General features: G+C 38.3%; 3 protein-coding genes, 1 long non-coding RNA gene, 3 other non-coding genes and 3 pseudogenes across 27 annotated transcripts in view; 7 read left to right on the forward strand and 3 right to left on the reverse strand.

Moving 5' to 3' along the window:
* Nucleotides 1–32736: 32736 nt before the first annotated feature.
* Nucleotides 32737–53350, reverse strand: LOC123583525. The gene is made up of 3 exons (XR_006704920.1): nt 53288–53350; nt 47997–48167; nt 32737–32798 (listed from the first exon to the last, which is right to left on the reverse strand). It is a non-coding gene; the product is annotated as an uncharacterized LOC123583525 (long non-coding RNA).
* A 137533-nt stretch (nt 53351–190883) lies between these two features.
* ARHGAP5 (Rho GTPase activating protein 5) lies at nt 190884–272105 on the forward strand. 8 transcript variants are annotated; one of them, XM_045450645.1, is made up of 7 exons: nt 190884–191227; nt 204493–208380; nt 232166–232313; nt 258973–259050; nt 261741–261872; nt 262597–262702; nt 267025–272105. In XM_045450645.1, the coding sequence occupies exons 2-7, from the start codon at nt 204661–204663 to the stop codon at nt 267350–267352; spliced, it is 4512 nt and encodes a 1503-aa protein (XP_045306601.1). In that variant the 5' UTR covers nt 190884–191227; nt 204493–204660; the 3' UTR covers nt 267353–272105. The 8 variants fall into 8 exon arrangements, 7 of the variants coding, with proteins under 7 accessions (XP_045306601.1, XP_045306600.1, XP_045306599.1 ...); XM_045450644.1 differs by lacking the exon at nt 190884–191227 and adding an exon at nt 191459–191604; XM_045450643.1 differs by lacking the exon at nt 190884–191227 and adding an exon at nt 191625–191986.
* A 16181-nt stretch (nt 272106–288286) lies between these two features.
* On the forward strand, nt 288287–288403 carry LOC123584739 (annotated as a pseudogene).
* Nucleotides 288404–323262: 34859 nt separating this feature from the next.
* Nucleotides 323263–323369, forward strand: LOC123584500. Its single transcript, XR_006705467.1, has one exon. It is a non-coding gene; the product is annotated as a U6 spliceosomal RNA (small nuclear RNA).
* A 1088-nt stretch (nt 323370–324457) lies between these two features.
* Nucleotides 324458–324564, reverse strand: LOC123584501. The gene has a single exon (XR_006705468.1). It is a non-coding gene; the product is annotated as a U6 spliceosomal RNA (small nuclear RNA).
* Nucleotides 324565–430495: 105931 nt separating this feature from the next.
* On the forward strand, nt 430496–913935 carry AKAP6 (A-kinase anchoring protein 6). 6 transcript variants are annotated; one of them, XM_045450650.1, is made up of 14 exons: nt 430496–430707; nt 542339–542696; nt 628552–628803; nt 638903–640669; nt 666044–666166; nt 684659–684755; nt 685893–686059; nt 765518–765666; nt 782942–783062; nt 816587–816733; nt 819801–820025; nt 850234–850449; nt 902061–905473; nt 910723–913935. In XM_045450650.1, exons 2-13 carry the CDS (start codon nt 542373–542375, stop codon nt 905430–905432), a joined length of 6960 nt encoding a protein of 2319 aa, XP_045306606.1. In that variant the 5' UTR covers nt 430496–430707; nt 542339–542372; the 3' UTR covers nt 905433–905473; nt 910723–913935. The 6 variants fall into 6 exon arrangements, with proteins under 6 accessions (XP_045306606.1, XP_045306612.1, XP_045306611.1 ...); XM_045450656.1 differs by having other exon boundaries at nt 685896–686059; XM_045450655.1 differs by lacking the exon at nt 910723–913935 and adding an exon at nt 906348–906580.
* Nucleotides 631536–632180, reverse strand: LOC123583530 (annotated as a pseudogene).
* Nucleotides 792180–792286, forward strand: LOC123584522. The gene has a single exon (XR_006705490.1). It is a non-coding gene; the product is annotated as a U6 spliceosomal RNA (small nuclear RNA).
* Nucleotides 913936–984861: 70926 nt separating the features above from the next.
* Nucleotides 984862–984940, forward strand: LOC123584724 (annotated as a pseudogene).
* A 7900-nt stretch (nt 984941–992840) lies between these two features.
* The window catches only part of NPAS3 (neuronal PAS domain protein 3), an 861794-nt gene continuing 755322 nt past the window's right edge, over nt 992841–1099312 (forward strand). For 4 of the 9 annotated variants that reach the window (XM_045450659.1, XM_045450661.1, XM_045450660.1 and 1 more), the window contains exon 1: nt 992842–993481. In XM_045450659.1, the coding sequence (XP_045306615.1) occupies nt 993324–993481 (158 nt within the window). In that variant the 5' untranslated portion in view covers nt 992842–993323. Of the gene's footprint in view, nt 993482–997666; nt 997828–1099312 lie in introns of those variants that run through there. The other 5 variants (XM_045450657.1, XM_045450658.1, XM_045450663.1 and 2 more) reach the window with 3 other exon arrangements.

Here is a 1099312-nt window from a genome sequence, read left to right on the forward strand (position 1 = left end):
GTGGGCAGATGGTTAAACAAAATGTGATCTATCCAACCATGGAATAGTACTCGCCAGTGAAAAAGAACAAACTATGGATACCTGCAACAACCTGGATGAATTCTAGACCATTATGCTGAATAACAGAGCCAATCCCAAAAGGTTTTATACCATATGGTTCCATTTATGGAGCATTCTTGAAATGACAAAATTATAGAAATGGAGAACAAATGAGTGATTTCTGGAATTTAAGGGGAGAGGGTTGCAAGGGAGAGAATTATGTGTGCCTCTAAATGGGCAACATAAGGAATCATCATGAGGATGGAAATGTTCTTTATTATGACTGTGTCAATACCAATATCTTGGGGGATATTGTACTATAGTTTTGCAAGATGTTACTGTTAGAGGAAATTGGGTAACAGGACACAATGGAATCTCTGCACGTGAATCTACAATTACGTCAAAGTAAAAATAAAATTTTAATTAAATAAACACGTGTTGCTGTGTCTGAACTGAAATGTCTTGGGCCAAATTATCCATGCTAATTAAAATCATGAATAACAGTATTTATGAACACATAGTAATCATTCTTCATCACTGTGAAAAGGAGGTAATGACTTTAAGCTGTAGATATATATTTGTGTTTTTATTGACTTTTAAGAGAAGGCTGATACAAATAATCATTGAATACTTCTAAATACCAAAAAGCAGACCTGAACCAGGCTTAACTTTACCTAGAGAAAGAATGATCTAAATAAGCTCCAAAGGCACTTAAAGTTGTATGCCAATTTAATACATCTCATAGAGAAATGGGAAAGATCATTTTATTCATAAATACATTACTTAGAAAACAGCTACACATATAATCACCTGCTCTCTTCTCCTTTGCCCTTGCTTACAAGTCTCTGCAGATATTTCCAGGCAAGCCACTAAAAAGATGGTGGTTGGAGTATATATGCAGGTTCATAAGTGGAAGAAGAGAAAGGAGCTGTAAGAGCAAGAATGAAGCTTGTTCTAAAATTTAGCCTATGGCAGCCTCTGCTAAGCTTCAGAGCTGACTTTAAAGACAGACTGTCAAGCAAAGCTAGTCTGCCTGTTGTTAGAGGTGATATTTATTCCTGTTCTTCACATTTCCATAGAGCGGAGAGAATTTCCATTCCACTCTCCAGGAGGCGAAGGCAGGCTGCCCCACTCAGTCCATGCCAGGGAAGGAGGAGTGACACATCTTATGGGTAAATTTCTTCCTGTCTGCATTTCTTTGATTTCAACAAAATCCTGAGCTTTGTGAGGCAGGCTGCAGGGAAACCTGTCCATCTCTGCCTTGGACTTGGATCCATTTAATTTAGGTGTTGGGTATTTGGTAGCCCACTATGGTCACATATCCGCTAGTCCAGCTTTTTGTCATTAGTATAGCTAATATATATATATTTTTATTTTTACCTGCATTTTGTGTCTCTCAGTTCCAAACAGGGGAAGAATCCCTCCCACCATGCTCCAAAAAACATACAAATTTTCTTGAATCCTAGAAAATTAGAACCAAAGAGCATACTAGGGATCAGAAAGTTGCATCACTGCATTTGAAACACCTCTAGTAAACGGGGCACCTACATGGCTCAGTCATTTAAGCGTCTAACTTTGGCTCAGGTCATGATCTCACTGCTCGTGAGTTCGAGCCCCACGTCAGGCTCTGTGCTGACAGCTCAGAGCCTGGAGCCTGCTTTGGATTCTATGTCTCCCTCTCTCTGCCCCCTCCCCACTCATGCTTTGTCTCTCTGTCTCTCAAAAATATATAAACATTTAAAAAATTTAAAAAGTAATAAAATAATTTAAAAAATAGTAATCTGATTTAAAAAAAAAAAAGGAAACACCTCTAATTAAAAAAAAAAAAAAAAACCAACAAGTTCACTAATGGCCAAAAACTTTCTGGAAGATATATGGGGAGGTTATAATGAAGTATACTAAATATATAGTAAAGCATGGAAGACAAAGTATATAGGCTAATTGTCTACAAAATGGACACCTATGTGACTACCAACCAAATGAAGAGGTAAATCACCACTAGCATCACAGAAACCTCACTATTTTCTCTCACAATTACTACCCTCTCTGTCCCTTACAAAGTTAACCATCTACTGATATACCTAAGCTTATACCCTTGAATATTACAGTTTTACCTGTTTTTGAAATGTATATTAAATGGGATTATACAGTTTTTTGCTCTATATTAAATGCTTCTGCTGTGTATTGTTTCTGAGTTCCATATCTGCTATTGCATATAGCTGCTATTCATATTATTTGCTGTAGAATATTACATTGAATATACACAACTCTCCCATTCCACTGTAGATGGATATTTGGGTTGATTCCACTGTTTGACAGATTGTACTGTTATGAGCATTGGTGTACATATTTTCTTGGTGTTCAGTACTTAAATTTCTGTTGTATTATTTCTGGAAGTGGGATTGTAGTTGTTTAGTGGTATCTCATTATGTTTTTTTTTTTTTTTAATTTTTTTTTTCAACGTTTATTTATTTTGGGGACAGAGAGAGACAGAGCATGAACGGGGGAGGGGCAGAGAGAGAGGGAGACACAGAATCGGAAACAGGCTCCAGGCTCTGAGCCATCAGCCCAGAGCCCGACGCGGGGCTCGAACTCACGGACTGCGAGATCGTGACCTGGCTGAAGTCGGACGCTTAACCGACTGCGCCACCCAGGCGCCCCTCTCATTATGGTTTTAACTTGCATTTCCTTGATTACAAATGAAATTGAGCACCTTTACCCATTGGCTGATTAGATTTCCTGTTTTGTATACTGCCCAGTCAAATCTCTTGCCTATTTTTCTATTGTATTAGAGTGTTTTATGAATTTCTGTCAGTTCTGTGTTGCAGATAGCTTTCCCACTCTGATTGGTCTTTCAGTCTTTTAATGGTGTGTTTTGATTAACCAAATTATCTTAATTTTAGCATATTCAAATTCATTATTTTCCTGTATGATTATTGATTTTTGTGCAATGCCTCAAGGTCATGAAGATATCCGGTATTAATATCCAGACGTTCTAGCATTGTCTTGCTTTTACATTCTATAATTCATTTGGAATTGTTTTTTTGTTATTAGGTGAGGTAGGCATTAGGTTTCATTTTTTTCCTTGTAGTTATCTAATTGTCCACTGGGACTGTCTTTTTCCTTTGCTTTTCTTCAGTACCACCTTTGTTGTAAATTAATGTCTATGTTTCTATGGATCTGTTTCCGGGCTTTCTGTTCTGTCCCATTGGTTTGTTTGTCTGCCTTTACACCAATAACTCACTGTTTTGTTTCTTATCACCTTGTTCTTCAAGAATATTTTGGCAAATCTTGATTTTTTTTTTTAATTTTCATATAAATTTTAGGACCAGTGTGTAAAGTTCACAGCAACAAAAAATTGGAGAGTTTCGGTTTTGCTTAGGATGGAGAAGACTGGGAAAAACATCATATCTGACTTAGAACAAGAAAAAACTGTATGATATACAAAATCATAACTTTTCTTAAACCCACTAGAGATCCTAAGTTACAGTGCAACCAAATAGTATGAGATATATGAAAAGACAGACCTCTCCAAGGAGACACAGGATGGAAGCATACCTTTGGCAAAACACAGAAGAGATGTTAAGCTCCCTACAGACAGGTAAGAATAATCCAGTGAAAAACTCTAACAAATTGCTAAAAGCTGAGTGGGGGATAACAGGAGAATCTAGAACCCCTACAAGCTGTTCATTGAGGAGAGTTTGTACCCACTCCTAGGCTTTTCTCTATGGACCTGACTGTGTGCCTAAGAGAAGAATTGAGCATTAGGCAGGGGATTAGAGAAAACCTTCTTGAGTAGTACAGGGCTGGAGAAGGAGAGTAACTGCTGCTTGGAGAAAAACACAAAACCTTACCTGATTCTCCTTCCCTGTGGAACAAACACATTTAAGTCACTAGGGGAGGGTAGCAAACCTGTCCTCAGATGAAGACCCATTCTGACTGCAGGAGAGGACATAGAAAACCCCTAATCATGATGGAGAACAGGAAGCCATCCCTACCCTAGCCATTAAAGACATCCTATCACTCAGGGAGGGATAGGATCACTGAGAAAGCCCATTCACCAAGACTTGGGGATGTAGCACTTACTTAGAGCTAAGATTAGATTAGGACAACAGAGAATCCTCTGGTCCGCAGCAAGCTAGCAAGCATTAAGTATGAAACATTAGCAGTGTCCACTGGTGGAGGAGGGGGAAAGAATGTGAATAGAGAGGTCAAAAACTAAGAGTAGAGCAATCCATCTTTCAACTTAAGCACAAGGTAATACCAAAGAGGTTTGAAGCCAATCGTGTACTGAAGTTAACCATGACAACAATAAAACCTAAATAAGATGAACTGTTGACTAAATTAACTCAGATCTGTTCATTAAATTTCTAGTGAAATTAGAGTCCTGTGCATTTTCAGCCATAAATAACTATTTACCTCCATTTCTGTTGTTCTACACATGATTTTCAGTATTAAGTGTAAAAAAATTATAAGACAACAGAAGAACAAATAATCCTAATTTTAGAAAAGTTTTTAAATGTTTATTTTTGAGACAGCATGAGTGGGGAAAGGACAGAGAGAGGGAGACACAGAATCCAAAGCAGGCCCCAGGCTCTGAGCTGTCAGCATAGAGCCCGATGCGGGTATGGAACCCACAAGCCACGAGATCATGACCTGCGCTGAAGTCGGTCACTTAACTGACTGAGCCACCCAGGTGCCCCAATAATCCTAAAATTCTTATGGAACTACAAAAGACCGTAAGTAGCCAAAGCAATCTTGAGAAAGAAGAACAAAGCTGGAGGTATCACATTTCCAGAGCTCAAGACATACAACAAAGCTATAGTAATCAAAACAGTTTGATACTGGCACAAAAATAGACACATAGGTCAATGGAACAGGATAAAGAGCCCAGAAATAAATCCATACTTACATGGTCAATTAATCTATGATAAAAGAGGAAAGAACATAAATGGCAAAAACAAGATTTCCTTCAGTCAACTAATCTTTGACAAAGCAGGAAAGAATATTCAGTGGAAAAAAGACAATCTCTTCAACAATGTGTTGGGAAAACTGGACAGCAACATGCAGAAGAATGAAACTAGACTACTTTCTTACACCATACATGACAACAAACTCAAAATGGATGAAAGATCTAAATTTGAGACAGGAAACCATCATAATCCTGGAGGAGAACCTAGGCAGCAACCTCTTTGACCTCAGCCATAGCAACTTCTTACTAGACAACGTTGCCAGAAGCAAGGGAAACAAAAGCAAAAATGACCTATTGGGACTTCATCAAGATAGAAAGCTTCTGCACAGTGAAGGAAACAACCAACCAAACTAAAAGGCAACCTACAGAATGAGAGAAGGTATTTGCGAATGACATATCTGATAAAGGGTTAGTATCCAAAACCTATAGAGAACTTCTCAAACTCAACACCCCCCCAAAATTCAAATAATCCAGTTAAGAAATGAGCAGAAGACATGAATAGACAGTTATCCAAAGAAGACATCCAGATGGCTAACAGACACATGAAAAGATGCTCAATATCAGGGAAATACAAGTCAAAACTACAGTGAGCTATCACCACACACCTGTCAGAATGACTAAAATTAACAACTCTGGAAACAATAGATGTTGGTGATGATGTGGAAACAGAGGCGCACCAATGTTTATAGCAGCATTATCAACAGTAGCCAAATTATGGAAAGAGCCCAAATGCCTATATATATATATATATATATATATATATATATATATATAGTTATATCCATGTTGTCACAAATGACAGAAGTCTCACTTTTTAAATTATACACACACACACACACACACACACATATATAATTTAAAAAGTGAGACTTTTGTCATTTGTGACAACATGGATATAACTAGAAGGTGTTACTCTAAGTGAAATAAGTCAGAGAAAGACAAATACCATGTAATTTTACTTTCTGTGGAATCTGAAAAACAAATGAACAAACAAACAGAAACAGAGTCATACATACAAAGAACACATTAGTGATTTCCGGAGGAAAGTGGGGTGTGGGGATGGGCAAAATAGGTAAAAGTAAGAGGTACAAACTTCCAATTAATAAATCACAGAGATGAAAAGTACAGCATAGAGAATATAGTCAATAATATTGTAATAATTTTGCATGGTGACTACACTTATGGTGAGCACTCAGTAATATATAGAATTATTGGATCATTATGTTGTACCCTTGAAACTAATATAACATTGTATGTCAACTATACTTCAATAATTTTAAAATAATATTTTTAAAATTATAAGACATAAAAGACAAAAACCAACCCCTTATCAACAGACAAAACACTCAACAGAACCAGACACAGAGATGACTCAGATGTTTGTACTATCAAGTAAGGAATGGCTATGATTAATATGTTAAAGTGTTTAGTGGAAAAGGTGGACGATTTACCTGAGCAAATAGGGAATTTGACAGATAGATGGAAACCATAAGAAGAAGTAAAACAAATGCTAGAAGGAAAAAAAAATATATTTAACAAATTGAGAATGCCTTTGGGCTCATCAGTGAAACTGGACAGATGAAGAATCAATGAACTTGGATATAGTTAAACAGGAGAAAGAGAATAAAGAGTTAAGCACACGTGTGTGCATGTGTGCACATGAGCAAGAGCTGGGGATAAATTGGCATCTTGTAAGAAGAAAGGAACACTGAGACAGACAAAATATTTAAAGAGATAACTGCTAAGAATTCTCTTGGTAAAATGAAAGGTATCAAACTGGGAAATTCACAGAGCTCAGATAACCCCAAGTGGGATTTTTAAAACAGAAATAACATATTGAAACTGCTAGAAAAACAAAGATAAAAAGAAAATCTTAAAGGCAGTAAATGGAAAAATTCACATTATATACAGACAACAAAAATAAGAATTACAGCAGACTTACCCTATGCAAGACATACAACAGAGGGACATTTTTAAAGTGGTGAAATTTTAAAAATTGTCAATCCAGAATCCTATGCCACTGAAAAAAAAACATTCAAAGAGGAAAACCTGTGTTGTTCTTGGACAAAAGCTGAGGGAATTCCTTAACAGCAGACTGTAGTACAGTAGAAGCTATAGGAAATTCTTCAGGCAGTGATACCAAAACACCAGATGGGAACTTTGATTTATACAAAGAACTGAAGATGTCTGAAAATGGTTAAAATAAAGATAAACATAAAAAGTACTTGTTGTCTTATTCTTCATCATCCTAAAAGACAAGTGTCTAAATATAACAGCAATGTATTGTGGATTTATAGCATATATAAAAGTAAAATATATTACAACAATAACACAAATGATGAGGGGGATATGTTGGGCATAAACTGTTACAAGATTCTTATATAAGAAAAGGTATAATATTATTTGTATATTAATTTAAGCCAAACATTGTAAATTTTAAACAGCTTTTTTTAAATAGGGTTAAATAGTAAGCCAGTAATGGAGATAAACTTGATCATAAATCCTTAATCCAAAAGCAAGCAGAAATATAAAAGGAACAAAGAGCAGATAGAACAAAAAGAAAACAGCATGCAAGGTTGCAGATTTTTATCTAAACATTGATAATGACAGTTAATGGAAATGTTCAAAACATACAAATTATGAATTAAAAGATTATCATATTGAGCAGGATCATACTTACTATACACTTCCTGAAAGAAATCCATTTTAAATATAAATGTATAAATAGACTAAAAGGAAAAGGTGGAAAAGACATACAATGTAAACACTAAGGAAAAATAGAGTGACTATAGTATTATCACACATAGTAGACTTCCGAACAAGACACATTATCAGGGCTGAAAACTGACATTATGTAATGGTAAAGGTGTTAAGTAGCCAGGAAGACATAACAATCCTAAATATGTGTCCACCTAACAAAATAGCTTTGAAATACAGGAAGTAAAAATTGATGGAACTAAAAGTAAAACCAAACCCTAATTACAGTTAGATATTTCAATACTCCTCTCTCAGTAATTGATGGCACAAGGACAGAAAGTATTAGAAGACCTAAACAATGATCAACATTTATAGAACACTTCTCCCCAAAACAATAGAATGCATACTATTTTCAAGTATACATGGGATATTCACCAAAATATACCATATTCTGAGTCATAAACATATATCAACATATTTAAAACAACCAAAATCCTGTAAAACATGTTCTATTACCATAAGAAATAAATAGAATTCAGTATCAGAAAGATATCTGGAAACCTCTTAAGTATTTGGAAATAGAACAATTCTAAATTGCCCATGTGTCAAGAAGGAAGGAACAAGGGAAATTATAAAATATTTTGACTGAATTGAAATGGAAACAAAACATCAACATTTGTGGGATGCACATAAAGTAGTGCTTATAGGAAAACAGTGGCATTAAATGCTTACATTAGAAAAGAAATCTCATAGCAACAAAGTAATCTTCTCTATTAAGAACCTGGTGATAGAAGAGTAAATTAAATCCAACACACACACAAAAGGGCAGCAAATGAAATTGAGAAGAAAAGCAATAGAGAAAATCAGTGAAATCCAAAGCTGGTGTTTTGAAAAGTGAACAGAATTGACAAACCGCTAGCCAGATTCATTTAGAAGTGAGAGAAACCGAGCTTAATTGCCAAAATCAGGAACGAAAGAGGGAACATCACGAAGATCCTACAGACATTAAAAGTACAAAAGGAGCTATTACAAACTTTATGCCCACAAAATTGACAACATAGATGATATAGACAAATTTCTTGAAAAATGCTGACTACCAAAGCTTATTCAAGGAATAGATGGGGGTGCCTGGGTGGCTCAGTCGGTTAGGTGTTCATCAGACTCTTGACTTCAGCTTAGGTCATGATCTCACAGTTTGTGAGATTGAGCCCTGTGTCATATTTTGAGAGAGTACGAGTAGGGGAGGGGCAGAGAGAGAGGGAGAGAGAGAATCCCAAGCAGGCTTTGCATGGAGGCAGCACTTGATCTCAGGACCATGACATCATGACCTGAGCCAAAATCAGGAGTCAAGGGCTTAACTGACTGAGCCAACCAGGTGCTGCCCCCAGCTTAGTTTTTGGAGCTAGCATTACCCTGATAACCAAACCAAAGACATTACAAGAAAACTACAGATAAATATTCCTCATAACCATAGATACTCTAGGCAACATATTATTTAATTGAATCCAGCATAAAAGAATATACATTGTGACCAAGTGGTCATTATCCTGGTAATGTAAGGTTGCTTAAACATTTGAAAATCAATCAATGTAAATAGCAGATTAAAGAACATACATACTAAAGAAGAAACACCATATGTTTATCCTAATAGATGCATAAAAAGTGACAAAATTAGTATGTATTTGTGATAAAAAAAAAATTCTCAGCAAACTAGGAATAAAAGACAACCTTTTCTTCCTGATAAAAAGTATTTACAAAAATATTTACAGTTAACATCATGACTAATGGTGAAAAATTGACTGCTTTCCTCCTATGATTGGGACCAAGGCAAAGTTCTCCAAGCTCCCCACTTTTATTCACTGTTATACTGGAGGTTTTATCAGTGCAATAGAAAAAGAAATAAAAGCATACAAGTTGGAAAGGAAAAGATAAAACCACCTTCGTTCACAGATGACATGATTGTCTATGGAAAAAAAAAACCCTAAATATACAAAAAATTAACTAATGAATCAATTTAGCAGATTTGCAGTATGCAAGGTCAATATACAAAAATCAGTTTTATTCCTATATACTGGCAAGAATAATTGGAAGTGGAAAAAAGTACAATTTATAATAGCACAAAAACCATTAAATATTTAGATATAAATCTAATAAGATGTGGACAAATACAAAACACTAAAAAAAGAAATCAAAGAAAACTTACATACATGGTGAAAGATCACATTCATGGTTTGCAAGACTTAATATTGTTAAGACATCTGTTCTCCTCAGATGGAACTACTATATCCGATGCAATTCCAATCAAAATCCTGGGATACTCTCTTGCTGAAATTGACAACTTGATTCTAAAATTTATATGGTAATAAAGAGGGTCTAGGATAACCAAAACACATTTGAATAAAGAAGATTAAAGTCAGAGAACATACATTATCTGATTTCAAGATTTTTATAAAGCTACAGTAATCAAGACAATGTAGTTTTGGTATAAAGATAGACCTATAGATCCATAGAACAGAGTAGAGTTTAAAAATAGACATATTACCAATATGATAACTTGATTTTCAGCAAAGTTGCCAAGGCAATTCAATGAGGAATAGATCTTTTCAGCAAGTGGCTTAATAGTTAGACAACCTTTTTGTAAGGAGATGAAACTTTATACCTACACATATACAAAAATTAAACTAAAATGGATAATTTATCTAAATGCAATATCTAAAACTATGAAACTTCTAAAAGGAAAACAGGAGAATCTTGAATTAGGCAAAGATTTCTCAAATAGGACATAGAAACAATCACTCTAAAACTATAAAAGGTTAAATTGTACTTAATATTAAAACAGCTGTTTAAAAACACAGTTAAGAAAATTAAAAGACAATTTTCAGACTGGGAGAATACATAAAATATATCTGACAAAGAAGTTGTATCTAAACTATATATAGAACTACAACCCATTAAAAAGACCGCCTAAAAACCGTGATTTTAAAATGGGCAAAGCATTTGGCTAGAGACTTCACTAAGAGATACCACTGAAAACATGAAAAATGCTCAGCATCTTTAGTCACTGGGAAAATGCCCGCAAACCCAAAAAACCACAACAAAACCCCACAATGAGATACCATTACACAGCCACGAAAGTGGCTACAGTGAAGAAGACTGACCACACTAAATCTTGGTGATAATATGGGCCCACTGGAACTTTATCTTATACACTGTTGATGCAAATGTAAAATAGTACATTTACTTTTGGAAAACAGCCTGGCATATTCTAAAAGAGTGAAACATGCACTAACATACAGTCTATTCTCCTAGATATTTACCCAAGAGAAATAAACTGTATATCCAGCTGAAGTCTTATGTACAAATTAATATTCCTAACAGCTTTGTTCATAATATCCCAAACTGGAAACAACTTAAGTGTCCACCAAATGGTGAATGGACACACCAGATTTGCTACCTCTATGCAATAGAATACTTCATAGAAATAAAATAGAATGAATTATTGATACAATATTAATAACTCTTAATGCCGAGTGAAAGAGGTATACAAAAAAAATGGAACCTGCGTAATTCCATTTATATAAATTCTAGAAAATGCAAACTTAACTACTTGACAAAGTAAATCAGTGGTTGCCTGGAGATGGGTGTTGGGGGAGAAAGGGATGGAGAGAGGGGAAGGATTAAAAAGGAAATAAGGAAACTTTGGGACTTGATAGAAATGCTCTATAACTTGATTATAGTGAAGATTTCACAGGTATATACATGCGCCAAACCAGCCACCTTGTACACTTTAAATATGTGCAGTTTATTGTGCATCAGTTATGCCTCAATGAAGTTGTAAAAAAAAAAAAAAGAATGCTGCATTAATAAATTGCTTTCTGATTTTGGATTGTACTTTTTGGAATAATATTTTTAGAAGAAGATAGCCCTTTTTAAATGCCTGTATATGGTTATTTTCAAATCCCTTTTGTAAAGTCTAATTTTTTTTTTTTTTTCTATCTGAAGATACCTTATTGAAAACTAGATGAACATTCTCTCTGGAGCTAGTTTGGATGACTGTTGATGTTTGGATTTCGGGTTGAAACTTGAAGGATAATCAATTCAATTATTTGCTTTCTTTTCTTCTGCACATCCTATTGTGTGGTCTGAAGCAGCAAATTGTTTTCACATTTAAAACTATTTTTAAATAATTTGGCTTAAAGTTTCCACCGAGTACAATGACAATAGAACTTGGCCATAGACCACTTTCTAATCAGAAACCTTTATTTAAATTGCATTTAAATCCATTCTTCAGTGTAAAGCCTATCAGTGCTTTGAAAATCTTGTTAAACTCTAAAATTGAATGACTAACATAAATAATGATGTGCCATACTCCCAACTTATTAATTGAAAAGTAGCTCACTTTTATCCCCTGAAACGTCAGGTTTGTAACAACAGGTAAGTTGGATAATACATAAAAGATGTTTAATACAAAAAAGAATAACCTTTAATTTAAAAAAAAGGCAAAAAGTGGTCATTTATTTGAAGATTTTTTCAAACTACTTGCTCTTTATTATTTGTAATCTTTTATAGATATTTAAAGTGTCGTAGTTGTTGGTTTTTATTTCAGCTTATTCATACCCTATCCTATGCCTTTGGTAATTTTTATGTTACTGCAAATTAGTTTGGGCCATTACGGCAACGTTAGTTATCTTCTACAAAATGAATATATCAAGCAATAAGGATTTTTAATTTTTATTATTGAGAAATATAATAGGAACAATAAATTATCTCCAGCTATCTCTGTTTTAAGCATTGGAAAAGATTTTGAAGAATATGGGTGTTGCTGCTGTTGAATTGTTGTTTAAACATTATTTCTCACACTGTGGCTAATGGATTTAATTATGGTTCACACTCTTGTTTCTTTATCATCTCTTCAGATGGGGAGCTATACAGAAACACTGTAAACCACTACGAGAACATGTTATTAGGCTGTCTCTGCTGATGAAGGTATTTTCAAATTATGTTGTAAAAGTCCCTTGCAAATGAATTCCATTAAGCACTGGCTTTCTCCTGTAGTTCACTAATCATAGTTGCCCATGTACATCAAGTACAAAAAAAAGCCAACACATCCAAATAAAAAGGTGTTATTGTGACTGGACTCCAAAGGTTGGCAACAGTGATTAGTCTAAAATCCATTTAACATGGAGAGGAGCCCATCAAAAATATTTCTTTAACTCTTTTGTAGCCCATCGTGGCCCCTCGGGAACTCATACTTCAACTGGGAATAGTAAACTATCACAATGAAGTAAAATTTAAAACTAATAAGAGCCAACCTCTGACTTTACGTACATTGGTATTTTTAGGAAAGTGGGTTGGAGAAAGATCTACAATCAGGTTTGAAGAATAGGTGGTTTAATATGAAGAAATAATATGAGCAAAGACAGGGTGTAAGTGAGCTTACTCTGGTTTACACTAGGGAGTTTTGGAAAAACTAGCCTACTTTAGAGATGTAGTTTTCTATTTGGAAGTAATGGATAATGGGATGGGAAAAACTAATCAGATTATAGAGGGCCTGAAATGCCATGAAGTTCTCATTGATCTTGACACAATGGGCAGTCATAAGATTCATTTACATTATTCTTTAATTTATAATACATACCTTCCCAATAAAATTTAAAAGGCACAAAAATGCAATCCATGAAAAATAATTGTCCCTTTTAATAAAGCGTAACAATCTGATTGAAATATCTATATGAAGAGCAAAGATGCAGGAATAGCTGAGAAACTCCTGCATAAGAGGAAAATTAGAAGGACGAGCAGGAGGTGGGGGAGGAGGAGGGGGAGGAAAGCAACATGACTTACCAGATAGCAAACTTACTATGAATTTATAGTAATTAAAAGTTTGTTATTAACACAGGATAGAAAATTGACAAAATCAGAGAGCCCAGAAACAGTCTGTACATATATGAGTGCTTGATTTATGACAAAATCACTGAGGAAATAGTGCTGGGACAATTTTTGGTTATCCATGTGGAAAAGAATGGATCCCTTCCTCATGCCATATAAAAATCAACTTTAGAAGGTAAAATAATAGAGCACGTAGGTTGCTCAGTCAATTGAGCATTCAACCCTTGATTCAGCTCAGGTCATGATTCCAGGGTTGTGGGATCAATCCCTATGCAAGGCTCTGTGCAGAGCATGGAGCCTGGTTAATATTCTCTCTCTCTCTCTCTCTCTCTCTCTCTCTCTCTCCCTCTGCCCCTCTCCCCCACTTGCACGCATGTTCTCTCTCTCTCTCAAATTAAAAAAAAAATGTTGTTTAAAAAAGGTAAAATTTTGAAGAAAACATGGGACCTTTGTGACCTTAGGAGGGAAGAATCTCTTCAACAAGATACAAACAGCACTAATCATAAAAGAAAAGTTTGATAAATTGGGCTGCATTAAAATTCAGAATATCCTTTCAGTAAAAGACATCATGTAAAAAATGAGACATGTCATAAACTGAGAGAACGTATTGCAGCACCTGTAATTAGTTATTTGGAATAATATAAGAACAACTACAAATAAATCAATAAGGAAAAAACATAACTTAAATGAAAGTTAGGCAATAGAAAGTAAGTATTTCACAGAAGAGAAAATGTGAATGGCCAATAAACAAAATAAGCTCAATCCTGGTAATAATCAGGAAAATACAAATCAAAACCAACCAGATGCCATTTCATACTCACTGGATTGTAAAAATTAAAAAGTCTTACAACCAGTGTTGAAAGGGACGTGTCTTAGACATTTCTGGTAAAATGGTAAACAACCACTCTGGAGAACACATTGTTGTAATAATACAGTCACATAATTTACTACTCTGTTCTTGGCATTTCCAAGAGGATTTCTTGCACATGCGCATCAGAAGACACAGATGAAAATGTTCATAGCAGTGCTATTCAGAGTAGCAAAAATCTGCAAATAACCCAACTGTAACAAAAGAATGAATAAATTCCTTGTAGTATAGTCATACAGTAGAATATTATGCAGCCTTGATAATGAACTGCAGATAGTTGGGCTCTGTGCTGATAGCTCAGAGCCTGGAGCCTGTTTCAGATTCTGTGTCTCCCTCTCTCTCTGACCCTCCCCCATTCATGCTCTGTCTGTCTCTGTCTCAAAAATAAATAAATGTTAAAAAAAATGTTTTTGAATGACTAATCTTAGAAACATAATGTATGAACATGGCAAGTTATGGAAGACTATAGCCTACCATTTTATAAAGTTCAAAAAAAAATCAAGTAATACATGATACGTGTGATTAAATTTTCCTAAAAACCTGTGGGAATGATATACATTAAAATCAAGTGTTACTCTATGGTGCCAGTGAGGCATGAGGCAGGAAAGAAAGACAAAGATAACTACAGATCTGGTAAACTAGTTGTTTTTATTTTTTTAAGTTGGGAGGGTGAGTGGGGTCATAGGTATTGTTTTATTTCTTAACTCATACATATTCTTTGAATGAAATATAACCTTAAAATTATAATTTGGAGGAAAAAATATATTTCGTCCTTCTACTCACTCAACCATCCATTTTCCTTCACATAGAGACTTGTTAAATAAACTCTAGAACAGCCATACAAGAGAATGCAATGCAGCTATCAGAATAAAGCAACCCTCTATGTTCTAAATGGAATGACAACTGGATTACATTGTTAAAAGAAGTGCATGTATAATGCTACAATTTGCATTAACACACACACACACACACACACACACACACACACACACACACATTTATATGCATGAGTCAGCTATCTCTGTAAGATTACCAAGAAACTGGCTCTCATGAGTTCTTGACTCTGGAAGTGACTTACGGAAGCCATATTTTTAAAAGATTGACCCAGACACATGTAGGAAGTGAGGTGGTGGCAGCGATAGGGCGGGGCCGTGAGGGAGCGACATTCAGTAAAGAAATCAGGGAAAACGGGGAGACCAGCTGGAGAACCATCACAGGAATGCAACCATGAGGGAACCAGGGCTGAAGAAGGGTGATGGCCGTGGGATTATAAACAGGAGAACATAATGAAGTGAAAGGTTTTGACACTGTAAATGATTAAACAGTTCATTCTGCCTAATTACTCTTGCCAAAACCCAGTAGTCTACAAAGTCATGTAAAACTGCATTTTTAATGTACTGAATGCAATTTATTTTATTATCCTAGTTAAGACCTGTTAAATTCAAGGGATGGTCATGGAATGTTACAACACAGATGGTCTTCAGAAGGTTTTGTGGTATCCGTTTTTTCATTAAAGCCACAAAGGGAGAAGAAAATCTGAAATCCTTCCTGATTTACCCTATTTTTTGACCTTTCATCCCAAGAAGGATTTAATTGATAAATCTTCTATGAGATTATAAAAATATTTGCCTACTAATGTGCCCTATGTAGCAATGCCAAAAATACCCTCCTAACGGGGTATTCTAAGAGAAAATACTTTTAAGGCAGAAAGTAGATATTACAGGATTTATTCTCTTGACAACTGTAATTAAATTTAATTAAAACATTATAAACCTTTTCTTCTACCCATTTACATTATGATATGAATTTTTGCATATCGGTTATATCTGCAGTTATGAATTGATTTCTCTTAAATTGTCCCATCAATTATTGAAACACCCATACTTTTACTCAGTGTTAGTAAAATCTGCTGGCAATCTAAAATAAAATGGTCCCATCCGCTCTCTCTTCTCTCCACCCCGCCCCTCCTATCCCTCCTTTCTTCCTCACTTCTTGCTGTCCTCACTCCTCCTGCAGTTATCTTTTTGCCAAAATGCAGCCAGGAATTAGTTGTGTGCAGATGTATTGATTATAGTTTGTGTGTGTGAGTCTGTGCTGTCCTATTTTCCTGCACCTCAGATGGAGTTGTCCCTGTGCCGGCACCACCACTGACTTCTGGTTGAAGTCCCTGAGTCTTTGAACATCTGTCGTCCTTTACGTCATTCATGGGACTCAGAAAAGATCTACTTGAAGTTTTTCTTTCATACCACAGGGATTTTCTAAAACTTGTGTTATTTCCTGTGGCCCAGAGATTGTTTCATTTTCCTGCAAGAGGAGAAAAAAAAAGGGATCTAAATGCTTCCTGTGATTGCATAAAGTTTATTTTAGGAACTAAAATCTGTGCTTTTTCTTTTCTATTACACCCTATTTTCCTTGCTCAAGATTTATAGGGAATGTTAGGTCATGTTTGCTCCTTTGCACCAAGGAAAATGTTTTTTAATGACTAGAAAGTTTTTAAGTAAATATTCTATGACCCTGTATTTCAAGTTCCAGGCTTGATGTGTGTTTCAGAAGAGGAAAAAACATCACTCTGTATCTAGCTCCTTACTCTTTATTTAGCATTCAGACTGTTGCTTGAAACAGTTAACATTATTTAGTCTCCACACTAACCAATTTTTATAAATAGTGTATATAAAATCACCAATAAGCAAAAATATCAAAACTTTTCATTAGTTTATGTCTTTTTGTGGTGAGGAGAGAAAGGTTTTACTGTCTTTAATTAGTAACTAATTGTTTTCTGTTGAATCAGGGGGATTTTTTTATCATTTTTAGGAAGGAATTTTTGTATAAACAAGCTTTTTGTATATGTCTAAGGCTTCCAGTTAGTTACATTTTGCAAGGATATCAAACATGGAGATTCATTATAATCACTTCCTGTTAGCAGAGAATAAGACACAGGAGCTATTTAGTCAAGTTGCTTTTTTATAAAATTAGATATTGGAAGGATAGGAAAATATGCCATCTAACCATTTAGGCTGGAACCTGTAGAATCCACTTGTGTTTCTGAATGATGGCTTTATAGCCATGCTTTTTAGAATGCATTAGTGTCCTGAGCTTTTAGAAACAAGTGTGTATGTGACTTGCTTGCACATTTTCTAAGAGCATATTTTCCAAATGCAGAAGAGGTGCTGCCACTTCCTTTTTTGTTTCACTTCACAACTCTGTTAATAAAAATCCCTCCTGCAAATTAATTTTCCTTGACAATTCATAGCAACCTTCACATGTTATTGTTTTAAGCAATTATTGAAGGAGTTATCAGTTCCCATGTAAATGAGAACATTAGTTACCATCTTTAAAATTGGTTTGAGGAATGGGTCGAGGGTTGATTTCCTGATGATATAAGAGACCAAACTGTGGAGAAAATCTCCTTTCGTGTAGTTAATTTATCTGTGCTGGAATGTAGCTTACCCACATGAATTTCTTTTCCTGTATTTTTTCATGTATTGGTAAGCCTAAGGTACCCATCTTTTCAGGTGGAAGAAACAGGAAGTAAATGCCCTTTGCCTAAATGTCCTTAATGCCCCTTGCCCATTTAATAAACTACCTATATAAGACTATCAAAGGAAAATATGCCAAAAGAAACTCAGGAATCATGATAAGCTTTTATTAGCTGAAAAAGTTCACAGTATTAAGTGGATATCAATGACGTGAGTAAGATTCTATTCATATTGCCCTACGTTATCCATCAGAATTTCTTTGCTTTACTCACTGAAGACCTCAATGTGAATTTGAAGGAAAATTTTAATCTAAACAACAATACCAGATAAGCTAAAATAAATGTAAGTGGCGTCCTTGTTAAATTAAATATTAATGAAGAATATAACTTTGACTTCTTTTTCACTTATTCTTTCTCTCCTCTGAAGATTGGTTTTCTTTTATGGCTTTAAAGACATGCTGCTTTCTCCCAACTCCATTGCTCTAGTATTTTAAAAATAATGATTGAGGGAAGCACTTGAGAGAGGTTGGCATCTGGGAGAAATAAGGAGTTTGCCTCTGATTTCCCCACCACGGAGGGTAGTGAAGAGGAAGTGCGGGGTGCTTGAAGTGATTAAATCTGCTGGGCCATCTGGTCATCAGGAAAAGGCTGTGTTTTCAATTTTGCTGTGAATAGGGAGAAGCTTATTAAGGAAGGAGAGCATTTAGTCTAAGGAAAACAGAAATTGTACTTTATTTCTACCCCTAGAGCCTCACCTACCTTATTTGTTAAAAGAAGGGTCACTTGTGGAAGATACTGACCATTGGTGCGATTATATAATGATGCTGCTGTCTGAGTTACTAGGACCATTCAGAGTGAACACACAAGGGTGGCCACTTGGAATGGAGTCACACTAGTCCCCTGAAGTCTCCCCCCACCCGCATACCATCTTTATGGAGGGAAGAAAATGAACAAAAGGGGTTAATTTTTTTTTCAGGGCCAAGGAAAGAATCAGAGCTCCTGGTTCCTTAAAGTTTACTGGCACGGGCTCTGATCGGGTATGACTTGGAAAGCTGTGAATCAAGCGTAATCGATTAACATCCATCCACTCTTCTATTTAATGAACTACCTCATGCTTTAAAGGTAAAAACCAAGCTCATGTTTTATTTACCATTTTTTAAATAGAGCACTAAGTTCAAGAGAGGCTATAGAGAGAAAATAAAAAACAGGAAAAGAAATCAATGCACAAAGCATATATTTGCACTAAACATTGGAATTGGAAGTCTGGTAGAGACATGGCAATGGACGATAGTATGCAAAAAATTAAGAGCTTGGATGTGAGTCCACCTGTTGCCACCTGCTGCTGTCTGTTTGTCATCTTTGTGATTAATTAATACAGTTTCTGATACTACCTGAATTAAACCTGGAAAGCTCAAATCCTAGGATGTAATTGAGATTGAAGAGCCTGAAACTTTTTTAAAAAATTTACTTATGTTTAAAAATTTATATCCAAGTTAGTTAGCATATAGTACAATAATGATTTCAGGAGTAGAATCCAGTGATTCATCCCCTGCACATAACACCCAGTGCTCATCCCAACAAGTGTCTTCCTTAATGCCCCTTGCCCGTTTAGCCCATCCCCCCACCCAGCACCCCTCCAGCAACTCTCAGTTTGTTCTATGTATTTAAGAGTCTCTTATGTTTTGTCCCCCTCCCTGTTTTTATGTTATTTTTGTTTTCCTTCACTTATGTTCATCTGTTTTGTATCTTAAATTCCATATATGAGTGAAGTCATATGGTATTTGTCTTTCTCTGACTAATTTAGCTTAGCATAATACACTCTAATTCCATCCACATTGTAGCAAGTGGCAAGATTTCATGAGTTTTGATTGTTAAGTAATATTCCATTGTGTGTGTTTTATACTATATATATATATATATATATATACACATATACACTACATATACACACACTACATATAGTATATATATGTGTATATACACACACATATAGTATATATATGTGTATATACACACACATATGTATATATGTGTATATACACACACACTACATATAGTATATATATATATACATATATACACTACATCTACTTTATCCATTCATCTGTTGATGGACATTTGGGGTCCTTTCATACTTTGGCTATTGTCGATAGCTCTGCTATAAACATTCGGGTACATGTGCCCCTTCAAAACAGCACACCTGTATCCTTTGGATAAATACCTAGTAGTGCAATTGTTGGGTCATAGGGTAGTTCTATTTTTAATTTTTTGAGGAACCTCCATTCTGTTTTCCAGAGTGGCTGCACCAGTTTGCATTCCCACCAGCAGTGCAAAAGGGTTCTTCCATCTCCACATCTTTGCCAACATCTGTTGTTGCCTGAGTTGTTAATGTTAGTCATTCTGACAGGTGTGAAGTGGCATCTCATTGTGGTTTTGATTTGTATTTCCCTGATGATGAGTGATGTTGAGCATTTTTCATGTGTCTGTTAGCCATCTGGATGTCTTCTTTGGAAAAGTGCCTATTCATGTCTTTTGCCCATTTTTTCACTGGATTATTTGGTTTTGGGGTGTTGAGTTTGATGAGTTCTTTATAGATTTTGGATACTAACCCTTTATCTGATGTCATTTGCAGAGCAGCCTGAAACTTTTTAAAGGATTTGTAGTACCTGCAGTTCCACAGAAAAGTGCAGTTTTCTTCATTCAAGATGTAACTAATCACTGAGCATAGGAAGAAGTTTTCCTGACCTTTTAAGAGACTATTGCCTATGGGACACCTGGGTAGCTATCAGATAAGTGTCTGACTCTTGATTTCGGTCCAGGTCATTATCTCATGCGTTCATGAAATTGAACCCCATGTCGGGTTCCTTGCTGACAGCATGGAACCTGCTTGGGATTCTCTCTCTCTCTCTCTCTCTCTCTCTCTCTCTCTTTCTCAAAGTAAATAAATAAACATTTAAAAAAGAGAGAGACTATTGCTCAGATGGTCTTTCGTTTACTAGGAGTACTTGTCAAGTTGAGGATTTGTTTTGGCTTCATTTGAAACTGCCAGTATGGAGAGAGAGAAACACACTGAGGGGTGAATTGCCCTACCAAGAACTGCAAGAAGCATGGGGTGTGCAAAAGCTAGAAGGCCAAGAACTTGGTCAACTTCCAGATCACAGACAAAAAGGTCAGTGTGGCTGGGATGGGGCTGAGCAGAGATGAGCTGGGAAGGTGCAAAGGGCCAGATCATGAAGCACTTCCTACCATGTGAGGGAGTTAGACTTTCTCTGCAGATGATAAAGAACCATTGGAAAATGTTAGCAGGCAGTTTTGCCTGTCTACTGATGCCCTGGCTCACAGTCTTCTTTCCTCATTCCAAGCTCATGCACTGAGTTTACTGCTTTAGTGTGCAGCTCTTGAGCCTCAAGGGCTTTTTCACTTTCCACATTCTCTGCAGTCACTCCTCTGACTTTGTTCTCATTTACATCCACTCTCCATCTGAAATCTGAAACTCTCCTAGTTCTGAATGTAGTTACTTAACCATCGTTCCTGTTCTCATGTTCCCTTACCCTCACTAAAGTTGCTTTTCAGGATTCCCAATGCCTTGATGTCTCTTAATAAAGTCGTTCCTCTCTCTCTGGACTTACCTTCTATATTAGTTAGGATTCTCCAGATAAACAGAATTAATAAAGTGTGAGTATATATAGGTAGATGGATAGGTGGATGTAGCTATATCCTCCTATCTGTCTAATGATCAACTGAGAGGTGATTTATCTATTTATTACTGACATATCAATGGACATATAATGTTAGTTTGAGATGTGTGACATAGTGATTTGACATTTATATATATTACAAAATACTCACCATGGTATAGTTACCATCTGTCATCATACAAAGTTAATACAGTATTCTTTACTGTATTCCCTATGCTATCCTTTACATCCCCTCATGGGAGTAAAAAAGAATTATTTTTTTTATTAACTAGAAGTTTGTACCTCTTGATTCCCTTAACCAATTTCCCCAACCCCTACCCCACTCTGGCAACTGCTAGTTTGTTCTCTGTATTTAAGAATCTGTTTCTATTGGGGCACGTGGGTGGACCAGTCAGTTAAGTGGCTGACTTTGGCTCGGGTCATGATCTCATGTTCTTGCGTTCAAGCCCTGTGTCGGGCTCTGTGCTGACAGCTCACAGCCATGAGCCTGCTTCGGATTCTGTCTCTGTCTCTCTCTGCCCCTCCCCCACTCATGCTCTGTCTCTCTGTCTCAAAAATAAATAAACATTAAAAATAAAAGAATCTGTTTCTATTTTTTTTATTTAGCATATAATACCTGCTAGGTCCATCTGTGTTGTTCCAAATGGCAAGATTTCATTCTTTTTTATGGCTGAGTCATAGTTCATTGTGTAGATATACTACATCTTCTTTATCCATTCACCTATTGATGGATACTTCATCTGCTTCCATATCTTGGCTATTGTAAATAATGCTGCAATGAACACAGGGGTTGCATATATCTTTTTGATTAGTGTTTTTATTTTCTTTGGTAAATTCCTAGAAGTAGAATTGCTGGATTGTATGATATTTCTATTTAAAAGTTCTTGAGAGGGGCGCCTGGGTGGCGCAGTCGGTTAAGCTCCGACTTCAGCCAGGTCACGATCTCGCGGTCCGTGAGTTCGAGCCCCGCGTCAGGCTCTGGGCTGATGGCTCAGAGCCTGGAGCCTGTTTCCGATTCTGTGTCTCCCTCTCTCTCTGCCCCTCCCTCGTTCATGCTCTGTCTCTCTCTGTCCCAAAAATAAATAAACGTTGAAAAAAAAATTAAAAAAATAAAAAAATAAAAGTTCTTGAGAACTTCATACTGTTTTCATTGGTGATTGCACCAATTTACATTTCTACCAGCATTATACAAGTGTTCCCTTTTCTCTTCTACTAGCAATTGTGACAGTGTGAAGTGATATTGTGATTTTGATTAGCATTTCCCTGATGGTGAGTGATGTTGAACATCTTTTCATGTGTTTTTTGACCATTTCGCCATCATCTTTGGAAAAATGTTTATGCAGGTCCTCTGATCATTTTTAATCAGATTGTGTGTTGTTGTTGTTTTTTTTTTTTTTTTTTGATGTCAAGTTGATTGGGTTCTTTATATATTTTGGGTATTAACCCCCTATAAGATATATCATTTGCAAATATCTGGTCCCATTCAGGAGATTGCCTTTTTGTTTTGTTGATTATCTCCTTTGCTGTGTAAAAGTTTTTTAGTTTTATGTAGTCCCAATGGTTTATTTTTGCTTTTGTTCCTCTTGTATGAAGAGATAAATCCAGAAAAATATTGCTGAGACCAATGTCTATGAGTTTACTGTGTATGTTTTCTTTTACAAGTTTTTTGGTTTCAGGTTTTACATTTGGGTCTTTGATCCATTTTCAGTTTATTTTTGTATATCATATAAGAAAGTGGTTGAGTTTCATTCTTTGGCATGTAGCTGTTATTTCCCCAACACCATTTATTGAAGAACACTCTCTTTTTCCCATTGTATATTGTTTCCTCCTTTGTCAGATTGACCGTATAAACATGAATTTATTTATGGGCTCTCTATTCTGTTCCATTGCTCTATGTGTCTATTTTTATGCCAGTACCATAGTGTTTTGATTCCTATAGCTTTGTAGTATAGTTTGAAATCTGAGAGTGTGATACCTCCATCCTTCTTGTTCTTTATCAAAGTTGCTTTGGCTATTTGGGGTCTTTTATGCTTGCAAACCAATTTTAGGATTATTCTATTTTTTTGAAAAATGGTATTGATAATTGTTAGGAATTTTATTGAATCTGTAAATTGCTTTGGATAGTATGGACATTTTAACAATATTAATTTTTCCAATCCATGAGTACAGTATATCTTTCCATTTATTTGTATCATCTGCAATTTCTTTTATTGGTCTCATAGTTTTAGAGTACATGTCTTTCACCTCCTTGGTTAAATTTATCTCTAGGTATTTTATCCTTTTTTATACAATTGTAAATGGGTTCATTTCCTTAATTTGTCTCTGCTAGTTTGTTATTAGTGTAAAGAAACAGATTTCTCTATATTAATTTTGTATCCTCCAACTTTACTGAATTCACTTATTAGTTCTCATAGTTCTTTTGGTGGAGCTTTTATTGTTTTCTATATATAGTGTTATTCCATCTGCAAAGTTTGACTTCTTCCTTACCAATTTGGATGTTCTTTCTCCCTTCCCTTGCCTTCGCTTGCCTTCCCTTGCCTTCCCTTGCCTTCCCTTGCCTTCCCTTCGCTTCCCTTCGCTTCCCTTCGCTTCCCTTCGCTTCCCTTTGCTTCCCTTCCCTTCCCTTTCCATTCTTTGTCTGATTGCTGTGGCTATGACTTCGAGTATTATGTTGCATACAAGTGGTGAGAGTGGACATTCTTGTCTTGTTTCTGATCTTAGAGGAAAAACTTTCATGTTTTCACTACCAAGGATGATGTTAGCTGTGGATTTGCCATATATGGCCTTTACTGTGTTGAGTTATGTTCTCTCTATATCCACTTTGTTTAGAGCTTTTTATCATGAATGGATGTTGGATTTTGTGAAATGCTTTTTCTGCATCTCTTGAGATGGTTATATGATTTTTATCTTTCATTTTGTTAATGTGATATATCATGATGGCTGATTTGCATGGAGAGAGGTATATTTTAAGGAATTGGCTCACACACTTATGGAAGCTGATGAATCCAAAATCTGTAGGGTAGATTGGCAGGATGGAGATCCATGGAAGACCTGATGTTGTGATTCAACTCCAAAGACTATTTGTTGGCAGGATTCTCTCTTGCTTAGGGAGGTCAGTCTTTTTTGTATTCATGTTTTCAGTCAAGTTAATAGGCTTATCTACATTATGGAGGGCAAACTGCTTTACTCAAGGTCCATTTATTTAAATGTTAATGTCATCCAAAAACCCTTTCACAGTAACATCCAGAATGATGTTTCACCAAATATCTGGGTGCCATGGCCCAACCAAGTCAAAACATAAAAGTAACCATCACACCTTCCTGTCTTCTCTAACCTGGACCTATGTCATGAATGGTTCCATTGGCTTCTTCCTTGCTCCTTTACCTTGTTGTGTAACTACCACACCTGCTGTGTTAATGCCAAAGTTTGTATTACTCTGGAAATCTGCTTCCTCTACTCCTGAAACTGTTCAGCAACACTGAAGAAAACCACACACCCGAGTATAATGGTGTTAAAGCAAGTGAGTGGTCCCTGGCTCCATTGAGGTCCTCAGGACTGCTTGTGTGTCCCTGGGCAACTCCATCTCCATTCCCACAGAGAGACTTTCAGACCTCTATGGTTCTAGGGAATCCCTTCATGTCCCAGTCTCTCTCGCTCAGCTAATGAGCTTAGCTATTACTACACAGTGGAAACTGTGGGTTTTAAACATGAACCACATCAACTTGCTGCTCTTCGTCCCTGTCTGAACCATTTAAATGATCTTGGTTTGCCCTCATAGCAGAATGTTGGGAGCAGGTAAGGGGCCAACAGGTATATGCACTTTGTCTTCAGAATACATCCAGTGCGACTGTGCCTCTAACCCCCTACCTAGGACTCTTTGAAGGTCATTACCACCGGCCTTCTGACTTCACCTGCCCCCTCCATGGTAGTCCATTCCATCTTTCAATTTGCCTCACCTACTAAATGCCCACTTTCACCTCCTTATCTGACATAACAACTCAGAGTGATGAATCCAAATAGGATTTAGAAATGTTAGGACATGGTGTCTGGATGTGGTTGGACGGATGGTACCAGTCATAGAAACATGGCAATAGAAAGTGGAGCAGGGTGTTTCAGAAAGAAGATGATAAGTGGTTTTGGCCACAGTAAACTTCAGGTGCCTGCGGAACATGTATAACCACTGTGATCTCTTAAAGGGCTTTTTATTAGGCCTAAATCATACAGCCTGATTTATTCCCTCCCTCCAGGCCGTTTGAGTTCATTTTTCATCTTGTAGGTTGCTAAAACAAAAGGAACAATGTTGATCACCTAATCCTAGTTGTTTAAACAAGAGGGGATTTATTAAGTGTAATTGAAAAGACCCTTGTTACAGCAGGAACACCTTGCATACATCAAAGATACGTCCCAGCCCATGACAGCATCAGCAATCTATCAGTCTCTGTACTATAATCTTTTGCTATTTTTGCCTGTTTGTTGCCTGAAGTTCATCCCAGACTCTGGTGAGGTTATAGTGAGTAATTCTAAAGTTATCAACTGCTAGTTGTATTGTTTGGGTCAAGTGTGTAGTTTCTGAGAACTGTTAAATAAGGTTCCTCCACAACACCTCTGTTTACTCATCATTTCATTTAAGCATGTAATATAATTGCCAGCAAGGGAAATGGGTGGTGAGGACAGCCCTAATTGCACTGCAGGCATTTGGGAGGGGCTAGGATTGTCAGCTGCTATTTGCAGCATCGGTCAGCATTAGAAACAGACACGAAAGAAAACACGTGCCGAGACATCTTTTGAGTCTGTTTCTACACTGAGAACCTGACTCATTTCTCACACAAAGACCCACTCTTAAAAGGCTATTTCATGTTCTTGGTGGCAGATGCCAAGTGTGTGTGTGTGCGTGTGTGTGTGTGTGTGCGCGCGCGTGCGCGCGCACTTGAGTGCTGAGTCTTTGAAACAGGCCATGCAGACTTCTATGCCATCAGAGTGATAGTGTCAGAAGGGCAGCTCTGTGTCTAGCCTGAAGCTCATAAAGGAGACTGGGTTGCAGACAGAGCTTTGGGAGTCATTACATGCAGGTGGAGGTTGAAGCATTTGTTCTTAGATAACCTTTGCATCCTTCCAACCCACAGATTCCTCAATTCCAGCATGAGGAATTTATGTTCTCCCTGACTGTACCAAAATTCAGCAGGCATGTGACTCTTTAACATGAAGTTATTAATGATTTTCCCCCCATCATCACATAGTTGTAAACATTGCTGGTATAGCATATAAATAATCTTGTTAGTAGAAAAATAAAGGGTGGAAACATTGTAAAATGTTTAAAGAGGAACATTTAAAAATGACTTTTATTAATTCCAGAAAGATTGGAGAATGAAGACAGATCCTCTAAATGTCTTACAAGAAGGAAATCCTTGAAGATTTTGCAATCACTAAAAAGGTATCAATAGAATGTATAGAAAAATGGGCAAGTGAGTTGTTTTATTTCTTTTTTTTTTTTTTCATTTGAGGTATTTAACAGACATTTTCTCAAAAATGTATTAAGGGAGGGGAACGTGGGTGACTCTGTTGTTCTACTTCTTAAATAATGAAGTACACCTAAAGGTGCACCCAAATACAAAATTACAGAGGAATGAATGAATGAATGAGTGAATGAATGAATGAAATCAGTAAATTCTCCTTGAGAGTAAGTTAAGCTCTTCAGGATATTCCTTTTCTTCCTCAGCCTACTTATAAGTTAATGGATGGTGCTCCTTTAGTGCCTGAGGATCTTCCACTACTCCTAAGCCAGAAGCAAAAAATAATAGCTCCAATGTCCCTATTAATTCATTAGTTATCTTTGCATTTTTTCATCAAGTGCCACCAAGGAATTTCTGTCAGTCACCCAGTTTTTCTCTTCCTCTAGTGTACAGAGCTGCTGCAAATAATATATGCTTTTCATTCATTCTCTGTGTCAAATCTCCAAGAAAGGTGGCATCCCAGGGCCAGGAGACCAGACTTTCAAGGTTGGTGACAGTAGATCTTACACTGATGAAATCAAATATGTTTTGCTGGGAATATTGATAAAACGATTCATTTTTACTGAGGGCTATTCACATTGATAGATGGTCAGATGCAAGAAGCAAAATAAATATGGATGATCCTGGCATTACTGCCTCTGACACATTTTTTTTTATTCCTTTAATATTTTTCTATACAATCTGTAGGTGTGGATGAATGCCAAACTGCATTTAATTTTCCTATGCCTCCTGGAATTGTGGATGTGAGTTTTATGTACTAATTCTTACAGGAAAAGACATTTTTCTATATGAAGATATGGTGCTTCAGCTTGATAATATGACTGTTGCTTTCTAAATATGTTAAATTTTAATTAACAGAATGTGTGTCTAATGAGATATGCAGATTAATTGAAATATAGAATTATTAAGACCTTCCTAACACAAACTTTTTATAATTCCCTACCTTAATAAATTATATTCAGTATAGTCTATTTACCTTCCTTTGATTAATCTCAATTTTGTCATGCTTCAGGCTATAAATAATCATTTCTGCTTCTACTATAATATATATGCATAAATAGAGGGAGAAAACAATTCCCCTCTCTTTATTTCCAGGATGTAGCCTCAGAATTGCATTTAAAACAACAACAAATCCTTTCTGTCCATTTGTTTTCTTTTTGTTACATCTTTAACCCACAAGCTGAGTACTGTCCCAAATTCAATTTCATTGGGAATTTAGTTATTTGAGGTTTTAAAATCACTGTTAATCCTTTTTTTCAATTTCAATTGGAAGTCATACATTTTTATAAGATATAGTGAAGTTGCTGACTAAGTCAAACAAATAAGCCTCCCCTGAGTTTTAGAAAGCAAGCGTTTTTAAACAAAATCCTAAGTTAGATGACCTGAAATGCGAATTTATCTGCTGTTTGAATGCTGTAATCATCTCTGGTCTTTCTCCTAACTCTTCATTCATTGTTCAGGCAATGAATATTTATCGAGTGTTTACACCTTGTCAGACAGTGTGAGATGCTAGGGAACACAGAAATGACAAATGACAATCTTGTCTTCACTGCACTTAAAGGCTAGTAGGGCATCAGACTGTTCAGCATCAATGGTTGATAGACTACAGTCAAGGCTAGATTTCAAGTTAATTGTTCTCAGTCAATAAAAAAACCACAAAATTTCAGCAGCCTTCCTGAAAAATTAAGGCTTTCTGGTGGCAAATGTTTGCAAGAGTCTTCAACAAATAATGGTACTAGATCAGTGGTTTTCAAACTCTAGTATGCCTTGGATTACTAGAGGGCTTATTAAAACAGATTGCTGTGCCCCTCACCAGAGGGGTTGATTCAGCAGGTCTGGGGCTGGAGATGGAGTGGAGGGGGAATTTCATTTCTAGGAAGTCCCCAGGTGATACACAGACTGCTGGTTTGGGAACTGCACTTTGAGAAGCACTGGTCTAAAGTATTTTGTTCCTCAGTAGACCCTCCCTTTGGTGATGATGATAATGTTAACAATATTCATGTAGTGAGCTCCTCTGGAGTGACAGGTACCTTGCCTGTTACATCCATCATTACATTCAGTTCTCACAACAACTTCATGGAATAGATGCGATTACTCTACTCATTCGACAAGTAAGGAAATACACTTGGAGAGGTTAATTAATTTGCTCAATGTCACAGAGCTAGTAAGTGACAAAAGCCAGGATTTGAATTTAAATTTTCCTGTTACATGTCTGTGGTTCCAACCACAGTGTTGTTCTGACTTCCTATGATGGCAAGCACACCTGGGCAGTGATGGGCACAGTCTCCTTAAGAGACACCCATGGGTGTCCACTGGACCTGTGTCCACATGCACCTACACCTAGGGGATTCTGAATAGATGGCTTTTTAGGTTCTCATGGGAAGGAGATAGCAGAACTTCCATTGTCATCTATTCTAGTGGCTAATAAGCTTTTTGTGATGGGAAAAAAGTTTTAATTAGATAAAGTGTTTCTGTTTTACCATTTTTTAAAAGCCATTCAGTCACAGAGAATTAGATGACCGTAGCACAGCACACCCAGTTGAATTGAACCCGTATCTCGATGAAACAGGATTTGACAGCGAGGGCTGGAACCAGGTGTGCTGCTTTATCCAAAAGGTCAAACACCCCTTTCCAGTCCTCATCCCCTTGCAACCCATTAAAAGGTGTCTTTGAAATTAATTTGAGCTCTTTGGACCTGAGTTAAAATACTTGTTGCATATCACCTAACATAAAAATAGTAATTATTTGATATATTAATTAATAGTTCTGTCAGGAAGGGTCAGTGATCTTACTCACAGGGTGAGGAAAATCAAAGAATGTGCTGGTGGTTCATCAGCATCCTGGGAAGGGCCATCTTGGTTCCTGGTTAGACAACATTTTCTGTTGAGGAGTTGATCTCATCTCCTGACCTTACAGCAGACTATTCTTACACCTACAGAGGATGCAGTGGTCTTTCAGATGGGCTATTAATGTAATAATATGATATTATTATTATTATTATTATTATTATAAAATAAAATGCATATACAGAAAACAACACAAAACAATTATTCTGAGTTATTCTGAGGTGAGGTATTCTGAGTTATTCTGAGATGAACATTCTTGAAAGTGCCAAGTCAAGAATTACAACTTTATCACCCACCATGATGGCTAATTTTATGTGTCGACTTGACTGGGCTAAGAAATGTCTGTATAGTTGGTAAAACATTATTCCTGGGTATGTCTATGCGGGTGCCTCTGGAAGAAACTAATATTTTAATCAGACTGAGTAAAGAAGATTGCCCTTAACAATGCAGATTGGAATTATCCAATCCATACAGGGCCTGGAAAGGCAGAAAAGGAAGATTAAATTCACTCTGCTTGAGCTGAGATATCCATCTTTTCCTGCCCTCAAACATTGGTGCTCCTGATTCTCAGGTTTTTGGACTCAGCCCAGGACTTATACCATCAGACACCCCTGATTCTCAGACCTTCAGACTCGGACTGGATTCCACCATTGGCTTTCCTGGTTTTCTGGCTTGCGCATGGCAGAATATGGGACTTCTTGGCCTCTCCAGTCATGTGAGCCAATTCCTATAATAAACATCCTTTTATATCTGTATATATCCTATTGGTTCTCTTTCCCTGGAGATACCGGACAATACTCCCACCCAAAAGTTCCACCTTCCTCACAAAAGTAACCTGATCCTGACTTTTTGTCATAATCACTTTGCTGTATTTTTATATATGCATATATGCATTCTTAGCACTATCATTTAGTCTTGCTCATTTTTAAAATTTGATAGATCTTTAAGTTTCTTTTAACTTATAGAATCCCTCTCCATCACCTTTCCTCTAAATTTGTGTGGAAGAATCTAGGCCATTTGTCCTTTAGAATTTCTCCAAGTCTGGATTTAGCTGTTTGCAGCCTCTTGGTGCATTACAGTATGTTGCTCTGTCCTCTGTATTTCTTGGAAATTGGCAGCTGGGTGCAGACAATGGAGCAGACTCATGTTTTCTCCCTTTGACAAGATTCTAGATCGTGTTTGGCTAGATGGTAGGAGGCACATGGTATCAGGTTGTCTCTCTTTTTATGATAGGAACAGCTTTGAGGCTTAATATCTACATCTTTTCATTAGATTAACAAAATGATGTTATTCTTATTCTATAATTTTTCCCATTTATTAGTTGGAATACACTTAAAAAGAAATACTTCATTTACTGTTGATTGATCAGTGGTATTGCTCATGCAGGGAGAGAAGGTTAAATGTTTCATTCTTTCCTTTTATTTGCCAATTCTCAGGAACTAGCACTTGAGAGGTGACTAATTCCTCTTTTCAAAGATTATTTAAGAACTAATGGATTTAAATATGTTTATAGGTTTAAATACATTGCATTTGTTATAATTGCTAAAGCTCAAATGACCACATATTTGATCAGTGGAAGCCTCTTCAAGGTAGCTCTTGAGTCCTTTTAATGTGACCCAAGTAGTCATTGATACCTTCCTTGCTTTCTGTTATGGTAGGATGTTCCAGCTTGTCTTGTATACTTTCTGTGTCATGCCTGGGATCCACAATTTCTCTAATAAGGTTTTTTTTTAAGTGAGAAATTATATCTTAAAACTATATGTGGTACTAGGGATGCTCCTTGCTACTGGATCAGTCTCTTGTTTCTAGGTCTTTTCAGTAGACTGAGCTTGAAAAAGGCACAGGTGTGTAGACACATAAACACATGTGCATATATTTTGCATCTACTCTCTTCCCTAGTTTTTAATAGCTGTACTTTTTCTAATTGTTTATATAGATAGTATGTAACTTTTGGGCCACAGGCAAAGTATCCTATGTCAATATCACCCTAGTCATCTTGGTTGTCTGAAGCCCATTTCTCAGGAAAGGTTCTTGGGAATAATAGTCCCTGTGTCCTTGTATATTGATAAGTTTGTGCCCTTTGTACTCAAAAACAAGTTTTACTAGATATTAAATCTTTGGCTCATTCTTTGAGCATCTTAAATATGTTACATCATTTCCTTCTGGGAAAAAGCATTGCTGTGGGAAAAAAAACTAATAACAATCTAATTTTCTTTCCCTTGTAATTCACTTGTTATTTTCTACATGCCCAGGCAAAATTTCTCTTCCTGTCCCTTCTCTTCTCTTCCCAGATGGCTCCATAGTGGTCAAATTATATGTGTGTGTGTGTGTGTGTGTGTGTGTGTGTGTGTGTGTATTTTATAATTTTTAAGAAGTTTTTCTTGAGTTACAGTTTTTAGTACAGTAAAACCTTGGTTTGTGACATAATTCATTCTGGAAACATGCTTGTAACCCAAAGCACTTGTATATCACAGCAAATTTCCCCATAAGAAATAATGGAAATTCAGATTATTTGTTCCACAACCCAAAATTATGCATATAAAAATGATTACAATACTGTAATATAATACAGAATAATAAAGAAAATACAAAATATAAAGAAAAACAAATTAACCTGCACTTACCTTTGAATACCTTCGCAGCTAGTGTGAGGGAGTCAAGGGAGAGGTGGATTATTGTGTAGGATGACTTTCACTATCACTAACAGATGTTGACCACAGTACAGTATTAATAAAATCTTGTCATATGCTGTATTTAATGGCAATAAGGCAGCACAGGAAAGGGTCTATATGTGCAGGCAGCCTGACCTAGAATGAAGCAAAGCATTCCTAAGCTCACTCTTGTATGGAAAAGCAAAGGACTGTCCATAGGTGGTTTGAAGTGACAAAAAGTACACTAGCACCAGTTGTGGGCATCTTCTAACGTTCTGAAAAATCACTGATTTCTGCCAAACTTTGTGGCCTAAGACCAAGCATTTGAGCATGCGAGGTGATCACCTCCAGTTCTGCAAAGAGGTGGTCAGGGTGGGGGTGGGACGAATCATTGGCTCAGTTGTGATCATGTGACATTTGGCATCACATGATGCCACCCATACTACTCGTAGCGAGTAAACATTGCTCGTTTATCAAGTTAAAATTTATTAGATATATTTTCTCATCTTGCAGAACACTCACAAAACAAGTTCCTCACAATCCAAGGTTTTACTGTATGTGTTCTATTCCCTTACTTTGGTGTTTCTTTTACAGGGAATCCTGTCAGTACATTCGAGCTCCATTGCATATCTTTATTTTTTTTTAATTTTTTAAATGCTTATTTATTTTTGAGAGAGAGAGAGACAGAGTGCAAGCAGGAGAAGGGCAGAGAGAGGGAGACACAGAATCCAAAGCAGGCTCCAGGCCCCGACCTGTCAGCACAGAGCCTGACACAGAGCTTAAACTCACGAACCATGAGATCATGACCTAAGCTGAAGTCGGACACTTAACCAACTGAGCCACCCAGGTGCCCCTGAATATCTTTAATGTAACTCATTTTCTTTTGAATCTTTCTAAAAATTTCTTTCTTCATTACTGTTTGATTTTTAAGAGATTTCTCTTTTGTACATTTTGTTTCTCTTAGGATATTATCTGTTGTATGTATTTTCTCTCATGTTCCTCTTCCTCATGAAGAATGTTTACTCTTCATTCTTGAAAGGATTTTTTATTTCCAATTTGTAGGAGTTCTGTCACCTCATTTCCAAGTTTTTCTAATTTTGATTTTTGTTTTCAAGTCTTCTATCAGTTTCCTAATGTCTCTGAACTCATTGTGAAGTATTAGATTACAATTTTGTTCTGTGTTGTGGATGGGTCTTTCTGGCATGCTTTCTTTGCCTGTGGGATGCTATTCAGTTCCTTATTTTCTTTTTCCTTATAATAACTTGGTATGGTATCCACTTTGATACTTCCCTGTAGCATATTTCTTAGTGACATTAGCTTTTCTGAACTTTAGAAGGGGCAGGGGTTCCATGAAACATTTCTTATTTCACAGAGCCCCCTCTCTAGTTGTTTTAGCCTAGTGTTTAAATATATGGCAGTTTTCTCTCTCAGCTTTCTTGGCTCTGTTTCTCTCCCTGACTTTGGTCTGAACTGTCTCTTTCCGTTGTCTCTGTTTCCCTGTTCTGCCTGGTTTTCACTGCACTCCCATCGCTTGTCTGCAATTTGGGCGGAGTGCTAGAAAGGAGACCTGATTCACTAGCTTGCTATTGGAGAGAGCACAACCGCCCAATTTCAGCTGCTGTTCTCAATTTGGTCCTCCCTATTTCCATAGTATGGTTTTTCTGTTCCCGGGTCCATAAATGAGAAGTCCCATTGCTTCCTTCTTCCTCCTGTACAGATGGGCCACCAGCCAGGTCTTGTGAGGTTGGGTTTGTCCACCCACTTATATTTTGGGGTTCATGGGGACACCTTGTCACCTAGTTTTGTTATAAGTGTTGTCCACAGTTTTGCTATCTTGTTCTGTTTTTATGTGGGAATTTGGAGAGATTGAAACACCGTGCTTGCCACACTGTTGGTTTCCCAGAGTCGTCCCCTACCAATGAACTCTGGATAAATATTCCCCCAGTTTCCTTTTCACTTAGAGCAGGGAGAACAATCTTAGCCTTCCTGGTGAAGACATTTAAGCGTTTTTGACAGATAACTTTCTCTCTTCTCTTCAGCCTCCTCTCAAACCCTGTTTACCCTTCCTTGCCTGCCCTGGGCAAGTTTTAGCAGGATGCAGGGGGAAACAGGTATGCTTTAGAGCTTAACACTGTGGCAGGATACTTGGAACATTTTCCCAGCTTGCCCTCCATAGACTGAATTGGAAGATCAGTGACAGCAGAATGTTTCAGAGATGAGAGCTATTTCTGTCCCAACTGGACTTTTGGTGATTCATTCTTAAAAAGGAGGAAATCATTTCAAATACAGTTTTTCTGGGACTGATATTCCACTTCCAGGTGGAAGCAGACACCACTAGGGGAAATTGGCACTGTGACCTGAGAAGCATTTCAATTTTTTTTTTTTTTTTTTTTTTGGCTGGGTACTTTATTGATGGTAAATGACAAGGTAGGGCTCCTCAAGCCCCTCCTCTTCTTCAGGGGGCCTGGGATGGAAACTGTGGAGGTCGGGAGATCCTCAGTGTGTTGGGGGTTGAGCTGGGGCAAGGGCTCCCTAGCAGCTGAGGACCTTTCTCTTCCTCCTGCTCTTGCTGGGGCTGGTGGTCCAAGGGCTCTTACTCCTTGGAGGCCATGTAGACCATAAGGTCCACCACCCAGTTACTGCAGCCAAATTCACTGTCATGCCAGGAAATGAACTTCACAAAGTGGTTATCGAGAGCAATGTCAGCCCCAGCATCGAAGGTGGAAGAGTGGATGTTGCAGGAGACAAACCTGGTCCTCGATTTAGCCCAGAATGCCCTTGAGGGGGCCCTCCGATGCCTGCTTCACCATCTTCTTGATGTCATTGTATTTGAAAGCTTTCTCCAGGCAGCACATCAGATCACAACTGATACATTGCTGGTGGGGACACAGAAGGCCATGTGGGTGAGCTTTCCATTCAGTTTAGGGATGACCTTGCCTATAGCCTTTGCAGTGCCAGAAGTAAGGATGGTGTTCCGGGCAGCCCCTGAGAAGCATTTTTTAAAGTTTATTTACTTCTGAGAGAGAGACAGAGCATGAGTGGGAGAGGGACAGAGAGAGAGGGGGACACAGAATATGAAGCAGGCTCCAAGCTCTGATCTATCAGCAGAGCCCAATGCGGGGCCCCAACTCATAAACCATGAGATCATGATCTCAGCCGAAGTCGAACACTTAATGGACTGAGCCACCTAGGCACCCCCACTGAGAGGCATTTTTAATGCTTTTATTCACATGGTGAAAATTGGAGAGGTGTAGGATTTTAAACTTTATTATTATTTTTTATTTACTTATTTATTTTGAGAGAGAGAGAGAGAGAGAGGGAGAAAGAAAAGGAGGGACAGAGGGAGAGAGGAAGAGAGAGAATCCCAGAATCCCAGGAAAGTTCTGCACTGTCAGTGCAGAGCCCTACATAGGGCTTGAACCCATGAACCGTGAGATTACCACCTGAGCCTGACTAAAGAGTCAGACCTTTAACCTACTCAGACACCCAGGCACTCCAAAAGAGGTGTAGGATTTTAAACCTTGTTATACGGAACAGTTTTGTGTGTGTAAAAATGCAGCAGTCCACCCAAGGTGGTTTTCTTCCTCACTCCCACTTCTGGAGGAAGGCAGTATATGACTGAACTTGGCACTCCTTCTTCCCTGCCTGACTGCCCCTGTGCCCTCCCTGGGCCAGTGAAGGACCATCAATTCACAGGCTCTGCAGTTTTTCTGTGCAGGTGGTGGACACCCTTGGAAATCCAAGTGCTGTTCTGCTTCAGGCTATCTGACAGCTAGGACTCCTGAGTTTCAAACCAGGCAGAAGGCCCCTTTGATTGGCATTTCTTTTATTAGCCAGGAGCCTACAAACAATCAGCCCTTCTACCATGCCAGCTTTCAGTGTTTGGCTCGAAAGTATCTCTTGGTGACCTTTATTTGCATTGGCCTGCAGATAATAGTAAGTTTCCTTAGTAAGGAGGAGACGGGAGGAGGTAAAGGGCATATGTGAAGCCTAAGTATTAACTGTGAGGACTTAAGTATAGGCTGTGCAGCCAGCTCTGGCAACCTCAGTTCCGTTGCCCTTTACGACGGAGACAATGACTGTATCATTAGCCACCCTGGTCCACCACCACCGTGGGGACACTCACAAGTTCAAAGATTTTAGAGATCAAACTGCCATTGTCCTTCAGAGGTCTCTAAAACAGGAGGCTGTGCCTCGTAGCTGTGGAAGGAATACAACTTTGCCATATAAGAGAGGTTGCCAACTGGCAGCCTGGAGATGAGTTTTGTTTGGACTTCAGAGAGTTAAAAAATTTTTTTTAATTAATTGCCAACATTTAAATATCAGACTTTATGTTTTAAAAAAAGAAAGAAAGAAAAGAAGGTCATTTTCTGGTTTCTCTTGAGAAACCAGGGAACTGGCAACTATTAGCTGGAGCTGAGTGGCAACTGCCCTCTTTTGTAGGGACCTGTGTGCCCCGTGTTGCCGTAGTCTCTCTCTCTGCTCTGCCATCATTTTTGCTCTTTCCCCTGGATTATTCCCACCAGCATAAACACCTAATGTTATTTCTCCCTTCTGAAAAGACTCAACTGTTTCTGGACTCGACTTTCCCTGTGAGTGCTCACTCCCGTTTCTTTCCCCCTCTTCACAGCACAAACTCCTCACGAGAGTTGCTCACACTCAGTCTCCAGCATCCTGCTCCTGTTCTCCCATTCTCTCTGAGGTGCTCTACAGTCAGGCCCTGGTCCCCCAGGTCCCACTGCAACATGGTGAGGCCCCCAGGGGTGGCCAGGGCTCATGTTTCTTCCAAGTCAACCCATGGGCCACCAATGACTCTGGCACTTGGTCCTTCCCTGATTTCTGTGCTCACTTTTTGCTCACCTGCCCTCCATGCTCCATCACTCTTGAGCTTTCCTTTCTGTCCACACTCTTAGCTGGGAGACATTTAGATCTCTGCCCATGGTCCTTTGTCTCCCCTCACCCCTTCGTGATCACCTTCAGTTTTAAGGCTTTAAGAAGCATCTGTGTACGAGTACAGAACAGCATTATGAGCATTCTCTCTGCACAGAGCCTGGCCCTCTCTACCCTGTGGCCCAACCTTCCTGTCCCAGTTGAGCAACTGGAGGTGAGGTCAGTGACCTGAGGCTCACAGGCCCTGGGGAATGGTGTAAACAGGGTTGGACCTGCCCTGCATTCGTGGTGTTTCCTGTGTCATCAAGTCAGGCTATTAGTCCTGAGAAGAGTGTTCTGGAGCCAAACTCATAACGTCCACGCATTCCGGAGATTTCCTTGACTTCGGACCCCTGGGAAGATGCCTGTGGTTGTGTGGGATCAGGCATTGCAGCCAGATTTGGATGGAGGAAATGACGCTGGGCTGTTCCTTCCTCGTGAGCTAAGGAATGACCACGGTTGGAAGGACTGCACTGGCTCTCAATGAACCTGTAAAGGAGGCAGCATGTGTCACATGCTGACCTCATCCCCCAAATGCATCCCCTGGCTGAGCTGGAGTAATCCACCAGTTAAGATGCTGGACCACGAGGAAAAAAAAAAGAGTATGATTTTGTGTTTTAATTAAAATGCAATGCTAAGCCATGAACACAAGCTGACCTATTTCATTTTCATTTCTTACTGTCCGTCAAGTTGCCAGGCCATGTGTTTTCTCTAAACCTGGGAATTTAAAGGACCATCTTTTCCTGCTGCACACTGCACTGCTGACCTTGCCAAGCACCAGCATTCTTCTCAAAGCTAGAACGAACAACCCTAAAATTTGTATGGAACCACAAAAGACCCCCGAATAGCCAAAGTAATATTGAAGAAGGAAATCAACGCGAGAGGTATCACAATCCCAGATTTTAGCCTCTACTACAAAGCTATAATCAAGACAGTATGGTATTGGCACAAAAATAGACACATAGACCAATAGAATAGAATTGAGACCCCAGAATTGGACCCACAAAAGTATGGCCAACTAATCTTTGACAAAGCAGGCAAGAGTATCCAATGGACAAAAGAGAGTCTCTTTAACAAATGGTGCTGGGAGAACTGGAAAGTAACATGCAGAAGAATGAAATTAGACCACTTTCTTACACCATTCACAAAAATAAACTCCAAAAGGATGAAGGACCTGAATGTGAGACAGGAAACCATCAAAACTCTAGAGGAGAAAGCAGGAAAAAAAACCTCTTTGACCTCAGCTGCAGCAATTTCTTACTTGACACATTTCCAAAAGCAAGGGAATTAAAAGCAAAAAATGAACTATTGGGACCTCATCCAGATAAATAGCTTCTGCGCTACAAAGAGAACAATCAACAAAACTAAAAGGCAACTGATGGAATGGGAAAAGATATTTGCAAATGACATATCAGATAAAGGACTAGTATCTAATGTCTATAAAGAACTCACCAAACTCCACACCCGAAAAACAAAGAATCCAATGAAGAAATGGGCAGAAGACATGAATGGACGCTCTTCCAAAGGAGACATCCAGATGGCCATCAGACACATGAAAAGATGCTCAACGTCACTCATCATCAGGGAAATACAAATCAAAACTACAATGAGATGTCATCTCACATCGGTCAGGGTGGCTAAAATGGACAGATCAGTATACTATAAGTATTGGTGAGGACGTGGAGAAATGAGAACCCTCTTGCATTGTTGGTGGGAATGCAAACTGGTACAGCCGCTCTGGAAAACAGTGTGGAGGTTCATCCAAAATTAAAAATAGAACTACCCTATGACCCAGCAATAGCACTGCTAGGAATCTACCCAAAGGATACAGGAGTGCTAATGCATAGGGGCACTTGTGCCCCAATGTTTATAGCAGCATTTTCAACAATAGTCAAATTATGGAAAGAACCTAGTCCATCCACTGATGAATGGACAAAGAAGATGTGGTTTATATATACAATGGAATATGACTTGGCAATGAGAAAGAATGAAACCTGGCCATTTGCAGCAATGTGGATGGAACTAGAGGGTATTTTGCTAAGTGAAATAAGCCAGGCAAAGAAAGACAGATACCATATGTTTTCACTCATATATGGATCTTGAGAAACTTAACAGAAGACCACGGGGGAGGGGAAGGGGAAACAAAAGTTACAGAGAGGGAAAGAGGAAAACCATAGGAGACCCTTGAGGACTGAGGACAAAATAAGGGTAGATGGGGGGTGGGGGAGAGGGGAAAGTGGGTGATGGGCAGGGAGGAGGATACTTGTTGGGATGAGCAACTTGTTGGGATGATACTTGTTGGGTGTAGTATGGAAACCAATTTGACAATAAATTATATTTAAAAAAATAAAAAAAATATTTAAAAAATTAAAAAAGAAGAAGCATCTGTGTGCTGGGTCCTGAGTATATATTTCCAGCTCAGTCATAGATGCAGCTGTCTACCTGACACCTCCTCTGGATATACAATAGATGTCTCATGTTGGCACATGCAAGCCGAACCCTTGGTCTTTCCCCCTCTGCCGGCGATCTTCCATGGATCTCCATGTACATTCCTCACCTTCCCTCTTCTCTCCCACTCACTAACCTGAAAGACTGACTTGTATGGGCTTTTCCACAATCAGGCTTCTGGTTGGGTTCTCCCAATGCAAGTCCCAGCAGGAACCCAGGAGAGGGAAGTCCTGGAGTTTATTTCTTAGACTCCTTCCCCACAGGTTCACCTTCTTTTCACCCTCTGGCTGCATCCCTCTATCATTTCCATATGATTCTATCCTTTCTGGGTCTGGATCTCGTCTCTCAGACCTAGGGATGCTCACTGCCCCACTGTTTACTAGACTTGGAGTATCATTCTATCACTTGTGGTTTGCCTCCACCCTGCCTACTCCTTTGTAAATAGTCCCTCCAGTAAATCCTCCCTGAATTATCCTAATTTGAGTGTGCCATCTGTTTCCTACTGGGTCCCTGATTGTACCTCATATTGTTGCCCTTTTTATTTGAAGAGGATGTTATTGAGAATGACCATTCCTTGCGTGAAGACACTTAGAAAGGCAGATGTGTGTCCGTCATTTTAATGTTACACGTTTAAAGAAGCCTGAGGGGAAACAGAGCGACAGAGTCATTTCAATAAATATCTGTGACTAGATCTTCACCCAAGAGGAAAGATAACAATTTGGAAGTAGATGCAAATGAGATAGAAGAGCATTTACCTTAGATAACAACTCTGCTGCTCATGCCACACCAGTTGTGGACTCACGTGGCTCACTCCAGCTGTGAGAATATCAAATTGAAATTGATAGAAACCTTCCAAGAAGGATGCAAACTGTATTCCTACATCTTTTCAACCATTTTGCCAAGATACATGTAGTAGAGAAACATTGCATCTCCTTGATCTGAAGAGTGGGCATTGATTTGGCTCCAGAGACAGAGGAAGCTGGAATCATTATTAATTTATCTACAGACACTGACCCAGCCATTCAATAAACAGGAGGTCCAGTGCTAGGATTATGTTTCATCGATAACTATTGTTTCCTCTTATTGTTAATGCTATCTCTGTGCTCAGCAAAAATTCAATTAAGCAAGATCCTTGCTTGTTAACGCTTCATGTTCTTTTTGCATCTGACTGAGTATAAAAGGAAATACAGTAGCTCATCTGCGTGCTGGTTGGGACAACAAGAGGAGACATCCCTTTATGTGTAAATTGTGAGATAGTCAGAGATTTTATCTTGAATCTTCCATTTCCTGTCCCTTTCCCCCTCTTAGAACACCTTTTGCCTCTAACTTTCACAAATTTAAATACAGCCTCGTCTTTTCTTTCTGCAAATAAAACAATCTGATAAACATTTTTAACATGAAACCTTCAGAGAAAGATCTGTGGGCTTTTCCAGGGCATTTTTCCTTTTAAAACCACAAGAAAAAAAAAAAGAATAGTAAAGATAAAACATAAGTCAAAATAAAGTAAGTATCACTTATTGCATCATTTTGGGGTCAAATATTATTTTTAAAAGTCCAAATAAAGGAAAATAAAAGCCGAAAAGGCAAATAGAGAGGCAAAGTTTTTATACACAAGGAGGTTTATTCCACATAGAATATTTATCCTGACAGAAGCAGCAAAAATATGCTACATAAAAAGAATGGTTAGATAAAGTGTGATATATTCATACGATAGTTAAATAAGTTTCTGTACACCCATATGCACCCATCAAACATTATCTTTTCAAAGTATATTTGAACACATAGGACACTGTTCAAAATAAAATGCTAGTTGATAAAAGCAGCTATATGTTTAGTATTATCCCTGATTTGACTATATACATGTATGTGTATTACATATATGCATACCGATAATAATTGATAAAGATTTAGAAGGGTATATGCTAAAATGCTAGCGATGATTATCTCTGGATGATAGGATTATAGATGATCAATAGTTTTTTCTTTTTAAGTTCTGTATTATATATACATATTTTTTCATTAAACATATAAACATGTTTATTTTATAATTAGAGGTAAGAAAGTTACTCTTTAAAGGGGAAGACATTGACTTACAAGACATTTCCACCAAGGAATGGTGGAATTTCAGGCAGCAAGGAATGGGCATTTTAATGTGTGTGAGAGCCTCCTATTATATCAAACATAACAGGCAGCAGTAATTACCAACGGGCTTCACAGAATAATAGAAATGAACCTTTTTTGCACATTTACTTTTTGCCAGGCCCTGTGCATTAGCATACTTTGTATTCATTGCTTCTCTTTTAATCCTCTTAACAGCAGTATTGAAGGTAGGTGCTAGAATTATCCTGAAGAGGTAAGTGAAGTTTAGAGAAGTTAAGTATATTGGTTAGGGTAAAACAAAGTGCTGTAATGTAAACTTTAAATCTCATTGGACTAGCCAAAGAGAAGCTGATTGCTTAATCACGTAAAACTTATTTCTTAATCATGTAAAGTTCCATTGATAGCACCTGGGGTGAAGCTGGGGTGAAGTTTCTACTCCATGCATGGAGGCCTGGGTGTCTTCAACACATGGCTTCCAAGGTTGCCCTGGATATTCATAGCAGGCCAGCAGCCAGGGTGATTGAGATAATGGAGAATTCTGAGGTTTTTGTGGGCCAGAATTTCCGCCTACTTTTCAGTGGCCAGAACTCAATCCCATGGTTACTCCTAACTGCAAAGGAGGCTAGGAAATGGAGTCTAGTCATATCTCCAGGAAGAAAGAGGAAAGGATTTGGAGAATGGTTCACTAAGTACTGTCATGTGGGGTATCGTACTAGAGATAGCACACCAAGCAAGTGGCAGGGCAGGATTTGAATACAGTCAGTCCCATTACAAAGGTGACATCTTAACCACAAAGCTATACACATTCATACCACAGAGGACTAGAAGTTTGAAAGCCAACTCCCTTAGGCACTGGCTTATAGAGCAGCAGAGTTGCTGTCTTTGGAAACGAGATATTCAATCTTTTATTTTTACTTACTTTTGAAAAGGAGATTTTACTTTTTTTTTTTTTTTAAGTTAGATTCAAAATGAAAGGAGAGGTTGAAGTATGGCCGAGGCTACATACCCAAGAGTGGAATAAACATCCAAGAATTATGAATAGGATGAGCTGAGGTATGTGAAGAAATGCTTTCAATTGCAAGAAGGTAGATTCTAGAAGAGTGTAATGTAAGAAGAATAACATGTTATAGACTGATGACAGAGGAAAGAAAAATTGCTTAATGCATATTCTATCAAGAATAATCTTCAAATAAGAAAAAGCAGAACAATTAAATTAATTAAGAGGGACTTGGAACTGAGATACAAAACAAAAAGGACTACACGGTCCGTTGTCCAATAAAGTGAGTTCCGGGACATAGATTTTATAGAGATGGCCAAGGTGCGCATTTTGCCTGCCATTACTCCCCAGCTCCAACCAAAATGAAAGTAGAGAAGTACCAAAAGGAATAAACCCATACCAGAGAAGAGAATGGAACTAAGGTTCACAGAAGAAAGAGACTTCAACACGTTTCTGGAAGGTGGAAAGTGGTTGACAGTGAATTGACCAATAGAGGCAGGTAAGGGTGATAGCCTAGCACCAGGGGCAGGGGACAAGGGAGCCATCTGCCCAGTGGAGAAGGCTTTGGGCTGAGAGTCAACAGATCTTGTGGAAAGCAGGGATGAGCAGTGGGACCAAAACTGGCAGTGAGGGGTGGAGGGAAACAGATATATGTGTTGAAGATCTGTCTATTGAAGAATCTATTAATGTAAGAGTCAAAATATACCTGATGTAAGGAAAGAAATTGGAAGGGTAGGGAGTCAAAAAAGGATGCCAATTTTTATGTAGGAAGAAATAGAGGTTTGAATATTACTTAATGTCATAATGGTCATTAATAGAAAATCTAAAGAAAAAAAGAAATTTAAACATTGAGAAGAGGAGAGAGGAATGCGTTAGTATAAACAAAATCATTCTCTTATGTATCAGGGAGTCAATAAAAATGCTTTATTTGATAAGAAATAGAAATATTTCTTAATATTTTCTAATAAATTATCCAGTGGAGATAATAACCTCCAAAAGAATAAAAATAAAAATATTAAGAGTTTGCCTTTTGGGTAGTGCCCCTCAGGGCGGAGAAAGAGCCAGTGGATTGTAAGGTCTCACTCACTGTTTCAGTTGTTCATGTATTTTCTTCATGGCAAGTAAAACTCAGTGCGACTGTCTAGATTTCCTTTACTTTGTCATGCATAATATTTTCCCGGAAAGCCCGTTAGAACGTAGATTTCCAGCCCTACCTCCAGCAACCCTATGAAGTAGATACAATTGCTATATACATTTCATAGATATTGTTTAGCAGGGGGTTCTGATACAGGCAATGGGCTGTACGCTAGGAACCATGGCTGTATACTGTGAAAAATTATGTCACGTTTCTGCCAAAATCATAGGTATGAGAGCAGAACCAGTGTTCTCTGCTTTCACTTTTCTGAAAGTGGCATTCAAATCTGGCTGCTCAGTTTCTAACAGTTGGGAGCGTCTCCAGGGAAAGATCTGAGAAGCTGTGCCCACAGATCAGCCTGAGAAGATAGCATCTCCTAAGTGACTTCTCTTGGTCCATGGCCAGAGCCTTCTGTTTTTAAGTCCAGAAACAGTGTTGTCTGTGCCCTCAGAAAGTCACACCACTGCATATGACAACAAAGTCACTTTAGTCATTTATAATGAGAAGGTGACTGCCACTTGAACTTGACATCTGATTGGCCAACTAGAACACCATCCTCTTATGGAGAAAACATTGAGAAGACCAAAATAAATCTAGAAAGTTGCCTTGTAGATGTGGAGTCAGTTTATTGGCTGAATAGGATATTTAATAGATCAATTGTTATTAAACCACCTCCATAGCATGTGTGTACCTAGCAGGCCCACACTTCCCAACCCTAGCTATACCCTACATCCATGGATGGAGCTTTTCCTAAGTACTAGCATAGGCTCCATCCTAGATCAGATCAGGTGGAATCTCTGAAAGGGGGGCCCACGTACTGATAGTTTTGTTAATCTCCCTAGAAGATTGTAACATACTGCTAGAGTTGAAAACATGCATTCTGCCAAGTTGTCTGAAGCCTCTCTTTCCTCTGATCCACATGGGAGACAAACTAATATGTGCTTCAGGGAAAGGCCTACATGCCTGTGGCATCACTTTGGTGACTTCATATGGTCCATGACTGACTAGTTCTTTAACAGGTCCAGAAACTCAATGCCGTCTATAATACAAGTAAAACTTTGCTGTATGTGTGTTAATTCCTTTAGTCATCATAGCAACCCTATGAGATAGATACAGTTGTTATCTGCATTTCATAGATGTGGCACCTGAGGAAACAGAGAGATTAAGTAAGTTGCCCAAGGTCACACGGTTGTTAGATGGGAGAGCTGGGATGTGAGCCCAGATGGCCTGGCTTGCAGTCTGGACTCAACCATTCTGCTATATTTCTTTACAATCACAAACTTTCCCCTGCTCCCCTTTTGGCTGATGGCCTTGCTTCTTACTTCACTGAGAAAACCAAAGCAGTCAGCAAAGGCCCTGCATCTGCTTGCACAACCACACCTATGAGCCTGCTGCATCCATGACCGTCCTCTGCATTTGTGCACCAGATCCCGTCTCCTCTTGCTGACTCAAGGACGTGGTTCCACTGCTGAAACCGTTCTGTCCTCCTTCTTTCTCACTAGCTGGCCACATAGTAGCTCTTACACATATGCTATACCATCTTCCATGGAAAAAAAATTCCTTCTTTGATTCCACATCTGTACACCTCATTCCAGCTGCCATCCTGTTTTTCTTTTCTCTTCTGCAGCCAAGTTCCTCAGAAGAGGGTTTGTATTTGTCTTCACTTCTTTTCCCATTCTGCTCCAATCAGACTTTAGAGGTCCCTTCCCCCAACACACACACTTATTCTCATTGCTTATCCACTGGTCTTAGTGCTTATCCACTGGACTCCACTCTTGCCAACTCCAGTGATCCTCTCTGAGTCTCTGCCTTTTCCACTTACAGCAGGATATGGCAGTGTTAATGACTTCGCCTAAGAACTTCTGGGACTCCACTCTGGTTCAGCTGTCTTCTGCTATGTGACTGACCATCTATTCTTTCTCAGTCTCATCTGCTGATTCCCCTCACTCCTTCATTTTCTAAGCATGGGCATGCCCTGGGCCTGAATCCAAGATTTCTTCTCTTTCTACAGTCGTTCCATAGGTGATCTTATCCAGTACACTGATGGTCCTCAGATTTCTATTTCTAAATATCTTCATGACCAGGGGGTGGGAAAAGATTTCTTAAACAGAACATAAAATGTGCTAAGCATATCAAGAAACATGGAAAGTCAAGCTCCATTAAAAATTTAGACTGCAGGGGCAACTGGATGGTTGAGCATTGGACTCTTGATTTCGGCTCAGGTCATGATCTTACATTTCATGGGATGGAGCCCCAAGTTGGGCTCTAAATTGACAACATGAGGCCTGCTTGGGATTGTCTCTCTCCTCTCTCTGTTCTCCTCTCTCTCTCTAAAAAATAAATAAAATTAAAAAAATTTAGACTGTAAATCTAAAAAAAATTTTTAAAGGTGCCTGGATGGCTCAGTCAGTTAAGGCCTGACTCTTGATCTCATCTCAGATCATCATCTCAGGGATTGTGAGTTCAAGCCCCATGTATGGCTCTGTGCTGACAGTATGGAGCCTGCTTGGGATTCTCTCTCCCTCTCTCTCTGCCCCTACCCCATTTGTGTTCTCTCTTTCTCTCAAAATAAATAAATAAACTTAAAACAATTTTTTTTTAAATTTTAGACTGTAAATCAAGACACTATTCAGAGAGTGAAAAGGTAAGCCACAGAGTGGAAGATAATTATAATGCATATATCTGACAAAGGACCTCTATCTATATTATGTAAATAACTCTCATAAATGATAAGAAAAAGACAAAGCAATACAAAAAAAAATGGGCAAAAGGCTTTAACAGCCCAGATCTCTTCTTTAAATTCCAGACTTGAATATACAACTGCATATTCATGATCTCCATTGAATAGGCATCTTAAATATAACCCATTCAAAACATGCCTGCTTTCTCCCATCCCTTTAAACCTACTCCTCCTTCAGTAAATGGCAACTCCAGATGCCAGTTGCACAGGCCAAAACCCTTGGAGTCATCATCAGCTATTTTCTTTCTCTTAAATCCCATATCCAATCTATACTAGTTCTCTATTGCTGTACAACAAATCATTATACTTGAGTTTCTGTAGGTTGGGAATCTGGGCATGGCTTGGCTATCTCCAGGTTCAGTCCCTTACATGGCTTTAGTCAGGGTGTCGGCCAAGGCAGCAGTCATCTCAAGGCTTGACTATGGAGGACCACTTTCAAACTCACTCATGTGGCTATTAGCAGGCCTCACGTCCTTGCTAGCTGTTAGTTAGAGACAACAGTTCCATGCCACATGGACCTCTCGAAGTGAAGATCACAGTGTGCCATCTGACTTTCCCCAGAGTTAGCCAGAGAGAGAGCTAGCGAGGGCAACTAGACAGGAGTCAAATTTTGTAACCTAATCTTGCAATTGACATATCATCACTTTGCCACATTCTTTTCATTAGAGGTAAATCATTAGGTCCCACCCATAGTCAAGGCGAGGTAGGAATTGTTGGGGGCCATGACAAAGGCTGCCAATCACATGCAACAACAAAATCTGCCATTTCTACTTTCAGAATATGTGTAGAATCCAAGTACTTCTCACCACCTTCGTTGGTAGCTCCCAGGTCCAGTCCTCTGTTGTCTCTCACCTGGCTAATTTCAATAGCTCTTACATGGTATTTTTTCCTTCATAACCACTCCCACACACAAACTGACATACAGTAGTGAGAGTGAGCCTTTGATAATATGAGTCAGATCTTGTTAATCCTCCGCTAAAAACAAAACGAAACAAAAAAACATACCTCCAATGTTTTTTAAGGACCCAGGTGCTCTGCTCCTATCCTGACCTCCTCTCCTACTATTCCACTCTGCTCATTCAGCTGCAGCCGCACTGGCCTTCTTGATATTCATTGAACACACCAAGCATGTTCTCACCTTAGACCCTTTGCATGTTCATGTCTTCTCTTTGAAATCTGCAAGGTTGTATAAATGTCACCTTTTTGTGAGGCCTTCCCTAGTTGCTCTGTACAAAAGGCAATATGCACACCTTCCCCACCCCCTTATTCCCTACACCCTTTAACCAGCTTGTACTTATCTCCATAGTACTTGAAACCCTATGCCTTGTTTTACTTGCTTATTTTCTGTTAAATGCAGGATTCTTAAAAGTTCTGAAGAATTTATTGGCATAGAATAGGAGTGCAATAAACATTTATTAAATACATACATACCCTCGATCAGGTTACACCAAATTCTTGCTCTTCCTGTGGCTGACACAGGACAATTTTGTGTCTGTGTGCCAGCTTTTCATAGTTGACTTCATCTGAGTTGTGGAGAATTCATCACTTTATTGTAGTGACAAGGATAGGTGGGGATATGAAAGAGGGGTAGGAGGACAGATTGGCTAGTATGTCCCTAGTCCCCCAACAGTTCCTTCCAACCCCCTGGTTCTTCATCTTCTTGTAAAAATCCTTTCTTCCCTGAGCCTCCTGGCACCTGGTTCATATTTATACCTCCTTGCTCCCGTTTCCAGGCCCATGTTCCAGACCCTGCATTCATCCAGGACCTTAGGCTGGCACCCTCAGTTTAGACCTGTGGCTCTTGCTTTACCTTTGAAATCACAAACTCTGGAATATCAATCTTTGACCCCAAATGTCTAACCTTTCAATTTATTCTCCTTCCATTTGTCCTTGAAACACCCTGAGACCTCCACCCCTATGCTCCTCTATTTTCAGCCAAATGATTATCCCTTTTTGGCTTTATGTCCTGTATCCAGCCTACACACCTAATTTATTTTCTCATTCTGTACAGAGAAGATGTAGTGTAGTGGTGGGAAACATAGGTTCTGCAGATGCAGACATAGGTTCAAAGTCTGGCTCTACCACTTGCTAAATCACCACTTGGGTGAATTAATGTGTCTGAACCCACTTTCCTTGACTAGGAGAATAGGGAGGTTGTGAGACTTGCATGAAATTTAAAAAAGCTTTTAGCTCATAAAGAGAACAATAAGTGGAAGTGATTGCTATGAATGATAATTTTTACATGAGTTAATATTTTAAAATGTTTATAACAGTGCCTGGCACATAGTAATTACTATTTAATGTTCATTAAATAAATTGATGTTTCTTTTTCTTTCTGTATCATTAATTTCCTTACCTTTCCCTCCTGCTCATAAACTCCCAGTTTCTGTTGCTCCAAAAGGAGTTCGGTTCGATAAAATCACACACCAGGCAAAATGAGGAGAGTAAAAACCAGCACCCATCGCAGCTGAACAACCTTTCAGTTGTCCCTCGAAACCACCATCTCTTCTCTGCCTAGCAGTTATCTCACCCCTTCCCTTCTCATACTGAGGGCCCCTCTTACCCTGTCTTCTCGCACACTGAGTAGATGTTCTTAACCTCCTACCAGACAGAAAAAGATGGAGGTCTGGCAGAGACATCTGCTTTTCGACCCCGTAGCTACAACTCTTCTTCATTTATACTCATCCTCACTCTTGTCTCCCACCTAAGGGCTCTATCTTGTCTGGGCTCCTCAAGAATGCCACATTCTCTGCACATTTAACCTTCCCCTCTCTGCTGCTTCTGCTCATCTTCTAGATGTGGAGGCAGGAAAACACAGTGGTTACACATGTAGCCCTGTACCCAGAATCGTCAGGTATGGACCCTGGTGCTCCTGCTTCCTGACTCTGTGGCACTGGACAAGTTACTTCACCTTGCCCTTGCTCGATTTCCTCTTCTATAAAATAGGGAGGATACTGGTAACTATCTCATAAGGTGGTTGTATGAAGGAGTACATGTGAAACACTTAGAACAGTCCTGGCATACAGCATGTTCTCAATAATTGTATGTTATTATAAGTCATTCTAATCTAAAATGCACATAAAACTTTCATGTTTGTGTCTTCTCCTAGCAACTACTTTATCTAGTTTCCTTTCACATTGAAGTTTCTTGAGAAAATAAATATCCTTTGATATGTTTGTTCTCCCTAACCCTAGTGCTTGTTTATTCCCCTCTGCCAAATGCATTGTTCAACTCTTTCATTAAACTGCTTTTGATTAGGCCTTGCAAATACCAGTATGTGTATGTGTGCGTGCATGCGTGTGTGCACGGGTATGTGCTCACATACTTGTACTGGCCTCCCTTGGACCTCTGGCACTGGACCATTTTTTCTTCCTTCACGTCTCTCCCATGGCCTTCCAAGACACCATTTTCTTTTCATTCTCTGATCTCTCTAGCCCAATATTTTCCTCTTTTCCCCATGGTTACCCTATAAATGGTGGTTGCCTCCAGGACTCTTGTCATCAGCCCTCCTCCTTTTCAGGCTGCACACTCTCCTGCAGTCTACCCAAGCATTCAGTGTCCCCTTATGTGGGAGGACTCTCAGACTGAACTCTGACTTATAAACTCATCTCTTCCAAGGTCTGCTTATAATTTTACTTAGTTGTGCTACAGACTCACTAAATTTATCATGCCCAACTTGAACTCTTAATCTTTTTCACCAAACACACTGCTCTTTCCTTATTCCATATCTTTTTAAATGGTACCATCATCTACCTGTTGCCAAAACTGGAAAATGGAGTGTCACTCTCAACAACACATTTTTGCTCCTATTAGTCTATATTTAGATGGTCATGAAATCTCAGAGATTCTACTTCCTGCTTCTAAAATCTGTCCCCACCACTCCACTCCTGCTGTCTGTCTCTTGGCTAATCTCTCAGTATTCAATATTTCTTGCCAGGATTATTGCAATTCCCTCCTGATGCAGTTTCCTCACTTTACTCTCTAGCTGTGCCAATCTGCGCTTCACAATTCTACAGAGATGTCTTTTTAGCATACAAATCTGCTTATATTATTTTTTTTTTGCTTACAATTTCCAATAACTCCTATGAAAAAAATTCAAATTGCTTAGCCTGACATGAGGCTCTCATGAATGCATCTCTCTGTCTTTCTATCTTCATCTCGTAGCATTCCCCTTTGTAAATTCTGTGCAGTTCTCTGAGCACATCATTGTCTCCCTTACCTTCTTGGCTTTGCCTGGAACATCTTTTCCTGGTTTTCTGTTAGACCAAATTAAGATTCATCTAAGCTTTGGGGTGCCTGGGTGGCTCAGTTCGTTGAGTGTCTAATTCTTCTTGATTTGGGCTCAGATCATGATCTCATGGTTGTGAGATAGAGCCCCACGTCAGACTCCATAGAGCTCCATGGATCGTGGAGCCTGCTTGGGATTCTCCTTTCCTTCTCTCTCTGTCTTCCCCACCTGCCCACGTGCTTGCTCTCTCTCTCTCAAATAAATAAATAAACTTAAAAAAAAAGATTCATCCAAGCTTTATCTTCTCCTGGAAGACTTCTCTGACAACCTCCAGACTATATTAAATATCTCTTTGATATAGTTAGGAATTTATTGTAGCCAATGATCTATTCAGCTAGCTTAAAAAAAAAAAGGCCGAGTAGGGAGGAATAATTGCTCATAAAATTACTAGAAGGGCTAGGGGAACAGTCTCTAGGCTGAGTTTCTAATTGGGACTCCTAGACTAACACTGCACAAGTTGCCTGTCAGGGGATGGGTGCCTCTGTTGTGGTCCGGACACCAGAAAGTAAGGAAAGTGCCACCACAATTCTTAGCTCTAGGTCCACACTGCCTCTGCCAGGGTCCATATCAGCATGGGACCTGGGAAGATGGGGACTAGATGCTGGCACCACTGCCACTGAAAAATCAGAAACCTCCACAACTGCTTATCATTATAAACAATAGAAGCAGTACCATGTGGCCTCCTTCTTGGGGTGTTTACACACACGTTCTCTTTCCAGAGAGTAGGGACACGTGGATGGCTCAGTCGGTGAAAATCTTGATTTCAGCTCAGGGTCATGATCTCAGGGTTGTGAGATTGAGCCCTGTGTTGGGCTCTACATTGATAGCATGGAGCTGGCTTGGGATTCTCTGTCTCTCTCTCTCTCTGACTCCCCCTCCCTCTCTTTCAACCCTTCCCTGCTAGAGCACACTCGTGCTTGCTCTCTCTCTCTCTCTCTCTCTGTGTTTCTCTCTCTCTATGAAAATAAATAAATAACCCTTTAGGTCTTTCTAGAGGGTAAATATGTGTGCGGAAATCAAGCTGCAAGGCAACTGGGAAGTGTAGACTTTAGTTCTCCAGTCCCTAATGTGCAGACAGGCATGCTAGAAGGCGGGTGGAATAGAGCAGAGAAAGCCATACGTGCATTTACCTCTCGCTCCTTTGTGGTCTCTTGCCATCATGTACACAGCTCTGCAGTAATACCTTGTTCTACTTAATTGCTTAATTATGTTTTTGTCTCATCTGAACAGACTGTCACCTTCTTGAAGGCACAACTGTTTTTATTCATCACTTATCTCAAATTGTGCCTGGCACATGACAGTTTCTCAGTATGTTTGTTAATTGAATGAATAAACAAGAGATTTTAGCATGATCTTGGAATCATGCTCCTTTAATCCACCAGCCAGCAGTTTCTATTAAATCTATCTTCAGGGGCATCTAGGTGGCTCAGTCAGTTAAGCATCCGACTTTGACTCAGCTCATGATCTCATGGTTCGTGAGTTCAAGCCCAGCATGGGGCTCTGTGCTGACAGCTCAGAGCCTGAAGTCTGCTTTGGATTATGTAACTCTGTCTCTCTCTGCCCCCCTCTCAAAAATAAATAAACATTAAAAAATTTTAAATATATCTTCAAAATGCCCTTCCAGTGAGCTCTCATCATCTCACCTAGTACAACAACCTCATTTTCATATCTGTTCCATTCTGTGGTATAAACTCCATATCACCACTACCTACCTTTCTAAAGCACAAATCTTCCCATATCACTCCCCTAAAAGGTAAAAGCCTAAAAGCTTCCAATGGCTTTTTCATTTAGGAAAAGTGCAGTTTCCTTAGCATAGCATTCAAAGTCTTCCTCCCTCTGTTCACAGGCTCTTTTTTGAGCTTCGGCTCACATCACTGTCTCATGCGCTCTCTCAGCACTAATGGCTCGCTCAGTGCAGCTGGAATGCCAGGCTTCCCTGCCTTTGCTAGAGATGCCTCACCAATTCAGCCTTTGCAGTACCCCCTATTTTAGGGTGGTTTTCCATTACCTGTTCTTTATAACCTTCACTGCCCAACACTCTGCATCTGACCAGCAGATTACTTTCATTCTTCTCTGAAGTTCTAGAGCAGCAGTGTTTACACTGTGTTGCTTAGGACCCAGAGGCTCCACAGGGCTTTTTCTAGAGCTTCTGGAGAGCAGAGAGGGAAGCCAAGTAGGTGAGGCTCTCAGCCTCCATTTCATTTCAGCCATAGCAGCTCTGCTCCAGTCTGATTCATCTGTTGTGTTTCATATAAGACTGTGTTGAGAAAAAGCTTATGTTGCTATGAGAAAAAGAAAAAAAAATACTGTGGGTATAGCAGTCATCCTAATGAATTAAGTTTAATTATATGTGTGTGTGCTACTGCATCTGGCTCATTTTCTAATCCCTTCTGTTTAACCCAATGGAAGCATCCAATAGCGTTTGTCTATTTGGATTGAAGAGATAAGGCCTAAAGAAGACATCATAGTAGTCATCAATTTCATACAGAACCTTAAGGGAGAAGAGAGTTGGACTTCCTCTACTTCCTCCAAAAAACAAAAAGTGAGAATCAAGGGAAGTGTTACAGAGAAGTTTTGGATTCATACGAACAACTATCCATTTGACCTAAGCTGTGATGAAGTACCTTGCAAAAGCCTCTCAGCCAGTGGGATTATCTGCCATGAAGAGCACATAAGTGATCTCAGTGTGGGGTTGGCCATTCCACTGGAAGGCCATGCAGGTGCCTTTGTCTTCTGTGCTTCCATGATCTTCTGTTATAATGAAGAGTAAGTCCCCACTGAGATTCCAGATGGCTCATTATCTGGACTTTCAAGACTATAATATTTTTCTTTTTAGTTGGAAATGGATTGATTTGATACTTTTATATTATTGAAATGGTCGCTGTCTGTTTCTGACTAAGGCCATTCTAGAAAGGCTGTCCTGGAATTGTAGTGGTGTCAGATGGGAGAGCCAATGCTGTTACCAAAGCAATGTTGTTGGCATTTTCTGGTCACAGATTTGCTACGGCAGCACATTTAAAGGAAAATTTATAGCTTCTGCTCCTTAGTAGTAAAGTAAATTCACTTGACAGAGGTAATGGATTGTGGGGGATTCTGTGATTGTCTCCGTGGGTGGTCAGCAGCTGTTTGTCAGCTGCATTAAAGTTAAGGGTTTACTTTGCCACCTATTTTACGCTATACTTTTACTGCAGTTTGATTGAGTTTTCCCACTTGGAGATTTGGTAATGGTACATTTTATTCCCAGAACAACTAGCTTTGTACTAGAAACCGAGAAGATTACTTATTATTTCCACACCCTGGGATCTTTTGCATGGTGTGTTTTGGAATGTATTGGCAGGCAAGAAGAACAATGACCCAAGAAGTGCCATGGTTCTCAGGGAATTTTGACACAGTATATACAGTACTTAGAAACATTGAGAGAATTTGTTTGCTCACTGAACTGGACCAAATACCTTTCTTTACTAGGAATGGTTTATAAGATATAGAAGTACTAGTTGTAGTTTAATAATTCTGTTTTATTAATATTATTCTAATTAATTCTTGAAGTCCTGACAATTATCTTCAGAGCAGAATGGCTAGCACAATTAATTAATTTTATCTCTACTTTTCCTGAGATGGTTTTTTAATTGAAGGCTCTTGGCATAATATTCTTCTTTAAGACAGAGAAATGTTTGATTTTATAAATCTCGTGTGTCACATAAGGACACAAATTCAACAAATAAACTTCAAAGAACATTTCTCTATGTCAAGACCAGATATTTTCCTTGATCATTTATCCTTGTGAACTGAAGACTAAACAGAACTATAATTTATGCATTATGTAATAGATCTCAGTTACACTGACATTCATACTAAATACAGGCTGGTCTATAACACTGTACAGTTTGTGATCACCAGAATATTTTCTTCTGTAGCTTAATCTGTCCTGTATCCCTTAGCCTCTCATGCATACATGCACACATTCCATGTCATGGAAATGGAATTCTCCCTAATTCGGTTATGTCCCCTGCTGTTACTGCCAGTTGCTAGTAGGGCAAAGGAGAAATTGCAGTATTTGAAATGCTATCTCCTTGGATGGGCATTCTTTTGGATCCAACCATTGATCTATAGCTAAAGATTCCCTTTTAAATTTTGGCAAAATCATTAGGTGTCTCATTTTCTAACCTGACGCTACATTAGCAAGATAGTTTAGTTATTCAGCATTTGCAACAGAGTGAATAAGAAAGGAATTTATGTAATTGTCCACAGCTTAAACTAACAGGATTAAAAACCCAGAGAGGATGTGTTACAAGCATATGGCCCATTTTCATGACGAATCACTTGAGATATGTAAATGGTGTCACCATAGAAGCAACAGAAGGAAATATAAAAATATGTGATATAATTATGTTTCAGAGGTGAAATAACCAATTATATTACAGAGGATCAGTTCTAAAAAGAATCAAGAAACTTCTTATGTGTAGCTAAGGATCAAACACTGCTTTATTTTACAGGCTCAAGTAATTTCAGAAACCACAGCCCAGGATTAAAAGGACTGTCATAAGAGATGCAAAATGCTTAGCACAGACACAATCTTTGATGCAAATGTCACAGTTCTAAAACTCCCTGATAGCATTGGACAGCCTTTGATATTTGGTTCATATGTCAAGCTTGTCGATAATGCTACCCATTCTGCCAGAGGCTTAAAATTGGTTCTTTTCTTGGTTCACTGGGGTGGGGGTAAAGGAATGCAAAATTTTTTGCTTATTCATTATATGTACAAGGCAACATCTGTTCTCTACTCATTTTTTGTCTGCATTTCTGCCTTCAGAGTCTGTTAAATAAACATAAAAATGAACTTTGTGGTTGAAATTTGCTAACTAAAGGTGAAAATAGATAGGCAGGCACCTTACCTGGGCTAACATTCAGCTGGAATGCACAGCTGTTAAAACACTAATCCCTTCCGTGTTGGTTGGTCAATAGCCACAATCCTGACACTCCCAAATACTATCGACTCTGGCTGCCTCAGCCCCTCCTTGGGGACTCTCTAGGCCTTTCAGTAATTGAACAACAAGAGGGATAATGCCTGGTTCAGCAGGGTCTCCAGGACCCTGCTGGAGCGGTATGTTAGATATTTTGAATAACACCTCTGCATATTACCTAACTATCTGGAAAGCAGATTTCCATTAAAAGACTGGAAGGTTTCAACCCCTCCGTATCGAGCAGTATAACATTTCCAGTCAGGATTTTAACAGGAAAGGATGACATACCCAAATTAAGATAATCTGTTGAAAATCAATTTATAAGGGAACTATTTACAAAGATGGGGCTGGGGTCATATGTGGGCAGGGGACCACAGCGTAGCACAATAACCCATGGCTAGAAGCAATAAAACTGCCCTCCCTCTGGGTCCTGGTGAAGAGTACTATTGGTAATAGTGAGAAGGCTGCCTTGAAGGAAGTGACCTTAGGTCAAGCATACGGTACACCTGAAGCAATCCTGAAGGGAGAGATTCTGATTAGCCATGGACAGTTCTCAGAAGGCTCATCTCCTGTGAGTTCCCCATTGGCAGAATCCAGTGGGAAAGAGGCCCAAGAGACCATTGACATCATCTATGGGTTGTGCCTCCTGGGGCAGCACTCTGAGTGGAGAAGGTAGAGAGCCTGTTGGGAGGGTTGAAGGGAAGACATCTAGCCAACTGTCTACTTGTTGTCTTTCTTTTTTTTTTTTTTAATGTTTATTTTTGAGAGAGAGAGAGAGAGAGAAAGTGCATGCATGCAAGTGGGGGAAGAGCAGGGAGAGAAGGGGACAGAGGATACAAAGCAGGCTGTGCGCTGACAGCAGAGAGCCTCACACAGAACTCAAACTCACAAATTGCAAGATCAGGACCTGAGCCAAAGTTGAACACTTAACCAACTGAGCCACCCAGGCATCCCGAATTGTTGTCTATGGAATTCTTCAGATTAGTTCATATCTCACATGAAGTGCTCTTCACAAGGAAAAAATATGAAAGCTTTAGCTTGTTTCTTTGAATTTATTAGTTTAGGAAATGGAACTTTTTGTTTTGTTAACTAACTTCATTCTCCAGATTATGCTTAGCACCATACCAAAGCCACACCTTTCAAATGGATTTTTTCACAATCAGGTTTACACAAAATGTCAATATTAGAATGAGAAAAAAAAATAGGTGTGTAATTGGTCAGTAGAGATTCCTGAAAATAAAGTGACAGAAACTCAAACAGGTGTAATTATTCCTGCGGTAGGGCAGTGTAATTATTCTCAGTAAGATTCGGTTGAATCCTTGTGATGTCCACAAGTGTGAAAATACAACTCTCTTAGCAGCTCTGTGTGTAAAACGTACTGGTTTAGAGAGGTCACAGTGATCTCTGACCAAACTGACTCATATTACTTCTCCATGCAAGAACAAATACTTATGATCTACATATTCAAGGATCGGAAGATAGATTATAGGTCAAAGAGAAACTATACTTTTTATTTTTTTTATTTTTTTGCCCTTGTTTCTTTCCAGCTCCATCTCCAAACTGTTGAGCACACAGTGGCCTTGATCAGAGATGGATTTATGCTGCTGACTTCTTGCCCCCAGGTTCCCAGGGTCCCACAGCTTTCCACTGCCACTTGCTTGCCACTTCTAGACTTTAAGGAGCCATCGAGGTAGTAGAGTACGTGCATGGGTAGCCAACAGTGATAGAAATGGTTTCCAAGGTGTGGGAAAGCAAAAATCCTATGCCCTGATGAGATAGTCTACTTGGAAGCGTTGCCATTTCCAAATCCAGGTCCCTCCTGGGGGGCATGCTGCGATGCCTGGGGTGGTTACTCCTGGGAATAACAACATTAATCCTATGTTTGGTATCATGGGAGAGCTGAATTCTAGATTTCAATTAGGCAAATTACTTAACCTCTTATACATATTTTACTTTAGTGGGTATTTGTGAGCATTACTTAGAACAATGGTGGCTTGCCCTCGCCAGAGGGGTCACTTTCCTTTTAACCAAAGTCCTGACTGGCCATTTTTATTCCTTGGTCAACAGTAGCTTTTGCACTCATGATGATGTCAGCCCTCCTTGGATCAAACTAAGGAAACTATAATGTTTTTACTTCTTAAGGATATTATCTAATGCAAAAACATACAAACAGCTTTGTATCTGGATAAGTATTCCAACCAAACAGAAGAGAAAGGAATGAGTTTTAAAATTCTCTGAGTATTGAGGGTTTTTTTGTTTTTTGGGGTTTTTTTTTTTTGGTAATTATATGCTTCAAGAGGGTAGCAAGAAACTCAGATAATGAAAAAATAACAGGGAATTCCAAGTTCAAATATTTGTTAAGGGTCTACTGAGTGCCCAGCATTGTTCCGGGTACTGACATAATGATAGAATATGATGCCTACCTTGGCCTCCAGAAGCTCATGGTCTAATAGGAGAGTACATTTAGACTTAGGAACACAGGGGATGCAAGGTAGGGAGTATTTAGCTGCTGGAGGGGGAGATGGAAACAGGGCTGGACTTTGAAGGAAAAATTCTAGACAGAGGGAAAAACGAGGCAAAGACATGGGATGTGAAAAACAGCATGGTGGGTTTGAACAGGCATGGTTGGGGAGGATGGGTCTGGAGGGGGAATAGAGGCTTGTGGAGAGCCTGGTGCTAGGAGCTGGGATTTTATTTAGTGAGCAGGGGGGAGCTATTGCAGGACTTTAAACCAAGCAGAGACATGGTCATATCAGCATTTGAGAACCAGCAGCCTCATGGGGGTGCAAGGGATGAACTAAATATTCCTTTTGCAACTATGTCTATTGGACCTAAGCATATATTAAATAGCTTTCTAATTTGCTTTAATTTAAATTAACAGGGAAATTACTTGCATATCAGTCAGAGTCCTGTCAGGAGTCAGAAATCACATCAGCTCTTTGAAGAGGGAGAATTAATACATAGAACTCTTAACTAGGTGTTGAAAAGACAAAGGATACATGAAGGTATCATGGTGCTGTGACTGAAGGAAGTAGCTGCCAGCCCAAGGATTAGAGGAGCAGGGGGAGAGGTCAGCATTATTAAAATGTAAAAGATTTTAGGGATGGTGGCCATGTACTATGAGGCTAGTTCTGTTTTGGAAAAACTGCAAACTAGAATCACCTACTTCTACTGGAATGAAGGGCCAGGGCCACCACGAGGGCCAAAGCCGCGACACTGAGGAGGCGCCTATAAATCAGAAGTGAACAGAAAGCACAGGAGAGAGCAGGCCCCGTTTTTCCTCTGCAGCCTTGCTGGTTCCGTCCAGTTCTCTTTCCTGGCAGAGCCTAACAGGGAGCAGCCAGCCACAGAGTCCCAGCCCCAAACTGCCAGACAGAGCATAGAGGGGCGAGTTTGGATCTATTATGGCTTAGTAACTAGCCCAATTACAGTTCCCATAGGACTGTGGGTGCCAATGGATGGGAAGAAACAGGGCAGACATCCTAGAAGCTAAAAATTTCCTGAAACATTAGCAGGTAATCATTCACCTTTTAGGCTTATTTTCATAATGACCCATGAGTGCTATTAGCTCTCTTTGTGACCTCTAATTCCCATCTGCTTTGATGTCTTTTCCTCTGACACCTCCTACCCCAAGTCTGCCGTCCTGCAGACCCTGGAACTGTAGGGAAAAGACATGAGTGGGCCCCGGTGCCACAAAGGTAGGCAGTGCTATTCTGGTGCTGCCACCTCATGCTGATCTTATCAGTCACCTTGGATTATCTGAAGTGTATGTCATTGATGGAAAAATCTTGCTTCCAGGGGCACCCGGGTGGCTCAGTTGGTTGGACGTCCGATTTGATTTTGGCTCAGGTCATGACCTTGGGGTTCAGGGGACTGAGCCCCTCATCAGGCTCTGTGCTGACAGCACGGAGACTGCTTGGAATTTTCTCACTCCTTCACTCTGCCCCTCCCCCACTTGCTCATGCCCACTCACACACCCTCTCTCAAACACAATTTTTAAAAAAAGAAAAATCATGCTTCCTTCAGTCACTCTACTTTATTAGTGTCCCTGCCAGTATTTTGCTTAGGGCCTTGCTCTTTGTGGGCATTTGTATTTGTTTGTAGAATTGAATTAAGGCGTATCAACCATGTGGATTAAGCATTTGATTACGTATTGCTGGTGTTTGTCTCCAGTTAATTTCTGTGTGTAAGTCTTGCCTCCCCACTAGATGACAGTCTTCTTGAGGGCAAATCCACATGGCAGGAGAACATGGATTTGAAGTCAATAGAATTAGGTTCAAATCCCAGCTCTAAAACATACTAAATAATTGAAGTAAGTTACTTAATCTAAGACTTAATAGCCTCATCTGTAAAATAGGGGATGGTAGGGTTGTGATGGTAAAATGAAATGATATCCTAACACACAGCCTGGTACTTAATAGGTGTTTAATAATTTACTTCCCTTCTCCCTTTATTTTATATCTCCTCCACCATTTCTCATTACGCCAGGAATGCAGTAACTTGGGTGACTTAACAAAATAGGGAAGTTGTGGAATCCTTTTAGGAGAGAGTCTGAAATGTCTTTATGTAGTTTTCCTCTTCCCCAGGCATCCAGAACATTGGGTACACCAATAACAATTTTAAAAACTATATAATGGCTGGAAGTTATTTCTAAAGAGGAAGGTCATCTTCAGTGTGTAGACATGAGCAGCCGGATTGTGTCAGAACAATAGCTATTCATTGTGTCGGTTTCAAAGCTGGCACCGGCAAGCTAGTATTCCAGTGTTGTTCCCACACAAACAGATCTCGAGCAAAATTTCCATGACCTGACGGATTAGTGTAAACAACTCATTGCAAGAGCTTTTTACATCTATCCCCATGTCATTCATTTAAACATTCAAGGCTTTGCAGAGAGTCTTGTAAGCACTGCTTCAGATTTTTTTTTTTTTAATTTTAACAAACGTTCATCAACCCTTACCCTTACGATTATGTTTTGCTGTTGAGTACACAGGGTAAAGCTTGGTTCCTTCCACTGGGGCTGTAGGTGGGAGATTCAGCCATTGGATATCACAGGTTAAGGGAAAAGTCCTTTAAAGGCACCAAAGTGTTAATGGGCTGGCCAAGGCATGCAGGTTGCTAGAGGTCTTGACCCCTGGACCAAAGAATAATGACAGGCTTTTTATTTTTAAGTGGTAGTTAGCATTTGATAGCACTTCATATTTGCAGTGACCTTTACAGCCATTGTTATTAGTTATTCCTCCCAGTGGCTCTTTGAACTAAATGACAAAACTATTTTTACTCAAATCCACCAACTCCCTCCCCTTCCGTTCCAATCACAAGACCTGGTGGGGTTCTCTGTACATCACGCTGACATTTCCTCACGAGCAACGATCTCACTGATAAAGAATATGTTCAAGTCAAAACAATATGAAATGCAGTGAGTTTTAATATATTCAGTGCAAGTTAGATCATGTCACTCCTCTGCTTTAAACCCCAACGACAGTTCCTCATCTTACTTGGAGGACCTGCCACTCTTCCCTCACTGTTTGGACCTTACTTCCTACTCCTCACCCTCTCCCTAACCCTGCCCCAGTCTCATGGGCCTCCTTGCATCTCCTCCAACCACACAGGCTCTTGTCCCAGGCCTTAGCTTTGGGTGTATCCTCTGTCTCCAATGTTTTTCCTTCAGATATTTACATGACTGACTGTCTCTTCCTTCTGGCCTTTGCATACACATGACCTTCTCAAAGAGGTCTCCCCTGCCAGCCTAATTTAAAACTGCAACTGTGATCAAGTATGTAAAGCTTTCTAATATGCTATATAATCTACTCAGCTATTGGGTTTACTGTTTATTTTCTCTCCCCCCACAAGACTGTAAAATCCACAAAGATAGGGATCTTTGGTTAGTTCAGTGCGATACACCAAGCACCTGGAACAATGCACAGAGAAGGCATGTAATAAATATTTGTTGAGTGGACAAATACTGCTCCTCTGAAGGTCATCGTCATGAAATTTGAACTACAGACTTAGAATGTGTCTCCATATGTGGTTTATCTTTATATTCCTTAGCCATGGGTCCTATGCTTATTTTCCACTTGTATCAAACAACTCCTTTTGATAGCAATTCTATAGAGATAAATGAAGTGCACAGGTTCTTAAGGTTGCAAAGGAAGCATAATATCTCAGTGTTGCAGCATAAGAAAGACTTTATGGGTGTTGTACTGCAAACACTCATCTGTTGGAATCCTAACAACGTCATTGCCATGTTGCATTCATCTCCCTTTCCATCTTTACAGGGGCGTAGATTGCTGAATTGGTTAAAAGGATAGGATCAGGCGCCCCTATCAGCTAATTCATGTTCCACCAATGTCTACAGTGTGACTTTCAAAAGGTGTTTTAGTTTCTCCCAGCCTCAGTTTCCTCATCTGTAAAATAGTGATAAAAATCATCTTTATCTCATACGGTTTTATGAAGATTAATGAGCTAAGGCATGTAAAAAGTTTGATATAGGCATCAAATAAATACTTGCTGTTATTATTAATTCTGATTTTAAACAAGTCCTTAATGTTGAGTTTAATCAAGTCTTATTTATTACTTGTACAAGACTGATGTAAGCTACCTCACCAGTTTCTGTGTGGCAGGATACAAATAATAGGTGTATCTTTTTCCCCCTATCAGTTGCCAGAACACCTTGCTGTTCACATGAGTAGAGATTGCAAAATTTCTCTCTTAAAGCCCCAACCACCTCCCACCTCTTCTAAACATCCAAGAACACCAAGAACACCCTGGTCTTAATTCATTCCAAAGGGTCAGTCTTGAGTCTGAGTGGTTGGCCAGTGTAGCTGAAAACTGGCTCAACACAGTCCACCACCACTTCCCCACTGCTGCCGGGATTCTCTTGCTGCCCTAGAGCCTCTACATGTATGTGTGCTTGGGCTCCAAGATCACAGCTCTTTTAGTTCATAGTGCTCAGTCATTGTTCTCAAATCACACCCATACCCTGAAGGGTTTCCAGCCTCAGCCATGGCCTGTGCTGGAACCAGCCCTCTCCAACTCCTGCAGGGGTTACCCTGTATCCCTTCTGTAACCAAGACCCTCAGTCCAGATTGCCCATTTTTTCATGGTGAGTTACCCCTTTGGGGTTTTTGAGGTCCCTTTCTCCCAGAAAGCTTCTTATGGGGTCTATCCTAACCCATCAGGGAGACTTAAAAAATTTTTTTTTAATTTTAGAGAGAAAGAGAGCAGAAGTGGGGAAGAGGGGCAGAGGAGGGAGAGAGAGAATCTTAAGCAGGCTCTGTGTTCAGTGGGAGCCTGATGATGTGGGATCGTGACCCTGGGATCACGACCTGGGCTGAAATCAAGAGTCTGATGCTCAAGAGACTGAGCCACTCAGGCATGTCCATCAGGGGGACTCTTGAACTCCACATACTTTCCCACATCTCGTCTCATTAGAGACGTGCTCTCCATAATAAGGGGTACTAGACATGCAGGCTTTGTCAAGCCACAGGAAGCTTTACTCGGATCTCTCTCTAGATTGCATCTTACAGCATCATAAGTAAGAGTGACCACTTAATGACTTTTCCCTGAAGGAGGGAGATAGGTATCTGCTTAGGCAGAAAAGTAACTTGGCATTACCTAGCTGACTAATTTCAGGTCGCATTCTACCCAACGCCCTATTATACTTACATTCCCTGAGTCTGGTTCTACTTCTTGAAGTCAGTATAAGCCTCTCTTCTTCCCTGTGACAGACCTTCACTTGCTAGAAAGTAATTACCCAGGCCCCTCAGATTCTTTTCTTCTCTACTGGTTCCCCAACTTGCAGAGTGATCTTAGGTGCTGATTGAGTGTACCAACAGCCAGGCACTGTGCTAAGTGTTTGAATGTATTAACTAATTTAATCTTCGAACGACCACATGAAATAGGTATCATAGCCCCCTTTTTGTAAATGAAGAAACTGAGAGTTAGGAAGTCTTAGTAGCATGCCCAAGGTCGTGTATAGCTGCTAGGATTTGAACTCGCGCTCTCTGGTTCCAGAGCCCAGTGATGTAATGCTGTTTCCTTAATTCAGTTTCACGAGTTCAATCCTTTCATGAATTCAATTCAGCTCTCAAAAACAGAGATAATACTTATCTCAGAATATCATGATCATGGTAAGGATTAGATGTGATAAAAGTATGGTAAAGTGGTTAATGCACTAGCTCCACTAGTGCTCAAAAAAACACGCATTTGCCACCTTTTTTCTTCCATTCAAATGAGCATCTCATAATTTAACTCCTTCACATTTTAAAAGTGCCTGACACAGAGTGGGTGCTCAGTGGGTGGTAGCTACTCCTACTATCACAGTGTGTGGTTTGAAATCCCCTCCCTATCCTGATTGTTCTCCTCTAGCTCATTTATCATTTAGATCTTAGATTGTGGTACCCAGGCTCAAATAGATAACAGAGGGGAAGGGGACAGTCATCTTCCACAGGGAAGGAGGTCCCTATTAATATTATATCCTATTGCCTGCAGTCATTACTTATTTAGTTAATCATTTAAACTGTCAGTAGGTATTGAAATTGCTGCCAGTCAAGTCCTCAACATCTCTTAGCCTTATACTGATCCTCACCTCACTTGGCTTGTCCTTGGATGATTGTCTTTTTCTTTTCCAAAAATGTCATTCTTCCCCCACCCCACCCCCCGATTTCTTAAGTACTATGTTTGTTGTGGAAGCTTTGAAAAGTGCAGGAAGTCATAAAGAAGGAAATTAAAGTCACCTTGAATAGCACAATCTAGAGATAATCACTATTAATATCTGCATATGTATCCTTCCAGTATACATGTGGGGTGTATTTCTTTTTTATAAAATTAGGATCACACTATTCAACATATATTTTGAGTCTTCCACCATTTACCATTTTCTCCCAGCCTAAGACAACATCATCTGTTTCTTAAAATACCAGAAAACTATTAAACTACTATCCCCCCACATTGATTTCCCTACTTCCATTCTTACCCCCTCTTCAGCATATTCTCCAAAAAGTAGCCAGTGTGATCCTTGAAAATCCTAACGACCTGCTCCCGACCTTCCAGTGGCTTCCCATATCACGTAAGGAGAACCCCCAGTAGTTCCCTTGGCTGGCAGGTGTGTGTGTGCAGGCCTCTCTGACCTCAGTGTCTTCCCTTCTGCAGCATGCCCTCTGGGCTCCTGCCACGTGTACTTGCTTCCAACCCCAACCTTTTCCTGCTTTAGGGTCTTTGCTCTTTGCAGCACTACATGGCTCAGCTCCTCATTTCAGTCCCTGATCTAATACCATCCTTCAGAAACCAGCTTCCTAGAGTACCTCTACTTCCCCCACCTCCTCTCCCTTACCCTGACTCACTTTCTTCCTTGCCTTAATCATTCTTCTGTAATTTATCACAAATATTTTCTCTTTACAGCTTTCATCTTGCGGGGCTCCACCATTTTAGCCTGCAACAGGTGTTTGGGATCCTGATAGCTCTCATAATCAGGCACTCGTCTAAGTCCTTTTATACACACTAATTTAACCTCATCTAGTGAGGTAGGTACAATTATTACCCCCATTTTCTAGATGGGGAACCTGAGTCAGAGCATATGAGTACCTTCCTTAACATCACACAACCAGTAGAGAGTGGAGCTGGGATCCCGACACAGGCTCTCTGCTTCCACAGCTGTGCTCTTAACCCCTCCTCCACCACCGGCTGCCTCCTGGTCTTTCTCCCAGCAGATGTCAGTAAACTTCCTTGTCCTGAAAGTCAAGATCGCAGACTGAACAGAAAGGCACTGAAGACAGAGTCAAATGTCATTAAAATCCTTCTCTAGATTTTTGCTAGCCTCTTTTCCAGCCCTATTTGGAGACTATAGTTGAGCCATTCTGAGTTCTCCTGATTATTCTGTTATGTAGCCTTTCTCCCCTACCTGCTTCAGGAAGATTGGTACAGCTTCACGTGTTACCATTTCCTACCTCTGTAACACCCGTGGCACAAAGCTCCCATCTGAGGAATCCTGTGAGAGAGATGAGGATGGTGTGACCAGTATTAATCTTCCTGGATCAGTAGTACAAGGTTATCCAATCTCTGTTAAATTTTTGCTAAACATGTCTGTTACTATAACGGAGACCTTTGTTTCTCTACAAGTTTCTGGAAGTTCTACCATGCCTCAGAAATTCTCATATGTTATCTCATTGCTACTTTTTTTCATGAATTGATGAAATCCATGTTCTTTTTTATTTATTTATTTTTTTAACATTTATTTATTTTTGAGAGACAGAGAAGAGACAAAGCATGAGCAGGGGTGGGGCAGAGAGAGAGGTAAACATAGAATCCGAAGCAGGCTCCAGGCTCCGAGCTGTCAGCACCGAGCTGCACATGGGGCTCGAATTCACGAATCACGAGATCATGACCTAGGCCGAAGTCAGAAGCTTAACCGACCGAGCCACCCAAGCGCCCCGAAATCCATGTTCTTTTAGGGTTTTATGGCTGTTTATTTTGCTGTCCGAGTTGCAGTCAGTTTTGGGTGCATGTTCAGATGGTGCTGAGGTGCAATTGAGCAGCGTTTGGAGACTTCAAGACAGCAGCCAGGTGCTCTCCTCCTATCTCCTTACTATCTCAGACTTTAATTTCCTCTTGGCCATGTTTTTGCTCTCCTTCCTGGCTTGCAGATCATTCTTCTTGATAGAGAGGATGGGGACAAACTAGGAAGTGAGTAATTCTGTTTTTACCGTATCATCTCCAAGTTAACTGTGTCGTCTGCCCCAAGTAATAGGCCAACACTTCTCCTGTCCTTTTCTTGTTCTGTGCCCACCCCAGTGGCTCTTATTATTGTTCTATGTATGCTTTAGTCCCAGGCCCCAGCCTCCCACCTCCCTGACTTGATTCTTTCATTTCATGCCATTCCTTTATACCTGCTCTTGGCTTCAAATTCCTCCCTCCTTTGTAAGTGTCCGTATAAAATATAAGCTGATTGGAACACACAGTAATTTCTTTGGATAATTCCCTCTCTTCTTCCTCCCTAGAATTATGTATGAGTAGATGGTCAGGATTATATTATGTGGAACCTCCAATATTTCTAGAATCAATTTCTATCTGATTAGAGTCTCTGACCATCTAGCCTAGTGCCTTACACATAGGAGGTCTGCAACAATGGTTCCAACAACACCAACAATGATAGCTGGTCTTTATGTGATTCAGACATTGTGCTAAGGGCTTTCTGTGCCTTACCTCATTTAATTCTTAAGGGAAGTTGTGTTACTTATGACTCTACTGAGGAACCTGAGATACGGGGAAGTGTATCTGTGTAGTTGTAAGGGCAGAGTCAGGAGCCTGACTCAGGTCTGCCCAGATTCCTGAGCATGTGCACTTTAACCTCCACAGTATGCTGCCCATACTCACAGTATGCTGAGTTTAAGTCCATTGTCTCACCCCTTCTTCTCTCTGGACCTGTGGAGTTTTCTGCTTGTTTACAGTTTCAGGAACACAAGATGCTCATATTCCCTTCTTTGGCTCTTACAAATCATATGATGACATGATTCCTTTTGTCTTCCAAGTGCCAGTCACCTCCACTCTGTCATCCATGTAGTTCTCCCTTATTGGCTAAAAATAGGTCCCTATCTTTCTGTCATGTGAGATTGTCATCACAGCAAGCCTTGAGTGAATTAAATGCTCTGCATCTGGCAGAGTAGGGCTCTGAACAGACCTCTGGATGGTTCTTCCAACATCCCTTGGCCTGCAGAGAGTGGGGCCTGGTAGTGGAGTGACAGGTGTGCCTAGCTGGGTGGGCCCCAGGGTAAGCAGCCCTCTGTCCTGCTGCTTCCCCACTGAGCTTTTCATGCTCTGGGATTATGTTGTTTTGAAGGTTTTTCTTCAATTATGATTTATATGCCACCTACTCTCAGAAAGAATGTAAAGTGGTTTACAATAAAGCATGTCTACAACAGGAGAGTTAAAACGCATTTTAAAAAGAGAGGCAGACAGAGAGAGGTCAGAAATCACTTGGTTTGAATTCCTGACAAGACGTTTTATAGCACATGAACGTATTTGATTAATTCCCAGTACAAATGTGTAAGTATGTGGGAATGGGTAAAGAACTCTGCTGAGAACCTAGAACAGCAGGGCCCGTTTTATACATGTAATCAAAATCAAATGGCATCATGCCTAGTGACGTGTCTCATCTCAGGAAGCCTCTGGGGAAGGCAGCCGAGGGATAATGCTAATGGGTTAATCCTAAATTGAGAGCAGCCAGTCTGTCCGAGGGTCCTAGCCAGGATAATTCATCACTGTCATTGACAAAGGACCACAATAAATTTGTCTTTAAATTTTAATACCTCATCACATTTATACAGATAGAACTCACACTGTCCATTTATCTCTGTGTTATTATTTTTAAATACAGAATAGGTATAATCATAATGGAACCCTTTAAAATGAACACATTTGCTTCAAGGGAAGTTTATATTATTGCCTATCTGCTGAACAAGATGTCTAATAGGGAATAGATGAGCAAGGAATGAATGAATGAGTGCCCACATGGTCCCCTAACACCCGTGAATCAGTATCGTCCTAGCTGTGCTACAAACAGTTCATTCATTAAGGCTGGGTGTGTCCTCTGGCTGCACTTCCTGTTGTGACAAAGGCTGGCACTGAGTCAGACTGGCAGCCAGCACCGTGACTCAGGACATCGTGGGGCAGGGCAGGCAGTACAATGACCTTGCTGACTCTACCCAGACGCACACCTACAACCACCTTGATAGGTTTGCATATGACCAAGTTCATCCTATAGCCAGATGGGAAGATAGAGAAGGAGCATTGGCAGGTGGGGTGGAGAGAGGGCTTGTGAGTTTCTATGCCACCAGAGACATAATAGACACTCAAAGTGGCAAAATGAATCAGAGGAGAGATTCACTGAGATCCCTGGTAGAGTATTTTTTGCCTTCCCTACAATTCTGTAGGAATGTTTCCGTAGTTCATTGAATGGAATCAGAGTGTTAAGGCAATCTAGGAACTGAGGTCAAGCCAGGTACTGTTAAAAACAAACAACAACAGGCATGAACTATGAAATATCACTGAACAGATCCAACTAAAAGTATTTTCTTAGTTATTTCTGCTTCCCTCATATAATTTCTAAAATTGTAGGTATTTATGGGAGCAGTAGTAGTTATTTGTTATAGGCAAACACTGATATTCTCTTGGGTTGAGGAAGTCATTACAAGTGAAAATGGCATTGGTAAGTCAGTGTATAACTATTTTTCATCAGCCTCATAAATTTTTGGGGAATATTAATTTTTAAAGACATCTTATAAAGCTGGATTAAAATTTATATTGTAAGAAGCTTTGAGATGACATTATAGCAAAACCCAATCTTCACAAGTGCCTATGTGAATTTACTCAATTCACCAAGTGTTTATTGACCACTTGGTTCTTTATCCACCCAGTCCATCTATTCATCGACCTACCTTTCCACCATTTACTCATCCAACACTACTCATCAGCTCCAATGAGCTGAATTTTGTGACACCCCCCACCCACTGCAAATTTATGAATATTTTGAAATCCTAAAGTCCAGTGCCTCAGAATGTGACTGGTTTTGGACATAGGGTCCTGAAAGAGTTAAAATGAAGTCAGTAGGTGGGCACTAATATACTATGACCAGTGTCTTCAAAGAAGAGGAGATTTGGACAGAGACATACAGAGGAAAGACACATGAACACATAGGAAGAAGACCATCATCTACAAGCCAAGAAGACAGGCCTCAGAACAAACCAATCCTGCTGACACCTTAATCTTAGATATTTAGCCTCCAAAATTGTGAGGAAATAAATTTCTGTTGTTTCAGCGCCCCCCCCCCAACCCCGAGTCTTTGGTACTTGGTTATGGTAGCCCTAGCACACTAACGCAAGTATCTATAATATACCAGGGCACTGTGTTAGATGTGGAGAGATCATCTCTACCTTCAAAGAACTCCCAGCCTGCCAGGTACAGAACATTGCTAAGTGTTGGGAAAATTGCAAGGCTACAATGATAAGTCAGCTACTTAGTTTTTGAGATGTTAGCATTCTATAAAACCAAAGCTCTTGTCCTCCATTGGTCTGATTGGCACATGCCCTCATTTTATTTTGAATTCTGACAAAAATTTTTTCCAGGGTGAGGAATCAGTTGGTGAAATATATGTCAGCCACAGGGAGCTAAAACCTGCAGAGGTATGGGAGGTCGTGTTTTGTTTTTTAATCCATGTGGCATTATTTAGGTTTAAAGTAGGCTTCAGAGCATTTTTGCTGTTTTAAACTCATCAGAAAACTCATTTTCACAGTAAAATCCTGTCTTCATGGCAGATTCATTTATTCCCAGCTCATCCAGCTTTTGCTGATCTCCAGAATAAGCAGAAGGTACAGCAGTGACCCTGGCTCACTTGGATTCTGTCTGTGCAATTGCTGTTTATGGGGAGTCACTAACTTAAGGAACAAATCATGACTAGAACCAAGGCGGAGGACATAGACCAGGGCCCTGTGGCTTTTGGAGTAGAGTGTAGTCCAACATTTTAACAAACAGCAGGAACCAACTGTAAAAACATGGAATTTTTAAAGCTCTAAGGGATTTTGGGGCGCCTGGGAGCTCAGTTGGTTGCATGTCCGACTTCGGCTCAGGTCATGATCTCACAGTACATGAGTTTGAGCCCTGTGTCGGGCTCTGTGCTGACAGCTCAGTGCCTGGAGCCTGCTTCAGATTCTGTGTCTCCCTCTGTCTCTGCCCCTCCCCTGTTCATTCTCTGTCTCTGTCTCTCTCAAAAATAAATAAACATTAAAAAAAAAAAAAAAGCTCCAAGGGATTTTGGGTATTGTCTAGTCTGAAAACAGTCCCTCATATTTTATTGATTTGGAGCTGGGGACACAAGTTAAGTGTTTAGTGACTCACTTAAGGAAACAACAACAACAACAACCACCAAAAAACTAGTAGCAGAAATGGGATGAAGACCCTCATGTCTCGCTCCAAGTCCAGCTGTCTTTTCTGACCCTGTAGGTTCAGGTTTGGGAAATTATCCTCCAGAGATAATCCCCTCACGTACACTATGTCTGTAATTCAGGTGCATCATTGCTGAGTAGAGAGGGCTGTCTATCCCATGGCTTTGGTCTGAAGTGACTAGAATTCCTATCAGTGTGGGAAACCGAATAAAGCAAGGACAGCCCTCTTTTCCACTCAGAAATAGAGCTGCTTATTAACATCACAAATGTGAAAAAAATGGGAAAAAGAAGCAAATCAGGTACAACAAAGCGGCAGACAGCGTGCCATCACTTCGCGGCAACCGAGGTGGCAGGTATGGCCTTCCGCATTTTGCATATGAGAACACTGAGGGTTCAAAGATTATATCTGTCATCCAAGATCTCACAGTTCCAATGGATAGACCCAGGATTTGTTATATTCCAGTCTGTGATTCTCCCGTGTTTTTATGCTGCCCTCCTCAGCATAATTAATAAGTGTTATAGGATAAGGCCAAATTAACTTTATGTTAAGATATAAAGATACACAAACACAGAGTTATGTCTTACTGGTTCACCTTTAACCTTTTCTCAATCGGTCACTGTTAATACAACACTGGTTCATCTCTAGGCTAAAATTGAACACCATTGAGGCTCATTTTGAACTTCTGTTAGCCAGGTAAATTCCTGGCCCAGAGTTATATAACTTTGGGACAGTTTTGCATTAACCGCCACTGCAAGAAGCTTCACTTACCCTTATAAAAGAGGAGAGTCATCATCTCCCTGGGTCCTCTTGTCTTACATAAGAGATCTGGCTGCTTTTCTGCCGAGATGTGGATCCTCCTATGAAGACGATTTTTTTTTTTTTTAATTCCAGGAAGACCTCTGGTACCATGTCCTGTTCTCATGGCCAGAAATCTGGGTACTTCGATCCACTGTATACTGTTTTTTCTTTTATAGACAGATAAAAGGCCAGTGATCCACAGTGTGTTAGTTTGGCACAGTTAGATTCTGTTTGTGGAGTTCCCTTTTCTATGGAGCTAATATTTACTGAGCACTGATGTCCCAGACACCACATGGTGTCCCAGACATCTTATGCTGCCCCTCCTATTTTACAGAGGTATAAACGCTCACTGAGATCAAACATCTCAGCCAAGTTTATACTGCCATCAAGAAACAGTCCTGAGCTTTGAACCCAGGCTGGTCTATGCAAATTTCTGTGCACACTGCCTCCTGACCCTGTGTTTCTTTGTGCATTTCCCTAGTCAGAAGGTTTTTCTCCACCTGACCATTTATTTTCCGTAATTTTTGCTCTTGGAACAGATGATTTCCAAGATCCTTTCGAGTATTGAAATTCCGAGATTGATTAAAGTTTGTAATTTATGCAGATTGATTAATTTGCACCAACGCCTGAGTTCGTTTATTACATTAATTATTTCACTGAAGACTCCAACAGTTTTTTAGTTTACTTTCAGGTCTCCTGATGTTAAAGGAATCATGCTGCTTTTCCCAGAATAATATTTAAAACCTGAATTTTAAAATTTAAGGTTTAAAAACATATCTGAAAGGATTTTACCATGCACACAATGTATCAGTTTTCCATATGGACCAAAACAGTCATCTGAAGCCCCCATTCTCTTGGTTGTCTTTCCCCAGTCTCACAGATGCAGTGCTAATTGCTTGCAGCTTCGGGTCCTTTTTAACATGAGGTAACAATTTCAGCATCTTGGGGTTGAATGCTGCATTTGTCAGACATGCCAGGTCTGTACTTGGCGTTGGCTTGTCAGGAGACTGACTCCACATGGGGATCAGCTCACGTGACCTGGGGAGGCTTCTTGGAGAAGGTCCTGTGTGTGCCACTCTTAAACTTGGTGTGACTGTGTGGTTCCGCGGCCGGGGCGCCTCTTGGTCAACCTGGCAGCTTTGAGTGATGGCCTGTTGGGACTAGCACAGGCATTTGAGTCCTTCCAGGCCAGCTGTGGTTTTTGAAGAATGGTTCTGGAAGTGGCATTTATTCACAGACCTACCAGCTGGGCTGGTCTTAGTGACTGACTTGCCCTTTGCCGCTGAAGGCAGACTCCATTTGGGACACATCTAAAATTCGTTTTGACTGGATTGAGAAGACCAAGAAGGCCAAAAAGAAGGGAACTGACAGGATTCTGCTATCATATCTGTAATTAGGGAGCCATGGGTCTAACTTCGGGGAATGTCTGGACCTTGTCTTGTTTTGCACCTTGTCTGTAGTTCTGGTCATTGGAGTCAGGCAAGACTGGCTTCCAACAAAGCTCTGCTACTAATGGCTGTGCAATTAGGGGATAGCATTGGACCTCCCTAGCCTCAGTTTCCTCATGTATAAGTTGAGATGATGGTACCTCCTGCATGGGCGTGTTATGAGGACGACAAGGTGTTGCTGAAATGCCTAGACACCTTGTGCTCTGACTGGCCACTGCACGGTCAGCGGCTACATGATGTCATTTTGACTCTCTTCTCCTTCTCCATATGGGATACACAGCTAGAAAAATAAGGCTCTTGCAAACGAGTGTTTTAGGAGCACTTATATAGGTGTGCACCATGTAATGCATGTGTGCTTTATGAGGTTTCAGTAAATTTAATGTTGAAATTATATTTTGAATATACTTAGGGAAATATAGAAAGGTACTCCAGAATAGGTCACTTTATAGAGACAATAGTAATTTTCTGAATCATTTTGATTTAGGCTTTTTATATATCATATTTGCGTAAAATGAGACAACCCCCTCACCCCCATGGCTCCCTAGAGGAGCAATAGCAATGAGTAAACAGTGTTTGCCTCCCGGAGATGCTCACACTCAATCCTTCCTGTGTTTCTCCAAAGGGCAAGCTCATTTAGTGCGGTGGTTAGGGGCTTGCTACCCTATTTTTGTGATGAGGGATTGGCCCCAGTCCTCAGCTGGCTAAGACTTGAACTAGGATGTTAAAGTTGAAGAGTCAAGATGGGTCTGTGTGACAGAACAAGCAGCAGAAGGGACAGTCCACCAGGGAACTTCCCGAGGCCACCTTGGTGAGGGTGGTCCTCACCTTGCCCCGGAGATCCTATTCCTAGTAAATCCATGTGAAGCATTAGAACTGCACCTGACACACAGTAAGTGATGCGTGCTGACCATCATTATTACCACTACTATTATTACAGTACTGGTTGAAAGACTCTCTGGGATTTCTCTTGGGTTGTCTTTCCAAAAGGGTCTTCCATTTTACAAAATCAAGGGGTGGATTTTGGAGCTAGTATCTGCACAGCCAATGAAGGGTCAATTTGACAGCCTTAGGATTGAATCTATAAATCACCTCAGACCTTCTATGTCCTCCTTAGTCTCCCTAAATAGCCAAGACTAGCTGAGCTCTGGCTGGGTCCTTCTGATTTACCTGGACTATTGCTGTCTGCGGAATCCTGCAGAAGCGATGAGCACCTCGTTGTGTATTCACCCGATGGGCTGATGGAAATGGAATGCAGCCAGACTGCTAAGTCCACACTGTCCTGCATTTAGGCCTCAGAAATCTGACTCTGAGAATGTACATCTTGCATTGCAATCTAGATTTCCAGAGGAAAGTTTTGGACAGAATAACCCAGATCCAGGTCTGGGTAATTTAAAGCCTGGGTGAAATGAGGCAGAAAGATCCCAGAATATACAAGTCTGAGCTTTGGCTGGGAAGATGTGGAAGAATCAAGGTGCCAGACAGCTGGCTTCCCTCCAAGTGTTTACCATACTGGGGCCGTGGGGTGTGGGCAGCCCATGTGCTTATTTTCCCTTCCCCCTTCCTCCTCCTACCTTTCTTCTCCCTCCTCCTCATATTGTACATAGGCTAAAGAAATGTAGGAACCTGTGGGACCAGAGGGAAGGTAATGAGGCAAATGAGCCCAAGGAATAAGACTTTGCCCTGGTTGAGGATACTGTGGGTTTACAGCGGATGATCCCTCAGACTGCAAAATGTAAGGGCTGGCCTTGGACTTTGGATCCCAGTGTTTACCCTCCTCTGCCTGGGTGTGGACCTTCTTCCCCAGAAGGCTTGGTCTTTAGGAGAGAAGATGGCATGAGACCTGGGGTTGTATCTAGGAAACAGGGAGATTGTGGCAGCCATGGATTCAGACCGAGCTAGTGACAGCAGGGCTGCTGTTTTCTCCCTGCCCCACGCACCCGTCTCTGCCTACCTACCTCTCATTCTATGGTGCCCAGGCTGCCTGCACTATGTAAGCACCACAGACCTTGCCCTGAGCCTCCTAAGAGACCTCTGAGGCATGCAGCTGGGATCCCGTTCGTGGGCCTTTCTCTGAGTTCGCTTCCCAGGGGAGAAAGCACACGCAGCTGGGACCAACTGCAGCTCCTTACTGATGTGCCTGCTACTCAAGCAATAATTGTTGTTCAGTCTGGGATTGCTTTCTCTTCTTTCTAAAGCATCATGTCACATCAAGTCCTGAGCTCTGAGCCCAGTCTAGCCTCTTGAACAGGAGAATATGTGCTTTTATAAACCCATAATATTGCTGGTGCTGCCCAGAGGACATATTTCCCCAGTTCCTCCCCTCCTCCTGCAACTATGTCCCAAACTAGAGGAATTACTTTAGTAAGATGAGGGTGGGTGTCTTGTGACTGTCACTGCTCCACTCCCTGCAGGGGAATACTAGAGGCCAGGAGGGTGGTAAATGGCAGACACAGCCCAGGTTGCGTGTCGGGTGGGCAGGGGTGGGGGGACACTGGCACTGTGTGCATACCTGCAGAGCCCTGACTTCCCTCTCGCGTACCCCGACGCACCTATCCCGGGGCCACAGTAAAGGCGGGTCTTTCATCCATGGATCTCACGGTCACCAAAGGCCTCAAATTTGGATTTTTGAACATTTTATCTCTAAAGATATGCTAATAGAACTGGAAGAAGGGAGTGATCATCAGCTTTAAACTTCTGCCAAATTTTGCTACCATGCCTGTGAATTTTAAAAATAAATCCTGCTATTATGTTGTGAATAGGATGATCACATTGCCTTGTGTTTGCTTTAAATTTTACATGTGCTACATGTGCTACATGTGTAAGTTTCTAAAATGTATCACAATCTTCGGAACCCTATGTAGACATCTCTTTGTTTTAATATACCTGGAGCCTCAGACCTCAGGCCTTGCTTGACGTCACCTCTTGGTAGACTGTGGGAAAAACTGGTCACTTTCCACATGTCATTTCAACTTCAGGGAATCTAAAGAACTAATCCCTGTTTCATTATAGTGGCTGACCGAGAAACTTAACAGAAGACCATAGGGGAAGGGAAGGAAGATAAGTTACAAACAGAGAGGAAGGCAAACCATAAGAGACTCTTAAATACAGCGAACAAACTGAGGGTTGATGGGGAGGGGGTTGGGGGACAGGGAAAATGGGCAATGGGCATTGAGGAGGGCACTTCTTGGGATGAGCACTGGGTGTTGTATATAAGTGATGAATCACGGGAATCTACTCCTGAAGCCAAGACTACACTACATACACTGTATGATAGCTAACGTGACAATAAATTATTTAAAAAGAAAGAAAAGAAAAGAGAAAAGGGAGAAGAGAAGGGAAGAAAGGAAGGAAGAAAGAAAGAGAAAGAAAGAAAGAAAGAAAGAAAGAAAGAAAGAAAGAAAGAAAGAAAGAAAGAGAAAGAAAGAAAGAAAGAAAAAGAAAAAAGAAAGGAGGCCTTTTAGGTTCAGCATGCACAGTTCAGCCTCTTTCTCATGCCATTTTCTGTACTGTCCTGTCTCACACCCCCACCACCCCTTAGGAAGTCAGTCTCACTCACTTACTTATTGCAGCCTGTTCAGCTCTGGCTGATAGTCTTGAGTCCTTTACCTTTAGATGATGGGGCACAACCATAGCTGCCCTTGGAATCAAGGGAGGAGTTTTTTAAAAACTGCTATCTGGGTCCCACTCCCACAGATTCTGAATTACTTGCCATGGGGTGTGATCTGGGCATGGGGAAAGCCCAGGTTAAAAGCTCCTCAAGTGATCTTAATGTGCAGCAAAGTTTGAGGAACAGAGCGCTAAGATAGTGGTTTGAAAACATTAGCATTGGAACTACCCTACAACCCAGCAATTGCACTACTAGGTATTTATCCAAAGGACACAAAAATACTGATTCAAAGGGATACATGCACCCCAGTGTTTATAGCAGCACTACCAACAATAGCCAAATTATGGAAAGAGCCCAAATGCCCATCAATTGATGAATGGATAAAGAAGATGTGGTAAACACACACACAACACACACACATACACACACACACACTCAGGGGAACATTACTCAGCCACAAAACAAAAAAAGAAGAAAGGAAGGAAGGAAGGAAGGAAGGAAGGAAGGAAGGAAGGAAGGAAGGAAGGAAAAGAAAGAAGAAAGATCTTGCCATTCGCAATGACATGGATGGAGCTAGAGATGATTACGCTAAGTGAAATAAGTCAGTCAGACAAAGACAAATACCATGTGATTTCGCTCATATGTGGAATTTAAGAAATGAAACAGATGAACATAAGGGAAAAAAAGAGAGAGGCAAACCACAAAACAGACTCTTAACTACCTAGAACAAACTTAGGGTTGATGGAGGGAGGTAGGTGGGGTATGGGTTAGGTGGTGATGGGTACTAAGGAGGGCACTGTTGTGATGGGCACTGGGTGTTGTATGTAATTGATGAATCACTAAATTCTATTTCTGAAACTAATATTATGCTGTATGTTAACTAACTAGAATTTAAATAAAGACTTGAAAAAGAGGCAAAAAAAGAAAATATTAGTATGTATCAAAATAATGTTGGGGGCTTATTAAAAATGAGATTGCTGGGCCCCATCCCCACAGTTACTGAATGAAAGTTTCTGGATGGTGCCTGGTAATTGCATTTCTAACAAGTTCAAGTTCCTAGGTGATGCAATGCTGCTGATCCAGGGACCATATTTTGAGAACCACTGTCCTAAAAGAAAGGAGCCAGGGACATGTGCTCAGAGGGAAATATGAGTGAATGCACAAATATCCAGCTATTTCTTATTCTCAAACTCTGCAGTTGGATTTTGAGGCCAGGACACTTGTAAGCTCCAGAGTACGGGTCACCACATCTGCCACTGTACAGAAAGTCCAAGTGGGGTTAAGTTGGGGTCCAGGCAGCTGGAGGCCCAGTAGGTTAGGTAAGGAGTGGGCCTGGAACAGAGTCTGGGGGTCTGGAAGGACTCTGACCAGAAATGTGAGTCACATATGTAACTTCCTATTTTCTATCCACATTCAAAGGAAACTAGCAAGAAGCAATGAGATTAACTTTAACCTAATTATCCAAAATCTTATCATTTTAACAGGTCACCAACATTAAAAATCACTACTGGGAGAGTTTACACCCTTTTTTTCATGCTAAGTCTTGGAATCAGGTGTGTGTTTTGCACCTAGAGCACATCTCCGTTCAGACTAGCCACCTTTCAGTGGCTGCATGCACATAGCATAAGTCTGGATACACCAGGCTGTGGGGCCGTGTACTTCTGAAGAAGGGCTGATGTACACTGGTCCCCACCTCTCTCAGCAGCAGGCATCCTCTCCTTCCTGTCCTTCCTAGAGCCTGGAATCTGTTCTCAGGGTCTGAGAGTCTTTCCCACGTTCTTCACCAGCAGCGCTTCTGGAGAGCACAAAAGGTCAACTGGGCCAAATCATGTCTGCAAGGCTTGTTTCCTCCTGTCTGCGCGTCTGAGGTCAGGATCCGAGAGGCTCTGTAGATAATAAGCAGAGCCCAGGTTTTGGGGGCGAGGAGGAGGCTTTTGTTGGAGAGAAACGGGTGTTGAAATGGATGGAGGAAGAGAGTGAAGGGAAAGCTGTGGTTGAACTGAGCAGTAGAACCAGGATGGAGTTTCCTTTTGAATGTGGCAGGCAGGAATGAACAGACCTTTCTAGTGCTTACGCTGGCCACAGGAGCCCGGAGCACTGCAAGTTTTTCACAGCACTGGGTCAACAGTTACTGTGCGCTCTGTGGCATGCTGCCCTCTCTCCGACTGAAGTCATTAAATGCTCAAATGTCGAGAGTGCCTACTGCATGTGCAAGCATACTGGTGAGGCAGTCGATTGTAGTTATCGGAATCACATGTTTTAGAAAGTCAGGACTGAGTTCAAATTCCCATTTTTGCGGTATGATCTTAGGCGAGTTATTTAATCTTTAAGCCATGGTTTCTTCATTTGCAAAATGGGGATAATAACACCTATACGCCAGAAATCTTGTGAGGCGAGGTGTGTCATTTCTTAGCTCGGTGCCTGGCATGCAAGCACTCAGTGGACGGTGGTGGCTGGGACTAGGTGAGGGGAACAAGGTACATAAGGTGCAAATTTTAAGGAGGCACTTGCTCTCAGGGTCACGCAAGTTACACTGTGTGGAACTCTCACTGCCGTCACCACTGTTGCTGTTGTATCATTACACTGTGGTCAGTGCCTTGGGAATTACCAGGCTGCACAAAGCACGGTCCCTTCTCTCAAGGAGCATCGGGTCGTTGGAGGGAGAGAAGATGTACACACAAACAAATCAGAGATGGGCTAGATTTAATGATTGCCATGAGCAGGAAGGAGAAATCGCTTCTACTTAAGGGATTCAGAGACTGTGTCCTAAAAGAATAGATGAGATATCTGTAGGCAGATACTGAGGGGAAGGACAGTATAGAGAGAGAATGGCTTGATCAAAGCCATGGATGTGAGGGGAGGTTGGGTAGCTCAGTTGGTTAAGCATTCCACTCTTTATTTTGGCTCAGGGCACGATCCCTGGGTCGTGGGATTGACCCTTGCATTGAGCTCCATGCTGAGCATGGAGCCTGCTTGGGATTCTCTCTCCCCCTCTCTGTGCTCCTCCCTCTCCTTCTCCCCCTCAAAATAAATAAACTTAAAAAAAAAAGCCAACTGTGGTCAGGGAACATCGGATGATTGTGATACTGATGCATGGAGACAGTTAAAAGGGAATGATGAGAGGCTGGTTGCAGGACATTAAATACCAGACTGAGGAGTTTGGATTGTACTTGGTAAGAAATGGAAAGCCACAGCCCATGTTCCAGGAAGGAGTAACAAGAGTAACGATGAATACCTTTTCCTTTTGAAACAGGGATTTTGAGAGTCAGAGTTTATTGGCATTTTCCTGTCAAAGTTGAACACAAGCTCTCATGTGTTGAGACACATGTAACTTGTAAGTCATGTTATCCACTAGCACCCCTTCCAACCCCACTCCCCCAAAGTAGCCACTGTTAGCATCACGGTGTGTATCCTTCCAGACTGTCCTCTGTACATAGACAATATAGAGAGATTTTAAAATTTTAACCAACATGGGATCACATTATATACTTACTGTTCTGCCATTTACTTTTTTTATTGTAGAAAACGTATAACATAGAATTTTACCATTTTGAACACTTAAATGTATACAGTTCAGTGGCATTAAGTACATTCACATTGTTGTGCAACTATTGCCAACACCCATCTCCGGAGCTCTCTTTATCTTCCCAAACCAAAATGCTGTATTCATTAAACACTGCCTCCCTGTTCTCCCCTCCCCAGCCTCTGCAGCCACCACTCTACTTTATATTTTTATGAATTTGACCGCCTCATATGAATGGAGTCATGCAGGATCTGTCCTTTTGTGGCTGGCTTATTTCACTTAGCATAATGTCCTCAAGGTTCATCTATGTTATAGGATGTGTCAGAATTTCCTTCCTTTTAAAGGCTGAATAATATCCCATCGTGTATATACACGATATTTTGTCGCTCTGTTTGTCCATCGATGGACACTTGGGCTGCTTCCATCTTTGGTGTGCTGTTGAATAAGAAATACATTGTGGACATTTCTCCATGAATTCCTATAGAGCCGTCTCGTTCTTCTTTTTTTTTTTATTTAATTTTTTAATGTTTTTATTTTTTGAGAGAGAGACAGAGTGCAAGCGGGGGAGGGGCAGAGAGAGAGGGAGGCACAGAATCCGAAGCAGACTCCAGGCTCTGCACTGTCAGCACAGAGCCTGACATGGGGCTTAAACTCATGAACTGTGAGATCATGACCTGAGCCGAAGTCGCACGCTGTACCCACTGAGCCACCCAGGTACCCCAAGCCATCTCATTCTTCTTAATGGCTGCCTAATAGTCCATCACATGGAAGTGACCAGTCTAAAATCACAAAACTAGCTGGTGATGTAGTGGGGATTTGAACCCATTTCTTTTTTGACTCCAAAAGCTGAAGGCTTTTCCCACTGTAGGAGATGTGAGGGATATGTACATTTTGAGCCACCACATGAACAGCAAATATAAAATAATATGATACAACCTGACCGGGTTCTGAGAAGACACTGATAAATGAAGAGAGTGGGTGGAGGCCAGATCCAGGACTGATTGAAAAGTCCCCACTCTGTCCTCTTTCAACATGGTTATCACCAGTTCTCTGTCATTGCTCACCTGGGCCCTTCTCAGGGTAGCTCTGGAATGCAGTGGTCCCTCCTCATCCACGGGGCATATATTCTAAGACCCCCAGTGGATACCTGAAACCATGGATAGTACTGAATCCTACATATAATATGTTTTTTCCTATCCATGCATATCTGTGACACAGTTTAATTTATAAATTACACACAGAGAGTAATCATAAAATAAAGCAATTATAACAATCTACTGTAATAAAAGTTAGATAAATATGGCCTCTCTCCAAAATATCTTACTGTACTGAACTCACTCTTCTTGTTGATGATGTGAGATGATAAAATGACTGCCTGATGAGATGAGGTGAAGTGAACTATGTAGGCGCTGTGACGTAGAGTTAGGCTACCATTGACCTTCAGTGACAGGAGAAAGTCTGTAAGAAGGATGCTACTGCATAAGTAGCATAAGTATCCTACTGGATAAGAAGGAGAATCGTCTGCTTCTGGACTGCTGCTGGCCACGGGTAACTGAAAGCTCAGAAAGTGACACCGCGGAGGAGGGGCTACTACTGTAATAACAAATAGTGGCATCTTTAGGCCAGAAGGAACCTTAGAGTTAATCTGACCCAAATCTTTGTTTCAGGAGAGGAAGAAACAAGCCATCTCTGGGCCCACTCCATGTGTTTCCTCTGCCTTCACCTTGAGGATGCACCTGCTAGGTAAGCAGTGTGGTAAGAGGCTCCATGCTGTTTCCCATCCCAACTTTATTGACTCAGTCACCGTGTTGATGCTGGAAACACATTTTCCCAAGTGCATTATTTTTACTGTTTCTTTCTCTTGTACACACATATTCTTCCAGCAGCCTGTCTCGGCTTTATTAAAAGATATTTATGTTTTCTGATCACTTCTGCTTCCTTCTGTTCCTTCCAGGAATGAAAAATCAATCTGAGTGTCATTAAGAGGATAGTCCCTGAAGAAGATTGCTGGTGACAGTGGATTTGTCACCCAACTTACTTTCTTTTACTGAGCAATTGGAATTTCTTCCACAGGGGATGAGACCCGGTGTTATTACACTGTCTGAATTCAGGCAGGCCTTTTACTGACTCGCCAAGTTTTCATTCCATTGTCTCTCTGTCATTGGCTCATTTGATCTCTGCACTGATTAATTAGTTTCAAATCCCCTCATATTGATCTAATAAAATCCGCTTGTTTAATTCACGTCGGGAAATCCTGAGAATGTTTCATTTTGGACTTTGATGAGGGGTCTTTCTCAGTGTCCTGTCGGAGACATCCCTTGGGAGAGAGATTGCCTTCTTGCAGTATCTTGAATTTCACAGAGCAGAGGCTGAAATGGTGGCAAGAAAAGGGAGAACCCTGCTGCCAGGTCTGGATGCTTTCACAACAAACAGTTCTGCCTGTTAATGGGGCGGTTTTTTCATGTCCTCTCACTACAGGCACGCTAGACTGCTGTCTTTTCCACCTCTAGAGGTTGTCTGAGCTGGTTCTAAGCATCAAAACCTGGCCTGCCACCGTGGGGCCTGCTCACCATCCATCCCTGCCATCGAGCGCCAGGACAGAGCCACGGCCACTTCACCAGCCCCAGTCTCTGCCGCTTGATTTATAAATGCCTTCTTTTTATCTACCGGTTGTGATCCCCTCGGGAGAGGCTGGACTGAAACTTGCAAAGTTGAGTGTTTTCGCTTCTGTCACAAAAAGAAATGGATGGGCAGATACAAGTGGCCTTAAAGGGGAGAAGAGAATGGAGGTAGGAGTTAACTCCTAGCTCAGTGAGCACTCAATGAGATGCCCGTGGGAGTGTGGTTACTCACTGGCTGGAATTAAAATTCTAATAGCTACTTTCCCAATCAGCAACCGCCAGGATGCAGGGAGCTTGTTTATTTAACACGATCAGACCATATCCCGCTAAGCTCTACTTGCCTATCTCCCCTAAGATAGCTTTCATAAGCATGTGTAAACATGCTCTTAGAATCCTCTTAGAATTCCTGCAAAGCCCCCAGCGACTGCCTGTCCTCCAGCCCAGGCTGTCCAGGCAGTGGCTGAGGTGCCCGCTCAGTGAAAGGGTTCTCCTACCTCTCTGCCAGGCAAGGCGAAAGCTGCAGCCAAAAGTGGGCAGCCCCCACAAAGCAGCTTCCCTGTGAGGCAGGGCCCTGGGAGCTGCTGTGCAAGCTGCCGCGTTCGGCTGATTCATTTGTCTTCATTAATGTTGCTTATAGCTGAGGCCTTTGTCACATATGTGATTATGTGAGATTCAATTCTCCTGAATGTGTAAACACAGAGCTCTAGCGTGAGGCTCTGAGCCCACAGCAGCCTGGAGAGAAGCTTTTCTGCTGTCGCTGGGATAGCATATGCTTTCAGCCCTTAAGGATGGGGGCCATGCTGGGGACCCACGTCTAAATGTCAGGAACTGGTCCTTGGAATGATAAAGGTTAGAGACGTGCTTCCTCAGTCCTTGGCCCCGGAGATTCATCTCTGCCCCTTGGTCGCCTCAGTGAGTATGTCTTTAATCCAATCCTCCCCACCAGTTCCACATTCATCGGGTCCACTCAGTGTTACCCCCTCAACATCTCTTCGCTCAGTTCCTTTCTCTCTTCTTCTCACCTCAGGCCACCATCACCTTGTGGCTGGGTTCCTACAACAGCCTTTTAGTCGTACTCCCTATGACTGCAGTCTTGTTCCCCTCAAATCCATCCCACACCCTGTTGGTATTCTGATCTTTCTGAAATGCCTATCAGTTTGGGCCTCTCTCCTTCTCTGGAAAAAGGTCAAACTGCCTCTTCAGCTAGCCTGAAAGGCCCTTCAGGACTGGGTCCCCAGAACCCTGCCAGGGTTCAGCTCTATCACTATGCTCATTGCCTTATCCCCGCCCCCACCTTTCTTTCCATTTTTTAGTTTATGCTTTGTCACAGGGTTCCAGAGCAATGCTACCTTATGCCTAATATCTTAGGGCTTTTAAAAAAAGTAATTTTTAAGTTTTTTAACTCACTCTGCTCTTTCTCAGATTAAGACAGGAAAACATGGAGACGTGAATCCAATGAAATGTCCTGGTCACTACTTTGCTATGTGTATTTTTTTCCAAGGACTGAAGTGTCCTTTCTGAACCATCATACTCAGGTCACTTTAGGTTCAAGAAAGACAACAGTCAAGTTACCAGAGGAATGGGGGTGGGGGAGATTTGTTAAAGGATATGTATGCATGAGGGAACCCAGAGAAATCTGGCTTCAGGAAAGGCAGAAACAAGACAGCTCTAGGGCCAAGCCAATCTCTGTCTGTCTCTCTCTCTCTTCAGTTCCTCTCATCAGCTTTGCCTCTGCCCATTCTTCTCACATTCTCTTCACCAGCTTCCTCTGCTTACTCTTCCTGTACACAACCCAAAATGGCAGCCACGTGCTAGGGTCTACATGGGCTTCCAGCTTAACACCCACCCTCCACTATAGCTTCCTATTGTCTGAGAATGGCTTTGATGGTCCTGTGTCATTGCTCTGAGCCAGCAGTCATAGGTCCTGGCAAGCTTTAAGATTGGTTGTCCTTGGCTCAGAACTCCTTGCATTCTTCCCCCTAGCTTTGACCCAAGGTGAGAGGTCACAGGGGTGTTCTGCTTTCTCTATCCGGGTCTGGAGGTGGAGGCAGCTTATCAACGGGAGGCTGTATTAGTTATTAAATAAACTGTGTTAGTAACAAACATCCATAACAAATTAACAAAGGAGGCTGTATTGGTAACAAAGTACCACAAACTGGGTGGCTTAAACAACAGAAATGTATTACCTCACAGTTCTGAAGGCTGGAAGCCTGAAATCAAGGTGTTGATAGTGTTGGTTCCACTTTTTTTTAATTGAAAAATTTTTTTATTTGAGTATAGTTGACACACAATGTTACATTAGTTTCAAGTGTACAACATAGTGATTCGACAAGTTTATACATAAGGCTGTGTTCACAAGTATAACTACCATCTGTCATCATACATCGCTAATATCATTGACTATATTCCTTATGCTGTGCCTTTTATCCCCATGACTTAATTCATTCCATAGCTAGAAGCCGGTATCTCCCACTCCACTCCACCCATTTTACCTAATACCCCACCCTTCTCCCCTCTGGCAACCATCAGTCTGTCCCCTGTATTTATCCAGGCATCTCATTCTGCTTTTTGTTTATTCATTTGTTTTGTGGATTTTTAATTCCACTTATGAGTGAAATCATATGGCATTTGTCTTTCTCAGTCTGACTTCTTTTGCTTAGAATAATACACTCTAGTTCTTTCTGTGTTGTCTCAAATGGTATGATCTCATCTTTTTATGACTATATAATATTCCTCTGTGTGTGTGTGTGTGTGTGTGTGTGTGTGTGTGTGTGTATGTACCACATCTTCCTTATCTGTTTAGGTGCTGCCATATCTTGGCTACTGTAAATAATGCTGCAATAAACATTGAGGTGCATATATTTTTTCAATTAGTGTTTTTGTTTTCTTTGGGCAAATACCAAATGTTGGAAATATTGGATCATATTTTTTTAAGGAACTTCCATGCTGTTTTCTACAGTAGATGCACCAATTTACACTCCCACCAACGTGTATGAGGGTTCCTTTTCCTCCACATTATTGTCAATATTTGTTATCTCTTAGCTTTGATTTTAACCATTCTAACAGGTCGGGTGTAATGTGATATTTCATTGTGGTTCTGATTTGTATTTCCTTGATGATTAGTGATGTTGAGCACCTTTTTATATGTCTGTTAGCCATCTGTATGTCTTCTCTGGAAAAATGTATATTCAGGTACTCTGCCCATTTTTTAATTGAGTTGTTTGGGGTGTTTTGGTGTTGAGTTGTGTAAGTTCTTTATATATTTTGGATATTAACCCCTATTGGACATATCACTTACAAATACCTTCTCCAATTCAGTAGATTGCCTTTTTGTTTTGTTGATGGTTCCCTTTGATGTGAAAAAGCTTTTTATTTTGATGTAGTCTCAGTAGTTTTGTTTTGTTTTGTTTTTACTTTTGTTTCCCTTGCCTTAACAGGCAAGGCAGTAGTTTTGTTTTGTTTTGTTTTTACTTTTGTTTCCCTTGCCTTAATGTCTAGAAGGACGTTGCTCAACCAATGTCAGACAAACTACTGCCTGTTCTCTGTTCTAGGAATTTTATGGTCAGGTCTCACATTTAGTTCTTTAATCAATTTTGGGTTTATTTTTGTGTATGGTGTTAACTGGTGGTCCAGTTTCATTCTTTGGCATGCAGCTCTCCAGTGTTCCCAACACCATTTATTGAAAAGGCTGCCATTTCCCCCATTGTATATTCTTGCCTCCTTTGTCATTGATTAATTGACCATACAATTATGGCTTTATTTCTGGGCTCTCTGTTCTGTTCCATTGATCTATGGGTCTATTTTTATGCCAGTACCATATTGATTTGATTACTACAGCTTCGTAGTATATCTTAAAATCTGGAATTATGATACCTCCAGCTTTGTCTTTCTCAAGATTGCTTTGGCTATTTGGGGTCTTTTGTAGTTCCATACAAATTTTAGTATTATTTGTTCTTGTTTAGAAAAAAAAATGCTTATTTTGATAGGGATTGCATTGAGTCATAGATTACTTTTGGTAATATGGACATTTTAATAATTCTTCCAATCCATGAGCATGGGAAAACTTTCCATTTGTTTGTGTCATATTCAATTTTTTCCATCTATGTGGTGTAATTTCCAAACTTTGGTTAAGTTTATGGGTTGGCTCCTTCTGAGGGCTATGATGGAAGGATCTGTTTCATGCCACAACAACGGCTGATTTGTTATGTTTCAATCCAAAGCATATGGTAAGGGCAGGGCCAATAGCCACCTCTATAGTTTCTCTCTTAGGTCTCCTCAGGAGCTCCCTGGACACCCACTTTGCTAGTCCTTCAGATGCAACTAGATACTAGACAGAGATGTTAGGTTCAAATTGAGGTCCCCTACAGACAGAAAGAAACTTGTAAACTCCATGTAAACACACTCTACAGGCAGCAATGCCCCACTACACCCTTTCCAGTATTCCAATGCCCCACTACACCCTTTCAGTATTGTGAGACCTCTAGAGAAAGATTATTTATAACATGGATAGGACCATAGCTCTGATAGCAACTACTAATGTGGCCATACTATTTACAAAAATAATGATGGTACTGTAAACCACATGTGTGGTGTATTAGAATTGTCAAAGCATTTTCACATACGTTATTTTGTTTCATCCTCACAGCAACTATGTGAAGTAGGAAAAGCAGATTTTGTTTTGTTTTATCATTTTTTATTGAGGAATAATTGACATGCAACATTATGTTAGTTTCAGATGTACAACATAGTGATTCTATATTTGAACATACAGTAAAATGATCACCATGATAAGTCTAGTTAACATAAATCACTATAGTTAGTTACACATTTTTTTCTTGTGATAAGAACTTTTAAGATCTACTCTCTTAGCTATTTTCAAATATGCAATATAGTATTATTAACTATAGTCACCATGCTGTACATTACACTCCCATGACTTATTTATAAGTGAAAGTTTGTACCTTTGGACCTTCCTTCACCCATTTTGCCCACCCTCCAACCTCTACCTCTGGCAATCGCCAATCCATTCTCTGTATCTACAAATTTTTGTATTTGTTTTATATTTCACATGTGAGTGAGATCCTATCATATTTCTCTTTCTCTGGTTTACTTAGCATAATGCTCTCAAGGTCTATCTATGCTGTTGCAAATGGCAAGATGTCATACCTTCTTAATTGCTGAATAATATTCCATTGTGTATATAAACCACAATTTCTTTATTCATTTATCGTCTATGGACACAGGTTGTTTCCACATCTTGGCTATTGTTAATAATGTCGCAACAAACATGGCGGTGCCAACATCTTTTCGAGTTAGTGCTTTTGTTTTCTTCAGATAAATACCCAGAAGTGGAATTATTAGATCATAGGGTACTTCTATTTTTAGTTTTTTGAAGAAACCCCATACTGTTTTCCATAGTGGCTGCACCAATTTACATCCCCATCAACAGTGTACAGGGGTTCCCTTTTCTCCACATCCTCACCAACACTTGTTATTTCTTGTCTTTTTCTTAATAGCCATTCTCACAGGTGTGAGGTAATATCTCACTGTGGTGCCTTTCCCTGATGGTTAGTGATATTGAACATCTTTTCATGCACCTGTGCAGTTTTTTCTTATATTATCTCTTTGTGCCTCAGTTTCTCATCTGTGAAATAAAGATAGCAATAGCTACTCAAAGGATTGTTGCATAGGTTAAATGCATTAATAACTTTAAAGCACTGATACCTTGAAAGCATGATGTAACAGATGCTATTTTCATAACTGTCATTCATATTACAGAGGGTGAAAGGAGATGCAGAGGTTAAGAGTCTCAGACAAGACTCCCAAACCCATGACAGAAATTGGACTGGCCCTCAATCAGCAGGGAGAGGATCAAATGAGTACATCTGTGAAACCAAGAAGGAGATGCATCTCCATTTCTACCCCATATTCCTGTCATAGCCTAGAGTTTCTTTGCTAGTGGCCCATATAACACCATTTCTTTACACTGTGTTTTCATTGATTTTTTTTTTCAACGTTTATTTATTTTTGGGACAGAGAGAGACAGAGCATGAACGGGGGAGGGGCAGAGAGAGAGGGAGACACAGAATCGAAAACAGGCTCCAGGCTCTGAGCCATCAGCCGAGAGCCTGACGCAGGGCTCGAACTCACGGACCGCGAGATCGTGACCTGGCTGAAGTCCGACGCTTAACCGACTGCGCCACCCAGGCGCCCCTGTGTTTTCATTGATTTTATTTCCTGTCAAAGCTAGTCTGTTGTTACCAAAATTAGGAAAGTATAAAGAAAATACATTTTAGTATAAACAACATGCAACTGTTTAGTTAGGCCTACAATATCCCAAGATCACGTAGTGCAGTCCTTTACCAGAAAGGGAAAGGGACAAGAAAAATTATGTGCCCATAGGGGTGCGCATGTACACACACACACACACACACACACACACACACACAGTTATTATTAGAAGATATATGGGATCTGGGAGATTGTACAAAATGTTTCTTTTCTCTACTTTCCCCATCACATCTCCTTTCAGTCTCTACATCAAGCCCTTCTCAGCCCTCTGCTGCATCTCCTGCCCTCCCACACATTGAGGGCTTATTCTCTCTCCCCCCTCTTGGCTCCATTCTACAATGTCAGATTGGGATCATCAGAGGCAGCTGCTGATATGAGGGACCACGTGAAAGTGATTTATTAGGAGACTTTCCTTGGAAAACTTAGGGTTGGCGGTGCAGAAGGGGGAGCCAGTAGGGAGGTATAGAAAGGTATCAAGCAGGGTCCCCACGGAGTTGCTCTTGGAGACAGAGGAGGTCTTACTTCAAAGTTTTCTTCATCAGCAAAGGATGGATAAGGAGCTGGAGTAGTTTACACCCTTGCAATCAATAATCATCGGTTGTTAAGGTCTATCCCTACCTTCCTCCCCAGGAGGAAATTTCCCATATCACTTCCCAGCAATCTGTGTGCAGACCTGAGGGTCCTTTTCAAGAGAAGCAGGTGCTGGCTGTTGGGAATAAAGGCACTGCTAAGGCTGGTGTGTAAGAAGGTGGTGGAGAGATCTGGGGGGAAAGGGGTCTGCTCCATCACGTGCATGGTGACTCTTGGAGATTCTGTACGTAACTCCCTCATGGAACGGACTTCATGAAGTCCCTCCTGAGGTGGGAAGAAGGGGACTTTAGATCCTTCAGATGGACAGTCTACAAAACAAACATCTTTTTGTTGTTCCCATGCACTGACTCTTTTAGCAAAGTTCTGATGTTTTATGCTACTCGGGGGTCTATTTTTATTTGCTTTACTAAACTCAGAGAAGGGAAAGAAATGACAAGACTGAAGGTGGAAGAAAACCCCACCAGTCCAAAGACATGAATATATTTTAGTTCCATTTTACTGATTTTTAAATAAACTAAAGATTGGTGAGAGTAATTTTTCATGCCAATTAAATCATATCTTAGGTCTACGGGTCTGGGGGCGTCTGCTCTCCCGGAAAGGGTTTCTGATTTAATGTCAGGTGCCCCCACATCCTAAGACTCTCACCCCGCATCTTTTTTGTTCTTTGCCTCGCTCTTGCTTCTTGCGTCAAAAATTGGCCTTAATTTCTTATTTCCTTCTCCCTTTTACTTCTTCGAAAGTAGTAAATGGGTTCACTAGTATGGAAGAGACACTGAGAGAGGGGATTGAACACCCAGTTGGATCCTTTTGGGGAACACGGTTTTATGTGAGGTGAGGAGAGACCTGGTGAGCTCACCCTCAATGGCAGCGAAGGAAGATTTTATGAGTGGCAGGCGTGAACAAAAGGGAACAGGGAAGTACAGAAAGAACATGCTGCCTGGGCTCTGTGTGTCAGAGCTGATTTCAGAAGAGACATATTTTCCCTAATGAGGGAAGATGGGTTTCTGGCCTCCGTAGAGGGCAAGTGCTTGGTGAGAAGGAGGCTGTTGGCAGCTGGCACCTGTTGCAGAGAACTGGGCCACTCACCTTCAGTGCCTCTTGGCAGAAAGGCAACGTACTTCCTAATGGAGACTGATGAAGCCGGAACTCAGAGAGATAATGAACTGAAACAGGATTCCTCTCTGAATGGAAAGTCGGAGCTGGTGGTAATGAATGCAGTTGTCTCTGTTGAGCCTAGAAGCTCCACTTGGCGTGGAATTTTGTGAAATGAGGCCCTCCTTGTAGAACAACAGATTGTGAGGAGAGGAATCTATGTTTAAATTGCTGTTAAACTGAGCTCAGCAAAGTTAGGCAACAGGCTTCCACCTCAACAGATTGATCCTGCAAACTAGGTGCTCAGAAATCTGAGAGGCTTGAAGTTTTCTTGAGTCTTCCAGCAAACTCTGAAAGGAAACAGGTGCAAAATTCTTTCTGCCACGTAGGCGCTTAAGCATCTCAATGGCAACCTAAGACTATTGTCAACGGATGTTTCTCTGAATGGAAGGACATCTTCAAGATGGAAGCTTGTGATATTATGGGGAGACCAAAAGAAGACAGAACCCTCAGGTGCAAGTACTTTGGAAATCTAGAGATGTTTTCCTGGTCAGGGAGTATCAACAAAATGCCCTAGACTCTGGGGCACATTAAAAGAAGGAACTTAAGGAATATTCATCCTATAACAATGTTGGATAACAAATCAACTGATCCTGAACTTCCAATATAACCGCCAACTTCATTAGCATTTCTACTGCACTGAATGGAAAAAACTGGGGTGTGGACTGGAGAGATTTACTCTTAAGGTAAGATATTTTAATGATTTTTAAACTAATCTATATCTGCATAGTATTTGATATTTGCATGGTCATTCACTAAATTTTTAACTCATTCCCTACATGACTGTCAATAGTATGTACAGTCTATACTTCAGAAAAGTTTGTGTAAATTGAATGTTTGTAAATCAATGAATTTTGATGATTTAAGGTGATAATAACCCCATACATCTATAAATCATCTCCATAGTTTACAAAGCATGTTAGTATGTATGGCATCAATTTTCACAACCTCTTCATGGAGAAGTATCTTCATCTTCATTTTTAGAAGAGGGAACTAAGACTCATGGGGATGAAGGGATATATTCAACCTTCTGCTGTTTCCTAGATTGTGCTCACAAGTCAGTTCTCCCAACTGTAAATCTTATATTCTTTTTTTTTTTTTAACTTGGTACTCCTTCATTAAGTTAATCCCCTCATAGAGTAAATGCTCATTCTGAAAAGTTAATTTTTCTGTTTTATGTGTATGTCAACAAATACTTATTTTTATTTATCAAATTGTTGTAAGCTGGGGAATAGTTATAGTGGGTCAACATGGAATGATTGTCAACTAAGACTCAAATAAGGATTTTATCCCCATGTTGTAAGAAAATGAAAGAACAATGAGGTTAAGTATATTTCCTAAATTCTTACTGAAATGATAGTATCAGTTCTGGGTAGTTCAAGCCTCTGGTTAGTCTATAAAACACTCCGATATTTTCATTTCTTGCTTTGATAGCCTGGTTATTTGCAACACCCATAAGAACACTTTCAGTAGAAGCATAATATGTGAGCTTACCCAAGGCCCAAGAGCAGATCCATGTATCTGTGCTTTGAAGGTTACACAATTTGGCAGAACAATTTTAAGAAAAAGAACACACAATTAGTGAAGGGCTCTGAAGTTAAGCTCCTTTAGCTTCATAGTAAATCTCCCTCTGCCAATAGCTGGCAGGAAAGCTCCAGTAGCTCTCTTCCAGATTCTTACCACACCCCACATCCCAGAGTTACACTATCCCAATGGGCACAGATGAGTTGGTTTTTGTCCTTCTTCATCAATGAGGATATATCCTGGAGAGATGGGGTGAAGCCCCATTTGGGGACAAAGATATTGAGAGAAGCTGGCCATTTGAAATGCATTGTAGTCTGTAAGACCAGATGAATAACAGTCCAGGGAACAAAAATAATTTAAAGATAAGATTGAGGAACAAGCTTTAACAGTCTTTGAACAATTTACCAAGGATTGAATATCCACAGATGAGAGGGAGAAAATGTTACCCCAAATTTCAAAAGTGGATTTTGGAAACTGCAAACTGGTAATCTTAACATTAACCATCAACCCATCTCTAAAATGGGTTATCTAACAAACAGTTTGTTAAAATGTAGAAAAGGGAGACATGATTACCAGATTCTCACTTGGATTCACTAAGAAAGAAATACCACAAATGAAGTTCATTTCCATTTTGAGTTTTAATATTAAACTCAATGATCAGGGGGATACATCTGGGTTTTAGAAGGCTACTTGACAGGATCTTTTGTGATATATTTTCAGACAAGTTAGAGAAATGTGGATTGAGCTACGGAATAGTTTGGTTGATAGGGTGAGATGAATCAGTGCTGAAGGGAAAGTTAGAATTGCCCCTTTCTTTTCAACTCTTGCTTGTCAGCGACAATGGAGATACAAAGATGAATATGACGGGGCTCCTGCCTTTGAGAGTTCAGCAGGAAAAAACGACATACGTATAAACAACTAGCTCTGATCGTTGTGGGGAGGGTTGCAGCAGGGATACATACAGGAAATGGGATGACTGAAGTAGAACCACTTGGGTCAGGGGTGGGAGATTTTTATGGCAATTTGTGATGTCTGGCTGTTACACAAAGCTGTCTTCTCGAGTGGTGAGGATTTCAACTGCAGACTACGTGACTGTTGGGGTAGGACGTTGAAAGAAATGACTTTCAGGTTCTGTTCAAATGCTCAAGTCCTGTGTTTGTTCATGGTTAAATCCCCGCAGCTGCTCTCAACACAGCCACGCCTGCTCAAAGTTCTGAGGATGCAACTCCACAGCCAGGTTCAGGGTGGGTGTGCAGACAGACGTAATGGCTGAGGTGGCTGACAGAGTCAGCTGGCAGACCGTGACCACACTAGGAATGAAGGAAGGCTAACGGAAGCTTGTTAGCTTGTTCAGATTATTAGGGTCCTCGCTAAGGGGAATATACTTGACTGTTTAAAAAATTACAAGCCAATGGTCCAGGAATTAGAGGAAACGTCCGGTCTAGCAAATGAAAGCTGGCAATATGAGTGGGAGACCCTCCACTCGGAGAGATTGTATTTATACCTAAAAGTGCTAAAAGCCTCCATATTCTCCTCATTTCAAGGCTTGTTCATGCCATTGAAAAGACTGATTCTGCTTTTCTAAAGAACAATGTGGGTTATTTATTATCATTTATAAGAAATATTTCTGTAATGCTACCTCAGGGTTTGAAACTAGCCTTGCTGGATGATATGTAAAGTCTGAAAATCCTAATAATGTCAGCCTGTTTCCTTACAGAGTGTGGTTTAAAATGAAATATTAAGTTATTGAGTCATTTAAGTACCTGGAAACAACTCGTATAGACTGGGAAGCATTTATTAGAAAAACACATCTCATTCCCCCAACACAGGAGCCCACAGCTCACTGTGCACAATTGTCTGCAGCAGGGTTCTATTAGATGCTATCATTGGCAAGTGTCCTGGCCTAAATCTAAATTCTGACTGGGCATCGCCTCCCCACCCGGAAGTCACGGTAACAAGATAGCCACACATCCTCAAAATTCTTTATAAATGTGTCTCCCTAGAGGCTCAACCTTTCTCAGATTAACACCCTCCTCTGAGGACAAAAACTGGGCATGTGGTACGAGCAAAGCCCTTTTTACCAGGCCGGCTAATTACGCGCAGCCTTTCCCAGTGTACTCCGAGTCAAAGACTGGCAAGACAATGAACTCATGTTGCAGAGCTCTGGATAATGCTGGTTATTTAATGTGGTTGAATATCGCAGCCAGGTTCTTCCTGTTTCCAAGCCGGTCAGTAGTAGAGTTGCGGGTTTCTGGGTGTGTTCCTCAGCCTTTCACCATCCCATAGAGAACAAAGACAAGTTTGATGTTTGTGCCCTGAATACTTAGTGTGAGATGTGGACGTCCAGCCGTTGCTCTGCCCAGCAACAACAGGCCGTGGTACTTGGACAAATTAGGGTAGAGCTCAGTGTTCAAGACAGCACCATGCCTCTGTACTCCTAGGTCTACAGATAGGATGTTCTCAGCATGACTGGAAGGATATTCAGTCACAAAATAATATCTCTTCTCCTACATAAACACACAGACATTGTACTTCAATTCCTTCAGGAGCTTATAAATATTAGTTGGATTTAACCATTCATTTTTGCATCCTGGCATTCCATGTTTTATTTGCAAAACCACTTGTGTTCTTTAAAATTTAATGAAACAATATTAAATAAATAATCCAGAAGTGGCATAATAAAATGCCAGTACCTCCAGGCTGTGAGTCTGTTCTGAGAAATGGGTGATGTATAAACCTCGCCGCCTTTCTATCCAGGGAAACACTCTGATTATATGAATGTGGAAATGCAGCTGGGATGGGCCTTTGCCCTTTGGATCTCAGTAATAGAAAGGGAATACAGACTTGTGTACAGGCAGTCTCTTCATTTTATCCATAATAGCTTGGCAGTCAGATTATCCCCATGTTTTGGTTGAAAAAAAAAAATGCTATGAATAACAGTAGGGTGTGTGAGTCCAATCCATCCCTCCTTCCTCCCCCTTATTCCCCACCCTCTATTGGAACACTATTCCAAACATCTCAGGCAGCTAAGAATGAAAATCTAGAGATGCTATAAAAATGTATCCTCATGCTCCTTCCTACACCATGTCTAGCAAAGTACTCAGGACTTCTGTACACTTGGCTAAGAATACAGTAGATGGGTAGATAGATGAATGGATTTAGACAGATAATTACATTATCACTTAATTTTTATGGCATGAAGTTCCTTTAAGTAAATAGAGGAAAACCAAGGTATTATTCCTAGAAATGGTCAAGCTATTTTAAATCTCTTTCAGTTCTTTTAAAATAGTCTTATCTCATTCTCTTTAGCACCCTTAACCAGACAGCTCAAGGTCTTATTTTAGGAAACACCAGCCCCGGGAAACCTTCCATGACTTCTCAAGACTAGGTTAGTTGCCCTCATTCTGTATCCCCAACACATGCTATTTGTTCCCTGTCAGAGCATCATCAGGCTAGACTGTATTGTTACTGCTTGTTTTACTGTCTATCTTTTCCGCTGTTCTGTAAGTTCCCTGGGGACCATGCTGTCTTTTTCACATTTTGATCTTTAGCACAGATTGTGCCACATAGTAGCTATTCAGTAGGCATTTGTTGAATGAACCAATGACCTCAAGGTCACACTGGACTTTGTAGAACCAACAAGCATGAATTGTGACCCTTTTATGTGTGAACACCATGGTCTGTCTGGTTCTCTTGAGGCCACCAAAGGATATAAGCAGTGGCCCTGCTCTCAAATCCCTTGCACACTGGGTAGACAAATGAGACAATCAGAGTCTCATTAAGGGTCACACTGAACCATTGACTTCAGCTGAAATTCAGAGGAGCAAGAGATCAGGGGAACGTAAGAAATCCTGAAAGGCAGGGAATAAATGGAACTTCAGCTGGGTTTGAAGGAGGGATAGAATTGGATTAAGCAGAGAGAGTAAGGAGGGCATTGCAGGAGGGAGGAATAAGAAATGGAGGTGAGGACGAGTCTGGCATGAACAGGGATCAGGGAGGAGCCCAGCTTCTCTGGAATGGAAACCCTAGATCTCCATGAGCTGTAGAGGTTGGGCTAGATTATGGAGGTTGTGGAAAGCCAGACAGAGGGGTCTGAGTGCCAGACACTGCATCATGGGATATCAACATAAAATTTGGAGTAGGGAGTTTCATGATACAAAAGTCATTTAGGAAGAAAGTCTTATGGCCATAGCAAGGAAGACTCATGAGGGAGAGAGCTGTGCTGACAAGGCCACATAGTAGCCATCGCAGTTGTCCAAGGATGACATGGCACAGTCTGGGCTAGGGTGATGTGAGAGTGAAGAGAGGAAAATGAAAACCAGGAAGATATTTTGGAGAAAGAAATGGCAGGCTGGCCTCAGCTAGAAGCACTGATGCTCTTTAAAAGTCTAGGGGCACCTGGGTGGCTCAGTCGATTAAGTGTCTGACTTTGGCTCAGGTCATGATCTCGTGGTTTGTGAGATCAAGCCCCACATTGGACTGTCTGCTGTTAGCTTGGAGCTCACTTTGGATCCTCTATCCCCTCTCTCTCTGCCTCTCCCCTGCACTCACTCTCTCTCTCTCTCTCTCAAAAATAAAACATTTTTTAAAAAAAGTCTAAGAGGTCTGATTCCTTTGAAGGTACAAAGGCCACTGGCCAGGGACTGCCTGGCTGATGAGGAGGAAGGAGATGGCTTTTGAGATCTTCATGCTGTGCTAACTCATCTCATACAGGTTTTTGGCCAAGCTTCCCTTCCCCGGGACTGTGCTGCTGTGCAACCTCTTCTCACTCCCAGAGCAGAGCTCAGCACAGGAGGATAAACTTCTCTGGACACCACAGTTCTGAATTCCAGGTGGGGTCGGGGTTATGGGTAGTTGTTGTCTTGCTGCCTTGCAGAGTTTTGAGACCCTCCAAGACAAAGCACCCAGGCTGTGCTGGAGGCTTAGCTGACAGGACTGTACCAGTACCAGCTAGGGAGGAGTTATTATTATTTTTTAAATACGCCAGCCTCTGACTGCCTTCTCTAAGGCCTCACATTCCTGCTTTCCCAGTTGGCTCCAGTGGCTTTTCATCGTGGTCTTAACAACCATCATGTGGACGCATTTAAAAGAAAAGGTGCCACTTTCCAAAATGGACTCAGGAGGAGTAGCCACCACTCCCAGTTAAGTTCTTGGTCTGGAGAATGTGGGGACTCGTTGCCATGATTTATCATTCTGGTGTCATTCCCAGACAGTCTGCCTGCTCCCCTGGTTCAGCCTTTCATCATCTTTTCAGGGCTGTTTGCTCAGCCTTCACTATTGCTGTTGCAATTGTGTTTTGGACCTGACCTTCTGGCAGGCTGTGGGCTTGGCTGAGGAAGCTGGCAGATGCTGAACGTGGCAGAGGAGAGCAGACCCAACCTTGTGAGGAAGGGGAGGAGATGGGGAAAGGACTCTGAGAGGTGCTCCTGCTTTCTTACTTGGAAAGGGGATTCATCAAGCAACTAGCTTAGGTGCCCTTCCAGAGCATCCCCTGCGGACAGGAGTTCCCACGGAGGAATGGCTCCCTGCTTCAGCTCTCCTCAATTCCATCTCCCCCCTCAGACTTTCTTGCTGTTGTCACCTCCCAACAAAATGATTCTAATTCTCTCCAAATTGTGCTTCATTTGAAATGAACCCAAAAGCAGCCCTGAGGGCAGCGAACAGCTGCCTGCCTCCACTTAGGAGCCAGGACCCTGGAAGCCGCAGGGTCCGTGGGCTTGCTGAGTTTCCCAGAGCCTTCTCCCCAGTGCCCTCCTGCCCCCCACCCTGAGTCTGCAGGCCAGTGAGACAGTAGAGAGTTGGGGAAGAGAGAAGAACTTTGGGCTGGATATCTGGAAATCCAGGAGTTCAGAATCAGCTGTAAAGCAGACTTCTCCTATGCTGCCTACTTTATAAGAACAAAAACAACAACCTTCATCCTTGCCTTGGAGGGATGGATTTACATTATTGATCATTTATTATGTGTTACACTATTTACATACACTGTTAATCTTTAAGACAGCCCTTAAGACGTAAATATTCCGGGGGCGCCTAGGTGGCGCAGTCGGTTAAGCGTCCGACTTCAGCCAGGTCACGATCTCGCGGTCCGTGAGTTCGAGCCCCGCGTCAGGCTCTGGGCTGATGACTCAGAGCCTGGAGCCTGTTTCCGATTCTGTGTCTCCCTCTCTCTCTGCCCCTCCCCTGTTCATGCTCTGTCTCTCTCTGCCCCAAAAATAAATAAACGTTGAAAAAAAAATAAAAAAAAAAAAAGACGTAAATATTCGGGATGGGGTGCCTGGGTGGCTCAGTCTGTTGATAATCCAACTTTGGCTCAGTTCATGATCTCGCGGGTCATGAGTTGCAGCTCTGTTCTGAAAGCTCACAGCCTGAAGCCTGCTTCGGATCTCTGTCTCCCTCTTTCTCTCTGCCCTTCCCCTGCTCATGATCTGTATCTATCTCTCTCAAAGATAAATAAACATTTAAAAAATATTTTTTAAATAAATAAAAATATGAAAATAAAAATAAAGACATAAATAGTTGTGTCCCAAATTTATAGTTGCTCAGAGAGTAAAAGTAATAACTCAAGGCTGTACAGCTAGTAAGTGCTAACGCTGCAATTGAAGTCTTCCTAACTTCTTTTATTCCACACTGTCTCTGAGAAAGGGTGGGCCAGCCCACACACTGACTCTTCTGATCCATAGTCAAACAAACATATTAAAAGGCTGTTTTCAACATCCAAAACTGTTTATTTATTGAGTCCCTTCAATGTAAGGCAAGAAAATGCATCTACCTTCTTGGGGAAAATGCCATAGAAAACTCAGATTAGGTACATAGCGGCTCCTGCCTGATTCTCTTCAGGGCCATTTGATTACCTTATGATGTGAACTGTCGGCATCATGCTTTCTCCTTTCAGCCTAGATGAGTCAGCACTGTTCAGTGGGAAAAGTGTTCTTGAACAAGAGCCTAAAGGCTGATCCCAGCTGCCTCACTGTAGGTCAGAGAACTCATCATATAGCCTGTCTGGGGTTTAGTTGCCCCACCTCAAGAGAAAATGAACCCCATGCTCCACAAAGCTATGCAGTGGAGATATAGGCGAAGCATGCCAAACAAAATGCTATGCTGGAGGTAATTTTCTGTTGTCCCCTCCAGGGAAGAGAGGAGAAGAAAGAGTACTCTTCTAACCAGCTGCCCTGAAACTCAGAGAGGACCCCTTTGCTTTGGAAATAAGTCCTTCCTTCCTTGTTTTCCCATCACCCCCAACACAGGGACAGATGCAGTTTGCTCCATCCAGTTGTATAACATCAGGATTTTCCACATGGACAGGGGATCATGGGGGTACAGGCAGCTTATAGCTGAGGCATGCCTCCTGGGTGAACTCAATTATTCACTCAGTCTGGTGCAGAATTAAGTTACTTCACACCCCCTCCAGTGAACTGGCTGCTCCACTAGACTCAGGCTCTGGGGTAACAGACTTTGCCAAGTCACCCGGCTTCTTAGCTTAGTTTCTTTGGTCTCTTGGACAACAGGACCTTTTTCTGTCTGGGTCTCAGATCCAGCCCCAGGGCACTCCTTGAGTTAGGCTGGGACTGTTCTCCACGCACCAAACAATTTACATAGGTTCAAGCCAGACCAAAGATCTCTGTTGTCCATTGGGGCGCCGCCCAGGTCCCCTTCTTGTCTTCCGTAAATGAACTCACATTCTTTCACAGCCCTGTCCTTCCTTTACTCTAGCTCAGCCATGACTAATGGCTTATATTATGTCTATCAACACCAACCACCCAGTAATGACTGCATGAAAAACAGTGTTGGCAAGAATTCTAAAGTTAAACCTCAGTTTGGTGGGAAAGAATAACCTAGCCTTGATTAGCACTGTCTACCATGGGCATGGGAGGAAAAGGGTCAACATGCATGCAAGGTATTTGCCGTGTCTTGTACCAGCATTAAGAGCTCGTTTCTCTGGCTTCACATCAAGTGTGTGTTTTTTTTTAATCTTTATTCAGCTCACATATTTTCCTCTTGGATGTGCCGTACCATTTTTTCTCCTGATAAGAGTGGCATATTTTAAAAGCACACATTTACATTTTATCATAATTTTCCCTGCCCAAAACAGTGATTTGGGAAGGAAGGGTACTCTTTTTGCCAGTGAATTCTGGAGAAAATCTTACTACTATTATTTCCCTCCTATCTCCCTGAGAAGTTAGGAAAAAAGGGAGAATATCTTTTTTTGGAGATAGGTACTAGAAATTTATTTACTCACTAAATAAATTTTAATGGAGTAGTTATTATGTGCCAGACACTTCTAGGCACTGGGATATAAAAGGAAAATGACATGGACAATTCTATAAGGAGCTCACATTCTAGCCTGATAAAAGCCACATGTTAGAAACCAACTATAGAAATAAGACAAAGTCTCACCACTTTCTCTAAGGGAAGCTGCCATGATGTTCTTGGAATTGGACAATTGTTCTCATCACCTTTCATTTTCTAAAGAGGCTAAGCTGTTCAAGGAAGAACCACATTGTTATCCATCAATGATTCTCAGTTTCCAGTGTCAAAGATCCTGTGGTGCCTTTAAAATGCTCCCAGGCAAAAACTGCTGAACTGGGCTAATAAATCTGACTGAGGTAGCAACAAGCTATTTGGCAGTAGTCCGTGGAACCGCCCTGTTCACCCTGTTCAGCTTCCACAGATTCCTGTGTTCATTACTTGGCTGCCCATCCTGCCTCCTGAACCAAGTCTGCCCCAGGCTTGAGATCTTCAGACGATGCCCCCTACTCCTAGTGCAAGCTCACATCCCTGGGCTTCAGATTTGGGTCTTCATCCTGAAACAGCACTTGGTGCTTCCTCATGTGAATTCCCATGGCTGACACCATTGCCCACCTTCAGTGTTGTCTTCAGATCAGGCCTGACCTAGCTTCACTGAGCTGGCATGTCCCAAATTCCATTTTTGCTAAGAGTTACTTCCCAGGAATGGGTCACCCATGTAGTTGCTAAATGGTGCTAGAGCATGGGGAAATGCCTGAATTACTTTGGCTATGTCCAGGTATTTCACATTTGCTTTCATTGTGATTCTGGGCTACATTTCAGTGCTCATCAACATGTTTGGCAATACAGAGACTCAGCTTTGGCCTGGAGGAGGCTGAAGCCATCTGTTCTTTTAAGTGACAGAAAGAACGAAACTGGATTAGCTAGAACCAGGATAACACAAGGAATGCTTTCTGAAGAGCATGGCCTGGGTAGAAATTTTGCTTTGTGTGCTTATGTGGAGATCCACAAAACTGTTGAATGCACTGGTCAGAAGTCTATGGTCAGAGATGGAGTGTAAGTTAGTGGTTGCCAAGGGCTGAGGGGTGGGAGATAGTGAATGATGGCTAATGGGTACAGAGTTTTTGACTTCTTTACAGAGTTATTTACAGAAGCAATAACAATGTTATAAAATTAGATAGTAGTTATAATTGCACAACTCTGTGAATAGACTCAAACCCACTCAATTGTATACTTTAAAAGGGTGAATTTTGTGGTATATGGTGTATATCTCAATAAAGCTACTAGGTGAAGAAGAAGAAGAAGAAGAAGAAGAAGAAGAAGAAGAAGAAGAAAAAGAAAAGAAATCAATGATCTATTATAGCCCCTGAAAAAACCCAAAAGCAAAAACAACCTGGTATACATTTAACAAACTATGCACCAGGTTTTGTTGGAGGCATGAGAGGCATTCAGAAATGAGATAGACAAGGAGTCTGCAGCTCTAAGTAACCCTTTGATGCAACTGAACTTCCTCCTTGCCCACATCGAGGCACAGTGGTTACCTTTAGACTTCCTACCAGGAAAAGACTGCCTGTCTTGGCAATGCCAAAGCTCTTTCATCTCTAGGGAGTGTTTCACTTATGAGCTGGATTATCTCACTTGTTAGTAATCACAGGAACAGAACAGGTTGCAATGAATCTTTCTCTTTCCCTATGCTTGTGAGAGTCATCCAGGCCATTCTCTGGGGCTCCATAATCAGAAATATGGTTATGAGACCTCTAATAGGTTCTGAGTGGGTGGCACTCTTGCAAGGTGGAATTACCTGGCAGTTTCAAGCTCCTTGGTTGGCTGTTGCACTCAGTTTTCATCTTTGCCTTGTGAGGCTAAGTCCGTGGATTAGCAGTCATGACCTAGACCTCCACTTCACCTTTGGGAGACTGTATCTGCTTTGACAAAAGCAGTGTGTTGTTTATGTGAAACTGTTCTTAGCCATGGTACCCAACCACACCTCCATCTACGACCACAATTAAAAGGGGTTGGAAGCAAGTAGTCTTCTATCCTCCCCAGGCTACATTTTCTAACTTCTACAAATGCCCAACATCCAACCCTCAAACTTTCCTCTGAACCAGAGCAAGGCCAGGCCCTGACCGACCCCATTAAATACAACCCATTGTCCCAACACCCACCTCTCTCCTGTGGAACAAAATCACTTGTAACCAGATGAGAACTTCCATATGTCCCAAATGAGCTCTCAGTCAGGAAAAGAAAGGGACAGTTTTGAAAAGATGTCATGCAGTATGGAGACAAGCAGGAGTTCACATCCTGGGAGCCCAGGCTATAAACTGAGCCTAGATTCCTGTTCTGAGACACACATGCACATCCCTCAGGGAAAGGAAAGCTATGCAGATAAGCACAGTTCTGGTGATGTATTTGGAAACTGCAGGAGCAGTGAGGAGGGACTTGTGGGAAGACAGAAGGACCTAGGGCATCTAGAAACCAGACACTTCCAACTTAGAGGCTGTCTTGGGAATTGAGTGGGGCTCTTGATGCCTTCTGTGAAGACTTGCACTAGGTGGGGAAGCTTGCTTGGCACAGGTGATAGAAACAAGACAGTTCATTTTTATTTTTGATGAAGTGGAACTTCAGCTTAAAAAAAATTCTGTTGTGACCAGAGCGCATGTCACAGATGAACGCAGAAAAGCACTGGTGGCTGTTGCCATCTCCTCTCAGAAATCGTGCCTTCAAAATCACAATAAGTGGCAGCTTGAAGGTCATGAACAGGTCCTGTCCAGCTTTCTCACAGGAGAAAACAGGCAAGCAGAAGGGAAAGAGTATAAAATAACAAGGGGGCTCTTTAAATAGAGCTATAAAACTGGGTGGCAAACCTAGTCCAAGGGTTAAAAACAAGCTTTTCCTCCAAAGTTTCTATGGCAACTAGATAACATCTACAGCAAGAGTGTAGTTAATGAAATATTTCTTCTAGATCAACATGTAGCAGTAAGTAATGAAGGCTGACTTTGTGTAAGGATCCAACATAGGTTACATTTTTAGCTGCTGCTTCTTTTTTTTTTCCTGGCGAGAATTGGCATGGAGTTTGGTGAGACTCCATATATTATACACCCTGATCTCTCTTTCTCATAGAATAGAGTCTAGAGGACTGGGGCAGAAATACTGGTGTTGATCCAAAACACTTGGAGTGAAGTGATACCTTCTCCCTCCCTCTTCTTGCCCTCCCCCACCCCACGCCAACAGTTTGGATTCATTTGACACACACTTGCGATGTTAATTTGGACATTTAGAATAAATGCTTTTGACTAACTAATTTTATCTGTACACAAAGAATAAACACAATCTGGTGAGGTTAGTTGGGAGTTACTTGTGTTGTACATGACTAAAAAGCACTCAGAATGCTTAGATTTGGAGGACTTGAAATACTAGCAGTGGGTCTTTGGGCCTATTATTTGATCGTTCTGTGTTTCAGTTACCCATTATATGGGCCGAGGGTAGTACCCACCCAAAAGCTGGTTTAAGGATTAGAGGAGATTAAAATACATAATAAATGTGTCTAGCAGTGACTGGTATAGAGTATGGGTATTCAATAACTACTTATTGAATCTGCTTAAATTTCTTTGGCTGCATATAACTTCAGGATTCTGGAGACTCTGCACTGTTTCTCACCAGGAAAATTAAATCCCAAATCCTTTCTTTTAAGGTGGCTTCTCAGAGAACAATTTAAAAGTATGGGATTGTTTTGTGTCAGGCATTGTTCTAAGCACTTTATATGCATTTGCTTGTAATTTGCCTGTGATAGTCAGTAGTACTATCTGTTTAACATATGAGAAAATCGAGGCTTAGAGAAGTTAAAACTCTGGATAAACCCCTAGATTGTTAAAGTCACTACCACTATCATTATCAATCTAACATCTCCTGAGCCTGACACGGTGCTAAACATTTTACATGTATTATTTCATCTCACCCTTTTTTTTTCCCACATACCCCCTCTCCTATTTCATCTCATCCTTATAACTTGGTATCACTGTTGTACAGATGGGGACGATAAAGTTTGTTATACTAAGGAATTAGGCCAAGATCACAAAGCTACATCACAAAGCAAGTGGTGGAGTCACCATTCAACATCAGCAATCATGCCATTTGTAAATAAAGAGTTTTACTGTTTCTTACAGATCTTTATGCTTTTAGATTCCTTTTCTTGCTTTATTGCACTGGTTATGACCTCTGTGTGCAATGATGACTAGAAGTGGTGAGAGTAGATTTTCTTGCCTTATTCCCATTCTTAAGGGGAAAGCAGCCAATATTTCACTACTAGTATATTTGCTGGAAGTTTTATAGATGCTCTTTATCACACTCTGGAAAGTTCTAGTTCTCATTTACTGATCGTTTTTACCACAGATAAATGTGGAATGTCAAATATTTTTTTCTGCTCCATTAAAATGGTGATATGGCTTTTGTCTTTTATTCTGTTAAAGTGATAAATTTCAGTGGTCAGCTTTCAAATATTATGCCAATTTTCATTTGAGAATAAACCCCACTTGGTCTTGATACATTGTAATAACAATTATATTGATGCATTTGATTTGCTACCATCTAATCATAAATTTTTGTGTCTATAATTCGTGAACAATATTGGTCGATAATTTTCTTTGCCTGTATGTTATTGTCAAGTATTGGCATCAGGTTACTTCTGGAATCATAAAAGGAGCTGAGAGGTGTATCTATTAGAGTTCCAACAGAAAAATACCTGGTTGTATGTATATATATATATATATATATATATATATATATATATATATATATATATATATATTGGAGTGTGTGAGTGTGTGTGTGTGGTGATATTGCAATGTATAGGCTTATAAAATTGTGGGTGCTAGCTAGTTGAGCCCAAAATCTGTAAGAACGTCATCCAGAAGGACAGGTTAGAAACATTCAAGCAAGAGTGAAGCTTTCATCCACAGGCAGAATTTTTTCTTCTTCAGGGAAACCTTGGTTCTTCTTTTAAAGTCTTTTAGCTGATTGGGCCTGACCCATCCAAATTAGTAAGGATAATCTCCTTTACTAAAGTCAGCTGATTGTAGATGTTAATCACATCTACAGAATACTTTCAGAAAAACACCGAGATGAGTGTTTGATTGAATAACTGGGTACTATTGCCTAGTAGAGTTGACATAAAACTGATCATCACAATCTATCTCTTGACAGCTTGGCACCCATACACATCTCCAGAAACCATACTTAATCTCCAAATAAAGACAGTACCCAAGCCCTACTTTTCCCTAACATGATACAGGATACAACTATTCTGTATATAACCAAAAATACACTGACCCTTTCTCCAGAAGAGGATAGAAAGGTCTTGAGTAATTTGGACCCTTCTCCTTGATATCCTATAATTCAGATACCATGATGTAGAGTTAACTATTAATAATTATTAATACATCTTATATTGGTGATACGGAGATAAGAGAAGGAAGAAAACAAAAATATCAAAATATCAAATTATGTATGTATATACATTACCATGTTTATAACACAATAAGTTAGAAATACTCATAACAATTACAGTCCTCATGTCTGCAACTGGTCACATGGTCAAAGCTGGTATTTGTAATTATCTTTTAACATTATTTAACACTACTATTTCCATATTCCTTTGCCTAAAGCAAGCATCCCAGCTGGTGTTGGTTCTTTGCTTGGTGGGGTAACTCAAACCATCTTTCCTGAAGGGTCTGGGCCATTAGCAGTTCTGCTTGAACTGAGTTACTACAGTTTATCACTGTAATAACAGGGAATGGTAATACAAAGAGACACCCTAAGGGATTCCTGTGTTCTAGAGATACTCTTCCTTATATCCATTGTATAGTGCCAGCCCAGCTTCCCCTTGACAATTAGGATCAAAAATAGCCAGTACAGACCCTCATCTTGCCTGTTGACTCAGGGACATGAGGAACCCAAAGTGGCTGGATGGCAGTCATAACTTCCAGTTCAGTGGAATCATTCTTGTGTCTCCTGGTGGAAGTATTCCTCCCTTTGGAACTAAGATCAGTAGACAAGCAAAGTATAAGCTCAGATGGATCAAAGCAAAAATTTTACAGCTGGATCAACAGATCTAATAGTGAGTGGTGCTACTCCTATTTCCACCCCTTAATTCTTGGATTCATGAATTCTAGCTGTGGGAAAAACAGTGCCACATATTGCATCTTGGTATAAAACACACATAACTTCTTGGAGGACATTGCTACAGTCCTTTAAGGTATCGTCACCTAGATGGCACTATGACTACATTTTTTAAAGGCCATTCCACCATTCTATCAAGGCAGCTGCTTTAGGATGATGAGGGACACAGTCAGGCTAGTGAAATACTTGTGCATAGGCCCATCGCCACATAGCCCATTGCCACATAGTCCCTTAATCAGAAGCAATGCTGTATAGAATACCATGATGATGGAGGAGGCATTCTATAAGCCCACGAATGGTAGTTTTGGCAGAAGCATTTGCATTCAGGGGAAGCAAATCCATATCCAGAGCATTTATTGCAGTAAGAACAAAGCACTGCCCCTTCCATGGTGGACATGGTTCATTGTAATCAACTTGCCACCAGGTAGCTGGCTAATCAGCACAGGGAATGGTGCCATATCAAGAACTCATTGTTGGTTTCTGCTGCTGGCAGATTAGGTGCTCAACAGTAACTGTATCCAGGTTGGCCTTGGTGAGTGGAAGTTGATGTTGCTGATCTCATGCATAATCTCTTTCACTGCTGCCATAGCCACTTTATTTGTGACCTCGTTGGGAAATGGCAGGAGTGGTCAGGGAAAGAGGCTGACATTATATCCACCAAAAGTATTATCCTATCTACTTGATTATTAAAATCCTCCTCTGCTGAGGTCACTATTTGGTGAGCATTCACATGTGACACAAATATCTTCTCAGCCCATGCAGAGAAGTCTATCCACACATCTCTTCCTCAGACTTCCTTGTCATTGGTTTTCCATTCATGTTACTTCCAACTCTGTGCCCACTCAGCAAAACCATTGGCTATAGCACGTGAATCACAATAAACTCATACCTCTGACCATTTTTCCTTCCAAGCAAAATGAGCAACAAGGGGCGTTGCTTGAAGTTTTGCCCATTGGAAGGATTTCCCTTCACTGATGTCTTTCAGTGACATCCTAGAAAGGGGGTGTGGTGCTGTAGCTGTCCACTTTTGGGTGGTGACTGCATAAAATGCAGAACTGTCTATAAACCAGGCACATGGTTTCTTTTCCTCAGTCAGTCAATTTATTGCATGGAACTCTCCATGATGCCATTGTTCTCATCTATATTTTCTATTTCTCTGCTGAGATTTTTCCATCTGTGCATTGATTTGAGCATCTTTTAGTTTAAGTCCTTTAACATATGTTCCTTTAAAGCACTTGTCTAGGGGTATCTGGGTGGCTCAGTCAGTTAAGCATTGACTCTTGGTTTTGGTTCAGGTCTTGATCTCATGGTTTGTGAGTTCAAGCCCCACATCGGACTCTGTGCTGACAGTGCGGAGCCTACTTAGGATTCTCTCTCTCCCTCTCACTCTGGCCCTCTCCCACTCTCTCTCTCTCTCTCTCTCAAAATAAATAAAATAAACATTAAAAAAAACACTTGTCTAATAATTCCAGAATCTGGGACATGTTGGATTCTGTTTTATTTTTTCTTTCTTTAGCTTGGGTCATATTTATCTTTTACTTTGCATGCTTAGTAAATTTTTATTGTAACCTGAACATTATGGATGATTCATTAAAGAGAGCCTGGATTATGTGTTGAATGTTGAGTTTAAAGAGTGTTGAGTTTTGTTCTTGAGGGCATTTAAATCATGGGTAGATCCTTTTTGGTTCTGTTAGGCTCAGTTTTGTTCATCATTAGGACAGGCCTGTTTTGGTTTTGAAGTTAGTCCTAGTTGTAGCCTTTACTTTGTGATATGGTTCTTATTTCCAAAGTAGGAAATGTATTCCTAAAACACAATGTTTCTCCGGTCTAAACTGGATTCTAGACCAGAACTCAAATATCTGCCACTGCTATATAACTTTTGACATTGTTATGCCCAGAATTCGTGATCCCCAAATACTGCCAGGGAACCGAGTCCAATGTAAAAGCAAAAGAGCCTTTATTCGAGCTAGCTCGAGCTCAATCCCCTACCTGCACCGACGCAGTGGTGAGATACCGGGGAGAGAAAGCGAGTTTCAAAAGGACAAAGGTTTTATTGGGGCCTAGGGGCAGTTGGTGAGGTAATGGCTGTGGCCTCAGCTGATTGGCTGGGGAAGGGTCCGAGTCCTGTTAGGCAGGTGGGGGGGGGGGGTGGTTACTCAAGGGGAGGAGGCGTGGTCAAGGTGAAGGACACAGAACAAGATGGAGTCGCCGGTGTAGGCCCACCCTTTCAACATTACCACTGGTATCACCATTCAGCTCTCAGCCCTGCAGCAATCACTCTTTTTTGGGCCTCATGGATTCTTGCCCTGTGCCTTGCAGCTCCACCCTTACCCAGGACCCATGGTGAATCCCCACACAGACTTTTGGGAGCTTTTCTCTGCACAGGTTAGTACCTGACCTTACAAACTCCAACTGTTTTAGCAACCCAAAACCATAATCTCTGCCTTATCTCTTACTCTGCTTTGTCTCCATCTCCCTGTTATGGCAGGAATGTGCCCAAGGCAGTTGTGGGTTCATCTCATGCTTTCCTTCTCAAAAATTACAGTCCTATGCTGCCTGTTGTTCTTTGTCTAAAAACAATTGTCTCATATATTTTGTTCATTGTTATAATTTATTTCAGTAGGAAGACAAGTCAGGTATCAGTTATTCTGTATTGTGGGACATTGAAGTCTGTGAACATGGCATCTTCAAACCATTTTGAAATATAGTAAAGAACAAATGCTTGCATGTGATACTTGCCAATGAAGAGGTACCAAGCTTCTATAAAGAAAAATAAGGCTATTCTCTTTTTTTTTTTTAATGTTTATTTATTTTTGAGAGAGAGAGAGAGAGAGAGAGAGAGAGAGAGAAAGAGAGTGAACAGGGGAGGGACAGAGAGAGAGAGAGGGAGACATAGAATCCAAAGCAGACTCCAGGCTCTGAGCTGACAGCACAGAGCTTGACATGGGGCTCGAACCCACAGACCGTGAGATCATGACCTGAGTGAAAGTCGGGCGGGGGCTGAACTGACTGAGCCACTCAGGCTCCCCAAGGCTATTTTCTATAATTTTTAATGAATGTTTAAAAGATACTGCAATTGGAAAATATACCATCATTAATTTACTTAATAGCTAAGAAGTATTACATTTTGTACTTAGTTTCTAGTAAAGAATGACAGAAGCAATTCAACCAATATTTTTTTATAATAATCTTCAAGACCCTGAAAGAGGTATAGAAAGAAAATAAAGGGGAGCTCTAATGTCTAGGAGCTTTTACTGTACCAGGAAAGGCAAGTATCATATACAAAATAAGTTAAATATGAAGGCAAGGCAGAATGCAATCACATGATAAGACTTGTTGGAACAAATAAATGAGACAGACCTGACTTAACTTCCCCTTCTAGCTGCAGGAGAACCTCTGCATCACACATGATATCCATCCCCACACCCAAGTCACAAAAGCTGGACCAGGACTGGATATCTAATCCAAAGGGTACCAATCTATAGATAGGGCTTAGCCAGTGACAATCTCCTCTCAGAATTTTAGTAGACTCAGAGATTGCTGTTCAGGTAAGAGTGGTTGTTTGGTAAGGAAAGTCATATAGAGTTGGCAATGAAGGTGGCACTAGGGCAAGCCAAAGTCATGGCCAAGTTATGGATCTGGAGAAGTAAGAACCATTGGTGAACAGTCTTCAGACAGACTAGAGTAGATGCAAAAGAGAGAAATAAAAATATTACAGAGGCTGAGAGAAAAATAGATTCCTACCCAACAATTTTCCAGCTTAGTGCTCTTTGTGCTTCTAATACTTCATTTCTGTAATAGTCCACTGTATACTTTTAATAACTCTCTTTTTACTTGAGATGGTTTCAATGGTTGTTCTTGCTTCCCCCCTCCCCCCCTTATAATGGCATAAAGTCTAACTAGAACCATGGTTTAGATGAAAAGCGCTATAGGAATTCAGAGAAGATAGAAATTACACTGGACTATAGCAATAAAAGAAGACTTCATGGAGGAGATGAAACTTAAGTTTCATCTCAAAGGAAAGACTATATGTATTTCAATGGAGCAGAACATGGGTGATCTTCACATGCCTCAAAATTTTCCTTTGTAGTCTATGCTATACAATCTTTGAAAATATCCCAGTAGCTTAAACCTTGCACTATGTTTCCATTGATCACTGGTAGTTACTTCTCTACTTGCTTTCTATGTCAAAGGATAAGCCTTCTAGTACTTTGTGAGATCTCAAGGTTTGAATCTCTTATCCTACTCTCCTTTGGTTTAATATGCTTTACTCCAGGCAAAGAGCTCAGTAAAAAGTTACAGCAATGCTACTGAAACTCTATGGAATTATTTTTATTTTCACTCTATCTTTGCTGATACTTGTTTATTTATTTTTTGTGCTTTGTTTATTTTATGCCTCCAAGATGTAGAATCATTTTTGTAGCACTAGCACTAAATGAGAATCAAAACACTAAGTTTTAATTCTAGCTTAGCTAATTTCCCTGTGACCTCCCAGCACCTTGTCTCACTCTCCCTGTTTGTAAAGAGAATGAATATTGAAGGCCTTGGTCCTTGTTTCATATCAGTGTATTATTATGGGAATTGATAAGATCATGTTTATAAGAGGATTTAATATCTTCATTGTGGTAAAACATCAGAGATTGCAAATCTACCCAGCAATCGCTACCATGATTATAGTAAGCAATAGGGAATCTAAAGAGAGACATAGTTTTCTACTTTTTCTATAAATGTGAAGAAGATTGGGAAGTGAGAAGGAGGGGGTAGAGACACAAAAGCCAGGTTCACCTGGACTTAGATGGCATCTACCTTTCCCTTGGAAGCGGATGAAGATAAGAGTCTCAGAAGGAATACAGTAATTTCCTAATCATTTGCTCTGCATCACCACAGCCTTCTCACTGTCCCCTTTGAGAGAGTACCAGTGAAAACAGCTCAGTCCTTAACTAATGCTCTCCCATTTGTTGGGATAAATGGTGACATTTGGTATAATGGTAGTGCAGGTCAGGTTGAATAATTGTATTGCTGTAAAGGGACCCTACACTCACAGGAATAGTATTAAATTTGCAATGGTCAGTGAAATAAGGGCCTCATTTTGCATGTTTTGGATGGTTAACGTACAGGCAGCATTCTGACATGCATTGGCAGAAATATCAGGCAAGACTGCATGAGTGATAATGTTCCCCTTGAAGAGAAAAACTAGGGGCCAGAAGGCAACCAACTATCATAAAAGTAATTAATTGTTTTACTTTTTAATGGTCTGGCAAGATTGCTTTTTTAAAAAATGAATCATACAAATGGGACTATGATGTCAGACAGACTGTCCATTGAGACTTAAGAGACTAGTTCCTGCTATAAATTATGATAATGAGTTAGTTTTAAAAATGTTTTATGAGGTTGAGAAGAGCAATGTCAAATTATTTTTCTTCAATCTCTCATAGCTTTGAATGCCTTTCAGGATACAGAGGGTAACGTTTCCTTTCGAAAATTCCTTCCAAGTTGGCTATTAGCTTTACCAATCAGGTCTTTATCCAAAGATAGTTTTAGTGCATGATTTTCATGACTCAGCTTAAACTGAACAAGACCCCATTGTGGCTTTCTTGTTTTTGCACCAGCATTATTGACAAGATCTGCATAACTCTTGGGAAAAGGTCTGTTGTCTAACCAAGCTACTATGGAAACCTGAGCCAGGCCATTTAGAAGCCTAATGCCTTTTCCTCTTGAATTTGTGAAGAATTTTGAGGCTGGTCAAACTTCACTCAGAAAATATTCATCAGGGCAGAAGGGTACAGCTTGTTCACTACATTTCGCTTTTCATCTTGAATCAGCTTTGCAAATAGACTCACTGGCCCAGGGTGAGGGGCAGGTGGCACTACTCAAGGGGTCATTGTAAAGCATTCAGATTTCATTTATTTTATTCCTCACATTCTGACTAGGCAAGAGTAGACAGAAGCAAGGCTTGGCCCCCTTTTTTTAAAAAAGCATACCCACAAAATTGATACTTGGTAAAAATTATATTCATTGTTCTACATCAGTGAATAGCTCTCTTTATTCAAGAGAAGAGTTGAAACTTTACCTCAAACCTGTAGGTTCTAAAGAAGAGCTCAGAGATGTAGTCTATACTCTATCTCCCATGAGAATTTTCCTCCTCCCACCCCTTTCCTTTAGATATCAACTTGGTAATTGAAATAACACTCGTGGAAAGTGAAGCTAGAATGCCTGCATCACACTGGCAGCCAACATCAGGAGTACCCCAGGCTGTGTGGCTGGTCAAGGACTTTCCTCAATAAATTCTTCAGGGTATTTCCTTTCTTTGTTTATTGCTAAGTATCCTGAGGCCTTAAAAGGGTAGAGGAAGGATTCACTGCCAATATCATTCGGTATAAATCTCATCCCTGTGAAACAAGCCTTGCAAAATTTATAATGTGGTTATTCATCATTATTTATGATTCATATATACTTAAACTTTATGATAACTCTGACCACAGTCATCTCTCCTGGAACAGGGGCCAGAGGGATGGAGCCTTGGGGATATTTCCTGTGAACATTGACAGGATTCCTCACTGCGTAACAGCTGGGAGATGGGAATCTGTGAGTTGAACAGTCTTCTTCTTGGGGTTTAATATGCAGGATGTGCCCGTGGTGTGCAGGCAGCGTACAGAAAAGGAGGAGATCATAGCCTTTTCATATTCTCCTTTCATCCTCCTCAGAGGTGATGATATAATTTTACCATTATCTGAGGTAATTGGGATAACTCAATACACCAACTCCATCCCTAATTCGTGCCAATATTTCAAACTCTTTTCCTTCCAGATCTTTTATGCAAGCGCAAAACCAAAGCTATTAATGTTTATATCTCCCCCCCACCCCTATGCTCAAGTTATGCAGATTTTGCCAATAATTATGATGCAAAAGCAAAGCAAGGAAAAGGAACAAAGCAAGAGTTTTAACACCCTAATGCTAGATTTGCTGCCCTCAGTGAGGTCATTCTTGGCTCAGAGCATATAGCTGAAGTTGGGGTGTGGTTTGGGCTCCCTCAGATTCCCCGGAGAGAGGGCAGTTTCTTGCACAGTTTTATTTATAAATTCTAACATACTGGCACAGAGGTTTCAAGGAAGTGGTCTGATTCCTGGCAGGTTCAGGAAGAGGTAGATTCTGAGGCTAATGTAAGGGCTATTCAATTATAAAATATTATTAGATTATTAATTGGCTCAATCAGCAAATTTTACTGAGTACCTACTGTGGACCAGGCTCTGTTCTAGATGCTTAGAATACATCACTGAACAAAAAAAAAAGACAAAGTTTCCTGCCTTTCTGAAGCTTACATTCTAGTGGAAATGAAACAGATAAAAATAGAACCAGTAAGTTAACAGTAAAGGTAAGGGGGATTGGGAGTGTTGGAAGGGTGCATTTCTGATTTTAGACAATAGTGATGAGACAGGGTGGCCAGGACAAATCTCACTGGGAAATGAGATTTGAGGAAAGAGTTGAAGGAGGTGAGGGAGTGTGCCATGGGGTATGGAAGAAGAGCATCTAAGTGGAAGGCACAGATGGAACAAAGGTAGGAGGTAGGAGCCTGTTGGTGCACTTAAGGACAGCAAAAAGCTCTGTAGCTGGAGCAGGGTGAGCAAGGGGGAAAGGAATGGGAGTGGTGGTCAAAAGTAATAGGGGTGGACAGAGCAAGTAGAGAGTTGTAGGCCATTGTAAGGACTTTGGCTTTCATTCCACATGAGGTGGACAGCCTCTGAGGAGAGGTAACACAACTGGACTTGCTGAAATGCATTCATGGGCTTCTGTAAGGGCCATTTCCCCATCATTCCTGGATGTCTGCCTTCAGCAAAATGCAAAGGGCAATAATCTCCCATGCACAGCATCAGGGTCCATGCTGGGCCTCAGGTCTACTTAGCTTAGGGTTCTTAATAGTTAAATTTTGAGACTGGAAAGGAAAAAAAAATCCTGGGCTTGAGAGGATACTTTAAGAGGACATATAGAGAAATTAATCACACACCTTTCAAGAGCCTTAGCTTCCAGCAACTGAGCCAAACAAAATAATTGTCTCCTGCCATCCCATTTGCGTTGAATTTAACCATCTCAATATATTCTCTTTCCCAAGCTCAAGCTGTTCTTGGACTGACTGGTAAGAGGAGCAAGCCCCCGATAGAGAGCATTTCTGATCTTTTGTGTCTATGACAGCTTCTCTGCCCAGGAATGGTGCAGGACCTGCCATACCAGCTGCACTTGTCAGATTCCTTCTAGAATCTGCCTATGATGCCCAAGACAAAAAGAGTAGTTGTGTGGCTTCTGGTTCCACATTAAATGTAAGACTTTAAATTAATACATGTCATAATATTTAAGGCATTTTTGGATTAAACTAATTGATTAAAAACATCAATCAAACAAATAAAAAGGTGCAACTCACCTCCTGTTACCTTTAAAGGGAAATGTAGGAGATGAAAGGGCCTTCTTGGAGAAGGATGAGGAGAGTATTTGGGAAGTCGATAGCCTGATCCGCATTTGTCCCTTGAGTGACTTCTAAATGAGGAGCAGATGACATGATGCCTGTGTCACATCATAGGTGAGCTGACCTGGGGAGGACATGGGCTCACCAGTCAAGAAGCTAGAGACCCAGGAACTGTTGGCCTGGCTTGAAAGGATGATCTGAGATCATGACACTCCTCTGTGGGTCAACTGAGACTGAGAGATGATGGAGATGAAGCAGTAAACTCAAAACTGGAGCTGTCACACAGCATGGTACAAGTGGAAATTTTGAGGAAATTAGGAATCAGGGAGAGCAGAAGAAGCCAAGTGTGCTAATGGTGGAGTGCTGGAGTCAAGATCTTCCCACTGTGGCCATTGAAGTCATGGTAGCTCTTTCTAGTTCTTGCCCTCAGGATACCTGCCCTACCAAGGAACCCCCAACACTCCCATTCTTAGATTTCTCTGAGATTCCTTCTTATTAAGGTAAATCCCTTTACTTGACATGGTTTGAGCAAGTGTCTGTTCCTATCAACTAGAGAAGGGATGACTAAAAAATATATTCATTCACTTGTTCATTTATTCAATCAACATTTTTATCTCTGAGGACCCAGCAATGAATTAGACAAAGCCTCTATTCCTATGGAGTTACATGAATGTGGGGGCTAAAGATGACAAACAAATAAACAAGTAAATCTATACTATATTAGATTCTGGTAAGTACAGTCGAAGAATGTGGGGGATGGGGTCACAGTGGAGGAAATGACAGAAGTTCTTACTGATAACGTGGCATTCTGAGAAGGTGAGTGAGCCAGTCCCGCAAATACATGGGGGAAGTATTCCAGGCCAAGAGTATAGGAAATGCAAAAGGAGGCAGGTGCTTGGTGTATCTGAGTATTGGCCAGGGTCCTATGTGGCTGGGCTGAGTGAGTGAGGGTGAAAACATCAGAAGATGCATCAGAGAGACTGTAAGACATTTCAAATAAATATCCTTCATTCATTATAATAATTTTTATTAAACTCTACTATGTGCTAAGTTTCCCGAAAGTCCTGAAATCAAAAATTAGGGTACAAGTGTCTTCTGTCATAAAGGCACCAAATTTTAAGTCAGCCATCTGACACTAAAATAATCTGTAGCTTGTATTTTTCCATTCTTGGAAAATGAAACTAATGTATTAGGAGAGATAAAGTGATTGCTTACTTCTTAGGGCCAGTATACCACATGGAAAGTGATACAGAATAGCAGGATTGAAATGAGACATTAAAGTTTTGTTTATCTACTTCAGCCCCTGCCTCCATGAGGGAGTGCCCCCAAATGCAGCCTTCTTTGCTGTACAAGTGAGGAATTTTCATAGCTTTCTTTGGAAATGCCTTCTACTAACGCAACATTGAATGTGTGCAATTCTGCATGAGAGCATAAAGCACCCCCCCCAATATACTGATACTACCAAAAATGTCACCAGGTGACCCAATTCCTTCATTCAAATGTTATTTTTAGTGAATGTCAGATAAAGGAAGAGTATCATTACGAAGCTGAGAACAAATCCCCTGTATATGCCTCCTCTTTTCATCTGCACCACCCATGGAGGACAAGAATGACACTTGGCCAGTTTCTCTCTCTAGAAGATGATATCTGACAATATCCCAAAATAGTTGTGTTTCAGCCAAAAGATGAGTCTGCCTTTTCTCTTCCAAGGAAAATCAAAACTGTCCCCAAATGAAGTTCCTAAATACATAACAACTCTGCTAAATAATGGACTTGAATGCAATTTATCATTCCCCCAGAAACAGAAATAACATTAATAACTATAATTTGGTTACAACTGCTCCTCAGATTTACAATCAATCTAAGAGATTATACTTGTTTCTGTGTCTTCTAGGAGGTCTAAACGTTGACGTGTGATCCTTTAAAGAAGATGCATGAAAGTGAAGTATTATCAAATCTCCTACTCTCATCTCATAATACACAAATCACTGCTCACTCTTGTTTCTGCTATTCTGCTGTTGGTTGCTGTGTGTGTGTGTGTGTGTGTGTGTGTGTGTGTGTGTGTGTGTCTGTGAGTCTGTGTAGAATTGGGAAAATCTACATTAGAAATCTGCCTTCTCCTTGTCCCATCGAATTTTTATTTTCTCTTCCTCTCTTCTTGCAAGTCAAGAACGGTAAAAAGAAAGCTTGCTCAACTGTCAGAAAGTCAGATTTTTGCCATCTGTTTACTAGGGTACAAAAAATGAAATTGGTCAAGATAAGGTTTGGGATTTCATTAGGGCAATTGGTTTCTTTGGATGAAGGGCAATGCTAATATGACCAAGGCACAGCTTCAATCCCTTATGGGCTACCTAGAGTCGCATAGAGATGAAACCTGGCTTCCTAGTATCTCTACCGTCTGAACCTTGACCAGTTGTCCTTTCAGTGTTGGCTGTTGGCCACATGATATGAGAATGGATCCATGAAAATTACTATAGACTAAATGTCTTAAACGTCTGGCCCTCCCCACAGGAAATACCATCTATATGATGTAATGACGAAATGACAGGATATTGCCAACATTGGTGCTTATGTAAACACAAAGAACGCAACGTCTGTACACAGATATCTGTTTTTCAGGATGATTACTTTCTTTATATATTCACTGGAGCCTAGTGGTTAGCATTTTGAGCTGTCAGAGTCAGAGAATTTTTAACTCAAAATCTTCCTTCATCTCTTACTTGCTGGGTCATCTTGGGCAAATTAATGAACCTCTCTAAGCCACAACTTCCTGTTTATTGAATAGAAGTTTAATAGAACCCAGCTCATTGTTACAAGAATTATGAAGATTATATGAGATGATGCATGTAAAGCACTTGGCATAATATCCCCCATGATAAGCATTCACTAACTGTTGCTGTTATTATCCAGTATTATTTGCTTCTACAGATAACAATAGTGCCCATTGTATCAGGTGGTTGTAAACATTAAATGAGTTAATCCAGTAAAAAGCTTAGCATAACACCTAACTCATAGTATAAAGTCTCAATAAATGCTGGCCATGATAATTGTGATAATAATAATAATAACCAGAGAGGTGAAGTAACTATCCCAAATTTACACAGCTGGCTAATGAGTGAGTGGGAAATAGAATCTGAGTATAATGTCACTTCTATACTATGCCTCTATATTAAAGTGTGAGCTAATAATTGTTAATGAAAATTATTCTTTCTGAATCTTAATATCTTTCATTAAGCAACAGCAGACAACTTCTTAGTATTTGAAAAAGTTGCTTACTTTGGGAAATCCAGGTTTTTCTAGAACTACACTTCAAACAAAAGTCTGCTTATTGTCGCAGCCTTCACATCGTGAATTTTCAATCTTCAGTGGACACATTGGTCATTTCTCATAAAGAAAAAGTTTATCACTTCTAGAAAGCTATTGAGTACCATAGCAGTAGAGAACAAGAAGGCCACATTAAGATGAAGTTCAAAATGACACATTTGGGGGTGCCTGGGTGGCTTAGTTGGTTAAGCATCAGACTCTTGATTTCTGCTCAGGTCATGATCTCACAGTTGTGAGATTGAGCCCTATGTTGGGCTCCACACTAAGCACTAAGTGTGGAGCCTGTTTTGGGATTCTCTCTCTCTACCCCTCTCTCTGCCTATCCCCTGCTCATGCATGCATGCTTTTTCTTTCTCTCAAAATAAATAAACATTTAAAAAAACGACACATTTCTATGCAACATAGAACTCTGCAGTTTCTTACAAATAGCAGAAATTGCAGATTGTAATGTGCTATTGTGAGTTACTCATATGCCAAGGGTCTGCCCTCTCCATTCATTTCCCAGGATATTGTTCTAGGAGAAATCTTTGGAGAATTTGGAGAAAAGACCAAAGTAATTTCGGAGACCTTTAACGTTAAGCCATCTCTTGGTATGCAAGTTTCCTATGTTTGAATTTAATCAAATTTATTTATTTTAAGTTTGAATAAAGAGATATGATAAAGGACACCCATTATCATAGTCAGTGGTAGAGACAGAGTTATTGTTTTAATCTCACTAATCCATCATGGTGATTGAGATGGTTAGGCATGGAAAAGCACATTTCCTTGGTGACATGAAAGATTCTTTCAACAAATCTCATTTGGAGTTATAGATTTAATCATAATTTCTTATATTTAATTACTTATTATTTTGGATTCACACCAATTAATCGTTACTTTGGATTCAAGATAACAAGCATTTTTCAAAAGCCATTCTTCCTATACTAAGCTGGATCTTACAGAGGACAATAATAGATTTCCTAAGTGATAATCCCTTGCCCAAATGTCTCTGAGACATTATGGGAATAAACATATTTCTCATTTTGTTGCTTTTTTTCTCTTGTTAGCAGAACCTTTGTCTCATATTTTATGATAGTGAAAATTATTCAAAGGATTATAAAAAATGGGAAAGGAGGATAATGGCAAGAGTTGAAAGAAAAAAACAGGTCTTGAGCAATATGTGATACCGATGAAGTAGATAGCCCAATGGTCATTCTTCATCACTGACATCTGTCAGTGGAGATCCAAATGAAGCCCATCCCTCATGTGCATGGGTGCACTCCACAAATCTAAGCTCTCCTGGAATTTGGGTAGAGGAGGAAGGAAGAGGTAGCATCTCTGGCTCTTGATTCCTGCTTCTGGTGAAATGATGTATAGATCATCTGACCACCCATGAATCAGTCCTTGCTCACTTGGTACTTTCTCACACATGATAACTCAGCACCATTCACTGTTTGCCAGAAGCAGATAAAACAGCTAAAAGTCCTCACCTGAGACCTTTGTGTGTATAGTGGACTTTATGTAACTATGTGTAGATGGAGGGATTTTTTAATGTTTATTTATTTTTGAGAGCAAGACAGAGCGCGAGCAGGGGAGGAGCAGAGAGAGAAAGACACAGAATTAGAAGCAGACTCCAGGCTTTGAGCTGTTGGCACAGAGCCTGACATGGGGCTCAAACTCACAAACTGAAACCATGACCTGAGCTGAAGTCATACACTTAACCGACTGAGCCACCCAGGTGCCCTGAGATTTTTTTTTATTTTTAAGTAACCTTTACACCCAATAGTGGGGCTCGAACTCACAACCCTGAGCTCAAGAGTTGCATGCTCCACCATCTGAGCCAGCCAGGTGCCCCAAAACTGACTTTAATATAGCCTCGAGCTTCAGCATCTCTGCTCCTCCCTTCTGAAACATTGTTCCGACCTCTCACTTTCCTTTCTCTCACCTCTTAAGGGACAGTTTCTTCCATTTTCCTATGTATAATCATTTGGTTTTTCTTTTGTTCTGCCTTGTCCTTCCAAGTGCTATAGTTAGTCTATCTATATGGTTCGTCAGTAAGTTGTATATGCATTCATTTTCTTTCAGTGAATACTTATCGAGCACCAGTTTTATGCCCATCACTGAGAGGTATTTGAAAAGAAGTAAGAGATATAGTCCCCATCCTCAGGGAACTTAGTCGTCAATTCTCCTCACAAAAGAAATTCTGGTAGTAACAGTTATAAGATTAATTCTTTTTAAACTTCACTACATTATAATTGGCATCTGAACTTCGTAATTCATCATGGCATCCAACATTCTGTCATGATGACAACAATTTTCAAATATGTTAAACCATCACAGGACTGTAACAGGGGCTATTCAGGTCCCAAGGAAGTTTCTGTACTTTAAAATCAACAAAGGGAAAACCAGATCCAGGGAGATATTTAAGATGCTAAATCCACAGGACATTATTGTGAACACTCCCTGAAGGCCTGGACACGGGCATGGCTTACCTCGGAGCCATCATGAAGGAGGAGGAGAAGAAAGAGCCCTGTTTTCGCTGCCAGACTGCCTTCTTTGGGGAAAAAGTACAAGAGAAGTATGCAGCATGTTCCTAGGAGTATGGGTTAGAATAAATAGTGCATTGTGGGTACATGAAAACAGCATTCTTTAAACATGTTTAGGCCTCAAATTAGAGATTCCCCAGGACACACAAGAGTGGAACAAGTGTGAGGGCCAGGAGTTTGAATTAGCTCAAAGGGAGTCTTTTCTCCTCTCTTACAAGTGCCATGCAGGTGCGACTGAAAAGCATTCAATTGGGGACAGCTAGAGACATGCAAAATAGGAGTCTAAGCCAGGAGACTTTGGTACTTGGGACTGGAAAGAAGGCCAGCAGTCAATGGGCAGATTGTGCCGGCTTCTTATCAGGCCTCACAAGCTAAATAGTACAGGACTTGTCCAATATGCAGATGGGGAAAGAGCAGATTCTTGTTTTACTAATGGCCTCATAACTACTGTCAAGTGAGAAGCAATAGCAGTGGGTAGACAGTGGGGATTTATTTACAGCAAGAGGAATGGAATGGCTCGTGTTGGCCCAGGCCTCGTGCTACCAGCTTGTACAGCAGTGTGCCTGGGTCAGCCCTTTCCAAAAGAATGCCTGCTGCTGGCCAGCCTTGGGACACTGATGTGGCAGGTAGTCTTCTATTTGTTAGAGTCAGTGGAATGTGCTTCCCAAGTGAGTCTGCCTGGGGAACCTTCCTGCTACAACTCCCTGGAACTCCAGCAGTTTGCTGAATACACACAGAAGTTGGAAAAGCTGGTTGCACTCTCCCCTTTTATGTAAGAAATATATTAGAATATTATACTCTACTCCATAATATATTGCTATTTTAATATAAAATTAAATTACTAGTTAAATTGCTCTGTGTGTCCTAACCCCCAAATCTTTGGGGAAAAATATATATTCTAGGAAGATGGACTTTTTTATCCTTTGGCTACCAGAACTGAGCACATGGCTCCATATTCCCTGGGATTAAGGAGGTGAGTATTCTGGTTTGAGAAATAGAACATAATGGAAATGAATAGCAATACCAGCAAAAATGTTACATATACTGGGAGAAGGGAAAAATTGTTTAATAAGTCATCATATTGCTACTGCCACTACCACCCTCTCCCCTTTCCCATCTTGTGTCATTTGAATGTTAGTTCCTGCCAATTCTCAGTCATTTAAGCATGATAAACAATCGCATAGCCACCTCCTTAATAGATTGAAAAGCTATGCATTATTTAAACCCACTTGTCTCAGCCTTTCACAGACAGAATCAACACAGCCTCTGTCCTCTCTGGATGGACCTATAAGAAATGGTCTGAGACAGAAATGATCAAAAGAGGTCATCAACTTCTTCCTCTTTCATTTGGAAGTGAAAATAATGGGCATAAAAGCAGATGTGTGACTTCCATCTTTCTTAAAATAGGATAAACACTGAGAATAAAGCAAAGTAAAAGAACCAAAACTTGAATCCCTTCCCAAGTTCTAATATAACCACTTAGATGCAGGTAATCCATGTGAGAGACGTGTGAGACTCCAGTTATACCTCAAAAGACGGGTCTCCAGAATAAAACAGAATGTGGAGACAAGTATCCAGATAGAATTCTAGCCTGTCCCTAAATTAACCTGGATGATTCAGATATAAGTGAGATTTTGCCTGAATGCCTCAGATAAGTACCTAATGTCCCATGGCCATTGAGATGGTGAGAGCTTGGCCCAAATGAGAAACGTGAATACAAGTGTTTGAGACATTTTCTGGCCAAAAGAATAATTGGCCAATTACTTGAAAAACTTGGTTGCAGAAAAACAGAATCATGACTGTGCTTCCCAATCCATTATTGTTAATGGATTATTAATAATAAATTAATAATAATTATATTATGTGTTGGGTGGAATAACAATAATAAGTTAATCTCCTCTTTAGCTGGAAATGTCATTTGATCCACCCAGCAAAATCTGGAAGGCATTCCACCAGAAGACTGAGGACACATTTTCACATGGGGTATGTCAAGGAAATCATACCTGCCAAAGCAGAGGAAAACTGTCTCTCCTTTAATTTAGAGGTTTGCCTTCAGGCTGGTTGCTGGGAGACTTGCTCTTTGAAATGAAACAAGAGATCTCATGGCTCGAAATGGGATTATTTCAGTTTGAAATGTACACTAGAGGGGGTGGGAGGGGCTAGCTAATGAAAATGCTGTCATGGACAGCTGGCTTGCCAAAATCCATAGAAAGTGAGAACTGGTGATCAAATTTGAAGTCACTTCTGAAATTCTAGTCTCAAAACCAAGAGAAGCGAGTTCACACTCCATGTCATAGAGTGCCAGTGGAACACTCTGCAATCAGGAATTTTGAGGATATAGAGGATGCTCCTAGCCCATGCAGCCTATTCAGGATAGAATGGGCAGGGCCCTTCTAACACTTAAAAGGGTGATGATAGCTTTATCAGTACCCAAAATAAAGCTGGGTATCAACTTTTCTTTCCTTTGTTCTTTTTTAAAAGCAAGCCTTTACTCTCAGGAAGAATTGCCAAGGTACCAAAGCTGAGACTCTAATGACCTAATTAATTTGACATTAGACCCCAAAAACCTCTGAGCTGCAAACCAAGGGCTGTAGGTCAAGATTGTAAAGAGTCCATTCTGAGAACAGCGGAGTTCTGAGTGTGTGTGGTCAGGTGTGCCAGCCCAGCAGGCCAGGGAGTGGAAACAAGGCATAGAGTCTTCCAAATCACTGGCTGGACCAATGAGAGAAGACTGGTCTACCTGCTCCCTCTCCTTGCATGGCTCTGGCTTACATATACTTCCACAGGGCACGAGCAGCATTGTGGACAGACAGGGTCGGCTGATATACCTGGGAGCTTATGCTGTCTCCAGCCCCCCTTACAGAGGGGGTAGCCCAATGAACAAACTCCCACTCGCTTGTTAATGATTCAGTGTGTGGTTTGTGGTCTTCTCCCAGGAGGTGAGGGCAATGATGGAATTTCACAGATGCTATTGGGCCTGGGAGGGAGTGTTGCCTGGGTATAGGGTGTTTTCATCTCCCCTCCATCCCCACCGCCTTTTCTGACAGCGTTCATGAGGTCTGCCCACACTCTTAGCTCCACACTTTCTATGCTAACATGGGACTGGCCATCTGCTTTCCTGACCCCAGAGGAAGCCAATTTTGTCTGGTACATTCCTGTCCATTGTGAGGAAAAATGTATGTAGTTGCCTTTTCTGTAGCCACCTGCACGTCCTGGGAGATTAGGGAGTCTGTGAAAAGGCAAATAGTTACATAAGGAAAGACAGACTCACTTTAGTTCTGGATCTTGTGTAGGGCCTGCAATACCACGTGGGGCATTAAAAAATAATGTGGGGATTAACGACATCCCCTCCCTGTTTGTTCTTCTGAGTCATGCTCCACTTTAAGCAGCAAGAAAGATGATGACCTTTCTCTTCACTTTAACTTAAGGAGCAGCTGATGTCTAATGGAAAATTTTGAGAAAGTTATTGTCATGAACCAACTCAGTGGCCAGAGGATCTCCTGCAGGGTTTTCTTCTGGAGAAAAATGAATTTCAGGGTGAGAATCCTGGGTGCCATGGGTCCAGGGAAGTATTAGAATGACAGGGAGACCAGAAATAAGTTCCCATTCGTGGCTGTGGTTTTCAAATTTTCTTGAGATTTTTCTAGACTTCTTTTAAATTTTTATTTATTTATGAGAGAGAGAGTGCATGTGCTTGTGGGGAAGGGACAGAGAGAGAGGGGGACAGAGGATCCTAAGAGGCATCTGTGCTGACAGCAGAGAGAGCCCAAAGTGGGGCTTGAACTCATGAACCATGAGATCATAACCTGAGCTGAAGTTGGATGCTTAACCGACTGAGCCATCCAAGTGCCCCGAGATTTTTCTAGACTTTTAACTCAAGGACAAAAAGGGCCCTTTAGGCTGTGAGCAAGGCAGGGAGCTCATGTCCAGATCCTGGAGGTTTTCCTAGCTATGCTGATAACCAGCTGGGAAAAGTCACATTCCAGTTTCTTCCTTCATGTGGAGGGGATCATTCCTGCCCTTCATGAATCTTATAAAAATGTTTGGAAGATTAAGTGGTTAATCTTTGGGTAAATAGTTTGGGTAAATGCTAAAGAACTGTGCAGTTAATTTCCAATCTGAAATTGTCGTATGGTGATTCTCTTCCCTATGATGGGTTCACCATACTGTGTACTAGGATGTGTTAGGAAAAGGCAGCAGGATCGGGTCTCATTCTCTATTCAGTTATTTTTCAAAGCCTTCCTTTGGGGGAGATGGCTAATGAATGACCTAACAGTAAAAAGTGTGAAGGAATGTACTGTACAGAAGATAGGCACTAGTTAATCTCCTCTGTTGAGTCTGGACAGAGAAGAAAAAAGGAACTTGTATTAAAGCATGAGAGATGTAAGTTAGACATGATGAAGAACTTGCTGATGATAAGCATTTTAAGTGGCTGAGCAAGGCACATAACACCATAATCTTGGTCTTGGCTGATATAAAATGTGATAAAAAAAAAAAGCCAAATTTCTCACAAGGAAAGAGTCTATAGTATCTGAATTAGTTAGTTCTGCTTTCTGGCATAAGCAGGCTCATTTTCCCCACAACCAGCACTTGAACCTCTAGGCCTGACAACTTTAGGACCTCTCTCTAGAAAAGTCCCTTTTGGAAACGAAAGTCTTTCTCATCACTGTGAAAGTGAAGATTCTAGAAAGATTATAGATTTTTTTAAATTGAAGGGTTTCGTCTTTCCTTCCTCCCTCCACCATCCCTCCCTCTCCTTCCTCTACCTTTCTTTCTCTCTCCCTCTTCTCTTTCTCTCTTTCCCACTCATTCTTTCAGCCTGTTTTATTCAGTCTGTTAAACCATCACAAACCCAGATTCTTCCCAGGGGGCTACTTCGGTCTCCCATTTACTGAGACTACCAGGTCATATCACTTGTTTTTGATTAGCCCCCAGCTTTCTAAAGCTGCTATTAGACATTGACCTGCTCTCCAGTCTCCCTCTTCTTCCTGCCAGCCTAGTGACCCCCACTGCCCGTCTACCATCCTATATTTTCCTCTATCCCTCCTGCTTGCCTACACCCTCCTTCTCTTTCCCTTTTCCCTCACCTTCTCCAGATAGTGCCCTTTCCTTCCTTTCTGCCTTTTCCTTCTTCTCCCTTCTAAGCTGTGTTCATTGCACCTTCCAAAGCCATATTGTAAAAGGTACATAGTGTCTTGGAATCTACAATAGAAAGTTTGGCTGAAAATCACTCCTGGGAGGTCCAGTAAAGCCGGAAGAGGCATTCAGATTTGTTTATTCATTCAACAAATATTTACTGAGTAGCTACTATGTGCCAGGCCCCTGCAACTAAACTATTGGCAGTCTTTAAACTGAGAGAGAGATGGTCTCACCCATCTGACATACAAGTGTCCTTGAAGATTAGAGGTTGCACTAAAAGATCTTGTGTTAATTTCCAGACCTGTGTTCATAATCAGTGATTATTGCTGCAAAAAAAGTGCAACCACAGACCTTTTACAAACATCCCAACAGCCATAGTGGGTTGCCGTAGCGTGTCAGTAGGATTATGTGTGGTAATTGGTTTCCTTTTCTTCCAGCCAAAGACCCCTTCAGCATAGTAGTGTATGACCCTTTCAAATTCTTTTTGAGCTACCAGTTTCTAGATCATTATAATCAATTGTTTCCTATGGGCAAACCCTTGTCGATAATGAGCTCGCCATCCCATCAGGTGAAAATACAGCAGCACAATTAATATTTGGGGATGCAAATAAATTACTGTTTTCTGAATAATGAGCCCTGAGTCTGCTTTAGAGCTGAATATGCAGAGCAAGACCAAAATTTAATTCTTTTCATGAGAACCGACAGACTTTACTTCAAACCAACTACACTTCATTAAAACTCTGATAAGAGTCTGCAAAGCAGCACAGAAATATTGCAGCTGTGGGCTCGGAGAGAGAAGGAAAGAATCCTTATATTGTTCAAGTATGACACAATGAGTTTGTAATGGAGTAACTCCATTCCAGATATATTCAGATTCAATGCATTAATTCTCCTCGCCTGCCACCCGGGTTCACTTAATGGTGAGAGGGAGGCAGCAACCAACTCTCTTACTTGTTTTAGACTGTGCAGGAATTGAGCAACCAAGTTGGGGTGAGGGGAGGGGCAGAAGCATGAGAAAGATACACTCCCTCTGAATAAGAGGCTGGTACCAGGACCGACAACAGTTTCAGCAACTCATGTCCAGCCAAGATGTGAAGGAGGGAAAAGTGAGTGGGAAATTCAATAGCCCTCCACAGAGGTGGAGGTGTTGTTCAACCTTTGTGACTGCCTTAGTGACTCTGTCTCTTGACCACAGATGGGGGATTCTGAAGCCACTCAGAGAACATATCCTCCAGAAAGCTTTCTGTAATGCCTCAGACTAAGTTAGGTGACTTCTCTGAGCTGCCTAGGTATCTTGTACATCCCCCTTAATATTCTTACCACCGTCTATTGAAATTGTCTACTTTTTCACAGTGGTTGCATCGTGGCCTTTTATTTGACCCTGTCACTAATTAGCTGTGTGGCCTTGGGCAAGTTACTTAACCTCTCTGAACCTCAGCTTCCTCATGAATAAAGACTAGAGGTAATAATACTTAATAGGGTTGATGTGGGAATGAGGTGAGTTAGAAAAGGGGCTGGCATATATTAATCATTATTACCATCATCATTAGTAATATCATGTTTGTCACCTGATCATAAGTTTCTTATGTACTCAGAGCTCAATAGACAGGATGTTCTCAATAAAAGTCTATTCAATGGATTTCATAACGCTTCCAGCATCGAGTAAAAGGCTAGATGTGCCTCTCACGGGATAATGATTTAGCCTGGAGAAAGCTAAGGGTCAACAGAGATATGGAGGGGTCACCTACTCTTGCACTGTATCTTTGCTTTAGTCAGTGAAGAGTAATAGGAACAGACTTTGCTATGAAGGGTTAGCATAGATTAGTTGATAAGGAGATGGTACAATGAATACAGAGAATCTTGCATGATTTGCAAGCTCCCTGCCACACTCAAGTATGTCCATTTGGAAGGAGGTGGCTATTGGGGCATGTCTCCCAGGAAAGTCTCCTTGATAAAGAGCCCAGCATAGGGGTTCCTGGGTGGCTCCATCGATTAAGCGTCCTCTTCAGCTCAGGTCATGATGTCACAGTTTGGGAGTTTGAGCCCCAGTTTGGACTCTCTGCTGTCAGCACAGAACCTGTTTCAGATCTTCTATCTCACTCTCTCTCAGCCCTTCCCCTACTCGTGTACGTGCTCTCTCTCTCTCAAAAATGAATAAACATTAAAAAAAAAAAAAAGAGCCCAGCATAATGTATTTAGAACATGAAGCAATGGTTACCTTTGTATTTCCTTCTCCATCTGCACTGCCTTCCCTGGACCTCCAGGGGCAGTGAGGGGTTCTCTGGTTCCCTTGGCTGCTCATTATAAAGTCTGGCCGTGGTGTGTACTCATGTGGGGTTCACTCTTAGTGAGACTTATTAGAAACTAAAGGGCAGTTTTGAAGGAATAGTACTCTGTACAGTCAACTCTGCTTGCATCTAGGATGCACGGGTATGGGCATGTCCAAGAAGAACAATCTGGATAACTTCTTAAGCTCCTTTGCAACATATTTTGAGTGCAGGAAATAATTGTTTGTTGTTGTTGTTGTTGGTGGTGGTGGTGGTGTGTGTGAAAGAAAGAGAGAGAGAGATGAGGGTAAGAGGAAGAGGAGCAAAAGTTGTGACATCTCGAGCCAAATTGTTTTCATAATTTTGCCTGTCTTAAAATTAGCATAGCTAGTAAAATGAAGTGGCTTAGAAATACTTCAGACAGCAATGTTTCCACCAGTTTATCAGAGATGTCACTAAGAAAGATAATGACTAAAATCTGGTGGTATAAATACTGTTTTCAGCAGCCTTTCTCAAGGAGTGAGACTGGCTAGTGTCTGGTACAATAGACTTCAAAATTAAAGGGGGAGACATTCATGGAACATGGTAGCGAAAATACACCTAAGGAGAAGGCCTCATTACTGACCAGGGCATAGAGGAGGAAATGCCAAATGGGAGGAGTTAGGAATCTGTCCAGATCCTGGACCAGGATCTGCTACTAACTAGTGCGTGATCTTGGACAAGTCACTTTATTTCTTCAGGACTCAGTTTTTATATCTGATAGTAGTAGATAGTAGTAGTCCTGGTTTATAGGAGTCCTCAGGAAACTCCTGGATAAAGAATTTGAACTGATTCAAATTTGAAGGAGAAAGATGTATCAAACACTAAATTGCAAGAGCTGTGCAGTCCGTGGGCAAACGTTTATCCTTAAGGGAAGAAAAATTCTGGCACAGCAAGCTGGGCTGAGCAACAGGACTTAAGGATCAAAAGGAGTAATGACTCTTGATTCAGCATGGAGGCTGTTATTTACAGCCACTGTGGGCCAATTATTCTGGTGTTGTATGCTAGCCCTAGAGGGAAGAACAAAGCTAGATAAAGCAGTGCCACCAAACTCTGTAACACCCCGGAGCCCAAGCAACCCCACTGCAGGATGAAGCCTCTCCCCCAACAGAGCATAACACCAGGGCAAACACCATTTCCTTTCTGTGTGGCAATTTACTGGGTGGCCAAGGCAAGGCTCTGCCTTCAGATCAGAACATGGGCAATAGCAGGGCTATCAGCCTGCAGGGGCAGAGGCTGTCACCATTGGGAAAGGGATGCATATAGAGGCATTTCACACTAAGCACAGACCCAGAAGGAGCTGCAGGCACTTTTGAGACATCTCCCCAGGTCTCCCAAGAATACCTACAGGGTGAGGGACTGCTGGAAGACGGTGAGGCAGATGGAGTCTTACAACCCAGTACAACTCCATATTAAGGACAAAATTGCTTCATTAATTCTTACAGCCTGGAGACAGCTTGGTCACACTTCTTTGGGAATATGCTTTGCAAGGGTGTTTCAAATACTTATGTTCTACTTCATGTATTCTCAGCCTTACCTGTCTGTTTCCAGCCACTGCAGCACTTGCCATTTCTGCGTGGGCTTCAGTGGACTTCCGGTGGCTGACATTGTCTAGCCTCGTAACTGCACTGCAAGCCATTTACTTTTTTCTCAGGACTTCCCTGTTGACACCCAAGCATATGTCCCTACTAGGTATCCCTGCATGAGCAACATCCTAGAAATGCAAGATAGTTAATCCCATCGTTATTAACCCAGTGGGAGAGAAATTGTTCCATCTTTCTGTCCCATTCCAATACAACATACAATCTTTAAGATTCAGTTTATATAGTTTCTTGAAGGATGGTTTCATCATATGGAGCAAGAAGGTATAGAGAAGAAACATGTAGCTTGACCTATGGGAGTGGGCACCTCGTATGTAAATCTTTGTGTCTCAAAGTAATGATCACCGAAGAGCATCCACAACAGAGGAGGATTTTAACAACCAGGAACAGATGAGTCATCCTATGGATATAAGCCAGTGTCTCTCCTGAGCTACCCCAGTGTTCATGCAATGATCCCATAAAGAGAGTGACCAAGGTAGCAAAGAAGGAGCCTATGCATGGGTCCAGGAGTCTGGGCTCTAGCACTGTCAGAAGCAGAGATTGATGCTTATTCCTTGGTATGATGCGATTCTTCAATGAAGCCAGCCAACCACTTCATGGCAGAACAGTTACATTGGTCCCTTTTACCCCCACATGTAGTAATTCATTTTTACTGGAATTGATACCTACTCTCCATATGGGTTTGCTTTACCTTCCCAAAGTGCCTTCTCCAGCATATCCATCTGAGGCTTTACAGAATGCCTAATATACTGATGTGGTAGCTCTCATGACATTACATAAGACCAAGAGACCTATTTTACAGCAACAGCAAAAGAAGTATGACAACAGTATCTACCATCTACCTGCTCATCAAGAAGCAGCCAGTCTAACAGAATAGTAGAATGCACTATTAAAAGCTAAGTTGCCACCTTAGGGAAAATACCCTGCAATACATGTGTTGAGCTCTTAGCCAATATATGGTGTTATGTTCCCAGCAGTTAGAACACATGAGTGGGTTTGGGAAGGAGCATGGCCTCTCTCACCATCACTCCCAGCAACCTTCTTATGAAAGTTGTGTTTTCAATCCCTACAAACAGAATTTTCCAGGTTTAGAGCCCCTGATGCCCAGAGGTCACATAAGATTTCCACTGAACTTGAAACTGCAACCACTACCAGATTACTCTGGGTTCCTTATGCTGGTGGATCAGCAAACAAAGAAAGAGTTACTGTACCGCAAACCATGAGGAGCTGATGTTGCTCTGCACCATGTGAGCAGGGAAGAGTACAGCTGAAATTCACAGGATTCATGAGGATGTATTTTGGTACATCCATAGAAGATGGGTAATTATAGCAATCACAGCCCAAGGACAAAGCAATAAAGACCTCAGACCCCTTGGGAATGTAGATCTCACTTATACTTCTAGGCAAGTGCAGTGCATATCAGTGGCAGACTGCTGGCCCAAGTGATAGAAATCTAAAATGGGAAGTGGAAGAGGAACATGGTGAATGTCAATTATGGCCTTAGGATGAGCTGCAACTGTGAACTGCATCTTATTTCACTCACCCTCTTGCCTTGGATCTTTTTGGAAATTTCAACTGCTACCACCCTGAGGGAAACTCTGTGACTGATTAGACTCAGACCAAGAGACACTTAGAAGACTCAGACTTAGATTCAGCCCTTCAAGGAAAAAGTGAGGGCCTGTTGTTCTTGGGAAAACCCCAGAGTATATAAGTGAGCCAGATGACAGAGGGCACAAGCAGACGGTGTGGTACAGGGGTGGACTGCATTAGACCATTCTTACCTACTGCTTTAGATCTCTCAGCTTCACTTGTCTCTTGCTCCAGCTGTCACTGCAGCAAGCAGCTCCACAAAGGCATAGCCTGGCTGAGCTTTGCCTCACACCCATGCTATGCAATGCTTGCCTGTTACTCTAAGACTTCTCTGATACCAAGATGTAGACACAGAAATTCACAGCAACTCTTACACACACACATCTGGGTGTGTAGGAGAATTAACTCTGTAGAGTGAACCTTTGACCAATGGGATATGGGAGCAAGGGATAAATTCTTCCCCTTTTCTCCCCTAGAGGGACATTCCTGAGACATTGTGTATATGGCTCCACAGAAGATGTTCCTGTGATACCAAACAATTAGTTGTACTCAGGGGTGGCAAGCTCAAAACACTTTCTTGTATTGGTTCTATCTCTTTTCCTATCTTACTTCCCATGTCCTTGACTCCTGATTCTTGGTCAGCCCTCCCTCACAAAATAGTAGCGCATGAACCTTTGCCTCAGGCTCTGCTTTCTGAGGAATCCAGGCTAAGAAAATTGTGTCTCTGACAATAGAAAAATAGATAAGTGTACAAAAATGAAAATATTCCCCTCCACAGGAAAAAAAAAAAAAGATAAGTCAAAGTTTAAGCCTCACCATAGATAAATAGTCCATGGTACCAAGTGTTCACTATGGGGATATGATTTGGGCTTTGAGTAGCAAGAGCTACAGGGTAGTTTATAAGCCTTTTTAAATTGCCCCGGGACATCTCCATTGGAGTACCAGGAAATTTTTATTTAAAATTCAGGAGCAGCAAACACTCATATAAAGATTTGTGTTGGTCCAGGGTAGCCTGGTAAGAAAGTGAAGTTGATCCTTAATGCTTCTCTGTAGACATTCTTTCAGCATCTTGCACTCCACTCCGAGAACATTCAGTGCTATGTTCTCTTTTCTGTGTCCTTTATCCCAACCTTTTTAGCTACACATTACTTGGAAATGGTCACTTAAGATTTGCATTTGAGTGTTAATGACCAGTGGAGCCTAATCTGGTAGTCCTCCAAAAACCCCAGGCGGTTTTTATAAACTAACCCCTTAACTCAAAAGACTGTGTTTCTAATGGGGGAATTTCTGACATCAACAGTTGGCTGGTAGAGATAGATTTGAAGGTTCCTTTTTAAAAATCACATATACAATTCTTACTTTTCATTCATGTCTAGAACTAAGTCTAAAGTATTTTTTCTGTGTCCTTTCAGATTATGATCTTTAACTATTAGGGGAAGGGGAAGGGGTAACCTCAGTTGTTCCCACCATGTTGCTATATAATATTAATAATAAAGTTGAAAATTAAAATAATTTTATATGAGCAGGCTTATACCTACCACTTAGATTTTTTTCATTACTATTTTACTATACTTGCATTCTCACATATCTACATATCTACCCATCTCCATATCCACGGAACAATCCATCTTATTTTTTGATGCATTTCAAAGTAAATTGCAGGCATCAGTCCTCTTTTCCCTAAACACTCCGTTGGCTAGATTTTTCTCCTAAATAGTCTGCATGTCAGGACAAAGCGAAAAAGAATTCAGCTATCCCTGCTTAAAAACTCATTCATTATTTTGGGAATCAAGGCAAAGCGAAATACAGGGATGGAATGAATTCGGTTCCCTCCTATTTGTCTAGCAAGAAGGTGACTGAAACCATGAACATTCGTTTCCTGGAAACTGAAGCCCTGACTTATTAATCTCTCTAGTAAGAAAAAGCCATCACACATTAGCTCCTACATAGCCACATGCAATAGTAAAACCAGCTCTCAATTGTTCATTTTTTATACTCAAATTGTTTTGCAGTATCTTTGTGTTTATAGGTGTTTGAAGCCATAAATCATATCTCGAACTGAGCGCAAAGTTTGAGTCAGACCAACATAAGTTGTCTGATTGCATTCCTGACCCACACAGATACCCTTTGTGGATAAAAACAAGTTGCCCCATCTCGATCCTTCCTAAATTTATGTTCTCCCTGACACTCCCAGCCACTGAGTGTGCAGCTTCTCCACCAAGTGCCCTTGACAACTTCAGCCCCAGTGCTCTCTCTTGCCCAGCTGGCACAGGGCTATTTACAGCCACACAGTCAAGCACTTAATTGCTTATTTATTTTGCATAGAAAGGTCCTGTCTCCCTCTTGGTGTCTAAGTTTCTGGAACATAAGAAGCCTGTCTTCTGAATCTTCTACATTCAGTGCTGGGTGCTTGGCACAGTGCTAGGCACATGCCTGAGACTTTACATATCTTAAAGCTTTCTTATATTCTCTCATTTACACTTAATGCAGAGCAGTGGACTGCTTGGCCTACTTGCTTCCAAACAACAGGCTCTGGATACTTGCAAACTGTTTCTCCCCGGATACGTGATCACGGCAGTTAATATCAGCCAGAATACTCTCCAATAAGTCCGCAGGCAGTCATCATGAGCAGGGACTTAGAGACAGGGCTTTTCTGTGTCAGAGCCAGAATTCAGAAATGCTCTGCTTTTCTTGGGCAAAAAAGACCCAGGGTTTTTCTTTTCAACACCCATTTGCACTGACCTCTTTTTCTGGCTTCTCAGTAAAAGGATTAAGGACTTAGGAAGCATTGGGGGGGAAATGGCTTATTTAGTTGGAGAGGGGGCTTCAGCAAGTGTGACACTGTGGGGGTGGAAAAACCATAAAGGAGCTTCCATTGCTCTGTTTCTGGCAGTTCTACAAAGCCAGGTCCCTGGGTCATCCCACAGTGAAGTGTGTGACAGTATGTCTATTGTGTACATTGAGATGAACTGTTCCCTCGAGTAAGCACCTTCTGGGAGTTAGCAGGACACAGGGTGCTGAAGCACTGGGGCAATTCATTAACCAACACCTTAATAACCCAAATCATTTATGTCGACTTCCAGAGAGTCCAGTCTCTTCTGAGACTGTAGCCCATGGCAATGTGTTGATCCTTACATGTGACACCTTGTGGGTGTTTAAATAATAAATACACTGATGTGCTTAAAAAAAATGAAAACAGATTCAGGCGATAGATGAATATGCCTCTCTTTCTTCTAAATTTCCCCAGAGAAGTTTCCTTCTCATTTTGAATTTTATATGATAGAAAAATCATCTACAAACTCATGGAGCTATTGAAAATCATTTCACTGAGGTCTGATGGTAGATGATAGCAAGTGGGTCCCATGTCTTGTCCCTGACCTGAGCTGGTTTAATTCTAGAACCCAGGTGGGCAACAGAATGACCTTCTTCTCATTATCCTTGTTTTTACTGTGATTTTACAGTGGTTTCAGTGAAGAACAGACTGAGAGAAATCCCTAGGGCCTTATCATCAAAGTTGGATATGGAAACATAAGGCACCCAGCAAGCAGCCAATTGTCTAGAGAAGAGTGAGTCCCAGAACTGCTGCTTTTGTGTTTCTTCTTTCCTCTGCCATTCTGTAAGATCATCGCCTTCAATATTTTTCAGATCAGTCTTCTCAGGAGTGGTCTGGAAAACAAAAAAGCATTGAGAACAAATTTTGCCAGAAGAAACAGAAGTGCACTGGGGGAGCAGAGGTGGGGCAGCTTTACCATGATCTTGGCAAAGAAGCATCAATGCGATATTCAAGGCACCACTCAGTTCTCCCATCCTCATCTACACATGTGGCGGGTGGCCTTACATTCCCATCAGAGCCCACATGCTATGGTGACTAGAGTTTGAGGAGATCCCCTACAGCCACCTCAGATACAGCCTGTAGGTTGCCAGACCAGAGCCCCAGTGACTCGTCAAGATATTTACATGCAGCAGCTGGCCCTGCAGGAGCCAGGAAGGCCTACCTATTTTGTAGCTAGATTCTGCTCAGAAGTAGGATTAAGAATGAATAACTCCCTCCCCCGTCCTTAAAGCCTGACTCTCACACTGGAGGCTGTTATCAAACCAACAGCCTGTTTAAGAGACTTCCCAGAGCAGATTAAAGAAAATCAGTCACATACTGTTAGGAGGGAACATCCTAAAAAGTTTTCACCAGAGGAGAAATCAGTACATGGTAAGCAAAGCCAACAGAACAGCTGGAGGCAGAGATAGCAGGGCTTAAATGCTGGCTCAATAGTGACAATATTAGATGGGATTGTTCAGCAGATAGCAACAGAAAATCTACTATGAGAATATCCATTGTTGACTGAAGAAAACCTTGACCTAGGCAGGTTTCCATCAGCATCTTCACAATGCAAGTATACTGAGTCAGAGTCTTTGCAATTCTCTTGGACTTTCCCCTCATGGTCACAAAATGGTTGCCATAACTCCAGGCATCATGGCCTCACAGAGCCATTTCCAAAGGCAGCTAGCAGAAAAATTTGTCATGAGCCTTCTATCTTTTATTAATTATAATCATAGCTAACATCTTTTGAGAATTTACAATATGCCAGGGACTACCCTAAGCACTTGATGTGTTGTTTCATTTAATTCTACAGCAGATGAGAAAAACTGAAGCCTAGAGAGTATAATTAACTTTATCAGGGATTCACAGACAAAAACTGATAGAGCTGGGACTCAAACTTGGGCATTTTGGCTCCAGAGCCTTAAGAGTGCCAAACCACCTCTGAACTAGGGAAGAAGAGATTTCCCAGAAGCCCCCTAGCTTCTTTACCTAATGCTTTATGGTTTAAACCTGAGTTACATGACCACCCTGGCTGTAAGGGAGGCTGAGACTTAACAGTGCCAAACCACCTCTGAACTAGGGAAGAAGAGATTTCCCAGAAGCCCCCTAGCTTCTTTACCTAATGCTTTATGGTTTAAACCTGAGTTACATGACCACCCTGGCTGTAAGGGAGGCTGAGAATATAAGTATTTGCCTATTTCAACCTATAGAAAGATGGGGGCTGTGAAAGGCAGTTGGGTAACCAACCAACAGTATCTGCCACAGTTACAAAAGAAACAATGGCCTTTGTCATAGGGAAAAGATTCTGGTGCACTGGGCTTAAGTAAAAGTTCGGGGTCACCAGGCTTTTTGGCTTAATGCCACTAGGGGAAAAAACCAAGCTTCTGCTCAAGAACAACCAGCAATAGTAAAAATGCCAGCAGCCTGACAGTCTTATCTTTCAACCACTCACTGGAGTTTCTGTGCCTAAGCAGTTCTTAATAAATTATTCATCCTGATTTAATGGGGAGGAAATCAAATGCAACAGGTGTGGTTCTTCCTGCTTGTTGAATGGCCTTAAAACAAGCTTTCAGACCCTGGTCGCCTCAGGGAAAGTAGCAGGAGGACAAATCAGCTGTATTTTAAACTAATTACCAAAATGCTACAATACCTGTCACATGGGGACATTTTGTTCTAGTATCAGTGGTCATAGGATAGAACTCTGGAAAGGAAAGGAGAGTATTACATAAGCAATTTGCTTTACATATACAGTACACTGAAAAGCAAGACATGGTCACATTCCAAATGTTATTGTACCTACTTGTAAACTTGGGTAGAATCTCATTTTAATAAGCTTGAAGAGACTTCCAAATTGCCGCATTAGATCCAAATCTCATTAAACTTGAAGCCTATTTCTGTAATATACTAAAATATACTATATTGTTTCCTGGGTTTAAAATTCACTTGCACAAAGCAAATGTTAGGTGCACAATTTACTTGCAAATGACATGTAGGAGGGAGGAAGGGGTGGATGCCAAAGGATGTGCCTGCCTTGTGCCAACCCATTAAGAGCCAGAGAAGGTAAATGATGCTACATCCTTCTGCAATGAATGTAGTTGAATGCAACACAATATCTTAATGAAATAAGACATGTTTTTCAAATGTTAAGTGGATATGTTTTGCAATTTTATAAATTGCATGGTTTGTTCTTGCTCCAATTTTTCTTTCTGTTTTTTGGTCAGGAGCTCATTGTACTAGTACTAACAGCTAAGGAATGCTGTAAAACAAACAGGGTTCTGAATTGCCATTATCTATTTGGAAAATAATGAAAGGTTCACTAAAGATAGTCTGTAACTGGAAGATGGGTAGAACTCCAAAGCAAATCTATCCAGACCTGCTGCTTTCTCTCCCTGGCCCTGGAGAAAGCCATTACTTCTACTGTCCCTAATGTCTTTCAGCCTCAATTTTCTTATCTGCAAGGTGGGGAACTGGGTGTGATCAATTTTGAAATTGTGAGGTTCTAAAATTCTATGATACCAACACCCTGGATCAGGATTTAACAGAATCTTCAAATTTGATAAATGTCACTGAGACAACTGACATGCTTTTCCATATGCTGTTAAGCATATTTAACAAAGCAGACAAAACACTATATGAAAAGGAAATATCTTCATCCAAAAAATGGTTGATTAAAAGGATAAATATTTGTCAGTGCTTTGTCAGTCTGAGATTTCTCTCCTTTATATTGTTTCTACACTGACAATGTTAATATGTAAAGCTCTCTCAAGGAATGGAAATAGCCTTGTTCACTTGGATGTTAAAAAGGCATTCTCCCTCCATTATGCTTTATGAATGGAAGGCTAATGAAATTGTGCATGTTTCAGTTTTCACTCTGCAGGTTATTTTGTAATAGGGATGAGACTGTTCTGCCTTTAATTTGGTGTTTTATTAAATTAAATGTATTTCAAAGGAAGGGCCATTTTATTCTGCTATTCTGCCTTATATTCACAAGCAAGAGGGCATGCTAACTGCTTCTCTCATTGATTCTTTTAGAAGTCTCCTGTTTCCAGTGAATGTGGTATACACCCATATTTTATGCACAAGAGAAAAAACTATAAATTTTCTTTACATCAGAAGTTTTTTTTTTTTAATGTTTATTTATTTTTGAGAGAGAGACAGACAGACAGAGCATGAGTGGGGGAGGGGCAGAGAGCCAGGAAGACACAGAATCTGAAGCAGGTTCCAGGTTTGAGCTGTCAGCACAGAGCCTGACACAGGGCTTGAACTCACAAATTGTGAGATCATGACCTGAACCAAAGTCAGATGCTTAACCAACCAAGCCACCCAGGCACCCCTAAATCAAAAGTTCTTAAACTAAGGCAGGAGCTTCCTTTTGGATTCCTATGGTTTACTCTCATCTCATCTTTAAAAAAAAAAAAAAAAAAAAAGGCGTATCAATGGTTAACCAATGGTTTTCACCTAAAGGGCTTACTATGTCCCTTAACTCAAGTGGTTCTCAATTGAGGGTTACCAGCATTGGATGGGACAGTATTTAGTTTGCATGACTGACCCATGCATTGCAAGGTATTTGACATTCCTGGCTCCCACCCACTAAATGCCAGAGCACGCACTGATCATTGTGACACTCATACCAGCCCCACACACATTTCCAAATGCCAATTTCTCTGAAAGAGTCCAAAGTGGAAGTGTCCCTCTGCAAAAGAGGAGGTCTAGTAATAAGAGATTACCTTTCAAAAACCCAAAGAGGGTCTGAGTCCACATGTGGATAAACATGACTTTATCATGTTTTTAGTTAACATACATTGGTGACATTTATATTAAGAGAAAAAGCATAAGAGAGGATGTTTGAAAATCACATGACATAAAAAATAATACACTTTTCCTAGATTTTAAATAAAAATGGGAGCTTTCATCATGTAACCTTGTAGAAAACATAGACTTATTTCCCTTTCATACCATGTAGAATAGACTAAGTGTGGTCCACCATAAAATAACCCTTGAGAAGTAAAGATCCTGCATAATGGGAAACACACACAAGAGAATGAGTAGATTTTGTTTTCACGTTCCAGATTCCTCTGTGGTGTCAGGGTTTTGAATTCCAATAAAATTCAACAAACAGGCATTGAGTGCTAAATGAGACAGATGTTCTCTTGGGCCCTGGAAACGTAAAAGATGAATAAGACACATTCTCTGCTTTTGAGGCTCAGAGCTGTGCCTGGGAGACTAACTCTTGGGTAATCAGGATGTAAAATAATAAACATATCCACAGAAGTATGTTTACATGCTATAGGAATCAGGTAAAGGGATAGTTGGTTTCACCCAGGCATAGAGGGGTGGGGAGACAGGGAGACAGAGACTGAACAATTCAGAAAAACACTTCAGAGAGAAGGTACCAAGTGACTTGGACCTTGAAGGATAAATGAGTATTTGCTAGGTGGAGATGGTGTGGGGAACAAAATTCCTAGCAGATAACAGCATATTCATGGTCCAAAAGTGTGAAAGACAATGGAGAAAATCCAGTGTGGTGGTACTGGTGGAAGGTGGTAGAGAGGAGGGTAGAAGATAGCCAGGAGTGGCAGTGTCTAGAGGGCCTGGCATACCTGGTGAAGAAGCTAGAGAGTAAGTTACAGGCAGAAAGGAATCACTTTGTATTTTTAATCGGGAAAGTAGAGTAATCAGTTTCATATGAGGATAAGAACTCTGATGGCAGTATGGAAGATGAGTAAATGCAGACAAACTCAGCCAGGGGTAACAGTTAAGTGAATTGACCTTAATACTTCACTGTTAAGCATTCGTTCATAAGATTTGGGAAACCAAGTTAATCCATAGCAAATTAAAGGCAGATGATAGGTTTGAGGATTTTCGCCAATGAAAACAAATGTTTTTTAATTGAAGTATAATTAATATGCAGTGTTATATTCAAAAGAATGTAACGATTCAACAGTTCTATACATTACTCAGTGCTCATCACAATAAGTATACTCTTAATCCCCTTTATCTATTTTACTCATTCTCTCACCCACCTCCCCTCTAGCAACCACCAGTTTGTTCTCTGTATTTAAGAGTCTGTTTTCTTGTTTGTCTCTTTTTTTTTCCTTTGTTCAGTTTTTCTTAAATTCCACACGAGTGAAGTAATATGGTATTTATTTTTCTCTGAATATTTCACATAGCATTATACCCTCTAGGTCCACCCATGTTGCTGCAAATGGCAAGATTTTTTTTGATAGCCAAATAATATCCCATTGTGTATACATACCACTTCTTTATCCATTCATCTGTCAATGGACCCTTGGGCTGCTTCCATATTTTAGCTATTGTAAATAATGCTACAATAAACATAGGGGTGCATATAACTTTTCAGATTAGTGTTTTCATTTTCTTTGGGTAAATACCAAATAGTGCAACTGCTGGATTGTAGGGTAGTTCTATTTTTAACTTTTTGAGAAACTTCCATACTGTTTTTCAGAGTGCTTGCACCAGTTTGCATTCCCACCAACAGTGCATGAGGGTTCCCCTTTCTCCACGTCCTTGCCAATACCTTTTGTTTCTTGTGTTGTTGATTTTAGCCATTCTGGCAGGTGTGAAGTGATATCTCATCGTAGTTTTAGTTTGCATTTCCCTGATGATAAGTGATGATGAGCACCTTTTCATGTATCGGTTGATCATGATGTCTTCTGTATGTCTTCTTTGGAGAAATGTCTGTTCATGCCTTCTGCCCATTTTTAAATTGGATTATTTATTTTGGTGGTGTTGAGTGGTATAAGTTCTTTATATATTTTGGATATCAACCCTTTATTGGATATGTCATTTTCAAATATCTTCTCCCATTCTGTAGGTTGTCATTTTGTTTTATTGATGGTTTCCTTCACTGTGCAAAGCTTTTTATTTTGATGTAGCTGCAATAGTTCAACTTTGCTATTGTTTCCTTTGCCTGAAGAGAAATATCTAGAAACTATTTCTGTGGCTGATGTCAAAGATATTACTGTTCACCACTGTAAATTTTAATGATTTGCCCTATTCCTGATATTCTGAGTGCCAGCTCCAACCACTATTCTTTTTAAACAAGGAAGCATAAAGCATTTTTTTTGTGCCAGATCACCATGTTTGGATGATATATTCATACTGCCACAGGCACAGTCAGAGATTCATAGTAGGCACAAAAACAGCCATCAAAAGCCTAGGTGGACTGGCTCTGGGTTCTGACCAGTGACAGGTGCCCTATATTGGATAAGGGCTATCTAACAATCAGATCCTCTCAGAGTATCTGAGCACAAGACATAGAGACTTGCAGAAAATACAATGGCAAAGAAGCCATCATACTCAGATAAAAGCTCACAGGAGAAAACAGGAGGTGCTGAGAAGAGCAGAGTAGTCAGTCAGAAGCAGCAGAAAAAAAGAGATGCTAAACCAATGAGGAGCTAACTCTTGTGGGTAAGGCAGCCAGTGTCCCTCTTGAAAAGTACTTCTGAGCTTCTAGGCCCTTCTCATCACCTATGTAATGCTCTCATGCCAAGAAGCTAGTTGTGTGGTTGCTCAGATTTTTTCCTGCTCTTTTTTTATGCCCTTGCATCTCTTAGAAAGTAAATTCATGTTGACTGAGATAAATTTTATATGTCTCTGTTCTTTGCAAACTATAGGAAACATACCCAACTCACTAAGTGAGATGGTGGCATTTCTTCATAGTTAAGAATAAAAACACCATTTGCTGAGTGCTCACTATGTGCCGGGCACAGTGACAAGGGTTGTATTTTCATGATCTCAGTTAAATCCCATGGCAACCCTGTGAGACAGATCCTTCCATTATTCCCATTGTACAGATGAGGAAACAATCTCAGAAAAAAGTGAAATTAACATGCCCACATGCACAGCTAGTGAGTGACAGAACCGGGGTCTGGATCCAGACTCACTGGACCCTACAACTGGCATTCTCGACAGTTGTGCCACTGTGGCAAAGATGGCTTTTGCTCCCCACAAGTTATGCTCCACCTTCCATAGAACATAGTTGTTTCTGAGAAGCCACTACCTAGCTGGTCACTACATTTCCCAAAGCCTCCTTGCTTTGAGGGGAAGCCTTGAGACCAACTTTTGCCAATGGAATATGAGCTTTAATTTTCTGTGAGCAGAGTGCCCTCTCCATACTCCCCTCTTCTGCCAGCTGAATGCAGATCACAGGGACAAGGCTTCAGGGAACAACGGAGACACAATGTGGAAGAGCCTGTGTCCCTGAGTTATAACATAGAAGAAAATTACCAAAGAGGAATACCAGAATTGTACTATTAAGCAGGAAATAAAACGAGATGTTTGAGTCTTTGTTTTCACAGTCTGATACAGCTGTGTTGCCTCCCTTTCTTGCCTTGGACATAAAAAGCAGAATAAGCATGAAGCTTGAACCTCTCATGCCATGGTAGGTTACCCAATGTTTTTAAAGGACTATGGTAATGGGGTGCCTGGGTGGCTCAGTCAGTTGAGTGTTTGACTTAGGCTCAGGTCATGATCTCACAGCTTGTGAATTTGAGCCCCATGTCAGGCTCTGTGCTAACAGCTCAGAGCCTGGAGCCTTCTTTGGATTCTGTGTCTCTTTCTCTCTCTGCCTCTCCCTTCCTTGCACTCTGCCTCTCTCTCTCAAAAAAAATAAATAAGTAAACTTAAAAAAACAAAGGATTGTGGTAACTATCTCAACTTCACTCGTTTCTCACACCAAGTATAGCTCCCTTGTTTTACTCAGCATTACAGAAAAACCAGAAGGTGTCATAAACACAAAGGATGTTTGTAAACACATTGTTCTCGTGCTTTCTCAAAATCCTTGAAAATTCAGGAAGAAAAAAAAAAGCAGCAGAGCTTTGAGCCTAGTAGCACCTCTCATCTTTTAGCAGCCTCCATTCTAGTCCAACTTATGTTTAGATGTCACTTCCTATTTTACGCCTCCACCTGTGAATCGTAGCCACCTTTGGTGTGAAACCCAGCACCTGTTTAACGGGCTTACAAGAGATGACACAGCTGTTTTAGGTAATAAGCAAAAGTGTAACACACCTGGGAAGAGGCAGAGCGACTGTAAAGGACAGAAGCTAGGAATTTGAAGCATTGCCTCTATGGCTACCCACTTGTGGATTATGTCACTTGTGGATGTGGCCAACTTGGATCCGTCCTACAGGACCCCCAAAGAGAGAGATAGAATGCACCTGGAGTTATCTGCCTGAGGACTAGAAGGAGAAAGCATTTACCCATGAGGAACCATTCCCTATTGGTCAAGAGTTGCCCTCTGGGTTGGTAAGACCCCTGCACTTGCAGCTTCCGCATTCCTAAGGACCAGTTTTGGCAGTATACCATGCTCAGGTATCAAAGAGGCCCCATTAAGGGAGGAGAGGGGAGGAGAGGCTCCAACAGTGTCTGATATAGACCTCCCGGCTAGAAAATGCAGGCGGGACTTGAATCCATACTTTCTAATGCTGAAGTACAATGTCACTGCCCATATGCCACTGCTCACCTGCCTTGGGGGAAAAATTGCAGACCTGGGAGTTGGAACATTTGCCTCTAGTTCTAGAATTGCTGTTACAGACTACTTGACCTAGGCAAAACATTTAATATCTGGACCTCCAGGATGCCTGAGTGGTTCAGTTGGTTAAGCGTCCAACTCTTGATCTTGGCTCAGGTCATAATCTCATCATTCATGAGTTTGAGCCCTGCATCAGGCTCTGTGTTGACAGCATAGAGCCTACTTAGGATTCTCTCTCTCTCTCTCTCTCTCTCTCTCTCTCTCTCTCCCTCTCTCCCTCTCTCTCTGCCCCATCCCCACTTGTGCTCTCTCTCTCTCTCAAAAATAAACATAAAAAAATCTTTAAAAAAATATATGGACCTCAGTTTCCTTATTTCTAACATAGGGATACTGGACTACTTCATTATTTCCCAACGTGTGTCCAATTGTAATGTTTCAGAATGTTAATTAACAGGGATAGCTGGGAAGAAAGGATTTTGTGCCCAAAGAAGATTAGCAAATGGAACTAACAAAGTTGTACAGATTTCTTCACTAAAGGTATGTTAGTCTCTATAGTATGTACTACACAATATCCTTTATTTGAGAAACATCTCACAGAATTAAGTTGGTTTTTTTAATATTTATTTAACACTTACTATTTGCTGGGAATCATGCCAAGAATTTATCATTTTTTTTAATGTTTATTTTTGAGAGAGAGAAAGAAAGGGAGAGTGCGAGTGGGGGAAGGTCAGAGAGAGAGAGACAAACAATCTGAAGCAGGCTCCAGGTTGTCAACACAGCCCGATGTGGGGCTTGAACCCACGGACCAAGAGATCATGACCTGAGCTGAAGTCGGATGCTTAACTGACTGAGCTACCCAGGCACCCCAAGAATTCATCATTTAAAAAAAATTCTTTTATTTTTTAAAAACAGTATTCAGTGAGCTCCTGCTGTGTGTACCACATTGTTTGTCGCACTGGGAATACCTCCATGAACAAGACAAGGTCCTGAGGTAAGATAGAAGAAAGGCAATAAACACATAAACAAATACACGAACAAAAAAATTGGCATGCACCATTTCATCTTATTCTCACAACCATAAGTGACACAGGAACTTTTAAAATTATGCCCATTTTATAAATAATAAGACTGAGGATTTGAGAGGGTAACATTTAAAATCATAGAGGTAGGGGAGCCTGGGTGGCTCAGTCAGTTGAGCATCTGATTCTTGATTTTTGATTTCAGTTAAGTCATAATCTCATGGTTGGTGAGATTGATCCTCACATCAGGCTCTGTGCTGACAGCATATAGCCTTCTTGGGATTCTCTCTCTCCCTCTCTCCCTGCCCCTCCCTCACTTGTGTGCCCATGCCCTCTCTTTCGCTAAATAAATAAATAAACAAACAATTTTTAAAAAATTCAAAAATCATAGAGGTAGAAATTACAGAACTAGGATGATATCTGGATTAAAATCTGCTTTAACTTTGTTGACATCAGGTGCGCAGCACTGAAATAATCAGTATCCTGCGTCTCTTACCTTGTCATTGATCTAAGTTCAGCTCATGCCTATCACCACTACGGTGTCAACCGCTCTGCTCTATTGTCTTTTCCTTCTTGAAGGTGGGTGTCCTGCGAAACACCAGTCTGAAAAACAACACACCAGATAGTCTGGAGAAAGGAACTTCCAGGCCTAATGAGACAAGCTGCAATAAAATTTTTTGCTCAAACACATGGCAGAGATTCAGAACTCAGATTGAGAAGTAACAGTATTGCGAAGAACTACATTAAGTATTGTGAATTATGCCTTTCAACAATTCTGAATAGACTTACATTTTTCTCTTCTTACCATAATAATTAAATTTTTTCTCCATAAAAAGTAAATGATGTTGTGGAAGTTCCTGCAACTTTAATAATCTAAGGAGTGACTTGTCAGTGATAAGCTGATTTAAAAAGCATATACCTTATCTTGACAACTTCCTTTGAAGAAAATAAAAAATCCAGGGCCCAATTTTAATGATCCTTCATTCGGTCTGTGATATCACTATCAGAAATAATAAAGTAGGGAAAGGAGGATTATACTTTCTGGTATGGCCTACTGAAATGGTCAGGATGGTTGAATATTAGAAATAAGAAATATCCTTTGAAGGTATGAACTATTTGTTTGTAGATAACACTTTCTTTGGTGATTTGCTATTTTTACCATTGAAAGGCTCCTCTTAAAACTGAATCTAGATCTAATCTGACTTAAAAACTTCTCAGACAAAAGGACTTTGAGAAAGTTATAGTTTGTATAAAATCTCCACAGTAGATGGAAATATCTCTCACACACAGACAGACACATAAACACACACACACACACACACACTATTATCTTTAGATAACAAAGTAACAAGATTTGAAAAATGGAAAAAACAAAAACAAAACAGATTGCTTTTTTTCCAAATTTTCACATTAAAGGGTCACTAACAATTAAGACAACACAAGATAATCTTAAACAGATGGGACCCCAATCATCTGAGGCTTTTATAAGCACATCCCCATTGGTGTTAGGATCTAAGAAAAAGATATCAGGAAACTGTAGCAGAATAGTGCCTTTTACTTCTACTGATTGACATTCAGTGGAGTCATGCTCTTTAGGTGTGTAGTAGGGAAAGGGATGGGAAGGGAAAAAGGAGCAAGAGAGTCAATGTGTTGACCATTCACTATAGACTATGTGTTGTTGTTTTTAATATATTATCTTATTTGATAGGGCTGAGGCAGGAATCATGTATCTCTGATTTTTGACTTAGATGCAAGTAAAAGTGACTTGGAATGTGTTGGAGGCTGTGCTGGAATATTAAAAGCCTAATATTTATATGACTCATTATTAACCCCTAAGGCAAGCCTCAAAAACTAGTTCTCTGCTTCTCTAGGAGAAAATGTGGTCATCTGTGAGCAACCTCTTTGAATAACCAAGGTTTCCTCAAACGTGGAGTAATTATACAATATTCAAGTAGATGATCAAGGGAAATGCATCCCCTGTTCTAAACAGGTCATAATGGAAAACTAATTGCAGATGATTGCAAAAAGAAAAGGGCAGGGTGTATGGAGAGATAGAAAAAACACATTATGAAGCAAAAGCTATCTCATTAAGTCTTTGAAATTATTGATTCAGGATTCCTGGGCCTTGGTTAAGGGGAAGTAAATGTTAAGCTATAATTCTCACCTTGTACAAGGTGGAGTCCATTTGCTACATATATAAGAATTCTTTGGATACTCATGTAAAATCAGAAAGAAGAGAACAGACCCTTGCAAAGGAAACTCTTGCCTGTCCTAGCAGAATAGAATCAGAATTGTAACTGCTTTTTAGAAATTACTGGGATAGAAAAGGTCTGGTGTTTTGTTTTAGGGGAGATTTAGTGCAACTACACCCCCTACACTTTGATCCTTTCTGTCTTGTTGTCACCTAGTTTAGACCTTCCCACCCCCCACCAACAGGATCAAAAATCTGACTCTAGTCTGAGATAGCCTACTTTTTCATCCAGATGACACAAACAGAACACTTCCCATTCTACAAGCCTATAAAGGTGGTCATTAAAAGGAACTACCTATAATAGGTACACGTGGCTAATTTTTCCCTTTATTAATCTATCAAATATGTACTGAGGAATTCACATGTCTTTACCAGTCCTTGGGAACACCAAAGTGACTTACAACTTGTCTTCTTTGTAGAGCTTTCAGTTTAGCATGAGAAATAAAGTCAGAGCAAAGCACAGTGTGCTAGTTAATGGGGCAGATACAAAGGCCTAAGAAGACCTTGGGAAGTCAGTGAAAGTTTCACAAGTTGCCAAGTAATAATGACTATAAAAAGATTTTGATAAAATATTTTCTTTATGTACATGGTTCTCTTGGTGTCCAAATATACAAAGCTCCTTTTGCAAGTCTACACTACTTCTTTTCCCTGAATGCTGCCAATTCTTGTGGTGGGTTGAATGACTCTGGCCCTGAGGACCTGTTGGTGTATTATTATGGAATGAATGTTTGTGACTCCTCAAAATTCATATATTGGAACCACACCCCACATTGCGATGTTATTAGGAGATGGGCCTTTGGAAGGTTATTAGGTTAGATGAGGTCATAAGGATGGAACCCACGTGAATGGGCTTAATGCCCTTCTAAGAGTCACGAGAGATTGTTTCCTCTCTCTCTTCTCTGCCATGTGAGGATACCTCAAGAAGTCGGCAGTTTGCAATCCAGAAGAGAGCTTTCACCAGAACCTGACCTGTTGGCACCCTGATAATGGACTTGCAGCTTCCAGAACTATGAGAAATAAATTTCTGTTTTTTTATCAGCCGCCCAGTCTATTGTGTTTTGTTTCAGCAGCCTGATCTGAGTAAGACATGGCCTCTTGCTTACCTTCACTTAGTCTTACAGGTCACATTGCTTACATGCTGTCTGCATCCTTTTCCAGGCTTGTTACAAAGGCAGTGCTGGGCACAGATCCAGTTGAAGAGCTTGGCCTTCATCATTGTCTTTTAAGCAAAGCACAATGTCAGCTTTGTCTCTTTTATTATGCTGATAGTCGGCACTAATCAAATTTAACATTTTTGTCCTTCTATTCATTTTCTATAGCTATCATTCCTTTGATACTTCATTACCGACTTCTTCAGAAGAAATAGTTTTTATCCAAGGTGGCAGGAGTGATGGTGGAGAAGAAGCTGATTGCAAAAGATTTATCTAAGCAGACATTCACATAAAATCAGTTTATATCAATTCAACAAAGAATTAAGTGTCTATTATGTGCCAAGTAGAGGCAAGTTAAATTTTGGGTGTATATGTTGACATATATATAAATAAATGAGTAGATGCAAAGCCATCTACAGATTTAATGCAGTCCCTATCAAAACACCAATAGCATTTTCTACAGAAGTAGAACAATCCTAAAATTTGTATGGAACCACAAAAGACCCCGAATACGTAAAGCAATCTTGAAAAAGAAAAAACTTGTGGTATCACAAGTCCAGACTTCAAGTTATATTACAAAGCTGTAGCAATCAAAACATTATGGTACTGGCACAAAAATAGGACATATAGATCAATGGAATAGAATAGAAAAAACCCAGAAATAAACCCACGATTATGTGGTCAATTAATCTTCGACAAAGCAGGAAAGAATATCCAATGGGAAAAAGATAGTGTCTTTAATAAATGGTGTTGGAAAAACTGGACAGCTACAAGAAAAAAATGGAATTGGACCACTTTCTTACTCCACACACAAAAATAAAGTCAGAATGGATGAAAGACCTGAAACCATAAAAATGCTAGAAGAGAGCACAGGCAATGTCTCTGACAGTGGCCATAGCATCTTTTTTTCTAGATTTGTCTCCTAAGGCCAGAGAAACAAAACCAAACACAAACTATTGAGACTACATCAAAATAAAAAGCTTTTGCACAGGAAGAAAACAATTGACAAAATTAAAATGTAATTTACTGAATGCAAATGTAGCTTGTAAATGGTATATCTGATAAAAGGTTAGTATCCAAAATATATAAAAAACTGGTACTACTCAACACTAAAATAACAACTAAAACCGGGCAGAAGACATGAAAAGGGACTTCTCCAAAGAAAATATGCAGATGACCAACAGACACATGAAAACATGCTCAACATCACTTATCATCAGGGAAATGCAAATCAAAACTACAGTGAGATATCACTTCCCACTAAAATCAACAACACAAGAAACAATAGGTGTTGGCAAGGATGTGGAGAAAGGGAAACTCTCATGCGCTGTTGGTGGGAATGTAAACTGGCACAAGCACTCTGGAAAACAGTATGGAGTTTCCTCAAAAAAGTTAAAAATAGAACTACCCTAGGATCCAATAATCGCACTACTAGCTATTTACTCCCAAAATACAAAAACACTAATCCAAAGGGATACATGCACTCCTATGTTTATCGTAGCATTATTTACAATGGCCAAATTCTGGAAGCAGCCCACGTGTTCATTGATAGATGAATAGCTAAAGAATATATATATATATATATATATATATATATATATATACACACACATATGTATTTATACACACATGCAATGGAGTATTACTCAGCCATAAAAGAAGAACGATACCTTGCCTTTTGCAAAAACATGGATGGAGCTAGAGAGTGTAATGCTACATTAAGTACGCCAGTCAGAGAAAGACAAATACCATATGATTTCACTCAGATATGCAATTTAAGAAACAAAGCAAATGGGCAAAGAGAGAAAAAAGAGCAAACCAAGAAATAGACTTTTAACTAGGAACATACTGATTGTTACCAGAGGGGAGGTTGGTGGGGGATGGATAAAATAGGTGATGGGAAACACAGAGTACACTTACCATGATGAGCACTGAGTAATGTATAGAATTGTTGAATCACTATATTGTACACCTGAAACTAATATTACACTGTATGTTTACTAGAATTAAAATTTTAAATTTAATAAAAATAAAGAAATAAAATAAATGAATGAGTGGAGGGTCAGATGGATGGATGGGTATGGGTGAAAGAACAGTCAAACAGATAAGGCAGGTGCCTCTGCCCCGAGAATCTCACTAATAGGCAAACAGTTCACACCCCTAGTCGGATATGTGCCATAACTACAGTTGCCACGTTGTCTAAACCAAGACTGCCAAGTACTGGCATGCTTATGTGGATAAACTGACAGAATATTTGAAACTGAGATTGCCAGAGAGCTAGGACTTAAGTTTACTTTACCTGTAACGCAAAATAAAATCAAAGAAGAAATTCATTCTGACCAAGAAAACAGGGATGTCTACACAAAGGAATTGATATGTAGGTTGGCTGTGAACAGTAAACAGGATTATTCCATCAAGCAACCAAGAAGGAAAAAGCATCGAGACAAAAAAAAACCACTGTGAGCAAGGGCACTGAGCTAGGGAAGCCCATTATCTAGAACGGCTGAAGAGTTGGGATTCTGCCCTGAGGTGTTGGGAGATGAAGCTCAAGAGAGGGATTGGGGCTGACAATGAAGGAGTTTTGCTCCATAGAAAATGAGGAGCCATAGATGAAGAGGCACTTTAAACATGAAATGGGAAGGAAGGCAAGGAAGACAACACATCTCAAGCTCCAGAAGGCCAAAAGCCGTGTCTTCTAGGTCAACTCAATTCCATAAATAAACATTAGAGCTTGAAGGAAGATTAGAAGTGATCTAGTGTCTAATCTGGCATCCCTCACTCCAAATGAGAAAAATTAATGACTCAAATGATTCACATAACTACTCAAATGACTCATGTACTACTTAGTGATAAAGCCAAATTCCTGCTTTGCCACTCACTATCTCTAGTTTTAGGCAAATTACTTAACCGTTCCAACTCTTAGTTTCCTCATCTGTAAGATGGATGGTTGTTGTGATGATTCACTGGTAATATATGTAAAGTGCTTAGTAACATGGCTGATATGTAGGAAGAACTCAATATTAACAAAACTTACATTTAACAACAAAAATAATAACTATAATTTTTTTTTAACGTTTATTTATTTTTGAGACAGAGAGAGACAGAGCATGAACGGGGGAGGGGCAGAGAGAGAGGGAGACACAGAATCTGAAACAGGCTCCAGGCTCTGAGCAGTCAGCACAGAGCCCGACGCGGGGCTCGAACTCACATACCGCGAGATCGTGACCTGAGCTGAAGTGGGACGCTTAACCGACTGAGCCACCCAGGCGCCCCAATAATAACTATAATATTATCAAAGTTCCCTCATTCTGTTCACTGCTCCTTTATATATGCCAGTAGTGCCTAATCCTGCACCCGGGGTGTTTTAGGCAGTCATAAATTTCCTGGCCTACCCCAAGCCTACTGGATGTGAATCTTGAGATGGTTGGGGAATCTGAACTTTTGAAAGGCTTCCTAGATGTTCCTGACAATAAGAACTAGGATTAAAAACAACTGTCCACATTTACTGCTTTTCAAACTTTATTTTCTTAATCTTTGAATAAGAACATTAAATTATTTTCCATGTTTCAGTCCTTTAAATGTAGAGGTAGGAGCTGAGGGTGGGGGAGGGGATATTGCACATAATGCTGGAATCCCAGGAGGTTAGAAACACACATCTGTGCTCAAAAGAAAGGAGAGATTGGACAGCAAGGTTGGAAATGGGATATTCATCACTGATGGAAATGATTAATTATGCCCATTTTGCACATACATTTGCATGCCTCTTAATATAACATATGCAAATACATCTTTAATAGCATGACTTGTTTGCCAATGTTGAATGCTAACTGTAAATAATTTCTATTTTTTGTAGTGTTTAGGAAACTTCAATATGGCACTTGCTGGCAGGCAGTTGCTGTCTCCTGGATTTAGCAACATATTAAGTAATCATTACAGAAACATTTTTCACTTACTACTAACAAAAGATGTCTAGACAATAATTTGTAGTTGTCTATGGAAATAGAGGATAGGTAAAGCAGGAATAATTTAAATTTATGGAAAACTGAAAAAATGTGTCCTATAGTTTCCTTTTTTTTCTTACTCAGTGTTTGCTAATACAGAACAAAATAAGCCATTCAAAGTTTTGCCCCTTCTTTTAGGACCCTACTTACTTATTCTGATGATGTCAACAACAGCCAACAAAATATGGGCAATAGAATAAAGGAGAGAAAATAACTATGGGCCCTGGCAGTCAGTACCTGGAAATATTGATCACTGAATACCCCCCTGTTGACATCCTCCTCTCCCTGCCCTCCTCCTCCCCATCCCTAGCCCCCAGTCCACTGTTTTCAGTCTGTAGAATTGTAGAAGCACTTGATCAACCTGCAGATTCCTGGGGACCCACTTCCAGAGCTGCCTCCCAGATACAGCATATCTAAGGGGTGGGCCTAGGGCTCCACACTAATAGTAGTAGCTTCTCTCCCCAGTCACCCCTGTGTTTTTGATAGAGATAGTCTTTAAGGTACACTTTGAGAAACACTGTCCTGGGTAATGTAGGACCTCAGTGTGGCTCCTGGACCAGCAGCGTCACGTGCATTACCAGAAATGCAGAATCTCAGAACCCCCTCCAGCCCTGCTTAGTCAGAATCTGCATTTTAACAAGACCCTTAGGTGATTCATATGCACATTCAAGTTTAAAATGCACTGGGTTAGAGGAAGCATCTTCTTACCCTTTGCATGTGTGAACCTATTTGTTTTACCCATAGTCTTCCCTCCTCAACTTCCTGGGATTGCTGAGTTCTCAAGGTGAGTCCCCAGATGAGTCAGAAACTCTAGAGGGAGGACCCAACAGTGTGTGTTCTAACAAGCCCTTTAGTCCAGGTAATTCTGATGTATACTGAAGTTTGAGAACCACTACGTAGCTAATGTTACTTCATTTAAAAATGAGGTTTACCAGAATACTCAGTATCTTCTGTTGTATATAACAAATGTTATATGATATAAAGCAGATCACACAGACTCTTGCTTCATACTGTCAGTCCTCCAGAATCAGTCAATCCCGTAATATCTCCTACCTCCTACTTCATGGATGAAGAAGATGCTTTGATGAATACAGTGTCAGAGGTGATATCACCTTCTCTTGTAGTAATCAATGAAATGCCAGGACCTGAGAACAACCTGGGTAGCTGTGCCGTAAAATGGTACCAGGGGATGAGTGACTCAGACAGTTGAGTCTCAAATGAAAAATAACTTCCTGATCCAAAAACCTTGGAGGTTACAAATTAGTATTCTCCACTTTCTGGCAACTGACCCAACTGGAACAGCCTGAGTGAAAATACCAAGGTTAGACGACACTCAAAAAAGAGACCCTGGACATGAAGTAGGGTGCAATGTGGTGGGAAGGTCAGAAAATTTATGACTGGAACACTGAGCAAGTCGATTTAAGCTGAATACATCCACCTTTGTTTCACTCTTGTTTGAACTCTCCAGTAGTTTGTTATACTCATTGCCTAAACTAATGCCAACTAGCTCTAACTTAGAGGTTGTTGTTTCTCTCTCGCCTCTCTCTCTGTCTCTGTCTCTTCCTCTCTCCGCCTCTTCATCATACTCTATGTCCTCTGCCTCTGCCTCTCCCTAGCTTCCCATCCCAATCTCCTTAATGAAAAGATTCAGCATACCTCCCAAGGGATGGAGGGGAGGAGGAGTGGATTTCAATATGGACAAAGGCAAAGAGGCTGCCAATAAGGTTTTTGTTGGTTACCGTTGATTACTTTTTCTGCTGTTGGAGACTTACTTGTTATATGCTATCTCTGCTCCCCCCCCCCCTTTTTTTTAATTTGTGAATGTTTGCCATAGATCATTATCATGATAGTTCTCGATGGGACTGGAGTACTAGTTTATCAAAATGTCAGCATCAAGACCAAAAGTCAAGCAAATTTGCTGCAATAAGGAGACGCTGTAAATTTGCTGTCAGTTAAGAAATCCTCTCAAATTCAAAGTGCAAGCCTAGCTGAAAGCATTTTTTAATAATTGTGACTAAATGAGTGTGAGGTTAACCCAGTGTGTGTGCACTTTGATCTTGTGCCTTGTTAAATTTCTCAGTTTTAATAATTGGAGCCATTATTTATGCTATGGTTTCTGGAGCTATGCTATCACAGAATGCCTAAAATATAAAATCAGGTTCATTTTGCTAATTTCATTTGTTGAAACTCACACTATCCCCCTTTTATTCTTTTTGAATGTTAATGATGATGTACCCTGAAATAACTCTCTTCTTCAAGCCTTAATTATAGTTTGGTTGAAAAACAGAACCATTTAACATTGAAAATATTTGGCAAATCAGCCTGATAAGAGAAATTTTATGAAAGTTCTCATTGTGTCTTGGATATAAGCACAAAGAGATAAAACGTGTGGAGAAAGACCTTTATCTCCTTGGAATTTTATGTCTTTCTGCAATACAGAAAACAGTGAAATCACAGCAGACAAAACAAAAAAAAAAAAAAAAAAAAAAAAGAAAGCAAGGAAGAAAGATTTCCTCAAATCTAATTATCAAAAAGCAATTCATCTTGCTTGAATATTTCAATCAACACATCCCTGAAGCCACTTTCTCAATTCGCCCTCCTGTCTGATGTATGGATTTTTGTGCGTGTGTTATCATTTGGAGAAACCTCTTAGCATATGGTGGGAAAAAAAGGCTGTTTTGCTAATTTTATGTTTTATTTCTTAATGACCTACTTCTCTGCAGCAGCTTTAGTGGAATGGTTTAAGCTCAGTCTGACTTTTTTGAGAGTCCTTTACTCTGTGGCAGTGACTCAGCTGGGATACAGCCAAGATGTTTACAGGACTGTGGTGGGGGAAAGGAGGGTTGGTTGCATCGCCTCAGCTTTTGCCACTTTTGGAGAGAGCTTACAAATTGTAAGCACTCAGAGTAAGTGGCATCATTAGTGGGCATAAAATGCCCTAAGGATGTGGGAGTGATTTAGAACTCTAGGATTCAGTGAAGATAGAGGAAGATAGGGGCTCAGTTGTCTAAAGGACCTGGATCCAACAGTAGTGCTAAACTGTGACATTGGGTAAATCACTTGACCTTAATTCTTTTACCTTTAAGTAAGGTGAATATATGCATTTTCCTTTTATTGAAATACTGCGAGTTATCAGGGCAATATTGGCCAAGCACAAAGAAATCTTTTTGCTTTAAGACAATTATTTTAGTTAATATTTTGCAGAAGACTGCTTAACATAGACAGCTTCAATCTAAGATTCTATGCAAATTGAATGTGCCATAGAGAACATTAGCTCCTAACTGAAGGGGTCTTTGGCAGAATAATTATTTCCCCAAAAACGAAAATGGGCTGGGCTCTTTGTACCTTTAGTCTTTTGTAACTAAAGTTGAAATTGTATGAATAATTTAATCAGTATTTTGTAGTCTAGATCAAATGATCTTGCTTACATTAATATTTCCATTAAATGTGAATACTCTTGGTGAATCAATAAAGCAAAACACAAGTACTCAGTTGAGTTCCTTCTATGTAATCATTATGTTATGCACTGCTGGGTTTCTAGAACTTTTGCTATGTATAGTCTTTGTCTTCCAAAGGTTTATATTTTAGATAGTACCTTCCAATAGAACTGTCTATGGAGGTAAAAATGCTATAGAGATATTAGTGCTATCCAATATAGTTCACACCAGCTACTTATGGCTATTGAGCACTTGATATATGGCTAGTGTAGCTGAGGAATCAAAAAATTTAATATTATTTAATTTTAAATGATTTAAATTCAAATAACCACATAAGGCTAATGACTACCTTATTGGATGGTCGTTTTAATCAAAGACAAAATCAATGCCCATAAAACCATTAGTGACCACCCATAAGGAGGTGTATAAAGAAACATTATCTTGGACAGAGGGGATCTTGAGCTGAACCTGGTAGGCTAGGGTAAGGCAGAAAATGGAAGAGAAGAGTAAATGTTCTGGGCTGAGGGAGTAATAAACCAATGACCTGAAGACAAGAAGACCCTGCTGTTATATCTGAACAGTTAGGAGATCACCTTGATGGGCACTGAAGGAAGGTTCCTGCTAGAGCTGAAGAGGAAAAAGGACTGGTGGTGAGGGAAGAAGAGTGGGGTGCAGGGGGAACACCTATCATGTACCAGGCTTTTCACATGTATAATATGATTTAATCCTCACAACTAACTGATGTATGGTTAGTGCTATTATACTTATTTTATGTTCAGGAAACAGACCCAGGGAAGTTATGTAATCTCCCCCAAGGTCATGAGCTAGAAAATAGTGAGCCAAACTTTAGAACCTAGGTGACTATTCTCTTAGTGCCATGCTCTTTAACCATATCACTCCACTGCAGTGGTTGAGAATGCTGATTCTGGAATCATTGCTCTTCTGTCTCTGTTAGCTTGTAAGTATAGGCATCTATAAATTGAGGAGAAAAAACATCTTTTAAGATTAGCTTGTAAGTATAGGCATCTATAAATTGAGGAGAAGAAAACATCATTTAAGATTGTTGTGCTAGAATTATATAAGCTATTGCATGTGGAGTACCTAGCAGTGCCTGGCACATAATAAGGGCTCACTACATCTTTGCCTAATCTTATCATATCAGAAATAGATTCAAAAGGCTGCAGAGTAATTAGGACTTGCTTGAGGAGGCATTAGACAATTATTGCAGCTTCTTTTTTTTTTTTAATTTTTTTTTTTAACGTTTATTTATTTTTGGGACAGAGAGAGACAGAGCATGAACGGGGGAGGGGCAGAGAGAGAGGGAGACACAGAATCGGAAACAGGCTCCAGGCTCTGAGCCATCAGCCCAGAGCCTGACGCGGGGCTCGAACTCACGGACCGTGAGATCGTGACCTGGCTGAAGTCGGCCGCTTAACCGACTGCGCCACCCAGGCGCCCCTTATTGCAGCTTCTTGAACCGAGGATTGACATGTTCTGTTATAAAGGACATAAGGATATACTGTTCTTTTATAAAGGACAAAGGACAAGAGGGGAAAAAGGAAGGAAGACTGGAATCAAGGAGGCCTCCAAGAGGCAGATATTCAACAGATGACAAGGTGTGGTTTTATTTGCCCCTAGAAACAAAAGTAATAAATATTGATTGGGGATAATTTTTAGATTTCAAAAGAGGACAACGAAGAAAATTACAATCTCCCATAATACCATATCTAAGAGATAATCACTGTCAGTATTTTGGTATATATCTATCCGGACTTTTATGTTTTTGTGTTTTTGTGTGTTAATTCACATTTTAAGTTTATCATATTTACCTATATTTAAAGTCACACTTTTGGTGTGCTATTCTATGAATTTTGGCTAACACACACTGTTGTGCAATAACCAGCACAGTTAAGATAAAGAACAGTTCCATCACTTTAAAATTTTTCTTTTGCTGCCCTTAGTCCTCTTACTGCCAACCCTTGTCCCTGGTGACCAATGATCTGTTTTCTGTTCCTACAATTTTGTCTTTTCTGGAATGTCATATAGTGGAATTTTATAGGATTTAGCCATTTGAGTCTGGCTTCTTTCACTTAGCATTGGCATTTCAGATTTATCCATGTGTGTACGAGTAGTTCGTTTCTTTTTATTGCTGAGTAATATTTCACTGTATAGATGTACCACAGTGTATTTCTATTCACCAGAAGGACATTTGAGTTGTGTCCAGTTTTTAGCAATTTGAAGAAAGCCACTGGAAAATAAGTTTTCATTTCTTTTAGGTAATACCTAGAAATGGGTTTGCTGGATCATATGTTATGTAAATGTTTTTAAGAAAATGCCAAACCCCTTCTCAGAGTGGCTCTACCACATTGCACTTCCACCGGCAAGTATAAAGTTTCTAGTTGCTCCACATCCTGACCCAAACTTAGAATGATCAGGTTTTTTTTAAGCCCCTCTCATAGATATGTAGTGGTATATAATGGTGGTTTAATTTCCATTTCCTTATACTAATGTTGAGTATCCTTAGATGTGTTTTATATCTTTGAACAGAGAAAATTTTATTTCTCCTTTTCCAAGTATATGCCTTTTGTTTCTTTTTCTTGACTTATTACATTGGCTAGGACCTTATGTCCTAGGAGTGATGAGAATAGACATCCTTACCTTAGTCCTGTTCTTAGAGAGAGAGTATTCATTCTTTCACCATTGGGTATGATGTTATCTGTAGGTTTTTTTTTTTATAGATGCCCATTTTTAACATAAGGAATGTCCCTTCATTTTCTAAGTTGCTAAAAGTATCATGAATAGATGTAGAATTTTTTTTCAAATGCTTTTGTGTAATTATTGAGATGATCTTACAATTTTTCTTCTTCAGTCTATTGATGTAGTGAATTACACTGACTGATTTTCTAATGTTGAACCAGCCTTGCATTCCCATGATAAGTCCCACTTAGCTATAATAAACTATCTTTTATATTTGTTGTTGTACTTAATTTAATTGTGTGTATATGTGTTTTTGTGTATGTATATTTTTAAAAATAGTCCCATACATACTTGTTTGTAGTCTTTTTCTGAAAACTCATATTTTCTTTAAATGTAGAAGAAATACATGTTTGTAAGCTGCTCTCTGATTACTTCAGGAAGTTCATTTTTTCCCTATGTGTTCTCTTGGTAGAAGATAGGTACCTCTCTAGGTAGAGGTAGCTATTATATGTATTTTGTTTCAGTTTCATTAAGTTAAAAAACTGGAATGAGAAGTTTCCAACCCACATAAACGAACTCTTAGCTGATAAATTTTGAAAAGAACTATTTGCATCTTGACAAAATGTGAAGAGAAAACTGCTGTAAGTTTTGAAGGCCATTATAAATGCTGAAAGCAATGGAATGAAGGTAGACCCCTGAAATGTAGCTATTCATCAGGAATCTATGGAGTCTAAAATTTCTGTCATATGATAGTTACCTTAAATAACTGAATATACAACAGACAGCTCTGATGTTTATGAAGTAAGTTTTCTTTCTTCCATTTTTTTTTCCTTTATTTATTTTTGGGACAGAGAGAGACAGAGCATGAATGGGGGAGGGGCAGAGAGAGAGGGAGACACAGAATCGGAAACAGGCTCCAGGCTCTGAGCCATCAGCCCAGAGCCCGACGCGGGGCTCGAACTCACGGACCGCGAGATCGTGACCTGGCTGAAGTCGGACGCTTAACCGACTGCGCCACCCAGGCGCCCCTTCTTTCTTCCATTAATAAACACTTGGGGTACCTGTGTGGCTCAATCAGTTAAACGTCTGGCTCTTGACTTTGGCTCAGGGTATTATTTCACAGTTGGTGGGTTTGAGCCTGCATCGAGCTCCATGCTGACAGTGCAAAGCCTGCTTGGGATTTTCTCTCTGTCCCTCTCTCTCTTCCCCTCCCCTGCGCATGCTGTTTTTCTATCTCAAAATAAATAAATAAAATTTAATAACCACTTATGTAGATAGATAGAGATATACATATGCACATACATAAGCTTAAAGAGAGCATCGACAACTTTTTGTGAATTTTATTCTGAAGCTTTCTTTTTTTGAGGTATTTCTTCCCTGGACAAGTAAGGTTTTTTGATTTTTTAAAAAAATAGAAATATGAAAATTTTCTACTCCAGAAAAATGCTTTCAATACTAATATACTCCAGGCACCCACTTTAGGCCTATTTTTAGAATTCCAAAAATCTAGTTTTTTTGCAATATTTATTTTAGAAAATACAATCTAGTTACTCTTCACATCCTTATAAAGAAAATGGCATTGCTTCATTTTACATGTGAGACAGAGTTCCAGATCATGGTAAATCTCACCAAAGGTCTCAAGGACACTAAGCATGAACTTTGGGAGGAGTTTTTTGGGGTTTTGTTTCTTTTTTTCTTGGTGTCTCTCATTCCCAGTCCAGGTTAAGATGGGTCTGGATCTCTCAAAATGTTTGCATGAGAGGATGAACTTCAATGTTTGCATCGTTTCCCCTGTTTTACACTCTCCTCGCATAGACCACAGCTGAGACTTTTAGAGAAAAGGCGCTTTGGGCAAGTGCAAAGTGGTATTGTCATGTTGCTACTGGAGCTGTCTGTGAGAGCCAAGAAAATAGGACAGAATGAAAAGGAAGTAAAATAAGTCATAGTGAAAACTTCTCCCTCAGAGGAAGGAAAGCAAACATTGAAATATTGCTTTTTCCTGGCTGCTTATTAAAGGGGAAATTTGCCTACTGTGCTGGAAGAGTCTTTTATTCATCGTTCTGTTGATACACAGCATCCAAGTTCGGGTTTGTTTTTGTATGCATAACCCGTTCTGTTTCTTAAGATGAACTCTACTAACAGTAAGTATTGAACAGATTCAGGATTTCTCTGATTACAAAACATGTTGATTTGTTTTAATTGTTCAATAATTTATACTAGATCAATTCCCCAAAACAATTTAATTTAAACATGTGTTGCTGCAAAGTCTGTCCAAATTTCTAAAATATATGAAGTCATTGTTTATATGAGAGTGGACGTCTTATTTTATTTTTAATATGGATCACTTTGTTTGAAATAAGATGCTACTTGGATATTTTTGTAAAACTTACATAATTTTGTCACTTTCAGAAATGTTTAGGTACAGGCTATTGTAAATTAATTAACTAGTATGAAAACCTTGAATTTATAGGTATAGAATTGTAGTGCCACATTATGCAATTAAATACCCCACATTCTATTTTCACAAGTATAAGGTCATTGGTCTACAATTACAATTATATGATTTCTGTTATGATTATTGGTGATTGGTATAATTTGACTAATTATTGACTAAACAATAGAAGTTGGCTGGGACTCAAATTGCAACAAATGCTTTTTTATATGAGAAGAGCAAGGAAACTGAATGCTTTTCTTCTTTTGTCATTCATTATGATGGGCTGCAATTAATCATAAATATTGCACTGGGGGGTGTAGAAAGCTTTCTTTATTTTCCAGGACCATCTTGCTTGAACAGGATAGAAGGAAGCCCTTGAGAGAAAAATAAATGATTGTGTTTAGAGAAACATCACATTGACTGACTAATTGGAAGGATAGTGGAAAAATCCCACAGGAAATAGTCTGGAGCCTGTGACTTTTATAGTCAATACTCTTCTTAGACAGAGCAAATATTCCCTTTAATGGCATAAAAATCCATTTAAATTAAAAGTACCATCTGCCAAACCTTCTTATCTGACCACAGGGTCAAGAATAACCACTGTCAGATAAGGTAATAATAAAAATGTTTTGTAAAATATAGGAGAAACTTGTGTTTACACAATGAGAGTGCAGTTACAACTTTGCACTGCCTTTTGAAAAGGCACTTGTACTTTTAGACAACTACATATTACATAATTTACTAATACCTTTTTAGCCTTTCCAACTGTTTCCACTAATTTCTTTGGCTGTTTTGACCACAAGCTTTGAATAAATCAGTGATAAGAGAATCTGGTCGTTGTCATTTTCCAAAGGCCTGGAGATAGGTGTGAGTGTAGATAACACAGAACGCCACAATTGGGAATAGAAAGGTAGGGAAGAAAATAGTATGCACTATTTAGCTGTGCACTCAAACATGTTGGAAATTGCACAGGGTTCTTGGAATTCCTTGGCATCTCTGCTGGGGCTGAGGAAACCACTGGCCCCTACAAGTGAGTAGGGAGCTGTAAGGATCCACTGCTGAGGTACTGCTGGGACATCCTAGACTCAGAGTTGGTGACAAGTTCCTCCTGAGAGCCTCTAGGCTGTGAGGTTTTCCAAGTTAAAGTGACAGAAGTGAGAATTCAATCTGTCTTATGGCTACTTCCCACAAATTCTAGGAAAGGGTTGCCCCATCTTCTCCAACACCTTGCAAGGAGACTTGTCACTTGGAGTGTGTTGAAAGAGGCCCTACGTCCATGTCTCTAAATGTTGTAGGCTCAATGCAAGAGAAATTCCTATTGAAAGAATAATATTGTATAGGGCAATTTTTCCATGCTAATATCACATTCCCAAATTAATAGTATGGATTCTGAAGTACTGAATGAAATAAATTGCCTTTAGTACTGCACAATGTAGCATAAATAAAAATGTAAGTTCCTCATTTAAATCTCATTTGAACATTTTACGTTGCTTACCTTAGAGATTGTCTCATTTCCTTGGCAACTAATCACAGGTAGGCAGAAACAAGCTAACCATTGTAGAGCTGGACTTTGAGGAAACAAAAGAGGCCTTCTGGGAGGTGGTATATCATATTGCTTAAACATGTCAGATCTGGAACCCTGTGGCCTCAGTTAAATTCTTACCCTGCCGTTACCAGCTATGAATCTTTAAGTTGCTTAACTTTTTGGACTTCTGTTTTCTCATGTGTAAAATGAAATATATAATTATACCCACCTCAAAGGATTACTATGGAGATTAACCAAGATCTTTTGTGTCAAATACTTGATAAATTTTAGCTGCCAGTATTATTAATTCATTTCATCTACTTTGATATTCCTTCTTCTAGCCTTCCAGACCCCGAGATTATTCAGAATTATTATTAGTTGGAATTATTATTGAGAATCATTTAGCCTACCCAAATTCTGAATACCTAAACAATTCTAGAAAATGCTCTTTACTATTTAGGTACAGAATAGACACATTTCCACTAAAAGCCTTTCTGTGTTTCTCTCAGCATTGATAGGATATTCTTACACCATAATTATACTCAAAGTTATTTAAGTGGGCCCAATGCTTCTAAGAAATGAGGTAAATGCAAATTTTGCAGGCAGGCCAAGTAGAACTCTGACGATTTCTGAAAGTCATGATTACAGATGTCCCTGGCCCACTAGGGACATACATACTTTTCTCATTTGTCTTGGTAGAGAGAGCTTTGTAGTTCCACTGGCCCCTTTCAGACTCACAGAACTGGTTTTTTTTTTTTTTTTCATCTTACAAGATATACTAAAATGTGAAGGGAGAAGTTACTTGAGCGCCTACATAGCCTAGTGCCCCCCCCCTTGGCTTTTGATGGGTTGTCAGTGGTTTGGTTCTGGAGTTCATATTTTGAGTTATATGTGGATTAGAGGTTATTGGCTGGCATTTTTTTTTAAAGCCAGGCCAAAAAAAATTTCCTTTGGTTTTTTTAGGTCATAACATTTGTGAATGTTATTAAAGATTAGTATGGAATATAAAAAAAATTGTTTTCCTTAGAATTCTTGACCTAAAAAAGTAACCTTTTCATTTTAACTTCTGAGCTTACCTTGCAATACAAGTAAATAGACTGTAGCAATATTACACTCTTTAGCTGCAGCAGAAAACATTTTATCTTTCTTGGATGCTGCAAAATCATAAACTGGAGAAGTCAAAGTCAATTTATGAACACTCCAAGATCTTGCTAAGGAAATAGCTAGAAAAATACATAGAAAAAGAATATTTATCCTTATGATACATACGAAATAATCTCAGAACACTTCCCTAAGTGACTCTACTATGCTACACAGGCTATGTAAGATTATGAATGCAATGAGTTTACTTAATATGATGCTTTTGGGAATGTGGTATAATTGAAAGCTTTGGAGATAAAACTAGCATCAATTGAGTTGAAAAGTTCCTTTTTAAATAAGAGCTGTTAAATTATACTGCAAAATGCTGGAGAAAATATTACACACTATCTAAATGTGAAATTAATGTCTCCCTCAACATTGCTATAAGTAGTGCATCTCAACTTAGTTCATAATTGAATGAATGTGTTTTTTTGTTGTTGTTTCTGATGATTCAGATTTCCTGTATAACAAAATACCTTTTTCTCATTTCTCTGTAACCAAGTTCTGCCACTCAACTAGGCTGCCTGAACTAGCAAATTAATGCCTCCAAGGAAGGTGTTAATAAATTACAGGGCAAAGAGGACCATTTCCAAGGAGGTAAATGTCTACACAGTTTTCTGATAAGTACAGCAAGTTTGCTTCATGATTTTCCTCAGTGAGTTAGAACCATAGCCATTTCACCGGTGCTCTTTTTTTCTCTTTTGTAACTTGTGTCTTCATTTATATGACTCATTTCACTTGTTAAGCTTGTCTCCATGCACACTAACTGCCCAATAAGTCACACTTGGAATTTTAAAACAAGATGTAAATCAACAATTCTCAACCTGTGTTTTCAGTATCCAAGGATGTATTGATGTAAATCAAGGGGTATCTTTAGTTTTTTAAAAACAAGCTCAAAATAGCTCTGGACTTCAAGATGCAACTGAAAATGAGAATGAATGATTGTGTAACAACTTGCTTTCTAAGATTGGAAATACTATGTACCTGAAGAAGTCTTAGTCTATAGGCAACTACCTGATTGAAGAAATTGGTTGCTAAGCAAACAACTGAACTGTCTTAAAAATACAACTGAAGTTATACCTGCTTTCATTTTTGGATTCCATCCCCTTCCCCCAAACCCATGATATTTGGAGGCACTGTGTTGATATAAAATTTATAAAGAAAGTAGAGTCTGCTTCTTTTGTTTCATCATTGAAATGTTTAGACCGTTTAACTCATTATCACTTAAAATATTGGCTTTCTGCAGCCAAATAAAATCAGAGATGTGTGATTTTAGAAAGTCTTCATTTTACAAATGAGGGGACAAAGTCCCACAACAGTTAAAGGAACTGTTTGAGTTTACCCAACTGGTTGGCAACAGAGTTCTACCAAGGCCACTCCCACCAGTATTGTATTTTTTCCCCACTACAACAGACTACCGCCTTTACTCATACCTCTACTACTATGGCATGGCTCCATCTGATTTAGAATAAAGCAAGTGACAAAGCAAGGCAATAGTTACCTGAGACTTGGCAATTCGGGGTAAGGTCTGTGACATTGTTTCTTAAAGTGTGATCTGAGGACCACTTATATTAATTACCTAGATGCTGTTAAAAATATTGATTCCTGGGGGACGCTTGGGTGGCTCAGTCGGTTAAGTGTCTGACTTCGGCTCAGGTCACAATCTCATGGTTCATGGGTTTGAACCCCACATCGAGCTCTGTGCTGACAGCTCAGAGCCTGGAACTGCCTTGGATTCTGTGTCTCCCTCTCTCTGCCATTCCCCTGCTCATTTTCTGTCTCTCTCTCAAAAATAAGTGAACATTAAAAATTTTTTTTAAAATGTTGATTCCTGGACCCTACACAGACCTATTGAATCTCAATCTTCCAGGGATGGGACCCAAGAATATGCAGTTTGAACAAGCTCTCTAGGTCATTTTTCTTACAGTTTGCATTCCATAGACCAATGATATCTTACATGTTTCATTAGAAACTTATTTAATAAATTTTAAATTGTCACTATAATGTGATATATTCCCATTTGAGAAAAGTGTAATGTTTTGCAGTGGATTCTTTTTTTTTTTTTTAAGTTTATTTATTTTGAGGGAGGACCAGTAAGGGAGAGGCCAAGAGAAATGGGGAGAGGGGATCTGAAGCAGACTCTGTGCTGAGAGCCCGATGCAGGGCTCGAACTCTAGATGGTGAGATCATGACCTGAGCCAAAGTTGGACACTTAGCTGACTGAGCCACCCAGTTGCCCCTGTTTTGCAGTGGATTCTAAGGAATGGTGCAGAGGAGGCCTGTGGTGAAAGGGAAGAACATTGAGTTTAGGTTCCAATACAGGCTCTACCACCTTGCCATGTGGGGCTGGGCAAGTTACTTAAGTCTCTGAGCCTCCAATTTTTCTTCTTTAAATAAGAATAATGCAACCTTTACAGGATTACTGAGAGATAATGGATATAAAATACCTGGCAGGCACTGGGCCTAGTGTAGGAGAGGCCTGTAACTATTAATTACTGTCATTACCTAAGCTAATATAACTATTATTTTCCAGGCCTCTTCCCTTACTTTGTAAGGTGCAGTACACTGGATTCTACATTGTTTCGGACCTAGCTACCATTTGTGGATTATTTCTGTCCTTTGTTCCTCCTCCTCCCCTCTGTGGCCTCCTGCCTACCTTTTGGCTACTTCACTGTTCATTAGTCACCTCCACCAGAAAGAAAGGGAAAATAAGACGTTCGACTCAAGGCATCCATTTTCCTTATATGTTATTACTTTTACTAAAAGGTTTGGTTTGAGGGAAAGAGGCTGAATTACTGGCCAAAGTACTATTTTTTGTTTTCTGAGAGTTTAATTCACCTATTTTTAGATCATTTCTATTCCTACTCTTATAATGGATAACTTAACATACCCTCATTTGAAAACAGTGATTTTAATCAACATTGCATGATAAATGGACATTTCTAAATGAATCATTTTGATTTGGTTTTTAAGGAAACTGAGAAGATTTGGTTTAACAAAACTCATTAAGATCCTACGGAGAAGGAGCCAGAGTATGAAGTAGGTCAGATTCTATCTCCCTGGTCATGCCCTACAGGCATTGCTGACATGAGTTTCTAGCTTGACAGAAGCGGACTGTGTGTGGATGGATTCCTAGATTGCAGAGCTCCTCCGTCCAGGCTGACACCTAATGGTAAGGTGACTCTGCAGGGCGTGTGGTCAGGAGTCTTGATTTTCATGTAAAATGTCCTCAGTTTTTTCACATGTTTGGGTTTTGCCTCATGAAAGGCCCTGTCTCCCAGGTGCTTGGTGTTAGGTATCCACTGGTTGGAAAGAAGAGCCACGAACTCAGCTGCAGCCACCGAGACTCCAGAGCCTGTGACAACCCAAAGCCCCACATGAAAGTGAGTGTAGCAAGAGGGAAAATTTTTCTTAACCATGCTGGTACGTAGTCAGACTCTGGCAGGAGAGCAGGGGTGCAAGGTAGGGGTGGGGAGTGGCAGCTGTCCAGAGGCCTGGTCTTGTCGCCTCCCCATTCTTTACCTGTTGTCAGGCTTGTGTCCTGACAGGATGTTTGATCTTGAATGTTGGCTGACTGTTGATCTGGTTGAGACGTGTGGCATGACTGAGCCACTAGAATGGCATCTTCTGGAGGCCAGGTATTTTTGTCTGCTTATCCACTGCTCTAATCCTACACCCAAAACCAGGTCTGGCATAGAGCAGTCACTCGATATATATTTATTTGTTGAACAAATGGATGAATTAATTATGAGAGTTAATAAATGCTTGTTGAAGCAGAGAAAGAAAAAGGGGGGAGGAGATGGGAGAGGAAAATGGTGAAATGATGATGGCTTGCTTGAGTCAATCTGATTATGTGAAGACTGCCTTTTTCAGATAAAAGAAGATACTTCTTTGGTCAAAGGCATATGAGATTCCTGCTACTGCTAGGGCCTCCAAATAGTTTTAGTGTCTACTCCTGATGGTATTAATGCTGGTGACTGGTTGGATAGGAAAAATAACAAAAATGAGGATAACAACAGCAGCAGCAACTAACATTTATATAGCATTTACACCGTGTGCATTATCTTTTCCAATCTGTTTGTAAAACTTGATGAATGATAATACAAGTCTAATGGCGCTTTGCCACAGCAGTGTGAATATTATATCCCATTTTGATATTACATGGTAGCAAGGCCATTTAGTCACTGGAGTGTGATGTTATAAACAGGTCCTAAAGGCAGAAGGCAAGCCTGGTTTCTCTAAAAAGATACTGTCTGTATGTGTGGGTATACATCTAAATGCCTAAAGCCTCCTCAAAATCATTTTAGTAATAACCTCGATTCTGGAAGTTGGGTTGCTAGGTAAGGCTAAGTGTCATTTTTACCTTAATACAACATCCTTTTATTCAGATCATAGTTTTCTGGGAAGTTTCCCAAACCACAAATGCAAATGACACATGCATCTCTAGAAAATTCCCTTTTAGGAGAATGGCAGTATGCCAACAAGGGTGAAGTATAGAGCATACTTTTTAAAAAGATCCCCAACTAGGCCTGTATTTTATAGATCTGCTGTGTGACCCTTATTTTGTCCTCTGTGCTGCTTTAACACTTTGGCTCTTAAAGGCACTTTATTTAAATTCCGTGAAGGCAAGCTGGAATGAATGGAACCATTAAATAAATTGTAGTGTCCTTGAGTGTGTCCTCTGTGAAGGGCCATGGGTTTTGGAGGAAGACAAACCTGACTGGTGTGAATTCCAGCTCTGCCAGTGGTCACTTGCATGACCTTTGATAATTTTCTTAGTAAACAGAATTCTCCACAAAATAGAGAGTAATAACTTCTAAGGGTTGTTGTAAGGATCAAGTGGTTAATATATGCAAAAATGCATAGCACAATAACATGGCAAATACAAGGTGTGTACATAATTATTTCCCTTATTACCTGGTCTTATTAACCCCCTCAGCATCCTGCACAGTAGAGACTGCTTAAATACCTGCACATCCCAGAACTAGAGGAAATTAAGGAAAAAATTAATTGTTGCTTCTGTGTCTTCTGCTTTACTTTCACACAGAACACTTCACTTCTGATACTTCTGGTCACCAAATGCTTGTGTTTTTTTCACCCACAACAAGCAATTCTCTGTGACATCCGCTGGGTGTCCTACAATTTAACTCAATTGTGACCCTATCTATTTGGAGACAGTGTGTAGATCCCACAGGTTAAGTGCTCACTGCCACAAAACAGCTCCCATCCCACTTCAGATGCCAGTCATAAGTAGTACATCCCCAGGTTATCCCAAACTTTTGTCTGACTCAGTTTCAAGTCAGAGGTTCCCACTACCCCCCTCCTCAGGTTTGATTAGTTTGCTGGAGCACCTCACAGAACTCAGGGAAACTCTCACATTTACCACTTTCTTAAAGGATATGGTAAAGAATACAGATGAACAGCCAGAGGAAGAGATACTTAAGTCTGGGAAGGTCCTGAGTACAGGAATTTCTGTCACTGTGGATATGGAGTGCATCACTTTCCCGATGTGGATATGTTCACCATCCTGGAAGCTATCTGAACCCCATACTATCGGGATTTTCTGGAGGCTTCCTCATATAGGCATGATCAAATATTAACTCCATTTCTAGTCTCTGTCCCCTCATTAAAGAAGTGAGAGTGGAGGAGAGCTGAAACTTCCAAGCTTCTAATCATGGCTTAGTCTTTTTTTTTTAAGTTTTTTCTTAAGTTTTATTTATTTATTTTGAGAGAGACAGAGACAGCATGAGTGGGGAAGGGGCAGAGAGAGAGAGAGAGAGAGCATCCCGAGCAGCCTCCACGCTGTCAGCTCAGAGCCCAATGTGGGACCCGAACTCACGAACTGTGAGATCATTACTGAGCTGAAACTGAGTGGGATGTTCAACTGACTGAGCCATCCAGGCACCCCATCGCTTAGTCTTTCTCGTGATCATCCCCCAAACAGGGGCCATTTAGGCACGCACCCAGTGTCACCTCATTAGAACAAAAGATACTCCTAGTGCTCTTGTCATTTAGGAATTCACAATGGTTTTAGGAGTGCTGTGTCAGGACCTGGGGACACAGAGCAAATATATATTTCTTATTATAAACCACATTATCAAGTAAGAGCCTCAGGGAAGACCATTCTTTCTCTCCTATACTGTTGCAGTTAGAGCTAGACATTGTACTCTGGCCCACTCTCTACATTGACACAAGCATTACCTTCAACACACACACACACACACACACACACACACACACTTTTATATTCCATACCCGTGTTAGCTTTCTGCTGCCTACAGGATAAAGCCTAAGCTCCTTGTTGAAGCATATAAGCCTTCCTCTCTAGCTCTAGGTCTGTTGACTCGTTTCTTGCTGATCCTGATGTGTTTCTTCAACATTGCTATGCCCTTTTATACCTCTGTGCCTTTGCATATGTTGTTGTTGTTGTTGTTGTGTGTGTGTGTGTGTGTGTGTGTGTGTGTGTGTAACAGCTTAGAATGCCCTTCTGCTCTTCTCCACCCAGGGAATATCCACTATTCTTTCTTTCAAGACAAAGCTCAAAGCTCAAATGATATCTCCTCTATAAATCATCTCGACTGCCTGAAGCCTTCCTAGCCTGAAGCCGACTTCCCTTTATGCCTTCCTAGCTCCCATAGTTCTTTGCTTATATCTTTATTATAGCAACGTCATGTAGTAATTAAACTCAAACATGCCTAGCAATGCCACTTTCTGGATGTGTGACCTTGGGCAAATACTTAACCTCTATTAGCCTTGTTGTCTTAATTTGCAAAATTGAGGCAATATTAGTGCCTAACTGACAGAGTTATTTCAAATATTAAATTAGATAATCCATGTAAAGCAAAAAATACAGTGCCTAGAACATGGTCTTTATCTTAGACTTTATGTTAGACTGTAAGCTTCTTCATTTTTGTATCCCTACTACCTAGCACAAAGCCTGGAATGTAGTAGGTATTTAATATATGCTTGTTGGAAGACAAGAAGGAAGCAAACAAGCTACCATTCATCCATAAAGAAACAGAAAATGTTAAACCATATTTATGAGGAAGGGTTAACTGTCTTTTCTTTCATATTTTAGTTAATTTTCTTGGATCTTAAGTTTCACCAGCTATAAAATGCATGCTCTCTCCCCTCTCCCCAAAAAGTTTACAAGATATAATATATAAAAATGACACTGCCTTAAGTCCTGTAGATATTTCTTAGCTATATAAACTGAGCCAATACTGTCCCAAAAAAGAGAAGAAAAATTATCTCCTATTTTAAGAATACATATAAAAAGTGAATTAATCAAACTTGGTAAAATGGAGGTCAGATAAGCCATTCAAAAGCATTTCTAGAATCTTCTGTTGTTGTATATAATGTCAACATTTTTGTCTTCAGGAAAATTCACTTGCCCAATTATCAATTCTTTTCTAATTAATTGTTAATTAGGGGTGCCTGGGTGGCTCAGTCGGTTGAGCATCCGACTTCCACCCAGGTCATGATCTCACGGTTTGTGAGTTTGAGCCCCCCCACCGTTGGGCTCTGTGATGACAGCTCAGAGCTTGGAGCCTGCTTTGGATTCTGTGTCTCCTTCTCTCTCTGCCCCTTCCCCACTTGTGCTCTGACTCTCTCTGCCTCTCAAAAATAAAATAAATGTAAAAAAAATTTTTTTTAATTGTTAATCAAATAATATTATTGTCTTCTACTTAAAATTCAAGACCCAATTATTAAAAATGAACACAATGTTTCACTGTAGTGGTCTATTTCATCTCATTTATTTCTGTTGGTTGAAGTTTATTTATTTTTTGAGAGAGAGACAGAGAGAATGAGTGGGGGAGAGGCAGAGAGAGAGAGGGAGGGGGAGGGGGGGAGAGAGAGAGAGTCCCAATCAGGCACCACACCGTCAGCATGGAGTCTCATGTGGGGCTCAAACTCACGAAATGTGAGATCATGACGTGAGTCGAAACCAAGAGTCAGACACTTAACCGACTGAGCCACCCAGGTGCTCCTGTTTGTTTAAAAGTTGAGCATCATCGACAGTGTGCAGTAAGATTTTTGAGTTCTAGTGCAGGAGTAGTTATTGACAAATTGATTAATCCAGCCAGGTTTATAATTTACCATATTCATAGCACTGCTGATTATCTCTCAGATGCTTTGAAATTTTTAACACAATTTTTTCTACAGTTCATGTTCCTTATTTGCAAAAGAAGAAGGTACAAATACTTATGTGAGGGTATGAAGATTAGACGTGAAGGTTAGATGAATAATATATATAAAACATCTAATATTATGCTTTGCATGTAGCAGACACCTAATAAGTATTATGTTCTTTCTCATCAGGATTTTGCTTACAACACCATGTTTTATTAAGATCAAGCTGTTTACATATGCGTGTCCCTTACTCTGCTATAAACTCGCCCAAGACAGGAATTATGTCATACTTATCTTTGGATCCTGAGCATCCAGCACACTGACACATTACAGGTGTTGAATACATAGTTATGAAAGGCAGGAAGAAAGGATTAGAGGAGGGGTGTCTGGGTGGCTCATTTGGTCAAAGCTTCTGACTCTTGATTTCAGCTCAGGTCATGATCTCGTGATTTGTGAGTTTGAGCCCTGCATCAGGCTCTGCACTGACAGCGTGGAACCTGCTTGGGATTCTCTGTCTCTCTCTCTGCCCCTCCCCCACTTGTGCACTTGCTCTCTCACTCTCAAAATAAATAAATGAACATTAACAAAAAAACCAAAAACTATTTAAAAAAAAAGAAAAGATGGTAGGAAGAAGAGCAAGAAGAAAGGGAAAAGAAAGGAACTAAATACCATGAGTACCATGGGACAAAAATGCTTGTATGATTATTCAAGTTATTGTTTTGAATATTTATGTTTTCTCATATTAATTCTAAAAATTCTAAATTGCCATCATTATAAAAAATATAGTTGAATACTCTTTCATACCTTTGAAATGAAAGAGACTGATATATGTCTTCTTTTGTTTTAGGCAATTTCATATGAACAAACATTACTGAATGAAAATTGCTTGTCACAAATGTAACAAATGGGAGATGGGGCTGTGATTTTGATGGCATGTGTCATTTATGCCAGCAAAATGAAGAGTGTCATCATGTTTCAGGGCTCTTATGTGGCAGTTAGAAAACCCTGCCATGTGCAATCTACTCATTCTGTGACCTAGCCAAGGTGATTTATCACAGGTAAAAAGCATATGTTTCATGCCTTTTTAGTGACATGCTTGACACGTATTACAAAATGATACAATCTGTATGGCATAAAGTTGCAGTGCATACCAATCAGAGTTGTTATGCTTTGGGGTTACACAATGCACTGTTTGAAAATACCTTACCTGATATCAAGAAAAGATCAAGAAGTGGCTACCAAGATAGTTTTTAGTCTTCTCAAATAGACTTCCAGTACCCTTTTTCTGATGTGTACTGTGGCTCCTGACTTTCTTCGCTTTAGGCTTTTTGTTGCATTGCTGTTCTTTTCTCTTGGTTAACAGTTAGTGAATACTGTTTACTTTTTAATTTTTAAAACAGTTTTAATCATATAAATGACAGCAACATAAAAGCTTGAGAAGTAACAAATTCCCCTTTGATATCTACTTACCCCATTTTCATGCATTCTATCCACTTTCTTCCACAGCTGGGCATCCTTCCCAACCTTGCCTATATATCAGATGTATAGACATATGTACATGTACATGCACATACGTTTTTTAATATAAATGGGATCCAGCTATATACATATGCATTATTAAGCAAAATTATTTTCTCACTTAATATGCCTTGGAGATTTTTTCATGTTAGTACACATAAGTAGATCTCATTTTTTTTTTTTTTTTTTTTTTTTAAGAGAGAGAGTGCATGGGCGCCTGGGTGGCTCGGTCGGTTGAGCATCCAACTTTGGCTCAGGTCATGATCTCTCAGTTTATGAGTTCGAGCCCCGAGTCGGGCTCTGTGCTGACAGCTCAGAGCTGGAGCCTGTTTCTGATTCTGTATCTCCCTCTCTCTCTGCCCCTCCCCCGCTCATGTTCTCTCTTTCTCTCTCTCTCTCTCTGTCAAAAATAAACATAAAAAAAATAAGAAAAAAAAAGAGAGAGAGAGTGCACATGTGCACGTGAGCTGGAGCAAGGCAGAGAAAGTATCTTAAGAAGGCTCCATGCTCAGTGAGGAGCCTGAGGCGAGGCTCAATCCCCCAACCCTGGGATCATGACCTGAGCCAAAATCAAAAGTCAGACCCTCAACTGACTGAGCCACCCAGCTGCCCCTACATTTCATTCTTTCTAATGGTTGTACAGTATTCCATACCATAGTTCTAACAATTGATGTACCCATTCCTCTTTTAATCAGAATAGTTTGTTTTCCTGTTTTCATGATATAAATAATACAACAATGGACATTCTTGTCTATTTACATCCCCATAGGACAGAGTCCTAGAAGTAGAATTGGCCTGTTAAAGATCACACCGTTTTTGGAGTACCACTTAGAGCAGTCTTTTGCAATATTTAGTAACCATTGCATTTTGTCATTCTTTCCCATTTTACATGAGGTTGGAATTTTACTCTGGTTTAATTGATTCTTCAAATACTATATTGAGATGTCAGCATAAAGAGAACTTAGCTTCTTAAACGGAACGGGGAAAAGGAAAAATTGTGCCACTAATGTTAATTTAATCAGTAAGTTTTAGTGATGTGGTATTTGGATTTTCACCATAACAAAACTCATTTTAAAGTTGAATTCAGCTTAAGTTTTATATTTATTTTATGTTATGCCACATCTAAGGAGATTTTAACTATTTGAAGGGTAGTCTTATCTTAAAAAAACTTATCCTACATCATGGATTTGAAGGGGAGGGTGTTTCAGGCAAATATGGGATGAAGTGCTTTTCAGCATATAAGACTATTGCAATCCAGTTCTGTTGAAGTGCTACAAAATGATTTCTGCTAAATTTAATGTACATTTTCTGTTTTGTTTTCTTTCTGTTTTTGTGTTGAAACAAATACTTCCATTATTTCCTTTGTATTGAATAAAGGGAAGCACCTAAGAATTCTGAACTCCTAAGTGTTAAAAATGAGGAATGTAGGTTATCATTATATGGGCCATATTTTGAGCTAACTTTCAAAAAGGGCCATATTTTGAGCTAACTTTCAAAAAGGTAATGGAGATTTCTAAGAATGGGGATATATCGCAGCCTCTCAAATGGGAAATTATGAATAATGTTCAAAGAGGGTTGAGGAGTTAGGGTCATATTGGCTGATGGTTTTTATGGGCTGTTTGATGATGCCTCTCGGATTCCCTCCTGTATTCTCCCAGTTCCTTTCCCCACCTATCCTGACTGCTGTAGTCACAAATGAAAGTTGATCTTTTTCTTTTTTTAAATCACTTTATTGTTACATTTGTGTCACTGCTTTAAAAATCAGAAGATTTTAAAGTGGATAAAGAGTCCTTGACCATTGATTCCTTTCTCTTGCCCTGAAGCAATAAAACTCTAGTGTAAACACAAGTTATCTGTCTTTCCAAATGATTCTTACTGAATTTCTTTCAGCTTTTTTGTAATTAAGAAAACTTGATGGCTGATGAGAATGGAGTGATCAAATCAGACCCCTCCCTCTCCTTGCCCTCTGCACATGTGCCCGTTCCTTGATTCTTTCTGACTTCCTTCACCATTGCAGTTCCTCCTCTTCCTCCTCTTTCAAGCTCTGGATGGAAGCATTCCTTGCTACATCCTCACCCCAGAGGAGACTTTTCTTGCATCATGTTTATCACTATGATTCGAGATGGTTCTCCTGTTTGTCTCTCCAATTAAACAGTGAGGAGAGGGAATGTGTCTCTTTCTTCATATGTCTAGTACCAAGCACAATATCCAGCTCTCAATAAATGTTTAAATGAGTGAGTGAATGAACAATTGACTGAAAAAACCAATGGACAAATACTCCATCCTTAGATATTGTAAATGTATTTCAATCTAGAGGAAGAAAGATGGGTTAGAGGTCCCTCTCTATTTTCTGAGTCCATGTTAAAGCAATAATCCTCTTATTTAGACTCTTAAAGTCTTTGTGTGAAGATGATAACCACTCACTTCGGACAATGACTACACATGATTTGGTGTTTGTTAATGTGCCAAAAGGCATCATGACAGCATTTGTCCATCCATCATTTGGTAATTTCCTGGATTCTTAGGTAATGGAAGTGATTCCAGAGGTTTGTTGTAGAGACTTCTGATCGTTTGGATTGGGCCAAACTAATTTATACAAATTTGAATCTTTAGGGGGCATTTGTACCAAGAAATATTCTAAAATTTGTGTGTGATTAAGTCCAGGTTTGATTGCCCACCCCCACCCCCTTTTTTTTTTAATTTGTAAGTTGAGGGCAAGATTGACAAGACAAAATATGTCATGAAAACTGCTAAACAGTGGCATTTGGGAAACATGGTGTGTGCTTTTGTGAAAGTGATTAAACTGAAACAGGATTAGCAAAAATTTAGGGTTCAAGATTAGCATAGAAATTAATTTCTGAACAAGCAGGTTGTCTTGTTTCATTTAATAGCTTCCTGTGTGATTATGTAAAGCTGAAATTAATTTCTGAATTTTTTTTAGGCTTGAAATAATAGTAGTGTCTCTCCACTTTCTACTTGTGTTTGTGTCTAGATTCCCATCTTGTGTCCTCCCCTCATGCAGTGGCCAATCAAGAATTTATTTTTACCCTCATGAGTTTCTGAGCAGTTGCTTCTGCCCCTATTTATCTCATGTGGCACTTTCCAGGTTGTATCTGAACCATTCCTTAATCAGTATATTTTTGAGGAAGATCTTTACCCTGCTAAGCAATCCTGGGAAAATTTTATGAAGAGACTGCTCAGCAGCCTTGAATTCGCAAGTGCTTAATCAGAGCACAAACTTGCTCCAGCTTGCAGAGTCAGTGTCCTGAATGCATCCAAATCCACACAGCAGAGTGACTGTGCAGGGGGCCAACCCCTTACAGGGACCTGCAATGTGGACCCATCATCCTACTTCACTGAGGAAGAAGAAAGATAAAAAGAAGAAAGAGTTGAGTTGACAGAAGTCTCAGGTGCTATACTTCTGGCTCTACAGAAGTTTTCTGGGTTTTAGTTCCTTATGATTTAGGCTCTATTTTTTTCTCCTTTCCACTGCCAGCTAAACCCCTGCCTCTTTATCATGCCTATCTTGATATGATTCCTTAGATTCTTAATAAAATGTTTTATGCCTGTGTGAAGTGTAAACATACTAAACCCTTGTTAAACTGGTACTATTCTGGACAGAGTTCTCTTGCTCCAAATTGAAAGCTACTCTTCTTCCAAGTACATTAGGTGCTCAGTTGAGCTTAAAACATTGGCTACCCCAAGTTTCTTGAAGGAGAAATATCTTTATTTCTTAACTTCTAGTATCCTAAAACAAGATATTTTCCTGTAGTTAGGTTTTAAAATGATGGTGCAATTACAAATAAAAGTTATTCCTATGGCTACCTGAAATATCCACTGAGAGTTCAAAGTGATCAAGAAGAGGAACAGATGTGTGCATGGCATTTAAATATTACATATGCATACTGGTGTATAAGGTCATATTAGTTTTGTACATAAGCTCACTTCAGGAAAAACATAATCAGAAGAGTAAAATAAATGCTAAAAGTAACACTAGAATTTGCTGAAGAAAAGTAAACATATCAAACAGATATATAAACATTAAAATGTGACTTGATATTTAAAATTTTTAAAGTACACTTATTGGGGCAACATTCAGTTGGTTGCACATCTGACTTGATTTTGGCTCAGGTCGTGATCTCACACGTTCGTGGAATGGAGCCCCAAGTCAGGCTCTGCATTGACAGCATGGAGTCTCCTTGAGATTCTCTCTCTCCCTGTCTCTCTGCCCCTCCCCTGCTCTCTTTCTCTTTCTCAAAATAAGCACTTAAAAATAACAAACTAACTATAGTATATTTATTGAAATTTACTAAGAACAGCACTTAATAGGATTCCAGTAACTCATTCACTCTCAAAATTTTCCTGAAAATACTATTTACATGCAATAATATTAATATTAAATATTTAAGGTAGAGTTTAACTTCAACATTTAAGAAACACACAAATCATGAGATAGCAGCATTATAATCTTTTAATCAATTACAATCAAATAGCATAAACTAGAAAAATACTGAGTTAATAGTCATCAGTAATTAGGACAGTGACAATTTTGAATAAGAAAATCATCTGCCATGATTATTTCAATAACTTACTCATTACTGTGAAGAGAGCATAAACAGATTCTTTTACCGTTCTTTTAGTGTTCTTTGCAGAAATAATCAAATGACAGCTCCACTCTAAACCACGTCACTGACTTATGTGATCCTTTGGACAGCCTTCATTGTTTCCATCAATAAGGATAAACATGTTGAAACCTAATTTTTAAGATCTATTGACTAAATGAAATATAAAAAATAAGGCAGTATTTAAGTATAGGTATACTGGATATTTATAATGGGCTCACTAAACATAAATACATAGGAATATTGACAAATTTTTTATAAGAACAACTTCCCTAGCATGAAAAGCATATTAATAGTGCCACACATTGACATTTACATCCACATATGACATTTAAATCCAGTTACATATGGTTGCTAAATAAAGGACCTGATACAATCAAAGAAGTTTTAGAGCTCAAAGGATTCTTGAGAGCAGCTAGTCCAACCTCCTTATTTTATGGATAAAAAAATTATGGTTCAAAAAAGCGAAGATATTCACTCATATGTCCAAGGAGTTACTGCAGATCTAGGTGTCCTTGGCTAGGTGGGGTAGTTATTCCCTCAGAGGGCTGACTTTTGTTGGGAACTTTGAATACGTATGCCAAACATTGTCTGGAAAATTAATACATAACTTTCCACAGGTGCAACTTTTCCAGTGTATATATGCCACTGGGATTAACAAAATACACTCTTTTTAAAAAATGTTTATTTATTTTTGAGAGAGAGAGCGTGCGTGCGAGCAGAAGAGGGGCAGAGAGAGATGGAGACACAGAATCTGAAGCAGGCTCCAGGCTCCAAGCTGTCAGCACAGAGCCTGATGCAGGGCCTGAACCCACAAACTGTGAGATCATGACCTGAGCTGAAGTCAGGCAGTTAAGCCACTTGAGCCACCCAGGCACCCCAACAAAATATAGTCATTTTAAAATGGTTTTAAAAATTGGTGGTAGTTTTTTGTTGTTGTCATTTTGTATTAGTTTCATCAGTAGATTCTCAAAATACAAAATATCACATGGAAACCATTGAAAAATTTTGAAGTGAATATGAAGTTGGGCAACCACAACCCAATATTCCTTTTCCTTACCTATTTATTGAAACTCATAATGATTCAAAATGTCACAAAAATGGGAAAGGGATAATGATTTATTTGTTACCGATTGTTATTATTATTACTATTATGATGATGATGATGATGATGAACTGAAGGAATGGAGGACCAGTAGTACTGATCAAAAAATAAGTCTGAAACTAATGAAACAGTAGAAGATAATAGTAATTCCGATATTGGTATGTACCCCAGGCCACTGGAGCATTATTACCATGTGCTCATATCGAGTGAAAGATAATCTTTACACACTTGTTAAGATACATGGAACATTTGATTTTAATGGCATTTTCCACTTAAGAGTAGCATCATAGGAATATCTACCTAATCCTTTATCCTGACTTAACAGCAGCACCCCTGACTCTCTCTCATTTTTAAACATCTCTAGAGAAACCTGCAAAACCCTATGGGTATCTAATTTTTAAAATCAGCACTGGCAGGTCTTCCTTCTTTTTAACCTTATGGCAGGGTAAGCTTATTTCCTTTTGTTCATTCATTCTTCATTGCATTCTTTATATGCTTAAAAGTAGTATTTCTTTTCTCAAGCAAAAGAATCCAAGTTACTTCAGCTCTTATAAAGCATCTTTCCCACAAATTAGCACACTCAAAAGTATCTGTATAAAATTTGCTCTGTGAGTAGACCGTGAGCAGCACATCCCTAGAACAAAACACTCTGCCATGAGTCTGCACAAAGGCAGGGTTTGAGAAAATATGCCAAGCCTTTCCCAGATGAAATGAGGACCCGGAACACAACCCTTATTACAATTCAACAAACCAATTGCTCATTCACAGTCAGAATGTTCTCAGAGTCTCCTCTGCTATTATATTCTGTGGGTTCCATGCTCGCCTTGATGAGTGCGCCTCATTCCCATTAACTTTAATGAGTTTTACCCGCACATCAAAAGAGACTGACCCACTGTATGTGGGGAACTGCCATAGGCTTTATTTCTCAGGAAACAAGATGCCACAGGGGTAATCTTACATGGTATGATAGTAGCGGTCTTCCTTAAGGTCTCCTCTCCATAACAGAATCTGTTCCTGTTTCTCTTTGTATTTAAAGTGCTTGGAATCCAAATAAACTTTTGCATTTAAAAGAGAAACTAAGATTTTTAGGCTACAAATTTGGCAACCCAGAAAAACCTAGTTTTCATTTCAACAATTTGAGAAATAGCACAAATTGCTAAAGAATTGCAACTATTATTTATATTGAATCAACTAATACATGTACAAAATGACATTTTTAACTCTTGAATTTCTTAGATTTGTTTAAAAGGGTTGATATTTTATGTGCTTAACTATCTTAGAATTATTTTTCTATACTACTCTTACTACTGGTCTTGCTGTTACTACCGTTAATATACTACCAAAAGGACTAGCTGAATAAGAATTCTATTTTGCTTGTCTTAAACATCTCCCTTTCTCATTTTTTTTTGGAATGTCCTGCCAAAAGTTTAGTTACATTGAAGGAAATGGAAACAGTATATGAAGGAGGGATGGCTTTTATGAAATGGAATTTGTGGAATGCCCTTATTTTGGATGAGTTGCAGACTTCCAAATTCCATAGAAACCCAAATAAAAACAGTTATATGCCAGTTAAAACAAGACTTCACTCAGACTTGGAACAGCCTCTGTGTCATTTGGTGGTATGGCACTCACCTAAAGACTGCAAAACAAAGCCACAAGACTACAACATTGACAATGGAAGAGAAACATGAGTTGATTCAAAGTGCCTCTAACATTCAGCATGTAAGTCTGAAAATATCCTGATCACAAAAGTAATTTGAGCAAGCTAGTTGTTTAATTTGATTAAGAAGAAATTATTGCCCATTCAAATTTGTCATTCTTCAGCAGTTTATCTATCTATCTATCTATCTATCTATCATCTATCTATCTATGACCTACCTACCTGTCTATGCTTGTCATGTTTATAATAAGAAATTATAAGTGATTAAGCTATTATCAGATAATAGAGATTGAAATACTTATTTGCTCTTCATTAGAAGATGCAATCTATGGGCCTACTTCTAGGACATGATCCTATCCTGACTTGAAAATGAGCTCATTACAAATAGGAACCATGTCTTTCATGTTTATATTTCTGATTTGAGCACAGTCTTTGGCACATAGTGGGTACATATTGATGGTTATTGAATTAGAGGGCATATCAAAATGGTATTCCAGGGACGCCTGGGTGGCCCAGTTGGTCGGGCGTCCGACTTCGGCCCAGGTCATGATCTTGAGGCTTGTGGGTTCCAGCCCTTCATCAGGCTCTCTGCTGACAGCTTGGAGCCTGGAGCCTGCTTTGGATTCTGTGTCTCCCTCTCTCTGCCCCTTCCCCAGCTCACAGTCTCTCTCTCTCTCTCTCTCTTTCAAAAAAAAAAATAAATAAACATTAAAAAAATGGTATTTCAAAGAGATAGTCTACCTAAGTTTCAAAACTCCTGTTCAATATATTCTGCCAGTCAATGTAATTTTAAGGAATGTTGTGAATGAGAAGGTAGAATTATGTGCAGCATTACAAAAAATTCTCTACTTTAAATTCTAAGAAAGAATGTAGATATATGAGAAAGTATATATGAGAAAGTATATAGGATGCACATGTAAGAAAGAATATATGACAATATATTTCTCAGAAAATTACCCAGAGATAGCTACTGTTAATGTTTTCACACATTTTTCCCCAGGCTACTTAAGTATTCATATTTTTTTATATTAGGACAAATTTGGGGTAATATCAAATTTCCAGAATATATCAAACTCCAAATATGTTTCATATATAAAATAATCCAGAGTAAACTGAAAATAGCTACCCTATAACCTGCATGCACTTAATATATATCACTTTCAAACAATAAGAGTTCTCAACAAAATTAATCTAAAAACTTAAAGCAAGTAGGATTTGGATCATTGAAACAGGACTAGTGAGACTCAGGAGATTCTTGGATCTCTAGATGGTCTGCATTCCTGAAGTGTTTCCACCTTATGAAGATTCCTCTATTTTTTAAAGGACATTTCATTTTAGTAACTTTGTGTATTTATTCTCTATGACTTAACAGAGTTTGATGGGCAAGTCTTTCCTCTAAGTTGTATGTGTACATGGTAACATCTGATCTAAAAATACCCTCACAAATATCTATTATTGTGATGATTTAGCTAAAAATACTCATCTGAATGGCATGGGCTGTGGCAGCTGATTACAGCCAAGTTAACTGATGAGATGACTGGGGAAGGTGAAGGGTTTTACCCTAAGGTAAAATCAAAGAATTGTCAGCAGCCTGTTCCAATGCAAGGTGAACATACAGAACACTGTCAAAGCCAGAGCTCTTTTATTAGGATTAGGATGACACTTGGGATACATACCACAGTAACATGAACCCACAGGCCACACCGTGGATGTACACATAGTAAATCAGAAGGGAGGACTGAAACTGCAGTAGCCTCTTTTCCTTCTAATCCCTAAATCACTGTGGCACATGATTTCTTTGGGGCCAAGAAGTTGCCTTGCACTGCAAAATATTAAAAGGCATGGCAGTATTTTGAGGCATCAAATGAAAAGATCACTTTGAAGTGCTCTAAAATTATACTACTTTGGCTGAAAAGAGTTAACTCACTTTCAAAAATACTTACAACTGAAAATGAATTAGGCACCATGGAGAAGAAGATTAGTTGCAGTTACTCACTTTTGATTGAAAAGACTCAAAAGTCTTGCTCAAGGCTCATGTTATTGAGATCCTAATTGGTGTGGATCAGGGAGCTCACTGTTTAATAATCCTACACCAGTTTTTCTGATAGAATGAATATACTGTTTCCAACAGTAAGATCAAATGGGATAATTGGCTTGATGCTGTACTGTTTGAATAAGGAGGAATTGGGAAAGAAAGCTTGATAAACAATGTATTGCCAAATAAATAAACTGGCTATAAGAATGCCCTAGAAGGGTACGTATTTCACTCAATGACGTTTTATCTTTTCCAACTTTTTGCAAGTTGGGAAAAAGAAGTATTACAAACATGCAAGGAAGTGATTCTTGGGAAGTATTGGGAAATATTAAAATAAAGTCATAGTTGCAGGATACCTGCAACTATGTGATAAACACGTAAGTGTTAAACACATAAGAAATGCTCAACATCACTTGTCATTAGGGAAATGTGAAGTCAAACTACAGTAAGACATTACTTCATACCCATTAGAATAACTTTAATAAAAAAGGCAGACAATAACAAGAATTGGCCAGGTTGTAGAGAAACTAGAACTCTCATACATTGCTAATAAGACTATAAAAATGGTACAGCAAGTTTGGAAAATGTTTGGAATTTTCTTATAATATTAAATATAAATTTACTATAGGGGTGCCTGGGTGGCTCAGTCGGTTAAGCGTCCGACTTCAGCTCAGGTCATGATCTCATGGTTTGTGAGATCAAGCCCCGCGCCTGGCTCTGTGCTGACAGTTTGGAGCCTGGATGGAGCCTGCTTCCGATTCTGTCTCCATCTCTCTCTGCCCCTGCCCCTTCCCCGCTCATGCTCTCTCTTTCAAATATAAATAAAACATTAAACAATTTAAAATATATATATAAATATACTATATGACCCATTAATTTCATCCATAGGTATCTAAGAGAAATGGAAACATATATCCACACAAATATTTGTGTGTTCAGAGCAGCATTACCCATAATAGCGAAAAAGTGAAAACAATCTAAATGTCAACCAACTAGTAAATGGATAAATAAAATGTGGTATATGCATATAATAGAGTACTAGACAGCAATGAAAAATAATGAATTATTGGTGCATGCCAATATATGGATGAACCTCAAAAATGTTATAGCAAGTAAAAGAAGCCAGATGCACAAGACACATATTGTATGATTACATTTACATTAATTGTCCAGAATAGGCAAATCCTGAAAGAAACAAACAAGATTAGCAGTTGTCTGGGGCTGAAGATGGAAACAGGATTGTCTATATGGACGCAGGGAGAAAAGACATGGACTGTCGGGACCCAGTATTGACTACTTGGATGATTTGGATTATACTGTTTGAAGAGTATGCAAAGTGATGAATACATTGTGGGAGAGTTGTGGACTTAGAAACCACAAGGCAACCTTTTGTCAAGGAAGGTTCAGAGCACTTGACCTTATAACAAGGTTGGGGCAGTCTTTCTCTGGGAAATCCAGAGGTTCAAACCTAATGAAATAGATTTTAGGGATGAATATTAGAGTATTAGAGTATTAGTATTAACTTTCTTTCATTAGGATAAAAGCTTTTTTGTTTTGTTTTTTTCTCTTTGTTAGGGAGAGTTGAGGTAAGGGCCCTAGACAAAACCAGTAGGGAGACTAAGAGTAACAGCCTTGTCTGGGTGTGGTGGTGGGTATGGGTAGGTGTTTAAGTGCAAACCAGAATAAAGTGGTCCCTGGGCTAACCCTACAAAATAATTTCAAACTTAATAAGGTTAGAGTGGTAAAGGCACCATTTTGTGGATGCAGAAATTTCAGCTCAGAGAGCTTCAATGACTTATGAAGGTCACACTATAAGCAGAACCTGAGATACTAATTCAGGTCTCCTGACCCCCAGTTTGGGTCTTTCTACTACAAATGAATTTGTGCCTCAGCATTTCTTTGCAGTGTAGTAAGACCATTTTTGCCTGTTCTTTAAACTGGTAATTGATTATCCTGTGCTGAGGAGGATGCAGTGAAGGAGGAGTACTACAAGATAAATGCTCTGACTGAAAACAGCAACCCTCAGTTCCCTGGGGTGATGGAAGCCAAAGGTAACTTCCAAGTATCAGGAAATCCACATGGGAAACCATCCAAATGGAACACATTTTATCATAATCCTTGTGGTCCAAAGGGGAATACCAGAGCATGTGGAAAGATCAGTTCGGCTTTATCAGCAGTAGAAATTCTATCTATTGTCTATAGACAATTGTCAGAAAGCTTTTGAACAGTCTTAGTGTAGAAACAGTTTAAAAATAGAATCTGTGCCTTGAAATCATCAGCAATATAGGCAATAATATGGGCAGATTTATATAATTAAAAATAAAGTCATTAAATATAACAAAATGTACGTTCTTTGATATATTTTGGTCTGTAGGACCTTTAAAAAAAATTCATCAAAGACAGGCTACAATCCAGTGGTGGCAATATGTTTATCCAGGCCATTTCATTCCATTACATCAGAGGTTGCTGCAGATGGAACCAGTCAATGCCCAAGGTGGCCTGTAAAAGGCCCAAGAGATAATTAAGAGAGTAGGAAAAGCAGATGGAGAATCAAAAAGGAAGGAAGGAAGAAAGAGGAAACAATCTAAAATAGGAGTAAGAGGGAAAAAAGAGAGAAGTAAAGGAAATAATAAAAGAGAAACGAATAGAGATATATGTGGTAGGCAGTTCATTGCTTCAAGAGAATTTATCTCATCCTGCTTTATATATTCTCTCTCCATTTTCAACACCACCATAATCCAACATTTTATTGCAGAAGAAATAATGTTTGTTGTAAAAAATTAGAAAATATAGAAAAGCAAAAAGAAAATTAACATTAGCTATAATTCCACCATCTAGATTAAATCACTGTCAACATGTCAGTCAATAACATTGTCATCTTATTTTCAAAACATTTTCTTTTTACAAAAATGGAATCATACTACCTTTATTTCTTTGTAGCCTGATTTTTTTCACAGAAATCATTATAGATATTTTTCTACCTCAAAAATATATACTTTTAAAATATTTTATTATTACTTTTTTAAAGTTTATTTATTTTGAGAGAGTGCCTGTGTGTGCACACTTATCCGTGCAAGAGAGGGAGGGGCAGAGAGAGAGAGGGAGAGTACGAATCCCAAGCAGGCTCCACTCTGATAGTGTTGAAAGCATGAAGCCCTATGTGTGGAGCCCGAAGTGGGGCTCAATCTCATGAACTGGTGAGATCATGACCTGAGCTGAAATACAGAATCGGATGCTTACCCAACTGAGCCACCCAGGTGCTCCTAAAATATTTGAAATATTTGCCTGCATTGTAATGTAATTTCATAAGAATTTGATCTACAGTACACGTTATGAATTTTTGCTACTTTACTTTTACTTTGTTACCATGTTTGTAAAATCTCAGAATTTCTAATGTAAATACTTTTTGAGGGAAGAAAAGAATTATTTGTGGGTACTAAGGCTAGAAATAAATGAATTATATGCTGAAGTCCTGTACTAGACTGTGCTGAAGAGAGATTGGAAGCCTATTTGGGGAAAGAGGAATATTATTATTCCTTACTATGTAATAGATGTGTTTGAAAGAAGTTGTGTGTCCATCAGAAAAACCACATTATTATTTGAGAAGCTTTTTGAAGAAAATGCAGAAGCATGGATTGGCAAAGCAAACATTTATCATCTACTTGCAACTTATAATAATAGGGGAAAATAACAAAGCCTTAATTATGAAGTGATTATATAGCTTTTCATTGATTTCAGAAACTCTTATGCTGCACCAGGTCTTTACAATGTTCCCTGATATTTCAGATCCACAGTTATTTGTTGCTAGTAACTCACATTTACCTTCTAGAGAGATGTGATTTAGAGAAATGTGGGTTGTACTCAGGGAAGGGCATCTAACTTGACTTTCACCGGCTAATTCAGCGACTGCTTTAAGTGATTTGTATTTTCCAAAGTGATTATCTCAGCTGGTATTTTGAAATATAATCTAAATCCTTCTGTTAGTAATAAATCCACAGAAATCCATAAAACCTAAAGTGTTTCATGTTATTATTATTATCAAACATTCATTGAGCTTTCTGACTATGTTCCAGATATTGTATAGGGCCAAATGTTCATTTGCGATTCTTACCTAGAGGGGCTCACAGTCCAAATTTGGCCTAAAGAGAGCAGGAATAAGAGATATTTACAAAAAATTATGTTCTTGTGGTTAGTCAATGAATACAATTTCCTGTTTCTCACTGTAATAATGATTTATGAATGACAGTGGTAACAATCTCAAAGAGACAATTCCGTTAGCAACCTCTGCAATTATTTTTTAGCTTTGTGGGGTTAACCTTATTGGGGTTGATTAAATTCAAGCTGTGATATTTCATAAAAACTCAATGGAGGGTCCAGATGGCCCAATAATACCTCCTTTTGTGAGAGAAAATAACTTGAAGATTTTAGTCTAAGGTATTTGTGCTGGTGGGACCTGAATGAATTGTTATCCCTTTAAAAGGAGTCTGCATTATAAATCATTTTTATAAAATACTAATTATTAAAAAACAGAATTCTGCTTTCACTATTTCAGTTATGTTCTAGGACCAGAGTGGCAAGAACATGACATTTTGAAACTAGACTCTGATACCATCTTTGGGATTTCAGTCTGAAAATACAATTCTGGAAAATCAACAGAACAAGGCTCTGTGGAACAAAATGCCAGGAAGGTCAATGCATTACATTCCTACTGTTCCAGTCCCATGCTCACAATTACCTTAACTCTTGTCAAAATATTTTCTACAGTAACAGCCAAGACATAATTAGCACCTTTTCTTCACGCTGAAAATATCATTGGTAGCCATAAAACATAAATAAATTTGGAGAAAGCCTTTCAGCACCCAACTCAGCAAATGGTTACAGGGGTTATTGGGTATATCACGATTTGCCTACTAGTGGGAATAGCACCCCATCTTACTCTGGCTTCTGTTTGTCTGGAAGTTCTACCTGTATGAGACAGGGAGAAAGAGAGAACTTTCTCTTCCAAAGGTGGGGGTTGGTGGGAGGTGGAAATGAGTTATGAAATTCAACAGGAAATTACACAATAAACAATCGTTCAGTGCTTTAATTATTTGGTTAATTTTCCTTCCTTATTCTCCAACTTCTTTGTGTATTTTGTGTGTAATCAGGAGACATTGTGAAGTAGTTTGTTCTTCAAACTACTTTGCCTGTCTTGTATCAGAAGGGCAAAAGGTATTGGTCAATTTTGTCATGAATGCAAAGGCCCTTTATTTGGCTTTTTGTATGTTCTTGGTGGAGGCTACAAAAGCGAAAGTGGTTATGATCAGAGATTTCCAGCAGGGGGTGCAGCCGCTTCTATAGGGTAAGTTCTTTTGAAGCCAAATCACATCAAACATCTGAATATTGCAGATGGTAGAGCTGGAATTTTGATAACATTTATGGCTGTCTTCTCTTTTGATCCTAGAAAAACCATGCATATTAATATTTTGTTAAGATATGTTAAAGAACTAGAAATTTGTGGAGAATATTTAGATTAAAAACCTAAAATGCTTGACTGAAGCATTATTCTGCTAATTTTTTCAAAGTAAATGACAAAGCTTCGGGTAATTTTAATTATCCAGTAGAGTGGAATAAGTGGTTAAATTTTTTATTTTAGATAAGAAGAGTAGATGGTCTGAGAGAGCTTGGTAATATTTACTCATCTCTCACTCTCTCTCTTGTGTGCATGTGTAAAGAATAAATCACTTATTTTCTCAAAATTTCTCCTTTGGGTCCACCCAAAGGGTGAGTGTTTAAAGCTATTTATCGGAAGGCCTGGCTCCTGATAAACTTTAGGAGATGCCATCTTATTCTTTGTCTTTTATTTTTTCCTCTTTATTGCCTTTTATTTGTAGATATCTAAGCATTTTCAGCCATAGGACTTTGGCCCCCAATCCTCATGTTCAGATTTTTATTTGTACAGAAAACTATATGCTTCATTTTTTGAGAAGAGTAATATAAAAACAATAAAAATCTGTTAACTTTTTCATAATAGTAAGCAGTTTTAGACTATGTATTAATAAGGAGCAAAGTTCTAAATTTCTATACCCCTTAAATCAAGATGGATGATGGACTAATAGTAATGTCAGCTCTGAAAATTATCCTTTGAAAACCATGGCTATGTTTGTTTGTTTGCTACATTTTCTGGGTCTTCATTATGAGATAATGAGATTTCAAGTCTTTTTTTCCCTCCAGAATCAGGTCTTGATTCTTTAGTATCATGTCCTGTTTTAAAGGAAACATCATCATATAAAGAAGGTATAATTTTCACCTTCTTTATATGATGATGTTTCCTTTAAAAGCCCTGATTTATTTGACTTTGGTTTATGTTGATACATGTCCATGGTTAAGACATTTCTGATTATTGAGGGAGTAATTTTTTAAGTATCTTTCGGGTGGACACCTTATAACACTTAACATTTCAGAGTCAAAGTTGTGACTCTGAATCCGCTTACTGTATTTTTAAGGACTCTTAGTACAAAGGTCATGAAATGCATTTAAATGCATGAACTCTCCTACCTGTACAAGTGGTATGGGTACTTTAGGGCATCAGTACCTCACTTTGATGGTTCCACTCCCTTTCCCCAATTTATTCCTCTTCTCTTTTTCTCCTTTCCTCCCCTCTATATTTACTTTAATTGTAAGTTTTCTTTTGCATCCTTCCCTGTGTATGGTTTGATAGAAAATAAGTACCTACAGTCCTTAACTACTTAACATCTTTGGCAGCATTCAAATGCAAGAAAGTGCCTACAGTAAGGAATTTTAGTGATGCCTTTTTTACAGTTAGGGAGTAAGAGACAGAGGAATTAAACACCTCTCTTCTGCTTTGTCTATTAAGTTTACCTTTGAGAAATAATGCAGAGTAGAGGGGCAGGGGTGTGAACAAACTTGTGCTGGAATACTGGAATAGATTTACTGACAAATTTTGTAATTTTTACGAAAAGGCACTTTTGTTTTTCTAGTTTAGTAACAGACCATAAATGTACTTCTGGTTGGCAGCAGCTGCATCATTATAACACAAAAAAAGCAACCTTGGCTACCTCCAGTACCTTATGTAAGAAATAAGAGTAACTTGAATTTAAAAGACTTTTTAAATGTTAACTTTACTGATTAACTGTTTTCAGCGTAGAAAACAAATCTTCCCCCAAGAGAAATTCTCCCCCAAATTACTTCTTTTAGACTTAACAAATTGGGGTAGATTCATGTTTTTGCTCATTTTTTATCTGCTGGCAACTATTTTCAGATCTCTAAGATTCTGATGACCTTGGGAAAGTCGCAGGACTTCAGTTTCTTCAATGGTAAAAGGAAAGGCATTTTTCTACTGTCCGTCCTTTCTCCACCTTTCAGTACCAATGCCCCAAAGAGAAATACATAGAAAGCCCAGGGCACCCCCAAACTTGTAAAATTTCTGTAAGCTTAAAAAAATATTGAATATACTTAAGGCTGTATAATAGAAGCCTGGTGGCCGATGTTTCCTAAGATTGGATTGGTAGTGGTGTGGAGCTGGCGTCTTTGGGGCCACCTTAAACCCCTAAATCTTGGTATCTCGCTCAACTTCCATTAAGAATGGAATAAACCACGGGCCTGTACGTCTCTGCCATGTCGATGGAGAATGGGATTCTTGCTCCCATGGAGTTTTGCCTTCTGGGTGAGTATGGCCCAGGTCCAGGGCGGGCGATGTCTGTAGTAAGCGAGCGATCCCCAGACAGGAAACTGGCTGCACATGCAGAAGTATCCATGCGAGCAGGTCCCCGCCAACGTGTTAGGGCGCATATTTTCCTCTCTTCAATTCTTTAATGCTCTGAGACCGTAGGGGAATTTACCGAAAATCTTTCAGTGCCCGTGCGATGTTTTGCAACGGCTAACACGGTATCAGGTTCTTTTGCAGTACTGTGGTTTGCTCTCAGTTTCAGCCAGAAACCGGAACAGAAGGAAAGGGAGAACGCAGGGAAGGTTCGGAGACTACCGCGCTCAGGGCTGCATGGTCTGCAGCTTCTAAAGCGTGGAGGATGGGACGGAGGAGGAGAATACGGAGAAAGGGGAAAGCGGAGGAAAAATACCCACGCCAATGGGTAAAAGGGAAAAGGTGAGAAGGAATGGAGTAGGAGAGGGAACCAATGGGTGGGAGAGGCGGAGGAAGAAGGGGGAGGGGCAGAAGCCAATCGAGGAGCCCGGACGCGAGCGAGGACGCGGCCCCGCGCTTGCTCCCCTCCCTCCGGCCCAAGCGCTCGCGCCTTCCCAGGCTCCCCGGAGACGAGGGCAGGGGCGGGGCCCAGCCGGGCGCGCGGCGCGGGAGGCGCCGCGAGGTGAGGGCGGCGGGGGCGGGGAATTGTGGGGAGGGCGGTGCGGGTACGCGCGCGCGCGCGCCCCGTCGAGGCTGCGCCGCCGCTCCGCCCCCGGCCGGGTGTGTGGCTGCGCGCGCGCGCGTGCGTTCCGGCGGTGCGCGCCGGGAGAGATGCTGAGGTAAAGTTCGGGAGAGAGGGAGAGAGATCCGTCAGCGCGAGGGAGCCCGAGTGGCCGCCATTACTGAGCCCGGCGCGGCGGCGGGCACTGGGGAAGGGGGGAGGGACGGGGCCGCCGCTGGTGGCGGGAGGGAGGGAGGGAGGGTGGGTTACCCGGCAGCGGGAGCTGTAGGGCTTAAGGTTTCGGGGCGTGTGTGTTGGGGAGGGCGGGGGGAGGTGGCTGAGGGGACGCGGCGCTGGGTGAGCGCGCCGGGGAAGAGAGGCGAGCAGAGAGTGGAGGAGGAGGCGGCGGCGGCGGGAGCGCTCCCCAGGAATGTCGCTGCCGCCGCCACCGCCGGGGCCGCTGCCGTTGAGGAGGAGACGGAGGAGACCCACGGTGTTAGGTAGGACCTTGCCATCTCAGCCCCTCCGGGCCTGCCCGCTCGCCCCCTCCCCGACCGGGACCCTCCCGCCACCGGCTGCCCCGCTCGGTCGCCGCCGCCGGTTGTAACCAGTTCAAGGCGCTGGGGCCCCGCAGCCACGGAGGGGAGCCTGGCGCCGCGCTCGGTCCTCGCAGGCCGAGCGGGGAGCGGTTGCCGCGGGGGGGGATACGGTCGGCGTGAAGGGCAGAGAGGCCGGGGGAGGGGGCGCTTTCTCCACAGGTGACGCGGCCGGGGTCGCCGGAGGCCTGGTTGTGGCCGGCGATCGCGCCGGCCCCGCCAGGCGTCCGCTCTTCGCCCGCCGCCCTCACTTGCCCTGCTCTCCGATGGTACGTGGGGAGGGAAGGTGGCGGTGTCTGTTGGCTGGGTTGCTGCTGTTAACGAGTTCCACCTGGAAGGGGGAGCGGGGGGGGTGGGCGCATATTCACGGAAACACAATCTTCATTGCAAACTTAAGCGCTTTTCAGGGGGATCGGCCCTTTCACTTTTCCCCGATCTCCCCCACTCCTCCCTGGGTTCTGTTCACCAATTTCCCATCTGCTGCGAAAGCTCGGGCAAGGGTGTGAGAAGTTGCACTGCGCAACCAAAACACGGGAGTCTTCTGGGTTGACTGCGTCCGGCTTGAGGCTTTGATACTGAGTGCTTGCTAGAATAATCTTTAGATTCTTCCTCTGTTTCCACTAAAGAAAAGTATCGGGGTGGGGGTGGGGAACCGCGCGGGAGCGCGCGCGCACTTATCCACACATAAATACTCACTCCCTCACACCCTCCCTCTTCAGCGTTATTAGAAATGCAAGTGAGGTGGAGGCTGTGGGTGTAGCTGACGCCGAAAGGTGCTCGGAAGTAAAGGCAAACTATTGGGACGTTTGGTAAAATTCCGACAAAGTTGTAGGGAGACGCTTATACTTTTGCCATACGATAGAAATCCAGTTTTGGCTCATGCTTAATAAATGGGAATTTTAAGTGTTTTAAGTCTCGACCAAAATAGACCTACGTACGCCCGTTTTTAAGTTTAAATTCCTAAATGTAATTTGCCTTTTTCTTTGTGATAGATAGGAAACGATGTCATTTTTTAAAACTACTCAGTTGTAAAACGGTGGAATACGTCGTTGTATTTACTGGTATTTGCTTATGCTGCCTTCTACAGGTGTGTGTGTGTGTGTGTGTGTGTGTGTGGGAGGGGTTTGCCGGCTTCACCTAAAACACCCAAAATCAGTACTCGGTTTGAAAGTGTATGGGGGGGGGGCGGGGAGCGGAGGAGTTATTTGCATTGAATTCATTTGTATTCACTTCTGGAAATATTTCTCAAAATCTTCGTTTAAAATGGTTCTTTTCACAAAAATTTGATCCAGATGCAACATTTGGAAAAATATTTGGTTAAGATATATTAGTAAAATGTGTTTTGGAGATGTTTTACTGTCAATTTCACTTGACTTCACTATGATAAAACTGCATTCTTAATGAGTATTTTTAGATATACATACCATATAGGTAATCTACTACTAGACAGTTGCCAAATTAAGGTTTTATTTCCATTTTAAATTGCTTTCTCATTTTTGGCTCTTTCAAATTGACCCACATTTCCCATATGTGTAGTAGAGCAGAGGAAGAGAGTGTTAAGTGTGGATCACCAAAAAACTTGCACAGGCCTTGGAGCACTTTATGAGACTAAACGTACATGATTGAAAATCTGCGTATACCTATGTATTTAACTTTCAAGAAATAGCACTATTGATCTGACTGACTTAAAGCAGTCTTTAGTTAGAAGGACACAGATGACTAGATGACAATTGATTTGGTTGTCATGTGTAGGCTACATTTTTTTAATCCACCTTAGCATATATTATTTTACCATTCTTTGTATATGTTGGTTATAAGAGCATTGGGGAATGGATCAGTTATACTTTGCTATAAGAAAGAATTGTTGCAGAATTCTGATATGTTTGTCATTTTTTAGTACCCCACTCCCATTTAAATTACTTTAGGGTTTTTTTTGGTTTTGTTTTGTTTTTAAGGAGAGTGTGCAAGCGGAGGAGAGGGGCAGAGGGAGAGAGAGAAAGTCATAAGCAGGCTTCACACTAAGCTCAAAGCCAGACTTGGGACTCCATGCCACGACCCTGGCTGGGTTGTGACCTGAGCCGAAATCAGGAGTCGGATGCTCAGCCGACTGAGCCACCCAGGTGCCCCACTTTAGCAATTTAAAAAATGTATTCCAAAATTAATATCTTAATTCTGTCACATCTGTAAAATGTTTTAAGCCCCACACTTTTTTTTTTTTTTTTTCCTGTTGTAAAGCAGAGTTAGTACACTTAACCCTTTTGGAGAAAATAAATTATTTTGACCTTGAAAATTAAGATTTTTTTTTTTTTTGAGGAATAAAATACTGTGTTTGCATTCCTTTTTTGGAAGTTGTGGTACAGCTTAGAATAATAGTTTTTAACTCATTTTTTTAATACTGAAGGAAAAGTTATGTCTCAGGAAGACTACTAAGCTTTTTCAACATTAGCAGGACTTCAGGTAAGTGTTGCCTTTAGTATTCCTCACTTACGTATGAAATGGCATAATACAAATTTTCTTGATAGCTACAGAGTAAGTTTCATTTGTTGCAACTTCAGGTTCCTTAGAAATTTTAAAAAGTATTAGAGCTGTAAGACCCATGATTTTTTTCTTCGCACACAAGAAGGTATGCAGAGAATATAATTGACTCAGGTGTTCTGCTTTAGTAGTATCGATGTTTCTAAAAAATGTTTGTAAAATACATTTAAAGTATACTAAGAAAATTTGGTTTTCTAAGAATGGTGAAGAAACTTTGATAAAGTCATTCATCATATGGTGACTTGAGTAAGCAAGCTTCTATTTTTTTAAATGCAGGTTGTAGTTAATCATTTTATCAAACCAGGAAAAACCATATTAGAAATTTAAAAAGTTCAGTGCTAAAAATATTAAGTATGAACTTTAACTCAATTGGTTTTAAAACTCTGGTACTTGAACCCCTTACGGATTTTTCCTGGATGGCATGAGACCTCCTTTGACAACCCACCCTCCCAAACCACAGTCACTTCTATTTTTGGTAAATCTATTGTACTTAAATATGAAAATTCCTTTGAAAAAAGAAATCTATGTGTAAAAGAAGGCCTTTGATTTGTTATTCATTAATTCATATTATCTTTATTTAGCATTTGCTGTGCGCCTGGCCTTGAGGATACCAAGATAAATTAGAGATTGTGTAGCTTGAGCTTTAGTTGACAAGGTAGTAACTATAAGGGAGTAAATACGTACAAGTACTAAGAGATGCAGAAAAGAGAACAACTATTTCTATCGGGGTCTCTTTGGGAATCGTTTACAGAAGAATTAATCATTTGAATTTGGATATATTAACGCAAATAGAAGTTTGAGATGGTAAGCAAGATTGTTTTTTTTTTTTTTCCCCCTCTATTTTGGAGGTTGCCTGTCCACAATACTTAGATTTGCAGTAAAAATAGATTATTAATGTTTGGTCATGTCTTTGTGTTGGACTCCTTAGAACTATTACTTGGGATTAAGAGTTATGAATAACTTTATAATTTTAGGGTTAAAATATGACCCGTATGTGTCTCTTGGTTAGATTCTACAGCTTTCATCATGAAGAGTTAATGGTAAAAGTGAATTTTCATTTTTCTAGCTTCATATTAGATTTAGCATATTTTATTCCTGAACAATATTTTGTTGAGCAGCTATGGCACTGTAAGTGATACAAGGAAATATAAAATATTACTCCCTTAAAAGAGCTTATAGCTTTGGTGGAAAGAGAGCTGGACAATTTAGCAATGGTTAGATGCCAGCTCAACATAGAGTAGAAGGAGCCATATAGAAGGCAGGACATACTGATTTAAAAATCAGTGTAAAGGAATTAGATAAAAAAGATAAGATTTGGAAATTGAAGAGGATTGGAATAAGTAAGGAAAAAACAACTAGATAAGTTAATGACCTTGTAGACCAAAAGCACAGGGAAGTGAGGATAGGTTGGCAGGTGAGAGGAAAATATAAGGTAAAAATGTAAGAGCATCAGTTTGTACCTTTTGAGAAAAACTGAAAGATGTGGGGAAAAGTTAATAGATTAGATAGAAGGTTAATAGAAGGAGTGATGGGGAAAGAAACAATTTTTGTGTTATTATTTATCCTCTTTGCTGTATTTGGCATTACCAGCAGCCTTAAAAGAAGTTGTACGTTGGTTCTGATAGTTTGTTAGTTCTCTTCCCGTTTATCATGTGTTCTTCCTGATCCAAAATTTTCTTTCCATACTTAACTTTTCAAAGCCAAATAATAGCTCTTTTTATTTACTTATTTTTATTTTGGTTGATAGTTTATAGAACTAGTGGAAAATTAACATTCCTATATGATCTGAGCTTTGAAAAATCCAGATTTGCTACTCTTCTTTGTTGACTAAGTAATTACTTAGATGTTTTTTATAAGAATAGTAAATGATCTCTTACATAATTTTCTTAAGGTTATGATCTTCAAATTTATGTTGCTAATCTTGATGTTGCCTTATTTCATTTCTTTATTTTGATTTTTCTTCAGAAATACTGTCACCTGAAACTCAAGTGATACTACCGTCTGTTGCTGAAACTGAGTTTTTCATTAAGAAACATTGACTCATTTGTCTTTATTATCATTAGCAGCCAGTCACCAAATTCTTTTTTCTTGGATTGCTCTTTTCATTTCTGTGATAGTTCAGGTGTTTCAAGTCTCCGGTATTTGTCCATCTTTTGGGCTTTGTGCCTCAGCAAATCTAATTTTGTATTCCACTGCTAGTTTATAATGGCTTCTTATTGCTTATTACAAGGTTTAACTCCTGCTTGCCCTTGAAGACCTTCTTATTGTTGTACCTTTTATCTTCAGAAATAAGTGAAATAAGAAATAAGTCTACTTTTCATCATGACAGCTATGCTCAACCACTCCACCCTAATCACACACCTAGAATTACTTCTTTTTAAAATTCAAATCCAGTCTATTTTTCAGAGTTGCCTCCAGTCCTTTCCATACTCTGAAACTTAATCTATTCCAGGAGTTTCCAAGTTATGACCCTTGGACCAGATCTGGTCTTTTGCTTCTGTATAATGGCTTTTTACATTTTGAAATGGTTAAGAAAACAGTTAAAAGAATAATATGTGTGATATGTTAAAGTTATATGAAATTCAAATTTTAGTTCTCAGACACAACCATGGTCATTCATTGAAGTATGGTCAATGGCTGTTTTTGCGCTATGACCACAGAGTTGGATTGTTCTAACAGACACCGTATGGACGCAAAGCCTAAAATATTTACTGTTTGGCCTTGTGCAGAAAAAGTTTTCCAAACCCTGATCTATTCCAACTTGCACTGATCTTTCATTTTTTTTGAATTCCTATTGCACTTACCAATTCCATGGTATAGCACATTGTCTTTGTCTTCTCAGTTATGGTGCTGTAAAGTTTCTTTAAAAATAGTGGAGGAGGTACTTTTAAGCCTCCCCCCCCCCCCAATATATACCTTCTTTTTAGTCTATACATCTTCCTGAGATTCTTATTCAGCCTCTTAATGTTCCCATCACGGAGAAAATTGTTAAGCCTTATTTAATGTAGTTTGTATCATGAAAATAATGATTTCCCTCTGGTATAGCATTATAATTTTGAATGTGAAATCATGCCCTTCCCTTCACTTCTCTGTTTTCTCCAAAGCGAGAAGACTCAGACTCTGGAAGGGAGGTGAACATTTTCATAGTGCCAGCTTAGTGGACTTTCCTGCATATACCTTTGTACCCTCAAAACTTCTGACATAAAGCTGAGCAGATAGTGGTAACCACAGTAAATACTTAATGGATTGTTTACATAGGTTGATATAAATCAGGCGACCTTTGGTTCTTCTGTTTTCACCGGAGTGAGGAAATGGTCTAGAAAGAGTTTAGAATAACTTTCATACCAAGGCGTGGGACATAACATGTTGTTAGAGGAAAGTGTCGATTAAATAATAGGGTAGGCAGTAATTCTGTTTGGAAATATTTTAGGTCATTGGTTTTCAAATATTTTATGCAGTGAAACTTTTTTCAAAGAATAAATATTTGAAATATCAAAAGATAAAAATGAATGAAAACAGAATTATCTTTACTGAGTAGGGCTTGGGGAGGGAGCTCCAGAGTACTGCCTACTTGGACCCTCCTGGAAATACTTCCATTGAGCCTTCAGGCTTGCCTAATTTGTGTTAACCAGCAAACTGTTGGTCTTGGACAAATCTGGACTTTTTATATTAGAATATTATGCTATACTAATAGACTTAGGGCCCATAGCATTGTGCAATTTTTGTTAATTTTGACTACAAATACGACTTCAGTGGTTTAGGATCTGAGTTTGGAGACTGGCCCAATTACTCATCAAATATTTGAGCAGCCAGTTTGTGTCAGGCACTGTTTAGGGTGTTGGGAATGTGGTAAAAACAACAGCAACAAAATCTCCATTCTAACGTAGTTTAATCCTAAATCCTAACCAGGATATGCTTCCAGGTTATTTAGTCACTACATAAATTGTTGAAATTTTTAATAGATTCTCTTCATTCACTTGATTATAATCTTGTGTAAAGACCAATTCATTGGGATGATGTCTTTAGTGTTCCTTTCAACCTTAAGATTATGTGCTTATGTGGTAGAATACTTGGTCAAAGAAAATGTTGTGGAATATAATTGACTCTTCTACAAGTATTACATTGTTTAATGACTTAACTATTGTATATGTTAAAATGGCTTTTTCATCTCCTCTTCTAGTTTTTCGCTAATAATAAATTTGTTAATAAATTTGTTACTGAGAATAAGAATTAAGTAATACTGTATCAATATTGTACCATATTCATCTTTAGTAAATCAGTTGATAACTTTTATTAAGCTAGGTTACATCACCTGAGACTGTGAAATATATGACAGTCTTCGGGCTCCGGTCTGTCTTTTCTCAAATATTTGATTATGTAAGAGATAACTTTGTTTGACTTAAAGAAGCTGGAGCACGTACTTACAAAGATCCTTCTGTTTAGTTCTGGAAAATGTAATTTCTTATAATATTTCTGATTCTAAAAGTTTCAAAAATTAGGGCTAAATGTAATATAGATCATAATCTTTATTCTGGTGGCTTAAGTTTTGACTGTTTTTGGAATCTTGAAATATATGTGCATTTCTTCCGTTAGTAGCTTTAGATTAATATATTACAGTGCTTATTCAGTAAACAAATGTGCTTTCCTCTTTTTTTGACCAAAGAATTAAGAACATTTTGATTTTAATATTTATTAGCATTCATGCATTTATTGAGTACTAAGTAGGAGGCACTGTTGGAATCTTGTGGAATATATTGATGAAATAAAGATTTATGCCTTTGTGGATCTTTGTTAAATCTGGAGTAGGGGTGGGGAGAGGGATAGAGTCTAATGACAAGTAAATAAGTTGCAAGTAAATTAGGAGGCAAGGTGGACTTTGGAAGTTATTAGGAAAAGTAAGTGTAAAGGCAGAGGCATGCTTAGCATGTTAAGAAACTGTGTTAGTGTTCCTCAGTGTGTCTAGAGCAGAATGAGTGTGGGAGAATATATGAGAGTAGGTCAAAGAATAAGATAGGTTTGGAGAAGGCAGATCTTATGCCATAGAAAAGATTTGACTTTTAGGAGCCACTGGAGGTTTTCGGACCTAAGAATGGGAAGCTCTGACTTAAGTTTTAAAAGAAACTCTGGCTGCTCTGATAGTGATAGGGGAAGGGGAGCAGGAGTGGAAGCATGGAGATTAATTGGGAAGCCTTGGAATAATCTAGGGCCAGATATGATGGTGGATGGGTCAGATTAGAGCACTAAATGTAATGAAAAGTGATAAATTCTAGATACATTATGAAGATAGGACCAACAGGAATTTCCTGACATGGTGTAATAACTTAAAAGTGTAAAATAATTAAGATATCACACCTTTTATCTATGAATGCAGAAGTTTTGTGAGAAGATAGAAAACGAAGTTTTAGTTTAAATCCAGAATTACTAAGAATTTATTTTTTTCAGTTTCCTAGATTCCTTGTAGAACTTAAAAAGCTTTTGTTTTTGTTTTTCATGGAAAGCCACTTCATGTTATTAAAACTCATTTAAGAGGAACAAGTTGTGTTTGAATGACTTAGTAAAATATCTTTGAAAACTTAGTTGTATAGATCGCTTCATTTCTGAGACAATTGTAGGGACCACTCAAGAAGAATATTAGGCAAATAGTTTTTCTCTCCCTCCAACTCTCTCATCAACTGTAGCTCCACTGAAGTTAAACATTTTTCGTTAATTTCTGTGAAGATACTTAATCTAAACATTTCCTTGAAATGGTTATAAGGTAAACTTAAAGGCAGAATGAGAAAGAAACTGCATTGCAAACATAAAAAGCAGTAGTCCTGCTTAAGAAAATAAAGATGGGTCATCCAGAGACTCATTTTAACTGGATTGCTTTGAGTAGGTCATTGCTACTTTTGTCTTGGTTCCTTCATGGGTAAAAATATGAGAAAATGAGAACAAGTTATATGAAAGAAAGTCACACCAAAAATCAGAAAGAGTAGGAATCAACATTATCAGATATTACCATTACACATATCTGAAAGGAATTTTCAAATTAAATTGAATAATCTGCATATATATATTAGCCATTAGTTTATTACTAGGAGCACACAAAAAAAGAAAGGATTTTTTTTTTTTTTTTTTTTTTTTAAGCACAGAAGAAAAACTGCCTCAGTTGGTTAATGGACAGGAATTTTGACCTGGATATTGAGGGCCAGAAGGTAATTCATGTAAGTATATACTATCCAGGTGTCTGAAATTAAATGCCCTTATAACCTATTACAGTCAACCTCATGAAAGCTATCTTTCTCCCACGAGGTGGTAATACCATACTCAACAAATAGCAAAATGTTTTGGATGACCGGTGACAGTTTTTTTTTTTTCCCTAGTCTATGGTTTCTCAAACTTTTTTAAAATCTGAAAACATTTTTTATTACTATATTTTATTTTATTTTTTAACATTCATTTTTTTTTTTTGAGAGAGAGAGAGAGGGGGGGAGAATGTGAGTGAGTGGGGGAGGGGCAGAGAGCCAGGGAGACACAGAATCCAAAGCAGTCTCCAGACTCTGAGCTGTCAGCACGAACCACGAACCGTGAGATCATGACCTGAGCTGAAGTTAGAAGCTTAACGGACTGAACCACCCAGGCGCCCCTGAAAACATTTTTATTAAATTAGGGCTTTTGAAAAGAAAATTAAAAAAAAAATCTTTTGGGTTAAGTAAACTTCTAAATTAGATAAAGAGTGCACTGCTTTGATGAGATTTGGAGGGAGAGAGCAACTATTTGCCCGGTATTCTTCTTTCCTACCTGTAGGTGAAAGAATTTTCCATCATTGTTTGAAAATCACTATGGTGACTCATGACATAAAGCTCTGCAGCTGACTTCATAATACCAGCAGGTAGCCTTCTTGAAAGAAGAACATGGATGTTACTTAAGTGTCTAATTGATAGTTTACTGTGAATTTGGTGTGAAAACCATAAATGTCATGTAGAGCTACCTTATTTCTAATTTAAACTTTAATATTCATGATTCAAAGCCTGCCACTATCAAATTTATTAGGATGTGTAGAAGCCTCATTATAAAATTTGATATAATAGTTTTATTTCTCATTAGATAAGAAGCTTTCCATTTTTCACTGACCTGTGAAAGGGTGGTAACTTCATGCCTTCACTCCATCTTCTTTTAATTTTAAGACCCTTTTCTTTCTGAAATTTTTATTTTTAATGTTTCTTTATTTTTGAGAGGGAGAGCTCAGGTAGGGGGGCAGAGAGAAGGGGACAGAGGATCCAAATTGGTTCTGTGCTGATAGCAGTGAGCCTCATACAAGGCTCGAACTTGTTAACTGCGAGATCATGACCTGAGCTGAAGTCGGACGCTCAGCCAACTGAGCCACCCAGATGTCCCTGTGAAACTTTTAAAATACATTCTACGATAAGAGTGTTTTCATTTCTGCTTACACTCTATAGCTTAAGATAGAAAGCTACCTCAGTATTTTGAGGTACATGCTGTAGGAGAGCAGAAACGTTTCTGTTAATGTTTGAGTAAGCATATATGAGGAATGAATAGTGACTGTTAAGGCAAGGGATTAGGTTTGTAGTTGAGAATTTTCTATAATACTTAGGTTCATATGACAATGTACTGTTACTTTTCTGTTAACTTTGTGTCTCTTAAACTGGAAGGCAGGGGACAGTCTTAACATGCTTTGAATTGCTTAGTTTTCAGAATAGATGTTTGTTTAATTAAGAGCCATATGTAGTGCTAGTATTTATGCTGTTGAACATGAAAATTCCCCAAAGTAATCACTAGGTAGGTTTTCTTTTGATGTACATTTTAAAGAGTATTGTCTGCAGTTTTCTGCTTTTCTAGTAGGACAAAAGGATTCTATTCCTTGTTTTCGATTTTTTTCTTAATTCTTAGTTATGGAATCATTGTGTTGTTTTCCCAAACTAATTTCCTTTTGCCTTTTTATTACTGTATGTAATGTTGTTATCCAGTTCATTCACTGTGTTTTTTTATCAGTAAATACAAATATTCTTTTACACAGTTTAGGTAAAGAAAGTTAAACTTGTGCTAGGTGTAAATACCCAATTTGACCAGATTAAGATTTTTTAAAAGGTTTATTAATGAAAAAGAGTTAATAGGATTGGAAGGACTGCCCCAATTTCTCTTACTTCTAGTTATCATATACATTGCTACCAGATAAATTTTTTTAAGTCACAGGTCTGACCAGATCATTTTTTTGAAAAAATCCTTGACAGTTTCACTGGTTCTAAGAATCAAATTAATAAACAGAACTAATGCTTATTAAACCCTTTGTTGGCTAGGTGCTTAACATTTAAAAAAATGATTTCTTAAATTTGTATAGATACACAGCCCCATTTTATAGATGGGGAAAACATGTATCAAAGCAGTTTTGGTTTTACTGTTGTCATAAACTCAAATAGATTTGAAATAACTTTAACTATTTGTGTTGCTTTTTCTACATAGGATTATTTTATTAGGAAAGTGAATCTAGTAAATGCTTTGTTTGAATGTCATATGGCAGATGCTAGTATTTATAGTTGAGGCTAATAGAATAAAGTACATGAATACAAAAATCTGAAATTTTACTTTTTAATATTATTTTACCAGAAATGTTAGTCATAATTCTGAATTACAATTTCTGTTACTCATTAGTTGTTAGTATAGTAAATGTATAGTATATTTTGAATAAATGTTTACTTGCATTTGAGGTCAGTGTAGAAGCCAAGTATTTGGGGCAAGTGGTGGTTCTTTGTATTTTTTCTCTATGTTCTTTATTTTGTTTGAACTGAAGATAATTTTCACATATGTTGATGTCCAAATGATATATTGCTTTTAATTCAACCTCAAAAGAATGAGGAATCTATAAATAAGATTATTCTAAAAGACTGATTCATTGCTTCCACATAAATAACCTAAATTAAATTGCATGTAGTTCTTCCAGGTTATTTAATGTTGCTAGTGTATCAAATACTTGTAGAAGATTATCTCAAATATATAATCTCCAAATTCTTTAGCTTACTGCTACTTAAAATGTGGTCCATGAGCTTTTTGTAGCTACTCTTAGAGGAAATAAATACAGAAATCAAGAACATTTAGAAATAATTTGACAGTGATGTTATGTCTCTTCAATCTAATAATTGGGGCTTGGATTTTTAAAAAACTGCATTTATTGCATTTTGCAAAATTGAACGTGCAGGCAGATATGAAATAAAAATTGATCCTTTGATAGTTTGAAGAACTTTGGTCTGGTTAAATACTCTCAGTATTTGTATTAACTGTCCATTCTACTTACCTATTGAAGTGTGAATATTTTAAATTTGTTTTTGGGCATAAAATTTTATAGATTTCACAGGAGCGTTTTGAAACTTTATGAAAAATTTTATTTAATTCTAACATCTTGCTAAATTTGTATGAAATTCCATTTTAGGGAACAAGTTTTGGGGAATAATGTAATAGAAAGCAGGTTGTTTTGAAAGTTGTGAGGAAGTTGTTAAGGCAACTAGTTGCTTTAGTTATCAGCAAACATACCTCCAGTCACAGAAGGCAGGAAAATTGAGGGAGGGGAAAGGACTAGTTGTTGCTTCAAACTTTTAGGAAGGAATAGAGACAAAACGCACATTTGGTCAGTAGGGGCTTAGTTTAAAGCTTGTGAAACATTAAATTTTGTATGTAATTATTTTAATTATTACATTTCTCTTACATTTTGAAGTCCGGTTGCATTTATAATGGTAAATCTTAAGCAGTGTTTAATGGTGGTTTCAAACCTAAAATACATGTAACATTAATATCCATAGTGCTTTGTTACGAACATCTGTAGTATGTATATAATTTAATATGTAATTCCTGATTAAGTTTTGTCCTTTTTCTCCTCTTTCTAGGAAGATGATCGTTATGATCTTGAAGACCTTTCTGCATAGAAATGAGGGAAGTACAAAGAACCAAATATAGTTCTGAACTTTCGGATCTGTATTTTGAGATGATTTTATTTTCAGAATGAGAAGTATATCTGGTTATCTTTATGAATGTAGAGACATGAGAAGAGAGTTATGATGGCAAAAAACAAAGAGCCTCGCCCCCCATCCTATACGATCAGTGTAGTTGGACTCTCTGGGACTGAAAAAGACAAAGGTAACTGTGGAGTTGGAAAGTCTTGTTTGTGCAATAGATTTGTACGCTCAAAAGCAGATGAATATTACCCAGAGCATACTTCTGTGCTTAGCACCATTGACTTTGGAGGACGAGTAGTAAACAATGATCACTTTTTGTACTGGGGTGACATAACACAAAATGGTGAAGATGGAGTAGAATGCAAAATTCATGTCATTGAACAAACAGAGTTCATTGATGACCAGACTTTCTTGCCTCATCGGAGTACGAATTTGCAACCGTATATAAAACGTGCAGCTGCCTCTAAATTGCAGTCAGCAGAAAAACTAATGTACATTTGCACTGATCAGCTGGGCTTGGAACAAGACTTTGAGCAGAAGCAAATGCCCGAAGGGAAGCTCAATGTAGATGGGTTTTTACTGTGCATTGATGTGAGTCAGGGATGCAATAGGAAGTTTGATGATCAACTTAAATTTGTGAATAATCTTTTTGTCCAACTATCAAAATCAAAAAAGCCTGTAATAATAGCAGCAACTAAATGTGATGAGTGCGTGGATCATTATCTTAGAGAAGTTCAGGCATTTGCTTCAAACAAAAAGAACCTTCTTGTAGTGGAAACATCAGCACGATTTAATGTCAACATCGAGACATGTTTCACTGCACTGGTACAAATGTTGGATAAAACTCGTGGCAAACCTAAAATTATTCCCTATCTGGATGCTTATAAAACACAGCGACAACTTGTTGTCACAGCAACAGATAAGTTTGAAAAACTTGTGCAGACTGTGAGAGATTATCATGCAACTTGGAAAACTGTTAGTAATAAATTAAAAAATCATCCTGATTATGAAGAATACATCAACTTAGAGGGAACAAGAAAGGCCAGAAATACATTCTCAAAACATATAGAACAACTTAAACAAGAACACATAAGAAAAAGGAGAGAAGAATATATAAATACTTTACCAAGAGCTTTTAATACTCTTTTGCCAAACTTAGAAGAGATTGAACATTTGAATTGGTCAGAAGCTTTGAAGTTATTGGAAAAGAGAGCCGACTTTCAGTTATGTTTTGTGGTGCTAGAAAAAACACCTTGGGATGAAACTGACCATATAGACAAAATTAATGATAGACGAATCCCATTTGACCTCCTGAGCACTTTAGAAGCTGAGAAAGTCTATCAGAACCATGTACAACATCTAATATCAGAGAAAAGAAGGGTAGAAATGAAGGAAAAATTCAAAAAGACTTTGGAAAAAATTCAGTTCATTTCACCTGGGCAGCCGTGGGAAGAAGTTATGTGCTTTGTTATGGAGGATGAAGCCTTCAAGTACATCACAGAGGCTGATAGCAAAGAGGTGTATGGTAGGCATCAGCGAGAAATAGTTGAAAAAGCCAAAGAAGAGTTTCAGGAAATGCTTTTTGAGCACTCTGAACTTTTTTATGATTTAGATCTTAATGCAACACCTAGTTCAGATAAAATGAGTGAAATTCATACAGTTTTGAGTGAAGAACCTAGATATAAAGCTTTACAGAAACTTGCACCTGATAGGGAATCTCTTCTACTTAAGCACATAGGGTTTGTTTATCACCCCACTAAAGAAACCTGTCTTAGTGGCCAAAATTGTACAGACATTAAAGTAGAGCAATTACTTGCCAGTAGCCTTTTGCAGTTGGATCATGGCCGCTTACGGTTGTATCATGATAGTACCAATATAGATAAAGTTAACCTTTTCATTTTAGGGAAGGATGGCCTTGCCCAAGAACTAACAAATGAGATAAGAACACAATCCACTGATGATGAGTATGCCTTAGATGGAAAAATTTATGAACTTGATCTTCGGCCAGTTGATGCCAAGTCGCCTTACTTCTTAAGTCAATTGTGGACTGCTGCCTTTAAACCACATGGGTGCTTCTGTGTATTTAATTCCATTGAGTCACTGAATTTTATTGGGGAATTTATTGGAAAAATAAGAACTGAAGCTTCTCAGATCAGAAAAGATAAATACATGGCAAATCTTCCATTTACATTAATTCTGGCTAATCAGAGAGATTCCATGAGTAAGAATCTACCAATTCTCAGGCACCAAGGGCAACAGTTGGCAAACAAGTTACAATGTCCTTTTGTAGATGTACCTCCTGGTACATATCCTCGTAAATTTAATGAAACCCAAATAAAGCAAGCTCTAAGAGGAGTATTAGAATCAGTTAAGCATAATTTAGATGTGGTGAGCCCAGTTCCCACCAGTAAGGATGTATCAGAAGCTGACTTGAGAATTGTCATGTGTGCCATGTGTGGTGATCCCTTTAGTGTGGATCTTATTCTTTCACCCTTCCTTGATTCTCATTCTTGTAGTGCTGCTCAAGCTGGACAGAATAATTCCCTAATGCTTGATAAAATCATTGGTGAAAAAAGGAGGCGAATACAGATCACAATATTATCATACCATTCTTCAATTGGGGTAAGGAAAGATGAACTAGTTCATGGGTATATATTAGTTTATTCTGCCAAACGGAAAGCGTCAATGGGAATGCTTCGAGCATTTCTATCAGAAGTTCAAGACACCATTCCTGTACAGCTGGTGGCAGTTACTGACAGCCAAGCAGATTTTTTTGAAAATGAGGCTATCAAGGAGTTAATGACTGAAGGAGAACACATTGCAACTGAGATCACTGCTAAGTTTACAGCACTGTATTCTTTATCTCAATATCATCGACAAACTGAGGTCTTTACACTGTTTTTCAGTGATGTTCTAGAGAAAAAAAATATGATAGAAAATTCCTATTTATCTGATAATACAAGGGAATCAACCCATCAAAGTGAGGATGTTTTTCTACCATCTCCCAGAGACTGTTTCCCCTATAACAACTACCCTGATTCAGATGATGATACAGAAGCACCACCTCCTTATAGTCCGATTGGGGATGATGTACAGTTGCTTCCAACACCTAGTGACCGTTCCAGATACAGATTAGATTTAGAAGGAAATGAATATCCTATTCATAGCACCCCAAACTGTCATGACCATGAACGCAACCATAAAGTGCCTCCACCTATTAAACCTAAACCAGTTGTACCTAAGACAAATGTGAAAAAACTGGATCCAAACCTCTTAAAAACAATTGAAGCTGGTATTGGTAAAAATCCAAGAAAACAGACTTCCCGGGTACCTTTGGCACATCCTGAAGATATGGATCCTTCAGATAACTATGCGGAACCCATTGACACAATTTTCAAACAGAAGGGCTATTCTGATGAGATATATGTTGTCCCAGATGATAGTCAGACTCGCATTATTAAAATTCGAAACTCATTTGTAAATAACACCCAAGGAGATGAAGAAAATGGATTTTCTGATAGAACCTCAAAAAGTCATGGGGAAAGGAGGCCTTCAAAATACAAATATAAATCTAAAACCCTGTTTAGTAAAGCCAAGTCGTACTATAGAAGAACACATTCAGATGCAAGTGATGATGAGGCTTTCACCACTTCTAAAACAAAAAGAAAAGGAAGACATCGTGGAAGTGAAGAAGATCCACTTCTTTCTCCTGTTGAAACTTGGAAAGGTGGTATTGATAATCCTGCGATCACTTCAGACCAGGAATTAGATGATAAGAAAATGAAGAAGAAAACCCACAAAGTAAAAGAAGATAAAAAGGTAAGTTTAACTTATAAAACTTTACTGAACAGTAATAATGTTTATGAAGATGTTTGTTTTGCCTTTTAAACTACATATTTTTTAAGGTAACGAATTGAATATTACTGAGAACTTAGGCTGCATTAGGTCATTCGGTAAATAATTAGCTTTTTTTAATGTTTTTAGTATTTTGTGAGGGTGAATTATTTTCATTACTTTTTAAATTGCATTATTTTTTACTTGTGTTTTTAGTGTAGAAGTTTGAATTCTTATTCTTCAGTGTAATTATTCTAGGTGAATATGCTTATTTTCCTTTTAGAAACGGAGATATAAAGTGATTTTGCTCTTTTTTTTTGTTTTTACGTATCCCATTTATCTTTTTTCCTTCTTGACCTAGCAGTTTTGCAAAATTAATTTGACCTACCAGTATCAAAGATACTAAAATATAATTAATAATTTGTAATATTGGAAATTATTTGCAATTTTGGAATTTACAGTTCCAGGAAGCTTCTTTGTGGATGGTGGTGTCATGCCTAAAGACATACAGAAAGGTTTCTGAAGTTTGAATTGTAACGTTCTGACCAAATAGCAATACAGTATCCATTTTCAGTAGATATTAATTTACCTGATGGTATTAAGCATTAAAAGCTTAAATATGTATGCTATTAAAGTTATAATTAATAATTTTAATTAGATCTTTATCACAGTGGTACCTTAGCACCTTTACTTCCAGTACTCTTTGACTCTTGAGTGTGCATAAACTTTCTTCAGATTTTTTATGGTTTTAAGATAGTCTTTCAGCAGGCTTTCATTGTCCATGTTGATAATTTTTTCATCAGTTATGTATGTCCATCATCTTAGTACATATTTACTGCAGGTACTCACAACACATGCTACTAGCTAACGATCTTTCATACTCAGCTATTAATCACTAGTTTTCACTATACATTTTATCACCACCAAAAGACTTCAGCATTTTTTCTTATGTTATTAAAACTACTTAATGCATATTAACAAAAATAAAGCATTTACAGCCTTTCCATTTTAAATTGCTTTTGTGTATATGTGTGTTATTTTTCTATTTTTGATCATAAGTTTACTTAGTTGTTTTGGTAACTTTTTTTTTTTTTTTTTTAACGTTTATTTATTTTTGAGACAGAGAGAGACAGAGCATGAACGGGGGAGGGTTAGAGAGAGAGGGAGACACAGAATCTGAAACAGGCCCCGGGCTCTGAGCTGTCAGCACAGAGCCTGGCACGGGGCTCAAACTCACAGACTGTGAGATCATGACCCGAGCTGAAGTCGGACGCTCAATCGACTGAGCCACCCAGGCGCCCCGGTAACTTTTTATTATAATTTCAACTTGGAGAATAGTTGCAGGAAGGATAAAAGCTTTTGTATATTCTTTACCGAGATTTACCCTCAGGAAGCATTTTGTCCTGCTTCCTTGATCTATTTGATGTGTGTGTGTGTGTATTGAGGTTTATTGTTTTGAGCCCTTTGAGATTAAATTGGAGATGTTGGACTCTTTCTACCATTAAATACTTCATTTTGTGAGAACAAGAACATTCTCTTAAATAGTAACAGTACAGATACCAAAATGAGGAAATTTAATGATGGTGCAGTACTATTATTTAATATACAATCTATGAGCAAACACTTAGGTTTTCAACATCTTTCTCAATAGTTTTCTTTATATTTCCCCATTATTCCTAATTTTTATTTAGTTGCAGTAGTAGTGTATATGTGCTTTTTTATTTTTTTCACTTAGTTGTATTTTTCCATATTGCTCCATAGTATTTCAGTTAATACCTTTACTTATTACATTGTTTTCCATTTAACAAATTGTTTTAAAACTGGGTGGCTAGGCTTCTAGGTTTTTAATTTTACTATCATTTTTTTATTGCAGTGGCCAATTTGCATGAAAGATTGTTCTTTTCGATTATTTTCTTTTTTAAATGTTTTATTTTTGAGAGAGAGAGCATGCGAGTGGTACGGGGAGGGGCAGAGAGAGAAGGAGACCTAGAATCTGAAGCAGGCTCCAGGTTCTGAGCTGTCAGCACAGAGCCTGATGTGGGGCCCAAACCCACGAACTGTGAGATCATAACCTGAGCTGAAGTCAGACATTTAACCTACTGAGCCACCCAGGCACCCCTAGGTCATTTCTTTAGGGTAAAAATGTTCAACAATTGAATTCCAAAGACTTAAATGACTCGATATTTATTATTACTATAGTTATTTTAGTGTTAATTTCTTAACTATGAGCACTGTGAGGAAGGAATATACCAAATTTGTATTTATATTCTGAAATTTTAGCACATTACCTGATTTCAGTTAGTTTAGTAATAATAATATTCCTTGAATTAAATGTTTCTCATACATGATTTGTCTTACATAGTCACTTAATTATACACATGGTCCTTGACTTAGGATGGTTCCAACTAAGATTTTTCAGCTTTATGATAGTGCAAAAGCACATTCAATAGAAACCATACTTAGAATTTTGAATTTTGGTCTTTTCCTGGGCTACTGAGATGTAGTACAATATTCTTGTGATGCTGGGCAATGGTAGCAAGCTGCAGCTCCATTCAGCCATGCAGTCATGAGGGGTAAACAACCATTCTTTGCCCACAAAATCATTCTGTTTTTCACTTTCAGTACAGTATTCAGTACATTTCAGAATATTCATCACTTACTAATAGCATAGTCTTTGTGTTATGTGATTTTGCCCAACTGTAGATTAATGTGTTTTGACAGCATTTGAGGTAGGATAGGCTAAGTTATGTTAGATGTGTGAGGTATATTAAGTGGTTTTTTGATTTAATGATACGTATTTTCAACTTACAATGGGTTGAGCAGGATACAACCCCATCCTAAGTTCAGGAAGTTCAGGAAGATAAGAATTTTACTGAATCTAATATCCAATGTTAATTGATATTATAATTAATACAGGATTTTATTGTTTCTTTTTTAAAGATACATAAAGTAATGGTGGTATTTACATTCACCACATCTTAAAATCACTAAATACAGTAATTTGTCTTTAATTTTTGTTATTATTCCACAGAGAAACATGGGCCTAGGTTCTCTTCTTCTTCACTTGCAATGGTTCATATATTTGCTTCTACTCAGCCTTTTGTATAACATACCTCTTTTCATTTGGTGTCAGTCTTGTCCTCACTTCTATTCAAGTGGTGCATTGGCTTTGGGTCGTATTTATAATCTGCTTTCAGTTGACTTAACTCACGGTAGTTTGCGCTATTTTAATCTTTAGAGCTATTTTAGAATTTCCTTGTACTTTCATATAACATTGCTTTAGTTTTTAGATTCATGTATTAGGATATTTGAACTCTAAGAAAATTGAAGAAATTCTATTTTAGAAGTTTTTAGGTCTGTAAATAATTTTTAATTTTTTAATTTATTGCTTAAATGTTTAGTTTCTATACCTGTGATCTTAAAAAGATAAACCTAGTTTACAGTGAAATTTTACAGAAACAGTGTTGGGCCACAGCTATATTTTATGGATTTGTGTGTATATATGCACAGTATATGTCTTAGCTCACTCCAAAGCTAACTTTATATAAGTTATCCATAATTTTTTTTTTTCCAAGCAAGGCTGGAGCATTTTAGTGCAACTTAATTTTCCTAAAAATTATTTTCATTGTGTAAGCTGGACTTGAGTAATTGTCGTCTCATGTTTCAGTTCAGTAAGCATTAGCTAATAACCTGCTAAACACTTAAAGTCTGTGCAGAAAGTTGTTGAAGGATATAAAAAAAAGAACACACATCCCCTTAAAGATTTTAAATGGTAGTTAGAGAGACCATACCTTGTGCTTGGGGCAGTGTTAAGAAAGTACTACTAGAACAATTTAAGGAAGCACAGTTAAGGGCATATGGTTTGTTGGAGCCAGACTTCTGGGATTTGAATCCAGGCTCTGTCATTTACTAGCTGTGTAAGTGTGTAATCATTCTGCACTTCCAACTAGGAAAGTGGAGATAAACATATTTCTTGGGACTGCTATGAAAAATCAGTTCATATTTATTTATAGCAGTGCCTGACGCATTAGTAAATTTGTTAAATAAAGTATGTACACTATTTTTTGATAGTATCACTTAAATATAAATATTAAAGGAATACAGGCTGAGCTATTACCCTAGAGTTTATAGTTAATTTCACAAAGCTTCATGAAGAAAGAGGTACATCACCAGTTTGGGGTATTTTGGTTGGCTTTAAAGAAGGAGAAAAGATTTTAGGTGGGGAAAATCATGTTTACAGAGGCATAAAATTGTTACTAAGTAAGGTGAGAGATGATAGGAAACTGCCCTTATTTTGGGGATATTGTGAAATAACACTGCATTTATAAAAATCTGCTAAGTTGAAGAGCTAGTTTAAATCCAAAAGCAGTTAGTTAAGCAAGGCCTGAGGAGTAAGGAAAGTTGTGTTGGATTTCAGGTTGCAGGTAGGGAAGTGATTGGCCTCACATAGTCTAGGTGGGAAGCTGATGTATATACTCCGTTTATTTTTACTTATTTTTTTAAGTAATCTGTATACCCAAAGTGGAGCTCCAACTTAGAACCCCAGGATCAGGAGTCACGTCATCTACCGACTGAGCTTCCTTACATATTCATTTTTGAAGTTAGAGAGCTACAGAAACCAAATGAGAAGTCAATAAAGCTAAAAGTTGACTCTTTAAGAAGACTAGAAAAGTAGACAAATGTCCTTCAAGATTAATCAGAAAAAAAGAGAAGGCATAATTAAATACTGACAGTGAAAAAGGGAACATAATCACAGATAGATTAAAAAATAATAGAACATTGGGGCACCTGGGTAGCTCAGTTGATTAAGTGTCTGACTTCAGCTCAGGTCATCATCTCACAGTTCATGAGTTTGAGCCCTGCGTCGCGCTCTTTGCAAACAGCTCAGAGCCTGGAACCTGCTTCAGATTCTGTGGCTCCTTCTCTCTGCCCCTCTACTGCTCATGCTCTGTTTCTCTCTCTGTCTCTTTCAAAAGTAAACATTAAAAAAAAAAATACTTAAAAAAAAGATAGTAGAATACTATCAACAGTTTTATGTCAGCATATTTGAAAGTTTAAACAAAATTAACACAAACTGAGAAAAATACAGACAAGAAAGCTTTGAATAATCCCATAACTATTTTTGTTGTTGTTTTTAAAAGAAGGAGAGTGAACGCAATGGGGGGGGGGGAGGGAGGGAGAGAGAATCTTAAGCAGTCACCACATCCAGTGCAAACATGATGTAGGGCTCAATCTCCCGACTCTGAGATCATGACCTGAGCCAAAGTCAAGAGTCAGACACATAACCAACTGAGCCACCCAGGCACCTCAGTCCCATAAGTTGTGGAGTAATAGTTTTATCTTGCACAAAAATACCAGGCTCAGATCATTTGATAGGAGACTTTTCAAGGAATGGATGACTTCAGTGTTCTTCAAACTATTCCAGAAAACAGAAAGCAGGAGAATACGTTCTTTAATTCATTTTCTAGAAGTCATCTAGTCTTAATTTCAGAATCAGACAAGGATGGTATAAGAAAGGAAAATTATAGTCCTGTTTTGCTTAGGGGAGTGTACATGCAAAAATCCTAAATGAAATACAAATACAGGTCCACAGGCCCTTGACTGCAGTTTTGAAATCCAACAACTTCTGAAAAACCAAGTTTTTTGTTTTTGTTATTTTTTTTCAAACTTTGCAACACAATCTGATTTGACCTGCTCTTGGTTGCAGAATCTTATTTGAGGCTATTTTTAATCATTGCTGATCTTATTTAGAGTAAATATCCATACAGTTCACTGCAGAACCGACCCACACTTTAATGGGGTTACATAATTGACAGTTTTTGTACTGTACATTATGGCTAATGACTAAAAACTTCCAAATGCTAAAACATATTTTCCTCAAGGGTTTTAGATAAGGGATTTTGGACATATAATAGCAAAAAACATGCAGCAACAGTGTATGAAAGGCATTTTATTAAATTTAATAAATTCATAGAAAACTATATTATGAATAGATAAGAACCTTAACTTGGAAAAAAGGTTTCTACAAATAAACAATTGAAATCTGCAACAAATATCCTGCAACAAATGCCCTAAATAGGGAAATGGACTCTCTTTTCAACCAGGAACGAGATAATGTACACACTGTCACCACTTTATTCAGTATTATGTGGAGGTGCTAGTCAAAGCAATAAAATAAAAATTAAATGCATGAATATTAGAATGGAGGAAGCAAAATTGTCATTATTGGCTGATGTGATTGTCTATGTAAAAGCCATAAAGGATCTACAAATAAATTAATGGTAGTAGAGGAGTTAACAGAAATAGTTTGAGTAATATCAGTTACCAAAAGTCAATTGCTTCTCTGTATATTGGGAATAAATAGTAAAAATAATTGGAGAAGATACTAGTTACAGAAGCATGGTAGATTATCCAGTGCCTGGGAGTAATTATAACATGTGCACACCACTATGTGGAAAGGTATTGAAAAACAGTGAAAAAGATCTAAATAAATGGGGAACTCTAGTGCTTTCCTATCCATGAATATAGCATATTATGAAGAAGTCATTGCTTTCAGACTAATCTCTGGATTCAGTATTTCATTCAGAGTGTCAGGGTTTTTCAGGTTACTTCACACAGTGTTTTTAACCCATGTATGGAAGAGTAAAGAGCCTAGAATAAGACACTTTTTAAAAAAAAAGTTTATTTATTTTTGAGAGATAGCAAGAGAGGGGCGGAAGGAGGGAGGGAGAGAGAGAGAGAGCGAGAAACCCAAGCAGGTTCTGCTTAAACCCATGAATTGCGATATCATTACCTGAGCCGAAATGAAGAGTCAGATGCTTAACTGAGCCACCCAGGTGCTCCTAGAATAGGCCACTTAAGAAGAAAGGCAGAGGTGGAGTGGTGGTGATGGGTGTATGTGCTTATTTTATCAGATAATGTAAAACTTTAGCATGTAAGACTGGTATTGGCACAGAGATAGGCATATTGACCAATAGAATAGAAAAGTGCACCTCAAAACATCTAGTCTTCTGTCTTGGAACTGTTATTCCAGTATGGTAGCCAACGGGGCTATTGAAATGTGGCTTATCTGAATTGAGATGTGCTAGTATAGAGGGTGAGGAAAGGCCTCCCTGAGAAGTGTCATTTTAAGTCAGATATGATGGGTTAATAGGACTTAACTAGTGGAATGGTTGGATGGTTGGAAGACTATTTAATGCTGAATGAATAGAGTGCTCATGTTGTGAGAGGGAATGTGGTATGTTCTTTAAAGAGGTCACTGTAAGTGGTCATTAATCTAAGGAAGGTACTGGCATACTTTCCATAGAGTCAGGTAGTATTTTAGGCTTTGCAGGTAACGTAGCCTTTGTTATAACTGTTCAGATCTGCTGTTGCAGTATAAACACAGGCAGCAGGCTGAATTGCTGACCCTTAGTTCTGTGGGAAAGAGTAGTACAAGGAGAGACTCGCTAGTTGGGACTAGACTTGGACCTTTTTAGCATTGTTAGACATTTCTGTTATTTAGCTTTGGAGTGATACACTAGACAGTGGATGGATTTGAAATCACTTGGTTTCCATGTGGTGAATGGGTTGAGCCATGGAAGACAAATTAGCATATTACAGTAGTCTAAATAAATCATGATGAAAACTTTTGAGTAGTTGGAGTGGGAAGGGAGAATGATGGCAGTGGAGGGAATGAGATGGATTTAAGAGTACCTAAAATCTCTAAGATTTGATGGTGTATTGTTTGGGGAGAAAGAGTGAGACTGGTAAATGAGATAGGAAAGATACCTTCTTGGTTTCTGGCTTATGCAGCTTTAACAGTGTTGATGCTGTTTATGATGTAGAACATTAGAGATTTACCAGGTTTAGAGTTGGGGAGTGGAAATTATAACTTTGGTTTTAGAGTTCAAGTGGAGATGTTAATTTGGCAGTTAGATGTTCTCACAGGAGAGGTCTGAGTTGGAGATACATATTTAGGACACATTGAAGTAGAGATGGCAGATGAAATTGACCTTGGGGAGTACAGAGGAGCACCTACCAGAGCCTTGAGGAACTGCCAGTGTTGAATGACTAGTCTTTTGTTCCATTACGGTGGATTAGTTTCTATAGTCATTTTTAAATTAAATACTCTTATGAATTCTGAACCCAAGTTTATACATTTCTTTGTTTTTTTTTCCCTCTAAGAGGAGAGGTCATTCTGTTTATCTTCGTTCTTTGATTCCAAGATGGGAGCTGTAGTCTTAAAACCTTTTTTCAGATTCCTTAATACCTAAAAAGTTACGACTTTTGGGCATTAGTGGCATCTAAGGAAGATCTGTTTCTCTTAAAGTGGGCTTATTTGTCATTCCTGCCAATCAAAGAAGGCTTTATGTTTGATCGTCCTTTATTCTCTACTCCAAAATGAGTTTAGTGTTAGTTATGAAATCAAAACCTTTTAAGACATTTCTTGATTGCAACCATCAGAATTACTTTGTTTATATCATACACATAAATATTTCTCCATAAATAAAATCTCAAAAAACAATACTGTATACATTATTTTGATTTTCTAGTCCATTACAGTGAAAGAGGTGCTGGTTGTGACCTACTGAATTGATTTCATAACTTACAGGTGTTTGAAAAAAGTGCTTTAAGACCGTGAACTGAATGAGAAATTTGAGTTGCATTGGTAAAATTGCCAGTTTTTAATACACTTATTCAATGAAATGAGGTATACCTGTGATCAAGCCAGTTTGGTTTTTCTTCAGTATCTATTTCTGTTACGCTAGCTTGACTCAGATTGGAAATAGTAAATTATTTGTTGAATTTTATGGTGCATTAGAGTGAGTTGGTATTTCAGCTTCTTTTAATACTGTTTTTCTGTCTTGTTTCCAGGTCCTGAGTCTTTTCATCCTCTTATTTATATTAGTGACTACCAATTCCTCTTTTATTCTCAAATGTTGCTTCTAGTCTATATTCTTCTCAATGTATTTTACTGCTGCTTTCTTACTAAACCTGATTCTGAGATAATGCCTTAGAAGATTCTGCTGCTTTAGCCCTTGTAATACGGTTTGAGGAAGAATACCAAAATAGGCATGTTACCTTTAAAAAAAACCAAAGAGGTAGATGCCTATGTATGTAATGAGTCAAAAAATGTTAATTTAATATTAATAAATAGTGAATTGATACCTGCTGTTAATACTTTAGATTCTTTTGAATGTAATGAATCTTAGGTTTAGTTTTTACTTCTGACTTGTAGAATCTGTCTTTATTAAATAAAGTACTTTTAAATTTACTGTTAATCAAACAGTGGTGGCCAGAATTTTTTTTTGATTTATAAATTGTTCATTCCAGATATAAGAATGAGATATATATCTGCATTGAACTGTTTTGTTTGTATCAAAATGCATAAGTTACAGGGTAAGTTTGCCTTTCACTTCTAGTGTGTATCCCTTAACTTGTTGACAGTTAATTTGATGGACTATCAGTGTTCACATCTGAGAAAAACTGAAATTCTTTAAAGAATTTTAATTAAGGCTAAATAAAAATTGGATGCTAAAAAGCTTACTGTAGAAAGAACAATACTTTTAGATCAGATACAGACAGAGTAAGCTTAGACTTTGTTTAATGAGCAAGGTCACTTAACGGAGCCTTGAACTGCTTGGAAGTTTCAGGTTTTCTATTTTATACTTATTTTGGGAGAGTACCTTAGTTTTCTTGTTGGCAGAGTACCCATTGTATTGATTATTATCTTGCAGATATTCCTTAGGGGAGAGAGAGTGTGGGTCACTCTTGTAAAGGTGATATATTCAGAAGAAAGGGAAAGCTGGTTTCCCAGACTCTCCTCAATCAGCATCTTTTCTAGACTATGTATCTTGATTTGGGACTGTACCCATTTGTAGCCAGGGAACTCTGGCCGGGAGAACAGAGTTTATGGTACTAAATATAGGCCTGAGCCTTTATTCCTAGAACTTTGGGTGGAGTTGTCTTTCCCCCAAATTGGGTAATTTGTTAAGGGATGAAAACCATAATATCTGTTACAAGGAAGATTTATATCTTGTTTATAATACATTTTTATGGCCTGATACAGTATGTTGACTGTTGTCAGTTGAAGTCAGTATGAGTATGTGGCTTTGTTTTTGTAGTGGTGAAAAAGAACCCTTTATGTGTGTGTGCTTTTTTTTTTTCTTTTAAGTAATTACCATTTAGTTTTGACTTAAGGAAACTGTCAGTTTATTCAATGAGCATCTTATTGAATGCCCACTATGCTTGAGCACTGTTTGAAGTTAAGGGTACGGGAATGAATTGGTGTGTGGGCTCTGCTGTCAAGGAATTCAGTCTAGTAAAATTTGTTGTTGAAAATTAAACATTTTATACTTACATTGAGATTTAGCAGAACTTGCGGTTCTTTAATATTTCCATTCTCATTTGGAAAGCATTTGGTGAGGTGTTCTCTGGTAACCATTTCAATTGCTTTCTTACTGGCTACTGGCTAAATTGGTCTGTGGCTGATTATTTACATGAAGTTCCTAAAATTTCTCATAAAGTTGGTGACGTTTCTGGTGCCAGATACATCAATTTATGACATTACATAGGTGTGGATATATTATGTGAGTATTTCTGTTTATGTTTTACAATTTGCTATTTATTTGTGCTGTCCATTTGACCATGATTTTTAACTTTTCAAATTCATATTGAAAAGTAACTAGATGGGTAAGGTTTTTTTTTTTTTTTTTTTTTTTAAAGTTTGTTTATTTTTGAGAGACCGCATAAGTGAGGGAGGGGCAGAGAGACAGAGGGAGACACAAAATCTGAAGTAGGCTCCAGGGTCTGAGCTGTCTGTACAGAGCCTAATGCAGGGCTTGAACCCATAAATTGTGTGATCATAACCCGAGCTGAAGTTGGGATGCTTAACTGATTGAGCCATCCAGGGTCAGCCCCTATATGGGTCAGTTTTTAAAGTATATTTATTTTACTCATGTGTTCTAATGAGGCTTAATTTAAATACTTGTGTCATTGGTGTGCTTTTTTTTTTTTACTAACTTAGAAGCAAATGGAATGACACCTGGATTGGTCATTTGGTTAAGTGTCGAACTCTTGATTTTGGTTCAGGTCGTGATCTCCCAGTTTGTGAGATTGAGTCCCCAAGCTCCGCGTCAGACTTTGTGCTGTCAGTGTGGATCTTGCTTGTGATTTTGTCTCTCTCTTTCCCTCTGTCCCTCACATATGCTTACTCTTTCTCTCAAAAAATAAATAAATAAATTTAAGAAAATTAAAACGTAAATTTCTCCAGTGTGGCATTCTTTTCAAACTTTTTTTCTTTGCTTTCATAACAGCATATTTTGAATGTTTAGCAAAAACTGGCATAGCACAAATTCTGAAATTTTGTTTTTTAATTTTTTTTAATGTTTATTTTTGAGAGAGAGAGTGCGAGCAAAGGAGGGATAGAGAAAGAGGGGGGACGCAGAATCTGAAACAGGCTCCAGGCTCTGAGCCATCAGCACAGAGCCCAATGCGTGGTTCACACCTGCAAACTGTGAGATCATGACCTGAGCTGAAGTCAGACAGACACTTGTCTGACTGAGCCGCCCAGGCACCCCAGTATTGAAATTACTCTTAATTCTACAGCACACTGATTGTAATTGTTAGAATATGTTAATATATCAAGGAGTCACTTAACTCTGTTAACATAGAAAATTAAAGCTTATAATTTTCTATCAGTGGTCCGTTGTTACTGTTCTAAGACTTACGGGTAATTTTACAGGGCTGTCACTTTTATGTACTCCAAAATTTGGTATACTACAAATTGTCCCACTTTAATCCTAGAAGAGTTATTTCTGTAATAGGTATAGTTTTATGATTTCTAACTCTAATGTTTTCTTGTCATCTCAGCTGATGTTGTAAAGGAGTCCTCGAGTAAAAGTGATTTAATTTACGAGTGTGAAAAGAAAAACCCCAAAAGACTGCTTTTTAAAAATAGTAATTTTTGGTGTTTCCAATTTTTAAGGACAAAATATAAGTGTAACAAAAGTGATGTGAGTGTATCTAACTTTATCCATGTGGAAGGTAAACTTCGAACATTTTTTATAAATTGTTTTGAGCTTCAGGGGAATTGTTCTTAACCTTTGAAAATTTGAGGAAAGGTTTGGGTATTTTCCCTGGAAAAATGCACATGCACAAAATTTTAAGGGTTTCATATATTTTCTAAAGCTGTGGACTCTAGCTTAAGAACCTCTGTTGATAATGAAGAAGGAAGAAGACACACTGAAAAATGTATCTATTGATGCTCTGATTGACAATTGTTAGAGTAACAAAGTACCTAACAGATTAGTTGTAAAGCAAAAGAAAAATCAGTGGTTTTAAAAGGAAGTGCTGGGGGGCTTCTGGGGGGCTCAGTCAGTAAGTGTCCCAACTCTTGATTTCAGCTCTGTTCATGATCTTGTGGAGCCTGCTTGGGATTCTCTCTCCCTGTCTCTCTGCCTCTTCCCCGCTTGCTCTTGTGCTTTCTCTCTCAAAATAAATAAAAATTTAAAAATAATGGAGTGGTGGATATAATAGAAAACATATTTTTATGTGAATACAGTTAATAATATGTATTTGAGGAAACTGGGAGGAAAGCCATCCATTATTTCTTTTAAATAGCTAGATGTTTTGCTAGGACCCTCCCCAGATGATTCCATGTTTATTTTTTGGTTGCTGAAGTTGTTAATGGCATTAATAAAATAACTACCAGGTAGATAATTTATATTGAAATGCTTTATAGGAAGATGGCATCTTAGAGATGAATCATTGCTAGAAACCAGTTTGTCTGTTAGTATGAACAAGAACCCAGACCACATTTATTTATCCTCAGTTACTGTCTCTTCCTTCTTTTTGCTGAGTGGTAGCTTAAAGGGTGTGAAAGAGCCTTCACAATATCCCTGATTTCCAAAGTGTGTTTATACTCTCAGCTAGCATCTACAGCTTTTATAGACTTTTTGAAAAAGGATTGAAGAAGCCTTCGGGGAGTCCTGGCTTCCATTTAAGGCTTTTCTTCTCTTTTTCTTTTCTTTTTCTTTTTCCCTTTTCCCTTTCCCTTTCCCTTTCCCTTTCCCTTTCCCTTTCCCTTTCCCTTTCCCTTTTCCTTTTCCTTTTCCTTTTCCTTTTCCTTTTCCTTTTCCTTTTCCTTTTCCTTTTCCTTTTCCATGCCCAATGTGGGGCTTGAACTCATGACCTTGAGATCAAGAGCAGACACTTACCTGACTGAGCTGCCCTAAGGCTTCTTTCTTATACTGACGTAAGTGTGTGATATAATACTTACTCCTCTCACCTAAAGTAATCACTTTGTAGTAGTTTTATCACATTGTAGTTTTTTTCTTACTACACTGTAAGCTTTTTGAGGAAAGCTCTGATTATCATTCATCTTTGTGTACCTTACAGTACTATTTCTCAATCTTGAGTTACCTATTGACCTTTTTTAAAGTTAAAATTCTCACACTTCCCAGAAATCTGTCTCTAGCTATCTCCCAAACTTGAGTCCTTCATCCTTGTTTTTATTAGCCTAGCACGATTGTTCTCAACCAGGGTCAGTTTTGCCCTCCAGGGTACATCTGGCAATGTTCGGAAACATTTTTGGCTGTCACAACTGGGGTAGGGAGTTGCTACTGGTAGCTATTGGGTAGAAGCCAGGGATTCTGCTAAACGTCTTAATGTTTGTGGCACTCTCCCACAACAAAGAGTTATACAGCCCAAAATGTCAGTAATACGGAAGTTGAGAAATCCTGTGTAGCAGAATGTGGTCTTTAAGGAAATTCCTGTGAGATTCTAGAAGTCAGTCATACAAGGCATGTTTGTACCTGCTCTTTATGAAAGGCAAGATTTCCTCATAGGTCTTAGATTTTACTTCCCTCTCCTTAACATGATTGGATGAGAATGTATTTTCAGGAAGGAGCTACTGTGGGCCAAAGCTACATGCAATTGCTGTTTATCCTACTTAGCTGATCTTTATTCTGCTATAAAATACATTGCTTACATTTCATTGTCCTAGTCTTTAAAAAAAATTTTTAGTGTTTATTTTTGAGAGAGATGGAGGGGCAGAGAGAGAGGAAGACACAGAATCCAAAGCAGGCCCCAGGCTCTGAGCTGTCAGCACAGAGTCCAGCACGGGGCTCCAATCCACAAACCGTGAGATCATGACCTGAGCTGAAGTTGGGCCCTGAACTGACTGAGCTACCCAGGTGCCCCCATTGTCCCAGTCTTAATAAAATTAAGAAATTTGTAATAATTTCTTACTTGGGTTATTGCAGTGATCTTTTCTTTCTTCTTTTCTTTTCTTTCTTTCTTTTTCTTTTTTTCTTCCAAGAGAGCATGAGCAGGGGAGAGGGGCAGAGAGAGCGAGAATCCCAAAAGGCCCCATGTTTAGCACAGAGCCCAATGTGGGGCTTGATCCCATGACCCTGGGATCATGACCTGAGCTGAAATCGAGTCGGTTGCTGAACCAAATGAACCACTAATGATCTTTTTCAAAATAGCAATTTTAATATGAGATAATTATAGGTTGACATGCTCCTATAAAATAATGCCAAAAGATCTCATACACCCTTTGCCCAGTTTCCCACAAATGTAACATATTGCAAAAATTGTAATACAATATCACAACCAGGGTATTGACATTAATATGATTCACAAATCTTAGTTTTCCCCGAGTTTACTTGTACTGTGTGTGTGTGTGTGCGTGCGTGTGTGTGTGTGTGTGTATTTAGTTCTGTGCAGTTATTCACATGGGGTAGGTTTGTATATTGACTATTGCAAGGTGCAAAACAGTCTATCACCAACAGATCTCTTCTGGTGTCTTTTTATAGCTATGCCCTCCCCTCTCCTCAATCCCATCCATAACCCCTGGCGACCACTAATTTGTTTTACACTTTCTCATTTCTTAATTTTGCCAGTTCCAGAATATTATATATAAATAGGATCATACTATATGCAACTTTATGGGATTGACCTTTTTTTTTTTTTTTACCATGATTCCCTTGAGATTCAGTCAAGTTGTTGCCATAAATCTATAGTTTGTCCTTTTTTTTTTTTCCTTTTTTAAAAATTTTCCTGAGTAATATTTCCATGGTGTGGATATACCACAGTTACTTAACCTGTTGATGGATATATGTTCTTTCTAGTTTTGGGCTATTATGAACAAAGTAGCTGTAAACTGTAAAATTTTATACAAATTTTGTACAAATTTTTATATAAATACAAGTTTTCATTTCTCTGGGATAATGCCCAAGAGTTTACACTGGGTCATTTGGTATTTTCATATTTAGTGTTAGGAGAAACTGCCAGCCTATTTGCCAGAGTGGGTGTACCATTTTAGATTCCCACTAGCAGTGTGTGATGGATCCAGTTTTTCCACAGCTTCATTAGCATAGGTGGTACAGTAACTTAAGTTTCTATGTCTCCTGTTTACCATTGCTTCACACTGTTGTTTTGTGTTGCTTTCTGAGGAATAATACTGAAATAGAAATGCCTAATCTGTCTCTCTGCAAAATATGTTTTGTGGCCTCTGTGTAAAGTTCATATTTCTTAGGGACATACCTGAACCCCTTTGCAGTGTGGTCCTTACCTTCCTTTCTATCCACATTATTTGTGCCGGCACATTCCAGGTGTACTGAAATAGGTGTTAAATAGATGCAAAACAGTAGCTGTCTTAGAGTTATTGTGACAGTTAAGATTATACATGTAATATTACCAAGTACATAGTGTATAGTTAGCAGTAAATAATTGGCAGTTTCTAGTGATTTCTGAGTTCTTATGCTGACATATGGTAGGCACCCAAATGTTAAGATGAGAAAGTAAATGACCTACAGACCAGATTCTTTTCTACATTCCTGAAATATCCCTGAACTTCATCTCTTACTTTTTAAGTTCTGCCTTTTGAAGTCTGAATTTAAGCCTTGCATCCAATTATTTTGACACTTAGTCACATACTATTTTTTATGTGCTGTTAATTAAATGATAGGTAGTTAGATTTGTTTTCTTTATAATAACATATTTCTTGAGAGCATTAACCTTACTTGCAGCAATTTTTGTGTTTTGCACAATACCTAGCATGATGCTATGCACATGGTGCTCAGTTCTTATACACTATTGAAAGTACATCACCTTACATCCAAATGAATTCCTATAGAGTTGGCTGTTTAATTCTTCTTGTAATTTTATGATGTGTAATAATTATTCTGTGCAAATCCTGATTTTATAGCTTAGGTACATGCATATAGTGACTTTTATAAATAGATCTGCAGAATTAGGTATAATGAAACTTTGCATAAACTGGTAAGTACACCAACAAACAGTACTTTGTGTATTTATTAACAAATCTTATATGGTAAAAGCTTTCTCTGGTTCCTGTTTGTAATTTTGTGTGCTTCTGTCAGTGTTTACTGAGCATCTATTTATCATGTACTATCACTGTATTTTGTCAGTACAGGTACCAAAAAGGAAAAATGGACAGTTTCTCCATAGTATTTTGGAAGTAATACCAACAGGGCTTCTTGTGCAATTGCTATGGAGAGTAAGGGAAAAGGGAAAAATCAAGATTGACTCCAAGATTTATGGTCTAAACCAGTGGATAGATTTACTGAGATAGTGAAGACTAGGGTGAAAGGTTTCAGACCAAAGGGAATCAAGATGTCTGTTTTGTGTTTTTTATGTTTTATGTTAAAATATCTAGGTCGAGATCCCAGTGAAATTATAAAGGTTACATGTATGAATCTGGTACTTAGAGAAAAGTTGTCATTGTCAGGATGTAAAGAGATTTACAGCTAGGGATTAGATGAATTCACCTATGGGTACAGTATAGTCAGAGAAGAATGGGGAGCTCAGAACTGAGTTTGAGTAAACCAGGAAGAGTTGTTGGCAGGTGAAACTGAAAAAGGAATCCTTTGAGCCAACAGTAGTGAAATGGGAGCGAAGAGAGCAAGTGTTTAAAGAAGTAGTCAGGAAAGAATGTTACTTAGAGCTCAAAAAGGATGAAGAGAATTGTTTCTTTTTAATTTGGTAGTGTGGAAGTATCTAATGTTAACAAGAAATTACATAGAATGGAAGAGAAAACAGAATGGAAGAGAAAACCGGATGGAAGAATGGGATGTGAAAAATAGTAGATGTAGATGGCATCTCCAAGAAGTTTTGCTGTAGAAGGGAGTAAGACAACTGAAACTAATACATAACACTGTGTGTTAATTAACTGAAATTAACATAACTTAAAAAGCCAAGAAAAAGAAAAGGAGCAAAATTGGGGTAATAGCTAGAAGTTAATGTGGAATCAAAAGGGTTTTTATGTTTGTTTTCAAAGATGACAGGTGGTAGGGGGTACCTGGGTGACTCAGTCAGTTAAGCCTTGACTCGTGATTTGTGCTCAGGTCATGAACTCACCTTTCATGGGTCCTGAGTTAGGCTCCGCCCTGAAGGTGCGGAGCCTATTTGAGGTTCTCTCTCTCCCTCTATCTCTGTCCCTTCCAGGTTCACTCGCTTGCGCTCTCTCTCTCTCTCTCAAAAGTAAATATTAAAAAATATATAATTAAAAAAATAAAAATGACAGGTATTAGAGAGTATTTATATGTTCAGAAGAATGACCTGGGGAGGGACAAATGTTATAGAAGAGAAGGGGTAGAGAATTAGTGGTAACTCTTTGTATAGTTCAAAGAATTTAGCCTTGAAGACAACTCCAATGTTAACATTGCTCCTTTAAAAAAAAAAAAAGAAAGTCATTTTCCTGTCCTTTTATTTTCAACTCTTAGGAGATCCTTTGTTTCAATGGCATGTGTGTAATTGGGTTTAATTTTGTACCAAGTCTGAGAGTCTTTTATAGTTAATCTTCATTTATATTTATTTTTGTAAGTTTCAGTTTGCTTTTTTTCTTGTTTCCTATTTTTATTATACATTAGTAGGGAAAAAAAGGGTAAGAAAGAAAAATGAAGGAACTGTTAGTGTGCCACTTATTTTTGTCATTAAATATATATTGAACCTCTATTTTACTTATCTTTTTTACCTTTCCTAATAGTCTATCATAATATTTTGTCATGCATTAGCACAATTACATGATCTCTTATCTTTTCCCCTTATCTTTTAGAGTATGTTGAGGCTTTTGGTTCTGGCCTATTATCTAGTTATTTTTACATTTTGTAGCTTTAGCCACAGAATTGTAGGTAATGTTTTGTTATATAGCCACACCACTGTAACTTAGAATTAGTTCTGTGTGTTTAACTATATACAGTGTTCATTCTTTTTTCCATAACACAAATTCTTCACATAAGTTCTTTATTATCAGTGCTATTCATCATGTGTTTTAAGATTTTTCAGGAGTTTGCTATAATTTAAATACTAATTATTACATATTTGAGAACTTTAAAAAAGGTTATTGTTGGTTGTTACGCACATCTGATTTGGCATACTAGCTAAGTAAAGAATTCTTGACAATCTTTTTCCTGTTAACATTCCTATAGGTGAATCTTCTGACTTTTAGTTTTCCTGAGAACTTTAAAGCTAGCCTGATGTTTTCCCTGTACTGTTGGTTCTTGATTTCTTCTGTCTGGATGTTAAGATTCTTTGAAGCTTACTGAGTTGAATATGATATATCTGTAACTTGATGGTTCATTCCTATTTTTTTATCGTTGTTATTACATGATGATACCACTTAATTTAATCTACGTTGGTGTTCATTATTTCAGAAGAGATCTCAAATCCCTTTGTACTTTCTTTTTTACAGGCACTATACTAGATCTTTGGAGTATGTTGATGAACAGAGCAGATAAAACCCCCTGCCCTTGTTTGGAGCTGAAATTATAGCAGGGGGGCACCAAAAGATATAATAATATAATAAAAATACATGAGTAAAGTATGTAGTGTTGTGGGTAGAAACAGCAGCATAAGGGATTGGGAATACCGGGCAGGAGCTAGAAGACAGGCATTAAAATTACAGTTTTTAATACAGTGTAGGTAGAGGTAGGCCTCATTGAGATGGTAAAGGGAACAGCCAGTATAAGAGTCCTAGGTCAGGAGCATGCCTGATTTATTAAAACAAGTTAGCCATGTGGATGGAGGAAGGGAGTAAGTGATGAAGAAAGTAGAGGGAAATGAAGTCAGAATATAAGAGACCAAGTTCAAGGCATGCAGATTTGTATATGGCTTTATAGGCTGCTGTTTGTGTAGCCACTATCATTCTGGCTGCTTTGTTGAGAATGGTCTGAGAGGATGGTGATAGGACCGGGGGAATGGATTGAAGCAGTTGATATAATAATCTAGATGTGCGAAGTGATAGCTTTAAGAAATAGTTAGATTCTATATCTAATACATGTGCTTGACAGTTGGAAGTAGAGTATGAGAGAAAAAGAGGGATCAAGGCTAAGACCAAGATTTTTATAGCCTGAGCTACTGAAAGGTTGGAATTGTCAGTATCTGAGGGATAAGGCTGCATTTGGGGAACATTTTAAAGAAATCAGAAGTTTAGTTTTGTACATTTTTTTAATGTTTATTTTTGAGAGAGTGATCATGCGCACATGGGAGAGGGGCAGAGAGAACAGGGTACAGAGGATCCAAAGCAGCCTCCATGCTGACAGCAGAACTCCAAATTGGAGCTCAAACTCACAAACCGTGAGATGGTCACCTGAGCCGAAGTCAGATGTTTAACTGACTGAGCCACCCTGGTGCTTCTAGATTTGCACATATGAAGAACGATATGTCTCTTAGAAATTCAAGTGAAGATGTCCAGTAGAATGTTTCAGATGAGTGCAGAGTTCAGGAGAAAGAGCTGAGCTGGAAGTATTTGGGTTATCAGCAATTGGATGACAGTATGAAGAGGGCTGGGACAGATGTTGATAAAAAAAAGATGGTCAGGGACTGAGGCCTGGGATATTCACAGCATTACAAGGCTGGCTGAAAGGGACCAGCAGAGGAGACAAATAAGTGGAGAGTGAGTGAGGTCATACAGGTGGTGTTCTGAAAGTCCAGTGAAGAGAGTGACTGCTGAAAGGTCAAAGAAGGTGAGAGTTGGGAACTAACTGTTGCAAGACAAAACCTTGGTAAGAACAGGTTTATGGAGTAATGAGGGTGATAGACTAATTTGAGTACATAAAAGAGGGAATGAAAGAGGAATTGGAGACCTCTAGTCTATATGACTTCTGCAGAGTTTGTCTGTAAGAGAAAATGGCATTATGGGGCAAATAGAAGATGATTGAGACTTTTTAATGTGAAAGTAGAAGGGGCGCCTTGGTAGCTCCTTCAGTTGGGCATCAACTTAGCTCAGGTCATTATGTCATAGTTCATGGGTTCAAGCCTCGCCTGGGGCTCTGTGCTGACAGCTCAGAGCCTGGAGCCTTTTTTGAATTCTGTGACTTTCTCTGTGTCTCCCCTGCCCTCTCTCTTTCTCTCAAAAATAAATAAACATTAAAAAAAAATAAAATACAATGGAAGCAAGAGTAGTTTTTGGAGTGTGTTGTAGGAGTGATACAGTAGATGAGGGATCTCTGATGATGTTTTTCACTTTATTCTGATCTTTTCAATTGAATCTTCACTAAAGAGGTTTTCATTTCTTTAATGGGTTTTTTTCTTCAGTTTCTTTACATTTTGCTTCCTCTTGTCTCATTTTCTTGATGTGTTTTTTTGTTTGTTTGTTTGTTTGTTTTCCTCCCAAGAATCCCATCTTAAGAGAGTAGAGAAGACCAGATATTCTTGTTTCCTGGATTCATTCTTTGAAAGCCAAGTTAACTGCTTTTTGCTACTTTTTTTTCTTTGGTTGGTTGTTTACAAATGAAGCAGTTGAGGCATTATGTTTTTTAAGTGTTATTAATTACAGTAGTTATTTGACAGTGTTGCTTATTAGATGCCCTTCTTTGTTGTGTTGCTGATCTTCGTGAAGCGGGAGCACAGCTCCTGGAAGAAGCTATTTATATACCGTTTCCTGGTCCTGTTTTCTTATACTAATGATAGTTTTTAATATCTGCTGGACATTTAATTGATAACATTGTTTACATTATTTGTGAATGGGATATTTATTTTATTGCGGACATTCATTTGTAGCAGACATGACATGAGATTTGCCTAAGTGGCCAGAAAAAAAAGATGGTGGGCATTTGCATTTAAGCAGAAATGAGGATATGTGTGACTGTAGTATGAATTAAAAATTGGGTTATCGTAAATTAGATGTTTTCCTGCTGGCGTAATTATTTAATTGGGGCTGCCATTTCTGACAATGCTTCTTTAATAGCTGTGGAAATAAATTAGCAAATAACCATACTCCTCTTTTTTTTCTTGCATTTCAGAATCTTGATGGCATTTTTTATAGCAATTGTAATCATCTAACCTTAGTTTAAGTTAAAACATTCGTTTTTGAATTGGTATAAATTTATCGCTATAGATCAGCAACTCTTAACCAAGGGGTGTATATCAGAATTATGTAAAGTTTTTCAAAATTCACATGTTTTAAAAGAAATCCTTGAATTCTGACGATTAAGAACTATCTCTATTAGAAAAAAGGAATTGTATATATTTTTATTTATCATAAAAGCTAACACAGGAATGTCTAATCCAAAACTTTTTCTGCATAGAATTTTCTTTTATATCCATGTCAGTTAGTAGAAAAATTAGTAAAATCACAGAACTTTTTACCCTTTTTTCCTCCTAATGTATATGAATTAAAACTTGAGCTGTCAGGGCAGTTCTGTGTTAGTAAATTATCCCTTTAGAGTTTGCCAGAAATTCCATGCTATAAGACATTTAGCCTTTCATTATCTTAGAGTACTATCCCTGAATCTTGGTATAACTACAGAATTAAATAATTTGCCCTTGAAATTTTACAGACCTTGGGGAATGTTCCCTGAGCATAAGCCACAGAATCAATCTACCTTACTTTGCTTCCTGTCTTCACCCTCCCAATTTCAGTCAAGTATTCAGTGCTTACTAGATGAAGTTTACACTTCATTTTTTCCTCCATTGTTATGATTCCAAGGATAAGGGGTGGAATATTTTTAGAGTCATCTGAAAGTTTAGATTGATTCCTAAAGGGCAGTATTAAAAAGAGGATTTCTTAAGAATTGACTGGAACATTTAGGACCAACCAACTTACTTTTCTTACAACTGTGTTCTTTAAGTGGCCAAGATGTATTAAGATCTTTGTATCACTTCATTCCTGTTGCTCCTACCATAGGCTAGACATTGCTATTTTCATTAATCTACCTAAGTATAATCTTTTTCATTGTTGTATTAACTCTTTAAAGAAAATACATTCATCTTTGCCTCAGTTTTCAGTTTTCTAATCAAATTTTGCAGCTGATAGTTTGCAGGCTAGAAAGTGCCTAATGCTCCTGAGAAAGAGGACTCTGCCACTATCCTATCTCATTTTTGAAATTACAGTGTCTTCATTTCCACTTCCTTGCATAATGTTCTGCTTTGGTGGTGGTGGGAGTGGAAGGATTATTTAAGGAGTAAGGATCTACACTACCGGTGGGTTTAGGTCTTGACCCACATCAAACACTCCAGTGCTTTCTTGGCAATATCCTAGATACCTAGTTATATTGTATATGATTTGTACACACCAGGTTTGTATATAATCCCTATCACCATTGAGATATAGTACATGTGGATTTAGAAATTGGGTTTCATGAGCTCTGGAAGTTTGCTAGGTGGAACAGCCTAAAATTGAAATGAAGAAAGGACTTAGTTAATTATTTAAGATAGCCAGAGACTTGGAAGAATACATTGGGGGATCCATCCAAAGGAGAGACTCCTCCAGGAGGAATGGGAAATTAAGATGAGGAGAATTGCTTTAGGGATAGAAGGCTCTCCTACGTCTGCCATTCTCCCCTTTTCTGATAAGAAATGTTATGTTTTTATCCTATTTATAAGTCAGTAATGATACTTATGACAAATTTGAATAGATCTATGATTTATAACAGAAAATAAAAGTTCGTAGGTAAACTAAAAAGGGAACAAGGGCTGTCAATAGAAGTGCTCTGACATCTTTGGATTTCTGAAAATTTACTTATCTTCATATATTTTAGAGATTCTCAATGGGGGATGCATAATAGAATTATCTTTGGAGATGCCTGTAGTATCCAACTCCAGAAAAACTGACTCAGAATCTCCTCAGCAATTCTAAACCTCCATAGGTTTTTCAGATGTTCACTTCTTGGTTAAGAACCCATTTTCTCCCAGTGCTATATTGAAGTTAAACTCTAAAAATCAGTATTTCATTTTGTTTTTACTATTGTGAAAATGTTGTATCAGTTACTTAAGAAAACTATTTTAACGTTTAAGATATAGTCAGTACATGGGAAGAAAATGGGAAAATGAGAAAAGACAAATGATGGGACTAAAAGTCATGAAGTTACATAGCTTCATTGTGTAATCAATAATTAAAGTTATATTATGTTTTTATAAATATACCTATATGCGAAAAACTCACTTGGACCTGCCCTAAAGACCAAATAGAGTTAGTAAACCACACCTAAACTGAATTGAGCATTGCTCACTTTGAGCTTTTCCTTTGAGTTGGTATTGAAAAATGACCTTTTCTAATTTCCCTGCCTATCCAGTTTCCTATTATTTTCTAGAGGGAACATTTTTTTCTAGTCATATTTCCTCTGTTCACTTTTTGTCTCTTTCCATTGCTCAGGTTGATGCTTCTGGCAGAATTTAACTGAGTCCCATATTGATGGTCATTTAAGTTAGATGTGGCTTTTAAATAAATCTTTTGATACAAAATGTGTATTTACATTGCTTAATACTCATGCTGTTTTGAAGGGAATTTTAATACTTTTAACTTGAATATGTTTTCTTATAGCAGAAAAAGAAAACTAAGAACTTCAATCCACCAACACGTAGAAATTGGGAGAGTAATTACTTTGGGATGCCCCTCCAGGATCTGGTGACAGCTGAGAAGCCCATACCACTATTTGTTGAAAAATGTGTGGAATTTATTGAAGATACAGGTAGGATAGAAGTATCATTGCAGAGATTTAATTTAAAATTTCACTTTTGCTATACCAACAGTTTGTCAAATGTTCATGATTCATAAAAGCTAAGTTTTGAAACAGATGTGTAGTTCTCATTAGGATTGATTGTGTTGAGTGTTCACTCTAGACATAACTATCTGATATTTGCAGAAAACTTTGTTCTTAGCCATTAATGCTTTTGTTGGACTTCTCTCTAATAAATGGGTAAGTTGAATGCTAAAATGTTAAACTTCTCTTATCTGGAATTTAGAATAAGTTGATGATTAAATTATGCTACTATTTAATCATAGTTAACGATTTAAACAGATAATTTGAAAGTTTTGAATATTTTTTTAAGTCTAGTACTATTTTTATTACCCATTTTACATATGAATATTTGTTTTAAATTTCATAGCAATATTTATAAACGTATGAAAGACTGCTGATTTGAGATGTTACCATTTATTTGTTAGCAGCACTAGCTCTATGTGGCTTATATGCTGTATTTTTAAATATTTTTTGAGAGACAGAGAGAGAGAGAGAGAGAATGGGAGTGGGGAGGGTCAGGGAGAGAGGGGGACAGAAGATCTGAAGCGGGTTCTGCGCTGACCCCAGCAAGCCAGATGCAGGGCTTGAACTCAGGAGGGACTGTAGAGATCAAGACCTGAGCTGAAGTCAGGTGTGTGCAGATATCCTCGCTATTTTTTTTGTTTTTGTTTTTAATTTTTTTATATCCTCACTATTTTAAAAACAAGCCTGTGTTACGTTTACTTTGCCCAATGTAAACTATTAGCTAAGGGTTGGAGTAGTCTAAAGTTGAGGAATAAAGGTAGAATATTATCATGTTTATTTGCATTTAAAGTGAACATGAGTTAATCACGAAACCTCAGTAATTGACTGGAGTATAAAATTGGATGGTTTGAAAACATGAACTAATCCCATCTTAGCTTTATTTGTTCTTAATGATCTTCTTTGATAAATAAGCATTGTTTAAAGACAAAACTAGGATGTCTGACCTATCTAAAATGTCAGGCTCATTTTTACTTCAGTGTATATTTTAGCCTTTTTAGTCTGATTATTAGCTAAGTTCTATACTAATTGGGTTGTCTGGTGAGAAATGCTAACTTCCTGTTGTAAAAAAGAAGTGGAATATGGGGCATTAACTGTTATCCACTAGTGTTAGAGTTGAAATAGCCTGTAATCTTCTTCCTTCTTTTAATAAGTGTTAATTTATAGAGCATACATTTGGATATACTCTTAATCATTTGTATTTTCCTTCAACAAAGTGTAGTTTTAGCCATATTTCTTATCTATATTTGTATCCATCTTTAGTATAATAGAAATGTAAAGGTTCTTAGAATATTAGCTTTCTGCTCTGAACTTAAAGAATTCTTATTTGCTCTAATAATATAGTTAGGCTTTATGGAAATAACTGAGAAATTAGGAAATAGTTTTCTTTAGTAATTAGAAAATAATAAAGTAATAGTCTTTTGTACATTTATTTTTATAATTAAAAATTCTCATTTCTTGAATATCTTCATGGTAATTGAGTGATTTGGTTTGAGGAAAATGAACGAGTTCCAAGTGTAAGATAAAATGAAACTCTATCCCATATTTTAGCACAATTTGAATTATTTCATTTAACTGACAGATAATTTATATATTTAAGTGCTTTGTTAGAAGTATACTGAGGTGGGGCTCCTCGGTGGCTCACTCGGTTGAGCATATGACTCTTGGTTTCGACTCAGGTCACAATCTCATGGGTTTGTGAGCTCAAGCCCCACATAGGGCTCTGCCGCTGACAGTGTGGAGCCTGCATAGGATTCTCTCTTTTTCTCTCCCTCTCTCCCTCTCCCTCTCCCTCTCCCTCTCCCTCTCCCTCTCTCCCCCTCTCTCCCCTTCTCTCCCCCTCTCTCCCCCTCTCTCCCTCTCTCCTGTCTCTCCCCCACTTGCACACTGCTCTTTCTCTCCCTAAATCAGTAAACAAACATTAAAAAAATAAAAAGAAGTATACTGAGGTACTGTAAGATCACAAGAATAGTTATATAGAAGTTTAAAGTCCACTTCTTTTGTGTTGTTGGTGGTGGTAGTTCTAATTGATTTTACTGATTAATGCTGATCAGTTTTAGAAATTCTCAGTTGTTTGAATTCAATATCAAATTCTCAGTATGCACTGTGGCACAACCATCTTCTGTTGAAGGTTCAACTTAATGTAAATATATATCAGATACTTACTGTTTAAAAGTTGAACTTGATTGTAGATCTTTAGGCATAGTAATATAAATGAGCAGTACTTTATTGTTATAATTAAGTCTTGTTTAAAGAACTAAACTTTTTAAACAATCTTGAAGCTATTACAGTAGTTTTAAAATTCAACTTTATTGATATAATTTACGTACAGTAAAATTCATCAATTTTAATAGAATGGTGAGTTTTGATAACTCTGGAGTCATTTAAGCACCACCACAATCAAGATACAGAACATTCTCATCACCCCAAAAATCATCCAGTGTATTATCATTAAGTATGGTGTTAGCTGTGGGTTTTTCATAGATGCTCTTTATCAGGTTCAGAAGTTCCCTTTTCTTATGTCCAAAATCGATGTTGATTTTGTTGTGATTTTTCTTCATTTGTTGAGGTGATCATATGGTTCTTTTAAAAGTCTGTTTAATGGTAAATTATATTAATTGATCTCCAGAAGTTAAAAACTTGCATCCCTGAGATAAACGCAACTTGGTTATAATGTTTTGTCTTTTTTATATGTCACTGGAGTTAGTTTGCTAAAATGTTAAGGATTTCTGCTTCCTGAGGGATATTGGTCTATGGTTTTCTTGAAGTGTCTCTGTCTGGTTTTGGTATCAGAGTAGTAAAACGGACCCCACAGACTTGAATCTATTTTCTAAAAAGGTTGTACAAGATTGGTAATACTTCTTTCTTAAATTTGATATAATTCACCAGTGAAACTGTTTGGACCTGGATTTTTATTTCTGAAGAGGTTTTTAACTGTGGATTAAAATTTTTTTTAATGTTCATTTTGACAGAGGTCACACATGTGTGCAAGTTGGGGGAGGGGCAGAGAGAGAGAGAATCTCAAGCAGGCCCTACACTCTCAGTGCAGAGCCCACATGGGGCTTGACTCATGATCAGGTCATGATGAGATCCAAGACCTGAGCTAGAATCAAAAGTGGAATACTTAATCAACTGAGCCACCCAGGCACCCCTGGATTAAATTTTGTAAATAGATACAGGGATTTACAGATTTTTTATTCTTGAGCAAGCATTGGTTTTCAAGGAGTTTGTCCATTTCATCCAGGGTGACAGAAGATTGTTTATAACATTCCTTATCAGTATTTTAATGCCTGTAGCATCTGTAGTGATGGCTTCTCTTTCGATTTTGTATTACTAATTTGCATTTTTTCCCCCCCTCGTATTAGAGATTTGTCAGTATTACTGATCTTTTCAAAGAGCCAGCTTTTGGTTTTATTGATTTTTTTTTCCTTTTGTCTATTTTTTAGTTGAGTGAATTCTGCTTTTAATTCCCCTTTCAGCTTTCATTTGGCTTCTTTTTAGTGTCTTGAAGTAGAAGCCTAGATTAATGATTTTGACCAATCTTATTTACTATAATATTTTCTGTTAAACATTTTCCTCTAAGCTTGTTTTAACTGCATGCCACAAATTTTGGTGTTTACATTTGCATTCAGTTTTGAATACTTTGTAGTTTTCCTTTTGATTTTTTTTTTTTTTTAATTTAACTCATTGGTTATTTTATAAGTATTTTATTTCTAAATATTTTCCAGGTATTTTTCTGTTACTCATTTTTAGTTTAATTCTCTTGCAGTTGGAAAACAGCAGTTTGATTTCACTGTAAATTTATTGAGATTGCTTTATAACCCAGAATATAATCTGTGTATGGTGGGACCTTGAGTAGAATGTTCATTAAGATTTCAGGTGAAGGGTTCTGTAAATGCAAGTTAAGAGGTCACATTCTTTGAGAGTACCGGTCAAGTCTTATATATCCTTAGTGATGTTTTTGTTGTTGTTGACTTGTTTTTTTTTAATTACTTAAAGAATACTAATGAAATCTGTAGTTGTGATTATATAGGTCTTTCTCCTTTCAGTTCTCTTAGGTTTTGCTTCATGTGTTTTGAAATTTTAGTTAGGATTATGTCTTCTTTATGAACTGAGCTGTTATTATTATAAAGCACTCTCTTTATGCTTCATAATACTTATGAAGTCTACTTTGTGTAATATTAATATAGCCAATGGTATTTTCCTTGAGTAATGTTTGTGTAGTGTATCTTTTCCATCCTTTTAGCCTATTTGTATCTTTATATTAGTGATGTACTAGTATTTGAAATATGTATCTTTAAACACAGTTCATTACCAAATATTACACCACTATCATTTATAATTTAAGAACCTTGTAACAGTATATTTAACCTTCTGATCCCTTTTTCTTTTGTTACACATTTTAATTATATATTTTTTTCTTTTATTCTTTTTTTTAAATTCCAGTATAGTTAACATGCAGTGTTATATTAGTTTCAGGTATACAATATAGTGATTGAGCCATTCCAGAAATCACCCCATGCTCTTCATGACAAGTGCACTACTTAATCCCCATCACTTATTTCACCCATCCCCCTACCTACTTCCCCTCTGGTAACCATCAATTTGTTTTCAATAGTGAAGAGCTTGTTTTGGGGCATTTGGGTGGCTCAGTTGGTTGTGTCCAACTCTTGATTTTGGCTCAGGTCTTGATCTCCCAGTTTTTGTGAGTTTGAGCCCCAGGTCAGGCTCTGCTGATGGTGCAGAGCCTGCTTGGGATTCTCCCTCGCTCTGCTCTTCCCCTGCTTCTGCTCTCTCTCTCTCTCTTTAAATGAATGAATGAATGAATGAATGAGCAAGCTTCAAAGAGAGAGTGTGTTTCTTGGTTTATCTCTCTCTCTTTTTTTCCTTTGCTTGTTTGTTTTCTTTCTTAAGTTCCACCTATGAGTGAAATCATGGAATTTGTCTTTCTCGGACTTATTTTGCCTAGGATTTTACTCTCTAGCTCCATTCATGCATTACAAATGGCAAGGTTTCATTATGACTTAATATTCAATTGTATATATATACCACTTCTTTATCCATTCATCTGTCACTGGAGACTTGCACTGCTTCCATAATTTTGCTGTTGTAGATAATGCTGCAATAAACATAGGAGTATATATATTCCTTTGAATTTGTGTTTTTGTATTTCTTGGGTTAAGTACCTGGTAGTGCGATTGCTAGATTATAGGGTAGTTATATTTTTAACTTTTCAAGGAGCCTCCATACTGTTTTCTAGAGTGGCTGGATCACTTTGCATTCCCACCAACAATGCACAAAGGGTTCCTTTTTCTCTGCATACTCCCCAACACTTGTTGTTTCTTGTGTTACTGATTTTAGCCATTCTCACAGGTGTGAAGTGATACCTCATTATAGTTTTGATTTGCATTTCCCTGATGGTAAGCGATGATGAACTTCTTTTCATGTGTGTGTTGGCCATCTGTATGTCTTTGGAGAAATAAATGTCTGTTCATTTCTTCTGCCCATTTTTTAAATGGATTATTTGGTATTTTGGGGTGTTGAGTTGTATAAGTTCTTCATATATTTTAGATACTAAGCCTTTATTGGATATGTCATTTGCAAATTTCTGCTCCCATTCTGTAGGTTGCCTTTTAGTTTTATTGACTGTTTCCTTTGCTGTCTAGAAGCTTTTTATTTTGATGAAATCCCAATTTTTGCTCTTATTTTTCTTGCCGCAGGAGACATATCTAGAAAAGTGTTGCTATAGCTGATGTCAGAGATGTTATTATTGCCTGTGCTCTCTTCCAGAATTTTTATGGCTTCAGGTCTCACATTTAGATGTTTAATCCCTTTCAAGTTTATTTTTGTGCGTGGTATGAGAAAGTGGTCCAGTTTCATTCTTCTGCATATAGCTGATCAGTTTTTCCAGCTCCATTGGTTGAAGAGACTATTTTTCCTATTGCATATTCTTTCCTCCTTTGTTGAAGATTAACTGACCATATGATTGGTTTATTTCTGGATTTTCTATTTTGTTCCATTGCTCTATAATTCTACAGTATGTTTTAAACATCACAGTATATATTTATAATTTTTGCTTTGAAGAGATAATAATTGTTATTTTTAAAAGATATTTTCTTTCAAAAGAAAGAAAATATTACAGTATAAATCTTTTTATTTAACAGCTTTACTGAAATATTCATATATTCTATAGTTCACCCATTTAAAACGTACAGTCCAGGGGTGCCTGAGTGGCTCAGTTGGTTAAGCATCCGACTTCTGCTCAGGTCATGATCTCACGGTTCATGAGTTCCAGCCCCACATTGGGCTCTGTGCTGACAGCTCAGAGCCTGGAGCCTGCTTCAGATTCTGTGTCTCCCCTATTTCTGCCCCTCTCCCACTCACACAAGTGCACGCGTGCTTGCGCTCTCTCTCTCAAAAGTAAGTATTTAAAGAATTAATAAAAAAAGTGATCTCCAACATTTCAATGCAGCCATTTACCGTTTTAAATACATACATACATACCTACATAAATAAAATGTACAATTCATTGGTGTTTTAGTACACAGAATTATGCAACTATCAGTGCAACCCATTTTAGAGCATTTTCATTACCCTAAAAAAGAGCCACATACCTATTAAGCCATCACTTCCTATTGCCCATACCCACCCACCCTTAACTTTCTGTCTTTTATTGATTTAACTGTACTGGTCTTTTTGTGACTGGCTTCTTTTAATATAATATTTTCAAGGCTCATCCATATCATAACATCCAGTAATACTTAAATTTTATTGCTCAATAATTTTCCATTGGTGAACATTTGGGTTGTTTATACTTTCTGAATATTGCTGCTATGAACATTCCTCTATAATTTTGTGTGGACATGTTTTTCACGTGAGTATATATCTAGACATGGATTTGCTAGATAATATGGTAAGTCTGTGTTTAACTTTTTGAGAAACTACCACTGTCATACAAACTAGCTGTATCATTTCACATTCCCACCAATAATATATGAGTTCCAATTTCTCCACATCTTTGCTAATACTTACTTTCCTCTTTTTTGATTATAACCACCCTAGTGAATATGAAGTGATATCTCATATGGTTTTCATTTGCATTTCCCTGGTGACAAATGATGTTATGCATATTTTCAAGTGTTTATTTTCATATCTTTGCATATCTTCTTTGGAGAAATATCTATTTAGATCTTTTGCCCCTTTTTAAATAGAATTGTTTATCTTTTAAGGGCTCTTTATATATTCTGGATACAAGTTGCATTGAAGTATGAGTTGCAAAAAATATTTTCCCAAAAACACATTCCTTGATGGTTATCTTTTGAAGCACAAAAGTCAAAAATTTTGATGAAGCCCAATTTTTTTTTTTTTTTTAATGTTTGTTTAAGGGCTCCTGCAGTGGCTCTGTCGTTTGAGCATCCAACTTCAGCTGAGGCCATTATCTCCTGGTTTGTGAGTTTGAGCCCCTCATTGGGCTCTCTCCTGTGAGCACAGAGCCTGCATCGGATCCTCTGTCCACCTCTCTCTCTCTCTCTCTCTCTCTCTCTCTCTCTGTACTTCCCCTGCTTGCACTCCTCTCTTCTCTCAAATAAATAAAATTTAAAAATAAAAACAAAGTGTTTATTTTTGATAGAGCACAGGTGGGGGAGGGGCAGAGAGAGGGACAGAAGATCCAAAGCAGACTCTGCGCTGACAGTGTGAGCCCTAGGAGGGACTTGAACTCAAACCACAAGATCATGGCCTAAACTGAAGTCAGATGTTCAACTGACAGAGCCACCCAGGTGCCCCATGATGAAACCCAATTTTTTATGATTTTGTCACTGTTAATGGTATGATGTCTAAGAAGGTTTTCCTCAGTCCAAGATTACAGAGATTTTTATTCCTGTATATTCTAAGAATTTTACTTGCTAGTGCTCTTACATTTAGGTCTGTGATTCATTTTGAGTTTATTTTTGTCTGGTAAAAGAAAAGGTCCAGCTTGATTCTTTTGCACTCAGATCTCCATTATCCAAGCACCATTGATTGGATTTCCTTGTCATTCTTTTTGAAAATCAGTTGACCATAAATGTGAATATTTCTGGGCTTCTCCTTATAGTTCACTCATCTATATGGTTATCCATATATGCTGGTACCTCTCTATTTTCATTGCTGTAGCTTTGTAGGTAAGTATTGAAATCAAGAAATATTGAGTCCTCCCACTTTGTTCTTCTAAGTATACAGTTATAGGCTAATGGATTTTTTTTCTTTTCATTCATCTTTCTAAAGACTGTTCATTGTCTTTTTCATGATATCTAATAGTTTGCTGTTACTCTTTTCTGTGTTCCTCTGTGTGTGATGTGTTCTCCTTTCTCCTAAAACTCACAGGTGCTTTTAAGGTTATTCTCTTTTTTTAAAAAACAATTTTATTTAAAATGTTCCTTAACATGTGCTTTTTTTAAAAAAGAAAATACTTCTACTTGAGGTTTCTGGACCTCCTTGGATCCTCTTGGTTTGAAATTTTGAAATTTGTAAAATTTTAGGCCAATGTTTATTGAGATATCTTTTTTTTGTTGTCTTACTCCCCCTACTTCTGCTCTGGACTCTCAACTACATGTATGTTAAACCTTTTAAAATTTTCCCACAGCTAACTAAAAGCTGTTTGTTTTGTTAAGCCTTTTTTTCTTTCTGTGTTTCATTTAGACTGTATATCTATTGTTTTGTCTTCTAGTTTATTGATTTTTTTTCTGTATAGTCAAATCTAGAAGTTCCATTTAAGTCTGTTTTTACTGTGTGTCATTTTTCTACCCATCATGTTGGTGGGGTTTTTTTTGTTTTTGTTTTTTTTACAGCTTTGAGTATACTTAAAAAATTGAGGGATGCCTGGATGTCTCAATGGGTTAAGTGCCCAACTTCAGCTTAGGTCATGATCTCACAGTTTGTGAGTTCGAGCCCTGTGTCGGGTTCTATGTTTACAGCTCAGAGCCTGGAGCCTGCTTCGGGTTCTGTGTTTCCTTATCTCTCTCTGCCCCTCCCCTGCTAGCACTCTGTCTCTCTGTCTCTCAAATAAACATTAAAAGAAGTTTTGTTTTTTGTTTTTAATTTATAATAATTGTTTTAGGTCCTTGTTTTACTACTCTTCCGTATTTCATTTCTGGATCTATTTTTTTTTTCTGTTGGTTTTTTCCTTGATTATGAGTAACTATTCTTGGTAGTTTTGGTTTGATAACAGATATTTTGAATCTTACGTTATTGGGTGGTGAGTTTTCTAGGTGTCCTTTTTAAAGAGTGTTTAAATTGTTTTGTCATGTGTTAAGTATTTGTGAATCAGTTTGATAATTTCTAGGCTCATATATGTAAGTTTGTTTTGGTGAATCCAGAACAGCTTTTATTCTATTGTTTATTTAGATCTACAATAAGGTGAGAACTTGACCCTATATCCTGTATATTAAAGGTCTTCTGAGAATGGAACTTGAACTATTCTCTGCCCCATCCCCAGGAAATTTCCTTTCCTACATTTGGAGTATTCAACCAAAGATTTTCTGCACATATCTGAGGGTCTTTCTCTGTGTATCTCAGCTTCTTTTTTGGTACTCTACCCCTTAAATTTTGGCCTTCTCATCCTTTTTGAACTCCCGTTTCCTGTCTTCTCAACTCTGGTAGACCATTGTGCTCTGTTGTGATTCTACCTTTCTGTATGTTATCTAAAAGCTTTTTCCAGGCACTAAGTTGGATTATTCAGACAGTTTAACTTATTAGCTGTTTTTTTCCCCCACAGATCACTGTTTTGAACTGCCTGTGTCTCAATGTATGAAAACTTGTTTTATGTAATTTTTCCAATTTAGTTCTTTGCTGAAGTAGAGCAGTTTGCATAGTAGTTAAGTCCTTCATGGTTGAATCAGATGTTTCTATAACAGTTTTTTGATAGTACTGTATAAGTTGTGTTAAGGTCTAGTTGAGAATGACCCTTGAAGTATGAGTGTAAGTTGAAAGTAGACAAAAGTATGTGGAGGAGAGAGATTAAAAAGAAAGGGAATGATAGACTTCTCTCAGGGATTAGTATGATAACCTGATAGATAATGAGCTTGAAAGATAACTCAAAAGTGCCCCTCATATTGCAGGTAGGGCAACTGTAGGTGTACCATTAATGAAAACAGAAATTGTAGGATGAAGAGTAGAAATGATATTTTGATAATGGATTCATATTATGTACATGTTAAATCTTCAGGTGCCTCTGGGTAATCCATTTAAAGGCCCCAAGACTCCACTGGCTGTGTGGCTATGGATCTTTGGAAAATGGTTTAATCTTAAGATTTTGGCAATTGTCATTGTATAGATATTAATGTAAGTTATGTGTAAGCTATGAAATTCATGGTGAACATACAGAGTAAGAAGAAAAGTTCAGCACAAATAAGCTGTACAAAAGAATGGAGCTCTAAAACCCCAGAGAGAAGAAAAATTTTAATAAAGAAGCATCGTTATTAACATTGAATATAAAGTCAGGCGACTTAGAATGATACTTTTTAAAACATTTTTGTTGAGGTAAAATTCATATGACACAAAATTAACCATGTAAAAATACACAGTTCAGTGACATGTAGTGCATGTACAGTGTTGTGCAACCACCTCCTTATCTAGTTTCAAAGATTTTTATCACCCTAAAGGAAACTATACCCATTAAGTAGTTACTCCTTTCCCTATTCTTAATTGGGCCCAGGCTGGCATCCCACCTACCTGTTTTCTGTCTCTTTGGATTGACTTATTCTGAATATTTCATACAAATGGGATCCAATATGTGACTTTTTGTCTGTCGTCTGTTACTTTGCATAGTGTTCATTTACGTTGTAGCATTTCTCATTGTATGGATATACCACATTTCGTTTATCCATTGATAAGTTGGTGGACATTTAGTTTGTTCCACCAGTTAGCATTTGTAAATACTGCTGCTGTAAATATCCATATACAAACATTTGTTTGAGTGCCTGGTTTCAGTTATGTTGGGTACATACCAAGGAGTGGAATGTTGAGTCCTGTGGTAATTCTTTGTTTATCTTTCTGCATAGCTGTCAAATTATTTTCTACAGTGGATTCACCATTTTACATTTCCACAAGCAATGCACAAGAGTTCAAATTTGTCCACATCCTTGGCAAATGGCAAAGGCAAAATAAGATTATCAGCAGGAGGAGGTGCACTGATAAAGCAGGAAATTCAAAAACTATAAAATGTAGGAAAAATCCAGTCTCTAATAGGAATGCCTCAACAGATTCTGAAGGTAGCACACTTTCAAAACCAGAGAAAGTTTTCATTAAAATACCATTTTAAAGGAGGAGATGAAAAAGAAAAAAAGGGGGAGGGGGGAGGAGGAAATGCTTAGAAATCTGCTGTGAGTCAGGAAAACGTGGCAGACTTAGCCTTAGTTGTGCTTTTGGTTAGCCAATGAGATTCTCTAAATATTGGTCTGAAAATTGTGTTTTATTGCACACATCAGTGATGTGTGAAATAATTGAAGTGTATGAGTCTTTGTTTTATTGCTGAGGTGAATATAACTGTATTAACTAAAAGCCTTTTTATTTAAACTTCAGTGTTCCTACTTGCTGTTTGGAAGAACTCCCATTTTTTCATCACTTGAACATTTTTTCACAAATATTGTTACCCTATGTCTTCTCTCCTCTTTCGACTTGCCTACATTTCTGAGTCCATTTTTAAGTTCATTTGCTTGCATACTTCCTCAGCCCCCACCATGTTACTCACTTGTCAAAACCTCAACCTTGGTTAAACTAACCCCCTGCCTACTCTGTCTTGGACCAGCAAGTGGGTTATGGCTATGGATAAACATAAACCACGTATTTCACTTTAAGTATATAAATGCACATCTGAAGAAATCCTACAATTCCTTAGTTTGTTCTCCTAAAGGATTATTTCTTTTTTAAATAAGTATTTTGTCTTCATTTTTTTCCTCATACTTTGGAACATATTTAGATCTTCACAAATGTTACAAGGATAGTATGGCTAAACATTCATACACCTTTCACACTTATTTTTGTCACATTTCTTTCTTTTTTTTTTTTTTTTTGTCAAATCATTTCAGTAAGTTATGAGAGATTATCACACTTCACTCTTAATGAATCTTTTAGTGTGTATCTCCCAAGAACTAGGACATTTTCCCCACATAACCACAAGTGTCACCTTCAGGAAATTTAACATTGATAAAATTTCCTCTGTTGTCCCATATATTATATATACATATATATATCCCATTATATTTGGTCGTGTGTGTGTGTGTGTGCATATATTATATACATACATATATATATACCCATATATATACATATATACATATGTGTATATATGTGTGTGTGTGTGTGTGTGTATATATATATATATGTATATGTGCATATATATATATGTATATATGTATATATAATAGGATATTACCTCCTAAGAGCTTTTTTGTTCTTTCAGTTCAGATCAAGTCAGGAAGTTCCCTAGACTTGTGTGTGTGTTTTCATGACACCTTTTTTGAAGACGTTAAGCCTATTTTTATAGATTGTTCCTAAATTTTAATGCCTGGTCAGATTTAATTTAAAACATTTTTTGGCTACATAGGGTTGATGTATCCTTCCTAACACATCATTCTAGGAGACCCATGATTTCAGTTCCTAAAGGACTTTTTATGTTGCTTTTGAAATTCTAGGCTTTCAGGGCACCTGGGTGGCTCATTCTGTTGGTGAAATCAAGATGGAGCCCTGCATTGGGCTCCACACTGACAGCATAGAGCCTGCTTGGGATTCTTTCCCCTCCCCCATTTGTGCATGCATGTTCTCAAAAATAAATAAACTTTTTAAAAATGGAAGTCTAGGCTTTTATTAATCTCAATAGTGTTGAAGAAATGCTAAAAGTTGGTATCATTGACATCTGAATTTAATGCTTCAAGTGTGACCTGTTTATTTTTGATCTAGCAAGGAGGAATTATAAGTTAGTAGTCCCTTAAAGAATTTCTTTAGTTTTAGTATGTTGTATCTAGCAGAAACTCCTTGAGTCTCCAAACATTCAATATTGGCATTTATCCTTGAGATTTTCTGGTATATTAATACTACTTTTTATGGTTTATGGCTCTGGAATATGTTTTTATCTGTTAGCTGGAACTTTGTCTTCTTGAAGTAGCTAGTCATTGGGCCTTAGAGTAATGCTTTGTTGTTGTTGGTTTTTATACCATAGCCATTAGATAATAATCTTGATGTAAGGACCCTGAGCTCGTAAAACCCATGGCTGTGGTACATATAATTAAGTCCTTACTTAATGTTTAAACAGTTTTTTCATAATAACTGAGTATTTGTCCTTGTGACATTAGTTATACATGAATAATATTTTAGTCTTTATTTTCTAAGCTACAATTAGTGTTTGTTGTTTTTCCATACAAAGAATGCATGATAAGTGCAAAAGATGAGAAAATGGAGGCATTTGTGCTACAGTGAGATTTCTTAATTTAAATATGTATCAACTGAATAATTTGCATTATGCAGAACCCCCCCACTAAGTTATAATATCCTGAAAACACGAGTTTTGCATTGTAATAATAACATGATCAAGATGATACACAGTGTGCAAGATGTTCTCTGGTTTTTCTGTGGAGACTATTCTTAGGTGAAAGCTATTTCAAATGCTTTATATGTATAGTAAATTTTTAGTATTCTATAAAATAACTTGTTCATTTAATATTCATACCTCTGTGAGTTGTGTGTATAGTTACTGTATCTAGAGGTTTTACAGAGGTGGAAACAGGCTCAGAGAAATTAATTAATGCATATGAGGTCACACAATTGGATTCTAGCTCCACTTAAAATTACTGCTTACAAGTGACTTTTGATAATCAGAGTTGTTTTTTATTGTTAAGGAAAGGAATTATCTCTTTCATTATAACCAGAAAAAAAGTACAAATAAGTCCAAAAAAACCTGAAAAAAACACTTGTAATTTTATGATCATGAGATAAGTTTTATTTTTGTACATATTTTTACAATATATAATACACTTTTAAACATACTGTAGCTTTTTCAAAAGGGGATAATTAAACAAGGTTTTGTAATATTTTTTTAATGTTTATTTTTGAGAGAAAGAGAGAGACAGAGCACGAGTGGGGGAGGGGCAAAGGGGGAGAGGGAGACACAGAATCTGAAGCAGACTCCAGGCTCTGAGCTGTCAGCACAGAGCCCAGCGTGGGGCTGGAACTCAAACCGTGAGATCATGACCTGAGCCGAAGTCAGATCCTTAACCAACTGAGCCCCCCCAAGCACCCCTGTAATGTTTTTAGTACACAAGCAACATCATTCCATGCAATAAGATAGTTGTCTTTGGAATTGCTTTTTTTTTTTTTTTTTTTTTTTTTTTAATTTTTTTTTTCAACATTTATTTATTTTTGGGACAGAGAGAGACAGAGCATGAACGGGGGAGGGGCAGAGAGAGAGGGAGACACAGAATCGGAAATAGGCTCCAGGCTCTGAGCCATCAGCCCAGAGCCCGACGCGGGGCTCGAACTCACGGACCGCGAGATCGTGACCTGGCTGAAGTCGGACGCTTAACCGACTGCGCCACCCAGGCGCCCCTGGAATTACTTTTTATGACCTGTCATATTCTAACATCTTGATAATCATAGTTTGTTCAGTTATCCTATAGTTCTGAATTAGGTCTCCACAAACATTCACTATTGGCAGTTATCCTTTCATGTATACATGTTTATATGCTTGTATTTCTGGGTTGTTGTTGTTTTTTCAGGAAAAAATGTTAAGACACAAGTTTTCTATGTGCAACCCCTAATGGTAGAAAGTATGTAACATAAAATAAATGGGGAGATAATATATTGAATGTGACAAACTAATTACTGTAACTTGTCTAATGTGTGACCTTGAGAAAGTCATTTCACTCTTCAAAGCTTGTTTCCTTTGACATTAAGGCCTCTAGTCAGTTATGTTGAACATGGAATGAAAATGATGCCAGAACTAAAATTTTTTTTGATTTAAGTAATCTCTACACCCAACATGGGGTTCAAACTCACGGCCCTGAGATCTAGAGTTGCATGCTCTACCGACTCAACCAGCCAGGCACTCCTACGTTTAATCATTATAGTAAAGAAAGTAACAAAATGAAAGATTAGAAAACTATTGTTGTTTTTTCTCCTATATTAAAGATTTAATGGCTAGGAAATATAGTGACGTTGTGATTCAGTAGATTGAGGTTATAATAATTAAATAGTAAATAATAAAATAATAATAAATACTGCCTTTAGCCTTATTATTCCTGTAGTAGCCTGTGCCTAAAATGTTACTTACCATTGCTAGAAGATTCTTACTCCATTGATGTTACTTCTTCTTTATAAGCTTGATACATAGATTTTTTTTTTAAAGAGGAATTTTAGGTTTACAACAGAAATTTCCCATATATTTCCTGCTCCCACATGTGAACCCCACCCCCACTGCACATTACCACCTTTACTCACCAGAAAAGCACATTTTTTTTACCAAGGATAAATCTACATTAACACATCAAAATCACCTAAAGTTCATGGTGTACATTAGAGTTCACTCTTGGTTTTGTATATCCTATGGGTTTGAACAAAAATTCTCTGTGCTCTTCTTCATCTCTCTCCCACTATCCCTAACTCTACCGTAGGCAACAACTGATCTTTTTATTGCCTTCCATCATTTTGCCTTTCTACACTATCATATAGTTGGAATCATATAGTAAGTAGGCTTTCCATATTGGCCTCTTTGAGTTAATAATATGCATTTTAAGATTCTTCCATGTCTTTTCATGGCTTGATAACATTTCTTTTGGTACTTAATAATGTGCTAGTTTGTTTATCATACACCTACTGAAGGACATCTCAGTTGCTTCCAACTTCCAGCAGTTATGAATAAAAATGCTATGAACATTGTCTGCAAATTTTCATGTAGACCTAAGTTTTTAACTCCTTTGGATGGATAACAAGGAGTGTGATTGTTGGATGGTATGATATATGTTTTGTAAGAAATGCCAAACTCTTCCACAGTGCCTGCAATTTTGCATTCTCACCAACAATGAATAAGACTTCCTGTTGTTCTGTATCCTTGCCAGCAATTGGGGTTGTCAGTGGTGTTAGAATCTAATAGGTATATAATGGTATCTCATTTTAATTTGCAGTTTTCTAGTAATGTACTCTGTGGAACTTATCTTCATACATTGTTTGCCATCATCATATCCTTCTTCATGGTGTCTCTTAAGGTCTTTGTTTTGTAATGGAGTTTTCTTATTACTGAGTTTGGAGAGTTCTCTGTATATTTAGGATAATACTCCTTTATCAGATGTATCTTTTGTAAATATTTTTTCCCACTTTGTGGCTTGTCTTCTAATTCTCAAGATATACTGTCTTTCACAGCACAGAAATTAAAGTCCAGTTTATCAGTATTTTCCTCAGCGATTGTATTTTAAAAGCATCACCATAACCAAGGTCATCTAGGTTTTCTGCTGCTATCCTCTAGACATTTTATAGTTCTGTGTTTTACATTTAAGTCATTTAATTTTTTACATTTGTAATCCATTTTGAGTTCATTTTTGTCAAGGTTGTAAGGTCTATGTCTAGATGCTTGGTTTTTGTTTTTTTAATGTAGATGTGTAACTTTTGTAGCACCATTAGTTGAAGAGACTATCTTTACTGTGTTGTATTTATTGCCTTTGCTCCTTGGTTAAAGATCAGTTGACTTTTAATAGATTTCTGTTTCTAGGCTCTCTATTCTGTTCCCTTGATCTTTTTGCGTGTGCTTTCCTCAATAATAATACATTGTCTTGTTTACTAAAGTAGCTTTATAGTAAGTCTTAAAATCAGGTAGTGTGAGTCCTCCAACTCTGTTCTTCTCTTGAATATTGTGTTTGCTTTAAGTTTTGACTTAATCTTTATATAAAATTTAGAATCAGTTTGTTGGTATTTATAAAATAATTTGCTGGGAATTTGGGATTGCATTGAGTCTGTAGGTCAAGTTGAGAAGAACTGACATGTTGACAGTATTGTGGCTTCCTATCTATGAATGTAGGATATCTGTCCACTTAACCTAGTTCTTGGAGTTTAATTCATCAGAGTTTTGTGGTTTTCCTTATATAAATCTTACCCATGTTTGTTGATTTTTTTATATAATTTTGGGGAGTGCTAATGTAAATGGTATAATGTTTTTAATTTCAAATTCCATTTGTTCATTGATATATAAAGAGAACAATTGACTTTTATATATTAACCTTGTATTCTGCAATCTTGCTGTAATCACTATTAATTCCAGATTTTTTGCCTGTTGGTTTTTTACATAGATAATCATGTCATTTCTTCCCAGTCTTTATGCTTTGGATTTCCTTTTCTTGTTTTATTGCTTTGGCAAGTATTTCTAGGATAATGTTGAAGGGCATGGTGAGAGTAGACATCCTTGCCCTGTACCTGATCTTAATGGCAGAGTTTCTAGTTTCTTACTGTTAAGTATGATTTCAGCTGTAGGTTTTTTACAGCTTTATCATATTAAGGAAATTGTCTATTCTTGGTTTACTGAGAGTTTTTATCATAAATGAGTGTTAGATTTTTATCAAATGCTTTTTGTGCATATTGGTATGATTGTGTGATTTTTCTTTTTTAGTCTAATGATTTAATGAATTGATTCATTGATTTTTTTAATATTGAACCTGCCTTGCATATGTGGGATAAACCCTACTTGGTCATAGTGTATAATTCTTACACATTTTTAGATTAAGTTTGCTAATACTTTGTTGAGGATTTTTGCATCTATTTTCATGAGAGATACTGGTCTGCAGTTTTATTTTCTTAAAATACTTTGGATTTATAAGTTTTTAACATGTAAAAAATCAGCTTGAGATTAATGGACATATTACCTCAGCATTTGTTTTAAGACTCAACTGACATGTTGAATTATATACTGTGTCTTATTTTATTTTTTCTGTTACATGCATATTCTAATACATAGCACATAGTAGGCATTGTATTAAGGGATATTAAATTCTGTTTCAAATCAAAACATATCATAGTAGGTGTCCACATGTTCATATTTTTTCTGCATTTATGAAGTACACCATTAATTTGAGGAAGATATAGCTGTCCCTTTAGTGTTCATCTCATTTATGCATACTCTGTTAGACATTTTGTTTTAGGCTTGGGGCATCATGTCTAAGAGAATAACTCCCAGATCTTTTTCTCACATCCCAGTGTTTTCCTGTATTCCTGACTGCCTACTAAACATTTCTATTTGGATGTAATATCTTGGGTTTTATTAAAATTTAGTTATTTTTCCCCCAAGCCACTTCCCTCTCTTAATTTCCTTTTTTCTGATAGTGCCAGTTTGTTTTTCCCAGTTTTATGGGCGAAGGCATTTCATTAATCTGAGTCCTCTTTCACCCTTTGTGCCCACTCATATGCCATTAATTGCTAACCATTGCCCTTAGTATTTTTCTTACATCTGTTCTCTAGTGTCACTACCATATAAAGATCTTTTTTAAAAAATCACATGTATACTGTTATTGCTTCCAATCCCTACCCCCAGATGTCTCTTCTACTTAAAAATATTGAGCCTTTAGGAGAAATCAAAACAACTGAATTCCATAGCCTAAGAATTGCTTTTAAAATCTGAAATTATTTTGGTTGCAAGAAACTAAATGCAAAAAATACGCTTAATTGAAAGCATACTCATCTGTGGAAGCCAAGAGTCCACCCCGGTGGACTAGAATTCAGGTAATAGTATCATCTGTTTTTCTGTGTCCTTTTCTCTCTCTTAGACTTACCTTGTCTATTTACACATCCTATATTTTTTGTTTTAATTTTAATTACATCTTAAACCTAACCAGATATCTTTTAGTCTCCAATTCGAAATTCTCAGAAGAGAGAATCTTATGAGTACAACATAGCATATTATATTGACTAGTTTGTTGGTTTAGCATTACCAGATAATCAAATTATTTAATTTTTTAAAATAACCAGGGGCAACTGGGTGGCTCAGTCAGTTAAGCATCCAACTTCAGCTCAGGTCACTATCTCACAGTTTGTGAGTTCGAGCCCCGTATTGGGCTCTGTGCTGACAGCTCAGAGCCTGGAGCCTGCTTCAGGTTCTGTCTCCCTCTCTCTCTGCCCCTCCCCCATTCACACTCTGTCTCTCTCGCCTTCAAAAATAAGTAAACATTAATAAATAAATAAAATAACTGATTAATGTAGAATATGTGTTGTTTTGTCTAAATGTATATTGCATTTTGCAGTTTTCTTGAAATATGATTTTGCCTTAATACTACTTTTGACCCATCTACCTCCCTCTGTGGTTTTTACATTTCTATCAAGCAATTAGAATACATTTTTTATTGTGTAGCATCTAGCTTGAATAAGCTTATATCCTACCAATTATTCATTTTTTTCCCCACAGGAGCTTTTTAGGGTGGGTTTTTTTTTTTTTTTTTTTTTTTTTTTTAGGTAAAAATCATATAACCTATAACTTAACCACTTGAGAAGAGTACAATTCAGTAGCATTTAGTACATCCACAGTGTTGTGTAACCATTCACCTCTAATTAGTTCTAAAATATTTCATCACTCTAAAGGAAATCCTGTACCCATTAAGTATGCAATTATTCCTCATATTCCACGTTTTGTTCATCCATTCATGGCTCTTTGGGTTACTTCTGTTTTGTGTCTCTTGTGAATAGTATTTTTATGAAGATGTGTGTACAAGTATTTCTTTGAATACCTGTTTTGAGTTCTTTTAAAGTATATGCCTAGGAGTATGTCTAACTTTTTGAGGAATAGGCCGTACCATTTTATATTTCTGCCACCAGTATATGAGAGTTTCCATTTCTCCACATCCTTACCACCTCTTGTTGTTTTCCTTTTTTTTTTTTTTTTTTTAGTACAGCTGTAATTCCTTCATTCCTGTGTATGAAGTTACACCTCTTTGTGATTTTGGTTTACATATCCCTAATGGCTAATAATGTTGAGAATCTTTTCATGTGCTTGTTGGCCATTTGTATATCTTTGAAGATGTATCTTTTGCCAATTTTTACATTGGGTTGTCTTTCTGTTGTTTGGTTATGAGAGTTCTCTGTATATTCTGGGGATTAGACCCTTATCATGCAAATGATTTGCAAATGTGTTATCCCACTTTATAGGTTGTCTTTCTTCATAATGTTTTTGATGCAAGTTGTGAGCTTGGTAAATGTTTCTGATGAAGTTGTAAATTTTCATAAAATTTATTTTTATTTTGTTCCTATTGTATTTTAAGATACATGTCTGCCCATTAACATAGATTTATAATTCTTGTTTCATGCATTTTTTTAATCCTAGAGAAAAAGATGCTACAAATCAAAATTGCAATACTACTGGTTTATAAAAAAATTATCTGTAACTACTTTTATTTTAGTTATTTTTTTGGTGTGACTTCAGGTTAGTGTCTGATGCATTATTTCAGCTTGGAGGACTCTAGCATTTCTTGATAAACTTTGTCAACTTCTGTTTACCTAAAAATGTCTTAATTTTTTTCTTCATTTTTTTTTGCCAGAATTCTTGGTTGATAGTTACTTTCAGGACTTTATATCATCTTATTGCCTTCTGGCCTCTGGTTTCTGAAGAGAAATAAGCGTTAATCTTAATGTGGATTCCTAGGATATGGTTAAGTTTCTCTTGTTTTTTTTAGTGTACCTCTTTTTGAGTTCATCCTGCTTGCAATTTGTTGACATTCTTGGATGTATGCATTTGTGGGTTGTTGGTTTTTTTTTTTTTCCATATTTAGTTTTAGCCATTATTGCTTTAAATATTTTCCTTTCCATTTAGGAAAGCCCTTGCACATGTGTTGGTAAACTTGATGGTGTCCCAGAAATGTCTTAGGCTCTGTTCATTTTTCTTCATTCTTTTCTCTTTTTGCTCCCAGACTGGATAATCTCAGTTAACCAGTCTTTAAGTTCACTGGTTATTTCTTCTGCTTGCTAAAATCTGCTCTTAAACCTTGCCAGTGAAGTTTTCATTTTTGTTACTCTACTTTTCAGTTCCAGAATCTCTTTAGTTCTTACTATAATTTCTTTGTATTTATTGATACTCACTTTATTGTCATCCCTCTGGTTCCTTTCACTTCTTTGTTCATGCATTTTTTTTTTTTAAATTTTTTTTTTCAACGTTTATTTATTTTTGGGACAGAGAGAGACAGAGCATGAACGGGGGAGGGGCAGAGAGAGAGGGAGACACAGAATCGGAAACAGGCTCCAGGCTCTGAGCCATCAGCCCAGAGCCTGACGCGGGGCTCGAACTCACGGACTGCGAGATCGTGACCTGGCTGAAGTCGGACGCTTAACCGACTGCGCTACCCAGGCGCCCCTGTTCATGCATTTTTTTAAAGAGTTGATTTAAAGTCTTTGTGTAGTACAAAGACTGGGTTTCCTCACAGAAAGTGTCTGTTCATTTCTTTTTGTTCCTTAAGCATACCATATTGTTTCTGAGCATACCAGTTTTGTTTCTTTCTATGCCTTTTAATATGTTGTTGAAAATAAGGGGTTTTGAATTTTGTGTTATCTCTGGATATCAGATTCCCCTCCCTTACCAGGGTTTTTTTTGCTGTTTATTGGCTATGTTTGCTTGTTTGGAGACTTTCCTAAACTACTATTTTAAAGTCTGTATTCTTTGTCATTTGTGGCCACTGAAGTCTGTATTCCATTAGCTTAGTGGTTAGCTAGTGTTTTGACAGTTTGTTTAAATGCCTGAAGTCATTGGGAAAAAAATTCTTTCCAAGTCTTTGCACATTGTGTTCGCTTACTCTTTTAACACTTACCCAGGCCATTTATAACTCTGCTTGAGCCTTCATTTCCAGCTTGAGCAGAGCTTGTGGTTAGCCAGAGGTGAAAGTTTCTGATCTTTTCAGGCATTTTCTGAGGATGTATCCGGCTTTCGGCATGCATGTGGGCTTCTTGATTCCCCCCATATACGTAGAAGCTTTTAAACTCTGTAATCCCCCACTGTCTCCTTTTGCCAACATCTTCCATGATAGGCTTTCCCTCCCATTGCTGATCCTGTTGTTCCTGTCTCCACATTGCTGCAGCCAGTACTTGTGCCTTTACATGCCAGTGAAGCCACCTCAGCCCTGGGAACACTTCAAGTTGAGTGAAACATGTAAAAAGCCCTTGTGTTGTTCCATCTAGGAGACTGGTCAAAACCCGTCACCATAGTTCCTTAAGAATAAGATCTGTATTGCTTCCTCTGGCACTTGTAACCTTTGCCCAGAGTGCAGGCTGCCATCATCATGGTTGTTGCTAATCTGAAGTATAAGGGTATGGTGGGTGGATAATTAAAAGCTGCTTTCTTCACCAAGCCTTCTAATGGTTGTGATTTTCTTTTTTTTTTTTTTTTTCTTTTACTAGATTTCATCCTTCTGCAAAAATTGATACACTTTTTGACAGCTCATTTAGTTGCTTTTTTGAGGGAAACAAGCCCTGAAATTCCCATTTCCATCTCTTTACTGATGCCATTTCCACATGGACGCATTTGTCTAATTTATGTGTTATTTACACATTTTACTTTTTCTCTTACACACTGTAATCTATTTTGTGACTTAGTATTATTTCATCCTGAAGGTACAGAAACAAGCTTTGAAACTCTTCTTTCATTTTCTTCATTAGCAGCTCAGATAGAGCTTGGACCGTTTTAGAACTTCAGATACCAATAAGTTTGTACAGCACAAGGGTTAGTTACTTTTCTAATAAAAGAAAAAAAAAAAGGATTTGGCTTAAAGTTATTTTCAATTTCTACATTTTTATATATAGTTTCAGAATATTGGAATATATTTCTAATGCCTTTATTTATTGCTTGGAGACCCATGATAGATACCTTGGGTGATTTTAAGTCCAAGTAAAACTTAGATAATTCACGTCTTGATAATTGAGTTGGGGATGTTTTTTCATTTTTTTTTTTTTTTATATCATTTAATTATTAGTAAATGGAAGGCAAGATTTTTAGTGTAGATGATTAAGTATCTTAAAATTTTCACTAAGCAAGTAGTACTAAATGCTTATCTCTGTCAGGAATTGTCAACCTCAGTTAATGACATTTGGAGCTATTTAATCCTTCATGAGAGGAACAGTCCAGGATATAATTTAATTTAGGTGTATTGCATTTAGTGATCATGTCTTTTTCAGCCCATTTATTTATTTAATTTTTTAGATGTTTTTATTTATTTTTGAGAGAGAGAACACATGAGCACGAGTGGGGGAGGTGCAGAGAGGGAGACGCAGAATCTGAAGCAGCTCCAGGCTCTGAGCTGTCAGCGCAGAGTCCAGTGTGGAGCTTGAACTCGTGAATGGTACGTTCATGACCTGAGCCTAAGTCAGAGCCTTAATTGACTGAGCCACCCAGGCTACCCTTTTTCAGCTCCTTTAATTAAAGAGAATTTTTGAGATTATCTTCAGACTTTTAGCCACTAGTTTTAGACTTCATTGATTTTTTTAAATCTAATTTCTCCTGTGTTTATTGGTTGACATTTCACTATATAAATGAACTACTCTTCTCCCTCAATTTGAATATCATGTTTCCTCATTATTAGATTTGAATTATGCATTTTTGTTAGAAATACCATCAAGGTTGTTGTATCTTTTTAAGTATGTCATACCTGTTGAGACAGTGTATCAGTTTGTCCCAATAATTTTGATTATTTGTTGGTGTCTGCCATATTTCTTCATTGAAATTAAAACTTTAATTTAGTAACTTTTTATTTATTTATATTGGTATGAGTTCATGTGTTCTTGTATTCAATGAGTTATAATGCATTAATGTTACTCAGATCATCCTAGCTTAGACTCCTTCATGAATTCTATGTCCTTTGAAGATACATCTCTATAATTCTTTAAGTACTTCCTCAACTTTCTGGCACAAGATGTACCAGGCATGGCTTATACTTTCCCTGATTCATCCTTGGAATCCACCTTTTCTCCAAATTGCTCTGGTTTGTTTTGGTAGAGAATGGTATTTAGAAACCAATATTGGGGCTACTTCTGGACCATCTCAGCAAAAAAAGCTAAGAAAGCTAAGAAATGTATGTATGTATGTATCTATACTTATTTCTGTAGGAGTTTGTTAAAAACCATGAATTTATGTTGTTACCTTCAATTTTAATCTAACACCATACAGTACATTTAATTCTAGTTCCCCTTTTGTTATTAATTCCCTTCTTGAACAGTGAGAATCCATGCTCCTTTTATTCTTCACATATTTACTCATTTGCTCAAGTCTGAAATATGCAAAAAGTATACATACTACTCTAGATTTGAAACCTGCTAAGTAGAGTTCAATAATTTATCACAATTTTTCAAAAATTTTTAAGGTCCAATTACATAGAGTGAAGTTCACCAAACTTAAGGGTACACTTAGATTGACATGTGACAAATTCATTCCCCTGTTTAGTGCACACACCTGTCAAGATACAGAACATTTTCATGACCCTTTATGTCTCTTTCCAATTGCTTTTCCAAACCACCCAAGGTAACTCGTCTAACTTCCCCCAGCCCCCACTTATAGATAAGTATTGCCTTTTTTAGAACTTGATATAAATGGAATCACATAAATAAATTCTTTTGTGTCTGGTTTCTTTCAGTAATCACAGGTGAATTCATGTTGGCTATGTCAGTAAAACCTTGTAACATTTAAATAACATTAGGGGCGCCTGGGTGGCACAGTCGGTTTTAAGTGTCTGACTTTGGCTCAGGTCATGATTTAACAGTTCCTGAGTTTGAGCTCCATGTCACCCGCTGTGCCAACAGCTTGGAGCCTGCTTCTGATTCTTTGTCTCCCTCTCTCTGCCCCTCCCCTGCTCACCCTCTGTCTCTTTATCAAAAATAAATAATAAACATTAAAAATTTTTTAATATAGCAACATTAGCCCATGAAACTTTGTCAGATTGGATTTTTGCTTCCTTTTATATGTTCATGAATTTCTGAATATTAACATTTTCCTCCCTGCATGAGATATACTTCATTCTTCTTTCATATTGTTATGTATTCTTTGTAAAGACTAAAATAATTCTAATAACTAGGTAAGAAATTAGAAGGAATTAAAAATACATTGTCCCATGGAAGCTGTGACATTGGTCAAGGAATAAGTTTGAGATAATCTACTTTTTCATTGATTTGGTTTGTTTTTATTTTTTTGTAACTCCTGTGATCAGAAGAATATATAATGCCTTACGAAATTGAGTCTTTTTTAGAACTGCTTTAAGAAACTTCCTGTTGAGCACAGACAATAGGTATAGACTTTTGGCCAGTGACATAAATGTTAGGTCTTTTTTTATTGTCCATAATTCCCTGAGGCCTTTCTTTTTTCATTCTTTTTCCCCCCTCCTTTTCCAGTATAAATTTCTTTATGTTGTTTAGTCTCTGTAATTTCTATTGATTTATTTTCAAGGTCACTCGTTCACTGCTCTGTCGTCTCCATTCTGTTTCTTTTCCTTAGTTCTAAAGTTTCTAGGTCTTACTATATTTCTGATTTTTTATGAAACTTTCAATTTTTTCAAGTGTGTTTATAATTGTTCATTGAAATATTTTATGATAGCTGCTTTAAAATCCTTGTCAGATAATTAATTCCACAGCTGGCACCTTTGTATTGGTATCTGTTAATTATCTTTTCTCCTTCATGTTGGAGATTTTCTTGGTTTGTGGTATGATGAATAATTTTAGCTTTATTATTGTATCCGGGTCATTTTGGATATTATGCTATGAGACTTTGGATCTTCTATTTTAGTGAACCTCTTCTGATTGCACCAGCAGTTGGGGATGAAAGCCCTGATGCCCTACTTGGTCTCCATGGGCCTCTACTGACACTACCATGGTGGGGAGGGTAATTTCCCTCTTACCTCTAGATTCTGGTCTCTATTCACCCCTATTGACACCCCAGGAAGAGGAAGGGGGGGGGTGTATGCCATTTTTACCGCTGGGTAGAAGAAGTGGAATTCTGATCTCCCTACTGGGTTACCACTTGTGTGTGAGGAGTGGGTTTCATGGTCTTCGGCTGGAGGAAGGCAGTTCTAATAAAAAAAATGTTTTGTTTTTGCTTTCTAAGGCTACACTATTCACAGTCCTTCCACTTGAGAGAGCAAGCTTTTCTTGTGGTTGGTTTTCTGTTAGTTTTTCTTTCTCTTTTTTTGCCTGTGCTATGTGATATTTCTGGGTTGAAGCTTCTCTGTTGTCCAGTCCAGTATATATGAGGCAAAAAGAAACCCCAGAGAACTCACTATCATTTTGTTCTGCAAATTCCAGTGTCATTAGACAGTCTATCTTCTCTCCACCATTCAGAATCTTGATGTTTGCTTTTTATATATTGTGCTCAGGAATTTTAGCTATACTTAGTGGAAGAAATAGGAAGAAACATGTTTTTTCATTTTGCATGGAACTGGATGTCCTAAATGATTTAAGAGAAAAAGTGGTCCATTAAGAATTTCAAAACAAATGCCCCAAAATTTTTAATTCTTAGTAGTATTTTACCACCATATTTTTCTAAGTTACTAAGATGTGTTTAAGGTTGAGTGTATTCTGTTGTATATATGTATGTATGTATAAAAGCTTATATATTTCTTTATTCTTATAGGATTATGTACTGAAGGACTTTACCGTGTTAGTGGGAACAAAACTGATCAAGACAATATTCAAAAGCAGTTTGATCAAGGTGAGGTATATAAAATACAATCATTTTTAAATTATTTTCCTTACTGAAATTTCATGGTGGGAAGACTGATTTTTATAAGGAAGTGGGATTTTGGGGAGGAAAGAGTCTTGAAGCAGGATTTTAAATGTGTGATAGAATATTTACCGCAGTCAAGAATAGGAGAGCTATAAGTCCGTTACCAGAATTAGAAAAGCAATCAATTGACTTAGGACAAATCAGCATCTTTCTAAGTCAGAAATAATACTTATTTAAAGGTGCAGTTTAATTTTTTTCCCATGCTTTAGGGCCAGCTAACCATTAGGAATTAAAAGAAAAAGAAATCAAAGTTTTAAATGTAAAAAAACTATAAGCACTATGGAGAAAAATGAGTGAATATTTTATAATCTTGGAGTATCAAGGCCTAAACTTGATATGAAATGTAGAAATCCTAAATAGGATGATAACCTGGACTGCTATCTCTCTGTGAGATAGTGGATAAAACGTAAACAAAACCGGGAGACAAACTATAAACTTGAGGGAGGTGTGGAATAATCTTGGATGGAATAAGCAGTTCACATCAGAAGAAAGAGACCAAAGAGTATATGAAAATATGCTCTGTCTCTATGATTTGTAGATACAAACACTAAAATAAAAAGAGTTGATTTTGATTTATTATCAGAGTGAAAAGATTGTTGACAGTGTAGAGAAGCAGGTATGTTGTACACTGTTGGTTGTGGATACCTTTTGAGAGGTAGTTCATGTATAACTATTAAAATTCAGATACTTTGCTCCAGAAATTCCACTTATAAATATTTATGTTACAGAAGTCTTTGTATAAGCTTACCAAGATATACTTGAAAGAGCATTTATAGCAGTGTTGTCTCAAATTTTTTTAAAAAGAGGAGGGGACCTATCCACGTTCTTTATAAGTGGAATACTAGATTCCTGTGTAAAATAGTGTAGATTTATGTGTGTTAAAATGGTAAAATGTCAGTTGTTGAGTGGTGTGAAAGCTTTGGAAGTATTTTCTATATATAGGACTTCATTTTAAATTTGTGCAATTTCACTTACAGTAATTAAGGAATAGGTTATAGTCAATACTATGGCCTCTTGAATTATACTTCATGGTTTTGTTTTCTCGTTCTGTCACTTACTGTGCCTAGGGCAATTAATTTTTCTAAACCCTAACTTTTTCATATCTAGACTAGGAGTGATAAGAGGAACTGGGATGAATAATGAGATAATGAAGAGTTTTCTGTGCCACACACCATATCAAATATTCATCAGATAGCTCTTGTTATAGAAAATGTAGCCTAAGAAAATAAGCTTTAGTATATGATAGTGTTTATCATAGCATCTTTAATGGTTTTAAATAAAATCTAAATGTTCAGTAATAAAATATTATGTAAATTGTTAAATCTTGGGGAATATTTTGTGGTCATTATAACCATTTAGGGTAAAAGGTTATTAATGGGTTAAGGATGTATGAATTCTTAGTACTGTTCTTGCAAATTTTCAATTATGTTACAATGTTACCTGGTACACACAGAAAAGGTTTTAAACGTTTGCTTGTGAAATTTTAATCATCTTAGATAATGCCTTGAAAACAAAATCCAGTATAAAAATGTATTTATGATTTTTCTAGTTTTTTTTTTAATGAATAAAAAGGGATGAAAGGAAACATGCCCGAATAAATAAAATGTAAATAGTGATTGTTTCTAGGTGATGGGGGTAATTTTTTTCTTGTTGTTGATCTGTGTTTTTACATTTTCTGTCACAAATATCAAAATTTGATATCATAAATATCAAAATTATAAAAAGAAAAAATAATTCTTTTAAAAGCAAATTAACCTTGTGATACATCTTTAGTATATTCCATTCTTGTTTTTTAAGTCAGAACTTCACTGGAAAGGGTTGAAATGAAACTATTCCATACAAAAAAATCAAGTGTAAGCTAGAAGGTGTAAACTCACTTGATTTCAGCAAGTATAAGTAGAAGGTTTAAACTAAAATTTATATGCTTAATTCCTATCTTTTGTCTTTGTTTTTTTATGGCCTTTTTAAAAGTTTGTTTTGAAAGAGAGAGAGTGGGGAAGGGGCAGAGAGAAAGGGAATCCTGGTAACCCAATTGACTGAGCCACCTAGGTGCCCCTGTAAAATAGCTTATGTAAACAAAATATTTTAAAAGGTAGGTATTAGTGAATGCTAATGCTCTATAACATACTAATAAGCCTAACAGCCTTTTACATTTGCTGTAGTAGAAGATGCTTCCTGCTTGGTTCTCTCTTTCCTTATGTAGGCAAACTTATTAAAACAGAGTAGGAGGGGCTCCTGAGCATCTCAGTTGGTTGAACATCTGACTCTTGATTTTGGTTCAGGTCATGTCACAGTTCATGAGATGGAGCCCTCATCAGGCTCTGCACTAGTAGTGCAGAGCCTGTTTGGGATTCTCTTCCCCACTTCTCTCTCTCTCTCTCTCTCTCTCTCTGCCCCTGCCCCATGTGCTCTCTATCTCTCTCTAAAAAATAAATAAACTTAAAAAAAAAAAAAACAACACATTTGGGGAGGGGTGAATCAGCCTGTAAAGAAACACGGCTGAGGAGAAGACTCTAATACATTTGGATCTATAAGTACCTATATTTAGCTTACCTCTCTTATAATTAATTAAAATTTTATTATATAAATTATAAATTTAAATTTTTGTCTTGTAGATCATAATATCAGTCTCGTATCAATGGAAGTAACAGTAAATGCTGTAGCTGGAGCTCTTAAAGCTTTCTTTGCAGATCTGCCAGACCCATTAATTCCATATTCTCTTCATCCAGAGCTATTGGAAGCAGCAAGTAAGTTGTAAGCCTCTGTTTTTGGAGAGAGATGATGATGGTGGGTTTAATGTACTGATTGCTTTGTGTTAAAATCATCCATGCACTAGAATGTGTAGCTAATAAAAATTCAGCTTATAAGACTCTTTCTTAAAGGTTATTTTCCTGCAAGTAAACAAAATCAGAATCCGGGGGAGTGATCCCCAGAAATATTTAGTTGTAGCTGGTCTCTCAGGTGACTCAGTGCTTCTAGCAATTTGAAGATCATTGTACTAGAAATTTGTGATTTGTATTTTTATTTCAGACTTAGAGTCTGTGTAAGAAAATTAAATGAACTCTTCATGTGAATGAATCTGTAACATATTTCAGTAAAATATTAACCTGTGTATGGTGTGTACACATGTGTATTTAAGTTTTTTAAAGTCAAATTAACTTTGGCCTCATATCTTAAGTCATTTTTTGCAAAAGTAAGGTAGGAAAGTACGTGCTTATTCAGTATAACCATTTCAAATTTTATCATCTCTGAGTCAGTTTGACCTTGTGATTAGCTTTACATGCAAAAAGGCTATTGTAATAGATGATAATGTATTTAGCAGGTTTCTTAGAACATTTTGTTTTTGTTTACTTATTCTCATATGCTTCAAACAGATTCTTCATTGTCTTTTACAGTAAGCAAAGCAGGAAGCTTTATCAAATATTTTTAAATGTGTGTTTCAACAAATTCCTTCCTACTTTGATTTTACAGAAATCCCAGATAAAACAGAACGTCTTCATGCATTGAAAGAAATTGTTAAGAAATTTCATCCTGTAAACTATGATGTATTCAGATATGTAATAACACATCTAAACAGGTATTTTTATTTTTTGTTTATGCAGTTGCACTGTAAATTTTAAACTTCCAATTTTAAATTGGGTTAATAATAAGGTAGAGAAAAGGAGACAAACTAATTTTAAATATAGTTGAATTTTGGGTCTTCTCTGGATTTTTTAAAATAGACTTTTCACAACTTGTTTAAAGAAAGGTATATGATGGGGCGCCTGGGTGGCTCAGTCGGTTGGGTGTCTGACTTCAGCTCGGGTCACGATCTCACAGACCGTGAGTTCGAGCACCGCGTCGCGCTCTGGGCTGATGGCTCAGAGCCTGGGGCCTGCTTCTGGTTCTGTGTCTCCCTCTCTCTCTGCCCCTCCCCCGTTCATGCTCTGTCTCTCTCTGTCTCAAAAATAAACGTTAAAAAAAAAAAATTAAAAAAAAAAAAAGGTATATGATTGTGACTCAGTACATGTAATGATTATATACATAGTATAGTAAGTATATTATATAAGTAGTAAGAATATTGCTATTATTCAACAGTTCTCTCCTATAGACTTAGAATTTTAGGTATGAAATGACTCTTAACCAAATGAACCTATTTGAAGTTGGAAAAATTGAGGTTTAAAGAGGGAAATTAGATACTCAGTGTCACATAATTAATAAGTGACACATCTTATGAGTAAGACCCCAAGTCTCTTAGAGGTTCCACTTAATTTTTGTATCACACTCTGTTGCTTTTGTATATCTTGCTTGTTTTGTTCGGGTATAGCCCACAAAGTGAAATTTTATCAGAAACTTAAATTCATATTACCGTCCATCCTGTTAACCTGAAATGCAGGACATTAATCCTGCACTAAAATCTTAAATATGTTAAACTTCAAGCGTATCCTTTTTTGTAAAGTGATAACTCTCTTCACAGTACCATTTATTAAGTGAAAGGCAGTATTGTGTCATAGCTTAAAGCTCAGACTGTTGAGTCAGAGAGGCTCAGATGTGAAACGTTTTTATTAGTTATGTGACCTTAGGCATATTACTTTACCTTTTTTAAGTCTTCATTTTCTCAACTATAAAAATGAGAAATATAACACCTCACAAAGTTGTTCTTAGGACTAAATAGAATTACTAGTATTTGCGCTAAGTTTTTCAAAAGTCTGCTCCTTATAATTTCTATTGACACTAGTGAAGTTTTTTTTATTTTAACTTATAACATCAATATTGAAACCCAAGTACATTTCAGTTTTGTATCTCTTAAATGTTTAAAGTTTTATTGTTGCAATCAGTTTAGTATAAAATTATATTAAGATTTCTAGTAACTATTCTCTGAAGTCTCCCTCCTTGAGAAAATACCAGCATACTAGTATTGTCATAAAATTAGTGGAGTATCATCTTTTGAAAATTATCATACAAATGGTTCTTGAAATGATAACAGATGTGTACATGGTACTGTTAGAGACCTTACCCAATATAGAGTGTAAAGATGGTTTGTGAACATATTATTGTTTGGCCATTTTAAAGTACTGAAGTAAGAATTGGTGCTTTATTTAAAAAAAAAATTTTTTTTTTTTAGTGTTTATTTACTTTTTGAGAGACAGAGTGTGAGCAGGGGAGGGGCAGAGAGAGAGGGAGACACAGAATCCAAAGCAGGTTCCACGCTCCAAGCTGTCAGCACAGAACCTGATGTGGGGCTTGAACTCATGAACCCTGAGATCATGACCTGAGCCATAGTCAGACGCTTAACCAACTGAGACACCCAGGCACCCCAGAATTGTACTTTATTTAAAAGAATAGGGAAAAAAGACCAAGGGGAAAAGCATAGTCAGAGAAGCATAGTACTAGTCCACTAGCAATATTATTTTAGACATTACCATGTTTGGCTTCAGTAATACAACCATACAGCAGCAGAAGCATACATGATGTGTTGAGGAATGGCAGAGGACTTTGTGATTCCAGTAGAGAGAAGGATGAACAGAGTAAGAGGTAATTAGGGTCAGAAGGGGAAGAGAGACAGTGTGAGATTATATAGGACAGTACTTCTCAGAGTGTAATATGTCTAACTTTAATCTTTAAAATGTTTTACTGACAAGGAAGTTGCTAATGAGTGTATGTCGCTAAGCACACTGTTGACTTCCAACTGACATTTGTGAGGAGGTGAGGAATGAGACTTTCTTAATGAAAATAGCATTGCATGCCTGTCACTCTGAGTGGTAGGGGGACCACTGGAGAGTAAAGCAGAGAAATAATATCATCAGACTTAAGTTTTAAAAGGAGTGGTCAACCAGACTGTAATGGGAACTCTGTGTGCCAAGTATTCTGAAGAGTGCTAGGGACATAGAAAGTGAATAAAGCAGTCACTCATTAAGTTCTAGTATAAGAAATGAATGATAAATAAATATATAATAGATGATTGACAAATTGCAGAAATGAATCCATGGAGTTACTCTTTTGTTATATTCTCTTTCAGCCTCCATATTCAGTGAGTTCCTATGTTGAATCACTTTTTTCTCCTCTAATTATTTTTCCTATTTGTTCCTGTGCCACTGCTTTAGTTTAGCCATTATCATTTCTCATTTAGGTAACTCTAGTTTCATTGTAATTAAGCTCTCTTCATGCCAGTTTTCCTCTTGATCCTCCTGTGATCCTGATCTAAGAATGATCTTTCTATAAAGATGTTTTTTAATTGAATAACATCCTATATCCTAAAGAAAAAAATGTTCAACATTAAGTGGTCTAGTTCTAACTTACTCACTTACGCCTTCTTTCCATTTCCTCTAAGCACACAACACAGCAAGTAGCTGGATTAATAGCATTTAATCAGAGGTATCAATTTGTGCCTGTCATTACATCTTAATATGACTGCCTCAATTCTCAAAATGTAGTCCTCAAACCAGCAGTAGCAGCATCACCCCAGAACTTGTTAGGAATGCAAATTATCAGGTCCCACCCCAGACATAATTATCAGTCTCTGTTTTAACAAGCCCTCTAGGAGGTTCTGATACACACTGAAGTTGAGAACCACTGTTTTGACTGAATTACCTTCCCTTCCTACCATTTTACCAATTGCCCATCACTCTTAACTCAAACATCAGACATTACCTCTTCAAGGAAGCCTTTCCTAGGCACCCTCATCTCTTACTTGGTACCTTTCTTTTGTAGTTTTTGACTGAGCAAATAGACCTGATGCCCATGCTGTAATGTCTTTCAACTTTATAGGTGTTTTTGTTTTTTGCCTTTCGTTTTTTGTTCGGTTTTCTTTTTTCAGAATCTACACTTGTCTACTGCATAGAAACACCTGAATGGACCCACTATAGTTAGTTAACTTTATTCTGAATATTCTAATTTTGTCTCTTAACAAATAGTAATAACTTTTACCATAGAACACATATTTTTAGGGCATATTACTTTACCTCAGATGAACAATTCCTGTGGTTGGGGGAAGGGGTTTCTTTGGTTTATATTTAAAATATTTTGATGTGCAAATTTAATTACGAGATTTTCCCACTACCTTCCATCCTGGATTATTTCTTTATGTGTGGAAGAGCATCAGATAAAAATACTAAGATTCTTCCCCAATTTAATAATTTTGATTTATAATTTAAGATTTTTCTCTTAGGTTTCTAATTACAATGGTAGAAGTGCTTGCTCACATATTTAAAGAGCTATATGTAAATCTGTTAATACAATGTATAATCATTTATAAATTCTTAAGTAAATTCTTAAATGATAAATTCTTATTAAAATTCTAACTAAGAATTTTAAGGTGGAATGTGTTTCTGTGAACTCTTGTCTTTCAAATTAAATTTGTAGCAAGGTACAATATATTTAATGATGGGAAAGATTCTTTTTTGCAATATTAGAAACTAAGTTTTTTGAAAGTTGAAAAGTCTGTTGGTTGGAGGATATGATAGAGTAATTTTTCTAAAGTTTGATTTTTCCAAGGATCAGCGAGCTGACAATACCACGGTTTGTCTTTTCATCTCTCATAATAGTCAAGGAATTTGGATATGCAGTTAGAATTTTCGGTCTCTGTTGCCAGAAACTCATTAAAATTTGTCACATGTCCTCCTTACTCTGAGAAAAAGGTTTTTTTTTCCCACACACATTAAGGAGGTTTCTATACATAAATTATAAAACCCCTGGTACCACGTTTTTTAAAGACTATCTTTGATTTTTCACAAGGAATGGATTTGCTGTCTCCTGTTACTAGAATGTAGTTGAAAATCTTAGAATGCACAAGAAGAAAGATGGTTTAAATTTGAAGTTAAGATAAAAAATTTTTAAAACTAAATCATCTGAGATCTCTGATACTTAAATTGCCATGAATTTTGATTGGTTTCTAATTGTTTTTTCCTATCATAATTTCAGGGTTAGTCAGCAAAACAAAATCAACCTAATGACAGCAGACAACTTATCCATCTGTTTTTGGCCAACCTTGATGAGACCCGATTTTGAAAATCGAGAGTTTCTGTCTACTACTAAGATCCATCAGTCTGTTGTTGAAACATTCATTCAGCAGTGTCAGTTTTTCTTTTATAATGGAGAAATTGTGGAAACTGTGAACACTGTGGCTCCTCCACCACCTTCAAACCCAGGACAGTTGGTGGAACCAATGGTACCGCTTCAGTTGCCACCACCTTTGCAACCTCAGCTGATTCAACCACAGTTACAGACAGATCCTCTTGGTATTATATAAGTACGAATTGATTGCAGACAGCCTGAATTTGGACAAAAAGCAAATCTAGGCATGCATGTTTCAGGGTTCAGTAGTATACTTGATTTTTCTTACAGGTAATTCACAGTCAAAATGATGAGACATTTTCTCTTTGAACTATATGGTATAATTCCTTAGTCATTTACATTACAAATCTAACATGTGATAAGCATGACTGGAGAGGTTTAATTTTTATAAACAAAAATAGCTATAAAATACAAAGCTGCTGTTGCATGCAACCTTATTGCAATCAGTATATCATTCCTGTGGCATTTTCTGTCACATTATATTGTGAATAAAATTTTTCTATAGAAATTAAATGATTTAAAAACTCACATATATGAAACATTTAATGCTTTTCAGCCTGCTTTATGGCTGATTTTGTTATTTGATGTGCTGATTTGGGCAACTTAATTCACATTTTAGCAGTCTGTGTAGATAACTTAAAAGCCCAGTTAAGTATTTTATAATTTCAGGCTACTTATGCCATGCTTGAGATGTTGTTTGAAAGAAAGAAAAATACACTTATCATATTTCTGCACCTTCATCTTTACTTCTAAATAAACCTGTGGATGATTTGATGAGGGGTAAATGAACATATTTCTTGTACACGCATACCAAGGATATACTTGTGGCTAAAGTGAGTTGATAATATTGTGCAAAGGATAGTTGTCACCAACTCATTTCTTTATGGTCCATAATGAAATAAACATCTTGTATACTGTTAATTCTGTAAACAGATGCATGTTCAAAAGATCTATGATGGTCTTGTAATCTTAATCTAATATATTTTAGATATTTTAATTTTTTCCCTCTTGGGAAATACATTTAGTATAGTGTAGAAAATACTTCATGACATTTTCATATAAGGTTATATAACTTTTCGTACATAAACATGAAATTTGTTGTAGAAAATTCTTTAAACCAAACATTTTAATCTAGGACTTCAATTTAATCTGTTCCTTGAATCTATTTTTATGTGGCCCTTAAAAACATATCCAAAAATCCATTGCTAATATAGCAATAAAAATACTTTGGGTACTGACAGCCTCTTTGGAGTGTGTATATATAAAGTTGCAAACTTGTATTCATATTCTTTTCTGTGATATGTTGTACTAAAATCCAAAATGCTTTTGCACCATTTTTTAAAACAATTTTTTCTTTTGATGTTGGTACCAGATTTGCTGTAAATGATTGCTGCTTTGGGGGTTAAACATTATGTTAGTAAAGATCCAACCAGAACACTAAATTATGGATAAAAATTTCAGAACTGGTGGCATAAATTTTTTTAGGCTTTATTCAAAATTTGTTTATTACCAAACCATGCCTTTTTTTTCTGGAAAGGAAAAAAAATGGTTTGTTTTTCCTTGTTAGGTTATCTTTTCCTGTAGGAAAGAGGAAATTCTTTCGTCCGTGTTGTAATCCTCATTCATAATACAATTTTAAGGTTGTCTTATGTGTATTATAGTAAATAGATGATTTTGAGATTGGAGGCTCCTAAGAGTTTGATTTGCTCCATTTTTCCCTAAAATAAATACCGTCTTTCCCAACTGTTATGTCCTAGGTATTGTACTTCTAATTTTAACTTCAGAATCAAGATGTCAACATCAACCAGGCTGCTGTTGAAGTACATGTATATTATAAATTATCTTATTTGTGTTATACTCTTACATGTTATTATCTTTTCTAAGAAAACAAAGTCCCTATTATTCCTATTGCAAAGCACACAGGAATTAAGAAAGTACAGTAATTTTTAAAAAGAAAAATCCGGTAAATGTAGTATTCTTAACTTGTTCTATATTACTTAATAACCTATTGTCTATATAGCTTTAATTTATAGCTGTCAGTTTAACATTGGCATGTCTGGCAAAGAAAATTAAACTTTAAGAGTTTTATAAACTGTTTCTAGGTTGCTAAAGAATTTATTTTTCTACTATATATGGTATAGACAAAGCTCAAAACTATGTACAGGAAAAAAGCCTGACTATTTCTTTTGGAAGTAGGCTGAAAAGAGAATTTTCAGAACTGTTCTTGTCTTCAGTTCATTTGGTCATGACTTTGCTATTGTAATATGTGAATCTCAGTTTATTTAAGCTATTCTCTTTTATACTTTGTTAATTTAACTTTCATGTACATTAAGTACCATTTTTGTTATTAAAACTAGCATTTATCATTTTCCACATTAACTACCTTACACCTTCCCCAAAACTTATCTCCACTTTTCTATGCATTCTATAATTGATTGAAAAGCTTCGTAGTGGGTCATTTAAAATTCTACATTTGGTTCAATTAACCTATAGGTTTCAGTTAATTGAAAATTAAAGTACAGTTTAAAGCTCAGTCTGTTACACTGAATTGATTGCGTTTGTTTTTGCCAAGGGTTTAGATATGTTTTTAAATATTAGAAAAATAATTCTAAGAACAGAATAATATAATTAAACTTTGCTTTGGTAAGTTACTGGAAGGTCTCACTGTTTAGGGACATATTATATATGAGACTTAAAGGATGAAAAGGATATTAGATAGTCTCATAATTATGGGTAAACATTAAGGCATTATATTTTACAATTTTAAATAAAATTCCATCTACACACATGTTGCCATTGTTTCATTTAAGCTTCAATGCTTGTAGTTACTACAATATTGTACTTAACAGTGGTTAGGTTAGCAATATAAAGATGCATAGTGGTACTCCTTTTCAAATTTTTAATAGATTTATTGGAAGTCAAATTTTATTCAACAGACACTAGGGTATACAATTAATTTTAGAACAAAATTCCAGGCATAATGTATTTCCATTTGAAGTGGTATTTGTTTAGTGCTTTTTCCCCCCTAACATTGATGATGTAAATACTGTATAGGTAACCACAATCTAACTTAGCCAAAAAGCAGCTTTTATTTTCCATACTGTGTGTAAATAATGTAGACCCTTTTTTTTTTTTTTTTTTTTTTTTAGGTACTGGAATTTAATTTCTAATATCTCTTAGATATAAACAAAAGGGAACAATTGGAATAAGATTTAGGCCTTAGCTTCCATGGTGATTTTTAGTTTTTTATACGGTAATAATTGTGATGCTATTTGTCAACTGGATATAAATATATATATAATTTTAAAAAGTCAAAAGTGCTTTGTTTCTTTGTTTATAATTAATGTAATTTTGTGCTTCACCCACAGGATGCTGCAGTAAATTAAATATCAGTGAAGCTTCTTCTGTATAAAGAATGCTCTGAATAAAACATTAAGAAGCTGTGTAATTTTAAGTTATAGTTGCCTCTAATTTTACCATTTCATTGGTAAAAGCTATTTTCTTTTTTGTGTAAAATAGGAAAATAAAAATAAATTTTTCAATATGATGAAAGTTTTAGTAGGGAGGTATATTACTAAGCTTTTATACTATACCATGAGAGGAGATCCAAAATTCATTTTGGATGTACACATACTGGTGAAAATTTAGTTTTTAAATGTTCAGGAAAAGATTGATTGCACAGATTTCTGATTCCACTGTTACCTGGATCTGAATTTTGAGCTGTGGCTAGACGTTCTTTTGAGCCACTGGAAATATTTTGAAGCCTATTTTAGTTTATTAGCAGAGCTACTAACATTGAAAAATATACTTTTGTTTTCTCTTAATTGGTTTATGAATATTAAGCCAAACTTTATGGATGTATGTTCTCATATTCTGTGGATCTGATGAAGTCTGACTTTAATTTTTGTTTTTCTTGAAATTGATAATTTTAATTAATTACCTTAATTCTTAGGCTGAACAATTTCTGATTTGTTTCAACAGTTATGGGTTTTATTTACTTTTTTATTGTATTTGAATTCTTGACGTTCTCAGCAGCCTTTTCAGTTTCTCAAATGTCTGAAAATAAAATTTTCTAAGATTTAATAGGGGAAGGAACCACTCTTCAAAATGGATTTCTTATGGTAACATCGGTGTGTAGTTGAGAAAACTGTACAAGCATTAATATCTCATACCCAATATCCAATCATTAGATATCCAAGTACTGTGATCTCTTTACATTAGTTAAAATCTAATTAACAAACTTTGGGGATATTTACTATTAAGTTGAACCTTGTCATCATCCTATAAGCATGATTTCCATCCCCACCCCCAATATTAGTTTTATCTCTGTGGGTGTGGGGGCAGGTAGGTGGGGGGATCCACAGATGTCATATCAGTTAAATCTTAAAGTGTTTAATATTAGTATTTCAAAGAAATTTTTCAGGCAATAGAAATGATTTTGGAAGGCTAATGGTAGTCAAAGTTTTAAGATTTCAATCGTTACTGTTTAATATATAAAATTTATAAACCCTATAATTAATACAGTGCTAGCAATTTTGGTTGTCATTTTACAAGTAGTGCTAAGATCTACAGTAAACACACTGAGTAGTTGTCACAGAATTTGTAGTTTAGAAACACTTGTTTAATTCCCACAGTGCTGATTTTCTATTCAATTTTATTTGCCTCGTGTAAAAATTATGAACATTTTAATAATGGCTCTCCTGTTCTAAAAGTTTGCCTCATTTTTAGTTAAGATTCTCTTAGTGTTGTGACCTATTTTTTCAAAATTATTTTGTATTATATTTTATTCCAATACAAGTGATGTGGGCTTTAACAATTGACCTGTTTACTCATTGCTTCACTAGTTCATACAAGTTAGTTGTAATTATGTGTCTCCACTCACCAGATCATTTTCTTGTGACCTTAATAAACTAACTGTTTTGTCCTAATCATTTAATATGTTTTAGGTGCTTGTAGTTCTTAAAAGATCTTACCATTTAAAAAAAATTTTTTTTTTCAACGTTTATTCATTTTTGGGACAGAGAGACAGAGCATGAACGGGGGAGGGGCAGAGAGAGAGGGAGACACAGAATCGGAAACAGGCTCCAGGCTCTGAGCCATCAGCCCAGAGCCTGACGCGGGGCTCGAACTCACGGACCGCGAGATCGTGACCTGGCTGAAGCCGGACGCTTAACCGACTGCGCCACCCAGGCGCCCCAAGATCTTACCATTTTAAACGTGGAGCTCTTATTTTCTTTCCCTTCTCTTCAGATTCTGGTATTTCATTTTATCCAAATAATTGTCTTTGTAGGGGTTAGTGAAGCCACTTTATATGTAATACCCTAAAATTACAAGTAAAATTAGAAGCAATCCACACTATCCCTTCTGTTATTGTGTAGGACTTGAGTTATTTTAAATGTGTAGGTGAAAAGATTTTAAAAACAAAACAAAAACCGAAGCTATGAGAACAGAGCCATTCGATACTCCGTTAAATTGATCTCTTAGAAATTTCATTTTCAGGTTTTTCATTTTTGTTGGTGTTCAGAAGTTTAGTTGCCAAATGTTTTTGGTTTATAGAGAGAAACCATTACCAGTGATGCATTTTTCAAATACAAACTAAAATGTATCCAATTCTTTAGTTTCAACATGATGGCAGAGGGCTGCCTGGCTGGCTCAGTCTTTGGAGCCTGTGACTCTTAATCTCCGAGTTGTGAGTTTGAGCCCCACATTGGGTTGTAGAGATTATTTAATAAAATCTTTTTTTGGGGCGCCTGGGTGGCGCAGTCGGTTAAGCGTCCGACTTCAGCCAGGTCACGATCTCGCGGTCCATGAGTTCGAGCCCCGTGTCGGGCTCTGGGCTGATGGCTCAGAGCCTGGAGCCTGTTTCCGATTCTGTGTCTCCCTCTCTCTGCCCCTCCCCCGTTCATGCTCTGTCTCTCTCTGTCCCAAAAATGAATAAACGTTGAAAAAAAAAATCTTTTTTTTTAAATGGCAGTTATAAGTTACTTAAAAATGTATTTAAATATTTTCATGTAGATTAAGGTGAGCAGACGTTTTCTGTGTAAGGGCAGATGGTAGATATCTTAGCAGGCCTTATGATCTATGACACAGTTCTGTTGCAGTGCAAAAATAGCCATAACCAGTATAGAAATAAATGAACATGACTGTGTTACAGTAAAACTGTGTTTACAAAAAAGCAGCAGACTAGAATTGGCTCACAGGCCAGATGATCCCTGATTGTTAGTAAAGTTCAAGTTTCCAAATAGGTGGAATAATTTATGATAGATTAATTCCAAATAATACAGGTCAAAGAAATATTTTGCAGAGGGTGATGATAATTGTCCTGTTTTACCACCCTTTTTTCCCCAAAAGGAATCATCTTTCTTAGTTTTAATAAATGAGCTATGTGGAATAGTTCTTTAAAAGATCATAGTAAATTATTAAAACATTGTATCCAGTAGGTAGGATTGGTGATACAATTGTATGTATCAGGAACACCTGGCTGGCACAGTTTGAAAGAGTATGTGACTCTTGATCTTGGGGTCCTGAGTTTGAGCCCCACATTGGGTGTAGAGGTTACTTAATAAAACTTGAAAAAATAGTAATTGTTTGTATATGTAAGAATTGATTTGCATTCACAGCCTTCTATTCTTAAAGATGACTTAGTATTTTTGAGGGTGGTAATTGCATCTCCACACACTGTACATTAATGAGCAAATGTTAAATATTTCAGTAAATTATGAAGTTAATGATTATTTTTGAAATACCCTTAAATACCAAAATCATGTCTATAATGGATCTAAAAGTATGTGACCACTATTTAATAGTAGGTTTCTGCTTCTGAAACCTTTTTTTTGGCTGTTTTTAGTCTATGTAAGTGCCCTATGTGGCATACAGGCAGCAAATCTTAATTCAGTCTGAAATTCAAGCAAGGTCCTTCAAGTAAAAATAATCTTAGAAGTTTTAAGAATGTGCCGGGTTTTGAGTATTTTTGTTTATAAGCCATGGTTCCCAAATCTCAGAATCACTAATGTAAATTAAAACTCAAAACTATCCAAAAGGCATCCAACTATACAAATCTTTGAGGTGCAAAAATAAGATATTTATTCCCAGTTAATGTGCTTATATATTCCATATGGGGAGGACAGAATGGGAGTTTCTGGAAGAAAAAGTTCACATGAGAATGGTTCATTACATAGAAAAAAACCTTGATATTCAAATTTAAACTTTGGGCACCTGGGTGACTTAGTTGGTTTAAGCATCTGAGTTCAGCTCAGGTCATGATTTTGAAGTTCGTGGTTCAGGCCCTGCATTGAGCTCTTTGGTGACAGCTCAGAGCCTGGAGCCTGCTTCATGGCTTCTCTCTCTGCCCCTCCCCCACTTGTGCTCTGTTTCTCTAAACATTAAAAAAATTAAGAAACAAATTTAAACTTAATATTATATCAATATGCAGACTCGATAGTTACTGAGCAATTTTATAATCATAAGTTGTAATAAACCAGTCAAAAGTATTTTACTGGCAAAGACCTAGCCATCTTACTAAGGAAAGTTATAGTGTTATTTCTTAGAAAAATTCAGCTATTTATGATGTCTTTGTGAGCAAACGGGTTCTGTCAAAGAAGAAACTGATAATAAAAAGAATTGGAGGAGTGAGTTGCATTTCATGAAGAATGTTTTTAGTATTCTAAATTTATACATCTCACAAATTACCAAAGTCACCATTTTTGTTTTTCTACCACTTTTAAATATTTGCATTATAAACACTGTACACGTTCAATGTTTTACATGAGATGTTACTGCCCACAGCAGGTCAACACACAATGTAACCTCTTAAAGCAGGATAATTTCCAAAAGCCGTATTTTTGAAAGCACCAGTGTGATACGGAAATGCTTCCACTAGACTCACTCCCATCAGGGGAAGAACTCTTCAGAGGTTAGTAGAAGATCAGAAACTTTTACCCTCCAGTTTCCTTTGTAGAAGCTGGGCTCAGTCTGGGGGTCTGGATTTGGCCTAGGCAGAGGGCCACATTAAGAGAAACCAGCTGTGCTTTTACTGATTACACAGGGCTGGAGTTGCAAAACGAGGTTTTGAAAGCCTTAAAAGAATAGCCAGTTTATTTCTATCAAGATACTTGTTAAATGTTGAAGCTTAGGCTAAAAATCTAAGCTGAAAATTTCTGAAAGGCAAAGCTGAAGAGGATACAAAGGTCCCTCCAGTTTCTCAATTGAAAACTTTCTAGGTCCACACCCTAGAAATGGATAAATTTGGACTTTGGACTAAATCTTACCAAAACTGCCTAACAGCAAAGGGGAACCATTTTCAGAGGAAGAAATTGTCTTGGAGATAATTTTTGAGATTCTACAGTTCTTTTATATACAGTATCCAGCATACTGTTTAATGATTACTAGGTATGTGAAGCGAAATCATGACAACCAAGAGGGAAAAAAATGTACAATTGAATCTAAATGATCTAGGTTGTGGAGTAAGGCTATTACTTTTAAACGATTGTGATTTAATGTGGAAGAAAATGGAGAGGATTGATATATGAAATATGTCAAGGAATGATTCATGTTTTGTGTGAAAGGACATCTAGAACTCAAAAATTAACTCCCCATGACCCAGAAGACTAGATTATCACTGGATAATCTCAGGATATGTTCAAAGTGTCTGACATGTATTTTGGAGTCACAAAAGGAGAGCACAATTGGGGTAGAAACAATGCTTGTAGAAGTTATGGTCAGCAGTTTTCTAAAACTGATAAAAAGCACAGACTAAAGTTCAGACAATCCGGTCCAGGAGAACTGTTTGAAACTATGCCTAGGTACCCATGATAAAATTATTGAAAATCCAAAATGTGCCATGTTTTTTAAGCAGCTTGAGAAAAGATACTCAGTATAACACCAATAAGACTGACAGTTGATGTCTCAGTAGAAATGATCAAGGACAGAAGACAATGGAATGACATCTTCAAAATGCAGACATGGGGCCGATACAGTATCTGCCAAGGAAAAGGCCTTGTGGAATAAAGATGGATCCAGACAAACAAAAGCAAAGATACTTCATCACCAGTAGGGCTGCAATAAATAAAAATCAAGGAAAGCAGAAGGGGTCCTTAGGCAATTTAGTATTGTCATTGAGATTTCCAACTGTTCTTGGGAGACTGACTTTTGAATCAAGTTCCCTCTAAAACCCACAAACTTTGGAGGTTTTGGTGTCTTGGATAAAAGCACTTAAGTTGAGCCTGAAGAGATCAGTCGGAGACTAGAACCCCTCTTCTAGCAACTCTGATCGGAACTTAAAGACAACCTAACCTTCTTCCATCTCCTGTGGAAAAAGGAGTTAAGAATATAGGCCAAGATGAAATAAAGTAGGAAAGACCTTGCCCACCAATCAGTACTTAGTTTCTTTTGAAGAATTCGTATACAAAAATTATATGTATATGGAATGTGAGCAGGTCTTCAATCAGAAGCCTTTTGAACATCAGACAATTCATACTGGAGAGAAACATGGTAACTGGGAAATTCAAGTCTTAATATCTGCAACCATTCAGAACAAAAATCTTATACATGCATTAAATATGTGGAGACATTTACCAAAAGGTCACACATCTTTGCATACTGTAATGCTCACACTAGCAAGAAACCTGTGAATGTATTGAAATTTGAAAAGGCCTTCACCTGTTAAGTCAGTCTTGGTTGCACTTCAGAAAATTTACACTGGCAAAGAAGCCATGTGAATGCAGTAACTGTGGAAAAGCATTCACCCAGAAGTCACAACTCCATGCACATCAGAGTTTCATACTGGAGACAGACTAATACATACTGAGTTTGAAAAGTCCATCAACAAATCAAACTGGCTTACTGAGTGATAGCCAGCCATCGAAATGGCCCTCATGGCCCTGGCTTCTGTTGTTCACGTTTTTGTATGGTCCTGTACCTTCTACCAAGATTGGTCTTGTGTGACCAGTAGCAAACAGCAGAAGTGATGGTATGTTAGATCCAAGACTAGACTATAAAGGACTGTGATTTCCTCTCTTGGGCACCCACTCTAAATGATCTCCTGCTCTGAGGGAGGCAAATTGTCATATTGTGGGGTGCACATGGTGAGGAACCGAAGTCTACCAGCAATTGGGAATGAGATTGGAAGCCTCCAGCTGACACCTTGAATGAAACATCACAAGATAATCAGAACTAGACCTGTGCAACTAGACTTCTCCCAATTCTCATCCCTGGTAAATGTAGTAAATGTTTTAAGCTGCTGAGTTTGGGGGTCATTTACACAGCAAAAGATAACTAATACAGTTGCACATTGCAGTTCATACTGGGGGCTACTATGTGTTTCTTAATTTCCAAGTCACAATGCCAAGTGTATCAGAAACTGCACACAGTGAAATCATATACGTGGTGAGTTGGAAAACAGTGCTAGATTAAATGTGAGTATCAGAAAACCCACTGGAGGAAAAACTATGCTTCTACTAAGTAAGAGTGCCTTCATGGAAAAATCTTGTTTTAAATACATGTCAGAGAACATACCGTAGTAACATCTCTAGAAAATGCCACAGTAGCATCAGCAGATTGACAAAGGAGAAAAAACTATGTGTTTGTGTGTGTGTAAAGCTTTCCCCAACAGATTGTTTGATATGACCAGGGTACCTAAGCCACTATTTACTGTGGCAGAGACCTTGGCAGTAGTTTCCAGTATATATCAAGAGTTCATAAATGAAAGGAAATTATTTTTTTTTATTATATGAAATTTATTGTCAAATTGGTTTCCATACAACACCCAGTGCTCATCCCAAAAGGTGCCCTCCTCAATACCCATCACCCACCCTCTCCTCCCTCCCACCCCCCATCAACCCTCAGTTCTCAGTTTTTAACAGTCTCTTATGCTTTGGCTCTCTCCCACTCTAACCTTTTTTTTTTTTTCTTTTTTTTTTTTTTCTTTTTTCCTCCCCCTCCCCCATGGGTTCCTGTTAAGTTTCTCAGGATCCACATAAGAGTGAAACCATATGGTATCTGTCTTTCTCTGTATGGCTTATTTCACTTAGCATCACACTCTCCAGTTCCATCCACGTTGCTACAAAAGGCCATATTTCATTTTTTCTCATTGCCACGTAGTATTCCATTGTGTATATAAACCACAATTTCTTTATCCATTCATCAATTGATGGACATTTAGGCTCTTTCCATAATTTGGCTATTGTTGAGAGTGCTGCTATGAACATTGGGGTACAAGTGCCCCTATGCATCAGTACTCCTGTATCCCTTGGATAAATTCCTAGCAGTGCTATTACTGGGTCATAGGGTAGGTCTATTTTTAATTTTCTGAGGAACCTCCACACTGCTTTCCAGAGCGGCTGCACCAATTTGCATTCCCACCAACAGTGCAAGAGGGTTCCCGTTTCTCCACATCCTCGCCAGCATCTATAGTCTCCTGATTTGTTCATTTTGGCCACTCTGACTGGCGTGAGGTGATACCTGAGTGTGGTTTTGATTTGTATTTCCCTGATAAGGAGCGACGCTGAACACCTTTTCATGTGCCTGTTGGCCATCCGGATGTCTTCTTTAGAGAAGTGTCTATTCATGTTTTCTGCCCATTTCTTCACTGGGTTATTTGTTTTTCGGGTGTGGAGTTTGGTGAGCTCTTTATAGATTTTGGATACTAGCCCTTTGTCTGATATGTCATTTGCAAATATCTTTTCCCATTCCGTTGGTTGCCTTTTAGTTTTGTTGGTTGTTTCCTTTGCTGTGCAGAAGCTTTTTATCTTCATAAGGTCCCAGTAATTCACTTTTGCTTTTAATTCCCTTGCCTTCGGGGATGTGTCGAGTAAGACATTGCTATGGCTGAGGTCAGAGAGGTCTTTTCCTGCTTTCTCCTCTAAGGTTTTGATGGTTTCCTGTCTCACATTCAGGTCCTTTATCCATTTTGAGTTTATTTTTGTGAATGGTGTCAGAAAGTGGTCTAGTTTCAACCTTCTGCATGTTGCTGTCCAGTTCTCCCAGCACCATTTGTTAAAGAGGCTGTCTTTTTTCCATTGGATGTTCTTTCCTGCTTTGTCAAAGATGAGTTGGCCATACGTTTGTGGGTCTAGTTCTGGGTTTCTATTCTATTCCATTGGTCTATGTGTCTGTTTTTGTGCCAATACCATGCTGTCTTGATGATGACAGCTTTGTAGTAGAGGCTAAAGTCTGGGATTGTGATGCCTCCTGCTTTGGTCTTCTTCTTCAAAATTCCTTTGGCTATTCGGGGCCTTTTGTGGTTCCATATGAATTTTAGGATTGCTTGTTCTAGTTTCGAGAAGAATGCTGGTGCAATTTTGATTGGGATTGCATTGAATGTGTAGATAGCTTTGGGTAGTATTGACATTTTGACAATATTTATTTTTCCAATCCATGAGCAGGGAATGTCTTTCCATTTCTTTAAATCTTCTTCAATTACCTTCGTAAGCTTTCTATAGTTTTCAGCATACAGATCCTTTACATCTTTGGTTAGATTTATTCCTAGGTATTTTATGCTTCTTGGTGCAATTGTGAATGGGATCAGTTTCTTTATTTGTCTTTCTGTTGCTTCATTGTTAGTGTATAAGAATGCAACTGATTTCTGTACATTGATTTTGTATCCTGCAACTTTGCTGAATTCATGTATCAATTCTAGCAGACTTTTGATGGAGTCTATCGGATTTTCCATGTATAATATCATGTCATCTGCAAAAAGCGAAAGCTTGATTTCATCTTTGCCAATTTTGATGCCTTTGATTTCCTTTTGTTGTCTGATTGCTGATGCTAGAACTTCCAGCACTATGTTAAACAACAGCGGTGAGAGTGGGCATCCCTGTCTTGTTCCTGATCTCAGGGAAAAAGCTCTCAGTTTTTCCCCGTTGAGGATGATGTTAGCTGTGGGCTTTTCATAAATGGCTTTTATGATCTTTAAGTATGTTCCTTCTATCCTGACTTTCTCAAGGGTTTTTATTAAGAAAGGGTGCTGGATTTTGTCAAAGGTCTTTTCTGCATCGTTTGACAGGATCATATGGTTCTTCTCTCTTTTTTTGTTAATGTGATGTATCACGTTGATTGATTTGCGAATGTTGAACCAGCCCTGCATCCCAGGAATGAATCCCACTTGATCATGGTGAATAATTCTTTTTATATGCCGTTGAATTCGATTTGCTAGTATCTTATTGAGAATTTTTGCATCCATATTCATCAGGGATATTGGCCTGTAGTTCTCTTTTTTTACTGGGTCTCTGTCTGGTTTAGGAATCAAAGTAATACTGGCTTCATAGAATGAGTCTGGAAGTTTTCCTTCCCTTTCTATTTCTTGGAATAGCTTGAGAAGGATAGGTATTATCTCTGCTTTAAACGTCTGGTAAAACTCCCCTGGGAAGCCATCTGGTCCTGGACTCTTATTTGTTGGGAGATTTTTGATAACTGATTCAATTTCTTCGCTGGTTATGGGTCTGTTCAAGCTTTCTATTTCCTCCTGATTGAGTTTTGGAAGAGTGTGGGTGTTCAGGAATTTGTCCATTTCTTCCAGGTTGTCCAATTTGTTGGCATATAATTTTTCATAGTATTCCCTGATAATTGTTTGTATCTCTGAGGGATTGGTTGTAATAATTCCATTTTCATTCATGATTTTATCTATTTGGGTCATCTCCCTTTTCTTTTTGAGAAGCCTGGCTAGAGGTTTGTCAATTTTGTTTATTTTTTCAAAAAACCAACTCTTGGTTTCGTTGATCTGCTCTACAGTTTTTTTTGACTCTATATTGTTTTTTTCTGCTCTGATCTTTATTATTTCTCTTCTTCTGCTGGGTGTGGGGTGTCTTTGCTGTTCTGCTTCTATTTCCTTTAGGTGTGCTGTTAGATTTTGTATTTGGGATTTTTCTTGTTTCTTGAGATAGACCTGGATTGCAATGTATTTTCCTCTCAGGACTGCCTTCGCTGCATCCCAAAGCGTTTGGATTGTTGTATTTTCATTTTCGTTTGTTTCCATATATTTTTTAATTTCTTCTCTAATTGCCTGGTTGACCCACTCATTCGTTAGTAGGGTGTTCTTTAACCTCCATGCTTTTGGAGGTTTTCCAGACTTTTTTCTGTGGTTGATTTCAAGCTTCATAGCATTGTGGTCTGAAAGTATGCATGGTATAATTTCAATTCTGGTAAACTTATGAAGGGCTGTTTTGTGACCCAGTATATGAACTATCTTGGAGAATGTCCCATGTGCACTCGAGAAGAAAGTATATTCTGTTGCTTTGGGATGCAGAGTTCTAAATAGATCTGTCAAGTCCATCTGATCCAATGTATCATTCAGGGCCCTTGTTTCTTTATTGAGCGTGTGTCTAGATGATCTATCCATTTCTGTAAGTGGGGTGTTAAAGTCCCCTGCAATTACCACATTCTTATCATTAAGGTTGCTTATGTTTAGGAGTAGTTGTTTTATATATTTGGGGGCTCCGGTATTCGGCGCATAGACATTTATAATTGTTAGCTCTTCCTGATGAATAGACCCTGTAACTATTATATAATGTCCTTCTTCATCTCTTGTTACAGCCTTTAATTTCAAGTCTAGTTTGTCTGATATAAGTATGGCTACTCCAGCTTTCTTTTGGCTTCCAGTAGCATGATAAATAGTTCTCCATCCCCTCACTCTCAATCTAAAGGTGTCCTCAGGTCTAAAATGAGTCTCTTGTAGACAGCAAATAGATGGGTCTTGTTTTTTTATCCATTCTGATACCCTATGTCTTTTGGTTGGCGCATTTAATCCATTTACATTCAGTGTTATTATAGAAAGATACGGGTTTAGAGTCATTGTGATGTCTGTATGTTTTATGCTTGTAGTGTTGTCTCTGGTACTTTGTCTCACAGGGTCCCCCTTAGGATCTCTTGTAGGGCTGGTTTAGTGGTGACAAATTCCTTCAGTTTTTGTTTGTTTGGGAAGACCTTTATCTCTCCTTCTATTCTAAATGACAGACTTGCTGGATAAAGGATTCTCGGCTGCATATTTTTTCTGTCTAGCACACTGAAAATCTCGTGCCAATTCTTTCTGGCCTGCCAAGTTTCAAAAGAGAGATCAGTCATGAGTCTTATAGGTCTCCCTTTATATGTGAGGGCACGTTTACCCCTTGCTGCTTTCAGAATTTTCTCTTTATCCTTGTATTTTGCCAGTTTCACTATGATATGTCGTGCAGAAGATCGATTCAAGTTCCGTCTGAAGGGAGTTCTCTGTGCCTCTTGGATTTCAATGCCTTTTTCCTTCCCCAGTTCAGGGAAGTTCTCAGCTATTATTTCTTCAAGTACCCCTTCAGCACCTTTCCCTCTCTCTTCCTCCTCTGGGATACCAATTATGCGTATATTATTTCTTTTTAGCGTATCACTTAGTTCTCTAATTTTCCCCTCATACTCCTGGATTTTTTTATCTCTCTTTTTCTCAGCTTCCTCTTTTTCCATAACTTTATCTTCTAGTTCACCTATTCTCTCCTCTGCCTCTTCAATCCGAGCCGTGGTGGTTTCCATTTTGTTTTGCATTTCATTTAAAGCGTTTTTCAGCTCCTCGTGACTGTTCCTTAGTCCCTTGATCTCTGTAGCAAGAGATTCTCTGCTGTCCTCTATACTGTTTTCAAGCCCAGCGATTAATTTTATGACTATTACTCTAAATTCACTTTCTGTTATATTATTTAAATCCTTTTTGATCAGCTCATTAGCTGTTGTTATTTCCTGGAGATTCTTCTGAGGGGAATTCTTCCTCTTGGTCATTTTGGATAGTCCCTGCCGTGGTGAGGACCTGCAGGGCACTTCCCCTGTGCTGTGGTGTATAACTGGAGTTGGTGGGCGGAGTCGCAGTCAGACCTGATGTCTGCCCCCGGCCCACCGCTGGGGCCACAGTCAGACTGGTGTGTGCCTTCTCTTCCCCTCTCCTAGGGGCGGGATTCACTGTGGGGTGGCGTGGCCGTCTGGGCTACTTGCACACTGCCAGGCTTGTGATGCTGGGGATCTGGCGTATTAGCTGGGGTGGGTAGGCAAGGTGCACAGGGGCAGGAGGGGCAGGCTTAGCTCGCTTCTCCTTAGGTGATCCACTTCAGGAGGGGCCCTGTGGCAGCGGGAGGGAGTCAGACCCGCTGCCGGAGGTTTGGCTCCTCCGCAGAAGCACAGAGTTGGGTGTTTGCGCGGAGCGAGGAAGTTCCCTGGCAGGAACTGGTTCTCTTTGGGATTTTGGCTTGGGGATGGGCGGGGGAGATGGCGCTGGCGAGCGCCTTTGTTCCCCACCAAACTGAGCTCTGTCGTCCGGGGGCTCAGCAGCTCTCCCTCCCTTTGTCCTCCAGCCTTCCCGCTTTCCGAGCAGAGCTGTTAACTTATGACCTCCCAGACGCTAAGTCGCGCTTGCTGCGGGAACACAGTCCGTCAGGCCCCTCCGCTTTTGCAAGCCAGACTCTGGAGCTCTGCTTGGCTGGCGAGCCGCCCCTCCGCCCCGGCTCCCTCCCGCCAGTCCGTGGAGCGCGCACCGCCTTGCCGCCCTTCCTACCCTCTTCCATGGGCCTCTCGTCTGCGCTTGGCTCCGGCGACTCCGTTCTGCTAATCCTCTGGCGGTTTTGTGGGTTATTTAGGCAGGTGTAGGTGGAATCTAAGTGATCAGCAGGACGCGCGGTGAGCCCAGCGTCCTCCTACGCTGCCATCTTCCCTCCTCCTCCGAAAATTATTTATTCAAAGAAAGCTTCTCACAGAATCAGTGTAATTACACATTATAGATTTTATGTAGCTCAGAAATTATATGGATATATTTGTGAGAAAAATTCTGAAGAGAACATCTAAGAATGTGTTGAGGAAAGGGCATCTTAAGTAATTCACAGGAAAAACTTGCCAGTTTGAAATATTAGGATGTGGACTGGCAAACTTTATAAAGGGCCAGATGATAAATATTTATTATATTTTTAATTGAAATATAGCTGACAAACTGTTACATTAGGAGGTGGTAAATATTTTAAGCTTTGCAGCCCGAGAGGCCAAAAGCAAGGATATTCTATAGATACTTGGGGGGGAAAATCCATAAAATTTTTATTGGCAAAAATGTAAAGTGTTATACATTGCAAATTAATCATTTCCAATTGAAGGTTGTGTGGAAATTTCACATTCATATGGTTAAAGTATATTTTGAAATATAGAAATTTCCTTTGTAAGTTTATCAAGGTCCAAAAACTGCTGCTGGAAGTATAGGATGAGCTTGGAAAGTATATCTAATACAAATTTGGAAATGATGAAATTATTTTTTTCGTTTTAATTTCTGATAGTACAGAAAATGTATAGAGCAACTGAACATTTGCTTGTGATTCAAACAATGTTAGTTATGAAATGCATTCCCTGCAGCATAGACTTTGCATGTTATCTACTTTGCCTTGTAATTTTAGGTTGAATTCATAAGAAAACATCAAGTCAATAACAATAAGCTAATTTTGAAAACCATTTAGTGTTCAATAATGGTGGTTGGGGTGGGTCCTCTCATTCAGAAAAGTTTCAGTCCTGGCCCTGAGCTCAAAATGTGCAATCAAACTTTATCATTGCTAAGAAATTGAATTGCTGTGTGGAAGGGCAAATCAGGACATTTGGCTTCTACTGATAAAGTCACAGAATTTACAATTGATGTCTATAAAAATTGATGAAGTCTACCATTGATACTGCTAACACATGATAGTTCAAATATTTTCCATAAAGGACCTGCTGATAAATAATACAATGAGTAACCACATATTTGAAGCCTTAATATTGAAAATCTTGATAAATTTGTTGGACAAAGCTTCTTTCTGTTCTACACCTATATTTTGCCACCATCAGTTGTAAGATCAGATTCCATTTAAGGTTGTACTGAACATTTTCTCAACTCTCTTTAGTTGTTCCACAATACATTCATTGAGGTTATTCAGTCAATTCAAACTCAGCATTGACTGAGTAGACAGCAACTGAGCAGTCTTGGTAATATCTTCAAACCCAAAACTCAAGGAAAACCACTTGGAATAATTTGCATTGTATTTAAATTGGTGTCACCTAGTGCTCTAAACTAAGCAATTATTCTCACCAAAAAGCTAATAGCCTTAACAATTTTCATCTGGACACATTTCCTAGGCTGCTGTAAACATGATTTCATTAACTCACCAGATGTTAACTTTACAGTCTCTTCGAGAAAATTGAAGAGGAGCATTGTGTCATCTAATTCTATAATGCCAGCATTACCCTGATACCAAAACTATATTAGAAGAAAACTACAGACTAATATATCTCCTGAATATAGATTAAAAAAAAGTCTTACCAGCAATTTAGCAAATTGAAACTATAACAATATATAAAAAGGATAATATGCTATGAACAAAGATGCAGAGTTAGTTTCACATTCAAAAATGAGTTATAAATGACTTCAGTGAAATTGGCACAGTAGATAGCTCCAAGGGCCATCTCTCCACAAAAGAAAGATAAGTCAAGAATTTTATATGAACATAAGATGAAATGTGAAAGGAGCCAAATTTAGTATACAAGTTTTTTTTTCGTTATTTTTTTTTTTTTACCACAGTTCCCACATATCTTCACCTTTCTTATGCTACGTTTACAGGAAGTCAGAATCCTATTTAGTTAGAATGTAAATGGCTTAAAGCAACAAGAAAGGATTTCCATTTTTAGTATTGCCAGGTAGTATCATTTGGACCAATCCTCCAGCTTAGGAAACCTAGAAAAAAGATGGACAAAATTGCTTCAAACATCAGTTTGAAGGCCATCAAAAACTAACAAGATTGGGATGCCTAGATGGCTCAGTTGGTAGAGCGTGTGACTCTTGATCTCAGAGTTTTGTGTTCAAGCCCCATGTTGGGTGTAGAGATTACTAAAAAAAACAAAAAAAAAACAAAAAAAAACAAAAAAAAAAAAACCCAAAAAACTTTAAAGAAAAAAAAAAAAAGCTAACAGGATGGTGAAGGATTACAGCCAGCATGAGGGAGAGAAAAAAGGCTCAGATAGATAAACTCTCCTTTGGGACCACAATTCTTTAAGGGGTAACTGAGAGGCTGAACAATACTTCTAATGGCCTGCCATAGGTGTAGGTGGACAGGTATTGGATTTGAAGACCTCAAAGTATTTCTACAGTTTTGCAAATTTGATGTCCTACCCAAAATAACAAGGCATGTGTGCAGACAACCTGAATTAAAACTAACAAACAACACAGACTGTATATACTAAGCCCAAGGAAATAAAAGTCAAGATAGAGGATTTCAGCAGATGACTACAAAAATACATAAAGGTACCAAATGGAAGTTAAAGAACCTAAAAATATATTAGCTGAATTTAAGGACTCAAAGGATTGACTTATAGCAGATTAGACACAGCTGAAAATAGAATTCATGAATTGAAAGTGGTTAATAGAAAATACAATAAAAGAACAAAAACTTAAAAAATTAAAATGTAGTGAAGAGAAAGTCTTGTCATAAATTTAATTGAATTTCCCAGGAAGAGCAGAGAGAGAAAGAAGCAATATATGACTAGATAATGGCTGAGATCTTTCCACAGCTATCAAGACTACAAACAACTGTTTCAAGGGCTGTGAATCAATGACAAGCAAGAAAAAAAAAACAACACATACTGAAACATACCATAATAAAACTGAAAAATAAACAAAAAATTAAAAGCAACAATAGAAAAAGGATTCCCTACAAAAGAGTACCACTTAAAGCTGCTTTCCCAGTCAAAATATTAGAAGCCAAGCAGCAGTGAAATATCTCCCTAGCATTCAATAGAAAAAAAAATAGTCTTATAGAATAAAGGTAAAATCAAAGATATTTTCAGACAAAGTAGAAAATGATTGTAAAATGAAGTACTGAATACTTTTTCAGACAATAAAACTATCTCCAGATGAAATGTTGATATGTAGGAAAGAATGAAAGGCAATAGCAATGGTAAACATGTGGGTGAATCTAATGTTAATGATAAGTAAAAAGAGTGTAACATTGAAGAAAGAAAGGAAAAAATGGAATAATAATAAATGTTTAAAAAGAAAAAAAGAACAGAGACACATAGGACAAAAATGTATTACGGTACATTTAGATCCAAACATATTTTTATTTATTTTTTTTTTTTTCAACGTTTATTTATTTTTGGGACAGAGAGAGACAGAGCATGAACGGGGGAGGGGCAGAGAGAGAGGGAGACACAGAATCAGAAACAGGCTCCAGGCTCTGAGCCATCAGCCCAGAGCCCGACGCGGGGCTCGAACTCACGGATCGTGAGATCGTGACCTGGCTGAAGTCGGACGCTTAACCGACTGCTCCACCCAGGCGCCCCTATCCAAACATATTAACAAGTACATTGAATTTGAAAAAAAATTAATGTTCTAAGTAAATGATACAGGAAGTCCGACTGGATTCAAAAAATGACAAAATCACATTTACAAGGGCCAGCAAAAGTCATAAGGATACAGAAAGATTAAAAGGATAAAGATGGTATTATATACAGCTGAATGCCAATATATTTGAAACTTTGAGTGAAATAGAAAAATTCCTCCAAAGTACAACATATTAAAACTTATATGAAAAGAGTAGGAAATACTAACATTAGCTTGATATGTATTAAAACGAATCTATAACTTCAAAGCTTACATGCATTCATAGGCCCATATATGACTTTGCTGGTGAATTTTACTAAATAAGAAATAGCACATATTTTTTATAAAGTCTTCAGTAGGATTGAAAAAGAGAAAACACTGGATTTTAGAAGGCTAACATAATCTTGATAAATTCAACAAGGACATAATTATAGGGCTGTGTCATGAATATAAATTAAATATCTTAAGTACGTTTCACAAAATGTTTAAAGGAACATACATATTTGGTTTAACTTTCAAAAATCAGTCACTGTAATGTGCATTTATAGAATAAGAAAAATATACTGCTATATCAATAGATAAGTATAAAGCACTTTATAAAAAAGATACATCATGCAAATACTAAGAGCTGATGTTGCCATACTATTATAAGACAGTAAAATGTAAGACAAAAAGCATTACTGGAGATAGAGAACATTTAATAATGATAAAGGTTTAATTCAGCAAGAAGAGAACAATTCTAAATTTGTAAGCACCGAGTACCATAGCATTAAAAAAAAAAAAATCGCTTCTCGGCCTTTTGGCTAAGATCAAGTGTAGTATCTGTTCTTATCAGTTTAAAATAAATAAAACCAAAACAAATGTTGGAAATACAAGGAGAGATAGAAAAGTCCACTATCCAAGTAGGAGATTAACACATGGAACAAGCAAATAAAAAATATCAGTAAAAGTATTGAAGATTTCAACATAAGCAAACATGACATAAGGAACCTATTTTAGAAGCCACACCTGATGACTGTAGATAATTACATGAAACTATTACAAAATTGAATATAAGCTGAACCACAAAGGAAATCTCAAATTCCAAAGGATTAAAATCACAGAGAATTTGTTCTCCGGTTATAGTAAAAGTTAAGATAAAAGTTAATAGCAAGATAAGAAAATCTCCAAATATTCGGAAATAAAGTGTATACTTGTAAAAATGTTCATGGGTGAAAAAAAAAGTAAAGAATGGAAATATTTTGAACTAAAAGATAAAATAAATCTTGAGGGATGCTGAATTGTGGGAGGTAACCATGCTTGGAGATTTATGGCTTTGCGTACAAATATTATAAGCAGAATTTCATAGCTTTGAATCATCCGTTAGGAAGCCTAAATTGTCATCAGGGAGAAAAAAGTAAAAATTAACGAAGTAGAAAAAAATGTACAGAGAAAAACCATAACTCCTATCTTTGATAATACAAATAAGTAGTTGCCTATATTTTTAGAAAGGCCCTTATGACAGCACATTCAATGGTATTGGAGGAATCTATAATGGGAAAAGACAACATGGAGTTTATGGGATTCCCCAATGGGAGAATTACAACATAGACTCTTAGGGTTTTGGACCAATCCACACCATTCCTACAGAGAATTATATACCTTTCAAGAAGTTCTTGGTATGCTTCTACACCCTGGAAAAGACACCATGACCATGGCTATCAAGTGGCCATGTGGCCAGAACTACGATAAGGTAGGTTCCATCAGATCTATCAGGTCATAAGTCAGATGGACCCAACAGCAATCTATCATAAGATGGAAGTGGTACGTCTGTGATTGGGCATTAGTGCCAGAGGACTCCATTAAGTTGCATGAGCAAGTATTCCTGATCCCTATCTCATCAACTACTGTTGCCCTATCAACTGTTAGTTTTCAGTTGCTGCACTTTCAGAATTCACTACAACATTTAAACTCAAGAGACATTGTTCCTGGGCACCTGTAGCCAATGATCAACTAGTGGGTGGGTGTGGACAGACATTAGGAACTGGACATTTCTGTATTCACCAAGAAAGACTCCCTGACCCTGCATTTCACAAGACCATCAGGAATGTTTTTATGAGAGGGACACCAGTATCAAAGGGAGTTTATTGGTGGCTTCTGTCATGTGTAGGCTGGGGTTGGTGGTAGGAAAGGTGGTCACAGAACTGAGCTCATTAACAGCAATAAGGATAATATTATCTCAAAGCAGGTGGTACACTAAACTTCTAGAAGCCACAGAGCCATACTTACCATAATGATCTGCAAAGTTGGAGAGAGAGCTGTGAAAGCTTAACCCTCTGGACAAAGGGGGTGAACATTCAATGATGGTGCTACTCAACATCTAAAATATTCTTAAAGAGCAAATATGGGGGTGCCTGGGTGGCTTAGTCGGTTAAGCGTCTGACTTCGGCTCAGGTCATGATCTCGCGGTCTGTGAGTTCGAGCCCCATGTCAGGCTCTGTGCTGACAGCTCAGAGCCTGGAGCCTGTTTCAGATTCTGTGTCTCCCTCTCTCTCTGACCCTCCCCCATTCATGCTCTGTCTCTCCCTGTCTCAAAAATAAATAAACGTTAAAAAAAAATTTAAAAAAAAAAGAGCAAATATGGAGAAGAGGCCAAGGGCAACCTTACAATAAAAATTAAAATCCCTGTTCGATTCCCTGACCTGAGCCAGTGACAAAACCAAACCAACTGACTAAAAAGGTGAACAAATCTCCAGGAGGAAAGGCCCTACAATACCCCAGCAAGTATATAAGATTTTCCCCGTAATTTTCCAAAATGACGTAGGCTATTTAAGTAGATGATTGATTGTACATTGGGGGAAAGGAGGATCTTACATTTTGAGGAATATTAGACACAAGGTCTGAGTTGATGTTTGTTATCTAATGATCCCAAAGCATCGTTATACTCTTTGTTAGGATAGGGGGTACATAGGGGCCAAGTAACAAAAAGAACCCTGCCGAAAGTCCAGCTTATAATGGGTCCACTATTTCATCAGACCCCTACAGTGGTTATCTGACCAGTCCTAACATGATGGGATAGACATACTTGGTGGTTGGACTAACCATCATGTGGTTCTTGGCCTGTGGAATAAGATTTACTATAGTGGAAAAGACAAGATGTGATGGTATCTTCAACCTTTACACAAGATAGTAAAGAAAATACATTATCTCATCTCAGAAATGGGAGTAGCAGAGATTAGTGCCACCCTTAAAAAGCAAAGCGTGATAGTCTCTATCAAATCTCTAATTTACTAGTCTGGTCCCTGAAGAAAGCAGGTGGATCCTGGAGAATGACTGTAGACTTACTGTAAGTTCAACCAAGTAGTAGCCCTAATAACAGCTGTTATGTTAGACATGATACCATTTATAGAGCAGATTAGTAAGTCCCCAGGTACATGTTACATGGCCATTGATTTGGCAAGAATAAGAATGTCTCCAATTAGGGAAGAGAATCAGAAACATTTTTCATTCAGGTACATCTGACAATATTCATTTACAGTTTTACTTCAGAACTATGCCAGTTCTCTTAATATCTGTTACACATTTTGAAGAGAATTGATTGTCTGGAATATCACTTTGATCCATTACATTGATGTCATATTGATCAGACAGGGTGACTAGAAGATAGCTAGTATTCTGGGGTCCCTAATAAGACAATATACTCCAGAGAAAAGAGATAAATCATACAAGGATCAGGGTACTCTCACTTCAGTAGGGTTTTTAGGGGTCCAGTGGTCAGGCTGGATATTCCCTCCAAAATAAGAGAAATTTGCAAAATCTTGTATCCATCCTACAGATAAGGAAGCCCATCACCTGGTAGGCATCATGCTCTGAAGGCGACATATTCTACACCAGATTTTCTCAACTTTGGCACTATATTGGAATGTTGGAACAGATCATTCTTGGGTGTTGTCTTGTGCATTGTAGAATGTTTAACAGTATTCCTGGCCTCTACCTAAATTGATGCCAATAGTACTCCTCTTACTCTAGTCATAAATTTTTTTTTTTTTAAAAAGGCTCCAGGGGCGCCTGGGTGGCGCAGTCGGTTAAGCGTCCGACTTCAGCCAGGTCACGATCTTGCGGTCCGTGAGTTCGAGCCCCGCGTCGGGCTCTGGGCTGATGGCTCGGTGCCTGGAGCCTGTTTCTGATTCTGTGTCTCCCTCTCTCTCTGCCCCTCCCCCGTTCATGCTCTGTCTCTCTCTGTCCCCAAAATAAATAAACATTGAAAAAAAAAATAAAATAAATAAAAAGGCTCCAGACTGCCAAATGTCCCCTGGGGAGCAAAATCATTTCTGGTTTAGAATCATTATTATATACCTAGGAATTCCGCTTGAACCCACATAACAACTGAGAGGGAAGGCTGCCAGATTTCAGGGTTGTCCAGAATAGCAAAGAATCCCATAGAAGATACAGGCTTTGGTATATGTAATTCTGCTTCTTGAGCCATGCTATCCGGAAGACTCTATGGTGTTGGAGGTATAAATAGTGGGAAAGATATAATAATGTAGAATTTATGGAAAGTCTTAAAGGGACAATTAGAATTCAGGTCTCTGGAGTTTTGGAGTAAGGCCATGCCATCCAGAGTATAAATTACTATGTCTTTTGAAAAATAGCTCCTGGCATGTTCCTGGGCTTTGGTAGAGAAAGGAACAATTGAACATGGACACCAAGTGATCATACATCTGGAGCTGCCCATAATGAATGAGTTCTATCAACCCTCAATTCATAAAGATGGGCAGGCCCAGAAGCAATCCATTGTAAGACAGAAATAGTATATGTGGGATCATACCTGAGCAGAACTCTAGATTGCACAAGTAAGCTAAATAAGCAAGTAGTTCAGATTCTTGCATCACCCACCACCTTATAAGAGGCCTCCTATGACCAGCTGAAGGGAAGAAAAGAACACACGCACAGTTTATAAATGGGATATTTCCTTTCACTAAATGGGTACAAATTGAAAATATATGTGGCTACATCTGGAATGATCTTGAAAGACATTGGTTCCAAATGGGTGGATCTATGAGTGGTGCTCCTGATCATTCACTTTTTGTAGAAGTAACCTGAGGTGAGAAAATCTATGGACACACAGACAGTGGTGAATAGCCTGGCAATCTTGCCAAGGGGCCTGAAAGAGGAAGGACTAGAAAATCAGAGATAAGGAGGTCTGGTGTTGAGGCATAGAGCTGGGAATATGGGAGTGAATATGAAGTATGAATATTTTTTGTATTACATAATAATGCCCATCAGAAAGCATTAACCATGGAAGAGGCACCGAACAACTAAATATATGAAATGACTTGGCCAGTTGACATTAGCCACCCTTTGTCATCAGTTACCCCAGTGGCAGAGTGAGTTCATAAGCAAAGTGGTCACTGTAGAGAGATGTGGGCACAATAACATAACTCCCACTTAAAGCTCACCTGGCTACTGATTCAGCTGACTAAGCTAGTCTGAATATCCAATTTGTTGGCAAGAGACAGCAAGGCTGAGCCTCCAATATGGCACTATTTCTTTTTTTTTAATTTTTTTAAAATGCTTATTTATTTTTGAGAGACAGAGAGAGCATGAGTGGGAGAGGGCAGAGAGAGAGAGAGGGAAACCCTGAATGTGAAGCAGGCTCCAGGCTCTGAGCTGTCAGCACAGAGCCCAACATGGGGCTCGAACTCACGAGCTGCGAGATCATGACCTAAGCTGAAGTCGGAAGTTCAACCGACTGAGCCACCTAGGCGCCCCGGCACTGTTTCTTGAAGAGACAAATCAGCAACTTGGTAGCATATTGATTACATTGGTAATCAATTGGTAGCATATTGATTATATATATGGTCCTCTGGAAGGGCCCAACAGTTCATTCTCACAAGAACAGACAGCAATTCCAGGTATGGGTTTGCCTTTCCCTATCCCCAGAACCTCAGCCGTCTCACTATCTGGGGACTCATAGAGTACTTGGTTGAGAGTCATGAAATCCCACATAATGTAGCATCCAATGCAGAGATTTACTTCACAGTAGAAGAGGTGCAGGAGTGGGCCCATGACCATGGAATACACTGGTTCTATCTTGTTTCACACAATCCAGAAGCTACTGGCCTGACAGGCTTTCTCTGCTTATTCTTGCTCCCTCTTCTCATTATCTTTTACAGGGTTTACCTTCAAAAATATCTTGCATTTTCAACTCTGTCTTGGTGTCTGCTTCCTTGAGAACCCAAACTAACACAGGTTATGATCAGATGATGGAAGAGAAAAAAAATCTAGGTTTTTTTTCATAACTGGATAGTCTTAGAATGTGGGTACAAACCAAAAATTGACTATAGCTTCACCTCAGCTTCACTTAGGCATGGCCTTAACAGACAGCAATGAGAAGAAATCCTCCTGGTGAGCAGAGAGATTCAAGTGGCATACCTGATCATCCACCTTCATAAAGAGAATGGACTCAGGTTAGCATATATACAGACTCATGGGCAGTGGCAAGTGATCAGAAGGGAAAGAAGAGAGGATAAATATTGGAATTTTAGGAAAAAGGATGTCTGGGGGAGAGACATTTGGATGGACTTATTGGAGTGGGCACAATATGTGAAGATCTTTGTATTGGATGTTAATGCTCACCAGTGTGCATATGCCATGGAAAAGACACTAAACAACCAATTAGCCAGAATGACTTGACTGGTTAACATCAGCCAAGTTCTATCATCAACTACCCAATGCTGGCACAATGAGTACACAGAGTTACCAAGATGGCAGGGCTGGAGGCTATGCACTGACCTAACAATGCCAGCTTCCACATCCTGAGCCTGAACTAACTATGCCACTTCCAAATGTCCAACCTGTCCAAATTTCCAGCAACACAGATCAAAAGTGAGTCCCCAGTACCATCTTTCAAGGAGACCAATCAATGACTTGGTGACATGTTGACTATTTTGCAGCCCCTTTTACTCTGGGAGGGGAAGTCACTTATTTTAATTGGAAAAGATACATTTTCTGATATGGATTTACTACATGAATGCTAAAGAGTGTGTGAACCATCAACAATAGGTAGAATACATGAGTCTAGGAACCATAGGATTGTTCTTAATAGGCCTTTGGGGAATTTATTCTTCCTGTTCCCACAGTCCTGGGTTCTGTGGATTTAGAGGTTGTGTTTCTCAAAGTGGGGATGCTTACACAATAAGAGCACTATTGACATTTAAGCTATGGCTACCACCCAATTACTTTATGTTTCCATGTCAAGGGATCCAGCAGACCAGAAGAATAATCTCACTACTTTGATAAGAGTAATTAACCTTAATCCTCAGAGGGAAGAGGAGCTTCTGTTACACACTGGGACCAGGAAGGAATAGGTAGGACACTCATGTGATCCATTTGGGTGTGTTTTGGTACTCTTGCTTAAATTTGACAATAAACAAGCAAGCACAGCAACCATGACATGAGAAGCGCATGGTGACCAGAGGCTCAAAGTTAAGGATTTGAGTCATGCCACTTTTAAGTACCGAAATGAGCAGACGTGCTAGCTCAGGGCAAGGGAAATCCTGAATGGAGTGTAAAAGAGGGAATCTATGAGTATCACTTGTGGCCTCGGTAACAATTACAGCAGTGGGCCTATAGTTTGTCCCACTAATGTTCTTCTTGTAAGTTTTTCCCAGAGAAAGAGATCTACTGAAAAGGAAAAATGGTTCTAGAATTTATAAGGAGTGGTTCTGAGCTGTGAAAAGTGTGGACTACAGTGGATGCTCTGCCACACTGCCCACCCCTCCTCATAGCAGCGAAAGACTCAACTTCTGAGAGTAATGCAGGATGACAGGCTTCAGCCGTCAGTCCTCTCCAGGAATTACCCTTGGCTAAAGAGGACTACTTTGCCTAATGTTGCAATCCCTTTCCTGGGAGTAGTCAGCATCCAATTATTGGTAAATATGCGGGTATAAATACCCAGCCTTTTTACCTCAATTTGGGATAACTCTGAAGGTCCATGTCAGTTTCAGAGCTCACAATGCAGTTCAGTGAGGTCTTTGTTGTGAGTATATCTTAGCCCACCACTTCCCTTTCTTCAATTCTGCTTTCTTCTCTTCCACCATTGGCAGTGGTGTCTTGGAGTGAATTTGTACTGGATTATGGGAGCCAATAAATAAATTTGCAGAGATCTTGCAAGCTTATTGATGTCAGATTGTCAGCTTAAAATCAGTCATGGTGGGAGTATTTACACCATAGACATCAGCAAACTCTACAAATCAGGGCTTCCCACCAATGCCACCCCAGGGAAACAAGTTAGTATTTACCAGTACAACACTACCCACAGGTGTTGATCAGAGTGTTCCCTTTTAAATTTCCTACGTATGAATCTGTGTCTGCATCTGCTTTCCAGGAAATCTGACTTGAAAGATGTAGATCTATCAGGTAGTGATAGATATTTAATTTATTTCTATAACCTAGTACATAGAAACGAAGCACAAGAAGTACTTGAGTCAAGGCACGAATTCTAATCAGTACTTGGTAGAAAATAGGGTGATCAACTTGTCCTGGTTTCCCAGCGCCTTCCCTGGTTTTGGCATGAAAAGTCTCATGTCTCAGGAAACATTTCAGTCCCAGACATACCAAAATGGCTGGTTACCTAGTAAACAAGTAGGTAATCTAGAGCAGAAAAGGCTAAGCTTAAGGTATTGGGCCGATTTGGTGGTTAGGGCAGGTGTTTTAGTGCGGAGCCAGCAGTAAGCACATTACTTGGGGATTACTTTTGGGGATTGCAGGGATGGTTGTTGATGGTGGTCTGATCAAGCAGGCCGTAGGCTTCTAAAACAAGGATTCAGTCATGGGTCTGGGATTTGAGGGCAGGATTCTAGTACCCCAGAGCATTAGTGAAGGTAAGACAGTACTCTGGTCAGGGAGGAGAGAGCAGAACGTGAAGGAAAGGACACAATGCAGCGATTCCCCTGCTGTCTGAAAATAGATGGTGTAAAGTGAGCAGTTACCATGAATTTATTAGGAAAATTATTGGAGCGTTCTCAGACCCCCCAAAAATCACCTCTCTTAGGCTTTTCTGATCCCTTAAGAAACATCTTGCTAAGGGATGCACAAAATACATTGATACAAAGCACACATGCTCACAGACACCCTTCAAAGCTATGGTGGTCCGATGCTGACAGGCTGAGTGTAGTTTCAGGGGAAGGAGCTTGGCAGGACCACTCTTGCTGCTGGGGTGCGTGGTGCCTGTACAATGGATCACTGCAAAACAAATGCAGAATGCAATATTTTTACTTTCAGACTTTTTCATAAAAGCAAAAGTCCTCCTTGCATTTCTTTCAGTTAGAAAAATAGGGGGTAAGGTGGGTCTGTGATAAAAGTGAAGTGGCCTAACTCTAACTTTCAAAACACGGTACACACCTGTGTTGAGATACCACTCGAATTCACAGCTTAATCACAGAGAACCAAGTATGGGCCTCATTTCTACAAGGTGTGGAGAATTGGGGGTAGTAAAATCTATAAAACTTGATTAACTCACAGTTGCTGTAAGTTAGTGATGGGGTTCTTTAATTCATCTTTGAGCCTGGGGCAAATCTGCACCTGTAGGAGCAAACTAAATGACCCTGGCTGTGGGCTTTAGAGGGCTTTATTTGGGTAACTGCTAACACTGAGTATTGAAAGTTTGTTTTGTTTTGTTTTGTTTTGTCCTGAGCACTAAGTGTACCTAGTCCACGAGACTGAGGGTGACACAATGTCTGAGGTCCGGACCCTGTCTGGAGCCCAGGACTCAAGTTTGTAAGGAACACAATTCATATCAAAAATCCAAGTCTGTCATCTAGGACAGTGAGGCCATGACCAAATCAGAATGATGTCTCTGTCTTGTAACAAATCCAGGAGGTATGTCTGTAATCTCTTTACAACCATCTTCGAACAGGAAACACCAACCAGCCTAGAAGGTGGGCAAATTTTTCTTCCATCTTCTTTGTTCTCATCTTCCTCTTCCCAGCTCCTGGCTAACAGAACATTTCCAGTCTTGATACCTGACAGTTTAATTTGTATTTTCCCGGTCCAGAATGGTAACTTTAGTCAAATACAAGGAAAAAAAAAATTTTTTTTTCAACGTTTATTTTTGGGACAGAGAGAGAGCATGAACGGGGGAGGGGCAGAGAGAGAGGGAGACGCAGAATCGGAAACAGGCTCCAGGCTCTGAGCCATCAGCCCAGAGCCTGACGCGGGGCTTGAACTCACGGACCGCGAGATCGTGACCTGGCTGAAGTCGGACGCTTAACCGACTGCGCCACCCAGGCGCCCCAAGGAAAATTTTAAAGTATCGCTATCCAAAAGTTTTTTATAATATGGCCAAATTGGTTATTCTCCATAGTAGGCAATAGTCTCTTGAGTCAGAAATATATTTTATATTGGTAGAAAGAAAACTCAGGATTTTTGTGGAAGAGCAAAGAGCGAAGAGTACTAACTAGTGAGAGTGAATATAGGAAGAGGCTCATGGTCAATGCCATTGATAGCTGTATAAATGTGCTTCATTTTTAATCTGGGCCATGTTTCAAGAGAAAGCCCTTTAAACAACATTCTCTGTATTAATCTCTAGTCCCACAAGTGTTAAATGACAGCATTCTTTAATCATATAATGACTTAGATTAGAAGCTGAATTACAGCTTGGTAGAAAATGGCAAAGAAAATATTTGATTAAAATTAGGTTTTTATAGAAGTCTATTTATAAAAGCATTTTTATGTATTTTTATGATATTAAAGTCTATCCATTTCAACACAGAGTGTTTGGCTGCCTTTTATTTGGAGGGCACCATGATAAACCTATGGGATATGTTCTTAAATGAGTACCACATAGCTCCTGTCCTTCAAGACCTTATTATAAAATAGACAACAGGTGAAATTAAGCGTCAAGCCTGATTCTTCATCCCTTTAAAGGGAATTGAGATTCACCATTCATTTTTAGCAGATGAAGACTTGATGAAATAAATGTTGTAAGAAGATGAATTGGGTAATGGAACTTCACTATAACTTTAGGTGGTAGTCTGGGCATGGGGATCATCTAGGTTGAGACCATTACAAAGGATGTGCCCTCTGTCATTTCCATACTAATAGCCCACCAGCCATACTGCATCCATCTGGGACCTGCTATCAGCTTTTCAGGTACTTGGAGCTTCTTCTCATACCATATCCCTTTTCTCATCCAGCATATATCTTTGATGTGCAATATCAACAACAATGCCACCCACAAATGATTTTTGCAGACATGTATACAAGTGTGATAAGGAAAAAAACTGGTTTATTATTTATAATTTCTGAGGAGAATGATTCAGGACAACAGGAGCAGTTTATTTACTTTTTCACTGAGGATGCTGTCAAGTGATAGGTTTGAGAAGACAAAATGGGAGGAACTAAAATGCTTTGTGTCAGGAAAGGAGAGTGGTGAACAGAGGCCCTGGAGAGGTAAAAGCAGCCTCAATGGACACTGCGGGTGGTGGGGGGGGGGTGAGGGAGAAGGAGACTAAGTGGTCGGTGGCCTCCGTGGAGCTTTCAGACAAGAACCTAGAAGTCTGCTGGCGACTTTTGTCATCCAAGTAATATGTACACTGTGAGGTAAGCCTCCTTACATATCTCCCTCAATGAGACCAATAAAAATCTCATTTGCTCACTGGTGTTGGTGGAGAGGCTGTTTTGTTTTGTTTTGTTTTGTCTGAGACTGTAGGATAGAGACAACAAATACTCCGTCCTTTAAAAACAGAGGCTGCCATAGACACCCTCCCCAACACTGCAGCTTGGAGCCTCCCTTCACTTTCCTGTTTCCACCAAGTCCTCCTTCTCCTACTCAGGGTTGTTGAGGCCCTTCAGATGCAGGGGGTGGGGTTGGGGTGGTGGGTAGTCCTGAAGGAGGAAAGAGCCTGGGGAGGCAGCAGGGCCAGACCCTGAGGGGATTCCATGACAACCAGGATTCCCCAGCTCCCCTCAGTTCTGCTGGGACAGGACCCCGCCCTCACCCTCCTCCTTCCTTTTTGCTCTTCCCCATCCACCAAGCCCCTTCTCTCACTACAGAGTCACTGCTTAAGTACAGGTGGCATATTGGAGAGCAAAAGTCAACCTCCACAAGCTAGCAGGTGGAAAAGAGGAGACATTCGAGAAGTAACGAAGAAAACATTGAATATTTTATTACATTTCATCTTTTATAGGTGAAAGCTATTATTTATATTTTATATATAAAGAAATGGAGGCCAAGAGGGATTTGGTTACATGCTTGATGTCATAGAGCCAGAGACTGGGCAGGTTATTCTTACTGTAAATTTTGTGCGATTCCCTCGACCCACTACTATTCTGCTGCACAGACGAAGGTGGGATGCTAAGGAAGATATTGGAACTTCATATTACAGAGCAAGAAGACACCTTAAAGATCCTCGATGTTTTATCCCTGAGGCAGCTGAATCCAGAGACGTGACTACTTTACTCAAGTCATCATCAGGTTTATGGCAACCAAGTTAGGTCTCTTTTACTCCAGGTTAGTAAGTATCTCACTTCATAAAATGAAAATGATTTCATTTTCCCTATGGAACATTGCTACACCCAATTTTGGGGGTATTTAGTACTCTGAGTATAGTACATTGCAGGTGAAAGATTTTCTAGGCTGGTTTGATAAATCTTTCTCTTACATGATGCCTTCTGAGTCCTCAAAAACTGGCTTCCAAAGCAAACTTGAACACCAGGAACTGTCTGTTGTGTGTGTGGGTATGTGTATGAGGTGAGCTGTGAGGTCTCAGATTTTAGAACCAGGAGAGAATCTTACCCTCCACCCCTGCCTCATACCTTTCTGCCAGTTCACATGGAACAGCAGCTTTCATTCTCATTTTGACCATGACCCAGGGTAAGAAATACTTTTGACATCATGACCCACTGTGTGTATGTACATCCACACATCCACACTCAAACATTTAACACAGAAATGAAAGTTTCCTAAATATCCCTCTATATATGTTTTCAATATTGATCATAACCAACTAACCATCACTGCCGTCCTTCAGAGCAGGTGATTTCACAATCCAGTAATAGGTTAGGTCCCCAACTTTAAAAGAAACCAGAGGTGCCTTGGTGGCTCAGTCAGTTAAGCATCTGACATTGGCTCAGGTCATGATCTCATGATTCGCGGGTTTGAACTCTGCATCGGGCTCTGTGCTGACAGCTCGGAGCCTGGAGTCTGCTTCAGATTCTGTGTCTTCCTCTCTCTGCCCCTCTCTTTTCAAGCTCTGTCTCTCTGTCTCTCTCTCAAAAATAAATCAAGCATTTAAAAAATTGAAAAAATTGAAAAAGCAAAGAAACCCAAAACATCAATGTTGAGAGATACTGTCCTAGGAATTCTAGACTTGAAATATAGCTTGATAGAAATATATACTCAAAGATTAATTTGTCAAATATGAACAACTTAGTGGAAGTCAGTTGTTTGGACAGAAAATAGATTTCCCACCAGGGGAACATATCTTTAAAAGTTTCAAGCAAGCCAGTTCACAAAAGTTTCTTTTCATATATTTATACACACGAACAAGACACTAGTAGAGCGGCATATTGGTGTGGACAGCCACCCACTTCACGGATAGCCTTATGACTTCTCTTGTCTCCTCCCACAGCCATTTCAAAGCAGGACATTCTCTGTTATAGTACTAATCCAGACTTTAAAACGCTAATCAGCCCCCTAGAAAGCATGATAAAACCCAAAATGCAAAATTTCTCAAAATTGAACATTTTGGTCCAAACAGTAGGATTATTAAACACGTGATGCATACAACTCCCTAAGCCACATCCTAGGGGGAAGCATTTTCATTGTACATAAGTTATACCTAGTTAGAAATAGGTTTTGCCCACCAATATTGAGAAAGGGTCAGGGATGAGAACTACATTATAGAGCACGTATCAACTCCACAATAAACACTTTGCATAAAAACACTTCCTGTACTAAATCCATCTATGAACAATCTCATATTTATTTGGCAGGTGAGGAAAATGAGATGCACAGATATTAATGTAATTTTCTTAAGATCATGCAAACTCCATGGTGGATTTGAACCCTGGTTGTTGTAACTTCAGAGCCCATGTTTTTGCACAGTCTCATCTGTTTCTCAGTCATTTGATTAGTTAATTGAGCGAAGATGGTGCAAACTCTCGGTCAGGTGAAGAAGAAGTCCATATAGTGTGATGAGTTCTTATTGCACCAGGAAGTGGAGGGGGAGCCTGAAAAGCTGATATTACTCCAGTTTTGATCAAACTGAAAAACATCCAACTCCAAAGTTAATGCTCTATCGCCTAAAACTTGAATTTGTGAGATTGCACAAAATAATGAACAGAAAATGAGTTGTAGAGGCATTTTTTTAATAGGAACTCATTTAATTCCACACTTGATATTGCTTTCCGTGGTCTATAGGGTTCTGGTATTTAAGCCTTTTTGCACCCCATTCCCACCCTTAAATAATACTTAATTTGTCTTTTACTCTACCATCACAGATTTAGCATGTAATTTGAAAATTCAGGCAGTCCTCCTTTTTCTAGTCAGGAAATATCCAAACAATCTTGGAAAGATCATCAAAAATATCATCTCTGTTTCATGTGAGCCTGAGAATTCTTAGTGAATTTCCAATTTATACCATTCTGTAAAAGTATCAGTCTGATATAATTTAATGTTTTCCTGGGTTTTTCCTTTCATCTAAATTTTCAAATCTTTTGACACAGTTATTCACATTTTTTTGTCATTTTATTTCCTGCTTTATCTGTAATGTGCCCCCCACTCCACTCCAAACATGGCTTGTTTATACCTCTTCTCTTTTTGTCTTGATTATTCTTGTCCAAAGTTTATCAGTTGTGTTAGTATTTTCAAAGAAAACTTCTTGCTTTATTGGTTCTTTTATTATGTGTTTGTCTTCTGTTTCATTTGCTACTTTTATTTTTTTTATTTTGCAGAGCGAGAGTGTGTGAGCAGGGGAGAAGGGCAGAGGTAGAGAGGGAAAGAGAGAGAGAATTTTAAGTAGGCTCCACACTCAGCATAGCACCTGATGTGGGACTCGAATTCATGAACCGTGAAATCATGACCTGAGCCGAAATCAAGAGTTGGAGGTTCAATCGACTGAGCCACCCAGGTGCCCCTCATTTTCTACTTTTAATCTCTTATATCCTTCTACTTTCTTTGGGTTTGTTGTGTTATTTTTCTAATTTCTCCCCTTGGTTGCTTAAATCAATAATTTTTAGTTTTCCTCTTTTTTAAATATGCATTTAAAGCTATAAGTTTCTCTGTGTGGGGAAATTTGCCCATTCTGATGTACAGTGTTTTTAATCATTGTTTTGAAATACTTTCTAATCTATGTGTTATTAGAAGTATTTTTAATATTTTGTATACAGAATATGTATAGTTATGTTTTTGTATCATTTCCAATTTAATTGAATTTATTAGAGATCATAGTCTTTCTAATAACACTAATTTGAAATTAGTTGAGATCTATTTTGTGGACAGTATGAGTTTTCTTTCCATAGGTGTTTAGAAAGACTGCACAGTCTCTAATTCTTGGGTAAAACTCATATTCTGTATGTGTCCATTATACTAAGCTTATTAAATTGTGGTGCCTGAATCTTTAATACTTTTACTGATTTTTCAGGGATCTTTTGCTCTCTGTTACTAAGATAAGTGTGTTACAATCTTCCATATGGGGAGCCTGGGTGGTTCAGTTGGTTAAGCATCTGACTTTGGCTTAGGTCATGATCTCATGGTTCGTGAATCCCAGCCCCTCATCAGGCTGTCTACTCTCAGGGTAGAGCCCACTGCAAACCCTCTGTCCCCCTCTCTCTCTGCCCCTCCCTCACTCATGCGCTTGCTCTCTCTTTCTCTCTCTCTCAAAAATAAACATTAAAAAAAAAACGTCCATATGATGTTAAATTTGGCAGTTTCTCCTTAAGTCCTGTCTGTTTTAGCTTTACATAATTTAAAGTCCTTTTATTAGGTACATAAAACTTCATAATTATTAAACTTTCTTGGTGGATAATGTTATCATCTTAGAATGTCTTTCATCTCTGTTTATGCTTTTTGCCTTAACATCTATTTTATTTATCATTAATACACGTCTGCTGCTTTCTTTTGGTTAGCATTTACTGGGTGTCTCTCTTTTTTAATCCTTTATTTATTTTTTTAGATTTTATTTTTAAATAATCTCTACACTCAAAATGAGGCTTGCATTTACAACCCTGAGATCAAGACTCACATACTCTTTATCTCAAACTATAGATACTTCTTGTGTAAATGGCATAGAGATGGATTTCTTTTTATCTGAGAGCAGGTTTTGCATTTCAGTTGGAAAGTTCTACCATATTTCTTAATTTTTTTTCAATGTTTATTTATTTTTGAGAGACAGAAGAGACAGAGCATAAGCAGGGAAGGAGCAGAGAAAGAGGGAGACACAGAATCCAAAGCAGGCTCCAGGCTCTGAGCTATCAGCACAGAGCCTGACATGGGACTGAAACCAACAAACCATGGGATCATGACCTGAGTCAAAGTCAGAAGCTTAACTGACTGAGCCACCCGAGTGGCTTTGTAATCATATAGATCTTTGGATTTCTTTTTACCATCTTATTTTGTGTGTTCCATTTGATCCACCTCCTCTCTCCCTATTTGTCTTTGTTTCTTGACTGTTTTTTTGGCTTTAACTGAGTTTTTTATTTTATTTCTCCTCCTCTACTAATTGGAAATTGTAGTCTATTTCTATTCTTTCAGTGTTATTCTCAAAAATTTCACATGCATTTTAACAAATCCTAAAATTAGCCAATACATTTATCCTTTTCTAGATTGTCACAGGAGGTTGAATGTTTGTTTTATAACGCTGATTATCCGCCACCCTACCTATGTGTTATTGTTTTCCAGTAATTTAATTTATAGCCCAATAAATTAATTCCCAGTATTATTATTTTATACAGTAAACATTTGGTTTTACTTATCCACATTATTACTATTTCCTTTGCTCATGGTTCCTTCCTTCATCTTAGATCTTTCTGAGTTTGTTTTCTTTCTTCTGGAATACATTCTGTATGACTTTTTTTAGTGAGAATTCTCAGTCTAAATTTTTCAGAAAACATCTTTATTTTGAATTTATTATTTAAAAAAAGTTTCACTAAATAAATGTTTCTAGGTTCATAGTTGATTAAAAAAAATTTTTTTACATTTATTTATTTTTTGAGAGACATAGAGAGACAGAGCACAAGTTGGGGAGGGGCAGAGAGAGAAGGAGACACAGAATCTGAGGCAGGCTCCAGGCTCCAAGCTGTCAGCACAGAGCCTGACATGGGGCTTGAACTCACAAACTGTGAGATCATGACCTGAGCCGAAGTCAGATGCTTACCACCCAGGCACCCCCATAGTTGATTTTATTTTATTTTTTATTTTATTTTATTTTTTTTATTTAAAAAAATTTTTTTTTTTCAACGTTTATTTATTTTTGGGACAGAGAGAGACAGAGCATGAACGGGGGAGGGGCAGAGAGAGAGGGAGACACAGAATCGGAAACAGGCTCCAGGCTCTGAGCCATCAGCCCAGAGCCTGACGCGGGGCTCGAACTCCCGGACCGCGAGATCGTGACCTGGCTGAAGTCGAACACTTAACCGACTGCGCCACCCAGGCGCCCCCATTGTTGATTTTAAAGACATCATTCCATTATCTTTTTCTGCCATTGAAGCTGAGAAATTAGCTTTCAGTATAATAGAGGTTCCTTTGTAGATAATCTGTCTTCTCTATCTGCCTTTAACATTATTGTTGTCTTTGGTATTCTGAAATTTTAGTATGATATGTCTGAGTATGTATGTATTGTCATTTATACTGTTTTGGATTAAAAAATTTTTTTTTCATGTTTATTTATTTTTGAGAGGGAGAGAGACAGAGTACAAACAGGGGAGGGGCAGAGAAAGAGGGAGACACAGAATCTGAAGCAGGCTCCAGGCTCCAAGCTGTCAGCACAGAGCCCGATGTGGGGCTCAAAATTACAAACCCACAAACCGTGAGATCATGACCTGAACCAAGGTCGGATGCTTAACCCACTGAGCTACCCAGGCACCCCTCTGCTTTGGATTTTTTAAGTTTACTGAACATCAGTTCTAAAAGTTCTCAATTATTATTTCTTTGAATAGTCTCTTCCTCCTTCTATCTAGTCTTGCCTACTTTTTAAAAAAATGTTTATTTATTTATTTTTGAGAGAGAGAGAGAGAGAGAGAGCATGGGGGAGGGGTAGAGAGAGGAGGAGAGACTGAATCCCAAGCAGGCTCTGCATTAATAGCATAGATATGTGGCTTGAACCCATGAACCATGAGATCATTGCCTGAGCCAAAATCAAGAGGTGGATGTTCAACTGACTGAGCCACCCAGGCATCCCTAGTCTTGCCTACTTTTATGGACTACTGTTATGGACTGAACTGTGTCCCACCAACATTCGTACATTAAAGCCCAAGCCCCCCAGTATGGTTGTATTTGGAGATAGGGCTGTTATAGATGTAATTAAGGTTAAATGGGGCCAAAAGGGTGAGGCTCTAATCCAATAGGACTCTTGTCCTTATAAGAGAAAGAGAGACCGGGACTGATGGTCTCTCTCGCTATAGATACACAAAACGAAGACAGCTATATACAAGCCAGGAAGATAGACCCCACCAGAAACCAAACCTTTATCTTGGACTTCTAGCCTCCAAAACTTTACATGTTTTAATACCTGTATTCATCAGTAGTCTCCAGAGAAACAGAATCAATAAGATGTATCTATCTTTCCCTACATATATAACCAATAAGATATACTTATGTCCATATCTATATTTATCAAGAGAGACAATGAAAGAAAAGGAGAGATGTATTCTGAAGAACTGGCTCACATGACTATGGAGACTGAGAAGTCCTGCAATCTGCCATCTGTAAGTTGGAGATCCAGGAAAGTTGGTGGTAATTCTAATCTGAGTCCAAAGGTTAAGAACCAGGGGAGTCAGTGGTGTAAATCCCAGTTTAAAGGCAGGGGAAGATCAATGTCCCAGCGCAGAGGCAGGCAAGAAGGGGACAAATCCTACCTTCTTCAGATTTTTGTTCTATTCAAGTTCCTGCCTGCTTGCATGATGCCACTCACATGGGGAGGGCAATCTACTTTACTAAGTCCATAGATTCAAATGCTAAGCTCATCCCAAACACCCTCATAGGCATATCTGAAAATAATGTTTAATCTGGACATTCTGTAGCCCAGTCAGGTTGATACACAAAATTAACCAGCACAATTATATTCTATGTAATTTTTAAAAATGTTTATTTATTTTGAAATGGGGAGGGGGCGAAAAAAGAAACCCAAGCAGATCTCACCCTGTCACTCACTCCCATGGGGCTCATTCCCACGATCTACAAGATCATGACCTGAGCCAAAATCAAGAGTTGGACGCTCAACCTACTGAGCCACTCAGTTGCCCCTATATTCTGTGTGATTTTTAATTCCATCTTCCATTTTAGTAATTCACTCTTTAATTATGGACAATTTGATATTTAAACCCAGTTATTGAATTTCTTATCTTAGTTACACTTTTCATCTTTAGATGTTGCCTTTGATTTTTTTTTCTTTTCTTTTTTTTTTTTTTTCTACCAGATCAACCTGATCATTTTTTATAGTCTCTCATTCTTTGGGCAGAACTCTTGATACTCTCTTGTTTTTTAAACAAGTCACTACAATCTGGCATCACTTGAAACTAAAACTATAGTTTATCTAATGTCAATTCTGTACCCAGAGGATGGTGGATTTGTGATTAGGAAATCTCAAGAGAACATTTTTCCCCACTCTGCTCAGAAATAAAGCTGAGACTGGCATGTTTCTTAATTATCTCCCTTTATGTAGATGGGTTTTGCCCCAAGTTCATCCTTCCATTAGAATGACGCTTCTCAGAGTCTTAGCTATATGCCACTATCTTATTTTGATTTGCCACTTTACATAAGCCCTCAGTTTTGTCTCCTGCCTCTTGCATGCAATCAGTTAAAACCAAAAGCTGTATACCACTGGGGCCTGTCAGATGCTTCAGGCAGCTCTCAGCCCCAGTGCTCATTCTCTGGAGGTAACTTTCTTGCCAGCCCAGCTCTGCATTTGTGGAGACTTTTAAATAAGACTTATCCATATCTCCCTCCCTCTTTCTCCCCTCATGTGTGCATGCGTACGTGTGAATATGTGTGATACACTGAGACGATTCCTCAGGGTATCTGGTTTTCATATTACCAGAAATCATATTATACAATTAATAGTCAATATTCTCTGATGTTTTGCTTCCAGGATATTCAGTTTAATTGTATTAGCAAACTCCTCACCACAAATTCAGATTTGTGAGTTAATAGTTAACCTCTAGACATGGTTAAATTTTAACGACGGAGCCTATTTAAGTCAGTAATGTGTATGACTGATTGAGCCTGAAAATAATTCTTTCATTTAAATATGTAATTCTGTTATATTTGTTATATGTCAGTTTTGTTCCTGGTGCTCTTCTAGGAAGTAGAGATAAAAAAAGAAAAGAAAAAGAACTGAGATATTAACCCCAAGGTTTTCATGATCTACAGGGGAAGACAGATCAGTAAAGAAACAATTACAGCTCAGTGTTACAAGAGCTTTGAAGACAATTTCCCCAGGGAATACGAAGGCTCAGGAAAGGTCACCTAACCCAGTAAAATGGGATGACTCCTAGAAGACCAGGTTGGTGCCAAAAAAAAAAAAAAAAAAAAACTCCATGGTTAACAAGATTTGATTTGATCAATTGATTGGGATAAGTTGTTTTTGAGAGCAAAAAGATAAATTCTTTGCCACAGAAGCTTCTTAACTTATCCTAGCCCTGATCAGATTGCCTGTAAATGCACGTACCTGGTGACAACCAAGGGCCTAGGCAAGAGGGAGTAAGTGGATCCATCAAACTTTCAGCCTTACTAGAGAAAAAGATCTTAGAGCAGATGTCTCACAGCTCCTATATGGATAGAAACAGTTTTTGAAATGAAGGATAAAGGGTGTTTATTCTAGTGAACATGAAACTATGGCTCCTCGGTAGGGCATTGGAAAGTGAATTCAACATGCTGACAATTTAAAAGAAATTATTTTGCTGTTGCCTCTGGATTCTGTACATGAACAAATTATATCCATATCTTACACACCTTTCCTGCTGGGGATACCTCTCCTGCTCTCCTCTGCCTTTAAAAACTATACATTTTTAATTAAGACCACATGGTATTGGCACAAAGGATAGACCAATAGATCAAAAGAGCCAAAAGAGAGACCCATGCTTTAAAGGTCAAAGCTATACACAAAGGTAGCATTGAAGGTCAGGATGAAGGATGACTTGTTTAATAAATAGCATTGGTTTGCTAGTGTATCTATACACAAAACACGTCTTGATTTCTGCCTCACACCTTACATTAAAAAATCTTATTCCATAGAATCTATATCCAAATATGAAAAGTAAGATAATAAAGTTTTTAGATAACAATAACATAAGAAAATATAGGGGCACCTGGGTAGCTCAGTCGGTTAAGCGTCCAACTTCGGCTCAGGTCATGATCTCACAGTTCATGGTCCAAATCTAGTAAGACTGAAGAACTTAGCACTCTATGAACTATATGAGCTCCTGGAAATAAATCCTAGAGAAAATTTCACATACGTACATGAAGAGACCTTTGTAAAAGTCATCAAATTGTTTTGGTAAAGGGACAAATAGTAAATATTTTAGGCTTTATGGAGTATATTATGGTCTCTGTCACAACTATGCAATTTTGCTGTATGTGCTTTAGAAAATACATAAATAAATGGCCATTGTTATGTTTCAATTAAACTTTATTTATGGACACTGATTTGAATTTCATATAATTTTCATGTGTCACAAAATATTAGTATTCTTTGATATTTTCAATTATTAAAAATTGTAAAAACCATTCTTAGCTCATGGGCCATACAAAAATAGGTAGTAATGGGATGCCTGGCTGGCTCAGTTGGTATATAGACAACTCTTGATCTTGAAGTTGTAAGTTCAAGCCCCACGTTAGGCATAGAGATTACGTTAAAAGAAGAAGAAGAAGAAGAAGAAGAAGAAGAAAAGAAAAGATAAAGAGATGCATGCTAGTTTTAGCGCATGGTGGTAGCTTGCCAATTCTTTTTCCATAAGAATGTTTTCAGTAGCAAAATAATTGATGAAATCAAAGTGTTTTTTATGGGAGAGTAAATAAATAAAAAAATTAGTGGTATATTCAGGCAAGAATACTGGCCAGGAACTACATGTATTAGCATGAGTGAACATCAAAAATATAATTTTAAGCCAAAATAAAAAGTTGCAGAAGCATAATATGATACATTTTTTTAAGTTTATTTATTTATTTCGAGAGAGAGAGAGAGACAGAAGCACAAGTGGGGGAGGGGAAGAGAGAGGGGGAGAGAATGAGAATCTGAAGAAGACTTGCACTGTCAGCATGGAGCATCACGTGGGGCTTGAACCCAAGAACTGTGAGATCATGACCTGAGCTGAGACCAAAACACACTTAACCAACTGAGCCACCCAGGTGCCCCGATATGATTCAGTTTAAACCAAGTTTTTAAACCCACAAAAGAACACTATATATTGATTATGGATGTATATATGTGTGTGTGTGTGTGTATATACATAATTTATTTTAAAATTCATGGAAATTGGTATTTGGGAAGAGAGGAAGAAGAATGACAGCTGAGAAAGGCACATAATGGGCCTAAGGTATATCTGTAATTTTTACTATTTTTGCAAAGTTTGAAGCAAATTGGGCAAATTAAGATTCTATATATAGGTTTTTCTTATTCTCAATACTTATATATTTGAAATATTTTATAATTTTAAAAGTTAAGATTTAATTAGTTTGCATATTGATATCAACATGGTGTAAATTGCACATCCTGCTTTGGAAAAAAAGTTTGGGGAAGTAAAAGGACAGGAATGAAACCTCAGACAAACTTTTTTTTTTTTAATATAATTTGTTGTCAGATTGGTTTCCATGCAACACCCAGTGCTCATCCCAACAGGTGCCCTCCTCATTGCCCATCACCCACTTTCCCCTCTCCCCCACCCCTCATCAACCCTCAGTTTGTTCTCACTATTTAAGAGTCTCTTATGGTTTGCCTCCTTCCCTCTCTGTAACTTTTTTTTCCCCTTCCCCTCCCACATGGTCTTCTGTTGAGTTTCTCAGGATCCACATAAGAGTGAACACATATGGTATCTGTCTTTCTCTGTATGACTTATTTCACTTAGCATAACACTCTCCAGTTCCATCCACGTTGCGACAAAAGGACATATTTCATTCTTTCTCATTGCCAAGTAGTATTCCATTGTATACATAAACCACATCTTCTTTATCCATTCGTCAGTTGATGGAAATTTAGGCTCTTTCCATAATTTGGCTATTGTTGAAAGTGCTGCTATAAACATTAGGGTACAAGTGTCCCTGTGCATCAGCACCCCTGTATCCCTTGGGTAAATTCCTAGCAGTGCTATTGCTGGGTCATAGGGTAGATCTATTTTTAATTTTTTGAGGAAGCTCCACACTGTTTTCCAGAGCAGCTGCACCAGTTTCAAACAAACTTTTAAATATGTTTGGATCAAATGGAAGGAGTCCTTTGGATTCACAGTGTGTCACCTGTTAGCAATCTGAAAAAAAAACAAACAACACTCTAAAAATCCAAGAAGGTATTATTTTCTGTTTTCTTGAGACACATACACATACACATTTTAAACCTTTTTTCCATTGAAATATGACACACATGTAGAAAAGTGCATAAAACCTTGATGTATAGCTTAATTATCCTAAAGTCACACTAGGTAGCCACTACTTTGATCCAGAACACTGCCAGCTCCCAGAAAACCGCCCAGTGCTCTCTCCTCTCCAAATATGGTAGTCACTTCCTTGCTTTTTTTTTCAAGGTAATATTTTTTAAGTTTATTTATTTATTTTGAGAGAGACAGAGACAACATGAGTGGGAGAGGGTAAGAGAGAAAGGGAGACAAAGAATCCCAAGCAGACTCTGCACTGTCAGCGCAGAGCCCTATGTGGGGCTTGAACTCACAAAACCAGGAGATCATGACATGAGCCAAAACCAAGAGTAGGATGCTTTACTAACTGAGCCATCCCTCAAATTAATGTTTTTGATGAAATTTACTGTGAAAACAGTATTCGAGTCAAAGATCTTTGGAATGCCTGTGGATTCAGAGAAAAGGGGACTGGGAAATTCCTTGCCGGATTGTCCCATCTTCCTGAAAGGGAAGCCCGGGGTTATGCTGTGCCTTGAATGTCAATACCAGCTACCCAACTGTCCTCACTTCAGCCCGTGCTGGCACTACACTGCGCATTGTGTATGCTTACCTCATTTAAGCCTCAAAACAGCCACTTGAGATGAGAAAACTGATGTTCTCTAAAGTCGAAGGGCCAAGGAGAAAGATAAAGGAAAGTTGCCCTTAATTCATAAATATTCAAGACTATTAATTTACGTACACTTTTTCCAAGGTAAAATGTACAGGGCATGGCTTCATCTGACTAATTGGATTTGCCTTTTTAAAAATTTTATATACTTGGCATGTACTTTGTGGAGAACTTGAAAAAATAAATTTCCTTGGATCAAAGCATTTTGAACACATTTAGTGCTCACTAAAATTCTTGTTAGTGTTATTAAAAATGTAATACATGTTATATATTGTATGTATTATATGTGTATATGGTCAACTGTGCTGTAAATTGCAACTAGTGGATGTTCAGTTGACAAAAACTGGAATAGTTTGGCAGATTTATTCCTTGGGCTCCTCTTGTTTCACTGGGAAGTTCATCTAACCATATATGTCACAAACTAATTCAGGACAAAAGCAAAGCCTCAGCTGAATCGTGAAAACAGATAGCCCATCTAACCTACAAAGACTCTGTCCACCTGAAGGAAAAGGTCATCAGTTTAAGTGAATGCTACAGAAAGACATGTCTAAAAATAAAAGCAGCCTGCCTATTCAAGAAAAGAAACATCACTGGGCATTTTTAGTATGGTTTTATTTCATTAAATTGCTGAGTATATATGAGTTACAAGAAGTAAAATTGAATATATAGTTTCAAGTGCCTACTCTGTTTAAGGCATTGTATGGTGGGCTCTAAGGGACACAAAGATGAATGATCTGCCATCCTCCCTAATAAGGACGTTATAGTCTAAGGAGGGGTAAATTATAAGAGATACACAGATAACTGATTATATGAACCATGTGTTATAAGGTCTAGGGAAAGAAGCAGAAGACAAATGAACCAGTAATCGTGTACCTTTCATTAGCCAGGCATATATATATATATATATATATATATATATACATATGTATATATATATATATATATATATATGTATATATATATATGTATATATATATATATGTATATATATATATACATATATATATGTTTATTTATTTATTTTTGAGAGAGAGGCAGAGAGAGAGAGAGAGAGGCAGAGAGAGAGGGAGACAGAGAATCCCAAACAGGCTCCACGCTTTCAGTGCTGAGCCCGACGTGGGGCTCAAACTCACAAACCATGATGAGATCATGACCTGAGCCAAAATCAAGAGTTGGATGCTTAACCGACTGAGTCACCCAGGTGCCCCCATATATCATTTTTTTATCTTAAAATAACATGAAGAGGTTGGTATTATGCCCAGTTCAAGGAACTGGATAAGTTCAAAGAACTAACCCAGGATCACACTAGTAAGTGGCATAGCTGAAATGCAAATCCAGATAGGCCTGCCTGGAAGCATATTCCTCACAGCCTCACAGGTTAAGAGCCATGTGACCTATAGAAAAGAGGTCCTTACTGACCATGTGTCTCAAATGATAAAAAAGGAACCGAGGATGAGACATTTTAGGATGATGTCAGATAACATTATATACACCATCCAAAGGTGATTTGGATATTTTCTTAGTGTAAAGTATAAAGCACTTCAGCTGGAAGGCATAGAGCAAGATTTAATCAACAGGCATTCTCCTGTCTCTGCCAATCTTCCTCAAAACCTGCTTTTAAACGATAAAATTAATTGAGTTTTATTGTTCCTGTGGGTGCCAATACCGTGCATGTATTTTCATAAATTAGGAAAAAATAATACTCAACTCTGTCGTATAAATTGTAGGGGTCCAGGGGCGCCTGGGTGGCGCAGTCGGTTAAGCGTCCGACTTCAGCCAGGTCACGATCTCGCGGTCCGTGAGTTCGAGCCCCGCATCGGGCTCTGGGCTGATGGCTCAGAGCCTGGAGCCTGTTTCCGATTCTGTGTCTCCCTCTCTCTCTGCCCCTCCCCCATTCATGCTCTGTCTCTCTCTGTCCCAAAAATAAATAAACGTTGAAAAAAAAAAAAATTAAAAAAAAAATTTAAATTGTAGGGGTCCATTTTCACTCTTCTTGATATTACTATTTGTATAAATGATTATTTTGATTCTTAATTATTTTTCTTGGTTCAGGTGATGATGCAGCCCTGGTCGTCTTTTTCTTTAGTTGAATACTTGCTCCATAGTTGCTCAAGAGCTGCTGTCACTGTTATCATTGTTATCTTGCAAGGTGAATGAACATAAATATAGATTTTCATCAAGTGTAGGTAGACTCAGCTGACAATCAGGGTTTTTCTTCCATATGAATTGTGGGGTATGGAGGGTATGCTAGAAGATTAGCCAAAAATGAACACTTTGGCTCTCTCTGTTTTAATTTCAGTTCTGCCAGCAAGCTACTGGACAGAGAGAGCACGCTGCCTTCTGGCACCATTTCTGTTTCTAAGCAGATGACAGCTAACCATGGTTTCACCTATTGTTTTCCCTAAAGTGTTGATAGGGTTTGCTAATGAAAGATAACACCACTTCTCAAAATGGTATAAACCACTGTAGAAACTAAAATAAAGGAAATAGTCTCACCCACATTTTGGCTTGCGCACAGGTCTACCTGGCTTTGCGAGAGCTGTTTCTATGACAGAAGTTGATCTGCCATAGGTGAGGCTACTCCAATTCTAGTGTTTCATTGATGTCAAACAAAGCTAAAACAGTAATAGTTAGCATCTCTTTCTGTTCCTCCACTTATGAGAACCAAAATAACCTTTAAAAGATTAACAGTAACAATACCATTGTACGGCACCATGCCTATACCTGGTGAAATCATGTGGCACAACTGCCTGAGTGCCACACTTCCAAGGGACGAGATGCTAATAGACTTAAGAGTCTGAAGCGTTTATTCTCTATACTATGCTTGATATGATGAACGAGCTGTTGGTAAGTGGTCTGACTTTCACAGGTCACTTCAAGCCTGTAGGTTTACAAAATTCCCAGTCACTTATTACTATAATTCCTTAAAGAATCAAGCCTTGAGGAGAAAGTGAGTTCCCAGTGAAATTATGATGGTGGATCTTAACAGTGTGGTATACTTTACTTAAATGCACAGTCCATATGCTCTATTATTTGTGTGTAATGATCTGGTGAATTGTCAGTCTGTCCTTTTTAAAAAAGTTTATTTATTTATTTTGAGAGAAAGAGAGAGAGAGAGAGAGAGAGAGCATGAGCTGGGAAAGAGCAGAGAGAGGGGTAGAAGGAGAATCCCAAGCAGGCTCTGCACTGTCAGCGCAGAGCCTGATACAAGCTCAAATTCATGAACCATGAGATCACGACCTGAACAAAAATCAAGAGGTGGATGCTTAACCAACTGATCCACCCAGGTGCCCCAATCTGTCCTTTTTAAAAGAGTGTGTAAGAAATTAAAATATACATAAATGTGGGTGGATGAAATAGGGCTCCATGTTTTAAAAATGTGTTCTCATCATATAGTGGGCACAAAAGCATTCAAGAATTGGTTTTTGAAATCATAATGGAGCTAAACATGATATGCAATTGACATGTAAATACGTAATACACATGTTTTGTCAGAAATGAATAAAATTTGGTCAAATATTTTATTTTCTTCATTGTGTTTATCACCACCTGAAATCACCTCATTTATGTATTTGTATACTTTGTCTCTTCCACACTCAAGTGAAACTCCATGAAGCAAGGTGTGTAGTGTTTTGGTCACTGCTGTATCCCCGCAGCCTACAACATTGCCTAGAACATAATTAGTGCTCGATAAATGTTTATTAAGTGAAGGAATTAATATAAGTTGAAAACATTCAATGTACTACTTCAGAAGTATATTTATGAATTTCTCGAATTAACTTGATGAAGCCTCCACAGTGGCAAAAGCTACCAGCTTTATTAAGTGCTTTGTTATTAGATGGAATTAACATGTTTAGTAAAGGAGTATAGCTAGGGTATAAAGTTCCAGGAACCATGCTGCACTTGTTAGAAACAGCAAGCCCTTCAGCATTAGATCTCAGCAACAGGTCTTTTGTTACTAATGCTTTTTTCTTTTTCGCTGAAGCCCACTGTCTTGTTGCAGTATAATTTGTAATGGTGATATGCTTCTCAAGTGTATATTTGATGTTTTGGCAAATGCATATACCTATATAACCCACACACGGATCAAGATAATAGATCTTTACATCATTCCAGAAAGTCCTTCTGAACCATCTTTTAGAGAGTTCCCCATTTCCCCCTCTCTCCTAAGCAACTTCTGTTCTTATTTCTATCACTACCGCTTGTTCTTGAACTTCATATGAAAGGAATCATTCAGTATGTACCTTTTCATGTTTGGCTTCTTTTGTGCAATATGCCTGTGAAGTGCATCCAGGTTGTTGTGCTTTTTAGTACTGTGCTCCTTTTTTATTGCTGAGTAGTATTCATTGTATTAATATACCACAACTTATCCATTTTCCTGTTGATGGACATTTGGATTGTTTCCAACTTGGAACTATTATAAATAAGGCAGTTGTAAACTTTCTCATATGAATCTCCGCAGACACATGTCTTATTTTCTCCTCGACAAATACATAGGAGTGGAATTGATGGGTCACAGTGTAAGTGTATGTTTATCGTTATAAGAAGCTGCCAACGGTTATATGAAAGTTATACAAGTTTACACCCCCACCAACAATGTAAGAGCTCTAGTTGCTCCACATAATTGCCAATGTTTGATATTGTCAATCTTCTAAATTTTAGCCACTCTAATAGTTTTGAAATAGTAATAATTGTGTGTTAACTATCAGTTCTCTGATAATTGATGATGTTGAGCATCTTTCTATTTCCTTATTAGCCATTTACGTATCTTTTTTTTGGGTGTGAAGTGCCTGTTCAAGTCTTGTACCCATATTTTATTTGGGATTTTGTTCACTTTATTGTCAAGGTGAAGAGTTCCTGATTTATTGTAGATGCACATCCTTTTCCTGATATTTGATTGTGAAATTTTCCTGATTGTTTTCTCCTTGTCTCTAGATTGCCTATTGGAAAAAAAAAAAAAAAAAAAAAAGAGGTGGGAGCACCTGGATGGCTCAGTCGGGGTAAGCATCTGACTTTTGATTCAGGCTCAGGTTGTGATCTCAAGGTTGGCGAGACAGAGCCCTCCATGAGGCTGTGCACTAGACAGCACAGAGCCTGCTTGGGATTCTCTCTCTCCCTCCCTCTCGGCCCCTCCCCAACTTGTGCATGAGCTTTCTCTCTCAAAAGCAAACAAACATTAAAAAAAAAAAAAAACCACAGGTGTCTTTTGATAAGCAGGTTATCATTTTGATGAAGTCTATTTATCAATTTTTTAATAGTTGCTGCTTTCTATGTCCTATCTCAGAAATCTTTAATCCCACAGTTGCAAAAATGTTTTCCTGTTTCCTTTTAGAAACTTCATCTCTAATTAATTTTTTTGCATGCTTAAAAACAATAATTGAGTTTGACCTACATTTTTAAGAGCTCTTAGAAATGCTAGAACTCTGGGTAAAATCAACTGGGATTCTTTAATGAAAACTATTTGACTGATTTTAGTTGACAAAACATGCATTCAAATAGTGAATTAGTATTTATTTTGTCCAATTATTTTTCAAGAACTACATTTTAACTTATCAATTTTTTTTTTATTAAAGACACAAACACTAAATTGTTATGAATCATTTGTTTTAATGGAGGACAACATGGGCACAGAAATCCTGTCTCAGGTCACTGTATTATTTTTTTAAAGTCATGGGTTTTTTCTTCTGTTTTTGTTTTCTGACTATAACAATTGTATTACTTTTTATTTCATTAGTAAGTTTCAGTAGTCTAACAGAGGTAACCCAGAAGCATTTTGGAAGATAGAAGTGATCTGGTTTGAGATTGACTGTTTTTCTTTCATAATCTAGAAACAGTATATCTAGAACTATCTGAAGTTTTTCATTTTCTCATGTTCTGTGTATGGATTGCCCAAGAATTTCAACACAGTTCATAAAGATTTTCTTGGTTAAAGCTATATAAAAATACCTCTAATGTTAAATCATATTACAAAATAATAGAAGCAGCATGGATGTGGATTCTGAGGATCCTGAGTTTGAATGCTGTCTCTCCCCAACCCATTTTTATTACCCATATGAATTTAGGCAGGGTATACAATTCCTTTGAGCTTTATTTTCTTCATTATAGAATGGGATAATTCCTACCTCTTAGAATAATTGCAATTATTAAATGCAATCTTGTATGTAAAGTGACTGTCAAGTAGTTGGTGCTCAATAAATATACCCCTCTCCTATCTTTTCTGTTTCTAATTCTTTTTTTTAATTTTATTTTAACTTCATTTTAGTTAATATACAGTGTCATATTAACTTCAAGTGTACAATACAGTGATTCGGCAATTCCATATATTACCCAGTGCTCATTGAGATAAGTGTACTCTTAATCCCCTTCACCTATTTCATCCATTCCTCCACCCACCTCTCCTCTGGCAACCACCAGTTTGTTCTTTATTGCTAAGGGTATGCTTTTTAGTTTGTCTCTCTTTTATTCTTTGCTTGTTTGTTTTGTTTCTTAAATTCCACATATGAGTGAAATCATATGGTGTTTATTTTTCTCTGATTGACTCATTTCACCTAGCATTATAGTCTCTAGCTCTACTCATGTTGTTGCAAATGGCAAGATTTCATTCTTTTTTATGACCGAATAATATTCCAGTGTGTGTGTGCATGTGTGTGTGTATTTATATATCTCTCACATCTTTATACATTCATGTATTGATGGACATTTGGGCTGATTCCATAATCTGGCTATTGTAAATTATGCTACAATAAACATAGGAGTGCATGTATCATTTGAATTAATGTTTTGTTTTGTTTTGTTTTTTTATTTTTTGGGTAAATACCCAGTACTGTGATTGCAGGATCATTGGGTAGTTCTATTTTAAAATTTTTGAGGAACCTCCATACTGTTTTCTAGAGTGGCTGGACCAATTTGCATGCCTATCAACAGAGCACAAGGGTTCCTTTTTCTCCATGTCATCACCAACACTTGTTTCTTGTGTTTTTTATTTAAGCCATTCTGAGGGGTATGAGACTGTCTTTTTCCCATTGCATATTCTTATACTGTTTTGATCACAACAGGTGTGGGTTTTTCACCTAAAGCCTTTGTTATGTTGGGGTATGTTTCTTCTAAACCGACTTTGTTGAGTGTTTTTATAATGAATCGATGTTGTACTTTGTCAAATGCTTATCCTGAATCTATTAAAATGACCATATAGCTTTTATCCTTTCTCTTATTGACATGATGTGTCATGTTGACTGATTTGAGAATATAGAAACTTCAAATTCTTGACTTATTCTTTCAAGGAAAGAACACATATAAAACTACACAAACTCCAGAAATTATACTTTTCTATATCAGCCTATAGTGTTTCCCAAATTGGTATTTAGAACCTCTTGGATTCTTCAGACAGATTCTTAGGGATCAAAGGATTTTCTACGGGAATTTTTTTTTGAGATGCTTGTCTCAAAATATTGAAATAAGCAGAGTATGACACATTGGAATAAGTTATATTCAGCTTATAACTAAAGCATTGCCATGAGATCCCAATGTGAATTTGCATTTCCATTTGCCATTTCATCATACTGAGCTGAGGGGCCATCAATGTGACAGTGTAGATAACTGGCTGCTGTTTGGTTGCTGTGTCCTACTAGTTAAATGACAGCAACAGCCATTGAACATTGAAGGCAATGTTTCTAGTTCCTAGTGATAATATTCATATAAATAGCATTTTAAATGACCAAGATTTTAGTTTCCTATGTTTTTAACAAATCAATACTTTGATTTCACATCACGAAAATGACATGCCACTGAGTAATGCACTATTTTGTAGAGGCTAATGGGAAATGAACAGAGGCAGACTAAATAATATAAATGATGTATTTGTACCAAGCGAAAGCCAAATGCTTTCAGGACATTCTATACAAATAAAGATTTAATGGTAATTTGAATATTCTAAATTGAAAACAGTGGAAGCAATAATAATAAAATCTGATTTATGATCAATTTTGAAATGGTGTAAATGAGATACTAATTGCCTCTGTGAAACTCTTCGTTCTCAAGCCTCATTCATGGCAAACATGGAGCCTGTATGAAAAAATACAAGGCCTGTGATGCCTGCATTAGGCTTGTTTTGCTTTAGGAAACTGTCTGCCTTGTTTTGGGAGTGAGAGGGCATTTCTGATTATACAAATTCTCTGTTAATTCTTTACTATCTTGCCAGCAATTGTTGAAATATTTGCCAGAGTCCCAGGCATATATAAAATAAAACACTATGAGAAGCCTAGTTTTGTCTTTATCTTCAACAGTCTGACTATGAGCTCAGGGCTGAAACAAGCAAAACAAACAAAATATTTAAAAAATATTTCTAAGAATTTAAAAATAACTTCAGATATTATTTTCTTGTTTCAAATTTCAGCAAAATTTGATGATATATTTAGTGGTGATTTCAATTATATTATTATGCTAACTCCAAGTTGGAATAAATAACAGAGTCATCAAGTAATACATTGGCATTTAAGGATTTCTCACTAACAGAGTGTTAAGTATGAGGTCTGATTTTCTTGAACTATGCTATTTCATAGACTCTGAGTGCCCATGTACTGTCTATTGTGTCCTGATTTCATAGATGTTAAAATAAGAACAAAATATCTGTTCCAGTATCTATATAATTTGGTAGTAAATAAAGGTTTAGTGTTTTTAGAACATATGTATGTTCTTGGTATTCTCTGCAACTGCACAGAAACAGACTAAGTAGAGAACTGAACCTGAGGCTACATCTTTCCACTATCAAACCCAACAGTGGTGATTTTGTTTCAGCCAAACATCATCTACTGCAATAAATTAATGTTGTTAATTTGACTTGTATTGACTTGTAGTTTTGTATTTAATATGTAAATCTGCTTTGGTTTTAGAGTTTATAACAGCTATATGAATAAGTGGTTTCTACCCTGTTTTATGTTTATACATATTTAAATGACAAAAAAAAAATAGAAGTAATTTCAGCAGTGCTAGCGGTCTAGAATTTTTTGCTTTAAAAGGGGTCAAACATAAATCACCTGTGAGAAATTCTGCTGTAGCTCGACAGCACATTGTGCAGGAGTGCCATGACATCTGATAATTTAAAACCATTATAAAGATTTTTTTCTCCCAAAAGATTTGATGTCTTGTAAAGCTTCAACTTTTTCGTTCTGTAAAAGTAAATATTTTTTTCTTTTTTTAGAATATAAAGGGTTTAAACGTGGTCATCCAGGAGTGTAGCCTGACTGAAGAGCTTACAACCAGTAGAGACCTCAAGTTCATGACTCTGGAATCATCCTTCCAAATATAGACTCCTCTAACCATGTATCTCTTAAATTGGTTGTAAGGTTTCTAAAGAGAGCAAGAACATGAAAGGGTTTTGATATATTTCTTCAAATCATATAATTGAACATCAATCTACTATTTTTTTAATAGCTTTGAAATCAGAAATGGTTTATTGGAAACACAAGCCATTAGAAAAAATATATCAAGGCATATTTTATTTGTAATTGGGCAATTTAACTCAATAGGCATGTCATTTTTGCCTATTTTTTTTTTTTTGAGGGGGAGAAGAACATAGTGTTTTTATTACTTTTCAAAAGCTGTTAAAGAAAAGAATTATAATGGACAAAGGGAAAAATAGGTTTACCAATAATCTCTGTAGGCTTTCTGTTTCTTCTCTATTTTTTGTCTCAGCAATACCAGAAATTTTCATACGGTTTCACACTACTTTCTTTTTGTACATCATAAAATTGGGTACCGATTAAAAAACTTCTCAAAATTACTGATCTTTCTCAGGTCTTTACTTCAAAATATTGTGTCATATTTTCAGAGGAAGGGTAGGACAACGATAGGCAAGAAAAAAGAAACAACGGGGCACCTGGGAGGCTCAATCGGTTGAGCGTCCAACTTCAGTTCAGGTCATGATCTCACGGTTTGTGAGTTCTAGCCCCGCCTCTGGCTCTGTGCTGACAGCTCAGAGCCTGGAACCTGCTTCAGATTCTGTGTCTCCCTCTCTATCTCTGCCCCTCCCCCGCTCGCGCGCGCGCTCTTTCAAAAATAAATAATAAAATAAAATAAAATAAAATAAACACATTTAAAAAAGAAGCAAAACTCCACTTATTATATATAAATATGCCATATTCCTTATTAAGGATGCCATTTTAACACAATGCAGGCAAACCTCTGCCCTTCATTTTACTTCAATATATGGAGTTCTGTAACCATTTGAGGCCCTCATTTCAAGACCTTTGGCCCTCATTTCACAAGGCTGTGACTTGAGCAGTATGGTTTTTGCAGTATGTTTTTGTAGTAGTTCAAATCAAAATAGTTAACACTAACATTCCAGTATTCCCTGCAAAAAGCTCTGCTGCGCTTGTTTGTCGTAACAGGGCTAGGGCTAAGGTGCGGTGAAGTATAAGGAAGTACAAGAATGATTCTCCAGTTCAATTCTAATAGTGTGATTCCTTGAATCCGCCTCTGAGGTCAAACAGGTGCGCTTAACCGCATTCTTCAGCGTTCCATCGGGTTGCTGGCTGCAAATGACCTAGGAGGAAGGCACCTGTGAAGGGCGTGGCCACCCATCCGGGCTCCTCCACACCACCTTCCCGGTTCCCACTGGCGCCTGCGCAGAATGGACTGGGGTCAAGACACGTGCTGGTCCTCACAAGCCCCAGGACAAGCTAGAGTGTGGTGCTCCGTGTTCCGTAGTGAGTGGTCAAATCGTTGGCGGTAATCTCCCCGAGGGCTGGACGCTGGGCTCATTTCAACAAACCCTTCTGGAAACTGGCACAAGGTCCCTGTGTCACGGGTGAAATACCGGTGACAAGTTACGTACTTTGCTGGGAGGACCCGTGCTCCACCCTGCACCAAGGTAGCCCAGCAAGTCAACCAATTCGCAGTCTCTCAGGGAAACCTCAGTCGCGCCAGCCCGGCCCACCAACGCACCACGGCGGCCTCACGGCCCGCTCGCCCGGCCCTCGAGGCGCCGAACGCACAGGGGCTTTCTTCGTGCTCGCCCCTCCCGACATGCTCCGCGGGGCCAGAGCGACCGCCACAGGACCCACGGTCCAGGGCCTGGGTCCCACGAACGGCCCCCTTACCCAGGGTGCTCCGGGCGCGGCTCTCATTTGCATGCCCCACCCGGCAGGTAAACTCGACAGGTCAGTCGCGGCCTAGCCAGCATAGCACCAAACGTGAGAGCCTCCCGAGTGGCTTTTGTCGTCACATTTCCCCCAAAGGTCCCGAGGTCGCCGGGAAGACGCGCACATCAGTCACCCTAAGTAAGAGAGGCAGGAGGCTGCCGTGCCTTATATAACTGGTGGACGGAGTCTGTAGCGTGCTCGCTTCGGCAGCACATATACTAAAATTGGAACGATACAGAGAAGATTAGCATGGCCCCTGCGCAAGGATGACACGCAAATTCGTGAAGCGTTCCATATTTTGCGCAGTTCCCCGGCGAACTATCGATATCCTTTTGAGGACCGGCACAAAAATGGGGGATGGGAGGGTAGCTTTGGAGGCCCGCTCGGAGTTTAAGGATTGCAGCTAGCAGCTACCAGCCCAGCACACCTTCGAGGTTCTGCCGTTCCACCGAACCCTGTGTGGTCGAGGTGAGGCCACCTTGATGGCCCTCTGACATCATTCTGTGGGCGCCCACCACTTTACAATTATTGAATTACCTAGGTAATCCTGGTACTTGCATCCTAACGCTTGTTCTCGTTGGTTAAAGTCTGCTTTTGGTGTGGGTAATTAACTCTCCTCTTAATCAAAGTTCCCATCACTGAATCCGTCTGATTTAGACAAACCTGCGTTTCTGAATACTCCTTAGATGCCATTGATTTTTTAACAGGTATACAAAGCTGTCTCGGACAGATGTGTGAAAGCAGATCCCAGTGGGCTTGCTGCTTCTAGCCAGTTCTCTTGGTCCTGGAGATCTAGGATCCACAGGCCGCAGCCAACATTGATCTAATCCGGTGTAACCACCCCTTGTAAAACAGTTAACAGTCCCTGCCTTAGTGCACCTCCTCGTGACAGAGGGTGTATGGACTCAGTTATAAAACGACCGAAGAATGTCACAACGTAGGCGCAAGAAATGTGCGCTGATGTTGCTTCCTTCCTTTACTAAGGATTCATTGATTTAGCAGTTTAATAATTTAGGAATGATTTGGTAAAGATTCATGGACCAATTTATGTGCTAGTGTTCTACTCCGCCGGAGCCAATACTCTTGGGCCTTCTGGAATTTGTGTTGTTGAAGGAGACAAGACCATACATAAGCCAATTTCAGAATTTTTAGTTCTATAAAGAAATTCAAGAAATTGACATCTTGTTTCCGTGATATGTAGAAACGACATATTTGCACATAGATTTCCAGCTGTAACCCAGCTTCGTTTACAAGTCATAGACTGCTTTACAGGAGTGTTTTTCTAGTGAAATATCACAATTTTATCATTCAGTGCTGTACATTGTGTTCTGACATGACACCATTTCCTCAGAGGTAATCGTGAGAGTAGAAGCTCGCCAGGGAACTGCGCAAAATATGGAACGCTTCACGAATTTGCGTGTCATCCTTGCGCAGGGGCCATGCTAATCTTCTCTGTATCGTTCCAATTTTAGTATATGTGCTGCCGAAGCGAGCACGCTACAGACTCCGTCCACCAGTTATATAAGGCACGGCAGCCTCCTGCCTCTCTTACTTAGGGTGACTGATGTGCGCGTCTTCCCGGCGACCTCGGGACCTTTGGGGGAAATGTGATGACAGGAGCCAGTCGTGAGGCTCTCACGTTTGGTGCTTTGCTGGCTAGGCCGCGACTGACCTGTCGAGTTTACCTGCCGGGTGGGGCATGCAAATGAGAGCCGCGCCCGGAGCACCCTGGGTAAGGGGGCCGTTCGTGGGACCCAGGCCCTGGACCGTGGGTCCTGTGGCGGTCGCTCTGGCCCCGCGGAGCATGTCGGGAGGGGCGAGCACGAAGAAAGCCCCTGTGCGTTCGGCGCCTCGAGGGCCGGGCGAGCGGCGGGCGAGCCGGCTGTGAGGCTGCTGTGGTGCGTTGGGTGGGCTGGGCAGGGCTGTGTCGGCGTCACACTTTTAGAGCACATTTCCCATTTAAACTTCCCTGAAGAATACTCAAAAAAAAAAAAAAAAAAAAAAAGGAAGCACCTGGAAAGTTAAGGTAATTCCTTAATACTACCTAATATCCACTCTAGGTTCAAATGTCTTTGACTTTTTCGATGTTGCATTTTATAGTTGGCTTGTCCTATGTACCCAAAGGAGGCCCCATCCCACATTGTATTTGGTTGCTATGCTTCTAGGTCTTTATTATCCCAAGGACTCCCCATTTCTCTTCATGCCATTACTTATCGGCGAAACGGGATATTTACCCTGGGGACCGTCACAATTCTTGCATTTGGCTCGTTTCTTATTGATGATGTGGTTTAACTCATATTTCATTCCTCCATGTTTCTTGAAAATTTAGATATAAAGGCCTAACTAAATCCTGGTTCCATTTTTTAATCTTGTGGTCTTCATTGGCGTTTACTTCGTATTGCATCTCAGCTTAAGGTATGTAATGCCTGGCTGAACCAGTGGGTTCAGGGGAGGTCTTCAGCCTGACCCTCCATGATGGTTTCCCAGAAATCTTTTACTTCATGATTTTAGAGTACCATGATGAAAGTCCAGTTAGACGGTCTGGTGGTTTGTTTGTCGGTTTGTTTTTAACCATTGGCTCATGAGCTGTAAAGATCTAAATAAACCCCAGACCCCTGGTGTCCAAATTATATGCCCCAAGGAAGAAAATTGAGAGACTGGAAGAAGACATGAAGGAAGAGTATTGATGTTTGAGTCTTTGGATCATTCTACCCTTTCCATAATTTAAGTGCGCCAACAAATTACCTTTCTTGGGCTAAACTCAAGTTGTGTTTTTGTTTCCTAAGAGACTCTTCTGGAACCACTTAATGTTGGTCCTGAGTGCTGGGTCTCTAGGTGTCTGTTCCTCACAGTCCGATAATCCTTCAGCCACAAGGATTCTTGTGTACAATCGGTTGGATTAAGAGATATAGCTCTACCCAGCCTCATCTCTGTTTGAACGCAGACTGATGTGTTTTTATTTTCTGAACATTGCTTTCTGTCAGACTATCCATTAATTGAAAAGCCTCATCCAGTAGATAATGTGCTAGAGACATTCAAATTTAACATTTTCGATTTCCTTACTCTATTCTCTTGTTTCTTTTACACAGTTGTCCTTTTCTCCCTAAACTTTTGTGTTCCCCTACAGTGCTGTTCCTCTTGTTTCTTCTTCCCCCGTAACTCCTCCCATCTACATTGCATACTTCACTGACTGAACACATTTATCCAGTTCATGTATACATTTGTAATCACTCTCATGTCATCACAATACAAATTTGCAACACTAACACTATTGGCTTCTGCTAAACCAAAGAATCTTTAAGAGCCCATATTTACATTTTGACAAAAACAATTCTTGCTCTTTTCACTGGTTTGGCATGTGTAAATCTCCAATCACTTTCTTAGGGGGAGATAGTGTTCCTCATCACATCTTTTGGAAGTTCTATAGAAAAGTTAGAAGGCAGGTGGCCTTTTAGTTAGATATCTTTTGTATCTTAAGAATTGACTATTAAGAAAAGAAGAAAGTTTCAATAGGTGTTGTTAACCAATTGACTTTAGGAGAGATTGATTTAAAGCATTTTTCTTATAAAAAATTAAAAATGAAGATTTTTCTCAGCTCATTGAATTTTTTAATAAGAAAAATGAGTTTTATTTTTATATTCTGGAACATTTGGGATTTATTACCAAAACTATTATCATAATCATTCCAAGTGTATATATTAGCAGTGGAATAAAATGATTATCTTTCCTTTTTTAAGTGGTATGTAAAACTATGGTGTGTCTTATAATCAGTAGCATTTTAGATCCAAAGAGATGTAGCATCTCATTTTTGAGAAAAGAAAACTGAAGCTGAGGTAAGTGTGTAGTGATTTCTCTGGGCAATATTGGCACTGGCTGTCCTGTCTTGTGAGGCCAAACCCATTGCTGTTTCCACTGTACCACTTGTCGTATTACTAGGCCATACTGTTTGCAGTAGGTTACAATGCAAAGAGTAAAAGACTTCAAGCCTGCCATTTTACAGCCACACTTCTGAATTCTTGTTTGACTGCAACAATAGGATAGTACACACTGATAAATGGAAAGTCGACCTATTCTTTTTCTTTTTATTCACAGAAAGAGAACATTCAGTGATATGACACAATTGAAATCACAGGGGAAAAACCACAAGTCATTTCCTCTTCAGGAATTTTACTCTAATTATCAAGAAGAAACTCAACCCAAATCCTCACATCCTCTTGAGTAGGGAACGGAGAAATCACTTAGAACCATGGCATCAATGATCAGCTTCACTTGGTGAACTCCAGCTGGGGGACAGGGGTTATCAACCTAGGCTGCAGGTTATAAACCACAAAGAGCTTTTTAAATACCAGTGCCAGAGCCCTCCCCTGAAGGTACTGATTTAATTGTTCTCCGTTTCTCTCTACTGTGAGATCTCCGCCTTCACAGATCTGCTTCAGGCTTATCAGCACCCTTCTTTCTTGCCTCTTGTCTCCTTTCTTTTCCAGCAGACACACTGTGCATCAGCTGAAGCTTGTGTGAACTCCCCACCAGGCCCCTTCCTTTGCTACTCCCTCCCTTTTATGGCTCTACCCCCTTCCCTCATGTTGCACTCACTGACTGCCCAGTATTTCTCAGTACTTCTCCTAAATGTCTCACCTGGAAGGAACTCCATGGATCTTTCAAAACTCACCACTCCTGGGTTTTATTTCTTCAGGGCTCTGCTAGTGAACCCGATAAGGTAAACTATGCTAGAGCACTGTTTCCCAAACTTGCCTAGTGATAGATTCCTAGACCTAACTTCTTAACAGTGTCCAGAGGATTAGCCTGTGCCGACGCATCAAAAGGATGATCCGGCCTATCTTCCAGATGACTTATCTGTGTTTTACAGGCTACTTTAAATGAAGTGAGAAAGTCACTGTGGTAAGGCTGACGTGAGATATTTTTATACATGAATTCCTTTCACAGCAGCCAGTTCCTTTTATTTGTAGCAGATAACCTCATGTTCTGCTTCACTGAAGGAAAAAATAAGTAAAACAACAAGAGAGACTATCAGAGATGAGCTTCCTTAATTTCTTGTCCTTACTGCAAATTTACCTAAATACACAGGCATCTCTATTTCCTGTCTTCTGGTTTCAGGGGAGTGGTGTCCCTTTATGGGAAAAACTTGTGCCCAGGTGGACAACTTGATTGTTTAGGTTCGTGAGAATACCCTCCAGGGTTATCTGTTTCCAATCCTGTGGAAACTCTGTAAATTGTAGATAACTGATAGCAGTGCAAAGTAATTCTTTTTTATAGATCTGAAATATCTGTCCTGACCAGTAGAGGTTCAATTGACTTCTATCACTATGGAAGAAGTTAGTTTTGCTACCGTTTGCACATTCATTCCAATATCCATTTACTTCATACATATTTGTGATTTTTAATTTCTCCTTTGAAAGGGTTACAACATCTACCTTCATTGATTAATATACTCTAATGTCTTTAGTACATATTCATTTTATATCTGTATGAAAGGCATGATTTTTACCTTTTTTTTTTTTTTAAATCCTTCCTAAACCTCACCTTTTTCCTTTTTCCTTTTTCCTTTTTCCCAGCTGTAATTTCTGGATGCAGTTCTGTGCCCCAGGTATTTTAAGAACCAGTTACCTAAGACCTCATGTTAAACAGTGTCACCATCTGGGTCTTCTTGATACTGCAGGCTTGTAACATATGCAGGCAGGACACCTGCCAAATATGGGCACTTTTTTGTTGTCAAGTTAAATTCTTCACCAAGAGTGAAAAGGGGGCTTCTGGAACTCTTCACCACACTGTGGTGGGATGGGTCTAGAGTATCATCTGAACGGCACTTCCTGAGTTCATCTTTGAATTCTGCCATTTTCAGTATTCTCCTGTCTGAACAGGCCAAGTTATTATTCAATTGGCTGGTCTTGCACACAAGTTAGTTCCAAAGATGAGCTCTTTGTAACACATTTCCAGTCATTAAAACTCAAGTGTAGAACATTCCTTTAAATGGTAGGATTTAACAATCTACCATCCACCACTGTACATTTTGGGAAGATGTCTGTAGCATATGTTGCTATGAAATTAGGTCTTGCAGGATAAGGCTGTCTGTCATTTTGATGTATTTAAAATTTTTAAATCGTCTTTTAACAGTTTGTAGGTCTTCTACTGAGATGCCCAATGGATTTACCTAACAAAACCAGGTATACTTTTTACCATGTAAGCGTAGCTTGTGGGATATATATATATATATATATATATATATATATATATTCTCAAAATGCCACTAGAACTTTGCTGAGTGTCTGTGTTTTCAAACTTTAATATTGTTCTCTATTAATTTTTTGATTTGTCTTTGTTTTGCTTACAGCAATAAGTCATTGCCTACTGTTGGTAGAGTGATTGGGAATATAGTATTACTGTCTGGTGAGCTGTGTGCATGAATTAAAGATTTGTAGAGATCTAGTCCTTGTGGGTGAGAGAAACAGAGAAAGTAGTTTGTTAGTTTTGTCTTCCTGTTCATCTGTTTGGGCTCAAACCAATTAAGAATGTTGTGTTCCACCAGGAAGGAAAAGAGTTTCTGATAATCTGAACCAGTAAATTTTTTGTGCTTCCGTGTTTACTCTTGACAATTGAAAATTTGTAACTAAAGCTATAAACTCTGTATCTTTGTGGATGTGTGTCTGTAATTCAGAAAGGTTTTTCCCTCTCATTGTATGAATGTATAATGTTTTTCTAAATCTAGGTGGTATTAATAAATTAGATTATAAAATCTCCAAAATTAAAGGAGCCCTGTTCTGATTGGCTTATGAGATAAGTGCTTATATAAGTATAATATTTCTATAATTCTCAGAAAATAAAATATAACTTCTAAGATTTAAAAAGTGGTGGATTTAAAGGGGTGTCTGGGTGGCTCAGTCGCTTAAGCGGCCAACTTCAGCTCAGGTCATGATCCCACAATCTGTGGGTTTGAGCCCGCGTTGGGCTCTGTGCTGACAGCTCAGAGCCTGGAGACTGCTTCGGATTCTGTGTCTCCCTCTCTCTCTGTCCCTTCCCTGCTCACACTCTGTCTCTCTCAAAAATAAATAAACATTTAGGGGCGCCTGGGTGGCGCAGTCGGTTAAGCGTCCGATTTCAGCCAGGTCACGATCTCGCTGTCCGGGAGTTCGAGCCCCGCGTCGGGCTCTGGGGCTGATGGCTCAGAGCCTGGAACCTGTTTCCGATTCTGTGTCTCCCTCTCTCTCCGCCCCTCCCCCGTTCATGCTCTGTCTCTCTCTGTCCCCAAAATAAATAAACGTTGAAAAAAAAAAAAAAACTTTAAAAAAAAAAAAAATAAATAAATAAACATTTAAAAAATTATAAAAAATTCTAGATTTAAGAAGTATTTTAAAAGGGAAACCAGCTCAGAAACATGTTAAGAATTCAAGTTCACATAGTTTAGGTAAATAATTGTGGCACACCTGGGTAGTTTTATAATTTGGTTTAATAAAAACAGCTATGTCTTCTGTGATTTATCAGTGACATATGTAATACAAGTGTACCTTTTTCTTACACTTGGGTATATTTTTCTAAACATATACAGGTTTACTGATCAAATAAGTTAGCATTACTTCTACTTAATGCTTGCTTATGAAAAGTGTAAATTTCTGTTTGACCAGCTTGATCCTTAATTCTGATGAACTTTATTTTATTAGTAATTATGTTCTGTAGTGTGTCAACCTGAAGATGGATTTCTAAGATCTAAGTAACTTAAAATCTTGGATTAGTATTTCTTAAATTTACTTATTTTGAGAGAGAGAGGGAAGGAGGAAGGGGCAGAGAGTGAGGGTGAGAGAGAATCCCAAGCAGGCACCACACCCAGATCGTGATCTGAGCCAAAATGAAGCACCGGACATTGAGCCACCCAGGTGCCCCACGGATTAGTATTAAATTGGGTTAATTAATGGAAAAATCATTGGATACCATCATTTGTAAATAAGATTTAATACTAAAGTATTAATTGTTACTTAATTAATTAATTGATTGATTTTAACTTCTACCTTTGCTTCTTATTTCTATATACTATGGAAAGATGATATCTTTGGGTCATGTTCACGAACATGTTCATTTTTGCCACATTGAGAAATTGTATAGGGGATATTAGCAACTGTAGAAAGTTATGTTACATGAATTCATGAATTCTGGTAGTCTGATAAACTACTGGGGTGTGACAGTTCACATTATTCACCGACCCCCTCCCTCCAGTTTTCTCTGTAAAATGGAATTACTTTGGCTAAAAGTTATAATTGTTATAAATGATGGAGACTACACTGAGAAGGAATAGTTACAGAGAAATATAACTTGCATGTGCTTCTATTTTTTCCAAAAAATACTGATTTTGTCCTAAAGCAGCAGCATAAAGTGTTTTCTAATATTACTTTTTCTTTTAATCTCTCCAGTAGCTGTAATGAGGTCTCCTCTTTCATTCCTGATGTTGATAATTTCTGTTTTGTCTTATTTTCTTGATCTGTCTGGATAGAATTTCATCAATTTTATTGTTCTTTTACCAACAAACCAGTTTTTGGTTTCATTTTTTTTTTTTTCTATTGCTTGTTCATTTCTATGTCATTGATTTTTGCTCTTTATTATTTCCTTCTTTCTATTTGAGTTGCTCTTCTTTCTCTGGTTTTATTTAGTGGAAACTTAGATTATTAATTTTAGATTTTTCTTTTTTTCCAATAGAAGAATTAGTTGCTTTAGCTGTACCTCACAAATTTTAATGTCTTGTGTTTATATTTTCATTTAGTTCAAAATATTTACTTCCCCTTTTACTTTTTTAGTTACATGGATTATTTAGATGTTTATTTTTAGTTTCCAAATTTTGGGGGGGGCTTTTCTAGGTATCTTTGTATTTTTTTCATAATTCTCTTGTGGTATGATTTCAATTATTTTAAATTTATTAAGACTTGTTTTATAGCTCAGGATATGATATGCCTAGTGAATGTTTCAGCTGCATAGAAAAAGAATGTGCAGTTGTTGGCTGGAGTGTTCTAGAAACGTTAATAAATGTTGTTCAAATCACATATATCCTTACTGAGTCTTTGTGCTGTTTCCATCACTTATTGAGAAGGGACTGATGAAATCTCCAGCTCTAATTGTGGAGTTCTGTTTGGCCTTTCAGTTCTAACAGTTTTTGCTTTGTGTATTGTGAAACTCTGTGTTAGATATGTATACATTTAGGATTACTATGTCTTCTTGAGGAATTGATCCTGTTACCATTATGAAATGTTCCTCTGCTATCACAACTACTAAAATTAATCAAATGGACTTTTGATGATTTATAAACACATTTAAAATAGAAACACAACTTGTGTTTCTCCAAAGCCACATCCCCTTTATACTGCTTTGATTTTTTCCATGGCAACCGTCTCCACCACACAATTTATTTGTTTTCTGCCTTCTCCCACTAGGATAGAACTTCCAAAGAGTAAGATTTCATCTGTTTTGTTCACTGCTGTATTCCAACTACTTGTCACAACGTGTGACCTCAGTAAATACTTTCTGAATGAATGAATGTACAAAAGAGCTGCAACAAGTGTAAGAACATAATATTTCCTGACTCTCCTCTGTTTACTTCACAGTAAGATGCCTCTGCTCACACAGGGGCTATTTCAGAAATAACTTCTACACCCAATTGTGTTCTCATGCTTTCCTTCCACACAACTAGTGCCACAAAACAGTGTTGCCTTGAGTTCTCAGGGTGTCAGGAAGCCCTTATTAGTGAGATAATTCTTTGTTTTAACTTTCTCTTTGTATCTTATCCATCCACCTCTAATCTGGCTAGCATTTATTCCTGAACCGTCCAAGAATAGTGAATCTGAGGGACAGACACCCAGACCCTAGCCCCTTACTCTGGACTCCTATTATGAGCCTTCACTCCTTCTGCAGGTTCTTTAGGCCCTCATATACGATGGACCCTTAGGGCCAGCCTCACTGCTTTTAGGAGTGGTTTTCTTATATCCCTGGATTGTAAAGTGAGTAGGAGTTTGGTTCTGATACAAAGAACCCAGCTACATGAAGCATTTACATTTCACATCTCCTCACTGTGGTTTATCCAACCAATTGTGTTTTTTCACATAGCTCAAGGTTTTTGTTTTCCCAGGAAATTCAAGCTTCATTTTTCCACCAGAAAAAGCTGAGCCTACCTCATTGTAGTATATGACAATGTAAACTGCAAATAAAACATTTATCAATCAAATTTTCCTCTGAGATTTATCTCTAAAGATGGAAAATAATCTCTTTTTAATTACTTGTATGTTTTGGGTATCGTGGGAAGATCCCTGTGATGGTCACAGTTCATATCTCAACTCCATGCTGTGGACAACCCATACCCTCTGTGGAATAGATAATAGTAATGTCTGTCTTTCTTGCCTCTGTGGATTGGCAGAAGGATCTGTGAGAAATGCTCGGGAAAGTGCCTTGTGCATTGCAAAGCTCTCCAAGTGTGCCAATTGCTATTGTCACTATGAGAAGGTTTTTTCAACTTTAAGGTTTGTAGTAATTGAATACTTTTAGTCTAATTCAAGAAGAGCATTTGGGTATTTGTTGCCTCAGAGGCCTTCACTCATCCTGAAGAGCACCTGCCTACAACTCTTAAACTGGAAGAAATACTACCCAATATCCATTGTCTGTTACCTTGGAAACTAGGACCATTTCAAAATACTGGAAAGGGAACAATATAACTGGGAGGAAAAGCACACATTGGGGCCAATCACCCTTTTCTCCCCCAAAGATTAAGATACTAAGCACCTGTTTAAACATTTCCTAATCATTTTTTAAAACCCCAAAGTTGTGTATGTTTGGGTTGCGTTTGTAATATACATGATAAAAATGAGAGAGAGATCTTTTGTCACTTTGGGGAGGTTAATGATGATAATGAGTGATTTTTTTTAAGATTTATTTTACTTTTTTTAGAGAGAGCACATAAGCTGGGGAGAGGGGCAGAGAGAGAGAGAGAGAGAGAGAAAGAGAGAGAGAGAGAGAGAGAGAGAGAGAGAGAGAGAGAGAGAATCTTAAGCAGTCTCCATGCTCAGCATGGAGCCCAACATGGGGCTCTATCCCAGACAGTGGGATTATGACCTGAGCTGGAATCAAAAGTCAGATACTCAACTGAGACACCCAGGTGCCCCAACAATGAGTGATGTTGAGCATCTTTTCATTTGCCTGCAGCTTATCTTTATGTCTTCTTCGGAAAAATGTCTGTTCAGATCCTCTATTTTTGAGCTGGATTGGTTGTTTTTTGCTGTTGTATTTATGATATCTTTATATGTATGTTATATATATATATTTAATATTTATTTATATTTTATATTTATATATTTAATATTTATTTTTGAGAGAGAGAGACAGAGCATGAGCAGAGAAGGGGCAGAGAGAGAGAGAGAGAGACAAAGAATCCAAAGCAGGCTGCAGGCTCCCAGCTGTCAGCACAGAGCCTGACATGGGGCTGGAACTCACGAATTGTGAGATCATTACCTAAGCTGAAGTTGGACGTTTGACCGACTGAGCCACCCAGGCACCCCATATGAGGTCTTTATATATTTTGGATAATAACCCCTTACTGTATATATGATTTTTCAATATTTTCTCCCATTCATTAGGTCATCTTTTCATTTTGTTGATGGTTTCCTTTGCTGTGCAGAAGGTTTTTAGTTTGATGTAGTCCCAATAGTTTATTTTTGATTTTGTTGTCTTTGCTTTTGGAATCAGATCCAAAAATTCATCTCTAAGACTGATGTCAAATAGCTTATTGTCTGTGCTTTCTTCTAGGAGTTTTATGGTTTCAGGTGTTACATTCAACTCTTTAATCCATTTGAGTTAATTTTTCTGTATGGGGTAAGACAGTGGTCTAGATTCATTCTTTTGCATGTAGGTGTCTTATTTTCCCAGCATCATTTATTGAAGAGACTGTCCTTTCCCCCCTGTATATTCTCGCCTCCTTTGTTGTAAATTAATTGATCATATATGCATGGGTTTATTTCTGGGTTGTTTATTCTGTTCTATTGATCTATGTATCTATTTTTATTCTAATATCATTTGTTTGATTACTATAGCTCTGTAATACAGTTTGAAATTAGGGAGTATGATGCCTTTGTATTTATTCTTTCTTAAGATTGCTTTGGCTATTTGGGTCTTTTGTGGTTCCATACAAATTTTAGGATTATTTGTCCTATTTCTGTGAAAAATATCATTGGAATTTTGATAGGGATTGCATTGGATTTGTATTTTGCTTTGGATAATACGGGCATTAACAATACTAATTTTTCTTTTCTTTTTCCTTTTTTGCAACACAAGTTTATTGCAAAGCAATTGTGTTCCTGCCTGCAAGGATCTCAGTCTTGGGGAAGCAGTCTTTTAAAGGAGTCTGGGAGATATGAATAATTTAGAGACCAGAACCCCTTTAGGGGTGTAGGGAAGGTTGAGCCTAAGCTTGGCAGTGTTGGGAGGGCAGACCAGTAGGAGCAGGATGGGGACCCTGGGGAAATGCATGATGGTTGGAAAACTCCATCAGATTTCCTCAGTGCCTGGGGAGGGAGGAGGAAACCAGACATGGTTGTCAAGGTAACCCGGGTTAAATCATGGAGGGCCTTGCTGTGAGGCTCAAGAGAAGTGTTAGGAGGCAGGAGGCTTCTGAACAGGAGAGGAGCCCAGCCAAAGCCAGTCTGTTAAGCTCTCTATGGTGAATAGGAAAGAGCTCTGATTGGCTGGTGAAGCAGGGCTGGGGTCATCTTTCCCTAGGGGCAGCCTAAGTCTGGAGGAGACAAAGGGACTAGGTTATAGTGACTGTCACTCAGGGAGAGGGAGCCCAGAAGAGGCCTTTGAATGAGGGGAAGACCACTTATCTTTGCAGCCAACCCTGGACCTGACCCTGAATCAGGGACCCTGAAGTTCCAGGAGGGGCTGTGAGATATTCTGGGGAACCCAAGTCATTTACCTTCTGTTCACCAGGAATTCTTTAGAGTGAAATTAGGCCTGTTCCTGCTCCATACTGTAGGATGGTTCACTCTGCGGGTACCGGACTATTGCCTTTTCTCTAGCTAAGACCTGTGGAGCCCTCCGCCTCAGGGGATCCCAGGGAAGGCCAACTCAGCTTTCCCAGGCTGCAATCCTCCCCTACCCTCCTTGAGCACAGAGTTGGAGGGTGTGCCCTGGATGACCAAATCAGGTCGTCGGTGCCCTTCATGAGGGCCTCAAGCTCAAATTGGGGACACAGGGGACCCCTACCCCTCAGGCTCTACTATCAAGGGCGTCGATAGCCAGACTTGGATTCTGAGGCCTGGGTACATAGTGGGGCTCTGCCTAGGGTCGGGGCCAGGCAGTGAGGGAGGCCCAGGTTGGAGTTGGGGAACCTCCAAGCCCCAGCCAGCCTGTGGCCCTTTGCTACTGGCTCCCATGGCTGGGCGGAGGAATGAGGCCTCTTCCTGCTCCTGTGCGTCCCCAACTTGGGCCCAGGATCCAAGATGGCTGCAGAACCTGCCCTCCTCGTGGAGGCCTACCCCCTCGCCAGGGGCATCCACAACCCACACAGGTTCGCCTGGAACCTGGCAGGGGCACACCCACCTCCCCTCCCCTCAGCCCCCTAACAATATTACTTTTTCTAATCTATAAGCTTGGAATACCTTTCCAGTTCTGTGTGTCTTCTATAATTTCTTTCATCAGTGACTTCTAGTTTTCAGTATACAGGTCTCTGACTTCCTTGGTTAAATTTATTCCTTGGTATTCTTTTTGATGCAGTTGTAAATAGGATTGTTTTCTTGATTTCTTTCTGATAGTTTATTGTTAGTGATAGAAATGCAACTGATTTCTATATATTGATTTTGTACCCTGCCACCTTACTGAAGTTGCTTTTTAGTTCTAACAATTATTTGGTGTACTCTTTAGGGTTTTCTTATATAATAATCATGTCACCCACAAATAGTGACAATCTTTCTTTCTAATTTGGATACCTTTTGTTCTTTTTCTTACCTAATTGCCCTGGCAAGGACTTCTAATACTCAGTAGAATAAAAGTGGGTAGAATGGCATCCTTGTTTTATTTCTGATCTTAGAGGAAAAGCTTTCAGCTTTTCACTGTTGAGAATGGTATTAACTGTGGGCTTATCATATATTACCTTTATTATGCTGAGGTTCACATTCTCTCTATACCCACTTTGTTAAGAGTTTTTAATCATAAATGGGTGTTGAATTTTTTCATATGCTTTTTCTGCATCCAAATACTTTTATCCTTCATTTTGTTAATGTGGTGTATCATGTTGATTGATTTGTGGATGTCTTTGCATCCCTGGTATAAATCTCACTCGATCCTGGTATGATCCTTTTAATGGATTTTTGAATTTGGTTTGCTAATATTTTGTTGATGATTTTTGCATCTAAGTTTATCAGAGATACTGGTCTGTTATTTTCTTTTTTTGTGTTTTGTGCCTATCTGGATTTGGTATCAGGATAATGCTGGTCTCATAAAATGGGTTTGGGAGTGTTCCTTCTTCTTCAGTGTTTTGTAAGAGTTTGAGAGAGATTAAATCTCTTTTGAATGTTTGGTAGAATTCACCAGTGAAGTTGTCTGGTCCTATACTTTTGTATGTTGGGTAGTTTTTGATCAGTGACTCAGTCTCCTTACTAGTAATTGGTCTGTTCAGATTTCCTATTTCTTCCCAGTTTTGTCTTAGAAGATTAAACAGTTCTAAGAATGCATGTATTTCTTCTAGGGTGTCTAATTTGTTGGTATATAATTGTTCATCACAGTCTCTAATGATCCTTTGTATATCTGTGGTATCAGTTGTAACTTCTCTTTTATTTCTGATTTTATTTGAGTTTTTCTCTTTTTTCTTGGTGAGTCTAGCTGTTTGCCAATTTTATCTTTTCAAAGAACCAACTCTTAGTTTCATTGATCTTTTTCTATTGTCTTTTTAGTCTTGATTTCATTATTTATATTCTGATCTTTATTATTTCCTTCTTTCTACTAATTCTGGGCTTCATTTGTCCTTTTTATTCCAGTTCCTTTAGTTGTAGAGTTTAGTTGTAGAGTTTGATTTTTTTCTTGACATAGGCCTATATCACTATGCACTTCCTTCTTAAGAACTACTTTTGTTACATCCCATAGATTTTGGTATGGCATTTTGATTTTCATTTGTTTCTAGATATTTTTTAATTTCTCCTTTGATTTTTTTGTTGACCCAGTAATTTTTCAGTAGTATGTTGTTAAATTTTCACGTATTGTGATTTTTTTAGTTTTCTTCTTGTAATTGATTTCAGGTTTCATACTATTGTGGTTGGAAAAGATGCTTGATATGATTTCAATCTTGATTTTATTGAGACTCATATGGTGGTCTAATGTGACATATCCTGGAGAATATTCCATGTGTATTTGAGAAGAATGTATATTTTGATGCTTTTGGATGGACTGTTCAGTATATATTAAGTCCATCTGATCTAATGTGTCATTTAAGGCCAATGCTTCCTTATTGGTTTTCTGTCTGGGTAATCTATCCATTGATAACAAGTGGAATGCTAAAGTCCCCCTCTATTACTGTATTGCTGTCAATTCTTTCTTCAGATCTGTTAATATTTGCTTTATATATTTTGGTGCTCCTATGCTGTATGCATATATATTTACAAATGTTTTATCTTCTTGTTGGACTCTTTTTTTCATTATGTAATGCCCTTCTTTATCTTTTATTACAGTCTTTGTTATAAAGTCTATTTTGTCTGATATGAGCATAGCTACCCAGCTTTCTTTTCATTTACATTTACATGGAATATCTTTTTCTGTCCCTTCACTTTCCATCTATGTGTGTCCTTACAACTGAAGTGAGTCTCTTGTAGGCAGCATATAGATGGGTCTTGTTTTTAATCCATTCAGCCATTCTATGTCTTCTGATTGGTGAATTTAATCCATTTACATTTAAACTAATTATTGATAGGTATGTACTAATTGCCATTTTATTAACTGTTTTGTAGCTGTTTTTGTAGTTGCTCTCTTTTCCTTTCTTCTATTCCTCTTTACCTTGTGGTTTGATGGCCTTCTTTAGTGTTATTTTTAGATTCTTTTCTCATTTTCTTTTCTGTATCCACTGTAGGTTTTGCTTTGTGGTTACCATGAGGTTCACATATAGCATCCTGTATATGTAACATTTTATTTTAAGTTGATAGCAACTTAAGTTTCCTTAACTAATTATTGTAGTGTTAGATAATTTTATTACTTTTGTCTTTTAACTTCATTCTAGTTTTATAAGTGATTGAGCCACTATCTGTACTGTACCTTTGCCAGTGAGATTTTTTACTTTCATATATTTTCTTGTTATTAATTAGTACCACTTCTTTTCAGCTTAAAAAAGTCCCTTTAGCATTTCTTGTAAGGCCAGTTAAGTGGTAATGAACTCCTTTAGCATTTGCTTGTCTGGACAATCTTTATCTCTCCTTCAGTTCTGAATGATAATCTTGCCTGGTAAAGTATTCTTGGTTGGAAGTTTTTGCCTTTCAGCACTTGGAATATGTCATACCACTCCTTCTGGCCTGCAAAGTTTCTGCTGAAAAATCCGCTAATATTTTATAGGGGTTCCCTTGTATGAAACAAGTTGTTTTTCTCTTGTTGCTTTTAAGATTCTTTCTTTAACTTTTGACATTAAAAAATTTTTTTTTTCAACGTTTATTTATTTTTGGGACAGAGAGAGACAGAGCATGAACGGGGGAGGGGCAGAGAGAGAGGGAGACACAGAATTGGAAACAGGCTCCAGGCTCTGAGCCATCAGCCCAGAGCCTGACGCAGGGCTTGAACTCCCGGACCGCGAGATCGTGACCTGGCTGAAGTTGGACGCTTAACTGACTGCGCCACCCTTAACCGACTGCGCCACCCTTAACCGACTGCGCCACCCAGGTGCCCCTTGACATTTTAATTAAACATGTCTTGGTGTTGCTCTTTGGGTTCATCTTATTTGGAATTCTCTGTGCTTCTGGGACCTGAATGTCTGTTTCCTTCTGTAGGTTAGGGAAGTTTTTAGCCATTACTTCTTCAAATATGTTTTCTGTCCTTTTCGCTTTCTTTTCCTCCTGGGACCCCTATAATGTGATGTTATTCTATTTGATGTCACATAGGTCCCTTGAACTACCTTCATTTTTTAAAATTCTTTTTTCTTTTTGCTGCTATGTTAGGGTGAGTTCCATTGACCTGTCCACCAGATTGTTGGTCTGTTCTTCTGCTTCATCTAGTCTGATGTTGAGTCCCTCTAGTATATTTTTCAGTTCAGTTATTGTGTTCTTCAGCTTTGGGGCTTCTTTTTGGTAGTTTCTTACATTTTCTGTCTCTTTGTTGAAGTTCTCACTGTGTTTCTTTATTCTTCTACTGAGTTAGGTAAGCATTTTTATGACTATTACTTGGAATTCTTTATCAGGTAGATTACTTATATCTGTGCATTAAGGTATTTTTCTGAGGTTTTATCTTGTTCTTTTATTGGGAACATAATCTTTTATTTCCTCATTGTTTTGACTCTCTGTGTTTGTTTCTCTGTATTTAGACAAAACTGCTACCTCTCCCAGTCTTAAAGGAGCAGCCTTGTGTAGGTGATGAAACATCTTTCAACCTTGCCCTAGCACTTGGTTGTCTCTTGAACCTTTGTGACTGCTTGCATAGCCTGATTTATTCTGAATAGGTCTCTGATGTTGAGGGTGGGCCAAGATTTGACAGTGATTTGAAGGGAAGGATCTTATTTAGCACCTAGTTTCAGGCTGATTCGAAGCCAAACCTTCAAACAGCAGATTTTTTTTTTAATGTTTATTTATTTATTTTTGAGAGAGTGAAAGATTGTGAGCCGGGTAGGGGCAGAGAGGGAGGGAGACAGAATCCCAAGCAGGGTCAACACTGTCACCACAGAACCCAATACAGGGCTCAAACTCATGAACCATGAGGTCATGATCTGAGCTGAAATCAGGAGTCAGATAGGCTCTTAACCAACTGAGCCACCCAGGTGCCCCTTCAAACAGCAGCTTTTAAAGTATAAAAATATATACAGTCCTATAGGGCCACAGTCATAAACTCTGCTGGTCTTCAGATAAGGAGATCTAGAGGTGTCCCCTGATGACAGTTGAAAAAATCAGGTCTCCAAATGAGTGTATATGCTCCTTTCTGGGAGGAAGTATTATCAAGCCGTGGTGAGGCCAAGGAAGTACACAAGGATGGTGTCTGCCTGAGCGCATCTGTACGCTTTAGATGTGTGGAAAATCTGAAGCCTATCCCTCATGTTGAAGATCTAGGACAAGTAAATAGGCCTTTTTTCACAGGACAGTTTTTAATCTGCTGTCTCTGCCATGCCCTGGAAGTAATTGTCTGCCAGGACTGTCTTTCTGATTGTTCTAGTCCTATGGAGCCCAGAAATGCAAGCCCCCTTGGCCGTTAGGGCTAGGCAGTCAAGGGGCATCCCCTGTGTGGATTGCTGGTGCCTACTAGCGTTAGTGAGGCAACTGGAGAATATAGGGGGTGGAGCACACTTGCTAACTTCAGCAAGGCAGTGGGAAAATGCCTTGACTGCATGTGCCAGCAGCTTCAGTTAAATAGTGGGATAGTGCTTTGTCTCTGTGCACCTGCCAGCCCTAGCAAGGGAGTGGGAGAATGCCCAGCTCACTTGCATTGGTTGGCCTCAGCCAGGAAGCAGGGGTGTGCTGCAACTCCCCCTTGCTAGCTTTAACAAGGGAGCAGGACCATGCCATGACTGTTAATGCTTGCCAGCCCCAGCCAGGGAATAGGGTAGTGCTGTAACCTTTCACCCCACTGGATTTAGCAAGGCAGTGGGAGGGTGCTGCATCTGCATGTGCCTGTCTGTGCTAGGAGGATAGAGTACAAAAATGGCATCTACCAGGACCTGTGTTTTTGGAGAGTCCCAACTGTCTCCTGCCTCTCCAGCAGATGCTTTAAGATTAGCAAACGGATCTCCTCACACAATGTCTAGGTACTATTCAAACTGTTGCTTTTGTACTGAGTCCTGAGGTGAGTGAGACTGCATGCAAGCCCTTTAAAAGGAGAATCTCAGTTACCTAGAGTCCTTTTGGTCCCTTAAATGCAAGCCCTTTTGGTTTTCTAAGCCGGATAGTTTGGGGGATTGGCTCTGTGGTACAGGTTCCAAGGATACCTGATGCAGAGATAAACCCCTGGCTCCTCTAGGAGAACCTCTGTATTTTTGAGATCTCTTTATTGTGGGTTGCTGCAGAGAGGGTAGGGTTTTGGGCAAGACTGTCTCTCTGCTTCTCCTACCCCTCTTATTGGTCCTTTTATTATTTGTTGTGGAAAAGTGGTTAACCTAGTTTTCAGTACTTTTTCAGAAGGAATTGTTTCATATATATCTGTAGGTTTGGTGTGTCTGTGGAAGGAGATAAATTCAGAATCTTCCTACACCACCGTCTTGGACCACTGCCACTTCCAACTCATTTAATCCAGATTCCCAGATTATTATTCTATATGTCTGGAGAGGAGCCCTGGAATCTGCATTTTAATTAGGACCAAAGGGATTATGATGCAGGGTTCTGTGGGCTACTCTTTGAGAATCATTGTGTTTTCCAACTGCTCACCTGATTAAAAAAAAAGTTCTTTTATCTTAAATTCTAGATATAGGTTTCTCTTCCCTGTCATCATTCCTGGACCAAAGTTTTGTAAATGTAATCATTGTAGTCTTTGTTCTTTCATCTTTCTTTTTTCCTTCCTTCCTCTTCCTCCTCCTTCCTTCTTTTTCTTCTCTCTGTTCTAGTCATTCATTAAGTCCTGTTATCTTCTGTTGCACAGTCTTCATTCATGTTACATTTCATTCTTATGGCCAGTCCTCCAAAACCCCCACCCTCAACAACTTGCACCTGGACTATCCAAAAGGCTTCTAGCTTCTCTCTTTCTTCTTTAATCCTTCTTTCACATAGTGGACTATTATTTTGTACAAACATCATTTTTACCATGCCAGTCACCTACTCAAGAATAAGTAGTGATTCTCTATCTTCCTTACCAGGACTAAACTTCTCGTCCTAATATTTTGTATTATCTATCAACTGCACTCCTCATTATTGCAAATGATGTATTTTTAGTCTCTGAACTAGTGCCTCCAGTCCATTATTTAGAGAGAGGTTTTACTCTTGCCTTTGAGTATATATTCTTAAAATATATTTGTTATAAACTTCCATGGACAGAGAACTACTTTGTTAAAAGGGAATGTTGATATATTGACTACATTATTATAAATCCCTTCCCATACAGAAGGACTGGGGAGGAAAACAAGTGGACTGATGGACTGTTTGGATGAGGACTGTACATTTTAGTTTTTCACAGATGTAATCTTCTCTTTGCTGGTTTCCTTTGATTAAATTGGGTTTGTCTTGCTCAATGATCTTTTAGAAGAGGTAGAGTACTTTTCATATGTTGCCTATTGGTAAAATTCCCCTAAAGGTGGCCAAAATTTAATTTAATTTATTTTTTGTTTTGTTTTGCACAATGTAAGTTTTTATTGCCCAGACTATGGCCACCACGGGTGCAAGAAACTGTCTAAGGGATCTGTCCTCCATGCAGTGGCTCAGCATGGATGGCCAAAAATTTAAGTCAATATATTGATTGTTTTGAACACCTTAAAAAATATTTCCTTTTTTTGAACACTTGTATATTTAGTTTAACTGAATCTACTAAGACAAGGCTCTGACATGTTTTAAAATTAGAAACTGTTATCCAGAAATTCAGGAGAGAGAGCTGGTCACTATCCTAAGAGATCTTTTGCTCTGTGTATTCCAGCCCTTTGGTGTCTCTGGTAGCCGTAGAGAAGCTCATGTTTGAGATGGTTTAAATTCTTGATAAGTTAACATATGTTTCTTTTCAGAGCACATATTGTTGAGGTTGACCCCTTGAGAAAGACTTTCAGTTCTCTCTTTTAACCACAGCATCACACTCCTAAGGGAGACCTTATACACCCTCTTTCCGACAGTAACAGAGATGTACTAAATCAGTTTTCAAAAGATCCCTCCCTTTTCTCCTCTCTGGGTAATATGAGCAGTGTATGTATTATTTGAAAAAGTTCCTCAGGTGCTTCTGAAACTCCCACCCATTTTCCATTGGGAATCACAGCTTTCGAATCTCCTAATTGTACCTTGATTAATATAACTAAAATTTATTGGCTTGATTTATCAGTTTCTGAAAGATTTACCTCTGTATTTATAGTTCTGAAAAAGTATCCATTGTAATTCTATCACTTTTGCTTTATATAATTATGTGCTTATGTGTCCAAGATTGTTATATCTTTTCAGGGTGTACTTTATCTCTGTTAATGCCACTGCATTAGCTTTTATATTGTTCGATATTAATATTGCTAAGTATGCTTTCTTTGGTTAATATTTGCTTGGTATATCTTTATCTCTTTATTTTCATACCTTTGATGTGATTTTTTAAAATGATGCTTTCTGGGTGCCTGGGTGGCTCAGTCGGTTAAGCGTCCGACTTCAGCTCAGATCATGATCTCGTGGTCCGTGGGTTCGAGCCCTGCATCGGGCTCTGTGCTGACAGGTCAGAGCCTGGAGCTTGTTTCAGATTCTATGTCTCCCTCTTTCTCTGACCCTCCCCTGTTCATGCTCTCTCTCTCTCTCTGTCTCAAAAATAAATAAATGTTAAAAAAAAATAAAATAAAATGATGCTTTCTCATAAATAGCATTATTTGAATCTTTAAAAATTGACCTATATTCTTATCCCATTTTCTAATAAGTGGTTTTAATCCAGGGATTTGCAACATTTTCCTATAAAGGAACAGACAGTAAATATTTTTGGCTTTGTGGGCTGTATATATCTGTCATAACTACTCAAAAATAGCCACTGACACTACATAAATGAATGCACATGGCTGTAACTGGCCTGGGAGACATAGCTTGCCAACCTCTGGGCTTAATCCATTTACATTTTTGTGATTGATAATACTACACTTGATCTTAGTCAAAAGGCCAAGAAGCGATTGTGATTGATAATATGTCTGGATTTCTTTCTGTTATCTTATTTTGTGTTTTTTGTTTACCATCTATATTACTTAGGGTAGTGCTACCTGAGGTTACAGATGAACCAAAAGTAATTATTATTTTTATGGTTAAGGATTAAGTATACCATTATTATATTTTTGTCAGTTTCTGTATTCGTTGTCCTGGATTCTTTCTTGCTGAAGTGCATTCTTTAGTTTTTGTTTGTTTCTTCAGTGAGAGGCTCTGGTTGGTAAGCTCCCTTAGTCTATTATACCTGAATAGCTGGGTATGGAATTCAAAGTGGATGCTTATTTTCTCTTAGTATGTGGAAGATGTTACTCAATTTTCTTTTGGCATTTATTGTTGCTGACAATGCATCTATTGTCAGTTTAATTGTCATTGCTTCATAGGAATCTGTCTTTTCTCTCTAGTAACTTTTATAATGCTCTGTAGATTGACCACACAGTATGATTGTGGGTTTATGTTTGTTGAATCACATTGCCTCTCAGAGTCCTTTTTCAAACTGTGACTCTCTTCTTCAGCTCTTGAAAATTATTAGCCATTAACCATTTGAATATTGCTTGTCTTCCATTAACTCTTTGTTCTTGTAGAACTGATTAGATGTATTTTGAAGCTTCTTAATATATTCACCAGGTCTCTTAACTACACTTTCATAATTTTTTTTCTCTTTCTCCACAGTTTGTTTTCAGTGCAATTTTTCAATTTCCTAACTTTCTTTTGAATGCGTATAGACTGCAGGTGATCCCATGTATTAAGTGTTTAGTTTCTTTATTTTTCATTTATTATATGTTTAATCTACCTCCTGTAATTTCATCTGTGCCTTTTTTTGTTTGAGTTTATTTTTTTATTTTTAGAGAGAGAGCACAAGTGGGGGAGAAGGACAGAAGGAAAGAGAGAATCTCAAACAGGCTCCACACTCAGCATGGAGCCCGATGCGGAGCTCAGTCCCATGATTCTGGGATCATGACCTGAATTGAAATTAAGAGTTGGATGCTCAACTGACTGAGTCACCCAGGTGCCCCTGTTTGAGATTTATTACTATTTTTTTTTAATGTAAGGAAAGTTGTCTTCTTTTTTTTAAAATTTATTTATTTTGAGAGAGAGCAAGTAGGATCAAGGGAGGGGCAGAGAGAGAAGGAGAGAGAATCCCAAGCAGGGTCAGTGCTGTCAGCATGGTGCCCATTGTGGGGCTTGAACTCACAAACCGTGAGATGATGACCTGAGCTGAAACCACGAATCAGATACTTAACCAACTGAGCCACCCAGGAACCCCTGTTTGAGTTTCTGTTTATTTATTTATTTAAAGGTTTTTTTTAATATTTATTTTTGAGAAAGAGACAGAGAGAGCGCCAGTGCAAGTGGGGAAAGGGCAGAAAGAGAAGGGGACAGAGGAACCGAAGTAACTCCACACTGACAGCAGTGAGCCCAATGTGGGGCTCAAGCCCATGAACAATGAGATCATGACCTGAGCCAAAGTTGGACACTCAACTGACTGAGCCACCCAGGTTCCCCCCCGTTTGAGTTTTTAAGTGAATGTTCTTCCTTCCTTGACTTCTGTGATGATTCTGAAAATACATAAACACTTTTTAGAGTATTCTATTATTTTATTTTTTTTAATTTTATTTGTTTTATTTATTAAAGTAATCTCTACATGCAACAGGGAGCTTCAGACTTACAACCCCAAGATCAAGAGTTGCATGCTCTTCCAACTGAGCCAGCCAGGCACCACTATTCTATTATTTTCATTTGCAAAGTTGACTGATTTTCCTTGTTTGTCTTTTTTTATTGACAGATTGTCACTTTGTCTTTCCTTTTTTTCTTCACTCATCCTTTCCTCAATGGTTGTCTCTACCCCAAATCCCTTGGGACCCCGGTTCAGAACCAGGTATGGTATAGGTGGTTGGAACGTCCTGCCCTATGTGTTACTGAGTTAGTCATAGGTCCATTCCCTGCATTTGTGGGCAGCCTTGATTGGGTCCTTGCTCATGTCAGCTCAATTTCAGGATTGTGCTGGTTTCCTCCTGTCTCCTTAGGTTTGTAGCTTTGCAGGAGGCTTAACCTCAGGCAGCAGCTGCAGAACTTCTCCTGTCATGGGTAGGGGGCATGGGCGACACTGGTCCAACCCTGGTTTCCTGCAGTGAGCCTGGCTCAGGGCACCTGCCATTTGTGGAGCATCTTTAGTCTCCATGAATTCCCAAGAGCTAAATTCATTTGCATAGTAAACATACCTATTTATTTGGAGAAGTGGGAGGAGTGGTATGCTCCTGTTCCTTTTCTTTTAGGAACAAATCACCCTAATTTAAGAGCTTTCCCCTATTGCTTTTGATTCTTTCATGAGTGATCATACTGCTCAGCCCATTTTTCATACCTCACATCACTACTGAATCCCCACTTGCACTCAGAGCAAGCGAACACGAATTGTTCTTGATAATTTTTCTCAGAGACAGAGGGTGGTGGTTGGAGTTGGTAACACGAGTGAGTTGGGTCTCAAGGGCTGTATCTAAGTGAGGTTAGGACATGGCTGGCTTGGCTGTGAATTCTGGCAGGGTCACCATGTTCCCTGTATCCATGCTGCTCGTAACATCTCTGTCCTCAGCTAGCCTGGCACAGACTGATGTCCCGGTGCACAGAGGGGTGTGAGAAGGCTGTCTTTGGTTTGAGCTGATGCAGACTTGACACCTGTCACCTTTTCTGACACTCTGTCTTGAGCCTAATTATTTTTATCCCCTAAGCTATATAATGGGGAAGCTCTGTGTGGCTGTTTGTTGTAGCACTGTGCCTGAGCACAGAAAGCACCAAGGGATAAAATCATGCCCATGTTCCAGCCAAGCTGTGCATCCACAGAGCTGTGTTCACCCAGAGTGAGGGCCTTCTAATTTATACATACACTGTGGTGGCCATACAAGGATGCATCGATAAGTTTCTTATTTCCTCAGATAAGATGGTCAGGCTTTAAACCTCTTATTTGCCACTCTTAAAGACAGATGTTGCTGAACCCCATAAAGGGGATACTTTTACTGAGGCATGATGAAGGGGGAGGGTTAGGGCCTGGGGCCAGGTTGTTGTGCTACACAACTAGCTGCTGGAAGAAGCTTCACAGGCTGGGCTTCCTGACATTAGTGTAGAGCTGGCAGGTGAGGTACCAGGATTCCCCTTTTATCTGGGTAAGCCTCAGACCTTTTCTCCAACTAGTGACACCCTCAAACTTCCAAGTGGCCAAAGAAGTTCCCAGCCTTTCTTCCTTCCAGGGGCCAGCTTTTTTGTGCACAGTGCCACTGATACCTTTGGCCTGGATCTAATTCCCCCCTCCCTACCCTGCCACCTCACCAAGTTGTGCAGCTATTTCTGGCCATAAAGCTATAGGAAATTGGCCCCAGGGAAGGAGTTGCTGGAAATCCAGCCCTTGGTATAAGAAAGCCATGGCAAATGTCACCTTGCAGTGCTGCTGAGATACTTCCTCTTAATTAATATTATAGCTTGACTCCTTCTCAAGGGACACTTCTGTGCTAGTGCCTAAGATAGCATACAAGCATATAGTTTCTAGAGCAAATGAATACTTTCTTTAGTTTCTCCTTTCCCCCCTCCCCCTCCTCCTCCCCTCCCACTCCCCTTCTCCCTCCTTTTCCTCCTCCTCCCTCCTCCTCCTCCTCCTCCTCCTCCTCCTCCTCCTCTTCTTCTGGTTTGACTGGTCCTCAATATCCTTTCTACTTATAATTGATAGAATTTGCCATAGAATTCCTTCAGAGAAGCTCAGGAGATGACACAAGGAAAGAGAGGCTCATTTGTAATAGGAAGAAAAAGCAGCAATTATGAACAGGATAGAGAAAGTGAGAGAAAGAACCAACTCACGGACTGCAAGATCATGACCTGAGCCAAAGTCAGATGCTTAACTGACTGAGCCACCCAGGTGCCTCTATTTCACTTTTCTATCTACTTATGCATCCACTTCTTTTCTCTTACCCCAACCATTTTACCACTTACAGTAATCCTTCCTACCATCATCAAGAAAGTTCCTGCATAATAAAGAAAAGAGACTGGGAACAAATTCAGTCCAAGAGTTTCATGTGATTGGTAGAATTGGGTTGGAAGTCTCATTCTCAAGAATGTCTTGTGCTAGCCAGCATTCCTGAAGCCAGTTAGCAGGGACAAGGGAATGGGATTAAGGAACCATGAAGAATCTGTCTTACAGCTGGGGTATGCGAGCCAGGGAGTCAGCCTAGCAAAGTTTAGCCTTAGAATTATGCAGGCTTTTAATGAACTACTCTTCTAGGAAGTATTTTACTAGGCTAGGCAGAGTTTACCAATGCAGGAGGGCAGAAGGCCAGCATTTAGAACAGGGCAGTTCTTCCTTGTGTGAGAAGCTGTTTCAGCGAGGCACTGTGAGCCTTTGGAAGCCTGTGTATGCCTTCCATGATTGCCATGAAAAAATATCAACCATGGGCCCTTGAACAAGGTAGAGCAGAAATAGATAAAATTCTTAGAGAATGAAATGGGCATGGATTCTAACATCATGAAATTTAACAAATTATGTATAAAACGGGTAGCTGTTTTACAGACAAGAGAGATCAAATGTAGAGATATGATTGTCATGGGCACCATGGGAGATACGTAGGACTTACACTTAAGAACAAATGAACAAAGTATGTTCTTATGATTGCAGCTTTCAGAGAGTAGGAAGCAGAAGTTTGTAGGAGAATTATAGACGTGTAATGAGGATGGAACTTGAGATCCATTGGAAAATCAGGTTTCCAGGAGTGTAGCCATTTGGGATACTGGGAAACCAGAGTCTGGGAGAACTTTCCTACATTGTGCTCATGGTTTATTCCATATCTGTTTCACTTTTCTTTTTTTTTTATGTTTATTTATTTTTTTGAGAGAGACAGAGACAGAGCTCCAGTGGGAGCAGAGAGAGAGGGAGACACAGAACCCAGAGCAGGCTTCAGACTTTGAGCTGTCAGTTCTAAACTATTGGGTGCTTAATCGACTGAGGCACCAGGTATCCCTGCTTGACTTTTCTATCTACTTAGGCATCTACTTCTTCTCTCTTACCCCAGCCATTTTGCCACTTACAATAATCCTTCCTACCACCATCAAAAGAGTTCCTGCATAATAAGATACCTAGGAATAAACCAAAGAGGTAAAAGGTCTGTACTCTGAAGACTATAGAGTATTTGTGAAAGAAATTGAAGAGGATACAAAAAAATTAAAAAACATTCCATGCTCATGGATTGGAAGAAGAAACATTGTTAAAATATCTATGCTACCCAACGCAGTCTCATATTTTATGTAACCTCTATCAAAGTACCACCAGCATTTTTCACAGAACTAGAACAAACAATCCTAAAATTTGTATGGGACCACAAAGGATTCTGAATAGCCAAAGCAATTGGCTGAAAAAAGAATAGCAATCCTGAAGAAGAATAGCAAAGCTGGAGGCATGACGATTCCAGACTTTAAGTTGTATTACAAAGCTATAGTTATCAAGATAGTATGGTACTGGCACAAAAACAGACACATAGTTCAATGAAACAAAACAGAAAACTAGAAATGGACCCACAACTATATGGGCAACTAATCTTCAACAAAGGAGGAAAGAATATCCAATGGAGAAAAGACAGTCTCTTCGGAAACTGGTGTTGGGAAAACTGGACAGCAACATGCAGAAGAATGAAACTTGACCACTTTCTTACACCACACACAAAAATAAACCAAAATTGATGAAAGCCCTAAATGTGAGATAGGAAACCATCAAAATCCTAGAGAAGAACACAGGCAACAACCTCTTTCATCTTGGCCAGAGCAACTTCTTACTAGACATGTCACTGGAAACAAGGGAAATAAAAGCAAACATGAACTATTGGGACCTCATCAAGATTAAAAGCTTCTTTACCATGAAGGAAACATCAGCAAAACTAAAGGCAACCAACAGAATGGGAGAAGATATTTGCAAATGACATATCTGATAAAGGGTTAGTATCCAAAATCTATAAAGAACTTATCAAACTTAACCCCCCAAACAAATAATCCAGTGAAGAAATGGGAAGAAGACACGAATAGACACTTTTCCAAAGAAGACATTCAGATGACTAACAGACACATGACAAGATGCTCAACATCACTCATCATCAGGGAAATACAAATCCAAATCATGATGAGAGACTACCTCACACCTCTCAGAATCAGAATGGCTAAAATTAACAACACAAGAAACATCAAGTGTTGGCGAGGGTGGGGAGAAGGGAAACACTTTTGCACAATTAGTGGGAATGCAAACTGGTGTAGCCACTCTGGAAAATAGTACAGAGCTTCCTTAAAAATTTAAAAATAGAACTACCCTACGACCCAGCAATTGCACTACTAGGTATTTACCCAAGGATACAAAAATACAAATTCAAACAGCTACATACACCCTGATATTTATAGCATTACCAACAGTAGCCAAACTATGGAGAGAGCCCAAATGTCCATTAATTGATGAATGGATAAAGAAGATATGCTGTATATATATACACAATGGAATATTATTCAGTCATAAAAAGGAATGAAATATTTCCATTTGCAACAGTGTGGGTGGAGCTAGAGTGTATTATGCTAGGTGAAATAAGGCAGGCAGAGAAAGACAAATACAATATGATTTTACTCATATGTAGAATTTAAGAAACCAAACAGATGAACATATGGGAAGGGAGAAGAAAAGAGAGAGAGTGAAACAAACCATAAGAGTCTCTTCATGATAGAGAACAAACTGAAGGTTGGTGGAAGATGGGTGGAGTATGGGTGATGGGTATTAAAGAGGGCAGTTGCTGTGTTGGTTACTGGGTGTTATATGTAAGTGATGAATAACTAAATTCTACTCCTGAAAACAATATTACAGTACATGTTAATTAGCTAGAATTGAAATAAAAATTTGAAAAGAAAAAAAGAGACTTCCTGCAATGCTACTTGCTCACCTACTGGAAAAAAAATAGAGTTCCTATAATGTTGTGGGCTTTGTGCACGTCACATGCATCATCTAATTTCATGGTCCCAGCAATCCCATGAGGTACTTATGAGGGAGCTTTCAGAAGACATCCAAAGGGGGTTTAAGATCCCTGGGTCTGCCTTTGTAAAGGTGTTTCCATCCTATAGAAACAGAGAGTACTAGTGAATTGTGACCACTGTTTTTAAATGCGATTGACAAAAGTCATTACAAGAAGATCCTGCAACCTCTTCTTTGACTAAAGAAAAATGAGTAACAGATGCTTTGTTTAGCTTCTTTTAAGTAAGCAAACATGTCCGGAGTCCAGTTGGAATCAATGAGTATCAGTAGCAAGTTAGGGAATGTTGTAACCTTTCTAGGCAGATGTAATGAAATAATGTTTTTTGCCAAGGAGGATCAAGGGTTGAAATTGTATTGTTGAGTCTCTTGAACACACACTGGTTCAGGAGAGACATGGAAGGCTGAGTAATGGATTTCTCATTGGTGGACCTGAGCTGGCCAATTTGTAAAAAACTTATTTACTCAAACCCTGTTTTCCAACTAAAGACAGATGAACCTTTGATCTGAGATGTTTCACTTATCATCCAAGCTAAGCCAGTTACTGTGAGCAGAGACCGTTTTTGATTGCTAGAAATCACCTTGATGAAGTTATGTAATCCAGAGCATCTGATTCAGGGAAAGATGGGAGCAGTGAGGGAGCATAGAGATCCGAGGGGCTTCTGTCAAGGGTGTTAGAAGAGAAGTAGTGAGACATGGGAATAGGAGATCGAATGAACATTTGCTACCATTCACATGGAGCTGATGGGAGAAAGAAATTATCCCTAACCAAATAATTAAATCAAAGTTTGAGGAATGGGTAGAACTTAAGCAAATGAACCCCTCATTGTGCAGATGAGAAACTGAGACCCCAGGAGATTTTCCAAGGCCATACAGTTGAGAATGGTTAGAATGGAATTCCAATCCATGTCTTCAGACTCTAACTTTCCATCACACTATGTGGAGTTGAATTTATTTTTTTATGGTTCCTAACATAGGAACCTTAGGAGGAAATGTGTCTCTTGTTTCCTTTTATGAAGACAGAGGCTATAGATCTGCTATTATTTCCTTATTAGCAATGATGCCTGAAGCTCGTAAGAAGTTCACACACTTGATAATAAACTCCTTCTCATAGTCTGAGAGAAAGGTTGAAAAAAATTTACATGAAAAATATCAAAATCCCAAACTCATTAATGGATCCAATTCCTACTAATATTCCTCTTTTGTCCTACTTGCCTTTATTTTTGTGATGGTTTTGGGCTTCCTGAAGTGAGTGATTTATCTTGAACAATGTAATTTGTTCTTGAATCCTGCTGGTGTAAATGCTACCCTAAATAAATAGAAATAGATACAAGTCCACAAATAAATCAGACTCCCTGCTTAAAAAGCAAGCACAAAATTCAGTTCTTTCTTTCTGGAAGATAAAAATCCACAAAGCTAAGAGTCCATTGCCTTGCCCATGTGTACGACCTCATTCAAGCTATTTGTTGACTTATTTATTTGTAGTAAGACTGGGATTTTTTCCTCCCTTGCTTCCTTCTTTCTTTCTTTTCACTATCATTCATTCTTGGAGGGGTCTTTGGTAAGGCAGCAAAAAGGAACAGCACAAAATATATGTTGTCAGCACAAAAATACATGAAAAACTATAAAAGGTGGTGAATATTAGCAAGGAAAGGTATGTTAGAAATGGTGTCCCTCTGAGACTCTGAAGGAATTAAAATAATCAGGAGTCATAGAACACAGAGAAGCTGATTCACACTCCCCTCTCCCAAGGGTTGAGATAAGACACTTGAGGGAAACAGAGGGATGGAAGAAATAATGGAGACACAGGTAAAGAGATCAAAAGGGAGACCGGAGAGAAAAGAGCCTCACAGAGTCCACCAAAGACAGGCTCTTCAAGGACTGAGGAGTACTTGATGGAAAAAAGTGAGGGGCCCTCTGTGTGTTTGTGATCATCTAATTAGTGGAAAACATTCCTTTTGGTGATACAGTATATAGCTAAGGTAAAATGTAGTTTGTTATCCAAACTGACACCTTTTTGCAAGTGAAAGGGGGGCATTAACTGATTATGCTGACTCAACAGGTGTAAACTGGGACTACGAGGCAAATCTGGACCAAATATGGTCACAGAATCTACCTGTAACCCCTCCAGACTTCATGGCCATAACTAAGAGACCCAATCATAGCACGGTTGTTAAACACTGATGTGTCCAGCACTGTGCTTAGCACTGAAGATACAAAACCGAGCTCTTCCGTTTCTATAGCAGATGAGTTGTTTTTTTCTGTGGCCAAGACTTTCATGACACTAAAGAGCAAGGCAAAACCTTCACAGTCCAGTTCCCCAATTATGATACTTGTTAGCAGGGATTGTGTACACGACTTCCACCTGGTCTCGCCTGCAAGGTGGTGGCTGTGCACCCTGCGGCCTGATGAGTCAGAGCGGTGTAATTTTGTTCTGCTTCTGCCCCACATATGCTGATTTTAATCAAATGAATGCCTAATCCTGTAGTGAATTTTATTAAACCCTTTGCCCTTCCCCATTCCATCTGTTACGTGTCTTATTCTCTATCCTGGAATAAGCTGTGTTTTTTCTGACTTTTTTTTCCTTCCGTGTTAGATATCTTTCAGAAATGGGCCTGGAGTCAAGAATTACAATCATATTGAAGTGGGTCTGACTGAGGATTTGCAGTATCTGAGTTACTTTCTCTAATGCAACGCTTTTCTTATCAGCAAAGCCTCCAATTTTGATGGCGTGTAATGCAGTGTACTGGGGCGCTCTGCAGTTGGTTTCACAGACCTTCCTGTTAGGCCTGCAATTACTGTCTCCCCAGGCTCTAAAAGACCCTAGAGGCATACAGTTATGTGGCATCCAGTTGGATCAGGATATCTGGGCTGTGAAGCCCAAATGCCTGCTGGTGGATACCTCATAATCTTGCTTCAGTGGGCCTTTCTAATTCTTTTGATTTATTCAGCTATTTTACTATATTATTGACCATATCTTCACATACATAAAAACCAACTCAACTTGAAAACAGGCTTTAGGGCATGTTGTGTCCTGGGAATAGCAAAAGAATATAAACAAATCTTCCCCAAGGAGTTTATTTCTGTTTACTATAGTTTCTCTCCTTGGCAGGTATGATAAGGTTTTAGTTTAGAGGAATGAAAATGTTTTAAAAGATGTTGATGGTATGGCCAACTACAAATTTGGTTCTCTTTGAGGAAGCACAAGCCCAGATATCTGGGTTCTGTTCCTCATTTATTTCATGTCTGTGTCAGCTTCCCCTATTTTTAAGCTCCTTTGAGAGGAAGCTTCCTGTATCTCTCATCTTTCACGGCCTTCTTCACCCTACTCTACTACACTCTAGAGCTAAACTCATTTTTTTCCACAGAGAAGGTATTTGATAGATGTTTCTAAACTCAATAAATATCTTTGGCCTGGAAATCAGTAATTCCCTTATTTGATGCTGACTGAAAGACTCACTGACAGGTTCTTGGAGGGAATGCATGGGTTAATGTCCTTTGAGTAACAAGGCCATGCCAAAGGTGTGGAAAATATGCACACTCCATGCCACTCCATGTGGGGGAGGTTTTGCTACCACAGTGGCTGAATCTTCAGGTCTCTAGAGATGTAGGTAAAACATAGGGTTGATACTACATCCAATTTTTTAACTCTCTTGCTTACTGCTGGTGCTGTTTGACCTACACTCACAAACCTACTTTGTGATAGGGTGGAAGGAAAGGTGTCTTAAACCTAGGAACACTCAGCTAAATTAAAGCCCAGGGCCTGCCTTAAAAGAAGCACCTGCCCCCCCAAAAGAAGCACCCAGAATCCTCACTTGCTTCCCAAACCAGATTCAAGTAGGATGTGCCCTACCTTGAAATAGGCAGGAATCAAACCATCCTAAAAAACCAAAGGGATTAAGACATATGACAAAAGGCCGCTTGATTCTCTACATCCTATTCCTTACTTTTTTTAGTGTTTCAACCCAGCGGTAGTGTGCTTGTGCTGTGTACCCTATTTGACATTTTCATGTTGCTTGTCTCTTGATAGTCATTGGGTTTCTGGTCAGTTAGGGATGATGATGCTTTATTACTACCTCTGGGTAAAACTCTGGTTTCCAGGAATTCTGTTTGTGTTATATGTGCTAACAATCCAAATTTCTGCCTCATTGAGGGTGGGGAAGGTGGGCCAGGACTGGCCATTATGAACAGATGATGAAAGTTCAAGGCATTGGGGAACTTCACATGAGTTTCCAAGTAGAGAGGAAGTATGCAAGTGTTTTATAGTAACTTTCTCTGTTTGGTAAGTAGATGCCCTCTTGTTCAGGGCTGAGTGGTGAGAAACAGGAGAAGGTGTCTTCCATTTATGTTGTGATAGCCATGACTTTAGAAGGCAAAGAGGTGTCACACAGGGCCTATACAAAGTCTGCCTTTAGTTGTGAGGAAGCGGTGATATTTTGTCATTTGTTTGCCCAGAGAAGATACCTTTTTGCAACTCTAGTAATACAAAGTCTTATAGTCATCTGCCTACCAAGAAGAAGGAACAGTATGATCAATATTGTGTCTCCAACATCAAATTACATTCCTAACTCAGTGAAGACCTAGAATAGTCTTTTGATTCTAGATTGGTGTTTTTGCCTAGTTCCATCATTTTGCTCTGTGTATGACCAGGGCTAATCAGAAATGCAGGGTATTAAATTTCTTCAGGATGGCTCTTCCCTCCATACCTTTTCTGAGACCCATTATTTTAAACTTAAAAATCTAACACCACACATAGCTACTAAGTGTAGGGTTTCTGGCTACTGAGAATACTTGCTGGTTAATATCAGTTGGAGTGCCTTAAGCAACCGCTGAAAAATCCAACAGAAACTTAGAGTTTTGTAATCTAGGCATTAACAACCAGTTGGTGCTTCTTTGAAATGGAGAGATAGGGAGAAGATTTGTGGGTCCTGGTTTGGTAGAGAAGGGGGTAAAATATTCTGTTAAAAGTGAATATAGGCACAAGCCAGTTGTGTCAGGGACAGATAGTTTCTTTGTGTGGCTTGAACTTACATTTGAGGAAAGGAACTAAACTTCAGAAACTTGAACTTTTAAACTCAAGTTTAAAAGAAGCTATGAAATTACAAGTTCCATAGGCATGGACTATGTCTTACACAGTAAGTGTTTTTGCAACTGGCAAGGTATTGTTTTACTCTTGGTGGACACTCAATGAATGTTCATTGAATTGTATTGAATTTTCTGAAGATATGGATGAAGTTGGTGGAAAGCCCTGATTTGGGTATTTTTCAGTCTGTTTTCTCTGTGTAATTCTGGGATTTCAGGACGGCTAAGAGGCAAGAGAGAAAGCATTACTTTTGAAGATCAAAGAGATTCATTGCAGCTGGAACATGAAATGTGAAGGAATTCTGGTGAGAGATGAGGCTGGAAAGGTCTATGGAAGACAAGTCATGCAGAGTCTCTTCAGTTGGTTAAGGCATTTGGACATCATCCCAAAAGCAGAGTGGAGCCACAGAAGGATTTTTAGTGAGGGGAATGACATGCTTAGATATACATATTGAAAAATCACTAGGTATAACATCCAAAATGGATGAGAAGAGCTCAAGTAGGGACAGGAAAACCAGTTAGTAGACATCTCAAATTTGAGAAATGATTATTTTAACCTGAACTAGGCTAGTAGGAGTGAGAGTGGAGAAAAGTGAATGGATTTAAGAGAGGGAATTGACAGTTCTTGAAATGGACTAGATGTGGAGGAGCAAAGGGTGACAGATGATTCCAGGGTCTCTGATTTGGGCAATGATAGAAGGTGGTGCTATCAACATGACAGAGAACAGAGCAAAAGAGAGGGGCGTGGAGAGGAGATAGAGAAGATGATGAGTTCAATTTTTTACGTGTTGAGTCTGAGGAGCTTGTGGGACATCCTAGAGATGTGTAGTTGGCAGTTGAATGAGTGAGTTTCAAGTTCTGAAGAGAGATATCAGTCGAAGTACAGATTTGAGAATGATGTAGACATGGGAGTAGATGAATTTGTTCAGGGAAATACCAACATGTAAAGGCTGGACAAAGTTAGAAGGGTGCATAAAGAAACCTAACCATGAGTGGTTAGAGGGATAGGAGGCAAACAGAGGTGTGCACAGTGGGTGAGAGAATTTAAAGAAGGAATGGTCCACCTTCTTTACCTTTAAGTCATCCAATCTCTAGGTTCCCAAATATTTCACATTACTTTGGTCAGTAAATCCTAGATGAAGAAGAAAGAAAGAAAGAAAGAAAGAAAGAAAGAAAGAGAGAAAGAGAGAGAGAAATCATATCCAACCACTACTGTGTGAATAAGGTAGCCCAAGGTCATTGGTCTGTTTTATTTAAACATCTCTAGGTCCTGCTCCCTGTGAGGATTTTATCTATAGCAGAGAGAAAAAGAAGAAATCCTCTTCATACACTGTACAGCTGCACTGAAAGTAGCCAGCAGGGAGATTGGCCTATAAATACTATGAGCACATTAAGGTAAGTACATTTTTAAAAAGTTATGTCTTCTGGCTATGATTTAATGTGATGATTGGTGGAAGTGGAATTGAAGAGTGACAGGAAAATATTAATGGAAGGTAACACACAGTCCTTTGGCCTTAGAAAGAGCAGTGGGCTATATCTGTTCCCAGAGGGAAAGTTTGATGACTAATGATCTTAATATACACTTTAAACATTCTGACAGTGATGCAATGGGTGCTGCTTTTACTCTTAGGATAGCAGATTCTCCTATGCTCTGGTGGGGTCTCCTACTTCAAGTCTGTTTAGAGGACTACCTAAGGGTACAATGGCAGAAGCATCACGCTTCCTATATTCCTATTCGAGGCTGTGGGTGCTGTAAAAGACCTACTATAAAAGGCTGTAGGTGGGTGCTGTTTTCCCTGCAGAGGAAAGGGAGCAAATCCAAGGTCCCAAGAAGGCTTGCTTTCCCAAAATATCGCACTCCCCAGGTTGCTGATTAAGAGCTGGTGATTCACATTTAGATGCCCCTCTGCCCTCACCCCCATCTTAACAACACAAAATTTGAGTCAAGCTTGAACCTTGCTAAGAAAACAGTGTTGCTCTTTTTAGTCTTAGCAGCACTAGCATCTAAAGACAGCCTCCGTGGGAAGGCAGAACCTTAGTTACCTCCTCCCCAAGCTGTTGCAGGAATTTCAGACCTCTGCCTGCCAAAGCACTTTTATAGAGCTTAGGATTTTTTCTTTTCTTTTCTTTTTTTTCTTTTTTCTTTTTTTTTTTTTTTTTTGGTGGGGTGAGGGAATGCCTTCAGTGACTCACTCAACTTCTCTCTCTAGGCCTCAGTTTTTTCCTCCTGAGGGGTCTGGATTAGGAGATCCTTGAGGTCCCCCAGGCCTAGTCTGTGTCTCCACCAGTGGGGCCCAGCAGCAGAGAGCTTGTTCTCAGCCAGGCCCTTCCCTGGTGAGCTCAACTGGCTTCTAGAGGACTGCTCTATATTTGAACAAGGCAAGTCATGATATATCAGTCTGCAGAAAGGGAGCTTGTTTGGAGTGGGAACTCACAGGAAGAGGCTTCTGCATTGAAAATGCACATGCCCCTGTGGGGGCTGGGAGGAAGATAAAGAGCCCTAGTTTCTCTAAGGGATCTAGAAATCAGAACAGTTAGATTCTGCCTGGCCTGCTCCTGCTTTGCCTGATTTCTTGGCCTTGTAAGTTTGTCTTCACCTGTGAAGAGGCTCCTGGTTTAGAGAAAGGGTATTGGAAGCAGACAAACCTAGTTCTGTTCCTTGGCTGATGTGTAACTGAGTGAGTTATTGGACTTTCTACACCTCATTTTCTTTATCTGTTAAATGAGGATGTCTTATAGGCCTGTCATGAAGATTAAATGAGAACACACATATAAAACAACAGTGTACGGTCTGGCCTGGGGACACAGTGCGGTTGCCTCCCTCCATCCCCAGTCCTTCTCTTTACTTTTACCTTTTCTCGCATTATTCTCCCTGCCTGTATCGTTCTCTCTACCGCTCTCTCACTTGCAGTGCTCAGTGAGGTCCTCCTGCCCTTACAGTGCTTGAGTCCTCTTGCTGTCCCAAGCATGCATTACCTGGCTTCACACTCTGTTCACTACCTTCTTTCTATAATATTGTTTTCTTGATTCTGCCCCCCTGGATTGCTGACCTTTGATAGAAGGAATCTGTCAAATACTGGTTATCTTTCTACAGTACCTGGTAAGATGTCAGGTGCATAGAAGAGGCCTAAGCAATATGTGAATGAATGGATGCAGAAAGTTACAAGGAAAATGAGGGCACAGTGTATGGTTAAGGCCTGAATGCTAAATAGCCTGCCTGAGTTTGAATCCTGGTGCTACCAATTATGGACTTTGAAACTTTACAAATTGTTGAATCTCTGTTCCTCAGTTTTCTTATCTGCTCAGCGATGGCGATGGTAAAAACAGTACCTTCTCCTTGAGTTGTTGTGAGAATTAAATAAGTTAGATTTGAAGAATGTAGACAGCAATGCCTGGCGCATAGTACTATGTAAGGATATTATTATTTTAAAGAACATGAGTTTAAGATTAGACAAATCTGATTTCAAAGCCTGCTCTACTGCTGACTAATTATGTGACCTTGGACAGAAGTTATTCATTTTCTTTATGCTCTAATTTCTTTATCTATAAAATAGACATAATATAAATTGTTGTGAAGACAAAATTGAGGTAAGAGCCCAGCACACAGTATGTGCTTGATAATCCATTGGTGACTAGATGCCTGCTTCAGTCTTCCAGAAGTAAGAATTTGAAGTGCCTGTATGAAAATCATTGTGGTGGCTCAGGTCCCATTAAGGAAACTGAAAATAGGTTTGCCCTGACTGGAAAGGATTGAGAAAAGAGTGGAAACAGGGGTTGTGGGTGTATTGCAGGAAGGACTGGGAAGTTACTTTGTGCTGGTTGCTAAGCTGTATCACCAAAATTCTGACCAAATTAAGTCATTAAAAATACATTTGGAAGGAGCTAGAGACTTTTGCCTGTGTGAAATCCCAACACAGGTCCACAAGTCACCTTTCTGTGTATCTTTGATTATGTAACGTGTTTCTTGTGCTTTGTCCTGACATAGCCAGCTGTGTTACTTTCATGGTGATGTTGTGGGTGTGGGCTAGTGGACACATGCCATCCTCTGCCGGCCAAGTGCATCTGTGATTCTCGGCTTCCAAGAAGGTGAAATATGCCAGCTCGGAGCATGGGTATCTGAAGGGTGCCACTTGGCCTCTTCTTCTGAAGCCAAGCTGGGACTCAGAGAATCCTAATTTCTAGGGTTCAGTCTATTGATTCTCATAACCAAGATTGCATTTGGTGCTGAGCGATGTTTTCTTTTTATTTTTTTAATTTCTTTTTATTTTTGAGAGAGAGGATAGTGAGTGGTAGAAGGGTAGAGAGAGGGAGAGAGAGAATCCCAAGGAGACTCCATGCTGTACGCACCAAACCGAATGCAGGGCTTGATTCCAAGGACTGTGAGATCACATGACCTGAGCTGAACTCAAGAGTCAGACACTTAACTGACTGAGCCATCCAGGTGCCCCAGTGCTGAGTGATGCTTTAGGCCCCAACAGGAGCTATGTCCCCTTATTCTCTGCTAGCACTGAGGGGCCGAATGTTTTCTGCCATTCAGGGCAGAGGAGATCTGAGTGGTTTCAGTCAGGAGCCCCACTAGGTCCATTGTCCTTACAGCAGGGAGTTGGGAGGGGGAGCAAAGGAGAGGCAGGCAGGGTGGCCTTGACACTGATTACTTCTTTCCCAGTTGTCTTTGCTGTGTTTGAACCACAGGAATAGGGATTTAAACCTCTCCACCACCATCTGGATCTGTGTTTAGACTTTTCATGGTGCAAGCTTCTCATGTCCCTTTTTCTGTCTTTATGCTGCTTCTTTGTTTGAATTTAGTGCTAAGTCTGCAATGCAATAAATTCTTTGGAAAATAAAAGTAATACGTGTCTACCTCAAATTACAAATTTGCTGCATATTTGCAGTGTCATCTCACCATCTCATCAACATCTTGTGGCTTCACCGTTAGCAGCGCCAACAATTGGTTTCAAATATCAAGATAAAAATACCTACTTTCTTTTTTCATTACCACAAAATTCTTTATTATTATAGTCTTATTTTCACTATATTCAGATGGGAGGACTCTTGATTAACTTCATTTTGCAGAGTAAATTTCAGATATGGGAAAGTTTAAAGAAGACTGTTAATTACATTCAGGTAGTGGGCCTGGCTACACCAGTTCAGTAGTATCAACCTGGCTGTGCACCTGAGGAGTTTAAAGAAACATGATGCCTAGGTCTCACCCGAGCCAATGAAAAATGACAGTCCATTGAGGAGGTGTCAAGTCAAGGAGATTTCAGTCTTTTCGGGTGAATCTCATGGGCAAACATAGTTGAGATTACTGCTGAACTTACTAAGAAGGCAAGATGTCATTTTCACTGTTGGAATTAGGAAATCACAGGAATGACTGTAAAATGACTGTATATTTAAAAAAATGTAACTGATAATGTTAAATTAAAACTTGCTTAATGCTATTACTTTTCAAACCAATTAGCATTTTGTTTGTGAAGGTTTTTGGATAGCAACAGGTACAAGCGTTTGAATTTGTATTTTTTGTTTTAAAGAATAAAACTCCAGGGTATTAGGACCAGAAATGCTCACTCATTGTTTATCAGGACCTTATTGACTATAGTGAGTGTATCTCCGTGCTCTCCCCTACTCTCCCCTGCTCCCAGGCTTGTAGTCATCGGCTTATGACTGTGCTAACCTTAGTGATTTCCAATGAGGTTTTGAGCAGAGTGCCCCTAGGGGGCTATTCAGAATTGCTTTCTCAGAGTAAGGCTTTTTGAAACTATACCCTACAGTCACATCCTTCAACCTCCCCATTCTGATCTGTTCCCTAAGGGTCCTAGTTAAGTAATATTGTAGCAGTCACCCTTGATAATTGATAGGAGTGTATCTTTTGGCTATGTGAGAACAGAAATTAGGTTGAGAGCCACTTTTCTTAAAAGTGTCCCCAACACTATTTAAAGTATGATATATTTACCCTTGACTTTAGAGGTTTATATGGAAATGTCAGGATAGTTGTCGCAAAAAACCTGGGATTGGATATTTTTTGCCTTTCATCTGAAAGTTTGATGCATCTGTAGTTGGGATTCTGTCCCTTTTAGGAATAGAGTTCAGAGCAAAAAGTAAACCATTCTGTGGAACATTTGCCCTAAAATGGCACCTCATGCTGTCTGAGTCCCTCTTGAACCACGAAAGGGATTCTTCAAGTTTCTAGCTTGGCTGGGTTGCTTTGGGAGCCAAAGAGAGTTCTTGTCATTAGCATTGGTGAGTTGTTGCTCATTAGCATTTGTGTGAACCAACAAAGGGTGTGAAACCCTAGCTTGTGGTGGGGGGGAGCGTGAGAGGGATTGTTTCTCCTTGGATTAATACCAGGGTTATTTCCCTTGGTGCAGAGCCATTCTTCTCTGTGTGGGAATGTTTAATGTTCATACTGTTAGGTGAGAGTCTCGTTCAAAGAACTTATTTTAAATACACATTTTTCTCAATTTATATTAAAGAACCTACAAACCCAACAAAATACTCTTTGTCATGATGGTTTGTTCAGAAATTTGAAAAGGCATTCTGCTGTCTGAGAGAGAGTTTTCCTGCAGTGCAGGTCCAACAGTCATTCAAGCAAAGGGTTAATTGAGGCCAGAGAGGCTTCTCTGGCAGCCTGCAAGCTTTGTGCAATAGCCAAGCTGGGGGCTGGGAGAGGCTGATATTCATTTGTTTGTGTATAAGGCTTTCATTCCCAAAGTCTTAGACATCACATACCAGGAAAGATGATTGTGAAAAGCAGGGACAAACTCAAGTGGTTCCTGGCTGTCCTGGTTGCCTCTGATACATTTAATTCTGCCTGACAGTGTTTGCCACTTGGTTGTCTAAACAGAATTTTCTTCTCCAGTGGTGAGTGAAGGTTAATTGTTAATGTCCAGTAGTCAATGATGAGTATTGGAGTAAAACTTTGAGTTTGGAGATCTTCAGCCCTCCCTTTCCATTGCACTACGTTTAAGCTTTACCCTGGATTTGTTATGCTTGATGAGGTGTAATGGTCTTTGACTCTGAGAAACTGTGCAGAGGGGTTATGCAAGAGACCCAGCTAGAAATGTCTCCCAGGACCCCGAAAACTCTGTCACTTCCTTTTCCTCCAGGTTTCCAAGCTCCTGGGATCTGGATATAGCAACAGCGCCCCCTAGTGTATGATAGGGTGACGATGGGCTCCTGGTGAACTCCAGGAGGAAGTGTTCTGCCTTTACACAGTGAGTGAGCTGTGAGAAACAGGCAGCTTGCATTTATTTAACACTATGGCTGAGACCAAATATGCAACGGCAATGTGTCTTCTAGGTTTTGATAATGGAGAAAGGAAGATAGAAACAGCAGGAAGACAGTGGTTTAGATGATTGTACAAAGATGTGAAAGCTAAGGAGAGCCACAAAAGCGAATCAGGAGATCAGTAGGGAAGGGAGCTGTTCCTATGAACAATTTGCCATTCTAACAAAGAATTCAAAGCTGGGCCTCCTGCATGGAGAGGAGGATGGATAGGGCCTGGCCACAAAGGCTTTCCATTGCTGGCTGAGACAGGGCCTGCAACCGGGCCAAAGCCTTCTTTTAGAGTAAAACTGAAATTACAGACACTGCAAGCAGCAGCTCAAAGGCCACTAACATATAAATGATTGATAAACATTACCTGCCAACAGAATTTTGATCAAAGGAACTAGACTTAAGTACAACAGGGAGCAAAAGGAGGGTAGAGACAGACTACAGAGAGAAGGGAAGAGGGATACTTCTTTCCCTCATTTTGTTCATCCAATAAATATTTATTGTTGAGCAGTTATTCAGTGCCAGATTTTGTTTTAGGGATTGGGGATACATAAGTGACTAGAACAGAGTCCCTGCCCTCTTGGAACTTATATTCTTTACATTTGCTAAGGGGCAGGTCACCACAGCTCAGTGATTTATTTCCAGGTAGAATGTGATTTGAGGACATGGAAAGTACCTACCGCTCAAAACTGTGTCTGCCCCAAAGCAGTCTTTTCTGAAATTTCTAAACTGGAGCCCCTTGTTTATCAAAGATGTGTTCTCTGAGAGAACTAATAATGAAGCCAGAGACTTTGGCTCCATACCTACTATCTGGTGAAAATGAACAACCTAGCAAGACTTAGAGGGATGAGGATACTGAGGGGTAGAGTTATAATGCTGGCACTGGCAAGTTGTGGCCTTGAGGAATTTATTTTTCAGGACCAAGTTTTCCTCATCTGGAGAAGCAGCTATGTTAATTCCTCCGTCAGATCCTTTCTAGCTCTAACATTCTTTTTTGCATGGCAGGTAGCATCCAGGAAAGCACAGAGCCTGGAGCACCCCTGAGAACACTGGATAACTGTTTGGGAGTGGGAGTGGGACCAGATTAGACACTGAAAAAAAAGAGAGGGAGTATGGAGAAGGAGTGTGATTTGACCATTAAATCTGGGCTATTTAAAGAATGTTTCTGGGGCATTTATTCCTGGGTCCAATTTCTGACTAGAATATGCCCCCAAAGGGAAAGTGGTGGTGTGGATATGGTTGCTGCAGATTTGGGGGGAAGCCCAATTACTTATACTTTTATAGGTCAAATAATAATTATTTACAGAGCTCCTGGTTCTAGATCATACACCTGAGCTGCAGCTGCTTTAAAGAGCTTTGTGGGGTGGATATTCTTGTTGTGTAGTGTTTTTCCTTTCACATTCCTGTTCAGGATAGAATTGGAGTACCATAGGCTGATATTCTTTGAATCCTAGAGAGCAAGTGACCTACTTTACTATTGTGCCTGAAATATTCAATTAGAGTGTATTTTAGGAAACACTTTTTCAGCTTGAAATATGATTTTTGCTTTTGTGAAAACACACTGCAGTAGAGAGATACCCTTTTGGTTTTCTTGGCCGTTCTTGTGACCTACTGTATAACTCTGGATACTTATATGACTTCTGTCTTTGGAAAGAGGCAGTGTAAAATCCATGGGTTTCTTTAGAAAAGATAATATATAACTGTACCTTTATAAACACATGTGATGAAGATTAATGAAAACTTTGATTGGGTTTAGAAATTTAAAAAATGCACAAGTTATATGCTGGACTCTCTAACAGCTAGATGTTGATCCTGGTCTTTGCAGTTCATTGGTTAGGCTCTGTCTTAAAAAAAAAAAAAAAAAAAAAAAATATATATATATATATATATATTATATATGTATATATATTATATATATGTATATATATGTATATATAATATATGTATGTATAATATATATATTAAATGTATATGTACATATACACATATGCATATATATATTTATATTTTTAATGTTTATTTATTTTTGAGAGAGGGAGAGAGAGAGTAAAACAGAGTGCAAGTGGGGGGAGGGGCAGAGAGAGAGGGAGACACAGAATCTGATGCAGGCTCCAGGCTGAGCTGTCAGCACAGAGCCCAACATGGGGTTCAAACCCAAGAACCTCGAGATCATGACCTGAACCCTACTGAGCCACCCAGATGCCCTGGTTAGGCTTTCTTGACTTTGCGGTCCTTTTTCTTTGTGAAGAGTTTTCAGCGTCTCTGTGAAGAACACAGTACTGTATAAACAGGATTTAGGGATGGAATGTGGGTGGAGCTTTTTATTTGCAAAATTTCTTCTTATACATGGCCAAGTTTTAACGAAATCAGGCCAAGGACCAAATGAGAGGCAGAAACCTTGGGTGGCTTTGGAGTTTTCTATGTGTGTGTTCTGCCATCTGCTGGAAAAGGATCACCAAGCTTGGAAAGCTGACTGGCAGAGTGGAAGAGTGTGAGCACGCCTGGCACCTCCATCTCTCCCAGGGCTGGACAGAGAACAGCAGAGCTCATAAAATTCCATGATGCACTTGGATTTCTGTTGGATGACCTTAATTCACAACCAGAGTTGTATCCCCCAGGGACTTCCCCACCAGTTGTTGAGCTCAGGGCCAGATGCCTCAGGCTCAGGCTGCTTTGGGAGCCTGTATCACAACTTCCTCTGGATACCCAGTGTGTTGACCAGGATTGCCTTGAAGTATTTTTCATTGGCTTTAAGTGGAAACAAAACAAAATTTTAGATCCAAAATAGGGGCCAGGGTGGCTGCCTTTGTTGTAATATCAATATAAGAGGGCCTATTGACCTAGTGAGGAAAGGAATGCAATACCCTTTTTTTCTGAGATTATAATCTCTTTACTTATTGGTGTTAAAAGCCCTTTTACAAAATGATGATATTGGTTGTGAGTTATCACTTTAAGCATGTATTTGCTTGACAAAAGAAAAGGCTACTGTAAGTCAGTTCCCTAATTCTTTCAAAACCTTCTCTTGTCTCTGAAATCCCAAAGTCTGGGCAGATGTGGTGTGCCACTCCCTGTGGTCTCACCTTTCCCTGCATGTGACAACTTGAGTGGAAAAGTGGGGTCAATAACTTCCATATTTTCCCTGGCAAATTCTCCGTGGATTTTTCTGTGCTGTGACCCACATAGAAATGCAAAAGTAATAGTGTGGTAGAATGAGGATAATATCTCTTCATTAACTGGGTCGCTACTTTATAGATGAGTTTTGGTCTGTAGTGAATGCTTGGCCTGGTTTCGCACCCCTTTGTATCATTTTCTTCCTCTGGAGTTCTGGATGGAATGTGACCTTCCTGGCTGGATATGTATGTGGAACTCTCATGGGAAAAACTTAGATTTTTGGCACTCTGACCCTCCAGGCAACTAGGACAGGATGTGGACATCCAGCCTCTCTGTTTCTTACAATTTCTCAGAGGTATACAGTACTTTTGAAAGACTTTTAAATGGGAACATGACATTTAAAGTCTATGATTAGTTAGGGGCACTTGGGTGGCTCAGTTGGTTAAGTGTCCGACTTCAGCTGTCATGCTCTGTGCTGACAGCTCAGAGCCTGGAGCCTGATTCAGATTCTGTGTCTCCCTCTCTGCCCCTTCCCCACTTGTGTTCTGTCTCTCTCCCTCTCCAAAATAAATAAACATTTAAAAAAGTTAAAATTAAATCTATGGTTACTTAAAAAATTCTAGTAAGTAAACTAACGGAATAGACTTTCTTTTTTATTAAAGGTTATAATTACAGAAGAGTAATTTTTTTCCCAAATTTTTAAAAGTTTTAATTCAAATAAAATTATAAAGCTAAAAGAAAACAATGAAAGTGGAGCTACTCTGATTGAGGTAGGGTTGGTATTTGATTCTGTGGAACCTGAACTGAAAATTGCTAGTGTAGAAAAACCGAACTGAAATTTGTTTTTGAGAAGATATTTTGTTAAGAGGGCAGATTGTTGAGATCTAAGTAGGTGGAGGCCGAGAAAATTAGTTTGTACTGAAGCCAGAACACGTCTTCATTGGAAATAGGTATTCCCACAGAAAAAACTTTTTTTGTATATTTACCTGTTGATAACAACTACTTCTGAACAAGCAAGGACATTCAGGATTGCAGGTTGTGAGTTTCATATGGACACACACAGAGGCTTATGACCTAAAGGCCATGTGAAGAAGGCAGAAAAATCCAACCTAGTTAAATGATCATGGGCCAGATTGTTAGAAATATGTCCAAGAAGTGATTTCATAAAACTTTGGAAACTTGGCTGAAAACACTGGCAGATCTGTATCATCTGGTAAATATTTAGGACTTTGTATATATTATCCTCAAGGAAAGGCAGTACACTGTAGAAATTATTTTTTTTCAACAAAAACAACAAAATACTGTAAGATTGTTTGCTTTTTAAGCTAATAAGAATTTTGGTAAGAGAATAAGTTTTTTTTCTAGAGATGGGGTGGGGAAGAGGTCTTATTTCTGACAAAATTAGTTCAATTAAAATTCTCTTTCATTGAAGGTAAGCAGATTGAAGTTTGCTATGATTTTGCTTGTTAACTCAGCAAAGTCTGGACATATGGTAGCTTCATTTTTCATCACCTGGTGTTTTTTTTTTTTTGTTTGTTTGTTTTTGTTTTTGTTTTCTTGCCTGAAAGACCTATGAGATTTCATCATTACCTGCATCTTAAAATCTTAGTGTGTAACTGAATGGCAGTTGAAAATGTGAATTCTCCTATGTCTTAGGAGACTTGGAAAGCAAAAAGATGGAGTTCAGGGATAATACTCCCCAGGGATAATTGCTCCAAAGGGAGCAATCAAACATTAAGGCCACATCCTGGTTTCCTCAAGTCATAGCCTTCTCTTAATGACACCATCTTGTATTTCATTCCCATTGGGGTTCACACCTGTCATTTCATTTGTCTTTCAAATATCCATTAATGTAAATGGATATAGTAATCACGCACCTGTTATACAACTTGGGAAACAGAGTCACAGATGAGGAGTTACTTTCCTGTCTCCCTTTTCTGCAATTCATTGTTCTATTGGTAATAAGGATAATAATTCACTAATTATGTCATTAATATGTCACTAAATGCCCAGCACTTTACATGTGTTATCTCATAATTTCTTGTGAGGTAGGTGTTTACCTCAGATGAGGAAATAGTGGCATATAGAGATCAAAAACCTTGCTGGAATTTATACAGCTAGTAAGTGGCAGAACTAGAGCCAACCCAGGTCAAATTCATGACCCATGCCTGAAACCATTACACCGTACTACCTCTCCAGTCATATGCTACTGGGAAAGCAGCCACCACAGCCCATTTGAACTCAGCTGTCTATGTCTGGGCTCTCAGCCCAGTTACCCTCCTTTACGTCCGGCATACAGAAAAGTTAAGGAGTTCATTTGGACCTCCTGGGAAAGGGTTCTGGAGAGGCAGCAGGGTCCTGCTCTCTAGCTAGGGATAGCTGTCACTCTTAAGACCCTCTCTAAGATGTTCTAACAAAGTACAACAGAGACTCTGTACATGAATATATGGTCTATGTAAAGACTCAGTAAACAGCTACTCAGTAATTTCTCAAGGCCTAAGCAGGCAAGCAGGAGGCCTCAAACTGGACATGCCTACCCAGTGTGTAGGCAGACACTATCTCAGTCTTTATTCCCATCTGGGCCTCTTCCCCTTTCTGCTGACTTGGGCAGAGTCCCAACTTTTCCTTACAAAGGATCAAAACTTCTTGGCTGCCCAAATCAGATCGTCACTAAGGTTTGGCCGTCTCTCAGAAAAGACAGGCTGGGTTGGCCTGAACTTTCCTCCCTTGCATTCCAGGAAATTAAAACTCCACAGAAGGAACTTAAAACCAACAACTGTCTCCTTCATACCATAGTTTTGGCTTTGACTCAAAAACTGAATGTATCTGATTGCTAAGTAAATGGCAACTTTGGGGATACTGTCCAGACTCCCTAGCTTTTAACTCATTTATCTTTAGAAACCTAACCCTTCTTTTTCGGCCCCCAGGCCTGTATAAATGAAATTGTTTTGGGTACAGTTTATGCTAAAATAACTTTTTGGACTGTTACCGTTTTTAAATCCTAATAGTTACCTTTGTTACTTTGTTGATTATGAGTTTTCTAGAAGAAATATTTTTGTAGAACATATGTTCTTTGGATCCTGTTTGTACAAAATTTACCTAAGGAAGGTGCCTTAAATGCCTGAGTGTACTATTTGTTTTAGAAGGAGAAGAGATATGTAAGCTCTCCATTTTTCTCTCTCTCTCTTTTTTTGTTTTTGGTTCTGTGAGCTAGTGAGATGTAACTTCAATTTCTCCCATTCCTCAAAAATTCAAATATCTCAGCTACCCACCACAATAAAATATCACAAGTGCTTTAGGAATTTTAGAGGAGTAAGGGTGTGGTCAGAATCCTGCCTTCTTTCTCCTAAACACAAACATCTATTTACTTTCTAATTCACCATAGAAAATGTGACCTTCATTTTAGCCTCTGCATACTAAGAACATGATTTCTGACATTCCATTCATTACAGCAAAAGTTCATTATTTTAAATATCTGATCTCAGATGTTCATTATAATGCTTTGTTTCCTCTTCTGTTTCCCGAGAGGGAAGCAGTGTCCCTGCATCTGGCAAATGGGAAAGAGTTAAATAGATAAACTGTGACTCATCAAGCAACTCAGCCCTGGCCCCAGGCAGCAGGTGGTTCTTTTGATCTCTCACTAAACTCAGACTTTTACAGGAAACTGCCCTTGAGGAAGGCAGTTGAAGGGATTTGGCAGTTTTGTAAACAGCAAACAGGTGAGCAAGATAATCCTTTGCACTCCAGAGACCTTATAAAATAGTGCTGGAAACAGATGTATAGGGGGCCCCAAACATGGCCCAAACATGCAGTTTCTGTAAGGCACGTATTGTCCAATCATGAACCATAGAAGTATAGTTAATGATGTCTTACCTATGTCTTAAATCCCAAACTAAAAGAGAATGTGGGACCCTGCTTTTAGCAGGTTTTCATATGATATCAAAAAAAGCTCTGTCTCTTGGCAGAGTGCACTTCCTTTTGGAAGAGGACCTCTAACCCTGCAGAGCCTAGAGTAATGAGGATAGGAAATACAAAGATCCACTGTGGGGTCATTGGAAATGATAATAAGGCAGGGGGCACTCCTGTTTCTGCTTCTTGGTTCCCAGACCCATGAATTCTTCCTTCTGAAACACAGGGCCATATAGATTTGTTACCTATATTGCATCTTGAAGGATGGCACCTTATCCTTGTAGAGGATTGCTTCCAAGCTTGTATCTCAACTCTACCTTCAACCAGGACATTCCAGGGCTCTATCAGGCCAGTGGCTTCTGGCAGGTACAGTATGTGATATAACCAATGCATTACATGGTCATGGACCCACTCCACATGTCCTTCACTGTAGAATTGGTTCCTTGGTTGCATGCTGTGTTTTGTGGGATTCCATGTCTGTGGAATAGGCACCCTATGATCCCTGGATAGTGGTGCTGTTTGAGGCTCTGCAGATAATAAAGCAAACTCACACTCAGAGTAGGTGTCTATATAGCAGGATTCTCGCACAGAGAGACAGGACACTGAGGCTTTCTTTGTCCAGGAAGCAACTTTATTCATCGTGCCAGCACGGGCTCAGTGGGTTTGTACCCTAAAAACTGAGCCCTGAGCACAGGGCAGTATAGCCTTTTATGCAATTTCTATTTCTTTGTGTCCCTTATATGGTGATACATATAGTCTGATTGGGCACAGTCCAAGGTACAGAGTCATATCAGAGCTATGCATACATGTATAGAAGTTGATTGGGCCAAGTTGCCTTTCTTTGTTCTGAGAAGGCCTCCACCGCATTCCTTAGGGAGGGGCTTTACCACACCTACTCCTATGAGAGTGAATCACTGATCCTTGAAGAGGCATAATGTCAACTTACCACCAAGTGACCAGTTAGTCTCCTTGAGGATTAGTGCCATATAGGATGCAGAGCATTAATCTCTGAGGTTGGAATTTCAGAAATGGAAGTAACTAGATTGGTCATGGTAACTGGGAATCATGCTTTGGACCCCAGTATTGCCTTCATCTCTGCCACTGTGGGTATGCACCCATCTTATATGTTTCAGGGTGGTTAATGATAAAGGCTGACTCATGTCAACTGCCAAGTCATTTTGCCTATTGTTCAGTGCCTGTTCCAGGTTCTGATGGGCATCAACATGTAACCCAGAAATCTTCACACTTCATGCTCACAACTATAAATCTATTCATATGGATCTTTTTGTCTCTGATTTTCTGGTACCTTTTCCTTCTAGTCCCTGACCAGCCAACTGCCTTCTAGCAGTTGTAGTAATTTTGTTCTTCCAGCTTGTGTGCTATCTATTGCTCTCTATTGCTCTGGGGACCCATCAGCCTATGACTATCAACAAGCTAAGTTTTGTGACTGCCTCTGGTACCATAGGCTCTGGCCTATAGAGCACAGCCACCACTGAAATTCTTAGTGATGCTGTTCCCTTTCTCACTAGCAAATTCCTGACAGCATTTGTAAATGAAGTGTCCTCTTGGCTCCTCCATGAAATATACTCCTCTGGTGGGTCATTTGGCCAAACGTGATGCAGAGGTGGCCTACCACTGCTTGGTAGGAGCTAGCACATCCCCCATGTAGGGAGACACCACAGAGAGCCTGTCTGCCATTGGGAGCACATGCTACCTAGATGAATGGTGCTGCTTCCCTCCAGTATACCTGTTTCCCTTAGCCTCTTTATCCCTTCTTCTGCTACCTGCTGTGGCAACCCAAGCATTTCCACTTTCCTTAGCACAGGCTATCATTTTCTCCAGGCTTCTAGGGGTCACATTGCTTGCAAGTTTGCTCCTTTCCTGGAGTCCTTGCCAGAATGTTAAATCTCATGTCTCAAGAGAGTGTCCCGAAGAATTTATTCTTGCTTATACAGTCTTATATTCCCTCTTCATGGATCAAAACCCAGCCACAGAGGTCTTTCTCTGGGCTGTCAGGACATGCTAATACAGCATCTCTCTTATCAGTCCTAGTTTGTCACTCCAGATTATCCTGGAATTTATCCCTAGCTAGTAGTTTGGCAGTGAGGTGACAAGGTGGGGCTATTCCTGAAGGTGGCATATGCTGCCTGTGGCAGAGAGGCCTCTGCAGGGTCTTTCTGCATGGGGGATGTGCTAGCTCCTAACCAAGAGTGGTCATCTATCTCTGCAGGGAAGTCTGTACAGCCATAATCCTCAGGTGCTTTAACCCACATGCCCCCATATGGGACCCAGGTTTTTTGCATAATAGACTAATCTTGATTAAGCATTTAAATGTTTCTGAAGCTTTGCAACTATTCAGCCCTAGGTTTCCTCCTCAGTTGTATCTACTCTTTCAGTATGGGAGACAAGGTCTTCTTTGTAATCTACCCAAAAGATTTTCTGATTTTTATATTTTAGTCTTTAACTATTATCAGGTGCTGTCAATTTGTTCATTTTCCCTGTGCTGGGCAATATAACTTAATAATAACTAGCCAATTCCACTGTCCTTTTTATGCACTGTTCCCTCCTTACCTTTCAAATGTCTAAATCTTAGTGGCAAAGGCATTCCCCCCCACTGAGATGTGTTACCACATTACTACCAGTAAAGTCTTCAGTGGCTTTCCCATTACCTTGTGCCAGGGACTATCCATGGCCCACAACCACTTGGGATGTGCTCTTCTTTGTCAAATGAGAGGTGGATGGTCCAGTCCCCAAATCCTACCTTGCTGCCTGATTCCTCAGCCCAGTCTTGTCAGTTCATGTTCTCTGGATGTAGATACCAAGATGGAATTAGGAGTACAAAGGACTTAAGAGGGAGAGATACTTGTGAAAGATATAGGGTTGTGAGAGCAGGAGCCTTTGGATGGCACTGTCAGTCTGAAAACTGTGAAGGGAGAGAAGAAAGAAAAGAGGAAAGGAGAGGAAGAGCCTGAGACCCAGCGTAGCTCTGAGACAATTTCAAAAGGCAGGAAAGGAACTAGAGCAAAGATTACCCTTAGAGGCATCCTGCTCTATCAGGAATGGCCTCACTCTAGAACCCCTGCTGGGTACAGTCACTGGCTGAGTGTGATGCAGGGAGCTCATGGCCTTGGCCTGAAGGATACCTTGAAGCCTAGAGGTGTATCTGCTGGAGATTGGCAGCTAATTACATGCTGTGCAGCAGGGAGATCTGAGTGGCATTCCTCCATGACTGCCTCCCTGCCCGCCCCCCCCCCCCCCATCTTCTCTGTCTTTAGTATTCCCTATCTTAAGGGCAACAACTCCTATTCATAGGTCAAAATCATGAACTTCACATTTATTCTTTTCTTTTTTTTTTCTTTTTAAGTTTATTTATTTATTTTGAAAGAGAGTGGGGGCGTGGGGAAACAAGCAAGGGAGGGGAAAAGAGAGAGAGGGAGAGAGAGAGAATCCTAAGCAGGCTCCACACTGCCAGCACAGAGCCTGATGCAGGGCTTGAACCCTATTCTTTTCTTTTTTATATTCCCCACATTAAGTCTGTCATCATAACCTGTGACCAAACCTTCAAACCCTATCTAGAATCTGACCACCTCTCCTTACCTTCTCCACTCTCCTTGATGTGAAGAGACACAGGGAGAGGATGGCCATCTACAAGGCAGAGAACACCTGAAGCTACTAGGAGTTAAGAGACAGGCCTGGAACAGACCCTTGCCTAGGGCCTTCAGAGGGAGCATGGCCCTGCTAACACCTTGATTCCAGATTTCTGGCCTCCAGAACTGTGAGCCAACAAGTTCCTTTTGGTTAAGCCACCCAGTCTGTGGTTCTTTGTTATGGCAGCCCTAGGAAATGGATACAGATGTCATCTTTCATTTGGATTACCACAAGAGAGACTGGAGGGAAGATGGCGGCGTAGGAGGACGCTGGGCTCACCGCGCGTCCTGCTGATCACTTAGATTCCACCTACACCTGGATTACCACAAGAGCCTCCCTGTTGATCTGTTTGCTTTCACCCTCTTCCTACAGAGCAGTAAGGATCTTGTTTAATGTAAGTCAGACTATGTCACTCCTCAGATCAAAAATCATCCAGAGGATTTCTGTTTTAGAATAGAAGCCAGAGTGTTTACACAGGTCCAGATGACATGTGTCCCACCCCCTGCCCCTTTCTCTGACCTCCTTTTTTCTTGCCCACCCTGCTCTGGCTGCCTACCTTTAATCTTCAAGCAGGTCAAGCTCTTGCCCTCACAAGGGCCTTTGCATAAGCTGTCTCGAAATGCCCACATAGGCTTGTTCTCTTACTTTTTCCAAGGTGAGAGGAGGTGGAGGAAGCCTACTCTGACCATCCTGCTTAAAACCACAATCACGTTTCCGATTCTGTGTCTCCCTCTCTCTCTGCCCCTACCCCGTTCATGCTCTGTCTCTCTCTGTCCCAAAAATAAATAAACATTGAAAAAAAAAATTAAAAAAAAAAAACAAAAAAAACCACAATCACTCCCCCTGTGTACCTGATCCCTTTTAACCTACCCTATTTTGTTCTTTTTCATAGTACTTATTACTTAATGTAGGATATAGATTATTATAATTATTCCTTATTATCTGTCTCCTTCCACTAGAATGTTAGGCTGTGAGGGGAAGGATTTTTGTTTTATTTTCTGATGTATCCCAAGAAATATAACAGTGCCTGGTTCCTAGAAGATGCTTAATGTTTGCTGGGTGAAGGAATTGGCTTTCCAGGATAGGAAACAGAATAGAATATTAAACTCTATAGCTTGCTAGCACAAAAATATCCCTTCCTAATTTAGTATCTGGTTTTAATCTTGTACCCAGAGCTACCAATCTTTATTCACTTAAGAAATATCAAAAACATTCTGTTGTCAGGCACTGGGTTGAAAAGGAACCAAGTTTGGTCTGTGTCTTTAAGAACTCTGAGTCTTGTGGCTGGAGGCAGGCAAATGCATGTCATAGATTTTCTTTTTGTCATCCCTCCCCCTTTTCCTATATAGAATTAAGGCAAGGGGTGCTTGGAGATATTGACAGGGCCAGGTAGATTTATTGTGCTTCATTTAATCCAAGCAGGCTTTTTTTTTTTTTTTTTTTTTTGATGGGAAGTTGAACCCACTGTCAGGTATCATATGTAGATTTAAAATCTTGCCAACTCTACCCTGTATCTAACCAAACCGTATAGATTTCTCATGAAAAAGATGTCATTTTGTGACATGTGACAACATAATGATTAACTTATTGTGAAATGCAGTGATTTGTCTATTAATGAAAAATTATGGTCATTATGCATGTTTCTGACTAATCCTAACTACCTCCAGGTCATTTTCATGAAAACTTGTAAATAAAATGTGCTGCTGGCAGATTTATACAAAAAGAAGACTTTAAATTGTCTTCATCTAAGGCTGCTGAATGCAGTGAAAGATAAAAATAAATTAGGTAGTAACCTATTCATAGTCTTATGTAAGAAAATAGGTATTTTTAATCTTTTTTGACTTTAATTTTCTCAAATTACTTTTTGTGATCTTTCAAAATATATAACATTAAAAAATGGATCTATGTCTGAGAAGTTTTGAGTTTTGTTTAACTGAATTTAAAAAAAATTTTGTCTTTGATGTGACTTAGAAATCTTAAGTGCTGTCTCAAGGGAAAAACAGTACTTTAAAAAAATTTTTTTTTAATGTTTATTTTTTTGAAGGAGAGAGAGACAGAGTGTGAGTTGGGGCGGGGGGAGGGCAGAGAGAGTGGGACACACAGAATCCGAAGCAGGCTCCAGGCTCTGAGCTGTCAGCACAGAGCCCAACGTGGGGCTCAAATCCACAAACTGCGAGATCATGACCTGAGCTGAAGTTGGACACTCAGCTGACTGAGCCACCCAGGCGCCCCAGGGAAAAACAGTATTATGAGTGCATGTCTGTATTTCTATTGTCATGTCCTCATTTATTCAATGTTTGTTGAGTGCCTACTACATACATACTAGTCTAGATTTGAAAATGAATATTTTCTCTATTTTATGGAGATAAGAATTCTCTGATATCTCCTGAACAGGGCAGAAATATAAGGAATTGTCCATTCTGTATTAATTGCAGTGACTTTGAGGGAAATAGTTGTATACCTCTTTTGGCTAAAAATTCTTCTGCAAGAGGGAAAAGCCTTGTATGTAATTGAATGAAGAGAAGAAAAACATTGTCAGGAGTTCAGGGCTTAAGAAAAACACCTTTATTTCCACCTGTAAGTGACAATTATTATTTGCTTTAAAATATCAATTTCTCCATTTCTATTAATCTCTAATTTTTCAAAAGAAGAATGGCTACTTTCTTAATGTGATAATTTTCATTGGTGTTCTTTTCCTCTCTTCAAGATAGTTTTTCAAAATGTTTTCTTCATATATGATATTTTCTTCTCTTAACATTTTGTGACATTTCCACATGTATTTTCTATTTTCTTAGTAGCTTTTAAAAAGCTCTAAAAGCTCACCTCAACATTAACTTGAGTAAATCAAATTATTCTCAGATTATACCCTATTCCTTAGCCTTTTTTTTTTTTTTTTTTTTTTTTTTTTTGTCTTTGGCCTTTCTCTTCAAAGACATCATCTTATTGTTACTTTTCTTTCTTCTCTTTGCAATACTGTTAGCCTACCTCTTTTTTGAAATTTTTGGTCTCATTGATTTTCTGTATTTGAGAAATCTTTCAATAGATTTCAAAGAGCTGTTCAGTTCATATTACATGCTTAAATAAGATTCTTTACTCAGAAAACTTTCCTCTTTCACATTTCTGGATGTTTCTTTTATTTCAGTTCTATCTTGTTTTCCTTTGTCCTTTTTGTCTTCTTCTTGGAAGACACCAAATCTCCTTCTTTCTGAATTATCTTTGGTTTATTGACAGAGTGATTTCAAGACAAAATGTCAGAGATTTTCCCTTTTATTCTAGAAAGTTTCTCCCAACATGCTTTCTTTCAGGGCCTGTGGTAGGTTCATTTTTGTTTACCTTTGTGAGTAAACAGTCACTTCTGTGATTTTCGAATGTTTGCTTCCTCTTTTGGGGGTACTAGATGGCTTAGTCCATATTCTTATGTTAGACAGGCTCACTTATTTAAGTTCCACATTCAAGGGCTGCCTGGCTGGCTCAGTTGATAAAAACATGTGACTCTTGATCCTAGGGTCGTGAGTTTGAGCCCTTCATTGGGCATAGAGATTACTTAAAAATTGAGTACCGCATTCAAAATGTCAAAATCAGGTGGTCTTGGGTTGTTTACTTTTGTTCCATTAATTTATCTGAACTAGACAACACACCTTCTTCCAGTTACACTTAATCTGTTAGGCTTCCTCAGATATTTATTTTTTTTAAGTTTTTATTCAATTCCCAGTTAGTTAACATATAGTGTAATATTAGTTTCAAGTTTACAATATAGTGATTCAACACTTCTGTACAATACCCAGTGCTCATTACAAGTACAGTCCTTAATCCCCATCATCTATTTAACCCATCCTCCCCACCCACCTCCCCTCTGTTAACCATCAGTTCTCTATAGTTAAGAGTCTGTTTCTTAACTTTGAGAGAGTTTGTCTTTTTTCCTTTGTTTGTTTTGTTTTTTAAGTTCTACATATAAGTGAAATATATGATATTTGTCTTTCTGTGCCCGACTTATTTCACTTAGCATAATACTCTCTAGCTCTATCCATGTCATTGCAAATGGTAAGATTTTATTCTTTTTTATGGCCAAGTAATATCCATTCATCAGTAGATGGATACTTTGGCTGTTTCCATAATTTGGCTATTGTAGATAATGCTGCTATACACATCAGAGTGCATGTATCCCTTTGAATTAGTACTTTTGTGTTCTTTGGGTAAATACTAGTACAATTGCTGTATTATGGGGTAGTTCTATTTTTAACTTTTTGAGGAACCTCAAACCTATTGTTTTCCTAAATGTTTAATTAGAAATTTCTCTTCAGGGGTGCCTGGGTGGCTCAGTTGGTTAAGCATCTGACTTTGGCTCAGGTCATGATCTCATGGGATGGCTAGCATAAAAAAGATAATAACAAGTGTTAGTGTGGATATGGAGAAATTGTAGTTCTACACCCTGGTGGCAGGAATGTAAAATGGTGCAGCCATTTGGAAAAATAGTCTCATAGTTCCTCAAAAATTTAAATATAGAGTTACCGTATAATTCAACAATTTCACACGTAGGCATATACCCAGATGTTCATAGCAACAGTATTTATAAGAACCAAAAGGTGGAAACAATGCCACTGCCTTTCAACTGATGAATAGATAAATAAATGTGGTATATCTTAAATGGAATATTATTTGGCCGTAAAAAGGAATGAAGTACTAATAATGCAACAACATGGACGAACCATGAAAGAGACAGACACAAAAGAACACATATTGCATGATTCCATTTATATTAAATGCTCACAATAGGTAAATCCAGAGAACAGAAGGCAGATTAGTGGCTGCCTAAGGGTGGCAGTTGGGGGTGGCGCAGGGATGGGGAATCACTGCTAATGGGTATGGGGCTTCTTTGTGGGATGATAAGAATGTTTTAAAGCCTTCTGTGATAATAGTTGTACATATCTGAATATACTGAAAACCAATGAATTGTACATTTTAAATGGGCAAATTGTGTGGTAAATGAATTATATATCAAATCTGTTATGAAAATAAACGTAATTTAAAAATGGATTGACTTTCCGGTGATCAATAACACTTCTTCATGAAATGTTTATTTATAAGAAATGTTCTTGTGTTGTCTTGACCTACATTTTTCCCCTTCTTCTCAGAAGTCAGTCTTATTCTTCTAACTGATAATTGCATTTTATCATGATAGAATCTGTTCTGCTTCCTGTAAGTTTCAAAATAAATCCAGATTGTGCTTTCTTCTTATGAGGGATAAAGCTAAGTCTTTACCATTTTGAAACAGTAAATGTTGTAAGTTTAGGTCGTTCAGTTTTACAGTGCACAGTTAAATTTATGATTTTTAACTACACATCTCTCCCATCACTTAGTTTCAGTAATTACCAATTCACAGACAATCTTATTTCATGTAGACTCTACCTACTTCCATCCCTGCCGTCTCAGTAATTATTTTGAAGCAAATCTTACATATTTATTTCATCTGTAAAGATTTCCACATTAAGCTTTTTTTAAAGAAAATAAACATAACACCAATATCATACCTAAAACTAGTTATAGTAACAATAATTAATAAAATTAAAAATAGTAGTCAATACTGTCTAATATCTCATGTTCACATATTTCCTTGACTGATTATATATAGCACTTTGTTACAATCAGGATCCAAATAAAGTTTAATCATTGCAGTTAGATTTCTTAAATTTCTTTTAATTTATGGCTTTACTTCTGTCTTTTCTTTTTCCGTTTCAATCTTCTTTGTTGTTGAAGTAATCGGGAGTTTCCCACAGTCTTTATTTTGCTGATTGCCTTTTCATGGTGTTGATAAATGTGTCTCTCTGCACCCTGTTTTTCCTATAAATTCAGGGTTAAATTTAGTGGTTGATCAGATTAAATACTTGATAGGTTGTTGTGTTGAGTACTCTACTAGGAGGTACATAATGGCTGGTATTCTCCCTGTGGAGAGGTTAGCAACCACTGACGATTATTTTCTAGATACATTAATTCATAAAGCATTCCAAAGGGGGATATTCTATTTTTACTTCTTCCTTTATTAGTTGGAATACTTCCATCTTACAGAAAATCTTTCCCTCAGCAACCACTAGGGTTCTCTGAGGTTTGGTTCATAAAGGAAAGGTGGGAAAGGTGCTTGATTTTTTTTCCCTTTGTAGGAAGTGGTTCCCTAGCATGCTCCAGTGATGACTAGTGCTTTTTATTATCATTGTAAACTTATGGATTTAAACACATGTGATATATTTAATCCATTGCAGGTATTTTCCTTATTGGCACCTAATATTTTCCATTATTTGGCCAGTGGGAGCATTCAAGTTGGCTCCTGGGTCCTCTAGATGCAACTCTAATAGTGTTTGATGATTTCTTTTGGTCGTAACAGACTGTTCCAGGCTCATCTTTTACATTTCCTGCTCTAGAACTGATTCTGCCATTTCTCCAGAAGCCCTGAGGTATTTTAGAGATAACTACCAGAGTACTACAGGTGCATAGTGTTTCCACTTTGATCATTATTTCTAGGTGTTTTCAATGGACAGATACAGGAAATATTTAAGATAAAATAAAATTTGAATTAATACTGATACTTCTGATTTTAAAATTTGGGTTTTTACTTAATTTCATTGATCTTACATCCAGGCCTCCTTTCTCCTACATCAAGATCTTGGTCCTTAATGCCATTGTAATTACTCATTTCCCTTGTTCCACACTGAGCACACCTAAGCAATATGATTAATTTGCAGTTCTTTTTATGAGAAGTGTATATTGCCAAAAGAATGACCAGACACATTATTGTGTTTTAAAGTCACTTGGGGGGCGCCTGGGTGGCGCAGTCGGTTGAGCGTCCGACTTCAGCCAGGTCACGATCTCGCGGTCCGTGGGTTCGAGCCCCACGTCGGGCTCTGGGCTGATGGCTCAGAGCCTGGAGCCTGTTTCCGATTCTGTGTCTCCCTCTCTCTCTGCCCCTCCCCCGTTCATGCTCTGTCTCTCTCTGTCCCAAAAATAAATAAATGTTGAAAAAAAGAAATTAAAAAAAAAAAATAAAGTCACTTGGAATGATTTGTTGTGGTGGTTATACAATCAACTGGACATAAATTCAAGTCTTCTGGCTTTTTGTTATTAAAGATTGTATATACTTCTTTTTATTAAAGTATAATTTATATACTGCAAAATCCATCCTTTTTAAAAAATTCCTCTTTATTAATGTATAGTTCTGCATATTTTGACAAAAGAATACAATCTTGTACCCTGCACTAAAACTGAGATAAAGAACAGTTCCATCACACCCCACAATTGCCCTGAACATTCCTAGCAACCTCAGATTTGTTTTCTGTACCTGTGGTTTTGCTTTTATCCAGAATGTCATATAAATGGAATCATACAGTATAACAGCTTTTTGAGTATGGACTCTTAGCTTAAGCTTAAAAGGATTGCTTTTTAAAATTTAATTTTGTTTTATAATGATATAAAATATTTACACGATTCTACAGTCAAATCAACAAAAGTATATGAAAAGAAATCCAGCTTCTATCTTTGTCCTCTCCACTTTATTTCTTTCCTCCTGCTATAGATACCCATTTTCTGTTTTTTGTTTTGTTTTGTTTTTTAAGATTTGAATTTAAAGTAATCTCCATACCCAATGTAGGGCTCACATGCACAACCCTGAGATCAAGAGTTGCACACTCCATTGACTGAGCCAGCCAGGCTCCCCCCCCGCCACTCCTGTTTTGATATCTGTCTATTTCATATCTTCCTTTCCTGTCTTAAACAGTTAACATATTATGCACACTTTCTCAGGTGGTATAATTTAAATTACTTTTAGAAACTCAGAATTAAAAGGGCCTAAGCATAATATATTTGGTTAACCTATAGTTTTATTTATTTTTTAATGTTTATTTTTGAGAGAGAGCATGTGTGCAGGGGAGGTGCAGAGAGAGAGGCGGACAGAGGAGCCGAAGCGGGCTCCATGCTGACAGCCGAGAGCCCTATGCAGGGCTTGAACTCATGAACCATGAGATCGTGACCTGAGCTAAAGTTAAGTCACTTACCCACTGAGTCACCCAGGTGCCCCTGATTAACCCATAGTTTAAATAGTAACTGTAGGTTTGATAAAAAGGAGTAAATCACCCCCTTTCTTATTCTTCCCTCCTTTTCTTATTTTCAGGTGTTATGAAATGGTGGTGGCAATGTATCCACTGTTAAGGACTGGCAGGATGGTGTTTGTCCTGTAGTTTAGGGTTGGCTAGGATTTCCTGAGTCCTCAGTGTCAAAGTGGGTGTTATGCAAGTTTATATTACAAGGAATAGCGATTATTATCCAGTAACTACTTGTGCAGGTCAAATGCGATATATGGGAGACAAGATTAGGAATAAGCCAGACGCTTTCCTGACCTCAGGATCTTGCAGTTCTCTGAGAAAGGAAGAGAAAAAGGTGAGGAATGTCTGTAAGAGATGTGAGAAGGTGGGGTTTCCTATTTGCTGGTGCAACAGCCACAGCTTTCCACAAGAGTAGCCAGACTAGGCAGCCACTTATGTTAAGTCCCCCTTTACCTTAAAATATCTCCTTCCCAATCTGAGGACTGAAATGTTCATTTCTGCAGAATTCATTCCTTTGGGTTACCATTATTCTCAGAAACACTTGTTTAAATGTATGAGGTAGGGGTGGCACATTAATTTATTAGATCTCATTCCATTCTTGCCCAATGCCTTTCTAGAAGATAGAAGGGCCCCAAGGAGTATTAATAAGAAAGGGTTGGAAAGGACAGTTAGATTGTAGCTATAATGGGTGCACCTGGGTGGCTCAGTTGGTTAAGCTTACGACTCTTGATTTCAGCTCCCATGATGATCTCACAGTTTGTGAGTTTGAGCCACTGCATTGGGCTGGCTCTCCACTCTCAGTGCAGAGCCCGCTTCTGACCTCTGTCTCCCTCTCTATCTGCCCCTCCCCTGCTTGCATGCACTCTCTTTCTCTCTCTCTCAATAATAAATAAGACTTTAAAAAAAAAGGTTGTAACTCTAATGAAGCTTAGAAAGATAATATACAGAATGGCAGATAATCAAAATGCTCTCCATAGGTTGGGAGGATGGGCCTATTTCAACAGGATTAAGTAATATATGGGTAAAAGTAACATTTGGAATTCTTCATCACAGAGCTAAACACACACACACACACACACACACACACACACACACACACACACACACACACACCTGGCCCCGGAGTTGGAGAAGCTAAAGCAAGATCCAGGGGAAAGTAGAGCAAGTTTTAGGCCCAGCTCCTGCCTAATGATAATGAGTTGAGCCAGCAAAGATAAATAGCAGCCTGTGGGAGCTACAGATTGCTACTGCTGATTTCTGCCCACCAAATCTCCCACAGGAATCTTTCCTATGGCCAGCCCTCATTGGGAATATATAGGAAAGGGAATTCTGGAAAGTGTAGTTCAGTTTAGCCAAGTTGTACATGGGTATATAGTATAGAGATTTTTTGGTGGCATGTAAGACTCCAGTTAAAATTAGCTAAGGAAAAAATAACTTTCAAGATAACAAGGGTTACTCAAGTAACCCAGAGCAAGAGTGTAGCTAGGCCTTTGGAGGGTCTAGAATCAGTCATGGCACACTATCTTGATGCTTTCGTTGCTACCTCTTGGTATGGCTGCTTCATTCTGTCCATAGACCTATTTCCTCTGCCCCTTTGATCATAAGATGGACAGCCCACATGTCCAAAGGCTGTTTTCATTGTAACTGGATGAGGCATCACAATAGACTAAGCCAGTCTGTCTCTTTCCATTCTTCCTTTGCCACTATTTCAGTTCAAATATTAGCAAATGAGGGGTGCCTAGGTCGCTTAGTCAGCTAAGTGTCTGACTCTTGATTTTGGCTCAGGTCATGATCTCACAGTTCATGGGATTGAGCCCCACATTGGGCTCTGTACTGACAGTGCAGAGCCTGCTTGGGATTCTCTTTCTCTCTCTCTCTCTCTGTCCTTCCCTGCTCATGATTGCATGCATTCTCTCTCTCTCAAAATAAATAAATAAATATTAAGAAATGAATTCTAACTGGTCCAGCTTAGACCTCATGTCTATCCTTGGTTCCATCAGGGGAACAGAGTCACACTCTACAAAATGGCTCTGGAACCAAGACCTGCCACTGTGAGGGGAAGTGGAAACCAAGGAGAATTCATTCGATGAGTTTCTAGAATTTGTTCATTAGTTAAATTTGTTCTAGAATTTGTTCCTCAGAAAGCTGTGACACCATGGGAGTTGCTTAGAGTTTCCTGTAGTTCTGAATAGTGCAAGATTGTCTTTGTTTTTCCACCTTTCAGTCTTTTCTCCTTTCCCCCTTGCAGTGCTCAGAGGTCTGATGCCCCAGTACCTCCAAGCCTAAGGAAAGCAGTCAATGTATGACCTCCTCACTTTTACTCTGAACTAGACTATCTCTGTTTTTAGAGAGAAATAGGAGAGGGCAATGTAGTATTTAATCTAAGGGAATTAAGCATAATTTCTTGACCCAAAACAACAACAACAAAACCTAACCAACCAACCAACCCATCCCCAAAAGCCTTTGTAATAACCACTTATTTTGATTCTGAGGTAGACAAGCCTTGGATTTCAGAGAAACCAAAAGGGCAGAGCAAGCTTGGAGGCTGAGCCAGCCAAGAAACCAACATTGTCATTTGGTTTAGGCCAGATGGCAGTGTTGAAAAGGCTCCTAGCATTGGGGCAAATACAAAGATACTATTCAACCTCATCACCACCAAGACTACTTGTTAGGCAACTCATTGTTTTATCTTTAATAGAGGATTGCACAGAATGAATAGCTAGAAAGGATGTGACCACTGTTTTGAAACCACCTGTGGAGCAATAAATTCTGTTGCTTTCTGTGAATTGTGAAACACTAAAGTGAGAATAATCAGTTGCACTGCCTGGATGTTAAGTACTTATTCGTGATAATTGGGCTGATAGTGTTTTCAGGCCAGAAATACCTATCAAAGCATTGCCAACATAGGCAAGCTGTGGAGGGATGAATTTTGCAGTCTGTGACCTATGCCTCCAAGCCTACCTCACTCAGTCATTCAACAAATATTTATTGAGTGCTGACTATAGGGTAGGTACCATGCTACTCTCCAAAAACTCTCACTTAAAAAGTCAATAGAGAGGCACCTGTGTGGTTCATTCAGTTAAGTGACCAACTCTTGATTTAGACTCAAGTCATGATCTCACGGTTGTGATTCTTTGGTGTTGGGCTCTGCACTGGGCCTGGAGCCTGCTTGGGATTCTACCTCTCCCTCTGCACACCCCCCACATCTACTCTCATCTGCTCTTTTTCTCTATCTCAAAAACAAGAAACAACAACCAAAAAATCAATAGGTCCTTAGATTTAGAAGGGATTTTATTGTTTTAAATGTTTATTTTGAGAGGGAGCGAGTGCAGGGCAGAGAGAGAAAGAGGGAGAGAGAATCTCAAGCAGGCTCTGGGCTGACAATGCAGAGGCTGATGTGGAGTTTGATCTCATGATCATTAGATCATGACCTGAACTGACATCAAGAATTGGACACTTAGCTGACTGAGCCACCCAGGTGCCCCTAGAAGGGATTTTAGAAGAGATTTGAGACCCACTCTAGCTAGGAATGTCCTTCAATGACATCAAGTGTTCTTATTCAAAGGCAGCACCTTCCAACAGTGGTCATCTCTGAATGGTAAAAAACTCTTCCATATATTGTGATGAAACCTCATTCCTCTATTTCTACCTATTGGTCTAATCTATACCATGGAGAACACAGTCTTATTCCCACTTACACATGACAACTGCATAAGGTTTGCAGATATTATCACTTTCCTTTAGATCTCCTCCAAGGTGAGCATCCTCAGGGCTCTTGGCTGTTCTTGTGCTGTCACATGGGCACTCTAGTTGCAGATGTTCCTCTTCAAACGTGATGCTCGGAATTGGACATAATGATATATAAGTGCAGAGCTTAGTGGCTGTGTTATACTTGGATACTAATGTAGTCCACATTGACTTGAGTAATTATTTTGAACATAGTAAGTTTGGATCAACTAAGACTCCAGGGGGAAGCCAGATCTCTTTTACCTTCTACTCCTGCCATTGATTTCTTGAATTCAGGTATATCAGCATTATAATCAAAGTGCTGTATTAGTTTCTTATCATTTCTGAAACAAATTAGTACAAATCTAGTGGCTTAAAACAACATAAATCTATTATCTTACAGTTCTGTAGGTGAGACAGCTCATATGGATCTCTCTGCCTAAAAACCATATGTTGTCAGGGTTTTGTTCCTTTCTGGAGGTTCTAGGGGAGAATCTATTTCCCTACCTCTCTGGAAACCAGAGGCTACCCACATTTCTGGGCTTGTGACTTCCTTTCTCCATCTTCTAAACCAGTAATATCGCATCTCTCTGTGCCTTTCTTCTCTAGTATGACTCATCTCTTCAGCCTTTCTCTTTTATTTTTAACGACTCTTGTGATTACACTGCCCCCAGCCCCTCCCTGGATAAACCAGGGTAATCTTTCTGTTTTAAGGTCAACTGATTAGTAATCTTAACTCTAGGCTAGAAAGGAGGGCTTCTCTTCTTTATGTTCCCTTTTAAGGAGAGGGAAAAATTTCCTAGAGCCTCCTTGCCTGCAATAGACATCCCCAATCATCTTAGTGGCTAGAATTGTGTCACTTGCCCATTCCTAACCTAACCATTGGCAAGAAAAAGAAGCGACCATGATTGGCTTTGGCTAATCAAGATGTTTTCCATGAGGCTGAGGAGGGCCCAGCATCCCAGGAGGAGGCAGGTAGACCTCTGACACCTGAATCAATTGAGCTTCTGGTAATAAGAAAGACATGGAATATTGCTTTTGGGTATAATTTATTCTATAATTTCACCCTGATAAGGCCTAATAACCTGAAGGAGAGAGAGGGTAAGAGCATGAGAGCATGAGAAAGGTATTTTAAAATTATTTTTGCTTTTTTCTCTCCCACTTTGAAAAGAGCAAAGAGATTTGAGATATCTAGAGAAAAGAAAGGAAAATATCAATATATTTTAAGTATATGGGTGTTAGGTTTCAGAGAAATATATATATTATATAAATATTTGGATTATATAAACATATATGGATATATATAAATCTCTAGTTCTCACAGTTAGGTAAGGTCACATCCATGTAACAATTTCCTTGATATACATGTATATACGTATGTATAGATACACACATCCACACACAAAGGGATGTGTTACAGGAATGTGACCTTATGTAATTTTGGGAGCTGGTCAGGCAGTCTTTGAAAGGCTGTTATCTTCACATGTGATGCTGGAATGTGTGGACACAGGTCAGGCAGGGAAGCGAACATGCCCCTAAAGTGCTAAGTGCAGAAGAAAAAAAATGAGCTGGAACCACAAGCACAAGCAGGATCCCACAAGGATGGACTGAAATCTCAAAAATTCTTGTCTCTGGTCTTTCTTTAAAGTTGAGTGAATCTTATTCGGATTCTAGTATTTAATTTACTCAAGATTTATTGCTATTCCTGGATTTTCCTCCCTATATTTGAACTTTTCCAGTTTAGGGACACTGGCAAATTTAAACATTAGAATTGGTAATGTCCCTTGATTAGGGGCCTTTACTTTAAGGGCTCTGCTTTCTGTCAGCAGAATAAGGAAAGGGAAAGGGCTAGTTTAACCATTTGTATTTCATGTATCCTTTTGCTTACTTTCCTTTGCTGTGCTAAGGCTTATGAGTGATTTACAAACTCCTGAGACATTTGTTTCTCTTTAATAAACAGGAGTCATATATTATCCTTTAATAATCCTCCTTACAGTCCATTTTAGGTTTGGCATTGCTTTCTGGTTACTAGATTTTTTTTTTTTTTTTTTTTTTTTTTTAAGTAAACTCTACTCCCAACATGGGGCTCAAACTCACAACCTGGAGATCAACAGTCACATGATCTATGGACTGAGTCAGCCAGTCACCCCTTTGGTCACTAAACTGAAAGGTGATCGGATACAAAACTCCTTCTGTCTAAATTCTCTTGGTTAATAAATGCCAATTATAGTGTTTAAGGTGAAGTGGCTATATCCTTAACTCAGAGTAATGGTCTCATAAGGCAAATATTAGCAAAAGAAATTTTAAATCATGCTTTTTGGCATTATTATTTTTCAAAATATTTATTTATTTTTGAGAGAGAGAGAGCATGAACAAGGGAGGGTAGAGAAAGAAGGCAGCAGAGGATCTGAAGAGGGCTCATTGCTGACAGCAGAAAGCCCAACATGGGGCTTGAACCCACAAACCATGAGATCATAACCTGATTTGAAGTTGGCCACTCAACTGACTGAGCCACCCAGGGGCCTCAACTTTTTGGCATTATTAACTGCAGTCATTTGTTTATTAATAGTGTCATGTATATCTTAGAAACATTTGTGCATAAATCACTCATGTTTGAATTAAAGGGAAGGGGATTACATTTACTGAATGCCCAGAATTTATGTGCTGCATGCTGGGTGTCCTCAAATCACTAATTCACATTATAACCCTATGGGGAGTAGCTTTCCAATTTACAGTGAAGGAAACCATGCCTTAGAGTTGTCACTCATTTGTTTCCTCAACTTTGCACAGTGGAGCCAGGATTTAAATATGCTTCTATGTGATTCCAAAGCCCATTATTTTTGTTGTTGCCATTTAATTAAAAAAAATTAAGACTGGTCCTAGTAAGATTGGGTTTCCTTAGTAGTGTTTGTTATAGATACACTATAAGATAATGCACTTGATGACACTGACTTGAAGTAAAATGGTAGGGTGTATGTGTATGCTCATATACATATGCTCATGTACACTCACACTCACACACTTTCCTGTTAGGAAGAGGGATTATCTAATATGACTCTACATTCAAAATATGAATTCTACATTAAATAGGCATGTTGGTAGGATGGTACTTTTTTTCTTTTAAAGGGAATTATTAGTAAGGTGTATATTTATATATGTAACTATAATATTCATATTTTAAATTTAACTATTGTAATAAACCATGATTATCAGCATTCTTGTATAATTCTTTTTTTTTAAGCTTGTTTATTTATTGTGAGAGACAGAGAAAGCTGGGGAGAGACAGAGAGAGGAAGAGAGAGAATCCTAAGCAAGCTCTGGCTGTCATCCCAGAGCTTGATGTGGAGCTCGATCTCACAAACTATGAGATCATGACTTGAGCCGAAATCAAGAGTTGGATGCTTAACCAAGTGAACCATCCATGAACCCCTCTTGTATAATTCTTATATCACCTCCAAGAAGCTACTTAATTCTTTGTATCATATTTCTAATTTGAAAATGAAGAAAAGAATTGACTACCCAAATCATCTTATTCAAAACCAGTTTATCCATTCTTGGAAGTTTCCTTTCCTTATCTTTCTCTTTGACTTTTTGTTTTATTATCTTCAATTAATACAGAGTTTTAATACATTTAGGCATTCTTAATTTATTTTTAAAAATTTATATCCAAATTAGTTAGCCTATAGTGAAACAATGATTTCAGGAGTAGATTCCTTAATGCCCCTTACCCATTTAGCCCATCCCCCCTCCCACAACCCCTCCTATAACCCTCAGTTTGTTCTCCATATTTATGAGTCTCTTCTGTTTTGTCCCCCTCCCTGTTTTTATATTATTTTTGTTTCCCTTCCCTTATGTTCATCTGTTTTATCTTTTAAAGTCCTCATATGAATGAAGTCATATGATTTTTATCTTTCTCTGACTGACTAATTTCACTTAGCATAATACCCTCCAGTTCCATCCATGTAGTTGCAAATGGCAAGATTTCATTCTTTTTGATTACTGAGTAATACTCCATTGTGTATATATACCACATCTTCTTTATCCATTCATCCATCAATGGACATTTGGGCTCTTTCCATACTTTGGCTATTGTTGATAGTGCTGCTATAAACATGGGAGTGCATGTGTCTCTTCGAAACAGCACACCTGTATCCCGTGGATAAATGCCTAGTAGTGCAATTGCTGGGTCGTAGGGTGGTTCTATTTTTAGTTTTTTGAGAAACCTCCATACTGTTTTCCAGAGTAGCTGCACCAGCTTGCACTCCCACCAACAATGCAGAAGAGATCCTCTTTCTCCGCATCCTCCCCAGCATCTGTGGTTGCCTGAGTTGTTCATGTTAGCCATTCTGACAGGTGTGAGGTGGTATCTCATTGTGGTTTTGATTTGTATTTCCCTGATGATGAATGATGTGGAGCATTTTTTCATGTGTCAGTAGCCATCTGGATGTCTTCTTTGGAGAAGTGTCTATTCATGTCTTTTGCCCATTTCTTCACTGGATTATTTGTTTTTTGGGTGTTGAGTTTGATAAATTCTTTATAGATTTTGGATACTAACCCTTTATCTGATATGTCATTTGCAAATATCTTCTCCCATTCCGTCGGTTACCTTTTCGTTTTGCTGATTGTTTCCTTCACTGTGCAGAAGCTTTTTATTTTGATGAGGTCCCAGTAGTTCTTTTTTGCTTTTGTTTCCCTTGCCTCCGGAGATGTGTTGAGTAAGAAGTTGCTGCGGCCAAGATCAAAGAGGTTTTTGCCTGCTTTCTCCTTGAGGATTTTGATGGCTTCCTGTCTTACATTGAGGTCTTTCATCCATTTTGAGTTTCTTTTTGTGTATGGTATAAGAAAGTGGTCCAGGTTCATTCTTCTGCATGTCATTGTCCAGTTTTCCCAGCATCATTTACTAAAGAGACTGTCTTCATTCCATAGGATATTCTTTCCTTCTTTGTCAAAGATTAGTTGGCCATATGTTTGTGGGTCCATTTCTGGGTTCTCTATTCTGTCCATTGATCTGAGTGTCTGTTCTTGTGCCAGTACCACATTGTCTTGATGATTACAGCTTTGTAGTATAGCTTGAAGTCTGGGATTGTGATGCCTCCTGCTTTGGTTTTCTTTTTCAAGATTTCTTTGGCTATTTGGGGTCTTTTCTGGTTCCATACAAATTTTAGGATTATTTGTTCTAGCTCTGTGAAGAATGCTTGTGTTACTTTGATAGGGATTGCATTGAATATGTAGATTGCTTTGGGTAGTATCGACATTTTAACAATATTTGTTCTTCCAATCCAGAAGCATGGAATATTTTTCCATTTTTTTGTGTCTTCTTCAATTTCTTTCATAAGCTTTCTATAGTTTTTAGTATATAGATTTTTTTACCTCTTTGGTTAGATTTATTCCTAGGTATTTTATGGTGTTTGGTGGAATTTTAAATGGGATCGATTCCTTGATTTCTCTTTCTATCACTTCATTGTTGGTGTTTAGGAATGCAACCAATTTCTGTGCATTGATTTTATATCCTCCAATTTTGCTGAATTCATGAATCAATTCTAGTAGTTTTTTTTGTGGAATCTTTTGGGTTTTCCATATACAGTATCATGACATCTGTGAAGAGTGAAAGTTTGACCTTCTCCAGGCCAATTTGGATGCCTTTTATTTCTTTGTGTTGTCTGATTGCAGAAGCTAAGACTTCCAATACTATGTTAAATAACAATGGCGAGAGTGGACATCCCTGTCTTGTTCCTGACCTTAGGGGGAAAGCTCTCAGTTTTTCCCCATTGAGGATGATATTAGTGTTGGGTCGTTCATATATGGCTTTTATGATCTCGAGGTATGCTCCTTCTATCCCTACTTTCATGAGGGTTTTTATCAAGAAAGGATGTTGGTTTTTGTCAAATGCTTTCTCTGCATCTACCAAGAGGATCATATGGTTCTTGTCCTTTTATTGATGTGATGAATCACATTGTTTTGCGGATATTGAACCAGCCCTGCGTCCCAGGTATAAATCCCATTTGGTCGTGGTGAATAATTTTTTAATGTATTGTTGGATCCAGTTGGCTAATATCTTGTTGAGGATTTTTGCATCCATGTTCATCAGGGAAATTGGCGTATAGTTCTCCTTTTTAGTGGTGTCTCTGTCTGGTTTTGGAATCAAGGTAATGCTGGCTTCATAGAAAGAGTTTGGAAGTTTTCCTTCCATTTCTATTTTTTGGAACAGTTTCAAGAGGATAGGTGTTAACTCTTCCTTAAATGTTTGATAGAATTCCCCTGGAAAGCCATCTGGTCCTGGACTCTTGTGTTTTGGCAGATTTTTTTGATTACTAATTCTATTTCCTTACTGGTTATGGGTCTGTTCAAATGTTCTATTTCTTCCTGTTTCAGTTTTGGTAGTGCATATGTTTCTAGGAATTTGTCCATTTCTTCCATATTACCCATTTTATTGGCATATAATTGCTTATAATATTCTCTTATTATTGCTTTTATTTCTGTTGTGTTGGTTGTGATCTCTCCTCTTTCATTCTGGATTTTATTTATTTGGGTCCTTTCCTTTTTCTTTTTGATCAAACTGGCTAGTGGTTTATCAATTTTGTTAATTCTTTCAAAGAACCAGCTTCTGGTTTCATTGATCTTTTCTACTGTTTTTTTTTTTTTTTGTTTTTTTTTTTTTGGTTTTGATAGCATTAATTTCTGCTCTAATCTTTATTATTTCCTGTCTTCTTCTGGTTTTGGGTTTTATTTGTTGTTCTTTTTCCAGCTCCTTTAGGCGTAAGGTTAGGTTGTGTATCTGAGATCTTTCTTCCTTCTTTAGGAAAGCCTGGATTGCTATATATTTTCCTCTTATAACTGCCTTTGCTGCATCTCAGAGATTTTGAGTTGCGGTGTTATCATTTTCATTGACTTCCATGTTCTTTTTAATTTCCTCTTTAACTGCTTAGTTAGCCCATTCATTCTTTAGTAGGATGTTCTTCAGTCTCCAAGTATTTGTTACTTTTCCAAATTTTTTCTTGTGGTTGATTTTGAATTTCATAGCGTTGTGGTCTGAAAATATGCACAGTATGATCTCGATCTTTTTGTACTTACTTAGGGCTGATCTGTGTCCCAGTATATGGTCTATTCTGGGGAATGTTCCATGTGCACTGGAGAAGAATGTATATTCTGCTGCTTTAGGATGAAATGTTCTGAATATATCTGTTAAGTCCATCTGGTCCAGTGTGTCATTCAAAGCCATTGTTTCCTTGTTGATTTTTTGATTAGATGATCTGTCCATTGCTGTGACTGGAGTGTTGAAGTCTCCTACTATTATGGTATTACTATCAATGAGTTTATGTTTGTGATTAATTGATTTATATATTTGGGTGCTCTCACATTTGGTGCATAAATGTTTACAATTGTTAGGTCTTCTTGGTGGATAGACCCCTTGATTATGATATAATGCCCTTCTGCATCTCCTGATACAGTCTTTATTTTAAAGTCTAGATTGTCTTGGGGCACCTGGGTGGCTCAATCGGTTGAGCATCCGACTTCAGCTCAGGTCATGATCTCACAGTCTGTGAGTTTGAGCCTCGCGTCGGGCTCTGTGCTGACAGCTCAGAGCCCGGGGCCTGCTTCAGATTCTGTGTCTCCCTCTCTCTCTGACCCTCCCCCATTCATGCTCTGTCTCTCTCTGTCTCAAAAATAAATAAACATTAAAAAAAAATTAAAAAAAAAGTCTAGATTGTCTGATATAAGTATGGCTACTCTGGCTTTCTTTTGTTGACCATTAGCATGATAGATGGTTCTCCATTCCCTTATTTTCAATCTGAAGGTGTCTTTAGGTCTAAAATGGGTCTCTTGTAAACAGCATATGGATGGATCTTGTTTTCTTATCCATTCTGTTACCCTATGTCTTTTGATTGGAGCATTGAGTCCATTGACATTTAGAGTGAGTACTGAAAGATATAAATTTATTGCCATTATGATGCTTATAGAGTTGGAGTTTCTGGTGGTGTTCTCTGGTCCTTTCTAATCTTTGTTGCTTTTGGTATCTTTTCTCCCCTCAGAAAGTCCCCCTTAAAATTTCTTGCAGGGCTGGTTTAGTGGTCACAAACTCCTTTAATTTTTGTTTGTCTGGGAAACTTTATCTCTCCTTCTATTTTGAATGACAGCCTTGCTGGATAAAGAATTCTTGGCTACATATTTTTCTGATTCAGCACACTGAATATATCCTGTCACTCCTTTCTGGCCTGCCAAGTTTCTTTGGATAAGTCTGTTACAAACCTGATCTGTCTTCCCTTGTAGGTTAGGGACTTTTTTTCCCTTGCTTCTTTCATGTTTCTGTCCTTGCCTGAGTATTTTGTGAATTTGACTATGATATGCCTTGTTGATGGTCGGTTTTTGTTGAATCTAATGGGGGTCCTCTGTGCTTCCTGGATTTTGATGTCTGTGTCTTTCCCCAGGTTAGAAAAGTTTTCCACCATGATTTGCTCACATAACCTATTTGTACCCCTATTTGTACCCCTATTTCTCTCTATTTCTTCTGGGACCCCTATGATTCTGATGTTGTTCCTTTTTAATGAGTCACTGATTTCTCTGATTCTTAAATCATGCTCTTTTGCTTTAATTTCCCTCTTTTTTTCTGCTTCGTTATTCTCTATAAGTTTGTCCTCTATATTGCTGATTTTCTGTTCTGCCTCATCCATCCTTGCCACCGCTGCATCCATCTGTGATTGCAGCTCAGTTATAGCATTTTTAATTTCATTCTGGCTATTTTTTACTTCTTTTATCTCTGCAGAAAGGGATTCTAATCTATTTTCGACTCCAGCTAGTATTCTTATTATCGTGATTCTAAATTCTGGTTCAGACATCTTGCTTGTATCTGTGTTGGTTAAATCCCTGGCTGTCGTTTCTTTGTGCTCTTTCTTTTGGGGTGAATGCCTTCGTTTTCTCATTTTGAAGGGAGAAAAGGAATTAATGAGGTAGAAAAATTGAAATTAAAAAAATTAAAATAAAAAAATTAAAATTAAAAATTAAAAATACACACACACACATAAATCGAATAGATGGTGCTAGATCCTAGGTGTGTTTTGGTCTGGGTGTTGAAAGTGGTTTGATAGATTAGAGGGAAAAAAAAGTGGGGGGGAGAAAAAGAAAAAAAAAGGAAATCGTTTGAGAATTTGAAAAAATGAATACACTGAAGTAGACTAAAATGAGATGATGGGGGTAAAATAGAATTTGAAAAAATTTACACAAAAGTAAAGAGTATAGTAGAAAAAAATTAAAGACAAATATTTTTAAAAAATTAAGAACAAGTATGAATTTTTTCTTTGTATTTAAGAAAAAAGAAAAGAAATGAAAAAGAGAAAAAAGATTTAAAAAAGAAAAGAAAAGAAAAAAAAGAAATTGTTTCAAAATTTGAAAAAGTGAATACACTGTAGTAGACTAAAATAAAATGATGGATGTAGGGGCGCCTGGGTGGCTCAGTCGGTTAAGTGGCCGACTTCGGCTCAGGTCATGATCTTGCGGTCCGTGGGTTCGAGCCCCGCATGGGGCTCTGTGCTGACAGCTCAGAGCCTGGAGCCTGTTTCAGATTCTGTGTCTCCCTCTCTCTGACCCTCCCCAATTCATGCTCTGTCTTTCTCTGTCTCAAAAATAAATAAACGTTAAAAAAAAAATTTAAAAAAAATGATGGATGTAAAATAGAATTTGAAAAAATTTACATAAAAGCAAAAAAATATAGTAATAAAAATTAAAGAAAAATATTTTTAATAGAAATTGAAAGTAAAAAGGAAGTTTTTCTCTTTCTGCATTCAAGAAAAAGATAAGAGGGGCGCCTGGGTGGCTCAGTCGGTTGGGCATCCGACTTTGGCTCAGGTCATGATCTCATGGTCTGTGAGTTCAAACCCCATGTTAGGCTCTGTGCTGACGGCTCAGAGCCTGGAGCCTGCTTCAGATTCTGTGTCTTCCTCTCTCTCTCTGCTCCTCCCCCATTCATGCTCTGTCTCTGTCTCAAAAATAAATAAACATTAAAAAAAAAAGAAAAATAAAAAGAGAAGAAATGAAAAAGAAAAAAAGAAAAAGAAAAAAAGGAAATTGAAAATTTGAAAAGGTGAATACACTGAAGTAGACTAAAATAAAATGATGAAGTAGAATTTGAAAAAATTTACACAAAAGTAAAAAATATAGTTATAAAAATTAAAGAAAAATATTTTTAATAAAAATTGAAAATAAAAATGAAGTTTTCTCTTTTTTTTGCGGCTTCTTACTCCCCAAATTCACTTCGCTGTGCCGCATACCTGCTGAATTCTGTGGTTCAGGTTGTGCAAACTGTTGTGTTAATCCTCCAATCAGTTTTCTAGGTGTTTAGGATGGTTTAGTGTTGGTCTGGCTATATTTCAGGGACACAAGACACACAAAAAACTTCCATGCTGTTCTGCCATCTTGGTTCCTCCCCAGGCATTATTAATTTTGAACCACACTTTAAAAAATTTAACTTGTGTGTAGAATAAGTAAATATTTAAGGCTACATAAATTCATTTTGTTGTTTCCCAAACATGTTCATAATACATTACCCTATTCTGTTTCCTTTTTATTCAAACACCATCTAGTGCTTTTTATGGTCTACAATGACTGAAACATGCTTGGGTGAGAATGGACACACCCATTTCTTCTTCCATGTTGACATCTTGGCTCCAGTGATGTCAAAAGCTACCATGCCAACCTCTACTAGTCACACAAGCGAGTTTCGGATTGTATCCAGGTTAATGTGTATAGATGGGGGAGTGGAACTCAACAGTGACTTAGGAAAGTGAGGATACAGACCTTGTCTATTGCTTATGGAGTAAGGGAAGATGGGGAGGGAAAAAGAGCTGAATTTTGTGTGAGTTGCAGAATTATGGCCCTTAGAAGCAACAGTTCTTGGTTTCTCATGATCGTATGTTATACGCATGGGCAGAGACACTGCTCACACCTCTGTCCAGTGCCCAGGGCAGGAATATTTAGTGTCTGCATAAGAGAAGTGTTGTTGGGCCAAGGACCTTCTTCTTCATCCTGACTGCTTCATACCAACGAGCACTGTGGCACTGGATATTAGCTTCTTTCCTTATAGATTCTGTTCAATTTCTAGTTTCTGAAGTAGCTAAGACTGAATTTCTTTCTTCTTTCCTTCCTTCCTTCCTCCCTCCCTCCCTCCCTCCCACCTTCCTCCCTTCTTACCTCTCTCCTTCCCTCCCTCCCTTCCTGCCTTCCAGCCTTCTGCTTCATGTCCAGCACGGAGTCTAATGTGGGGCCCTAACTCAGGACCCTGAGGTCAAAACCCAAGTTGAGATCAAGAGTTGGTCGCTTAACTGACTGAGCCACCCAGGTGCCCTATGACTGAATTTCTTATAGAAACATGGAGACACAAGATTTTTACTTTAAAAGAAGTTAGTATTTTGCAGTTGTAAATGATATCCAGGATTAGAAATTGAATGTAAAATTGTGCAAATGATTTGTCTGTTCATGTTGTGTCTTTTTGGGTGGATTCTTGGCTTATGGTCATGCCTATTCTTTCCATAGTCACATATCTAGATTTTGAAAACAGTTAACTTACCTAGCCAGAAACTACTATGGTGGTTTTATTTCATGGCCATATCGTTCAAATAATTTTCCCTGAGTTTGTTTTGGAAGCATATTGGTTAAATAAAAGCATATACTTCAAATTAAACACTGTTCAGCTGTTAAAGTAAATGATAGATCTACAGGTCACTATAGTAACTGGAATAAAGCAAGTAGCAAAAGAGTGTATAATATCAAATTTTTGTCTTAAATATCTACGTATATGTACAAACAACACATAGAGTTCTCTTTGTATGTCTGTAAAAAAAAGCTACATAAAAACACTGAATTCTTATCCCCCGGGGATGTAGGTTTATGGGGCACATTTTCTTTCTCTGTTAATGTATTTAAAAAATGTCTCAACTTTTAATAATTATCATGTGCTTGTTTTGAAATAAAAAGCATACTCCAAAAATACCCCATTCTTTTCCTCTTTGCTCCTTCAAAACAAGTCAAGAGGCCCAATCAGGGAAGTATTGGGTCTGAGATCCTGAGGGATCTGAAAAATGAAGCACTGGGCATCCCTACTCAGTATGATATTTTATCTAAAAAATCTTATCCTGACCAAACCATCAAGCCTAATTAAAAATGGAAAATTCAGGGAAGGAGAGGCCTCTCTGCAAGCCCCAGGGGAGCCATTCTTCCCTGGCTCCCTCCTGAGTCTTCCAGTTCATTAGCTAAAAAGGAGTTAGAGTAGTTGTCTCTGGCCACAGCTGCTGCCTTCTCCAGTGTCGCTCTGATCTGGTCAGCAAACCCCTGGTGGAAAGCAGCAGGCTCTGAGTGGCCTGCCTGCCCAGGCTGTTGGCTGCCTCCAAAGCAGGCCTGCTGGCTGGGCCCACCCTCCCTCAATCTCCCCTCCTCCCTCTCCGAGCCATTGTGCTATGGATAATCATTAGGAAACATGAGAATTGAAGGGCTTTATGCTTCAAGACAGGCTGTACCAGGAGTGAGGCAATCAGAACCTGGGGCCTTACTAGGGATATCCCAGACCTGAGATCTTAGGGATGACCAGAGCCAATAATCTCACCTTATTTGGGTGAGAAAGATCATGTGCCCAATGGCAACTGTGCTTTATACAGAGGTGTATAGATTATAAAAGAAAAACTGCTCTTCTTTGCAGTTTTTCCCTGTAAACCTCCAGCCTCCTTTGTGGGATGCTTGCCCTCACCATGGCACATGAGAAGCCCAAGGAAGGACTTAAGACTGTCAACAAGGATCTCATTATTTTGACAATTGCAGGGTAAGATGAGTCACATAACAATCCCATAATGTACACCTGGATCAGGTTCTAGTGTGGTGGCAGCGTGTGTGAGAATGGAAATGGAGGAGGGGGATTGGGATGGTCCAGCAGGAGACAGAAAGTTTAGCTTTTCAAAAGGTTCCTCCTTGATCCTTAGCTCCAGAACTGTGCTCCCATAGATCACATTTCAACGTAGTTAGAAAATTGCAATTTACTTTGGTCATTTCCTGACCACTACACTAGACTTTCTTTGGCTTGATTGTCTGGCCCCCACCCCTTTTGCAGGTCTGATTATATTGAAATCAAAAGAGATGGGGCAGGCAAAACCAAACTCGTTTTGTGAAAATAGATCCTTTCTTCATTTAGCGCCTAATTATTCAACTTCCCTTATTCCTAGTAAATCTTTTGCTTTCATTCTTTAATAAGAAACAAATCTTGCATGTCTTGATTAGTTAGATAATTTTAGAGCTTTTCTTGTGTTACTGTAAAACAAAGTATTTTTAAAGACACATCTGTGGGCAGCTAATTTAAGTAGGGCAATCTCTGTATTTAGGGAGAGATAAATTTCACTAAAGAAGTTAATCTTGGGTTTTTCTTTCTTTCAAGTCAAGGAATTTGCTACTTGTGGCAGAGGCCACTGAAGGTCCAAAACTAGATGTCACTTCTCAGCCTCTCTTGCAGCTAGGTGTGGCCTTCCTTGCCTGTGAGATATGAGTGGAAGTCACTGCTCCTCTCCCAGGCCTGACTTGTAAACATCTCCCGTGGGCAAGCCCCATTCTCTTCTACATTTCTCTGTTGAATGGAGAGATTCAAAGACTTGAAAGAGGTCAGAGTTAGAGGATAAAGGAAACTGAGTCCTGAGAAACTTTGTAGAGCAGAGTCCTTCTCATGACCCTCATTGGACCATGATGTGAACAAGAAATAAACTTTCAATGTACTAAGCCACTGAAATTTGTGGGTTCTTAGCTACAGCAGCAAGTCTCTATTAATTTAAATGAACTACTTTAAACTAGGATTCAGAAGTACTTTCTTTGTACCTTAACTCTTTTCAGTCATAGGAAATACTACAGAAGTATTAATGTTCTATACTGTTAGGCCTTCATTTAGAGAGAGGGAGCTAGTTCATGGCATCAATAACTCTTTAAGGCAAGCTTTTTTTTTTTTTTTTTTTTTTTTTTACTAGCAATATCTTGTGGAATATTTATGGGCAAGCCCTAGAGACTGTTTACACTAGAGTGCTGTTATTATCAAGGACCAAAAATTGACTTTCCATGTAGCAAGACTAAGCACAAATTAAAATGCTCATTTTCTTCACTTGCAACACAATGGTAAAGGGTAAAGGAACATTGTTATTAGATCATTCCTAAGACGCCTTCCAGATATGATGTTCTGAACCTGTAAATTTGCTTGTAATAGAAGCTATTATGAAAAGAAAAAAAAAAAAAAGAAGCTTACTGAATAGATTTGTGTAGTTCACACAATTACAGAAAATAAGATGTCACAAGTATAGAAGCCGTGGCAGCCCCAGGCATCTCAGTTAGAGGAACTCATGGAAGTCTCTTTAGTGGCCATCAGAATAACTCAGCTCCACTTATCTTCCATCTCTTCATCTCTTGCCCAGTATTCCATTTCCTTGGGGAGAGGGTCAGATGTAGATTGTTTACATGCTGACCCTTTGACCAGGATAGGGTGTCAAAGCTGAGACACCCAGGAGTACCATAAGGAGGGCAAGAAGAGAACATTCCCAACAGAAAGGCAGGATTCTAAAACATACCTTTATTTTTTTTTTTATTTTTTTTATTTTTTTTAATTTTTTTTTTCAACATTTATTTATTTTTGGGACAGAGAGAGACAGAGCATGAACGGGGGAGGGGCAGAGAGAGAGGGAGACACAGAATCGGAAACAGGCTCCAGGCTCTGAGCCATCAGCCCAGAGTCCGACGCGGGGCTCGAACTCACGGACCGCGAGGATCGTGACCTGGCTGAAGTCGGACGCTCAACCGACTGCGCCACCCAGGCGCCCCTAAAACATACCTTTAAAAACAGAAGGTGGTGTCAGGAAAAGTAGAAGCAAGTTAAATGGCTTTCCCTCTTGTGTGTGTTTCTCCTCTGAAGGATCTGTGCTTTCTTTCCAGTCTCATAAATGTCTGAAATGGTGAGGCTGCGTTGACACATAGAACTTATATATCTATAGATCTATCTTCATTTATTTATTTTTATTTTTATTTTTTAAGTTTATTTATTTTGAGAGAGAGAGAGAGAGAGAGAGAGAGGGAGAGAGTTAAATGAGTTACCAATTATTAGAAAAATAGTAGGCAGTATCATCAAAAGCTTAAGATATATTTACTATTTTAGTTTCTTACAATATGAATGGGATTTCTGGGGATACATTCCAGAGGTGAGCTGTAATTATTATAAGCATGTGGCATTGTGGGTAATTGCACTTTTTAATACTGTTTAAATTAACAACATTAACAGGTTTAGCTGGGAAGTATCTTTGGATTGACTGCAATTTTTAAAGTCATTACTTCATTTTAGTAAGAAGCAATGTTTGGATTCATTAGTGTCTGAGGCCAAAAGGACTGTAAGTGAATCAAATTAAGCCTGTTTATTGATCCTTGAGTTACTGGATGTGTATGTACTTCACCCAGCTTCTTCTAATGTTAACATTTTATGTATGCATAATTACAACCATTTTTTAGTGGTTGAGCCTGAACACAGTCATTTAGACTTAAGAGAGATAGATTGATGCATTTAAAGCAATGGAGTTTTGGATTCTGACAAACTTGGATTTGGGTACTATATCCCAGCCTTCCAGTTCTGGCACTTTTCTGATGCTGGGGGAAAAGATGGCCCTTTTCACCTCAGAACAAAATGTGTCCACATCACAAGCCAGGACATGGAGAAATTATAAGGAAAAAAATGAAACTGACTATAGATTGTAAACTGTGAGTGTGTGTGTGTGTGTGTTGGTGGGGGGGGAGGGTAATCAGATAAAAATACAAACTATGAAAAACAATTCAAACTTCACGGTACTTTAACCCTGGAAGGGATTTCTAGTACATGAAGCTCAAAACTCTGGATCCAAATAATCTATTTTAACCAGGTGGGACTCAGATCCTTGATGGGTTAATCTACTCTCGTCATTTACTCTGATGGATGTCCATGGGGAAGGGTAACAGTACAATACTGGCACCATTTCACCTCTCAACAAAAATCTGCTTAAAACCAGATGCCTGGTAGCCATATGACAGATGCTCCACCCAGAAGAGGGGGCTTCCCTCAGGGATCCAGGAGAGGCATGGATGATTATGCTGCATGCCTGCTTCTAAGCCTAATGGGCAGGCTGGGAGGGAGAGATGGAGCCCTTAACATCTTGGAGGTGACACCCTCTGGGCCGTAAGTGCTCCAAACAGGATTTAGCTTCAGCTCAGCAGCTGTCCCATGGCAGCAGCTCTTTTTGCCATATGGGGGAGCCATATTTGGCATGGAATTGGGATTCTCAGGCTGGTAGAAACCCCAACCATGTCAGAATGTGAGTCAGAGGCCTAATTTGAGAGTAAGGGAGAGAGAGGGGAGAAAAGGCACTGTCAATCTCCAGTTGCCTCTTTTTTTTTTTTTTTAATAAAATTTTATTTTAAGTCAAGGACTGTTTTTGTAATGTCCAAGACATAATAGGAGAGGGGGATGAGTGTTTGTCACCACCAGAGATCATTACAAGGAAAAGACGATAATCAGGGTTAGGCTGGTAAGGAGTTTTACCAAGAGGAAATGCTTACCCATGGTGGGTTTATTTGGAAGTCCATCGGGGTCATTGGAAGTGTCGCAAAGTGAAAACATGACCATTCAGTAAAGAAAATGGAAGTCAGATGTGAGGCAAGTAGTATTTCTATAACAGCTACACACCCAGATTTTTAACAGGGCAGGAAGCAGGCTGAGGCAGGACACAGGACCAGAGGGCGTTTTCTTTGCCTGAGTGATGTTGGAAGGGTGGGCAGAAGAGGGATTATTGGGAACCTAATTTGTTGTGGTTAAAGATTGAGTCATTATCATTAAAACATGTTGGCTATTTTAGCTCTACAGAGGTGGCAGAAATATAATCATTTTGACTGTGCTCAGTGTTAGGGAATATTCATGTTTATGGATAGCATATGTCACCTTTTCTTTTAGAGGTGCTGACATGTCATATCGATACAAATATATGATCTAGTGGAAAATGGTGGAGCAACAAGGAACCTGATTTACAGTGTACATTCTTTGGATGATTTGCATCAGTTTCTTTTCTTTCCTTTCCTTTCCTTTCCTTTTCTTTTCTTTTCTTTTTTCTTTTCCTTCTCCTTCTCCTCCTCCTCCTCCTCCTCCTCCTTCTTCTTCTTCTTCTTTTGCTTCAGTTTCTTTATTCATCAATGGGAATGAAAATAGTAGCTAATACTTTATTACTATTAGCCTTATGCCAGGTACTTTCTTGTGTATAGGTACTATTATCAACCTTTTCATTCTATAATGAAGGAGCTGAGACCTGAGTTCAGTAATTTCCTGAATGTCATATGGCTAGTAAATGACAGAGCCACCATTTGACCTTAGGTTGCCTGACTCCAGAGCCTATATATTCAACTCCCACCTCATACTGTCTGCTCTGTTTACTCAGAGGGTGTGGCAAGGATGAAATTAAGTAATAGAAAGGAACTAGTCTTGAGATGGCCATTAGTAGGAAGAGCCTACAACCCACTGGAGCCTGACAAAGGTGGATTTGAATTCTACTATCACCTTGTACCTAACTACAAATTACTTAATCTTATAATTTTTGCTTCTATCATTTTAAATAGGAATGGTAATGCCTATTTTGCTGGTTGCTAGGAGATTGGAGATGATGTGTATGTATAAAGTGTTCAATTTGTAGTAGGAACTTGAAAATTGGTAGCTATCATTGCTTGCTCCCACTTTTATACATTAGTCTTGAGGTCCAGGACTATGCATATATTTTTGTATCCTGCTTTAGTTGTAATAGGGCTGAGCACAAAGCTGTTGCTCAGCTATTAGTAACAGTGGCTAACAGTTACTGGTTCACCATGGGCTACATGCTGTTTTAGGTTCTTTATATATACTAACTCATTTAACCACCTCAAGATGAAGAAGACACTCTTAGTGCCCTGATTTTACAGATGGGGAGCTAACTTGTTCACAAGTTGTCACAGTTTGTGACAGAGCTGGGATTTGAAGCAAGTCATCTAGTTCTTTTATTTTTTAAAAATTTTTTAAAAATGTTTATTCATTTTTGAGAGAGAGAGAAAGAGAGAGCACAAGCTAGGGAGGGACAGAGAGAGGGGGAGACACAGAATCCGAGCCAGGTTCCAGCCTCTGAGCTGTCAGCACAGAACCTGATGTGGGGTTCGAACCCATGAGCTGTGAGATCATGGCCTGAGCCAAAGTCAGATGCTTAACTGACTGAGCCACCCAGGCGCTCCTGGTTCTTAATTACTATCTATTAGTCACAGATTCATAAGGTGATAAAGTTGGAAGAGGAAATAGAGGTTTGATAGCTCAATCTTGTGCTCCACAGTGAGAATTACTTGCTTGATATTTCTGAGAGTTGCTTACTGAGCTTCTGTTTGTCTATATTCAGTAACAAGGTGCTTGATGGCACAATGAGGCAATGCTTTCAATTGTTGGGTAACTCTCTGTGGGAGCTTTCTAATGTTAAGCTGAAACCAGCTTTAGCTTTTCCTTCTCCATTGATCTTCTAGTTTTGAGGTGATCAGAACAAGGTTAGCTTGCTCTTCAACATTATACATATTTGCTACTTGAAAACCACTATCTCCTCTTTTCTAAGCCATCAACTTCAGTTTCCCTCAGTGGTGACTCATCATCCTGGTTGGCCCTCTATCTCTTTTTATGTGTGGTAGTGTGACACTGGACAGTTACTGTCCATCAGCAGTACGTTGTTCCTTCCTCAACATAGGTGTAAGATTGCATTAACTTTGTGGACAACCTTATCACACACAGTTTGCTTCCACTGGCTTTAGGTAACTGTAACCTCCTGTGTGTTAGTCTGCTTAGGCTTCCTTAGCAAAATACCATAGAATGGGTGGCTTAAACAACAGAAATTTATTTTCTCACAGTTCTAGACATTAGAAGTCCCAGGTTAAGGTTCTGGCTGATCTGGTTTCTAATGGGAATTCTCTTCCTGGCTTGCAGGTACATATCTGGCTATATCCTCACATGGCCTTTAGTTGGTACAGATGTGTGTGGGAGAGAGAGAGAGATCTGGTATCTCGCCCTCTTTCATAAAGACACCAGTCCCATTGGATTAGGATCCACCCTATGACCTCACTTAACCTTTATTACCTCTCTTAAGGCCCTATTTCCAAACACAGTTATATTGAGGGTTAGGGTTTCAACATGAATTTTGGGAGACATGATTCAACTCATAGCATCTTATGACCATAGGTTTGTAGATGGGGGCTGGAGACCTGTGATGGAGAACCAAAGGAAAGGGTCATGACTGCCAAATCGTGGGCTGCAGAGTAGTGTGGGAAGACTCAAAACTGCCCCTCTGCCTTCAGGGGCTGTGCTCCTTGCCTCTCTAATCTCACTGAGCCTCTGAGCTTCCCATTCTTGGTTTTGAGTAGCTGTCATACTGACAAGATGGGGACAAAAAGGGACACAGCTGAAATCTGTTACTGCATCAATAGCTCTGAGCTTCACACCCAGTGATTTCCCTATCTATCTCACATTGGGCATTTTGCCTTCCTGCCATAGGAAACAGATGCAGGGAGGGCAGGTTGTAGGCTGCAGCCCTTAATCATAAGGGCAAAGGGAGCTCTCTCAGGACCTTCACGGCTGCCAGGATGTCTGTGGAGACCTGCCAGAGAAATCGCAGCAGCCTTTGTGATGAAGCTTAAGGTGAGGAGACCCACTGGTCCTATGATCCAGCCTGCTTCAGCCCAGAAGAGAGTTAGGACAGGGCAAGCAGGACATCTATTTATTAAGATTTTCTTGGTTACAAGTGCTAGAAAAACAAATCTAAAGTGCCTTAAGTCAGGTGGGAACGTATTCACATATAGTCCAAGGCAGGCTGAGCTTCCAGTGTGGTTTGGTGCAGTGCTCAACTATTATCACAGGGATCTGTCTCTAGGCTTGTTTTGTCTGCATGTCAGCTTTACCAGCTCACTTTGTGGTTTCATATCCTCACATTACCGATTCCAGAGGAAGACCAAACATGTTTTCTTGGCTCTGACTAGTTTATGTGCCATTCTGGAACTAATCGGTGTAGACACAGGGATGGGGTATGTTGTTATTCTAAGCCAGTTAGGGACTTTCCCCCTCCTCCCACCTCCACCCCTGGAGCTAGAGTTGGAGTCAATTCCATGGAAACCACATGACTGAAAAATAGTGGAGGGTGGTTTCCCAAAGTAAATTTTGGATGCTGTTTCTCAAAGGAAACTTTGGATCTCCTGAAACTTTTGGAAATGGCTATTGGACAAAAACAACAGATATTTATTACAGAGCATTCCTGACATGGTCCCCCAAACAAATCTGTAGTCAGCATTCCTGTAATGTCCTTGAGAATTGTAATAATGTGTCACTTTCTCTTCATACTCTTATTTTAGCAATTTTTGTGTCTTTATATGCTGGAGCCTAAGACTATAGTCCACTTAGATTATCCTCCATTTGTTTCTGAGATTTCTCCCTTGGTCTTATCGTTTATGCCCATCCATTCAAAAACAAGTACTTATTAAGTGTCTACTGTGTACCAAGGAATGCTAGATTCTGGGAATGTTGCAACGGACAAGAGAGAGATGGTCACTCCCCTCATGGAGCTTTCAATCTATTGTTCCAGTCTCCTTATCAAGCTATTGTGCTAGTGCTTGTCCCATCTTGTCATGTGGCTCAGGCATCTCTGATCTTTGTCAGGCCATAGCTGCCCCCACTACCATACTGACCCAATTCTATTCTTTATTATGCTGTGCCACTTGGAGGGCAGGATTTTCCCTTAATCCTGCACAGCATGGCAGAGACGGCTGTGTGCTCTCATATGTGCAGGATAGCAATTGTCACAATTGTCATGAATTTTCCATACATTTATTTGTTTAATATCTTTCTGGACTAGTAGAAAACTAGTGATTAAGTCTATCTTAATCACTATCATTTTGCTTTGCCTAGTGAAGTGCCTCTAGTATACTAGGCATTCAAGTACTAGAAAGATCTGCTAGACTGTTAGGATTAACAAGACTTGTTTAGGTAAAGGAATAATTAAACAAAAATACAATACCAAAGGAATCCTGAAACAGTTACTAAGTGTGTGTCTTGGTCAGGTTAGACTGCCATAATAAAATACCAATAGTACCAATAATAATAAAAAAGTACCAATAATAAAATGCTGTGGCTTAAACAAAAATTTATTTCCTCACTGTTCTAGAGACTGGAAAATCCAAGATCAAGATGCTGACCACTTATGTTCCTGGTGAGAATTCTCTTCCTGGCTTGTAAACAGCCTCCTTCTTATGTGTACTCACATGATGGAGAGAGAGACAGAGAGAGTGAACAAGCTTTGTGGTATTTCTTCTTATAAGGACATTAATCCTGTTCAATCAGGGCCCCACCCTTGGGACTTCTTATAACCTTAATTACATCCTTATAGGCCCTATCTCCAAATATAGTCACACTGAGGGTTATGCTTCAGTATATAAATTTGGGGGGGGGGGAGGACACAATTCAGTCCATAGCAGTGTTGCTAACTTCAGAATCCATAGCTCTACAGTACCTGCAGGGTCTTTCTAGTGTCCACTTCCCTAGTTCCCTCCATGCTTCTATGTGGCAAAGGCGAGCTAACCATACCCTGGAGTGCTCAGAATATGTCTACTCATAGGAGAATCTAAGCATACTTTCCCCAAGACCCAGAAAGTGAATGAAAGACCCAGAAAGTCTAAGGTTTGCTTTCTCAGTCCCTATTTTTTTGTCCAAGTCTCTGTCTCATCCAAGGATTGGGAATATCTACTCTCTTTAAGGGAACTTTATCCTTAGACGATAGCTCCTCTTTGAAAAAGCCAGGACAAAAATCTCTCTAAAGAGGGGTGCCTGGGTGGTTCAGTTGGCTAAGCATCCATCTTTGGCTTATGGTTTGTGGGTTCGAGCCCCACATTGACTCTCTGCTGTCAGCATAGAGCCCACTTCAGATCCTCTGTCTCCCTCTCTCTCTGCCCCTCCCCCACTTGCTCTGTCTCTTTCTCTCTTTCTCTCTTTCTCTGTCAAAAATAAACGTTATTTAAAAAAACAGTCTCTGAAGACTATTTCAAGCTTAACCCAAAATGAAAATCTTTTCTACCAAACAGAATACTTATATTTTTAATTTGAAACATCTGTATCTAGATTATTTCACATTATTCTCCAAAAAAAAGTTAGTAGATATAACCAAGGGTGAGTTTGGATGTTTTTTTTCAAAACAAAGGATCCGCCTACCCCAAAGGGAATTTAAGTCCTTGTATCTGGACAGATGGAATTGCTTTCAGCACTTAGATGGCAGCCTCTCTCCCACTATAACTTCCCTTCAGATTTTACCCATCAAGACTTGGAGATCTTAGGAATGGCGAGAACTCACATTATACTGACATTGCCTGAGTCTGGTACTAACTCACATACTGTAATATTTTAGTCTCTGAACCTAGACCTCTGTATTTTGAACCATGATGGCTAGAATAAAGGAAAAAACTAAAACTATCCTAAAACTGCCAGAAATGTGTTTTCTGTGTACATAATGAACAGAAGCAAGAATAATATTTGGAACATAGTTTTTCTTTGTTCTGACAGCCCTGTAGGTCATATAGCTGTAATTAAAAAACTGACTTGTGGTTTCTTAGAATGGCCTCAAATATTGGTAAAGTCAACCAAACACAAATACTTCAAGTTGGGTGGTATACTTATTTTCTTCAGTAATGGGAAATATGTTTCTTGAAGAGAAAGTCAAACTTGTAAAAGTATTTTTTTCCCTGCCATCTTCATTTATTGATTGGTCTAGGATTTCTATGGAGAATATTTGACATGACTAACAAGTGTTTTGAAGTTCAATGAAGAAACTTCCTGGACCATTAATAGCTTAAAAACAACAAATAAATAAGGGGCACCTGCATGGCTCAGTTGGTTGAACATCCAACTCCTGATTTCTGCTCAGGACAGGATCCCAGTATTGTGGGATTGATCCCTACATTGGGCTCCACGATGAGCACAGAGCCTGCTTAAAGATTCTCTCTCTCTCCACCCTGTTCTGCTCCCTTTCCATGCTTATGCTCACTCTCTTTCCCTTTCTCTAAAATAAATGAAAAAAAAAAATTAACAACAAATGAGACTAAAATCTAATTTCCAAATGGTTGAGTCTGAGTATTCTTTTTGGTAATAATAGTAAAGATATCAAGTAACATTTATATAGTGCTTTAGAGTTTATAAAATGTTTAGTGAGTTACCACTAGGTCTATTTTAGTGATGAGCACTCAAGCCCAAGCTGGTAACTGCAAATCTCATCATTCAAATAACTTGTGGATATTTGTAGTGGGAGTGGGGCATAGTTTTGCCTCTTCCCATCCGCAGTGTTGCCTCTGTTTCTGCTAGTTTCCTTCATTCTGTCAGCCCTGTCACTACCTGCCCCAGTAGGGCTTCTGCTGCCTCTGAGACCAAGGGGATGAGGGAGTCTCTGCCACCAATGAAAAAAGAGCTGACTGTGAGGATGCCCATGTTATTTGACTGAACACAAAACTACTAACTCATATCCTTGTACTTGTGTATTCATCCTGGCTCACCCTCAGCCCTATTTGATAGATAATTGCTAGTACACACCCTTTTAATGCCACCAGATTATTTTTCCATTACCTAGCTGAGGCCCACAGTTGGCAAATACAGAACTTGGTGAAGGTAAGAATCTAGAATCAGGAAATCTGTTTCTGGATGAGTCAAGGGAATTTTTAAGACCTGTGAGCCCTGACTGTCCTTGGGGACCTGGAAATGACAGATTTTCCTCTGAGAACACTTTCTTCCAGCATCATTGCCATATCACCAACCACGTGTGTCACCTGCAGAGCAAGAGAAACCCAAGTTTTCTAACCGTTGTCTTGTCTGCTCAGAGAGTTCTGAGCAAAACTGCTACTCCCCTTGAGGTTCAGTCAAATGGAACCTCGTTTGTGACCTCTGCATTCCTATTGCTGAGGAAAGAGGAAAACGCTGGGTTCTGGAGAGCTCATCTAACCTGTTCAAAAGGCAGGATTTCTGACTCTTCTCAGAGGGCAGGCTTTTGTTCCTCATGTGAACCTTAATAAATATACTGTCCAATAGTGGTAAGTCAGAGTCTTCTTGATGTATCTTTTTTTTTTTTTTAATTTTTTTTTTAACGTTTATTTATTTTTGAGACAGAGAGAGACAGAGCATGAACGGGGGAGGGTCAGAGAGAGGGAGACACAGAATCCGAAACAGGCTCCAGGCTCTGAGCTGTCAGCACAGAGCCCGACGCGGGGCTCGAACTCAGGGACCGTGAGATCATGACCTGAGCCGAAGTCGGCTGCCCAACCGATTGAGCCACCCAGGCACCCCGATGTATCTTATTTTAATTCCTTTTAGTCATTCCATTAGGATGTTTATTTTATTGTGTGTTGTCATTTTGGTGTGCTATGTTTCTTTGGCTGTTCTGAGTCTTGTATATATGAATTTGGATAGGTGTGCTAGCATTACACATATATTTGCTAACTAGAGGATGTGTTTGCTCCTTTGGAACTGCTCTGATTGAAAGAATGTTTTTTTTAATGTGTGCTTCATGGTTAAACTTTAGCTGTGTTTGACTCTATGTAATTGGTTTTTTTAAACATATACCCATGTATATATTATTAAGTAAACTTTCTCCTCCTTGTTCCCCATGGGAAGCCATGCATAAAAACGGAATGTAATAGAAGATGAAATTCCAGTGCCTGGGTGCTCTTTGTTACTTTCTCAGACAATGGTTAAAATCTTTACCATAGAAAGAAACTCCTGCTTGTGCAGATGGATAGAGGAACTCATAAACTGTTTTAAGTTTATTTTCATGACTTCCCTCTGGTCACTCTCCTAATATCTTTGTCATTTCCCCCATGTTACTCAGGACCAACTTGGATCTCTCAGCTAGTTATCTGGGCCTTTGTGGTCTTGCCCTGACTCCTGAGGCATGGCATTAAACCTGAAGGATTGTAGTCTCTTAAGATTTCGGGGTTTTGAGGGTCACAGAAGAAAGTTCTGACTTAGGTTGGAGTTTGAGATCACAAGTATCCAGAATTCTTTTCAAATATTGAATGAATTGATGTCACTGCTCTGTTCATAAAGATGCTGCATCTTATACCAGTGGAGATGACAACTTACAGGACTAGTATGGAGAAACTAGGATGGAGTATTTAACATCCATTAGCATTTGAGCTTCCTCAACTTGCAGGGTCTGCTCAATTTCTTACTGACCCAGTGCTTATAAATCAGTGCTTATTTGAATGGGAGACTTTATCTTCTTGGCATAGAGATAGATAATCCATTGTATAAGAAAGAACAGGCTAGGACAGCATGGCAATTGTTGCTACTGTTATTACTGCTGCCCTACTACTACTTGTGTTGCTGTTATTGTTGCTGCTACTTGCTTCTCTGACAATAATTACAGCTGATGCTGCTGTGGCTGCTCCTGCTGCTCTTAGTACTTCTGTTGCCATTGCTAGTCACCATTCACATGGTCAGTTCTATGCTAGATGCTGTGGGAATTAAAAAAAAAACATTGTCAAAGACTTCAAGATGTTTGTAATTTACATAAAACCAACCTGAGAAATAATGGCTGGCAAACAAGCACAGTAATTACCATTTATTTAGCACCAGTATGTGCCAGATGCTTTACATAATTAGCTCATTTAGCTATCTGGCCACCTTAAGAGACAGGTCTTATTATTAACTTTTTTCAATAGATCTGGAAACTATGTTCAGGGTGGACAAGTAATGGGCTCATGACCACACAACTAGTGAATGACAGAGCTGGGATTTAAAGTTAGGTCTGTCGGGCTCTAAAACTTACGCCATTTTCATTAGGCTGGCTTGTCTTTAAGTGTAGAAAGCACATACCCCTTTATTATTTGGGGGGAATTTTAGAATAGTGTCCAGAAACAGCAGGGCATGTATCATGAAAAAACAGAAACACAGAGAATATATATGACCCTCAGAGCTAGTTACCGGGACTGAGACTCATGAACCCCAATTCCTAGCTGTTGTTCTGCTTCCCTATAGAGCAACAGTGTTTTACTGATTCTATTTATAGAGCAATCCTGAAAATTACCACAGGCCCAGAGACTTTTAGGCCAGGGAGACAAAAGTTCTAGCAATTATTAAGATTGTATTTCCTTGTATACCTGCCATGTCATGTACTTAATGCAACCATATTCACTTTGATCAGCAACATTATCTTTTTTTTTTTCTTCAATGTTTATTTATTTTTGAGAGACAGAGAGAGACAGAGTATGAGCAGAGGAGGGGCAGAGAGAGAGGGAGACACAATCCAAAGCAGGCTCCAGGCTCTGAGCTGTCAGCACAGAGCCTGATGCAGGGCTTGAACTCACAGACTGTGAGATCATGACCTGAGCTGAAATTGGACGCCCAACCGACTGAGCCACCCAGGCACCCTGCAGCATTGTCTTTATAGCACCTTTGCCCCCTGAGCAGCATTGACGTTATAGCATTGAAATAAATGTCTGGTCTGGGGCTCAATAGTTTGGAGATGTATGTATTGTTTTGATCAACAAGAATTTATTGAACATTCACCAGTGTCAAAATGTACCTAGTTTTTGTAGGCAAGACATTTACAGTTGGTGGCCTTTAAAATGCAAGGAATTGTTAGAAGCTGTTTAAGTTTCCTCCCCATGATCTGTACATGGCTCACATAGTGTGGATTATTGGATTGAGTGCTTCCTCTTTTTTTCCAATGCTGATTGAATTCTGGGCTGCTACTGGGGGAACCAAGATGGTGAAGTTAGGATGCCTAGAAAGATATGTTAATGAGGGAAGGTCTGTGTTCCAGATGTAAATATAAACATTTTGAGGATTATATTTTATGTCTTGGAGGTTAAGGGTATAGGCTTTGTGGTGAGTCTACCTACCTGGCTCTGCCACTGTATAGGCAGCAAGATGTTGGGCATCTCTGGATGCCTCTGTTCCTTATTTGCAAAATGATAATGAGTACCTTTTTTCCAGGATTCCTTTTTTCCCCTCCCAGATTAAAGATTTAAATGCGTTGGGGCGCCTGGGTGGCGCAGTCGATTAAGCGTCCGACTTCAGCCAGGTCACGATCTCGCGGTCCGTGAGTTCGAGCCCCGCGTCAGGCTCTGGGCTGATGGCTCAGAGCCTGGAGCTTGTTTCCGATTCTGTGTCTCCCTCTCTCTCTGACCCTCCCCCGTTCATGCTCTGTCTCTCTCTGTCCCAAAAATAAATAAACGTTGAAAAAAAATTTTTTTAAAAAGATTTAAATGAGTTAATAAAGATTAAATGAGTTAATATGTACTCTCACAGTGCCCGTCACATAGTTAGCTATTATAAGCATTATTATTATTATAATTAAGTAACTCACCTTTGACAAAAATATCTGAATGCCTTACTCTATATACCTTTGCTGTATATGCCTCCTTAGTAATTTAAGCTGAAAGTGTATTTTTAAAAGGTAGCTTTTAGAAACAATGAAAAATGGAAGAAATATACCAATTTATAGATTAATAGAAGAGCCCATTTCTGAGAAGCCCAGATGAGCAGGAAATATTTGGAAACTCTATTAGAAGAATAGCATTTAAATTTTGCCTTTTCCTAGTTTAAATTCTGGGTGGCTCCATAACCCTCTCACCTCCTAGACTGAGGAGGTGAGTCTGAAGGCACCTCCTGTGCCTTCTTTAAGGCACATTCAAGATCCTTTCATTCTGCTTCCCTGTCCAGCCTCATCTTGCATGCTCCCCCTCACCTTGTGTAAGTCAAGTGAACAGGGACAGTGTGGATCAGTACAAATAGGTCAGTCTTAGTAGAAAAACTCAAATGTTTCTCTTCTAGTCATAGCAAGTTTGTAGTGCTTTTTCATGTACATTAATTATTCACTTATACTTCACATAGGGCAACACATTTACTCTCCATTTTCACATGTGAATTATTTAGTTCAGTGGTTCTCAGTTCTGACTGACCATTAGAATAATTGGGGGAGGCTTTGAAAAATACATGTAGTAGTTCAAATATTATAGTGGTTGATTTCTTTTCATTGAACAGTCCACTGTGGGTATTTCTGCTTGAAGGGCAATTCTCTCCCACTGATGATGCTCAGGGATGTCCATCTTGGGGGCTTAGGGATGCCCAGGTCTCCCAGGTATCATCTCATTTGCCTGACATTTCTTCCCTTCCCCATCAAAGTTTACCTATTCCAGGAATTGGCAACATAGATGGGCCCTGAAGGCATTATGCTAAGTGAAGTAAGCCCGAGAAAGACAGATATTACATGATCTCATATACATATGGAATCTTAAGAAAACAAACAAATCACACTCATAGATATGGAAAACAAATTGTTGATTGACAGAGGTGGACGGTGAGAGGTGGGCAAAGAGTCGAAGGACGTCAGAAAAGTACAAACTTCCAGTTACAAAATAAATAAGTCCTGGGGATGCAATGTATCACACTGTGACTACTGTTAATAATACTGTATTGTATATTTGAAAGTTGCTAAGACAATAGATCTTAAAAATTATCATACACACACAAAATTGTCACTGTACTGTATGTGGTGATAGATTTTGGTGATTATTTTGCAATATATACATATATAGAATCATTATGTTTACACCAGAGACTAATATAATGTTATATGTCAATTACATCTCAAAAAAAATTTTGCTCTTTTGAGTTCCATTTCTCCATAGGAATGGAATCTGGCTAATCTAATTTGGGCTAATAGTAATATGTTACATTTCATAATACCTTATAGTTTATTAGTATTGAATGATAATAATAACCAACATCTATTGAGTGTCTGGTATATGCCAGGTATCATATTGGATGCTTCAATTCATATAAGAATGTAAGCTCCCAAAACACAGGGATCCTGTGTTGTCCACTGATGTATACCAAGTATCTAGAAGACTGCTCAATAAATATTTGTTGAGTGGATGAGTATTTATTAAATGTACAAATGGATAATCTTTATAATAATAACATTGAAAAGCAGAATTATTATCCCCATTTTCCAGAAAAAAAATGTGAGGCTTGGAATCAGTGCTTTGCCTAAGGACACACACTTAGGTGAGTACAGAACCTAGAGAGGAATTCAGGTTCCAAAACCTACATTCTTTTATAACTTTTATCTTTCTTTCCTTCCCTTTGCTTCTCCTCTTCTACTTTCCATTTCCCTCACTCTTTTTCTTTCCCATTTTTTCATTCCTCTCTCTCTTCCCTGTCTATTTTTCTCTTCCTCGTTCTCCTATCCCTTTGACTCCCCTTTCTCCCTTTTGCTTTTCCTCTTTTCTTCCATCTCTTTTCTTCTCCTTTTTTCCTTCTTCCTTCCCCTTTATGCATTCTTCCTTTCCATCTTTCTTAAAGCACTTATGGCATTTTACTTCTTAGACTCTCATAACATTATTAGGTAAGCAGGGCAGTAATTCCTTATTTGCAGATGAAGAATCTGAGAGACTTTAAATGACTTGGCTGATTTCCCATGGCTAGTTAATGTTTGGGCTTCAACCTAATTGTCTTTCCACCATCCTGGTTAGTGCCTGTCTCACAGCACGCACTGCCTTGTAGGTATCAATGGTTGCTGATGGCAGATGGTGATACGTCTCCTCCAAAAAATTCATTAGCTTCCAACTGAGTGGAGTGAATCCTGAGGTAATTTAGGAGCCAGAGCGGGTGTGTGGGGGAGACCATGGGGAAGGTGGGACTTGGATTCTCCTCAGATCCCACCATCTGAGTAACATTTACTCGTAAAGCTATCTCCTGCAGAAGAGGACTCCAGACTGATTGCAAAACCCACCAATGCATGGCAGCCCTACCCAGCCATTGGAAGTAGTGCCTCAGGATGGAGCCTCTTTTGGGGGTGGGTGTTACTATTTACTTTTTTTCAAAATCATCCCTTGAAGCCCCACATAGGTAAATGGTGCTGGCTCCTCTTTCCTTGGGGCATCGTCTTTTTCTTCAGTGTAGCTCATCTCATATTGTATATTAGTGGTATTTTACAGCACATCACTAACACCTCAAAACCTTGACCACACATTGTTGTAGTGCTGACCAACCACAGTGACTACTGTCTACAATGATGCCACACTTCCTGGGTATTTTAAAACATTAAGCCAAGGGCCAACACACCAACTAAAACAGGCCCTGAGTATTTTAATTTTACATTAATTAGGAAAAAGGTTTATTTCTTGACCAAATTCCATATGAGATTTGGATGTCTTTTGTTGTTGTTGTTGTTGTTGTCATTTTCTTTTCTCTCTCTAGCTTTACTGAGGTATTTCTGACAAATAAAATTGTAAGATATTTAAAGTGTACAATGTGATGATTTGATATATGTATACTTTGTGAAATGATTACCTATCACCTCACATAGTTACTTTTTAAACTTTTATTTTATTTGTTTTTGGTGAGAATGCTTAAGATCTACATTCTTAGCAGATTTCAAGTGTACAATACAGAATTAACTATAGGCACTATACTGTACATTAGATCCTGGGAACTTACTCATCTTATAACTGAAAATTTGTACCCTTTGACTAAGTTCTCCCTCCAAGTCCCCAGCAACCACCATTCTACTCTCTGTTTCTAGGAGTTCAATGTTTTTTTTGTGTTTTTCTTTTTTCTTTTCTTTCTTTCTTTTTTTTTCAGATTCCACATGTAAGGGATACCATACAGGATTTTTCTTTCTTCATCTGGCTTTTTCTACTCAGCATAACCCCCTAGGTTCATCCATGTGGTCACAAATGGCACTTGTTCCTTTTTTTTATGGCTTAATAACCCTCATTTCGTTATCCATTCATCTGTTGATGCACAGGTTGTTTCTGCATCTTGGCTAACGTGAATAATGTTGCAATGAACATGAGAATGCAGGCATCTCTCTGAAAGAGAGATTTCACTTCCTTTGGATATATACTCAGAAGTAGAATTCCCGGACCATATGGTAACTCTATTTTAATTTTTTGAGGAACCTCCATACTGCTTTCCACAATGGTACCAGTTTACATTCCCACCAACAGTGTATAAGAGTATAAGCGTTCCTATATATGAAAGACCCACCGCTAATATCATCATCAGTCAGGAAAAATTGAGAGCTTTCCCCCTAAGGTCAGGAACACAACAGTGATGTCCACTCTTGCCACTGTTATTCAACACAGTATTAGAAGTCTTAGCCTCAGCAGTCAGACAACACAAAGGAAAAAATGCATCAAAATCGGCAAGGAAGAAGTCAGACTTTCACTCTGCAGATGATATGATACTCTGTATGGAAAACCCAAAAGATTCCACCAAAAAACTGCTAGAACTGATTCATGAGTTCAGCAAAGTCGCAGGATATAAAATCAATGCACAGAAATCGGTTGCATTCCTATACACCAATAATGAAACAACAGAAAAAGAAATCAAGGAATCAATCCCATTTACAATTTCACCAAAAACCATAAAATACCTAGGAATAAACCTAACCAAAGAGGTGAAAAATCTATACACTGAAAACTATAGAAAGCTTATGAAAGAAATTGAAGAAGACACAAAAAATGGAAAAATATTCCATGCTCCTGGATTGGAAGAACAAATATTGTTAAAATGTTGATACTACCCAAAGCAATCTACATTTTCAATGCAATCCCTATCAAAATAACACCAGCATTCTTCACAGAGCTAGAACAAACAATACTAAAATTTGTATGGAACCAGAAAAGACCCCAAATAGCCAAAGCAATCCTGAAAAAGAAAACCAATGATGGAGGCATCACAAGCTTGGACTTCAAACTGTATTCCAAAGCTGTAATCATCAAGACAGTGTGGTACTGACACAAAAACAGACAGATCAATGGAATAGAATGGAGACTCAGAAATGGACCCATCGATGTATGGCCAACTAATCTTTGACAGAGCAGGAAAGAATATCCAGTGGAATAGAGACAGTCTCTTCAACAAATGGTGCTGGGAAAACTGGATAGCAACATGTAGAAAAATGAACTTGGAACACTTTCTTACACCATACACAAAAATAAACTCAAAATGGATGAAAGACCTAAACCTAAGACAGGAAGCCATCAAAATCCTCAAGGAGAAAGCAGGCAAAAACCTCTTTGACCTCGGCTGCAGCAATTTCTTACTCAACACGTCTCAGGAGGCAAGGGAAACAAAAGCAAAAATGAACTATTGGAACCTCATCAAATAAAAAGCTTCTGTACAGTGAAGGAAACAATCAGCAAAACTAAAAGGCAACCGATGGAAGGGGAGAAGATATTTGCAAGTGACATATCAGATAAAGGGTTAGTATTCAAAATCTATAAAGAACTTATCAAACTCAACACCCAAAAAACAAATAATCCAGTGAAGAAATGGACAAAATACATTGAATAGACACTTCTCCAAAGAAGACATCCAGAATACAAATCAAAACCACACTCAGATATCACCTCATGCCAGTCAGAGTGGCCAAAATGAACAAATCAGGAGACTATAGATGCTGGCGAGGATGTGGAGAAACGGGAACCCTCTTGCACTGTTGGTGGGAATGCAAACTGGTGCAGCCACTCTGGAAAACAGTGTGGAGGTTCCTCAAAAAATTAAAAATAGACCTACCCTATGACCCAGCAGTAGCACTGCTAGGAATTTACCCAAGGGATACAGGAGTACTGATGCATAGGGGCACTTGTACCCCAATGTTTATAGCAGCACTCTCAACAATAGCGAAATTGTGGAAAGAGCCTAAATGTCCATCAACTGATGAATGGATAAAGAAATTGTGGTTTATATACACAATGGAGTACTACGTGGCAATGAGAAAGAATGAAATATGGCCCTTTGTAGCAACATGGACGGAACTGGAGAGTGTGATGCTAAGTGAAATAAACCATACAGAGAAAGACAGATACCATATGTTTTCACTCTTATGTGGATCCTGAGAAACTTAACAGGAACCCATGGGGGAGGGGAAGGAAAAAAAAAAAGAGAGGTTAGAGTGGGAGAGAGCCAAAGCATAAGAGACTCTTAAAAAATGAGAACAAACTGAGGGCTGACAGGGGGTGGGTGATGGGTATTGAAGAGGGCATCTTTTGGGATGAGCACTGGGTGTTGTATGGAAACCAATTTGATAGGAAAATTCATATATTAAAAAAAAAAAAAAACGACATCCAGATGGCTAAAAGACACATGAAAAAAGACACATGAAAAAAGCCCTCCACATCACTCATCATCAGGGAAATACCAATCAAAACCACAATGAGATACCACCTCACACCAGTCAGAATGGCTAACATTAATAACTCAGGCAATAACAGATGTTGGTGAGTACACAGAGAAAGGGGAACCTTCTTACACTGCTGGTGGGAATGCAAACTGGTGCCGCCACTCTGGACAACAGTATGGATGTTCCTCAAAAAATTAAAAATAAAACTACCCTACAATCCACTACTGGTAGTAATTGCACTACTAGGTATTTATCCAAGGGATACCGATGTGCTGTTTTGAAGGGTCACATACACCCCAATGTTTATAGCAGTGTTATCGACAATAGCCAAAATATGGAAAGAGCCCAAATGTCCATCGATGGATGAATGGATAAAGAAGATGTGGTACATATATATACAATGGAGTATTACTCAGCAATCAGAAAGAATGAAATTTGCCATTTGCAACTACATGGATGGAACTAGAGGGTATTATGCTAAGTGAAATTAGTCAGAGAAAGACACATACCATATGTCTTCACTCATATAAGGAATTTAAAATACAAAACAGATGAACATAAGGAAAGGGAAGCAAAAATAATATAAAAACAAGGAGGGGGACAAAACATAAGAGACTCTTAAATATAGAGAACAAACTGAGAGTTGCTGGAGGGGTTGTGGGAGGGGGGATGGGCTAAATGGGTAAGGGACTTAAGGAATCTACTCCTGAAATCATTGTTGCACCATGTGCTAACTAACTTGGATACAAGTTAAAATAATTAATTAAAAAAATAAAAAACACTTCCTTGAGAAAGAAAGTATAAGGGTTCCTTTTTCTCCATATCCTTACCAACATTTGCTCTCTCATTTTTTTGTTAATAGACATCATAACAGGTGTGAAGTGATATCTCATGGTTTTGATTTGTATTTCCCTGATTAATGATGTTGAACATCTTTTTATATTTTGCTATTTGCTATATGTATATCTTCATTGGGAAAATGTCACTTCAAGTCCTTTGCTTATTTAAAAATCTGGTTTCTTTTTCTATTGAGAGAATTCTGAGAGTTCCTTATATATTTGGAACGTCATTGGTTATATGGTTTGCAAACATTTTCTCTTTTATTAATTGTTTCCTTTGCTGTGCAGATACATTTTAGTGTGATATAGCCTGCTTGTTTATTTTTGCTTTTGTTGCCTATGTTTTCTGTGTCATACCACAAAGAACCATTGATGGAGCTTTTGGGTGGCTCAGTCAGTTAAGTGTCCAACTTTTGATTTCGGCTCAGGTCATGACCTAGTAGTTTTTGAGATCGAGCCCTGCATCAGGCTCTATGCTGACATTATTGGGATTCTATTTCCTTCTCTCTCTGCCCCTCTCCCAATCACACACACACACACACACACACACACACACACACACACACACCTCTCTCTCTCTCTCTCTCTCTCTCTCAAAATAAACAAATAAGCTTAAAAAAAATCCTTAACAAGACCAGTATCAAAGAGGTTTTCCCCAATATTTTCGTCTAATAGTTTTATGGTTTCAGGTCTTATCCTTAAGTCTTTAATCCATTTTGAGTTAAGTTTTGTGTAAGATATGAGCCCAGTTTCAGTTTTGTATGTGCGTACCCAGTTTTCCCAGTACCATTTATTGAAGAGGCTAGTTTTCCCCATTTTTTATTCTTAGTGACTTTGTTGAAAATTAGTTGACCATATATTCATGGTTTTATTTCTCTATTCTGTTTAATTGACCTATGCGCCTATTTTTATGACAATACCACAATGTTTTCATTACTATATAAGATAGTTTGAAATCAGGAAGTATGATGCCTTTTCTTGCTCTCCTCTTACTGCTGAAGGTTGCTTTAGCCTTTTGTAGTATTTTATGGTTCCATGCAATTTTAGTATGGCTTTTCTATTTCTGTAAATGCATTGGAGTTTTTTTTTTAATTTTTTAAAATGTTTATTTATTATTGAGAGACAGTGAGAGATAGAGCATGAGCATGGGAGGGGCAGAGAGAGCAGGAGACACAGAATATGAAGCAGGCTCCAGGCTCTGAGCTTTCATCACAGAGCCCCACATAGGGCTGGAACCCACAAACCGTGAGACCATGACCTGAGCCAAAGTCAGATGTTTAACCGACTGAGCCACCCAGGCGCCTCTAAATGCATTGGAGTTTTGATAGAAATTGAATTGTGTCTGCAGATTGCTTTGGGTAAAATGCACATTTTAACAATATTAATGATTCTAATCCATGAATATGGGATGTCTTTCTATTTATTAGTGTCTTCTCCAATTTCTTTCATCAGTGTTTTATAGTTTTCAGTGTATAAATCTCTAGCCTCCTTGGTTAAATTTATTCCTAAGTTTTTTATTCTTTTGTGTGCTATTGTAAATGGGATTGTTTTCTACTTTCTTTTTTGGGTACTTTGTTGTTAGTATATAGAAACACAACTGATTTGTGAAGACCTGGATTTTCTTAATCTCTTTGGGATACTGAACAGAAATAGAATAGTTTGGGTAGTTTATTAACAGCAGACATTTATTTCTCACAGTTGTGCAGTCTGGGAAGTCAAAGATTAAGTGTCTGGTAGATTCAATGTCTGGTGAGTACTCACTTCCTCTTCACAGATGATACCTCTTTGCTTTGCCATCACATGGTGAAAGGGGGCAAGGGAACTTTCTCTGGCCTCTTTTATAAGGGCACCATCCCATTCAGGAGGGATCCACCTTCAAGAACTAATGACCTCTGAAAGTCTCCACCTCCTAATACCATCACCTCTGGGGTGGGTATTTCAACTTTTGAGTTTTTGGAAGGAACACAAATATTCAGTCCATAGCACTGAGTAAGCACTGTGAACATAGAGCTAGGTCAAGCAATGCTTTTATGACTTGTTTTTTCATGATAATCTCAATATATGTATTTATATATAACCCTTATAAACCCTTATGTTTTTATGTGGTATATGTTCTTTATGTGACATGTATACTTATGAATATTTTAGATTTACTTTTATGCTTATGTCTCTGTAATCCCTTTCAAAAGAATTCCATGAAGCAATATATTTTGTATTATGGTGAAATGTTTTTATAACAAGTATGTTGATAGAATGTTTATTTCAGCAATAAACTGGTAAATTTAATAATAAAATGATGTTGCCTAGAGTAAAGGGAAAGATTGGTAATGTGTACAAAAACTCATTCCCACCCCTGTTTCTGAGTCTATATGTATATGGTGTGTTTATATGCACATACATTCATAGGAAAAGAAATGACTTTTTCTAACTAAAATTATCTTGAAAAACCACATCTTTCTAGAATGTATTATGTTTATGCTGGAAGAATATTTATAAATGAGGGTTAGTTATTATATTAATAATTTTCTCAGTAAGAGGAGGAGTCTAGTTTAAAAGGTTGTGGAGGCTAAAAATGCTTTGTTAGTTATAAGACTGAGTTGTAAATAACTTGAAACAGATATCCTGACCACTATCCCCTCTATGTCTGATGGCACATAGTAGGTGTTTGCTTGCTGACTTGCTTTATCATTTTTGGTCAGATCTTCTCAGTAGTACCCTGAAGACTGTTTACTTGAGTAGACAAGATTCAGACCTATGAAAAAATTAAATTCTAAAATAAGGAAGCTTCAGAAATACAGTGCAGAGTTTAAATAGCTTGTAACCCCCTGCTTCATAAGTTGGTCCCGACTATTTCCTTTCCCTGTGTAAAGCAACACAACTGTGCTTCCGCCAGCACATTAACGCCACTTGGTTTCATGTTAAAGGTTTGTGTTTGGAGTTAAATCTAAGTGAAGCAGTAAACCATATTCTCTATAAAGTCAGGCAAGATAAAAGCTTAAATTCAGAAGGATGGCAGGGAAATGTCTCAACAGGTTGAAACCAGTTTCTATGGACAAAATCACCCCAACGTCTGCTTCAGGCTCCAAATCTACGTGTTCATTCAGGGTCTAATCTACCTTCCCTGGGCTTTTTGAGGCTTTTTGGCCTTTATTGATGGGAATTTTCCCAGGGAAAGGACATAGGAATGGGGCTCAGCCTGATAGGGGTGTGAGGTCACTGTCATCAATCCAGGAATGTCCAGGAGAAAAGATAATGCCTTGCATTTTTCTTGTGAGAGAAATCTTGCCAATTCAGGCCCTGATCCTGACACTGTTAGGGTCTCATTGCTGAGGCCCAACACTTCAGAACCCAACCTTTTCTTTCCCTCCCAAGGAGGCTACATGCTAATGGTGCCCAGTTGCACCTTACACAATGTCTCTAATGGCTTTCTGGATCAGTTAGGTCTCTGTTTACTGTGATTGAAATCCTAAAACATACTGGGTGATGCAGAAAAATGGACCTTTTGGCTCTTATAACCTACAGAGCCAGAGTAGGGCTGATTTCTGGCTCAAGCAGTCTCTCCAGTTCAACTCAACTCTGCTCTGCTCTTTCTTTCATTGGCTTTATTCCTAGACAGGTTCTTCATTCATGAATGCAAAATGGGCGAGCAGCTTCAAATTTGACATCCTTTCACTTTTAGAACCAGGAGCCAACAATGATTTTCATTAAAATGTCTCATTGCATCTCATTGGCTTCAGTGGGGCCCCATACCCATCTCTAACTAATTAATGTCTGTAGATCAGGGGAATGTAACAAACTGGCTGGCTTAAGACTGAGTCGCATGCTCCATTCCTTTAATTGGATTCCCGCCCAAAGCATATAACCTAGGATGTTGGAAGACGTGATGTCTGGAAATAATAAATCCAAACTTCAGGTAACCACAATAATAACTGATATAACTTTTATAATTATTATTATAATAATAATAACTGATATAACTTTTATATCATTATTATGGCTGAAAGTTCTATTGTGACCACCAGTGATTAATAATTTTCAGACAAGAATTTTTGCTTTATATGGATATCTAAAGAACGTAGAGAGATGCTGAGCATTCAACAATAAGAGTCACTAATGTCCACTATAGTTTGATATTCAAGTATTTTTGGTTTCCAGATATCCTCAGGAAGTATATAAAATATACTGATTGAAGGGGCATCCATAGGCAGCTTGGGTGTGTGGTCATAAAAGCATGTGGTTGGAGAGTTTGAATGCTTGAAAATTTTATGAATGAAGGTCAGTTTTGAAGCCAGAATTGGGCATTTTTGTTAGAAGATTAGCTAAACACTTTATCCTTTTGTGAAAGAATTTGACCTTTGGTTAAGCTCTGTTCTCCTGGAAACCTGAAAATGATAAAATGTCAGTAATATTTTTAGGCAACAATGCTATGGGGAAAAATGGCCCTTTGTTAGTAAAAATTACTACTGGAAAGTAGGAGAATTTCCCTGGTTTGGTCCCAACTGTGCTCTCTAAGAGGAGCTGTTTGTCCATTCTGCCTATGGCCCTAGCTTTGGGGGAATCTCTAAGAGGTCCCTTCCCTACCATCCATTATGTTATCTGGCTACATCGGCAGTGAGTGATGAGGGGCAAGCCCTTCTTAGTCTGGATTGAGATAACTGTAAATTCTGAGAGGAAGCCATAGGTTGGATATTTTCTGAGTACAGTGATTCGTATAACTGGGCATAACTTTTGTGGGAACCCTGGAAATTATGTCTATGAAATTGTTACAAAGATATGGGCTCCTATGAGGAATAATGCTTTTAAGGCTGGGTGCTCTTAAACTTGCCTATGTTCTGCTCATTGCTCTTGAGCTGTCACCTGGGGGCCAGATAAAATAGCTTCTGGATACTGTGTGGGTTGCTGAACTGTTTGCCGCAAGACTCCTGCAGAAGAGTAATGCCTGATGCTGCCTTGCTGGCAAACTCTCTAGCAGACTGGTTGGCTATGATAGTCTTGTGTGTCTGAATGTTCACTTGGGCTCAAGAAGACCCATTGGTGGTATTGCAGACACATATGTAAAATGTAGCCCGAAACAAGGCTCAGATTCCTGATATCATGATGTGGCAGATAACTATATATTATGCCTGTTTCCTTTTCTTCCTGGGTACAAAGCTAGATTGTATTTCCCAGTCTCTCCTACAGTATGTGTGGCTATTTGACCAAATTTTAACCAATGGAATGTGGATGGAAGTGTAGAAAAGTACTTCCAGATCCGGCCCATAAAAACCCTCCCTGTGCCATCTCCATCTGCCCAATGACTGCCAAGGACTCTAAGGTTCTAGAGGAGGGCAAAATCTTAAGATAGAGTCCCTGAATCACCATATAGAAGGTCACCTGCAATCAGAACATCCATTTAGACTTCCAGTGAACAAGAAACACACCACTGTTATATTTATCCAGGGTATTTTGGAGGCTCACCTGTGAAATCAGCTAGTACTTCCCCCAGCTAACAGTTGCTAACTAACATCTACTAGGCCTCAGATTCAGACATTTTAACATAATACACTAAGGGATGCAGGCTTGTCACATTTCCAGGAATAACTTCAGGGTTTTTTAAACCTCTAAAATGCAAACAGAAGATGTATGTTTACATCGTGAGCTGTTGATTTGGAAATAATACTCATTTACTCCTGATATGGTAAGAATTTGGGACACAACTCCTAATTGTAAGTAGGGGAAAATGGCCAGGAGGAAACATTTGTATAAATGTTGCTCTGTCTGTAATAACACCACCAATTTCTGCCTCCCAGTTCAGAATGGCAGAGAAAGGCTGCAAGTAGACTGTTGTACTAAAGATGAGAGAAGTTTCTACAGCCTTTTCTACAGCCTCCAGACTGGAACAGGGACTCAAGGGGATTCTAGCCCATTGTTGTTTACAGTCCTGTTTCCTACCTAGACTGTGGATGGACAGCCAGTGGAAAATTAGTCCATGAAAAAAGGATTCTATGGTCAAATAAATTAGGGAAATACTACATAGTATATTCTCCCCATGAGGGATCTCAATGCATATAAGCAAATTAAAGACTCTGAGAAACTCTGTAATAAGGAATCCTGTTTTTAACTCTGTAAGTTTTTAGTAAGTAACAGTATAAATATTATAATTTTATTATATGTTATTATATTTTATTAAATTATTAAATTTATATATATATATATTTTTTACTTTTTTTTTTTTTTTAAATGTTTTTTTTCAACGTTTATTTATTTTCGGGACAGTGAGAGACAGAGCATGAACAGGGGAGGGGCAGAGAGAGGGAGACACAGAATCGGAAACAGGCTCCAGGCTCTGAGCCATCTGCCCAGAGCCCGACGTGGGGCTCGAACTCCCGGACCGCGAGATCGTGACCTGGCTGAAGTCGGACGCTTAACCGACTGCGCCACCCAGGCGCCCCTAATTTATATTTTTTAATTGCTATAATTTTATTTATAATTAGATAAGACATGTATAATAAACTACCCCCAAATCTGTTCAATACAGTAAAAGTTTATTTCTCACTCATTGAAGTTCCATGTGAGTCAGTGGGTGATTGGGAGAGCATGGCTATACCCCAGGTCATTGGGGCCAGAGACTCAGGCTCCATTCACAGTGTGGGGCTGTTATCTTCTAGGGCTTCAGAATTTTCCACTAGATTCTTTGCATCCAGCTAGCAGAGAGGGAAGTATGGGAAAGGCACACATGCTCCTAACTAACTTTAGAGATGTTTCTTTTTAGTTCCACTCACATTCCATTGGTGGGAACCAATTCTAAGGTCCACCTACAGGTAAGGGCACTGGGAATGTACCTGGAGGAAGAGGCGACACATGGATATTGGTGAGCAGTCTGAGTAGCTGTCACAAGTTGTCCTGCTGATCTCCAAATACTGTTTTCTCCTTTTTGCCCTATGACAAGCATATTCAAACCCCGCGGAAGCTACCTAAATTCCCATCTAGTCATGAAATTCAGCTGAAAATCCAGGAGTTTTTAGTGATACAGAGTCGTCTCTGTCAGAGGCAAAAAGGAAGACACATAGTGGTCCCTAACCCACAACCGTTCTGAAATCCTTCTCATCATTCAGGTCTGAAGCTTCCTGCCTCATTTCACTGATCTGGCCTTGATTCTCCTCTGCAGAAGAAATTCATTTATTCTTTGTTGTCCATGGCCCTGGCTCTGCACCCTGAGAGGATCTCCTGTCCATTATCTTCCTTGACCTCATCTGAAGTGAGTGGTAAGGAGTAAGCCCTCCTTAGTAGCAGATCTTACAAGCCATTTCCTAACCATCTTAGTCCAGGGTCCAGAATCTGGCTGGATGTACAAATGAGAGCTACAGAGCCTCCCCTGATTGGGGTGAGTGGGCTATTAATGACAATAGTAATAAGGCTTGACATTTCTATGATGCTGGTTTCCAAATGCTTTTATATACATTATTGTATGCAGTCCTCAAAATAAACTCATGAGGTGGGGATGTTTAACAGTGAGAAAGGCCACTGGGAGGTCTAAAGTTAACTATTATAGGCCCATTCGCAAGGCAAGAAAACACTTTGTGACTTGCTTCTGTTTTTTGGGCCCCCCCCACCTTTTTTTTTTTTTTTTTTTACCTGATCTGAGCCATTTTTGGGGTTATTCAGCCATATCAGGTTGTTAAGAGTCTGACCTCAGATTTGATGAGCCACCATCCATCTCTTCCCAGTGAACAAAGACTTGCTTTTGGTAAAGGAGACTGACAAGGTTCTTCTCATTCTGAGAAACCATATTCAAATAGGAAATACCCGATTCCGCCCTGCTCTCTCCTCTTTATAGAACCATGGGATTTCAGTTCTAGAAAGGCCAGTAATATTGTTCTAGATCCATGACTCATTCCATCTTCCTCAGAGACTGAAGGGTTCTTCAGAAGTGTCTTCGTGGGTCAGTTCAGAGCAGATGAGGTAGGGGGAGTGGGGGTTGAGAAAGGCTCATCAGTTTTGGTTCTGGGCTTATCACCCCTCAATCAGGGCAGCTTAGCTTTGGACTGTAGCGTTAGAATAAAGCATTCAAGTACCAACAAAACTTGAAAACCATGGTTATTAGTGAAATACATTATCTCTGCAGATGAAAAACTTGAAGTCCAGAGAGGTTAATTGGCCTGAATGCACACAGATGCTCACTGGAAAAACTGGCATTAACACTATGTTTCCTGAATCCCAGGCTTTTAGAATATTGTTCTTCTAATTTGAATAGAAGTCTTCTAATTAGAATATTGTTCTCCTCTGTTTGAGGACAGAGTGGAGGGAGGTCAGCTTGATTCTGTCTCAACCCATGGTCTAAGAGTATTAAATATGCAAAAAATGGCTGCTCTCTTCGTATCTTCTCCTCCCCATACCCCTTCCCACCACATGATATTTGTTTATGCGTAGGAATAGAAAAGAGTGATTACTTTAAATTTGCATTTCTTTCAACAATTGGGGAAATACCTTACTGTATCTTGTTTAAATGTGGCTTTTCAGGGGCACCTGGGTGTCCCAGTTGGTTGAGCGTCCAACTCTTGATTTTGACTCAGGTAATGATCCCAGGGCTGTGGGACTGAACCTCATGTTGGACTGTGTGGCCATGGAACCTGCTTAGGATTCTCTCTTTCTCTCCCTCTGCCCTCATCTCCTGCTTGCATGTTCTCTCTCTTTCTAAAATTAAAAAATTTAAAAAAAATGTGACTTTTCACACAATTCCAGCTTTTGTGGGGGGAGAGGTGCAAGTAATTTCCTGCCGTGTCTTATTGTCCCCAGGGAAGGAAAACAGAGCTCCAATATTTGGGGCGTCAGTGACTGTGGAGGTTGGTTACTTGTTCCAACCACCAGGTTTGTTCCCAAAAAAGATTTGCATTTTGCCTGTGAGCAGGAGAGGTCCTCTGCAGGCCAAGGGATTGGGCCTTAGAATTGAGAGTGATGTGTTATGCCCCATAGATCATCCTTGCATGTGTCTGTCAATGCTCAACTGAGAGCTGGGGCTGTACTACATTAAGAAGGTCCTGAGGGTTGGTTTCCATCAGGGGAAATGATCAGGGCAGAGTTCATTGGTGGGAGTTTGCTCATGTTTTGAGAATTAAAACTTATTTATTTCAGAGTTAGAGTCACTTTCTCAGCTGTTTATATTCCATTTTTCATTTTTTTCCTGCTCCCTGCTTTGTTCTTTCAGTTTTTGACAAGTGAACAAAAATTCTTTTTAATAACTTTTAAAAAGATGTCATCATGCTGTCCAGAGAGGAATAAGTGATCAAACTGCCTAACAGAGAAACACTGTGCATTTGTTTTTATTCGCTCAGTATTAAATCTATATCTCCCCCAACCTCATTCTTTTCTAAATGTGTAACAACAAAGTAGGAGATAATTTTTATTTTTTTCCAATGTGCCTTCAGGGAAATCCCTTTTAAATCTATGGATTTTAGTCCAATGAGGGATCCTCTCCCTTTAGTCTACATTTTGCATATCGTCTGTTTCTTACAGGGCTTCCGTATTGTCTCAGGCTCCACTGGAAATGCAGCAAGGATTCCTAGCACATCCCAGTTGCCATAGCAACAGCAGTCTTTCCCATAATGAGCTGCATCATCTGAACTGATGTCACAGCATCATGCAGCAGGTCAAACAAGGCATCTCCTAGTATTGCATCCTACAGATGTGCTGTAAACATCAAAAGGAGACGGTGGGAGCGGGAGATGGTAAGTGTTGAATGTCCGGGCCTTAATTGCACGGCTGTTTTGTCGGTTAGTCGGTGTCTGCTAAGGCGGAGATGGGGGGATGTTGTCTGCTTAAAATGGACTAGGGAAAGAGGAGCTGTTTTACCTAAATCTGTTTTTCAGGCTGCTGGGTTAAGACAAAGGCCTGTAAGAGTCATACAGGAGTCATAGTACATAGAATTATCCTTGCTCCATCTCTGCCTCTTATTTTTGGTGTTCTCATAGAATTTTTCATAAGCATAAGATGATTTTCTATTGCAAAATCCCAAATAGGCTCTGAAATGAGCAGTTCACAGCATTTCAGCATTGTGAAGATATATATTTCTTTTATTTGTTGGGCAGAGCTAAATGGTCCCCTATTTGCTCTTGTGATTTTTGAAATATTTAGTGATTTGCAGTATGAAATTTAGTATCTACCTCGGTTGGGTTTCAGTTTCTTCATGGCAAGGAACGAATGCTGAATAAGCATTTGACATAACCCTGATGTGAAAGGGGATCTCTTGCCTGTTCACGACGGAATTTATTAAAAGCATGAAGATCCAAACCAAATGAAATTACTTGAGCCTTTTGATTTATATGGTCGTCCTTCAACCCACGTCCTTCATAGTTAGTTGAAAGCCTGCCACGATATTTTTCCATCTCCAGACAGTCTCTAAAATAGCTGGAGTTGTTTGCAGGCGGACTTGTAACAAGTCTGTTCTCTGCGGCAGTTGCAATGAAGGGTAACGCTGAAGAGAGCCTCTGGAAGTGCCAGTGGGTGCTGCTGTTAACTTTAGCCAGAATCTGGTAAGACGAATAAATAGCAGAGTTCCCAGGGACTGTGGTGAATACAGATCTCTGGGCTCAGTCATAACCTCAACTTAATTCTAAACTACAGTAAACATGTACCATGTTCATTTCAACTCTTAGCTATGTCTTTAGGCATCTTCGTTGCCTATATATATATATATATATATATATATATATATATATATATATATCCCTCCCCCCCCCCCCAAAAAAAAAAAAACTGTAGTCTGACAGTACCAGTTAAGGAGCAGTGTGTTGCCTTTTGTTTTGGGAAATGAAATGGATTTTTCTGGTGCAGCTGATTGCTACGAAGACAGAGAAAGGAGGAGGCACATGTCAGTTCAGTTGATCAATATGTCCACTTGGAATCAGGGAGTGGTCTTTTGGCTCAGTGCTGCTGAGTTGATAGTTTTTATTTGAAAAGTCTTAAAGGAAAGAATGGCAACCCCCGAGTTGCCCTTCTTTTAGGCTGTTTATTGAGCCTAAAAGAGATGTATCCTAGGAAGCAGCAAAAGCAGTATCTCTAGTGAGCTTGAAGTGATTCTTTCTTTTTTTTCCTCACAGTCGATCATATTGGTCCCATTAGGCACTAGCTGGAATGAGAGACCTTAGATTTTAATTAGTTTGTTTATACATACATATCACATACATACTACTCTCCATCCATATAAGCTTATATGGCTGACATGCAGCTCTATGGGATGGGAGAGGTCAGCTCAGCCTGGCTTTATTGCAAGCACTTAGGACCACGAATTGTTCGTTGCCTGCTTTTTTGTTGTATAATGCAAACAGAAAGCTTTGCTGGGACTGCTGGGTATGAACGCAGCTAAGTCAGAAGCTGTAAGGTGACAGGGAGGAGTCCTAGATGGAGATGGGGGAAGGGAAAGTGTATCTAGTTGCTGGATTATGAGTCTGGAGAAAATCACCCAGTGCCCATTAGAATTCTTTTAAAGTATTATTTCCAAGGAAAAGCAAGGAAGAAAGACTTGTTTGGTAACATGAATTGTTAGGAGTAAAAATAACCAAAGCCAGCATTTTAATGAGTTTTCTATTTGCTTAATTTTTGTTTCTTTTGTCTAACAGTGTGTTCAGCTGCTTCATCATGGGTGATTTGTACAATTACTGGAAGTCACAGAAGCCAGATTCCTTAAGGGCAGTGTTAGAAAAAGTGGAGTCATGCTTTGAGGGTGGGGAAGGCGCTGGTGGGTGTGGGCTGACGCAGTTATCTGGTAGAATATTCTCTCCTTTCAGAGGAACCTGTGACCCCCCCCTCCACCCCACCCTCCCCTGTTCCTGCAAGTATTCAAAATGCAGTTACAGTTCTCCAACTTTATGCTTTTGTGCTCTTTTTGCTCCAGGAGAACAAAGCCCTAGTAATGGGAGCTGTCATCCTGATCCTCAGTTTCTTTGCAGAAGGCCACAGCCTTCTGTGCTGTTCTCTGATTAGCTGCGTGTCTTAATTACTGGCTAAGGCTATTTCAGTTGCCTTAGTTTTAATATATCCCCAAGGGGTGGATGGTGTGTGTGGGGGGGGGGGAGGGGAGAGATTGCTCTATGGCTGCATTTAGTGGTGTTTCACTGAAACTTTCTAGAATTGAAAGAATTTTGTTTCACAGTGATGAGTGAAAGGTCATAAAGACCATGTTTACTATGTGGCCAAGTTTCCACCATGGAAACCTCACAAGAGCTAACCTTCTCCATGCTTTTGGTTATGGCCTTTCTTTCCCTCCTAAATTATAAAGTTGCAAATAAGTTAATTATTTATGGGAGTGATAGAAATAGTAACCAAAATAACAATTCTCATAATGTTCTCATTATGTATCCAGCACGGGACCTAACATTATATATATCTCATTTAGCCCTTATAATGACATTATGAGATATAGAATAATAATTGCATTTTTAGGTTTGGGTGGTGGTATTCATGTTTTGCAGAAACCAAGTCTTAGCCAGGTTAACAGAGTTGGCTAAGTTAAGTTAATGAGTGATTGGGTGAGGATTCCAAACCAATGTGATTTGACTGTGATACCCATAGACATTTTGGTTTTGTGACATCTTAACTGTGTGTACCATACAGATCAGTCATCTTTACTCTATCATACTTATCTTACCCTTCTCATTCTAATTGGAAAATCAGATTTCACATTTTCACACATAGAATGAAATTCCATTTATGACACTAAGTTCAATTTTACTGCACAGAAGAGCTTAAATTTTGGTGAGATCTTTATCTGATCCTAGAGATTGAATGAATACAGAATTGAGGCTTAGAACTTTTGCCAGTACCCTGGCTCAACATATTTCTAGTAGGATCTACATATCGGAAATGCTAGATGAATGACTATGGGCATGATGGAATTGCACTAAAGGCAGGTCTTATCGAGGTCAATAATGAATCAAGTTTGTTGATTTTGTCTCATCAGCTACATAAATAGTGCTCAGCTAACTTTAAGACAGTTCCATTCCCTGGTAACGCCAGACAAGGAATAGAAGAGGAAACATCTCTCACAGTCAGAAGGTGTACTCCAAATATATCTCTTGGGTCAAGAAGATAAAAAGAATTTTTTTGCTGAGTGTATCAGTGGCTGAATCCAAATGCTTCCTATCTCTGACAAAGTACCAGAATGATGGTATTGTGCAACATCCTGGAAGCCTTGTGTTTGAGGAGAACTGATACAGTCATCTCTGCATCATCTTGCCCATCCCCATCTATCCACGCCCAGCATCATTAGTGGGCTCTAAGGGCTGTTCTTTGTTTGACTGTGGGGCTAATGCATACATGACAGCACATTGATATTGATTCTGGTATGGTGAATACTTAGAGATATGATTCCACGGAGCTCATTAGCCTTTTCTAGGTTCTGGGAAGACGTTAACCTTTGTCCCAGCTTGCTCCAAGGAGGTCCATGCTTGTGTCTGCCTGAGCTACAGAAATGAGAGGCTGACATGAAAGCTATAGAGTTAGTAGGTACAGTGACTGCATGAGTTAGATTCTAACTAGGAAATAAAAGGTCAGTGGAATTTAGGGAAGTCTATGGTCCTGCTACATGTGTCTGATTTCCTCCTATTCCTAATCCTAGAATCAGTGAATTATAATTTGTTTTGATCCTATGGATTCAGTTCAATTCAAGTATTTATTGAGTATCTACTATGTGCCAGGCAATGTGAGGGAACATAGGAGTAAACAAGACAGATGCAAATCTCTCCCCCCATTATATTCTAGAGGGGTAGACAAAAATAAACAGGTAAATTTATACTGGAATAATTTATTCTCTCTGATACTATAATACTACTATTTCTATTTAGTTATGTTCCACTTGGTAATAGATATTATATATATATATATATATATATATATATATATATATATATACACACACACACACACACACACACACACACATATATGATATAATAGATATAAGATATATATATCTAATAATATAATAGATATTATTTCTGCACATATGTATAGGTGCCTATGCATGTGTGATGTACATATGGAGGTAAAGTCACTGCATCAAATTATAGCCTTGTTATCTTTCTGCTTAGGTTTGGATTAGAATTTTGCTAGGTATAAACAAAGCTTGCATGGCAGTTATCATCCTGTTGGTATATGAGCTGTTCTGGAAGGTATAATTGTCATCAACCACAAAGTACATATCCATCTCAATTGACTTCAACCTGACATATGGAAATATGAAATGTATATGACAGATCAGTTAAGGAGAGATTTTTTTTTCACTTTTATAAAAGATATTTCTCACTTTTAAAAACTATCCTGAGAACCTTCTAAATTGAGTGTTTTATCCAGCGAGCCAGTGGAGGTATATGCCACATGGGCACAAGTTCAGTCACCTCCAGCCATGAGCAGCCTGTCCATTCCTCCTAGTATGCCTTACAAATATCACTTTAAATGAGAGACATTTCTTTAAGTGATTATATTAACTAAAGCATTTAAAACTGTGATTGTATTTTCATAAACTTTCCTGAAAGTTTTCAGGTGCATGTTCATACATATGTAAGTTGTGTCTGACTTGTGACAATCAATCACTTGCAGATTGATTATTTTCCTTTGATGGCAATTGCATATACCCAACTCTGTAAATGGGCCATGAGTGGGAAGGCATTTTGGGGGAATATCACTTTTTATAGGACTTTGGCCACAGCAACAGACTTTTAGGTATTTTGAATTAATAAGGCAAAAGATATTTTTCTCTATAAGCACATCCCTACCAGCAGGTAAATCCCCCAGCTGGTTTTGAGACTTGGTGAGGACAGAGGAGAGACTTTGTTTCCCTTGTAAGCCACCAGTGATGTTTTTATCTGTTTTTCAGCTAAAGGGCATGTTTCCAATTCTTCCAGGCATTTTGCAGCTGGGTGCTTTGAGTCACAAAGAGAAATGGGGAGAGATTGTAGAATCTCTAGAACATGGTCTCAAGCAGGACAATTCATGGGCCAAACTTGGCCTGCAGGCCTCCAGGGCGGGCTTCATGTGCTTGTAGCCCATGTAGTCACATAGGGCCCGTGCTAAGAAGAGTCCTCACTTGATTTAATGTTCTGCAGTCACCATCGTGAAATTCATAAGAATAATTTTGAGCAAGGGGTTCTGCATTTTCATTTTATACTGGACCCTGCAAGTTATTTGGCAGTCCTGTGTGGCCATTTTGATATAAAAAATTGACACTCAAATTTAAGTTCCAGATTTCTCTTTAAGAATTAGATGATGTGTCTCATTTGGCAAGGGTTGACTTAGCAGTGCTCTCCAATTCATCATGGTCTCCCATCAGTCCCCTCCATTTACCCCCAACTGCTACTGCCTGAGCCCTGTAGATACTTGAGTTTGAGACCTCTGCTCTGGAACAATTCAAACAGAAATTGTAGAGCTTAAAATAACTGAAGTACCATTGTCAAAACAACCCAGGGCAAAGACTCCATACGTGGTAATTTAAAGGCATCCATGGTAATTCAGTGCCATGCGCAGTAATTCAGTGGCATTTCTTTTATAGGCAGTGGGGGACATGTTACATTATACCTGAAGATATTTGGTAGGTCAGGCCTATTTGTCATTACCATTGCTTTCAGGGGAGAAATCAGATCTTTGCAAAGCAAGCTAATTAACCATCCTGTGGGTTCATTGTTTATATTTATTCTCCCACTCTTTGTTTACTCCTTGATTACTTTTATCACCTTCTTTGTTTAACTCTCATTTAAATTACACAGCATTTTTATGCTGGCTGGATATTTTTTCAGCATTATCTTTATTTATTTTTTTTTTAATATTCTCTCTCTCCAGGAAACTGGGGACCTAAAATTTGAGGTTATACTACTACAGAAAGAGTTCACATTTTTTTTTAATTAAAAGGGGAATTATAGTCAATATTTATAATGAACCCTTCCCTAGCAAGGCCGTCCCAGCCATGCTGATGTTTGTAAGTCTGGATCTACCATGACTATTTATAATAATGAGATATTGGTAATGGACTCCTGGACCTTATAGTATGTGAAACACTCTGACCCATCATGTTACAGTGAGAAGAAGCTGTATTAATCTACAGATGTACAGAGAATTGTTAGAGAATTAATATGAATAATGGCACTTGCTGCACAGGAAAAAGATAACTTTTTTGGGGGTTGGTTTTGACTGGATGAGAGTAAACAAGGACCTGACAAATATTTGAGGGGCTCTTGTCATTTCTTAGAGAACTAGGGGGTGTTGGAGTTTTCTCTAAGGATCAAGCACCAAGGACTCATGGCCTTACTGTGTACTTGGTAAAGATCCTAATGCCCACTGTGGCCACCATTGTACAAGCTGTAAAACCAGCTGTGTTAGATAATTTCACTAGTCAGCCATCAACAAATGTGTCAGCTATCTACCATGTACAAGATCATGTGCTGAAGGAACAAACACTTTACAAATTAGGACAACCAAAAGCATGTGCATGTATATCACCTGGAGAGCTTGTCATAGATTTAACATTCTGTTGCTTGGGCTGTGCTTGCAGACAGTGTGGACTAGTTCTCTTTTTCTAGAGGTTCTCTGAGATAGAGCTCTAGGTATATCTGAAGCTACCCTCTCATCTTTCGTTCTTTTCATTCAATTCCTTGATTTATATATTTTTCCTGAAATAACTCTTTACTTTGATCCCCTCACGATTATTGTTTCACACCCCTCTCAGCTCTTTCAATTCTTAGAGTTCATAGTTTGTTTCTACCCCACCAGTCTCTTTCTTACTCCTGTTACCTTCTGGCATAGCTCTGGACCCACCATGATTCTCTCCTCCAGCAGCCCTCCAGTCTCCCCAGCCACAGTTTATTCCCATTACATTAGCATAAAAATAGCCCATCTAAAACAAGTAACACTGGTGCTCCCCTAGTGAAGTAATCTGCTTACATTTAGCTTTAGTAGTTAATTCAAATATCACACTGTATTTAACTTGTTTTTTTTTTTTTGTTTTTACATGCGTGTGTGTATGTGTGTGTGTGTGAAGTAAAAGAGAATGACTCTTTTTTTTTTTTTTTTTTAATTTTTTTTTTTTCAACGTTTATTTATTTTTGGGACAGAGAGAGAGAGACAGAGCATGAACGGGGGAGGGGCAGAGAGAGAGGGAGACACAGAATCGGAAACAGGCTCCAGGCTCTGAGCCATCAGCCCAGAGCCCGACGCGGGGCTCGAACTCACGGACCGCGAGATCGTGACCTGGCTGAAGTCGGACGCTTAACCGACTGCGCTACCCAGGCGCCCCAAGAATGACTCTTTTTAAAAATTTTTTAAAGTTTATTTATTTATTTTGATGGGGGGGAGGGGCAGAGAGCAACAGGCGGGTAGAGGGAGAGAAAATCCCAAGCAGGCTCCCACTGCCAGTGCAGAGACTGACACAGGGCTTGAACCCACAAACCTCGAGATCATGACCTGAGTCAAAATTAGAGTCAGACGCTTAACCGACTGAGCCACCCAGGCACCCCAAAAGGGAATGACTTTTTAACATTTATTTTGGTCACTCATGCAGGCAGCCTGAGTGGGATTAACTAGAAATATTCAGAATAGCAGGACCTTAGGCAAAAATAAAAGCAGGTATACAAATGTAGTTAAAAAATTTGTCCTTTAGTGTTGTTATTACATTACGTTGTCAATTTAAAATAAATAAACATAAGAAGGAGGGTGTGGTGAGAAGGTGGGCAATGCAGCAAGGCACCACAGCAGTGTATCTTTCTTCAGCTTCAACTAGGTGTGGCATTCAGCTTCTAGGATACCATAGGGGAAAACCTGTCTCAGAAGAGCAGCTGCTTGAAGAGAAAGGACAGATTTGAAAAGAAAGGCAAGAAATAAAAACAACCTCTAAAACTATCTCAGAGAACTAATGATTGCTTTGAGAACTAATAAAGAATTAGACTGGTGAATTAAGATATTATGGTTTTCACTAATTTAGCAATAAATAATTGATACATGATTTGTAAACATGTGAATTTTAACCAATTAAACTGAAAAAGAATAGGCTAAGAGGCAGAGGACAAAGAAAAAGGTAACATAACCAGCTTAAGAAGAGACATGTTTCACCAGGATATTTTTTACTCAGAGAGTTTTTTCCTTTTGTTCTTTCCTCTGGTTAATATTATTAGGTTTATTTGTTGTGAAGGTGAATAAGCCCACATATTTTGTTTTAATTTTGGTGGAGGAGGGGCAAGGGGAGAGGGAGAGAAAGACTCTTAAGCAGGCTCCACACCTAGCTTGGAGCTGGATGCAGGGCTTGATCCCATGACAGTGAGATAATGACCTGAGCCAAAATCAAGAGTCAGATGCTAGACTGAGCCATCTAGGTGCCAAGTTTTATTTTATTTTTTTATTATTCTTCAAGAAAATAACAAGAATCATGATCTTTGCCATGTTGTTTTTCTCTGGTTCTTAGATATAAGATCTTAACGCCATCCTTGTAAAACTACCATGTATGATTAAAAACCTAAACAAGAATTAGTAAATGAGTGGGGTCAACAAGCTTGAGGACAAAACGAAATGTCCCTTTTTAAAGATAGTCTAAAACTTCAGATGGTGATGGAAATGTTGTATTACCAAACCTAAACTGATTTTTTTACAATAATTTGCACCAAATGAGGGCTTCCATTTTGGTTTTTAGAATCCTAAAATCCAATAATTTACACAAATGTATATATGCTGATATTCTCTATGCAGGAGATTTGTGGTAGGGGAGGCTCCCTTCTTGAATCACTCCATCTTCTGACACCCTAAACAGAGCTTGGAAGGGTAAATTTTGGAGCTAGGTGTATTTACCTTTGAATCTCAGCTCTAACATAAAATTATTATTATTATTATTATTATTATTACTAAATATTATTTATTTTGCAGAAGAACATGTGGGGGAGGGGAAGGGAAAGGGGACAGAGGATCTGAAGAGGACTCTGCACTGGCAGGCTGACAGCAGTGAGCCTGACACAGGGCTTGAACTCACAAACTGTGAGATCATGACCTGAGCTGAAGTTGGACGCTTAGCTGACTGAGCCACCCAGGTGCCCCTCTAACATATAATTATTAAATCTTTGATTTTGAATTTCCTAGAGTGTCATTTTCCCCACATATAAAATGAGGAGAATATCCATTTTACAGGTTGAAAATACATTTTTATGTAATCTTATTGGCACAAAGCATTGATAAATGAGTTATTGTTATTATTATTTTTTAAGTAGGCTCCACTCCCAGCATAGAGCCCAGAGCAGGGCTTGGACTGGCAAACCTAAGGTTAAGACCTGAGCTGAGATCGAGAATCAGATGCTTAACCAACTGAGCCACCTAGGTACCCCAAATGAATTATTATTATTTTACTTCTCTGAAGTAGTGGGATAAGATTACTATTCTCCCAAGAAGAAATTTAATTTCTCAACTCCAATCCCTAAACCAAGGAAGTAATTTTCAAAGCTTTCATTAATGGAGAGAAAATCCCTTTAATATATTTTATTTATTTTTTTTTAATTTATTTTTTTTTTCAACGTTTATTTATTTTTGGGACAGAGAGAGACAGAGCATGAACAGGGGAGGGGCAGAGAGAGAGGGAGACACAGAATTGGAAACAGGCTCCAGGCTCTGAGCCATCAGCCCAGAGCCTGATGCGGGGCTCGAACTCACGGACCGCGAGATCGTGACCTGGCTGAAGTCGGACGCTTAACAGACTGCGCCACCCAGGCGCCCCCCTTTAATATATTTTAAATGGTTATACTGTGCTGGGCACATGTATTAGTTCACTTAATTTCCTTTCCCTGCTTAATTTTTCTCCATAGCACTTATCGCCATCTGCAAACTATACATTTTTCTCACTGTCTTAGTATGAAGCAAATTGCACAAGGGCAGAGATTTTTTTGTCTGTTTTGTTCATTGATGTTTCATTAGCTCCTAGAATAATGCCTGGCATATGGTAGATGCTCAATAAATATTTGTTGCAAGAATGAATGAATCTATATAACCCTATGAGGGAGGCAATATGATTATATTCAATATGTAGTAAATGGGTTCTCTTTTGCAGTGATGCTTTTCAAGTTTCTAAGCATCCTTGAGTGGCTCTTATTATTTCAGATGGCATGCCAGGAAGCCCTCGTGGTTGATGGGTAGGCCATCATGCACCATCCAGTTATTCTAAATTATTCCATTGAAAGCAGGCATATTGCCTAGGCAGTTCTGATGGGCTCTTACTCTTTACAGGGTTTCTGTAAAATACCTGGGGTTTCACAGGTCATTTGAAAGATACACTGATACTTCTATTGGTTGTCTCTTTCTTTCTATCTCTTTAGTGAACTTGAGTCTCCTTCAGAAACAGTTATTTATTCTTCTTTCAACCATGAATCCTTAGGTGTAAATCTCAGATTGATGAATTGGTGGTTATTGAAAGAATCTCCAGGGAAAGGACAAGATGGGGGAATGATAAGCTATGACAGTCAATCCTTCCCTTTTGCTATTTAAAATACTCTAATGGGAAGTAAAGCAAAGCACAGGCACACAGCAATACAGTTGTTTATCCAGAAGAACATACAGCGTCATAAATGAAGGTAATAATTAGGATAGCTGATTTCCGCCATTTATGTTGAATTAGAGGCAAACTGTGTTTTAGCAGTGGATACTGATAGCTGGATTTTGTACCAAAGACATATTCTAAATGTCATGCTTTTGAACTGAGTATTTATTTCTCAGAGAGCAGGTGTGAAATTTTTTTTCTTGAAATTCAAGCCATTTTGACAGCATCCTATTTTTAGAATGCCTTTCTCTATAAAAGGGCAAAACAATATCCAAAAGTAATTAGAAAAACATCCTGGGAGAGGGCTGTGTTCTGGTTATACCATAATAATAACAGGCCGAATAAGAAAATGTAATGCTGTTGAATTTTAAAACTCATAGTGTTTTTATTTTATGGTTATGAAACATATTTAAGATGCCTACTTTAGCAGCCTCATCATGCTGCAGGATAAAAATTATGCCTCATGAAAATTTTCTTACATCTGCAATACATGCCATGGCCAGTTGAAACACACAAGGACATTATTGTGTTCAAATAGAATGTTATTCTGATCTATTTAATTTAAAGTATTAAAAGAAATTTTTTAAATGTTTATTTATCTTAGAGAGAGAGAGGGAGAAACAGAATGTGAGCAGGGGAGGGTCGGAGAGAGAGGAAGACACAGAATCTGAAGCAGGCTCCAGGCTCTGAGCTATCAGCACAGAGCTGGATGTGGGGCTCGAACCCACAAACTGTGAGATCATGACCTGAGCTGAAGTTGGACACTTAACCGACTGAGCTGCTACCCAGGTGTTCCTATTCTGATCTATTTTAAAGAGCCCTGGACTGGAAGTAAGGAATCTGAGTTTTAGTATCTGCTGAACATTAGTTTCCTGTACAAAAAATCCAAAGGATTAAATTTATTTATTTTTTTACTTTTTACATTTTATTTCACTTATTATTATTATTTTTAATAATTTATTGTCAAGTTAGCCAACATACAGTGTAGACAGTGTAGTCTTGGCTCCAGGATTAGATTCCCATGATTTATCACTTACATTCAACAGCCAGTGCTCATCTCAACAAGAGCCCTCCTCAATGCCCATCACCCATTTTCCCTACTCCCCCAACCCCATCAACCCTTAGTTTGTTCTCTGTATTTAAAAGTCTCTTATGGTTTGCCTCCCTCTCTGTTTGTAGCTTATTTTTCCTTCCCTTCCCCCATGGTCTTCTGTTAAGTTTCTCAAGTTCCACATATGAGTGAAAACATATGATACCTGGCTTTTTCTGACTGACTTATCTCACTTAGCATAATACCCTCCAGTTCCATCCACCTTGTTGCAAATAGCAAGATTTCATTTTTTTACATAGCCGAGTAATATTCCATTATATATATATATATATATATATATATATATATATACACACACACACACACACACACACACACACACACACACACACCACATCTTCCTTATCCATTTATCAGTTGATGGACATTTGGGCTCTTTCCATAATTTGGCTATAGTTGATAGCACAAAAGGATTATATTTAAATGATTTTTTGTTTCCTTGTAGCTCTAATATTTTATGCCTCAGTTATAGGGTTTTCCATATCTTTCGATTGTTCAGTCTTTTGAGTTTTTCCAAAACAATGTTCCATAGAACATTTTAAATTTTCTTAGTGCCTTCACGTAGATTAAAACATACTTTAATTTATACACCATTTAAATTTCACACTTGTGTGTTTCATTAGGCTTGTGTTTCATAGTAGTCTTTGTGGTTAACCTATAGTCAATGTCTAAGTTAGTACTTACATCAGCAAATTATTGTTTTTCACAATAATTTTTAGTTGTAAACCCTTTTTAACAGTCCTTATTTTGCAAATTCATGTATTTTATATTTGTTATTTCTTTTTAGCCATAATATGTATTTTCTGTTAATGAGGTGAGTGAAATATTTGGTTCTCTTTTACCCTTCCTGCTTGATGTAGAATCTTTTTAGAAAGTCACACTGCTTTTCTAGACATTTAAAAAATACCAGTGTATGTACTTTTTAAAGGTCAAATTACATGAAATTTCCATTTCTATAGGTCAAAAATGGCCAAACATTGGCAGTTTCATGTGGTTCAAAGCACCAATTTGTTAATTACCATAACAGTGTTAACCGTTACTATTTTTATAATTCAGTGATGAAAGTTAGGCCTTAAATGAGTAAGTGAAGTAATGCAAAGAGTACTCAAGGGCTTTGGTGAAAGACCGATCTGATATTGAATTCTGCTTTTTGCTACTAACAGTGTTCCTTGGGCAAGTTGCTCAACCTTGCTGAGCCTCAGTTTGTTTGTCTGTAAAATGGAAATGCTGACACCTGCCTCACAAGCTTGCTGAGAAGAATGCCCATGACTCCCAGAATGGTCCCTGCTTCATGCTCTCACTTAGTAATTGGTCATGATATTGTTACTAGTAACCATTGTATTACTCCCTCAACCATAAATGTCTAAATGTTCAGCTACTAAGACAAACAAGTGGACCTAAATTGACTAAATGAGAAATGGTTACAAGGGGAAGATCTCTGGGAAAAAGAGTCCTATCCTCTAGGACAGAACAGGCTTTTGACAGTGTTACTAAGGGACATTTGGGGGAGGACAGGAAGACTGCCTGTCATGTCATCCTCAAATAACTATCTCTGGAGTAGTCATTCTATAATTTACTTAGCATCTGTCAATTTACTTCAACTATTTTCCTATATATATTTAAGTTTATTTATTTATTTTGAGAGAGAGAGAGAGAGAGAGAGGGAGAGAGAGAGAGAGAGAGAGAGAGAGAGAGAGAGAATCCCAAGCAGGCTCTGTGCTGTCAGTGTGCTGCTACACATGGGGCTTGATCCCATGACATTGGGATCATGACCTGAGCTGAACCCAAGAGTCAGAGGCTTAACTGACTGAGCCACCTAGGCACACCTATATTTTGTTTTTTGAGAGGAGCACTAATAAACTGCTCTTATGAAAACTATGGACTATACTACATTGTATGTAAATGCAGCAAATAAATTTTACATTTTATTCTGTAAAATTGTTTGAGCTAAAAAAGTCATAGAGATTAAATGTTCACAAGTGTTCTATATGTTTAATGCCTACTACCTGAACAAGTGTAATGTTTTATTTGGTCTAAAATGATTCCCATGAGACCATGAGTCTGGTTCTAGACTGGAAGGGACAAATCTTTAACCCTCCATCTTTTCTTTAGAGGGTCCTGTGCTGGTCGATGCCTTCTCCTGTAGCTATGTGTGTCTCATGAATTCAGATTTCTAGGCTCTGGTTATTTTTTTCTGAGATTCAGACTTCTATTTCTCCTGCCTTCTATATGTCTTCTGGATCTTCCATGAGTACTTTCACTCTGCATGCTGAAAATGATCTCATCCTCTTCCCTATTCCAAATTTGTTCCTCTTTCTGAACTCCCTGTCTAGAATAAAGTCTTGCCTTCAGTCCCCTCCCTCAGGGTAGAGACTGGGCATCATTCACAGCCTTTTGTTCCTTCTTTCTTCTCCCAGACCCAAGTCTGCTGAATCACCAAGTCCTGTACAGTTTCTAATTCTCCAGGATTGGGTGAAGATGAGCTTAGGGGATCCCCAAATAATTTTTTATTATGTTATAGGTTTAGGGCCTGCTCCCTGACCTCCTGGCTTTCCCTTTTCTAAACCACAGCCCTCATATTATTAGACATTCTGTCATGGAAGCCCCTTCCATCCGCATGATCTTTCTAGCTGTGCCCTGAACCTTTTGAGCTCTGTTAAAACCTGTGTCCAGGGCAACCTCAGGTGGTCAGTATGGCTGGTATGCTGTGGTGAAACAGGGGAGAAAATGCAGTGTGAACACTGGATAGGGACTCTACGAACCAGAGATGTGTTATCCTATATGGAAAGACTTTGGGAATCTTTTTTTTTCACTTTGAAATAAAAGTTTATCTGATCAGAGCATTCCAAAAATTGATAAATAAAGTTACTACATCCCGACTCAAGAGAATAACATACTGCTGACTTCAGCACTAGAATGTATTTCTTTTTTGCAGGCATGATCCTCATTTGTCTTTTGAATTAATTCCAATGGACAGGAGCCAATTTTAGCTCTGTGGCCCACAACACTGGCATTGTTTACAGTAATGTTCACAAGAGAACAAAGCAGCAACTTTTCTCTCCCCCCCCCCCTCTAAGGATTCAGACAACTGGTTCCCATGAGGAAGGCAAGTGGCATGTTGGTGAGCTTGGTTTGGGGTCAGTTAGATCTTGAGTTCAAATCCTAGTTTCATACTACAAGCTCTGTGCCTAGGGAAAGTTTCCTAGCCTTTCTGGGCTCTGCTTTTCTTCATAGTACCACCTTGTCAAGTGTTATGTAGTTTAGACATGTGTGTAAAGCACCTAGCACAGTGCCTAGGATACAGGAAATTCTCAGGAGTGGTAAGTAGAGGCTGGGGCTATTCATAATGTAAAGGGAGGAGGACTATCTGGTGAGCAGCCTCGCCTTTTTTTAGGAGAATTTATGTTCCTATCCCAGACCTCTGGGATTTCAGTGATCAAGTAAGTCTTGTACCAGCATCTTGTCCAACTACCCTGTTTCTCCCCTAGATTGGGTAGGTACAACCACATAACATGACCAGTATTTATATATCAAATTTTATTTACCTTATGCTTCCTTTAATTTGTGGAAAATGTTTCTGTAGAAACAAATTTTGGGGCCCAGTGGATAATAAAACTTACCATTAAAACTCATAATCTTTTGAAAATGTGAATTTACATCTCTAATACAGATTCACTTCACACAATCTGTTACACACTTGGTATTAAAATACTCTATACAGTTGACTTCACATTTCCCCCACAGATGTTGAATATACAAGCAGACACAGGAGTTATATATCCTTCCTCAGGGAAAAATTTGCCTAGAGGGATTTTCTCAGTACAGGTAAAGCTTTGCCTTGGAAATGATTATGTGATTTAACAATGAAGGGTTAATATTCCTTACAGTGTCAGCTCTGGTATAGCCTGGAGCCTCTCCTCTTGAAATGCCTCCTCACTGAGTTTCAGATATGTCTGGGTATGTACAATGAATGTCTGCCCTATGTCTATGATGAGTTGATGCTTTGTCCCGTCAATAAACAGAGTGTATTGGCACCAAGGTCAGAAGAGAATTCGTTTGGAAGAGAATTCATCCTAAGACAGGAGGAGTTAGCTACAATGAGCTTTAATCACCAGAGGGTGGATTGATTCTGAGCCCAGTTTGATGTGGGTCATGAAGTATCCTCTCCCGGTAGGTCACTCCCTGGACTCAGGGCTGAGTCCTATAAAAAGCCAAGGAGGAGCAAGTGGGCTGTACAGAAATGCTATTTCACTAGAGAATGCGTACCTCATTTGAGCACAAGATGGCTGCTTCATCAGCCTTCAGCAAAATATATTGTGCAAGAGGGAGAAAGTCATGCTCTTCTCTTTCCATGGACTCTAACTGGAGGTTTCCAAATTCTATTGATTGACATCCTTATCTGTTAAAAATATCTAAGCCCTCTCATATTAATATATTATATGTTTTATGAAACATACACAAGGGGCGCCTGGGTGGCGCAGTCGGTTAAGCGTCCGACTTCAGCCAGGTCACGATCTCGCGGTCCGTGAGTTTGAGCCCCGCGTCGGGCTCTGGGCTGATGGCTCAGAGCCTGGAGCCTGTTTCCGATTCTGTGTCTCCCTCTCTCTCTGCCCCTCCCCCGTTCATGCTCTGTCTCTCTCTGTCCCAAAAATAAATAAACGTTGAAAAAAAAAATTTAAAAAAAAAAAATAAAAAAAAAAAGAAACATACACAAAAGTAAAACTTAAAACAGATGAAATAAGAATTGAACAGAAACCCTTAATGTTTTCTTCACACTCCTAAAGGTTTGCCTTGTGTCTTCCATGGAGTGAGCCACTACCTTGCAGACCACTGCTCTAGAGCATCAGTGGGAAAGGCCTGTTGGTGCAGCTCTTCCTGGCGAAGGTGCCCATGCTTTAATGAGTGTGTACATGGAAGATCCACATGGAAACTTTGTGAAATTCTACATAGGGCCTAGGCAGCCCTCCCCACCACACACACACACACCGACTTTTTTTCCCAGGGTGCTAAACTCTGGTGAGGCAGGTAAGAGAAAGAGACAGAAAACCCAAGACATTACCAATAATGTGATTCTATTTGTACCTTCAGGCTGGTGAGCCCTGGGGCATGTTGGGTTGTGCAAATCAAAAACATCTCTGAGACCATATGTCTGTACTGGATTTTAGAGATTACCATCAGCTTTTCACATGTAACTCTTCAACAACTCTGTATAGTGTATGAATGATGGAAATTGAGAATTTCCTTATAAGTCAATTAGATCACATCCAATTCTCGGATTTTTTGTTTGTTTGTTTTGAAATTATAGTGGCCACCTCAGAAGTTTGAGATGGTGATAGTTTGTTACTCTTCCACAACTTTGTTATCAAATTGTAACGAAAGTAAGCCTCAGATGGAATTTACTAAACACAGATATTAATTGGACTACTATTCACTAGTAAAGTAGGCACAAAATATCCTATATGTTCTGTTTGGGAAGTTTGATGAAGTCCTAGCTCTCTCCCCTTTAGGTGGTTTCCAGCCATATCTTGAGTAAAAGCTTTCCTTGAGATAGGACTCTGCATCATTTAGTAAGCATCATGCAGTCAGAAATTCTTCTAAACCAGTGGCTGGAGATAAGGACACACTAGGGATTGAGCCTCAGACAGCATTATTAAGGGTATACCTGAAGATTCTTGTCCTTCTTTTTGCAAGTATTTCTGCAGTATTTTAGTTAATTTGCGTTGAGTACCATTAATTTTACCAAAGAGAATCTTTCTAACTTTCCACTTGCTAAATGGTAAAACAGGTAGTAGTGAGGCTACCCTCTTTCTGATATAATGGTGGCTGGCACATACTCCCACTCCTGGACTGAATATTCCAGATATCACTTTAGCTGATGACACCTAGAAATGAAGCTTTAACTGTCATGCATACCATGTAGATTATACTGAAGTATTTTAAAGTAAATTATAGATCTTGTAACATTGGGTTACCATTTCACACTGAAGCTTACGATCTATGATTTGCCCAGAGTTAGTTGGGTGAAGGATGGATCAAAAACTGATCCCAGGCATAAATGCCTCTCAAACCTATGTTTCTTTTGTAATATGAGTGCACCTGACTATATGTACTTCCAGTGCTGCCTCCTGGGATTGAAACCCTTTGCCCCTTGGCCACTTTTTAACAAAGTCTAAAAATTTAGTTAATAGTAATATCCCAAGGGGTGCCTGGTTGGCTCAGTCAGGTAAGCGTCTGACTTTGGCTCAGGTCATGATCTCATGGCCTGTGGGTTCGAGCCCCGCGTCAGGCTCTGTGCTGACAGCTCAGAGCTTTAAGCCTGCTTCAGATTCTGTGTCTTCCTCTCTCTCTGCACCTCCCCTGCTCATGCTGTGTGTGTGTGTGTGTGTGTGTGTGTGTGTGTGTCTCAAAAATAAATACACATTTAAAAAAATAGTAATATACCAATAGTAGAAAGTGAGGAATCCACCTCTTCTCCTAACCTGGTCCTTCCTGTAATTCTTCCTGAGGAGAGGAAAGACAATCCCTACCAGAATTATGAAGTTTTACTTGTATTCCCCAAAGGTAGCTTTGTTTGCTTTGATTGTGACAGCTCTTTTCATCAAATAAATTGGAATATATTTTCCAGGGCTTAGAGGACATTTGCCATGACCCAAGGACAAGGACTAGTCTGCACAATGAGGTGGAGATGAAGGACTAGGGGATACATCTGGGTGGGACCATGCCGACAGCAACAGTGAGGAGTTCAAGGCAATCCAGACCAGAAATATGCTAGACAAGTGCCAGGAGATTTTGGATGGCACAACCTATGGGCTCAGAGGAATGTAGGCCTGGGACAGAGAAAGAATAACCAAAAATGAAATTAGTGCATTCTGAGATATACTAAGAGCAAAAAATAGTTATCCAAAAACAAATAGAAACCCAGAGTGTTTGGTTAAGAAGAATGTGGATACTGAAAACCTTTTGTTTTGTCAAATTGGGGAATTTCTGCTTCTTTTATCTGCTAGCATCACTCTGCAGTGCTTTTACTGTGGACTGTATGAAGCTTCTGACATATCTGAAACTGGAGTGAGTTTTCCCAGTGCTCCCCACCCAAAAACTCTGCAGGGCCCAGGTAATTCCAGAAAGGTGTGAGTGATCCCATACCTTTTGCTATTCTTATGTGTTCTTCTTATTTCCTGAGCATGCCTCTTTGTCTCACGGTGGTCCTCACAGATCCTTTCAGAACACCTCTCTGACTCATACCCAGAGGATTCCTGGTGGCCACTCTAACTGGCCAGAGTACTCGAGGCCTTTAAGGTATCCCCTTTGGACCCTTGCTCTTGGTTATCTGTTTCATAAAAGGGACTCTCTAGTGCCTACTATTCATTAAGAATAGTGGTATTGGTATTTGACAGAACAGGAATTGTTTGAAGGGGCTATTACAGATCTATTGGACAATAGCCAGTTCTATACTGATGACATTGCAGTATTTCAGAACAACAGCTATTTTGGGCAAGACTTCAAAACTGCACTCTATAGATCCAAAGTGAGTTTGACTTATATATGGTAGTGATTATTTTTTAAATGCCCTTCAAATGTTTCATTTAACTTGAAAACAAAAATCAAGGGACATCTTTTTCCACAGAAGTCTTTTGATTTTATGGCTCTGTGTATATGCTAGGAAAGGAAGAAAAAAATGTCTTATGGCCAAAGAATGCATGATCCTGGGCCAGGGGTGAAGGAGTGTCTATTTCTTGGCCTTAGATAGTCCTGAACCTCAGAAATATAGAAATATCTGTGGACTATTAAGGCTTTATATAATGACTAGTGGGATACAGTTTTGGTTTAGGAGTTAGAAGTTCCAAATTTATTAAAAACATACATCATTGTCGTCATTATCATTATCACAACAGTAATGGTTTTATTCCATTTTTGAGTGCTTACTGTGTATCAGCCTCTATGTTAAGAAGTATTTCATGTAGGGGTGCCTGGGTGGCTCTGTCAGTTAGGCATCTGACTTCGGCTTAGGTCATGAACTCTTGGTTCATGAGTTCACGCCCCATGTCAGGCTCTGTGCTGACAGCTCAGAGCCTGGAGCCTGCTTTGGATTCTATGTCTCCTTCTCTCTCTGCCCTACCCCTGCTTGCTCTCTGTCTCTCCTCTGTCTCTCAAAAATGAATAAATGTTTAAAAAATAATAATAGGGGCGCCTGGGTGGCTTGGTTGGTTAAGCGTCCGACTTCGGCTCAGGTCATGATCTCACGTTCCGTGAGTTCGAGCCCCGCGTCGGGCTCTGTGCTGACAGCTCAGAGCCTGGAGCCTGTTTCAGATTCTGTGTCTCCCTCTCTCTCTGCCCCTCCCCTGTTCATTCTCTGTCTCTCTGTGTCTCAAAAATAAATAAATGTTAAAAAAAAATTTTAAAAATAAAAAAAATTAAAAAAAATTAAAAATAATAATAAAAAAAGAAGTACTTCATGTACACTAACTGATTAAATCTTGAGAAAATTTATTTTTTATATGAAATTTATTGTCAAAATGGTTTCCATACATTGAGTAAATTTATTAAAAGGTAGTGGAAGGACATACTCAGTGCCCAGATCTTGGTTTCTAAACACAATTCTTCAACAAAAGGAATCAGAGCTCCTAGGAGAAATGGCTAATTCTAGGGTTAGGGCAGAGAACAATGTAAGATGAGTGTGACCATCATGCAGTGTGAGAAAGTAAGGAAGTGCCCAAAAAATAAAAGGGTGGGACATATCACAGGGACACAGAAGTCAAGCCAGATGAACTCCTAATGGCCAAATCTGGAACACTGAACAATAAAGTAAGAAAGGTACTATTGAGTTATAATCCAAAGTGCAAAATAAATATATATGAGTACATATTCATTTAAATAAATAATTTAATTAATTAATACACAAGGAAGAAGAGACAAATTTTCCCTACAGAAGAATTCCAAATAATGTGTGTAAATACTCCTATGTCTAGGAGTAAGAGCTTAACCCACCCCTGAACCCCACTTAGGCTGGCTAGGCTTAGTGACTTACTTCCGAGGAACAGAGTATGGAAAGAGAAAAATAGTAAATTCACAAGAGAGAAATATGGCAAATACCACCTTAGGCAAGTGATGAAGGTTAGCATCATTGGTGATATTGTGCCGGTGTCACCTGTCTGTTATATGATGTGATGATAAGAGTTCTTCATCTCCACAGTATTCCTTTCAAAAACCTACAACCCCATTCTAATTTTGATGTGAAACATCAGATAAACCCAGATTGGGGGTCTTTCTATAGAATAGCTACTCTCTCTTCCTCAGGACTGTCATGGTCATGAAAACAAAACAAAACAAAACAAAAACAAAAACAAAAACTTTTCAAAAAAAAAAAAAAAAAAAAAAAAACAAGAAAAGCCTAAGAAACTGTTACCAGAGGAGACGAAGGAGATGTGTCAAGTAAATGCAACGTGGCACTGTTGCATAGTGGGTCCTGGAAAAAACAGGGCATTAATGGAAAAACTGGCAAAATCCAAATAAAGTCAGATTTGTAATTAATAGTAATGTGTTGTGATCAGCTTTATAGTTTTTACACATGTACTTTAATAGTGAGATGTTAACAGTGGAGGGCAGGAAGGTATTACAGGATACTCTATACTATCTTTGAAGGTTTTCTGTGGACCTAAAATTATTCCAAAATAAAAAGCTTATTGAAATAGATAAATGAATGAATAAATAAGTAAATGAAATAGTTGAAAAAATTTAGAAAGTAATAAAGACTCATTTTTTTTTAAAATCAGGGTGTTGTATTATAGAAAGTGAAAAGCAAGTTCCTCTCCTCTCTAAGTAGGAACTCCAATCCCATCTCATCACAATCCCAGAAGTTAATATAATTTAAAAATTTGATACAATTACCCCTAGATATTTTCTCTGATCTATATGTACATTTAAAATGTATAACTGGAACCTTGCTTTTCATTCTATCTGGTTTCTCATTTTGTTCTATACTAAATACTAAGTCATGAACTTGGTTTCAAGACAGATTATAATGATTTTCCAGGTGGTTTTAAATGTGGGGGAGAGTATTGCTTCCACAGAGTCACTAACTTTCAAGGTTATAACTTTATTTTTAAGCCTTTTAGATGTATCTTATAGACATATCTTAGACATTTATGAATTTTTGTCATAGTACCCAAGATTATTACCTGCTGTGCTCTAAAAATAGTATTTGGTAGGGGCGCCTGGGTGGCTCAGTCGGTTGAGCAGCCGACTTCGGCTCAGGTCATGATCTCACGGTCTATGAGTTCAAGCCCCGTGTCGGGCTCTGTGCTGACAGCTCAGAGCCTGGAGCCTGTTTCGGATTCTGTGTCTCCCTCTCTCTGACGCTCCCCTGTTCATGCTCTGTCTCTCCCTGTCTCAAAAATAAATAAAACGTTAAAAAAAAATTTAAAAATAGTATCTGGTAATCATTGATTTTTAAGAAACAAAGACTAAGAAAATAAAGTTGTTCATCATTAAAAAAAAAATGAAAGTAATAAAGATGTTGCTATTTGACCACATTTAGGTCATAACTTTGTAGATGGAATGGCATCCATAACTGAAGCTGTTAGTGATAGAACTGGAATGTATACATATTTATGTGTGTGCATATGTATATATGTATACATATGTAAAATCTAAAAGAATTACTGCTGGCTCAGGAGGGGAAAACAGTAACCTGACTGAGCTCAGAGCCAGAGAAAATACTAGTTTGAATAAGGTGTTCTTTATTTTCACCCTTTACTGTAACACAGTCAGAGCTGGGACCTGAGTATGGTTCAGTTCTGAGCATCACACAGCACAGCTTCCTACCCATACTGGGTAGCCCTGCTCTAGAAGCTGAAGAGGGTTACACAGCCATGTGCACTGTTTCCTATGCAAACCTGGGAGACTGTGTGCATGTTCAAGTGCATAGGAGGGTCAGCAGCATGCTCCTTGGGCCTTTTCTCCTATCCTATTTCTCTCCTCTCAGCCCATGTTGTAACCATCCTTCCCTGGTCAGACTTGCTGGGCCATTCCCAAAATCCCATTTCTCCACCAATGGTTGGCATATCCTACAGAGAGAAGCAAAGCTAAATGCTAGGAATTATTCCCATGTCCTGCCTCCCTGATACAAATCTACAAGCTGGTATACTCCTGTATCCCTACTTTCTCTGGGTTTTATAGGAAGAGGCATAATACTGTTAAAAGCATGGGTTTTGGAGTCAGGAAGAAATGGACCTGTTTCTGGCTCTGCCACTGTAGCTGTGTAACCTTGAACAATTTTCTTAAAACTTTATAATTCTCAATTCCCCAGCCTGTTAAATGGTCATAATTATTGTACCTACCTGGTAGTGTTAGAAGATAATGCAAGTTCAGTCAGTTCAGCATGGCATCTGGTATAGTAAGTGCCTGGTGTGGTAAATGGCGATCATGACTTCTGTCTGTTCCAGATTCAATCTGCTTTCCAGGGCTTACCCAGATAGTAAATTTTTCCTATTGCTCTGGCTTCTTCCACTGTCTATAAATATGCTCACATCTTCTCTAGGTTAAAAGTAAACAAGAACCAAAAAAATCTCTCCCTGATTCTGGTTTTATTTCCTATTGATGTTCCATTTCTGTTTTCTCACAGTCAAGTTTTTTAACAGGGTAGGATACCCTGCTTCACTTCACGACAGCTCTTAGCCTAAAGCAATCTGGATTCCATACTTACACCAAAACTGAGCTTGCTCAGGTTGCTAGCAAGATGTCTCTAAAGCGGATATCTGCTTTTACTTACCTCTCATCCTTTCCCTTTTTGGCTACCAGTGCACCATCTCGGGAGCTGTCCTTCCACTGAGGATCTTGGTGTAACTATCAGTTCGGGTGCCCTGTTTTCTTCCAGCCCAAGGAGTGGACACAGGACCCCAAGTCAGGCCAAGCAGACAAGCAAGTTAGGGGAGTGGTGGATGGTGGCATTACCTTCCTGCTACCCTGTCCTCTGGGACATTCTCTTTTCCTGTCTTTTCTGTGGGTGAATTCTACAGGTTTTCCTTGGAGTCTGTGATCTGCTTTATATTCCTTCAATACAGTTCTTTTCACTTTTGTGAGACAGTTGCTTCTGTTGCTTATAGCAAAAGAACTCAAACTGATACAAGTTCTTTGAAGCTTCTTTGATGCCTCACATATAGTCAACCCTTCCCTCTTGTTTTCGTCCTTAAAACTAGCATATGTTTCTAGTAAAGTTCATATTAATTTACCAGGTCATAACACATGAATTATAATCATGTATCCATGTATTTCTTTTTTCACTAAAATGTGAATTGTTTTGAGGAAAAGGGCCATATTTTATTCATTTATGTATTTCCAACCCCTAGCACGGCAGGAGCTGTTACCATGTAGTTGTTCCCAACAAATATTTGTTGACATATTTAGTGTTACTAAAAAACCAAAAACACTATTATGTAATTCACACAGAGAATCAGTTTGTTTTAGAGTATGTTGAATGAGTCTCTTCCATTATAAATTTAGGACAAAATTTTAGCCTCACTGTTGTAACATAATTGGACCTCTTTAGTGAGAAAACTAGGTCAAGGAACTGGTGTAGTGCATGGAGAGCAAAATTGTAGACATTTTAAAAGCTAGTCTGAGTTTCTGTATATAAAGTTCAGTCAATCACGTCCATTTTAAGGTACTGTTTTAGCTAGATATATTATGATTTTGTATGAAATTGTTCTTTTTATTCCCATAAGTGCTTATCTGAATTCTGTTTAGATTTACTGCAAGTGGAGATTTTTAGACAAATAGCCAAAAATGTCAGGAATATTTGTAGGTTCTTTTTTTTTTAAAGTTTCTTAATGTTTTTATTTATTTTTGAGGCAGAGAGAGACAGAGCACGAGCAGGGGAGGGGCAGAAAGAGAGGGAGACACAGAATCTGAAGCAGGCTCCAGGCTTTGAGCTGTTAGCACAGAGCCTGACGTGGGGCTCGAACCCATGGACTGTGAGATCATGACCTGAGCTGAAGTCGGACGCTTAACTGACTAAGTCACCCAGGAGCCCCAGGAATATTTGTAGGTTCTTATTTGTGGACTGACATTTAAGAATTTAGTGACAGATGGGGTGCCTTGGTGGCTCAGTTGGTTAACTGTTCAACTCTTGATCTTGGCTCAGGTCTTGATCTCACAGTTTGTGAGATGGAGCCCCGCATCAGACTCTGTGCTGTGCTTACAGCAAGGAGCCTGCTTGGGATTCTCTCTCTCCCTCTCTCTCTACTCCTTCCCATTCCCCCACTCCCCCGTCTCTCTCCCTTTTGCACTCGTGTGTGCTCTCTCTCAAAATAAATAAATAAACATTAAAAAAAAAAAAAAAGAATTTAGACACAGAATTACTGAATGGAAAGCAGTCTTAGAGTGTGCAATAAAATCATGGCTGCTGTAGGGGCACCTGGGTGGCTCAGTCAGTTAAGCATTCTACTCTTAATTTTGGCTCAGGTCATGATCTCATGGTTGTGAGGTCCAGCCCCACATCAGGTTCCACAATGGGTATGGAGCCTGCTTAAAATTTCTCTCTCTCAATCCCTCTTTCTCTTTGCCCTATCCCCCCCACTACTAGCCCTCTCTCCCACTCACTCACTCTCAATAAATAAATAAATAAATAAATAAATAAATAAAACTGACATCAAAATCATGGCCGCTGCTAGTCCATATGGCACTTATATGTAATTTAGAAAAAAGACATCCCTTCCTTAAAACACTTTACTTTCACCTTTAGGAAATTGTCATTGTAGATTATTTTATTAGAACAGGGCGTTTTCCTGACATCTTCTGGAAAACCACACTAATAGATACGCAAACCTAGGGTATCTGTGATGTGTCCCCACCGACCCCAATCCCTGGCCAAGAAGTGGAGCTTTTGTTCAATGCACAGCCTGCATTGTGCCACACACGGCAGCCTTAGCTATAGGACTGTATTTAGCATTCTCTTCTTCTATGTGGATTTGCTACCAGTTCTTGTTGTTCAGAAGAGGATGAGAGTTTGCAGATGAAAACCAAAAAGTGTTAGTTGCATTTTACTGAAGGGGAGAAGAAGCTGATTTGGGGCTTACTGAAGTGATTCTCAGATCACATCCAGACCATTGTCTCCTATAGAATGAAATCGGGCACCGAAAATCACTGTTTAGGCTGTTGCTTTCCTGACTTGAAAAGTATAAACTCAAGGGTTCTGAAACACTATGTGCATTAGCTATGGCTCCACAAGGATCCACTTTCAGTTCCCAACTTCCTTCCAGGACAAGATTTCCAAGTACAGATTTTAGGTTTATAGTAAAGCACCGAAAACTATGGCCAGTATTTGGTCACTGTCACTTCTTATACTTCCTTAGTCAAAGATTTGGAATCTCTGTTCTTATGCAAATCCTGTGGTTGGTACTTAACATATATAGCCAGGAAACTATTTGTTCCCTGAATAAAAATTAACCCTTGCTTACTTCCTCATAAATAATGAAGTTTTGGATCTAAAAGAATTTGGACGTACTTTGTTTCCCTTGTTTTTCCCCTCTAGGTTTGTTCTCTGACTTGTGTGTTGGGTGGGGACTTGGGATGCAGTGGGCCATAGCAATTTACTCCAGGTATATTCTAGTTTTTAACCTTTCAGGAGGACTGTCATAGCAGGAGAGTTGTGATCCTAGTAAAACTGGGAAGTGAATGGAACATTCCGAGGATAGGTACAGGTTGGAGGTAAACTTGTTTACTTTGGACCTGGAGTGGCAGGTGAGGTTCCCCAGGGGATAGTGCAAAGGGAGAGAAGCTGTCAGATATGATAGGAGCTAAATGGGAAGATGCCTGTGCCAGTATGAAAAGAACCCTGGGTAAGGGTCAGTGTATTTTCAGTAGAGCCCAGGATGGTAGAGATTTAAATCATCCTGCTACTGATCCATCATGGAGCTCTGGTAGCATTGCATCAGAACAGACACCTGCTGAGGCCCCAGGTGCAGAGGAAGTCTGGGGACACAGCAGCTGGCAGACTAGTCCCTAAGCTAGGCTTGGCTCAGGGACTGGCCTTGGATGGATGGAGGCTTCTGTCTATGACAATAACTCAGCTGACACTCTTGGATTCTAAGTGTTCAGTGGGATTAAAAGGCCCTTGCCTCCTTAGCGCTGCCAAAAAGAGACACATAACTATAAAATAAAGTAGGATGAGCTGAGTGCTACAACAGAGTTTCTGAATGGACAAAATCCTGTGGGAGTGCAACATAAGGAGCATTTTACCCTCTTGAAAGGAGCCTTCTCCAAGAAAGGGTCTTTAGAAATGAATATCTTTGTTTGCTCCTGATTTTTTAAGGAAAACATGATATTAGAAAAATGGAAGTACAAAATACATATAAGAATCAGAAAAAGAGAGGTGCTTGGTGGCTCAGTCAGTTGAGCAACCAGCTCTTGATTTTGGCTCAGGTCATGATCTCATGGTCATGAAATAGAGTCCTGTGTCAGGCTCCACACTGAGAATAGAGCCTGATTGGGATTCTCTCTCTCCATCTCTCTCTCTCTCTCTCTCTCTCTCTCTCTCTCTGCTCCTTCCCTGCTCTCTCTCTTTCTTTTTCTCTCTCTCCAAATAAATAAATAAACTTATAAAAAAGAAAAAGGTATACGTTTAAAATGCTTTTATTTTGAAATGATTTTAGATTTGTATAAGAGTTGCAAAGATAATACAGAATGTTCCCATATGGCTTTTGCCCATCTCCCTCCAATGTCAACATTTAATGTAACCATGATATATTTACCAAAAGTAAGACTTTACTATTGGTACAGTACTATTTTTTTTTTTTAAATAGATGACTATTTTAACGTTTATTTATTTTTGGGACAGAGAGAGACAGAGCATGAACGGGGGAGGGGCAGAGAGAGAGGGAGACACAGAATCGGAAACAGGCTCCAGGCTCTGAGCCATCAGCCCAGAGCCCGACGCGGGGCTCGAACTCACGGACCGCGAGATCGTGACCTGGCTGAAGTCGGACGCCTAACCGACTGCTCCACCCAGGCGCCCCAATACTATTAACTAAACTATAGACCTTTTTCTTTGAGATTTTCTATTTGTTCCATTAGTGCCCCTTCTCTGTTCCAGGATCCAGTGGAGGATCCCACATTATGGTTACTCATCATCTGTTTAGTCTCATCTGATCTATGATAGTTTATGGAGTCATTATCCTTCCTTGTCTTTTATGACCTTGATACTTTTGAGAACTAGTGGTCAGGCATTTTCTAAAATTTTTCCCTCATTTTGAGTCTGTCCAGTGTTTTCTCCTGAATAAACAGGTTATGGATTTTGGGGGAGAATACCACAAAAGTGATCCCTCTCATTACATAAATCAGAAAGCTCATACTATCCACACAACTGATGATATTAACCTTGCTCACATGCTTAAGGTGGTGGTTTCCAGTATTATTTTTCTCTTTCCATGCTCTGTTAGAAACAAGTCACTAAGTTCAGCCACACTCAAGGTGAGGGGACTTGCACTTCACCTCTTGGAAACAGGGGCAGGGATGGTCTATCAGAAAATCTGTGGGCATATGCTAAAAGTCTTAGTAAATTTGGGAGGTACTATTCTGAAGCCATGCAAATATCCTCTTTCTCCTGAGTATTTTCCCTACTGATTTTAGCACTCATCAATGGATCTTGCCTGTAGGAATTATTACTATGGTGTTATAATGGTGAATTTCTATTTCCCTCATTCCCATATATTTATTAATTGGATTTTTTTTTTTTTTTGGTAAGAGATGTTACTCCTACATTTCTTTATTTGTTCAGTTGTTTATTTATATCAGTATAACTAATGGATATTTATTTTACGCTTTAGATTATACATCAACATTGTAGTTATTCATTACATTGATCAAATTCTTTCGGCTTTGGCCATTGAATATATATTTTTGAGAAGCTGGTGAAGGTCACTCTAGGCTGAGAACACGGCGTGAGTAATGGTCTGGTAGAGGAGGAACCTGATGTGATCAGGGAATACAGGTTAGGTTCCGCAGTAAATGGCAGAAGATGAAGGGGAACGGGAGTAACAAACACTTGCCAGGAGGCCCTCGAGGCCAGCACTGAAAAGAAGGCAGCAAACAGCCGTGTTGGCATCTATTTCAAAGCACAGTAACTAATGAATCACTGGACCATTTACAGGGACGCCATCTAGAGTTTTGTTTTGGATTCTGCTGGGCAAAGTGTGATGTGAGGGATTAATTAGAATTTCTTCCTCATTGGCTCTGAAATCTTTCTCCTTCCTGTAGGGGATATTTCCAGCTACAGTTTTAATAAGGATTGGTTTCTTACTGGTTTTTATTAAGCTTTACACGTTACATGGCTCAATCTCAACAGAGACCAGGGCTCACTTAGACTAAAATCATTTGATTTCTGCTCATTTATTTATTGTCCTTTGATTGCTCTTTCCCATTCACTGGGGCCAGTGGGGTGTTGCTTTGCTTCAGTGCTTAAAGAAGGCTTACTTCCGGCTGTGCAGACTTATCTTTGAATTGCACGTGAGAAGGGGTCTCTGCTACTGGCTGGCTACAGAAACTTGGGCAAGTCTTTTCTCCTTTCTGAATTTCTCCTTCTCTACCACTGAAAAGAAGATAATTTGTTTGCCTCACAGATCTGTTGTGACAAATGAATAAGATGATTGATTTAAAAAATTACCTAGCAGGACTCGGTTGGTTAAGCGTCTGACTATAGCTCAGGTCATGATCTGGTGGTCTGTGAGTTCGAGTCCTGCATTGGGCTCTGTGCTGACAGCTCAGAGCCTGGATCCTGATTCAGATTCTGTGTCTCCCTCTCTCTCTGCCCCTCCCCAACTTGCACTCTGTCTCTCTCTCTCTCTCTCTCTCAAAAATAAACATTAAAAAAATTAAAAAAAAATTACCTAGCATAGTGCCTAGCCTGTTGTACTATTGTACTCAATAAATGCTATGAGAATCTTACTAGAACTGAGAGCATCCTTAACAGATTATCTAGTCTGTTCTTCTGCCTGTGGACCAGTGAGTGCCCCCAACTTTCAGGTTAAATGTTATGTATTTTCTAATATTTCCAAACATGTAGACTCCACAGTCATCTTCAGTAATGGTGAAAACATTTATTTAGAACCTCTTATGTGTTGGTACTATATGACTATGTGCATTACAAATATGAGTAAAATATATCTTGGCCACCGATAAATTTACAGTATTGTAGGGGACACAGTTGTGTAGACAGAATCAGAATTCACTGCATTAAGTGCTATACTGGGGGTATGAACACAGTAATGTGAGTGCATTATGAGAAATGAATGAATTTTTCCAGACTCAGGAAAAGTTCACAGAGAAGTTTACATTTGAACTGGACCTTTATCCCAAATTAGAATTTGCTAGGAAAAGGTGTGTGCATGCATGCATATGCGTGTGTGTGTGTGTGTGTGTGTGTGTGTGTGTGTGTGTGTGTGAAACTCCATACTGGTAGTAGTGGAGTTCCAGGTAGGATGACTAACACACACAAAAGCTTGGAAACAGGAGCAAGCATAGGGTGTACCAGTTTTATGTGACTTGAGTGTCAGGTGAGTAGATGCCTGGTTGGGGCAGATAAGTCCATGGGACTGGAGAAGTGAGCTGGAGCCATGCTAAGGAGTTAAAACTTTATCCTTGTGAATCGATAGGTCACACAATGAGAACTGTGCTTTAGAAAATCACTTTTGTAACAACCTGAAAGATCAGTGAGTAGTGGGAGGACTGAAAGTGGTGAGCAGGTTATTGTCATAGGCCAGGTAAGAAAAAACAAAGGCTGGTGTGAAGCTGTAACAGTAGAACTGGAAAATGGGAAAAAGAGTCAGTTTCAGAGGTATTTATATCAGGACTTCAATGGAGTGAGGGGACGGAAAGAGATGAACCAAAGCTGGCCCTGACGTTTGTAGTGTGAATGATAAAATGGATGGAATATCATTATCTGAGATATGGACTAGATAGAACATTTTTGTTAGTTTGCTGCTGGATGCCATGCTTTCCTGGGCACTGGAGCTACAGAGAGAAAACACATTGTCCCCTCTCTCATACAATTTACCATCCCAGTAAATAGACAGAAGCATGAAACTGACCAGCCACAAACCAGCCAACCAACCAAACCCCTGTCAGTAACGGGTTGGTTATATACTAATGCTATGGGAACACAGGAAAACAAGCATGTAAGTCTACCTAGGTCAGTAGAGAGAGGTTTCACAGAGGAGGTGCCACCTGAGCTTCTACTGAAAAGACAAATGGATGGTTACTAGGGAGATAAGAGGGCAGCGGCTAGTCCATGGTGAGGGAGTAACTTTGATAGGTAAAAAAAAAAAATGAAAGAGGATGAATTGCAAACGAAATGGCTGGGTTCCCCATTTGTGGGGCGTGGGGTGTGAGAAAGAAGGTGGCAGGTTTTGAAGGAAATAAACTGATAAAGTAGTGCATTTGGACCAGTTTAGATCAGTATTCTCTAAGATTCTTCTAGAAACAGATGCGTTGTAAGTCCCCTACTTTATATTTTAACACAACTAGGGCCCTTGGAAAATATGATTGGTTTATAGACTGTAGACTCTGCCTGGTGGACAAAATGGAGTGGTTTACCCAACTTTAGATTTGTAACTGTAAAATCAGTGCCCCTCCATAACCCTCATCCCATTTGTTGAAGGGTGATGGTGGTGGTGGTGGTAGGAGGGAGAGGGATTATTTAGGTAAATATCTAAGTAACTATCCCATTGGCTAAGGTAAATAGCCATAATTGTTTTTGATCTTTCACACTGGCAATATTTTAAACTCTTTTTTTCATTTGGACCCTGTCCCCCTGTCCAGTCCAGTATTATCCATTTCTATCTCACCCCAACCTCCCATTGAAGTATAGATATTTCAAGGTAAAAGAGATTAGATTTTAATTCCAAAGGAAAAGCAAATAGGGGGCTTTTTAAATCATTTCTCACAATTTGTATTCCCAAAGTCTCAACTGGGAATAATACTTTTCTAGATGATAATACAACATGAATAGCAAATCATGATAATTGCACTGGGGCTCCAGTCAGAATATTTTTGTTTTATTCATTGCTAAGTGGTAGGTTTACATTGCCAGAGATGGTTGGACTCTGGAATCAGGCATTTAAATTATAAATAGATTTAGTGTTAGAAATATAAAGAATAATAGAGTTAGGAAACAGCTTAGAAAATCATCTAGATTCTACTCCGTCTAGATTCAAACTCCATACTTCACAAATTCAGAAGTTCATACTCAAAGAGTCTAAGCCATGTTCCCAGGTTAGCACAGGGAGCTAAGCTATACTTGTTCCTAGAGTCCAGACCTGGCTCCCTGATTGACTGGTATTAACCTCTGCTGCAGATGACAGGACACAGCACCACATTCTCATTCCCTAATTGCTTCCAGGCTGCTTTTATCTCTCTTGATTGCATAAGCTACATGGTGGCAGTACCTGTGTCGAGTGAGTCATCTCAGGACAATAAAGTTACTTATCTAATGATAAAGTAATGGTACAGTAGGGAGAGAGATTCTCTAGGCAGAAGTTTTTCTGTAGCTCAATAGTCATTGTTTTTCCCATGCTAGGACCTAGCATACTCTCTCCTTTGTAGAGCACAAATGGGGGGCACCTGTCATTAAGAGTATCTGATGTCTTAACCAGAACTTACTGACAACCCCAGGATCCATTGAGCCTTCCTTTGGAACTGACCATATAATGTGTACCTTTTATGGTTGGTTAACCCTCTTGACTACCAATTCTAATCCTTTTCCATCTCCTCTGAACAGCTTCCTCCAACCTCTCTGGCCCTCAGAGACTACACTCTTCCTGTGATTCTCTGTGGGTGCTACTCCTGGAGGACCTGTACCCAGGCTGAGTGTGAGGAGGGACTCTGGGCCATCTAGCAGTCTTGCTGGTCAGCCTTTTCCCTGTCTTCTCATCAACGAGTCCTCACTTTTACCTCAAGCCTCTCTTTACTACCTTACCTCTTCACTCTCAGGAATACCATGCCTCTGACTTCCCCAAGAGACTGTTGATCGTAAGGTAGAAACAATTCAGCTTCCATACCCCAGGCTTGCTTACCACCATGTGCACCCACAATTTCCTCCTTCATCAGGGGAAAGGTGTCCCTGCCCTGTCCGCAGTTAGTCTACCCCACTTCCCCTACCTGGGGCCCTTTCCCACTGGTCAGCCCCTCTCTATTCCTTGTATATTCAAACCTCTCTTCACTGACTCTTCCCCTCACATATAAACACCCTCAAAATCTCTCCCATTAAAATAGGACAACATAAAGAAAACTGCACACATCAAACAGCAATCTGTTCGTCCTGGCCTTTTCCTGTCATCCTAACCTTCCTTGTTTGCCCCTTTCCATGAAGGACCACCTCTGCTCAGCTTCATGCCATCACTCCCAATTCTGTTCCTACCCATTTACAGTCGCCTGATGTCTGATTGCCATACTTCATTCTTTTATCAGCCAACACATCTTCTTTCACTTAGAAAGTAGCACTTGAACTAAACTTGATGCTGGGGATCCCCAGAAATTAATTCTTTGTAGGGCAGTGCCTTCTGGGGTCAGTTGCCTCTGAATGTTGATAGCCTGTCTCCCACACCACAGTGACTGTGGGTGGGGTGGGGAATGGCTGTGATCCTTGGCACGTACTCTCTGACTTCAGTCCAAGGTCTTTAGAAAACCATTGTGAGATCAAGACAGTCTGCCCTGAGAATGGAGCCCTTTCACTTTCAGAATGTTGACTTTAACTGGCATTGCGTATTTCATCTCTTGCTGTGTTTCTTTTCTAAGTAGAGAGTGACATCTTCTTTTCTCTACATTTGGATTACAAAATGTGTGTGTGTGTGTGTATTTTGGGAAGTGCTGTTGGTCATTAAAGCTATAACAAGGATTTCCGTTTATGTTTAGTCTGTTTAGTCAAAATGTTAATTATGTTAAGTTGAGGTGTTTAAATCTCAAATTTGTCCCCTAGGAGAAAGAGAGTCTTGTGTGAGGTCATAGCACAGCTCAGAGGAGGCTGGGGGAAGAAGTTCTAAGGCATACTACACCCGACTGCTTTACTTTACAAACAAGCCTGACCTCTCTCTTGATGAAGCTCCCAGAGTAGGTTCTTGAAAGAAGCCCGCATGATAGCCAAACAGAAGGGCATTCCCTGCAGTGGCTGCTCCAATCAAACCATGAATTATTCAGAAGGTCTTTGGGAAGCCCTCCTGGGAACAGTGGCCCCACTGGGGCCACTCTTTTGCATGAGAGGCCCAGCTACTTCTTCCCTCTTTCCTGCCCCACTAAATCCACAATACAACAGGGCCTTCAAAACAGAGATCAGTGTCATTAGTTTGTCACCAGGAGTCTTATCTCAGAGACTGATAAGACATGTAGTTTTATTCCAGTGACTCAAAGCTTGGGTTAAGAATACATATTAAAAGAGGCAGAGACAGAGAGAGAGAGAGAGAGAGAGAGAGAGAGAGAGAGAGAGAAGGAGGGAGGAAACACTTCATAAGAGACTCTTTTTTTTACATTTTTTTTTTTAGTTTTTAAGTTTACATCCAAGTTAGTTAGCATATAGTGCAATAAGATTTCAGGAGTAGATTCCATTGATCCATCCCCTATGTATAACACCCAGTGCTCATCCCAACAAGTGTCTTCCTTAATGCCCCTTACCCACTTAGCCCATCCCCCTTCCCACAACCTCTCTAGCAACCTCAGTTTGTTCTCCGAATTTAAGAGTCTCTTATGTTTTGTCCCCCTCCTTGTTTTTATATTATTTTTGCTTCCCTTCCCTTATGTTCATTTCTTTTGTATCTTAAATTTCTCATATGAGTAAAGTCATATATTTGTCTTTCTCTGACTAATTTCACTTAGCATAATACCCTCTAGTTCCATCCACATAGTTGCACATGGCAAGATTTCATTCTTTTGGATTGCTGAGTAATACTCCATCGTATATAATACCATATCTTCTTAATCCATTCATCTGTTGATAGACACTTGAGCTCTTTCTATACTTTGGTTATTGTTGATTAGTGCTGCTATAAACATTGGGGTGCATGTGCCCCTTCAAAACAGCATACATGTATCCCTTGGATAAATATCTAGTAGTGCAATTTATGGGGCATAGGGTAGTTCTATTTTTAATTTTTTGAGGAACCTCCATACTGTTTTCCAGAGTGGCTGCACCAGTTTGCATTTGCACCAGCAGTGTAAGAGGGTTTCCCCTTTCTCTGTATCCTCGCCAACATCTGTTGTTGCCTGAGTTGTTAATGTTAGCCATTCTGACTGATGTGAGGTGGTATCTCATTGTGGTTTTAATTTGTATTTCCCTGATAATGAGTGATGTTGAACATTTTTTCATGTGTCTATTACCCATCTGGATGTCTTCTTTGGAAAAGTGTCTATTCAAGTCTTTTGCCCATTTCTTTGCTGGGTTATTTGTTTTTTGGGTGTTGAGTTTGATAAGTTTTTTATAGATTTTGGATACTAACCCTTTATCTGATATGTCATTTGCAAATATCTTCTCTCATTCTGTCAGTTGCCTTTTAATTTTCTTGATTGTTTCTTTCACTGTGCATAAGCTTTCTATTTTGACGAGGTCCCAATAGTTCACTTTTTGCTTTTGTTTCCCTTGCCTCCATAGATGTATTGAGTAAGAAGTTGCTATGGCTAAGGTCAAAGAGACTCTTAATGATACAGAACAAACTGAGAGTTGCTGGAGGGGAGGTGGGTGGGGGATGGGCTAGATGCGTGATGGGTATTAAGGAGGGCACTTGTGATGAGCACTGGGTATTGTATGTAAGTGACAAATCACTAAGTCCTACAACTGAAACCAATTTTACCATATATGTTAACTAATTAGAATTTAAGTAATAATAGGGGCACTTGGGTGGCTCACTTGCTTAACCATCTGACTCTTGGTTTTGGCTCAGATCATGATCTCAAGGTTCTTGGATTTGAGCCCCACATGGGGCTCTGTGTTGACAGCATGGTGCCTGCTTGGGATTCTGTTTCCCTCTCTCTCTGCCACTCCCCTGCTCGTCCTGTCTTTCTCAAAAATAAATAAATAAACATTAAAAAAATTAAAAGAAATAATAAAAAAGTATGAAATCTTCAGAAGTGTTCACACTCATGTAATTAAGTGGTCAAAAACTCCATCTCTTTGCTGGTTGTTTTTTAAAGTATTAATTGCTCAGGAGCTAAGATTATGAAAATTCATGTTATTTACATTTATTATGAAAAAAGGCAGATCTTTCTTTCTCTTCACCTTTAATTAACGTGAACAGATTTTTCTTTTTCTTTGTTTTTTATGAAGTGGACTAGTAATTCCAATATCTGTTTGTATTTTTTATATTTTAAATAGGAATGAATTTCCATCAATCATATTTTTGAGATTTTAATTTTCTCTTCAGTGATTGTGTGACCATTAGTATCCTGCTTGTTAAACCTCCCTTTTTGTCTTACCTGAACAAGCCTATTTTTCTCTACAGGCATGAGGTATGGGGACAGGGCTGAATTCCCAGCTACCTCAACGAGTTCTGCATAGGAGTCTTCCCTTCTAATCTTCCCTTCTAATCTTCCCTTCTAATCTGATCAAGCTTCTTAACTACTTCAATTTCTACTATTTTTCTTCTTTGCTACTTAAGATTAAAAATAACATAGTCCAGGGGTGCCTGGGTTGCTCAGTCAGTTAAGCATGGGACTTGGGCTCAGGTCACATTCTCATGGTTCATGGTTCAAGCCCCGCGTTGGGCCCTGGGCTGACAGCTCAGAGCCTGGGACCTGCTTCTGATTCTGTGTCTCCCTCTCTCTGGCCCTCCCCCACTCACATTCTGTCTCATTCTCTCTCTCAAAAATATATAAACCTTAAAAAAAAATAAAAAATATATAACATACTCTAACCTCATATCCCCACCAAGTTGCATTTGCCCATCATGGAATGCTGCTGGAGACAGGAAACTCACTGCCTCACAGACAGCACATTTATTTCCAGGTAGCTCTGACTGCTAAAAAGCCCAAACTTGTTGCCCTCTAACTTCCTCTCATTAATCCCACCAAGGCCATATAAAGCATGTTTAATCTAGAAATTGGAAGGTAGTTCTCATGTCTTTTATTTCCTCTTTCCCTGCCTCCCTCCATGTCTCTTTTCTAGGCAGAACTATCTCAGTTTCCATTAGTCAGTCTATTAGCCCTCCTGATTATTTTTCTCTGAGTAGGCAGGGGCTTTGTTTCCATTAGCATATGGTACACAGGACTGAACATAATCGATTGCAGGGTAAGGTGGGACTGTCATACCATTTCATCTTTATACTGTACCTTTAAGGTCACATTAGTTTATTTTAATCAATTCAACAGTAATTTATTAATTGCTTCCCAGGTGGTAGAAATTGTAATAGGTGCTTGGGTTCCAGGACTGTGTATAAGTGCTATCATGGAACAAACAGACTAGGAAATTAAAAGAGAGAGATAGATCGAGTAAGTGAGTACAGAAATAGTTAACTGGAGAGTATGATGAGCATTAGCCTAGGAGAAGCACAGGTGGTTGGTGTGCATACAAACAGTTAGAGCACATTTCCTAGCAGACTGGGGAAAGCCTCCCAGAGGAAGTGACTTTCAAGCTGGATCCTACAGGAGCTGAGCGGGAGATGGGGGGGATGAGGCAGGTAGAGGTGTGCAAGGGAGAAGAATATATCAGGCAGAAGGAAGGACATATGCAAAGGCCTAGAGGTGAGAAAGGAACTGAACACAGTAAGATCCAACTGAAGATTAGCCTGTGAAGAAAAGGCAGAGATGCAGTAGGAGACAGAGGCAGCGCCCACACTGTGGACCCCTTAAAAGCCAGCCATCCAATGCATATTTGAGCCCCTACTATGTGCCAGCCACTGTTCAGGGTTATGAGAGTTAACAAACAGACAATAAAAAATCCCTGCCCTCATGGTGCTTATAGTTTAGTGGCTATCAAGACGTCAAAAAGCCTTGTTGAAGAAGTTAAGGCTTTACTCTGAGGGCAGGGGGAAGCCACTGAAAGAGTTAAACAATGGAGTGATGTGGTTAGAATTATACTGTTTGAGTTAGGTATATGATTTCATCACTCTTGAGAATGAAGATATTAATAATAATTATGCTGGACAATAGGTGTAAATTGGGCAAAGTAGAAAAGGTGGGAACCCTTTTAAAATGCGGGGGAAAAGACTGTGGACAAATCAGTGTAAATCAGAAATTGCCATTGAGGAAGCAGTGTGGTGCTTGCCCTCACAAGAGTAGCATCACTGTCACACAGAAAGGAAGGACTTTCTTGGTTCCTGGTCCCTATCATTTTTTGTCTTATAAAGATGATGCTCTCGACTGGATGGTATTGTTCTAGGTTCTTATGAGGAATGCTTATAAAATTTGTTGCTGAACACACTAGATATCCAAAGTGCTATTTAATTGCTTAATTACCAGAAATGAACCCAAATAATGACTGAGTTTGATTTCCTGCAGAGTGAAATTGTTCCTGATGCATGACATTAGCGGAGTTCTGCCGTGTCTCTAATTGCACAGTCCTGAGGCTTAGCCATAAATAACTTACTGATTGATCAGGGAGGAAACCAGTGGTTCTATTAATGCTGGTGAAATGGAAGAACAGGGTAATTTGCATAAAATAAATTTTTTATTTCACTGTTAAATGATGGGGGTGGGGAGAAGATAGTTTCTTAAAGCTAAAATATATTACTCTTATAAAGGGCTCTCAAAATATAAACAGATGAGTAAGTGGTTAGAGATATGTTTGGGGTTTGTAGTTTCTGGGTTTACTGGCCACGCAGAGACGTGGGCAGGTTGGTTTTAGTACTGGACTGGCTTGGCTTGCCTCATTCTTCATGTATTCTGCTCCATAATAGCATCCTCTTTCCTTGTGTAAGAGGAAGAGGAGTGACTCATGATGACTCCTGGTTTTAGTTTCAGTCGATTCCTGAAGGTGCAAAACTGTGTTAACAAAATAATTTTCCTTAAACTTTGGTTGATTTCATTTGAGGGGAGCTATTTGCTAGTTTAAACAGTAATGTTGAGAAGCAGAAGTTTATAGATTAGACTATAACAAAAGAACTTCAGAAACGTGAAAATTAACTGTCCAATTTCCTAAAAACAAATGCTGATCTTGTTTTCTATGACCTAAAAGACATCATAAGCAGTACAAGAGCTATAACCCCTGCATCTTCTTCCTTCCTTTCTTCCTTCTTTCCTTTCAACACATGTTTACCGAGTACCTACTTATTCCTGGCGCTGTACTCTGTGCTGGGATATAGAATTGCACCCCCCTCCACTGTTGTAGAGGGGATGAACAAACAAATTGCCTTGTAGAAGGATACATGTGGTTCTGAGGAGGCCGGCATGCTGAGGGAGTGTCTGACAGGCTAGGAGTCAGGGAATGCTTGTTTCACAAATCAAAATTGTAACCATTTTGGAAATGTTGTTTATTAACTTAACATTTTTTTTTTTACTTTTGATGGATCCTTTGTGGATTTCTGTGACTGTAGAGTTGACTATTGGAGATTTCTGTAAAGAAATACGCGCTTGGCAGACAGAGGAAGGAATGTTTTAGTTCAGTGAACCTTGGACCAATGCAAATTTAGTGGGTCAGATGTAGTGTTTGTAATAGATAAGAAATATTAGTCATCTGAATCAAATGCCAACACAGTGAACCCGGAAATAGTCACAGTTTATTTCACTATAGCAACACTTCCTTATAATAAATGCAAATGTTAAAAATCATATTTTTGGTTTTTGGAGACTAAAGACAAAGTAGAGGAAATGGCAAGTCTCTCAGGTTTGTGGAATCAAGCATTAACTCATTAATTGAAAATAATTTTTCTGAACACAGTAAAAGGACAGATTAGGAACTCCCAAATAAATAGTTTTTTGTAGTTTGGAGACTGTTTCTTATGAACACCAAATAATTAGAGAGAAGTGAAGTGAGAGGTTGAAGTGTTATTGCTAATTGTTGCCTGTCAAGTTTTAGGGAAAGATAAGAAGGTTAGATGCAAACTTTGGTAAAATTTTTGAGGAACTTCTTAATCTTTTGGAATCTGATGGTCCTGGTTCTTTATAAGATAAAATTTCATTTCAAAACGTATTTGTGTGTGTGTGTGTGTGTGTGTGTGTGTGTGTGTGTGTGTGTGCGTGTGTGTGTGTGTGTGTGTGTGTGTGTATTCATGCACGCAAGGTCATTGTTAGCACTTCTGGGAATAGACCAAGCATCAGCTAGTTGTGAGTGAGTTTTTCTTCACTTAAAATCTTTATAGGAAGAAATAATTACTACATAATTATGTAAAACAGACTTGAAATGTGTGCATCCATTTGATTAATATATAAGAGCTGTACATCCTGATACCATAGTTATCTATGGTTAAAGATGAGGGATAATGAGAACAACTGTTATATTGGAACAAATAACAAGCATATTGCTACCGAGTGAAGGAAAAGGCCCAGAGACAGCAACTGACAACTTAGTATAAGAAATAGCACACTTCGGGGTGCCTGGGTGGCTCAGTTGGTTAAGCGTCTAACTCTTGATCTTGGCTCAGGTCATGATCTCACAGTTTGTGAATTTGAGCCCCATGTCATGCTCTGTGCTGTCAAGAGCCTGCTTGGGATTCTGTCACTCCCTGTCTCTTCCTCTTCCCTGCTTGCATACCCTCTCTCAAAATAAATAAATAAACTTAAGAAAAACTAAAAAAAGAAATAGTACACTTCTTAGCTGGTATTCAGTTTAATTCAGAGACATGCCTTCAGGGCCTAGAATGTTGGGACTATGCTGGGTATTGTATATACAAAGATTGAGACATAGTCTATCAAGCAGCTTTTAGTGCATTTGGGAAAAATACATACATAAGCCCCAGCCCCAGCCCCAGCTCAACAATAACTGATTGATGTATCAGTAAGCTAATTTTCTAGGAAGTCAGCCAAGAGGAGATGCTGCTGTTAAGAACACTTAAACAGTTGCCAGATAGAGAAATAATGGAAGGGTCTTCCAATGACAAAAAGAAAAGGATGACAAAGGTGACAAAGAATGACAAAGCCTTAGCCACAGGAGAGTATATAAGACATAAAGGAATGTTGACTCATTCCATTTGGCTAGAACATAGGGTGCAAACTGGGGGGAGAATGAGAGGCTGGTGTGGTAGATAGGAGCTAGATTTTGAAGGGCCCACCTAAGATGTTTGGATACTCTCCTCTAGATGACAGGGAGCCTATGAACAGTTTGTAAACATATAGCAAAGTTGAAATAATTCTATAATTAGTGCTTGCATAGCTATCATCCAGATCATGCTATTAACACTTTACTGTATTTCTTTAATCACATATGTATCCATCCATCCATCAATCCATCCTGTTATAATCCATCAATCCATTTTATTTTTTGTTCATTTCCAAGCAAATTAAAGATTTCAGTAAATTCCTCTGTAAATACTTCATAATGAATATCATTAACTAGAGTTCACTCTTTGAGATATTTAATGTAAAATTATAATCTTTATAAGTTTTAAAGTATAAGAATAAGGCAATCAATTTTGTATTTATGAAATATATTGTGGAGGATCACTTGGAAGAGGGAAGGAAATTAGAAACCTGCTTCAAAACTCTAAATGAGAGATGGTAAGAATGTGATGAGAGCCTGTGGTAGGAATGGAGAGGTACTAACTAATTCAGGAGATAATCCAGAAATAGAATCAGTGGATCAGTTGACCAAATGAATATAGGGATGGAAGTAGTGGAGGGCAAAGGCAGGGTTGGGGGAGTATAAAAAGTAAAACATGACCACAAAAGACTCCAAATAGCTAAATCAGTCTTGAAAAAGAAAAGCAGAGCTGGAAGAATCACAATTTTGGACTTCAAGTTATATTAGAAGGCCATAATAATCAAAATAGTATGGTAATGGCACAAAAATAGACACTTAATTCTATGGAGCAGAATAGAAAATCCAGAAATAAACCCACCATTATATGGTCAATTAATCTTCAACAAAGCAGGAAAGAATATCCAATGGGAAAAAGACTGCCTCTTCAACAAATGGTGTTGAAAAACTGGACAACTACATGCAATAGAATGAAACTAGACCACTTTCTTGCACTATATACAAAAAACAAACTCAAAATGAATTAAAGACCTAAATGTTGAGACCTGGAACCATAAAAATCTTAGAAGAGAACACAGGCAGTAACTTCTTTGACATTGGCTGTAGCAACTTTTTTCTAGATACATTCCCCTGAAGCAAGGGAAATAAAAGTAAAAAATAAACTATTGAGACTACATTAAAATAAAAACTTCTGCACAATAAAGGAAACAATCAACAAAACTAAAAGGCAACCTATGGAATGGGAGAAGATACTTGAAAATAACACAGCTGATAAAAGGTTAGTATCTAAAATATATAAAGAACATATACAACTCAACACCCAAAAAACAAAGAATTCAATTAAAAAATGGGCAGAGAAGACATGAACAGATATTTCTCTAAAGAAGACACCCAGATGGCCAATAGACACATGAGAAGATGCTCATCATCACTTATCATCCAGGAAATGCAAATAAAAATTATAATGAGATATGACCTCACACCTGTCAGAATGGCTAAAATCAACAACACAAGAAACAACAGGTTTTGGTGAGGGTATGGAGAAAGGGGAACCTCTTGCACTGTTGGTGGGAATGCAAACTGGTGCAGCCTCTCTGGGAAACAGTATGGAGGTTTCTCAAAAAGTTCAGAATAGAACTCCCTATGATCCAGCAATCACACTCTACTGGGTATCTACCCAAAGGATTCAAAAACACTAATTCAAATGGATACATGCACTCTTATGTTTATAACAGTATGGTTTATAATTGCCAAGATATGGAAGGAGTGTCCATTGGTGGGTGAAAGGATAATGAAGTGGTGTGTGTGTGTGTGTGTGTGTGTGTGTGTGTGTGTGTATAATATTATATGTAATATATAAGTAATATATAATATTACTCAGTCATCAAAAAGAATGAAATCTTGTCATTTGCAATGACATGGATGGAGCTAGAGAGTATTATGCTAAGCAAAATAAATCAGAGAAGGACTCATATGTGAAATTTAAGAAATAAAAAAAGCAAATGGGTAAGAAAGAGAGAGAAAGAGACACCAAGAAACAGACTCTTAACTATAGAGAACGAACTGATGGTTACCAGAGGGGAAGTATGTGGTGGGATGGGTGAAATAGGTAAAGGAGATTAAGGCGTGCACTTGTGATGAGCACCAAGTGATTAAAATAAAAAGTGGAAAAAAAAGTGAAAAATGGATCCAAAATTTTCCAGCTTGGACAACTGGGTGTTGGATGATGAGATATGGATACAGAGCAGAAAAAGGTTTGGAAGTAGAACAGAAGATAGTAAACACAGTTTTGAACATCGTTTGAATAACGTTAGGTGTCTGCATAACGTTTCAGGTAGGTATGTTCAGATGGTGTTTGGAAATACTCTCTGGAGTTTGGGAGAAATATCAGAGCTGGGGTTGTAGTCAAGGAATGCATCAGGCCAGGTAAGTTGAAGCCATCTCTCAAGGAGAGTATTTAGAATAAGCAGAAAAAGGGGCTAAGGGGACCACCCTGGGGAAAGCCAGTATTTAAGGAACAAGAAGACAATGCTGAGCCAACAAAGGAGGTAGAGAGAAATACTAAGAAGGCTAGAAAAGAAATCAAGCCTTAGATAGATAGATAGATAGGTAGATAGACAGGTAAAGGTTTATTATGTATTTGCTATGTTCCAGGCATTCTAGGTGGTTATATTCATGGATTCATTGAATCCTTATAACAACCCTATTTTATAGATAAGGAAATAAGGAAACTCAGGGATAGAGAAGTAATTGCTGAAGTTCTTACAGTTAGTAGTGGCGAGCTGGTTTTTGAACTGAAGTCAGATTAGTTTGCTTTATTAGGAGGGCCAACAGAAGAGGGAGTTTCCAGGAAAAAGCAGTCAGTAGGTCACAGTCCTCCCTGATCTATCTTTCCAACTTTGTCTTCTAATTAGTCTTCACCTACCCAAGCCTTGTCAATTTCTAGTGCTCCATGTTTCCACACAAGCTCAAATTCTGCTACAGCTTACCGAAGTGGTTTGTGGGTCACCAGTTCCATGAGATGCTCTGTGAATAAAAGTGTCCTGTGGTCAAATAAGTTTGAGAAATGTTGCCAACTCTATTTTTCTTTTGGGTATTTGCAAGTAACATTAGTCCATCAAAAGTATTGGGAAATAAATAAAGAATGTATTCTAACTTTGTCTGCCAAGTGTTTCCAAAATTCTTTGAACTTATTTGATCTTGGGCCCTATCCCCCCTTTCCATATAGACAATATATAACTTCCTTCAGAACTAAGGTTCAAGTGAAACCATGGCTACAAGTGAAACATGATTTTTCTTTCCTTCAGGAGGTCTTATGTGAGATGCACATAGCTTTTTCTGCCTCTCACTCTCGATGGCCACAAAACTCATTCTCCCCTATAATATCATTATTCATGCCCTGCACCTCTCCCATGGCCCAAGAGAATGGAGTCCACAGCGATTTCATTTTGGGGTTTTACATAGGACCTTCTGCAGTGCCTCTTACATAGTCAGTGTTCTGTCAGAGTCTATTTGTTGATAAATAAAATGTACAAAGTACAGAAGAAATTAGTACCGTTTCTTTTTACATAAAAGTTTTCTATTAAAAGGACCTAACTGTTCAAAACACGAATGCAAATAGATTCAAAGCTTTTCTTGGAGAATAAGGTGAGTGTATATTTTCTCTTTTTGTTTCCATTTGAACTGTTTGCTTTTGGTTTTAGTTGAGTAAACTGAGGAAGGTAACATTTTGGTTATTACTGTCCCAACTGCATATGGGGTATGCACGAGATCTTGGAAATACCACTTTTCTTGAGCAGTGTCTGGTCTTCTAATTTGAAGTCAGACTTGGATTTCTTAGGTGGATCAGTGCATACCTATACCTTTTTAACTCTCTTACTAGTTTGATATAATTATTTCTTTTGCTTATTGCAAAAGACTTACTGTTGGCAGTAGTCCCACTGGTTTCATTATTTTACTTGTGAGTCCTTATATAGACTTTAGTCAAACGTGATGTTGTGTCTGATCTTTCTCTCCTTTGAATTATATAACACATTCAGCTTGCCCTACTCTGTTTTCCCTATGAGACTAGAGTAGAGATTTCTCTGACTCCCTCCTACACCTTTTCTGCATCCTGTGGCAAAGAACTCCCACATGTGGTTAAGTCACATAGAAGTGTATATGTGTGTGTGTGTGAGAGAGAGAGAGACAGAGCGGGGGGGGGGGAGCCGGGGACGAAAGAGAGAGAGAGAAAGAGAATATGTGTGTCCAAGTCAGCATGAGTCATGCTGTGGGACACAGGCCAGCAATGAACACAGGCAGTCCAAGAGCATGGAGTTTCCTAGCAAAGGCCTGAACATTTGGGTAAAATGACTACTTTCCTTCTTTATATCAACCGCACCTGCATTGAAGTTTTGTTTGTGTTTTAGCTGGCTGTCCTACCTCTGGAGAAGACTCCTTGTGAGTTTAGAGGGCTCTGTAGGAGTTTTATTAGCCCACAATACTTGTTTAAGAGCCCCTGATTAACCATAATTATTGTTTTAGAATGAGTCTCAGCTATTTTTATGGAGAAGGAAACCCCTACTTGGGGTATATTTTGTATTTTTGGAGTCTCCTCAATGCCATGGAGAGTAAGTTATTTTAATTTGCATATGTTAATGTAGTGGTAGTATATTAATAATCATTATTCAGAGAGAGAACAGTCCTGGTGGTCACTTACACATAAAGTTCTAAGTTTATTATATTAAATGATTTGTAATTTGGGAGAGGAGAAAAGACCCAAGAATCAGATCTGGCCAGATATATTCTTTTATTATAATAAAAGAACATTATGCTATCAAGAATAATTCTCATCAATTTCCTTAGCACCATTATGGTATGCAATTAAAATGGCAATATTCTACATGGTGTGACAACATTGTATTGTCGTGGCCACCATGTCATATAGGGAGAAAACTAACACTTAGTATCACTGTAATAATACTGAAATATTTAGAGCAAACATTAGAACTTGTTTTAAAGAATGAACAACTATTATGATGTCATCAAAATTGAAAGTGTTGTAAAGGGCAGAAAACACAGTTTTGGCTGAATGCACAGGGAATGCTGATGGTATTCATTAAGCATAAAATAATATGAGGAACAAAATTTCCATCTCTGTCCCCTCCCTTATGAAATATCTTCTGTGTTTTCATCACTCCCTTTGAAGTCAATATAAGATCTTTGCTTTAATCCATTTTTAAAGCTTCCTTTGAAGTCAGTGGGAGCTCGTGCCTGGAAGAAAGGAAAGTAGCTGAAGACTGGGTGCCTGCTGGGGAAGAGGGACCAGCCTAATCATCACCAGAAAAGAGTATTTGTGAGAAGACGTGATTGTCCTCATGTACATGGTCTATTAGGCTCCATAGCAGAGTCATTTTTAAAATGGTTGATTTGTTTTCTAGTATTGTGAAAGTATTAAGATGACCCAGACCAGTTACTTTTTTTTTTTTTTTTTAGGACAGTGTTTTCATTTAATGTGATTGAAGAAAAATGAATATTTATAAATGGAAGTAATTCTTTTATCTTGATACTCTCACAAATGCTGTTTTACCTAAGTGAATTTTCCAGATAATGAAACTAATAATTATCTAATAGAGTAATTCCTTCAAGGACAATTGAAGAGTGTAGGATTATTTTCTCCGTGAAATTACTTTAGACTGCTTAGCTTTTTTTTTTTTTTTTTAATATCATTAAATACATGGGAGCAAGATAGGAAGTAATTGATTAGTCATTCTTCCTGCCTCTTTCTTGCTGCTGCCAGTTGTCCTCTGTGATGCAGGTCATGTGCTCTGTTTCTATTCTGCTCTCTTATTTTACACAAAGTTGCTTGAAGAAGGTTGGGGAGGCCTGAGGTAGCTTTATACCTTTCCTACAGGGTAAAGCACTAAGACTACCCCTTTCCTCATTTTCTTTTCCTCTCTCCTCATTTTGTCCTGTTCCTCACTTCCTGTCTCTCCTTACCTCAGTCTGCTTCCTTTCCTTTCCTTTCCCCCTATGGCCTCCTCTGCTCTGACAATGCCAACCCCCTGCCCCGGGCGCAGAGGGGGCCTGCATCCATGTTTGGCCTGTAGACTTGGGCGCAGGCTTGCACACTGCCTGTCTGATTGGATTTGACCTGGATGCCTCTCAGGACCTCAAACTCAACATTTGAAAGCTGAGCTCAGCAGTTCCCACCAAGATTTTTATTTTTAATCTCTGTGAGTGGGGTCATGGCATCACCTTCTACCCAGCCTGTATCTAGCCTGAAGATCTGTGAATTGTCCTTGAAAATGTGTCTTCCTTGTCACTCCACATTTAATCATTTAACAAATCCTGTCATGTCCATCTTGGAACTCCATGATCGGCCCATCTTCTTCACTCCTCTCTGCCATATCTGGTCTAGTCCTTATCACATCTTGCTGGTAACTACAGCTGCCTCTCTTGTTATATCCTTGTACAAACTTGTCTTCTCACTGTTGCAAGTTTTCTTCCTAGAATTTGATGCTGACTATATCATTCCCAGACTTAAGAATCTCCCCATTTGCCTCAGCTGAGCATCTAAAACCTTTTATAATCTGAGCTGCCTCTCCAGCTCCTTTTCTATGCAGGAAATCCTTTGCTCCTGCCACTGAAAATGCTGCTTGATTCACTTCACAAATGTCTGTGTGTCCTTCCATATTAGGTGGAGTGTCTTTTCTGTGAAGCCTTCCTTACTACCTTCAGGCAGACACCTGCCTCCGTCTGGGCGCCCACCTTCTGTTCTTTCCTCATTTACAGTACTTGGCATGGTGATCTACAAGGATCTCTTTTTATGTGTGCCTCCAGCACCAGAATAAATGCTCCTGGAGAATGTAGTGTATAGTTCATTTCTCGCTTCATCCTCATCCCAATGCCTACCTGACATCAGGTACAGATTAATAAACATTTGGTGAAGGAATGAAGATTTTGAGAGGTCTTTTTCACTTCCTTTGGGCTTGAAGCTATGTTATTGAAGGTGGGGTTCATACATTGAAATAATAAAACATTTTAACAGATTCTCCCTTCAAGGGGCATATAGTTAGAAAGGGTATAAATTTTTTTTTTTTTTTATCTCTTATAAGGGAAAAAAATGCCTGAAGCTTGAGGATGATCCAGAACAAGGACAGAAAGTTCTGGTCCTTAGTGATGTCCTCAAACCCTTGAACTACCTCCAGTATCATCTGCTGCTAGAGTCCTTGTTACATGAGAAAAGTAATCCCCTATCATTAAAACCACTTTTAGTGGAGTACATCTGCTTTAGAGCTTCCACTTTGCAAGATTTCTGGAAGGATTTCAGTTAAGAGCCTCTTACAAAAGCGTTTTTTCCTTAGTGTCTTTGGCAGGGCCTATGAATCAAAAACAACAAATCCCCAAAGTTTTATTTAAAAAAATAATAATAGAGTGGGAGAAACATGCAGCCAAAATACTTAATCTATGATAAGAATGAGAAACCTTTTTGCTTTGGAAGAAATGTAGAAAATGTCAATGAGGTACCCATCCTTACAAAGAGAAACTTGGTTTTAATCCTAGTGATGTTTCTGGGCAATGATAGAGATAGGAAATGATCCATTTAGCTAATTTAAAAATTGAGTGAGAGCGTCTGACTTTATTCAGTAAATACATAAAATAAAAGTATGCTTCAGTTCCGTTGGTTGGACAATAAAAGGAAAGAAAAAATATAAGACAGATGTGGAGGAAGAGCAGTGGGGGAAGTAGGAAGCAGAACACAGCTTGCTTTAGAGGGAAAGCTGGGCAGGTAGAGCTTCATTGTCCCTCCCTCCTTTCTAACCTACCTCGTCTGGCCCTGACCATCCTCCAAAGGTATGTCCACCCAAGGTACTTCATGTTCTTCTCTCAGTTTCTCATCAGTCTCTATCCTCATTCTCTGCTCCAGACTCTCACTGGCCTAGGGCCCAGAGTCCCATGAGCTGTGGGGTCTCATTCCTCCCTTCCCCCAGATGGATGAAACTTGGACCTGCTCATGCGCAGCTCGGTGGCATCCTAACTAACCTATGGTGTGTTATTTAACCCTCTGGGCCTCAGTGTCCTTATACGTGCAAAGAGGATTAGTAATACATACCTCACAAGGCTGTGAGTTACCCAGCAGGACCTCAACAAACATTTATTTTCTTCCTCTCTGCTTTTTTGCTTCTGTTCTAGTTACCTCACTTCTCCTCTTGCTGATACCAGTGCTCTCCAGTCCTCTCATCACCTAAGCCACTGGTTGGAAATTTGCCTCTGGAATTCTTCCTGGAGTCTATCCCTGTGTCTGAGAGTAGGGTTTCCGAGGGAGGCTTTGAGGTGAGGACATCTTTGTACTAGCTACAGAGTGAAACATCAAGGCTCAGGTCCTAGTTCCATCATGTACTTGCTGTGAGAACTTTCGACAGGTTGGATTTTCACTTTGGACAGCTGGCCTAGTGTCCTCATTGGTAATTTAGGGATAATAATTCTACTTCTAGGATTGTAGGAAGGATTAAATAAGCTATTTTGTTGAAAGTATTTAGTGTAATGTCCAGCACATTGTAAGTGCTCAATAAATGTTATAAATACCTCAATTTAGAAAATTTGCTGGCGCGCCTGGGTGGCTGTCTGTTAGTGTCCAAATATTGACTTCAACTCACATCATGATCTTACAGTTCATGAGATTGAGCCCTGTGTCGGGCTCTGTGCTGACAGCCTAGAGCCTGCTTGGGATTCTCTCTCTCTACCTCTTTCTGTCCCTCCCTGCCTCAAAAATAAATAAACAAAAAAAAGAAAGAAAGAAAGAAAGAAAGAAAGAAAGAAAGAAAGAAAGAAAGAATTTGCTGACTAATGGCATGTTGTCCTCAATGTCCTACTTTCATCATCTCATGTCAGAAAGCACGGCAGGATTCAAGTGCTGGTTACAGAGCTGTGTCCAGAGCAGGCCCTTGATAGACATTTGCTGGCGTTCACTGCCTGTGGGGGAGGAGGGAGTTTCAAGGTGGACACTGGCTTTGCTTTGTTTGGGAAGGAAGCTATCCCAAAAGGGAAGCATGCAGTGGGTTGGTTGTGGCTCCACATGAAGGGAGTTGTGGTGGCAGCTGGAATGAGGAGAGTAGAAAGGGTGCTGCTGCCATCACCTGAACGCTTTTGGTATCGCCACCAGCCTCACCTTGTTGCCTCCAGCTCAGAAATCACCTAGTAGCACCAGAGCCCTGAAAACCCTGCTTAAAAAATTCTGCTTTATGGGGCTCCTGGGTGGCTCAGTCGGTTAAGCATCTGACTTTGGCTCAGGTCATGATCTCCCAGTTCATGGCTTCGAGCCCCGCCTGGGGCTCTGTGCTAACAGCTCAGAGCCTGGAGCCTGCTTCCGATTCTGTGTCTCCTCTCTCTGACCCTCCCTGGCACATACTCTGGCTCTCTCTCTCTCTCTTTCTCTCAAAAATAAAATAAACGTTAAAAAAAACTGCTTTAGAAAGATCATGTGCCATTCCAAGACAGAATTTTGAGATTCTACTCAGGAGGGCAGAGTTCACATATTTTTTTTCTCAGTGAAAAGTAGGGAGAGAAGCTGAAGATCAAACTGTTTTCAAAGATTAGCGAAATATTTAGGTGTGCCCAAAAAAGAATTGTCCTAAAGCAACTTTAAATTTTTTTTTTTTTTCAACGTTTATTTATTTTTGGGACAGAGAGAGACAGAGCATGAACGGGGGAGGGGCAGAGAGAGAGGGAGACACAGAATCGGAAACAGGCTCCAGGCTCCGAGCCATCAGCCCAGAGCCTGATGCGGGGCTCGAACTCACGGACCACGAGATCGTGACCTGGCTGAAGTCAGACGCTTAACCGACTGCGCCACCCAGGCGCCCCTAAAGCAACTTTAAAGTATATCTGTTATTTAACTGTTTGTCAAAAATATTATCATATAACATTCTGGCCACAGGACTAGAATGCTTTTAAATAGGAAACACGAGTTTGTGTGTCTGAGTGTGTCAATGTACATAAAGGTACTATGCTATTTCTTATTCTAGTCTGAAATAATGAATGAGTTATCTTTCAAGGGCCTGTATTATTTTCTAGAATCACTTTAGTTTCTGAAACCTATAATTTATCACATATTCTGAGTCAGAGACAATACCTGAATTTGGCCAGTCCCAGAAAATCCAATATGCTTGCCTGGTGACAGTATAGGGGAGTTAGGTCATGTGTAATTTAACATATGCAAATTCAACCAGGAGCATTTGGAAAGAGATTTAAATATTGTGATTCATTCTACATGCCAATTCACTCCATAAGCCTAGGCCTGCTGGAGAGCTCTCTTGAGATGGGAGACACCCTTTTTCTTTTCCTCAGTTGATCTCAGCTCCCTTGTGATCCCCAGGGTGGAGCATCTCCCTGAGCTAAGGGTGCTTCTGGGTTTAAACACAGCTCCTGAATGCAGGCCAACTTTTCATCTCTGCCTAACCGAAGATAAAGTTAACCCTTCTAACCCTGGTGGAAAATAGTGTTACTGAGTGGCCAAGTATGAAGCTCTAATGTGGTGCTTTCCTGATGGATTTTCAGGAATGATTTTCAAAAGGAGTATCTTTTGCCACATCTGCAGTTTTGGGAGTTTAAGCCCTGGTGAACCCACCACTAATTACCTCTCTTATTTACCATTCCACAGTCCCTCCACCAACTCATGTTTTCTTCTTTCACTTTTGTGCATATTAAGTGACTAGGGAGGCTGTAGAAGGCCTAGTTCATGACCAGCAAATGGCCACCAGTAATGGGTTCAGTGCTGGAATTAGGAGCATCTGCGTAGCCACTAGCACCCTGAAAACTAAAGACTTAGGTTTGGGGAAACACTATGAGGGAGCAGTATCCCTTAACTTGTGACACCAGACTCTAGCCCAAGAGGAATGTAGTCATTGTGTTCCATCTTGCGAGAATAATGAGAGGAAGACTTTCTTTCTAGACTATGTTAATTCTCACAATACCAGAGCAATAGGTAGAGTCTCTATGTGTCTTGAATTGCCCTAGTCTGTGGAATATTTAGGATATTTTTAATACCACTAGACAGATCCTCATAGGGGAGTGGGAGGCCAAACTCAGAAATTTAAGGTTGTCACCTCATGTTTTGTTGCTGTTCCTTAGTGATAGGAGGAGAAAAGAAGCCAGGGGTAGCTTTAATGGCTACCTACAAAGTCATAGAATCATAGAATTTTGGTAAAGGAGGGAATCTCAACTCCACTTCTTGAGTTTTAGAGGGGTGAAATGATTGTTTGAGGTCAAAATATGTGGTGGAACTAGGACCAGAACCTCAGTTTCCTGGCCCCAGGCTGGGGTTCCTTATTGCTGTTACCATGTCTCGGATGAACTGGTTTAATAGGAACAGGTTTAACCTGTTTGGTGGTTGCACAGCCCCACCCTTTAATGCTCTCCCTGAAAAGGGGAGAACAAAGTCCATATTATTCTTATCTGTTTTGTTTTTAGGGTGCATGATTGATTGTCACTGGCAAAGTGCCATGTGTGCCTAAGCTCTAAAAACTTTTGCTTGTATGTGCAGGCGGTGGGGATGGATTAGAATGGGTGGGTTAGGGTGGGTGAAGGGTTATGGTTTATGCTAATAATGAAAGTCACAATTGCAAAAGTGGATGCTTTTGGTAATGGATGCTTATGGGATTGATAGGGGTTTTATGAATATTTCATACTTTGATTTATTTGCTATTAGGCAGATCTGCAAGGAGTAAATTTGAAATGAGAAATAGTTTTAGACGACTTTCTTGGTACTTCACCTGTCATTGGTCTTGCTATTACTTCACCTTTGATAAGAAATCCCCTCTATCCTCATGATACCCTGGAAAATGGGTGGGCCTGATAAGCTGAGAGGCAAAAGCAGCCATTATGCAGATTGAAGGCATTTATTTAAATGTTTACTCTGATTCAAGCTTTGAAGTCCAGGAGTTCCTGTCACATGGCCATAGAAGGAAAGGAATTCTTCTTCCCCTGTATCTTTTAACGGCATTGGTTTGAATGGAACTTCTATTTCACTGAGATTACTACTATATATTTTTTTACCTGCTAGTAGTGGCCTCTGGTTTTTTAATTATTGTATTTGCTACAGTTCAACATGTGCCACACCCAGCAGAGAATAAATCTTGTTTAGGTACCAGTGTATAAGGGTTTGCTTCTTTGTGCTGTAGATAGAGGATTTACAATTGTTCTCTGGGACCAACTCCACCCAGATACCTTTCCTCAATTGCACCAGACTCTTTACTGAGAACTTTGTGAAAGCAGCTAAGAGATTAAGTGCAAAGGACTTGAGATTGCTAACTGTTAATTTAAATCAAATGGCAAATGACATGAAGTGTCACTCTCACATTGATTTCCAGCGCCTCCTGATTAGGAAGTTGGCACAACTCCTTGACTCGAGTATCTCTGCTCTTGCCTTATTCAGATCTTCTCTGATGTCTTGCTCTTGGGTCTATACCTTTTCTTTCTCTACATTAGAGAGTTTATTTCCTTCCTCCCAGGCTTTTATTACCAACTGGGAAAAACTTGCAATGTCTTTACCAATAGTGGTTGGGAGCTCATATATATAGACTATATATATAGGCTGTAGGTGTTTCTGTTCCTACAGGTTTCTGCACAAATATGTAAAAATCTAGCTTTTTAAGAGGTTTGTTTTCCTACAAAGCATGTTCTTTGGAAACAGCTTCTTTCTGACTTTTGCGCAGTTGAGAAAGCAGTTGTATGATCCACCTGGACTCTGGGAAGAAAGCTACTTCTCAGTGGATTCTGACCTAAAGCCTCCTCCTCTACAAAGAAGTCACCGACTCCATATGACACTCCTGGGCTACAACCCACAAGTGTTCACAAAGAGTTGATGGGGATAGGGAATTCTCTTAACTCAATTCTGAATGAGCTAAATCAGCATAAATTAGTATTCATGCATAAATGATTTTGTCATGAATCTTACAGGCAAATATAAATCAGCAAGTTTACTAGCTTTCTGATTGTTGGCTGTGTGACTCTACTCATGCAGTCAGTGAGTGAGAAAAGAGAGAGGGAGACAGGTTAGAAGAGGTAGAAAGAAGGAAAAGCATGGGGTAGTGGGTGGAAAGAGGGCAAGGGGATGGGGGTGTGAGAGATTGAGACACAGAGTATTTATCTGAAGGCTTCACCTTCTGCTAGATTATGTTAATTTCTGATTTTAGAATTGGCCCCATTATTCAGCAGTATCCCTGAAGATGAAGATGATACATTTCAACTGCATTTTTAAAGACAGAAATATATATGCTAGACTTTCAGATATGCCACAGGAGGAATTTGGCTGTATTCCAGAGTGTCATTATAGAACAGAAAATATCTCTAGAATTCTAGTGTGAGAGCTGGAAAAGATCTCAGTTTAGCTTGTCATTTCCTGGTATCAGAAACTGAAGTACAGTGATGTGAAGTGACTTTGCTAGAGCTCACCAGCTGAAGAGGCAAAACAGGGATAGGACACAGTTCTTCTGTATTCTGTGGGCTTTCTCCTGAACCCTGGACACGTGTGCATCATCAAATGTGAGAGAAAACTGACAACATCTGGGAGACTCCAGAAAAAATGGCTTGGTTGGTATTGAAGTCAGGAGAGGCTGACCTGTTTTTCAGTGGGAACAAGGCTGAGGTAAAGATTTTGATGGAGGCAGTTCCCTCAGGCAGCCTCTGATGGGGCAGGGTGGGATCTGAGTCCTGGAAGAGGAATCTGTGAGAAGAGATATTTTCATCTGCAACAGCAGATCTTCAGTCTGGGCTTCAGCTTGTGGTGACCAAAAGAATAAGGTTACATGGCTGGTATCTTTCATATCTTAACTCATCTGGCTAAGCCAAGGGAGTGAGCAGGAGAGCACAAGGCATCTTGATGAAGGCAGTTGACAATGAACTGCAGAGAAAGGAAATGTTGGCAGTGTCTGAAATGTATCATATTAACTCTGCAGTCTTATCTAGTGTTGACCCTTTGCCTGTCAGCTATATGCAGGTAAGTAGATTTTTAGGGCAAGTATATTTGTAGGGCAGCAGTTCTATACAAAGACCTTAATAAGGATGTTGTCATTGGTTGACACCAACAAAAGTCTAATTCACAAAGGAAAATTCACCCCTGTTTTAGGTCTGGGAAAGACTCATTTAAATATTTGGGATCTTCCTTCCTAGCATCTGTCTGTGCATATTTACATGTGCATACACACATTTATTATTATACAAATGTGATCATACTGTACATCTTTGTAGCCTGCTTTAAGTTTTAAATCACTTTTATTGAATCCAAGAATTGAAGAGGCAGGTGGCAACATAATCCTCTCTTCAACTTAAGTTCTTCTTTCTAAAAAAATTGAATTTTTAATCCAAAAATTATTGAAGTATAATTTATATGAATAAAATAAACCCACTTTAAATGACTTAAACATTTTTTTAAATGTTCTATTTATTTTTGAGAGAGATAGAGAGACAGAGTGTGAGTGGGGAAGGGGAAAAATGAGAGGGAGACACAGAATCTGAAGCAGGCTCCAGGCTCTGAGCTGTCAGCACAGAGCCCAAGGTGGGACCCTAACCCATGAACTGTGAGATCATGACCTGAGTCAAAGTCAGAGACTTAATCAACTGAGCCACCCAGGTGCCCTGATATACACCCACTTTAAATGTACAGTTTAAGGAGTTAAGAAGACATAAAGAACTCTTAACAATTCAATAATAAGAAAACAAGTAACCCACTACAAAGGAGCAAAAGATTTGAAAAACTCTATGAAAGAAGATATTTCTCTATTTGGTTCCATCAGTTTTTGCTTCTTGTATTTTGAAACTGTTAGGAATTTGAAAATCTAGGGGCGCCTGGGTGGCGCAGTCGGTTAAGCGTCCGACTTCAGCCAGGTCACGATCTCGCGGTCCGTGAATTCGAGCCCCGCGTTGGGCTCTGGGCTGATGGCTCAGAGCCTGGAGCCTGTTTCCGATTCTGTGTCTCCCTCTCTCTCTGCCCCTCCCCCGTTCATGATCTGTCTCTCTCTGTCCCAAAAATAAATAAAAGTTGAAAAAAAAAAAAAAAAGAAAATCTATAAGATTGTTACATCTTTTTGATGAATCAACCCCTTTATTATTATCATATATCCCCCCTTTTAAAAAATTTATTTATTTATTTTGAGAGAGAGAGAGAAAGAGAGAGCACACCTGTGCATGTGCATGCCAGCAGGGGAAGGACATAGAGAAAAGGAGAGAGAAAATCCCAACCAGGCTCCACAATTCAGGGCTCAATCTCATGACCCATCGAACCACCATGAGATCAGGACCTGAGTAGAAATCAGGAGTCGGAGGCTTAACTGACTGAGCCACCTAGGTGCCCCTATCATATGTGCCTTTTACTCCTTGGTGTTACTCCTTGCTCTGAAGTCTACTTTGTTTGATATTGAAATAGATGCTTTATATTTCTCATGGTATATCTTTTTCCATTCTTTTATTTTTAACCTATCTTTGTCTCTATATTTAAAGTAAGTTTCTTATAGACAGAATACAGTTGGGTCTTGGTTTTTAATCCCTGCCTTTTAATTGGAATATTTAGCCAGTATAATTACTGGGTAGTTGGATTTAAGCTTACTACCTTCCTATTTGTTTCTTATTTGTTCTGTCTATTCTTTGTTCCCTTTTTCCTATTTTCCTGCCTTCTTTTAGGTAGAGTATTTATTACTTTAGTAGTATTATTTAGTAGTGAATATTTATTATTCTGTCTCCTCTATCTCCTTTATATTTGGTATACTGCTTTATTGCTCTAAAATTTACCGTATGCTTTAACTTATCATAGTTTATATTCAAATAATACTACTTCATGTATACTTCAAGTATCTAAAACTTAATTTTTCCCCTCCTGGCCTTTGTGCTATTATTGTCATACATTTTACTTCTATATATGTTGTTAATCTCATATATGTTATTATTATTTTGCTTTAAACAATCAATTATTTCTGAAAAACATTCTTTTAAAGATTTTAAGTAATCTCTACAATGTAGCGCTCGAATTTACAACCCTGAGATCAAGAGTCATATGCTTCACTTACTGAACCAAACATGCACCCGTTAAAAACATTTTTAGATGAGAAAATATCTTATGTATATATGTGTATTCACATATTTGCCCTCTTTAATACTCTTAATTTCTTTGTGTAGATACACATTTTGATTGAGTTATTTACATTTTGTCTAAACATCTTTTAACATTTCTTATAATACAATGTTGCTACTGATAAATTTTCTCAACTTTTGTTTGCCTAAAAAAATAATTTCTTTTGAAAGATATTTTTACTGGTTATAGAATTCTAGGTTGACAGTTTTTCTTTTACACCCTAAAAGGTCATTTAGTTGTCTTCCGCCTTGCATGGTTTCTTACAAGAAACCTATGATCATTTTTTATTCGTTCTTTGCAACATAAAATATCTTTCCTCTGACTACTTTTAAGATAATTTTTTAACATTTTTTTTTTTAGCAATTTGATTATGGTTGTCTTTGTGTGTGTTTTTTTTTTTTTTTTTTTTTTTTTTGTATTTATCCTACTTAGAGGTATTGACTGTCTGGGATTTGTGGGTATATAATTTCTATAAGAGACAGAAAATTTTCTGTTACTATTTTGGATTGGATGCCAGCCCCTGTGAATTTTCCATTGTGTGCACTGGATTTTGTCATATTTCTTTAAAGGCTTATAAACTTTTCTCAAGAAGAAGTTAGATGGTTTGCAAACCATTTCAATGTTTTAGAGTTTTATTTATAAACTATAGTACTTGTCTGGAGCAGTCTTTACTTTATGGGTAGTTCAGCCCTAATACTAGGGTGTGACTCTTCTGGAGGCTCTATGAATGCCCTGTATATTGAAGGAAGTTTCTCTTCTCTGCCTAGTGGGAGTTAGAATGAGTCCCAATCATCTGTGAGCTTTGAGAATTGTTCAACTTGCATCTCTCTTTAATTGCTATTTCTTAGGAAGCTGACTGGCCTTATAGGGTTTCATCCTGTGCATCCACAGATTGTATTCAACCAAAAACTCAAGGAGATTTCTACTCATATTTCTGGAGCTATTTCTCTTTCTACCTTCCTCTTTTCTGTATTCTTCCCTATCAATTTAAAGTGCCATGACCTCTCTAAACTCTAATTTCTGTCTCCTCAACTCTGTGAGACCATCAGCTATTTTTAGGCCTCCTTTCTCTGCAATATGGTCTGGAATTTGCCTCTGGGCAGAAATCTGTGCCTACTATAGTGCTGACCTCATTTATTTTCCTTTTTCCAGGAATCATGGTCATGTTGCTCTCTTTGGTTCAATGGCTAAAAACAGGGCTAAGACCAGGTTTAGGAGAGGTACCAAAGGTACAAAATTTAAGAAGGCACTCACTCTCAGGCTCATGCAAGTGCAAGATTGGCTTTTAAAAAGGAGTGCCTTCTTGGGGTGCTTGGGTGGCTCAGTCAGTTAAGCATCCGACTTCAGTTCAGGTCATGATTTCACTGTTCCTGGGTTTGAGTATTGTGTCAGGCTCTGTGCTGACAGCTCAGAGTCTAGAGCCTGCTTGAGAGGGAGAGCCTTCCTCTCTCTCTACCCCTCCCCCACTCATGCTCTGTCTCTTTCTGTCTCTTGAAAATAAATAAATGTTAAAAAAATTTTTTTTAAAAAGGAGTGCCTTCTTAAATTTTGTACCCTAATCACCTGTCTTGCCCCCCCTTAGTCCCAGACCTGATGAAAATAATTGTCATGTATTGTATCCAGTTTTCTTATTGTTTATGGTGGGAAGGTAATTCTGGATTCTGCTAATCCCTCATGGCCTAAAGTGTAAATCTCTTGTTGTTTGCATATTTAACTCACCAATATGTCATAGACATTATTCTACATCAGAGAATTTAGATATTCACCACCCTATAAAATGATTGCTGTGTATTCTGTTGTGTGGAATGGATCTAAGGAATTATGGAAAGTAGAACTCATTTATTAAAAAGACTCCTCATTCTCAGATGTGACATTAGTGTATTACTGAAAATGAAATATGAGAATGTACATAAACAAACATTTCATTTAGAAATATGCTTTTTACTGAGTGTATTAGCTAAGAAGCAAGAATAGCAGATGGTTTTTCAGTACACTTCTTGATTTGTTACCTGCATGTATTTATTAATCCAGAAAGTGGTCTGTAAATAAAATTTGTCCTTGTGGCAGTGTTCAGCATTACATTCTGGAGCATGGGGTGACCTTAACAGTGAATCAAAGCTAGCATTTTGAGAGATTGACAAGACACATAAAAATTACTATCTTGTGGATGTTGCTCAACTGCTTTTCTTTCTCATTTAACAGTTTTTTAATAGAGATAAAGGTGAAATAAGAACATTAAGGTCTATTTAGTATTCAGAAACAAATATAAATGGAGAATAGACTGACATATGTTTTCCCATTTTCAGTTTAACAACAAACTAGTTACCTAAAAAGCATAGTTTGTGCTAAAAATACTTTTAACCATCTAAATATTGTTCTCATTTGTAACTTACATGGTGCCTATTAATTTCTGAACTAGATAGAAACTTTTTATCATTATCATTATAGCAATTATTAGACATTATGTAAAACCAATAAAAAATTCCAGAAGGATATACAGGAAAATGATGCAACATTGTTTGGATGGTAGGATTTGGAGTGGTGTTTCATTTCCATTTTTTCCCCTGTTTTTTAAGGTAGTTATCACACTTTTAGAGTAGAAAAGTACATTTCCATATCAAAATTGAATGCAACAATAAAATATTAGCAAGTCAAATCCAAAAATAGGTAAGAAGAATAATACAACACAACCAAACCATCATATCTACAGGCAAAATAAGAAAAATTTCATGATCATCTCAGTAGATGCAGAAAAAGTATCTGACAAAATACAACACTGATTAATGATAAAAAGTCTCAACAAACTAGGAATAGAGGGAACATCCTCAGTTTGATAAAGAACACCTACAAAAAAAATTCCTACACCCAATTCATACTTAATAGTGATGAACTAGAAACTTTCTCACTGAGACCAGGAACAAGGCAAAGATAGTCCCCTCTTACCACTCTTTTCAACATTGTACTGGTAGTCCCAGTAATGCAATCATACAAGAAAAAGATATGAGAAGTATGCTGAATGGGAAGGAGGAAATAAAACTATCTTTGTTCATGGATGATATGATTATCTTCTGTCTATATAGAAAATCCAAAATAGATTCTTAGAGCTAGTAAGTAATTATAGCAAGGTTGCGAAATACAAAGTTAATATACAAAAGTCAATAAATTTTCTATATACCAGCAATGAATAATCTGAAATTCAAAATACAATACTATTTACATTAGGCACACACAAAATGAAATACTTAAATATCAATCTAGCAAAATATGTACAAGATCTATATGAGAAAAAGTACAAAATTCTGATGAAAGAAACCAAGGAAGAACTACATAAATGGAGAGGTATTCCATGTTCATGAATAGGAAGACCCAAGACTGTCAACATGTCAGTTCTTCCCAACTTCATCTGTAGATTAAATGCAGTTGCAATCAAAATCTTAGTAAGTTATTTTGTAGATATTGACAAACTGAATCTAAAGTTTATACAGAGAAGCAAAAGACCCATAGCCAAAACAATATTGAAGGAGAACAAAAGAGGACTGACACTGAGGTATTGGTGGAAGAATAGACAAATAGATCAATGGAATAGAATAGAGAGTCTAGAAATAGACCTACAGAAGAATATTCAACTGATCTTTGACAAAGGAGCAAAGGCAATACGATGGAGCAAAAACGTTCTTTTCAACAGATGGTGCTGGAACAACTGGACATCCACGAAGAGTGTTAAGACCTTACACTCTTCTCAAACCTTAACTCAAAATGGATCATAGACCTAAGTGTAAAATGCAAAACTATTAAACTCCTAGAAGATAACATAGGAGACAACCTAGATGACCTTGGGTGTGTGATGATTTATTAGATACAACACCAAAGGCACATTTCATGAAATAAAACATTGATAAGTTGGACTTTATTAAAATTAACAACTTCTGCTCTGTGGGGCACCTGGGTGGCTCAGTCAGTTTAGCGTTCAACTCTTGATTTTGGCTCTGGTCATGATTCCATGATTTGTGAGATCAAGCTCTGCGCTGAAACATGGAATGGAGGCTGCTTAAGATTGTGTCTCCCTCTACCCATCTTCCCTGCTTGTGTGTGCTCTCTCACTCTCTAAAATAAAAACAACAACAACAACAACAACAAAAACAACAACAAACCCTTTTGCCCTGCAAAAGACACTTTTAAGACAATAAGACTGGGAGAAATTTTTGCAAAAGACATATCTGATAACGGGCTATAACCCAAAGCATACAAAGGACTCTTAAAACTCAACAATAAGCAAATGAACAACCTGATTAAAAAAGGGACCAAAAGGGGTGCCTGGGTGGCTCAATCGGTTAAGCCTCTGACTTCGGCTCAGGTCTTGATCTCATGGTCCGTGAGTTCAAGCCCCGTGTCGGCCTCTGTGCTGACAGCTCAGAGCCTGGAGCCTGTTTCAGACTCTGTGTCTCCTCCTTTCTCTCTCCTCCCCCACTCATGTTCTGTCTCTCTCTTCTCAAAAATAAATAAATGTAAAAAATTAAAAAAAAAAAAAAGGGACCAAAAAAGGAACAGACACACCATTGAGAAGATATACAGATGGCAAATAAGCATATGAAAAGATGCCAAACATCATATGTAACTAGGGAATTATAAACCAAAACAACAATGAGATACCACTACTTACCTAAGGTGACCAGACTCCAGCATACTGACAACACTAAATGCTGATGAGGTGGTAGAGCAACAGGAACTCTCATTTATTACCAGTGTGAATGCAAAACGCACAGCTACTTTGGCAGACAGTTTGGCAGTTTGTTGCAACACTAAACATACTCTTACCATATGATCCAGCAATTGCACTCCTTAGTATTTACTCAAACAAATTGAAAACTTATGTCTACACAAAAACCTGCACATGGTTGTATATAGCAGCTTTATTCATAAATGCCAAAACTTGGAAGCAACCAAGATTTTTTTAGTAGGTAAATGGATAAACTGTGATACATCCAAGCAGGGAAATATTATTCTGTGCTAAAAAAAAAAGGGAGCTATCAAGCCATGAAAATATATAAGGAACCTTAAAACATATTACTGAGTAAAAGAAGTCAATTTGAGATGGCTCCATACTATATGATGCCAATTATATGACATTTTGGAAAAGGCAAAACTGTAGAAACCACAAGGATCTGTGGTTGCCACAAGTTAGCAGGGAGGGAAGGATGCATAGGTGAAACATAGAGGATTTTTAGTATAGTGAGACTATACTGTGTAATCAATGTCATTATACATTTGTCAAAGCCCATAGAATGTGCCACCCTAAAAGTGAGACCTAATGTGAACTATGGACTTTGGGTGATAATTATGTGACAATGTAGATTCACTGATTATCATAAATGTACCACTCTGGTGTAAGATTTTGATAGTGGGAGAGATTATGCATATGTGCGAGGCAGAGAGTACTTGGGAAATCTCTGTACCTTTAGTTCAATTTTTCTGTGAACCTCAACTCCTGTAAAATAAAGCCTATTGAAAAAAAATTCAATATAACACTGAATAAAAATAAATGTTATAAGGCTAAGAGTTTTTGCTTAGTTTCTCTAGAAAGCAGAGCCCAAGGCAAGAATTCAGGTGCTTTGCCTGAAGGTGCAAACCCAGGTAGTGAGGATTGAGAGTAAAAGAGAAATGAAGCAAGGAAGAATACCAAGTTATGTGATGTAAAGCATTATTGTACTGGCTAGCCCTTGACAATGAGGAACAGATCACTCAGCAGGCAGTGTCCTTAGAGACTCCTCTGAAGAACTGCATGGAAGACCTGATCCTTCAGGTATATCATAGAATCTGAAAGTGGAGGAGCAACCCAGTCCAGTGGGACACTAACCAAGAAAAAGAAAAAAAGGAGGTGGTTAGGGCAATATGAAGACATGCAGGTTTTGTGTACAAATGTATTAAGGAAGAAAGAATGAGGAAAGTATAGGAAGAAATGGCATCAAAGTCAAGAAGGGCAGTAGGCAACTATAGCAAGGTCCTGGACACATGATGTTCTGGAACAAGGACATTAGTTTTAGAGTTACAACTGGATCTAAATCCATGTTCCATAATGTAGCTTTTGTGTGACTCTGGGAGAAGTTAGGGAGTTAGATTACCTTTCTAAGCCATATTTTTCATTGTCTCTGAAAATGAAATGAAATATAATTTCATAGGCTGGGGTTTTTTTTAAATCTGGTTTTATTTTTTTAATTTTAGAGAGAGATCATGAGTGGGGGAGAAGGGCAGAGAGAGAATCTTAAGCAGGCTCCACACTCAACACAGAGCCTGATGCAGGACTCAATCCCACAACCCTGGGATCATGATCTGAGCTGAAATTAAGAGTCAGATACCCAACTGACTGAGCCACCCAGGCACCCCTCATAGAGTAGTTTTGAGAAATGAATATATAAGCTTAATGAAATTGCTTGACTCTCAATGTACATTGCTTCCCTCTGTTCCAATTCTGTTCTTTTAAAACAATTTTTTTAAGTTTATTTATTTTTGAGAGAGAGAGACAGAGCACAAGTGGGGGAGGGACAGTGAGGGGAAGACACAGAATCCAAAGCAGGGTCCAGGCTGTGAGCTGTCAGCACAGAGCTTAACATGGGGCTTGAACTCACAAACCATGAGATCATGACTTGAGCCAAAGGCAGACACTTAACCAACTGAGCCACCCAGGTGCCCCTATTTCTAATTCTCAGTGGTTAGCTATTTGCATTCCTTTTTCTTTTCCTCTTATTTGTTGTTCAGCAGCTTGACATTGCTTTTGTCCTCATGTCTTTTCATTTTCATTTTGGAGATGGAAAGCTTTTAAATAGAAAAATGGCATCATGGGGAATATCTCGAGTCTACATTTCACCAAGTTGGTGGAAATTGGTTATTGAGGGTAAAAAAAACCCTAAAATCTTTTAGTATATAAAGCACAAATATACATATAGTACATGTAGAGTCTATCTGCGGTGGTAAAATTTTATGAGGAGTGATAACAAAAATATGGTGCTAAAGCAGCACCTGTGGGGGTATTGGTATGAAGAAACAGGTTCAGAAACAGTGGTTGAGAGCCAAGAAAGATAATTTATAAAAGATAAAACTGTCTTATGGACTGAGGGCTTTCAAATAACTGTCTCTGTTAACACTGTTTTATCTGTTAATGATCATCAGACCACAGAAAATGCTGATTACGTAGAAGTTAATTGTCATTTATATCCTTTCTTTTGCTTTCTAACAATGTCTTTTCTTTAAATGTTTATTTTTAAGGGAGAGATAGAGGACATGAGAGTCACATGGGGGCAAAAAAATGGGGGACAGAGGATCCGAGGCAGGCCCTGCGCTGACAGCAGTCAGCCCAACACAGGATTCAAACTTACAGACCACGAGATTGTGACCTGAGCCAAAGCCAAACCCTTAACTGAATGAACCACCAGACACCCCTTTCTAGCAATGTTTCTTGTATTTTTGTTTTCTTTCTAGTTGTTGGTTTTTGTGGCTATTTTTCATTCTTCTCCAGTGATGATTAAATTATGTATTGACAAGATCAGAGTCAGGGTTGTTGGAGAGAGTTGGGACTTTATTTTTTTATTTTATTTTATTTTATTTTTTCCGACGTTTATTTATTTTTGGGACAGAGAGAGACAGAGCATGAACGGGGGAGGGGCAGAGAGAGAGGGAGACACAGAATCGGAAACAGGCTCCAGGCTCTGAGCCATCAGCCCAGAGCCCAATGCGGGGCTTGAACTCACAGACCGCGAGATCGTGACCTGGCTGAAGTCGGACGCTTAACCGACTGTGCCACCCAGGCGCCCCAAGAGAGAGTTGGGACTTTAAAATCATCTCTTTCGTTACATTCCTCCACAAATAACTGCTTTCTCCTTTTACCTTATTTCTCAACTCTATACTTCATTAATAAAAGAAAAAAATAAGAACCATTGGTTCAACAATAAACAAAAATTTTCTGGTGTTTCTAGCCATTTTATTGGATAGGACTCTGTTCTGAATTTCCAGGGTACATTTTATACTACCTTCCCGTCATGAGCTTGGCTTTATAGCCTTTTTCTCAGTTCTGTTCTACTGTACTCCTTATCTTCCTAGCTCCAGAGTGTCTTAGGTCCATAATTACTGGCATTCAGAAGGTGCCCAATAAGTATTCATTAATATCTAGTTAAGGTCCCAGATAGTTAAAATATAGCACCAAAGAGAGATACCAGAAATAGTAATTTAATATCTATGTGCAGAATTTTTCCAAACAAATGCTTTCCTGTAGATGAGTGAGGAGCTGTTTTGTGCAATAAAAGGAGGAGTCCTGCCAAGTCTAGGCATGCATGTCTGTGAAACAGGTGTTTTTAGAAACATTGTTCTCTAGGAAATATTAGTTGAAATCTTCCAGAATTTGAACAAGCTGTTGCATCATTTTCCTCCATCCTTCTGGAGAAAATTTCACCACAAACAAAAGACTTCAAAATAGATTACAATCTCTGTGAACTGATATGGAATGGTTTCTTTGGTATATTGTTAAGTGAATAAAGCTAAATGTAAATGATTATCTATAGTATTGTACCTTTCATATAAGAAAGACAGACAAATAAGAAAAGGTTCATTTGTGAAAAAAGAAATACAGGAAGGATGAACCAGAAACAAATGAGATTGGTTATATGGAGAAGGCAGGAGGGGAAAATATGTGTGTGTTGGGGGTGGGGGTGCAGAATAGAAATTGAATAAAAGAGATGAAGAGGACGTGATATCTCTGAATGTATATAGTTCTGACTTTGAGAACCATGTTAATGCTTTACTTACTCAGAAAATCATCCTGGATGTGGCGAAAGACCAAATAGAATATGGTGATATCAAATGAACCTAATTATTACACATGAATAAGGTAACCACAGTAAGTGGGATGGAAAAGGAAAGTAACTTTGGAAAACAATTTTTGACTATATAATGTAAGACCAAAAACCAAAAGAACTGCACACAAATAATGTCCTGTGGTTAACAGCTTATCTTTTTCCACAAGGGTGTGGGTTAGAAATTTTGAAATGATTTCATGTGTATTCTAGAGCAAATAAACACATTGTAGACAATGAAAACCAAGTCTGTTACTTTCAGGGAAAGTGAATGTAAATAGAGAGGGGATGACCCCTTCGATGGATTAGAATTGGAGGTATCAGTATGAACACATGGTTTTAATATATACACAAACATATATAGAAATAGCTATAATTGTGCATGTATGGGTTAGTATATGGATATTTCCTACTTCCATCCACCGAGAGGGCCTAGAAAGAACAAAAACCCAGTGGCCATGAGCACTACCAGCCTGGACCTTGGTTTCTGAATATCTTTCTCAGATAAAAGGAACTTCAGCTCCTCAGAAAAATGGCTAATTGCAAGACTGAGGCAGAGAAAGAACAAGATGAGCGTAGAGTGTCTTATTATGTCAGAAAGTAAGGACATGCTCAAGAAATGATTGGGACATGCCAAGAGGACATAAGAGCCAATGTGAAGGAGCTCCTACTAGCCAAATAGAAAACAATTTGATCAACAAAGTAATTAATGATAGTAATGGATTATAATTCATGGATAAAATAAGGATCCATGATCCCACAGTATTAAATTTAGTAAATAAATGGGGAAAAGAGACATCTCTTCTTGTAGTAGAATTCTAATTAATAAATACAGAAGAAAAATGGAAATAGAAAAACTATCATTGGTTAAATACTAGAACAATAATCACTATAATCAAGAATCATCAATGGATGCTTAAACTAGTAGACAGGAGCATTTGCTAGTCTCAAAGTATCTGTCCATGAAATATTTATTAATTTCAAAGGGAAAATACTAACTTTACAGTGGAGAAAGCTGTTAGATACCCCTTAACCAAATGATCAAAGTTAACCTCATCTGTAATTAGACGTATCAACATCATGTGTTTCCTGCTACGATACACTGAGAAAGGTACAATATCACTTCTGTGGTATTCCTGTCGAAAATGCATAAACTGACTTTATTAATGAACAAACATCAAACAAACACAAATTGAGAGACATTCTACAAAATAACAAGTCAATAATCTTCAAAATTGTCAGGGCTAAAAGACAAAGAAACACTTAAGAACTGTCTGTCCCAGGTTGGAGGAGACCAAAGGGACATGGCACATAAATGCACTGTGTGATCCTGAACTGGACCCTAGACTGGAAAAAGGACATTAGTGAGACAAATGGCATAATTTGAATCAGGTTTATAGATTAGTTAATAGTATTGTATCAATATTTATTTCCTGGCTTTGATAGTTGTATTGTGGTATGTAAGAGATTAGCATTTGGGGAAGGTACATGAAGAGTTTAATGGAATTCCTTATGCTATTCTGCAACTCTTTTGTAAATCAACATGAACAATTAAAGTTGTGAAATTTAAATTTAAAAAAACTGAAAAGAAGAATTGTAGCGGGGAGAGATTTAAGGACAAATATAGTTTCTAGTCCTCTTCTTGGCCATTTTATTTCTGGATATGACTAATAATGATGAAAAAGGAAGAAAGTGCTCTTCCTCTAAAGAAATAGATATGTTCAAAACACCTGAGATTTGTCATGTGTTTTAAATTCTGTTTCAACTCTAACTTGAAAAATTGAGTATATGAGTAAATAATAGGATGGGGTGTGGAAATTAAATTGGAAGGGAAGAACAGTTTTTTAAAAAGAAAAGAAATCGTGTAGAAAATATCCACCTTCAACCAGGTTCTCTAGGCTTCAATTACTGCATGTTTAAAATCAATAATGACCATGAGGCCCTCTCATCTACAGCATTATGTTAAATGATTATATTTAACACAGGTGCATAAATTTTGCTTTTTCAAGTATGAAATTGATAACTAGTAGTATCACATTCATTAAGATGATCTTTGAGCTGTAAGTGAAATTGAAAGCCATTTGATAGTGGTGTTTCAAGAGGAGTTTTCCTGATGCTCTTCTTCCAAGGTCATTTTCTGCTTTCAATATAGCTTACTGAGCATTCGTGATATGTTGAGTGTCACCCACAAGGGATATGCTCTCTGTTTGCTTGAGGAAAATGTTTTAAAATTCCAAAGATTTAGGATTGCAAAGGAGTCTGGCAAGTATGTGTTATAACATTAGGGAGGTAAGTTCAAAAACTGGGACAGTGGGCAGGGAGTAGTGTATGACCTTTGGCCTTATACTTCTACAGGATGAGACAGAACATCAGAGTGTCAAATAAAATAGAAAGTCTTAAAGCACAGCAAATATGGGTCACATGCATGTTGGCAAACAGAGCAAACAGCAATTAAGGTCACCTACTCTTAGAGAAATGTATATTCCCATCACATGGTAGTTTTCTTTCCTTTTCTCTTTCCTGCATCTGAATGCAAACACAACTACAAAGGCACATACACAGATTTTCCTGGATGTGTCTGTATCATGTTTGTTTGTTGCATGTGTCTTTTTTTGGTGGGGTAACCTTCAGTTCTTTTCCTAGTCAACTGAAAAATAGTTTTTTTTAATTTGAGTTCTGTCATTTAGTTGGAGAAGCAGTTACTGACCTGTGGACACAGCTTTATTTTTGTGTTAAAGGTTCTGTAATTGCCATTCTTAGAAACTAAAGGAAGAGGAGAAAAAAGACCTGGGTCTCTTGAAAATTGTGGGGCAAAACAAATTTGCATGTAAAAATTAAATGTCTTCTAATTAGAGTAGATCCTGGTGCAAGTCAAGGTCACCTTGGTGTTCTTTCCAGGGGCCTTAGTTACCACAGGTTAGGAGTTGACCTCAGAAATTGAATACTAACAGCATTAACCTAATAGCTGTTTTCCTTACCTTTTCCGACCAGGAGCTCAGAACAGATCCTTTTCATGCCTACTATGGGCAATCATGGGAAACTTAGGGATATGTTCCATCCTCCTGCAGGCTAAATATAACTCTATCCCTTTTCTCCTCCACCTCTGAAAGCACATAAGAATGCAGATGATAGTAACAGAATTATAGTGATAACCTTGAACCTGCTTTCACTTATTAAGTAGTGAGTTATTTGCATAGTCTGGTACTTTATTATTCATAGCTAGTTACTTTCAATGTATCTCAAAAACATATATAGCCCTTGAACACCTGCACTGAAGTGGAACATCCTGTCCTAGCACAGGTCTGCTGCTTTGTTATATAGATGAAATGCTCTGTTGTCTATGCTGCTATCTGTGTTACTTCTTTTTTTCTTTTTTAAGATTTTATTTTTAAGAATATGGAGCTCAAACCCACAACCTGGAAATCAAGAGTTGCATGCTTCTCTGATGGACCCAACCAGACGCCCCATCTGTGTTGACTTCTAAAGATTGTCCAGAAACTTGCACTTTTCCCCCCTATTTGTCTTTTTTTTAAGTTTATTTATTTATTTTGAGAGAGAGAGAGAGGGAGAGAGAGAGATCAAGCAGGGGGAGGAGCAGAGAGAGAAGGAGAGAGAGAGAATCCCAAGCAGGCTGTGCATCGTCAGCATGAAGCCTGATGCGGGGCTTGAACTCATGAACCATGAGATCATGACCTGAGCAGAAACCAAGAGCTGGTAGCTTAAACAACTGAGCCACCCAGGCACCCCCTCTCCCTATTTATCTACCAAAACCTTCCCGGGGTATCACCTCCATCCTTCATATCTCAGATGGAGTTCATTGCTTTGATGTCTTAGTACATTTATAGTGTAAGCATACAGCTGTTATTGCCCCCTGCACCTGTATTGTGTTCATTTGTTCACTTGTCTGTCTCTCCATTTCACTGTGGATTCTAGAGATGAGGACCCATTCTTATTTATCATCATATCCCCTTTGCTTAACACTGTTCCTGGCTTAGAGTTGCTGCTCTAATTAAAGTCTTGTGAGCTGTGGAAATAACTCCAAGATATATTATTTGTGAGTGAAATATGTCATTCATTATCTACAATGTGTATTCATATCACTGGGGAAATGGCCAAAAGACCTCTGCTATTCAGTAGATGAGTAAAGAGTATTGTTAGGGATGGAAGAAGAGGGAGAAGGATGGGAGAAGAAACAAAGAGGAAATAGTTTTCCTTTTTTAATTAACTCCTAAGTTTGCCTGTGTGATTTGATAAATTTCATTCCAGACTAACTGCCATCCAACAGTAAGGGGTGGAGTTTATGGTCTTGACTTCCCAGCTTTAAGATGTTTAGCTTTAACTGCCATGTCAAGAACAGATGATTTTCCTTCCTAACAACATGTTCTTGGAAATGAGTTGACTTTGGAGTAGTCTACCTGTCAATCATGTTTCCTTTCTCTCCCCTAGCTGAAGCCTGATTTCCTTTTGGCACCCAGCTTCCCTCTACATTAGGCAGGTGGTCTGAGCAAGGGATAGACCCTGCTCAGGGGGGAGGAGAGGAAGTGCAGAGCTGACTCTACCCCCAGATGCAGGAATAGGCCTGATTGATCAGTCCCATCCTTCTGCCAGTAACTGGTTCAGGAATGATTTTGTGTTACAACCTGGACCCATGATAAAAGAGGAAAGGTGGGCTAATGATTTCTGGGAAAGTTTTCCCTCACTCTTTTGCATAAGTGAACTCTCTCTCTTGTGCTAGAGGCTTTTGTGGACAGCTGTGAGACTGAAGGGCTGCTGCCATCTCATTGGCATCCTGAAGATGTTGACCCTCAGAGGTTGGCAGAATTAATAGAATTCTGGGGAAACCAAGCCAGGGCTGGTGGATTAGGTCACCCATGGAATCTGCCCTTATGCTACTTTTCTATTTATGTGAGCCAATAAATGTTCTTATTGTTCAAGCTAATTGATAAATGTTCTGTTGTGATTACAGCAAAAGTGTCATAACTTGTTAAAATAACAAAACAAAACTTACCCAGTTTTGAATAGATGGAAAATGGGAACAATGCAAGATAGTTTAGAAGGTGGGAGAGTCTTTAAAAGACAGTTTCCTTAGACCAGTGCTTCTCAATCTTGAGCATACATGAGAATTGTCTGAAGACCTTGTTAAAACACAAATTGCTGAGACTTAGTCCCAGAGCATCTGATTCTGAAGCTCTGGGTGGAACCCAAGGATTTGCATGTTTAACAAGTTCCCCCATGGTGCTGATGCTGCTGGTCCAGGGACCACACCTTGAGAACCACTACGTTAGATTCCAAGTATTTTGCTTTTTCTGTTGGGATAGTCAAGGGCATTGGGCAAGGCCATGGTGCCAAGAAAGGTGCTCTATCTGTTCCTGCAGGAGGCACTGAGCTCTTCAAAACAAGTTGGGCAGGTAAACCCACATAATGGGCCAAGTTATCAAAACATGATTGTCTTCTTAAACAAACTATACACTTCACGAAGAGGGCATCTATGACATAAATATCTTTGCTCCCCATCGGATTTAACACACAGATCTAAGCACATTGTAGGCACTCAGTAACACTTGATTAACCACCGGAAGGAAGGCGCTATCTGCCAGGCTTTTTTGGTTGGATACTTTAAGGCAAGAGTGGGTACGGTATATGTGAGGCAGTCTAAAACTAACACAGGATAGTGATTAAGTAAAAAGCTCCCCTAGTTGCTAAGAAACTCTAGCAAAAAATTTACTCTTTAGAGAAATGGCAGCACTGAGATCTTTGCTTTGAAGTTTTAGACTTCTGAATGGGAAAATTGTAATCACCTATCACCCTCTACTTACTTTTCATACTAACCACAGAATAAATTTCTGATACTTCTCTACTTATTTGGCAATGTTGCTTTTGCCTCAAGTGTTTACTCCCTCTGTAGATACCCCAACTCCAGGTTTATAATAAAGGAGACCTATGTGTTACAGATAGATAACCAACTCTCACTTTCTCAGAGGAGAGAGCTTTCCTGCCCTCTGTGTACCTTGCATTCAGATAAGTAACCATTTCTTAAGTGAGGAACATAATTGATGTTTATGCACAGGCTGGAAGTGCTTCCACACGGTGGGTCCCAAATGCAGTGACGCTCTACTTCTGACCTGTGGTGGGAGGAAATCTGCAGTCAGCAGGCATGAGGCCTTCTCACTGGCAGGGAGTTGCTACTTCCTCCAAGCCTTTGTTTAAACCAGGTGTTTGTTCACCCTGAGGCACCGTCAGGCAAGGACTTCTTGGCGTAGGTAGTCTTTTGCATTTCTTTTGGCGTCAGGTTTTGCCAAGTGATTCATATATGCTGGAAATGCAGAGAGGAACCTGAAGGAGTAGCCTTTACTTTAGCCAGGAATGGATTAAGACAGGAACTTCATATTTGATGAGCAATCCCTGTGCTTTTCAGCCATCCACAGATGCTTTCAGGCCGTTCCCATAGCTTCAGGTTTCTGCTGAGTCTGGGCCAGAAAGAGTGGGGCAGTCCCTGTGAACAAGTGAATTTGCGATGATCACCAAATTTGCAGACCTTCCAGGTGGTTGTTGCTCCAACACTGGAATTGAATTTTTATTTTGTACAAATTGATGGTACTCTGCATACTGCTTTCTTCCCTTTGTCTTTCCTCAAGTTATTAGAAATAAAATTTCAAGAAAATACTCCTAATTTAGGTAGTCAGAGGAAGACACTATTAATAGTTTGATAAAGACTCACTTAGATAATCAGAGGTTTCAGTTTAATCTGGTATTTTCTGAAATGTTGGCTTTGTTGGGAAATACCATAAAATATAAATATTAAGCTGAAAAGTTAGCATATGATAAGGAGATCTACAGAGCAAGAATTTTTCAAAGCTTTTCATCACATGTTCCCTCCTTGTTCTCAAAAATATCATTGCCATTCATTTAATTGTTGTCTGATTTTCACCTTGTTACTTCAGGGACAGGGACAAATCTTTCCATGTCATGGTAGGAGTAGACATTTGGTACCATATAAAGCTGAGCATTTTGGGAACTCCCTGATCAGATACCCAAATTACAAAATGCTTTATGGAACAATAAGCTTCCATAGCTTCTTTGTTCCACCCAAGGCTGATTTCTCAGTGAGGTCATACATTTCTTGTTGGGAAAGATAGAAGTTGGGAATTTCCCTGTCGTATCCTTTTCAAAACCGCTTGGTTCTTTTTTTTTTTTTGATAATCTTATTCCTTTCTCATATTTTTATTCCTTCTTTTACTTTTAAAAATAATTTAAAACCTACTTGTCTTTTCGCCTGTCCTGATAATTCTACTACATGAAATTCAGATTTGTTGTTTCTGCTGACTTTTGTTCACAGTCACATGTTCCTTCAGGTATTGTGATTTAGGGTTGTGAGTTCTTGTTATCTGTGAGAACCCTTTATGGCCTGAGTTGAGGATATGTCTTTTTACAAAGAGGCTTCCTGTTTGTTCCTTATTAAGCCAGGACCTCAGGGACAGTGAGATTTGGAAACCACTTTTGATGTTAATTTCTGTTTGAGGTTTACCTGCCCTTGTAGGTAATATAAATGTGTATTTCAAACCCACATGAGGGCAGGACTGTGGTTACAAATTACCAGGGGAGATTTTTTTTCCCTTAGAGTTCAGCCTGAGGTAGAGAATGTTCATTGTTTCCTTCCTCTGTGGGTAGATTTTTTTTTTTTCTAGTTTACCTGTTCTCAGAGAAAGTCCTTTTAGGGTCCTGGCTCAACACAAGTCTCAGTTTTATTGCCTCACCTTGTGGCCATCTTATGTGTCATTTACACAGAAAGCCCTTTGTTACTGAGAGTGTCAGTGACCTCCAGAGTAATAGAAGCTTGAGTACCTGTTTTTCAGATTTCTATTTGAGGCCTTTTGAGGTTAGCCTTCCATTTTCAAGATAGGAAAAAAAAAGTCTCTGTTTTATTTCTGGACCATCTATTGAGGCCTCTAGACTCTAGACTCTAAGGAGCAAGGAGGTCTCACAACCTGGAATTTCTTACAATTCCAGAACCTAAGGAAGGCTGTAGACTTGAGGACATTTCTCTGGTTGATCTTCATTTAAATATGAACATGAAGGAATTTAGAGCCTCCCTAGAATATGGGTATGGGCTGGGGTAGCCTACTTTGAGTTCTGGCACAATAGAATGAAAACCAGATTTAGAATCGCAAGACCTAAGTACATCTTGACTTTGCTATATAAAATTAGGTAAGTTTAAGGGATACAGGAGTACTGATGCATAGGGGCACTTGTACCCCAATGTTTGTAGCAGCACTCTCAACAATAGCCAAATTATGGAAAGAGCCTAAATGTCCATCAACTGATAAATGGATAAAGAAATTGTGGTTTATATACACAATGGAGTACTACATGGCAATGAGAAAGAATGAAATATGGCCCTTTGTAGCAATGTGGATGGAACTGGAGAGTGTTATGCTAAGTGAAATAAGCCATACAGAGAAAGACAGATACCATATGTGTTCACTCTTATGTGGATCCTGAAAAACTTAACAGGAACCCATGGTGGAGGGGAAGGAAAAAAAAAAAAGAGGTTAGAGTGGGAGAGAGCCAAAGCATAAGAGACTCTTAAAAACTGAGAACAAACTGAGGGCTGATGGGGGGTGGGAGGGAGGGGAGGGTGGGTGATGGGTATTAAGGAGGGCATCTGTTGGGATGAGCGCTGAGTGTTGTATGGAAACCAATTTGACAATAAATTTCATATATTAAAAAAAATAAAATAAAATAAAAAAATAAAATTAGGTAAGTTAAATTGTCTGAGCTTCCATTTCTTCATCTGTAAAATGGAGACAAAAGTAGCTGATGGAATTGCTGTGGAAAGTTAAAGGGTATAGTATAGGTTGAAAAAAATCAGAATGGAGCAAGCATTCAATAATGCTAGTTGAATATAAGTCTTTAGTGATCTTAATGTTTGCTGATCCAGGTGTCCTGGTCATGGTGGTTGATAATCCAACACCCATTCCATTCTAAACTGGTGGTTCATAAACTTAAGTGTATACTAATCACCTGGAATGCTTGTTGTAAAATGGATTGTTATGCCCAATTCTGGAGACTTTGATTCAGTAAGTCTGGAGCTGGTCCTAATAGTTCACATTGTTTCCAGGAATTGCTGATGGTCCAGAGACCACACGTTGACAACCAGTCATGGTAATCCTAGTCTTCCCACTGATAATTTGTTTAGGAAAGAGCATGTAATCTAAATCTGAGATGTGAGGGGAAGTCTGCTGAGAGCTTTCAGGAAAGGTTACCTCAACCCTGAGGAAAGACAGGAAAATCTGGTCCTGCTTTCCTCTGGACATTGTGTCAGAACATGATGCCTAGAACTGCCACAGGCATCTTGCCTTCATCCAGAGGATGAAGCCATCTATGGTAATGCACAGAACCAAGAGACTCCCAGTGCAGAGCTGGAATCCTAATAGCTCTTCCTTGTCTAGACACTACCTACCTCTGTTATTTCTCTATGTGAGATACTGTGTGAATGCAAAATTAAAAAAAAAAAACTTTTTAAGTACTGTTTGAGTCTGTTTCCTGGTCATTGAAAACTCCAAATATTCTTTTTTTTTTTTGGTCTTTTAAAATGTTTATTTATTTTGAGAGAGAGAAAGAGCACATATGTGTGAGTGGGGGAGGAGCAGAGAATCCCAAGAGAGGAGAGAGAAAGAATCCCAAGCACACTCCATGCTGTCAGCACAGAGCCTGACGTGAGGCTTGAACTTATGAACTGTGAGATCATGACCTGACCTGAATTCAAGAGTTGGATGCTCAACCAACTGAGCTACCCAGGCATCCAACAGCTTCAAATATTCTAAGTGATGCAGCTATCATGTGGAGATGTTGTCTTATTCTCTGCCACACCCAGCTATGCTAAAGTATTTGAGTTCATTTAAAATTATGCTTTCATTCCTTTTTTTGAACTACTAATTTCCTGTGAAACTTTCTTCTCCACTTTACTCCCCGCCTCCCCATGGTCCTCTGGGGGATGTGCTATAACACTGTCAAAATTGTGAATCCTTTGAAAGGAAGCAACTGCTCCAAACTTGCATCTCATTTGCACATGTGGGACTGTAGGATCCATTTCTGGTTGAATGCATGATGACAGTTTTACTGGATGTCTACTTTCTTGTATTCTATTTCTATACATTGTTATTTTCTGACAACCTTAGGTAATTAGGAATGTAATCTGTCTCCTTCAGACTTTAATTTCAGTTCCTAGAATTTCCCAATCAAGTTAACATTGATTCTACCAGAATTTCAAAAATACCCTGTCCTTCTGTGTTGAATTTTTGCGGGAAAGAATTACAGCAAGAATCAGGGCCACATGATACAAGTGCCTGAATCCTGAATCGTGACCAGGATTGCAAAGAAAATAATAAGGGAGCTCTCTAGAGAGTTGGACCAGGTCAGCACCTCCACATGAATCTGAAAACTGAAAAAAGGAACAGTGATTTTTTTTTCCTTCTTTTTAATCCTAGTTTGGACAGCTTCTTTATTCAGAACATCAAGGACTGTTGACAGATGAATGAAAAGAGTAGGGGCTCATGGGATTGCTAATGAGATAGAAAGCCACCTTGAAATCAAAATACATTTTTTTAACGTTTTATTTATTTTTGAGACAGAGAGAGAGGGAGACACAGAATCGGAAGCAGGCTCCAGGCTCTGAGCCATCAGCCCAGAGCCCGACATGGGGCTTGAACTCACGGACCGTGGGATCGTGACCTGAGCTGAAGTCGGACGCTTAACCGACTGAGCCACCCAGGAGCCCCTAAATCAAAATACATTTTTATCTGTTGGCTCCTCTGGCCCCAAGGTAATGAGTTGAAAGTCTCAAGCTAATTTCTATTGACCGGTATCCTTATCATGGTTAACAGTGTGATGCATGTCCTAGTTGTCTTCCCAGATGGAAGGCCAAGGGCTTCAACTTGTGTGTTTCCTTCCCAGCAGATAGCTGGGCTGTGGTGAGCAAATTGGTACTGATGAGTCATGAAGCACACTATCTGGTAGGATGGTAAGGTTCTTTTTTTTTTTTTTTTAAGTTTATTTATTTAGAGAGAGACACAGTGCAAGTAGGGAGAAAGTACAGGCAGAGAGAGAGGGGGAGAGAAAATCCCTAGCAGGCCCTGTACTATCAGCATGGAGCCCGATGCAGGGCTTGATCTCATGAACCATAAGACCTGAGCCGAAATCAAGTTGGATGCTTTAACTGACAGAGCTACCCAGGTGCCCTGGACAATAAGGTTCTTAATAATTATAGCTAACATATAATATTTCTCATTAAATTACATTTTTAAACTTACAGATCCAGGCAAGTGTTAAAATGAATTCTCTTTTTTCCTGATATCAAATGCCTTTTCCATTTCCTCTCCAATTGTAATCATGTCTATAGGCTAGATCATATTCCAAGTCTTCTTTTGAAGCCTTGCTTGACATCCCAAGCTAGAAATAATATTTCTTTCTTCTGATCACCCAGAGAAGTTAATCACCATACTATTATCTTATCTTACTTTGTAAAGAGCTATGCAGCTCTTTGAAGGCAGGGATTGTATGATGTCTTTTCCTATATTCTCCACAGTGGTTAGATATAAGGGCTCTAAGCCAGGCGACCTGCGCTTGAATCCCAGTTCTGTCACTTACTGATTGTGTGACCTTGGATAAATTACTGAAACTCTCTGAATCTCAATTTCTTTATCTGTAAAATGGGAATGGTAATAGTGAGCTAATTCTTGGGGTTTCCCTGAGGATTAAATGGTTCAATACCTGTGAAGTATTTAAAACAGTGCCTTGCACACATAGTAAGCATGATGTGTTAGCTGTTATTATTGCTATTGTTTTTGTTGTTCAATTTTACCTCATTTTCATCAGTACAGATTAGCCTTGGTAATTATGTCTTCAGTGGCCCTTTCCACCACCACATTCTCTCCCAGGTAATCACTTATGGGTCACAACAGATTGATGAATTGCTTTTCAGAAATTAGGTAGTTTTACTCCGTATCAGGTATAATTCTCTATTTTTTTGCTGGAGTTTACTTGGTATTCTGAGGTCAAGTTCTTACATTACGAAACTACGTAAGTCATTTTAAACATTACAGGGGGAGAGAATCAAGATCCTTTGAGTTTCATAAGTATGCCTTTTTTCCTCATACGACATTAAAAAATATTTACAAAAATATTCTTCATTCTAAGAAAAACTTTTAGTAGGGTCTTCTTACCGACATTTTAGTTACTGTTTACTTAGAAATAGCTAAATGAAAGGCAAAGAATGCAGACAGATTGAAGTCAGTATGGTCTAGAATTCATTCTTTCTATTAGCTATAACATTAACCCTTTAAAACGATGAAAGGTTAGGGGCACCTGGGTGGCTCAGTCAGTTAAGCATCCTGATTCTTAATTTTGACTCCGGTCATGATCTCAAGGTTCGTGAGTTCGAGCCCTGCATGGGACTCTGTGCTGACAGCATGGGGCCTGTTTGGGATTCTCTCTCTCCCTCTTTCTCTGTTCTACCCCTTCTCTCAAAAATAAATAAATAAGCATTAAAAATGGTAAAAGTTTCGATTTAATCCCAGAATGTATAAATTTCATTTGCAGAGATGGTATGACTGGTGACTTCTTAGTTCCCACTTCTGAGAGAAGCAGAAAAGTGATGATGTGTTTTTTGTGGAGGGAGAAATTGTACTAAATGAGGCACTTTTCATCCAATGTTACTTTTATGAAGTGACTAGTAAACATTTGAGAAGGGAAATTATATATAGAGGCTGTGCCGCAGAGATTCCTCAGCTTGGTGCATGTTCTGTGATATTTCCCCTAATATTCCCTGAACCCTAAAACTATAATTAAACAACTAATATCAATTACTCTATTCCCAGGAGTCTAAGAGCCCATGGAATTAGAATATGCATATTTAAGGAGGAGAAAATTTCCATTTGAGGTCTAGGATAATGATGGAAACTGGGGTTATAAGGGGGTAAGAATATAAATTAATCAGAGTCTTAGCAGGAAATAGTTGATATTGGATAATTTCAGAGTTTAAAACTAAATTTATAAAGGTATGAGAAATGGTAAAGGATAGTGCAGTATTCTTAGGCTACTAAGGGGTGAGGGCGGTGTCTGTTCACCCGTGTGTCTAAATTGGAAAAAGGAATAAGCAATAATTGTAATCCAGACAGACACACACACACAGACCCCCCCCCCCCCCAACACACACAGAGGGAGAGAGACAGGGTGGGAGAGAGAGAATGTTGAGAACCAGCTGTGTGGAAGGAGTTTCTGATAAGAACTCTGAAATCTGACCATAGTCAGAGGATGGTGGGAATATAAAATGGTACACTACAGCCATTCTGCAAAACAGTATGGAAGTTCCTCAAAAAAACTAAGAACAGGGGCACCTGGGTGACTTAGTAGGTTAAACATCTGGTTCTTGATTTTGGCTCAGGTCATAGTCTTGTCATTTGTGAGTTTGAGCCCTGCATCAGGCTCTGTGCTGACTGTCGAGCCTGCTTAGGTTTCTCTCTCTCCTTCTTTCTCTGCACCTTCAACCCCCCGCTTCCCCCCGCAAAATAAAAACATAAATTAAAAAACCTAAAAAATTGAACTACCATATGATCCAGCAATCCCACTTCTGTGTATATATCCAAAGGAAAAAAAAATTACTGTCTTGTAGAGATATATGCACCAAACATTCATTGCAGCATTATACACAGTAGCCAAGTTATGAAAGCAACCTAAATGTCCATCTACAGACAAATCGATAAAGAAAATGTGATACAGCAGAATAATATTCGATGAAATATTATTCAGGCAAAAAGAGAAGGAAATCCTGTCCTCTGGATGATCCCAGGGGAACATTGTGCTAATTAAAATAAGTCAGACAAAGACAAATGCCATATGACCTCACTTATATGTGGTATTTAAAAATACCTAATTCATGGAAAAAGAGAGTAGAACACTGGTTGCCAGGGGCAAGGAGGTAAGGGAAACAGGGAGATATTAGTCAAATGGTAAAAAATTTCAGTAATGTACAACATGGTGACTATAGTTAATAACACTGTATTATATATTTGAAAAGCGCTAAGAAAGTAGATCTTAAGTGTTCTTACCACACACATGCAAAAAAGGTGAATATGTGTAGTAATGGATAGGTTAATTAGCCTGATTGGAGGAATCATTTAACAATGTATATATGTACCAAAACATCATATATATGATATTTGTCCATCATACCTCAATAAATCTGGGGAAAAAAGTCAAACAATATTACCAGACTGAGGCAAGCCTGCAGGGAAAGGAAGACATGAACGCCCCAGTCTCATTCTTCTTACCTGATTTATACTAGTGGTCTTTTATGAGTCCAATTGGAAGCCAGAGGACAGGGAAGACAATGTGCTCCATGGAGGTAATGGCGTACCAAACATTTCTGACACCAGAACAGATAATTTTTAATATGCCTCCCCCTACCCCTATGGGATAGATAGAATTATTTTCAATAATAGTCATATACATAATCAGTCATCGTCATTGTTTTCTTGATTCATTCTTAAGTTTTACAAAAAATAACAGTTTAGAAAGAATATAATGTTAAAATTATTCAAAATCAGTAAAATATTTTATGTATGATCTTAAATTTGCATTTATCAAACAAATGATATAGTTGTACTCTGCTTTACTGTTTGCACGTGTTCTAAATTTTAAGCATGAATTAAAAATTCCAGGGGGTCACACAAAATGGCACGATTGATATAACTCAGGTTTTGGTTCTTCTTGATAATCACTGTTTCTGATACCATATACTATTTAAACAAGGGATATGAAGTACTCTAGGGGCTGGAGGCAAGAAATGCTTCTACAGCAAGCTCTGATGATTTTGGACCCTTAGAACTTAGTCTGGAAAGGAATGCCTGTAGTTGGGTCTCTGTGGGTCAGGGCTGACAGTATAACTGGAAGCTTTCTGAATTAACTTCCGTGTAGAACATAATGTTAGTTAAAAGTAAAAGAGAGAGAGTTGGAGGCCTATATACACATTATTAAAACTGTAGCAATTCTTTGTTTCAGAATTTAGCTGTAGTGTTAATAAAAACAGAGTGAATTTTGGTTGGTTCATTATTGTTTTCAAATTATCCGCAAACAGTTCTCCTCTTATTGCCTACACCAGGGGCACAGAGCAGGGTAGGGAGTGGATCCAGAGGGACAGCAGCAAGGCATCGTGCTGAGGACAATAAATTATGAATTGAGAGTTCTCTAAGCCAGGAGTGGTGAGCTCTTACATCCCTGTTTTTCTACCCCTTGTTTGTCTGCATGAGGTTGTTGGGAACATTAGCCTCCGATTACAGATTTTGTGACAGCTATGTACTCAACATGAGCGGCTGAGTAGAGTGATTATAAGAAAATAGAACATAATTCTATATAACGAACACTTTAGGAGCTCTTCTCTAGCTGCAAGACTGCTTCCTAGAGCTTTTAGGAAATGCTGTTCTGGGATAATTTGTATTCTATATGTGTATTCTCTTTTTTGGGGAGTTTGCATACACCCAAGTGCCTCCCATTTATCTGCCTTCCTCTTCCTTCTGCTTCCCCATGTCTTCAAGATATGCTGGCTGTTTTTGCTCTCGTGGCCTTCTCCCCACCCCACATCTTGGCTACCTCTGTTTCCTTCTTCTTCACTGGACCAGACATGAATTTGTTCTGGGAACTTTTAGTAATCTATGGAAAAAGTTGTTAAAGGCTTCATGTCAGATGTTCAGTTGCTTGGTAACCCAAAGAACCTCCTGCCAAGTTTATGTTCAGAGAATTAGAAAAATGGTTCAGTCCCCACTGTTTTTGGGTCTGGGCAGCATCAGTTCACCCACTCAGCTATGTCTAAGGAGATCCCCATAGAGACACAGAGAAGAACCTCAGCCTCCACATCGAGGGAGAGGGCAGTGGCAGAGCCCACCTGGCCAGGCCTGAAGAAGCATCGAGGGAGAGGGCAGTGGCAGAGCCCACCTGGCCAGGCCTGAAGAAGCACCTGGGGAGGCTGACCTGTACAGAGGTGTGTGCACCTTTGTAGAGCAACAAAAACAGACTAGTCACTGTATGTTGGTGTGGTAGTTTGAGATGATCTCAGTTTCTCTACTTTATGATCTCTCACATTCTCATTTCACATCTTAGTGTCTTTTAGGAAACCCATAATTTTAGACTTAAAGACTCTAACAGCTGGTATCGAGTAACCTCAGAGCAATGGCACTGAACACACTCTTGTAGCCAATCTCTATAAATACACAAAACCAAACAAAATCCCCTAGGATTATGGATTGGGAGATACCAACTTGGGGGAAATGAGGCTTCCATAATGGTGGGTAGGATAAATCTGGGTAAAATATTTGGTTTTAATGCCTGTTAATTGCTGAGGCACCAGAAACACCCCAAGGTCCCACAAAGAGTTCCTTGCTGGACTGCAGACTATATTTCCCTCCTGATGACGTGCCGAAAAGTGCCAGAAGAGTAGGCTCCTTCTGAACAGTGTCAGGATCCTCTATTACATGCACAAATCATTGGCCTTGAAACTCCCCCAAAATGTAACGCCAAGGAGGTGGAAAAGCTTCTCAGAAGAAAGGAACTGCCACAGCATGAATAAAAATTAGCATTTGGCACACCCTGGTTAGGGATGGGGAGTGGGAGGGGAAGCAGGATTTTCTCCAAGACTGGCTGGCTGGGAGCCAGGATTATTCAAGTGGAAATGAATAGGGAAGGAAGGGGAAAGAACAAAAGTCTATTGAAGGGTACAATAAAAATTTTAGTAAGTCTTCAAATGTTGCATTGTCTTGTAAAAGTAGTTATTGTATCAGTTGTAAATTAACTTTGAAATAATTGAATTGGGATAAAAACTTAAGAGTGATTACAAGAAAAGAAAAGATCTCACATTAGCAACAATATTTATACTAAAGTTTTCAGTGTTCAGAGTAACAGATTTTGGTGATGGTTTTAAGTGTTATGACCTCATTTGATTTTCATTTGAATGGGCAAGGAGTGTTTCTAAATAAGAATGAGATCTAGGGCATCTGCTGCAGTTTTCCCTAAGAATACAGGTAAACTGAGTATGACTTCATTTTACCTTCTTTTAATAATTAGCACTATTAATCATATTCTGCTGTAGTTTAAAAAAGTATCTCCAAGTAGGTATATGTAAGGGAGGAATATGAATTTTGTGCCTTTACTCTCATGGCCTTGGAGTAGGAATAAGGATCACTGCTTGGTGGATATTGATGAAGGGTGTAAGTTCATGTCCGCAGAGAGGATGATCCTAGTGAGAAACTGCATGTGTGGGATAATTAGTGTATATAATCAATCACGATTAGTTCAGATAAGCCGCCATCTTGTACAAAGATTCCCTTCCCTTTTGAAAATGCTAACTACTGAGATGACTTTGGGTGTGTTTGAAAGGTGTTAGGAAGGTACAAAGGGGTTTGGTGGCATGGATGCTCAGTCAGGTGGCTTAAGAAGCTTATTTTGCTCCCTTATTTCTTGATTTTGCTGAGGTTCAGGAAAATTTGGGGGGGGGGGGGAGATGCAAAATTACATGGATAAAGGAGGAGCCCAGAACTCTTGAACTGAAACTGATGAATTAGAGAGAAAAATATTTTTTTTTCTTTAAAGGCTAGACCAATGGGTCAAAGTTATAAAAGCACATTTGAATAGCTTTGTAATTGATTCATAGCTGAACCATCTTCTTCAAAAAATAGCAGCTCTATATCCTTGACATGTAGCAGGAACTTTGAAGTAGTTATTTTTCCTGGGATGGGAGGTTGACAAATGACTCTTGAGGTTCCTTTCTACTCTGAAATTGTATGGTTCTCATAAAAACATTTTTCTTATATGCAAAATGTACTTCACATATTGACATAGCTTAATAACAAAGGTTTTCTTCTTTTTCTGATTTGAAACTGACATTAAAACCAGTAGGGGGCTTGGTTAAGCATCTGACTTCGGCTCACGGCATAATCTCACAGTTCATGGGTTTGAGCCCCACATTGGGCTCTGTGCTGACAGCTGAGAGCCTGGAGTCTGCTTTGGATTTTGTGTCTCCCTCTCTCTCTCCCCTCCCCCACTCATGCTCTGTCTCTCTCTCTCTCTCTCTCTCTCAAAAATAAACATTAATTTTTTTAATTAAAAAAATAGTAAATAATGTGAAAGGTAATAAAATTCCACATGTTCAACCTGATGTTAGATGCTCAGCTCTTACAAGAGGACCAGAACTTCAGAGGTGTCCTCATGAGAATCTACCTGACTTACTTACCTGTCTTGATCATGTATGATGAGATTTTTAAAAGGTGATGATGATGATAAATGTTCCTTGAGTGAGAAAGAGAAAACTAGGATTTTATGAGGTAAAGTGAAACCTAATTCATTTCACATAGGTAGACAATGTTAATAAATTTTTTTTTGTTTTATTTTTCAATTCTTTTGGGATACTTTTAACTTTTGATGGTGTTTTTTTTTAAATTTTTTTAAATGTTTATTTATTTTTGACAGAGAGAGAGAGAGACAGAGCATGAGCAGGGGAGGGGCAGAGAGGGAGGGAGACACAGAATCTGAAGCAGGCTCCAGGCTCTGAGCCATCAGCACAGAGTCCGACGTGGGGCTCGAACTCACGAACCATGAGATCATGACCTGAGCCGAAGTTGGACCCTTACCCAACTGAGCCACCCAGGCGCCCTTTGATGGTGTTTTTTAGGAAGTTTTGTTTAAGGTTTAGATCTTATAAAGAAAAAAACTAATTTTGGTTGAGAAGAACTAGACCATACTATGCTTCCTAAATAGCTAATTAATTCAAGCATAAATTACAAGTGTATCTATATTTACCCATACATAATTTTATTTAATATCTAAGAAGCTGATTTGAAGTCCTGAGTATGTGGGAGAGGCATATTAACTGTGAGCAAGGCATTGGTTCTCAACCAGGAGTGACATTGCTACCCCCCCTCCCCCAACACACACCTTAGGGACATTTGGCAATAACTCAGTGAAGTGCCCTGTCACTGTGCTTTCTGCTGCATTCAACCACAGCTCTTGGCACCATGACTTGAGGAAAAAAGCTCTTCACATTTTTCTTCATTGACTGATGTTTAATCCAAGCTGCAAGAAACAGTGTTGGATTTCTACTTCTCTATGGAGCACATCCTCATTCTCACATTTTGGGGTTTGCCTTTAATGTTTTGTCCCAGGCAGAAGGATGAGCCCAAAGTGGAGACCTAAATTGGCAGCCAATGTAGAGGATCAAAGGGAAAATATAGACACTGAGCACAGGAGATGCCAGTGTCAGAAGTTAATCAGAGGTTTAGCTAGCTAGAATCTAGAATGCCAGATGAAGGGTTCCAGTGTGAAACTAGGAACATATTGAAAGAGGGACATAAGCTTATCAAAAGCAAAATGAGAGATTCAGAGTTGAGATGAAAAAGTAAATAAAATGCGAAGCTAAGCATGGCTTTCAGTTTTTTCTCCTTTTAATACTGATTGATTGAGTTTGGGTCAGCTGGGGCACATAGGAGCAGAGACTGTTGAAGACAAAGGGCTGGGAGGCAGGATAGGAAGATTTCTTGCTTTTGACTACATGAAGTCTGGAATCCATACTCTTTTTGTATACAAGTGATACTTGGAGTTCTCTAGAGCAACGTTCCCCATAGTGTTCCCCAAAGGAGCACTGTTAATGAAGAAAAATATTTGGAAAATAATAAATTAAACAAAATTAAGAAGTTTCTTCTTGAAGACTCCTAGGAGCAAATGTGCACTACATATCCTCCCATAGGAGAAATGTGTAAATGGTGTTCCCCAAATTGTTCAACCTCCAAACCTCTTCTTACCAGTATTATGTGAGCCACATTTTGGGAAATGATGTTTTGGCTGCTATCTGGATGTTCATGTAGAATTTCCATGTCTTCTGCTCAGAACATTTTGTTCTGCTGGCTGTCAGAGCTCACCTTGTGAAATTTTGTAGCTGAATGAATCTATTGATATATTTTTATACTTATTTTCAAAGCATAGTTTAGTAAGATGACAATGCATTGAGGAAAAATTTGAAGCCCTTTCACCTTACAGCCAAGTTACAAAGAGAGAATGACCACAGTAAAAGTTCTGGGCAGTTCAGATCTCTAATTTAGTCTTGCCTTAGGTAGAAAATAACCTTGAACAAATTACCAGATTAATCTATTTACTGAGTAAAACTTGCCTTTGCCCAGATAACTAAATTTAAATTTTTTTTTTCAACGTTTATTTATTTTTGGGACAGAGAGAGACAGAGCATGAACGGGGGAGGGGCAGAGAGAGAGGGAGACACAGAATCGGAAACAGGCTCCAGGCTCTGAGCCATCAGCCCAGAGCCCGACGCGGGGCTCGAACTCACGGACCGCAAGATCGTGACCTGGCTGAAGTCGGACGCTTAACCGACTGCGCCCCCCAGGTGCCCCCCAGATAACTAAATTTGTAAGCATGTTTAGTTTGAAGCAAAAGTAATTATTTCACATATTTTTTAAGTTCCTCCCCCCTGTTCAGTTTTGAATAGAGGATTGCTTCTTGGCCTTTTGGCTAAGATCAAGGAGAGTTTTAAATAGAAGTGATTGATCCAATTATAATCTAAGACTGAGATTTTGGATATTTTTCTCCTTAAATATTTCATAGACACACAAATAACCAGTGATACTAGAAAAAGTCAAAGACAAGAAGAAGAGGTTAAATCTGTATGATGATGAATTCTTTTGGGGGTATAATGTGATGTACAGGTATAGAAGACCCTTAGCCATTGGATGATGTCATCCTACAGTGTCATTGTATGTAATGCCCATGAATTTCCTAAGATTTTTAGGTTAATGATTTTTGTGTGTGTGTGTGCCTATCCCAGTCCATTAAATGAGCAAATACTCAATACCTATTTAAGAATTACCTTTGTTATTTTAAGACTTTTGACTACTTTTTGAATAATAAAAACAGTGTTATTTAATTCAAGTGACTTCTTCATAGTTTGAACCCAAGATTTTTTTAAAAATGTTTTGCCCTCATAAAGATAAATATTTTAAATTTTGTAGTAAAAGTACATTGTTTTACTTGTGTTTGCCTGAACACTGAGATCATTTTATAATATAAACCTAGTTATATTTAAGTGTGTGTGTGTGTGTGTGGTTTAATATATAAATGTAAATATAGAAGGTTGTAAGAACCCTGTGAGGTAATAGCCAGATATTTTCCTTTGTTGTAATTTAGACTGATAAACTTGGTTTAAAAGTAAAGAGACTTGGCCCAGCAGGAGATATTCCCATCTTGGCCCTGGATATCCTAAAAGGGCCATATACTAGGCATTAGCCCCTTGCTAGCCACAATCTGTGACAGTCCTGTTGTAACAGGGACCAGAAAGGAGAAACTCCTGTCTGTATCCCCAAAGACCATAAAAGGGCCCTATACGTGGCTCCAGGTTCCTCACAGCCATAGACTGTCAGTCTTCCAGCAGTCTGGGGCCAGGGTCCCAGAGGGAGACATTTCTATCTGTGCCCTGGGAGATCCTGAAAGGACCCTGTATTTCAGCCCCTCACACACTCAGTGTGTCAGTAATTCTGGTGGCACAGAGACAGGGCAACAGATACTTTTGTACACTTTCAGGGTATCCTGAAAGGGCCTTAAACTTTGTTCTAGGCCCTCCCAGGTGCAGACTATGAGTAGTCCAGCTGGCACAGGGACAGGTGGAACATCCTCTTGTCTGCACCTCAGATCCTGAAAAGATGCTACACTTGGTTCCAGCCCTCTAGTTATTGTCAGGGACCAATCTAGCCTACTCAGGGACCTGATGGGAGACACACCTATTTGTGCCTCTGGAGGAAGGGGCAGACCTCAATCTTAGCTGTGGAACCTAAAACAGCCTTGTGGATTGAATCTCAGCCATGGTCCAGAGCTGGTCCTGTCCACCCAGGGACTCATCCAAGAACCAAGAAGTAGTCTTCCCAGGGTCCTGGCAGGAGCCACACCTGCCACAGACATGGGAATAGGCCCCCTGTCTGAGGATAGAGCTGTGAACCTTGAAATGGGTACTTGTCCTGACACCACTTTTCTGAAGAAGTTACTAGAGGTAGTCCCATCTACTCAGGGACCAGGCACAGTACATACCTACCTGAGACCCTGGTAACAAGCCTGACAACCATGGATCTTGCTGCATACCCAGTCACAGCTTTATAACAAGCTCCAACCCAGTGCAACTGTGATTCTGGAGGTAATCCCATCAATACAAGGAGCAAATAGGAGAAGGTCTTTTCCTGCTGAAACCAGTCTGCAATGACTACAAAAGATGTTGGCTCTTTCAAACGCAAATGCATCAGTGTGGGACTATATGGATAATAAAGAATCATGCAAATTTGACACCACCAAAGGAAGCTAATAAAACTCCAGCAACTAACCCCAAAAGAAATATCTACAGTTTGCCTGAAAATAATTTAAAAAAATTATCTTAAGGAAACTGAATTAAATGCAAGAGAATGTAGATAGACAGATAAATTAAATCAGAAAACCAATGCATAAACAAAATGAGTTTAATGAAGAAATAGACACCATAAAAAAGAACCAAACAGAAATCCTGGAGCTGAAGATATAATGATAGAACTGAAAAATTTAAGAGAGAGCTTCAACAACAGACTTGGTCATGCCGAAGAAAGAATCAGTGACCTTGACAGATCTTTACTTTTTTTTTTAAGTATGTATGTATGTATGTATTTATTTATTTGATAGAGACAGAGACAGCGTGAGTGGAGGAGGAGCAGAGAGAGAGGGAGGGAAAATCCCAAGCAGGCTCCACACCAACAGCACAGGGCCTAACATGGGGCTCAAACTCACCAAACTGTGACATTATGATCTGAGCTGAAACTGAGTAGGATGCTAACCGACTGAGCCACCCAGGCACTCCTCAAAGACAGATCTTTTAAAGTTAGCCAGTAAGAAGAACAAAAAGAGAAAAAAATGAGAAAGAGTGAAGATAGCCTACATGAGCTAAGGACACCATCAAGCAAAGGAACATCATATCATGGGAGTCCCAGAAAGGGAAGAGAGAGAAAGGAGAAGAAATATTATAGAAAGAAATAATAGCTGAAAATCCCACAAATCCTGGAAGAGATATGGACATTCAGTTATAGGAAGCTCAAAGGACTCCAGGCAAGATCAACCCAAAGATTACTCTGAGACACATCATAATCAAATGTTAAAAGTCAAAGCATGGAGAGAATTTTGAAAGCAGCAAGCAGAAAATGACTTGTCCATGCAAGGGAAACCACAAAAGGATGTCAGTGGATTTCTCTGCAGAAACCTGAGGGGCCAGGAGGCAGTGGGATGATATATTCAATGTGTGGAAAATATATATATATATATATATATATATATATATATATATATATATATATATATATCAACCAAGAAAACTGTACCTTTATGCCTTAAAGGGAGAACTGTCCTTCAGAAATGAAGGAGAGAGAAGAACATTCCCAAACAAAAACTAAAGGAGTTCATCACCACTAGGCCTGCCTCACAAGAAATGCTGAAGGGAGTACTTCAAGTTGAAATGAGAAGACACTAAATAACAATATGAAAACACAAAATTCACTGGTAAAGGTAAATATATAGTCAAATTTAGGATTCTCAAATAATGTGATGGTGGTGGGTAAGCCACTTTTATCTCTAGAATAAAAGCTAAAAAATAATAACATTAAGAATAGGTATAGGGGCACCTGGTTGGCTCTGACTCTTGATCTTAGTTCAGGTCTTGATCTCAGGGTCATGAGTTCAGGCCCTTTGTTGGGCTCCATGCTAGGCATGAAACCTACTTTAAAAAAAAAAACAAACACCTACTCCCTCAGACAAAACAAAGTAAAACAAAACAACTCCCAAAAATCCTATAGATAAAATAATTTGCTAATGGATACACAATATAAAAAGATGTAAAGTGTGACATCAATAGCATAAAATGTGGTGGGAGAAATAAAAGTATAGTTTTTTAATAAGGTTGAGGGAGGATAGTTATCAGCTTAAAAGACTGTTATATTTATAAGATGCTTTATATAACCTCATGGTAACCACAAGAGAAAAAAACCCTTAATAGTTGCACAAAAGACAAAGAAAAAGGAAATAAAAGCATACCACTACAAAAAAAATCATAAAGGAAGACAGTAAGATGAAACAAAGGAACTAAAAAAACAGTCAGAAAATAATAAATCACAATAGTAATTAGTGATTACCTACTAGTAATTATGTATAAATACACTAAATTTGCCAATCAAAAGGCACAAAGTGGCTGAATGGACAAAGAAATAAGATCCAGCAATATGCTGCCTGCAGGAGACTCACTTTAGCTTTAAAGACACATGTAGGTAGAAAGTGAAGAAATAGAAAAAGATATTCCATGCAAACAGTAGCCAAAGGACAGCAAGAGTGTCTATACTTATATCAGATAATATAGACTTTTAGTCAAAATCTGTGATGAGAGACTATCACTTATAGTGATAAAGGAGTCAATTCATCACGAAGATATAATAGTTGTAAAAATATATGTTCCCAACATTGGATGACTAAATATTAAAGTTTTTTAAAATGTTTATTTTTTGGAGAGAGAGAGCAAGCAAGCAGGGGAGGGGCAGAGAGAGAAGGAGACAGAATCTGAAGTAGGCTCCAGGCTCAGCACAGAGCACAATGCGGGGCTTGAACTAATGAACCACGAGATCATGACCTGAACCGAAGTTGAATGCTTAACCAACTTAGGTCCCTGGAATGCCTAAATATTTAAAGTGTTAATAGAACTGAAGGGAGAAATAGATAGCAATACAGTAATAGTAGGGGACTTCAATACTCCACTCCCAACATTGTATAGTACATCTAGATAGAAAATTAATAAGGAAACAGCAGACCTGAATAACAGTCTGGACTAAATGAGCTTGACAGATATGTATATAGAACATTCTATAAAATGTCACTAGAATACATATTCTTCTCAAATGCATGCAGAACATTCTCCAGGATGGATGATATGATGGGCTGCAAACCAAGCTTTAACAAATTTGAGAAGATCAAAATTATATCTAGTATCTTTTCCAACTACAATGGTATAAAAATAGGAGTAAATCTGAATATGGGGAAATTAAACAACATTCCTGAACAACCAATGGATCAAAGCAGAAATCAAAAAGAAAATCAGAAAGTGTGCTGAGACTAATGAAAATGAAAACACAACATACTAAAATGTATGGGATACAGCAAAGTAGTTCTAAGAGGGAAGTTTATCGTGATAAATGACCACATTAAGAAAAAAGAAAGATCTCAAAAAAGAAAAAAAAAAGCTTAACTTTATACCTCAAGGAATTAGGGAAAGAAGAACAAACTAAGCTCCAAATTAGCAGAAGAAAGGGAAAAATAAAGATTACAGCAGAAATAAATGAAATAGAGACTAGAAAGACAATAGAAAAAAATCAATAAAAGTTGGTTTTTAAAAAGGTAAAATAATTGGCAAACCTTTGGCTAGACTAACTGAAAGATTACAACTACTACTACGGCAATACAAAGTATCGTAAGAGGCTACTATGAAACTATTATGCCAATGAAATGGATAAGCTAGAAGAAATGGATAAATTCCTAGAAATATATAACCTACCAAGACTGAATCAGGGAGAAATAGAAAATTTGAGGAGACCAATAATGACTTAGGTAATTGAAGCACGAATCAAAAACTTTTCAACAAATAAAACCCCAGGACCAGATAGCTTCAATGATGAATTCTACTAAACATTTAAAGAAGAATTAACATGAGTCATTAAATGCTTCCAAAAAAAAAAAAAAAAATGAAGAGGAGGGAACACTTCCAAATTCATTTTTGAGGCCGGCATTACCCTGACACCAATGCCAGATAAGGACATTATAAGAAAAGAAAACTACATACCAATATCCTTAATGAATATAGATGCAAAAGTCCTCAACAAAATATTAGCAAACCAAATTCAGGATCATACACTATGATCAAGTGGGATTTATTTTGGGGATGCAAGGATGGTTCAACATACACAAATCAATAAATGTGATATTACACATAAATAGAATAAAAAATAAAAATCATATGATCCTCTCAACAGAAAAAGCATTTGACAAAATTCAATATCCTATCATGATTAAAAGCTCTCACTTTGGGTGTAGAAGAACATACCTTAGCAGTCATATAAGGCAAACCCACAGCTAACATCATATTCAATGGTCAAAGGCTGAAAGCTTTTTTTCTAACATCAGGAACAAGACAAGTGTGTCTACTCTCACCATTCCTATTCAACATAGTACTGGAAGTGCCAGTCAAAATAATTAGGCAAGAAAAGACACAAAAGGCATCCAAATCAGAAAAGAAAAAGTGAAATCATCTCTGTTTGCAGATGACATGATCTTATATAGAGAAAATCCTAAAGACCCCACCCAAAAATTGTTAGAACTAATATATGAATTCAATAAAGTTGCAGGATACAAAATCAACATAAAAAATCAGTAAATTTTCTTCCTTTTTTTCTTTTTTTCTTTCCTTCTTTCTTGCTTTCTTGCTTTTCTTTCTTTCTTTCTTTCTTTCTTTCTTTCTTTCTTTCTTTCAAGTAGGCTTCATGCTCAGCACGGAGCCCAATGCAGGGCTTACACTCATGACTCTGAGATCAAGACTTGAACTGAGATCAAGAGTTGGATATTCAACCAACTGAGCTACACAGGTGTCAGTTGCATTTCTAAATGCTAGCCAAAAAATATTTGAAAGAGAAACTTAAAAAATTCCATCATTTCTAAAAGCATCCAAAATGATAAAATACTTAGGAATAAATTTAACAAAGGAGATGAAAGAGCTATATGCTGAAAACTAGAAGATATTGATGGAACAAACTGAAGAAGACGTGAATAAATGGAAAGATATCTTGGGTTTGTGGATTGGAAGAATTAATATTGTTAAAATGTCCAAAGACCTCTATAGATTTCATGTTACTTTTACCAAAATTCCAATGGCATTTTTCACAAAAATAGAAAAAAAAATCTTCTGAAATCTGTATGGATCCAGAACAGACTCTGAATAGCTAAAGCTATCATGAGAAATAATAAAAAAAGCTAGAGGCATTACATTTCCTGATTTCAAACTATACTACAAAATAATAGTAATAAAAACAGCATGATACTGACATAAAAACAGACAGAGACCATGTGGAATGTAATAGAATAGAGAGCTCAGAAATAAAACCATGTGTATATAGTCAACTAATATTTGACCAGGAAGGTAAGAATATTCAATGGGGAAAAGATAGTCTTTGCAAGGTATGGTATGGGAGAAAATATTTGCAAACTATGTATCAAATAAGGAGTTAGCATTCAAAATATGTAAGGAACTCATAAAACAGAGCAGCAAGCAAACAAACAACACAATTAAAAATGGGTAGAGGACTTGAGTATACATTTTTTCCAAAGAAGATATGCACATGGCCAATACATGTATGCATAGGTGCTCAAAATAATGAATCAGCAGGGAAATGCAAATCAAAACCATGATGAGATATCACCTCACATCTGTTAGAATGACTATTCTCAAAAATACAAGAAATAGTAAGTGTTGACAAGGATGTGGAGAAAAGGAACACTTGTGTACTGCTGGTGGGAATGTAAATTGGTGCAGCCACTATAGAAAACAGTATGAAGGTTTCTCAGAAAATTAAAAATAGGGGTGCCTGACTGGCTCAGTCAGAGGAACACATGACTCTTGATCTCAGGGTTGTGAGCTCAAGCCCCATGTTGGGTGTAGAGATTACTTAAACAAAAAAATAAAGAATTAAAAAGCAAATTAAAGATAGAACCGCCATATGATCCAGCAGTCCCACTTCTGGATATATATCCAAAGGAAATGAAATCACTATCTTGAAGATCTATCTGAAGCCCCATGTTTGTTGCAGCATTATTCACAATAGCCACAACATGGGAAAAAAAAAAAAACCCTAAGTGTTCGTCAGCAGATGAATGGCTAAAGAAAATGTGATATGTATATAATGCATCCATAAAAAGGAATGCAATTCTGCCATTTGTGACAACATGGATGGGTCTTGCAGGTGAAGTGAAATGAGTCAGGCAGAGAAAGACAATTACCATATGATATCACTCATATATGGAATTTAAAATAAAGCCAAACTCTAGAAATGAAGTAGAATGGTGGTTAGTAGGGGCTAAGCGTAGGGAAATGAGGAGATGTTGGTCAAAAGGTACAAACTTCCAGTTATAAGATGAATAAGCTTTGGGGAGCTAATGTACAGCATAGTGACTATAGTTAACAATATACTTTATTATATGTTTTAAAGTTGCTAAGAGAATAAATCTTAAATGTTCTCACCACATACTAAAAACTGTAATTATACAAGCTGATGGATATGTCAGCTAACCTTACCGAGGTAATCATTTTATAATATATATGTGTATCAAATCAGTTTGTACACCTTAAGCATGCACAATGTCACATGTCAATTGTATCTCAGTAGGGCTGGGGAAACAAAGAAAAAATGGAAAAAAAAGTACAGAGCCTTATTCTTTATGTTCAGGATCAAATTTCTACAACCTCTTCATTCTTACAGTTCAACTGAGAATTAAGTACACATAGAAGCTACTAGACCTTCGTTTCCTGGGCCTGAAGTTTCTGGAGGGTGGGTTGTTAGCAAGTGTTGACTGAACTTGGTTTCCAGACTACCCAGGAAAGTGTCAAACAAAGTGAGATGCTCATTAAATACATTTTTTTTTCCTCAAACTCTACTGTACATAAAACTGTCAGGCTGATATATTCTTCTACCTCCTTATAAATATGTCTAAATCTGTTTTCTTTTACATTTGCATCTTATTTTGCACATTGTAGTAGAAGAGGAAAACCATATTCTGTCAACTGTTTCTGTTTTTACATTATGTTAAAAAAAATGAAATAAACAAAACTCTCACTTTATAGACCCCAGCTTAATTAAAGGGCCATTCCAAATGCTCTTATTTTAAAAACTGAGTCAGCTGCATGTTAATAAAATATTCTGGATTATTCGTTTTCAGGCATAAGTGATATTTCTTACTCAAGAAACTCATTCAAAGGACCTTGGATATCTAAATCAGTGGTTGAGTCATACAGAACTATTAACAATGACAGGATCGTGGCAAAGGCCACAGTGAATAGAAGCTATGACAAGCAGAATCTGTCTGAGATGCATTTGTATTTGGCTTCAAATGACTAAGTAAGACCAAAAGTAGCTGTGTCATGTGATGTATGATATGATTGTTTTTCAGTAACTGAAAAATTATAAATGGATGATTTCTAGAGCCTATTGGAGAAGGGCCAGCTGTTTCTGAGTGTCACATCGGTTTTAACTATTGCTAACAAAGAAAGATATGAAAAATAAGAATAAAAAGCTTAGGAGACAGTCAGCTTTCAAGCATTTGAATCCCTCTTGGATGAAAGCCAGGTGCTCATGTGCCTGGATGATAGAGCTTATCGAAGACTTACCTAAGTAGGGCAAGAAGTGAAAGGCTCGGAAATGATGACCTCTCTGGGAACCTGCTGCTCCTTTTCTTCCCCGCCAGCCACCGCTGGACTTGGTTCATGGTGAGTGATAAAATCAAATGGCTGGAGGGTTTAGCTTTCAGCTTAGGCTTTACACTCTCATGGCAGAGGAGAGAGAATATGGGTTTGTCTGTTACACTGTTCAGCATTTTCCCCTTTGTACTTCTGTGATTTAGAGGAGTACAGAAAAAATTTTTTAAAAAGTTTTTTTTCTGTGTTTGCTGAAAGGAAAATCTGGCAAAGCATCTAGTAATATTCAGTTTATAACTAATTTTCTAGAATTGACGTAGGATCTGCTGAGTTCTTTTTAGAGGCTTTTAAGTAATTAGCCCTTACTTAGCATTTTCTATATTGCTATTTATTTCACTAAGCAAGGGAATAAATAATTTATTAAGAAAAAGATAAAAATTCAATGAAGGTGAATTTATGCTTAAGCTGGTCCATGCCTCAGCCTTTTATTGTATACCAGAATACACAGCCCAAAAATATTTATGAACTTATACTGTCTCTATACTTTTCACTAGAAAATATGTATTTTGTTTTTCTTTGAAGGTCTGTGATCTATAACTTTTGTTTGTTCTAGGAGTTATTTTTCAAAACACTGATTCATATGACAACAAGTCATATTTTATCAGACACTCACCTTCAATTTAGATGGCTGGTTGGGCAGAAATGTTTGACAGTATTTAATGAATGTGATGCATATGAAACAAAACCATTGTAATATATTTAAAAAAACAGATTCTACTTGGCTAAAATTGTTTCTTTGAAAAGCAGACTTAATTATTCCTTCTTTAATAAAGAATATTCAGAGAAAGATCTTTGATCACATCAGATCTTTGGATATTAAAAGCCTTTGCCATTGCCCATTGATATTTTTTTAATCTGACATCAGAATCTTTAAAAAAAAATCATTTTTGCATGTCTGGGAGGCTAGGGTGGGAAGGAAATAATAGTGAATAGGAAATAATGCTTTTGAAAATCCTGGTCTTTATGAGAGTTCATCACCCGTAAAATGCCTTCTGTTTATAGAAGAACAGCAGTATGGGTAGTTATTTGATGTGTTCTCATGTTGCAGCATGAACAGCAAAAACGAATGTAATATTACTTGAAAGATTTGGCTTAAATTCCTTATTTGGTATTTCACTCTGATTCATTGTCCTCAAAAATGAAAGTTGTTTGCTAAAGCATGTATCTCTTTGTGAAACAAATAATAAAATAATTTCACCTTTAACTTGATCACTTAATCACCTGTGGCTTTTATCATGAAATCAGATTTAGTTTATAGGAAGCAGCTCTTTCTTAAAGAGATTGTTTGAGTGAAATAAATACAACCTTATTATTGAACTGAGTCACAGTAAGCACTTTGTTTTAAAAACCACGGTGTTTTAGGAGGTGGGTAGGTACAATTTTAAACTTAGTATTTTAACCAAGTGCCACATCCAATCTTGTAACATTCCCTACCAAAAATCAAAGACTAATAATTTTCATATTCACATAAGTTTGGAAATTAGTGACCCCTATTTAGAAATGCTCACTGTACCTGAGAGTATTAAAACCCTGTCTGGCAATTAAGAAACTCTTTTAGGGGTGCCTGACTGGCTCAGTTGGTTAAGCGTCCAACTTCAGCACAGGTCATGATCTCACGGTTCGTGAGTTCTAGCCCCGCATTGGACTCTGTGCTGTCAGTTCAGAGCCTGGAGCCTACTTTGGATTCTGTGTCCTCTCTCTCTCTCTGCCCCTCTCCCGGTTGCACTCTGTCTCTCAAAAAATTCAATAAATGTTAAAAAAATTTTTTTAATAAAAAAACCTCTTTTGTTTTTTAATCTATCTATATATATTAAATTTTTTAGAGACAGTGCAACTGGGGGAGAGGGAAGATGGAGAGAGGGAATCCTAAGCAGGCTCACGCTCCGACAGGAAGGTGGGGAAGAGGGGCTGCGTCCCACAATCCTGGGATCATGACCTGAGTCGAAATCAGGAATCAGACCCTCAACCAACTGAACCCTCCGGGCACTGCTTAATCTAGATATTTTTAAGTTTTATGTTTGCATACAAATAGTTAAGAGTCAAATATATGCTCTTCTTTTCCATGTCCTGTTCTCCCAAGGAGAACAGGAGGAAAAGTTCTACCACTTTGCATCTTTTCTTTAAAAAATGTTTGTTTATTTTTGAGAGAGAGAGAGAGAGAGACAGCGAACATGAGTGGGGGGAGGTGCAGAGAAAGAGGGAGAGAGAATCCCAAGCAGGCTCCACGCTGTCAGCACAGAGCCTATTGTGGGGCTTGAGAGATCATGATCTGAGATCAAGAGTCAGTCATTTAACTCTCTAAGCCAGCCAGGCACCTCATAGACTTTTCATCTTTTAACTGATTTTTTTGGTACCAACCTCTGTGTTGAGACAATAGAATTGTATGACTACTTCCTATTTTCTCTCTTTTTAAAATTCAGGTATACTTAACATACAGTGTTATGTTAGTTTCAGTGTGCAATGTATTGAATTGCTGTTCAACAGTTCTATACCTTTCTCACTGCTCATCAAGATAAGTATACTCTTAATCCCTTTTATCTATTTCACCCATCCTCCCACTTACCTTCCCTTTGGCAGACCACCAGTTTGTTCTCTATATTTAAGAAGCTGCCTTTTTGTTTGTCTCTTTTTTCTTTGTTTGTTCATGTGTTTTGTTTCTTAAATTCCACATATGGTATTTGTCTTTCTCTGACTGACTTATTTCACATAGCATTATACCCTCTAGGTTCATCTATGTTTTTTGCAAATGGCAAGATCTTATTCTTTTTTATGGCTGAGTAATAGTCCATTCCATACATATAGACACACATGCACCACTTCTTTATCCATTCATCTATTGTGGACACTGGGGTTGCTTCCATATCTTGGCTATTGTAAATAATGCTGTAATGAACATGGGGGTGCTTATATCTTTATGAATTAATGTTTTTGTCTTCTTTGGGTAACTACCCAGTAGTGGAATTACTGAAACACATGATAATTCTATTTTTAATTTTTTGAGGAACCTCCATAATGTTTCCCCACAGTGGCTATGCCAGTTTGCATTCCCACCAACAGTGCACAAGGGTTCCTTTTTCTCCACGTCCTCATCCACACATGTTATTTCTTGTGCTTTTGACTTTAGCCATTCTGACAACTGTGAGATGATAATCTCATTGTGTTTTTAATTTGCATTTCCTTGATGATTAGTGATGTTGAGCATCTTTTCATGTGTTTATTGGCCATCTGTATGTCTTCATTGCAAAAATGTCTATTCACGTCCTCTGCCCATTTTTTAATTTGATTATTTGTTTTTTTGGTGTTGAGTTGTATGTTCTTAATATTTTTTGGATATTACCTCCTTATCATATATATAATTTGCAGATATATTCTTCCATTCATTATGTCAACTTTTGCTTGTCGATGGTTTCCTTTGATGTACAAACCTTTTTATTTTGGTGTAGCCCTAGTAGTTTATTTTTGCTTTTTGTTTTGCTTGCCAGTGAAGACATATCTAGAAAAATGTTTCTATGGTTGATGTCAAAGAAATTACTGCCTATGTTTTTTTCTAGAAATTAAATGGTTTTAGGTCTCACATTATGTTTTTAATCCATTTTGGGTTTATTATTATGTATGGTGTAAGACAGTGGTCTAATTTCATTGTTTTGCATGTAGCTGTCTAGTTTTCCCAACACCATTTGTTGAGGAGATTGTCTTTTCCCCATGTATTTTCTTGCCTCTTTTGTTGTAGATTAACTGACATTGCAAGTGTGGGTTTATTTCTGGACTCTCTATTCTGTGTGTTTCTGTGCCAGAACCATGCTGTTCTGATTACTACAGCTTTATAGTATATTTTGAAATTTGAGATTGTGATACTGCCAGTTTTATTTTTCTTTTTTCAGATTGCTTTGGCTATTTTTGTGGTTCCATACAAATGTGACTTTTCTCTTGTCTTTATCTGTTGACTTCTTATTATGAAAGATGAGAATTTATTTAGCTTGCCCCCATCCCATCTCTCTGTCACCCTTTCATAAGGGTGCACATGCATATGTGTGAGCCTACTCACAATTCCTGCTCTCTCATTCATCCTGTAAAATTATGTTGTGACTTGGATTATATCAACATTTAATGTTTATATTATTAAGATTAGGTAAATGTAATTTTTTTTTAGCTAAACCACATAGAGTAATATGATTCCTGATTTATTTTTGTACACTCTTTAATTTTTTCTGGAATTTATAATTATTGTTTGCTTAGTTTTCTATGTTTATTTCTATTTCAACCCCCAATTCTCTACCAGTTGAGTAAGTCTCTTCTAAGTATATTAATTTACATCAGGTTTTTTCTCAATGTCACCTGTTTGAAGCAGTCTTTCTGAGAGTCTTCTGACCTGTTCCATTCTGGACTGGATGCTTCCTTGTCTGGTACACAGCTGCCATCCTGAGATTTCCTTTCTTCATAAACCTGGAATGCTAGGTCCCCTGGGTTCTGATTCCCATGGCTTCCTCTTTCTTGGTTTCCTTTGTTTTGGTAGAGTGTCTAGAGAGACTTTGATATCTTTTGATAAAAGTATGTGGGAAGTTAATTTTTGTGAACTTAAATATCTGAAAATATCTTTATTTTATTCTTACATTTTACTGTTTATCAATCTGTATTATTTTTGGTATACAATTCTATGCTATATTTCTTAACTTTTTTTTTTTTTTAAAGTAAGCTCTACACCCAACTTGGGGTTTGAACTCATGACTCCGAGATCAAGAGTCAAATATTCTATTGACTGAGTCAGCCTGGTGCCCCTCTATGCTACAATTCCTTTTCCTTCTTAAGGAAAATGTTGTTTACAATGTAGCTGCTATAGAAAAACACACTCTTGTGTGTCTCCTCTATTTTCAGTACTCTACTTCTGGTACTTTTGGTCACTAACTGTGTGGTGGTTTTTACCACACCAAGCAATTCTATGATAACAGCTGGGTATCCTATATTTTAACTCAATTCTGACATTATCTACCTGAAGATAGTGTCAGAACCCACAGGTTAAGGACTCAGTTCCTCAAGACTGTCTCCCTCCCTCCACCCCCTTTAAATGTCAATCTTAAGTCCAGGTTGTTACCTGTGTATCTGACTAGTTATAACTCAAACCCCTCCTCAGGTTCCTACCACCCCCTTCTCAGGTTTGATTAATTTCCTAGAGCCAGTCACAGAATGCAGGAAAACAATTTACTTACTAGATTACCAGTTTGATAGAAAGGATATTAAAGCATATGAATGAACAGCCAGATGAAGAGATAAATAGGGCAAGGTCCAGAAAGATCCTGAGCACAAGAGCTTCTGTCCTCATGGATGTGTTTTTGTTCACTGATCTGGAGGCTCTCTGAACCATTTCTGGGGGTTTTTATGGAGGCTTCATTACATAGGCATGACTGATTAAATACTGATCATTGGTGATTCATACAGCTTCCAGCCCGTTTCTTCTTCCCCGAGATTGAAGGGTGGGACTGAAAGTTTGAATGCTTTAATCATGGTTGGTTACTCTGGTAAGCAGCACCTTCCTTAAGGGCTTTCCAAAAGTCACCTCATTAACATAAACTCAGGTGTGGCTGAAAGGGACTGGTTATGAATAATAAGGACAGTCTTTACCTTTTTGGTTTTGGTGCTATTTCAGGAACCAAGGACAAAAGACCAACTACTATAACAAAAGATACTTTCCTTGCTTTGTGCTTAGGAAATTCCAAGTCTTAGGAACTCTCTGCTAGAAATGATGACATAGACCAAAAATATGCTTCTTATTATAAGTCATAATATAGCTGCTTTTGAGAAATCCAAAGCAATCTAAGTTATGATTCTTTGTATATGTCTATACCTCTAACCTAAATTTCATTTTCCCCGATATTCTGAGATTCCAAATAAAGTGCCTTAGTGTTTGTCTATTTTTATACACTACGTGGGTCTTTTTAATCTAGAAACTTATGTCCTTCTATTTCTTCAAAATTTCATTGATGATTTTTTTCTTTTCTCTTTACTTTTGCCTTCAGGAACTCCTGTTCTCCAAATGTTGGGCCTCCTAGATTGGTGGCTAATTATCTTACCTTTTCTTTCCTAATTTCTGTCTTTTTTTTTTTTTTCTTTACTTTCTGTGAGATTTTCTCAAGTTTATTTTCACCCATTGTATTGAGATTTCCCTTTTTGCTATCACGTTTTTATTTTTCCAAAGTTCTTTTTGGTTCCAAAAATATCTTTTAAAAATAACATTCTCTTCTTTTTTATGGATACAAAATCTTATCTCTGATAATATTTCATTTTCAACAAAATCATCTTCTCTGTGCAGAACCTGTTTCCTACAGGTTGAGGTTGTTTGTTTGCTTACTTCAGGCCTATTACCCATATTAGAGCTTTCCCTAAATCTGTGCTAATTCTTGAGTGCCTGATCATATTTAGGAGTGGGAGACTAAAATGCTAAATGAATGCTCTGAATATGTGGACAGACCTATTGACTGTGGATGTCACTATAGGGTGATATGGATGTGCTAGTTTTATATCTTGTCTTCTTGGACTGATCAGACCTCTTGGAAAAGGGATCTCTAGTCTTTTGACTAGAGGGTAGAGACTTTGGAGAATCAAGTTGGGAGAGAAGACTGGCGGGAAGGGGGGTTCTCAACACTCAGAATGTTATGTTAACTCCCTCATTTTCAAGGTACTTCTTTCTTCAACTGTGTCCAGTGTCCCCAAATCCAGAGACCTTTTGATTGATCTTTTCTGGAGAAGAAACCTCCAGTCTTCTGACAGCATTGGGTGTGAGAGCAACCACCCAGCAACACAGAGTAAGGAAAGATTTAGGGTTATAACTTTTTTTAAAACATTTTTCAAACAAAATAAATCTCAATGTGCTATTGCCCCTTTACCCAGAGTTAGGCCACACTCAAGGTTAAGGGCACAGTCCTCCAAGGCTGTCAAGTGAGCCCAAGACTTCTGACAACAGCTGCAAATTCAAGGGTCTCCAGGGATATCCTCACCTTAAAGCAGCTGATTATAAATTTAGGGATCCTCACAGACTCCTTCAGATTTGATAATTTTATAGATCAACTCACAGAACTCAGAAAAACACTATACTTGTGCTTATAATTTTATTATAGCAAAATAATACAAATCAGAACCAGCCAAAGGAGGAAATAGATAGGGTGGAATCTGAGACTGAGAAGGTTTCAACTGCAGAGCTTCCACATCCTCAGGGATGCATTACCCTCTTGTCATTAATGTGTGACAATACTTATGGAGTATTGCCAACTTGGGAAGTTTGCTTGCGCTTCAATGTCCATAGTTTTTATTGGGGCTTCATTACTTGTACATGATTGATTGAATGATTGCTCTGGTGGTTGCTCAAAGCCTGAACTCTTTAACCACATGGTTGGTTTTTCTGTCTGGCTAGCCCCCATCATGAGTCACCTTGTCAGCATAAACTGTCAGGTGTGCTCTGAGGGGCCCACAATAAATAACAAAAATACTCCTACCATTCTGGAAATTCCAAGGTACAGAGGTTACCTCCTAGAAGTCAGGACAAAGGCCAGACTTCTCTTTTTGTAAAGTTAATTTTTCTCTCTACACTCTTCTTTCTTTACGTCAGAGGTACCTGGTTCTACCAGTTCCAAAATGCTTAAAGGATTCTGAAGTAAACTCAGGTTGGTTCTTTGTTCTCTGCTCTTCTGGGTTAAGATTTAGCTTTCTTGAGTCAGCTAAAGAATTTATCACTTGTTCATACAATTTTCTGTTTCCAAAAAGATTATTGTTTTTCCTCCCATTTTTGAATGTTCACGTTAAAAAAAAGAAAAAGTCCCAAATAAAAAATCCCTCTGCAATGGTGTTAGTGGGATTTCTAGAGAAAGCAGAATTAGATATTCAGTTTGCTATCTCTACCCAGAAGTCACCCAGAACTCTCAATTTATTTGTCAGAATTTATTCAACTTCTAGTAGAATACCTATTACCACTAGATAAATAGATACTGAGTTAGCAAACACTTGTATGTTGCTGCATTAATACGGACAACTAATTTAGACTTCAGAATCTTTAAAAATGACTGTTCCTATAAGGCTTATTTCCTTTCTACTTTACATAGTGAGGTCACAAAAGATAAATAGCCTCTTATCACTTATTGACTGGGGATAAAAATATAGGAATAGAGGAGGATCTTTTAACTTCAATGTTATCTATTTTTACAATATTTGAATTAATATATATTAATTTTTAATTAATTTAAAATAATTTTAGAACAGGAAAAAGTAAAAACATTGCATAAAATAATCTTTAAAAAATTTCCACTTCACATCTATGATACTAAGGTTAATGGAGAACTAAAAATGGAGAATTCTTTTTATATTTAATGGAGTAGGTAGGACAGAGCACAGAACTCCTTTAATTACTCTGATCTGAAAGTCATATTTGTAGGCATCTTTTCTTTTTCTGTAGGCTTCCTTTCTTTTTCTTTCTTTCTCCCACCCACTCTCTTTTCTGGACCAGAAAGAGGTTTTTAAGCTTATGTTTTATATTAATGAAGTCTACCTGGAAAAGAGGATGTTAGTCTTCTCATAATGCTGGTTTCTCATTTCATTTTCTTGGTAAATAAGTGTAGATGCATTGATTTTCCTGTCCCATTTTAGAATACAACTGCAATCCTTTTCTCTTCTTTACAGTCTTTTTCAAGTTTCTGCTTCCTGTGAGATTCATTCCAAACTCTTCCCTAGCATGGCCTTTGCAGTACTCTTATATTATGCCCACAACTTATTTTGTAGCCTTGTCTGTTTCTGGTCCCCATCAAGCTCCCATTTCCTCTCAATGCTGAATTATTTGTTGATTTTCTTAACTTGTTGGTGTAGCGGCATTCTCCCAGGCTGGAATTGTTTTCCCACTTCCCTTCTACCCCTGCCCATCTAAATCATACCTGTTTTTACAAGCCTATCTCAAATGTTACCTGGTCCAGAAAATATTCCTTCTTATCTTTCCTCCTTTCAGGATTAATCCCAATCCACTGGGGCCTTCACAGGGCTTTGTTTGCCTACCTCCTGCTTGTGTAACAGGTATCAGTGGGTGAGTGTGTGTGTGGGGTTGGGGGGCAGAGAGTGGAGGGAGGGACAATTATAATATTGTCCATATTATAATTTCCTTGAGGGCAAATATGATGAATCATATATACACATAATACCTTATATAAAGTTGATTTTCAGTAATGTCAGTTTTCTTTCTGTTAATAGCACTGACGAGAGCAGAAATAGTGTAGATTATGTATGGCTTTACAAATCCATTTCCTCTCAAGACGCTTTCTTGAACAGTAGAAAAGTAACTGCCTAACAGTTAAAGATGATTATTAGGAACTTGGGATGAGAGTAAGAAATATGAAGACTCATCACTGAATCCAGGTCCACGCACTCATGAGCATGGGCACCATTTGCAACTGACCGGTTGATGCAGCCATGTGAATCTCTGGGTGACAGGAGCCGACTGCTGTGGTGGGGGAAAGAAAACACAGGAGGAGTAATGACTAGACGAGTCAATCTGGGTGTCCCTGCCACAGGAGAAGGACTTGATAATCAGGGTGGAGGGCTGGGGAGTAGGAGGAGAAGCCAAGGAAGGAAGATGGTTTGATGAAGTGTGTTATGGCTGATGGAAGACTCTATGCTCTGGGTGAGGGAGTTAGTGGTGACTGAAGGGAGACTGGGAGAGGTCCCTGTGTGATTAGCAACGTATAATCAACCATCTGCCTGGGGACACAGTTGTGCACAGAGGACATATTAAAGAGGGAAAAAGAGAGAGGGGAAACAGCAGTGATAACACCAAGAAAATCGTTTTAATTGCAGAAGTCTGTCAGGGACCCACTATTTACATGTTGTCGCCCCCTTCCCTCCCTCCAAAGTCCTTCTTGAGGATATCCTATCCGCTTGCAGCCTGTTCTGTTGTGGCAGGAGGATTAGAAAGTGAGACTAATCTGGGGTTATGGCAGTGATCTCACTAAACCTTGTTACTCCAGGTGAATGCTGCAGGGCTTGGAGCCAGGAAGAGGGCTAAGGAGAAGGTAGAAGCAGACAGTGATTATGGAAACTTCCTTAGGAGCATCTTACAAAAACCACCCTTTATTTCCACCCCCAAGAGCAAGTCTAACTTAACACTTGTCAGGAACTCTTAGGCTCTCATCTTTAAGAGCTTAGAGCCATTTAAAGTTTCCTAATGTTTGATCTCGCAAGAGGCCAGGAATGTACACGGGCAGTAAGATTTAAAACCGGATAATGAATTAGAGCCTCATTCGTCTAGGTAGGCCATGACATTTAATTCAGCCATTTATTAAACTTGTTTTTGTGTTTTCTTCGCAGAGCCTGATTCTAGAATGCTGGAACCAGATACAGGGTACCCCCTCTTAAGTTTATTTCTTTTTCCTTAATGTAATCAAAGCATAAGAGCTTTAACCTTGGAAAAAATGAAAGCATTCTAGTGGAACTTTTTTTTTTCCTTTCAAAATTCAGTGTCTCTATAAATAGGTTCTGTAAAGGATGATTATGAGAACATGAAAGAGATGAAACGAGGAGGGAGGAAAAAGGATCCTCAGTGACGCCTAACATAATTTTCTCTGTCTCAGTTTTGTAACATGTGCGTAGTAGCAAACATATCTGTTAATTTGGCTAGAATTATGCTTTCGTCTCTCACTTGTTTTTAGGGACTAGGCAGAGCACAGAAAGATTGAGAGCAAGTATTTAGGTTTGGGTTGATTTACATGGATGGTAGAACTGCCTCTCACACAATACACAGGATGATGTTCTTTACTTGGAAAGAGCAATATCTTCCTAAGAAAGGAAAGGGGGCCTGACCCTATTCCACTCAGATTGGCTTTGTCAGCTGGTTATGTTAATGTAGTACTATTAATTTAATTATGCATTTATTAATTTATTCTGCTTTAGGATTACTCAGTTTTTAGGGTATATTTCATCTTGGTTCTTCTGAACTGTGACTGGATGTGCTCTGTCCACCCAAACACTCTTTTCCATAGTGATCCTTGTTTTGGCAACTGTCTCCTTTTTCTCTGCTCACTTATCACGGCTTGTTTGCAAAAGACCCAACTGTAACCGAACAGGCCTGGAGCTTATACATTAGTTTCCAAATAGGGACAGCGGAGTAGCCTTCTCTTTTTAAGAGATTTGGGCTACTAAGGACATATCAAGCTGGTGCCCTGCAGACTCACCAGTGTCCTGCTGGCATGGAGCAGGCCTGACACCAGCCTTTATCTTATTTGGCCACAGGAAGAGAACCCGAGGGGGGTGGAGAAGGAGGAGCCAGACGCTTAATCCCGAAGGACCTTTAGGGACAAAAGCATTTACAGTGAGTACATACGGCAGATTTCTGGCTTTTCTATTCTTTTATTTAAGAGAGAAAGATTACTAGAGAAGGGAGAAGGAGGTGGGCAGCTTAGATGGCTGTGTGGCTGCATTTTTTGGTCTCCTAGCTTGGTACAAGAACACTCTCTGATTGAAATGTGTCTTATTCAAGTCGAATGCATTCTGCTAATGTCAGGTTTCAGCTAAAAACTTGTGGACTGTCAGGAAGATAGCAGAACTGGTCCGTGTCAGTAAGCAATTTGTGGCATGTTTCTTCTGTTTCTATAGGATGATAAATAGAGTATGGTGGGAAAAGCCCTCCCACATATTTAAAAAAGAAAAAGCTTTTAAATCTTTACCGCTTGCAGCTCTTGCACTTTAAATGTTGAATCTTCTTTGGATTTGTGGAAAGGGAAGGATTTGATTTATGTTATTTTTAACAGCAGCTGGGATAAAGGCGGTATTATCTCTAATGCTGGAGAGGTGGCCACAGATAATTACTTGATGGGGGAGGGGAAGGGGAGGTTACTGGTTTCCAAAAAGCTGGTTGATCACTCCTGTCACACATGCACCTTTGGAACCTGAGTGAGTGGGTGGGCACCTGGGCACATTTGGGTCATTGCTTTCATCTGTATCATCTGTTGTCTACTGGATTTTTAAAAAAGTTTCTCTGTGCCTGGAAAGGAATCTCATTTTAAGACGCCTTGTAAAGAAAGAATACAAAACTTACAGTATTTAGAAGAACGTATAATAGACCTGTGCTGAATTTCCTACTATTTGCATTCAAATAGAGTAATTAATTCAATGGAAAAGCAAGCTTGAATAGGCATGATAGGGGCAGGAAAAATATACATAAAGGTTGTTACTATAGGTCTCTACAATGTGAAGCAGTTTTCCTTTAAATTATAAATTTATCTTTGAAATCAGATGTGATTCTGTGAAAATCAAAAAGAGATTGGTTATCCATGGGGGCATATTAAATGTGAACTACTAGAACGGAAATTTAAATGTTTATGGTAATTACTTTGCATGAAAATGGATAATTAATCAATTTTATGCCACTTTCCAGGCTTGCTATGCTGTTACAACACAGGCAGTATTCCTTTCCCAGTGGCAAAGGTATACGAGAGGGAAAATAGAGATTAGAATAAAACTTGAGTAGACCCCTGCTTTGCTTTACTTCTCTGAGATACTGAAGTTTTCTTGTTTATACTCTGCTCAGTTAAATATAGAAACATCACATCCAGGTTGAAACTTTATAGACACAGGAAAATTTTGCTTTGCAGCTTGAATATTAGGTTTCCTTAGCATTTACTCATGTGTGATGAATACCAGCTACATTTTTGTTTAATGTTTTTATTTTATTCTGTGTGTCCTCTACATATACAGCCACATCTCTGTTGTCAGTCTTTCGTTTCAAACTCTAAGAGGAGAGAATCTCCCATATTTGTTTCTCTGGGAAGAATTAGCAACACATAATATGTTAATAATGATTTATAAAATGCATTTGCGTGGTAATACTTTATTTCATTCCATTAAGTAGGGAAATCTATTGATGCTGTTCATGTGCTTTGTTAAAATGGAGGACCAGCACTTGGTATCTACACAGCTCTCAGTATAGGCAGGATGCTATTTTAATGGCTTTGGAATCTCTGGAAAATAACCCAGGGTAATCACAGATTTTTATGGTCTGATGGGATCTCATTGATCACCTAGTCCAATTTTGTCATTTTAAATATGACGAAACTGAGACCCAGAAATGTGGAGCATCTTGTCCCACATAAAACTGCACTGTGCCTGCTTAGTGCACAGCCTGATGTCATCTATGGAAATATTGTGTATTAGGACATAAATTGCTTTGAGTCGATTTTTTATATGTTCTTTAGTTTATAGTAGGATGTGTATTCCAGAGAAGGCCCTGTGTTGATTCAGGAGTTTCAGAGAAAACACAATGACCAAGCATCATTTTTCAGTTGTGCAGCGTGCTTAGGAGAGATCTGGGGTTGCGTGTGTGAGTCAGTGTGTGGATGTGGCAGAAATAGTTCATTGTACACTACCCTGGCATTTAGTTTTCTGATTTGGGTGAATCTGGTTTCTTATAAGAGGTAACCATTGTGATACCATTGTCTTCTTCATTTAACACCAGTTCTGTGACCTTCCATTGGAAACCTTTATTAACCTTTGTGTATCCGATTCCTTCTCTGGGATTGTGATTCTAAACGGATCGCCCAGAGAGCAAGTGAATTGATTAAAAATTTAAAAGTGCTTTGAGAAATCAGAACCAGAGCCTGTCTGAGGCTAGGGTATGAATAAGTAGATGGCAGCTCACTCTTCCTGGACTTTTATTGCTTCTGAAGTTTTGATATCTCCTAATTGTGTTTTTTTAAATAGCCAGGTCTAGGGGTGCCTATGTGGCTCAGTTGGTTACGCTTCTGACTTAGGCTCAGGTCATGATCTCACTGTTCATGAGTTTAAGCCCCCCAGCAGGCTCTGTGCTGACATCTCAGAGCCTGGAGCCTACTTCGGATTCTGTCTCCCTCCCTCTCTGCCCCTCCCCTGCTCACGCTCTGTCTCTCTCTCTCAAAATAAATAAACATTAAAAAAATCTTTAAAAAAATAGCCAGGTCTAGTATGATTTTAAAAATCGTATGTAAGAGTGGTTAAGAATGTGGGGCATGGATTTCTCTCTCTCGCAATTAGATGGAGAAAACTGTTGAATTGAAGCCTAAAATCACTTTCTAAGGCCAGTACCAGAGTGATAAACTTATCTTAAGACATAATATTTTATTTTTACAAATAACTTTGGTTTCAAAAATTCATCCATAATCCTGCTTATCATCTAATTTAAAAATTAAATGTTCAAGAAATTGGGAGGGGGGCAGTGCAATGCAGAGTTGGAAGGTTTCTGAAATAATATGTCATAGGAATAACTTATTCTTAAGGCTTTTGTCAATTCAATAAGTTTTTTCATTCTCTGTGCCCATTTCTGTATGGAAAGTTACATGTTGCTGGTCAAAATGGGAGCTTTCTTGATTTTCCCCCCTCTATTTTTGTAGGTAAAATAATTTTGCTATTGTTACTAAGTGAATAGTGAGAATCTAAAGAAATAAAGGCTACTTTCTGGCAATCACATTTAATTTCATATTTTGTTCAACCACATTTCATCTTTGGAAAAGGGAGCTAGAATGTGTAGAACCAGAGAAAGTCTCATAAAAGAAGAAGAAACCCAGGGATGCCAGAGTGGTTCAGTAGGTTAACTGTCCGACTTCAGCTCAGGTCATGATCTTGCAGTTCAGTTCATGAGTTTGATCCCCAAACTGGGTTCTCTGCTCTCAGCAGGGAACCCTCTTGGGTCATCTGCCCCCCTCTCTCTGTCTCTGCCCCTTACCCACTTGTACCTTCTCTCTCTCTCTCTCTCTCTCAAAAGTAAATGGACATTAAATATTAAAAAAAAAAAAAAAAGGAAAAGAAATCCACTACCTTGAGTAGAAGAAGCTGCTTCTGAAACTAAAAATGTCTATTTGAAATGTTTAAAGTACAAGATCCTAAACGTTGTCATTTTATGTTAGACTAGTTCTAGAAGAAAGATAAATTATATAGCTTAGATCATTACATTAGTAAGCTAGCTTACTAACAAGCTTATCAACTTTACTTTAAAAAGAAAGTTTATTATGACTTACAGTTATGTTATTTTAAACATATTTAGTTAACTTCTTAATGTTAAGGGTTTAAGAGCAATTTATTACTCTTGAAATTCTAGAAGCTTCAAAAATTTTCAATATCACCAAAAATTAATGTAATTTAAGTTGATAGTTAATTAGATATTTTGCATATACTAATTCCTGACATACTTTTTGGCAAAGTATAGGTTTGAAATTACTGCATGATATCCTTTTATCTAACATATCATAGAAAGGAGCAACCTCTCCTGAATTCAGCATAGTGTTTTTGTTAATTAGAACCTTGTTGCCTCTCTAGTTATCCCACGTATTGAATATACTGATTATAATAGCCAAGATGATGCTTAGGTGCTTATAGTAGAAAAGCCCCAAGTGATAGTGACTAAAACAAGATAGAAGTTTGTTCTTCTCTCAATAAAAGCAGTTCAGGGCAGCAGTCTAAGACAGATACAGTAGCTCCTTGTTATCCTGTGGGATCCATATTCCTACCACCTTGCTCTATCATCCTCTACTGCCATACCCAAATGCATCTCCTGGTCAGAGACAAAAACTGGAACTCTAGTCATCAAGTCCACATTATAGGCTAGAAGCAGGGGGAGAAGCAGAAGGGCAGAAAGGAGGCCCCTCCTAAATTAAGTCAGCTCCTTTTAAGCAGCTCTCCCACACATTCACTTATACCTCATTGGTCAGAACTTAGCCACATGGCCATACCTAGCTGTGATGGAGATAGGGAATGTAGTTGTAAATTCTTGGCAGGAATATGCACAGCTGAAAAGCAGGATTTTATTAGTAAGGAATGAGGAGACGATGGATGGTGGGGTAGGCAATACCACATGGTTTTGTGTTCCTATTATATGCTGGGTCTTGGAGCTACTATGTAGAAATTCACAGCACCTCCTTCTGTTTTTGCCATGAGCTATGGTTTCTTAATTTAGAAATCTGGCTTAATTTAGAAATCCTGTTTCTTCTGCGAAGTATGATTTCTTTATTTGGCAATCTTGTCTGACTCTTGCTTTCTTCTTTCCTCTTGCCTTTCAGCTGTTTTGGAAAGAAGTAAGGTTTAGACTTCTCCATGTTAACCATGAGCGTGACACTTTCCCCTCTGAGGTCTCAGGACCTGGATCCCATGGCTACTGATGCTTCACCCATGGCCATCAACTTGACGCCCACTGTGGAGCAGGGTGAGGGAGAAGAGGCAATGAAGGATATGGATTCTGACCAGCAGTATGAAAAGCCACCCCCATTGCATACAGGGGCTGACTGGAAGATTGTCCTCCATTTACCTGAAATTGAGACCTGGCTCCGGATGACCTCAGAGAGGGTCCGTGACCTAACCTATTCAGTCCAGCAGGACTCAGACAGCAAGCATGTGGATGTGCATCTAGTTCAACTAAAGGTAAGGAAGGTCTCTGGACTTAGGTCCGTTCTAGACAGAAGTCTGAAAAAGGCTGTAGCACCTGGCACCTGAGTTCTGTAACTCGCAATGAGGAAATGTCCAGGAAGAAAAATAGAATACCAGGTTCGATACACATGGGCAGAATTCATTCTTGCCTGATTTCAATTCATGGGTTGGCTATCTGGAACCAAACTGATCTTAGGGGGTAATGCAGACAGGGGGGAAAAGAGAAGGGCATTTTGGTGCAGTGTCATAGAAATCAATTATGAAGAATAAAAGTATTTTAAAAGGTTTAATAAGCCTCTCACAGGTAAAACATCAAACTGAGCTGTGATTGTGAGTGTGTGTATGTGATTATTATCTTATATTGCAGTTGATGCCACCTTTGTGGCATACAGTGAGTTCTGGCATGATGGGGAAGGGTAGTGTTTGCCTTTTAGAATGAGTCCTTTCATCCAGGTACAATGTGTCATGAAGAACAAAGGTGCTTTTATAACAACTCACTCAATGTTCAGATGTTAAAAAAATGTCTGTGGATTCTAGAGCCCTTGAAAAGCCTGATGTTTGTTAATCATGAAATGGAGGTGCTGGTAAAGAGTGTTATTAATAGAGATTCTGGCCTAGGGACCCCACAGTACAGTGGATCTTGTCCTGTCATAGTCACTTATCTCATCCAGGTCCCTGAGGCAGACACACGCTCAGGTTAATGACCAGCAAAGCAAGGCAGATTTGTCATCAATCAGGGCATTGACCCCAAATCCTAATGTATATTTCTAGTTAGTTAGATGAGATCTTAAGGAGAATTTTTTTACCTAAGCGAATTCATCCCAAATGATCTGAAACCAAAGACCAAACAGATTCCTGGATCTTAACACTTAAATGGTTTATAGGCTGCAGCCATCAGCGTGAGAAGAGAAGGTGGGTAGTTAAGGTAAGAGAACATGTGCCCCAAAGTCTAGAGCAGAGATGGCTCAGCCTTTAGGCTGGGTCAATAGATCCTGAGCCCGTCTTCCACATTAGGGAGAGTCCCAGAGAGGGAAGGATGGAACTGGGGGAGAAAGAGAGAAAACAAAAGAAGCCAGAATAGCAAGGTGGCTAGCTGGGCTTCTCCCAGGTTGAGTAGGCTTGGGTGGTTGTCTTTCCACAGGTTTTTGGGAATGAGAAAGTACAAGAAGGATAATAGAGAGAAGGCCAGGAACTAGTTTCAGTGTAAGCCTGCCTGTTTCCCCACTGTGTCCATAGGGAATAATTTGTCTCAGTCTTTGAAATATGGTTCCTGTAATCAAAGGAGCAGCTCTCCTTGAGGCTGGAGTGAAATGGAAGTCAGGGGCTTCACCTCATTCCTCCTCTCCTCTGTTGCCTCTAATGCTGCACTTACATGAGACTCCTGTAAGTAAATACGGGGTTGGGGTTGTAAGGCAAGTTGACTGTTGCTCCGCCCAAATCTTGCAGATTTACACAGAAAAGATGGCGAAAGATTAAAGGAGAATGGGGGGAAATGGAAATATCTTGAGATGACTCCACTAAAAGTGCTGCTAAGAGCTCCTAAAAACATTAATGAGTCAGTTAAATTCATTTAATTACAACACATAATACTTACATCAAAATTTAAATCTTAATTTCATGCAGGAATGTAAAGTTTTTATATAATCAGCCAGGGTTAGGGTTAGTGTTTGAGAAATCACCTCTAGGGTGATTTGCTTGTCTTTTTCTCATTGGAACTGTCACCTTCTCACTTTAGTCAAAAAGCATGTAACACCTGCCTCCACCCAGCTCTGTCCCAAGGTGTGGTCTGTCTCCTCTGCTGAAAAAGGAGCCCCAAAAGAGCAGGAATTCAACATAGTAATCACAGAGTAGTTAATCAAAGACTGTTAAAGGGATGAATTGACATTGTCTTATATTAATTTAATTTTAGGGTTTCTATCACTACTTTTTTTATACTCGTCTCATCAAGTGACTTAACCAACATTTTCTGTTATGTTCTCAAATATTCTGTAATAATAGAGCCCTTCCAGATTGAGCCCAAAGTCAACAAACTCTGGTCAGTGAACTGAGACTTAATCTACACAAGTCTCCTAATCTCACATATGGTTAAATTTCCCCTTTATTTGTGTAATATTTCTTTATTCAACCAAGTAAGCACTTTGATGCATTTAAAACAATTTTAAATACATGTCAATTTCTCAGATTCCCACATTGATCCACAGAATAAAGGGGCAACTTGGACATAATGTTTTATATGTGAAAGCACAACAAAACAACCTTGTGGGAGCAGCTCTCAAGTAAGGGATATGGCAAAGCAGAGGGGCAGACCCAGCCTGGGCAAGACCAGCCATCTGCTATGGGATGTCCCATTTTGGCTCTTACTGCCTTGGTGAATAATTCATTTTTTTAATTTACCATGAAAAATAACCATCCCAAAGATGGTAATGCCATGGGTTTAAGGACCATCTAGGCACAGATAATTTCTAGATTTATATATCTATCCTAATGTTCTCCCAGGAACCCCATCTGCCTAACTGACATCTCTAATTGTATCTTTAAGTGAGAATCTCAAACCAGATATGACCATTGAAAAGCTCTTAATCCGTCCTACCCCCATGTCTTTCCAATTTCAGTGGAAGGCACCACACATTGCAAAGCCCAAGTGTGACTCTCCATCCCACCCATCTGTCTTATCAACAAGTCCTGTGGATCCGTCTCCAAAATATGACTTAAAGCCATTCACTTTTCCACAACACTACTGTTGTCTCCCTAGACAAGCCACAAGACTGCTTGCCTGGGCTACTTGTAGAGTCTTCTCTACCACCTGCAGTTTATTCTCCACACAGCAGCCAATGGAATCTTTTAAAAATGTAAATCAGGTCATGTTTTTCCCTTGCTTCCTATTGGCTTCTAATAAATCCGAAATCTCTTCCTGTGGCTCTGCACCTGTTTGGTTCTCTGGCCATTTCTCCTGTTACTTTCTCCTTGTTCATAAAGCTCCAGGCACATTGAAATTCCAAAGGAATGTTAGGCTTTTTTTAAGTTAGACATCTTGCTTCAGAACTTTTCCTGTTGCCTCTGCCTAGAAACTTTCTTCCTCTGTCTTTGCCTGGTAGAGTCTGGATTCTCATCAAGCAGTCAGGCAGAGGCACAGCCAAGTTCTAACATCTGGAGGTGCAAGCCTAGGAGAGAGTTAGGCAGGGGTTGGGGTGAGGTGGGGCCTGCACTGTGTTTGATGAAGGGCAAGCACAAAAAAAGGCACTACCCTTACCTAGCTTGTTTTTGTGCCTCACACTCCCTTTCAACATTGCTTGCTTTATGTCTTGTTACCATGGTCTTCTCTGCCATTGTGTGGATGTCTAACTTAAAAAATCAGTGGAAAAGTGCTTTTGGAAAATGCTCAGGTTAGGCTCAGCCTATGGTTTGTTTGCTTTGTTTGGTTTTTTAGATTCCATATATAAGTGAAATCATATGGTATTCTTTCTTTATCTGACTTATTTCACTTAACGTAATGTTCTCTAGCTCCACCCATGTTGCCACAAATGGTAAGATTTCATTCTCTTTTATGGCTGAGTAATATTTCATTGTGTATATATACTGCAGCTTCTTTACCCATTCATCTATTGATGGGCACTTGGGTTGCTTCCATATCTTGGCTATTGTAAACAATGCTGCAATAAAAATAGGGATGTATATATATTTTGAATTAGTGTTTTGTTTTCTTTGTGTATATACCCAGTAGTGGAATTACTGGATTGTATGACATTTCTATTTTTAATTTTTTGAGGAAACTTCATACTGTTTTCCATAGTGATTGCACCAATTATATTCCCACCATCAGTGCATAACAGTTTCCTTTTATCCTTACCAATGCTTGTTATTTTTTGTGTTTTTGATTTTAGCCATTCTGACAGATATAAGGTGATATCTCATTGTGGTTTTGATTTGTATTTCCCTGATGGTTTGTGATGTTGAGCATCTTTTCATGTGGCTGTTGGCTATCTGTGTATCTTCTTTGGAAAAATCTCTATTCAGGTCCTCTGCCCATTTTTTAATTGGATTATTATTTTTATTATTATTTTGATGTTGAGTGGTATATGTTATTTATATATTTTGGATATTAACCTCTTATCAGATATATCATTTGCAAATATTTTCTCCCATTTAATACATTGCCTGTTTGTTTTGTTGATGGTTTCCTTTGATGTGCAAAAGCTTGTATTTTGGTGTAGTCCAAATATTTCAATTTTGCTTTTGTTTCCCTTGCCTGAGGAGACATATCCGTAAATATGTTGCTAAAGCCAATGTGCAAGAGATTACTGCCTATGTTTTATTTTAGGAGTTTTATGGTTTCAAGTCTCACATTTAGGTTATTAATCCACTTTGAATCTATTTATTTATTGCTTTAATTTTTATTTATTTATTATTTATTTTTATTTTATTTAAAATTTTAGTTAGTGACCATATAATGTAGTATTGGTTTCAGGAGTAGGATTCAGTGATTCATCACTTATGTATAACACCCAGTGCTCATCACAAGTGCCTTCCTTAGTACCCATCACCTGTCTTTTGTATATGATGTAAGAAAGTGGTCCAGTTTTATCTTTTTGCATGTAGCTGTTCAGTTTTCTCAACACCATTTGTTGAAGAGACTGTCTTTTTCCCATTGTATAATCTTGCCTCCTTAGTTGTAGATTATTGACCATATAAGCGTGGATATATTTCTTGTGTCTCTAATGTGTTCCATTGATTTATGTGTCTATTTTTGTGCCAGAACCATACTGTTTTGATTACTACAGCTTTGTAGTATATCCTGAAGTATGGCATTTTGATACCTCCAACCATATTCTTCTTTCTCAAGGTTGTTTTGACTATTCAGGATCTTTTGTGGTTCAATACAAATTTTAGGATTATTGTTCTAATTCTGTAAAAAGTAATATTGGTATTTTGACAGCAATTATACTGAATCTATAGATTGCTTTAGGTAATAAGGACATTTTAATGTTAATATATAATGTTAATATATATTAAATGTCACTTTCTCAAGGAAGCCATTCCTGACCCCTATTCTAAAACATCCATCTTCTTTCCCAGCAATTATCTGGTCCATTATTCAGCTTATTTATTTATTTAGTAGCGATCACTAGCTGCAATTATCTTATTTATTTATTTACTTATTTGCATTAGCCCCAACAACCTCAGATGTCTAATTCTCCACTTTATCCCTGTTGCCTAGGACAAGAGCCAAGCACTTGAGGGGGGCTCAGTTCACATTTGTGTTTGAGTCCAAGTTTGTATAGTTAGTGCCTTCTCTCCCCATAGATAGGCTTGCCCTGGAAGTTCACACAAAGAAGGCTGTTTGTCAGGGGTTGAATTAGGACGGAGGCATTGGATGAATCAAGGCCCAAGTACATTTGGGGTATTACTTTCTCATCATAGAGAATCTGAGTGGCTCAGAAGTCTTGGCGATCGTTCCTAAGAAAGTCTGCATGGAAGAGTCTAGGTGGCTTCTTTCTGTAAGTAACTATGCCTGGTCCTTCTCCCCCTCCTCACTTTTCTGTTTGACTCCTTCTTTGGTAATGATTTTAGTCAATAAGCATATGCTTAGGTCTTTTGGACTCAAATCCACTCTTTTTCTTTAAAGGTAATTTTGCTTATCTTCTGGTCATTATGTTGATCTCAAAGTTTATTTATCAGAAACTGTATTTATATCAACCTTACTTCCAAGTTCTTAGGGGAAGTTTTATTGTAACCCCCAGGATGAACTACAAAGCACTATTATGAAGTTCCCATGTTGGCAGGTGGAGAAGTGATTGTTTTAGAGAGTGAATAAAAACATCTAACCTTAAGACTAAAATATGGAAACAATGCAATATATTATACTGTGTAGTTTTCCGATTATTTTTAAGCTGAAAATATAATCCACGTATCTTACTTCTTAGCTTCCAGATATTCTTTAGTTAAGAAGTATGAGAAACCAACTGAACCATTTTTAGAAACTTTCCCCTCTCCTGCCTCTCCTCTTTTGGATTCCTACACGGAATCCAATGTAGCCAATCCGTGTAGCCGTGTGAACTACACAGCTGTGCTGTGTAGGGAAACCAGACTAAGAACCTCACAAGATTTTGACTTTAACTGAGACTTCTTGTCTGGATGAATGTATTTGGGTGCTAAACAGGCAAATTCAGCACCCCTGCTTCCTGATTAACAGTCTTCTTAGAGAAAATATTATTTGTATTCCTGGAAACATGACAGGGAAGAGGCAAAGCTTAGACTAGCTAGCATAGGCTGAATTATGTGCCTACATGACAAATAGAAGTCTTGACGTGACATAGCTGGAATCAGCTCCTCCAAACAACCTACTTTAGATAAATTGTGCTCTCAGCCACCTCCAAATGAAGTTTGTGTCTGTTTCTTGGATTTGGGCCTGGTTCTCAAAGTTAGAACATTAAACAGAGACTCTGTTTACAAGATGTTCTGACTGGGCTGTATCCAGACTGAGATGTGCCTGATATCTGGAGTTGAGCCAGATACCCAGTGACTCACGTGGGGTCTGGAGGGCTTGCTGGAAAAAAAAGCTTGAATTCTCTCTGTAGCTGAAGTTGGCACATCAGATGGGCCTGATGGACTGAAAGTGATGGAGGTCCTAGGATGAGGGAGCTCTTAGGAGAGAATTCACCCTCATCATGGGGCCAGGGGTCTGTCCTAGTGCAGGAGGGAGCATACGGAGGGGGGTGGTAGTTTGTGGTAAAGTGTGTTTCTGACTCTTGGATCCATCCTGAGCAGCCAGCCAGGCAGCGTGGGGACCCAGGGAAGGGAAGAGGTTGTGGAGGTGACTTGGAGGACCTGCGTCAGCTGACTCTCTGCCTGAAATTCTTCCCTCCTCTTGTACAGCAGGTGTAGAGGAAGGAGTGTTCTCTTTCTCCCACTACTGGAGCATAATTAGCTGAAGTCTGCTGGAGGTGGCAGAGGTTGTTTCAGAGTGGCAGCTGTGAAGTGCTGGGTCTGCTGGCCATGACTGAGCAGCAGCCAGGGTTGATTCTTGGGCACATCTAAAATATGCCCTAGGATTCTCAGAAATTCTTCATAAAGGGAACCCTGAATGAAACTAAAGTTCTGACATTAACAGTTTGGAGCTTGAAGGATTCTGATCTTAATGTTAATATGACCAACTTGAAATGTACGTTAAAATGGCAATCCCAAAAGCATATTCCAAATTCCAGGAAACTAGAAAATAGAGCTGAGTTTTTTGTTGGTAGGTATAAAGATATTACTTTGTTTTGACTTCCCCAAGCCCAGATTTGTGGCTGGAATTTCTTATATGGTTGATGTGAATTCCTCGGAGGGTATTTTCCCAGGAAAGCTGGATGCTCATTGTCTAGTGTTTTGGGAGTGTGGCTTCAGTATGGTGCTTATCAGTGGACAAGTTTTTCCTATGGTTAGTGCCTAGATTATGAAAAAGTGTTTGGTGTCATTGACCAATAAAAATGGATGAAATAAAAAGAGTGTTTAATGTTTGAAAAGCTAAGTTTAGATATTCGGGACACCCGATTATGTGGAAAATTCATTTCAATCTTGGAATAAATATCTCCCCACTTCCCTGCTCACACATCCAATGCTAGAAAACTGGCTGTGTGCTAAATAAATACTTTTTGATTGTTGACTGGTTAATATATTTTCATCATGATTTTGGGAGATGATCTAAAAGTCTCAGATCTAGCACATGTTTCCTACTACAAGTCAGTATTCTTGGTTAAGATTTAGGAAGGGCAGCATGGAAAAATTAACATTGGTAGCTTCTGACACATACTACTATGGAAAATTTTCGAGTATATATGATCCTTACTTACATACACTAATGTATTTAGAGCTCAGGATGGGAACATTAATTGTCAAGGTGGCCAAATAAGTCTACCAGATTTCCCAGCTGTGTAATTAAAAAAAAATTTTTTTTTAGCATTTATTTTTTTTTCTTTTCTTTTTTTTTTTTTTTCAACGTTTATTTATTTTTGGGACAGAGAGAGACAGAGCATGAACGGGGGAGGGGCAGAGAGAGAGGGAGACACAGAATCGGAAACAGGCTCCAGGCTCTGAGCCATCAGCCCAGAGCCTGACGCGGGGCTCGAACTCACGGACCGCGAGATCGTGACCTGGCTGAAGTCGGACGCTTAACCGACTGTGCCACCCAGGCGCCCCTAGCATTTATTTTTGAGAGAGAAGGAGACAGAGCACGAGCAAGGGAGGAGCAGAGAGAGAGGGAGACACAGAATCTGAAGCAGGCTCCTGGCTCTGAGCTGTCAGCACAGAGCTTGACAAGGGGCTCAAACCCATGAACCGTGAGATCATGACCTGAGCCAATGTCGGATGCTTAACTGACTGAGCCACCCAGGCGACCCCCAGCTGCATGATTTTTAATTAGCAATAGTAGCATGGAAAATGAGGATTATTATAGACTTCATAATTTGAAAGAAACCATGAAAACAGAGTTTAGAGAGAGGTAATAAATACCATAAAAGGATTTGAAAGTGAGACCAGTGAGAAAAGTCTGAAGAAACACATTATTTTGATTAGAGAAGTCTTACTGGGATTTGTTACTTAAAAAAAAGGGGGGTTTAAAATACTGTTGGTATGGTACAGTCTTCCAGTTATGGAATGAATAAGTCATGGGAGTGAAAGGTACAGCATAGGGAATATAGTCAATGGTATTATAATAGCATCACATGGTAACAGATGGTAGCTACACTCATGATAAGTGTAGCATAACACAGAGAGATGCTGAATCACTGTTTCATACACTTGAAACTAATGTCGCATTGTATGTCAACTATACTTCAATTAAAAAAATAAAATAAAATAATTCCAGGATGAACTATCACTGAGCAACCCTACTTATCAGCTTTCACTTATCACCTAACTCAGGGGATTAGGTGTTTGTAGGAACAGTGCACCAGAGGCAAGATATTAGTTAACTGTCTTTCCTTGCCTAGAGAGTTTTCAGTTCAGTAGCATTCACTGAATGGCTGATATGAACCAGGAGTTTTTATTTACAATATTTTATTTAATCCTTACCATAATCCCCTATCATGTATGAAGAAGTTGAGTCTTAGAAAGGTTAGAAGCTGATCAGCTTGGGAATCAAACCATGCTCAAGAAAAGTCAAACCATACTCAAAAAGATTCTTAAGTTGAATATTCTTTCTACTTTAGTGCAGTGGTCTCATACCCTTCTACATTGTGAGAAATTTTGGTGGCTATAAAGCATAGGGCAATAAGTTCTGGCTTTCTTGTATTAGATGTTTAAGATGAATGGATTTGAGAGTGGGGGCTCATTGTTTTTCATCTTCTTCTTCTTTTTTTTTTAATTAAGAAGAAGATCTAAACTATGGGTATTTTAATTCATCACCAGCAGGAATGTGAGGGTTTTGAAGTGGGATGTAAATGAAATCCTGGGGTCCCTTTGAGTTAGGGGTGTTCACAGCTACCCAGAACTAGGGAGATAACTTGTTTCTTTTGTTTCTTTTCATTATTTGCTGCTACTTTTCCCACTCTGCCCCCTTCAAAATGTTATATCCCAAAGAGGGAAACATGTGATCTAACTAAAGTGAAATGATACCAAGCTGTGAATTACTAGTATTCTAACATGGAAGTGGGTGGAACAAGCGATAGACATCTTTAATGAGAAATGTTAAGAAATCAATTGATTTCCAGGTATGGCATGCATAGAGACAGTGTTTCTTATCGTTGGCCACACAGTAGAATCTCCTTGGAAGCTTAAAAACAAACAAACAAACAAACAAACAAACCCATTTACCAGGCCATGCTCCAGATAGATACATTAGAATCTGGGTTTAGACCTAGGCATCAGTCATTTTAAAGACTTCTCAGGTGATTCCAGTACAAGCTAAAGCTGATGACCCTTGGAAGATGATTTTGAGCAAAGGGCTCTTGGATTCATTTCTCTTGATCAATGCATTTGATCCCTTTCCTCCCCACACGCCACCCCCCCCCCCCAAAAAAAAAAAAAAAAAAAACAACCAGAGATTCAGAGTAACTGATTTAGGAGCAAAGACTCCTACATGACTTTTTTGAGGTCAAGTGACCTCATAAAGTCAGTAAAAACAGTGATAGGGAAAGGAATAAATCCATGCCAGATACCAGCCTGTATGTTTTAAAAGTATCAATGTTATTCTCTTAAAATTCTTATAAACAAAAGAAAAACCAATCCAAATAGAGTAAATATTTCTCTCTCATTTAATTCATATAACTTTTTGAATTAGAAATTATTTTATAGGGAAGTCCAGGCACAGGGCTGCCCACCTATAGTTGTACAGGCTATGTATAAATGGCACCTTTTTTTTGAAGTTGTGCAGTCTACCACATGCACAGCTCTCCATGGCTGTCTTGTATAAGCAGGGGAGATTGCCTGAGCAAAGAGTGCTTTGAATATGAAAGACCGAAGGGCTTCTTTTCCCTGGAGCCAAGGAATGATGAATGACACATATTATTTTTTTTATTTTAAATTTTTTTTTCAACGTTTATTTATTTTTGGGACAGAGAGAGACAGAGCATGAACGGGGGAGGGGCAGAGAGAGAGGGAGACACAGAATCGGAAACAGGCTCCAGGCTCTGAGCCATCAGCCCAGAGCCTGACGCGGGGCTTGAACTCACGGACCGCGAGATCGTGACCTGGCTGAAGTCGCACGCTTAACCGACTGCGCCACCCAGGCGCCCCAATGACACATATTATTGAAGTTAGTGGAGACACATTTTGAAGGACCATAAATACTTTGAATGCCTCAGAGGAGTCTGGACTTGATCTAGTAGTCATAAAAACATCTACAAAGGAATAAATGGTAAAAACCTATGTCTTACAATGAGATTACGGGTATGTGCAGGGTGCTCTGGAAAGGGGAGAGATGTGACACAGCTATAAGATTTTTTGGTAAATGACAAAGGGTGGTGAAAGTGGGAAGCAAGAAAAAGTCCATCAGACCAGGTGGCTGATGCAAGCCCAGAGAGGCCACTTGGGAGTCAGAGGCGACTGGTACTCTGCCACTGAATTTGCCCTCATCAGGCTCAAATTGAACTGCTATGTCTATTGTCACTTTGTGTTAGGGCTGAGGGCTGTATTTCTTTGTATTAATGTGAATAGAATAGAAAGGAACAGAATAGAAATCTCTCTGGTGTTCGTTTTAGCAGTGTGACTGTTATTAGTGGGCTTTTTAGAGTAGCTGCTTCCATTGTTCTATGATAACTTAATGCACCAATTTTCTTCATTATTTGAATGCAGCAAATCTGCCAAATACATCATTAAATGGAAAAGGAATATATGAAATGAAAGTGAAAAGTGATCTGTTCCTCTCCTGAGGAAGAGGGAATGAGTATAATAGCTGCTAGAGAATTGGTTCACAAGGAGGGAAACTGACCTTAGGCAAATTATGAAGAAAGTCTTCAGGGATGCCTGGGTGGTTCAGTCAGTTAAGCATCCCACTCTTGATTTTGGTTCAGGTCACAATCTCACAATTTGTGAGTTCGAGCCCCGCATCGAGCTCCACACTGACAGTGTGGAGCCTGCTTGGGATTCTGTCTGTCTCTCTCTCTACCCCTCCCATGCGCTTGCTCTCTCTCTCTCTCTCTCTCTCTCTCAAAATAAATAAACATTTTAAAAGATCTTATATAAAAAAAGACAGTCTTCAGTGCTTTCTTGCAGTTTCCTCTCTTCTAGAAACCGAATTTCTATCAAAAGACCCTATAAAGTAATTCAAACTACAGTGTTAACAGTGGCTGCAGCTCAAAATTTTTCTTTTGCAGAGGGAATATTATCACACTGGCCAAAGGCATCCACCTCTGTCTGTAATTGTGGGAGTCAGGCATTAGTGACAAGGTGGAGACAGAGTTCTTCAAATAACACCACATAGGAGACTACCTCCTTTATGCATGGTCTATGCCCCCATCTTGGAAATAACTAGGAATTAAATGTTGTTTGAAAAAATACTATAGGGGTGCCTGGGTAGCTCAGTCTGTTAAGTGTCCAACTCTTGATTTTGGTCCAGGTCATGATCTCACAGCTCTTGAGTTTGAGCCCCACATTGGGCTCTGCACTGACAGTGCAGAGCCTGCTTGGGATTCTCTCTCTCCCTTTCTCTCTGGGCTTCCCTTGCTTGCATTTGTGTGCAGTCTCTCTCAAAATAAATAAACTTAAAAAAAAAAAGAAAAAGTATTTTAACTGCAATGTTTACCTGCCTTAGCTTTCAGGTGCCCTCCTAGATAAAGTCCAAATGCCTGGGCATGGCTCATAAGTTCCTTCACAGTCTGGACCCAGCTGGCCCACTGTGTCTTCTGACATTTCCTTTCCTGCACCTCTAAAAAGTTAAGCCCTTTTAGAAATCCATGTCTTGGAACATGGTTTCTCTTTCCCTGGGAAATCACCTCACTCTTTACCCCAAACTTCTGTCTCTATGAAAATAGCTACACATCCTTTGAATTGCAGCTGAAATATTATCTGGGGTGAAGGCATTTTGAAGGTCAATTTGGTCACTCCTTCTGTATTTTCTCCCCTTATTTTCATATGGTATCCACTGTAGCATGGTGGTAGACACAACCTTCAATCTGAGTTATTAATACTCTAGCCATTATGAGGAATCCTATTTTCTCTTCTTGTCCAAGCTTGATATACAGCTTATGTTAGCATAAAATATATTTCCTTTGAATGTTTGGTTCATTGAATGCAAATTGATATACTTAGACCTGTCAATAATTAGCAGGTGTTATGAAGGGAGAGTTAGTTTCCATATCTCTGTTGGAAATCTGAGGGCATGCATGTTTGCATTTCATTTGACCTTTGACAGAACATCCCGGACACTTTGCACTTTAGGGATATGACTTGGGGGGAAGACCCTTACCTCAAAATTCTATTTGCAATTCTAAAAATCATGCGTCAATGAACATTTAAAGGTAAATCATGTTGGTAATAAAAGCTTGATGTCATTAAAGAATAGTTCCTGTAAGGAGACATTCAAAGTTGAGGTATCTTCAATTCTTTTTTTTTTTTTTTTGTACTATATTTTGTAGACAAATGTAGGATTTGTATAAGTGGGTGATTTTATCATTATCATGGCAAAAACTATTAAACAGCATGTAGACTTGATTTGCTGGGTTCTTCTTTAAATATGTGAACTCTAGTAGTTTTCCCTGGGGTGTATATTATCTATCTGTTGGATTCTGGTCTTCTACAATAAGTAATGAGCTAGATAAACCAAAAGGAATCTAACCTCTGCATAATTAATACAGTAGCTGACATTATTTTATGTGCATATGATTACATGCTTTCCTTTTCATTTTTTCTCTTTTCTGCTTCTTGTGATCTATATGTATCTCTTCTTAATTAGTTATAAACCTGAGGTGTCTATATTTCTCTAAATAGTATTTCTTTTTAAACTTTTATAAATTAAGTTGTAGATAATGTCGAATGTATTCAGTTTGAAAAACCAGTGAATTTTCATGTCAGAACTGGTGGACATTTGTTTTGTTACTATTGTTTGTTTCAGGTTTTAAAGTTACTGGGCTTAGTTTTTCCTACAGATCTACACACAATTATAATTTTTGTCTCCCACAGGACCATAAATAAGAATAAATATTTCATAACTGTTTAACATGGTTATTCTAAACTTCAGCACATCTTTTAAAATGCAATTCCATAAATGTGTTGCAGGTTTCCAGAACAAATTTACTGATGCTTAAGGCACAAGATTTTATAAAGACTATGCATTTAATAAAATTTTATGATCTCTGCTTTTATTTTAAAAAGCAAATGTAGTCTATTTTATTTCTCATCAAATTTAAGTTCTTTCATTTCCTTTGGTCTGTTATTGATAGTTTTGTAGATTTTGCAGCCAAAGATGGAAAAAAAATGTAAATCATTGTGTTTCCCTTATATCATGATGCCAGCTGGACAGTGCAGCACCAATTCTAGATTCACAGCTACTCTCGTCCACATCAAACTTACATTCAGTGATCTAAGGCCTAGCACACAACTCTTCTCTCCACTATAAAGCCCTTCTGGTGCTCTCAGCCTGTGCTGCTCAGCCCCTATTCTCTTGATCCATAATTTAGGGCCAGGGTTTGCTATCTTGCATTCTTATTTGTTTTTTCACATGTTGTTTTCTTTTCTTTCTTTTTTTTTAAAGTTTATTTATTTATTTGGAGAGAGAGGGAGGGACAGAGAGAGAGAGAATCCCAAGCAGGCTCTGTGCCATTAGCACAGAGCCCAAAGGGGGGCTTGATCCCATGAACCATGAGATCATGACCTGAACAAAAATCGAGAGCTTGATGCTCAACTGATTGAGCCACCCAGGTGCCCCTCATATGTTGTTTTCTAATTTACTCAAAGAAATCTAAAAGTTTTTTAAGGGAAATTTCTCCCATTTCTTTTGTCTAAAATTGCAAACATTTTTGGTCAGCCAGTTGACTAAATCCTCACATTATCCTTTTTAACTTTCCTTTCTGCTCTACATGCAATTGGCATGCCAGGGAAACCATAACTTCCCAAGGATATTTCAGTGAAATAATAAAATATGTTCATAAGCATTTTTAAATTAGTATAATTGTTCACAGAAATTTTGGGGTTAGGGCTTGGTTGAAACAAAGAGAATTTTGTTGGAATTAACTCAGGACAAAATTTGACATTTTTCTTAATAAGAATGGAGTGATGAAGTAACCTTAATTAAGTTCCTTCAAAGACAAGAAACTCCAGTTAATATAACCCAAAGTTTGGGCCAAATTAAATCTCTGAGTCCTACGCAAGCCTTTTATCAGTTCAGTTCTAATAAATCTCCAGTGTAACACATATTCACGTTTGAAAGGAAGTGGAATTATGAATCTCTCCATCTTGGGCTACTTGTCCAAGCTTAATATACAGCTTAATATTCATTTCCATCCATTCGCCGTCCAAATGAGAGCTGGTATGGAAATGTGCTCCCTCACGACATTCACTTGAATACCTCCTGTAGCGGGAGTTTTGGTTTCAAAGGTTAAAACAGGTGCACTGACATAAATCAGTCACACATCTACCCACACCCTGCTTTTCCTGTAGTAAGGAGAGCAAAGGGGGAGGAACTAGAAATGAAATGCACTGACATCTTGATTAATGATGCCTAGGACCAAAGGTCCTCTCGCAAGGGAGGCAAAATGTCTATAAATCAGGTGAGGCTGAATGGCTTCTGTTTGTAGTTGGATAACAGTGGTACCTCAATGGCAGCTTCTCTTTGTTTTCAACCTCCTGGAGTAGAACCAAATCCAGTGTCCACGCTCTGACACTAACCTTATGATGCGGCAGTGCTCCCCTGTTCTGGGCTTTCTCATTTGTAAAAAGAGGTAACTACAGGGCCCCTTCCAGTCCTAACATTTTGCAGAATCACCAGGCACACTTTGAGCAAGCTGTAAATACTGCAAGTCTGTGGCTCTGCTCCCACAGTCTCCTCTTTCTGTGTCTGGATCGGGACTCTTGTTTGCTCTTGATGTTCCTCAAGTCCTTTACTCTGCTAGTAACAATACTAGCCAGTTACCTAGCATTTATGCTTTGCTTTCCTCAGAGTGGTTTGCCTCTCAGTTAATCCTTGCAGTAGCACCTGGACCTCTGGTGCAGGACCTGAGGCACAGAGAGGTTAATTGACTTTCCTAAGGTCCTACAGCTAGAAAGTGGTCAAGTGGTAAAGCTAGGAATAGAAGCTGAGTCTTTATAATCCTAAAGTCTGTTAACCATTTGTAGATTAACATTTTCTTTGAAAATATGTTAAAACTATGAACTGTCTTCTCAAGACATTGCACACACATGCCCAAAATATTTTGCATACTATTTCAAGAGACCCTTTGAAACCCATTCGTGGGCACTCCAAGTTAACTCCTCTAGTATAATATATCATACTGCTCTTTCAATTCACTTTTTCTTGATTTCAGAATGGGGAGATTCAGAGAGAGAAGGAGATGGAAAATGCATAATTGATTCCATAGTCTTATGTTCAGTGAAAATAGCCACCTGGATTCTCGTTTGCATTAGTTTTTTTCCACGTGCATGAATGTCAGGGGCTTTGGGGGAGGCTCCCATTCCCAGAAAGATAATGGAATAGCAGGGGAGATCTTCACCTTGAAAAATTTGCTTCCCAGCCTGCTCTTTCTCTGTCCTCACAAAGGCTTTCTTTCTATAATTATAGATAAAGCATTAAATATACATGTCATTGGGATAAATAATGTATTGGCTTACATTCACATCAAGAATACATACCAGAGGCTTTCTCAAAAAATGTTTTTTGGTGGAGGAGAGGATTCTGGGCTTGTTTCTGGAGGAGAGGAGATGGAAGGGAGTGGCTTCAGACAGAGGCCTTGCTGGTGAGGGGAGTCTTTGAGTCATATAGCCTCAGGACTGCTAATGTAATTCAAGCAGAAGAAACTAGATTCTGAGCACATGAGGAGTAACTGCTAAGACAGTTGAAGGCATTCTGAAAACAGAGTTGAGGCTGTCTTCTAGAGTTTACAGGGCAAATTGAGATACCCCAGTCCCTTTTTGTGATGGTGGCTCATTTAGTTCAAGCTGCCTCAGAGATTTCAGAAGCCCATTGGAAACAATCAAAGCTTGTTGCCTCCTTCGTATCAACCAGCTTAATAATGCTGGAATGGAACTTTCTCAAATCAGTGACAATCCGTTGTCACCACTGCCCTCATGCCTCCTTCCTTCCTTCTGGCCCACTGCTCGGAGTGAGGCAGAGTGGAAAGCCCTTCGAATTTGGAGATGGTGGTCCTGGTTCTGATCTGGTCTCTGCTACCTACTGGAAGTGAGGTTCCAAGCAATTCAGTGATTTCTATGAGCCTTAATTTCCTTAACTATAAATATCTACCTCTGAAGGCTATTATAAAAATTAAGTAAGAACTTTCTTTGGAAGAACTTTGAAATCTCTCAGGTGGTACATAAATGTTAGTAGTTCTGGTTATGATTATTATTTCCCAGTCTAAACACTGCTGGCTGCATTTGTGACTGTGGCAGGGTGAATAGGCAAAGTATGTGTATGTAGATGTGCGTTATGGTTGAAGGAATTATATACATTCCAATTATAATACGCTCTTCTATAATTTGCTTTTTGCCATTAAAACACAATAAAATATAGCCTTAAGACCCACAAGGGGCAGGACATATTTAATTTGATATTTTTAGTTAACAGAATGAAATAAAAAAAACAAATTTGATTTTATATTATGCTAAAAAATGTTCTACACTATATTAGCACACTTCCTTCCCAAATTTCAAGCTCATGGTACTGAACATACCTAAATCTTTTTCAGGATTAAAGGTATTGCAGCTTTTGAGGTTATCACTTGGAACGTCATTTTTACAAAATAATGTAGATTTAGATGTAGTAAGTGATTTATGCCAAAGTTTTCTACTTCCTTTAATGTATTTTTTCAGGGTTTGTTTTTCTTCTCCTAAAATGTGGAATATGGGGAGGATCCAGTTTTGGCCAATTATGTCTGTAAGAAGGCATCTTTAAATTCCAAATACAGGGACAAAAAGCCTTCTATAAGAATATGTTTACTGTATCTTGTTGATAATAGCATAATGTTAAGAAAAACAGAAATGAGGAAAGGGATGATGTTTTATCTATCTCATAATCCAGTAGTGGAAAAAATAGGTCCCTCGGGGGAAAATGTTGCTTTAGATTTGCAAATAGATTGGAGTCTGGAAATACCTGTGAACAAACAAACATCCTTTCTTTAGCCTTTCGCTAGTTTGCATGATTATCTAAGACTAAATTTTATACTGGCTGGTATATTGCAATCCATTTTGATAACTAATATAGATCTAGATATATGAGAAAATAAGATATTTTGCTGTAGTACATTTTGATGTAATCAATATTTGTAAGGAGAAATCATGAACTTCCTGATCAGTACAAATCCATTCAGTTAGTTGAATAATTTATCATCCTTTCAAAAAAAAAAAAAAAATCTGGCCTTACTTTCAATGCTCCAGGTTCTATTTTCTGCTTCTTTCCATTTATCACTCTTTCTTTCTTGTCTATTCTGCATAACTAGCACAAAGGGCATAGCTTTCTTGGCATAAAAGCTATTTATTTGCTAGTATGTGAACTGGTATCTAGGAAACTTGCCAAATAAGCACAATCACGTTTAGGTGTGGAAAGTACGCTGGTAAAACATAGACTGGGGTCTCATGCTGCAGACATAGCAGCTCCTTAGATAAACCTGTTGTTGAGTAATTTATTTCTGTGTCTTCTAGGCACAGGTGTGATGTTTAAACAAAACATTTTGTATTTTTTCTGATTATAAAGTAACACATAGTCATAAAATCAACATCAGTGTCTATAAAGCTGTCCAATATGGTAGCATGAGCCACAATGGATATTTAAACTTAAATTCGTTAAAATTAAATAGAAGTAAAAAACAAACAAACAAACAAACAAACAAACAAACAAAAACCAACTCAGTTCTTTAGTCTCACTAGCCACACTTTAAGTGTAGTTAGCAGCAACTGTATTTGATAGCAGCAGACTTTTCCATAATTGCAGAAGTAGTATTGGACCTTGGATTGATGTTTTAACCTGTACTTTATTCACCTCTTTTCTTTAATTCAAGGATAAGTTGTGTCTGTATTTCCACTTAAGTAACTATAGCTGTATGCTATCACTTTTAATGCTGCATCGTAATCCACTGCCTGGATGTGTCTTAATTTATTTGTCCAGTCTCCTATTGACGGTCATATAGCTTGCTTCTTTTTTTTCTCCATTATAAAAAGTGTTGTGTTTATTACCTTTGAGCATGTATCTTTTTGTAGTTGTCCAAAATATTTAAAATTTCAATTTCTTGGTTAAGGCTATTCACGTTTTATGTTTTGGTACATATTGCAGAGCTGCCCTCCAGACACTGTATCTGTAAACATTCCCTCAGTTAATTGTGAGAGAAGCATTCATATCTACTGGAGCAAGTCACTTAACTTCTCTAAGTCACATTTAATTTTTCTATTCAAAATAATACCACTTGCCTCACTAGGTAGTTACTAGGAATGGAATAATATTTGTGAATACTTTAAACAAGTAAAAGGAAAAGTGTGTCTGTATGATATTCATATTATTAAAATATCTGTTGATTGTAAATATGGACACCAGGGACCCTTAATCCTCTGCAGTCTAGTTGAACACCCCAAATAAGGAATAAAGGTGGCAGTAGTGGTGGAGAGAACATGCCTTTGAACATTTCATCATGGGAATGGGACCCCTGGCCTCAGAAATATCATTTATTGCTGTACACATATCAGTATGAAGGTAGGATTTTCCATACAGAAACATTTACAGAAGTGGGATAATTTTTATTTTAATGTTAGAAGGGGGTGAAACCTAAGAGATCATCCAATCCTACTTGTCATTCTACAGATGAGAAAGGAGAGGCCCAGAGAAGTTAAATGAGTTCTTAGATTTACACAGTTGACAAGGGCAGGATCTAGGTTAGACCCAGTCTTCTGATCCTCCAGCCAGAATCCTTTCCTCTATATTCTGCAGCTCTAAATGATGTAGGCAGGGGATGTCAGGGTCTTTGCTGTCCCTCAGATGAAGTTTAAGTCAGTCTTGCAATCCATTTTGATAACTAATATATATCTAGAAATTTATTCTTGAAATAAATGCTTGAATAGACTAACTGGGCTATTTGAGAGTCAGGCTGCCAAATGCTTGTCAGCAATTTGAAATTCCTGTAGTGATAATAGAACTTTTCAGGCTCTGTAAGCCAAATTACGAATAAAATCTGTCCCATGAATGGCATCTAACTTAGTCAGCACCGCTTAGAAACAAATTGAGGAAGCTCTGAGTCCCTGTCTTTAGCTCATCTTTCATACTCAACCTTGATACCTTAATTTACTTTATGACTTTACCTAAGAAACCACAAGTATGAGAGCTGCAAGTTATGTGGAGGATTTTGATCAGCCTGCAAAACCAACCATATGGCCAGTACCACCCCTCCCCCACCCACTCCACTGTCTGAACATGCCTTCAGAGTCCATTCCCTCAGTGTGTGTGCCTAGTTGTCTCCCTCAGGATGTCTCTTCTCACTGGCATTTTTTTTTTGAATGTGCAATAACTGCTGGCAATAAATAACTTAGAGAAATTAAGGTTGATGGCTGTCATCCTATTTGCATATGGGTCTTCTAAGGAAGAGAGTAAGAACTCTTAAATCTAGAAAGGGCAGACCACCTTCAGTGAGTTGTGCGCTGAATTGCAACTCAGTGACAGTGCTAGTCCTTCTTCAGGAGCCAAAGACTCACACGTTTTCCATGCAAAGCATAGTTTCTCCTGTGGCTGTGCGTGACTCCCATAGCAAAGGGCTTTCCATAAACGACAATACTTGGTCTTGCACTTGCTGATATAAAGTATTGGAAGATGAGGCAACACAGTGTAAGTACTAATGGTTTGTTGGAACAGACCAATAGGGACATAACTTACAGTGAAAACTTGATTTTTACATGAGATGAAAAGATGAAGATAATAGACATTTGTAGGTGTTTAAACAGCTGGGTTTTTGTGGGGGTTTTTTTCGCATTTCTTTTTTTCTGTAGTTAAAAAGGCATATAATTATAGATTTGGAATGGATTAGGGTTATTTGCCCCAACATAAATGCTTCCTTATGTTAAATTGCTTTCCTTCTTTTTTCATTTAAAGATTTGTGTTTTTCTTGAATATAGAGCAAGTGAATAGTGTTTTTCTTGAATATGTAGCAATTGAATGATGTGGATATGAGAATTATCCATTGGAAGAGAGTCTCAGGTATTTGCCAAGTTGTCCTCAAACATGGTTGGCTAAAAATCCCAAGAAGTTCTTTCTGGAAAATAAATTTGCTTGCCCTCTCCTTTTTATTGAAGCAAAACTGGTTCACTCCAAAATTTTCCTTTGTGATGTTGATACTTGGGTATAAAAATGGTGAGCTTTGTAGTTTCTGTCCCCTTTATCTCCTTTAAGAGACTCTGATCTGCTTTTATCAGGACTGTCCTATTTTTTAATTACATAACATTTGTAACCTGCCCCAAACCTACTTTGGAAGTACTCAAAGTATAAATCCCAAACAAATGATTGAGTTTGCTGACTGACTGGTCATTTCTCTAGATAAAATGGGTTGGTGGGAGAGGTGATGGTCAAAGCAGGACATTCTGGAGTGGCCACTTTGATGAGAGTAAGGGATACCTCATTTTTAAGGGCAAATGTTTGGGGCTTTTTGTTTGTTTTATTTCTACTTTTTCAGTGGTGGAGGAGCATATGTAGGGAAAAGTGATACACATGCATTTCAAAAATGTAAAAGTGACTAAGGATTAATATTTTATTTTGATGTGATAGATGAATGAGAATATTTTACTATAAAGCAGATACAATATACTAGTGCTAAGGCTGTTAGGGTCCCTGGAAATTGGTCTAGTTATTATCGAAATGCTTTATATGAAAAGCAGCATTAACCATGGTTTAATTTGAATGATGAACAGTCTTTGAATGCCAAATAGTGCCATAGTATTTAATTTGGTAAACCTTCAAAATGAAGAAAAAACATAGAAATATCATCTTTACTTCCCAGACATGTTTGATTTTGACTTCAAAAAGAACAAACAGTAGAGATTAAAATTCTTCTTTTGGGGCACCTGGGTGGCTCAGTCCACTGAGCATCCTACTTCAGCTCAGGTTATGATCTCATGGTTAGTGAGTTCAAGTCCTATGCTGGGCTTTGCACTGACAGCACAGAGCCTGGTTGGGATTCTCTGTCTCCCTCTCTCTCTGCCTCTCCCCTGCTTGCACTCTCTTTCTTTCAAAAATAAATAAGCATTAAAAAAATTTAAAAACTTCTTCTTTTTACAAAAACCAAAAAATCAGAATAAAAGCTATAATAATATGTAAAAAAATCACCAACTACAACTGTTTTCAAAGGAAACATGGAAGATTGCTTTGTTTCAATATCAAATAACAAAAACACAGAGCTGATAGCAGACTTTCAAAATGAATTATGCTCTCAAATTGAAACAAATAACTTTGGTGGATGTAAAATATAACTAACCAAGCTTTTATGATGGTTTAATAATGTTTGTAAATGGCTGGGTCAACATATCTGTTCCAAAATAAGTACCTTAACTTGTCACGTGTCTGTGGGTGGCAAACAGGGCTGGTCACGACCAGAGTCAGAGAATTGGATCATGTCCAGGGACCTCAAATATAACTCTTTAATGGACTTGCTACTACTTCCTTAGTGCTGATAATTATATACATTTTAACCAAAGATATTATGTTCCCCAAGAGAAGGGTATAACACATTACGAGAAATAATTTGATGTAAAGAAAATCAATGATCTTCAATCTGTAATTTCCCAACAAATGATACTCTTCAAACTACTTTGAAAACTTCAAAAAGCCTGATGGAAATTGTACATTTGTCTGTGATATGGTTTTACAGACTGATTTTTAATTGCCTTCTATCTGAAATTCTATCAAACCAATGAAATAACAAACATGTTTTATCTCATTTTGTTAGGGAGCTCTGAGAAACATTTGTATTTGTAATTGAGTAAAAGGAAAAATGGAAAAATAATATTTTCTAAATAAATTTAGCTTTTCCAACAAGAATAATCTTTCAAAACATGGGGTTTATGGTGGGAAAGGATAAGATATAATGAGGGTTAACGAGAGGTTTCTTGGTGAAGACAAGGTTGAGGAGCCACTGAATTAATCTACTGAATAGGTCCTTATCTACTGAGTAAGGCTTTAGGAAATTCACTATGGAAGAGGTAAGTATTGATCAAGTGGGGGAGGGGAAGGGCTGAATACCCCCCTCCTCATCCCCTGCCCCAGCAAAGAGCATTTTTAGCAGTATCAGGTGAGGTCATGAGGATTCTGAACTCTGTTTTACCTGCTTCTCAGTTTGGTGCTCAGATGGTCCTGGTGTGGAGTGAAGGCAGCTCAAAATTAGAAACTTGCCATGGCTACTTGAAAATTCTCTATGTAGCACATATAGTGAAAGCACATCTCTCCACCTAGCTCTCAGCTCTGGGCTGGGGCAGGTAAAACTCAGAAATCCCAAGCTTCTCGTTAATCTAGGATCAACTTCAGGATCTCAACACAGTAGTAGACAAGAGAGTGAAACCAAACAGAGATATTTGTGTGATAATCACACTCGAAATTCTTCCCTGTGTGCTGCTCGGCTGACATTCTGATAAAGTTCAGGTGTCTGGTGAAGCTGCGCAGATAGGACCTGGTCTCTAGGCCACATGTTTCTTGTCTACGTCATAAACATGAAATTTCTGAATTATTCCTGTTGGCATTTTTTATCTCTGTTCAGAGGCCACAAACCTTAGTTTTATAATTGGGACCCAAGTTATGTCAAAATAGAAAATTTAAACATTTCTCTTCCATTCACTTACCTGAAACCTACTCCCTAGCCCCCCAACCCCTGCCCAGGTCCCATGCCCCAGCCAACTTTGCAAGACTGACCTAGTCATCATTTTAGTAACTCACAATCATTTACATTGCTATCTGGAGATTCTCTCAGTTTTGCTACAGAGATTCTCCAGTGATCAAAGTCACATCTTGTTCAGTCTGCCTACTTGATATCAAGGTTAGTGTAAATAAAACACCTTGACAAATACATGAAAGTATATAGAAGAAAGTTACCTTATTCAAAATGGTAATTCTTCTACTACCCTAGTGCTATATTAGTAGTCAGTATATCAAATTTGCTTTCGTTTTTTTAAAAGAACCCTAGGCAGAGAAAAATCTAACTAGAAAAGATAATTCTTCAGTTTAGAATAATGAATTTTCATTCATTCCAGTTATGTACATCTTCATATATAGCCTGGCAATTAAGAGCCTTGTATTATAATATTGCCCTATTGTTAACCTGAAGCTTTTCAATTTCTAGTGTATCAGTTTCTTTTTCGGTAAAGTAAGGATAAATACTGACTTAATAAAATTCAGGGACAGTAATAATGTTACCTACTTTCCACAGATAACAGAAGCCATATAATTATATGTGTTGATGATGCTATACTTAGTTTACATATTCCTTTCTTAGTAAATTTCCATATATTATTTGTTATCCAAATGTCTTTAAAAGTATTATTATTAGCCATAATAGTAATACAGAAAATGAACAACAGAGAATTTTTTTTTTTAATTTTTTTTTTCAACGTTTATTTATTTTTGGGACAGAGAGAGACAGAGCATGAACGGGGGAGGGGCAGAGAGAGAGGGAGACACAGAATCGGAAACAGGCTCCAGGCTCTGAGCCATCAGCCCAGAGCCCGACGCGGGGCTCGAACTCACGGACCGCGAGATCGTGACCTGGCTGAAGTCGGCCGCTTAACCGACTGCGCCACCCAGGCGCCCCCAGAGAATATTGATTACTATACAAAATTACTAATTTTTTTTAAAAAGAGAGTAAGGAGCAGACTAACATCTTCACAGAGAATGAAATCATGCCAGAAAGATGTGCCCACAAAACATATGAAGATGATACTTAATATTTCCAATTGAGCCAAAGGCAGTTGAATAAAATGAGGGAAGCTATGAAATACAAACATGGATCATAATTAGAAAAACTTAGAAGTATGGTGATTAAGGAGAAGGTAGATTTTGAGACATGAAAAACTCAGGGAAGAATTAGAAATACAAGGGAAAAAGTTCAGGAATGAAGTCTCTACTAAAAGGAAGGAACACAAGGGCAAATAAATACAACAGATCATTAATACCTTAAGAAATAAAGAATATGGAAAGAAGGAAAGATATTCATGAGAGCCAAAAGGAAACAACCAAAATGCCCATCACCTGGGTGAATAGAATTTTTCATTTATCCACAAAGGAGTACAACTTATCAATAAAACGAATGAATCAATTATACATGAATTAACATAAATAAATCTCAGTAGCATATTGCTACGTGAAATAAATAAGAAAAAGACTACATACTGTAAGATTCCATTTAACTGATCTTCTACTTTTTAACAATTTTTATTTCTTGAGAGAGAGAAAGTGCACATGCATGCACACTCACACAAGTTGGGGAGGGACAGAGGGAGAGAATCTGAAGCAGGCTCCACAGTAAGTGCAGAGCCCAACACAGGGCTCAGTCTCATGACCATGAGATCATGAGCTGTATGCTTAACAGACTGTGCCCCCCAGGCGCCCCTTAACTGGCATTCTAGAAAAGGCAAAATATAAGGACAGAAGGTGGATCAGTAGTTGCCAGAGGCTGGAAGAGGGTGTATATGAGGGGAAGAGAAGGTGATTGACCACGCTGAGGCCTGAGAACACTTTTTGAGGTGATGGAAATGCTATATTTATCTTGGTTACACTCCTGCATACATTTGCCAAAGCTTACCACACTATATACTTAGAAAGGATTAATTCTATTATATGTAAATTATACCTCAGGAAAAATAAAGATAAAGACATAAAAAGGGATTTGAGAAAAAGTAATGAATACAGGCAGATTGCTAAGAAGATTACACATATGCCTAATAGGAATCCCCAAGAAAGAAAACTAAAACAGTAGAATAGAACCAATAAAAACATCTTTACTTAATGAAAACTTTTTTGAAATAAATTTTTAAATTATTTAAAATTACATATTGGAAGGTGCTACATGTATGAGGTAAAAAAAATCTACCCAGAAAACTAAAACCTATTGGACTATAAAAAGGAGAAAAAAATGGAAGAAGAAAAAAATCCTGTGGTCATCCAGGCTAAACAACCAAGTAATTGATAAGACAAAGAATATTAGATTGTCACTAGATTTTTGTCAGCTTATTTTTTTTTTCTGCCAGAAGAGAATGGAGTAACATATTTAGGATATTTGGGAAAGAAAATGAGAGGCGCCTGCGTGGCTCTGTTGGTTAAGCATCCGACTTCGGCTCAGGTCGTGATCTTATGGTTTGTGATTTCAAGCCCCATGTTGGGCTCTGTGCTGCTAGCTCAGAGCCTGGAGTCTGCTTCAGATTCTGTTTCTCCCTTTCTCTGCTCTTCCCTGACTTGTGCTCTGTCTGTCTCAAAAATAAATAAAAAACAAAAGCAAAAACAAAAAATTGAGAACTAAGGATTCAGCCAAATAGCACTTCAAGTATAAAGATCACAGAGAAACTTGACAATAGCCAGGATATGTTGTCTCCAGAGTGGTTACTGAGGAATCTATTGGAGAATATATGTGTTAGCCAGTCAGAATAACTAGAGAAACATCTAGGTGAGGACTACTGGCAGTGATTTTTATTAGCTGATAAAAATCACAGAAAGGAAGACAACCATATGCAACTCTTGACAAAACTATATACCACCATCCATGAATTAGTCTTGCCAAAAAAAAAAAAAAAAAAAAAAAAGGAGAAGGAGAAGGAAAAGAAACTGGAATATGATCAAGTTTAATTAACTATTAATTTCCAAGAAACATAAGGGGGAAGAGAAAGTGTCAAATCATACCATGAGGTTGTAGTCAGCAAAACGTAGACTGTGTGAAATGTGATATTCAACAGGACAGACAACTGAATCTTCAATAAACTTCCCACGTGGGAGAGAGAGTGGGAAAGAAAAAACATAGACTGATACAACTATTAGAGTCATATTAACCAATCAGTGTGTGGACCTTGTTTGGATCCTGATTCAAAATGCAAGCTACACAAGCAAGATGTTTATAGGACAATTGAGGAAATATGGACACTGATTGGATATTTGATAATATTAAGGAATTAAATTTTGTAGGAGTATAATAATGGTATTGTCATTGTGTTTAACAAAAGGAGTCCTTGTCTTTTGGCAATATGTACTAAAATATTATTTAGATGAAATGACAGCATGTCTAGGATTTGCTTCAAAATAACTTGAGAACAGCAGGAGTAGGTGGGAACATAGGTGAAGCAAGATTGGCCAAGGTTGGTAACTGTTATTGCCAGACAACAGGTACATGGTGATTCATTATCCTGTTGTCTCTACTTTTGAATGTTTGAAATTTTCCATAGTAAGTTTAAAAAATGAATGATTGACATTTATATCAGGTTTTTCACAAACCTGTAGCAAAAGGATTATCGTTCTCCAGGACAAGAAATGGAGACTTAAGGAGGTGATCATTTGGCCCAGGACACTTAACTAGAGAGTGTCAGAATGATGAATCCAACCCTGCTTCTTTGACACCTTGTCTTATCTCTGCTCCTCTAAACTGTGCTGTCTTAAAAGCAGGTGGCTCTTTTCCTTGGTTGTTTGGGTGACTTTTCCTAGTACTCTGATCTTAGTTATGGGAGAGGTGAGAATCCCAAGAGGTTGGTCTATGATTCCTGCAACTTCACACTTTTTGCTTTACAACGAGAACCCCAGTCTTCCTGAGCTTGCCTTCAGGCACTGCACCTTTTTTAGGGCTCACAACTCCATTTCTTTCCTTCTGTCATTATGTTATATTTCCCCTGTTTTATTTGCTTTCAGTTTTCTCTTTCTTTCTTTCTTTTTTTCTTTCTTTCTTTCTTTCTTTCTTTCTTTCTTTCTTTCCTCCCTAGCCTTTCTCCATCTGTCAGGTGACTTTTTTTTTCAATTTTTTAAATGTTTATTTTTAGGAGAGAGAGAGAGACAGATCACGAGCGGGGCAAGGGCAGAGAGAGGGAGACACAGAATCTGAAGCAGGCTTCGGGCTCTGAGCTGTCAGCACAGAGATCAATGTGGGGCTCAAACTCTGGAACCACGAGGTCATGACCTGAGCCAAAGTTGGGTGCTTAACTGACTGAGTCACCCAGGTGCCCCTGTCAGGTGACTTTTCAGTGGCTGATTACGATCCTTTTCTTCTTGGCTCTGCTGCAGATACTATTTCTTCTCCCTCCTTCTCACCCTAATGATTGCCTCCTTTTCAAAGAGTTGGATTTGGGCGATTTTGAGAAACTGAATCAGTAAAAGGAGCACTCATAAGGCAGTCCTCATGAAATAGGAACCCAAGCAATAGCATTTAGAATCTAGAAAGACTTATGAATTTTCTACTCAAACATTAGTACAAGAGGAAACCTGGCACCTTGAGCAAAATAGATGCCCTATTAATATTTATGGCTGCCATCAATGAAGAAGAAATGAAATGACATACCAGGAAAAGCTGGTTGCATGAGAAAAATGTTCCTCACTCCATGCTTTTTGACTTATTGGACTCCATTTTCATCCCTGTATGCTTTGCTATCTATATCCAGGCAATGCATATACCATAGCCTTGTGAGACAATGTGTTGCCCTTTCATGGAGTGAATGAAAGTCAGCCCACCTGGTCAGTGTGGCACAGAAACACTTGAGGGCGGAGACCTCATTGATTCATATTTACATTTCTGTGCAGGGTGTTGGAAGATGTCATCTCTCCTGTTCATTTCAAGTGTTAGGAAGGGTCTCTGCTAAGTCACACACCTGTGCTGTCATGACCTAAGGTAAAATGGCAAAATGGGAATTTTGTTTATGGTTCACTGCCTCCCACCTCCCATCTTTGTCTGTCTGTCCTCTCTCTCAGGTACTTCATACCTTCTTGTTTTCTCTTAATCAAAACTCCCCTCTCACCACAACAGCCTCCAGAGACTTGCCAGTCACCAAGTGTCCTCTGTTGTAACTGGATTTGCCGCCTTTGCTCTAACACTCCTATCTCACCTTTATCAACATCATTACTTCTGAGGTAGTGATCTGAGACAGAGCATTTGTTTAAAATGATTCTTTTTGTTTTGTGTTTACTTATTTTTGAGAGAGAGAGAGCGAGCATGGGAGGGGCAGAGAGAGAGACACACACACAGAATCTGAAGCAGGCGTAGGCTCTGAGCTGTCAGCACAGAGCCTGACTCGGGGCTCAAACTCAGGAACCACAAGATCATGAATTGACCTAGTCGGGAGCTTAACCAACTGAGCCACCCAGGCGCCCCTAAAGTGATTCTTAGTAGGATATGAATAATAGGCAGGTTTTGTTGAAATTACTCATTGTTGGGGCGCCTGGGTGGCGCAGTCGGTTAAGCGTCCGACTTCAGCCAGGTCACGATCTCGCGGTCCGTGAGTTCGAGCCCCGCGTCGGGCTCTGGGCTGATGGCTCAGAGCCTGGAGCCTGTTTCCGATTCTGTGTCTCCCTCTCTCTCTGCCCCTCCCCCGTTCGTGCTCTGTCTCTCTCTGTCCCAAAAATAAATAAACGTTGAAAAAAAAAAAAGTTTAAAAAAAGAAATTACTCATTGCTTTGTGGAATGTTTAAAACAGTCCTAAACTTACAGTGATGCTTTTGGAAGACGTATTTAGTAGGCATTCCAGCTAGAAAACTTGCTGATCCTCCCTCTGCTTTGTCACTCCTCCCTGATTCATGGGATTTGTGGTGAGAACTCATGCAGCTTTGGGGAAGTGCTTTCCTGTTCTGCTAAGAGACCTTGTGCCAGGAAATAATTTCTAGGCATTGTTTGCTGAAGTTTAACTACTTGCTTCAGCAGGCCTATGAAACTAATCCAGCAAATCAATAGAAGGTTTTGTGTTATTCTTATAGATCTCTAAGGAAAGAGATTTTCACAACTTTTTTTGTTTGCCAATATATCACAAACTTTGTGACCATTAAGATTTTCCCATGTAATTTAAGAAGAACTAAAACACACATATGCACACAAATGCTCATTCATTTAAAAAACCATTAAGTTATATGCCGTATTCAACTTCCAGTAGATTTCCTATAGCGTTTCTTAGAAGTAGAAAACTTTTAAAACATGTCCAATTATCTGTACAGAATGAACTCAAAATCAGTTTTTACTTTAATCTGTAAGAAAGTAGACAAAGTTTGGTGAATAATTAAATCATTAAGAATTGTATCCTGGTAAGGGAAGGGATTGGATATACTTTTACTGTTTACTTGTATTATAGCACCACCTAGTGTTGATAGAGAAACAGGCTCTCTACAGCTTTCCTAGCGTTTCCTTGCCTGGCTAGTTAGAAAAACAGAAACCTAGAGCATACCTTCTCGGCCTATTAGCCACAGAACTGCTGCTCAGGGATGGTTCTAAGTTATGAAATACAGTTTATATTACGTTTCTGAAATGAAGGATTATACCTTCAGTTACCTCATGATCAGAATGAATTTTTTTGGTATGTGTATTTGACATATTTTGTCACTTTTAAGCCTAATAATATCCATTGATCTTATCATTTCCTAACAAACTAGCCTGTAGATGTTGGGAAATGACCGATTTGCTTTAACTTCAGTTGCTTTTTCAACAAACAAATCTTTAAGTGGTGAAACAGCCATTGCTTCAAATACAGTGATGCCATATGAGGTTCAAGGTTAGTATGTAAGCGCATTACTGCCACCCCCAACAGAGAATCTTCACCCCTTAAAAGGCCACAAAACGTCAGGGGTGGGCAGTTATTGACCTTCACAACTTCGCTACTCAAAGTATGCTCTGTGGACAAGAAGCTTGAACAAACCTGGTAACCTGTTAGGAATGCAGAATCCCTGCCCCCACCCCAGAGCTACAGAACCAGAGCCTGCAGCTTAACGAGATCTCCAGAGCTGACTCATGTGCCCATTAAAATTTGTGAAACACCATTTTAGAGATGCCCTCTCCACTCCCCAAAGATTGAACAGCCATCAAACCAAGAATAAGGACTTTAATGATAATTTTGGGTTTACGAGATTTTATTCTTGGAAAAAATATTGTGGTTTTCTTGTCTGACTTCGGACTTATTTCAAAGAAATTGTATCACTGCTGTTGTTGGAACTCACATCAGCAGCTGTACAAAAGCAGCACATCCCTGCCCTACCAGGAGCCATCAGCTTCATCTCTTGGGAAACATAATCAGAGCCACGTAAAGCAGCTGAGAGGAAAACTGCCAACTCTGAAATTTTAGAGCATGAAATGCTAAGAAAATATTTAAATTAAGTTTGCTGTGCTAGAGAGATTCATAGTTTGAACAGACACTAGGGGGTGAGGCATAAATAATTCCTGACAATTGAGGTAGAAAGGAACACTTAGAGCTTGTATTATTATTATTAAAGTGGGAAATTTTAAAGCTTGATTTTTCTTAAGCCTTCATTTTTTCTTAAATATCTCTTGCTTCTATTTATACATCTAGTAAGTTTAGTGTAAAAATAAGAGCAGTCACTGCCATTTGTTTTTTGATTAATGTTCAATTAGCTCATAAGTGTAACAAGTTAATAGCATTCACACATTTAAATTCCTAAAACATTTTAACCTCTCTAATGATCTCTGACACCTTAGATGAATAGGACAGACCTAGAAGCTTAACTAAATTAATCTTTCTATCATGTAGACAAATTAGAAAATGTAATAAACCAAACTTATAACTATGATAAAAATTCCTTTATATTAAACAATTAATCAAATTATTCAATTAAAATCATAGCTGATACCTATTAAATATTTCAAATTAAAATTTAAAGGCAGGGGCACCTGGCTGGCTCAGTTGGCAGAGCATGTGACTCTTAATCTCGAGGTTGTGAGTTCAAGTCCCATGTTAGGCATAAAGATTACTTTAAAAAAAACCTTCAAGGCAATATTATATTTCCAAGTCTTTAAAATATTTCCAAATTTGATTTAAGAAAATTTTTAATGTTTATTTTTTAGAGAGAGAGAGAGAGAGAACATGAGTTGGGGAGGGGCTGAGAGAGACAGAGACACAGAATCCGAAGCAGGCTCCAGGTTCTAAGTTGTAAGCACAGAGCCTGATGTAGGGCTCAAACTCATGAACTATGAGATCCTCACCTGAGCCGATGTCAGACACTTAACCAATTGAGCCACCCAGTTTCCACAAAACATTTCAAAAATTATAAATAAACGCAGATTAATTCCATAATTACAAATCTTACTACAAAATTTAGCTTAAAGTACCATGGCTTATGTCATCATCTCTAATACCCATTTCTACATTTTCCTAGTGTTTTACAGTCATTTACACAACTAAATGAAGCAGAAGTTATTTGATCCATGACCAGTCCTTTAATCCAGTCATGGGCAGATATAGTAACTAAGACAGTCTAGACCAGAATGTAAGACTTGGGTGCTACTTCCAAAACCATAGATTACCATGCTGAACCTTCTTATATACGGTTTAATTCTTTCTTGCCAGTGGGGCAATCCAAGTCTGTGGCTATTAACTGGGACTTAATTTGACAACCCTGTGTGTCACTTGTCTCCAGGATTTATTCTATCTTTATTCCATTAAAAAAAATTTTTTTTAAAGTTTATTTATTTTTGAGACAGAGACAGAACACGAGTGGGGGAGGGGTAGAGAGAGAGGGAGACGCAGGACCTGAAGGAGCCTCCAGGCTCTGAGCTGTTACTACAGAGCCTGATGCGGGGCTCAAACTCACAGACCGTGAGATCATGACCTGAGCTGAAGTTGGACGCTTAACCGACTGAGACACCCAGGCGCCCCTATTCAATTTTTATTGTAAACTCTTTCAACATTCTCCTACCTCTTTTGGGTGGGTGGAATTCTGTGCCCCCTAGCAGGGTTGCAGCTAATGTTGTCATCACACAATTAGCACTGATTGAAACCTGCGCTGCTATCCAGGGCATACACTGTCTTTATTCATCTGCCTCCATTTTACAGTCATTCTATTGACATTGCACCATGACTGGAGCTTGGCTGAGAATGAAACACTGGACATTGTGTTACTGGACTCCTCTGAGTAAGCACAGATACTGCAGTGTGTCATTCATTCTGGGTTATGACTTCAATGTTAGCACAATTATTGTGAGTAAACCAAATTATCCCTATGAAAAATAATCCCTATGCAATTTTTCACACTTCAATGTATAGAAGCCCATGGCTTGTTCCTTAAAAGAAACTAGAGCTTTGATAATGTATTTGACATCATAGGTTGTGTTCCTAGGAAGCAGATTCTCAGGCTCTGGGATTTGCTTGCTGGAGGCCATTTGATAAAACATCTGTGAGAGGTGGGAGACATCAAATCAAGCAGTGGGGAGGAGTTGAAACCCAGGGCAGCTGCAATAGAGACCTCAGTCATTCCTACTGGAGACTCCATGGAGTTATGTCCCTACCTCTTCCCTGCTAGGGTTTATACTCCCTCCCACTGAGCAGGCATTGGATGTAGAAAACTCCCAGGGAAGGACATGACCTTGGGTGAGGCAGCTGAGGGCAGTTCCCAGAGAGGGTCTTAGCTGAGAGCAGTAAGCAGCCAATACTCTTGGAAGATGGGAGAATAAGTACCTCAATCAGAAGAGGTGGGAGAGTATGGATGCTTCCCATAGCATTCACTAAACTGTTTTCTCTGTTTATTATTATTATTATTATTATTATTATTATTATTATTACAGGGCTTAGTCCAGAACAGGTAACGGTCTTTAGCCCTGGAACTTAACTCTAGGAGAGACAGTGTAACAGCAGACAGATCCCTGTGATGCAAATGAAAATGCCTCTCTGCTGAAGGGCATTGTGGAGAGTGCATGAAAACATGGCAGTGATGTTGGCAGGGAGATGGCAATGAGGTTCTATGAACCAACTGTCTCCTGCAGCTGTGAAAAGACACACAGCCCGGCTGCCAACTGTTGGGTTCATTGTGCTTTGGCTGAATTTAGTTCTCTCTTATGTCAACTTGCGATTCTATGTTGAAGAAAATTGGTCTGGTCTGCCACCATCTCCATCTCTTAGCAACTGAGAGAGATGGAAACAACAGCTGGGTAATTTGATATTGGGAATTTAAAGGTCATGAAAATGGAATATAATGGCTGTTTGTATTAAAGAAAAAAGAGAGAGAAAATGATGTAACTCTAATGCTTAGAAATGTTTGGAATGCCACATGGGCTACAAAGAATGAAAAGCTAGTTTAAACTGGTTGGACTATTCCTCTCTCAGAATGATTAAAGTTGAGGCTAGGAGCACTCCCAAACACATGTATTTGCCTAAATATAAATTCTTGTGGAGTGTTGGAATTGTAACATAGAAAACAGTTTCTGTTTTCTGCATTAATTTTCTCTAAGATTAACCTACTGCTTTCTTACTATGGGCTTTGAAACAATAATTCCAGTATAACATAGATGACAGCTTAGAGTTATATTTTGTTTTCCTTCTGGTGGCCAATGGTCATGGAGATGAGAGGTGAAAATGGGAGAAAAGGAGGGGTGGTCCTCAGAGGCAGTGATGAGCCTCCTCTGGAGGCAGGAAGCCTGCTTTATAGGCTGCTAACACTGTCTCCAGGGTGCATGTACAATAGGTAGCAATGGAATTGGGTGTTTGAAAACTAGAAAATGGAAAGCCAAGTGGAATTGTTGATAATAAGTTGTTTTCCCTCTTCCCTGGGGCCAGTGAAGAGGCCATCTGGTTTTCAAATTAGGAAAGCCAGAAAATATAGTGTTTGCTCTCAAATATCATACTCTAATGAAAATTCCAAACTGGAGGGAAAAAGGCAAGAGAGAAGAAGACTGGGGGGAAGAAGAGCTTAAAATGCTTAATTAGTGGAGTGAGCTGCTTGCTGCTTGCATTCCTGTAGGTTCATAATCTAAGCATTTTTCAACTGTTTAGTAAACCTGCCTGGAAAAGGTTCATTTGAAGGGATGTGGACTACAAGGGAGGGGATTGAAAATCTAGTGCTTTACGTGGTAGGTAACTGCCTGATATTTCTCAGAATAGCTTGTTCATCCACCACTTATGCAGCTTTTATCCTAGCACAGTGGGCAGAAAGCCATTGTTTTCTTAACATTGTTAGTGGTTCACTTCCTTGCCACCTTCCCGTATGGTTGGGCCATGGGTCTACTGCTGCTGTCACTGTGAGCTTCTCTGTCTTTTTTCATTAATGCTAAGAGGACCACATGAAATAGTTCCAGTTTCTCAACAAAGTGTTTGGGTTTATGACAAGACGACTTTGAAGAGGTGACGTAAAAATTGAGAAATACATTTCTTCTTATCCATTCACTTCCCTACTTCCCAATGCCCCCAAGAAAACATTCATCCAAATGTTTTGTAAATCCAAAACATTTATAACAAATGAAATGGAACCATATGAAATTGATTTTTTTTTTTAGGTCAAAGGCAGTTAAATACAGGTAATTTCACATGATTCAACTTCTACATATACAGACAAGTTTCTGATTTAAAACTAACAACTGAGTGATTTTGAGTGATTCTAAGTGATATCTAAGGATAACTGTCCTTAGAAGAATTCTCTGAGGAGAGAGAAAACATTTCAGGGTAAACATACTGACAAATTTATTTGTAACCAAACTAAATTCCAGATGGGGCTGGCTTATGGTTTACAGATGGAAGAGAAATAGGGATTGCATCTTGAAGGAAACTGGTTTCTGAGGGAGATGAGGATTTAAGTTTTCTTTGTAGGATATGTTTTCAGCTTACTTGGTCTTGCACTTATCTTAAAAATTCTGTTTAAGACTAGAAAACTGAGAGATGCCTGGTTGGCTCAGTCAGTGGAGCATGAGACTCTTGATCTCAGGGTTGTGGGTTCGAGCTCCATATTGGGTGTGGAGATTGCTCAAAAATAAAATCTTATGAAAAAAAGAATAGAAAACCCAGAAAAGGACCCACAACTATATGGCCAACTAATATTCCACAAAGCAGGAAAAAATACACAATGGAAAAAAAAGCAATCTCTTCAACAAATGGTATTGGGCATACTGGACGGCCACCCACAGAACAATGAAACTAGACCACTTTCTTTCCCCCTACATAAAATTCAAAATGGATTAAAGTGAAACCTGAAATGGAGCAAATGTGAGGCCTAAAAATTATTGCACAGGCAATAATCTCTCTGACATTGGCCATAGCAACATTTTTCTAGATATGTCTCCTGAGGCAAGAGAAATAAAAGAAAAAATAAACTATTGGGACTTCATCAAGTTAAAAAGCTTCTGCACAGCAAAGGAAACAATCAACAAAACTAGAAGGCAACCTATTTGCAAATGACATATCTTATAAAGGACTAGTATCCAAAATCTCTAAAGTTAAAAAGCTCTGCACAGCAAAGGAAACAATCCACAAAACTAGAAGGCAACCTATTTGCAAATGACATATCTTATAAAGGACTAGTATCCAAAATCTCTAAAGTTAAAAAGCTCTGCACAGCAAAGGAAACAATCCACAAAACTAGAAGGCAACCTATTTGCAAATGACATATCTTATAAAGGACTAGTATCCAAAATCTCTAAAGAACTTAGCAAACTCAATACCCAAAAAACAAATAATCGAATTAAGAAATGGGCAGAAGACATGAATAGACATTTTTCCAAAGAAGACATCCAGGTAGCTACAGACACATGAAAAGATGCTCAACATCACTCATCATCAGGGAAATAGAAATCAAAACCATGATGAGTTACCACCTCATGCATGTCAGAATAGCTAAAATTAACAACACAAGAAACAACAGGTGTTGGTGAGGATGTGGAGCAAGGGGAACCCTCTCACACTGTTGGTGGGAATGCAAACTAGTGCAGCCACTGTGGAAAAACAGTATGGAGGTTCCTCAAAATGTTAAAAATAGAACTCCCTACAGTCCAGCAATTGCACTATGGTATTTACCCAAAGGATACAAAAATACAAATTTTAAGGGGTATGTTCACCCCAATGTTTACAACAGCACTATCAATAATAGCCAAACTATGGAAAGAGCCCAAATGTCCATTGACAGATGAATGGATAAAGAAGTGGTATATATATACAATGGATTATTATTCAGCCCTAAAAAAGAATGAAATCTTGTTATTTGCAACAGCATGGTTGGAACTAGAGTGTATTATGCTAAGCAAAATAAGTTAGTCAGAGAATGAAAAATACCATATGATTTCACTTAAATGTGGAAGTAAGAAACAAAACCGATGTACATATTGGGGGGGGGGAAGAGAGAGAGGGAAACAAACCATAACAGACTGTTAACAATAGAGAACAAACTGAGGGTTGATGGAGGGAGGTGGGTGGGTGATGGGCCAGATGGGTGATAGGTATTAGGGAGGGTACTTGTCATGAACATTGACTGTTGTATGTAAATGATGAATCATTAAATTCTACTCCTGAAACCGACATTGTACTGTATGTTAACTAACTAGAATTTAAATAAAAACTTGAAGGGGCACCTGGGTGGAAGTCGGTTAAGTGTCCGACTTCAGCTCAGGTCATGATTTCACAGTTCATGAGTTCGAGCCCTGCATTGGGCTTTGTGCTGACAGCTCAGAGCCTGGAACCTGCTTCAGATGCTGTGTTTCCCTCTCTCTCTGCCCCTCCCTTGCTTGCACTGTGTCTCTCTCTCAAAAATAAACATTAAATAAATAAATGATAAATGGAAATTTGAAAGATTAACATAAATTCTGTTTAATATTTGTGGTTCACTCATTTTTCAAAATTTGTTCTGATTTCAGATCTCTGTGTTACATTTAAAAAAATTGTTCACATGCTCCTTACTTTAGGAGGTATATTAACTTTTTTAGATGGAAACTCTAAGTTTCCATTCATTTGTGGGAAAAGTATACATTTGTTCACTTTCTCAGCTCTAGAACATTCATTCTCAGTTTTATGTTTTTGAGACACAGGAAGTATATTTGTTTAAATTTTCTCTCTGACAGTGAACCCAGAGCTACAACCCGGTGAACATAATGAAGAAGAATGGAAATCTTAGTGCAGTCTTCTTTTATACTTCATTTTTAGTGGCTTGTGAGTGTTTAATAACCATAGTGAACCTTTATTCAACATTTACGTCATGTCAGGTACTATGCATGTACTATCACGTTTAATCCTCATTCTATGACATGGGTCCTAGTGTTAGCTCACTTAACAAATGAAGGAATTGGTGCACAAAGATTGTTTCTCTTCTAAGGAATCAAAATTGTTAATAGCAGTGCTAAGACTAAATTTCAGACTGTCTCTAGACTTGTCCCTAGACTTGTCTCTTAGACTTGTCTCTCTTAATTTACTACACCATCTCTTAATTTACTATACCATTCTGCTGTCATACTGACTGTAACCAATTCAGGCATTCCCCCCAATTTATCATGTTTAGTGAATGTTTTTGTTATTAGTTCTTTTTTGAAGGTGGGATTTGGGCAAGGTGTCTTGCAGGACTGAAGGCAGGTATGTTGACATTTTATGAAGAGCAAAACTTCAAAAGAAGCATTAAAAAAATTTTTTTAATGTTTAATTTTTGAGAGAGAGAGAGAGAGAGAGAGAGAGAGCAAGAACAGGGGGAGGGGCAGAGAGAGGGAGACACAGAATCTGAAGCAGGCTCCAGGCTCTGAATTGTCAGCATAGAGCCTGATGCAGGGCTCAAACCCACAAATTGTGATATCATGACCTGAGCTGAAGTAGGATGCTTAACTGACTGAAGCCACCCAGGTGCCCCAAAAGAAGCATTTTAATGAATTTTCTTCATGTAGAGATGCAAGAGAAACCAGCTGTGTTTGTAGCACTTGCATACCACCAACCTGCTTCCTTGAATCCTTGCATTTCACTTCATTTTATTTTTTTAAGGTTTATTTATGTATTTTGAGAGAGAGGAGCATGAGCTGGGGAGGCACAGAGGGAGAGGGAAGGAAAGAATCCCAAGCAGGGTCGGTGCTCAGCTCAAAGCCTGACACCAGGCTTGATCCCATGACCATGAGATTATGAGCTGAACCAAAATCAAGAGTCAGATACTAAACCAACTGAGCCACCCAGGTGCATTTTAATCTGATGAATCAAGGGGCACCTGGGTGGCTCAGTTGGTTAAGCGTCCGACTTTGGCTCAGGTCATGATCTCCTGGTTTGTGAGTTTGAGCCCTGGGTCAGGCTCTGTGCTGACAGCTCAGAGCCTAGAGCCTGCTTTGGATTCTGTCTCTGTCTCTCTCTCTCTCTCTCTCTCACTCTACCTCTTCCTGCTCATTCTCTGTCTCTCTCTCCTCCAAAAATAATAAACATTAAAAAAATTTTTTAATCTGATGAATCAAGTCTGTAGACAGAAATTGTTATTAGCTCTTTGAGCTCCCCATAAAAAATGTTTTGAGCCCTCTTTCAACTATACAACATTGTAATTATTATCTACCTCATACTTTTAAATTTTCTTGTTTCTATGCTGAAACAGAAGTTCAATGTATTGTTTTAAGACATATTTATATGCTGTATTTTCTACTATCTTATATATTTATCAGTTCAGCAAATATTTATTGAGAGCCTACCATATGTCAGACATTCTTCTTAGCATAGCAGTGAACAAAACTGGCAAAAATTCTGACCTCAAGCACTTAACATTCTTGTGGTGATTAGTTTTTAAAAGGGTTACCAACAGAAGGCCAGAGAAGGAGGGTGGATCTATAGAGTCAACTCCTTAGAAATTATTGAGAGGCCTGGGGAAAAATTTGCAGTGCCTTCTTATTCAGGAGACCCCAGAGCCAGCTCAGACTCTACTCAGATTAAGAGCAAACAGCTAAATGGGGGCTGGAAGAGGTTCCAGTTTAGCTTCCATTGTGTGGATCACTTCAAAAAGACATTGTAGTAAGATATTTGCATAGCAATCTAAGACTCTTACTGGACTTTAGCCTTGTGACCCATATATAGAATTTTTTCTGGCCACATTTTAAATGTCACACAAAGATGAAAACCCTTAGATGTTGGGCACCAAGTTGCAGATCTTTCTGAATCCCAGAGTTAAAAATAATAGAAAAATTCCCTAAGTACAAGCAGCTGAAGAGGGAAGCTGAGGGTGGGGTTCACGGTTCTCCCAAGGAGTGGCTGAGCCTGGCTGGTTGAAGCTCAGCTCCGAGGCAACTTGGCTCCCATGTGTGTGTGTCTGTCCTGACAAACCAATTTAGTGCCACAGTTCCAAGTCTAGTATGTATCACAGACTTGCAAAAATGCTCTGCGGTATATTTACTACTTTGGTCCCCCAAATCAATTGAGCAGGATCTTTTCAGTAGCAAAGCAATTTTATTTATAGAGATCTTGCTACAAATGAGAGGCAATTTAGAGTAGTGGTTAAAGGAGTTGATGCTTGGAGCCCAACTGTCTGGGTCCAGATTCCAGCCCCACCTCTTACATGGCTACACAAAGCAGCTCACTGTGCCTCATTTTCCTTTTCTGTGAAATGATGGTCATAATAATAGCATCTGTCTCATAGGATTGTAATGAGCATTAAATGAAATAGTATCTGTGAAATGCTTAGAATGATGAGTGGCCATGGTAAGCACTATATAAATGTAGCTCATATGACAGTCTTAGATTCTCCTGTCAATAGGCACTGCCTGGCTGGGGTTTAGCATCCACAGTGAATCTTTCACATAGCTCTCCAGACATACTGGCATCACCCCTAAATGCCAAAAGTAAACTCTAAGATTTAAAGTAAAGGCATATACTGACCATAGCCATGTATGAAGTTTTAAGTTTTCATATTCAATGATTAAGAGCCAACATTAGTGAACATTGTTGCCAAGAAGCACCCCCCCCCCCAGGCTTGTGGATGTGTGCCCTCAGGCCAAGTGCCTGTGTGATTGCCTTCAAATGTATCAGGAAGACATTACACTCAGATCTATGAAATCAAGGGATAGATTTTAGGGAGATGAAGGTCCTTCTGCTAAACAGATGACTGGAAAGATTAAGTAAGTAAATAGTGAGGAGGAAAATTCCAGGCTCCAACTGGAGTCAAGATGTGAAGCAGCAGCAGCTAAGCTAACAGGCCATGGTGACAAGGATTAAAGATGAACTGAATGTCCTCAGGGAGAAAGCCAAATGAGGATCTCTGCCATCAAAAAACACAAAAATGTATTTAATGCCTAAACAACATAATCAGCATGTGGAAAACTAGAGTTAGCCTGAGATAATGTTTGCTTAAGGAGCAGGTCCGGGAAGGAAGATGAACACTAGAGTAGATTTTATGGGGGGCTCCCAGAACACACAAAATACATTATGATGACTCGAAGTGAAGAAAGGTGGTTTTGGCTTTTAGGCAGGCGATGGGCATGTATAGAGCCTGGTCACATGGGTTAGAGAAAGAGAGAATTGTTGGACTAAGATAGGGAATAGAAGTATAAACAAACCTCCTCGGTGCAATGGAATTCACCCTTCACAATTAGAAATCCTGATTTCTACTATGTTGCCCTCTTTGGCTCAGCATAAAATTAGTTTCTATGAGGAAGGAGCTAGTCTCAAGTTAGAGGGTGTTGAGGAAAATGTATTCGGAGGAGAGGAGAAGAGAGAACAGAGCTCCCCAATCCTATTTGTATGAGTTTGTCTCTTAATAGCCTTCCTTTGAGTAGGGCATTGTGAATACATTTGCATTTCTTAACTCAAACAAATGATAGGCAGCTGCTTGGTTGAGAGAGAAACATTGGCTACTATGTTAGATATTCAGAATAAAGAAGAAGTGGAACTATATTCTTCAGAGTTGGGTGAAAAAAAATCATAGCTCTAAAGTAAGAGAATGTTGGGGTCATCTTTGAAGGTGAAAAAATTTACAACTGGCTTAAATAGTGAGTTCTCTTATATGGGCTCTTTGTTAATTAATGGAAGATCTGTGTTAAGCCCTCAAATCTTATGATTGAAATAATAGCACAATATGCAGTATTCAAAGGGCTTTCTTCTTAAACATTTGTACCCTATTCATAGTCAGTGCCCATTCATAGTCAGTCATGCTTTCTGATGCTGGATTTCTTTCCACGATTTGTACATATTTGTGTACAGTGACTCACATAGCTATTTTAAGGAAAGAAGAAACAGTTTTGTGATTTATCATAAACTAGTATGGAGCTCAAAGATTTTTAAAAATCCATTTTCATTTACTATTTGTTTGAATTTAGGTATCACTAATAGTAGGTAAAGTTTGGTAGGTAAAACAATGCAAGACAAACTCTCAGGAGCCAGAGTTCAGTACGCTATCTGATCAACCCCAGTCTGATTATTCTTATTCTTCTTTGGCCCTACCCACATGTGCTCATGCCTGCAGATCCCAGTGGCCCAGGAAAGTATCTAGTTGGTTTCCTGGTTGCTTTAACACAAAGAAAATTAATTCATATTTACAGATTCATGTATAGTAAAAGTACTTTTAAAATGTGAAATACATATTTTCCTTATATACAAGATTGTTGTAAAAAAATCAAACAACAGACAAGTGAGAACTTTCCTTTTATATTCTTAGGGTTTACCCCCATTAACAACTTGGCATGTATTCTTCTAGACTGTATTTATATTCATATTTATGTAATTTTTAAAGCATGTTTGTTGCTCTTGTTTAACCAACTGTCTTGCTTCCTATTATATTTCAGGATCTCTTTCTGGATCAGTGTTATAAAGATCTGCTTTAGTTGTTCCACTTTATTGATTGACTGATTTGTGCATAATGCATGCAAAGATACAAAATGGCAAACATTGACAAGGATGTCTCTCTCTTGCCCCTTATTCTCCTGCCTCACAGTTCCCCTCTCCAGAAGCAATTATTGTTATCAATTTCACATAAATCCTTCCAGAACAAATGCAATCTTCATTATTCCCTTCAGTATACAAACAAGCTATACAATATCACAGTCTGAAAGAGGAAGAACTCTTCCTCAATTTGTACATTCCCTTCCAGCTACCATCTCATTTCTTTGCTCCCTTACAGCAGTGATCCCTAAAAATTTTTCTCTAATTATGGTTTCCTATTCCTCTTCTCACACCCTTTGATGAACTCACAGCAATCTCTATCTTTATGGTCTGTTTAAGAACTCATTGGGCTATAAAGGTTTGGCTTCTTCTTCTACCTTGGGGCAATTTGGAGAGTATTCTCCATTTCAGAACTCCATGTAGGTAAGCCGATGCATTCTTTGAGACTGCATTACAGCTCAACTTTCCCCAACCCTGCTTATGTTCTTCCTCTTCCTCAAGAGTTCATCCCAAGTATACTCCCTAATAAACTTCCTGCGCACCAATATCCACTGTAGAGTCTGCTTCCCAGGAAACCAACTGTGACATCCTCTAGTGGTTCCCCGTCTCAGAAGAAAAGCAAGTCTTGCAATGGCTCTGTGTGTCTCTCCTTCCACTGCCAAGTTTTCTGGCTACATCTCCTACACTCTCCTGTTTGTTCAGTTTTATTTAGGGGTTCCCTAAGTATACTAAGCAAACTCCCACTTGTGAGATTTTGCACTGGCTTTTTTTTCTGACCTCCTGGGGTATGCTTCCCCCAAATACACTCCTGTCTCAGTCCTCATTTCCTTGAGATCTCTGCTCAAATATGACTTTATCAGAGCTTGTCTCTTCACCGCTCTGTATAAAGTAGCATCCCCACTACCACCCTAGCACTCTTTATTCCCCTTCTTCTTTTTGATATAAAATGTACAAATTAATTTTATTGTTGTCGGGGAAGGTGGCTGAGGGAGTTCCATGTTCCTGCTTTGTGATCCCCTTCCAGCTGCATTTCTTTCCCTAGGGACCAGGCACTCTTAAGGAAGGTGGGGTAGAATCTTAGCCTCAGTTTGAAGAAGTTGGAGCTGAAAGGGGGCTGGGGGTGCACCATGACCAAAGGGGCCATTTCTCATGTTTCTTTCCTCATTTTCACTGCCTCTTGAGCTAGGTGGATTTTCTCTTCTTAGCAAGTAAGAGTATTTGCTAGGGAAAGTAGGTAAAAAAATAATAAAACCCATCCCCTGCAGGAAGAAACCACACCATCAACACCAACAGATTGCTGTGTTCCTTTTACAACAAAAGGGACTTGAATTTTTATAAAACCAAATGTGGTATTTCAGTGACTTTTTGATAATGTACAGGCCTTTTTTGTGAATTTAAATTTCTTTCTTTCTATATTTATATTTTAGGACCGATCTGAGTTTTTAAAAGTTTATTTATTTATTTTGAGAGAGAGACAGAGGGAGTGCAAGCAAGAGAGGGGCAGAGAAAGAGGGAGAGAGAGAGAATCCCAAGCAAGCTTTGCACTGTCAGCACAGAGTCCAATGCAGGGCTTGAACTCACAAACCATGAGACCATGACCTGAGCAGAAATCATGAGTTGGATGCTTAACTGACTGAGCTACCAAGGCTCTGTAGGACGATTCTCATTTTTAATAAGGTTTAAAAAAAAGGTGTCTAGCGAAAAATAACTTGTCTTTTTGCCATGTGATGTTCCACAAGTGCAGCTGTGGAAAAGTGCTTATCAGTTGTATAAAAACCACCTTTGATAGAAAAAAAAAAAAAGAGACAATTACATTCCCTTTTATGTAATCTTTATACTAATACTTTTTAAATAAACTTTGTTGGGATTGTTGCTCTTTTACTGGTTAACTTACAGAAAATGTAAATATTTGTGAGTACTTTTTTGTTTGTCTTTTATATTTTAACTTTGTTTCTGATGTTTTATTTTTCATATAGAAGTATAACATTTTTGTGCAGTGGAGTTTATCAGTTTTTTCTTATGGGCTTTGTGTCATGCTCTAATCTTCCTCACTTTGACATTACAGATATTTTTCTCATATATTTTCCTCCAATCCTTTTAAGTTTTGATTTTTTACATTTTAAATATTTTTTTACTTGAGAATTTATCCTGATGTACATCTTAAAAATATGGGAATATAAAGTTTTTTTAAATCAAAGATCAATAGTACCATAGTGTCCAAATATCTGTTGAACAAATTGTCTTTTCTCTCGCTGATGCCAACTCCATCAATTTCTATTTCTAGCTTTATATTCTGTTCCATTTATCTATTCATTTGTGTATAAATACCACATTATATATTATATATTATAGCTTTATAATGTTTCTTTAGTTATCTGGCTGGTTTTATCTCTACCCGCAGCTAAAAGTTCTGAAATTAATGATATTTGCAAAATATTTCCATCTTTGTTGCTTATTTTTCCACTTAAATTTTATGATCAACTTGTCTCGTACCAAATAAAATTCTATTGGCTTTAGCATTTTTTTTTTTTGTATTTAGAGATGAATTAGGAAGAATTAACATTTTCATAATCTTCAGTCTTCTTATCCAAGAATAAGAAGTTTCTTTATCCAAGTCTTTCTACATTCCTGTCACCATATATTTCCTTTTTCATGTTTTTAAATTGTTGTAAATATGTTTTTATTCTGAATGTATTGAGATTATCATATGATTTTTTAAAATTTCTTTTTCAAACTCTAAGCTAACATTGCTTTCCTGGAATGAATCCAACTTGGTCATGATTATTATCTTTTTTATGTATTGTCTTCATTTGTGAAAACTGGTCTACTTTCTGGTTTACCTGTACTCCTCTGGAGTGCTCCCTTAGAGCTTCCTAAAATGTTGGATTTTTACCAGTGCCCCTTCTCTTTGGTAGATTCTGAGCTCCAGTTGTCGTCCCTCCAGCAGTGAAAACGGCTAAAACTGAAATCTCAGCTTTAAACTTCTTAGCTTTGCTTACAAATCTGCAAAGGCCTTAAGGGGTAAATGGTTCCAGCTATCTCATCTCTGAATTTCCATTCTCTGTGGGATGTTAAGCTCTCAAATCCCTGCTGCCTTGGCAAATCTCTGATGCCTCCAAACTGATTCTTTTTTATTCAGCATGTGTAGCTGTTCTCGGTGAGATGGTTTTTCTGCATAGGCACATCTGCCACAACCAGAAATGGAAATCAAGAAATGATATAAAATAGAAGTTTAAGGTACTGTTAAAGTGTAGTAGTGGTATCAGGAATTATAATTTGTGCCCAGACCTTGGGAGGCAATGAAAGTAGCACAAACTACCTCAAATACCAAGAATGTCATTTAGCACCACGTGGGATGTGCAGATGATCTGGCTGTGACATCCATCATTGCACCTATCGCAGGCTGATTCTGCTCATCTCAAGGCTGGCTGGCATCTTCTTTCTCCACAAATGCTTCATGTGCATCCCATCAGATACCTCCTCCAGGATTACTCAGTTACCCATACCTGGAAATGAAGAGTTACTCATGCTCAGCATCTCTGTTTCTACACCCACCAGGTCCATCTGGTTACCAAATCATGTCTGTTATATCCCCCTATTGTTTCTACAATACGTTTACTCTTTTCCATTCCCACTGCCTTTGCCTAAGTCCAACTATCATCATTCTTTTTCTGAGTTGTTGAAAAGCCCCTTAATCCCACTCTCCTATTAAAACAAAGAATGATCCTTCTAAAATACAACTTTCATCCAAGCTTTTGCTACTGTGCTTAAAATCCAACAGTAGCTGCTTCTAATTCATAGCTTATAATATGTAATATATAAAATTATATATATTATACATATTTGCCTCGCTCCCCCACCCCCAGCAAATACTAAAGGCAGGCACTGTGTGCTATGGGATACTCAGAAACCTCTGTCCTTGTACAGGGGCTGTTCCTGCCTAGAATATGACTGGACCAAATGACAACCTCTCTGGACCGTGGTTTCCTCCTCTACAATAAGAGGAAATTGAACCAGGAGATTTCCAACTCCAACACTTCGTGATTGTGAATCATTGCTTTAGGATGTGTTATGTGTGCCTTTAAAAATGAAGTTGATGTTTATAATAACATCTATATTTACATTGTGAATATATAGAGAGAGTAATGTACAGTTATGTACATAACATCAGTTATGTACTGTTTTTGTAACAACAATCGATTTTGATCTGTGTGAATTCATGACTCAAATGGGAAATTAAATCATGACTGAATTCAATTGTAATTGCAGTCCTCTGACACTAACGGCCACAGGAGCCCCTTAGGATTAAGATGTACTGTAAATTGTGATCCTAGACATCCCTTCCTCTGGGCTGGCTTCAGGTGTGACGAGTTCTCTTATTTTCTGGTTCTATTTCTTGTCTCTCTGCTCACTCCCTCCTCTGCACTCTGAGTTTCTCATACCAAGGTGTTTTCAGCTCCCGCATCAAACTGCCCTATACTCTCCTGCTTCCAGGTCTTCCTGTAGGAGGCCTTTTCTTCCTGGAATGCTTTCCTCCCAAATCCAGGTCTGATTCCCTCTTACTTGTTCTTTAGAACTTGGCTATGCCTCACCTCCTCTGACCAGCTTCTCTTATTCTGAGCAAGGCACCCACCCCCTCCTTCTCATTCTCATGATACCATCTGCAGGTACCATCGCTGTGCTTTTCAAACATTATTATTTACTTATCTGCTATCTCTCCAAATTCTAAGATCCTTGAGGACAGGGGCCATGTTTTTTTGTTTGTTTTTTGTTTTTTGTTTTTTTGTTTTTTGTTTTTTTGTTTTTTGTTTTAATTCCAAGAGCTGAGCTCAGAGCTTAATATATAATGAATATTTTATAACATATTAATTTATAATTAAACGAATAATTGGGGTATCTGGGTGGCTCAGTTGGTAAAGGGTCAACTCTTGATTTTGGCTCAGATCATGATCTCACAGTTTGTGAGATCAAGCCCAGCATCAGGCTCCACACTGGCAGCAAGGAGTCTACTTGGGATTCTCTCTCTCCCACTCTGTCTGCCACTCCCCTGTCTCACAGAGTACAAGGTGGGGAGGGGCAGAGGGAGAGGGAGACACAGAATCTGAAGCAGGCTCCATGCTCTGAGCTGTCAGCATAGCCTGACATGGGGCTCAAACCCAAGAACTGTGAGATCATGACCTGAGCCGAAGTCAGATGCTTAACCAACCAAGTCATCCAGGCACCCTTTAAAAAAATGTTTAAAAAAAAATAAATGAATGATTATATTTCACAATGAGAGCCATTAAAGAAATACATTTCCCTTATAGGAATCTTAGAAGAATCCCTCTTACAGCTAACTTTGTCAAGTGCTTCTATGCCTCTATTTGGAAATTTTATATATATATATATATATATATATATATATATATATATATATACATACACACACACACACACACACACATGCATGTACATATTTATACATATAAACTTTTGGTGTTTGACAGACTTAGGGAAAATTATGTTTAGATGTTTCTTAAATTTTCTGAAGAATATGTAAATTCTCACATAAACATAGTTTTCCAGACTGATATTAATACTTGGTTCTGATCAGAAAAATATTGTTTTGATTTTATCATCTTTCTTCTTTTGTGCTGGCAAGAGCTGACAGCTATTTAAATGAGAATTAAAAATAGGACCCTGTGAAGTACATGTTCCTTTTTTTTTTCCTGCCAGGATATAACTGACCATAGAGCTGAGGTTACATCTCTCTCTTTTCTAAAATAAAATTGTCACAGACTATGCTATCAAATTCTAGATAAAAGCCAATAATGAAAAAGATAACTCCTAAGACATATTCTAGTAGTCCAAATATTTTCTTCACTTCTAGTAGAAAATATGCTTTTTCTCCTTACTCTTGAAAGTTGTTCGAAGAATCTGAAAGTTAAAGTGCCACCAGTTGGTAGCCATATAGTCTGTGATTCATCCACACTGAGTTGTTTTGACTGCTGGATGTGTCTTCCCTTTCTGTATTATCATCATAAATGAAAGAACCTCGGCTTAAAGGAAGCAGGTGCTGGGGTGTGAAAGAAATAGAGTAATTGCTTGTCTGAGAGGGAGCTGTGGAAAAGCCTTTTGGCTTTGGGAAAGCAGATTCTTATTTATCATTGAAACTGACTGACTAGACCAGGCCCAGTTGGAGTTGGAAGCTGGAAATGGACTCTAAGTATATTCCTACCCAAGATCTGACATGCCATTATTCATTCATTTGCTCCCTCGTCAGATAGTCATTGAGTTTTGTAACAAAGAAGTCTATATGACGTCCATTGTGCCACCTCAGAACTGCTGGTCACTCTGACTTAACAGTATCTTAAGAAAGTGGGAATAGGGCGGGAGGAGCTTGTTGAAGGCAGAGGCAGGCCTGAGGTTCTTTAGTGATTCTCTAACATCCCAGAACTCATTTATTTAGCAAACATTCATTGGTGTCTGCTAGGGGCCCAGTGGTGTTTTAAGTCATCTGTGCAAAGATAAACCTGAGAGAGCAACTGCCAACTACAGTGCCCTGTTTGAGGAGCTAGGAAGGAAGTACCAGACCATTAAGATGTCGGGCAGTAGCAGAGCCTGGGAGCACTGAGGAGGGGACATGAAGCCAGATGAGGGGAGTCATGAGGCTTCCAGACCAGGTAACCACTGAGCAGACTGTCAAGAGATTAGGAGAGCAGTAGCAAAGGCAAGAGAAGAGATTGCAAACCTCATCTGATTTGGTGCTCTCTTCAGGGAGACTATGGCTGACCATTCTTAATAGAATTTTCAACCCTTTTATTTAAACTTGTCTCTGAATGATGTTTGGCTAATTCTTCCTATAAGTAATTCTCAGAAAATCTCCAACCCAGGAAATTCTTTTATCTAATTTATATCTACCCCCCCACCCCTCCTGGAAATTCAAGCGCTCTCCTTTAGTTCTGATTTTTGTGGAAACCATGAGAAGGGTGCTGATGAGGAAGTTGAAAGTTTTGTGAATTTATCTGACCCTGGGAGTCAGAATGCTCAGTGCTTCGTGGGGGAGCTCACTGGTAAGGAGGCACAATGCAATTTTCTTCTACTATTTCTTTTTTAGTTATTTCTCCCATGAGATATGTATCTATAAGACAATCCCATTAACCAGTAGGTGGTGTAGTTTATTAGGAATACAAGGCCTTAGCAGATCTGTATCAGTTTCTAAAGGGGAGCTAACTTTCTTAGTTATGAAGAACGTTCGGAGTATTTTGTATTTGTAGTTTTATCTATGCGAGCCTGGAAGGGCATGAATAATCTTGACAATAATCTGGGCAGTATGTTTACTTTCACTGGGGCTTCCTGTGGAGCGGTCTACTCCGTGACTGGACACTGCCAGTCAGAACTTAAAATTCTTTTCTAAAACAGCTGTCCAAGTCACTTGCATGCCTCTACTGAATTATTATTATTCATGATTGGTCTAAGCTGTTGGGGGTATTAAAAGATAGTTGCACCATTTCAGTGTGTCTCCTTAGCTAAAGTAAAAACCCATGTGGCGGGGCATCGAGGAAGCCCTGCACACAGATTGTAAGCTTCTCAAATGAGCTTTCTTTTGTAACCAAGCAACCGACACATTAGACACCCCTTTGCCATCAGCTAACATTCTCTGAGAACTTAGGTCAGTGCCTAAAATAACCCTGCTAATTGTGAGGGGGCACATGTGGACTGGAATTTCAGTGAGCAGTCTGGGAGCTGAGGGACTGAGGATTTGAAACCTTACTGTAGTTACGGTTCATAACTTGTAGGCAGTTAGGTCCAAAGCCTGTTAGTGTGCAGGTAAGGAAAGAAAAGTTATATTTTGTGTTTTATGTTCGTTGTTCATAAAGCTGGTTAACCGGTGACAGCTGTTAAAAACCAGGTCTCCTTGAGTTACAAGATCTTGGCTAGCTGTGCTCTGCTTTAACCTGCTGGTTGGTTGTGGAGTAACTGACAGAAGTGGATTGTTTGGCTGAGGAACGTGACATTTCGGCAGTCTGTGTAGGAGCCTACGGTACTTTGGACCCCTTCTTGCCTCACAGTGCAGGTAGGATGTTGTTTGTATGGAATTCTTTATAAGCTGGACAGAGGTCATAAACTGTTCAATTCCACAGCTGGAAATGAGAGTCTCAAGTGTCGCTACTGCACCAACGTAGTTGGTGGGCACTACATTTCACTCCCTACCTTGACGTTATGCCGAATGAAGTTCTTCGTGTTCTTACCCAAGTGTGCTGAAATTCTAGGACATTAGGGAAACTAATGGAGTTCATACAAAGTATGATTTATCTGGCATGTGGAAAATGCCTCTTTACAATTTATCTTCCTCTTTTCTGTATCACTTCCCTTATTCTAGATCCAAAAGGCAGGCTTTTATATTTGTGAGAAATGATGGGAGGAGATGTTAAGCTTCTTAGTATAATTTTCATATATTTTAAGAGCACTTAATAAAATCTGGGTTTTATCTTTAGACTAAGATGAAAATCAACACTACTCTTTTCCAAATAACCTCACTTAACTTTCTGTTTGTGCCCCATATTAGTTTAGTTAACGTAAAATGCTGCAGTATTATTGCTCATCTTTCTCCAATGTTGACCTATGTTATGAAGTATCAGATTTAGTTTTGGCTTCCAGGTATCTGGCATATAAAATAAGTCTGTAAATGCTGCAAATGATGCTTTGGACCTTCCACCTAGTGGGTTATTTAATCCAGTAATTTTTCAAATTCATGCATATACCTCATATCATATGACTGACGCATTTCTGAAACATATGTCAAGTGGGGTTTTATAGTTGGAATTATTTAATAAATACTTAGAAAGCTGATCACTTTTAAGAAATCCTTGTGTAAAATGAAGAAATCCTTGTGTAAATTATGCTTTGATCATTCTTTTCGCGCATCAGTTTCTTAATTTGAGGTACACTAATGTTGCGTAACTTAGGATAAATTTCTCAGGAGCAAAACCAGCCTTTTCATTATCAAGGAAAAATGTATATATGTATCTGATCATGCGAAGCCTTTTGGGTATTTCTAGAAAAATGTTTGTGTGGTGAGATTTGGGAGTGGCCTATTGGCTATGTTGGATATTAAATTGTGGCTTTGGTAGAGAAAGATTTTCTAAAGGTAAGGATCATGGTCTGAAACAAAATAAATTAAAAAGTTAAAATTGAAAAGAATATTATCCTACTCTTTGTGCATTATGTCAATTTAATGAACCTGAAAATATGTAATATTGTGGCTTTTTATAACATATTATATCTATTGCAATCTCAGGAATTATCAACTTGACCAATAAAAAGTTGCAAATATTTGACAATCTTGGACATAAAAATGGCAATTTTGTGTGGCTCATTCCAATTATTTAATGTACATAAACTCATTTTAATGAAAGTTTAGCCTTAATCACCAAAACAATAGTAGCAAGTGTCAAATATTCTCATCAAGTATGAGAGCTATCTTGTTAAAAACATGATCATCAGGGGTCACTTCCTGTGAAGAAACCCAGTAGTATGTGTTATTCCCCCCCCCCCCCCCCACCGCCTTTGTTTCCCTACTCCTTAGCTTCTTTGGTCTTTTAAAAAGAACTTACTGTGTCTGCCAAGTCCTACCTACGGTATTTATTAGATCCGGTGACTGTGGGAATACTTCCTTAATGACTGAGGGTTTAGCAGGGTTTGGGATGTCTTTGAGGAGGTTCTTCCTGTAGTAGCTTGTCAATGACCAAATGTAAGTTGCAATTTTAGGGTTTCTCTATGTGTGCTATCTCAGTGCTCTCCTTTTTCTAATTTCTAATTTCCTTAGGTCATTGTTTGAGACTTTTTTATGTAAGTGTTCAGTGCTATAAATTCTCTCCTAGATGCTGCTTTAGCAACAGTGTAAGAAATTTTATATGCTGTATATTTATTTCTATTAATCTAAAAATGTCTTCTAATTTACTTTTCGATTTCTTCTTTGACTCATGAATTATTTAAAAGTGTATTATTTATTTTCTACCTTCTTAGGGATTTTCCAGAGGTCTTTTGTTATTGTTTTTATTATTCTACTTTAATTTCACTGCAGCCAAAGAGCATACTTTTTATGACTTGAATCTTCTAAAATTTATTAAGACTAGTTTTATGATTATGATCCATCTTGCTAAATACTCATAGGCACTTGCTATTGTTTGATAGAGATTTCAAAAATGTTAGGTCAAGAAGCACATGGGTGGCTCAGTTAGTTGAGCATCCGACTCTTGGTTTTGGCTCAAGTCATGATCCCAGGGTTGTGGCCTTGAGCCCCACATCAGGCTCCGTGCTCAGTACGGAGCCTACTTAAGATTCTCTCCCTCTATCCCTCTGTCCCTCCCCTGCTTGCTCATGTGTTTGTGTGCATGCACATGTGTTTGTGTGTGTGTGTGTGTGTGTGTGTGTGTGCACGCTTGCGTGCTCACTCACCCTCTGTCTCTAAAAAATAACATAACATAGCATAAAGTGTCAGGTCAACTTGATTGCTAGTGTCGTTCAAATATTCTCTCTCTATAATTGCTTACTGATTTTATATCTATTTGTTCTATCAATTATTGGTTATTGAAATATCCATTCAAAACTGTAAATTTGTCTAAATCTTCTTGTAGTTCTATCAGTTTTTGCTTTATGTATTTTGAAGCTCTCTCATAAAATCATGGACATTTAGGGTTATAATGCCCCCTTAATGAACTTATCCCTTTATTGTTATGAAATGGCTGTCTTTATCCCTGGTAATATTCTTTGCTCTGAAATTTACTTTTTATGATATTAATATAGCTACTCCAGCTTTATTTATTTTCTTTTTTTTAATTTTTTTTCAACGTTTATTTATTTTGGGGACAGAGAGAGACAGAGCATGAACGGGGGAGGGGCAGAGAGAGAGGGAGACACAGAATCCGAAACAGGCTCCAGGCTCTGAGCCATCAGCCCAGAGCCTGACGCGGGGCTCGAACTCCCGGACCGCGAGATCGTGACCTGGCTGAAGTCGGACGCTTAACCGACTGCGCCACCCAGGCGCCCCACTCCAGCTTTATTTTAAAGACTTTCTCTGTTAAGTTTCTATCTAAAGTATTTCTGTAAAAATAAACTACATAACTTTTATGTATTAATATATTTAGCTTATTAATTAAGGTATAAGTAGAATTCACTAATAATTTTCAGATGTTCTTCTACAATTCCTTCTTCACAGTGGCAGGGTTTCTATAGCTATCATACCTCCACTCTTATGTGATTGTCATTGTATAGTAACCTTCTTTCTATATAATGCATGGTATTTATATATTTAACATGTAGCAAGAAATGGGCACTGACCAATCACAATGGATGCCAGCAAACAATAGGTGTGGCCTTACTGCTGCATGCTGGCTAAATATCTGTCCTTGAATATATAACAACTGATGATCCCTGAGTTATGTACAGGAACCGTTTTTCCAGTCATACATATAATGCTACCGTTTGTAAAAACTTTTTTAAAAAAAACATTACATAGGGATCTGCTTTTTTTTTGTTTGGTTTAAAGTTTATATATTTATTTTGAGAGAGAGAATGAGTGGAGGACGAGCAGAGAGACAGGGGGACAGAGGATCTGAAGCGGGTTCTGGGCAGACAGTAGAGAGCCCAATGCGGGGCTTGAATTCACGGACTGTGAGATCATGGCCTGAGCTGAAGTCAGATGCTTAACTGACTGAAACATCCAGGTGCCTGATGCTTTTTTTTTTTTAAAGAATGCTTATCTGCTTAGAACCCCTAAAGCTATTCAATAAGCAAGTTAACAAGTATGTAGACTTCTTAAGGCATGGCTTTCTTATATTAAGGGAATAATCCATAAGGGAACTCATTTTTAAACTTTTATTTTAGATTTTGGCTGATGTTTCAGGTAGCAAATATTTGTTCATTAATTCACTAGTTATTTATTGAGGCCCTCCCTTATCATATGTCAGCCATTGAGAATTCAAGAATGAACAATACTATCTTGTTCCTGCCCTTAAGAAGTAGTCAGGGAGGGAGGTCTATTGAGAGTTTTTGCAAAACCCAGGATGAGGTACAGCAGAGTGTGGGTGGTGTCTAAGAAGGCACCCTTCGTCCTCACCGGATCTCTCAGGATGTAAGAGCCAAAATAAATTAATCCATTTCCCAAAAGGTAGGACCTATTTTGTAACATATATGTTATTTTTATTCTTCCAGGGATTTTTACCATTTACTTGGTCATCAGTGCATTTTCAATGATTAATTTTTTTTGTCCATGTCTGAGGTTTTACTAGAGCTTTCACTCCACTTACCATACTCGATGCAGGGTATATTATCTCATGGAGTGCCTTACACACTCTTGGAGCTCAACAAATATTTGTGCAATGAATTTTTACTTCTGTGCATGGAGGATATAGGAAGAAATTGGAGCTGTCCTTCAGCCCTGTCATGAGCTGGATATCACCCAAAGGAAGTGACTGTCACCAGATGACACTCCATGGCAGAACTGGAGGAGGCATCTTCAGGGAACAGGAGTGGGCTATCATGATATGCATATAGGACTGAAATCAGAACAACAAAATAATTTCGTGTGTAGAGTCTTCTGTGTACTGAGAACAGAGTTCAGGCAAAAGCAGCTTACGTCACCTCAGGCCCTGGGTGGGATTTACACATGCCTTTGTTCCTTTCCATACAGTGTAGCCTCAGCAGCTTGGCCACAGGAATAAATTAGCTTTAGTCACCAGCTAGTTCAGGCAGCTTCAAGAGGGCTGGCCTAGGGAAGTCTGGCTGGTTTGGTTGTACTACTGGCAAAGCCATTTAGAGGATTTGAACCACAAGTCAGTAATAGTAGGTAAATCGTTACATGTATTTTCTCCCCTTTTCTTTTTCTTGTCAAAACACTTTAGAAAGTGTTAGATAAACCCAATTTAGAAATGAGGGAAATTTCTAGGAGTGTCTGGGTGGCTCAGTCGGTTAAACGTCCTACTTCAGCTCAGGTCATGATCCTGCGGTTTGTGAGTTCGAGCTCCCATAGGGCTCTCTGCTGTCAATGCGGAGTCTGCTTGGAATTCTCTGTCCCCCCTCTCTCTCTCAAATATAAATAAACATTAAAAAATTATAAAAAGAAATGAAGGAAATTTCTAGAGCTAGATGACGGGTACATGAGTGTTTATTTTATTATTACTCTTTATACTCTACATATAAATTATGTATTCCTCTGTGTGTTAAAACATTTCTTTACACAAGTATGAAAAAATGTTTCAAACGTAATGTTAAGTGAAAGAAACAAAAGAATACATGCTGTATTCTTACAGTATTGATTTCACTTAAATAAAGATCAGAAATAAGGAAAATTAAACTGTTTTATTTAGGTGTGCATACTAATTAGCTAAAATGATGAAAAAAGAAGCAAGAAGTGATTACTATAAAGTAATAGCCTTGATCACCTCTAGGATACATGGGGAACATCTTGGCTGTCAGCAATGTTCAATTTCTTTAGCACAGTGGTGGTTACGTATGTTTTCATTTTATGATAATTTTTTAAGATGTACATTTATGATTTATAAACTTTTATCCATGCCATATTTTACAACACAAAAATAAAATTTAGTGTAACAAATAGGAGAGGAATAAGGAATTTTTATTCTTATTCATTTAGAAGTATTATCTTTTTTAAATGTTTATTTTGAGAGAGAGAGAGAGAGAAAGAGAGAATGAGCAGGGGGAAGGGCAGAGAGAGAGAGAGAGAGGGAGAGAAAGAATCCCAGGCAGGTACCACACTGTCAGCACAGATCCCAATTCAGGGCTCCATCTCATTAACCATGAGATTATAACTTGAGCCAAAATCAAGAGTCGTATGTTTAACCTACTCAGCCACCCAGGTGCCCCAGGACTATAATTTTTTATACAATTAGGAAGGCTGCTACTTGCAGAAGGTTTTAGATACTGATTTTGGCCTTACATATACAGGTCTCTATCTGTTATAGTTCAGAAGATGAATGTTGTCGATAATGCAAAGCTTTAGAAATAAAGCTTTGAATGCTTTATTTAATTGATGCTTAGAAATAAAACTTGGATAACATTTTGACACAGCAGTAGTAATAGTAAACAATATCACTACGAATATATGATGTTTGGGATAGTATTATACACATTTTCTATCAGATTTATTATTATATATTTGATATTGTTATATATTATCAAACTAAAAATGATGAGTGTTATACATTTGACATGCTTAATTTTTGAAGCATCAATCACTTAAAAAGAGAAACCGATCCACACAATGTTCATTTGTTACATGGTTTTTAACTTTAAAAATCCCACAATTACAGTTGATAAATTTTTACTTATACCGAACACTATTAAAAGTAGAACCTGTTGAGTAAGTGCATATGTACCTGATAAAAAATTAAAGCTTTTCAGTAAGAAGTTGTGTTTGTATGAACTGAAACAATGTATCTATACTTAGCTATTATTTCTAAGCTTAACTGTAATTGATATATCCAAGAAACTCCTGAAACTTAGAGATTTTGCTTCTTTAGCCTCTTTGTGTTTGACCCACTTATATGAGGTCTTTAGTGCCAAGAAAAAAGAGATGAGAAGAAAAGCTAGGGAACACTCACTAACATGTTTCATCAGCTTGATCCATGGAATTATCAACAGGAAACAGGGAATATAAACAGATTATTCTTAGCAATTATCTTGCTTGCAAAAACCTGAGCAGTTTTTTTTTTTTTAATTTTTTTTTCAACGTTTATTTATTTTTGGGACAGAGAGAGACAGAGCATGAACGGGGGAGGGGCAGAGAGAGAGGGAGACACAGAATGGGAAACAGGCTCCAGGCTCTGAGCCATCAGCCCAGAGCCCGACGCGGGGCTCGAACTCACGGACCGCGAGATCGTGACCTGGCTGAAGTCGGACGCTTAACCGACTGCGCCACCCAGGCGCCCCACCTGAGCAGTTTTTTTGTGGAGAAGTGGGCACCCTCATACATCCCATAACCTGATAATTTGGCAGACTGCTACAAAATATTTACTTGATAAGATTATTAATTAATATTTTGTGAAAATGAAAATACTGCAATATGTCTGATGGATTTTTATTACAAGAAGAGAAAGAAAATTTAATATTCAGTCACTTACCATTTCCTATACTTTTATCACTTTGGGACACTGCACATCCTTCTCCTCAGTCCCTGGTTGGAAGGAGGGTGTAGGTACCATACAGGTTGTACAGGTGCCAATGGTTATAATTGCATCCATATAGTGTATCTACCAGGATTGGTAAGTTGTTGTCAGTGTGAGTGACATTGTTACCTAGAATGATAAAGCTTTGGATAGAAAAAATGGAACTGACCAGTTCTATGCTGTAGGGCTAATCACCACCCATGGGGAGAAATCTATATCCTCCAATGTTTATCCCTTTTTTTTTTTTTTTACCAGTTTTGCCAAATGTTGGAATCTAAAGCTATAAGTCATACTTACCATCATGTTATAAGATACTTCTCCCCCATCCTCTTTACCCTTGTTGTGAACAAATCTCTTTTTCTTTATGTCAACTGAGTCATGTACACATGCAGGGAATGCTAGGATAGATTCCCAAAGGAACAAGGGTTGACACTTGCAGTTCCTCCTTTCAAGTACATTCTGGAGTGGTGATGACACAGCACTGTAGCAGGGCAGTTCTGCTCTGTGCAGTCATTTAGGGATCAAAGTTCTTTACATCTAAAGCAGTGTTGTCCAGTAAATTATAATATGAACCGTGAGTGTGAATTCTATATGTGATTTCAAATTTCCTAGTAGCCATATTAAAAAAAAGTAGAAATGGACGGGTAAAATAAATTTTAATAATATATTTTGTGTCACCCAAATGTCAAAAAATCATACCTCTTCAACATGCAGTTAATATAAAAGTATTAATAAGTTACTTAAAAAACTTTTTTAGGGGCGCCTGGGTGGCGCAGTCGGTTAAGCGTCCGACTTCAGCCAGGTCACGATCTTGCGGTCCGTGAGTTCGAGCCCCGCGTCAGGCTCTGGGCTGATGGCTCAGAGCCTGGAGCCTGTTTCCGATTCTGTGTCTTCCTCTCTCTCTGCCCCTCCCCCGTTCATGCTCTGTCTCTCTCTGTCCCAAAAATAAATAAACGTTGAAAAAAAAAATTAAAAAAAAAAAAAAAACTTTTTTAATGTTTTCTTTTATTTTTGAGAGACAGAGAGAGACAGAGCATGAGTGGGGGAGGAGCAGAGAGAGAGGGAGACACCCAATCCCAAGCAGGCTGTAGGCTCTGAGCTGTAAGCACAGAGCCCGATGCGGGGCTCGAACCCATGAACGAGAGATCATGACCTAAGCTCAAGTTGGATGCTCAACCAACTGAGCCACCCAGGTGCCCCAATAAGTTACTTTAAATTCTACCTTAATATTAAGTCTTTAAAATCCAGTGTGTGTTTTACACCTACAGTACATCTCTCGATTTGGACTAGCCACATTTCAAGTGTTATCAGACTGAAAAGTGCAGATATAGAGGCTCTGCCATTTTTCTAGGACATCAGATTCCTCTGTTGGATCTTTTGAATCCAGCCAGCAGACAGGGAAGAGAGTGCATAGAAGAGCCTCAAAGAGATTTTTGGATAGGCCTAGCAATGAAGTATGTTACTTCCATCCCCATTCCGTTGACCAGTACTCAGTCACGTGACCCCCCTAAACTGCCTGAGGCACCTGGGAAAAGTGGTTCAGCCGGGTGCCCAGGAGGAAAAGGAAATGGGTTGGTGAGCACATGGCAGAGGCTCCACCATAGCAAAGAAGGTATTATTAACCACACTTTGCAATTCAGGAAATCGATGCCCAAGAAGTTTAAATCCTGGGCTAGTTAATGGGAAAATGTAAACAGAATGCAGGCCTTTACTCCCTAGAGTGATGTTTCTTCCATCAGACTGCCCTGCCTCTTCCCCTATATTTGTTTCTCAGCCTCCCATTTAAGTTTGTCCTATAGATACAGGTCTTGGAGAAAACCTGACGATTCTAATATTTTATCTCATCGGCTCTCCTAGGCTGCTCTATGACTTAATGACAGTATCCTGTTACTGCTGTTTTGGAAAATGACAAGCAGTCCAGTATAATGAAGCAAATATGCCTTATTACTGAACGGTTCAAATAATAGTACTATTCTGAGCACTGCATTATCATTTTGAGTGGGCCTTTTCCTTCCGTGTACTGAAGCTCCTCATTCAAAGCAAAGGATTATTAAGGTCCTCATCAAGCCATTCAATCAATGGATAAATTGCATTTTATGTTATAATGAGCAGTCTGTTCAATTGGAGTTTTCAGCTTTTTAAAAGTGCTTAGGAGAATAGTAACAGAAGTGCTCTTAATGGTAAAATTATTGAATTGAAGTGCTTGGATAAGCTGCTTTATTTTTTAGATGGAGAAATAAGATAATATTCCTCAAAGCAGACTAGTGGTAAAGACTGATGGTTCTCCATGGACTACTGATTATAACACTGATTATAAGTGTCCATCAAAGGCAGCTTTTATTGAAGAAAATATAATTAGACCACTGTCCTTTAGCTTTAAATTATCCATAGCAAACTGGTTTAGGGGTTTTGTTGTCTTAAATTTTTGAATATTTTGAATACATTCACAGAGTTCAAAACTTTAAAAACATTAAAAGGTATACAATGCAAGGTCCCCATTCTGTCCTCTAATGCAGAGGTTTAGCCCTCCTCTAGCTTCTCCCTCCCTACGCCAGCTGGGTAGGTAGTGATTCTTACTGATTTTTAGAACGATCTTTCTAGAGTTTGTATATGCATGTATAATGAGACATGAATGTATATTCTTATTTTCTTCCTATGTTATTCTTTTTTTAAATTTATTTATTTTTGAGAGAGAATAGAGTGGGGGAAGGGCAGAGAGAGAGGGAGAGAGAAAGTCTCTGCACTGACAGCCAAGAGCCTGATGTGGGGCTATCTCACAAACCGTGAGATCGTGACCTGAACCGCAATCAAGAGTCTGATGCTTAACTTCCTGAGCCACCCAGGCGCCCCTCTTCCTATGTTATTCTTTACACACCGTTCCACATCTTGTTTTTTAAACCTAATAGGAATCTTTCTATGTCAGAATATAGAACCTTTTTGTCATCATCATTCTTTCTTATAGCTGTGTAGTATTCTACTGAGTATCTCATAATTTAGCTAGTCCCCTGATGATGGACATTTAGTCTGTTTCCAATCTTTGGATATTACAAATTGTATTGCAATAAGTAGGCATGAATATAAGTCATTCCACAAAAAGTCCAAATGTATTTGAGACATAAATTCTCAGAAGTAGGATTGAAAGTCAATGTGTATATGTATTTGGAGTTTGATAGAAATGGCCATATTGCTTTCCCAGTGGTTGCACTAATTTTGCCCTTCAGCCGGGAATGTGAAAGAGTGCCTATTTCTTACACTTTTGCCAATAGTTTTTGTTATCAAGTTTTTGAATTTTATTTTATAGCTGAAAAATGATATTTTGATGTTGTTTAAATTTATATTTCTCTCACTGTGAGAAAGATTGAGCAGCTTTTTGTATATTTGAGGACTGTTTATATTACTTTTTCTGTGAACTGTGTTCATTTCCTTGCCTGTTTTCAGTTGTGTTGTTGGTCTTTATTGATTTATGGGAGCTCTGTGTTGAGTAGCAGGATAAGGCCTTGGGTATGAGCTGAAATATTTTTTTTATGGCTTGTTATTTGTCTTTTGACTTTGCTTAAGGTATATTTTTCATCACGATGAAGTTTTTTTTTTTTTTTTTCCCAATGTGGTCAAGTTTATCTTTCTTTTAAGGACTCTGGAAGCTGAATCCAAAAGGCCTTCCATACTCCAAGGTTATAAATAATTTACCTGTTTTTCTTAGTAATTTTTTGTTTTCATTTTTTATATTTAAATATTTGATCCATTTGGGATTTATCCAGGTACACAGTAGCTTCAACTTATTTTTTTCCCAAATATTTATCTAGTTATTAATTTTTTCTCCCACCAATTTGAGATGCCTCCTTTATCACATGCTCAGATACCCATGTGTATTTGAGTCTATTTCTGGACTTATTCTTTTTGTTTGTTTGTTTGTTTGTTTTTATTTTGAAAGAGAATGGGAGGGGGACCAACAGAGAGAGAATCCCTAGTGCAGAGCCTGATATGGGGCTCAAACTCATGAGCTGAAATCAAGAGTCAGATGCTTAACCGACTGAGCCAGCAGGCATCACATTTCTGGACTTATGCTAACTGTCTGTCTGCATTTTGTGCCAGTGTAACATAGTTTTAATTACCAAGACTTTATACTATACTTTAATATTTGCTAGACTAGTCTGCTTTCATTGCTCTTTTGTTGTTGTTTTCTCTGGCTATTCTTGTTTGTCCACTTATATATTAGGATCAGACTCCCATCCCCTTTCTTCAACACCTACCTCCAATGAAAACTTGTTATTTGTATTAGGAATTGCATTACATTTGTAAAATAACTTAGGGAAGTTTGATATTTTAATGAGGTAAAATCTTCCCATCCAAGAACATGTTTTGTTACCACATTTTTTCATTTTTTAAAAAACTTTTACAGTAGTATTTTAGTCTTCTTCCTTTAGGTCTTCCACATTTCTCTTAAGTTTATTCCAAGGTACTTTATCTTTGTTGTTGCTGTATCATTAATGGAATCTTCAGTTAAAGCTCCCAATAGCTAGTTATTTGTGCATATTATGAGTATTGATTTCTAGGTATTAATTTTTAAAATTTTTACCTACTGTCTGATGAAATTTTCTTGTTTTTTGGAGTTTTCCAAGCATACAGTCCTATCATCTTTGAGTAGTGGTAGGGTTACTTTTTCCTTCCCAATAGTTACTCTTCTGGTGCAGTTGGCTTTTACTAAGTTATTTTGTGGCAACAGGCAACTTGTAGATCATCGCGTTCTAGAACAATAATGTATATTTGTTGCTCATACTACATGCCTATCACAGGCTGACCTTAGCTCTGCTCAATGTCTTTGTCATCTAGGACCATTCTGAAGGAGAATCTACATCTGGGAGATGCTGGTCTCCTGAAATCAAGAAGGAAAGAGTGATGATAGAGCCACTCCATGGCTCTTAAAATTCCAGCTACCTTCTTTTGGCTCGCATTTCATTGGCCAAAGCATATCATATGGCCAAGCCTGATATCAGTGGGACAAGGAAGCATAATCTTTTTAAAGAGAGGATCACTGGTTATTAGAGATCAATAATACAGTCTACTATAAGCTCTAATTAATTTTTCCAGACAAGCAGCAAACTTTGAATAACATAACCATAGTTCTTATAGTCCACCAGCCCCAAATACTTAATTTGTCATTGTTCTATCAGTTAACTCTTGAGGCTTAACATCCACTCCACAATTCAGTATTTATTTCGCATGTCTGTTGATTAGCTGGTGATGGCTGACATAGGCCTTGCTTAGCATTCGGGGTTTTGCTTCATGTCTCTGATCTTCCTCAAACTAGTGGGGTAGCCAAAGCAGGCTGAGGTTAGGCTGAAGCAAGTGAGGGCTTGTCTCAGGCACAAAATATAATAGGGTGACAAAAATATTTAGTAATCAAAATAAATATTTTAATGTAGTATTTTTTAAAGCTAAAATTAAAGCAGACAAATCCATGATGAACAAAGTATCAAAATTTTAAATAAAGGCAGGATCAATAACAGTGCAGTGTTAAGCCATATTGGAGCCTGAGGCAAAAGGAAAAATCAGTAATACTGACCCTGTCTTTATGAACAATTATTGAAAATGTATATTTATTGAGTATTATGTATAAGGCATTATGTTACATACATGATGTATATGTAGATCTTGTTTATGAGATGTATAAATACAAATTTTTCCATTTAGTTAATCAGTTGTAAGATATTTATAGCAAATAAATATACTCTTTTTCACAGTCACAGTAGTTATAATAACATACAGTATATAATATACATGGTGGGTTATTTGTTTTTGTGTTTTATTTTTTAAATTTTTAAACATTTATTTATTTTTGAGAGACAGAGAGAGAGAGAGTGCACAAGTTGGGGAGGGGCAGAGAGAGAGGGAGACACAGAATCTAAAGCAGGCTCCAAGCTCTGAGCTGTCAGCACAGCATAATGTATCAGTAATAAACAGTTTTATGGCATTTGCAACTGTCTTTCATATGTAGATCTTATTTTAGTTATTTCACCTTAAAGAATACCCATACAACACACAAACACACACACACACACACACACACACACACACACACACACACACACACTTCTTAGGAAGACCTTAAGAAAAATAAAAAATATATTTAGTCACATGAGTAAAAAGCAGTGCTTCCTGTGAGTTGTAGAATAGGAAGAGACATTGGGGGCTAGCATAAGGTATTCACTATATTAGAAGAGTTTTGTGGATTTTTTTGACAAAGTTATGAAGTAAAACTCTTAACCATCTTCTTTCTAGCTTGCTCAGTATTGTCTATCTATCCAATAATTGCTTGTTATTTGTCAATGATGTCAGTCAGTTAGAGGAAAATATCATGGCAAACCTTGGGCATTTATAGAATTACTTACAGAAAAGTAACCAGACTTGTTCAAAAATTTGTAGTCTTGTAGGAATACTAAAATAAGTCAAGCATCCTCCTTCCCTTCCAAGGCCTTAGTATCCAGTGCCTCAATGTATAAAAAAAAAAAATCTTGCTTTTAAGGTGGAAAGCCTTAAAATTAGCAAACCAGAAATACTGGCCTCAAATGAAAGGTTTACATTTAAGGTAGGAAAGGGTTAAGGAAAACATCAAGATGCAATGCCTGGTTGGTTGTGCTTATTGAATGGTGTGTTCCAGTATCAGAATGTAATTGGCTGGCTCAGCACATTGTAGGTTTTTTTTTTTTGTTTTTTTGTTTTTTTTCCCCAGTTCTACCCTCCTTTTCCTTCTTACATAGAAGAAGGAACTGTTTCACTCAACCGTGAAATATTTAGCATTGTGAGGCAATGTATAATTAAATGCTGTAGTGAGTGGGGCAGGCAAATGCTGTTGGAGATCAGAGGACAAATAATTGAGCTTGGCTTGTGAAAAGCACTGTAGAAGAGGCAGGGCTTGAACAGGGCCTTGAAAAAAGATTCGATCACATACAGAGGCAGGACTGAAGGACAATTTAGGGAACAGTAATGCTGTGAGCAAAAGACAGGAGCCAGAATGAGTCAGGTTTATTTTGGGATAGTCTGAAACTGTCTCCTCTGAATCTGGATAGGAGATGAAGCTGGCAAGGTAGACTAGGAGCTAGCCGGTGTGGCCTGAAGAACAGGCCATGGCCTGAAGGCCAGAGATTGGGGCTGTGCCTCTAGCTAGTCATGCGTCCTTGGCAAGTCACTGAACCTTCGAAGCTTCAATTACCTCAAATGTGAAATGATGGTTTCCGGGTGAAAAATCGCTAAGGCAGCTTCCTATTTGAAAGCAACCTGTGATTCTTTTATGGTGGTCATTGATAAACTAGAATAAAGACTTTTGATTTTATCCCAACATTGCAGAGCCTTTAAGGTTGTTCTAAGGGATTCATGTAACAAAAGGGGAAATTTACCACATAATTAAAGGAGCATCCGTTGGTATTAAATTCAGTAAGGGATGATTATCTTGGGAAAGGCGGTTAGACATATTGGAGGAAGGAACCAGCTCAGAGGCTATGCAGATAGTTCAGACAGGAGGAGGGCAGTTGAAGTAGGAATCAAAAGAAGGGGAAAGACAAGAGTCATCAATCATTCATTCTTACTGATAATAAAAAGTTGTACTAGGTTCTGGAGATACAGTGGTAAGTAAGACAGAAAAGGTCTTTATTCTTTTTTCTTAACATTCGAACAAAAGGAACAAAAGAATTTGGTGATTGACCAATAGGGTATTTGTGTCTTGAAGAGAATGATATTTACTCCAAGGCCAAACATCCAGAGGATTGGTTTAAAAAATATTGTATATTTATAAAACAGAACACAATGCAGCCATAAATAATTATGAAACATATTTACTGATATGAAAGAATATTAATGATATACCATTGAGTGAAAAACAATACAAGTATAGAACACAAAATAGAAAGTTGTCTACCACTTTGTATGAAGAGTAGGATTATTGGTGATTTATTTATTATTCTTCAGTGATTGCTTATTGAGGGCATACTCTGTGTGAGGCAATGTTTTGGGCTTTAGGGATAAGTGGTAAATAAGACAGACATGGTCCCTGATTACTTTTTGGCTTTTTTAAAAGATCAGGGTGCATTCAGGGTGGTATGGCTGTAGACACCTGTGGCTGATTTTTTTTGTCTCTCCTAACTTTTTTGCAATGAACTACTCATATTACCTCTGTTGAAAACTAATTTTTTAAAAAAGTTTAATAGATTCTTCCATTGGTCGTCTGTGTGGTGCGCAAGTGTGTTTTATGACCCCCTCCTTGGCTGTGCAAGTGAAGTGGAGGTGGTGCTGTTATAAATGACACTTGTCCTGGCCTGTGTTTCCTCCAGGTGCTTCCCCGAGAGGGGAGGTGGTTCCGGGACACCGGCCTCCTGCTTAGGGGACATCAGGGCACTGCCGGCGCTTTGGCAGCCAGAGTGGTCAGAACTCCCAGACGCAGTCTGGCTCCAAGGCAAATAGAGTCCTGCTGATGAGACTTTCGACTCTCTGGCTTTTTATAGTCCTCCTGAGGGCTGGTCGTTCCAGCCTGGTGTCCATTTACATTTGCTGTACGTTACTTGACACTCCTTTATTCCCGTTGAAGTTGCCTCTCCCGGAAATCTCTGTCATTCCATAAACACTGGCAACTGCCTGGCAGTGCAGCTGACCTCCCACAGTCTGAAAAACAAAATATATTCTGGCTACATTTAAAGGAAGTTTTGGGGGTGAGTTCATGGGTGAGGATTTGGCTGGAAGACATTTGTGGGCAGAGCACCTAAAGGGTGATCTGGCGCTGATGATCACTTAGGCTCCAGGGCTCTTAGACAAAAGCCTTTGTGTTATTTTTTCCTAACCTCTGAACAGCTCTTCTCCCATGATTACTACTAACCATGTCTTTCTGCTAGAATGCACTCATCACTGCCTCCTGTTTTTAAAAGGCAAGATCTTTGCGTATATGCCAAAGAGCAAACAAGCCAGCAAACCCCCCCCCTAAATTACTATTTTTTGAGAAAGCATTTCTGTTCCTTATAATAAATTATAAAATATAAATCAACTTATGGATACATAGATGAAGAAAAAATTACTTGCTGTCCTATTCCCCAGAGATGTTTTGGTGTATTTTTTGTGTACTTATTTTGCTCTCTATTCACATAGTTTTCAGGCTTTGTTCTATCACTTATGTAGCCTATTTATAGATCTTATGCTGTGTCTATACCAGTATTTTCCATCTAAGTAAGCCTATTCTTTCTATAGCAAATGAAAGCTATTATAATTCGGCACTTCACTGCTTCCAACATTAAGATGGCCTCTACTCCCTGAACATATAATGACAGTATGTTTGTCCATTTCAAAGAAGCATTCATTTATTTTTTCATGTCAGCTCTGGCTGAAGGAAATTACTGTAGTCAATCTAGCTAATCAAGACCTCACTCTTTGTTGCTCTGTGATGAAACACCAGGGGCATTTTGACGCAGAAGTCTCCTCAGGGTCACTGATGGTCTTGACCATTGCACCAACCTGAGAAAGAAAGGAGGAACAGAGGTCCCTCTGGACTGTATCATCCTCCATACACATTCTACCCTCTGTTTGGAATGTGAGAACCTTCTTGACATTTGTATGAGCGGTCCTGGATTACAAATCCTCCATACAGTGTAAGTGGACAAGCAACATGGAGAAAGTGTAATCACAGAGTCCACTTTTCACTAGTTTCAGAGATAAATTTCCTCAGGAATTTCCTTGTCAGTGTTCTCTCTCTGATGTGAATGGAGCCCTCTCCACCCTAGGCGTCTCTGCACTGGGCTCTTACAGCTGAATCTTGGTTTTACCTTCCCCACTCAAAGTCTGATTTATTGTCATTAAGATGTCATGCAGTTCTAAAGAAGCGAGATCTTCTGAGCTTGGGTGTTCCAGGTTTTTAGTTCACTCTACTTACAGAAATCACCTACTGTGACCCTCTTGCATTAACTGTTGATAATTCCTTTATGTCTCTAATTTCCCACAGGAGATCTTTTTCTTCAGCCATCCACTTATGGCCACACATTTTTCTCCTCCTTCCGTAGATCTACACTGAGTGCTAAAATGCAGCAATGATCTCGTTTGAAATGTCTTGTTCATCTTTCTCCATCCTGCTTTTTTTGTTTAATAGTATACTTCACTATTTGTAAGCCACCATCAGTCTCTCCTTTTTTTGTAAGTAGATAAGGTCTAAATCATAAAGAAACAATATAAATGATCTTATCCTTGTAAATCTCCCTTGTAGTCTTTTATTATTCATATTGTCTGTATCTCCAGCTCATTTGCCCCTTTGTTTCTTTAATTTTATTATTCATTATCAACTTACTTGTATATACCTGAATTTTCACTAGACATTCACAAGATGGTTTCTGCCTGCAGTTAAATAGGGGTGGAGGAGCATAAGATTTAGGATCCTGTAGGCAGGAGATTATTAATCATGGATTAAATGTTGAAAGGAATGACCTGAGGTTCAGTTGATATTTGTGCTTGCTCAGAGCTCATTTATTGTCCTGTTTTTCCTTTTGTGTGCTTCCTGAAACCCTGCTCATTGTTATGTACAAATAGAATTCTGTGTGTGTAATCAGAAAGTTCTTCCTCACTAAGTTTATAGTCAATCCAAATAAGCAATGAGGTTAAAAATGACTTTATAGGTAAAATTAATCTGGATGTTTGGGAAGTGAATTGAAATTGAATTTATTTCTTAGCTGGTTGCTGATTTCAAATGCAAAGGCCTTTGAGGAGGCTTAGTTGGGGTTACAGGACTGTTTGAAAGGATCCTTCATCCTCCATTTTGATGTGTCATTGGGACATTAATAATGGATGGTTGCTGCACTTGGTGGTCAGATATGTTATTCTGATCCATTTTTATTTCCCAAAGGGGACTCTGGAAAAGGGCAATGAGAGTAGATTTAAAACCACATTATTGGAATTCAATAACTTTTGTCTTGCTTTCTATGTCTAGTGCTTGCTGAAGAGTAGTTCTAATATGGAGAGTCAGTCAAGCATGGAACAGGCAAAATACCAAAATGGATTTTTTAAACTAAGATATAAGCTAAATTCTATGTTTTAATTTGGGCTCTGATGCTTAGCTTTAAATTTTCCATAAAATATGTTAGATGTATGCATTTTCCTCTTTTTGATTCTGTGGATGAAGGGATGAGCATAGGAACAAAACAAACCCATCAGTACAAATTATTTGGGTTGATGGAAGTAAACAAACATATAAATCAATTAGCAAGAATTATTTATTTTAATAATCCCTGGAAATTGTGAAGGACTGAACTTCTGCTTATATAAAGTGTGCCCTCAAGGGAGGACTGAATTCTCTTTAGATGTCTTCACTTCTCTGATAATTACTCAAAAGCTAGAGTAGCTTGAAAGTGGAAGATTCTGAATCCTAGAGTATGGAGGTCACTCCTGGAAATAAACAAAGTCTTACTTTATCAATTGGTAGAATCTGTCCTTAGAAACATCCCTCCCTGGTGGGTTCGTATGAAAATGTAGAAGAGGGTTGATGATCTATCCAGCCATACTCTAGGACAAATCAATCAAAAGGAAGAGAGGATGAGTGGTATTTACATTCCCACTTATTTCATTTGTTGAATGTTTTTTTTTTTCCTCATCCATGTTTTTACTTCAAATCTGCTGAACTTAAAAAAACTAATCAAGCCAAACAGAGTTAAAAGCTTTAATAGCCAGTGATTACTACCTGGCTGGTAGCACCTGGCCACATGACAGAGCAAACTAAGAGATTGGTGGGTGTGGATGAAGTGAAGCTATTTCTCTCTACAAAAAGAATCCTGGGAGTCTAAGGATCCTGTTCCTTTGACATTGTTCTTCCTCAGTCACCTTGATATCGCACTTTATATCACTTACTATGCCTAATTTGACCTGTACTTCTTGACTGTTGTTTTGCTATGTTTGCTATGGACACTGACTTTACTTCTTTGTTGTTCTTTCACTTTTACTTCTTTGTTTTTCAAGAAAGAAATGAATCTTTAGTGGGGAAAACTTAAAACATACAGGCCAATAGTACATTAAATGTCATTTGTAATACTGCCACCTACAGAAAATACTATAAACAGCTTTGACATCTTTTTGAGTTCTTTCTGAGTATATGTGGCTATCATTTTTTTTATAGAACTCCTTTATAACTTACTTTTTCAATGCGTGTTGAACATATGATGCTAGGAAATATATTTTCCAACATAATTTTTTAGCACCTGTGTATGTTTTCATTATATGAAATATCACATCAGGTTAAACCAATCTCCTTTTTAAAAAAATTCAAGTATATTGACTCTTTGTTAGTTGTATTAGTTTCAGGTGTATAGTACAGTGATTCAAAAACCAATCTCCCTTCTTTTGATTTTTTTTTTTTTGGTTAGTAGAATTTTTCACCATTATGAACAATTCTGTGATAGCATTTCAGTAGGTGAATCCATTATTGCCTTAGGAGAGATTCCTAGGAATGAAATTGGGTCAGTGGGAGGCACCCGGAGCTGTCCAGGAGGTTAATTGATGACTTGTATTCCCATCTGCCCTATATGAATGGATGGCTTTGGCTTTAGAATTTGGATTTGTTGTTACCTCATTTACAGGGTCTTAATCATGGCCCCTGAAATTAGTTCTTAGGACTCTCATCTTATGAGGTTTCATTTCCTCTTCTAGATTCTTTCTAGAATTCTCTTTAGATTCCCTAGTTTAGGGATCTAAAAACTTGTGTCTATAATGTTAGCCCCCAACAGGCATGTTGTAGGTATTTAAACAGAAACCAACAGCCAAGCTAGTTGCTGTGGATATTTATGTGGGGGAGGAAGACATAGAAACACATCCTTAGAAGCTGTGCCATGGTTTTAGTGGTCTAAATATATAAACAGTGCATCTAAGAAAGAGGTTGACCAGCTCAAGGTCACATCATGAGTCAGCAATGAAATCCCAAATAGGACTTTCATCTCCTTAACCTTTTTATCCCACTATAAAGAGTACTTATGAATAGGTCGAGAGAAAGCATTTATAAATGAACCTGTAAGGCCACTTATAACTTGAAGTGCTCAACAATTTCAAGAGAGTTACTAGAAAATTCCCATCCCAGGTAGGCAAATCTAAATTGCCAAAAGGCATTGATAGATTTTTAGAAAATAAAATATAAAGTGACTGAAATGAATAGAGAGTTATTGTGGTATAGACAGATGGAAATAAACCTCAAAGGAGTGTGCGTGTGTGTGTGTGTGTGTGTGTGTGTGTGTGCGCGCGCAGGGGGTGGGGATGGAGTGGGAGGGACATTGGATGGAGGAAGAGTAATAGCCTGAGCCTACCATGGTGACTAAGGAACACACAACCAAAGAGGCTCCTCAGAACATTAACCCTGGTGTGAAGGTAGAGGTCTTATGAATGAATCATAGATATTTCCTCCTCTGCCTGATGGTATGGATCTGCACTATTTCAAACCTGTGGCAGGGTTGCTTGTAGGAGCCAGAGAGATACTGTCCAATGTCCCCAGGAGTGGGACTCAGGTATCCTGATTCCCAGTCTAGTGCTCATTCTGGTACTAGTAAGAAATCATGGTCATTTTACCAGAGTTTTCAGAGATACACAAAAGTTTCTGGGTAACCAAAGCTCAGGTTCTACATTATGGGAAGGGTACACAAATAAAAGAGAAAGGAAACAAAAGAAAACCATGGAGCTTGAGGGTAGAGATCAGCCATCCAGCACTGTTTTTATAGATGAGGAAACTGAGGCTCAGTGAGTTATTGGGACATAAGTAATCAGTACATACTAGGACTGAGAACTCAGACTTTCTGACACTCAGCTTGATACAAAGTGATTTAGGTATAGCTTGTGATTCATTTATTCTTTCTCATGATTGTCTTCAAGCTTCTATTTCATCGTTTGTGAATTCAGTATCACTAACATCAGCATGTATTAAGAATCTATTTTACATGTGGTGCTGTACTCTATAAAGCAAAATAGACAAATGCAGCACTTGACACATAGGAATTTCAAAGGAAGACAGATCTCATAGAAGTAGACAAAAATGACTTATAGACAACTAAACAAACAAAGCAAATACGTAAATTATACGACTTCTGCCATGTGAGATGGTAAATAAAAAGATTCTCACAGTCCATTGCATATTTTCATAGGTCATCATAGAAGAAAAATAGTATATAATGTGGCACACCTAGCACTATGGTACATGTAATAGTGCTATTTCTTTGGTAATTGTTGATTACTTCCTTCTCTAATTTTTGTCTTTTGCATATTCTCTGATGGTCTGCAAAGACTGGAAGAGTTTGGTGAGGCAAGAAGCCTCGAAGTGAATGCCTTCTAAAACCAAAGCATTTTTCCTGCCCTAGAGAACTAGTTAATAGTCATGTGGTTCTTAGACATATTCTTACTGAGGCCTTTTTTCCATTTTATAAAGACCTTGAAGATGAAAAAGGAACATACAAAACCCTCAAACATTTGATCTGTATAACTTGAACTGTGGTGAATATGAGACTAGGCTGTATTTTCTGTTCTCTTGAAGACTAAAGACAAACCAAAGGTGACCCTGCCCTCTTCTATGGTAACAAAAGCCACTTGGCCAGGTATCTTCATAAATGCCTGACTTAGTCATTTGCTTCAGAGCCAGTGTCAGTAGTAGTAGTATTAGGGTAGTATTGGTATTAATATTCTGAAACTATCAAATGTGTGATACGTTATAAAACAAATGAATAATTATGGGATCTTCTAATTCTATCACCCCTGGTTCTTGAGAACCAAGATTCTTGGTGTGGAAGAAAAGAGATATTGATGTAGTACAGAAGATATTTGATAAAATCAGTGCAGTCATGAATTTGAATTGGAAATATCACTTATGAACTCATAAGGTGTTTTATTTTTAAATATTCATATTTCTTTCTCTGTTAATTAAAACAAAAGAAACAATGACTAACTCAGTAGTAATGAGCATCCCTATTGCACAAATTATAGTCTGGAAAAACTTTTTCCATGAAATGAAACCAAGGCTTTTTAGAGAAATGGCTAATTTCAAGTCTATAAATAGACAAGATGAGCAAGGAAGCTATTGAAAACAACTAGAACAATCAACTTGAAGTCAAGTTGAAGGGGATCCCACTGGCCAATGATGGACAATTTGAGCTTCAATAAGATTGAGAATTGTAATGGATCAAAACTCATCAAATATGTTTAAGTTAATGAGTATTTGATACTAAGTAAATCAAATGGTTGGTTACCTTCTGATTTGACAGAAGAGCAGTTCATTATCTTGAAAACTGAGTAACAAAAAGAATCAAGCATTTATCTTGACTTTCCTTTGTGAATTGTATCACTGTAAACAAATAGTTGATAAAGGGAAGCTTCTTCTAATAAAGTTATTCCAGCTATTAAATGAAAACAAAATGATAGAATATCATCATTCTGCAACCTCCAAAGCATTAACAGATTGAGGCAAAGAGCACCAACTATCAGAATAGTTGGTATCATCAACTGTCACAGAAGACTTAAACCAAAGTTAAAAGCCTCTTGCTGAAAGAACACAACCGTACTTACACTTTTGTTAAAGAAATTGAACATACTACTAATTAGACCTCAAGATTCAGCTGCCAGTTTGAGGGAAGTAGAGCAGACAGAGGAATCTACATGGTGACTGCAATCAACAAATCCTAATTATGGGAAACTCTGCAGGTCTAATGCCCCACGATCTTCAACAGATAAATTGTATGAAAAAGGAATATATATGGAATCTATAGATTAAAAAAAGACTTAAAGGACATATCAAGTGAAAAACTGGGCAAAAGTAAGTCATAGTATCTAGGAATGCATACTTGGGTAATAAAACAGAAAGAGATGCAAGAAAGTGATTGCTATGTGAGTCAGATAAGGGTCACTTTCACAGAGATAGAGGGCCTATGATGGGGAGAAGGTACATGGCTGGAAAATTTTTGACCTGGGTATTGGTTACAAGGATGTTTGTTTTATAATAATTTACCAAGCTATATGTTTTTGTGTGATTTCGCATATCTGTTTCATTCTATAAGTGTAAAAGAACAGAAAAAAAAAGCATGTTAAACAAGTCTGCAGGCTTGATGCTGACCTAGAGATTATCATAACACTGTCAGCAGTGGGTAAAAACAGTTGTGGAAATCATGTTCTGGGGCAAAATGAATGTAAGTTGTACTGTAGACACATCTGGATAACGTCAGTGGTGGGCTACCTCTCAAGCTGCTGGGAGATTTTGTTTTTATGATTGTGTAGCAACAGGTGTGCATGTGGTTCCCTTTTTAGTATCAGCTGGACTAGACAGATGACCCATCTTTGTCTCAGTGTTTTTCAGCATGCGGTGCTGAGAACACTGGCATCATGGCCACTCTGTTGTAGTTAAGAAACTGCATATCTCTTGGTCCCATCTCTCTTCAAAGGAGCAGCCCCAGAATCTGTATGATTCACAAGCACACTGTAGTGTAAGAACCACCGCTGACTTCTCTGTCAATTTCTACCTGAAATCATTTCTATGAAGATGTGGGAAGTATAGATCTTCTAAGCAATTTCCAAATGGGCTGTTTAGAGTCAAGGCCACAGCTATGATTTTCGTTAATGAATGAACTTAGATTTTGAATCTTTATGTAGTTGAGTCATGTAGAACACTGTGTGTGAATGTGTCTAAGCAATAGCCCAATAAAACATTTTCTCCAGTGTGCAATAACAATTGTCAATTTTGTTCTCATCTTTTTTTGCTAAGGGTTTTTTTCCCTCTCATACAAGTGAGAGCCTGAGATTAGGAAGTTAAAGTGATATTTCTAAAAAAAAAATTTTTAACATTTATTCATTTTTTGAGAGATAGAGTGTGAGTGGGGAAGGGGCAGAGAGAGACGGAGACACAGAATCTTAAGCAGGCTCCAGGCTCTGAACTGACATCAGTTCAGACATGGGGCTCGAACTCAAGGACCGTGAGATCATGACCTGGGCTGATGTCAGACGCTTAACTGACTGAGCCACCCAGGTGCCCCAAAAGTGATATTTCAATCAATGAATCCTCTGAAGTTTTTAAATAACAATACTAACAACAACAGCAACAAATTTTAAATCATGAAAAGAAGAACCATGTAGATTTGGATGTGGCCAGGTATGGCCAGATAGAACTTCCAGCTGGTCCTTTATCAGCGGAAGACAGAGGAGACTTTCAGAATATGAGAGTGGAAGTGCAAAGGCTTCCAAGTCTATATTCGCCATATTCCTCCTCTTTCTATCATCCTCTTTACTCTCCCCAACCTACATGCTTTTTCAGCCCCTTTACTGATCAAGACAGCTGACATCCAGTGTCAGCTGCTTGCATTTGCCAATTGAGCGCCACTCAGTGTGGATTCACTTAAGAGAGGACACTAAACTAGTCCTCACTTTATGGGGATTGATTTGTGAAACACAGTATTCTATTCAGTTGAATTCTACAGACATCCTCTGAACACTGACCAAATGTGTGGCAGTATGCTACTAGCAGTGTGGCATGATAGACACAGAGACAGTTAAAACGCATATTCTGCATCTAGAAAGGTTCAGTCTGGTCAGAGTAATGGATGAGTTAGAGCTAATGATAACAGCAAAATCATTTGCACATAAGTAATTTCCTTTCAGTCCTCATACTTTCCAAACTGTAGCAATTAAAAGGGTAACAACTGTTTGCAGCCATAAGTTCTTCAAACTCTGGAGAGAAGTATGTACTGTGATGACCATAAAAAGTCTCAGGACCCCTCCCTCCCTCCCACCAGAGCCATTCTAATATGATAAAGATACGAGATATGATATGATAAAGAAGAAATGATATGATAGAGAAGAAACCAGGACCACTAAGAAAGTATATTTGTGGGGTGCCTGGGTGGCTCAGTGGGTTAAGCATCAGACTTTGGCTCAGGTCATAATTTCACGGCTCCTAGGTTTGAGCCCCGCATTGGGCTCTCTGCTGTAAGCACAGAGCCTGCTTCGGATCCTCTGTACTGCCCCCCCCCCACGCCCCTCCCCTGCTCATGCTCTCTCTCAAAAATAAATAAACATTTTTTAAAAAAGTATATTTACTCGAGGAAGGGAAAAAAGAGGGAGAAGTCTAATTTGGGGAAATAAAATACCTTGTCATAGGAATATCTGTCTGTTTTTTTGGAGAAATCACAGCTTTGAAAGTCAACTGAAGATGACATTAATACTCTGCAATAGGAAGTTTTTAATATAAAATTGCAAGGTTCAGTTCAAATGGCTCACTTTCATAGGGATAGGCACACATGAGGTTTTCTTTTTCTTGTTTTTAAACCAAGTGACTGTAGTGTTCCCTTGATCTGCACTTTAAAATAAAAGCCCATGTATTAGGTAGGAGTCTCCTCTCAGTTTTTTTTTCTAGTGAGTGAACACACACACATACAGTGGGCATATCTACAATTGCTAATAAACAAAATGATCAGTCAGGATGACATGGCGTTTTGCAGTAAGACTAAAATATGTATAGAAAATGCCTCTTGATATTTAAAAAAATTCTTAATGCTTATTTTTGAGAAAGAGAGAGACAGAGTGTGAGCAGGGGAGGGGCAGAGAGAGAGGGAGGCACAGGATCTGAAGCAGGATCCAGGCTCTGAGCTGTCAGCACAGAGCCCGACGTGGGACTCGAACCCACAAGCTGTGAGATCATGACCTGAGCTGAAGTTGGATGCTTAACGAACTGAGCCACCCATGTGCCCTGCCTCTTGATATTTAATTCTAGTCTTAGTGACTTTAGATCAGGAAAACATTTTATAACTGTAATTCAAAAATGTAACTTACATTTTTCTAAATGTAGTGGTCCGTGCTGGCTAAGATGAAGATTCAAGAATTTTGAAACTCTGTTAGGAAAACATTGGAAGTGGAAGTGAGACCTGACTACCCTTTAAAAAGCATGCTTTAATTCACAATTTCTTAGAAAAGACATTTGAATGTGTCCCACAGTTACACAAATATAAGTCAGGAGTGTTTTAAGGGAAACAGTGAAATTACTTTTAGGAGAAAAGAAAAAGAGAACACTATTTGGGGTTGTAGATGAATGGAGAAGTCCCTGCCAATTACTGTTTGTTCCTATGGAGAGGCAGATTGTAGGTATTGGGGGGATTTGCTGTGTTTCCTCATTTGGGGATGGCATGTGGGGCAAAGCAAGAAGCGGAAAGAAGTGGGAAGGACTGTATTAATGGGACTTCATGAAACTGAGGTGCCTAGTATTGCTTTGGTACCTGGGCGAGGAAGTTGTAGGAAGGGTGGATTTCCTTCCAAAAATACACACAGAGCCTGGAGATTGACACTTTGGGACCCTTTGGAAGAGTGTTGGTCCATGGATACTTGTACTTTCACAAGAAAACCTTCAAGGTGTCTTGAGAATGGTTGAGAAGGGGCATGGTGGCCTTATGGTGAGACAGCAAACAGATCCCTTCCCAGGGACAAGTAGCAGAAGCTGAAGCAATTAGAGCACTGCCATGAAAGGTATCCTCATCTTTCTCCCATGCTAGTGGAAACTGAACATACTGGTTGAATACGTATCAGTACTCTATCTAGAAAAGATAAGATACAACTGAAAAATATACAACAATCCTACACACAAAAAAGAATAAACATAAACACACATAAACACACAACTCTCTTACGTAAACACACAAGTAAATTAAAAGAAAAACACCCAGGGGTGCCTGGGTAGCTCAGTTGCTTAAGTGTCTGACTCTTGATTTAGGCTCAGGTCATGATCTCACAGTTCGTGGGTTCAGGCCCCTCTGGCAGTGCAGCCTGCTTGGGACTCTCTCTCCCTCTCTCTCTCTCTGTCCCTCTTCCCACTCATGCTCTCTCTCTCAAAATAAGTTAATAAATTAAAAAATAAAATAAAATAATAAAATAAAATAAAAGCACCCAACCAGCTGGAGTTTATTTGTAAACTCCAGCCTCAGGTCAGTGTTTATGTGAGCTGCTTCAGTGACCACAGGAGATTCCTGTTTCAGACAGGTGGCAGCAGCTGCAATTCTGAGACCACAGGTGTCAAGAAGGTTGAGTAAAGCGGGCAGTTGGCAACATAATGTATTCAATGCATCATATTCTGTGAGTAATTGAATGCCACAGAGACTACTGTGCTGTGTGTGGATTAAACAAAATGAAGAACGTCACTTTCCCACGTTAACACAGTCATGTCTAAGGAAAAAGTCTTGATGCAACTTTGAAGATATATTGTTAACCACTGCCATTTGGTTTAGTTCACTTTGAGAAGGGCTCTAGTTTAGTCTCATTTTCTTTTATACTTGCCAGGAAATAATGTGGAAGTTGTGGAATCAGGGATGTAGATAATAGTGCTGTGTAATGAGTGTGCTCTTTGTAATTTCCAAGAATCTGAAGGGAATGTGTGACCCGAAATTAATTTTTATATGCATTTTACTAAGAGACTATAAACTGGTTTTCTTTTCTTTCATTATTTTAAAAATGATCATACAGCAACATTGACTTTCTTTTTGGTACAGTTCTTTTTTGTACAGTTCTACAAATTTTAACCCATTTGGAGATTCATATAACCATCTCCACAGTCAGAATACAGAACAATTCTATCACCCCAAAACTCCCCTATGCTCTCAGTTTATAGTCATGCTTTCCCAACCCCAGTGCCTGGAAACCACTAATGTATTCTTCATCACTATAATTTTCTTCAGAGAATGTCGTATAAATGAAATTATATAGCATGCAATCTTTTGAGACCGGCTTCTTTCACTTAGCATAATGCCTTTGAGATTTATACAAATTGTTACATGTATCAATAGTTTTTCCCCTACTTGTTGTGTATTATATAGACGTGCAGTCATTGTAATTTGTTTATCTATTTACCACTGAAGGACATTTAGGTTTTGGTGATTATGAGTAGCTTCTTTTCTTTTTTGTATGTGCCTAAGTTTTTATCTCTCTAAGGCAAACACTCAGGAGTGGGATTGCTGGGTTATATGGTAACCATATGTCTAACTTCATAGGAAACGGCTAAACTGTTTTCCAGAGTACCTGTACCCTTTTGCATTCCACTAGCAGTGTAGGAGAGTGTCAGTTGCTCTGGCACTTCTGAGCACTTGGTATTTTTTATTGTATCCATTTTAAAAATGTATACAAGTATACATGTATACAGGTATCTCACTGTGGTTTTAATTTGCATTTCTCTAATGGCTAGATGAGGCTGAAAGTTCTTTTTCATGTGCTTTTTTACCATCATTGTACCCACTTAGGTCAAGCGTTTGTCCAAGTCTTTGCCCATGGTGTAATTATATTGGGTTTTTTCTTACTGTTGAGTTTTGATAATTCTTTACATATATTGTAGCTCCCACTTATCTGTGCTCAATAGTAGCCTGGAAGCAGATGATCCTCCTTCTGACGCATCGGCAAAAGGTCAATAGTAGCCTGATGCTACATCACAATGCCTATGTCATTCACCTCACTCCATCTCATCACATAGGTGTTTTATCACCTCACGTCATAGGAAGAAGAAGGGTGAGAACTGTACAATAAGATATTTTGAAAGAGAGGGAGAGAGAAAGAGGCCATATTCATATTACCTTTATTACAGTACATTGTTACTATTGTTCTATTTTATTATTAGTTATTATTAATATCTTACTGTGCCTAAGTTATAAATTAAACTTTATCATGTATATGTATCATGGTATGTATATATAGGGGGAAAACAGAGTATATATAGATTTCAGTATGATCTTTTGTTTCAGGCATACACTGGAGATCATGAACATATCTCCCATAGATCAGAGGGAGTTGGGGTATTCTGGATATAAATCCTTTATTGAATAGGTGATTTGCAAATATTTTCCCAGTAACTTATCTTTTCCTTAAAAATACCTTTCACAGAGTAGAAGTTTTATATTTTGATGAAATAAATTGTGTTCTTTTATGAGTTGTGTCTAATATGCCATGACCAAGAAAAATCAGTGCCAAACCCTGGGTCCATATTTAGGGTGACCACATTGACATCTTCTACTCCCTGGAATGCCCTTCTCCACCTCACCTTCCTGGTCTCCTTGAAGACCCAAACTTTACTTCCTTAGAAGAGCTTTCTTGTCCCTTTCCTCCTTGCCTCCTTGGGCACAGTCATTTCCTCCTCATTTGTGTACCCTCTGTGAATACTTATTTTCCCAACTATGGCTTCTGGTTACATGCTCCTTCCTACCAGGCAAGGAACTCTGGGGTAGGGGGGCAAGCCCTGGCCTTATTCAACTTTATATCCCCAGCACATTCACTGAAAAAACAGAAGTGACTGATTTCTAAAGACATTATTCTTCTATCCTTAATAATTATGGGTTGTTCCAGGGACAATTTAAGGATCTCTAAAAACAAATGTTATTGTTTTGAACAAGAACATTTAAAAACTACCCTAAACTTAAAATTTTGTTATTCTTTGAGACATCTGTTGATCGAGTCAACTAAATGGGCTTGATGGAGAATATCTTTTCTCAGAGGAAAAGATATAGGGGAATAATATATTGATGTAGAGTCATGGGAGCTTTTATGTAGCTAAAGCAATTGATACCAATTGATGATATTGAAAAGTAAAACTAAACAATTCTATCTACTCAAGTTTTTGTTTATTGTCAGTATGTTGAAGTAAGATCCTGATTGTCAAAATTCTTGAGTGCCCAACTTACTGATAGGCACTAATTATATGAAGAGGTGCTGGGGAACCAATCGACTAGTTGGGGAGAACATTCATCAACCAAAATATATACTCTGGAAATGAAGCTACATTATGATGATGATGATAAAATCTTCACAAATTATATGAAACAGCATTTTTTCACCATATTCATAGGAAGTTAGATGATTTTTTTTCATTTGTTCATAAGAGAACAGGACAGGCAAACTTCTGAAGGTTAATGGTTTGTCTTGGTATCCTTTGCTGCCTTTCTCTGGATCTGCTTTTCTCCTACCTTCACACAGTCCCAGAGTCCTCTAGCTCTCTGTGGACATGGCATACAAGGGATGAGAGCTGCCTTTAAGGGAAAGAGACTGAATTTGGGGTTTTAGAGTGATAGAAGTCTGGACTGGTGGGTCTGTCCATGGTCGCCTTGTCCCAAGTGAGGCATATTTGGGAATCATCTCTCCCTTTGAATCTGGAAAGGGTTCCATGGCTGTCACTCATACAGTCTTCAACGTCCTCATCCCCTTCTTGATCTTATCTCCTTTACAGACACTCAGGTTTCTGCCTACTAACACCCTCTATAGAAATAGGAAAGAATCTGAAATCAAACATTAACATTTGTTGTGAATTTTAGTCACTAAATCAGCTTAACCAGTCATTGCCATGTTAAATTTGACATCTCTAATTGTGTAATGTTAATGTTAGTGTTAATGCTCTCAGTAAGCAGATGGAGAGAAATATTTTTGCTTATACATCTTTAAGACGTGTGTGTGTGTGTGTGTGTGTGTGTGTGTGTGTGTGTATGTGTACAGTCCGGAACTGGAAGGGATTGTTTCTTTTTGTATTCCTAAAAATCTGTGAATCTAAAATTACTAACTTTTTTTCTAGCAAGTGGCACTGCAGTGCTCAAAAGTTTGTTATATGCTGAGCAGTTTGGCCATGTGAGTTGAGTCCACTCTCCAGTTGCTATCTACTTGAGTCACATGTCCAGTCAAGGCCGGACACTAGTGATTCCTTATATGCATCAGTGGGGCTCTGATCTGACCCTCCACTCCCCCCGACCCCACCTCAAATGCTTCCTCTTCACCTTGCTAATTTAGTGCCCACAGGGCCTCCAACAGGTCAGATCTCTCAGAGCCTTTTAATTCCAAACAGTCTCTGCTGGAAGGAAGCCATTTAGCAAATCCTTTTTAAAAGTTTCTAATACCTAGTTATCTGACTGCATTAAAATAAACAGAATGTCAATAATATTCAGCTTCTTTCATATAAACGTATGGCAAATTGGCAATTGTTAAGGGGCTAAGGCTTAGAAGCTTCAAACTGATTATTCTTTAAATGTTTGGTTGACATTTATGTAGAGGGACAGAGGAAAGCAGATTTTATATCATTAAAAAGCATATACAGATTCAGAATCACTCAGTTATTTCTCTCAACAAACCTCTCATCGAATATTCCAAGTATAGTTTTATGTTTGGGGGAGGGTGTACATACTTTCACACACACACACACACACACCCTACACATACATCTGGAATTCTTGTTCTACAGTTTGTGTGTGCATGTAATTTTGTCAAACCAGACACCTGGTGACAGAGTAGAGGGCATACAAATGATTAAATAAATGAATAGACCCCAGAAAGTTGTACCATGCCATGCATTATTTAGTTTCAGAATTTCAGCAGACACTGCATGTGCACATTGCAAAAATACTCGATAGAGAGAGGTGAGCTCTTGTGGGGACAGTGTTTCTTTCTCTCAGGGCCCATCTGTTTCTGTAGGAACAGGGGTAATTTCTATTTTACAGATATGTAAGGAGGAGGGTGTGAAGACCTTAGTTAACTGGCACCATTGATGCTTTAGTGCCCCTTATACATTGTTTCCCCTGGATAGTTGCCTGGCAATCTTGACCATGGCCTGGGTCTGATTAAATTCCTACATTCATCATGAAGGAACCAAATGATGTGTAAGAGGAGTGATGGCATGTTGTTTTGATGGTGCCAAGACTGTATATAACATATTATATGGGAAGGTGGGAGTGGGGTGGTTGAGAAATGACTCTTTGGCTATTCTGAGCAGGTGGCATAATAGTTACCCAAACCTTTTCCTGTCCTAGGTATATAATGTATTCTGAATCGGCAGGATCATAGTAGGGCCCAGGAGACTGATATTAACAAATCCAAGTGAGGAAATCAAGAATGTGAGAAAGTGGAAAACACTGCCAAGTGTGTGGTTGAAGTGATCACTATAGAGGCTTTGCAGGAGGGGGTGGTTTATGAGAAAAAGGGGTGGAGGGGGCTGGTGGCCTAGATGAGGTTGGAGAACACCTATAGTGGGAGAATGGGAGTGAAAAAGACAAAGAGAGTTTGGGGGCAGAGGAGACTTTCTGATACTGTTCCACAGGTAGAGTGGTGACAAGGTCCAGAATAGAGATATGGCAGAGTTGTCCTAATGGAGTAGTCATGAAGGTCTTAAGGGTTGTGGAGTAAAGGAAACTTGAGGCAAGGGTGTTGGTTGGTTCATCAGTGTAAACATTACCTCAGGTAATGGTCTGCTCAATAGGGAGAGGAAAACTGAACCACATGCATTCTTCAGTGTGAGGAGTGCAAGAGAATATAGGTAATAGCAATGAAGAAGGAAGATGGGAAGGCATAGCAGAGAGTAGACACCTAGTAGAAACAAAGGGTGTTAGTATGAGGGCAAAAGAGTAATGATCAGAAAGTGTAAAGAGGCTTGCCCTTCCCCCATCTCTCAGGTGAGGGCTGGGAGAAGGAACAGATTTCAATGGGATAGCAGTGGGGGAAGCAGGAACCCGGGACAGAGTCATGTTTGGGTAAGAGCAAGAGATACATGTACTATTCTGTGAAAAAGTTATGGAGAATTTCTTATACAATGGACTGGGAGTATTAGCCAGGAAAGTGCACAGTGTTTGTAAGAGATCAGCAGTGGGAAGAAGGGAGTTCTCCAAGGTAACACAGTACTACATGGAAATGAGCATCCTAAGAGGGCAAAGGATACAGGACATTTACTCTGGGGTGGTGGTTGAGGTATCAAGAATAAGAAGTGTGGGAAATAACTGGAGTAAATGCTCCAAGGAGGCATCTGTTGAGATCCCAGGCAATATGGACTATTTGATGATAGCAGTTAGAGGCCTGCCCTGATGTGCTGAAGGCCAGCAGAGACTGGCTAATCTGGCTTTGAGTGGTTTCCATGAACTGGTTGATGAGGTAATGTGATTTTTGCACCAAATCTTTTTTGGACTGCATGTGCTCATGGGCCACATTAGTCAGAACTTTACCTAATTAGGATTCCAAAGTCTGTTTAAACTTTTAATCTATTTCAAATTATTACCACCAATTTACATAAGTATCACCAATTAGTTCTTGAGTTTCAAGAAATAATATTGGAGCACTTATTGGAGTTTTACAATAATTTTTATTAAAAATTCAGCACAATTTTATGTCATTCTTCAATAGATTTTTTTTTGCCTACTATTACACATTAAATACAGATTCCATTTTAGTTTTTCTTTAAAAACGAGTAATTGAATTATATGAAATTGAAAAGTTATGTTTCCAGCTAGACTGACTGTTTGGATAGTCATGATAGGGCTCAGACCTCAAATGTTATCCTACATTTTAGCCTTAATAAAAATCATAAATAAAAGTCCCATTTAAAAAACTCACTGATGCATAACTAAACATGAGTCGCTGAGTACTTTAGCTGACATGTTCATCCTTATGATGCTTAATGGACTCAAATTGCTTGAGTAAATATTACCATTGATGCTACCCATTTTGTGCTGCCAGCCTCTGACAGCACAATTGAAATTTGGGAAATTGTAAGGACAAGTGACATATCCGGCACCAAATCTGCCTACCTAATAGTATGTGTGGAGGAGATTGAAACTTTGATTTAGTAATGTTTTTATTTAAAATGTCCAGGTCTTAAAAACACAGCCATATTTTGTCTTTTTTGTCCTTGGAATTTTTCTGACTTTCTTTCTCTGTCAGAACCATAAATATAGAGAATAAATTGATGGTTTCCAGAGCGAAGGGGAGGATGCGGGGTGGATAAAATGGGGGAAGAAGAGTGGGAGATACAGGCTTCCAGTTATGGAATGAATAAGTATCACAGGGATAAAAGGCACAGCATAGGGAATAAGTCAATGATATTGTAATAGTGTTGTATGGTGACAGATGGTAGCTATACTTGCAGGGAGCATAGCATAAAGTTTAGAGAATTTGAATCACTATGTTGCATACCTGAAACTAATGTGACATTGTGTGTCAACTATAATCAAATAAAAAGGTTTTTAAAAAGAGTGATTCTGATTGCAAAGTGTGGGTTGAAATTTAGATACTCATTATGAATTTAAAGATGAAAATCTGTTCTTGTGGGAATGTGACAATTGTCCCTTACATCAAAGACCCCATGGCTTCTAGAGCATGGTTGGGTGTTCCTATGAAGTGCACATTCTAGCCCACGTTTCTCCCTGCTACCTGTCTGGATGATGCCTCTCTCCTGAAACACTGTGTGCTCAGAGGAACTTGCCACTAGCAAAGAGATCAGCTGTTGGCTCCCTTGCCAGGATCACAAACAAACGGTAACTAAAGAGAATAGAGAGCGGATTTGTGAGGTGACCTCTTACCTTGGCTGAACTTTCAATCTGAAAGAATTGAATCTGAAAGAACAGTAGCATTTTTGTGGTTTAGAAAAAGATCAACTTACCTGCATGTACTGAAGGTCCAGTGGCCAAGAATACAGCCTGCAGCTACGTATCTGATATTAAATAAAGGCAAGTTAAATGACCATCAATGGGGGCACCTGGGTGGCTCAGTCAGTTAAGCATCCGACTTCAGTTCAGGTCATGATCTCACAGTTTGTGGGTTCGAGCCCCGTGTCGGGCTCTGTGCTGACAGCTCAGAGCCTGGAGCCTGCTTTGGATTCTGCATCTCCCTTTCTCTCTGCCCCTCCACTGCTCATGCTCTGTCACTCTCTTTCAAAAGTAAACATTAAAAAAAATGTCCATCAACTGATGAATGGATAAAGAAGATGTGTTTTATATATATGATTGAATACTACTTGGCAATGAGAAAGAGTAAAATCCTTCCATTTGCAACAACATGGATGGAACTGGAGGGTATAATGCTAAGTGAAATAAGTCAGTCAGAGAAAGACAGGTATCATATGTTTTCCCTCATATGTGGAACTTGAGAAACTTAACAGAAGACCATGGGGAAAGGGGAGGGGGGGAAATAGTTACAAACAGAGAGGGAGGGAGGCAAACCATAAGAGACTCAAATACAGAGAACAAAGTGAGGGCTGATGGGGGAGGGTGGGGGAGAGGAAAATGGGTGATGGGCATTGAGGAGGGCACTTGTTGGAATGAGCACTGGGTGTTGTATGTAAGCAATGAATCACGGGAATCTACCCCCGAAACCAAGAGCATACTGTATACACTGTATGTTAGCTAACTTGACAATAACTTATATTTAAAAAATAATTTAAAAAATTAAAAAAAATAAAGGCAAGTTACCCAACCCGCAGTTTACCAGACCCTTTGGCCCTGGCAATTGGCGTTAAGTGAAGGAGTGACTTTTTTTATCAACCTCCCCCCCCACCCCTCCCACCCCCTGCCGCCACTGTCCCTAGGTTAAGGGAAAATAGCCTTCATGTATTTTGTTTTTCTTTACAGGACATTTGCGAAGATATTTCTGATCATGTTGAGCAAATCCATGCCCTCCTTGAAACAGAGTTCTCCCTGAAGCTGCTGTCCTACTCGGTCAATGTGATTGTGGACATCCACGCCGTGCAGCTCCTCTGGCATCAGCTCCGAGTCTCGGTGCTGGTCCTGCGGGAGCGCATCCTGCAGGGTCTGCAGGACGCCAATGGCAACTACACCAGGCAGACGGACATTCTGCAGGCTTTCTCCGAAGAGACAAATGAGGTGGGTATGTGAAGCCAAGTCATGTGTCATCACGTGTGACCATTTGAAGAATGTTTTTGGCTCAGAGATGTGGGATAGGAACTTTTCGTAGGTAAATAATCAGGGCCTGAGCTGGGCTTTGAATCTAGGTATAGTGACTGGAGGCTAGGGTACTTTTAATGTGAATAAAGCTTTAGACCAGAGTTAATTCATACCTGATGGTTTGCCCAGATACCACCCACAGTTGTTGGTACTCACCTGGCTTCTTGCTCCCCATTCAGTTATTTGATAAATATTTATTGTGCACTTACTATATGCTAAGCACTAGGTGCTAAGAGTATAATAGTGATCAAAATGTGGTCTTTTCCCTCAAGTGGTCTAGTAGGGGATAGAGACAGAAGGACAGACATTAAAGGCAGATTGTGATTAAGTCTACATATTGCTACTGGAAGATAGAAAAGGGGAACCTAATTCAGACAGGAAAGTCCCAGGTTGGACCTAAAGGAGAAGCAGTATTAGACTGGGTAACAAAGGTAGAAAATCTTCTAGGCAAAAAGAATGGCATCATCAAAGATCCAGAAGTAAGAGAAAGAATGACAGTCTCAGAGAGCTATAGAAAGGATTGGAGCAAAAAGTTTAAGGGACCAGGATTACCTATTAGGTAAGCAGAGGTCAGATTATGAAGATGAAAAGTCATACTAAAACTTGTATTAAAAGAATTAGAATATATTTTAGGGAAAGAAAAAGAGTTTGGGGAATTGACATGATTAAATATATGCTTTAAAAAAAGCCATTCTGGATGTAAGAAGTCAAATGGGTTTCAGAATTTTACACAACCAATGTATTTGTATTTTTTTGTACTCATATTAAGGGTAGTTTAAAGAGCTTATTGCTGTCACTTTTGATGCATGGCTTAAGAATGAAGACTGTGAATTTTAATCCAAGTGAACTCTCCTAACCCCAAATAAAATTGACATATGTATGGGAGCAAAGCATTGTGCTAACTAAGCAGGGGCTGTGGTGTGTGTGTGTGTGTGTGTGTGTGTGTGTGTGTGTGTGTGTATGGATGTGTAGATAGATATGGTGTGTAGAATCATAGAATGTGTGCATATGCATGTATATAGTCCCTTGGCTCTTGACATCCAGTTTAGTGCTCTACCTTTGGTTTTGCGGAAAATATATATTATAGAGGTTTACAAGACACATAAATAAGTAAGATTAACAGGTCTTATAATGAGTGTTGCATAATTTAGTATTAATGTTTCAGTGTCTCCAGCAATATCAACAACAACAAAACAAGTTTGTGCTTATTCTCATAAATGATTTATACTTGTTGATTATTGTTTTCATGATGATGCTCTTGCTGTAGCAAATTCCCTGCAGGCCCTGGAAGTTTATGAGAATCCAAATCTCCTAGGCTCACCTCTAGCTTTATGTCGTGTTCTTTGTTTTCATTCAGCTTTTGCTGCCATCAAGGCAGTGGGGGAGGTGATACCAACTTCGGTAGAGCCCTGTTTTAATCATAAGGTGATCCGTTGGTGTGTGTGTTCGTGCCCAGATGCCATCCCTCCCCGGTGCGATCCCTAGGTGGTCCTTGATTGGGATCTTGTGGCCCTGAGAGGCTATTAAGAATCCCAAACTGTCCAACTTTGCCCTAAATCTGGTATTCATGAGGTATATGTAATGAGGTAGAGATGAGAGTTGGGAAAGATTTTTCTAAATTCTGAAGAGCTCTATAGAAATCTACCTGCCATCTTCGATCTATATATTTTTGTTGTTGTTTTTCCTCCTTATGTGTTCTGCTGGCTCTAACATCCAGTATCGATCAGTCATCAGATCTGCCTACTTTCTACTACTAGAGGGGGCATTAGAAATTATTGGATCAAACCGGTTCCCTTTATATATTTATTTATTCATTAAATAAACATTTACTAATCACCAACTCTTTGTTGTTGAGTGGGGGATAGAGCAGTGTTCTAGGATTTATTGTTATCATTGTTGTTGTTTTGTGGAATACTTTCATCATGTATTTGTGTCATTCATGAAGGGTAGCCCAGGTAATGATGAAAAAGCCATTGAGGCTAACTAATTTTCACTGGCCACTGTTTTATGTTTCAAGTTTATACTAAGTAGTATCCATTATGGTTCTCGCAATGTGAGCTCAACAGTTATTTACATATTTGATTGGAAACAATTTAGTGCATTTTCATATTTGGAATTCTTTAGTTCTGTCATAAATATGCAAGAATATGTTGTGTGAGGGATAAAGGAACAGTGGATTCTCAGCCATCGGCTTTGTTGACATTTTTCTATGAATTGAAGCACTGTTTCCATTACCATCCTTCCCAAAGCAATGGATACCTGATCCTATTTGTTTGTGCCTCTAGTGTGAATTCCATGAGACCATTTCAAAGACTGCTTAGTTTTATTTGTTTCTGCCAGCAAGCACACTGGGACTGTGAAAAATGGGAAGAGAATTGGGTTAAAATTCTAAGCTTCATCAGAATAAAGTCAGCTGTGGAAGATTTCTAGAATGAAGAAGAAAATGGCATAAAACAGGCTGATGACCTGGAATAGTAGATGTCCTCCCAGTGAAAGTGAATTCATTTTCTCTTTTTGTAAGTCAGTTGAATTTCTGAGCCATATTAGAGGATAAGTTGGGAAGCTGAAAAAGTGGCAAGTTCTCTCTTTTCTGTCTTTGCAAAAACAAAATGTTAAGTTTTATTCTTGTATTTAAATATGAAGCAGACCATATTTTTTTTTTTCATACATTACAGTTTTATTTTTGTGTACAAAGTTGTTTAACAATCACTGAATTTCTAGGCCAGGTTCAGGTAACTGAAGAGCCTTTATAACTAACTTATATTGTCTAGATCCAAGGTATGCTGCAAACATGGTCTGGAACAAAATGGGAAATAACATCTTTCTAAAGATGAGCTTAGAAATTCTAGTCCAGTAAGTTGTTTCCTTTTTCTGGTAGCAGGGCTGACTCATACCTGGCTGCTAGGCCACCATTCACGGGTATAGCCAAGAAAACAGGGTACAGACCACCAAAAACAAGACCAACCAGTCCACCCCGTGTTATGGTACAGGTTTCACAATTCAAATCACCTGTATTCAAAGGTAGATTTGCAAAACCTTTGTAAGATACATGCGCAGTCAAAAATGGGATCACTGCCATTGGTAAGCCAGCAGCTATACAAGCCTGTGTCACGTTTAAGATGCGTCGAAAAAGACTATTTGCTATTAGACCACAGAGAGACGCATTAAGTCCGATATAAACTGATCCATGTTCAAATAGATTCCTTTCTGCTTCTGGGAGGTGGTTAATTTTTCTGGTTATGATATTGAAAACTAAATCTTCCTTGACAGTTATCATCTGGTTCACGATTTTTCATCAGAAGCAGACCATATTTGAAAACAAATTAACAAATGTTGTATTAAGATAAAACCAATCAAGTAAACAAATAAAAAGAACAGGGCAAAGCTCAACATTGTGTAAAAATGTGTTGTACTGAAATTTTTTATATTTCAGATACTTTGATAAACACTTTATATTTATTGTTTCATTTAGTAAGGAAGGTAAGAGATATTAAAAATAGTTCCATTTTATAGATGGGAAAAATTGAATCTAAGAGAGGTTAAGTGACTACCTCAGGGCATAAATCTAGGAATAAATAGAACAAAGAAAACTACCTCTTAATCAATCTGTATTATAATAATAGTGATTTTTTTCCTCCCTCTCTCCTCTGTCCCTCCCTTCCTTCCCACTTTCCTTTTACCTCCCCTAAATACTTATTGATTTCCTACTATCTGTAAGGCAGTAGGCAGTCAGAGATGAATGAGACCTGTTAGGAATCACCTTCATAATTTTGTTAGAGCCTCAAACAGTTCTGGAGGGCAGGCAAGGATGGTCCCAGTATTCTTATTTTACAGATGATACTCTTGTATCCATCTTACAGATGACATGACTGAGGTTGAGGTAAAATCACACCAGTAGTGGTAACTATTAATAATATTAACACAATAGCAAACAGTGATTAAGCCAGATGGTGTGGCAAGCACTTTACCTAAATGATACTTAACCCTCTCTGTGGGAGTGCACTTATCCTTCCAGAGCACACACACCATCACCCTTTGTGTTCTATGAGCACTTGTCACAGGTCAGTTTATATAATGACAAAGTATACGCTAGATCTGAACTTCATGAGTGTTGGTACCGGATTATAATCATCTCTATCAACCACAGCACCTTATTAGAATCACTGTATATAAAAATCTGATGGGTTAAGTTGAATTAAATAATGAAGATAATCACTGCTTTAGGGATAGAAGACGGAGATACTATTTTAGGTTGGTGGAATAGGATCAATCTTGGAAATTAATCATTTGACTCATAATTTTAGCCTGTAGAAAATAGAGACTCTTTGAATTTATTTGTGTGTGTTTTCCTCTTGCCCACCAGTAAGAGGTCTGTGACTTTATATGTTGGTAGTTGAAGCATAACAAACAGCATGTAGTGAGATTAGAGGAGGAAGGGGAAGGAGGGGCATATAAATTTTTTTTACTGTACCCATGGTTAAAACCAGTAAATTCTATTTCAAACTCTCTTCTCAGTAAGAACTCTAAATAAGGGCACAAAACTAACCCTGATGTGACCATGGTCACTGATATAACATTGGGGGCTTTTTAATAGGGAGATATTCAAATCTCTAAATTATGAGCATTAAATCTCATATTCATTGGTAGCAAAATGCAGTTGTATAAAAAGAAAATGTCGGGCGCCTGGATGGCGCAGTTGGTTAAGCATCCGACTTCAGCCAGGTCACGATCTCGCGGTCTGGGAGTTCGAGCCCCGCGTCAGGCTCTGGGCTGATGGCTCAGAGCCTGGAGCCTGTTTCCGATTCTGTGTCTCCCTCTCTCTCTGCCCCTCCCCCGTTCATGCTCTGTCTCTCTCTGTCCCAAAAATAAATAAACGTTGAAAAAAAAAATGCTTTAAAAAGAAAATGTCTAAGAAGACATTTGGAAGAGCTTCAGTTAATCATAGGTGACGAACAATGCAAAATTTTTTGTTTTCAACTGGGGGCAGGGGAAGGGTTTCCTTGATGTCTGAGACCAGATAGAAGCCAGCAATAAAGTGAATAAATTATCCGTCAATAAAGTGAATACATTACCATCTCCACAAAACATAAGCTTCATCTGAGAAACTGCTTCATAGCATATGAAATGGAGGTATATTCGAGCTTAGACATTGCTAGGCACCCATGACACAACTCACGGCACTGCGCAATTAAATGTGATATCTCTGAAGAAAAAAGGACAGTCAAAACAACGCTCATTCTTCCCCACCTCCCTATCCACCCGAGACTATTAATTACACACATTAGAAAACTGTCTGGGACGACTGGTCCAGAAGAAAGCAGTGGGGCTAAAAATATTAGCATTGCTAAGCAATATTTTAGGAAATGAAACTCATTATTCATCTGCTCTGAGATACTTCAGAGAACTTTAAAAAAATGCCCTCTGCATGGTGAAATCTAGAAAAAGTACTTTTGAAGTATGTTCTTAGTAACAAACTGTGTTTAAAAAATACCTCAGGTACATGCTTATCTGATAAATTTGGTCTTTAGGGTATGAAATGGATACTCTACAAGCTGTTTTTTGTTTTGTTTTCAGGGAGGGATTTTTTTTTCACATTAAAAGTGCAGCATTATTAAAAATAGTTACCCCTGAGTGACACTCAGCCATGAACAGAAATCTTGGTCTGGTTGGGAACAGGACGGGAGAGGGTTCCCTTTGGAGCACTAAGTGTCTTTGAGTATGGCATTTTCTTTTCCAAACAAAGGACTGGCCAGGGAAGGGATCTCTAGGGGAAGACTTAGGGAAAAGGCAGCCATACCCTGTTATCTGAGATGTGGTTTCATGCCATATGTTCATCTAATATTTCTTGAGTACCAGTTATTTTTGAGCCTAACAGTCTCCCTGATCTTAAGATACTTAAGACAGTATCTCAAAATGGAGACCAAATACTTTCCCAGGGCTGCAGTATTCTACATGGCCAGAAACAGGCGCCTGGCACTTGTAAGGGTCTAATTTTTACCTGAACTCTCAAATTTCTTTTTCTCTACCCATCATAGAAACACTTTTACTTAAAACCTCTTTAACCTCACTGAAGTAGCTGCAGTGCTATACTTTCATGACACAAATGATAGAAAATAATGCAAATTTCAACTAGTTAGTAATTTAAATACCAACTTATGGGATAGCTTGGGAACTTAACTATCATTACTAATACTAATTTTGTGAAGGAATAAGTTCTGAGTACTGAATTTAAAAATTTAAAAATACAACCTGGCTTTTATTTATTTATTGGTTAGCTTATTAATTAATTTGTTTTTTAATTTATATCTGAGTTAGTTAGCATATAGTGTAACAATGATTTCAGGAGTAGATTCCTTAATACCCCTTACCCATTTTGAGCATCCCCCCTCCAGCAACCCTCTGTTTGTTCTCTTTATTTAAGAGTCTCTTATGTTTTGTCCCACCCCGTTTTTATACTATTTTTGCTTCCCTTCCCTGGTGTTCATCTGTTTTGTATCTTAAAGTCCCCATATGAGTGAAATCATATCATATTTGTCTTTCTCTGACTGACTAATTTCGCTTAGCATAATACCCTCTAGTTCCATCCACGTAGTTGCAAATGGCAAGATTTCATTCTTTTTGATTGCTGAGTAATACTCCATTACACACACACACACACACACACACACACACCACATCTTCTTTATCCATTCATCTGTGGATGGACATTTGGGTTCTTACCATACTTTGGCTATTGTTGATTAGTGCTGCTATGAACATTGGGGTGCATGTGCCCATGAGAGAAAGCACACCTGTATTCCTTGGATAAATACCTAGTAGTGCAATTGCTGGGTTGTAGGGTAGTTCTATTTTTAATTTTTTGAGTAACCTCCATACTGTTTTCCAGAGTGGCTGCACCAGTTTGTATTCCCACCAACAGTGCAAAAGAGATCCTCTTTCTCCACATCCTCACCAACATCTGTAGTTGCCTGAACAACCCTGCTTTTAAAATATTTTTTTAAATGTTTATTTATTTTTGAGAGAGACAGAGACAGAATGTGAGTGGGTTAGGAGCAGAGAGAGAGGGAGACACAGAATCAGAAGCAGTCTCCAGGCTCCGAGCTGTCGGCACAGAGCCCGACGTGGAGCTTGAACTCATGAGGCATGAGATCATGACCTGAGCTGAAGTCAGATGCTCAACCGACTGAGCCACCCAGGCACCCCAAGCCCTGCTTTTAGATAAGAATTTCCATATTACTCTCTTAAAAATTGCATAAAGTATGACTTTTGTTTGACTGGCTCATTCGTCAGTGGATTTGTCTTCTGACTTTGTCATTTCATGGGCTTAGTCCAGGAATGAAGCATAAAAGCCACACAATTTCATTTAGATAATTATTGTTGAGATTGGCAGTTAATAATGGTTTCTCATTTTGTACAATGTAATTTAGCATAGGGACACCTCTCATTTTGATGACACTTTCCCCCTCAATATACTTGATCAGTAAAAGTAATAATATAATAAGTAGTAAGAGTGAACATTCATTGAGCACCTATCCATGTGCCAGACTTGTGTTTTGCATATATTATCTCCTTTAAAACTTACAACGGCCCTTGACATGGTTTATCATTTGCTTTTTACAGATGAAGGAAATGAGGTTTAGTGACATCAGGCTACTGGCTGATGGTCACATAGCTAATTAGTGTTGGAGCTAGAATTGGCTCTGAAACTTGGGCTTTTAGTCACTGGAGTCAGCTAAAACTACATTATCAGAGGAAGAAATTACATGAAGGCATAGAGATACGTTCCAAAATATCATCATTCACCCATTCATTCATTTATTCAACAGATGTATCTGTGAGTACTTACTCTATGCACATCACCATGCCAAATGTTGCAAATGTTCTCGTGAGTCAGCCATTTTTCATGTGCTTGATACTCTCATGGTACTTACAAAATAGTGGAGAAACAAATTAATCAAGTAATCACAGAAGTATTTATTTATAGTTTGATGTAAATGCTTAAAAGAAAAACAACATAGTTTTATGAGAGCTTGTAAGAAAAAATGCTGATTTAGGTGGGAGTTTGGAATTTTGAAGAAGTGAAGCTTGGTCTGAGGTTTGAGGGGTGAGTAAGAGTAAACTAGTTAAGGGGTATTGTAGGTGGGAAATGTTCTTGACAGAGGAAATAGTATGTACAAAGGCCCTGAGGCAAAAGAAATGCATTATGTTCAAAAACTGAAAGAAGGGCATTGCGGCTGGTATAGCCAGGGAGGGGAGAGTGGCTTGAAAGAGTTCTCTACATGACTGTCTTTGGAAGGGTTTGGATTTTTAACCCAGCAGCAGGAAGCTAATAAAGACTTTAAACACCACATTTGTAATTTGTAAAGATTACTCTAGTGACAATGTGGAAAACAAACTGGAGGAGGGGGTATGTCTGTTTAAAATAATAGCCAATGAATCAAAGAAAATTATGATATAGAGGTCAGAGTGTGGACTCAGGGTCGGAAGGCCTGCATTTAAGGCCTAGTTCAGCCCCTAGTTGTGAGGCTGTATGCTAGTTACATACCTTCTTTTGGCTTAGGCTCCTCCTATATAAAACAGGGACAATGGTACAGGCCCCAGAAGAAAGTTATTATGAGGATTAAATGAAAAAGTAATAGTAGTAATCAACCATCCCCACTTATAGATGAGGAAGCTGAGGCTTAGAAAAGTTAAATGAGGCTTATTAGTATTTATCTGAATGTTGTGGGTACCAGTAAGGGGAGTAAGAGATAAATGCAAGGTGAAGGTGGGAAGGGAGAGAAAATTTCCAAAAGTAAAACAAACAAATGAACAACAACAACAACAACAACAACAACAACAACCAGTGCAAGGTTCTAGAATGACCAGATCTTGGGATAACCTGGCTGAAAGGACACAGGGTCCAGCGGCCACATGACCTCTGCCTTCAGTTTGCTCACCCGGTTCTTCTTCCAGGAGAAAAGAGGCCTGAAGGGATAAATGACCCTCCATGTTTTAGTTTCCTTCCTTCATCTCCTAAGGGGCTAGATTAGACCAGGCTTTACTTAGCATGGTAGGCATCACAGGATTCCAGGGCCCTTCTGTCTTCAGCTAATCATCCATCAAAAATCTCCCTGTTTGTTGTGTGATATTAGAAACTGTATTAGTGATGACACAAAAGCCTTAATCACATAATTAAAGATTAAAAATTAAAAATACTTGTAAAGCTATTTGATGGCATAGGGGGGTTTCAAATCAAACTGGGCTATCTTGAATTATAAATAACAAGGGAGAGAGGCACTTGGTACCTAACACACACAAATGGGAGTGGGGGCAAGAAATGCATGTCGAGAGAGAAAGAGGACAGGGACTGAGACGGTAAGGTTTTAATATTCATTACTCTTCCCCAGGTTTACCTGTGTCTACCTTCAAAAGGGTGGGTACAAACAGAAGCTGGTCTTGAACTATTTCTGTGATGTATGCAAATCATAGTTCGCCTTCCTGTGATTTGTGAATATGACAAATATATATGAAATATGTAGTTAACATGTCAAACTTAGTGTAATTAATTATACCACTTAAAAATATTTATTGGGCATCTTCTATAAGCTAACCACTGTGGTAGGTGCTAGAATGATAGCAAGGGGCAAAACAGATGTTCATGGAGATTTTACTCTTAACGTTACTTGGTTCCCAGAATATCGTTACATAAGGCATTGCATAAAAAATGAATTATTCAATGAATGGTATGCTATTTTAAAATAGAAAGTTAAGGCAATAATGGATATTTTTGGCTTGACCTTGACCATTTCTATCAAGGCTTTATTCTCCAGATTAAAGGAATATCCAATATTTAAGAACAGGATACTATATAAAGCAATATAATTGATTAATATGCCTTTCTGTATGTTAAACCAGAAGAAATTGAGACAGCTGCATTTTTGACCTTTACAGTGGCCTCTGCTGAGATTTCATTTGAACAGCAGTTGAGTGTAATTGATGTTGCATTTACTGAAACTGTTGCCCTTGTCTGTTTCAGGGCCGACTTGATTCTCTAACAGAAGTGGATGACTCAGGACAGTTAACTATCAAATGCTCTCAAAATTACTTGTCCCTGGATTGTGGTATTACTGCTTTTGAACTGTCTGACTACAGTCCAAGTGAGGATTTGCTCGGTGGCCTAGGTGACATGACCTCTAGCCAGGTCAAAACCAAACCCTTTGACTCTTGGAGCTACAGCGAGATGGAAAAGGAGTTCCCCGAGCTCATCCGAAGCGTTGGGTTACTCACGGTGGCTACTGACCCCGTCCCTCCCAACTGCAGCGAAGCAGTCAGGGAGGAGAGGTTGCAAGTATCTCTTTCAGCGGATGACAGAGGTGGATGCGAGAAAAACAGTGCTTCTACCGCCGAGGAGCCACCAGGCTTAATGCCCGGGACGTCACCTTCAGGGGAAGCTCTGACAAATGCTGAACAACCCCCTTCTGAGGCTGTGAAGCAAGAATCCAGTTCCTCCTCCCAGCTTGGGGCAAAGAACCAACAGCCTCTGCCTTGTGAAAATGCAACTCCCAAGCGATCCATCAGAGATTGCTTTAATTATAATGAGGACTCTCCCACGCAGCCCACATTGCCAAAAAGAGGGCTTTTCCTTAAAGAGGAAACTTTTAAGAATAATCTGAAAGGCACTGTTACAAAGAAGCAGATGGCTGATCTCAAGCCTGAGTTGAGCAGAAGCACCCCTTCTCTGGTGGAAGCTCCTGACAGATCCAAGCTTTGTCTGGTGTTACAGTCTTCCTACCCCAACAGCCCATCCGCTGCCAGCCAGTCATATGAGTGTTTGCACAAGGTTGCAGATGGGAATCTTGAGAACACAGTCAAAAGTCACATTAAGGAAATATCCTCCAGCCTGGGAAGGCTTAGTGACTGCCATAAAGAGAAGCCTCGACTTAAGAAGCCACACAAGGCCCCAGCAGAGGTGCCTCTGTGCCGAACACCCAAACGGGGAGCCGGTTCAGGCAAGCAAGCCGAAAACATGAGGAGCTCAGTAGTGTCGAATGGGATTCCTTCAGGTACTTCGAACGCCACAGAGAGGCCAGAAACAGACTCCGTTTCCACATCCTCACTGGAGCCGTGTAACCAGAGAAGTTGGGATGCTAAATTGCCAGTGAGGTCAGAGACATCCAGTTCACCACCTCTTACTCAAAGTAGTGAATCTTCTGCTGGCTCAGACAGCATCCTGTCTCCAGTGCCCCTTCTTTCAAAACACAAAAGCAAAAAAAGTTACTCCTCCTCCCCAAGTCACGTCACCAGGAACGGTCAGGTCGTGGAAGCCTGGTATGGCTCCGATGAATACCTGGCACTGCCCTCACACCTCAAGCAGACAGAAGTTTTAGCTCTGAAATTGGAAAACCTAACAAAGCTTCTGCCTCAGAAACCCAGAGGAGAAACCATTCAAAATATCGATGACTGGGAACTGTCTGAAATGAATTCGGATTCCGAGATCTACCCAACGTACCATGTCAAGAAGAAGCATACGAGGCTAGGCAGAGTGTCTCCCAGCTCGTCCAGTGACATAGCCTCTTCACTAGGAGAGAGCATGGAGTCTGGCCCCCTGAGTGACATTCTTTCTGACGAGGAGTTGTGTATGCCTCTCTCTGGTATGAAAAAATACATTGATGAGAAGTCAGAGAGAGCTTCATCCTCTGAGAAAAACGAGAGCCATTCTGCCACAAAATCTGCTTTAATTCAGAAACTGATGCAAGATATTCAACACCAAGACAACTATGAAGCCATATGGGAAAAAATAGAGGTAAGGTGGTCTTCTTGACTTGAAAGAGTTCCTCTATGATCTTTGGAAATAATGCTGGAAAAAGGTCAACCCCTGCCCATCACCATCATAAAAAGTGTAGCTATTTTTCATAATCCTGATTCCCCGAAGATAGAAAAGAAAAAGCCCAATGATCACTGCACTGTGGCAGAATGTGCATCATTAGGAACGACCCTTGTCAGTGCATTAGCTTGGTGTGGCGCTGCTTGGTGCAGGAATCTCTGTTGATATTGGTGACACCCATCATGACTCCTGGTGAATGGTGGGCCCCCTTGAATGGAACACGAAATAAAGCAGAACGGCAGCCGTGCACAGACCAGTACCTCAGGAGTATGTGAATGGAATATTGTAGTTGTCCTCACTGCTTTTTGATTGGTTTGTTCTAACCCGAGAACAGCTTACCATTCACAATGTTAGCTCCCTATAGAAATAGACCAGATGTTTCTAATTAGGGGGGAGTCCTTGTTTTTCTTCAGTCTTCCTCCTCTTTGAGGCCCCTGGCTGATCACCACGTTCTCTGTACTGTGTACCATCCATGGGCTCTGAGATGAGGTGGGGGTGATATCTTGGATAAATCTGTACTTTTATAATGGACTATTAGATGAAGTATTTGAGGACAGATGTCAAAATTCTCTGGACTGAGCTCCATAATTTAAGCTGTGATTTAAGACACTGGATAAAAGTATAGTACACATGGACAGGCTAACCTGGAGGAGGAAAATGAAGGTGCCTAAAACAAAGGAAGAGTTAGTGTCAATAGACAATAATAACATATATTAATGATTATTTTTACTAAGAATTTATATATTCAATCCTCACAACATCCCTATTGTATGGTTAAGGGGACTGAGGCTGAGAGAGATCAGGTACCTGCTCTAGAACCCATACTTATTAACTAAATTCTCCCATGCCTCTCAGTAAGGAAGTGATCAATATATACTGCATGCAAATACCGTAATATTGGAAAGAAGAAATAATATCAGTGGAGTTAGGATTTGCCTGGGGCGTTCTTGTCAAGCGCGAGAACTTCAGTGGAGTTTTGAAGAGTATGCCAGGATTTAGACAGAGAGGACAGTGGGTATTTCAGGCAGGAGGAGCATAAACCAAAACACAGAGGTGGGAACTGGGAATGAGCATGTTTATGGGGGGTGGGGAGGTACAGAGAACTGTCCTGACTGGAAGGCTTTAAACAGAAAGCAATTGGGGCGCCTGGGTGGCGCAGTCGGTTAAGCGTCCGACTTCAGCCAGGTCACGATCTCGCGGTCCGTGAGTTCGAGCCCCGCGTCGGGCTCTGGGTTGATGGCTCAGAGCCTGGAGCCTGTGTCCGATTCTGTGTCTCCCTCTCTCTCTGCCCCTCCCCCGTTCATGCTCTGTCTCTCTCTGTCCCAAAAACAAATAAACGTTGAAAAAAAATAAAATAAAATAAACAGAAAGCAATGAAAGTTCCCATATATGTAATAGACCTGGTTGCTACAAGGCCCTGAAGACCAGAGCAAGGCAATTAGAATTTCCTCACCAGACACCTATGGAAACTTCTCTGAAAATGAAGTAACTCCTACTGTGAATAGTAATATAAGCCACAACTAATGGTTCCCGGGCTCTTATTTCGTGCTTGGCTCTGTGATAAGATCTTTATGTGCTTTATTCTGTTTAAGTCATAGGAGGTAGGACTTTTTTAGGTGAAAAAGCTAAGGCAGAACAGATTAGAAAATTTGCTTTAGGCCTCATAGCTAGTAATTACAGAGTAAGGATTTGAACTCAGAGGCACCACACTTAAAAGCAGTGTAGGCCATGCCCTAATAGCCTTTCTGGAAGATTTAGTTGACAGGAACAGGAAGGAGGTCATGATAATTGTGATGGTGACCAGGGCAGAGATACTGGCCTGTGGCAGCCAATCTGAGGGACTTCTGTGTTGTGGGACAGGCAAGGGTGGGGAGGGCTGTTGAAGGAAGTGAGCTGGATCCAGAAAACTGGCTCCAGGCCTTGCTCAGTCATTAAAGCCTAGAGTGGCCCATGGCTAATCATGTTTCGTTCTGGGTCTTGTTTCTTCTTTTGTAAATAGAAATGTTTTAAGCAGATAATGGCTACAATACCAACTTAGAATGGTAGCACGTTTTGTTTCCATTATTGTGTAAGGATGAAGCCAAGTGTTCAGCCTCTTCCTTCCTCAGGAGGAAGCATTTGGATGGGTAGCTGGCTTGAGGTGGAGGGGAGGCAGGTAATTTAAAAAATAAATACACTGATGTTGATTATATGATAAAACTGTTAAGGGAAAGTGTCTTGTAGGGAGTTGGAAATTTTGTCCCAGAGTTGGGATATGAAGCAAAGCCTGAAAGAAGATTAAGACCCTTGGTCAGTCTACCCTCCCTTCCCCCTTCAGTGGGGCAGCTGCCAACCCCCAGGTCAGTTGACCTTGGATATCACATTCCAGCTTTGATCTACCTGTGGTCCCAGAGAACCTTTTCTACCTGCAAATGTAACATAATTAACAAGGGTGTTAACCATCCTCTTGGTACCAGGCTTCTACTAGGCACTTTCCCTGCAGTAATTCTCTCATAGGATTCTCAAACAGCCCTACAGCATAGATTTTATTACCCAAAATGGACCACTTCTTTTTCCCCCTTGTGCTCCCACTCTGGTCCTAGCCACCATCATCATCTTCTGTCTGGTTTACTGCACTAGCCTCCTAACCGGTCTGTCTGCTCCCATCCTGCTCCCATTATGGTCTATTTCTAAGACAGCAGCCAGAATGATCCTTTTAAAACATAAATCAGATCATATCATGCCTCTGCTCAAAACCCCAAACAGTTCCTGTCAATTGAGAGGCCCTGATTTCCTCTCTGACCTGATTTCCAACTGCTCTTCCTCACGGTCACTTCACCCCATTCCCACTGGCCTCCTTGCTGTTCCAGGAAGGAACAAGCTGGGCATGCCCCTGCCTTTAGGACCTCTGTCAGTTCCCTCTGCCTGCATCTTTCCATCAGATGCCCTCGTTTCTAATTTTGTTAACCTCTTCTGTGTCTACTGAAATACCAACTTCTTAAGGGAAGCCTACCCTCACCACCTTTTAAAAGGTGTCCCCTGAACTGTTTTATTTTTTTCTACAGCTCTCACTGTATTCTGCCATTTTATTCTGTTTAATATGGTTTTTGTTTTAGTATGTTTACTGTTTCCCTTGCTTGAATGAGAGGTCTGTGAGGGAAGAAGTATTTATCTGCTAAGCATGCTAATGAATATAATGAACTTATAACAGTGCCTGGTACATAGTAAGTGCTCAGTAAAGACTGAATTCATTCGAATGAATGAATCCCATTTTAGAGTGGCTGGATCTGAATTCAGAGAGACGAAATCACTTTTCCTAGTCTTCCCAGCTAGTAAGTCATAGAGCAAGTCTTCAAGCCCCATGTGCTTTACTCTATTCACTAAAGTCTTGAGAATAGATGAATTCCCTGAGAAAATGAGGGTAGATAGAGAATAGAAGAGGGATGATAACTGAGACTCAAGTTGTAGCCCAGCTATAAGGCAGGAACAAAGAATAGGCCCATCTGTAGGGACCAGGAACGGACAGAGAGGATTCTTGGGTGTTAAATAAATGGATGGAGAAGGGATGTGAGATGGATATTAGCTTTGTTCTCTGCAAAAGGGAGATTGAGAAGAATAATAACAACCCTTAGATTTGGTTGAGAGTCAGTGAGGACCTTCGAGAAAAATGGACTCAATGAAAGAGTAGAAGTAGAAGCTGGAATACAGATGATTGAGAAGTGAGAGAATCATTCCTAATAGCTCAAGGAACTAGGCTGAGAAAGCAATATGAGACAAAAGACGATAGTTGAAAGTAAAGTCAAATAAAAGTTTCATTAAAAAAGTAAAGCTTATTTGAAGGCAGAAAAGAAAAGAGAGATTGAGGTGGCTGGGAAGAATGTGTAAATGTGGCACACACTGAACCAAGAAGGGAGGGAGTGTGCAATCTCTGGGGAGAATTCTGGCCTGATATAAAAAAGTTATAAAATGCTGAAGAATGTATCCTGCTTCAGACTCCACCCTTATCAAAGGGAAAGTGGGGTGTTTCCTCCTCCCTTCCCATCCCGAGTTCCCCTGCCTCCTTTCTGAGTCACACAGAACACAAGGTAGAAGGCACATAAAAGGCCACTAACAGTCTAGGGATTTTATGGGGCTGTGATAGAATCCCCTGGGACAACACCCGAGTGACAAGTGTCCCAGATGCCGTTTAGGTTCCTGTCATTCCCCACCCCTCACATTTGGGTCCTTCTTAAAGTGGGCTGGTTTTGTGAATGTGAAAAATTTCTCTTTATTTTTTTTATTCTGTAGGAAAATTCGTTTCTTTGAATAGATAATGTATTCACATGGCTTAAAAACATATATGTTTAAAAATATCCAGTAAAGAGTTTCTAGATAGTTCAGTCAGTTAAGCATCCAACTCTTGATTTCATGATCTCAGGTCATAATCTCACAGTTTGTGGGATTGAGTCCTCACTGGGCTCTGCACTGACGGTGTGAAGCCTGCTTGGGATTTTCTCTCTCAATCTCTCTCTCTGCCCCTCCCCGTCTTGTGCTCTGTCTCCCTCCCTCCCTCCCTCTCTCTCTCTCTTTCTCTCAAAAACAAAATATGCAGTAAAAAACTCTCTATCCTTATTCCACATCTTGAGTTCCCACCCCATCAAAGGTGATCACTGTTGTTTTGGTTTATATGTCCTTTAAGAAGTGCTTTACACATATACAAGCAAATGCAAACATATTTATTAAGTGATATTTTAAAACCTAAGAAAAAGTTGCAGCCTGTTCTTCTCCGCAAATAAAAATGTTTCTGTTAACTAACTCTGTGAGTTCCTAAGGGATGTCCCTTTCCCAATCTCTCAGTGGGAGTTGAGGGAATTTTGCTGAGACATGGTTGATCCTTCCAGAACCTATTGTGTGGATGAGGTAATTGAGCATTTCAGGTCTGAATGTTCACCTCCAATAGGAGCTTCTCAAGGTGTAAAATTAAAAGTGAAAAACATGAGTCAAGTTATTGAACCAGACCCATTTATTGCAAAACATTTAAGAAATGTTCAAAAAAAATTTGCTGACCCCTGCTCTAGAGTAAGGAAGAAAGAAGGGAAATGATTTCTTATCAGCATCTACTATGTGCCAGGTTCTGATATAGGTTCTTTCATTTAACTTGTATGACAACCCTGTGGAAGAGCTCTTATTGGTCTTGTTTTACTGATGTTGGATCTGAAGCTCCAATGCTAATGACTTGCCCAGGGTCGTACCGCTGCTAATATGAGAGCTGGGATTCCAACTGAGATGCCAGGACTGACCTGGTTTTCTACGGATATAGTCCAATGCCAGGGGAGTTAGACAATAATCACATACACAGATAAAATCTATTTAGAAAACCCACAAACCACTACTAGATTCATAAGTGAATAGCGTGACTTCTTCCTCATGACCTGACTAGAAATGAACTGCCTAATGAGTAGTCACTTGTTTAAGGTGAGCAATTTTGACACCAGATTAACAGCTATATGATCTGTAGGAGGGCTGGGAGAATGCAGTACAGTGTGGTGCCACCTCAGTGAAGCATTTCAGGAGATCTGTCCTTTGGGGTATAGTGCAAGGTCTACTTTTCACATCACAGACTTCCTGCTCACACTAAGTTCTCAAAGCTCATCCTGGAAGATGTTACTCCATTAGGTTGAGCTCATTGGTACCAAGTTGATAGATACATGACGTAAATGATCCCTTTTCTCTCCAGCAACCAGTGTCTTCAAATGCCAGATTATGGCATCTCAACTAGAGTTCAGTGACCCAACTCTTGTTAGCATTTTATCTCAGACATCTATAACCTGATTTTAAAAACTTCTTTGGTGCCAGCTAAGGATGTCTTTGCACATAAGTTATTTCAGAATCCGTGCAGCAAATACTTAGCCAAGTGCTTGCTTTTTGTAACTAGGCTATGTAAAATTGTAGTCAAGTCTGTGGTAGCAGTATGAAGGCAGCCACCCTTGCTACTGCCTCAAGATGGAGCAGGGAGCTGGTTGGTTAACCCAGAGTAATGTGAATGTAGAACAGATTTGGTCCTGGGATTAACTTGGCACTGATTCCTTTTTCCAGGAGATAAAATGGGTCCATATAGAAGTTGTCCTATCTTTTACCCTCATTTTGACTGTATGTTGACTCATCGATGATACCACGCTGATGATGGCAGTCATTAAAGAAATAGCACATTGTCCTGAGTTTTCTTCCTTTTCTTTTCTTCATTGTGATGAAAAGGACATAGCATAAAGTTTGCCATTTTAACTGTTTTTAAGTGTACAGTTCATTAGTGTTAAGTATATTCATACTGTTGTGAAACCGATCTCAGAACTCTTTCATCTTGCAAATCTGAAACTCTACCCACTAAACAGAAACTTCTCTTTCCTCCATCTCCCTCAGCCCCAGTAACCACAACTCTACTTTCTGTTCCTATGGATTTTAGATACCTCATATCGGTGGAATTATATAATATTTGTCTTTTGTGACTGATCTGTTTCATGTAACATAATGTCCTCTAGGTTCATCCATGTTGTAGCATATGACAGGATCTCCTTACTTTTTAAGGCTGAATAATAATCCATTGTGTATCTATACCATATTTTGTTTTTTCATCATCTGTGGAAGGATATCTGGTTTGCTTCCCCCTCTTGGCTATTGTGAATAGCCCTGTTATGAATGTAGGTGTGCAGATACCTCTCTGAGACTCAGTTCTCAATTCTTTTGGGTATATATCCAGAAATGGGATTGGTGGATCACATGATAGTTCTATTTTTAATGTTCAAGAAACCTCCATACCATTTTCCATAGAAGTTACTCCATTTATAATTACATCAGTAGTGCACAAGAGTTCTATTTTCTCCACATCCTTGCCAACATTTGTTATTTTCTGGTTTTTTTTTTTTAATAATAGCCATCCTAATGGGTGTGGAGTGGCATCTCATTGTGGTTTTGATTTGTAGTTCTCTGATGATTAGTAATGTTGAGGCATCTTTTCATGCTTGTTGGTCATTTGTGTACCATCTCTGGAGAAGTATTCAAGTTCTTTGCCCATTTTTAATTAGGTTATTTGATGTTTTGTTGTTGAGCTGTAAGAGTTCTTTATATATTATGGATCTTAACCCTTTATGATACATATGATTTGGAAAGATTTTCTCCCATTCTGTAGGTTGACTTTTTACTGTCTTGAATGAGACCTTGATACACAAAAATTTTTAAGTATGCTGTATTTCCATTTGTTTTTGCTTTTGTTTCCTAGGCTTTTGGTGTTATAGCCAAGAAATCGTTGCGAGTTCAATGTCATGAAGATTTTCCTCTATGTTTTTTGTAGGAGTTTTATAGTTTTAGGTCTTTGAGTTTTCCTTTATTTTTTCTCAGTGTGATTACTGCTCATGTTTTAAGGATCTCACCCCAGGGTTTCTTGTGAGATAGGATGCAGCTTCATAGCTAGAGCCAAGTCACCTTCTGGGATTTGTTTAAACACACACACACACACACACACACACACACACACACACACATTCGGAGTCACTCTTTTTAATAATCTCAGCTGGGCATTATTTATTTGATTTGAGATTTGAATAAGTCTCATTTGAAATACAGCTTTATCTTTCTTATTCACCCCCAAGAGTACCTTATAATCAAGGTCTGCCACAAATTCGATTCTCACTCACTTTTGATATTTCTTTTATACCAATCATGTACCAGTTTTCCTAGAGTCGTTGGAGTGGTAGTCTGCTCTTAGGTGTTGATACGATCTCCTAAGAGCATCAGGTAAGAAGCATTTTAAGTTTATTGGATTCGACTGTTTTTCACTGGCATTTCATTTTGTATGTGCATTTCCTTTATGATAACTGTTTTCTTTTGGTTGCTGGTCTTCCTCTTGTCTCTCATTTCCTTCTCTTCCTTACATCTTCTTTCTCATTCCTTTTTCTTTACTTTTATTTCTGGACTCTCTAGTTTTCACTTTCTGGCTCCTGTTTCTCTTTTTAATTTCTTTCCCAAGAGTATCTTCTACTTTCTCCCTTTAATATTGCCGTAGAGATTCTCAGATTCCGGACATGAGAGCACTTTGAGTTGGCTTTTCATGACTATCTAAGCTTGAATTTGCTCCCTTCAGTGCGTTTCTTAGTCTTAGAAATATGTATCTAGAGATTTGAGGAATTGTTTAGATGCAAGAATAAAGAAAATAATAATTTAGTTTAAATATCAAGGAAAAAGATTCTTAATGAATCGGGAAGGCTTAGCTTTGTAGTTGGAAGATTCAAAAGTCCTAAAGGATCACTAATTGAACATAAGTTGATAGTACAGAAGATGATTCAACAAAAGGTGTAATATAATAGCAGAATGCTGTAGGAACTCCTTATTCTCTTCTTTATTTATACTATGTACAACCTAAATTTTTGTCTTAGAATTTGTCTTCTGGGCTTAGACAGAAGCCCAGAGGAGTTTTATAGGAGTTTTATAGTTTTAGGTCTATAAACTATAGACCTATTTTTAATTATGTTGTCAACATAATTCAAAGCACTGTGCTTATTACTACATAAGATAGTATTTGGTAAATACCATGTGGAAAGTCATACAATGGGGGAACAGAGGAAAGAAGATAATAACAAGTATAACTAGATCAAGCCTCATAGAAGAGGAACTACTTGAGCTGGGTCTTGAATGGTGAATAGAATTTAGATAGAGATGAGGAGGTGGAAGGTTAATGACTGAAATTTTGGCATAGGCTAAGGTTAAGGTCAAGAATATTTAAGATGTATTTGGGAAAGGGTAGAGAGATGGTTGGTGTTTGGAGTATATGTTAAACTGCTATAAACAAAGGGACCCCAAAGTATAATACGATAGAATTATCTTTTGTAAATAACAAGAGGTAGGCAGACAGTCCAGGAAAGAGGCCACCTATGCATCCATGTACCTTCTCCCTATTGCTCTTCTGTGGCTCACCAATTCTGTCTGCATTCCAGCTCACCAGAAGAGGGAAGTGGAGAGCAGCCAACTTTCTTCTCACACATACAACCTGGAAGTTGCACATACTGTGTGTGTTCACAACCCACTGACCCAGACTTTGTCACATGGCATCACCTAACTGCAAAGGAGTTTGAGAAATGAGCCTCTAGACTATGAACACTGGGAGGCAAATGTCTCTTAACCGACTGCTGGTTATAATAACGCTTGTTGTAGGGACAAAATATGATGGACTTTGAATTCCAAGTGTTTGCATAGTACAAATACAAAAATAAATACCTGTCTAATGAATGCATGAATAAATGAATGAGGGAGTGGGTGAGTGAATGAATGTATTGTTCGATTTGAACTTTATCCTCTAGACCAGGAGCTACAAACTAAAATGCCTCTAAGAGTTCAGACAAATAACATAAGTGAGTCACTCAGCCAGGCGTAAATGGGGAGGGATGGGAACCGAACAACTGGAGGGTTAGTGCCATGTCTAAAGGTTATCCACTGGTCAGCTCCAGGTGATTGTTGTGGACCCTGTGTGGCAAGATCGTGCAATGTTTTAAAAAGTAGGAAATCTCATTTTTTTTTAAATTTTTTTTTTCAACATTTATTTATTTTTGGGACAGAGACAGAGCATGAACAGGGGAGGGGCAGAGAGAGAGGGAGACACAGAATTGGAAACAGGCTCCAGGCTCTGAGCCATCAGCCCAGAGCCCGACGCGGGGCTCGAACTCACGGACCGCGAGATCGTGACCTGGCTGAAGTCAGATGCTTAACCGACTGCGCCACCCAGGCGCCCCGGAAATCTCGGTTTTATGTGACATCTTCCAATTTAAAAAATGTTGGGTCTGAACAATTTTAAAACAGACCAAATAAAACACATATATAGGATAGATGTGGCTTTCAAGTCACTAATTTGCAATCTTTGTGAAAATAAGAAACCACTTAAATTTTTTGGTCCAGAGAGTTGGTATGAAGGTTAATCTGACTGTGGTGGACCTGCCTGGATATACCACTTGCAAAGTGGTTCTCTATTGTGGCTGCTTATTTTCATTCCTAGAGAGATTTGAAAAAAATCCCAACCTCAGGTTCCACCCCAGACTAACTAAATTAGGATCTCAGCAGGTGGGTAATTTTAAGAGCTCTTCAAACAATTATGATGTGCAGTCAAGGTTGGGAGCTAGTGCTCTAAGGCTAATTTGGAAGGTTATTACAATAGCCTGGACATATAAAAGGGTTTGAACGGTGGTTTTGGAAGCCAACTGAGGAAATAAAGATATAGAGGTGGGAGATGTTATAAAAGACAAGTCGATAAAAATTTTTGGCTTTTTAAAAATAAGGGAGTGGGGGAAAGGGGTCAAAAGAATTGGGATTTCAATCTGGTTTGGGGGCTGAGAGATGTAAGGAGTTTAACAAATAGTTGCAAGGGACATATGAAATTAAAGTACACAGTGAGTGAATGGGGCAAAGGTAAATGTTATCTTATTTGTAAACTCTGTTGCCCCAATCCAAACTGAGAATTCTAAATCAGCATAATATTTTTAAAGATAAGGCTACACTTTTTAAAGGATAATAAGCTTTTGTGTACATTTTGTTTTTTTTCAATGCCAGGAAAAGTCTGTGAATTAACATTGCTAATGGACTTGTTGAGATAGTATGCCAAGGTTATTGCTCAAGGTTGTTAGAAAAGAACCGTAGGGATCCAAAGCAAATTCCTTCCTGGTTAATATGTTAGGAATATTTCAGGCCTGCATCACTTTGGTTTCTGCAGAGCCTTAGATGTGTCTCAAGGCTTTATCGTGATGATTTAGCACCACCATGAGGGTATATCTAGTCACTGCATCTGGTTTTTGGCCTCATTTATAAAACGAAGAGGTGCAGTTCTTTTTGTTTATAGTTGTAAACATTAAATGAAAATAGTCCTTTGTATTTTCTTAGTATGGAGAGGTTCTGATTAAATAATATCTTGTCTAAAGATAATGAAAATGCCTAACCACATTTGACAGGAAGTATTTCTGTGATGATGAAAATCAAGAGTGTTACATTTTTTAATTCAACTAAAATAATTCTTAGAATTATAGTGAATTCTTCTTTATCCTTAAACCTAATGTCATGACCCTTTATTGCTAGTAGGATGCTTTGGAAAGATAACAATTTACAAAACCAAAGCAAACTTTGACATTTATGGCCCGCTTACAAGTGTGTCAGGTGAGGTACCAAGAGGTTTATTCATTTCACACATCATCACATTTAATTCTCAAGAAAAAAGCACTCTCTGATACAAATACTCTTCTGTTGTATCCCCATTTTACCAATGAGGATAGAGAGGCATAAAAATATGGTCATTTTCTCAAGGGTAAAGGAGTTGAAGGCATGAACTTAGGGCTTAGTTTATACAACCCCCCAACTTTTTTAGTCTTTAAAATGGAATATTAATTGTTTTTCATGCCATTGCACAGATTGTTATATGAAATTACAAACAACAATGGCTCATTGTACTAGTCTTACCATTAGTGTGACTTCACTTGTGAATACAGGGAATCAGCAGCAGCTTCAGTAAAATATTTTAAAAAAATTTTTTTGAGAGAGAGCATGTGAGAGAGGGTGAGCAGGGGAGAGAGGTAGAGGGAAAGAGAGAGAGGGAGATAATCCCAAGCAGGATCCAAGCTCAGAATGGAGCCCTAGACATGACTTGATCCCACAACCCTGGGATCTTGAACTGAGCTGAAATTGAGTTGGACACTCATCTGACTGAGGCACCCAGGTGCTCCAAGAATAAGAATCTTAATTCTGCCCCTAAGTAGTATTTTTACTTTGGAAATTTAATCTCTTAAACCTCACTTTTGAAAAGTATACATTAATAAAGAAGGTGAATTGGATGACCTCTAAGATCCTTTTTAGGTTTGAAATTTTGTGAGATTGACTGTAAGGCAATAACTAAGCAGCCATTTCTCAGTAAGATACACAGTGGAATGTATCACTTCAACATGGTTGGCTTTCTGTTCCATGGGGTTCTGGGTAAATTCTCCTGACAAGATCCCCCTGGTACATGAATGTGAGGCTGTGACATCAGTGAGCCTGAAGGTATAACACTATTCGGGCTGCATTCCTATCACTGTAATATGACAAGAACTAGACATCCTAGAGGAATTTGGGGCCTGACTAGAGTTCATAAGATGCTACGAGACCAGGAACAATGGTTGCAGTGAACAGAGTAACCCAGTAGGAATTAGATATGGATTAGCCTGAAATTATAGGAAATCAGGTAAGCTAAATGAAGCAGATAGGAAGCATTCACCTTGGCAGACTTGCCATTGTGATTTCTTAAAATTACCTGTCAGCGCTGCTTTTGTGCTCTGTTCAGACCATGTAGGGGAAAATCATTCCAAGAGGGTGGGTTCTGTGTCAAGGTCACTCAGATGTCAGACCATGTCTGAGGCTGCGGATATTACTATATGAAGATGATTGGCCTGAGTTTTGCATGGCAAATAAACAACTTTACCCAGGAAAGATGCTGTCTGGAAGCTCAGGCCCATATGCTTTCCATCTACCATTTTGATGCGGACCTGTGCATTACTTTTTAGGAAGCCAGTGGCTTTACTGTTTGCTTTAATTATTTATCCAGGAATAAAGGAAGCTGTTGTTACTTTCTTTTTTAATTCTTTTAAAATAATCAAACCAGAGAGGTGTCACTTAGAGGTGGTGCTCTGATATTTCTGATTTGTCTGGAGACTTCAGCTTGAAAGGTGTGTGTGGGGGGGGGTGTGTGTAAGGGAGAGAGGGAGAGTGATAGGCAGACAGAGAGAAAGAGGTGTATGTCACAATTACAATCTAGTACTCTTCCTCTTTCTTCCTACTGGAGCCCATTACTTTATAATGATAAAGCTGATATTTTGAATTAACAAAAATATTTTTTTTAATTTCCTATAGTGTAGAGAAGACTATTTGTACCCATATAAAGTCCCATTAAAGCCCTTTTACTTATCCTATCCTCACTACATCTTTAGTTTTACCTTGTTTGGGGCATGCCACGGTATTCAAGAGACTGTCAACTAGTGCCTTCTCCATAGGATACAGGGCTCATGAAAAGTTATATTGTGCCCATTCTTCTTTCTAGAGACACATTTATATGAGCAAAATATAGCTGGAAAGAACTCCTAGAACAGTAGACTTTTTCAAGATGCCAAAAGAGATGAATATACAGCAAAGTACTAGGTAGAACTCCACGGCAAAGGAAAAGGTAACGCTGGTAGGAAGTGATTTCTGGAGTCACCTGTATTAACAGATGGGGGAGCTTCTGTGGTGCTACATGGTGGCAGAGTGTGGTGGCTGGGAATATTATGTTGTCTTCACCAAGCGATGTGGCCTTGTCCCAGTTTCCTCCTCTGCAAAATAGGGTTAAAAGTGTTACCTTCCATGTAAGCGTGGTGACTAGTGAACGTGTTAAAATGTATGAAGAGCTGAGGTGAGTACCTGCTACGTAGTAAGCATTCAGTAAACGTTCGCTCCTGTGGTTGCTGTTGTTGTTATTATTACTATTATGAGAGGGCAGGGGTCAGGCCTTAGCCGCTTCCTGTATGTAGGTCATTCTGTCTGTAACCTCCACGTTCGCTGGTGCTGTCTCGGTCCAGCCCTCAGCAGCTACTTCATGGTGTACTGTAGCAGCCTTTTAACTGGCTTCTCTGATCCCACCCTTACACTCAGCCTTTTGGGATCAGACGTCACCACCCTGTTTTCTCCTCTCACCTCCAGCCACCTCGGTCATTATGAAGCCTCAGACCCCCACCCACAATGATTAAGGCTACTTCTCCGTCCTCTTGGGAACTGTGCTGGTTGCCCCAGATTTTTGTACTTCTCTTCTCTATGAGACTCTGGGCCTCCTATCTTGGCAGATGATTCTTATATTGTATTAGAGATAATTCTTCTCTAATTGGCCCAATAATTTTAGTTAATGTACTTCTTGACATTTTAGGAAGTTTATGTAGGGGAATTTATGCTATGAATGTGTGTTCAGACAAATACAAACAAGCTGCTAGTTTGTAATATTGTCACACAACAACCTTATAAATAATATGTACTTACTTATTTATAATTTGTATTTATATATATTTATAATATTTATTTATAATTATGTGCTTATAAATAATAATTCTTACAACACTCTTTAACCGAAGGGAGGGTCATTACAATGTATTACAGGAAGAAAAAGGAAGGGCCTCCAGTAGGTTTAGAATTATCCCTCAAAGCTCTGATTGCTAAAGATGGAAAGAATAAGAAAGTGTCTTGGGAAGGCAGTAATAGGTTGGGTGATTTGTTGGGAAAGGGACATTTAGGCTCAATGTCAAAGGATAGACATGGTGAGTGGATTGGGAGACATTGGGAGTATGTGAAGGTCACCAAGATCAGTTTCCTAGCTAGAAGAGAGGCAGTCAACCACCTGAACGTATATAGCTTTAAAGGAGGCTCTGTATGCAAGAGCCGCAGATGTGAATGGTCAGAAAGGCATGAGGAATCATTCAGCTCAGTGCCCTCATTTTATAGCTAGAACCTGTCTCCCCCAGTCCAGAGTACTTCCTATGAGAACATCCCGTCTCCTGATTATACCATATCTTGCAACCTTGCCACAAAGGGGCAGCAAGTACTTTTTTTTCAGAGATCAACACTAAAATGTTCCTAGTGCCGCACAGCTGTCGGCTTTTATATCATTGTAGCCCTGAGAAACTTTGAAGCAGATTCTCCTTCTCAGAATTTGGCATATATTTAAAGAGTTTCACGTTGATTTTGAGACACAGCCCAGTGTCAAGAATCACTGAGACAGACATGGAATAAGGGACTAGAGTGAAGCATGTTGAGTGCACTGCCCTCTGGGGCCTCATGATGTAGAAGGCACAGTGGATATGCCCCTCTACACCGTTCCCAGGTTATCTCATCCATGCTTATGGTCTCCAGGACCACCTGTGTGTTTCTTTCTCTAACCCAGGTTTTGCTCCACACCTCAACTGAGTTCAGAAAGCAAACTCATCATATCTAATAATACCATGTTCATAATCTGCCTACAAGCTGCTTCTTCCTTCTGAATATCTTATTGCTTCTTTTGGAGAATAGTACCTGCAACTAAAATTAAATTGGCTATCATTTTGGATTCTAATAAATTAGAATCCTATCAAAAGACACTTGGGTTGTTTCCATATCTTGGCTATTGTAAATCAAAAAACAAATAAACATAGAGGTGCATATATATCTTTTTGAATTAGTAGCTTTTTTTCCTTTAAGTAAATACCCAGTAGTGGATTTACTGGATCACATGGTATTCCTAATTTTAATTTTTTGAGAAACTTTATTTTGTTTCCCACAATGGTTGCACCAATTTGCATTCCTACCAGTAAGGTTCCCTTTTCTACATATCTTCATCAACACTTGTTATTTCTCGTCTTTTTGATACTAGCCATTCCGACTGATGTGAAGTGATATCTCACTGTGGTTTTGATATGCATTTCTCTGATGATTAGTGATGTTGAGCATCTTTTCACATGTCATTGACCATATGTATGTCTTCTTTGGAAAAATGTCTATTTAGGTCCTTTGACCATTTTTAAATCATATTATTTGTATTTTTTGGTGTTGAGTTGTATAAGTTCTTTATATATTTTGGATATTAATCCCTTATTGGATTTATCATTGCAAAACTCTTACCCCATTTACTAAAGATGGCTATTTTCTTGCTCACTCAGTGTGATAATTCCATTTTTTTCCCTAAAAATAATAACCTTGTCATTACTAAAGAACTCTGTGTTCCCCAAATAAAGTTGAGAGTATTTATATAAATAGGAACTCAACAATTGCAGGTAATCTTTTGAATGATCTTAGCATTCTACAAACACTCCCATCTAGCCACGTGCATTCTTGTTCCAGATATTGATTTTCAAGGAGGTAGTACTAATCAGAAAGTTTAGACCTAATCTAAATACAGGATTATAACAACATTTTCAGCTCTGCACTTCAGTATCAAGAAGCAGCACCTTTCACCAAAACTTTATGGACGTGTTGGGAAATGTTTATTAAAAGCTGTTAATTAGCTCCAGTTAATTAGGTCAGGGGAGACTTAAAACTATAGAAAAAGAGAAGGAATGAGCAGGGAGAGAGAAGAGGAGAAGAAGGGACGGGAGCAAAAGAAAGGAGAGAGGAGTGGAGACCAAGAGAAGGAAGTGATTAGAAGACGAAAGAGAAGAAAAAAGGCAAAAGAGAAACAGTGGTCAAGAAAGAAAGAGAAAAAGGGGGATTGAAAAGAGCACAGATGCAGGGACTTCTCTAAAACAGAGGTGGCTGTAATGGGCATGGTTGAAGCTGTGTGACTCAGGCTGGGGTTTCACAAAGGCTTGGGAAATAAGAATGGGGTGCCTGGGTGGCTCAGTCAGTTAGGTGACCAACTTGGGCTCAGGTCATGATCTCAGTTCGTGGGTTCACGCTCTGCGTCGGGCTCTGTGCTGGCAGCTGAGATCCTGGAGCCTGCTTCGGATTCTGTGTCTCCCTCTCTCTCTGCCCCTCCCCCATCACACTCTGTGTCTGTCTCTCAAAAATAAAATAAATAAACATTTAAAATTTTTAAAAAAATAAGTGGACCACATTGGGTGTTCCTGTCCTTTTTTTTCTCTCTGTGAACCTCATGGGAATAAGTCTGGTCAGAAAGTCAGTATGATAGCTCAAAGCTTGGATTCTGGAACAGAACTACTTAATATCTATTTAGTGGCTTTGTGACCTTGAATAAATTGCATAACTCCTCTATGCTTCAGCCTCTTTGTACAGTAGGGAAATTCATAAAGACTCAATGACTACATAAGTTATTAGAAGAATAGCTGGTAGACAGTCATCATCCAGATGTTAAGGATTGTTGTTTATAATACAAAATATGAAAAGCCTATAAAGCATTCAGCTATCATAATCCTAAATTGTGAAGTGTGAATATCTAAGGTGTGAATCCTCTTGGGGATTTAGAGGCAGATAAAGATGACCTGATTTGCTCAGTCAGTGCCTCTGGGGAATTGGGGTGCTTGATGCAAGATCTCCTTTAGAGTAAGTAAGCAAAGCTTTGGGGCAGCCAGACTCCGTGGGAAGATCCCTAGCTTCACCCTGTGGAAGTGTTCACAGTGGTGCAAGTGCAAGTGCATGAGCTTGTCTATATTTCAGTTTTCTCCTCTATAAAATAGAGGGTGTGGGAATCTTATAGTGTAGTGTCATTGTTAGAATTGAATACATTCCTGGCACATAATAAGTGCTCAATTAATATTAACCTGTTATTAGTTCCAGTCTATTTCCAAGTCTTTTATTCATTCGTATTTTTATTAGGCTTTAATGATATGCATTTCAATCTTGTTTTGCCCTTAAATATGTTGATTACTTCTTTTTATAAAGCAATAGGCAGCAACCGAACTCAAACTCTGGATTTGTTGGAGGAAATTCTTTCACATTGTGAGAATCAGGAATCTTTCTGGGCTCTTCTTTTTCCCAGTTGAAATTATTGTCAACAGTATTGTCAACAGTCATTCAGCTCCATTTATCCCTTCTGCATGAGAGAATAGAACTTCCCACCTGGTCAATTTTAGATAATACCATTCCATGCCTTTTTTTTTTTTTTTTTTTTTTTTTTTCTCTCTTTCCAACTGGCAGCCTTTTACTTTATTCTGGGATAATTTTATCAGGAATATTTTTATATTCTAAAGACATTCCATTCAACCTTTAGAAAAGAAGCTTAAATATTTCATAAAACATTTCAGTGTTTGAGTTTTCTTGTGGCATCAGAGTTAAAACTGCCTTAAACCATTTCATTTTCTCTTCAATCTTTTTTCTAAAAGCACACACCATATCCTCCCTTCTGTCAATTACTTACACTGTGTTGGATTTTGTGGGTAGGAACATTGGTAAATGTGTGAGGTAGTAGAATCTAAAACATCTCTTTTAACTCCTTGGCATTTTATCTTGAGCCTCTGGATCTTGGGTAGCACATTAAGTATACGGATTACCTTTCCTCCCCCTGCCCCTGCCAAAAAAAAAAGGAAGGAAAGGTAAATTGGAAAGTAAAGGTGAATTGCATTGAGTACTATTGTGTAAAACTCTGAATTAGGCATTTCATATAGGAACTATGTATATATGAATTAACCGGAAATGGAAGGCTAAATATAGACATTGGTAGATGTACGTATAAAATCTCAATGCATACTTTTGCTTTTAAATGGAGTTCTAAGTCTTCCAGTTATCAGAGCCTAAATAAAGCTTCCTTGTGGGTAGGGTAAGAGGATTGCAATTACTCGTTGGTAGCCATCGCTAATGTAAAGATTGGCTCCAAAGCCTGTGGCCTGTTTTAAAAAATTAAGCCAGATTATTCTTAAACTCTTGGCTATTTATGGAGAAATGTGATCCCCTTCAGACCTACTGGTGGACTAAGGAGATAGGGGAATCCATACTAACTTACAGGTTTAGAGGTTTCCCCTTCCACATTGTCTCATCTGATGATCTGAGACAGAAGTCACGACTCCCTCCTCTGCATGCCCAGAGCCTCGGTGCTCCCTCTCCTCTCACCTCATGGCTGTGGGGGGACTTTTCTGATCCATCTCCCCTGTGGCCTAGCACCGTGCTGCACACTTAGTGAGTAATCAAAGCTTTTTGAGTGAATTAGATAAAAGATCAAATTAGAACTTGTTAATTAAGAATGGTTTTTAAAAATCATTTATCAAGCCCTAGTTTTACATCAGGCCTTAAAATACATACATTTTTTTGAAATCCTCATGTAAACCCAAGATGGAAACTGCTGTCCCTATCTTACAGATGAGGAAGTTGAGATTCAGCGACATTAGGTAGCTCATTTGGTTTATGATGGTGGTAAGAGGTGGATGGAGCCTGGAATCAAATTCAGTTTTGTCTGGTTGTAGCAACTGTTCTCTTAATAATATCCATACTGGTTCATGATGGGGGTGGTTTTTCTTCTCTTTTAATATAACCTCTTCTACCCTCATGATTAATCCTCATTTAAATGTTTTTCAACTTCCAATTTCTGCCAGGGACTTAGATAAATTGTTAGATCAGTTGGCCTCTCACGATTTCCTGTGATGCCAGTGAGGCTCTCTGGAGTCAGGTTCTGAATCCACTATCTTCTGGCCATATGGCACTGGACAGGTCTCCCCTCTCAGGGCCTCAGTCTTCTCACCTGTAAAACAGGTCACAATACTACCTACCTCACAAGGTCTTTATGAAACTCAAACGATCTAATGGATATAAAATACTTTTAAAAGGTCATGGCACACAGTGAGGTCAGTTTGAAGGTTACATACTGTTTCAGCTAGCATCATTCAGATGAGATCATTCAGTGAATCTTTGAATCTTGGAATACTAAGAAAAAGGTAAATACTTTTTAATAAATGTTTACAAGATTCAACAATAGAGACTGAACACTTTTTTCATAAATATAGTGAAAATAGTTTACTTTTGTGATGCTCTTCAGATCCCTATCTGAACGCAGCTAATTTGATCTAGACGAGGTCAGACATCATGCTTGATTTCTTTCTCCACTGAGAAATGAGAATCTTTCTGGCGACACACACACACACACACACACACACACACACACACACACACTAAAACAACAAACAACAAAAATAAATTAGCAGTTGAAGTCCTTGGCTGAACTCCTGAGAACCAAGGGCCTTCTTCTCATGATTAAAGTATATCAGACTCATCTATAATTGAGGCAGTGATAAAATGGGCTAATTGCAGCATGTAACTGCCTGCATGTTTGGTTGAAATTTTCCATGAGTTACAAGTGAAATTTACAGTGATTTTTGCTTGCAAACAAACAGACAAAAGGTGTGTGTTCCTTGTTAAGCATCTAGCCTCATCAAAGACCTCCTTTCAGAAAAATTAACAGAAAATAGTGAATGTGAAGGTGGAAGCACTGGAAGTTTAGAGAATTTTGCCTCAGTGCCAAGACCATGAGGCTGGGAAGAATTGTTGCTTCCCTTTCATCTGGGTCCCGTGACATGTCTTTGAGAGTACTTTTGTTAGAGGTCAGTGTGGTGGGGCGAGAGAAATAGACTTCGGAGTGAAATGTGGGGTCAGGTCCCAACTCTGCCATTGGAAGTCACTCACCTTCTTTGACACTCAGTTTCCTCATCTGTAAAATGACCAGAATCAGAACCACTCCACAGATGTGTAACAACACAGCATCTACTTCCTGTCGTATATGCCCCCCTTTCCCCTTTTAGAGAAATAGGTTTCAATATCAATTTGGTCTAAAAATTATGTAATTCTATAAAGAAAAATTACCTGCTAGGCTTACAACACCATAACGCGGAGACTATGTCTCGTTTTATACTGTATTGCTATCTTCTGGTCCCATACCTGGCACCCAGGAAGGCTCTCCCTTTTTATTCCTGCTCCACATGACAGGCTTGCTGGAGGGCAACAGTAATCACCTCCACAGGTTTTATTTAACCAAACTAGGTTTGTGGTAGAGAGAAACAGGTAGGGACATAAAACAAATAATGGGCTTTCTTTAAAAACATTTTTTTAATGTTTATTTTTGAGAGAGAGAGAGAGAGAGAGAGAGAGAGAGAGAATGTGAGTGGGGAAGGGGCAGAGAGAGAGAAGGAGACACAGAATCCAAAGCAGGCTCCAGGTTCTGAGCTGTCAGCACAGAGCCCAATGTGGGGCTTAAAGCCATGAACTGTGAAATCAGGACCTGAGCCAAAGTTGGATGCTCAACTGAGTGAGCCATCCAGGCGCCCCAATAATGGGCATTCTTAATCTGTCATGAGGGTGTAGCTATGTGCAAGACTTGAGTGTAAATTTTCCTTGTGAATATGATCTTCAAATCTGAAAGTGTACATTTGCACACACTTTTTGCTGCTTAGTCTTTAAAAAGATTGATGCTTTAAAAATTTTAAAAGTAAGATTTTTAAAAAGCACTTCATTAAGGAACTTTTAAAATGCAAATGATTTGGAAGTGTGAAATGTGCTTTTCAACTGGTGGTAACAAGTCTAACTGCTTTCTCTTTCCTCTCACATTGGATGGCCAGGGTTTCTTCTGGGTGTTGAATCCTGGCTTGACTCTAGTGAAGAGTATACAGACTCTCAAAACATGTGTCAGATGTGAATATGCCAAGGGACCTATACAAAAGGATATAATCAAGGGGGGTGGCCTGGGAGGATTGGAGCCTGTGGACTGAGTCACACTAAGTGCTCTCCTGGAGAGCTTGGCAGGAGTCAGAGAAGCGTAATGGAAATGGACAATAAGGAAACTCGTGGTAGAAAAAGACGGGAGAGAGACGAAGCAGATAAGATACATCAACAGGAGTTTGAACAGTGAAGGCTGAAAGGTGGCCTTTCAGAAGTTTGTAATTCAGCCTGTAGCAATGAGTTGAATGTGCGTAAGATGTGCTTTTATATAGTGCGATGGCAGCATTGGATTATGTCATGAAGAAAATCTGGTTTTATAGTCATCTTGGACTCTCAGAATAAGTATGAACTCAGAATATTAGAGAAACAAACAGAGGTGGGTCACATAATAAGAATAAGAACAAATTTGGATACAGACAGAATTGTGATACAGGCAGAATATATTTCACAGAAACATCCAGGAGAGTGTTTCAACTCTTTATTGGTGGTAAATTTTTTTTAACTATTAAAATTAGTTGAATTGAGTAGGCAAGTGTTTACTCATGCTTTAAGTTCTGCTGAAATTTTTGCCTGAATGATGTTTATCTTTTTATTCTCAACAATGTCCAGAGGTGTGCTTTATATAGCGTAGGCACTTAATAAATATTAGTTTAAAAAAGTGAATGAGTGCCCAGTATTTGTTATACTAGGATTTGATCCTCATGATAAAATAAATAAAATTTTGTATTTTCCCCTGTGGTTTTTTATGTAACCTCATTTTCCTTTATTCACACCACAAGGACTCTACAGAGCTTCTGAAAATTAGCATCAGATATTCCCTGCATACATCCAAATGTGAATTCTCCTGCACATAGCATGCCTGGTTCGATATACTGAGTGGCACTTAGCTGGTCTTTCTAAGAAGAGCATATCATGATATGGGGATAGTACACAGTATACTGTCCATTACACAGTACACTGGAAAAGCACACACATAAAGAGGCTGGGAGAGGTGGAGAAACAGCAAGTGACAAAGGTATCAAGGATTGGATGGATTTCACTTTCATCTGCCTTTATGATTTCTGTTTATGTTTTTGTGGCTACACATACTAGCAGGAGGGGAGGTGGAAAGCTAAGAGCTCCCTAAGAGGAAGAAGTGTTTAGCATTTTATTATAAGATTGCAGGGATTCTCTGGATTTCTGTTGTGATGGATGGAACTTTTAAGCACTGGCAAGAAAAGAGTTGAGAAGATGTGCAACAAATGAAAATTGGTGAGGTAGGGATATAATTCAGAGGAAACCCAGAGAGAAGCCTTGAAGAGGACCTGTTTCATCTGTATCAGACAGCCTTGGTTTTGTTCTCTGGCTACGCTATGCAGAAAGATCATCCAGAAAGTTTCACCTGGGTCCCATGAGTTTGCCTAATCTGCACCTCATGGATTTCAGCTAACTCTGTAATCATGGTTCTGTTAGGAAATCTGTCACACATTGTTCAATACTCTTTGGCTACGACCAACCTTTTGTGATGAAGTACCCATGCGATCACATATACACACATTGTTTTGTTTGCTTGTCTTTTGGAGGAAGAGAAGATAATGAATAGTATATAACTGGTCATATTTCAAATAACATCTTTTACTATTTGTCTTCTTGGATTTAATCAGTTCTTTCCAAAATAATTTCCTTCCTGACTTAATGCTCTCCCCAGACCAATTTGCAGATAAAACAACTCAAGTCCAAATTCAATAGTAAGTACTATTTAATGATATAAAGTACTATTTCATCTCACAATTATCAACCATCTAGAGTCTGGTATTCTGATGAGGCCCTGTAGATGTTTCAGTAAGTCCATTTGGCCAACAAAGAATATCTTAATTTTTCATAGAATTTAATTATGAGAGCATGAAGAATTAGGACATCAGTTCTAACACACTCTATCATTGTTTCTGCTCACAGATTTACTATACATATCTGTAGGGATCTATGGTAATCATCAAGTCTGATAAGAATTTCTTATGTATTCTGAGTCATAGGCAGTCTACCAGAAAGATGGATTTGGGGAGTGATGTTTAAAACAGGTGGGAGGCTCGACTGAAAACAGGGAGCCTAAAGTAACATCTGTGTTAAAAGGCTCGAGTATTTGGAAGGAAATGAAAACAAAGCAACTCTCAAATTTATGGAAATGTAGAAAAAGAGCAGACAAACTGATACCCTCAATCTGTGAGAAAGGGCAAAAAGAATTACTTGGCATGGATTCCTACCATTGGGTGGATCATCAGAAAAATGCATTTGGTAGGGGAGTGCATTATTTGACATTCATGAAGCTATCCCTGTTGGACACATTTTCACCTCACCTGGAAGAAACACTTCTGAGTGATGACCAGAGGAAGTCTCAGTGAGGTCATTAATTTGGGATTGGAGGCCAGGACATGAGGCATGTTAAACAACCTTCTGGTTCCCAGCTCGGTCCATTGCAAATGCATAGGCCTTAGCTTCTAATTAAGATGACTCTAATATGATATTTTTTATTGGCTTTACCAAAACAACTTGATTAGGCTAGGTTTTCAAAAGGATGAGTGTGATTATCGTTTGACCTTTGCACAATAGGGATAAAATAGGGAAAGCTTTGGGTAGCTTTTCGAAACATGGGATAGATACACTACCATGTGGGATGATTGGCTGAGCTCTGCACAGGCCGGCAGCAGTACCAGAGCATCGTGGGACAATCTGATGGACTCCAGGTGTACCGATGACCACAGCTCTTCTCTATCAACCTTTGACAGACAGAAATGTGTTTCTGAGTGTTACTTGTCTGTCTTCCTCTTTACCATCCTTCTCGGTCCCATTTTCTCATTTCCTAACAATCATTTTGAGGCCAATCAACTGCTAGAATTAAGGGGTTATAAATCTTAAACTATTATTCAGGAGAAACTTTAATAACAAAGCCTAGCTTCAGGGCATCTCGGTGGCTCAGTCAGTTAAGCTTCCTACTTCAGCCTAGGTCATGATCTCTCTGGTCCCAAGTTCGAGCCCCGTGCCAGGCTCTGTGCTGACTGCCTAGAGCCTGGAGCCTGTTTCTGATTCTGTTTCTCTTCTGATTCTGTTTCTCTCTCTCTCCTTCTGCTCTTCCCCCACTCACACTCTGTTTCTTTCTCTCAAAAATAAACATTGAAAAAGAAAAAAACAAAGCCTAGCTTCTGAGAAGCATGATAAAATGAATTTTCACCTATTCTTAATTTAGCCTAAGGATATCCTAAGTTAAGCATTAAAAATATTAACCAAAATTAATCAAAAGGCAAATCTGAAGAACGGGTTAAGTTTAATAAGAGAAATAGCACTCCAAGCCATTTCAGTGAGTACAAATGTAGAAGACGGTCCTTACTCCTTTCGACCTCCAGGTGGTGCTGTTTACCTAGACACAGAAAACAGGCGCCCAGCCCCATTTCTTTCCCTTAGGTTCATAGCTGGGCTTTCATTTTTTCAAAATATTTTCCGTTTCTACAGATGTGTTCTTTTAAATGGTCAATAAATTTTTATAACCACTATTTGAAAAATTGCGAGATTACTGTGATTTGTGCTTCCTAGCCAAGAATATTTCTTTATGTGCAGGACACACCCAGTCAGGTGTTTATGTTTTTGTTCACTGATCCCACCTCCTCTACCCTTCCTTGCTTCTTAGAACCCATGCTCAGACACAGACAGTTGGGCTGTCAGTAGAACTCATCCAAATCCCTTTAAACACTTATGTGATTTAAAAATAGATATGTAGTTCAGTTAAGGCAACTCAACTCCATAGGCTTCTGAGTAAAGAACACCATCTTTACGGGAATGCTTTTATCCCCCAAATCCAGTGAGTGTTCCTAGCAGGCCTGACCTGATTTTTTGCTTTGGGGGCACTTGTCAGACACCAGAAATGTTTTGATGATTTGAAGACATCTTTACGAAGACATCTGACAATCCAATCCAAATTCCTCAGAAAAAAATGTTCCTAGGGAAAAACTGAGAGGGAGTCATGCACAATTTCTTTCCATTTTGATAGATTTCAGTGCTGGGAATCATGGAAATTCCATTTACAGTGTGGAACCAGAATGGGAGTCCAGTGGTATCAATTTTTACCATTGATGACGTTTGGGATTTTTTAAATTGCCTAAAGAAATGACCAACTAACATGCTTTTCTTGTCCTTTTCTTCCCCCTTCCCTTTTTTTGTGTCAAGGGGTTTGTAAACAAGCTGGATGAATTCATTCAATGGTTAAATGAAGCCATGGAAACCACTGAGAATTGGACACCCCCTAAAGCAGAGATGGATGGCCTTAAACTGTACCTGGAGACACACTTGGTAGGCAAAACTGAGTTGCTTTTGCTGTTAGTAATGGGAGGATTTTAATGCACTGCTTATTTGTTTATGGGGAGTATCATTTTTATTTATCACAAGACATTATATGCTAATGAAACCAAGTTTTAATGGGGCAAACTACAGAAGCTGAAAATTTACAGGCATTTCAGTATATTATGAAATCTAAATCCTCCATATTTCAAGCTATTTTTTCAAAACTTTTTCCAGGAAGGTGAGTAATTAACTTAAAAATACCTTAGAAAATATACTAGACCCTTGTTCTCTAAAGCTATGATTGAAGGCTTTCCTCTTCTTAAAAAATAAATAAATGAAAGAGATAATTTTGATGACCATTCTAAGCTTTCTAGAATTCTTGTAAAATTAATGAACCTCTCATTATCAAGAGGGTCTACATTATCTGTTCTACACTGGGTTATTTTAATAAAATATTTAAAACGATGATCTCCATCATTTTTGCTGCTATGTGGGTTTTTCAGCATATAATTAATACAACTGTCATTACACCCGTCCCTGTGCACAGGGAAAACCATGGAGGGGAAGTGGAAAATACTTGGATGAATATGCTTCTGAATATGTTAGAAGCAAGAATTATAGACTGGGGGACATTTGATGAACCTCATGAGGTTTTTACTGAATGCTTCAAATGGCCGATATCAATTATGAAGGGGTGGAAACCAAGTAGTGGAGTGTGATAAAGCATGAAGAAAAAGCACGTTGTCATAGGAAATGAAAATTCAAGCTTTAAGGATCTCATCTTTATTCCTTTCACCGATAGTATAAAATTGACAAAGGCAATGAACACGAATCCTTGGGTACCCAACTGTGGGGTTGATTTTCTGCCCCTCTTACACACTCAGAATTTGGATTGAATAAACATTGTGTGGGAGTCCTACCTATGCGTGAGTTCACAGGGTTCCAGAACGTTCCCTGTGATGTTAAATGAGAGAATGACAAAGAGGGAGGTGAGAGGGGGAAAGAGGGGAAAGAGAAAGAGGATGTTTCAGTCTTTTGGTGTTTGTGTTTTGCAGTATGTTTTATGTCATTGCAAGTAAAACAGACTCAAAATCCTATTGCTGCATGAAAATAGCTTTGTGGATGATAAAAGACACAAAACTATGTTTAAGAGGATGAGTGTATTGCTTCCATTTTTAAAGACCTGGGTTGATTGTGTGTAAAAATGCCAGTGACCCCAACTACCTTTCTTGTACATGGGTTTTTAAATATTGCCCTTGGTACTCAATTCCCTGTTGAGTAGAGCCTTGATTTTTTTTTTTTTTAAAGAGGGCATTTCATAATAGCAAGATAAAGATATTCAGTGCTTTATAATGTAAATTGTATTAATTAGAATGTCAACTTTTCACTGGCATTGTTCTGACAGAAATTCTAATCTGTGTTTAAACAGGAGTATATGAACTTTATTTCACATTAAGTGTGCTGTCTTAATTTCTCTTGATTTAATATTTTATGGAAAACACACATTTAGTTTTTGAGGTCCCAGAGGGCATGGGGACATACAAAGTGCTTTAACTCTAGGCTATTTATTGAAAGCCAGGCTAGAAGAGTATGAACCAGGGTCTCCCCTCTCTTCAGGAATTGAGCAACATGGCCTCTTTGTAACCAATGCACTCTCATCATTCTCAAGTCCCCATTACAGAGTTCCTTCCTTAGCATCCCTTTGTTGGCCTCAGCCTCATTCTAGCCCTAAACTATCTGCTAGAACTTTCTGTAAGAATGGAATATTCAAGGTTGCACTGTCCAACATGGGAGCCATTCACCACATGTATCTGCTGAGTGCTTGAAATGTGACTAGAGCAACTGAAGAAATGAATTTTTAATTCTAATTCACTTGATTTAAATGTAAATTGCCACATGTAGCTTGTGACTACTGTATTGTAGCCTTAATAAGTTGCAAAACTCTTTGCAGCTGACCATAATGAATTGCACGTATGTGTACCTGCCTCATAGTGACAGTCTCATCCAAAACATGAGCCCCATCATCCTCTTTACACTCTACATTGGATCCACAGCAAGGAGTCCTCCTTAAAATGTTTAGCTCTTAAAGAATAATTTTTTTGTTGCCTAATGATCAACACTTTCTTGAAATGAGTTTTCTCTACTATCATGTCTAATTATATTGGTTGGGATAGAGATAACATAGGAACATCTTTATCTCTGCTTTGCAAATAGTGAGGGGCTGTGTTCTCCAGCTCTGCTTAGTGAGTCTTAAGTCATAGTGACAATTTTGACTTGCGAAATTATGAGCAATCCTGGCCAACAGTTACTGATGACTTAGTGTGCATGGATCACCAGTGATACTTAAGGACACTTACTGAGTCACCGCTGTGCTGTGTGCAGTGTCTGTTACTCTAGATACAGCCGTTGTTTAAATGTCTTTCAAACAAACCCTGAGTTACTCTGTGTCCCTGAGGACAATGTCTACATTGTCCTCCTGATCGATACTGTCATTTATATTTTTTATTGTATTTCCTTACTGTGGTGCTGAGTTAATATTAAGTTATTCTTTTTCAAAAGAAGGCAAAAATATATACAAGTAAGAAAGTATACAAGTAAGCCCAGAGATTTATATCCTTGAATTCAGCTTGTGTAAGTCATTAGTATTCCTTAATGAGTGGGCCTGTGGTATTTGCAAGATTATCCAGGATGTAGAGATAGCTATACAGGTTTCTTTAAACACCTTTATAGATTCTATAATTTAACATTAAATCAGCAGATGTGCAAGCCCTTGAGTCCAGTGTCTTCCCTGGTTTAATCATGTGTTAGAATAGTTGGCACCCTGTAATGATCATTGTAAAGAAAAACAAACATAAAAACAATAACAAAAGTTGTACATTTATATTTTGATGTTTAATTCAATTATTTTCCATGACGGTAACCAAGGGTTTTTACCAACACAAATCAATTAAAGCTTCACAATACCTTTATGAGAGATATGAAAGAGCTTTATTTTAACTGTAAGAAATACTGTGAAATTGCGATGATACATCAATGATTTTCCATGATAATTAATCATCTGCTTGCAACCTGGCTGCTCCTTTCAAAAATACAATTCCTGTCTTCCTCGAAAATGACATTCTCAGGAAAATGTCATTCTGGAAAGGTATTCTGCAAGTAATGAACATCCCTCTTCTTTGAAAATCACTTTCAAAACAGTATTGTATACATATGTTTTTGGACAGATTCCCTTTTTCTTCACCTCTGTCAACTTTTTTTTAAAAGAACTTTATTGGAGTATAATTGACATGTAATAAATTGTATGTATTTAAAATACATATGCCTACAAGTTTCAACAAACTGACAAATGTATGCACCCATAAAACTATCCTCACAACCGAGATAGTGAACATATCCATCACCTCCAAAAGCTTCCTCCTGACCCTTTGTAATTCCTTCCTCCTTTCCCTCCTGGCCTTTCCCTAACCCCTAAGCAATCACTGATCTGCTTTTGTTATTATAAAGATTATTTTGCACTTTCTAGAATTTCACATAAAAGAAGTCAAACAATGTGTGTCCTCTCTCTCCCTTTTATTCTCGTCTCCTCTCTCTCTCTCTCCTTCTCTCCCTCTCTCTCTCCTTCCCTCTTTCTCTCTCTCTCTCTCCCCCTCCCACTCCCATTCATCTGGTTATTTTTTCACCCAGCATACTTTGGTTTCTTTCACCCAGCATACTTATTTGGACGTTACATATTTCAACTGTTTATTCATTTTGATTGCCGAGCAATAGTCCATTATAGAGATTTATCACATAAATCTTCATCGACAGATTTTGGACCTTTAGGCTGTTTCTCTTATCACCTTTTTTTAGTGGCTTAAGAAACAGAAGTTACCAAAAGCTACATTTGACTGGATGCATCATAAATAGAAGAATCATAAATAGTTCTGGGCAGACTATTTAGATTTTTTCCTTTAAGATAATTTATAATATCTTAGCGTGCTTAAGAGTAAAGCAGCAGAGAAGGACAGCAACTTCTCCCTCTAGAGATTTCATTTCATGTCCATTTGCTTCTGAAAACATAATTCTGATCTCCCAAGTGGTTTTTATGTATGCCTAATTCACCAAATGGGCACCATATCATATGAAACCAATTGTAGGAAAACAGGCCAATAGATTTTTCAGTATACAGCCAATCAGATATCTAGTTGGAGAAAGCAAAGTCTAGCTGACCCCAGATAGCTGTGTAAGAGTTAGGACAAAGAACTAAGCACAGAGCCTGTATTAAACTTGGGAGATAAATTTGCATAGGTGGTACCATGTCATGTTGGGCAAACATTAGCCAACCACATAGAAATAGCATTAGAGAAACAATATTCTTCATTCAGCTTGATGGATGAGAAAACATGGGGGAAATGGTGGTGATGAGTTCATGTATATCAAGCACCTGTGAGTGCCAGGCAGTTATGTAGGTACCAGGAATACATGATGAATGAGTTTGGCTTCTTCCTCCCAGAGATTTGCAATCTGAGGGACATGACCATAGATAAAATGTAGTCATCTATAGAGCCATAAATGATAAATGTAATATAATTTTTTAAAGTTTATTTATTTTGAGAGAGAGAGAGAGAGTGTGTGTATGTGCACATGGGCAATAGTGGGAGGGGCAGGGAGAGACAATTCCAAGCAGGCTCTGTGCTGTCAGCATAGCACAGAGCCTGATGCAGGGCTTGATCTCACAAACCATGAGATCATGACCTGAGCCGAGATCAAGAGTCACACGCTTAATTGACTAAGCCACACAAGCACTCTGATAAATGTAATATAATTTTGATCAGTCAACTTCTTGCAGGAGACACAAAGTACTCTTAGGAGCACAGAGAGAAGTTTTATTAGTCCTTCCTGGGAGTAAAGAAGGCTCAAAGAAGTAATTGGATGTAGACCTCACAGGACATACATGATTTGCTGGATAGAGAGGGGAGGAGAAGAGATGGAAGGAAATTTTATGGGCAAGTAAGGAAGGTGTGGTGAACCACGTCATGTGGCTGAGAACCAGGTTGAGGTTGATGGTCAGATGGTGAAGGAGACTGAGTGTCTTTTTATTGGATTGAACATTTCTTTGGGAGCAAAGGGACTAAGTGACAGTTTGATTTTATTTTAAAACAGGAGAATGACATGAATCAAATGTAAATTCCATTAGGTTAGGGTCAGTTTGACATAGATTAACTGGATGAGGTCCATGGCTTAGAGAGAAAATAACTATGGGGATAATAGAAAATGTATTTGAGTATAATATTTGAAAGATAAGCTAGTGCAGACATTATCAATTTCTTTAATGTGATTTTTTTACTTACTAATATATGAATATAACACAAAATTCTAAAGGTAAATACAAGAAGCTAGTAAAAAAGTAGAAAGTCGAAAGTAAGCCTCCTACCTCTGTTCACCCAGTTACCAATTCTCTTGCTCTGAGGCAACCAGTGTTACTTGTTTCTTTATAGTCTTTCAGAGTTAGTCATGGTATCTGAAAACAAATGCATATGTGTACTTAACTATGGTCCCTTGGTTTATGCTACAATAATTCAAAATCAGTAAATGTAGAACTACTTTATGCTTTTGAATGGCTGCATAATGTTCCATTTATGAATATGCCATAATTCATTTAGCCACTTCTTTATTGATGAAAACATAGGTTGTTTGCAGTCTTTTTAAAAATTTTAAACAGTGCTTCAGTGCATATCCTTGGATATTCATCATCTTGTATTGTTTTAAGTATATCCTTAGAATAAATACCTTACATATGAAATTTCTGGGTCAAAGTTTTGCACATTTAAAATTTTTATGTCTTGCCAAATTGTCCTTGATAGAGATTGTACCAATTTATACTCAGCAAGGCATGAGAACGCCCTATCTGCACATCCTTGATATTGAAGTATGTTATCACATTGTTTGATCTTTGTTCCTTTGATAGTTACAAATGACAACTCATTGTAGTTTAGTTTGTATTTCTTGTATTATAAGTGGAGTTGAGTACCTCTTCATATTTTTAGGAGTCATTTGTGTTTCTTCTCTGAAAACTGTTCATATTCTTAGCCTATTTTTTCTGCTGGGTCATTGGCTTTTTGCTTCAAGATTTATGGGACCTTTGTATATATTAAGGAAATGAGTCCCTGGTCTGTGATGTGAATAGAAAGTGTATTAAAAATATGCTATTTTTGGAATTCTGTTCCAGAAGAACCCGGATATCTCAACAGTTTGAGGAATCCAGGCTTTGGCAGACCTCAAAGCCAGGCTGATAAGCATGCAACAGGTCTCTCTACCCATGGCAAAAGCATGTTCAGATTCCAGTCCTGGAAAGACCAGTGTATTCCAGGGAGCTTGCTTACCTAGGCATGGGTGGAACAAACCTAAGATCAGGGAATCTTTTGTAGAATGCATGGAGTAAGTGATGTACAAGCCATGAGAAACCTGGAGAGGATGTGAGTTAAGGTCAGGTGGGACTTAGGTAAGAACAGAGGAGAGGGGATAGATTAATGAGAAGGGGAAGGATCAGAGTTCTCTTTTTGATGCTGTCTCTTGAATAGTTAGAAACTTCATTGCCAATGTCTATTTCATTTTTCCCTAGTCTCCCCTAATATCCTCAAGAACACCACAGCAAGGCCTGATACCCCACAGCTGACAGAAATCTGACCAAGACTTGAATGTATTGCAGAGTGTGGAAATTGGCAGGAAGCTTCTCTGTGTGGAGTGGGACCGAATCTCTATGGCCTTCTGGGGGTGTGTGAAACCAGTGAATGTGAACATTACGAGGAGTTTTTACATGGGAAAGAGGGGGCAGATGTTATAAGAACTCATTGACCATCAGGGGCATGTGCTGAAGGTGGACTTTCATGCAACTGCTGATATTATTGCACTCTAGTTGGAGAAAAACATTATATTCACTGGAGAAAATTCAAGCCATATAAAAGAGCATAAAAATAAAAGTAAAAAGTCTTACCCTCCCTTAGATAACCCACATAAACAGTTTGTTCTATATCCTTCTGGACCTCTTTATGTAACAGTGCATACATTTTAAGAATTTTTAAAATTCATATTATACATACTGTTGAATGACTTGCTTTTTGTACCTAAAGATATCGCAGTCATCCTTCTGTCAGTACATGAAGATCTACTACACATTTTCATTTTAGCAGCTCCTTAATATTTTATTGTGTGGATGTACCACAATTTATTTAATCATTCCCATCATCATTAAGTTGCCTCCTTATTTATGCTTTTACAAATAATACTGCAATGAACATTCAGTTTTTTGTTTTTTGTTTTTTTTAATTAGTTGGAAATCTTCTTGTTGGCCCCTTAGTGTCTGTCTACAGCAGCAGCTCAGGCCACCCATGTGATGAGGGTCCATACTCTTGGGGAAGCTTTTGCCATAGGTCTGGAAAAGTGGTAGGGTCCATGTTGATGTGTATACAGAGGTTGAGTCTGTGTTTATAGGGGTAGCTTTTAAAGCCCACCTTCTAGAACTTAGTTGTTTATTTTAGGATTGGTACCTGCAATTTGAGGTGGCTACCACAAGGTGGCACAAAAACACCAAATCCTGCAAACAATGCTTCTATCTTGGTACCTTTGAAAGGTTTGAAAATATTTCCTTACTGTGCCATTACCCTATTTATAAAGACAGACTGGATTAAACTGCTAATGTTCCTGGCTAACAAAATCTCCACACAGATACTTCCATGCATGTATCATCTATATTTAGAACTTCATGTTACATTGTTTTATTAAATAGTTTTTATTTGTTTCATTTAAATAAAACAATATACTTCTCACAGAGCTTTTAGCCATACAAGAAAATTTCTCAAAATACATTCAGCTGTTTTTCTTTTGTTTGCTCTCCTGTCTCTATGTCTGCTCCATTTTTCACTGCTCGAAGTTAAGGGATGATGGGCTTCCCTTTTTCCCACTTCCTGGTGCCCACTGCTCCCTGGCTACCTTTCTCTGCTGAGATGAGAGGCAGTCCTGGCCCAAGAAAGCAGAGCTTCACAAGACCAGCAACTGCCACTGTACAGCAGCGGCTGTATTGCTCAGCTAATGGGAGACAGTCGGTTAGACTTCAAAAGCCCAAGCTGTGTGAGTTTGGCCGCCACTTCCCTGAGCCTTGCTGAGCAGAGCTGGTGGCCTCATCGGAGCTTTGAAGTTCCATTTGCTTGTTCCCCTTGATTCCCATCAGTTTAAGGTAACTAGCTGAGAGTTTAGTAGGGAGCAGCATTACTTCTCTTTGGGGGATTTAAAATACTCAGCTCCCAGCCTTGAGTTGCTTCCTTTGGTGGCTTGGGAATGGAAAAGTCTGTCGCGAATTTGTAAGGATGCAGGCATTTTTAATTAGATGTGTGGGGACAGGAGGCTCATTTTGGACATGTAAAAAGTCCTGGACCACATTCCTTTGCTCGTGTAACTAATTCTGTACCTCTAGGAGACATATAGCATTGTCTTCCATTTTCAGGTTAGGAGTCCCGAATTGCTCACAGCACCTGGGAATGTACTTTTAACTGAACTCGGTTTAAGCACTTGAGCCATGATACCCAACACTTCTCATCATTTTGGAAATTGTTGGTGGCAAAACATTTTACTAATTTATTATTTTGTTTATCGCTCTTTTTAGGATGTAATGACTGTTTTCAATTAGAATGCCAGGGAAACACCACATTTGTTAAACACTTCCTGTTTAGGGCAGTGATATACTAAGGGCTGAAGAGAAATTTTGTAGACTGGCTTTGCACTATGAGGGTTCAAACACAGGCTGCTGGACACTGAACAAAAGCCAGCGCATGTCCTAACTCAGCTAAGTCAGGGTGCCACCTCTCTTCCTGGGGAGACACATGTGCACATTCTATTTACCTACTGCATGACATGGAATTTTGGACCCTTGAAGCAGTTTATCCAATATAAGGGATATTAAGGTAAGAACTTCAGGCCTGAAATAGATCTGCCGTATCTACCGAGGATTGTTGCGAAGACCAGATAAACATGTTGTATGTGAGGATACTTGGTTCATTTCAGGGGAATCGTGAGCATTTTTGTTGGAGACATGAGAAGAATATGTGGCAGGAGAAGTTGGATTTCTTCCCGTCCACCCAGACTGTCACCTACTTGAGGGGACGGCTTGCGTGTCTCTTTGCTGTCTCCTCTGACACCCAGCCTGTGCATAATAGGTACTAAAAATATCTGCTGGAGGAATGAATGAGCATTTGTAAGAGCAGTGTTACAACCATTACAGGCAGCAAATTATAACTAATATTGTAAATCAGCAAACAATAACTGAGAATGTCTGCAAGTTAAATTATTTCCTCTACTATTTCCAAACCAAAATGGACTCTAGTCACAGAGTTTTCTGGGTATTGTCTGGTATATTTGTGACTAGAGAAAGGCCTATAGAGGGGAAAAAAAAAAATGGAATGCTTTCTTCTGTTTTCAGGACATAATTCATTTCCTTTGTCAGAAAACACAAGGAAAATAAAAATGTTAACTCAGATATTAGAAAGATTTGAAAAAATTCCACAGGTTAATGTTACTGTTTCAAAATATAAAGAATAAATGACTAGACAGGATGTTAATGATTTGACATTACAAAATTTATTAAATTTATTTTTAAAGCAGTTTGGTTCCCCCTCTCAAACGCACGAAGCATGTGGGAGTTGGAATAGATCTGCCCCAGGCTGCCAAACAAATTTTTAATGGAACTGGAGTCCTTCAGGGATTGTCCTAAATCCACATAATATTCTTAAGTTTTGGTGTTTGCACTGGGACCTGTATATTAGCAGATGTACATGTGAATAATATACTTATATCCATCCATCACCTTGGTGACTCCACATCTGTAGGGCTGCTGCACATCAATTATTCCACTGCAGGGGGTTGAGGGATATTTGGGCCAGCATTGACCTCTTTTTCAATCAGAGCCTCAGAGCACTGTATTCTGGAAGTCAAATGGTCCCTTTAGACAGAACCTCTGTTTGAGAATCTGTTTGGCCTAATGTGGCCATGCTAGGAAGTCAATGTGATCACCTGTGCCAGGTGTGAAGGTGGCATCCGGAAGAGCAAATGAAAATTTGCTCGCTAAGAGGTACTGTCAACATTTAGGATCTCTCCCATGTATCTAATTCTCGCATAAGATATTAGCAAGTCTATCAGAAAAGAATGTCAACCTTAGTAAAACACATTTACCTTCCACACACACAGAAAATGCAACTGTTTGTTTGAAAGAAATTGTGATTTGTTTGAAGAGCTAAATTCACTTTCAAATGCTTGGAAATGTTTTTACTATCTGAGGTTTTAGGAAGGAAGTCTTCTCAGGAAGAATGAGGATTTTTGTCTTTATATCTGAGTGCTTCTTCTTTTTTTAAGGAAAACAAAATTTTTATAATGCTTATATTTTTTATCATAAACTTGGCATTTTTTCCCTCAAGACTACATAGAGCTTTTACATTTTTTAAGCTTCTGATATTATACCTGGAGGTGTGTTGCATGTTGTCATAACTGATAAATGAGTTGCAAATGTAGCCACTTCGTTTTGTTGGGGAGATATACAATTGTGGTGGTGGCTGACCATTTATTTAATTATATGGTAAGTACCATATGATGAGAGGGTAAAGTTGAATTGATGATTTAGGCTATCTCAGCCAGGGTACGGTTTACATGGTAATTACACTGGGATCATCTAAGTGTAATTGGCAAGTAATTTTGTAAGTGAAGGAACATGACAGCTCATTTACATGGTGTTCACTGAGTAAAATTTGGGGACATTTATCAACCACTTTCAAGTGAAGAGTGACTATACCAGTATCTCCCAAAGTGCCATACACAGTTTGAAAGCTACATGGAAGGTTTTTGGTACAAATCTTTATTTGTTCTGCGAACATTCGTTAGGTGTGTCCTGTGTACCAGGCACTGTCCTAGGCACTGTGGATTCAAAAATGAGTGAGAAGGAACTCGAGGAACTCATGTATGGGAAGCAAATGCATCGCCAATAGTTACCCAACATTGTAGTAAGTAGAGTCTTGAGGTCTGCACAGGTACGGTGGGTGTTGAGGAGAATGTGGAAGCCTAGAGGACAGAAGAAAGTCAGGGAAAACTCGCTAGAGAGATTGACACCGGAGATAAATCTTAAAGGGTGAGCATGGCTTAACCAGGGGAAGGGGAGAACTGTCCCTGCCAGTCTTCATCAGAAGTAGCAGCAAGACCAGAGTCTCAGAGGAGCAAGATGGCTGGTGTAAGCTGGAAACTGTAAGCAGTTCAGGCACATTTCAAGGCAGACATTAGACCTGAGAAGCAGACTTGGCTAGGATTCTAGAAGACCCTATAGGTCATGATAGAGAAAGGACCTTATCCTGCAACACTGGGAAACCATTAGAGGATTTTGAGAGAAGGAGCATCTTTTTCAGAGTTGTTTTCGGGGCAGGCCATTATGTGTAAGAAGATGTTTTATTGAGCTATTACCATATGCCAGGCTCTGTTCTAGTGGTAACAAGGCATTTGTTTTCCACAGTAACCTCGTGAAGTAGGCACTAACATTTCTCCCTTTTTACAGTTGAAGAAGCTGTGTACCCAGAGGTTGCCCAGAGTCACACAGTGGGTGATGGAGGAGCTGAGATTTGAACCCAGGCTGTCCATTTCCAGAGTTTGTGCTGTCACCAGCACCTACATTATGTCATGACCTCCTTGACACAATTGCTGGCAACTGACTGTTTATAAGATGCACATCTTTCATCCCTCATTAGACTGTGAGCTCTGTGCGGCCAGGGGCTATATTCACCTAATTTACAGCCACATCCTGCATGCTTAGGACAATGTCTGCACCTTGACAGGCATGTGACAAATAAGGAATAACTGTAGTTTTGAGGGACCATGACAAAAGATTGTTGAAGTCATCCTAGCAAGGAGTGATATGAAGGCCTGAATCTAAGGCAGTGTTAGTCAATATGGAAGAGTAGAGTTGGGGAAATAAATTGGCAGGACTCGGTGAGTGATTGGACGTGTGGATTTTGTTGGCATATTCTCACGATGTTTCTGATTTCCAACTCCTACACTGGAGAGATGACTTGGCAAAAGAATCTGAAGCAGAGGAAAGCTCGTGCTGCTTTTCACAGAGCTCTTAAATTCCTGAGAACAAATGTTGCGGACTCAGGATGAGAAGTTAGAAGAGACTTCCCTGGAGATAGTTAAAAATAGAATGAACACATCTGCCCAGGATGGTTGAGGGACAGAGCTGCTCTAGGGTAGATGAATGGTTAGATGGCCTTTGGGATTCTTCCCCCTTTGAAAATTTTCTAGTTTAGAATAAATAAAAAGTCTCCCCAGCCACCTATCCTTAGCTGCCTGGCTGAAAGATAAAATCAAAGTGTCCAAGGACTGGAAAATACTGAGTCCAAATGCCTGGACTGTAGAGAAGGAAACAGAAGCCGAGAAGGGTTAGATGATTCACCCAAGAGCGCACACTTGAGGCAAAAGGAAGCCCCAAATCATTGGCCTCTCAGCCTGTGCACCCTCTTCCCAAATCTCAGGTAGCAGCAACAATCTTTTGGTGCCTGGTGTGGGCAGGCCTGTGCTGGATGGTGGCGCTAAAGCAAAGAGAACGTGATTGGTGTCTGCACTCAAAGAGTTGATAGAGCCTCAACAATAAGTGCTACCTGTCACCTAAAGATGGCATGAAGTACCATTTACTACACAGCACATTTGGAAAATAGAGAAAATGAACTTAAAAGTCGTAATGATTTCTCTTTAGTTCCACTTATTTCTGGGCACTGCTTCAGTGCTTTACAATCATTATCTCTAATTCTTACAATAACCTAGAAGTTAGTGTTATTTTCATTTTATGTTTTGTAAAGCTAAAGCACTGAGAACTCATTCCGTAAGATTAGACTCTGTTACCTGCAAGTTCTACCCTGCGCAAATGATGTTAACATTTTGTTGTGTTTCCCTACAGTCTTCTGTTCCTGTGCACTGGGACTATTTATTTACAAGCTATACTGTTACCATCGATATAGTTTTGAATCTTCTTTTTTGGCTTGTAATGTGTTCTGTTCTGTGTACTTTTCACGTTATTTCATAGTCTTCATTTGAATGGCTGTATAATATCAAGTTTTTAGGAAGTTTTTTTTTTTTTAGGATTTTTTTTAAGTTTATTTATTTATTTTTGAGAGTGAGAAAGCCTTAGCTGGAGAAGGACAGTGAGAGAGAGAATCCCAAGCAGGGCTCTGTGCTGTCAGCACAGAGCTCAACTTGGGGCTTGATCTCACAAACCGTGAGACCATGACCTGAGCTGAAATCAAGAGTAGGACACCTTAACTGACTAAGCTACCCCGGCGCCCCTAAGGTGGTTCTTTTTTCTTTTCTTTTAATGTTTATTTATTTTCGAGAGAGAGAGAGAGAGAGAGAGAGAGAGAGAGAGAGAGAGCACGAGTGGGGGAGGGTCAGAGAGAGAGGGAGACTCAGAATCCAAAGCAGGCTCCCAGCGCTGAGCTGTCAGCACAGAGCACGATGCCAGGCTCAAATCCACAATCTGTGAGATCATGACCTGAGCCGAAGTCAGACGCTTAACTGACTGAGCCACCCAGATGCCCCTTAGGAGGTTCTTAAACAAAGAAGTGTTTACTCATAAAAATCTTTCAGTTCTTGGCACATGTGGCATTTGGAAAGTATATTTTACATTTTGAGGACCAGATGATCATCCTCTGTCGATGGCACTGGGCAAAGGAGAAGAGGAACTCCCAGGCTCGGCACAGGGGATAGGGGCTTTCTTCCTCAGCAGGAGCCTCTGTGGGAATGCAGCATGGTGGTAGGCATAGCTCAGAGTGGAGTCTGGGCAAAGATGGCCTGAGGCGGGTAGCAGGTGACTTTTTAAGCCTCTGCTTCTTTCTGACTGAACACACATTCTTCCTCCTGCCCTTGTAAAAAAGCAAGTTTTCATTTTCTTAGGGTAGTAAAAATCTTTTGTGTGAAGAAAAAGTGTCATCAAGTGCCTTATTCATCAGCATATATACCATCTCTTTAAAATGACAGTGGGAGTAAAAGTTCATCAGTTCAATATGTCTTTCACATTGGGAGACTCCTGACTAATAACCTCTGGTATTTATCATCAGAACAGCCAAAGAACTAAATTCTGGCACATGCTGCTCTCACACACTGAGAAAAACTTAAAAAGACAGAAGATTTTCTCCATTTTTTTCTTCTTTCATTCATTTAGAAGAAAAGCATACCTTTTTTTAATTAAAAAAAATGTGAGCATGCAGAAACATCTGGCCTCTATTACCATAGCAGCCTCCTAAATGGCCTCCTTGTCTCCAGTCTGCCCTTTCAAAATCAACTCTACACAACAGCCAGAGAGATCCTTCTAGAACACAGAACTACACCAGGCATTCTCCAGTGTTGCTGACATCTTCTTCCCCGACTCTTTCAAGGCCCTTGGAGTTAATTACCACGTGTAGCCACAACTTCCACCTCCCCTGCTTGTACCCTGTCCCGGCCACACCAAGCTGCCTATGGCTCCCCATTTCCTGCTACAATAAGTGATATGTCCAGGCCTGCATACATTTCAGTCCTTTCTCCACAAGGTCCCTGCAAGGCTCGGTAGAACCTAGCTCCCAGCTGGGGTTCCCAGAGCACGTATCAAGCCTTTACCACACTCCTTTGTGGTATACACTCCTTTGGAATACAGCCCACAGTCTTGGTATCTCTCACAGCATAATACTCTAATTAAAAAAATAAAGTAAAATACAAATCTCATTTGGCAGGGCATATCATTCATTTTGCTTAAGGCCCACCATTCTCTAATTCTCTAAACAAACCGTAATTCCACATTTATTCTATGCTGGGTCGTATGAAGCTACTGGCTTTTTAAATTCTCTTTTACCCAAAAAGATTATACGCTGCTTGTGCCAGGATAGTGTATTGTTACCTTTTGTATCTATAGGCCTGGCAAAGACTTTTCAATGAAATATCTATTGTGTTGATTTATGCTTTAAAAAAATACCTAAAATTAGGTCGGGAAAGACTCAATAACTTATTTTTGGCCTCTCTGATTGTTTACCAACAACCCCAAAACTCATGGACCTCGATGGACCTGGCAGACATTAACAGTATTTCATTGGATGATTGAAAGTCTATGTTCATGATACATGCTGCTAAGGCTAGCAACTTTGTATCTGTAAGCTTCTGAATGTGATTACAGTCTTCCCCACTCTCTCCTGTACCAGGAGATCCATATCTCTTCTTCTCATTCCCCTGGAGTAATCATCCTTTCCATTTGTCATAGTTTTGTCCATCAAAGTATACATTTCCTTGATTTCATTTCGTACCTACATGACTGCCATACTTCCATCAAACTGGGCTCTTCAGAAATTTGAATAGAATTGAATGAGATGTAATATTTCATCTGTTTTGTGAAGTCTGATCATGGACAAAGTAGCAGTCAGTGTGCTTACCCAAATTTAGACCCTGCCAAGGAGTAATGCACTCAGATCTATCTAAGCTGGTGAAGCTAGAGATTGCAGTTATGGAGATACCCATTGGTCAACCTCTGATGTACCATCTTTTTGATAATCCTTTGTCTCAGTCACTGTATTTTCCATTTCCTTAGTTATTGTTTTCTAGATGCTCAATTACATGCTGCTTTGAAGATACTAAAAGATATTTGGTGTCTCATAGAACCCAGACTACTCATATTTATGGAATTTCATATAATCACTGACATAGGAACGTGGTACCCACCTATTGCAATGTGGTTGCCATAAATTAAATCTTCAGAGAATGCCCTGTATTTTCAGGGAGTACTGTGGATGTTGCAGAAGGACTCTATAGTATAAGGCATTGCTGAGGAAATGTGTCAGGAGCATAAGAATGGAAATGTGTCCAACTATCAGGTTCAAGGAAAAAGAAAAAGAAAGAAAATAAAACCCTTTTGTCTAAGCTTCCTTCCCTAGGGAAGAGGCAGGGGCAGAATGGGGAGAGCTTATTACAGACCTTAGCGGCCAGAAATTTCATTGGCAATTTTGTTAGCATGCCTGCGTGACTGCCTTCTCAGAGGTCCATTGTGAATTCCTTAGTTGATATTATTAATAGTTAATGGGTGCACCTGAAATCAAGCAATATTGGGCTATTTGGGTAATAGACATATTAAATGGGTCTTTTCTACAGCATCAAGCTTATCAGCTTATCTTTTTCCTAATAATGAATATCTCATCTTTTCCACTTGCCTAATCAAATGCTTCCACATCATCTTGAGGCAGAACCAGACCCAGCTGCATCTATTCTATACTCGTGGCTTCAATTACTTCAAATTACCCAACCTACTCACAGGTCCTTAGTTTCTCTTTTGCTCAGAGACATAGGCCTGATGCACCTCTTCAGAAGCTCATGATTACTAACCATTCAGCACAAGTCTGTTGTAAGTAAACAGAGAATCAGAGAGAGCACTAGGCTAAATGTACAGTTATGAGGAAATCTCTAGAAAAGATTTCTTCCTAAATTTTGGCACTCTTGGGTTGATCTCAAGTGTTTTTCTTTTCCCTGTCCCTTCTCCCTGAAACACATGTGAGCCTTTTTCTGAGTGACATTGCTTCAAGTTGAGGATTTCTACTGCAGTGGCAAAAAGTAAAGGCAGCCATATTTTGGCTACAAAATAGTAAACATTTATTTTTTCATAGATATTATACTGTTTTTATTGACCACAAGCATTAGGCTTCCATACTTTGCCATGCTTTCTTTTATCCAACCATATACCTGTAGCTGAATGAGGACAGTACAAGAAACAGTGAATAAATAACTCATGGGGAAACTTAATATTGTCTCTTTCCATTATGTTTGGATAAAAATTTACTATTTCTTATGCCTCTTGTCAGATGAAATGGTTCATCATTTTGGAGTCAAAACTTTTTTTAGTCAAAATTCTTACCTTTATACTTGATGATTTGATCTGTCCCTTAATTTCCAGTTTCTTTTATTCTCCTTTTTCCTCCAAGCTTTAAAAAGACCCTCTAAAATAAAGAGAACCCAGACTCACTACTGAACATCCAAGATGACTCAGGCTGTCCTGTGTTCTCCTACATGTTCAGGTGCCCTTTGATGCCTGAGGTCATGTTTTAAACCCCTTAAATCACTGTTACTCAGTATTACTCAGTCCAGTGTATAGAATAGGCATGATACATGGTTTTTAAATGAATGAATGCATGAATAAATGATACCTGATTTCACAATTTATGGTTGTTTAACCTCTTTCATCCAAATTACATTCTAACTGGGTTTGTATCATCTTGAACTTCTGTTATATATTCTTAATACTAAGTTTAGTGCAGTCCATATGGCTATTGCTTTTGGAGTCCTATCATGGAGAAGCCAAAATTTGACACACAGTATTTCAAAATTCATGTTCTAGTTAATCAACTCAAGGGATTGATTTTCACCCTGAAGAGTAACCATTGATTCAACAGATTGGTTACTATGATTGCTCTCCTTTGGACAGTCTATGGTTGGAATGCCTTATAACATTACAGAAATGGAAAATCTTTGGAAAATCATCTGTGGTTCTTGAAATATCTAAATGGAAGCCTTCCCCTTCAGAGAGTATTATCAGTCTAGTTCAACAGAGAGCCATTATTTCTGCAAATTTATTGAACATCTTGGAGATAAATGTGAAACTGGCATTTCTTTAAAATTGCTTGTAATTTGGTAGCCAAATGTAGAAATAAAGCAGAATACAGTATGATAAATTCTGTAGTAGAAACACATACAAGGAGCAGAGAGAAGGGGTGAATTAACTCCATGTAAGGCATGAGAGAACGCTTCCTGAAATAAATACCTCTGGGTTGGGATTCCCCCATTCCAGCAGTTTCTGGTTTTTGGATGACTATTGTGAGTGAAAAATGCCCCTGATGTGCTTGATGTATTTATTTTTAAAGGAGAGTCACAATGTAAGAAATAAACTTTTAAAAATCAAAGATTTGGAGAGTATTTGACTCCTCAGTATAGCACCTGAATCCACCTTGATGTTCTCTGGTTTGCGTGATAGCTGAGAAAACTGCTGAATCCAACCCCTACTATATTAATGGATTTATGTATGCACACATAAGGCTAATATATTTTATGTTGCCAATTTTTTTATGGTTTCATAAATAGTACTATCACTAACATTTTTAAAAAGTGAAGAAAAGCGCTCATATGTGCTGGTAGAAATGCAGTGTATTTTATAGAACACTGCTACTCTTGATATAGCCTACGGGATGTGACTTTTCATAAAAACCTAATGAATTTCTCGATTTGTCAGCTGTTTCCAAACAGATGCACTCTGCTAATCTAATGGAAACGTTTTGAGCCCAGATCCCAAATATCAATAGCTTTTAGTATTGCAAATGAGTTTGTCTATTGGGTAAATTGGGCTGTGTGGTTTTTGATAAAAAGTAGCTAGTGGTTTTGTATGGATGTTTTATGTTTAACTGCCTTGCCAGGGTTTGATGCTCCTATTTTTCCTTGCAGAGTTTCAAGCTGAATGTAGACAGTCATTGTGCTCTCAAGGAAGCCGTGGAGGAGGAAGGACACCAACTTCTTGAGCTTATTGCGTCTCACAAAGCAGGTAAATCCTCCTGAAATATTGCAAGCCTTTATGTCTCCAGACTATTAAGAATGAAGAAGCATTGCTGTAAATTACTGCATATATTCACTTCCTTATGTATTATTAATATTTACATTATCAGATTGACCTTCAAGATTTATAAATGTTTCATATACTGCATACAATGCTGTGATACTTATAAGATGAAATACTGCCTCCAAATGGTCTGTTCATTTTATTTTGGGCTTGCTGTTCGCCTGAGTTTCAATTGAAATCACATTCCTGAAAACTTCACGTTGACATGCTTTGTGATGTAGGTGCTCTGGAAATAACATTAAGATAATGAATGAGAATGGTGCAAATAGTTAGAATGCATATGCATTAGGGTACTTATAGATATCATTACAGATATGAGGCAGGCGGTGTAGATATATCTGATTATTTCCCTGCCAATTCACACACATGAACATTTTGCATGTTTTTTGCTGGTCATTGCATTAGCAGAGTTTTGGCCTTAAACCAACTCTTACCCAGTATTAATGTATTTATGAGGAACAGATTATAAATAAAAAATAGTTTTGTCATTTGGTTATACTTATCCTGGTAGTAAAAGACCATAAGACAGGATGAATTATAATTTGGCTCTTGCTTTGAGCTTACCACAGCTAAATAAGGAAAGAGCAGCATTAATCCGACATGCTAATGCTAAAGACTGTCCTCTTAATTCTGACCCGTTTACTATATTCCTCAACAAATTAATGTTACCTATTTCTTTACATCTTTCTGGTCACTATAAAGCCTCCACACATGTACACACAGGGCCTTTTATATGGAATGTGAAGCTTTAGAGTTAGTAATTTTCATACATCATGATTTTTGTTCCATATTCATCTTTTTAGTGCCTAGACTGAATTTAACTTGATCCCCAACCATGCATCTAGGTGGTTATCCCATCTTTGTGTCCTTATGCCTCATGTGAAGGCAAAAATTCCCATTCCCTTTCCTTAGTGACAAACGCTTATACGGCAGGCGATGGGTAGTGGTCGTTTAAAATTATGTTTACCCTTTGAAATGTTCTTCTAATTTTTCTAAATAAAAGCGAACAATGGGTAAAAATGCAGTCAAGTCTGTAACTTGTGGTTTCCCCTCCTTTTGGAGAAGGACTGAAGGACATGCTGCGGATGATTGCGAGTCAGTGGAAGGAGCTGCAGAGGCAAATCAAACGACAACACAGCTGGATTCTCAGGGCTCTGGATACCATCAAAGCTGAGATTCTGGCTACTGATGTGTCTGTGGAGGATGAGGAAGGCACTGGAAGCCCCAAGGTAAGTGGCTTGAAGTTTGCCTTATTTCCTCTCATTTCTGCCTTCTTTTGAACTAGGCACCACTGAAGTTTTCTTTCCACCCCTAAGGCTTTTTGTTTCTACTGGGTAAACTTTATATATCCATATCTATTTCTATATCTAACTATATAGAGAGAGAGAGGGAGAGAGAGAGAAAAATGAGAGAGACGAACACAACGAAATGGTTTAGTTTAAAATAACAACAACAAAACAAAACAAAACAAAAAACCCTGCAACTTTCAGTTTCTCCAGGAAGAGGTCTTTCTGTCAAAAGTGGCAGAGAAGGAGGGGGACAGTACTTTAGAGGTAGGAGAAAGGGGGACATAAAACATTTAGTAAACAAAACATAAAGCATCTTTAACGTGAATAATCAGAATGGTTTTAAATTGTTTTGTTGCAACTATAAATCACTATAATCAGTGCAATCACTCAGCTCTGACATCCATTAGCCGCTTGGTTACAGCAAATTAACAAAGAAGAGAGAAAGTGATTCATTATCTCATTCCTGTTAATGACTATCAGATGCATTGCCTAATTAGGGGATGGTCATTGTAGTGGGAAGAAGGTCATATGCTTCGCTACAAATCTTTTTGCTCTGAGTGTAAGTTCTCCATAATGGTGCATGCACCGAATACAACAAGTACTTTAAAAATGACTATTGACATGTTTTGGTTATCTATTTTAGATTTGCAAAATAACCCATAAAGCATATGCAAAGTAAACTTTAAACGAATCACCTTTTCATACAACGCACTGCTTTGCTAAAGGTATCTTTGGACTCATGATGTGGAAAATAATTTTATTAATTTTATATTTTCATGTAATCTTTCTTTTGTATTTATTCTTTTGTGAAAGTAAGTGCAGAAAACCAGTCTTATAATAGACTCAGCATCGAAACATATTGCAACGTGTCGGGTGTGGCGGGGGGGGGGGGGGACAGATTTAAGAGTTCATGGTTTCTATTCCTGGCATGGACAAAGTAATTAAATCATCATCGAGTCACATTTATTCAGCAACCATGTGGATTGGCCTTGTGCTAAATGTATACAGAGCAAGTTAAACAAACCCTTTGCCTTGTTAGACTCACATTCTTAAGTGCAGGCAGAGGAAGAACCCACCCTACCCTGCAATGGTGAGACCATGCAGCCAGTGAAAGGCTCAGAAGATTTATAGCTTTGGAACCTCAAACAACAACCTTTAACTTATTTGTTGGAAACAGAGAATGGAATGATGAGCTCAGTTCCACTTAAAGGAGGCTCCTTGGAGGAGGTCACATTTCAGGAAATACTTGAAGGAAGGAAGAGCAGTGGCTTGGCACAGGCGCACACATTTTAGGAAGTGATGTGGCGAAAGGATCAAAGCTGGAACTAATAACATGGAAGGGAGAATGCATTCAGCAGATTTTTCAGGGCAGAAAGAGGGCTCTTTCAAGGAACAGAGTGCAGGGAGAAGTTGATGGGGCTAATGCATTGGCTGGAGTAGAGGGCAGTGATGATGAGAAAAGACTGACTAAAAAGTCTGTTGTGTTCTATTTATTTAATGAAGTACACTGATTGCTTACTTTTAAAAAGCTCTCCTGTACTGGGTGCACTCTACAGACCAGACTCTGTTCTACAGCACTTCTGTGGCTTCTTTCATTTAATTCTCACAGCAAACCTATACAGTAGTTCCCATATAACCCCCAGTGGAGAAAATGGAGGCACGGAGAAATTAAGTAACCTGCCTAAGGTCACACAGGTGCTTAGTAGCAGAACTCATCTTTGAATCTGACCCCTTTGGCCCCAGAGCCCTTGTCAGTCACCACCTAGAGTACCGCCCCTCACTGTACTGCTCAGCGCCAGGTATCGTGATGAATAATTAGTCTCAGTGGCTGTCTCATGGAGCTTGTGGTGAAGTGGGGAGACAGATTTAAATTTAATAGTCATGCCTTTGTAGATGGTGGTGTACCGTGAAAGAAGAGAGAAGGGAGCAGCTGGAGGTTGGGCTGGGAGAAGTGATTTAGATCAGGGCATCAGGGAGGGCTTCTCTGAGGAAGCAACATTGCATGAGCAGGCCAGTGCAGTTGGAGAGAGAGGGAGGAGGGTTTGATGGAAGCTCCATAGCCTGTGGTTTTACGGGAGGGTTTTGGAGCTAGCAGAGAAATGGTATCATTGATTTGCAGCATAAAAAGCTGTTTCTGGGTGTGACGTGGAGCGTGGGTGGTGGGTGGAGTGGGGTAAGTGGGAGTCGGGGAGGGAGGGGAGGTGCCAAAGAGGAACTGTGGAGACTTAATTAATTAATTAAATTTAAATGAATACAGAATTAAATTAATTGATTAATAAAAGACTGAGGCTAAAAATGAGTAGCTGTGTTCACCAGGGCCAACTTGAATTTCATACTTTTGAATCAACTCATTTTGTAGGAAGGTGTTTTGAGATGGAATAAAGAAGGTAACCCGATGAGGAAAGAGTATGATGAAAGGAAAGGCAATGCCTGCATTTTTCAAAAAGAGAAGAACCTGTCTAGGCCCAGCATTAGAGACATCCTGACTGGGGTCCCAGAATCTGCATTCCATAAGCTTCCAGAGAACCACTGTCATATAGGCTCCAGGAAGGCCCTTTTCCTGCAGGGCTCCCGATTCGATTTGTGCACAGCCAGGATCCTCACACACTCTGAAAGAAAGAGTGTCTGTCACATTGTTGCTTATGTCTAAAATAGGGACTGTTTAATGTTATGCTACATCTTATCCTGATGAAAGTTATCTAGCCATTTAAAATAATGTTTTAGAAGAGAATTTTTAAACATTGGAAAAAGTCCTGTAATGTGCAATATGATATATGCATAAATAAAATATGATATATTTTTAAATATCTTTGAATTTTCCCAATCTCTACAGTGACTAAAAGTTATTTTAATCAGAAAAATAAAGAGCATATGTAAAATACAAGAATTAAGAAGAGATTTAAAAGGCAAAATAGATGACAATCGTCTGTAGGGACTTGAGATATAAATTTCAAGGTCAGGAAGAAGAATAAATACATCTGGTTCTTAATGATTTGGGTACCTCAGTTCTAAAGAAACAATGGCACAAACCTCTCTGCTCAGATCATCCCCAAAGTGAAAGTATCTTCCTTGACTCACACCAGTTTGCAAAGAATAACCTAAGTGTTTCTCATGAATAATATTTCTACGCAAAGCCACTCTGTGTCTGTGTGCACTGTGTCGTACATCTAAGAGCAGCTCCCGGAGAGGCACTTGTTGGGATTGGCACACGTGGGACCTGAGGGATGTGCTGGGAGTGCTACTGTGATGTGACAGAGTCACCAAAACCCCAGGCCTTCCACCTCCCAACTAGTTCTCTCTTGCCCAGTCCAGGCTGAATTTTCTCTGGACAGACGAAGTCCTCCACAGCCAAGGGTAAAGGTGAAATCAACTGAAGATGAAGAAAATATATTTATAACTTAAGCTTCTTTCTCCAGTTAGCTAACTTAAGCTAACTGGAGAAGTCAGGATGATTATTCTTTTTATTTGTTTAATAGTCATGAACTGCCTCCCTTAGTCTGTTGGGCAAGCACAAAGAATAATAGGGAAGGCTCAGACCCTGAAGTCAGATGGCCTGAGTTCAACTCCTGGCACTTACAGCTATGTGTCCTTGGGAAAATTACTTAACTTCTCTATGTCTCAGGTTCCTAATTTTTTTTTTTTTAATTTTTTTTCAACGTTTATTTATTTTTGGGACAGAGAGAGACAGAGCATGAACGGGGGAGGGGCAGAGAGAGAGAGACACACACAGAATCGGAAACAGGCTCCAGGCTCTGAGCCATCAGCCCAGAGCCCGACGCGGGGCTCGAACTCACGGACCGCAAGATCGTGACCTGGCTGAAGTCGGACGCTTAACCGACTGCGCCACCCAGGCGCCCCTCAGGTTCCTAATTTTTAATATGGAGGCAATGATAATACCCACCACAAAAGGGTTCTGATACAGATCAAAGAGCTGATGTATCTGAAGTGCTTTTTTTTAAATGTTTATTTATTTATTTTGAGAGAGAGAGCACGAGCAGGGGAGGGGCAAAGAGAGAGGGAGAGAGAGAATCCTAAGCAGACTCCACGCTGTTAGCACAGAGCCTGATGTGGGGCTCGATCTCATGAACTGAGAGATCATGACCTGAGTCAAAATCAAGAGTTGGAGGCTTAACTGACTGAGCCACCCAGGCACCCCTGAAGTGCTCTGAACAATGCCTGGTACATGGGAAATCCTAGGTTAGGGTAAATGTACAAGCTTTCATTTCTGGTGGTGGAGACAGTAAATAAATATAATAGAATCTGAAAAATACTCTACTGAAGATAGGTATACAGCACTATGAGTACACAGAGAAGGAAATAATGAACCCTACTTTGGCGTATCAAAGGAAAGATTTACAGGGGAGTTGAAGTTTTAAATGAGGGATGAAAAGGATTTTTGCCAGCATGAAAATAATGAAAAGGAAAGATTTATAGGGGGGAGGGTTGATGTTTTAAATGAAGGGTAGAAAGGATTTTTGTTAGTGTGAAACATATGCAGAGACCTAGAGGTGTAAGAATGTGTGGCGTGGCTGGAACGTGACATCTTATTGTGGACGAGAATTAGGCCGGCTTGCCGCAGTCTGCACCAAGGCTCACATTGTGACCGAAAATAACCCTTATGACCAGTGGTTTGAGCAATAATTCTTCATATGTCTGAAATTGACGCTGTCCAACCCAGAGTGAGAACCCTATACAGAATATATCTCATATATACTGTTTAAAAAGAAAATTTCCTTGTGATATTGCCCATAGAGCAAACTTAAATGGGTTTACCCCGAAGTTGTCCAAGACTAAAAAGCGTGGATTCGACTTGCTATCTATCATGTCAGTTCTCCTTCCATGACGTGACCTTGCATAGGTCATGTACAAATTGTGCCATGAAATGCATCTCTAAGCAGAGCAGTTATGATCATCTATTTCATCTTAGACCAAAAAGAGGAACTAAAATTAAAACATAATAAAAAAATAACTCCAGAATTCATCTAAAGTTTACTTCAGAAGCTACTGGGAACTTGAGAAGCATAATAGAAAATCTAAAGAATATATCTAGGGGGTATTTTTCTTTTTTACCTTGTTTGAGAGACTGCAGAAAAGGACTTGGTCTTAGAAATCTTGTAAAGAAGGAGGATAGGAGGAAATTCAAAGACTCTGGGAAACTTCTCCCCCAGGACTCAGCAGCATACCTTATTTGTTGTATTTCATTTTTAAAAAAAGTGTTTTCCCAGGACTGTGAGATCTTTTATACATGGAAATAGAGAACAGAATTCACCAGTTCTAGAAATAGAGCTTCAGCACTCACTTCCAAGAATTGAAAATATGCTTGTAATTATGTGTTTTATTTTAAGATAGATTGGTTAAAGTTTATCAGCTAAAACTAGGCTTTCAGTATGTTGAATTTTTGAATGGTATATAGCTGGAAGGATTTCAAAATGTGGAACACCCAACACCTAACAAAGGTTACATTCCTTTTTTTTTTTTTTTTTTTGACCTTTCAAGGCCAAAAACAATCCTGAAAGCAAAAAAGCATTCCTAAAGTTTGCACATTGCCTCCTTTAGGATGTCCTTCCTCTCTGTTTCTTTACAGCTATTCAGCCATCATTATAGCTATCTAAGAATCAAGGCCAGAATGTGCCTAAGGTGACGTCTCAAACCTTGCATCACAGAAATCACGGTGGTTACTTTGTCCTCTTTAAAGAAACAGATCAGTTTCCAAAACAAAGAACATTTGGAGATTTTATTGTAAATTCAGAAAACTTTACAGCTCCTAGAAGGGTGACCTAGCCTGGGTTCCAACTCATCTCTTCATTTCCTTAGTGAAAGGAGACACGGGGTTAGCTCCTTTGAACTCCAGGGATGTGCTTCTTTATCTGCCTTCTTGGAGGTTCTTAGATTGACATCTTAGATTGTCATCCCTTGGAAATGGATATCAGACTATGAAGGTCATCAATGTTATCTGTTCAACAGTAGCACTTAGAGCAAGCTTAAGAACATATCTTAAATATGTTTCCTCAGCTGTACAAATGACAGTTTTAGATAGCGGCTAAGAAGGGAGGTATGCCTGGCCTCTGACTTGATTATGTCACTGAGAACCTGGACTTTATTCAGATGTCTAGAGAGAGCAGGTCCAGTATTAAGACACATTTTGTTTTGTTTTGTTTTGTTTTGTTTTGTTTTGTTTTGTTTTGTTTGTTTAACAGACACCTGAGTGTTAACCTAGTATTTATGTTAATGAATTATGGGTAACTTTCTTTAACTGAAGTGGGGAGAAAGAAACTGATTTGGAGAGTACCTTTGTATGATATTTTCTCTGTATTCTATAGTGCCTCTTGGGTAATATTGCAGCTGGATATTATTATCCTGGAATGGAATTTGATCCTGGTGCTTCCAAAGCATTGTCTTTGTATTCTTTCCCTTTCTGGCTCAAAAGCTTATGTAGCTAACATGTTCTTTAATAGAGGATCTTCAGAGACAGCATGAAGGCAATGAATGGTAATTGCATTTATGTTGTGAGTCCCACATACCCTGACACATGCATGTAGAAAGAATTCCCTGAGATACTTTACTTTCTTCCTCATGCAAAAAAGAGGACAGCTTTATGTGTGAAGAGGAACCAGAAATGAGATAGTAAGATTAAATTGTGCCTGAAGTGGTAGAGAGAAAGACAACAGGCAAAGGCCTGGCCATTATTGATTGAGTGCTGACAGAGAGCTCTGCCCAGTGCTAGGCCAGACATGAGGGAAGACATGCTCAGTGCTCTTATCATCTCAGTGTAAGCACACAGTGTAACATCTTGTCTAATGTAAATTGGGCTATCTCAGATCTAGAATAATAGATCACCTAAGAATCAGATCATCTTAATTAGGATGTTGGCAGATTGAAATGGAATGTGGTTCTTGATGCAAGCAAATGAGTAGTAAATGCATTACCAATTCCACCTCTTTCATGCAGAATTCTTCCCAAAAGCCAGTATCTGATCCAGTTCCTTTCCTGCTGAACTATATAAACAGAGTCCTGATATGCAGTACCTAGGGAGAGCCCTTTCTTCTACTGTGGATTCTTCAGTAGTTCTTTTTTTTGTTATCAGAAGGGCAACTTTTCTTCAAAAGTGTTTTTGAAAGACAGAAACAAAAGTGAGTTATTTCTTTGAAGATCAGTTGTCGTTACTAAATTTATGATAGAATCGAATAAAAGATAGTTCCTCTAATCTCCTTGAGGCACTTAAATTTGCATATTATCAGATGTATGGGTGGATCCGAGATGAGGAATTTTTTTTTTAATGGTCTGCCACTCTAATGAGGTGACTGAAAAAATGGTTCAGATGATAAAAATATATACTAGGTCAAAGGATGGCTAATGGTTATTCCTATCATGGTCTATATGATATGTAAGACCATAGCTTATCTTAATTTTTCATACTGTACTTCCATTGCTGGTGGCCTTAAGGGTAGACATGTTTGGGTCAGCAAAAATCTGAGAGTGAAATTCTTTGGTGTCTCTAATCAATACAGAGAAATGTCATTGACATGAGTAGGTAGTCTATTTTTTTCCCTATTTAGTGAGAGTGCCTAATCTTAGAATATAATACCTAGAGTTGCAAAGATGCATGGTATTGTATACAAAGTTACATTCAGTGGAAAGCAGCCCTCTTTTATTGGCAGAACTCTCATTTTGTAACTCAGCCTGATCTATGTTAAAGATAGTGTATAGTAAATACATTAGGGGAACTTTTTTGGCATGAGGTGGAGGTCAACATTTTTAAAAATCTATAAGCATGTAAGGACAAAACGGAAGGCAAGATACAGAATTGCTTCTAAAAACACTTTGAAATTAATAAGTAAATTCTTTGAAGGTGTGAAACAATTACCTCAGTGTTTGATTTACCCTTTTTCCCGGGAATGTGTTGTTTCTGGCAGGGGAGCCGTCTGAGTTGAGGAGAGCCCTGCTAACGGGATTACTCTGCTCTGGCTCTTGTGTTTATTGAGTCACCTAGGACTTCTTATAAAACAGCAGCTTTCAAATGTACACACACCTGCACTCAACACCCTGAATACTCCAAACGTTTGTTTAACTGTTCTCATACCCAGAGTATCTCTCCCATCCAGTGAGGTCAAAAAGCATCGAGAGGTCCACATTCTGCATTTTCCTTCGCCTTGGAAATCACTTGGAATATAGCCATTTGTGTGGTGCTGATGTAAACAGAGATGCAGATCTTTTCTTAGTGTAAGGTAGTGCTCTTAGCCACTAGGGCTCACAGAACATTCCCAGTCTTACCTCCCACTGCGCCTAAATGAGGGTTAATGTTTCTCAGGAAATGTTAACTAGATTGGAGGTCCTGCTGGGCCAGAGCCCAGGGAACAATCTCAATGCAGCTTCCAACCCATTTTGCACTGGGCTGGGGCGGTGGCTTCTCATCTTTGTACTTAGTTGGCCTGCAGAGGCCAACACTTGTTTAGCATTGCCCCTTGCAGCACTAAGCAAAGTCACAGATCTTGCTGAGTGAGTAGCAGGACAGGGAAAAAAATGAAGCCTAAAGCTAGAGACTAAGACAAAGGAAAAGAGAGGGGAGAAAGAGAAATAGAAGGAATAGAAGGAGAAAGACAAAAGAAGGAAGTATTTGTCCAGTGAAATATAGTAGAAGCTAATTGTCCACATCTATTTCATGGACATTTATGCTTTTGTCTTTCTGTCTCTGTCTCTGTCTCTCTCATTCCATCTTTTCTCTAGCTCTGGAAATCAAAGTCAGAAAAGCTTTCTTTACTTTTGACATCTTAGATATTATTGTATAACTATCGTACGTGTGTGTGTGTGTGTGTGTGTAATAACTACTCTGTTAATGGGATTAGCACTTAGTGTGGGCTTACTATGGTGTAGGTTTGTGTCACGCCTTTTACGTGGATTGTCTCATTCACTCTTCCCAACAGAACTAGCAGTCATGGGTCTCCTGGGTGGCTCAGTCGGCTAGGCTAAGCATCCAGCTCTTGATATCGGCTTAGGTCAGGATCTCATGGTTTGTGAGTTGAAGCCCCCCATTGTGTTGAGCTTTGTGCTGACAGCATGGAGCCTGCTTGGGATTGTCTCTCTCCCCTCTCTCTCTGTCCCTCCCTTGTATGCATGCATACACTCTCTCTCTCTTTCAAAATAAATAAATCAACATAAAACAAGAACTAGCAGTCATAATTCCTCTAATCATTTTCTCTTTACTGACGGAAAAACTTAGGCTCCAAACATATATAAGATATTCAGGCTTATTCAGTCTTTTTAGGAACCTTACATGACAGGGTAAAGGGCAAACTCCTTACCCTGTCATTTGACTCCACCTGATTCACTATCTTCCAAGTGCATCTTCCCCTTTCTTTTCTTTTTTTCTTTTTGCCCAGGGCTTTTCCTATTCTCTCCACCTATACTAATCTTATCCAGTCTTAAAATCAATTATTATTGAATATGTTACCACACTGTGATGTCATAGCTCTGGAGAGGACACTGTACCTCTCCTTGCTCACTGCCCATCAGTGGAGACAGACTTACACATATGTAATTCTAAATTAAAGCAGGTTGCATGATAAATCCTATAATAAGGCACAAAAGAGATAGAGAAATTAGGGAAGGGGACATTATTTCAATCTAATAGGGTCTGGGAAAGCTCCTTCCACCCCTAAGAGAAAATGGATTTTTGGAATTCTCTAATATTCTGATAAATTGTTGGTAGGAAGATATTAGAGGGAGAAAATTCCAGGCAGAGGAAATAACATGGTCAAAAGTATGGAAAAGGGAATATATGAGGGATTTCTAGAGAATGGCAAACAGCGAATAGTTTGGCTCTTTCAAACATAGGGTGTCCATGGGAAGGGATGAGGACCTAGTGGAAAATAAAGCCTGATAATTTTTGAGCTATAATGGAGAACTTTGAATATCAGCTAAAGAGTTTGTACTTTACTAGTGTTCCGTGAGTGTTTTTAATGATTGGATTTAGCCATAGGAAACAGATGGCAAAAGTAGGATGAGAGAGGAAAAACCGAATTAGGAATCTAGTACAATAACTAAAGGCAGCTGAAGTAAAGCAGTAGCTGTGATAACATAAAGAAAAAAATGGAAGTGATATTATAGAAGAATAAATATTAGGTTTTGGTATCTGGAGAATGAGGGGCTGAGGGAACAGTCAATGATAACTCAAAGGAATTGAGCCTGAACAGTTAGGAGAATTGTGGTAACATTTACTGAGGTTGGGCACATTTTGATAAGGAGCAGTTTTGAAAGCTAAGTAAAATGACCATGGTATCCAGTTAAGAAGAATATCTGGGTATGTAATTTGGGCATAGATATTTTTGTAACCTCTGCAGGTGATTCCAAAGTGCAGAAAAGTTTGAGAACAATGATTTAGAAATAAGAGAAGCCTGAAAACCATTGATGTGGTTACGGGCAATATTCAGGAGGGGTCAATGCTAAGGATATAACTTTGGCAGTCAAGATAGAAATAATAGCTGTAGCCTTGGAAGTTGATAGTGACAAGAAAGGACTATTGTATAAGAGTAAGAGAGAAATATGATAGAACCTTGAGGAATGTCTGGAGTAACTGAGAGCAAGGATGTCATCTTAAAACTGGGGATTAAGTGAAAATCTACATGCTCAACAGTGAAACTCCCAGAATGCTGGCAGTCAGGGGAGAATAGGGATGTAGGTCAAAGGAACTTTTCATGGAATATGAGTGACCCTACCATGTTTATAGGCCAAAGAATACATCTAGTGAAAAAGAGACAGTTGAAGAAGAGAGTTTTAAGAAGGACAAGAAAGAAAGTGAATTGGCACAGTGATTCAGATGAGGGAGAGAAAGTAAATCAGGTGAATCTCTGAAGAAAGGCGGATGTATCTTCTAAAATAGGAGAGAAAGAAGGAATGTTGGGTGGTAAGCAAGAGTAAAGAGGGAGGGAAGCCAAAGGATTTAGAATGAAGACAAATTCAATGTGATTAGTCAGTGAGAGAATTATTTGACTAGAGGGAGGCTTTAGGGTGAAGAGAGACTGGAGAACAAGATTGCAATTCAAATTCCGCTGTCTCAATAGAGATTTCCTGTAATTTTCCAGTCCTAAGTGATTGCGATCGCCTCTAAACTGTATTACCTTTACTGTTTGTACTACACGTTTAGTGATTAATCACACCCAATCTTGTGACACCATTTCCATTGTTGTCTTGAACTTCCATTTATATCTTTTAAAGTTAACTTTTAAGGCGATTACATTCCATGACTACAAACTCCCCAGGGCAGCATTTACAACCTAAACTTCTTTGTTGTACTCACTTTAAACATTATTTGAGCTAAAAATATACTTTATTTATTCTTAATTGGTTGATATATAATACTCTTATTAAAGCTAAGGACAAAATTACACTTTATTTTCTCATCTTTCACGATACTTTATCTTGGCTGTATGAATAATGGCACAATTCTGTCTTATCACCTTCTTTTTTTTTCTACAATTCTCTCTCCTTGCCTTTGCCTGTTGCTTTTTATTATGAATAAGACAATCTTTAAAAGAGCCGTTTCACCTATTTCTCCCAAAATAACTAGTAATCTATGCCATAGAAAAGAAAAACTATGATTCTTTTATTATTTTTGTGCTTTCTTGATTCAGGTCTAGTTGATTAATTGTTTTAATAGGTTCTTTGATTTTTTAAAAAGTCTATTTAAACAGACTTACTGAAAGAATATACTGAGTTGCTTCTTTGAAAAGGACTAAAAGCATCTAATATAACTTACCAGCTGACCAGCACACTGGTTGATAAAATTTGTAGTCTTTGCTCTAAAGCTCTCTAACAAGATTAGGTGAAATTGAACCTGAGAAGGTAAAGGTCTCTAAATTGACATAAACTGAAAGGGCAGAACTGGATCATACTACTATTTGAATCGCTAACAAAGTCTAATCTCTGACATATTATATTTGGTGTACTATAATCTGTGTACATACACATGCTTCTAGTAAATGATGAATGAGGTTTAGCTAATATAATATAGTTTATACTCTTCTAGACCTTTGTAGGAAATACAGGGTTGAGGCGCTCTGCTCTGTAAAGTGACCTGGATCACTTCTCTGGAATGGAGTCTCCGTAAGACACACACACTCATGCATTTTTTCCAAACCAGCTTAGTGAAATTTATTTTCCTTCTGTCATTCATTTGATGCCTCTTCTGGCTTCCATTAGATAGATGGGGTGGGGTGGGGGGTTACTGAATTTCACTGGATAGTTCCATCTGGCTAAAACCAGTAAAGCAAATAATTTCTGATGGGAATTGTTGGTCCAGTTGCAAGACTAGAAAGAAATTAATACATGTGAACGTCAGTACTTATTTCAACCTTCTAAAGTTCATCCATAATTTGAGGGCTCTGTATTTTGAATTATGAGGAATTTTGAAAAACTCTTTTTTGTCTCAGCTCTTTTTTTCAGACCCTCATGCCCAAAGCTTGTTTTTCTTTCCTAGCTGAAAGTAAACTAATAACCACATAATGTAAACTCATGATTCCAATGCTAAGGAGGCTCAATAGTATCAGTGATACTATTTTAGGATGTCAACTGCTTAATGTGTTGGAATTTTTCCCATTACTCAAGATTTTGGAAATTCCAAAACCTGGCCTATTGTGCACTTAGCAAGTGCTTTATACTCACCACACCCCTCCTCTTTTGACCATTATTTCTCTTCTTCACAAACTCTTTTAGTATTACATATTTATAAAATGGCAGCTTTCTGGGCCCACTACCCATTATCATTAATGAAGTTCTTATGTTTTTTTCTCTCAAGTATGTTAAACTAATATGATTCAACAGAAAACCAAATTGTATTTTTCAAAATTATCATTAAATAGCATTGCTATTCATTTTTGCTGCGTTTTAGGATGAAATGAAATCATCTCATTTCCTAACAGGTTGAGAACTTCGTAACTAACTTCAGTAACTATTTCTGTTAATCAGTAACTGAAAATCCCCCCCACCCCCCTTTTTTGGTGGAAGGTTAAGAATTATTACTGTATCACACAAGACAAAGAGAACATCGATGTGAACAAAGGTATCATTGGATAAAGGCAAATTTGACGCTCTGAGTGGTTTTCTTCCTTTGTTTTACTTTTGTATTTTCTCCAGTTGTATAGTAGTTTTCAGTTGTGTTTTTGCTTCAGACCTTTGACAAATAGCATCTCCTATCATTACCTGCAGATTCTTTTAGTGTCACTTGTACACAAAAAGCTTAATGACTGTTCTCTTTTGGCTAATATACAAAAGGGGAATAGAGTAAAAGAGTTTGAAGATAGGATCTCTTTGGAAATCCTGCATTTTAAGCAGTGTTGTCTCACAAAAGCTTCTTTCAATGAATGCCTTAAAATAGAAACTCTTGTTGTGTGTACTTTTCCTAAGCAATCGATAGTTCTCTTTCTTCCCACAAATGATAAGATTGGATATTGGGAAGTATAGGCACATTTCTCCTCCTAAGAGGGAAATGAGTTGGGGAAGATGTACTAATGACTAATCATAAACAGCAGCATCAAACAGTGCTTATTAGGCTTCATTTGCAGACATGTGGACTGCCTAACCAATGGCTGTTACCATCCCCCCCCCCACCCCCCTTCTGTACTGTGTGGTTCAGGGAGGTGGTCCATATTCTCCAGGCCAGGCAGTGAATCACAGTCCATCAAACAAACATGAAGCCTCCCTTGCCATGTTAACGATTGGTTTAGGCACAGCTAACTGATGCACTTCTGACCAGTGAGATATGGAGAAAAGTCTCTCCATAGTCTATGGAGAGTCTCCATAGTCTCTCCATAGTCTCCATAGTCTCCATAGACTCCATAGTCTCCATAGACTCCATAGTCTCCATAGTCTCCATAGTCTCCATAGACTATGGAGAAAAGACTCTCCATAGTCTCTTTCTTGTAGAAAGAGACAAACAAGAAGGAAAGATTCCTTTTCAAACTCTGGATGCTTTCACAAGGACTTGAAGCTTAAACTGCTGTAGCCATTTTGTGACATTATGAATAGAACTAAGTGGAAGTCAAAGCTTACGTGCCAAAGATGACAGAGGAGAAAGATGGATCTTTTATATCATTGAATAGCTGAATTAACCAACCCTGGGGATACCCTACCTTTAGCATTTTTGACAATCTTGTTCTTTGTTTTGGCTTCTATTGGTAGTGGAGTTGGAATTTTCTGTTACTGGGGACACATACATTTTAACCAACAAATTCACTGTTTTAGTGAAGTGTTTTTGCTCCTGGGTATGCTACACTTTGAATCTTTCTCTACCTTTTACTTTTCAGAATACTTTTATTTTTTTTCCCCTCACTGCTAAACCATCATCTCTTTTTTAAAAACTTCTTCTCAACTCATTGCTACATGGTGCCTTTGGCCACAGGTACTCTATCGAAATTATCCTTATCAGTGTTCACTCATGACCTCTTGGTTACCAAATCTGTCTCTGAGCATCAGTTCTCCAGTCTATAAACAAAACATGTGATCTCGATTGGTGATTTTAATTAAAGAGGTATTCACCAATTAATTTATTTCAAACCAAATCTTACTCATACCCCCCAGTATATAAAACCAAATTGTAAAAACAAAATAAAAATAAAAGCTGTTTTTAACAAGAGAGAGAGAGGACCAAAGTGGAGTTTCTTGGTTGACTCAGAACCCGATGGCTTTTCACCCTGCTTATTGACACCTTAGCCTTATCTAGCCCTCCCTGCCCCTGACCTCTGCAGAACTCACAGTTTGTACAGCACATAGTTCTAAAACGAGATTCCAAATTGACCTCCTTGTCAGTGCCTCTCTTGCCTCTTTTCCATTTGCACTGTAATTCTCCCACGTGGAATGCTTTGGTGGTTTTCCATTGCCCACCTCTAAAATTCCCTCCACCCTAGGTTTGCCCCTTTCAGTCTCCTTTGTTTTCATTTGCTACAGCCACATGGGGTTACTTGTAGTCTCCAAAACTGTCCCATTCGTCCCTTTTTCTATGCTCTTCTCATTCTTCACCTCATATCTTTGCCCATCTGCACCTCTTCAAACCTTTTCACTCCCACCCGTACACTTCTAAGTCAGAGTGACTGTCAATTCCCTGAATGTTCCCACAACATTTGTACCTCAGTTATAACACTTGGCACATTGTCTCTTTGAATTTTGTATGAAAGCTATTCCTCAAACTGTATGCTCTCTGAAGCTCTGGAACTATTTCTTGTTCATTGTGCTGAACACCGCAGTGCTCAGCATATGTCCCTCGAAGACTACTCTCAAAGAATGCTTGTTAATGAACAAAAAATTTACAACAGAAATCAAAATTTTTATATTATGTGGGAATTCTTTAGGTTATTTATTTCTGTTTGTCTTTTAAATATTTGTATCAGTTTTATAAATTGATCTATACTCTGAATTTATGCAGATTCAATTGATTGAATTTAATTGATATAATGAAACATAAGCTGGTTATATTCTATAACTAAGGTCAAGTACTTTTTTGATGCAAAATGTTTTATAGCTTTTCATGTCATAATTAAAAAAAGAAAAACAAAGTAGCCTACTATACCCATACTTGGAAATTTGCCTTTTTTTGACTTTTTAAGCAGGGTTACTTATGAGTTAGCTCACTGACATCACAATACAAGTTGTGAATTAATGGAAAGTGTGGAAGCTATACAATACTATAATTTTCACTCACTTTTAATTTAAGTAAAGTTATTAAGTTATCAGGAATGACAATCAAATATGTAATTTCAATAAAGTATATCTCTTTTTTTGTTTTCCTGTTTTCTTTAATCACTGTAAGATTATCACATCTTAATAGAATGTGCTTGACAATTACACTAAGTTTAATAAAAGTTATGAAAGTTGTTGAAGGAAAGGATGTACCAGTGTACAACTATTTAGTTTCTATTTCATTTTAGCTACTTTATGCTTCCTAGTTTTATTAATATCACTAAATTGTTCCAATGAAAAGGAAAAGGTGTGCTGACTTGGTCAAGTTAGCATTTCAAACGAACTATAGTAGGAATATATCATGTAATACAGTAGTGATAGCATAGTAACTGATATGCTTTTGAGGGGAAAAAATAAATTAGGAGGTTTTTTTTCCAAGACTCATGATATCAATATTTTTCATAACTGGGAAGTAACTGACTTTGGGACTAGAAATAACTGATAGAGACAAATAGATATATTCCATAATTAGATCACTGAAAGCTTGAAATAAGTCTCTCTGTATCCATAAGAAATAGGCAATGGAAGGTGCTGTCTCCAAGGACTGTCAAATCAGAGAATCCTTTTTTGCTTTTTTACCTGCAAACGAGGAATGATATATATAAATATATTGTCAGAGTTGAATGGCTGACTAATTCATACATTTTGATAAGAAGATTAGAGATATGTCATACATAAACTTCTATAGTTGCTTCCAAGGTAGGTGTCTGACTCCCTGTTCTCATACATGGTGAGTAGGGGGCTGGAGCCATGGTCTGGGCTAAAGTGAGGAGCTTTAAGTAGAACATGGAATGAAGGAGAATCACAGCATCCAGGGAGATGGTGGGCATGAGAACCAAAGACACAGTTGAAAGCAAGAACTGAATCCACAACTGGAGGCAGAGAGGATGGATATGAAAAGGAAAATGGGAAGTTGAGCCTGCAAAGAGCCACTTGGAGGCAACGGTACTCAGAGCCATATGCTTCACAATAGGGACGTTGGATGATGATACCAGAGGTGGTAATGGTAGGAACTATTAAGGCGCAGGCCATGTCTTCCAACACCATTCTGTGATGCCTGGGGTTCCTCTGCAGTACGAAAATACTTGCCCTGTATACTCCACAGATTCAGTGTGTGACATCTTCATACTTTTGAACTCTAGCATTATACCCTAAGGTTACTAACTTCTGAAATTTGAAAGGTACAGGATCTGAACTCTTAAATTATGATTTTGATATTTGTTATTGTTATTGGAAATAATTATTATGATACCTTGTCAAGGGTCTTTTATATTAAGATTTTATTAACATGTATCTAGAGATCTAAATTAAATTGCTTCTATGACTCTGTGTTCATTATCTATTCTTGGGAGGAGGTATAGTATTCATAGGGCAACATTGGAAACATGCCAGTTGGCTGGTGATTTAACACTGACTTGGTTGCTGATCCCTTTCTACTTTCCACATTCCCCCATTCCTTGCCCATTAATTCTATAAGACTCAGTTTAAATAAGTAAAGGAAAATGGGCCACTTAAAATGAATATAGTTAGGGAAAAGTTCTGACTCTTATGGCCTTGCCCATAGGAGCATCAGTAATTTCTTTCTGCAAAGTAATGATGCTTGCTTCTTAACTACCAGCAATACCTCTGTGGGGTCAGTCCCTAGGAAAAGAGAATTGTGGCCATAGTCACACACTGAGAAGACTCCAAAGAGGATAAGGAAGCTTCTTCCAAATAGCTTTATCTATTTCAGCATATACGGCCCAGTCTTTAAACTCCTAGCTCATAAAGCAGTATTTTCTAGTGTTTTCCATACCTTGATCTCCTAACAAGCACTAAGCACTAAATGGGCTCCACTGTCCGTCTGCATCTGACTGCCCCAGCTGTGTTAATCATCATCTGTTCACAGAAGCATGGAAACCCTGGAGGGATTAGTGTTTGGCAGAGTCAGTAAATTGGTCGGTTTGTGCAAAATTTTGGGAAAAGAGAATAAAGTGGCAAAGTGAGATAATAGTGGCAACATGAGTAAAAGTGGTGCTGAAAATGCAGAGGGACAGCCTCCTGTCTAATTGTATTGTGATTTTGAATAAAAAGATCTTTGTTAAGTGCAACCTTATTTTAGTAATCTTCAGTGCTAGTAGGAAGCGATTTATTTAGTGCAAATGAAAAGCAAGTCTGGGTTTATGAGTCCAGGGCCCCACACAACTGTGGAGAGCATTGGAAGATACTTGTTGTATTAGGTGGCTATAAATGACGACAAAGCACAGGACTAATAGGACAGATGAAAATATGCTGTTCGAGAAAAACAGTCTCCTTTTCATAAAACACTTGACAGCCCTGCATCCTGCATCTGCCATGATATAATGACCCTATTAACACAAAAGAAATGAAAAATAAGAGTCAGCATGGTTGTTACCTAAGCCCATCACAACATTTTAAATTGCTTGAAGTTGCAATCTCCTAAAAAGAAATTATAGTTGTTGAGTGGCCCTTTTGGCTACTTGGCCAGATCTGTAATTCAAATGGTTTAGGAATTAATTCTTATGAAATTTTGTTTCAGTTTTTCTGTGTAAAAGGGTCATAGCATTTTATATATTACAGGAAAATATGAGATGATTAAGGCCAGAAAAAATCGGCAGGGAAAAATAGGAAAGCATACCTCTTTCCCTGTTTCATAAAACTGTGGTAGAGTACTAAGTAAGACAAACAACCTTATAATTAGAAAGAAAATTATGAGAAGTTATTTTTATTCTAAAAATCACATTAATGGCTTTGTCTGCAGCACAGTTATTACCAATTGCCATTAACTTGTTGGCACAAACAAGCTTAAAATTTACTTCATATTCTGTAGTCCTAATAATTTTTTTGAAAAAGTGTGGCATTCAAATGATGTAATTAAAACAAGTAGAATAATAAACATGTATTTATGAAGGGTTGTATATGTATTTGTTTTAAGTTGAACAGATAATTTTTAGTGGTTTTGTGAGTCACCCAGTGAATAATTAAAATAAATTTAAATTCAAATATTAACATTTCAATTTCCAGTTTGGTGAACATAAGCAAATTATTATAAGTTTGTTTTCAATTCCTGCAAAGCATATTAAAATTAACTTTTCCTCCATTTAAGTAATGTGTATAACTAAACTTCCTTCCTACTGTGAAACAGTTTCATTTATTGCTATTTGTAAACTGCCTAGGATAGAGGCAGAGTGGATTGGGCTCGAAACTCCTTGAACAGTTTCTTTTGAAATAACACTACATACGTTAAGCTCAATTACACATCCAAACAGCCACAGCTCACTTTTGGTAATTTATTCATTGATTTAACATAGTACCCAGAAGAGCCATGCCTGCTGTCATTTTTGTAATATATTATGTTTTAAATATACTCATGCTCACCCATGCACACCATTAAGGTGTGCATAAACCTGTGTTTTTCTCTCTTGACAGCTATAAATGTTTGTTATTATTACACAAAACATATGTTCATGTTGTTTTTGTCTAAATTATTCTATCTGGGGCTATAAAGTTTTAATGTTATTAGTTGCCCTTAGAATTTTAATGTTTCACTGCTGTAACCTTCTTAGGATTTCTGTGCAATTAAATAGAAACTATTTCACTGCAGCCTGGAAGAACAATATATTTTATACAAATAAAAAAAAAAACCTTCTTGCTCCATTTTCTTTCAGTGTAGTAAAAATGTTTGCTTGACAGTTTTTCTTTTTGGTGGAAGCCTCACCTGTGGTCATACCTGAGCACCAGCTGCATGTAGAACATTGCTCGTTCTGTTTCTGGCATCTAGGGGAAAGACATGAGTAAAGCACCATTTCAGCCATTTTAGCCAAAAGGATATTTTACCAGCCCTTCAGGGGTCATTCCAGGTGCTGTTTAGTTGACTGTACTTGGAATTGGCTTTGGTCTAATATGTACAGACAGCAATAAGGACTAAATGGGAATCCCATTATAATGCCAAATTTATGTCTAATTTGATTTGTTTTCCCAGCTTGGGTCAAGGATGATTCATCAAGAATGCTTTTATTTACACATCATAGGAGCACTAGCATTTGGCTGAACCATAGAGCTGCTTTTCTCTTACTTCTCATCTCTTCTACATCCACTCATTTGGTATGGGCCTTGTCATTCTAGCCAGATAGGGTTGCGGCTAATCTTGGAATCTGATTTCCCACAGACTGAATCAGGGAGTTGCAAATAGTTTGTATATTGCATATGAAGTTCCTGACTTGTTGGCCTATAATCCTATAGTTAATGTTGGCAGTGCTCCCCTTACCCTGAGCCTTTCAGTGTTCGGCCACAGTGCTGAGGTGGAGTAATGTCCTTGACTTAATTGACTCTCAGCTTCATTATTATCTCTGTATACTGATCACTCTACTTCCATTGTCATCTTCCTAATATACATGTTGGATCACATGAAATGCCAGCTCAGAAGCCTTGCCAGAAATTAATCCGAACTGCTTAACAAGGTATTCACAATTTTCCTTGATCCAGCAACAAATCACTTTTCTGGGCTCATTGGCCCTTAGTCCTGTTGCCCAGCCCTTCCCTCAGCCCTACTTCTCCAATGCCTCACTTGACCAACCACAGGTCCAAGCTTATTCCCCAGGGATGGGTGCTCTTCTCTGCCTTCTATGCATCCTGACTCAATTTTTTACAAAGTCCATCTCAAATATTACTTCACCCATTAGGGTCATCCTAATTCTCCCTCAGTCAAAATTAATCACATTTGTTATATTCCTTCAGCATGCTGCTTTTGTGTGAAGCAACACATATTTCTCATAAATTTCATTCTACCTTATTGTTGTTCATTAGATTATAAACTCCGTGAGGGCAGGAACTATACCAATTTCATCTTTGTTTTTGTACCAATACCTTACACAATGTTTAGTTGGTACTGTTTTATTGGTGAATGCATGAACAATATTTCTTTTTTCTTTTTTAACTTGAAAGAAATGGGAATCACTGAGCCTTTAAAAGGCCGATATCAACTGAAGTTTTATTCGGTCTCCCTGCCTTTGTTCAGCACTTATGGACATGTATATAGACCTAAAGCAATATAGACTTAAAGTCTGACAGACTTATAAAAAAAGTGATTATGTGACTCCTTAGAGCCCCTCCCCTGCTGTGCTCATGCTCTCTCAAAAATAAACATTAAAAAAGAAAGATACATTATGAAATAAGAATTTCTCAATGTTTTCAGGAACTGAGCCTACTAGGATGTTATTTTAACAGAAAATTGGGTTAGTGTCCCTTTCCTTTCTTCTCTGGCCCCACCCTCAGTTAATGGCAGTCTCCAGGAAAAGGCAAACAGGAAATGAAGTTCTTAAAGGATTTGTGGGAGTCTCTCCTGTTAAAATCATCCTTTTGGACCTCTTTTTGTCTCCCATATTTTCCACTTTAATACCATATGCAAAGTCCAGTTGGAAAGAGACTTAGAAAGCCACATTTAACTTCTTTTTTAGGCATTCATTTTTTTCCCCTTGTTTTTCTTTAGAGTGGTCTCAAATGGTGGAGATTAAGGTCCTTAATAAGCAGCAGTCACTGCACATGAATAGCAGAACCTCCTCTATGCCATTGTAATTACATTTAAGGTTTTTAACAATTATGTGATAAACCTCTGCAGGGCAAGGGGAGGTGGGTGGGAGGAGCTGATGTGGAACTGGAGCAGCTTTCTCTTTTCCAAACGGAACACTTGTAATGGAAAAATGCAACATTTGTGGAAGAATGGTGATAACTGAGCATGGTAAGTCAAGGTGCTGGGTTCCACAGTAATCTCCCATAGAGGGCTCATTACTGCTAAATAATTGTGTTCTAAGAAGGTTTCTCAGTTAGGAAAGGGTCAAGGAGGTCAGTTATCTGGTGGTAATGACCATAGCGGTCATTAGAGGGTATTAATGCTATTAAGAATAAAACTTTAACTTTTTATTGAAGTTTTTATTTAAATGATATTAACTTCAATTCAACTTTTAATTGAGGTGCAACCATCCAAATTCTACAGCTGGGCACCAAGAAGTAATGAACATAAAATTACATGTTCTTCTGATAGGTTGATGGTTCTTTATTAGAATTTCAAGGGCCTCCACAGAGCTGTTATTAGACACAAACTGCTCTGAAGTCTTCTATTAGAATTAGGGCTGGGTGAATGATTCCCAGAAAGAATTTCACTCTGGACCATTGCAAAGCAAAAAAAAGAGGGAATGATAAAGTTCCTTTTTTTTATTTATTTTTTTTGCTTTCTTATTTTCAAGTTGAAAGTGTTCGTTTGTATGGCTAGGTTTGGGTACATATACCAGGCCCATAATACACAGTATACATCCTCCTTCTTTCCGTTCTTCCTTTATTTTTTTTCCCCTTTGTGTACAAATAAACGGGGAAAAAATAGAAAAAGTTTCCCCCAAAAAGAGGGTTTTTTTTACCCTTCTAAATTTGAAGGAAGCTCATCTCTCTTGATAATTACACACATTTATGTGTCACTGGCTCTTTCAGAGTAGCAGCCCCTGTGAGGAATCAGAAAAAAGAAATGTTTTATTAAAATATAGAAGTTGAACCACACAAAAGTGAGAATCAATGCCAGAACTTTGCCATTCATGATTTATAAATAAGTTGTTTTCTAAATAAAAACATCCAACCACTTGCAGTTCAGATCTCATAAAGTGGGAGGGACGTGTATTTTGGGGAGGGAGGCTTCTATTACTCCTTTTCTAGGAACAAAGGAGAGATAAAGCAATTTCAAGGTTCATAATTTTACCTCTTCGAGCCAAGAAGGAAGAAGCTATGGGTAGTGAACAATGTCATAAACAAAGTCGTCCATACCTAAAACGCTTTGTTTCATTGTATTTTGTGAAGATTTGGTGCTAAGTTGGTTGGTTGCCATTTTACAGCAAAGAAATTTGCTAAAGGAATTGATAATGGCTTTTTTTCCTTTGGAAAAATATTTAAACTACTTTACATTTTTGGTAGATAGCCAGAATTTTGTCATTTAGACATGTCACATTACTATGAAAACATCATGCATCATAACACAGTGTAACCATGTGATTCGCTAAGGTGATAGTTTCTCAAAAAACAAGAAAAAAACAAAAACAAAAACAAAAAGGAAAGAAAAGGGGGAGAAAGAAATGAAAAAACACATGCATAAATGTTTTCAATATGAAAGACATTCAGCATTTTCCTCCTCAAGATCCAGTAGAAGAATGCTCTTAAACTAGCCCCACGTCTCTGGATGCCCAGGTATAAGGAGGATTTTTCTGTAAATGTGAGAGGACAGCCCTAAGCTTTGTTCCTAATCAGAGAACATACATGTAAGGTTATGACATTGTCTAGTGAGCTAGTTGCATGTAAGCATTCATCAGGAAGCTGTAAGGGTTAGATCCTAGATTTTTATGTTATGTTTTATATTTTAAGGAGGCTCCATGCCTAACATGGGGTTTGAACTCACAACTCTGAAATTGAGAGTCACATGCTCTACTGACTGAGCCAGACAGGCATCCCTAGACCCTAGATTTTAATTTAATTTAATTTAATTTTATTTTATTTTATTTTATTTTATTTTTATTTTTTAAATGTTTATTTTAAGAGAGAGAGAGAGACAGAGAGAGAGAGAGAGAGAGAGAGAGAGAGAGAGAGAGAATCCCAAGCAGGCTCCATGCTGTCAGCACAGAGCCTGACACAGGGCGTGATCTCATGGTTCATAAGCCAAGATCAAGAGTTGGATGCTTAAGCAACTGAGCTACCCAGGTACCCCTAGACGCTAGATTTTTAAACACAACCAAACTTCTTCAGAGATTTGAAATTATGTCTTGGTAATACTCTGCTGTATTACATGGACTAACCAAAGTAATTATATGGACCAAGCCAAAGTTTGGAACGACCTTGATGTGAAGGGAAAAGCAAACTGCTTCCTGATAACTAGGTAAATATGGGCCATTTCTGTGTAAGACCCAGGAATTTATTCTAATATGTGGATTTCTCTTTTCCTGTATGCAAACTGAGGCTGCAGTTCTCAACTGCCTCTTACTGTCCCCATTAAATAATGTTGTCACAATATAACATGTAAAATTTTTCATTGAAGATCTCATCTCATTTTAAACTTGGGTTTTGAGAAGATCTTGTTTCATAGGCCCATTTAATTTACTTCAAACCATCTTTAAATTGAAATTAGAAATAAGGTCCCAGATGAGAATATAAGCAAGCAGCTTATTGTATTGTTCAACATTTAGAAAATGAAGGATTTTTTTTTCAACTATAAAAAAAGGATAATGGGAATTACCTCATGTTGCTGTTTTGGAAAAGAAAAGCAATATAATGCATTGCTTGTAGAATTTGATGAAAAACCTGTTAATGCAATAGAGTTAGATATCAGCATTGATTTTATTTTCTGAGACATTTTGGTAATAATTTTTACAATAGTTCAGGGAAAAAGGCAAGATGCTTTTGTATCAGAGAGAAAATATCCCTATCACAACTAAGCTCTCCTGCTAGGACTTATATGCAAGCAATAACTCCAACAGAGTGAAATTATAACTGATAATGTGAGCCTTCAGTGTTCTTTGAAACCTGAGGTAAATGGTAAGCCCTTCCACATAGAACATATAAAGTCAACTTAACAGTGTAACCTTTTCCTGATTCAAAGGTGTTAGTTCTTTTAAAATTTTAAATGATTCATTGTTCTTTCTGATATCAATAGTAATGGATGTTCAGTGAAGAAAACCTGGAAGCTACAGACAATAAAAAAATAATTCTCTTATCACTGAAGGATGGCTAAAATTCTTATGTATAATATTTCCTTCTAGTGTTTCTTCTACTGCCAATAATTTTGGTGAATTTTTAAAAATTCACAGATTATATAGAAAGAGATTTAAATTCAGATATGTTATACTTCCTATTTTCTATTAAGAAATATCCTTCCCATGCCTCATTTTCCACAAATAGCATTTCATTTTGTTAGGGAGCTTCATTCTCATGTTTATTTTACTAAAATCTCACATTGTGCTTGAAATATCCCATCTATTGTTTATCATGTTATTTTTAGAAAATTATTCTTTAAGTACCCTATGTTTGTGTATAAGATTAAGATTAGCACCACTTCTGTGCTTATGCAAATAAGCTCATGATGTTATAATGACAGGTTTTATATTTACCAATTTTCCACTTTTCAGAATGCTTTCTTGGATAGTTTATGATTTCATGATTGGATTTCATGATTGAATAGTTTATGATTTTTTAAGATTGAGATTGGCTAGATTTTAAATAGGTTTTACAAATGTAGCAAAACAGAGTTAGTAAACACTATATATTACCGTTGTGCAGTTGTACAAAAGTAGGAGAAATACATTTATTGATCTCCTGAGAGCAGTAATTGCAGTGTGAAGAGATGGGATTCTATTCACATTCTTCTAGTGCTTCAAAGTTCGTTGCTATGATTGAACTCAGCACTCCAGCATTTCACCAATAAGATGTAGCTCATACGACTATTTGAGTTACTCTGTTGAAAGTAGCCTTAGAATAAGCTGTTGAATTTGCCACATAAATGAGATGTTTAAAATGATTTAAAAATTTACAGCAGCATTTCTATTGTCGATTTAGTAAAGGTCTTTAGAAAGTAAATACAATATACCGTAGATGTGGTTATGCTGTGGGTTGTCAGTATTCTTTTATAAATATGGTTATCTGTATAGATCATTGTAATACAAAAGAAGCCCTCTTAGACTTTGATGACATTCTAATAGCATTCTATAGTATTTAGGAAATGACGTTGTAGATGATGGAGTGTGAGACAACTTTCTCTTCCTACTGGTAGAATTTTCACTATTATATTCATTCTTTTCTCCAGGGCTTATAAATACTTCTTTTATTTTTAAAAACAGGGGAGGTGGGAGATGGTGGGACTGGACATCTTCTTTGCTGTGAACCATTGACCGTACTTTTTTCTCCCTCCTTGCCAGCTAAACAACAAATATTTATTGAGCATCTTATATGAAAAACACATATGGTATTCTCTTTAAATGTCTTTGAATGAAGGATTAGGAGCTTTTGCTATATAGGAGGGACTTAACTGCTATAATGATAAGTTTGTCAATTCTACAAACACTTATTAAGTACTTAATATATACCACAAATCCCAATATGTCATCTTCCCCAAACTTTCAAGTTTTGTGTTCTGGGAAAACTTGGGCTTCCCCTAAAAGATTTGGTAGTATTGCAAGGAAGGAGAGAGACAGACCATTTTCTAATTGAAAATCAGGCAAAACTGATCTTTAATGGGAATGTTCTGCATTAAGCAAATGTTGTGCTCAGATAAAATGGTAAATTTCCAGAGATATACATCTGTGTATAAGAAGCCAAACAAGAGAGCTTGATGGGGAGCTGAGAAGAGGATCAAAGAACCAGGCTTTGGACTAGAGAAACAGTGACCTTTGAAAAGACCTTGGGATCTATAAATGACTAGTTGGGACAAGAAATTTGAACAAAAAACCAAACAGACAGTGTAAAGCTAAGATTCAGGCTTCAGTTTTGTAGATTTCAAAATTTCCAAAGAAAGCCTTAGAAACAACTCATTCTAAGAATACCATTAGATCATTTTTATTTGCTTTAATGGTTTGCATATTTGGGGGAAGCTTGTTTAGCACCCAAATGTATTTAGATTCATTCATTCTTAACTATCACTAATTTGTGTCACATATATGTTGTATGCAGCTAAAATATTTTATTAGGTCAGCAGCCACAAAGAGTCAGCAGGTAAAGCCATCTTAATTGTAATGCCATCTATGATAGAAAATCAAGAAGGTATGACACCTGTTAATTGGGTCCTTTCTCTGTTTATTTTTCAAAGTTAATTTCATTTTAATTGTGATGAACCAGAGTATAAAGGATTCATATCCATTCCACAATTTATATAAACTCTCTTTGACTCACTTTTCAGTCTTTGACAGATTTTAGGCACAGGATGATAAAATCATACACCATAAGGCTTTTACACCAGAAAATATGGAAATAGAACAGCAGTTGTTCTCCTTAGGACAGAGCCCTCTATCTGAGGAGAACAAGAGATTTCACCCCCTTCTATGAAGTTTACTCATTTCGGTCTGTTGCTTTAATTTATAGTGACAGCATCTTTAAAGAGCGCAGGCTTCCTCTGGTAGATTGCATTATTGTTCCCACGATTCACTCCCCTTTCCTGTAAGAGGATTATACACCCTTGCCTACTACCATGTGACTTTCAGGCCTCCTGTGGAGGAGGATGCACCCCTGTCCCATCCATCTTGAGCTCAAGGTTGGCCATGTGACTTCCCTTTGACAGTGGTAAGTGAGCAGATGTTTTAAGAGCTATTGCATATCTCTGTCCACTCTCTCGCTCTTTTCCTCTGCCACAAGAATAGCATGACCAAATAAGGGCTGCTCCTTCATCCTGGATTCAGGAATGAAGACGACAGATGGAGAAAACTCACAACTCACTCACAGCCATCCTTAGCAGACACGTTATGTAAGTGAGAAGTAAACATTTGTTTTTGTAAGCCCCCAACACTTGGGGGTTGTTACTGCAGCAAAGCTTACCCAATACAATTACCAAAGGTCTGACTGGGTATTTCCCCATCTTCATCAAACCAGTCTATGCTTCTGCATGTCTCCCCAACTCTGTCTTTTTCCAACACTGCTCTCTTGCTCACAAACCTTCCATAGCTCCTTATTTCAAATTCAAACCTTTTTTTTTAGTTCTAAGGCAGCCTATAGTCTAATGCATATGGCAAACTTACTTTCTGTTTTCACTTCACATAGCTTCCGTTGCTGGTTGGGCCAGGTTCCTCATTGCACACATATGTTTAGGGCATTAGAGTATAGTGATTAAGAGTGGCTTTGGATTGAGACAACATAGGAGGGAACCCTGCTTTTACTACCAACTAGCTGGGTGACCTTGAATAAGTTACTTAGGCTATTTAAGGTTCAATTTCCTTAGCTGAAAAGTGGGGATAATAAGCATACCCAAGTCACAGACCTGTAATATTAGCCAATGTTAAGCATGTACAGTGCTCGGTGTGGTACAATCCCCTGATTGTGAATGATCAGTGAGTGGTAACTGGGATTATGTTGTTGCTTTCATGTAGAGTGCTTTTCTTCTTCTGATTTATCTCAGTTTTAAACAAACGTCAGCTTTGAGTTCAAAGTTCACTTTCTTTATGAAGTCTTCCAATTTTTCTGGTACTGTCTTTATTTATTATTATTTACTTCTGGTTTTAATATTTTGAAAACAGTGATGAATGAAACTTACTCTGTGTCTTTCTATAGGCTGAGGACATCATGGCTATCCAACCTAATCAATTAATAGTAATTCTCTTGTTGAGGTTATTTGCTTGAGAGCTAGGTATTTGGTGGAAGTGGGATGTAGGGGTAGATTCAGTGTAGAAATGGCCATAGTTTGAACAGAATATGATTTTCAGACCAGTGTGAAAGTGATTAACATCTAGCATATCATCCAGTTGCCTAATTACACCACAAGCTTGAAAGAATCATGTACACATAACAATTGGTTTCATGTTAATATAAAAACACGTCAAGAAGGCAAAGCTAGGGGTGTCTGAGTAGCTCAGTTGGTTAAGTATTCAAGTCTTGATCTTCTCACAAACCATGAGATCAAGCCCCATGTCTGGCTCTGTGCTGACAGCATGGAGTCTGCTTGGGATTCTTTCTCTCTCCCTCTTTCTGCCCCCAGCCCCCTCAAAATAAGTAAATAAAGTTTAAAAAAAGAAGGGAATTCATAGCTAAAGAAAGTGAGGGCCAGACATTAGGGTCAGTTCTCAGTGTAGGGCTCAAGGGTGACCTCAATATTACTGAGTTTAGTCAGGGAATTTTGGAAGGGAAAATCATTCTTAGCTCAGTGAAGTGTACATTCTGTCAAATTGTCTTGTGTTATTTGGGACTCACTGCTGAGTACTTTATTAATTGTTTTCAGATTGAAAAATAAAGTTACAGCCTTTCCAGGAAACTCTGGGAGTCAATTTATTTTAGTGAGGGAATAGGGGCATGGAAAAGCAGCTTGCCAATTCTATACAACTGTGAATAACAGGGAATTATGGAAAGCTTGATGTATGAGTCATGGTCAGAGTAAAAATCTTTGCTTCAAGGCTTAAGGTATATGTGAGTTATGTACAAAATAAGTAATGAGAGCCCTGGGTTTGGATGTTTTATTGTCTATTTTAGTTTGTATCATTCACTAAAGAAAAAAAAGAATCACATGAAGCAAACACATCACGGATCCATCTGTAATTATTAAATTGAAAGTAAATTTAGAAAGTACTAGCCTCGACAGAGAACTTCATTATTAATTGGGCTGTGGCTAGGAAGCTGTCTTAGAGCTGGGAAATAGGATAGATGAGTGAATTAGAACAAAATCTGACTGAAGAACACTGATAGAAATAGACAATGGTTATACTCAAGGTATTGGTAAGTATGGTGTGGGGGAAAGAATGTCAAATATTTTTATGGGAAAATTATGTTTCACTGGACATATTTTGCTAAACACACCAAGAATATTGAAATGAGTGATTAATTACAGTATTTAATTTTTTTAAAGTATGAGTACATCTGTGAAAGTTGTAGGAATATATATGCTAAGCCAAATAATGGTAGAAGAAGAGATTACTTCAAAGAACAGGGTGCCATAAAGCCATGTTTATTAGCTTTTGTGAGAACAATGTCGTACCATTCAATTTATTCGTTGCTTTATGTTAGATAGTTCTCAAGAGACCTGAAATCCACCATTAAGCTTACTGATTTACATGCAAATAGTTGTCTTCTTGCTCAGCTGTATATAGACTAGTATTTGTAAGGACTTTGTATTTTGCCCAGAACTGTTTTATACTTATTTAAAAAATTATTTAAAATGAAGGTGTCCCCGTATCCATTAGACATTTTAAACCAAAAATCTATATACCTTACAACATAACAAACTTTGAAATGCAGCAAATGGTACATGTGCAGAAATATCTACACACATATAACATAATTGCTGGCAATCAAATGACTTGCCCATCAAAACAAGCAAATGGATTCTGTTTTACTCTAAATTCATGGATGCTATCTTCATTAGGAGTGTTAACTTAGCACAACATCATTTGTTTTGCGCTTGGAAAATGATAAAAACATTTCTTTAGGTGTATGATAGAATTGGAGAAACACTCTTGATGTGTGGGTTCAAATCAGGACAGCTAAATTAGAAAGAAGGGATTGAAAAGTGACTATTGGAGTTCTTCTATATTGATAGGCACTATGAGTAAAACTGGTGGTTCAAAGTTCAGAAAACCACAGTCCTTCCAGCCCTACAGGAACTTCTAGTTGAGTGTGAAAAAGTGACATGTAACTCCATGCTGTGAGTGAAATGTGGTAGGTCACAATGGTGGAGAAAGGTGTCTACACCAGGGGTTATGAAGCTTCCCGTGCTGCAACTTAGTTTTAAAGATTGAATAAAAATAAATTGAATGAAAGTATACTTCATGCAGTGGCCACAGCGTGACACTGTTAGGGAATAATAAATAATTCCATTTGGGTGTGTGGGAAGGAGAAAGTGGCATGAGTTGAGGACAGAGAGGCAGGCAAGGGGTAGACTGTGAACAGACCTGTGTAATAAGTATGACCACTGAACTTTACCGTGATAGTTAAGGGGAACCTGTGGAAGTACTTAAGCTGTGAAATTTAGAAGAGTCTCTGGCAGCAATGGAGAGCATGGATGGGGGACATGGAATGGAGCCAGGAAAAGCAGTGAGGAAGGGGGGGGCCTCTTGTTGAGCTAGTACAAGGTAGTGACAGTGGGAAAATGGGGGAGAGGATGAGTCCAAGAGATGTTAAGGAGGTAGAAGGATTTGGGCTTAGCCTAACATCTCTAGTTATACTTTTCATATGTATAAAATGGGAATAATAATAGTACTATGTTCTCCATAGGGTTGCCGTGAGGATGAAATGTAAAGCTGTTAGCACAGGGCCTGGAACATAACATAAGTTGAGTGAAGGTTAGCTTATGATATATCATAATACATCAGCAGAACTTGGTAACTGATGGGAGGGAAGGGAGAACATAGGCAACTGCTGGCTTTTGATGAGGTAATGGATGAAAAGCAGCGTATTGTAAGATATGCAGTTGTGGAGGAAAGACTGATCCTGGAGAACAGGAGCCAGATTGTGGTGGGTCTAAGAACAATTCAGAGTGAAGAATTGTAGAAAGGAAGGATTACTCTAACAAGACACTTGATTGTGAAAGGAAGGAGAAAATCAAGATCATGGCCAAAGAGAGATACTATATAAAGATTTTCTTTTGTTGTTTTGTTTTTGTTTTGGGTTGTTTGTAACATATATAAGACTATTTCAACTGAGTCAAGAATCAGGGAATAATGGCAAGGGGGTGGTTGCTATAGTGAACCCTGAGATCTGGGTTGGAAAAAACAGGAAGACAAAAGATTACTGATATATGAGCAGGGATTATAATTACTCAAGACAGGTCTAGAAAGAGTAAACCCATTAACAATGAGGGAGAGAGAGAAGGGGAGGACAAACACAAGCTGGGAGAAATAAAAGATTGTGGTCAGAGAAGTGGGACATGGGAGTTTACATTCATATCCTAGATATGTCAAGAAATGGTTATGGGAGTAGATTGAAGAATGCTTAGTTTATCAAAATTGAAGAAGTCAAGGAACTGGAATGTGGGAAGAGTCACTCTCATGTAAAATAGAATTGTCCAAGGCACACTGGAGTTGGGGCAGAGATAAAGATCCTGAGCCAGGTGCCTTAATCCTCAACTAACGAATGGGAAAAATCCAGGAGTCATGGGCCACACACAGAGATTCGAGATTAGTCTCAAGGCACATCTTTAAATTACGGTAAAGGAGCAATGGTTTGGAAAAGATTATGGGAGACACAGACTATCTCTCTTCACATTATGGTGAGTGTACAGGGGAAGAATGAGTAGCCTCTACCTGTGAGGAAAAGAATGGTGAAGATATGCAGAAGATAAGTTGGGAGTAGTAATGTGTGAGATTAGGTGAAAAGACAGAACAAGGGATTTCTTTTTTGAATAGTTGTGAAGATTAGCGAGGACGAGAAGCATAGTAGAATTGACTGGCCCCAAACTTCCATTTTGATACAGCAGCCTGCGGCCTAATAGACAATATATTCAACTCTATGTTTTATATGTTTCTGTTTTGTTTCCTTTTCTCTTCTATATCCAACATTTTGCCTATTTCACTGTGTATTAGCATGTCAGCCAGATAATTGAGGGGAGAGAGATAGTGAGAAGGAATGAAAACCTAATCAGCAGTTGATTGTATATTGTGGTGAAATCTTAAAAACTGTTGAGTTTGTGAAAAATAACTCAGCAAATAGTTGATATTATCTAATGGCTTGATCCAAGCAAACTGGTGTCATCAATGGAAAACCACTTTTTCTATGTACCTCCTTTTTTTTTTTTGTTTCCTCCTTCCCTCTCTTTCTTACTTTAATTTTTCTCCCCCCTTCCATTTAAAACATATACAGTGTTTTTTTTTGTTTTTTTTTTAATATTTTTCTTCAGATGCTTTCAGGTATGTTTTCTTTTTTTTTTTCAACGTTTATTTATTTTGGGGACAGAGAGAGACAGAGCATGAACGGGGGAGGGGCAGAGAGAGAGGGAGACACAGAATCGGAAACAGGCTCCAGGCTCTGAGCCATCAGCCCAGAGCCCGACGCGGGGCTCGAACTCACGGACCGCGAGATCGTGACCTGGCTGAAGTCGGACGCTTAACCGACTGCGCCACCCAGGCGCCCCAATATACAGTGTGTTTTAACTACCAAAGCACTGTGCTTGGTTGTTGGTGTGCTAGAGTACTGGAAGTGGTATTTAATGAAGAGAACTTGGTTCTTATTCCTAAGGTTGTTATAGATAAGGAAAAAAATTAACATTATACATAACTATAAGACCGGCCAAAAACAGGGCTAAAATGAAGGTATAAATGATCTCTTATGGAAGTGTAGAGGAAGGAGCAATTAAAGAATATGAAATACCTTATGAATTTATATGCCTCAGTGGGGATTTTGGTCCTAATATGGCAATAGTGGTCCCTAAATTTCAAAGTCTAGTTGGCTTTGTATTATATATCGGATTTACTTTGCTTCTCTGCCATCATCATGGAAAACTGGTATATATGCAATATATAGTATTTAAATACTATTGCTATTGAATAGCTCACAATGTATTAATGTTATAATGTAGTAATGCTTACAAATAAGACCTGAAGATGATTAAAGGAACTGTAAGTGATCCAGAAATACCTAAGTTGCTTTTGCATAAGTGTGTATGAAATTATGGTTTGTGGTTAATCATTGATGTGCTCAAAGAACTGAGATATTTACTCTTGGAGAAAAGGTTTCAAGTATATGTCAAATTTTTACAGAGAGGATGCTGCAGTCATCTTCGTCAGTCTCACAACTAGAATCAATGATTGCTTGCATCTGTACAACACCAACCATTTCAATACAAAGGGAAAATCATTTATTCATTCATTCATTCATTCATTCATTCATTCATTCAGTTGTCAAATGCTTTTTGAGTGCCTTGAATGTGCTAGGAATGACATTAAGCTTTTAGAAAAACAATAGTGAGCAAAATCAGATGGGGACTTGTCCCCTCATGAGGCTTGAGAAAGATGGAATGTAAAAATAAAATAAAATTGCACCTATGGAAAATACCACAAAGGGAGAAGTTCAGAGTGTTGGGAGAACCTGTAGTTGATTTGATCTAGTCAGGGAGGTCAGGCAGGTGTTTGCCAAGGAAACAGAGTGGAGTAGAGACCTAAATAACGATTAGATATTAAATGGGCAAAAGTGGAAGGGGAATGAGGGACTGAAAATATTTTTCTAGGAGGGCCCTGGTATAGGGTGAGGTTTGGGAGGGAAGGAACAGCCAGATTACTTGGGGCCTTGTGGTACTTCTTTGCCATAAAGGCACAATATATAGCAAGTAAATTCAATTTTTATTCATATCTTTTACTTTAATATGGATACATCTCAAGGCAAATGCCTTTCCCAAGAATAAAGTTGAAAAGACATTATCATCATGATGGAATATTTTAACAAAATGTAAAAATGGTAATATTCTTTATTTTTTCTTTCCAGCAAAGGTGAGGTAGCACACCTCTTCTTTATTCACAAAATAAATATATAAATAAGAGGAAAAATAAGATCTCTAGCTCCTATCTTGTTTATCCTAATCAGGATTAGCTTTATCCTAATCAACAATCTTATATTCAACCTTAATGATATTTCATTAGCTTCTCAGAACCACCTTTCCTGTCTAGGTCTAATTATATCTAATGTAATGTATCTCAACTCACTATATTAAATCATTTTTAAAAAAACATTTAAAAACATTTAAAAATACTCCAGAGCTTTGATTTAGGCCTTAGAGAGGATTGAGCCCTCTTACTTCTTTTTGGGGTCCATGACTTTTCAGTTTTTTTCCTCAACATTTCTTTTTTATTTTTCTCATAACTGACTTAGTGAGATGAAAATAAACAATTTTCCTTTTGTGTCAATTTTTAAATACCTACATAAATAAAATTCAAACATAAGCATGTATTCTAATCAATCCTTAAAATAAGTCAGCTATTCAATATGCTTCACATTGTGAATAGAGACCAACTCTCTCTTGTCTGTGTTCACATTAGCCCTCACAGATAACCCTCAACTGACTGAGAGTCTTAGGAACATTTAGTTGTATATTTTAATATCCTGTTATCCCTCAAAGAGACCAAGGTTCTAAATCTTATGAATGCCAGACTTCAAAGAATGTGATTTAGAAATGACATAGAAATACTACCTCAGAAAATTTATTATAGTAATGGCACGGGACTCTTTGTTGCACAAATATACAATCAAAAAATGTACAAACAAAAGTTTGCAAACAGAAATGTACAAACAAAAATCCAAAGTTGTGGGCACATCACGGATACCATTTTTAGTGGAGATGAAAGAGAAACAGATTACTGCTCTTCTACTCCCTGGAAGATTCTTGTGAATTTTTCCTCTGCTAAAAATAATGTTTTGAGACTAATAAAGAAAAGTATGCCCATCTCCTCTCTGTGATGGTAATGAATAATCAGGTGTGTGTTCGATTAAATTTGGCATGCTCAGTATACCAAAGGGTAGATCTGAAGGCAAGAGAAGAGTACAAAGTATGCAAGTGGCAGAAGTGGAATATACAATAATACACAACACAGTAAAGAAAATCAGAAAGCTAGGACCTACCAGGCAAAGAGAAGGAGAACTTCTTCCCGTCTTCTAGTTGAAAACTGAAGAACGTATGTTAACCAAACCTATTGCAGTTGAACTTGGGAGTTATTTCTAAGATTAACTGACAAAAATGATGGCCTCTAGAGGACAAACCTTGAAGGCCATCCATGGAGGTTGGTTAAATTCATTGTGGTCCCTTAACTTCCACTCGGTGAGAAACAACAGAGAGCTACAATTAGAACTTGGGTAAAGGGGAGTTTATTTGAGGAAGCTAAAAATAGTGCTATCTATAGGTATATCCTTGATAAAAATTTCAAATAACAGAATGCAAGGGTTCCATTAAAGGCAGTAGGGAACCTTTTGTCTTTAGGGTATTACATTTTAACCTGGTGAGAGAGAAAAAGAAGCCAACATTATTAAGCTAAAAGTTGTTTTTGAAAATATTCTGAGTAGTTGGAGACTTGGAGATGGCAAATCAGCAAATAAATGAAGGTATCTTTAAGGAAAAAGGCTGTTAACATTATTTTTCCAGAAATGCAGTATCATTTACTTGGAGGAACAGAAATGATTAATATAGTCTTTTTTGTTCAGGGAAGCTATTCCACAAGATAAAAGGCTAGTAATCTAATAACTAGCATATCAGTATTATTTTATTTGCTTTTTCCTGTTTGCAAAATAACTTCAGTGCTATCTTGTTATTGTTGTTATACTTGGCTAGTTATACATCTACGATAAGAGAACATAATTAATGTGAAAAATTATACTGAAATGGTTGTGTTTATTTTGTGTCACTTTAGCAATGCCCCTTCAGGAGTGCTATTCTTATTTTCCACTTGCATTCAATAATAGGCTTGCAGCCAGTGGCATTGTATTTACACAGTTTTTGTCAAAACAATTTTATCTCTAATAGATTTTTATCTACATCGACTGAAAACTTCTGTTTCTGTTTAAAACTTTAATGTAATTTCTTGCATCTCTATTTCAGGCAATAGAAAAACTTTTGAACTTATATATACTTGGCAGCTGTATATTTTTTCTTTCACAGAGTTGATTTATTTTTTAAAATAAGGGAAGAATGTCCTTAAAATTAGGCATCTTATTTTGAAATGGGCTTTGAAGAAAGCAACAAACCTGAGCATGGTCTGTTCCATTCGTTCACCACAGAAAGAAGCATTTAAAAAATACTCCAAATTCTGTGACCTTCAGATGATTAGAATTGGTTACAAATATAAATGAATTCCCCACAAACATTAAATGAACCCCCAAGAAACCTTATTTGAGAATATGTGGAGATATATTTTCATTTGGATGTTCAAGGATTTACATGTGTGGCTCCCTATTAGCATTACTCAGGTAAATCCCATTAAAAAATGCATATGCCTCTGTGTGTATAAATTTATACATGAAGCACAGTTAAAGTATATCAGTGTTAATACTCTACCGTGGGAATACAATATGACAAGGAAATTGGCAATACAATTAAAGTTCACATAGTATTAGAATTTTTTTCATTAAGATAAAAAAAGTTTTCAAGACAATATAAGAGGATAAATTGAGACTTACTAGTGCAACTGGAACAAATGCACATGTTTCAGTATAGCTCTGAAATACATATAATAAGGAAGGTTAATGTTCTGGATCTCTTGAAAGGGACTCTCTTACCATCATATTGTCCTAATGAGTGTTTGAAATCTTCTGGCCCTGAAAGTAGAAAGTAAAACTCATCTACAAGGATGTATATTGTGATGAGAAAAGTGTTTACTGCTCGCCTCCCTCCCTTTTCTTTTTCTTGCCTTCTTCATTTTCTTCCTCCATTCTCCATTTCTGCTTTTCTCTGCACACTCTGCCTCCACAATTGTTTTCCTCTCTCCTGATTCATGAATATATTTCTTGTTGTTGTTGTTTTGTGTTTTTTTTTCCCATAAACATTTGTGCTGTTGAAGAAGGGTGAAGGGTTACAGTGTTGCCTTATGCCAACTATGAGTCATCAGGGGAAAACATAAAGATAAGAGACATCCTTTACATAAATGGATATTTCAGCTCTAATGTGTGTAGTACTTAGTCTTCATTCTTTGCCCAACCAAAGCCATCTGAAATTGAAATGAAAAATGCGTGGTTCTTGACCTTCACATAGGATTCAATTCATAGGCTTAACTTACTCATAATGCTGATTTTGGTTATTTGCCTCTTTCCCCTGTTTCTCATAGATATATTCACCTGACATACTGAAATATTAATGAATCCTACGTTAATAAATCCTCATATATATCTGTATACACATATAGAGAGAGCTCATAATTTTGACTTATGAAAGCTACTCAGTTGCAGACGCTTGAGGATGAGACATTTGCTGGATAGACCATTTCTGACAGATCATTTGATGTTAAATGATCTGATTTAGTTTGGTGATCTTCTATTTACCACAGACTTATACAGAGGCATTGGAAGTCCAACATCTACATAGATTTTAGTCCAGATGGAGTTGGGATTGCACTCAAGGAATTTGAAGAGGTTGTAGAGATGGGAAGTTGCTACCCTCTGAAGGCTGTCAAATAACATCCAGAGAAGTGGCTCTTTCTGTGAAGGTCATTTCTCCGTCCTCTCAAGTGTTTCCAGGCCAGCGTCAGAGAGGAAAGCTGTCAGTAATTTCTAACCTGGCTGGGTTTCATCTGGTGACCTTGGAGCAAAAAAAAGTCTAACGCAGTGCTGGTTTCTTGAGACATTCACTTGATCTCTCTGTAAATACTGCCCAAGGGGTTTTGTTTCCAAGATGTTCCCGAGAGTTCTACTGGCCTAGGAAGTAGAAAGGGTTTTAAGCACTCAAATTCTTTTTCTAGTTTGCTTTAAAAAGGCACAAAGTCTATATAACAAGGCCTTGAATTGTTTTAGTTCTTTATTTTTGGGGGGGACCAAGATTTTTTTTAATCCTGCAGCTTCTCTGTTTCTCTCTGCCTGCTTTCTTTTCTCTCTTCTCTCTACTCACCAACTCTCATATACTGAAACATTTGTGTTTCCCTAAATATACAAATTATTTTTCAGCCTTTTCACTTAATTTCCCCAGTTTGTTACAGAGACCTCAAGAGTTCTTCATAGGATTCCCCAATAAAATTTGCTTCTGTCTTTGTTCAAGAGAGGCTTTTGTTTTTCTAAAAAGCTGCCACACGGTGATGCTTCTGGTCTTTGACAGACTAACAGGTGTGTTTACTGTAATCAATGGATCATTCAAGCACAAAAGTTACAAACCAGTCACCTCTCAGTTACGGATTTATTTCTGTAATAATCCTAAATCTTTTGTTATCATCTTTGCTGTAAACATGCAACAGTACATTGCTTAGGCTGGTGCTATTTTCTAGCTGAAGAAAAAGAATATTTACTTTTGACAGTGACTTAATCTTGATAGGTTAAATTTTACTTAAACTCTAACTCTGTGCACAGGAGAATTAGGTCATTAAATAAAAACGCAATTATTTGTCTATATGCATAGTATCAGGAAAAACGATTTCATCCTAAAAGGTGCACAGTTACCAGAGCAAAGTAGCATTGAGGAAACTTTCAACCTCGAGTATCTTATTTAAATGCCATGAAGCTATCAGTAATGTTTGGTGCACTTCCTTTCCCATCATTGCTGCTTGACAATAGATTTGTGGGTAAACAGACAATCTCTTTTATAACTGGCCTGCTCCTACCCTGTACACTCTTTGATGGCACTTTCTAGTGTGGGTGGCAGAGGACCGCACTCTTGTGTTGAGCCTTAAACAAGGCTGTGTGGAATTCCAGTGAGTCTGGCAAGAGGGACAGGAGAATGGTGAGGGAGGCAAATGCTGTTTATACACAGTTCTTGGGAACCTGGCAGGAAGATCAGAGCATGGCAGGGAGAAGGAGTCTTCAAAAAATATCACACAAGGCTGACTAGCACTTTTTAATGGGAAATTCTTGTTTTGACTCTAATTTTATGCTTAGATGCTTTTAATTTGATCCACATTTAATTTGCCATTCCTTGGAGAAGGCATTGATTATATGAAAAACTATCTGCTCTATTGCTAACAAAACAGGATTGGTTTCAGGGGCTACCATGATGGCATTGTATTTTAGTGGTGCCTTCCTGGAAACATTGAAGCACACACCTCTGGAGCCATCTCTATTATTTCTGTGCCCACTCTTCTGATTATGTTGCCTAAAAGCTTTGTTAAAGTCATAGTTCTGAAGAAAAATGGGCCAGGATTGGGTCTTAAAAGATCAGGAAAAAAAGCCAAGTTTGGCCATGTGAGTTATAAAGCATTATAAAGGATATTTAAAGAGCTAAATGGCAGTTGTACATCTGAAAACACATACAATAATATATAAAAGGCATATTTATATGTATTTGGATTTCCCAAAACCCAATCACTTTGACATTATAGTGAAAAATAATGGCATTCAACACTGGTGTGACAAGTTTCAGAGAGGCACAGATAGAGAGTCTGAGTTTAGGCTAAGCACATGCATGGTTAACAATTATTTTAGTTAGACATCTGAAGCTGCATGCAGAGAATTCACGTCTTCTAGGTTTTAAAAATTAGACGTCCATTATTTCTGAAATTCTAATGGCTGAACTAGCAACAGTAAAGATGTCCAGGTTTCAATGAAATATATTTCATAAATTAGCTTATCATTGCACTGATTTAGCATGCCTAGCAGGTGAGAGACAAAAACATGTGTTATCTTCCCTAGGGAACCTTCAATGAATGTCATTCTGGCTTCATATGTCTTTCTTCTCTCCCCTTCTTGAACTAATATAAAATTCTAATGTGTGCCCTCTAGTTCCATCTTCATTGAAATCTAGCAAAACTGCTGAAGGTAAGATAGTGGCAATGGTGCATGAAAAAAGGGAAAAGGAATACAGTGATTCATAGCATACTTGAAGAAAGTTGCAATTGTTAACAGCACTACTTTTGTATGTAGACAGGTTAAAATATGTCATATATCAGTGATAAAAATAAAGTTATTCATCTTGGCTAGTTTCTTAAAGTTCATGCGAAAGGCACTAAAACTATATTAGTAACTTGAAAATATTTCCATATGTATCTGAGGGCATACCAAGTCACTATCTCCCAAAACAGTAGTCAAGAAAGTAGGTGTATGTGCTAGGACTATCAGCAATCTTGACAAGTGGTTGTTGTTTAAGTACCAGAAATGATAGATATTATGAAAAACCTGCTTCTATTATTATGAAAATGAAACCTGACATTTTTAAAGTATAGTAGCTCAAGCCAACTTCTCTCATCTCTGTGTCTTTGTTCTTCTGTGCAAATTTAAACTGTTGATTCAAATATCATTTTGCAAATGGTGTTCATTGGTCTTCATTTCCAGTGAAGCAGATGCTGGTGCTTTTAGAAAAGAATGATCCTTCTCCTTTAGCATTATGCCCATTTGCTAGATGAGAAAACTGAGGTATATAACCAAATATGTTTCCTTTTACTGGTAAGAAAAGTAGGCTTTGGAATCCTCTCCACTTTCATTTTTGCTGGTCCTCTTTTTGCTCACGTACAGCCCTTTTCCTTACCTTTTCTTAGGAAGCCTTTCTCAGGAAGACTTTAAGTGGCATCCCCACTTTTTGAATGGAGCTCTCTGGAAGAACTTTGGCCAGAATTTTCTTCTGATAATGACAGGATGAAGATGTATCAATCAATGGCTTGTTACAGTCTTTGAGAAAATCCACATAGTTGAAATTAGACTGCTAAAATCTAGCCAATAAATGTTGGTACCACTGGTGTAATTTAAGAATATGAGTGCTGGAAATTACTATTCTTTTTAGTAATTGAAGCTCAGAACTTTATGTCTTTGGAGCATTGAGCTACCATGAATCTACTCTGCCCAGCCCTATGAAATATGCCTTTTTATTCGGAGCACAAACATATCCAAGAACCCTTCTAGAGTTACTTGAAGAATTAAAAGAATTATATTATCAACATGACTACACTTGCCTTTCTCCATCAAAAGAGAAAGTATGTCAGTGCACCCTGAAAAGGTATACCTTTAAGCTATCAAAAGCAAACAAACCCCCAAATCGTGGAATATGAAAATGCACCAAAACAGGAATTTATCTAAAGTCTTTGGATCACTATTTCTCCCTTTATTGTCTTTCCATTCAAAATAATGCAAATGACTGCCATTGGTTCTTGTAGCCTAATCATGAGCATGAAATTGCATGTGTTCTCATTTCTGTGACTTCAGCAAGCCTGACCTATATAGTAACTCACAAAGTTAGCTAGAGAAGAATTTAGAAGAAGCTGTTCAAAGACAGACATTTTAGAAAATGTGTTGATTTGAGCTGGTTTTGGTTTAAAAGCTACAACAAAATATCTCATTGTTAAGTAAGATTTGGTTTCCATTAGTTACCTCCCAGGTCGTCTTTTTTTACTATTCGCTTATGTAGAAATTAGTTTTTTGGCACTATTTTATAAATAATAATAGTGATCATTTTTAGATTGCCTTTTTGAGGAGCACATGTGAATGCATTCCCTTTTGGTCAATTGCCTCAAGCAAGAAGTATTGGGTCTTCCTTTCCTGTTTATTACACTTCCCACTCTGTCATTATCAGGTCTGATGTTTAGCAAAAACGCTTTCCAATTGCCTGTATGTGCTTTGACAGAACTGACAGTAGAAAACTGTATCTTAACTTACTTGAATCAGTGCTGTAGAAAAGCACCCAGGCATGCTGAAGACAGCTTTTATGAGGTACATTTTGTCAGTGTAAACACTATGAAATCCAACACATTTGGAAGAACATACTCTGTATTTGTTAGAATGAATGAATCACTAATGGATTAAAGAGCACAGCCAAATAAACCTAGACTAGTCATAAGCATATGTGGCCTAATATTCAAATGTAGGAAATCCAATTAAGCTCCAGCTCTCCTTAGTTTTTCATTCATGAGGCAGTAGCTCTACCGAAAAAGCAAATAACTAAAAAGTTTCTTTTACCAAAAAAAAAAAAAAAAAGGCATTGCATTTTTAAAATATAAGTTTGAAGTTAGTCTTCCACAGATAGCCAATTTAATTATGCTAAAAATGACATTTTTAATTAAACACCAAGGTAAGCATAAATGGATTTCAAAATAATTAATCAAACATCAAAAAATTGAAACCTTTTTCTGCTTGAGCAGCAGAAATGAAAGAACCAGTCTTCGGGTCTCATAGAGATTCAATCTAATTTAATTCTCTGTCTTCTCTAAATAAACATTCCTAAAACCTTTTTTTCATCTGGGGGAATAAGGATGAGAGGGGTAATCAATATTTCTAGCATTTTAATTAAAACCGTTAGTGGAATAAATCCATTTAATTATCAGTTAATGAAATACAAGGTCATTTACCTGACAGGAACTTTGAGGGTGGATTACTAGCTGGAATAAAGCAGAAGAACCCAATGTCACAGCCATTTAACTTCTGTCAAATTTAAGGTTAAAATCCTTTTAGACTGTTTAACCTATTCTCTACCATTTTTCTATTATGTATGCCAATTGGCAAGAGAAATGCATGTGAAAACTTATTTTACATTTAATTGTGCTGCAAAGTTTTCATTAAATCTCTGCAAATATCTTTATATTTCTAAGGCATGAACTGAAAGACTACAATAGATTTCAATGTAATTTTATTTTTATTTTATGTTTATCACTTATGAACATTTGGTTTTTTTTACAGCAAGTCTTATGCATTATTTTTTCTTCTTTTATAAATATGAATTAATTAAATATAAATTTCAGCAGTCTGTAAATTTAGTATGCAAATATGGAACAAATATGCAATAGTAAACAAATCACTTTAAATAATTTATGGTTAATATTTTATAACCCGTTTTTGAAGGGGCCTGGATTTCATAAAAATAATATTAAAATGTAAGAGCTGATTGGTCACTAAACTGCGTTTGCAAGTTGATGTGGTAGATGATTTTAAGTTGGTTTCACAAATAAAGAGAAGGCAGAAAGTATGTTGTAGGGAAAAGTTCCTTGCCTTTGATGGAGACACAGGGTTTCTCTAAGCAGCTCACATGGCTCACATTTTATCTAGATCACTTTTAAAAATGGAGCCTGAGAAGGGCTCTTGTTCTTTCTTTTTTAAACATAGATGTTGAATTAATTATCTAGGGCTTGGGGTTTTCTTATAATTTTGTAGATTTGAGTTCGTCTCATAATCATAAATGTCAGAATTAAAAAGGTAACTTGTTATTGGAGTCTTTTTCTTCTTTTCTAAAATGTAGTCTTGTACAATGCAGACAAGTATATGCAATTTACTCTATAGTATTTCATCTTGAGCCACATTAGCTGTGTACTGTGCAAGGAGCCCAGTATATCTTACGGTATTTTGCCTATTTTTTTTAAGTGTATTTTTTTTCTTAGTAATCTCTACGTCCAACATGAGGCTCCAACTCATGACCCCGAAATCAAGAGCTGCATGCTCTTCCCAATGAGCCTGCACTGAGCCAGCCAGGTGCCCCAGCGATTTACCTTTTATTTATTATTATGATGATGATGATGATTTTTTAATGTTTATTTATTTTTGAGAGAGGAAGAATGTGAGTGGAGGAGGGACAGAGAGAGAGAGGGAACAGAGGGTTGAATTAGGCTTTGTGCTGACAGCAGAGAGCCCAATGTGGGGCTCAAATCCATGAACTGGAACCATGAGATCATGACCTGAACCAAAGTTGGACACTTAACTGACTAAGCCACCCAGGCACCCCAGCAGTTTGCCCTTTAAAGACATACTAGTGATCCAGTCTAACTTCTAAATGTTAATTGCAATAAATTTACAAAAATCCATACCAACTAAAAAAGAAATCACTTACCAGCTCAAATATGTTTTAATCAGACCAAGGTTCCCCGTACATATACAATAATAGCCAAAGCAGCATTGTTAGACCTATTTTGCATTCATCTAGACTGTGCATAGATTTTTAATACTTTGAGAAAATTGTAAAAACTATTCAGAAGGCTGGTTTAGGCTGGGTAATTCCGAGAGTTCTCTTTCTCTATTTCATATTCTTTAAAATTTAATTCTTGTGACTTACCAAAGAGGATTGTAAAATTTGCTCATTCTAAGCCATAAAGTGAGACATATAAAGGAAAAAATTATATATGATAGCTGATTATTTTAACTTTGATTGGAAAACATTGAAATAACCAAGGATAGCCCCATATGGACACAGAAATCCTTGGCTCTTGCATAGGTTATTGAATGCTGTACCTACTGACCAGTCACAGGAATTTGCCAAGTAGCCTCTCTCTGCCCTTTCACACATTTTAATGGGTGGCCCACCTTGGGTGGACAGTGAACACACTTATGCAGTGTCTGCCTTGTCCATTCCTCCACATTTCCAACCACTTTCTGTACTTTAAGCAAGGTGCTCATATCTATTCTATTTTGTGCCTCATGTCAGCCAAGCATCATGAAGTTAACTCTTTATACATTGTTTGATTGGCTCTTTGTCATCATGGTGGTGGCATGGTGTCTAAATGTTACAGATAGTCTAGCTAGTCTTTGGGGGGTCAATTGCAGCTATGTGTACTGTGGAAGATCTACTTCCTATAGAGATTATAAACAACAATTTTTTTAAATGTTTATTTATTTTTGAGAGAGAGACAGAGACAGAGCATGAGCATGAGCAGGGGGAGGGCCAGAGAGGGAGACACAGAATTTGAAACAGGCTTCAGGCTCTGAGCTGTTAGCACAGAGCCTGATGTGAGGCTTGAACTCATGAACCCTGAGATCATGACCTGAGCCGAAGTTGTACGTTTAACTGACTGAGCCACCCAGGGGCCCCTAAACAACAAATTTTTATGATTTCCTTTAGGTTCCTTATATCCTAGATTCATTGTTTTTGACTACCCTTTTTCCTCCCACCTTTGACTATCTTCAAAGTCCATTGTAAGTCTTTCTATATGCATATTCTCTTAGGAGTCTTATCATTTATGATGATTTCAACCACCATCATAAGCAGTGGTGTCCAGATGTACATCTCTAGTTCAATCACTGTGCATTTTGCATCCTACAGTTCCATCTTCAATTAATTCTATAGAAGACTGCCAGTTTTATGTGATGGTGACACCTAAAACTTTCCATAATAACTAAATGTATCTCTTCATCCTTTTCTACTTTTCCCATCATTACCCTGCTAGTACTGCCTTCAGCAATAGATACCAGAAGTCATTTTCACTCTTCTTCTCTCTTTTATTTCCCAAATAGGAACCATCAGCCACCAACTTGTACTGAATCTTTTTTGATAAGGCCTCTTGGAATCGTACTTGTCCATTTCCCCAGCTGTCCCAGTAGCCTAGGCCTTCATCTATTTATGTCTCAATGACTCCACCAGCCTCTTACCTGTCTTTCCTTCTCTTAGAAACCCAGAATATCATGGAGCTGGATTATTTTTAAGCATTCTTTTGCCTTCTGATCCTTATAAAACAGAAAATTTTCCTAGAAGGAAATTCCATGCATTATAATCATTCCCTGTTGCATCAGATCCAAGTTATTTGGCCTTTTCTTTAAAGATACTTCCAGCCATCACACCAAATCAATTTTTCATTTCCAGTCAGGAAAATTACTCTCCACTCAAGCTAAAACTCGGCTGCTTTCCTCTGAACTTCTTCTCCTTTGTCCTTGCTTGATATTTCCTCCCCTTTCTTCTTTCTGAATGTGCATCTCTCAAACCTCTCAATCCATTGCTGAGTTACTCCCATGCAACTTGGTGTGTCCTGACATTTAAAGTGCTAAGGAATTGCTGTATTAACTGGTACATATTTGGCCTCAATTTAGGTATTCTACCACTGAAAGTTTAGTTACCTTGTTTGGCCTGTTTTGCTTTCTTTCTCTTTTATTAATCTATAAATAAGGTTTGTGTATCAATTTCTTTGTCTATAAAATAGGTATAACAATATTTATCTCAGTGAACATGAAAAAGTTGTTAAGTACTAAGTAACAGGTTTGTATTTGTTCATTTGCTTTTTCTGGTCTCTGTGTTAGCAAAACTAGAGCAAACCAAAGATTGCCTCATTTTGTGTGTGGTCATGAATTAGCATGTTCAACAGAAAAACACGATAATTGATTTTTACCATTTCATGTTCATGCAAGTTGAATGAGTGGCAATTTCCAGGTTTCTGCCTATTAAAAACCTGTGCAGACTCATAGCAGCAAATCAGAAGACCCCTGTCTTGGGCCATTTGGGTTCTTCTGCCATGTTCAGAAGTCTAATTTGAAATCATTGTACCTTAAACTCTTACTAATTGCTCAAACTTAAAGTCATTATTTTAGATCATTATTAAAAATCAGACTTAGCACTATAAAATGCCCATAATTTTTAGCAGCTATATATCTGCTGTGTAATTTCCTCTTTCAAAAAATGTCATGCTCAATTTAATATCGGTCTGTCGTTCGCAAGTGGCTGGGAGTCTTTGTGAGGCCATTACAAACTCTAGTTTCACAAGAGTTGGGCTCTGAAGCCTGCACCACTGACATTCTGGGTCTCTTTTCCTGTCACAATCCCACAGCATATTTTTCATACCCTAAGGGCTCCCCTAGGGGATGTTCTGTCATGGAATGAAGTAGCATTGACTAAAATGAGAATTTTCTCCTCTATGAGAAAGTGAATTGAGAGGAACCCAATCACAAATGCAACAAACCAATTAAAACAAAACACAATTCTGTGGATTTATTAGTTAAGAATGAGATCTACTACACTGATAGTCTTTTAGGAAGATACCTTGTACACAATTAAAAATATTAAGCAGATATTTTTATAAAATATATAGAGGATACAAGAGAATCATCTTTTAAGCACTTCTATAAATTCACAAAACTATGTAAGATTTGCAATCTTAATCTTGTTTAAGAATTAGCTTTTGGTTGTAAAATATTTTGATGAGGAAAATACAAAGTGAGGAGTTGAATTCAGAAGAATTCATCAATAGAAATACTGTGTCAATGGTTAAAATTGATTATTGAAAGAGAAATAACTATCAGGAAAAGCATGAATATGCAGCAGATTAAGAAATAGTTGACTGTGGCAGGGATTATTATCTCATCAGAAAAATGAGTTTTATTTGAATAATTTAATTTGAATTAAGATATAAAGAACCTTTTGTAATAAAATATTTTATGAATTGGTAAGCATAAAAATCACTATGGTTTCACCATAAGACTTTCTACTTAATGTTCAATTAAGAACGGAATTCAAGTTTCAATTTATTTCATGCATTGTAAACCTATGCAGAACCTATGGTTATGCTTGATTTTTAGACGATTCCTACAAATTCCTTGAACGACCGAAGTATCCCACTGATTCTACCATGTTTTGCCTGTTTTGCCACAGGATCACTACTCTTTGTCTGAACAATGTTAGATTTAGTCTCGGAGGAGAGAAAGAGAGACAGAAAGTGAGAGAGTGAATTGGTTATAACTGGGGGAGATTATCACCTTTGTTATCAACCTTTCTTTTCTCTCAGTTACCTTCTACCCTGATTATACTATTCAATTCAATAGGTAGCTCCTATTCATTAAAATATTTTTCATTTTTGAGAGGAAAGGGAAAATACAGGAGAGAAGAAGAAAAAGAAGGGGAAGGAAAAAAGAAAAGCTGGCAGAAAAAGTAAAAATTGTCCTCCCAAAGAATTTTCAATCACTCAGAAATGTGTGTGGGATAAATACATATAGTAACATAACGTTGTAAAAGCCAGGGATTAAGGAGGGCGTTTGTGATGTGCACAGGGTGATATATGGAATGATTGAATCACTATATTGTACATCTTAACCTAATATAACACTATATGTTAACTAACTGGAATTAAAATAAAAAATTTTTTAAATAATAAAGAAAAAAGGCAGGGTGATGATATATTAATTTATGACATGTGGATGAATATATATTAGAATTAATCGCATTTCATATTTTTATTGTCTTTCCTGTTTGTCTTTCAGGCTTTTTTTTCTTTTTTCTTTTTTTTATAAATTTTTTTTTTCAACGTTTATTTTTTTTGGGACAGAGAGAGACAGAGCATGAACGGGGGAGGGGCAGAGAGAGAGAGGGAGACACAGAATCGGAAACAGGCTCCAGGCTCTGAGCCATCAGCCCAGAGCCTGACGCGGGGCTCGAACTCACTGACCGCGAGATCGTGACCTGGCTGAAGTCGGACGCTTAACCGACTGCGCCACCCAGGCGCCCCTCAGGCTTTTTTTTCTAGTTTAGCTAATACAGGGTTACTTCTGAGGGATGGTAGAGTCAGTACTTTGAGGATTGTATACCACTGTACCTTTGCATACTCTTCTACCCAATAAGGTACTACAGATTGCAACTGAGGGGGAGTGGAATACACTACCCCAAAAATGTGCCACTTTGGCATGTGGACTGTTGTGAGCTGAAAGCAGTTAAGACCCAGTGAACTCAGGAAAAACTTTCTATCTCTGTCTAAAAGGATTTAGGTGGAGGGCCTGTAACAGGGAGAGGGCTATTGCCAAAGGTAACTTTTTATGTTAGAAAGATGTATCTGCATGGTGTAGCAAACGTTTGTTTACAAAACATTTGCTCACCAAACATTTGCTCTTCTCATCTTCCTGTGAATTGTCTTTCCCTACCTTGAAGCCCCAGATCCCTACTTCCTTATCCTTAGTTCAGGATGCTGTATAAAAATTTTTCTCCCCAACACAACAAAAGCCTCATTTTTACTTAGAGTTAGGGAAAGATAAGAAAGTGCTTTTCCATTTTTGTGCTATTTTCTTTAATAATGACTATCATTCTGAAAGTTTGTTCTAGAAATTGAATATTATAAAAAAAATTGAAGTCAACCCTAACTGTAGCAGCCTATGATTCTGATAATTGAACTTCTTTCACCTGAACACTTACCTACTCACTAACATTCTATTATTACCTTCTGTCTTGGTGATATCTGTGAACTATGTGAATCTGTATCTGGTTCTCAGCTGGATTGTAGATGAAAGATTTTAACTGTAATTCAAACTAAGAACTAAACCATATAGCATGTTTGCACAATTTATCACTGGATCTTTTAGTAAATCTGTTTTTGAGTGATTGATTTTATTTTATTTTCAAGCTTTTTTTCCCAGTTTTATTGAGATGTAATTGGCATGCAACATTGCATAAGCTTAAGGTCTACAACATAATTATATATATATTATATACAACATAATTATATATATATACACATATACATGTATATATATGTATGTGTATTATATATATATATATACATATATATATATATATATATATATTACACACACACAGTGATTACCACAATAAGATCAGTTAACATCCATCACCTCGCATAGTTACAAATTTTTTCTTTGTGATAAGAACTTTGAAGACCTATTCCTCTAGCAACTTTCAGATATACAGTACAGCAATGTTAACTATGGTCGTCATGTTATACATTACATCCCGGGACCTATTTACCTTATAATGGAAGTTTGTACCTTTTGACCACCTTCACCCAATTCACTCCCCACTTCACCCTCTCCCCCTCTCACCTCCATGTTGATGTAAATCTTTTAAAATATTGATAATCAAGTTTTGATGTGTAAGGCAAGGTTTTACATGCTTTGGGAGATTCCTTGACTTTAAAGAGCTCATGCTTTAGTTAGGAAGATAAGACCTACATACCTGCACAGATGTTTAGTGATTTCACTGCCAGTGCAAGGTGGTCTGTGATGCATAGTGGAAGAATAGAAGTGTAAGGGTTGGAACCAGGGAGTTGGTGTTTGTGATGGCTCTTAGAGGACTTTCTGGTTTTAAGTAAGTAAGAAAGCAGACTAGAGAAGGTATTTCATATAGAGAAATGTTGCTTACAAAGACATAGGGGTAAGAAGCTTCTATTTTGGAGCCAGTAATGAGTAGACAAATGGCCTAGGGAAGAAGGTTGTGTGCAAAGTAATGGGAGATAGATAAGATTGGAAAAGGATATTGGGGTCAGACTGAAAGAAGACTTTTTTGCCAACCTAACCTTTTTGTGTAGGTAGGTGAGTTGGACTATATTTTCTCAGGTTTATGGCGATCATGTTATGTGAAATATAATCAGAAATATAAAGAAAGTTAGTACATATTAAACTTGTCTCTTTTAAGATAAATATGTTGGTTTCTCCAAAGATAAGTCTGTCCTTTAGTTATTTAGTGAAAATCAGAAGGAGTTGCTTGACATGAACCATGAGAAAGATTCAGCCATCTACTAGTGAAGTAAAAGAAATAAAAGTAATATAGTCTACCAGCAGAGCTAATTTTGATTTATTTGTTTTGTTTTGTTTTTTAGGTTGATTTTTTTTAAAGAAATGTGTTTGAAAACTCCATGCTTAAAAATGTATTTATGAAGCAATATTTACAGCAGAGATGACTATAAAAATATATTCAAAGTAAACATAAATCTTTCCATTTTTATGTGACTTTTATCTGCCCATCAAATTTTGTTCATTATCAAAAGTGACTCTATTTTAATAAATCTTTTTCTCCCTCAAAACTTTTTTCCCTCTCATATTAATCTATTTAGAGGCTGTAAGACTAGGCATGGAATATTTTGCTTATTTTTAAGATAATTTCTTGTAATATAATAAATAGGAAACTGGTTTCTTTTTCTTAGAGTTTCTTCTGATTTACTATGAGTAAACATCACCTGGGAGTGCTGGTTAAAACTCACCCACCCCCAGAAACTAGGATTCATATGATGCTAATTGGGCCTTGGAACCTGCATTTTAGTGAATCCACAGGCTGATTGGGAAGCTGGTGGTCTGAGAAACGTTATCCAGAGTAAAGGAAAATAAATCAACTGAGTGGAGAGTGAACTCTCTCTTGTCTTCAATATGTATATAAGGGCAAACAAATGACTCAGTGCCTGATGCTGTGGGTTTACTCTTGCATCTCTGAAGGCCTTCTCTAAAGAAGATCTTTGGAACTTAAAACCAGAAGGGATATTTGTGAGGGTTTGTCACACATTTCTAAAACCAACATTCGGTGCTTCTGTTTCTCTTCCTTCTACTTCCTTGCCTAAAAGCCCAGTGAATTTAATGGGCAGAATGTGGATAATACTGACATATGGCAACCCTATTATAAGGAATTTTGTCATAATATAGTCTCTAGAATAGAGAAATAATTTCATAAAGCCTCAAATGCATTTAAACAGAATTGAGAATTCCCCCTTGCATCAGTTTCCAGGGCACTGCCCTCAACACTGATCCAGGAAGAATGTTCCCATATGGTCTTCCAGGAGCCCAGGCCCTGATTTGCCAGAAGAGAAAGGGCCGAGGAATTCATTGTAACAGCTTGGAGAATGGGTTTGCAAACACAAGAAATATTCATTTCCTAGTTTGTCAGCTGAAAAGGAGCTCAGAGAATAAAGATACTGATTCATGCTGACTCTATGGTAGGCTATGGTGAAGGGGTCAATGGTGGCAACAGGAGAGAAGCCCAACTCTCTTTTAAGTCACTGGCAACAAGAATTTTCAGTGGTAGTAACTGCCTAACACAGCAAGGGGGCCTACTGATCCACCTGCTAGCTCTTGTCTCTCATTGCGCCAACATTTACCACAATGGCTGTGATTTCTGGTATTTTCAGTTTCAGATTTAAATGTAAGCTCATGAGGGACATTTTTTGTCATGGTCACTTGGGTTTCTCTCTGCTTAAAATACCGCCTTATTCATAGCAGGGTATCAATGGGAACTTTTGTGCAATATTATGAATGTTTTTCTTAATGCTTAACCAGAATATGAGCACTTTTTCTAAAAATGTGTTTTTGGAAAGGCTTGCTGGTTTTTTTACTATAATCTTAGCATGCCTTGGGACAAAAGAATACAGTGATGTGTTACATGGGTACCATTTATTCCATATAATGATGAAGCTGTTTTCATTAAAATGATTAAAAATAAAAAGGTAGTGTACACTATTAACAGTACTTGAAAATTGGCCCATCTAATTGATATAGTAAGGAAAGAACATGAAAGTCAGTTTTGTATTTAACAAAAATTCATTTTAATAATTAATTGTTGATAGTCCAGCACATGGTAGGTTGGCAATAAAGAACTACTCTAACACATCTGGATCTTTAAGATAAAGCAACATAGATTGTTTTAGAAGTTTCTGCTGGTTTGAGGCTTCAAGTATGAAATGACATGGCAACTGATGCTTTCTCTGGTCTCTGGGAAGGATAAATAGAGGTTAAGAGGTAGATAGTCACATTGATAATATTAACTCTATTATAGTCATTTGTTTATTACATGTAAGAAAGGTGCCAATCTGTGGAGATTTTTCAAGTCAAAGGTTTCTGCCCCCCAAATAATCATTGAAAGATTATAATGTCACATCTTTAAAATGTGAAAGCTGTGGGTTCTATACTTTGTAAAGAATACTCTTTTTCATTTTGACAGAGTTTTCGCTCATATTGTATGTATCTCCCTCTTTAATATTTTAAATTTGGTGTGTACTTCAAAACTGATCGCTGTTTTGTGATTTACAACCTTGGAGAAAAATAACATAGTAGTCATAACTTTGCAGTTTTTTGTGATGCATGAAGATCAGATTTTTTAATGTTGGTTAATGCTTTGCTAATTAAAGTGTGCATGTTAATTAAAGCAGAGGCTAATGTTAATTACCTATATTAATGGAATCTCATGTAGCACCTGCCTGAAGCAATGGGTTCAATTTTCAAAATATCTCAATTAAGGCTGAAACTTTTGATTTGCATCTAGTAGGGTTTCAATTAACGGCATTGAAAACTTAAATAACACTCTTAGGGGTGCAAAATATCAGTGATTATATCAAGTATGGTGGAGTTTGGTAGGCGAATTTATAGAGACTCCGTTTTTTTTAAAGTCTAACTGCATTTATTTCTTGTCTACTGGTCAAAATTCTGTTCATCAGCCACGACCCAGTGAAAACAATATCTCTTCCACGAGGTATTTTCCAGTTCCCATTATAGTATCAGCACTTGTTTGTTGCTCTTCTTTTAGGCCATTCTGCCTTGTATTATAATTACTTGTTATAGTCTGTGTCCCTTGCTAACTAGAAGCTTCTTAAAGGCCTGTCTCCATCCCTTACAAGGGCCAGCACACCTGATAAGAAGCTAGCATGTTTCGATAAGTTGAAGACAGTCTTTAATTGTTTGCAAAGCAACTAAATACATTTATTGACTGAAGTGGAAATGAGTGAACTTTTCACTTTTAGCACATGACAGTTGCGCTGTTGCTATATTTATGCCTGCTTTAAGTAAAGCATGAAATTGCTGTTTGTGATCTTATTGCTTTTATCACCTTAAAGATTGATGTTTTTGTTAATTTCAGTTAACTATGAGCTGGAATGGGGAAGAGCCTACTTGTTCAAGATAAAATGGTCAGTGTTATGAGACCAGAGGACCTGTGTTTATGCTGGCAGGGGTGATGTTAATATCCCCTTTCAGTCCCAGGTTTAGAATCTGACCATTCTGCATGCAAATTTAGCTCACGACCATAAGCACAGACACTTTAAACAAGCTGTTCATTTAAGAGAGCCATAGAAGTTTTGTTTTATCTTGGAAGATAATGCATGGGGTTGCCACATAGTGGACCCAAATCTTAAAAAAATGAATTAAAAATATAAATAGATGGCTAGAGACAGATACATTGTAATTAGTATGCTTATCAATTCTCCTGAACTTACTGTTATGTTTGCTAAAGACCCAATAACAAGTATTTCTATTGGGTCTCTGGAAAGGATTATGAGCTAATGGTGCTAACCTTTTTGACATCCAGTATAATCCTGGTTTCAGAAAAATATTTTCCATTACTCTGCATAATAGGGGAAGCAATAATCTCCTTGATAAGTATACACAAATAGATCACACACTGATTTGCAGCTCCTGGAAATAAGTACTAGTTACTGGTGTTCCTTCGCAAACTTTGACTCTGACTGTTGATCGCAGCGGGGCCAGGATTTGTCTTCATTCAACTGTGGAGAATATCAAATAAGCATAAGATTTCTATGTGTAAGGTATAACCAGCAAGGTGTCATAAAAGGCACTGTTTACTGTCCTGATGTACTATTGGCATGCTGGTAAAAAAAAAAAAAAAAAAAAATTTAAGGTAAAAAGGATTAGTATTGATTGAGCAAGAATATGTCATCCTGATGGCAGGCCATGTGATTACTGGAAATGAGATGTGAATGTATCTGTTAATGAAGAGCAATGCAGGCTTAGATGTGACAGTGAGAGAACTCTCTTACTTCATGTCACAACTGGTTCATTGTTGGTTAGGTGGAATAAATGCAACGATTAGCTGGAGAAATATGACAAATATGCAGATCAGATTTTCCCAGGATGAGGCAATGGGCCAGGTCTTTACAACTCGGAGAGCAAAGTCACCAAAGCATCCATTCCCCATCGTGGCACCATTAAGGTGGCAGATGGCAGAGCATTAGCAGAAAGACACTGGGAACAGCTGGAAAACATCTGGTAGGAACTGACAACCTAATGGGTGTGCTGGGCTTTTCCTAATTGTGAGGCAATCACTCAAAAAGCCTGGAAAGAAACCTCAATGTTTTGGTGGTGGGAGAACGGAGTTGGATGGAGTACTACATTCTAGTTCAGTGATTTGAGGGAATTCTGAAAATAAGTGGACTTTAGAGCCTGGCGAAGAGAAAAAACTATAGAAAATTAATTTGCTTTTCCCCAAGCGTTAAATAAGAACACACTTTTTAAAGGTGTCTGTGAGGCTCACAATGGACCTGGAATCTACTTTAGGAAGAAATTTGATTCATCACCAAATTATGAATAATATTTAAAATGTAGGATTTTGAGGGTATATGGAAAGGTTAGGTGTTCAGAGAGAATATGGAAACACTAATTAAACTGGAGTGAGGAAGGTGGACTATTTAATGACTCTATTCACCATTCCTCTCTCTTGATTTACTGTCTCATGACTTTTCTGGAACCTAGATGAAATATAAAAAGGCTTTTTGGCTATTTCTGTCTCTATATTTCTTCACTTTTTTTTTCCACTCCAGCCATTTGTCCTTGACTGTCTATGTCTCATTGCTTGCTCTCCCACTTTCTGACAAGGATCACCTAACTTTTCATAACCTCTCTGTCAGGATTCACCATACAGAGAGTGACATTTCATTTTGGAAATTTATTATTTCCCATAGAACAGGAACAGTGAGGACAACCTTCCCTATGGCGCTGATAGGTAGAATTTGGGGAGACAAAGACCACCAATGCCTGTTACATTATTAGGGCAGATTTTCTCACAGGTTACCAGACAAGCCCTTAGTTACTCCATGAAGCCTGTGTTGGTGCCGGAGGATCCATGAATTTCCCAGTTGCTGTTCAAATCACTTAGAGGATTAAACCAGACTGTTCAAAGTACAGCTTTTAATAAATGTTAGGTCCATCTTCCCCCTTAACCACTGGGCTGTATGTCTGTCCTGCCCTTGCGACCCAGGCTCAAACAAATAAGTAAATAAAAACAAGAAGTGGAACAATTTACTATACGCAAGGTCTGACCACCTTACTTTCCAAACGTCTGGCGTGTATGTGTTCTCTTCAGAAAAGGCAGGTTGCTGTGAGCAGAGGGTCAGGTGGAACCCAACTACAAAGAAAGAGGGGGGAGGTGGAGGGATGAGGGAGTGAGGAGCCAGAGATGAGAGGGGAAACAGTTGAACAAGAATAGTTGAGTCAGGATGGCACATAAACAAAAGCCCTAGAGAGGTAGTTCAGAGAAATGGTGGTAAACAGGGAACAGGAGGTCACAGGGGAATAGGTATAGTGTCTCCAGAAAGGAATAGCAGGGAGACGAACTGAATGTTCAACATGTACTGCAACCCCAGCCCTAAATTTCTAAGTTACCACAGGACCCCTATTGACAGTGCATATCAATACATCATGATAATGGTAATAAATTATTACTGACTGGGAACCAGCAATCAGAATTGTCAAGAAAAAGTTCCTTACAGCAAGGCGGCATTACTCATCACACCCTGGACCTATGAAGGGAAGGAGTGACAAGATGGCTGAGTGGTGAGCTATTCCAGGGCAAGGTAATAATTAGGGCAGAGAAGGAGCACATTGTGGTGGCACCCAGCAACTAACATTTCATAATCACTGTAATTTCTAGAGGTAAAGGAGCAGAGAGGTGTTTGTTTGTTTGTTTGTTTTTGTTTTTTATGGAGTCCACGAATCACAGGATAAGATATGTTGAGCCTTGCAAGAAAGTTACTGATGTATATATCTTACACAGGGACTTTGTGCCACACCCCAGCTATTTCAGTTGCCTTAGCCAGGGACTGGTTGGGGATTGGGAATCATGGTTGCAGGACTGCCTGCTTAAGAGGATGCCAGAGATGGGTAGTAGAAGAAGCTCTAGACTGGGAGCCAGAAACCCCTGGCTCTTCCTCTTTACTTATGTGACTTTGGACAAACTCATTTATCTGATCTCTGGCTTCTGCATCTGTTCAGTGGGGATACTAATACCAGATCTCCCTGAGCAGAGCCTAAGATTGTTGTACCTATCAAATGAGAAAATGTATGTGAAATCACATGAGTCATAGAAGGACAAATGTAATGTATTGTCAAAAAGTATCACTATCCTATTCTGAGTGATGATCGAAGCATTTATTCAGGTATGCAGCGAATTGTGAGCTAACGTAGGTGAGAGATAGTGAACCCAGGATCACCACATCCAATCAACCTGTTAATTTACATACTGAGTCAAATAACAGAACAAAATCAATACTTGTTTCAAGGAAAAGAGATTATTTGGGATGGAACTATAAAATATAAATATCTCGTTATGTAAATATAAAATCTTACAGTTCTCTTCACATGTCCAATAAAAGGGTGGAGAGTTTCTTTTTGGGTATGGAATTCTGACTAAAAGCAAGCTATTTATCATTTTTTAAAATACAGTTCTTTCTTAAGGCCAGTCCTCAAACTGCAAAGTAGGATATTGAAGACAGCTGCGCATTTAGTGCCAATATAAAATGACTTTGTTCCTCACTGTCATCTTTTATTCCCGCACATTTCTTTCTGTCTCAGAACTCTACTCAAGCTGAAGTCCCAGCCGTCTTTAAATACCAATGTGAATACACAGGTGAATTGTCATGTGAAATGTTTTATGTTCTAGATTTGTCTGATTGATTCCTCACAGTGTCTTGTAACTTTTTTCTCTGCCCCCTATTTCCTGGAAACTGTATGTTTTGTCCTGAAGCTTGCTTGGAATAAGGTTAAACATTTTGGCAAGTGTACTTTCTATGGCATCTCATTAAGTCAGGTTGTCCCTTACTTGCGATGCTAACGTGGTGACAGCTACATACATAGATTTCCCTTGTCATTAGCAGATAATCTATAGGGCAGTGCTTTGACATCGTGTTAATATTCAGTTCACCATGAAAAGTTTGCTTAATGATTTTAGAATCCATTGATGAGTCTTTCTGGAATCAATTATTTCTTTGTAAAATGGTAGTTTTCTAATTCTATTGTTTCTTTCACATTTTTTTTATCAGGCATTATTTGTCTATAAATCTTCCTTTTCAACTTCAGATGAACTACAGTTCCTCTTTCTTCTTTCCTTACCAAATTTTGAGGTAAGGAGTTGCTGTAATAGTCACCTTCAGTAGTGACACTCATTTTTTCATTCTCTTTTTTGAGTAAAATTATAGATTGATTGATTTTATTCAATATGCTACAATCAATTAGAATAATTCTTCTTAGGATGCTTAGATTGTCTCAAATTTTCCAAAAAGGAGCCTCATCTTGATGACTTCTGTACCCTTTTGACAGATCCCATTAGTCAATGAATGCTTTGCTTTCTGGCACAAGATGTCCCAGGCTCACTTTATTCTTTTCCTGCTCCAAATTTGTAAAAGGATTTTTAAATGATATGTTCGGCTATTTTTATAAGGAAACAAGCTGTACCAGACTGTCTCTTTGCCTCATTCATTCATTTAGCAAGTACTTACTAAGTGTCTGCCATGTGTCAGGAACCTGCGATATCAAAATAAATCTGGCTTATGTCCTATTCTTGGGGAGCTTAAAATCTAATAGGATAGAGGAGTCAGGAATATCTAAAGGTGGGAAGAGATACATGTTTTATAATAGAAGGGCGTATCATATGTTGAGGAAATTCAGGTGAGGGGGAAGGTTATTGGGCCTGTTGGAATGTGTGGGATGTGGAGTTGCAGAGACGGAGAAAGCTTGTGAAGAAGCAGAGGTGGAAAGGTTGTATACCTGGGAGGACATGGTTCAGTCTAATGTGCATATATGTGGGGTTTGCTATATGTTAGAAAAGGAAGTCACAGAGGGTACAGAGGAAGGTGGACTGGGATCTACCAATGAACCGTGTTTAAATAGTGTTCTAAGACATTCGAATTCTATTCTAAAGAAAATGGCAACCATGAAAAGGCTTTTGTTCTTTCTTGTTATTATTTTATTTTTAAACCAGAACAGTGATATGACAGATGTGCCAGAGGAAGCTTCGCAGAGAGGCCTTTTCTCATGTGGGCCATCATAAGGAGAATGTAATCATACTGCTGGTCAGTTGGATGTTGAACCAACTGGCTAGTAAAGTGTATAATGACTAGAATACCAGAGAACTAGGTACTTCTGTGATATTTCTTACATGCAACAGCAGATCACCAACAAAGTTTTTTTTTTAAGTTTCTTTAAAATTTTTCTTAATGTTTATTTATTTTTGACAGAGAGACAAAGCATGAGTGGGGGAGGGGCAGAGAGAGAGACACACACAGAATCCCAAACAGGCTCCAGCCTCTGAGCTGTCAGTACAGAGCCCGATGCAGGGCTCGAACTCACAGACCGCGAGATCGTGACCTCAGCCGAAGTCGGACGCTCAACCAACTGAGCCACCCAACCGCCCCACCAACAAAGTTTTAATGTCACTTCATAGTAAGAATTGGTTCAATTGCCTGTAACTATGAAAAATCCCATGCAGCCCACATATCTTTCTCCCAAGCACAGAACTCCTTCCTTCTTGGTTCTTTCTTGAAATCTTGATATTTATACCTCCAGATATTAACTTTTACATGGTCAACTTTTACTGTATAAGCTACAGCACATAAGCAAAATACCTGAACAACTGAAATGCTGCTGAAAATTCAAAGCCTAGGATCTCACGCTCTTACTTTGAGGCTACTTAACTCTTGTTTTTGATACTTATTACAACTTTCATTATGTAGTTTCCCAGCTTAATTTAACATATCATGTCAAAGATAAGACAAGCTACTAGAGGCTGTCACATCAAGAATTGCAAGGAATAATTAATTCTTCTAGCCTAGATATAGTACAGGGCATACATTGTTAAATGGGAAACAAGAACACTAAAATCATTGGGTCTAAAGCCATTCTGTATGATGAAAAGCAGCTCTAATAATGTCTGAAAGTATAACTGTTGTTTATATCTTGACAGTCACCCACAGAATAGATTCAGTTTAAGGATATGTAATATTTCAGACTTCCATCCTAAATGGAAGAAATTAAATTCAAAGAAATATTCTTGGCATTTCAAGAGGTAAAGTGCTCCAACCCTCTCCCCTTTGATGATTGACAGCCTAATTAGAGGGGTTTTGGATTTGTAAACTCATCTTAGGAAGTTTGACTATTTTTTAAGCATTTTCATTTTCTGTTGGTTCCTCGTGATTTGAACTTTCCTATCCTGTTATATGTCGTTCAACTATTCTTCCCTACAATGACTTTAAAGATTCTGCTTCTCACTATAGCCTGGAATGTGATATATTTTCCCCATGTCTGAGCTCAACTGAGTCTTTTATCACTAGGGTTAAAGTGTCATAGAGATCTGCTAAAATTAAACGTCACCACTTTAAATTAAAATGTGTAGCATGGAGGCTTAGTACCCCCTAGGAATTTTTTTGTTTGCAATTCATAGACAATCCAAACCTATTTCTTAAGCTGAAAGAATCTCAGTCAAAGCATCCCTTTTTAACAGTATTTATGCTGCCACAGTTCAGGAAGTCCTTTGAATGTCTCCATTCATATCTTGGCTCTCAGATTGGCAACCTGAGGTATTTGCAAACACTTGCCAGGGATCTCTGCTTTCTACTAGGACATCACTTCTTTTTCAGGCCTTCTACTGAGATTGTTCATGAACTTCTGCTCACCACCCTTCATTCACTCATTCATTCAGCATACAGTTTTCTGAGCATTCGGTATGCAATTATGAATAAAAACAATGAGGTTTTTGCTTTTGTGGAATTTACATTTCAGTGGGATATGGATCAGAAAAAAAGCAAGCATACATGGAGTGCATGAGTGGCTCAGTTGGTTAAGCATCTGACTCTTGATTTCAGCTCAGGTCATGATCACATGGTCATGAGATTGAGCTCTTTTTCATGCTTTGCACTGAGCATGGAGCCTGCTTGGGATTCTCTCCCTCTCTCTGTGCCCTTCTTCTGCTCACATGTGCACATGCTCTATCTCTCTCTCTCTCAAAATAAATAGGCATGGAAAAAAATTAAGAAAAAGCAAGCATGCACATAAGCAAAAAAAGTTATTCAGTCAAATAAATATATTTGTAAGCTAGTAAATATTAGGGAGGAAATAAATAAGACCTGAGAGAGAGCATACCAGGAGACACCTGTCCTAGGTGAGATGATCAAGGAAGAAAGTAACATTTAAAGTAAGAATTAAAGGGGATACGAAGGTGATGTCCAATGTATTCATGGTGAGAAGAAGCAAGGTTCATTCAAGGAATTGAAAGAAGCCTAGCATAGCTAGAATAAGTGGACAAGGATGAGAGCTGCTCAGGAGGGGTGATGGACAGTGAAGACTAGACAGGCAGACCCCTGAAGATTCTGGTATTCAAGGGGAGATATGTCTGCAATATACAAGTTGAGGCCCAGGTCAGATCTTTCCTCTAAATAGATTTTGAGCATAGTATCTAATACCAACCCTTATGTTGTCAGTATGGGTAGTGGAGGGATACAGAATAATGGAAACATAAGATAATATGGAGAAATTTGTGGAAATTTTCTGTGGACAGAGCAATGCTTAGGAATCCTCTATAACTAGTCTTTTGGTTCAAGAGATAACAATAATTCATTTTTTCACTCTAGTCCTAAAATAAAGAGCAGAAAAATATATAATTGGGGTAAGCAAAGGTGAGGAAGCAGGAGGTGAAAAAGCAGGAGGATATAATTTTTTTAACCCGTCCTTAACTTAGAATAACACTATGCCTGATGGGTAGGAGGAATCATCACTGGAGAGGAAAAAAAAAATATGTATTTTTTTTTTCTTCCCAGTCTCTTCCAGATATAATAGCAATGAACTAGTGGGCATTTTCAGGAAAAACAAAAACAAGCCAACCTTTATGAACTCTAAGCAGCAGTGATGATGATGGATGTATGTAGTCATAAAGATGGTATGAATGTATAGGAATCACTGTTACAGAGTTTCGTGCAAGTGTGTTTGTGAGACAGATCTACCAGAAAATAGCACCAGTGGCTACTTAATTTGGGGGAACTTGTAGAAAGGAGGAAATAATTAGTGTATATTGTCTTAATTGGCTTGGGTTTCTCTAAAAGAATACCATAGACCAGGTGGCTTATAAACAAGAGACATTTATTTCTTATAGCTCTGAAGGCTGGGAGTTCCAAGATCAAGATGTTGGTACATTCAGTCTCTGTTCAGAGTCTACTTGCTGGTTCACTGGGACCTTACATGGCAGAGGAGGAAGGGAGTTCTGTTCTAATCCCATTCATGAGGGCTCATGACCTAATCACCTACCAGAGACCCCACCTCCTAATACTATCACATTGGGGATCAAGTTTCAACATATGAATGGGGGGGCACAAATATTCAATCTATAGCAAATATGTTTTGAGTTTTAGTTTGAGTTCTAGAGTTTCATTTTTGAGGGTATTGAAACTTCAGCCTACAAAAGAATTATTGAAGTCAAGATTTTTTTAAAGAATATTTCATTTTGGGTTCTGTGGGCACAATTGTGACAACCATTCTTCACACTCATATCCATATTTGCTTTTTATATTTGCTCTTCCCTGTCCCTATTCTTGTCATCCCACTTTCCTCCTATTGGGTCTCCCTTTTGGTTGACATGCATAAGGTAACTTCTAAGGCTCTGCAATCTTCCCTGGCTACGCAAATTGGGTCCACATAGGAAATTCCAGCTTCACGTGACCTCCTCCTGCCTGATACCCAGATCACCAGGAACAGGGCCAGGATAGGTCTTAGGCACAGACGAAAGAGGTGGACATTCAAGACTTGGGTGTCTTTTTCAGGCTCTCTACTGTGAAAGTAGATTTTCATCCAGTCTTTCCTAAAGTTATCTTGTAGATTTATGCATTTCAGTGTTTAAATGAAGAATATTGAAATTTATGAGCTTGGAGATAACTACCATGTTAAGATGTTAATGCCTGTGAATATTTACTATGAATTAATATATTGAAGTCTTTTTTAATTCAATAGCTAACCAAAGTAGGGATCAGGGGATGGACAAAGATAATGGGAGCTTTTGTGTGGAGGCTGTTACATATGGCTTTGAAATTTAATGGAGTATTCTTATCCAACATTTGGGGTTGTCTTACACAGAGGAAGTGAGTATTCTTGGCTTCCATTAGAATTTCCCAACTAAACACTGTTATCACCTTTATATTTTTATTATAACTTTAGTAAATTGATTAATAACCAATATATTGAAAAGCAGAGGGTTTTTTCTGGAAATATATTTTCATATTCCCTATAAATATGGTTTTAAATAAAATATTATAAGTTTTAAAACAACTCTTCTGATTCTCTTTCTTTTTTTCATCTTTATTTCTCATTTATCAGTGAACCATATCTCAATATAATATCCAGATTAAATGCTATTTTCCATCCTTTTAAATACTTCTATATTCTCATCTGTTTTTATGGCACGTTGCTGCATGTCTCCAGAGACACACAGCATTTTTATTTTCAAGTAAATTTATATTAGTTACAGTCTCCAGCTGTTTTAGATATAGGATCATTTCCTGTCGGTACTGTTTCCAGGACAATTCTTTTTCCCCTCACAAAAATGAAAAATGTAATTTAACAAAGACATCCTATAATTGCCTTCATATATAGCAAGGTATCTAGCAATCTAAATACTTATTTTATTTAAAACATCTGTCTACATAATATCTAGTGATTGTCCAGGGCTATATCATCCTTGGGAGAGGCAGATGCTGCCATTTTTATTTAATTTATAAGGAGCCATCAAAAATGTTTCCTTAGTATTGAATCTTCTGCCATTATGTCAAATTGTGTGTGTGTGTGTGTGTGTGTGTGTGTGTGTGTGTGTGTGTGTGTGTTTATGATAATAGCTTACCATTCTGGTGCTTGCAATTAGTTTAGCCTTTTTCAAATTGGGAAAGATCATTCTTCTAAAAATCACTATGGAAACATTCTGCAAGAATAGTAAGAATAGTAAGTAAGAATAGTCATATATATACATATGTATATGTATATATATGTGTATATATATATATATCATAATAAAAATGGTGGCATGTGCTCTACTCCTAGAACTAGCCTTACACTAGAATCATGTTAATTGCCACATTCATTTAGAGTCATTTGTCTGTAGTGCATTTTCTTTTCATTTATTAAAAAAAAAAAACTGTAAAGTTTTTATTGTGAAGTCATTCTACTGATTAGAGCAGCCAGCTGATATTTTTTGCTATTTTTCAGAAAACATATGGACGAAGATGGAAGTTTCTATAAAAGCTCTTTGTCTTGGGGGTGATGCTGAATGTTGCTTATAGAAGAATCCATTCGTAAACTCTATTTATTGTGCACGACCCTTGGAGCCTCAGATAAAGTGTTTAACTTTTAATAGATTGTATCAATTTAGGCTCAGCTGAATGCCAAAAACAAGAGACACCCAGGCTTACAATAGTGTGTCTAAATGAGAAAGTTTACCTCTTCCAGGAAAGTAATGAAAATATTCCTTTTTGGAACACTAAGAGTATGAAAGGGAAATGATTATGGTTCCCTACTGACATACAGTTATGATTGACAGGAAAAACCAACATGCGTGCCACCTGAGACGTCTTGTTCAGGAACTTTCTGGAGGGTAGTAAATTGGTGTTGGCACAAACACAAAAAAATAAAATGACTTGATTCAGCACTTTTCAATTCTAACTCCCCAAACACTAAAGAAAGAAGTAAATATTCATCAAATGATCAAAATTTATATTGATTTTTATTCTACATTAGCAGCTCAAAGTCGAGATTCTTGACAGGGTGGATGTCGGTTTGAATGATTCTCTTTGAAATGAGGATATAGGCACTGAGCTGAGTGCTACCGTGCATTCCTGAACCATAGGCCCTGATTATTAGAACCCTAGGAGGCTAAATTTTTAAAAGAACAGTATAAAGGCACACTTGTTCAGTTCTGTTTTGATAACTAAATTGTTATTATTAGTATGTAAAGTAATTCTTGTTGTTCCTGCTTCATTCCTTCCTCTCTATCACCATCTAAGGACAACTATTTTATAGAATTTCAAAGGAACTGGGGAGCATGTTGTAGCCATAGAGTTAATAGCAGCATTTGCCAGCATAATTGTACTTGGGAAGGAACTGCCAGTCCTGCAGGGCAAGAGAAGCTAAGATTGTATCTTCACATTATACATCTTTAATTTTTAGTTTCTGCCAGAAAGTAAATAAGGATTTGCTGTAGTGGAATTTGGAAGATGGGAACAAGGTGCAGCCATAGAATATAAACACAGACTTGATGCCTGTGTCATTGTGCAAAGATTTGCTAAGGAAACAGTAATGGAGAAACATCGAAATTCTAATCATCCCCTCCAGTCCACACAGTGTAATCACACTCCCTTCCCACCGTAGCTCATGACATAAAATGCTGAATTTTTAATGATTTTAACTACTTGCATTATAAAGAGGAGGATGGTGGTGGGTGAGGCTCTCCACAAATGCAGTTGCGTGATGTATTTGTTCTTTATATTTGTTAGGTGGAGGTGGTGGTGTTGTTTTTAATAAACAACTCATCTATCATTAAAATGGAGGAGGAAGGCATTTTTCTTTACACACAAATGCAGAATAAATAATGAAATTAGCATTCATGTTAATTTGTCCACTTTGTTTAAATGCTCACCATTTAACAAATATCATTAAAGACATAGCTTTAAAATTGAATTTTCTAAAGATTATCATGAATGTTTTTAATGGCTTGCAAACAGCATCAAGTCAGTAGAAATAAAGATGACTTTTGAAGGATATAAATACAGTATTTTTCACTTAAATCAGTTATCTTTTGTCTGATTTGATTATCCATATATCCATGAATGAAATATAAATAAACCTTGGGAAACTAAGGCTTGGTTTTCTGGAGCAGCCAGTATGGTCATAGGAGTTTTGTATCCTAATGTAAAAGATTAGTATATACAGTAGTCTTTTCTGAGTATAATATTGAGGTAGCTTTGAGTCACTTATTAAATACTTGATGTATATTTAATTCTTAACAATGGAAAAATATTTATGTTTTTAAATACTTTTATAACTCTCTTATCCAAGGATAATGTTCAAAAGAACATTCTAACTAACTTACTGTCTCTTTGTCAACATTTTTGAAGTGTAATATTAGTTTTATCCTTGGATGAATATTTTAGCTCCTATCATGCAGTACAATTTTTCTGTAATTCTAAGTTCTACGTTTCCTGAAGGCAGGGACCATGTCTGACCCAGATTTGTAACTTGCATGATATCTTACACTTAAGACTGGCAAGATATATTTGTCACATGAATAAATGAAGGCCCTTAATCAATTTTACTACAGAAAATACGTTGCTCCGTAATCCTGTGATTCTCTGCTCCAACTCTGTAAGAGAAGGAGGCTTTGCTATTCCACTTAGTCATGCACACAGGACTTAAAAACGTGAGATTCTGATCCACTGTGATGCCAAATGTTATTTGTACTTAGCCAGAATGTAGCTAATAATAAACATATTTAGAGAGTTCATTTCTGCACAGGGGAAATGAAATTTTTTTGTCATTGAGGTAAAATTGGTATGTAACATTAGATAGGTTTCTGGCATGCAGTGATATACTTTGATATTTGTATACACTACCAAGTGATCACCACTGTAAGTCTACTGACCATCCATCACCATACAATTGCATCCCTTTATCCACTTCACCCACCCCAAAGCCCCCTTCCCATCTGGTAACCACCAATCTGTTCTCTACCTATGGGCTTGCTTTTGTTTTGTTTTGTTTTGTTTTGTTTTGTTTTGTTTTGTTCTTTAGATTCCACATGTAAGTGAAATCATATGGTTTTTGTCTTTGTCTGGCTTAATTTCCTTGCATAATCCCTCAAGGTCTATCCGTGTTGTCACAAGAGGCAAGATTTCATTAATTTTTATGCGTGAGTAGTATTCCATGTATATATATATATATATATATATATATATATATATATATATATTCCACATCATCATTATCCATTCATCTATTGATGAACACTTAGGTTGTTTTCATATCTTGGCTACTGTAAATAAAGCTACAATGAACACAGGCGTGCATATATCTTTTTGAATTAGTGTTTTTGTATTATTTGGATAAATATCCAGAAGCAGAATTTCTGGATCATATGGTAGTTTTATTATTAATTTTTTTGAGAAATATCCATACTGTTTTCCATAATGGCTGCTCCAATTTACATTCTCACCAGCAGTGTATGAGGCTTCCCTTTTCCGCACATCTCCAACACTTGTTGTTTCTTATCTTGTCCAACAAGGTGTAAGCTGATGTCTCATTCTGGTTTTGATTTTCATTTCCTTAATAATCAGTGATGTTGAGAATATTTTCATGTGCCTTTTGGCTGTCTGTGTGTCCTCTTTGGAAAAATGTCTATTCCAAATGTCTGACCATTTTTTAATTGGGTTTTTTGCTTTTATTGTTGAGTTGTATGAGCTCTTTATCTGTTTTGGATATAACCCCTTATTGGATATGTGATTTGCAAATAACCTCTCCTATTCAGTAGGTTGCCTTTTAATTTTGTTGATGGTTTCCTTTGTTATGCAGAAACTTTTTATTTCGATGTAGTCCAATTTTTAAATTTTTGCTTTTATTTCCCTTACCTTTGGAGTCATACTCCAAACAATACAAAACAAAACATTGCTAAGACCAATGTCAAGGAGTTTACCACATGTTTTCCTCTGGGAGTTTTATGGTTTCAGGACTTACATTCAAATCTTTAATTCATTTGAATTAATTTTTGTGAATGGTATAAAATAGTGGTCTTTCACTCTTTTACGTGTGGCTGTACAGTTTTCCCAACACCAGTTTATTAAAGAGATTGTTTTTTCCCCATTGTATGTCCTTGCCTCTATTGTCAACAACCAGCTGATCATATATGTGTGGGTTTATATCTGGGATCTCTATTCTGTCCCATTGATTATCTGCCTGTTTTTATGCCAGTATCATACTGTTTTGATTACTACATCTTTGTTGTATAGTTTGAAACCAGAGAATGTGATACCTCTAGCTTTGTTTTTCTTTCTGCAGATTACTTTGGTTATTTGGGCTCTTTCGTGGTGCCATACAGATTTCACAATTATTTGTTTCTGTTCTGTGAAAAATGCCATTGGAATTTTGATAGGCATTACACTGAATCTGTAGATTGCTTCCTTCTGCTACCTTTGATTTTTGCTTGTTCTCCTTTTTTCTAGTTCCTTTAGATATAGAGTTAGATTGTTTACTTGAGATTCTTTTTGCTTGTTTATTGAGGTACGCCTGTACTGTTATAAACTTCTGTCTTAAAACTGCTTTTGCTGCATCCCATAGAATTTGGTATGGTTGTATTTCCATTTTCATTTGTCACCAGGTGTTTTTTGAACTCTCCTTTGATTTTTTTGTTGTTGTTGTTTTTGTTGAACCATTAGTTTTTCAGTAGGATGTTGTTTAATCTGTGCATATTTTGATCTTTCTAGATTTCTTCCTGTAATGTATTTCTATTTTCATACTGTTGTGGTCAGAAAAGGTGCTTCATATGATGTCAGTTTTCTTAAATTTGTTGAGACTTGTTTTGTGGGCTAACATATGATCTATCTTGGAGAATATTCCTGTGCAGTAGAGAAGAGTGTGTATTCTGCATTTGGATTTCAGATGGAATATTCTGTATATATGTATTAAGTCCATCTGGTCTAATGTATCATTTAAGGCTGATGTTTCCATATTGGTTTTCTGTCTGGATGACCTATCCATTGATGTAAGTGGTTTTAAAAGTCCTCAACTATTGTTTTATTGTTGTTAATTTCTTTCTTAGGTTTCTTAATATTTAAGTTCTCATATGTTGGGTGCATAAGTATTAACAAATGTTATATCCTCTTGTTGGATTGACCCCTTTATCATTATATAATGGCTTTCTTTGCCTTTTATTACAATCTTAGCTTTAAAAATTTTTTTTCTGATATAGGTATAGCAGCACCATCTTTCTTTTTTAAATTTTTTTAAAAGTTTATTTATTTTGAGAGAGAGAGAGAGAGAACATAAGCAGGGTAAGGACAGACAGAAGGAGAGACAGAATCCTAAGAAGGCTCCAACCTGTCAGTGCAAAGCCTGAACACCGTCTTTCTTTTTATTTCTATTTGCATAGAACATCTTTTTTTCAGCACTTCCTTCAGTTTCTGTCTGTATCCTTAGATCTGAAGTGAGTGTCTTATATGCAACATATAGATGAATCTTGTTCTTTTATTCATTCATCCACTCTGTGCCTTTTGTTTGGAAAATTTAGTCCATTTATATTTAAAATAATTATCAACAGGTATGTATGTATGTATGTATTACCAGTTTATTAATTTTGTACTTCCTCTCTGTTCCTTTCTTCTATTGTGGTTTGGTGATTTTCTTTAATGTTACGTTTAGGTTCTTTTCTCCTTATCTTTTGTGTATCTACTGTAGATTTCTGCTTTGTGGTTACCATAAGATTCACATGTAACATCCTATGTATATTACAGTCTATTTTAAGTTGATAGCATCTTAAGTTTGAGCACATTCTGAAAAGTCTGCATTTTTACTCCCCTCCTCAATGTTCTGTTTTTGACGTCCTAGTTTACTTTTTTTGTGTGTGTGTGTATCCCTTAACTAATTATTATGGTTATAGTTAATTTTACTACTTTTGTGTTTTAACCTTCTTATAGCTTTACATGTGGTTAATATACTATCTTTACAATATACATGTATTTACTAGTGAGAGTTTTACATGCACATGTTTTCTTGTTACTAGTTAGTGCCTTTCTTTCCATTTTAAAGAAATCCCTTTAATATTACTTGTAAGGCCAATTTAGTGGTGATGAACCCCTTTAATTTTGCTTATCAGAAAAACTCTTAATTTTTCCTTCAGTTCTGAATGATAAACTTGCCAGGTAGAGTGTTCTTGGTTTGAAGTTTTTTGTTTTGTTTTGTTTTGTTTCTTGTTTGTTTGTTTGTTTGTTTGTTTTTTCCTTTTAGCAGTTTGAACATATCATACCACTCCCTTCTGGCCTGTAACATTTTGGCTGAAAAATCAGCTGATAACCTTATGGGGGCTCCTTTGTACATAGCCATTGTTTTTCTCCTGTTGCTTTTAAGTATTCTCTCTTTAACTTTTGACATTTTAATTTCAATCTGCCTCGGTGTGGAGATTTTTGGTTCATTTTATTTGGAACTCTCTGCTTCCCGGATTTGGATGTCTATTTCCTTCTCTATGTTAGGGAAGTTTTCAACCATTATTTCTTCAAGTAACTTTTCTACCACTTTTTCTTTCTCTCTCTTTTCCATCTATAATGCAGATGCTTTTCTCTTGATGTTTGGTGTCCCACAGGTCCCTTAAGCTATCTTCACTTTTAATTTTTTTTTTTTTCTGTTCTCCTTGGATGAGTACCACTGCCTTGTCTTCCAAGTCACTGATCCTTTCTTCTAGTTCTTCCAGTCTGATGTTGAACTTGTCTAGTGTATTTTTTAGTTCAGCTATTGTATTATTCAGTTCTGTGAGTTCTGTTTGGTACTTTCTTATGTTTTCTATCTCTTTGTTGAAGTTCTTACTGTGTTCATCCATACTCCTAAGTTCATTAAACATCTTTATGACCATTACTTTGAGCTCTTTATCAGGTAGATTATTTATATCCATTTCATTAAGGTCTTTTTCTGAGCTTTTGTCTTGTTTTTTTAACTGGGAACACATTCCTGTCTCTCTTCATTTTGCTTGACTCTTTGTGTTTGTTTCTATCTATTAGATGAAACAGCTGCCTGTCCTAGTCTTGAAGGAATGGCCTTATGTAGGTGATAGAACTTATGGCTCAACCTTGCTCTCTAGCTTTTGGTTGTTTCTCAGACCTTTGTGATTGTCTAAATAGCCTGATTTGTTGTTGATAGTTCCCTGCTGTTGAGGGTGTGCCTAAATCTCTCAGTGTTCTAAATGGAGGGATCTAAGACAGTGCCTAGTTTTAGGGTAATTGTAAACCAGATCTTCAGGCAGCATCTTTTAAGGTATTTAAGTATCTACAGTCTTGTGGGTCTACAATCATAAACCCTGCTGACTTCTAGATCAGGAGATCTGGAGGTATCTATTGGACAATAGTTTAAATATTGTGGCTTTTGATGTGTGTATAAGCACCTTTCTGGGAGGTATCAGTTAGCTGTGGTGAGGCCAAAGAAGGATGAAAATATTATATCTTTCCACCCATATTCCCTGGGGGGCAACTCTGTTGCCTCTGGATGTAGGGCAAACCTAAAACCTGCCCCTCAGGCCTGAAGCTCCAGGACAAGAAAATAGGCCTTTTTTATATGATGGCTGTAGGTGATGGTCTAGTGTTTGTGCAGTGCCCTGGGGGTGGTAGCCTGCCAAAGACTATCTCCTCAATTGTTTCAGACCTTTGGGAACCAGAAATACAATCCCCCTGACTACCAGAGGCAGATGTTCAAGGAACATCCACTGTATGGGTTGCATGTTCCCACCAGCTACTGTGGAGAGGAGGGGAGTAAGGCTTGGAGATGCGGGGGTTGGGGGAGCACTCAGGTAGTCCTTTATGATGCCTGAGGGATTATGGCTGTGGTGTGTGGGGGAAGTGTGTTCAGCCAACCTAGCGAGGGTATAGTGGGGCATGGCTGCAACTCCTAGATGTAGGCACTCCCACCAGAGCTAGCAGGCTAGGAAGTAATGTGAAAATGTCCCTCCATGGGGCCAACACCAACAAGACAGAAGCAGAATGCAAAAATGGCTCCCACCAGTGCATTTGTCCTCAGAGAGAGAATTCCAACAGGCTCCTGACTTTCTGGTAGATACTTTAATATTAACAAATGAGTGTCCTTCATTTATGATAGGTGCATTTTAAACTGTGCTTTGTGCTGGGTTCCTAGGCTACTGGGTCTGTGCATGAGCCCTTTAAGGGTAGATTTTACATTCCCTACAGCCCTATAGTTTTCCTAGAAGTAAGTCCTATTGGTTTTTGAGGCCAGACACTTTAGGACCCATCTCTCCATTGCAGTTTATTCTTTGCTGTGGAGGTGCTGTTCAGCTACCTTTCAGGTCCTTTTCAGATAGAATTGTTCCATATGTAGCTGTATATTTGTTGTGTTCATGGGAGAAGGTGAGTTCAGGATTCTTCTATACTGTCATCTCAAACCCTCTTCAAAGGAGATGCACTTTGAATTCAGTTCCAGAGGTGAGTAATTTTAGGAAATTATGAACCACATACAATGACGACAAAAGCAAAAATGCCCCCAAATAACTAGAATCTTGAGGGAAAAACCCCAGGAATACTGTAAAATGACAACTCTAAATCCTGGAGTGAGTATGGGGAGCTCTACCAAACAAAATTATGGAGATTTACAGTGTAGATTCTAATAAACCCTGGAAGTCCTTGTCAGGACTGTGGGGTCTTGAGACCTGTAGGTGCTTCCAGAAGAAGAGGCAGTCTCGGCTAGTTGCATGAGAGGGATACAATGGGGAAGAAAAAGAGAAGTCATAGTAAATATTTATATAAGGAGGAGAAGAAGGCATGTGCTTACATTTACTGCATCAAAGGTTAAAAAAGTCTGTGTAGGAAAAGTAGAAATATATTTCCAAATGACAAAATTATTGCCAGAAAAAGTACTATCTTCTCTCTTTTTTACCCCCCCACATTATATTAAAGGATCTTCCTGAGTAACTGTGGACTCTTCCAAAAACAAACTGTGGCATTGTTAATGTCTCCTCCAAAAGCTCAAATACTCTTTTTCTTTAAAATGAGAAATCAGATTTTATTAAGCTAAAACAAGTTCCTACCCAGAAGACTTAAAGACTTAAAACTTGTTTTGAAACGCATTGTGAAGATAACCACATGAAGAAAATAGCTCAAGTTTTTATTCTATGTGTGTGTGACTGCCATCATTAGTTTCTAATATAGTGTATGACGTATAAGATCACTCTGTTAGCTGAATAAAACATTATCAAGTGATTCCTGAATTAAAGCTTTCCTTTTCTTCTTTGAGAAAAGTAAGTAAGTTATATATTTCAATAATTTTCTTTTGTGAAAGAAAAGAATCTCCTTTTTAAGTGAGAATGATTCCAGCGGTTTCAGAAATCAAGCTGAGGCTGCAGCCTTCAATCTATTTTATTTCTTTGTACATTTTAAACTGTTTCAGATTTTCAAACTCAGTAAAATTTATTCAGCCAATTTTTATAGAACACCTGTGATATACCCTATGCTGTGCTAGGTGCTGTTGATACTGCAACAAGCACATAGACAAAGTCCCTGCCCTCATGGGGCTTCTAATCCACTGGAGGAAGATGGACAATACAAAATAAGTAACATATTTTGGCTAGATATGGTAAATATGTATGAAAGAGTATAAGGATGTGGGGGGTGGGTGTAAGTTGAATTTTTAAGTAGGAGATCAAAGAAGACCTGAATGAGAAGATGACATTTTTGCAAAGACCTGAGAGAGGTTAGGGACTGAGCTGTCATGCAAATAAGGCCAAGTGCCCCTAGAGCATACCTACTAGCCCTGCTGGAGCAGGTCAGTATAGGTTGAGGACTGAGGACTAACTGTTGGCATGGGGAATGTGGACAAAACCCTGACTGGAGTGTGTTCAAGAGAAAATAAGAGAGGAATTGGACATAGTGAATAGATAGTGTATATCTATATAGTATAAAAGTGACTTTGCAATAATGGAGCACAGAGAAATGGGGCTTTGGCCAGGGGATAGATTAGTGTCAATTGGTGTATAAGGATTATTTTTCCTTTTCTTTCTTTCTTTCTTTTTTTTTTCTCAGCAAGGGAAAAGCAACAGCATTTTTTTCTGGCTGATGTGCTGATGAGAATAATACAGAAGAGAGAAAAAAACTTTATGCAGGAAAGAAGGGCGATTTACCACAGAGGTGACAATCTTTATGTAGATAAGAGGAGATCTGGTGCACAGGTGAAGGGGACCAGACTTAGAAAGGAAAAAGGACTGTTTCCACAGAAACAGGAGGGAAGGAAGAGGATGTGGACCCAGATGCAAGAAGGCAGGTAGTTGTGGTGGGAAGCTATGAAATACAGTATGAATGAGTGGGCAGACTTCTAATAGCATGAGTTAAGAAATAGTGAAATTAATTTTAACATTCTCAGGATACTTAACCCAGCAAAGGGTGCTGGGACATGCAGCAATGATGAAATAATTGATATCTCTTGACTAAATCAGTGCTTTTTAAGGCAAGGATAAAGGATATGTCTATATGTAATTATAAAAGTGATTATGTGTTTAATCATTAAAGATTGTTAGGACACAATGGAGTACTACGTGGCAATGAGAAAGAATGAAATATGGCCCTTTGTAGCAACATGGATGGAACTGGAGAGTGTGATGCTAAGTGAAATAAGCCATACAGAGAAAGACAGATACCGTATGTTTTCACTCTTATGTGGATTCTGAGAAACTTAACAAACCCATGGGAGAGGGGAAGGAAAAAAAAAAAAAGGAGGTTAGAGTGAGAGAGAGCCAAAGCATAAGAGACTCTTAAAAACTGAGAACAAACTGAGGGTTGATGGGGGGTGGGAGGGAGGGGAAGGTGGGTGATGGGTATTGAGGAGGGCACCTGTTGGGATGAGCCCTGGGTGTTGTATGGAAACCAATTTGACCATAAATTTCATATATGGAAAAAAAAAGATTGTTAAGAAATTTAACCCTTCCCGCAAATTTATCATGGGTTAGCTATATTGTTATTCGATTCAGTATCAAGGGGAACTGTATGGTTGAGTAATTATTCAGGCCCTAAAAGAAGATTATTGAATTTGGACCACTACATATGAAGCCAAATTTAAGTAAACTATTTTAACACACTGTGCCTTATATTCTGATTAAGTTATTAATGTGTAGTCTAAATTTGAAGAGGTGTATCCCTTGTGACTTAGGTTCTAGGTGCTTATAAAACAAAGGCACAAAGGTGCTATTAGGAATAGCGAAGGAATGCAAAGGAATTATATTCAATCTCAGATGGGAAGGCAGCGTTTCTAACTTTATTATGTGTATTAGTCTGCTAGGGTGGCAATAACAAAATACCACAGACTGGTGGCTTAAACAGCAGAAATGTATTTCTCACAGTTGTGGAAGCTAAAAATTCCAAATCAAGATGTTGGCAGGTTTGGTTTCTTGTAAGGCATCGCTCTTTAGCTTGGAGACATCCATCTTCTCACTGTGTCCTCACATGGCCTTTTCTCTTTGTCCCTACTTTTCATCTTCTTATAAAGATACCATTCCTATTGGATTAGGGCCCCACCCTTGTGGCCTCATTTAATCTTAATTCCCTCCTTAAAGACTATCTCCAAATATGGTCATATTGGGTGTTAGGACTCCAACATATGAATTGGGGGTGGGAGGAGCTCAGTCCATATTATGTTAAAGGTTTACTAGAGGTACAAGCTACTAGAATATCTTAGGCATTTATTTGGGACACTGGCCTTCTGGCCTGATGGAAACTTGATTCCTTCTCAATGCAGTATTCTCAAAGTACATCAGGAGGTAAGTGCTTTATGAGCGTATTTGGACTAATCCATCAGATGACTCCCTTGCCATGAGAGAAAAGGGGAGATGGAGGAAGATTAAGGCCATTACAGAAACAGTGGCATCTTCTGTTGTCATGTTGTTGGATAGCATCCATATTCTCTAACCTGACGTCCTCTTCTCTGTAAGACTCTTCTTCTAAATGCCCCAAAGCTCCAGCCCCCTCTCTGAACATGCCATATCCTTTCATGACTCTAGGCCTTTGAACAAACAAATCACTGCCTATAAAGAATCTATCTGCTTCTTCACCTGACAAAATCATACCCATCCTCCCAGATCTGGCTCAAATGACACCTCTCCTAGGCTTTTACTGCCCATTCCTCATTTTCAGACAATTAGTTGTTTGTTTGTTTTTTAATTCCCATCCTCCCCACATTCATTTTACATAGCACACTTGAGGCTATCTGTTGGCATAGCTCTTTCCTTCTCCAAAGGGACTGTTTTTTCCTCGTCGTACACATAGTCCCGGGTGCAGTTCCTGACACATGTTAAAGGCTCAATGTACATATGAGTAATAAGTGGATAGATGGATGAATGTATAATTCATTTATTCAACAGTTATTTACTGAGCCCCTATCATATTCTGCCAAGGTTCTGGGAGTACAAAATAACAAAGGAGACAGACAGACCCAGTCCCATTATGGAGCTTAGAGTCTGGAGACAGAGACAGAGTATAAACAAGTAAATATGAGAATTTTTAAATTGTGATATATTCTGTAAAAGAAATTAATACTGTTCCAAAGGAGAGAAAAAATAGAATGAATATACCTTTGATAGGGTGATCAGGGAAGGCCTTTCGAGAGATAAAATGTCAACTGAGAAGTGAAGGATGAGAAGACATTAGTAAGAGAGTGTTCCAGAGAAAGAGAGCAATATGTGCAAAGGCCCTGAGATTGGAAAGAGTTGTTTAAAGAACTGAAAATAGACAGAGATGACAGGGCATGGGGATCATGAGAGAGACAATTAGAAAATGACATCTGAAGAACCAAATGTCTTGGAGCATAGAAGTTTGGGATGTTTGTTTGTTTGTTTTTGGGTTTTTGTTTTGTTTCATTTTGTTTTGTTTATTTTATTTTTTTATGAGAACCACTGAAGCCACTATAAAGGAAGATTGGAGGGGCAGGAATGGGTGAGTAGAGATGAATGTTAGAAGATAACTGTTGCACTGCAGAGGAGAGGTGATGAAGGCGTGGACTAGGCTAGCAGGAATGCAGATTGGGGAGACAGACTGGAGAGACATTTTGGAAGAAGAATCAATGGAATTTAGAGAGTAAATGGCTGTGGGAAATGAGTAAAGGGAGGAATTAAGGATAACTTTCAGTTTTCTGACCTGAGCAACACATGGTGCCATTTATTTGAAAGGAAGGACGTAAGTGCAGAATGTTTTGGGGGATGTGGTGAGGATGAGAATGAAGCATTCAGTTTTGAATACTTGTGCCTAAAGTAAATCCAAGGAGCAGTGTCAGGTGTTTGCTTGGATGTATAATATGGAGCTCAGAAAAGATTAGGAGCCATTACTATATAGATTTCAGTGAAAGCCATGGAGAATAGTATAAATAAAGAAAAGCAATCCAGAATTAAGCCCTGAAACAACAACTAGTGATCTCAGCTCTGATTCAGAAATCAATCAGTGAACCATCTGTAAAACAGATTTGGTGATGGTAGAGAAGGAAGGAAGGAGAGTGATTGAGAATCCATCACATTAGGTCAGCTAAGGGGTAATGCAGACTTTGAGTAGAATAAGTGAGAACTGATATTTTTTTCTGTCATCATATACTCTCTCCCATGGCATTCTCATTTCCTCTCCTAATGTCAGCCATTGCTTCTAGGTTTATATATCAGACTTAATTTTTTCCACTTGTTTACTGATCATCTGCTTTTGGGTGTTCCACCAGTACCTCAAACCAAAAGACTCAAATCCAGATCATCTGTTTCATCCATCCATATTTCTGTTTTTTTACACCTACTCTAATTGATGGCACCATAGGCTTTTCAGCAACCAGGAAGTAACAAGTTGATCTGTCACTGTATTTGCACCCTCTTTTTCCTTTATTTTCCTTAATGAGTAAGTTGCCAAATTCTGTTGATAACATAACAGTAATGTTATTTAATCAAGTTGAGCTACCATTTGTAAAATATAGTATTTTACAGAGTATCCACTATTATCATAAATGCTAACAAATAAAATTCCTTTAATCAGAAATTCACTGTTACTGTTTTTTAAAGTAGTATATTTTCTTCATATCTTCCTCCTAAAAATTTATCTTTGGACTAAGATATAGTATGAGAAAAATTTAACCAGTCTGCAGAGAGTTAGACTGGCAAAGCTATTCAACCTTAGCAGAAGGAGCTATTTTGGTTCTATTTTTATCATCGCATTTAGGAATGAATCATTGAAAGCAGAGAGAGAAATAGAGATGGATAGGAAAGACTTGGGCCATCTAATTCATCTCTTTGTTAGTGCAGGGAAGTTTCCTATGTCAAATGCCTGTGAGATATTGTGCAATAAAAGTCTTAAATTACAACATTTCAATCATTTTCATAAGGTGACTAATTATCTTTGAGTTGCTCTCCACATTGTTCTCTGAACTCCTTTCCATGTATCCCTGTCATATGAGAGGTATGTTCCTTTGTACACAGAAATGGCCTAGAGTCTCTGAGGGATGAGTTCCAGTTATTTTTCTATAGTAGTGATATCTACATTAAGTTGACTTCATTCTTGATGATTCTTTTTGTGACCAGTGACACACGTTTGTGAGATCATTATCCAGAATGAGGATGGTCTGGCTTGTTATCTTAGGATGTTTAAAAACTTATGAGAATCTCTAGGGATCAGACATGTCCCTTGGCACCTAATGGTGGAGAAACATTATTTGAATGGGTTTTCCAATAGAATACATGGTATGGGAAGACCTCTTTATTATCCCTACAGCTTGGAAGAGGGGAAGGATAAAAGGGGTTGGCATTTGGGAGGATTATTGTTTTTAAGTTCTTTGACTATTACTTTCCAGTTAGTTTGGGCAAGAAAAATTCACATGAACCATTATATAGATTATAGCTTTTAATTGATTTCTGAAATTTCAGTGATCAAAATATAGTAATTTTAGCATTTTTATAAGTTCGTCCTCCATAGTCTAGAGCGTTCATAATTAGCTGCTTGTAGAAAGCAACAACATAGGAACTTCAGAGATCTTACATTTCATAAACTACCCGTTTCATTTACAGAGTCCTGATTTGCTGTTTTAAGCAGCTGCCCCTTTGTAACACTGTTTTTGTTGTTGTTGTTGTTGTTGTTGTTTTGTTTTGTTTTGTTTTGTTTTTCTTCCATGGTCAAGTCTATACAGCCAGAGAGCAGGCAAAAGGCCTTGATTGGTTCACAAAAAGTAGGACCTTGTGTCTGACTTGGCTTTTCTTAAACATTACAGAATTCTGGCAACTACCCAACAGCTGACCCAGAACTGTTTTTAACACAATATGTAATTAAATTAGAAAGAAGTAGCAGTTTTAAGGCTTATCAGAAATGTTAACAGACATGGATAGATTTTGTGAAGTACGCCAAAAGAAAATAAGAGTTCCTTTGGTGCGCAGTGCACATGAAGTCAGCATTTCTCCCTCCCCTCTACCATGGGCACGCATTCCCGGTCTCATCTGGTGTTCTGGGGAACCCTAAAGCCACAGGGATCATAACAGCTGCAATAAATAAAGCATCTATTCAATAAATTTCCATGCCAAATATTATTCAGCATTCTTTTGGCCTTGGTTTGATAGAAAACAGCATGGTGAACTTACTACCTCTCTTTACTACAGTAAGCCCCAAGTAAATATGAAAGATGTAACAATTCAAACCAACATGTAAGCAAAATCATGATTCTGTCTGTTTTAAAATTAAGGTAATAATACAGGGGACCCCCCCAAAAAAGTAACAAAGGAAGTCTATTGTCATTATTGAAGATACATTAGAATTTGTACTAGGCTTTTATTCTTCTCAGGGAAGATAATGAGAAACGTTCAGAATATATGTCCATGAAAATGTATGGGTTTGAGGGAGATCTTTAAAAAATGAATGTTACATATGTGGCAATATAAGGAAGAATATTATTAAGGAATTTCACAGAATTTTTATGTAAAATCTCATCATGCAGTATTATGATCACAAGGATATTTTGTGATATTTACTGAGTCTTCTGAGAGTTCACTTATTCAAGTCATATTTTAAGGAGGAACTTATAAGATTCAGATCTAAAGTATAATTCTGTAATATGCCCAGCTGATCCCATTAAATCCAACCCAAAAAGGAACGGTATAATGATGTGAACAATTCCCATTCTTTGAGTTGTTACACCTCACTTGAAATGCATTCCTTCTGGATTAAAACAGCAATTCCCCTTTGTTTCTCTCTCCAGGCTGAGGTTCAGCTATGCTACCTGGAAGCACAAAGAGATGCTGTTGAGCAGATGTCCCTAAAGCTGTACAGCGAGCAGTACACCAGCAGCAGCAAGAGGAAAGAAGAGTTTGCTGATATGTCAAAAGTTCATTCAGTGGGAGGCAATGGGTAGGGAGCTATTCTTTTTGTTGTTTTATTCTCACTAATCTCTACTTTTTCAATGATTCTCCACTGGTTAGCGTTAGGCAAGGCATTTTCTCCTTAGCTAACAGACCAGTCAAAGCTCAGTAGAGTAGGCGTTTACGTTCTTTTCCATTTGTGCCAGAATGGAAGAGTGTGGATTTTATCAGACTCTCTCATCTAACCCAGAACTTCCTAACTTTCCTGTTATTTTTTTCAAAACAGGCTTTTTGCAAGCTTCAAATCTCTGTTTCAAAGTAGTGATGTTGGGAATGTTTGTGTGACTATGTTGTGCTTATAGTATTGGTCTTTCTTCTTCATAAATTTTTTTCAGTGTTTTTTTCCCCCTTTTTAACTTTACCATTTATTTTAAAGTCTATCCAAAGGACTTTTAAATATCAAAATCTCACTGGAAATTTGGTACTACATAATTTTCCTGAAAACATAGATATTTAATCATTCTTCATAGACACTGGGTTAGCCAGTTGCATTCACATAAAGTCAATTAGAGTAACAGTCTAGCACTAGAATTGTCCATGGTATGTGAAAGGACCCAACAAATTCAGTGACCCATCAACAACTTCCCTCAGCCTGACACACATGGCTGTATTTACATTGTACTAAATACCCAAATATACTATATTCAATTTATATATAATATGTTCAATTATACTATTGAATAATAACTTACACTTTCAGATATTTCCAAATGACTTAAAAAAATTTTTTTAACATTTATTTATTATTGAGAGACAGAGAGAGACAGAGCATGAGCAGGGGAGGGGGCAGAGAGAGGAGACACAGAATCTGAAACAGGCTCCAGGCTCTGAGCTGTCAGCACAGAGCCCAACGTGGGGCTTGAACCCACAAACCGTTAGATCATGACCTGAGCTGAAGTCAGATGCTTAACCGACCGAGCCACCCAGGCACCCCACTGTGCCACCCAGGCGCCCCTCCAAATGACTTTCAAGTTATACAAATACTGCATGTATATATATATTTTTCTTTTTTTTCTTTTCTGGCTCAATTCTATTATTTTATAGGTGATTATTAAAGAATAAAAGAATACTAATTAAATTTAATTATTTCATTGTTTTAATGACTTAATAATAAGTATACTCATAAAAATGGGAACAGTAACCTATTTCACTTTTATACTTGCGCCAGACAATAAGGGGGAGAAACTGTTCCCTCAAGTTCCATTACATACATGTTAATAAGCGTCATATGGGGTTTAACTGTAGCCAAAATATTCCCTGAAAAGGCAGGAAGAAAGAAATCTTTTTGTGCACTTGTTTGCATTTATACTTTAAATGCATGTAGTTACAGATATTTTGGGATAAATTAAGTACTGATTATAAATTCTGTCTTGTGATATAACCTAAGGTCTAAGAATACAGGAAAATGATGCGGGTTATAATTCTGTTTAGGAAATGTACTAAATTTTCCTAATTTTCAAATTTTCAAATTTTCAAATTTCAAATTTCCAAATCTATATAATTTGTTGCTCTATCAAGATATTAAAAAAATTTTTTTGATGTTTATTTTTGAGAGACAGCATGCACACGCACATGCAAGCAAGTGGGGAGGGGCAGAGAGAGAGGGAGACACAAAATCCAAAGCCACCTCCAGGCTCTGAGCTGTCAGCACAGAGCCCAGCATGGGGCTCAAACCCATTAACCATGAGATCATGACCTGAGCCAAATTCAGACGCTTAACCAACTGAGCCACCCAGGTTCCTCTTTCTATCAAGATATTTTTTATATACAGATACATTATGTATATAGAAAAGCATTGCAGCATATAAGAAAGAAAAGGTTAGGTCTTGGAGCATGAACAATAAGCTGTTTTGAGGCTTTAATGTGCTTTAATTTCTCTCTGTGCCTAAATAGTCTTTGGCGTAGATGCAAGCACAAACTTTAGGTCACATTTTCATGTTTTCTGAAAGCCCTGGGGACTGAGCGGGCACCTCGTGCTTCTGACCTCAGATTCCAAGGACCCAACCTGAGTACTTACTCTGGGCTTCAAAAATCATAAATTTGCCCTGGGAATTGCTTAGTTAACAACAAGCATTGTTCTGTGAAGTGGGAGTAGGTGAACTTGCCTGATATCCTTTGTTTATGCTCCTTGGGGTGCTGAAGGCTGTGCATTGTGCAGAAATTTAAGAGTGTACTGAAGAAAAGGCAGCTATTTAATACTAAAGACAAAAACCATATACTCCTTTCTATTTTCTGTTTACATACAGAAAAGCATTGTTTGAGGAATGCATGTGGGTGAGGTTATCTGGGGTGTCCTGCCCCCGAGACTCCCTGCTCCCACAGTCAAATCCTTAATTCTGGAGCCTTAAGAACACCGCCTTGTAAAATTATCTGCTCCAATGATACATAAACTTCATTAATAGTTTTGTTGCATAGAATGAGCATTGTTTGCAATAAGCAATTGTGGGAATAGTGTGGGCTTTCTAGGGTCTTCATTCCATATACAGACATCCAATCTACTAAAGAGAAAATTAAGGACTCCTGGGTGGCTCAGTTGGTTAAATGTCCAACTCTTGGTTTTGGCTCAGGTCATGATCTCACAGTTTGTGAGCTTGAGCCCCACATCAGGCTCTGTGCTGACAGTACAGAGCCTGCTTGGAATTCTCTCCCTCCCTCTCTCTCTGCACCTTCTCTGCGAGCTCTATCTCAAAATAAATAACTAAACTTAAATTTTTTTTTTAATTAAGCTGGTGATACAATTTGTATATTTTTATTTCCTCCCCATGTCTACATGCACACTATCAGTATGTGGTTGAAAAAATGTATAAGCTACTCCAGGGAAAACTCAGCAGCTGGATAGAATGGTGATCTTAAATTTCTAGGAAGTTTACATAACCACAGTATTGCTTAGAAATGAATTTTAATCGCTTTTTGGACTTTTGGCTAAGATCAAGTGTAGAAATGAATTTTAACCTCAGGGCACCTGGGTGGTTCAGTCGGTTAAGTATCTGATGCTCAGTTTCAGCTCATGTCATGATCTCACAGTTTTGTGAGTGTGAGCCCTGCATTGGGCTCTGTGCTGACCATGTAGGCGGATCCTGCTTGGGATTCTTTCTCCCTCTTCCTCTCTCTCTACTCCTACCCTGCTCGGGATGTTTCCGTGTCTCTCAAAATAAATAAATGAACTTAAAATATTTCTTAAAGAAATGAATTTTAACCCCTCTGGCTTAATGAAAAGTTGGGTGGCAAAGTGATAGAACAGAGCTTATATACAACTATGAACTGTGTATTGAACAGTCATGAATATTTGTGGTAGGAAGATTTCTCTGAATATGTGAGGCTGTGTGAGTGCTAGTAACAGAGTTGTTTACCTATGGGAGACCATTGGCACTGGCTCCAGCACCACAAAGCAGGAAACTATGGCTTCCTGAAGGGACGTGCAATGCACGAATCACTGATGATTATTTATGGGAGCAGATTGGTGCTTTTTGATTCCTGCCAAGTTAAATGAAAACACAGATTTGTTTTGTTTGTTTTTTTTGTTTGTTTGTTTCCTTCGCCTAGTAAATATCCACTGAAGGCCTACTATGTGAATGACACAATGGTCTGAGCAAAGTTTGTCAAGAACACTTACCTTTTGTATATTTTGTAAAGTGTAACCATCTCTTTTCTTGACACCTCTTTCTATCTAGACGTTGTCTGATTTCATTTTTTAAATGAATTTCAAAGATGCTGTTTAATTCATTAAGTAGCATCCTACTTGCTGTCAAGACTTACTGTCGATCACAAACCACGTCTTTTGTTCAGTTTATAAATGATAGAACTGGGAGGTAAAAAGGCTGGGGTGACTGGCATGCCCAGGATGATTTTTTAAGTTGGAGCTAAGACTTCAGTGCAGGACCCTGGGTCTGAATGCAGTAGACAGTTCAAAAAGTCATGCTTTGCCTTCTCTCTGAGGATTTCATTCAGACTCTCAATAAACATTTTTTCCCCCTCTAAATCCTATGTTGTGCATATTCCATAGTGTATGAAATTTAATTATGATATTTTTCTACTATGGAGAAAGTGAAGAGTCTTAAGGAGATTTCATTAAAGCCACAAGGAAGTTTGAGCAAAAACATTCGGAAGTAGGCTTAAGTGAAGACAAAATTGACTTCAGTGATTAATTTGACAAATATTACTAATATGAAGTATAGAGATTAAAGGCAAAAAAGAGAGGTTCACAGTTTGGTAGAAGGAGCCAGTTTATAAACAACATGGAATAAAGGATCACAAGTGCTAAGTTAGAAACCGTTATTTGGGTAGGGGCTTCGGCTCAGGGAAGACATAGCTCAATTCTGACTATGGCAGGAGATCTGGAGCAGATTATGAATGACAGCAGGGAGAGGATTTTTGAAAGAAGGCTTGGTCAGTGATGTTGAACATCTTTTCATGTGTCTGTTGGCCATATGTATGTCTTCCTTGGAAAATGTCTATTTATGTCTTTTGTTCATTTTTAAATTGGATTATTTGGGGTTTTTTGGTATGGAGTAGTGTAAGTTCTTTATTTATTTTGGATACTAACCTTTTATCAGATATATCATTTATAAATATCTTCTCCTATTTAGTAGGTTGTCTTTTTGTTTTGTTAATGGTTCCCTTTGCTGTGCAAAAGCTTTTTATTTTGATGTAGTCACAATAGTTTATATTTGCTTTTGTTTCCCTCGCCTTAGGAGACATATCTAGAAAAATGTTGCTATGGTTGATGTCAGAGAAATTACTGCCTGTGTTCTCTTCTAGGATTTTTATGGTTTCAGGTCTCACATTTAGGTCTTTAATCTGTTTTGAATTCTTTTTTGTGTATGCTGTTAGAAAGTAGTCCAGTTTTATTCTTTTGCATGTGGCTGTCCAGTTTTCCCAGCACCACTTATTGAAAAGACTGTCTTTTTCCCACTATATATTTTTGCCTATGTTTATTGCAGCACTGTTTACAATAGCCAAGACACAGAAGCATCCTCAGTGTCCATCAGTAGATAAATAAATAGGGAAAATGTAGGGTATACACACAATGGACTATTATACAGCCATAGAAAAGGATGAGATCATACCATTTGAAACAACATGGATAGACCTAGTGAATATTATGCTAAGTGACATAGTAAGGCTGAAAAAGACAAATACCATAAGACTCCACTCATAAATGGAATTTTAAAAAAATGAATAAACAAACAAAAAGCAGACTCAGAACAATAAATACAGAGAACAAACTGATGGTTTCCAGAGGGGAGGGGGAAGGGGGGGGACAAAACAGGTGAAGGGAAAAAGGAGATACAGGCCTCCAGTTACGGAATGAGTAAGTCATGTAAATGAAAAGCAGAACATAAGGAATATAGTCAATGATCTTGTAATAGTGATGTAATGGGACAGATGGTAGCCATACTTATGGTGAACATAGCATAATGTATAAACCTGTCAAATCACTAAGTTGTACACCTGAAACTAATGTAACATGGTGTGTCAACTATACTCAAATTTAAAAAAAGAAAAAGGAAAGAAAGAAGGCTGGGTCAGGGGAAGAGCTTTTCAATTTAATCTGAACAAATATTTATTTAGCACCTACAAAGACAGACCACGGTCCCTGCCTTCATGAAATTTACAGTCTAGCAAGAAAGTGTGGCGTCAAGCCAGTATTTACCTGGGAAATGAGAAAGGGAAGTAGAGGATGCTGAGGAGCTCAGAGCAACAGTGTGGGCTCCATGAGGCAAAGCTGCATCTGTAGTGCTCACCACACTCCGCCCTACACCGGGTGCTAGGCTTGTGCGTGCTAGATGGTCAGTGAATGAATGGATGCATAAATGAGTAGCTCAAATTGATCTGGGGCTCGGAGAGAGGGAACACAAGTCTGGAATCATCAGACTGCCTGCTGGTTCCATATGACTGGAAAGCGGGATAGAAAGCCAGGGGTGAGAAATTAAGCCTTGGGAAGAAGGCACAGTCCAGGTCCAGGAGTTAATCATTGAGTTCCTAGTTGTTACTCAGAATCAGAATCACCTGTGGAGTCTTTAAGCTGAGAAATGTCTGCCTACCCCACTCCATTGAAAATTCTGATTCAGTAGTCAGGAGTGAGCCAAGGTATAAATATGTTCTAATGCCCACTTCAGGTTTGAGAACCAATGTGCCATTCGTTTTGAAAGTGTGTTCTCTGGACCAGCAGCATCAGCATCTCCTGGGAACTTGTTAGAAATGCCAATTCTCAGTCCCACTCCAGACCTACTGAATTGGAAAGCCTAGACCTGGGGACCAGCAATCTTTGTGTAATGAGCTCTCCAGGTGATTCTGATGCTGCTATTTGAGAAGCACTGCTTTAGTCAATGAAGATTTCAGGTTAGAAATTAATTGAGTATGTGGAGACTGGATTGGAGACTAAAGCCAGAAAGAATTGATAAACCTTGATGACCCATCAGGTGAGGGGAATGAGGGAGAGAAAGGAGCCACTCTGATGTTCTGATTGCTAGTTCAGGGAGGAGAAAGAAGATGGGAGAATCTGGATTCAAATGGCTTTTGTGTCATTTAACGTTGAATTACAACTGTTAAGTGCAGGCTGTACTGAGCATGGAGAGACAGTGAGACACAGCATGTGGCAGGTGTGTGCAAGTCAGGAAAGCCTTCCAGAAGTGTCATGGAATATGCCTCAGGGTCAGAAGTGACCATGAGAACGCTTCCTACAGAGGAGGCATTGTGTACAAACTTCTAGGACCAGTAAAGCCTGCCCAGACTGACTAGATGGTCGGTTTTGAAATGGTATCTTGGCAGTGGTGAGGAGAATAGATTGGCACGGGCAAGATTAGATAGTGTTCAATTAAGATCCTACTCTAGTCATCCAAGTGAGAAATAAATAGGGCCTGAGCTAGGACAGTAGCAATGGAAGCTGAAAGTTTCCATTGGAAACTGAAAGAAGGAAGTTGAAGACACGCCCTGGACACCAAGCAGGTGACATTAAGGGAGGGAAATTTAAGAATGGACTTCCATGATTCAGGCTTGTGCAGTCTGGCAGATGGACATGTCATTCACTGAGGTGGGGAAGAAAGGCGAGGAGCAGGAATGGAGGAAAGAAGCTGAGTATTTGCGGCACAGTTCCAAACTGTTTGATGGTCTGTGGAACCTCCAAGTGTAAATGCCCAGGAAGCAGGTCTGGGTCTCAAGAATGTTTTGCGCTTCTCGACCATCAACAAGGACAGTGTGGTAACTATGAGGCAGCAGATGCTGAGAGAGGTAGGAGCTTACTTTATGGCAAACTACTCCCTCACCCAGGTGGACATAACGTTACCTTTAAGGAATGCTTGTTTTAAAAAGTGTGGATAATCAGAACGTTTTGATTTCAGTTAGAATCTTTCATGCTATATTATACAAGACTTCCAAAATAAAAACTACATCATTGAGAATTCAAGGTGGTATCTTGATTGGCAGGAATTTAGGACCACAGTCAACTATTATTTTCTGCCTCAAAGCTGCAGGTAAAAGCTCCTGATCCTAGATATTAGAATGAGTTAAGACTGCTCAGATTGCTTCCAACTGCACAAATAACATGTACCTTTAGGGGTAGTCATGAATTCAGTCTAGTCTAATTTCTTCAAGGAGGAAAGAATGTGTACTAGATTAAAAACTAAAGACTGGAATTCAAGTCGGCACTCTGATGCATTTAGCAGTGTGACTTTGATTGGGACACTTAACCTTCTCAAGATGCAATATCTCTGTCTGTACTTTTAAATACCTAAAATTTTTTATTATTGAAGTATAGTTGACATACAATGCTATTTTTAGTTTCAGGTGAGCAACATAGTGATTCAGCAATTCTATACCTTAAGCAATGCTCACGGTAGTAAGTCTAGTTACTATCAACAAACAATGTTATCACGATATTATTGACTATATTCCCTATGCTGTATTTTCATCTCTGTGACTTCTTTATTTTATAACTGGAAGTTTGTACCCCTTAATCCCCTTCAGCTATTTTGCCCATCCCCTTACCCCCCTACTCTGTATAGTTTTTGTAGCACAGAAATACAATAGTCTATAAGAAAATGCCTAAAATATTTATAATGTTATATATATATATATGTATATATATATATATATATACATATATATATATATAAGTTAGTTAATGAAATATGCATTGACTACTATGTTGCAGGAAGTGGTAGGAGATACTAGAAATAGAAAAGATAGAAAAAAAAAAAACTTAATCTCTATAGTCCTCAGTCTAGTGAGGGAGAAAGACACTCAGATAATCCTTATGAAACAGTGGTAAAATTCAAGATAGAGAGTATTATGGGAGTAATTAGGAGGTCTGCCTAATCAGGGAGACTTATGGGGGCAGGGAATATCTGAGCTGTCAGAAAAGGTGCATAGATGCTAGCTATTAGAAAAAGATTTGGTAGAGGGAAGGTGAGGATTTTGGCCAGAAGACAGTAACTGTGTAAGGAGAAAGAATGTGTGTGTGTGTGTGTGTGTGTGTGTGTGTGTGTGTGTGTTGAGGTTACTATAAATAATAATCCGATGTTATTGAAGCAGAAGGGCATGGAGATTGTTCTTGACTCTGCTTCCTGGGATCAGGAGGGAATACCAGGTGAGTTTTTAGGGACTTCTGCTCTGGTGGTAAAGTTCTAGAAGATACCTCAAGTCTCACTGGCCATATGCCAGGCTTCCTCTGGCTATGGGGAAATTTGAGCCATGTCTCAGAGACGCAGTCAAGGTTTCTGTCCTAAGTCTAAGAATGTAGGAATAACTCACTCCTCACCATGCAAGGTTTCAGTGTAAATTTTACTCCCAAATACAAACAGAATATATAGGTAATTCCCAAGCACAACAGGCTGAAATGAACTTTAAATAGATAAAAAGTTAAGTTTGGCAGAAAGGAGGAGTCCATTTTTCTTTAGAAAAAGAAACATCTCTGTACTGGTGTGAACACACACACACACACATATATATATGTATATGTATATATGTACATGTGTATATATGCATGTATATGTATACACATATACTATATATGTATATATATATATATATAGCATCCCCAAAGGGAAATGATTTTGATAAATGAAAACAAATAAATCACTATTTAAACTATTGTTTGATTAAAGATCAAATTTGATTCTTTAAATTAATTAAGCAGTAAGATACACTGAATGATTTTAACCTCCTGAGAAGGGATATAATCAACCTGGATTTTACTGCTGCAGGGTGATCTTTCTGGTTTTCTGTGGAGCAACATGCCAAAAATACCTCTGTTGCAGTTACATGAACATTCATGCTTACTCATATTCTTTCTCTCTTTCTTTCTCTCTTTCATACACAAAATGACCATTTTGAATTTCTGCTCAATGGGTGTTTTTTGGAACATTGCTATGTAAAATGTTTTCTTTCGGGTACACGCCAGCCATAAAATGAAGTACCATCTTTTATTTGTGCTAATGTTGGGAATGCTCTTGCAGATAAATCACTAGGCAACACAAATTTTGTCTCCACCATGAATTTCTACTTTCTTCCTCTGACTCTTGGCTTGTCTCAATCTAATGAATAGCTAGCTGATCTGTGTTCATTTCAGGTTATTTTTGCTCCATCCTTTGTATCGTGATGTTATTAAATAGAAAGATCAGGATGTAGTCAAAGGGAGCAAAAAGTACCCAGCTACCCTCTGCATAACTGATATTCTGGGTACTATGCAACTGTTAAAATAGGTCTTTCTGGGAAAAAAAAAAACACCTTACCAGTAGAAATGCATTCATTGGAGTCATGATATTATACCCTTTTAATGTGCAAATACATTAAACTAATTTTAGACCTGGGCAGTCTTCCACTTCAGTGATCTAATGCCATCCATGCCAGGATCAAGCAAAAGGCAAGCCAGAGAGGCAGAAGCATACTTCCTGGGAAACTGTTACTTCAAAGTTAACAGGAAAGTCAACCAATAAAGAGATATATTTGTATCTCCCTTCCATCTTAATTTCTGTTCTGCTTTGGAGGGCTGATGAGGCCCATTGAAGAGGCAGAGAGATGCTAGCAGGGGCAATGAGAGGGTACCTAAGACAGATCTAAGCTACCTTATTGTAATATGCAGAGCTTAACTCTTCACTTTAAAATTTATTCCTTTTCATACCCCCATCTTCACAAAGGATTTGAGTCAACTTACAAACATATTTGCAATAAAATAAAATAAATATTTGACTGAAATAAGTTAAGCAAAATACATGTAAGAAAACAAACAGATACGTATTCTCTGCATGTCCTCAAGAAGGGTTGTGATTTGGCTCTCAATTTTACATACGAAAGAAAAGAAAAAATCTCCTCTATCAGAAAATGTATGGTGTCCTAAGATTAAAAATCATATGTATCTAGGGAAGCCCAGCTTCTTATGCCATTGAGGCCTGAGAATTTCTCTTGTGGCTTTAAGGAGAAGACAGGCATCTGTGATACTACAGCCCTACAAGAGAAACAAAATTCCGAAGGCAGTTTTTAAATGTAGGCTGGAGAAGTGATGTCAAAGCATAATTCAGTAAGAGCAGTTCTACAAGTAACTAAAATTGTAGTCTGAGCATAGCACTCTCTGGGCAGAGTCAACAACCTTGATGAAGGAGATAGAATCATTCTGGGAGAGCTCTCTGTGTTAATTCTGCCACCAGGCTTTGGTTAGGGATTAGGTGGCAGAGGATAATTTCCAGATTATTTACTTCCTGCCCTAACCCTGAGAGTCCATATTCTCTGTTGCCTATTAAATCTTTGAAAACCAGTGAGGCCTAGGGTGTGGTAGTCCTTTTAAAAAGAGCAAGCTGCCTGACGCATCCCAGTGTGCTGGTAGCACGTCTAGATCCAGCCCCTCTAACACACAGATGATACATAGGAAGATTTATTCTTTTTTTTTTTTTTTTGAAAAACAACATTGTCTCTTGCTTTGTATTGTTCCCCCATTTGTGTTAGAATCACTACTGATTCTACATTCTTCAGAATGTTTTCCAGTTCTTTGTCTAGAGCTTAGTCCAGTGTATTATCTGGAAATTTAGATAAGGGTTTGACTTCCTGACAGCCTAACAGAATCCTCCAAATACATCCAGAAATATATACTGATATTTCTAATTGATATTTTCTAACCTTGGAGATCAGAATTTTGTTTTGCTTTGTGACTGTTATTGTAATAACAACTGTTTATGGACAGGCAGCCCATAAGCCCATGAGAAAATGGGGCCAGTCATTAACAGATTTGTAGGGTTGATTTTATTTTTCTCAGGCATTTTTACATGTATGTGGGTATATATGAGAATTGAGAAAATTACTGCTGGAAAGAACTCCATATTCCTTTTTATTTATTAATGGCAAAGGCAGACTGCTTTTCTCATGAGGAAGTCGCTCATGAATTTTCATTCAAAATAGTAAATTAGTGTCCACACTTTAATATGTTTAGAGTGGAAAGGGATTCTACATGCAACTGTGCATATCAGATTCCATGTCCAGAAAGCTAAATTTTATTCTTTAATGATATTATGATTGGGGCAGGTGCCCCTTCTGTGCTTACGTGCCACATGGTGTAGAGGATGATGGGAAATTCTGATCTATTATTAGTATTTCACTTCTGTAAAATTCTTAAACCATATTTTTACAAGATTTTGTTACCACTCCCTTTAGTGTCTTTTTTGAAAGGCAGAGGCAAACTTCCTTGAGCAAATAATGTGAACAGTGAGCACTTAGTGAATATTTGGGGAAAGAATCAATATGCTAAAGAAGCTAGGAAAATTGGATCATTTAATAGAAGTCCCAATATAGACAAGCTGGTATTTCAGGAACCGGTCTTGTGTTTTCGGATGTATTGGTGTGAAATGAACCATTAAGCATATAAAAGATGGATTCTTAAATGCTCCTAAATATATGTCACTGAGACTTAGGTGGAAAAACTGCCAGGACTTTATAGTGTTATCTTTTCTTCAACCAATAATTGCTCTATTTTGATGATTTCTTCATTTGGTTGTCTGTTTTAATCAAAATTCCTCAGTGGGCCAAACTGAAACCTCATATATTCACACACACCTCCCATTGATTTCACTTGGGTGAAACTTTATCTTTTAAGCAAAGTTTAAGTTGAAATGTTGAGTTAATGATGCTCACTTTAAATACCAAAGGCTGAATGCATTTATGTATTCAAACACTTAGCTAGTCAAACATAACTCCCATCAGGGTTTAGAGGAAGGATTATTTCTTAAACTATGCTAGCCTTACAAATAATGTATTGCTCTCAAATCTGCAGGAACATAATACTGAATAAGCTTGTTAGTATTTTATTTCTGTGGTGAAAAGAATCTTTTTGTAACCTGGAAGAGGCAGAGTAAAATGGTGGACAGGATGTTGGGAAATATTTTTGGCAATTACCCATAGTAGTGAACCCAAACTTGGAAACAAATACTAAAGAAAAAGTTACACATTTATTTCTCCATAGATTTGTCTCCATCTCTATTAAATTCTCCATCTATGAAATAAATACACTCATAATTCTGTGCTTCTTTAACAAAAACTGACTGATTTAGAAGACTGTTTTTCCTCATGTGATGAAGGCTTTCAGCCTCCTAAAATGGGAATATTATACCTACAACAGAGTGTCTGACTCTTTTACTGTGAATCCAGTTAAGATGCAGTATATGGCAATTTAAGGAAGTATCCAAAATAATACTATTTGGGTGATGTGTTTGCTTTGTAACACTTTCATAGAGTAGATATGAGTTTGCTTTGTAACAGTTTCATAGAGAATGTAACAGATTCATACAGTACTGAAAAGGTATACTTTGAGAGCTTTTAACATCTAACAGATTACATATTTGAGTGGAAGAGTTAACACAAACCAAAGCACAACTACAGAGAAAATTTTGTGAGGAAAATTCCTCCAAAAGAGTAGTTCCTATATTTATACACTTATAAAATTCTGAGCCACTGGCCACAGTTTCAATTACCTCTCTCTCTCTTCTAAAAAGAAAGACTAGGGCCTTTGTTACCAAGAATTCAAGAAAAGAACCTTGTTCTGAATTCAGCTGATAGAATCAGCATATTCTTCAAAGGGATATAAAACTATTAACTAGTTCTATGCTACCCCTGATAAATTCACTCATTGATGATCCTGTTTTCCTGTATAATAGCTGGCACTTTTCCTGGAAGACATCGTCCTTCCTAAAATCACTTGAAAAACACTTAGCACACCTTTGCAGGTAATGTAAACATAAGGAAGTAAACTACTTTCTTACCTAAGAATTTTCCTGAAATAATGAGCACATTAAATTGCATTCATTTCAGAAGGTTTCAAAGAACCAACAGAGAAATTCTAGTAATTTATTTGTGATTTGCTACAAAGTTACATATTTTATTTTAGTAAATTTGGAAAGCTCTCAGGTCTTTTCTAAGCTGTGAATTAACACGTGGCCAAGAATCTGAAATCGGGCCCGAATGCTAAAAAAAAGTGTTTTCGTCTTCAGCATTAAGACCTTATGAGAATTGTTGTTTGGCAAACACTGGTGTTGATTTTATGCTAATGAAGCAAAATATGAAACCAAAGCATTTACTGTACCTAACAAACTCAAGCCTGCATATTCCCAGCTAAAATGAAAATAGGCTAAAGAAAGGGTGAGCACCTGTGTTAGGTTCATTTGCCTCTGGTGGGTCTCCAGTGTAGACTCTCTGAGAAGTCTGAGGTGCATTTAACTAGAAGAAATGTTTTTTTGTTCCAAGCCCCTTGATAAGGGGAATAATAGGAGGGAACAGCTCAGTAGACATAAAGGTGAAAAAATGTCCATGGTTCTGAACATTCTACCACCCTATATATGTTTTGTTTATTCAAATCTGCTTTAAGTTTCAGTGTAGAAAAGAAGAAAATGTGGAAGGAACAGGAGAGCAACTCACATTAATTGAGAATCTACTGCACATAATATTTTTTTTATTAGCAAATGCGCCATTATCATGTACTAGAAGGCAAAATCCCACCTTCCGAATGAATGAAGAAGCCTGTCCATGTTGCACTGGTTGTGTTGGTATTGGCATTTGAAGATAAGATACTATGCTCTCTGTCACATGCTGAAGTCATTCTTGCCCTACTAAAGGTTTTTGGCTTCATTATCTACATTCATTCATCATCATTCTCCAGGTGCTATGCTGAGCATTAGCAATGCAAAGATAAACTCATATCTTACCCTTGCATTGTTTGGTCATAATCAAAATTTCTTTTTTTCAGACACATATGGAAAAGAAAACAGGCCTCTTTGTTTTCCTTGCTGATTAATGATTTTTATGAAACATCCTAAACACATAATTTCCTGGTAAAGCAGGGAAAATTCTTGTTTTAAGATCAGAGCTCAGGCACTTAAACACGATGCTTATAGCCTCCCCTAAAATTTAACATTGTCATTAGGGAACTACCTCTTGGGGTAAATGCTGTTTTTCAGATTTATGTCTCTCCCTGCTTTTTTCTAAGATGGCATCTGGGTTTATATGACTTTGTGATTCTAGGGTGCAGTGAGTTCCCCTGGCTTACCATGACCTTTGGGTATAGTCTGGCTGGGTTCAATGAAATGGATCTTGCCCTAGATATTCCAAGGTTGTCTCCCACTGAGGACTGCATCTGTGTTGTTATCTCATGGCTTGGACAGGGGGTATTTCTTGCTGACTAGGCGTTATCTTAGCCCTCACTGACCCTGCCAACTCTCTGAGGTCTGGCTTCAGAGGTTCCTCCTTCTCTCCTTGGGGTCACTGTGCCTCTGTTGCTATGGCAACACCTTTGTCAAGTTCATCAGGTGAACTCCCAGAAACTTCATGGGAGAGAAAAGTGTCCTCAGGGAGGGGATAAAAGAGCAGGTAGCAAGGGGAGTCCTGACCAGAGTTTCCCCTGACCGTAGCATTCCCACTCCAGGTTATGGTGAAGGAACTTTAAGGAAGTCTCTTCCCAGACTTCCTAGCAGGTGATGGAGCTGATATCCTTGTGCTTTTGGCTTTCTTTTCAACCTGTCTCACATACTTCCTCTCTGGATCTTAGTCCAAGAGATGGGAGGGTATGTATCTTAGCACCTGCTCCTTTTGCCTTTATTTTTTCCTTATTCTCCAGATCCATACATATGGAAAGGGTGAGCTTTTCCCTTTATTTCTCCTTTGTTCTTAATATTCCCCTGAATCATACCTTCCTAATTTGGGGGATGGCATTCTGCTTTTCTCCTGTCTTTATGGTTAAAATGTGGGAGAATGCAAGGAGAGAGAAATGATGACCATAATTCGGGTGGTATTTCTAAAAGAAAATTTTAATGTTTGTTTATTTTTGAGAGAGACAGAGAAAGAGTGTGGGCAGGGGAGGGACAGAAAGAGAAGGAGACACAGGATACAAAGCAGGCTCCAGGCTCTGAGCTGTCAGCACAGAGCCTGTTGTGGGGCTCAAACTCAAGAAACGTGAGATCATGACCTGAGCCCAAGTCAAATGCTTAACAGACTGAGTCACCTAGGAACCCCTCAGGTGGTATTTCTAAATGATTGAACCTTCATGTGAGCAAATGCTTTTTAGTCATTTCTTACTAGTAACTCACAGAGTTAATAAAGAAAGCTTGATGGTTTATCTGTCCCTGTTACAGTGGTTTTTGTTTGTTTTTTAATATTTTGAAATAAGATCCTATTTCAGATTTCCAGTGTATGCTGGAATTCCTTGCTATTCAAAGCGAGGTCCATGACCAGCAGCATTGCCAGTTGCCAACAATTGTTAAGAATGCAGAATCTCAGGCCACACCCTAGAATTATTGAATCAGGATCATCATTCAACAAACTCCTCACTTGCACATTAAAGTCTGAGAATCACTGTTCTGGGCCACCATAGCCTTTCTGAAGCTTTTGGTCATATCACCTATACCCAAGATCAGCATTCAGCTAAACATTAATTCTACATGTCAGTCAGTGACAATCCTTGCCCTTGGATGCTTATGGTCTTAACCAGTAATATTTATAATGATGGTAAAGTAATTAAAATAAAATAGACAATTCTAGATTCAGTCTCCATCACCAGACCCACCTTAAGTTGTTTTTTTTTTTTTTGACAGATTAAGATTAAATTGTAAGTTATGAAAAGTGGATGTTCATTTTCTTGAAAAGCAGTCATTTAACGTACAGAGACAGTAACAAGATAGTAATAAGATACTCACTTGATAGATAAATCCAGATTCATACTTGAGCCTGCTGCTTCATTGGTACTGATAGGGTTTTGCTCAGTTACAGTTTGGCAAGGATGTGATTTCTTTTAAAGAGATGATTTTTGGAGAAAGGACAAAGTCATAGTTTTTCATCCTGCACTTTCATTTTCTGATCACAGTGTTTTAGAAGAATCTGGGCTTTACTTATGCACCAGGCTTTCAATAGAGAATCACATTAATCCTTTTAAGCTCCTTATTCTAATGATTTATTTTGTTGAAAACCATAGTGATCCTCCTTTGAATTTTAATGATTGCTGGCTATTCAAAGATTCATTGTTTTGACTTCCTGTCCTTACCTTTGTTTCCTACATGTCTGTGGGGAACACCTGTCTAATACTGGATCTGCCCCTGGTTCTCACTGGCTTACCAGAGTCACTCAAGCCTATCTCTCAGTGTTAAGCTGAAATGCTGGCTACTCATCCATGACAATAAATGTAGCATATATGTTTGCAGAGATAGGCAGGTAGACAGCAGAGGGACAAATAAATGATTGAGTCATTTCCCAGTGAAAATGATATTTAAGATATGATAAGAAATTGTGATCATAATAGAGAAATTAGTCAAATTAGTATTCTTAATCATGGATGATTTTAGGATGTGATACCTATGAAAACCTAGTAGATGATAAAGAGATTTGAATTTTGAGGGTGCTATTCTGACCCCAAATTCTGGGCCATGTAACTTTCACGAGACACTGACCCTCCATTCCTCACGCTGTTAATATGGCAATGCTCTCTTTCAAGGACATAGAAGTAGTCATTTTGTTCAAGTGCTGCAAATCCTCAAAAAGGGTTTGCAGATGGAAAGAGTGATGATGTGTCGCTGGTATGAGCATCAGAATTACATGTTATGTTTTCAAAATCTGAGAAATGCTATGTCACAGGCTTGAGTTTCTATTTTGCCCACTGTGTAACCACACAGAGAATTTTTCTCTTCTCTTTTTACAGGTATCACCTAGGAACATCATGGGTTTTCAAGAATATATTATTCTAATATGAGATTTTAACAACTACACTGTATTTATGCATAATACATTTTGTGCCTTATCTTCAGGCTTCTGGACTTTGATTCAGAATATCAGGAGCTCTGGGATTGGCTGATTGACATGGAGTCCCTCGTGATGGACAGCCACGACCTGATGATGTCAGAGGAGCAGCAGCGGCATCTTTACAAGGTTAGAGCTACCCTTCTTGCCTTTACCTTGCTGTGGAAGATCTGATTAGCCTGACAAGTCTCTCTCTCTCAGGATATCTTTGCGTTCATTGTATGTATCATGGTGTCTATTAGAATTCCCTTCCCTGTCCCCAAACTCATTTCCATCCCTTGTGTGCTGACAGGCTGCACCGACATCATAATTGCAAGAAAGTTCCCTTTATCACATTCTATTTGGTGTAATTCTATAGAAGGACAAAGATTTATCTCCAAGATGAATAGCAATAAATGAAACTGCATTAATAAATAGACTGAAACAAAATGAAGGATAAATGGACTGGTAACATTTAACAAAATGTGTTTTCATTGGAGCACTCAGGTGGATTCTATCCACCCCTCAGATCTTTGCAGAGAAAAAAGAAATTTGCCTTCAGTTTGGCTTGCTACTTTCAGGGTAGAGGGCTCATTCAATTTAATGTTTATTAGTGATACATAGAGCAGACGTTGTCATATTAAGTCAATACATTTTCGTGTGATTTAAGAAAACTGGCTTGGAACTCATATATTGATTGCAGGCAATCCATCTAATAACTATCTATATTGTTTTTCCGTGTCTGCTAATTCACCTTTAGCCTAGTATGTTTTACCAATTCTACTTAAATAGTCTTAGAAGTTCTTATAAAACATCTATGTGATTTCGACTGAAAAAAAAAATGGTTGTAAGATTCACAGTGTCTGAAAAAGCTGTTGGGGAGGGTTAGAGGGACTTTCCACTGAAATATCAGATTGCAGTAAATCTTCCTCATTTAGGCAATTTTTATTGGAGTAATTCTGACAGTTGTCATCCTTGAATTGCTTTGAGCATATGGCATATTTCAAAGAGCAGATTGTGAATCATAAAAAATAAAATTAATAACTAACCACAGAATCAGCAACAGTATAATGACAAGAAACAACTACCCTCTAGCTTTAAAAAATTTCTTATAGAATAAGAAGTACATTCAAGGTCAAATAAAAGTTGTCTTCTTTCTTCCTCGTTATTTACCATTTTGAGTTCCTTTCCTTAATATATTAACTTTTACCTTCTCTAAAGAGAGATCTTTATTTATACTTTTCAAGGGTCTGGTTGACTTTAATTAGTGTCCCCTGAGAATCGTCTTGGTTAAGAGAAGATATAAGCTCCCCAGGGAGTCAGCACATGGTGATATTTTATTCCTTAAAGAATTGTGTTCCGACATTAATCGAGTTTGTTGACTATTAGCTATTTCCTGTATGGATAGCTGTCCACATTAACAACAAAGCTATCCAATATATCTTCTGAGAATAATATATTGTTAGAGTTACAGTCTTCACCTAATGTAAACAAAGCTAGGTGATTTCACATTTCATGTCAGGATCAAGAATTATGTATGAAAAATGCCCATTAATCTTTATTAATTTATTGATATAAAAATATTAGTTTTATTCCTAATACTTAAGCTTTAAAAATCGAGCCAACCAGGAAAAAATAATACAAAAGTTAACTAATCATAAGCCATTATCTCAGATTTTATTGCACTCTTGATACCAAATAACATTTCTTTTCTTCTTGATGCATTTTGTATTTTGCACATAAACCACTATTTTTTTTCAGAAACAGTGCTATTCTTTGTCAAAATCACATCCATATAATTTACATCACAATTAATAGGAAATCAGTCTTCTTTTTCTTGTGGTTTCCTTGTAAGTGCTCTGCCTAAGAATTCCCATTCTGGCATATTCAAAGCTATTATTCCACCCACTCAGTACTTCTGGATTATAATGTTTTCCCAAACATTTTCCATACCAGGGTTCTTCGTTTGTGACTCATGTCCTGTTATCATCTTTCTGCTTAGAGGTGTTCAACATAGCTAACTAAGTTCATGAGACTAGCACTAACTTTGCATTTGGCTTATAAGCAAAATTAAATGTTGAATTACACACCAAAGGCGAATGCTACAAGTGTGCAGATTCTTTCTTTATACAAACCCCCACATTATTCCAGAGTTTTAGAAACCTCCAAAGCAATCCTGAGGATATTGGCTAAGGAGTCATTTAGAACTTGGGATGGCTCCTGAATTAGAAAAATTGATGGAGGAAAATTAATTTCAGGTCTTTGTCTAGAATCCTCAGGGATTCTTAGGTTAGGTCAACATTTTCAATGTCCCATTCGTCTGTTCTAATGCGCTTTTTCAGAAATCAACTCAACTGATGACTTGGGGGAGGGAGGTTTGAAGTCTATTGATCATAGAGACCCCTGAGTAATAGGGCTTTTCAGTTGGTCCCCAGGCCTTCCTAGGCTTTCAATACCATTTGAGACTTTAATCTTTAAATTTGTTGGCCCTGAAAGATATCAATGCTTTCTCAGCATTTTTCATCAAGGGCACCACTGACATTTGGGACAAAACAATTTTTTGTTGGTGAAGGGGACTACCCCGTCCACTATAGAGCATTTACTATTCACATTCCCTAGTCATTGTGACAATTCAACAGGATGCCCAACCACATGTCACAGCATTCTCAATCCATCTCAACCTATGTACATCATCTTCATTTCTTAAAACGCTTCTGTAACACCCAAGAAAAATTCCTTGCTTTTGTATTTTGTACATTGTGAAGTAAAACACCTTATATAGCTGATGTTGAGCCAGTAGTTGTTGAGTGAAAAAATTAAGGATGAATGCTTGCTTCAGCAGCACATATACTAAAAAATTAAGAATGAGAATGAAGTTTGTGATCTCTGGTATTAATGTAAAGAATGAAGGGCAAACGTTTAAGAGAGACCTTCAGCTGAGCAATGGTAAAATCCCAGGAACTGGAGACCAGGACAGAATCATTATTCCTGTTATCATAGAACCCAAAAGTTTTTCTGTCCTCTCTCTGGGGGGATCTCTATATTTCATCACTCAACTCTTTTCCTGGAGTAGATAGTCATGCCCAGATCCTGGTTCATTACATGCATTATACAGTCCTAAGTTGATCCCCAAAGTCCACATTTGGATATGTTGTGTTATATAGTTATATATATGGATATGTTGTGTTATATAGAAAGTATAATGAGTTGGTAGTCAATGAGAGTGAAGATTTTTTAGCATTTTCAACATCAAGTACTACATGCCTCACTTTACCAATTTATTGTATATTCTGGTCTTCGATAGAAAGTCATCTGACCTTTACTCCTAGATAGGGAGGTACCGATAAATACCTTAGACTATTCATTCAGCAGACCTCCCAAGTTGGGTAGCTATTGTGGTATATTGGTTACCCTAAACCAGCAAAATACCAAAGGGATTTATTAAAGGAAAGGAATTAGACTTAATAGGCAAAGAATACATTGACACAACCTGACATAATTTAGAACCTTAACATTACAATGGGCTACAAAGTGGATTTTCTGTTTAAACCATTTCTTGTTATTTTCAGATTGTTAGAAATTGAAGACCATTTTTTTTTCTAAATTTTCAACCGCAGGGTCTTAAGAGCAACCTGTATCTTCCTTATATATACTTTCCTTGTATAACCACTTCCTTAAAAATACTTTCTTACTTGTTTTGAGATAGTAAGCCATACTGCCAATATCTTCCCTCTCCCTTCTTTGTCCGGCCCACTGACCCAACCTCTGAATGGGGACCTTCTATAGCTATTTTCTAATAAACACTGGCAGTATTGTCAGCCTGGAAAACAGAAACGTAGTTCTTTCTTGTTTTTTCTTCCTCAATGTGAGAATCACCTCCAAGGAGAATTTGCTCCCCCTCTCTCACGTTCTTTTTCTTCATTCCTTCTACCTTCCTAAGTAGGACAATTTAATTTGTCAAAAGTAACCACCGTGATTTTGAAAGTTCAGCTCCTATTTGGACTGGAGTTACGTAGCCAGAATTCATAATCACTGGGAGCTGTCACTCTGCTGGTCTGCATGTGCATTAACTATTAATGGAGAAATATTTAAAACCCACTTGCAAAGGAAAAGCTCCATTTTTTCATTTCTACAGATCAAAGGTGGCATTATTCTTGGGCTCAGGGAAGCTTAAGACACCTCCTCCCCCATCCTATGAATTTTATAGACTGAGTGACCTAGAAGTATCTCCACAATCAACGAGGCTGGAGCTCAGGCTGCTGCTGTTGCTGTTCTGCCCTCTGCAGCAGACACAGTTGACTCTGCAGGGCTGGGAGGGTGTGCCCTGGCCAGGGCTCCTTACTGTTGCCACAAAGCACTGCCCATTCTCTGCCAAGTGCAAAGCACAGATGACAGAGCCCTTCGTGATCCTAGATTGGTGTGGAGTTCTAGAGTCCAAAGGTTAATTTCAAGGGCCAAATTCAAAAGTTGCAGTCTGGTGATTACTACTATTATACTTGAACAAGAGCTGTTTTCAGATAGTATTCAGATAGTATGAAGCTCACCAAAAACAGCACATTTGTGGATTTACTCCTTGAGAATGGTCTAGCTGCTCCTCATCAATAAAATATTAGATTATATCATTTCCAAGGGGGTTAAAATAACCCTTACAGCTTAAAAATTGTATAAATTAGTACGCATTTCAACTAAGACCTTTATACTTTCAAGGAATTCATACTGAAGATTTTACATTTCATTTTGAGGGTTAGTTGCTCTCATATAGTTCTGCTTTTATGGCAAAAATGTAAATGACCTCTATCTTTCTCTGTTGGTATAAGTGTTACACAATTATGTCCTATGTGCAAAAGGAAAAGGCCCGTTCACTTTGCATAATACAATGCTCACTAAAGAGGCTAATTACATTTTTACTCTGCTCTGGATTTGAGGTTGCTTATAAGAATTCACAGGAAAATTTTTAAAATGTTTTTAACACTGAAATACAAATCAGAACTGGGGAAAATATACATAGACTAGAGTCCCTTTCTCTGAGAAGAGTTAATATGTAGGCATATAGACTGTATGGTCCTACACACTTAATAAAGATCCCAAAACTCCACTCTGGGTTTCCTGGTAGTGAAAGCGAAGAGGGAAATGTGCTCAATCGCAAAATTTACATCTTCCATGAGAAAAAAAAATCACACTTCATTTGAAGACATTAAGTTTATTTTGATACTTAGATATGAATACATTTTCTCTTAGGATTTTTTTTAATATGTAAGGGATTAGAATGGCATGGTAGTGAAATATCTAACCACCATATTTCTTACAAGTAAGTTTCTAAACATAATACTTCTACCAAGTGAATTAATTATTTTTTTCTAACTCTGTTGCCAGGTAATGTTTACAGACTTTGATCACAGCTCTCACCCGAAGGTGGCACTCCTCTTGATGATAGTTTGGCCAGGTGGAATTAATAAGAGAGGACATCAATATTATATATTTGAAGAGAAGAGGATATTAGGAAAGTGAGAGGGAAATATAAGCATTGAAGAGAAAGAAACACAGTTGAAATTAGTTAATCTACAGTTTACAAACAAAAATGAATAATTTAAAACAATTAAATAGAAAAGAGTAAGTTTAAATCATGGGTGGGTGAATGAATAGATAAGAAAATGCTAAAAAAAAACAAATACGAACAAATAAAAAGAGCTAAACACTGAAAGGATTGTTTTAGGAAAAAAACAGATAAAAGGGATAAATTTTAAAGGAGAAAATGTCACTTTTAGAGAATTTGGGTCTGTATTAAAAGGCAAGCATTATGACTTTTAAAAGAAAAACTTCTGGGGAATAAGAAACAGCATAAAAAAAGAAAAATGGGACATAGCTGGCTTGCTATTTTATAACTATTGATGCCAAAATGATGTTGTCATAGCTATGAACCAATCAGAGAAAACAGATTAATCACGCTATCTCTATATTTTATAAATTCACAAATTTCAACCCTCTCTAATAGTTCTCTTTTATTTTGTTCTGGACTAGGTCTAAATAATTTCATATGTGGCCTGATACCTTTAAGACTGAACTTGAGCTTCTAAAAATATGTTAGGGTGGTTCATAGTCTAGGTCATAGGAGGTAGGCTTAAAATAGAAGAAAATCCATTACCTTAAAAAAAATTTTTTTTTTTTACATGTTGGTGTTTGGGTATAAAAGAAGTGTGTCAAAAAATTAAATTCTGTTAATTAGGATTTAGTTTGGAGTTTCAGTACCAAAATGAAGCAAATTACTAATTATTGAAGCAGACAAGGTAAAAATGTAGCAGATATATCAGGCACAAGAATCTAATGATAATTTTTTACCTCTTTCTCAGTAGATTAATTGTAGAGCTTAATTGTATGTTAGATTAAAACTCCATTAAGATAAGAAGAATATGCTTAAAATCATTATAATATTTCAAATAACATTATCTAGTCATTTTAAAAGTGATCAGAATAGGAAAATCTAGGCTACCTCCACTGCTATGTAGAAATGGATTTGTTTTTCCATTTTTATTAAAGTTAAAAAGTCCTTAGATTAACTGCCATATTAATATGAGCATTGATGAATCAGTGTTTGCTATGAAGACTTAAATATGCATATATTTTTCTTTTCTTTCCTTTTTTGAGAGAGGATAAAACTCATCCTGAACATGTTCAGAGGAAAAAGTGGATGGATGAGGTTTCTGAACGATATAGGAAACACTGTTTTTGCTGGAGCTTACAATTCCTGTTTGAATCACTTTTTTAAGAGGAAAAAAAAAAAGAAGGATGTTAAGAGAATAGTATGCCAAGAAATAGTTGGCTGTGTGTGCATAGGGGCAAGCAAGGAAAGGCCGCCAGCAGTCTTTGTCTCTGGTGGGTGAGCTACTGTCCGGAAGGTGCGTTGGCTCTCTGGGCTGCCTCTGCTGTATTGTGCTGCTCCCTCTCTCCCTGGCCTGGCCTGCTCTGGCCTAGAGTGGATCAAACAAGCCGTGGGGAAAGTTCCCCTCATTTGCATCACTTCTAGACAGCCCTGTCGTACTCTTTGCTGACAGGAAATCACTGTCTTTGTCACCTTTTCTCAGGGCCCTCCTTTTGGCAGAGATGGGCCATGTGACCACGCTTAATCACAACAACAGGGCTGGCTCAGGACTCAATGACATGTTTTCCTCAGCACTTCAATAAATGGGGTAGAGGAGTCAGGAGGAAATGACTACATTAATTTTAAAGTGAAAAGATAATTAACACTTGAAGGACTAATGCTACAACCTATGGAATTATTATTCAAATTGAAGTTAATTTATCAAAAACTTGTGAAAACTATCTCCCCTAATGCAACTGTTTAAAAAAAAAAATAAACCTTGAATAGTAAGAGTTGGGCGTGTTGGAGGGAGAGTGGGAAGAAGGCGGGGAGAGAGGGGCTTTGGATGGAGAGGGAGAGAGAAAAGGGGGGAGAGAAAGAGGGAAATCATAGCAGGCATTAGCTGTGTTTGAAAAAGCAACTTAAATGGGCTAACACTTCAACATTTGGGACTGAAGGCTGGAGCATGTAAAACGCTTACTTAGATGATATGAATAGGACACTGGCAAACAAAAGCAGCAGTGTGCTCCTAGAAAACTGTGCTTCAAGGAGTTTCCTTGGCAACAGAAATGCAGTTCCAAAAGTAGACAGAACTTTCCTCAGAAAACATACTATTAATAACAACCTTCCGGAACAACTTGGAACAATTTGACGACTTGGCAATAATAATGCCAAGTGTTCTGCAAATTAATCTAACACATAACAGTTATGTTTCCTTTGCCCGTAATTCTGCTGGACCCTACCAAGAGCTAACTCCTTGCTTTTCAGTGGCAAAATGTGAAAAATATTTCTAAATGTTGTCATGGAAAAAGAAAACCAAAAGGAGTGCTGGTGGCCAACGGTGTCCAGTGATTGTGTTTTGCCTTTTGGAACCTACAATTGAATTTAATGAGATGAGTTTATTCCAATTAGAGCTACTACGTTTAGTATCTCATCCCAACAAAGATGCTTCCGTGAACAAAACTTGTTAAAGGGTTAACAGCCTGAGAATTGCTGTGATGTGAAGCACATCTTGAGGCCATTGGTTATATAAATGTAACACTTCACTAAATACGTGCTGGGTGTTATTTTTAAAAGCATCATCATTTCTTGTCAGCCCAGAGAATAAACTAATCTTGGATCTACTTGGCCAATGGGAATCATTTGAATTCTCCTGAAGGCAATACGTTTGCCAGCCATGAAAGGTGTAGTGTTCCCCTCCTCTGACCTTTCCTGAATCCTTGGATCTAAAGGTTAAAAGTAATCAATATCTCATTGCGCAGCTTGGTTTCAGGGTAATAAGTAATAACCATCATGTTAAAATCCAAATGATTACAGATAGCACTTAAATGAGTTGACCTGTTTGGGAGCTTTTATTAATTGCAATTATCAGGATAATCATTAGAGTTTGCTAATAAAATTTGGATTAAATTGCAAAAATTTCAGCCTTTAACTTTTGAGAAACGACTCTTAATTAGATGTGAATGTGCACTGTTCCCTCCTGTGTTAAGCTGAGAGATTTGGCTTCAACCCCACATATTTGTAGATTTCTTTCTGGTTTTTTATAAAATAAATTAGAGGAACATTTAAACTCCTCATAAGAAAGGGTGTTTGTTAGGTTCACTGCCACCTTTGGCTCCAGAACTGCTCCATACTATGTGTATGTTTCAGTTAAGTGACTGCATGGAAATGTCCCTCACCTACTTTTTTGCATTTCCTATTTTTTAAATTATGTATCTTCACTGGTTAAAATCATATATAGGCTAATCTGGCTTGTAGCTAGAAAAAAAAATGTATGATGTATGATTACACTTTACATGATATGAACTGGGAATTGTTTATTTGTTTTTCTTTTTTAAAGGACTACCAAAGTTTAATGATAAAAACCAAGTATTATCATTGTCAAAGTGGTCTTGATATAAAAATAATAAATGTTAGGTTTAATGTTCCATGCATTTACATCAGTAAGGCACTGGTTGTCATCTATAACTGCCTATATCAGGAGGGCATTGGTTTTCGTAACCATATCATAATGACGACTTATACACTTAAACCAAGTGTATAAGATATGCTACTGAACCCAAATATTATGTATGTATGATTATTCTAAGTTTTTATAATTTATTAGAATTTCATGCATGTATTCTCAAAACAGGAAGGTGGGGATAGAAGGGAACCTAGATGATATTTTAGTTATTTCAAAAAAGGTCCTGGTGCTGTCTTCCACAACACATATACTAAAATTGGAACAATACAAAGGAAATTAGCATGGCCCCTGCACGAGGATGACACACAAATTCATGAAGCATTCCATATTAAAAAAAAAAAAAAAAGTCCTGGTACCTGTTCAGAATAGTCTGGAGAACCCTGGATGGGAAAAGCTTAACCATAGTACTTTCACAGATAAACTCATTAACTTGCTTTTTTCTTGTCCTAATCTCGCTACCATGTCTAACCTTAGAAAGAGGTAGATTTGTGGTTGAGGAACATCATATTTGGAGTATTAAGGTTGTCCAAAACCAACTATTTCCTTTACTAAATTTCCATCCTGCCTTAAATCCCAGCCTTAAGATTCATTTCTTTGGGGACGCCTGGGTGGCTCAGTCGGTTAAGTGTCTGACTCTTGATATTGGCTCAGATCACAATTTCATGATTCATGGGATTGAGCCCTGCATGGGGCTCTGTGCTAACAGCACAGGGCCGACTTGGGATTCTCTCTCTCCCTCTCTCTCTCTGCCCCTCCTCTACTTGCTCTCTCTCTCAAAATAAATAAACATTAAAAAATTTTTAATTCATTTCTTTGAGGTAAAAAATAGTGCACTTTACTGGATGCTGGTATTCTATGGGGGTAGGAGAATAATACTGAATTAAATCAATTTTAACATTTAGTTTAAATGGAAGGGCACTAGGAGGGGAAGATAGAAGGGGTAGAGAGAAGAAATCTAGGAAGGGGACCAAGGATAGATGTTATTTATTCCACCATTTGATAAAAAGGGAAGTACATTCGTGTGTGTGTGTGTGTGTGTGTGTGTGTGTGTGTGCGCGCGCGCGCGCGCGCGCGCACGCGTGTTATGAGATAGGAGTAGGATGGAGGGAGAAAAAAAACTAAATTGGTCAAATCTTACTATTTGACTATGTTAGTGCCCCCTGTGCACATTCTTGTTTAATGCTCACAATGATCCTGAATTATTTTTTCCCTACTTCATGCATCTGAGCCTGAAACGCAGAGAGGTTAAGTGACTAGCCTAAAAGACAACTTGTGCCTCAGGTTAGACTAGGGTTTGCTGAAATTACAAACAACCCCCAAGTCTCAAAGGTTTATGGCTATGAAGATTTACTTCTCACAAGATCAGTCACCCTCTTAAATATTCCTTCAATGTGGCAAAGAGAAAAGAGAGTTCTGGAGGGTCTCACTCTTGCCATTAAACCTTTACCTGGAAGAGGCACAGTTCACTTCCTTTCAAAATCATGACCAGAAGTAATCACACGGCCTCACCCAACTCCAAAGTGGATGGAGAAATGCATCTCTACTCTAAGCCTGAAAGGCAGAAAGCAAGAAATTGTTGTTGGGCTGTATCAATAACTATCACAAGAAATAAGTCACTTTGAACCCAGTCTGGGTGGCTCTAATACCCACAATCTTTCTTTCACGTGCTCCTTGCCTGCTCATTATTGTCCCATATTTTCTTCTCCACAAGAGGAAAAATTCTTGCAAATGCATTTTCCTCCCTCCACATGAGCTTTTTGTGCCTAGATAAGAAAGAGGGTCCTACATATTAAATGGAACATCAGCAGAGAAAGCATGATGGACTTGGGTTTGTTCTTTAGCCAATCATCAGGCTATTCTGTGAAACTCCCCAAACTTTCTTAAGCACCTTAGCACCCTGGGAAAGTGTTACCATTTTGAGTCTCACGGGAACCTCCCATGTTTTGTCAGACTCAGGAAAGCTAAGGCTGAAAATATTTATGTTTTTGGGTGAGATGCACTAAAGGCAGCATTGCCCTCGGAAGGTTCAACCTCATGGATCCTGTTATTGCCAAAGGGAGTTACTGAAGAAGGGTCCCCATGGAGAGATACTCTAGAGGAATATCATTTGTGGAAAAGCCATTTTCCAGTCCTGTCAAGGAGGCAATTTTAGTTCTCAGAAACAAGGGCATTCCCAAGCATATTTTTAATAATGTTAGCATTTGCAGAGCTCATACATTCTTAAACTAGGCACTTCGGTGACACTCTGTACCTAATGAGGCACACTGGGGTAAGCTAAGAAGGAAGTGGTGCTCCTGCTGAACCTTCATTCATTTACATAAGACACAAAACATAAACATACACGCACATACATACACGCCCATATTTTCTTGTACTGGAGCCAAGAAAGAGTCAAGCAGGCTAATACCTTTGGGGTTGTATAATTTTTATTCTAAATATTTTTAGACCACAGATCTCCAGCCTTTCTCCAGAAGGACAACTACACATTCCAGTAACTCATCTGAACACACTATTTCAGCCTCTTTCTAAGTAATTGATTCTATATGCTCACTGACATTTGCTTAAAGAAAATTTGTGACTTGTGATATTTCCCTTGTCATCTCATTTTATCCATTAAAAAGTAGGAAGTTTTGTTTTTGAAAAGTAGGAAGTTTGTGGGAGAGGTGTAACACACACGTGGTTATGCACACACATTTATGTGTGTTTACAGATATACACATGCGTCTACAAAGTATTAACTCATTTAGTTAAAAAAGATCTTTCATCAGGATTGAATCTGGATGAAACCAGATTCCTTGGACCAGATATGCCTGTAGTCCCAAGACATTTAAATCATGCATGTGTAAATAACTATATAAACTTCCTTCGTATATGCCAAGTTTCAGTTTGGAGCTCATTTCTAGGTTATAAATCTGGGCATATTGGATTTTGCTACCTTAATTAGAATAGTTTACTCCTTCAATATTCATAGGTGCATCCCTAAAAGAGCCCTCCTTGAGAATAATTTAGCCATGAATACTTTGTTATAACTAAGTGCATATTTTTAGTGATGATAGATTTGGACTATGTGGACCAAATTTGAGAATGAATGATTATAATTTTTGTTAGACTCCACACTCCAGGATGGCAAGGTTCATGTCTGTGTTGTTTATTGCCATATCTCCACTGCCTAGTGCAATACCTGGCACATAATAGAAACCCAATAAATATAAGTTGAGAAACACTTCTCAAATAGGTTTATTTAATAATCTATTAATTAAATTCTATCAATCAGAACTATGCTATCATTTCATTACTTTTGCAAGAGAACAACCCTATTGTCATGCTCTGGTAATGAAACATCATGGCATCCTCTTATGTTGTATAAAAAAAAGAAAAACAAAAATCTCTCTCATTTAAAAACCAAAGTGCATTAAGTATAGTTCTTAATACTCAGAATACTTGAATTTGACCAGATTGGTATCAGGGAGAAAGACAGGGTGGTAAGGAAAGAAAGAGGGAGGGAAGAAGGGAAGGATAATGATGCCCATGTCTGAGACAAATGGTACAAAAATGTACAACTAATCACCATAATTCTGTAGCTAGTCTACAACCTCTCAAACTGTAATATTTGTTGATGTATTTTATTTATGAAGACATTATAATTACTTATTTCATATAACGATAACATGTATCATGCAAATATAAAACCTAAAAATAGAACAATAGATACAGGTGAACATGCACAGCCATTAGAAATGGTAGGAATATCAGCACATTTTTTTATTCTACCATGGTTAATGGGAGAGTTTATTGACATATTTGTTGTAGAAAATTGGCTTCAGAGGAGTACGTATATCTAACAAAGTTGTCGTGAAGGAAGTGAGAAAAACAGTAAGAGATTTGGACTTTAGCTAATCATGATGAGGGTGGATGGATGGAACCTAAAAGACTGATTCATCTTTCCAAAGCTACAGCTAACTAACTCAGAATATGCAACTTAAAAAATCCACTGCTGTAATGTCAGAAGGCTGAAATGTAATGTTGAAATTTTCTCCCACTCTTTCATTTAAAAAAAAGTTTCACACTTCATAATTTTAAAAATAATCCTCATATATGGTCATTTATATTTTTTACTTAGCCATTAATTATAAGATTTATTGATTTTAAGCAATTAAGAAAAAGCTAAAAGATGTACTATTTATAATTGGAATTTGAGAAAGATTTGTGATGAATTTACTTCTTGCTCCTATTTATGTCCACCTTGACATCCTTCCCACTGAACTTTGTCCTTCCTCCTCAGCTTTCTTCAGCTGAGACATGTTGAGATTTGAAAATAAGTGTGAAGAGCATTCCTCTCTGTGTGATTTTTCTCTCTTCTTCCTCAGTCTCTTCTGCCTGTTGATGCTGAAGATCCATTCTGTGAATCACTGGATTTCTTACAAGCCATGAACAAAAATCCTCATGTTCATTAAAACTTAAGCTAATTGAATTCTTGTTCTACAACATGGGAATATAGCAAAATAACTCAAATTTGGCTAGCATTTTATAATCCATGTTTTGATGATACTTTAAGAGGCTCTGTCCGTCCAAGTTTGGGTTAGAAAAAGAAATGAAGTATGGAAACACTGTCAGAAGCCTTTTCTGTTTACAAAAAGATCCAGGGATACCATGAGTAATGCCAGAAATCTCATGTGAAAGCCAGCTCTTGTGGGATTTTTTTTGAGCTCACCAAGTTCAGGAAATAGACAGTTCCAGAAAGCTGATTGGAGTTCAAAGATTTTTTTAAAAAATTAACTGAAGTGAATAATTGTGTTCTCTGTCCATTGGCCAACACTGCTGCTCAGATCTGTGCTCTGCTGGGGGCGTACGTCTCCCTGGGGCTAGGTAATATTGGGCACTTGATAAATACTTTCTGATTTAAATTGCCTGCGTAATGAGTGTTTTCTTCTGAATCTTCCAAAGTGAATCTCTTAGAGGTTTTGCACAGTTATTTATTTCCATGGGAAGTAAGGATGTTACCTGGAGTTTCAGGACTGCAAGTGACCTCATAGGACCTTCATTTCATTTCATCTTTTCCAAGGATTGTTTTTCCTCCATCCCAGATAGGAGAGAATTTGTCCTCCATTAAAGATCTTTCCAGAGGGAATTCCACAGCCGCCCATTAAAATGTTTAACAACTCTCTCTGCCCTTAAAGTCTTCTTATATCTAGTGTAAATCCCTTCTGTTGTTAGGTTTAATTGTCAAATCGGCCAGAATCCATGGTCTGTAATTAAACCTCTTCTTTCTGTTTTCTATACAGTCACATTTCTCAAGCTTTTGCAGGTTTCTTTTCAAGTTAAAAAATCTTTTAGAAGTCCTTTATATCAGCTTTGTCTATACTCCATCTAACTGAAACCACTTCTGCCCTCTTTCGTAGGAGAAAATATGCTAATATTGAGACAGTACTGGTAAATCCATATATTTGAGGGGCTTTAACAAGCTCCACGGATTTCTCCATCAGGTTTTTCAACTCTCTCTTATTAACAGTTAATAAAATACTTCATGGATGGTTTGGAAGAGGAATATGGCCTGTCTGAGGTGGTATGAGTTACAGTGTATACCTAAAGAAAAAGGAGTTTGAAAAGGAAAAGAAAATGATATAAAAGTGGGCTAAAAAATCCTCTTCCCATTTAGGGACAGAGCTGCTGCTTCTCCCAGTGGATGTGTAATATATTATTTATGTAAGAGAGAGCATCATGCTTTTGGCTCACATTCCATTTGGAGCACATACAGTATGACAGTTTCCTTGGCTTATTGTTGTATATATGGCTATCTATTTTTAATACATTGCTTTTGTCTTTTTTTCATGCTTGCTTACATCTGTTGTTATGAAAACTGACATAAAGTTTTTAAACATAAAAGAAGTGATGGAGAAAGAGATGGTAAGAGACAAACAACATTTCAAAGGAATGCAAGATGGAGAAACAGGAGCAAAGTCTCCATGGAGAGAACCCAAAGCAGCCTCTGCAGGATAAATGGGAGGGAGGGTCAGAACATATTTCTGTAGTCACAGAGAAAAAATGGTCATGAGGCTACAGAAAGCATTTCTAAGTTAGAAGGAGCATAGTACATTTTCCACAAAAGTGTTTAGACTTTTTAAGCTGTAGTTTTCAAACCTGTGAAATGGGGATAGGGATAGCACCCACTTTGAAAGGTTGTCAGGGTTCAATGAGTAATGTATGTAAGGGGTTCATCCTTGTGCTTGGTAAATAGTTTAATACATAAGTAATACAGAATCAGGGGCTAACAAACTATAGTCTGAAGGTCAAATCCAGCCCCCAGCCTGTTTTTTAAATAAAGTTTTATTGGAACATAGCCAGGTGCATTCATTTATATATCACCTGTGACTCTTTTTATAGTTCGATAAGAGAGTTGAATAGTTTCAACAGTGACCATATGTCTAGCATGCCTAAACTATCTGACTCTTTGCAAAAAAATTTTACCAGTCCCTGGTATAAATAACTATTATGTCAACTCTTTCGTCATATACATTATTCTACAGACTTGAATGATTTTCCAATTCAAATTTTCTATCTGTTGTATCGCAATAATACCTGTTGAATATCGTTCTTTTGCCCAAGGTTCTAGTTTTCCTTTTGTAACAACCCAAAGTCGGCCTGTTTTCCTTGCTTTTCAATATAGCATTAAATGGTTAATTGGTTCATTTCACCACCAGGTGGCCTCCTACGCTCTATTGTGCTTGTGGGACCCAAAGGAAAGCAGAAAATGGATCTAATGCACTTCTTTTAACTTTGGCTGTGATGCCGCTCTTATTAGCACTTCTCTGGTGACTCCACGGCTCTGAAATCGCTCTATATGTATATTTGGCCCCGAAACATAAATTCACATTGACCTTTTTAGAAGATGAATTATAGATCAGAGTTAGAAAGAGTTAAAAAGTAAAAACAAAATAAAAATATATAAATGCATACTCACACATACATCAAAGTGATTTTTTAAAAAAAGAAGTTTGGCTATCGCTATAAGAGGCTTACCATGACTCAGTATTATTCTCATATGTGTACTGGCAGAGTTAACTAATCCTGAAGCTTCCACAGGAAAGACAAAAGCCACTGCCACTCAGATCTCCATATGTTAATTTCTCTTGAAGAGCATAGGTGGACTTCACCTCAGTGCCCCAGTTTTATTAAGTTATTTTATTTTCTAGATTCTTATTTTGAGTTTTATTTTATCTTATTTTTGAGCTTTACTAAAGACCATTGCTTGGCGAGGAAGACTAGAAAGCTGTGTGATAAAGTGCTAGAGAAGGAGGCTGGATTCTCCTTGGGCAATGACTCTTCTCCCCGCAGGTTTCATTTTCTTCATCTGTTGTAAAACCAGAAGGATGGATTGGGAGCCTCTGAGGCCCATTCCAACTTCAGTATTCTCTCATTGGTGAAAAATCAATGATTGATCCAATTAGTAATTGATTTGATATGAACAATCTGGCAAAACCAGAATTTTAGGAACTCAATTTCAAACAGTAAGGAAACAAACCCATGGGTAAATATAATTTTTTGGAAAACTACCATAAAAAGCGTATAGTTTCTAAATATCAAATTATTTTGGTTCATTTCATATGGTGTTCATAAATGCATACTTTATGAGACTTCTAGACCTTTCCTTTACATTTTACTTTCGTTCAGTGGTAGATAACTATTCAGTTGGATTCTCAACAGTGTCTTAAATCTGTCATGGAAGTTTAGCTTTCTCTTTGATGTCTTATTTTCTACACATTTAAATTTTCCTACCTTTTTCTTTGGACACAATGATCAAATCCTCAGATTTCTTTACAGCAGAAAATAGATATATTCACTTATATTTCCATTGAAAATGGGTCATTTTATATGGTACAGATAACCTGTTCTTACTTTCTGCCTGAGTTGGGATACGCACATCACTGGTTTGTATTTGAATTGTCACATTGGATGTCATGGCAAATACTGCTAAAGGCATTTAGCTGTCTATGAGGAAAGGACCAGAATTGTCCCTAGGGCATTTTGGTAAAGAACAGGCTCACGTTTGAATTCAGAGTTACCCAGGGAGACATTGTGACAGGCAATCTCTCTAATTCTGAATTCCCTACTGGGACTACTTCTCTGGAGAGCTATCTGGTTAAAGGCAGATTCATACTTGCTTGGGGAAAAATTGATTACAAGGTTTTTCCCACTTTGCAAACTGCACTAATTAGTATCAAGCTCAACTAATAATATATGAAATTTGCATTACTTTCTGTTTGCATAAGCACAAACATTTCCTACTTTCTTTTTTTCTCATGTATTTTTAAATATATGTTCATATGTCACATGTTGATGTCTGATGCATATTAGGAATGAATGGTCTAATACTTCACCTTACTTTAAAAGTAGGGAAAAGTAGAAAATGATGCTGTCCAGTCTGTTGGGGATTATTATATGCTATGAAAAAACAAAATAAAAAGAAGATTATCCTTTTTCTTAAGTAATTTATAATCCATTTGGAAAAGCAAAACCAAAAAACACGAAAGAATAGTAAAGATAACAAATATGTGTGGTACCATAAAATAAGTGCTAGCCTTCTTAGAACATCTTCATAGAAGAAATGATATTTGAATTGGGACTTGCTGGATGGAATGTAAATAGGTGGAATGGATATAGGTGCATTGCAGAAGAATGGGATGTGGGGGAGGAAAACCTTCAGAGGTAGGGGTTGGTTTGGTGTGACACCTAACAAGGACTTTACCAAAATCAGGAAGATACACTGGAGAAGAGTAGGAAATGAGCAACACATCATAATTGCTTTTGTCCATGTGTTCAATTAAAGTCAACAAAAGGCAAGAGACTTTTCTATTGAATGTTGAATCCTAGATTCAGTGTTTTCTTTAGTGAAGGGAAGTTATATACATAAATATACAAACTAATGGCATAAAGGAGATGAGAAAAGTTATGCAAAAGGTCATATTTTCTTAGCAGGCAACATTGGATCAAGTTTGAACGAACACTTATATATAGTGCTTTTTATGTAACAGAGCTGTTCTAGGATCTTTGCGTATATGCATGCATTCAAACCTCACAGCAAGCTTGTGAAAGAAGTATCGGTAGTATCCCCAGATGAGCAACTAAGGCACAGGGAATTGCACAGTTAGCAAGCAATGCAAACAAATTTTGCTGTGCAGTCTGTTGGGGATTATTATATGCTATGAAAAAACAAAATAAAAGGAAGATTATCCTTTTTCTTAAGTAATTTATAATCCACTTGGAAATGCAAAACCAAAAATGGGCAATCTAATTCCAGGCATATATCTTATTTTTATTTATTTATTTATTTATTTATTTATTTATTTATTTATTTATTTTTGCCAAACTCTTTGAATCTCACTGATTCACAAATTAATATATTTGGCATGGGTCCTTGTCTATTACCATGTTTATAGAACCTAGTGATCAAATGGTTATGTGTATGTAGGTTTTGAGAAGTAGTTTTACTAGGTAATATCAACATATTCCCTCCTCCTTCCATTAATGGTAGAGAAAAATAGTAACACTTTGTTGATATATTTTCTAGAAGAAGGAAACTGTATATACATAGTTAATAAATATGTATTATAATAAATATATATAATATATGTTATATATAAATATTATTTACCTTTTCAGTGACTCCATTCCTGTGTGTCCTATTTTATTCTCTAATGTGAACAGCAGTTACAATACATTATTCCTAAGACATATAACAAAAACAAATGGGAAATATGCAGTCTTACCTTGCAAATGGGTAACAGATGAGAATGTCATACTACAAACATATTAAAATCAAAGACTTTGTTTTAAAATAGTACATTATACATAGAAAACTGAAATTTCATACAAACAAGATCTATTTATATCTTAAAATGTCTATGGTGGATAAGTGGTAAGTATATCATTGTCCCTGTTTTACAGATGGGATGACCAAGGAAATATGAAATAAAGTCCCTCACTATAGCAAGCCACCATAAAGCAAAGGCAGAAGTAACAGTCACAAAGAAAGTGGTGCCCAGTCCAGGGGCTCCCTATTGATATGCTTAGAGAAAATCCAATGAAATCACAAATGTTAGGACCTATTTCTTCTTGAAAAGTTATCCAGCGTTATGGCTGCCCTAAATGGCCACATTCTAGTACTTCTGCTTTTTTTTTTTTGTTTGTTTAGATCTCCACTTGCTAGATTTTTGCAGCCCCTATGCAAAATTTTAAGTCATCATTATCATATTCTTTCATCTGATTATTTCAGAGGAACCATTCACCGAAAACCTTCTCTCTAGCTGTGATTTCTTTCCCCTTCTGCAACATTCTCTATTTTTATTAGTTTTTATGCTTTATTCTCTGTGGACTGTTACTGTTTCCCCTATCTGGAAAAACCTTTGTAATTTCCCCTATTTACTTATTACTTTCTCTCCATCCATCTGTGCATTTCTTTCATTTTGTTCTCTAAATCTTTACTCCCTCCTCTTTCTCACTTTTATCACTCTTGTGATTGGATACACACACACACACACACACACACACACACACACACACACACACACATTGTGTTCCTTTTTGATGGATCTGTTCCAATAAACTTCCTTGAATGTTTATGGCAGACTCCCTCACATAGCTGGAAAAATGCTGAAAAGCAAGTATCATAACCAAGGTTTGTTTATTCTTTGTAGTCTTAGTTTATGCTAAGAAATTTTCACCTGTACCTTAGAGCTTCTTTAAATTATGAGCCATCATTCTTCTGAACAACTATGACTATCAGTGAGAGCCTATCTGCCCTTTTAGCCTCAACTTCATGCTACTAAAAATTTGTGGAGGTTTGGAAGATGAAATTATACCAAATAAACCTGGCCATAGAAGCTGCAAGGGTGGAGTTCTTAAGCGTGTCTTGACCACCCAGAAGTCACTTTATTTTTTTGTTTGTTTGTTGTGTGTATGTTTAATTTATTTATTTAAATTAGATTCAATGAATATACAGTGTAGTATTGGTTTCAGGAGTAGAACCCAGTGATTCATCCCTTACTGACGACCCCACTAAAAGGGAGAATTACAGGCCAATATCCCTGATGAACCTGGTTCCAGTCACTTTGAATGGCATTCTTGACCTTATTGACTTTGTACCCCCAGGGCCTACTAATTTCTTCACAACTCTGGACGATATCTAAAGATGTGTTTTCAAGAATAACAGCATAGCCTAGCAAATTAAGCTAAATTCCTTCTGAAAGTTCTGTTCTGGATTTTAGAGATATCTTACTGACCTTGGGCAAGTCACTTAGCTTCTGTGTATCAACTTCTAATCTGTAAGACAGAAGTGATATCACTTACTTTCCCCATGGGCTTGCCATAGGAGAACAAAAAAGAAAACAATCCATTGAAATGACAAACTTTCTGATACTGAAGCAACAAACAGTGCTTAAAGCTTAAAGCCTGAAGCCTCTAGTTTATTTCCTTAAGATCTCTCTGTAGTAAATATGGACATGTACCCCAAAGAAACCAATCAAAGAGGCTACAACAGAAAGATTTTTAAGTCTATAGCAGACTGGCGTTGGAACTGGAAATTGGACCCAGCCTCTTGCATCGTGGTCAAATATTATTGCTATGAGAAAACTGTGAATTCCCAAAAGGTGTCCTTAAATATTGAAAAGGTTTCTGTCACCTTCCTCTTTTCCCTGATACTTTTTATAGAAGCTTTTCTTATGTTAACCATTCCTGGCCATGGGAAACAATTAACTTTGTTCACAGTTTCTGTCTAAAATTTGAGAGTAATACTTCTATATTGGAAGTTCTGATCAAGTAAGTTTTTCACTGAGCATGATGTTCATTTTATTATTATTATCATTATTATTATTATTATTGAGAGAGACAGAGACATTGTGAGCAAGGGAGGGGCAGAAAGAGAGGGAGAGAGAGAATCCCAAACAGGCTCCGCACCATCAGCACAGAGCCTGATATGGGGCTCGAAGTCACGAACTGTGAAATCATGACCTGAGCTAAAACCAAGAGTTGGATGTTTAACCAACTGAGCCATCCAGGTGTGCCTAATGTTCAAAGATAAATGGAGGCAATCACATGCTTCTCATTTCTGTGTACTAATACTATACCTGACATATATTTCAACAGATGATATGGGCTCCCTTGGCCTTTTTGGGGGGAGAAGTTCAAATGAATAAAATGTTTTCCAACTACCTTCTACATCTAACCCATAATGCTAAAAGTTACAGTGGATAAAGGGTGATCAACACATGATCCATGATGTTACACACTCCACTGTTGGAATTTATAATGTAATTCTGTAACTACATTCATCCTCATCTGATGTGAAGGTACTAGAGTACCCTCAAAAAAGTGGCCTAAGGCATCAAATATTTTACAGTTCAGGGATTTGGGTGGTCACCAAGAAAAACTCTGTGGTATTTGGGTCTGTTAAGATTATAGATGTAAAAAGTCATAAGTGCTCTAAAAAGAAAAAGCCTCGAAGTGAATACATAAAGGTGCGATGGCATTTCTGTTGTGTTTTGAGAGCAGTAACTCTGGAAATGTTTTGACTGGCTTTGTCTTAAAACGTACAAACATGGTGAGTTGTGGATATGTTTCTCAGAGCTAGTGGCCATAGTCCCTGGGGAACGCCCATTTGCACTAACCTTGACAAGATAGTTTTTTATAATGGCAATATGGGGGAAAGTGCTTTCGGCCTTCATTTGGGCCACTGATTCTCATGGATTTCCAAAGTCACCATGTTCTGAAGCAATATCTTTTTGATAAACTACTATGGCTACAGTATTCTACCTCTCATTTTTCTTGTCATCCTCAAAGAGAAAGCAAGGCATTCTCTTTGAAGAAGCATTATCAACATCTTTAACATGAGAAATATATAGTCTCTTCCTTATGAAATTAATTTGGCATTATTTTTGAGGTGCGCAATATCTTGGCAACTGCTTTGGTTTAAAACTCTGTGATTTGGGAAAAGCACGTTTCAGAATGTTTAATTCAGCAATACAAAAAGCACTAATGAAATATGCATGTATGAATTTTATATCATATTAGTTCCCTCTTTCTTGAAATCTGAATAAAAGCCAAACATCTGGATTACGTTTGAAAAGCCTGAATTTCCAATTTTCAGAGAGATTCAATCTATTTTGACATTGCACACTTAGCCTTAACATTTACAGTGTGCTATTAACATTACTTGCAATTGTAAAAAAAAAAAAAGTCCAGATTTAAACAAACTCGGTGCCTCCTAATACTAAAAATATATCTATATTTGAAATGGCTGCCGCTGCACAACCATATACGTCCATGGTGTTTAGGCTTCATCAGCATTTCTATTATAAATACTTGCATTGAACAGGCCTATAATTCAGCTATAGAGATATGGGGGTAAGCTTTGATGTATAAATTCTCCTATGGTTATATATTAAAACAACGAACAGCATTTCATGCGTCATTTCATTTGGGAAACTATTCATTGACTCAATGTTTTCTAAAGATCTCAAATATTCAAAGTACTCCGTGATTGGTCAGACAAAGTATAGTCCTCATCCTTTGAGAGTTTATTCTTCAAATATAAGACAATAAGATTGCTGGGTTTTTTTATAGATATTTGAGTATATTTTGACAGCTAGACTAAAGGCAAGTATATATTTATGGTCCTAATTCAGGGAAGTTAAGTGTGGATATCAGTGCTTTATCTCATTTCATTATCATAGTTTACTTAAGACATAGCTGGTCAATCAAGCTTTAAGGGGTAAGGTAAGAAGTTCTATGTCTACACAAGAGATTAAAGAAGACAGAAGAAGGTGACCTTGTGTTTGAAGTTTGCATAATAGTAAGCCTTCAGTGGACTGTGCTTTACTACATTCACATTTTTACTGGATTTCTAGCATATAGTAGATTTCTAGCATGTCTCATTCTTCTGTGACATGTGGAGAACAGCTCAAGTCAGATGTCCCTTTTCTCTTCTTATTTTGCCTTTTTAAAAAAATCCATTAAATTTTACAGTAGTTCCCAATTAAGCAAAAATAGATGTATTTCAAGGCATTTGTTTAGGTTAGAAGATGAAAAGCAAAAGAAATAATACTTTTAAATTGGAAACTTTTTAAAAGGAGAAAACTGAGTTTCATTACATTAATTGCTGCTCCTCATGTCTTTTTTCTTCCTACATTGCGTACTCTAACAGATATTACATAATTGCATAACTATTCTTACTATGTGCTGACATGACATTACGACAGCCCTGATATGGTACATCATAATGAAACCGTAATTAGAACAGTCATGATGTATTATGGCAATGATCCACATCGTCACTGAAGTGCACTGGAATGCACAGAAAACCCATTGAGATGTGCAGATTTTCAACATAATATAGCACAACCATGAAGTTTCATAGCATGGAGGAGAAATTGCCATTATGCCCACAGTGCTGGCAGCAAGAGTATATAACGCATTTCTTCAATATGTTAGAGAAAGTTCTGCATTGATGAAAGAAAATTTTTGAGACTGGTATTTGTGAAGTTTTTGTCTTAAAAAAAATCTACAAGAAAGACCTTGTTGAAATATGGACTTAACTGCATATATTCTATAGAAGTTTCCTATAAAATATTTAGGTTTCGTTTAATACCTCAAATTCAATGATTGAAGTATTTTTCCTGAAGTAGGACAGATTGAGGATGATTTGAGGATTTTCATTTAATCTTGTCTTTTCTTCTCATTTTTCGTGCCCTATCTTGAGCTTAGATTGTATGGCTTACGTTTTATGTGGTTGTAGCTTTGCTCCCTTATTGTTCTCCTGGGTTTCTCTACATGAGAATCTTATATGTGAGTCTTGTTCAGTAAATGATGGCTTCTTCTTAACTTGGTGTGTTTTGATCTTGGCATTCTTTCTATACATAATAATATGATTGTTATGGCTTATTTGGCAGATGTGAGCCCAAAGAAACTCAACTTTTTAAAGTAGAGAACTTTCAATTTTATTTTCTAGGCCAATCCTCATTTAATGCCCTATTGTCTCATAAAATTTCCCAACCAGATAGACTTCTGGTCTCTGTTTGAATACCTGTGGTAAGTGGAAACTCACTGTTGCCCAAGCTTCATTTCTACTTACTCTTTAGCCTCTGAGCCCATTCCTGATTTCTGAGATCAGATGAAAGAAATTAATATTTTCTATTGAAAGCCCTCTAAAATTTCCAAGTCTGCTAACATGTCCTTCCCGCTCTTCTGTCATCTTCAATCCTTCCTTACTCCTTGGCTGAATATCTTCAGCTCCTTCAACAGCCTGCTCCTTGGAGAAGTGTTGAATATTCTGCCTTCCTTGAATGCTCTCCTTTGGACATTTTATACATTGTCTAAGTCTCCCTTGGAAAATGGAACCCAACCAGAACCAGGACTGCAGGTTTGGGCTTAGTAAATCATAGTCGAGCTGATTTGTTACTTTTCTTATTTATAACCCTGTGATTGTTTCAGTCCAGCTCCAAATCATATTTCCTTTTTTATATTTACCTTCCACTATCCGTTGACTCGTTGAACCTAATGACAACGAAGCCTATTAACTTCTATTGTGTGTACAGTTTTTGTATTTTTTTTTTATCAGGGAGAGATTATGAACTCAGACTTGACATTGATCTTATCTCCTACTTAGATTTAATCTATTATGCCAGCATATTGTGTTCCCTTTAGAGTATAGTATCGTCATAAATAGACACTGTGAAGCAGTTGCCTACGCATTCAGATCCAACTCAAAGATATAGTTTGGCCTGTAGGTGTTAAAAACTTTTAATTCAACATATAAAAGTTAGGAGATTTCACATAAAAATATATATTTCTATCTGCTCTTAAATACATATACCTGTCCATATAGAAGCCATATTGAAGCCATATTCTCACATGTGAACAGTTGGCAAAGCTGACTAGCGGCTACCCCTTTTAGAGGAAACTTGTATTCTCCTATCCTCCACAATCCACACTACTTCTCCCTATTGCCCCTTCACTGGGATCATATATTAGTAATCATCACATTTTTGCATTGTTTTTCCTTTAGTAGAGAAAACACTTCTCTTTTTCCAAGACACTAGCAGTAGTTAGAATATGAAAGAAAATGACTTAGCTCAGCTCAACTACTTTAGTTAGTTGCCAGTTAGTAGGCTATTGGAGCTGGCCAGTACTGGCTCAAGAGAGCTGATTGTTAAATATTCAGGAGTTTTGCTAGCAGTAGCAACTTTTGGTAGTTTGAAATCTGCCATGGTGGGAGTATATACACCAGGGAAATCAGCAAGCACCGTAAATCAGGGCTTCCCCCACACCCCCAGAGAGCTGGGTTACTAGTATACCACCACCTGTAGGTATTTGAATTTCTGATCTCTGACATAAGATATTTATTATTATTTATTGGTCACTGAGATTAGTGTAATCAGCCAATCAAATCAACATGCCATATACGTATTTTACTCATATGTGTCATTAATAAAAAAATATTGAATAAGATGACCAAAAAACAACCTGTGGTATAACCTATCCATTAAACAGTGATCGTTACATATGGTTGTTCAACAGGTTCTCAGGAAAACTCCTTGTACTTCTGTGCTTCTAAATGATTGCATCCTTCTGCTCCCTTTATGCTTATGAAAATCTAATAGAAGCACATACACCTGATACAGGAATTCACATCCTTGCTGTAGGGATTTAAGTCATTAGATTTTGGGTGTATGTTCTTAGCAATCTAATTATGTTTAAAATCTGGTTAGTAGTGTAGTAAATAACTGGTATTGCTACAAAATTGCATTGAGAAGGTAATAGGATTGAATTTCTACACAAGTTGACAGTCAATTAAAATTTCCATATATCCAATGAGTTAGCCGGTTCTTGGCCGGGGAGCTAGAACAAATGCCTTCCTCCTAAGCCGATCACTTCAAAACAGGCAAAATTTTATAATACAGTCAAATCAAGACTCAATGCCTCAACTAAAATGTGAGTTTGGCTTATCAAATACAGATCAAAAGCAAGAGATAGACTAGAGAGCACCCACAATATTTCTTCCTTAAATTCCTCTATTTTTTATTGTCACTGGAGGAAAAATAACACATTAAAACCTCCTTACTGAATTACTGTCCTAAACCAATAGATCCATGGGGCTTGTTCAGCTAAAAACCACAACAGACTTTGTAATGCAGTGATGTAATCTTGGCTTTGTGTCATTTATATTCAACCTAAAAAAAACAATTTTCTTGAATAGACAGGCTGACAACAATATTGTTCGGTGTGGGTTTTTATTTGGATTCTTTCCAAATGGTTCACATGCCTTCACAGTAACACATCATGCTTGCTTACGTTTTTTGCCTGAATTCCAAAGTTTGCCCCTTTTACTAGCTTTCTATTTTTCTTTTAAGGTCTCAGTTATGTTTGTAAAACTAACCAGCTCCACCACAAAATTAGGATGTATCTTGCAGAGTGCATTCATTTTACTTTTTGCATATTTTTCCTGAGGTCATGTCAAGGTTAGTTTGAATTCCATCCTACATTAAGACTTCTTTCACAGCTATTTAGCTCGGCAGCCTACTCCCCGCTGGGGTCTGCCCCTTGGGCACGTCAAAGCTTCAGACCTGACAAATCACACACAGATGAAGCTGTACAGTTTTTTAAACAGTTTCATCAGTAACTTTTCTTTATCTTTTTCACTATCCTCCTTCATATTGAGATTTTTTTTTCCCTCTGAATTACCATTTAAGGAATCTTAAATTCTATTTGGAACAGTTTGTTTTCCATCGGAATTACAAACTGGCAATATCATTTATTTTCTAGTAAATCATACTAATAGCCTCCTACTCACCAAGACTACAGACTGAAAGACCTGTAGACCGTTTCTGACTAGTATAAGTGTAATTCCACTATTAAAATCTCTTTGTAGCAGGAAGCTTAGTTTTAGATCGGTGGCTACATCTATCCGAATCAGGAAAAAAAAAAATCAACCATAAAAATGCATCGAGTTTATGACATATTATGGGTTGAGCCTGGAAATGTTTCTCAAATGGTTAGTAATACGCCCTTATCAGTATTTTAGCAAACTGTAAAACTAATGGTGCAACTCCATTTCCTGTTTAATTGATGAAGTTAAAATGCTTGGTTGCTAATGAGCGTATTAGCAAACAATGTCCCCTCTACAGGCTTAAGTAGATCAGGATTTTTTTTTTTTTAAAGCAGCTTACAGTCCTTATTTTTATATAATGAAAAAAGTTGGCTGCCACAGAATTGCTAGATCAACTGAAGAAATGGTGTAATTATTGTTGTGTAGTCACTTTGGCAATGTCAAACGGCCAGATTATAGTTTTCTAGTTCTCACACTAGAAAATAGTTATTTTCTTTTACAAACCATAGGCTTTTCATTACATTTTCATTCAGGACAAACAATACCTGAAGATCTTAACTGCAGACTAAGCAGAAAACTTAGAAGTGCGAAGAAAAAATAATATCTGAATGATTCTCCTCTCCTCAGTCCTCTTTTACAGTTAGCTCAGTATAAAAGTACCCAGCAAAGGGGTCTATAAAGGTTGCTTGGTTGAAACTAATTAAAGACAGGTCTAAATAGAAAAAGAAAAGAAAAAGGGATCAAAGGAATTACATTAGGTGTCAGGACGCTGTTTGGGGAGATTTATTTAGAATTTTGTAATTCTATTACAGGAAAAAGCTAAATTCTAAAAATGCCCATTTTTGCCCTAATTCCATATTTGCGTTATTTTTGCAATAAGATACGTGTCAACAGGCAAACATCTTGAAGAAATCATTTCGGCGTTGGCGCATTAACACATTATGGTGAAAAGAGAGGCTTGTGCTTTTCACGCAGCGCATTTCAGTCTTCAATTAATGTGAAAGCACTACAATGCCTATGCAACTTCTCTTGCCTAGTGGTGCACCATTTATCATTGCAGTTTTACATTGACCTTGACACCCACTTCATTAGAATAAAGATTGTCTACCATTTAGGTTACATTGTTCCTCTGCACAGAGACCCCATGCAAATTTCTGTTCAGATAGAAGAGCTGCGAGGCTGTCAGAGGTCATCTGCATTAAATGATTGCAGCTATTTTCCAACTGCTTCTTTTCATTCTACTCAATTCAGGCTAGGAGGATCAATCAAGTCCTCTGCCTGAAACAGTGGGACTGCTGGGAATATAACTGTTTTTGGTAGTAGTAGATATGCCCTAAACAGTATTAAATATTTAATATAAACTCATTAAAGGCCATGCAAAGGCTTCAGAAAGATATCAGATTTATAGAGAAATGTAAGGGACTAGAGAACCTTTAAAAGATAAATAGAAGGAGAATCAATTTTATAATTTTAGAGAGTAAGATTACAATAGTTCTTAAACTTAGTAAATCTTTTCAATGGAGACTTTTTTCTCACCCTTGACATGGGCAGGGAAGGGAGAAGACAGGCAGGCTTGGTGTTCTTAGGCAGTATTTTACAGGAAATCAGAATGAAAAGTTTTCAGTTCTTGCTGTTTTTAGTTTTGTTCTATAACAATGAATACCGTTCTGGTATTTATTTTCAAAGGCTTAGGTATTTGTTATGTAAAAGAAATGATTGGAGAAATAAGTTGCCAGGTTTCCTACTTAAGTTTTCTGAGTGATATAATTGGAATTAAATTATTAATGGGAGATACTTTAAAAAAGATTGTTTTATGATCTTCTATTAGGGAATTTGCAATTCATTTTAATATTTGTAGTTTGATTTATATTAAAGATAATGCAATCTATGTCCAATTAACAATACATGGCCAATGTAATGTGATTTCCAGATCATGCAAATGGAATAAGCTAGAAGAGGGGGTAAAACTCAATTCTTAACCTCAGATGTAATTTGCTGTGCGAGTTCTGGCAATTTTAAATGACATTGCACTTTTTAATTTTTCCAAAGGCTCAGCAGCAAATTTATCCCAATCAAGAAAGCCTATTATTAATTTACAAGGACAATTGTAGGAGTCTTTATAATTTCTCTGTGCAATTATTCGCCATAAATTGCTAATGGTAAAATACAAAGAGTTTGTAAGAAATAACGACTCTTATTTGTCGTGGGCTTGAGCCGCCTTCTTCATTCTCGAACATCTTCCCAAAGTGTTGGTGAAACTGGCTCCATGTGAAACATCACATGCGTCATGAGATGCTGGACACTGGTGTTCTGGAAAAGGGGGCAACACCAGAGGTGCTGCAGAGACGACACTGGCCTCTAGCAGATTCCAGCATGCGGGGGCATGTACAGCTGAGCTGTGGACCCTGGACTTTCATATAAAAAGACTCTTTGTTCACCACTGAATGGCATTAGGCATGGACTTGCTGAGGGGCCACCATGAAGTCTCGCATGAGGAAGGCAAACACTAGCCAGAAAACACAATGCGGGAGTCATAGACAGACACATCTCTGCATTTTTGTGCAAAAATGCCTATTTTCCACATATAGTTTTGCTGGTAGTTTGGTGTTTTGGTGTGTTCCTACCATAGGCTTTCTTGTTAAAAGACTAAAATACATTCCCCGCCCCCCTCCACCACTGTATTTTCTCTATCTGTTGTGTGTTTACAGGAAAGGAGATTATGCTGGATATACAGGTGTTTGTGGTATTACTTGGCACTTGGAAAGATATTCAAATTTGTTATTCTAATGACTAGATCATTTTCCTTGCTTAAAGTTTAACTCTTCCTAATATAAAGTCACATCAAGCCCAGTTAAAATATGGTATAGGATGTAAATACTTAAACCCCGAAGACACAGAATCAGACAGCCCTGTTCTAATAATCAAGAAAATTCTTTGGTTTAATTCTTGTGCTTCTTGTAGCCAAAACTTCACTCTCTGCTCAGCAATGTCTGGTCTCTTTTCAGCATAACCAACAGAAGCACCATACAAAAGTCTTACAATGGATGTCTTAATCTCTCTGTGTGCTTTTAGAGCATTATTTTGAATTCCATCATGCTGCCTTTTTTCTTTCCTCTTCTGAAGTTTTATTACAACAGCAGAATTCCCAGGGAGCTTTGGGGGCAAGGTTCACATAATATAGCCCTGAAGTTTTGCTTAGGTGGAATCCATCCCCCAATCCTGGCCATCTTTTGATGATCTTTCTATTTCAAAAAGATTCACTGGGTAGAATCTTATAGCATTAGCTGTATGTAGTTTATTTTCTATTTTTTTATTTACTAGACAGTGAGTATCTACAACCCTTTCATGATGCTTTCTTTCTCTGACCTCACCGTGACAAGGCATCTTGTTCTTTAACATTGAGGGAGGCAGAAAAATGCTGGAGTTTCTCAATGTGTGCCTTCTATACCAGTTTCAAAATGGCTTATTCTTCTGGTTTCCATGGTGACAATTAACACTGTTTCAAGGCATTGTTCCAGTCTCCATTTAGGCAGAATTTTTGGTGTGATTTTTAACAAAAAAAAAAAAAAAAAAAAAAAAAAAGATTTTAGGAGGGAAAAGAGCCTTTAGCATAACTGTCAAAAAAGTTATCTCAATCAAGTCTTTATGCATTTCTAATTATATTTACTTCAGAAATCCCTATTTTTACTGGCTTTGTTTTATAATTCAATTTTAGCGTTTGTACTTTTAAAAAGAAAGGACTGAGTGAGAATTTCTGAAAACTTCCTTAATTTTTAGTGACAACAGCAAGCTAACATTGGTGGTTATTTTTAACTCTGTTTTTAAAGTTTTCTTTGTATACCTTCTGTACACCTAGGAGTGGCATTTAGGATAGAAGTGGCCTGCGTTTTTAATTTAGATCATTCACGTATCTATTAGGAGGCTTCATTAGTCAAAATTGAATTGGCCAAGCAAATACACTTAATAATGTAAATATGCCCTTTCAATAGAGTATATTTTATTTTTGACTAGACAGAGAGGCCCACAGCAGGTGCTGTGGGGAAATTAAATACTGGATGCTTATTTACCTTAGCACTCAAGAAAAGCCATCTGACTTTAACTTCGTTAATCTCATTTTTGGCTATTGAAGAGTAGTCTCTATCATAATATCCCAGGCTATAGGACACAATGGGGCAGCCTCTGCTCACTTACTGCTGTGGGTGAAATGAATATGAAGATTAAATTATCTTCTCACCACAGGATAAAGTAGCCCTACTCGATAGGATGACTGATAGAGCAGGCCGTTGATTCTCCCCGTCTGATGCTTCTGAAAAGATGTTGGAGAGAGAAGAGCAAAATGTCCTGAGCATCAACAAAAACAACGTTTGCATTATTTTATACGTATACTACTTGAGGTCTGAAATCATATCAGATTCAACCTTCAGAGTGCCTCAAAAATAAGAACAAATATTTTTGCCTTATATTACATGACATTCCAGTATCTTTCAGGTACATACCAACACACCTAATAATTGGCTGGATTATCTTAGCTTTTATAGTTTGAATGCATTGTCCATCAATCACATCTTTAATCAAGCTCTTTATACAGTAGGTTACGTGGGAACAAGACCAGAGAGAGTACATAAAGACAAGTTTTTTTAATGTAATAACCGTTTATTAGAGGTTGCTGTGACTACTTGTACCACATTTCATAGAGAAAATTATTTTATTATGTCTAAAATTAAATTAATTGCTTTTTATATTTTTATTATTATAAGACTATTATTTTTATGGGCCAAATCTAAACTGTTCTCTTTCTTGACTGATCTGCTATGTGGGAGCCATTAAAAGTTGGGATAAAGAGAGGGGATGAGATTGTCACAAGTGACAATGATAACTGGTTGAGGCTGCTCCCAGGTGGCACAGCCGGAGGACTCCCTCTGTCAGGGCACGTGGCAAAAGCAAAAGATTTGAATAGGACTCGTCTGCCTGCCCGAAATGCTGGTTTCCCCAATATTATGTCAAAGAAGTCTTACCAAATTAATTATGTAAATCTTTGTCGGCAGCATCATCTTTAGATGGGAATCTGATTACATAAAGCAGATTGCCCTCTCCTCAATCATCACTCTGATAAATAAAACACTATCTGGGTTTCTGGAATACTTGTTGAGTGTTTGGTCCAGAAAACTCGAGTGGCCAGTGTGTTTTTTAAGTATTGGAGTAACGTGATCCTGGTAATTGCCTGCCATTAGAAAATGCAATCAGAATCTCCCACCTATCACAGGTCAAATTCTGGAAGAGTTCTCAAACAACCCTTGATTTTTTTCGTTATGCATATTCATGTAATTTTGGATACTTTGACACCCTGATCAACATTCATTAATACTATGAAATGCTTTAAATCACCTCATTTAAAACATTTTGTTCAGTGATCCACAAATGACTAACATTTGGAGAAGTTTACATAATACAAATGATGTGCATGCTTAGCGTAAATGAAAGATTAAAATAAGAAACTAAAAGTATGCAAACATATGCACGTAAATGCTGAGGATCTATTACCCAAAACAAGGATTTCACACCTTCTTTTCCTTTAAGCTGCTTCCAATCGTATTTTAGTTTGGGATCATATACAATATCATGGTTTAAAGGTGAATAACATGCTTGGGCAGGTTTTGAACTTGCTGATTTGCTGATTTGCCCAGACAAAAGCTTTTCTTATTAGATCTGTTAAGGTGCTCCTCTTAGCTTGGTTAGAGCAATGGAGCAGTACTACCAAGAACCTTAGTGCCCCAACTTTTATGGCTCAAAGAAAAAAAATGGGGATTGCCATTATACTTTGACAATGTGCTGAAGTTGTAAAATATGTGTAGTATTTTAACTAGAATCTAGTTTTCAACTCAGAGGTGTTTTTTGTGTGTAGTACCTTTTAAAAATATAGCCACAGTCATTTATAGCTATTCATAATACAAGACTTTCTAACTATGAAGTTATCCAAATAGAGTAATTTGAAGAGAGTCACTATAGTAACTGCCATATTAAATGGCACTTACATTATCTCTAGCAAAACATCTTTTAGCAGAGACTCACTTGGCAGTTTGTTACAATACAATGTATATTGGGGGAGAGGGGACTGTAATCAATTGTGATGTTTGGGGACATTTTACAATAATCAATAAAGAAACATAGATTTGTAACCCTTTCAAAGCTCTGGTTTGCTTTTTTCTCTATATAAGTACCTCTTCTTCAAGCCCATGCAATTTTTAAGTAAAAGAAAATGGGGAAAAAAGGGTTAACTGAGAACTCAGGAGACTTACAGAATAAGGAGGAAGTTTACACAATCTTTAGGGAACATTTTATTTGTACCACCCTGTACCACGAGTCCTTTGTGGGGCAGACATGAGAGATGGGCAGCGCTCTGGAGCCAAATGTTGACCCAAATTAACTGTAACAGTAAATTTTCCTAGACCAGGTATTTTCCTACTTGGAATATTTTAAATTAAAGACCCAATGTGTGTGTAAACTTTACTTTAATGTGACATAAATTTTAGTCAACTAAATGGAATACCTTGGATGTTTATGTATGTGTGAGTAATATATACTTTAACTGTTTTCAGCAATATTGCTCAACGACTCAAGGTACTTAGGTTTAGCCTTCCCATAAATTTTATTGGAAACAAAAACTTTTAACCCTCATGAGCATCACTAACTGTGCTCAAAGATTTGCAGAGAACACCTGTCTCCCTAATGATAGCTTTCCTTCCCTCTTCTCGTTTTAGAGATACAGTGTGGAAATGTCCATCAGGGACCTGAAAAAGACGGAGCTGCTTAGTAAGGTTGAAGCTTTGAAGAAAGGTGGCGTTTTACTACCAAATGATCTCCTTGAAAAAGTGGATTCAATTAATGAAAAATGGGAACTGCTTGGGGTATTTGCATTTTTATTACTGTTTGTAGGTTATGTGTACATTTTTTGTGTAGTGAAGTACTCTATCTGTCTGATTTCTAATTTGAAGCACAAATATCTCTCTCTTTCAATTCACTACCTACATTTCAAACAAGCTATTTATGCTATTATGAGGAAAAAACACTGCTTTTCCTTTTCTGTGGGATTTTTTTAAAACTGAGCTTGTCTCCTCTCAGATTTTAATAATTTTGGTTCTTTAATACATACAAAAGTAAGTAAAATATGCCATGTATTATGGGTATGCACCAAGTGAACTATAATACAGTATATCTGATATACACTGACTGTCATGCTTGAATGAATGTTAATAGAATTTACTCTGAAGGTACATGTTAGAGACATCCACTGTGTAACTATTTACTGTACCCTTCAGATGAAAAGGGGAGTTGTCACTACAGCTTTCAAGTGACACTAAAGCCACCAAAACAAAGATGCAAATCTGACCCAAATCTGAATTGCAGAATGAAATCGGCCTCTGTTTTGTGCCTCAATTTCCAGCTCACTTTTAACAAAAGCCAAAAAAAAAAAAAAGTTTCATGTAATTCATTTCACGCAATGATGGGCTGGGTCTCAGCCAAAGCCTGAGATGCAAGAATCTGGCAAAAAGGCAATATAGAGATTCTGTTACCCAGAGACCTGGATGGCACTGTGCACGAGACAGTACTGTCCTTTTGTTGGAAGACAGCTGAGAGAGAGAGAGGTTAGACTGTATTTTTTCATCAACTTCTCTCCTAAATTGCCTTCACTTCAAATCAAGGGTAAGCTAAATTTGTCAATTACTTAAATGATTAATTATAACAGCAAAGTATGGGTGGTGTCAGTTATGGAGCATAATTTTGCATGCCTTCCATTTCCTGCCTCTTTTTTTTAATTTTAAAGAAATAATACTCCAAAAATATTTTGAATAAAAAGCTCTCCGTGTACCTTGATGACTTGGAGGATTGCCAGTGTTCAGTTTATGCCATACTTAATCTAGGTGATTAAAAAAAACTGCAAGTTTAAATCCTTGCTTTCTCATCTAAATTCACTAGGCTCTACACTTGTGCAAAGTAACTTAAAACATGGAAAGTTTTTACTCTGACCTACTGTTACATTACTTTTTAATAGTAATTAATGGCTTCCACCTTATAATATGGTGATTTAAGTTGGAACCTACTAACTTGTACAGAATTCATTGATCTCCTGCAGGAGAAATGTGGTTAGGGTACGGCATTTTTAAAGGGTTGTTTTACTAAAGAGATGAGAACAGCAACTTTATGTGCTTGATAGAAAGAGCTATAGTTTAATATATCTGTTTCTAATTTGATAAATAACTAAACACATCTTTTTTGAAAATTGTTTGATGTCACGTATATTGCTTCCTCAACAAAAATTTTAAATCAACATAATATTAAAGAAACAGAATATTTAGCTATCCTTCATGAGTCAGATACCCGAAAAACGGTTGCCATTTTGACAAAAATACCATTTGAATACAATATGCAGAGTTTTGTCATGATTTAGGGGGAGAGAAGGGCGGGGGGAAGATTTTTAACAAAACCTGTGCTGCAGTAACACCACCAGGCATACCGCTTTAATTGGCATGATTACATTTTAATTGGCATGAAAAAAATTTAAAGACAAGGATTTTAACTTCTAACAATAGTAAAATAGAGGGATATGGTTTTTAATATTACTTTCATCTAAGGTGAACAGTGTGGAATGGAAATACATTAGAATGAAATGTCAGTGGTGCGTACAGTTTAATCTGTGAAATTTTGTCCCCTGTGCTGCATATTACTCTGTCTCAATTGCATATTAAACAACCCTATCAAGGCAGGCATTGGCATCTGCTGTGCTGACACAAATTGTGAATTAAATGAAATTGATGTCCTCTGTCGTATATTTATGAAGACGGACCATTCTCTGAAGTATTCTGTTTATGAAGAATTTATGATTGCAAACTGTTCCAGAACAAAAAAGTGGCAATAAATTCTTTTTTGTGACCCTACCCTCCAAGGGCATTGATTTCACCTCCTGCTGCTACTTTTGTTACAGCATAAAAACAATAGCTAAATCTGGATTCCACTGAGGGTCTTCAAATTATCAATATTTGCACCATGAAAATACAAGGGTGTTGCCAAGAAAGGCTATTTTTCTGTTATGATCTCCTAAAGATACTATTTACAGAACACCACACAGCAAATGAATGTTTGTTGACTTAATTTTATTTGTGTTTTAAGCTTATTTTTGTAGGTTTAATTCATCATTATAGATTAACTCCTACTGATTCTCCAGAGTGTTTTCCATTAAAAAAAAAAAAAAAAAAAGCCCTCCCAACTGCACATTCATGCCATAGTGGTTAATCTAAGAAGGCTTCTAGCATAGTGGATTGGGGCTTATTTTGACACATATATAAGAAAATCTAGCAACCAGAAATGCAAAGTGGTTAAGTGTGGGGTTGAACAATTTCCAAGTCAGGTAAAATGTGCCAACAGCACCGAGGAGGCTACCCCTTCTGAACAGCCCTCAGTCATATATGGTTTGGGGAATTATACTTTATGAAACAAAACAAAACAAAACAAAACAAAACAAAAGGAATTTAATTCTCCATGCATAATCTACTCCTGGCCTCTTTAGTATATTGATTAAACTCAGACTTCTATCTCCTGAAAATGTTATGCAGACACTAGTTTACTGTAAACTCCCATCATGAGAATTCAAATGAATTTTCATCAGTGTCCATGGTGAACTTTTCCTTCCTGTTAAAGGAAATTATAAGTGAATGAGGTCTTCTTAAGCCTCTGGTGGTGGTCAGAACAACACACATGGCTCAAGAATTCGAAAATCCTAAATGGAACAATGAGCTAATCTGAACTGAATGTCAGTTGTGAAGTAGCAGGTGCAGCCGGACACCTTCCAGGTGGCTCTTGTTACCAGCCAAACTGTGATATGTTTTTGGTACCTGAGCTAATCTATGTTTTTGTTTTTTTTGTTGTTGTTGTTGGTGTGTTTTTGTTTTTGTTTTTGTTTTTAATCCGATGCCTTAGAAAACCCTAGGACAGAAGATCCAGGACACAATGGCAGGGCACAGTGGGTCTGGTCCACGTGACCTGCTCTCTCCCGAAAGCGGAAGCCTGGTAAGGCAGCTGGAGGTCAGGATCAAAGAACTGAAAGGGTGGCTAAGAGATACAGAGCTTTTCATCTTCAATTCCTGTCTGAGACAAGAAAAGGAAGGAACAATGAATGCTGAGAAACAACTGCAATACTTTAAGGTAATAAAAAAACAATCCAAGTTGATAAAAAGCTTTCTTTATGGGAGGGATGAAATATTTATCAAGTACATAAAGTATTATACCCATGTATCTATGTATCACTGTGCACTCAAATGTTTCCTTGAATTTATAGACACCCTCCACGTTTCTTGTACGCCAACGTCTGTGTGTGTATAAAGATGAACATTAAGCATATCAAATACACATTGTATGGGGGGGGGGAAATCTCTGCTGCTTGTGTGTTTTGTGCAGTGCCTGTGGAGGGAGGGCTTTGATAAATTAAAAGCAGACCAGCAAACACTAAAGATTCCTGAGGACTTTGAAAGGCAGACCTAAATATTCCATAAATAATGTGGCTAAAAATACTTCCATGAAGTGATATGATAAAAGCACATGATTTAATTGAATACCATTAATGCTAACAAAAAGAAACATAATTTTTACATGTGAGAGTATCAATTATTTATGGAGGGAAGAAATAAAGTAAGAGGTTCCTACATTACAGGCATATTCCACCATAGAAAAATGCCAACCTTAGCAACACAGCTATGTGTGTGTTCACCGGACGTCCACGAAAAAGCATGTACCTCATTTGTGTCCATGGTTTATGCACCATCTATTCAAAAGCAGTTTAAAATTCAAATATTTTCTTGTATTGCCTATGCTAGTCTATTCCCCTTGAATCTTCCTGTAAGTGCAGTGATTATTTAGGCTCTGGCTGTTATCAGTCTGAGGCTCTGGGGTTACAGGATATGAACTTGGTGCCAAGAAACCTTCTGGCATAAATAGTCTTAAAGAGGAGAAAGGAGAAAACCAGGAAGGAGAGAACTTCTTAGGACCAAGGAATTGTCCCTTTTCGATGCTTTCCAGGACCAGGTTTTATTCACTCCCAGCCCCTCCCCCCACTGCCATCCCCTTGCAGCCCTGGATTCTTCCAACTGTCTATCGTAGAATTGAGTCACATGATGGCTCCCTTTCCGTCTGCCACATAAGCAGGCTCATGTTGCTTACTTGCATAGCCTTAGAGGAGGAGCTGTCAAAGGTAAGGCCACAATACTTCCCAATAAACTGTCTGTATTACACACCTACAAATTGCTTTGGTTGAAAACCTTCTCTTCTGCTGCTGAACTGACAAGACCAAACTGGAAATGAAATGAAAGCCTCTTTCCAAGGCAAATAGGTTTTACTCTCTAAACTCTAATGTCCAGAAGATTTGTTATTTCATCTCTACTTGTCTTGCCCTAACTCCCATCGCAGGGAGATGGAGCCTTCTGGTATTTCCCTGTGTTACTTGAACATAGCATGCACCTTATAAAGCATCCTGGTCATTAGTAGGCTGGATGTTGTGAAATATATTTTTTCTCCACAGTGTCTATGTCACAGCATTAATGAACCAGTTAATGACCCCAGCCAGCTGTGTGACCTTGGTCATGTTCCTTATGTTATCCCTTGGTGCCTCAATTTCTTCATCTAAAATATGGGATGCTGATAGTATTTATGTCACACAGTTATGAGTTTATATGTATAAATTATTACTTCTGCTTTTTGTGTAATGGTACATTTAAAGGCCAGAAATCTCTTAATATTATAAACCCAAAAATGTTATACAATAATTGGAAATAAAAACAGGAAGTTTGTTATTACAATTATTTATATATCTACACCATATCTTATAGATATTTATAAACAACTCCCCCTCCCATGTTTGTTGTTATTATTATAAATGTAAGAGGGAGCTGTTCTGCATTCATTTTGCTGACGCTTCCAAAAGACATTAGCTTTATGCATTAGCTTTGTATAGTGTCATGATTTTCAGCTATCCTAGCAACAAATTTAACAGAGTTTAAGAAACAAAGGAGAAACAGTGAGAGAGAGAAAACTCTAGACTTCCAGATCAGTAGATAATTCCTAGGTGTCCTAGTCATTTGCTAATACTTTGTAGCCACTAGGGAAATAATTCACTACATCTGAATCACTATTTACCATGTGCATTTTAGTGCCTGAAAATAATCCTAGGATTTTTATTTCAAAAGTGCCAGAGACTATCATATGCTCTTTGCTGTTTTATTTGTTTTCCTCAAAGATTGTTTTTTTCTTAGGGCATTTTTATATTTTCAGTGTCGCTGGTCATCAAACTAATTGCTTTTGTACCCCATTCTTACATATTTAGCTGGTTTTAAAGTAGGTATAGACATTTTTCTATCCTGCCCCTCCCACAAAAGGTAAGACTTTGATGATAATGTTCATCTCTCGATCTGATTTTCTAGCCCTTTTCCATCCCCTGCCCTCCTCACCTTAGATAATCATGAATCCCATATTCTTTGTGCCCTTGCTTTCCTTTGATAGGAAAGAATATTTTTTTTATTTTATTTGTTTTTAACTTTATTAAAAGGTAATCATGCTGTGTATTATCTTTTAGGACTTCTTTTTTCATTTAATATTGTAATGACAGGATTCGTTTATGTCATTGAGTATGGCTATAATTCATTTATTTTGATATTTGTATGATATTCCATTGTGAATATATACCTGTATCTAATTTAATGCTAATAGAAGCCTGTGAAGTTGGTATAGAATCTTGATTTTGAAGATATGGAAATGGCCAGTTGAAGGTTAAGTTTTGTATGTCTAAGGCCAGAATGAGTGGTGGAATTAGGGGTTTTTTTTCTTTTGTTTTCTAAACAAATTTTAAGTTTTTTATTTATTTTAAGAGAGAGAGAGAGCAAGCATGGGAGGGGCAGAAAGAGGGGGAGAAGGAGAGAATCCCAAGCAAGCTCTGCACTATCAGCATCGAGTCAAGCACTATCAGCATCGAGTCCTATGTGGGGCTTAATTAAACTCAGGAACCATGAGATCATGACCTGAGCAGCAACCAAGAGTCAGATGCTTAACCAGCTGAGCCACCCAGACACCCCTAGAATTAGGTTTAAATCTAGGGCTGTCTGACTCTAAAGTCTATTCTCTGAACTACTATGCAAAATTGATATTTATTGGTATTTACTGAATTCCCTTCAATGCTGGATGACTCAAAGAGAAGAACAGAACAAAACTAAATGTCACTATTGCTTTGCGGTTGGTTTATCAGTCACAATCTTCAGCAACTGGGCCAGAATAGCAAATAGTTTTGGCTATTGAAGATCTTGGGAGGTGAAAATATTTGTGTTTTTATTTTACAGTTTTATACTATATCAGTGTAGACCTTTATTTTTGTCATGTGTTACTTTTTAAATTGAAACTTTCAAAATTTTTGAGTTTATGGAGTCTTGATAATTCTCTATAACCTGAAACTTGAGTCCCTTCTAAAGTTTTGACCTTGAGGAATTTGATCAGATGAGCTAAGTGGATCTAGCATGATGGCACTTCTTTTTTGTTTTTTAAGAAAGCTTTATGCCTGTCTGTTGGAATAAATGTCTTTCCTAGCCAGAATTTTAAATATTTCTGAGCTGTTTACTCTTTAGTGCTTAGTGTATGATTAATCAAGTGTTCTGTATATTATCACGTTCATTGGAAGAATCAAACCAAATGTTTGTAATATAATAATAATGTAACGTAATGTTTATAACCTGTCAAAATTATAATTGATAATAAGCATATGCAGAATAAAAACTTTTTACTTACCACAAATCCAAAGAACAGATACCCTCTGCCTTTTTACGTGATAAAATTTCTCAGATAGGAGTTATTAAAGAATCTTTATGTGTGGATCTCTTTGCCACAATTTGCCTCTTCTTGTGGGTTCCCAAATGTCTACTGCTGTCATTGGTCACATGGAAGACAGGCTTTATCCACAGGATTTAGCTTTATGATTCTCCATTCTCTATAATCTCAGGCTTTTGATGGAACAAATTCCTTTATATGACACCCAGAGTAATGATAGATAAGCCACAGTGCACTACCCAGGAGAACGGGTAGGAGGGTGCTGCATATGAAAAGGAAAACCTGTCCCTTTGTAGACAGAACTGTTTCCTTCTTTGAGTTTGGTCTGGGATGAGAGGAAGGATCAGGATCTTAAGTTTTCAGAAAAAGGGAAAAAGCAATTGTGGAATGTATTCTTTTTCTTTAAGGCAGTAAGTGTGATAAATGTGGGATTAGACACAAGGTGAAATTCTACCTAAGAAAGAAAGAGTCAAAGCCCAGCATGGGGAGATACATGAAGATGTGAACCTGAGACCCTTGGGACAGAAATGCAAAATTGTCGAGGAGTGAACACACCATTACAATAAAATGTGGAAGGCACGTCAGAGATTTCATGAGGTCAGCTGGCGAAGGGCCCCTTAGAGCTGTTTGCATGCAGTTTCAATGCCATTGGCTGGAAAGCACTACTTTTTAATGATGGCCCTTCAAAGAGAAAATAATTACCTAATCATATGTTTATTGTATTCCATAACTAAATTCATTATTCTAAAGGCTCAAATTGGGGAGAAATTATTCATTACCAGCCAGAGGAGGCTGCAGCACTGGACTGGGCCCAGGATCAGCCTGGGAAGGACAAGTTTAGAGTTGCCAAGAGGCTCTGTCATCAAGAAGGTGAATGAATGAGTGGAATAGATTTGGTAAGCTTGGCAATGATTAATGCCCCAAATTTGCTTAGCAATTTAAGTTTGACCAAGCACTTTTATGCAAGCTATTATACTTAAACCTTAGACTAATTACTAATTATGTAAGTTGAAAATTGTGGTCACTTCCTTAAGGATGTTTTTATTTATTTTTATGAATGAAGAACTTGAGATGTGGAAAGTCAACATGACTTGTTTGAATCCACATAGCAACAAGGAGCAGAGACAGAGCAACAGCCATGGTCTTTGGGTTCAAATTCCAGTATTCTCCCTGTCACTCACTGATCCTTCAAAATGAACATTGAAACCTTGTTTTACTCTAAATCAAGGGCTGGCAAACATTTTCTCCAAAGGCCAGATAATATAATCTCTGTCACAGTTACTCAACTCTGCTGCTGTAGTGTAAAAGCAGCCACCAATAATATGTCAATGAATTAGTATAGTGTGTTCAATAGAACCAAGTTACAAAACTATTTACAAAAGTGGACAGTGGGTCAGGTTTGGCCATCAGGCCTTAGTTTCCTGACCATGCTCTAGATTACAAAAATTATCACAAGCATGGCAATGGTACCATCTGCATCTCCTTTGAGGAAAGGAGGCCATGTGGGAATTGCAGTAGAAGGAGACAAAATGTTCTTTAATAATTTTAACAATGACACGATGACAACTGGTACTTATCACCTGCTCATAGGATGTAAGTCACAGTTTCGAAATGTCTTACCTGCATTTGCCTATTTAATCCTTATCACCACCCTGAGGCAGGTAGTTTTTTTATTCTGTATTTATAGATGAGAAAGCCAAGGCAGGGAAAATTGAGGTAATTTACTTAAGGTCATTCAGGTAGTAAGTGTTAGAGCCAATAGTCAGACCTAGTAAGTTTATTCCAGAATCTGCCACTACTTTGTAAACTCAGTAGTCCCTAGGTCAAAGATCTACAAAACACACATCAACTGGTAGCCTGCTCTCACCCCATGTCTGAATACTTGACAGCCAGCTGAAGGAATCAGCAAATCAATGTTTGAAATCTTAGAAATTAAAATTTTTAGGGTACAGTCTTTAAAATGATTTCAAATTAACTATTAAATGTGCAGCATTACTAAGTAATTACTCCGAAAAGGGATATCACTAATGTACTTAAAAAAAGAGAGAGATGAATAAAAGAGCTAAACACAGTTCTCATGCTTTAAGAAACATTTTCTCAAATCTCACTGTAATTTCCAGAAGTAAAAATTGGACCAATCTGGCCAAGACATTTAGAGGGAATTTCCCATGTCCACTGTAACCAATCTCAATGGCAGCATAAATAGTCACACTGGTTGTGTCCCCACAAACCCACATTTTAAGATTAGGTTGAAAGACAGAAGAAAATATTTTGGAGGTTTTGAAATATGTGAAAGGAAGCCATGGTTCCTACAGGTTCAGGATCATCCCTGCTGCTGTGTCCTGGAGCCATTACAAACTTTGTAATGATGTTGTTGGCAAAGCTGCAAAGAATTACAGTGATTCAATCTGGCTGTGACAAAAGCATGCAAATGCTTTCAAAATCAACAGACATCAGACAGGATTTAATCTTTTCTATATGTCTTAGATACAATTTTTAAAAAAGCTATTATATTAACCATGTTAGGTTCATCAAAAGAAAATACTGAATTCAGCTTTTATCAGATATTTTGTCCCACCACATATAAGAAATCCATCATCTAACACTTTGGAAGTAATTTTAAGTAACTGGATACAATCCAGAACTGTCTTTTAAAAAATTTGGCTGGGTTAAGGTTTGAATTCAAAGAGAGATTTAAATAAATGTTATACACACTACCATTTGGATTTGGTGGGAAGATCCACAGGAAATTTTTATTGGCAGTCTTAGTGCAGCCTTCTAAAGTGAAAAAAAAAAGAAGAAAAGAAAGAAAAAAAGAAAGAAACAACAAAGACCTAGTTCTTTCTGAGCACACCTTTCACTAGAAGGAGATACTGAATGATTCCCATGAAGGGGAATGAGTTGAGGATACAAAGATATAGCCGTGTACTTATTTCAAAGGTGTCATTCGTATTATTGCTATCAGGTAAACCAGATTCATGGAAATTAAAGGCTGCAATGCTAATCTAGGAAGATGAGAGGGAGATCTCACCCATCTTTATTGCTGCTTAGAAAATCAGACAGAAATACATTTAGGCTCTGAAACCACTGTGATTAATGTTTCTATTCTTAAGTCTTAATTGATTTCTTAACATTATTTCAATGTTATTTTTATTGTTAACACACTCAATTTGGGTAGAAAATGGGGAACAGAATTGTAAACTTGTCTCCATGCTCTCCACTTAGCTAAGTGTAGGATGGGAGCAGTGAATCTGTTCCACATTAGGGAAGAAGCTTACACAGGTGAGTTCAAGATGCTTGGGTTTATCATGACTCTAACTATTTCTAATCCCTGATCTTAAAGCCCCTTAGGTTTTTCATCTTACAAATAGGGATAGTAATAGCACTTAGCTCATAGAGTGGTCATAAGATACTATATATGAAAGTTGCTTGCAACTAGAGCCTGCATAGTAAGAACTCAATATATATTAGCATTATAATTACTATGGCATAAACTGGTCTTTTTAAAAAAATATTTATTGTTAATGCAGCAAAGTAAATAGATAAGTAGTAAACATAAAGAAAAGTCCATGGGGTTTCAGTTACTTGAGGTAAGTTGTATGCTCAATAGGAAGTGAATTATCTATCTTATTGTTTGGTCATTGACCTATAATCATCTAGGTAAAACCACAAGAGGATTGTTTTCCTGTAAAGGCTAGCAAAAAAGGAGACAATCAGTACACCTTCCAAGTTTCCCCTCTCACTTGGGAAAAGGACAGCTCTTTTGGGATGCAATAGACCAGATCCCAGATTATCAAAGGTGGATCTCCACATCAGGCTACTTTTCGGCTTTTGAGCAAGATGGCAAAACAGCTGCTTAGAGTCCCTTATCTTCCCCATTTTCTGTCTCCCTGACCTTCTTTTGTAAACACTCTTTTTATATCTTCATCATATTTCTCCTGGTTTACTGCTCTACACACACAATTAGACCTCCACTTAAGGAGATAAACAAAATTTATTTTTTTAGTGTTAATATTGAGTTGTGAATCCTCTTCTGTAACTTTAGTACCACATCATTCTTTTACAGTTTACCAATTAATGGTAGTTACAGAGTACCCTTACTGGGTCATGTTTGTTGGCAACATTATGACCTAGGATTTCCAGCTGTGTGATCTCAGTAAATAATTTCTTTTTGCCTGATATTATTTATTTGTAAATTTAGGCTTTTGTTTGAAAGGCTTCCCCTCACCTCTAGCATTCTGTGACTGTGTCGTAGCCATCTTTTTCCCTGGATGAATCTATTCAATTATAGATGTCATTTAATTCCTCTAAACAACACTTTCCATTTGGCATAAAACTTCTGGTATACAGACAATTCTGTATTCCAGGAGTCATGTTTACTTCGTTGAGAATGATGCTTCAGAAGGACAAGGGCATCTTTTGAACCAAAGTTTGTTGCCTTTGGCACCACAGTAGCCAACTTTGTCTTTATATCCATTTCCTTTCTAACATTATAATATCTTTATAATTTGAATAGACATGCGGGTCTAAAATGGGAAAGAAAAGGTTTTCCTAGTTATAAATTTCAATCAGAAAGGTGGCACAGGTAGCATGAATATATGTGTTTTTGTTGTTTTATACATCATCAGGACTCGGTTGATTTAAAAGTGCAAAGAATTATACAAATGGCTGGTACAGTGATGGCAAGCAAATGTACAGGTCTGTGAGAAACAGAATACAGAACACTCTTGGTTAAAATTAATGACCAGGTTGAAGAGATGCGGGATTTGAATGTAACAGAACTAACCAGAGACCCTACAATCAGAGGCATTGCCTTATTCCTTTCTCATCTATTAGGTGCCTTGAAGTCCTTCACAATATGTCTAAAGTCTTAATATATCTTTGCCTGTCATTTGGTTATCAAATTTTTAGCATGTTGTTTTAGGTGAATTTTTTAAATAAATTGCATTCTAATCAAATCTGAAAGTCTCTATCTTTTAATAAAAAAGTAAGCCCTTTCACATATAGTTCTTTTTTTAATTTGAGAGAGAGAGAGGGCACATGTTTGAGCAGGGAAGGGGCAGAAGAAAAGAGAGAGAGAGAGAAAGAGAGAGAGAGAGAGAGAGAGAATTTTAAGCAGACTCCATGCTGTGTAGAACCCGACATGGGGCTTGATCCCACAACCTTGGGATCATGACCTGAGCCAAAATCAAGAGTCAGAAGCTCAACTGATTGAGCCACCCAGGCAGCCCACATTTAGTTTCTTGATTAAGATTGCTGATCTTTTAACTCATCATGTTCCTTCATTTACTCATCCAATAAATATTTCTTGGACACCTACCATGTGGCAGGCCCTGGGCTGAGTGTTAGCAATGCATGAAGCTTACACAGTGGTCTTGTCTAAATATATTGCTAAAGGGCATGTTGTTTTCTTCATTTTTATCCTAGTGAATTGGAATTTTTTTAAAAAGATATCCCTTATATCCAAGAACAAGAATGAATCTACCTTTTATTGATGCCACTTTTAAAATGATAAATTGACTTTTTTGCATCCTCTACCTTATTTCTCCATTTTTGTTGGTATCATCTTGGATGCAGTTATTACCTACTGTTATTATTTTAATAACACAATGACATTCTTTCTCATACTTGCGATAATTTTTTTATAAGAATATGAAACATGATTCAGAATTAATTCTTTATAATACTCATTTCGTTGCTCAACATCAGTTTTTTTTTAATACCACGGTTTTCCATTAAAAAAAATTATTCTTAGTACTATTAGATTATCTTCTAATAATTTTTACAGGAAAAGTGCATTCTTAGTATATGCTCCAAACCTTGTGTGCCAGAAAATATATTTTACTTGACCTCACAAATAAACAATAGCTTGGCCAACTGTAAAATTTTGTCATGGAGAATATAACCTGTGACCATCAAAACTGCTAATGATTCTTTTGGCATTTACAGTCATAAAGAAGAAGGCTGATTTTTGTTGCTCCATAGTAACCTTGTTTTTCACTTATCTATGGCTGGGTGTTGGTCCCTTTGTATTTCTTTTGCTGGGAACCTGGTGAGTCTTAATTGCTTTTTGACAACTGAAATTTTGCTTTAGATCAGAGAGTTTTGCCTACCATTTGATTATCACAAGTTCTCCATATGTTTAGTTTAGTTCCCTCTTTCTAGAGGTCCCATTCTGTGTATATTGAGTCCCCCAGATCTTTCCTTCACTTAAAGAAACCTATTTTTATTTCTACTTTTTGATACAGGGACTTTTGGTGGAATTCTCAAGGTTTTCTGGTTTTGCAGTACCTAATTTTGTAGTTTTTCACTGCAATTTTTAATTCAACAAAAGTTCTTTTCATCTTTGTACAATCTTTCCTGTTCTTGATTTGTTTCATTTGCAGAAGTGCCTACTTCAGTGCCATGGATGCAATATCTTTGTGCATATTTTTGAGAATTAGATTAAAATTTTCTAAGGTTTTCTTTTTTCTTGTACTAATTCTATTTCAAAAGGAGTTTATTAGTCTGTTGCTTTGAGTGCTCAAACTGGGCCCTCCTTTTAACTACAATGTCTATTAATCTATGTGTTGATTTTTCTATGTCTCTTTGTTCTTAAGGAGAGAGTTTTGTTTGCCAGGACTGAGTGTTAAGGTAGGTCCTCTGAGAGAATCTGTAAGTGGCTTCCTCTACAAATATTTCAGGCCCTGACAAAAAGGAAATGGAAAATGTAGATTCCCTTGAGCTTTATGAAAATTCAAGAATGAGAAAATGTAGACCATATACAAGGGATAGCCAATTGTCCATTGATACTGAAACCTGGGGTACCTATATAACTAATATCAGGTGAAGTTTAAAGCAAGCTAAGGAGTCAATACTTTTCTCATTCATCAGGGGCATCTTCAGTGTCCCAGAGCAGCAGAGTGGTCTTGCAGAGTTGTGTGTCCATCAGTGTTCAGAGAGAAAGCCCCATTAGAAGGTAACTATGCTGTAACTTAGGTGATACGTTCTGGGGACTTGAACTAGTATAATTATAGTGGAAGATAGGAGGCTGGATTTAAGAGAGTCCTCCTGTTAGAGATGACAGGATTTAGAAACTGCTAATGCTGGTAGGGGTGAGGAAGTAGGAGAAAGCCTTCTCAGGACTCACTCCCACTAAGAGCTCCTCTTTTCCTGGAATGCAATTGCCTCTGCCTTCACAGTCCCCTTTAAATAAGGAAGAAAATCTTCAAGAAAAGGCATTGGAAGTAATAGAACACATGTAAGGATGGAGAGGCTCTGGTACCTAAAAAGAGAAGCCAGTTCAAGATTATTTGGAGTTAACATAATGTGCTCTGGAAGTAAATGGGGCATTCCTGGGGAGGGACAAGGAAGTTCCTAGAGTGAGTGACTCTAAATTGACATCTGAAGTGAAGGAGGGGGAGTGTGAACAGAATAACATGTGCATGTGCATGGAGCTCTGGAGATAAGAGACTTCTGTGTTGTTTTGTGTACTTATTTAAATGTCATTCTTGTGTATATAGGTATGAATCTGTGTGTCTAGGGGCACCTGGGTGGCTCAGTCTGTTGAGCATCTGACTCCGGTTCAGGTCATGATCTCACAGTTTGTGAGTTTGAGCCCTGTGTGGGGCTCTGTGCTGACAGCTCAGAGCCTGGAGCCTGTTTCCGATCCTGTGTCTCCCTCTCTTTCTGCCCCTCCCCTGCTTGTGCTCTGTCTCTCTCTCTTTCTCAAAAGTAAATAAACATTAAAAAAAATTATGAATCTATGTGTCTTATCAACAAACTAGAGTGTAAACCTTTTTTAAATTAAGCTTTTTAAAAAAAACAGTATGAGGTTCACAGCAAAATTGAGGGAAAGTTACAGAGATTTCCCATATACTCCCTGTCCCTACTCATACAGAGCCTCCCCCATTATCAACATGGTACCACCAAAATGGTACATTTGTTACAGTTGATGAACTTACAATGACATATCATGATCACTCCAAGTTCATAGTTTGTATTATAGTTAACTCAATGCTATACATTCTGTGGGTTTAGACAACTGTATAATGATATGTATCCATCATTGTGGTTTATTATACCAAGTATTTTCACTGCACTACAGATCTTCTGTGCTCTGCCTATTTATTCCTAGCCCCCTTCCCCCTGCCCCAACCCCTGGCAATCACTGATTTTGTTTTTAAGTTTGTTTGTTTTTTTATTTTATTTTATTTTTTTTTTTGAGACAGAGACAGAGCATGAGCAGGGAGGGGCAGAGAGAGAGAGGGAGACACAGAATCTGAAGCAAGCTCCAGGCTCTGAGCTGTCAGCACAGAGCCTGACGCGGGGCTTGAACTCACAGACTGTAAGATCATGACCTGAGCTGAAGTCAGATGCTTAACCGACTGAGCCACCCAGGCGCCCCATCACTGATTTTTTTTACTCTGCATAGTTTTGCCTTTTCCAGAATGTTGTATGGTTGGAATCATACAGTGTGTAGCCCTTTTAAATTGATTTCTTTCACTTAGCAATATGCATGTAAGATTCTCCCATGGTCTTTTCATGGCTTGGTAGCTCATTTCTTTTTAATACTTAATAATATCCCATTGTCTGATTATAACATAATTTATTAATTCATTCACCTACTGAAGGACATCTTGGTTGCTACCAAGTTTGGGCCATTATGAATAAAGCTACTATAAATATCCATATGCAGATTCTTGTGTGGAAATAAGTTTTCAACTCCTTCAGGTAAATACCAAGGAGCACGATTGCCTACTTGTATGGTAAGAGTATGTTTAGTTTTGTAAGAAACTACCAAAGTTTCTTCCATAGTGCTAGTATCATTTTTCATTCCCACCAGCATTGAATAAGAGTTCTTTTTCCACATCCCCTTCAGCATTTTGTGGTGTTAGTGTTTTGAATTTTGGCCACTCTAATAGGGGTGTGTTGATATTTCATTGTTGTTTTAAGAGTATAAACTTTTTAAAAGTAGGAACCATCTTAAAGTATTTGTTTTGCATACCCTTCATAGTACCATAGGCAATGTACTTTAGAGTCACTAGATACTTAAGAAGTACTTAGCAGATTGCAGATCATCATGAGATGGGACCTGAGATCATTTAGCTAGCTTAACCTTCTTATTCCGAAGAAGAAAAAACCAAGTCTCTGATAAATTAAATAACTACCCAACCAGAGCCAGATGTCAGCCCACATCTCCTGAATCCTAACCAATGATTTCATGTGAATTAATACTGATGTCTTTGCAATTTTCACAACTCAATTTTTTCTCTATAAAATAGAGATAATAAGTCTACGTTATTTGATGATTGGAAATTTAAAAAAATGATCATTACAACAGACATTGTGATTGACAAGAAATGTAGAAATGCTTGTTAATACTATGAAGTCCTATTTTAAATAGTGTTAAAAATACATATGACAATAAACCAAGGCTCCTCTGGTATTGGAATTCAGAGACTTACCATCTTGACCTGCAACAGCTTCTCATTTCCAGGGGCTTTGCTCTGGAAGTTCAACTCAGTGTACAGTTCGCTATCATTTTTCACCTTCTGTTTATGTTGCACCTCCATATGAGGAGCTTAAAGAGCTTTAGAGACATTAGCTCATTAATCCTCCCCAAACCTCTCTAAGATAGGACGGAGGCATAAATCATTATTCCCATCTGGAAAAAAAATAGCCTAAGTTATCTCTCTTAATTTCACTGATGCTCTAAACTGTTGATTAAATCCTAACTTATACCCTTACATTCAGAATATTGCATTCTCTTCCTCAAGGATATTTTTCTTTCTTTTTGAATTTAATGTCATGAAGATAAGTGTAAAAATAGATCAACGGGTCTAGTGTTAGAAGTTCTTTGAAAAGTACAGGATAGGTGGTAAACCAGGTTCTTCCTTCCCCTCAAGCTCTCCTCCTTTTCTCAAAATGTCCTTCTTTATTACCCTTCAGTCATGACAGGAGAAATGACTTTTAGGAATTGGAAGGATGTTTCAAGACCCATTCATTCCTTTATCTGTCAACCAAGATTACCACCAAGAGAGCCAATGGATATCCATTCAACCATGCCATCCTAATTCTCAGTAAAACACTGGTGCAATGGACTTCAAAACTTCACAAACGTAACAATGGAAGTTAAAATTTTCAATCTTGTGTGCTTTGCATGTGGTTCTCACTATAAAGATATTTGGAGTTAGACTTTGAATATGTTAGAACATGAGCAGAATACATGAGCAGAATCTGAGGCCAAGCAAGGTTGATTCATACAAGTGATTGCAACAAAGCACTTGACCAATTAGTTTCCTACAGTTCAGGACAGTGAAAGGAAAAATAAATAAAAATGAAAGACGAAATGAAATTAGTATTCTTTCACTCCTACAAGTTCACCAGAGCAGATGAGAGTCAACTTGCAACTGATTTGAGAAATATTCAAAGTTGTATTTTATTATTTTTTAGAAGTCTGTCTTAGATAGACTGATATTTTTCCTGCCTCATAACAGAACAAGATTATGTCATAATCTGATGCCAGAAGATGTGAAATGCTAAAGGATCATTGCATTTTAGAGAAAGAATATGGAGGGCACATAAAAGTTATATGATTTACTTGAGATAATACAACTACTTATTGCCAAACTAGGCAAAGACTCTAAGTTGTGTTTTTTTCCCCTCAGTCCAAGTTGCTTCTCAGATGTTTAGTTAGAACACCTTCATGCCCTGATGACATATATTCTGCCTTGCTGCCAAAATACTAGATGAGGTGAATGAGGGCACTGCCCCCCAATATACTCATTTATGTTTTGGGGAGCAAGCAGGGAGAGATGTGGTATCTCTTCTCAGAAGAAATGAAAACATCCTTCTAAAAGGAAAATTAACTTTATTCAGGAAAATGCTCTCAAAAAATTCTCCTGGACCTCTGCTTTATTTTAGCTATGGGAGTGTTTAAAGAATGAAGTTCTTATTACATTTCCTTTTCACATGGTTCTGGAATATTGCTTTGAGCTAAATAATCATTATAGCAATTTGCCAGTTGGCTAATATTGAGTCAGCATCTCTCTACTACCTAATATAATGGTTGAAGAGTGTGTTGCTGTTATATATTAGTTAAACTTCTAAACGACCCTGAGAGTGTGGTTAGTGTTACTGCACATCTGGGAATACTGAAAACTGGCGAGAAGGAGTCAAGTTGCCCTGGGCTTCCACCACAAAAGCAAAGGAAAAGAGCTAAGAAGCAATTTCCTAGTTATCCAAACTCACAGGAAAATGTCCTATTTAGATGCCATAAAAATAAAATCAGAAATATGAAGTTTGTAGAGCTGTCTATACCTCAGTCTCTTCCAGGTCAGGGAGGAATAAATGAATAAACAGAAGGATCTTTCTAGTGTTGACTTTTTGTCCCTAGTATCATTTTCCTCCTTTTTAGTGTTGTTATTCCCCAAAGCCTAACTCTCTTCCTGCATTCTTATTGTGTCCCACGTGTTCTTGAATTCATTTATTTCCCATCTGCAGGATTCTGGAATAACAGTAATACTTCCCTAAAATACCAATTCCTAGCTGTTCTACTTCCAGTAACACTCCGAGCTTTGTGACAAGTGCCAAGAGTGGCTTCATAGGAAATAAACTATGTTACTCAGAGATAAATTTGGGAAAATAGGGTCTGATAGAGGAGAGAAGGAGTCAGATGTATGAATGAGAGAGCTAGAAAATACCATGCAACAGAGCTGAGCAAGTCATGAAACCAGTTAGTTCAGTAATCTGTCCTCTCCTGCGTGTTCCACACTATCCCTGGGAATTCCTCCCAGGTTATCCTTGCTCCTGTGTTCTCTCACTTTCCTTCTTTCTCCTTGCTTTTCCTTGCTATTTCATTCTTCAAGTGTGGTCTTTATGATGATCCTTCTTTTGTAGATTTGGCCTAATGGATGTATTGTGCTGTACCTTGTCACATAGAATTATTTTCTTCCTTTCCTCAAGACCAACTTGAATATTCCTTTGACCTGGCTAGTGAATACCCAACATCCATTAAAAACGAAGATGAGTTCAGGTACCTGGAATCAACAGAGAATCTAGAGGAAGAAAATCACCTTTATCCATTCCCCAGAATTACTTTGAAATGATTCCCATGGAATCTAACAAGAGATAAAAAGCACAGTGGGTGTTGTAAATAGATTTCAAAATATAATAATGTAAAACTAAATGGCAATTAATAACCTTATCTGCTTATGAAAAGAGTGATTGTGGAATTTTAAGAAAAGGTATTTTGTAGTATAATGGCTAAGTTGCATTTATATCCAGCACCCTTTCCCCCTTTTTGCTAAAAGTTACCTTTCTATAATTGCAGACTAGTTTAGCATCTTAACAATAATGGACATGTTTTTAAAAGATTATTGCCAAAAGTGCATTCTTTATTCCAGAGAGACTCTGTAATAGATACCAGCATTTTAGTAATGATACAAGCAATCTGTAAGCTATTACAGTTTTCTTTAGAGTAACTTAATCTTCATATTGTTTTGTATGTCTGGAATTTTAATAGTGATTTTAATTTAGAAAAGGAAGTATATAACATATTACTAATTACATGCGAATATGAACTAAGCACACGACCACTGAGCTTGATTCTTAAAAACAAACATATTTAAAAGTACTTAACCTAATGTAGGGAAAGTCACAAAAAAATTAAAGAATACCACACAGGGATAGCAACAGTTTTTATGGAATAACAAAGCAAGGTCTGCAATTCTAAAATGGTTATTATATTTTGGTCCACAGCTAACAAAATAGACAACAGAAATAGAAATCTCCTTTCCAAATATAATTAATGTTTTTCAACACATGAAAAGTACAAGCAATTAAATGAATGTTTGTAACAAACTGATTAGCTTTTATCTTGATGACACCATTCATCCAAGAATTTATAGTATTAACCAATAGTCCTGGTGGCCCTAAGTGATCCAATCTAGTATCCAAGTGAGAGGATATTAGATTGCAAGAAAAAGTAAAAGCTTTTTCTAGGTCAAAGGTCAAATTAAGTAGTCCATGAAAGTTAAGGTAACTTGACTTTGGACCTCACTCATTTGCTGCCTCGATGAACAGAGAGGAGATGATTTTTCTTAAAAATGGAAGCACTCACTGGAAATATTTTGATTTTAAATGGTTATAAGAAATCATTTGGTGTTAGAATCTAGACTTATATTGTCATGTACAATTTTGAAACTATTTTGGCACACATCCCAGACCATCTTCAAGGAGCTGATAGAGATGTGCTTAGTAAACCAATTCAGGGGTCTTTAATGCTATTTTTAAAATCCAGCTTTTACATTAAATAAACCCGTGTGTTATTTTGAAAGAAGTTATAATCTACTTAAAACTGTCATTCTGTGTTTCTAACTTGCAATTAGGTGGTATTTCCAAAATGTCAGACCTAGATTCTGCTTCTACCATCACCATAATAAAATGTGACAGCCAAGATATTATATCAATACCTTTTCCATAATTAGCAATAAGGATCCTGCCAAGGGTTAACTAGAAAAGTTTCATAAACGTTTTTCTACAAATGGTTCTGAAGGCAGTATTATGCTTTTGAAATCTGCTAATGTAGCAAAGACTCATGACAACCAGGAGACAAATCTATGAGCAAAACTGTTTGGAGAGAATAGTTTTGTAGTGTATGATGTATGTTATGTAAATGAGCTTATTAGGACTCTCATCTATTTTATTATTGGTGACCAATTTAATAGAGGCATTTAAAAAACAATATTTCTGCCTGACTCCTAGAAATGAAGAAGATACATTGATATAATTGAGAGCAAATGATTGCATGTCGTGCCATTTAATCGTGTCATTTTTCAATTGCTATTTTTTGCACTTCACTGCATGCTTATAGAATATTTAGCTTCAATATAGATTAAGTCCCAGGGTTCGCAACTGAGCTGAGTTCCTATATTGGCTGACGCTGTCTTTTAAGTTTGGAATCAGTTAAAATATGCAGACGTCATTTGCCCATATTTCCTTTAAAATATGCAATTCATCATTCATACCTCACTTGAGGTATTTTAGTTTTTTTTGCTGTTTTGAAGAATTACCCCTTTACAATTTCTGGATGGAAATTCTTAATTGCAACACTATACACTAGATACAGTTGAGGTAAGCACATAATTGGCTCAAGAATGGTGCTCTCAAGACCAAAAGATCTGCTGACCTTTGCTGGGAACTCTGATAATCATTTGCCTAATAAATGTTTCTTACTTTTGTTCAATCTCTTTTTGATTATGTATTTAATTTACATTTTTCTCAGAAAAAAGATTATCCTCCACTGTCTGCTAGAATATGAGGGTCTTGAGGGTAGAAAGTTTGTCTGTTTTGTTCACTGACGCATCTCAAACACTCAGAACAGTGCCCATTACAATAGGTGCTCAATAAATATTTGCTCAGTAAATGAATTTGTGTTTTTTCCATCTCTGCTCTCACAACCACGCTAGAATTAAGAAGAATTAAGAATAGCAGAGTACTATTTTTTTTAAAGATTTTCATTTATTTTTTTTCATTTATTTTTTTAATGTTTATTTTATTTTTGAGAGAGAAGGGGAGGAGGGACAGAGAGAGAGGGAGACACAGATTCTAAAGCAGGCTCCAGGCTTTGAGCTGTCAACACATAGCCCGACGCGAGGCTTGAACTCAGGAACTGTGAGATCATGACCTGAACCGAAGTTGGACACTTAACCAACTGAGCCACCCAAAGCCCCAAATGATTTTCATTTTTAAGTAATCTCTACACTCAACATGGGGCTTGAATTTACAACCCCAAGATCAAGAGACTTATGCTTTACCAACTGAGTCAGTCAGGCACCCCATAGATGACTAATTTTTAACTTAAGTCTAGAAACGGGTATAAGAGACACCTATGAAAAGTATACTGAAGTACATTGTTGGCTCTCTAATCAACAATAACTTTATGGTTGTGGCCACTTCTGGTTGGAAATAAGGGACAGGAACAGTCTTAAAATGGAAACATTTTATAAGCCTCTTCAGGTCTTTTAGAAAGGAAATGTAGCATAGTGTTTTTATGAATTAGCTCAGGATTCAAGTTGCATGGGGTAACATCCTGCCTTTGCTGCTTGTTAGCCGTGTTATCTTTGGTCCGTTACTTAACCTCCTTGTGTCTCCATTTCCTCATTTGTAAAATAGGTACATGACAATAATATATATTTCATAGTGCTGTTGTGAGGATTAAATGAGCCAATACGTATAAAATACCTAAAGAATGCATAGCATAAAGAAATACACAAATAATGTTTGTCATTAGTGTATGAGATTAGTGAAAACCAAAAAAATACTAAGAATAGTGCTCTAGCAATTTAATAATATTCAATGATTGTTGGCTATTATTTTGCAATCAAGTAAATCCTTGATTAAACATTTGAGGAGAACATAACATTTAAAAGACTTCTTATAGGTTCACATACATATAATTAACTTAGAATGACCATTGGTAAAATACATGAAGTACATCTGATATGTCACTTTTCTCATTTTCATATGGACACCAACACACAATGGATTACAGTTTCATAAGATGTGTGATCGTGCATGAAACTCACCACTGCAGTAATTAGACTTAACTAACATTCTTTAATTTCTACATTTTCTTCAACTCCTTTAACAGATCCATGCTCTTCTATATATACTTTTCTGTTTATGTTTTATGATATTTCTAGAAGTAGGACAGCTATATTAAAAACAGCACTGTATTATTTTTATCATATAGCAGAATGTCTTATCTGTTGACTGAGATTTATAGGTTTGCAGTTATGACTCTATCTCAGGGAGTTGTATAGCCATTACTTAAAAAAAATAAATGAAAGCTCTAAGTTTGCCTTTATTTAAGTGTATTAATATGTGTTTGAACTCACTGTTGCAGAACTGTGATGTCTGAATGGTATTAGTAATATCATAAGATCTCTCGTCATGACACACCCTAAATGTATGTGTGGTAAATTCTCTGATTCTATTACCAGTTATGTGGCTAATAATATACACCTGGCCTTACCAAGAGATTAAAAAAATAGCTTTGTTGTGATATAATTCACATACCATAAAATCTAATTTCAGAATGTTTTCACCAGTCCCCAAAGAAATCCCTTAACCATTAGCAGTCATTCCTTATCCCCCACTGACTGCAACCCAAGGAAACCACTAATATACATAGTATGCGTTTGTCTGTTCCAGACATTTTATATAAGTGGAATCATACAATTATGTGGCCTTTTTGTGTCTGGCTTCTTCACTTAGCATAATTTTTCAAGGTTCATTTATGTTGTGGTATGTATCAGTACTTTATTCCTCTTTTTTTTTAAGGTAAGCTCTATGCCCAAAACAGGGCTTGAATTCATAACCCCAAGATTAAGAATCACAGGCTCTACCAACTGAGTCAGCTAGGTGCCCCTTTTGTTCCTTTTTATGGTCGAATAATATTCCATTGTATGAATAAAAAATACTACATTTTTTGGATGCATTCTAACAATTTTATTTTATTGTATTTCATATTTTTTTTAATTTTATTTTTTATTTTTTAAAATTTACATCCAAATTAGTTAGCATATAGTGCAACAATGATTTCAGGAGTAGATTCCTTAGTGCCCCTTACCCATTTAACCCATCTACCCTCCCACAACTCCTTTAGTAACCCTCTGTTTATTCTCCATATTTATGAGTCTCTTCTGTTTTGTCCCCCTCCCTGCTTTTATATTATTTTTGTTTCCATTCCCTTATGTTCATCTGTTTTGTCTCTTAAAGTCCTCATATGAGTGAAGTCATATGGTTTTTGTCTTTCTCTGACTAATTTCAGTTAGCATAATACCCTCCAGTTCCATTCACGTAGTTGCAAATGGCAAGATTTCATTCTTTTTGAATGCCGAGTAATACTCCATTGTGTGTGTGTGTGTGTGTGTGTGTGTGTGTGTGTGTGTGTGTGTATAAATTTTATTTATCCATTCATCCATCAATGGACATTTGGGCTCTTTCCATACTTTGGTTATTATTGATAGTGCTGCTATAAACAAGGGGGTGCTCTCCCTCTCTCTCTGACCCTCCCCTGTTCATGCTCTGTCTCTCTCTGTCCCAAAAATAAATAAACATTGAAAAAAAATTTATAAAAAAAAAAAAAAGGGGGCGCCTGGGTGGCGCAGTCGGTTAAGCGTCCGACTTCAGCCAGGTCACGATCTCGCGGTCCGTGAGTTCGAGCCCCGCGTCAGGCTCTGGGTTGATGGCTCAGAGCCTGGAGCCTGTTTCCGATTCTGTGTCTCCCTCTCTCTCTGACCCTCCCCTGTTCATGCTCTGTCTCTCTCTGTCCCAAAAATAAATAAACATTGAAAAAAAAATTATAAAAAAAAAAATAAAATAAAAAAAAAATAAACAAGGGGGTGCATGTGTCCCTTCGAAACAGCACACCTGTATCCCATGGATAAATGCCTAGTAGTGCAATTGCTGGGTCTAGGGTAGTTCTATTTTTAATAATTAAAATAGAGGAACCTCCATGTTGTTTTCCAGAGTGGCTGCACCAGCTTGCATTCCCACCAACAATGCAAAAGAGATCCTCTTTCTCTGCATCCTCGTCACCATCTGTTGTTGCCTGAGTTGTTAATGTTAGCCATTCTGACAGGTGTAAGGTGGTATCTCATCGTGGTTTTGATTTGTATTTCCCTGATGATGAGTGATGTTGAGCATTTTTTCATGTGTCTGTCACCATCTGGATATCTTCTTTGGAGAAGTGTCTATTAATGTCTTTTGCCCATTTCTTCACTGGATTATTTGTTTTTTGGGTGCTGAGTTTGATAAGGTCTTTATAGATTTTGGATACTAACCCTTTATTTGATATTTAATTTGCAAATATCTTCTCCCATTCTGTTGGTTGCCTTTTAGTTTAGCTGATTATTTCCTTTGCTGTGTAGAAGCTTTTTATTTTGATGAGGTCCCAGTAGTTCATTTTTGCTTTTGTTTTCCTTGTTTTCCTTGTTTCCTTTTGTTGTCCTCCGGACACATGTTAAGTAAGAAGTTGCTGCAGCTGAGGTCAAAGAGGTTTTGACTGCTTTCTCCTTGAGGATTTTGATGGCTTCCTGTCTTACATTGAGGTCTTTCATCCATTTTGAGTTTATTTTTGTGTATGGTATAAGAAAGTGGTTCAGGTTCATTCTTCTGCATGTTGCTGTCCAGTTTTCCCAGCACCACTTGCTGAAGAGACTGTCTTTATTCCATTGGATATTCTTTCCTGCTTTGTCAAAGATTAGTTGGCCAAAAAATACTACATTTTTTAAATCCATTAACCATTGATATATATATGAGTTGTTTATGCTTTTTGGCTATTATGAATAACACTGTTATGAATATTAATCTGAAGGTTTTTGTGTATTCTTTTGGGTATTTATCTATGACAGAAATTGCTGGATCATGTAGTAATTCTGTGTTTAACTTTTTGAGGAAATATCATACTATTTTTTTTTTTTTGAGAAAGAGATAGAAAAAGAGAGGTGGGAGATGGGTAGTGAGAGAGGGAGAGAGAAAATCTTAAGCAGGCTCCACACCCAGCATGGAGCCCTAAACAGAGCTCTATCTCATAATTGTGAGATCATGACCTGAGCTGAAATTAAGAGTCAGATGCTTAACCAACTTAGCCACTCAGTTGCTCCATGTCATACTATTTTCCAAAATGAATGCACTACTTTGCAATCTCACCAACTGTGTATGAGAATTCCAATTTCCCTATATCTTTGTCAATGTTGTTATTTTCATCTTTTTTATTTTAGCTATCATAGTGTGGGTGAAGTAGCATCTAATTGTGGTTTAGATTTGCATTTCGCTGTTGGCTCATGATATTGAACATTTTTTCATATGTTTATTGGTCATTTGTATGTTGTCTTTGAATAAATGTCTATTGAATACTTTGCCCATTTTAAAAATGGAGTTACTTATCTTTATATGGTTGAGTTTTAAGGGTTCTTTATATATTCTGGGCACAAGTCCTTTATAAGATATAGGATTTTCAGATATTTTCTCCCATTCTGTGGGTTCTTTCATTTTTTTATGGTGTCATTTGAAGAGCAGAAGTTTTTAATTTTGATTAAGTTGTCCAAAAGTCACTTGTACTCTTGGTGGCATCTCTAAGAAATCACTGCCTAAGAAGTCAGAAGTCACTTCTACTTTAGGTGTCCTATTTAAAAAACCATTGCCTATCCCCAGGTAATGAATATTTACTCCTATGTTTTCTTTTCAGATGTTTTTAGTTGTAGTTCTTTTTTTTAATGTTTTAATGTTTTATCATATTTTTGAGAGAAAGAGACAAGAGTGTGAGCAGGAGAGGGGCAGAGAGGGAGACACAGAATCAGAAGGAGGCTCCAGGGTCTGAGCTGTCAACATAGAGCCTGATGTGAGGCTCCAACTCATGAGCCATGAGATCATGACCTGAGCTGAAGTCAGATACTTAACCAACTGAGCCACCCAGGCACCCCAATTTTAGTTTTAGTTCTTACATTTAGGGCTATGATTCATTTTGAGTTAATTTTGTATATGATGTGAGGTGGGGGAGTTCAATTCATTCTTTTGCATGTGGATATGCAATTATCCCAGCCCCTTTTATTGAAAATGCTTTTTCTGACTTAATTGTACCAAGATCTTTTTAATTCCACTTACTTTATTGGAAAGCATTCAATCATTAATCATTAATATCCTATACTTAATCATAAAATATGCCTTTTTATGGCCTAAATTGGCCATGTTACAAACATTATCTTGTCTAAATTATTGCAGCATCAGAACACTAAGTTATGTTGTTTCTATATCTAAATGTTTTATTTTGTGATGTTACCCCCTCAGAGAAGCTTTACTGACTATCCAGTTTAAAGTAACCCCCGCCACTTTCCACCATTTCACCCTATTTTATTTTATATCTCATCATTATCTGATATTTTCTTGTAGGTTTATTTATGTTTTATTTCCAGCCTCTTACCACTACCCCCCAACACACACAAATTCAAATGTAAGTTCTATGAAAGCAGAACTCTTGTTGCTCACTGCTATATCCCCATCCCTGAGAACAGTGCCTGGTACATAAGAGGCACTCAATAAGCGCATTTGGATTGTTGGGTGGATGGATGGATGCATGGATAATTGAATTATGATTATTATCATTGTCCACTTGAACTTCCATCCTGTTTTAAAATGTTACCCAAATTGTAGTTTCTTGACCTTTCTTATGTGACTCTTCCAACTGTAATGCCTGACCTCTCTTCCCTCCACCTTTTTGATCTTCAGCAACTTTAACATAGTACTAGGTCCATGAACCTTAATCTATATACTCCTGCTAGTAATGATCTTTTCATCCCCCAAGTCAACGTTTACTTTGAGGAGGGAGAGTCTTTTCTTTACAGCCAAATAACAAGCACCTAAAAACAGGTACCACATCTTATTATATTCCCCTTAATTACTAATTCCAACCTATAATGAAAAGTGTGGTGTTTAGCACATAGATGATACTCAATAAATGTTTATTGCTGTAAGAAATACCATTCATATTATCTTTGGCATCCTTGCCCCTAAATAATAATCCAGAACCAACCAGTGAAAAGCATCTTTTGAAGGCTCATAGAGGTACCAGTATTGCCTCTCATTTTCCCCACATACTGTATGTTCTTGTTAGACAATGGCTGTAGCATTAACATTATCTGCATCTGATGCTTTGTACCTTCTGAACAATAATCATGGTTTTGTTTTATTATATACACTTTCTGAGAGAAGCATCTTTAGCACAATGACACATGTATTGGAGTCATTAATTACTAAATAATTTCTTTGATAAAATTGATTAAAAGGAGAAAAATCCCCAAATATAGTATTCAAACAACCTAACATATCATCATGCTTAATAATTATACTGAAAATTCCAAAGATCATCAAGCATGTACTAATAAGATAAAGATATCTCTGGTCAAAAAGACTTATTCATTGATTGATTGATTCTTTTTCTGGCAGTAATTCAGTAACAATTAAAAAAAGAACTGAGCACCATTGGTGTGGTCTCTAGGCTCTTGGCTAACAATGTGACTCCAGAAACAGAATTGTAACTTCTATTTTATACTTCTAAAAAAAAAAAATGTGCTCAATTGGATTAATTCTCTTATCTATAAAACTAAGTTCCTCTGTTTCCATAGGCCAGTGTTTTCAAACTTCAGCATGCATTGTAATCACATATAGTGTTTGTTAAACCATAGCTCACTGATGCCTGTCCCAGAGTTGCAGATTCAGAACAGGCGGAGTGGCCCTAGAGCACTGGCATTTCCAAGTTTCCAGGTGATGCTAGTGCTACTTGGCCTGGAGAAGTCTCTGAGAATATTTGCTCTACAAATCTGGTCACAGGTAGCAGACTAAGAGAAGACAGTTTCCCACCTTATGAAATTAAAATGGTAAAATACAGAAAGTGCAAAAAGGAAAGACAACATGAAAAAGTGTGGGGGACCCTTGCAACAAAGAGGTGGAGCTATTTACTTGTGACTATTTAAGCCAGAAGAACTTGCATGTCTTTTTCACTTTTTTCCTCTCTCTGTTATTTCCTCACTCCAACTAGATTGAAGGCAAGTATGTATCATATATGCAGGTTAAAACTTCTTTATTGTGCTTACTACAGAGAGGGCCTACTCAATAGATATTGTTAAAAACTTGATCAATCTAGAAAATAAAGTTATGTTTGCTCTTATAAATGGAATTGCTTCATAAATAGTTTTTAGTTGACAGATCATCTAATGTCCTATCACTTTGTTAATATTGACCTATTTAATGATGTTACATTAACCTGCTGAATAAAATTATGTAAGAGATATAGACACAAATTGCTTTGGAGTTTCTTAAACAGATTTTTTTTCTGCTTAGTTTTGGTATTTTAACATTTTTATTTTCCTCTTCATCTCTCTTTTCTCTATTTAGTTCTTATGTTTTACTTATTGTGTGGTTTGGTTTTTGGTCTAATTGTAGTTCTTTTCTTGTAAGCTTATTTGTATCCTTCTGTGATAGTAGATGACACTATTATTTAAGGTCAAGAATATGGGTATACAAGTAAGTATAATATTATGCAATATATGTATGTATATGTGTGTATATATGCATATGTTTAATATATAATGAAAAACAAAGTATCAGTATTGGAAGTCTTACCTTTAATCGTGTTAAACTGAAGCCAATGTCAAAAAGGATGTTACATCACATTTGGCTAATAATAGAGTGGCTTAAACGGTCAAAAAGGCTGACAGAATGTCAGGAGGGGAGAAAGAAAAACCCTCATTAAAAAAATAAATAAATAGGGGCACCTGGGTGGCTCAGTTGGCTAAGTGTCCAACTTCTGCTCAAGTCTTGATCATGTGGTTCACCAGTTCAAGTCCTGCTTTGGGCTCTGTGCTGACAGCTCAGAGCCTGGATCCTGCTTCAGATCCTGTGTCTCCCTCTCACTCTGCCCCTCCCCTGCTCATACTCTGTCTCCTCTCTCTCAAAAATAAATAAAAATGTTAAAAATAAACAAACAAACAACTAAATAAATAAAAGACCCCCCCCCAAGATAGACCAAAAACATCCTTTGCATCACCATTGATTAATTGAAAACCAGACCGTTTATACGTGTGATAGAAAAACCTTCAGCCTGTTGGCAACTCTATTGTAACATGTCGAAAAAGATGTGTTTAGAAGGTTGGATATCCGATTATTGTAAAGGAAAGCAATGACTTAGAAATTTTGATTTTTTACTTTTCTACACTTCTTATAGCAAGTCTGCCTTTTTAATAACATGAGGAAATTGAATAGAAATGTAAAATAAAGAAAATAAGAGATTAGAAATTTAAAAGTAGCACACCAAACTATATTCCACCAATTGGATTCTGAAGTGATGTATGACAATGACCTCCATACTGAGAGGTAGTCTTCTAAGAAGACATTGCCTAACAATGACCAAATGATAGGACAACTAATACAAAAACATTTGGAATCTCTTTCTTAGACATACTGATAATTAATGGGGGGTTTTTTTCTTTCTTTTTAAATTTCCTTTACTCAGGGCACCTGGGTGGCTCAGTCAGTTAAGCCACCGACTTCAGCTCAGGTCATGATCTTGCCGTTTCTGAGTTCAAGCCCCATATCGGGCTCTCTGCTGACAGCTCAGAGCCTGGAGCTGGTTTAGATTCTGTGCCTCCCTCTCTCTCTCTCTCTCTGCCCTTTCCCCACTCATGGTTTGTCTTTCTCTCTCAAAAGTAAATAAACATCAAAAAAATTAAAAAAAAAATAAATTTCCTTTACTCTTCTTGTCTTTATACTTTTCTGTGAAGGCAATATGACTATGCTTGAGAATCAAGCATATCTCATCAGATATCAAGGCAAATGCTTCAGAATTGGCAATAATGAAAAACATTACAAATTTTTCTGTCAATTACTTCCTGTCCAGTTGCTTCACTGTCTCTTCTCCCTAACACACTAGGTGCTCCCGCTGCCCCAGGCTACTTGCTTCCTGAACCTTCTATCTTTATAACCACAACCATTCAGCTTGGACCCTCTGGTTCCCATTATGTCCCTGGAGATTTCACCAACTCCTCCAAAAGCAACTTGCCCAAACATTCTGTTAACAGGTCTCTCTCTACATTACTCTTGGTACCATGCTTATTTGTGGATAGTCCACCTTCAGTAGACTTTAGCTCCTTGAGAGAAGGAGCAGGAATTTGCTCCTGTTTGAAGCCTCCATGCATAAACCACCGCCTAGCAGACAGAAGGTACAATGCACATTTGAGGAAGTCTAAGAGGCAGGGATGAGTTTATCTTATTTCAGTGCCTTACTTAGGTTATTTAGTTTGGATTTGTGTTTAAAAGTACTTTTCTCTGAAAATGTAAGCCAGGAGTAGTTACAATACTTATTTGTTCCTGTGTAGCTACATTTAACATTTTTCTGTGCATAGTTTTTCATGGAAATAACGTAAACTACTGATTCTAAGAAACATCACCAGAAAATGCACTGGTTTTATTGAGTATGTGTTTGTGATTATAAATAAATATGTATATTTTAATGGTTGTCATGGAAACTCATTTATGTCGAAGAATGTTATTTTATCAGTTATATCTCCTAGATATAAAAAACTATCAAAAATTATGTTGGCATTTAAAATTCTCAATTTTTGCCTCCTTTTTAAAGTCGTGTTATTTCCCACTGTACATATAGGATAAATTATTAATCCCGAATGTAGACTAAGTTCTTTAGATATTTAAAGTAAGAGAAAAAAAACTGTGGAATTGTGAAGATCCCAAAATTAGGTAGTGAATGTCAACATTCAATAAAATCCTATACTGAACATCAAAAACAGCTTTCACAGTTTTTTACCTGGACTGACTCACATTAAGATGTGGGTTGGGGTTCATCTGGATACTTAAATACTGGGTGCATTCTAGATGCTCATAAAAAGATTATGGCCAGTGACGTTTATGAAAATTTCCCCTAGTGATCTCACATGCCCTGTTTCAGAACTTCAAAAATGCCTTTAAGGTGCATGAAGCTTATTTGGGCTACTTTGTAAATGTTACCAATGTGGCTGTGCTAGCTACACACATACGTTTAGTGCTGTCCATGGCAAATTTTCATTTGGCTAAGAGACATGGGGATTTTTTGCTAGCTTGATGAATGCAGTTACTGGTCTAGTCAACTTCAAACAGAGTTTTGCAAGATCCAATTTTATGGTATGGAAATATCACTCTTGATTTTTCTAGCCCTTTATTGTTAACAAATGTATAACAAAACAAAACAAAGAAATCCTCAATATTCATATTCATAGGACTCATTTCAATGAATTTCAGTTGGCTATATTATTATCTTGAAGTGTTAATATTGGATCAAAACTTGGCAGGTATTAATTGGACTTGACAGTTTGACTTGCTCAACAGTTCTAGAGCAAGAGAGCAAATTTGTGTGTGTGTGTGTGTGTGTGTGTGTGTGTGTGTGTGTGTGTGAAAGAGAGAGAGAGAGAGAATGTATTTAGGAGGGGGCAGTTAGCAGGATGGGAGGAGATGGAAACAATGCTTTTTGCTTTGATAGGCCCTCAAGTTTTATCTTTGAATGTCTAGGGGTTTCTCCTCATTCAGCCTTGAACAAATGAATAGCATCAGTAAAGAAATTTGTCAGACCTGGTGGTTATATTAGGAGTTATGTAGGAAAATAATAATGAATGCTAGGAAAATAAATAAGGGTAAGTTCAGGAAACATAACTAAAAATGCTGCACTGGTATAAATTGAATAATAAAATTCCTAGTCATATTTTGCCATAAATAGAGGTTTGGGAATTTGTCATTCACCTTATTTAAAATTCAGAAATATTAAAGGTACAGTGTTCTTTCATTACAGAAATAATAGAATTTCAGCTATTACCGAGCTAGGGTCATTTAAATGGCTACTGCATGTATTATATCAGTAAGTGGAACATCTGTATGAAATGTCCACCTGCTGATCTACTACCACTCTGTGCACATTTCAATGAACCGCATTTAATCATTTTAAGACTTCTACTAATGAAGCCTTATCTAGATTAACATTTTAAGCACAAATACTTTTAGGCATTAAAACTCTCACACTAAATGAAATTGCATTGTCTTGTTTACCCTTGTTGATTAATAAGCAATCTGTTAACTGTTAGAACAGTCCAATTGTAGCAGTAGAAGGAGATTAGTAATTCAGTGATGTTTGTGGATATAATCATCATTTCTCCTGAAGGCTTTGAATTAGAATATCACTTACACACTATCCGTAGGCAAAGAAAAGATATAATATTTTTAGACATGTGTACCCACTATTTTGCTTGAATCGTTCAGCTTAGGGTCACTGCAGCAATACAAATGCTTCTGGGGGCAAAATGCTATTTTGATGCATGCATATCCTTCTTAAATTGTGTGAATGTCTATTAAAAGAAACAGCAACCAACAAATAGTGCAGTAATAATCCAGTATCCTAATTTCTGTTCTCAGAACATTATTGCTTTGTTAATCAAGCTTCGGAAGAGAAATGTTGCTTATCCATTTTTCCCCAATAATAGATGTTAGGTATGAAACTTCTCTGCAATCTTATTTAACTTATTCCCAGCCAGTAGAAAACTAAACTCTCGGCCTCAAAAAATCTAGGAGTAAGTTTGGAAAATTTCCATTTCCTTTTGGAGCCCTTCTCTATCTTTTGTGTTTCCTGTCACCTGGAATTAAAGCAGGTCAATCTGTTTGGCATTCATATGACCTAAATTTCATTCAGTTATAAATTGTTAATCACCTAGGTGTCCAGGTGGGACCCAACGTTTTATATGGAGAAATCATTGAAAAAAAGGGAAGAAGAGTGGGATGCAGCTGAATTCTTTGGCATTAGTTGGGTATCAATAGACGGTCTCCAATCTAAAGGCAACTCCAGAGCCATTCTTGTCTTATTCATAGCCAAGCATATCACTATAATTTGAAATTATGGTGGAAGTAGGTGTTTCAATTTGGGGGTAATTATGCTTTATAAACACCCACGGATCAAGCCCTTTCTGTGTTGCAGTCCCTCTGTGGTGAAATCAAGCAGCGACGACGTGGAGTGGCCTCCATCCTGCGATTGTGCCAGCATCTTCTGGACGACCGGGACACTTGCAATCTGAACGCAGACCACCAGCCCATGCAACTGATCATTGTAAATCTTGAAAGAAGATGGGAAGCCATTGTCATGCAAGCTGTTCAGTGGCAAACACGGCTACAAAAGAAGATGGGAAAGGAGTCTGTGAGTGATATTTTTTTTTTTAAGCATAATGGTCTCTTATTTTTCTCGGAAAAAAATTATTTCAGAACTTGGAAAATGTATTCATCTTACAAGTGGTTTTGTGAAAGAAAGGGATAGATCTCTCCAACCACTAGATGAAATTCCATTTGTCATAGCACAGAGATTTATTTGCCTACCAATAAGAAGTGTTTCATTGTATCTCATTGTCTTGAAAAAAATCACAGGAAGAGTTGGCTTAATCTTGCCAAACTAAGCCATTAATTCCTTCAGTCATTCCTTCACCAGTGATATTCTTTAATCATAAAATACCCCATAAAGATTTTGTTAGAAGGCGGCTTTCTACTCTGAAAGCACGTGTGGCAATGTGTATACTCTATGAGGCATTGCTCTATGAGGCAATGACATAAAGTATACTGCTTACCTTTTCATTACATGATGACTTAACACTGTTCATACAACAAACTCCATTTCTTTTGCTTAGAGCTTCTTTTGATAGATATGCATTGCTGAGAGCTAGAAAGTTTCCTCCGTGAATTCTAATGCAGTGTTCAAGGTAGGGGTAGGGTCCCTTTTAAGAATTTTCCAAGTTGATTATAAGTTCAAACCATTGATACATGAAGGAAATATATGTGACTAATGTTGCTTAATAATAGTAGAGAATAAGTTCTTGTCCAGAAAACCTTCATATTCTTAACAGAAAAGATTTATTGATAAAAAGATTGCATTCCCCAAATGCCTTTGACGTCACTGACCATTAGTTGAATACCTAATTTTCATGTTTGACTTACATAAATGAAACACATACATACATACATGGAATGGAAAGTTATTGTTATATGTTTATATTATCAGTTCTATGGGTTTGGAAAGTCCAAGATTCAAAATTGAAAAATCAAATGTAATAATCCTGCCACTGAAAAAAGTCTTCTCCTGTGAATTCTAATTTTAACAAATTCTTAATATTTGCTGTCTGATGTGTTTGGCATCGGGGACTGGGAACAGAAGGGACAATGAATCAGTAAGCCTTCTCACTTTTTCTGCATCTGCAGCTATGTTGAGTCTAGGGGGTGATTGTATCATCAACAGTTCAATTTAATTGTTTTGAGCTGAAGTTGTTAAATTTCTTAAGACTTCCAAGTTATTACCAGTAATCGGAGTCTATATAATTGGATGTCTTTCCTGGAAAAGACCTATGAAACTATTTAGCTAGTGTGTTTTCCCTTTCTTCCTTCCTTCCTTTCTTTCTTTCTTTCTTTCTTTCTTTCTTTCTTTCTTTCTTTCTTTCTTTCTTTCTTTCAGTGTTTGGAAGGGCAAAAGAGGTTATTTTTTATTCTATAGTTTTGAAGCCTCTAAGCATAGTAGTGACCATAATAAAACTTACACAAAAACCATCTGCACCTGGAGAAGCTCTGACATTTTGGAAGCATTCAAGCTGCTTTGGAGGAGACAAAAATGGCTTTCTTTGGGGATTTACTTGAAATCATATGATCAGGGTTGCAGGACTAGATCTCTGTGGACTAGATGTAGACATTTTTATCCTGCTTCTGTGGTAGAAGTAAGCTTTCATTTTAAAACCCCGGCTACTTCTTAGAGGCTCAAGCTAACAGATAGAGGTAGATATAAATTGCGGATAAAGAAAAGTCTCCCCTTTTCTTTAGGTTGTCTACTGAGTGTGTAGGCTTTTGGAATGATGGAGGTAGCAAATAAGGTCTGTGCTAAACAAGGTTGAAAATCACTGTCAAGAAAAGGATAGAACAGAGTAAGACTAATGGCAACAATTCAGTCAGCAGAGGGTACCTAATTAAGTTGGAGATATTTCTTGCTTCTGATCTCTGTTGTTTAGTAAAGAGTCCATATTGCTTTGATGGGCAAGCAACCATTGACCCTTGTGGGAGGCTACCTATGCAGAAAATCAGAAGTCTCTAAGTGGTCTGTTTGCTTGTTTATCATATGCCTCACCCTCATGCCATCCCCTTGGTCCTTCATGCACAGGGACTTTCAGTGCCTGTTTGCAAGGCCCGGGACGTACTTGCACATGGTAGATGTTTGACAGATATTTGCTAAATGAATGAGTACATGCTTTTATTTAATAAATTTTCTTTTATTCTGACATTTGGTTTAAAACTATATCTACATTCATGATCAGGGTTCATATTCCCCCAAAATGGCTTTGAGTATTATTACATTTCTATAAGACTATTCACCTTCATGAGACCACCAAGAAGATGCCTTTTGACCTGTGTGATGGTGATAATGTTTCCAATGATAGTGACAATGTTTCCAAGTTCTAAAACATGTGAAGTATCTGGTGGTATACTCTTTTCTTCAAAAGTTATTTCTGAAGGAAATTCTGTATGAGCTATTGGATAAAAATGTGGACTAGGTCAATTTGATACCATGCATTAGTAAAAGAAAGTATAAGAACCGCATAATCCTCTCGATAGATATAGAAAAAGCATTTGACAAAATACACAGCTTTGATAAAAACTCTCAAGAAATTAGGGATAGAAGGATCATACCTCGAGATCATAAAAGCCATATATGAAAGACCCACCACTAATATCATCCTCAATGGGAAAAAACTGAGAACTTTCCCCCTAAGGTCAGGAACTCAACAAGGATGTCCACTCTCACCACTGTTATTCAACATAGTGTTGGAAGTCCTAGCTTCAGCAATCAGACAACAAAAAGAAATAAAAGGCATCCAAATTGGCAAGGAGTGAGTCACACTTTCACTCTTTGCAGACAACATGATCCTCTATGTGGAAAACCCAAAAGACTCCACAAAAAAACCGCTAGAACTGATCCATGAATATGCTCGAGTCACAGGATATAAAATTAATGCATAGAAATCGGTTGCATTTCTATACACCAATAATGAAGCAGCAGAAAGAGAAATCAAGGAATCAATCCCATTTACATTTGCACTAAAAACCGTAAAATACCTAGGAAATAAACCTAACAAAAGAGGTGAAAAATCTATACACTGAAAACTATAGAAAGCTTATGAAGGAAATTGAAGAAGACACAAAAAAATGAAAAAAAAAATTCTAATCCATGCTCATGGATTAGAAGATCAAGCATTGGGGCGCCTGGGTGGCGCAGTCGGTTAAGCGTCCGACTTCAGCCAGGTCACGATCTCGCGGTCCGTGAGTTCGAGCCCCGCGTCGGGCTCTGGGCTGATGGCTCGGAGCCTGGAGCCTGTTTCCGATTCTGTGTCTCCCTCTCTCTCTGCCCCTCCCCCGTTCATGCTCTGTCTCTCTCTGTCTCAAAAATAAATAAACGTTGAAAAAAAAAAAAAAAAAAAAAAGAAGATCAAGCATTGTTAAAATGTCAAAACTACACAAAGCAATCTACATATTCAATGCAATATCTATCAAAATAACACCAGCTTTTTCACAGAGCTAGAACAAATAATCCTAAAATTTGTATGGAACCAGAAAAGACCCTGAATAGCCAAAGCAATCATGAAAAAGACAACCAAAGCTGGAAGTATCACAATTCTAGACTTCAATCTATATTACAAAGCTGTAATCATCAATATAGTATAGTACTGGCACAAGAACAGACACTCAGATCAATGGAACAGAATAGAGAATCCCAGAAATGGACCCACAAACATATGGCCAACTAATCTTGGACAAAGCAAGAAAGAATATCCAGTGGAGTAAAGACAGTCTCTTTAGCAAATGGTTTTGGCAAAACTGGACGGCAACATGCAGAAGAATGACCAGGACCACTTTCTTACAATGTGCACAAAAATAAACTCAAAATGGATGAAAGACCTAAGTGTATTACAGGAAGCCATCAAAATCCTAAAGGAGAAAACAGGCAACATCCTCTTTGACCTTGGACACAGCAACTTCTTACTTGACATGTCTCCAGAGGCAAGGGAAACAAAAGCAAAAATGAACTATTGAGACCTCATCAAGATAAAAAGCCTCTGCATAGTGATGGAAAAAATCAGTAATACTAAAAGGCAACCAATGGAATGGGAGAAGATATTTGCAATGACATATCAGATAAAGGGTTAGTCTCCAAAATCTATAAAGAACTTATCAAATTCAACACCCAAAAAACAAATAATCCAGTGAAGAAATGGGCCAAATTTATGAATAGACACTTTTCCAAAGAAGACATCCAGATGGCTGACACATGAAAAAATGTTCAACGTCACTCATCATCAGGAAAGTACAAATCAAAACCTCAATGAGATACCACCTCACACCAGCCAGAATGGTTAACATTAACAACTCCAGCAATGACAGGTTTTGGCAAGGATGCAGAGAAAGAGGGTCTCTTTTGCATTGCTGGTGGAAATGCAAACTGGTGCAGCCACGCTGGAAAACAGTATGGAGGTTCCTCAAAAAATAAAAAATAGAACTTCCCTACAACCTAGCATTTGCCCTACTAGGTATTTATCTATAGGATACAAAAATGCTGATTCGAAGGGGCACATGCACCGCAATGTTTATAGCAGCTCTATTGACAATAGCCAAAGAATGGAAAGAGCCCAAATGTCCATTGAGTGATGAATGGATAAGGAAGATGTGGTATATATATAAAATAACATATTACTCAATGAAAAAGAATTGAATCAAAAAGAATAAATCTTGGGGCGCCTGGGTGGCGCAGTCGGTTGAGCGTCCGACTTCAGCCAGGTCACGATCTCGCGGTCTGTGAGTTTGGGCCCCGCGTCGGGCTCTGGGCTGATGGCTCAGAGCCTGGAGCCTGTTTCCGATTCTGTGTCTCCCTCTCTCTCTGCCCCTCCCCCGTTCATGCTCTGTCTCTCTCTGTCCCAAAAATGAATGAACGTTGAAAAAAAAAATTAAAAAAAAAAAAAAGAATAAATCTTGCCATTTGCAACAATGTGGATGGAACTAGAGTGTATTATGCTAAGTGAAATAAATCAGTCAGTGAAAGACAAATACCATATGACTTCACTCATATGTGGACTTTAAGATACAAAACTGATGAACATAAAGGAAGGGAAGCAAAAATAATATAAAAACAAGGAGGGAGACAAACCATAAGAGATTCTCATATACAGAGAACAAACGGGTGTGGTGTTGGGCGGCGGGGGGGGGGGGCGATGAGCTAAATGGACAAGGGGCCTTAAGGAGGACACTTGTTGGGAAGAGCACTGGGTGTTATATACAAGTGATGAATCACTGAATTCTATTCCTGAAATCATTATTACACTATATGGTAACTAACTGGGATTTAAATTTTTTTTAAATGTGGTGTAGGTTCTGATACTGCAAATTAGAAGCTCTGATTCAGTCACTGTGTTATAGGATTGTCTTCATTAGTCATTTTGGAAATAGCTTATATAAGAGATGTCACTTAATCACATATGCAGTATTCCTTATGGTTCAATTGACATCTGTTTGTGTGATGATTCGATTACTATTGGTCTTCTCCATTGGTCTGAAGAAAGCAGCCACATAGCCAGTTTCTGTTCACCTCTGCATTCCTAAAACTTCACATAGGGTTTAATAGGTACTTCATAATATTTGTTAAATAAGTGAATTTTCTCTAAGAGATGCTCTATAGTAGTCAGTGTTAGAGATTCAGCAGTAAATTAGATCCCTTCCCCTTCCTTAAAAAGCATAGCTCGAAAGATAATACAAATGTAAAAATAACTATCATACTAGGTAATATTCATAGCTAATTACAGACAAAAATATGGAAAAACTTTCCATAATATTCAGAAAAATTTAGGTAAGTGTATAAATGTCAAACTTCCCTATTACCCCTAACTAGGTAAATAATGAATATATTTATCTCTTTTTCAAAAGTTACAAGAAAGCAAGAGATCTTGTATAAAACCTCCAAAGCACCTTTCTCCCTTATCAAGTATCTTGACAAATCCCAAAAGTATCTTTTTCCCTTATCAAGATTTTGAAATTGCATAATTATTTTATATTACACTTGTTCTTCATACATTTAAACTCTTTACCCAGACTTACTTTTGTGTGTTTGTGTGTGTGTGTGTCTGTGTGTGTGTGTGTTAACTGTAATATTGATGTGTGTCCATACTTTTCAAGCTTTAATTCTAATTTTCATTTGAATTGTATCTTTTGGGTTTTTTTCTTTCCTAGTCTTCTGTCTTCTTTCTTTGTGAGCCAAAGAAACTTGAGTTTTGTTCCTTTTATTCCTTTCATTGATTCAGGCCCATATCTTGACTGACAGTACTATACATTTATGTTACCTTAAGCCATCCCATCTTCCAAAATAGCATTCTGAATTTATTATGTGTTTATTATAGAGAACCAAGATTTTACCAGTTTAAATATCACTTCTTACAATAGATGAAAATTAAAATGTATAAGACAATCCATAGTAACGACAATCATCCATACCAATAATCTATAAATTTACTCAGAACAGTGTTTCTTATCTTTTAATAAAGAGGCCATAACTCCTTGATGAAGGCTGTAGGCCTTCTTCCTCTTAAAGTACATAAGCAGATATCCACTTTCAGCCAAGATATAGTATGAGATCACATTTATCCTTGTACCTGAAACAACTAAAAAACTGGGCAAAATCACATTAATTTTTTTTTTTTTTACTTTTGAGAGAGAGAGAGAGAGAGTGAGCAAGTGGGGAGAGGCAGAGAGAGAGGAAGACACAGAATCTGAATTGGCTCCAGGCTCTGAGTTGTCAGCACAGAGACCAATGTTGGGCTTGAACCCACGAACCATGAGATCATGACCTGAGCCGAAGTCATCCACTTAGCTGACTGAGCCATCCAGGTGCTCCCCAAATCACAAATTTTAACCTTGCATGTGAAATGAATGAAGTGATACTATGGTTACCCAATTTTCTGCCTAGAAATTCCAAGGCACAGCATATGGAGAGGAAGTCTATGCAGATTCTGGCAGTCTCAGTTGAAGAGACAGGTCTGGGAGTCTGAGGAGGCCAAGACAGCTAAATGTGCTATAGGACTATATATATTTTGCTATTTGCTATAGAGTAATAGAGAGGAGAGAGCTGCGGAGAGAAGCTAACTTCCAAGAAGTTAGACAAAAATATTGTGCATATTAAGTACAGACATTGAAGATATCTGTCAAAAATCAAACTTTTACAGATAAAAACTATAATAACTGAGATGAAAACTACACTGAGTGGTATTAACAGCCAATTAAATATTGTAGAAGTGATTCATAAACCTGAAAACATAACAATAGAAACTGTCTAAAATGAAACACAGAGAAAAATAAGACAAAATAGAAAACAATGCATGAGTGAGCTGTGAGATAACTTTAAGCAACACGATATATATGTAATTGGAATCCCTAAGAGAAAGGACATAAAGAGAAACAATTTTTGAAGAAATAATGGCCAAAATTTTCCAAATTTGATGAAAAGTATAAACTGATACTTGTCAGTAGACTTTAGGCACAATAAACATGAAAAAACTACACAAGGGACATCATAACCAAATTGATTAAAACCAGTGATAAGGGAATATCTTCAAAGCATGCAGAGAAAACAGAGTTATTATTAAGAGTTATAGCAGACTTATTAAGAGTTATTATTATTAAGAGTTATAGCAGAATTCTTTTTCAAAACAATGCAAATCAGGAGACAGTGGAGCAACATCTTTAAAGTATTGGGAAAAAATAACAATCAAGAATTCTACACAAAGAGAAATATTCAAAGAGAAAGATAAAAACAGTTTTCAGACATCAAAAGAAGAAAAAAATTATCACGAGGAGAAATGTTAAGAGAAATTCTGCAGGCAAAAGAAAAATGCTATCAGTGGGAAACTTGAATCTGTACAGAGGAATGTTAAGTACTGGAAATGGCTACTATGTAGGTTAATATGAAACTATTTTTGTATTATTTAAATCTCTTGAATTGATAATAGGTTGTTTAAAACAAGATAGTAGCAATGTATTGTGGGATTTACAAAACGTAGAAGTAAAACATATGACAACAATATCACAAAGACCAGGAAATGGAATTATACTGTTGAATGGTTCTTATACTACATGTGGTAGTATAATATCATTTAAAGATAGATTGTGAAAACATAAAATGTATACTATGACAAACTGTATCTAATAGTCCAACAAGAGAAATGAAATCATTAACCATAAACACACACACACACACACACACACACACAATACAGGAAAAAAGGGAAAATGGGAATAAAGCACAGGTGTAACAAAGAGAAAGAAGCAAGGTGGAAGATTAAACCAATCATATCAGTAATTCTACTAAGTGTAAATGGACTAAAAACTTCACTTGAAAGTCAGTAATTGTCAGGTTGGATTAAAAAAACAAGATTGAGCTATATGTTGTCTATAATAAACCCACCTTAATTATAGACAAAATAGGTTAAGTATGGAAAAACATATATTAAACTAACACAACTGTTAATATGTAACAGATTTGATTTCAAAGCAAAAATATTATAAGATGTAAAGAAGGACACTTTTTTCAATGATAAAGATGCTAATTAATTTAGAGGACACACCATTAGTAAATGTTGATGTTCTTTTTTTTTTTTTTTTTCAACGTTTATTTATTTTTTTGGGACAGAGAGAGACAGAGCATGAACGGGGGAGGGGCAGAGAGAGAGGGAGACACAGAATCGGAAACAGGCTCCAGGCTCTGAGCCATCAGCCCAGAGCCCAACGCGGGGCTCGAACTCACAGACCGCGAGATCGTGACCTGGCTGAAGTCGGATGCTTAACCGACTGCGCCACCCAGGCGCCCCTAAATGTTGATGTTCTAATAACAGAACTTACATGAGTCAAAAACTGATACAAGTAGGCAGGGATACAGAGTTTTGGAAAAAGATTCCAACACTTTTCCTCAATAATTGGCAGCAGAAGCAGACAGAAAATCAGTAAGAATATAAAAGCCATAAACACTCCATAAATGAACTTGATCTAACTGACATTTAAAACACCTCATCCCACAACAAAAAATATACTTTATTTTCAAGTGCACACAGAACATCTACCAAAAATGACTCTTTTCTGAACCACAGAATAAGTCTAAAATGTAAAAGGACTCATATTATACAAAGTATGCTCTCTTATTATAATGGAATTAATTTAGAAATAAATAATAGGCATATATTTATAAAATCCTCAAATATATGGAAACTAAATAGCAAATTTATATACAACTCATGGAACAAAGAAGAAATTAGAAGGGGAAATTATCAAGTGTTTTTGTACTGAATAGAAATAGAAAAAATTAAAATTTGTGCCACAAAAATTTGCTATTAAAATAATGATCTTAGCTTTCACCATATGCAACTAGAAAAATAAGGGCAAATTAAACACAAAGTAGGTAGAAGAAAAGGGGGGGGGGAGGAAATAAATATCAGAGCAGAAATCACTGTAATTGAAAACAGAAAAACAATAGAGAAAAAAAATCAATGAAATAAAAAAAGCTGTTTTATTGAAAAGATAAAAACTTTATCAAGACTGATCAGGGAATATGGAGAAAAGACACAAATTATCAACATCAGGAATAATAGACATCACTACATATTCTACTAATACTAAAAATGTGAAGGGAATATTATGAATAATTATGCCATTAAGTTCAACTATTTAGATAAAATAATGTAGAAACTTTATCAACTTAATAAAGGATGTATACAAATAATCTATTTTTTATTTTTTATTTATTAAAGTTTATTTATTTTTTTAGAGAGAGAGAGTGAGTGGGATAGGGACAGAGAGAGAATCCCTCTGTCAGCATGGAGCTGACATGGTCAGCATGGAGCCCGATGTGGGGCTTGAACCCATGAACCATGAGATCATGACCTGAACCAAAATCAAGAATTGGATGCTTAACAGACTAAACCCAGCCAGTAACCCCTACAAATAATCTAAAGCTAGCATATTTAATGGTAAAAGACTGAATACTTTTCTCCTAATATCAGTAGAAGGCAAGGATGTCCATTTTCACCATTTCTTTTTAACATCGCACTGGAAGTTTTAGCCCATACAAGAAAACAAGGAAAAAAGGAATTAAAGGCATGCCACTTGGAAGATAAGGGACCAAATTATCTTTACTCACATGCTTCATGATCATCTATGTAGAAAATGCTATAGATTCTCCAAAAAAAAAAAAAAAGATCCTAGGGCTAGTAAGACTTTAACAAAGTGATAGTATACAAAATGAATATACAAACATCAATTGTATTTTTATGTGCTATCCATGAACAGCCAGAATTTGAAATTAAAAAACCAGTATCATTTATAATAACAGCAAAAATATGAAATACTTAGGGATATATCTCACAAAATACATGAAGACCTATTCTCTGAAAATTACAAAATATTGGTGACAGAAATTAAATAACTAAATGAGTGATGAAGTATACTGTGCTCATGGATCATAAGGCACAATATTAAGATATCAATTCTCCCCAGATTTATCTGTAAGATCAACGTAATTCAAATGACATTTCAAGTAATGTATTTTGTAGAAATTTATAAGCTGATTCTAAAATTCACATGGAAATGCAAAGGCATTAGAATAGTCAAAACAATTTTGGAAAAGATGAATAAAGTTAAAGGACTTACACCTCCTGATTTCAAGACTTAAAATAAAGCTACAGTGTTTGGGAGAGTATGGCTTTAGTGTCAAGGCCAAGAAATAGATCAATAGAACAGGGTAGATATTTCAGAAATAGAACTGCACAAAAATGGTCAATTGATTTTTGACAAAGATGCAAAGGCAATTCCAAGGGTAGTCCTTCACCAAATGATCCTGGAACAATTTAACATCTATATGCACAAATATGAAATTGAACTCCATATTGCATGCACCATCCTGAAAAATTGAAGTCAGGGAACCTGGGTGACTCAGTCAGTTGAGCATCTGACTCTTGATTTCGGCTCAGGTCATGATCTCATGGTTTGTGAGTTTGAGCTCCGCACCAGGCTCTGCACTGACAGTGCGAGTCCTGTTTGGAATTCTCTCTCTCCTCTCTCTTTTCCCCTCCCCTACTCTCTCTCTCTCTCTCTGTCTCTCAAAATAAATAAATAAATAAACATTTTTTTTTAAGTTTAAAAATAAATGAAGTCAGAATGGATCATAGATCTAAATGCAAATGTAAAACAAAATAGAAAAAAATTATAGGGTAAAATCTTTGTGACCACTGGAGGAATTATGAAGTGTAATGAGGAAGATTTTGGGGATGGTAAATATAGTCATGATCTTGATTGTAGTGATAGTTTTGTGGGTATATTTATATGTCAAAATGTATAAAATTGTACATTTTAAGTTATGCAGTTATTTTATGCCAATTATACCTCAATAAGACTATTTTAAAAACACATGGGGATATACAGAATTTTACATGTAGTTATAAATGGGTTGATAGATTGCCCTGAAGCCTGACAGTGAGTATCCTTGCTTTGGAGTAAGTAAATAAAATGAGCATCCCTTTTCTGAAGGACCAAAAAACAACAGCAACAAAAATAATAATAGCTAACATAATAACACTTACTAGGTGTTAGGCCCTTTTCTGTTACATGTTAATTCATCTAAGACTTTTAATAGTCATATGATATATGTACTATTATCCTCTCAATTTTGCATAAGAAAAGTTGAAACAGAGTTTCAGCAACTTTTCCAAAGTGACCCAGCGAGTTTGTAACTGATCTGTCAAAGCCTAGACATCTTGGCTCCAGAGTCACTGTCCTAAATCAGCATCCTAAATTGTCTCTTTAAGATAAGGTCTTTTTTAATGATATGAATGTTGCATATGCATCCACTCTTGTTTTAATTAAGTAAATTAACAGGAGTTTTATAAATACGTATTAAGTCTATTGGATTTTGAAATTAGGTCATTCCATTTTCCAATACAATTTAGGAAATTATGGATCAAATTTCTTCATTATCACAAGTGATATGTGAAGAAGTTTTAATTGCCAAAAATTAACCATCTCTAACTCATTTATGAAAAGGAGTAATATTTTTTTTTACAAGTATCAATGTATTATGAGGGTCCTATAACCTTTGGCAAATGAGATAAAAAGAACAAATGTCCCAAAGCTTCAGAAGGCATACATTGTTCCCATAAATACGTTTGAGTAAAAAGTTACAGCTGCAATGTAGAATATGCTATCCACTGGCCACATGTGGCTATCTAAATTTAAATTAATTAAAATTACATAAAATAAAAAGATTAGTTTCTTATTGGCACTAGCCATATTTGAAGTTCTTATAGTTATATGCAGTTATTGGTTACTGTACTGAATAGCACAGGGAATTTCCATCATTGTACAAAGTTTTATTGGACAGCACTAGTTTACAATGCCAAGATTTGTAACAGTTGCTCTCAGAGTCTAGTGTACATATGAATTACCTGGGTATCTTGTTTATTTTTTATTTTTTTTATTATATGAAATTTATTGTCAAATTAGTTTCCATACAACACCCAGTGCTCATCCCAAAAGATGCCCTCTTCAATGCCCATCACCCCTCCCTCCCACCCCCCATCAACCCTTAGTTTGTTCTCAGTTTTTTTTTTTTTTTTTTTTTCTTCAACGTTTATTTATTTTTGGGACAGAGAGAGACAGAGCATGAACGGGGGAGGGGCAGAGAGAGAGGGAGACACAGAATCGGAAACAGGCTCCAGGCTCTGAGCCATCAGCCCAGAGCCTGATGTGGGGCTCGAACTCGCGGACCGCAAGATCGTGACCTGGCTGAAGTCAGACGCTTAACCGACTGCGCCACCCAGGCGCCCCAGTTTGTTCTCAGTTTTTAAGAGTCTCTTATGCTTTGGCTCTCTCTCCCACTCTAACCTCTTTTTTTTCTTTTTTTTCCTTCCCCTCCCCCATGGGTTTCTGTTAAGTTTCTCAGGATCCACATAAGAGTGAAACCATATGGTATCTGTCTTTCTCTGTATGGCTTATTTCACTTAGCATCACACTCTCCAGTTCCATCCACGTTGCTACAAAGGGCCATATTTCGTTCTTTCTCATTGCCACGTAGTACTCCATTGTGTATATAAACCACAATTTTTTATCCATTCATCAGTTGTGGACATTTAGGCTCTTTCCACAATTTAGCTATTGTTGAGAGTGCTGCTATAAACATTGGGGTACAAGGGCCCCTGTGCATCAGTACTCCTGTATCCCTTAGGTAAATTCCTAGCAGTGCTATTGCTGGGTCATAGGGTAGATCTATTTTTAATTTTTTGAGGAAACTCCACATTGTTGTCCAGAGTGGCTGCACCAGTTTGCATTCCCACCAACAGTGCAAGAGGGTTCCCGTTTCTCTACATCCTCTCCAGCATCTATAGTCTCCTGATTTGTTCATTTTGGCCACTCTGACTGGCGTGAGGTGATATCTGAGTGTGGTTTCGATTTGTATTTGAAAAGGAGTAATATTTTATACAGAACCTTAAGAAAGAGAACTAATCAAGCATTTTCCCTTTTACAATACCAGGGAAAAATAAAAAAGAGAATTTGGTTTGCCATGTGAGTTGGTTAACCACTGATATTTCATTGACACTTATTTATTTAAACATTTTTTTTAAGAATTTGGAGGTTCTTATTAATTCACAATTGCTTCACAGAAACTCCTGACTTTCATGGAATTTGTACCAAGAAGGTCAGTTTTCCAATGGTGAATTCTATATATCACAAGTCAGATTTCTTTTTTCAAATGCCATCTCAATAAACCTTTACCAAACAGGTTTGGTCTAATATAGACCAATTCCCTCAGGGAAACCTAACATTCCTAAAACAAGGTATCAAACATTGTGAGGACATATGTCTCTCAGTTTATTTTATTTTCTCAAATTATTTTTTTTGATTATCTGGACAATATCCCTATAAAAAGCCAAGGAGTATTAAGTGTCAGTCACTAAAAGGATGGGGCTGTTGTGTTTATTTGCTAGCAGTATTGAATGTGTACTTTGTCTTAGTCACTGGGTTACCATCCATTGTGTCATTTAATCGTGATAACATTGTAGATGACGAAACTAACTTTTTGAAAGATTAATTACCCAAGGTCATAGAACTAGTAAGTGGAGGAAAAAGATCTGGATCCATGAATATGTGACTCCAGGGCTTTAAGCTCTTTCACAGCTCTTAAAGGCTTTATTGATATAATTTCTTGCCTCACCACCACCCCCAATAATCTTATTTTTCCTTTATATTAGAAACTTCCTAGAAATCTTTTTTGAATTGCATACAAGAAAAATCATATAAACAAATGGCAACACAGTAATTTCTGTTAACATACTATTTTTTATTAGATGGTCAGTCCTAAGAATATGTAAATGATATGTTGAAGATCTAAAGACTCAAGCTAAGTTGGATTTAGTTAGAGGATTTCATTTGAAAGTAAACCCAGTGCTTCCCTGCACTCTTATCCATTGGCTCTCATATAAAGAAAATTGGATTCATTGGAAAAAAATACACGGGTATAGTTAAGTATTGGATTATTTGGAAAAAATAAATCAAATAATGAAAAATCACTGAATAAAAAAAGAAAAATATTTGACAGGAAAAAAGTTGCTTTTGAAAAATGGAAAAGTTTGAATAATAGAGTAAAGTTTAGATTTCAGCATGTATTTTTATGACTGAAATGTTTTGGTTATGATCATCACACATCATCATTCCATATTTTTTTACTCTAAAAGTATTTCTAAAAGTAATAGGATGACTTCTTTGTAAAATTTTCTTGAGTTTGCTATTGAATTCAAAGACAAAAATAAAGGGGAAAATGACATGACAGTTAATCTATGCAAAAAGCTAGATTAGAAAGGACTTCAAAAGTGTTGCAAATACAAGGCTTTTGGGGTGTTGATTGGAAATCAGTCTGGGATTCTGCCATAAGTATCCCTGCATTGCCAGTTTTTAAAAGTTGTAGTAATCAAAACAGTATGGTACTGGCACAGACATAGACACATAGATCAACAGACTAGAATAGAAAGCCCAGAAATAAACTCATGATTATATGGTCAATTAATCTTTGACAAAGGAGACCAGAATATACAATGGGAAAAAGAGAGTCTCTTCCACACATGGCATTGGGAAAACTGGACAACTACATGTAAAAGAATAAAACTGGACCACTTTCTTACACCACACACAAAACCAACTAAAATGAATTAAGGACCTAAATGAAACCATAAAAATTCTAGGAGAGTACATGCAGGAATTTCTCTGACATTGGCTGTAAGAATATTTTTCTAGATATGTCTCCTGAGGCAAGTGGGGAAAAAAAGCAAAAATAAGCTGTTGGAACTTCATCAAAACAAAAAGCTTCTGCACAGCAAAGGAAACAATCAGCAAAACTAAAGGACAACCTACTGAAGGGGAGAAGATATTTTCAAATGTCATATGTGATAAAGGATTAGTGTCCAAAATATATAAAGAACTTGTACAGCTCAACACCCAAAAAACTTTTTTTTATTTAAAAAAAGGGGCAGAAGATATGAACAGACATTTTTCCAAAGAAGACATACAGATGGCTAACAGACCCATGAAAAGATGCTCAAAAGCACTCATCATTAGGGAAATACAAACCAAAACCAAAATGAAATACCACTTCACACCTGTCAAAATAGCTAAAATCAAAAATTCAAGAAACAGCAGGTGTTGGCATAGATGTGAAGAAAAAGGAACACTCTTGCACTGTTGGTGGAAATACAAATTTGTGCAGCCACTGTGGAACACAGTATGGAGGTTCCTAAAAAAATTAAAAATAGAACTACCCTATGATCCAGTAACTACACTACTGAGTATTTGCTCAAAGAAAACAAAAGTACTAATTCTAAGGGATGCATACACCCCTATGTTTATTGCAGCATTGTTTACAATAACCAAATTATAGAAGCAGCCTAAGTGTCCATCAATAGAAGAATGGAAAAAGAAAGTGTGCTATAAATATACAATGGAATATTATTCAGCTATCAAAAAAGAATGAAATTTTGCCTTTTGCAACAATATAGATGGATCCACCAAGTATAGTGCTAAGAGAAATAAGCCAGTCAGAGAAAGACAAATACCATATAACTTCATTCACATGTGGAATTTAAGAAACAAAACAAATGGACAAAGGGAAAAAAAAGACAAACCGAAAAAAAATTTTAACTACAGAGAACAAATAGAAGGTGGTAGGTAGGGGAGATGGGTGAAATAGGTGAAGGGCATTAAGAGTACACTTATCTTGATGAGCACTAATATATGGAATTGTTGAATTGCTATATTGCACAACTGAAACTAATATAATCCTGGATGTTAACTACAGGAATTAAAATAATTGCAGATAGTGATAAGTGCTATGAGGAAAAACAATAAATAAACAAACATACATACAGTTGACCCTTCAACAACATGGGTTTGAGCTGCACAGGTCCACTTATATGCACATTCTTTTTCCAGTAAATAGGAAAAATTTTTAGAGATTTGCAACAAATTGAAAAAACTTGCAGATGAACTGTGTAGCATAACAACACCAAAATAAATAAATAATTAATTAATTAATTAAATAAAATAGAGTGAGAAAGTTAGGTAAAAAAATCTTTGCTCAAGACAGTGGCATAGGAGGGTCTTGTGCTTACTTCTATCCATGGACAAAATAAATATACAACTACATATGGAATAATTTCTTCAGAAAAAAGCCCTAAGAACTGTATAAACAGAGCCTCCCCAATGAGAGACAAAGGGATAGCATGAAGATGGGTGGGAGTGGCAGAGACAAGGTCTTGCCAAAGAAAGAAAAACTCCATCTCAGGTGTAGCAATCAACAGTTGGGAAGCATATTAGAAGGAGAGAACTTTCCTCTAAGGACCAAGGTACCCCACATCAGGCACTTCAACCCTTAAATCCTGCACAGGAGAAATGAGCCCCCCAAAAGCTAGGTTTTGAAAACTAACAGGGATTATGTTCAGGAGAACCTACTCTCACAGAGCTCATGTGCAGTCTCATGCACCCTGACACTTAATGATAAAACACCAGTTTTAGGAAGAGGACCTAGAACACAGATGGGAGAGACCCACTTTCACCTGCAGTGTTAGCCACACAGGGAAGAATCTGCTGAGACACTCTTTGGGGATGTAGACAATGTTGGATGCCACTTTTGCAGTCCTATTCTACCTTACCAGTGCCAATACTGGTGGGCACGATCTGGGAGCTCTCACTCTAGCCTGCTAATGTGGGCAAGTGCAGTTTGCTGACAGCGCAAGCCACTGCCACAGTTGCAGCAGCACCATGGTGTCTCAGCCAGCTGGGTCCGGGGGACAGACCTGCCCACCACTGTGGTCACAGTGGCAGTTGTAGTGCCCTAGCTAGCTAGACCAATGTGGAGCCCTTCTCATGGCTACAGTGGGGTGCGGGGTGGCATTGGGGAGTGAGGAGAGAACTCACCCACCGCTATAGCCACAACAAAAAATGCGGTGCCCCAACAACCTGTGCCAGGGAGAGAACCATGCCTGTTACCACATCAGCATCCACAGTGGCAGCCACAGCACCCCAACCAGCCTAACTAGGAGAGAGCCTTTCCCTTAAGTGCAACCCCAGCCTCCTGGGTCAGGAGAGAACACTTCTTCCACTTCAGTGGCAGCTGTAGTACCCCAGCCAGCTAGGCAGGGCAGAGAGCTCTGTCCACTGCTACACCACAGCCACTGCCCCACCACAAAATGTGGGCACACATAGCACACACAGGAGATTTCCTTTGAGCACCTGGCTCTGGTGATCAGGGGAAGACTATGCTTCTGATCCCCATAGGACACCTATATAAGATCACTTCTTCAAGACTGAGAGAGGTAGCTGATTTGCCTAATACTCAGAAATAAACACATAGAGTCAGACAAAATGAGGAGACAAAGGAATATATTTCAAAAGAAAGAATAATGCAAAACCTCAGAAAAAGACCTTAATGAAACAGAGCTAAGTAATCTACCTGATAAATAGTTCAAAGTAATGGTCATAAGAATGCTCACAAGATTCAGGAGAAGAATGGATGAACACAGTGAGAACTTCAACAAAGAGATAGAAAATATAAGAAAGTACCAATTAGAGATGGACAATATAGTAACTAAAATGAAAAACAGACTAGAGGGAATCAACGGCAGATTAGATGATACAGAACAGATCAGTGACCTGGAAAACAAAGTGAAAAAAGAATTTTAAAAAATGAGGATGGTGTGGGGGGGGGGGGGACCTGGGTGTCTCAGTTGGGTAAGTGTCTGACTTGGGCTCCTGTCAAGATCTTGCAGTTCCTGGGTTCGAGTCCCATGTCAGGCTCTATGCTGACAGCTCCAAGCCTGGAGCATGCTTCAGATTCTGTGTCTCCCTCTCTCTCTGCCTCTTCCCCACTCATATGCTGTCTCTCTTTCTCTCAAAAATAAATGAGTTAAAAAAAATTGTTTTAAATGAGGATGGGACACCTGGGTAGATCAGTTGATTAAGCACCCAACTCTTGATTTTGGCTCAGGTCATGATCTCACAGTTAATGGGATCAGGTCCCACATCAGGGTCTGTGCTGATAGCACAGAGCCTGCTTGGGATTCTCTCTCTCTCTCTCTCTCTCTCTCTCCCTCTCTCTACCCTTCCCCCACTCATGCTTTCTTTCTCTCTTGAAAATAAATAAATATATTTTAAAAAATTAAAAAATGACATTTTAAGGACCTCTGGGACAACACAAAGCATACTAACATTAGCATTTAAGAGGTCCCAGAAGGAGAGGGAAAAGAGAAAGGGGCTGAAAACTTCCCTAACCTAGGAAACAGATATCCAAGCTCAGAAATCACAAGAAAGTCTCAAACAAAATAAAATCAAAGAGATACAGATCAAGCAAGACACATTATAATTAAAATGTCAAATTAAAAAAAAAAAGAAAGAATCTTAAAAGCAACAAGAGGAAAACAACTAGTTAGATACAAGGGGATTCTCATAAGGTTATCAACTTATTTTTCAGCAGAAATTTTGCCGGCCAGAAGGGAGTGGCAAGGTATATTCAAAGTGCTGAAAGGAAAAAACACAGCACAGATTATTCTATCTCACAAAATTATCATTCAAAATTGAAGTGATAGTTTCCAAGACAAGCAAAAAGTAAAGGAGTTCATCATCATTTAACCAGTCTTACAAGAAATGTTAAAGGTACTCCTTTAAGCAGTAAAAAAAGACCATAAATGAAAGACAAAAATTTCACTGGTAAAGGCAATTATATAATAAAGGTAGTGGATCAACCTCTTATAAAACAAGTGTGAATGTTAAAACACAAAAGGAAAATCAACTTTTTCTATAATAATTATTAATTTTGTAATACACAAAATAAAAAGATATAAAGTATGATGACAAAAACATAAAACATGGGGAGGGGCTGAGTAAAAATATAGCACTTTTAGAATGTGATTGAACTTAAGCAACCATCAGCCTAAAATAGACTGCTATACATCAGATTTTTCTATATGGATGTATGGTAACCACAAACAAAAAACCTATAATAGGTCCTCAGAAACAAAGTGAAGGGAGTCCAAACATAGGAAACTAAAGAAAAGAATTAAGCCAGAAGGATGAAGAACAACAGGAAATAAAAGGAATAAAGAAGAGGAGCTACAAAACAACCAGAAAAAAATTAACAAATGGCAATAAGTACAAACCTATAATAATTTTTTAATGTAAATAGACTAAATTCTCTAATCAAAAGGCATAGGGTGGCTGGATGGATTTAAAAAAAAAAAGCAAAAACCATCTATATGTTGCCTACAAGAGATTCACTTCAGATCTAAAAATACACAAAGACCACAAATGATGTTATGAAAAAAGATATTCTATGCAAATAGAAAGAAAAAGAAAACAGGGGTAGCAATACTTATACTAAAAAAATAGACTTTAAAACAAAGACTGCAATAAAAGACAAAAAAGAACAAATAAAAGGACAATAAAAGGACAAAAAAGGACAATAAAAGACAAAAATGGCAAATGGGTCAATCCAACAAGAGGGTATAAAATTTGTAAATATTTATGCACTCAACAGAAAGCACCTAAAATATATAAGGCAAGTATTAACAGATATAAAGGGAGAAATTGACAACAAAACAATAATAGTGAGAGACTTTAACACTTCACTTACATCAATGGGTAGATCACCCCCAGGTAGAAAATCAAAAAGAAAACACTGGCTTTAAATGACACATTAGAAAAAATAAAATAAAATAAAAAAATAAATAAATGACACATTAGAACCAAATGGATTGAATAGATATATACAGAACATTTAATCTAGAAACAAGAGAACATATTCTGTTAAGGTGAATGTGGAACATTCTCTAGGATACACCACATGTTAGACCACAAAACAAGTTATCAGTAGATTTAAGAAGACTGAAATCATATCAAGGATCTTTTCTGACCACAACAGTATGAAACTAGAAATTAGTTACAAGAAGAAAAATGCAAAACAAAACAAACACATGGAGACTAAACAACATGCTATTAAACAACCAATGGGTCAGTGAAGAAATAAAAGAGGAAATCAAAAAAATGAAAATGGAAACATAATATTCCAGAATCTATGAGACATAGCAAAAGCTGTTCTAAGAGGGAAATTCATAGCAATACAAGCTTACCTAGAATATCAAGAACATTTTCAAATAAACAATCTAACTTTACACCTAAAGGAATTAGTAAAAGTAAAAACAAAGCCCAACATTAATAGAAAGAAAAAAAATAAAGATCAGTGTGGACACAAATGAAATAGAGAGACCAAAAAGGAGAAAAAGTCAATGAACCAAGAGCTGGTTCTTTGAAAAGATAAACAAAATTGATAAACCTATAACCACACTCATCAAGATAAAAAGAGCAAAAGTGCAAAATAAATAAAATCAGAAATGAAGGAAGAAAAGTTACAACCATAGAAATACAAAGGACCTTAAGAGATTACTACCAACATTGTTTACTGACAAAGTAAAGTAAACCTAGAGGAAATGGCTAAGTTCCTAGAAACACACAATCTTCTAAGATTGAATCTTGAAGAAATAGAAAATCTAAATAGACCAATTACTAGCCAAGGAGATTGAATCGGTAATCAACCACCTCCCTTCATCCCCCTGCAGCAAAAGTTCAGGATCAGATGCCTTCACAGATGAATTCCATCAAACATTTAAAAAGTGTTATTACCTATATTTCTCAAATTATTCCAAAAAAATTGAGGAGGAAGGAATGCTTTTAAACTCATTTAATGAGGTCAGCATTACCCAGATACAAAAGCCAGACAAAGATGCTACAAAAAAGGGAAATTACTGGCCAATATCCCTGATGAACATAGATGCAAAAATCCTCAACAAAATATGAGCAAACTGAATTCAACAGTATATTAAATGGATTATAAATCATGATCAAGTGGAATTTATTCCAAGTATGCAAGGATGATTTAACATCTGCAAATCAATCAACATGATACAGCACATTAACACAAAGAAGGGGAGAAAAATCATATAGTTATCTCAATACATGCAGAAAAAGCATGTGAGAAAATTCAATATCCAGTTATGATAAAAAGTCTCAACAAAGTAACTATAGAGAGAACATACCTCAACATAATAAATGCCATATATGACAAACCCAAAGGTATCATCACAGTGTTTCTTCTAAGACCAGAAACAAAGAAGAATGCCCAATCTTAGCACTATTATTGAACAATGTGTTGGAGTTGCCCCCCCACCCCCCCCCTCACTTAGGCAAGAAAAAGAAAGAAAACGCATCCAAATTGGAAAGGAAGTAGTAAAACTGTCACTATTTGCATATGGCACGATACTATCTAAAGTCCTCACAGTCACACCAAAAAACGGTTAGAACTAATAAATGACTAACGTAAAATTGCAGGATACAAAATTCATATTCAGAAATCTGTTGGTTTCTATACACTAATAACAAACTACTGAAAAGATGAATTAAGTAAACAATTACATCAAAAAAGAATAAAATACTTAGGACTAAAATTAACTAAGGAGGTGAAAGACCTTTACTCTGAACACTTTAAGACATTGATGAAAGAAATTGAAAATGATACACATATATGGGAAGATTACTCATGGATTGGGAGAATTAATATTGTTAAAGTGTCCAGACTTTCCAAAGCAACCTAAAGATCTACAATCTCCTATCAAAATCTCAGTGGCATATTTTTCACAGAACTCAAATTTGTATGAATAATCCTATAATTTGAGTGAAACCACAAAAGACCCCAAGTAGCTAAAGCTATCTTGATAAAGAAGAGCAAAGCTGGCAGCATCACACTTGCAGATTTCAAACTATACTCTCCAAAGCTATAGTAATCAAAACAGTATGGAGCTGGCACAAAAAGAGACCCATAGATTAATGAAACATACTACAGAGCCCAGAAATAAACACACGTATATATTCAATTGATTTACAACAAAGGAATCAAGAATATACAATAGTAAAAGACATTCTCTTCAATACATGGTGTTGGAAAAACTGGAAAGCTACGTGCAAAACAATAAAATGGACTCCTTTTTACAGTATATACAAAAATAAACTCAGAATGGATTAAAGACCTAAATGTGAGACGGGGCGCCTGGGTGGCGCAGTCGGTTAAGCGTCCGACTTCAGCCAGGTCATGATCTCGCGGTCCGTGAGTTCGAGCCCCGCGTCAGGCTCTGGGCTGATGGCTCAGAGCCTGGAGCCTGTTTCTGATTCTGTGTCTCCCTCTCTCTCTGCCCCTCCCCCATTCATGCTCTGTCTCTCTCTGTCCCAAAAATAAATAAACATTGAAAAAAAAAAATTAAAAAAAAAAAAAAAAAGACCTAAATGTGAGACCTAAAACCATGAAGTTCCTAGAAGAAAACATTGGCAGTAATTTCTTTGACATTGGTCATAGATTTTGGCTAACATTTTTCTAGATATGACTGCTCAGGCAAGGGAAACAAAAACAAAAATAAACTACTGGGACTACACCAAAATAAAAAGTCTTTGCACAGTGAAAGAAATCATTAACAAAATGAAAAGACAACATACTGAATAGGAGAAGATATACAGAGAACTCATACAACTCAACACGAAAAAAACAAATAATCTGATTAAAAAGTGGACACAGGGCCTAAACAGACATTTTTCCAAAGAACACATACAGATGGCCAATAGACACATGAAAAGATGCTCAACATCACTAATCTTCAGGGAAATGCAAATCAAAGCCACAATGCAATATCAACTCACACCTGTCAGAATAGCTAGAAGCAAAAAGATAAGAAATAACAAGTATAGGCAAGGATGTGGAGGAAAAGCAACCTTTGTGCACTGTTGGTATGAAAGCAAATTGGTAAAGCCACAATGGAAAACAGTATGGAGGTTCCTAAAAATATTAAAAATAGAACTATCATATGATCCAGTAATTCCACTGCTGGGTATTTACCCAAAGAAAACAAAAACATTAATTTGAAAATATATATGCCTATATATCAACTCACCCCTACGTTTATTGCAGCATTATTTACAATAGTCAAGTTATGAAAACAACTCGTGTCCAGTTATGAAAACAACTCATGTCCATCAATAGATGAATGGATAAAGAAAATGTAGTATATGTATATATGTAATGGAATTTAATAACAGTAAAAAAATGAGATCTTGCCATTTGCAACAAAATGGATAGACCTAATGTTAAGTGAAATAAGTCAGAGAAAAAAACACTCTTACACACAGAGAACAAACTGGTGGTTTCCACAGAGGAGGTGAATAGGGGAAGAGATAGATGATAGATTGGTAGGTAGGTAGGTAGGTAGGTAGGTAGGTAGATAGATAGATAGATAGACAGGATTAAGAGACACAAACTTCAAGTTACAAAATAAATAAGTCACAGAGATGAAAAATGCAGTGTAGGTATAGGGAATATAGTCAGTTATATTGTAAAAATGGTGTTTAGTGACAGATGATTATTACACTTGTCCAGTGAGCAGTGAGTAATATATAGATTTGTTGAATCCCTATGTTGTATCCCTGAAACTAATATAACACGGCATGGTAATTATATTTCAATAGAAAGTTTTTTTAAAAAACTAAAAATGGATTAAAGATATAAATGTAAGACCTGAATCCATGGAACTCCTAGAAGAAACATAGGTGGTAAGTAAGCCATTTGATGTCAGTCATAGCAATATTTTCTTGCCTCTGTCTCCTCAGGCAAGTACAACAAAATCCATGAAACAAATGTGACTGCACCAAACTAAAAAGTTTTTGCACAGTAAAGGAAATCATCAACAGAACAAAAAGGCAATTTACTGAATGGGGGAAGATATATCTGATAAGATGTTAACATGCAAAGTACATATATAAAGTACTCACAATTCAATATTGAAAAAAAATATTAAAAATGGGCAGCAGAACTAAATAGACATTTTCTAAAGAACACATACAGATGGCCAACAGGCACATGAAAAGATGCTCGACATCACTCATCATCAGGGAAATGCCAATCAGAACCATAATGAGATATCACCTCACACATGTCAGAATGACTATTATCAAAAAGTCAAGAAATTAATGTTGGCAAAGACAAGGAGAAAAGGGAACCCTTGTGCACCGTTGGTCGGAATTGAAATTAGTACAGCCTCTATGAAAATCAGTATGGAGTTTCCTCAAAAAATTAAAAATAGTACCACCACATGATTCAGAATTTCACTTCTAGTTATTTATTTGAAAACAATGAAAACACTAATTGGAAAAGACATATGTACCTCAACGCTCATCACAGAATTATTTATAATAGCCAACCAAGATATGGAAGCAACCTAAGTGTCTATTAATAGATGAATAGATTAAAAAAGTGTGTATATATGTAATGGGATATTTCTCAGCCATAAAAAAGAATAAAATCTTGCCATTTGTGATGACACGGATGAACCTAGTAGTTTTATACTATGTGATTTAAATCAGACTGAAAAAGACAAATAACATATAATTTCACATATTTGTGGAATCTGAAAAGCAAAACAAATAAACGAACAAAACAAAATAGAAACAGACTCATAGATAAAGAAAACAAACTGGTGGTTGCCAAAGGGGAGGAGGGTGGGAGGAGGGAAATTGGTGAAGGCAATTGAGAGATACAGTCTTTCAGTTATGAAATAGATACAACCCGGGAGTGTAATGTACAGCGAGGGGAATCTGTCAATAGTATTCTAAAAACCTTGCGCGGTGAGAGAAGGTACCTACGCTTATTGTGGCAATTATTTTATAATGTATATAAATGTCAAATCACTGTTGTACACCTGAAAATAATATAGTATTGTATGTCTTTTATATTTCATAAATTTTTTTTCAACGTTTATTTATTTTTGGGACAGAGAGAGACAGAGCATGAATGGGGGAGGGACAGAGAGAGAGGGAGACACAGAATGGGAAACAGGCTCCAGGCTCTGAGCCACCAGCCCAGAGCCTGACGCGGGGCTCGAACTCACGGACCGCGAGATCGTGACCTGGCTGAAGTCGGACGCTTAACCGACTGCGCCACCCAGGCGCCCCAATATTTCAATTAAAAAATAAAAATTGAAAAATAAAATAGATCTTTGAACAGTACAATTCCTCCTTTCTCTTACTACTTTCCCAATTTAGTTTCCTCTATCATCTGCAGCATATGAACAAATGTTTTACCAATTTGGAAACACTCAAACTAAATCAAGATATAAACTAATAAGTAAAAGGACAGAAAATTTTCTTCTGCTTTTAGAAATCTGAAAATGTGATTTTTTTCAAATATAAAACTTTGTGAAGACACAGGGATCATTCTCAGAAAATGAAACTGGTTTGACATAGTGTTAAATTATATTTATGGATAATGGCCCAAATAATTTTCTAAGTCATTCCTAGATTTTCATGGAGAATGACCAGAAGTCATTCATCATGACTTACAGACACCACTGGCATTGGATGGATGGGTTGGGGAGACAGTAAGAATGCATAGAACCAACAATGGCTTTTTCCCGACAAACATTAGTCATGTCCTCATTGGGCAACACTATGTATTATAACCATTGTATAGTGATCTCACCTTCACATTCATGCTGGGACCAATCTCTGTAAAATATTATCATGCTTGTAATAGAAGTCTATAACATACTCAGTACAGTTCTGCTTAGCCCTTTTTGAAACCCAAACTGTTAAAATTTATCTTTTCTATCTCTGTTTCCTCACCTAACTCATCATATAAGGTTGCTGAATGGTCCCATCACTACTTTCCTAGTTAGGAGGAGTAGTTGTCAGTAATAAATAAATCATTATTGCTTTTCAAACCGATGTTTTAAACAGAAAAATCTGTATTCTTTTGAAATACCTTTAGTTTAGCAAACGTACCTTTGACTCCTTACTGAATTTAGGATTTTACGTTTTTATTCTTTTTTTCCTTTTGCCTTGGCATTCCAGAGCTCTGGCATTGAAAACAGAACCTTGCATTCAGAAAACCCTTGCACAGTTATTGGCCTTGAAAGTATGCAACACATCTAGCCACATAATTGAAAATAATAAGGCCACGATAAATGGGATGGCCCCAGGGTAAAACACCCAAGGGATTCAATTGGTGTCACTTTGCATCAATGTCCATGCATCATGGTAATTGAGGTAACATAACCAATTACCACATTTTAATTAGAGTTCTAAGAACTTGAGAAAATTTGCAATGATGAGACAGCTTACTTTTAAAAGGAAAAAGAAAAAGAGGGAAGGAAAGAAGGATGGAAGGATGGAAGGAAGGAAGTGAAGGAAGGAAGAAAAGGGGGGAAACCTACATATTTTGTTACTCAAGCTTATTTCATGCAAGCCAGTGTTACATGAAATTATGTTTTGTGAGTCTTCTTTATTTCTAATGATTTTTCTCTCTCTTGATCTTATTTGGTGATGTGCTTTGAAAAACCAAGTATTTTAAAATGCTATTTTGTGAGTAAAGTAATAGCACTCTCACCCAAATATGACTGATGGTTTTAGAAATTTATGACCAAGGAAATTCTCTAGAAAGTGGCCTTGGCTTATGATTTCATTTCCCAACTAAGTGTTTCTCACCATTGTAACTTGGAGATTCATTCTAAGTTTTAAGTCAGTGTCTGAACACAGTGACACATTGTTAAATTACATATTTCTCTGGCTCTGGTTGATAAACAAAAATAGACCTAGATTCCTCGCCCCCCCCCTCAAAAAAATTAAAAGCAGAAAAAATTACTGCATTTAGAAAATAATTTTGACTTGTGGCAATTATTTTTATAAGGCTAGAGTTTAAGTGAAAAACCTCCTGTAAAATTTTAGTGCTGCTACATAATCAAGTAATTATGTAATTACTTGTACTTAATTACTTACAAGAGAGATGGTTGTTAAAAAATCTTTATACATGTCAAAAACAGCTTTCTTCTTTAGAGTATTTCTAGCCAAGCTTTAAATACCAAAAAGCTCTTTTAAAAGTAATTTCCAATAAATTTCTTTTTCTTTCATGAATTCCTTACTATTTTTTTTCAAGTAGATGAAGTGCATTATATACAGTTTTATATGCCCTCCCTCCTGTTTCCACTCAGCCAAGAAAGAAAGAAAGAAAGAAAGAAAGAAAGGGAGAGAGGAAGGAAGAAAGAAGGAAAGAAAGAAATGACTTCTTAATGTTTATTTATTTTTTGAGAGAGAGATAGAGAGCAAAGAGGGGAGGGGCAGAGAGAGATTGGGAGAGAGAAAATCCCAAGCAGACTCCACACTATCTGTGCAGATCCAGATGCAGGGCTCGAACTCAGGAACTGTGAGATCATGACCTGAACTAAAACCAAGAGTTGGATGCTTAACCATCTAAGCCACCCACGTACCCCAAATTATAGTTGAAGGGGTTAATGTTAAATATAAGATCTGTGTCCTTAATATAAGGATTTTCAGTAGACAGAGTAGGAGAAATTACCTCTCCTTGAATATTGCTGCAGTAGAATGTGGTAACTAAGAGCTTGGGCCAGACTTGGCCCCTTAGCAGCAAAGTGATTATGGCAAATTATTTAACTTTTCTATGCCTCATTTTCTTCATCTGTAAGATAGAGATAACAATAATATCTACCTCAGTTTATGTGAGGTTTAAATGAATTAATAGGTGGGAAGTTCTTTTTTTTTTTTAATGTTGTTATTACTTACTTTTATAGAGAGCGAGTAGGGGAGGGCCAGAAAGCGAGGGAGACACAGAATCCGAAGTAGGCTCCAGCCCCTGAGCTGTCAGCACAGAGTCCGACTTGGAGCTGGAACCCACAAACTCGAGATCCAGATCTGAGTCGAAGTTGGATACTTAGCCAACTGAGCCACCGAGGCACCCCAATAGCTGGAAAGTTCTTTGAACTGCTACCTTACAGTCAATGAATGTTAGTAACTATTATTATTTACTACAGGGACTGAGTCTTATTTACCTTTGTAATTGTCTAGAAATTAATACATTGCCTGGCATACTGAGCAATCAACATATTTTTACTTAATAAACACATGAACAAATGGCAGGTAAGTGAGTAGTTAAGGAAATCTCGAATGATAGATTCTATTGTTAACATAACCTCCTCTCATCTTTAGCCTCCTTTCCAGCCAGAATTGGCCAAACCTAAATCAGTTGAATTAATTCCAGACACACCCCTCTCAGCCCTGGTTGATTTGATTTTCTCCATTGTTCTCTTATTTCTACTTTAATTGATGTCTCCTTCTGCATTAGGCTTAAATTGCTTTCCCCCCAACCTCAGTTTTCTAAGATAGGAGCTTAGTTTATTAATTTTTAGGTCTTTCTTCTTTCCTAATATATGCATTTAATGCTATAATTTCCCTGTAAGCACTACGTTTGCTGTATCTCATGATCTTGATGAATTGTATTTTAATCTTTAGCTTTAATATTAAAAAAATTCTCTTGACACTTGCTTAACCCAAATGTTGTTTAGAAATACATTGTTTTGGGGTGCCTAGGTGGCTCAGTTGGTAAAGCGTCCAACTTCACTCAGGTCATGATCTCGGGATCTGTGGGTTCGAGCCCCACATCAGGCTCTGTGCTGATGGCTCAGAGCCTGGAGCCTGCTTCGGATTCTGTGTCTCCCTCTCTCTCTGCCCCTCCCCCACTCATGCTCTGTCTATCTCTCTCTCTCTGCAAAAATAAATAAACTTAAAAAAAAAAAGAAAGAATGTTGTTTAATTTCCATATATTTGAGGATTTTTCAGCTGTCTTTCTGTTAATGATTTCTAGTTTAATTCCACTGTGGTCTGAGAGCATACATTCATTGTATGTAAGATCTTTGTTCTTTTAAATTTGTTAAAGTGTGTATTATGGCTCAGAATATGGTCCGCCCTGGTGAATGTTCCGTGTGAGTTTGAGAAGAATTTGTATTCTGTTGTTTTTGAATGAAATTTCTATAGATGTTAATTAGAACCAGTTGCTTGACAGTGGTGTTGAAGTCAACTGTATCCTTACTGGTTTTCTGCCTGATTGATACATTAATTACTGAAAAAAATAGAACTAAAACCAGAAGTCTTTAGCACTGGTTGAAATTTACTATAACAAAGAATTTTCTAATTTTCCATGCATTTCTCAGTTTTTACATAGTTTGATGTCTTTTTGTTAGAAGTTTAGGATTGGGAATTCTTCTTGGATCCTTGGATTCTTCTGATCCCTTTATTATTATGTAATGCTCTTTATCTCTGATAACTTTTCTTGTTTTTGAGTCTGCTTTGTCTCAAATTTATATAACTACTCCAGCTTACTTTTGATTGGTATTAGTGTAGTATATCTTTTTCCATTCTTTTAACCTTTCTGAGTTTTTGTATTTGAAGTGGGGTTCTATAGACAACACATAGTTGGATCTTATTCTTTTATCTACTCTGAAAATCTCTTTTATTTTATTTTTTATTTTTTTTCAATATATGGAGTTTATTGTCAAATTGGTTTCCATACAACACCCAGTGCTCATCCCAAAGGGTGCCCTCCTCAATACCCATCACCCACCCTCCCCTCCCTCCCACCCCCCATCAGCCCTCAGTTTGTTCTCAGTTTTTAAGAGTCTCTTATGCTTTGGCTCTCTTCCACTCTAGCCTCTTTTTTTTTTTCCTTCCCCTCCCTGATGGGTTTCTGTTAAGTTTCTCAGGATCCACATAAGAGTGAAACCATATGGTATCTGTCTTTCTCTGTATGGCTTATTTCACTTAGCATCACACTCTCCAGTTCCATCCATGTTGCTACAAAGGGCCATATTTCGTTCTTTCTCATTGCCACGTAGTACTCCATTGTGTATATAAACCACAATTTCTTTATCCATTCATCAGTTGATGGACATTTAGGCTCTTTCCACAATTTGACTATTGTTGAGAGTGCTGCTATAAACATTGGGGTACAAGTGCCCCTATGCATCAGTACTCCTGTATCCCTTGGGTATTCCTAGCAGTGCTACTGCTGGGTCATAGGGTAGGTCTATTTTTACTTTTTTGAGGAACCTTCACACTCTTTTCCAGAGAGGCTGCACCAATTTGCATTCCCACCAACAGTGCAAGAGGGTTCCCATTTCTCTACATCCTCTCCAGCATCTATAGTCTCCTGATTTGTTCATTTTGGCCACTCTGACTGGCATGAGGTGATATCTGAGTGTGGTTTTGATTTGTATTTCCCTGATGAGGAGCGGCGTTGAGCATCTTTTCATGTGCCTGTTGGCCATCCAGATGTCTTCTTTAGAGAAGTGTCTATTCATGTTTTCTGCCCATTTCTTCACTGGGTTATTTGCTTTTCGGGTGTGGAGTTTGGTGAGCTCTTTATAGATTGAAAATCTCTTTTAATTGCAGTACTTAGACTATTCACACTTAAAGTGATTATTAATAGAGTTGGATTAATATCTGTAATTAATATCTGTAACTGTTTTCTGTTCATTGCGTTTGTTCTTTGTTTCTTTTCCTCATTTTCTTGCTTTATAAAATTTAAAAATTTTTTAACATTTATTTATTTTTGAGAGACAGAGCATGAGTGGGAGAGGGGCAGAGAGAGAGGGAGACACAGAATCCGCAGCAGGCTCCAGGCTCTGAGCTGTCAGCACAAATCCCGACGTGGAGCTCAAACTCATGAACCGTGAGATCATGACCTGAGCCTAAGTCAGACGCTTAACTGACTCAGCCACTCAGGCACCGCTGCTTTTTAAAATTTTAATGGAACATTTTACCTTTCATTTTGTCTTCTCTTTTAGCATATCAGAACATTTTAGTGGTTGTCCTAGATCTATCAATATATATGTTTAACTAATCCAAGACTGCCTTCAAATAACACTCTTTTCACATATGTAGTACAGATGACTTATAGTATTCTCTATTCCTTCCTCCTATTCCTTATGACATCGCTGTCATTCATTTCCTAAAACATTGTTACTATTACTACTTTAAGTAAACAGTATCTTTTAGCTCAGTTAAGAATAGGAGAAATGATTTTATTTTACCTTCATTTATTCCTTCTCTATTGTTTTTTCCTTTACAGAGATCCCAAGTTTCTGATCTATGTAATTTAACTTATTCCTGAAGAACTTCTTTTAACATTTCTTTCAGGGAAAATCTGATGACAATGAATCTCCTCAGTTTTTGTTTGTCTGAGAAAGTCTTTATTTCTCCTTCACTTTTAAACAAATGATTATTTATTTTGAGAGAGAGAGAGAGAGAGTTTGCACACACATGAGCAGGAGAAGAGCAGAGACAGAGGGAGAGAGAGAATCCCAAGCGGGTTCTACACTGTCAGCACAGAGCCTGATGCAGGCTCAATCCCATGAACCATGAGATCATGACCTGAGCTGTACCTCACGAACCGTGTGATCATGACCTGAGCTGAAATTGGACCCTCAACTGACTGAGCCACCCAGGTGCCCCTCTTGTGATAATTTAAACATTTCATTCCAATCTCTTCTTGCTTGCATGGTTTCTGATGAGAAGTTAATTGTATTTCTTGTCATTTTTTTCCATAGGTGAGGCTTTTTTCCCTCTGACTTCTTTCAATTTTCTCTTTATGTTTGGTTTTCTATGGTTGAGAATATGATAGACCAGTTTGGTGTTTATCCTGATTCCTGGCTCTGGGTTTGGTGTGTGCCACTAATTTTGGAATATTCTGTCATTCCACGTCAAATATTTCTTGTCCTCCATTCTCTCTGCTCTTTCTGGTACTCCAATTACACATCTATTGTATCCTTTGAAATTATCCCAAAGTTCTTGGATGTTTCATTCTTTTTTTAATCACTTTTTTTTCTCTTTGCATTTAGGTTTGGAATTCTTTATTGATTTATCTTCAAGTTCATCAGTTATTTCCTTGGCCATAACCAGGCTAATGATAAGTCTATCAAAGGCATTCATCATTCATTCTACTGTTTTTTTTCCCTAATGTTTTCTATTGATTCATTCCTAGAGTTTCTATCTCCCTACTTACACTGCCCTCTATTCTTATATGTTGTCTACTTTTTTCATTATAGCCCTTACTAAATTCATCATAGTTATTTAAAATTTTCTGACTGCTAATTTCCAAATCTGTGTCATATCTGGGTCTGATTCTGATGCTTGCTTTGTCTCTTTAGACTGTTTTTTTTTCCCTTTCCTTTTAGCATGCTTTATAATTTTTTTGTTGAAAGCTGGACATGGTGTGTCAGATAATAAGAATTGAGGTAAATAGGGCATTAATGTAGGGTTTGATGTTAATCTGGCTAGGAGTTGACCTGAATTTCATGTTTGCCATAGCTGTAATTCTTTTATGCCACACTTCAAACTTCTTTAGTGTCCTGTTTTTGTTTTCTCTATTGCCTTTGAGGTTTCCTAAGGATTTTTCAGATATTTTTCCACTCTTTCAGCTCTAATCCACTGTTACTTTACTGGCACCCTATGTGGTGTAGGTAATAAGTGAGGGAGGAGAAGTGTTCTATACTTTTAAGATTAACTCTCAGTTCAGTGGCCTACGCCCTGGGCGACATCCTTCATAAATGTTTCTTAGCTACTCCACCCCTTAGGAGAGACAGGAAAGCTAAAGGGAGTTCCAGCCAGTTTATGGCTCTAGTAGCTTCTGCTCTAGGTGAGTAGATCTTATCTATGATTATCTGGACTTGCCTAAATCTATAGATTTAAGGATGACAGTTTTCCTGGCAACCTTAGAGCTTGGAAGGGTCCAAGAGAAGTCATTGGATTTCAGTTTGTTTAGCTTTTCCTTCTTTTGAAGGTGGGAGTGACAACATCCAAAGCTCTTTACCTGCCAGAGCTAAAATTAGCTAGTTGAAATATTCTAACCCAAACTAGCTAAAATTAGCTAGTTGAAATGTTCTAGCCCAAACTAGGACTCCAGAGTTTCATACTAGGTGCAGGAGAAGGGCATACAAGATCCAAGGCTGCAGGATGTAAATTCAGGAGAAATCTAAGATGCAGGATCAGGATCAAGCAGAGCTAAGAATCCAAATCTCGGCAAACATCGATCCAAGAGGTCCAAAACAGGAGGTTGAAATCTGTATTGAAGCAAATGGACTATATGCACAGTAAGCTCAAGGGCAATGAGAGTGATTCCCAAAGGAGTGCAGACGTTTTTAATAGAGAATCTGTAGAAATGCAACTGTTAATGGTGCAAATGGTTTGGGGCTGGATGTATGTAAGGCTTCCATTTCCCTTAGTAACTTTTAAGTGGAGTTGGTGAAAACTCACACTCTCCTTTTTCTGTTTTCACCCTTTTGACTCTAATCCACTATTGGCACAGCCTAATGGCTAGTGTCTACTCTTTGTCAGTGTGTTTATTTCCAGCTAGCCTCTTCAGTCTACTCAGCATACCACTATGTGGCTTTAATGACAGACATGCTGTTGTAATGATGTTATCTCCCTGAACAAGTACATGTTATAGCTCCATTTTGCTTAGATATTAGAGTTCATAACCTTCCAAGCCACCATACGCTGGCCGTACTCTTGTCTACTGTCAACCTAAAGAAGGAGGTGAACTGAGGCAAGCTTGAATTACCAGAAATTGAGTTTATTCAGGAATAGTAGAGGAATTGCAATTCAGGAAATGAATGATGTAGCAAGCTACAGGTAAGTCCCCCCAAGGGTTTGGGGTGAGCTGTCTTTATGTGCAAAGAGTGCAAAGGTTGGGAAATCCAGCCAGAGTCCAAGCAGTAAGTTCATTGGCTTGAGGATGGGGAGAGATTCATTGGTCAGGAGAGAAGTTTCAATTTTCTGTAAATCAGGAACTTAAGAGAAATCAGTTTCTCAGTTCTTAAGTCCTGTTCTTCTGAGGGAGCATGTGTGAGATTCTCCATTCTGTATACTCCAGTTTCATTTTATATTAAAATTCTTTCACACTACATAAACTGTTTACCCTAATAATTGTCCATCCAGTTAGTTCTAAATACTCAAAAATTTGGCAAAGGGTATGATCAAATAATAAATAAATACAATTTAATAAATACAAATGGTTACTAAACCCATGAATAAATAAATATCCAATCTAATGACAAATTCCAGTGTTAGAGAGGTTAAAATGAGTTGCAAACTGGTGTAATTATTTATTTAGCTATTTATTAATATCCTAAAAAGTGTGACACCCTTTGGTCTAGTATTTATTCTTCTCAAATTTACTCTCAGAAAATAATCTGAGCTATTTATATGAATAGGTCTATCATACTTTAAAAAAAAATCAAACAATTGGAAACAATAGGGATTTGTAATAATATGTATTTAACTAAAGTGTAAGTTGATGAAATATTTAAGCCCATTAAGAATCATGTTTTTCAGGTCCTGTTAGTTGTAATTTCTAAATAGCTCTGAAGTCCATCCAGTTTTCCCTAACGGTACACCACATTAGTCCAAGCTAGTGGCACCACTCATAAGGTGTTTAGGATATTACCTGGCACAGAAAAATGCTCAGCAAATGTTAGTTATTATTTTTACCTGTACCAATGCAGTAGTCTCTATGGTTGCCTGCCTTGTATCAACTTTTGCCCCCTTTCCTGTCCGATCTCTTACCTTACAGCCTATGTAATCTTTTAAAAATACTCATCTGATCATTCCACTTTGTCTGCTTGTCCAGACTTATTTCCAGTCTCTGCATTTCCTCTCTCTGCAGGCCAGACCCACTGCCTGCTGTCAGGCCCCCAAATGTAGCATGTTCCCTCCTGCCTAAGAGCCTTGTTCCTTCTGCCTTCACCACACACCATGCTGTGAGTTCCCTCCCAGAAAATTCTTATTATCCTGCAGAAATCAGTCGAAGAGCCACTTCCCCTGGCAAGCTTTCTTGACCTCCTAGAGTAGATCAAGTCTTCCTCTTATATCTTATCACAGATTATAATCTTACCTACTAGTAAATCTTACTCACTAAAACCTGTCTTTTTTATTCAGTACAGGGCATTCAATAAATATGTGCTGAATAAATTTACTGAATACATATTTATTGAATGAATGACATTTTCTAAAAAGTTCATATCAACTTTCTTTAGTCTACCTATTTATTTTTTCTTCCTATATCAAACTGCCATAATTTCAGTCTTCATCGACCCATTTCTCCATGTTCTCATATATTCATGGTTTTCCCAACCAAAGAAACCTCTAATTATATTTATGTCAAATATAGCTTCCCACCCATGTACCTTAAATTAGTTAGAGGTGAGCTAAGATATTGAAACCGTTATTCCTCCTGGTGTGTGGAAGGAGGGGGGAAATGCTGGATAGGGCATGGGAGGAGTCCAGGTCATCTGCCTTCTGTAGTAACCTCTTCCTTCCTTCCTGGTAAGCAAATATATATTAGCATTTTCTATATGTCATGACTGGAAAAAGATTGGGAAGCACTGGTCTAGAAATAATAGGTATTAAGCTTCAATACCAACCCGCTGATCTTGAAGCAACAGTCACATTTAAATTTTGATTGAAGAGAAAACATTTAATTGAAAATGCCACTGGGGTCAAAGAATTTTCTTAACCCCCTAGAAGATGATCAGATTTACTCTAGTCTTCTGTTTTATTCAGGTCTAATATTTTAGGTCTGTTGTTTCACTTGAATTGTGTTTACGATTTTTTAACATATAAATGGCTAAGTTTACTGAACATCACAGAAAAGATTTTATGTTTTGTCATCCAGGAGGTTAAAATTGATACCAGTACTGAAAAAGCTAACTTTTGCATAGAAGAGTATAGTAGTGCAGTATAGTAAAGGCAGATCCATAGGCCCTAAGTCTGAAAAACTAAAGCTATCTTAACCTAGGTTAAATATTCTTTCCATAGCCATAATACCATCAGTGTATCACTGCTGATTATGCAAGAATTGGATTCTGAATATTTGCAAGGATGGTTTCTCATCTGATTCCACTGGGTCATGGAATTGGAAGGGACTGAACCCATAGACAGATAATCAAGATACTCAAGTACCTTGAGTACTTACTATTTGCTCAGCATTGTCCTGTGATTTATCTACACAGAAGTAGTACAGGACATGATCTTCACTCTGAAGAAATTTGCAAGCTGTATTGATGGTAAGGTAATATTGATATAAATGAGATAATAATTATTCCAATCTGTGTTTGGGTTGAAAATGACAGCACCAATTACAAAACTAAATATAAAGCTGCAAGATACTTGAGAGGTGAGTCTGTGCTCAATTCATCTGTGCTCAGTGATTGGGTGGTAGGTCATAGTAAGTATTCAGTGAATGTTTGTTGAATGAATAAACAAATGTAAATATTAAGTTACATCATTCTATAACTGGTGTATGAATCAAATGAGAAACAACTGAGGGCAGAGTATCCAGATAAATTTTTATAGGAGAGTTTAAGACTGAATTTTGAGAGACTTGGTGAGGGCAATAGAAACCATATTCATTCATTCATTCATTCAGAAAATATTTATTGAATACCTGTTATGAACAGAGGCATGGTACCATAAGTGAGTGAGGGATATTCATGAGGCAGTTACTGTGGTGAAGATGAAATTTGGAAGCATTAAATTAAATTTCAGTCATTTAAAAAAAATTTTTCAATGTTTATTTTTGAGAGAGAGAGAGAGAGAGAGCATGAGCGAGGGAGGGATAGAGAGAGATGGAGACACAGAACCCAAAGCAGGCTCCAGGCTCTCAGCTGTCAGCACAGAGCCCAACTCAGGGCTTAAATCCATGAGCCATAATATCATGACCTGAGCTGAAGTTGGATGCTCAACAGACTGAGCCACCCAGGGGCCCCAAATTTTAGTCATTTTTATATGACCAGATTATGGAATGCCTTAAAAGTCAGTCAGAATAATTTAAAAGAGAAAATAACGACTGAAAGTTGTTGTTGGTATTTGTTTTGTTTTTAATGACAGGGGTAGTACCATGAAAGGATTTATTTTAGGAAGCTTGGTTTGAAAGTGGTGAGTAGGATTATCCTGAACACATTATTCTCCCTTCTGTTTTTAAAAAAGTCTAGGAATAGATTTTTTTACAAACTTTCATGGGAGTCTATGAGAATGTTTATTTGCCCTTTTATTTATTTATTTATTATTATTTTTTTAATGTTTATTTATTTTTGAGAGAGAGAGAGGCAGACTGCAAGCAGGGGAGGGGCAGAGAGAGAGAGGGAGACATAGAATGGGAAGCAGGCTCCAGGCTCTGGGCTGACAGCTCAGCACGGGGCTCAAACCCACGAACTGTTAGATCATGACCTGAGCCCAAGCTGGATGCTTAACTGACTGAGCCACCCAGGTTCCCTGCCCTTTTATTTTGTTTTGTTTTGTTTTGTTTTGATTTATTTTATTTTATTTTATTTTATTTTATTTTATTTCATTTCATTTTATTTTACATTTGTTTTTGAGAGAAAGAGACAGAGTACTCATGGAGGAGGGGTAAAGAGAGAAGGAGACAGAATCTGAAGGAGGCTGCAGGCTCTGGGCTGTTAGCACAGAGCCTGATAAGGTGCTTGAACTCATGAACTGCGAGATCATGACCTGAGCCAAAGTCAGTTGCCTAACTGACTAAGTCATCCAGGTTCCCCTTTTGTTGCCCTTTTAATTACAAATCCTTTTGATGTGTCTTACCTTCTTTTTCTTGCTATATTGTAATTCTATTTCTTGAGCTTGGAGCTTTGGAAACAGAGAACTGTTTTTCTGGTTTTGTTTTTTAAATTCTAATTTATTTATTTTGCAAGAGAGAGTGGGTGAGGGGCAGAGAGAAAGTGAGAGAGCCTCACGCAGGGCTGGAACTCACAAACCCTGAGATCATGACCTGAGCTGAAATCAAGAGTTGGACGCTTAGCCAACTGAGCCACCCGGGCACCCTGGAAATAGAGAACTTTTTCATTGTCCTAGTCATATAAACCTTCCAAAAGCTATGAAAAATAAGTCTTTCGCACCAGGTAAAATAGCTCCAACTCCCTTGACCTTTCTTAATGGTTTGTTACTTCAATGTTAAAGAACATTCCTTGACTATTAAACTTTAATGATATCTAACTAACTAGATTCTGCCACATGGCTCTGATTTCTCCCCTTGTTTTTACATTTATGCAAAAGTATAATGGCAATTACTTCTAAATATTAAAGTACTGGAAGCTCCTAAGATAATCCCATTTCAAGGGCAGTTTGTGCATAAAAAAGTCAACTTTGTCCAGTGTGGGGTAAAGATTTTTTAATTTGGTGGAGGCTAAAAATATTTAGCATTCTCCTTATTCCTCACCTTGTCACCATCATCATTTGTTAGGTGTTACTGTCTTAGCTCTTCATATAGCTCTTGTCATCCCCAAGGACTGAAAAAAGAGTTATGGCAGTAAATATCTAGAGAGTTGTCCCTTCCTCTCTAGGACACCTATCCATCTAGCTATGAACAAGTAGGGCCATTCATTTGTAGCAATCAAGCAATCAGCATGTGCAGAAATGAAGAGAGAAGATAAGTTAGCTGAGGGGTCTGGGCAAATCCTGTCCACTATATGCTGTTTGCTGCTGGAGCTTTAATGGGCCCAAATGGTCTACTGTACCTCCCAACCCAAGGATCCCATTCATGGAGCTTAAAATCTCATTAAAGAGCAATGTGCTTGGCCAAAATTATCAAGGGCAGCAAAAGAACTAGGTGGGGGGGGGGGGGGGAGGGAGGCCCTGAGTGGCTCAGTCGGTTGAGCATCCGACTCTTGATTTCAGCTCAGGTCATGATCTCACAGTTGTGAGATAGAGCCCTGCATCAGGCTCCTCTCTGTTCATGGAGCCTGCTTAAGATTCTCTCTCTCTCTCTCTCTCTCTCTCTCTGTCTGTAAAAAAAATTAAAAAAAAAAAAGACTAGATAGGAATTCAGGTGTGTGTATATTAAAGGTTGTTCCTGTAAGATCACTAACCCATTTCATTCAAATTGATGTACATTAAAATTGGTTTAGCTCCCAAAACGAAAGCATGGAATATTAGGGGATCCAAAATAATCCATGCCTTTTTGCTCTTTTTCTTGTTTTATAGTCTGAAAGAACCACTTCAAATGAGGAAGGGAGTCCAATTTTCAAAAAGCAATTCCTCCATTTTTTTCTCTCTCTCTTGAGTGGCACTCACACAGTAGCGGTGGTAAAATAAACAACGATGTGTTGGATTTTGTTTCTCTTTATCTATATGACATTTGTGTCATCACCGTAGCTCTAATCCATATTCAGGTCTTCATGTTTGGTGTGCAGGAATATGTAAATGATCTTGCCAGCTGCATGGAGCAGTGTTTGTTTATTCTATTTCTTTTGGCACTTCACAGAACTGAATTTCTGCCAAAATGGGGCTGCTTCAGGGAGCACTAATGCTCCAGGAGGAAGTTTTGAAAGGAAACGCACATCATAAGTCTTCACTCTGTGAAGCAGCAAAATCAAAACAAACTTTCTGTTTACTAAAATATCGGTATTATGAATGTAAAATAATGTGTTTGTTAAAATATAATGAGCACGCTGCCCATCTCCGGGATGCTCGGTGTACGTGGGTTTTTGGAAATGAGGACACAATGCTGAGAAAGCTGGTGCATTTTTATTCTTGGAAAGAAAGTAGGTGAAATGAAACAGACAGAGACAACATCTAGAAGTTTAAGGGGAAAAGAAATATTTCAACATGCATATTAATCTCAGGAAACACATGGCATTTACATGCATTCAAATGTGGACAGCTGTGGCGTTTAAGTGTTAAAAAATTTCATTAATGATGCATAGAGCTATCTACTTCTGTTGGCAGGCCTTTCAGTCTTCAATCTGACACTTCCTTTTTTATCCAGCAAGCTAATTTCCCCTCTTTTGTGAGTAGTAACTGTTTTCACACTACTGCTTACCCAGCAAGCCTCCTTATTGTTTTGTGGTTAATTATCTTCTCCAGCTTCACCTTCCCCTGCGAAGGGAGCAGGACTGTTCCTCCCCAGCACTAATGAAAGCTGGGTTTTATGGGTACAGCGTGTAAATAAATGCAAGGTCTGATCAGGCGACATAATAAATGAGTTCCTAAAGTTTATGGAGTCACAGCTCATCTAGTGATTTTACTAAATAACGAGAGAAAATGATTAATTTGGTGGGAGGAGGGACTTTGAATCTGGAGAAAAAAATAATTCCGTGTTACCTTAGTATGGAACCTATCTGCAGATAAACATAAGGGATCTCTATTTATCCAAGCGTTCCCCATGCTTCTTAATAGCAGCAATGATGTTTGCCAGGAGAAATGTCTTGTATAGAGTAGACCTTTGAAGAATATCGTTGATTTGTTAGGAGGTGGAGGTCACCTGCATTATATTTCCCTGATTACTTGCTATTTATTAAGGGGGGGAAAAGGCAGTGGAGGTTTATGTAGTCAACGTATGCTATGCTGTGCACTGACTAAACACAAAGTAGAGATAAGTCACAAATGCTACCGTTGTCGAGTGTCTGGAGTAATAGATTCAGCAGATCTTGCCCAGGTGATTAGCTCCCCTGGCTGGTCAGTGTCCTGCCTCCCTGGACTATAAAACTCAGCATATTCTCTAAACTGCCAGTGTAATGACCCATATCTGAAGGTTTTGGGGCTTATAGTTATTTTTGGTTATTTCTTGCATTGTAAAAGGATTTTAAGGGATTAAGGTGACCCTAAACCCCTAATACTGCTTTTTAGAAAAAAAAAATTACAAAATGAATTCACATTTTGAGATCATTTTTCCTCTAGAATGAAATTTACATGTCTTTGATTTGGGTACCTTTGATTTGGGTTACAGTTTGAATTAATGTCCTGACATTCAAAACTCTCAAGTGCCTCCTCCGTGAGAGACCAGGACCAGAGCTTCTATGGCAATCAAGACGGAGTTTTTAAATCTAATCGGAATCTTAAGATCCTTAGTATTTTTCTCATGAGATCACAAAAAGAAAACCCCTGAGGGATTGTACATTTTTAACATGTCTAAGGATTTAGGAATCAGAAGTATACTATAAAGTCTCTTGGAAACTTACTTCAAAGATGTTTATTACCTTATAGGAAAATTCATTCTGAAATTTCAACCAACTTTTCTAGCATCAAGTGTAACTTGTATATACTCTCTCATCCCTTTCACGGAGGTAATAGTGACAGTGCAAGGGAGGTGTTCTAGCAATTCTGAGAATGTTTCATTCTCCCTAAGTCTAAAAGCAGTTACCTTTAAAGGAGCTATTAATAATATAAATAAAATCAAATAAAATCAGATATAGAAACAACGGTTAAGCTATTGTAAGAAAATGAATCATAGATGACCTACTTGCACCTGTACCATTTTTGAAAATTCTTAATTTTTTTTAATCAAAATTGGCCAACATTTTAGTCTTACTTTTTTCTCTGAACAGTAAGTTGTAGTCAGTCTTAGAAATAAAAAACCAAGGGGCGCTTGGGGGGCTCAGTCGGTTGGGCGTCCGACTTCAACTCAGGTCATGATCTCACAGCTCATGAGTTTGAGCCCTGCGTTCAGCTCTGTGCTGACAGCCCAGAGCCTGGAGCCTTCTTCGATTTCTGTGTCTCCCTCTCTGTATGCCCCTCCCCTGCCCATGCTCAGTGTCTCTCTGTCTCTCAAAAATAAATAAAACATTAAAAAAATTTTTTTAGAATTAAAAAACCAAACCAAACAAAACCCCCATGCTCTATTTATGTGAGAGGAACAAATGGTTAATAATACCACATCGCACTTAATATGTATCTTGTTGAGAATGAAAAGACACAACTTTGTCTTTTGGCAAATATGGACTTTGTAAAAGGCGTAGGTCCTGAATGGGGTAAACACTGTTATCTGATGTTCGGCTTTTTAGGCAGACCTTAGCATGTTGACAAGACTCTCCTTACACATTAGGCTACCTTGGGAACATGCCACAAATCTTCTGTGCTTACACTTCAGTCAGAAAGTTTTAAACCCCAGCCTATGTCACAGAAAAGCCATGTGTAGTCAACTTCACTTGTTTACAGGACTCTTCACCTCCTCTTTACTACAAACATGCTTTGTAGTTTTAAAAATTAGAAGTTTTTATTAATGGGAGATCCTTATCATAAAGGAGGAACAAGAGAATACTTTTCATTAAAGCAAAGGTGAGGCAAAACTATATCCACAGGTACAAAACTCAAATGTTATGTCAATTCTGAGAGTTAAAAGGCAAACACTGGGGTGCCTGGGAGGCTCAGTGGGTTGAGTATCCAACTCTTGGTTTCTGCTCAGGTCATGATACCAGGGCCATGGGATTGGACCTCACATAGGGCTCTATGCTGAGTGTGGAGTCTGCTTGGGATTCTCTCTCTCTCTCTCTCTCTCTCTCTCTCTCTCTCTCTCTCTGTCTCTCTCTGTCTCTCTCTACTTCTCCACGACTCATGCTCTCTCTCTCTAAAATTAAAAAAAAAAAAAAAAGGCAAACACCAAGCCACTTACATAATGCCAGAAAAATGAGGCCACATGTTATATCATTAGGGGAAAAAAAATTGTTTACTAGACTTGTCATGTGGTTCTGTCATTGTCATCCAAGAAGGTTTACCATGTGCTAGAATGTAGAAAATACCACCATTTTATTGTGGTTGGGTTTTTACAACTTTATTGAAGTTCTGTTTCTTCCCTACTTCCTTTTATTTGTTTCGGTTCTATATAATGCTGAAGAGGTCAGATAAGGAAATTCTTTTATTTAAAAATCTCTGCCTAAGTTTTTTTTAATTCATTTTTAAGCAATTCTGAATTCAGTTACTTTCTTGAAACTCTGGGGAAAATTTTTCAGAGAAATAAAATGACTAAGAAGAGAAAAATAATTTTCCTATTCAGTCTGTTCTGAATATAATAAAAATTACAATGTATTTGTATATAAAGCAACAGTCAAGATAAAATAATTTATTTGCCGGTAGAAGTAGATTATTTTTCTAGTAACTTCTAGTAAAAAAATCAGAGTTGGGTGGGAAGGTATCTTTTTTCTACAGTGGATTCCTAACAAATATGAGTAATGATTTATACAATAATTAGCTTAAGAAAAACATAGCTTGAGGGGAGCTTGCATGGCTCAGTCAGTTAAGCTAAGTCAGTTAAACTTCAGTTCAGGTCATAATCTCACGGTTCATGAGTTCGAGCCCCGCGTTGGGCTCTGTGCTGACAGCTCAGACCCTGGAGCCTGCCTCTGATTCTGTGTCTCCCTCTCTCTCTGCCCCTCCCCAGCTCACGCTCTGTCTCTCTTTCTCTCAAAAATAAATAAACATTAAAAAAATTAAGAAAAAAGAAAAAGAAAAATATAGCTTGAAGCAAGGCATTTGTCACCTAGCTTTAATACTGCCAACACTGAGGCTACTGCACCTAAGAGTTATTTAGTAATTATGACAACACCTAAATTTCTTTAATTTGGGGCACCTGGGTGGCTCAGTACGTTGAGCATCCGACTTCAGCTCAGGTTGTGATCTCACGGTCCATGAGTTTGAGCCCCACATTGGGCTCTGTGCTGACAGCTCAGAGCCTGGAGCCTGCTTCGGATTCTGTGTCTCCTTCTCTCTCTGCACCTCCCCTACTCACACTCTGTCTGCCTCTCTCTCAAAAATAAATAAACATTAAAAAAATGTTTTAAATAAATAAATCTCTTTATTGGCACAAACATACTGCTACTTTTTTTAAAAGTTTATTTATTTATTTATTTATTTATTTATTTTGAAAGAGAAAGAGCACAAGTGGGGAAGGGGCAGAGAAAGAAGGAGAGAGATAATCTCAAGCAGGCTCAGTGCTGTCAGCACAGAGCCCAACGCAGAACTCCAACTCAGGAACAGTGAGATCATGACCTGAGCCCAAACCAAGAGTCAGATGCTTAACTGAATGAGCCACCCAGGTGCTCCAGACATACTGCTTCTTAATCTAAACAGCAGTCCTGTGGAGCAGGCCCTCCAGAGAAACTGAAGTTGTAGAAAGGGAAGAAAGAAGTGCTTATACTTTGTGTATCCATCTTTCCTTTATAGAATTCCTTCCTAAAGCCTCATGATCACCTTGTTTATTAAACCTTATGCATTCCTTGGCTACCATGGTTTCTTCACTTCTGTTTTCCTTCCAAGACTGATCCTGGAGGGCAAGAAAGGTGGTGAATAGCACCTGTGAGGACAGGGCTCCCAATTTCAACAGCAATATTACTGTGGAACCAGGATTCCTCTGGCTAGTCTCTTGCTCATTTCCTCACCCACCAGCCTCTAGGACCTGACCTCTCTCAGTTTACAAATAACTTTCTTCTTGCTAATTCAGTGACTTTCCTTCACCTCCCATTCTTACCTTTTCTGCTCTTATAACACTCTTACCCACACACTACTTTAAACGTCCCCTTCTCACAGCTCCCAGAATATTATACCAGTCCTACTTGGATTTCCCTGCTGTTTGTTTCCTTTGCTGGTTGCTCTTCCCTCCTATGAAAGTACCCATAAAGCTCTATTCCATCTGCCTTCGCTGCTTATTGTTCCCTCTTCTTGCAATGTCCCCCTCCCCCAATACTTTCTCTGAATTCTTTTCTCAACACAGCCTATATACCCTTCAAAGTAATAGACAACAGCAATGTGGCAGCGGAGACTATAGGGTGAAAAGAGGCAAGACAGGACTGTGAGACACACTGTCATCTAAAAGGCAGCTGAAGTGGATTTTATAAGAAGGCTTAGCATCAAAGTAATCAAAAGAGGAGAAAATTTCAAGAAAAAAATGGAGTCAACTACTATAGAGGAATCAAGTAAAATAAGGTCGAAGGAGATTGGACTATCCCAGCAAATAAGGGCTCTGTTAATCCTACTCCTCTCTCCTTAAAAGAGACTGCTGCATCAAAATGAGTGAAGTTGAGCTGAGAGAAGTACTATACACAGGATGTTCTTTTCTTCAGCATTTCTGAAAATGATGAGCATGTGTGCAGACCAAACAAAGAAGCCTGTGATATAAAATTACTTTATTGATAATATATGCACAGAGATATAAATTAATTCAGAAATATTATCTGTTTTAGTACTTTTATAAGCAAGTTCCTCAATAGAGTGATGAAGTCCTGTGTTTTTTGAAACCCAACAGGACTAAAGACTCCTATTCACTTGTTTGTTTGTTTGTTTGTTTGTTTGTTTGTTTCAACTGAGGTGAAATTAACATAACATAAAATTAATCATTTTAAAGTGAGTAATTCACTGGCATTTACATGTGGTGTCACCATCACTTCTGTCTAGTCTCAAAATATTTCATTAAGCAATTCCTTCCCTCTTCCCTTTCCCCAAGCTCCTGGTGACCCCCAATTTTTATTGTCTCTATGGATTTAGCGAGTCTGGAATTTCATATCAATGAAGCCATGCAGTATATGGCTTTTTCTATATGGCTTCCATTGAGCATGATGTTTTTGAGGATACTAGCTTTTTTTTTTTATTATTAAGCTTATTTATTTGTTTTGAGAGAGAGAGAAAGAACCAGCGGGGGAGGGGAAGACGGAGGGGGACTGAGGATCCAAAGCAGGCTCTGTGGTGACAGCAGAGAGCCCAATGTGGGGCTCAAATTCACAAACTGTGAGATGATGACCTGAGTGGAAGTCAGTCTTCCGAGTGAGCCTCCAGGTGCCCAGAGGATACTAGCTTTTTAAACTAGGAGGTAGTAGCTAGAAAGTCAGAAATTCTCCAGGTGTTTCACTGTGGCAGAATTTAACCTTGGGACCTTTCCCCAGATCTCTACAATAGTTTGTGAGACCACAGCCCAGTCTTTCCTCATTCAGTTCACTCATTTTTTGAGAACCTGCTTTCTCCCAGGCACTGTTGTAGGTTCTGGGGCTCTAGTGGAGACAAGACAGAGCCCCTGCCCTCATGGGGTTTATATCTGGGAGGAAAACCCCTGGTTCCTAATATTGGATCTCTTTTGTCTCTGGTCCCTGTTGAAAACTAAGACAATTTTTGCTATTGTAAAACGTACTTTAAAACAACATCTAATGGATTTTTCATTTTCTACTATTTCAGAAATGTCTGTATAGTCAAGACTAGGAAATATGTCCATGTCAGTACTCATTTTAGTGAGATTTGTGAGATGACTTTGGGTTTTACTTGTCTGTTTTGAGTTTCTGATCAGCTTTGTTATTGAAAAAGAGCATTCGCTAGAACAGTTTTTGATCATTAGTGTGAGATAGACTTTCAAAGCATTTTCTGAGCTGAGACAAGTTACTTTAACATTATTGTCAATCTGATAGATAGTGAGCAGGATTTGATTGCTCTCATGTGTCAGTTGTGATAGGATTTCACAGACAATGGACCTGCCTTTAAAAAAAAAAGATTATTTTCAGGAAATAGAAAGTGCTTGAGTTATGGGCCTTGCAGAAGGCTGGGCAGGTGTCTTTTCTCATCTGGTTATTCCTGAGGGCTAAGCCCAGTCAGGACATGGAAAGACAAACCCACACCCCATTTACAGTGCGATGGGAGTGAGTAAGGGGTCTAACTGATGTTTATTTCCTTAAACTCCATGCATGTGGTTGTACAAAAAGATTAGCCAACCAACCACCAATCTTCATGCAAACATGGTTACAGTTATTTAATGGTTAGTCACACTCTCTTCCCCCTTTTCAGCATGGGGAATCTATGCCAAGAGCTACCAGTCATTGGCACCTACTGTGTACCAGCCTCCCACCCCCTCCATAGGACTTTACATGCATTTTCTCATTTGAAGCTCCCAACACCCCCTAAGGTAGACTCAATGTACTATAGTTTTCTTGGATACACAAATTATTTCAGTTGAACTAAATAACTACATAACTGTCAAAGAACCTGCCCAGGATCACAGAGCTAACATGTAAGGTGGGATTGGGGGGCATCCAGGATTCACACTCAGATCTATTTGAGATTCTGCCCTAAATCCCAAAATGATTGATAAACAGTGAAAATTTTTGCTTTTCATTCTATTTCTTTTTTCATCTATATTTTTTCATTCCAACCTTGAATCTATTCTTTGCCCAAAAAGAGGCAGAGTACTACAAACCCTGAGTTCTCTTAAAAGCTGTCTTTGCATTTTCTGAGGACTAGTGGTTTGTTATGGGTGTTGGTGTTTTTGTTTTGTTTTGTTTTGTTTTGAGAAAATATCTACTGAAGTCAAATTTAGGGAAATAATTACGCGTCTAATGTTCAGATACTTTGGTTTTAGATTTGGAGGGGGATACAAGGGGAAATATTTGCATCAAAAAAAGCAGAGTGAATATATGAAAGTTGAAATTTCCCCTTGTTTAATTCAATTCCCCTACCCTGATCTATGTATATTATTTCTCCCTCCTGTCCATCACCTCAAACTTCCATGTGGTCTCCTGGGGTAGACCAGGGGTAGAAAGCAGATCTTTATTTGATTACAATTAACGATGTTTATGTTATCATTTTTATTTATTTGTGTGTTTCTGTTGTATTTCACTTTTCTATAGATAAAACTCTCTTCCCATGACTTTGCAAGTGGTGTTGCTTTAATAATCTCCTGGATCTAGAATAAATGGGGGGAACACAAATTGCAAGACCTCCTAATGGTGTAGAGTGCCAGAAGTTCGACTAGAACATCCAGTTCATCCTGATCTTTCTGACATTCTTTAATTTTTCAAAAGATGCAACCTTTTAAAGGAAATTAAAGGAGTCTAGAAGTAGCTGTATTGTATCTCTGTTGGCTTGTTTTATAGAACGTCAGATTCCTTTGTCCCCATTCTTTAGCCGTATGTGTTTCTCATCTCTTACAAAAACCCACAATGTAACCTAAAATTTTTAGAAAATCCTAGAAATGTGATCCTGGAAGACCTAATTCAATTGAAGCCACACAAATGCAGAAGGAAATGAGTTTGGATAGATATTACTTACTAGAATTGGAATCTTCATTCTCTCACCAACATCATCATCTCTTCTCCAGCTCCTTTCACTTTCTCTGTATATATTGTGTTGAAATAAACCACCTGTTTCCAAGAATAAAACAAAGAAAAAAAGAGCACCAATTAATTCCACTTGTTTCTTGAGCAGATCTTGAAGGGCTGTGTGTGTGTGTGTGCCCACAGTTATTTATATAGAGCTTTAGGTTTAGGCCAAATTCTATACCAGTGAGGCAAAGTTTATGAATGATGGACCCTTGCACAAATTAATTTAATTCTGAATTATCGCTGAATTGCAGACTTTCTATTGGAACCTCATGTACTACTCACCATCCTTTTGGTTTCAGTCAAATATTCTTAGATTTTGTCTGAATTCATTTTTGATTTATCACTGGATCAAAGACAGGAACATTTGTGTCTTTAAAAAAAGTACCTGACAGAACCTCAAGAAAACAACAACAAAATACAGTTAATTAGCTTGAGCATTATTGGCCATTGAGCTATCATCAAAGAGAGCATTCGACCAAATAATTTTCCTGCCAGTTACATCACTCTAACATGCATCATTTTTTTCACAGATACTTTTTAGTTATATAAATATTCGAATGCCCATCCTCTCAGAAACTTTACACACTCTCTTGCCCCCAGGGGATGTTTTATGTTTGACATTAAGTCTTGAGGAAATGGAGATTTTATTGAAAATATTGACAGAATTTAATCCACAACAGAAGGGAGTGAATGAGGGCAGAACAAATAGCACTTCCTTAATATGTAAACTTTAAAGTCTAAAGTGAATGATTTTTCTAAAGTATCTTGTCAGATATTCCCAGGAATTGACATATAAAAAATGTCAGCAGTTACAATAAATTTAAGAGATGTAGAGGAAGAGAGAGTTAAGGAGGGGAAAGGACAGCATTACATCCAAAAGTGTAATCTTTTCTGATGGAAATTTCCCACTCCAACTATTTTATTGAGCAAAGGATTTGCTCTTTTAGGTGCTGCTATAAGTTTTGAGGCTTACATTTGTAAAGTCACAGAGGCAGCATTTGGTCAGAGAACAACTGTGTCACGGAAGACAAGTCCAAGTTATAGGCATCACGTGGGCTGGACTTCTGACGCACACCCAGATGGCACAACTCCTGCATCTAGAGTGAGCCCCCAGGTTTGGGACTTCCAGGGAAAATCTGTGCTGCTAAATGTTTAAGTCGACCAGAGAGCTACAAAGGGAGCTTCTTTGAAAGACTAGTTCAATTATTTATTAGCACTCTCAGAGTACAGTGTCAGGCAAGATAGTATTTGAAATTAATATACTATTTGATTAGACTGATTGATTGTTTCTACAGCTGAAGATGTTAACATTCATTAGCCATACTAACCGGTCATTAGTACTTCCTTTATCGGCAAGCAAAGAATAAACAGAAATTCTAATAAAAATTCATCACCGTGAATGTACTCCATACCTAAGTGAGTATGATGACTGCCAGTGTTCTAGATTAACTGCTCTAACATTGGCAGCAAGAAAGATTTCTGTTATAAAATTTAAAAATATCCTTTAATTAATGTTTACTTTGTAACTGGACTCTTTTAAACTTAAGTAGGCTAGACAGATAATCTCTTACATATCCAGTATAATAAAGTGCTAATGGGTATTTTACACTTAATGAGACTGTGTGGTATCCTTTAAGTACTAGTTTCAGAAAGGATTGAGGGCTTGTTAGGAAAGTTTTGTGAGTGGGCTGCTGGTGAAGCCTTTTCCCCACTACTGAGGAAAAAAGCATCATTGGTTGTTTTTCAACCAGACTGTTAAAATAATTCTGAATTGTAATGCAAATATGCTGACCTATTATACTGTGTGACATCTCTCTCTACCTACCCTATCATGAATCCCTTATGGTTTTTAGGACAAACTGAAAGGAATAATGAGAAAGAGAGAAGAAGGTGGGCACGAAGAACCCGTTATGAATGGACAGAACCCGTTATGAATGGACTGAACCCACTCTAGAGCAATGCTACATGTATTCAGAATTATAGCTACCTTATATCAATGGCCTCCTCAAGCTCTTTGAAAGCATTAGCTTGTTAGTATTCAGAATTCTCTCAAAATAGAGATAGTCCTAGCCCCCCTTAACAAGTGATGTAAAGGGATTGGTGCTCTGAAAGGCTAAGAAACTTGCCCAAGGCCACGCAGCTGGTAGGCAGCAAAGTCAGCATTTCACCCATTCTGCATAGTTTCAGAGCCATGGTCATCTGCCTGACTACCCTGCATAAACATAAGCCAAGCTGAAAATTCTATTTGAGTTTCTGTGTATAGGTGAGCCTGTCAGGGCCTGCACACTCATATCACCTCTCTTGGCTCTAGCATGAATCCAGACAGCTGGGCAGCAAGTGAGGATGGTGAAGGATTCTGGACAGATCCAGGAACTCATTCAAACCACTGTGTCCCACTATGTGTCAAGCTCTACTTAAACCAAGTTAAAACCAGGAAGTCCAAGGAAAGATCAAGGATCTCAACTGTGCTGGCAGAGTGCAGCACAAGAGAATCTGGGCTAAATCAAACTTGAGAGCCAGAAAAGTCTTCGGATAGTTGTTATTCTAGGGCTAGAGGCGGGCCCTAGGGGCCTGTAATAAATAGGGGCAGGACTGACAATAGTGAGACAAGTTAACAAGATCAAAGTAGAATCTCTGTCATAGAAAGAGACTGGGGAAGAGAGAGACTGAGAGAACTGGGGCCCGAGACTCAGGGTCCAGAAAGATATAGGTGAGGAAACCAGTCAGGTGTTGCTTGTCTTGGGTCTATTTGGGAGCAGGGCCAAATTCTCAAGAGGCAGAAAGCCCTGAAAGGGATGGCAGAAGAAAGGATAGACAAGGAAGGGTCTCTGACCATGAATCGTTCTACAGGTGGCCGTAAGTGTATCCCATTTCCCCAAAGCAAAGGCTGCTTCAAACGCAAAACCAAGAATTAGATGCAAGAGGGGGTTTGCCATTTGTAGGTGTACATAGTATTCCACTGTGGACCGCCAAATGAAGAGCATTAGAGTGAATGTGCCTTAAAGATGTCGTAGGCTGTCCTCTACTTACCTCAATTTACCTTACAGTTTTATCTTCTCCCAATCCTAGGTTAAGAATGTAGAAGAATCAATAGGAAATGGTTAATTCCAAAACTTACAACTGGACTGTAATAATCTTACACTTTAATCAATGTAATTGCCTTCAGTGACAAATTGCTATTGATAGAAAAACCTATTTCAATAATTTTGGATGTTATTCCAGAGAAGAATAGAGCTGATAATTATGTTCTCTTTCAAATCCATGCTTGGGGAAAATTTCTTTCCTGACTCTTCCAAGAGATTTTGAATGGATAAAGTGTTCACATGTGTTCCCTAATTCTTCTTTTTTTCCCCTTTCTCCTACACAGGAGACTTTGAATGTGATTGATCCTGGCTTGATGGACCTAAATGGGACAAGTGAGGATGCCCTGGAATGGGATGAAACTGACATAAGTAACAAGTTAATTAGTTTGAATGAAGAGTCAAATGACCTTGATCAAGAACCCCAACCTCTCATGCCTTCCTTAAAGCTTGAAGAGATAGGTGGTGAGGACCCTGGTTATGAAGAAGAGGCAGGTGACCATGGGGGGTCTCAGTATGCCTCAAGTGTCACTGTCCCCTCTAGTCCACACATTTACCAAGTGTACAGCCTTCACAATGTTGAACTCTATGAAGACAGCAGCATGCCGTTCTTGAAAAACAACCCGAAGTTCACCAGCATGACACAGCCTAGTGTTTTAACTAAGAGTCTCAGTAAAGACTCTTCATTTTCATCTACCAAGTCTTTGCCAGACCTTCTAGGAGGTTCCGGTTTGGTGAAGCCCTGCCCGTGCCATGGAGGAGACATGAGCCAGAATTCAGGCAGTGAGAGTGGAATCGTCAGCGAGGGAGACACTGAAACCACTACCAACTCTGAAATGTGCTTGCTCAATATGGTGGATGGGTCCCCAAGTAACCCTGAAACTGAACATCTGGACCCACAAATGGGAGATGCAGTTAACGTGTTAAAGCAAAAATTTAAAGATGAGGAGGAACGTATTAAGCTTCCAAATAGCTCTCAGCCATCCATTTCACCAGTGGGTTGTGTAAATGGAAAAGTTGGAGATTTAAACAGTGTTACCAAATATACCCCTGATTGTTTGGGAGAAGAATTACAAGGAAAACATGATGTGTTTACATTTTATGATTACTCGTACCTCCAAGGCTCAAAACTCAAATTGCCAATGATAATGAAACAGTCACAAAGTGAAAAAGCACATGTGGAGGATCCCCTGCTTCGTGGTTTTTATTTTGATAAAAAATCCTGCAAATCTAAACATCAGGCTACAGAGTTACAACCAGATGCACCTCCCCATGAAAAGATTTTGGCAAGTGCATCCCATGAAATGGATCGAAACTCATATAAAAGTGGCGATGTGGAGAAGACATTCACTGGCATGCAGAATGCCAGACAGCTCTCCCTTTTATCACATAGTTCATCTATTGAGTCTCTTTCTCCAGGGGGTGATTTATTTGGATTGGGCATCCTTAAAAATGGCAGTGACAGCCTCCAGCGAAGCACTTCTTTAGAAAGTTGGTTGACATCCTATAAAAGCAATGAGGATCTTTTTAGCTGTCACAGCTCTGGGGACATAAGTGTGAGCAGTGGCTCAGTTGGTGAACTGAGTAAAAGGACATTAGATCTCCTGAACCGTTTAGAGAATATCCAGAGCCCTTCAGAGCAAAAGATAAAGCGAAGTGTTTCTGATATCACTCTCCAAAGTAGTTCCCAAAAGATGCCCTTTACTGGCCAGCTATCATTGGACATAGCATCCTCTATCAATGAAGACTCGCCAGCATCTCTTACAGAACTTAGCAGCAGTGATGAGCTCTCTCTTTGCTCAGAGGATATTGTATTACACAAGAACAAGGTCCCGGAATCAAATGCATCATTCAGGAAGCGCCTGACTCGTTCCGTGGCTGATGAAAGCGACGTCAATGTCAGCATGATTGTTAATGTCTCTTGCACCTCTGCTTGCACTGATGATGAAGATGACAGTGACCTCCTTTCCAGCTCTACCCTCACCTTGACAGAAGAAGAGCTATGCATCAAAGATGAAGATGATGATTCCAGTATTGCAACAGATGATGAAATTTATGAAGAATGCAACTTGATGTCAGGGCTGGACTATATAAAGAATGAACTACAGACCTGGATTAGACCAAAGATTTCCTTGACAAAAGATAAAAGAAGGTGTAATATCAGTGATGAAATAAAGGGCAGTAAGGATGTAAGTAGTAGTGAGATGACCAATCCGTCTGATACCCTGAACATTGAGGCTCTACTAAATAGCTCCATAAAATGTCTCTCTGAAAATAATGGAAATGGTAAGAATTTATCCAACACCCATGAGATAGGGACAAAGGGTGAAAATAAGAAAAATGTTTTCAAAGTTAATAAAGATCCATATGTGGCTGACATGGAAAATGGCAATATTGAAGGCACTCCAGAAAGGCAGAAAGACAAACAGAATGGGATTTCAAAGGAATCAGATAATCTTGTTTCAACTGGGAAAAAGAATTCAGACAGTGAGCATTGTAAGTGTAAAGTATTTATGGATAGCTCAGATGATTCAAATATTGCTGGAAAAGAATCTGTTCCCCAAACCGTTAGACATCGTCCAAAGAAATGTCAAAACCACCACCATGTTGAAAACCCAACTACTGCTTCTATTCCCACTGAGAAGTCTTGCCCAGAACTGCCCTCAGAAACCAGCATTATCAATAGACAGGATTCTGAGGTACTGAAACCTTCACCTAATGAGGTACCAAATATGGCTGGAAAATCTGCTCCCTGCTGCCTAGCACTTGAACAAAATGAAACAGAGGAGAATGTTTCTGTCAGCGACAACATTTCCTGTTGTGACTGTGAGCCAGATGTTTTCCATCAAAAAGATGCTGAAGATTGCTCAGTACATGACTTTGTTAAGGAAATCATTGACATGGCTTCAACGGCCCTAAAAAGTAAATCTCAACCTGAAAATGAGGCAGCTGCTCCTACCTCATTAACTCAAATCAAGGAGAAGGTGTTAGAACATTCTCACCGGCCCATCCAGCTGAGAAAAGGGGACTTTTACTCCTATTTATCTCTCTCATCTCATGACAGTGATTGTGGGGAGGTCACCAATTACGTAGAAGAGAAGAGCAACACTCCATTGCCACTGGACATTAGCGATTCTGGCTTAGAAGACAAGGAGGACATGGAATGCTTCTTTGAGGCCTGTGTTGAAGATGACCCAGATGGCGTTGAGCCCTGCCTCCCCAATGCTCCTCCAAATGAACCTGTTTCAGTTGAAGCTGCCTTGCCACAACAAGCAGCATCTGGCTCTTCTAAGTTCAATGATATTTCTTTCGTGGCCGATGAGGAAGACATGGTGGCCCTTTCAGGTTCTCCCCTTCAGAAAGAATCTGATGTTGGAAAGGAAGGGGGTGGTTTACCCCGAGCTACTGTCCATGGGAAAAGCTCAGAGTTAACTACTTCAAGGCTGGGCAGTGAAAAGGAAAGTTTGGAAAACACAGGTGAATCTGGAATGCCAGGAGAACATAATGCTGCTTCAGCCAAATCTAGAGTTCCAGGGCTCTCCTCAAAGGCAAAGCAGCCAAAAGACAAGGCTGCATTGCATCCCAACCCCAAAACTTTAACCTGTGAAGAAAACCTTCTAAATCTTCATGAAGAACAACATAAAAATATGCATAGGTAGAATGCAACCCTCTCCACGCATGAAAATCATCTCATTGAAAGGTATGTATAAGTCCTCATTTTAATATATATTTTTAATATATTTTAATGTACATATTTAGTGCATTAGAGTCAACAATGCCATGATAGGAGAGAGGAGAATAGACTAGTCAAAATGACTGGTCATGCAGATATTGATCTGAATAAGACATTTAGGTGGAAGGCATATTCCCAACAATGCAAGTAACTGTGAAGCAAAAGGGAGAGAAACAGTCACAATTGACATTTTTAGTGACATTATCTTTATGACATCATTCTGGCAAGAAGAATACAAAATTTGAGGAAGTATCCAGATAATTTAGGACCTTCCATGGAGGGAGGAAAAAAGGTTCTCCCAATTACAATTATAGCCTCTGATCAAAATGCATGCACAGTGACAATGCTTCCCACTTCAGTTTCCTACACGCAGAGATGCCCACACCCTTCAGTGCCTGGAAATGAACAATGATTAGGTTAAAGGCTGCATCTCCTGATCTGGGCCTTCCTTTTATGCTTCTGTCTAATGTAACTATCATCACATTTGCTTCCCCAGTGGAAGGCTGTGCTGTCACAGCTCCTGATCAGGCCGAGTCTGAGGATTCAAACAGGAGGGGAAAGTTGATGTTAAAGAAGAAGCTTTTATTTATCCACACACAGACCGAGAACAGGCCCAGAAAGCAAATGCAGAGAGAATACATGACAAGTTAATGGCGTTTTGATAAAAACAGAATTTTTGAATTTTGCCTCAAGGTGACAGGCTGATTTCCATCAAAATTTTTAAGAAAGTCATTCCACTCTTCGTATTTAATAAGACAGCTATTGATTGATTATTCTGAGATGATGATATAGCTCTGAAAGTGACACAAAAATTCTGTTATTTTCCATCTCTAAACCCCAGTGATGAATATACTTTCTCAATCAAGTCTAAAGAAGAAAATTTGAGCTTTTGAATGTTGAGAGTTGTATTTCACCAAAGTATGAGGTGCCGAATGGTGTCTCCAGCCCCCACTCCAAGAAGCTTAATGCCGTAACCTAAACTCGTGCTATAGGAAATGAATTACAGAAGCAATCTACCCTAATTTGTTAACTTATTCAAATAACAGTTATTATACTTAACTATGCTAAAGATTATCTTTTTTGTGGCAGATTGTTTATTTTTTGATGAGCCTAATTACTGATTTTCTAAAAGTAATTTACATTTATTACAAATACATCTTTTAAAATGTGACAGATAAATGTTGTTCCCATAATGTATTATGAAAAAAGTTACTATTTAAAAACACATTATTTAATTTGAAAGATGAATGGCAAACATCATTATTTTTTTTTCCTGCAACACCTGTGCCCTAAGCTCATTAAAATGTGTGATTCCATGTAGAGCTGCTAGAAATGGGGAGGGGGGGATCTATACCATATATATACCCTAAAAATAAACTCAGTATGCAAAACTGAAGAAAGACATCCTACTTACTCATGTAGCTCAACTAATTTTCTGTGTTTCAGACTCAATTTACAATTGGCTGCAAGTGGGAACAAAAGTAGGAGAGAGAGAAATGTATTTTCTGTGAAACATGTCCACCCTATAATCACATTCTCCATCAGTATGCAGTAAAACTGACCATTAAGGGAGAGTAACTGCAATTCCATAAGCTGCTTCTAAACAAGTTCTATTAGTACCGATTGTACTGCTGGCTCTGCCAACTTCGGCAGAGGCTGGCGGAGCCTGGCTGATTTCTGCTTTCTGAAAGGGGATAAAAGGCTTGAAAGTAACACCACTCTGAGCATATCATGTGACCATGACTCTCAAGTCACCAGTCCTGCTGAGATCCGGAGCTCCAGAAGCTCTGGCACTGGAGAAGCCTCCGGGTCCCACTCTTCCCTTTTAGGCACTCTGGGAATTTCTTCTGTCCCTTACATAGATAGAGAATTGACATGTAAATGACAAGGAGCTCCATATTTAGACCCAGAGAAGTGAAAGTGCTGTTGGATCTGTGCATCCCTCACCTTTTACCGACACCACAGTGTAAACCTATCAGCTAGCCCACCTGCCAGCCAGCAATATTTTCTTGAGCACCCCCCCTGCCCCGCCCCCGAGATGTGGTTCCTGGCCCTATCTCAGGCAATGGGGAAGCAGCCAGATTTTACTTCTGCAGAACTCACATCGCCCCCAAGTGACTTATTATCACCCGAGGGCCATTTAAATAGCCATGTTTACTGCCCTATTCATTTTTCTCAGTATCATGCAGACAAAATACCCAAATGCCCAGATTTTTCACCAGTCATTAGCCTTGGGTACCTGGGTACAAACATTTACATTTTGTTAAAATACTACTAACCAGGATGAGTTATTTAATCTCAAAACATTGACATGCCCTTGGTGTTATCAGAATACATAGTAAAATTATTTGGTAAATATGAGACTTCATGTCTCTAAAAGCTTAACTGTTCTCATTGTTCTTCCTACAAGGTTCAAAGGAGCAAAAAGTGGTTTACTTTTTAAAGTCACTTCAAAACCATCAGTCAGGGTGCTCTATCAGGGTAATAAAATACACCATATTCAATTTGCTGGGCTATTGTTGTTTTTTTTTTTTTTTAAGAAATAAGTTCTCAGGTGATGAAATTATGATGTCATCTGGAGGAACTTCAACTTAGAATAGCAGATACAGTCTGCAGTGGTAACAAATATTTTTTTTCAAAAATTTTTGGGAAGGTTTTTCAATTACTGCTCTAATTAAAAACCCACTGAAACCGTTGGAATTTTAAACATGATCTAACACAGGATGCATTTCCTCTGATTTCTAGGCACACTGCTGTGCTTTTCACTATTTTCATTTATGTGTCATGTTTCTACAAAAATAGAGAGGTCAGTTCTAGCAAATCACATCAAAGGAAAGGTAACTGGGTAGATCCAGATATTTCTGCCTAATTTGGAGGAAGCACATAATGTATGTCTAGAGTGCCTCCTAGGACCTGCCTAAGAGATGTACTTTGCACTAATCTTTCTGCTGTATTCTGACAGTTATTTCTTCATAATCCTCATCATAAGCCTCTGATCTTTGGTGAATGATTTAACCGTAAACTTCAGGCTGGATAAATCCTGTGGTATAAAAATTTAACTCATCACATGCAGCCAATGTGTCCTTTCTTTTTCCCTTTTGGTTTACTCTGTTTTTCAGTTTTGTTTGTGTGTGTGTGTGTGTGTGTGTGTGTGTGTATGTGTATGTGTTGGAGGGGTTGTGTTTACTTAGGACTCATATATTTCCTTCAGATCTTTTTAGCTCCATTGCTTTTCCTATCTTATTGGTCTGCAAATTTGATTGTTGGTAGTTCAAAGATTTTAGATTTTCAGCAATTACTTATAATTACGCATGCTCGAGCATACACATACCTAGTAAAATTGCTGCTACTCAGTTTTTACAAACTGAGAAAACTTGAACACCACACATTCCTCACATATACAACATAAGTTCTTATGCTGTTCTTTTGACTGACACTAAGTATTTAATATGATCTGAAGCTGGCCAAGCAGATTTAAGAAACTACTCTTGGTGATAGTTTATTAATTTTTCACTAAAGAATACAAGTATAATCTTATCAAAGTTACCTTTAAAATCACTTTAATAAATTAAGGTTCTGGTGGATGTGAAATGTTTTTTAATTATTCAGCACTTCTGGGGGCGCTAGGGTGGCTCAGTCGGTTAAGCATCCAACTTCAGCTCAGGTCATGATCTCGCAGTTCGTGGGTTTGAGCCCTGCATCAGGCTCTGTGCTGACAGCTGAGAGCCTGGAGCCTGCTTCGAATTCTGTGTCTCCCTCTGTCTCTGTCCTTCCCCTGCTCATGGTCTGTCTCTGACTGAAAAATAAATTTTTAAAAACTTTAAAAATATAAAATTTAAAAATTAAAAAAAATTATCCAGCCCTTCTGAGTAACTAGCCCTACCATGCTAAATAATGAAGATTTTATTGGGCATCACCTATCACACACGAGCACACACACACACACACACCCCAGATCTGTGCTTCAATCAATTTTGCCTGTCCCTCTCCAAGTGAGCCAAGTTGAAAGAATTGATTATCCATAGAGAATTTAAATACCAGCATTTAGTAAGGCCAGCTTTGCCTCACCTAAGGATTCCTTACTCAACGTCCAGATTTCCAATGAGTCATGTCCTCAGCATGTGAACAATGCACCATGATCTTTCTTGAGTTACTGAAGCATTTTACTGTACCAAATTTTGTCCCATCTGTTCCTGTCTGTCTCTCTGTCTCTCCATGTTCTTGAGAACCTGCCTTTTCTCCCCAGCTTCCTGTGGCTTCAGCCCAAACCACATTTGCTAGTTTTTCTGGCTTTTAAACGGGTTACAAGATTATACAGAAAGAGAAAGATGGAGAATGATAATATTTAGTTCTAGAAAGATAATAAAGCAAACTGACATCAGACATCAGAACTCCTTTTAAACCCAGACAAGCAAAAGCCTGCTTTGTTTGAGAGCTGGTCAGCAGACTTAAAGAAACTAAATCCTGTACTGCCTGTACCTGGAATTCAGTTGTTCCTCACATCCGACTCGTTGCTTTCAGCCAATTAGAAATAGGCAGAACTGACTGAGTTTGGAACGAATTTGTATCTGAGCTATCAAGATGCACAGATATAATTGAGTCATTCTTATTTGCACAGTGCATCTGTACCTTAAATGAAATGCATTCGTATTTGACCTAGAAGCCCAAGTTATCTGCTTTTACAGACAAGGGGCTGAAACATTTGGGAGTATAACGATGCTATGAATATTCTACCACTATGTAATAGCGGAATTGTTCAGTTTTGCTGTCACACATACAGTCACTGAAGTAAAGGTTAAACCACCTGAGGGCCCAGGTTCCCAGTCGGTGAATCACTGTTGATATTTTGCTGCCTCACTTGGCACCAGCAGCCTCACATTTTCATAGTGATTTGAAGCTATCTTGAGTGTTTGAAACCAAGTTCACAAGCAGAAGAGCAGATTATATCCAGGGAAAAGGTCAAACTTGATGATTTTTCTTGTTTTATTCAAAACCATGTCACTTTAAAAAAAATCAATGTGTTTTTCAATGGATTCTGAAACACTGTTGTCAGTAATACGAATCTTGGGCTATTAAAATTACTATGTTTTATGTATCTTCTTATTTCAGAATATCAGCAGGTAGTTCCAAAATGGCAGCATTCCTCAAAGGGCTGGTTTTGCAAATGAAACAGACACTTCTGATACCTTTTCTTGTCACTTTCTTGTTTCTTGTAGATAAGCCTGGCTGTAACTCGGGGGTGGCCTCATAGTCCCACCCTGGGCTGGTCTGTGGTTCCATCACGTCACTGCCATTTGTTACATTGACCTCTCCCAAGATGAAACTTCCCTCCGAATGCGATTTGTCCACATGAGCCTTGTGATCTGGATTGTGCACTGGTTTTCTTTAGGTGATTGTCTTTGAAGTTCGGCAAAGCTGCTTGTTCTCCCATGGATTCCTCTCCCAAGCTACCTCTACCAACCCCGCCTCTCCAGCGAGACTTTTCTGTTTGCCTCCTCCCTCCCCATCTACTCTTTAAAGTTCTGCGGTCCACCAAATTGATGGTCCATTAAATTCACCTGTCTGGAATGACCCCCTCCCCCCCTCCCTGCCGGTACTTGACCAATTTCATGTTTCGATCTGGATTTTTTTAAATGGTATGATGCCTATGTTTATTGAAAGAGATTTACCTAAAAGGCCAACATTTGATTTGATTGCAGCATACAGAAGAAACACTGGTCCTTCTTTCAAAATTAAGCAACTTATAAAAGCGCCATTTTATTTATTTCATTTTAAAAATAATTATCTATGCAGCACTTCAAGAAACAACTATATGGTGTTGTATATTATAAACTGGTGACATTCTACTATTAAATTATGTACAACATTTTCGTTTTTTATGCTTCTTGAGGTGGTAATGAGAAAAAAGTTTTTTAAAAAAGTGTGCCTTGCTGTATTTCTTATACCATTTATTAAAAAGCTGCTTTCACGGTAAAATTATGTTGGTTTGAAAGGAGGAAATAGCAAGGTTAAGATGTGTGAATAATTTCTGTATATATGTATAACCAAGTACAAACATTGATGTATAATGACAGTATAAAATGCTTTCATGTTTATGATGTCTAGTGATGTGGAAAATATAAGCCTTAAACCATTAGATTGCATGGTAATTAAAATTGGCATAATAAACATAGTTCATTGGGGGAAAAGGAAAATCAGTGATCTCTTCTACCTGTGTTCTTTACCAAATTATTACATCTGGTTCTGGAAGAACTAGAATATGTAGTAGCTTCCAAAATATCCATATCGCATAAGAGGCTTAAAATTAAACTACATGTGAAGCCTTTACAATTTTCAAAATCTTTCTGATCACTGCAAAGATCTTGGAACACAAATGATTAAATGCCAGGTCCCCTAAACCAAGAAAAACTTATCTTAGATTTTTTTATTTCTACTTATCATTAATGGTTTAATATTGGATTTCAGAATACCTAGTATGTCTCATATTTATTCTATGTAATTCTTTTGAATGGGTTTGATAGAAAGATGGTAGAAAAGTCTAGAAAATTTGACTATTTTGATTTAGAATATAGATTTCAGGTGTATTTATTTTGTGCAAAAAGAAATCAGCTGAAAAATATTCCATTTGGTCTTTACTGCTCTTGTTAAATGCAGTTTTTAATTTATATCCTAACACCTACTAAAGTGCCTGATACACAGTAGGTATTCAGTAAACATTTACTGAGTTGAAGTATTGAATTAGGCAATATGTATGACATGTACCTTTTCATTTTGAGAGACCTACACTATAACATATAAACAACTAGAAAAATGTGTAATGCAATCATTCACTCAACCGATAGTTAATTAACACCTTTTATCTGCAAGGACTATTGTAGATGTGGGGAATGCAACAATGAACAAAGGTCCTGCCCTTCGGAGGTTTACCTACACTGTGGACAGAGTGAACACCCAAATGAGATGCAGTGGTTGTCCTGCAGGCAAGGATCAGAGCAAAGTGGTAAAAGAGGCACAAAGACAGAAGTAGCAAAGAGGGACAAGAGGGAAGAAAGGGGCTAGAAGGGAACCGAAAGTTAGACCATAGAAAAGGAGTGAAGTTTTCTTGCAGAGGTGGTGGGAAAACAGGTAGCCTGGGAGACCTAATGAGGGGTCTTTTAAAAAGTTAAGTTGGAGCTTTTGTATGTAATACGGTAGGTAGTAAGACTTTGTGGAGTCTTTCTTTTGCACCTGATTTTATTTATCATTAGAACATTAGTACAACACCAAGAACATTTTTAAAATACTAGTCTATGATTTTCCCATTTTAATAACAATTTGAATTGTTATGTCTCTTCTAATCTTTTCCATACGTATTTCTAAATTGATTAATCATTCTAGGCTTTTGCATAGGTAGTAATTATTCAAAAGAAGTTTTAGGCAGACATCTAGTAGCGGTGGGCAAGATGATGACAGGGGAAAGAGATTAGAGATAAATGTCTCATTAGGAGGCAGCTGTAGAAAACAAGGGAGGCTTGAAGTAACAGAGTAGGCAGGGATAGTGACCGGAAATGCAGAGAAAGAAGAAATCCTAGAGTCTTGAACTACTTAAGAGCATTCGGGATCCCTGTTGAGGTATTGAACTATTTTATATATTGAGACAACCTAAATTTTCCTTGGGTGATGCCAAGGGCCACATCTATTGGTAAAACCTTCAAAGAACAAACTGACCATTATGTTCTATTTACCTGTTATATATGCTCGTTTAAGACCATGAGGTATTAAAAATATTCATTTACTAATTATCTACTTAATTTTAACACTGAATTTGTAAGATGACTTTTACTGAACAGTACTTTTTCTGGTTGGAAGAGACGGAATCACCTCAACCTCTTGCTGTGTGTAGGCACGACTTCCCCAGTTATCCTTGAAAATGGTCACACCAAATCTGCCACACCTTCCAGTGACAGTGGTTCGTGATTTGTTAAGGCAAGCTGTCCCATGATTGGGAGTGTCTCTTTGTTGGAAAGTTCTTTCTTAGGTGGCTAAAAGCTGCATAGGGCGCCTTTCCCCCTGCCTTTCATTATTGCTCACGATTCTAGCTCTACCCTGAGGAGGCGCTCAGAGTGTTTGTACCCCTTCTTTCTCATGGCACCTTGAAGATAATTGAGGTCAGTTACTCGTCTTCTCCCGGCTGCTATGATTTCTGTTCTTCATTCCCTCAACTGCCCTTCATATGCCATGATTTTCAGATCCATTTCAACCTGAATGAATGTTAGCAGACAGAATCCTTGAAACTGAGGAACTGTCATCATCATACATGTAGAAAAATATCTGAACATTTAAGTGGTTTTCTCTAAAAGTATATTCAAGATATATGTTTATTCTATTATTGTAAATTTCAATAAATAAATCAATAAATAATCCATTACATCCTTTAGTGGACCAGTCTAGTGCCGGAGTCCTCTTGAATCTTTTCCTTACATCAAATCCAGACCTAATCTGTTTCCATATTAAGCAGGGTCCTCCACCCCCCATTTATTTATTCATTTATTCAGTCATTCAACAAACATTCATTGAGTGGCTACTTGTGTGAGGCACTGTGTTTGGCATTAGAGATACAAAGGCAACTAAAACATGGTCTCTGCCTACAAAGGGTTTATAGTTTTCCTTGTGAAAGTGCCTTTCATATCCTTGAATAGAATGATCTCTCCAAATTAAATGATGACCCATTTATTCTGTTTTCTATCTAGTTTCTCTACATTTTCGAAAACATAGTGAGCAAAAATAGTATGCAGAATTATCTGGATCTGACTACTAGAAGAAGGGAAATGTTCTTTTGTATTTGAAATTTTTAATTACAGAAAAAAAATTTCAGATTTCTGGTCACTGAATAAATATGCATCTTACACAACAACAGAACAATCTAAATTCAGGGCTTTTGCGAATCTGAGTTTAATTATTTTGCTGTGTTTGGTTCATCCAGTTTAGGTTTTACCCATGCTAAAATTCCTGGGAACAAATTAGATACAAATATCAAAACATACTGAAATAATCCAGCTATTTCTTACAAGTCAAATTATTTTAATTTCCAAATGAGTTTAGTATTTTTTAGAATTTTGATGAATGTATTTCAAATTTTCTAACTTGAACCAATTAAACTTACAACTGTTTTTATATACTTTTTTTCAATTTTTATTTTGAATAATTTCAGACCTATTTAAAAGTTGAATGAACAGTACAATATTTGCATGCTCATCACTCAGATTCATGTATTGTTAATATCTTACCACATTTGCTTTTTCTCTCTCTTTACACACATATATTTTTTTGTGTGATTGAACCATTTGAAATTAAATTGCAGATCCTAACACTTCATCTGTAAATGCTTCAACATAATCATCTAAGAACAGAAATATTATTCTACAAGTCCACAATACCATCATAACACCCAAGGAATGTAACATTGATATAGTAATATCTGAAAATCTATATCAAATCTATATTCAGATTTCTCCAAATGCCCTAAAAATGTCCATTTATAGTTGTTTTTGTTTTAATCCCAGATCCAAACAAAGCTCATGCATTGCTTTCATGTTTTCATGCCTTTTTCACTTTGAACAGTTTCCCTGTGCTTTTATTCTTTCCTTCTTTGGTCTTTCATAGCTGACATATCTGAAGAGTCCTGGCCACTTTAATAGAATGACCCACAATCTGGATGTGTCCAGTTGTTTCTTCATTATTGAACTCAGGGTAAACTTGTTTGTCAAGTATAGTATATTGTTCAATACCTACTCTTTAATGAGGAATGAATGAGTCACTGACATTTTTGATGTGTCTTGAAGTTCACAAATTACTCTTACAGCTCATGCTTTATTAGTTTAAGGTAGGGGTCAGAAAACTACAGGGTGGGCTAAATCTGGCATACTGCCTGTTATTGTTTGGCCTATGAGATAAGAATGGTTTTTACTTTTTAAATTGTTGAAAAAAATCAGAAAAGTATTTCATGACATGTGAAAATTATTTGAAATTCAAATTTCAGTGTCCATGAATAAAGTTTTATTGGAACATAGCCACACACATTTGTTTACATATTGTCTATGGCTGCTTTTGCACTATAACTGCAGAGTTGAGTAGTTGTGACAGAGACCATATGGCATTCAAAGCCCAAAATATTTATGATTTGATCAATTACAGAAAAAGCTTTCCCATTTCTGGTCTACGGTATTCTAAATTCTGACACCATTTTCTTACAGGCAGATAGATTTCCAATTGCAAAATCAATGTAACATGTTAGCACCTAGTTATTTTTTGCTTTTTAGATTTTGTTGAGGCCTCCATTTTAGTTTCATATTACCTTTAGTAACATAAAGTGTGCCTTGTTTCATAAATTTAAGATTGTTCCACAACCACAGTTGGTTTAAAGATTTAAATTTAGTTCACTTATTATAGCCTGGCTTTGATTGATTTAGAGGGTTAGTCAATTACAGACTAAGTCATTAGTTCAGTCAGAACCAACAGGAAAATTGACATAACCTAAACTCACTTCAATTCACTGATAGACTGGAATCCTTTCTCTAAATGTTTTTCTAAAGCATTTTATTTTTTTTTCTAAAGCATTTTAAAATCCAGGCTATTTCAGAATCAGTTTTTCAAACTTATTTTTCATCCCAAACAAAGGTAAAAACATAATCAGTGATTGTTTCAGATACACTTTCATTTCCCATGTACTGATCATTATTAACAATCTGAATTTGCCAATGAAATAAGAATTCACCACAGACCCACTGTGGCCATAGGTGGGCCTTCTTATTGAATAGAAGATGTCTGAACGGTACAAGTTAATTTACCTTTGTGAGCCCTACCACCTCCCACTGCCACATGCTTTTGGAGGGGTCACTCAAGGAAGGCTTTTAACTACTTCCTGCTCCTTAAAAAGCAACCACATACATTTTATATAGCAATGGCCTCTAAATATGAGACTTGCCATGTACTTGGCATTTACAGAGTAAAATAATGCAATGATGTGTGCAAGTCAGGCCCACAATAGTATGGTTTCTTGTAGCAAAGGCATTTTGGCCAATGCCTTCAGACCATCTGATCCTTTATTGATGGGCCCTTACCAATGCAGAAAATATTCAATGTTACTTGCATTTGTGTTTTGAAGTATAACAAGGCCTTGCATGAAGCAACTTGTATCATTCTCTTTTCTGTTGTAACACACAAAACTAGAAGATGTTCACATGTGTGAGACCCTTCCAGGCTTTTACCAAGCATTAATAAGCAATTTCCAGTAAGGAAAGACCCTCCGCCCATCTCCCACTCATAAAGGGGATCGTAATACAGCTGAATGGAGTGACATTATACATAACTTTGAAGCAAAGCTAATTCATACTTAAAAATTATTTTTAAATATTGATACCTTATTATTGGTTACAATTTCCTTATGACATCATGTTTAAGAATCACTGATATTGAGGCTTGTACTCTCCTGGTTGAAAAGAAGTGCCTCAAAACCTGGGAAAGGACTTCCAAAGAACAAGAGAAACAACCCCCCCTGTGCATGGATGGACAGCCCTGGATACTCCACAACAGTGAAAAACTCAAACTCTCTGGTGAGTATGTTCTTTAAAAAAGTGCATTTAAGGGAAGCAAATGTAAAATGCAACAAAATTTGACTCTAATTTACATTGGAAAAAAATGGCCAATGCTGATTAGTTAGCTCAGGTAACTTCACGTATGGTTAACTACAGAGGCATAAGATAGGGAACATTATGATCTTCCAGAGTACACAAAACCTTTTGTGCGTCTGCCACGTAAACTGCCATGTTCGTCAACATTATAGACTCTGACGTTGCTCTTTCTCCCTTCTACGTTTATTTTATGTGGGAAGTTTGGAATAAGATTACCAGATGTATAATTTGGTGTTTTTTTCCACACCATCAAGACATATAATAATGGATTTTGTCAATTTAATAAAAATTAATAAATACATGATTTCATAGGTAACAATACTAAAATCATTAAAATATTTCTTTGTGCTTACACTTATCCTGCCATTAAAAACACATGCTAACTCCCTATAAACAAATGGGCCATTCCAGGCATAAAACAAACATTATTCAGCAAAATTTATTCAAGGGCTAACATGACAGAAGGTATTGGGATCATAAAAACGCATAAGATTCTCTTTAAATCCCAATATTCCCTAACCACTGGTTTATAAAAAAATACTTTAAGGTTTATAGAATTAGTCTGGTTCTATTAGTTGATCAAGTTACTTACACTGTCAGCAATTCAAAACAAATAATTCCTTCTGTGTGTATTTGCTTGCTTGCAAATATGTTTCATTTATTTTAAAGTGTCTTTTTATATAGAAATCGAAGTTGCTGAAAATTTATCTTGTCATTAAAATGGTGTGAAAATCAAATCAGTCTTCATATAGGTTCTCTTATCCCTGATGATCTCAAATGACTAATGATATTTACAACAAGGTTTTGTAAAACGAAAGCTTCTTAACTTTTCAAGAAGCAGTTCTTTTTTTTTTTTAATGTTGATTTATTTTTGAGTCAGAGAGGGAGGGAGAGAGAGTGGCAGTTGGGGGTGGAGGGTGGACAGAAGATCCGAAGCAGGCTCTGCACTTACGGCAGAGAGCCAATGTGGGGCACAAATTCACAAGCCATGAGATCATGACCTGAATGGACATCAAGGGTCTGATGCTTAGCCAACTGAGCCACCAAGGTGCCCCCAGGAAACAGTTCTTTTCTACATGAACACCCATTTTGCCTCTCTTCTGAATACTTTTATAAATGTTCTAAGTTCAGGGTGGTCCTGTTACCAGTGATGTCTTTCCCTACACACTATATGTAAAAACATTTTTTAGAAAGTAAAATTACTAATTATTTAAAGGCAAAGAGACATTTTCCATAGGAATGAAATAATACTCAATAGGTATATTATTTTTAAAAAAGAAAACAGATTCTGATTTAGAATGATTGCAAATCAGAGTATTCTTACTTAGAACCTAAGGGTCTAATTATTTAAGTCATCTGTGGCTTAGTGGCAACTCGAACATTTTCAAACAAATGTATTCTTTGATGATTCAGCATCACCATATTGATTACCAACTATTGTTTGGCATAGCAATGATTAAGTTATGGGGAATCACTCTACGTCAATAAACATACTCTGGATATTATTTTTTAAATCAATCTAAACAATAATAAAATAACTCATTATCACCCAAGTGCTTCCTATGCACCAGGCACTATGCTAATCGGTGATAGCCATTTTACAATAAAGGAACTGTGGACTAAAAGAGGTTGGCTACTTATTATTTGCCTCCTTTTCATTAAAGAAGAGTATGGAGGGAAAAAGGCTGTTTTAGAAATTTTCCATCTGGATAAATAAGGAGTTATTTTACAGAGTTCACTTAACATTCATACACACGTTGCTAAATTTCCTGTCTGTATTACTTATTGAACATAAAATTCATGCCAAACCTAAAGAAAAGATTTTCACTTAAAAAAATTTTTTATGAAAATTCTATAGGAAGAAATGATAGCTAAATTAGCACTTGAAAAAGGCCAAAGAAAATTATATATTGTGTATAATTATGCCTCATTATGACCTCTGCACATTTTCCAGAAAAGTTAGGCATTAAAACACACACACAACAGGAACACCTTAAAGGTCAGAGCCTGATGAAAGAAAAGCGCACTAGTTAATCATGAAGGATGAGATTAATGTTCTAGCAGGAACACACATTTTTATCATTACATTTTGCTTGATAAATACTTTAAAATGTGTAATTTCCCTTCTATGTATTTTTTCATATCTGCAAGTGGTATTGAAGAGAGAGTTCTATAAAATATAATTTAAAATTTAATTTAGTGAAATGAAAATTGGGCTTTGTCATGATTCCTAGCATTCTTTATATGATTTTTCTTCACATGGGTCTTTTTTCCCCAAAGATAGTCTAGCTTTAAGAGTAAATAATGAAGTCTCACTTTCCAAAAAATTTATCTCAAAATTTCTCTTTTATCTTCAAGAGATATTCTCTAAGATAGAAGAATTCCTGAATCATATTTATTGGATTTCACCCTGGCAACACACCAAACTATAAACATTTAAAATAACAAATTCAATGTTTCTTTTATTTTTTATAATAGAATAGCTAGATTTTACAAACGTGTGAAAATAAGAGGGTCCACTTTAACCAGGTTTGCCTATTGTTAATATCCTACCCCATGTTCTTTATCATTTCCTTTTTTATTTTTTTTATTTTTGAAGTATAATTAACATCAAATGTTATATTAGTTTCAGGTACATAACATATTGATTCGGCAATTCTATGGATTACTCAGTGCTCACCATGATAAGTATAGTCACCGTCTGTCACCATACAACATTATTACAATATTATTCACTATATTCCCTATACTATAAATTTCATTTTCATGACTTATTTATTTTATAACTGGAAGTTTGTGCCTCTTAATCCCCTTTATCTATTTTACCTATCCCCTACTCTCTTCCCCTCTGGCAACCACCTGTTTGTGTTCTGTATTTAAGAGTCTTGGGTTTTTATGTTTGTTCATTTTTGTTTACATTCCACATATAAGTGAAATAATATGGTATTTGTCTTTCTCTGACTTATTTCACTTAGCTTAATTCCCTGTAGGTCCATTCATATTGTCACAAATCTCATTCCTTTTTAAGGCCAAATAATATTCCATTGTATGTATATACCACATCTTCCTTGTCCGTTCATTTATCAATGGACCCTTGGGTTGCTTCCATATTTAGCTATTGTAAATAATGCTGCAGTAAACATAGGAATGCATGTATCTTTTTTAATTAGTATTTTTATTTTCTCTGGGTAAATACTCAGTCATAATATGTCTGCTTTATCATTTTCTATCTCTCCATCCATATAGTTGTTTTCTGAACCATTTGAAGATAAGTAACATACATCATGCCCTTTTATCTCTAAATATTTCATTGTATTTTTCTTAATAGTGACATAGGTATATTCTTTTATATAACCATAGTACAGTTATCAACTTCAAAAGTTTATATTGATACGATAGATTTATCTAATCTACTTTTCACATTCCAATGTTGTCAGTTTCCTTAATAATATCACTCATAGCATTATTTCATTCTTCAGTACAACAGAGTAGGTATTAAATTTAGTTGTCATATCTCTTTAGCCTCCTTTGATCTGGAAACATTTCTCCAACCTTTGTCTCTTTATGATGTTGATAATTATGAAGAATAGACACCCCCCAACCTCTTTTAAAAATACATCATTTCTCATTTTGTATTTATCTTACCTTTCTTCATGATTAGATTGAAGCCATGCACTCTCAATAGGAATATAGATGTTCTTTCCTTCTCGGGGTATCATATCTGGAGACACACAATGTCTGTCCAATTGTCCCCCATTAGTGATGCTAATTTTGACCATTTTGTAGAGAAACACTTTAAAGTCAGCAAATATCCTGCTCTACCTAAAAATTTTCCATATATTTAACATTCATTGGTAATTTTTGTCTAATCTGTTCCTTACCAAGATGGTTGCAAAATTATGATTTTCCATCTCCACCATTTATCAGTTAACTTTGGTATTAGTCTGTATTCCCTTGGCCTTGTAAGTCCACAATTTTCATTGACCTCTGCTTTCTCTGTCCTCTGTTTCTTTCTGTAATAATAAGCAATATAGATAAAGCATATATATATAAGATATATATATAAAGCATATATAAATAAAATATATATGTATATATAAAGCATATTTTTTTTCTTATTTTCTTGTCTAGCACAAAAGAGCATATTATTGTGTCTTTTGCTTTATTATTATTATTATTTAATACTGTCCCCTGGAAATCACTCCATATCATTTCATAAGGATCTTCCTCAATCTTTTTTGTAGCTATATGGCACTCACTGATCACAACTTTTTTGAAGCCCTTTTGCAACTACAAAAGATTTTGTGTGAAGATTAATTAAGAGGTTTTTTTTCAAGTAAAATGTTGGTGTAAATGGTCATATCTGCTCTGTTTATTTTCTAAGAGCATTTGTGTTTTGAGTCCATCATTTCATGCTTCTCTTGATTTTCTTTTAGCAGTTATCCCTATCTCCCTGTCTCCCCTACCCCCACCAACAACTTGAAGGTTTTCCTAGGCCTAGAAACATGCTTAAATATCTGTGGTCGTCAAAAACTTTGTCTTAAAGAGTGTTGCCTCTGTATACTGCACAAAGACTCCCAGTTGGGGGGACAAGTCAGGATAAAATATGGCCAATATTCTGCTGGCCAAGTCATGTCAGCACTCACATGGAAATATGTCTACCCAGAACAAGGGTCAAGTTTTCGTCATTTTCAGAAAGGCTCTATAGAGTCTGACATCAGCTCTGTCCTCCATGCTTTTTTCCTATCATGGTACCATCATATTGCTCCAGCCTACACTATCTGAATTCTCAGAAATTTTATGCTAGCATATCCTTCCCATTCATTCTCCCTCTGTAGTCTTATTTCTGCCTCCTCCACTCCTCTGAAACTGCTCAACCACAATTCCTCAGGAAATTATAATACTACTGGACAGCAAAGAAGCTTCTGGCACTTGAAACCTTTCCCAAAGCCATTTTTCTTTTGACTTCTGAAGCCTATAATCCTCTTCCTTATATTCACCTTTTTTAAAAGTTTATTATTTATTTTGAGAAAGCATGAGTGAGGGAGGGGCAGATAGAGAGGAGGGAGAGAATTCCAAGCAGGCTCTACTCTGTCAGCACAGAGCCCAACGTAGGGCTTGATCCCATGAACTGTAAGATCATGACCTGAGCTGAAACCAAGAGTCGGATGCTTAACTGACTGAGCCTTTCAGGTACCCCTACCTCCTCCTTTTTGACATGAGTCTCCTTCCTGCCCTTTCTGCTATATGTCTTTCTCCAGATTTCCTTTATAAGCTTCCTCTCTTTTCACTCTCTAGTTCCTATCTATGTCCTACTTTCAGGATTTCACCTCAATTCTAGGTGTAACTTTCCAACATCTCATTACCAAGCTTGACTTTTCTCAGGAATTCTAGGTCTAGTTCATTGTACTCAACTGTGTTTCCACCTGATGGTTCACTGTGGAACTCATACTTTGAAACCAAACTTGTAATTTTTCACTCTTTTATACAATTCTCTATCTCAGATACTGACATTAACCTTTTCCTACTTGTTCAATATTCATATTCCAGGATAGCTCTGATTTCTCTCCCTCTCTCTTTAATTCCACAAATGCGACTAGGAAAGCTGTGGTGTTCCTTCTTCCCAGATTTTGAAATCCTATTTAGGTACTTTCTGTTCCTACTGCCACCCTGATCCCAAGCCCCCCATGACTCATGTTTCATAGCAATAATTTTTTAATTCATTTTGGGGTCATTCATAATGCTTATCAATTTCTCTCACACATTTGATTTAGTGAAGTCCTTCGTGAGTATCTAAATTTGTGTCCTACTGTAGCTGAAGAAAGTGCTTGTGAAATATAAGAAGTATGTTCTTGAAAGTGGTTTGGCAGGTATGATATTCTGTTTAGTCTGTAGAAGCTTATGAAAATGAAGATTTCCAGTGCCCACCTGTATCCTGATCCAGTAGATCTGGGGTAGATCCTAAGCATATGTATAAAAAATAACCAAGGTTATTCTTTTGCAGGTATTACACTGACCACATTCTTCCAAATAGTCCCTAATCTAGTACCAACTCCTTGTTGAACAGATGGTATTTTCCATATGTATTTTTACACTACCTACTTCCAAAAGTGAAGTGTGATATGAGGCAGCTTACAATAAAAATCACAATTACATGGAAAATCATTAATACAATAAAAGGCACGAGCCAAGAAATAAAAACAATGAGGGAATAATTATTTGAAAATCCGGACTAAGGGAAAGTACTAAAACTAAAGCATAAAAATTCACTCCAAGCTTCTCAGCAATCAAGGTAAAGAAGAAAACATGACCAAGAATATTCTTTGTCTAGTAAAAAGAAGTAACTTCCTGTCGCACCCGAGCTTTGAGTGGAATTTGCCCAATGGTTCTTTTTTGGGGACCATTGATAATATAATTTAAATCTTTTTTTTTTTTTAAAGAAGCCTGCATAGAGCTACTTCTTACAAAGAACTTAGGTGAAAACTGAAGGCATTATATGGTAATATTTTGGAGAATCTTAAAAAGGAGTGAATGGGGGATTCTTTCGATTATCTCTTCTTTCTAAGCATGGATAGTCTCAGTCAGGCTTTTGACTGAAGATGAATAATAGACAATTCACAATTGAGAATACTATCTGGTTCTCCTCAGAGGTTGTCCACATTTCTGATTGAAAAAGATCCAATGTGTGGATGACAAAGATGCTGTTTCCTTGTAAAGATAAAATGACTTGTCTGATATTTTTATCTTAATGGAGAATCACTTTACCTCTGGACAACATTGAGCTAACTGAGTACTTTCAAACAGATAAAGGGCATTTCTCACAAGCATTTCTGTATCTGTACAAATTAATGGCAATGACAGAATTCTGTACCATAAAGCACAAAAGAAATAGCCTGCCTTCGAAGGTTTTGAGGATAAGAAGCGCTACAGTCTGTCTTGACCACAGAAGATCCTTAACATGACCTTTGTTAAATGTTTAATTTTGAGATCAACTGTATACCAAGGGTTAACAAGGTAAATCACAAGCTGTGATCCTAAGAAACTACATATGGCAATCATTTGAGCAGACCAGCTTATAATTATCCATTTAGATGTCACAGTGTGTCTACCAAAATTGATCATTTGGTTTTAAAAGAATTAATATTTAGTGGCTTTTCCTGACATAAGTTGCCCAATGGGTTGAATTGCTTGTCAAAACCACTTCTGTGACCATACAGGAAGGCATGTCATCAACACATGAGAGGTACTTGTCTTGCTGTGGTTAGGTCATCTAAAACCAGCCAATTTGTTTAGTTATAAAATTAAAAAGAGGGCACTTGGGATCCAGCCCTGTTTTATGCCATGTGAAATAGACATTTCATCTGTCAAAAAGAGGTCCTTTTCTATCCATGTTAATTTGTGCCACGTTGTTCAGCAGTAATGGCTCTAAGAGAGAATTATAAGCCTAGAATCTCTATTGAGATCATACACTTAGGCCTCTTTATGGATTCAATGTCCAATGATAAATCAATAAGTTCCATGAAAAGTCTTAAAATGCTTCTAACTGATTGAAAGACTGCATTTTATCTTCAGAAATATATTCTGCATGCTGATTTCTCCATTTTAATTATCCAAACCTACTTCTCAATCTATCTTCATGCCTCTTCTTACATACTGTTTCATATTTATTTTAACATATATCTTACAGGTCCAATTAGTTTTCTGTTATACTGGATCATCCAAAGTCTTGAACAGTTGTTCTATAAATATATGAATGCTCTCAATGTTTGTTTAAAAAAAAGAATGAATAAATAGTGGGTAAATGAATAAATGGATGAATATATCCTATTTTGGCTATGTTCAAAAACAGAGTTCCTAACCATACAATTTGGAAACAGAGAAGGAAGAAGCAAAGTCAAAGAATGTGATGAATGTGATCTGTTTTTTTTTTTTTAATTTTAGTTCGAGAGGTTGTTTTGGCTTTCAGTCAAGAAAATGTGGAATCCTATCACTCCCAGATTTTCAAGGTACAGATTTTGAAAATGGATGGGCTCCATCAGCACTTGTCATGAAGTTATAGACCTTGTCACATTGACCAAGCCATTATAATGTTCCAGTTGGATTCCTCAAATGTTCTTAAGGAAAATGTAAAGAACACCTAGAAAATCTGAATCATGAAGACTATAAATTCCTTAATTTTTTTGATTTATCTCGTGGTTCCCATGTGCATATCAGGGAATTACCTTTAGCCTCCAAAAAGTTTTCAGTTGATGGCTAATACATTTGTATTTAGATACCAGCTCTTTTTCAGTACATTACACAAGCCAGTCAAGGATTTCTTATATTTTTCACCTCATGACATACATAAGAAGTGATGATCTCATACTCTGGAGTGAATGAAGGAGGCTGGTCATGGTGATAGGCCCTCTGGGCCACCATGGAGGCTGACAGGATCCAACCTCAGCCCAAGAGTAACACTATATTCTGGTGTCTGACAGACTAAAGTTTGGGAAGCCCTGGTCTTCAAGTATAAAATATCAAATTTTAGAGTAGAAAGTGGTTATGAGGTCCAGTTTTTCATTCCTAGGCATTAGATTAAATGACTCTAAATATCCAAGATAGTGATTGTTTACCATATGTTGGAAGATTTCTGAAGTTTGTTCAAAGACCATTCTGCTGAAAGAATATCATTCCTATACAGTCTTTATGTTGGCCACCTTACTCTCTGCTATTTATAGTCAGATCCTTTATCTTCTCATAAATGAAAGTCAACATTCTCATAAAAACTATCCTTCAAAATCTTGAATAAGTCATTTGTCAGTGTTTTCAGGTAAATAAGGTCAGTCTTTTCTATCTCTTTTCTCAGGTTTGGGTTCCTATTTCCTCAATATTTTATCTTTTTAAATTTTTGAACTTTAAGTTCACTGTGATTTATCTGAAATTTTTTTTAAATACAGAAATAAAGAAGTGACAAATTATTCCAGAAACATTTGACCACCACTGCCACATGCTGTTCACCTCTCACTGTGGTCTCCTAACATTCTCATGTATTATTTCATTCTAAGTGCAGTCAGTTGATGCCATTTATACTTAATCTTAATAGATGAGAAACTGTGGATAAGGGACTCAAATAATAAAAATATAAATATTAATATTAATTATATAGCTGTTGGTGAGTAAAGCACTATACTTAATAGGTCTTGACAAATGTTATCTCATTTAATTCTCACAACAACCTAAGTGGTAGATATATTAGTATTTCCGTTTTATAGTGAGGAAACTGAGGCTCAGGGAATTAGACAACTTGCTCTTGAATTCAAACAGATTAATTCTTTGACCATCACTACTTACTGTTTCTGAGAATAGTAGCTCAGAAGAATAATAGCCAGACCAATTTGCAGTATGCACATTATTCTGGTTCTTTCTGTAGTTACCCTGCTGTAGAGGCCAATTCACATTAAAAGTTGACTTCTACTTCAAATTTTATTGAATATCTCTTTAAGAGGACCAAGTATAACTCCAAAAGTGTTAATGTTTCTCAAAATCTGCTTCTAAATGTGTTTTTTTCTAATCCATTATGACTGTGTTTTTTTATTGAGGTACATTTGACATATATTAGGTGTATAACATAATGATTCGATATTTGCATGTATTGTCACATGATCACTGCAATATGTCTAGTTAATATCCATCATACATAGTTACAAATGTTTTTCTTGTAAGGAGAACTTCTAAGATTTACACTTTTAGCAACTTTTCAAATATGCAATACAGTATTAACTATAGTCAGCATGCTATACGTTACATCCTCGTGACATCTATAACTGAAAGTTTGTACCTTTTGACTCCCATTTTGTTCACTCCTTAACCCCAACTCCTGCCTCTGGCAACCCCCAGTTTGTCCCTGTATCTCTGAGTTTGTTTTTGTTTCTTAGCTTCCGCAAATAAGTGAGGTAATACAGTATTTATCTTTCTTTGTCAGACTTATTTCACCTAGTATAATGTCCTCAGGGTACATCCATGTTGTAAAATGGTAAGATTTCCTTCCTTTTTATGGCTGAATAATATTCTAATACACACACACACACACACACACACACATAGCTTTTCAAGTTAGTTTTTTGTTTTATTCAGATAAATATCCAGTGGATATTATCGATCATATGGTAGTTCTATTTTTAATATTTTGAGGAACCTTCATACCATTTTTCAGGGTGGCTGCACTAATTTACATTCCCACCAATAGTGTACAAGTGTTCCTTTTTCTCCACATCCTTGCCAACATTTGTGATTTCTTTTTTTGATGATAGCCATTTCAACAGGTGTGAGGTGATAATCATGTTGTTTTTTGAAAAAACATTATTAAGCAAATAGTTGTATAACATTCACCATGTGTCTAAATATTCTTCTAGGTACTTTATAAATATGAGCCCATATAGGGTTATGAAATAGCCACTATTTTAAATGTGGAGAAACTGAGAGAGAAGTTAAATAATTTCCCCAAATCCCAGAAATAGTTTGGAAATAGAGCTGGGATCTGAACCTATGAATCAGAGATGAAGCACTTAACTGCTCTCCAATCCTCTATTGCTTTGCTGAGCAATGTGTTATTTATAGAATGAATGATGACTATTTTAAGTCTATTACTGAACTTAAAACCGTAAAGTACGTGTTTGTTGATAAGTGTGTGTAGGCAGACGTATGCATGCAGATACACCTTTTGAAAATTTAAATGGAAATGAAAACAAGCCCTCTTACTCAGAGATGGTTTTATTCATAGTTGCATAAGCCAAGAAACCTATGGTCAAACATACCTCAAGTTTCAAATCTTCCAGTGCAGTAACATAAATAGGAAGTCACCAAAACCTCTCCCCTAGTTTGGGATACTGGAGTTTTCAAGCAGGTCCAAAATTTGGTGTCTTGACTCCATTCCAAGCAGCAGAGCTGAGACAGGATTGAGAGCTCTGAAAATTATCCTGGACTTAGCCATCCTCAATGCAAACTGAAAGGCCTTGAACGTTTTCAACCTTGAACCTCCATAGGTGTTAAGTCTGCCTCTGCTCTCATTATTGGAGAGGATATTATTCAGCTACAACATATCAGTCATTTTTTAATGGCAACTGCATAAATTATCACAACTATTTTACATTCTCAAATGTTGGCCACTGTATCTCATAAAAAGGCTGTTCAGTTTAAACAAGGACTTCTAGCACATGATACCCTCTCTGTGGTTAATTTTAAATAATGTGATTTGGAAGGTATTTGGGAGTTCCTTACTACCTAATTTCACTTTAAGAGGCCTGGGACATTTTGACCTTTCCTGAAATCAGCACATATTTCAATTTGGTGAAAGAAAAGAAGAAATGTTTTGTCTTAAAGCTTATGTTTGATATGAATAACTGCTCCTAAAGCAAGACCCTAACAGTCAGACACCAAGTGCACTTCTAACAGATACTATGTATAAATAAAAGCATTGCCCAGGCCAGCAGTAAATCCCATAGGGAAAACTGCTAAAAAGAGGGTAGGCATGATATGTTTTGGACATCTACACAGTAAAGGAAGAGCTCTGGGCATTGGAATTGCAGGGCCTCTGTTTGAATCCCAGCTCTGCCACTCACCATTTTTATGTCTCTTGGAGAATTACTCATCCTTTCAAAGCCTCAGATCCTTGACTGTATAATGAGGATGCAAATAATTTGTAAATTGCCTTAGATATTATAGATAATGTATTAATTAGCCCAATTTCTGGCTCTTTGTAGGCTCCCTTTATGAACTCAAAAGCTGGATGATCTGTCTTAAAACGTCTAATATTGGGTGACTAACACATACTCATCCAAATACTACAGGCAATAACGTGGAGCCAAGTGTTTGGTCCATCATCCTGGTTCCTTGTGAAATATTTTATTTGAGACAAAAACAAAGTACACAATTTCAATTACTAGATAGGTTTCTATGTTGCAGACACACTTATCCAAAATAGGGTCATCCTGCACAGGCTTACAGCTACGCACGGTGCCATAGGCAGCATGTCTAGTCTATGTACGCTTTCCCAGATGTAGCACAATGTGATAAATTATATCTCGACAAAGAAACTACGCTTATTCAAAGCAAGTTTGGAAACAATATTTCAGGAGCCTAACCCTTCCTTAATCATATACTTTGATGGAAGAATGTTCTTATGCACATCAGCTCAGCTCAATTCCTTCCAGAAGGACTGACATCTTAAACTGCACTAAACAATGAATCACCTTGTCAAATAAAGTGCAAAATGGAAAACCTGTTACCAAACTCATCTGATATAATGACATTTACAACAACATGTTTGAAGTGATAAACCGACAATAATAATTATATTTCCTTTAGACTTTGATTGTACTTTGAAAGTTCGATGCAATCATACTTTCTTCCTTCAGGAAAATTTTACACCCCGACATTTAATTTCTGAAACTTCAAACCTTCTATGAACATGCAAATCACAGTTGGCATTAAAAGAAGCACTCTCAGCTCTCTTTCAGGAGCCTGCAATAATGATGACGATGATGATGCCAACAATGGCTAAGTATAGGAGACTTTGCCTGTAATTCAAGGTTGATGGAAGCATTTCAGTTCAGAAATGACAAATAGAGCACTTTTCTCTCCCTAACAACAAGATCCTGCGGGGGGACGAGGAGAATAAAAGCAGAATTAAGGGCGTGCAAAATGCCCACATACACAGGGTCTTTGCACATAGTAGACACTTAATTGTTAGTAAATAAATAACCATGGGATATTCCATATAGTGTTCTGAGCATTTAGAATAGGCTTTTAATTATCCTCACAGAACAGGCTGGGCTTTTCTCCTGCCATGAGTTTAGGCCTTGCACATATTCCTGGCTTCTTCGGCGGCCCTAGAATCCTGATGGGTCAACAGACACCCCTAGCAGCTCCTGGGCAACTGCCCTGCTTCCTTCTGGGGTGGCCAAGCACTGGACCCTTTCCTACATTCCCAAATTCTTGCTGCTCCAGCAGTTGTGTTCATGGCTCATACTTGCTAGCATTCTCCATCCATTTTGCTGTGTTTAGTAGCACTGGCTGAAACTGTGGTGGGGAAAAAAACTAATATTTTTGACTAAAATGAGGTTTATATATTCATTGAAGGTACCAGTTATCCATGTTCTATCATGTAAAAATGGATATTTTCTAGACATAACAGTTTTAGGTGCTCTACTGAATATAAAAATGGTATATCTTAATGTCTGGAAAGTTGTAATCTTACATAAGTGAAGGACATACCATACCATATATTTTCCTCTGTGACTCCTCAAATCTTATATGGCCTCTCGCAAGAGATAGGAAACTGTAATACCAGACCTAAATTACGAACATGTTTGTTAAATTACTTGTTGGATGTCGGGGCACCTGTGTGGCTCAGTTAAGCATCTGACTCTTGATTTCGGCTCAGGTCATGATCTCATGGTCTAGGAGTTCAAGCCCCACATCAGGCTCTGGGCTGAGAGCCTACTTGGCTATCCTCAGCCTGCTGATGGAGCCTGCTTGGGATTCTCTCTCCTTCTCTCTCTGCCCCTCCCCTACTCTCTCTGCCTCTCTCAAAATAACTAAATACACATAAACAAATTACTTACTTGAAATGGTGTGCATACAATTGCATCAACTATCAGACTGCAGATTCCTAGTGGTCTGTGTGCTGTTCTGCCAATGCTATCACCATCCCTTCCAAGTGGGTTAATGTTGAAATGAATATAAGTGTTTAGATAAAAGGTATCCTGGCTTTCCAAAAAATACCAAAAGGCAGTTTGACAGTTCTTCCAAAAGTTTGACAATCTTCCAAAAGACGGGATTTCTAAATCAGCCTGACTCATGTCAGACCTAGCACATAAAAAATCCACAGTTCGAATTTGTTAAATGAACAAAGGAGGAACAATGGGGAGATGTTTAATGTATGGAACGTGAGACAACATCACAGGGCAAAACTCAAAGGAAGGTGGTCCTGCTGATAAATGAACAAATCAGGGTGCCGTGAAGCCATGACAATGACCGCTGCGATTGCTCATGACATGGCAGTGACTCCAGATATATCTCTAATACACACACTACCTCTATTACCTTGCACGGTGTTTATTATGAAACCCATTCCACAGATGAATATAAGCCACTTTTCTCAGGTCAAACAGCAATAATGGGGCTGAGCCAAGATTTGAAGTCAAGTTCGTCCCTTCCAGAGCCCATTATTTTCCCACTACCCTGCACTGCCCTGCTTGTCACCTGAAGTCCATAAAACCAATGAAAGCCAGGGCAGGGAGGGTGGGGAAAAGACATTAGGCTTACAGCATTTCAGACTCATCACAGGCAGTGGAGATTTGGTGTCGTAAGGTCAGTTAGGAGAAGGGGCTACGATTCTGTTGATTCTAAAAATGAAACTTTTCTACATACGCATGCATATGACTCTAGTCAATTTTTAAAAAATTCTTTTGACCCAAAGTGTAGAATAACACTTGCCCATTCTTTGAAAACAATAAGAGATGATTGGTGACCACATGCTGAAACGGTTATCTTCCCCCTGCTCTCCACATCATTATTTGTAAAATCATTGACAGGGGGAAGGTGATAAAGACTCCATATTGTGCAAGATACTGCTGCATTCAAATAGCTTTGTCCCTTTCTCAAAAAATCAGGCAGGAAAACTGGCTAATTGGAGGGCCAGCAAGCCCATGAAGCCTACATAATGAATTCCAGGGACAAGGACACATCAGGGTTCACATTCTAGTAAATGACTTTACTAGTAAAGAAATTGGGAGGCTGTCTGTCTTCTTATGCACGGCGTCCACAGGAGCAAGAGCTTTGTGTAGCCTGCCAACATCATACACGTAGAGTCTGGGCTAATGTCTGTATTAATTTAACTTTTCGCTAGAATTGCTGTTCAACTTTTTTCTTTTAAATGATTCACTGCTTTACAAAATGAAAAATCTATAAAATGTAACAAGGACTCTATGACAATTAGTGCCGTATGCTCTTTTTTAATCCTCTTTTGGAAACTGAATTTTTCATGGTTCAGATACTGTTCCAATAATTAATTTGAAAATTTGCCATATTTTTCTGAATTAGTGTTCTTCATTTTTCTCCAGGGAAGAAGGTGAGGAACTGCAAACCACTTACTTTTATAGCAACCTGGTTGAAACCACAAGTTAAATGATAGCAATAGCAATCATACTTTTGTGTCTCTCTCCAGGCCAGTCATGTTCAACAGTTGCCATGCAGCTGCCTCAGCCTGCATAGTTCAGCCCCTGAGAAAAGAATGTGGGCATGAGGCATTGGTGGTGTGCACAATTTTGGGAAAATGTGTCCAGAATGTCCATAGGTACTTCTAAATATCACAAACACAAACTGGATCTATTAAAGTCCAAGCTGAAGTCAATTCACCAATTTAAAAAACATTTCTAGGGCATCTACCATGTGTTGGGTTGGACGCTAAACACTGAAGATACAAAAATTTCTCAATCCACAATCTTGGAAATCAACCCTGATAATTTGCCCTCATGTCCCACATTTGATCCTTTCGCTAGTGCTGCTGATTCTCTATCCAAAAAAATCTATTGCTCTCCCCATTTATTTTGCAGGAGTCCAAGCCAACATCATTTCTTGCCTGTACTACTCTAGTACTCATTCATCCATCCATCTCCCAATCTACTCAGCAAGTATTTGTTGGGCACCATGTGCCAGGTGCTTTTTTTGGGCTCAGGAGACACTACTGAACAGGACAGACAGTGTACCTATTTCCACGGAGCAACATTCTAAAGAAGGAATACAGAAAATTGTAAAAAGAAGGAAAAACAAGTCAGTGATTAGTATACTGATGGTAATAAAACAGGGTTCTGTTGTCAAAGACAACAGGACAGAGACAACAGGAAGTAGAGATACATGAAATTTTTCTTTGGGTCTTCACATTTAGACAAAATACACTTTTTGTCTTTGACTTCAGATTTCAGAAGACAAAAAGCTGAATGCCCACTTCAAGGTTGTTTTTGGCATCCCAAATTTATCAGTTATCATGTAGGGTAATCATGTAGGTTTCCAGTCAAAATAACATCAGCAATACAAACAGGATATATCATTAAGATTTATTGTTAATCCTGTGCTAATTTTCGACTATAGGTATGCATTCTAGATAGAATTTGGGGTAAAAAATCTAATTTGTGCTTTGAAGTTTACAAAGAGTTTGTTAAAATCAAGATATTTATTGTTACCACAAGAATAACTGCTATACTATCGGATGATTATGAAAGCTATTGATTTCATTTATGTATAAACACAATTGTGAAGATCTTTCAACCAGTTAAATAAATAAGGAAACAGATCAGCAGATTAAAAAAATATTTAAGATGTATATTTACATTTCAATGATCAAACTCATTTAGGTTGTAAATTTGAGGAAATATCCTCTTTGGTAGTTCTTTGCATCTTGTTAAGATGAATTAAAAATAGTAAACCAAGTTTCACACTCAAAATTTCCTAATAAGGTGGAATTCTAAAAAGCATGTTTCATGTCACCCATGATGAGCCACCATTAGTGCAATCATAACTGCAGAGTACAAAGTGCTTGAAGACAAGAAGAGACTTTCAGAGAAAAATCAGGAAAACCCAAAACCATCTTGCTTCTCTATGAAGTTACTAGGAAGCAGCATTATAGTGGCTGGCAGTGCTGAAAAATTGTTTCTTCCCTGTGTTTTCACACTTCTAAAATTAACTATTAAAATCTTCCGTGATAAAATTATAGAAATAAATTTATGTATTCAAACATTAGATTTATTTTTTAATCCAGATGTTCTCTTTTATAATGAACTAAATATTGAATTTAACACTTAGCAATTCAGCATTTATCTGAAGAATAGTATTAGGGATGCATCTAGCAAGAAGCAAGAAAGGTCTCTCTGAGAAGGAGACTAAGCTGTGACCTGAATTACAAGACTGAGCCATTTAGGCAGTGCTCTGGGTGAGGAGCACTGAAGGCAGAGAAAACAGGGCAATGGCCATAGGAAGCAACCAGCTTATCACATGTGAGAGGAAGAAGGATGTGGCTGGAGAACAGGAGGGAAAGAATCCCGGTGAGGACTGAGTGGTGGGCAGGTGCCAGATGCTAGACCTCCTCTTCTACCCTCATCCTCCTCCGTCGCCATCCTGCCTCCCAGGCCCCTTTCATTCCACTGTCAGTATTTGGCAGGATGGTCTTTTTTTCAGGGTAATTACATGTTCTCCCTCCACTGCTAGGCATCCTTCTATGGTTTCCCACAGCACATAGAATGCTACCCAAGCTCCACTGCCAAGTCTGTAAGACTAGCCCTTGCAGACCGCTCTAGGCAGATCTCAGGACTGTCACTCCTTCACTCAGTGACTTCTAGCCCCTTGTCTCTGCCCATTCACACACAAGCTCTGTTAAATCTGATGTGGCACATACTACACCTTTACCAGGATCCCTTTCATTCAGCTCTTTGCGTGATAACTAATCCTTTTCTCAGGTCTCAGCCTCACGTTTTAGGGGTCTTCTCTGATGGCAACAACTACAAAAATCAGGTCTCCTTCCCCACTGTGCCCTGCTAATATCCCCCCTCAGTTATTTTCCCCTTGAAATTTCTTTTCCTATTTGTTGAGTCTCTTCCCCACTAGACTGAAGGCTACCTGAGTGTTTGTGCCAGGTTCATGTTCTTTACTGCTGTAGCCTCATCATCTAGCATGATGCCCAGCAGTGGTAGGCCTTTAGTAAATATCCATTGAACAGACAAGAGAAAAATGAAAATAAAGACAACAGTGATCCTTTAAGTTACAGCCCAGTAGGGAAATAAACAAATCAAATAATAATAACACATAAAATGAATAGCTTCCATTCTTAAATCATTCACTCTATGCCACATGTATAGTATGCTCAGTGTTTTATTTCATTTATTGCCCACAACAAATCTAGGACCAAGATGTTACTTTCCCTGTGTATTTTTTAAAAACAACTAAGAAACTAGAAGCTCAGACAGAAAAAGTACCTTTGCCCAAAGTCATTGTTGGTAAGTGGTAGAACCAGGAACTGGTCATGGAAAGCCTTGAATTCCATATGCAGAATGAAGATTCTATTTAGCTGACATCTCGGAGGTACTAAAGGTGTTTTGAGCAAGTAAAATAATTCTTGAAATGTTTTATGGGTAGGAGTATTCATTTCCAGAATTATAATAGGTCGTTTGTACTTTTTAGCTCTGTGAAACCTAAATGGAGCTGATATTCAATTTCCCTCCCAGTCTTTGCCTGAGGTCTCTATTTCTTTTTCTTTTTCTTTTTAAATATAATTTATTGTCAAATTGGTTAACATACAGTGTGTAAAGTGTGCTCTTGGTTTTTGGGGTAGATTCCCTTGGTTCATCATGTACATACAACACCCAGTGCTCATCCCAACAAGTACCTCCTCAATGCCCATCACCCATTTTCCCTCTCCCCTCACCCCCCTCTGATCAACCCTCAGATTGTTCCCTGTATTTAAGAATCTCTTATGGTTTGCCTCCCTCCCTCCCTGTTTGTAACTATTTTTTCCTCTTCCCTTCCCCCATGGTCTTCTGTTAAGTTTCTTAAGATCCACATATGAGTGAAAACATATGATATCTGTCTTTCTCTGATTGACTTATTTCACTCAGAATAATACCTTATAGTTCTATCTACATTGCTGCAAATGGCATGATTTCATTCTTTCTCATTGCCAAGTAGTATTCCATCGTATATATAAACCACATCTTTATCCATTCATTAGTTGATGGACATTTGGGCTCTTTCCATAATTTGACTCTTGTTGAAAGTGCTGCTATAAACATTGGGGTACATGTGCCCCTATGAATCAGCTCTCATTTATCCTTCAGATAAATTCCTAGTAGTGCTATTGCTGGTTCGTAGGGTAATTCTATTTTTAATTTTTTGAGAAACCTCCACACTGTTTTCCAGAGTGGCTGCACCAGTTTGCATTTCCACCAACAGTGCAAGAGTGTTCCCTTTTCTCCACATCCTTGCCAGCATCTGTTGTTTCCTGAGTTGTTAATTTTAGCCACTCTGGTGTGAGGTGGTATCTCAGTGTGGTTTTGATTTGTCTTTCCCTGATGATGAGTGACGTTGAGCATCTTTTCATGTGTCTGTTGACCATCTGGATGTCTGCTTTGGAAAAGTGTCTATTCATGTCTTCTGCCCATTTCTTCATTGGATTATTTTTTGGGTGTTGAGTTCCACTCTCTTGATTAAAGAAAACTGGGTTAATGCTCCTCTGACATGCAAGTAGCCCCAAGGACAATTAAAATGATAAAATCTTAGACTAAATGTGAAATAAAGTCAAATATAATTTTTCCTGAATTTTTATAACTATTTTTAAAGATAAAATCATGTACTGTGCAAAACTTCATGAACTCTAATTTTCTTTCTTTTTTTTTTTTTTAACGTTTATTTATTTTTTGAGACAGGGAGAGACAGAGCATGAACGGGGAAGGATCAGAGAGAGAGGGAGACACAGAATCTGAAACAGGCTCCAGGCTCCGAGCTGCCAGCACAGAGCCCAAGGTGGGGCTCGAACTCACAGACAGCAAGATCGTGGCCTGAGCCAAAGTTGGACGCTTAACCGACTGAGCCACCCAGGCGCCCCCATGAACTCTAATTTTAAGAAAGAAAATAGCACAATTACAATAAGCTCTACCTAAATGTGTTTTTAAACATATTATTTATACCAAATTTTTAATGCATAGTATTTTCAGCATACCTAGTTTGGTTCGATCCCGCTAAACAAAAAAATTCTGCAAAGTGTATTTCTTCATGTGACTAGATCTATTCCCATGTTGTGAAGAAGCAAACTGTGTACTTACATTCTTCTTTCTTCTCACTTATGAATATAAAGTCAGGGACAAAATGTATCCTTGAGCAACAAACTAATTTGTGAAAAGGCTACACAATTAAACAAGCATTTTGCCAAGACAAAAAAAAGTAATAAGGGAGCATGCAAGCACAAAAGAAATTGACTTTCAAGCTGTTAGGGCTGATTTGGAAAATTTTGAAGAGAGGTACAAGTCACATATAGTTATGTGACTCTTTTCCCTTAAAAATCCATTTTGATCATTTTCCTGTCATTAGACATTCTTCACCTTTCTTTTTATTATATTCCCTATACTGTACCTTACATCCCCATGTCTCATTTCTTTTAAAACTGAAGACTGGCCTCAGTCTTCTTCACCCTTTCTTCCGTCCTCCCCACTTCCCTTCGCTCTGTGAATCACCAATTTGTTCACCGCGAGTCTGTTTCTGTTTTGTTTTGTTTAATTTACTTGTTTTTATTTATTTATTTAAAAATGTTTATTGTGAGAGAGAGAGGGAAAGAGAATCCCAAGCAGGCTCCACACAGTCAACACAGAGCTCGAATTGGGGCTCGAACTCAGGAAACTGTGAGATCATGACCTGAGCCAAAACCAAGAGTCAAATGCTTAACTGACTGAGCCACCCAGGTGCCCCATCATTTGTTTTTTAGATTCCACACATAAGTTAAATCTTGTTGTATATAACATATACTTCTTGAACATGAGGCTCTGTCATTATGTCTTTAACAAGGTTTCTTTTTGTACAGCAAAATTTTTGTTCAAGATACTTTTTTAGTTTTTTAGTTTTAATAATGTAAAAAAAATCCCACTGGAGTAAAAATCTTTTAAAATAAGCAGCTTCATTAAGGTATAATATACTTACAATAAAATACACCCATTTTAAGTTGTATTTCAAGGAATTTTAGAAAAAAAAACTACATGCCCTACATTCACTATTACAAATTAAAATACAGAATCTTTCGATAAAAGAAGGTGTCCCTTTGTGTTCCCCCCCTTCCCTGGCCTAGGCAACATCAATATGTCAATATAGATGGGTTGTGCCTGTTCTGGAATCTGACATAAATAGAATCACACGGTATGTATGCTTTTGGATTTGCATTGTTTTTACTCCTCATAATGTTTTTGATATGTTTCCACATTGTTGTGTATGGCAGAAGTTCATTACTTTTTATTGTTGAGGAGTATTCTATGGTATGGATTTACCACTATTTGTTTATTCTTTTTCCCTTTGAAATATTTGGGTTGCTTTAGGTTTTGGCTGTTTTGAGGAAAGCTGCTATGAGCATTTGTGTACAAGTTTTCCTCTGAAGATGCTTTCATTCCAAATACCTAGAATTGGGGTTTCTGGGTTATATGCCAAGTGAGTGCTTAACCTTTAAAAAAAAGTTTTTTTAATGTTTATTCTTGAGAGAGAAAGACAGAGCGTGAGCAGGGGAGGGGCAGAGAGAGAGGGAGACACAGAATCTTAGGCAGGCTCCAGGCTCTGAGCTGTCAGCACAGAAGAGCCCAAGGCAGGGCTTGAACTTACAGAGGAGACTGTGAGATCATGACCTGAGCCAGTCAGATGCTTAAAGGACTGAGACACCAGGTGCCCCAAGTGAGTGCTTAACTTAAAAAAACCCACCAGATTGTTTTCCCAAAGTGATTTTCCATTGAACATTCCCACCAACAGTGGATCAGAGTTCCACTTGCTTCAAATCCTTGCCAACACTTGGTATGGCCAATCTTTTTAATATTAGCCCTACGGATATGTTGTACTGGAATCTCACTGTGACTTTAATTTGCATTTCCCTAATGACTCAAGTTGTTGAGCTTTTTCATATGCTTATGTGCCATCTGTACATCTTCTTTGCTGAGGTGTCTCTTCCAATCTTTCGCCTATTTTTTAAATGCGTTTTCTCCTTATTGAGTTTTAGGACTTTCTTTGCATCTCCCAAACACAAGTCTTTTTATCGGATATATTTAGTGCAAATTTTTATTCCCATTTGTGACTTGTCTTTCCATTTCTTAATGGTATATTTTGAATATCAAAATGTAATTTAAAATTTTTTTTTTCAACGTTTATTTATTTTTGGGACAGAGAGAGACAGAGCATGAACGGGGGAGGGGCAGAGAGAGAGGGAGACACAGAATCGGAAACAGGCTCCAGGCTCTGAGCCATCAGCCCAGAGCCCGACGCGGGGCTCGAACTCACGGACCGCGAGATCGTGACCTGGCTGAAGTCGGACGCTTAACCGACTGCGCCACCCAGGCGCCCCTCAAAATCTAATTTTAAATGTAATGACATTTTTGATATTTTTCTTTAATGACTTGTGGTTTTTGTGTCTTATCCAGGAATTCCTACCAACAGCATGTCAATAAACTTTGCTAATTGATTAAGTGAAAAATGAATAGTATCTTGGTACTTTCTGAGATTAAAATATACTCAAACTCTATGACTTCACAGGGCTATTGTGAGGATTAACTGAGGTCCATGTAGAACAATTAGCCTGGTGACTGGACGCACTACTGTTTAACACATGTTAACTTTTATTAGGGTTATGTTTGTCAGAAACGTATATTTCTTTTTTTGTAAATTCCTTTACACACAAAATTGTAAGTACTGTATAAGCAGGAAACAACCCTTCTTTCCCCATTTTCATTGCTATTTTGTCCTCCAGTAATAGCATTTTGTCTTTCCAATTTTTCTCATTTTATTTTTTTTGTGATTCCCACCTCCCCTGTGGTTTTCAGTTTTGGAAAGTCCTTTCTCATCCAGAATCTGTTCTAGATATAAGAATTTAATATATGATACATCGGGTAGTGCAACATGATGGAAAAACATGGGGCACGTAGGTGGCTCAGTTAGTTAAGCATCTGAATTTGTCTCAGGGCATGATCTCGTGGTTCCTGGGTTCGAGCCCTGTGTTGGCCTCTGTGCTGACATCTCAGAGCCTGAGACCTGCTTTGAATTCTGTATCTCCCTCTCTCTCTACCCCTTCCCTGCTCATGCTCTGTCTCTCTCTGTCTCTCAAAAATAAATAAATGTTAAAAAAATTTTTTTTAAATGATGGAAAAAAGAAATCAATAAGCTGGGGACTACTTACAAGGTATTTTAAAATTTAGAACCTTACTTCACATCACTATTTAAAATACGTTGCAGGTGAATTAAGGATCTCAAGTTAACAATAAATTGAGTTAACAGTCTCAGTTAACAAAAGTAAAATGAACAGGAGTATGGCATCCCACCACCTTTGCCATAGTCTATTGGTCAGAAGCAAGTCTCATGTCCCAGCCACCTTGGAGGAGGAGACTGAAAAGGTCATGGCTCTGAGGAGGTCACATTAGCTTGCATCTGCTACAGCTATTGACGTGTGGTAACACTGATGAATTTCAAATTCATTATCCTGAGTGGAAAAAAAAATAAAAATAGAAAACAAAAGAAAGCACTTACTTTGATTCTATTTACATAAATTATAGAAAATGCAACTAATCTCTACTGATGTGTTCCCCTCCAAGTACAACCTGGAAACTCAAGGGAGTTAATACCTTGTGGGGAGAATCCTTGGCCAGTAGGTGATGGAACCTTGGACAAATGCACCCTTTACCTTGCATCATTCTCCTCTGCCCTCACTTCTGCCCCCTATGGTGGTGTGGAATTAATACAGGGATTGCACATAGGCTTTCTGCCTGGGGCTCTGCTTCCTGGGGAGCCCAGGCTAAGGCACTACTTCAAAGAAAATGTTTTCCTAGTATTATTATCCATAAGAGACATTCTTAAACTGCTCTGTTACCACTTACAGATATTAATGTGCTAGAACATGACATACTCTCCAGTCACCCCTCTCTGGCTGCACGGGGAATGGCAAGAAATCTGTAGCAGGAGTCATGAAGGCAAGTATCTGGTAAAATCTGATGTTGGCATAATCTTTTTATTTTTTTTATTTTATTTTTTTAACATTTATTTATTTTTGAGACAGAGAGAGACAAAGCATGAACGGGGGAGGGTCAGAGAGAGGGAGACACAGAATCTGAAACAGGCTCCAGGCTCTGAGCTGTCAGCACAGAGCCTGACGCGGGGCTCGAACCCACGGACCGCGAGATCATGACCTGAGCCGAAGTCTGCCGCTTAACCGACTGAGCCACCCAGGCGCCCCTGCATAATCTTTCCTTAGTTGGCGTAACCTTCCAGGTGTGGCTACCACTAGGTGGATATTTTCTTCCTTCCTGTCTTCTTTTTTAATCTCCTTCTCATAAAGCAAACAAAAAACTGAACTAAAACCAAAATGCTTTCATCAAGTCAGGGTGGGATCCTCCTCCGTGTCTTAGTATGCCACATAACTTCTCATCTTCAGATCACTATATTTGGCCTCTTCTCTTGCTGTTGCCTAAAGGATGCGGAAAACATGTATGAGAAATTAGCCCAAACGCTACTCTCCAGGAACAACAAACCTAATGATGTGGTGTCACACCAAGCTGATAGGCAAAGCTCCGTCTTCGTCCTCCCTGGAGTCAGTGAGACTAAAACTCTGAGAATACATTGTAATTCAGTACCAACATCCTACTAATGTTGGAAGGTCCCTGTGTGCTGTGACTGGAGTCACACAAATTCTGCCTTTCCTCCAAAAGCTATTTCATTAGCTTGCTAAGTTTCTTGAAATTCTCTGGAGTTTCTTCTTTAGTTTAATAGATATCTGTCAGAGACCTTGTTAAATTGCAATACGTTATCTTGTAGCGCTCAAACCTTAATGCAGGCCCACTTGTTGAGTGTATTAGAATAGATGTGTTTACCAGTTTATGAGAGAACTTTACTTTGAAGAAAAAGTACACGGGAAAGGAAAATTTTGCGGGGTGGGGAGGGAAATTTGGTAAAGATTCCAGGAAGGGTCTGGAAAATGGGAGGGCACTGCGTAGATTAGAATAAGGTAGGTTCGTGTAACAGACAGATCCCCAAAGCTTTGTGGCATTAGAACAAAGGTCATTTCTTGTTTACAGAACAGTCCACGTTGTTCCACATGGTCTTCGAGGGACTAGGGCTGACGGTGGCAATGCCGTCTTCAACACAGAACTTAAAAGATCACTCTGAGGGTTGTATCCAAATCAGGCATAAAGGCAAAATAGCATGGGGGGAGCACAATTGGGAAGTTTTATGAGCCAGGTTTTGAGTTAAGCTCCACTGGCCAGAACCTAATCACATGGCCTACCTATCCTCCAGCGAGGCTGGAGGATATAGTCTAGCTGTGTGCACTGGAAGTTGAGGAAAGTAGATTTTAGTGAACAATAACAATCCATGAGAGCACAAGGACTGTATGGATCTTGGCCTTCAAGTTTAGGAATTTTTGAGGCAACTAGAAATCAGATGGGAGATGAAGTTCAACATTAACTATCTACTGCTATGTAACAAATTACTACAACACTTAATACATTAAAATAACACAATTTGTTTTTTGTTTCTGTGAGTCAGGAGTTCTGGACTCACTCGGCTAGGCAGTTCTGGAACAGAGTATCCCATGAGGTTACTTCAGATAGTGGCTGGGGCGGTATTCAACTGAATGTTGGACAGATCTTGAAGGATCCACTTCCAAGGTGGCTCACGTGGCTGACAAACTGGTACTGGCTGTTGGACCAATTCTTCCTCATATGGATCTTTCCCTAGGGTCTCTTTTGTGCCTTCATGACGTAGTTATGGGCTTCTTCCAAAAAAACTGAACTAAGAGAACAAGGTAGAATCTTCATTGTCCTTTATGACCTAGCCTAGGAAGTCACCTCTGCCGTAATCTATTGGTCACAGAGACCAGCCATGGTTCAGTGTGAGAGGATACTACATAAAGGCATGAATACCAAGAAGCAAAGATCAGAGGGGACCATCTTAGAGGCTGGCAATGTAGGATTTCAAAGATCAACTAGAACTAACCTGCAATCAGCTGTTCTATCCGTTATTTTACTGCTTCATTGATGAACTGAATAAATTAGCTGTACACACAACAGGCAAACTAAGTCAATCTGTTCAAAGCCTATGTATCCACCTTTCTTGGGCATAAATCACTTGACACCTGAAATAAGTCACTCAATAGTCTTTGAAGTAAGCATCAGGAAATATCTCCTTACTCTGATTTAAGTTCTTATTCTCCTCCAGTGAGCTCACTCCACCATCATCCCTGACCAACCTGCCCAAGAAAGCACTTCTTAGATTTTAATCTGAGCGCCTCACACTTGTCATTCCCAGCATTCTTCTCCTTGTAATGCCCATATCTCACTAAGGACTTCAAATAGGAAATAAAACAGAAATGAGACTTCTTCCTGTTTTCTCTCCAGAGTTTTTATTATGAATAGTCTGGAGTTTCTAAGAGGAAAACTGACACTTGAGGAGCCTGGCTATGATCAGGTGCTAGATTTCCTAAGAATATGGCTGGTGTCGTATGTAGTGTTTGTTACCCTTCTTGCATAGAGGATAGTTAACTAGGAATCAAAAAGATCAAATCGGCACGATGCCCAGTGGTGATAACTCTGAATCTCACACCATATAGGATATACCCAGTCACAGGCAAGCTCCAAAACAGTCTGCCCAAAAAACCAGACCAAACCAAAACAGCTTTATGCATCTAAAAGTACTAATCTGCAGCTGATAATCTGAACTTTCTGAAACGTTGATGCTTTGAAACTCTTTTTTAATCTTGGAATACTTTTATACCTTGACCTACATGTGAAGGTGCTATAAAACTAAGGTTACCTGGATGTTTTAATAAGGCAGGAAATTTTTTTATGCTCTATCCACCAAATGATCCACCTTAGCAAGCTGGTGTCTCCCATAATTCAGTAGGATGAAGCCACAGAAGTATAATTCTCAGACAACAGAAGAGCAGTGCTCAATAAACAGAACATGGACTGTGACAGAAACGACTGTCACACCAAACCTGACAGGTCCAGCTGCCAGGCGGACCATGGATGGCTTCCTGGACTTTTCTGCCTTTTCTGCTCCTTTCTGGATGGGGATGTGGACATGAATGTCTTTGGGTGGCATCTCCTGAGAGTTATTGAGATACCTTGTAGGAGCACGTTATTTTCATCGCCATAGTATCAACTTCACAATGGAAAATACTATCGGTGTTATTTATATTGCTTGGGTAGAAAAAAAGGGAATACTTCAGAAACTTTTCTGAAACTGTGATGGCCACGCAACATGACAGTGATGAATGCACAGTGCAGAAAGAGATGCTTCTCTCGGAGGACTCTGTGGCCTGGGCTTCAGAAATTGGAAGCTGCCTAAAAAGAAACTCAGATTGTCGGTATTTATTTATTTATGTATTTCTTCCGATAAGAAGAAAAATACTCATCAAGTGTGGATCAAATTAAAGTTGTTGCTTCTTCAAATAAAACACTGATTAAATATATTTAGGTCTCCCTTCTGAATTTAGGATTATTTGCTGAGAATAATGTCTTCATCGTAGTCTTTCCTCCATGTATAAAAATGCTTCCTGAAGACTACACGTTCTTTTCTCTTGCACTTACCTCTGGTACAATTTACTTTTCTGGCCATTTCTTAATAAACAGTACTCAAATACATACTTGTTCAGAATTTCCTAGCATTTTTCATACAAATATATGTAAATTGGATGTATATGCTCTCTAAAATATATTTAGCAGATGGTAAGGAAAACCAAATTTAGAGATATTAGGTTCCTCCTCACATTTAAGATTGAGACTTAGATTCCCTTGACTAACTGGACTATAGCAATGCTTAACTGTTCAGCTGTCACTATTACATAATTCCAGCAACTTCTCTAGAAAAATTTCTTTAGAATTTGTCTGTACATTTGAAAAATGGCAGGGTGGACAACAATAAATGTAGCGTCAATACTGTCCTTGCGAAGTATTTTTTTAACCCCAACATTTAGCGACCAATATCCTGTAAACTGGTTAAAAGAAATGCTGGAATAATTCCACATTCCAGGGTAATTGCAGGATGTTAGATTCCTTCTGGTCCTTAACTATCAGGATCAGAGAATGGGAATAGTCTCCTTGATGTCCTCAGGATAAAGTGCCAAACCAAAAGGCAACAGAATCTGTCAGAAACCATTGGCTCTTTACCCCCGTGGACTAGAAAAGCTGCCAAAAGCAGACTTTACACAGCAAGATTTCCCCTACTTCTCCAAACATGCCACACCAGTTGGAAACTTTCTAATCTTCTCTTTTGCATGTTCCTTCCCTTACCTAGACCACAGAGGCCCCTGATAGTTTCCATGGCAAGTCACTGCTCATCCTGGCAAACAAGATGGTATCTCTCCAGAGCAATCTGTGGAAGTCTTACACTTGGCACGTCGCATATCAAAAGCCTGCTTTATGACCATTGTCCTTTGGGGTGTTGTTTGTTTACATGATGGTCTTCCCTACTAGACTGTAAAGTCATTGAGGGCAGGGACTGTCGGCAGTGAACTCTTTCAGTGCCCAAGCTCAACTCAGCACGGCACATAGCATATACTCAATAACTATTTGATAAAGAAATAAACAGGGGCACCTGGGTGGGTCAGTTGGTTAGGTGTCCGACTCTTGATTTCAGGTCAGATCATAATCTCACAGTTCATAAGTTTGAGCCCCGCCATCAGCATAGAGCCTGCTTGGGATTCTCTCTCTCCCTCTCTCTACCACTCCACTGCTCATGCCCTTGTGCTCTCACTCTCTCCCGCTTTCTCTCTCTCTTTCTCAAAATAAGTAAACTTAAACACCTTGTTTAAAGAAATAAACAAATTTTGTATTCTTCAAGTGTGCTTCATGTCCTTTATTAGGTTACCTCTTTTAAGATAAAAGACCTTGTTTTAGAATTTTGTACAAGTTTCTTCATTTCTATGGGAAATTTTGCTCTTGCCAAAGTTGGATGTCTTAATTTCCTTTCTATCAAAATTTCAAATTATGTACTTTTTTTTCAAGTTCCATACTTTTTAACCTATTATAAAGTGCAGCCACCAGTCTAAAATATTTAGGGATGCACCAGATATTTCATTTCAACCACTTGGCACACAAATACATCATGTAGCTGTACATAACAATGATAAATAGTATTATCTCACTGAAAGGTGGGGTCTATGACCTTCTCTGTAATCTGAGTGGGCTTGTAACTGCTTCAAAAAAAGAAAAGAAACAAAATGAATCTTAAGTTGAAACATTATACTAAAAGCAAATGTAAGTGCTAACAATAGAACTTCTACAAGAAAACACAGGAGAGGGGAACTAGGGTGGCTCAGTTGATGGGACTTCGGCTCAGATCATGATCTCGTGGTTCGTGAGTCCAGGCCCCATATCAGGCCCTCAGCTGTCAGCACGGAGCCTGCTTTCGACACTCTGACCCCCTCTCTCTCTGCCCCTCTCCCGCTTGCTGGCACCCTCTCTCTTTCTTTCGCTGTCTTAACAAATAAACTTTAAAAAAAATAAAAGAAAACTTATGAGAAAAATATTTAGAACTTGGCAATAAGACGTGTGAGCAGGAACTATAAAAAAAATTGGTAAGATGAACTTCATCAGAATTTAAAACCTTTGCTCTTCCAAAGGTAGTTAAGAAAATGAAACATAAGTTACAGACTGGGAGAAAATATTTGCAATATATGTTTGATAAAAGACTTGAATTCAGAATGTATAAGAATCCCGACAACTCAAAAATAAGAAATCAACCAATCTAATTTTGAAAGGAGAGGGTGCTGGTGCAAAAGACTTAAATAGATATTACGCAAGAGAAGATACACAAATGGCAGACGAATACACACGAAGGCGTGTCAGGCAGCAGGAAAATGCAAACGAAAACAACCAAGAGATGCCTCTTGTCACATCTATGACCGTAATGAAAAGGTGTGACAATGCCAAATACTGGCAAAGGGGTGGAGTAACTAGAACTCTCAGACCTTAGATGTGAAAATATAAAATGTTTGGCAATTTCTTAAATATACACCTATATCATGACCCAGTATTTCTACTGCTAGGTATTTGCCCAAGATAAAGAAACATGTTTGTTCCCCAAAAGACTTGTTTGTAGCAGCTTTGTTCATAATAGCCAAATCTGGAAATGGTCTAAATGTTCAACAGGAAAATGGAAAAACCAATGGTAGCATACCAATACAATAGAATAGCACACATTAAAAAGAAATGAACTACTCACACACACCACATGGATGAAATTCAAAAACCTTACGTTTAGTGAAAGAGGTCAGGCAAAAAAGAGAACAGATCTTATAATTCCTTACATGCGAAGTTTAGGATTAACCAAAACTAACTCACAGTGATAAATATCTCCACCAGCCATTGCCTCTGGTGGGGTTGAGAATCGACATAAGGGAACTTTCTCAAGATGATGGAAATATTCTTCTGGTAGATATGGAGATATTCTCCCTATTCAAGGCCTCGTTGCCCCAGCAGCTGGGGGTGTTGTCTACGAAGAGCAGTCAGCTGTCAGCCTGTTCTGCACACATTCAAATTCCCTATTTCAGGCCCTGCGTGATCAGACTCTAAACCTCTAAGAGTGAACCTCATGTTGTTCTCCTCTTTGCTTGTTAGAAAATAGCCAGGCTGGCTGGCCTGATGTTTTCAACTCTGGTTCCTTCCTTCCCTTTTCTGGACACTTCTGGCTTCTTCAGCTCAAATATCATCCTTGTGCGGCCATCTCTGACCACTCTGTATCAGTAACCTCCCTGCACATTCACCATCTCTGCATATGTCTTCCAAGCACTTCTCTTTACAGAATGACTAACTTTATATCTTCTCTGTCTCCGTCACTGCGCTGTGAGCTCTAACCAGGGACTAGTTTGCACACGACTCTGTTCCCAGCCTCTGGCGTGATGACTACTGCTTACATGTACTCACTGTATTTGGTCCAATGCGATGTACAGATTGCAAAGCTGTGACCATAACTGTAGTGTCTTTGATATGGCACACGTCCTCATTTTTTAAAAATCACATTAAACTCAACCTTAAGCCTGGGTTCTGCATGGATGGTGGGGAAATAATGTTAATTAGCACTGACTCTTGGAGTGAGGAGAGGGTATGCCCACTACTCTTCACCACCCCTGAGTCCTCAGCTGGTGATCTCCCAGCTCACTACTTGTGACCCCACTCCACTCTCATGTGAAGTCTTCCACATCCTGTGGCCCCAGCCAATCCCGAGCCTGAGGCTTGCAGGCACCACGTCCCTTCCCTTCCACTCCAGGACTGCTAAGATCATCTCTTCAATGATAAGAAATTTTTGCAAAAGAGCAAAAACATTCACTTCAAATTCTGTTCAGAGGCAAGGGAGGTTACCCTATGGAAGTGGCGATGGAGAAAGAAATGTAGGAGGGCAAAACACAAATCGGTATCTCAATGAACTGGTTTTCCACAGGGAAAGATAAAATGACTAAATGAATGAATAAGGGTCTCCAGGTCATGAAAGCTTATTATTTACTCTTATTGCAGCCACTGGTTATCTCAGCCACCATTACATTGGCATAGCAACTTGTGACATGATCTTTCAAAGGCTTACCATTGCTCTTAGTATAAAGACCAAAAGCCTTCAGAAGGCATGCAAGGTTCTAACAGGGTCTAATCCCAGCCTTTTTCTCCAGACACACTCCCCCTAACTCTAAGGCAGTAGTTCTGAATTTTCACTATGCAGTAGAATCACCTGGGGACCTTAAAACAAACAAAGAAAAAAAGAAAAAAAACAAAAAAGAAAGGTCAATCCCACCTCAGAATGATTATAGCCAGATCTCTGTAGATGGGGCTCAGGACCTGATATTTTTTAAAGTCCCCCAGTGTAGTCAGGGTTGGGGAACTGTTCCTTCAAAGTCTTTAGCTCCTATGGACATTTTTACTATTTACTGCAAAGCAGAATGATTCTTCCCAGTTTTTCAAACTAGGTCAACAAACTGGCATTCAGTTCTAGCTTTATCCATTGTGAATGACCAGTAACCTTCATGCCTGAGTCTGGCTATCCTCCTCAGAGAAGTCTTCCCTGAGCCACCAAACAAGATCAGGTCCCCTTTTCATACACCCGACGTACCCAGTGCATCTTCTTTAATTTAATTTCTTTAAAAAAATGTCTGTTTATTTGTTTTGAGAGCGAGAGTGAGTGAGAGCATGAATGGGGGTGGGGCAGAGAGAGAGGGGGAGAGAGAATCCAAAGCAGGCTCCACACTCAGCATGGAGTCTGACTGACATGGGGCTTGATATCACAACTGTGAGATCATGACCTGAGCAGAAATCACAAGTTGGATGCTTAACCAACTGGGCCACCCATGCACCCCAGGACATCTTCTTTAGATCACTTGTCATGGTTTGCAATTATTCTCTGGTGTGACTTTTTAAAAATTATTGTCTGTCTCTCATATTAGATTGTAAGCCCCACAAGGGCAAGAAATATTGTGGAATTTGTACATACTTATATCCAGAGTTTAGGGCCTTATAGGGAAACAACAAGAATTTGTAGAATGAGCACTTAAATAAACAAATGAAAGAACGGATGAATGTGGGAACCTATAACATTGTACTTGGGAGTATACAAGTATATCAAGTATATAATACATTATGTAGTATATGATAAAGGTAAGAAACAATACTTTTTTTAAATGAAGTTTGAAAGACCTTGAAAACACTTTCATAGATGGTAAGTTAACAAACGTAGTTTTCAAATATTTGTGATTTTAACATTTATACCACATAGCATCCATGAATATTTGATATTTTAATTATTTAAATTTAATTTTCCACCTTGAACAAAGAAAACAGTCTTATAGAAAAAGAAAATCTTGGCTTGTCATTGAATGAAGAAACAAATAACTTCCGAAGCCTTACAGACTACAATATTTTTATCTAGGCACAAAAGTCATCCCTACAAACACCAAAAACATGTCAAACAAAATTAGAGTATCCTCTCCAGAAATTTTTTAGGAGATAGAAACAGTTTCTGGATTCTATAACACAGTGTTTTGATCATTTCTTTACTCAAAAACAAACTCTCAGTTCAGATGAACTGTGGGTTTTCAGTGAAGTCCTGCTAAATTTAAAGTATTTCTTTGAGAATTTTACGGACTTGTCCAACAGAACTCTTTATAAAAAAATCTACAGAATTTTACTCGAGTATCTTTTTCTTCTTTCTTTAAAATGTGCTAGTATTAAAGGGTTGTAGTTCATCATTTAAACTCTAAGTATGAAAAATAGTTCTCTTTCCCAACAAGTCAAAGTTTAAGAAACCGCCTAGACGATGAAATTACAATTTATAGGTTGAGCCATTATTTAGTTCTTAGGGTGTTTTTTTTATAATGAGCCTTATAATTGCTTTCATATATGACTTCCCTAATTGTAATGTCTATGGTCCCTATGTTAGAATGTGTAAGATACTATTTTGTTTCTTTTAAAGATTACGTCCGGGTGTCTCTATTCTATACTTTGCAGATACGAGTATACATATCGGTATTTCACATTTAAGGAGACGTGATAGTTGCAAAGCCCTTGAGCAGCTGTTTCTAATGTTCTGCGCTTTGCGTTTCGTTGACGAGGGGCACGTGGCAGGGGGATCGCACCCTGTTCAGAGGGAGGCAGTCAGAGGCTCTCCCTGAGCCCGGGAACGCTTGTCTCAAACAACGAGGTTCGCTGATGACATTTCCTAAACTACTCCGATGGCTTTTCCGCCCTGAGTTGACCATCGGAATGGTGGACGTATTTGCATTTATAGAGGACGTTCTACGCAATATTTATGAAGCAAACATGACTGGGAATCTTTCGTGTGCCAGGCACCAAGTGGAGCCCCAGAAAGACAAAGGTAAATGCAGTTTCTATTCTTTTTTGTCAAGGTGTTTGTCTTTACGGACCTGACATCTTTTTGGTAGAAGGAAGATAACATTTGTCGGCCACCTGTTAAGTGGCAGGTATTTATTTTCATACACGTTAACAAATCCAGGTCTATGCCTCAAAACAACCCTCTGGGATAAGAAATGTTTTAGTCTCATTTTGCAGATGGGAAAACTGAGGCTCAGGAAGCTTGTTCACTCGCCTATGAGCGAGTGGCAGACTGACACCATGCTCCCTGGGGAAAAGTCCCCGGAAGGTAAGAACTCTGAAGAAATGGCAGAAGGTGGGGCCACCCTGCTCTTGCGGAAGCATTGCTCGTTAGCGGATCCAAGCAAACTCTCACTAAGAATGTTAGGGGGAGGGAGGTGGGAACCGTGGCACAAGGGGAGAAATAGATGCTTTTGAAAATGGTGGAAGGGTCAGCCTGAAAACGAGAATGGCTTTCCAAGTGCCCGACGTTAATAAATTGCTCACCACTCTTCGCAGTGAGCCTGTGAGTTTTAACACGAGCACTTCTTTTGTATTACAAGCATGACACCCATTTTTCTGCTACTCGTACGGAGTCACTTAACAATGAAACGATGCAAATATTTGTCTCCGGGTGCTAGGCACACTGTATTTCATTCAGTCTGAGCCCTGCGAGTAGTAGCTTATGAGCCACCTCTAATGGTACCGAGCATCTTTCCTCAATCTATATTCACATCAGTTCCATTTTCAAATGAGTCAAATGGGAAGCTGAAGTTAGCCAGTCAGAGCTTAACACCTCTGATTTATGGTCAGAAGTATCTTAATAGGATCATTCATTTTCCTTCGCTCGTTCAGAACATCTGATGTTACAAGTTTCTAGAAATGTTCGTGTATCCTCTGGTTCTGCAAAAATATAATCTTTATCTCCAAAAGTGACCTTCAAATGAGCAGGAAATGAAAGCCGGCCGTGCTTTCTCAGTCACCTTGCCTTGCTTTATTGATGTGTCATAATGGAAATCTTGAGAGCCAGAAATCTCAGAATTATTATGATATTTTAATCTTTTTAGGTTAAGTGTAAAAGTGAAGGTGTAGGGCAAAAAGCATTCGTTTAGGCCTGGCTTTATGAAGTATCTCTTTCTTGCCCTTTTTCTCCTTGCTCAGTGGCTTCAGAGAGGATGTCTCTTCCACAAATCTGCAATTTCTGGGCTTTTGTGAACTTGGTCTTCTACTTCGTATACTTTTATAAGTCACTTGATTTATGAAATTGGTGGGGACAACTCTAAGCACCCACGCACCCACCCCCACGCCCCTCCCCTTTCCCTCACCTGAGCACCTCAGCACTAGGTCCTTTGTTTCTACAACATATTTTAATTTTTTTTAATGTTTATTTATTTTTGAGAGAGAGAAACAGACACAGCATGAGCCAGGGCAGGGGGCAGAGAGAGAGGGAGACACAGAACCCGAAGCAGGCTCCAGGCTCTGAGCTATCAGCACAGACCCTGTCGCAGGGCTTGAACCCAGGAAATGTGAGATCATGACCTGAGCCGAAGTCAAACACTTAACTGACTGAGCCACCCCAGGCACCCCTCTACAACATATTTTTAAACCATTTGAAGCAAACCTAACTGCAGTCTGGCTATGATCTCCATTCTCACAAAAAAAATATGTTTGTTTAGCCACATGCTTTGATCCGTTTGAGATGCACCTGACAGGGTGCGGAGTTCTCTGCCCAGAGCATTCCAACCTTCTAAGTAGCGTAAGATTGCCAATGATGTCCCTCACAAGCTAAAAACTTGCTGTTATTCTACTTTTTGAGCATGAATTCCCATTTCCAAATCATCATAGTATATATTTATAACACGCAACCCTAGAATTGATACTCTAAAGTGTTCTTTGGTTGGGATGAACTCTCAGCAATGGATCGATTGCTTACCTGGAATAATCATTTACTCTCCCCAAAGAAGAAATAATTGCTGACTACTTGATTCTAAATGCATCTCAAGGGCAATAAAAAATTAGGGTGAATTAGTGAATTTACAGATCTGCTGTAGTAAATATTAAAATGACCCTTCTAAATGTCATGATGTCTGTTTAGCCTCAGAATCACCCCCAAAACAATTGATCTTAACTGTGCACTGAAACTGTCTGAGACTACCAGCTACTTTTTTTTAAATGTCTCCTATCACTTTATACATACTTTAGAAAAAAGGTTGTATTGACTTTATTTTTAATCACTAAATTTCACTAATAAATTCTCATTGAAAAAAAATCAAATGCAGTAATGGACAAAATGAAAAGCAGAAGCTGACTCTTAGCAATCTCAGTGTGCATAGATAACCACTTAAGACTTTAATTTGTATCCTTCCAGGCCTTTGTGTAAAAGTAGATGAATAGATATGATGTTCAAATACATTTAATATGGAACGACAGAGTATTTTTATCTTACTATTTGTATTATGTCCTCAGCTTTACAGTTTCCATCTTTTTCTGAAGGCTGTAGACTGTGACAATAACACCAGAAGGGCTGTCTTGAAATTGGGGGGTGACGTCTCAGATCTGCACTTGGGCCATACTGAATGGGTTGAACATCTGACCCATTACATTTTAAGGTCTCAAGGAGATATTTTATGATCAGATTTAACAGACCACATACTCTTTCCTTTAGGGAGGCCATAAAATCCCAGATTATGGGAGTAGATCTTGTGCTCAAATATTCAATTCCCTATTTTAAGCCTGATTTTTCTCTATTAAGATCTGTCGGTGGCACTTTGGTTAAGTTCCCTTCTGTGGCCAAAGACTCCTTTTCCACATATTTGTTTTTATAATTGTGTGGTTTTTAAGAAGATGTACTTCCCATCGAAGAAAATGTAATAAGGAGCATTCTTTTGTTACTGAAAAGATCTACCTGAGTTAATGAGGTTGTTAATATAAGTCTATGAGGCCAAAATGTGATAGCTCAACAGTAGTCGTAAAACCGAAGAGAAGTTTCCAGAGTAGAAAAGTACCTTTTCTAACTTACAATAAACTGAAAAAAGAAGAGTCTGGTTTAAGGTCCTTTTTATTGACAAGGAAAGAAGGTAGAGGAGGTGGGATCGCTCACACATTAATATGGTGTAAAAAGCAGAAGAGGCAAAACCTGAGTTTTTTCTTCAGATAAGTTTCACCAACTGAAGGACAAGCCACGAATAAAAGCGTGTTTGAGTTTTATTTTCTGCTGGTAGCCACCATAGGATGGATGTTTTGTTCCACCAAGCAGAATTTCAAAGTCTTTGTTGCTGTGAGTATACAACTGCCCCGGCCAGCTCTCTCTCAGTCCGTTTTGGTGGTCAGAGACCTTCAGTGCAAAGTAGCCACATGACAGCTTGTTTTTTTATTGTCTCTTTTCCATTTTATTTCTATTGACTGTAATCTTAAGGCATCTGAATCAGTTGCTTGCCTTCTCTTTGTTAATGTCCACTGGAATCAGTCAAGTTTCCCACTTTCCCATAAATAGGGACATAACGAGAATCGGTCTGGTTTCACTTTCTCTTCTCTCGTCTCTTCAAAATCAGAGTCAATAGTCAGCAGTTTGTGCTCACATAAATCTTGTTATTGTTTATACCGACTCACCCTTTCTCATGCTATTAGAACCATGGTGGCCATAGACCCCAGAGATTTGTTCATCTGAAAGCTCTGAAACTGCACCACTTTTATGACAACAGTAAAGCCTTGAGCTGTCACTTTCCCCCTACGACTGTTATTCACCGTGATTACTGGCATTTCTTTCTGGCTCATTCTCTCTTGCTCCCATCCCCCATTTGATCGTTTGAAAAAAAATATTTGGAACAAATAAGGTAAAGGACTAACAATTAGCAATTCTTAGTTAAGGCTGCATAAAATTCTGTGGCTGTCTCCACAGAATCTGCATCCTATTTAATATATCTCCCATCCTGAGAACTCATCCCAGCATTCTGGTGGGCTTTAAGGGAGTCCCGAAAACAAGAGGGATTAAAAAAAAAAAAGCAAAAACAAACAAACAAACAAAAAAACGGGGCCCTCTCCCTGATGGGGAACCGGCTGTGTCCAGCCATGATGCTTCGTGGCAGTCCTAGGTTCAGGGCAGAAGTCTGCTGCTTCCTTGATGTGAGACTCGGGCAATATGTTAGCTTCTTCATCCTTGAGTTTTCTCACCAAGAACACCACATCTGCCTTACAGGGCTGCTGGGAGGATCAAACAAAATGATGTTTGTGGAAGGGTATTATTAACCGGTGATCACCTAAATATTAGAATTTAACAAGCGTGTGGATTAGAGAAATGGGAAAAAAGGTTGAGATGTGCAAAGGAAATAGAACTCATCTGCTCAGGTGTTTAAAAGTCATAGTCACGTGGTCCAGTGGGTTTTGAAACTTAAAGACTGATATTTTAGGGTGTACCTCTACAAAACTGGAACTTTAAATTTTGTTTTTAGTTTTCATGGTGTTGTAGAATAAGAAGGTATTGTTATTCTCATTTTACAAATGAGGAGAATGGTATAAAAAAATTATGTCCCTTGCCCCAGGCCCCTTATTACTCGGAATCAAAAGCTTTCCAATTTTGACAGCCTAGATATTTGTCTCACAGCCTTCAGAGAAAGGAGAGGATTTATGTGGGAAGTTCATCCTGGGAAAGGTTACACGTTCTCTGACGTATGTTCATTTCACATTAACACTTTGCTCTATCCCAGAATTGTGTTAACTGTGTCTTAAAATTTCTTCTGCATTTCCCTATTAAAATAAACCTGTTTTTAAAAATCTTATTGTAAAAATGCATTGAGAAGCTGGATTGATAAATAGAGAAAATAGGGCAGAGAGACTTGCCTAAATCAGCAATACATATTCAGGTTGAAAGCTCCCCTTTTCCCTTTTCCCTTTTCTTTTTCTTCTCTACCTTAACAGGTATAAAACATGCAAAACAGAATTTTTAAAATGAGGTTAATTTCAGCACTGTGGGACGGTGAAGGTGGTATTAGAACTGATTCTTTCTAGGAGCACCTGGGTGGCTCAGTCGGTTGAGCATCTGACTCTTGATTTCGGCTCAGATCATCATCCCAGGATCATTGGGACCAAGCCCCACATCGGGCTCTTCACTGAGCGTGAAGACTACTTAAGATTGTCTTTCTCTTTCTCTCTCTCACCCTCTGTCCCTTTCCCTCACTCTCTCTCTCTAAAATAATAATAATAATAATAATAATAATAATAATAATAAAAATAAGGAAGGGAAGAAAGAAGAAGTAGGAGAAGAAAGAAGAAGGAGAAGAAGAAAAAGAAAAACTGATCCTTTCTATTAAGTCTTAGACGAATGGAGAGTTAAAATCTACTGTCTTGTCTATCCAAAAGGACTTTTTTAAAAATGTTCACACTGAAAATTTCACTTGGAACAATGCTTTAGCTCCTATTTTGACAAGTTAGTGCATATGTGAACAAAATAACAACGTGCAGGTTGGATGAGATAAATAATGTGTAGAGTAGACCTGTCTGGGAATTTCCAGTCATTTCAGTCTCTGAATCTTTTGAGGAAATTACTTAGCCTAACGTCACCGAATACAGCAAATAATTGACCTCGGAAGAATAATCCCAGAAGCTCCCAATTTATGAGTGGATTCTAAGAGTGAGTAGAAAAGTCAATTGAATGAAATTTGCAATTTATTTTTTCTCTGAAAGTATTTTTTAAAATGCAGTCTGGTTCCCCAGCTAGTCTATGAAAACTTCATCCATCGTGAATCAGGAACTTTGATGTTATTCCAGCAGAAATAAGCACTCCAACTTCTCACCCTTCTCTCGGCCCTGGGGGCATCAGCAATAGAGGGTACAGATTCAGAGGACAATGGCTCCACGAAAGAGCAGGTGGATAGGTATTTCTGAGGTCTCGTGACTTCTCTGTCATGCGTTTGTCAAAGTATTCTTCTAAATAACTTACTTGCCACAGTTATTTATTTCCCATGAAATAACTTTAGTATTCCCTAAATAACTTGCTCCCAGTATTACTGTGGAGCAAAGGGATGGTGCTTATAAGAACTGTGGGTTTGGGGTCTGCTTCCTCCACTAAATGTTTCTGCACACAGATTGTTCTTTGGTCAGGCATTTATTATTTGGGGAATCATTGACAGGGTGCCTAATTCCTATGCACAAGGGCATGTGTACCTCTCTCTCTGCCCCTCCCCCGTTCATGCTCTGTCTCTCTCTGTCCCCAAAAAAATAAATAAAAATAAACGTTGAAAAACAAAGGGCATGTGTATGCAAGTGAATGTGTTGGAAGACGGACCTACACAAAACCAGAGTTTTGGAGGTTTTGTCTCGCACCAAGTTATTATTTTCAAAACACATGTAATGTCTTAAAACTTTAAAAATGGCCATTGAAAAATCTGTTTGTAATCTAGACAACCAAAAAAGCGTCAAATTTGAGTTGAGGAATGCACTTTATCCTTTCATTTTAGATAGAAAAATGATATCATCGAGTATCTTATAGAAACTTCTTTATGCATAAAGAAAATATATTCACAATTTAACTTAGATGCTGTGAAAATTTACTCTCAGCAGATGGTTTTGAAAAGAAGACAAATTAAAATGGACTGGTCTCCAAATGGATATAGTAAAGTTAACCATTAGTTTTATGTAACCTTTTGGGAAAAAAGACAAAAACTAAAACTTGAAGGCTTAACCCAAATATTTGAGTGGAAATCAAGCCTTACATTTGATCCCAACAGCCAGTCTTTATCAAGGGTGATGGATGTGATATCCTAAAGTAAAAACAAACAAACAAAAAAATGGATTTCTTTGGCCACAATAGCAGAATAAGTGAATCTTATGATTGAATGATTATCCTATGCTAGATTCGGAATATATGCCTTTATAGCCACGTTCTCTTCCCTCTTTGTCTGCCAGCTTGTGCAAGCCGGGTTCTTCTCCTTCTCTGGGATGACTTCCAAAGGGGGTGGGAGAGGTAGGGCACATGGCCCCATATGAAGCAGTATTATCCCAACATTCGGATCTTCGTGTTTCAGAGTATTAACCAGATTACGGGTCATAATCTGTAAAAGCTCCCCTGCTAGTGCCCTGCTTGACTTCTTTCCAGATGAAATCTCTTCAAACAAATCCTGGATCACAAAGATTCTCCGTTTTGTGTCTGGAGCCAAAGAGAAAAAAAAAATATGCATAAAGAAAGACAAGTATCCGCCAAGGGTAAAGAGCTAGATTGATGAGGTTCTGCGTTTATCACCTCTGGAAAAAAAATTGTTCCTGTAAAAGAAGCCAATTGCAACATTTAGGATGAAGTAATTCATCTAGTGATTCTTCTTCCATTTGAACTTTTCATTTCCTTGTGCTTTTTTATGGATGCCCAGTTTGAATGTGTCTAGATAAGGACATGACTTATTTATTGGCACTAAGAGCTTTTTATAAATTTAATGTAATTTATGGATTTTTAATAATCCCTCTAATAGTTTCTTTACATGAGTTACCACTTTTTTTAAAAGCCAAATTTCATTTGCTTTATGGCAGCAAATGAGTAAAAGAGAAAATTAGGGTTTCAATAGAAAGTTATCCCACTTGGCAGCCCAAACCTATCCTTTGGCTCATAAAACACTATTGATGGGGGCACCCTATTATTTTTAAGGGGTTCATGAAATGGACAAAATTCAATTGTTCTCATTTGTTCCCTCAGCGTGCAGACAGGATATTTATAGGAAAGCACTCTCAAAAAAATAAAAAATAAAAAAAAACCCAACACATCCTTCCACTCTCAATGGAAAGGTTTGAGGTAAAGTGGTTGTAATCAAGCTTGCTTGCTAAATGCACTCAATTTTTCAGAAGCAATTCCCTATTTTTCACAAAGCTTTTTTTTTTTTTCCCTCCAGAGGGTAACTTTCTAATTCAATGGATATTTACTAGTATCCTTTAGTTTTACACTTGTAAATTGTTTAGAACTTGTGCCTTGGACAAATACCCAGGGGATATCTTTAAATAATTCCAAGGGGACTATCCTGCAACAAAAGGTCACTGATCTCTGGATGAATGTCCTCCAGACTAGGAGGTGTTCTTTTCCTTCCCAGTGCGTCTGTCAGCGGCACACCACTGGGATGAGTCTCTGTGTGTTACTCTCATCTATTACAGCCCTTCTTGGCCCATGCCTCCTATGCTGATATGCTCTTATCAGTGAACTCATTCAAAAGGCCTCGTTCTTTCCATGATTACTATTTAGGTAGAGCTATGAGCCTCCTGTGGCTCTGATCACTTGTGGCCCTGAATCCAGTAGGTGATGTAAACGAGAGTGGGTGAGGGAGCTGCCACTTTAGAATAAGAGACTCCCTCCCCTTCCCATTAGATCTCCAAAGTCCTTTCTCTGCTGGGACCTCCAGGCCGTGGGCAATCTTCGCAGACTTCAACCCATGCCTCCCTAGAACTGCTCTTTACGTCCTACTTAGCCTGTTCTAATAAAATCTGTTCCCATTCCATGTAAAGTTTACTTTTTACTAATAGCTTTAGTGAGGTATATTTACATACAATATACACTCATTTGAGGTATACACCTTGTTAAATTTTTGTAATTATATGCAGTAATGTAACCTCGGCCACAAGCAAGATAATAGAGCAATTCCATTCCTCTGAAAAATTCTCTTGAGCCTCATTGTAATAGAAGCCTTCTGATTCCCCAGTCTAGGCAACCATTGACTACTTTCTCTCCTGGTAGTTTTGTCTTTTCTAGAATTTCATATAGGAGTCATACAATATGCACTCTATTTGTATTTGAATTATTTCACTTAGCCTAATGTTTTTAGGTTCATCAGTAAGTTAAGTGTATTAATATTTCTTTCCATGTTTTTGCTGAGTGTGTACCACAATATGTTTATCAGTTGATTAGATAACAGATTCATATTGATTTTTTCCACATCTTCCATGTCTTTTGAAACTAATTTGGCACTGGGGGTTGTATGGAAACCAATTTGACAATACATTTCATATTTATATACATATATATATGCAAAATAAAAAAAAAAGAAACTGAATTGGAAGTGAATCTCTTAAGTTTCAAGGTGTCTGCTTTAAAAAACTTAACTAATTAAACATATGTGCATTTTAATGTCATGGAAAAGGTCCAATCAAGCAGAGGGTTCCATAGGGTCCTTGCAAATAAACCACATTCCAGTGAACTAATGCTCTCTGGGAAATGTGGAATTATTCAAGAGAGGGAATTAATGCCATATTGGAGAGGTGTAAAGTTCATTCAACATCTGACAGAACAGAGACAATGAATAGTCTGGTCTCTGCAGTGGTCCCTCCTGTATCTCTTTAAGGTGAAGTTGCTTAATTTCTCCCTCCTACCTTATCTGTTTCTTTTAATGGCCACATAGATTACAGGCAAAATGTAATGAACTTCTGCAGTCATTTAAACATGTAAGTCCTGTGACAGTTCCTTCACATGTGCCCTTAAGTATTTGCTTTTCTTCCTCTATCTACATCAGTGCTGACATTTAACAATCTGATGATCAATTATTGAAAAGAATTTCCATTTGACTGAACTCACTAGTCAATTCGATAAAAACTGGTTGATCTGTGCTGGTATAATGTAATGTTATGACTTCAATACTGTTTTTCAAAATTTAATGTGCATAAAATGACCAGAGGGAGATTGACAAACATGAGGATCCTAAGCCTTCCCTTTATAGATTTTGATTAAGAAGTTTGAAATACGGTCTAAGAATCTGCATTTTATAAGAATTCTAGGAGATTCTGAAGCAAATGGCATGTATATCCCACCATGACAAATGTTGGAATACAAAAGATATATTATAAAATTCTGGTCAAGGGGTCCCTGGCTGGCTTCGTCAGTAGAGCATGCATTCTTGATCTCAGGATCGTAAGTTCAAGCACCACATTGGGTATAGAGATTATAGAAAGGAAAGGAAAGGAAAGGAAAGGAAAGGAAAGGAAAGGAAAGGAAAGGAAAGGAAGACGAAAAAAGTCTGATCAAACTGGTTATTTGTCAAACTACATACATTAATAAGGACTCTTTCAGTTTCAGGTAACAGAAACCCAAATCAAACTGACTTAAAGCAAATATATATTAACTCATGTAATTGGAAATATAGGATCAGAACTGACTTCAGTAAAAAAAAATCTGACGATCTGTTGGCTTTCAAAGGATATCATCCAGACTTTATTTCTCACTCCATCTTTTGGATTTGTTTTCCTCTATGTTGGTTCCTTCAGGAAGACTCTTTGTAAAAGTTGGCAAGTTGGCCACCAACATTTCTATGCTCATATGCCATCTTCTCAGCAACTTCATTGGAAAGACAAAAGTCCTAGGACTGAGCCTAATTAGACTGAGTTTTATCATCTTCTGATCCCTAAAACATTCAGAATGCTCTGAATGGCCAGGCCAGAGTCATCTGCCCAGTTGTCCCCTTCCACCTCAAAATGAGTGAGTGTGTGTGTATGTGTGTGTGGATGTGTATAAACATATGTTTGTGTGTGTTGGGAGACAGAGGGAATGGATCTAACTAAACTCCACAGATTAACCATTGGGTAGAAGTAAATCTCTCCTCCACAACAACAAAAAATCAATGTGTTAGTTATGGAAAACAGTCCAAGTCTACTATACAACACATTTCACATCAATAGATGCTAGTGAAATGCTACATTTTCCTCCACCTAGCTGTGCATGTGGATGATCTTAGATTTCAAATTCCTAGTGACAGAGAACTAATTTGTTTCATAGAGGGTTTAGTAAGCACCTGCCAATGCATGCTTAATAAATTCAATTTAATCTTGATCATTAGTATTGCTATGACCAAGTAGCTTTTGGAGTGATTACTCAAGAAAGGAAGGATGGTACCCAATAAGACTGTTTCTGTGGATTAGAGTCTGTTGGATGGTGAGGATTATGTTTTTTTGAATTGTGCTTCTAAATCCATAACTTAAACTGCCATCACTAACTATGATGATGGGGTGATGAATTATACTGAAGAAAAAAAATCAGCTTAAATTACCTCATCATTGAGAAGTGAGAGGTAAACTAAGAGGAATTAAAAAAACAAATAGCAGAAATAATTGAAAGAGCCTGAACAAAGAAGCTGAAGTCTACAAACTGTGTGTAGGACTTCAGTCAGGACGATGGGAGTAAGATGATCCTGATGTGAGCAGGTAAGAGGAGAGTGTGATGGAATTGGGCAATCAGCGCTTTGCTGTGCATTAGAAAGACCAAATCCAGAACTGCTGGGGGCACAAGACCTACAAGTGTAAAGCAGTTTTATCAACAATATTACACACAATAATATTATTATGAAATTTAATTTCATAAAGGGTCATCAGTGAAGAAATTTAAGGCCAAAGGGAACAGTGCATAAAACAAAAAAAAAAAAAAAAAAAAAAAAAAAAAAAAACAGGGCATAAAAGACTGGCAGGAAGTGGGGTGCCCATGACCTGAAAGGTCTCTTTTGATCTCAGTTTTCTATGATTCCAAAATCAATGTGTTTCCTCTGTGAACTCTTTCTAAGCAACAATAATTCGAGGTTCACTTGAATGTCACACGTGTCGGGCCTTCTCCCAGGCCTGCTGTATGGTGCAGGTCTGGTAAGTGTTCATGGCTTATGACTCAGCAGGTTCAGAAAGTAACAAAAGATGTCTTTGCTCTGTTTGTTTTAACTCCTGACTGATGCTTCTTATAACTTAAAATTTGAAACCAAAAGTGTCTAAAAGTGGCAAACTTCAGCTCAAAATAGACTCAAAATATTTCATGACTTATTGGTTCAAATTTCAAAAGTTCAAGGAATATGGCAAAGTTCGGTGGTGACATTACAAAAAATTTCTCTGCGAGTCTAGTGATCTGACAGAATTATATGCTTTTATGTATATATTTTTAAATTACTGTGTGCATACATATTTTTAAAACTTTCTCTGGTGATCACCACATGGTATCATTGTGTATACATATGGTTTGTTTTCTGACATTTTCTCTTAGCTGAATTGACCACATATCCTACTTAGGGAAAAGCAAGTTCAACGAAGTTACAGTAAATTAGACACCGAGAAAAAGACAAAAGATGTGAATGTGAATTGAAATGACTTTAAGGGCTGGATATGGGATGACATCAGCATGTTGGCAAGAAATAGAAATCTACAGCAGGCTAGACTGTCTGATGTTCTGTCCAGGGTGGAACAAATGAAGACAAAGGCAAATGCAAAGCTATAGCAATAAATACAATTGTCTAAAACGTGACCTCCATGGTTACTAGCATATTTATTTTCTAGCATGAAGGAAGTTATTTAACATATATGATTCATATTTCACCTCCCTCTTTTTTCCTCCATGCTTTCATCTCTATCAGCTCTGTTCTAGCTCTGATCTGTCACCCATCTGTTCACCCAGAGGATCCTGTAGAAAATTACATTCTGTAATAACTTCTCTTCTTTCAGGGTTCCTTCCTCCTCAACCTAACTGAAAGTTGACCTTTACTTGACCATGAAACCTTCTGTATTGCTCACTTGATGGCTTCTACTTACAGGTAAGGATCCTAGATTCCTCCAACAAAGCAGGTCTGCCACAAAGGCTTGCATTGAGTTGGTATAATTTTAAGAAGCAATCCCAGGGAATAGAGTGGGAAACTTGGAGGGATGACCCCAGGAAGGAGGGACAGCCAATACAAAGATGCCTTATGAAACTGATCACTGCCATGGACAACGGGAGAACAATCTATGTGGGACACCCCTTAGTAGCCTTACAGACAGCACCTCAGAATTGTTTGCCCAGTAGATGGAAGAGGGGAGCATGTATCCACCAGCTAAATGTTGGACAAATATTGTCCTAATTGGTGTCAACTCCCTCTATGTTAGATTGCCTTTAGAAAAGCAGAGGTAGAAGTCAACAGCCGAGTGATATGCTTGAGCTGGGGTGCTGTCAGGTTACATCTGTGTGAAGTTGGTGGTTGCAGCAGTTTCTAAAGTTATCCAGGGCTGAAGGGAATATGAAGAGAGGCACAGGGAATGTTCTAAGTAAGGGACAACCACTTCCTTAATCATTGCTGCACCCGGCATACTGTTCTAACTTTACTCAGTCACTAATTTTGGGGGATACATGACATCTTCCTAAACTACTCTTTCCCTTACTTCCACTTTCCCTCACATCCACCAGGATGCTGTTCCAACAATGGCATTACAATCTCATCTTCTTCTCTGGGTCTGTCACCATTTTCCGTGGCTTTAGTACTGATGAGGATGACTCTATTACTTCCTCGTCTCAAAACTCCTCATCTTCAGGTATCACTCAACTTCAGTTAGCCCTGCCACAGCCACACATGTGGCTACACTCCCACCTGGGCCTTCCATACTTGTACATCTTTTTTTAAATTGTTATTTAGTTTTGAGAGGGAGAGAGACAGAGCAGGAGCAGGAGAAGGGCAGAGAGAGAGAGAAGGAGACCCAGAATTCAAAGCAGGCTCCAGGCTCTGAGCTTTCAGCACAGCGCCTGACGTGAGGCTCGAACTCACCAACTGTGAGATCATGACTTGAGCTGAAGTCAGACACTTACCCGAGTGAGACACCCAGGCACCCCTCCACACTAGTATATCTTGAACACAGGAATTTTGTTTGATTTTGGTACATAATCTATTCACTTCCTCATTCCTTTTGCTCTTCACTTTGTTCTCCCTAAGCCCTCAATACTTCCCTTTTTCCCAGCTCATATCCATGCAATTTTGATTTTATTTGCTTCCTTACCTAGGCTGGACTCTTGAAATGAGCAATCATGTTAATAACCTATGAGATGCCATATTAAAATCTTAGGACTCTTTTACCTACTGTCTACTCTCTTGTTTCTGTATCCTTGGTTCTTACCAAGGATGCTGGAGAAAAATCTCAAAGCCATGATATCATTCTCAGCTACAAATTCATACTATCTCATCTGCTGAAATGGCATTCTTATTTTATTGTGTATTTTTCAATTTCTGGATGAGTGTATTCCTTTCATGCCTCTTCCACATTCCCCATGCTTCTACCCTAACCTTATGACTCATTTTCAGTAGATGGCCTTGCTTCCTACTTCACTGGAGGAAAAAAGAGAGAGAGAAAGAGAGAGGGAACCAGAGACTGATGTTACAACCTAAGGTCTCTAAATTTCTCTTATTTCCACCCCCAAATTGGTACCTTTAGCCAATCCCTTTCTTTAGTTTTATCTCTGAATAAAAACTAGCCCACCTTTAGGCTGTAGGCTAATTCCACCCTTTCAGGCAATAATACCAAAAGAAATACAACAGGCTCTAATCTGAGTTCATTCAACTGTTTCTGTCAGCACACCACCATGCTCAAAGTCCTCCAGGTTTTCAATAGCATGTCTCTTTGATTTGTCACCATCTTGCTATACCAATCCATGGTCAACTGAATGCATTCATCTTTGGAAACAAATTGTAGTTTCCTTTCTTTTGCCTCCTGTGATAGTCCTCTTCACACCCCACCTAGATCAGAGCACTAACGTCCTGGCTGGTCTTCAGGATGCTCTCACAATCATTACCTCATACAATCTCTTTCATCGATAACTGATGGAATGCTTAAAGTTTCAACCTTGAGTAGTGTTAAGGACCTCTACGATCAAGCTTCTCACATACCCACATATGCCTCAAACTTTTTTTTTTTAATGTAGGAGGATGTTCTTAGCACATACTGTGTCTGTTACCTAGAATATCTCTCTCCTCCTTTGGACTGTTCACATTCTACTTATTCTCCACAAATTACATCAGTGTGTATGAATCTTTCCCTTCCTCAAATGTCTACTGTATATTGTAGTCTGTATTATATTTGTTTATACATTGATTTTACTATGTTTTTTTATTTCTTCTGTTTAGGACTTGACTTTCAAGAGGGAATATGTTCCTTAGGAGCAAGGACCTTATCTTATACATCTTTTGTCCTCACAATATTGGCCACTCATTAAGTACTTACTACAAATACCCGTTGACTTCATTTCAATGAGTCAGAGCTTTTCATTTGAAAAAGGAACCTATGAATGGGCACCTGAATATCAAATAGTATAAACCAGCTCTTGAAAATTCATGATTGGAATGAATTGGCATAATGAGGATCATCTTCTTGTTTTTTTCTGAATATTGGTTGTGAATGACCTACCTTCATGGGAATCTTGGACCACAGGAAATATCCTGAAATTTACAGTTTCAACTAAGCACAGTGCCTAGGTGTTGATCCAAAACTAAGTTGATAACATAAAGTAGCCTGCGTACATCATAAACACTCAAATTAAAATATGAAAATATAAAAATCTGGAAAGACAAAGGTTTGGCTGGGTTTTTTGTTAAGTTTTTATAGAGATGTTGACAGCAATAATTTTGGAATTTAAATATTTGTTTGGGATTTATACAAATCTGAGATAAAACATAAGAATTTAACTCACAAATTTTATGTTTGTGGATACTTGAGTCATTAGAAGAAAGCTAATTTAAGCAAACACTACAAATCTCTTTTCTTTTAAAAAGAAATTTGATAAAGACTGGTGTAGCCTAATTGAAGCCCCATATAACCATCCTCATTGTAACATTCATTCAACCTGTTTCAGTAGCGCTGCTTTCCATGATAGGAAGCTTAACATCTCTTAAGGCAACCCATCACATCTGGGGACAGATTCTGTTTTTAAAGAATTTCTTTATCATTTTATTTTACAGGAGTTACATAAGTTCAAATATCTGTATGTACATGAGTACAGCAGGCCAGGTGTGATTCAACAGGGTGTGGTGGGGACTGTGGGGACTGGAAGGTGCTGCTCTGTTCCAGCTGAATACCTCTAGAGGAGTGAGGGGCCAATGTGGCCAAGCCTTCCTGTGACTCAAGAGATGCCAAAAATCTAGATATAGCTGTGAAATCTGTGGCTTTTCAACATGGTAATTAATTCAAACTGTTAGATAAAACACTGTGGATGAGGTTGGTAGATTAAATACACATATCTGTGGGTTAAACCTGGCTGTAGCCCTTCAGTTTTTTAACTTTGGAGTTAAATTCTGCCTCACCTTTTCACCTGTGGGGGGGTAAAAAACATGTATTAAATTTATATTTTACTCAAAAAAGAGGACAAAAGTAAAATATTTAAGGACAACTATTGTTCTCCATATTTACCCCAGTCTTCTTGAAATTCCTTGAGTCGTTTGGACCCAAAGTACATTTAGGTTCTAAAATCATTTATGCAGATCAATATTGAGATAGTCACGATTTAGAGAGTTTCTTAATGTACAAGAGCGATTTCTGTTAGGATTGTTTTGCTTAGTTTTAGCCTACGGTGAAATTTTCACTTGGAAACCAGGCCTAGTATCTTCCTGGCCTCCCGACTTGACATCATGAGCAAATTTCACAAGCATAGCTTCTGTGTCCTCGTTCAGATCACTGTTTGAAACTAAACTGGGCTTTCCTGGACCAGATAACTGTCCAATGGTAGGCCACTAGTATGGCAGCAATGGTCCCCAACCAGCTGGCATATTTCAGTCAATGATCTTTAAATTTCTGGAAAAATCAACTAACCTTTTTGAATTACTCTCTTGGTATCTCAACTTTATTTCTCTTTCTTCATAAGAAGGTATCAATGTGGAGTTTATGAAAAACTCTGTCAAAATATGGGGTGCCTGGGTGCCTCAGTTGGTTAAGCATCTCTCGTTTTTTGGCTTAGGTCATGGTCTCATGGTGGTGAGATTGAGCCCCACCTCTGGCTGGGCATGAAACCTGCTTAAATTCTCACCCACTCTGCCACTCCTGTGTGTGCACTCTCCCTCAATAAATAAATAAACAAACAAATAAATAAATAATAAATAAATAAAATCTGACAAAATAGAAATACATTATGTAAATTATTTTCCTTTTTTACCAATGAAAAGGAGTTTGGCTCAATACCATTGTGTGGCACACCTCAGGGGGCTTCATTCATGTTGTCTTTTGCTCACAAGTCAACCCCTCAGCATAACTCATAGAACACAATGTAGCTAGTGCCCCCTGGAGTTGTGCATCCACCACAGCCCTGAATGAGGTTTATTTGGCAATAGTACTCTTGAGGCATTTATGCACATATGGTAGCTCCTGGTGATCATGTTCATAGGCCAGGCTTAAAAAAGATAACAAAAACAAAACAAAACCCTGATTCAACAATTTGCTGGCATCAAGCATACTTCAGAATACATTTCTTTGATAAATATTTTGGTGCCGTTTGAATTTATACAAGAAATTATAACTTGGTTATATAATCAATTTTTAACTTTGGTAAATGCTATGTAACCCCAGAGAAAAATCTGAATATTTCTGGCATTCCATACGTATTACTCACGCTTAATGAACGTTATCTTTCGTGGTTAGGATGATCTATTTGAGAGGATTGACGAATATTTTTGTAAAGGGCCAGATAGTAAATACTTCAGGATTTGCAGGACACATATGGTCTTTGTCACATATTCTTTGTATTTTTTTTTTTTTCCTAGCAGTTCCCAATGTTTCAATGGCTGGTAATTTAATAAACAGCAAATATTGTTTCACTTTTATATTTTGGTTTTTTCTCTTGATTTTTGGGACTACATCCACACACCATCCTGAGTAGTTTTTGGTATTTAGCCGTGTTGAGATGCTCACAGTAATCCGGGGGAATAGGTTGTCTTGTTGTTCCTGTGCCTTAGCCTGGAGAATGAAAGCATAGCAGGGGTTAAACAAGTTGCTCAAGTCGTCATGATGGTTTTGCTCTTACCAAGAATGTCTAAAAATTGTATCTTATGTACATTAAAGGGTGAAAATAAGTGCAAAGTGGATGCAGGGAATTGTTATTTGTTTCTATATAAGGTAAAATGGCCTTAGCCTTTTCCATTTTTTTCCTTTATACCACAGAGTGCAACTGCAGATGTGTGTGTTTTCACTGTATTTTGAAATGATAAACTGATATGAAAATATTTTAAATAGCATGCCAAAAATGTCTTCACTGAGCACAAAATGGACAAAGTCCAAATGTTAGTTTAAATTTCATATTATCTACCAATCTTCCCAGCAGAATCTGAAAGATGTTATTGTTTGAGTCACGTAGTTCTTCTGAATAATCTTTTCTTTGTAAACAGTTGGCAATCCAAACTCTGGATTTTTCCATTTAATGTTCAAAAGAAACTCATTTTTAAGATCATTTTTAATCAGCATAGCTGTCACCTTCTTTTTTAACTTTTTTTTTTTTTTTTTTTTTTTTGGCTTTTACTTTTTGGTACCGGTGAATTTTTGACCTGCAACTGTAAACTGGTGTTCATTTTCTTCTTTAACACTGCAATTTCCAATTCACCCAGGCTTGTATTCCCCAGTTTTTCTAAAACTGAAAATTAGTGGTCGTTTTTCCAAAAGCTGTAATTTTTACATTAACCTTGTTTCTTCTTTTAATTGGCGTTTTTCTGTCAGACAATGGTAGGGGGCTGGTGACGCGTGTTATTTATTTTGAGAATCCTGTTTCAGTGAGGCTGGTTGTGAAATAAAGGCTGGAGAGGAAAATACTCCTTAAGGCTGCTGCCTGTGGGGTGAAGAGGAAGGAAGGAGAAGGGAAAGGGCTAGTCTTAGGGGAGGTAGCAGGAGTGGGCACTGGAATGTTCTCATCATTTCAGAAATTAGAGCCCAGTCAGAAACCGTAGCCAAAGGGTTTCTTCCAGTTTAAATATGAAGCCATGTCTAGGTCCCCATAAATCCAAGTTGCTAAAAATGTCCCCCTCCCCACAAGCCGTGACCAGCCCCCTCTGGCCACTGAACGTGAGGACAGCTAAATAACAGAATTTTCTTTCAACACGTGCGTGATACACATTCAAGATGAAAACCCATGGCTAAGAGAAAGTGACCATATTAAAATACCTTTTGGGCAAATGAGTAAGTATTTGCGTTTCCTCTCTTTTGTTGGTTTCCCCCTCTGTGGGCTACTGTGCGGCTCCCTCCTGTCAGCATTGTCTCCTGTTTTGTTTTGTTTTGTTTTGTTTTGACCTATTATAGTTAAATGGTTTGTCTCCTGCAAGAAACTTAAAGCTGTTGAGGAGGGTTCCCCTCAACTAGAGATGGTTTGTAAATATAAACTAGTATAAAGAAATAAATCATATGGGATTTCAAACTAAAATCCTTTTTATTTTAATTTGGACAAAGAAAACGGGCTAGAGAATGAGAAGATTTAGGTACTGTTATATTTGATCCACAAATTATAATTTGCTTAACAAATTTTAAGCATTGTTTCAAGTCGGACAAATAATTGTTCCAATCTTCATTTTCTTATTTTACACAGACAGTTGAAAGAAAATATGCAAAATTTCTCTGAAAGTTTCAATTAAAAAAAAAAGTGCCTGGATTTTTCTTACACCATCACAAATATTCATTATTTGAAACTCATAGTTTTTTCAGCCTTTTTGCCCCAGTTTCCATGGCTTTAAAGCTCTGACGGTGTTACATTTAAATATTACCTAATTTTAAGTATTGGTTTTCCTGCCTCAGTATTTTAATTAACGAAACTGTGTGTTATTTTTAGCATGGTAATCCAATCAATAGGACATACTTGTACCAGATTACAATAATTAGAAGGCATTGTTTACAGTAAAATCAGCATAGGTCTATCTAGAAGTAAATATTTATATAGAGAGATGCTAATAATTGTTAGATACGAGGACGAGTTTTTAAACTTTTATTGAAATATAATGTACATGCAAAAATTGTAGGTGTAGAACTCCGTGAATTTTACAAACGATACTTACATAATCAGCACCCAGATCACAATGCAGAATATTCTAAGCATTCCTAAAGCTACTCATTCTTCCACCTCAAGGGGTATCCCCTTCCTATCTTCCAACAACAGGGAATAATTTTGCCTGTTTTGGAACTTCCTATAATTTGAAACATTCTGTGTGTACTATTTTGTGTCTGACTTCTTTTGCTCTACCTTTGTTGGTGAGATTTAGTCATGTTGTATATACAACTGTTCTTTCTTTGTCATTTTATCTTGAATATGCTTTGATTTATTTATCCATTCTCTTGTTGATGAATTTGGGGGAATTTTCCAGTTTGTAGTTCTGTTTTGTCAAAAACCTAGAGTTCTCCCCCTGTGTCTTTCTCTCTTACTTTCACAGAGGACACTTCACTTCTGGTCCCCACACGTGTGGGATTTTTCCCTGCACCAAGCACTTTGGTGACACCAGCTGGATGCCCTACAATTTAACTCAATTCTGACACTATCTACTTGGAGATAGCATCAGATACCACAGGTTAAGGGCTGTCTCATGAGGCTGCCCCTCCCCCACACTTTAGATGCCAATCACAGATAGTAGGTCCCCAGGTTGTGTCCAAAGTGGCTCCACATTTTGGAGGTTGCCATGACTGCCTCCCCTGTGGATTTGATTATTTGCTAGGACAGTTGTGGAACTCAGGGGAACACTTACATTTACCAGTTTATTAAAGAATGTGACAGAGGATACAGATGAACAGCCAGATACAGAGATACATAGGGTCAGCTCTGGGAGGGTCCCAAGCAGAGGAACTTCTGGGTGCATCACCCTTCTGGTATGTGGATATGTTCACCAACCTGGAAGCTCTCCAAACCCTGTACTTTGGGGATCTTACGGAGGCTTTACCATGTAGGCCTAATCAGTCATTTAACTCTGTTTTCAGCCAGCTTTCTAAAGAAGTTCAGCAGAGGCAGAGCTGAAAAGTTCAAGCTTCTAATCAAGCCCTAGTTGTTTGTGGTGATCAGCTCCCATTCAGAAGCCAGGTGCCCACCCAGAGTTGCTTCACTAGAACAATAGATACTCAGGGCAGCTGGGTGGCTCAGTTGGTGAAGTGTCCAGCTCTTAATTTTGGCCCAGGTCATGATGTTGCTGCTTCGTGGATTTGAGCCCCACATCAGGATCTTTGCTGACAGTGCAGAGCCTTCTTGGGATTCTCTCTCTCTCCCTCTCTTTATCTCTTTCTCTGCGCTTCCCCTACTTGTGCTGTTTGTGTATCTCTGTCAAAAAAAAAAAAAAAAAAAAACTCAAAAAAAAAAAGAACAATAGATACTCCCTGTGCTCCTATCACTTAGGAATTTATAAAGGTTTTAGGAGCCTATATCACAGTTTGGGGACATGGACCAAGGATTACAAGACATGCTCCTAGCACTCTTATCATTTAGGAAATTACAAGGTTTTTCAGAGCATTATTCCAGGAATGAGGGGCAGAGATCTTCCAACATATATTTTTTCTATAACCCCACAGGTTCATGCAAATAGTGTTACATGAACATTCTTGTGTAGGACCTCTGGTTAATAGATTTACGTGTTTCTGTTGGGTACTTTAAGGAGAAGATGCTGGGTCACAAGGTATGCATGCTGTTTGGATATTAGACAGTGCTGGTTTTCTAACGTGGTTGTACTGATCTACAATCCCACAGGCAGTGACTGAGAGTGACTCCACATAGCTTCCGGTACATGGTCTTTTCCGTGCTTTACATGTGAGGCATTCTAGAAAATTTGTAGTGGCATCATACTGTTTTAATGTGCATTTTCCTAAAGACCACTGTGATAAATAGAAAAGCACACTGCCACCTTGATCACATCCTCCTAGCAATTTGTACTAATGACAAAACTGGGCTCCAGTGGATTTGTGATTTACTCAAATTCACTCAGCTTGGATGTGGTAAACCAGAGTTAGGTTTTACTCTTTAATGTGGCACATGATAATGATATTTTTGAGTCAAAAGGGATTTTGGAGGCCATGCCATCTAAAAGTTTCTCGCAGATGAAGAAGTTAAGGCCCAGAGAATTGGATGTGTTAATTACTTCAGACATCACATTTCTTTTGGTTTTGTCGGATGAAATACAATGGCCTAGAGGTCTGGACTTGATTCTGGATTCTACCGCCTACCAGCTGTTTGGCTGAGTCAAGTCACCTGCTTTCTCTGAACATCTATTCTTTAATGAAAGCTGTACGAGCTCAAACATGTTTTCTTGTGTGTTGATAGCCATCCAGGAGACAATTAAGATAAAAACAGCAACTTTCTGTGTTTATAGCTGCGAAAGACTTGAGTGGTCTTCAATGGCCTGTCTTCCCTCTGTGCCATGAGTGCCGGTGTTCAGCGAGGCTCAGCAGCAGGAAGCTATCCTCGGTTTTTGACTCATATTCCAAGGTAGCTGGGTAGTTCTACCTCAGTACCTACAGGCACCTCAACTTAACATGTTGTAATCCCAACATGGCTTTCCTCTCCACTGCAACATGTCTCCTACCTTAGTTAGTATCACTGACCTTTATCCTTTGTCTAAGCTACATTCCTGTCTCCTCTACTCCAAGACATTACCCCAAGTCAAGCATTTATCACCACACCACTTTCTACTGAAATAGTTTTCTAAGAGGGTCAGTGGCTCCAGTGTCTTTCCCCACTAATCCATCCTGTGAAATCTGGTAGACTTTATCTTTCTATATTATGATAAAATCATGCCATAATCTTGATAAAATAAAATTAAAACATCTTTCATAACTTTCCATGGACAGTGAGATGAAATTCAGATGCCATAGCTTGGGACTCAAGGTCTTTAATATCTGACACCTGCCCGTCTTGTGCACCTGAATTTATTTCCCGTTGTGCATTTTGCTTTGCTGCTTCACCTCCGTGTCCCACCACAGACCCTGCCTACTCTCTAACCACATTCCACTCCCTGCAGAAGACATACATACTCTCATTCATCTGCTTGAAACCGCTGTGTTGTTCTTCCACACCTGTTAAGTTCCTACTGATTTCCTCATTCATGACGGCTTCCCCATCCTCCCTTCTGTTTGTCTAGGTCCACTTCACTTTTCAGCTCCACTTCCCCGTCCATCATCACAAAGTTGTACTGCAACCTTTCTCACATGGCACTCTAGTCATTTGTTCGTGTGTCTATCTTCCCTGCTGCTTGAAGCTCCTCAGGCATCAGGATTGGATCCATCCATCTCCATAACTCCTGTGCTAAATGAACATAGATGCTCAGTGTGTATTCCTTGGATGTATAAATGGATTTATTGAATCTGAGGAGGCAAACAAATCAAGCTTTCCTTAATAGCAAAATACCAAGATACAACTTCTCTCCTTCCTTATTGATATACTCAAGTTTTATTTCTTTGCTTTTCTTATCCATATTTTTTTTAACTAGATGTTTGCAGTGATGGCAATTTACATACAATTTAAGTGCATCTAATTGCAATTACGGCCTCTTGAATCTAAAGATCTGTGTGGGACTACTTGAGGCTTTAAGTCGAATATTGTAGATGAATTTCCTGGTATCAAATTTATCTTTAAAAAATAGAAGGCCAGAGAGTTACCAAGTGGGGTGTGTATCATGGGGTATACCTTTTTTGTTGCCTTGCTCAGTCTTGGTCTGTTTCTCTCCGTTTCCATTTTGCAGTGCATAAACCTGATGTACTAGGCTAATTATATAACAGCATGTGATTGATCATAATGTTGCTTTTAGAAAAACCTGGAAAATATTTTTTAAATCCAGCTTATGAAAAAATCCAAATACATTTTAAAATTAAAATAATATAATGCCTGGGTGAAACAAATGAAAACCTACAAATAAATCTTCTCTGAAATAGAAACCCTCAGATGGTTTATGAGCCCTTTTCTAGAAAATAAAAAATTATAAAAGAATCAATTACTCATAAATGTATAAATGTTTCACCTTTTCCTTAAGGTATTTTATGTGGACACACTCATCATTCAAAAATTTAGCTTTTAATTTAACCTTTAAAACCTAAGCTTGCTGATTTCTAAAAAATACTGCTATAAGAATACATTATAACAACAAGGGACACGGACTCTCAAACCAGCAAAGTCTCTTTGACGTTCCTTATAATAATTAAGTAAATAACACTGCGCTAGAAAAAGTTCCTGTTAATTTTCCAAAATGGTTTTCATCTTACAACATTCCAGATTTTACACAGAAGACCTAAAGAATAGAAATGTGCTGAACAAAGAAAAGGAACATTTTGAGGCAAGTCACAAAAAGAAAAATTAGTAAGGATTAAACCTTCTCCACACTTTGTTCAAAAGTGCATATTTTGATTTTGTTCTCACTTAAGTAATGCTAAATTACAGTATGAAGCCCACGTTAGTAACTACTCTTCAATAGCCACATTATCCAGGATTACTGGCATTAAATACTAAATTAGCATTAGCTGACTGCTATTGTTTATAAATTAATTTTTTTCCTGTTTCTGCGAGTTCTATGAATTACATCGTGTAATCTCCTGTCTCTCTAGGGATGGAGTGTTACAGTGAAAATTACTGTGGCCTAGAAACTGAAGACTCAGAATCAAAATGTGATTTGCCACCAAGTGGCTCTGTGACCTTAGATAAGTCACTCAACTCGTGAACTTGTGCTGCTGCTTCCCTTTTTTTGGTTTGTTTATTTTATTTTTGAGAGAACACTAGCAGAGAGAGAGACAGAAACAGAGACAGAGACGGAGAATCCGAAGCAGACTCAGAGCTGGCAGTGCAGAGGCCGACGAGGAGCTAGAATTCACAAAGCGTGAGATCATGACCTAAGCCAGAGTCAGACACCTAACCAACTGAGCCACTCAGATGCCCCTGCACTGCTTCTCTTTTAAAGGCATTGGGTTGCAACTGGATGCTCTGTGAGTTCTGTTCTAACATTAAGTACTCTTTTTTGAGCCCATATTAAGGAGTATTATGGCTTATACCACTGTCCAGTCCTTTCTCTAACATTTCTGTAGTAAGACTCTTCTAGTTGAAAGGGACTGAATCTATCTCAAACAGCCCAAAGCCAAAAAGACACTTGACTGGCTCCTGAAACCCAAAAGCCCAGGAGTCTCGAAGTCTGGAGGGATCCAAGGGTTCCAGATATATCATCAGAATCCAGTTTCTCACATTCTTTTTCTCAGCTCTGCTTTCCTCTGTCTTGGCTTCATTCATAGGCAGGCTCTCTTCAGGTGGCATTCCCTGGTAACTCCAGATTACCTCGTCTTTCCAGTCAGCGACACTGGTGGGGAACAAAAACTTAATTCTAACAACAGTCCTGACTGGCCAGATCTTGGTGGTGTTAGGGCTGAGTGAAGATGGGGGTGTAGGGCATTTCCACATGAACAGAGAGTGGTGATTCCTCAAAGGAAAACTGAGGTACAGTTTTCCGAACAGGGGACATGGATGCTGAATGGACAAAATTCACAGGTGTCCCCCTGCAACTTGGCAATTGTCTCATCTGAAAGCTTTCCCTGTCAAATAATGCTTTCTTCCCTTTTACCTTTCAAAAGTGTTAGCTCTCCCAATAAATCTTGTTCATTCTTAACTTTGTCTCAGCATCTGCCTCCTGGAGGACCCAAACGGATAATAAGATGGGGTTTGGGCCCAGATTATTCAGCATTTACCTGACAAGTACTTGGATGGTAAGCAGGGTACACATAGTCCTTGGCACAGGTGGTGACTCCATTACTGAACCTTCACAGAGAGGTGACCTGGGACAATGTTGCAGTGGAGGGGAACAGCCTGACTGCAACAGTGATTCAGGACTTTGAAAATGTTGAGTATGAGATGGGTGGGGAAAAACGTGTATAAGGACAATACATTTGGCTTGCTGTTATAAGGCTGAATTGAAACTCTAGAGAAAAATAATGACAAGCTGAGGGTAATTACCAAATTGAAAAGTAAAGGAGAAGTCCAGGGGACCTCTTTGGAGCTTCAAAAGTAACCTTTACCTTCTGTGGAAGGAAAGCAGGAAAAGTGAAAAAAGAAACTCTAGAGTTAGAATCACTGAGCTTCAGATGATTAAATGCTCAGCAGAGGCAAATCTCATGATCAAGGCACTTTTTGGGAAAATCGGCAAGCTTAACATATGGTGTGGGGGCATCAGAGTAGATACCCCTAAAGATTTTGGTTCCCCAACCCTCTGAACATTCAGAGTTTGCAGAGGGGTCTGACCATCCCTACCAAGAGCTAGAAGTCTCTCCGTATGGGAAGACACCGCAGTCTTCTTCCTAGCAAGATCCCCTTAAGATCTGCCTCCAGAACTTCCGACTTTCATGCTGGTAACTATGATCAACTCTCAGCATAATCCAGCTAGAGATGTGCTGAACCTGGCAATAGATAAAGCAATCATATCCTAAATATGCTACAAAAAACTAGTAAGCATATTCCAGCAGAAGCTGGGGAAGGACCCCTGGTATTAGATTTTGAGGGTGCTGGACAAAGGGAGCCAGAACATAAGACTGAATATTGGAGACTTAATTGACCTAGGAGTGCCATCTTGGAATACAGGATTTCACTTTAGTGAGAACCTCATGACATGATATGCAGCTTTTGTTTTGGCAAATGTTTATTACTTTCTATCCTAATCAAGAAAGATGAACAGAAATAATTCACCTTGGTCCACATGGTATGGTCAACAATATACATTGACAGTTTTGCCACAGGGCTATGGGAACTATGTTATAGTTCTAAGAGATCTGGACCACCCAATATCCTTGAGAATATCACTTTATCCATTGCATTGATGATATTATGCAGATCAGGCAGGTTGAGTAAGAGGTGGCTAACATCCTGAAAGTCTTGGTAAGGTACATGTACTCCAGAGTACAAGAAATAACCACGAGAAGATTCAGAGGCCCATAATATCAGTAAAAATTTCAGGACTCAGCAGCCAGAGACATGCTAGGACATTCCTTGCTAAGTAGGAAAAGAAATACCAGTGACTACAACAAAGAAAGAAGCATAATTGTATAATGGTGTTTCTTTGGGTTCTGGAAGAAACACATTTCATACTTGGGAACACTACTTCAGCCCAAATGCCAGGGTGCAGGGCTCTAGAGCAGGACTCTATATTTCGAAGATGTCAGTAGTGGAAAAGATGCAGTGGGGTTGATGGCAATCCCCAGCCAGAGAATCTCACTGCAGGACCCTGAGGTTCTAAAGTCCAAGCTATCTGCAGCAGATAAATAGACACTTTTGAAAAACCTTCAAGACCATAGAAGTGATGACTGAGGGCAAGGAGAACTTAGAATGAAGAGTACAGAAAGGCAATGACAAATAGCAGTTGCAAAAAGGATTACAGTTTTGTCGTAGGAAGAGAGACCCACAGGAATCCTGAAGGACTGCTAAATACATGGAGAAGTGGATCCATATGGCATGAGGGTGACCTGTGACCACCATAGAAGTGTATTGCTTGGATCTCCCTTCAGGAAAAAATCTTTCCATCCAACTTCAAGGAATTCAGACAGTTGGCAGCCTCCAGTGACAGTGCTTTGGGAATATGTCACAACTTTTGAACCAAGGCTATCCTCTTCCCTGGTGGTCCTCAATGACTGAGCAATATGGGGGTACCAGAACCTGACCACTTCTTCCCAATGTGGGATTCTTCTGACACATGGTCTAACTCTCCATGTTTCACAAGCTAAGACTCTCCCTGACCAATTCTCCCCTCCCTCTCCACTTTCCTTTCACACATCTCAGATTTATATCCTGGTCTACATCTTGGCTTTATCCAGATTTATATCCCAACTTTCCTTGCCAGATCCTGTTTCCTGTCTCTTTATTTTTCATGGGCATTATTACCATCCCCTTCCCACACACCTTAGAGCCTCTTGGACTCCTATCTTCACCTTAGCATTTAATTCCCAGTGAGTAATAACTGACTAAATAATCTGGTAAAATTCTGATTTGGGCTAAATCCTACATTGCCTACCTGCTTCAAGATCAGTCAATTCTCCTCCAGTTTAGTTCACAGAACTTGTTGACCAGTGCCTGGTGAAACTAACACTAGAAACTTTGCTTCAATGATGTTCACTTTAGCCTCATTTTTCAAAACTGTAGTGCAAGTCAAAGCTCTGTGGCAAACAGACTGGGGCGATAATTTCAGCTTCAGAAATCCTTTCTTTACTACTTTTTCTGTTTGTATGAAAATACAATTTAGTCTCCTTTGCTTCCTTTCTCTTATAGTTTGCAACAGGTCTCTGCCCAAGGAGTTGCTGATGAAATAGAGGGAAGGGCATCCATACCACAGAAGGGCAAGTGTGCGTGTGGGAACTATGGCCACTTTGAATGTGAAACGTTATTTTGGATCCTTTATGTCATGTTTCCCAACTTATTCTGAAGTTAAAGTCTCCAAATATTATTTTGAATGATTTTTTTTTTTTTTTAGTTTTTCCCTCTGTGTCAACAGTATTTCTGCAAGAGCTTCGAAGGTGTTTTCTTGCACGGATACTGAGAAGGAACACTGATTTTAAGAGGGATCTGGTTTCCTTTCCTTACCCTCTCATTTTTACCCACTCATTTTAGACTTTTCTGTAACTTTTATTAAGCTATCTTTGAGTTCAGAAGGCTGAGAGAATTTTTCTTTTAAGAAAGAAAGCTTGCCCACCAGCCAGTTTTATATTTTTCCCCAAGCACTCAACAGTCTAATCTTTTTCCCGTTTAAAATGAGAAAGGGTTTTGCAAGAAATTGACTTGATGTTAGGACAGGAGCTTCGGGAAGCTCTAATCTCAGTGACAGCTTTAACAAACCAATCCGGCTCTCTGCCTCCTACATATTGAACAGGAACTGCTCCTTCTGGCCCTCCAGGTAGGAAAGTAAGTCTCTAAAGCACATTTGTGAGGGCTCTGTATTCTCCCTTTCTGTTGGTTTTCTCTTCGGTGCTTTCAGGATCTTAAGTCTTTGCAAAATATTCTCCACTCTTTTGGAAGCAGAAGAATTTAGGAAGGGAATCAGTCTTTGGTTCCCTTTGAAACATTTGCTACAGTTTTAGGACCAGCGCAGCTTCCAAATGGGTGATACTTGGAACTGTTTTGAAATTGGGAGTTTATAAAAGAACGTCTTGGCTTCCGCTTTCTCTTTGCATGGGAGGAAACTAAAGACATACATTTTTTAGGCAAAGAAGAGAGATTCTTCCCTCAGAAAAAAGTAGTATTATAATTGTCCTTAACAGTTTGTTGGTCACTAGTAGTAATCTTCAGACTTTAGGGCACATTGAAATAATCTGGAGGATGTTAAAACACAGCTTGCCAGGCCCCCTATCAGAGGACTGCATTCAATAGGTGGGACTTGAGAATTTGCATTTCTAACAAGTTTCTATGATGATAGTAAAGATTGGGAACACTCCTAGAGAACTGTTGATCTATACCATTATTATATTACTTAATAGGAAAAAAATCCTAAAATCTCTGTGAGCTTTCCTAATTGAATGAAAGTGTTATAACTGTTTTGTATTATAACTAATTGAACTTAACAGGAAAAGAAAATAAAAACCCTGATTTATTTTAGGACAATTACTTAAGATATAAAACCTGTCATTTATCTTCTCTGTCTCATTGGTGGCATTACATTCCTTTGTTTCTTACAGGAAAAGTACTTGTGGCCAATTATTTGTAAAACGATGACTGGAAACTAAAAAAACATAAACGATTTTAGTTGTCTTTTTCTTTAGTTGTGTCAAATATTTACGTGAATTTGTTGAAATTTAGAAAGTTTTCCCATCTGGAACATGGGGCTAAAAATAGGTACTTTATAGGATTGTTAGAAGGCTTAAAAGAAAGTGTATCAAATGCCAAACATAGTGCCTGACTAGCAGCAGATAATCAAGAAATATTAATTTTCCATCTTCATTTCTTTGCCCATTTTAACACCATCAGTTTTATTCAGTATTTTAAAAATATATGTATTTATTATTTATTATATATAATGGCATATAATACATATTATATATTATATATTATATATATTTATTATTATTTATTATTTTTACTCTGAAAAATCAGAGAAATAAGAAAAAAGGTATAAATCATTTTAATGTGGGATTATTTTTTATTAGATATTGCAGAAATTTTTTTAATCAAGTAGAAATTAGATAATAGGGGGACACCTGGGTGGCTCAGTTGGTTAAGCCCCTGACTTTGGCTCAGGTCATGATCTCATGGCTTGTGAGTTCAAGCCCCGCACTGGGCTTTGTGTTAACAGATCAGAGCCTGGAGCCTGCTTTAGATTCTGTGTCTCCCTCTCTCTCTGCCCCTCCCCTGCTTGCGCTGTCTCTTGGTCCTTCAAAAATTTCAAAAAAAATTTTTTTTAGATAATAGGTCTTCAATGCAGACCAGGCATGTTATTTAGATGATTATTGCAAAATTGAATTTTTTGATTCATACTGTTCCCAAATCCATGTAATATCAACAATAGATAATAGATAGGAGTATGTGTACGTGTCAGGAACTAGGCTAAACTTCATTGCTTGCTTTAATTCATCCTTATAACAACCCTATGAAGTTGTCTTTACTTACTATTACAGATATTTGTTTATTGCTATCTCCTCTTCCTACAGTGAAAGCTCCATTAGCAACAGCGTTGTTTTATATCCTTCCGTAGACCCACTGCTCAAAAGAATACTTGGCATATAGTAGGTAGATGCTCAAAGAGTGTTGAAATAAATTGATGCATCAATGAAAGGAAATGAATGAAAGCAACTCTTCCCTGAGAAGTTAAGAAATTTGCCTCAAGTCCTTGGCCATGTTAAAGTCCGGGTGCTCTGACTCAAGTTTTTCTTCTCCTGACTCTTAACATATACTTTAGAATCTGGACCGTTCTAAACTATTAAAATATCTGAGTTTGCCTGTAACTTTCAAATGGTAACAGTTAAAAAGAAACTTGGAATTTAGATAAAAGTTCAAAATAAGCTTGAGTTGAAAGTTAGAGAGTCTTTAGTAGGGAATGGCTGGAATCAGCAAGTTATTCAATAGCTGTATCTTGCCTTTGTGCAGAAACAGATGTTAAGGACATCTGAGATTACCAAAAGCAAGTTCTCTCAGTCTCAAACTGTTGAATGCCTGCAGCCGTTTCCTCAATGAAAGGTGTGCGTGAGTCTTCCTAGTGTCCTTGGAACAATAGTTGACCACATTATTATTGAATAAATAATATTTGCATATTTGTCTGGGTTTTATTTAGTCATAAATCAAATAAAAATTACAGAGCACAATATAATATTTCTTATTACACTGAAACTTAAAAGTTTGTCAACTTCTTCCCTTTAAAAAAAGAAAAAAAATGTAATCACATTTTATTCCTATATCCCTTTCTCTTTGGCTTAAGTTGCAATCAGAATGCATTTCAGCTTCATTGGTGAATACCTCAGAATGTGGTTATTAGATTTCAAATAAATACTGTTTGAAACTACACCTCGTAAACTTCAATGAAGAGTCACTTATCTGGATTTATTTCTCTCCTAATTTCAAGTGGATTTCTGGGTTGGACTGGCTCCTTCTTCTACAATAATGGAACTCTTGATTTGTATCTGGCCACATGACTTTATAACAGAGACTTCATTTCCCAGCTTATCTTGCAGCCATTTGTGACCATGTGACTAAATTTTGCTAACTGAGATGCAAGGGTGGTATGTGTCACTTCTAAAGCATGTTCTTAAGAGGAAGATCCGTGCCCTTCTCTTCCTTACTCCTGGTACTTCTATCCTGCTGCCTACAAGGTGAATATGGTAGCTGATCATCTGGGACTATGTGGATTAGTTCAAGGTCTTGGTATGATGGAGAAACAAGGTAGAAGTCCAGGCCCCTGCGTGATAATCCAGGTACATCTGTCTTGTACTACCTTCCAAATGTTTACATGAGAAATACTTCTATCTGATGTAAGCAATTATTATTTTGGGTTTTTGTTATACACAGCTGAAGTGATTTCATATACAATATATTTTACTTCTGTAATGTTGAATTTTTTTTAGAAAAAGTGAAAGATGAGGAAATCATAATAAGCAAGACCTTTGACAACAAGGCACTTGCAGAGTGAAAATACTTGGTATCATTCTCCAAAATAAAACTAAATAAAATTGGCAAAATTTTGAAGTGCAAAAGTTGTTTAGATGTTTTCCCTCATATAATTCTTAATGAATCTCAAGTTTGTAGTTTTCTTTGGCTTTGACCACACAAATCACTTTTTAGCAGGGATCATTTCTCTCAGTCAAAATAAGTAAAATTAAAGCAGAGTTTTAAGTGTCTTTGCTTTGGGCAGACTTACACAGATACCGTTTCTCTGATGACATTCTTTCCTGACTCCCCCGAGATATAACCACTGGAGAGTTGTCTCTGTAAATAAGTTAGCCAAGAAGCTGCGTCTTTTGGAACTTTAATCAATATTTATCTGATAGTTGAGATACAACTCTGGAACAAGATTATTTTAAATGATATATTAAATGATTAATTCTTTGGTAATTCATCATCTCTTTGAGATAAGTCTTTGATTATGAATCACTAAGAACAAGTAGTGTTCTTTAATTTCAAAAGGTTCAGTTACCTCTTCCTACTTGGTCTGTATCTTGAGCAGCTGTCCAGGGTACTTAAAATTAATTACTGTAAATACTTAAATTACAGATTTTTTTCCCTTTTTTTCTTGGATTGCGGGTTTTGAGAAAATGAAGTTGCTTTTTACAATAATTTAGTTTTTCCATTTTGAACAAGAGTTTGAATAATGATAAAGAATAATGGTAATAAATAAAATATTTGCGATTGCCTATGTAAATCATATTAGAAAGATTGTACAACACTTTGAAAACAATGTTATGATGTTTGGCTTATGGTATAGAGATAATATAAATTAAAGATTATGTGTGTAAATGTTATGAACTTAAGGGACATTGACCCTAACCGACCCCTAGTGAAAAATTTCTTCATCGGAATTCCTAGAAGGTAGTCATCTTGTTCTGCTAAAATACCTCCAAGTAAGGGATGCTCAGCACCTCCAGAGGTGGTCCTCTTTAGTTTCTGTATAATGGAAAACTTCTTTCTGCTCTGGAACTTAATCTAGCTCCTTTTGTGTTTCATCATTCCATCCTTCTGGAGCAGCGTTCTAATTTTTGTATTCTCATCCTTTTTTTGTGGAGAATGAAGGGAAAACTAATTTCCTGTTCCCAGAGCTTCAATGTTAAGTATTTGAATTGCTTTGCTCCAAACTATGCCCACTTCCTGAGTGACCATATAAGACAGCAAAGCACCTATTTCTGAGTTCTGTTCAAAATCAAAATCCTAATATGTTCATAATAATCCATTCATGATTTGATAGCAAAGCAGTACATAATTACAAAGTGTACGGCAAATGAAGACTTTAAACTTCTCTTATTTATTGGTTGTAATAACTTGAGACTTGCTTACTATTCAGATGGTTCTCAAAGTGTAGGCTGAGGAGTTTATCAGGAGTTAATATATATCACTATTTTACAATAATACCAAGACACTACAGTATTTGCTTTCTTTGTTGTGGATGTCTGCACTGATGATGCAAAAGCACGGGGAGGTAAAACGGCATTAGAGTGAATCAAGCTGTACTGGTAGTCACTGTATTCTCCCCTGCCACATATTCACAGTGAAGAGTTGCCTGTATCATTTAAGAATACCCTTGATGAAGCAGTAAGAATTATTAACTTTATTCAATCTGGACCTTTAAACACATATCTTCCAAATATTCTTTCTGCTGAAGTGGGAAGTACACATAAAGTACTCTTATTGCAAATTTCTAACTCTCTCTCTAAAAAAAAGTACTTGTGCTATTGGAACAAAAAAATACTTGTGCCATTTCTTGAATTATGAGCTGACCTAGCCATGTTTTTTTTTCCCCATGAAACATTGTTTATACTTGAAAGTATAACTGACACATTATGGTTATTCAGATGTGGGTATTTGGCAGACATTTTCTTGAAAATGAATGTAATGCATCTATGACTTTGAAGATACAACTGACAGAGTTCGGTTGCCAATAATAATATTTGAGATTCCAAGTGAAAATTAGTATTTAAGAAGCTTGTATTTGCTATTGTCAGCTTGACAGCTTCCCAATATGTAAAGATTTTACTGATCAGATGGGTAGTGATCTTAATAAATGTGATTTTCTGATATTGTGCAATGAAATGTGTTAACATTTGGAAGATTTGCAGAATACAGTCAAAGTGTTTTAAAAATCATCACTGCTTGATGATACAAAGTCATGCATCAACCAAAAAACAATCTGTAGTTCAATGGATTTCAATGATTAGAATATAACAAATTTCTTATTATAATTCCAGATTCTACAGTGCAGCTAAGTTTTAAGAAGTCACTACTGTGTTGTGTGAAAGGTTAGCACTCCCCTTGACAAGGATGGAAGAGGCCCTTGGGCCTGACAACATAACCACATGTGTATGGTAAAGAAATTACTACTTAATGAGTGTTGGTGTAATAACAAAGAATAATATCCAGTTATTAATTCTTTAGTATTTACACATATCTCTGTGTGAAGTGAATTTTCTTCACATACTTAAACCAAAACAACATACTATAACAGGTTGAATGCAGAAAAGATAATGGGAGTCTGGCTGTCTTATACAGAGCCAGGTATTTGAGAAAACCAAAAATATAAAACAATATCACTCTTCTGGTTTTTTTGTTTGGAGAAAAATAGTTAATTTTTAATTGAAATGTTATTTATGTTAACATGTAATGAGTTCATCATTTTTTATCATTTTTAAATGACCTTGATGAATAAGACATTTCTACATGTATTTAAATTTTGACTGCATTAAATATTGATAAATGTGATATGTATCATCCTAAGCTCTTTGAGTGGCCCGAAAACATTTAAGAGTTAGAGGGGACTTGAGACAAAAACAGTTGTGAATGACTCCACTAGGGATATTCTGGTCAAAGTTTACAGCAAGTCACACCCTCCTTCATTCCAAAAGATTGGCAAACAAACAAACAAACAAACAACAAAAAAGACAACAAAAAACAGAACCAATGTCTTCATTCTAATAACCAATAGTATTGTATTTACATTTTGTTAAGCTATTTTATTTTATGCCTCTACACATCTTGCACACAGTTAATGCCAGAATTTTACTGCCCTTCGTGTAAACTAGAACCTGAAGCCTTTTAAAAAGTGTACCAAACTCCATGGAACACTTGCAGTATTTTTATCTGTTACCTTTCTTGATTTTGATAAAAAAAAAAAAGTCATTCATAACTGCAGGTATAATGTCCTGGAATTTATTTTTTTTTTAATTTTTTTTAACGTTTTTATTTATTTTTGAGACAGAGAGAGACAGAGCATGAACGGGGGAGGGTCAGAGAGAGAGGGAGACACAGAATCTGAAGCAGGTTCCAGGCTCCAAGCTGTCAGCACAGAGCCTGATGCGGGGCTCGAACTCACAAACCGTGAGATCATGACCTGAGCTGAAGTCGGCCGCCCAACCGACTGAGCCACCCAGGCGCCCCATGTCCTGGAATTTAAAATAAATAACTGCTTGGAATTTTCTCTTTCTGCACACCCCCGCTCATGCTTGCTCTCTTTCTCTGTCTCTTGCAAAATAAATAAATAAACTTTAAGGTGAAAAAGGGCACCTGGGTGGCTCAGTCAGTTAAGCATCCAATCTTGGTTTCGGCTAAGGTCATGATCTCATGGTTAATGAGATTGAGCCCCATGTCAGGCTCTGCAGTGACTTGGGATTCTCTCTCCCCTCTCTCTCTCTCTGCCCCTCCCCCACCTTCTCTCAACATAAATAAATAAACATTTAAAACAAAAGGTATTTCCCAGTTGACTGTCCTCTCGTGTCTATCAATAACTAGTATCATTTTGGAGACTTTTTCACTGTAATAGAAATGAGATGTACCTGAAAAAGTTTAAACTGATAAAAAATAACTAATGAAATTAATGGGATAATTAAATATTTCTGTGCTCTCAGAGTTTAAAAAGGAAGAAAAAAACAGAAGTAGTCAAAAATGAGAGTAAGTCATTCTAAAGGTGACTCTGAAATTCTCTCTGATCTAGTTTTAAACGCCTCAAAGATGGAAAATAAATAAGGACAGTGGAGAAAAGAAAACTCGCTGCCAATCCACCACCTATAGATGACCACTATAAACAATTGAGGTATGTCTTTTGGGGTGCCTGGGTATCTCAGTCACTTAAGCAACCCATTCATGATTTCGACTCTGGTCATGACCTCACAGTTCGTGAGTTGGAGCTCTGCATCAGGCTCTGCACTAACAGTGTGGAGCCTGCTTGGGATTCTCTCTCACCCTCTTTCTGCCCCTCCCCTTTTCATTCTCTCTCTCTCTCTCAAAATAAATAAATAAACTTTAAAATAAAAAAGGGCACCTGGGTGGCTTAGTCAGTTAAGCATCAGACTTTTGACTTCCACTCAAGTCATATCACGGTGGTGGGATGGAGCCCCAGGTTGGTTCCCACTGAGCATGGAGCCTGTTTGGGATTCTCTCTCTATCCCTCTCTCTCACTCTCTGTCCCTCCCCCACTCACACTGTACGCTCTCTGTCTCTGTTTTTAAATAAACATTTAAAATTTTTAAAAATTTAAAAAAAGAAAAGAAAATTTTTTAAAAATTAAAAAATAAATAACTCTTTAGACTTGTAGACATTCATAAATAGAGCATGTCAATATTGCATAACTTATCTGGGTAATTATCAAGATCTTTCCCATCTCCAAGGAAGAGATCTTAGAAGATAATTTAGAGATTGTTGTCATGTCTATGACTACTTTTCACTGAGTAATTAACATGAGTCAGGAACTGTCCTAAGTACTTTATATACTTATCTTGTTTCTCAAGAACAGTGAAAGGTAGAACTGTATTCAAACCCAGAGAGCCGTGATTGTCACCCCAAGCTGCTGACCATGTTTTGTTACTTTTCATTTGGTTCAACTCCTAACCTCCCCCACTTGCCACTTTTGTGCTCTACACATGAATCTATTGTTGCCCTTAGGATACTTTGTTGCAATTCATTTCTTTATGTATTTGCCTCTGCTAATCAACTTCTTGCTCCCTGAAGGAAGGAACTGTGTCTGAATTCCCACCGCACAGGAAAATCCATTTTTGCTGGGCTGAATTAATACCATGTTAGGCTATAGAAGCTGAATGAGTTTAAATAGCTTCCCCACTCAATCAGTGTGTATTGTCAGGATCTGAATCTAGGCCTCCCATCCTAACCTTCTGTGGTAAACATTGCAGGTAAGTGCTTCTCAAATATGGTGCATGGACCAACTATATCAGTATCACCTAGGAATTTGTTAGAAATGCAAATTATTAGCATCCTCCCCTCACCACCACCCCCTTATTGGATAAGATTCTGTAAAGGTAAGGCCCGGAAATCTGTATTTTAGTATGTTTTTATTGTGATTGTGATGCACACGAAAGTTCCAGAATCACTCTTCTAAGTGAAGAAACTTAGCAGTTTAATAGAAACAGAATGGTTGACTCAGCATGGAGCATAATAAAACCATTCCTTTGATTTGCTGTGTGATTAGGTTTATAAAATATCCTGTAGAAAATGAAAAATTCAAGCAAAAACTCATCTAGCATGGTTGTTTTTATTTTGAAAAAAAAAATTAATCCAAAACAATAGCCACTCCTTTAAACAACCTGTCACTGAATTAATAATGATTAAATTCACTCAAAAATTCAGTGAAGAAAAGAGTCCATTGGCTAAATAAATATGCCTACCTGGAGGAACCAAAGCAAACAAATGAAATTTCCAGTTAGCACTAGGTATAATTTTCACTGAAATACAAAGGTGCATGGCCTCTGGACCTGTGGTGCAAGTACCAACCCACACACACTTAGGGGCTCTGTGCAAATTCTAATCATGCTGACAGAAGAAACAACTAGAACCAACATTTGTGATTCCTTTATAATGACAGGTAGATTTTAAATATTCCCCTCCAAAAATTACAAATATTAGATTCAATTGATTTGCAGACATTTTGGAATAATATGTGCTACAATGTGAATATTATAACTAAAAAAAAAAAAGCATAAGGATTTGAGACCATTTCCTACTCACTAATTTTTTAAAACAATTCCTCCTCCCTTACTGTCTGCTGCTGAATTTAGAAAATGGCTAAAGGATTTCCTCTCTTAACTAAATCTCTTCTCTTTCTAGCTATATATTTATAAAGTCCTCTGAGAATTAGTTTAGCATAATAGCTTGAGATATTCAGTATTTGATATAGGTAGTATTAATATGAAAAATTCTCAGTACTCTCCTTATATATTATATATGAACATACATATATTATAAATAATGATTTATTAGATATTCTCTCTTAATTCCTTAGTTTCTCTTCTGGAATATCAAGAAAGTGTATATTGCTAAGTTTATGTTACTTTTTTTCCTCCCCTGACATTATAGTCTTGCTTTTGAACAGACTAGAGGACATATTAATAGCATGGCAAATTTAGCAGTAAGAGCTTGAATTCAGTTTGGATTGAGGAGCAAAGATGGAAAATTGTTTAAATCAAATATTTAACCCCTCTACAGAATGTAAGATCTCCTTCCCATGGTATGGAGGGATCTTCATTTTAACTCATGGCTCTTCCTACAATGAAGACTCATCTCACAGATTGTAGTAAATGATCACAGGAGGTTTTGTTTTTGTTTTGTCTTTTTTTAAATAGAAAAAGAAAATCTCTCTTTGCATTGTGATCACTTTGCTAAAACACTCAACATTTCAGAGTAAAACATCTCTTACCTTATTCATGACATACTATATTTTCTTTCTATTTATTTTGTTTTGCTTTATATTATCCTAATCTCTATGTACTGTTTTATTTTCCTCTTAAATATCTGACCAAAGTAACAGAAACATTAGATACAATCAAGCTGTATAGCCCCTCTTTCCTTGGTAGCTTCTGACAGGCAGTAGTAAAAATTCAAAGTCAAACCATTTAACTCTAAGTACATGGAAATGAATTTCCAGAGAATCATATTTTTATCACATGAGAAAAAGGCGTAGTTTTACAGTGACAACAAGGATGAAGATGTAAATATGTAATTGTGATAGCTGTGTATATATCATATGTACATATTGAGGATTAAAACATCGTAAAAGTCTTTCTAGATCTCTACATACACTAATATGTAGATTTCGGGGGGGGGGAGGAGAATATAAAATGAGAAAGTATCCAGTTTAATGTTAACTGGAGCCCTTTTAGTTGGATGAGTGCCAAAACAACTTTCAAAATATTTCAAAACAGCTGCCAGCATGTAAAGATTTTAACTGAAAGAATACGGTAATGAAATCTGAATTACTAATGAGTGAATAAACTTATATTTTGCTTAAGGTCCTTAATGAACATGGAGATAAGCAGGTCCAATAAGAAATTTGTCTCTCACGCATGCAAACCATACTTCTGGACTTACACATTTAAAGACAAAATATTGAAAACAGATTTATGTGCATTCTAAGGTAACCTACTATGCAAGTCTTCTTCAAGTATTCTGTGTATTTCTATTTTAGAAAAGAAAGTTTCTGGAGGGCAGGAGATATATTCTCTTAAATATGGCATTGACAGCTTGGAACTTTGAAGCTGAATGTACTCATTAAACTTGCTTTTAATAATATAAAGTAGAATTGAAGTGAGCTTCAGCAAGTCTAGTCTTAAATGTCTAACAACAGATCTCACACATTCTTTCTATTGGGACTCTTTTGCCCTTTAGGCTTTCAAGAAAAACTTGCCCTCCAGAAGGGAAGTGAAGAAGGACCACAAATTTCCAGACCAGCTATTTGGTAAAATAAGTAGTCCATAAAATATAATCACTGGTTTTTTTTTCCGTTCATAGAATTGTACTGAAACAAAGAAGAACTGGGATATTGTTTATAAATATAACTCACTGTTGGTTGTGCAGAAAGACTTTAAAAGGGAAAGCAATCTAAAAATTCTGCTGTTTTGGCCAAAGAGGGTTCCCCCCCTTTGGCATCATTTGGCACATTGGGAATGCCTCTGGATCAGTTGGATCTAGCTTGGAATATTGCATTATGCTACTGGAGTCAAAGCACACACGGAAGCTGGACCTGCTTGCTGGAAGCCTCCATCAACTGGCTGACCTAGATATCAGGTGGCAGGCACAGCATCACCCCACAATGGGCCAATAATTCAGACAAATTCTATTTTATAGAAAGCCACGGCCTGGATCTGTGTTCATTTTTAGCCTGATTCCTCAGCCATTTTACTTGGCTTCCTTTGGTCTACAGTTCTGCTGGCCGGCCTTGACCTCTGCAGTCAGAGGAGAACTTTTCCCAACCTCTGAAACATTCTTGACCTCTCTAGAATTGCAATGAACTCCCATTTCTTTCAACTGGAAAGCCAGCTTGGAGTCAAGGGATGCTTTTTGAGATCTCTCGCTTAAGATCCGGCCCTGAGGATGAGAGATGGAGAGGAGAGGGCTCAGAAACCAAGTCAATCAGCATCTCCTGGCCGCGGTGCTCCTACAGGGACCCACATCTGTGACCAGATCCTTACAAGGCGGCTTTCCATGTACTCAGACCATCCACTCTCTCAACACCCACCCCCACTCCGTTCAATGACCTTGAGTTTGGCCTCTGAAAAGCAAGTATCTCCTAATGAAATGCCGTTAAACTAGAGAATGACCCCTTTCCAGGAAGGAAGGAGTCAGGACCTGGGTTAGGTCTTCAACTAACTCGTGGGATCCTTAGCACACGCCACAGATGCTCATTACGATTCTTTTTACGTGCAACATGTGGGGGACGAAGCAGTTTCATATCTCTTGGTATTATCTGCCGTCCAAAGCATTTTCTTTGAGAGGAAAATGGAAACGCAGCTGCGCCGTGGGCCCGGCCAGCGAGAGCTGGGGCTCCCTCCCTCTGTCTCCCTGTGGCTGCCGGGCGCGGGAGGCTCCTCCGGAAACTGACTCGGGTTAGGGGAGTGCAGAGATTGCCTAGGCAGGCGCGGGACGCTGCTGGGGCGCGGACGGGCCTTTGTGCCGCTCTGTGCTTCCCGAGAGCCGCGTGGGTGGAAGGGGACGTCCAGCTCTACAGCTAGGGCAGGCGTCTGGCCCCTAGCCCGTGTGCGGGAATGCTGGGCTGGGCAGGCTGCCGCCCTCGGCCTTGGCAACTTCTGGCCAATCCGCCCTGCCCCTCTGGGTCCCGGCCGGCCGGTTGCGCCCCAGGCTCAAAGGGTTAAGCAGGTGTCTCGCCCGGCGAGGCGCTATTGGCCGAGAGCCGGGGCGGCGCGGCCGCGGTCACCATGCTCCGCCGAGCCCAACTTGGGTTCGTGCGGCGGGCGCGGCGGCCGCTCGCACCCCGGCTGCCGGGCCGGAGCTTCCGCGCGCGGGGAGAGGAGAAAACGAGATGGGGAAAACCACATCAGCACCAGCAAAGTGGGTCGCGGGTGGGTGCGTGCAAGAGGAAGGGAGCCCTACAGAGCCCCGCGTCCCGCAAGGGACGCACCCCTCTGCCCCGCAACTCCAGTCCCGGCTTTCAAGCCGGAAGAAAGAGGGAGGAAGTGGGGCAACAGGGGGTCCTGGGCAGGGGGTGGGGAAACGATCCACTCCCACTGCCCCCACCTACTAATCGGGCCCGAAGGGGTGCAAGTTGTCATTAAAAAGGCGCGCCGAAATCACTAGCATCCCTCCTCACACCCTAAGAAATACCGATGTAACAATGCAGAGAAGTAACTGGGAGACACGAGGAAATAAATGCACGTGTTTTCTCTTTTTGTTTCCCTGGTGGTTGGAATTTGCAGAGTTCGCCTCAGTTGTGGCTGCTAATTTATTCGTTTCAACGTTTGAAAAGGGCGTGTAGAGATGGGTCATCGGGAGCACACCCGGATCCCTCTAGCTGGACCTACACTCCCCAGCTCACAAGTTTGTCCAAGACTAACCTGCCCGCCCACCAGGAGCAAGCAGAGTCCCTTTTGATAAAGGGAACAAACTCTCCATTGCACAAAAGCGGCTTCTCCGCCCGCCCCCCTTTTCCTTTGCACACCATCCCTCCTCGATAAGCAAGTTCTCCAGTAGTCCAACTTGCAATTGGCAACCCCCGCGCCGCCTGGTGTGCAGAAGACTGACAGAGAGGGGTCCCGGGTGGGAGGGGAAGGTCTGCGCCCCCATTCCTGCACACGCGGGCTGAAGTCCAGGTTGCTGGAAGCTGCGGGAGGCGCGAGCCTGCTTGGATGGTGGTTATTTCTCTAGAGAAAAGAGGGGAGAGAGCGCGCCTCAGTCTTGCACTTTGGGTCGGAAGTGCGCGGTGTGTGTGTGTGTGTGTGTGTGTGTGTGTGTGTGTGTAGAGGGGGCGGGAAAGAAAGACACCCTCCGCTGCCCGTCATTCCCTTGCACCGGCCAAGTCCTCGCCAAGCCTCCCGGTGCATCCTTCCTCCGCCACCCCTCCCCTTCTTCCCTCAGCTGGGCTCGCGCCGCGCAGCCGGAGCAGCCAGTGAGAGCAACATCCTGGAAAGAGGGGGGAGCACCACCGCCCCCCAAAAGGGAAAAAAAGGCCCCACCCTGACACGTTTTGCTGTTTGCAAGTCCCTCGCACGCCCCCCCGCACCTCCTCCTAGTGCTCGCGGCCCCCCCACCCCAGCCCGCTGCGCGCACATCAAAGCGCCTCTCCGCCGCGCACAGTGGCCGCGGCTCACTAATGGGATTGCAGGCTGGTGCCTGGCTCCGCTGCTGCCGCCGCCGCTGCTCGCCCTGCTGCTGCTGCCGCCGCCGGAGCCCAAACCAGAGCCCCCGCCAGCTCTCGCCCAGAGCCGCCGCGCCCGGGGGCCGAAGCCGCGGCGATGATCCGAATCTTTCCGGATTTCAGCGTGCAGGTGACGGCCGCGGCGGCCGGCGGGGCGGCCGCGGGGGTGCCGGCGGGCGCGGGCATGGGGAGGGCCGGCGCCGCGGCCAACGGCACCCCGCAGAACGTCCAGGGCATCACCTCCTACCAGCAGCGGTGAGTAGTCCCGCCTGGGCTGGGTTAGTGCCCCCGCCCCGGGGTGCTGGGGTGGGACTCACTTTGCCTCCTGTTTTATGCGTTACAACACACATGCACATCGTCAGGGCTCACTTCGCTTGCTCCTCGTTCTACAGATGAGAAAGAAAAAATTAATTCACAATTCGGATTGAAAGGCACTCCAGTTTACTGGCGAAGTGAAATCATCCTTTGCCCTCTGCCTGGCCCCAAATCCAGAACGCCAGCCCCGCGTAGCCTAGGAGTTGCAGCGAAGTCTTAGACACAAGCACAAGGTGCTTTTGCAAAGTTTGGGATCCCTGTCCCCTTCCGCGGAATTTTCTCACTGCCTCTGCCGGGTGCGGACCCGCGCTGACCGGCAGCCAGGGGGGCAATTGATCACGGGAGACTGATTGATCATTTGTTTCCAAACAGAATAGGAACGATTTTCACGTGTAGCTGTAGACTCGCAATTCTACATAATAGTGTTATCATGTCACCTGTTACTACAGGGAAATACAGCATGAAATCCGAGTCTCCTCGGCGCTGTTAAGTATTCATCTTAAATGCATTATAATGCAAATGCGTCAGATTCAGAGATGCGAGTTAGGAAGCAAATTTTACAAAGTTAGGCTAGGTGGGTGAGAAAGAAGTTTTAAAGTATTACTTGTTTGCATTTCTCCCAAACATTTATAGATATTTAATAAAATAGAGTTGTGACATTGAATTAGTAAACATTCTTTGATGCAATTAGGAAAGGAAGTGTGTGTGTGGGGGGGATATACTACCACCAACAGCTCTAGAACCCTAAAGTTTTTCCTTAAGAACAAGTTGTAATCTTCCAATATTTTATCAAAAATGTAATCCACAAAAATGTGTTGAGAAAAACTAACAATGTAGTATGAAAGGTAAGCTTCCCATTTGTGGGGCTCCGTTTTAGAGAAGAAGGAAGAAAAAAAACACGTGAAAGTGTGAAATTAAATATTTGTGTTTCCCAGATTGCACACGATTAAATATCTGAGAGATTTGCCAATGGCATTTAACTTAAAATATACACAATGCATAATTCAAATAACAGTTCCTATTTTTACCTTGTATTTCAAACTTCATTGATTTGAGAACCTTTGATTTGAACCAACAGTGTTTAAACTGAAAAGGTTAAGATAATCTATCACTGCCATATTTTGTGCTTTCTAACCAATGGCCCAGCGACCAGAGCAGATTTTGCATAACACACTGAGTGTTTTCCAAGTTGATGCCCAGGACTGCAAATATTCTGTAGAAGACTTCATTATATGCTCTGGGTACTGTCAGAAGTTTTAAAAAGAGAGTCTTGAGAAAATAACTCAAAAAAAAGGCTATTTCTGGTCAAAGGATTTTTTTTTAATTTAAATTATTTTAGTCTTGTTTTACTTCAGTGATTACAAGAACCTTTAATACAAAAGATCTGGGAATCTTTCAAACATAAAGGACTAGACAAGAATTAGATGTTTCCTTTTCATGGTTCAGGTAAGGTTTTTTGGTCACTCACAAAACATTTAAATGACAATATAATCTGGTGGTCACTTTACCTAGGAGGTGCAGGCAATAGTCACAATACTATGGTTGTGACCTAGGGAGTCAAGGGCCAGAAATGTCAGATGGCCTTTGGGCAATTTCAGAGACCTCCAACTAATCCATGAGATATAAATGGAACATAAGAGGTGGTCGTGAATTTTCAGCCTTTAGGTTTGCCCTCAGAGTGTTGATGTCCTTCACCGCAAAGATCTTCCCAGGGCCAATTTTCCCAATAAGCCAGGAGCCTCCAGGGGGAATCCTCCATAGCCTCCCACCCTCAAAAGCCAACTGATGCCCTTCCGCCTTCATCTTTGAATCTGGGCTACTTTATCAAGTCTTTGAATCCCACTGTGGTTCTAAAGACTAGAGCTTTAAAAATAACCAACTTTAGCCTTTGGGTGTATAATTTCCTTCCTCCTTTTTTATGTTCAGTCATAATGACTGAAGAGAAGGTGCTAGCTGTGGGAAATGGACCTTTCTTTGGTTTCATTAGTCAGATGACACCTGTTACTGCCTTTAATTTTTGTTAATTTGGGGACAGGAGAGTGAGCCAAATGTTTAAGGGAGGATTTGAGTCATGAGTCCCCCGTCCTCTGGCACTTCTTCATCGGACCACCAGCATGATAGGCTTCAGAGGCTTTGAGGGGCAGACTTAGTTTTCACTTTAAGAGCTGGATATGTTTGCTAAAGTGAATGGTGACACATCATTCTATCAAAATGTATTTCTGCATTAAGTGCTTTTAGGGAGTCTGATGAGGGAGTGACAGTAGTAGGGGGCTATTCCAGCAAGAGTGGCCTGTTGGGAGAACAGAACTTCTCTCATTTGTCATCTTTGGGCAGAAACACCCTAGGCTGGCTGTCCTGGAGCCAAAACTTCCAACCGGCAACTTTTCCCCCTCCCTGCCAGCCCATGTATATCTTGTACTCAATATCTTGTACTCTCCACTTCAGTTCATTTTTCAATCACTCTCATCTTCTACCTGTAGAGTGTACTCCAAAGAGAACTCAAACACCATCATGCAGATTAAACGCCTCTGCAACGAAAAACACTTGTGTTTTCAAAGTTTCCAACTCCCAGCCACACTTTACTGCACCGGTAGGACCGAATGGGACCCCTTTCAGGTCTTTTTTTTTTTTTTTTTTTCTTAAGTTTAAAGTAAAATGCAAAGCCTCGCATAGGAGTGATGTTTTCCGTGTGGCTCTCTCATTTATTCAAAGTGGAAATGCATTGGGAGTCCTTTCTGCTTTCCTGGTTGACACATGACTGACCCAAGTCTCTGCCTAAAAAGCTGCCCACACTCGGCAGAGTAAGGTTTAGTGGAGGGGACACTCTGACCAGGGTCTACCCAGGTAATAGGATTCCAGCACTGGCCCTTCATTGAGTGGCCCTTTCTCTAGGCCTCGCTGAGCTGTAAACTGGGGAAACCACAGAGAGATGTCCGTAGTCCGGTCCGGTCTTAGGTGCCAGGAGCCGAGTGGGGACAGGCATTTGTATCTAACTGCGTTGAAACTCCTGGGGATTCACCTGTGAACCCCTGGGTCTGCAGACATGTATGCGGGTGAATAATGCAGATGCTCCGGTCAGGAAATGTTGGCGAGAGCGCCGGAGCCATAAGGTGCCTGTGCAGCCGCTGCGCTAGCCCACAGGGTTCTCGTGGCTCCCGGTCTTGGTCAGCGCACGCCCACCCGCGTTTATTTCCACGGTCTCGGAAGGAGCTCCCGGGACGGTGTCCTGTCCGAGGCCGCTTCCGTGGCCTCCCAGTTCCTCTCCGCCTCTTTCTCCCGGGCTGACATACTCCCGAGAAGGGAAGTGTTCGCAACTGCAACTGAGTGGCGTTGTTGCGCTGGCAGCCGAGCTTCCCAGTCCCCCAACGAGAGAGAGCGAGCGAGCGAGAGAGAGGGAGAGAGAGACGGAGAGAGAGAGACGGGGAGTGAGAGAGTGTCGGGAGAGAGAAGGGGGGGTGTGTCTGCGTGCGAGAGAGCGCTCTGGAGCAAAGCAGCTGGAAAATGCCCAGAAATACTTTCACAGCGGTCAAGCTGGGAACCCCCGCGTGTCCTCCCCCTCCCCGCCCCTCCCGGCCTAGGCCCCGACCGCCCCCCGCCGCGAGGGTGTGTGCCCCACCTGCCACCAGGCCAGCTCCGGGTGGCGGCGGTGGGGGACGACAGTGGGGGGGCGGGGGAGGTGTGGCGGCGCGCGAGGGTGAGAACCCGGAGGCGGCGGGGCCCTGGGCCGGGCTGCCCGCGGGGCCGCGCGGCGGCCTCCCCCCCGCCGCCTTCTCCTCCCCCTCCTCCTCCGCCGCCGCCGCCGGTCTCCAGTCTCCGCGCTGGGCATGTCTCGGGAGCCGGAGCGGCCCGGGCCGCGGGGGCTCTGCGGCGCATGGACGGCGGCGGCGCCGGGCGAGCAGGGGGAGGAGAAGGCGCAGGCGGCGGAGGAGGCGGCGACCTGCGGCGAGAGGCACCGGCGGCGCGAGGGGACGGCCGGCCGCCGGCGAGGCTCCGGCCCCACTACTTTTCCGTAGCCTCCCAGCCTCAGCAGCACGGCCGCCGCCGCCGCCGCCGCCGCCGCCACGGCCACGGCCAGGGCCACGGCCGCCGCCCGCCGGGCCGCCGCTGAGCGCCGCGCACGCCCGCACTCACTCCCGCCACCCCACGCACACGCACACCCCCCGCCCTCCCCACGCCCCCCACCCCGGGAGGGGGGAGAGAGGCAAAAAGTAAGAGAGGAAAAAAAATAGCAGGAAGATGGCGCCCACCAAGCCCAGCTTTCAGCAGGATCCTTCCAGGCGAGAACGGTAACACTTTTCTGTTTATTGAACCTGCCGCCGGGGCGGCTGCTCCTGCCGCCGCCGCCGCCGCCTCCGCCGCCGAGGTGGCGGGGCCCGCTCCGCAGTCCGCCTCCTGGGCCGCGAGCCCACGGGGACCTCGTCTGCGGGCTTGCGGCTCCGCTCTCGCCCGCGGTCCCCGCGCGCATTGTCCGCCCGCGGCGGCTGCGGCAGCGAGCGGGCTCCGGCGGCAGCGGCGGCGGCGGCGCCAGGCTCGCTGAGCAGTCGCACCTCCTCGGCTCGGCGAATGGAGTGACTCGCTGACAAAAAAAAAAAAAAGAAAAAAAAGAAAAAAAAAGAAAAAGAAAAGAAAAGAAAAAAACAGAAAGAAAGAAAAGAAAAAAAAGAAAGAAAAAGAGAGAAACAAACAAAAAAGAGAAGGGGCTGCAGTGTGACGGGGAGCAGCAGTGAGGGTGGGGGGCCGGGGGATCCCCGGGGCCGCCGCAGGTCCCTTGGCAGCTGCTCTCTAGGAAGGAATGAGGCTGGGGAGGGGGAGGGAAGGCAGGCGAGAAGCGGGAGGAGGAGGAGGAGGAGGAGAGGAGGAGGAGGAGGAGGCCGGGGGCGGGGAGCGGAGCTCGCGCCAGGCCCGGAATGTGTCGCGGAGGGGCTGTCTCCGCGCGGAGCAGCTAGGCCGGGCCGGGCGGAGAGAGGCGCGCGGCCGCCGCCTCCCCGCCGCCCAGGCTGCGCCCCTAGCCTTGGCAACTTGTGGGTCTCCAGCTTTGCCCTGCTGTGCTCTCATCTTGCCCTCCTTTCCACTCCTCCGGTCCCCAAAGGAAAAAAAAAAAAAAAAAGAAAAAAAAAAAAAAAAGAAAAAGGAAGAAGAAAACCCTCAAATCCAAATTAGCAAGTAAACAGCGAGATTCAAAATGTGCCAACAGTTGGAACATCTATGCCCCGTTAGTTACTGTTTGGGGATCTGTGTTTTAAAAAGTTCCTGGTGAGAATTGCATATCCAGGCAAGGGGCTCAGCCGAGCATGTCTGTTTGAAGTTAGTTAAACTAAAGCCAAAGGGAAAGGGAGTTTGTATTCAAAATATCCTTAACCGTCTTACGTGAATGGCATTGTTAGGTTTCAGAGTAACTAAGCACCCCCCACCCCCACCACCCCACGTGGTTTTCCCTCCTGCTGTCCACCCAGCCTACTTTGTTTGGAATCCTATTTGCTATTAATTGGCAGCGTTAATGACATTAATTGCATATAGCATATTGGTTTGAGCAAAGTATCTTTTTCTGTCTCCGAAGAGGAAATGCTCAGTAGGAAGTATGAAATGTCAGGCTTTGCTTCTTGAGGAAAACAAATGTTGTTAGATACATGTCCCCCCACCCCCCCCCCCGCCCGCCCCCGCACTTTCCTCATAGGCATAAGTGAACTTGAGAAAAAAGATGAGGGAAATCCGTAGTAGTTGCAAGATTTAATTATTATTACATGAGCAGTTTTATGTTTGATACAACTTAGCATTTAACCTATAGCTTACATCAAGAGAGGGTAGAGAGGTATTTAAACAAGCTATTCATTAGAAAGCTTCAATTGCTCTGTTGCTTGTTTCCTTCATACAGTGGGGACAGAAGAATTGTCAGGATTAAGGAAATAATTTTGTTAAGTAGGTACATAAGTGACTAATTCTAAACTCTGGATAATTTCTGTATAAATTATATACCTGAGAGTAAATCACGCATAATCCAGTTTTTAAAGATGTTGAATGTGTATAGCATTAACTGTCTGACAATTCATACTAGCTAAAAGGAATACTCAGTGGTTTATGAAGAATTCACATATTAAGTACTTTGCTCTTTTCTATCTTGTAGATAGAAAATAATTTTCAGAGTATTGTGCAGGTCTCTTCATCATCATTATTATTTTTTAATTTAACATTTAACAATTTCAGATCAGAAGTTTGTAACTGATTTCCTTCCTCCCTTTCACCCTTCCTCCTTCCCCAGTTCTGTTGGTAGTAAATGTATTTACTGGGATGGCCCCAGTAATCTCTCTAGCAGAGGCCTATTTGTGTGCCATTTTGGGAATTTTTCTGAGATAGGAATCTTGAAGATAGAATTAATTTCTAGAGGAAACTTCATAGCCTGTGCATGAGCGCGTTCTTTATCACCTGTCTCCATTTGGCATTCGAAGAAGGTAAATCAAAGTGCGCGATTTGTTATTCTGCTCCACTTGAGAGCTGAACTAAATAACACTTGGTCTGAAATTCTGATTGAAGTTGTAGGAGGATATACTGTATTTAATTTAATGCCCTTTAATAGCATCTTCTTGTTCAGCTCGGATGCTGTCATTTTAAAGGTTGGATCTGAGAAGGTTTAACCTGTAGAGAGAGGGAGGAGTAATAATGAGGTAGGGGGCAGAAGGAACAGTATAGAGGAAAGAAGGAGTTATAAACTAAATGTTTCAAACAGTAATAACCTCAAACTTGGCCCGTTATCCAAACAGTTGTTTTATACCCCGAGGGTTCACTTTATTATTAGGGCTTTAAATGCTCTTAACACTTTTAAGTGTAAACATTACACATGTTAGTTGATTTGGTTTTGTAATGAGAAATGGAAAGTCAGATGGTTTGTTCAGGAGGGGGGTGTTTTTCATAGTTATTTGCTTCAACTAAGTAGAATCATTTCACCTATATGTTCACTTTGTGCCTGAAACTTGTTGGTTAGTAGTAGTATTTCTGTCTAATGGTTGAACACAAGTATGTTTATAAAAGATGACTTCCTGTGGACATGCTTTAAGGGACATCCTGACATTTATTTAAAAAATGGTTTCCAAATAATCGATTTCATAAAGGCATTTATAGATACTACTCTTTACTGCTTTTCAAATACACTAGTAATTGAAAACTTATATAGAAAAAAATATATCTTTTGAATTGTCGTGTTGATTTATAAAATACCTGACCTGAGTTTAGTCATACAGAACAAAAGTCATTTCCTTCCAATAGTGTTCACAGAGTAATTTTTGGAAAAAGAAGCTTCTTCTTAATAATGTTTTTGGTTACTATTTAGTACTGTTGAAATTTCTGTGGCTCTTACACACAGAAAGTGGCTTTTTAGAGCCTGAGAGAAGGAGTTGAAAACGTTGTATATTTAAATTTGCTTGATTTTTCTTTAAACTCCAATAGGCTGCATAGGCTGCAAATTATATAGCACTGCCACAGAGTTTTTCCACTATGTGGATGTATAACCAAGAAGATTAGACAGATAGAAGTGTCAAGCATGTGATGTGCCCATGCTGGTTTACAAAGCATATTCCAACAGCACGGGGCTTTTGGTTTAAAAAGTCGAAGGTAGTGGTGGAGACTTTTTTTTGGAGGTATTTTTTACATTGTAAGCTTAAACACAGAGTGATAAATGATGATATGCGTTGTCTAACACTTGCTTATATATAAATAGCTCCACAAGATTGCTTAAATGATAATCGAAAATATGAAATAGGATGGCCTTCATATCACAAGGCCAAGGGTCTACAAATGGAAAAACTGAAATAATGAAATATTTCCAAGGCAACAGGCTGTCAACAAGAACTGTAATGCATGGGCATATCATAGAACCACCAGAGAGGATATTAGATAGTATAGCTCTGGAGCCAGGAGTTATAATGACCTTTATTAGTAGGACCCTCCCACATTGCAACATCTTTCCATATTCCCAATTTCTGATTTATGAATTGAGAGACAAATCGCTATTCCAAATTCTGCATGTTCTGTAATAATGCAGTTCCTAGGTTTGATTTGTTACGAGGAGCAAACTTGACTTCAACATTACTTGATGCTTTGGGTTAAAAAAAAAAAAAAGTTACATGGGGTATTTTCAGCACCAAGTGGTATTATGAGTACAGTTTTTGGTTCCCGTATCTTTGCATATTCTTAAAAAGATGACTTTCATTTTACTAAAAGTTATGTGAAAAGTAAGATCTCAGCAATGAATTGGTAAAAACTGCATTGTGATTTAAATATAATCTACATATTGCAACAGTTTGATATTTTTAGTGACATGAAGTTTGATTTCCCCCTGAAATTCTACACAATGGTTGCCCCTACAATGGAGCTATTTTATGGGAATGCCAGAGTTTCCATGAACCCCTTAATAATTTTGCTCTGTCCCAGATCTTAGCATGGATGGAATCCAGTGGCACATTAAAATTGCATCTGTTTGAAATGGGTCCTGATGTCCAGGATCCCCTGCTCTGTGGTGAGGTTTTCTTTGACAAGATGTATAGATGCATGCTTTGGTAAAGCAGCACTTTTGGGGGAGGATTTAGACAGGGTAGCTTTCATTTAGTTATGTTTAAAGCTGTAGAGCTTTATATTTTGGGAGATATTTGTGGGGAATATGTCACAAATATTTCTAAATCACTCCTAATAATGTTTTCCCTTATAAACTTTCTTAAGTGCTTCCCTGTTAATAAAGACCCCAGTGTAAACCTTAGATGGTCTATTTTTGTTTTCTTGTTTTTCCTGTATTCCTGTGATCCTCTTTTCCTCTGTAGAATGCCTCTTGCTAAATTTAAAGAAAACTCAGCACGCAGGAGAGCAGAAGTAGCCCCTCATGTTAAGTTTACATGGCCACTCTTTCTATAGTGTAACATTTCATCATTTGAGTTACATTTTTAAAAACTTTGTGTTTCTCTTGGCTTAAAATCTAACTTCAGGTGTTTTATAGACATTCCTTAATTGTTTACACTAGATAAGGCCGAAACTTAGGAGAGTTGGTATGTGGAAAATTTACTTGATTAGTTGATTAAACATTAATTTTAAAATTTAAATGCTATCAAAGTTGCACATAATGGAATATGTGAAACTTTAAATATTTAAATCTGTACTGTGATATGTACCAATATTTAAATCTGTACTAAGAACTTCTAGGATTTATCGGAAAATTCAGTTATATTGCTGTGCATTTAATGATGTTAGTATTTTCACAGTAAATAGTGCCCCCCCCCCTCTTTTTTTTCCTCATTGGGCAGTGTAATAAACCAACTGTAACTGAATGGTATTTTTACTGCTCTGGGCCCCATTAGTGTGAATAGGATGTTTGCACTATTAAGTTTGATAGAACCTTACATAGTTAGAATAATTTGTAGTAATATTAGTAATACTACAATACATAAGCAGGACATAGCTTAGTATCAGTAAAATGATTACTACTATATCTAAAATGACTAGGGCGGTGACAAGATTAAACAACACTTGAAGTTGTTGTCTGGATACGTTTTTAGAGCGTAATGTTTTGGTAAATTAATTGGAATATTTGTAGTCTTGCGTACAAAATCATGAGACACAAGATGAAAATCGCATATCGCTATGGCCCAAATTGCTCGTGGCCTTTGACTATGATTAGTGATTGTTCATTCACTCAGCCTTATTTATTGAACCTCTACTATGGACCATCATGACTTGTGCCAGAGTTGATAGTAAATAATACTCCGTAAGAGCAGTTGCTCTGGTCATAGACTTGCCCTTATACTGGACATGCAAATATTATCAAAAGTGAGAAAACATCCTTTTCTGCAAGAGGAGGAAGAGCAGAATTCATAGAAATATAAATAAGGCCCTCTATCTCTTTTGACTTCTGTTAGTTTAGTGTTCAGGGCAGAGGGGGGCAGCTATTGAGATTGTAAAATATTGTAACTAATGACTGTGAAATGGTTAGAGGTTCTTGGAGGTGAGAAAGAAAAGATGCCATATAAATGCAAGTGAAATCGTAGCAAATTTTTAAAATGTTCTCTGATGGGATTAAAAAATAAAAATAGATCACGTATGACAATAGTAAACATTTAATATTGACCACCATGTTTCGGGCTCTGTATTAAATACTTGACAAGAAATTTCTCAGTGCCCTGTGAGGGAAGTGCTAATATCCCTACTTATGGTCAAGAAAACAGAAGCTAATCTAACCAACAAAGGGAGTAGAGTTAGAGACTGAATGCAGGTTTGTCTCTGTAGGAATGCACCTTAACAGCAGTGTGCAGAGCCTCCCTTTCTGGACTTTTCTGGAGCCAGGGATTTCTACACTGATGCTAGAGAGCTCTTGGGGCAGGAAGACCCTGTACACTCTGGATAGTGAGCTAGATCTCCGCTTCTTGGTCATTCGTCAGCGGTTTGGAGAAATTCAGAAATGCGGTGATTATAAAGTTAGAAGAAGAATTAATATTTAAATTATTTTCCCTCTACCCCTTAACATTCCAGCAGTTTTGTGGGCAAGCGCTCCAGCTCTGTCTACTGCAGGGCAGATTTTCTAAAAAATGGTTTTAGAATCGGTTTGCCACGTACACTCACCTTTTTGGTCATAGACTGTGAAATATTCCAGGGCCTCTTCCACACACGTTTTCCATCCTCAGAGTGGGCCACAGTTTGCCTAAAGATTACAGTGGAGACATTTTTATTTTGTAATAGTTTTGCCACTGAATAGGTTGAAACAGCCTCATCGACGTTCTGAATAACAACTTTCATACTTAACTGTATTGCTGGGTATTGTCTTTTGAAATATATAAGGACTCCTACAAGTTGGCTTCCTGCCAAATTATCTGGCATTAGAATACTGACAGCAAGCATTTATATAGCACTATGTGACAGGTACTAGTCTAAGGGCTTTACATATATTAATTAACTCATTTAATTAAAAACTTGTTTAAAATGGACGACAATAAATACATAAATGATAAGTTCTCATTATTTAGTCCCCCTTCCCCCGTGGGCACACACAGACACTTGTGGAATCTTCAAGAAGGCGGTCTTTGGTAACATTTTAATTTCTCTGATGTCAGGAATCAGAGGACTCGGTCTGCTACGTAACAGTTCTTTGACAAAAGCTACACTTTGGGAAACTTTTATAACATCTGACTCCATTACTGCTCATTGTTGAATGTCAGCTAGATTTGAGGTAGTAGACAGGCATGCCACATTTATCTCTACGTTTTTGGATGTAACACTGTCAACCGAATAGCTCTTTAAAAAAAAAAAAGTATAGTAGGAATTTCAGACCTTGAAAGGACTAGATAAGCAGTGCTTGAGTATTTGTGGTTGAAAGAACTGAGTATTTTGCTTGTGTATATTCCTAAAATATTCACTTTTACATTCAGAAAATCTCTTGTTTACATAAAGAATAGGTTGCCTTATAAAATGTTGGAAAGCGCTCATTTAGAGAGATGTTTTACTAAAATATTGAAGATAAAAAGCAGCAGTCAATAGGAAGTATGAGTGAAAAATAGGCTACAAAATTTAAAATAGCATTCAGATCATCTTAAAAGAAATTACTTCTGATTACAGTATTTTATTATCATCAGTATGCTAATGCAGAATTAAAGGGCTCTGACTTGGTACCTAGGATATATATAACATTAAAGCTTAAATCTTTATCTACATATTTTTGGAAGTGGTGCCACATAGCATTTTAAGACCACTTTATAGAATCATAGGTCATTTCCGTGATATCCCATTACTTCTGATAGACGGGGGCTTTTTCACTTGTACGATTTATAAGAAGAATTTTATTGTAAAGAAAAATGTAATATTGGATTAAGGGTCATCTTTATGTGGATGTAGCTCAAATCGACACCCTCTTACCCTGCGATCTACGAATTTTCCTTTCGGCCGTGGTAACACTACAGAAAGGGATACTGGTCCTAAACTTCAGCCGGAAGCACTTTACTCAGAAAGACTGGTATTTTGGTAGGGGCAAATGGGATAACTGAAACTGTTTCCAGAACCTTTATCTCTCTGGTCTTAGAGAATGGAGACATCAAAGAATAAGGGTATTTTAATAGCTAAAATGTGTTGCACTGATTGAGGGAGCATTTTTTCTACACAAATAATTTATTCCTCAGGATCTATTTCTGGAAAACATAAGCATCCTATTCATATATGAACGGGATTTTTTTATTGTTCAAGATTCTATATATACTGTGCATGGTTCATATGTGAGACGTATCTATAGATAGATAGATAGGTAGATAGATAGATTGTTTACAACATAACATATATAAAATATAAACCAGATCTAGCATGTTTATATATATCTACTAAAATGCAGAAGTGTTACAAAGATATCTTGAACATATTATAAATGTCTTACTTTAGATCGAGTTAAATTTAAATATATGCAGTGAATTGGTGACTTTTTGTTTTCCTAATGCTGTAAGGAAAAGTAGGCTCATCATTTTTTTTTTTTACACATTTTTATTGTTCTGTGTAAATGTAATTTGTTAATCCTGTGAAATTTGTCATAGATAAATTTGCTTGGATTATCTTGTCACCACCGTATCTGCATTCTTTTGTTCATTGCTTATTCATAATTTAACAGTCTGGCAGTGAGCCTTTTTGGGATGCTCACAAAAGATATATGACCTCTACCAGCTGCTACTATAACCTGCAGAATGCACAGCAAGACATTAGAAACGTGAGGATTCCTCTACTGATTAAAGTGCTCTTCATTTAAACAGTCTGTTCATAAGAATCTCAGGAATCTCTTGCTACCAGCAGTTTTGATTTTTTTTCTCTTCCTAACAAAATTAATTCTAACAATTGAATCTTCATTTGATATATTTTTTAGATGATCCAGAGGAAATTAATTTCTTGAATGCTGTTGCTTCTTTATAACCAAATACTCAAAAATCTTATCCTTGGGAGTGTTAAAGTTATCCAGAAATACTTTTATTGGACAAGGAAGGATAGAGAGTAGAGTGACCATATCACATCCTAATCTTAGAAGAAACGGCTGGTTTAATCCTACTCGAATCCAAGCACTTTACAGTTTATATTCTAAACACCCCATATTTTGCGGTATGTGGCAGACGTTAAAAATAGAATGTTACTTGAAGTGTAACCACATCTTTAGGTTTTCATTATTCTGAATTAGTTTAGCATATGAATTTATTCTCATCCCCCCCCCACCCCCGCCTCTCTCAAGAAATCAGCAGATCAGTTTATGAGTAATGGCTAGTTTTTGCCTCTCTTCTGTGCAGGCATATGATTACGGTTCAAAATAATTCATTGCTAATCCATGCAGTATTGGTTCATCTCCATCACTCTGTTCTGTGATTAGAGCCTCAGGCCTGCTGCCTTGCTTTCTGCCCTGATTTTCTTTAACTGCAACCCTTGTTTTAATAAAGTTCTGTAGTCACCAGTGTCCTGCTAGCCCCTCTCCATCCCTCATATATATCGATTGTAGTAGATTAATATTTATTTGAAGCTATTTTTCAGACTTTGTGAAAAATGTATTCATTTCTTACTGGGAATCTTCATCTAAAGGGAGGGGGAGAGGGAAGATGTAGGACTCAGGTATGCAACTCTTCTTATAAAGTCAAGCTATTGCTTTTCCAGCCTTCTTCATTCTTCGCCGCAGTCACTCTTTGTTCTTTATACACAAATCAGGAAGTTTAATTTCCTTGAAAAAATTTTTTTGATAGATTAAACTACGATGTTAACAGTTTAACTCTTGTTTATAACAGTTCGAAAATGGATTTCTGCGTTTTCTAAGTACATACTGTAGTCAGTGCAATCACCATAATATACATTGATCAGCTTGCATCGAATATTTCCAGACAGGGACACAAAGCTATCATTTTCCTTAACATCAAAATTTGCCAATTTCACCAGAAGGTCATCTAACAGATTTTTTTTAAAGACTTTGTTTCAGATCTCAGTAGTCCAGTGTTCCTTTTAATAATTACTTTCGTCTCATTGTAGCCGTGTGTTTGAAAGTGTAGGTCAATGAGGATGATTGCATTCAGAATTTCATGATCTGTGTAGTGGAACAAATTGAAAGCAAAGCCTGTATCAATCACTGTGAAGGGAGGGTTAATTGTTACCGCTTCTCAAGCCTCTGGACAGATAAACCAGTAATGAAATACTTATTGCTCTGATATGTGAATGCTAAAGGATGAAACAATGGAAACAGAAGCAGTCTTCAGAGGTAACCAAAAAGGCAAAGAGAAAAAAAAAAAATAAATAAACCGGATGAAAGTATGAAACTATGTGCTGCATTAACTCTCTTAAAAGTAATACTGTTTTTAGTTTCCTACCCATCTTTTTCTGGCAGGTTAGGGCAATATCATAGATCAGGTTGCTAAAGCCAAATAAGAATATAAATGGAAAACTCTCTTTCTGTAAAAATAAAAGAACCAAAGCAAGTACAGTCCTATGCTTTATATGAACTCTGTATATTTTATAAAAATATGTGAGTTACTGTTTAAGGTTTTCTCTTTTAAAAAACTAGTGATACATACATTAAATATTACATATGCATAGATGGCTTAACTTCCAGAATATTTTAAAGGACTGTTTTGTTATCTTTAAAGAGATTTTGGAATTGTTGGTCCATTATAGACCAAAGCAGAGAGGAAATTAGGAAATACATAAAGAAATTGTAAAATAAGAATTAGTGTTGCGAAGAAATCATGAGATTAGAGTAAACACATTTAACCATTTCTTCCATATGAACTTAACATTTAAACATCTGTTAGTTACTTATATGTTGAAATATATGCAAAAATATTTAGCCAAATTGAAGTCTTAGGCCCATGACAATCATCTCAACACAGTGGGTAGTTCTGAAAATTAATGAGAATGATAATACTGTAAAGACTGTTCCAGAGTTTGCCCAAATTCATTATCTAAGACTCTTGTTAAGAACATCTCAAAGAATTTTAACCAGGAAAATATATTAATGGTTCAAAAGCATTTTCAAAACCCTGAATTATAAAAGTATAATGGAATTATATATGCAAGAGTTATAGTTAGCAACACAGATAGCAGAAGACATTAATGATGGCATATTTTCCCACAACCTATACTCCTTTTGTACATGGTTTCATCCGTAGGGTTTAATCTCATGCATTATTTTCTTGTTTTTAGGGCAAGAAAATCAGGATCATTCCTTCCCATTAATGTAGGGAAGCCGCTATCTGTAAAAAGTTAGATGTGTTTTTTGGCAGTCATTCCGGATTTGATACAGACAACTACTAACAAGCTAGAACATTTTTAGCAAAAAGAAAGAACTGTCCCACATCCTTTTAATTTGTCTTCAGAAATTAAGAATTTCCCAAGGTCTGTTTCTGCATGGTGTTGGTGTAGCCGAATAGAAACTTAAACAAATGATTGGGGCATAGCCTTTTTTATGACAGTAGCACCATCCTGCAGCTAAGGTGGTTTTGTATATTGTAAAAATTAGCCATAATAGTAGTACTGTAACATCCCGGGGCCAGGATATTTAGAGTCAGTAGCCCTAACGTACAGCTTTACCAAAGGGTATCAAGTGTGGTATACTACAAATGGCAGGCAAAAAGCAAAGAGAATTCCATTACTCAATAACAGATACATACTTAACACAAGGCCTATGCATATCTAGATTGTCATGGCAATACATTATGAATTACCATTGGTTGCTTGTGTGTTGGGTATTAGTAGAACAGCAGGTAATGGCCTAAATCCCAGGGACCCGTTTCGGTCTTTTATTATCTTTATAGGAAGTTGTACTCTACCAGGTCCTTTAACCATTTAGAGCCTTAGTTTCTTCATTAGCATATTCAGTTGCTAACATTTCCTTCCAGCTACAAAAAATCTATGACTACATGATTTGAATGATTGGGACGTATGATACAAAATAATGAGTTGAGGCCTGTGGTGTTTTTTTTTTTTTTTTCCTTTTTTTCCTAATGGTATTACAAATATTCTTTACTTCTAAGCTATTAAGTAAAATTTTTAGGTCAAATGCAATGCTTGTCATGCAGGTTTCAATCAACAAAATATTGTATATTTAAATATTTCTCTTCCGTGAAAACACCTTTGAGCAGAAACTTTTTATTGCAAAAATGTCCAGAGAGACATTGCAGTGGAAGCTATAGGCTATATTAAGTTATATTTTAAAGTGACATATTATGCACACGACTGAAGGTAGCACTAAAGGAAAACACTAAAAGTGTTTAGCGATAAATACATTTCTTGGTTAAATTCAATTGAGATGGTAGAATAACTCTGGAAATATTTGAAAACCAGATGATATACCACAAAGAAGGAAGTTAACAATGTAATGTTTGATCGACAGGCGAACACTTAGGGGAATAACTAATCTCTGAAAATTTTGTGTGTTCCTAAAACATTTATAAAGGAATAAATTTCTGTAGTGAGTTATTGGCCCAAACTACAACAATTATTTCTTTCTCTCTAACCTTGTTTTTTTGAAGGAGCTTTCTTCTAGTTTTTCTACCTTACTTGTAAAGGTGAACTGATTTAGTGTTTATGGTATAGACAGATTTAAATATTTATGATTGGATAAGATTTCTTCTAATAGATTAATGACTTTTTAGAATAGATATATCATTTAATCACTTATTTATTGTTTCCTTGGAAAGTTTCCAGTTAATGGATGCTACAAGTATACTCTTAAGAGATAATTGACTTTTTTTGCCTAATTTCTCTATATATGTAGATTATTTATGCCTATGTTTTATATGTTATCTGTAGATTTAAGAGTATTTTATCCCCTAAATCTATTTTAGGCTTGTCTGTGGTCATTTAGCAGCACTGGTAAAAATATTTTTTCCTAAAGACACTGTTCCTCACAGGATAACTTCCCATTTTTTCTCTTATGAAAATACCCAGGAAAATAAAATAAAATAAAATAAAAAAACACATCACAGTGTAGACTGGACTTCTGTAACTCCTTTCTTTCCCTCTTCACTCATCAAAATCCTACTTTCTCAAAACTAACATTGGCTGAGTGTTAGGAGATAATCTGATTAGACCAATTTACATTTTGGAATGAGGCTATTTTCATTTTTTGAAAGGAGCCCATAATACCAAACAGATTTTCAAATTATTAGAACATGGAAAGTCTTTAGTATGCCCTTGCCTGTCTCTCCACATCACACATATAATACTCCTTCCCAAAGATACATTAGTCTAACTTTGAAATACCTCTTCTGAAAATTGACTATCTCATAGTGACATTGTGTTAGAAATTATACATTATTTTTTTTTACATTATTGAATATAAACATGGGTGAATATATGAGCGGGGTTAAACACATGTGCTGTACATATTTTCATTTGTAACATTAAAAAAAAATCTAGTTAAAAGCCTCTCACTGTGGTAAAAAGATACCAGCAAGTGAAGAAATTCAGAATTGGGTGATATGTTGTGACACTAAGGTTGGCAGGGTCTGCTCAGTGCTGAAGTAGAATTTAAATGTGGCACTTATAGGTAGCTATAGAGTTCTTGGTAGAAAGGAATCCACAGCAAGCGTTTGAGAGTTGGGTTGAACCAAACCACAATAGACTTCATGATATCCTGTCCCTGTGCCCCTTCTGCAGTCAGGTTCACTTACCAAGTCCTGTTCCAAGGGCATACGTTACCATCTAACTGTGTTTTGCTGTTATTCATTTGCCAGCAGCATCTGTTCCTTACGTGATCACAAAGGCTTTTGATAAACTCTGAGAGTGTAGCCTTTCCTGACCTACACAGGGATTTTTAACCTGTGGTCCATCAACCTTATAGCAGTCGGTAAATGGGCTTCAGGGGATCTGAGAGTCTCCTGAAATGGCATATTCATACGTTTTTATCAGTTACTTAAGGGGATATATTTTCCCTGGAAATCTGTGTCTAGAATTGTGAAGAACCTGAGATTTTTCCCTACTTTCAAGCTAGTAAGTTAGCCTTCCACAATTTAATGGATGCTGAGAGAAGATGGGATATCCTTGGACTGGAGATGAAGTTTATTACAGCATTAGCAGTAGTGAGAGTATCAGAATTTAAGGCAATTCTCTGATCTCCAGTTCCTAAAAAGGGGGCCACATAATACCTGTGTGTGCAGTAGGTTGTGTTACAAGAGGAGCTCTGAATTTAGGGAACCTGAATTTTTTAGCATGGACAGTAAATATGTCTTCTCTTTGCTCTGGAGGGAGAAACACTAGCTCTGTCCTGCAAGGCTGTTCTCTGTGCACATAAACTGGAATAGATAGTCTGGCACAAAGGGTAGTTAGTGCCTTCTCTGTTAGATGTGCAGAAATGCAAGAGACCCATAGAAACTTGTCTCTCAGCAGTCTGAACCACTGTTAACAGTGATTATTTAGAAGGCTGAGAGGATGTAGTGGTGTAATTGTCCTATAGTTTAGAGTTTCTTTGAGCTTAATGCAACCTAAACTCAACTATTTGAGAAGAAATGACAAAGATTGCAGATATGTGAAAGGCTCCCAAGATTGCATATGATGTAGTACATCAAACTTATATAGGTTTAGTTGATTCAGTAGTGGATAGGTCCTTATGATGTTAATATATGAACACTCTCATGACTTATATTTATCACAGTTTATTTTTGTCCCATTTTGTAATTATGCTCTCTTTATCCATAAATTTTAACTTGTTGAGAGTTCACTTTGTGTCTTTGCATTATATCCTTGAAGTTTCTCCATAGCTCAGTAAGATAGGTTCTGTCAGTATCTCCACTTTATAGTTAAGGTCATGGTTAGTAAAGATTTGGAACTGGGCTCTAGCCTCAGTCTGTTGTCTTACTATATGATAGAACTGACATCCTTTGACCATACCAGCTTCCTTCTGACTCTTAGAGAATTGTGTTCTATTTTCACTCTTTCTTCTGGGGCTGCTCCATTTTCCCACATCATTTTCCTGCCTCATAATGTTTTTTCCCTTACCTATACCCTAGCCCTCACCCCACATGGGCCCTGATGATGCTATCGGTCCCTTCTTACATGTTGACTTTTAGTACCTGCCACACTTGTAGGTATTGAATCATTTTGCAGCCTCAGATTATACTAAATCATCACCTTATCATCTGATTTCATAGTAACTGTCTCTATAAAGCTAATGATTACAGTTACAACATAAACAAATCCACCCAAGGTTTGCAGATCACACGTAGTCCTGTGGTAAGGTGGTACATTAGAGATTGTTATAAAGAAATTATGATCTTGTTTGTAAGTTATAACCTGTAGTTCTATCTTCTACATAGTTTCTATAACACTCAGTTGTGAATAGATTTACATGTTGTGTGTTTTGGTGGCATGGGTCACAATGTATCCCTATCTTTTTCATAGTAGCATTGCACTTTTGTTTATACCATAATTTGTTGATATAGCTCACTTAAAAGCCTTGGTTAAAATGACCGTGGCTTCTGGTCGATTCCGATTGAGTTATAAATTATAAGTGCACCTCCAGTCAATGCCCAATGACTTGGCACTTTGCTTTCCAATTTTCTAGTCTTTCAGCCTAATGTTTATCCTATAGGACTTAACAATACCATACTACTATAATTTAATGAAAATTAATTATCAAAACATGATCTAATAGCTCACAAGACCACTCTTGCCCAAATATTCCCTGTTAGATACATTCCATAATTGTTCTCTGCAATGGGGATGTTTACATAAATATCAATGAAATATCTGAAGATCATGATAAATTATCAAACCGAAAGATGCTCTTGAGGAAGTGACACTGGAATATAGAAATCATCTCTCCGTTGAGAGCAGATTCATCATCAGAATCTATTGTTAAGATTGTAAATATCCGTAACCAGTATAGAGTACCATTAACCAAAATTATGGATGATGAAGAAATAAATTACAGTTTCTTGTGTTCTTGTCTTTCTACATAGACTGTGATCTCTTTGGAAGGGAAGAAATCATTTTGCATGCCCAGTGGTGAAAAACATTCTTGGAACAGAGTTAATGAATGAAGGAATGAATGACTTCCAGTTCTAATTATGCCTATTTCATATTTACATTTCATCCCTGGAAATCCCCATATCTGCCAAAAGTCTACAACTAAGATTTGCATACCTCATGATCTCTGATCTAAAAAGGAAATTAATAGGGAAAATAAGTGTTTTATAATTATGAATATTTTACCAAGGCTTAGAAATTTCTAGTGTATTCTGTGTTTCAAAGCTGAATTATTTACATTATCTGTTCTGATTCCCTGAAGATTACACCTCTACAACTCTGTAGAGAAGAGTTTTAACTTTAAGGTGTGTTACAACTCTCCATTTGCCAAGGAACCAAGAAAATTTTAATTAGAACCAAATATACCATTGGTAGTTTCTTCACCTCCAAATGATACTACCAAAGAGGTGAATTCTGGAGCAGTGGAATATTTCTAATTAGAATAGTATTAAACCCATTTTATAGTTAATTATAGTTCCATAAAATTTGAATTCCATTAATTCTACATTTCACAAAATTGTACCCATAATAATTTAAGTTGATTAGACCAAAATTTAAAAGTTCAATCATGTAAAATAGAACAGGTTACAAAGAGAACTGACATTTTTCTAGGGAGCTTTCCTCTAATAGCCTGGTTCAGTCATCAAGTGGCCTTGTGTACATAGTATCTGTAACAAAAATCTTTGCGTGGAAAATATCATGTAAGGATATGCTGAATAACAATGATTAATTTAGCTCTTTGCCATGATTAATAGTAGTGAACACTGTTACTTTCATACAAACCAGTAGAGGGATAAAACTTGATAAACTTGCTTGAACTTAATATATATAAAGAAATGAAATAATTAATGACTCTAGGGAAAGCAGGGATCAGTAGTTCAAATATACTTATTCCTTTCTCTCTTTACTCTGAACGTTGCTCACTTTCTCCAAAGTTTATTATCTGTAGACACTAAATTTTTTCTTCAGTGCATATTATCCGTTTCAGATATACTCATGTATGTCTTGAAGAATTTTCGAAATAAAATTTAACTACAGATTTATTAACATACAGGTAAGGAAACACATCCAATTCTCTGAAACCAAAATAACATCTGTCATGTTGGATGTATACACTTAAATACGTCCAAACACGCACACGCATGTGCCATGCACGCACACGCACACCCTATACAAATAGAAATGGAGCTCTACCCTGTAACACGTTTAGAAATTCTATTCGGTGTTAATATTGAAAACTCATTGTAATGGGCGAAAGCTTTCTCTTTGCCCAAAGAGAGCACTGAGTTGCAGAAAAGAATATAACCATGCATGGATATTTGGTATGGTATCCTGGCATGATGCTGATTTTATTTATTTTATCCAGATCCACTCTGGCTTTCCTGCTCCAAATGAAAGTGGTCTTCTGTATTCAATATCTATTTAGGAAGACTGTTCTTTTCTGAAAAACACAGGCTATCTCTGGATTATGTTTTCTTCCCGGAAAATTTGAGCAACTACACACTTATGCAACTATGTCTTAGAATTTCAATAGTAATATTTTAACAACTGCTGTTTATTGCATTTTTATGTGTCAGACACAGATAAGCTCTCTAACGCATTATCTTAATTTCCAAAATGTATGAATTTGTTACTTTGTTGATTTCATCTTTGATATCTTTAAGTGTTGCTCATTATAAGCATTTATTTTCTATTCCAAGTTTTTATATTGCACTTGCATCTTGTAGAAATTTTGAGAGCTGCAGAAATTTCAATTTTGTTTAAACAAGTCCCTCCCTCATCCTTTGGACTGACCTTTGTCTGTCAGTTCGGGGAATGTGCGCTTCTTTTTTATTTTTTTTAAACTTTTTTGAATGTTTTATTTATTTTTTGAGAGACAGACAGAGTCCAAGCAGGGGAGGGGCAGAGAGAGAGAGGGAGACACGGGATCTGAAGCAGGCTCCAGGCTCTGCGCTGTCAGCACAGAGCCCGATTTGGGGCTTGAGCCCACATTTGTGAGATCATGACCTGAGCCAAAGGGTGACTGAGCCTCCCAGGCACCTGGGGTCTGTGCACTTCTTAATTCCGAACATGGTGGTATCATCACGGTAAGCATTATAGGCTTAGGAGAGTTCTCGTGTTCTCTGATTTTATAGGTTAGGACATTTTGTAGCCTACACGTCATACCTCTAGCTTCTGAATCATAGTGATTACCCTCCTGCTCCCCACCCAAGCTCAGCATAAGGAAAGTGCAGTTCAGCTGTCACATTCTGACCCCTCTTCTTGCTACACTCTTTTATCTCTGGTGCACTCAGCATTTCTTTAAACATTCCTCAGTTCCCTTAAAGTTGAGCCTTTCCATTTTCAAGTTTGTTTCAGTTTTCAGAGGTTTATTTCTCTTTTTGAAAAAAGCCTGTGACCCCTATTCTCTAGTTTGATTTCTATTTCTTGTTATTTTATAAATTCTTAAAAAGGACAGTTCTCCTCCCCTCCAATAAGTGAATGCTTCCAGAAGTGTTAACACATTCTTCCTTACCCTACAAAGCTACCATTACCTTTGCCAACTATATTCAGCTTCCTTGTATACCTTCAAACCTGAGGTGACCTTCGACCAACAGACACTTTCAGCCTTTATCTCCATAATCTCTTGACAACATTTGACACTACTGGGCACCCCTTCCTTTGGGAGATACCCTATTCCCCTGACTTCTGTGAGACCATGCTTGTCTGGTATTCTTCCCAGCTCTCTGTTTGTTGTTCGGGGTTCTGGCCTGGTTTTCTACTCCCCTCATCCTGTACTCACTACAGGAATCTTCCATACATTCCCATGGCCTCATAAAAGGAAACAGAGATGCTGACAACATGACAGTTATTAATTTTCAACCAGGATCTCTCCTGATCTCTACACCCATATGTGCAACTGTATATTGGTCGTAGCCATTTGTTTCTGCTTGGGCACCTCAAGGTCAAAGAGACCTGAAACTTTAACTGTACGATGCTTGGCATTTAGTATGTGTTTGGTATATGAGTGAGTGGTAAATAAATAAATACGTGGACAGGAAATGTAGCCCCAGAACAGGCTCATGCCAACAGGTTGATGGGGATACTGTTATCTTGCTCTGTCAAACTATTGACTCATATACTCTTGACTGTCTTGACCATTGAAATTTGTCCTGAGTGTCTAAACTTTCTTTTGACCTTCCAGTTTCCAGATACACTATTTATTTGACTGATCCTTGAACACCTCATGGTTTTATATTCCTAAACTTTTGCTTCTTATGTCCCAGAAACTACAAATTATTTATTCTTGAACCTGGCCTGATTTTTGACAGTGGATGCATGCTATTTAATAGGCATGTTTGTGTGCGTGTGTGCACATGGGCACACATGCATGCTTTAACTGTAGTTCAAATCAAGACTCCAAAAATGAACAATGACCTTGAGTCTAGTGTTAAGGTTGGACAATTGCAATATTCCAGCCCTTTAGAAAACTGTGTTTACATTTACATGAGCATTTTGCCATTTTTAGACCTCTTTTCTTTCATGAAATCTGTAGTTGGAATCATGTTCAAATTTTTGGTAGACACAGACTTAATTATGATTGTGACAGCCAAAGGGCAAACCCATTCAGGGAGAGCCCCATGAAGACGTGTGTAGTGCTGGTTTTAGAAGCACACGCTTCAATCCCTCAATGACAGCATCACTTCTTTGCGTTGAAATTACTGAATATTTTCAGGTTTACTGAGGAGAATATCCTATTTCCCGAATTTATCAAGTAGTAAGTATAATGCAGTGCTATTACTATAGTCTTTTTAAAGTCAGGTATACTCCACAAAAAGGGGGTATGCCGACTGAAGTCAGGTAGCTTGTGGAAACCAGAATAAGCATTTTATGGACTTAAGGGACATGCCATGTATGATGTTTTATGTGAGTTTTCGTTTACTTTTTTTGTAAGTAATGGTTAATTGCTGAATTAGGCAGAATCTGTAGCTTTTCCTATCCTTTTAAGTATGTATCAGAGGACTCTGGAAAAAAAGAGGATATATTGATTATAAGATAGGCATCAAACACATGGAAGAACTTTGTTTAAAAAAATTTTTTTTAATGTTTATTCATTTTTGAGAGACAGAGAGAGACACAGCATAAGTGGGGAAGGGGCAGAGAGAGGGAGACACAGAATCCGAGGCAGGTTCCAGGCTCTGAGCCATCAGCACAGAGCCTGACGCGGGGCTCGAACTCACAGACTGCAAGATCATGACCTGAGCTAAAGTCGGTCACTCAACCGACTGAGCCACCCAGGCACCCCCACATGGAAGAATTTTAAAAGGAAGATCATCCAAGAAGGTTTCCTTACTTCCATACTTTCTTTGTATTTATATAGTTCTTTTTCAATGACTTAAATATTCTTTATTGTCATTTTGAGGAAAGAAGCATGCAAGAATTTATTACGGTAGCTAGCCATGGAGAAACCATCCCTTATTATGTGTTTATAGCCTTGTATATTTCTTGGAACAGGAGAAAAGTAAAAGTAAAATTCTGCACTAATAAAAAAACAATCAGTTCAAATACAAATGGAAACTAAAGAGACCTAACTCTTCTTGAGCCCTAATGGTGTCCGGCTGAGAGATCTTCTCAGACAAATCACCAGGAACGCCACAATGGAATGTCAAGTTATAGACTTTTTTTTTTGGAGGGGGGAGGCTGTTACTCTATTCACTATTATAGCTTTTATTAATTCCAAAATAGCAAAAATGGATTTTCCTCATTACTCTATCAGGGAGCCAAATGTCATACATTGTTTGGGTCTTAAAACATTATTTGGGTCCCTTACCATAGAATAAAATTTTTTCTCATCTATAAATTTTACTCATTCAACATGTATCCTTATGTGTTAAATGTGGAATTAGGAAAAAGGAAAGTTCCATAGAACTTAATAATGATTCTGAAAGACATAGTAGGAGAGGAAAACCTGCAGGAAGAGAGCTTCATTTAATCCTAAGAACCACAATTACAGTGTCTTGTGTTTTGGTTTATTGGGTTTTGCCAGCATATGTGTTTAAACATATTCACCAACCTCTGGAATTATTTAGAGAAATGTTTGTGCTGCTTAATTCCCCACGTAAATGGTAATTTCATGGAAGTTCTTGAAATAAACATTTTTAAACTTGAAAATATTTTGTGTCTATTTCCATTACAGAAACAAATATTTAAGACCCAAAGTAATATTTTACCAGTAATTTGAAACCTAATAACATTTCTCTGAAAAATGCGAATTCATATCTGATTGTAGTGCTGCCATCTTATATTGGTTCTGCTCTCTTTCATACTTAATCTGAATAACACGTTGTGATAAATTGCTCCGTATCTCAAGTTGAGGATGCTTTTCAGTTATTCACAGTGGGAGTATTGTCTGATCTCTTATGTGGCCACACCCTCCATTTTCATCATCATTATCATCATCATCATTATCATCATGGTGAAGGCAAATGCTTTGAACTCTTTCTATATCTCAGGCAATGTGCTAAGAGTTTTACACATGTTATCTCATCTAATTCCCACTGAAACTCTCTGGAGAAGAGGTCATACATCCATTTTATGGATGACGAACCAAGTCTTCTCTCCTACTCAGTTGTGGTCTTATTTAAATTATTTTAGAAAGCTACATTTCAGTGGACAATAAAAAGTAAGAGTTGAGAGTGGTTCAGAAGTTCAAGTACAGAACAGCATATGATATTCAGTTGCCCAAATAGAACATAAGCTAAAATCCTTTGAAGTAAATAATCAAACACAAATATTAAACCCTTCAAATATTTTTTGTTTATAGTTATGGAGTCAAAGAAGCAATTTGTTTTTTTTTAACTTTAATTAGTAAAAAAAAAACTTTTTTTTTTTTTTTACTTTGGAGAGAGAGAGGGTGCAAGCAGGAAAGAGGGGCAGAGGGAGAGAGAGAGAGAATCTTAAGCAGTCTCTGTGCTCAGCGTGGGGCCTGACATGGGGCTGGACCCCAAGACCCTAGGATCACAACCTGAGCTGAAATTAAGAGTTGGATGCTCAACTGACTGACCCACCCAGGCACCCCACATTTTTCTTTTTCTCTTTCTTTCTTTCTTTCTTTCTTTCTTTCTTTCTTTCTTTCTTTCTTTCTTTCTTTCTTTCTTTCAAACAGATATTTTGGGACAGGGGTATGCTGCTTCTTGATGTCAGTGAGAAATTGTGTGTGACTATCTGAGTTTAGGGCCTTAACTGGATTGAAGGGAGGAGAGGCCATTATGGTGAGGAGGTGTTTTGAAGAGTGTCCTTCCACCTGTAGAGGATGCCGAAAATAGTGAGTTCATTGATTAATATTAGTTTGAATTGAAAAATACAAAGGCTAGATTTTTGTTGTTTGAGTTATTAAAACTGGATTTTGAAACTATTAGACCCTACCTGGTTTATTTCAGACTGCAAATAATGACATCGTCTTAAAGGTAGACCTAGGCAAACAATTTAACAAATCACTGATAAATGATGAAAATGTTATCTTAATAAGAGTTTGTGCTTATAAATGGAACTGTTTTAAGTGTGATCATTAACAAGAAAGAGATTATTAACATTATAGGAAATCTAAGAATATACTAAAGTTTAGGAATTTATACCACAGTTTTAAAGCTCATATTTCTTTCTAATTCAAGACCCCTTTATGTGCTTACCTTTTGAAAGCTATTTAGTGTTTAAATAGGTACTAAGCAGTGACTTTTCTCATTGTTAGTGGTGATGATGATCCTGAAGAAAGTCTAGATAGATTTTAATGATAAAAATGACACTTTCTGGGCCAAAGGAGTTGCTTTAAAAACAAGCAGTTCCGAATGCAAATAAATAATGGCAAAACAGGTCTTTTCTCTTTGCTGTAATAAGCCCCATATTAGCTCTGTTCCAGATTTTAAATACAGAGTAGCATTTGATAAGAGAGCTTTGCCAAGTGGAAAGAAGACAGCAGATAAGGGCATTAAATTGAAATAATGAGCAGCTAAAAATGATAATGGATAAGGCTGCTTCCAAAACAATTTGTGGGGGGCGGAGGAGAAGAAACTTTGTAACTGGGTTCTCCAGCTTTTTAAAGAATGCTCTCCTCGGGGCGCCTGGGTGGCGCAGTCCGTTAAGCGTCCGACTTCAGCCAGGTCACGATCTCGCGGTCCGTGAGTTCGAGCCCCGCGTCGGGCTCTGGGCTGATGGCTCAGAGCCTGGAGCCTGTTTCCGATTCTGTGTCTCCCTCTCTCTCTGCCCCTCCCCCGTTCATGCTCTGTCTCTCTCTGTCCCAAAAATAAATAAACCTTGAAAAAAAAAATTAATAAAAAAAAAAAAAAAGAATGCTCTCCTCTTACCTCAACACAATATGTGGGCGGAAAGGAGGGAGAGCATGAAGTGGGTGTAAATGACATCGTTGGCCCTGAGGAAGGTGTACTGAATCTCTACTTATTGACTGGAATCATACTTGTTGACTGGGTGTCCCACAGCTTCCAGCCAGCCCATCTCTTTCTTCCCCTGGGAGAATCATTTAAGAGACCGAAGCAGCCATTAGTACTAGGAGCAACCTTGAAGTTAGACAGAATTGGGCTCCCCATTTTACTGTTTGAATTAATTTTACATTTGAAATTAATATTCAGTTTCCACTAGAACTTAGTGTACATGATTCAGTGGGATAATGCATGGGAAAATGCTTTATAGATTCTAAAGTTCTCTATAAATACCGAGTAATATGACAATTGCATGGCATAAATAATTCTGATGCTCAGTATTTAGGACTTTTGTTATTATAGAAAAAAATAGACTGGGGAGAAGCTATGGTTTGTGAGGTCTGAGATGCCATTAATTAACAGAAGATTCCATTTTTCGCTGTCTGTTCTTCCTTGATACACCTGAAAATTATATTCATAGAATAATTACTTTGCCTTCACTAAAATGCAAATTCCAGAGTGATCACACTTATAAAAATAATGATTGAATGTGGACTAAATGACAGATAATATCCAAAACAATATTGCCCCCAACTGGGACATTTTCTGCAGCTCTTCCTTTCACTTTTTACCACACGAAAACGTGAAAAACATTCACTGATTTAGTGCTTGCTCTATGCAAGACTCGGGCTAAGAACATATTATACATTATTCATTCCCTATTCAACCCTATGGGATAGGTGTTACTGTTGCCATTTTATGAATGAGGATGCAACAGTACAGAGAGGTTAAGTGAATTGCCTAAGGTCATACAGCTAGTAAATTTTATAGTCAGGATTCCAGCCCAGGTCTCCTGCACTCCAGATCCCAGGTTCCTATCTGATATACCGTATACATTATGGCAAATGGGCTGAATTTTTCCTATTATTCTGAGTGTTTCTTTAAGTTAAAAAAATTATGTTGCTACATATGTACGTGTAGTATGCTGTATACAGAAGTGAAAAAAGTATCTCAGTGTCAGTGAATTTACCAGTCTTCTACTTGAAATATAATTATGGATTACTTGTTCCTAAATCCAATGATAAAGCTTAATAATGGTACATTTTCAAGTTTAAATCACATAACTTTTCATACCCAGTGCACTGTATGATACTGTTTATTATCAAACACTTTTCTGAGGGGCATGAATCCTGGAGTTCCTTCCCATGGGTGATTTGGGCTCAGGGTCTCTCCTGAGATTGCAGTCGAGTGCTGAGGCTGGAGTATAGCTTCCAAGATGGCTCAGCTCACATGACTGTTGGCAGGTCTCAGTTCTTCACTGGCTGTTGGCTGGAAGTCTCCTTTCCTCACCTCAGACTTCTCCCTAGGCTGCCTAAGTGTCCTTACAGTGGCACCTGGCTTAGAGTGAGTGATGGGAGGGAGGGAGGAAATAAAGGAAGGTGGGGGAGGAAATGAGGAGGGGAGGTAGAGAGGAAGGTAAGTGAGGGAGAGGGAGGCGAGGGAGGAAGGGAGGGAGAAGAGAGACAGTAAATGGAAGCTGCAGTCTTTTAGAACCTTAGAAGTGTCCTACCGTATTCTCTTGGACACAGACACCAGTCTTTCAGTGTGGATGGGAACTATGCAAGGGTGTGAAATACTAGGAGGTGGAGAGTTAGTGGAAACCACTGCGGAGGCTGATTACAAGTATTTTATTAGGAAAAAAAAAATGTACCAGTAATGCCCCAAAGTTTTTAGGAGGGGATATTGCCCATATTGTGTCGCAAAAATTGTAGTTTTAAAAAAGTATGAACCCAATCCTGTCCCAACCTTTGTATCGCTTGGTGATTTTGTTGCATTGAATTTGTGGGTTTAGATGGAATTTGTTATAGCAGACTAAAAAGCCATTTTTTATCATGGAAGAACTATGGTTGTTGGATTTGGATGTCTGCTGCCACTTCTGAATCTCAGCTTTCTTACCTGTGAGATAAGAGTAACATTAGCTTTGTAGACTTATCAGATCCTAGTTGTTAAAATCCTAGTCTGGGGATGAAAAATAAATGGTAGATGGTGGAGCTAGTAGATGGGGAGACAAAAATATATTTATTTTCAGAAACATTTTTTAAAGCAAAGATGCCTTACAATTAATTAATTTTGAGTGCTCTGCCATAATTCAGAAAAGAACATCAGGTGGGATTTCCTCTTACAACTACATAAGTAAAAAGAAATCCTCATTTCTAATAACTTAACATAATGAGGCTAATTGAGAAGAGCAAAGAGACACAAACATGTGGATTGTATGGAAGATGAAATTGGAACTGGGGTTTTTGGAGCATTTGCAATAGTGGGGACTAAAACTTTAAAACACATGGAGGTAACTGGCATTAATAAACATAATTATGGAAACCTGGAAGGAAGTTTCCAAGGAGAGGATGAAAGGAATCAAAGGTCATTAATGCAGAGCACCTGAAGTTCATTTTTCCTCTTTTTCTATCAGTTGATCCTAGGCTGGAGGTGGATTGAATTGACGTGTAAAACTTCTCTCAGTCTTTGAGGGAAGGCGAAACCTTACAGTTTCCCTGGGGTTGTCTTTACTTGCTTCTGTTACTGTCACGCTCCAGGACTTCATCACTTTCACAAGCCAGAGTCCTAATGTAATATGTCCATTTTGATTCCTGTGCAGTTTCATGGCCTTTTCTTACCTATCTAAAGGAATGGGTCTTCTTGGAAAACCTATATTCAGAAAAGTCCACATACAGCATATGTATGCCGTTTTTAAATAATTATAAAAATAATTACTTTAGTGTATTCATCTTCTAGGGCTATTGTAACCAAGCTCCACAAACTGGGTGGTTTGAACAACAGGGCTTTATTGTCTCACCATGTCAGAGGGTTCAAGTCCAAGGTGTTGGCAGGATCGGTTCCTTCTGAGGGTTATGAGGGAGAATCCGTTCCTGGCCCCTCTCATAGCTTCTGGTGGTTTGCTAAAAATCTCAGGCATTCCTTGGCTTCTCTGTGTAACTGCCCGGTCTCTTCCTTCATCTTTATAGGACGTTTTTCCCAGTTTTTCTTTTTTATAAGTACACTGGTCATATTGGGTTGGAGCCCACCCTAAGGACCTTAACTACATTGGCAAAGACCCTGTTTCCAAGTAAGGCTATGTTCTGAGGTACAGGGGGTTGGGACTTCAACATGGCACCTACTCTGGGTAAGATAGATACTATCCATCCCAGAAATGGCCACCTGGAGGTGTGCACTCCCTCTCCTCCCTGTGGTAACCTCGCTTTGGACTTTTGTGAAAACGATTTCCATGTTTTTCTTTATAGTTTTACAATTTGTGCATCATCTCTAACGGAAATAAAGCTTTTATTTAAGACTTCATTTATGAGATGGATAAGTTTTAAAAAGTAGGACTGGGAATTATATGCCAGGTATAATGTTATCTTCAGTTCCCTGGGGCAATATTTGTTAAAAATGCCTACTTTTAAGGCTAAAAGTAAGTAACTTAAAAAATAATACTTATAACTTTCAGGAGGCAAAATAGAAGTAATATTTTGTGAGCTTCAGTTCGGGTCACATTTTAATTTTTCTATACAGGCTGCCTGCTCAGTTGATGACAAACACCTTCTGTGAAATATATTGTATTTCTCTGAAACTTCTCTGAAATATATTGTATTTCCCCACTTTGTTCATATTGTAATGAAATCCATGATCATGGTTTCCAAGCTTTTCATTACTAAGGGTCAAATTATTATGTTCCCTCTAGACCCATTCTGAAATACCTTCATCTTGTAAATAGCACTTATTAAGATCTATTCAGGTCTTTTTTTTTTCTTCGTTTCTTAAATTCCACATGTGAGTGAAATCATGTGGTATTTGTCTTTGTCTGACTTATTTTATTGGGCATTATACCCTGTAGGTTCATCAGAAAAACAGATGCTTACATACAGAAAACAAACTAGTGGTTGCAGAGGGGAGGCGGGGTGGGGACGAGCAAAATAGATAAAGCTGATTAAGAACACATGTGTGATGAGCACTGAGTTATGCATCGAATCGGTCAATCATCACACCGTACACCAAAACTTGTATAACACTACATGTTAATTATATTTCCTTTAAAAACAGATCTGTATATGCTTAAAAGATATGCTCAGGCATTACCATTCTTTATTAGCTAGTGATAGATGTCTACCGGTGGGACCGTTGGTCAGCCTGAGATACCCTGTGTAGTAAAACACTGCCAGGATCATACTAGTTAAAAATCAAGGAAAGTTGATGTTTTAGTCAAACCTTATTTAGGAACAGATATAAGACTTCTTTTAGCTTTAAAAAAATACTGAAAACAGTTCATGCCTGCTGCTTCCTTTGAAGATTCCTAAAGATCAAGGTTGCTCAGTCTCACAAACGCACATGCACATACACACGCCTGCACGCACATGCAGCCTTTGCTGAAGTCTGCAGCGTGAAAGCACACTTAAATTAAATTCCTTGTAATCATGTTTTTGTTTTAATTAAAGCCTTCAACCCCATAAGTACAGATGGTTGCCAAATTTCAAATGACCCATAATAAATCCGGCAGGCTGCCCTGTTCTCCCCTTCCTCTCTTCCTTGCTAAAATCCCTGCTGTGTCTACGGTAGGGAAAGGGGTAAAAAACAATGCTTTGCCACATAGCAGATCCTCCTTATTTCTTGGTTGAACAAAATTTTAGAATGGCCTCTGAAAACTGTGAGTTGTTGAGAACTGTGAGTTCAATTAGAAGGATTGATAGAGGGATTAGGATAAGGTAGCTTACCATCAAAGTTTACTCATTTCAACCTTGTTTTCTCACAGGAAATCCTTCCCTATACATGGAGAGCTGCTGCTCTGCTTTACCTGAAATGCTCACCTCACCTTGATGGGAGGGGAACTCAGCAGCTAGATACACTAAGGTTAACACACATTCTCTTTTTACAAGGGAGATACTTCCAGAGAGCAGGATCACATTGCCTTCCTTCTTATACTTGAGGTAAAGGTGGGCAAGGGAGTGGTCTTGGTGGTGGTGGGGGGCTTCTGTGATATAGGAAGGGGTGCGGTTATTAATATTTGAATGAAGGCACTTGGGGCTAAGGAGCTGGGAAAGAGAAGTCTCAAAAGGAAGGAAAAATTATAAGAACACATTCATCTGTTTGAAGTGTTTGCCTTGAACTAACTCCAGAACATAACAAGGAGTGGTATAGAGTGGAGTTGATTTAATTTTTTTTAATTTCTTTTTTCACTGACTTAGTGTTCGTGCTGGGACTACTGGGCCCATAATTCTGCCACATTAAGGTTAAACAGTCGTCAGGGGCTGATTAAATACCTGACCATAATCCAAAAGGGGTTATTTTTTTGGAAAGTTTTCTAAGTTTACAATAAAAATATATTTCTAGAAATTCATTTGTTTGTAAGTTTGGAATTGCTTGTAAATGAAAATCTGTTTATAGTTCAACAAGTGTATTTTGAACTTGGAATATCATTTCTACAGCAGGGACACTTAGATTTGGTAACCCTTTCAAGTACTGACGTCTGAAATAGGCCATAGGGCATAACTTAAGGTGAATATATTTTTATTTTTTACAATAAATTACTTTATTTGAAGTCAAGAGCTATATCAAATGGATTTCTCCTCCTTTGACACATAGTATATTGCCTTACACATAGATTAATAAATTAATGTTAAGGTTTGAATGAGTGAATGGTTATATAGAGATAGAGTGTATGTATAGAATCTACAACAGGAGCCACTCACATGAGGTCGTGCATGAGTTTAATTATTGTTTTCTAAGTGACAAAGGAGGTTATCCTTTATTATCAGTAAATTCTTTCAATAAATATTAAACTGAGCACTTATGGTTGCTAGTAACTGTGCTAAGTGCTTTTGGGTGAGCCAAGATGAACAAAACAGGACCTCAGCCCTCAGTTTCCAGTGGGGAAATAGTCACAGTAATAATACATAGAAACAGTGTGAGGGCCACAGCTATACTATACAGATAAATTGCTTTATTTAGTATTTCAGAAGAGTAAGAATAATTCAGGTGTTTGGTGACACCTGATTTTGGAAATGTGATGAAGAAAAAGAAGGTACACAACAGTAAAGGGATATTTTCTACTGCAGACAAGAGAAAAATCGGCTAGCGGTGGTTTAAACAAAGATTAGTCATTTTTTTTTTAACATAATGAGAACTACGAGGTGGGTGATCATTATTGTTGGTTTAACCACCAAACAAAGACAGAGCTGGAGTCTCCTTTCCTTTTCTTGGCTTCTTCTCTATGGTTAGTAGGTAAGTGCTCCAGCTACTGCTCCAGAAAGGGTGATGACTAATGGAGGGACAGCCACTTTTGTGCTTTTTATCAGAAAAGCAAAGACTTTCCCAGAAGTTCCATGCTGACTTCTGTCTACATAACATTGGTCAGATCAGTGCTACGTGGCCACCCTTCATTATCGTCATACCATCCACACTATACCAGAGAGATATATATAAAAAAAAGGAAAACCAAACAAAAACTTACACAAAAGAACAAACTAAAGAAGGTTTTAAAGAAGGTTTCTTTAGTGTTACTAATGAGAATAAATATAGAAAGACGTCTGATCAATACAGTAATCTGTCAGAATTTGGTTAGGCAATCAATCATGATCTCTAGATTTGTTGGAGGGTGATATTGGTAGAGTAGTTTTTTGCTGTACCATACTAGCACAAATAAGGCATAAAAGTCTGCACTAAGCACTTGAATGATGAAATGATGGAGTATTTGAATAAAGAATCTTTTGCCTTCGGACCAAATCTTTTAATACTCCCAGCTTGGAGAACTTGTATTAACAGCTGAGTGATTCCTTATCTTCTTTTTTTTTTTTTAATATTTTTTTTTCAACGTTTATTTATTTTTGGGACAGAGAGAGACCCAGCATGAACGGGGGAGGGGCAGAGAGAGAGGGAGACACAGAATCAGAAACAGGTTCCAGGCTCTGAGCCATCAGCCCAGAGCCTGACGCGGGGCTCGAACTCACGAACCGCGAGATCATGACCTGGCTGAAGTCGGACGCTTAACCGACTGCGCCACCCAGGCGCCCCTTCCTTATCTTCTTTTGAGAAAATATGGTTGTTGTTGTTGTTGTTGTTGTTTTTTCCTTTTGGTTTCTAGAAGAGTCTCATTTCCATTATTTCTTTCAAATGGTCACGAGCACGTTTGTTGAGGTTGTCGACAGAGGAGATTTATTAAAGAAGCCTCTTTTGCTATCTTTAAATCACTGGACCAGTGGGATGGTACAAACGGTGTTCACCATTTCTTATGTTAGTATCATAGCAGTTTTTTTTCAATTTTTGGATTTTTATATTCTTTTTTGTAGTAGAAGAATGTGAAGTCCTTTGTAGGAAAGGAAGACTAAAAATGCAACAGATCACGGAGGATTTATAGCTCCTGTAATTAACAGAACAAAATGACAGCACACAGCTATGCATTTTTGACAGCGTCTCTACCTCTTACAGGTGATTTTCTTCCCTGGAGGTTTTTGCTGCTGTTGTTATGGTTGTGATGGTAGTGGTGTGTGTTGCTTGAATCCCTCTAAGCTTAGACTTCTTCTGGCTTCCGTGAAGACCACAGTGAAGAAGAAGAGGAAATCAGTATCTGGTCATCAGTGTACATCAGTGGCTTTCGAACATTAAATGCCCAAGAATTCTTGGGGGGAGGTTGGTAAGGCTTACAGGGCTACTGATTGAGTCGGCAGGAATGGAGCCTGGGAACCTATAGGTACTTCGGGCAATTCTGATGGAGGTGACCCCTTGACTCGGGTTGAAGAAACATTCATGTAGACAGTCAGTGAGGTGGTAGGATCTGTTCAGAAGACAACTCTCACATTAGGGCTTCATGGGTCTTACCTGCTCTTTAAAATCAGGGGTCTTTAAAATCAGGGGTCTTCAGAATAGGATGTGTGTAGTCCAGGTGGTTTGTAGGAAGACCCATTTTGTTTCAGGAAGGAAATAATGAAACTTCTGCTTATATTCAGTTGTTTAACTTTTCCTTTTAAAATGTATTTCTTATTTGTATTTTGTAATGTCCATGCTGTATTTGCACAGTTGTACCTATTCATAATTTAGAAATGGATAGGTTTGTGTGAATTAAACACCTCTTCTAGAAAATGTTTTATTGATAGGTGAAATCAAAGAAGTTTGGAGATGACTCTTTTAAATGATTTACAAGGCCCAAATCCATACTTCTTTCCTGCTCTTTATAAGAGTTTATGGTTCCTTAATTGTTTTTCATTTAGATATCGATATTAGTCATTGCTTCTTTCATTAACACAGTGCATACCAGAAGAATGAGAGGAGGAAAGGGCTCTGCAATTTATGTCAGGTGGAAATATCTGTCTACTAAGGTTAATTGTCAGATCTAACACCTTCATGAAAACAAACCCTACTGAAGAATCAGGAAAAGAGTCAAAGTAACTCCAACCTATCAGGTTATGGATCACTTCCACAATTTGCAGAGCTTCGTGTCTCATCACAGCACGCCTGGTGACTCAAGAGTGGGTATGTTCAAATGTGGATTTTCTAGAGACAGCTCATTCTTTGTCTTTAAACCTTGAGTTAGCTCCTTCTCTCGTGCTCAGAGGACTCTTTCCTATCAAGTATATCTCTTCAAGTTTAAAAAAGAGGCATTGTTTTCATTCCATAAAATTATATTTTTAAAGCTATTTTTTAGATTGCAACAGCTAAAAACACCCAGTGTCACCATATTTATGAATATAATTCATTCGGTAAAATTTTCATTTCCCTTATTTGGAACTTGCTACACAATTTGCCTCCTCATATTTTCTGTGCTTAATAGATAGTAGGACCCAAAAATGCCATGATTTTCTATCCCAGGTTCTTCTAGTTGGTGTTTCTAGGCCAACTAGTAATAAGGCTATTACTACTTTTTACAAGTTTTCACTCACACACACACACACACACACACACACACACGCCTCTAATCTGTCTATTCAACTGAATTGTCAATAGTGGAGAAAACACACACGCGTGTGCGCGCACACACACACACACGCGCCTCTAATCTGTCTATTCAACTGAATTGTCAATAGTGGAGAAAACACACACACACACACACACACACACACACGAAATTGTTGGCTTGAGAAGTTTCCGCAGCGTCTGTCAATATTGTCATTCTTTTAGTAGCCACACAACATGCGTAGTGTCTAAAGATCTGAAATCTATTTTAGAGTCTCACTTAAACTTTTTTTCAATTTTCATTTAAAAATGTTCTCTCTTCTTTCAGTGCTACTTTTTCCTGGTGTTTCTCAGAAGTATTATTGGATGGATCTGGCTAAATTGGAGAGGAATAGAACATTGGAGCTGAAATGATAATGAATATAAGTAACCACTCTTGAGCCCGCATGTGCCAGACATTGTTGCGTGCTTTATTATCTCACTGGATCTTTCCAATAACCATATGAGTTGGGTGCTAGTGTTATCCTGTTTACAGATGAGGAAATGGAGACTTGGGGAGGTGACAAAAGTTGCCAAGAGTCATTCGGCTATTGTGTTGAAGAGGCTGGATTCCAGATGGGCAAGAGTCTGTTGTTCAGCAGGGTACATGTATTCTGCTTTTGTCCCTTTTGTAAGATTTGGAGTTGGGTTGGGGAAAGACCACTGTGGGGAAAACAAACACATCCTATCCTACCCCCAAGGAAAAGCCCAAATACACATCAGGGAGCAGGGCCATGCCTTGTCCAACTCACAGAGCATGATTTCTGTTGTACTTGAAGTGAATGGTGTCCCCTAGAGTTGTGCAAAGTGCTTGTACTGGCTGGAAGCTTCTGTCTCAGGCACAGGAGGTTGAAAGAAGGTAATGGAGTATGTGTATATAAATCTTTTCTCATGTATTTCTTTTAGGATTTATTTGGTGGGGTGTGTGTGTGTGTGTGTGTATAAATCTTAATAGCTGTGTCCAGATCTGGCTGGTAGGATGCTAGGTGGATAGGTGGATGGAAGGCCCCCTAGACTCCTCATGGGGGAAACTGGCCTCTGGCATTGGAGGGCCTCACTAGGTGTCTGAGTTCCAATCCCTAGGAAATGTTCTAATTGCATTTTTAAAACCTGTTTTTAATCCGTAGATCCAAGATTATGAATACTTCTGTACTACTCCTCTGTAAGATGGAGATGACCAATGTTTTATGTACTAGAGAAATGAGAAATGTTGCATGGATTAGTGAGAAGAGGTTTTCAAGTGGTTGGTTATTTTTTTCCCCACAAAATGTCAGCTAATGACCATATTCAGTTTTAGACTGGTATTTTACTCAGTCTCTAAGGTGACAACTTTTTAAGATTGTCTAGGTGTGATTTTTGTAGAAATGAGAGGCCAGGAGTCCTGTCTCTCCTCTCATGTTTATATTGCCCATGCTTAGAATGTTATAAGAATTTAAAAAGTAATTGGTGAGTGACTTAAAATGGTTTAGCTATTGTGAGCCTCAGTTTCCCCTTATCTATGAAATGGGGATAATAGTCTGAATCTCTTAGGGTCTTTAAGAAGATTACATTGATTAACATCTTAAAAAACTTCCTATGGTACACGATGAATGTTTGCTATTATTATTATTATTATTGTTATTCTCCTCATTGCTGGTTGTTCCTAAAACATCATTCCTGCCTTTGCCACTTAAAACTTGTGTGCCCTTGAACAAACTAGTTGAACTATCAGGCTCCCGGTTTTTTATTCTGTAAAATGGGAATATAATACCCACTTCACTGATTGCCTCAATGTTTAAATAAGATTCAGAACAGTTTATTTAGTGCCTATTATGTTCACCACCGAATCAGGCATATTTTCTTATTTAACACTTCCCCAAATCTCTTGAGATAGGCACCGTTGTTTTTAGTTTACAATTTAGAACTGTAGGGCTCAGGGAGCGAAGATTTCAGTTGAAGGTCACAGAAGTAGTACGTAGACAGTGTCTGATGCCACTCTCCTGTACTTTACAATCTCCAAAGCCATTTAAAAGGACCATAAGGATTTCTGAGCAATTATTTGTGACATCTTTCTTTGGGCCTGTGGGTTGCAATATAGTAAGGCACCCTCGCATAATTTGCTCTTTTTAGGTATTTAAATATATCATGGTGGAATGAACATCTCAGGGAATCACATTTTCCCAAAAATTCTCTTTATTTTTAAAATTTTCAGACTTTTTTCCAGTCTAAAAAATACTGGATCCTGGATTTTTCAGGTCAAGAAAGAATAAAACTATATAACCAATGTTTGGAATGGGGTCCTTTTTGCGTTACATTGCCTATTTTGTGGGCTTTGAAGTGGTTATTAAAGAAAAGCAACTTCTAAAGTAGGTGCGTTTAGTTTTAAAATCATGCCGATTGACTTGTCAGAAAGTTTTTTTTTAAGAAAAGAAATGGTATATTATTATGTCAATTTTAAGCAGCTAGATAGAGTTTCTGTGAGTGTTAAAATTATGCCAGAGGATCCTGGTTTTGAACATATCACGTATCCAGAGACCTGGAAGCTAAGACTAACTACTTTATCACTCCGTTTTTCCCTGGGGTGTCTTAATTAAAAACCAATTTGAGAAACAAGAAGAATCCATTCCTAGCTTGAAATATTGTTTCTCTGACAGATCTTTCCTTGCTGGAAGTCATCCCAAAGTTGTTTGGAGTGTCAGGTTCAGAGTTAATTGGGTTTTCCTATCCAGTGAGAAGAGGTGACTCTTTTATTTTGGTCTGTTGTTCCCATGGTTGTGAGCTTTGGAAAGATTTGACTCAGAAACCATGAGATACTAACACAAGCACTACATTTTTTGAATTAGTGTTGATTGACAGGTCTCTATTCAATGTAAACAGCTTGAAGGGCAAACTGCAGGTATAGAAATGGAATTTGCATTTAAGAACATTCTCTTGTAGGACATAATGATTAAGTTTCACATTAATCAAAATAACAAAAAGGGAGATATTAATTTTTTTCTTGTAGTGTGTTGAAATGAGAATACTGAGCTGAGAATAAAATGTGTTTTTGTTTAGGTTTTTCTTCTCATATGCTACCATTTCAAAAGAGCACTGTTCACGTGAAAGTCTGAATAAAATTCACGGAGTAGCATCAAGGACCTCTGAGCCCAGGAAACTGAGTTTGGCAGTGCTAATTTGTATTAAAGTTGTTGTTGCATGACAGCCGGAAAAAGATTTAATGCTTGCCACCTGAATCAAGGCACGGAACATTGGTTTCTATAACTGCCATGAATTTGAATCGAGGCCAGTATCTCTAAATTTGAAATAAACTGATACTCTGTCTTGAAAGAAGATACAGGCCACTTATGTTGTGGAAGGTATTTAGAAAATAGTATTTCAATTTAATTTTTTTTTTTTAGCAATAAACACACACGTGCACACACACACACGCACGCACACACGCACACACACGCGTTTTTTTCAGATTGTTAGGCTTCTCAGCCCTGTGGCCTGTAGTGGTTCTTGCTGTTAGAGGTTCACGCAGGAGAACTAAGAAATGCTTGCAGCCATTTATTACCCACTTCCAGCCAGGAGTTAGCAGTGAGTTTGCACCCCGTTCCAGGTTTGGCGTTTCTCCTCTTACCACAGAGGAGCTGCTCACTTCATCAGAAAGTCATTATCCCCCTTGAATGTCACTATGGTTCAAAGTATTACAGTATTGCTTTAGGAATTTAGATTTTAACCCAGCCACCCTGCTGTGGTAAAACCTTGGAGCCACCAGATGCAAAATCCATTCACATGCCTCGCACAATAAAAATGATGATGATGACAATAATTCATATTTTGCATTTGCAAAAACATCTTTCATCTGAAGAGCTTTTGTAAACGGAACATGCATCTTGAGACTACTTTATAGAAAGTGATCTTTGAGTCCAGTATGGAAATGAATCCTCCTCTGAGGTGAAATGTGGCAGCCATTTAATTATTTTTAACGGGGTACGTATGAAGCGCAGTCCTATCTCGATGCAGTAAATGTTTTGCTGAGAAACTATATAAATTATATGTTGCATTAAAAGTTTCTGACTTTATTTTTACTCTTACTGAAAAATAACATGTTCTTTTGATTAGAAAAATTCTCAGGAAGTTTACTATTTAAATAATAAATCTCTACTGAGCTCTTTTTTTCAACCCATGGAGCATCCCTTGAGGGTGTCACAGAGTTGTCTCTCAGGTGTTCTCATTGCACCACATCTCTTATTTCACCTTCGTGGGTGGAGTTGTAGTAAGAGGTTCAGCAGCATGCCATGTTGATGGACATGTTCTGGCATGACCCAGAACATCCAGCTCTTCCTTGCATAGATGCAGATAATCCCAGGCCAGTATCTTCCCTGGGTGATCTCACCCATCCCTACCTAGGGTGTCAAACAGCAGCTCTAGCTGATGGCCCCCTTATGTTTCATCTCTGCTTCCTGTGGCTCGCCTCAGTTTCTTTCTACCCTCTCAAGGTATCAACCCAGCACCGCAAATTCCAAAATAAGATACCCCTTAAAATAATGTCTCTGTCTGTATGAACTCCTTAGCTATTAACAATTTAATTGATTATTTTTTACTTAATTAATCTCGCTTCATGTTTTTACTTCTGTTATATATGCTCAGTACTTGGCGGTATTGGAGACAACCTCCTCCTTCCCAAGTCCAGTAGCTTCTGAATTCTGTGTAGTTGGTTCCTTACGTCTATGCACTCCTTTATCTGAACCAGTCAATGGGCTATTACTGTTCACCGTAGGATAAAGGACAAGAAAGAAAGTGAAACCAAAATCACTCTGTTTCCCACCTGCTAATATCACTCAGATGGTAGAGGCAGGGTTAAAACTATTGGCTGAAATAAAGCTGGGGAGTAATGTGCAGCTTTGAGTTATTGTGCTATAGTGACAGGACAAATGTAAAAGTTTGAGGCTCTGCCAGAAATGATGTGTGTCTGGTTTGGCCGTTTGTAACCAATTGCAGCATGGTACATAGTTATAAATTATCTTAAATGAAGGTGAAAGGGCGGTTGTTTTTTTAGGTGTAATGAAAGAAGAAAAACAAATTCCAACATATAGAACTGTACATGTTTGAATAGCACATTGCCATTACACACAAGATTTTCACTGTCTTCAACTAATAATTGTAGTGAATATACTCTCCATTAAAGATGAAGAAGTTCCTCAAGTTCTGTGCTTTCTTAGAGTATTTTGTAGGGCTTACAAATTTGAAAAAATTTTCTTTGTGAAATTTTTATATTTTTCTTTAGACTAGAAATTCTCTCCTTACTTCACCAAGTTTGTGTGTGTGCTTTATATTGACAGAATTATTTATTAAATTAAATGTATGCGTTCCCGGTGTATCCAGGGAGTGGGACACTCGCTTGTATTAAATCACTAATTTTTGAGATGAACACTTTCATGTCTGGCCTTGTAAGTTTTCACTTAATTTTATTCCTCCAACGATCTCAAATGCAAAATTTCCCTTTATAAGTGAAAAAAATATATACACCAGTATTCATTACAAAAGTCCTTGCCAAACACGATACATTGAAATCTTTGGCTGAACCCCTGTGCTACATTTTGGGTTTCCTCCTCCAATAATGGCTGTAAATTAGGGAGGCTGTACTATATTTATGTAATGTATCAGAGCTTATCAAATGAAATAGTATTATTAGGTGTGGTACAGAAAAACTCATTCAGAAGAAAGATTGTTTGATACAATGTGGTTTAAAATGAAACCTAACTGGCTAGATTCAATGATTCAGTATATATAACACATTGTATGTTGCCGTGTTCTGAAAGTGAGTTGGGAATTGTTTAGATGTAACCCTGATCTGGGTTATAAGGGCTCAGTCTTAGTTTTGTTTGAGTTTAATCCCTGCTCTATCTTAGAATTTTACATGGAGTTAGAAGGAGAGTGAAGATTCTTCCCAAGATCTTCAGAGATCTTCTACTTGGATTGAGTAAGTGATGCCCTTATGTAAAACTTGCCAATTTTTAGTACTTACATGAGGTGAAAATGCTCAAAAAGGCTAAATATAAAAGAGGAAAGAGATAAAGTATAACAGAGATCTGGTGTTTTTTTAGCAACATTTTGCTGTAACCCTTCTTTGGAGATGTGGCCATGTAAGTTGAATACCTAAGTACTTATGTTCCAATTTTCTGTAAGTCTTTCTTGTGCTGAATTTTGAACGGAAATAATATTTGAAGCATGTTTTAATTTTTTTGTAACATTTAGAAAATTTATTCTAACATTATCAGCAAAGTGGGTAAGTTGGGATAGCTGGAATACTCTTGTGTTTGCATGTAATTTTTAGAGATAGGAACTGCTTCAAAAAAAAAAAAAAACAATGGAACCAAAATAATGTGTTTATTGTTCATTCTTAACAGAAGCTCTATTTTCTCTTGTAGGGTGGAAATGGTTGACGTTAATTATCCTTAGTCATGTGAATATTCTGTGAATTTTTGCTCTGTCTTCTAAAAGAGTTTCTGGACGATTGGCCACCAAGTCTGCAGCTTTGGTTTAGTCATTCCTGTGTCCTAAAAGCACAATATCTGGTTTAATTGTTAAGGACAATTGCATCAAGGCAGGTTTTCTGACTTGACGTCTACCTTGGCAACCAACTAAGTCCTGGGTGCAATGTACTTAAAGCTGTAAGGAATTTGAGGGCCAAATTGTATCTATTCTCTCATAAAGGGAGTTCTTTAAATTATGGTAATGATTATTACTTGATATTTATGAGGGCCATCTGGGCATGACATTCCAGAATACTGTCTCAGCAAGATATGCTTATAATCAGACTTAGACAAACAAGCAAATAATATATATTGATAAAGAAATGGAGAACCAAGAAAGGAATCCTGTGTGTGTGCTTCGTCACAGTGGTTTTTAGATATGTCAATGTCTCAGTTTTTACTTAGGGAAGCTTCAGTGATGTGTCTTGGAGGAGAGAGGTACAGCTACATGATCTAGAGGCTACTGAACATTTTTGAAAAGTCAGAAATTTACACAAAAATATGCATCACACACATAACACAGTGAAGGGATCTTTGGTTATTAAAAGTCTACCTTGTTGATATTAGGCTGTTCCTATGCAAATTGGGATCTTTAGTGTTTCAAGAATTAGTGTTTATGCTTGTTTTTTTGTGAAGAGTTTATCTAATGCCCCAAATGTATGCTATATTTAGTTAGGGAATTGAACTCTTTTGGAATTTTCAGTGTAGACTTCTGGGGAAAATGTCTTTTTTTTTTTTTTTTTTTTTTTTGCATGTATGTCAGCTAGGGATTATGTCTGAAAAACAAAACGAAACAAAATCCACAAACCCATAAGAAAGGACACATTTTTGAAAGGGAAAAGAAGGCAGAAAAAGAGATCTCGGGCCTATAGGAGTGCAAACAGTTGATTTCCGTGAGCATTTCACAAGGGTGTTTAGGATTCAGATTCTGAATGTGGATGGCAGCAGCTTGATTCTTCATAATGCACGGAAATAGCTTGGAAGAAGCTATAAAGTTCTATCATGTCATGGGTTGGTGAGCGAGGATGGATTTACACGATCAAGGATATAAATGGCTCTGAGTGAGTCGTTAGTCATAAGGTCCACGATTCTTCATAATTGACATGGCTTTCCCTTGTCATTCATACAGACAGCAGTAAGGATGCTGTCATTGTCACAGCAGCCCTGAGAGTCTGCATGGATGCCGCGGTGAGGATTCTGAACTCAGTACAGAACAGCCTGCCTCTTGCACAATCTTTGTGTGGCTGTTTTCAGATGGTTTGCATCTTTTCAAAAATCATGGCTGAAACACCAGCTGTGTACTGCCCCCTCTCATTTGAATTATTTAGAGAACACACTATGAACAATGGGTTTTTTTTCCTCCAAGTATGAATATATACCTGCATTTTGAGAATAAGGTGGAAGTGTTCTCTTGCCATTCATTAGGGCTCAGCCTTAAAAGTGCATTCTAATGAAGAGTCAGGAAAGTGTATTCTCTTCAACTGAAAACATGTTGGATAGATTACTAGGTGTCTACCTTCCAAGGAGTCATGACTGTTTAGCACACTCTGAGAAGATTTGGATGCAGCTGGTTTCCTTTGGCCATCGGGGAAAGTATGGAGAAAGGAGAAGGGGAAACCTCCACGTGCATTGGTTTATGTGTGTTGACGTCAGTGGGGAGGATGAGGTTTTTGGTTCCATTACTGTATGTCAAGTATATTTTTAAATGTGACCTAAACCTAAAGGTGATGCTAAACACCAATCAAAGCCTTCTTCATTACCATGTTAACTTATTTTGGAGATGTTATTGGGCACTTCTAGCAGGGGCACAAGTTATAAAAATGATTTTGCAGGTTCCTGGCAGTTTAGAAAGTCAGCGGTCCCACTACCTAAGATTCAGTAAGAGCCGTATTGTAGCTTTGATTGAGCTGGGCTGTGGGAATCAGGTCTTTAGCTCAGGGTGGATATGATTTTACTTTATTATTTTTTTAAGGTGGAAAAATGAACGAGGCATGCATTCATGTTTTTCACCTAGGCCAAATGGAAGACTTTTCAGTGATGTAACCCATTAGGTTGGAGAAGCTTTTCTGTGGAGCTGCCCCGCGGTGCTGAGAATAAGTTATGAATGCTGCACTGTTTCAGCGCAGAGGGCCTTGCCGGGAAGAGAGCGGTGTGCCTGGGCCCCAGCTATTGAGAAGATGCCAGTCAGGGATGAAAACGTCTTTCATGAAACTATAGCTAACTTCCCTGTGACACATTACCATAAAGCCGAGAGTATTTTTAAAACCAATAGTGTGAAAATATGCGCAATACCTTACAAAAGTCAGAAGGCTTTATTTTAAAGTATGTGCGTTGAGTGACTAAAAATATACAGAATTCTTTTTAGTGAATTGGTCTAAGCAATTTCCCTCCTCTCTCCCTCTCTCCCTGTTCACAGCTCTGATTTCTTTTGCCTTTTGGTTACAACTACAAAAGATGTCTTCTGAGACAAATGCTGGTGCATGACATCAGGACGAAGGAATGCTCAGCCCAGTCCAGCATGTTTAAAAGCATCAGCTGCTTGAAAAAAAAATGTTACATTTTTCAGGATGGGTTAAAAAAATTAAGATGATCCCCGAGAGGGGGAAGTTAGGTGGCAGAGTTTTACAGAAGTATTTTGTTATTATTTCCAGGGATCAGAGATATACTAAAATTGGAATTGGATTTTGAACATTAGTAACATAGTGTTTTTCCTCAAACAGAAGATGTCCTGTGGTCATTATAAAACAGGTGATAGTAATAACAGCAATAAGACAGTATAAAGTTGTAAATTTTGTGAAGAGTGCAAACTTATAATTGCAGATTTTAAGCACTGAATCTTTGATTTTAGACAGTATAGTTTTATGGCTTTGTAAGATTAATTATTAAATGATTGTCAAGTAATTTTAATTTTTTTGTTCTTAGGCATTACCATGACTTAATTCAGAGGATTTTCATAAAATTTCCAATACTTAGGTAAAGTGTATATTAATTAAAATACAAACATTTTGTCATAGCTCAACATATGAAAGAAACAGTTTTCTTTTTTTTTAAATTTTTTTTTTTTTCAACGTTTATTTATTTTTGGGACAGAGAGAGACAGAGCATGAACGGGGGAGGGGCAGAGAGAGAGGGAGACACAGAATCGGAAACAGGCTCCAGGCTCTGAGCCATCAGCCCAGAGCCTGACGCGGGGCTCGAACTCACGGACCGCGAGATCGTGACCTGGCTGAAGTCGGACGCTTAACCGACTGCGCCACCCAGGCGCCCCGAAACAGTTTTCTTTTTTACAAAAACTATCAATGTCCTCATAAAGTTAATATTATTATTAATTTTCACTTTTAGTTCTGTCTACATGGGTAGAAGAAAATGGAAGTTTTGGAAAAATTTGTAGCGAGTACGGTTTCACTAAAACATATCAAAATGCCAGTATGTAAAATATTCAAATCAGACTGAAAAGTCGTTGTTTTGGTGATTTAGTGCCTGCGTATTTAAGAATTATAATCTATTATAAGAAAAGATTGTAAATCTTTTCTAAATTATGGCTTAAAGTAGTAATCATGTGAAAGGTAAACTGAGTCACATTAAAGTTTTTCAAGAGTTTATTTGAGCATACATCGATTCCAGTTGGGCAGCACCGAACTGAAGGTGGTTAGGAGTGCACCACCAACGGGAGCTAGGGGCAAGGGTTTTGGAGCGGAGACACAGAAGCAAAGCAAAGAAATTATTTGAATGGCTACAGCTTAAGCTGGCGCCTTATTTGGGAAAGCTGAGTTGGCCCTTTGTGGTTGGTTGTTCTTAAGTTTCATTTTATTGGATTCTAGAGCGTTAACTCTGGCTTAGGTTTTGGTTTGCTTAGGTAGCTACCAAGGCTTTAGAGCCACCCTAGGCTAATGGCCTCCTTGTCTAATTACTTTAACAACCATTAAGTAATAGATGGTAAAGCTGTTTACACCAAGGAAAGTATTCATGGATCAAATGATTTCTGCCTGCAGGGAGAGGGAAAACAAACAGTAAGGAAAGGAAAAACTGGGGACCAGATGGACTGGGTCATGTAGGTTTAACACAGCAAGGCCAGTGAGTGCCTAACTGTATCGTATGGCGGTTCTAAATGTGCCTCCCTCTTGAACAGGAAAGGGGAGTTTGTGGGGAGAGTCCGCTCACTTAACTAGGCATTGAAGACTCCTAGTTGACTGAGGCTGGCAAAAGGCAACGTCTGTCTACTTTTTATGTGTGCTTTCTGGAAGCGGAAAGTACTAGAAGCGACAAGGAAATGATGAGACTGGACAGACCTTTCATTTACGCTTCATATCTTGGCCATATGTTTGCCGATGGTTTTTTTCTTGGGGGCAAGAACATAGAGGCTTTCATATGAGAACAAAATGAGGGAAAGATTATACATACAGAAGATAAAGCAAATCATTTTGATATACTCCAAAATAACTTTTCCAGTTGAACTATGAATTGAAGACATTTACTCCTCAATAGTCACGGCCTCTTTGACTTTCCTTCTAATAGGTTTTCAACTAATTAATTTCTCTACAATAAGTAGCTACAGTTGGCCCTCGAATAACATGGATTTGAACTGCATAGGTCCACTTAGACTTTTTTTTTTTCGATGAATGCAGTACAGTTCTGTATTTTCCTTATGATTTTCTTAATCATGTTTTCTTTTCTCTAGCTTGCTTTATTGTGAGAACAGTATATATTATTATGTATATATGTAAATATGTATGTTAATGGACCATTTACATTATCGGTAAGGCTTGCAGTCAGTAGTAGACCATTAGTAGTTAAGCTTTTGGGGAGTCAGAAGCTATACTCAGGTTTCTAACAGTGGGGGGTCAGCGTCCCCACTTTTGTGTTGCTCAAGTGTTCAACTGTACTTGTGGTTTTTGTAGGTACATTATAAACCATGTGGAGATTTTATAGCATTCAGGATAATTTGGGCAACAGAAAAAATTCCTAGCTGAGCATTTGGCTTAGTTAATCTGGTGATCATGTAACTGAAAAAATGATTTTTTAAAATTCTATAAGGCTGCCTTTTCCATGTGCCCATAGCAGACCATTGTCAAAGAAAGGAGTCAATAAGATAGCTTTCTTTTAATCTTTCATCTTCTCAGTTAAAAAAAAGTTGAAAAAGGTGATTCCTTCTGGTTTATGTCAGTAGTATAGAAACAGACACATTGATATGTTAACAGTGATTAAGATATAATAATGGATAACAACCTGACTACCCCGCACACCGATTTAGGATTCAGGCTTTTGACTGGTCTGGTACTATATGAGAAGAATGAGAAAATTTTATATAATATCTTTCTTATGAGGACCCCGGAGGTTGCTGTCTATCATCTAGGGTCCCCCAATCCCCTGTGAAGAGTGGCAGGAGTGGAGGCAGACGTGTGCAAAACATCAGTTACAACTGTTGTATGCTGTGAAAGAGGGAGGTATGGAATGTTCTGGTACCATAGAATTGCACCAGACCCATGGTAGAGGCTCAGGAGTGGATGTCAAGAGCATGGAAACCCTTCAAATCTTGAAGGATAAGAACTAGGCAAGTAGATAAAATGGAGAAGGACGTTCTAGGCACAGGGGCAGAAAAGCCATAGGGAAATCTACGTAGGCTGTTGTGACTGGTCACATTTGGTGATAGGACAGGAAACAAGGCTAGAAAGCTCTAGTTTGGGAAATCATTAAAATCTGTATTTTGTGCAATGAATTTTGAACTTTATATTTCCTATCACAGTGCCCGTGGTTTGAATTAAACAGAAAGCTGCAAAGGGTAAGCCTGAGAGTGAGCTGGTTAGACGTGAATTTTAAATTTTTTTTTTTCAACGTTTATTTATTTTTGGGACAGAGAGAGACAGCATGAACGGGGGAGGGGCAGAGAGAGAGGGAGACACAGAATCGGAAACAGGCTCCAGGCTCTGAGCCATCAGCCCAGAGCCCGACGCGGGACTCGAACTCACGGACCACGAGATCGTGACCTGGCTGAAGTCGGACGCTTAACCGACTGCGCCACCCAGGCGCCCCGTAGACGTGAATTTTAGAAGACTAGCTCTGGTGGTGATGTGGAGGAGAGAGGAGGGAGGTGAGACCAGAGGAAAGAGGTGCTAGTGTGAGGCGATGTGGTCCTCCCAGCAAGAGATGGCATCCTGATCAATGCCGTGTGAATAGGGATGGGCTTGATAACTTATGGGAGGCAGAAGCTGTAGAAATTAATTGCTGGATAGATGTGAGGAGTGAGGGAGAAGGAGAATCACGATAAGCAAAGGTTTCTGAGTCATGAGATTGTGTTCTTATTCCCTGAAACAGGAATGTAGGGAAAGGATCATCTTTTGTGTCAGAAGATGATGAGTCCTTTTTGGACGTTTTGCGATGGAGGATTTCCATTAAAAAGTGAAATGGCAGAAGCTCAAATGTTTGCAGACAATCCAGACTATGAAAATAATTGAATGTATTTGATAAGTGAATGCTTGTTGAATGACTGAAAGGATGTGTAGATTAGTCATCAATTCATTACATTTTAAATGACTATTATTGACTTACTGTAATTATTTTAAAACCATACGGCACAATAGAAAGCATTCTAATTATTATAAAAGCAAAAGGAGAAGTAACCAAAACAATTTTTTTTGTTGCATACACATTTCCAAATAGGTTACTGTGACCATACATAACCCTTCACTTAAAGTTGATTAGTCTCACTGCTGCCATTTTGCTCTTCCCCGATTGCCTGGTTTCTTACATTTCTTAATTACAATGGAAGGCAACTTGTGGGTGAACCCAGTAGGTAAGAGGAATAAACTTGAGAAGTGACCGATAAAACACTTGAAAACTACGGAGGAGTGTAGTTTTTTTCTAAGTTGTTGGAGGATTAATCCATTTGGGTTCAAGATTTGTTCTTGGTGAGATTTAATACTGGAGGCTTGTCAGGATCAGTGAGAGGGAACAGGATGGTCATAAATGGCCCTGTAGAGGTATATTTGTGATCATTTTGTGATAAGGATTGATATTCTTCATGTTTGCCCTGGAAAGCCAGCCTGATTAATGGGGCTGTAATTCTAGAGGAATCAAGGCCCACGTAAGAAATAATCTGGACACCAGGGGTAAATTCCCTTTCTGAGACTACCTTGGAGGCTTTCCCTCTGGGAGAATCAAGATCCTTAGGTTTCACAAACACAGCCTTGGTTTCTAGCCATCTGTCCGTCTGCCACAAGTTTTCAACAACACCTGTAGCATTGCCCTTTGAAGCTGTACGAGGTACTGATTTATATTTTTGCAAGGGCAGTAGAGACTGAATGTGAGTAGAATTCTTCCCCATGGCCCTCCATAAAATAACACACATCATTCATTTAATGACTACATGACAAAAAATTTCGATGATAATTACTTTTCATCTCTTAATTTGCATCATTCAGATCATAACCCATGACTAGTTCAAAGCAATTTGATTGAATTGTAAGTGCTATCTCTTATATTCAACATTACAAAATATCACTTAGGGTTAGTTAAAAAATACTTACTTTTGTGTCTCCCTTTGAGCCTCACAGTAAGATGTTCATTGCCTCGGTGGTTGATCAGTGGCACAAGGTCTGTCACACAAGTTGAGCCAGTGTGGAAGTCTGATATTGTCAGCACTTAGAGGGCAGGTCCAGCTCTTCCGTGTGGACTCAGATTAACCACATTCATGAGGCTAATAAAGCCAGAATGCCGAATTATTCATTTACAATGAGACATACAATCACACAGATGGAATGCTTGTCTTAGCAAGACCCTGACATTCTTTTCTGACAGGGAGAGCAGATCCCACTGAGAAGGGGCCTGGTGGGCATGGAATCAGAATGGGGTAGTAGGATGGGTCAGACTAACAGCCTGGTGCTGCCTGCTGGCTATAGATGGGCAGGGAGACAGGACTCTTCAAAGCCTGTTAACTGAGGCAGCTCCTTCATGGATAGCATGTGGAAGGGCACACTTGGCATTTGCCTCTTTTGCTCTCATGTTCTAAGTAGTGTCTGTGCTTAAGGCATCCCTTTCCGAGTGTCATATTCTTTCTTTAGGTCATCAGGTCATAATCACATCTTGATTAGAAGTCATTCTGTTTCTTTACAGTGACTTTGCTTTTTTTTGTTGTTGTTCTCATTTATTAGTTACTATGGTAGAGGTTTCGTAGATCACGTTAATTTCCAGATGTTTAGACAGTGCCACTGATTAGCCACCAGGTACAGGCATTGTCTAGAACATAGTCAGCAAAGGCTGACTCACTGCCTGTCGCTGGCCTTGGAGCCACATCTGTCACAGAGCCTGACACGAGGCTGTCTGGCAGGTGAGTTGCTGTGGTTATTGTTGTTTTAGAAGTACAGGAGAAAGTAGGGAGTCAGAGAGTGTGGGGACCACATTTTCTGAGCCCAGTATCAAGATACAAGTTATTTTATACCTTCAAATAAAGGCACTAGACATTAATGAGTTCTCTTTATTGAGAAAAATTATATGAAATCTCCATAATGTCATGGTTAAATTCAGAATGAAGAAGGATGAGGCAAAGATGACTCCAAAGTTTTGCATGACTAGAAGAATGGCAGTATCAATGATCAACATAGGTAGACTGAGATACAGAGATAATTTGGCAAAGAAAAATGATTCCCATGGGACTATGTTGCACATGAATTGTGTGAGAGGATAGGGATGTGGATGTAGCTTAGTGAGTGACTGCTTTTAGAGGTTTGCCGGTAGTAAGAATGGAGAGACTCCAAAGGAAATTAAAAAAAACAAACAACAAACTTTGAAGGAGGTGGCTCAAGAGTAGGGTCAGGGAATACAAGGGGGTGAGAAACTCTAGAGGAAAATGTAATCAAACACAATCAACGTCCCCATTTTGTGTAGGGTCAGGAGATCTAGAGGATAAGAAATATTAGAGGAAATTATAAGCAAATGCACAAAAGGGAAAGATGATAGTGGACCTAGAACTGGCCAGTGAATTTGATAACAATAGCACATGTGACAAAAGTTCCATTTATTAGCCAATTTGCACTTTTTATTCATTCGACAATGGGTTCTTTTCCACTTGACAGGCGGAAGTGCTGCACTTCACTGGCAGTTTGTGGTCTTTATCTCCCACTGTAAAATAATTATTCTCTCCAATTAATTTTCGACGAACTTGATTTCAATTTTGAATGAGGATGAAGTTAGTTTTTCAAAAAAGAAATAAAAGCATTAGAAAATTAAATATTGTTACCTTTTTAAAGACTGATGTATCTTCACGGCTTCATAGATATAGTCAAATTTTGATTAGTAAAATGGTGGCATGAGACTCTTTTTTAGTTCTTTCTGATATTATCAGGCACTCTGTTTAATTAAGCCCTTTTGTTTACATAAACAGGATCTTGGGTTATCAGAGCGCAGAAGGAATTTGAAGAGGAGGAGTTTTAAGTCAAATTAATTACCTTCTGCCCCAGGGAAAGGGAACCAGCAAGTTTGCAGAGATACCCTCCTTTGAGTTTTCTAAGTTAAAGAGATGATAGAGACACTGGGTGTCCTCTCTGTGGGGGTGGGGGTTGGGGGTGGGAGGAGGTATGGGTGATGGCCTGAGGTAGTTAGTTATTATTTTGTTTGAAATATGATACTATGGGTTCCATGAGCACCACGAATATGCAAGTACTAATATTTGTATTTGAAGTACTTATATTTGTATTCGAATGCACTGTATTGAAGAAAAGTGTATATTGGGATTTATGACACTTTGCTGTTCATCTTTTACAATAGATTCTTGTAAACTGACTCCCAGGAAATTGAATTAATATATTGTCAACAAAGAGTTAAGATTGGTTAATACTGCTCATACCTCTCCTTTAGCAAAAGATAAAAATAATACATCAAAACTACAATAACTAAATATACAACACTTTTGTAAATTATGGATTAGAGAACAAAATGTTTTTCCTCCATGAATAAATGTAATTTGGTTAAAGCTTTCCTCCCTCCCTCTTCCTTCCTTCCTCCCTCCCTCCCCCTTTCTTCCTTCCTCTCTTTCTTTCTTTCTTTCTTTCTTTCTTTCTTTCTTTCTTTCTTTCCTTCCTTCCTTCCTTCCTTCCTTCCTTCCTTCCTTCCTTCCTTCCTTCCTTCCTTCCTTCTCTTGTAGGCTCCATGCCCAATGTGGGGGCTTGAACTCACAACCCTGAGATCAAGAGTTGCATGCTTTACTGACTGAGCCAGCCAAGTGCCCCAAAATGTAATTTAAATGAATAACAATGATTTCATGTAAAATAATCTACTTTTTGATGAAGTTTGCAAGATAACTATTTGTTATTGGGACCTGAAAATTAAAAAAAAAAAGTTGAGTAGCCATTCTAGTATTTATGTTTTAAATATTTAAGCACTTTGAGTTCCTTAAATTGAGATTGTCTACTTGAAGCAATTGTCATTTTACCAAGGAAGCAAGTAATTCTTGGGAAAATGTTATAAAGACAAGAAGGAAAGAGAACTGTTTTAAGAGGAAATTGAAGTCAGGGCAGCTCAGCACAGTAGAAAGAGTATAGGTTCAAACCCTGGTTGTGATAGTAGCTGTGTGGCTTTGGGAAAATTATTTAACCTTTCAAGCCTCAGGTTATTTACAGATCAGCAAAAATGCCCATACAGGGCTTCTGTAGAATACAACAGGATGATATACGTAAATATGTCAGGCACAGGAGGCCTTCAGTACCTGATGATTCTGAATAGGAGGAATCCTGCTGAGCATTTTCTCTCTTGAAAAACCCAACCATGAACTAGGAACTAACCTTTCTATAGTAGATAACAACAAGGAACTTTTACATCTTGTTTGGCTCTTATCATTTCAGCTGTCCATTGTTTTTCTTCTTCCGCTTCCTTTTCAGTCTCAAAGTCTTAGGTCATCTTGCATTCTAATGTGTTTTCCAAACTGATTTCCTTGGCCCTCTTTTCTCCTTGTTCTAAATCTCTCCTGGAATTCCCTTGTTCTGTATATCTCCTTCATCTGTCTTCTGTCTTAATCAGTGCTGAACTTATAGTAAAACTCAACATCATCATTTGACCAGAATTCCTCACGGCCCTTAGAACGTCTTTGGTAGATCTTTGGCTCTTGTAAATCAGCCCTTCCAACTCTGTGCCTTCACTAAGGGCTTTCACCCTCTTGTTCTGTAACTTAGTTAATGGTTGAACCATTCATTCAGTTACTCAAGATAGAAACCTAAGAGACATTATTGATTCTTCCTTATGTAACTTCCTATTTGCTCTTAATTCTGTCTACTGATGTTTCCCTCACTGTGGTCCTAGCTCTGGCACTGCCATGTTTCAACTAGGTAACTGAGTAGCCTCTTAACTGCCTTTGTTCTATGTCATGGCCTGTTTAAAACCTTTCACTGATGGGATTATATCAGCCATCATGGAAAACAGTTTGACAGTTTGTCACAAAGTTACCCAGCAATTACAGGTATCTACTGGAAAGATTTGAAAACAGGTACGCAAACAATTACAAGTACACATATGTTCCTAGCAGCAGTATTTGCAATAGCCAAAAGGTGGAAACGGCCTAAGTGCCAATCAACAGATAAATGGGTAAGGAAATTGTGGTTTATGCATTAAAATGGAATATTGCTCAGCCGTAAAAGGAATGAAGTAATGATACATTTACCGTTGTGGATGAAGCTCAAAAACATTGTGCCAAATGAAAGAAGTCAGACACAGAAGGTCACATACTTTATGATTCCATTTATGTGAAGAGGTAAATCTGTAGAGACAGAACATGGATTGTAGGTGGCCCGGGCATAAGGGAAGCATGGAATGGGGAGCAGCTGCTTACTGAGTATGGGGTTTCTTTTTGTGGTGATGAAAATATTTGGCAACTAGATAGAGGTGGTGATTGCATACCTCATTTGTAAATACTATTGAAGTGTTGACTTTAAAATGATTAATTTTAGGGGTGCCTGGGTGGTTCAGTCGGTTAAGCAGCCAAATTGATTTTGGCTCAGGTCGTGATCTCACGGTTCGTGGGATCGAGCCCCACGTCAGGCTCCGGGCTGACAGTGCAGAGCCCGCTTGGCATTGTTTCTCTCTCTACCTCGATCTCTACCCCTCCCCTGCTCATGCTCGCTTGCACTCTCTCTCAAAAAAAAAAAAATAAACATAAAAAAGTTAAAAAAAATAAAATGATTAATTTTATTTTGTTTGCATTTCACCTCAACAACAACAACAAAAAAAACCCCAACGAACTTTCACTGGCTCCCCCTTATGTACAGACTGAAATTCTCTTTCCCATCCGTATGGGGATAGGTGGTATTCCCTAAACACTGTGTTTTCTCACCATTCTGGACTTTGGTTTACACTATTCTCCCCTGGTAAAACACCACTGCATCCTTTGAGGAAGAACAGAAATACCAGAATTTCCTCTGTGAAATATTCCCTGCTCTTGCCGTTTAACCAGACTTTTCTCCTTCCTGCTCCTTACTGTCCTAAGACCTGATCACAGCTTGCATCCTGCAATATCTGGGTTAGTGGCATTCCTGCCTCTTTCCATTATTAGCCTATGCTCCTAGGAGGCTGACACTTCATTTGTTCATGTTTGTATTTCATGCCTAGTACAGTGCAAGGAACACAGAAGGTACTCAAAGTTGGCTCCCAGGTTTTATTTAAAAAAAATTTTTTTTTTCAACGTTTATTTATTTTTGGAACAGAGAGAGACAGAGTATGAACAGGGGAGGGGCAGAGAGAGAGGGAGACACAGAATCGGAAACAGGCTCCAGGCTCTGAGCCATCAGCCCAGAGCCCGACGCGGGGCTCGAACTCACGGAGGGCGAGATCGTGACCTGGCTGAAGTCGGACGCTTAACCGACTGCGCCACCCAGGCGCCCCTCCCAGGTTTTATTTTTAAAGGGTAATATTTGCTTCTTAAATTTCAATTGCTGACCATGGTTTAAAAAATTCCAGTTGAACTTCTATCCCTTGATTTGTAAGAGGAATACTGTGAGGAATGAGGTGGGGATTATTATAAATGATATATTTCTTGTCAGATATAGTTGCATTTTGTAAATGATTATACAGTGTAAATCTCCATCCTGAACTATTTTTATTTCTAGTGATTGGAGGTATATTTAAAAAATTATTTTCTTTGGGGCACCTGGGTGGCTCAGTTGGTTGAGCATCCAAGCCTTGATTTCGGCTCAGGTCATGATCTTGAAGCTTGTGGGTTTGAGGCCCACTTCGGGCTCTGTGCTGATGGTGCGGAACCTGCTTGAGATTCTGTCTCTCTCACTCTGCAGGTCCCCAGCTCAAGCTCTCTCCTCTTTGTCTCTCTCTGTCTCTCACAATAGTATAAACATTTAAAAATTATTTTCTTTGATATTCTGGAGAAGAAACAATTTTAAGCTTCTTACCTTTGCTAATGGAGCTTCAAAAAATTACATACTGGAGGGAAGAAGATCTGTTAATGATGTATTTTCCTAGGCCAGTTATTCTTATGTTCCTTGGTTTCTTTTTTTTCCTTAAGCTTATTTAGATTGAGTTTCTGTTGCTTGTAGTAAAAAATATCCTGAATAATGTAACTTAGCATGCCACGCGCTCTACACTGGCTCTGGAGTTGTGATTCGGAGTAAGATTCTGTCCTTTGTCCCAAAGTGTTTGCAGTGGGCTGGGTGAAGCAGACAGGAGAGTCCACAGTTACCACCCAGAGTGATGAATGCTATAATTGACATGTATACAGAATGACCCAGTCTCACGCAGGAGGGAGACCCTCAGTCTGCTGGGGGGCGGGGAGCAGAGGAGGCAGCACAGGTGCCATTACAGAGTTGAGTTTCAAAGAGTGAGTTGTGGCAGAAGGGTCTGATGGTGATGGCGTCTGGAGAGATGCTGTCTGTCGACAGCCTCTGACTTAAAATATTTTTACCAGTTGTTGTCCAGGTCAGACATGTGTAAACCAGTTTTGATCAATTTGAACTTATCTGCTCCCAAATACGTAGAAGAGAATTACTTATTTTTTTGTTGAATCTCATTTTGTTTTGTCCCCCATTGTCCTATATATGTTTTTATTTGAGTATAGTTGACACACAACATTACAAGAGTTTCAGGTGTACAACTTACTGACTTGACAAGTTTACACGTTATGCTGTGTTCGTCACAAGTGTAGCTGCCCTCTGCCTGTTACATCACTATGACAGTATCATTGACTGTATTTTAATGACTGTTGAAAAATGGCAACTTACCAGAGAGCACATTAGGCTCAGATGCCCGCTCACTGTGGTATGTTGTTTAGCCTCTCTGTTCCCCCATGCTGCGTTATATTTGACTGCCAGGTTTCCCTCTGTGGACCAGCTACATTCCCTGATGACGCTGGATAAACGAGGGTGCCACTGCAAGACTGTGCATGTATTTATGTTATAGACACAGATTTTGTGAGTTGTTACACATCTGGTGCAAGTATATGAGTAGAAGTTCGAACTTCAATTAGTTGAGTTTATGAAGCACTGACAGTGTAGGGCAATATATGAGGCATGTAGGAAATTACAAAGGAAATAGGAAACACAATCTTTGTTCATATTGAGTTTATAATCTAATGGAACAAATATAAATGGAGATACATGATAACAGATAAAATAAACATAAAAACATAGTCATAACCAGTTACAGATGGATAGAGATATTTGCACAAGTGCTGTGGGGTTGGGAAAATGATTGCAGTGACTACTGTCAGCTGGGGTAAGTCAGGAATTGTTTTAATACAGGATGTAAAACTTAGGCAAAAATATTAAGGACAGGAAGGACAAGGATTAGGGTGGGGGAAATCATTCTAGGAAGTATGAATGAAAATGAATAAAATAAATGAAAACAGAGGGAGTAGGCAGGCTTTTGGTAGATGGCAGTAAGGTTTGTTTGAACAGCTGAGGTTTTATAGGAATCAGATTTATTTTTGGAAAACCTTAGCGTAGACTGACTGCTGTAACAAACACTCCCAAATATCAGTGACTTAATGCAATCAAAGGTTACTTCTTACATCAGATCCAGTGGGAACCTGCATGTGTGTGGGGTCCTATTCTGTGCATTTATTCAGGGTTCCAGGCTCCTTTCAGCTAAATTCGAGGTTCTGGGAGTCTTCTTCTAGGTATACATCATTCAGGTGGTGAGAGGGACAAAAAATGGAGGCGAGCCTATAGGAAGCATGTGTGGGCCCAGCTGGGAAGTAACCCTACACATAGTTTGCTGACCAGAAAGCAGGCATGAGGCATGTGGCCACACCGCTAAGCACGAGGCTGGGAAAGGTAATGTAGGTGGGTGCCCAGGAGGAAAAACGCATGAGTTTGGGGAAATACATGGTAGTCTTTTGCTATCATTTTTATGCTAGTGTCCTCTGAATCTAGATCACATCCTTATTTTCCATCTAAAGTTTGCTTTGTTCTCTTTATTTTTATTATTTTTTTTTTTTAATTTTTTTTTTCAACGTTTATTTATTTTTGGGACAGAGAGAGACAGAGCATGAACGGGGGAGGGGCAGAGAGAGAGGGAGACACAGAATCAGAAACAGGCTCCAGGCTCTGAGCCATCAGCCCAGAGCCTGACGCGGGGCTCGAACTCACGGACCGCGAGATCGTGACCTGGCTGAAGTCGGACGCTTAACCGACTGCGCCACCCAGGCGCCCCTCTTTATTTTTATTTTTTAAAAATGTTTATTCATTTTTGAGACAGAGGGGGGGTGGTGGGCAGAGAGAAAGGGTGACAGAGGATCTGAAGTGGGCTCTGTGCTGACAGCAGTGAGCCTGACGCGGGGCTCAAACTCACTAGCCGTGAGGTCATGACATGAGGTGAAGTCAGACACGCGACCAGCTGAGCCAAAGGTGCCTCCACTTTGTTCTCTTGAATTTGCCTGGTGAGTTTAGATGCTCTGCCATTATCTAACTCACCACCCCCTTCTCTCCTAGCTTTTTTATTCATTATTTTTTAATCAACCGTGTCTTCATTCTTTTATTACCTTAGGATGATATTTTGGACTCACTGGTAACCTCTTTTGCTTCTTTACTTTGTATGTTTAACAGTGTTCCTTCAGAATGTGCCTGTTCAGGATGTTCTTTTTTCCTTCATCCATCGTCTGCACACTCTTGTCAGAGACCCCATCTCCTTGTGATGGGACTGGCATGGTAGTTTCAGAACTAGCATTCCACCCTGAATGTTGCTGCTACATGAGCCATTACTTTCATCTTTTTCTCTTCACCTAGTAATCCTTTTTCCCCTCCCTTTGGTGTGAGGATGAATCCCACATTCCTCCAAGTTATACTTGAAGAATCACTGTTATCCTGCCTCTACCTCCCTTCCAGCCTCATTTCTGAATACTGAGCACAAGAAGGCTCTACTCCAGGCAGGCTGGTCACACTAGTGTCTGAATTTAGAGGATGCTAATTCCCACCCTGGAGATAATGAGCTTACCCTGGAGAAGGTGCTATTCTGTACCTTTTTGGAACCAGCTCCAGCTCACATCATATGTAAGTCGTGAAGCCTTGGGCAAACACATTGGCTCTTAGTAATCTTCGACTTGCGTGTTCTACTCACTCCTACGGGCCCTTAGTCACATATGCCTTGTTTCGCTATAAAAATGTTTAATGTGTGCGTGTTTTGTCTTTCTACATTGATTGTTAAGATCCATAGGGGAAGGGATTATGTCATACATCTTATAATTTCCCACAGGGCCTAACATACAACTAGGCACAAAGCGATTACTCAATACCTCCTTGCTGAATAAATGCATTGAATGGAGATGGAGGAACTTAGGTGTGAAGATAATCATTCGGATAGGAGTTTTCATTTGATTCGAGAGGCAGTTGGGAGCCATTGATGCCTTGTGAGAACAGGAATCGAAAGTTACTCAGGGAAGAGGACTCTTCTGGTTGGATGTAGGATCCTGTCAAGGTGAAAATAGACAAAAACAAAATATTGGAGATAGAGTTAAAGCAAAGAGCTGCATTGTTCCTGTAAATGATGGAAGGGCTCTGTTCCCTGCAGGATTGGACAAAGCAGACCTCTGAAGATTCCTAGTAAGTACTGTAGCTGTGGGACAGAGGACATAAAAGTAAGCGATGGGACTCATTGACACCCAGAGAGCAGAGGAAAGATGGCTCCCAAAAAATCTGATAGCAGCGGAATACTGATGGGAACAAATTGGGAATGAGTGATAATTTGAATATAATGCTGATTTAATACAAGTTCATTTTCAAGTTGCAACAGGACTGTCAGATGCAGATGTTCTGCAGACATTGTCTGGATCATATGCTTAAAAGAGCTCTGCCTGTAGAATTAGGAGATCAATGATCTAGTCCTGAGTTTGTTGTCATTGGGGTTTGTGACCTTGTGCAAAGCATTTAAACTTTTTATATAGTATAAGTAGAACATTTTCATGGGGCGGATCCGTTGGCAAAAGTTTCCATAGTCAATCTATTTTGGAAATTCTGTATAGTTTTCAATATTTTTTTTTTTAATTTTTTTAACGTTTATTTATTTTTGAGACAGAGAGAGACAGAGCATGAACAGGGGAGGGGCAGAGAGAGAGGGAGACACAGAATCGGAAACAGGCTCCAGGCTCTGAGCCATCAGCCCAGAGCCCGACGCGGGGCTCAAACTCACGGACCGCGAGATCGTGACCTGGCTGAAGTTGGACGCTTAACCGACTGCGCCACCCAGGCGCCCCTAGTTTTCAATATTTTTAAAGAAATTTTTAAATTTGTTTTGAGAGAGAAAGTGCGTGAGTGCCTGGGGCAGGGGCAGAGAAAGAAGGAGAGAGAATCCCAAGCGGGCTCCACGCTGTCAACATGGAGCCCAATGTGGGGCTTGATCTCACAAACTGTCAGATCATGACCTGAGCTGAAATAAAGAGTCGGATGCTTAACTGACTGAGCCACCCAGGTGCCCCTCTTTTTCGACATTTTTAATGAGAGTTTCAAACATAGAGAATAGTTGAAAGACTTTTACAGTAGATATCCATATAGCCATCACTTAGATTTGACAATAATATACTTGCCTTATTCTATATCTGGCCATCTGGCCATTCCTTTATCCAGTCGTCATTTGTCGTTCTCCTTCTTCTTCTCCTTCCCCCCCTCCTCCTGCCTTCTCCTCTTCCTAAAATCATTGTTATTATTATTAGTATTATTATTAATGCTGGTCAAAAAGAGAAAACATAGTAGTAATGAACTGTAGGGTTACAAATGTTCTCAATACTTGTAAGAATTTAGATTGCTTAGATATGCATCCTTGGAGTCACCTTTAAACATTGTTTTTTATCCCACATCTAGTCCATCAGCTTTCTTTTGTTTTTAAAGTTTTTTTAATGTTTGTCTATTTTTGAGAGAGACAGAGTGTGAGTGGAGGAGAGGCAGAGAGATAGGGAGACACAGATTCCGAAGCAGGCTCCAGGCTCCAAGCTTTCAGCACAGAGCCTGACCTGGGGCTCGAACCCACGAGCTTGAGATCATGACCTGAGCTGTAGTCAGCTGTTTAACCAGCTGAGCCACCCAGGCACCCCAGTCTGCTTTATTCTTGAATCATCTATTTTATACTCCACATTCATCTCATCTCTTCAACTCTGCTTTCAAAATATATCCCAAATCTGCTTATTTCTCACCAATGTAACTAAAACTGTCTTTAGCTACTATTTTCCCCCACTGGATGCCTCATCCTCTACTTTCACTTTCATTCGCCTGCTGTTCATGAAGAAACAATTAATCTTTCAAAATAAAAATCAGAGCAAGTTACTCTTTTGCTCAAAATCTTCTAGTAATATTAATGTGGCCTGCTAGGCCATGTAGCTTTTATTCCCTTGCTCGCTCTTTGGTGGCATTTTCTACCACCCTTTTTCTTACTTATTCAACTGTGTCTACATGTTCCTACCTCAGGACCTTTGCACTTGCCTGGAATACTCTTTACCCAGATAATTCGTGACTCCCATCCTAAAGTTCTTTTGGTTTCTGCTCTAATGTCACCTTATCATGAGGGCTTTCTTGATCATTCTATCTAAAATATTTTTTTTGTCACCCTGCATTTCCTCATCTTATTTTTTGTTCAGTGCACATATATTTATTCATTTTTTTTCCCATGGGGGCAGGTATGATCACTGTCTATTCTAGGGATATAGAACAATAATTGGCCCATTGTAGATGCTTAACATATGTTTGTTGAATATGCAAATGAATTGAAGATAAGTAACATAGACATAGAGTACATAGAAGATAAATGGCAGAGACATTGCACTGGTGTGGTGACTTTTAAAATTGATGCAAGTAAACTCGCTGACTTTATAACACAAAGTGATGTTTCTAAAATAGTAGAGTTTCCAGGCATGACATGGTAGTGAATTTGCGAAATGCTACTGAAGTTGTGCATGGCTTTTCTCACTTGTATTCAACTGTGAGCAAGAAGATGGTGTAGGGAAAACCTTGGTACAGTGTGTTAGAAGACCACATGATGGTGAAAGTTGAGATGAAGTGCGCTGATCCTCAGCTCTGAGAGTTGAGAAGCATAGTAAGAAGAGAATTAAAATCTGGAAGAAAAAAACCCCATATTTTTCTGAGTTACCACTTGACTGTTTGCATTCCAAATAATTTTAATATGTTTTTGTTAAGTGAAGCCATTTTGCATTGGGATATTGACTTTACTGAATATAGATGCAAGAGTTAAACTGTCTAGGCATATATCTATTATAGCAACTTGGGAATTCTAATAAAAATAATAATTTTATTCCTAATTTTTGTTTCATTTCTTTGCTCTATTTAAGACATCAAAATTTCCTTCCTTTTTTTTTTGCTATAAATATATTTCAGTATTAGCTCTTTTTAATCCTTTTCAACCACATCCACAAAATAAATACTTATCAGTTACTGAGAAATTGGAATGTAAGCTCAATTATGTTAAAAACTAATGGGTAACACTAACGCATAGTAACAGCTTCTTTTGCAATATTTAGTCTCTTGGTGATAAAAAAAAATAAGCCCAACAGCCCATTGCTGCAGAAAGAATTTAGCTACAAGTTTATCAATTTGAGCAGGCCAACTGCACAGCTAAATGCATGTGAAACTTAACAAATCCCTTGGGGAAGCTGACTGTAAGAATTTTCTAGTCTGTGTCGAGTTACTGAGGTGCGACATGGTGGATTGGACTTAATGCCTTAGGCAAGCACAATCAAATAGAGACAGTTTAAGATTTTTCCGTGTCCATGAAGGGATCTCTGGTAGGTGTCTAAATGAAGCTTTCAGAAAGGAATATAACACCATCATGAGCTCTCTTCCCTGAATATTTTGGCGGTTATTTTGGTTTAGAAGAAATCCAAGTAAGATTTACACAGGGTAAGCTTTGTAACAGTTGAAGGATTTAAGATTATGATTTGCTTTATAGGAATATGGGAAAATCCGAAGCATTTCCCCTTCCATTTTAATTTTAATTTTCAAGGAGAAAATTCAAGAATAGTGTATGTGATTTACTGGAGTCACTTTGGGTTATGGCAGTTTAATTTTGTGGTCTTGTGAAGTTGCCCGCCTACCCCAGAATTTCAGAAGAGTTTGGTGTAAGAGAATTACTGTAGCCAAGTAGTTAAGTGGGTAGGGTGTGGAACCTGATTACCTTGGTTCGAATCCCAGTTATACCACCTATTAACATGTGACTCAGGGCAAATTAGTTAACCTCAGTTTTCTAATCTGTAAAATGGGTATAGTATCATCTGTTTTAGGGTTGTATGACAATTAAATGAATTAATAAATATGAAGCATTTAGAGCTTGACACATTACACTCAGTAAGGGTTAGCTAATTTTTGTGTTGCTATTGCCATTTCTCAGGAGTCTGAATGATGTAGCATCACAGTTCCTCAGCTGCACAATACTTAGCTGATGACAATCTGTATGACAGGTAGGTTTGAGAGGACAGTCCCCAGATGCTGAGAAAGTTGGAACCCCTACCAGACAATGTTTTCCAACTAGGAGAGACACTCCTGAAGAGGAAATTCACTGTGACATAACCTGTGTCAGAAACTAGAAAGAACCTTTTAATCTAAAGAAGAGAAACAACAGACTGGAGTTGTAGGGGAAGTTGTTCTAGCTTTAAAGACAATGGAAATCTTCTCAATATTGTTAAAGCAACCACTCCTTGAACATGACCTGGCTATTGGGTCTTCAGGATTTCAGAGAGATTCTCCCCTTTTTTTTCCAACATCAGCATTCACAATAGCACTGGGGAGCCTTCACAGTCACTTTAGTCCTTTGATCAGGTGTTTCCAGCATTTTCCTATAAACTGTCCTCATGGGCAGTCTTCCCACAGAAACCTTGGCCCTGACACTTAAGTTTGCAGCCTAGACAGCCAACCTTGTAAGCATGTCATTCCCTCCCTGTGACCTGGTTGACTGAGAAGGTGGGGAGCCGTTGACATTGACCTCAGACTTCCCCTCGACCCTTCATCTCCTCTTGCCCTCTGAATTTCAGGGGCCATGCTGTTGCCAGCTTTCCCCATTGTTTTTTCTAATCCTATGCTTCCTCTTTCTCCTTTCAGAATTTACCTAATCAGGAGACTGTCAAAAAAAGAGATGAAAAAGAGATTCTGGGGGAGACTGTGGCTATGGTTTAGCCATGAATGTTTGGAGGGGAAAGAGGGAGTTATTAATAATTGTACCAGGACAGCCTGTGTAAACTTGGTTGCCCTGGGTTTGCTTTGTGTGGTATTTCCCCTTTTCCCCATGCTTTTTTAGTGTTTTTATTCATTCATTCATTCATTCAGTTTTTAATGTTTATTTATTTTTGAGTGAGAGAGAGAGAGACAGAGCATGAGCAGGGGAGGGGCAGAGAGAGGGAGACACAGAATCTGAAACAGGCTCCAGGCTCTGAGCTGTCAGCACAGACCCTGATGTGGGGCCTGAACTCATGAGCCATAAGATCATGACCTGATGGGGCGCCTGGGTGGCGCAGTCGGTTAAGCGTCCGACTTCAGCCAGGTCACGATCTCGCGGTCCGTGAGTTCGAGCCCCGCGTCGGGCTCTGGGCTGATGGCTCGGAGCCTGGAGCCTGTTTCCGATTCTGTGTCTCCCTCTCTCTCTGCCCCTCCCCCGTTCATGCTCTGTCTCTCTCTGTCCCAAAAATAAATAAACGTTGAAAAAAAAAAAAAAAAAAAAAAAAAAAAAAAAAGATCATGACCTGAGCTGAAGTCGGACACTGGATGCTCAACTGACTGAACCACCCAGACACCCCTCCCATTCTTTATTCTTTCTACTCAACAGGAGTACCACCAACAAATGAATGTACTGACTTGTTGTTGAGTGGTTGCTGGGGAGGAGCAGTTTTTGGCTACCACAACCTGGTCATCTGAGGGACTAAGCAATCAGGTCATCCAAAAGAGGTCTCTAAAATGTCTGCCAACTGTCAGTCAGCAAATAATTGAGAACTCATTATTATTACTAATAGTTTTGATCAAACAGAATGCGTAGACAGATTTCTCCATTATTTGCTCTGCATAGGGAAGAACAAAATGGGAATTCAATCCTTTGTATAATTATTGGGACCTTCTTTATAGTTTCTATAAAGTTTTATAATGAGGAACACTGAAAATACTTCTAAGTTTACAACACTGGAGAGTGGTTGAAAGCATGATTCCCTTTTTCCAGAAGTATGGCACAGTCTGGAAAGTTGAGTTGAAAATAAAACATTCTTATTTCTCATAAGAGCAAAGTCATCTGTGCATGCTTTGGGCCTCCTCATATTGTTTAAATAAGTGGTGGATTCTATTAGTAAATAGCTTTGTAAACACCAGTTCATTGTACGTGAGCAAACAGTAAATAAACTAAGACTTTTTGTTGTTGTTGTTAGGACCTGTTTTCCAACTTTAACCTAAATCTTACGGTCAGCAACAACATAGAGTAATACATTGTGTCAATATAGAGAATGTTGTAGTGATTTTAAGTATTAAGTCTATGGAGTTCCTATTATAAGTACCTCCTTTTAAGTATGAATTGCAGGGTCCACAGAATGTGAGCATGGGGAAGGATATTGATATCACCTAATGCAACCACCCCAGATGCCAGAGGGTATGGCGAAGCCCAGGACCATATGTCACTTGGCTTGAATCACTAGCAGCTTCACTCTATAATTTTGTTCCACATCACAAATATTAGTAAATACTACTAGGCTATAGTAGGCAAATCGTTAAAAAAATTTATATTTTGCTTCAAAATGGCAACCTAAATCATCAGCAAGCTTAGGGACATCTGCTATTTTAATTGGAATCCCTAATTTAATTCATTTACTCCTTATCTTCAAAAGTGATTGAAGGACCAGAAGCAGAAATGACTTCATATTGCATATTTTCAGTTGTGAAATTCAAAAGAGACACTGTTTTGTTTAGCAGATGTGGGCTATGTCTTTCGGTAGCAAGTGCCGCTACAATTGTCTTAAACCATCAAGAAACTGACCCTTTAATTTGCACTTTGCATAAATAGAAAAAGCTTTCCAGAGGAAGGACATTTCCTATTCTAGCATAAGGGTCAGCAAACTTTTTGGTAAAGGGAAAGAGAGCAAATATTTCTACATCTGTCACGAGAACTCAGGTCTGCTGTTGGAGTGCACTGTGTGTGTGACAGACAATATGTGAGAGAATGAGCATGGCTGTGTTTCATTAAAACTTTATTTACAAAAGTAGGCCGTGGATGAGACTGACCTATGGGCTGTAGCTTACTGACTCCTGTTCTTTTGTAATGATATGATACTAAGTTAAATATTACCATAGATGAAAGCTAGATTTTAAATTTCTTCTAGGTAGGTAAAAAACAAAAACAAAAACAAAACCTTGTATTGTATCGTTTATTGAGGAATGACGTATGATTAGGATGTGTGCTTAAAATAATTTCTAATAAAATGTCACAGAGAACAATACATAAGCACTAGCAAGGAATATCACTGCAACATTATTCATAATAGCAAAAAGGGGAGACAACCCAATGTTCATCGATACAGAACTGAGTAAACAAATGTGGAAATCTGTACAGTTAAGAAAAGAATGAACTACAAGTATTTTTACTGACAAGGAAATTTCTCCCCAACACCATTATCTCAAAGGATAAAAAAAGCAAGTTATAGAATGGTGTGTGCAATATGACCCCATTTATGCTAAACAAACAAGTCACAAAAGGATACTGCACATTCTCTCTGGATACAGATGTATGTCAATTTATAGACAGAAGCTCTGGAGGAATACATACCGACTCGGTAACAGTGATTGCCTCTGGGGAGGAGCTGGGTTTAGGGGTGTGAGAATATGAAACCACAAATTTTAAAATGACATTAGAGAAGGGCATGTAAAAAATGTTAGACGGACATTTATGTTTTAAAACAGTGTCAAGAATGAGGATTTTTAAATTCAAAATTTTTAAGTTTAAAATTATAGCACATAAAATTTATAGCCTTTATAATTCTGAGGGTTCTATGGGAAATGAATGCTAGGCTAAGAATTCTACTTCCAGGGGAATGGGCATGGGTTTATTTATTGCGTGGGCCTTGGATCTACAGAAGATCTTTGAACATTATGAAATTGGAGAAACTCGGTAACCGCGCAAAGCTAGCAGACGGACCACCAGAGTGGTCAGCAATTTACGAGCTCTGTGTCCGTGTTACGGTCAGTCTGGCCTTAGGAATTTACACCTCTGCGAGTGTCACGCTTTAATAGGGACAGTTATTTTGCAACATGCCACCTTCTCAACTGAAATCTGTGAGGATCTGATGCCAGGGTACCTCAATTTAGCACAGTCGTGTTGTTTTAAAATGTGGCTGCTGTGAACTAATATAATATGTGAGCCTAGACACAGGATGGATGATATAAAGCAAAAAGATGCTTATTTATGGCTGAGAAGAGGCTGTATTTTTAATGTAGCAAGTATTTGTTGCAGACCTATTATGGACTCCTCACTGTATTAGAAAAGTAGGTGATATAAAAAAAAAAAAAAAAGTGAATGGCAGCCTCTTTCCTGACGAAGCAAACCACCTCACAGAGGAGTAAGAAAAAGTAGGTAACGTCAACAGACATCATGTTTCAAGCACCCACCTGAGAATCCATTAATATAGACAGCAGATCAGGGGACCGATGTGGGCAGGAACAGTTGAGGGCCAGCTTCTTAAGAGTTGTGTCTTGATTTGGGCCTCAGTGTAAAGCTTGGATAGATAGGGGAGGTAGAAAGGCATATATTAAGAAGGAGGGAGCTTGTGAGCAATGACACTGAGTCAGAGAGCGACTTCAGGCATCTCTTCTGAATCGGAGCATGGTGTGGTAATGACGATGATGGCAGCAACAAGGACGCTAAGCTGCTGCTGCTTGCCATGGAAGTATTGATGGCATTAATAAGAGTAGTAATAATACTAGAATCACGATTTTTGACCAGGAGTTTTATGCCAGGTAAGATACTAAGATACTAAGTGTTTCATAGCATTTTTTTTTTAATCCTCACTGAGCCCAAGGCTATGATAGAACTCTTTTCCCCCATCACACAGGTGAGGAATCAAAGCTTAGAGGAGTAACATAACTTCTCCAAGAACATTTAGCTGGTGAATGTCGAAGCCAGTCTGTAAAATACTGCTTATCTGACTTCAAAGCCCCAAACCTCCAAAGCCAAGCTGATGCAGAGGACAACCATAGTCTACTGCTGCTTTTGACACTGAGTAGCCCCCGACTCACTTTCTTCCATCATAAAGTAAGGGTACTGGAAAACACAATCCCGCAGATTTATTATGATCATCCTATGGTTTAGTGACCTCATCGGAAAATGGGACTAATAATTGTACTGTGCAGATTAGATGAAACAGTGAGGGGATGCATAGAACACTCAATAACATTTTAGAGTCCAATAAATAAAATATTGTTATCACTTACCATCAAACAGGCAGTCTAGATAATTGTTTCAACGTTTGTTCCGGTGGATATATTCTAAATGGGGATGAGGGAGATCTTGCAGGGTTGGCATGAAAGTATTTACATTCAGGGTGGAGAACTGCCCCGAAGATGTGGGTCATAACCAAGTGAGAGAGCTTATGTGAGCCCCTCTTAAATTCACTGACATCTAACTGTGTATATATTATATTTTGCTAAGTGGCTGTGGTTTTCTAAAAGAAATAACGCCCGTAACATGTTGGGAGTCAAAGGGAGAAGTGTGCAAGCCAGTTCTCCTTCAGACTAACTTTGAACCAATTTATGTAAGAGGGTGTGTGTCTATGAATTACAAGAAGCCAGAGTTTGCCTTTTCCTACTTGTTTTTCCAGAAGTCTTTAAATCTTTGTAGCCCACTGATGCATAGAAAATAATTGAATTAGGCCATTTATGCGCTCTTTTTTTCCTTTCTGTTTTCTTTTTTTGGTATCTTTTCTTCACTTTAATGTTACTTTTATTGCATGCCATGACACTTGAGGCAGCCTGTCCAAGGTTCACTCCTGGTTCATGGCAGGGATGAATCAAGGCTTCAACTTTCTAGGTTAGAAAGGCCTTTCTAGGTTAGAAAGGCATTTTTTCCCTAGTGTTTTTCTTTTTGTTCTTTTTTTCTTCTTCTCCCCTTCCCCCCCTAACCACCCCCGCCCACACCAAGAAATAGGCTGATTTCTTCAAATAAACTTATGCAGGAGCCCAGTGCATATAACAGAAAGGGGAGATGCGGCTCAGGTTTGGCGGGAGCCTTGGGCCATGCCTGCTTTTCCCTCCTGTTTTCTTTCATCCCATCTCCATCCACCATCCAGGCCTCTGCCCAGGAAAATTACATCATGGTCATTGATGATGCAGAGGCACTGTGAGTTTTCTCACCTGAGAGGTTCCTCAGTTAGTGACTTCAGTAGGAGTGTGCAGTGGAGGAGAACCAAGATCTCCTCTTGCATTGAACAGCCTTTAGTGGCTACCCACTGTAAATATTTATTTTCTAATGTTGCATCATTATTTCAGTAAAGGCATGCTATATTGGTGGAATATAACTCAAGTTTAGTGAGAATTAATAACATCAAATGCTAGGGGGCACCTGGGTGGCTCAGTCGGTTGAGCATCTGACTTCGGCTCAGGTCATGATCTCATGGTCTGTGGGTTCGAGCCCCACGTCGGGCTCTGTGCTGACAGCTCAGAGCCTGGAACCTGCTTGGGATTCTGTGTCCCCCTCTCTCTCTCTGCCCCTCCCCCACTCATGCTCTGTCTCTCTCTGTCAAAAATAAATAAACATTAAAATTAAAAAAAATAACATTAAATATTAGGATTGTATTTTGTAGAAGAGGATATGGATCAATCTTTTAAGTGAGAGTTTCACTTTTTAGATTTAGACCTTACGAAAATCTTCAGACTAAACTCTATCAGGAAAAAGGTATGATATTTTCATCCTCAAAGCCATATCTTTTGATCAGCATAAATAGTGGCAAAGCATGACAGAACTTGACTTGTTGATTAGTCATAAGTGATGGTATCCATATAACTGTTCCTGGAGACCAAGAAAGTGGTGGGGATGAATGGTTTTCTGACTTAGAATGTTCAGGACCCTTGAGGGGTGGCAGATTCTAACAGTCTACTCCATTGGACTTCTGTCCTCTTGCTGATTAGCTACACTGATAAAATGAGGAAAAAAAGTTAGAAAAAGCATTGTATTCTTCAGTCACATTGTCCACATTTAAAGAGTGCGTGCAAATCAGATGAGATGGTTCCTTTATACAACAAGTGGAATTATTTGCTCTTATATCATAAATACTTGGATCTCTTTATCCCTCATGGTTGTCTTGTATATTTCTCTAGATATTAAATGTTTATAGTAAGTTCCTTATAAATGTTTTAAGTCAGCTAGACCTGGTATTCTTTTTTTTAATGTTTATTTCTTCATTTGGAGGGGGGAGCAGAGGGAGAGAATCCCAAGCAGACTCCGGCTGTTCAGCGGAGAGCCCAACGCAGGGCTCCATCTCATGAACCTGTGAACTCAAGACCTGAGCCAAAATCAAAAGTTAGACACTTAAACTACTGAGCCACCCAGGCATCTCCAGACTTGGTATTCTCATGGAAAAAATGTTTCAAATGGAATTCAGGATCATGTGTATTTGGCTCATTTAGTTGGTTTAGATTTAAGATAATGATTTTAGAGATTTTATATTCTGGGTACTTTAACCCAGAATATATTTTGGGTTTATATTCTGCCCTCCTTTTTTGATTATAGGTATAAAGCATGCTTATTCTATGCCATACAATGCACAGACATATAAAGACAAAGCTATTTGTGATCTCACCTAGCAGAAATACAACCATTTGAAATTTTTGGTAGTCATTTGTAGACTTTTATTGCATTTATAGGTATACATTTTTAAAAATTGTATTTTACTGTTACATATGGATCTTAACCTGTATTTTAAATTAATATATTATGCGCAATATAGCTCCATATCATCATTTTCTATACTTGCACATATTTAATTGCATAGTATTTTATGTAAGAAATTCCTTATTAATGGGTGTTTAAGCTGATTTCAGTATTTTGTTTTTATTAACAATTTTGTGGATTTCTTTGCGTTTATGTGTGTATTTGTTCAATTGCAGTAAAACCTTGGTTTGTGAGCATAATTTGTTCTGGAAACATGCTTGTAATCTGAAGCACTTGTATATCAAAGCAAATTTCAAGAACCATTGGCTCAGTTGTGATCATGTGACTTTTGGCATCATGGACCTCTCATATTGCAAGACATTGCTTGCTTATTAAGTTAAAACTTATTAGAAATGTTTGCTCATTTTGCGGAACACTTGCAGAACAAGTTACTCGCAATCCAAGGTTTTAAGAACTAGATTTGCTTAGGGTAAGTTCAGAAAAATAGAATATGCATTTAAGTTTTGATAACTATTGTCAAACTGTCTTCTATAATTTTGGTTGTTTTTTTTGGTCATAGTAGTAATAACATGGAGATGTCACAAAAAGCTGAAATAAGAAATAAAACCATTTTCATTTTCTAGATACATTCAAGTGAAACATACACACAAAATCAATGTGAAACATCTTCAGTACAGGATAAGTGGAGTTGATCTTACTGCTTATTTCCTGTAAGCCATTACTCAAATCAGAAAAGCAAATGTTAAAAAAAATACCCCCATAATTTTGTTTACAGTAGGAAAAAAAGGGAAAATGTTAATTTTTGCATAATATTAAAAGGCACATTGTCATGTTATTTTTGTAAGGATATGATTATACATTTTATGGCACAGACACAGATAAGGGACAGAGGGACTAATACTGCTTATTTCTAGAGTAGGTTATTTAAGGACTGTGTTTCATAATATCATGATTTTCGTATTAAAAAAAGATGGATGGGTGTCTGGGTGGCTCAGTTGGTGAAGCTTCGGACTTTTGCCTTTGGCTCAGGTCTTGATCTCACAGTTCATGGGATAGAGCCCCACGTCAGGCTCTGCACTGACAGTGCTGAGCCTGCTTGGGATTCTTTCTCTCTCTCTGCCCCTACCCTGCTTGTGGTCTCTCTCTCTCTCTCTCTCTCTCTCTCTCTCTCTCTCAAAATAGATAAATAAACTAAAAAAAAAACCTTTATAAAAAAAGATATAAAGAATAGTTGTAGAGATATATATGTTTGCTTTTTGTTCCTGTTAAGGTTATAGAGATATATTTGTAATTAGTATCCTCAGTTTAAAATAAACTACTCACAGGCACCTGGGTGACTCAGTTAAGTATCTGACTCTTGATTTCAGCTTGCTTGAGGTTCTCTTTCTCCCTCTACCCTTCTCTTGCTTACACACTTTCTCTCTCTCTCTTTTAAAAAAAAGAATTAAAACTGTAGTCTCTTTAATGTGTTAGGTAACATATATTAAATGACTAACTGATGTGCAGTTACAGCTTAGTATGTTAAAATAAAAAATTATCTCTGTTCTTTTTAGTGAATAACTTGTTGGATTGTGGAGAAAAGATTTTATGTTTCAGATACCTGGGTGATAATATTCATTCTTAGATTATTTTTTGATCAGGGCAAATTGAAGAAATGAGAATCAGAGAGCAGTTGTAATCCAACATCGAGAGGTTGGTGAGTGTAGAAGTTTGATTCTCCCCCTAGAAGAGAGGAGACTGTTCTGTCCCTTCAGAGCTGTTCAGCAGATGTGAGATACTCTCCTGGACCATGAAGTGGGGCCTTCTGAAGAAGCATTGCTCTGTTCTGTGCTGGACAGTGAGCAGTGTTCACAGAGAAATCCCATAGAGTGATTCCAGATACGGTCACTCTTGAGAAGTGGAAAGAGATCGTAGGTACACCTGAAATGACTTTATCAGTGGTCCATCACATTCTGGAGTTGAGAATATTAGAATTGATGGCTGGTCTATTAAATCTCATTGAACCTGGGGATTGATGAATGCATGTCAAGGAGAGATGATTATAAGGGCCTGAGAATGTGTCTTCAGAGTTCTGGAACAGACTTACAAGGCTTGAAATATAGGTAGTATCTTTATCTCTTTTTCGACTTTTCAGGACTGGGAAGGATGGGCTGGACAAGGGATTCATTGTTAGGGCCCAAAGGGCTTTACGTTGAGATTTGAGGCTGGTAAAGAGAGAAGAGACAAAATAAGCAAAAAATACAATTAATATTTGATTAATGAAAAAGAGTGAATGAAGACCCTGGAAATTATCTGGAAGCCATAGCAGGACATGATAATGGGGATGAGGTCAATATGGCCAGATATCTATATGCTGGGCATAGATTTTTAGGATGAAAATTAATTATGGCATAAAGGCTGTGAACAAATCTTGGGCCAGGGTCTAAGGGTAAGGTCTGACAATGGAAAGACTTTCCCACTGCAAGAAACAGATTTAAAAAATGTTTTTAAGTTTAAACAGGTTTATTTAAGAAATAATACAGAGAGGATTCACTGTATATCACATAGGTAATACAAACAGTACACACATGTACACACAGAAGATATATGTGCCTACATAGACACATATGTGTGCATTCTAGTACATATCTACATATATTCAGGGAGGAAATATAGCAAAAAATATTAAAGAAAATACTCCCAGGCACTAACATTTTAAATAATTCTTTTTTTCTGCTTTTGTTTATTTTCACATGTTTCAATAGTAACCATCTATTGCTTTGAAAATGAAAATAGTACTTATTATTAAGTACTACTTTTAAACACCAGAAGCAGCAAAACATACATTTCCATAGAAAACATTTGGGTGTGAATGAAATAATTAGACAGAAGTAGTTGGTGACCTTTCAAAATGGATGATAGAGACTCTGCTTTAATTATTGAGATTATAAAACTGCCATTGAGATGGGCATAGCCATGCTGGGTACTTTCATCTCTATAAATGATCTGCCAAGATTCTGAAAAAAATATGATTTGTCTTTTAAAAAATCCCTCCAATAATTGAGGGAACAGTGGAGTAATTGGCTTGTGAAGACTGTACATAGAACGGTAATCTGAGACTTCAGGGAGCAGATCTTTGAAAATCTAACTAATGATTTTAGTACCTTTAATTAAGGTGGTCTTGCATCACTTGACCCATAGTAAAGAATCTAAAAACATTATAGGTGGGGACATTTGGGTGGCTCAGTCGGTTAAGTGTCCGACTCTTGATTTTGGCGCAGGTCACGATCTCATAGTTTGTAAGATCGAGTCCTGCATCGGGCTCTGCGCTGACAGCACAGAACCTACTTGGGATTATCTGTCTCCCTCTGCCTCTCCCTGCTCACATTGCATATGTGTGATTCAGTGACTCCGGACACTGAAGGAATTTCTGGTATTTGGTAGACCCAGTAGATTTCTGTAACTAGTGAAGAATTGAACGAATCAAAGAGTGATTGAGTGAAGATGAGCCATTGGTATGGGAAGTCCTAACAATAACATTCTGACAATAATAGATGACTCCAAAGAAGAGAATGGTCACCCAAAAAATATCACACATGAGTTTTTCAAAGTACACATGTAAAATATAGGATTATGAAAAAAGACTTAGTTATGTTTGGAAACATAAAAAGAGGGAAAATAAAAGTTCTAGCTCATTGTTTACTTGTGGGATCCCATACAGCTTGTTTGCTGTCCTATGTGTTCAGTTCTCTTTGCATTATACTTGACCATATCTCCCTCTCTGACTTTCCTTCCACATTTTTTAAGTGTACTGTGTCATTTTTGTGTTCCTTTCATTCTCATCAAATATATTTGCACATTCTAGGTGCTCCGTAAATATTTGCCGATTTGCGTTGTTTGGAACAGATGGTATAATGTTAAAAGACAACAAAAGAGAAACACTAGTAAATTGTATTTAATTTCTGTTTTCTCTGTAAAGAATAATGATTCTTCAAAGTGTAAATGGCAGCACACCATAACGAAAAGGAACCTGGAAACCTGAAGTAGGTGTAGAGATTCTAGTTTAAAAGCTGTTTGAAAATGGTACAGATTCATCCGTTGCATTAAAGGAATTTTCTGTTGGTATTGTGGAACTACTTTTGGAACTGTTTGGAAAAACCAAGAAAGGAAGAAATGAATCAATATCCTGATATTCTGAATAAAGTGGATGCCTAAACTTAAACCCATTCCAGGATAGGAACTTCTAAATGGATGAGTTAACAGCACTTGGGAAAAGACAGTAGTCATTAGATGACAGCCAGGATGCTAAGCTCACCTCACATTCTTCGTAAAAAATATGATTACTGAATCTGTTGATGAGTGAAATTCCCAAGGCGTGGTTTAACTTAGTTTGTGTAAGTCTTTGAGAGTGTATCTTATGTCATAATTGTGGTCTTTTTGTGGATACATACATTGTGTGGTGAGGATTTTTGAATAAATGGTCTCCATAAGATAAATTAATCAAACTGGAGGCTGATATATAGACACTGTTTTTTTTTTTTTAATTTTTTTAATGTTTATTTATTTTTGAGAGAGACAGAGACAGAATGCGAATGGGCTAGGGGCAGAGAGAGAGGGAGACACAGAATGGGAAGCAGGCTCCAGGCTCTGAGCTGTCAGCACAGAGCCCCACATGGGGCTCGAACTCACGAGCCGTGAGGTCATGACCTGAGCCAAAGTCGGACGCTCAACCGACTGAGCCACCCAGGCGCCCCTGTAGACACTGTTTTAATCTTGTTCTATTCAACAATTTTATCACAGGTCCATTTATTGATGCTTTACCAGTTGTAAAATTAAGAAAAATGGTCACTGATAGCATGGTCGTAGGGATGGCCTAAAGTGAAACCTGGCTCTGTCACTAGCTGAGTGACATTGAGCAAATTACTGAACTTCTCTGTGCCTTTGGTTTGCATTTGTGCAATGGAAGCAATATTACCTGTTTGTGTGCGGTGCACACAGGGCCCTTAGCACTGTACCTGGCGCTTGACAAATACTTAATAAGTGGTAGCTAGTGCGTGTTTAGAATTTGCTGTGCTGAACATCTTGTACACAAGGAAACTAAGGATTGGAGAGATTTAAGGAATGGGTTTCTCCAGGGTTAGTAATGGACTAAGAAAATGAAATCTAAGAGCAATGGATGTAAAATTCATTAAACTTATACTTTTGTTAAAAATCATTTGTATAACATTGACCTAGAGGTTTTAGTTGCCTATGAGGTAAATATGGTCCATGCTTCTATCATGGCTTTAGAAATAGGGACAGGAAAGAAATTGGTCCTACTGCACTTGGGTTATTTGACAACATCTGGTATATATTATTTTGTTTTTCCTCCTAACATGTGTTAAGGCGGAAAGATTGTGGAGGATAGACACAAAGGCACATTGGGACTAGCTGGAACAACCTAGAGTTGATAAGTTGGGAAAAATGGAAGCTTTGAAGGAAGCATGATAGCTGTCTTAAAATATTTAGAAGGGATCGCTTGGAAGAGGGACTGATTGATTCTGTGATACTCTAGAATGGGTTATAAGGGTAGAAGTCATAGGAAGGCCAGTCTGGCCTTTAGATTTTTACTGACCTTCAGAAGTGGGATAATCTGCATTTTGAGGTGGTGAACATCTCTTCTCCAAGTCTTGGCAAAGGCAGGATTCTCTGAGAGATATTGTGGAGGGAATTTCCAAGTTAGATGGGGGGTAGATGACCTCCATTCTCTTCCAATATCAGCATTTATCATTCTGTGAGAGATTGAATCTTTCAGAATAATGCATTTCCTAACGATGAATGTTACCAGTTTAAGGCATATCTTCTCCTTTAACTTTATGAATTTAATTGATTTTTTAGAACATAAACAAGTTGCAAGTATAAGAAATATATTTCTCCTTTTGGAAAAAGATGACCATTTCAGTGTTATTGGGAAAACCGTAACTTTAGTTACTAAAATTCAAAGCACTGAATTCATTACAAGAAAAGCAATTTCCTCTTCACGATTAATTGTAAGACATTTCTGCCATTATTGAAGAGAAATCGTCTGTGTTTAAAGAGCACTTATGTTGAGTTAAGAAGGTGACATTTCTTTGACGTTTGTGTGTACATAAAGGTAGCTTGTAGAGGAATGTAAGAACACAAGAAGTGCAAACTTATAAAAAATAAGTTTCACATGAAAAGCCATTTGATATGTATCAAGTATACTCTTCGACTTCGTATGGCTATTCATTTTGGAACTCGGATTTTCCTTCCTTAAAAAAAAAAATCTGTTAAGATTACTGGTTGCAGTAGTATCTTGCCCAGATTAATAACGTTGCGTTAGAATTTTGCTGAATACAAATGAGTCTGATTTTAGTAGTGAAGTGTGCGTGAGTCATACCCTCCCCTCCCCACCCAGGTGTCAGGCCAGCCCAAGCTGTTCAGTACAATGAAAGTTCTTGTTTGACCATAACTGCACATCTCACTCCACAGGCAATCAGCATTGTAATTAGTGATTCAAAGAAAAGTCATTGTCGTCTCGTTGCTTTATCATAATTGCCAAATAATTTTCCATTGAATAAATAAATAATGTAAAGGAGAAACCTCCCCTCATAATGCTGCCATTAAGGCTTCATTTTTTTACCCCCTCATTTGTATTTGTATTAACACAGCCCACTTGAAAAGGAATAATTATAATGGCTTTCTGATGGTAGCCGGTAGCCTATGCTTTTTAACAACTGGGGATGGTTCCCTTTTCTATCACCCTTTTGCACTGCATGGCTTATTTTAAGGTTTAGATAAAGGAAGCTCATGGTAGCTGGTGTCTCTTCAAAGGTGTGTGAAAGTGAGGGATTGATCTGCTGCGTGCCTCACTGGGACTAGGTGACTTGCGTTATGACTCTGATGTTCTGTGTAATTGATGCAAGTCCTCTCGTAGCAATTCTGAGATTGAAATCAATATTCATTTGGAGTGCAACAACTGTAATAAACTGCATTCCCTTTGTAAGCAGTGGTCTGAGGCTTTGTAAAGGATCAGTTAGGAGGGACAGATTAACATTTTGGTCGGGCTGGGGTCTATTTGAATAGATATGAACAATGTCTTCAAAACAACCCTGTTTAAAACAGCTGGTTTCACGAAATTAACTTTTCATTTTGTTGTACAGAAACTTCTTTTGCTTTTCCTTTATCCGAGTCTCTCTTCTGTCTGATTACAAATCTGGTCCCAAGGAAAAAAAGGAGTAATCATTATTTTCATTAATAAGGTGATTTTCATGAATAACTTCACGGATGTTATTTGCATATCCTGACAGATTTTTCAGATGTCTTGTCGGTAACATTATCCCTTGCAAAATATCAACGATTGACAATTGGATTTGCATTCTTTGTTAAAAATGGATATGCCTTGACAATATCTAGTATAGAGTAAAACTTCAGATACCAAAGAGATGCATTCTGAAGAATAAAAAAAATCAATATCAATTAATTTTTATAACCAGACAGCAAATTTATCATCTTAAGCATAGCCATGTGAGAGCTGTGGCATAGTTTAGAGGCCACATGTGCTGGTCCTTGGATCAGACAAATCCGAGTTCAAATCCTAGCCCCACTGCTGACCAGCTGTATGACCTTGGGCATGGGATGTAAATTTTAGCTTCGGTTTACTCATCTGCAAAATGCAAATGATAACGACCCACCCCAGAATAATGCTGGGATAATTAAATGAAATACTTAGAATAAAAACCAACACACTTCTTGGCCTATTTTAAGCACTTGATAAGTGTTGGTGAACTATACGGCCAATGACAATAAATCATGCTCCCCCCCCCTTTTTGGGTCAGAAGTATTTTCTCCCCACCCCACATCTGCCACCTGGAAAGTGCCCTTAAGCCCGGCATTGCCTGCATGAGAATCTCTTCCTATTTTGCTTCCCAACTACCCTGCTCCTGCCAGACCAACCCTTTATAAATAGTGGTCATTCCCAAATCACAGTGAGTACTTTAACAAGTCCAGTGTTTTTCTGTTCAATTCTTTCCACCCCACCACCTCCAGTATGTCACCCTGTGAGTTGCAGGGTTAATGTTAGGAGTAGATGATGCCATGAAAGGAGAGTACATCACATGGGGCCTGGTACTACATTACTGTTTTCATCACCAAAGCCAAAGCCAATGTTTGAGTGCTAGTCCTAGTCTTAGGCAATGTTCTAAGTGCTTTTCCTGAATTAAGAACTATTAAGTGAACGAAGAAAGATATAAATAAACCAAAAACCAGACTCTTAAAGACAGAGAACAAATTGATGGTTGCCAGATCAGAAGTGGGTGCGAGGATGGATATAACAGATAAAAAGTATTAAGAGGTACAAACCTCTAGTTATAAAATAAGTAAGTCATGGAGATGAAACGTACAGCATGGGGAATCTGGTCAATAATATTGCAGTAATATCCTATGGTGACAGATGGTGACTACACTTACCATAGTGAGCACTCAGGAACGTATAGAACTGTTGAATCAATATGTTGTACATCTAAATCTAATATGATATTGTATGTTAATTCTACTTCAATTAAAAAAAAAAAACTATTACCGCCATTTTATAGAAGAGGAAATTGAGACACAGAGGGTAATTGGCACAGAGCAGTTGCTCAGAAAGAGGTAGTTATTTTTACTATTACCCTCACCTGAGTGAGTGGTTCTCTGGTTTTCTCCATATATGTATATTTCTTGTGTGTCAGGAGTCACAAATGGCCCAAGGGGTCAAAACCAGCCTCCAGACATAGATACAGGGTTTTAGTACCCAGGGATTTTTCACACCTGTGCCCCCGCTCTTCCAGCCTTCCAGTCTTCCCAGTCCCTATCTGGTTTTTAAAACAAAGACTGTGTCCTTTCTCACTGAAGTTCTCGCTGATATTTTCAGTCTCATGTTATTGTCTCTTCTCTGAGTTCCCCCAGTACTTTAGACTTTACGCAAAATTTATTCTTTGATATAATAAGTATAATAAAACATGTAGTATTTTATGACAGTGACTGTATCACATGCGTTGGCCACTTAGGTTCTTGTCATAAGGAATGATAGAATCATAGGAGGAGGAGGGGTAATACACCATAGTTGTTACCACTTATTAAGAACACATATTTTATGCGTATAAAGAGCTGTCCGTGAAATTACACATCAAGGTAGGTATCATCATCTCCGGTGCCCTGATGAGGACTGAATGAAGAGTTGCAGAAGTTCAGTAATATGTTCAAAGTCACAGAAAGCTGAACTGACATTCAAACCAGGGGTGTGTCAGACCCTGACCCCATACTTTTTCTACCTCATTTATCTAGCTGCCTCTTTTCTATAGCCTCCTGCTCGCTTGCCAAATTTTAAGCATGTCAGAAGAATTACCTTTAATAGGTATAGTTTGGGGGCACCTGGGTGGCTCAGTCAGTTAAGTGTTCACCTTTGGCTCAGGTCATGATCTCATGGTAAGTGAGTTCGAGCCCGGCGTTGGGCTCTGTGCTGACAGGTGGGAGCCTGGAGCCCGCTTCGTACTCTGTGCCTCCCTCTCTCTCTGCCCCTCCCTCAGTTGCACTCTATCTCTTTCTGTCTCAAAAATAAATAAGCATTAAAGAAATAAAAAATAGGCATAGCTTGGCCTTTAATAGGAATATTTATATTAGGTTAACAAAATACAAGGCATAAATTTTCTCATGTCTATAGGAAAATAATGAAGATGGAGATTAGGATTCAGTACAAAATATTAGAATGCATGGGAGCATATTCTTTGAAGATGAAACAAAAGTATATATAAGCCTCTTGAATATCCTACAAGGCATTTCCACTAAAGTTGTTAGAAATATCACATTTTTAGAGATTTTTAAAATATTTCTTTTGTATAAGAAAACGCTCTTCATAGTCTAATCACTGCATATCAATAAACCTTGAAATGCCTTCCTTCCCATAATTACCAGTTTTTAAAGGACTAAAGAATATATTTTAGGGGCACCTGGGTGGCTCAGTCGGTTGAGCTCCCGCCTGACTTTGGCTCAGGTCATGATCTCACAGCTTATGAGTTCAGGCCCTGCATCAGGCTCTGTGCTGACAGCTCAGAGCCTGGAGCCTGCTTCAGATTCTGTGTCTCCCTCTCTCTGCCCCTCCCCTGCTCATGCTCTGTCTTACTCTCTCAAAAATAAATAAACATTTAAAAAACCCCTGCTATTCTTCCTAAAAAAATATATATATACATATACAATTATTATAATATAAATAATATATTTTATTATGTATTTATTATTTATATAATAATACATTATTTATATAATGTATATTATTTATGTAATAAATATGTTATTATATATTATTTATATAATAATATATCACTTATATAATATATATTATTTATATAAAAATATTATATATTTAATATTGTATATTAATATAATTAATATAATAGAATTATTATTATTACTGTTGATCAAAATATATTTCCTATGATAGCTTATTTTATTTGCCAGTGTCATACTCAAAATCTTTTTTGTCTGGAGTTGCTTTACAGTAAGTTACCATGTTTTAGTAAAGAGTTGACTCTGCTTTTCTGAGTGCTAACAGAATCTATTGCCTTTAAATTTTTAATCCAAGACTGTTAACAATTTTGTAAAAAAGGAAGCAGTTCTATCCAAGAGCTGCCCTCAGTGACATCTGTACTCTTCCAGGCACACATAATAAAAGTAGTGGCAAACACAAGTTTACAAAAAAAAAAAAAAAAAAAAAAAAAAAAAAGAAGCCACACTAAAACCCTTTTCAGTCCTGTCTTCTGGATTGTCACCGTCAAATATGGCTACCGATTAAGATCACATTTCACATCTCTGACACAGACGGTTTGACAAGAAGCAATCTGAAGGCTTTCAGAAAGAAATCTGTCTGGGGTAGTTTTTGTGTGATGTAAATATTACAAGGTCAAATTCATTTTTTTCCAGTGAGACAAAATGTTAACCTTACACTTGGATTCAAAGCTGACCCATGACATCACTTTTGGAATGAATATTTCTTTTCACTGGAAGGTGTGACCTAATCTCCATATTTCTTCTATGTATCTTATTTCCTAATTTGACTTTGAGTCAGAATCACCTTTTTTCATACATATGTTGATGCTTTCTGCTGCTGGAAATAGATCTGTAGGCTGTTAACAATTATTGTCATTCCTATTACATTCTAAACATGCATTCTAAAGGTGGATTGATTCTGTAGTTTTATAATAACCTGAGTGTGGCCCTGGTAGAGTGGATGGGAAGAATATTTGGAATACATCCTTTTCATATTAGACATTTAAATCCTTCAGTGGTTTTGGGGGTTTAAGGGAGACGTATTTTCCTGATCTTGATGTGAATTATTGACACATATGAGCTTTTTTGTCTTGAATATTACTTTGTGTTTACAGTATTTATGTTTAAGTTGAGAGGTTAGATTTGTTTGTTTATTATGCGTATATTTATGTATTATACGAAAATCCACCATGGGTAGCCTGGCCTTTATTACCCTGTAAGTCTCAGACAGACATTTGTTCAGATCAATTCAGCAAACATTTATTGAACACTTACTATGTGTCAGACACTAAAGCAGAGCTGAAAAGATGAATAAGACACTGTTTGGCTCTTACATATTCATGATGTGGAAAAATTTCAGGCAAAACATATTTTTAGAAGGAGAGTGACTCGGTACGTCTTTAAGACAAGACAAAATGCTAGCACATCCTTAAGTCCTTATAGTTAAATAGTCATATGTGGTTCGTGACTACCATACTGGACAGCACACGTCTATAGGATAAGAATATCATTCATTCACTGAAAACCTACTTCTTGAATACTATGAGATGGTAGGGAAATACTTATTGTATAATATTAAATGAAAAAGAAAGCCAGTTTCTTTTTTTTTTTTTTTAATTTTTTTTTCAACGTTTATTTATTTTTGGGACAGAGAGAGACAGAGCATGAACGGGGGAGGGGCAGAGAGAGAGGGAGACACAGAATCGGAAACAGGCTCCAGGCTCTGAGCCATCAGCCCAGAGCCCGACGCGGGGCTCGAACTCACGGACGGTGAGATCGTGACCTGGCTGAAGTCGGACGCTTAACCGACTGCGCCACCCAGGCGCCCCAAGAAAGCCAGTTTCAAAACATTATTCACAGTTTTGATCTTAGTTAAAAATTACATGCACATGCATTGATATATACACACACAGAAATATAGAAATACACCAAAATATTCACATGGACTAATTTTGAATGTTGAGATTATGATGATCTTTATTGGTTTATATTTATCTGTAGTTTTCAAACTCTTCATGATGAGCATGCATTACTTTTGTAAGCAGAAAAAAACAAATGTGGAGAAAATTAATCTTTTTAATATGATAGGATACAGAACTCTTTTAATAAATTTTTGAAATCTAAATGGTAAATGAGATACAGTTTTACCTTTAAAATATACCTTATAGCTGTGCTTTCAAAACCATTTTATTCTTAACCTATTGATACATTTCTAAATTTACTAAGGTACTGTTGAAATGGGTTGCCAGGCCCACTAATAAAAATACCATATGTGTCTTCATAGATCTTAAAATAAGAAGCTTAGCAGAAAAAAGAGACAGAGCACAGAGGGGGCTGCTACCTCTGCAGTGATTACTGACATTTTGCAGAGTAGAGCGCAGTTAGCTTAATTGGTTTTGAGCATAAGTTTTTGGGAACAGACAAATCTGGGCTTGGATTATGGCTTTGACACTTAAACTGGTTTGCATAAAGGTCTTTGTGAGACCCTGAATAAAGCACTTTAAGTTTCTGAGTCTTGTTTTCTTATCTGAAAAATGAGAATATCGAGATCTTCCTTGCTAGGTTGTTGCCAGAATTCAATATATAGTACTTGTAATATATCAGGCATGAAGCACACAGTAGGTGATCAACAAATGTTAGTTCTTCTGCCCAACCTCCTTTACTTCCAGCCATACAGTCTAGGCATTGACTGAGTGATATCCCCTTGCAAGGAAAATTGGTTAGAGCGAGTCTGCCAAGCTAGGAGGCACCAGTGAATTCTTTCAGACTCTGAGTTTCCAAGTGGGTTCCACAAAAAATTGACAAAATACTGAAAAAAAGATACATAGAATTTTATTATTTAAAATAAGATATTTCAACCCTTTGTCCTGTCTTCACTGAAGACTTTCTTTGCTAATATCAGACTAGACTCTTGTCCACTCCAAACAAAAGATTTCAGCTCTTGTCTTGATTCTAGGTAGTTAGGTGTATATGCCAAATCAAAATAATTTGTTTTGTATCAGATGACTGTTATTTAATGCAAACAGAGAGCATTTCCTTCCTGATTGTCCTTTGGCTGGCTCCTATTCAACTGTCAGGTCTCGGCCTTGATGATGCTCTCTGGGACATTTTCTCGGACACCTCAAGCTTAGATCTGACGCTTCTGTGTGCCTCTTATCTTGCTTAGTTTTAGGTATACAATAATCAGCTGTCTTCCTTTGCAACTAGCATATAAGTTTTCAGAGGGCAAGGACTCTATGGTCCTTGCTGTGTTCATCGTCTTGAACACAATTTTGACCAGTGGTAGCTATTCAGTTAACATCTGTTCATGTTACTTGTTTGGGCAGAATTCACTTGTATGTTAATGGAGGCTACATGCCAACAGTGGTCTAATTGATCTTTTTTTCATTTTTTTTTATTCATCTCTGTTCACAGTATTTGTTTTGTTTTGTTTGCTGTGTTTTCACATTTTTCTGAAGAGCTAAGGAGGAATGTAAATCTATAATCAGTCTCACCTGTCCCCCTTTTAGTTCTTCCTCACAATGAACTTGTCCTTCTTTATACTCTTGCTTCGAGTTCACTCACATGTACTTTAGAGTCTTCCTGTTAGCTATAGTATACTGATTCATTAAACAGCCAGTTTAAATATATGTTTAGTCTCTCTTCTACCTTTTTGATTGATTTTGTTAATTAACGTTTCATGTAGATCAAAATAGATTTGGCTTCTTGAATCCAGAACTCAGAGTTTCTCATCCTTTTCCTGTGACTTTTCTCCCTTTTCCCTCTGTACCACAGAGACTGTTCCTCTCATTATAGAGTCTAGCAAGGCTTAACCTTTAGCAGCTAAATTCCAGGCACTCTCTAGGACCTGCCAGCTCAGGGAAAGGAGTGGTGTTAAATGTGATGTGCTTCATGCCCTTCCTTCCTGCCTGTTAAGAGTATCATTTTCTCCAGTTGACCCAGCAAAGGAAGGTTAGCAAAATGCTTCTAAGTCCTAGGTCAGATCATAGCCTCCAGCCCAGACCACCAGCGTTGGCAGGGGATCCGGTCACTGCCAGACACGTGGAGATATGCACAAGGGCTCTATTTTTCTTGGGCTGAATTGAGTAGTCTTCCTGCTCCCTCCTCTCCTAGGAGTTTACATAGATGGAAAATAAGTTTTCTCTTTTGGCAAAATAGCAAGGAAGTTCAGAGAAAGACGTGTTTGGGCACCGAGTCAGGAGGAATAGGAATCATTGGCAAAGTTGGAGAAGTGGAGTGTATTCATTTTTTTCCCTGATTTTCCAGGATTTTTTTTTTCCTTTTGTAGGTTTCTCTCTCTCTCTCTCTCTCTCTCTCTTCCTGGAGATACGTATTGGTGTAATGAGTTTCAGGATTGTCAAAAAAAAATTTATCTTACAAAGCTCTCAAATATTGAATACCTGGTTAACTACTTATTCAGATTAGGTGAAGTTGGTCTCTCTCTTTCTCTCATTCTCTCCTTCTCTTTTTATTTCCTTGTCTTTGATATTCTAGTAGCCCAGCTTCCACTTAATTTTGGCAGCTTGGAGATCCATTTTATTTTATGAATGTTCATTGAAGAGAGGTAATATATATGCCCCCACCCTCCAAACCATCTACATTTGTTTTCTGTATTATATGATTTAGTGCTTGGCTATAAATGACTCTATTACAGATTCCTTTCCCTTCTATGCTACCCTTTAATATGTGAATTTACAAGGGGCAGTAGATCTCCCAGAAGCAATATACATATTTTTAACAGTACTTGGGGAGGCTGAACTAACTTGTGCTGAGAGTAATGGACTGGATATGAAGGAAATGGGGATTGGCACAAATAGCTGACCTCAGTTACAACCTTTTCCTGTGTCTTGTCTTCTATACCACATGGTCCTGTCCAAAGTATAGTCAAATCTATAAAAGACAAAAAAAATATCACATCTACGGTAGTGAGTTTTAAATCTAATACAACTTACGCTTCTTTCAGCCAATGCTTGGTTGCTTATAAAATGTCACTTGTTCTTTTACAAATTTAAGAAGTTTATTAGGGGTAAACATCAGTGGCTCATGCTTTGGACCTTTATGTAGGTCATGCTTCAGTCTCTGTAGTGAATCTTAGTGGTTTTTTTTTTTTTTTTTTTGACACTTAGTTTTTACCTCCAAGGGGAAAAATACACTTATACCTCAGAAACATGAGTTTTGCCTTTAAGAATAACTTGTAGTTTTGAAAAATATTGGCTATTTTCTGCAGTGCAACGTCAAATCCATTGACATTTTTATTTCATCATTTTTGGGGTGTGTTTTGTGACTAGACCCCAGCTAGTCCCTATTTATAAACTGTGATAAATGGATTTTGATAATTCTACTTTATAAGGCAAAAGCTTGCACATTGGTAGGAGTAATACAATAAAAAAGAACAAGTGAGTGAAACCAGAAAATGAACACAGAAGTGAACTTGTTACCAGAAATACCAGTCTGCTGCTGCTTTTTTCTTCTTTTCATGCTGAACTTTCAATGTGAGACAAGTTTCGTTATTTGGGATAAGGTTGGACTCTGTGGTTTTATTTTGTTCCCATCAGAACCTCGTATCTTTGGCAGTTGACATAGGCAGATAGATAGAGAGATAACTAAAATGTCACTTATACATTGTGACCTGGAGTTGTTGTGTGCAGGTACTGTGGGAACACCAAGCAAGGAATAAATACATTTACCTAGGAGAATTGAAGATGACTTCATGCAGGAGGTTAGGGGGAGATCTTCTGCAGAAATAAGAGTTTGACGCCACGGAAATGATCAGAAAATATGAGCCAGGGAGTACCACATGTGCAAAGGCCATGTTGCAGAAAGGCCTGGAGAGACAGAAGACTAGGGAACTGTTTGACGGGGCTGGACGGAGGAGTTGCTACGCCTGACGGGGCAACAAGAGCTTAGCAAAGCAGTGCTTCAAATGCTGGTATGCCGGGTGAAGTTACTGGACTTTCTCCACCGTGCAAGGGGGAGCATTGACATTTTAAGCAGAGAAGATGACAGACTCGGTTTCTTAGAATAACATCGATTTTAATATTTAAAAATGAAGGGTGAAGAGAGTCTTTTAAAGTGAAAATGACAGGAGACCTTGATCAAAAGTGAAGGAGATCATCTAATATTCTGGAGAAAAGTGTTTGTTACATAGGTACCAGTTTCTCAGGAGAGCTCTTGAATCTCCATAAAGAATAATTGTTTTTACCAGCCCTGTATTTCCATGAATGGTTGTCTTTTATTAAGGAGACATGCATTCTGAAGGATGTTTAAAATATGGTATATCACTGACTATTCATAGTATAAAATATGGGTTGGATGGGTAGCATTTCTAGCCTTTGGTTCGGCCTCTCTGATATTGTGGTCCCAGATGGAATTGAGGACCATAAGCCTCCAGATGAAATGGAGTTGGGTCATTGCATTTCTGCTGCTGGGAAAGCCCACTCCAAGCTGTGAGTGAGCGTTACTTGGCGTAAGCATGGTGTGAAAATGGTGCTAACGCCAAAATGAGAAGGACTGAGCACTGCCCATTAAGAAACCACCCCGATGATTAATTGTACCGAAAAAAAGACATCCTTTAAATATTTGCTCTCCAAATGGATTATGCCAATTTATACATTATGTATTTGTTGATACCGTCAGTATAATGGTGGTGGAATTACAACTTTGAATCAGACTTCCCCAATTAAACTGATGATTCAAGTGGTCTTAACTGTCTCAGTGAGTTCTACCTCCCTTTGGCAAGGCTTAATAAATGCAAATCTGAAATACCAGCCTTGTGGCTTTAAAAATATGCATATTTTCTGGCTGTCGAGAAAGGCAAAGAGTAAACCTGAACACTTGGATTTCAACCATTGAAGCAAAGACGGAGAGATGATTGAATTCAGTCTTAAATTTTATAGAACTAAATTTAATGGTGAGCACAATCGCACTCTGTGGTGATTGTTTTCAGTGCTGCTTTATTAAGTTATGTAATGGCAGGAGTTCAAACTCAGTGATTGTCGAAATGGTAAATTTAAGGAGTGTTTGAGATTGCCTGCCAATATGCAAGTGTAAGGGGTTTCAAAGTGCAGAAAATATTATTTCCACCTTCCCATTTCTGTAGCTTATTATTCTTATTCAAACAGTTTTTAGGGATTATATTTAATACACTGCCTTAAAAATGTTTAAAAATCTCATTTTATTCCCCAAAGATTTGTTTTTTGCTGTTGCGATTAGATGATGACAGCTAGCTGGCTTTTAAAATTGATCAGGAAGTATTCTGGCAGTCATTCAGTGTTGTAATAGCACTTTAATGGATATGAGCTATTCACCCAGATCAGACTCAATGTCAAAACAGGCGAAAATACAGCTGTCACTCTGGACAACAAGATACTCATATGCAAGCAGCTGCTTAATACACAGTAGAAAGGCAGCCTTTTAGTAATATTTAAAAGGTGTGTCAATGCCAGTGTATGAGTGTCCTATAAAGTTGGGGTGTGCCATTTAGAAAAGAGGAGGATGAGGACGTGCATGCATTCTATCTGTACGCTTATTCAAGCGTATCCTTTGAAAACCATCCATGTATGTACTGTAGATAAGCAGGGCGGCCTTAGACATTTCTTCTCTTTTAAAATACATACGAAAATGATTAAGCATATGTGCACATACATGCATACACACAAATGCCCGTTTGACTCTGTTGGCCGAAGCATGGTGTTAATGAGGTCAGAGTCCTTTATTCACTCTCCATGTGAAGCTGGTAAACTCTGCTCTGAACTAAATTCAAAGGCTGATCCCTCTCCTCAGCTAGTCAACGTCTCCACGCAGGCTTTGATTTTGAGAGCCGACGCTGAGGAAAGCACAGCCAGGACAGTTACTGGTAAAACTACTCCCAGTGTAGTCATCTCCGTCATCCACCTGAAGGATGGTACCTCACTGTGCTAACCCCACTAACTGGTGATGTTCTGTCAGTAAAAAAATGTCAAACCAACTTCATTAATTTGTTTAATTCTTGAGTTTGTTATGGGACATGTGTGGCACAGGGTAGTTTGTTTGCCAGTTTTATGGGTGAGGCAACCGAGTTGCAGAACAGCTGAGTGAAAACCAGCGTCACGTGCCTGGTTATGACTGCAGCTTAGGTGTCAGACTCTGGGGTCAATTCTCTTTTCGTGGCACAATTCCTATTTTCATCATTCCAGAGCAACACATGCTTTATGAGAACTTATTGCATGCCGAGCATTCTCTAGATATGGTAGATGGTACCAGGTCAGGGTCAAGGTAGATGGTACCAGGTACAGATCAAGATCAATAAAGATCTTGATCTCATGGAGCTGAGAATGTGGAGGGAGAATGACGACAGTTACTGCATATAAGTAGACACAATCCCAAACCCAGTAAATTCGAGAGTGGAGAAAGAAATTAGATGCTGTGAAAGTACACAAGGGGGCATGTGTAAGGAAAGCCCACATCAAGGAGACTCCTCTTTTTATTTTTTATTTATTTATTTATTTTTATTGAAGTGTAGTTGACACACAATGTTACATTGGCCTCAGGTATAAAACATAGCGATTCAACAAGTCTGTACATTATACAATGCTTACCATAAATGTAGCTACCGTCTGCCACCATAGATGACCTTGGTCATCTTTTGAAAAAGACTGTGATGAGGTCTAGACTTGCCCAGGTGAAGAGTAAGATACAGGCAAGGATAAAAGTATATTCAGGTGAGTAGCGACTACTCACGGTGACCAGAATATAAGGTAAGTCCAGGAGCATAGCATATAATGTGACTGGAAAAAGAGAGACCGAAACATTTGCCTTAGTTCTGCAGACAAAGGGGACCAGGGAGGTTCTGAGCAAGGCAGTGGCAGATTGGAACCACATCTTAGAAAGATTGATTTGGCAGTGGTGCATAGGAGAGATTGAAGTGGAGAGAGGAGGTACATGAAGAGACCAGTTAGGAAGTGCCTACAACATTCCAGGCAAAAGGAAATGAAGGCCCCCACTAGGGTGGCAGCATGTCTTGTGGATTTCTAAGTGGAGCTTCTGAGTGCATTCGAATACCATAACGCACACCATTAGTGCCAACAACCTGACTTCCAGTTGCCAGCATCCTCGCTCCAGGGATTTCTCTGGCTGTGGAAGCCCTTGCCAGGGCATTAACGTAGTGTCCGATGATCGAGAGAGATAATATGTAAGTACACCGGTTTCTTCACCATGTGGATGGGATGATCCTTGAGGTACGGTTTACTCTGGTTCCCAGAATTCCTTGGTGGGGTTAAGCTCTAGTGGCTCATAGTGGTAATAGTGATTTCATATCCTTACTGACCGCTCTCCCTTTCCTCTGTCACTCCCCCAACACCCTTCCAATATTGCCTTCACCTCCAAACAAATCTTTATCTCATTTTATGCTTCTGGGGGGATCCTAAACAAAGACAAGCTCAAGTTCCAATTTCATCTTGTGACTGACTCAGACACTTTCACTGGTACCAGGTTCGAACTGTGATTCAGACTAGAAATTATAATTTGTTTCATTTTTGATCCAGAAATAGTTTCAGCATATCTGTAATCTCTTGATGCGTACGTCATACTGTCAAATCAAAGAGGAAATCTAAGGGTGATTTGGCCCAATTTCTTTGTGTATACAAACGTGTAGATTTGAAAACATTTCGATGGAAAGTGGAAATAAAATTAATCAGTTGTAGTATATTAATATCTTTATTTCATTCAAATAAATATGTAGACCTATTTGTTCGTGCATATGTACTACATATTGTATATGTGCTCGTTAAAATCTGTGAACCAGTTAATGTCCATTGCCTATTAGAAAATTAGTAGATCGTGCCCACAGTGTCACATCTATTCTCTGCCCAATGGTTCATTTGCTTAACTGATGACCACTCTGTCCCATTAAGAGCCATCATACATCATATAATAATGGTACCTTCCATATTTACAGTCCACAGCTATACCAGTTACCTCTCAGTCACATTGTAACACTGGCCAAATGTCAAGCCTTGATTATATTTATTCCTTTGTCCCCACAGTTGGTATATTGACATTCCTTTATTGTGTTAAGAGTATGTAGTATGTTCTTAAATTAAAAACCAAATTACCATTGTAGGCACAGTTATTCACTGACCCTTAGCTTTTGAATCTTATACATACTGTACAACCACATTTATTCAATGATACTTGGAGACATTATTTAAAACAATAGCAAAAATTATGTATAATAAGTTGAAGTAATGATATATAAATCAGATAATTAGTCACTCAGGAAAAATACATATAACAGTTTTTAATCATACTTTTTGAGCTGGGTTTTTGGAATTATTTTCTTCTAATTTGAGTGAAGAGCTGTTTTTAATGGAGGCTTCAAGTTTATTTCTGATTTACTTTTTTCACTTTAAGGACATTATTATAGAATTTAGTGATGAAAATACTATGCACTATTACATGAAATCAGTCAAATAACAATAGTATTTCTAAAATAGGATTACCAATTTGAATTTTAAAAACATTTATCTTAAATATTGCAAAAAAGGCCATGTAATGTTGTAAGTAAATCCTTGAGTCTTTTATGTTCATTCTACTAAAATGTGATTAACTTCGTCTATACTTGTTGGTACACTTGGTATATAGTCAGCTGGAAAATAAGATTAAAGATGATATTTTAATATGTAAAACTATGGAATTGCTAATATATAGCCGTTACTTTAGGCATTTCAAATGCTAATGTATTTGCCTACAGAATACATACGCATTTATTTTATATATTTAATTTTTTTTGAGAAAGTGAAAAGCACTACAAGGCATGATATGGATATTTTGAAAGAAAGTTTCTGGCTATAAATATTAAAGTAATTATATTTAATTTGGTACACCAGATATTCTTTTTCTGGAGCAATTGCAGATTATAGGGTCCTCTGAAACATCTTACTCAATGATTTTATTTCATGAATGAGAAGGCGAAGGCAAGGATTAGATAATAACATTACTAAGTAGGCCACAGGACCGATGATAGGCAACACTTTGGGACACTTTACTCATTGTCTTTTGAACCTAGCTCAGCAATTCTGATTTCTTGGGAAAGTTTTGTTAAAACGGTTATTTCCTTTTAAGATCATCTGTCAGTTTATAAGAAACCAATTTCATAGAAAAGTGAAAAAAAAGTCAGGCTGGTTGCTGTGTTTTCATCAATGCCAATCACATTGATTAGATGAATTTCTTTTACTTAATGACTGAACTGATCAGTTATTTTGATATTTTGCAGACACCTAATGAAAGAGCATCATTTGAAAAGTTAGTCTTAGTTTCTGAATGATTTAATGAATTTTGCATATAAATGAAGCCGACCGAACTATCTATTTAATACGTTCATAATATTCACTGTATGGGCGAGCAAAAATCAAGGGCCTTTTGAGGACATTTTTTACATTGGCAGTGATCTCTTTGACTTATTTTTATCTGCGTTATTATTACCTGAAGGCAGATTTTTGTCTGTTTTGATGGGGCTAGAACCTGCCTTGGGAGAATAACAGCCTTGCACCCTGAGATGGAAACACTCGCTGGTATTTTTTGACATTTCAAGTATTTTCATGTTGTGTTAGAGCTTAACCTCCACTGTGCACATGTCTGATCTTCCCAACTAAATTGTAAGCTCGGTCTTATACGTCTCCAAATCCCCTGAAGTCCCAGCAGAGTGCCTCATGGTTGCTGCTCAATAAATATTTGTTGTTTATTTCAGAACTAGTTTTAATCTTTGTTGCCATTCAGGGCTTTGAAAATATAAAACAGACATTAGGCAGAAACTTGAAATGCTTTTTATCAGTTGGTGCAGCATTTTCCAATTACTTTGCACAAGAGAGTGCCAAGGGACATTTTAGAATTGTCTGGGCTACCAATATGGCTTTAAGGGTAAACAGACTTCACTGACACGAGCTGTTGTCTTTGTACCATTTGTGCCTTACCCTCCTAAGCAGCATCCCTACACTCTTGGGCTTTGGGTAAATAGGACATTTTTACTCTGTGGATGTCCCCAGTGCTTTTTGATCACTTCCTTGTGGATATCTGGTTTTCATAGAATTGTGATATGGGAGGCTAGTTTCTTGGTGTGAAGGAAGAACAGAGACATAGGATAACAAAGGCAAAAGCACTTTACGCTTTCCTAATTTATTTTGAAACTGCCCTGGGAGCCACTTCCTTTTTAATCCGTGGAGTTTATGCACAACCTATAGCTCTCTGGCTGGCCTTTACTGGTGTCTGGGAGAAAAGGTCCCTGGCCTATGACACAACCATATTCTTCATCTTTTCCCAAGTCTGCTTCCAAGATAAGGAGCTCTGGAAAGCAGAGGCGTCAGAATTCTGGGAGGTGAGAGTGAGGATGGGGAGGGCAGGGTACTATAATCCTTACTTAACTTTCTAGCGATGGCTTCAGTAATGATAGGGAACTCCGGGGCCATGAGTTCTGGGCCAGCTCTCTGAAGAGGGAGAATTCATTTGTAGTCAAATATAGCTAACAATAAGACTGTCTTTGAAGTCTTACAGAGAGCATGGATGTTTTCACGTACCTGAGCTGAAAAAATTACATGAGAATATGCAACTGACTTGCATTTCAGACCCATCCGGGGGCTACCTGCACACACACATACATAGGCATCTTACTCAAGGCATCTTTATTATTGTGTTGCAGAAAAGCCATATTCATCTTAGGAACTGGAGATACACTTTAAAACTGTTCTTCTGACTAAACATCATCTTTTTAGCTTGAGAGTTTTTGGTATGGAGATTGAAGTGCTGTGCTTTTATGTAGAATGCACTTTGATACTATAGTTCTTGATTGAAAGCATATATACAGTAGGGAGAATTCAACACAGAAGCTAAGAATGATCATCTCAGGAATGCATATGAGAACTAGCTACCTCAATTAGGTTCAAAAACATTAACAATATATTTGTGAGTTAGAATACATATTGGAATAACATGAATCCTCTCTAAATTCATATTATTGTATATTAAGATTGGTGGTTGGGAGTTTGCCAAACTTCTGAAAATTACTTTGTTAGCCAAAATATTTGTTGGAGGAAGGAATCTGACTGTATATATTCAAGATTCTCAAAAGATCTATTTCCAATAACAAAAGTTTCTGTGAAATGCCTAGAAAAGTTGGATTGATGCCTTGAAACCATTCAGAAAAATGGTGACATGGCAGCCAAATTGCAGAAACACTTTAACGGGAACTTTCTGTATTACTCTTTACTGTATGTGTTTTACCCTATTGAATTGATCTTTCTAGATGACTTATTGGATTTATTATCCTTATGAATTCATGTGGACTTTTTTGTTTGATGTTTGGACTTTTTTGATACTTTGGATTCATATTAGAAGAAATTTGGTCTAGGGAAGCAACATGTCACTTGATTTCCGTCTAACTTTCCCCTACCCCTGTGTACTTTCTTCTTCTTTGTCAGTTTCACCTAAGGGGTGTGGGGTGGGGAATCTATTTCTTCCTCTTCTCTGTTTTAATATTTCTCCCTATCTGAGCTTTTTAGTTTTCCTTAGTAGGATAGAAACGGAGTGTGTTAATTCCCTCTTAAGTTTTTTAAATTTTTTTTTTCAACGTTTATTTATTTTTGGGACAGAGAGAGACAGAGCATGAACGGGGGAGGGGCAGAGAGAGAGAGACACAGAATCGGAAACAGGCTCCAGGCTCTGAGCCATCAGCCCAGAGCCTGACGCGGGGCTCGAACCCACGGACCGCGAGATCGTGACCTGGCTGAAGTCGGACGCTTAACCGACTGCGCCACCCAGGCGCCCCCCCTCTTAAGTTTTTAAACCCGTTAAAGGAGGCTTGGGAACGAATGAAATGATTTAAAAAATATATCAAGATATATGCTTTAATTGCCATATCTTTATTTCTGTGGCAGATAGCAAATTGATCCTCACTTATAAAATAACAAACAAGAGGCATGCAGGAAGAAGAGACAGGGAAAGGGCCTGTATTAATGCCTGGTATCAGTTTAACAGAAATAATGATTAGGTAGAGAAATGATATAAATAATTTAAGAGGATGTCCCTGTGCTCTTTCTAATAAAATCTTGGCTCCCTGAAAAGAGAAAATATTTATTCCTGTTTCTAAACAGGAAAAGCAAGTGTTCCAAAAATAATATATAGTATGTATATACTATGCATAGCAAGGTTAGTATTTTTTAAAGGGATAATGCCACTATCATTACAAGAAAATTATTTTCCACCCCAGCTGGTTGCATCTGGGTTAGCTGTACTATGCGTTGAGTTCATACATGGGAAAATCAGTTCTCTCCAATGAGAAGACAATAACAAGGATGCCCTGTTTCCAGTTGTTTAGAATCATAAACATCCAGCAGCTAGTTTATTTTCCTAAGCTCACCCAAATGATCTAAATGTTGAAGGTGGAAAAGTGCTGATGCTCACAGTAAAGGCAGAATACAGGGTCGTTGTGGCAAATTAATGGTATTTATTGGCAACGGTTTCCTAGTTATCTTAGGACAACTTGAAGCAGGATGAAGTTTGGTATACATTGATTCCTGGGTCTTACTGAGTATGAATGGCTTTTCAGAGGTGAGGAACAAGGAAAGTCCATGTGTAGCGTGGGAACATGGAGTGACATTTTAGGATGCCATCAGCATCCTATGTTTGACATCAAAGATTTACCCTTGAGGCCATGACCAAGAATTCTTTTTTGAGAGGTTTGTTTCCATTAATCGACTTCTCTCACTGAGTGGTCTGTAGCATCGTTTTGACTACCTAAATGCTGCTCGTTGTGAGGTCATTCTGCAGAGCTTGTCACTTGTGTTCATCTTATGCTTTTGCATCCATGTCTGCTTTTATTACATTTTAATAAACAGAGGAAATGAACCTCTCACAACATGGTTACCTTTTTTTAAGGTACATCCTTGCTACCAATGGAAGCCTAATTTCCATTATATTCACTCTGCTACAGAAATACTTATTGCCAGGAAGAAGATATTTACTGGAATCCACGAGTCCAGAATTCATCATGATTCAGTGTGAAATCCACTGCCCTTTGCTCCCCACCCCCTCTCGGACTGGAATGAAATGTGCCTTAAACTGAAGTGAAATACATCACATGCAGCAACAGTGGGCCCTCGCTTTGCCTCTATTCCTGGTGTGAAATCGATACACTATCTTTCCTCCTGACCTGTTCCGTGACCTCCATTGCAGCTTTCATGCTGAACAGCAATTGCTTTGAACAGTCTGGGTCTGCCACAGCTCACAAATGATTCTCAGCTTCTGTCTAAAACTGGTGCTGATAACAAAGGCTTGATTTTAAATAATGCAGCTGTAGTCGTCTCCTAATTATGAATTACATGAAAGTACAAGCTCCTCTATTATTAAACACTTTCAATAGCAGGCACGGTACATGTGCAGGGTACACACAGGGGCCTGGGGCCTGGGAGTCAGGCCTGCACGTTTCTCTGGCTGAGTTCGGACTGATAGAGAAAGAAGAGATCCAAGGTATATTTACACGTTTCATTCATTTTCTCGATAGAATTCCATTTGGTGATACGTTAATTTTTTCCATGGAAGGCTCTATTTTTTTTTTTCCTAAAGAAACATTTTTGAATACTAGAGTATAAGATCTTGCACAAGGAATGACTAGTTGACAAATATTTGCTTTTTTGATGAAGTGGATTTTACTAATGAAATTCCAGGTTTACGCTGTTAAAATTCTGACTTACTGGAAGGAGTGGCAGTCACCTGCAGGGATATTTCTCCATTTGATCACTCTGTGATTGAATTGGGGGAAGTAGAAGTATCTTATGATGGCATTCTAGCCATTTTCAGGAGGCTATTGAATGGAGGAATTTATTGTATCAAGCAAATAATGGGCATTTTTACGTGTGCTAAGAAAGTGAATATATAATTAGCTGAATTGCTTTACTTGGCTTTGCCAGACTAGAAATCAAAGGGATGAATGAAGAGCTGGGTAGGATTGGAATTTTTCCAAATAACTTGGTATGAAATAAGGGTAATAATGGATTTGGTGTACTTTGTAAAACCATTGTATATAAAATGAGTCATTCTTATGTGTATTTGTTTAGTGCTGTTGAAATGAAATTTGTTTAATAATAAAGGACACATACTCTCCACAGAATAGTCCATATAATGGCAATTGCATCATCAGTGGTGCTTTCATAGCACACACACATACACAGACACCCACATCTACATACAAGGAGGCATTACCACATACATGCTTTTATTACCTCACTCCATGAGTGGAGTAGGCTCATGGAAAGAACATTAGAGTTATAAAGTAGTATTCTTAATACAATCTACTTCCAATACAGTGTGCTTTACCAAAGTCTTCTAATCTTTCATCATTTTGGTTTTCTCCTCTGTAAAATGTGGTTAGTGAACAAGATTATCCTTAAAATCTTTTCCAGTTGCAGATTTAGGTAATTATAACACTAATAGCAACCCTTCGCATTTGCACAGAACTTAGATTTTCCAGTGATTTTCCCCCATGCTTCTGACCTTTTGAAGCACACTGGTAGGCAGCCAGGACTTGCTACCATCCCCAATTTCCTGAACAGGAAACCAAGACACAAAATTGTTTGTCAAGGCCGCACGGGTAGTGAGTAGCAGAATTGAACTAGAACCAAGTCAGCTGAGTGCTAGTCCAGAGCTGCTTGTGGCGCGTTAGGGGGTGAGGATCTTTTATTACTGTTAGAAGTTGAAAGGTAGGGACTTGTATCAGAGGCTCTTCATGGGTTTTTAATTGCTCAAATGAAGTCATTCCTTTAAAATTTACATACTGGACAGTCTAATGATTTGTTCATTGTTCTGTCTACATATCTAATGATTATAATGTGCTGTCTTGGGACAGCTCCAAGTCAGTTATATACAAGACAAATTATGTTTATAAATGCATGAACATATACACTTCGATGCAGAGAGTGTTGAATGCAGGGAGATATTTATGAACGTAGTGACATGCAACCAAACCTCGACTAAGGTTCTTCTAAGATGCAGTGATTTTGTGATGATGGTTATTTCTTCACAACAGGATGTAACTTGGATCGTTTGAATTAGCACATTGAAAGCCCTCAACAACCTGTCATCTTCCTTTTCTAAATATGTCACATTTTCTTCTCTTGTGCACATTAAACAGTGCTTTTTAAAGTGTAAATAAAGAGTGGCAGGATACCTGAGGAATACATCAGCCAAAAAGAAGGAAATAACAAACATAGAACAGGTACTATTATATCTTTCCACATCTTTAAAAGGAAAAGCTTGGGTCCTTCGTCCCCGGAAACTTTTGGCTACAGGGGCCTCCTACTATCCTTCCATGCAGGACAATTCCTGTTATATTAAGGCTTCATCCTGGCACCTATAGGGATATTCCAACTAGATGGATTGCTTAAGTAATTAGAAATCATACATGGGAGGAAAAGAGAGTAGAGATGAAATGGATGTTTGTATCCTGGATGTAGAATTGTCTATTTAGAAGCACCTGTGATGTCCTTCGATGATGAGAAGGACAAATATGTTCAAGTCCTGCTTGCTCACCTACCAGGCACGTAAGGAATTTTTTCGTCATTTTGTGAAAATATTTTTAACATAACACTATCTACTCAAAGTGGTGTGGAAAATCCCTGCCAAAATAAAACCACCCTTTGCCAAAATATCAATAGAACTGAGATGTATTTCTTGTTCTCTACCCCATCCTATTTAATTATATGTATTATTAGCTTTACTCTCCAACATGCCCCTTCACTGAACTCATTGTGAACCTGGTCTCAGCATTAATATTATCCTTGATCACACTTCAGCATTTCAATTTTAAAGTCTGAATTTGAAGGTCTGCTATTCCTATTAAGAGTTTTTCCATGAAAAGAGTAAATCTTGGCTAGAATTCAGTGGTAATTCAGCTTAACCAAGTTAAGAAAAGCCTTTTATTCATAGTGGTTATTTTGAGACAGTGGAGTACAGAAATGTGGGTTCTAGAGACAGAAAAATACAAACTTTTATACAGAGCCATTTTTTTCCTTTAAAGAAGACAGTGCTAATAAATCTTGTTGAATCAAGACCTTGAAAGAAACTGAAAAATATGTACAGATCTCTAATATAACCAAGAAAAGTACTTTATATTACCTTGCTGCTGCTGCTTCATAATGTAGTTTTAGTTGAATGTAATCTCCTCCACTCAAATTTATTTTTGAGAAATTGCCACACTGAAAGTTGAAACCATTTTTGTCATTCAAAAGAAGTGGAGATCAATACTGAAGCTCTCCTATTAGTTGGTACAGTCTACTTTAGTGTTAAAAGATTTATGATAACACATTTCTAAATATATATTACATTCCAGTGGTGTGGTAAAACCGCAAAATAAAACTTTTTTTTTCAGGAGAAGGAGGTGGTCTATTTATTATTGAAAGGCTGCACTAAACTATAATTCAGTGATATTTTATTCCAATTAAATTCTCCTTAGTAGTAATCCTTTTTTATGATAAGCAAAACTGAATAATACAGAGTATGTTCCCTCCAATGAATTGTTGTGTAACAAGACTTGATGGTAATTCTACCTTTTCCAAAATCTGATATCAGGCAATTTATCTTCTAAATAATACTCCTGAGTACCAAAGCTGAAATGTTTTGGCTTCAACCCAAATCAAACTTGAGGCAGCAGATTCTCCAGAGCATTTCCCTAACTCTGTAAATTTAATTGTTATAATGAATAGAATACATGTGTCAAGATTACTTGTGATTTTACCTGTTTACTTCTCTTCCTGAGACAGAAAAGAGCAACATGACAAAGGCTGTTAACTCTTACAGGAATGAGGAAAAAAAAGAGAAGCACTTCACGTAGCACATGATCCTTAAACATGAACTGATTTTAAAAGTCTATTTCCCGTTAATTTCAGAATAGTTCAAAATTAAAAATCTGCTGTCATACCGTAATAAAATAGACTGATGGAACTTAAAAAAATCCATAAATATGTGTCTGTAAGGCACAAAATGTTCCGATAAAATATTTGCATATGCAAAGAAATATCTTCTAATCCTCTGCTTCATAGTATTTAGTCAAATTTCCTCATCTTCAATTTCCTTTCTTTCATATGTCTGCAAACATGATCTATTTCTTGTATTTGACTTCTGTGGAGTATTTTTTCATAGGCAGTGAAATCCAGAGTAGTACTTAGATCAAGCCAATATTGGTATCATTGGCATTCATGCCAGACACCAGACTGTGGTAAAATTAGTATTCCTACCATCAACTTCAAAAACTGGTTGGGGAGGAAGCCAGATTATGGCCATCATTACTATGGATAACCATATTAATTTTAGTAATAAAAATGATCAGCATTAAATACCTACTGCTAATGTAACTTATCAAAATTATTTTTTGCCATTTCTTTCCTCCATTCCATTGTAGTTATATTAAAACCCTCATTTCTCCCATATATTTGAACCATGATTTTTAGATGAGGCAACCATTATAAATATATTTCTAATAGAGAGAAAGGCCATGCCCCTAAGATGACTCCAACATTTCTTATAATGCTTAAGCAGCATGATTACTGTTGACTGTGAATTGACAAATGTGTATGTCAATAACTGTTATTTACTTTCAGTCATTAGGAAAGTCTGTGTGATTTCAACTTCATTTATTCATTTAGAACTCAGTAAGCTACAAACTTGTGCCACACATTGTGCAAAACACAGCATGTGATGAATTCTTGCCTTCAGGTCTCTAAGAGTTTGTTTTCTAGGGGAGGCTGAAGGGTAGGCAAACCATTGAAATAAATTGTGATGAGAGCTGTCATAAAGGTGAGAACAGAGGACTGTGGTGACTCAAAAGAGAGATAGATATGCTATGGGTGTCACAGAAACACTCCCCAGAAGAGCTAGTTTTTGAAGGATGAGGAGGAGTGGAAAAAGTTGGATAGATGTGCTTATTAGTTAGGTAAAGGCTAGAAGGTTGCAATAAAGAGACTATAAAATACAGTAGTGGAAAGAACTTTGAAGTTTTTTTTTTTTTCTCTTTTATTTAATAGCCCAAGATGAGTGGTCCAGTTGAAGGGTTGGCTGTGTTCCACAGGATCATTCAGGGGTCCAGGGCACTTTTCTTTTGTTGATCTCAGTGTTATTCTTGTCTGCATGGTCAGTGCTGGATTGTAGTTACTCCTATACAGCTTGAAGGAAGGGACGAGTACTGAGGAGCCCATATGCAGTATTTAAGACCTAGACCCGGAAGTGGTATGCATCACCTCCTCTCCAATTCTGTTAGTGAGAATACAGTCATATGGCCATACCCCACTGCAAAGGAGGTGAGGTATCTAGTTACTACTCTATAACTAAGGCTGTCAGTAGACTGAGGCCAGATCACCAAGGGCTCTATATGTCATCTTGAAGTAGGAAAAGAACTTCACAGATTGCTTTTTTTTCCCCATGGGAATCTTTATTTCTGAGATTAGCCAGACAAATCTTAGAAAGATTTGACAGAGTGTGAGCAAGGGAGGGGCAGAAAGAGAGAGAGAGAGAGAGAGAGAGAGAGAGAGAGAGAGAGAGAAAGAGAGAGAGAGAGAGAGAGAGAGAGAGACACAGAATCCGAAGCAGGCTCCAGGCTCTGAGCTGTCAGCACAGAGCCTGGCATGGGGCTGGAACTCACAGACCGTGTGATCATGACCTGAGCCAAAGTCAGATGCTTAACCAACTGAGCTACCCAGGCACCCCATCAACTTTTAAATCTTAAACTCTAAGTCATGAACTACTATGAACTGTTTTTGTTTCTGTTAATCTTTTCAGAGGACTTTATGTTTCTGATTTTATTTTTTGTCACTATCACAAATTGGTTTAATTCATTTTGCAGGTGATCAAAAACCTAGATACTACATGCCCTTAACCATGCCAGGCAGCAAATAAATATTTCTAATAGTAGGATATATACCATTACCCCAGGTTGTATCGATATCTTGTGTAGGTGAGGCTGATCCACTCTATTTGTGGGTTTTCATTTTTGTTATAGTCAAGAAAATTGTTAAGCTTAGTTCAGCTGGGCAAGGGGACTGCAGAGAAGGGTCCTATGAGCAGTTCTTATCTGAGTTGATGAATTTTTTTTTTCATCTAAAAATAGTTTGGGGTAAGCCTCAACAAAGAGCCTGTAATTAGGACTTCAGGCTGTGTGGAGTAATTGCCTTACAAAGAGAGACATTCATTTCCAGAGCCTCTGCTACGTAAGAGGGAAGCTGGGCTGCCTGGAGCATGGATCTTCATAGCCTATAGACGTGGTTGGCCTTAATCCATTTGTGAACCTTTCCTGAGTAGTTCTAGATATAGAGGACATGGGCTATGAGGATATCAGCACGGAAGCACTTCTCTGTGCGTACCCAGTGGCCTTTTTGGCTTTACAACAATTTTTAGAATTGGAATTCTAAAATGTAAAGCTTATTTTTAACTAAAGTTCATGCTTTGGAACACAAAAAAACCAAAATAACCAAAGCTTTCCTAGAGGAAATTTTGTATCGGATAAAGGGGTGCTTTGCTTCCGGATGCGAGCCAAGTTAAAGTCATGCACTGGAGTAGTCCTGACGGACACGTGGAAGTCCACAAGGGATGTAACAGGCAAGGCCGCAGCAGGAGAGCACACGGCATGTGTATTGGCACGTGGAAGCCACAAGGGGTGTGCGGTAGTGATGAGCAAAGGGGTGAGGATGGGAGGCTGGTGATGGGTGAAGCTTCAGAGGCAGGCAGGGGTTGGGCCAAGGTGAGCCTTGTAGGCCACGCTGTCATGCGGGAGAGACAACCAGCACAGTGATCCAATCAGTCTTGTATCTAGAAAGCCCTTTTCAGCCAGTGAGGCAGATGGAATGAAGGTAGGTGAGTGTAGGCCAAGGTAACTTGGAGGAGGGTGCTGCAGTGATCTGGACGAGGTGACCTACCTGCTCTAAGAACAGAGCAGTGTGAACCAACTTTACAGACAGATGGAGGAGACAAGTGTGACAGGGCTGGTGCCTCCCTGCAAATGGAGAAGGAAGGAAGGGAAGAATAAAGGGTGACTTCTGGGTGTGATCCTGGGAGAAGGTGGGGGGCTGATCCCTGAGGTAATTCCAGCAGGGGGTGTAAGAGCCAGTTAGTGAAAAAAGGTGATGGTGTCTGTTTTTTAAAAGATCAAGTGCAAACTCCAAGTAGAAATGTCCAATAGTTAGATGAATATACAGGCCTTAGGTTTGGGATTAAGATGAGAGGTGAGGCTAGAGAATTGGGAGTCATTAGCATGTAGGCCAAAGCTGAGGCCAAACATATATGGTAAAAATTGGCCCACATAAAGGTATAGTGGTTATCAGTTAAAACCATTCTTAAGTAACTCTCACAACATATTATCTTTCCACTAATACTTTAATAATTCCAGTAAGCCAGAAAATTTCATTGCTTAAAGCATTTCTTTAAGCATATGCAAGGTTAATCAGCAATGGTCAAAGTTGTCTGGTAATCAATAAGATAATTGAAATGTGACAGTCACCCCCTGCAACCCAAATCCCCATTGTGTATGCTACTGTCCTTTCTCACCCAGGACAAGGGCTGTGAAGAAATCAGACGGAAACCAGAGGCCCTCATATCAGGGGCTAGAATTTGGGTGAATTTTAATGTGTCCATTTGGAACTGTTCAATGATTTGTACCTATTTCTGGTGAGCCTTGGACACATAATTGTTCTCAAGATGGAGTGAAAAGTAGAAAGGGAAATGTTGGTAGATAGGAACACATACCTCTACCCATTTCAAAACAGATGCTGCAGAATGTAGCTAGGCCCCATGGAGGGTGCTCAGGAAAAGCAAACATGGATGCTGAGGTTCCTTAAGTGCTGAAAAGTTGTTTGGTTCTGTCGAAGGCTTTTTGGCAGTGTCATCAAATGTAAAGAATACCGCCCCGGAACTCACACGGTCCATATCTAGCTCCGGTACTGTTTCTCTGGGTACAATCTGGCATGCCTCTTGACCTTTCGGAGTCTCAGTTTCCTCCGTGACATGGCAGGGTTGTGCTAAGGTGTTTGTCCTAGCTCTGAAAGCTGTCCACTTGGGACTCGCTCTATAGGGTCCTCTTCTCTAATGAAAAAAAGAGGCTTATGAAGTCTGAATTAGATAATTTAGAGATGATTATTTGCTTTGCAGACAGACTGTCTTCTTTATAGCAGAATTTGCTGGCGGGAATAGTCCTTTCCAGAAAATTGGATGTTGTTTGGAGAAAGAAGTATTAAACTTGAGGTCAGAAGAGCTACTCTGGAAACCAGTCTCTACTTATTCATTAGTTATTTGGTGTAAATGTGTTAACTCTCAGTTTCCTCATTTTTAAATGAAAGTATTAATATAAATGCATGGATATGATCCAGATCAGTTTGAAGGCTGTAAGGTATTATGTAATGTAAGTGATTCTTGCCCAAGGAAGACTGGTCATTCTAACCTAATGTATACATATGTAATTCTTGTAACCTTAGGGACTGGTTGCTAGAAATAGGTTCCTGGTGGGATCAGCATCGTAGGGATCCATTGTGGCGTAGCCCTTAGGACAAACGGTAGGCATTTTACGTTGAAAATTACTCTTCCCTTCTTCAGATCTCTGAATTCAGGTTGTGCCTTCAGGCATAGGTACCCCCCACCCCCGACCATTGTACTTGCAACTGTTGGTCTAGCCTCTCGAGCTGCCTTGGGCTTGGGAGGACTCCCACCAACCCCGTTTTGCCTGCTGATCTTTGCCCATTTTTTCACCACGGTGAATGCGACAGTGCCTCAAGCCACGTGGAACTTGCATTTTAATGGCTTTTGTTTCTTTATCTAGTTCCAGGTATGGCACTGGCATAATTTTGCCAGCCATTATGTTGAGAACTATTCCTAGAACCCCAAATTAATGGAGACAGTACAGTCACAGTGGTATGTTGCCCACTTTGCTGAGCAGACTCATCTCTGAATGGGACCGAGAACGTTCAGTAGCAAAGAGGTTTTGCAGTGTGATATTCTAACACTTGCGGAGCGAACGTTCCAAGTGCCGGCCGGCACCCTTGCTCTTATTTGCTAGCAGTGTCCGTAGCACTCAGTGTGAAGGGAGATGATGTGTGCATAGACATGTTTGGGGGGAGAGGCTTTTGATGGAGGGGTTTCAGCTCCTCTCAAGGCACTGATCTATATAAAATGTGGATCAAAGGTGTTCTAGAGGTCACTTTTCTGTGATTACAAATCTCCTAGATCCTCTGAAGTTACAAATCATGGTCCCCTTTAGTAGTGATGTCTGTGGATTTCAT

The sequence above is a fragment of the Leopardus geoffroyi genome, chromosome B3, assembly GCF_018350155.1.
Source record: "Leopardus geoffroyi isolate Oge1 chromosome B3, O.geoffroyi_Oge1_pat1.0, whole genome shotgun sequence".
NCBI classification, from domain to species: Eukaryota; Metazoa; Chordata; class Mammalia; order Carnivora; family Felidae; genus Leopardus; species Leopardus geoffroyi.

What these genes read in the sequence shown, in the direction of transcription:
- ARHGAP5 (XM_045450645.1), top strand. Translation starts at nt 204,661, where the DNA reads ATGATGGCAAAAAACAAAGAGCCTCGCCCCCCATCCTATACGATCAGT. An exon ending in TCAAAAGCAGTTTGATCAAG is followed by an intron (nt 259,051 to 261,740) that starts GTGAGGTATATA and finishes TTTGTCTTGTAG; the next exon opens with ATCATAATATCAGTCTCGTA. An exon ending in GTAATAACACATCTAAACAG is followed by an intron (nt 262,703 to 267,024) that starts GTATTTTTATTT and finishes TCATAATTTCAG; the next exon opens with GGTTAGTCAGCAAAACAAAA.
- AKAP6 (XM_045450650.1), top strand. Translation starts at nt 542,373, where the DNA reads ATGTTAACCATGAGCGTGACACTTTCCCCTCTGAGGTCTCAGGACCTG. An exon ending in AAGGCACTGGAAGCCCCAAG is followed by an intron (nt 686,060 to 765,517) that starts GTAAGTGGCTTG and finishes TTCTCTCTCCAG; the next exon opens with GCTGAGGTTCAGCTATGCTA. An exon ending in AACAACTGCAATACTTTAAG is followed by an intron (nt 820,026 to 850,233) that starts GTAATAAAAAAA and finishes TCTGTGTTGCAG; the next exon opens with TCCCTCTGTGGTGAAATCAA.